The 1,153,433-nt window shown below is 39.7% G+C and overlaps 5 protein-coding genes and 1 long non-coding RNA gene across 6 annotated transcripts; 2 read left to right on the top strand and 4 right to left on the bottom strand.

Annotated features, from left to right (window-relative positions):
- Positions 1-159,455: 159,455 nt before the first annotated feature.
- Positions 159,456-164,265, bottom strand: LOC127580535 (uncharacterized). Its single transcript, XR_007957837.1, has 3 exons — positions 164,192-164,265; positions 161,200-161,238; positions 159,456-159,480 (listed from the first exon to the last, which is right to left on the bottom strand). It is a non-coding gene; the product is annotated as an uncharacterized LOC127580535 (long non-coding RNA).
- A 153,852-nt stretch (positions 164,266-318,117) lies between these two features.
- LOC127580606 (uncharacterized) lies at positions 318,118-344,023 on the bottom strand. Its single transcript, XM_052034226.1, has 8 exons — positions 343,987-344,023; positions 339,905-340,109; positions 338,803-338,913; positions 335,582-335,771; positions 331,750-331,985; positions 329,595-329,660; positions 326,934-327,096; positions 318,118-318,465 (listed from the first exon to the last, which is right to left on the bottom strand). Exons 2-8 carry the CDS (start codon positions 340,075-340,077, stop codon positions 318,391-318,393), a joined length of 1,014 nt encoding a protein of 337 aa, XP_051890186.1. The 5' UTR covers positions 340,078-340,109; positions 343,987-344,023; the 3' UTR covers positions 318,118-318,390.
- Positions 344,024-344,110: 87 nt separating this feature from the next.
- On the top strand, positions 344,111-363,861 carry slc35b4 (solute carrier family 35 member B4). The gene is made up of 10 exons (XM_052034227.1): positions 344,111-344,481; positions 347,918-348,031; positions 348,545-348,647; positions 349,322-349,371; positions 350,349-350,430; positions 353,240-353,300; positions 356,977-357,086; positions 358,190-358,265; positions 359,370-359,445; positions 360,376-363,861. Exons 1-10 carry the CDS (start codon positions 344,405-344,407, stop codon positions 360,611-360,613), a joined length of 987 nt encoding a protein of 328 aa, XP_051890187.1. The 5' UTR covers positions 344,111-344,404; the 3' UTR covers positions 360,614-363,861.
- A 1,908-nt stretch (positions 363,862-365,769) lies between these two features.
- lrguk (leucine-rich repeats and guanylate kinase domain containing) lies at positions 365,770-462,690 on the bottom strand. The gene is given in 21 exon segments (XM_052034231.1): positions 365,770-365,987; positions 370,163-370,335; positions 374,183-374,299; positions 377,423-377,511; positions 382,438-382,592; positions 385,418-385,537; positions 388,725-388,770; positions 388,772-388,927; positions 394,809-394,922; positions 402,980-403,076; positions 427,063-427,182; positions 439,307-439,413; positions 442,152-442,228; positions 443,710-443,791; positions 445,011-445,154; positions 448,202-448,326; positions 450,149-450,230; positions 454,015-454,115; positions 457,849-457,930; positions 461,613-461,720; positions 462,247-462,690. Coding segments are annotated over 21 exon segments (2,601 nt in total). The 5' UTR covers positions 462,541-462,690; the 3' UTR covers positions 365,770-365,775.
- Positions 462,691-475,797: 13,107 nt separating this feature from the next.
- exoc4 (exocyst complex component 4) lies at positions 475,798-850,765 on the bottom strand. Its single transcript, XM_052034230.1, is given in 24 exon segments — positions 475,798-478,568; positions 478,570-478,602; positions 478,604-478,642; positions 478,644-478,710; positions 495,147-495,306; positions 497,631-497,648; positions 497,651-497,723; positions 497,725-497,807; positions 499,370-499,403; positions 499,406-499,516; positions 507,687-507,699; positions 514,705-514,881; positions 524,066-524,221; positions 552,029-552,165; positions 632,240-632,459; positions 706,087-706,183; positions 777,769-777,857; positions 785,564-785,709; positions 805,882-806,059; positions 810,135-810,378; positions 820,154-820,263; positions 826,098-826,282; positions 843,947-844,331; positions 850,494-850,765. Coding segments are annotated over 24 exon segments (2,934 nt in total). The 5' UTR covers positions 850,574-850,765; the 3' UTR covers positions 475,798-478,469.
- Positions 850,766-850,973: 208 nt separating this feature from the next.
- On the top strand, positions 850,974-1,085,916 carry chchd3a (coiled-coil-helix-coiled-coil-helix domain containing 3a). The gene is made up of 8 exons (XM_052034229.1): positions 850,974-851,203; positions 856,525-856,645; positions 916,911-916,992; positions 943,494-943,638; positions 1,020,327-1,020,410; positions 1,042,167-1,042,237; positions 1,078,961-1,079,096; positions 1,085,526-1,085,916. The coding sequence occupies exons 1-8, from the start codon at positions 851,123-851,125 to the stop codon at positions 1,085,547-1,085,549; spliced, it is 744 nt and encodes a 247-aa protein (XP_051890189.1). The 5' UTR covers positions 850,974-851,122; the 3' UTR covers positions 1,085,550-1,085,916.
- Positions 1,085,917-1,153,433: the final 67,517 nt, after the last annotated feature.

The raw sequence follows: 1,153,433 nt of genomic DNA, 5'->3' as shown, positions 1-1,153,433 counted from the left end.
ATGAAATGTATGAATCCTTCATCTCATGCACAAATGTCAGAAATGCCCCAAAAATGATTTGTCTTTTCACCAGGATCTGTGTATACAATATATCTGAGGTCCAAGTCTTGAATTGCATTAAAACCTTGCATCTCTCATGCCATGTCAGGTGACTTACATTGGATCTCACTTTGATTTTAAATTTCTCACTCTTGTTTTTCTGTTACTATATGGTATGATCCCTCATTATCTTGGAAGTCACCACCAACCCTTTACCTTTTGAAATATCTCCCCACCTCTTGACCATTCCTGGATTTAATTCCACCACAAATGGTGACATTGCCTTTAGTTGTCAAGGCCCTAGCTCTTAAATTACCACTCTAAATTTCTAAATCTTTTTACTTTTCTTTCTGCCTTTAAAATGCTGCTTAAAATCTGATTCTCTGTCCAAGCTTTCAGCTCTCTGTCCTATTACCTCTATATGGCTTGCTTTCAAATTTTGTCTGATAATCTGTGAAGAACCTTGAAACAGAACATAGAAGAGTGCAGCAATGGAACAGGCCCTTCGGCCCATGATGTTGTGCAGAACTAATTAAACTAATAATTAAGCGCCCAACTAAACTAATCCCTTCTGCCTACAAAAGGTCCATGTCCCCCCTATTCTCATCACATTCATGTGCTCATCCAAGAGCCTCTTAAATATCTCTTTTGTATTTGCCTCCACTACCACCCCTGGAAGCACATTCCAGGCACCCACCACTCTCTGTGTAAAAAGAAAACTTGCACCACACATCTCCTTGAACTTAGCTCTTCTCACTTTAAATGCATACCCTCTAGTATGAGACATATTGACCCTGGGAAAAAGATACCAGCTGTCTACCCTATCTATGCCTCTCATAATCTTATAAACTTCCATTAGGTCTCCCCTCAGCCTCTACTCCAGAGAAAACAACCCAAGTTTGTCTAACCTCTCCTTGTAGCACATGCCCTGTCATCCAGGAAGCATCCTGGTAAAACTCTTCTGTACCCTCCACATCCTTCCTATTATGTGTCATCCAGAATTGAATGCAATACTCCAGATGCGGCTTAACCAGAGTTTTATAAAGCTGCAACATGACTTCCTGACTCTTGAATTCAATACATTGACCAATAAAGGCAAGCATGCCATATGCTTTCTTTACTACCCTAACAACCTATGCAGCCATTTTCAGGGAGCTATGGACATGGACCCCAAGATCCCTCTGTACATCAACACTGTTCAGGGTCCAGCCAGTTACTGTGTACTTTCCCTTTACATTTGATCTCCCAAAGCGCAGCACCTCACACTTGGCCGTATTAAGCTCCTCTGCCATTTCTCTGCCCATTTCTGCAACTGATCTGTATCTTGTTGTATCCTTTGGCAATCCCTTCTATACTATCCACAACGCCACCTATCTTTGTATCTGCAGACTTACTCACCCACCCATCCATGCTTTCATCCAAGTCATTTATACATACATATATATATATATATATATATATATATATATATGTATGTATATATATGTATGTATATATATGTATGTATATATGTATGTATATATATATATGTATGTGTGTGTATATATATATGTATATATGTATGTATATGTATATATATATATATGTATGTGTGTGTGTATGTATATATATATATATATATATATATATATATATATATATATATATATATATATATATCACAAACAGCAGTGGTCCCAGTATGGATCCTTATAAAGTACAATGCAAAGTACTCATTTAGGACCTTGCCCACATCCTCTGCCTCCAAGCACATGTCCCTTTCTTTTCCCTTGAGTGGTCCTACCCTCTCCCTTGTTATCCTCTTGCTCTTGATGTATGAATAGAATGCCTTGGGATTCTCTTTACTCCAAGGACTTTTCATGGCCCCTCCTGGCTCTCCTAATTCACTTCTTGAGTTCTTTTCTAGCTTCTTTATAATCCTGAAGGGCCCCGTTTCGTTTTAGCTTCCTAAACCTTACATATGCTTCCCTTTCCTTCATTACTAAATTTACAACCCCTCTTGTCATCCAAGATTCCTATACCTTGCCATCCTTGTCCTTGCTTCTTACTGGAACATATCTGTCCTATACTCTTTGCAGTTGGTCTTTAAACACCCTCCACATGTCAGATGCGGACCTGCCCAAAAACAGCCGTTCCCAATTAATTCTCCCTAGTTCCTGCCTAATACTCTTGTAGTTTGCTCTGCCCCAACTTAATACTCCCCTACAAGGTCCATACTTATCATTATTCATAGATGTCTTAAAACTTAAGGATTTGTGATCACTGTTTCCTAATTCTCCCACCGAAAGGTCAGTCACCTGGCCAGACTCATTTCCCAATACCGGGTGCAGTATAGCTCCTCCTGTAGTTGGACTATCTTAATACTTATTTAAGAATCCCTCCTGGATGCACCTAACAAATTCTGCCCCATCTGAACCTTTTGCACTAATGAGGGTCCCAGTCTACGTTGGGGAAGTTGAAGTCACCATGACAACAACCCTGTTGTTTTTACACTTTTCTCTAATCTGACTGCATATTTATTTCTCGGTTGCCCTGGTGGCTGTTGGGGGGGGGGGTTCTGTAGAATAATCCCATCAGAGTGATTGCACCTTTTTCATTCTTGAGTTCTACCCATATAAACTCCGTGGATGAGCCCTCCATATTGTCCCCTCTGAGTGCAGCTGTGATGTTGTCCCTGATTGATAATGCAACTCCCTCACCTCTTATACCTCCTACTCTTTTCTAAAGCATCGAGACCCTAGAACATTAAGGATCCAGTCCTGTCCCTCTCTCAATCATAGTTCCATGCACTGATCCATGCTCTTAGCACTCCTAGCATTAAAATAAACGCACTTCAACCCGACTGTCCCCTTGCTCCTGCCTGTCCTTCCTTATTGACTTACTGGTCATGACATCTACCTTCCTCTCAATCCCACCACTTTCTGACCTGGTGCTCTGGTTCCCATCCCCCTGCCCAATTAGTTTAAACCTTCCCGAATAGAACCAGCGAACCTCCCTGCCAGGATATTGGTTCCATTCCAGTTAAGGTGCAACCTGTCCCTCTTGTACAGGTTGCCCCTGCCTCAGAAGAGGTTCAATGATCCAAAAACCTGAAACACTGCCCCCTGCACCAGCTCCTGAGACAAGCATTCATCTGTTCTATCTTTCTATTCCTGCCCTGACTAGCATGTGGAACTAAGGCACATTTTATTAAACTAAAGGGACTGTATGAATGGAATTGTTCCTGTAGCAACTGAAGCTGTGGCCTTGAGGGTCTCAGGCTCAGTTAAATGCAAAAGTTCCTTGTCATGCCCAGCACAACTGTTTGCCATTCTCACCTAATGACACTCAGAAATTAGCACTTGGTTAAAACCCAGGCCTGTGTCTTGAATAAATTGTGCCATTGCTGTTTTAAACTTAGTGTATCAATTCCAATTATATTTTGTTACAGTGCATTGTCCAACATAGTGAAGACAATACCATATATCTTTGCACTGGGTATAGTTTTTGCCTCCTGGAACACTATTCAGTCAACATACTTCAGTCCATGATATTTTTTCACTCTTCCTTTGTGTTGTAATTTTCAGTTGAATATTTTTGATGAATCAGAACTGAACAGATAGGGAACATACAAGTGATAAGCCAGGAGAAGGGTGAGAAAGCTGCCAAAGAGAAACCACAAGAAACCTGTATTCCTTTAGAATGTTGCTTCCTGTTGACTATGCAGGATGGATGAGTTAAATCCTTTTATCTCTGTTATAAGCAATCAGTTGGTTGCAACAATTCTCAATAAGTTATAACCCAAACTATACACTCAACTTGTTTGACTTCTAGCATTTGGCATGCAATCTAGCAGTAGGGCTTTCTGTGTGCTAAGTAGGAAGCTACATCTTCCCATGGGAAGCAAATTTATTATTATAATCCAGCTGGGTGTCTTCTCTTAATAACTTTTTAAACTAGGCAACAACAATTGTGTAATAATGCAATTTTTAGTGCATTAATATCTGAAGTGATAGCAAAAAGCAGTATAATTCAAGAATAATCTTGCATATGGGTATGCAATAGTGCAGAATTCAAGTTAGCTATATTTAAATTCAAAACATCTTGCTCTTGCCCAATTTTCCTTCCTGCCCTTTCTGAAGTGTTGATTGTTTTTTGGGTATGGTTCCATAAGCATGAACAACTTTGGTACTCACTCATGAAGTGTGATCCCAAAAAAATATGAGGAATTAATTCTTTTTGGGGAGGCAGAAAATAAAGTTCAATCTTAATCTCACCTGATCTTGATACAAATACACCAGGAATCACTCAATGTTGATCAGGATTTGGAGGTCGAGCAGATTTTTGTTTTCATACTCGGGGGGGGGGGGGGGGCGGGTGAAATGCCGACATTTTATCCTACTCTAAGAATGGAAACCTATTATTCAGTGAATTATATGCAAATCACATACCTGACTGAGTTCAGCACACCCAGCACAGGTCAAAAATTGCATCAGTGTCACACCACTTGATTCACAATGCTTTTTGACTTTCCCAGATCAATTCAATGTCCCTCACCTAAGTTGTTGCTGCTGTTATGTCTGACATTGGCAACTAAATTGTTCTGTTGTGCAGGTAGAAGAGAATTAGTCTAATTCGGCATCACATTCAGCACAGACATTGTGAGCCAAAGGGCCTGTTCCTGTGCTGTACTGTTTTACATTCTATGTTTGAATAATAAAACAAATTCAGTAGATCCTGCATTATAATAGCTATAAGGGCCTTCCTTCAAGCAGGATATTGGTGGGGAGGCAGGCGATGGAAACCTCTTATTCGGTGAATTATATGCAAGTCACATACAATATCATGTGAGAATGCTGGTTATTATTTGATTATCATTTGTGAGAAGAAATTCTGGGAAGCTTCTGTTTTGTTTAATCTAGCTCCAAACAATCATAAAAACCAATTGAATTACAATCTCATTTCCTACAATAACAAAGCCTTGTAAGAAATGTCTTAAGAATTATGCAGATTGTTACTCAAACTTCTCACCCTGAGAATGTAATTTTTCTAAACAAGTAAAATATAGCAGACCATCAAGTAATTCTAATTTCATTTCCTTCTATGTATGGAGAGCTAACAATAATCTTGCACCTCTACATTAGCAAGCGAATTTGTACTTCCAGTTGGTGGTTAGGAATTGGTGATGCTAAGATTGGTGTGGGAGAAGTGGGTTTGAATTCGTGGGACATTGGCGCCGGTATTGGGGAAGGAGGGAGCTGTTCCAATGGGACAGGCTCCACCTGAACCATGCTGAGACCAGGGTCCTGGCGATTGCATAACTAGGGCTGTAGATAGGGCTTTAAATTAAATAGCAGGGGGTGGATTCAACAGATTGGAAAATTATGGATAAAGTAAGAGGGAATGAGAGTGCAGGAGAGGTTACTGAAGTCTCCAGAATAAAGATTAAGACAAAGTTTAGAAAGGAATAAGAATTTAACTTCAGAATGAAAACATGGAACATTACAGCACAGTACAGGCCCTTTGGCCCACGATTTTGTGCCGACATTTTATCCTACTCTAAGATCTTTCTAACCCTTCCCTCCCACATAGCCCTCCATTTTTCTATCATTTATGTGCCTATTCTAAGAGTCTATTCAATGTCCCTAATGTATCTGCCTCTACCACCTCTGCTGGCAGTGCATTCCACGCACCCACCACTCTCTGTATTAAAAAAAATTACTTATGCCTATACTTTGCTCCAATCACCTTAAAATTATGCCCCCTCGTGTTAGCCATTTTCACCCTGGGAAAAAGTCTCTGAATGTCCACTCGATCTATGCCTCTTATCATCTTGTACACCTTTGTCAAGTCACCTCTCGTCTTCCTTCAGTCCAAAGACAAAAGCCCTAACTCGCTCAACCTATCCTCATAAGACATGCTCTCCAATCCAGGCAGCATCCTGGTAAATCTCCTCTGCACCCTCTCTAAAGCTTCCACATCCTTCCCATAATGAGGCGACCAGGACTGAACACAATACTCCAAGTGTGGTCTAACCAGAGTTCTATAGAGCTGCAACATTAGCTTGTGGCTCTTAATACCCTGACTAATGAAGGCCAACACACCATACGCCTTCTTAACAACCCTATCAACCTTGAGGGCTCTTTGGACATGGACCCCAAGATCCCTCTGTTCCTCCACACTGCTAACAGTCCTGCCATTAACCTTGTATTCTGCCTTCAAATTTGATCTCCCAAAGTGTATCACTTCACACTTCCAGGTTAAACTCCATCTGCCAATTCTCGGCCCAGCTCTGCATCCTATCAATATCCTGTTGTAACTTACAGCAACCTTCTACGCTATCCACAAGACCACCAACCTCGTGTCATCTGCAAACTTAGCAACCCACCCTTCCACATCCTCATCCAAGTCCTTTATAAAGATCACAAAGAGCAGGGGTCCCAGATCAGATCCCTGTGGAACACCACTGGTCACTGACCTGACAGAATACTCTCTATCTACAACCACCCTCTGTCTTCTATGGGTGAGCCAATTCTGAATCCACACAGCCATGTTTCCCTGGATCACATGCCTCCTGACTTTCTGAATGAGCCTTCCATGAGGAACCTTATCAAACACCTGACTAAAATCCATGTACACCACATTCAGTGCTTTACCTTCATCAATGTGCTTTGTCACATCCTCAAAGAATTTAATTAGGCTTGTGAGGCACGATCTGCCCCTCATAAAGCCTATGCTTCTCCAAATGCTCATAAATCCTGTCTCCAAGAATCTTCTCCAGTAATTTGCCCACCACTGAAGTAAGACTCACTGGTCTGTAATTCCCAGGGTTATCCCTACTCCCTTTCTTAAACAAAAGAACAACATTTTCCACCCTCCAATCATCTGGCACTACTCCTGTGGCCAGTGAGGCTGCAAAGATCATCGCCAAATGCGCAGAAATCTCTTCCCTTGCTTCCCATAATAACCTTGGATATATCCTGTCTGGCCCCGGTGACTTATCTATCCTAATATTTTTCAAAAATTCCAGCACATCCTCTTTCTTCATATCGACATGCTCCAGCGTATCAACCTGTTGTATGCCATCCTCACAAATGTCAAGATCTCTCTCACTGGTGAATACTGAAGCAAAGTATTCATTAAGGACCTCCCCTACCTCTTCCGACTCCAGGCACATATTTCCTCTTTTATCCCTGATCGGTCCTACCCTCACTCTAGTTATCCTCCTATTCTTGACATATGTGTGGAATGCCTTGGGGTTTTCCTTAATCCTACTCACCAAGGCCTTCTCATGCCCCCTTCAAGCTCTCCTAAGTCCAGTCTTAAGCTCCCTCCTGACTACCTTGTAACTTTCCAGAGCCCTGTCTGATCCTTGCTTTCTAAACCTCAGGTAAGCTTCTTTCTTTCTTCCTCTTGACAAGATATTCTATGTCTCTTGTCAACCATGGTTCCTTCATTCTACCATCCTTACTCTGCCACAATGGGATAAACCTATCCAGAACCCCATGCAACTACTCCCTAAACAACCTAATTCAAAAAACAACAAAACAACAAGCATCATAATTCCCCCTCCCCCAGTTAAATACTTTCCCACAATTGTCTGCTTCTATCCCTCTCCAAGGCTATGGTAAAGGTCAAGGAGTTATGGTCACTGTCTCCAAAATGCTTTCCCACCGAGAGAGCCTGTCCACACACTGTGTCAGGAATTCTTCCTGGACACTCCTGACAAACTCTGCCATATCTATCCCCTTTACACTGAGGAGGTGCCAATCAATATTAGGGAAGTTGAAACCACCCATGACAACAACTCTGTTATTTTTGCCCCTTTCCAAAATCTGCCTCCTTAACTGCTCCTCAATGTCTCTGTTGCTATTGGGGGGTCTGTAGAATACTCCCAATGGAGTGATCACTCCTTTCCTGTTTCTGACTTCCACCCACACTGACTCGGTAGATGACCTCTCCAGGACATCCTCCCTTTCTACAGCTGTGATACTGTCCCTGATCAGCAAAGCCACTCTCCCAGCTCTTTTACCTCTGTCCCTGTCCCTTTTGAAACATCTAAACCCTAGAATATCCAGCAGCTATTCCTGCCCTTGTGACAGCCAAGTCTCTGTAAAGGCCACGACGTTGTAGTTCCATGTACTAAGTTCATCACCCTTGTTCCTGATACTTCTCACATTAAAGTAGACACACTTCAGCCCAACTGACTGGCTGCAATTTTGCTCTTTCAACTGCCTATCCTTCCTCAGTCTTTCTACATGCTGCATCTACTTGTACACTAAATGCACCATCTAACCTATCACTCAGGTTCCCATCCCCCTGCAAAACTAGTTTAAACCCTTCCCAACAGCTCTAGCAAACCTGCCCGCAAGAATATTGGTCCCCCTCCAGTTCAGGTGTAACCCGTACCTTTTGTACAGGTTGTACCTTCCCCAGAAGAGATCCCAATGATCCAGTAATCTGAAACCCTGTCCTCTGCACCAACTCCTCAGCCATGCATTCATCTGCCAAATCAACCCATTCTTACCCTCACTGGCACGTGGCACAGGCAGCAATCCAGAGAGTACTACCCTTGAGGTCCTGCTTTTCAGCTTCCTACCTAGCTCCCTATATTCCCTTTTCAGGACCTCATCTCTTTTCCTACCTATGCCATTGGTACCAATACTTACCACGACTTCTGGCTGTTTGCCCTTCCCCCTTCAGAATGCTGTGGACCCGATCTGAGACATCCCAGACCCCGGCACCGGGAGGCAACATACCATCCGGGAGTCTCTTTCATGTCCACAGAATCTCCTGTCTGTCCCCCCTTACTCTTGAATCCCCCATCACTACTGCTCTCCTCTTCTCCCCCCTTCCCTTCTGCACCATACAAACAGGCTCAGTGCCAGATACCTGGTCACTGCGGTTTTCCCCTGGTAGTTTGTCCCCCCTAACAGTATCCAAAGCGATATACCTGTTATTCAGGGGAACGGCATAGGGGTACTCTGCACTACCTGCCTATGGTCCTCTCTTTTCCTGACAGTCACCCAGCTCCTTGCCTCCTACAGCTCAGGTGTGACTGCTTCCCTGTAGCTCTTATCTATGAACTCCTCATTCTCCCGTAGGAGCCAAAGGTCATCCAGCTGCAGAACTCCCACATCTCACAAGATGAACACAACCTTGGCCCTGGAACCATTCTAACTACTCTAGCCTGGCACTAAAGGAAAACTCAGAGAAAGAAAGAAACTTACCAAACTTGCATGTTAAGTTACGTGGTAAATCCAGGACTTACATGGACTTTCAGGCAACATGGAGACAAATTTGAGAAGAAGGGTGGTGAAAACAGGACTGAAAGTGTTATATTTGAATGCACGCAGTATACAAAATAAGGTAGATAAGCTCATAGCGCAATTAGAAATTGGCAGATATGACGTTGTGGGCATCACAGAGTCGTGGTTGAAAGAAGATTGCAGCTGGGAGCTAAACATTCAAGGATACACATCCTATTGAAAAGGGGAGCAGAGGAGGTGATGGTGGCTCTATTGGTAAAAAATGAAATCAAATCCTTAGCAAGAAGTGACATGGGATCAGAAGATGTAGAGTCCTTGTAGGTAGAGTTAAGAAACTGCAAGGATAAAAAGACCCTGATGGAAATTATATACAGGCCTCTGAATAGTAGCCAGGATGTGGGGTACAAATTACAACAGATAGAAAAGGCATATAAAAAGGCAATGTTACGGTGGTCATGGGGGATTTCAATATGCAGGTAGATTGGGAAAACCAGGTCGGTACTGGATTCCAAAAGAAGGAATTTGTAGAATGCCTACAAGATGGCTTTTTGGAGCAGCTTGTAGTTGAGCCCACTAGGGAAAAGGCAATTCTGGATTTGGTGTTGTGCAATGATCCAGATTTGATTAGGGAGCTTAAGGTAAAGGAACCCTTGGGAGGCAGTGATCATAACATGATTGAATTCACCCTGCAGTTTGAGAGGGAGAAGCTAAAGATGGATGTATCAGTATTACAGTTGAGTAAAGGTAACTACAGAGGCATGAGAGAGGAGCTGGCCAAAGTTGATTGGAAGGGGACCCTAGCAGGGATGATGGTGGACCAGCAAGGACAGGAGTTTCTGGGAGTAATTTGGAACACGCAGGATCAGTTCATCCCAAAGAAGAAGCAGCATTCTAAAGGGAGGATGAGGCAACTGTGGCTGACAAGGGAAGTCAAAGACAATATAAAAGCAAAAGAGAGGGCAGACAATATTGCAAAAATTAATGGGAAACTAGAGGATTGGGAAGCTTTTAAAAACCAACAGAAGGCAACTAAAGAAGCAATAAGGGGAGAAAAGATGAAAACTTACTAATAATATAAAAGAGGATACCAACAGTTTTTTCTGATATATAAAGAGTAAAAGAGAGGCAAGAGTGGACATTGGACTGCTGGAAAATGACGCTGGAGAGATGGTAATGGGTAACAAGAAATGGCAGACGAACCGAATAAGTATTTTACATCAGTCTTCACAGTGGAAGACACCAGCAACATGTGGAGCCATTAGTAGTGATCTTTCAAGAATCACTAGAATCAGGAATGGTTCCGGAGGACTGGAAAATCGCAAATGTCACTCTGCTCTTTAAGAAGGGAAGGAGGCAAAAGGCAGGAAATTATAGGCCAGTTAGCCTGACTTCAGTGGTTGGTAAGATGTTAGAGTCCATTATTAAAGATAAGGTTTCAGGGTACTTGGAAGCACATGATAAAATAGACTGAAGTCAGCATGGTTTCCTTAAGGGGAAATCTTGCCTGACAAATTTGTTGGAATTCTTTGAGGAAGTAACAGGTGGGATAAAGGAGAGTCAGTGGATGTTGTTTACCTGGATTTTCAGAAGGCCTTTTACAAGGTGCTGCACATGAGGCTGCTAAACAAGATAGGAGGCCATGGTATTAGAGGAAAGGAACTAGCATGGATAGAAGATTGGCTGACTGGCAAAGGCAAAGAGTGGGAATAAAGGGGTCTTCTCTGTTTGGCTGCTGGTGATTAGTGGTGTTCCCCAGGGTTGGTGTTGGGTACGCTACTTTTCACATTATATGTTAATGATCTGGATGATGGAATTGATGGCTTTGTGGCTAAGTTTGGGGATGATACAAAGATAGGTAGGGGGCAGTTCGAGGAAACGGAGTCTGCAGAAGGACTTGGACAGGTTGGGAGAATGAGCAAAGAAGTAGCAGATGGAATACAGTGTAGAGAAGTGTATGATCATGCACTTTGGTAGAAGGAATAAAGGTGTAGACTATTTTCTAAATGGGGAGTGAATTCAGAAATCGGAGGTGCAAAGGGACTTGGGAGTCCTGGTGCAGGATTCCCTGAACGTTAACTTGCAGCATGAGTTGGTAGTAAGGAAGGCAAATGCGATGTTAGCATTCATTTCAAGAGGACTAGAATATAAAAGGAAGAATGTAATGCTGAGGCTTTTTAAGGCATTGGTCAGACAATATTTGGAGTACTGTGAGCAGTTTCGGGCCCCAGATCGAAGGATGGATGTGCTGACATAGGAGAAGGTCCAGAGGAGGTTTACAAGAATGATCCTGGATGGTACTTGCTGGAGTTTAGAAGGATGGGGGGGTGGGGGGGATCTCATTGAAAGCCCTGGATAGAGTGGATGTGGAGAGGATGTTTCCAGTAGTGGGAGAATCTGGGACCAGAGGGCACAGCCTCAGAATAGAAGGTCTTTGATTAGTGAGGACATCAAAGGTTATGGGGAGAAGGCAGGAGAATGGGGTTGAGAGGGAAAAATAAATCAGCCATGATCAAATGGCGGAGCAGACTCGAAAGGCTGAATGGCCTAATTCTGCTCCTATGTCTTATGGTCATATAAAGGGCAGTTTTTACTGGCAAATTGATGCATGTGCATGTTAAATCAAAATGCATGTGAAAACTTTCCTCTGCAGTCCTATGCTCACAGCACAGAATCTTGCTAGATTTAAATATATATCAAAGATGGGCCTAAGACAGCATTGCACTGATTCTCTTACTCAAATTCTTGTCAAATAAGATCATTCTATGTATGTCTATAAGCGCTGAGAAACTAAGCTAGAAATTTATGTTAGCACATGTGCATGATCATTGAAAGTGGCAGTTCAGGTTAAGAAAGCAATTAATGAGGCATACACAGTTCTGGGCTTTATCAGTAGAAGAATAGAGTATACAAGCAGTAGCCTCAATTTTAATTTTATGTTTAGTTCTGGTTGCCACATTATAGGATGATGTAAAGGTGAGAAAAAGGCTCCAGAAGAGATTTATGAGACTGATTCCTGGGATGAAGGACCATGATTACAGAAATAGATTAAAGAGACCGGGATTCCTTTGGAGAAAAGGCTGAAGAAAGATTTGATAGAAGTATATAAAATAAGGGGTCTGGACAGAATGGATATTGGGAAGCTGTTCGCATTGGTGGAAGATTTAAGGGCTCGAGGTCACAGGTATAAAATGAAGAGGAAGAGAATTAAAAATCACATGAAGAAAATCTTTCTTTACTCAGCGTATAGTTGGACTTTGGAATGCACTGCCTTTAAATATGGTGACAGTGGATTCCTTTGTAGCATTCACGAGGGAATGAGATAAATATCTGAAAGAATATTTTGCAAGACTACAGAGGAAGAGCCAGTGGGAGGAACTAGAGAACAGCTCTGGCATGAGCCAGAGCATATATGAAGGGCCGAATGACTGTCTTCTGTGCTGTAACTACTTTATGATTTTATGGTAAACATGAGTTAAAATGGTGCACACCAATTTGCTTTACTTCTGGAGGAGAACCATTTTGTCACTGTATGCTATACAAGATTTCATGTGTGTAGTCAACATAATTCATGATCTTTGGCGTGCTTGTATCTGTCACCTTTGTGTGATTTTAGGAGTCACGTACAAACTTGACCTAATTTTCACTAGGCACTGTTATGGCTTGAGCTTTCAATTTGCTTGCACACAACTGCAACCACTGTTGGAGGTTGAAAAAGCTTGGGTGATCTGGTGGTGAAGAGTGCCAAGATAGACAGAGGAGTGGATATCTTCCTTTTCTGCTAATGACTTGGAGAATATAGTTACAGAGCAAGGCACCCAGAGCGAGAACTGGATCATCAAAGGGCATACCCCTCTCATTCTAAAAGAAATAGAAGGCTGGCTTCACCTGAATAATAATCAGAAATCCAGTCCATTGTTGAAGCTGAGTGGACTCCTTTAGAATTTCCTGTAATGAATTTCTCATAAGGATGTAGGTAAGGTAGAGCAATATGGCCCTGCTTTCTTATGTTAGGGCCTGTTTTCTTACATCTGTTGCATCTGCATTGCTGCAACAATAATAACAATGACTGACATCAATGTTGCATGCTGAATATTTTTGTGCACGTGCCCCTTTATGAATGCACTGGTCCAAACTTGAATCAATCCAATGTCTGAAACATGTTAACTTAGTGGTGTCATGTCAATTGATGTTGGTGTAAAAAAATGTTTAATTTTTTGAGTTTTTTGTTAAACAAAGCTTTTTTCCATTTAAAAAATAAATGTAGATGTCATTATAACTTGACCATTAGTTGTCAAACACCTGCCTGTTTATCATCTTTCAACTTTTATTTTGTTTTGTTTCTCTAAATAAAACAGTGGAAGAAAATATGCCCTAATGCCATCATAAATAGCAAATGAAAAATTATTTCATCAAACTTTAAAATAAAATATCAAAAATGAATCCATTTTTGAAAAGCCTAAACAAAAACAGTCAAGCATATAGGTTATTGGTATACTAACCCACAGCAATCAAAGTTGCACAGCAATTTCTCTGAAACTCTTATACATTAACAGGTCTGCAATTAGTTTTCCTCCAGTTGGCATTCACAAACCAGGATCTGTCAGCTTCCCTGTTTTCTTTCTTGAGTGAAGAGACACATTGACTGATTGTCAATTCTTTATTGGCTCAAGATGTAAAAGTAATATGTTGTCATTCATCCTCCTCGTTTAATCCTGTGATAATGAAAGAGAAATACATTTGTTTTTCCTTGGCTTTTCAAAAAAAATTCTTTATCTTATTCAGTATTTTATCCAAAGCAGTCAGGAGAGACGGTGAGAGATTATGTTGGAATTAAGCTACTTCTATTATGATGAACAGTTTGTTATTGTTACAACTTGTATTTATTTTGCAATCCTGCAAATACGAATCTGTAAAAATTAAAATAATTGCGTGAATAATAATCAATTATGTCAATTGAAATGAATAAAAAGTAAAACTTGAATTCTGCCAAGCCCAATGTTATTCATTTCAGTTCCCGTGTAACTTCACATTCCCTTCAAGCATCCAGGTTACAAAAAATGTGCTTTTTACCAGGTCAGAATGACATTAACATGGACTCCAGTTGTTTCAACAAACTTGAAATTTCATGCTTAACCTTCTCTAATAGAGGTTCTTAGGCACAATAGTTGAAACCAAACCACCATCTGTCACTGTACCAAGTGCAGACTGATGAGATCAAAGATGGATGGAGGGTGCAGGGGTGGTGAAAATCAAGATCTTGAGGGTTGGGTAGGGGCAAGGTTTGGGGGAATCGCAATCAGGTTTGGATTTTTGGCAGGAGGAAAGGCAGCTGGATTTGGAGTAGAAGTTGGACTCATGATGTGCTTGGAGTGCTGCAAGGAAGTGGTGACTTGTGGGAAAGCTATAATGAGGGCTAAGTTATTAATCTGAACTTAGCTTCTGGTATCACATGCGGGCAAGTTCCCTCATCTCAGGCCACTGAAGCAGGCCCCATGTGCATGAGTGGCACCTGGAACTGTCACTGGACATATCTGGGCACCTTCATATGTAGTAAATCAGAAATACAAAGGACCTGGAAGGAAAATTGCAGATTTTATATGGCAAGTTTCCAAATTTCTTCCTTGAACAATTTTCTGCAAGCTTAAATGTTGCACAACATGATTGAATTAACAGACATTTTTGTTGATTGTCACTGCCCAGCAATAAAATCCTTAATTCAGCAGTTCCTAAAGTAAAATCAGCATTTTTACCTTTCATACATCTATGTATGCATCCTTGTTTCGAAGGGAAGCGATTGCTGTTTCCACCACAGCCACTATACACAAATGGTCTGCATTCATTAACTTCAGGAGAATAATACCACAGCAGCTCGTACTGTGAGCAGGAACCTTCATCCATTGGCTGGCCACAAGAAACTATTTACATATAAAGACAGAAAGACAAACTCTGAATCAGGTTGACCTCATCCCAGGCCGCTGTGAAGCACCTTGCTCTTAGGAAATGTCAAAAATGTATGACTTTGGTGACCTTACTGAGTAGTCATTGTCAGTGAATGCATTTTAATAGGCCTTGCATTAGGTCTGTAAACTTACACTAGTTGATTAATTAACTCATTGACGCACTTGGATCAACATCGATACATATGCCATCTACAGCTTTCTTTACAAATACTTGTATCATAATGTTTATTGAAAGATCCAGATAGCGTCATCCTAAGAGTGCTTAATGAATTAAAACTGATATAACTCCTTAAAAGATATTTATCACACATTGCTAGTAGGGGAAATTCCACTCTTCTCTCTGATATTTTTTGTGAAGTAAGGCAATACATAGATTACATGGACAGTTTATTTTCTAGAAGCGTACCTTATGCAATGTGTAAATCAGTTTTTATATAGAGAGAAAATTGGTTAAATTGGATGGTCACTGGGTTCACAATGCTTAATTAGCCCTTTGATGGCAAAGTTAATTTGTTTTACTTTAGGCCAGTCTATCTCTTACAAGAGAGGACAGCAGCAGCATCAGATGTTGGCATTTATTATAAAACTAATCCTGACCCAGGAGACATTGAAAAATGGCACAGTTCTAGAAAGACCAGGTTCTACAGTTTTCCAACATTTACCAGTGGAAGAAGTGCAGAAATTGTCTCTGTTGAAAGCTAGGAGGCCTCCACATATACACTTTAAATAAATTGATAGCAAGCAACTTTGTGGATGCAGTACTGCAAAAAGTTTGATTTCACTGTGTGGCCAAGTAAGTGAATGCATTTTCAAATTCTGTATCCCACCAGCATTATTAGGGTCAAGCACTAGTCAACGGATCACTGGCAGACCAGCAATTGCTGTGGAGTTGTTTAATTGTCTACTACCATTCACAACCAAATATGGTAGGACTCCAAAGTTTTCATTGTTAGTTAATGGCTTACTGGATGCCTCATGCTGAAGAGTGATCCATAATGTGAAGATGCAAAAGGACAGTGTGGTGATCATTGCTGCCAACTTATTTGGGACTTTATACAGAGGGTGGATTGATGAGGGCTGGATCAAGTGGGTATTTCTCTTTTGTTGGTTCTCTTACCACTTGCTGCAGCCCCAACCTGGGAGCTGTGTCTTTCAGGACTCATCGGCTAACTTAGTTGTGATGCTACTGCTTTATTCTTGATGATGGAGATCAAATCCTCATTTAGACTCAAAAATTCACTCTGTGCCCTTACTTTGCTATGTATTTCACATGGGGTTTAACCTGCAGTATTGATGTATCAGGTGAGGGAGGGCAGAAGATCAAGACACTTCCTTTAACCTGAAACATTAACTCTTTGTCCTTCAACAAATGCTGCCTGTCCTGCTGAGTGTTTCCAATATTTTCTGTTTTTATTTCAGATTTCAAGCATCTGTAGTTTGTTGATTTTCAATTTTCTTGTCCATGTTTGACCTGGTACCACAAAACTTCATGGGATCAGAAGTTAATGCCGAAGATTCCCAAGACCCTTTCTTCCTCCTGGGTGTGTCTGGCATATGGGCTAAAAAGTATGATAATGCAAAGCTGTTGCTGTTTTATTCTGATGCCTGCTCTTCTAATTTTGGCATCATTCTACTGTTTTAAATGAGGAAACCTATGAACATGCCTCTGTTATATCCTGTACCCAGGTAGATGCTGAGTTGATCCTCTTATTGTTTAGTGTATCCTTACATTTGATGCTGGAGTCAGACTTCTACAACAGCAACACATTTCTGTAGCACCTTTGGCATTGTAAAATAGGTGTTTGATAGCATGGTGGATATGTTGCTCAACTAGTCCTCCTGAGGTCTGAAGCAAGGACTGAATGTTTAGGTTGGTGGTAGAATGCTTGGCTTTGTCATGGGTAGTGTCAAACTTCTTGAGTTGTCGGTGCTGCACCCATCCAGACAAGTGGAGAGTATTCCATTATAACCAGAGCATGCCTTGTACTTGGCTGCTTTACTCAAAGTTTCTGACTGGGTAATTAGTATCTGCATCTCCAATTAGCCAGAAGATGTCACATCTGGATTGGGCAGCCTACTGGGCCAGCTTAACTGACTATGGAGTGAGATTCATGCTGCTTAAGCCTGACCAGAGGAATTTTCCATTGTAGATTTCTGGTTATTAAATAAAAAACACAAATAAAATACCTCATAATATGGAAATAGCACCAATGAAGGTGTGATCTGAGTTGCTGAGAATATTTGTCAGGTAGTGTCAGGACCCAATGTAGATCAAAACCTGCATAAGTGCCAAGCCTATCAAGTGCTAAACCAATAGACTGAAAGGACATTAATGATCCTTGCTTGAAAAATCATACCATTCATTTGACACAGAGGTACTGATTACATTGTGTGTGACTTGTTCTTAAAGACATTAATCCAAGGATTTCTACAGTTAATGGGCTTTCTAAGAGTTGCTGCTCTTTAAAGGATGTGCCTATTAAATCTTATTCATTCAACATAAATTGTCGGAGACATGTTTAAGGAGATAATGAGGGATGCATATTGAATTAGATTTTATTTCAACAATTGGCACTGCCATGTCAGGTATTTCAGAAGATAATAAGTATTTTAGTTAAATTTGATAAATATCACAGTACAATTGGTTGTTGAATCAATCAGAAATATAATTGCTTCCTGTTATTTCCATTAAAGGGTCCCCTGGTTCACAAAAAGAAATTAAATGTCTGACATTTTTGATTTAGTTTATCAGAAATGTCAAACAGAGTTTAATTTATTAACTATATATGTGCATAATTTATCCTATAATATATATGCATAATTTATAGATGGGCCTGATATTTATGCATAATTTATCCTAGTGATTTTATTGAAGATTTCTTTTTTGCCATTAAGATCAAAGATTTCACCTTACTAATCTGTGCCACTAAGTATGAAGACTGTGTTCTCTGCTGCCTGGTATATGCAATATGGCCTATAACATTTTTCTTCAAATCCTTTTGCTCTTGTTCCACAACTGGTTCTTTACTGGATTATTAGATTCAGCAGCCTAGAAATAAAATCTGGTCAATCTTGTTTCGTAGAGTGAAATGGGGGTCTAGGGTGGATGACATATGTACAGTCTTCTCTGCCTGAAGTTTAGTACTTGCCATTTTAGAATGGGATGCTGAGTGGTATTAGGGTCTTAGACCATTTTAAGATCCTTTATGAAGTTTGTTAGTGACTGACTACAGCATGTGACCAGCCAGTCTCTTCAGGCATCAGCAGTCAACTTCTGAGGTCCCTGGAGCCTGCCAACCAGGCAATGTGTTTCACATTTATTTATGTATTTATCTTACTGTACAGCCAGGAGGAGAAAGAGTGCATTATAATCAGAATGTCACCAACCTTCAATTAGACTCCCATCCCTAACGCCTGCCCTCTCAAAACTCTTATAAGGTCAATTTTGCTGCTCCACCCTGCCTGATACTTTTGTTCTTGCTCTGTAATTTTTCTTTTTTCCTTATAAATATACATTTACTTTTTTTTTACTTCCAATGACATTTATCCACATATCCTCATTCACCAAGCCCTTTCTCAGTATATTGAATTTTGAAGTCAGCATGTCAGATCATTACCCACAGTGGATCTTACTAATTAAGGCAATGGGATAAATATTATGTCCTTCAAAATTAGTTTGTTAGCTTTTTAATCCCATTCACGTTTATTATCTACAAATAAAAAAAATTGCTAATCTTAGTTCCTATGATAGTGAAGTAGCAAAGTAGGCATCTTTGAAGTTGTGTAATTGGTATAAACCACAACAAACTCACTCAAGAAAAGCATGTTACCTGCTTTTTTGTTTCTGCCACAAGTCCGGCAGAGTAATATCAGCAGCTCGGAGGAATTTCATACCCTAGACTATTTCTCTAACCTTGCACTTTTCTTAGTCTCACTGCAGAGAATAAAAATTAAAAAAAACTGCAAATGCTGGAAATTGGGAAGAAATATAAAATGCTGGAAATACTCAGCAGGTCAGGCAGCATTGGTGGAAAGAAGAAACAAGAGTTAATGTTTCAGGTTAGAGACTCTTCAGAACTGGGAAAGAGGATACAGACTCTACTTCAGATAGGATGAGGCTAGAACTACTGTGGTGATAGCTATAGATGAAGCCATCTAGCTGCAGAGAATGCCTGTTAAAGATCACATTCTGATTTGTGCTCTGTTTAAAAAAAAAAGTTTGAAATATCAGGCTCATGATTGCAACTCATCATCAAATACTGCAACTCATCAGGAATACTCTATCAGAGAATCAAATCCAGCTTCGGCTTCCTAGACAAGACGTATCTATAGTTCCAGGAGCTTGGGTATTCACACAGCAGTTCATCATCTCAGTCTTATTCTTATAAGCAGACTAGCTTATTTTTTTAAGATTATGATTAATCAGTCTTTAAAGAGTTAATTGATACTTGCACCATCTTATCTCTTAAGTCCATTCCATCCATTATTTTATATTTCAACACACTGTGTATTGTTATGTCCTCTGATTAAATAGGGTGGTGTAGAGATCAATATTGTATAATTTAAGATTAAACATAACCTTTTCATAAAGGTAACAAAGTGTTTGATGATCTCATGGGAAAAAAACCTTGATTGTCATCATCATTATTAGGAGTGCAGTTGACTGGTGCTATCTGACAAGAGGGAAGATGTCTAAGGTATCTCTTCATGCACAATGTGTTAAGACAATTGTAATAATTTTACTACAACATTACAGACCAAGACAGAGGTGAAGAATGGAAATTGGTGTAATTCTGGTATACTAATTAAACTTTATGCACAGTTCACAACTTAACAGGATTTCTGGCTTATTCCAAGAGACAAATTACAGTTATATTCACTTCTTCCCCCCCCACCCCCCCTCCCCACCCCCCATCGGGCAGAATTGGAATTAGTTTATTATTGTGACATGTACCAAGGTACGGTGAAAAACTTGTCTTGCATACTGTTCGTACAGATCAATTCATTGCATAGTGCATTGAGATAGTACAAGGTAAAACTGTAACACAATGCAGAATAAAGTGTAACAGCGACAGACAATGTGCAGTGAGACAATGAGGTGCAAGGCCATAACAAGGTAGGTTGAGAGGTCAAGAGTCCATCTTATTGTACTAGGGAACTGTTCAATAGTCTTATAACAGCAGGATAGAAGCTGTCCTTGAACCTGGTGGTACATGCTTTCAGGCTTTTGTATCTTCTGCCCCATGGGGGGGGGGGGGGAGAAGAGAGAATGTCTGGGGTGGGTGGGGTCTTTGATTACGCTGGCTGCTTTACTGAGGCAGTGAGAAGTACAGGCAGAGTCCATGGAGGAGAGGCTGGTTTCCGTGATGTGCTGAGCTGTGTCCACAACCCTCTGCAGTTTCTTGCAGTTACGGGCAGAGCAGTTGCCATACCAAGCCATGATACATCCAGATAGGATGCTTTCTGTGGTGCATCGATTAGAAATGGGTGAGGGTTGACAGGGACATGCCAAATTTCTTTAGCCTCCTGAGGAAGTAGAGGTGCTGATGAGCTTTCTTGGCCAAGGTGTCTAGGTGGTTGGACCAGAACAGGCTATTGGTGATGTTCAGATCTAGGAACTTGAAACTCTCAACCCTCTTGGCCTCCGCATCGTTGATCTAGATAGGAGCATGTGCACCACCCCCTTACATTTTGTTTTGCTGACATTGAGGGAAAGGTTGTTGTCATGACACCATGCCACTAGGCTCTCTATCTCCTCCTTGTACTCTGACGAATCATTATTTGGGATACGGCCCACTACAAACTTGTAGATGGAGTTAGAGCAGAATCTGGCCACGCAGTCATGAGTGTATAGGGACGGGAATTGAACCCCAATCACTGGCGCTGTAATAGCGTCGTGCTAACCGCTATGCTACCATGTTTAGTGCAGGAAAGTTGTGCTGAGGTAAAAGATCAGCTATGATCTTATTAAATGGTGGAGCAGAAACCAGGGGTTCAATGGCCCACTCCTGCTGTATTTCATCTGTTCACTGGAAGAAGATCATAAGAGTCACAACCGTGTATTTGGGCAGCTGGAATAATTTGTTTACTTTGAGGCAGCCCACTATACCTGTCATATCCCTGTTGTTAAGCTGGACTAATGTATGGATCTCGGGGTATAAAGGCTATCCCCTGAATCCATGGCACCTCACTGCAATGCAAGCTTCTGAAAGCACTGCCAAGCACGTTTCAATGAAGGGGGAAATATAGAAATGACCATTGGGGCCCTTGCCTCAGAATCAGATTTATTATCACTGACTTGTATGACATGAAATTTGTTGTTTTGCGGCACCAGTACTGTGCAAAGGCATAAAAGTTGATGTAAATTGCAAAAATAAATAGTGCAAGAAAAAAAGAATAACAAGGTAGTGTTTATGGACCGTTCAGAAAGCTGATGACAGGGGAAGAAGCTGTTTCTGAATTGTTGACTGTGGGTCTTTAGGCTCCTGTACCTCCTGCCCGATGGTAGTAATGAGAAGAGGGCATGCCTGGACAGATGTAAGGGTTTGCTCCATTATGGTCCAGAGAGGGTCTCCAATACATGGTTGCTTGCTTCATTCTTCACTTTTTGGCTACTGTGGCAGTACAACCTTGTTCATGGCACCATAACAATTGGAAGAGGAGAGGAAGGATCAGGAGAAACAGCAGTGCAGCAGTCCGCAATGAGAGATCTTATCTGGATTTGCTGTAACAGAATGCCTTTTGTACAGCTAACAAACCCCACTCCACAGAATTGGGGTACAAATAAAGAGAGAGTCCAAGTCTATGTGAAGCATGATCTGGAAAATGTTCTGACTTGAGCTAACATGTAGCCAATTATATTTATGCCAAGAAATGAAATTTAATAAGGTGAACTATATCCATTTCCCCTTGACATTCAATATTATTATTACTGCCAAGTTCTCCACCATGAACATCCTGGGGGATCACAAGAAAATGACTTACAATGAACATTGAATTACTCTAGATGCAAGAGCATTTTTGGACTGGGAATTCTCTGGACTGGAAAATCAGGGATCTGAACTCCTGACTTTAAGTTCTTTCCACCATCTACCAACAGGGCAAAGCAGTCTGCCTGATACCCAGCCTCGCTACAACGTTGAACATACATTGGTGTCCGGACCAATATTATGACTGCAAGTAATACAAAATGGATGGGAAACCTGCAACCTCTATCATTTTGAAGTTTAAGTGAAACCATAGCATGGATCTTGTACCACCTGCAATGTCATGTCCAAGTTGTACACTAAGTGGCCTACATATATATTGCCTTTACTTAATAGTTGCTTGGCCAGATTTTTAGAACAGTGCATATAACAATATTCTGAAGGAAGTGGTTCATCATTATCTTGTCAAAAGGAATGATCATCAAACGCCAACTTGCCAAGGACGCCCACATTCCCTGTGTGAATGAAACTATGGGAAGTGGAACATCTATAAAAACATAGTCCCTGGGTTAGTTATTTTATTGTGTTATTGCTGATCACCTCATTATTAGATTTAGGTCAAATCATGATTACATGATTCATCTAAATCAATATGGCAAATCATGTAATTATAAATCTTTCAACTCTGTGCAAATCTTTTATGCCCACTATCCTCTGCCTGTTCTACAATCTCTCTACAGTGCTCCTGTAGTAAATACAGCCAAGCCGGTGTTAGGCTACATTCTTTTAGTGGAGGAGATCGCAGATGACTGAGAAGCAGAAACTCAAGTAAATACTCAAGCAGATCTGGTCTTGGATGCCTTGGCTTTTGTCTTCGCCACCTTGCAATATTAGTCTGGGCTTGAGACCAGGTGGAAAAGAGCTCTGGTGGACAGCCACTGTTTTAATCACAAATCATATCATCATGAGAGAAGTTGGTAGGTTTATTTTCCCTGCAGCCACTGCCACTTCACAGGCCTCATTGAACACTGGAATCCAGACCCATGCTGGCAGCAGTTTTAACTTTATGGCACTATGTCTGAAATCTGACTTACCACTGTAGTACTGATGTTGTGTAGCTTCTTCACTAGGTTAGTTACAAAGATATGTGCCATTGGTTACAGACTCTCTGGTGGCCACCTGGCATCTCTGGAACATTTGAGCCTGTGCAAACAGCAGTACCCACCACCTTTGAGAACTTTGTATGAGAAAAGGAAGAGTGTAAGTCAGTGTGTTGCAATTAGTTTGGTTAATATGCCTGCCTTTGCTGAATAGCTAGCACTGTATATGAGCTGTGAGCACTTCTTAATTCTAGCTTATTTAAATTTCTAGGAAGATGTTGTATAACTTCAATATATGTAGCATAGCTTATTGGTTGCTTACATCTATTTTGTAAGCAGTGGTTTAATTTTAAAAGTATTTAAGCAGACATACTCTGTTATTTGTTCACGACTTTGCTTAAAAAAGATCTCATGAAACTTAATTGCCAGTTTCAACTTCTGATTATCAGGAAAAGTCGAGTACATTTTAAAAGGATCGTTTTAAAAGTACATTTTAAAAGTACATTTTAAAAGGCGAGGTTTTACAATTTTAAAAAGGAAGATATTTTAACAGCAGTAATACTGAAGCAGGTAACCTTTCAGTCAACTCAAAATAGAACCATCAGAGGACTTGTTTATTATTTTCCTTCTCACTGCACTCCTAAATATTACTTTCCTTTATAATATTTGTATACAGTTAAAAGCATTTTATTTTTAACATCATTTTGAAGATGTAATGTTTATGTTCTGCAGCCAGTTTCTGCTTTCTCTTACTGATTACAAAGATGACCTCTGCCCTCAATTCTGTGCCATAGTCATTGCAAGCAACCACAGTAGGTTCTTTGCAGCCTCTGTCAGGGAGAAATAAAGGGATACAGTGATCAGACAACTTGTGTTTAAGGTAGGGAGCTTCAGAAAGCAAGTCGGAGTTTCCTATAAACTCTTTGGTAAAACACACTATTCCATATGCAGAATTCTTCAGAGGCTGCTGGTAACAGTTTTCCTGTGCCTGTGGAGATACTGTATATGTGCTGGTATTGATTCTGTATCAATTCCACATTTCTGCAGCATAAGTTATGGTTGCAGTTGACCGTTAAGACAGCTCAACTGGTGATCTTTATTTCTTACCCATGAACTAATCTGATTATAGTATGACTAACAATTTAAGATTTAATAAAAGTTTGAATGAAAATTAATTAGGAAAAAGTTTTAGTATGCTTGGAATTGTGACACTTTATAGAATGGAAAACTGACATGATGCGTTATCAAATTTTTTTTCAGGGGTGAAATAAAGATCCATACTGCCACTAAAGTACAACTACAACTATATTTGCATCTGCATCCATATCATCACACTCACCTGACCCTTAAATTTGTCAGAATGATACACACTAGAAATCCATCACAGGGTGCTCACTTGTGTAGAATACTGACTTGTTTAAAAAATTGCTAGATGTTCTGGAAGCAAATAAGTTGCAATTATACAACACAAAAGAATATTAGAAAAGAGAAAAGATATTTTGGATGTACACCCTTCAAAAGATCCTAAGACATAGGAGCAGAATTAGGCCATTCGGTTCACCAGTCTACTCCGCCATTTGATCATGGCTGATTTTTATTTTTCCCTCTCAACCCCAGTCTCCTTCCTTCTCCCTGTAACCTTTGACACCCTTACTAATCAAGAACTTATCAACCTCCACTTTAAATATACCCAATGACTTAGCCTCCACAGCCGTCTGTGGCAGTGAATTCCACAGAGTCACCACCCTCTGGCTAAAGAAATTCCTTCTTATCTCTGTTCTAAAGGGGTTTCCTTCTATTCTGAGGCTGTGCCCTCTGTTCCTAGACTCTCCCACTACTGGAAACATCCTCTCCAATGTCCACTCTATCCAGCCCTTTCAATATTCGGTAGGTTTCAATGAGATTCCCCCCTCATCCTTCTAAACTCCAGCAAGTACAGGCCCAGAGCCAGCAAATGCTCCTCATATACTAACCCTTTCATTCCTGGGATCATTCTCATAAACCTCCTCTGGACCGTCTCCAATGCATTGGGAAGGCTGGCTGAGAAACAAATTCATTTTATTGTATAGTTGAGAAACGAGAGAAAGAGCAGCAGGAGCATGAATAGAACTAATAGCTATTGCATTAATAAAGAGGGAATTAGTGGGCTGGATCATCTGATTGGACATCTGTCCATGAATCACTGATAGTTTGCATTAGTGTGCTACTCCCTTTACAAAGGCCTGCCAGATTCTCAACTGACTTCAGCAGGCTGGGCCTCCAGTGAACTTTGTGTTGCTGTTCAATTACTGGCAAGTGGTAGAGGCCACATGATCTGTATCCCCTGCCTGCTGATGTCAAATAATCTTGATTCTCCCAAATAATTGATAAGGGGAATAATCTTAGGACATAGCTGAGAAATATCACCAAATCTTTGCATCTCAGTCAGTTGGGAGGAAGAATATCGTTAAAAAATATTTTAAAAAAGCCTTGTCACTTGAAAAATGTTAAAATACATCAATATTCCCGCCAACCATGAGATCAAAGCTAAGCACTGTTTCTCTTCTCTGACCATCTGCAAATCCACCCCCACCCCAGCCAACAGACATACCCCTTTACCCCACAACAGTTGATTATTGGTGAACTATATTTATGTTAAGGATTGTTTGACATGTAGTTCCATTCAATAATCATGGTAATCTCTGGAACTTTACAATCAATTCCAGGTAATTTATCTTTTCATACAGTACATCTGCATTCCTTCCATTAGACAGGATGGAGCAACATACAGAGAAGTAACTTGTATGAAGAGCAATCTGGACCTTCTCATTCACAATACGCAAGACCACTTAACCTGACACACCATCTCCAGAAAACCCTTTTGGATGCAAACACAGCATCTCTCATCTACAGCACCACAGGATCCTTGAGGATAGCGTGAGCAGAAAACAGCAGACCTTAAATTAAAATTGTGATGATAGTATCTGCTCCTAAAGTTGTACAAAAGGACAAGTTGTTAGGGAGTGTAGTGTGGGAGAAAGTCATTTGTTCAATGGGGTATTTTATTTTGCAGACTTCTTACAGAAGTTGTTCCTCTATTAGGAAGTCCCTTTGATCACTGCTCACCTTAGGACTTGGTGGCTACCTTCTTTTTCTGTTCTTACTGGTTCTACTGCAAGCAGATGCTGCCAACTTGGCCTAGCGCTCCAGACTTCCTTGCTCCTTCTCTTCTGGAACCCACAGATGAGTCCCATCGGCAAGATTGTGCAACATGAGATGATTACATTGTTATGTATTGAAAATGCCCCTGGATTGATTAGGTGATGAAATCTCTTTTCCATTACAATCCCAGATCTTGCATGGCACTCAGTATTTATGGGCTTAGGAGCTATTGTTGGAGAGTGACTTGGAGTGAATAGGTAGCAAAGTAAAGCGCAAACTGGAGGAACAGCACATAAGAAATAGGAGCAGGAGAAGGCCATCTGGCCCGTCGAGCCTGCTCCACCATTCAATAAGACCATGGCTGATCTGTCTGTGGACTCAGATCCACCTACCTGCCTTTTCCCCATAACCCTTAATTCCCCTACTACGCAAAAATCTATCCAACTGGGTCTTAAATATATTTAATGAGGTAGCCTCCTTCCCTGGGTGGAGAATTCCAGAGGTTCACTACTCTCTGGGAAAAGCAGTTTCCCCTCACCTCTGTACTAAATCTACTCCCCTGAATCTTGAGGCTATGCCCCCTAGTTCTTGTCTCACCTACCAGTGGAAACAACTTTCCTGTCTCTATCTTATCTATCCCTTTCATAATTTTATATGTTTCTATGAGATCCCCTCTCATTCTTCTGAATTCTGGCGAGTATAGTCCCAGGCGACTCAATCTTTCCTAATAGGCTAACTCCTTCATCTCTGGAATCGACCTGGTGAACCTCCTCTGCACTGCCTCCAAAGCCAGTACATCTTTCCTCAAGTAGGGAAACCAGAACTGCACGCAGTACTCCAGGTGCGGCCTCACCAGTACCCTGTACAGTTGCAGTATAACCTCCCTACTCTTAAATTCAATCCCTTTAGCAATGAAGGCCAGCATTCCATTTGGCTTCTTGATAACCTGTTGCATCTGCAAACCAACCTTTTGAGATTCATACACAAGCACACACAAGTCCCTTTGCACAACAGCATACTGCAATCTTTCACTATTTAATTAATAATCTGATCTTCTATTTTGCCTTCCAAAGCGGCTGAGCTCACATTTACCAACATTATACTCCATCTGCTAGACCCTTGCCCACTCATTTAACCTATCTATATCTCTCTGCAGACTTTCCACATCCTCTGCACAATTTGTTTTTCCACTCAATTGTTTTTCCACTCAATTTAGTGTCATCAGCAAACTTACATATGCTACACTTTGTTCCCTCTTCCAAATCGTTAATGTATATTGTAAACAGTTGCAGGCCCAGCACTGATCCCTGCGGGACTCCGCTCACCACTGATTGGCAACCAGAGAAACACCTATTTATCCCAACTCTCTGCCTTCTATCGGTTAACCAATCCTCTCTCCATGCTAATACATTACCCGCAACTCCTTATCCTTATCTTATGGATAAGTCTTTTATGCAGCACCTTACCGAATGCCTTCTGGAAGTCCAAGTATACCTGTTCCCCTCTGCACTCATTATATCCTCAAAGAACTCCAGTATGTTTATCAAACTGGATCTGCCCTTCCTGAATCCATGCTGAGTCTGCCTGATGGAACAATTTCTATCCAGATGTCTTGCTTTTTCTTCTTTAATGATAGCTTCAAGCATTTTCCTGACTACACACATTAAGCTAACTGGCCTATAGTTACCTCTTTTGCCTACATCCTTTTTTAAACAGAGGGGTGACATTCGCTGTCTTCCAATCTGCCGGGACCTGCCCAGAGTCCAGAGAATTTTGGTAAATTATCGCAAGTGCATCTACTATAACCTCCGCCCATTTCTTTCAGTACCCTGAGATGCATCCCATCAGGACCAGGGGACTTTAGGCCCACTAGTTTGCTCATCACTACCTCTTTAGTGACAGCAATTGTATCGAGGTCCTCGCTTCCCATCACATCCATAACATCTCTATTTGGCGTGATGGACATGTCCTCCACCGTGAAGACTGACACAAAATAGTCGCTCAAGGCTTTGGCCATTTCCACATTACCCAATATTAATTCCCCCTTTTCATCTTCCAAGGGACCTCCGTTCACTCTTGTCATCCTTTTGCACTTTTTATAATTATAAAAACTTTTACTATCTGCTTTTATATTTTGTGATAATTTACTTTCATAATCTATCTTCCCTTTCCTTATTGCTTGCTTAGTTAGCTTAGCTGAAGAAGGGTCCTGACCTGAAATGTTGACCGCCTGCTTTTCTCCACGGATGCTGCCTGGCCTGCTGAGTTCCTCCAGCATCACAGTGTTTTTCATTCAAGTAGAGGTAGCCACTGTTCTCCAGTATCCATTGCTCTGGGCAATGCCTGTTGCTGAAAATGTTTAGCAGTGCAGATTCCAGTCATGGGTACTTCCCAGAAACCTGGAATTCACCATGAGCAAATCCTTCTCATCATCCACAAAGATCTATACATTGATATGCTAAGATCAGCCCTTAAGGGCCCATAAGTGCAGATGGTGGTTCATTTCACTAATGGGAAGCCAGCTTCACCAACAGATCCCAGTGCTTGAGAAGCCACACATCATTCAATGCTCTTTTGCTACTTGCATAAGTAAATAGAATAGAATATCCTTTATTGAAGGCAGCAACTCTCAAATAAACTGCAATGTCTGGGTACAATAAATATATAAGAAGTCATACCATGTGGTACATGCCAGTTTTTAAGGGTACCTTACATATTTATGTACCCACTACTGCTTTAAATAGATATCTCAATAGCTAGATGATGAAAAACAAACATTTCCTGTTACTTTTGGCAGTCCGTGGAAGATGCTTCCTCAGCTGGGAATAAAAAGAACTGCAGATGCTGGAAATCTGGGATAAAAGATGAAAATGACGAAAACCCTCATCTACCTGATATACTGTGCGTTTGCAACATTTTCTATTTAATGTAATCAGCCTGCAGTTATTTCTGAAGGTGTCTCTGTCAGACCTCACACTTTAAATATTGGAAGAGTGGGAAAAACTACCAAGACTGTTTCAAGAGCTTATTGCTCCACTTTATGCTGGTACTGGAGGAATTGCACATTACATAAACATTGATGCCAGGTAAACATCAGGCACACTAGTGTGAATCATGCACAGAGCTGCCCAGTCCAATTTCATCCAGAATGATCCTCAGTATGATCATCTCTGTGTAAACTGGTAATTGAATCACATTGCACTTAATAAAAAGGGTACATCTCAATTCAATTTCTATGTTTTTGTTTTTGCCTTACAACCCAGAAACAGACACCATGCATCCTAATTTTCACCATAAAACAAGAAGTCAATTCATAACTTTTGCATCATTTTAGAGTCTGAAAGTGGTATTTTTAGAAACAAAAGGGGATCTGAAAATTTCTGAGAGTTCAACTGTTTATCATTAACTTTTCAGACTGGATGTTAACTCTTTCTTGTAAAATGCAGAATTTTTTTTAGCTATTCTCAATGCAGCACTGGGCAATGACTCTAAGGTCCAAATTAATTATCACCACTTACTATGGCCATTGAAGGAACATGAGTTGAGACTAATAGCTGGTGGAACAATGAATTTTCCTGATGAGTTATTTCAAGTAATTTCTCCAGGCAGCAAAAACTTATCCAATTACTCCTATTATTATTTATTTTCTTTCTAGTTGCTCTGCCAAACAGACCTCCTCATGTGGTAACGCCAGGGACTGTATTCTCATGGCAGTTTAAAGCTTCTCCCCATTGTGTTAACTGAGTTGTTTAATGGACGTATTTCCAATTTTCTTCTCTCCTGAAGACCCATAGAGCTGGAGCCCATGGGTACACTAGTGTGGTGGTTATTTTGCTGGATTAGTAATTCAGGGCTTTAATCTAATAATGGAGCCAGGAGCTCAAATTTCCAACATTTGTGAATTTGAATTTAATATTTAACAGCTGAAAGTAAAATACTAAAAAGAAATGACAATGAATCTGCCATAATTGTTGTTAAAAACCTAGTTCATTCAATATACTTTTGGAAACTTCCTACCTGGTCTTCAGTTTTCTATCAGGGCATTTAACTGGTGTGGCATTGTGAGCTACTCAGTTGCATTAAACCGCTACAATATCAGATAGAAAGCTGCAGTTTAAGGTGGGGGTGCAAGGAATGAGTACTGTATAGAACATAGAAAAACTACAGCACAATTCAGGCCCTTCGGCCCACAAAGCTGTGCCAAACATGTCCCTACCCTAGAAATTACTAGGCTTACCCATAGCCCTCTATTTTACTCAGCTCCACGTACCTATCTAACAGTCTCTTGAAAGACCGTATCGTATCCGCCTCCACCACCGTTGCTGGCAGCCCATTCCACGCACTCACCACTCTGAGTAAAAAAAAAATTACCCCTGCCATCTGCTTTATACCTACTCCCCAGCACCTTAAACCTATGTCCTTCTGTGGCCACCATTGTAGCCCTGGGGAAAAGCTTCTGACTATCCACCCTATCAATACCTTTCATCATCTTATACACCTCTATCAGGTCCCCCCCTCATCCTCTGTCTCTCCAAGGAGAAAAGGCCAAGTTCCCTCAGCCTGCTAATGAATGTAAAATCAATAATCTTAATGTTTACAAATCTAGAAATTATGAATGAATAAATAATAAGGCTAATTTTCCCAAGCAACTGATGAATAAAATGCAACATCTATTTCCAAAAAGGAACTCTCAGAAAATCCTAAAATTTCAAATTGATACTTATGCAACACTGAAGAGGTAGTTGTGAATCTTTGAAAGATGAATTAATAATGGAGTCAATATAGTTTCACACAACTGCATTGCTGGAAGTACCATTATTTGGTTGAAGCTTAAACCAAGACTCCTTCTGTTTCTTCAGTTGGATGGCAAAGGTCACATGAAGTGTTTTGAACAGCAAGAAAATTCTCCCAGTGTCCTAGACAATATATATTCCTCAATGAATACCAATAAAATCAAACTTTCTGGTCATTTATCTCCATACAAGAGATGTGTAGCATAAATACTAGCAGGGCTTTGGGTTAAATAGCCTGTTCTGTGCTAAAGATGCATTGTAAAGTAGGCACAAATACTTTCAGGAATATGGGAGCGCAATAGTTGAGAATTAATTGCTTCACATTGAATATGGTAAATTTGTGGAATAGACTTGCAATAGCTGGGGATAATGTTGGCAAATTCTCAGAGAGCTGATAGTTTTGGTTGTAACAAATTATTCAGCAATATATAACAATGGTACGGTAAGGAATTGTTTGAACTTTGGATCACAAAGATCTGCATATTCTGCTTCTCCTTTGCACCTGTATAGAAATGTGAATTCAAACTACATTTTAATAAACCCTTACTGTACCTGTGGTATGAAGTTGTGTTATGTTTCCAAATTCAACATCTTCAAATTCTGCTCCTTCACTGTCTTTATTGTCCGTCCTTTCTTTTACATCTTTTATGCTTTCTGTACCTTTTTCCCAGGAGTTTTCATCGGAATCATCTGTTCTAATAATCAATTGGAAATCTTTTCCTAAAGGTGAGAGAGCAAGATGAAATAGACATAATACTTCATCTTTTCTTTTAGAAGATGTGCAAATTACTTTTTATACAGTCGCCAGATTGAGTTTGCAGCAGCTAATAAGGGAACCAACACGAGGGATAAACCTATGTGACCTTGTCTCCACCTGTGATAGATGCATCTGTTCGTGATGGTATCAGATGAATAGTACCACATGGTCCTTCTGGGGGAAAAAAGCTCCATCTTCACACACAAATATACTATTATGTTTTGTGGCACTACAATTGTGCTAATTGGGATAAACTCAGCGCAAGACAAGGGTGCTGTAGCAGAAATGTATAGTGCCAATCTTATGGCTTAAGTAGAAATATACATGTGAATTAGGAGCAGGAAGAGATCACTTGGCTCTCAGAACTGCTTTGCCACTTAATGAGATCAAGGTTGGTGCAAGTGCAACCTCATTTTTGCATTCCATCTACTGCCGGTAACCTTTCACCTCTTTGCTTAACAAGTATCTCTCTACTTCTGACTGAAAAAGACTCTTGAGCCTCCAAGAGAAAAAAAAATTGCCTCAACTCTGTCTTAAAATTTTAAACAGTGACCCCTAATTCTGGATTCCTCCACCCTATCAAGACCACAGATGATCTTAGTTTTAATTTTGTCATCTCTCACTCTTCTAGACTCCAGTGGATACAAACCCATTTGTCCAACCTTCCCTCAAAAGACAATCTGCCCATTCTAAGTATTGGTCAAATAAGGCATCCAATACATTAACATCCAGCATATCTGCATTCTACCACCTTCAAGCGGGTGATAACCCATATTCAATGTTGAGTACAGAATAAAATGCCAGAAATGCCATGAGGTGTGCCTAAAATATTAAATGCCAAGCTGGCAAACAAGATTATAGCAAAAACAGAACTAAGTAGAGGTAAACAATCTCTGAACCAATGGATCAGATCAAAACTCTGCAGTCCTGCCACATGTAGTTGTGAATTGTGCTGGACAATTAAACAGGATACTGGAACAGGATGCTTCAAGAATATCCCTATCCTCAATAATGGCAGAGCTCAGCAAGCGAGTGGTAAAGAAAAGGCTGAAGCATTTAGAGATATGTTCATCCAGAAGTAACAAAAGAGACTGCAGATGCTGGAATCTGGAACAATAAACAGAATGCTAGAACATCTGTGGAGGCAAAAGGTGCAAGTCGACATTCCAGGTCAAGACCCTGAACCAGTACTGACCTGCTGAGTTCTTCCAGAGTTCTATTTTTTTGTGCCAATTGGATGATCCATCTCAGTTTCCCCCGAGATCCCCAGCATGATAGATGCAAGTCTTCAGCCAATTTTATTCACTCTATGTTACTTCAAGAAATGGCTGAGAGCACTGAATGCAGTAAAGTTGATGGAACAAGACAACTGAGGTTGTCCTCCAGGACTACTTATGCCTCCTGCCAAGTTATTCCAGTAACAACATTGGCAACTACCTGATAATGTGGAAAGTTGCCTAAGTAAGTCCCGCTCAAAAAAAACCCAGGGAAAATCCAATCTAACTAACTATCATCCAATCAGTTTTCTGTAAAGTAATGGAAGATGTGAACATTTCTATTGAGTGACACTTATTTACCAACGAGCTGCTCAATGATGTCCAGTTTGGGTTTGCCAGGACTATTTGATTCCAGACCTCATCACTGCCTTAGTCTAAACATGGATTAAAGAAGAATTCAAGAGGGGAGATGACAATAACTGCTCTTGACATCAGGCAACATTTGACTAAATGTGACTTCAAGGAGGCCTGATAAAATTGAAGTCAATAGGCATCTGGATATAAACACTTCAGTAAAGGGAATCATATATTGCACAAAGGAAGATAATTAAGGTTGTTGGAAGTCAATCATCTTGGCCCCAAGGCTTTTTTTAAAAATTTTATTTACAGCGTGGTAACAGGCCCTTCCGGCCCAACGAGTCCGCGCTGCCCATTTAAAACCCAAATTAACCTACCCGTACGTCTTTGCAATGTGGGAGGAAACTGGAGCACCTGGAGGAAAACCACACAGACACGGGAGAACGTACAAACTCCTTACAGACAGTGACAGGAATCGAACCCCGATCGCTGGCGCTGTAATAGAATCGCGCTAACCGCTACGCTACCGTGCCGAACTGCAGGAAGTTTTTAGGGCAGTGTCCTAGGCCCAGCCATCTTTGGCTGCTTCATCAATGATGTTCCTTCCATCATAAGATCAGAAGTGTGGAAACTCAAGTAACCAGCTGCATGAATACTGTAGCTTTCAGAGCATGGCCAAAGCTGTGTATTCTGCATCAAGTGGCTCACCTCCTGACACCCCATCTACAAGGCACAAATTAGGAGCATGATCCAATTGCCTGGATGTGTGCAGCTGCAATATCACTCAAGAAGCTGGAAAACATCCAGAAAAAAACAGCCCTCTTGATTGGTACCCAGTCAACCATCCTAAGCATTTGTTTCCACCACCACTAGCAGATATATTTAAAATGTCCTTAGCCACGGGTGCGGTGCCAGAGGACTGGAGGATAGCTCATGTTGTTCCATTGTTTAAGAAAGGCTCGAAGAGTAAACCGGGTAATTACAGGCCAGTGAGCCTGACATCAGTAGTGGGTAAATTATTGTGAGAGATAGGACATATATGTATTTGGACAGCCAAGGGTTGATTAAGGATAGTCAGCATGGCTTTGTGTGTGGTAGATCGTGTTTAACGAATCTTGTGGAGTTTTTTGAGGAGGTCACTAAGAAAGTAGATGAAGGTAAGGCTGTGGATGTTGTCTACATGGACTTTAGTAAGGCCTTTGACAAGGTCCCACATGGGAGATTAGTTCAGAAGGTTCAGTCAATGGGTATCCATGGAAAGGTTGTAAACTGGATTCGAAATTGGTTGAGTGGGAGAAGACAGAGAGTGGTTGTGGATGGTTGTTTCTCAGATTGGAGGCCTGTGACTAGTGGTGTGCCTCAGGGATCTGTGTTGGGGCCATTGTTGTTTGTTGTATATATCAATGATCTAGACGATAATGTGGTAAATTGGATTAGTAAATTTGCGGATGACACTAAGATTGGAGGTGTAGTGGACGGCGAGGAAGGCTTTCAAAGCTTGCAGAGGGATCTGGACCAACTGGAAGAATGGTCCAGAAAATGGCAGATGGAATTTAATGCAGACAAGTGTGAGGTGTTGCATTTTGGAAGGACAAATCAAGGGAGGACATACACAGTAAATGGTAGGGCACTGAGGAGTGCGGAGGAACAAAGGGATCTGGGAGTTCAGATACATAATTCCTTGAAAGTAGAGTCACAGGTAGACAGGGTTGTAAAAAAGGCTTTTGGAATCCTGGCATTTATAAATCAAAATATTGAGTATAGGAGTTGGAATGTTTTGGTGAGGTTGTATAAGTCATTGGTGAGACCAAATTTAGAATATTGTGTTCAGTTCTGGTCGCCGAACTACAGGAAGGATGTTAGTAAGATTGAAAGAGTGCCGAGGAGATTTACAAGAATGTTGCCGGGTCTTCAGGATTTGAGTTATAAGGAAAGATTGAGCATGTTAGGACTTTATTCCTTGGAGCGGAGAAGAATGAGGGGAGATATGATAGAGGTTTATAAAATGATGAGGGGCATAGACAGGGTTAATGCAAGTAGGCTCTTTCCACCTAGATTAGGAGAGATAAGTACGAGAGGACATGTCTTTAGGGTGAAAGGGGAAAGGTTTAGGGGGAACATCAGAGGGAACTTCTTCACTCTTTGTGGTGGGAGTGTGGAATGGGCTGCCATCTGATGTGGTAAATGTGGGCTCACTCTTAACTTTTAAGAGTAAATTAGATAGATACATGGACGAGAGAGGTCTGGAGGGGTATGGGCTGGGGGCAGGTAAATGGGACTGGCCGAATAATGTTTCGGCACAGACTAGAAGGGCCGAATGGACTGTTTTCTGTGCTGTAATTTTTCTACGGTTCTATGGTTCACTAGTGTACCATCTATATAATGCACTGCAGTTACTTGCCTAGGTTACTCTTCCAACATCTCCCAAACCATAACTTCTATCACCAATAAAGACAGGGCTTCAGGTGGAAAGGCTGTAGTAATACAAGGTGGGGGCACAGATGCCATTACGGATGGGTGATAAATACTGACCTTCCCATTGATTTTGGAAAAAAAAGTAAAATTGAAGAATAACTGAAATCTAAACTAAGTAATAGGTAGACAATCCAGAACATGAGCATTAGAAGATAGGCATTCTATTATTGTCCTCATCAGTCTTTCCTTTTCCATTTTCCTTAGATGGAAAGTGCTTATCGTAAAATTGTAGTGGATGCTTTTCCCCACTTTATATTTAACACTACATTCTCAGACATTGCAGATTTAAAAAAAAGGTGGATGAGATTTCCATGGTAATCATTAATGTAAGGGCCATTTTTTTCTGTATTGAATGACTCTAGTAGAATTTCATTCTCAGAGATTGGAAAATTTCAAGGTTGTGCACTCCTGAAAATTTTGTTGGTGGGTTGTTAACTACAGTGAAAACTGAGAGGTGCACATTCAAGATTAAGAGAAATTTCACCTTATTGAGTATTTCCCTCTGGTCAAATAAAAATCACAGAATTATAAATCACGTTCCCTGAAGCCCATTCATAAAAACATAGCAGCAAAAGGCTATTCAGCCCCTGGAGACTCTTCATCTATCTGCCTTAATTTCTATAACCCTTAATAGCCTAACTAACAAAAATATATCAATCTGAATTTTGAAGTTTTGAAACAAAACATGAGCTGCCGGAGGAACTCAGCAGGCCATACAGCATTTGTGGAGGGAAATAGTCAATATTTCGGGTTGAGACCCTGAATCAGTACTGACCTGCTGAATTCTTCCAGTCTTCCATATTTTGTGCCAAATGGATGATCCATCTCAGTGGAGACTGAGGGGATATTGCAAGTATAAAGAGATGAGGGGGAAGGGTGGGTCAAGAGCTGGAAAACATCCTCAGTGAGGAGGGGTTGATTGGCAGATGGAGTCAGGTGTGGGAGGGAATGTTGGAAATAGGGACACTGGAAGGTGATAGGTGGAGGCAATAAAGGACTGCAGATTATGAAATCTGATATGGAAGGTGAAGAGGAACCAAATACGGGGAGAGTGGTGGACAGTGGACCCAGTGGGAGGAATGTGTGTGGGTGATAGGTAGATGGGGAAGGTGAAAGAAACTGAGAGGTAGAGGGCTGCTGGGTTGGAAAGAAGGGTGTGTGTGAGAGGACCTGGGTAGAGGGGGAGCAGGTTACCTGACATTGTGGAATTCAGCATTCATGTCATCAGACTTCCTTGGCGGAATATGAGGTGCTGTTCTTCTACTTTATGTTTGGCTTCACCCTGGCAGCAGAGGAGGCCAAGGACAGACAGCTCAGTGTGGGAATGGGAAGGGGAATTAAAATGGCTTGCAACCAGGAGCTCCAGATGGTCATTTCGGACAGAGCACAGGTGCTTGGAAAACCGGTGGCTTAGTCTGTGCTTGGTCTCACTGATGTAGAGGAGGCCACATCGAGAGCACCTAACATGATAGACAAGGTTGGATGTGAATCTCTGCCTCACAAAGTAGTTTAGAAACTTTTAATTGAACCGTAGTATCAACTGATTTTTGAGACATTTTACCTGAAGGTCTTAATTCAAGGAGCTGTGACTTTAAGATTAGGCCCTCGGTGTATTCCACTAGAGAAAATAGTTTCTTTAATCATCTGAAAAACCCCAATCAAATTATGCCTTAACCTTTTAAATTCAAGGATTATAAATTGAGATATCTAATCTGTTATAGAGTCATAGATCACTACAGCACAGAAACAGGCCCTTCAGCCCATCTAGTCCATGCTGGCCTAGTTTTCTGTCTCGTCCCATCGACCTGCACACGGACCACAGCCCTCCATACCTCTCTCATTCATGTACCTATTCAAACTTCTCTTAAATGTTACATTGAGCCCGCATCCACCACTTCCAATGGTAGCTCATTCCACACTCGCACCGCCCTCTGAGTGAAGTAGTTCCCCCTCAGATTCCCCTTAAATATTTCACCTTTCACCCTAAACCTATGACCTCTAGTTCTAGTCTCACCCAAACTGAGGGGAAAAAGCCTGCATGCATTCACCCTATCTATACCCCTCATAATCTTGTATACTTCTATAAGATCTCCCCTCATTCTCCTGCGCTCCAGGGAATAAAGTCCTAACCTATTCATCCTATCCCTGTATCTCTGGTCTTCACGTCCTGGCAACATTCATGTAAATTTTCTCTGCAATCTTTCAAGCTTATTGATATCTTTCCTGTAGGTAGGTGACCAGAACTGCACACAATACTCTAAATTTGGCCTCACCAACATCTCATACAACTTCAACATAACATCTCAACTCCTGTACTCAATGCCCTGATTTATGAAGGCCAATGTGCCAAAAGCTTTCTTTACGACCCTATCTACCTGCAATGCCACTTTCAAGGAATTATGGATCTGTATTCCCAGGTCCCTTTGTTCTACCGCACATCTCAGTGCCCTACCATTCACTGTGTAAGTATTACCCTGGTTTGTCTTCCAAAAGTCCATCACCTTACACTTGTCTGCATTAAATTCCATCAGCCATTTTTCAGCCCATTTTCCCAGCTGGTCCAGATCACTTTGCAAGCTTTGATAACCTTCCTCGCTGTCCACTACACCCCTAATCTTGGTGTCATCTGCAAACTTGCTGATCCAGTTTACCACATTATTATCTAAATTATTAATATAGATGATAAATAACAATGGACCCAGCACTGATCCCTGCGGCACACCACTAGTCACAGGCCTCCAATCAGAGAGACAACCAGCTACTACCACTCTCTGGCTTCTCCCGCTAAGCTAATGTTGAATCCAATTGGCTAATCCATCCCGAATGCCAAGCGACTTAACCTTCTGGAGCAGCCTCCCATGCAGGACTTTGTCAAAGGCCTTGCTAAAGTCCATATAGACAATGTCCACCGCCTTTCCTTCATCAACCTTCCTGGTAACCTCCTCGAAAAACTCTATTAGATTGGTTAGACATGACCTGCCATACACAAAGCCATGTTGACTATCCCTAATCAGTCCCTGTCTATCCTAATACTTATATCCTGTCCCTCAGAATACCTTCCAATAATTTACCCACGAATGATGACAGGCTCACTGGCCTACAATTTTGTGGCTTATTCTTAGAGCCTTTCTTAAACAACAGAACAACGTTAACTATCCTCTAGTCCTCTGGTACCTCACCCGTGGTGAAGGATGCTTTAAATATCTCTGCCAGGGCCCCTGCAATTTCTGCACTAGCCTCCCACAGGTCCGAGGGGACACCTTGTCAGGCCCTGGGGATTTATCCACCCTAATTCGCCTCAAGACAGCAAGCACCTCCTCTTCTGTAATCCAGATACAGTCCATGACCTCACTACTCTTTTTCGTCAGTTCTATAGACTCTGTGTCTGTCTCCTGAGCAAACACAGGTGCAAAAAATCCATTTAATAGCTCCCCCATCTCTTTTGGCTCCACGCATAGATGACCACGCTGATCTTCAAGGGACCAATTTTGACCCTTGCTATCCTTTTGCTCTTAATATAGCTATAGAAACCATTTGGATTCTCTTTCACCTCGTCTGTCAGAGCAACCTCATGTCCTCTTTTAGCCCTCCTGATTTCTCTCTTAAGTGTTCTCTTGCATTTCTTATACTCCTCAAGTGCCTCATTTGATCCTAACTGCCTATACTTAATATGCGCCTCCTCCTTTTTCTTTACCAGGTCCTCAATATTTGTCAATAACCAAGGTTCCCTAAACCTGTTAGCCTTGCCATTTATCCTAACAGGAACATACAGATTCTGTCCTCCCAATATTTCACTCTTGAAGACCTCCCACTTACCAAGCATCTCTTTGCCGGAAAACAACCTATCCCAATCCATGCTTGCCAGATCCTTTCTGATGCCATCAAAATTGGCCTTCCTCCAGTTTAGAATCTTAACCCTAGGACTCATCCTATCCTTTTCCATAATTATCTTGAAACTAATGGAATTATGATCACTAGATCCAAAGTGTTCCCCTACACTCACTTCTGTCACCTGCCCTGTCTCATTCCCCAAGAGGAGATCCAGTATCACATTATCTCTAGTTGGATCCTTTACATATTGATTGAGGAAACTTTCCTGAACACATTTGACAAACTTGATCCCATCCAGTCCTTTTACAGTATGGGAGTCCCAGTCAATATGTGGAAAGTTAAAATCACCTACTGTCACAACTTTATATTTCCTGCAACTGTCTGCTATCTCTCTACAAATTTGCTCCTCTAAATCCCGCTGACTATTGGGAGGTCTATAATATAGTCCCAATAACATGGCTGTTCCTTTTTTATTCCTCAGTTCCACCCAAATTGCCTCGGTAGCCAAGCCCTCTCTGAGCTGTGACATTTTCCCTGATGAGTAATGCCACCCCTCCCCCTCTATCATGTCTAAAACAACGGAACCCTGGAACATTGAGCTGCCAGTTCTGCCCCTCCTGCAACCAAGTCTCACTAATGGCTACAACATCATAATTCCATGTACGGATCCACACTCTGTTCATCTGCCTTACCTACAATACTCTTTGCTTTGAAATAGAAGCAACTCAGAACATCAGTCCCACCACACACAACCTTTCGATTTCCATCTTTGCTTGTAGTCTTAACATCTGCTTTCCCCACAGCCTCTCTACTTGTTGTCCTCCCACTCTGGCTCCCACCCCCTGCAACTCTAGTTTAAACCACCCCCCCCCCCCCCCCCCCCGAGCAGCACTAGCAAACCTTCCCACAAGGATATTGGTCCCCCTCCAGTTCAGGTGCAAACCGCCCTGTTTGCACAGATCCCACCTACCCTGGAAGAGAGCCCAATGATCTAAAAATCTGAAGCCCTCCCTCCTGCACCATCTGCTTAGCCATGTGTTAACCTGCACTATCTTCCTATTTCTTGCCTCACTATCACATGGCACGGGTCCTCATAATTTAGCTATCATATCATTCAAGTAAGTATTAAAATGACAAAGAGACTTCTCACAGTAACTTAACTAACTCCCTTAAGCCGAGAATATTACAAAAGTATATTCATTTAATAAACATTTCTCAATTGAAAATGAATTGCAACTGCTCTAATTTATCATAACCAGCTTTATAAGCCAATTATTGTTGTAATTTGTATCATTGGGGGTGTATTTGATGCAAATACAGCGACTGAAATTGAAACCTCATCAGCTGCTCCCTATTGCCACCTAGTTTGATTCACTGTAAAACAAAATCATAGGTTTGAAAAGTTAAATCACTTCAGCTCATTCGGAGATTCTTATGTTCTTATATACTTTGACTATTCAAGGTTTTGGAAGTTTGTTGAATTTCAACAATACTGAAATACTAAAAATCCATTTTATTTTTTCATTATTACCAAAAGGCCATTTCTTGAGTTTAGCTTTTCAGTTACAAATGTTCCTTTGTCCCTGTACAGTTAGCTGTTTTGTACAGTGTGTACAGTAGTAGAGACCATAATATGGCCCAAGGGCCATTATCATCTTAAGGAACTTAGTGGGTTGAACTGCATCTGTGGGAAAGAAAGGAACTGTTAACATTTAAGGTTGAAGATCCTGCATCAGGACTGCCAGTGGAGAGGGAAGATAGCCCGTATAAAGAGGAGAGGTAGTAAAGAATGTTTTACAAACGGAAGTTTGTTTTGTTCCCCCCCAGCCCCCCCCCCCCCCCCCCCCCCCCCCCCCCCCCCCCCCCCCCCCCCCCGGAAGCAGATGACGTGAGTAACCATACCTGTACAATATGAAAATTGAACTTTTAATTTAGACATATTCCCTTGATTTGAAACTGTAAATTGTTTACTTATTTAGAGATTATGATGGGGTCCAAGGACAGATGGTGACATTCAGGTTTTCAGCTAAATGAAAGGTTTCTATTTACAAAAGTGTAGTTCAATAAATGTGCTTTTTTCCTAAACCACATAATCTTAAAACCTCAGGACTGCAATTACTTCCTGAACAGTGTATTGGGCCAATCTACACCATGATATACTTTAATCGCTATCGAGACTCACCTCTCTTCCTTGTGATCGGTTAAATGCATTCACCTGTGCTCAAATTTTCACTTTTGAAATGAAATGAATTAGAATCCTGCCTGCAGGATCCCCCTGTGATTCAGCTAGTAGGCACATTGTGCTATGGGGAGCTATCTATTGCAGATCAATAGTCCAAAATTCAATCCTTGATGTATACTCAGTTAACTAAACCCATATACAGCAGCTAAAAACATCTTGCATGAAATATTCATGTCAAGAAAGTTTAAAAAAAATTCAGCCAAGGGTTCTTGATCTCATTCATAAAGTGCACATCTTGAATAGTGTAGTAGTACCTCAGAGTCTGTTTTCTAGTACTATCCAGCTCTTGAGAGTGATAGCCAATGACTAGAAATTCAGTAAATTCAAAGCAGATTTCAGCTTTAAATAAAATCATCCTCTACTATTTAATGACTTATATCTCCATAGAACCATTATCATTGTAAAATGACCCCAACATTTCACAGCATTATTATTAACCAAAAATTGGTACTGGATCACATGGGAGATATTATAACAGCTGACAAAAAATGTGGTTAAAGAGGTAGATTTCAAAGGATTGTCTTAAGGAGGAAAGGGGGGAAGAGAGACTGAGAGGTTTAGGTGGGAAATTCCAGAGAAGATCTTGCAAACTGCAGATAATGCTGTCAATGGTAAAGTATTTAAATTTGGGAATGAACAGGAGGCCAGAATCAGGAGTTCAGATATTGTAGTGAATTATGAAGCTGGAAAAGATTATTGATGTGAGAAGAGACAAGGATCAAATAGAAGTACTATAATGCATAGGAACCTTGAAATATTTCTTTGCAGTAATTCAAAAACAGCTGATAGGTGTGAATTTTCCCTGTGTGCCATTTTTAATGTATTGCTTTGTACAGTGTCATTAAATTCCTTTGTGCACAATTCAACAAATTCTTAACCTTATTTTAAATGGATTTAAGAGCTCATTCAAGCACCACATGTAATTTAATGTGAGCAGACTAACTACTGTGCTAGAAGTTGCACACAAAGGAATTTCAATCCTTTGTTGCCAAACTATCTATTGAATTTAATAAAAAGATTATGCGTAATTGTCAATGCCTTGTTGCTTAGTCCATTTCCAAAATTCTTAGTTAAGAGCAAATAAAAGGTTTTTGTTTAATTTCTGATATTACAGTATGAAAAGTTGCATTATAGCTCATCTACTGTGTAGATGCTGGGAAATGGAGTATCTTTTCTTCCACCAATGTAGATTAGGATGGATTGGCATTAAATTCTCCTCACTGAATAAAGAGAAATCTAAAAGTCTTGGATAATTTAGAGAAAATGGGGAAGCCACATTATACTTTAGAAGGTTGGCAGAGGGGGAATAAAATAAAATTGGGCTTCCAGATATTATTAAAGCAATGTTTACAACTTTTGAGATAGTAGGTCTAAAGTTTGCAAATGCAACAATTTTTAAGAATGATTGGTTCATGTTGCAGATATAGATCCTTCTGCAAAAGTGGAAGATAAGGTAAAATTTTGCTTAATAACTGAACAATAAAGAGGAGAGCCTTCGTCTCTTCCTGATCCTTGTTTTTTTTTTGTTACATTTACCATTCAATCCTCAGTTCTGATTTCTGAACTTCTCCATAAGCTGTTGTTTCTTTTTTTTATGCGTGTACACAGATTATTTCTTCAATTAAATGTACCTGGAGGGTATGGTGGTGGGGAGGATGGTGATTAACACAATGAGTTCCTTATCTCAGCTGAGCTCTCTTCCTTATTGCTACTTTTAGGAATGACAGAAAAAGCATATATTCCAGAAGGCTGGAGAAGGGAAAAACCCAACCAAAACTGCATAACATCTTAGCTAACAATCATGCATTTTCTTACTTGGAAAATAGAGTATGACTATTCTAGAGAAAGTGTTATTTCTCACCATTCTGTCGACCCATTTCCTTTCTGACTCACCTGCACAAGCTGTTGAAATAACAGGGTTGATTAGTTTAAGACAAAAGGCTTGACACAAAAAGATTTTGTATTTAAAGACATGCTAGCTTACAGCAAATTCAACAATAATCAGAAATAAAGGTACATATAGAACTAGGTGCTTTCTTACATCAAAGCAAAGTTTAGATCAGCCAAGATATAACTGAGTAGCTAACCATATTTGATTTGAAAATTTAAGGTACTCTTTTACCTTGATTATATATTTTTGAGTGTGTTGAATATCTGGCATGCTTTCATGTACTATTAATAAAGCATGGTATTATAATTTTGTTTGTAAAAAATGAGAAATCACACACCATAATTCCCAAAGAAGACCTCTGGGTCTTCCTGAAAACCATTCAGTGGAACTCAGTCAAAAGCAAGCCGGTGTATTACAGCTACCTAAATTATTCCTTAAACTGAAAGCATCTTGCTTCAGCTTTTTCTTTTCCCAGTGGTATCAAATATGAAAGCACTTGATACAGGAGGATGTAAGCTTTATATTTCAGACAAATGTTGTCTTACTGGGAACGTCTGATCTGTAAAATAATATGTAAAATGCTGATGTTGTTCCTATTTTGATACCATATGTTATGGTAAATTTTTGCATCAATGTTCATGTGTTTATATTTCCTCCTGTCACCACCATCTTCTGGAATTCTCTTCCAAAATACTTCCACCTTGTTACAGTTCTCTCAACTTTAAAAAGCTTCCGCAGAGCCTGTCTTTTCAGCAATGCCTTGGTCACTTCCCCAACTCTCCTAACTTTTGGTTTGCCCACCAACCCACCCTCCTATTTTGCTTTGAAGAATGGTGGCATACCTTGTCATGTTCAAGTTATAGTTGTTGATAGCTGGTCAATAGAGCTAAATGTACTATATAGCAATTGCATTTGACTCATCTGAAATTCAGTTGCATTGAGTACAATGTGCTGCCTTAATCACATTCCATGTTTAATGATACTGGCCATGGATGAATTCCTCGGCTGGAATGCCCGTAGTGTATGCTGTAACGAAGGAGTCCAACCACTAACTGTAGACATGCAATGGTTTTACCATTGCTCAGTTCCCTGCCATCAGCATTTTGAGGGGAGGGTCATCATTGACCAGGAAGTCATCTGGCAGATAAACAGTTATGATGATAGGTCAAAAGCTGTTTACCCTGTGGCGAGTGACTCATTTCTTACCAACATCTTTTCACTACCTACATTAGGTGCATGATCGAATACTCTCTACATGTCTGGATGAGTGCATCTTCAACAGTAATCAAGAAACTCAACACCATCCAGGACAAAGTAGCGTGCTTAGCTGGCAATCTATCGCTATTCTAAATAATCATTTAGAATCCACAAAATACCATTCACAAAATGCACTTTGGTTACTTGCCCTGGTTACTTCAACTGCACCGCACAAACCTACCAACAAAAGGACAAAGGCAGAAGATGCATGAGAACACCACGACCTGCACATTCTCCAAGTCACACATCGTTTTTCATTGTTGTTGGGTCTAAATACTGGAACCCCTTAAGCAAAAGCATTGTGGGGGTCCTTTATCCATCACCTTCTCAAGGGTAATTAGAGATACGCAATAATTGCTGGCAATGCCAGCAGCATCTACATACTGAAAAATGTAAAAGTGGGCAGTTAAAATGTTATTGTTTCTGTGTAAGTTGCAGAAATTGATGATGTTTCCACCTCTCCTACCCAGAAAAGACCTAGTGGAAAATGGCTGTGGAGCAGGATTGGCAATAAATGCAATATCTTCAGCTTAATTCTATTACTGTCACACTTAAAGTCTCTGGCAGGCTATTGAAGCAATTATTACAATCAAGCCCAACATTATTCTCACCCAATGTAAATGCACATACAATCTGCATTGGAAGTCACTGAATTGTAATTGGAAGCAGGAATACAGGCTGATTTTGTTCTCCTCTATTACCCATAGTATCTATGAATTGTGTCACTCATTAGTTCATGAAATAAACTGACTTAGTAGAGACCAAAGATGAAACCTTTGAATACTGAATTGTTGTACTTGTGCATTAAGGGAGACATTAAAGATCTGAATGTGCTCCACATTTTAAGAGCTCAGTTATGCACAAAAATATTCCTATTAATCATAATAATATTTAAACTAGATTGGCAGGTGGGTGGGACTCGAGAGAGCAAAGTCAGTGAGAAAACAGGGGTATGTGCAGCAATCGAAGAGTGTAAGCCTAGCAGTCAGGATAGCCATGTTTACAGTAAAACGGCAGATAGGACCACTGCTTTAAATTGCATCTATTTCAATGCAAGTAGCTTAACAGGTAAAACAGATGAACTGAGGGTGTGGATTGCCTCTAGGGACTGAGATATTGTGGCCATAACAGAAACGTGGCTGAGAGAAAGGCAGGACTGGCAGTTCAATGTTCTGGGATACCAATGCTTTAGGCATAACAGAGGAACAGGTAAGAGTGAGGGGGTGTTGTCCTTTTGATAAGGGAGGACATTAACAGCAATGCGTACAGAGGATATTCTTGAGGGATCATCTGACGAAGCTATTTGGGTAGAACTTAGAAATAAAAAGGGGATGGTCAGCTTGGTAGGGCAATATTATAGACCCCCTAATCATTAGCAGGAACTTGAGGAGATGTGTTGAGAAATTGCAATTAGTTGTGAGAATAGTAGGGTGGTGCTAGTGGCAATTTTCCTAGTATTGACTGGGCCATCCAGAGTGCAAGGAGCCTGGATGAGGCGGAATTTGTGTGGTGTGTCCAAGACAGTTTACTCACGCAATATATAGAGGAACCTACTTGGGAAAGAGCAATACTGGACCTCCTCTTAGGGAACAAGGCAGGCCAAGTAACTGAAGTGGCAGTTGGGAAGCACCCTAGGTCCAGTGACCACAATTCTATTAGTTTTAAAATAGTTATGGAAAAAGATAGAACAGGTCCACAGGTTGAAGTCCTGAACTGGAGCAGGGCCAACTTTGAGGGCATTAGGAAGGATCTAGCTGTGAAAGGGTGACTATGGAGAGACTAGGTCCTCTTAAAGACCATCGGGGCCGCCTATGTCTGGACCCGCAGGAGACGACCGAGATTTTTAATGTCTATTTCTCCTCTGTGTTTACTAAGGAGAATATCATGGATGCCAAAGAAATGAAGGTAATAAGTAGTGAGGTCTTGGATCATATGCATATTACAAGGAAGGAGGTATTTATTGCCTGGAAGCGCATTAAGGTGGGCAAATCCCCAGGGCCTGACCAAGTGCACCCACGGACCTGATGGGAGGCCAGAGAAGAAATTGTGGAGGCCATTGTAGAGATATTTGCTTCATCGTTAGACTCTGGCAAAGTTCCGGAAGACTGGAGGGTGGCTAATGTTGTTCCATTGTTCAAGAAGGGTAGCAAGGTCAGACCTGGGAACTACAGGCCAGTGAGCCTGACTTCAGTTGTAGGTAAGTTACTGGAGGGAACTCTGAGGGACAAGATCTACCATCACTTGGATAGTCAAGGCCTGATCAGGGATAGACAGCATGGTTTTGTGTGTGGGAGGTCATGTCTGACGAATCTTTTGGAGTTTTTCAAAGAGGTAACTAAGGGGATAAATAAAGGTTGGGCAGTGAATGTTGTCTATATGGACTTTAGTAAGGCCCTTGACGAGGTCCCACATGGCAGGCTGATCTGGAAGGTTAGGTCACACGGGATTCAGGGGGAGCTAGCGAGGTGGATTCAGAATTGGATCAATGATTTGGATGATGGTTGAAGGTCGATTCTCCGACTGGAGGCCTGTGACTACTGGCATGCCCTGAGGTCAGTGTTGGGACCTCTGTTATTCATTATTTATGTAAATGATTTGGATAAGAATGTACATACCACGATTAGCAAGTTTGCTGATGATACTAAATTAGGGGGTCTTGTTGATAGTGAAGCAGGTTACAATGAATTGCAAAGAGATCTTGATCAGTTAGGAAGATGGGCTGAGGCATGGCAAATGGATTTCAACTTGGATAAGTGTGAGGTGATGCATTTTGGACAGTTAAACTAGGGTAGGACTTAATACAGTGAATGGCAAGGCACTGACGCGTGTTGTGGAACAGAGGGACCTTGGAATACAAGTGCACAGTTTGCTGAAAGCGGCCGTGCAAGTAGGCAGGGTGATGAAGAAGGCGTTTAGCATGCTGGCCTTCATCAGTCAGGGCATCAAGTTTAGGAGTAGGGACGTTATGTTGCAGTTATATAAGTCATTGGTGAGGCTGCACTTGGAGTATTGTGTACAGTTTTGGTTATCCTGTTATAGGAAAGACATTGTCAAGCTGGAGAGGGTGCAGAGGAGATTTACTGGGATGCTATCTGGACTAGAGAGCCTGAGTTAAAGGGAGAGGTTGGCCACATTGGATTTTTATTCCTTGGAGTGTGGGAGAATGAGGGGTGAACTCATAGAAGTTTATAAAATCATGAGGGGAATAGATAAAGTAGACGGTCAGTCTTTTCCCCAGGGTTGGGAAGTGCTTAACTAGAGGGCACAGATACAAGATAAGAGGAGAGAGATTTAAAAGAGACTTCTTTACACAGAGGGTAGTGAGTACCTGGAATGAGCTGCCAGAGGAAGTGGTCGAAGCGGGTATAACTGCAACATTTAAGAGGCATTTGGATAGGTACATGGAGGGGAAAGGTTATGGGCTGAATGCAGGCAACTGGTACTAGCAGGGAGTATGCTGTGGTTGGCATGGACCAGTTGGGCCGAAGGACCTGTTTCCATGCTGTGTAACTCTAAGACTGTGATTCTAACACTAACTACATATAGGGCTTTATGACTAATGTTGCCTATAATTAAATATTTCATTTGATAAGCAATGTTAAAAATCAACTGAAGCTTTGAGAATAATTTAAGAATTCAGCTCTTGTCTGCTACTTAAACTAACGTTGGCCTTTATCTACTAGTAAAGCAATTCTTCTCACTATTACCTGCTAATCAAATAATGTTTTTATTCAGCAATATATTAGCTGGCTTTGTGCAAGGAATAAAATTGGTTCAATTTATTGCCATATAATATACATTACAGAACTGTCAGGACAGGAATTGGAGTCTTGTGTGTGTCGATTGGGGTGGATTGGGATGAGTAATTGAGAAGAAGCAGTGGTCAGTGAGTAGTTGGAAAACAGCTCCAGCTGTTGTTGCATCCTCCATCTCTGACTTCCCCCCCTTCATATAATGCATGGAGCTTTTTATCTGATAATTTGGAAGATCATCCCACTGCAATGCAAAGTAATGCAAGAAGCAGCACAGTCCTTGTGATTCTTGCAGGACAATGGTGCAATGATTAATGATTTCAGCAGCAGTATGGACCTCCAAATGACTGATGATGCATGAGCTTTTATCGCTGTTTTATGTTTTCTCTGATGGGTTTTCAGTGCTTTGGTGCAGGATCATCAGCAGAGGATATCTACTTTATCATATCAGCCAGCTTGGGACATGGTATCATACAATGGAAGATGGGCTCATTTACCTTAGCATGCCTATGCCATTTCTTTTAATGAGTTATTCATGCTCCTTTCCTTTTGTCAGAACCCTAAAAGTTAGTGCTGTTTACATTTTTATTCATTTCTATTTTGGAAGTTACTGTTTCCACCATCCTTCCAGCCAATGTGTTCCTGATCATTTTGTAAAAAATATTCTTATCTCTCTTATGACTCTTTTGCCAATAATCTTAAATCTCTCTCCCCAAGTTACTGACTTTCTGCCACTGGAAACAGATTCTCCCTATTTACTCTATCAAAATGCTTCAATAATGTTGACCACCTTAATTAAATCTCTAACATTGTTTGTTCAATGGAGAACAACCCCAATTTCTCTAGATTCTGCATAGAGAAATCAAAATAAAGGGAAAATGTTGATCTCCTGTTGGATGTACGCAATTATAGAACCACATGGTAAGTAGACACACTTTTACCTGAATAGCTTGATATTAATGGAATGAAACTTTGCAGTTCTTGAAGATATACAGGTTGTTTCGACAAACATGTTGGCATGTTCTCTAAACTTGTGGGATCTCTGCTATGACCTTACTGATCCCTAGTAGTTCTTGGATTTACAAAGGAAGACTGATGATACATATGTCTCTGCTTGAAGGCCAAAATGACTTTGATACAGAAACATTCAGAGCTGTGATGACTTATTTTGCCACAGCAAAGCAGATAGCAAATTTTGTAGAGGGGCTGCTGGGATGGAGTAGCATTAGAACTACAGTCCCCTTCTATTGCAGAAGTTCAGGTGGCTTATCAGGGACCTTTAGACCCCACAAGTGGGTTTCCTTAACGGAGAACCAATTGGTATTTCCTGGAACTTCAATACCTGTTGCTGTTTTATTTGCTACCCCTCTTTTGGACTGACACCCAAGTTATAATATAACTCCTGATGATTCCAATCCCTATCCTTCAACAGTAAGGTTCTCACTAGACCCTTAGCATCTGTAAACCAATTGGTTCCTATTATCATAGATTATTTTTAATAAAAAAATCACAGTCAATACTTACTTTACATATGAAAACTGTCCTGGGGTTACTTTAGTTCATGTATTATTCATTACTTTCAGTGTGATATAGTCATTGTTTTACTATGAGTGAATTACTAAATTCATATGGCACAATCATTTGATCTAATTTCTGTCATTGAGTAATTGAACCAAACTGCACATATTAATGACAGGCTAGCATGGAGAGATCTCTAAAAGCCCTGGGCCATTTTGTGTGCATGTGGATGAAGTGGTAGTCACAAGCCTAGCAAGCAGTCCACGAAAGCTGTAGATTAGGTTTTATTGCTCTTATAAGGGAGCAAACTAAGAAGATAATTCCTTAAAGGGTGTTCCAATTCAGTTTTTTTTCTGACTTCCTATATGGTGTTTGCATTATATGTCGCATCAATTCAGTGCACTAAAGATGCCCAAAGTTCAATTTCTAGTAGATTTTTTGAACAACATTGGGTTAGCATCCCTCCACTTTACCTTCTATAAACTTAAGAGTTCAAGAGAAGCCATTGCAGGTGACTCTCTGGCTGAGAGCCCTGAACTCTGAACCCATTTTACATCCCACACATTATGCTTCCAACAAGGTGTACTGGATATTAATCAGGAATGGGATTCTGGCTGACATTTCCACTTCACACACACTGAGATTCCACTAAAACACCAAAGACACTTTCCCTGAGACCAGGAACTTTCATATTCAAAACCCAAGTCTTTCTGGCCCAAGTGGCTTAATTGCATTTGACCATGGAGAATTGGAGAAGCTGCACTGCGACCTTAAATATAGTGAATCATAGAATTCCCAAGCTCAGTCTGAAAGATGGTTTGAAAAAATAATCACATTATGAAGCAACAATGACCTTTAAGTAGTTATTAAAATCTGAATCTCTTACATGTGCAGCCTTTTAATAAGATTCCATTACCTCTTGCCATACGTAAATGCAAATAGATCAATTTTCATTTTATATATTAGTTTGAAGACTCGAGCTGAAGCAATAGCAAGATTCAATTACACTTGGGTTCCATCTACAATGCCTAACAATTGTAATGCCGGGGAGATTACTGCCTACTGGACCCTGTGAGCATTAAGAATTGTTAAATTTATAATGATAGTTAAAAGATTTTTTTAAACTATTATGCTGAGAAATTGCATTTGCACAAAGACATGTAAACCATTGTCACAGTGACATTGTGTGGGCATTTTTTAAACATTTGAGAATTGATTATCGATAAAAACCAATTTCTATTTTCACATAGGTAATATTAATAGGCTTACCACATTTGTCACTCATTTCTTTTCTGACAACTTCTTTAACTTCTTCTTCCTAATCACAATGAATAAAAATATTCAAAATAATTTGCATTGCTAGAACGTCTTCCTCAACCTTGTGGTAATTTATAGCCAATGAAATGCTTCTGAAGTTTAATCTCCATTATATAGGAGACACAACAGCCATCCTATGCATTGCAAGCTCCCACAAATAGCAATGAAATAAATGACCAGATAATCTGTTTAAGTGTTGTTGGTTGAGGGATAAATACAGATTCAACTACATTAACCGTGGTTGTTTTGTTTAAATCTTGTAAAAAAAACTATTTTATGTTCTCATAAGAGGACATTGTTCTGACAGTACTTCAATCATTTCTCCCAGCAGTTGAGGAATGGCAACTTACTTGATTATTCAGTAGGAAGTCTTCACAGCTAATCTTAGTCCTGCCATCAGTAAGAACCTGGCTAATACATACCCTCCACAAATACTAAAATCACCTCCCATAATTGAGGTCTGCTAGATCACAATGGTTCAAAGCAAAGACCTCCCTGCTCTGAACGGCTCAGCCCTATGTTAACATATAGTCAAGTTGTCGAACCATAAGGGAATCACACAGACTTTCACTCCCTAAATGAACGTATGGGACAACATATGTAGAATTTTCCCCTTTCTGATTTCAGCCTACTGAAAGTTGCTTCATCTAATGTCAGAACAACCATGAATAGTAAATAACATAACAGAGGGACTGAGTGATACACTGTTTATTAACTTTCATAACTTTCGTTAAAAATCAAGCCTAAAAAGTTGTTCATTATTTGAGATCCTTTTTGAAATGAAGTTCACCAGTGACAGCCGAATGAAAATGCCATTATTTTTCTGTCTAAAATGGACCAAAGATGTGGCAGAGAGGGTGAACAGGTCAGGACATATAACATTGTCCATGTCGAATAATGGATTGTACAAATGAATGTCTCACTAGGCCTTCAGGATTCAACCATGGAGTACAGACAGCAGACAGGCTAAGCCTAGTGCATTCCTTTCCTACCTTTCCCTATAAATAATTACTGAACCAATTTGTATGGTAAGCTAACAATTTTCACAGTCATTTTTACTGGTGCAGTTCTGCTGTTCACCAATTTATTTCAATTAACTTCACAGCCTTGAATGCTGAGATTTAAATTGAGAATCTGAGCTCTAGTCTATTACGACTATTATATAATGTGCATAGTGTGGTCAGGTTGGAAGGCTAGTATATTTTTGGGCAAAAGAGTCTGGCCCAAATTCCTTTAGCTTACAACGGCCAGGAAGAATGACTTCTATCCTGTGAGCAAAAATGTGTGAAATAGAAAATAATAAGGGAAATATTGAAAGAAAGTAATCAGTGGTAAAGAGAGAAAGCTATGTTATTGTTTCACATTGACGACTTTCATCCTAACCTAAACAAATTTTAAGATTTGGAGAAAAGCTGAGGGAAAGAGGATGAGGAAGAGTGGGGTGCAGATGGCATTCAGAGATGCAAGAGACAAAAATATGACTCATTCAGCACCTTAAATGTTTTCTAAGGAATCTAGGGATGCTTACTGAAAGTCCAGGATCTCCTTTTTCACCCTTCAGTCCAGTAGGGCCAACTTCTCCCTGCTCAAGACGGAAATAAATTTATTCAGTGGTGAGTAATTTCACATTGATTTATCTTCATTCTCGTTTAGGTTGTTGCAGAGCAGTCTCCAAAATGAAAACTTCATTAACTTCAATTTATGACAACCATTACATGAAATTTACAGCCTAGAACCAAGTGATTCACCCTAATAACTATATTCTGATGCTTCATGTAGGCTTCTTGCTACCTTACTTCATCTCACCTTATCAATGTATGCATCTATTCTATTTTCCATCATGGTTTGCCCTCAAAAGCTTATGCAATTGCTATCATTTTTTCATTATTCTCTGAATAAATAGTACACTATTTATTATGATGTCACAGCATTGTACAAAAAAATGAACCAGATGTTAAGGTCCCACTGTTCATAAGACATTAATTATCTAGATAGGCAGAAGATACTACCATGTATAAATTAGCTGATCTCTGTAACTGATGATGGCTGTGCTAAAATTACTATCATCATTCCTGACCTAACCCTGGATTCCCAACAACTTTGAATAATCATTTCAACAGAGCAAACTGTGTCCAAAAGTACATCACAGTTTAGATCCAGACTTGATCAAAAGTTGGAGGGGAAGCATGGAAAAACTAAATTTGAAAAAGTAGGATTAAAGATTGACTGAATTGAGCACTTACCCACTGAGCCACAATGAATACCGAAGAAAAGGGATCTGTGCAGTGGACCAACAAAAGAAAAACAAACAGTGTAGGCGCAGCCAGGGAATGGACAGATTGGGATAGGGCAGGGCAAGAACATGAGAGTATTTGAAAATAAAGTCGAGAATTTGAAATGTTGGGAGGCAACAGAAATTGATGGGAATTAAGTAACAAAAAAATGATCAATTGCTAGGGTGGATAGTTTCTGGCAGTGAATAACGAGGAATTTTTTGGTCACACTGATGTTGAGCTGCAAAATATTTTGTCCTGTTCACAACTTGGTATTTCATATTGAATTTGACAGTATGAATATGATAAGGAGAAATTATGTTAAATCTACAAGGTTGAAACAGATAGGAAAGAAGCCATGTGAGGACTGGCTACTAATTCATGAGCGCAGCATAGAAACTAGACTGCATTGCACATGCTTTTTTATGCACTATGGGTCTCAACTGATATGTAAAATTGATGCAAATAATAACTGGTAGATTATAGGGCCTCGAACCATACTGAAAGATGGGACCATGTGGTTGTGTGTATGTCACACGCTTCAACAGAAAATAAGGATGGGCATTATCAAGGATTCATGCAATACACATTTGATCCCTGGCCTATTAAATTGGACTATGTACGTACAACTAACACCCAACTCAAATGTGAATAGAAAGCAGTCACTTAATGGATGAGGATTCCAGAGCTGTCTCAACAGTAGATTTGATAGGTAGTGTACATGTTATGCGAGTGCAATTTCCCAAGTCTTCACATGGCTGGAGTTGGGGACTTGGAGGAAGGGGAGATGGTAGGTGATTGAGGGAGGGCTCTTGATTGTTTCATGTGTTTTCTGTACTAGTGAAGTGATGTTATTACAACCTTCATTGATTGGATAGTCTATTCAGTAGATGCATACACCGTACTTCATCTATACTTCATTATTGATAAGTGGTTAAAAATAATTTCCATGCTTTGAAATAAAAACAATCCACATAATTGTTCATAAGGTTGCATAGCTAAAAGCTTGTAGTTTCAGAGAGACTTAGAACATAGCTGCTTGGTATTTTGTGCATTTTATCTAAACTGAAACCATTTTGGTTCTCTTGGTCACTCAGAATGATTTGGGTCGGTTTCTGTTGACAGTGACCGTGTAACTTTGGTTAACTGGCATTAGTTCGCTCTTTGTGTTGTGATTCACGGGCACCATGCCACAAACTCACGCAAAAGTAGATACAAATCATTGAAGCAGAATTTCCAGAGTAAGCCACATCATGTCTGGGCATTTATTTTGCAAAAGCCTTGTATTTTTTGATTTTCAGAAATGTTGTAAGTAAAGTTTCTTTACCAGCCATTTGGAACTTATTTCCAAGCTATATTGGAGCTGGCCATGTTATGCTAAAGTGGGGGTTTTCTAAGCACATGGAATGGCAATAAGGGATGATCAATTAATGTTGATCTCGCAGCAATGCCCGTCATCCAAGAGTGATAATGAATAAACACAAATCCCTATCCTTCTCTTACTAAACATTTTAGTGTCCTCTACAGTACAATTAATAAAATCTAAAACACATCAAATCAATGTGACCAATATATTTACATTTCCAATCAAGACCAAAGTTGACAAATTACATTTGTGCATTCCCTCAGCATCTGCCTTCAACATGAATTTGCCCATCTAACACTTCCCTAGTGGTGGCGGTGAAGCTGGTGCATAATCTGCAGTCATCTCTCGGGCTCACCAGAAGCAACAGCTGTGTGGATAAGCTGGTTGATCAATAAGAGTGGGGGACTGGAGAAGAGCACTATCAAAGTGGAAGTGTGGGAAGATAAATGGTTTGGTCCTTAGAGAGCATAGCTGGTTTGTGCTCAGTGGGGCTACAATCATCCCCTTGGCATGACATCAACAACCCTAGAGAATGAATTGTTAGGTTGTTATGGCACTCTTAAAAGCCTTTTTTGAACATTGGAATCCAGAGACATATTTGGTGCTGTCAGTAACAGCTTCCCTTTTAAGGGGTGCCAGTTAGTTTCATCTGGTGCACTACTCAAGGTTATTATTCACTGATATGTAAAAGAATGAGATTGGAACTGCATCAGGATGTAAAACCTTACATGATATACACTGTATGTCCGCAAACCTCGCATTGATTGATGTCAGGACAAATTTGTGTGCACTCCCCATGCACTGCCACTTCAGTATGTTATGAAATGCAATTGAATTCCTAGGCCTGGGTCTCTCTTTTTAGCATTGACTCGAATGCCAGTAAAAGGAATGTGGCTTGCAATACTGAAGATAGAACACTTGGTCCCTCAAAGAATTACTTCTCTAATTTGCTGGGAGCAGTGCTGAGAGGAAAACAGTGGCATGGTCCAAAAATACCAATCAAACTCAGGGAGAAGGGGACCTTGCCTATAATAATCATTTCTACATCGGAGAATTTTGATAAAATAGACAAGGGCTTCTAGTCATTGATGCCAACACAACACACATGCCGATGTACCGTAGAAAGAGTTCTTTCAAAGCTTAAAAATAAACACGTTTCACAGTAGTTAACATATTAGTTTTTGATTTGTATACCTAGCAACAGGAGCATAAAGTACCCATGTTTTTATCTAAAAATCATACATTAAAAGCCATTTTGCATATATTATGTAATAGTCACCTTTTCTGGTGGCAGTCCCAGCCAACAGGAAACTGGACTGGGCATTTCCAGGTGCAATTCACCTCAGCATGGCTGACACTTCTCCAACATCATTTGCATATGTGATAGCATCGTCAATCCTCACCTTTGCCTTACCAACAGAGATTGTAGCAAAGCGCAAAACACAATTCCCTAAACAATGGTGTTTGTCTCTCCTTTTACTTTCTCCCTAAATTTTATAAGTAGCAAAGAAATCGCGTAGTTCTTAAATCTTACTGATATAACTTGAATAGATTACATTAAGATGGTCACCTTATAATTTGTCACCTTATTAGTAAAGTGTACTTGCATTATCAACACCCAGGCGTTTGATAACACAATGTGGGCTGTGGTTTCCTATTTTTAGCAAATGGAAAGCATGCAAAAATAAAGCATACTGCACGTGATGAGGGTGAGTGGGTGGCTGAAGGCATGTACTTAATTGGTCATGGAACAAGATTAGATTGTACAGGAAGAACAAAACGAGCAAGTATTTCAATTTTTTTTATTGGAAGTGTGTTTATGAGTGCGAGATTAAGATAGACACTGAAGACGAGAGGTCATCATCAAACTTTCAATTAATTATTTGAGCATTGGAAATAAAGTGCGTGAAGTAAAATGTGACATTAATTGGTCACATTCTGCTTCTTTGTGCAATGATTCATTCTTTACTGTAAAATATTGAGAGTGCTGGTTTGTACTGTATGTTCACTTGGAAATAAAATAATAACCACTTGCTGGGGTAATGTGGGGAGGAGGAACAGGGGGACTGTGTAACTGGATGAGTAAGAATCTTGAACTCCACTTCATCAACTTATGTAATCATCTCCATTGGATGAGCAAGGATGAGCAATGGATTCAGAGCTGATATGTCTGCCATGTTTTTCTTAAGTTTCTTATAAATGCAATTAATTTTGTCTTAAAACTCCTTCTTCCTATTAAGTCAAAGGTGGGAGGGAACAGGACCAAAGTAAATCAAGGATATTTTCATAATAGGATAAAGGTGCTAGAATAGATAGAAAATTAAAGTGAAATAGTGCCCAAAGGAGAGCTTCACCTATCTCTACTGTTGGTATACTTGTGGGACAAAAAAGTTGCATGATATTTGTTTTTTCTTTTTTATATTCAACCATATCATTAGATAATTACCAATGAGGAAAACAATGGAGTCCCTATTTAATGCATCCATTGAATTACACTTATTGAATCCAGAATGATTTTCAACCCCTCATCCATTCCATCACAATACATTGGTAGAAATTCAACTTGGACTGCATGCATTAAAATACACTAAACATCAGCATGTGAACATTGAAGTCCACACGTACACCACAACCTTTGGTGTTGCATTGGAAAACCAGTGGTTGATGTTAGCCACTCATAAAATTAGCTTCCATTTTTGAGGGGATAAGAGAATGAACAATATGGTTAGCATTGGCCAAATGCTGAAATCATTATATTGAATAGCCATTAGGAATCTAGTGTGGTGGCTGCTTTGGCAGCAATGGAAACAGGTTAATCATACGATCATTTTTTTATATGGGTTATCCAAATCAGTCCCATATCTTCACAAACTTCCCCCTTTATGCTGAAACTCTTTAAAATTACAACCACTGTCTCCCCATTCTGAAGTTTCACCCAAAAGTAAATCTTTTGTCACATTCCCTAGCTCTTATAGGATAATCTGGTATCCATTATTTTTCCCGATGACATTCTTTGTGAATTTACTATATTCAGGCCCTTATATGATTAAAAGCTATTGTTCAATGGTATGACATAGAGAGAGTATGATTTAGGATCAGACTTTTGCTGTCTCTGAGCAATGTGGATACTGCACAAAAATTTGGATTCATTGTCTTCACAGCCCCGGAAAGGATTTAATTAACAAGAAAAGAAATTAGAAACTGGAAAATAGTTGGCGATGTTGTGATGTTATCTGCCTAATGCAATGAGAAGAATAGGAAGAATTTTATGCTCCATTTATTATCTGCAGCTAATTAAGTCAAAGCTCTGAAAATAGTATATTTGGATGATTTACCATATCTTCCCTTTCAGCTGCATAGCTCATGGCAGACTTAAATACATTTTAAAACAGTTAGTCTGGAAGAAAATGCAGCAAGGGAGTTGTCCCTTTTCCTGTACTTTGTGTTCAATCTTCATTGCAGAGCTGTTGACATTTACTTAAATGTCTGCTAATAGTCATATTTACAATAAGAGTTGTATACTCATCTGGCTGACTTTGATTGCCTACTGATGACTCAAACGGTGACTCCACTGCACATCAGAGTAGGACAAGGCTCTTGCATAATCCCTAACCTACAGCATGAATGCCCACAGACTTTGTGGCAGCTGTTCTAATAATGCCCGGCACTTTCTCCTCTGGACAATAAGCCTATAGACATAACATTAGTGCTGATATTAGCACAACATGTGTGTCACCCTTTCCTGCAAGACAGGTAAATGTGGTAGTTGTGTTGCAATGTGTCTAGGTGACATGCCTCATGCTTGTATAACTGGTAGAGGTGTATATGCATAAATGTGTGTGTCTGTGTGCATGTTGCAGTAATGGTAAGTGTGTGAGGAGACATAAGAATGCTTTGTATGAGCCCAGAGAGACAGAGACTCTTGCTAGTTGAGCAATGTATATGTATTGCATATGGCAGTTGCTGGAAGATGGGATTTTTTGATGCCTTCACTGACTTTGATTTGTCTGCGAGGCTACTGCATCCATCTCCAGGGTGCTTCACTCCTGGGGTTGGCCCGTTAGTTGCTTCCTACCACTGTCACTTCATGGTAATCTTGTATGAATTCCTGGAGGCCTGAGCATAAAATATTTCCCTCCCCTTTTCTAATTCATTGCACAAAATATCCAGAGCCATATTTCAAAATCATATTCCTACAGTTTTCTTGACTTCACCATGGCCCTCAATCAGCTTTATAGCATTAGAATGACTTCTAGTAGCTGTTGGGAGCAATGAACACCTCTGCTTTCAGGTGTGCAGGCATGGCTTCAATCAGCACCAATTACCTTCAACTGGTGCTAGTCACTCACAAAAGTTCACCCTGTGGATATATAGTATTCTGATATGAATCAGCACAGTACATGCTGGATAGAAGCTGCAATCATGATACAGAGGAGTGCTTTAATTTTAACCCCAGTGCTAGTGAGTAAATTATAGGTGACTAAGAAAGTTGAGTTTTCACTTATGTTTTTTTTGGGAGTTCTGTTGGAGTAAAAATGGATGAGAGGAAGAGTTCCTTTAGAAATACATTCTCCATGTTTCACTGTTGATTGTATTAATGATTCCATCTAACATTTTACTGATGTTAGGTAAGAAATTGATTCTACCATAATTGGTTGAGTTAGGTATATTTTACACTGGGACAATGTTCCATCTTTTGGGGAGATGTTAGTGTCACAACTGTATTTCAACCACTTAGCCAGGTTGGGTAAGGCTCTGGTTCCTGTGTCTTTGGTGCTACAGTTAGGTTATAATCAAGACTAAAAGCCTTGGCAGTGTCTAGGAACTGGCCAGTTACTTATGCTGCAGGTCATCCATCTGTAATCTTTACTCTTATTTTTCTCTCTCTACTAGGATGGACTGATGTTCTGGGCATTTCCTACGGCTCTGCATTTCACAGTTTTTATGTTGTTTACTTTGTGTTCTCTCTTTCTCTCTAACCATTCTCATTAATCTGTCAACCAGTTGGCATCATCAACCGTTTATCACCATGGCAATCCTGGCCCCACCCAATCAGAGAGATTCCTTTGTCCTATCTATCTCCCTTTCATCCTGGAACCTAAAACTCATTTGTTTTATGCCTTTCCTAGTTCTATTGTAGAGTCTTCAACCTGAAACGCCTGTTTTCTCACCACAGGTGCTGTCTGACCTGCTGTAGTTGTCCACAATTTCCTGTTTTTATTTTAGGTTTCCAGCATCTGCAGTTCTTTGATTTTCATGTTTGTGTTGATGTCTTTCACTTGTGCTGTGAAAATGTTTAGAGTTGCTGCTGGAGATAAGTGTCAGGTGAACACAGTACCATGTACCCTGTTTTTTTCACCTTCCTTCACACTGAGGACACCTCCCATCATGTTGTGTGCACTATAATTATGTTAACTGGGAAAAACACTGAACAAATCTGACAGCTCAAAACTCAGCATCTAAGAGGTGCTGTGGCACATCATCAGCAGTAAACAGCAGCCCAGTATATCCCTCACTCTACCATTACAGCTAGAGGATCAACATTGGTTCATTGAGGACTGCAGAAAGCAATGTCAGGAACAGCACCAGACATTCCTGAAAATGAGATGCCAGCCTAGGGAATCTGCAACTCAGGATTACATATACTATACTGAACAACATGAAATAGTTTTGATTGCTTAGCTGAGAGCTAAGCAATCTACAACCAGCATTTCAGATCTAAGTTCTGCAGTCTTACCAGATGTAATTTTGAATAGTGATGGGCAGTTAAACAGCTAGGAGGAGAAGGAGGCTCAAGAATATTCCCATCCTCAAAAAATGCTGGAACCCAACACATGAATGCCAGAAACAAGGCTGAATCATTCTTAACCATATTCAGACAGAAGTGACAAATAGATGGTTCATCTTAGCTTCCTCTTGAGATCCCCATTGGCACAGAAGCCAGTCTTCAGCAATTCTATTCACTCCATGTGATATCAAGCAATGGCTGAGAACACTGGAATAAACAAAGGCTATGAAACCAGACAACATCCCAGCAGTAGCACTGAGGAATTCCAGAATTAGCTGCATCTGTAGCCAGACTGCTCCAGTACAGTTACAACACTGGCATCTATTTGACAATGTGAAAAATTGGCTGGCATTTTCTGTTGACAAAAGGCAGGTCAAATCTAATTAGGCTACAGTAAAATTCCAATAATCCAGCCTACAATTGTTCAGAAATCCTGACAATCCGGTATTTGGCTCACTCATTAGTCTGGAATGTAGCTGAGGGTCCAAAGTGCAACTGAGATGTGTGGCCAGAGCCAGGGATCCAGAGTGCTGCCAGTATTGGCATCTAGACTGTGGGCCCTGTGTGCGGATGGAGCTGGGGTTGAGGTCCGAACATGAGGGGTCAGGAATGTAGGTAGGTTTGTGGCTGGAGGCAGGATCCGGAATGCCCTTAAATTTCCTGCTCTCTTTAGATTAACTGGGTTCACTGGAAAGTATATTGTACTACTGTGTAATGTGTAAAAAAGAAGTGGAATAAAATTGTGTTGAGTATTCATCAGAGTAACAACCAGTAATCTGGAAAATCTGTTAGTCTGGAACTACTAAAGTTCCAAGGGTACTGGTTTTTCAGAGTTTTACTGTAATTACTGCATAATCAGTCCACTCTCAATTGATGTGAGGAGTTGTCAAAAACTCTATCAACCAACATCTGATAGAATTGAGCTTCTCACCCATGTTTAGTTTGGGTTTGTCCAGAATCAAATGATTTCATACCTCATCATAGTGTTAGTCCAAACATGGATAAAATAGGTGATACCTAGAGGTGGGGTGAGAGTGATTGCCCCTGAAATCAAGACAACATTTGATTAAGCATAACATCAAGGAGCCTTGGTAAAACTGAAGTCAGTAGGCATTCAAAGGAAGAACACTAACATGTTTGGAGTCATGTCTCGCACAAAGGAAGGTAATTGTGGATGAGGTCAATCATCCTAGCCCTAGGACATTACTGCAGGAGTACCTCGGGGCAAAATTCTAGGCCTAACCATCTTCAGTTGCTTCATCAATGACTGTTCTTCCATAATGAAGTCAGAAATACAGATATTCATTGATGATTACACTATGTTCAATTCCATTTGCAATTCTTCAGAAAATGTCACATTCATGCCATAAAAGTGCCAATAACTCACCTTCGACAGCCAAGGTCCTTCTACTGTCTACAAGGCACATGTTAGGGTCATGATAGAATACTCTACACTTGTGCGATGCAATGCAATTCCAAGAAGCTCAGTGCCATTCAGGATAAAGCAGCCTGCTTGATTGGTACTCCATCAAACACCTGAAACATTCATTCCATCTACCACCATTGCATGATAACTGTAGTGTGTACCATCAACAAAATATACTGCAGTTATTTGCCTGGGCTACTCCAACAGTTTGCCCAGGAGCAGCAACCTCTACCGTCAAGAAAAACAAGGCTTCAGATGCACAGCAACACAACCACCCGCATATGTCCTTCTCCAAGTTGCACTATCTTGATCTGAAAATGTATCACTGGCCCTTCATCGTCACTGGGTCTTTGTCCTGCATTGTGAAAGTACCTTCACCAGAAGGACTGCAGCACTTCAAGACATCAACTCACCATCATCCTTTCAAGGGCAATTAGGGATGAGCAATAAATAATGGCCTGGTCAACGACACCCAAATCCAAAAAAATGAACAAGTAACAAAACAAAATCATTGCATAACTTTCAACTTGCCGATTAGGAATTTACTAACCAGATCGCCCTTTGCTCCTGAAATCCCTGGTAAGCCCCTCTTGCCATGGCACATTCTCCCTCTCTTCCCCCGTTCACCCTATAAAGAGGAAGAAGATTTTAACCAGTCATAACTAAATATTTTAGTGGCATCTTTTTCAGTTATCACTTGCTGATACTGCATAAAATGCTGTTGTTTCTGAGATATTGTTCCATTCATGCCAGCAGCCCTCCAGTTGTGCACTGCAGAGGATATTCTACAGATGTAAGCCTCGGCAGGGAATATCAGCAGAGAAAACACAGCTGAGACTGATCTCATCAAACGTGCACACTTGTGAAATTTTCAGAAGGAATGGGAACTCACTGGATGGTAATCAGGAGTAAAAGCCAAGGCCTTTTTTTACTTTTGCATAGAGGCCTGATCTATTGACCTGTGCTTTGGTCCAGTGGAAGCCAGATATCCTGGGTAGAGGAAAAACCACTGACATTCTCTTTGTTCCCTCTACCCCTCCCCCTTCTCTGCAATTTAAACATGTTTGATTTTTAATATTTCTTAGTTATGATGAAAGTTAATTCTGTTTTTTTTCCATAGATGCTGCCTGACCTGCTGAGTACTTTCAGCATTTCTGTTTTTAGTTCAGATTTCCAATATTTGCAGTTTTTTTTTAAAGATCACAGCTCTCTAGGGAAACATAAAAAATAGTTGACTGATTCATACATCTTCCACAATAGGTATAACCATCTTATACATACTTAGAGCCCTACTTCCACATCTCAGTTTGAATTATGTACACTCAGTTGTTTTAATTGGCATATTTGTATTTATATTTGAATGGTAGAAGCTGTGAGTGATTAAGCTATGGGTGCCTTCTTGTTCATCAATCATCCCTTATCATTCCTCCTACACAACTTTATGTATTTTGATAGTGGCAGCCTCACACTCCATTTTCCATTCCTTTTGAAGTGCCTGTGGATCACTGGGAGGCGTGGGAAGACTGTACACATAGAAAAAGTGGGACCATCACTTCTTTACTTCTTAATAATTCATAAAATGCATTGGGGAGGGGGATCCTCACATTCCTCTAAATCTTGCTGTAGTTTTGTAAATATTTATTTCACAGAAGTTTTACTTCTTTCTGCAGTTGTAGATTTAAAGCTATAGAATGTTTCTGCATTGAGAAAATTGCTGACCAGACCTCTTTCGTCGAGTAAAGTCCTGGCTTGTGGCAGTTCATTCTAACTGTTTATTAACTTGGGTTAATAAATTGAAGGATGTCAGGCAACGTTGGATGATTTGGTTTTCTAAAGGTTACTTATCATAAGAATAAATACCCTGAAAATGCAAACAGAACTTTAAATAGCATGATATCCAATTTCCAATATTTTGCTCTGGATTCAGAGCAAAAATTGTGGTTCTGATCTGCCATTTCACTTCCTCGCTGGATATGTGCACATAACACAGAAACTAAGCTTTAGTATCACAGTTTTGTGTTCTTCTGGAAAGGCTAATGAGTGAAAGAAAGGAGAAGTATATATATTAATGTCCTCCCAACCGAATGCAACAATAAGTTGGATATTTGCGTGGCTACTCCCATCAGTTCTTGTTACCATTCTGTTGGTGAATACATGGCCCCAGGTTGAAGAGGGAGGAAATCCAAATGCTTTGTTATTATGCCCAGCTGGACAAAGCTAGAGTGAAGTAATCTTGAGCAGTAAGATTACAAAAAAAGAATCCCGGAGGGGGAAAATCAAGTTGGTGATAAGACTGAACCAGTAAATGTGATTTGTGTGGGGGAAATTTGATTGAGTTTTTTGAGGAGGTATGATTAGTAAATTTATAGTTAACATGAGATTTGGTGGTGTTGTGATAGCAGGGAAGGTTGTTTAAAGCTACAGCAAGATATAGCTTAGATGAAACGTTGGACTGAGTGTTGACAGATGGAACTTACTCCTAACAACTGCAAGGTAATGCATTTTTGGAAATTAAATAATGGTAGGATGTGCACAGTAAATGGAAAAGCACTAAGGATTATTGATGAGCAGAGGGACCTTGAGGTTAAAGTCCATAGTTCCCTGAAAGTGGCAACATAGGTAGAAAGGATGTTGAAGAAGGCATAAGGCATGCTTGCCTTCATAGGTCAGAGCATCGAATATAAAAGTTGGGAGGTTATGTTGCTACTTTATAAAACACTGGTTAAACCACACTTGGGGTACTATGCCACTCTGGTCACCACACTACAGGAAGGATGTGGTTGTACTGGAAGAGGTTTATACAATTTTAAGAGGCATAGGTAGGTTAGAAGGTCAGAATCTTTTTCCCATGGTATATCATGGAATGGATATCAAAAACAAGAGGGCGTACTGTAGGTTTAAGAAGGGATTTTAAAGTGGATCTGAGAGGAAAGTTTTTTGTTTACAGAGAGTGTTAGAAATCTAGAAACCGCTGCTGGAGGAGGTAGTGGAATCAGATACAATCACTATGTTTAAGAGACATTTACACGGGCACTTGAATAGGCAAGGCATAGGAGGACACAGGCCTAATGTGGGCAAATGGGGTTAGTGTAGATGGGCAAAAGGTCAGCATGACATGGCGTGCCAAAGGGCCCATTTCTATGGTGTACAACTTTATGACTAATGTGGAAGTTGCTGGAATGGGAGAGCAAGAACAAAGGTGTAATGAATGAAGAAGGATTCAATCAAGAACCCATTAATCATAACTGAGGGGAACCTTATTTGAGGAAAAAATACATTTCAGAAGTGTTGGTGTGGGAGGTCAAGTCTTGTACAAAAGAAACTAGGAAACAGAATAATTTTATGTAAGAAAGAGTGGGAAGAGGCATAATCAAGTAAATGTGGGAGTCAGTGAACCCATAATAGATGTTTGGAAAGCCCACTAACAAATAAGTATATATAATTGAAAACAAAATATGCAATCTTGGAGTTAATGGCTCAGATTCTTCCCAGATATGGACGTCATTTTTGTAATGGGTTCAGATAGCACCTGGATGGACATTTGCATTGGCACGGCATTGAGATTGCAAGTTGTTTTGTAATTTGAATTTAAACTCTACAGTGGGGGAGTGTCTTTACTTGATGATATCACATTCTTTTATATACATAAGCAGCAAAAGATTTATGAATAAAAAGTCCCAAAACACTAATTAATTTTCCTGTTCTGGTTTCAGTCTTTAGCTTGGTAAATCTCAGTATGATGTATTCCATCAGAAATGAAACATTAACTTCAGTATAATGCATATATTATTCCATCTCAAATTTATTTGAAAAGAATGTTCACCATATTCATGGTACCCAATCTTTATCTTATAAAAGTTAATTTAATTCACCTCCCTAGTGGAATATTTATATTTTTTGTGTGAAACCCTCTGCTGTAAACTATGTCAATTTAAAAGTTGTTAAATAAAATTGTCAGCCTGGAAATTCCTGGGACTATGCTCATGAAGTTTGGTCACTTATCTAGTATATTGGAGGCTGGTCTTTGCCATTGCAATGGTATGAAGCATTTTACAGGAGAATAATGGGGGAAACATAAAAGAAAATGTAACAGACAGAAACACTGTCCTTAACCAAAATACTGTGGATGCTGGAAAATGGAACATTAGAAACATCAAGTGCTAGAGATATGCTGCAACACAGTAAAGTCTTTTGATCATTAACAATCCTACCTTTGTTGCAGGTTCACCTTTCTGACCTTGAGGACCGGGTGGTCCTGGTGGTCCTGGTTTTCCAGGTAAACCCCTGGCCCCTTTGAAGCCACTGAGTCCAGGTACACCCTTTGCAGCCTGCACAAAAACAATCAGAAAGTAAAAACAAAACTGATCAATATAGTACAAGACATATAATTTTTTTTATATTCATATATATGTCAAATTCAAGGATATCACCATTTCCAGAGCTGATAACACAGCAAATTCTCGGTCTGAGACTTACTTCAGAAGCATTGCACTGCACCAAAAATGTAAGGATGGTTAAAAGTGGCAAGGCCTATTTGTTAAATATACAATGGATCCTAAATGAGTGGTAAACAGTCCCATTTTAAGTGTTTCAAAAGCAAATCCAAAAAGGGAAGTTCTAGCAGTAGTTGGATGAAGGTTGAAAGGGTGGGGACAAGCGCTGTGGAGCTGGGATGACACTAAGCTGAGCTTGGCAGGACAGGAGTGAGAAGGAATAGAATAAGGAATAAGGAAAAGGAAAGGAACATTTTTAAGACTTAGAATTGATTCTTTTTGAAACAGCAGGATCAACTGTGACAGACAGGAAATGCAGGGTGGTAGCCAGTTTGGCTTTCATCTTAAGAGAAGAGACAACCTGCTTTTCTTGGCATAACTAGCGATGGAAAATAATGGGCCAATTTTGGTCTGGCCTACTAGGTCACTGTTGAGGCTAACATTGTACCACTCATTTAGGACTGAAAACTGGGCAGTATCTGCTGTCTACCCATATAATTCTGGGGGAAACAAGGCACAATTAGGGGAAAAAACACAAAGGCACAAGTATATTAACTTAAATGCTTTAATTAAGCCTGGTACTACAACTGTGCAGTAAACCTGTCAAAATGGCAAAGCTCACTAATGAGTCAAGTTGTTTTGAAAAATGATTTGAAACCTCTAAAGTAAAGAAGTACTTTTAGGAAGGCATAACTTTCACCTGCTAACTTTTTGGCTTTAATTTAAGCTCCTAGAAAGCAATAGAAAATGACAATGCTGGAAAAGATGTGCTGGAATTATGTTGCGTTAGTAACTCTAACCAATTTGACTCAGTGCAAGATACACACAAAAATGTGGTACTCCATCCTTATTACCATGATTTCAGCTTCCAATCATTGCTAACTGGGATAGCAATTTCATGAGTGACTAGTATCAGTTGAAGCCGAGGAGTGTGAATTGAAGTCTTGCCTGTAGCTCTAAAAGTGGAGGAACCTTTAGGTGCAACCACTGAAAGAAGGGATTCCAAAATATCTGGGAGCTTGCTGGAGCCCACAATTGATCATGAGTGAGAGTGGGAACCGTTTGTTATTGTGGATGTGATGGAGAGAAGTCCTCTAGGCATACAGGCTCTGGACTAGTAGTCTAATGGCAGTGGGTGGAAGTCGCAATCAAGGTTAATGCCATAAACAAGGTATCAAATAAAAGTTAATGACCTCATATTCATGGTCAAAGACAATGAATAAATCATCATTTGTGTTTCTAAACAACTGTGCCATTTGATTCACGCACTGCTCTGTACAAGTATACTCACTGATTAACAATTTTAATCAGGATTCCTACCTAACATTCAAATGCCTGCCACAGATCTCGCACACTTACCACTACTCTAAGCATCACAACAAATTCTCACATTGCCAGCTGCTTGATTATAGCAGCCACTTCACCCAAACACATAGCAAAACACTCACCAATGCATTTCCTTCTCCATTGCTGGGGAAAAAAAATGCCTAATCTGCAACTGAAACAGCAAGTCAATGGGGACAAGCTTGGCTAGAGAACAGAATTGTGGTTATTATTGCAGCAGCCATCATTGAGATCATGGATAGCTGTGATAGTAGGGTGATTCTCTTTCTTACATCCCATTTTCCCCCTCTTTCCACAAGCATGTTAAGCAAAAAACAAGCTGCTGGAGGAACTCAGCGAGTCAGGCAGCATCTGTGGAGGCACATGAACAGTCAACTTTTCGGGTTAAGACCTGCATTAAAACTGAGAGTGAAAAGGGAAGATAGCCAATATAAAGAGGTGGTGGAGTGGGGCGATGGTGGAGGATGAGGCAGTAGCTGGCAACTGATAGGTGGATCCAGGTGAGGAGGGGTTGATCAACAGATGGAGCCAGGTGGCGAGGGAAGCATGGCGATACCTTTCCAGATAAATGCAGGTCATTGCCTCCACAGATGCTGCCTGACATGCTGAGTTCCTCCAGCAGCTTGTCTTTTGCTCCAGATCCCAGCATCTGAAGTCTCTTATGTCTCCATTGTAAGCATGTTCCCCTACTCACCATTATTCATTTTCTACTTGCTTTCAGGTTTGAGAGGTGCTATTGGAGTAGCTCTGGAGAGTGATTGCATATTGTAGATGATATACACTGTAACCACTGTGCGCCAGAGATGGGGGGGGAAGTGAAAATTTAGGCTGGTGGATGGGGTGAAAAACAAATAGACAGTATTTCCCTGTATGCTGTCAAGCTTGTTGAGTGTTGCTGGATCTGCAACCTTAACAAATGTTGTAAATGTTGGAAAGGATTTGGAGGTCAAAAGTAGAGCCACTTGCTGCTGAATACCCAGCTTCTGATCTGCTGTTGTAGCTATAATAATGATGTGGCTGGTCCAGTTAGGTCCTTGGTCAGTGGTAACCCCTCTGATGTTGAGGGATTCCATAAAGGTAATACGATTGAAAGTCTAGGTATACTACCTCTTATTGATGCTGGTCTTTGCCTTGCACACTCTGTTGGGAGTAAGTTACTTGTCTTTTATCAGCCCTGTTTGAAAGTCATCCTGGTCTCGCTGCTTGCAGGTTTTGACTGCCTCATTCTCTAATGAGGTGCAATTCCATTCAGGCTTCTTGTTATTGAAAGTGCAATACTATCACTGTGTTCCTGACTCTCTGTTCAGAATGGGGCTCTGATATATTCCTTCCTGCCTTTTCCTGTTTTAACACCTTCGGTCCACAGCTGCTGGCAATAGCTGACACTGCTTAATTGCCAAGTTGTGGAGGATCCAACAGACTTGTATGCATAGGGATAGTTGTTCTACAGTGCACTGCAAGATGCATTACATGCAGTCCAGGCTGTAGAAACATTGCTCAATACCTTGCAGATGACAGCATGGGTCTTGTTATATCAGCGTTCCTTCTTGTGGTTGGGCTTGGATGGGTATGAGGAGCCAGGTGTTGAACGGATATCCCTTTGGCCTGAAATGGTGCCTGAAAAAAGAAAGCAGGCGTAATGCACTGTCGGATTATTGAAGGAGTTATGGCTGGTCTGTAGGTATTAACCATCATTATTTACTGGTCATGGTGGTATATGAGCTGTACATTGAGGGAGTGATCTCTCTTTGGGTTCATGAACATCTCAACCCCTGGTGTGGAACTTCCAAAGCAACATGGGTGCAGGCTGTGACTCCTCTCTAGCCTGCTTTCATGGAGACAAAAACTCCTTGTTTTTTCTCATAGTTGTTTTCTACCCAAGGAAAAAATTATAAACCTTGAGTGAGAAGCTATTATAACCTTATGAAGTGGAATGGCGTACATTGGGAGATGTGACTTGCATCTCCAGCAAGAACTTGGAAAGTGTGGTAGCTATGGACATTCAGTGACGTTTTTGATAACTACTAGCAAGGCAGTTCTGGTCTACTGTGGGGCTGTGACATGACAGTTTTTGGTAAGTACTTCCTCAGAGAAGCAGAATCTCCTCAAATATTGCTTTCCTGTCAAGTAACTATTCCTTCTGAGAGCCTTTCTTTCCTCCTCATCTCTCTCCTGGCATCTTTTAGGATCCTCTAATCCTTCCCTTAGTCATGCTGTAGGTCTATGGGAACGTTCACTATAGTTCCTATATCCAATGGAATTGGTGTTGTCTCAAGTAAAACTACTTTGAGCCACAGCAATCCCCCATAATTTCTGCAAATCCAGTAGTCTTCAATAATGAAAATCATGCAAATGGCATACCTTTGTCATGGGGGATCCCCTTAAATAATGAAGATGGTGGTTAATATTGGGATTGGGAAGTGGGGGAGGCATACTTGCTGCTGCAACAATCTTGTCTGCTGGTATTTAATTAATAGTTTGGCACTGGCTGGATTGTTGCAATCCAGTTTTAAAGTGCTGACATCAAATCAGTGTTGCACATTGATTGAAATGAAAGTCTGCATACCTTGGGGGTAAGTACTGTCTGAAGTACAACATTAACTACTCTGAAAACATGCAAGTGAACTCAAAGTTCTAAAGTAACCGATATTACACAGCACCGTATTTCAGATTTGATGAATCTGATTTGGTCATTAAGAATTTAGTCCTGGAAGTGGCTTCTCTTGTAGAATTTAAAGTATAAATTCCATCTTGATGGCAGGAAGGTAGAACTGGCAAGAATAGACAAGGTGAAAGATCAGAAATATTGTTTGGAGCAGCAAGGAAGGGATTTCCCACAAACATTCAAGGGTTTCCTTAAAGTGAAGAAATATTACGAAGAAATTGTAAAATCTCTTTCCACAATTATGCAAATGTAGAGAAAAGCTTCCATTGGTGACATGTTATGATTAAGAAAAGTCTGATTGAAGAAAGTCAGTGACCCAGCTTCAACCACTCTTTCAGGCAGTGCATCCAAGGTACTCACCACTCTCTGGGTGAAGAAGATTCCCCTCAGATCCTCTCTAAACCTCTTACCCCCTTACCCTAAATCTATGTCCACTAGCTTTATCTACCTCTGACAATGGGGAATCTTTCCTGCTGTCTACCCTATCTATACTCATAATTTTACATACCTCAATCATAACCCCTCTTAACCTCCTCTGCTCCAGGGAGACCTACCTTCTCCAGTCCCACCTCATAACTCAACATCGTGGTAAATCTATTCTGCACCCTCTCCAGCACTAGCACATCTTTCCTATTGCATGGTGACCAGAACTGCATACAGTACTCCAGCTAAGGTCTGACCAATGTTTGCCAAGTAAAGTGCTTTGATAGATTCACACACAAGGAAAAGTTCCTTGTGGTTTCTGCCATCTTAACATTTAATCTAAATAAATAAATGAGGTTTTCACCAGTTACAGGGTAAAGGCATTCCTAATTTTTAGCATTTGAAATAGAAAGGAAATCTGTTGATGCTGGAAATGACAGTGGAACAACAAGATTAACTCCTGAAGTGCTTTGAAGAGTTCCACCAAACTGTTAATATATCATCCCCTTTGGTTGCCGATACAGCTTTTCTAAATTCATTCAAAAGACGCGAGTTTCACTGGCAAGGCTAACATTTATTGCCCAGCTTGAACTCCTTTGTAAAAGTGGTGGTGAACCACTTCTTCAACCATGACTAGATATACTTCAACAGTCCCAGAATTTGGTCACAATATTGACAAAAGAACTGCAATATATTTCCAAATCAGAATGATGTATGATAGGGAGAGGAACTTGCAGGTTTTGGTGAGCACAAATGTCTGTTACTCCTATCTTCCAGGTGGTAGGGGTTGTGAGTTCAGGAGTTACTATCAAAGAAGCTTCAAAAATTACTGCAGGCTGTCTTTTATGTGGTGGGGAATGATTTTAAGAGTTGGGAGACTAGTCACTTGTTAAAAATATCCAGACTATGATTTTCTCTTGCATTCACAATATTTATGTAACTGGCCCAATTTTTAGCTCAGTGGTGTCATCCTGGATGTTAAATGGGGGATTTGAGGATGACAAACCCAAACCTTAATGTTGTCTTGGTCTAGACACATGAAGGCACCAATTATCTGAGGAGTTGCAATTAAAACTGAACAATGTATAACAGGTGCAAACATTCTCATGTTTGAATTTAAGTGAGGGGAGATTATTTGATGAAGCAGCTGAAGATTGTTGGGCTTGGGACACTGCACTGAGGGATACTTGCAGTCATGTTCAGAAGCTAAAATCATGGGCCATCAATAATTAAACCTGTTTTCCACTGTTCAATGTATGAGAGTTTTTCCCTTGATTCTCGTAGACTTCAGTTTTATCAGTGCTTCTTGATGCATATTTGGTCAAATGCTGTTTTGACATCAAAGGCAATAACTCTCATCTAACCACTTGGGATTCAGCTCTTTTGACCATATTAGGATCAGTAATGAGGTGTGGAGCAAAGTGGCCTGGCGGAACCCACACTGAGCCTTATTAGTTAGGGCTGCTTGACTGAATCATCAATGACACAGTCCATGATATTGAGTATACTGAAACAGAGTTTGGGGATTGGATTTATCCTACCTTTTGAGGTCAAGGACCTATCAGAGCAATATTGGTATTGGTTTATTATTGTCATGTGTACCGAGATATAGTGAAAAGCTTTTGTTTGCGTGCCATCCAGGCATTTCATTGCCATACACAAGTACATTGAGGTAGTAAAAGGAAAAACAGAATGCAGAATATAGGGTTGCGTTACAGAGAAAATGCAAGTGATTGGGAGATCAAGAGTTCATCTTAAGCATATGAAGTCTGTTCAAGAGTCTGCTAACAGCAGGATAGAAGCCATCCTTGAGTCTGGTGGTATGTGCTAAAGTTGTAACAGTACTGGAACATGCAGGGGTGGTGTCTTTTCTTCAGTACGACAGCTAGGAAGTTATATTCAGTTATTTAGAGTCGCTCTTAATATTGGATGCTATGCCTTACAGTTAAATTAATCAGTTTTTCTCTTTCCCTCTCTCTGTGTGATTGGCACATGTGTTGCAAATTTACTTACTTAAGTCTGGTTTCCCTTTTCCTGTAGTTGGTAAAAAGATTTGTATGGCTACATATTTCAGTTTCTCTTTTCATTCATCTCTATAACTGGTATTTGCATAATTCAATCTGTCCTTCATCTTCTTGCTAGTACTCGATACATTGCTTTTCCTCCATCTATTTCCATGGCTGGGACATGAAGTTACTTGGATCAGTTTCTTTCCTATCTTTCTGCCTCATACTTGTATAGTTTGCTTGAATCAGCTTTGCTCTGTCTATTACCAGTTGGTTTAGTACGAATGTTAATCCATATTTCAATATTTCTATGTATAGAGGTTGTATTTCTTACGTTTCTGCCAGAATTTTCAATGTCTTTTGTTCTTTGTCTTATGTATTTGTGATGATCCCTATGTTGCAGAATGCTATATTTAAAAGTCATTAGCCAATGACAGAAACAGGTTTTCATAGTAATTATAGTGTGTAAATGCAGAAACTGGCACTGGGCCATACACTACCTGATTTGAATAAATTGCCAGCTTCTGTTCATAGCCCATTGATAGCCCTCCTCCCCATCTCTTTATAAAAAGTACTAGCTGTTTTTATTTTGCTATTTGCTGCCCTCAACTGCTAATTACTCATAATATGCCCTATTCCAAAGAGGGAAAGTTTGGATAATATGGAAAAGAATGATTTTATACTGGAAACACATTGGTCATTTATTTTGTATTCAGGGCTGCTGAAAATTACTGATGTGTTTTTGGGAACATTGTTAACTGAATTTTCTCTTTAATATATCACTGTTACTTGTCCCATCGCCATCTAATTTTCTTCACTATATTTTCACTAATTAAAGTATATGCATGCTTATGAAGTACTTTCTCAGTCACTCAGGTGGAATTTTTATCTACTGACAATGCAACTCACCCACTGTGTGGCATGGTACTCTTTTAATTTACTACAGGAGATAATACCAGGTTAGAAAAACTAACCTTTTGTCCTTTTTCTCCTGGAACTCCTTTGGGCCCTGGAAGACCTGGAAATCCTTGAGACCCCTAAATTACACAGAAACATTTAATGGCACGTACATTTTTATCTCTGCAACATTTCATTAAGTACGGCACTGCATCCTGCTTAGCATATGCCCCATTGAAGCCTCTAGGTGGCCCTTACCTTAAATCTACACTTTGGGTTCTTGGTTTTCATCAGGTTTTTCAAAAGAAACATTAGTAATGACTTTTATTCTGATCCATTCTATATACTTTGATGGTACTTTACTTCATAAAAGATGGTGTTATTGATTCAGAGAGATTAAACTACCAAGATTTTACAAAGCAGTACATGGGATTCCAACACACAAACCTGCCATTCAGCCCATTTTATGCTGTCAAATACAGCTCCTCCTACCTTACTTCCTTTCACCCAATCAGTACATCATCTCATTTCTTTCTTACTGATGTATTTATCTAAATTCCTTTGAATGCTTCTATGCTGTTGGTCTCTGCCATATCTTGTGGTAATGAATTCCATATTCTCATCACTCACTAATACAGCAAGAATCTGAATGTTATCTCTCAAATGAAAGTTTTTTTTTGTCCTTCCACTGCACTTAGAAACATCACTAATCCAAGTAAAGTTCTTGTCTGCACCTATTATGGGGTCCTGGGACCCTACGCATTAGAAACAAGCATTATGATAAATCAAGACAGATACCAACCTTTTGTCCCATTAGACCGTCTAACCCCAATTTTCCCGGTAACCCAGGCTCACCCTTTTCACCCTTTAAGACAGAAAATAAATAATAGTCAGATGTAAGTCAAGTTTTGGCTGTTGCCTCTGCCCAGATGTATCCTCCTCTATTGAATTGCCAGAGAAAAACAATGTTCCTTGTGCTTCCAGTTTGCTGGATTAGTAATGTTGCTCTACCCAATGCATTTTAATTCAAATCAATGTTCTTTAGAAACTTTTAAAAGCTTCTAGTCTCCTGGCACTTTTGATTTTCTGTCTCACTCTAGGTTTGATTTCTCGATCCTCAGCTTTCTACACTGCTCTGATGAAGTTCAATGTAAGCTTGAGGAATAGCACCTCATGTTCTGACTAGGCACATTACAGTCTTTTGGATACAAAATTTTCAGCAATATCAGATGACAAGTATTTATTATGTTTTCTGTTTTTATTTCAGATTTCTAGCATCCTCTATTTCCCTTTTGCAATTTCAGATGATCCTGCTTCTTCCACTTGCATCTCCGCTAGACTGACCTTCTATTTGTTTGTGTCTCATTCACCACCCATGTCCCATTACCATCTTCTTTCACCTTGCATTTTCATCCCTTTTGTCATTTAATGACCATTGCAGTCTATCCTAAAACAGACCTTCCTCCACTTCTCCCTTTCTCTGCACCTAAAAAAGTTAGCTAGCTCTAACTTTTCTCAGTTCTGAAGATAGATCATTGACCAAAATATTACTTCTCTTTCTCTTTCCACAGATACTGTCTGATCTGCTGGATATTTTCAGCATTTTCCATAAAAAATGCAAATCTATTCTTTGAATTCAATGCAATGCCACACTTTTTAACAGTGAAACCTGTATAGCAAACACAGGATCTTATTTCTTCCTGTCCTCTATGATAATCCTGATCATTTCCTCTTTTTTTATGGTTCATCTCTAATGTAATGTTTTCATCTATTTCTATTTCTACTTTTCTTAAAGCAGTGAATAATTTCCATGAACAAACATCCACCCACCACCATTGTTCTCCATCAATCTATTCTTGGTACCATCACCCACCCCGATCCACCCCTAGCTCTCTCTTTGCCCCCCTGCAGTCTGCCCCCACCCTAGTCTTTTTACCACATGCTGCTCTGCAGTGATATTACCTGCACTGGGATCAGCTGAAACTATCTAGTTGTACATTTTCATCAATTCCATCACTGCTTTGTGTTGCCAGACTGCATCGCTGAAAGTAAGGTCATGAATAAACCAGAAGTTCCTTCGGCTAAATATTTAATCAGTTCAAGCTGCCTGGAAAATTCAATCATTTGTCACTGACTTTATCCTCCCAACACTGCTCTTATCCCAGTCACCCAATCGGACAGAATCTCAGGTTTGATTCTGAGTCGAGCTCTGTTTCCCACCCATCTCCTGAATGTTTACTTATGGCTATGTCTTTCTGCCTCTACAGGCATCAAATCTGTGTTCATATCTTTGATACCTCGAGACTAACTTCTCCAACACACCTCTAAACAATGGGTCTGTTTCTTTATAATGCCATGAAATTATGTAAGAAACACTTGACGGTGAAGTAAGATCTGGACCATTACTGCCCTATTAGACAGCATCATCGTGCTGGTGGAATAATAGCTGCCCTTTAAAATACTATGCATTACTCACATCATCGTGAAGTATTATTCTTTGCTTTGGTCTCTAGCAGGATAAATCTCATGATTTCTTCACTCACCATTAACTCCCACACTTGCTCCCAAATAGTTGCAAGCAGTGAGGGGCAACTGAGAAACATTCATCTGCATCAAGCCTAATCCAAAGCAATTTAAAAAGTGAGTCTTGACATGTATAATCTTGAGTTGTGAGTTAGGAGAATGGATCAGGAAAAATAATGGACTGAAATCTGTATCAATAGGGAATTTAAAACAAAATGTCCAGCCACCTTTTCAGCACCAATTCCTGGTTGTCCTCTTTGACCTGGAAGACCCCGTGAGCCCTAAAAAAAAATAAAATGCTTGTTCCTGTTAACCCAACTTCATTCTCTTCACTTTGCATGCACAATAAGAGGAGATTAGTAGCAATTTCACTGTGATATTGGTGATAGTAACTATGACATAAAATGGTACTGTGCAAAGGCAGAGTGAGTTTGATTATCTGAATATATTATGCTTTATATAAATTTAGAGCCAAGGAGTAAGATTTTCACTAGCTTCATTGTTTCTCGATTCCAGAAACTGACTATGATGCAGCTTCTAAACAACATCAGTTCAGCTTGGCGAGCCTCAGTGCTTAACCAGCCTGCAGGCCATTCAAACTGGAAACAGGACTAACAGAGGAAACCTTGGGGCATCGCACTGCATTTCAGCTTTCAAATATGAATAGATAACTTGAGGCCATAATAGGTGGTGCAGATTCACCAAAGAATATGTGTAACAATAGAATAGATTTGAAGGTGATTGCTGTAACTACAGAATATTCCAAAGGAAAACGCAGTATGATGGACCATTGGTAAAGAAATTTTGGCCTAGAAATTCAATTACACTGTATATTTTATATACTTCTTATACATGACCTGTCTACCCTTTGAGGTTACTAGGATCACAGTAGTGACGTCAGTAGGTAACTCATGTTTGACATTGCTATGACAAAGTATCATGAGATTTCTCCAGGAACATGGGTCTTAATGGAATGGAGGAAAGGCCACTTGAGCATTCCTTAAAGGGATAAATCTCTCAGAACAATTGTTGGTAGTTTGCCATGAAAGACCACCTGAATTGCAATGGTTATTTGGATGATACCTTGCATGCCCAGTGCACAGGAAAATCACTCCCTCATGAACCCAGATAAAGCTGGCATTGGGCACCTGCCCAGTGGGGATAATGATTTTAAAATTGAGGGGTTGCTGGATCAGATAGAAATATAGACCAGATAAGGTATTGACAGACAGGTCAACCTCCGATATTGGCAAATGACCTTTTTATTATTATATCTAATGCTGCCCTACTGGCCACAAAGAAATATGTCAGAAATATTTGATGGAAGCTTTCCATCCAGCCTCTAATGTAAGGAGATACCAGATCTCCCCTTAGCCTTTCCTCATAGAAGTATAGTTGCATTTAAATAAAGAATTCCTTCTTTGGCCTATGTCCCTCCATTCAATGACACTGATAATGACTCAATGTACTTCATTCACTGTGGCACACGATTGCATTCCAACTTAGAAACTTTCCACTGGAATGTCTTGTGCAGCAATTGTTACCTTCTCACCCCTGTGTCCACTATCTCCTTTTAAGCCTTGGTCACCCTTGTCTCCCTAAAATAGAAAAAAAGTTAATAAGCACCTTGCAGTATTTCTTACAAACAGCTTAAAGAAGTCAATATATAATGAAAGAGCAACATTTAGGCAAACACAAGAAAGCAATGTGCCACAAAAGACAATGAGATGAATAGGTAGTCCATATATTTGGGAATCAGGACAATGCTTAGAGAGGGTTAAGGGGGAATTTTGACCAGCATACTAGGAAAAATACCAAAACAATCATCTTCAATGGAATCAGAACCAGTAGAACTTTGATTTACCACCTCTGAAGGATAATACCACATTGCATCAGTAGCAAACTGAAAAGTCAGCTTAGATTATGTGCCCATGCCCTATTATGGCACAATCTCTATATTATTTTTGTCTTCAAAAGGGCAGATGTTCTCACAACCAGTGGGGAAGTGGCCAATAGACCAGCTGTAGACAGGTACAGCATCACTGATTTGGAAAACATTCATTAGGTCTTAGCTGACACATTCAGTGAGAAAACTGCTCTAGAATTCTCTTTTTGGACAGTGAGAGAAAATCAGTAGTCTTGAAAATTGCATAATGTTTAAAGATTTACCTCACGCACATAGTATTAGGTGTTAAGGAAATCTTTGAGGTTTTTGGTTTGAAGGTATATTTGAAGGTATATTTACCCAAGAGTAAACCTTTGCCCATTTCTCTGCTACCCTTTGAATAGAATAATCTTCCCTCATGATGCTTCAGAAAATGATGCAAACTGGGCTGCTGGTTATGTGATTTGTAATGAGGAAAGCCAAGCTCAAAACAACAAAGATTTTAAGATGACGTCCACAACTGTGTTGCAGTATTGCGTGTTTCAGCTGAGAAATTTCATCTTAATTGAGTTGCTGTCTGTTTGAGCTTGTGTGGGAGAGGAACTGAAGCAGGGAAGCAAGCACCTCATTAAGTAATTTGATGAAGAAGTTCTTAACGGCCTATATTTGAATTGCTGGTAATTTTCACGCCCACTTGCTGCCATGCAGGTAATGGCAATCTAGGCATCAGTGATTTTTTTTTCCAGCACTGCTATCTGATCCAGTATATGCAACAAACTCTGCATCAAGTTAAACTTGCTGCTTTATTTTCAATGACATTTTGCAAATGAATGGAAAAGCAACTTCAGAATTGTCCCCTTGGGTTGCGAGTGCACCCCCTTTAAATATATTATTTTTATGAGCAGGAAAGGAGGTGCAAATGAAAATGTTACAATGGAAATATAAAAATAAGAACTGAATATGGAACTAAGGAATTAAGGTTAACGTGCATATGCATGCCCATTTCCAAATATGCCCAAGTCTCTGATCTGGCTTTATTTGAAGGTTATAATTGGCTTTGATTATTTTTTTAAATACATAAACTTCTTTAATTTGCTTGCACTTCCAGGGTTAGAGCTTATCTTCATTTCTTTGGATTATATCTTTGTAAATCACCTGTACAGCTTCTGGAATTTTACCTGTGAATTATGTTCAATGCACTGATGTTTGCACAATCCTTGCACACTGCTTCAAAATGCAATTCGCTCACATTTGGTACTACCCAGAAAATAAGCAACAACCTATTCTGAGATTCCACCAGTATTGTTAATTTAGGAATAAGTATGTAAGCCTGCCCTGCCATTCAATACAATCACGGCTGTTTCATGCTGGCCTCAACTCCTCTTCTGTATTAGTTCCACATAACCCTCAGTACCTTGATCTTTCAAATATTTATCTAACGCCAGCTTAAATATATCTAATGATCTGGCCTCCACCATCCTCTGGCGTAGAGGATACCAGAGATTCATTACCCACTGAGTGACGAAATTTCTACACAACTTAGTTTTAAATGACAGACCCCTTTTCATGTAGCTATGTCCCTCCGTTTCATTACTTTCTTGCTAGTGAAAATATATATCAACATCTACCCTGTCAAGTTTGAATAAGGTTTCCCCTCATTCTTCTAAACTCCCAAGAATAGACCTAAACTGTCCAGCCTCTTTTGATGGTACAAACCTCCCATCCCAATTTGGGGAGGCTCTAATTTGCATGCATTTTTAGGTGGAAAGGCATGAGCAGGCTCATCTTAAAAGATTTTGATTAACAATCCAGGCTCATTTTAAAAGAGCAAAAACAAACAGCTGGAGGAACTCAGTAGGTTAGGCGTCATCTGTGGAGGCAGAGGGATGGTCGTCATTTCGGGTCAGGACTCTGCATCAGGACTAACATTGACCATCCCTCTTCCTCTATAGATGCTGCCTGACTCACTGAGTTCCTCCAGCAGTTTGTTTTTGCTCCAGATTATAGCATCTGCAGTCTCTTAGTGTGTCTTCATTTTAAAAGATTTTGCTTAATAATCTTTTTTTCCCATTGAGCCTAAAGTAGATACTACATTATCTCCACAATGTTTACATTTATGCAAACCTGTCACATTGTTATGACTCTGCTATTGTGAGCTCATCTGATTTCTGATTCCATCAAAAAGTCTGTTATGATTTTAGGACTGGTAGATTGGAAGTAAGGGATGTCTCTAAAGAAAAGTAGTAAGGTTTCCCCTTTCTTCATAGTTCCTTAGGACCATCATAAAAGTACTTAAAAAATATTGTCCAGTAGGTCTTTGGGATTCAGGCCACAACTCTGGTTCTCAAATTCATTATGGAGGTGGTATGTATGCTTGATTTCATCTACTGCCAAGAATGCAGCAGATTCTTCTAATAGCCATGGTCAGAGCAATGATAGCATATGGGATGAGTTATAAACATTGAAAATGCTGCAAGTATTCAGTGAAAGGCATTGATTAAAAACATTAACTCTATTTCTCTCTCCATAGTTGCTGCCTGATCTGCTGAGTATTCCCAGGATTTCTGTTTTTAATGTCAGATTCCAAAAACCACGGTTTTATGTTTTTGAATAGTGGTTAAGTTACTGGACATAGAATGAGAGTTCTGGATTACTGATCCAAAAGTGTAAATTTGGATCCAACCATTACAGTCAGTCATGTAATTAAAATGATATACAACTGGTGTCAATAATGGTAATCCTGAAACTATCAGATTGTCATAAAAACTCATCTTGTTCACTGATACCCTTCAGAGAAGGAAATCTGCCAATGTTACCTGGTTCTGGCCTATAAGTGATTCTAGACCCAACCATTGTGGTCTATCAAACCACTCAGTTCAAGCGGCAATTACAGATGGGCAATAAATGACAGCCGTATAGTGATATCTGTATCTTGTGACCAAACTTAACAATTTCTGATAGAGATGGTTTACACTCTCCCTTAGATTCTGTATAAACTGAGAAAGCTGGAAATTACAGTTTTTCTGCTGCCAGGAATACCCTTAGATTGATGATCTGCTGTGGGCCAACCAAAGTCTTTGATCTTACAAGACCTTCCAGTAACTGGAATGAGAGACTAGGCCCCAATATTTTCAGCTCCCATTTATTCTGGTGGATTCCTGCCAGAGTTAGAGTGAGACTATGTGAACATTTGAGGCTCTCAATATTTGCCAATGAAGTAATTGAGCAACAGTTTCAAGATGTAAGTCATTACAATGCACATTGATTAGGCAGGTCTGGTGATGCACACATTATAAGTCTTTTAGCCAAATAACTAAATGGAATGAATTAGGGTATCTATTCAATTGAAGGTTTTTCCTTACCAAATCCCCTTTCTGTCCTTGTAAGCCTCTGTCTCCTTTAATTCCTTTAGCTCCACTTTTACCATCAAGTCCAGCTCTGCCCTAAAATAAGTAATGAGGAGGACATACATGAAAATCAGGTTCTTCAAAATTCTGCAGAACATGCTGAAAGGTTGAAAATAATTTTTATCTTTAAGAGTTTTTTAGTTGTCTTTTCATGTCCTCCAGATGTAGGCAACAAATGGACCATTTTTCAACAAGCAGAACACTAACCCATAAAACAGTCTTCAAGTCAATATGTAGTAGGTATGTACACTACTAAATTATATAGATATTGTTTCAAGTAATATTTTCTTATTATCTATCAGACTAGGATTCACCAATTATTTTTCATGACTGTGATTCAGAGCTTCCAATTGGGCTAATTTTTAAAAATTCTGTCAAGGGATTTGAGTGTTACTGTAAATTACAGAATTTATTGCCCATCCATAATTGCCCTTGAGAAAGGGTTGTGAGCTGGCTCATTGAATCATTTCAGTTCTTGTGAAGTTGCTCCCCCAATACTGTTAGACAGAGTGTTCAGGAATTCCAGACCAGCTTTGAAGAAGGATTGGTGGTATACTTCCAAATTAGAGTTACTATATCTGTCACTTTGAAGAAAACTTGAATATTTCATTTCAATTCTGCTACTGGTTTTTACATCTCTTTGTGTCCCAGCCCGACAAATACCAATTCCTTCTAATTCCTCTTAAATTTCCTTAGTCTGCCCAAGCACCCAATCAACCAAGCTTCATCAATAATAATTGAGACTCAAGCATATTAAAACCATTGGAACACCATCGAACTAAAAAAAAATTAATTGATGGCACACAGGAGTAAAAATTTAAAAAAAACTTTTATTTGTAGAGCAACTTTCATGACTTCTGGCTGTCTCAAATCCCTTATGACTCCTAAAATACCTTGAGACTGTAGTCATGGTTGCATTGTAGGAAGGAGCATAACCAATTTTCACACAGTAAACTCCCACAAATAAGGTAATGGGTTATTTCAGTAATGTTAAGTAATGTTAATGAATACATTTTTGCAAGAATAACAGAAGCAACTCTCTTGATTTACCTCAAAATTCTTGACAGGGTCGAACAACATTACAACCTCTAGAACAGTATTGTGGGTCACCCACTTTATGGAAGTGGCATGAGAATCAAAATTTCAGTATTGTTGGTTTTTCTACGTAAAGCCATGCTGAAACTGACTTTATTGGTTTCAGTATGATGTTCTCAGCTAATATATTTCAAGTTTTTTCTAGTCTAGCATGTTTGATTTTTGAAGCCAGTTCTTAATGGGGCATACTTCAAGATAAAGAACAATTTGCCAGCTATGGGGTGTGTTGCTGTTGTATGAATGGATGCTGCAATGGTGGGGGAATGCTGGTGGGAGAGTGCACTCAGAGAGTGAAAGGTACTTGGACAGGTTGTTGAACAGAGCTCGCAGGAGATTCTTTGTGCAAGAGGGCCTCAGCCTGGCTGTCTTGGTGGGGGACACAGGAGACTGCAGATGCTGGAATCTGGAGCAAGAAACAAAATGCTGGAGGAACTCAGTGGGTCAAGCTGCATCATCTGTGGAAGTAAAGGGATAGTTGACGTTTCAGGTCAAGACTTGAAGACATGAATTGTTGACTATCCCTTTGCCTCCACAGATGCTGCTTGACTCACTAAGTTCCTCCAGCATTTTGTTTTTTTATCTTGGTGGGATGTTGCTGATGGGTCTCTGTAAGGTCATGAGTGCAGTGCATAAAGGCCTGTACTTTAGGGAAACCCAAAGTGCAGGCAAATACCCATTCCCACTGTGTCCATTCTTGTGGGTTGAACAGAAAGTAAATTAAGTCTTCTGTATTTGAGAGTGCAGTTTATGTGTCATCCCTAATCCAGCAGTGAGCAGCAAATTATAAATTGTGGTGGAGATCAGCGGCAGCAGGTTGGAATGATCCCATGGCTTAGAAACTGAGATTGACAGTAACCTTGACTTCCATGAGAAAAGTAGTCAAACACAAGCATAAAATTGTACTTGAGGTTACAGGTGGTCACAGATCTCAAAGAGTGAGGTTTGAATCTTTGCCTTTTAAATTACATGGTTTCAAATAGCATGGTTTCAGGAGAAACAGGGTCAGTAAAACCTGTTAGTTGTACAGAGAGATAAGATATGTTGTTTTTCAGACCCAGTGAAAGTGGCTGAAAGCATTACTGTTGATATCATTTGTTGGAGCTTTAAATCATAAAAAGGTGCTTTGGCAAACAAAAAACCCACTGAAAACTTGAAAAGTTGAATTTCCTGATAGGCAGTATGACGACCAGAAATATGCACAAAATCACTGAGCTCAAGGTTAAGCCAATTTTCATCTTGTGGTATTGTGTAACGAAGTTTCCAGAACATGACCTCAATTGAAAGTACTGTTCTGAAGTGTCAGAATAGACATTTGTGTTCAGTTCTTAGGGTCAGTCTTGAATCAGAACTTAGTGGCAAAGTATACTACCATACTACCAGGCAGCTCAAGCTGCCTTCCTTCTTTTACAGTTTTCACCAGTGATGCACTTTTGATTGTTGTTTGATGGTACTGGGCAATGTTATTGCAACTTTTTCCTATTTTACACTTATTTTCTGTTGCATGGATCACACTCCATGCAGTTAGAATGTTCAAAGTAAAATATTGTCAGTGATGTATTTTAAATGTGAAGAGAAAAAACGTTCTTAATTTGTCTGTTTGGATTTAATTCTGCCAACCGTTATTTCAAAAGGGAAAAAAGACAGGCTGTCTAATTAATTGGATACTTCAAATAACCAGGTCTTTCAAAAAGTGATTAAAAAATCTATACAAGCATCCACATTTTGAAGGAAAAGACCATAATCCCATAAATATATAATGAAAAGCTTATTGGTAGGCTCTGAAATATAAACATGGCAGTTCTTTTAAACATAAAGAAGGAAACAAGAATCTATGAATAAGAATGAACATAACTTTGAAGCATATCAACCTAACCATGGTCAACAGGGACCAGTTTGCAGATAATTAAATATGTATTAACCCAAGCTGAGAGATTTCATTTTGATGGCTAATTAACAATAAAACTATCATCAAACAACATTAGATGCTTGGAAATAATTGCACATCATATCGTCTTTGAAATATGACTTTGAAAGTTGAAGTTGTACAACATAAAAGAAATATTAGATAGTTATTTAGCAAAAGGTCAACATCAACAGATGGCATCAGAACAAAATTCAATGATCTTTAACTTTCTCCAACCAATATTCTCCCTACTGTACCTCAGGCTGATAACTCAAAGAAAGATTTCATGGCATTAGTGTTCTCTTGATACATCTTACAATGACCTCGCACATTTCTCAGTGATGTGCCATTGGTGGGCTATTTAACTGGAGAAGCTTTGGATTCACGTCCTTTCTGGTCCTTGCCCTCTGTCTGCAGATAAACATTTTTCAGCAAAGATTGCTGGATAGTTGATTGAAAATGAAAATCCTGGATGGTTTATCCTTTGTTATCTCTGTGACTCCCAATGTCATAGAGCAAGGATTTTTGGCTGTATGACTCATGAAAGTACTAAGGGATGCATTTAATCCACTAATGCATGGGGAAGATAAGTCTCTTTCCCATTAATTTACAATGAATATCAAGTTGTACAAAATTAAATTACTGAGCTTTGGAGGGTGTTACCCTTCTATTAAAAATTTTAGACCATTTTGTGCATTAAATGTGCTGAATAAAAATGCAAGTAGTTGTAGTCAGCTGACATCAAGCTTGGTTAAATTCACCAATAAAAAAAGGAAATAGAATGAATATTCAAGGGATGCGGAATTCTACACTTTTGAGTTCCTGAGAAGGAATGAAATAATATTAGGTATGATGAGCTTGGAGCTCAGTACAGCAAGGATAAATGTATGAGGAAATACACATGACTTATTAACAAGAACAAAGGAAGTAAGGTCAGATGAGCACTTCAAATCTTTAACAAATGAGGGGAAAAGAAGTGTTTGGCATGAAAACGGAAAGTGAGCTGCTGGATACCGGAGAAGTTGAAGGAGAAGAGGGAGAATGTATACCAATTAAATCTTGAATAAGTCTTCATGTAATCTACAAGTTGTGAGGTTTCTACCTTTATTGGTTACAGCAGAATTAAAGAATTAATCAACCTTTTGTATCACTGACAGAAGTTAATGTGAGAAACAAAGGACTGCAGATGCTGGAATCTAGTTGAAAAACACGATGATGCTGGAGGAACTCAGCAGGCCAAGCAGCATCCGTGGAGAAAAGCAGGTGGTCAACGTTTCAGGTCAGAACCCTTCTTCAGGACCTGAAGAATGTGATCCTACCAGGTTTGATGGTGAAAGCCTAAACCAACTGTGAGTGAGAGTGATGAATAGGGTGTCAAGGGCAGCAGAAGAAGTTTAATTGATCAACAACTGAAGAACCTCTTCAGGTGAATGGAGAGTCAAAGGCTCATGAGTTGAGTTTTTGAAACCACAGATGTAAGGGAACTGAGAGAACTTTTTCCATTCATGGGCATGGATGTAGGCTGGAAGAGGATAGGAGGCTGCAGTGGAGAGTGATACAAGGAAGTGACCAGAGTTGGCCTTATCTATGATTGAGATTGATGACAGGAACAAGGGACTGACTAGGGATTGCAAATTTATATGGAGGGTGAGATAAGGGAGAGTGGTATAGCAATTAACATAGAGCATAGGTAACACGATGATTTGCGATGGAGGCTGATCTCACCTCATACAAGAAGGCTTAACATATTCATTAGTTTTGACAGTGAGAATCACATATAAAATGTTGAAATTCATGTCAAGTCGATGATGGTATTAATAAAGATCTGCAAAGACTGGGACAGTGCATTCTGTGTACTTGCAGGGTAATGCTGACAGCAACTTTTGGATTTCCATATTTAACTGCACCAGAAATTGCTGCTGATTTCACAGAACAACATCAGTGATCACTGCCAGTTTCTCTTTTTAACAACCATAAACTTCAAGATATAAACCTGGACCCTTTTCACAGATGCTGCCTGATCTATTGAATGTAACATTTTTGTTTGCATTTCTTTCAGGTTCCAGCATCTGCAGTTAGTTTAATTTGTAGCCTTTAAAGTATGATTTCCTTATTAAAAGTTAGCAAGGCCTCAAAGAATTCAGTGGAAATGTACTATATAATTGGTCATTCATTATGCTAAAATAGATATTCCAATATCACAGTAATCCTTTGTGACATTTTCTTCTGCTGACAGGAATTTTACCTGATAAAGATTTATGTATATATTTAAGTAATTTATTTATATACAGAACCAACTTTGCCCAAGGCCCAGTTTACAGGATGACTCACTGTATAGAAAAATAGATATAGTTTTTTTTCTACATAATCATGTTTAATTAGAGAAAATGAGGAGCAGCAGAGGATTTTGGGAAGCTGGACAAACATTAATGTACCTTGGCCAACTGCTGCAGAAAGACCTAAAATGGCACCCTCTGGTGGAAGAAACCCAATTTCTACAGAAATTAAATTTGATTTTCATTTCTCATGACTTTGCTCTACTATAAAATTGTAGACTTTTACACAAAGGGGGCAACTCAGCTCTATATGCCTTTTTAAAACTGCACAATTAGTCTCATTCCCTAGCTCTTTTCCTATAGCCTTCCACATTTTTACCTTTAAAGCATTCAATTCTTTATTGCAAGTTTCCATTGAATCTGATTTCAGCTCCCCCCCCCCCCCCCAACCACACTTCATTTGGGCATCTTGTTGTTAGAGGATTATAAAGGTATGATAAATTGTCTAAAAAAGTTTATCATCAATAAATGATTATTGAGTATGGTCTATATCCCTATTTTCATGAACATGCAGCCGAGACACATGATGGATGCTACCATATCCTTGCATCTTCCCAAAAAAAGGAAAGATTACATTTTTATAAAGGCCTTCATGATTTTAGGATGTTCCAAAGTACTTCACCGCTTTACATTTAAAATGTAATTACTTCAATGTAGGAAATTCAACAGCCAGTTTGCATGCAGCAAGATCTCACAAACAGCAATGTGAAAATGACCAAAAATAATCACTTTTAGTGATGGTGGCTGAAGGATAAATTTAGCCAGAGAACCAGGATAACTTCCCTGCCACTCTTCAAAATAGTGCCATTGGATCTTCTAAGCCCTCCCAAGAGGGCAGATTGTCTTAGTTTAATACCTCATCCAAAACGCAACACCACCAACAATTTAGCTCTCTCTCAGTACTGCACTTGAGTTTTAACCTAGATTTTTGTGCTGAAGCCTCAGAAACTGTTAAGAGTGCTACCAATTGATCTACAGTCTACATAAAAATGCACAAGTTTACAGAGACAGAGGATGCCATTTATGCCTTAGCTTATAGCTACCAGTGCTGCAGCAAAACAGAATCCTGACTGTAGAGATTCACGCATGGGTGAGGAATGTTGGAAATCGGGCAGTGGTTTGCAAGAACAGGGGGGCTGAGGTTGGGAGTTTCGTGGAGAGTGTGATATCAGCATTTTTGAAATATTTCTTGGGAGTTTGAAAACTTTCCAATGTGTGTTTATTTGGTGATTTGATAAATTGGTATTGTCACATCTACTGTGGTACAGTGAAAAACTTTGTTTTGCATGCCATCCATACAGATTATTTCATCACAACAGTGCATTAAGGCAGTACAAGGGAAAACAATAATAGAATGCAGAATAAAGTGTTACAGTTACAGAGAAAGTACAGTGCAGGCAGACAATAAGTTGCAAGACCATAATGAGATAGATTGTGAGGTCAAGAGTCCATCTTATCATACTAGGAGACTGTTCAGTCGTCTTATAACAGCAGGATGGAAGCTGTCCTTGAGTCTGGTGGTACGTGCTTCCAGGCTTTTGTTTCTTCTTCCCAATGGGAGGGGGGGAAAGAAGAGAGAATGTCCAGGATGAGTGGGTTCTTTGATTATGTTGGCTGCTTTACCGAGGCAGTGAAAAGTGTAGGCAGAGTCCATGGAGGGAAGGGTGGTTTCCATAATGTGCTAAGTTGTGTCCACTACTCTCTGCAGTTTCTTGTGGTCACGGGCAGAGCATCTTCAACCAGTGTTGAGGATAATCGTGGCTGAGGTGTTGCTGCCCATCCCTACTGATTGTGGTCTGTTGTTCATGAAGTCAAGGGTCCAACTGCAAATGGTGATGTTGAGCCCCAGGTCTAGGAGCTTGGAGATGAGTTTGCTTGGAATTATAGTATTAAAGGTGGAACTGCAGTCAATAAGCAATAGTCTAACATAGGTGCCTTTACTGTCCAGATGGTCCAGAAATGAGTGTAGGGCCAGGGAGATAGAATCTGCTGTGGACCTGTTTCGGTGGTAGATGACTTGCAGTGGGTCAAGGTTGTCTGGGAGGCTGGAGTTAATGTGTGCCATGACCAGCCTCTCAAAGCACTTCATGGTGGTGGATGTTAAAGCCACCGGACGGTAGTCATTAAGGCACGTTACCTTATTTTTCTTAGGTACTGGGATGATAGTGGTCTTCTTAAAGCAGGTGGGAACCTCAGATTGAAGTAAGAAGGAAATAATGAAGTCAGTTGTTTAGTGGGAATGAGTTCAGAAAGAATGGTGTATCTTAATCGCATATATAGTGACTGTTGAATGATAGGTATAATGAATGGTCTCTTTCAGCAATTCAACAAACAGTACCTACTCTGTATTGCAAAAATAAGCTCCTTGCAATATACTTTTTAAAATTTATTCATTCACAGGACATGGCCATTCATAACTTCCCTTTGAATAAAGGGCTTGCTAGGCTATTTCAAAGGTAAGTAATGAATCAACCTCATTGATGGGTCTGGAGTCATGTATGAGCCAGACCAGGTTAGTACAGCAGATTGCCTCTTTAAGGACAATAATAAACCAGATAGATTTTACAACGATCCAGTAGTTTCATGGTCACCACTATTAACACTCACTTTTCATTCCAGATATATTTAATTACTTGAATTTAAATTCTGCAGCTTCTATAATGCTATTTGAATCTGGATCAATAGTCTAATGTTCTATATGCCAGTTCAGAACCTTATTCTCTATGCCACCATACTTTTGAATGACTAGAAAGTGAAAGACGGACAGAGAGTGGAAAGAGTGCAAAGTGTGTGGCACAGTAGACCTAATAGAGCGGTGAAGCGAGTAGAGCCAATTCAATCCTGAGCTCAGGTGCTGTGTGCGTGGAGTTTGCATATTCTCAAGTGACCATGTGGGTTTTGGCTGGGTGCTCCAGTTACCTCCCACATCCCAAAGATGAATACAGGTCAGTAGGTTAATTGGTCATTGCAAATTGCCCCTGCTGCCTGGATGAATGGTAGAACCTAGGGGGAGTTGAATATAGGGGGAATGGGATTAATGCAGGATTAGTGTAAGTGGGTGGTTGATGGTCAGCGTGAACTCATTGGGGGAAGGGTCTGTTTCCATGCTGTATTTCTCTATGGGAAAAAAACTGTGGATTATCTTTACTCGATGGTCCCTAAGGAATGATGGGACTTTGATAGAAGACAGTGAAGATCCAGAGTGCTTTATGTAGTCCAGCCAGATCTGATGATGAAAAGCAAATGAATAGTTCACTGCTGCCTGTAACTTGGATGTAATTGCAAAGATTGGGATTGTAACAGGGGAGTAACCAGATAGGGTATAAATAAAGATAAAGGGTTAGGACTTATCCTCTTGAAGAATCTTATTTTGATTCACTATGAGTATTCATCCTTTGAAGCCTATAAGGTAGTCTACTACACCTCCATGGTGCTTTGGGATTGTGATACTGTCAATGTGTCACCTTTCATTAGATCAACCCTGCTTGGATAGTATGCAAAGTGTAATGGGTAGGTGGAAGGATGAGATGAAACAGCCACAGGGCATCAAGACTGTAGGAGAGGCTTGGTGAAATATAAAGGTCATCTCAAACAGTCTGTGGAAAGGTTTTACAATGACCCTAGTTGAGTAAATGTGCTCCAAAGTGAAAGAGGTTGCAGCTGAGATCCTCAATCTTTAATATTTTACTATAACAAGCTATATTACTGTAAGTTGTTGTGTAGCGCAAGGTACAATCCATTTGCCACATTTACTCAACAAGAGATAAAACAACAAGCTGCTTTGCTATGAATTGCCATAGCAGGGTTTGCTTGGCAATTCGGTATCTAATGAATGATTTTAATTATGGCCTACAACATTTTTATGGCAAGTTTTACTATAGTTAAATTACTAACTCCGTTGACATTTACGCATCATAAAACATGAGAGGTAAGAGGAAGAAGCAGGCTCAATAACTGGATGTTACAGCTTGCTACACGTTTGCTATGTTGCTCTTAAAGTGCCAATAGATTCATCCTTGGGGATTCAAGCAGCATGCAAAACAGGAAAATGTCTTTACTTCAGCCAAGGAGGAATGTGAGGCGCTGACATAAATATAAACATAGGAAAAATGATATACTGCAAATGACTGGTTTTAAATTCAGAACCTTGGGTGAAGGCACAAGCATCATAATATAGTTCAGCAGCAAGATTATAAATATAAGATAGTGATGAAAAAAAACAACCTTTTGTATTTAAAGAGCTCTTCACAATCTAGGAATAATATTACAAAAAGGCAGCCACATTTATCACATAGTCAAAAATTTCAGACAATTTGTTGAACATTGGCAAATTTTTAAAATATGTTCCTGGGGTGGGAATCAGTGGCAAGACCGCCAATAGTTGTCCTCTGAATGTGGTGCTGACATTTGGCATCTCTGCCAACTATGGTTTTAGGTGAGCAGTTTTGAAATGATAAAGGATTGATTGAGATCAAAGGGTCAAAAACTATGAGGACTCTTTGCTTTGTTTTGGGAAGTGTGGAAGAAATTCTGCAGATATGACTGATGGATTCAAGAGATAGACAGATGCTGTGGAACTAAAATTGATTTGATGGTTGCCAAGGACACACAAAGATGTTGGCAAATTATACTGGATTAAAAATGCTGTAAGTTATGTATTTGTATGAATATTCAACAATATCTAAATTCTGACTGCAATCATTCAATGCTTTTGCCTCTTGAACCCATCTACATGTTCTGCTTCAGAAACCTTTCTCAGTAACTTATCCTTTGATTCTACAATGAACAAAAATATTATGCAGGCTTTCTGTTCTCACTCTTAATTTACCTTTTTTTTCTAGCTTACGTTGCCTAGTTTTCTTGTACAGTGTACCCTGTGTCACGGCAGTTTGGGTAACGGAAATTCACCCTTACAGAATTCACGAATCACAATCAAAAAATTTGAGATACGAAATATAAAATTCGCTCTTACAGAATTTCTGTGAGAAACAATAAATAAAAATGAAATGTGAAAGAAACAACAAATTTTGTCAATTTTTGTCAAAAGTTCACATTACGGAAAAGTCACAATACGGACAGTTTTCCAGGAAGGCAACCCCTCCGTAACATGGGGGTATACTGTATTTGTTGAGTGCAAAATGTTCAGTAGCGTCTTTAGGTGAAATCTTTAAATAAACTTACGGCGATTCCATTTCTGCCACGTTCACCAGGCTCCCCCTGAAATAAAAAATCATCTTAAATTCACATGCAATTTAGTTTCAGCCTCTAGAAATAAATACACTGGAGTAGATCTTTGTTTGATTGCATAAGATGGGTGAAACTGACAGCCCATTTTATATCTCTCTCCATTTTTATTTCCATTAAAGTCAATGGAATTAGGAGAGTTATAAAATAGATTTACCATTACCTATTTAACGCCAATGTCGTAAAACACCAATCGTTACATTTATCAGATCTCTATTTAACCCAAATGTATATCTGATTCTGAGTTTAGAGTTTGTTTAAATCCTGTAGATTCTCTCCTCCTTAGCTTTCGTTGTAGTATTCAAAGATCCTTAATGTCCAGTGCATTTTGCAGGGATGAGTACCAGATTTCTAATTCTTGAATATCATAAGGTTTTCCCACGTTAGATTTTTGGAACTTGCTGCTGTGCTTTGGAGGAGGGCTTCAATCTCTACACTACTCCATGATTTTTGAACTTCGTAATTTTCACTGAACCAATCCCCAGCTCATCCCCAATCTCTTACAGATTTCTGCTCCAAAGTAAACCTCTTCCTCATACATAGATGTAGTTTCCTCAACATGTTTCTGTCAAGTAGCCATTGTTCATGGGAGTTGCCAAATGATGAGCTTTGACAGGCTATTGAACCATGAAAGGCATCATAACTAAACTGACTCCATAAGTAAAGGATGGAAAATCTGGCAAGGCCTTCCAATGTGCTTGGAGTACAGTTACAAAAAAACTAATGTACTTGACATATGATGATTTCAATTGTTCTGCTAGCAGGGGTTTCAGCCTCCTGAGCCCACTTTTGATCTGTGCCTTGATTACACCAATCATCTTTATTCCATATTCTTTATTAACCTCACAAAAAAACACTTTTAAACTCAGTCTTAATTCCAATTGGCCCCCATTGTCCAGAGCATTTTGCAGGGATAAGTACCAGATTTCTAATTCTTGACTATCATAAGGTTCAAAAAGTAGAAATTAATTCCAAGTTGCATTTCAATTAAAATGCATTATTGATATCCGAGTCCTTCAGGATCTTAACTGGATTACCTATGAGAACTGAGTGTGGCATGTTGGATGACCTTTGATACATTGTGTACCAGCCACCAATGTTGGTTGAGAGTTAATTTTCTTCAATGAAGAAAGCTTTGTTGGTAGCTCTACCCATTATTTGCTTAATAAGCAGTTGATCCTGCCGACACTGCATTGACATCACATTTGGGATATTGCTGCTTGAGGGAGCAATGGGATAGTGGACCAGCAGGAAGATAATAGGGAAAGGGGTTCCCTGGGTAGAGCAGTAATAATGGCAGTTAGTGGATGTGGCAGATATGTCAGTGATCTTGAAGATTGAGTATTTTCAGCTATTTACCCTGTATATGGAATGAAAAGGAATGTTCCTGAGGATGATTGATATTATCATGGTTATAGGAGAGGACATGGAATAAAGCAACTCAGCACATGTGAAGAGGAAGTTTAGATTGACATCATGGTTGGTGCAGACTTTGTGGGTCAAAGTTCCTGTTCCTGTGCTGTCCTATGTTCTATGGTATATTTACTGCTGTGGATGTGGACCTATAGCAATTTGATAACTACGAAGTTACAGTTACAATATATGCTTATCCTATGAAGATAGTGATTCACATGGATGCAGATCATTTGTTAATGGGTTACGACGTGTATAGTTGTTCAATGTGACTCCATTGGTAGTCTACAGTGCTATTCTGTGGTGTACTTTGGGTCGGGCACAATGACATGGATACATTCAAGGACCACATTTAAGGTCATAGGGAAGAAACTTCAAATGGTTGTCACTAATTACAATACCGATGGAAAATGACTGGTTGCTGCATTTTGACTGGATGGTGATTCATAGCATTGGCATGGCAGCTGTGGGGCTGCAGAAGCTTTTGGAAGTGTTGGTGTTTAGATCATGTGCCTCTGCAGAATGAACAAAGTAAGCTTTAAGGGCAGGTTTTGAAACTCATGGCCTTCCAAAGGAACTGGCTTCTGATCGTAGTCCATAGTTCAGTTTGACACAGTTCTCAGATTCCTTCACTCTGACAGAATCTGACATATCTTAAGTTCCTGTACTATCTAATGTTCCCTGAGGAGGCTGAACTTCTTGTCCACATGGTGAAAGAAACAATGAGACAGAGGTTATTGGACAAGAGTCATTGGCTAGCATTGTTTCTACTATGTTTCGGACCACCCCTACTCCACTACATAATATTCCCTAGCCAAGATGCTGACCAGTTCCAGACACAACAGCTTGGTGCATTCCCAACTTGGCAGTTTGGATGGAGGAAAAAAGGAGTCAGGAGCAGTGTCACAGGTTAGAAAAGGTTGAGGGGTACAGTGTAAGAGTATTCTAGCCACCAGGCAATTGAGGACTGGAAAGATTGAGCTGTATATTGTAGAGGTCCTGGTAGTCAGAAATTATATAGTAACACATTAATTAGTACAGGCTAATGATACCAGAAATGTGCTGATTAAGTAGATGACACACAGGATGAACACTGATTTGAATTACAGGATTGGTTCTCTGATGCAGTCATCACTGGACAGGACATCAATCAAGTGGCAATAGGAGAACCAAAACCAAGTGACAGCCTATAGGAGGACTAAAGGCTCCTAGACTGGACACTTCAGCGATTACAAAAGCACCTTTTTAGTTGACGAGATCTAAGATTAAGCTCACCAGTAAATTGATTTAATTTATAATTGATTGAGTTAAAAACTACATGTGTATAGAACATCGATGGTCTGTAAGGATATACTGCTTTTAAAAGAGAGTAGAATACATGGTTGTGAATGTACCTTTAAGAACTTAGTGCACTATGTGGTATGAATTTCATTACACTGTAGCACCAGCCATTGTTATTGAGAATTGGAGACACAAGAGACTGCAGATGCTGAAATCCCGGTGTTCTGATGCAGGATTTTGACCCAAAATGTTGACAATTCCTTTCCTCCCATAGATGCTGCTCGACCCACTGAGTTCCTCCAGCAGATTGCTTGTTGTTATTGAGAAATGTCTGTGTAAAGGATGCCTTGGAGGTAGCACTGGCTTTGTTATTTGCCTTAGTAAGCAGCAACACCATAGAGACTATAGATCACAATATTTCTAACACTGCTTTAGTATAGATGGGCATCATTACCATAGAAACATTGCATTGAAATTGCTCAGGTCACATTATAGACCACAAGAATATTATATAGTCGGAATCTACACAGATACATTCAGAAGCGCAATAAGAAAGCACTTCTTCAAAGGGTAGTGAAAATCTGAATCTCTTCCTCAAACATTTGACTCAGCTGAGCTTGTTAGGGGCGAAGGGTGGGAGGTTCAACTGGAATTTTCAAAATTAAAAATGGTATAACCAAGGAACGTAGATGGAGAAAACTCAGACCAGCTGTGATCAAACTGAATGGTGGAATCACCACAAGAATCTGCAGGATTGTTTCGATGTTTTTAAGACTCGTTTTGTAGTTTCTGTTAGCGGGTGGTTTAGGGGATTCAAATGCTGCTTGTTTTCACAGTGAGGCATTAACTGTCACAACCTGTGATAGTTGACACTGTGAGTGGTAAACCAGATCAGAAAATCAACTATATAATCAAATGCTCAAGACAGTAATTATCAAATGGAAGACAGTAATTATAACTTAAGGGTTTCAGATGACTGTTAAAACAATCCATGCATCACTATAATAACATCATCATTTCAAAATGATTTTGGTTCCCTATATAATCAGGATGAGATAGTAGCACAAACCTTCTGTCCTGATGGACCCCTAGCCCCAAACAAACCCATTGATCCTTTTGACCCTGGTTCTCCTTTGTGACCCTTGGAAGCAAACATAAAAATGGCCTTAGATTACTGGACAATCACATAACAATCCTGAAAAACATTTAATCAAATAACAGAGCACATCACGAACAGGTAACTGACTCATCAACTCTAATTCATCCACCCACCCACCTGTGGAAATAGAATGAATCGGTTGACCTTCAAAAATTATCAAGCAAAACTAGCAACATTCATCCCCAGTCTATTGGTAGAGGAATGATATGCTATGTTAAGAGACCAAGAATTGAAAGGAATGGTGAGCATTTCAGTCCTTTCTCCAAACAATGCTTCCTGCAATTAAGACATTGTGATGAGAGAGCAGTATTAACATAGCCTGAATGTATCCCATGCAACATTTGATCTTTCCTGTCTATGCCTGTCTCCAATACCATTAAACTCTCCCTCAAATGCTCTTGTTTAAACTTTGCTCCATTCATATCTATTCTGTAAAAAGCAATCTTTCATCAAACTGACCTCACTTGTGAATTTGCATTTTTAGCTAAATTGTTGCTGATATTTTACAGGCAGCTTGGGTGATTGCCGATTGATGATAAATAGTTGTTGATACAGTGTTGTCAAAAGTACGTAGAAGGGAGTAGCTGTTAGAAGCAGAAATCGGGCATTGCTCCGAAAAATCGTTCCCTTTACTGACTGATCTCAACCCAACAATATTTGTGGTTGAAATTTTCACCTTCAATCCTGGGGGTCCATCTTCACCTTTCTCTCCTTTATCTCCATCAAATCCAGGTGGACCCCTATAACCCTGTGTGAAAAGGAAACTGCATGATCAAAAAAGACAACCATTAAACTTGTTCTTAAAACATACAGTGTGCAATGTACTGGCACATCATCCAATGTTTAATCTCTTAAAAAAATGGTTATATAAAGTTTTGTATGAAACACCAAACTCCCACCTACCCTCCACCATGTGTTAAACATTATGGATTTGGCATTCTCAGGTCCCAGCAGCCCAGGAGCCATCATGTTCCATTCAGCTTTTGGTTATCACTTATCAGTATTTATCCTGATAAATGTCAGTCCTATTCTTAAGCAGAAACTTATCCAGATTTAGAAGATGTCTTAATGGTATTAATCACTTTAATGGTGTAATTTGCACTGATAGGGCACCATTCTCAACCTCAGGACATCCAAAAACTCCTCTCAGCCAATTCTAATGTAGTGCCTATTGTAAGAGAAAATTGTTTATGGCATACCCCCAAAGACAGCAATGAAATAAATGACTAGATCATCTTCTTTAAGAGGCATTTGTTAAAGAATAAGTATTAACCTGGTCTTAACCTCATCTTCTTTGAATAATATCCTTTGCATCCAGTTGAAAGGGCAGGGGATCTGGGTAAACATCTCATCAAAAGATAACATCTATGACAGTACACAATTCTCTAAGTACTGCACCTGAGTGCCAGGATAAATTATGTATTCGGGTCTCTGGAGTGTGTCTTGAATCTACAGCCTTCTTGTTCAGAGATGAGTCTGCTAAGGCCAAGTCAAAGCTGACACTTGGAACCTATTGTGTATGCCCCTCCTTAGAGCAAAAGCATTGTTTCAGTTTCAAATCCTGCCTTTGTCTTATTAGTTATAGTCATTAGCATTATTTACTGGGAATCCAAACCGAGTATCTCAGAATGTATCAGTACAGTACAGGTGACCTGTGCATAATGAGGTTTGGAATCCTAGAAAATGGTCCATATCGCTATTTTCCATGCCACACCATCTTTGCATACAATAAGAAACACAAGTTTTTTTTTAAACTAGTGATTATTTATTTCCTTATTTTCATATGAATTATGTAAGAGCCAATTTTATTCTGTACCTCAATTTTTTGTGTAGTGATTTGTGAATTCTGTAAGGGTGAATTCCGTTACCCGAACGGCTGTAACGTGGGGGTTGACTGTATAGGCGTTATGGAAAAGAGAATATTTTCCCTACACCATGGGTTGTGGTGGCTAGGTCATTGGGGGTATTTAAAGAGAAATAGATACATTTTTGAAAGATCAGGGAAATGATGCCCTTTGGGCAACTGCTTTGTGCTTTGAAAGAGTGATCCAATTGGTTCCATTCCCCAGCATTTTCCCTCTATCCTTGCAAATGTTTTATTTTCCAATCTTACTTCCTTGTGGAATGCTTCACGAGAAAAGACTGAAAATCAGAATCAGGATTATTAAAGCAAATTGTATTATAATATTGTACAAATTTAATAACTAGAGTTTTCTTACCGGATCCCCTTTGTTTCCTTTGTATCCTTGGGGTCCTGAAATACCATGTGGGTCTCCCTAAAGGAAGAAAAAACTTAATAAATGGTTAAAATGCAGAGTACACTGAAAATTGTAGTCAAAGCAGAAATATTTTGAAAAAGGCAATAATAAAGTACTTGGTAAATGGGAAATATTAAAGAGTATGGGGAACAGGCAAGATTGACATTCAAGTAGGTGATTCGTATGGAGTAGAATACTGGCAAAAACTCAGTGGACCAACTGGTCTGTTTCTATGCTTTAAATATATTGTAAAATATAATCCAGAAATAGTTTTGATGCAATTACCTTGTCACCTTTAATCCCTGGCATCCCAAAATCTCCCTGAAATAAAAGCACAGACATTTCAGTACTGACATCTTTTGCTGAAAAATTTTCTAGCTTTCCTAACTTGCTCTGAGCTGAAGATGACGAATGCCAGTTTGTTTGCAGCCAATGTGCAAAAAGGGTGACTAATGAGGCTAATAAGAGGGAGATTGAGAAGGTGAGGGAAGGAACTCTGGGATGTGAAGCCTGGGCATAGTCACCAATGGTGTGGCTCAGGGAGGTAGGAATGCACAAGATGCCAGGGCAGAAAGACCAAAGAAATCAGGAGATGGAGTGCTATGATGGCAGGAGGGGAAAATAATGGGGACATCCAGGGCATGAATGGAGTAGGATTTAAAGATGAAAATAACTTAGTGCAGGATGGAAGACACCAAGTAGAATTTTGATGACTCTGTGGTTATGAAGGATGTGAAGCATCCAAGAGGCTATTTGAATAGTTGATGACAAAGGCAAGAATGTTTTCAGCAGCACCTAGGCTGGGACAATTTAATAGTCTTAAGAATCTCTCCTTAATATGAGAACAATTCTAAAAAGACAAAGGAGAGTCTCATTTAGCTTTCTGTTTCTTCACTATTATCAACATCCTGTAAATCAGTATCTTAAAGGTTGGTGAAACTTGGCACCAATATATCTCCATGCAATTGCAAATACAACCAGTGGAGATTTATCCAGTTACCAGATCAACCCCCATCGCCACTCCTATTTATGTATTTGGAAAAATAATGATAAATTGACAATGGTTTACATTGAGGAGTTACACAATTCAAACTGTTTCCACCAGCAGGATTGGCAGCAAGAGGACAAAACCAAGTAACCAGGGAAGAGATCAGTAAACAGGGAACATGGATATAAGGATGAGAGAAAACATGCAGAAATTGTTACCATCTGGAATGCACCTCCAGTGGAAGCATTTGTATATAACTTAGAAATAATTGGATAAATGCATGAAAAGGAAAAAAAAATTAGGGCTCTGTGGAAAAAGCACAGGAATGTGACTGCATAAATTTCCTCCAAATTCTCTGGTTTTCTCCCACATCCTAAACACTTGCAGATTGGTAGATTAATTGGCCATTGTAATTTGCCCCTAGTGTGTATGTGAATGGTGCAATCTATTTGGGGAGAGGGGAGTTGATGGGGATATGGGGAGAATAGATTACAGGATAATCAGTGAGAGAGTGAGATTGTTCTGTGAGATAGCCTGGACTCACTGGTCTGAAATGGCCTCCTTCTATGTCATAAGGAAATATAGAAATAGGGATGAATTAGAAAGCTCTTTCAAAAAGAGTCATGGACTCAAAGGGCAAAATAGCCTTCTGTACTTAATGATCAAATAGATTTGACACCAGTTACTTTATCTTGTCAACACTGTTGAAGTTTGTACCTTTTCTCCTTTTAGACCAGGTAATCCTTTCAGACCCTGTCAGGAAGAAACAAGAAAGATTAACAAGAAAGATGCAGCTTTGTAAAACTCCAGTTAGGCTGCATCTGGAGTACTGCATTCAATTCTGGTTGCTCTATTATAGGAAGGATGTGGAGACTTTGGAGAGGGTGCAGAAGAGGTTTACTAGGATACTGCCTGGATTAAAGGGCATGTGCTATGAGGAGAGGTTAGACAAACTTGTGTTGTTTTCTCTGGAGCGGCGGAGGCTGAGGAGAGACCTGGTAGAAGTTTATAAGATTATGAGAGGCATAGAGTGAACAGCCGGTATCCTTTTTCCCAGGGTTGAAAAGTCTAATGCTGGAGGTGCATGCATTTAAGGTGAGGGGGTTAAGTTCAAAGGAGATGTGCGGGGCAAGTTTTATTTTTACACAGAGAGTGGTGAGTGCCTGGAATGTGCTGCCAGGGGTAGTGGTGGAGGTAGATACGATAGAGGCGTTTAAGAGGCTCTTAGACAGACACATGAATGAGCAGAGAATGGAGGGATATGGACATGTGTAGGCAGAAAGGATTTGTTTAGTTACGTATTTAATTACTAGTTTAATTAGTTCAGCACAACATTGTGGGCCGTTCTTGTGCTGTGCTGTTCTATGTTCCAGTGAATTAATTGGCCCTTGTTGCTAAAGACCTGCTCCACATGTTTCACCCCACCCTCCTCATTCATGCAATCAAAATCATTTTTAACTGTTTCTAAATAAGTAAGATATTTAACATTATTTGGAAAAAATAAAAACAAGAAAATACTAAACTAACTTAAAACATGCTTGTTATAGAAATTGTTCAAAATCATTAAGATTGATAAAAATTAAGGAAAAAGAATAAAACACCTACCTGCACTTCCCTTTTCAATCCAGGCTGACAACCCCATTCAAATGAATGGAAATGCATTAGATATGCCAGACATGGTTGGGGTAAAACAGAGGGGCAGGATATGAAGTGTATCCTCGACTCAGCACAGCAGATATGACCACCATCACTCGACTCAAGTGCTGAGTCTAATGGTAGAATAGGATATCAGAAATGCCAGTCCCAAACTTCCAACATGTTCCTGATGTCTGTGTTGCTATGCACAGGAATATCATAACCTACACACTAAAGATAGCTGGTGATTTTGTACGGAATTGCCAATGTTACCCAGCCCTTTGAACCAGGATTCAGTTGCCTGGTTGTAGTGATTCAAGTTGGCAGCATGGTAGCATAGCGGTTAGCGTACCAGCAATTGGGGTTCAATTCCTGCCGTTCTCTGTGAGGAGTTTGTATGTTCTCCCCGTGACTGCATGGGTTTCCTGCGGGTTCTCCGGTTCCCTCCCAGTTTCCAAAGATGTACGGTTTAATAGGCTAACATGGGTGTAATTGGGCAGTGCAGGCTCGTTGGGCCAGAAGGGCCTGTTACCGTGCTGTATAAATAAAGTTTAAAGTAAAGTTTTAAGTTAGAAGTACCCAGTGACCTATTCAGATTCCAGGCCACAGTATGGACTTCCTTGCCTCAAGAAGGCCATGATGGATAAAATATGAAAATGAACCAGAGATAATTAATATACTTGGTGTGTTTTTTTATTAGGAAGGATGCTAACAGTATATCACACAACAACAAGCATGTGCTATATCTGGTCTGTGGCTTTGAAACTTCAGATTCAGAATAAGCTGAAATCCCCCCACTACCCCATACCCTTAGAATAGACTATCAACAAACATATGAGAATTATTCAGAGTTATTTTCACAGAGTCAATGATTGGAGAGGTTCTAATTGTTGGCATATGTTTCTCCTATATTAAACAAAGGAGATAACACCATACCTGGCAGCTAGAGACTCATTAATCAGAAAGTTAATGGAGTCCATAATAAGAAACAAAATGGAAGATTACCTGAATGGGAAAGGCCCATTTAAATGGCAGCCAACACAACCCTAGAAGGAAATCTTACCGAATCTACCTTTGACTTCATTTGACAAGATAACATCCAGAAGGAAAGCAGTGAGAACCAGCAAAAGCTCAGACCCATAATATTTCATACATGCTTGCATGACAGATATTGCAGAGCCTTAAACAATTCCACTTACAACATTGTTGCCTATTTTGTAAGTTGATTATTCTGTGGTGCAAGGAATGTAGAACAAGGGGAAAATGTTAAAAATATATAATACCCTTTTATCACCATCATACACATTACTCACTCACATCCCAATAACTTACCATAGATCCCATTTCCCCAAAAGATCCAGGAGCACCGTTGACTCCCTAGAAGGATTTTTCAAAATGAACATTGATTAGATTTTGGAGAGACAAGAGACTGCAGATGCTGGAATCTGCAGCAAAAAATAAGATGCTGGAGGAACTCAGCAGGTCAGGCAGCATCTGTGGAAGGAAATGGACAGTTGATGTTTCAGGTTGAGACCCTTCATCTGCACTGAAAGATAGAGGGGAGATAGCCAGAGTAAAAAGGTGAGGGGAAGGCGTGGAGCAAGAGCTAGCAAGCGATAGGAGGATCCAGGTGAGGAGGGGTGATAAGCAGATAGAGGAGGGGAGAACGGAAATAGTGACAGAAGTTGGGAAGTGAGAGGTGGAGGTTACTAAAGGGTGAAGATGATGGAATCTAATAGGAAAGGAAGGTGGTGCATGAAATCGAGGGAGATGGGAGTGGTGGGGGACGGGAACCAGTGGAAAGAGTGTGTGGGTGATGGACAGATGGAGTGGGTGATTAGATTTTGGTTTGCAATGCAGTCTATAATGTGTGAGTTAATAAGTGTTCTTTCTGTATTCTAAATGTGTAACATTCCTTGATCATTACTGTTGAATATGAATAGTGTGAGGCACCAATCCAGATGGCATGGTTGATGGAGTTTTGTAAGCCAGCCTGACTGCTATTATTCAAGCTGAAACTATTGTAATATCAAAACAGGTTAAAAAAAACATTACTTGTAAAAAGAAACAGTAACTATTATTTTGATCAGTATGGGATGATTTCTGCCATTGGTGATGCATTTCGAAGCAGCTGAAGACATGAAATAATATGAACTGTAACCTTGATGAGATTTGTTATGATTTGGTTAAAATTACTTTGCACATTTTAATTACGTTACAGGTGATGATGTAGATCATGGCATCAGAAAGAGAGAAAGATTAAAATAGATAGGAAGAGAGATACAAGAAAAAGGAAACACAAGGAGAGACAGTTGAATAGAAAGAAAGGAAGGGATGAAGAGAACTTGAGAGAAAGAGAATGAGAAAGAATACAGCAATATCTACAGGTAGAGTGGCCAACTGTACCTATATTAATTGGGCCAATAGGCTATAGTGGCAGCCATGTGTTAAGACAATTTATGGACCACAAATCCAGAAATTAACCAAAAAAAAAGCCAGCATAGACTGAGAGAATCAAGGCCCTCTGAATGTATAAGCTATGAGGATAACAGTGACAGAGAGAGGGAGGCATGTATCTGAACCCCTGTCGTTTTTGATTTCTGTGCAGTTATAATAGTCACAATATGTGAAATAGAGGTTCCCTGGTTAGAGATCTGTTCTAGAACCTTTAGAAATGTTCATAGTCAAAACTTACTGAGTCAGTTAAAAGCCCTTGGAAAAAGTGTTTACATATGGCATTTCATGTCATTATTGGGTTAGCATTGCTTGAGCAGAGAGCAGATGCTGAGAAGTTTTTATTTTCCCCACCTTTGTGTAATTGCCTTGAAACTATTTTACCACTTCCAACACCATTGAAGTGAAGTAACCTGTTGTAACAATAGACATTCTGTTTGACCACCTGGAATGGAATTCAAAACAGTGACTTTATAACATTTTGAAAAAAGTTGTATCAACGCGGGTGCTGGATCGGAGAGGAATAGACAGCTGAAACCTGTTAAGCCAGGAGAAGAAGGGTGAAAACCTAAAAGGAAAGCTGTAATTGCATCTGTTTATGGCAAGTAGAATTTTAGCTTAAAAACACCTCTCAGCCTCAAAGTGGGTAAGGGTGACCTGTTAATTCATCATACTATATCATTGGTGGATTACGCCTAGAATGGCTGTTAATTTTATGCGGAGTTCAGTTTGTAATACAAACAGGTACAGAAAAATACTGTCACATTGAGGTACTGTAATCTCTCAACTTCAAATTCAGGTATTTCATCACCGAATAAGGAATTCTATTTACTAACATTTACTAAAAGTCCATGTCAGGACTTATGCATAGCCAGCAAATATTCAATTACCAGCCCGCTTGCACATAAATCTGCAGGGGAAGACACCAGTCCTCCAGAAAATAAAGAAGGATGGAAAGAGTTAGAGAGAGATGAAATGACCAAAGAAAATTGGGGGGTGGGGAGAGAAAGTGAGAGTCAGATAGATAGAGAATGATGGAGAAATAAGTGGATAGAATAAGACAGAGTTAGAGAAGGGTGAGACTAGAGAATTGGATAGAAAGACAGAATGGAGAGAAATTGAGAGGTGGAGAATGAGAGATGGAGAAAGCAATAAATAGAGAGGGAGAGACTGAAAGAAAATGAGCAAGAATAACTAGAGAGGGAGTGAGCTGGATGGTGAGAAAATGGATGGAGTGAGCTAAGAAAGGAAAATAGGATTAAAAAGAGGCTGGTGGATAGAGAGGGAATGGGAAGAAGTTGCAGAATGAGATGGAGAGGGGACAATACTGATGGAGAGGGGGAAAAGAGAGTTGTATAGAGAAGGGGAAAGAAAGGTTTTAAATGGAAGTATCTAAAATCTCACCCGACGACCTGGAATGCCTCGGCCACCTCTTGGTCCTTGGATACCCAGTCCAATATCACCCTGTGATAAACAACAATAAAACATCCAACCCTGAGATGTGAAAAGCTTAATTTAAAAGCTGGAGGTATTACAAAATTTGTTATTCAAAACAACTCATAAATCCACGTGGCTATGTATAAAAATATTTTACCTGCACCTGTGTTGTTCATCAAGCTTAAAGAGTTCATTTGGGTATCACATTTTATCTACAGAGGAATGTTGCATCTCACTTGGATCCTCTTGAATAGAATTGCTAGGGCACAGAAGGCGGCCATTTAGCTTATTGAGTTCCTAGTTGAGCAGTCCAACCAATTCCATGGCCCAGAGAATACAATAAGTGATTTTCCTCTGATTTCCTTATGTCAACCATCTTAGGTTTCCCACTAAGCCAAGTACTTACTTAAGATGGAAACATGCCATTCAGCCCTAACAGCTCCATTCAGGCTTCTTCCTGTCCTTCCTCAGCTTAGTCAATCAGTGTAAGCTTCTATTCCTCCTTCTTGATATGCTTGTCCTGCCTCTCCTATAAAAGCATCTATGTTAATCTCCTCAATCACTCCCTGCAATAGTGGGTTCTCCATTCTTGTCATTCTTTCAGTGAAGTAGATGGATTCCACGGTTTATTGCCAATGGCCTCAACCACTGACATTAAGTTGATTGTGTATAATATCCTGGATGTGTTCTATCTCTCATCTTAAATTTAGGTATGATGTTAGCTATTCCCAGTTCTCTAGCTCTGTACCTTTTTCTAACAAATGATTATATCTGTGTGATAATATTTATGATATCTATTGCTTAGGTTCTTCTAATACATGTGGATACAATTCATATAGACCTGGACTTTTACCTGCTTTTAGTTTAATTAGTTTATTTACTATATTGCTTTATTACATTTTAAATGCACCGTTTCTCTAAAATAGTTCACTATTTTGTTTTATGTTCTTTGATAATTTAATCTCATAATTTTTCTTTGCTTTCTAAATTGTTTTTTTTTTGTTTTCTGTCCTAATCCTTTTGTATTCTATCTTATCATGTACTCCTCTGCCTTTTGTATTGGTATTAGTTTTGCTTTATTGTGGCCACTTGTACCGAGGTACAGTGAAAAACCTGTCTTGCATACCGTTCGTACAGATCAATTCATTACACAGTGGATTGAGGTAGTACAGGGTAAAAACAATAACAGAATACAGAGTAAAGTGTCACGGCTACAGGTAAATGCATTGCAGGTAGACAATAAGGTGCAAGGTCATAACAAGGTAACCAACAAGGTATACTAAATTAATGCCTTTTTCCTTTTCCTTTTGTCTTTATTCTCTCAAGACCATTGTTTCTTATTTCTTTTAACTCAAATATATTTCTCCTACACTTTGTTGAACAATTTAAATGTCTCACATTGTTGCCAATACTGTTGTTCTTTTCTCATCCATTCTCAGCCCTGCTAAATCAGATTTTATCCAATCGATTAACCTGTTTTTTTAAATGATAATCCTTCTCCATTATCATTGAAAAATATATTACTTTATGATCACTACTGTCTAGATGTTCCTTTACTTTTAATCCTTTTATCTGCTCTTTATTCCTAGTACTGGCTCCAGTATGGAGTCTTCTCTTGTTTTTTTAACCATATTGACTTAGGAAGGAGACCTGTATGTATTTTAGGATCGTCATTTCCTTTTTGCCTTGTAGCTATCCAGATATTACTTTCTGCCCTATTTTTAAAAAAAATATCCCATGATTATTATTTGCTGTTTGTTTTATTCAATTCCTTACCATGAAATATAAGGGCATTGAAAGTATGCCTAAACGCATCTGCTCAGGCTGCATACTGCTGTGAACCTCTTCCCTCCCTGCTGTTGCGCAATGCTGTGCCAGAGGTCCGATGCACACACTTGCTCTCCGTGCTACTATTTACTGCTGTGCCAGAAACTTGATTCAAAGCCCTGCCCGCTTCTGGCACTCCCACAGCAATGAAGCGGTGATCTCATTGTCCTGTGGCTGAGGAGTGAAGCACCAAGCCAGTGACAACCAAAGAGTTTGTTACCACAGGCAATCTCAGCACTGAGAATAGTTTTGCAACCAAATAAAGAGAGATGGAGGCTGCAGCTTCTATCATCATAGATTCCAGGTGGTCTGTCAACTCATGGAACGGATGTTAACAGTTGCCAGCAATGGCCCATACTCACTGTGCTGGCCAAGGAACTCTCTTGAGCCCCACATCTCAGTGCTGAATGGCTTCACCACTAACCCCAGCCTGTCCAACACCCGCTCTCACAGGCAGCCGCTGTACTTTTCCTTGCAGATCCAATCAACATTGAGCTGTGAGGCAATGTGATCACTGTTTCATTGGTATGTGAGTGCCAGTGGAGGGCAGAGTTAGCACCAGGTTCTCAGCACAGCAACATTGTCAGTAATACACCTCTATATATACCATGGAGACACAGGGACTGCAGATGCTGGAATCTGGAATAAAAAACAAGAAGCTGGAAGAACTAAGCAGGTCAGGCAACATCAGTGGAGGGAAATGGGCAGTTGATGTTTTGAGTTAAGACCCTTCATCTAAGTTCCTCTGGGTTCTTGTTTGTTGCTCTGTATATAACATCATGCCTATCTATTGACTCTCCACTTGCCTGCATTAATTCCACATCCCTCTATGCCTTGCTCATTCAAGTACCCGTCCAGATGCCTCTTAAATGTTGTTACTATTCCTGCGACACCGTCTCTTCGGGCAGCTCATTCCAGATACCAACTACACTTTGTGTGAAAAATTTACCCCTCAGTTTCTCTTTGAATGTCCTCCCACTCGCCTTAAACCTATGCCCTCTAGTTTTAGACACCCTACTATGGGAAACAGATGCTGGCTATCTACCCTATCTATGTCTCTCATAATTTTATATACCACTATCACATCATCTCTCAGCCTCCATTGCTCCAGGGAAAACATACTCAAGCCTATGCAATCTCTCTTAATAACTCAAGCCTACCAATCCGGGCGAATTCCTTTTCAGCACCCTTTCTAGCTTAATCACATCTTTCCTGTATTTTGGCAACCAGAACTGCACACAATACTACAAGTGTGGCCTAACCAATGTTTTGTAATGGAACTCTAGGCTACTGTGAAATCACAGTATCAATAATGCCTCCGAAACAGCCAAAAGGAAAATAAATTTCCACCATCAATTCCCCAGTATGCTCTTTCTGATTGAACATATATTTTCTTTTTAACTTCCAGTGCACACCCCTCGGTGCATTTGAGAAGATGCTGGTGGGTCTTCTTGCAGTCCATGCGGTATGAGTTCCTGCACAAATCCATATCACCATGTCTTACTGGAGCATATCCACAGGCAGTTAGAACATAGAATATAGACACTACAGCACAGTACAGGCCCTTCGGCCCATAATGTTGTGCCGACATTTTATCCTGCTCTAAGATCTATCTAACCCTTCCCTTCCACATAGCTTCCCATTTTTCTATTATTCATGTGTCTATCTAAGAGTCTCTTATATGTCCCTAACGTATCTGCCCCCCCACAACCTCTGCAGGCAGTGCGTTCCACGCACCCACCACTCTCTGTGTAAAAAAAAACTTACCCCTGACATCCCCCTTATACCTTCCTCCAATCACCTTAAAATTATGTCCCCTCGTGTTAGCCATTGTCACACTGAGAAAAAAGTTAGGGGTCACCCACTTTGCCAGTCATCTGTAGACCAGTGCTGGTAGGAATGGAAAGCTTCCATCCAAAAGAACACCTATCAGCGTTAAAAAAAAATTAAATCTGAATTCAAGTTCCCACAATGACACATCTGAACTTGAAATAAGATTCTCTTGATTATTAGCTCAGACCTTTGGGATACCAGTTCAGTAACAGTGTCACCACATCACTATGCTCCAGGTTGATAAATGAAAGAAGTTAACTTACTTTGTAACCTTTGATGCCAGGTTTTCCAGGAGGTCCCTGAAAAATAAAAAAAAACTAAGTGTGTGAAACAGATGCTAGAAACATTTAGGATGGCTTGAAGTTAGTTTCTGAAAATGAATAAAGAATGTGATGTAAATTTGAGGCATGCACAAGAGCAAAGAAACTAATGCCTGAGTGAAAAAAATAATTTCTATCCCAACATTTGTACTGCAACATCTATGCCTATATTTATAAACCTACGTCCTTGCCGGGTGGCCCCTTTATTCCAGGTGGTCCAGGTGATCCATTCTTGCCTCTTCTACCTCGATCACCCTATTCAAAGAAAATACTGTTTATTGATGTAACTAATATTGTTAATAAATCCAAAATGACCTATTGTTAAAGATCAAAACATCAGGTAGAACCCAGGTTTGAGCCATTCAGTTCACTGATGTCAGCTAAGGGAGGCAGTGTGAACCATGACAGTTGTCTACATCATCCCTTCCACCAGGATGTGTAATCTTCAACTAGATTTTGATTTCTGATTGCTGGCTTGTTATTGCTACTGGAAAATGTGCTTGCTGGCTAAGGCTGAGATCAGGATTAGCAGTGTCACTCTGCCATATTTGTATAAGAGAACATAAAACAGTAGCACATAGGACAGCCCATGATGTCTGTGCTGACATGATGCTAATTTAAACTAATCCCATCTGCCTGTACATGGTCCATAGCACTCTATCCCCTCTATGCTCAGTTCATGTGCCTATCTAAATGCCTCTTAAATGTTGCTATCATGTCTGCTTTCACCACTTCCCAGGGCAGTGCGTTCCAGGCACCCACCACCCTTTTGTAAAAAAAAGTCCCTCATAAATCTCCTTTAAACTTTTCCCCTTTCACCTTAAAGCCATGGCCTCTAGTAGTTGATACTTCCACTCCAGGGAAAAATGCTGACTCTCTACCTTATCTATGCCTCTCATAATTTTATATACTTCTATCAGGTTCCCCCTCAGCCTCTGATGTTCCAGAGTAAACAACACAAGTTTGTCCAACCTCCTCCTGGTGAACCTCTTCTGCACTTTCTCCAAAGTCTCTACATCATTCCTGTGTTGTGGTGATCAGAATCCTCTAAATGTGGCATACTAAAGTTTTATACAGCTGCTACATGACCTGCCAACTTTTATACTCAATGCCCTAACCGATGAAGGCAAGTATACCATATACCTTCTTTATCACCCTATCTACTTGCGTTGCCACTTTCAGAGAGCTGTGGACTTGCGGCCCTAGTTCCCTCTGTACATCAATGCACTGAAGAGACCTGCCATTTACTGTATATGTTCCTCTTGTACTTGACCTCCCAAAGTGCAACACCTTCTGCAGAATACAGGATACAATATTTGGAAATTCCAGAATATTTCTAATTAACTTTTAGTTTAAAATATATGATATCAGTGAGTTGTATGAATGAAGGGATATAAAGTAGAAATTTTCCATGGTTTAGAGATTTTGCAAATGAAATTAGATTCACTGAATAAACAGGAACGCTGTTGAAGTGGAGTATCATGAGGCAATCAATACATTCTAGGTATGAGGAGGGATTGGATTGAACAATATCTTGAAACCTCCTGAAGGCCAATAGTTGGTCTGATCTATGAAGAAAGACGAGGCTTGTCAGATGTAGTAGTCCTTTCCTAGATTTTTGTGCTCCAATAAAAATTTTGTTGAAATATATAACAATGAAAGAAGCAACTGTGACAGTTGGTAAAACTAAGAATAACATATTATTCCTAAAGCAGACTAAATTATATCCAAATGTAAGACAATTGAGGAAAAAAAGGTAGTCAATAATTTATACTTTTTGCATTTGATTGGTGATAACTCAGTCCCTCGATATTTCTCAAAACGATGTTCAGGTGATAGATAAACACTTTTATAACATAACCATGGTTGGTTTCACCGAAGTAAATTATTTCATCAACAAGATTAATCTGTTTTGATGGTGTGAGCTGCTCTTTCTACCAACTGCACTATTGTTATCCTTTCCTGCGTGCGTGGAACAGTTAAAATTGATCCCATTGAATTGATTCATTTATTTGAGCTGTTCATCTTGATGTGATAATTGATCTTAACTATGGATTTGATGATTTCTAGAAACAGATTTAGAACAAATGGTAACAAAAGAGAAAAAACAGTTTATAAAAGTACAGAATTAGAGGTAGAAGTGGAAAAAGTGGAAGAAGTAGAGGTAGAAGAGGAATTAAAAGCAGAAGCGAAGGGATTTAAGATGAAGCAGCAAACAGCTAGATCTGTGTACTATCAAATTATTATGGAATAAATGTGTTTTGACAAGCTAATTATTTTTGAAAATAAATGTAACAGAATCTTTTGAAATCTGTCAGTTGGGAATACTTGATAACTTGAATGAATTGACAACTAGTACATTCCCTCTATTAGATAACTTCTTTCTTAGGATCCAGGAAGGCTTGGGGCATCTTAAGAGCACTGAGTGAAGTATTGAAGCCTTTACTAGGATGGAAGAATTTCTATTGGATAATTTCCTGAACATTTCTATTAGGCAATATTATTTTTCTGTCTGAGAGATTTTGATTTAAGCTACTTTGTTAAATTAACAGGTCTTGAGATAACAGGAAGCAAAAAATAACTTCAGAATTGGAGAGAAAATCCTTAAGGTTCATCACTGAGGCATATGCATTAAAGAGTCAAAAGGCTAAATGAATTTTATTTCTCAGATGTGTTGGATGATGCAAGCATCATCAGGCAAGAATTAATTTGAGTCGCCCAGACAATTACAAGAAGATAGTCTCATTAAAAGCTCTGCAACTTTTTCAACTCTGACTAGAAATCCTTCCCTAACCTAATCAACATGCCTCTACTGAATGCTGGAACAATCATTAAAATTTCTGCTGTTAATTTCCAGAAACATGTGGCTTGTGGATGACTTTTAATTAAAATCCAGGGACAAAAATGAAAATGTTTCACAGAATCAGGTCTCCTGGGTTATTACTTTGACAGTCAGTTAAGTGAGGATTCTTAGTACTCCAGGAGATTAAATATTCAAGAGAGGATGAGTCACTACAACCCCAAGTTTTGTATAACAAAATTAAACAAAAATATTAGCTTGCATTTATATAGTACATTTAATATGTAAAATGTCCCAAGGCACGTCAAGCGCCGTGTCAAACAAAATTTGATACTGAGCCATGTCAGCTGTTAAAGTAGATTCTTGCTCAAAGACGTAGATTTTAGGAGTGTCATAAAGGAAAACAAGAGAAATAGAGGAGCAAAGAAGTTTAGGGAAGGGATTCCAAGCTTAGGATATTGGCACAATTGCCAGTGGTAGACTGATTAACATTACATGGCATCCTGTAATACTGTGCTGGGTTCTAGCCGTTAAGTCAGAGCTAAGACGTTATTGCCTTCAAAGTTGTAGAGGTGGAGCCAGGATGATTAGCAGAGGAAGAACGCAGTTTGTTTCTCTTTGAACTGAAGATCCAGTGAGTGATTGTGACATAAACTAAGCAGGTAGAGCCAGGTAGTTTGTTGCAGAGTTCAGCTTTCATGGTAAACAAGTTAAAAAATGAAGAAGGCGAAAATAAGAGGAGTGGTTTGGTGAAACTCTTGTTTTACTCAAAAAGTAATACATTTGAACTGTACAGCATAAAGGGATAGAACTTCTAAGGAGTCTACCCAGTCTTCCACTGTAACCGATGGATGTTTGACCAAAATCTTACAGAGACAATTATTTACATAATGTGGGGTTAAGTCTTGTGCTTGAATGAGTCTTTTCACCTGCATGGGAAAACCCATTGCCAGGAGAGATTCACTTGAGCAAACTCTTGATTGGATGCTAGCATCAAATAAATGGGTTACTAAATGTTTTCTAAAAGAGATGAGGTCAAGGGATCTGCTGCAAAAGACTGGGCTGCCCTTGTTCGGGTCAGGTATAGTGAAGATGCCTTTTAAAATTGACTCAGAAATGGATCATGTTTGATTCACTCAATGGACTTTACTAGTTGCTAAACATGTTTACGTTTTTAAATGAGATGATTATAATATGTTCATTTTTATAACTGATAATGCTACCTCCAGGTATCCTAATTTGCCCAAGATCTGTTACCGTATTCATACACACTATAGGTGAGAAAGGCAGATCACTACTATAAGCTATAAAAAGGGACAAACAGTATTTGTTTTAATATTTACCCTAAGGCCTGGCACTCCTGGCTCTCCTGGAAGACCTCTCGCACCCTGGGATCCTGGGATACCTGTATTACCTGCAATGCCTTGAGTACCTTGAGCCCCTGGAGGACCTCTTAATCCTGGTTCACCCTAATTTAAAGAAATCACAGTTAGCATTGGTCCAACATTTGAAGATTTGTGTCTCGATTTGGCCTAACGCAGATTCCTGGTTTAGATCCAAAATATCCTGAAAACTAAACTGAAATTGGATGCAATATTTTACTATGGCCTAACTAAAATTTTGTAGAAGACCAAAATAACATGGTTCATTTTATAGTGTTTATAACCATATTTTCATGTAAATAGGTCATAAACTTGAAAGCAGCAATATAGTAAATTACCCAAATTTACTTCTTTCACCACTCTCTTTTAAATACTATGATTTGTAGAGCGTATAGATAAAACCTACACAAATTTGTAGGATTAGTGTAAAAGTGATTGCTTGTTGGACCGTCCAGACTTAGTAGGCAAAAGGGTCTGTGTCCATGTTGGAGACCTCCATGACTAAACAGAAAGCTGGCTTCATACCTTTTGTCCAGGAGATCCTGATTGACCAATTGGTCCTCTGAAACCAACACCAGGCTCTCCCTGATAAAACAAGGTGGAGATATTATTGAACACAGATAATAATGAATCATTGATTATAACCATGGAAACATTTTATTCTGAAGTTTTATAAATTTGAGTAGGTCAGATATATTGCTCACATGCTTTAATAACCATTGATCTTCCTTGTCTGGTTTCCAGACAAGGTGAATTCCATTAAAAAAAATATTAGTTGTTGTTTGTAATGGTGCTGACTGATCTGTATACTTTCACAATGTTCTATTTCAGATCAGATTTCCAGAAGATCTTGGTGATACTCTCTGAGTGAAAATGGAGTAGGAAGAGAGTAGGAAAATGGAGTAGGAGATGAGGATTCTCTGACTACAGTTGGATAGATTAGACTGAGGGCAATTCCGCTGAGCTGGAAAATGGAGGTAGGAGATAGCGAACTGTGTCAAAGGCTGCAGAGGGGTCTTGGAGGGTGAAAAGCAATAATTCAGATTCAACCTGTAGCATTATTACCTGCAAATCCATGGCATCAAATTGTGCAGTCCCACTGCAACCAAGCCCTCTCCACCAAACTGCTCACCCCCTCCACAAACTAATCCTACCCAACCCTGAGGTTTCAGGTAGGAGCTTCCTGTCTTGATATATGCTTTCCTTACTTAACACTCCATGAACTAGTAGCCACAGGTGATTAGAGGTAGGAACATCAGCACTGTTAATGAACATTTTATTACCATCAGCTTATGATTCCATTCCCTTGCCTCCCTGTAACTGATGCAGACACTCACAGCGTTAGGCAAAGATGCTTCCAAATGGTAGATAGTTTTAATACCCCAGAAATGACATTCCCCACTTAAGTCAGCACCAGAAATTCAGCAGGGAAAATAGACGACTCAGCAAAAATTATAAATGCAGAGCCTAACCTTACCTTTTGACCCTTATCGCCAATTTCCCCCTTGGCACCCTGCAGTTATAATAAACAATTATTTCAGATTGGTGCCACAAAGAATGAATTATATTACTGGATTAATTGATTTCTTCATCAGCAGGGATTTCAGACTGATTGTTAGTGATTTATTTTGTATATTTCATTGCTTGTAACAAGATGGTACGATATCCATAATAATTCACATCAAGTTTTAATCTTAAAAACTTGAAAGAAAAGTGGCATAAAGTTTTGTCAAATATAGAGTGAACATAGTGTTGACACTTCATACCTGGTTTCCTGTTGTTCCAGGTTCCCCCTGTAAAAAAAAAGTAAAGACAGACAGGATGTGTGGTTGACAATCTTTGGGTTGAAGGAAAATGGGAAATAATTCAAATATTGGTCAATTAATTTAAGATAACGACTTTGGTTCAGATTAAATATTCAGCACGAGTTTCCTCAAGGAATAAATGGGAAACACATAAAATGGAGTTTAGATTCTGTTTTCAAAGTAGCCTCAAAATCTCTTCTAACACAAGTCTGCCTCTGTTCTTAAGGTATTGATACTCAAAGCCAAACCAGTCCAGTAACATGTGCCAATCCCCTTTCAGTAGTGCTAAGAGCACAATATATTGAAGTCACAGAATGGATTTTGGAGGCAGAGTACAACATAATGAGGTGACTATAAAGTGCATTTAATGGTATCAACTGGGGATGTATTCCTTGTTGAATAATTACTGAAGTGGCAGAGGATGTAAAGTGAAAATACCTTCTTCAGTTGTGTACCCTTGGAAATATCTCCTGAATTTTATAATTTTGGCAGTTGAAATGGGGGAGCTAGTAATGGATTTCTATATGCAGGACAAAGTTGTGATTTGGAAAATTGCTACACAGTCATGTGTGAATTAGGTGTAGAAAGCATTTCCTAAGTTAGGATATGGATGCAAGATTGAAGAAGTGCTACTTTGTTAGAACTTTTCTCTACCTTAACAGTGTAATGTTATTTCATATTCTGTACTATTAAAGTATGAAAGGCAAGCAGATGCGATCTAACTGAATGATGGAACATGCTCGAGGGTTTAATTGCCTTTTCCTGTTCCTACACTAAAGAAAGATATTTGGGAATAAGTTACAAATGCTCAGGAGAATCTATGACCAAATATTTTCCTGAATGTTAAGTTGATACAAAGACTAAAAACCCATCTAGTCTGCTTATATCCTTCAAGGGAGGAAATCTGCCATTCTCACCTGGTCTGGCCTACATGTGATTCCAGAGCCACATCACATGGGTGACTGAATTAGTTGTTACCAATGCCTTCTCAAGGATCAACAATAAATGCTCCCTTACCAGTGATGATCAGATCCCATCAAATGAATAAAAAAAATGTTGGTAAAGGGAAAATAGAGTCAACCACTGTTGCATATTCAGTAATCTGACACCTCAGCCAAGCAAAACTATAATATACTGTATCAACCTAACTCATTAGTGGAATCTGGTGTTGTAAACCTGTTGCTCAGGGTCAGGATTCTACTCACTTAGCTCCAGGCAACCTTAAACGTCTATTGAGTAGAGTGATCCTGACTGGATTTAAGAACAAGAATTCTGAACTAAGCATAGGTTACCTTTTGACCTTTGAGCACAAAGATGGCAAGTGCAGGAGCAAGAATGTTCATGGCTGCCTTCTGTCAAGTGAGAAAAGAATTGACACTTCAGACTAACTATAATTATAACAACCTGTAAAATTAATGAAATTATTACAATATATTTCTGATGGAATCAATTTACCTTTCCTCTTTTCAACTTCCTGATACTGTGATAAGAGTCCTGAGGAAAGAATTAATAAAAATTGATCTATTTTATGACATTCAATGCTCATAACAAAAGAGCAACATTTTGTGATCACTGGAAGTCTAACATGACAATAAGAATTGCTGGAAATACTTGACATGTGGGTGATATCAGTGAATAGGGAATCAGGGTTAAAATTTCTGGATAACGACACTTCATTTGTACTGGGAATAGCTAGAGATAAAACAAAATACCAGGAAAGAGGCAAGTGTGGAAAAATCAAAAGAGATTTATGATAGAATGGAATGCTGGAAAGATTTAATGACAAAAGTTGCAACAATTGGTCAGGCAAAGATAGTTTCCACATTTTCTGGAGTTACCCCAGGATATGATATCATATTACTTACATTTTTATAAATTGTTCACTCACAAAGAATGAGAGAAAATATGGAAGTGTTAGCTAGTCAGCCTTGCCCTTCCCTAGCTCTATAATACCCTCCAACCCAGAAACCCTCTGAGTTATCTGCAGTCCTTCAATTCTGGCCTCTTGGACATAGTTTTAATTGTTCCATCAACTGTGGCCTGGCCTTTAACTGTTTCTCCCTTAACTTTTTCACCTCTCTCATCCTTTAAGAAGTCCTTAAAATTTACCCCTTTGACAAAGCTCTGGACTTGCACCTTACGTGACCTAGTGTCAAATTTTGTGAAATAACATTTCTCTGAATGCCATAGAGAGATACAGCGCAAAAACTGGCCATCCAGCCTACCAAATCTGCACTGACCATCAAGCACTCATTTTTAAACTAATCCTACTCTAATCCATTTTATTCTTCCCACATTCCCATAACTTCCTCCTGCATGTCTTGAGATGTTTTATTACATTACATACTACATTATTACAAACTATAGCTATGTTAAGAGCAAAAGGGTAGCAAGGGACAAAATTGGTCCTCTTGAAGATCAGCATGGTCATCTACACATGGAGCCAAAAGAAATGGGGGAGATCTTAAGTGAATTTTTTGCATCCGTATTTACTCTGGAGACAGATACAGAGACTATAGAACTGAGGCAAATGAGTAGTGAGATCATGGACCGTATCTGGATTATGGAAGAGGAGGTGCTGTCTGTCTTAAGGTGAATTAAAATGGATAAATCCCCAGGGCCTGACAAGGTGTCCCCTTAGGCCTTGTGGGAGGCTAGTGCAGATATTGCAGGGGCTCTGGCAGAGATACTTAAAAGTCCTTAGCCATAGGTGAGGTGCCAGAGGACTGGAGGACTGCTAATGTCGTTCCATTATCAATAAGCTTGGAAGATATCAATAAGCTTGAAAGAGTGCAGAGAAAATTTACAAGGATGTTGCCAGGACTTGAGGACCTGAGTTACAGGGATAGGTCGAATAGGTTAGGACTTTATTCCCTGAAACTCAGGAGAATAAGGGAAGGTCTTATAGAGGTATACAAATTTATGAGGGGTATAGATAGGGTGAATGCATGCAGGCTTTTTCCCCTCAGGTTGAGTGAGACTGGAACTAGAGGCCATAAGGTGAAATATATAAGGGAATCTGAGGGGAAACTTGTTCACTCAGAGGGTGGTGCGAGTGTGGAACGAGCTGCCAGTGGAAGTGGTAGATGTGGGTTCAATAGTAACATTTAAGAGAAGTTTGGATAGGTACATGGATAGGAGGGGTTTGGAGGGATGTGGTATGGGTGCAGGTAGATGGGACTAGACAGAATATCAGGTCGGCATAGACTAGATGGGCCAAAGGGCCTGTTTCTGTACTGTAGTGCCCTATGACTCTATTAATTTCATAAGTGGCCTACTCCTGCTCCTATTTTCTAGGTTTTCTATAAATGCAAGCTCTTGTTACCGCACATTTGCGTTCCCACACATTGCAAGTGTGTGGTGGATAGTCACAATTGTCTCCTGTTCTGTCCAAGTACAAGAACATGGCAAACATCTCATTGGGATCAGCATGCCGAAGAATGGAGTGAACCCTTTCAACATTTAAACCCAAAATATGGTGACCCCACTTCTCCATTCAGTGAACTGAGCAATCCAACCTACTAAGTCAGTTAAAATTAAATTGAGCCTAGTTCACAGTCATTACAACAGGAAGTTCATCGCAACTTAGCTTTGAAATGTTCCTTCTCCAGGAATGCAGTACTCTTCATGAGTGGTTAATTATGGATGAAATGCATGTACCTCCCTCCCTTGTGATAAAAGTCTTTTTTTTGCCCCCAATTTCTTTCCTTTTCTCATTCCTGCTGCTCCTGGTAACCGTGTCTGCAACATAAAATTATAGCACATAAGATTTAATGACCCGCTTTCTCGATCTGCTTTTTGAGCTGGATGCAAAATATCCTATTTGTGTATTTTTTAAGATAAGCAGGGAATTGTCCATGGTTTCCTGGCCAATTTTAATCCCTAAATCAATACTACTATCTCCATTATGCTGATGTGTATGGAATTATAGTATGTGCAAGTTGGTTGTGTTTCCTATACAACCACAGTGACCACACTCCATTGGTAGTAAGGCACTATGGAATGACATGGCAGGCGTATATAATTACAAGTCTCTATTTCAGAAAGGCTTGAAACTAAATGGAGGATATCCATGCTGATCACAATGCTGCACTTAAATATACAGTATTTCTGATTCTATTCAGTAAGCGAGCAGAGCCACTGATGTTACTAACATAGAATATTTTTATGTTATTAATTCTAGGATATGTACTCATTTGCATTACAAATGCTTCACTTTTATGAATCATAGAATTATAGAAACATACAGCACAGAAATGGGCTCCTTGTTTCACCTTGTCCATGCCAACTGTAATGACTATCCATTGCTTGTACATACATTTTGCCTTTGCTGGATGTTTGGAAGATCTATTCATTTAGACCTATACCCAATAAATAGCCCCTCAAATATTTATCCAATTCTCTTTTGAAAGTTATTATTGGATCTCCCTCCACCATCCTTTTAGCTAATATAGGCAACCCTCACGTTATGGCAGTTTGGTTAACAGAAATTTGTCCTTGCATAACCCACAAATCACTACTAAAAAATCTGAGATATGGAATAAAATTTACTCTGACAAAATTTATGTGGAAAAAAAGTAAATAAGTAGACATTTTTTTTCCAACTCGTATTTCATGATGCATGTGCAGATGACACAATTTCGCATTATGGAAAATCACAATGAGGACCATTTTCTTGGAACACAACTCCCCCATAACGTAGGGTCATTCATACAGTCTGAATCATTGCAAAGCTAATGCTCGTCATATTGTGTTGAGGTGTACTAAGTGGATAGAAATAGACCAAGGCCACAGTCCTAGCAACCACCTAATGAGAAAACAATGAATGTGGCAAAAAAGCACCTGCAGTCTCATGTCTACATAATGAATGTAAATTGTCATGATTTTCTAACCATTATATGGTTACATTTATTATTGATTTCCCTACTTTTAAAAGCAATCTAATTTCTCAATATATATTTTAGATTTTTCTGCTGTATGATGTTGGAACATAGGAACATAAGCAGGCGATTCAGCCTTTTGAATCTGTTCTGCCTTTCAAATCTGTTCTGCCTTTCAGTGAGATCATGGCTAATTATCTCAACTCCATTCAATTACCTTGGCTCCTTACTTATCAAAAATGTAAAATTCTCAGAGAAGCAATTGTGAAAATTGGGTCATGCTAGATGAGCCAATTATGGCCTCTGTAAAGCTGAGGGGCCAAATATTCCTGTTAACCTCACATGAGTGGAAACACAGTTTCAAGTATTCAATGTCATTTATAGTCCACAATTAGAGCTTTCAACTAATCACTGTTAATACATATTATTAACACAATTACAAATCAATGCATCACATCCCACCAGTAGTTGTCTTGGGCTGGGCCACATCTTTCCCCTATTGATCCTAAGACATGGGGAACTGGGGTGTGAGCCAACTGGCAATCTCTCCCATCCTCTTACCCACTTACACTCATTCCCTGCACCCTGCATACTTGCCACCCTCCTGTCAAATCTGTGATCAAATTAATGTTTTAGGAAGAATAACAATTAATCTATACTTCATTTAACTGCATATATTAACATTAATTATTTGTCAGGTCTAAAAAATATTGTTTCTTCATTTTTTTACATTGCAAATATTTAAAATCAAAAGTAATAAATCAAATGAGCAAATCAGTATTAAGTGTTGCTATTGAAATTAGTATCTGAAAATAAAAAATTATAGGCTTTCTATTATTTATTAGTGCTGAATAAAACTCTGATTAACTGGTTATTAACCTTTTCAATCACTTGACTAATATTATTTGTGCTGTTTAGTACAAAAATCTCTCAGCAACTGATTTTGGAAACAAATCTTAACAAGTCATGATGTGGTTTACCTGGTCTTCCTGCAGTGGATCCATTCTTCTTACTCTTGCTAAAATCTTTTCTGAACTCTCTGCTGGATTTTGTTTAGCCTGTTTTAAAAAATGAGAATTCGTTAAATAGAAGTCTGACATCTCATCCCCAATGTTTTAAAGTATGTTCTGGTATCATCACATCTGCCAACTAGATGCTTTATACAGATGTTACTCGAAAGTCTATAGAACCCAATGATTGCACTGGAATCATATGGTCTAGGCCAAAGGATTTTCCTTTGTATGATTTCTTTATTAACATACAAGAGACATCCATGTATTTAGAAATAGATGCATGTGGCACAACCAAGAGCTTAAAAAGCGGAAATTTTTCTTTTTGTAAATTGTTAAAGCTACGTCACAACATTAATTCACAGCCTTAACCTCTGTGACACTGACTATTTCCAATTTCACATATTGGCACAGAAATTGTATTTAGTTCAAATTAGCATCAAATTAGAGTAACTTCTTTTCTATGGCTTCACATGTACTAGACTTTGCATTAATGCTATGAGCAAATATGGAGAAAGTAGAAAATTTTGTTCCTTGGTTTGGGTTGGATTTGAATCAGGCCCCAGATATGCAAGCCAGGTATACTTTTGTGAGGCTCCAAATTTGTAGTCCTTTTGCTTATCAGCACTTTTTACCAGGAATGTGCCTGTGCCAATAACAGAGTCTTTCAAAATCACCTTGTTGTGTCTGACTCCATCATCCCACAGTTTGTCTCGATATGAACATTTGAAAAAAATCTCTCCTGTATGGCATAAGCAGCATCTGGACAGTGATGGAAGGGGAAATGTTATGAGGGCAGTTTGACTGTGCAATTTATTGGAGCTCTAGCTGAACCAGTGAGATACAGGTCTTACAGGGTCTTACTACCATTGGAGCAGTGTATTAAGCTTCCCAACTTCCATGTAATTCTCCACAGAAAGGGACAAAAGAAATAGAAAGGCAAGAAGGACCCCATTGTACTGCATAGAGGGCATTTAAACTATTCTATCACAAGGGGAAGCTGTACGTCATGGAGAGAATGGAAGATGGTAAATGGATCATGATAAGTGTGAGAACAATTTGAAAGGCAGACTATTAACCTGTTGATTTCTCGATTATTCAGGTACAGTTAGACAACTATTAACTAGAGAATAGAATAATTGCAAGGAAGGGTGCAATTAAACTTAAGACCACATGCTATAAAGTCATATACTTCAGAACAGAAGTAAGTTTGTTTATTGTGATAGCAAAGGGAAAGTGGAAGCAAAAAAGGGAGTATTGAAGAGCATGAAAGGTCAACAGCTGACATCTATAACATCATTGTGCAATTCACAATAAATTAAAATTATGAAACTAGAGACAGTGGAAGAGCAGGATGTAATTAACTTGATAAAAACTTAACTACATCAGGGATGACACTTCAAATTAAGTATTCTAGGCTAAAACATTCTCAAAGAAATAAAGAAAAATATGAAAGAGTGCTGGCCTTATTAAGGATGTAGTTCCCAGTAGAGAGAGGAAACAAATTCATGCATGGTAAGGTTTAAAATAATAATGAATCTGACACTGTAGTAAGAAAGAAACTGTAGATGATATGCATTTGAAGCTTAGTGAGTGTTGTGGTGGTATTCCTAGAACATAGAACAGGAACAGGCCCTTCAGCCCACAATGTTGTGCCAAACTAATTAAGCTAATGATGCCTAATTACACTAATCCCCTTTGTCTCCGCATGATCCATAACCCTTCATTCTGGTGTAATTATAAGGAAATAAGTACAATGTGAAAGGATGCTTGATATAATAAGCCTAACCTTATAAAAATAGATAAAGAGAAAGGAAGTCCAATATGGAGACTTGAAATTTGAAATGGATGAAAGGAGGTCTAACTTGGTGAATGCCTGAAAAACATGGCTGTATAGACATTAGACCTGGAATAAAGATGTTCGAAAATAACGTGAATAGGGGAACAATTAAATACAATGGGATGAAATCAAGAAGGAGAGCCAAGTATTTGACTGGCACCTGAGAATTCTATACTAACTTTGGATGGAGCCAAGGTGAAGACCTCCTCTGTTGAGCCTTGGGTCAAGACAGGTCTGATGTGCATTCAGCTCAAGTATCTGCATCTCACTAGCTCAACTGGCTGATCCTTGTGGGAGTAGGGCTCACTTTGAGGTCTAGACTTCAATTGAATTTGTCCCCCAAAGAATAAAGATCTCAAAAATTCTTGTGTTGATTGAAATAACACTGAATTATAAGCAGGAACTTCTTGAGAACCCAAAAAATTCAAAATTTATGCAGGATGTTAGTTACATCAAAAATGATTTTGGAGGTAATGTTTATCCAATGTTTTTCCTTACCCCATCAGAAATGGTTAAGAGATCTAATGAAGGCTTTTTGGAAGACTATTTTCACTCCTTGGTAAATAGCTATCAAAAGTGTGAAATACTTGACCACATATATCCATTAGAATATCCTTTTAAAAGATATATTTGAAAATATAGAGCAGAGAAAGCTGCTGGAACGGTCCAAAACACATGATTCGAGTTTATGGATATAATTGAAGAACGTGTACAGCATAGGCACCAAAGTCTTGAATGGTATTCTCAATATATCATTTCTTTTTCTCTTTTCTTCCCCCTCTTCTTTAAAGTTGAGTTTATTGTCATGTGCACAACTACAGGTACAATGAAAACCTTGCTTGCAGAAGGATCACAGGCATATAGGTTCAGACAACACACAGTACATAAATATACATAAATTATGCCAGACAATGAAGAAAACAAAGATTATGCAAAAGAAGACGTTAGTGCAAAAAAAACACAATCAGAGAGAAGTCCATGGTATTGCAAGAGGAGGTCTGTCGTGTTTTGTTGCTGAGGCAGGATTAGGCAACAACTCATGTTGTGCACAGTTCACCCTTCATACCTTTATAAAGTTGTTCATTTAATGCTAAGTTAAAATTTTAGCAGTTTATTTGACTTTGGGAGACTCATTGAGGATTACCTCCAGAAATTAAAGATCAATCTCTAGGACACTGCTGCAAAGAAGTCTGGGAGAAATGCTACAGAGACATTAAAAATGATTATATTTTAATTTTCCTTGAATGCTTTCAATAATAAATGATAGAAATATGTGGAATGTGGCTGTCCAACAATCCAAATAAGACCATTTTCTTTCCAGGGGATGGGAAGCTGGTGCACTGTATGAATAGACAGAGTGTGTGGGTCAGATGGTTGGCAAGAGTGTGAGGGGGGTGTTGTTGGAAGTAGGAGATCAGATGATGCAGCCTTCAGTAATGTGTCCAACCAGAGTGTTTGAATATCTCAAACAAAAATAGTGACCAAGATTGGCTATCAACAAATACTTTTTGGTGTGCTTACTGAATATTGGTAAGGATCAGGAACATTTGCTGTATTCTTCCCTCTCTATCCAGTAGTTCTAAGGCCAATGAGCCTAATGAGTGTATTGCCTATGCTATGAGAGAAAAGAATTAAAGCCAAGATCTTCCCAGATGGTACAGTCTAGAATTAGGATTTTTCCTAAATAGTTGACTGGACCTGGTGCAATGTGCAGGCATTCAACAAAGCAAAGCTGCAGCAACTTGGAATGTGCAGTGCTGATTAACAGGCATGATGCAATACAATTCCTAGACCTATAATTCAATGGCATTTCAGTGTTTCAGTGTATAACAATGGCACCAGCTACAGTTTACACTTCTTTCAACTCATTAATATATTGTGTTAAAAGTGGAATGGCACATTGCTCTGCCAAGAGAAATTTGGCCACTTGGTTTAATATGTGGCTTGGGTTTGTTTTTATAATGCTCCTCTGAAGTGCAGTTGGGTGTTTTATGATGCTAAAAGCACTCAGTAAAGATGTTATTGAAAAGTCATTGAAAAAATAAGGAATTAGGCAAGGGTTTCTTTGAGATCACAGCTTGGACTCATTCTATCCCCGAAGATTCTGTACAAATTTCCTTCCCAAGCACTTTCAAAATTAAGGGAGATTTTCCTCTGAAAAGTGTACTTATGATAATCTGAATGATCTTTTAATATTCATTGCACAGTAAATGAGAAATGTCTAGCACAAACCAAGAAATTAACACTCTAATGTTGTATTGTAATCCTGATTTAATAAATTATTTTACATGCAAAGTTAAATTGATGTTTCATATCACCCCGATTTATTTAATTTCAGCGACAGGAGTATTTCCACCAGAGTTTCTAGGTTGCCCTCCTCACTCCCTAATACTTTAATTTTCTTTCATTACAGGATGACAATGTGACTAGCAAAGACAACATATTTTCTTAATTCCCAGTTGCTCCCATGAGTGGTTTACAAGGCTATTTCAGAGGGTGGTTAAGTGTCAATTACATTGGTGGATCCATGGAAATATATAGGATTTCAATAGGTAGGGAATTCATGGAATTCTCTACCCTGGTGGGCTGTGGAGGTTCATCCACTGACTGCATTAAAAAAAAGAGATCAAGGTTTCAATATAAGAATGTTGGTAGGATGGGAAAATAGTGTCTGAGGAAGAAGATCGGTCATGATCTTATTAAATGGCAGAGCAGGTTTAGGGGACCAAATGGCCTACTCCCGCTCCTATTTGTTCTAATTTTATTTCCTGGAGGACATTGGTGAATCAGGTATTCAAAACAGATTCATGGTCAATATTACTGGCTTTTTAATCTCAATTTTTTAATTGCTTAATCTGAATGCCCCAGCTAATGTGGTGAGCCAGAGAATTCTGGTCTCTGGGTCAATGGACCAGACCTCTGGATATTAATCCATAACTTAATCACTATATTACTATATCCTTAAAATGAAGCAATGAAGACCAAAGTCTAGCCAAGGTGAGAAAACTTACTGTTGTAACTTTATATTTTTATTTAAATGTGGTTTAATAAAATTCACAAAGAAATTTTTCTTTTAAGACATGGTTAGTTTATTTTTTTATATTTTACAAGGCATGTTTTATTTTTACTTTGAGTATTAAGTACAAATACAAACTTCAATGTTATAAAACTTTTTCCTTTCTGCAAAGTAACAGAGCTCAAGAAAATACTTTTACAAAGCAAGATAATTTACTTGTATATTCATAAGGGTGGTTTGAAAATACACACAAGCAGATCAAATTTAGAAATCCTTAGAACTTTTAAAATCTTTATTGCAAAGCCACTTTACAGCTTTTTCTCAGAGGCAGAGCCCCTGCTGATATTATGCTGAGATTTCATGGAGAGCTAGATTATATTTGGCATGAAAATTTAAGAGCCTAGGAAGAGGAACTGGACAAATGCATTCATCCTTGTTAGATCTCCCAAGTGCAGCTTCACTCTGTAAAGTTTTAAATATTTGGTGAAGTAATGAAAATAAGGGATGTCACTTTTGATGGCAAATGCATGTTTCATCCACTGTTGTCACTTGCTACTGATATCAAGCACTCAGAGTTTGTATAATATAGGCTAGCTTCAGAGGGAAATTGTGTTCCAACAACACCTTTGACTCCAACGCAGCAAGATGTTTTTAACTGAACTGGTGCAGTTTTACTTTGCCAAATCTGTGGTGCTCTGCTGAGACTGCCATATTAGAGTCAATAAATATGAAATCAGAGCAACTTTGAGTTTGTAACTTGGTCTGGGAGGACCTAGATTAAATCTTTATGATAAATCTTAATGGAAAAGAACAAGAGAATGGGATTAACTTGATACCTCTTTCTAGGAGCTGGCATAGACACAATGGGCTATACAACTGCCTCTGTGCCTTATCATTCAGTGATTCTAATTATTCACACTGGATCTGTAAACCCAGTTAGAAGAGAGGACATAAAAGTCTACATTGTAGGGTTAGGTTAGCCATTTGATTTACTCTCTTCCTCTTAATAGCAGGAAAAAGCTTAGACCATTTGGCCCACCAACTCCTGCTTTAATTTGTTATTCCTATGAAATTTAATAGTTCAGTTCACGATTTAGTATATACTTCCCTTTTAAACAACTGAATTGATTTGCCATCTATAATATCCTGCAGCAGTGCATTCCACATTCTCTAAGCCCTTCCAGGACATTTTTTTTTCATGGTTTTGGATTTAACCTTAGTTCTGGAGAGTCCTGGTTAAGTGCGAAGTGATTGCTCAGTCATGTGCTCAATTCAATTCACTGTTTGAAAAACTTAACCCCACTCCTAACTAGAAGTCCAGTACCTTTTGATTGTGTTTTAACAGCTGTGACCCAAAAGTACCTGGATACATACTTGGACCTTAAAAACCCATTTACCGTTCCACTGCTCATCCCCTTTCCCTTACTTACATATATATGTTTAACTATATATGTAAATGCTTGAAAATTTTAAGAAACCCACTCATAAATTAAGTTGTGTGCTAAAGCTGAAACAGCTGGAAATCCCAGGGTAAATTTTATGATTGTGCAAACTTGGAATCAACCTTGGTCAGTAGAGTGACTAGTGGGACTTGGCACACTCCCTGTCCATGCATAGAAAATCATACAAGTGTCTGTTATGTACTCTGGGCAAGCAAACGGGAGGATGTATTTGATGTGTTGAGGAATGATACAGAAAAAATAGAAGTGGAAACTCCAAGATTTGGCAACAAGATTAATGCACAGAGATTAACAATGATCATTGCCAGGGATTACTATATAGGGAATCACTGCATAATCTATGCAATGATTGCCACAGCATAATATAGCAGAATGGAAGAAGCCTCTGCAACACCTTTGAAAGGAATTACATATGCATATATTAACCATACATATATTAATAATTAAACAGCCTAACTTGATGGTATGTGGAAACTCTCGTGTCAACATTTGCTTGCTGTCAGCCTTCATTCCTGAAGTAATATTGGAAGTAACCTATATACTTGCTCCATAATACTGCAACGTGCCCATTTCTTGCAGGTTTCGCTGCAAGATCATTAATTTATACACTGTATTTTTAAATGAATATGAAACAATGAGGCAGTTCATGTAATTCTAAGAGTCCAAATCACATTTAATCCTTGTATAATCCTTTAGTTTCCATCTCTTTGCTCCTCATGTATCATTTCCATTTACAATTCCCCATTTTGTACAAAGTTATTGCATTACTAAAGGTAATCAATTGCTGATTGCTGCAGCTTTTACAAATCCATACCAGTGCAATGCTTCCTTTTTAAAAGAGAAGTCTGGCTATGTGCGAGGAGCTATAGGTTCACTTTGAAGTCCGGTTATTAAAGCTTCACAGGACACTACACAATTCAATCGGTGAACTGAAAGAAGTAGATTACTTTCCCAGATCTCTATCAGATTCTGGATCTGTGTGGGTATATGAATGATCCTGTGTAATCGGAGGAAAGAGATGAGTTTTAATTCACCAGCAAGTTTCAACAGAGAGGCATTGTCTACATGAAGGCCCGCATCTAATCAAAATGCCTTGACCAGTTTGTAAAGTTCAGGGAATTACTTCTTTTTTATTGCCTGCCATGGTATGTGCTCACTCACTGAACAATAGAAGAAATAAATGATGATGGTATTTTTTTCTTGAGGTGCCACTGGTTTTAACTCATGGACTGGGAATGAGATATTTAGACATTTTTAATAATACTATTGTTCATTTAAACCATCAAAAATTTAAAACTGCAGCAATTGCAGGACAATTTTTAAGTACCAAAGGGTCAATATTTCTCCTGGAAAATACTGTGGCGTGTTGCCAGTGTATATCCCCCACTTTCCACAATGGCTTCCAGCCTGGCTTGCCTAAACAGCTGCTGACTTCCCCATAACTTCAGCTGCACCCACTGAAGGTAGGCAGATCACACCACCAAGATATGCTTCAGGCCTCCTCCTTATTCCATCCACTAAGCAGACATTATGGAATCCCTGACAACTCTCACAAGCTTCAAATGGCTCCCATCATTATCTTGCATCTTCTTAAATTCCTGTGAAATTAATCCATTCCCTAACAACCATCTGTTTTTTTTGTAATAACTATGAAGTCTTCCTTTGCATCACATTGTATATATTTTTTTAAAATTGGACTTTGTTCTCCACAAATGGCTTGGTATCAACATTGTTTGTTGCCTTCTTATAATTATTTAATTGTTCCCAATTCTTACTATTTAGACAGAAAGGTTTGAATAGAATAGAGATTAATACTAAAGAGGAGATTCATTCAAAAGGAATGAAAATTGGGATTTATCAGGAAAATCTCTGGTTCCTTAAGATTTTATGATTGGAATTGTTTCCATTGGTACTAATGTGATCCCCTCAAACAGTGTTTGGTGTATTACTTGATCTGATTACTGCTTATTTTTGATTCATGAAGATCTGCAAGACTGACATTGGAAATGTCATCCATTCAGGGACTATCTGTCTGTAATTCAAAGAATACAAGATCACACAAGCTTACCAATGAACACATCTTTAAAGCTTGATTTCCTGCCCAGAGGCCACAGAAAGATAGGAATAGAAGAAGCCATTCAGCTCTTTGAAAGTGGTAATTCAGTGAAATTATGGTTGACCTGTACTTCAATATCAATACCTTAGCTCCACATCCCTTGATACTTCTTCTCAAAAGAAATGTATTGATTCAGTCCTGAAAACGCCAATTGATCTGTGTATCAACAGCCTTTGTCATAGAGCACATAGCACAGAAACAGGCCTTTTGGCCCTCCATATCTATACCAGCCATCAAGTACCTATCCATACTAATCCCATTTACCAACATTTGGTCCATAACCTATGATGCCTTGGCAATTTAAATGCTCATCCAGATGCTTCTAAAATGTCATGAGAGTACCTGCTTCCACTACTTCTTGACCAGTGTGTTCCAGTCTTCAACCATCCTCTGGGTGAAAAAAATTCTTCCTCAGATCTCCTCTAAGCTTTGTATTCCTCACTTTAAACCTATGCCCTCTGTTCTAAGACACATCTGCAATGGAGAAAAGTTTCTTACCATCTATGCCTCTTATAATTTTATGTATCTCTATCATGTTCTTCTTCAGCTGTCTCTGCTCTAAGGAAAACAAGCCCAGCCTATCCAGTCTCTCCTCTTAACTGAAACATTCTATCCCAGGCAATATCCTGGTGAGTCTCTTCTGCACCCTCTCCAATGCAATCACATCCTTCCGACATTATGGTGATAAGAACTGCACACAATATTCTAGTTCCAGCCTAAATAAATTTTCATAAAGCCATACCAAGACCTCCCTGCTCTTATATTCTATGTTCCAGCTAATGAAGGCAAGTATCACAAGGGCCTTCTTCACCATACCATTTACCTGTGTTGCAAGCTTCAGGGATCTTTGGACTTGTACACTGAGGACCCTTTGTTTCTTAATACTCCCTATGGCCCTACTATCCATGGTGTATGTCCTACACTTACTTGATCCCCAAAATGCATCCTCGCACACTTGGGCTAGGGAGTACCACATTTCTACAAGCCTTCAAATATGTTTCCTAATTTCACTTCGAAATACCCTGACTCTAATGTTGAGACTATGTTGCCCTGGTGTTGAGTTTCTCGTCAGAGGCAATAGTTTCCCCACATCTATTCTGTCAAATTTATTTCACATTTAAGCACCTCAACCAGATCATCCTTCAATCTCCTGTGCCCAAGGATTACTAGGCAAGTATATGAAATTGTTCTCAAGGTTCTGGTATCATTCAGATGAATCCAAGTATACCCATCAAATATATCCTTTTTAGCTGCAGTGCCCAAAACTAACTGCAACGTACCAATGGATCTGACCACGGCTCCAAACAAAGCATAACTTGCTCTCCTTTGTATTCCAGCCCTCTTGAAATAAAGACCAAAGCTCCATGAGCCCTCTAGTTGCACTGTGCACTGACTTTTGATAATTTGTGTGCTAGGACTTCTAGGTTTCTCACCATTTTAGGAAATACTCTTTAAGATTATTTTGGGTCAAAATGGATGACCTCACACTTGTCTATGTTGCCAAGATAAACTGCAGATATGGGAGAAATTCCTCTTTGGTCACTACTGGTAAAGAAACATGAATGTATTGATCACTGATTTCACTCACCTCTACGCAGTCAGTTCTACTTAAATCAATGTAACAATTCTTTCAGTGTGGAATACAACTGATGCTCTTGCATACTTTTAGCACCAAAAATCAAAGTTATTTCTCCCCCAAATTTTTGACCTTTGATTTGTGATTCAGTGAAGTTGTAGGAGGCAGAAAACGTTGCATTCTACATGTATTTGCAGTTAGCAACAAGTGTGTATACTTACTATTGAGGCCTGCTTGCTTTTATGTCTCCTCGCCTTTTGCTTCATCTGTTGAAAGATACAGACAAAAGAAAGCTTAAATGTTGCATAGAAAAACAGGATGAACAAGGGAAGTTACAAACAGGTTATTTTAACATGTTCAAAATAAATATTAGATAATGCAGGCCAGAAAGTAGGCAGTGTTTATGCAGGTTTCCCTAGTAACTCACAGCATGACTCTTAAAACCTCCAGCAGAATGGTGCAAATGGCTGAATACAATCACTTACACTGTTTCCATGGATATTGCAATGGAATTTCAGGGCACTATGTGATTAATCACACCTTACTTGAAAGCTGAAAGTTAGAGGGCAATCATTAGATTCTTAGAATATCCCAGATCATTTACACTAACAGATCCTTCAAATGGGAAAGGTAGAGCAATAGTGCCGTGCAATCTTGAAGATGCAGAGGAGGACTAAAAATGGCAACACTCTTAAAGTTCAACATGGTTTAATGTGGTATCTAGTACAGCAACTGCACCCTCTAAACAAGGTGTAGAACTTGAGGACTGGTTTTCACATCCACTTTGATGTGAGTCACTTTTGCACTCCTGCCAGTGACACAACAATCCCTGGATAAGTATTATCAGGGACCAAGGACTGGTTAGGGACTTTTGGATGAGATCCGGGACCAGGTTAAGGATTGGGATGGGGGAAGGTTTGGAGAAATCACCTTGCAGGCCAGGGGATAAGGCATGGCTTGGAGACTGGAGGCTGATTTGGGGAATTGGAGAGGGGTAGGGTTAGGGGTCAGAGACAGTTGCAGTCACTTTCTGCCATGAAGGCTTATTGTTGAGGATGAAATCCTTGCTTTTTAATATTTTAGATCTCCTTATTGTTACCTAGGTCTCTCTGTAAGTCTAGTATTGAAACCACAACTCAAAGATTCTCCCCACCACTGGGAGAGGTCTCCTCTTGCCATCCCCCAATGGCAGAAAGAATCAGTGCCCATTGTGGCCTACACCTTGTGGCCAAGAGCTCTACTGATCTCCTGACCCCAATAGAAATTCCAGGCACAGTAATCTGGTATTTGTATACTCAGTGGTCCAGTTCATCATGGCAAATCATCTGTTGCCTTTTTCACTTTGCCATAAGCCAACTGGGTTGGTGCCAGTCTGTATAACAATAGAATGTGGCCCACCTTGGTTGTGCTTGTCATGGTCTGGTTATCAGTCACTGCTCCACTGAGATACGAACCACTCCTCTCTGGATCTGGTGATATGTCACTAGCTTCGCCATCAACTGCTTCTGAAATTCCAGAACTGCCTTCCTTACCCTTACTCCTCGAACTCTCAAACACTTCCTGTGTAACCAGAGAACAAAAACGAATAAAAGCAAAACAAATTGGATTTCATCCTTGTCTGCTGAACAGGATCTGTGTATTGGTAAAAAATCTTGAAATTGGCCAAACATATAATAAAAACAATGCAAAGGTGATTTGGCCCTGGAATCATGCACTAAAATGGGACTGTGTGGACCTTTGCTGCATTAATCATTGGAGTGTCAAACCTGGAAGGAGCATTATCTATGGCAGCCATAGAACAGCTGCATGAAAGATTGCCATGGAGGTGAGGGTAAACATGGGGGAAATCGCAGCACAGTGAATTGTCTGCCCAAATGAGTCCATGCCACAAATGGCCCCAATCCCCTGCAAGGCGCAAGATGATCAAGGGGTAGAAACCATTGCTATTCTGATGTGAATTGTATATAAAAAAAAGCTGCAATCAATCATGGAATGGTGAAAAGGTGTCGATAATCCCAAGCATTAAAAATGTGTGCAAGGAATCAGTGTCAGAGTGGAGATCCCTTAACAGAGTCATACAGCAGGGCAACAGTCCATTCAGCCTACCATGTGCACACTGATAAGCATACCTCTATGCTAATTCTATTATTTCCTCTTGCATCTCTGAACACTGCCCTGGTTTAATTGTTGTCTCATTGCTAATCTCAGCACCATATGCTCCTAGCTTTTTGAGTGTTCAACAAAGACCTAAGGTTGACTCAGATGCTCCAATTTATGCCAATGTGCAGTGCGTGACTTGTGATATCATGATGTGCGTGATATATGTCACAAAAATATCAGTTGTGTGAAGGTGACTGTGCACAGAAGTGTGGCGATTTCCCAATGGGCTCAACTTCACCTGTAAATGACCTCCAGTGTGATCTGACCTCACCTGTATTGAGTTGGTTTTATGCTTGATTTGTGCATGAGAAATATATACTAATAGGTCCAAATTTCTAGATTTACAATTCACTGTATGCCATAATACCACATAGTTTGTGACAATGTTTTTGTTTTAATCCATAAGCAGCAAGTGAGAAAACTCACTTCTGAAATAATGTGTGAAGGAAGCTCATGTCAGAGGTTGCAGTTAGAGTTGCTTGAGGACATCTGCATTTCATTAAAAACACATGGTTCACAAATTAACACTGCTAATATTCAACTCATTGCATCTAACATCCCCAAAGACTTCTACCTTAAATGACTGAAGAGCAGCACCTTAGGAGTCTGGTGATCATTAAACACATGATTTAACATTGTCAGGTACAATGCAAAATCTGTAAGCCATCAAAAGCAATAATGGGGAATCAGAACCTGTTAATGTCATTAACTGGAATGCCTCAAAGGAACAGTGTGAACATTGAGCTAACCTGGTGTTTAAAGGTGTTTTGGATAAAGGAATGACCAAATTTGTTGACCATGTTGGAAAGGAGTAATCTTGTAGTTACTTGTTAGATTAATTATCATAAAACCTAATGGCATCCAACAGATTGAAACTGTGAAATTGACAAAGATGTCCCAGTCATTCTGCTGGAGACGCCCACGTGAACTGATTCAGCACCAGCCACGAAAGGTTCCATTCTTCTGCCATTTTAGGTCCATATTCCTGGGATGGTAGATCCATTGGCCCAGAAACTTAAACGTAGAGTTTTGTTTTTTTTTGGCACTATTCCTTCAAATATTTATTAATTCTGAAGTGGAATAGTCATTATGATCCCTTCTGTGCTGGACTGTGCCACTCTGGAAATTTCTAGTCACAAGGCTAGACTCAATTACCATGTCAGACATGCACAGATGCCCTCCCTCTCCAGAAAAACTAATGTGCAGTACTACTTGAGGAGCAACAATCACTGGTTACTCCTGGACCATTATGCTTTTGGGCATTACTGCCTCTGCTGCAGTGCTACTTAAAGGGAGCCATGAAGAGCAGAGCACGGGCCAACACTGGGAACTTAACCCATGTAGGTTCCCTTGAATTGTTTTTAAAATTTATTGCACTCCCTGTTCCTCCAAACCAGTATGGAAACCTTCATGACCTTCCAAGGACCCTCGTGATCCTGATTTCTGGGCAACCCCCCAGTACTGGAGTCTGATTGGGTTCTCAACCACTGCACCTCTCTCCTTGCTCTTTTAGATATGTTGAACTTTTGTAAAGGGCAATACCGAATTCTGTAGGTCAAAGTGGTCACTGGTACAGTATGCTGCATGATGACACTTTAATGGGCAATTGTTCCTATTCTTGCTAGTTTTCCTTACTTGAACAGATGAATAAAGTAGTGCAGGTTGCAGCTTAGCTAAGTAGAAGTTCAAGTAAATACTGTTTGAATTTCATGCAAACTCTAGAAACACAACCCAAGTATGATTTTTGAGTCTTGGAATATGGTGCACTTTGTAATGAGCAATGTAGTTATTGTGCATCATGAGCACTGATGTACACATCCACTTCCTCTCCATATAACCATATCCAATATGCAAGCAAAAAGCAATGAGTGTTACTTACTCTGCATTCCCCATAACTACCTCTCTCTAAGTAAGTTTGACTAAGTGAGAGTTTTAAAATTAATTTCTTGTTGTTAAAATCATACCTGGCCTCAACCCTCTATAATCCTATCACCTTCCTCAACCCAAAACCACTCTGAGATCTTTCCACTTTGGCCTTCTGGGTTTCCTCTATTTCAAGGGGCCCAACACCAGGTTGCTTTCAGCTGCCTTGATATAAGTCCTGAAATAAACTCCTTAAACCACACACAGCCACCCTCCACTCCACTCTTTCTCCCCCTTTAACATGACTATACAGATCTGCTTTAAACTAGCCACACATTTCTGGTAAACATCTGGTATATCCTTCATGCACCCTCTCCAGGACTTTGAGACAATACTCCAGTTGAAGCTCAACCAGTGATTTATAAAGGTTTACTATAATTCTTTGTTCAGCTCTTACCTTCACCCTTACACGATGGGATGAAGCACTTCCACTCCGGAATAAATGAGCTTCATCTAGATGGGCATCTAGATCGACTGGTGCATCTGAGTCGAACTCCTTTACCACCTCTTGCTTTTCAGAGAGAGGTTGGCTAGCAAGGTTGTACTTCAGAGATGAACTCTGTACCTGAATCAAAAGGAGAACCAAAAACTCATTTTTAAGGGGGAATCAACTAGGCTTGCTGAATTTATAAGCAATTAACTTTAAATTACGATTAAATAACAGGGGAGACTGCATACTAGAAATTAGTTTGATTAGCACCTGTTTTTTTAAGTGCAAACCTTACCTGAAGTAGATTGTACTAGCAATCACTTCCTGGTGAAATCATCCCCAACACAAAATTAGTCTGGACTTTTCCATGCACTATTCACTCATCCTGCTTTCCTGCCTTGCGATGCCCATTTTCTCCCTTACTGATATAAATTGGTGCTCAAAGGTGCAACATACTGCCTTCATGGAGCAAAACCAGTATAGCCATATCCACATTGCACTTCTTTTTTGTTATGGCCATCAAAGGAACCGACTGGAAGTCTTCAGAACTGGCTGCAGGTTGCTCAGGTATCTTCCAAAGTCTACAGAATGTGCGTAAGTTTACTAAGGTTGTTTTTCCAGCATTTAACTGCTGAGCTAGTCATTCAATGGGTGCCTCAGTAATGATACTGCTGGTAGCATCATGGAATGACTGGCCACTCAGTATGGATCGGGGACCTTGGGGCAGGAAGTAAAGACATGCCCATCATCAGCCAGCCCACTTCCACAAACAGACACACGTTCTACCTGGACCTCTCCGATGAATGACAAATTCACAGGCTCAGGTTTTCTAATACAGTCGTCACTGAGGCATGTGAAATCTTGCAAAAAGTCCTGGAGCCAAATTCTTGTGCCTGGACAATTCTCTCAATGGAGGACACAGTTACATGGACTCTGAATTTGCTCACCACAGATCTTTCCAAGAGGCTGCAGAAAATCTCTGCCATGCCTCCTGATTTGCTGCTTACTACTGCTTCAGACAGATCATATGGGTTCTATATTCATGAAGAAATGATTTAATCTAATTTCTGCTTTTATTTGAGACTTCCAGCATCTGAAGTTTGTTAAGTTTCAATTATTTCATCTATCTTGATTTCAGTGAGAAACAAATGGCACCTTTAGTTATTGTGATTTCCTAGCGCTGTAGATTTCCATGAGTACAGATATCTTTAAGGTAGACTATTTTTATCCACTCCATCAATGTATTTACTTATTTATCTTTCATGATCTCATTGTCACTGACAAGGCCAACATTTATTGGCCATCTTGAATATTACTTGCCATTTATCAGCTGCTGCCTGAATTTTGTCTGGAATTTGCTACATACAGCCATGGGCTGGTTCATTTGCTGAGGAGCTGCAAATGGAATTCAACATACACCTGAACTTAGGATAGAAGGAAGGTCATTGATGAAGCAGCTGAAGATGGTTGGGCCTAGGACACTGCCCTGAGGAACTCCTGCAGTGATATCCTGGGCTTTGATGATTGCCACAACCATCTTCCTTTGTGCAAAGTATGACTAACAACCACTGGAATGTTTCCCCCTTTGAAGCCCATTAACTACATTTTTACCAAGGTTTCTTGATGCCACACTCAGTCAAATTCTGCCTTGATATTGAGGGCAATGACTCTCACCTCACTCCTTGAATTCAGCTCTTTGGTCCATATTTGAACCAAGGCTATTATGAGGTGAGGAGCCAAGCAGTCTTGTAAAACCCAGACTGGGCATTATTGATTAGGTTATTGGTGAGTAAGTGCCACTTGATAGCATTGTCAATGACATCTTCCATTCATTTGTTGATTATTGAGAATAGACTGATTGGGCAGTAATCAGCTGGATTGGATTTGCCATTCCTCTTGTAAACAGGTCATTCCTGGGCAACTTTCCATATCATTGGGTAGAAGCCAGTGCTGCAATTCTATTGCAACTTGGCGAGAAACACAGTTAGTTCTGCAATACAAGTCTTCAGTGCTATGGATGGAATGATGTCTGGTCCTTTGCTGTCAACCACTTCTGGACCAAATCGAATTGGCTTGTAATGGGGATCTTATGAGGAAGCCGAAACTTCTGGGTGAACCTGGCTGCAAATGCTTCAGTTTTTACCTAAGAACTCATGTGTTGGGGCCTGCCATTAATGAGAATGGGGATGTTTTTGGAGCCTTCCCCTCCTGTTTAATTGTTCACTACCATTCATGACTGGAATGTGATAAGACTGCAGAGGTTTGATCTCATCCTGAAGCTGTGAGGTTATTTAGCCCCATCTATTGCATGCTGATTTCACCAACAGTATACATATAGTCCTGTGTTGCAGCTTCACTAGGCTGGTATCTCATTATTAAGTATGCATGGCCTGACATGCCCTCTGAACTCTCATTGAACTGATGTTGATCCCTGAATTGATTATAATAGTAGAGTGGGTAAATTTCCTCATGATCACAGCCACATTTCCAAAAAGCACACAAGTCCTTTATTGCCAGGGATTACTGCCAGACATTTTCCATAATTGGCACTACCTGAAGAAATAGATCCTGGAGGGCATGTTCTACCATCTAATTCCCTAGTTACTTACAACAGTGCACTCTCCAACCATTGCAGCTCAAGGTACAGTGGGACCCTGTCAAGTATCAGAATCATTGTAGAAATTGCCCATTGGTCTTTTAAATTGAGATTCCTTCAGTTGTACAAGGGAGTATATGCCCAAGAAGTGTGGAGACTTCATTGTCTGTGCTACATAGCACAACCATGCAAACAGAAGACAGCCAGTGCCTGATGAAGAAATGCAAGGAGATCCAGAGCCCAAGGACTTTGCAGCAGAGCCTGAAAAGTTGCAGAAACAAGATCAGAAGGAAGAGGGTGGCCCCCAGGGGACCATCCCTACTCACCACCTTCAGCCTCATCTCCCCTTGTGCAGAGGGGGCAGGCATTAACTACATGGAACATAGGACAGAGCAACACTTCTTGTAAGGAGCCCGTGAAATCATGGACCCCAAAGTAAACACAGTGGCTCTCTCCACACCCAACAACATAGCAAACCAATAATCAAGTAGAGGAGCTCAGATAACACTTAATAATCCCTCACATGCTGGTTTACAATTCACCAGTGATTTTAAGATATCAATAATCAATACACGGGGAATAATAGGGATTGTACTTAATATTTAGAGAATAAATGTACAGAAAGTAATATGAAGCAGGACTTCCATGATAAGAAACAGGAGACTATATTCTCCTTCCTCACCCTAATAAAATCTATACGCATCAGATTAAACTTGCTTGAACTCACTTTTAATTCATCCACCTGCTTTAAATCTTGGATTTTCCTTGTCGGCTTATCTTTCTTCGAACTTGTGAGCTGCTGAAGAACTTCCTCCATTCCATTTTGAAGAAGTCTGTCAATTAATTCCTTCAAAAGAGATAGCTGCAAAATAAATCTCCTAGTTAATACATGGGTTCAATGATCTTCCATTTGCAGCATGAATGGAATGTATACTTGATTGTATTGACAAACAAAATGTGAAAAAAGCTTTCAGATAATTCTTGATTTTTTATTTTATAACTCAAGGGTTATTTTATATTATAACTCAAGGATATTCAAAACAACAAAATTGGGTCAAGACTGAGGAGCATGGGCAGTGTTCCAAAGTGGTCCCACCCCCTCATGCCAGTGCCCATAACCTTCCACAACCTCAAGAACACACATGAAAAAGTGCATGGGGCACTGGTAACATTTGATAAAGTTGTGTTTAAAGCCTACGCAAAGTTGCTCTCAGAAGATGATAATGGCCTTCGTAATGAACCAGTGACCATTTCTTTGATCCCCACAGTTTAAAAAGACTTGCATTTATTTTAAACCTTTCAAAATTTCAGGGAGCTCCAATCAACTTACAACTAAAGAAGTACTTTACAGAGTTCTGGCATTGTTGCAATGCAGCCAGTTTCTGTATGGTAAAATGCTATAAACAGTGATCAGATTATTACCTGTTATTAGTGACCAGCATTGGTAGTTACAGATAGACAGTCAAATAAGAATGCATGAGAAATGACCACGCATTACATCCAAATCACATCCCTGCAACATCTGGATCCTTACAGCTCAGTTTCCAAATACACTACGTCTGCTGTACCTCCCTCTGCAACTGGATCTGCGACTTCCTTATCAGGAGACCACAGTCGGTGTGAAGCGGTAGTAACATCTCCTCCTTGCTGACAATCAACACAAGCGCACCTCAAGGATGTGTGCTTAGCCCACTGCTCTACTCTCTCTACACTCATGACTGTGTGGCTAGGCATAGCTCAAACACCATATATAAATTTGCCAATGACATCACTGTTGGCAGAATCTCAGATGGCAAGGAGGCAGCGTAAAGGAGTGAGATAGATTGGCTGGTTGAGTGCTGTTGCAACAATGACCTTGCACTCAATGTCAGCAAGATCAAGGAATTGATAGTGGACTTCAGGAAGGGGAGGTCGGGAGTACACACACCATTGAGGAGTCAGCGGTGGAAGGGGTGAGCCGCTTCAAGTTCCTGGGCATCAACATCTCAGAGGATCTATCCTGGGCCCATCACATCGATGCAATCACGAAGAAGGCATGCCAGCAGCTCTACTTCATTGGGAGTTTGAGGAGGTTTGGTATGTCACCAAGGATTCTTGCAAATTTCTACAGATGTACGGTAAAGAGCATTCTGACTGGTTGCATCACCACCTGGTATGGAGACTTCAACGTACAGGATTGAAAAAGGCTGCAGAGGGTTGTAGACTCAGCCAGCTCCATCATGGGCACAACCCTCCCTGCCATTGAGGACATCTTCAAGAGGCGGTGCCTCAAGAAGGCAGCATCCATCATTAAGGACCTTCACCATCCGGGACATACCCTCTTCACGTTACTACCATCGGGGAGGAGGTATAGGAGCCTGAAGACTCACACTTAACATTTCAGGAACAGCTTCTTCCCCTCCGCTATCGATTTCTGAACGGTCCATGAACCCATGAACACTACCTCGTTATTCCTCTTTTGCAGTATTTATTTACTTTTGTAACTTATAGTAATTTTTATGTCTTGCACTGTACTGCTGCTGCAAAACAACAAATTTCACGACTTATGTCAGCGATAATAAACCTGATTCTGATTCCCTCTACTTACTCATCTACTCCATAGTAAACTCCTTGCTCTAGTTACAGGGCAACAGTACTGTCCTCTGTCGAATGCATTTGGGCATGATTGATCTAAAGTGGCTGCAATTTTGTATTGATACCCTGATCTTTATCTCAGTATAGATTTTATGCTTGTAAATGTGTTAGGCATATTTATGTAAGTAAATAAATAAGGAAATATCAGTGATAAAGCAAACTAAACATATCATTCCTAGAACAAGGGCACAGATGCTTTTAAATCATTCCATAGTAACAAAAATATGGCTCCGGTGGTCACTCTCACTTCTGAGGCTGAAGCTTGTGAGTTCAAGTCCTACTTCAGGGATATGAACACAAATATCTAGTTAGACACTCCACTGCAACATTCAGGGACTACTTTACTGCAAAGTGAATTTGTGGTGCTATATTTTAGATAAGACTTTAATCCAAGACCCTATCAATTTTCTAAGTTGAAAATAAAAGATCTAGTGGCACAGAGTGAGCAAGGGAGCTTTTCCTGGTGCGCTTGCCAATATTTAGCCCTCAGCATTAGTAAAACAGAGTAACTGGCTGTTACCACATTACAGTTAAGGGTGCCAAGTTGGCTGTTCTTTGCAAATACAATATGGACCACACTTCAAAATTAGGCATTTGGCTGGCTGTAAAATACTTGGGATACTTTATGATATATAAATTTAAGTCTTTTCAATATCTGTACTCTCTTAAGCATTTGTGCCTTATTAGCTCACCAAAATATGTTTCCATCACATAGTTCCCTGCTGGTTTTATTTATAATTATCTCTTTTAAAATATATATTTATTTATAGTTTTGTACAATTTAGTAGTGACCAATCTGTGACCAATTTGTTTAGTCCTGCTGGTAAATTCTTGTACCAAATTTCCTTAGGCAAGGTGGACAGCTGCCTGAAACAGGTATTAGGCGCCTTGACTACATTAATTGGGGCCCAAGTAGCCATTGAAATTGCCCAGATCAAAATTTGCTCCAAGTTTAAAGACTTGGGCAACTAGATTTTGATATTTTCGACAGGTCAAAAATAAGGTACATTAATTTAAAAGTGGGACCAACATCTGCACAAATTGATCACAAACTGTCCCACGACTAAACTGGACATACAAGAGACTACAGATGCTGGAAATCTGCAGCAACACACAAAGCAGCTGGAAGAACTCAGTGGGTCAGGCAAACTGGTACTGCCCTTTTCATAGTTGAAAAAAAGGCACAATGTAATACCAATTTTTAATGCTATCACAAAAGGAAATGATTTGATTTGGTCTTGGATTAGGGCAAATGACCACCAAAGTGGTAGTGCTGCTATATTAGACAATAAATATAGAAATACCATCGGAATAGTTAAGGTGGTTGATTGATTTTACTAGTTCTAAACCATCTACATACCTTTATACCATAAATATCAAAAAGCTTTTCTAGATCCTGTAGGAACAAAAAGAAAAACTAATGAAAAAACATTGGTTTGGTTAACATAGCCAGGTGTAGTGCTTTCAGGACAGACAAAACATGATGAAATACTTAGCAGTTGGAGATATTTTTCATCTCTTCCTTACTCCCTTCTTCTGCCCCTACTATTTCTTTTCTGGATATGATGACTTGCATTGGATATGGATTCATTTCCTCCAGCAGCTCTCCAAACCTCATCCAAGCCCTGTTCTTTATATCTTATGCCACATAATGAATTTGGCCAGGACAGTGAGAGGGTCAAAGACTATAACCAACATGGCAGGAGCATGTATTAAGCATTGGATGGAGGGGGTATTGGGGCTGGGAGCAGGGTACTGAACAATCTGGAGGAAGGTCTCTCCATGCTCAAAGGGTGTCTGTTAGCCTCATCTGAGATATTATCTTGTTACTTTTATAAATTAAATGATGCAAATTCAAAGGTGGTGCTGAAACTACAAAGATTTAGGAAGGCTTTTAAAAAAAGCACCCAAGATACTGGGCTTTATTAATAGTGGCATAGAATATAAAAGCAAGAATGTTACACTTGGTCTTTTTGAAACACTGACCACTGATATTTTTCTTACAGCAGAGAGGTTTAACTATAGTGTTCAAAATTATTAATGGATCTGATAGTCTGATACCAAAACAGTAACTCAGCAGCCTAGACTAAGAATCCAGAAATACAAGTTCAAAACTTGCTCTCGCTGCTGCAGAATTTATGTTTAGTTAACAATCTGGAATTTAGTTTTAAAAAAAGCTAGTCTTAGTAATGATGATCAGGAATCTGCCACATTGTTCCTTGGGGGAACATTGTCCATTCTTACTTGGTTTATATTTGACTTCTGATCCACAGCAATGCCAATAACTCTCAAATATCCTCTAGAATGGCCAAGCAAGCTGCAGCTGAAGTGCAGTGGTTCTAGGAGGCCCATTACCATCTTTTCAAGGGAAATTAGGGACAAGCAATAAATGCTATTCTTGCCACTGATGTCCACATCTCAAACAAAAATTATTTTCTACCAGCAAAAGTGTCAGTATTCAGAGATCGCGGATTTTAAATAACTAGTAAAAAACAATTGGCAAATTGTTGTGATGCAGAATGCCGTCTGAAAGATGGTAGAAATAGACTCAATATTAACTTCCAAAGTGAAACGGTATTTACAGTTGAGAAGGAAAAATTTGAAGAGTGTTGGGAAGAAACGGTGGCAGGACTAATAGGATAGCTCTTTCACAATGAGGCAAATAGCCGCCTGCTATAAGATCACAGATCGGGAATGAAGTTTTACACTAGCTACAAGCTTCAGAATTTGCTGGATAAGTCTTGGGAGTCAAGAATTGGGTTTCCAACTTTTCTAGCTGGAAATGATCAAAGTAGCATACTTTTGTTTACATTTGGGAAGAATATTCAAATATTATACAAGTGACTGAAATGGATCCTAAACTTAAATGTCACCTTTTCACTTAGCAATGCTGGTCCTGCTGTTAGGATCATTGAAACCCAATTTTACATCATCTGAACAACTATCTAAAAAGTGTTAGGCCTCATGAATGCAGGGATTATTATCTGATGAAAATTGTCCCAGAGCTAAATCTACACCTGGTTTCCTTTAAACATTTAATTTCCATTTTAGTCCAGAATTGCAATCTCAATGTAATCAGCTTCTAAACTGATGAAAATAAAGATGGCACAATTCTTTAGGGCATCAATGTGTCGCATACAAAGTAGCTAGTGTGGGGTGAATTTCTGAATCCCCAGAAAGTGAGATCATGATCTCGATCTATTTGAAGAGTGGCTATGCAGTCCACAGAAGAGGAGGAAGTGCAAAGGAAAGAGTTGACCATATTCGTGTCCTGTACAATGAACTGGATGCATTCTAGTGAGTGGATATGTATCTTCTACCCTCCAACAAGAATTTAAAATCAACTCTATTAACCAGGGTCACCCTTAATAAATTCCATGAAGCACCAGAGCGTTGAAAGAATTTTAGTCTGTTGCTCGCTTAGATGAGCAAAGATCATAACATAAAAAGGCATGCATTTTCTGTCATTTGGGCATAAGTTATTACTTGTGTGGAGCAAAAGACAGATGGAGCTTCCTGGAGGTAAATGAATAAATTACAAATGAGATAACACAATTAATTTAACAAGTCCTAGAAAGCCCTTAATATAAGAAGTGGTCCTTCTAAAACCTCAATCATTATACCTTGAAGACAGCATAAGGATACTAATGGTGACAAAATGGTACCATATATAGAATGCAATTCTGCACGGCAATCTTTTAAGGTTGATACCAAAAACAAGAGATTTTAGTAGGATCTTCATTTTTATCACTTTGCATAATAAAAAAAACTGAAGTACTTTAGCATGATTTAGGAGACTGCAAAAACATTAACATATTATGTAGTGTAGTTATCTCAGATCAGACATTTATTATGGTGCTACCTTGACATCAACTCCTTTTCCTTGCTGTCCAGGGTCACCCTTAAAAAAATTGCAATGTGTTAGAATATTAGATGAAGTAAAATGTGACTTAGAGAGATGCACAATCAAGCAAGCAAAGGCAAATCACAAAAAGAGTAAGTATTTTAGCAATTAGCTATAAACTATTTTTTTTACACAAAAGTAGAAACACTGACTTAAGGGTCACATTTCCATAAAGCAATCTGTCCAATTTTCCTTTATGTACTCCACTTATTCAATGCTTCTGGCACAAGCATCTGTTGTAGCAACCTGACTCTATCTCAACTCCAAAAATTTGTAGCAAAAGTAAAATGGTTCCTTATCTAGGAAGCATCATCATAGAGGAGGGCAAATACAAAAAGAGGAGGGGGTACCCTCCAGTATCTAAAGGGCCAGGTGCTAGGAGCAGTAATAATTAAAATGCAAGAGTTTGTAGAAAAACTGCCTTGAGTGACTCATGGACAATCACCCAAGTTGACATTTCTGGTAGCAGAACAACTTGCTGATAATGAAGAGTAGCAAAAGATGATTTTTTTTTGCTCAAAGGTTTGCCGTATCTCCTTAAACCCCATGGAATCATATTACAGGATGGCATTACAAAGTGAATTTGTGATGCTGTATACTGAGGATGAGCCAAAGGAGATCCTGGAACCTTGATGGACAGGGCAGTGACTTGGTTTAACTGTAGTCTTAATCTTCTGTTCCTGTTCTATTTTAGGCAATATTACAGCAGCTACTTCTCCTCAGAGCTTCCATCACACCCTCTTCCTAACCTTCAGTTAAACTATTGGTATTGGTTTATTATTGTCACTTGTACAGTGAAAAACTTGTCTTGTATACCGATCGTACAGGTCAATTCATTACACAGTGTAGTTACATTGAGTTAGTACAGAGTGCCTTGAGGTAGTACAGGTAAAAACAATAACAGTACAGAGTAAAGTGTCACAGCTACAGAGAAAGTGGAGTGCAATAAGCTGCAAGGTCACAACAAGGTAGATCGTGAGGTCAGTCCGTCTCACATGGTTTGTGATCCTTTCCCATACTTCAGATTTAGAATAGAAGCAATTGTATGGTTGCTAACGAACACCACTTTGAACACAGCTGAGGGGAAACAATTCTTATGGTGGGTCTCAAGAAATCCTTTACTGCTTTTAAAATGAGTATTTTCTTCATGACCTTCATGGGCTCCACAACTCCTGTCTCGCCTGGGTTGAGGAAACAGATGGTTGACCTAGCCTCTAACAGTGCAAACTATAGTGGGATCATTTGCGCATGTGAAAGCAAGCAGGGCTGGGGGTGGGGTGCTGCTCTGCTAGATTAGTTAAGATCTAGGGGCAGGAGGGTGGTTAGCCAGAGGTTGCTATCTTATGGAATTGGGACCTTCTGGAGGGAACCTGGGAGAGTCACAGAGCCAGGAAGTGGGGTTTACCATGTTGGCAATCAGCGAACTGATCAGGGAATTTAGAGAATTGAAGGACGTGGAGTTGGGAGATTGAGAGGTGAGTGTGAGGAGCAGGCGCAATTGGGAGTTGTTCTGATGTTGGGGCAGGTGATTGAAAAGTCAGAATTGAGATTAGTGGATGGGGGGAAATCAGTGCCCTAACTGGAGGTGGTGGGATGCCTCAAGATAGAAGGCAAATAATGTAACTTATCTTTGTGCATTCTAGTGAAGTATAGCACAATGAAGGTGTTATTGAACAGGAATAATATTATTTGGTGTGATTCTAACAAGCATCAGACATGCAAGTGTGACTCATGCTGGAAAGTATCGAGTCAAATTTCCAGAGCAACACAAAACAACCCTGAAATAGTTGTTCTTGCTTATCACTTTGAAAGGAAGTCCACTTTCAATCACATAGCTCGGAAATAAGCTGCGATAGATGATTGAATAGCTGAGCAATAGCAGCACCAGAATTTAATGATACAAAAACTGAAAATGCTGAGGGTACTCAGCAGGTCTCAGAGCACTCATGGGAGGAAGAAAGAGAGGCAATGCTTAAGGTCGATGAACATCCAAGAGTTCCGAGGCACTAACTCTACTTCTTTCTGCACGAATACTGCTTCATCTATTGAGTATCCCCAGCGTTTTACAGTATGTTCTTGTTTCAGATTGCCAGTGCCTGCAGTTTTTGCTTTTTGCTTATTGCTTAATGATAGTCACTGAGTTATAGAGTAATACAGCATGGAAGCAGGCCCTTTGGCTAACTTGCCCATGCCAACCAAGGTGTCTTCCTGAGCTAGTCCCAATTTGCATACATTTGGCCCATATCCCTCTAAACCTTTCCTATCCATGTAACTGTCCAAATGTCTTTTAAATGTTCTAATTGTGCCCGCCTCTACCACTTCCTCTGGCAGCTCTTTGTATATACCCAGCAACCTGATGTTGATTGTAGAATATATGCTGGTTTGGGTTCCAGGGAGAACACTCCTACTTTGATGGAACTTTGTGATTGCTGACTGAATAGTTTAAATATCAGTGACCACACTACTTATTTCACTCCACTGTAAGTTCCAGTACAACGAGTTATCCCAAGTCTGCACCTTAAGGCAGTCTTTCATCCAGTCCCCTTGTTGCCCCTTTAGAATAACATTAACTTTACAAGTAAGCAATGTCACCCAAAACAACAGAATGGACCTTCAGTTTAAAATCTTTAAGCATATTATAAGTAGTTCAAGTCATGTATTCTCAGTAATGTACCACTTATAATACTGAAACATATAACCTTCTATGAAATTCAATAAAAGAAAGTTTCCATAGACTAACAAAGCCACTTACTTGTTCACCTTTGAGCCCTCTTTCTCCTTTCTCACCCTGTAGATAAAGCAGAAAATTGAATTCTAGGTCTGGAGTGATTCTTCATAGTCATCACAATGAGTTTCAATAGGAACAAATTCTTACCAGTGCGTTCTTTTTCTTACATTTTAGTGAACACGTAAACTAATATTGGTGGCTCAACCTTTGAATGTGCACATATGAAAATGTCATAGGTTTTACTGCAGCTCAGTGACAGAGCTTGGAGTGCTCTTGGTTGTGGAGTGGAGGTGACAGAGGTTGAATAATTTCCCATTTGTCATGCTGGTTAGTTCCATTCTAGCAGGAAGCATGGATGTTAGGTGGAATATTGCAGCAAGAAAGACTGGGAAGAGGCTTGGAGCCTTGACTGACCCCAGCCTGCACTAGGATTGGATCCATGGTGGACCACTGATTAGAAGCATGGCCTGTGTTCCATGAAGAAAGTAAGGAATGGAGATAAATTTCTGAAGGCAGCCAAAGTTGAGAAAGAGTTTCCACAGTCTCTCATAGTTGATAGAGTCAAAGGTTTTGGTAAGGCTGAAAAAGCCACATATAGGGTGATGTTGCTCCCTGCATTTTACTTGGAGTTGTGTGTGAAATCATGTCCATTGTACCTCTTGATGGATGGGAACCTCACAGCAATTTGGAGACTAGCTCTTCAGCTGCTGAGAGGAGGACCTTTGCATTGATTTTTACTTCCCCTCTTTAATACTTTAATCAGATTTTTCTCCTTTCTTGAGATGTGTCACTATTATGACATCTGGGGTCACCTGACTTGTTCTTCCCTTCCTAGATGAGCGAAGATGAGGCTGTGAATTTCTGTCAGAAGCTCCACTCCACCAAGTTTTAGAACTACAACAGGGATAGCATATGCACCAGAAACTACCTTATTTCTCAGCTGAGCTGTTCGACTGTGTGACGGCCCCTAGGATATGAACATCAAGGCCTCTAGCTGAACAATTACATGTTCATTAATAATTTGGACTCTGAACAAGCCTGAAACTCTAAGTCTCATTCCCGTAATCCCCTCTTAGGTCACAACAATCAAGAGCATTTACCAGAATGTCCTTGAGGTACTAAAGACATGTTGTTGAACCTATGACGGGAGCTTTATCAAAGAGGCAAGCACCAAAAATTCCAGGCATGTGGCACTGCCAAAAGAAATGAAAATTATTCAAGAATTATCCAGACAAGTGTGAGGTACTGCATTTTGGAACGTCAAATACTGGCAGGACATTTACAGTAAATAGGAAGGATCTGAGGAGTGTTGATATCCAGAGAGACCTTGGGGTGCAAATTCATAGTTCCCAGAAAATGGTGACACAGGTGGATAGGGCAGCAAAGGCAGCATTTGGCATGCTGCCTTCATAGGCAAAGGCATTGAGTATAAGAGGAGGGACATTCATGTTGCAGATGTACAAAACATTAGTCAGGCCACATTTGGGGTACTGAGTTCCAGTCACACCATGAAAAGAAGGATGTGACAGCATTAAAAAGAATGTGGAAGAAATTCACCTGGATGTTGCCTGGAATGGAAGGCTTTAGTTGGGGGTGGGGGGGAGAAAGACAGAGAAAGTGGGGGGGAAGGAGTGTGGGGGAGAGTGTGGGGGAGAGAGAGGGGGAGAGAGAGAGAGTGGCGGAGAGGGAGGGGGAGAGAGAGACAGAGGGAGGGAAGGAGGGATGGATTTGTTCTCACTGGCGCATAGGAGCCTGATGGGTGACCTTATAGTATTTGATAAGATTATGAAGGCTATAGATAGATAGTCAGAGTTTTTTCCCCCAGGGTGGAGGAGGGCATAGGTTTAAGGTGAGAGGGAAGAAATTTGAAGGAGAACAAGGGCAAGGTTTTCCACACAAAGGGTGGTGGTTACATGGAGCAAACTGGCAGAGGTGGTGGCAGAGGCAGGTACAGTTGCAATGATTAAAAAGCATCCGGACAGGTACTTCAATAGGAAAGGAATAGAGGGATACAAGCCTATTGTAGGTGAATGGGACTAGCGTAGCTAGGCATCACCGTCAGCATGGACAAGTTGGGCTGAAGTGCCCATTTCTGTGCTGTGTAGCTCTATGACTAATTTGCTGGTTGTAAATCATAGTATCTTGTTATTGAACAAAAAACACGGATCTTATTCACTGAAATAAATATGTACACATTGACATTCATAATGGGTTTGATGAACATTATACGTAAATGATATCACTTACTGGTATCCCAGGGGGCCCAGCTGGCAAAGGAATGAAGGGCAAATCTGTATAATTAAATGCAGTCTCCTGAAATGAAAGACACTGTTGAGTGCTGTCTCATTGAAACATCTTTAAGGATAAAAGCCATTTATGTCATTGATTATCCTTTCTTTACAACTTTTAAATGTGAATTGTTATAACTACACCTTTCCCACTGTTTCCCCTAACTAAGCTGCTCTTTTAATGTTTAAAAGCAGCAGTACAGAGGTACCCATCAAGGATGGGTTGGGTGTTCTTAATAATTGCAGGTAATGGAAACTGTTTCTTCATGTACCTCATTGGAAGGTAAGGGAAGTCCAGGGAAGGCAGCTGGCCCTGGAGGTCCAGGCAAACCAGGTGACCCTTGCTCTCCTTTTGCACCATCTTTTCCCTGTGGAAAAAAGGAGAAAGACCAAAGGGAAAAACATTTGAGATCAACAACACAGCCTTTGATACCGAAAGATCTTTGCAGTCCCAGTATTACAGTTAAAGAGCAAATGCAACCATTTCTTCAACTTCCCTTTGTTGGAAAAATAATTATACTCACTGTCAACATCCAAATCAACAGGACTGTTGGAGGAGTAGTGACCAGTGATGGACAATTAACTTGCCACCAGGAATATCTCTGCCTCCTTCTTAGATCCCTACCATCATACATGCAAGCCTTTAGCCAATTCAAATCACTAAATGTTATGTTAATAAATGGCTGAGAGCATCGCCTCAGCCAAGGACTAGATGACATCACAGCCATGGTAATGAAGATTAGACCCAACCAAGCTATTCTAGTAAAGTTAAAACAATGGCATCCACCCAACAATGTAGAAATTTATCCAGGTTTGTACACAGTCTACTAAAAGCAGGGTTTTTGTGTGTCAAATGACTAATAAGGCAAGATAGCTCTATTACATTGCACAATAGAGGGAGTACCTTCACCAGATTAACTGCAGGGATTCAAGAATGCTTGCTTGTGTGCACAAGCAACGTGGAGAGTATTCTGCCAATCTTTAGAGGTTGCAGGGCATTCTGGGAAGATTGGGAACCCAGCAGTACATGTGCACTGAGAACATGTCTCCTCATCTGTTAACCTGCTCACTGCTATCAAAACGAGAATAGGGCTAACATTAAAGGGCACCTGCATAATGATCAATCCCAGATCTGTCTTTTGTTCATTAATGGGCATGGTACATGAAATAATTCACTACCCACGCCCATCACGTGTAAACCTTACAGCAGGCTTTGTTCAAAAAATTATTTTTGCAACTAAAACTATTTTAAGGTGGAATATATTAAGGTGACTCTGCCTTACATCACGTCCTGGGAGACCCTGGCTACCCTTCAGACCCTATAGAGAAAAAGAAAAATAGTTACAATGGAGACACAAGAGACTGCAGATGCTGGAATCTGGAGCAACAATCTGCTGGAAGAACTCAGTGGGTCAAGCAGGCTCTGTGGGGCAAAAGAAATTGTCAACGTTTCGGGTAGAAACCCTGCATCAGGACAAATGTTACACTTCTGTTGCAATAATTCCTCATTTAAATAATTAGATGCAAAATTGAGTGGATTCCATTTTGTGTGTAAATATGCTCTCTGCACCCAAGCAAATGCTGTGTATTAGAAAGATAGAAAAGTACAGCACAGATGGAGGCCATTTAGTCCTTCATGTTTTTGCTGGCTCTTTAATGGAGCTTTCCAATTAATCCATCTCTTCTGCTCTTTTCCCATGAATCTCCTTATAATTTATTTTCCCTTTTAGGCAATTATTCAGTTCTGTTCAGTAACATTGTGAGGTACTCTGGTGATGTTCACGAAAGCATGCCTGCAGAGGGCAGTGAATTACTCACATGGTGGGATAGGTTTTGACAAAATGAACACCTACAAGATGGTAGCTTGTTGCACAAGGGGTGCTGATTGGTTGGCACCTATTTGGCCAAGGCCTGGTCTCAATATCACACAAAAGTCAAGCAGCTTGTTTACCCCAGCCATGTCATCATCTGAAAAGAGACCAGCTGGTCACTACTCTGCTAAATTCCACATTTTGGGTAAACCTATCTCCTTTATTGCATTTTTATGGTCTAAAATAGCTCAGTTTTAAAAAATAAGTCAATCTAACAGGTAAAAACTTACATCCTTTCCAGGTGGTCCACGCTTTCCATCAGCTCCTGGTTTACCCTGAAACAAAATATCAAGCACACCGTTTAAACACACATAAAATAATGTGAAAAGCAATTCATTCCAAACACTGAAGGATTCTGATTGTAAAGTTATTTGAATTAATATGCTTGTGATTGGTAAAATCCAAATAATGATTCCCAATCATGCTGCCAGATGCCACAAGGACTAGGAAAGGTTCATCATCTACTTCTTCCTGATTTCGTCTAATAATTCTTGGTGGGAGGGCATGGGTATCAGAAAAGTACAGGATAGAGATTGGGATGTGTGCCTAGAAATTCTCCCAGCTGATAACACCCAACTAATATTAAAAGCAGATCCAACATACTGTACAGTACGCAAAATCCAACATACGTTACTGTACAATATGTTGAGCATTAGCAATTGGGGTGAATTTCTAAGCACTGATAACCTTCTGACATTCATCAACTGCAGTCACACATGAAGACTGAATATTTAGGCAAAGTGAAGTCCACGGAACACTGACATTCCTGGGGTGCACTGTGACTTTGAGTCATGGTGCCTTTAAGGTAACAGTTGTTGGGCACTTCATTTTGCATCATTTCTTAATTTGCATCATTTTTTATTATAAAATTAAAATTAAACTCCTGCTGGTGTCATTTCCAACTGACATCCCTAAAACAGGTTACTGGTTATTATAACATTGTTGTTAAAGGAACCTGCTGTTCACTATTTGGCTCCCTCACAACGGTAACTAAAAAACAGCTCATTGACTGTACAGAGACATGAATCTCTTTCTTACAATACACCAAAGCATAATCCACCCTGAGTCTATAGTTGGAAAAGTCAAGGGAAGATGTGATATTGCTGAGGTAATCTAACTTAGTGATGTTCATTGAGGGATATATATTGGCCAGGATACCCAACCAAACTGTCCTTCTCTTGTGTAAAAGGATGCCAGTGGATTTTTTATGTCTAACTAACAGAGCAAAAGTGGCTTCACAGCAATGTCTCCTCCAAATCAATACTGCACTGAATGAATGTTATGCTTGAAAGTCAAGATCAGGACAAATTCCTAGTCCGGAGCATTCAGTACTCTCGGGTGGAACATGGTCCATACATCCTTTGAGAAAATAAATAGGGAAGGGAACATTTCAGATAGAAAATGTAAAAAAAACAATTATAATTTTTAAAGCTTTTTTATATTAATAGCAGCTATTTTCATGGGGATGACTGGAGCCAAGCAAATGATATGAACTGAAGCAGATGTGGTGAATGAACAGTAATATACTCACAGGAATGCCCGGAACACCAGGGAGTCCTGGATGTCCAGCAGCTCCTGGGTTGCCCTTCTGCCCCGCTAAGAACTGCATTAGGAAATATTATTAAAGCAAGCATGAGCTCCGAAAAGCTAATATCTTCCCATACTTATATTAAGCAATCATATCTATAGTGTAACACACATTGTATTATCTTTCATAAGGAAATGAACCATGATAAACATTCAGAAGTGTAGAATGCGGAAGCACGGATGGCATGCAGTGGGGACAGGAGATGGGTGGGGAGGAAGGTGGGATGGAGTTGGAGGAATTGTTAGGATGAGGGTAAAGGGAGAGAAATCAAAAACTAAGTTTCAGTGAGTGAGCCATCAATCTATGTAATACTCCTGATAGACAAGCTAATAGTTAATATTATTCAATTAGTTTTGAGTCATTAAAATATAAATTAGCTGGATTTTCTAAAAATAGCACTTTTAGGATATAGTATTTGTGTAATTTGAGGAAGGACATGAATGGAATGTGACTTTTGACTAATGGTTCCCAAAGCTATCCATCACTGGAATTTTCTTTGCCTCATTTTCAGGTTGGTTATAGTCTGTTTGAAGGAGATTGCATGTTATGATTAATCAGCATGTCTGTGTACCTGCCTGGATGATAGCAGGCACATTAGATGAACCTTGGTTTTCTCTCATCTAAAAATTCCTTCCTACCAGGAATAATTGGCAATAGATAATTGCATTTTTTTAATGGATTGACTGTGCTACACCTATAGATCATTTTACTGCCATGACAGGAATTCTGCAATTCCATGATTCTGAAGGGAGCATCAGTAAAAGAACATCAGCAATACTGTCCCCAGTTCCAGAATCGTAGATGAGAGCTTTTACAGTACATGTTTAGAAACAGAGACATTGAAAATACTATCCCACAATGTACCAGCATTAAGGAGTGACCAATCTGGAATTTCAAACAATACATCATTACAAAAAATAGCTTGCTCCAACTGTGTGCAAAAAAAACCAATAAAATATGCTGTAAATAGCTGCCCTGAAGACATTTTCAGAATATTGATACCTTGCATTGACCTGCTTCACATTACCAGAGCACCAGAAAATCCCAAATGAACTCAATCTGTTAATCTCATACCAAATTGATATTCTACTCAAACTCACATCTGTGATATCAATACAAAGGAATTTTCCCCTCCCTAGTATCACTGAAATGGAGTTACAGGAACTTTTATAGAAACTTACATTTTGCCCAGCTTCGCCTTTCCTTCCAGGCTCACCCTATTTGCACAACAAAAAGAAAATAACAAGACTTTAAAGTCAGGAACATCAACATCCAAGTGACTAACAATTATTTACTTTGTGCCAATCATTTACTTTGATTTCACTCAGTGCCTTCTAACCTTCAAGAGTGTTAGTGTGTCTTAGATTTCATTTCTGTTCCCATATTCTCTTTCGGGTTTTTCTTATTTAGCAATCAATGGCAGCACTTGCATCCAAGTCAGAGGACTGTGGGCTTGAGCCTCACTTTGTGTACTTGAGTGCACATTCTAACTTGACACTTAAGTGCATTACTGAGGGAATGCATTATTAGGGTCTTTGGATCAAATGTTCAAACAAAGCCCAGTTTGCACTCTCAAGTGAATATAAAAGAAATCGTGTTAGCATCCTTACCAATAATCAGCAATCATCCAACAACAAAATAGATCATTTTGTAACTGGTGTTAACAGGAACTTAATGTACACAAATTAGCTGTTGCACTTCCTATATTACAATACCCTGCTGCAACAAAGGATTTTGAATGCTAAGACTGTAAAAGGTATCATATAAACTTAATTTCTTTCAGAGAAACACAGTTGTGTCAACATTAACCTTCTGACAATTATACCACAGTTTAACATAAAAACCCTCCCCTACAAAACAACCTGTATATTCCCATTAGTTGCATCCAATGTCTTAACGTTCCTCATCTCACTGAAATCTGGATACCTTCATGACAGATTTTGCTGGAATGAAGGGCTTTCTCTTTCTTTAACATGAGTTATGTTGCATTAGGTTTTCATTGTTTTTCCTATTTTTCCTAAATGCCATTACTTTCCACAGTATATTTTACCTAGGGGGAGCAATCTCAAAAGTAAGTTCTCCAAGTTTGCAAAAGCGAATAGCAACTTTGCCTACCAGGTGTTACATAAAGAAACTATGGCAAGCTGAAGGTGGTTTGAATGATCAGTGACAATGTTTTTTCCAATGTGCATGGTTGCTGAACAGACCTCCCAGTGGTTTTGTGCAAAGAGAATTCGTGAGTATTCCTAGTCTCAACAGTATTGGCACCTAACCTGTGCCAAATTGGTACAACTAGGGTGCACCCCTTGTCCTCAGTACTCTGGTGCTAAGAAGAGGAAGACTGCCTATAGTTCCCAAGCTTGATCACTACCCAGCAATCCTTGCTTAAATTGCTCAAATGTGCAGATCTGGAGATGGGGGCAGGGGGTCTCAAATAGGGCCTCCATTCCCAACAATCAAAGTAGACTGATGAAAAGGTCTTAACCTGAATAGCAGCCGATCAGAAACAATCACCTGTGGAGAGACTCGAGAAGCTGGGATTGTTGTCATTTCAGCTGGAAGACTGAAGGGATATTTAATAGATTTATTATGCTGTGTCCTGATATAGATGGAGAGAAATTGCTTCCACTGGCAGGAGTCATACAGCATGGAAACCGGCCCTTTGGCCCCATCTGGTCCATGCCAACTGTGTTGCCCAGTGAGCTAGTCCCATCTGCCTGCATTTGGCCCACAGCCCTCTAAACCTCTCCAATCCATGTACTTAGCTAGGTGTCTTTTAAATGTTGCTAATGTGTCCGCCCCAACCACTATTTCTGGCAGCTCATTCCAAATATGCACCACCCTTTGTGTGAAGAAACTGCCCCTGATGTCCATTTTAAATCTCTCACTTCTGATTTTAGCACCCCCTCCCTAGGAAAAGACTATGTACTTTCACCCTGTCTATGCCCCTTATATACCTCTATCTGGTCACCCCTCAAACTCCTACGTTCCAGAGAATAAAGTCCTAGTCTGCACAGCCTCTCCTTGTAACTCAGGCCCCCAAGTCCAGGCTACATCCTGGTAAATCTTTTCTACACTATTTCTAGTTTAATAAAATGACCAAAACTGTACACAATACTCCAAGTGCAGCTTCACCAATGTCTTATATAACTGCAATATAACTTCCCAACTCCTATACTCATTGCCCTGATTCAAAGAGGCCAGTGTGCCAAATGCCTTCTTCAGCACCTTATTTACCTGTGAAGCTGCTTTCAACAAACTATGCATTTGCACTCCCAAGTCTCTCTGTTCCATAACACTCCCCAAGGACCTACCATTCACTGTATAAGTCCTACCCTGGTTTGATCTCCCAAAATGCAACAGCTCACATTTATCTGGATTGAAAGCCATTTGCCAATCCTCAGTCCACATACGCAGCTGATCAAGATCCCCCTGTAAATTTTCATAACCTTCTACACTATCTGCAGCACCATTTATTTTAGTATCATCCGCAAACTTACTAACCATGCCTTGTACATTCACATCCAAATCGTTCAAATAAATTACAAACAACAAAGGTCCCAGCACTGACCCTTGTGGTACATCACTAGACACAGGCCTTCAGTCTGAGAAATAACCCTCGACCTTCACCCTCTGCTTCCTACCACTGAGGCAATTATAAATCCAATCCGCTATCTCCCCTGGATCCCGTGCGATCTAACCTTCCAGACTAGCCTGCCATGAGGGACCTAGTCAAAGGCCTTGCTAAAGTCCATATAGACAATATCCACTGTCCTACCCTCATGGTTACCTTCTCAAAGAACACCAAGAGATTTGTCAGACATGACTTCCCATGCACAAAGTCGTCCTGACTGTCCTGAATCAGACCCTGTCTCTCCAAATGTTGGTAGATCCTATCCCTCAGAATCCCCTCCAGCAATTTACCCACCATCAATGTCAGACTCACTGGCTTGTAGTTTCCTGGCTTGTTTTTGCTACTCTTTTTAAACAATGGTACCACATTAGCCACTCTCCAGTCCTCTGGAACTTCAGTGAAAATCTCTGTACGGGCCTCTGCAATTTCTTCTCTAGCTTCCCATAAGGTCAAAGAATGCACCAGGTCAGGCCCTGGGGACTTATCCACCTTAGTGGACTCTAAGGCCTCCAATACCTCCTCCCTGCTAATTCCTATGTGGTCCAAGACAACACCACTCATCTCCCCCATTTCTTTAACTTCCATCATTTTCTCCACAGTAAAAACTGAAGAGAAATATTCATTAAAACTCTCACCCATTTCCTTTGGTTCCTCACACAGACAGCCATGCTGATCTTTAAGAGGACCATTTCTCTCCCTAGCCACCCTTTTACTCTTAATTTACCTATAGAATCTCTTGGGGTTTTGCCTCACCTTGCCTGCCAGATCCATCTCATGTCTTCTTTTTGCCATCCTAACTTCTCTCTTAAGTGCACTTCTACACTTCTTGTAGTCATCAAGAGATTCACTAGTTCCCAGTTGCTGATGCGCAGTGTATGCCTCCCTCTTTTCCTTAACCACAGCCTCAATATCTCTCGTCAACCAGGGTTCCCGAAACCTGCCAGCCTTTCCCTTAACCCTAACATGCAGGCCCTGAACTCTTGACGTCACACTTAAGACCTCCCACTTGGCAGACGCTCCTTTCCCTGCAAACAATCCTGCCCAATCAACCACCTAATGGCTCCAAAATTTGCTCTGCCCCAGTTCAAGACCTTAACCTGTGAACTGGTCGTATCCTTCTCCATAACTATTTTAAAACTAATAGAATTGTGGTCACTGGACCCAAAGTGCTCACTGACAGACACTTCTACCATTTTTCCTACCTCATTTCCCAGGAGGAGGTACAGTGTTGCACCCTCGCTAGTAGTTCCTTCCATATATTGATAAAGGAAGCTTCCTTAGATACATTTCACAAATTCCATTCCATCCAAGCCTTTGCTCTGTGGTTGGTCCAGTCAATATTAGGGAAATTAAAATCTCCCACTAATATTACTCTATTATGTTTACAACTAGTTGCAATCTCTCTACCTATCTGTTCCTCCAATTCCTGCCGAGTGTTGGGGGGGGGGGGGGGGGCTACAATACAATCCCATTAGAGTGATCATCCTCTTCTAGTTTCTAAGTTCTAACCATATAGTGTCACTGGATGATCCCTCAAGAATATCCACTCTAATGACTGTTGTTATGTCTTCTTTTGTCAAGAAGGCAACTCCCCCTCCTTTCTCACCTGCACCTCTGTCATGCTTGTAGTATCTGTATCCTGGAACATTGAGCTACCAGTCTTGCCCTTCCCTCAGCCATGTTTCTCTTATGGCTATGATATCCCAGTTCCCAGAGCCAATCCATGCCCTGAGTTCATCCGCCTTAGCTGTCAAGCCTCTTGCATTGAAATAAATGCAGTTAGGTCTTTCCTCTCCCTTTACCGTGCTCCAGTCTTTCCTAATGATTAAATTTGCTCTCATTGGCTACAGTATTACCCCCTGATTTCTCATCAGCCACTCTACTGCTCAGGGCCCCACCCCCATGCCACATCTGTAACCAGAGGGCACAGATTTAAGATAATTGGCAGAAGAACCTGAATAGAAACAAGGAGAATTCGTTCCACACAGCAAGTTGTTTTGACCTTAAATGATAGAAGGAAGCAGATTTATTATAACTTGTAAAATGGAATTGGGTCGATATTTTTCAGTTAAAATTCATAAAGAAATTCTTAAGAAAATAAAATTATGGGAGTGGGATATGGGAATGGGATAGGAAATGGGAGTGGGATAGTTCTTTCACAATGACCTCCTGCTGTGTGGTTTGACTCTAATGTAGTTCAGCAAGGCAGTAGTTGATGATATTTTAATTGAAGATTTAATGAAATTGAATAGCAGCTGCAGAGATCTCTGGACAAAAAGCACATATTAATTAATTGACTAAGACTTGTAACTCACCTTTTCTCCCTTCAGATTTCTTTCCTTTTGATCACCATGTAGGAATATAAACAAATTCAGGTCAGACCAAATTGCAATAAATCAGAAGTCAATTATTTTTTATTTTACTTTGTTCCATGCCTTTTAACTCATTTTTCTTCTTTTCTAAATTTTCCTTTAACTTTAAGAATCTCAAAACTTTACAGTTATTAAAACAGACTCTTCTGCTTCATTTGGACTTCATATATAATCATAATCTAAAAACATTTAATTTGTCCAGAAATCATCATCTTTCTGTTCTGGAGTAAATCAGCAGATCTATTCAGCAATTGTAAGTCAATGAAAAAGATCACCTCTTTAGATGACACACATGATGCTGAGAGAAACGTACAGAATCCCAAGTGGGTGTACTAACGTGAATAAGTTGGTAAACGGACTGATGTGTTTCAGTGTGCCTGTGTATTTGTATTGGTCTGTGACCTTTCTAAGTGTGCTCACGTGTGTATTGGTGGGCATGTGTTGGCAAATGCATTTTGGAATGTCGATGTGTGTGTGAGAGATGGTGAATTGTGGATATCGTACACTGTCCAGTGTTACACTCAGTGATCATGCCTACCCACTTGGTTTAATTGCTGGTTGCATTCACAGGTTGTCATAATCGGAGTGGCACCTGTCTATGTTCCCAACAACTACGCTTCAAAACCTGACACTTACCATAACCACATTACTGAGTCTAATAGAACAGGGAATTACAGGTTTGATCTTTTCTAGATCCTGCGTAATATGGGCATGGTAGTAGTTGGCACAAATGAAAAAAGACCTCAGAAGTCATACGGCTCTGCACTCCTCTCTGAAGAGAATGAAGTAGGATGAAATGAGTGAAAAACAAGTAATTTTTCTTTCTCAGATTGGCTCATGAATTCAGACAAATTTCTGAGCTACTGTTTGAAGTGAAAATCCTATGTTATAAGTTAACGGTCACAATAAGGTTGATTAGAATAAAAGATAAGTAAATTAGGAAGCAGCAGTTAGGTTACTAAGTCAGAGAGTTTTGGAGAAAGAGGTCCCAATAAAGATTATGGTTTCATAGCCCTGACTTCAGTTCAGAGAAGGAAATGGCAGAAAATAATATTCTTGGTCCTCTGGGGCAACAAGAACACAATGTTTAGACTACAACTATAGTGGTATCCATTGCAAGTACCTTTAACAAATGGTTAAAAAATGTTTGTCTAACCAAAAGATTAAAAGCAATATAGCGGCCAATTGGCATTCAAAGTACTAAGGAGAATATAACTGCTCTGAGAACATCTGAAAAAGATTTATAAGTCATAACATTAACCAACTAAGTCTAGCAAAATAGTCGCCAATTTGCCAACATGTGAAGCAAGTTCTTGGATGAAGAGTGACTCTTGTTTGCCATCAAATAGCTTCACAACTGTTGACTAGGAATGTGAACAGCAGAGAAGAGGCAGCGTGGATAAAAGCTGTAATTCCACAATCCCTTATTTCCAGTTAGGAGCAGCATTTGCAGGAAATGATTTTCAGAAGATTAGGATCAGTAGCCCAAGACGTGCACCAAGTGAGATAGATTAAGCAGCTGGATCACAGATTCGTTCCCAATGACCGACCCTGAAGGTTAGAAACAAACCAAACACTGTGTATGGGAATTGCACTCTCAGGAAGTTTGTTTAAATTGGAAAGGTCCAAGCTGGAAAAAATAGAAGAACCTATACCTCAATGAAGCTAAAGATGGATTCAACTTACCATTCCATTACTGGGTGACCCTGGAAGACCCATTGGACCCTAGAACATAAAAGATAGCCATTATGTGTTAGAAATAAATTATATAGCACCGATATTAGCAGATTCTAAACTTGGATAATGGATCACAGTTTAAGGAAAATGGTTATATGATGAAGAAAGGAATGAATTGACAGGATGAGATGAAGTGGACAAGGAGACGGAAGAGGAGGCGGCTTGTGTGGAGCATAAATACACCAGCTAACTCAAACTGCATGTTTCTACATTGTAGGCTCAGTGTAAGTCGATATTAATCTTTGTAAACTTTGTGAATTCTTTAACTTAAAAATATTTGCTGTGTAGGGAAGGAAAAGTTGCAACGAAAACAGATCTGTTTTCTTTAATGAGGCAAGGCTCAATTGCTAAGTACAATGTGTATTTTATATAGACCAGCCCTGGGCCATGTAGGCCAGGAAAGATGATCTAAAACAATGAAGCAGTGCAAGGATACAGTCAAAGCTTGTCTCTTTGAGCTAGGGAGTGATATCCAGATGACGATCTTTGATCAGCTATCCAATAAACCTTCACTGCATTTTCTATAGGGCGGTAACTCTAGTGTAATGGAATTTTCCAGTGTATGTCTGTTGGCTTATAAAAGTAAGATCGGGATAGTTCAGGGCCAACGTGCTTCTGTTAAAGTGAAGGGCAAGACTGGCAGGATTAAGGAACCTTGGCTGACAAGGGATATTAAGGCTCTGGTCAGGAAAAAGGAAGTATATGTCAAGTATAGGCATCTGGGATCAAGTGAATCTCTTGTGTATAAGGGATATAGAAGTACAGTTAAGAAGGAAATCAGGGGACCACAAATATCCTAGACAGATAAAATAAATGAGAATCCTAAAAGATTCCATAAGTATATTAAGAGCAAAAGGGTAACTTTTGGGGTCTGACCAAGTGCATCCAATGACATTGTGGGAAGGAAGGGAAGAAATTGCTGGAGCCCCAGCAGAGATTTTTGTATTTTCATTAGCCACAGGTGAGGTACCGGAAGACTGGAGGGTTATGAATGTTGTGCCTTTATTTAAGGAGGGATGCAAGGACAAGCTAGGGAATTACAGGCCATTGAGCCTAACATCAGTGGTGGGAAAATTACTGGAGGGGATTCTGAGAGGCATGATCTATCTGCATTTGGAAAGGCTGATTAGGGATGTGAGCATGGCTTTGGGGAAGGGAATCATGTCTCACAAATTTGATTGAATTTATTTTGAAGAGGTGACCAAGGATTGATGAGAGCAGGGCAGTAGACTTTAGCAAGGCCTTTGAGAAGGTCTTGTGTGGTAGGTTGGTCCGGAAGTTTAGATCATATGGGATCCAGGATGAGCCAGCCAATTGGGTACAAAATTAGCTTGGGGAAAAGAGTCAGAGGGTGATAGAGGAGGATTGTTTCTCAGATTGGAGGCCCGTGACCAGTGGTGTGCTACAGGGATCAGTGCTGGGTCCCCTGTTGTTTGTCAATTATATTAATGATTTGGATGAGAATGTAGTAGGCATGATTAGTATGTTCATGGATGACAACCAAAATTAGTGGTCTGGTGGACAGTGAATGTTGTCTAAGGTTCAGCTGGGAAAGTGGGAAAAGGAATGACAGATGGAATTTAATTGAAATGATGCATTTTGGGAAGTTAAACCAGGGCAGGACTTGCACAGTAAATGGCAGAGTCCTGTGGAGAGTTATAGAACAGAGACCTTCAAGTACAAGTACATAGTTCCTTGAAAGTGGCAACACAGGTAGTCATAGTGGTGAAGAAGGCATTTTACACTCCTGCCTTCAATGGACGGGGCATTGTACAAGAGTTGGGACCTCATGTTACGCCTGTACGAGATGTTGGTGAGACTGCACTTGGAATACTGTGCGCAATTCTGGTCACCATACTGTAGGAGCAGTGTGATTAAGCTAGAGAGGGTGCAGAAAAAATTCACAAGTATGTTACTGGGACAGGAGAGCTTTAGTTATATGGAAAGACTGGATAGGCTGAGGGTTGACCTTATAGAGATTCATAATATCATAAGGGGCATAGATAAGGCAAATGGTCACAGTCTTCTTCCCAGCGTAGGGGAGTCTAAAACTAGAGACCATTGGTTTAAGGTAAGAGGGTAAAGGGAAGCTGAGGGGCATGTTTTTCACATAGAGGATGGTGGGTATATGGAACGAGCTGCCAGAGGAAATGGTAGAGGCAGGTACAATTATAACACTTAGAAGACAGTTGGACAGGTACACAGATAGGAAAAGGTTTAGAGAGATATGGGCCAAACACAGGCAAAAGGGACCAGCTCACGTAGGCCCCTTGGTCGATGTGGATGAATTGGACTGAAGGGCCTGTTTTTGTGCTGTATAAACTGTATCACTCCCAAGGCGGTCAATCAGAAAGCACAATCCCTTACAAGGTAGCAGTTGCTTAAATGCCAGTTAAACAAGACTTGTGCCACGTTAAACATCCACTCCCTCCACCACTGGCACAATTTTGCTACAGTGCGCGCCATCTACAAAATGCACTGCTTCAACTTGCCAAGGCTTCTTTGATAACACCTCCCACATCTGTGACCTCTGCCATTTGGGACCACTGCCACCTGCAAGTTCAGGTCATAAACCATCCCTGTTCAGAAATGTAATGATGTTCCTTTATCACTGTGGGGCAAAATTGGCGCAACCCCGAACCTAACAACCTTGTGGGAGCATGTTCATACTTGGACTGTTGCAGTTTATAGAAAAAGCTACCACCACCTTTTTGAGGGGTAACCAAGCAGGGCTATAAATGGTGGCCTTGCTGCAACAGCCACATTCCAAGAATGAAAACAAACCACTGTCATTTCTCAAAGTACACTGAGCGGGTTAAAACCAGGTGCACTATCTTTAGAATACTGAGGGAATTCTGAGAGCAGTCAGGGCCCAGGAAACCCATGGCAATGCATGTGCCAAACATCTGGCTTTGCACAAGTAATGATGCAATCTACTCACCCTTGGCCCAGGAGGACCAGCAGTTCCAGGGGCACCTTTCTCTCCCTCGGCACCAGATTCCCCACGATCACCCTGCCATGAAATGACATAAGAATTTACTTGATTTACAGTAATGGCAGAATTAATTAAAAAAATGCCTATAACATTGCTCCAGTTTGTGGAACTAAGATAGAATCCTCCCAAATGAACTCTGAATAGAGGATCAGGGTATAAAATTGCTCCAAATTCAGACCTAATCTCAAATTGACTGGTATGAGAAATGGAAAAATGTTACACTGTGATAGATGAGATACTCTTTTGAAAATGAGCTGCAGTATATTTATGGGGGGGGGGGGGGTTGCCATAGGTAGCTTTATATTTCAGCTAACCAAATCATATCTGACCTGCTGGACCTCAAAGTTGTTACTGGATACGGTGGGGTGGAGACAAAATTATAAATTTGGCTGATGATTTAAAATGAATTCTATTGAATTAGCTGCCTATTTATTCCCCTTGCCAGATGTTTCCTTCTATTGGAAGAACATTATAACCAGTGGCTGATTTGATATTGATCATGTAACAGTCATCTATATCCTCTTGAGACGTCTTTGTATCGTCATCACTACACACATTCCTATTTAGTTTCATCTCATAAAGTTGAAAACATTTGGACCACTCAGACAAGTCATTGATATTAATTGTAAATAGCCAGAATAGCCAGGACTCAAGCGCTGATGCCGACAGTACCCACTCGTCAAAACCCATCAATTTAAGAAAGACCCATTTATTCTCAATCTTTCTTTTCTATTTATTACCAAATTCTCAATCCATGCTAGCATCTTACCCACTTGCCTGTGCTCCAACTTTGGTCACCAACCTCCTATGTGAGGCCTTTTTGAAAGCCATCTAAAAATACAAATATGCCACAACCACTAGTTTCCTCTTATTACTCTATTAGTAAACCCTCAAGGAATAGATTAGTCCAACATAATTTCTCTTTTGTAAATCCATGTTGAATGTGCTCAGTCATATTATTAATTTTGTCTTGATAACACATCCTTTACTGTAGATTCCTGATTTACCCTATAACCAATGTCAAGCTAACAGAACTTCCAAGTGTCCTCTTTCCCCCTCCAACAGTGGACAATTCTTGTTTAATCAATGGACAATTCAACATCCACTTCCTACCATGCAAGATGTGACTATTTAGTGTACCCAGAACTGAGTAATGGTACTCCCAACTTTCAAAGGCTATTTTCCTTTTACCTTTTCACCTTTGATGATAATACTGCTGTCCAGGGAGGTGATCTGAAAATAAAAGAGGAAACCAAGAAATTAATCATTAAAGGACAGGAAACGTTTCAGAACAAAATCATATACCAAACAACAGTGGAGTTCTACAGAGAGCCAGGGTCTTCAGAAGAGGTAAGAGGAGCAGCTTAAATATTACAGTTTGACCTAGAGCAACATTTGCTAAATATTGGTATTGGTATAGCTCTTGGAAATGTATATGTAAACACTACCATTAAAAAATAGTTAAGTGCTTATTATAATTATTGCTGCTGGCAGTCTTGTAATCATTCAACATCTCTCTTAACTCTGACCTTCAAGAACCAACTTGATCTCCCTCCAGTCCCCCATCCCCAACTTCTTAGTCCTCTCCCCAATATCAACCCCAACACCCCCCACCCCATGTTCTTCCATCCCAATCCTCCTCCACCGAATCCAGACACTGTCACGAACCAGCAACAAAAGAAACACACTGAGCATGATTCAGTGTTAAAAACTATTTTATTAATTACTACTTATGATAATACGTAAAATAAAAGTAAAAATGTTAGTATGTTAGAATTCAAAAATGTTAAACCTTGAACGTTAACCCCAAAACTAAACTCTTTGTGTGTGTGTGACAAAGTCCCAAACTCCAAGTTCAGGAATGGTTCTTAAAGTTCAGTTCCGCAAGCCATAAGGTGAAACATGAGCAAGGGCTTCTTCAACAACCACCGTTGTCTGAAGATAAGATGTAGACGTAGAGAAACATAGAGAGAGTAAATATGAAATCCAAATGTTCCACAATGGAACCCAAACGACACTCCAGTGTTTACTCGGTAGTGACTTCCTCACCCCGAAAAGCATCCGAATCGTGGTCGTCCACACACAAATACCTGTTTCCTTCTACAGGTCAGCAACAAAGTGAACTCCACCGGATTACTTCCAACTTCCATACATGGATTTCTGTGGCAGACACAGTTATTGTTTCTCATCCATCGATAGAGAAAACTCGCAGGCTGGTGTCTCTCACCCTTCTCTCTCTCTTCTTCTGACTTCTACAACGTCATTACGTCCTTTATCTTCTATTGACGTAAGCACGCCACACACACACACACACACACTCTCTATCTTAAAGGGACATTCACTGAGTCCGTAACACCTCCCACCTAAAAAAAATTTTTCCCAAGAAAAATTTAACCGCACATACAGTTAGTAATGTTAATAATTATCATGCTACGCAACTACAGACTATCAGATTAGTACAGATACATGTTTCCCATTTAACATCGGGAAAGACAATCAGCAATCACATTATCTTTGCCTTTAATGTGAGTTATCATGAGATCAAACTCTTGCAAAATTAAACTCCAGTTTAACAGCCTTCTGTTCTTGTTTTTGACGGCTCAGAAACACTAATGGGTTATGATCTGTATATACAGTCAATGGTTTCTGAGTGGTGCAAACATATACACTGAAATGTTGCAAGGCTAAAACAAGCGACAGTAATTCTTTCTCTATGGTGGAATAATTCTTTTGATGCTCATTAAATTTCTTTGAAAAGTAAGCTACAGGATGGTCAATATCATCAAGGTCACCCTTCTACAACAACACAGCTCCTGCAGCCTCATCACTGGCATCCACTGCTAATGAAAATGGCTTTTCAAAGTCAGGTGTTTTGAGCACAGGATGGTAGCATAAAATGGCTTTCAGCTTCTCAAATGCTTCTTGACAAGAATCTGTCCAAACAAACTTTACTCCCCTCTTCAGAAGATTAGTTAGGGGAAGAGCAATATCAGCAAAACTTTTACAAAATTTTCGATAATATCCAATCATTCCCAAAAATCTTCTAACAGTCCTCGTACCTGTGGGAATAGGGAACTCAGATATTGCTTGAACTTCTGCCTGAACAGGAGCTTGCTTGCCTTGACCTACAACATAACCAAGATACGTCACAGTGGCATGGCCAAATTCACTTTTAGCCAAGTTAACTGTAAGGTTAGCCTTGGAAAGTCTTTCAAACAACCTTTCTAATGCAGAGATGTGATCTTCCCAAGTATCATTCCCAGTCACTAAGTCGTCAATGTAGGCATCTGTATGTTTTAACCCAAAAATTACTGAATTAATCATTAGTTGAAATGTTGCCGGAGCATTTTTCATTCCAAATGGCAAAACATTGTATTCATACAATCCAGAAGGGGTTACAAAGGCAGAAATCTCCCGTCCTCTATCTGTTAATGGAACACACCAGTACCCTTTTAATAGGTCAATCTTTCTAAGAAATTTTGCCTTTCCCACTCTATCTATGCAATCATCCACCCTAGGAATAGGGTAAGCATCTGACTTTGTTACAGCATTCACTTTCCTGTAATCTGTGCAAAATCTAACAGTTCCATCAGGTTTAGGTACAATAACACAGGGCGAACTCCAGTTTGAAGTAGAATGTCTAATAATATCATTTTCCAACATGTATTTGATCTCCTGATCAACAAGTTTACTTTTTTCCACATTCATTCGATATGGGTGTTGTTTGATTGGTTTTGCATCCCCAACATCAACATCATGGGTAATTATTGATGTTCTGTTTGGAACATCTGGGAACAGATTTTTAAATTTTAAAATTAATTCTCTCATCTGTTGTTTTTGTGAAACTTGTAAATGGTCCAACTTTGTTTCAAGGTTTTCCAGGATATTTTGGTTTTTTAGTTTTGAGAGAACAATATTTGGTCTAAATTGGCCTTCCTCAACATCGACATCAGGCATTCTAGAAACAACCTTTACATCATCCACCAAGGCCACAACTGAATCCCTCTCATAATAAGGTTTTAGCATGTTTACATGACAGAGTTGTGTTTTCTTGCGTCTATCTGGTGTTTTGATTATATATGTTAAATCAGTCACTCGAGATTCAATAACATAGGGTCCAGAAAAACGAGATTGCAATGGATTATTTTGGCTAGGGAAAAATACCAACACCTTTTGCCCCACTGCAAATGTCCTAGGCCGAGCATGTCTATCAAAATATGTCTTCATTCTTATCTGGCTGGTTTTCAAATTCTCTCTCGCTACCTGGCAGACTCTCTCCAACCGAGTTTTAAATTTTTGGACATAGTCCAACAGACTCAAGTGCACTTCTTCATTAACCCATTGCTCTCTTAACAACTCCAAAGGTCCTCTCACCCTATGTCCAAATACAAGCTCAAGCGGACTAAATCCTATTGACTCTTGGATTGAATCTCTAATGGCAAACAAAAGTAAATGAACGCCTTCATCCCAATCCTTTGTGTTTTCAAAGCAATACGTCTTCAGCATATTTTTGAGAGTAGAATGAAATCTCTCCAGAGCTCCTTGAGATTCTGGGTGATATGCAGATGATACAATCTGCTTTGCTCCCAGCTCATAGACTAGTTGTTGAAAAAAATTTGACATAAAATTACTACCTTGATCAGATTGGATTTCTTTTGGCAAACCAAACAAGGTAAAAAATTTTAAAAGAGCCTTTGACACTGTCTTGGCCTTAATATTTCTAAGGGGTATTGCCTCTGGAAATCTAGAAGTGGCACACATGATGGTTAACAAATACTGATTTCCAGTCTTAGACTTTGGTAATGGGCCAACACAGTCCAAAATCACCTTCGAAAAGGGTTCATCAAAAGCAGGAATTGGCTTCAAAGGAGCCACAGGGGGTTTTTGATTTGGTTTACCTACCATTTGACATGTGTGACAGGTTCGACAAAACATCACCACATCTTTTCTCAAACCAGGCCAATAGAATTGTTTCAAGATCTTCCCTACAGTTTTATTCACCCCAAAATGACCACCCAAAGGCATACTATGGGCCAGGTTTAAAATCTCATTCCTATAAACTTTTGGAACAACAACCTGATGAATAACTTCCCATTCCTCAGTAACAGGAACATGAGGAGGTCTCCATTTCCTCATTAACACTCCATTTTTGACATAATATCCAATTGGCACTTTTTCAATCTCCTCACATGAGAGTGCTTTTTCTTTCAATTCTGTCAACTCAGGGTCCTTTGTCTGTTCCACCATAAAATCCTTCCTCGACAAAGACAAATCTTTAAATTCAGGCTCACTATAAGGATGTTGATCCTCCAGTGAAGACAGAAAAGTCTCAGATAAGGCATCATAATTTTCTTCCTGTTTAGGACTGTCACAAGGAACCACATCAGACTGCACCGGACTGTCTGTCTTGGCTAATTCTTTAGCTCTAGCTCGAGTCACCGCACATGATGGGTAAACATCTGGATCATTCTCAGACTCGTCAATCCTTGGTTTGGTCGTTAACCGTACCACAGGAACAATTTCTCCATCTGCAAGGTCATTTCCCAATAACAAAGAAACTCCTTCCACTGGTAACCTAGGTCTTATCCCTATCTCGACTGGTCCTTCTACGAACTTTGACTTTAAAATCACCCTGTGTAAAGGGACAGATATGGTGTCATCTGTAACGCCTCGCACTAGATTTACCTCACCAGTGTCACTTTCTTCACCAAAATTTAAAACACTGTCCAGCAAGAGAGATTGACAAGCCCCAGTATCTCTAAGAATTTTCACTGGCACCTGGGGTGACTCATCATTCAGTGAAACAAAACCCTCTGATACATAAGAACGGAATTCCTTTCTCACCTCCTCCAACTTTTCCGCTTTTACCTCTTGCAAGGACTGATCTTTAACAGCATCTCCTAAACCTTTTTGATTTTTAATTGCCTGAAAGCAAGCATTAGGCACAGCTTCCTTCCTTTTCTTCAAAAGGGCACAATTAGATATCACATGGCCAGGTTTCTTACAGTAATAACAAGTACGCTCAACAGGTTTCTCCAGCACGGGCTTCTTTTCATCTTTTCCTTTTTGATTACCTCCCAATTTAATCTCCGGTTTACCTGGATTGTCCTTGTAACTCTTTTGAAAGGTTTTAGGTTGTCCCCATTTGGACTTATGGGTTAAAGCATAATCATCTGCCAACCTAGCAGTTTCTTGTAAAGTTTCCACTCCCTTTTCATTTAAATATGTTGTTAATTCAGCTGGAACACATCTTTTAAAGTCTTCCACTAATATCAATTCTTTCAATTTATCAAAATCCCCATCTACATTTTTAGCCATGTACCATCGTTCAAAACATATTCTCTTTCCATTGGCAAATTCCATATAAGTCTGATCTGCAGATTTCCTCAAGTCTCTAAATTTTTGTCTATAAGCTTCAGGTACCAATTCATAGGCCTTCAATACAGCTTGTTTCACCTTGGTATAATCAGCTGCATCCTCAACAGACAAAGCAGAATAAGCTTTTTGAGCTTTACCTTTAATCACACTCTGTACCATAAGAGCCCATCCTTCCTTTGGCCAGTTTGAACTCACAGCAACCTTTTCAAAATGTTGGAAATACTGATCAACCTGATCTTCCTCAAAAGGAGGGACTAATCGAACCTCCCTGCTGGCTGAAAGACCATCATCAGAACCAGATTCCAAACTCTTACGCTTCATTTTTAACTCATGCTGCCTCTGTTTCTCCTCGCTATCCAGCTCCATCCTCCTCAATTCCATCCGCTTCATTGCTAGATCAGCCTCTATCTTCATCCGAGTTATCTCTCGTTCAGCGCCTAATTTCTTTTGTTCTAACTCCATCTTTGCTATCTGCACCTGTCTAACAGGACTCTCTGACTCACTTCCAGAAAACTCTTCTAACTGTTCTAATTCTTCCTCCTCTAGATCCTCCAACTCCACTGGTTGAAAAGTCACATCAGAAATCATTGGTTTACTCTCAGGAAACTCAACTACCTCACTCAACTCAAACACTTCCTTCTCCAAATAATAGTCAACTATCATTCTATAAATAACTGCTTTTCTCATAGACTGCTTTACTTCTGTAAGGTTTAGCTTTGTAGCAATCTTTATCAAATCATCCTTTTTCGCCACCTCCAATCCCTGTAGGGTTGGTGACTCCAAAAATACCTTAATATCCATTGCTGCTGGTTTCCACACACACAAGCCAATTAAAAAGAATTTATCAGACCTCCCTCAAAAATCTTTGGATTGAATCCCGGACAAATCTCGTCAATCTGGGGAACGATCCCAGACGACACTCGTTAATTTTTGGATTGGATCCCGGACGAGCCCCCAATTTTGTCACGAACCAGCAACAAAAGAAACACACTGAGCATGATTCAGTGTTAAAAACTATTTTATTAATCACTACTTATGATAATACGTAAAATAGAAGTAAAAATGTTAGTATGTTAGAATTCAAAAATGTTAAACCTTGAACGTTAACCCCAAAACTAAACTCTTTGTGTGTGTGTGACAAAGTCCCAAACTCCAAGTTCAGGAATGGTTCTTAAAGTTCAGTTCCGCAAGCCATAAGGTGAAACATGAGCAAGGGCTTCTTCAACAACCACCATTGTCTGAAGATAAGACGTAGACGTAGAGAAACATAGAGAGAGTAAATACGAAATCCAAATGTTCCACGATGGAACCCAAATGACACTCCAGTGTTTACTCAGTAGTGACTTCCTCACCCCGAAAAGCATCCGAATCGTGGTCGTCCACACACAAATACCTGTTTCCTTCTACAGGTCAGCAACAAAGTGAACTCCACCGGATTACTTCCAACTTCCATACATGGATTTCTATGGCAGACACAGTTATTGTTTCTCATCCATCGATAGAGAAAACTCGCAGGCTGGTGTCTCTCACCCTTCTCTCTCTCTTCTTCTGACTTCTACAACGTCATTACGTCCTTTATCTTCTATTGATGTAAGCACTCCACACACACACACACACTCTCTATCTTAAAGGGACATTCACTGAGTCCGTAACAACACTTACCCTTGTCTTCCCCATGCTGATTCAGCCCTAGTTACGGACCTGAAAATTGGAGCCAAACTAATGTGGGCTCCTACTGCAATGCCCATATAATAAAGTCCAATGTTCAAATCCCAAGGCTCCTCAGAATGCCTCACTTGAGCTCAGGCTGTTAACAATGTGTAGTGAAATTACCCAAAATTGGGGCCTTCTAGGCTAACTACTCTAACAGAAAATGATGTGGAAGTACGCAGAATTTACAGCACAAAAACAGCCCATTCAGCCCAGCTTCCTATGCTTGACCTGAGCCCCCTCCCGCTCCCCTCCATCAAATCCCATTAACATACCCTTTCCTTTCTTCTTCCTCACGAATTAAACCAAGTTCGCCTCGGGGAGTGAGTTCCACATTCTAACTACACTCTGTATGAAGAAGTTTTTCCTGAAGTCCATGATGGATTTATTGGGGATTCTTATATTTACCTCTCCTAAGTTAGGAGAGGTAAATATAAGAATCCCCATAAATTAGGAGAGGTAAATACAAGAAATATTTTCTCTATTTTTACTCCATCAATCACCTCTTAGTTTGCTATTTTTGACTGTAAAGAGCCCTGTTTGGCCTTTTTTGATAATTCAACCTCTTTGTTTTGGAACCATTGTCATAAATTTATAGAATCTGCAGAACACACGCTCTAGGGTGATGGACCACGCCCATGAACTTCAAGTAATAACAGGATGGGTGTTTGGGTAAGAAAGCAATTGAGGGGCATGGTTGAGCATGGCCTATGAACACAAGAAAACAGGAGCATCAGTAGGCCACCAGGCCCTCAAGCTTGCCCCATCACTGAATATTATAATGGCTGGTCTGTGCTGGCCTCCACTCTCTTCTGTGCCAATTCCATAATGCTCAATTTCTCAATCATTCAATATGTCCATCTCCACCTTAAATATTTTGAGTGATCTGGCCTCCACCACCATCTGGGGCAGTGAATTCCCCAGATTCTGAGAGAAGAGATTTCGACACACTTCAGTTTTATAAATATCTTGTAAATATGTACCTTTGTTCAAGACTCTCCCACAAGTACAAACATCTCAGCATCTACCCTGTCAAGTCCCCTCAGGATTTAAATTTTGGAATAAGATCACCCCTCATTCTTCTAAACTCCAAGGATTACAGAGCTGAACTACTTAGTCTCTCATGATAGACAACCCATTTGTCTCAAGAATTAGTATGGTGAATGTCCTTTGGACTGCCTCCAATGTGGCTCTATCCCTTTTTATGGAACGAGACCAAAACAGTTTGCAGAAAAGGAACCAAAACCCACTCGATGATCTCTGCTAGTTCCACTCATTCTTTTAACGTTGTCCTGCAAGTGAATGTCAGGTTTCTGATTGCTCATCCTCTGGTTCAAGTATAGTAGGTCAATCACAGAGAAAATTGTGGAGCTGTCACCGTCTCTCAGGCTGATGTGAAGCCCCAGCATGTATATGTAATCTGCACAGTGTACTTGAAAAAAATACTTACAGTTAACCCAGGTTGCCCAGGGAGACCTGGCTTCCCCTGCAATGATACAAATCACAATTAGTGCACAATTAACAATCTTAAATTATCTTTAGTATCTCAAACTTATATTTGATCCAGAAGGAAATAATGTTTCTAAAGAACCTACTTTCTCGCCTTTTAATCCCTTTGGACCAATTACTCCCTGAAAGAGGAAGGAAGAGTTACTGATCAGAATCCAAAATACATTCACTTCTGCACTCTGTGGTATTTAAAATTTAGCTGCTAATGAGATCCTATACATTAGTATGCTCTTGGAGTGCATATTGCTTGCTGCCAAAATCACTATTTCTTATCAGCCAAGTTAATGCTCACAAAATTGCAGAATGAGAATGTATAATTTGACCACATCTGCTCTCAATGTTTACCAAGGAGTGAGGGCAGCAGAATTATTTTCTCAAATTGTTTGTCTGACTATTGTTTGCAAATCTCTTTATCACAGAATCCATAAACACAGGATGGTGTTCAGCTCATCGTATCAGTGCAGGCATTTTGAAAGAGATGATCTACCTAAATTTGGCTGCCTCAAGGAATATTATGGCAACCATATTTACACGTTTTTACATGATGACACAAAAATGCCAGAATCAACATGAACATTGTAGAAGGATTAGTGGTGAGATGAGGAAAACATGTTTTTTCACTTTCAAAGTGGTTGGGGTTGGAAATTACTGGATGAAAGTGTCAAGTAGGTAGAAATCCCCTTCACATTTAAACACACTTTAATATATACTTGAAGAACTGTGAACTGCAGGACTGCGTACCTGGTGCTGGAAGGTGGGATGTACCAAATAGCCTCCTCCTACGTTGCAAATTTTCTATTATTTCTATAATTACTCTAATTGAGCTGCACAAACAACAAGAATTATTGATTTTCTATAATACCTCTGTAATTTGTCTATTGGGAAATGTCACACAGGTACAGAGGGAGTACTGTGTTGTGGTCAGGATGCCATTGAAGAATCTCAAGAACTTTAAAGTCAAATGAGAAGGCTCAAGTGATGAGAAATTTTTTACTGTTAAGTTTAAGGCTGCTAGTTAGAAACCAAGCACTCTTTAGTTTTTACAGGAATAGATATCCTTCACAATACCATCAATTTCCTGCAACCACAAAACAATGCTCTATAAAAGCTTTTGGTACTTGCCATCTCTCCTGTATTTCCAGTATCTCCTTTAAGGCCCTTCTCTCCAGGCCGGCCAGGCAAGCCCAATGGACCCTTTCAGATAATTAGAGAATACATGAGAAAAGGAATTCACTGTTTTATTTTCATTGTTGCCCAATCCTCTATTAATATGGCTGATTTCTAAACTGCTAACAACAGACACACACACACACTCATGGCCAGCTAAGCTGGGCTGAATGAAGTGTGACCATCGCCTCCCACTAGTGCTTCCTGCCCCCCACCCCTACCACTGGTATCAGAGAAAAGAGATCCAGAACTCTGTCCTACTGCTAAGTGCCCAACAACCTGTCAAGACTTCTTTGATGATATCTCCATGTCCATGACTCCACCATCTGGAAGGGCACGGGGACCTGGTGAATGGGATTATCGTCATCTCCAAGTTACACACCATCCTAATTTAGATATTTATCTCCAATTCTTTGTCATCTCTGGGTCTAACTTCTGAATCCTCCACCTAACCACAATGTGGGAGCATTGTCACCACACAGACTCCAGTGATTCATGTGAATCCGAGCGACAGCAAGCTACCTCACAGCTCCAGCGATCCAGATTCAATCCTGAACTCTGGTACTGTTGTGCGGAGTTTGCACGTCCTCCCTGTAACTATATGGGGCTTCCCCCAGATATTCTGTTCTTCTCTCACATTGCCAAGACGTGATGGATGGTAGATTAATTGGTCATTGTAAATTGCCCCTAGTGTGTGGGTGAGTGGTAGAATCTGGGGATGGGCGATGGGAATGTGGGGAGAACAAAATGGGATTGGTGTAGGATCAATGTAAATGGGTGACTTGGCTCAAGGTGGAGTTGGTGGACCAAGGGACCTGCTTCCACGCTGTATGATTCAAATTTCACATGATGTCTAAAGAAGTACAAAATCAAATGGGGCTTGGAGATTGAAGGACTTTGAATTCTGACTTGTGTTGTTTCACAAGACAAGTGCGCAATGACTATAGTTTTCTTCTGCATACATGTTTAATATGAATCAGTCAGGCTGATGATATGATTTGTCAGGCTTGTGTGTGTAATCAGAGATAAAACAAAATGAGAGTAATTAGACCTGATTCATTCTTAACAAAGTCAAGCTTACTGTCATATGCACAAGTACACTTATGCACAGGTGCAATGAATAAACTTACTTGAAATTAAAGCAGGTGGAAGGAGCAGGTAAGATGCAGGTCATCCCTAATCCTATTGAATAGCAGAACTGGCCTACTGGGCAGAGCATCGTTCGAGTCATAGAGTAATATAGATCAACTCATCCATGTCGATCAAGGTGCCCACCTAAGCTAGTCCCATTGGCCACATTTGGCCCATATCCCTCTAAACCATAGAACCATAGAACAATACAGCACAATACAGGCCCTTTGGCCCACCATGTAGTGCCACCCTTTAAACCATGCCTAAGACTATCTTAACCCCTTCCTCCTACATATCCTCCCATTTTAAATTCCTCCATATGCTTATCTAACAATCTCTTGAACTTGACCAACGTATCTGCCTCCACCACTACCCCAGGCAGCACATTCCATGCACCAACCACTCTCTGGGTGAAAAACCTCCCTCTGATATCTCCCTTGAACTTCCCACCCATTACTTTAAAGCCATGCCCTCTTGTATTGAGCATTGGTGCCCTGGGAAAGAGGCGCTGGCTGTCTACTCTATCTATTCCCCTTAATATTTCGTATACCTCTATCATGTCTCCCCTCATCCTCCTTCTCTCCAATGAATGAAGCCCTAGCTCCCTTAGTTTCTCCTCATAATCCATACTCTCCAATCCAGGCAGCATCTTGGTAAATCTCCTCTGCACCCTTTCCAACACTTCCACATTCTTTCTCTAATGAGGCAACCAGAAATGGACACAGTACTCCCAAGTATGGTCTAACCAGAGTTTTGTAGAGCTGCATCATTACCTCGCGGCTCTTAAACTCGATCCCACGACTTATGAAAGCTAACATCCTATAAGCTTTCTTAACTACCCTATCCACCTGTGAGGCAACTTTCAGTGATCTGTGGATATGAACCCCCCGATCCCTCTGCTCCTCTGCGCTGCCCAGAATCCTGCCATTTACCTTGTACTCCGCCTTGGAGTTTGTCCTTCCAAAGTGTACCACCTCACACTTCTCCAGACTGAACTCCATCTGCCACTTCTCAGCCCAGCTCTGCATCCTATCAATATCCCTCTGCAAGCTTCGACAGTCCTCCACACTATCCACAACACCTCTGACCTTTGTGTCGTCTGCAAACTTGCTAACCCACCCTTCTACCCCCTCATCCAAGTCATTAATAAATATCACAAAAAGTAGAGGTCCCAGAACCGATCCCTGTGGGACACGACTAGTCCCAGCCCTCCAATCCGAATGCACTCCCTCCACCACAACCCTCTGCTTTCTACAGGCAAGCCAAATGTGAATCCACATGGCCAAGCCTCCCTGGATCCCATGCCCTCTGACCTTCTGAAGAAGCCTACCATGTGGACCCTTGTCAAATGCCTTACTAAAATCCATGTAGACCACATCTACTGCACTACCCTCATCAATCTTCCTGGTCACCTCCTCAAAGAACCCTATCAGGCTTGTGAGACATGATCTTCCCTTCACAAAGCCATGCTGGCTGTCCATAATCAGTCCATGGTTCTCTAAATGCTCATAGATCCTATCTCTTAGAATCCTTTCCAACAGCTTGCCCACCACAGACGTAAGGATCACTGGTCTGTAATTCCCTGGACTATCCCTACTACCTTTTATGAATAAGGGGACAACATCTACCAGCCTCCAATCCTCCGGTACCATTCCCGTGGACAACGAGGACTTGAAGATCCTAGCCAACGGTTCAGCAATCTCCTCCCTCGCCTCGTGGAGCAGCCTGGGGAATATTCTGTCAGGCCCCGGGGAATAATCTGTCCTAATATTTTCTAACAGCTCCAACACATCCTCTCTCTTGATATCTACATGCTCTAGAACATTAATCTTACCAACACTGTCCTCAGCGTCATCAAGGCCCCTCTCTTTGGTGAATACTGAAGAGAAGTATTCATTGAGAACCTAACCCACTTCCACATCTTCCTACCTTTATCTCTAATCAGTCCTACCTTTACTCTCGTCATCCTCCTGCTCTTCACGTACGTGAAAAAAGCCTTGGGATTCTCCTTAACCCTACTCGCCAAAGCCTTTTCATGTCCCCTTCTTGCTCTCCTCAGCCCCTTCTTAAGTTCCTTCCTTGCTACTCTATATTCCTCAAGAGCCCTATCTGATCCTTGCTGCTTAGACCTTTCCTATCATGTAGCTGCCCAAATATTTTTTAAATGTCATTATTGTACCTGCCTCAATTACTTTCTCTGGCAAGCACGTTCCATATACGCACCACCTTCTGCATGAAGAAGTTGCCCCTCAGGTCTCTTTTAAATCTTTGCCCTCTCAGCTTAAACCTGTATGCTCTCTAGTTTTTGGTTCCCTTTTCCTGGGAAAAAGACTGTGTGCATTCACCCTATGTCCCTCATGATTTTATACCTCTCTATAAGGTTACCCCTCAGTCTCCTACACTCCAAGGAATAAAGTCCCAGCCTGCCCCACCTCTTCCTATAACTCAGGCTCTCAAATCCTGGCAATATTTTCGTAAAGCAGCGCCCCCTCCATGGACTATGTCTATACTTCTCACTGCCTCGGTAAAGCAGCCAACATAAAGACCCCTCCACCCTGGACATTCTTCTCCTTTCCCATCGGGCAGAAGATACAAAAGCCTGAAAGTATGTATCGCACTGCTCAAGGACAGCTTCTATCCCACTGTTGTAAAACCACTGAATGGACCTCTTATGCAATAAGATGAATCCTTGACCTCACAATCTACCTTGTCATGGCTTTGCACCTTATTGTCTGCCTGGACTGCACTTTCTCTGTAACTGTAACACTATATTCTGCATTCTGTTATTGTTTTTCCCTTGTACTACCTCGATATACTGATGTGATGAGATGATCTGTATGGATAGCATGCAAATCATGTGACAATAATAACCCAATTAATTAAATCCTCTTGGCACTCTTTCCAGCTTAATGACATCCTTCCTATAACAGGGTGATCAAAACTGTACACAATACTCCATGTGCAGCCTCACTAATTTCTTGTACAACTGCAGCATAACATCCCAACTCATATACTCAATGCCTTGACTGATGAAGGCCAGCATGCCAGATGTCTTCTTCACCACCCTATCTACCTGTGATGCCACTTTCAGCAAATTATGTACCTGTACTCCTAGGTCCCTCTGTTCCAAAACACTTCCCAGCGCACTACCATTCACTGTACAAGTCCTACCCTGGTTTGAATTCTGTTCTTGCTCATATTTCAGTTTTCTTCGGTTCATATTTCAGAAAATTACTTCAGAGGATATCCGAGTCTGTACTTAATATAATATTAGAGTCTATTGTATTTTTGTGCTTGCAGAGTTGTTAGACATCAAATTGTCCAGCAGTTAGTGGGTGGGATTAGCATTCAAGGACTGCTTGAGTCAAGAGGAACTCAGTCAGCTCCTACACAGAGCAATTAAAACAGCAAATCCAAGTGATTTAATTCTCACCCGTATTCCACGCTCCCCTGCGTAACCTGGAGGACCCATTTCACCCTAATTAGAAATTAAGTCAGCAAGTTAACAGTGATATTGCAATGGGATCAAATCATCAGCGATATGTTAATGTACAGCATCATTCTTGACAATGAAATGGAAATCACATAAGGTGGTTGACTGTACCTTGCCTGGTTCACCTTTTTGGCCTTTTGTACCCTGTTAAAAACAAGACATGAAGATTAAACTGTACTTTCTGGCTACAGTAACAAGTCACAGAATCATCATATCTGTTTCAAAAACATTTGCCTCTGGTTGTTCCAGATTTTGGTCTCCTTTCATTATGTACTGTCCTTGTTCTGAGCAGCAGCCAGGAGGCCCAATTCCAGGCCTACATAGCGCTCTTAAGTAGAAGATAATTCTGGGTGGCTGAGCAAACCAAGCCCAATGAAGGAAAACAGCAGACTATACTTGCATGCAGGGAAACAAAATATTCAAAAGATATTCCTGTCAACTGTTGTCAATACACAGAAGAGATTCACATTGGTGTTACACACTACCTATAACAGAGTGCAGCATGATGGTATTTTTGCCTTTGCTTTTCTAGTGTTCTCTGTAAGGAAGCCTCCTGTATCTGCTTAATATCTTTTCATCCCCCTCCACTTACCCTCTCTCATCTTATCTTTTTCATTCTCCTCCTTACCAAATGGAGGTATCACTCTTACCTCTGATGCAGTACTCTCATGTCTGAATTAGATGTTTGAAGGTTCAAGTCACACTTGAGAGGTTTGAGCATGGAACTCTAGACTGACACTCCAGTGCTATAATGTGGGATTTTTTTTTACATGCACCTGAGGAACCATATGTCCCCAGTTTTTTGTCTCAATGGTTTATACCCTTGTGAAATATATGCCTTGTAAAGGAAAAAGTAAGAAACAGTCAAAGTGGTGGGAGGGGTCTTTGATTATGTTGGTTGCTTTCCAGAGGTAGTGGGAAGTGTAGAGGAAGTGCAAGTGAATTCCTGCATCATCGACAGTATAGGATGACCTATACAATTTTTACCCACGGTCACCCGGGCCTCACTCTTTCAGAGATATTCCCTTCGTACATTCTGTCACCCCCTCCCCCATCCTCTTTCAACTTAAAACTAACTTGATTCCTCCCTTTCCCAATTTTGATAAAGGGTCTTTGGCCCAAACATTAACTCTACTTCTCTTTCAACAGATGTTGCTTAATCTGCTGCTTCTAGTATTTTTCAAATTTTTATTCCTGTTTAAAGGTCTATCCTTGACAAACAGACACAGTCCATCACAACAGCTCATATATGGCCTTTAACTTTTACTTACATCTTTACCTCTTAATCCAATAGGACCAGGATTTCCGGGAGGACCGGGACTCCCCTCTTTGCCATCCTTGCCAATTTCACCCTGTTCAAACAGGAAAACTTTAGTTTTTATTTGCTGTGTGCTGCTATTGTCAACAGAGTAGAAAGCAGTATGAATAGCAGAATTTGAGCTTGCCTTTTCACCTGGTCTCCCTGATAAGCCAACATTGCCCTGTTGAAATAACAGAAATGAACAATTCATTAGAAATTTTTAACATTGGTGCCCTTTAAACTTGTGACACAATGTTCTGCAACTTTACCTGCAAACATGTTACAAATTATGATGCAGACCATTAAGTACCAGTCAGCAGCACACTATTAAACATATGCCTGTCGTGAAAGTATAAATTGCTGTCTTTCTCTTCACAATATCAGCAGTAAAACACCTCAAGATGGTTTACAGGAATGTTCAACACTTAACCACATAAGGAATGTTCAACACTTAACCACCTAAAGCTTGGTGAAACAGATAGTCTTAAGGAGCAGCCTAGAGAAGGTTTAGGGAGAAAATTCCCTATTCCCTGGGGCATATCTGCCAGGCTGATGAAAACCAGGGATGTTTTGTGAGGTTTTTAATGAGGAGGAGTGAGAGCAAGGAGATTTGAAAACGTGAGTAAGAATTTAAATTTGAGACATTGCCAAACTGCATTCCGATGCAGATCCATGAGCCAAAGGCCGATGAGTGAATAAGACTTGTTAATGGGAAGCAGAGATTTGGATGAGCTCAAATTTATAGAGAGAAGAAAGGTGGGAGGTTGCCCAAGAGCATGTTGGAATTGCTTGGTCTAGAGGTAACAAAGTGGATTTCAACAACAGATAAGCTGAGACACTGTTTAAGTTGGTAAAATCCAGATATTGCAACCTACTCATCGAGGCAACAGAATCTAGTTTAGACTAATAAGTTATAGAATGGGACCTGCAATATTTTCTGATGGAAATCTGTTCATACCTGTTGGCAGTTCCTGAATTCCTCACTATAAAGGCCCAACAGTCTCTTGATGTTTGCATTTTGTGGAGTCAGAAAGAGAAGGAGGGCCCTTCATGGCTCCATTAAACAAAGTGAACAAGAGGAACTGATAGCACCAGCTGTCATCCTGTTAATATACACCACAACTCCTTAGAGCTAATGCTAATTATATCTGAATGCCATTTGTCAGAAATTTGATGGCATCATTTCTCCTTATGTTTTAAATCCCAAGTGGGAAATGTCATTACATGGTATTTTGCAGTCCCGCTTTCAGCAACAGTTGTTTGGTGACACATAAGCAACTTCCCACTCAAACATCAAAGAGCGGACATTTACTAAGACCAAATTAATTCTCCTGTGCCATTGTTGTTATCAAGTATTTGCAGGTCAAATATGATGGTGCTGGAGAAACAATAAAAATCTCAACTCAAGTTAAGAGCTATTCTCCAGGCAAGGCAATCTAATGACTGGACTAAGTAAAACTAACAATGTTCAATAAATATCAATTAAATGGAGGATAGTAATAAACAGGCATAGTTATAGAGACATGGAGTCAAAGAGTTGTTCAGCATAGAAATGGGCCCTTCGGTCTCCAAGTCCATGCCAACATTTTTGCCCATCTGCACTAATCCCATTTGCAAGCATTAGGTCCATATCCTTCTATGCTTTGCCTATTTAAGTGTCTGTGTAAATGTCTCTTAATTGTACCTGTGACTCAACCACGTACTCTGGTCGCAACTTCCAGATATCAACCAGATATCAACCATCCGATGTGTAAAAAAAACTTTCCCCTAAAATTCCTTTAAAAACTCCTTCCTCTCACCTTAAACCCTTGACCTCATGTTTTTGATATCCTTACCATGGGAACTATTCTATCCACGCCTCTTATAGTTTTTTCATACCTCAATGAAGTTGTTCCTCAGCCTCATTTGCTCCAGGGAAAACAAACCCAGCCCATTCAATCTCTCCCCATAAACAGTCTTCCAATCCAGGCAACATCCTGGTGAATCTCCCTTTGCACTCCCTCCACTACAACCACATCCTTCCTCTAGCGTGGTGACCTGAGCTGCAAACAATTCTCCAAGTGTAGTCTAACCAGTGTTTTGTAAAGTTCTCTTGGAAAGAGCAACATTCATTGGAAATTATGTTGAGGGAGCCCATTCTCATTTCAAAGACAAAGGTGAGACTTTTATTCAAAGTCAGAAGTGGAAGGCACATATACCTGATGGATATATCTCCCTACCATGTATCAAATACATTTAATTGGTTATTAAATGCTAACCTCTTAATGCAAAGTACGTGAAGATGACAATCATCTAACAGGTTAGAAAACATATTCAACAGCATATATCCCATTACTGTCAGAGATAAACTGTCTCCCTGACAGTAAGTTTCTGTTACTCACCCTTTCACCTGGTTCTCCTTTGGGGCCAGGTTGGCCTGGAATTCCATATCCTGGACTTCCCTTCAAAGATAAATATATCGCATATTAAAACAAAAACACAGCTTTTACTGGGGGTTTAAATGCCTTAGAGTAGAAGGATTTTGGAAAATGCTGTGAAGTACAATATTTCAAATGGGAATGGATGTTGGGTGTTGACGACTGGAGAGGATGATAGACGAGAACCTCACTCATAAGGTATGCATCTTTGGAAACACGGGCAGAGTAGCCAGAATTTACCTTGATGTGGAGCCAGAGTGGGGGTTTCCTAACTTGCCCACATAGAAGTCAATCCCTTATCTTTTCAACGAGTAATAGTTAATGATCTGATTACCCATGATCACGTACTGCTATAAGGGGTGACAATAAACTTAAGGTTCTCATTCTTCATTGAGTTGCAAGGATGGAAAGTTTTAAGTTATTGGAAATGACAAAATATTTAGAAGCTTGTGTCTCCAGCTTTCAGCACTAACCAGGTATCCCACTGCAGCTTATAATCCTGGCTTTCACACAGCCTGTTGCAAGGTGTGTCTGACCCTTGGTGAGTATAGTTTGGGGGGGGGGGGGGGGGGTGGTGGGCATGGTGGAGTAGTTGGAGAAAATTCCTGAAGTGGGTTGAGTTCTCAGGCCGGCAGTGACTCAGACTGTTTTCCTTCTATCCTTTAAGGACCATGCACTGCTTCATCCAAAAGCACAAAGTTCCTGTGGCACAAATTTGAATGTCAGCATTGCAAATGGTGTTCACTTGTCTGCCACCTGCTTGTTAACATGGCTACAACTTGAATCAGGTGATAAAATGGTGAAGAACAGGAATGAATGTGAAGGATAACAAGCTGACTGTTACCTAAAGGAACACTTCAGCCCTATTCCAATTAAAAATCAGCCACATGGTTTCCTTGTATTTCTAAGTAAATGGGGCCTAAAATTCACCCACATCTTAGCCAAGTGCTATTGTTGCACTATGTGTGGCCTGGTGAGCTTGCAATGTTAAATGTGGTATTGATCTGCCACCAGTTGTCAACTAGATCTTATTTTTAGATGTGTGTATTCAAGTGTAAAGCTCACCAATTCATTGGGCAAATGATACCAGTACCTTTTCACCTTTAATCCCTTGGATCCCTTGATTGCCTTTGGGTCCCACAGGTCCAGGTGGTCCAATATCTCCCTGCCAGAAAGAGAATGCAAACCTTTATCATCATCTGATCAACTGCTTCAATCAGATTTAATAATCATCAAAAAAGTGTGGAGATATGGAGAAAGAATGTGACAAGGGAACTCACTATATTTTTCTTTGAAAGAGCTGGCAGTGAATGACTTTCTGTACTGTACAATCCTACTTCCATATCACCAACTGGCTTCACCACAGAATGTACATTTATTATGCTCATACTGCTATTTCATTTGTGATGTTGGCAAAGGTGACATAGCTAGTCTTTGCACAAGTAGTGGTGTCTACTTTTTCAATTTAGCCTACTTTGGTTTGTTTATGTACATATATGGTTGAAGTCCCATTCACCTTGTGACTTGTCAAGATCCATGGTGGGGGATATGTAACATTGAAAAACAACAATAAACTCCTGAGAACACAAAAATTGACACCACCTCCCACAAATAATATATATATTAACATAAATATTTTGACAAATTAGATAGGTCTGAAGAATAATTCATATTAATACTTCCAGCAAATTTTGTTTGATTCTACTTAACCATCAAAATAGTGGAAGGAGAGACTGTCACGAACCAGCAACAAAAGAAACACACTGAGCATAATTCAGTGTTAAAAACTATTTTATCAATCACTACTTATGATACTACGTAAAATAAAAGTAAAAATGTTAGTATGTTAGAATTCAAAAATGTTAAACCTCGAACGTTAACCCCAAAACTCAACTCTTCGTGTGTGTGTGTGTGTGGCAAAGTCCAAAACTCCCAGTTCCGGAATGGTTCTTAAAGTTCAGTTCTGCAAGCCATAAGGTGAAACATGAGCAAGGGCTTCTTCAACAACCACTGTTGTCTGAAGATAAGACGTAGAGAAACATAGAGAGTAAATACGAAATCCAAATGTTCCACGATGGAACCCAAACGACACTTCAGTGTTTACTCAGTAGTGACTTCCTCACCCCGAAAAGCATCTGAATCGTGGTCGTCCACACACAAATACCTGTTTCCTTCTACAGGTCAGCAACAAAGTGAACTCCACCGGATTACTTCCAACTTCCATACATGGATTTCTATGGCAAACACAGTTATTGTTTCTCATCCATCGATAGAGAAAACAAGCAGGCTGGTGTCTCTCTCCCTTCTCTCTCTCTCTCCTTCTTCTGACTTCTTCAACAACGTCATTACGTCCTTTATCTTCTATTGACGTAAGCACGCCCCACACACCCATACACACACACTCTCTATCTTAAAGGGACTTCCACTGAGTCCATAACACCTCCCACCTAAAAAAAAAATTTTCCCAAGAAAATTTTAACCGCGCATACAGTTAGTAATTTTAATAATTATCATGCTACACAACTACAGACTATCAGATTAATACAGATACATGTTTCCCATTTAACATCGGGAAAGACAATCAGCAATCACATTATCTTTGCCTTTAATGTGAGTTATCATGAGATCAAACTCTTGCAAAATTAAACTCCAGTTTAACAGCCTTCTGTTCTTGTTTTTGACGGCTCAGAAACACCAATGGGTTATGATCTGTATATACAGTCAATGGTTTCTGAGCAGTGCAAACATATACACTGAAATGTTGCAAGGCTAAAACAAGCGACAGTAATTCTTTCTCTATGGTGGAATAATTCTTTTGATGCTCATTAAATTTCTTTGAAAAGTAAGCTACAGGATGGTCAATATTATCAAGGTCACCCTTCTGCAACAACACAGCTCCTGCAGCTTCATCACTGGCATCTACTGCTAATGAAAATGGCTTTTCAAAGTCAGGTGTTTTGAGCACAGGATGGTAGCATAAAATGGCTTTCAGCTTCTCAAATGCTTCTTGACAAGAATCTGTCCAAACAAACTTTACTCCCTTCTTCAGAAGATTAGTTAGGGGAAGAGCAATATCAGCAAAATTTTTACTAAATTTTCGGTAATATCCAACCATTCCCAAAAATCTTCTAACAGTCCTCGTACCTGTGGGAATAGGGAACTCGGATATTGCTTGAACTTCTGCCTGAACAGGAGCTTGCTTGCCTTGACCTACAACATAACCAAGATACGTCACAGTGGCATGGCCAAATTCACTTTTAGCCAAGTTAACTGTAAGGTTAGCCTTGGAAAGTCTTTCAAACAACCTTTCTAACGCAGAGATGTGATCTTCCCAAGTATCATTCCCAGTCACTAAGTCGTCAATGTAGGTATCTGTATGTTTTAACCCATGAATCACTGAATTAATCATTCTTTGAAATGTTGCCGGAGCATTTTTCATTCCAAATGGCAAAACATTGTATTCATACAATCCAGAAGGGGTTACAAAGGCAGAAATCTCCCTTCCTCTATCTGTTAATGGAACACACCAGTACCCTTTTAATAGGTCAATCTTTGTAAGAAATTTTGCCTTTCCCACTCTATCTATGCAATCATCCACCCTAGGAATAGGGTAAGCATCTGACTTTGTTACAGCATTCACTTTCCTGTAATCTGTGCAAAATCTAACAGTTCCATCAGGTTTAGGTACAATAACACAGGGCGAACTCCAGTTTGAAGTAGAATGTCTAATAATATCATTTTCCAACATGTATTTTATTTCCTGATCAACAAGTTTACTTTTTTCCACATTCATTCGATATGGGTGTTGTTTGATTGGTTTTGCATCCCCAACATCAACATCATGGGTAATTATCGATGTTCTGTTTGGAACATCTGGGAACAGATTTTTAAATTTTAAAATTAATTCTCTCATCTGTTGTTTTTGTGAAACTTGTAAATGGTCCAACTTCGTTTCAAGGTTCTCCATGATATTTTGGTTTTTTAGTTTCGATGGAACAATATTTGGTCTAAATTGGCCTTCCTCAACATCAACATCAGGCATTCTAGAAACAACCTTTACATCATCCACCAAGGCCACAACTGAATCCCTCTCATAATAAGGTTTTAGCATATTTACATGACAGAGTTGTGTTTTCTTGCGTCTATCTGGTGTTTTGATTATATATGTTAAATCAGTCACTCGAGATTCAATAACATAGGGTCCAGAAAAACGAGATTGCAAGGGATTATTTTGGCTAGGGAAAAATACCAACACCTTTTGCCCCACTGCAAATGTCCTAGGCCGAGCACGTCTATCAAAATATGTCTTCATTCTTATCTGGCTAGTTTTCAAATTCTCTCTCGCTAGCTGGCAGACTCTCTCCAACCGAGTTTTAAATTTTTGGACATAGTCCAACAGACTCAAGTGCACTTCCTCATTAACCCATTGCTCTCTCAACAACTCCAAAGGTCCTCTCACCCTATGTCCAAATACAAGCTCAAACGGACTAAATCCTATTGACTCCTGGATTGATTCTCTAACGGCAAACAAAAGTAAATGGATACCTTCGTCCCAATCCTTGGTGTTTTCAAAGCAATAAGTCTTCAGCATATTTTTGAGAGTAGAAAAAAAATCTCTCCAGAGCTCCTTGAGATTCTGGGTGATATGCAGATGATACAATCTGCTTTGCTCCCAGCTCATAGACTAGTTGTTGAAAAAAATTTGACATAAAATTACTACCTTGATCAGATTGGATTTCTTTTGGCAAACCAAACAAGGTAAAAAATTTTAAAAGAGCCTTTGACACCGTCTTGGCCTTAATATTTCTAAGGGGTATTGCCTCTGGAAATCTAGAAGTGGCACACATGATGGTTAACAAATACTGATTTCCAGTCTTAGACTTTGGTAATGGGCCAACACAGTCCACAATCACCTTCGAAAAGGGCTCACCAAAAGCAGGAATTGGTTTCAATGGAGCCACAGGGGGTTTTTGATTTGGTTTACCTACCATCTGACATGTGTGGCAGGTTCGACAAAACATCACCACATCTTTTCTCAAACCAGGCCAATAGAATTGTTTCAAGATCTTCCCTACAGTTTTATTCACACCAAAATGACCATCCAAAGGCATACTATGGGCCAGGTTTAAAATTTCATCCCTATAAACTTTTGGAACAACAACCTGATGAATAACTTCCCATTCCTCAGTAACAGGAACATGAGGAGGTCTCCATTTCCTCATTAACACTCCATTTTTGACATAATATCCACTTGGCACCTTTTCAATCTCCTCACATGAGAGTGCTTTTTCTTTCAATTCTGTCAACTCAGGGTCCTTTGTCTGTTCCACCATAAAATCCTTCCTCGACAAAGACAAATCTTTAAATTCAGGCTCACTATAAGGATGTTGATCCTCCAATGAAGACAGAAAAGTCTCAGATAAGGCATCATAATTTTCTTCCTGTTTAGGACTGTCACAAGGAACTGCATCGGACTGTCTGTCTTGGCTAATTCTTTAGCTCTAGCTCGAGTCACCGCACATGATGGGTAAACATCTGGATCATTCTCAGACTCATCAATCCTTGGTTTGTTTGTTAACCGTACCACAGGAACAATTTCTCCATCTGCAAGGTCATTTCCCAATAACAAAGAAACTCCTTCCACTGGTAACCTAGGTCTTATCCCTATCTCGACTGGTCCTTCTACGAACTTTGACTTTAAAATCACCCTGTGTAAAGGGACAGATATGGTGTCATCTGTAACGCCTCGCACTAGATTTACCTCACCAGTGTCACTTTCTGCACCAAAATTTAAAACACTGTCCAGCAAGAGAGATTGACAAGCCCCAGTATCTCTAAGAATTTTCACTGGCACCTGGGGTGACTCATCATTCAGTGAAACAAAACCCTCTGATACATAAGAACGGAATTCCTTTCTCACCTCCTCCAACTTTTCCGCCTTTACCTCTTGCAAGGACTGATCTTTAACAACATCTCCTAAACCTTTTCGATTTTTAATTGCCTGAAAGCAAGCATTAGGCACAGCTTCCTTCCTTTTCTTCAAAAGGGCACAATTAGATATCACATGGCCAGGTTTCTTACAGTAATAACAAGTACGCTCAACAGGTTTCTCCAGCACGGGCTTCTTTTCATCTTTTCCTTTTTGATTACCTCCCAATTTAATCTCCGGTTTACCTGGATTGTCCTTGTAACTCTTTTGAAAGGTTTTAGGTTGTCCCCATTTTAATTTATGGATTAAAGCATAATCATCTGCCAACCTAGCAGTTTCTTGTAAAGTTTCCACTGCCTTTTCATTTAAATATGTTGTTAATTCAGCTGGAACACATCTTTTAAAGTCTTCCACTAGTATCAATTCTTTCAATTTATCAAAATCCCCATCTACATTTTTAGCCATGTACCATTGTGCAAAACATATTCTCTTTCCATTGGCAAATTCCATATAAGTCTGATCTGCAGATTTCCTCAAGTCTCTAAATTTTTGTCTATAAGCTTCAGGTACCAATTCATAGGCCTTCAATACAGCTTGTTTTACCTTGGTATAATCAGCTGCATCCTCAGCAGACAAAGCAGAATAAGCTTTTTGAGCTTTACCTTTAATCACACTCTGTACCATAAGAGCCCATCCTTTCCTTGGCCAGTTTGAACTCACAGCAACCTTTTCAAAATGTTGGAAATACTGATCAACCTGATCTTCTTCAAAAGGAGGGACTAATCGAACCTCCCTGCTGGCTGAAAACCCATCGTCAGAATCAGATTCCAAACTCTTTCGCTTCATTTGTAACTCATGCTGCCTCTGTTTCTCCTTCTCCTCACTATCCAGCTCCATCCTCTTCAATTCCATCTGCTTCATTGCTAGATCAGCCTCTATCTTCATCTGAGTTATCTTTTGTTCAGTCTCTAATTTCTTTTGTTCGGCCTCTCATCTCTTTTCCTCTCGTTCAGCCTCTATCTTTAACTGGGTTTGCTCTCGTTCAGCCTCTATCTTTGCCAGCTGCACCTGTGCCTCAGAAATTGCTATTTCACTGCCAGGAAACTGTTTTAACACTTCCTTCTCAAACACCTTCTTTTCCACATAATGGCCAGCTATCAGTCTCTGAATATCTGCCTTTCTCATAGACTGCTTTACTTCTGTAAGGTTTAACCTTGTAGCAATCTTTATCAGATCATCCTTTTTCACCCCCTCCAATCCCTTTTGGGTTGGTGACTCCAAAAATGCCTTAATATCCATTGCTGCTGGTTTCCACACACACAAGCCAATTCAAAAGAATTTATCAGACCTCCCTCAACAATCTTTGGATTGGATCCCGAACAAATCTCGTCAATCTGGGGAACGATCCCAGACGACACTGGTTAATCTTTGGATTGGATCCCGGACGAATCTCGTTAACCTTGGGAACTATCCCGGACGAGCCCCCAATTTTGTCACGAACCAGCAACAAAAGAAACACACTGAGCATAATTCAGTGTTAAAAACTATTTTATTAATCACTACTTATGATAATACGTAAAATAAAAGTAAAAATGTTAGTATGTTAGAATTCAAAAATGTTAAACCTCGAACGTTAACCCCAAAACTCAACTCTTCGTGTGTGTGTGGGTGTGGCAAAGTCCAAAACTCCCAGTTCCGGAATGGTTCTTAAAGTTCAGTTCTGCAAGCCATAAGGTGAAACATGAGCAAGGGCTTCTTCAACAACCACCGTTGTCTGAAGATAAGACGTAGACGTAGAGAAACATAGAGAGAGTAAATACGAAATCCAAATGTTCCACGATGGAACCCAAACGACACTTCAGTGTTTACTCGGTAGTGACTTCCTCACCCCGAAAAGCATCCGAATCGTGGTCGTCCACACACAAATACCTGTTTCCTTCTACAGGTCAGCAACAAAGTGAACTCCACCGGATTACTTCCAACTTCCATACATGGATTTCTATGGCAAACACAGTTATTGTTTCTCATCCATCGATACAGAAAACAAGCAGGCTGGTGTCTCTCTCCCTTCTCTCTCTCTCTCCTTCTTCTTCTTCTTCTAACTTCTTCAACAACGTCATTACGTCCTTTATCTTCTATTGACGTAAGCACGCCCCACACACACATACACACACACTCTCTATCTTAAAGGGACTTTCACTGAGTCCATAACAGAGACCAACTTTTTAAACTATTCCTGAAATGATCTTGTCTCGAGGGCTATCAGCTCTCCAAGTGTCACTAAAGATAATTTCCTGGAGAAATAGTATGGGGAATTAAAATTAAATTTTATTTTTCATTTCCTTTCACCAATTTAAATTATTAGTTTGATGTTAGACTGGGTGGATGGCCATGTGGTCAGATTTTAAGAATATGTCAACCACATGGTAATCTGGTTTGTCACACGCCAATCAAACAGAATTTGCTCATGTGATCACCAGTTATCTGTAAAAAGGTGATTTTTTTAAAACAGTTTATATCCATAAACTAAGTGGATAATTTGAAGACTTGGTGCAAAGAACTGACTACTTACTCGAGCTCCTTTATTCCCAGTGGGTCCCACTATCTAAATTGAATAAAACAAAGAATTAAAACATTTATATTTATACAGTACTTTCTCATTACTGATTAAATGAATCTATTTTCTTATAATGCACAAGAATTTGGATGAAATATTCAAAAGTGTTGTTTAAAACACTGAGAAGCATGGAAAACTAAATCATGAGTAAACTAGCCAGCTGACAGATTTAGAATAAAATTAGAAGACAAGGACAAAAAGTTAAAAATCTATAAATAAATTAGTGTTTCAGAGAATGTTTTTATTTTTCTCGTGGACATCTGAAGCACATTCTTGGATACAAAAATAAAGCTGAATCAATTAACTCCTTTACCAGACTGGAATAACATTCCTGTCAGCAGAATGAAATGTTCACCTATAACTACATAACCCATACCTTAACAAAGCACAGGTGAAACATTTGGCACTAAGAGCAAGTGCTGCTTAAAGTGATGAGGGAACATTAAGAAGTGCAGGGTTACCTCCTGCAGACTCTCATCAAGCCTCCACAGCTGCAGTATCCTTAGCAGCCACAGGATGGATACTTTATCAACTTGCATGTAAATATTTGAAGGTGTTAAATGGAGCCAAAAAGATCATCTCAGTTTACATTTCAGCACTCAGCCAGAACAAACTTTCACACATCCAGGTCCTCTTATCATACAGGCATGTTTGAGGTCAATGAAGTAGGCAACATAGAGAATAAATATGAACTTTGGATTAGTGAAGATGAATGAGTAGATTTCATAGTAAACCTGTTGTAGGTTACAAAATTGAGAAATAACCATTTCCCTGGATCCCTTCCCCCGTATATGGTGTTTAACTGAATACTGCCTATTTCATTTACCAAACTTTTTCCTTTTAGATGGAAATATTCTGTTTGATATATTTGCTAACTCTCAACTTGCTGGTTTTTAAACCTACTTAACCAGTACATGAACCATGAATCATCATGAATAATTTGCATGAACCAAATTTACAGTCAATCTCAAGGTTACACCGCATTGTTACTTCTTTCTTCCCAGGGAGCTTAAATTTGTAGAACTTGCTGCACTCCCTCTGTTTTCTCCTTCTCTTCCCAAGAGATCATCACAAACTTCTGGAGTGGTTTTTGTCACTGCCATTCTGACAGCTCTGAGATTTCTGGGAAATCTAGACACTGAGCCTGTGCCAGGTTAGTCCTGGAGCAAGTTTAGTTTAGCATCCCTGTTCATTTCCACGAAGAGGAAACACTCAGAGTAAGTAAGTTTCAAGTAATTGGCATTTTCTTTAATTAATTGAGTTAATTTAAATGTTTTGAAATGTTAATTAATGTATTTAAAAATATTTAATTGTTTTTAGCATTCTTAAATATTTAGTTTAAAATTTTTGATTTTCAACTTTTTCAATGATTTAACTATCTAATGATTAATTTTTTAATAGTTTCCAAATTTTTTTTCAATATTTGTGAATATCAGAATGATTTCCAGTCATTCAACGTTTTTAGACAGCCTGGTGATGTGGATAAACTGCTGTCAAACCATTTCTGGAGCCAGGTTTTCACTTTCATTGGGAAGGTTCTGCACACCACAGGACCTCGACTGTCATTGAGAAAGGCTGGATGGAAGCATTCCGCAGGCAGCATTTCATAGACCATATGTTGTGTGTCAATGTTTTATGGTTTCCAAGATCTTAATCAAGCATACTATTAACCAACAGCATCTTTCATTTACATAGGAGATACAATGTTGTTAAAAAAATTCAAAACACTTCACAGAACTATAATTAGACATGGAGCAACACAAGGAGAATTTGGTCAGGTGGCCAAAGCCTTTTTCAGAGAAGTAGGAATGCACTAAAGGAAGAAGAGAGATTCAAAGTTGAGAGAAACAAGAAATAATTACCCCTTTGGCTGGATCTCCTGGAAAGCCTCTATCTCCCTATTGGTAAAGCAAATGGATCAAAATTAAGGCATCACATCTTAATTAAGTGGTGCGATTAAAACCACTTTAATCCATGTGTAAGCTTGAGCAAATCACTTACTTTATTTCCTTTCAAACCTATGGGGCCTGGAAGTCCCTGTCAAAAAGGCAAATTTGAAAAATATGGTCAAGGAAAAGTTTCTTTAAAAAAAATCAGAAAACTTTATGGACTTTTCTAAATAAAGCATCCAATATCCAGACCAGCAACTAGCAGGCTACAAAACATTCAGATGCAATGTATAACAAGAACTACAGGGATTTCTTCTTTGAAAATCAAAAGTTATTGAGCTGCTATCGCAGTCCTCAATTTTGTCAGTGGAGCCATATCATGAGATATGATCTTCCTTTCTCTCACTTAGAAAGTCCATTTCAACTTTGCTCTTCATCCCACATTTCTGACCACTACTAATCTACACCCTGACAAAGTGAATTGCAGTTTTAGTGATCCAAGGTACAAGAACTCACCCATACATCTGTGTTCTACAAAATTAAATACCCGGATTATTTTGCCTGTGGAGATCAAGGTTTCAGTTGCACTCAGCTTCCTAACCTTAGGATCATTCCATGTTACTGCTTCTGATCTCTGTTACACCTCTCAGTTTGCTGCCCACTGCTGCAATTAACAGGTCATCCAATACATGTTGCTGTCAATGTCTACAAGGACCCTCAAACTCTATCTCCGCAAGTAATGAGTAATAATATCAAGAAATCAAAATGAATAACAATATTTTCTTACTGCAAATCCTCGTGGTCCCAGTTCCCCAGCTTCTCCTTTGTCTCCCTGTAAATGAAATTAAAAGTTGTTGTGAATTAGTGCAAAGTTTAACATCCAATATCAATCTAAGTATTCAGCTTCTTGTCTCTACTAGACTTTGTGTTCACACAATCCAACGAGTGAGTAAATTTTATCAGCAGTTGTCCAGTTTGTCACCTTTTCCCCTCTGTCTCCTTTGGGTCCTCGTTTGCCCTGCATAAATGAAAAAGAGATTCATTAATAGTTAAAACAAACACCTCCTCAACTACCAGAAATATGTCTGTTGTACTAGCAAACTCAATAATACAACTCAACAATTCAGATACAAGAAAGACACTAAGATCTGTGACTGGATGGAAAAAAGGGAAAGGTTAAATGACAGAAGTCATTAAGATGCAAGGCAAAAGGAATATTCAATGGGACAAGGAACTAAAGATAGATCTAAAGCAATGAAGACGTTATCAATATTGCTGTTATACAAATAAATCAATGGTTGTAAGCTTAAATCGTTGAACTTATTGGTGAGTCTGGATGCCTGTTATCCTTACTTCTCAAGACATTAAAGTGAAGCCTTAGTAAAGCATTTGACACGGTCCCTCTTGGTAGGCTGGTCCAGAAGATTAAGTCACATGGAATCCAGTGCTGGGACCTCTGTTGCAGGTATGATTTGGATGAAAATGTAGGTGTTCTGATTAGTAAGTTTGCAGATGACACAGAAACTGGTGGAGTTGTGGATAGTGAAGGTCAAAGTCAAGTTTATTGTCATATGGAAAGTACATATATGCACAGGTGCAATGAAAAACTTACTTGCAGCAGCATCACAGCAACATAGCATCAGAGAAGCAGCATTCACAAGAAAAATATAAATTAAACACAATTTTTACAAGAATGAACACAATTAGAACAAAAAATAAACAAAGTCCATTTTAGTGCAAAATGATCATATTATTGCTGAACTCTAGTGATAAGGGTTGTGCCAGTTGGTTCAAAAACTACTGTTCTTGAACCTGGTGGTGTGAGACTTCAGGCTTCTGTACCTTCTGCCTGATGGTAGCTGCGAGAAGATGGTACATGCGAAAAGCTGTGAGGAAGGTTGTCAAAGGATACAGCAGGACATGGATCAGTGGAAATTTGGGCAGAAAAATGGCAGATGGAGTTTAATTCTGACAATTTTAAGGTGATGCACTTTGGGAGTTCAAATGCAAGGAAGTTCAAATGCAAGTTCAAGTTTATCAAGTTTATAGGGATACATACATGGGGTATAAACACCATGAAAATTAGCTTTTTGCAGCAGCAGTACAGTTCATTACACAACAAAGTATTCAGTAAATGGCAGGACCCTTCGGAGCACTGATATACAGAAGGATCTTGGGGTGCAAGTCTATAGCTCCCTGAAAGTGGCAACACAAGTGGATCAGGTGGTAAAGAAGGCATAAGGCATGCTTGCCCTCATTGATTGGGGCAGTGAGTATAAACGTTTTCAAGTCATGTTGCAGCTGTATAAAATTTTGGTTAGGACACATTTGAAGTATTGTATGTAGTTCTGGTCGCTACACTATATGAAGGATGTGGAGAGTTTGGAGAGAGTGTAGAAAAGGTTCACCAGGATATTGCCTGGACTGGAGTGTTCTTGCTATAAGGAGAAGTTGGAACAACTTGGATTGTTTTCTCTGGAATGTTGGAGGCGGAGGAGCAGCCTGATAAAAGTATATGAGAGGCATAGATATGGTAGGTAGTCAGAGTCTTTTTCCCAGAGTGGAAAAGTAAAATACTAGAGGGCATAGGTTGAAGGTGAGAGAGGGGAAAATTTAACGGAGATCTGTGAGGCAATATCATGTTAAAATGTTAATGGTATTATGATACCCTTTACAGGCATGCATTTGTGAACATGTGGATGAATTTCTTCACACTTGAAGGTTTTTGGAATTGGTAGAGGCACCAGCAAGCCAATAGTCAGAGTATGATGAGAGCACAGAATGCTTTCCTTTCTGAATGGGTGACAAGTAGTGGGATGAATGGTGTTGCTCATCTGTAAGAAGCTAGGGAAGAGTAAGAATAGGAATCTGGATTCCTATTCATATTCCACGGTAGATACTTATAACTTTGAACAAACTCTGACCAGACTATTAACTGCTGATTTCAAAGAATTTGGGGGACACAACTCCTGTGATCTCCCTCGACGGGAGAAATAAAGATATGGCCAGATGTCAGGAATTTTAAATCACGCAAAAAAGCTATGAAAATAAGAGACAAAATTACTTAAAAGTTTAAGGATTATATAATGGAGCCAAGTTTACCCTGAAAAATAATTCAATAAGATGAAGGTTCAAAGTCCTATGGGTGATATCTCTATAATAATTATAATAACAACTTACATTTAAGTAGAACCTTTAATGAACCCATAATGCTTTTAAGGATATACTATAATAACAAATACAGAGCCAAAGATCTAAATAGGATAGAAGTGGTAAAGCTTTGCCAAATGGGTGAATTTTCAGGAGGTTCTTAGAGGGAAGTGGAGGCAAAATAATTTAGAGAGGAATATCAGAGCTTGGAATCTAGGCAGCTAAAGCCATGATTATTAATTGTGGGGCAGTGGGTGAGTGATTGCAGAACAGGTCATTGTCAGTGAAATGAAGAATTTTGGAGGGTGGAAAGGAAGGACAATTGGGAAAGTTACAACAGTGGGGAAGAGTAAGGATGTAAAGTTAATTAATAAACAGTATTGAATGGTTGAAATTTGAGGTGTTGGGAACCAATGGGTAGGCAACATTTTGTTTTAAATATACATGTGCTGCAGAATTTTTGATGAGTCAAAGTTTACAGGGAGTTAAGGCAAACAGATTGACTAGGGTATAATTTGGCCACTTAAGTGGAAGGTGACTTATAAGTGTTGATGAAAGTTAAAAGATAAATAGACATAATAACATTTCTAAGCAAAGAATAATGTGAATACATAAAATGACAGATCAGGCAGACCAGAGCGTATAAATGGATTCAAACAACAATAATGTAAATTCTAAGAGAGAATGGGTCAAAAGTTATGATGAAATTCATAAAAGTCAATCAATATAAGGACTAGATTCCTATTCTTACTATTTCTTAGTTTCTTACATGAGGAAGAAGTAATTAACATAACCTCTGAATCAAAGCTGAATCAAAGCTAAATCAAAGCAGTTTCACAATGAGTCTTCCAACATGGGACTCCAACCTTTATGCAGAGCATAAAGTCAGCAACGTAACCAAGTGTGACTTACACAAATCTCACCTTTTGGCCAACTTCTCCATCCTTCCCTTTGTCCCCTTGATTGCCCTAAAGACAATGAATTAATAAAATAATACTTCAATGAACATCTTAAGGCTTGAGATTTTAGGATAAAGACAGACTTTACTGTGTTTCTAAGCATGCTATGTCTAAACTGGGGTTTCCTAACATTCTGACTGGGATCCTGTTATGTTTCCCTGATGTGGTCCCATGACCCCACCCCCATAAAATAGAATTCATGTTAATCCTTCCATGTACTCTCTCTGTAATTATCGATGGGTTCTTGTATTGAGACTTTTTTCAAGAAAGAAATAACTTTCATTTATGTAACACCCTGCAAGATCTTAGGACATCAAAGCACTTGCAGCCGATGTGAAACTATTTTTATGTTGAGTCACTGCTATAATGCAGGAATCGCAGCTGCAAAAGTGTAACAGCAAGAACAAACAGATGAAAAGCACTAACGACTAGCTAATCTCTTTTTTTGTGTCCTTGGTTGATGAATGAATTTAGGCCAGGATAACAGGAAGATCTCTCCTACTCTTCATCTTCAAAGAGATTTATGAATAAGTACAGAATGACTTGCCTTGTAACCTGGGCTCCCCTGTGGTCCTGTAGCTCCCTAAAGATGGCAAAATTGTCATTAGCTCTTTAACAAGAAAAAAAAGCATAAGAGCCAAAAAATTGTATTAGAATTATGATGATGCTGGTCCAGAATTTTGTGGCTATTAATTCTCAAGCTCTAAGGATCATAGACAATATATTCATCAACCCTTCAGTTTAACCTGCAGAATATTTATCCAACCACATAAAGGATGAAGAGTCAAAGACTTTGTTTTCTTTTTATTGAAATGCCTACCTTGAAAGGCAATGAAATTCTGGTTTTACTTTTAGGGATATATATGGTGGCTGGTGTGATCAACACTCAAGACCCAAAACTTTAACCTACCTTCACTGATCTTAATGTATCTGATGAGTAACTTTAAAGCTTATTTGATAAACATAGTATACAGTATGTGTTATCGCTGTTTCAGAGCGGAGTTGTTTTCCTTTTCAACCGCACAGGACTCCTCCTTGTTTTGATACCCACAAAGCCCACATCAGCACCAAAGCCCACCACCCTATTTTCACCCTTTCCTTCAGCCATCTATGTCATTCTGAAATGTTGAAATGGGCCGAGTTATCATATCTAAGTTCTTCCCAGCTCTTCTGCAGAACATGGCACTGAGTAAACCACGAGTCTTGTTTTCTTGTGCAAGCAGAGTTTTCATCTAACTTATAATGTATGAATGACAGTAGATCCAGACTTGCTCCTTGAAATTTCCTGCCTAGAGTTTTCACTTCGTTATTCAGGCAAACAATCTTTCCTATAAAGAATCCCTCTTCTCCTCTGTTCTAAATCCATTACTATTACTCTGCTCCCTGCAGTTCTTTAGCACGTTTAACCCCAAGGCTCTTTACAGGAACGACATCAGAAAATTACAACTGATCTTATATTAATGGGCTGGATCACGCTCATTCCAACTCAGTACTTGTACTTGCCCCATTTACTAACCCCATGGCTTTACCAACCATTTGTGGCCACATGGCTCCCAAGAGCATCATAACATCCAGTTACACTGTTTTCACTCAAAGCTATTTAACAATTAAAATGGATCTAAAGGATTTTAAAAAATTCCTTGTTTTAGGTCACCCAATGGCCTAAACAATCTGTACCTCAGGGTACAAGAAAATGTAAGAAAATATGCCAAGGGTCAGGATGAAAATAAAGAAAAAACAAATCTCTAATTTATTTCAAATTAAGAGATTTGCCATTAATCCTTAAATCAAAGGTATCATTTTTTTTGATTCTCTGAGTGTGCTAAATAAATTACAAGCAGTTCACCCATTGTCTGTAGAAGTGGTTCAGATTGTGAAATCAATTGTTTTACCTTCTCTCCCTCGATCCCCTTTTGTCCTGGTATTCCTGGGATGCCAATCCCATCCACTCCCTAAAAAGATATCATTATCAAAATTAATCTTCTTATAGCAAGATATCTTTTGTCATTAAAATAGGCAACTGTGTAACGGTATAAACACATTTTGAAGGCTATCTCACAAGAAGGCATATGACATGCTTGCCTTCATTGGTCAGGGCATTGAGTATAAAAGTTGGCAAGTCACATTGCAGCTATATAAAACTTTGGTTCGGCCACATTTCGACTATTGTGTGCAGTTTTGGTCATCACACTTTCAGAAGGATATTGGGGCCTTGGAGCTTTAGAGAGGGTGTATAAGAAGTTCACGTATGTTGCCTGGATTGAAGTGTGTTAGCTATAAGGAGAGATGGGACAAACTTGGATTGTTTCCTCTGGAGCGTCAGAGGCTGGGGGAGGTGATGTGATAGAAGCATATAAAACTATGAGAAGCACAGACAGGGTAGACAGTCTTTTTCCCTGGGTGGAAATATCAAATAGTAAAGGGCAGAGGTTTACGGTGAGAGGGAGAAAATCTAAAGGAGTTGTACAAGGCAAGATTTTTTACACAGAATGGTAGGTGCCTGGAACACCCAGCCAGGGGAGGGGGTAGAAGCAGGTATGATTGCAATGTACAGACACATGAACAGGAAGGGAATAGAGGAATATGGACCATGTGTAGGCAAATGCGATTAGTTAGACTGGCATCATAATTGGTGTAGGGTTGGTGGGCTGAAGGGCCTGATCCTGTGATGTACTGTTCCATGTTAATTGCCAATATCCTCTCATTGGGGCTAGATTAAAAATAATTGATAAACCTTATTTCAAAATTAAATTAAAATTACTCAACATTAGCCATTGATACTCTTAAATTTTATGCCAGGTTGGCAACTTTGATTATATCCCAACTGGAAAATGGTCAGCTCTGGGGGAGGATAGATGCTGCAGAATAGATGGCTCAGGCCTTCTGATTTGGATGATGGCAGTTCCAACAAGGACTTGCAAATAGATAATCTGTTGTGACATTTGGTTTCAATCCACTTTCTTTCAGGTAGTCCCGTTCACAACATCAGGACCTTAAAAATTCCCCTGGGAAACCAAAATGCTGTTGAAGGACATTTGCTGTTGTATGCAGAAATTGAGACAGCAAGTTTGCTCACAGATGGGCTCCACGTGCAGTGACACAGGCCCCTCTCAGCTGTTGCCACGAGTACTAATCAACGGGGATTTCCATTCCTCCAAGCCCAAGATCATCAAAGTCAATTTTAGTGTACTTACTGATATTATGATCAAGATCAGGTACTTTACTAGGTACCAGGATTAAACCTGGTTCTTCTCTCATACTGGGAGAATATGAAAAAGATTTACACCATCCCATTCAGAAAATATATATTGTTAGGCAAAAAAATTGTTGCCTAGAAGTTGCATTGTGTAGTCACATTTGAAAAATAAAGAGTTATGTAAGATCAGAAATTTAGTTTAAAATGATCAAACATCATGTAAAAATATATGGAGTATTTGTGGACATGGGAAGTCTGCAAATTTCCTTCCATCTCCTCCATGTGCCTGAAGCTGTAATGTGTGGAAATGCCTGGACACAAGCGGTGGCATCCTATGGCACACAACACAAGCCTGTACATGACTTCTGGATTTCCACCATACAGTTAGAAAAAACATAGAAAAACTACAGCACAATTCAGGCCCTTCAGCCCACAAAGCTGTGCTGAACATGTCCCTACCCTAGAAATTACTAGGCTTACCCATAGACCTCTATTTTTCTCAGTTCCATGTACCTATCCAACAGTCTCTTAAAAGACCCTATCATATCCGCCTCCACCACCGTTGCCGGCAGCCCATTCCATGCACTCACCACTCTGAGTAAAAAAAACTTACCCCTGACCTCTCCTCTATACCTACTCCCCAGCACCTTAAACCTATGTCCTCTTGTGGCTACCATTTCAGCCCTGGGGAAAAGCCTCTGACTGTCTACCCGATCAATACCTCTCATCATCTTATACGCCTCTATCAGGTCCCCCCTCATCCTCCGTTGCTCCAAGGAGAAAAGGCCGAGTTCCCTCAACCTGCTTTCATAAGGCATGCTCCGCATTCCAGGCAGCATCCTTGTAAATCTCCTCTGCACCCTTTCTATGGCTTCCACATCCTTCCTGTAGTTTGTGAGACTGCTTCCGCAATACGTAAAGGGGATGTACCTGAGCAGGACCTCATCCATTGTGAACTGATAGTGGAAATCCAAGTCAGATAGATTCCCTTTTATGATGTATCCACCCATCTCTCAGACCATCCTCCTTCCACCCAAGCTCATGACCTTTGAAAGGAATGAAAAGAGGCTCCACCATTCATTTAAAGCTTCCAAACATTTCTAGGTGGATGGAGTTAATACAAAGACTGGCAGTGATTTAAATAAATGGCAGAACAAAGTCAAGGGGCTAATAGGACTTCTCTAATACCAATAGACAGCCCCAATTTCTCTACTTGCCTCCTGCTTCTTTGCATTCTATGTCTTCCTGCTTCCGATCTGTGGCCTGACCCTTTACTAACCTGCTGGCTTGAACCCTCTTCCAATCCCAGCCTAATGAAACTTTGCCAGTCTTAACTCAATGCCCCTTATCAATTTCATGTTGATAACCATCACACCAATACCACCTTCCCACAACCCAATGTGTGATCCTGTCCCAGATTCACTCGTTATTTCTTCTGTGTGCTCTGCAATTGCAATTAATGCAAGAAAAGGCCTTTCGAAAGTGTAAGATCTATTCAGTTGCTCATGAAGCCTTGGGCCTCAATAACTAATGAATCTTGCAGTGGCAGGTCTTCAAGCAAAATGATCTTTGCCATCTCCATTCAATTCCCTGGCATTTCCAGATAGATCGAGTTATTGTTCAGATCAACACTGATCTAATTGAATAGGCTCAAGGGCCAAAAGACCTCTTGTTGATTTGTTCTTTGCTAACTGAATGACATAATGCAAAAGTTATGGTTTCTGAAGAGTAGTGAGGTGTACTCCATGAAGTGCCCTAGCTAGAAACATCCTGGAACACTCTAAAGTTACCTTTTCTCCTTTATACCCTGGGCGCCCAGGAACTCCATCAAGCCCGATTGGTCCAGGCAAACCAGCAATTCCCTGAACAGAAAAATGAACAGTAAGCACATATATTTTTATAACTCGCTTGCTTCCGCCTTAGTTCCCTCAAGTCATATATACGCTCTCTAGATTCACTGGAGGCATGTTTTAGCCTACAAGTCTCAACCAATGTTACTTTATGTTCAGCCACTAAACCAATGACTCTGCTTATGGTATTATCAGAACACTGGATTCTCCTGTTGACCATCAAAGAGATACAATAAAGTGTGATACTTACAGGGACTCCCATATCTCCCTTGTCACCTTTAGGACCAGGTTTGCCACGTAGGCCCTGTTGAATAATTATATATTTCATCATTATTCGATGAATGATACACTTAACAGTACTATTTACAATTGTTATTTTGCTTTCAGTCTGAAAGCAGTGGAATATAACCCAAGGAAAATCAATTAATATAACTAAAACAACGATAAAAGTCAAGGATGAAGTAAGGCTATTGAGTCCTGCTAAACCTATCATTTTAGTACGTTACCTCTCCCATCATGCCAAGATACATATCAATCTCCCATGCTCTGCCTCCATTTTACATTTTATGGTAAATACCTTTGAAATTAATAGAATTTGAATTTAGTAAACTCCAATTTAATAATCTCTCTTTGAGGGTAGAAATTCTCTCTGAAATCTGTTTTAAAATGTTCCATTTACACCTTCTGGTTGAACATTTTGGATACTCCGAGACAAAAGAATTTGTCACATTATTTGTTTTGTACTACAAAATAAAAGCAGCAGTTTGGGTAAAGTTAGTACCCCACATAAGGTCAGAGGGTTTTAGGATCAAGGCCTATTATAGAATTGGGCACATAATTAGGTTAACTATCCAAAAGAATGATGGATGCTGCTTTGTGACCAATATAGTGCTTCAAATAAGATGCTAAGTTCGATTGTTACCACACAGGCATGGAGGAGAAAAACCTTCACTGGAAAATAAACAACCCTCAAATACAAGTTACAAATCTTGGAAGTGGAGTCTGAAACAAAATCCTGTTGATAATTTTAATGATATTTGATATGAGGATTTCCCTTTTGTATGAAATCTAACTGTTTTATTATAATTCTAAATGAGTGTCAAACCCAGAGGGAAATTATAGCATTTCAATTAATAATGATAAAATTCACAGCTAAAATCTACTTACTTACCCTGGGACCAACAGCTCCTGGCTCACCCTGTAAAATAAAAATCAAAACATTTTGTCAAAGATAATTGGAAATGGTTGAATGCAATGGGTTTAGCAGTTGTGAGTCCACAGTATAAAGACTGCTGTTACTTATTGGCAGGTACTATTAAATTATCAGACTAATTTTAGAGAAATCATATTATAATTCAACCAAAGGACCCAACTCCACAGATATAGGTCATTCAACCCCTCATGCTTATGCAGCCCTTTGAAAGAGCTATAAAATTGGTCCATTAGTTACCAGCTAGGCCTGACATTTTTTTTCCCAATCAAGTATTTACTACTGTTGATGTCAGGTTAACTGGTATACTGTTGCCTTATTCTCCCATTTCCCTTCTTTCTTAGATGAGGTCAGGGTTATATTCACTACTTTCCAGTCCATGGGAGCGGTTCTAGAATCCATGAAATTTTGGAATACGAGACCCAGTGTGTTCACATCTCCATAGCCTCCTCTTTCAAAACCTAGGATGCAGATCATCAGGCCCGGGGGTTTTATTGTCTTTTTTCTTCAATAATATTTGTTTTTCAATAATACCAATCTATTTTAGCCCCTCAATCATTTTAGACCTATAGTTCTCCACAATTCCAGAAGGTTTTCTGTGCCTTCCTCCCTGAAGGTGAACTCAAAATATTTGTTCAATTTCTCTGCCATTTCTTTATTTCCCAATATAATTTTCCTTATTTCATTAGTAGTGGGAACCACATTAACTTTAGTAATCTTTTGCTTGTAGCATAGTCATACAAGTTTTTTTATAGTGCTTTTATCTTTATTGCCAGACTATGTCATATTCTACTTTCCCTTTTCCTATCAATGCCTTTGCTAAGGTCTTGAAAAGATTATTGATCTCTGCTCCGCAAATCAATGGTGATCTTTCCTGTGCAATGGTGTAAGATGGGTGACAGTGAATCAGTTGCTTATTTTACATTTCTCCGAATTAACTTCAACAGAAATAAAAATTGAAAGAGCTGATTTTTTTTCCATTCACAGAGCTGTTAGGACCTGCTGCACTTCCACTGTAAAGGCAATAGAAACAGATTCCATAAATGATTTTAAAAGCAAATTGGACAGGTTACACAGGATGAGGAACTTACAGTGGGGCAGATAAAAATAGGGATCTGGGTCAGCCTGACCATTCTTTCAAAGATCAACAGAGGCACAACAGGCCAAATCTATCCAATATGTTTCTCAGTTTCTTGAAATCAGGCTTCCAATTTGTTATCATCTGCTTTATGCTGTAATGTTAAATCTAAATTTACCCTAATGAAGTCTGAGAGCTGATGTTTGACCAAGGAAGATTTAGATCACAATACCAGTCAGGACCCTGTCAGCTACTGAATATGAATTCTACCAAGATTCTGTTGACTGACATCATAGGGGACTATAAGCCATTAGCTGATGAAAAGTCGTCCTTTTACTGAAATAGATTGAATCACTTGAAAGAGGCCGCTCAATTCAACCCATTGATCCAGCTAATATAGTTCTAATTGTCTAATCTAATTAATATAGTAATTGACAAACCTCCACATTTGTCCTAGGGTCTCCAAGAACTAAAGAGTAATCTTCAGGACACTATTATCAGCAACACCCACAACTACAACAGTGATTTCTTTGAACATGTCTACATAATAATTCTCAAAATACTGAAGAAGAGGATACAGATTGCTGGAGACACAAGTGACAGCAGATGCTGGAATCTGGAGTAACAAACAATGTGCTGGAGAAACTCAGTGGCTCGAGCAGCATCTGTTGGACAAAAGATATTGTTGAAGTTTCAGGTCGAAACCCTGCATCAGGACTGAGAGTGGAGAGGTGAGGTGGCCAGTATATAGAGGAGAAGGGGAGTGGCAAGAAGGGATTCTGAGGCAATTGGTGGACTGAGGAGGGGTGTAAGATGACAGGCAGGTTGTGCCAGGTAGGGGAGGTGAGGGGGTGTAGAGTTGGAAGACTGTGGCAGGTGAACAATAGATGGAGGCAGACAAAGAGAGAGAGCGGAAAAAGAAAACAGATGGAGCAAGGTGGCGGGGGGGGGAACGGGAGGGAAGTGTGAAGAAAGGACACAGCTGGAGGGGGTAGATAGGCAGGAACACAAAATGCTACCAGTGCTAGATTCGGGTAAGTAGAATGGGAACCATAAGGGGAGAGGTAAACTACAGCTGGAACCAGATGGGGGGTGGGGGGGGTAGGGGGGAACCTGTGTGTGAAGTGGGTCAATGAAACTACCTGACATAAGTGCCCTCAGATCTGGCAATCCTAAAGGTGGAAAAAAAATAAATGTTTAGAAGGAAGCAATTTACCAACCTTTACAGAGACACCTGGTTGTCCCTGGGGCCCTGGCTGTCCCGGAAGCCCTGATGGTCCCGGTACCCCTGGAAGTCCTGGCTCACCACTTGGACCCTAAATATAAAATTTTATATGTATTAAAAAGGAGTCTCGAGACAAAATGTGGAATAACCTGAGATGGGGGGGGGGGGGGGGGGGGGTGGGGAAGAAACTTACCCATGCCTTTGCCCTCAGCAGTACCTTTGGGTTAGAATGCATTTTATGCCCAACCTGGGAGCAACCATGTAGTGAGATGTTGGGAAGTTCCAACTCCCCCATTGTAGTATGATACAAGTAGTGCTTTTTGACTGGAATTTCATATTAACAATGTCACCAGCTACAACTTCAAATTGCTGCATAAATTACTTGTCTCTAACCAGCTAAGACAAGAATACCTGGTATATTTAGTCATTGCACAGGCACCATCTATTGTAACTTTTAAAATAAATTGTCAAACATATTTTCTCTTGAGCAATCATTTCTTACTAGTGACAAGTAGAAAAAGGCATTGCTGTGTTTAAGAGTCTCCAAAATAAAATGTTGAAAAATCCATATCTATTTGCCTTACAGTTTCTCTTTATCCACAGGAACAAGAATAACCCATGGAGCTACTTGAGCATGTTCCTCAAATCCACAAGGTCATGGCTGATCTGTGACCTAACTCTATATACCAGCCTTTGTCCCATATCTCCTTACAAAAATCTATAAATCTCAGATTTAAAATTAAGAATTAATGTGCAAAAGTGTTTCTGACACTACTCCTGACAGGGTTAGCTCTAATTTTTAGATTAGTGTCACCACGCTCCTTGCTCTGTGCTGTTGCCACCTCACCTACAGGCTGAGATTCTAGCAGGATGAGTTTTACGCCAGCTACCCAGTAACTTCCCTTAATATCAAGGGAACTTTAACAAAAGCACCCATTAACATTTTAAATTCCAGGGAGTGCAACTCCATTTGGTTAAATCTCATAAAGGAATTCTTGGAGTCCAGGCATCATTCTACCAAATCTATGCTGCACTACCTCAAGGAATTGTATAGTTTTCACAAAATTTCTATCCCCTTATATTTTAGTTCCTAGTATACAAAAGCTAGCATTCCATTTGCCATTTTGATTATCTTGCTATATTCTCTTCTATTCTTTACAAAGTGGATGACCTCACATATGCCCTCAATGAAATCTATTAGCCTCAATTTTGACCTTTCACTCAATCTATAAAAATCTTTTGATAATTTGATGTCTTCATTTACACTACCAACAGACTTAGATATGTACCTTTCTATATCATCATCCAAACCACTGATTAATGCAGTGAATAGCTGTCTTTCCAATATAGATCCTTGCAGGTAAGCTCTGCCAATGTGACTTACCAGCTCTTTATCACTTTTTGGCTCAGACAGTTTCCTAACCAGGTAACTAACTTCCTTCAAAACATTTCTTTCAAAACACAAATTAAACATAAATTATGCACAATTTTTTCTTGTAAAAATTGTGTATAATTTGTTTAACTTATGTTTTTCTTGTGAATGCTGTCTATATGATGCGATGTGCCTGTGCTGCTGCGGCAAGTAAGTTTTTCATTGCACCTGTGCATACATGTACTGGTGCATATGACAATAAACTCGACTTTGACTTATAGTTCCTTGATTTTCAGGTTATGAGGAATTTTATAAAATGCTTTCTGCAAGTTGATGTAAAAAAAATACATCCACTGACATTCTTCTATCTGCTATTTGAGTCAACTATTCAAAAAAAAACTTCAATCTGGCTCACCAGGCACAACCTACCTCTCTATTCTACCTATATATTTAATGATTCTATATAACTTTATGAAATCCCCTCTTTGTCTTCTATGCTCTATGATACTAACTCCTCATTAGGATAGAATGGAACCAAATGTGCAGAGGTGAGTACAACTGGCTCTGAATACTCTTGCACATATTTAGCACTGATGAACAAAGAGAAACCTCATAAGAACAAAAGTGCACAAGAAAATAGGAAAAGGAGAAGGCCATCAGACTCAAGTCTGCCCCATCATTTAGTATGATCATGGCTGATCTAATCTGGCTTCAACACCTCTTTACTTATTTATTCCTTGATCTATCAAAATATTTATCCACCTTCATTTTAAATACTTCTAATGATCCAACTTTCACCAACTGCTGGGGCAGAGCATTCCAGAGATTCACCATCCTCTGCGAGAAGAAATTTCTACATATCTCAGTTTTAAATTACCGGCCCCTTATCATGTAGTTATGTCCCCTTGTTCAAGACTCTCCCATAGAATTAATGCCAAAGGGGGCCATTCAGGGTACTGTGCCTTTTCCAGCTCTGTGAAAGAACTATCCAGTTAGTTTCCTGCTTTTTTCCCAAATAGCCTGTGTTCTTTCTTTTTCCAAGTACACCTAATGAGATCAGTGCCTAGAAAGTAATTCCAATCAGCAGCACAACAGCCTATTGTACCCTGCCTTTAAGTTCATGGAACAAACTGATGAGAGATGAATTTCTTGGCACAAATGCTTTATTACTGTATTTGTCTGATATCACTATAAAATCCTTATGTCCTCACCCACATTTTACAGTATGCAAAGTAAAAAGACAGGATATTAAGATCACAATTTCACTTTCTTCCAATATTGGGATCCTCTATAGATCTTCCCCTCCTGGTTTCATTTCCGTATAATTTAACCAGTTCTTACCGGAGATCCGGGTTCTCCTCTCCGGCCAGGAATAACATCACCTCCTCCTAGAACATATCCAGGTTCTCCCTGTAATGAGACAATTGTCAATGAATGGGATGGCTCACTAGATACCAAGTCTGGTCTTACTTGGCCTATACAAGTGATTCATTTAGTGTCCAGTTGAGATAGAGATGCAACTGGGTTCACACCTGGAATGGTTTCTAGCCTCGTTTCAAGAAGTGAGCTGGATCTCCTTTGATATCCTTCTGCAAACAAAATATTCCAAACCTGTCTTTACAGCTTCCACTGTTCCCCAGTATCCACAATTATATGGACAGGGAATTCCATTTTTTTTCTTAATAGGACTGTATTATGAAGTATCAAGCTGCTTGCATTAAATTATTGGAAATACTATTAAAATGTATCATTTGAACAAAAACAACAGCCCAATTAGAGAATCTTACAGCATAGCAGGAGGCAATTTGGCCCATAAACAAGCTATCCAATTCATCCTACTCCTTTTCTCTTCCCTCACAGCCTAGTAGTTCTTCCCTTTCCAAGAGCATATCCAATTCCCTTTTAGAGGTTCTACTGAACCTGCTTCCACAACCCTTTCAAGCAGTGTGTTCTGGATCATAAAACCTCAGCACATAAAAGAATTTTCCCATTGCCTCTCCTCTGATTCTTTTGCTGACCAATTGAAGCTTGTGTATTCAGGTTACCTATTCACCTGCCTGTGGAAACCTTCCTCCTCACCTGCTCTATCAAAACCTTCAGAAGGATGGTAGTGTAGCAGTTAGTGTAACGCTATTACAGCACCAGTAACCCAGGTTCAATTCCAGCTGTTGTCTGTAAGGAGTCTGTACGCTCTCCCCGTGTCTCCATGGGTTTCCTCCGGGTGATATGGTTTCTTCCCACATTCCAAAGAGGTATGGGTTAGGAAGTTGTGGGCACGCTATGTTGGCACCGGAAGCGTGGTGACACTTGCGGGCTGCCCCCAGAGCACTCTACACAATAGATGCATTTCACTGTGTGTTTTGATGTACATGTGACTAATAAAGATATCTTTTGCATTACAATTTCTGTAAGCTGCTCCTACATGAGGTACCATACTCACTCTATCGCCTTTGGGACCTGGAGGACCTTTAAATCCAGGAAACCCCTAGAGAAAGAAAGTCCACAGGTTACAGAAGAAAAAATCAGACAAAATCCTGGAAATGATAATCGGCACCAGCAAGTGAAACCAGGAACAGAGGACAGGCGGATGGACTGAAGGATGAAGAAATTCTTCCATCATTTTCTATGCTATATGACTCTAACTCATTCTTTTATCAAAAGTGAAGAAACCATGGCAATAGTTTACCAAAATCAGAGGGTAAAAAAAAATCTTGTGTAAACTATTGCATTTCTATGAAGGTTCTGCTGTAAGGCACAATTCCCCACCCTCTAAACATTAATCTGTGTTCTCCTTCAGATTCTGACTGTACAGTTCCTTCATTTCCTGTTTCCATTTTAAATGTACAGCAGCCTCTGTTCTTCAATAACCTTAAATCTTTCTATCACTCACAATTAACCATTCATCAAATCTCCTCAATTATTCTTTCTGTAAACACTGAAGGAGTTTAATTTCCATGGGGAAATCCATGTTTAAAGAAAGACGCTGAAACCAACAGTCCCATTAGATGTAATGTCAAGAGTCTAGTACTGAGGCCTGGAAGTCAAAATGAGTAGTGGTTAGCTAATGATGTATGTCTCTACATATCTTTGATATACTTTGTCAATCTTCGATGGCCTGTAGTATTTACTAAAAATGCCACTTACATCAAAGTGGTAATTCTTCAGACATTGCACATTGTTAAAATACATCAACAGTCGGTGCACTTGCTACATATCAAAGTTCTGATCATTTAGAATCACATAACAATACAATATAGGAGGAAACTATTTTTCTTATTGAGTCTACAGAGTTCTTACAAAGAACAATCCACTTAGTTTCGATTCCCCCACTCTTCCTTCATCGTCCTGCAATTTATGCACAAGTATTTATCCAATTCCCTTTTCAAAACTACTACAGAATTTGTATCAGTGGTTGGAGATTTATGCAGAGTGCTTCCCAGGTGTTTCCAATGTATGCTTACAGTAGGAAAATCTCATCTCCATTTTCACCTGTACAGCCTTAAACCCCTACTGGAGGCGGATAGATGAAAATTGTCGCTCTTAAGGCTTAAACAGGGAGGTTTGGGAGATCCAGCAGGAAGCTCACAGGTAATCCCTTTGCCACTTCACATATAAACAAAGGGGAAACAGGGCCCAGAACCCACCCAATTTTGCTTCTACAGTTCTGGTATCAGCACTTGTCTTTGATCTGATAAGGAACAGATGGCATAAGTCACTGACAAAATAGTGGCAATAAATTCCCAATTCAGTGATGGCTGAGAATAGTCCTAATATTCGAAACAGTGTTCAGGACTATTGAGCCCCCATTAGTTCTATTTCCCATGACCCTATACCTGATTTCTCAACAGCAGTGAGAATTCTCAGTTTTAAACATCCATCAGTATTCTACTTGCTTATGCTCCCCCTACACAATAAAAAGGACAGCCAGGTTCTAGGGATGGGGCATCAGATGGTGTCCTCCCTGACAGCACATCAGACAGATGTTAAGTGGCACACCCATGCAGATCCAATTCTAGATGTGACCACTGGATGTTTACTGAGTGAAAACCTGCAGTCAATTCCAGATTTAAGTTAATGATCGTCACACATATATTTTACAGATAATTTGACAAATGAAGTTTTTGTCCCCCCAGAAAAGATACTTACTCTATCCCCTTGTATTCCTTGGGGACCCTACAGTAAAGAAAAACAAAGCAACACCTATTAACATTTTTCACAGCTGGTATTAACATAGCCATAGCTGACAGACATAGCATGGCCCCATTCATTCAAAGGAACCATTAAACCTCATTAAAAGGTTAAGCTTAGCTAAATGTCTTGTATATTTCACTGCATATTTTGTTTCATTAAATTAACAGTAATTAATATATTTTAATTATTTTTTTACTCTTTAAATAATTTTCATTTTTTAAAATTATAAATTCTAATTGTTTCTAATGTATGTCATCAAACTGTAGCGACTGCTACCGTGATGCAAGAATAAAGACACAAGTCTGCAAGCTGTGGAACAAGACTGATTTATTTACCTGCCTTACGTGGGCCTTTAAGCAGCGCGGTTCCCGCCCTCCAAAAACGGAAATGACGTACGCGCTACATCATCAAAACTTTTCGCGCGCACGGGTTCTCCCCGTCGCTCCAACGACGTGCGCCCTGACCGCCGGGACGGTTTGCTTGTGCGGACAGTGAGTCGCCACACAACCCCCCCCTCCCCCCAGAACCGGCGATACAGTCCCCAAAGTTCACGGGCTGTGCTAGCCGTTGCCTAGGTGGTCGACCTCTGCGTCGCAGTGTTGGGACCTCCACTGGTTGTTATAGGTTTAAATGGGCTGGTTTCAGACGGTCTGTCGTGAAGACTTCTTCCTTGCCCCCAATGTCCAAAATAAAGGTGGACCCATTATTTTTGACGACCCGGAACGGACCCTCGTGTGGTCGTTGCAACGGTGCCCAGGGTGTGTCCCTGCGAACGAAAATGAACTTACAGTCTCGTAGTTCCTTGGGCTCACAGGATGGGGACTGACCATGTCGCTAAGTGGGAATCGGTGCCAAGCTGCCGAGCCTCTCGTGCAGTCTTCCTGGGACTGCCACGGGTTGTTCCTCTTGCCTCCTAAGGGCGGGTATGAACTCCTGTGGGACGACCAGGGGCGCACCGTACACAAGTTCAGCTGATGAAGCGTGGAGATCCTCCTTGGGGGCAGTGCGTATGCTGAGCAGAACCCAAGGAATTTCGTCGACCCAGTTAGGACCTTTCAGGCAGTCCATCAGGGCTGATTTCAGATGGCAGTGGAAATGTTCTACCAACCCGTTTGACTGAGGGTGGTAGGCCGTGGTGGTGTGCAGCTGCGTTCCTAGCATGTTCGCTAATGCAGACCGTAGGCTGGAGGTAAACTGGGCACCTCTGTCTGAAGTGATGTGGGCCGGAACACCAAAGCGCAAGACCCAAGTTGTGAGCAGCGCCTGGGTGCAGGAGTCAGTCGTGATGTCTGAGAGAGGGGTTGCCTCTGGCCACTTCGTAAACCGGTCCACGATGGTAAGGAGGTACCACGCTCCTCTTGAAACAGGCAGAGGACCAACGAGGTTGACGTGAACGTGGTCGAACCTTCTACGGGTAGGCTCAAACTGCTGTGGCGGATCCTTGGTGTGTCGTTGGATTTTTTATGTCTGGCAGTGTGGACAAGTCTTGGCCCACTCACTGACCTGTTTGCGCAGGCCGTGCCAGACACACTTGCTGGCGACTAGTCTGGCAGTCGATCTGATGGATGGGTGCGCCAACCCGTGTACTGAGTCGAAAACGCGTTTCCGCCAGGCTGCAGGAACTATAGGGCGGGGCTGACCTGTTGCAACATCGCACAGGAGGGTCCGATGACCTAGGCCAACTATGAAATCTTGGAGCTGCAGGCCTGAGACTGCGGTTCTGTAGCTGGGCAGCTCGTCGTCGGCTTGCTGTGCGTCAGCCAGGGCCGTGTAGTCCACACCCAGGGACAGGCTGTGGATGGTCGGTCTGGAGAGCGTGTCAGCAATGACATTGTCCTTTCCGGAGACATGTTGGATATCCATTGTGAACTCGGAAATGCAGGACAAATGTCGCTGCTGGCAGGCTGAACAGGGATCGGAGACCTTAGAGAAGGCGAAAGACAATAGCTTGTGGTCAGTGAAAGTGGTGAAAGGCCTGCCTTCTAAAAAGTACCGGAAATGCCGGATTGCCAGATACAGCGCTAGCAGTTCTCGATCAAAGGCGCTGTATTTAAGTTCGGGTGGCCTAAGGTGCCTGCTGAAAAACGCCAAGGGTTGCCAACGGCCTTTGATTAGTTGTTCCAGTACCCCACCGACCGCGGTGTTGGATGTCTCCACCGTGAGGGCGGTTGGGACGTCTGTCCTGGGGTGTACCAGCATCGTGGCGTCTGCTAGGGCTTCTTTGGCCTTAATGAAAGCAGCCGTGGCCTCATCGTTCCAGGCGATGTCCTTGCCCTTGCCAGACATCAGCGAGAACAAAGGGCACATGATATGGGCTGCTGCAGGGATGAAACAATGGTAAAAGTTGACCATCCCAACAAACTCCTGCAGGCCTTTGACGGTGTTGGGATGGGCAAAATGGCGGATAGCGTCTACCTTGGCGGGCAGGGGTGTTGCTCCCTTGCTGGTGATTCTGTGGCCGAGAAAATCGATAGAATCGAGACCGAATTGGCACTTGACTGGGTTGATAGTGAGGCCGAAATCACTGAGGCGGGAGCACAGTTGGCGGAGGTGGGAAAGGTGTTCTTGGCGGTTACGGCTGGCGATGAGAATGTCATCTAAATAAATGAACACGAAGTCCAGGTCGCGGCCTACCGCATCCATCAGCCGCTGGAAAGTCTGCGCGACGTTCTTAAGGCCGAACGGCATTCGAAGGAATTCGAAGAGGCCCAACGGAGTGATGAGCGCAGTTTTGGGGACGTCGTCAGGGTGGACCGGGATTTGGTGGTATCCCCGGACGAGGTCCACCTTGGAGAAGATGTGGGCCCCGTGTAGGTTTGCCGCGAAGTCCTGGATATGAGGGACGGGGTAGCGGTCTGGGGTGGTGGCGTCGTTCAGCCTGTGGTAGTCGCCGCAGGGCCTCCACCCACCGGTGGCTTTGGGGACCATGTGCAGGGGGGAGGCCCAGGGGCTGTCTGACCTGTGAACGATCCCCAGCTCCTTCATACGGCGGAACTCCTCCTTCGCCAGGTGGAGCTTGTCTGGAGGTAGTCGTCGTGCTCGGGTGTGAAAGGGTGGCCCTGTCATAGTGATGTGGTGCCGCACCCCGTGTTTGGGCATCAAATTCGTGAACTGAGGTGCCAGAATCGATGGGAACTTGGCTAGGAGCTTGGTGAACTCGTTGCCAGACAGGAAACGGAGTCCAGGCGCGGGGCTGGTAGGCTGGCTTTTCCCAGAGAGTAAGTTTGGAAGGTTCTGGAGTGCACTAGCCGTTTCCCTCGCAGGTTGACTAACAGGCTGTGGGCCCGGAGGAAGTCGGCTCCCAGGAGTGGCTGGGCGACGGCGGCAAGGGTAAAGTTCCAGGTAAAACGGCTGTTGTCGAATTGTAATTGGACTGTACGGGTACTGAAAGTCTCTATGGTTGTGCCATTTGAAGCTTCGAGGGCAGGCCCCTGTTGCTTACTACGAGTGTCGCGGCCAGTCGGGAGTAAAACACTGACCTCTGCTCCAGTATCGACAAGGAAACGACACCCAGACTTCTTGTCCCAAACGAATAGGAGACTGTGTTGGTGGACAGCTGCCGTAGCCATCAGTGGCGGCTGGCCCTGGCGTTTCCCTGGAACCTGCAGGGTGGGCGGCATCGACGGGCCTCTGCGCCCCACCTCTGATGGTAGAAACACAGCTGGTCGTCAGTGTCGTCAGCTGTGTTTTTAGGGTGTGGTCGCTCGGCTGCTGGGACTGGTTTAGGTAGGCGTTGGGCACGCATCTGGCGATTTGGCCGACGGACGAACCGCTCTCGCGTTTGGCCTTCCACAGGACATCTGCCCGGGCGGCTACCTCACGTGGGTTGCTGAAATCGGCGTCGGCCAACAGCAGGTGAATGTCGTCGGGCAGCTGTTCGAGGAAGGCCTGCTCGAACATCAGGCAGGGCTTGTGTCCCTCAGCCAAGGCCAGCATCTCGTTCATCAGGGCCGATGGAGATCTGTCCCCCAGGCTGTTGAGATGAAGCAGGCGGGTGGCGCGCTCACGACGGGAGAGGCCGAAGGTCTGAATGAGAAGGGCCTTGAAAGCCGGGTACTTGCCTTCTTCCGGAGGAGACTGGATGAAGTCTCCGACCTGGGTGGCCGTCTCCTGGTCCAGGGAGCTGACCACGTGGTAGTACCGTGTGGAGTCAGAGGTGATCTGCCGCAGTTGGAACTGGGCTTCGGCCTGGTCGAACCACACTCGGGGCCGAAGCGTCCAAAAGGTGGGAAGCTTGAGTGCCACTGCGTTGGCTGCTGCATTGTCAGTCATTGTGTGGGTCCAAAATCTGTTTGGACCGTCGGGGTCACCAATGTAGCGGCTGCTATCACGATGCGAGAATAAAGACTTGAGTCTGCAAGCTGTGGAACAAGATTGATTTATTTACCTGCCTTCTGCGGGCCTTCTAAGCGGCGCGGTTCCCGCCCTCCGAAAACGGAAATGACGTAAGCACTATGTCATCAAAACTTTTCGCACGCGCGGGTTCTCCCCCATCGCTCAGGGAAGACAAAGGCCCAGCGCCATCTTGGGTCTCGCTGCTCCGACGACGCGCGCCCCGACCGCCGAGCTGTTTGCTTGCGCGGACAGTGAGTCACCACAAAACATCTAAAAACAGTGGAACAGCACAGTGTGGAGGGCTGGGTGTCAGGATGTATCATCTAGAGACCTGGCCATGACCTGTAGTCTGTTGCACTTGTGGGGTGACTACAGAACTGAAGCCTTGAAGTAGTTGCAGCTGTAGGGCTGGTGCAGGGGTGAGTGTGGGTGTCAGGCATGATCAAACCTGTTCGTTGCAACACCATGGGACTTTGCCCCAGAATGATGCTTAAAATGGATCTGTGAAGTTCCTGACAGGACTTAAATGAAAAACTTGTAACTGTCATGTCTTTGCCATGCTGATCGCTGGGAAGAGCGTCAATCACAGAACAGTTGCAGAAAATGCCATCATAGAGACAAAGGAATATATTGGGAAGGTAAGACATGGCGATCTTCTGTCCACGTGGAGACCCAAAGGAATGGTTTGCCTTGATCAAGTCACATGCTGAGTGGCTACACGTCACTGCTAGGTGCTGGGTGATGATGGGGGCATATATGGCACAAAAAGGCTTCAATCATTGATAGCATATTTTAAATGTCATCACTGTTCTGAGGTTGGCAGATACTGTATGCAAGACATCCTCATCAGAAGGACAAAACTTCAATTGCTAATCTCAGTGTAATGAACCTTGACACACTGAGTTCCTCCAGCAGTTTGGTTTTTTTGCTAATGGATCATAGTTTTTCTGTGATTGATCAAAGCAGGTCATAGGTGGCACCAAAGGTTTCAATTCATGCTAGCAAGTAAGAAGTTGTTCAGGAGGCAACTTATTATATCATTAGGTGCCACACCAAAGTGAATGTGTATGGGGATACCCCTTATCATCTTCTAAATTGCTTTGAAGTGTGAATCACGCATGAAAAATGGACACTAATCGGTCCAACTTCATGGCTTTTGCGCTGAATGTAATCCTTTTTAAATAATACAGACAACCACCACATTATGGGAGGGGTTGCGTCCCTAGAAAATGGGCCATATTGCGATTTTCCGTAATATGAAGCCACGTCATCTACGCATGCATCAAGATATGTGAGTTGAAAAAAAATGTGTTAATGAATTTACATTTTTTTCCACATAAATTCTGTGAGAGCGAATTTTATTCCATATCTCATTTTTGGATTTAAATTCCTTACCCTTGGCCCAGATGAGCCAGGAGTACCTGTGCGGCCTGGGCGACCCGGAAGGCCTGGGATTCCATCTTTTCCTGGTAGGCCCTGCATGGTTACAAATCAGTACAAGTTGTAAAAATAACTTGCAACCATCAGAAAGAAAATCATAAGTCACATTGGAATAAAGAAAATCGATAAAATGTAGAAATGGCATACTGAATTGTTTCTTGTTTCTTTTAATACAGTTTTGTATTTTAATCTGCAGTAAAGAGGGAAATGTTTACTGTGAACCAGAGTCTGAGAAGTGCAATTCTGCAATGAAAAGAGCAGATGAGGTACAACACAGAAACAGGAGTAGGTTATTCAGCTCCTCAGGCTTGTTCTGATCTTTAGAAGCAGTGAGCTACATTTAGAGGTAAGTCACCCCATAGCCAATCAATCAAAGCAGAGCTCTGTAATTAGTCATTCTCCCTCTTATTCCATGGCCCTGTAAAAAATTCTTTCTTCAAGTACGTATTCAATTCCTGTTTGATATTTGCAACTTTCACCACTCTCAAATGCAGTGCATTTTCAGCTCACATCCAACTCAAAATAATTCTCTTCTCCTTCTGATTCCTTTGCCAATTATCATAAATCTATGATTTCTTGTATATGACCCTCCTGGTGCTAGAAGCTGTCTCTTCCCGCTTACTCCATTAAATGTATCATGGCTAAGAACACCCACATTAAGTTCTCTCAATCTCTGATGGAAGGACAACAATTCCAGCTTCCTGGCTCTCTCCACATAACCCTTGGATTAGCTTTGTTTATCTAAGGCGAAAAATCTGGGTCTACTATTTAGCCAAATTCAGTAATAAAAAGAAAAGAGAAGTAGCTGATGTACTTACCCTTTCTCCTTTTTCTCCCTTATCAGCAAATGCAAATGAATCGTATCCTCCACTTGTGTGTAAACCCACAAATCCTTGCCCTCCCTGAAATGTATGCAGTACAGCATGTTAATGGAGTGATCTGGATGCTCACCACCTAAAGCTCTTCTAATGGAAGGAATCAAGCAATACTAGAAGAGCAGTTGCACTGAAAGCTTTGTAGTTTCAGTCTTGAGGCCATTTTTCATTGCCTCCCATTATGAAAGAAAGAAAGGTACAGCCAATGGGGTGCATGTGAACTGTCCTCACTGTAGGTGGCCATGTGTAGAATGAAAGATAAATGAATCCCAGGAACACTTGGGAAGATGCCTCTGTTCTTCATAAATAAACAACATGAAATACTGTATATTACATCCACCAAAAAAAAATCAAAGTCAAAAGATGACAGCTCTAACAGTACAATACTCTCTCAGCAGTGCACAAAAGAGTCGGACTGGATTATTTGCTCAACTCTCTGGAGCAGAACTTACAACCTTTTGACTCAGGAGCTAGAGAGCCAACCACTGGGCCAAGGCTGATACCTTAAGATTGTTTCCATTAGACTCAAAGAAAGTATTTCCGCATAGCTCCAGTGGACAAATGTATGAAATGATATGAAGCAAAAAATGCAAGTACTGAAGAAGCCCCACTGTTGTCCCCAGCTCCATGCTGATTTTTCTGATCTCTATCAGGCAACTCTGGGAGCTATAATTGGTCTCAGTCACACTGTGAAAAGGGAGTGAGGGAAGTGCAGTCAGGGTTCCCCTTTCATCTCTACCTATTGCAAAGAGCAGGTGTATAGTCATTAGGATAGAATGAGATGTTCCTTACAGTAAAGGCCTTTCAAAAAAACAGGAACTTGCACAGATAGGACAATCAATGAACCCATAACTGTATTCTATCACAAGTCAGGACAGAGTTGAAAACTAAATCAAATTCGCACAGTGCACAACCACAGATTATTCTTATTAAAATTAGAAACATTGGAATAATTTCAAATCAGTGATGGGATTTCAGTGCTGGTTTTAGATGAGTCTATCATTGAGATTGTTATCCATTATGTCTCACAAAAGCACAGTGCTCTCTTTTTCAACACTCTTGCTGCATTACTTAAAAAAGACAAGCTGTCCAATAAGCGCTGATTTCATAAACACTCACCAGGATTCCTGGAGGGCCCATAAAATGCTTTAGAGACATCTTCCTCTGTTACATCACTGTCTGATTATAAGAAATGATCCATGCTCTGAACTAATTCAAATTCGCACCTACTGACTGCATAACATCAACATCAGATACAGGGCTCACAAGATCCAGAGTAAAGCACTTAACGTATAGTTCAGACCACCTTCCATTGCATCTCGATTCCAGTTTCCATGATCCAGATAAATTTCCCAGTGTCCCTCTGGCCATTTTATATTGCCAATCCATTGCCATGAATCGACTCAAACCCATTTATCCCAGAACCCTTGTAGCCAGCAAACGAGAAGCTCCCATCATATCAAATCTCAGGGATCTACCCTTACATCATTCAGTGTCACAGAGTACTGCAGATCTAATATTCTTTATTTACAGTGATATCTACACCTTTTATTTTCAATTTCAACCATAATTAATTTTGCAGAGAATAAATTACGTTCAGAGGGGAAGGTGAACAGGGTAGTGACTACATGGAACACTTTGTCAGTGGGGCTGGATGGCTGAGGGTGTGGGATTAATTTGGGGAAGAAGATCTTGAAGGATACAAGATGCAGAATGTGGTATGGGTTTTGTAAATTTGAGAACAGTCTGAGGGACAGTTGTGATCTTCATTGAACTTACTTTGGCCCTGCATTCTTATCCTCAGTACTAGAGAAAGGGAACCGATATTTACTTGAGCAAGTGGCCTGAGGGAAAATAACATTCTACAAAAATTCCATTACTTTCTTCAGTTTGAAGTCTATGGAAAGGAAAATTGGTAGAATTGTGAAACAGATGGTAATCTGATATTACTTGTTCCACATTTTCACCAATTACATACTGGTATAACTTGATTTGTTGCCTTATCAGCACATTGCAATAAAGTTTCTCAAAGGGAGTGAGGACACCAGATTTTCACCAGGTTCCATGTGATAGCATGCTCCATGATCTTGCCACAACAATGCTATTTGAAAAAGTCCAGTATGATTAAGTATCAAAACCATGACAAATGCCATTTTAGTTTCACTTCAAACACTTCAGGAGCCAGGAAGTAGAATTCCCCAAATATCAAGCACAATGAAGATAGCCCTAATACCAACTACCTTGATATCAGCTCACAGCACTTAATAAATAAACCACGCTAGGTAAAATGCACTTAAGTTAAGGAATGTTCCTTATGTTAATAAATTGAATCACTCAATTAAGGAAGCTGCAGTAAGAATAACTGAATATTAACTGGTACTTGAAATCAGACCTTGTGTGTTGGGATAATAAAAACTGAAAACATTGGAAACTCTCAGCAGGTCAGTCGGCATCTGTAAACAGAAAGTTAACTTGTCAGGACCTACACCCTTCCTCAAAACTGACAAAGGGTCTAGATACTGACGCAAGTTTTTGATTTTTATTTGTGTAACAACATTTGGTTGACCATTAGATTAATTAGAATTTAACTATGATTGAAAATATATTGATTGATTATTGATTACAATGGATAACAGGTTACAAAAACGATCAACAGAACAGTATGTGCTTGACTAACACAAGTGTATATGTGGAGGCAAAGCAAACACATTGGCACATCTATGGATGTGAAAATATATACCGATGTGAAAGCATGTAAATGACTTTATAGACCACATCTTCAGATATCACCAAACTCCAAGATCTGGGACTCAACACCTCCCTCTGTAACTAGATCCTTGACTTTCTGACCAACAGACTGCAATCAGTGAGGATAGGCAGCAATACCTCTGGCATGATTATTCTCAACACTGGTGCTCCACAAGGCTGCATCCTTAGCCCTCTACTCTACTCCCTATATATTCATGACTGTGTGGCCAGATTCTGCTCTAACTCCATCTGCAAGTTTGCAGATGACACCACCATAGTAGGCTGTATCTCAAACAATGATGAGTCGGAGTACAGGAAGGAGACAGAGAGCTTAGTGGCATGGGGTCATGACAACAACCTTTCCCTCAATATCAACAAAACAAAGGTGCTGGTCATTGACTTCAGGAAAGGGGGCAGTGTACATGCACCTGTCTACATCAACGGTCCTGAGGTCGAGAGGGTTGAGAGCTTCAAGTTCCTGGGAGTGAACATCACCAATAGCCTGTCCTGGTCAAATCACATAGATGCCACAGCCAAGAAAGCTCACCAGTGCCTCTACTTCCTTAGGAGGCTAAAGAAGTTTGGTATGACCCCTTTGACTCTCACCAACTTTTATCGATGCACCATAGAAAGCATCGTATCTGGATGCATCACGGCTTGGTATGGCAATTGCTCTGCCCAGGACCGCAAGAAACTGCAGAGAGTTGTAGACACAGCCCAGCGCGTCACGGAAACCAGCCGCCCCTCCTTGGACTCTTTACCCTTGTCTTTACCCCTCGCTGCCTTGGTGAAGCAGCCAGCATAATCAAAGACCCCACCACCTGGGTCATTCTCTCTTCTCTCCTCTTCCATCAGGTAGAAGATACAGGAGCCTGAGGGTACGTACCACCAGGCTCAAGGACAGCTTCTATCCCACTGTGATAAGACTATTGAATGGTTCCCTTATATGATGAGATGGACTCTGACCTCACAATCTACCTTGTTGTGACCTTGCATCTTATTGTCGACCTGCACTGCACTTTCTCTGTAGCTGTGACACTTTACTCTGTAGTGTTATTGTTTTTACCTGTACTACCTCAATGCACTCTGTACTAACTCAATGTAACTGCACTGTGTAATGAACTGACCTGTACGATCGGTATGCAAGACAAGTTTTTCACTGTTCCTCGGTACAAGTGACAATAATAAACCAATACCAATATGATATTAGATACAAATCTCACAGTTCCATTGGCTATCTTGTCTATGCTTCAAGCAAGTATAAATAAGAACAACAATTTGGATATGTTTAGCACTTATAACATAGCAAAACATCCCATAGTCCTTCTAGTACTTCAAAAGGAGTCATTGTTGGAATAGTGAGACCAGTGCGTGCACTTATTCTGGGTTGTGATTTATGTGTTTTAAGACAATTCTGCAGGATCAAGACAGTACAGCTGAGTTGTCAGCATCAGCTGGTAGTCACTGAAGGAACACTATGTGAAAGGAGAGAAATGATGAGAAAGAAGAGAGTTTCAAGAGCAAAGGGGAGACAGTAAATCATAGTGAGAGAGATCAGCAGTGAAAAATGAAAATGTACCTTGGGAACACAAGCAGCACAGAAACTTGGAGCATTTGAAACAAGGGTCAGGAGTTGCCATTAGCAGTGAGACTCACTTGCTTACTGCTGACTTTCATGTTATGTTTGAACTTAACTTCTCCGGAATGCTAATGCCAGCTTGTGGTGTGAAGACATCATACTCCAAAATTCTGAGACACTGCAGGCAAAAAGGTCCTGTCCAGTGTTATTCCATCATATGGACAGGCCAGAAGCCCAGCCCAAAACAGGCTGAATAAACTTTGACAGTCAGATGACCCATACCCCAAGCTTATCCAATTATCAGTCTGACAAGGACTTTTAATACATCTGAATCTTCCTTGTGTTAGGAATTTTCAGAAACATTCAAAAACCACCAAAATATAATGAAAAACATATAATTTTTTTAAATTATAAAAATAAAATCAATTAAAAACACTTAAAAATTATAAATGTATCAACAACTCACTCAGTTAAAAAAAATGTAAATAACCTATTCAGACCATTTCTCCCAGCCATTCCTCACCATTCAAATAAATGGGACTCCAAGAAGAGTCTGACACCAGAGTGCAGCCGGAGAAATTGCTGGTGAAGAGCCAGCTGCCCATTTGGGATTTCCATGTTCACAAGGGAATCCCGAACTTGGTGGCACGTATGCTGAGAAATGCAGCAGCTGGGCATGGAACTGCTGGCATTTCCCAGCGCACCAGTCCCTAACTATGGAGTGAAAGTGATGATGTAAAAACACAAGGGGAACAACATATTGTAACTCAGTTACTAGTTTGGCCACTGTGCTTGCTTTAATTGTACAGCTTTATACTAGAAACGTTTTAGATTAGAACGTACACAGAACATAAGGTAAATATGTTAGTACTATTACCTGTTCTCCCTTCTGACCCTGAAAAATAAAATTTAAGAAACAATTAGTCTTCTAAACTTTAAAACAATTTTACTAGTATAAAATATTTGTACTATTTATGCTCCACAATTTGTTTTGTTTTTGGCACTGTTTGAAGTCTATTAACCCTGGAGAAAGGAAGTCTGTATGCTCCTCAGCCCTTGATATCAGAATCAGTTGCTGCTAGATATTTCCTTCCATCAGATTCAATAAAGCATCTTATTCATAATACTCAGAACAGCATTCCTGTGGGACAATTTCAATTCCCACATAATAAAGAACAACTTGCATTTATATTGCACCTTTTAAAAGTAGGACCCTAGAGGACTGGCAACCCTGCTTCTAAGTTGTTTAATTCTGTACCTTGCTAATTCTGCCTGTCGCCATGTAGTGAACAAATTATCTGGAGATTACCAGTAATCGAGAAGATAAATTTCAACTTCTTGGTGGGGAGTTGCAAAGTTCACCAGTGGGCCTGTATAATCCCTCATTAAAGACAAAGCACGGCAAATCGTCACAGTGCAGAAGAGTCAAAAGATGCACAACATCTTGTTTTACCCCTTCAGCTGAGAATAAATTCTACATCCCATCACACTTTGAGCACCATCTCCTTGACAAGCTCACCTTCTGGCACTGGGATGCACAGGGACCTTCAGGCTTTCTGACATCTTCAGGTTCACTCTCGGTGCCTTTGGACATTACAGACTCTGTTTGCTGGTTGTCCATGTAGGACCTGGCTTCAGATTGACCTTGTTTCGGGTACTAGAAAATACATGAGTGATCAGGTACCTTCCTCAGCAACCTCACCAAAGAGTGAAAACAATACACTGAGAAGTAATATTATCAGTTGCCCTAGTAACCAACCACTAATGGCCATATTAGGATGTAAGCTCACAGAGATAAAACCACGCTGCATGCAAACAAAATTTATTCAGTTGTTGCAATTTCAAAGAAAAATACAGAGACTCTGGATTCTGCTGTTAGTACTTCAGATTGCTTTTGCTCATCAGTGACCTTTGACCTTTGTAGGTAATTCATAGCAGTATGGTGGAGATCAATGTGGACAAGTTCTTTGCTCTAAAGCAAGACAAGAAAATCAGAGGTCATTAAAGGAAATCTAAAGCTAAGGGTAATTTATGGGTAAATTTTCCAATTTAAGATGCTGACAGGGAGCACTGCTGGGAAACAACACTCATGATTTTTCATCTATTTTAATGCTTAATGCTGCAAGTGCTCAATTTTCTGATGAAGGGTCCTGGAGGGCAAGGCTGCATGCAACAGCAAGCAGGCAGAAAATTGCTCCAGAATAGATCTGATTTAGACTGACATTGGGTACAGTAAGCAAGGACTCAAATGAAATATTCAAACAAAAGTAGAAAGATGGGAGGAGAAACCAGGACAAACAAAGTACAAATGGTCTGAACAGGTCCTTCAGCTGTTGAATGTCCACTACACATTCTTTTATGCTTAATTAGCTTTTGGTGTCCACATTCAAGAGGATAAGGAAGCTGACAGAGAAAGGTTTAAAAATCTCTGCCCATGGCCTTTCTACTGCTAACAAATCAGCACCAACTGACTCCCTCTGATATTCCTTTCTTGGGAAATGTGCTGGTCAGACCTCACATTTACACAATACATATGGAATTACTGACCATGTTCAATGATCTTGAAGCTACACGTTGCTGTGTTAGCAAGCTGCACTATTGACCCATCCCCCAGTGGATCTGCTCCCCCACACCTGCCCATCACTATCTCTTACCTGCATCTACCTATCACCACCTTGTGCCCCCCCCCACCCCGCCTCTCCTCTTTTGTCCACCTATCACTGCTCTGCTTTTCCCTCCTATATATTGGGCTTCCCCTTTTTCCTATCTTCAGTGTCCTGAAGGGTCCTGACCTGAAATGTTGACCGCTTGCTTTTCGCTACAGATGCTGCCTGGTCTGCTGAGTTCCTCCAGCATCATAGTGTTTTTCATCTAGATTCCAGCATCTGCAGTCCTTTGTTTCTCTTGCACTATTGTCTTAATTGATGCCATATTCATGTTGATAGAATAATCCAGGATGGAAGGAGACTACTTAGTGCCTCCTTTGAAAGAGCTATTTGATTAGTCCTGCTTCTTTCCTTTGCAAGTATTAATCTAATATCCTTTTTTAATCTCTTCTACCAGCCTTTGAGGCAATGCATTCCAGATCATAATGACCACTGTGAAATAAAATACAGCCTTTAGTTTTTCCCTTCATTCATTTATATTTATAGCCTTTGGTCATCAACCTTCTGACCATGAAAATTACTGCTCCCCATTTAACTTATCAAAACTCTTCAAGATTTTGAACGCTTCCATCAAAGCTCCCCTTTAATCTTCTCTAGCCACAACTAAAGTTCCACATCACTATCACTGTTGTAGTAAATCTCCTCTGTGCCCTCTCTGTTGTTTAAGAGTTGACCCGAGGACGTCAGTGTAATCCACCTGTAATGGAACACCCTGAGCAAATAAGGGTTGGCAGATTATGCTCATGAGCAGCCCCTACCTCAGTCTCTGTGGCTTCTGTGCAGATTCTTTCTACCAGGTCCCTTTCAATCAAAGGCAAATCATTGAAGGTGTTGGCAAAAAATATATTATTCTGATGGCCACGATAGATAATTTTCTTGAGTTCCTCCACATCTGCATTCGTAATCCCCACAGGGATGATCTTAATACCTGAAAGACAAAGATGGTTTGTCCTTGAGCCTCATGAGTAGTGATGCAAGGAAGTTCTCAACACAATTACTTCTTTAGCATTAGTATCAATACCTGTTTATCTGCTTCAGCATCCACAGAAAAACATTGTAGTCCCACATGTTAAAAGTGCAGAGGTAGCTCATTTGGCCCATCATGCCAGTCTCCAATAAGTCCCACTACCCTGCTCTTTACCAAGAGTCTTGCAAATTCTTCCACTTTAAGATTTGTTCAGTAGTCCTTTTGGATGCAATTATTGAATCTGCTTCCATTATCTTTACTGACAGCAAATTCCTGTGCAAATTTTTAACATTCCTCACGCAACCTCTGATTCCTTTTCCAATTATTTTGTGTCCATATTCTACCATTGGAAAAATTTCTCTTGTTTACTCCTTCAGGTGTCATGGAATTTCAGGTATAAGCATATTTATATTTAGTCATATCCTTTCTCTTTTGATAGCAACATGTACCATTTTCTCAACAAGTTAGTGGCACTCCTAATTGTTGAGTTCCATAAAGGTAATTGTTAAGTGTTTCCTCATTTGATTCCTGGACTGTGCACAACTAGCAACCAGTAACTTCACATTAATTTGCAGTTTCCTGACTTACTTTGAACCGTTCAGAAAACCATCATGCAGAGAATAACATGATCTTTCCATGACCTTGCTACACATTCGCTTGGCCAGTGTGAGAATCATAAGGGATATTCTTGCTGTGCCAAGGAAGGAACCTGTCACTAGGACAGTAATAGAATGATCTTTCTCCAGTTTATCATCTTGCCAAGACTTCTTTAATAGCACAGATTCTTAGGAAAAGAGGACTGGCTAACGAGAAGAGATTAAGGTGGTAAGGCCTATACTCACTGCTTAGTGGAATGAAAGGTTCATTGAAACTTACATACTTCAGAAGTTGTTCCCTCTGTTAATCCAGACCAGGGGCCAAAGTCCCAGGTTATGGGACTGGCCAGCTAGGGCGGTGATAAGAGACAGTTCTTTACTTAAAGGTTTGTGAATCTTTGGAATTCAGAGGAGAACCCAAACACGTGGAACCTCCAGGTGCCACTCCAAATCACACAACTTCCTGACTGGGACATCTGTCAACATTCCTTTATCATTGCTTCAATCAAATCAGGAACCACAGCAAAGTGAGAGTACCTTCACTGACTGGACTGTTAGCAGTCCTAAAAGGTAACCCACCTCCCCTTCTCAAAGTTTCCAGCATTAAATCAGAAGAAATATTTTTAAAAAATAAGACTTGATTATATACAAGAAAAAAAGATGATGGACTGCAAGATGGGGTCATTTGGCCCACCATGGATGTGCTGGAGATCTTGTCCAGTCATACTGAAACTCACCATTAATTCCTTTTTGACTCTAAACTTTAAAAGGCTCCTTAGATTATCCCAATAGCTCACCGGGCAAATGTGCTACCCAATACATCAACCAGGCTTGACATACCTATGTTCCCTTTGTATCCCAATCCTGTGCCAAATTGACAAAGTTTTTGATAAAACCCTATAAATAATCCCTACTAATCCAGTGCTCTGAGTTAGGAAATCAGCCAGGAGTTCCCATAGACCTGAAGCACTAAATGTATTGAATACCAGACCCAAGCTCTTTCAGAGGATGCTTGCATTAATAGTCAGTTGATATTCCAAACTCAAATACCTAAACCAAATGCCACTCTTGCTGGCACTTCCACTGCATCTTGTGAGCGTCCATCAGTCAGCAGGACCAGAATATGGGGGACACTTTGTCGCATCCCAGCAGCTGTCTGGAATAGCTCCTTTAGGACATAACCAATACCTTTGCCTGAGAAAACAGAAGAAAATAAAGTATAGGCACAACAATAAAAACTTACATTTATAGAATACTAGAGCAGGATGTCATGCTAAAGCTGTACAGGATGATACATTTTCTGATGTAGTGCGTGCAGTTTTGGTCTGTGTATGAAAGGATGAATATGCCCTGGAGACAGTATAGTGTACATTCAGTAGGATAAGGGGACTGGCTAATGAGAAGAGATAGAGAAGGAAAGGCCTATTTTCACTGTTTAGAAGAATGAAAGGTTCATTGAAACTTACACACTTCTTAACTTCTTCCCTCTGTTAGTCCAGGCCAGGGACCAATATCTCACATAATGGGACCAGCCAGCTAGGGTGGTGATAAAGAGACAGTTCTTTACTTAAAAGTCTGTGAATCTTTGGAATTTTGAGGGCAATCAATGAGTATATTCAAGGCTGAGCTCCACAGATTCTCTGAGGCTAGTGGAATCAAGTGATCAGGCAACAGGTGTGAATGCAGACCTGAGTTTGAAGATAGCCTTGATCCAAGGGAATAGCTCTTGCTTTTATTTCTTATAGTGCCTCTCCTGACCTCAGGAATCACAAAGTGCTTTACAAATAAGCGTTACAAATTCGTTCATTTGGCTGTAATGCAGTAATGTAAGATATTGTAGGTAATTCAGCTAAAGCAAGCAATTAAGAAGTAAATTGGCCATTATTGCAAGAGGATTGAGCACAAGACTGGGAACATCTTGTTTTAACTGTATCGCACCCGGGTAAGACTGTATTTGGAATATTGCATACATGTCTGGTCTCCCTCACTAAAGAAGGATAAACTTGTGAAAGAGGGGATGAAGTGAAGGGTCACTGAGTTGATTTGTGGGATGGCATGTTTATCATATAAGAAATGAACCAGGCTAGGCCTGTACTCTCTTCGGTTTAGAATAATGAGAGGTGATCTCAGTGAAACCTCTTATGGAGCTTGACAAGATGAATAATGTTGCCCCTGACTGGGGTTGGTAGAGAATGAGATGGTTACTTGGTCAGGGTGTGCACTTATATGTTTGACTCCAGGTAACCCAGAGTTTTCTCTAAAGTCCCCAGAAACCTGGTAATTTACTTGTACTGGAGACTCTGAATCAAGTACAGAGAGTTTCCAAATGTGGATAACAAAAAATATAGATTGAGCTGGATGGTTTATCCCAAATGGTTTATTTACCTGTCCTGGTGTTGCCTCCTCCATATTGCACTCCTCTGATGGCTCTCAAGACTGAATTTCTGTCCTTGTACTGATTAAGTGGGAACTCAGTCCTGGGGTTATCACTATAGTGAGCCACAGCTACCTGTTGAGTGCAAAGAAACCACAGGAATGGTTCACATCAACTAGAAACCAACCAGCATCTTCAAATAAAAACTCATCTTGATGACGGAACCAAGGAGATGGAAAGGTATCGACAGGATTATAACCTGCTGTTGAGACAGGCAACAATCAGGTCTGATTTGCCAATGACATAATCTCTCAGAAATACCATTTATCTTCTTTTATGTTTAAAGGAGAGGTCCCTGCTATGGCTTTACTGAAGAATGTGCTAGCCATGTGCAAGCCAACCACTTAAGCAGGAAGGTCACTGGCTCAGTCTTTGGTCCAACTGTAAGGCTCCTTCACATGGCCTCAATCCATATGGACCAGGAGAACAAAGCACTGACACAGCCCAACCCAGTGCTGCAATTCAAGCATTATATGGGAAAGAGACAGCCTTTTTGGGTCAAGTAGCTTTTGCATAGCTATAGCAAAGTTCTGAGCCCATCAGAAGGAGGCCTCTTATGTTTAACATGAAAATGATGCCAGGATTTTGGTGATATCTCCCCTACCTCACGGATATTTTGGAGAGAAATATCTCTTTGCCTGTTGGTGCTAAAACAGTATGAGAACTTCGGCATCTGTTTATGCTCATTTTTTGACATTAGTTTCATCAACTTCAGTGAAACTAAATGTCGGAAGGTGCACACAACCAGCCACTGATTCATTTGCACTTTACAACCAATTAAGAATTTCTCCCCCTTTAGTTCCAGAGTTGATCCTGAAGGTGGTAATAAAGAAGCCCAAGTCTTAGAGAGACATACAGCATGGAACAGGTCCTTCGGGGCCCACCGAGTCTGTGCTAACCAGCCGGTTATGCTAATACTACATTAATCTCATTTTATATTCTTCCCACATCCTCATCAACTCCCCCAAGATTCTACCACTCACCTACACGATAGGGACAATTTACAGTGGCCACTTAACCTACGAACCCACACATCTTTGGGATGTGCGAGGAAACCCGAGCACCCAGAGGAAACCCACGGAGTCACAGGGAGACCGTACAAACCTCACACAGATAGCACCCAAGGTCAGGATTGAACCTGGGTCTCTGGCGCTGTGAGGCAGCGGATCTATTAACTGCGCCACTGTGCCACTCCAGTGTTGTAGAAATACATTGGGTCTCCATTTCTTAAAAAAAATCGAGTTCAGAGAGAACCTTGTTCAGCTTTTTAAAATTATTTAAGGACATCAATAACATACAACTGAGTAAAATGGGTCTACAAAGCAAGGAATGCATCTAGACATTCCAGAGATATCAGTGGAAAATGAACTTGCAATTCTCAAGTAGCCTGCAATCACATCTTGGTAAAACTATGAATTCCTGGCAGGCGGAGAGTAGGATTTCAGGGAATAACCATCAAATTGGTGGCTTTCTGAACCTTTGAAGGCTTAGAAAGGAATATTAGAAAATGGTTTCAGTATTAGCTACAGCCCGCTATTTTATGCCTGTCTTAAGGAGTGCAAAGTGGAATGAGGACACATCAAGTCCAGTAAAATACTGAGATGAGTACTTGTAATCCAGGTGTCCTCTTACCACCCATGGCACCACAAGAACCCACATCAGTTTTGCCTTGCTGTTTCCGCAACTGGCCAGTATGAGATTTTTCCACTTACCTGGTTCCCTGCAGGTCCAATCTTTGGGAAGTACGAGATGATCCTGAAGAGAAAGTCCCTGATCTTATTAAAGTTGTTCTGACCAATGCTCCAGGATTCATCCACCAGGAATACAATGTCAGCCTTGGCTTTGTTACAGACTGATGGAGAAAAGCAAAAGTAATTAGTACAACACAGGAATCCCGGTTGGCTTCAACTCTCCTTGTACATCATTGGTCTCCAGATTCTGCAGCATTTTTCTGGTGGAACTGCACCACAAATAAAGAATGGCCCAGAACAGACAAATGAAGAAAAACATGGTCTCACGTCCAAAGTATTGATAAAATACATTGTTAAGTGGAACATAGAGTTTTCCCAGTGTAGGAGAGTCTGAAACTTGAAGGCATAGATTTCAGGTGAGAGAGGAGAAATTTAAATGAGATCTGAAGGGCAACTTTATCATCCAGAAGGTGGTGAGTATGTGGAAAGAGCTGCCAGAGGAAGTGGTAGAGGCAGGTGCAATTACAATGTTTAAAAGACATTTGGACAGATTCATGGACACTAAAGGTTTAGAAGGATATGGGCCAAATGCAGGCAAATGGGACTAGCTCAGGTAGGCAACTTGGGTTAGCATGGATGTTGGGCCAAAGGGCCTGTTTCCGTGCTGTATAGCTCCATGACTCTGATGTGAGGCATATGAACTGGAAAAGGCCATTCTGTCTTTCATGTTTTTGCCACCTTTCATTTAGATATCTTTACTGGTCACATGTACATCGAAACACACAGTGAAATGCATCTTTTTGCGTAGTGTTCTGGGGGCAGCTTCGGGCGCCAACATAGCATACCCACAACTTCTCAACCCGTACATCTTTGGAATGTGGGAGGAAACTGGAGCACCCAGAGGAGACCCACACAGTCATGGGGAGAATGTACAAACTCCTTACAGACAGTGGCTGGAATTGAACCTGGGTCGCTGGCGCTGTAAAGCATTACACTAACCGCTACACTACCGTGATCTGGGGCTGACCTGTACCTCAACGTTACTTACTTGCCTTGATTCCGTGTTTTTTGATATTGTTACTTCATAAAAAATATCTATTGATTTCAGTTGAAAAGTTCAACTGGCACAGTATTTGCAACTTCTTATAGAAATAACTCAGATTTCCCAGCACTGAAGAAGGCTGTCCAATCCATTATCCAAAACTAGCTCATTCCAAGAGCTATCGAATTACTCCCATGCCTCTCCCCTTCACCCAACAAGGGAATGATTTTTCCAGCATTCAGCTCAACTTCTGCAAAATAGATCGAAGGTGGGAATGGCAAGGGGGGGGGGAGTGGGTAGGAGGGGGAAAATGGGGACATTTTATGAATGTCACTTGCATGGCTTGAGCCATCAGTGTGACAGGGACAGAGTTTGATGTATTGCATTGCATTTTGTGATCAGAAGCCTGCTGAATGGCACACTTCCATAGCTTCTGCAACTTTCCATCCTTTGGAGAAACAGGAGGGATATGATACACTCCAACTCAACTTGGCTATTTTTTCTTCAATGTCAACAACAGAAGCTCATTTAGTTGGGGGCTTGTTCTGCCATTCCATGAGATTGTGGGTGATTTGCACTCAACACTGTGCATTCAACTTTGTCCCATATCCCTTTACTCTAGGACCAACAACACCCATCAATATTAAACTCAAAATTAACTTTCAACCATTTGTATTTGTACAATACAGTTCCAAACTTCTACCACTCTTTGTATGTAGAAGTGTTTCTTAACTTCACTCTTGCAAAACCTCACCCAAAGCTTTAGATTCTGCCCCTACTCCTAGCTTTCTCTCTCGTTTCTCTCAGCTTTGCATCTGCCATATTAAACCACTCTGAAATTTGATCATATCGCCCTTAATCTCTTCAGAATTCCACAGAAAACTACCCTGGCTTATACGGCACCTGAGCATTGCAACACTCTATTACATTAAGTAAGAACACCATTGTGTTTTGTTTCTGCATTATGAATTGATAGACTTAACATATGCAGCTGGACCAGGGAGTCTGACAGTACCTGGAGCTGTTGGTAGTCTTAACAGTCAACATAGGCCCTGCCCGTTGATCCACTTACCAGGTCCTTTCTGTGTGATCTGAGATGTTGATTCCTTCCTTGCAATGGAGGAGGTTGTGCTGGGGCTGCTGGTTATGGTTATCCTCCTGGTGGTTGTGGTAATTGTCGTAGATGGTGAAGGCAGGTCATCTTGGCTACTGGTTTGTTGTACTGCATTGGATCCAGACCCAACAATAAGTGCGACTGGTGAAATAGCCACTGGCGGTTTTGCTGTTGCAGAGGATTTCTTTTTGGAGCCTAAGCAGAAAGCAAAACAGAGATTTTTTCATGAATGCAGAAGAATCAAGGCATTTTTGGAATTGTTTAAAATAAAGTAATAAAATATGCCTTTACTTTTAATACTTCCAAATTATTTCTGTATTTTAAAGAAGAAAGTTTTCAAGCAATTGACTTTTGGCCTTACTCTTTTTCCTATGGCTAAACAAATTTTTTTATATCTGATCTTCTCTCCCCGTTTTTCTGAGCTCAGTACCACATTTAACCCAGAGGACTGGTAAATCTCCAGGGATCTGCTAGCAAAGGTAGGGCTGAATAGGACTGATTCAAAGTCAAATCATGCAGTGCTTTCCAGTCTGCAGAGAGCTGTGGAGCAGCAGGATACAATTCCTCCGTCCATTTATTCCCAGTATCCAGTGCAAGGGATAAGTGGGATAAAATTCTTCACTCTATGGGTTCCCAATCTCCAGAGCTGGCAGAAGTGAGATCTAATTCCTCAATCCAGGATTGGAAGCAGTGGAATACCATTCTGCACTTCATGGATTCCTCACTCCATGTTACTTGGGCACGGTGAAAGCTGAGGATGGCTTCTGGCCCTAGTTCCAGGGTGTGGTTGCTGGTCCTCTGGGTTAGGAATATTGCGAGCTGCTGGGAAAACTTCACTTAAAACATATTAAAGTTATAAGCAAAAGACACATAGGAAATCATCAATAAAATTACACAAAAAAATCAATAGCCACAGATCTGTAAAGTTTAAATAAATTTGGAACATTTGACCCCACTGCTCTGCAATTTGTTGGATGTCCTGACAGTGGCGCTGTTGAGCTTTTAATACTATCTATGCTCCTTGACACCCCCTGGCCAGTATTTTGAGGTACTGCAGGCTGCATTTAAAGTCCAGAGTCTGTAGGCCAACAGAGTCCAGCAAAGCCATTTGTCATTCAGGACACACCATAACCAGGATTGCTGTCAGATTTCTTAAGCTATAATAATGAATGCACTCACGTGTCTGGGCTGAGGTGACAATGGGCATTCCTTTCCTATTTCCAACCATGGTCGAAACTCGAATGGTATATGTCGAGCCCTCTTGCAATCCACTTATCACGTAAAGCGTGGTATCAGCTGGGACAATCCGTGTCCTTTCAGGACCTCCTGAAAGGAAATTTAAAGGGCGGAAGTGCATGAGAACTTAGCTGCTTTTAGTTCCAGCATAACTGGGGATTTCCTCAGAGGTGCTTCTGAAACCGGCCCTTTTGAGTTAGCAGGAGGAGCCCATTGTGCTTATGAATTCCAGCTGCAACTCCAGCTTCAAATGACAGTGTAATGCCCCTGCTGGATGCTCACACATGCAGTTGAAGGAGAAGGGGATCAGGCTTGGGAGAAAATAGCCTGCTAACATTCATTAATTTGATATTCATTAATTGACTCGAACATGAATAGGTGTATTGGTATTGGTTTATTATTGTCACTTGTACCGAGGTACAGTGAAAAGCTTGTCTTACAAACCAATCGTACAGGTCAATTCATTACACAGTGCAGTTACATTGAGTAAGTAAAAGTGCATTGATGTAGTACAGGTAAAAACAGTAACAGTTACAGCTACAGAGAAAGTGCAGTTCAATAAGGTGCAAGGTCACAACAAGGTAGATTGTGAGATCATAGTCCATCTCATTGTATGAGGGAACCGTTCAATAGTCTTATCACAGTGGGGTAGAAGCTGTCCTTAAGTCTGGTGGTACGTGCCCTCAGGCACCTGTATCTTCTACCCAATGGAAGAGGAGAGAAGAGAGGATGTCCTGGGTGGGTGGGGTCTTTGATTATGCTGGCTGCTACACCAAGACAATGAGAGGTAGTACCATGAGTAAGGGGAATTACTGGCTAGGAGAAATAAAGACATAAGACTGGTAATGTGCTCCTTCAGTACTGTGCAGGGCATTTTTCTGGCATTTAGACGGAACCACATTGTTAACGGATGGAAGTAGAATTGTTCTGTGTTATAGGCAGGAAGCACTTAACATCACAACCAGGAAACAATCAAAACCTTCTCCTCCCTAATAATGTCATCCATCATAGTAATTATACACACAGAAGCACACAGGCACAGCAAGTGCACAAAAGTCACATAACTGCATACACAAAGACATACACATACACACACAAACAGGATACAGAGAGAGAGAGAGAGAGAGAGAGAGAGAGAGAGAGAGAGAGAGAGAGACACACACACACACACACACACACACACACACACACACACACACACACACAGGCTCTAAGCAAAACAGCTTACACACAGATACATACACAAGCTGAAAACATAAGAGGGACAAAAAATTGCACAAGCAGAAAACTATATACACATACAGGTGTATACACAAAATTAGGTTAGTTTTGTTTTTTATAGTTAGATACATATGAAAAGTGGCAGAGTTGGAATTGATTCAGCATAGATTTCAAACGTCTGTCATGAATGCCTGAAATTGAGCAATCCTTACCATGTGTCCAGAATAAATGGTTGAATTGTAGTTATCCACCACTGGTGCATTTAAACCATGAACAGAATGTGGGGTCTTTCTGGCTGAATGGAGGAGCCCATACCATGTTCTACTACACTGGTGGAACAGCCTTTGACATTTTTTGGTTTGAGGTCTGCTGCGGATGATTCATTTACCGTCCTACAAATTTGGCCAAGTGCTTCACATCACAGACCTCAACCGCTCTTGCAGGAGTCAAATGACAGACAGGCAGAGATGAAGTCAATGTTCCTCTCTCAAGCCAAAATGGCAAACTCAGCATAGCAAAGTTCTGAATTTCACCACTGCACCAAAGCACAGTGCCAACAAAACTCAGACCATTACATTTTAAAAGAAAATGACAGATTGTTGAGAGCTCTTTATACCTGAGGTGGTAAAATTCGTAGGGATATGGAGAAAGAGCAGGAGAGTTTCACTGGTGGAGAGTTGGAGAGCCATCTTACACATAGATGGCCTTTCAGGTAAATATATGTGATTAAGCAAATATATGAAGTATGCATCACATAGACAAGATCTAAATGAGACATCTATAAGTTAAGTTCCATCCTACAGGGGTTAAAGTGAACAGGACTACATTCCCACCTCTCAACAGAGCCCAAGATATTCGATATCCTGAGATTCCAGGCACCTTTTTCCAAGCGAGTTTTAAACTATTGGCTCCAGTTTCAATGACCTTCAGTTCTCTCACTGATTGAACCTGGTGAGAGTCCAGAGAAGCTGCAAGCAATGAAAAATTATGGTGTGGTTAGAAACGACAAACAGATCCTGCCCATTTTCTCAACTGCTATGCAAGTGAGCTTTTCATTCAGAAGGTGGATAATGGCTGTTAAGCACAATGCCTGTTGCACTTGTCTACATAGCGATAGTGGTACCACAAAACAATTCAAAAACAAATTGCTGGAGACACCAGAGATTTGAAGTAAAATAATAAACTGCTGGAACTATTCAATGGGTCAGGGATCATCTGTTGAAAGCGAAACTAAGTTCATTAACTTTTCAGGTGGATTTTCTGAAGAATACCATTGACCTGAAATGTACTTCCATATATCGCCACACAGTTCCCACCTGACCAGCTGAATATTTCCTGCATTTTCTATTTTCATTACCTTTGAAAGCAGTTCACAGATTGGAAAAGACTTGAATATACAATAATCAGGAAAGATTGATCTGACTGGAGCTCCCCCTTTGAGAAAGTGAAAATTATGAACAGAGGATTTTAAAATTATAAAGGGGGGTTGAGGAATAAGATGGATATGGTGGATTTGGAGACATTTACTGTAAGGAACTCGAGCTATAATTTTACCAGGCTTTGTGTGAGACTACATCTGCAATACCTTGTACAGATTTGCTCCCTTTATATCATACCTTGCTTGGATACAGAGCAAAGTTGGTTTACTTGGATGAGAGGGCTGACCTATGAGGAAAGGATGAGTAGAAAAGGTCTATGTTCTGTGGAGTTTGAACAAATGAGAGGTGATCTCATTGTCAAACCCTTTTAGAATCCAGCATATTTCAATGTGGATGCTAAGAGATTGTTCCCCTTAGCTAGAAGTTTAGAACCAGTTGGGATGGGATTGGAGGAAGGGTCATATTCTCTGGATAAGGGGTTGGGCATTTTGGACTGAGGTGAGGTGAAATTTTCTTTCACTCTGGCAGTTGTGCGTCAATGAGAATCACGTCCCCAGGGAACTGAGAGTAGATTCAAGAGATAGATCTTTGTAACCCAGGGGAATTAGGGAACAAGGTAATCAACTGGGAAAGTGGAGCTGAGGAAGGAGACGTGCAATGATCAGCCAAATATTGAAAAAAGGGCGAAAGGCCATGTGTCTTTTAGACCATTGACTTGTAGCCAGTGAGGTACCTTCTGAAAGGCAGATACCATTGCAATTTAAGGTAGTCTTCCTCTCCCATTCCTTTCAAATTCCAAATCTGCTGTTGCACATTGTCCTCCATCTATTGATATCCTCACCATTTTCAGAACAAGATTCATCATCAATAATGTATAAGCATTTTAAAACTCAAATGACATCAACTAACCATTCCATTTTGAGTTATCAGGTCTTGTACGTCATGACTGGGCAACAGGTGGCCTGGATAAAAGTTCTCCACTTCAGAACCAGGCATCTCATCATAAATTGGAATAACATGCAGAGGAATTTTAGGATTGACTCTCAACCCTGCTCTGCCATTCAATTAGATCAACATATCTGAATTACATTTTACCCACCTTTTTCTCTATATCCTTTGGTACCCTTACCCAACTGAAGTCTGTCAATCTCAAACTCAGATTTTCTCCAGCATCATTTGAGAGAATTACAGATCACTTCTAAACTTGAAAAATTTAGTTCTAACTTTACAATTATGTTCTGATTTTCTTGACATTCTCACCAGGAAAGTTAATTTCTCTACAAGTCTCCACTGTGAAATGCTTCTACCATTTTAAAAACCTTGATCAGGGCCTTGGAGACCCAAGAGACTGCAGATGCTAGAATCTGAAGCAACAAGCAAGAGGCTGGTGGAGCTCAGCTGGTCAGGCAGCATCTATGGAGGGAAATGGACAGTCGACGTTTTGGGTCGAGACCCTTTATCTGGAATATTGATCTGAGCCTCCTTCAGTCTTCCGCAGTTGGGAGAATACGATCCATTTCTTCCAATCATTCCTTGACTTAATTCTTATTTCATTTTCTAAGCCCGACCATCATTGTGGTGATCCCATCGTGAAGTAGTAGGTCTTTTCTCAACTAAGATATTAAAATAAGGTTTTACCAGAGTTTCTCTATCCAATTAATGCACCTGTCATTTGAGAAAGAGACACAGCAGGCCCCTCAGAATTTCCATACACAGCATGGATGCTGATTTTGTAGCGGGTGCCAGGGCGCAGGTTTCCAATGTGGTAAGACAGTGTGTTACGATCCACATACTCATTCTGTGTTGCACCTCTGCCTAACAAAGACAAGAAGCATAAAGACTTTAGAAAGAAGTTGCTGACGATGATTACATGGTATTTCCTGATGAGATTTCTACCACAGAAACAGGCCTTTTGGCCCATCACTACCATGCTGAATTTCATTCTGCGACACGAGTATCCTCCCATCCTTCTTTATCTAATCCTGCAAAACTCTTTTCATTCCTTTCTCCTTCATGTATTCATTCAGCTTCCCCTTCATTTTGGCACCATTAGCACAGTGGTAGGAAGTACCACATTTTATCCATTCTCAGGGCAAAAATATTTCTCCTGAATTCATGACTGGATTTATTAGTGACTGTCTTATATTTATGCCCCTTGTTCTGATTTGAGATGTGCTCAAAAGCATAAAACTAAAATTCCAACCCAAGCCCATCCTAGCCCAGAGACCCATAAATTTTTCAATACCCAACCTAACCTGAACCTGACATCTAGAGTTGGATCCTGTTGGGGTCAGGCAGCTAGCTTTAGTTCTGATCTTGATCAGAAAATGGAAGTAAATTATCCAGGCATATTTATAAAGATGCACTTTCAGTCTTCCTTTTTCTAGAGAAAATAGCTGCAGTCCGTTAAAACTTTCACAATAGTTCTAATCTTTAATATCTGCATTTATTCCAGTAAACCTTTCTTATATCCACTCCAGTGGCCTTAGGTTTTATTTGATTGATCACCGATCGTAGCACAATAAATCACGCAGCAGCAGCACACACACACACACACACACACACACACACACACACACACACACACACACACACACACACACACACACACACACACACACACACACACACACACACACACACACACACACACACACACACACACACACACACACACACACACACACACACACACACACACTGTACCAAGCTTCTGCATATATATTAAACAAGTCCAAAAGTGAATTCAGGAAAAGTCTTTTTCCAGGGTGGTTAGAATGGAGAACTGACTACCACACAGAGTAGTTGAGGCAAGTGGCATAGACAGTTTTTAAGAAGACACAGATAACCACATGAAGGACCAAGGAATAGAGACTTATGCTGACGGGACTAGGTTAAGAGAGGTGGAAGGAGACTTGTGTGGAACATAAATAACAATATGGACCAATAGGGTTGAAACCACTGTTTCTTTGTATTACATTCTATGTGTAGTAAATGTATTGATAATGGAGTCTGCATTTCAATTGTTGACTCACTTGCACCCATCTGGAATTGAATTATGACAACCTCAGACACATGTTCAAAGTGCCCTTGAGTCAAGGAATGAGAAAGATTTTAATCTCCCGAGGTCTCGATTTGCTGACTGACCTTCCAGCTGCACTCCAACTTTGGACTAAACATGGACACTGGTAATGGAGCATGAACTTTCTGCAATTCCCCAGCAGTTACATTGGGGAACCTGCCCAATGAATCTGTTTCACGTTACTTCAGCAAGCCCCTTCATTTCAAATGGAGAAGAAGGGAAGCAAGGGAAAAGAGTAAATGTAATTTTCACTTTATTTAACTAATTAAGTTTGTTCTAATGCTTTTAATTATTTAGAAGTATCAAGGAATTTTGCTATTTTAATATTTGAAAATTTCTAAATTCTTTATTTTTATAATATTTCTGAATGTCAGAGATAGAATAATTTATTCTCCTTGGCAGCTTTGCCAGCCAGTAAACCTGGGGCCTGCTTTCTTGGTTGTCAGAAATATTTTCAGCTGTTTTGTGGGTGGAACTTGTTCTGGCCCATCCATGTGACAGAATCACCTCACATGAAGTCCAGCTGCCATGCAGTGTCTTTCCAATTTGCTGGTAAACATCACGGATTCCACAAAGGGTAGTAGGTCTGTAGTTGGCACATTATCCAGCAGTGAGCACAGATGGCTTGCCGATGGCAGCAAAATTTGACCCACAGGCAAACCCAGGGGCAATAATGAGAGACACACCAACGTCCAGAGGCTGAGTAAGCCTCAGGCTGTGCACTTGAGTATTTTACTCCAGCATTGTCTGCCATTGGCCTTCAGAGCAGAAATTTCTCATGTTATATTTCTCACATTCCCTTACGACATAGAAATAAGCCATTTGGCTCACTGAGTCTACGTTGCTTCTGGCAGCGCTCCCATCAGTTCCAATCACCTACTTATTTCCCTGTTCCATCTCACATGTTCATCAGCTCCACCCTGATCCTCCTACTGCTCACCAACACCAGGGATAAGTTATAATAATCAATTATCCTACCGACCAGCACATCTTTGGCACGTGGGATGGAAACCAGAGTACTCAACGCGAAGGCCAAACTCCAGATAGATGGAACCAGAGGTCAAGTTGGAACTAGGGTTACTTGAACTATGAGGCAGCAGCACTAACTGCTGCATCAGTACTGCCCACAACTTTGAAAAGATAGATTGTACTTGGCCAAGGAAAGAACATTGGAACAGACACCATTCAGTTCTTTGGAACCTGTTTCACTGCTCAATTAAATCATAACTAATCTATGCTTTGATTCCTCCTACACTACCCTAATTCCATTTCCTTTATTCTGCGAGGTCATTAAAGATTTTCTCATGTCAGTTTTACAGTTTCAATTGACTCACCAACCTCAACAGCTTTTTGAAAGAGGAAATTTCAGATTCCTGCCTCCCTTTGCGCAAGGAATTAGATTCTCTCCATCCACCCACCAACCCTTCAAATATACCCCCTAGAATGGGGTGGCATAAATGCATCTTCATGGGACACCATGATGCAATAGTTAGCACTGCTCCTTCACGGCTTCAGGGCCTGGGTTCAATCATGACCTCGGATGGAATCTGTGTGGAGTTTGTATGTTCTCCATAAGACCATGGAGCTTTTCTCCGGATGTCCAGTTTCTTTCCACATCAAATGTTTGCTGATAGGTTTATTCGCTACTCTGAAGTACCCTGGCATAGGCAAATGACAAAAGGGGAATTAATGGCCACATGAGAGAGAATAAATGGCAGGGCTCCAGGGAAATAAGGGGGTGAATGGGATTGCTCTGCTTTGAGCATGGATGGACTCAACAAGCTGAATAGCCTCCTTCTGTGTCATAATAAATAAGCAAGACTATACTTAATTTTTTATATTTAAAACTCTCAGACATACTGAAGGGGATGGTTAAAATAAAACAATGAACATGGTTGATAAGTTATATACTACAAGAGTGATCAATGATTCGGCAACAACAACAAAGCTGTCCTGTCACAAATAACAATCAAGGAAAGAACAGACAAAGGCTCAGTCAATGTCCCAAAGTTGCATGATTCTGAGAGAACCTTACTCTTGATTTACCTGATGTTGGGCTCCATGTTATCTTGTACTCTGTTGCTCCAACAGTGGCACTCCAGACCAGAGACACTGAGGTAGTGGTGTATGTTGTTACTCTGAAGATCGGTACCTGTCCAAGTGGAGCTGCAATACAGAGTGGGTCACCAGTCAGTTTGATTAGTTACCCTAAATGTTCTCTCATTTTCTCCCCTTGCCTAAAAGCCACATTGTCAGCCTGGATAACCAGATGCTTTGCCCAAGTAGTCATTCACAAAAAGGAAAAATGTTCAGTTATTTGCTACAGCACAAGAACAGAAGAGGTAGGTCTAGGCTAACCTTTCCCTGAGGCTGCAATAAGATCATCGCTAATATGATCTCTGGCTACAACTCCATTTTCCTATCAGGCCCCATGATCCTGGATTCTTCCACTGCATTGAACTGGAATTCAAAAATGACACAGGAAATCATACGGCAGAAAAAAACTAGAGAAACAAAGGACGTGCTGGAAAACATGATGATGCTGGAGGAACTCGGCAGACCAGGCAGCATCCGTGGAGAAAAGCAGGCAGTCAACGTTTCAGGTCAGGACCCTTCTTCAGAACTGAAGATAGGAAAAGGGGAATCCCAATGTATAGGAGGGAAAAGCAGAGCAGTGATAGGTGGACAAAATGGGGGAGGCAAGGTGGGCACAAGGTGGTGATAGGTAGATGTAGGTAAGGGATAGTGATAGGCAAGGTGCAGGGGAGGAGGGGAGAGCAGATCCACTGGGGAATGGGTCAAAGGTAAGGAGAGGAAAGAAAAGGGGAGTAGAAAAAAAAGAGAGGTAGGCTTGGAAAGGGAAGAAGAGGCACGGTTGGGGGGAGTGTGGGGAACGGGTGTGGGGATTACTTAAAGTGGGAGAATTCAATGTTCATGCCGTTAGACTGCAAGGTTCCAAGATGGAAAATGAGATGCTCTTCCTCCAGTCATACGGCACATTGTCCCAAACAGTCCATGCTGGTGTTTATGTTCCACTCTCCAGCTACTCCCATCTTCCTCAGCTAAACCTATCAGTGTAATTTCTCCTTCGTATGCTTCTGCAGCCTCCCCTCAAGCGCACTTAAATCTCACAATTCAACCACTTCCTGCAGTAGTAAGTTCTACATTCTCATCACACTTCTTGTAAAGAAATTTCTTCCATGTTCAATATTGGATTTCTTGATGACTACCTTATATAGATGGCCTCTAGTTATGCAGGTGGAAACATTCTCTCTAGCTCCACTCTGTTAAGGTCTTACATAATTTTAAAGAGATCTAGAAGGATCCCCTTAAGCAATCTTTTCTCAAGAGAAAAGAGGCCCAGTCTATTCATCCTTTCTTGATATGTATATTATTACATTTTTTCTCCAACTTTCTCAATGCCTCCATATCCTTCTTGTAACATGGCAACCAGAAATGGATCTGAACTCTAAGTTCCTCTAGATGCAAGTTTAACATAACTTTCCTACTTTTCAATTTTATCCCTGTAGAAATAAACACTAGTGCTTAGTTTGCTTTTTATTTTGTGGAAGGAGAAGTAGAATTAATGTTTCAGGTCAATGACCATTCATCAGCTCTGTTGACAGGTCATCAATATGAAATGTTACCTCTGTTTCTCTCTCTACAGATGTTGGCTAAACATTTCCAGCATTTCTTTTGTTTTTATTTCAGATTCACAGAATCTGCTGCAATTGTGCATCTGATTACTGTAGAGCTCTCCACTGTGACCACAAATGCCATATCCTTCCTGCTCTAACATGTCCAATGGCTGTCCGCTGCTGGTTACATTGAGTCTCTGTACACATTCCCTATGCTGGATGAAAGTCTATATCTGCAGGATTGTGAAGCTGTTTGTTTTTTGTAACATTTGAATCTCAAGTTCCTTCACCTTTAGTCATGTTTGCTGGTTCCTCTCTCCTGAATGTGGTCATCCAACTCAGATCATAATTCATTTTACTTTTAACTTTTAGGTTATTGATTCACAGGATGTGGGAGTTTATGAAAGGTTGAAATTTATTGCTGACTTCCAACAGCCTTTGAGCTGATAGTGATAAGCTACCATCTTGAACCACTGCATATGAAGGTACTCCCATGATGTGTGGGTCATGGGCTATGTCAGAGTATAATTAGACATCAACCAGATTGTTGTGGACCTGGAGTCACATACAGATTAGACAAGGTAAAAGTAAACCTGAGGGATCTTTACATCTTTCCTATGTTTTCATGGCCAACTTCGTTGATACTAACTTTTTTTAAATTCCAGATAACTTGTAATTTAATAAATTTAAATTCTCCAGTTTCTGTGACAGAATCTGATTTCTTAATTCCAGATAATCTATTAATAGCCCAGTAAAATAACCACAACACAACCGTACATTGCAACTTACATCAAGATATGAATGTATCTCCACAATCAACAAATATCAGTGAGATTGGCAAAGAGGACAGATAATCACGGGAAGATCTTGTGGCAACATAAACACATTAGAACATAAGGAACAGGTACAGGAGGAGGCTAATCAGCCCCATGAGTTTGCTCTGCCAGTCAACAAGATTATGGCTGATCTAGTCTTACCTTATACAATTACCTTTCATGTGGCACGTTATCAAGTGTCTTCTGGAAATCCCTGCCCACCACACCCATTAGTTCCCCTTTATGTACCCTGTTTAGTAAATCCTCAATGAAATCCAGCAAATTTGTCAAACATGATTTCCCTTTCACAAAACCATTTGACTCTGCGTAATTGAGTTATGATTTTCTAAATGCCCTGCTATTACTTACTTATTTAATAATGGATTCCAGCATTTTCCCAATGACGGATGTTAGGCCAATTGGCCAATAGTTTCCTCCTTTCCTTTTCCCTCCTTTCTTACATGGTGGCATTACATTCATGATTTTTAAATCTTCTGAGACCATTCCAGAATCCAGAGAACTCTGCTAGATTACAACCAGCATTGTCAATACCTCAGCAACCACCCTTTAAGATCATAGAGTCATACAGCACAGAAACAGGCCCTTTGGCTCAACTTGTCCATATCAACCAAGTTGTCCACCTGAGCTACTTCTACTTGCCTGCATTTGGCCCATGTTCCTTTAACCTTTTCCATCCATGTACCTGGCCAAATGTCTCTTAAACATTGTAATTATACCCACCTCAACTGCTTCCTCTGCAGCTCGTGTGTGTGAAAAGTTGCCCCTCAGGTCCCTTCTAAATCTTTCCCCTCTCACCTCAAGCCTATGCCCTCTAATTTTAGACTCCCCTACCCTGGGAAAAAGATTGTGACCTTACCTATACCCCTCATGATTTTATAAACCTCCATAAGGTCACCCCTCATCCTCCTACGCTCCAGGGAAAGCAGTGCCAGCCTATCTCCTTATAACTCAAGCCCTCCCATTCCACTGACATTTACAATTTCAAGTAACCCTCATCTCCATCTCCCCCCTACTCACCTCCCCTGACAGATACTGCTCAATTCACTGATTTTCTCCAGTAGACGGTCTGTTTCTTTAGAACAATAAGAAGTTTGATCCATCAGCTTCTTATTTCAACATGTATACAATGTGTTCTTCTGTGAACTTTCCCATTCATTTAATTTTCTGAATAGTGCTCCAAAAATTCTTTCCTCCCACATTCCCAAAACTATTCCAGAGATCCATCTAGAGGTCATTGCGCTGCCTTTACATTATGGCTCAAGAAACTCAGTAGGAAGAGGAAGAAAACACAGGCCATCTCTGGGTTACGAACGCCCTACATACAAACGAGCTTCCATAATATTATTAAATTCAAAAGTTTGACATATGTACAAATGTTTGTTCCTACTCTCTCCCTCTGCTTTTAGTAATTGTTCTGTCTTATCAGTCTTATATGCTTTTGATGTCATTCATTACAATACAAGGGGTATGGTTACCATATCGAGTGATTTTTGTGTATTTTCTGACTTAAGGACAAAATGAAAGTCTGTAAAAACGTAACCTCTTCGTTACCCGGGGACAGCCTGTAGAAACATTGCTTAAAAAACTTCCATGAACTTATATCTTCGTAGTGTAATGGCAACATAAAGCAATTAGGGAAAGTTATACAATTACCACTCACATGTTTTCACAGTTGCTGTCATCCCAGGGCCAACGACAGGACCAAAGATCACATAAAGGGACAAGACATATTCTGTGTTGGGAATCAGGTGTTTGAGTTGATGTGATGTCATGCCACTGCTCAACATTACTTGACGGGGTCGGTCTCTCCCTATGAACTCTAGCAACAAAGAAAGAAAAATATTCCCTTTAATGCACAACATTGTAAAAGGAAATAACAAGAGTCTTTGGGCAAATCCAATTTGTCTGCAATGCATTTTGCTCTTAGAAAGTGGATAATGTTGTAGAGGTTTCACTTATTGTCCATCACTAGATGCCTTCTTCCTGTAACCACTGGGTTCCAAATGTAAATGGTATTTCTATAATATGCAAATTGTATATATAAAAAAAACAAAATTCGTGGTTTGCTTGATCCCTCAAAAACGCAGTGTGAAAATGAGTCACTTGTAGGTCTAACTTTGTACTAAGATACCCTTTTCTGAAGGACATTCATAAATCAGCTGGCTTTTAAATCATAGTTCAGCAGCTTACCATGATCTCTTTTCCAAACCACAATTCAGGAACACAGGAACAGGAGGCCATTTAGCCTCTTGAGCCTATTCAATGAGATAATGGCTGATCTGTGACCCATATATATCCCTTCAAACTTCTGGTTAAAAATAATCAGTCCATCTGAATTTAAAATTAATATGTGATCCAGCATCAAAAGTTGTTCCGATGAGTGCCAAACATATACTGGTCTTGCAGGATCTTTGGGAAAAAATAAAGAAACAGAGTTAACTGCATCAGAACTGAGAAAAAGAGAAAAGAGATTTCAGTTGCAGAGAAGGTGAAGATGGCTAGATAGTGCAAAGGGAACACTTCTGATTTGCTGAGGTCAGGGTTGCCATAGGGATAAATTGTGAAGTCATCCATGGTTTTCATATCAGAATCAAATAGGGAAAAAATTTAGAGCCGTGGAGTTGTATAGCATGGAAACAGGCCCTTTAGCCCACCAAGAAAAGCCAATCAACAACCATCAACCCATTTACCAACACACTAATCCCATGTCATTCTCTCCACATTCTTCCATATTCCACCACTCACGAGGGGCAACTTATGACGGACAATTAACCTACCCACATGCACACCTTTGGGATGTGGGAGAAAACTGGAGCACTTGGTGAAACCTATGTGGTCGTGGGGAGAATGTGCAAACTCAACACTGGAGGTCAGGATTGAACCCAGGTCGCTGGAATTATGAGGCAGCAGCTCTATTGGTTGCACCACTGTGCTTCCTGAACAGTTTACAGATCCTACAAAATGTTGGACCCCAGCAACATCTTTTGGTCACGGCCAATCTCTGCCTATGCAACAATGTGTCCTTCACCAAAGGCAAGAACATCCTCTGCTTTGGTCTTTACACCAGTAATCTCTTCAAGCACCTGGTCCTGCCTCTGCTGAAATTCTTCAGATGTGGTGCTGATCCCAAAGGATATCCCCAGCCATTGGTATTTCCCATAAGACATGTTGATAGTCATTAGAAATGAACTCCCACTGTCAAGCTCTATGTCCGTCCATGGTGAAGACTTTGGTTCTGTCCAGATCTTCAATGTCTTCCTCAGATAATGATTCCTCTTCAGTGCCATATTCAGAACTTAAGGATCCAAACAAATCCTCAACTTATCTAGTTTACTGATGCACACCAAGGATGATACCCAAAGGGGAGGAATGTACTCTGACTACATTGGTCTTTCAAGTTCAGCTCTCATTTTCTCTGTGACAGCCACCAGAAAATATCCTGGAAAACACACAAGTGGCTGTTTACTTTCATTCACCTGCCGGCAGCATTTTCTCTCTAGCTTTCCAGTTCACTCAAATATATCTGAAAATTCTTTTCATTCTTTCATTTAAAGCTTGAATTCGCTCAGTTGAACACTGTAAGCTCTTATTTTTCCTTTTTATATTATAAATTGTATTCCTGGAATTGTACCTCTCTTTCTTTTACATCTAAAGTACCAAAAATCTGTTTTAGGAAGATAAGATATCTTTATTAGTCACATGTACATTGAAACACACAGTGAAATGCCTCTTTTGTGTAGAGTGTTCTGGGGGCAGCCCGCAAGTGTCGCCACGCTTTTAGTGCCAACATAGCATGCCCACAACTTCCTAACCCATACGTCTTTGGAATATGGGAGGAAACCAGAGCACCCGGAGGAAACCCATGCAGACACGGGGAGAACATACAAACTCCTTACAGGCAGCGGCTGGATTTGAACCCGGGTCGCTGGTGCTGTAAAGCATTACACTAACCGCTACACTACTGTGCCTGCCCATTGGAACTTGGCCTCTTTTGCTCTTTCACTTGTTCCATTTCCTCTGTAGTTAGATTCAATGTCATGATTTTGATCACATTATGCTCTCCCTCAGATGCCTCATAGCAACTGCAGCCAGCTTGTGCAATATTGTAAACTTGCATCGTCCCTTTACTGATACTCTTCTATTTGCTATTAGTCTTCCTCCCCCTGCACTAGAATGGAAAATTATTCAGCTTTACACATTTGCACCAATCCTTCCCTTAAGCTTCTTCTGCCACTCACAATATTTTCATACCTTAAACTGCTGCTGTTCTTGCCTTCTGTGCATCTGTTAAATTGCATGGACAGAATCATGCTGAATGCTCTTCGTATCTGGCTCTGGCCAGTTCTGGGGCCTACAAGATGTGATACACTTTGCCAGGTCTAAGTCTATTTCTTTCAGCAAATGCTCTTTCAGTACATGGTGCATGTTAGTGTAGCGGTTAGCGTAACGCTATTACAGTGCCAGCGACCCGGGTTCAATTCCAGCCACTATCTGTAAGGGTTTGTACGTTCTCCCCGTGACTGCGTGAGTTTCCTCCGGGTGCTCCGGTTTCCTCCCATATTCCAAAGACGTATGAGTTAGGAAGTTGTGAGTATGCTATGTCGGTGCCAGAAGAATGGCGACACTTGCAGGCTGCCCCCAGAACATTCTACGCAAAGATGCATTTCACTGTGTGTTTCGATGTACATGTGACTAATAAAGAAATCTTATCTCAAATTCCATATCAATGAGGTTCTCAGACTTTCAAAGTTATAGTTTACTGTCAGCAATTAAGTACGCATTCAAAGTTTCCCAATTCACCTGGCATTTCATTGGGTTGAGGACTGCAAAAATTCTCAAAGGCTTTGAAAACTTCTTCCAATGTCTCCTTGGTAGGCCTGAGTGTTTGGCTAAGCTGGTCTGGGCTGGCGTTAAACTCCACACAAATCTCCTGCTCATTCTTTTTACCTAATATCAGGCTTTCAGTACAGTTTTTTTATCCTGGATTTGATTCCTGTTAGGAGCATCCAGATTGGTTCCTTTATTTAACTTTCCCTATATCTTCATTATATACAATATCTTATAACCTAGTTTGGATTCTAACAAGTCAGGTGATCACATTTTCGTCCTGATTGCGATTAGCACCTAGGAGCAGACGTGGATTCCACCCAACAGTGTACAATGTCAGAAAGGGATCTGTTGGGGAAAGTGAAGTCCATCTCCACTAAAAATTAAGACAACCCAAAAAGAACATGTTGCACACAAATAACACTCTTAATCTCTTGACACTCTTTGTTCCAATTCACAGCCATATCTCCAGTACCTGGTGTGGGACCCCATGCCAATCTATACCCTGTAGCGCCTGAGACAGCATTCCATGTGATGACAGCACTGCTTGTGGTGATAGATGATGCTCGCAGAGTCTGGACAGAACTTGTTACCACTGAAAAATACAGAAGCCAATAAGTCATAAGATATTTTAAATGGACCAGATCGTGCTTGACCCAACCCAAGCCTTGCTTTCGCCCTTCCTATATGATTATTGTGGCCACACTAACCGGTCGTGGCCCTGCTGATCTGAGATGGAAGGCCTGTAGCTGCTACTGTCCCCTGACACAAAGTGGTCCATGGGTGGTGACTGGGCCTCAGGCAGAAGATCCTGAGGACCTGTGCCTGATGACCAGAAGCCCTCTCCAACCATTTCTAAATGTCTCTGACAAATTTAAACACAAATGATATTGATTTAAAGAATTTCAAAAAATTAAAAAATATATTTCAAAAAGTTAAAAAATAATAAATTTATGGAAACACATTGAACTGATATTATCTAACCAAATATATTGATATCAATTGAAATAAAGGAGAAAAAAACCTACTTATTTATCTTTTTCATCCAGATTGGTATATCCAGCCCTTTAGCTCCACATGGCTGAGCTCTGCCCCAGACCTTGTGCCAAGTCCAGCAATGAAACAGGAAGACAGATATGTCAACATCTGGCTTCCAGCACATTTCTTGCTTTTGCTTTGCAATGTGTAGGTGAGGAAGTCAGGATGGTGCTGACCCACAAACTGCTATTAGCTTGTTCTCTCTAGAACTATCAACTGAAGAGGATTACAATCCAGGCAAATGAATTTGGTCTTTTCTTATCCTTATGGAAACCCAACAATATTAATAGTGACAGAACATGCATTGTGTAGAAAATTTCTCCTAGATGCTTAAGACTGGCATAATTCAGAAGCCCAAGTGAGAAATATTCTCTGACTGGTGACCAAAAGCTTGGTCAAAGAAATGGATCTTAAGGAGGTCTCCTAAGAAAGAGATGTGGTAGATTCTGGGGCCTTGCTGCAGAATGTATGACATTCAATAGTGGGGTATGGGAAAAGTGCATGGTGGGTTCTAGCGAGGGATGCACAAAAAATTGGTGAAATGCAAGTTCAAGTGAGGAGCTCTGTAGCCTAGTAGAAATTACTAAGATATGGATGGGTGAGATTTCAAATACAAAGAGCTACTGAGGAAGCAGAAACCAATGGAAATCAGAGATAGATAGCTGATGGGCAGATGAAACTTCCTCTCCTCTTCCTCAAAACACTCTTCCATACTGAAACTACCTGGGCATTGACTACCCTCTAGTACTATGCCAAAAATGACCACCACATATCTTTGAGCTTTAACTGTGAAAGTCGCTATTTAATTTTGAAGAGCATCACAGCCAAGCTGAACATTGTCCTCACCTGGCACACACACAAACTTTTAGCAAGCCATTTTTCCCCTCCTTTACAGAGATAGTATCTGGAACCTTTCTGGTCTCTGTATGTCAGCTAATCTGAATGAGACATTGAGAAAATGAGCTCACATTTCTTATCTCTGTATGATTAAGATTAAACATAGTATCTTACTTTTGTGGTTCAGAGATATTAGCCTTGCTTCATGTATGTTTGGTAACTATCTTAATTCTGCAATTGAATGCTTTTACCTATCCAGTTTAGGCTAGCAACGTTGTTATGATTCAGTATTCCAGATCCACATAACCAAAAGGGCAGATATATTTTGATCCAACTCTCATCATTAGTGATCTACTTCTTGCAGTTCAAAAGGAAGCTCAGTTGACCATTTGTCTGTTGGGCCACATTGTGTTCTCAAACCAAGAAGTATTAAATTGATTAACTTGCAAAAGTGTCAGAATGAAGCTGTGAAAAACATTTTGGACATTTTGTCCAGTGCATCAATAACAAAAACTTAAATTTGTAATATAGTAAAATGTCACAATGTGCTTCACAGGAGAAATAATCAACGAAGACTTAGCACCAAATCATCAACAAAGCACCAAATGAAATAAGCAATATTGGGACAGGTGAGAAAATGCTTGGTGAAATCTATAAGTTTTAAAGAGCATCTCAATGAAGAAAAGCAAAGTAGAGAACTGGAGAGGTCCAGGGATCAAATCCCAGAGACTGGAGTCTGGGTGTATGAATAGTGGGGAGTGGTAATTACAATGGGGGATGCACCAATAGCTGGAATTTGAGAAGTGCAAGTATCTCAGAGAATTGTATAACTGGAGAAGGGTACAGATTTAGGGAGGTGGTGGAATGTGGGGGTTGTGACATCAAGGAATTAGAAAAAAAAGGATGATAATTTTAAAATTGTGGGATTGCCAAGAGAGGAAGCCAAATGTAGACCAGAAAGTTCAGGGTCTAGACAGTGTCCATGTCTAAGATTGGACAGTGTGCAGATGGTAGATGTCAAATGATGAAACTTACATGTCTTAGCTTTCCTACTGATGACTGGGCCTTCCACATCACTAAAGATGGGGTTAATGGTTACAGAGTACTCAGTATCAGCTTGCAAACCACGGATCATGTAGAAGACGTAAACATTCCCCAAATTTACATTCTGCACATCTCCGTCTGTTGATAAAAAAAACCAAAGGAGGCAATCATCAATTTAATTTGCAGCAGTCATTCTTTTTTTGAAAACTTGCACAGAATCTGTTTCCCATTTCATTCTGCCACTGCACATTATTGTCCACACAGAGTTACCACAGAACAATCTACTGGCTTCATTAACAAAAATAATGTGAACCCGTTATTTTGTCCATTTCCTTTTCCCCTCAACTTCCAAAGCCAAGAGAAAAATAATTGTAGGATAGTGTTAATGGACTTTCTTTTTTTTACTGTTAAAAGGTTGCTGGTCTTGCTAAAATAACTCATGCATGATTGGGGTTATGGTGGTTGTAGACAAGGTCTAATTTATTGACCATTATCAATATTGTTCTTTTGCAATTATTCTTCAGTATTATATTAACCATCTGTAATTAATACATTTCAGGGTCTCTGTGGAGTCCAGTTGAAGAGGCCTGACCTCTGCGGGGTGCTTTTTAATCGATGGACTTAAAACTGTCCTAAGAATTATAACTTTTGTGCGGTTAGGTTGATGGCTTTGTTCTGCATATACATACGTCTGGACGTATCTCCTAGTTGTCGATTATCGTACCAACCTGACATCATGTTAATAGTTCAAGGTGAGCTATTTTACATGATGCCCTTAACTCTTGACCAAAGGGCGGCACGGTAGCGTAGCATTTAGTGCGACGCTACTACAGCGCCAGCGATTGGGGTTCGATTCCTGTCGCCGTCTGTAGGAGTTTGGACGTTCTCCCGTGTCTGCGTGGGTTTCCTCCGGGTGCTCCGGTTTCCGCCCACATTGCAAAGCCATACGGTTAGGTTAATTTGGGTTTAAAATGGGCGGTGCGGACTCATTGGGCCAGAAAGGCCTGTTACCATGCTGTAAATAAAATTTAAAAAAAAGACTTGAGGGCATCGTTGACGTCAACATTTTTAAAATTCATTCGTATGGTATTGTAGGCAATGCCAGCATTTGTTTCCCACCCCTAACTGTCCCCGCACCATAAGGCTTGCTAGGCCATTTCAGAGGTAGCTAGGAGTCAACTACATTGCTGTAGCTCTGGTATCACACAAAGGTCAGACTAGGTAAGGACATTAGACTTCCTTCTCCAAAGGTTATAAGTAAACCAGATAGATTTTTTACAGGAATCTAACAATTTCATGATCACCATAACTAATACTAGTTTTGTATTCCAGATTATCTAATTTAAGTAAATTTAAATTCCATAGCTGCCATGGAGATATTTGAATAAGCATCTGTATATCATTAGCCTGGGCCTCTGGATAACTGGTCCCAGTAACATAAACAGTGTATTGCTGAGGGATTGGGGCAGTGATGGAGACATTGTCTTTAGGATGAGATGTTATACAATGGCTCTGTCTTTCTTTTCAGTTTGGCACAAAATTTGGGGTCTTTCTGGCTCAATTGCTCAAAGGACAATATGCTCACCATCTGTAATGTAAAACTGTAATTCGTATACCTAGAGTACACATTTAAAGGAACAATACCGTAAGATCCCCATGTAAGTCTGTAGCCAGTTGCGCCTTTGACTGGAAGCCACTTTGCCTGTATGGTGTCTGTAGTTGCATTCTCCAACACTAATTTCTCCACTGCTGCAAGTTTCACTGTTAAGAAAATTAAAGCATGCTCTCTTAGACCCAAAATATTCTTTTCTGGCACAGTGACAGTGCTTCATTTGCTCTCGATCATAGATGAGTAATGTTCCACATGCCTGTGTAGTGAATGCGTTATACAAAACTTGTTCATTATTAAATATATGTTTCCTGTAAAACAAGGACAATCTATCAAATGAGCTCTTTCAGATAATGTCACCAGTGCTTCAAAACATTCTGCCCTCTGAGTTAAAAGGTTGTGACTTGCAGAATAATAGGTGCTTGTATGAAAATAAACATATTTCCTACAATTTCAGGTATTCCAGATGGGATAAGTAGAGGGAAATTCTCTGGACCTTTTCAAGAGGCAATTAGATGTAATGACGGGCACCATGCATTTCTCTAGGAGTCTAGATAAGATGGACAATGTCTCTCTTTCATCTGTATTTCTCTTTGTGAAGGATTCCCTTCCACATAGACAGTTCTTCAGATCAATCCCACAGATAGCCAACAAGAGAATTTAACATAGTGCTGATTCATTCCTTTAGAAAAGTGTTTGATAAATATTTGACTAAGAAATGGATTGAAGTTTACGAGGAGAACCGTAGACAGAAATATTTAATGGAATACACCAGGCTCTGTGATGTTGTAGCTAGTCAGCTCTGATTAAAGGAAATGGTTATGCCAATGGAGACCATGGAGGTGAAAGACCAAAGGATGATGAAAAGGTGTTTTTGTTACAACACCTGAAGATTTTGTAGGACGTTGGGAAGATAATTTAACACCAAATATGCTAAATTTCCTTACTTCAGCATTATCTCAGATCCAACGCTATCATACTCTGAAACCCTTTATATTTTTAGTGCAGTACATGAGTGGATAAACAAATCTCTTCCAAATTGAAGTAGCATTTATATCTCCATTAACTAAGCACAAAATCACTATATTTGGTATGGCATGCTCAATATGGTCAATTTTGCACTGACCACTGAAAGCCTAATTATCACAGGACTGCATTCAGCACAGGTGGAAAGACAATCTCATGTGGTAAACATGTATGATTCACTTTACATGTTCTGCTGGTGGTGGACACGGGCTCACTGGGCCCCTCGGGGTATACAGCGTAGATGCTGATGGTGTAGTCCTTGTCTTCTTGCAGATTGTCTATCAAGTGAAATGAGACATCTCCTTTGACATTCTGTTCATAGGTCATCCCAGGTCTGTTGGCTGAAGGAGAAAATGGCTTTAATGCAGGGAAACAACTCCAAGAATCTTATTTCCACCAACTATCTTACCTCATTTTATTGGTTGCTGTTATCCTAGTGAATAGACTTGAAAGCCATATTGTTGACATAAGCTCCTTGACATTTGGATTAAATTATGTTTGCCATTATATTGAAAATGTGGAAATTTACGCATTCTTAGCTATTCTATTGCATTGAGTGGTACTCCATTTACTGTGGACCCTGAGTTTAATCTCTATCATGCTGTTTTCAATTGGAGGATTGGGGAATTGGCAAAGATGTGACAGTTAGATTCAGTTTCACTGCACTAAGGAAGTGGACAGTCAATCTGTGTGCTGTGGTCTGAAGTGGGTGCTGAGTGATGGCATAATGAGGTGTGATGCGTTGTGGTGTGTGGTGTGAGGTGGCATGTCGTAGTGTGTGTGCTATTCTTACAGTATTCTATAGTGAGTACCATGTACTGTGGTACACGTGTGCATGCATGAGGCTCTACAACGGTGGTCCCCACTGTCATTGCAGTCTAATGCTCATTACTTGGACGAACACATCTTGGCTTGCCATTTGGAAAGGGCATTGTTAGCTCAATCAATGGAGCAGCTAATACAAACAGGTGTTGAATTGAGAGTGCCAAAAATCTCCCTCAAACACCACGTATTTGGAAGGAGAATCTTGCCATCCAGATCTCTTTTTATTATACAAAATGATGACAAAGATAAACATAGGTTGCCTCCACCAGTTCCTTCCTTAATCTCTATCCAGATTTAAGTACTCTACAAAATTAAACAATGCATAATGGTGACATGGACAATGCTGCTGGACTATTTACACCTGGTTAGTAAGGTAGTTTATTGGTTAGAAACTTTAACTAATTATAGAGGAAGTAGTTACTAACTCAAATTCAAATAGGCTTCACGTTGAGCGATCTTTCCAGGCCAGAACCTCAGCATTTTGCCTCTGCATAAAAGATGACCAAAAGATCATCTACATACAGACGATCTGCATACATGGTAGAAGTAAAGATTGTTATCATTGTTGATTACTGAAAAGGGGTTCTTATAGTGCTTCCATTGTTAAATGACATCTCACCATCTCCACTTCTCTTCCAAACTGCAGCTATTTCTTATTTTTCTATTACTTTTATTTAAATTGGCCCTTGCCATAGGGGTTCAGATAGTTTTTATCTCTTAAATCTTACATCTTGGTATGTAGATCTTGTAACCCAACAAGGGTGCTGGAGGAAGAGTCCAGGCCACTTTCAGACTGAACAATCCTCGCTCCGTCACTCGGAAGTTAGTCACACGAGGCAGGGCATCTGCAACATCGAAACATTAAGAGCATAGTGCATCTGCATAAGACCATCTGAAGATTGAACAGGAAGAAATTGTTTACTGGTGCTAAATGCAAGCAAGTGTATTGGTCGCTAGTTGTATTTGACTACTGTACATGCAATTCTGTTGAAGTCAATGGAACCAAAAATGTGGAGATAAGTACACCTAGTGATCGATACTACCCAACCTGTTCAGCACCATTTAGGGACCGTTAATTCCCAGGTCAAAAGTTTCACCAAAAAGGTGCTACTTCAATGCCTTCTCAATACACCTTATACCATTTTCTAGTAACTATATTCCATTAATATTGTCTAATTACTCTACACATCTAATACCATTGTCTTTTTTCACAATTTATACCATTGTCCAGTTATTTTACACATTTTACGGCAGTGTTCTACAGTTTCTCTCCAGGGCTTTAATTTCATTCCCTTATAGCCTGACTTCACTTTTAACTCAATGTTCTTTTGTGTCAGGTTCCCCATCTAAAGAAGTAATTTAACTTAACAATCCCATCCAACCCATTCGTCATCTGGAATACTTTTCCTTACTTGTTTTGCCACTGACACTTGTATGATCCCCAATTTCATCAGCATACACAGCGACCACTGTGAAGGAATACTTTGTTCTGGGTTTTAGGTTTGTCACAAATATTGTGTTGTCATCACCACCTATAACAATCTGGCATTAGAAACAGAGAAGAAATCTCAATGAGTACATTATTGACAGATCTTCACTTCAAAATAAGTCTTTAGCATTTATTATTTTGGACATGTGGGTCAAGGCTCTTAACATCAAGGTCAATAAATCCATTCTCACATGGTTGAATAAAACAGTGCTGTGCAATTGGAAAAAAGTTTAACCTGGAACTGAGCATAATTTGATCCATTTCTGGGTCTCAGTGTCCGATGGGAAGTTCAACACTTGGATTTTCATTAAGGCTAGAAACAGGATTCCCCCTTAAAACTTCACACGATAATGGATGAACACCCAGTTTTGGATACAAACAAGATTCTCAGTCTCACTTGTCCAATACCAATAGTTCTTGTTTACTCACAGAACTACTAGCATTTATAACCTTGTTTTTGTTGAAAACATGCCACTTAAAAAAAATGAATTCTCAAACAGCAGACTTTCGCACATTAGTCTGCAGCCTCACTGCCTACCAACTGTTCACACTTAAGACTAAGCTTTTTTGCCTCTTTAATAAATTTCTCTACTCAAAAGTGATTTCCAATGGGCATGTGTCAAAACCAAACACTTCTTTTGCTACTGACATGGAGATAGACAAGAATCAGAGACATCACAAGCAACTACGAAATAGGTGGCACTGAAAGGCTCATCACTGAAGACCACATCCTGCCAGAATTTGTGTCTCTGAGTCTTTTCTGAGGAGCAATGCCTCAGTGGGTTACACTGCAGTAATACAATCCTCATTGAGATCTGTGACCTCCTGTGACCCCCAAATACAGCTTACACACATTCCTGGACTGCTTTGTTCATGGACTTCAAGGTCTTCCAACTTCCTAGCTTCAGGATCATTCCAGGGCGATGCCACCAATCTATGTCATATCTCACCATTTGCTGCTCACTGCTGTATTAGGGACTTTACTACCCTAGCTCCATACTCAAAGGGAGAAGACCATCTACTTTCCTTTCAGTCTATCGTATCAGGCAGAATGGGCCCAGTGATTTGTTGCCATTTTAACCTTCTCCAAGTGCAGGCATTCCGAGACTGCCCTTCTTATAGAACCCATTCTTAGAAACCTCCTGCAAGGAGTACCTAGTTGAAGCCTTGGGGATCTTCTGGTTCTTATTCCCTTGTAATAAAAACATGTCTTTGCACATTAAGTTCTCTGCTAGTATCTCCAGGTCTCTCTCAGAGACCCTGAGAGAACTTTTCCTTCCCCTCTCCTATCATTGTACGTACCATTCTACCATTCTTGAAATAGCTTTTCTTGAGGCAGAGGCACTCTCCAATAGTTGGAAGAATGTAAGTAAAGTGCAAGTGCCTCTGTAGGTACTGGCTCCTGAGATCACAGTTACTAGGCTAAGAGTCAGCAGCAATGAGATCTTGCAATAGATCAATAAAATAGTGTGATCTGAAACAGACAGTGAATTATTACATCTGGAAACTCAATAAATCTACTTTGAGAAACTTGTATTAGAAGACTTTGATCTTTGTGGAACTTCTTAAACTGTTGGCATACAACAAAACTCTGTTTTAGGACAAGTAGAATATGATTCCTATGCTAAAAGCTGTGGTAAATCAGGAAGAAGAGAATAGATGACACCGGATGTGGATACTTAACGTGAGCAGATTACTGTAGGGTCTGGGAAGTAAAGGAAAGAGTGAGCAGACGAGGTGAGTTTTAATGTTAAAAGGCTGAGCTTGCTCTGAGGGCAGATATCTATGACTTAGGAGGTGGATGACATGGCTTGAGAAGGATAGCACATGGTGTAGTGATGGCAGAGTGTGAGAAGGATGGTACTTTGTGTGAGAATAGCACATTGCTTAAGGATGGCCTGGTGTGAGAAGGTAGGCACATTGTATGAGGATAGCATGTTGGTAAGGATGGCATGGTGTGAGAATGATGTCACATTATGCGAGGATTGCATGGTTTCTGAGAGGATGACACACAAGAACACAAATAAACATCAGAATCTGGAACAAGAGTAGGCCATCTGGTCCTTCAATCCTACACTGCCATTCATCAAGACAATGGCTGATCTACCTCAGTGCCATTTTCCTGTGCTTTTCCACATCCATTGACTCCCTGAATATCAAGAAACCTATTAGTCTCTGTTCTGAATGTCCTCAGTGACTAAACCTCCACAACTCTCCAGGTAGAGAATTACAAGGACTCACCATCATCTGAATAAAGAACATTTTCTTCATTGCAGTCCTAAGTGGCCTATTCCTCATTCTGTGAGTGTGTCAACTGGTTCTAAACTCCTAGCCAGGGAAAACGTCCTCCCTGTATTCACCCTTTAAGAATTTTGTAAGTTTCATTGAGACCACCTCTTATTCTCTGGATCTGGAGAAGACAGTCAACACAATCTCCTCTCACTTGGCAAACCCACCATCCCAGGAACCTGTCTGGCAAACCTTAGCTGCATTTACTCTGTGATAAGTGTGGGGGGAATGGTCACTGGTGCAGGCCTTCACTATCTCTTGCTTTAGGTCCAATTGTCAGGTTTGGGCTCGCTCTGCAGGTTCTCTTCCTCCTCCGAGGCACTAACTCAGCACCAGCATTGCTCACCTGCCGCTCTTCTGCTGTTACAAGCTGTCCGTCAAGTGTATACGGGTTAACAGCAATTCTGTAGCTCATCACAGCTCCTGTAGCTGGAGTCCAGGCCAGTCTCACTGAGTTATAGCTTACTTCACTAATCACCAAATCCCGGGGGCCAATGATTTTTTCTTCCACTGGAAAGAAAGGACAGAAAAGATTAGATTTATCTGTCGCATGGAAGCAAGAAAATTCATTACCATAATGCTGTTCTGCCTCTCTCCTATTTATACACAAGTTCCCTCAGGAGGTGATATTTATATCAAATTTCCTTTCAGCTCCTAACGCTCTGATTAACACCTTTAAGAAGGTCTGTGTGAATGTATGATTAGCAAGGGAACTGCAAATTATAAGGATAATTACTAGGAAAATCCAAGAGTCTGCAAACCATAATTGTTGTTCAGAGGTTGACTACTGGGAAATTCTGTACCAAGGAAAGCAGGATACCGGAGATTTCAGGGTGACTTTCAACTCCTGGCCAACCTGCTTCCACCGCAGGGCATCTGACTCTCACCCATGCTGTTGTTATCTCCATACTCAACGGTTCAAAGGTCTGATGCTCTCAACCTGCATTGTCTCTAAACTTGAACCAGCTCAACACTTTGCTGCCTGTTTCCTATCTTACATCACGTCCTCTTCACCATCAACTGTGTGCTTGCTGATCTTCCCTACCTCCTTTTGCATGAATGCCTCAATTCAGAAATTCTTTTTGTTCTATTCAAAGCCTTTCACAGCCTTACTCCGATACATGCCTGTAATCTCTTCCAGCTCTACAACTCTCTGAGATCTTTGTGCTCATTAATTTCTAGTTTCCTGCACATCACTGATTTCCATTACTGAATTGGACAGTCGACATTTCGGTTTGAGACCCTTTTTTTGGAATCAAGCTGAAAGGTCAACTGCCCATTTCCCTCCATGGATGCTGCCTGACCTGTTGAGTTCCTCCAGCATCTTATTTCTTGCTCCAGATTCCAGTACCTGCAGTCTCTTGTGTCTTCATTACTGTTCTATCGGCGCTGCCTAGACAGAAAGGCAAAAGCACTCTTCTTGCCTAACTCCCTCCCTTATTGTCACTCCTTGCCACCTTCCTCCTTTCCTTTATATCTCTTTATGTGGCCCAAGTTGAAATTTTGTCTCTTGAAGTAACCTATGAAAATTTTCTCTCCTTTTCTTTAAAAAGACTATGTAATAGAGGTTGTGGGGACAGATACCTTAGGGACATTTAAGAGACTCTTAGATAGACACATGAATGATAGAAAAATAGGGGGCTATGTGGGAGCGAAGGGTTAGATAGATATTAGAGCAGGCCGAAGGGCCTGTACTGTGCTGTTCTATGTTCTATAAATACAAGTATTGTTAAATTAACTTTGAGGCATGCTTTCCCATACACACTCCTTTGTCTTTCCAAAATGGTTTAAATATACAAATTGGAATCCTAAGTCTAATTAGGATGCTGAATACCACATTTCAGTGTATAACAGTTGCAATCTCTCCAAGCATTGGGAAGCCAATGAAAACAGAGACTGCTGTAAGTACTTACAGTTCAGGCACTACCTGTGGAGACAAGCAGAGTCAACTTTCAAGATGACCTTTTACTAGAACCAGAAGAAAATAGAAATGAAACAAGTTGCAGAGAAAGGAAGAGGGGAAAAGATCACAAAAATTAAGGTCTGTGATAAGGTTGAGTACAGGAGAGATTGACAGAGGTGGTGCCAAGTGGTAGAGACTATGCAATAACAAAAGGTATGTCTGGAGAAAATGCAAGTAGGATTAGGTCAAGTAAATCTTTTAGGTCATGCAGAGATTTACTTATATTTCCATTAATTTAGTCCATTGCTTTCAGTGCTCATCATGTGGTCCCTGCTACATTGGGAAACTAAAGTCAAATGGGGTGACAACTTTGCAGGACATCTCCATTCAATCTGCAAAGATGACCCAGAGTTTCCAGCTGCCTTTCACTTTAATTCTCTGTCCCACTCTCACTCTGACCTCTTTATCTCTGGCCTCCCACACTGTTCCAATGAAGCTCATTGTAAGCTTGAGGAACGCAGTTCTTCCAAATTGTCACGCTAGAGGCTTCCAGATGCAAGACAGAATCCAAGAATTTCAGGTAATCAGCTTTTTCAGCCTTGTAGCTCACATTTCCAGCAATCAGTTCTTTTTCTGGATATTTTATTTATTATTCTCCAGGATTCCAAGAGAGTGCAGCTCATTGATTTGCACAGTTCATTAATGCTATATTTAGATATACTCCCCCTGTCATAATCCTTGCATTTTGTTCTCTTTGTCCCCTCTGCCTTTGCAACTTTAAACTTGGTTTATTTTCAACTTTCCCCAGTTCTGATGAAAAGTCATGGACCTGAAACATTAACTTCATTTCTCTCTCCACACATGCTGCCTGATCTGCTGAGTATTTCCTGCAAATTTCTATTTTCATTTCAGATTTGCAGCATCTCTAGTATTTTGCTTCTGAATAATGAGGCACCAAACACTAGTTCTTAAAGGAGAACTGATTCCAGTGAAGCCTAACTCATTCAACAGTGGACTGAGACTGTCCTAATTCATTTCACCAAGAACTATTCAAGAAAGAGAATTGTTTACTTCTTCATCCTGGGTTCAAATAGTCCATAAATGTAAAAGCAGTGTGCTAACATATATCAGTCTGATTTCAGAAGTCTTCCCACCACACCATTCATGATTACTTACACATTGTTGGCTTCACAGGTCTAGGAGGCTCTGAAGCTGTGAAACAAAGTCTCCTGGATATCTTGGGCAAAATGGTGTTGAGTAGATTATAATCCTCCACAAATAAATAATGCTCTTTGAAAGGATCAGAAGCAATTTTCTTCAGTTCGTTTTTATCTGAACTTTTTATTCCTTTAAAAAAAAGAGAAGAAATACATTATGAACACACACTAATGCAGGCTGCACTCCATGGCCTTATTCTCTGTATTATTTTATGTTTTGGTTATTGACATTTCAAGTTGAAGCAAGACCTGGGAATGAAACACTATTTGAAGCATCCAGTGCCAATTTTCCAGGCCAGTGATATAAGATAAGATTTCTTTATTAGTCACATGTACATCGAAACACACAGTGAAATGCATCTTTGCGTAGAATATTCTGGGGGGCAGCCTGCAAGTGTCGCCATGCTTCCAGCGCCAACATAGCATTCCCACAACTTCCTAAACCGTACGTCTTTGGGATGCAGGAGGAAATCAGAGTACCCGGAGGAAACTCATGCAGACACGGGGAGAACGTACAAACTCCTTACAGACAGCGGCCGGAATTGAACCCGGGTCGCTGCTGCTGTAATAGCATTATGCTAACCGCTACACTACCGTGAGATGAAAAGTTCCTTTGCTCTGATCCAATAACTAGCCTCATGGTTAGAGGAGCTTGCCCCTCCGGCCTCTTGGGCCTTACTAAGTGAGATTGCTAGTTACTACTGCATCATGCTGACTCAGAACGCATCTCCTAAGCTCCAAACACCTAACAAAGAATTCTTTTAAACTGTCAGTTCACTCTTGACTTGAACCAGCAATTCAATGAGTGGTTGTGGCATGCGATGTAATCCTGAACTGTACAACTGTGAAGGAGTATTGTATATGTTAGGTGACTGCACTTGATAATAGTTTTACAGCATAGCCACATTTTTTGATTTTAATAATTTTTCCTGAAGGAATCAAGGGATAAGGGGACAATGTGCAAACAGGGTACTGGAGTGGATGATCAGCCAAGGTCACGTTGAATGGTGGAGTAGGACTGAAGGACCAAATGGCCTACACCTGCTCCTATTTTCCATGGCTCTACATTGCTTATGTGTGATTCCTTAACTAGTTTAGCAATGTGCTCACAAAATCCACCAGATGGCATCAACAACCCTAGCAACATTCAGATCACCAAAACGACAAATGCAGCAAACATATGGGAAGCTTCGGGAAAATAAGAGTAATTAAATCAAATGAACTTATTAACACAAACCACGAATACCACTGTACTTGGCTTTCAGCAACAAAAACTCTCAGAATAAGTGAAATGCCATCCCAATGAATTTTGCTCCCGAGTTGAGTCAGCAAACTGTTCCTGTCACAGCTTGGAGTATGTGACATGATGTAGTAATTTGCATCAAAATGAAACAATTACTATCAGAGAAATGTGACTATGTTGTAAAACTATCATCAAGTGCAGTCATGTAACATATAAAATACTGCTTGTAAGTACAGCTTGATAAATCTTGATATTTAAATAAAACAACCTACTCCTTTTTTGAGATTTATGAAGGGGAATATTGGATACAAGGGCAAGATGATAATGATAAATTTGTACAAGGAAGCAAGGTTTTGGGTTACAATTACAGTAAAACATACAGTTAATGCACCCCTTTATAGAAAACACAATAAAGTCGAGAATCCCCAGAATGATACTGGGAATGGAAGACCAAGAATATGATTAGTGATGCTGGTGCTAAGTCTCTTAATTCAGGGAAACAGCCCTCTGCAGCCTGTTGAAACTGTTCAATTAGACCTTGACAGACCTATATCTTAACTTGCCTTGGCTCTGTGACATTTAATCCCTCACCTCAAAATATCTATCAATCTCAGTTATTAAATTTTTAATTGAATCTCCAGCCTCCACAGCTTTCTGGAAGAGAGGGTCCAACCATCTACCTCATTTTGTCTGAAAATGTGTTTCATAATATTGCCTCTGACTAGTTTAGCTCTGGTTTTGTTCGAATTACATGCTAATTTGATTTTTTATTCTTCCAAGCAATAGAAATCGCCTGTGCTGTTTTATTTAAATTACTTGATTCAAATTACTGGTTACTTCAATCTCCTTCTGAGTGAAATGACTTTGAGATAACAAGGAATAGATTGTATTCAATGGAGCAGAGGAGACTAAGAGATGATCTAACTGAGGCTTTTTAAAGATTATTTAGCATCCTAAGGTGAATAGAAAATGATTTTCCTCTGTTTGGGGAGTCAATAACAAGGAGTCATCAATTTACAACTGTCATTGAAAGGGTGAGGAGAGAGAGAGGAGAGAGAGAGAGGAGAGAGAGAGAGAGGGGGGGAGAGAGAGAGAGAGAGAGAGAGAGAGAGATTGGAGAGTTGTTGGAGCATGGAATGATTTACCGCAGGGAGCAGTTGAAACACAGACCACTGCAGCCTTTCAGGAGGAGAAAGATAAATATTTGAAGCAAGGACTCCTGGCATGCCACAATACCCTCTGCACCCCGCCCCCCCCCCCCCAACACTCATCCCCTTATACATATTAAGAACAATTAAAAAGGGACCACCTGTACCTGCAAGGATTTATGACAGGAAGCTAAGCCACGTTTTCCTCACTAACACACCGTAAGTAGAATCACTGATGACTAACCCACTAAAATGAAGGTCACTTAAAAGATTCCAGCACTTGTAGCTTCACCCTCCACTCCCCCCCACCCGGCTCCATCTGCCCCCCCCCCCCCACCATTTTTTCCCCTTGTCTGTTTCCACCTATCAACCCCTGCCTCTCAACTCCATCCTTTCCCCTTCCCCACCTGCTCAACATCCCTCACTCCTCCTCGGTCCACCTATCACCTACTGGCCCCATGTCACTCCCCTTCCCCTTTCCTCTTTATACCAGCTACCTTCCTTCCTCACTGAGTAGGGGTCTCAACCCCAAACAGCAACAATCCCTTTCCCCCCCACCCACAAATGCTGCTCAACCTGATGAGTTCCTCCAGCAGTTTGTTGTTTGCTCCAGATTACAGAATGTGCAGTCTCTCATGCCTTGTCATCACTTAAAACTACTCGTATGTTATGATTACCCATGAACACAAATCTATTTTAATGAAAGTTGCTGAACAACATGGATCCATGTGATGTACAGGAGTTGGCACACAATTATCCAGAATACATGAAGATACCACATGCAAGATTATTCAACACTAACACTGTGTGACCAGGGCCACTGAACACTAACCCAATGTGTACCTCTGTGATCGACCTCTTGTCAATGTACATGGTCCCACTGTACATGGTCATTCAATCGTAACCCACTGTAACATTTGAAACTGATCAATAACCCACTGTAATCATTGTAACTGAACACTACCCCACGGTAACCGGGTTTGCTGAACACTGGCCCGGTGTCATTCAACACTAATCCATTATAATCAGGGAAAACAAATATAAAACCAGATTAAACACATTTATTGAACATTACCCCAGTTCAACCAGGGTCACTGAACATTAACCCAGAGTTAAACCACTCATAGGTCACTTACCAACTGTAAACACGGTCACTCCATTGTTCTGAAGTCTTTTGGCTGGATCATCGACTGAATCTGCAGATTTTCCATCAGTGATCAAAATCACAACCTATTAAAATTTGAGCATAGGAAATAAAGTTAAGTGACTCAAAGAGCTGGGGTGTAGGGACACAATTACTGGAACTTTTGTTAGGAACATTCAGTTTCAAGAAGCAATTCATTTTGGGGAACAAATAAAATGCCGTTGGGATCAAGCAAGCTAACATATCCTATGGATTAAACACGGTTACTTGTCCTTATATCGCATTCCTGAATCCTTTAAAATTAAACTTCTGCAGCAGTTCAGCAGGTGGGTGAGTTGGCATCTGTACATAACAGTGACAAATTGGCAGGAGCAGGCAATGAGGCAATACTGGCTGTTAATCAGCCACTTCCCAACAGACAAAAACGACCAGGTAGGTAGCTCAATAGACAATCAAGGGCATCTTACTCTCTAACTAGTATTCAGATCTGAGTACGGATGAAGGTGAGGTTTACCCTTGGACGTGCAACCAAAGTCAGGGCCATAGTACCACGTGTAGCACAGTACTATGGGGGTGGGTGGAGGTTGGGGGGGGGGGGGGGCAAGATCAAGAGAGCAATAGTTATATGGGATTCTATTGTTAGGCGTGCAGACAGATGTTTCTGTGGTTGGAGAAGTGATTCCAGACAGGTATGTTGACTCCTGGGTGCCAGGATTAAGCAAATGCAGAGATGGGGGGAGAATAAATAAGCAGAGGTTGTGGTCCATATTGGTATTGAGTGACTTCAGCAGAAAAAGAATGAGATCCTCCAGGCAGATTTTAAAGATTGAGGAAAAAAACTAAGAAGCATAATCTCCCAAATTACTTCATGTGCCTTCTGATAGTGACCACAGAAGTAGGAGGATAGCACAGGTAAATGTGTGACTGGAGAGATGATGTCGGAGGGAGGCTTTGGACATCTTGAGTTTTGGGGCCAGATCACCTTAACAGAGGTGGGACCAATGTCATCAATGGAAGTTTGCTAATGATGTGAGGTTGGCAGAAGTATAAACCAATTTGCTATGAGGTTGTTCACAAGAAGGTAGCGTTGAAAAGGAGAAAAAAAAGTGCTAATGGGATTGGGAGAGATAAATAGTAACAGAACAAATAACCTGCATGTTGCTTTTACACAGAACCAGACTGAGAGAGACTACAATAAGGTCTTAGTGCACTGTATAAATTCCAAAATTGTACTAAACAAGAAAGCAATTAATCAGATGGGATTATGATGCAGTGCCACTAACAGAGGTATAGCTGAAAACATGATGGAATGAGAATGAATACAGGTGTTCAGGAAAGATAAGGAAGGAAAGAAGGAAGAGAAAAAGAAGGAAGAGTGGCAGTAGTGATTATGGAGAATATCACAGTGCTGGAGAGACCATGTCCAAGAAGAATCAAGGACAGAAACTATCTGTTTAGAAGTAAGGAACAACAGAGGTGCAATTACATGACTAGAACCATTCTACATGCCAACTAGTGGGAATAATATTGAGGAGCAAATTTGCAGGAAAATTACAAAATGTTCTAAACCCATAAAGTGCTAAATATGGGGGAACTTCCAAGTACCCAAATATAGACTGGAATAGCAACAAAATAAGGGGCAAAGAGGGATATGCTTTTTGAATTATGTTCAGGAGATCTTTCTTGATCAGAGTCTTTCTGACCCAATGAGAAAGGTGGCATTCCCACTTGGAATGAGCCATCCAACTGGGGCAAGTATCGGTGGGAAATGTTCCAGAAATAACATAGGCCACTCCAATTGCAAAGAGGCCATTTTCTGAGAATAAGTCTAATGCTTCCAAATAAGGTGGCATGGTAGCATAGCAGTTAGCATAACACTATTACAGTGCCAGTAATCGGGGTTCAATTCCCGCCGCTGTTTGTATGGAGTTTGTACGTTCTCCCCGTGACCGTATAGGTTTCCTCCAGATGCTCCGATTTCTTCCCACATTCCAAAGACGTACAGGTTAGTAGATTAACATGGGTGTAATCAGGCGGCACGGGCTCGTTGGGCCAGAAGGGCCTGTTACAGTGCTGTATAAATAAAGTTTTAAAGTTTTAAGCACAATATAATCTAGTTCAATGTAGCACTCAAAAGGGGGAAATGCAAAATAGCTACAAAGGTTTTAGATTTGGATAAGACTTACTTCCATCCAATGAGATAGAAACTGTAAACTGAACTAATCTAGTCATGGGCAAAATAAAGGGGGTGTTTACTGTGATACAGACCAGTTTATACAGGTACCACCCAGGTTACAGCAGGGTTCCATTTCTGTGAACTCTTCGTTATCTGGACAGTTGGCAAGTCAGAAATGCGGCTGCGAATCGAGTTCCCAGGCGGCAGAAGATGTCTGCAGACCCGCAGCAGTCGGCCAATCCATCCCGCCGGTCTCACAAACCCCCGTATGTACGTATGGGCCGTACATAAATCAGGCATTTGTAATCTGCGAAGGACCTGTACCTCCAAAGGGCAGGAGCCCAAGTTGCCAAGAGGTGAAAGTGTATAAAAAAAAGGCAAAAGCTACTACTGATCCTGCCAAATGGCAGAGGTATAAAGAACAGAAAAAGATTTCAAAAAAATTAGAACCACAAAAGAGAGTGAAAGTAAATTTTGCAAAGGATATCAAAATCAATGCAATCCTTTTTTTTACAAATATATTAGTATGAAAAAGACAGTAAGGAACACTGTGGGTCCATTAAACTCCTGATGCTGTAAATAATATACTGATGATACCTTTGCATTGGTATTTCAGCAGAGGAACCAGATTGAACACAGGAGAAAACTAACGCTGAATCAGGGAGAAAGACTCGCAAAATGTAACATTAGCGAAATAACAGGTGATGAAGAAAATAAAAAGTGACAAAGCCCATGGGCTAAATGGATTTCCACCACAAGCTTTTAAAGGGAGTAGGTGAGAGCACTGCAGATGTCAGCTATAATTTTCTCTTGATTCATACTGGAATTCTTATTGAGTGGAAAATTGTAAATGCCATTATGTTATGACGAAAGGCAAGGGACACAAGCCAGGGGATTGTATGAAAGCTACTCTGGCATCTGCTGTCAGAACATCACCAGCGTATAAATAGTAATGGAGTAGCTGAACACCTTAAAGACTTTCATTTGATCAAAAAACCTGCATGGATTTGTTTAGGATAGTGTCATGCCTCACAAACCTGAATGAATTCTTTGAAGAGAGAGCTAAAGAAGTATAGACCTCCTAACCTCATAAGGGATTGCTACTCAAGCTGAAACCTATGGAATTGAAGGCAATTTACTGACCTGCCTTGGAAATTGGTTAAGCAGAAGGAGATAAAGAATAGGGATAATGGGCTTTAGTCAGGTTGATAGAATCTGCCCAATGGGGTCCAACAAGGGTGGATGATGGAATAGAAAGCCACATATCCAATTTTGCTAACAGCACAACAATGGGCAGCATTATAAGCAATGGTGACAGAACCATTAATTACAAAAAGACCTAAAAGATCTACATTGGATCTAAAGGGTAGTTCACAGAATGCGCTCTAAATGGTACAAAGCTGGGTGCAGTGGAGATCCAAAGTGGTTTAGAGTTCACGTACATAGATCATTAAAATGTCATGTTGTGGTACAAAGAAATATTTGTAGAGCAGGAATACAAGAGAAGGCAAGTAAATCAACGGTGTCACAGATCTCCACTCAATTTTCCAAACAACCTTGGTCAGTTTACACCTGTTTATCAGGCCAACCCAATGTTGGTGTGATCTTGGTCACCTTAATCAGTGAAGTTACAAGAATGGCTGATGACTGAAATCAGAACAAAATGATAGAATTAACCAACAGTCCTGTGCCAGTTCAATGTGAAAATGAAAATCCTACTACTCTTATCTTTCCCCATAGACCTGCAAATTCTTCCTCTTCAAGTATTTACAGTATTCCCTTTAGAAAGTTATTGTTGCATTGACTTCCACTACCCATTCAGGAGGTACATTTCAGATGTCACACCAATGTAGGGTCTTCGCTACTAAGGACATGCTTAAGTTTGCTAGTGTAGTAGAGTAAATTGTACACAGCTGAGCTACATCTGACTTGAGAGTGCTTGGAACTAAAAATTAGATGCCAAAAATGGCAAGTGTATCACTCCTGAACATTAACATCCTTTGCTGCAAAGGGAACAAAAAGTGGAATAAACAACGTTCTCTAAAGGCAGCACTCAGAAGTATTACCAACCTTTGGTGTGTTTGCTCTTGTCATTGATTGGCTGAATACAGAATGTGTTAGAAAGTCAAGGACAGCTCCCGTTTTGGTGTTTCCCCCTTTAAATACAAGGTCCCTGATGGCCACCAACACTTCTTCGATTGTTACATAGTCCGTAAGTGCAATTGCTGTTCTAGAAGCAAAAGATAAGGTATCAATATGGCTAAGTCAAAGGCAAGGCATTGGTCTTGTTTTCTTATGGATATTAGCATAATCTCATTTTAACATGTCCTGTTAAATGATTCTTGGCCCTCAACCTAGGTTATTGGATTACTTAACAGGACATATCCAGGACTAACAAAAGGGGAAAAGTACCTGTACATCATAAGAGGGAATGTAGCTGAGAAGCACAGCAGAAAGGCAGCTCAATTTCAGCACAGAGATAGATAAACAGCAGGTCTGTTTATCTATCTTTCAGTTTGAGAGGAACGAGGAATGCAAGTATTGAATAACAATGAACAAACTCTCTGAGTCTTTGTTTCCAATGATCTATAAGCTGTTCACAAGTAATAGCGTAACTTGGAAAAAAAGCCTGCATTTGTACATTGCCTTTCATGACCTTAAGCTATCTCAATTTTTTTTACTGCAGCGTAGATAATGCAAAAGCCAAACTCCCAAGTTACTACAAACAATAACATGATCCTGACTGGATCATCTGATTTAGCTGACATATGAACAAAGGCCAGGACATCAGGAGCACCCCCCACCCCATTTTTTTTTCCAATTGCCCCTTTTCTGGGTGTATGGAAGAGCTTTCCAATTAGTTCAACTCCCCCTGCTCTTCCCCCAGCCCTGCAATTCCTTTACTTTTATTGTCATCCTACTGAATCTGCATCCACCAACCTTTCGGGAGATGGCCCGTCAGCTGTTTTGTCAATTACCATAAAACTGCTGCCTCACGTTATCAACGTCACTCGGCATGGATTCCCCTTATTCAACATATTGGAAGCCCTTAAAATTTGAAAGCTATTAAATATCCCCTTAACTTTCTTTGCTGCAAAGAGAACAATAGCTAACATATCTAGTCCTGTCTCTTCCTTTCTCCTATTCCATCTGGTACTCACTGAATCCTGTACCAGAAGGCAACCTTCTTAGTTAGGTTCCCTAGAATAAACACCTCTGGCAAATTTAAGGTGCAATTAATGTGCAAATAGTGAAGAGTTAAGGAGGCAATTCCAATGCTTAGGATCAACTAGCTGAGAGCTTACCTGTCGATGGAGGAAAAATATTGGTAAAGCATTTAGACAGGAGGAGGTATATGGGGAGCTTGAAGAGTGGTAGGACTAAAAAGGGTTACAGAGATGGAGAAGGTCAAGTTCATGGAGGAGATTGAATATGAGGAAAAAGATTGCTGGACCAACTGGATGATTGTAAAATTATAAAAGCAAGCTGTAAATCTTTGGCTTACCTAGGATGGTCACTGTAAAGTGTGACTCCAAATTGGATGCCATCCTTCCCTATTGGAGCCTTCTTGAATGAAATTATGACACCATTAAGGAATTCTTTGATACTCTGGAAGTCCTCCTCTCCCATACTCCATGATTCATCCACCGCGAAGATTATATCAGCTGTTACTGCCGTGAGACACACTGAAACAAAATACAGAACCCAGGTTAAAGATAAAAGGCAAGTAACTTTCCATTCAGCCAGGGGAGATGCCAGTTCAATCCTATTGGATGAAAGCCCTATCTCCTTCAAAGAGAAGTTAAAGACAAATATGTGAAAATGATTTACATTTATATAGCATCTTTCATGATGACAGTATGCTCCTGAGTACTTTACAGCAGAAGGTGTACTTTTGAATTGCAGTCACTGTTTCAAAATAGGGAACATAACTGTCTGTTTGCCAGGTTTTGGACATTAAACCAAGATCCTGTTCATTAGCACAAAATATGACAACTATTTTCCGTCAGAAAGAATTTAACAGGAAGAATGACCACTATTCTGAAGAAAAGGAGGGTAATTATTTTTGGACCTTTCACAAACTTTGGAGCACCTATACTCACAGAGGCAGTTGTTGTGGTGGGATATGAACTCCTGTCCTGGACTATGAACTATTGCCATAGTTCAAGCATGGCAACGTGATAGATTTCAAGCCCCTGACTATGGCACATGCAGAGTGTGCATATCCTGAATAGCTGAGTATAGATGTCCCAAAATTTGTGAGACTCGGTAATTTTCATGAGTTACTGGAGACTCCAAGTCAAATCAATAAAACATTAGGTATGGAAAGATGGCTTACAAAACAGGAAACAAAAATATAGGAGTTAAGGAAAGTGTCTTAGACTGGTAGAAAGTGGGGCAATGAGGTGACCCAACCATCTGTGTTGTTGCTCACTTGGGGGCGGGTCGGGGCAGAGCAGAGCAGAGCAGGTTCCGTCCAAGGCACCCCACCTTCCCTTCCTCATCCACGCCATATTCCGCCAAAACTTGATAGATTAGGCATTGCACGAGGAAAACCACCTCTTCTCTACAACTCGTCACCATCGTGGAGACTGAAGCTCATGAAAGAGGTGGGTTAGAGAGGGAAATGGGGGAGGGAGCAGCTGACTGGGAAGGGGGAAGAGCCAGACGTGAGGGAGTCGCTCTGAAGGGAGAGGGTCACCATGCATGGGGAAGGGATCAATCGGAGATGGGAGGAGAAGGATCGCCAGGGTGAAGAAACTTAGGGAGAAGGCGGCGGCGGGGGGAGCATCCTACGATGGGCCGAGTGGAGTGAGGGTGCGGTCAGTCAGGAGATGACCGGGAGGGCCTGAGAACATTGGCAGTGAGAAGTGTTGGGACGTGAGCATAGTTGTGATGGTCACCGTCCAAGGACACTTAAACACCTATCTCGGAAGCTCAGGAAAAAGCATGCTCTTTATGTCACTGAAGCAACCCCCAACCATCTGCTGAATCCGAAGAGGTCCGCGCCATTGGCGAGCCTCACTGAACAGGACGAGAGGCACTAAGCGTTGGAAACCACTGCACATGCTCAACGACTGAGAACACCCGGATCCAAAATCCGGAATACGCTCCAAGCACACAAGGTACAATATCATGCTTAGCTTTGGTGTTTTTAACTCAAAAAAAGACTAAAACATAGTGCACCAAAAAAGTGGCAAAATAGATTGGAATTTCTAAGTTTTAGATCGTATCTGCAGTGCAGCTTCCTGTCAGTAGATGGCAGTGGCTGGCCTTGTAAATGAAGAGAAACACTGCAACCAGTTGCCAGGGGGTTTTGGGAGGTGAACAAATGCCCATCCTGGGTAGAAATACATTTCTACACGTGAATCTACATAGCAAGAAACCACAAACGGCAGTAGTGTTCTGGACTGAATTTATTGAGTTTCTCTAACTTGTATCTGTGCTGATATCCTCAACTAATGCCTGAAAATTCCATATTTTCGCTATTCTCTCAGTAAATCATTTTCTCCTAAATTCTGTTTTGGACTTCTCGGTGACTGTCCTGAATTCATACCTCTCGTTTTGGATTAATCCATAATTGGAAACATAGTCTCCACATCAATTCTATTAAACCCGTCCTAACTTTAAAGATCTTTATTAGGTCATCCTTCCACCTTTTTTTCCAGCGTTACCTAACTGTTCAAACATTTGTGGTAGTTCTAACCTCTCTGTGTTATGAAATCAATGGAGAGCTTTCTCCATCCCTGGATCTAGATGTACTAAATTGACCAGTTGTCTTCTGTCATTTGCAGTTAAAATGGGTCACTTGAAAAACATTGGTATTCTCACCACTGCAAGCTCAACGTTTCCCAAATTTGGGCTTTGTGACCCTTTGGTAGATAGGTGAGGCATCATAGATTGCAAGGGGACCTTCAAGGGTTTGATTTTATTGAGGTAATTTAGTTGGAAAGTTCATCAAAAAAGATAAAAATGTATTCTGCACACTAGCTGCCCCAAATGCTAGTAATCCCTGAAAATCCCCGAGATACCTTATCTTAATTTATTCCCAACTCCTTAAAAGGAGAGACCTGCGTCAACATCAGGCCCTCATGAGGTGGGGAAATAGTGATGAATGTGTATTTTACTGTATTTGAACAAGCGGGGCTGCCATTCATAAAGTTTGGGAACCACGGTCCTAATCAAAATTTGCCCCTTAATCAACTAACCACTGAAAATTGATCATTATCATGTTCTTTGTTGTGCTGTATGTAAATTACTTGCACTATTTCCAGGAACCTCAGAAATACTTTTTTGCTCATAAATGTTTCAGGCTGTCCTGAGGCCATGAAAGATGCAATATAAATGCAAGTTCTTTTTTCCCTTTTTAATATTTATGTTTGCCATAAAATACCTACAAAACTCCTGACAACTGGAAATTCTGGATGTGAGAGTTATAGTCACTTAAAAAGGCAGATGTTAACTCTGATTTTCAACATGTGGAAACTTGAAAGGCTCAATGAGAAACTGGACTATGACCAGTACTGAACTGTAAAAAGCAGCCAGCATGGCTTTCAGTCAGTAAATGTCTTTAGCATTTGTAAACCAGGCTCTAAGTGGGATTTTTTTTTCCCCCACTCACTTGTTTTTTTGAATGTTGGATCTTAGTTTGGTTTCCTAATGGATCCAAGTGTATTTGTGGGGTTATTGGATGCTGCTAAAATAAGAGATGAATATATTTTCACATTGGTCAATGTGGACTAAAATAGTACAACTTGGTGCACAGTTAAGAAAGGAAGATATGCATTTATTTAGCACATTTCACAATCTCTGGACACTACAAAGCTTTTTTTTACCACTGAAGAAATACTTAAAATGTTAAGTCTGATAACTGTTGTGACGTAGTAAATGTAAGTATCCAATTAGTAAGCAGCAAGCTCCAGAAACGATAATAATCCAGATCATCTGCTAAATTGAAGTACACTTATTGCCTGCCCAGTAAACCTGCTCTTACCTGAAGCTAGCCACAGGCGCAAACTTTCACAGGTGGGCCAACACCCAATGGACTTTACAATCATAAATATCATGCACTGCCAAAGGAATTGCTTTGATTGCGAGTTATGCCTCAGGATTATTGGCTATTAAAGATATTGAATGTTTGTGATTGTGATATTCACAAATGTCAAGAACACTCAAAAACTCTTAAACATTAGATACTATTTTAAAAGTGTAAAAATTGGAAAAATTTACACTTCAAAACACCAGTAAATGCTTAAAGATTAAATAAATGAACTAAATTAAATAGAAAAATGGATGTAAATTATATTTGCACCTTATTCCCTCATAGCTGTTCTTTCCCATTCAAATGAAGGGGCTCACTAGATTTGGTTCAGCAAACATATTTCCAGTGTAGGTGGTGGGAAATCTATAAAATTTGTGCTTCTCGCTGGACAGTCTGACTTTAGAACACAGTTGGCAAATCACCAGTGATCAGCTGTGCAAAAGATTGGGCATTCTTTATTTTCTTATGAAGGAGACCATCTGGTCCATTGGGTCTACCCTAGTTCTCAGAGCAATTCCATTCCTTTGTGACCCCTACTTTGTGTAGGGGCCATACAGGCCTGCACAGTTATGGAGGTAAATGCCAGGTAGATAAATCTGTTTTGTTGATTAGTAGCTGAATGTTAGCAAGAATATTGGTGAGAACTTCCATGTTTTTTGAATCCATAGAATTTTTTTACATCTATCATTGTGTGCAGTTCTGGTCACTGCATCACAGGAAGGATGTGGAGTCTTTGGAGAGGGTGCAGAAGATGTTCACCAGGATGTTGCCTGAATTGGAGAGTATTGGCCATAAGGAGAGGTTGGACAAACCTGGATTGTTTTCATTGAAATGTGGGATGCTGAAGGGTGACCTGATAGAAGAAAATAAAACTATGAGAGGCATAGATAGTCAGTCTTTTTTCCTAGGATGGAAATGTCAAATAATAGTGCCTAGGTATAGGGCGAGAGGGGGAAATTTTTCAAAGGAGATTTATGTGGCAAGTTTTTTTTTACACAGAGGTTTGTAGGTGCCTGGAACGCGCTGCCAAGGGAGGTGGCAGAAGCAAGTATGATAGCAACGTTTAAGAAGCATTTGGACAGACACATGAATAGGCAGGGGAGAAAGAGAGATGGATATTGTGCAGGAAGATGGAAGTAGATCAGATTGGCATCATGGCTGGCACAGACATTGTGGGCTGAAGGGCCTGTTCCTGTTCTGTACTGTTCTATGTCCTATCAACAGGCAGCACTACTTAGTACTGGCTGAGATATTCTGCTCAAATACTTGGAGTGTCTTAAACCTCCAATCTTCTGATTATGAAGCAATGAGTGCAATCAACTGAACCACAAGTGACACTCAGTTGATATTAATAACAGGCTTCCCTGGTTTGAGCCAGCTTCAGAGAGTGCCTCCTGCTACCTGGCATTTTCACTTCCACAAAGTAACCACCCTGTTGTTGTCTGTGTCATTCCCGATTCTATGTCAGGACTAAATTATAAACTGTGTTATTCTGTGAATATTCAGCAACTTGGAAATTATAAGAGAAATTCTTGACTTTGTATGAAAGTGTAGAAAAACAGCACATTTTACATCTTGCGTGTTTTTTTTATTATTTTCGTTGACATCAGTCACCCTCTTGAATTTAAAAGTGAGCATTCCAAAACAACCCTAGATTTAAGAAATAAAGTGGAACATCAATTCAACGTCTATTGCTTTGATTCAAGATCTACCCACAGAGGAATATGCCTCTTAATTTTGTCCATACTCTGCATAGGCATGGAATTCTTGATGCTGCACTGGATACACACACACACAAAGTGTTTCTCCTAAATTAGGAGTTGGAGGAACTCAGCAGATCAGGCAGCATCTGTGGAGGGAAATGGGCAGTCGACGTTTCAGGTTGAGACCCTTCATCAGGACTGGAAAAAAAGAGGGGTGGTATCCGGTATAAAAAGGTGGGGGGAAGGGGGTGGAGCAAGAGCTGGCGAGTGATAGATGGATCCAGGTGAGGGGGCAGTTGATAGGCAGGGGGGAGAGTGGGAATGAAGTGAAAAGCTGGCGAGTGATAGGTGGAAGTAACCAAGGGCTGAAGAAGATGGAGAGGACAGTGGACCATGGAATAAAGGGAAGGAGGTGAGGAGGGGAACTGGTGGGAGGAATGTGTGGGCGATGGGCAGATTGGGAGAGGGGAAAGAGATGGGGTGATGGAGGCTGGTGGGATAAGGAAAATAAAAAGGGGGGGGGGTGGATAGAGGGGAATGGTTACCAGAAGTTGGAGAAATCAAGCTTCACTGTGAAAGAAATTCAGCAATTTCATGAAAGCAAACCAGTGATTCCTCATGACACTATATGCCTGAAGCATGTTGGACAATGCTTCATTGTGTACATGAAACAGGATCACTCATTACCATTTCCAATAAGAGCCATTAAGGTTTAAATAATTTATTAAGTAAACATGTTCCTTTTCTTCTTGAAAGAATGGAAACTTTTGCTTTAGTAACCTACCAATCTCTGTGTATAAAAAAAAACTTGCCACATAAATCTCCTTTGAAAATTTTCCCCCCTCACCCTAAACCTATGCACTCTATTATTTGACACTTCGATCGTAGGAAAAAGACTCTGACTATCTACATCTCTCATAGTCTTATTTTCTTCTATCAGGACAATTTTTTCAGCCTCCTACACTTCAACGAAAACAATCCTGGTTTGTCCAAGCTCTCCTTATGGCCAATGCTCTCCAATCCAGGCAATATCCTGATGAACGTCTTCTGCACCCTCTCCAAAGGCTCCACATCCTTCCTGTGATGCAGTGACCAGAGCTGCACATAATGATAGATGTAAAAAATAATTCTTTGGATTCAAAGAACATGGAAGTTTCACAAATATTCTTGCTAACATTCAGCTACTAAATCAACAAAACAGATTTATCTCCTTGGAACTTTGGCATTTAAAGGGTAACTTCCGCTCATGCAGAGGCAAAGAATAACTGTCTAGATTTTGCAGTAGTAATGATGCTGAAATTACTGGCACAGGCTTTCCTTACTCTGTTAAACTGATTCAGACTTCCAGTGCATGTGTACCTTGATGTGGAAGTCTCAAATTTGCTGTTGCTAATTCAGCCACCAGCCACAGACTGCGCCGTTTGCAGCCTATGGCATGAATTCAAACTACTTACAAGCTTGTTCTGCTATAAAATACATAGGAAACATGAAGAAAATAAAGGGTCTAAGAGTTTTTAATGATGTGCAGTGCTGTAAATATTACTTAGCAAACTATTCATCTCTAAACAATAATTTTATGACTGGGTATTATAATCCCTTCACAATGATCAGGAGCCACAGATATAAAATTTGAGAAAATGATACAATAATTTTTCGGGCATTGGGGAAAGAGTGAAGAAATGGGAGTAATGAGGTTTGTTCTTCTGGAAACTGGTATAAATTTGATGGACTGATTGATCATAATTTTCTTTTGTGATTTTATGAACATTTCAAAATATAAGGGAGTTTAAGATTATTGAAAATAATGCCAAAAATTATGAAATCATATCCAAATGTCCCTATCCTTATATAGCTCTAAGTAAAATGTCTAAAAAGTTAATCAGAAATTGCTTTTGGGTATGCTGTCTGTGGGAATACTTTAATGTGATTGGCTGCTCAGCTGGTTTGGTGACCCCAAAGCTTCTAAGCAATGGGAATCATCCTGAACTGATGCCGAACAACCACCAACATTGGAGAAAGGAAACTTTTCAACATACAGATTGTGGATATATGGATTTTTCTTCAAGGTCACCTCTAAGTGCCATTGTTTTGCTGCTCTCTGCAGATTCTGGGCTATTATCTCTTGACACTATCTCTATGGTGTCATGATGTGTCAAGTGCAGGAAGTGTCTGCGCTACAAAAGATTGAGCTCTGTTTTGGGGCTGGAGTCACCGTGGTTCATCAATGAGGCTGAGAACTTTGCGAATGACACACTTAGAAAGGCAGTTACATTGCAGTTTAAGTGTGAGCAGGCAGAGAGGCCAGATTAGAAGTAGCAGACAGATTGACTCAGAGGACTCGGCACGGTAGCGTAGTGGTTAGCACGACGCTATTACAGCACCAGCAATCGGGGTTTGATTCCCGTCGCTGTCTGTAAGGAGCTTGTACGTTCTCCCGTGTCTGCGTGGGTTTCCTCTGGGAGCTCCGGTTTCCTCCCACATTCCAAAGACGTATGGTTAGGTTAATTTCGGTTTAAAAAATGGGTGGCGCGGACTCGTTGGGCCAGAAGGGCCTGTTACCACGCTGTAAATTAAAAAAAATTATAAATTTATTTCGCTCTCCAACAGATTTCAGTTTTGGATACTGTTGGTTTGATGGTTCCTCGGAGGAATTCAGTCAGAACCAGAAGTGTGGCACAACTGTATGTGAAGGGAGGAAGAAGAGTGAAACAGCAGCAGTGATAGAAAATTTGATATTTGGAGGGCAGACTAGTGTTTCTGTGGGTGTAAATGCAGCTCCACGATGGTGTATTGTCTTCTCAGTGCCAGGGTCAGGGATGTCATTAAACCTCTACTGAGTATCCAGAGGTTGTGGTATTTCTTTATTATTGTCACTTGTATTGAGGTACAGTGAAAAACTTGTCTTGAATACCGTTCATACAGGTCAATTCATTACACAGTGCAGTTACATTGAGTTAGTACAAAGTGCATTGATGTAGTACAGGTAAAAACAATAACAGTACAAAGTGTCACAGCTACAGAGGAAGTGCAGTGCAGGTAGACAATAAGGTGCAAGGTGACAACAAGGTAGATTGTGAGGTCAGAGTCCATCTCATTGTATAAGGGAACCGTTCAGTAGTCTTATCACAGTGGGATAGAAGCTTCCTTGAGCCTGGTAGTATGTGCCCTCATGCTCCTGTATCTTCTGCCTGATAGGAGAGGAGAGAAGAGAGAATGACCCAGTATGTGATTAATGGTATATATCAATACCATTGATGTAGGTATTAAAAGGGATGAGATCCTGTACCCACAGTTTGAGGAGCTGGGAAAGAGCTTAAAAAGCAGGACCTCAAAGATAAAAATCTCAGGATTACTCCCAGTGCCACATGCTAATACATACAGAAATAGGAGGATAGGCAGATGAGTGTGTGGCCAGGTGATGATGTTGTAAGGAGTGCTTTAAATTTTTGAGGCATTGGAGCAGTTCCTAGGGCAGATGGGACCTCTATAAATTGAACAACTTGCACTTCAGGGTCTGGACCAATATCGTTGCCAGGGTGTTTGGCAGTGTTATTGGGGAGGGGTTAAACCAGCTTGGCATGGGAGTCGGAACCTCAAAGGGACTTCAGGAGTTAGAAAAGTATTAAATACAGAATGTTAATATGACAAAAAGGCTGTATCTGAATGCTTACTGCATTCACAATGAGGTAACTGAATTAATCGCACAAATATTTGAGATTTACGAAGGAAAAGGGGTGGTGACAGATCATAATCTAGAACTAGAACCAATTTAGGTTGAGCTAAGAAATTGAAAAGGGTGGATAATATAGGTAGGAGTTACTTATGGATTACATTGTGTATGGCATAAATCAGGAAATTAAAGGTGTGTGTGATGGAGTAATATTGTAATTATGGGAGACAGAGTCTGGACAAACCAAATGTATTGTAATACAGTAGAAAGTGAGTTTGTGGAATGTATATGAGATGCTTTAGCAGATCAATATGCTGAAGAACCAACTAGGAAAAAGGCTGTTTTGGATCTCAATTTGTGCAATGAGAAAGGGTTAATTGGTAATCTGTTGACAAGCCCTTTGTGGGAGAGTGATTATAATATGGTAGAAGTTAACATTTGAGCTAGAAAGTGATATAGTTCAATACAAAACTAGGGTCTTAAATCTCAACAAAGGAAACTATGAATGTATGATAGGAGAGCTGGCTGTAGTTGATTGGGAGAATGGCATGCTGGTGCACAGTAATGGTTAGCATTTTAAAAAATGCATAAGTTGCCAAAAGAAAGAAATTCTTTAAGGGTTATAAACTCAACAGGAAAAGTAATTCATCCAAGGGTGACCAGATACATTAATGTTAAATTATGGAAGAAGTTTATGGAGTTGCCAAATTGGAAGCCTGAGAAAAGGAGAAACTGATAAAGAAGGTCAAGGTGGAATATGAGAGCAGTCTGGCAGGAAACATAAAAATGGACTTAAAGGGCTTTTAAAAGTACATAAAAAAGAAAAGAGAGTAACAAGGGCAAGTGTGGCCCCCTTACAGACACAGAGAGGAGAATTTATTATAGGGAATAAGAAAATGGCAGAGACATTAAACAATTAATTTACATCTACCTTCAGAGGGGAAGATACACAAACATGCTGGATGTATTAGAGAATCAAGGTCTGGCAAAAATGAAGAACTGAAAGAACTAAGTATTTTTTTAAAAAAAAAACAAGTTGGTGAGCTTGAAAGCTGATAAATCGCAAGGACCTGATAATTTACGTCCAAGAATTTTGAAAGAGGTGGCTTTAGATATAGTGAGTTCTCTGATTATCATTTTCCACAGTTCCGGAATGGTTTCTGTGCATTGCAGATGTGAACCCACTATTTAAGAAAAGAGGGAGGGAGGGACAACTAATCACATAGCTGAACATCTTTGGTTGGAAAGATGCTGGAATCCATAATGGAAGATTCAGGAACACCTTGAAAAGAATGATAAGATTGACCAGAGTCAACATGGATTTATGAAATGAAAATAGTCTTTGACTAATCTGCTGGACTTCTTTAAGGATGTGATTAGTGAAATGGATAAGGGTGGAAATAAAAGGATCTTGTTCTGGTTGGCTACTGGTTACTAGTGGTGTTCCGCAGGGGTCGGTGTTGGGACTGCTTCTTTTTACCTTGTACGTTAACGATTTGGATGATGGAATAAGTGGTTTTGTGGCTAAGTTTGCGGATGACACCGAAATAAGTGGAGGAGTAGAGAGTATTGAGGAGACAGGAAGGTTGCAGAGAGACCTAGATAGTTTAGGAGAATGGGCAAGGAAATGGCAGATGAGATTCAATGTTGAGAAATGTGCAGTTGTACACTTTGGAAACAGAAATAAACGGGCAGATTATTATCTAGAAGGAGAGAAAATTCAAAGTACAGAAGTACAAAGGGACTTGGGGGTACTCGTGCAGGATACCCTAAAGGTTAACCACCAGGTCGGATCGGTGGTAAAGAAAGCGAATGCTATGTTGGCATTCATTTCAAGAGGTATAGTGTATAAAAGTAAGGAAGTGTTGATGAGGCTCTAGGGGGCACTAGTGAGGCCTCATTTGGAATACTGTATACAGTTTTGGGCCCCATATCTTAAGAAGGATGTGCTGATGTTGGAGAGGGTTCAGAGGAGATTTACGAGGATGATTCCCAGAATGAAAGGGCTTACGTATGATGAGCGTTTGTTGGCTCTTGGACTGTACTCACTGGAGTACAGAAGAATGAGAGGGGACCTCATAGAAACATTTAAAATGTTGAAAGGACCGGACAGAGTAGATGTGGCCAAGCTGTTTCCCTTAGTGGGTGAGTCCAGAACCAGAGGGCACAATCTTAGAATTAGAGGGTACAGGTTTAAAACAGAGATGAGGAGAAATTTCTGTAGCCAGAGGGTGGTGAATTTGTGGAATTCCTTGCCACGTACAGCAGTGGAGGCCAGATCATTGGAGGCGTTTAAGGAAGAGAGAGATAGATATCTAATTAGTCGGGGTATGAAGGGATATGGGGATGAGCCCAGAAATTGGGGTTAGAATAGTTTTTTTTTGCCCCCCCCCCCCAATTTCTCATTTCTTTTTCTTTTTTCCCTTTTCTTTGGAGCAGACTCAATGGGCCAAATGGCCTACTTCTGCTGTCTTGTCTTGTAATCTTGAGATAACAGGCAACAATGATGTATTTGGATTTTCTGGAGGTATTTGATAAGGTCCCACACAGGGAGTTGGTCAACCAGGTTAGAGATGTGGAGGTGATATTGACAGAGTGGTCATTGCAGCTTCAGTGGATAATACCCACTCAACCACATATACATTGGTCTAGTATTGCTGTAGGATTATAACAATGAAAAATATGAGTGGGCTGGTTATATGGGCAGAGAACTAGCAAGTAGTACTCAGTATGGAGAAGTTTAAGGTAACTTATTTGGTGAGGGAAAACAAACCCAGGAAAAGAAGAATAAATGGTAGAACACTGAGAAGTGAAGAGGAACAGAGTGACCTATAAACACGTGAAATAATAGGCAGGCAAATAAGGTGGTTAATAAGACATACAGTTACTGACCAAACCATAGAATATATAAGCAAATAAGGTTTGCTGGAACTGAATAAAACACTGTCCAGACTACAGCTAAAGACTGTCTGCATTACTGGTCACCACAGGAAGGATGTGATAGCACTGGAAAGGGTTTCCAACCACGTTGCCCAGGATTGTCAACTTAATTATGGGGAAAGATTGGCTAGAGTGGGATTGTTTACTTTAAAACAAGAGATGAGTGGAGATTAAATTGAGAGATATAAAATCATTAAAGGAGCCAAAAGAATGAACAGGGTTCCCTTAGCTGAGAACTCAACAAGAATATAGCATGATTTAAATTAATTAATGGAAGGTTTATAGGATAATGGTGGGGTCGGAAACTCACTGGCTGGAGGGACAGTAGATCTGGAAGCTATCATCACATTCAAGATGAGTTTGGCTGAGCACGTAATGAGCCCAAGGGCTGGAAAGTATGGTTGACCTTAATGACTCATCTACAGCTAACGTGTGTGATACACTAAATGGTCTTTATAAACTGTTAAATTCTATGATTCTTTGAAAGGTAGAAATGAGCAGCCTATTCAGCCTAAACATTGTTTTAATATAGAAATACAAAGTTTACAGCACAGATCAAGGCCATCCATTCAGCCCTACTACATGATGCCTCCAACATGTCACTTATATTTTTCTAAATAGTCTTATTCAATGCCAACAAACCAAGGACTGTAGCACTGCTCCATGCTATGGAAAATGGGTGAATCTTCCCAAAAAAAGCATTTATCACTGAAAAGAAAAACAAAGTAAATTTACAATTTCACTAAAAGTACCAGTGAATGGAAATCATTTCATTATGTCTCCAATACAAAGACAACAGGGGAAGCTGTTGCCCAGGTTTTGATTCACAGTTAGACTTTGAGTGAACAAGGAGAGGCATGAACAGTTTGAGTGATTGAGACGATGGGAGAAGATGAGAAATGTAAGAAGAGGAGATCAAGAGAGTGGGAACGATGGTGAGACAGAGGAGAGAGAGAGAAATTGATACCAACAGGAATGTAGCAAAGTGCCCCTGTAGCTGAAGATAAATCCTGCAGTGCTTTTCTGGCCTCTGTTCCAATTAACCATCAGAATTAAGCAATTAACTATCAGAAGTAGATAACGTACTCAGATTTGTGGATTTCCTTCATTTCAAACAGATGAACAGTCCATATTCAAAATTAAGTAAACAATGTGTGAAGACACTCCTGGGAACTACTAAGAAATAAACTAATGGCTAATTGTAAACTCTGTGGCCCATAGTCTAACTTGCACCAAGTCCTGTTCCCTAATCAGCTCCATGTTCTTTGGTCAACATTAGCTGCTGGTCTGGCAGTAGCTCATTTTTAACATAACCTTTCTTGTTTTCACACCTCTCCATGGGTTCTTCCCTTCCTTTCTCTATAACCTCGTATAGCTGGCAAGAATCACTGCTCTGCTTCAGTGATGGTCTCCTGTGCATCCCTTATTTTAATTGCTCAGTCATTGGCAGTGTGCTTTCAGCTGCCTAAGCTCCAAGATCTCAAATTACTTCGACAAACCTCTTTCTCTCCTTCATCTTTTAAAACTTCCCTTGAAACCTTGGACCAAACTTTTGGTTATCAATCCTAATATCTCCTAATGTGGCTTTGTGTCAGTATGTTCCTGTAAATTGCCCGGAGAGATTCTATATAAATACAAGTCATGTTATTCAGATTTGGGGGTATTCCATTCAATATGCACAACTTGCATCCAGTGAACGACAAAGCTGTAAATTTTAATAGTATTGATGGTTAGGTCTTTCAAACAAACTTTCAGCTGTTGACAGACTGGTAGCAATATACTTCCACTAAGATGAGCACACCTTAACTACAAGACAGGAAATTACAAGACAGGAAATTACAAAACAGGAAACGAGCAGCATCCCTACAGAAAACATTTCTTACTGAATTCCCAGGGAATAGCCTTTCATTTCTCTCATGCAATGGCCTGTATTATGTAAAAAGGATTCAGTGTTGGGAATCTTGACACTAGTGTATTTTCATGCATATTTTTGTACATTTAGAGCCATGATTATATCGACATGTCAAGACTCCTAGTAAGTCCTGATGTTAAGCTAACCCAGCCAGCAAGGATGAGCGGATTTAAATTGGATTACCAATTTACATCAGTTCAAATTTTGCTCTCCATAATGTAGCCTAAAATTGGGTGAAATGTACATCAAATGTCTAACCCAAACCCAATGCATTCTTGATGGATGTGTTAGCTTAAAATGTGTCCTTTAGTTTTACAACTAGATTTAATGGAGCAAAGATATAATACAGGAGTGGGTAAAGATTACATGAAATGAACATTGGGGCCAGGAACTTCAGACTATAATTTTTAAACAATAATGTATGTTTTGTCAGAAGATGAACTTTGTAAATTTGTTTTGTTTCTCCTTTTGACTTTGATTCACTTTCCCTACACTTGATATATGGTGGGGCTAGCCTCCAGTTGCAAGTTACTTGTGTCTGGGGTCCAATTTAAATTTGCTGTTCAGGATACCTTGACCTGCCCTTTAATTCTTCTGTATTAATGTAATGTTAAGGTTTATTGGAGGCTTTTCTTCTCTCTCTCACTACCTAATCTCCATATTTTGATAACAAAAACTTGCAGTTGTGCAGCATCTATAACGCAATAAAAAAACCTCCAAAGTACTTTGCAGGTGCAATTACCACACATAATTGAACACCATCTCGTATAGGAGATTTTACTGCAGGTTTCCAAAGGCTTGTCCATAAAGGTGGGTTCTATGGAGTATCTTAAAGGAGAAGAGAACTTCAATAAGGTCCCCTAGGGACATTGTTTTCATAACTAAGAGGTCCAAGTTAACAACCATTCCCCTTGGCTCATCCTCAAATTATATTTGCAACTCTCCTCCTGCAACACTTCTTCTTTAATTGATCTTATTTCCAAATCTCAGCCAATATATTTTTGTTCCTTCACATTTTTGTTACGTGACAGAACTTGTGTGACTGAATTCTCCACAACAACATCCATCGAAGAGTTAATGTTGAGACACCTGAGTAATATAACCTCAACGCTTTGTGACTATACACTGAAGCTGAAAGGGAAAAAAGAAGCATCTTCACACATTGTGGAAGTGGAAGATCAAAATTATATGTGCTGAAAAATCTGAAGGAAAATGTCAAATAGAAAATGCAGCCTTGTCTCAGCTTTGTCAGAGAGTAGATTAGGGGCTCAAATTTACAGTTTGGATTTGGTCCAGGTTTCATGCCTTATTTTATGTCAAGACTCAGCAAGCCAATTTGCAAGTTCAAAAAGTTCAAGGCACAGATTTGTTTTCTTAGACAAGAGTATTAAGGGTGATGGAACAAAGGCATTTAGGTGGAATTGTGGTACAGATCAGCTAAGCTCTAATTGAATGGCAGAGGAGACACAAGGGGCTGAATGTTTTTCTCCTGTTCAAAGTTCCAATGATCCTGAATGAGCTACCATAAAAAAAAGTAGTGCAAAGACTTAAATATAACTTCAAATGGAAATGTATTAAATACTCAAAGAAAAATATTGCATAACTTTTGGAAGAGGCATGTTGTTTCATTATTTTGAAAAGCCAGGACAAGCACAAGTGGCCAAATGCCTCCTGTGTTGTGTTGAGAATACAAATTTAACCTCACCTAAGTCAACGAAGAGCACCTAGGTGAGAAATATATTAAGCACACCACCTGACCCCATGGGTTTCTGCCTGGTGAATCATTCATTAACTTTTTCTCTCCGGTTTCCCAAGTAAGCTGAGTGTGATTTTAAGAAAATACTAATTTGCCATTCAATTTGCAAGTCAGTTATACTACATCATTAACTGCTAGAAAATTGACTGTGGAGTTAGCTTTAATTGGCATAGCGAGAATCTACGTAAGGTCTTTTGCTCGGGCCATGGAACAAAATCAATGGAATATAAAATCCCATGGGTATGAAATTGTCAGTAGGCCCAATCCTATTCGATTTTCGGGAAGACAATACGGGTACTAAATACACTTTCTGCAGTTACTTCCTTGGTTCCTGCTTATACAAGTTCTGAATGAAATCAACACTAACTCTAAAACAATTCATATGGAAAACGTAATCAAAAAATTAACTGCTGAATCAGAGAAACTGTCCCTTCAAACTACAGGACAAGATTTCTTTCTAGGAATGAAAGAAAGCAAAAGGTCAACCCATAACTTCACTAGTACCTTGCTCTTCAGGATTGATTGTTAATATATTATCGTTTAAAACCAGAATGTAGATGTAGAACATTTTATACTAACTTCCTCTCCTTATTCAAAAAATATTCCAAAAAGATGTCGCACTTTTTCAGTAGACCTTCCTACACTGTTCTTGATGCTGCTTTTCTCTCTGGTGTGTGCAAATGTCATGAGTAGAAGATATGAAATGCCAACATCTGCCTCTCAACTCAACCACCTCTCAGAAGATGTTAGGGGCACATTTCAACCCCAAGAATTCAGTCTGTGACCACATTCTGCCTATTTCTGATCAGGCCAACACCTGATTCTCCAGTATCTAATGATTGCCTGCCTCATTTTTTCCTCTTCTGCAATAAAAGAACTTCTGTCTTATTTGCATTGAAATTTCTGACCCATATTTTCCAGGAAGATCATTCCCATTTTACAGAATTGAGTTCAATTAGTGAATATATTGATTAATTAATATTACTTACTTCAACACAGGAGGAGGCCATTTGGACCATTGTGTCCATGCCGGCTGCCAGCAGAGCAATCCCATCAAACCCACCCTCCTCCCTCTTTATTTCCCTACAACCCACTCATTCACACATACCCATCAATTCCATTTTGATCGTTTTGCCACCTGGCTATACCAAGGGGTAATTTTTTTCAGTAACCAAGTAACCTTTCAGCACATCTTTAGATGTGTGAGGAAACCAGACGACATAGTGGAAACCCATCACAAAACCATAGTGCAGGCTTCACGCACAGAGCACAAGGACAGGATTGAACCAAGATGCCGGGAGCTGTGAAGCAGCACCATTAAGTGCTGCTCCACAGTACTGCTCTTCATTCTGTTTTCTTTTATTCCTCTTGATTTCCTCTTCTGAGGGTGGTCATTCCTGCTGGGGCAACTCCTAGTCGCTCCGGTAAATCTCCAGTGCTCTACTAATGAGTGGCCATTTTTCTATGAACGAAGGCAATGAATGCTGGGAGCTATTTGACTATGAGATGATGGGTTCCAACCCCCAAAACAATTTGCATGTGAAGTGTGGCAGGTTTCAAAATACTTCACAAGTGAAATTAACAGAGAAAGATATTGACCAAATAAAGAGCTATTAGAGGTTGAATAGGTTTAAAGAAGTGACAAAGGAAGACACTTTGGGATTTACCAATCCTGTCCCCACCCAACTCCCACACCTTCCAGCAGCTGCAAGTTTAAAATTTCCTGTTCACACCAGCATTACCCTTAAAACCTTCCATGTAGTGCCTTTCATAGGCCTCTGCATGGATTAAAAATGAAACACTTTCAGTGCATGCACTTCATGACTGTACTCCCAGAGGAAGTGAAATTCTCATAATGGTGCTTAAGGGAATGCCCTAAGGTTGAAAGTGAGCCACAATTCTGTAACAGAGTAAGGAGAAATTTAACTCTTCCTGTACTTCCGCTGGGAATTCCTCACATTCAACATGGACAGCTGTAATAGAAACTGTGTTACAATTCCCAGCCATTGGATTCCTCACAGAAAAACTCACTTGAAATGTAAGTACATATCATTCAAGTTTATCGTTTTTTAAGTGTTAAATTATCTTAGCAGCATAGTGTGTGTGGGATGTTAGTGCCAGTTGCAGCTTAAGCAGATGTTGTCTTATTGCACTGCATATGAAGGTATTTGCCATGATTGCCCATTATGTGTCGAGCAGTTACTGTAGATCTAAACATTCAGAACCTCCATCTGTCAACCTCTGTGGTTATGATATGCCAAAGAAGTAAAATTAAAATATTAATGCATTTTTAAACATCATTCACCCTCATCCAAAGCAGGTGCTCTTGTGTGTGTGACATCTTATTACACTGCTCAAGGATTTCCAAAGGATTTTACGTTGAAGTACTAATCTGCTCTTATGTAGCCAATCATGACATCCACGTTATGCACAGCAGGATGCCACAAACAGTAAATTAGATAAATGACCAGATACCTTGGGGATAATTACAACCAAACTTGCTGGTTGATAAAGGATTGGGCACAAAACTGGTTTTACACCCACCCCGATATTATCCTCCATTGACTTTAATAGAGAATAAAACCAGGCAGGGAATAAAATCCACGTTGCACCCAATCTTGCTAGCTTCTTGACAGATTTAATTTAAATTGTTTCCTTCATCTTTGGTGGAGCTGATAGAAGAATGTTGACCAGGGCAACATCCTGCTCTTTCTTTATTGGAATGAGATCTGGTAACTAGACCTGAATAAGAAATTGGGACATCCAAGAGATAATACAGTGCAGTACTCCCTCAAAACCACACAAAACATATGCACTGCATTTGAATGTTTTTGACATGATTGCGCATAATAACATGTTGAGCTGTTAGTTAACAACTAACTATTCAGAACCTGAATGGATCTTGAATGCAAAACTTCCTGGCTTAGAGCTGATGAGTGCTGTTGGTTCAGTAAAACTGTTTCAAGAATTGTATGCTAGACTACTTCCCAAAGCATATGAAGAAGGAGCTGCCTCACTCCTGGAAGAAATTACTGGATTTAATCCTTAATTTGACAGCAAAATTGGCATTAAAAGCCTGAGGCCCAAGTAGGCATATTGTACAATATGATGGCATGGAAGAAGACCATTCAACCCACTGAGTCTGTATCAGCTCTCTGAAAGAACTATGTGCTTGGTCCCAGTCACCTGGTATTTTTCTGTAGTATTGTTTTTTTACAAATATTTGTCCATTTCCTTTACAGAACATACTATGAATCATGCTGGCTAGATATTCCATGTCCTTGGATAGAAATATCCCATTTTGCTTCTGTAGGTGGGGATCTTAAATCTATGTCTTCCAGTCATTGAGGCACCAGCCAAATGAGATCCTATATACAAACTATACACTTCACAGTTTTAAACACCTCAGTCTCAGCCTTTCGTAAATTGCTTTGCGTTAATGAAAGATGCTCAAGTTTCTCTGGTCTCTCCGTTTAGGACTTCTGTTTCCGATCACTATCTCACAACTCATCAGAAAGGACAAAGTCCTCAACATTTTTAAGGAAGTAAACTGCAAATACTTGCTTTATACATGTGGCTATGAACTTCTTACAAACAACAGAAGAAATCTTGAATACATGAAGCAGGAACACAGGGGGGAGGGGGAATAACTAGACAGTAATTTCAAGAGGAACTGGATTGAAATCTGTTAGAAATGGTATGGAACTACAATGTACTTGCATCACAGAAATGGACCATTGGGCCCACACAACTTACTTTCCTGCCTCTCACTTTATCTGTATCTCTGTCAGCATTATTAGGTCTGAACTCCCTCTTTCTGCATATGCTCAACAACTCCCGGTTTGGCTTTTCTTTCACTAGTGACCTCGACTAAAGAGTAATCTATAGGAGCCAATTAACCCACATGGTCACAGAGAGAACTCCACACAACCAGCGACTGAGTCCAGAATCAAACCCGTGGCCCTGGAACTGTGAGGCTGCAGCACTAATGCTGTGCCATCCTATAATACTGCATATGGTCACAAGTAAGCTGAATATTGTGAACTCCATTTAAACTGTGCAAGAAACACAGGGAGCATGCAGTGTTATGTGGGTGCAGTCAGTGGCATCAACAAAGCCTCCTTCACTCTATCCGTGGAGAAAATGTAAATGTTACGCTTTATGTAGAGTGTTTGTAACCTGATACAGCTATAGATTACAGACCAGGAGCTGCCATTAATATTACCCGATACTAGCCAAAGGCATTAAAGTTAATAGTGAACATAGGTAGTGCTGCCTTGACCTTCCATAACATTTGAGTTGGTTCACCTTAGAGACAGACCCTTGTATAAAGCAGGCAAGTTACTCCTCAGTGAAGTGTACATTAAAGAAATGCTCTCTTCAGACCACATGGATGCAACATCCTGTGTTGAGATTTCCACCTCCCTTTCCTACCAGCTTTTCCTCTCCCCTTCACCTAGCCCCAAAAGTTTTCCAATAAATCACCTTCAACTGTAGTAAAGCTGTGCAGAAAACCTCCATCAGCAAAATCTTCTCCAATTTGGGAGAAACAGGTGACAAAACACCTGAGGTTCTGACAAACCTTTTCACAGTCTTGTCGAATGGTTATTCCTGATTCTTGGCGGCACAAGCTAGCAGGTGATATGTCAGCTCAGGGTGGAAGTAAGAGGGACAGGGGGGAATGAGTCAGGGTCACAAAGGATCTTGCAAATCTTGTTGCAACCATATTTAAGTAATCAACCATTTAACTAGCTATAGCATGTGCATTGCACACCTATAGAAGGGTCTGAACTAATATAATGGCAGTGAACTTCTGATATCATGGAGAGATACAGCACAGAAACAGGCCCTTCAGCCCAATGAGTCTGCACCTACCATCCCCCACCAATTTACACTAATGCTGCATTAATCCCATTTTTATTCTCCCCACAACTCATCAACTTCCCCCCAGATTCTGCCACTCACTCATTAGGGGCAATTTACACCTAACCCTACCAACCCACACATCTTTGGGATGTGGGAGGAAAGCAGAGTGCACAGAGGAAACCAATGCAGTCACAGGGAGAGTGTGCAAACTCCACATAGACAGCACCTGAGGTCAGATTTGAACTTGGGTCTTTGGCACTGTGAGGCAGTGGCTCTACTAGCTGTGTCAATGTGCCACCCTTATAAGTGTGCAATCAAACTCTATCCATCAGATTGGATGGATCAGGTAGCAGTTTTGTGCCTAGTAAATAGGCAGGGAGCTAATGAATTTCTAGCTTGATAGCTTGTATGGACTTTTTTTTTGTTCTAATTATGTTCTTTATTGTAAACGATGTCTATAATTTATGTTTAATTTATGTTTTTCTTGTGAATGCTGCTTATTGGAATTGGTTTATTACTGTCACTTGTACCGTGGTGCAGTGAAAAACTTGTCTCGCATACCATTCATACAGATCAATTCATTACACAGTGCATTGAGGTAGTACAAGGTAAAACAATGCAGAGTAAAGTGTCACAGCTGCAGAGAAAGTGCAGTGCAGGTGGACAATAAGGTGCAAGGTCATAATGAGGTAGATTCTGAGGTCAAGAGTCCATCTTATCATATAGGGAACCCTTCAATAGTCTTATAACAGCGGGATAGAAGCTGTCCTTGAGCTGGTGGTACGTGCTTTCAGGCTTTTGTATTGTCCGCTTGAGGGGAGAAGGGAGAATGTCTCGGGTGGGTGGGGTCTTTGATTATGCCGGCTGCTTTACCGAGGCAGCGAGAAGTATAGACAGAGTCCATGGAGGGGAGGCTGGTTTCCATGATGTGCTGAGCTGTGTCCACAACTCTCTGCAGGTTCTGGCCGTGCTGGGCAGAGAAGTTGCCATACCAAGCCGTGATGCATCCAGATAGGATGCTTTCTATGGTGCATCAATAAAAGTAGGTGAGTGTCAAGGGGGACATGCCAAATTTCATCAGACTCCTGAAGTAGAGGCACTGGTGAGCTTCCTTGGCCGTGGCATCTACGTAGTTGGACCAGGACAGGCTATTGGTGATGTTCACTGCTAGGAGCTTGAAGCTCTCAACCCTCTCGACCTCAGCACTGTTGATGTAGACAGGTGTATGTGCACCGCTCCCCTTTCTGAAGTCAATGACTAGCTCTTCTGTTTTGCTGACATTGAGGGAAAGGTTGTTGTCATGTCACCAAGCTCTATCTCCTTCCTGTACTCTGACTCATCGTTATTTGAGATACGGTCCACTATGGTGGTATCATCTGCAAACTTGTTGTTGGCGGTAGAGCAGAATCTGGCCATGTAGTATATGCTAAGTGCCTGTGATGTTGCTGCAAGTAAGTTTTCCATTGCATCTATGCATGCATGTACTTGTGCATATGACAACAAACTCGACTTTGAATTTGACAGTGAGGTCTCTTTGTTTTCCAAGTTCCATACTAAAGTAATTCTTTTTGACCATCATGTCAACACTTTCCCATTATAATTCCTACTATGATACTTCTGCATTCCTATTTTTCAGTATTTCTAAAAATATCTTTTCAACCGCTTTCTTGTCTGAATAAATTTTACTATTTCCTAAAATGGCAGAATTCTTGTAAACAATTTCCAGATGGTTAATTAAATACCTGTTTCAAACCCATGCCAGATGCTTGGGGGGGCCCCACCAAGTCACATGTTCAACATCTGCCTTCATCAATGCTGACTCAGCTAGAGAGAGTGAAGTGGCATAAAACACAAGCACATTCAAGGAGATAGTTTAACTGTCTCTCATGCCAGCATATGTGCTCCTGTTTCTTCCCCATGTTGTAAATATTTCTGTGGCTCTCTCTTGGTTTCATCTACTTTCTGTCTTACTTGTTCTTTGAAGACCCACACTCAACGTTTCAGGAACAGCTTCTTCCCCTCCGCCATTAGATTTCTGAACGGTCCATGAACACTACCTCGTTATTTCCTCTCTTGCACTATTTATTTATTTTTGTAACTTATAGTAATGTTTATGTCATTATGTCTTGCACTGTACTGCTGCCACAAAACAACAAATTTCACGACATATGTCAGTGATAATAAACCTGATTCTGATTCTCTCTGTAAGGCAAATATAACTCCTTTGAGCGCAAAGGATTCAAGTGAAGGAGGATAGTGAAGGTTCGCTGTGAATGACGTATTTCTTAAGACATTGGATGAGGCCCTTTTGGCGCATTCAGTTAATGCCGTCTCACAGAGCAATCCCATTTCCCTCTAATTTTCCCTGCAACCTTTTCTTCCCACATCCTCATGAGCTTCCCCAAAATTTTACCACTCAATGATATGCCAGGGACAATTTACCACGGCCAATTAACCTCCCAGCCTGCATGTGTTTTGGATATGAAGGGAAACTGGAGCACCCAGGGGAAACGGAGAATGTGCAAACTCCACGTGGACAGTACCGGCGGTCAGGATTGAACCCGAGTAGCTGGGGCTGTGAAGCAGCAACTCCAGTAGCTGCAGCACTGTGCTGTCCAGATGTGTGCAAGGAAAGGTTAGCAGACCAGAAAAGAGAAGTGATCTCACTTGAGCATGCAAACTTCGTTGGGGGCTTGATAGAGTAGATGTGGGGATGATGTTTCCCCTGGCGGGTTTCAAGAACCAGCAGTCCCAGTCCCAAATTGGTCATTCAGGACAGATGAGAATAAATGTCTTCACCCAGAGATAGTGAATCTTTGAAATTTTGTACAAAAGCAAACTGTGGAGGCTTGGTCACTTTGTACTTTAAGGAAAGAGATCAATAGATTTTTTTTATGTATGTTAAAATTATCAAAGGATATGGGTTTAGTACAGGAGCCTGAGGGTACGTACCACCAGGATCAAGGACAGCTTCTACCCCGCAGTTATAACACTATTGAACAGTTCCCTTGTACGATGAGATGGACTCTGACTTCACAATCTACCTTGTTGTGACCTTGCACCTTATTGCACTGCACTTTCTCTGTAGCTGTGACACTTTACTCTGTACTGTTATTGATTTTATCTGTACTACCTCAATGCACTCTTTACTAACTCAATGTAACTGCACTGTGTAATGAATTGACCTGTATGATCAGTATGCAAGACAAGTTTTTCACTGTACCTCAGTACAAGTAATGATAATAAACCAATACCAAAGTGGCACTGAAGTAAAAGATCAGGCAGACCAGGCATGAGGGTATGAATGGCTTACTCCTCCTTCCATTTCTAGTGTTCTTGCAGTCAATTATGGAGACCCGAGCATAAAATCTGGGCTGATGTTTCACAGGCAGACAAAAGGAGGTCTGCACTGACAAGCTGCAATCTTTTGGGTGAGGAGATAAGTATAGGTCTCATCTGCCTTTGCAGGAAGGTACAAAAGCTTCCATTAAAGAAAAGCATGGAGAGTTATTCCAGTGTACTGCCTGATATTCCTTAAACAAGTTTGCTAACAACTGATTTATCTCATCTTTTAAATTGCTCCAGTTTGTTGGTCTTGGTTTGTTGGTTACGTGTAAGTGATATACCCCTGCATCATGGCAACTGTTACATTTCAAAAGGACTTAATTAGCTGTGAACTGCTTAGGGATGCCATCAGTCATTCGCATGTTTGCTGCCTTTCCTTCTTTGTAATTATTTCCCTGTCTTTTCCCTTCAGGATTATATTTCTTGCTCACTTTTTCACTCCCTATTCTTCTGCAGCATTTTCCGACCCTCCACTCTAGATGCATCCAAGCTCTCTTACATCTACAGTGCACTCCTAAATAAGAAATAATAAAAAAAGATTCAAATAGCAAAAAACTGCAGGTGCTAGAAATCTGAAATAAACACAGAAAATGCTGGATATATTCAGCATATCAGACAGCATCTATGGAGAGAGAGGGAAAGAATTAATGGTATAGGTTGATGACCTTTTTCAAAAACTGGCCAGAAATGAAACGGTTGTTTGAAATTGATGAAGCTCAGAGGGCTGCAATATTGCCAAATTGGAAGGTGTTCCTCGAGCTTACTTCAACCTTCAGTGAAACTGTGTAAAAGAACAAAGACGGAGAGGCATGAGTAAAAGTGGGATTGACAATTGAAGTTACAGCAATTGGATGCTCCAGGGTATCCTTGCAGATTGAGTAGAGGATTCATGTACTCCTGAAACTCTCTCCAACTTAAATTTTCTTGCCTAAGTCTCTTTATCAATCATTTTATGCAAATCACACGCATTCTTTATTGTCCCTAAATCCCCAATGTGTGAAAAATCTCAAATTATTAAACTTGCAAATAGTTTGACATGTTTGCCTATTTCATTTAAACAGCAAAGCCAGACCAGGGTTCAAAAGGAAAAAAAGAAGGTAAATCAAATAGTAATATGATTGTTAATAGGTAAATGGTAATAGTCCCGATGTGGGAGATAAAATACTGAAGGTCTGGGGCTTGCTTCCTCACGTACAGAGTTCTAATGAGAGCAGGTGATGGGACATGCATGTTGGCAGACCTTTCAAAATCTGCAAAGTTTGCATCAGTGCAATTGTTGAGGCAGCAAACTAGAATTATTATACAATGTGCTGCTTCATCCAGACTCCGGAGAACATAAGATGTAACAATACTATTGTGTGATATTACCCCTTGAGTATGCTCCAGTCATCAATAAGATCATGGCAGATATTTGATCTTTTGGCCTCAAATCTGCTTTTCTGCCCATGTCTCATAATCCTTGATACTCTTGTTGTCTAAAACTCCAAAAATCTCAGCCCTGAGTATCCATTGGAAGTTGAGATGTCTATTTTCAGGTTACAGTAATACAGTATGTGGGACCTTCTTCAAATAATGATGTAGAATATCTTGCATCCACCTGAACATGCAGAACGGGGTTAGATGGTAAGTTTTGTCAAAAAGACGCACCTCCAACATGTAGCAATTCGTCATTTGCTGCATTGGCATGTCAGTCTAGATATTGTGTGCAGCTCCTTGGAGTGGAATTTGAACACATAGATTTAGAACGTAGAACACTACAGCACCGTACAGGCCCTTCAGCCTACAATGTTGTTCCGACATTTTATCCTGCTCTAAGATCTATCTAACCCTTCCCTCCCACATAGCTCCCATTTCTCTATCATTCATGTATCTATCTAAGAGTCTCTTAAATGTCCCTAATGTATCTGCCCCCACAACCACTGCAGGCAGTGCGTTCCACGCACCCACCACTCTCTGTGTAAAAGAAAAACACTTACCCCTGACATCCCCCTTGTACCTTCCTCCAGTCACCTTAAAATTATGTCCCCTCGTGTTAACCATTGTCGCCCTGGGAAAAGACACCAAAGGAATAATGGACTGGTCACTGGACATCCAGTCCCAACAGGTAGATTGTTAAACCTTCACCATCAATCAAAATAACACCAGCATAAAATTTTAAAAGAAGGGGAAAGAGTAAAACCAGTAAATCTAGACAAATGCAGCCAGATGTGAAGATGAGGTCTGATTCTAAGAACTTAACGGGACAAAGAGTATTTGGAAAAACTCCAGCTGTGTTAATAAATCAGCCAGTGATAGATGAAGTGAAGATAAAGCAGATTTCACTGAATGTTGCTAAACAGGAAAGCACTTGATTTATGTGTAGAAAGTGAGAGTAACTCAGTGAGTTCAAGTGTTGGATGTGTTCCTGAGGAAAAGGATTGATAACCTGGTAAAACACAGATGAACAGTAATAATTCCATGAAATGTTATTCGATAGATTGCTGGGATTGTGTGGCAGATAGGAGGCTAGTAAAGTTCATTCTTATTTCAAATTTGACCTATTCCAATGCAGAAAATCCATGATCAGTAAAGGTAGAAGAAAGAATTTGTGCTAACACGGTGCTTTTCACAACTTCAGGACAACCCAAAGCAGATTACAGGCAATAAATTGCCTTTCAAGTCACTGTTGCAATGTGAGAAATGTGACTACCAATTTGCACAGAGTAGGACTCCACAAATGGCAGAGATAATGACCAGGTGATCTGCTTCTTGTTAAGAGGAGGGATTGGCCCAAACACAGTGGAAACCTCTTTTCAAATAATGCTATGGGATCTTTTATGTAGATGTGGGAGGATAGTTGGGGTCTCAGTTTAATGAATAGTTCAAAAGTTGGCACATTAATCCACAACTTTCCAACTTGTATGCAGTGCGCTAATGTGTAGAGGAGAGGAGATAGATACGAAGGTCTTAATTAGGTTATACTAATATTGAAGTCCACATAAATTTGTGCTTCTCACCCTTGGCTGCAACACCCCAGAACCACCTATACATTTCTCCTCCACACACAAACATATTGTTATTCAGGAGTCAATACAGGTCACTAAGATGAAGTACAAACTGGAAACTATGCACTCCCATCACCTCCTCACTCTAAGACAAGGAAAACTAATCGGGATTTGTGGGTCTGAATTCTGTGCATTGCCTAACAGCTGAGCTTGGAATAGCATTCAAGATAGTACAGGATACATTCTCCAATATCAAAAACAAGTTTCCATATTGACAACTGCATGGTGCATAGTTCAAGGAGAGTTGGATAAGAGAGAACAAAACACATCCAGGAGACAAAGGGACAGAATTTTCATCGATAGCTCAATTGTTCAATCCTCATCACTCAGTGCTAACCAGTTGCATTTTGTCTCTGCACTGCTGCAAGTAACTGAAGGAAGCTCAGAACATCTGGAGCTGGCTGGATTAAAGGCAGTTTGAATTGTAGAGGACAGATTAGCTTCCTGTCTGTTCCCTGACAGCCTAAACCTGATTACGATAAGCAAATACACATGGTATGGATAAATGTATCATATTAAATACTGATAATGTTTTGAATATATTGAAATTTTTGCTTAATTTTTGCAAATACCTCATCGCAAATCAGCCTTGAGGTCAGTGTCTGGCCTGACACCCATTACTGCAGAAAAAACTCAAAGGATAAAGTTCTTCCTCGTGGTCTTTCCATACATTGTAAAAATAAATGGATAAGCCAGGCACAGATTCCAATGGCAGTTATGAACTCTCACTGCCTGGAAATCACTACCAGGTGTCCACTAGGCACTCTGCCATCTGCCAGATGTTCTGAGTTCACTGCAGTCACTTTGAACAGACCACAGGAATTCCCCAAGTTAGTAACAATTGGGATAATAAATGCATTCAGTTAGGGCTAAGCAATGTAGAATGTAATGTGAAATATCTATACTCTTTGAATAGAGTGTCACTGTAGACTTGATGAGTATGGGGAGCAAGAGGCAAAATGGGATCAGACTATCAAACAAAAACACCAGTACTGGCTTAAAGGACAAATGGCCTACTCTTGTGTTTGCACCAATGTAGAATTCAAGGCTCATTTTCCTACCTACAGTTTAATATTCTTTCCCAGGAGTTGTAAATTATGGAATTCCTTAACAATATCAGGTTTTAATCATATAAAGGTATTTAAAAATTCAAGATGTGGTTTCAGTTGGACAATAATTTTAAATCTATCCCAGCTCTTCTGCATTTTTGTAGGCAGGAAATTAAATCACTATTGCAACTTCCCAGCATAAAATGGATGAGTTGTAATCCAGACCAGTGAATAAATTCAACTAGGAATTGGAAGTGTCATATTTTTACTGAACTATTCAAAAGAACTATTTAAGCAAGACTGATAGGAGGTTTGTTCTCTCCTAATGCCTTTAATAAGGTGCCACAAAAGAGATTACCCCCAAAGCCATGTGCACTAATTTTGTTTGGTAATGTACTGATGTAAATTGAGAATTGGTTAATGGATAAGAAACAGTGGAAATAAAGGGGTCATTTTCAGGTTGGGAGGCTGTGGGAGGTACCCCAGGAATTGGTCCTGTGGCCCTAGATGTTCATGGCTATCTCAATGATTTAGACAGAGGAATCAAGTGGCATATGTCCAAGTTTACTGATACAAGGCTGGATGGCAGCTTCGGCTAGGAGAAGGATGTAGGGAAACTTCGGAGAGATTGTAGATGGATTAAATGAAAATGCAATGTAGAAAAATATAAGTTCATCCACTTTAGTAGTCGAAATAGAAATGCGGAGTATTTTTATAAATGATGAGAGTTTGAAATGTGTCATTGTTCGGAAGGATCAGTGTGTCCTTGTACTTGAATTGCTGAAAGTTATCATGTGGTACTGTAAGCAATCAGGGTGGGAAATTATATATTGACCCTTAATGCTAGAGGATTTGAGTACAAGAGTAGGGATGTCTTGTTTCAATTATATAGGCTGATTCTGTATTTGGATATTGTGTACAGGTCTGGCCTACCTCCAGAAAATTGGATGTACTTCTGCTTGAGGGAGTGCTGCGAAGGTTCAGCAGGTTGACATCTGATGTGCCTGGTTTGTCATATGAGGAGAGGTTAAGCATTTTTTTTGAACAGTGAGAGGTTATCTAATTGAAAAGTACAAAACTATTACAGGGCTTGGGACAGATGCAGGAATGATGTTTTCCTTTACTGGGGTATCTAGAACTAGGGGGTTACAATCTCAAAGTAACGGAGTGGCCATCCAGGTCAGAGATGAGAAGAAATCTCTTCACCAAGACTGTAGTGAATCTTTGGAATCCTTAGCCCAGCAGGGCCGTGGAGGCTCATTCATTGAGTATATTTAAGAAAAAGATAAATAGTCTTTCAGTTACACTGGTATTCAGTTATCATATAGGAGGCATTCCCAAGAATGAAAGTGATATTGAACTCCATGCTAAAAGGGGTCAATATTGCATTTTTCATGTGTTAGTGACAGTATTGCTGTGCTAAGAACTTAGTGTGAATCACTGTGCTCCCCAAGCTCTTTGGTGGTCACTGTCTGTTGAACGTGTTACCGTAAAGACATTTCTGGGCTGAGGAGAGCTGTGTGGGAACAAGGAGCAGGAGAGGCAGCAGCTCCATCATATAACAGGAAGTGATGAGAGAGACCGCTGGGTACAGGCTGCCCGTCAACTCCTGGAGCAGGTGCTGTCGGTCCCCAGTATTAGTCCACAACCACCATACTGGCCAGGGTGCAGCTCTGAGCCCCACGTCACTGGTGAGGCACCGCTCACCTTGGCCTGTCCATTAGTGGCCCACGCCAGCAGTCTCTCCACGCTGAACCACAGTGATTCATTTTGTTGTGGGAACACCAGGAGAGGACAGGAATTCACGCCATTTTCCCAGCTTAGCAGCAGGGAGGGCAGTGGTTCATTCCAGGCACCCAGATTCCCAGCACAGGGTAGTTGAGAGGGCAGGAACTTACAGCTGGTTCCCAGCTCAGCATTGTGCAGCCCGAGCAGATATCTTTTTTAAAGTATGTATTGTACCGGAGGACCAAGAAAACTATAATGAATCAGTGCTTCAAGGGTAGCGTAAAATTGGGCACCAGTGTATTAAAGTAATCAAGAGATTATAAAGTTAGTGCAGGAAAGCGGCTCTGAAGTAAAAAATCAGCCACTTCTTATTGAAAAGCAAAGCAGGTGTAAGGGCCCCATTCCTGCTTCTGTTTATTGTGTTTTTATGACGGGTGCCAAATTCAGTCATAAATTGGATCCCTCATTGTGTGCAGACAAGAAGTCTTCAAACATCTCACAACCCCCTTCCAAAGGAAGTGAATGGCTAAAAAAAACTATCCTCTGCTTGCTACTCTGTTGCAGATCCCTGCACCTCATTGTTGACTATCCATTGAGGCAGGCAAGTTGGAAAACCTCCTGACTAGTATTGAAAAGCAATAGAAAAATCAAGAAATCTGAGATAAAAAGAGAAAATGCTGGAAATACTCCACAGGTCAGTGGAGAGAAAATTGGAGTTAAAATTAAACCTGAAACATTAACTCTGTTTCTATCTCTGCAGATGCTGTCTGATCTGCTGAGTAATTCCAGCTTTTTCTGTTTTTACCACTCATTGGTATGATGCTGGGCCTGGCCAAGATGACCATGCACAGATCTAGGTAAGATGGGTCTTGGGTCTGGGTACTCAGACTGCTTGCCCCACTTTCAAGGTGTTATCTATAAACACGTAGCCCTGGATCTTGAGGTGTCCACTAGTTCTCTGAGACCTTCTGAAACCAGTGAGCACTACAGGAGCTAGTGTGTGTACTGGATATAAGAAATATGTAATTAATATAAGTAATTAATTTCATAACTTTTTGTAGCTTAGCTCTTTAACTGATGTGCCCAACCACTTCTGTTTCCTTTTAATGGATGACAATGGGACCGCCAAAATCTCTCCTTACAATTTTATTAAGGAAAGGCATACCTTCTGGTTGTACTTGGATACTGCAGTGCGCAATTGTGGCCAATAGTGTAACGATCATCACCTGCAATCCTCCCATCCTCTGCCACTTCATGTTGAAGCTCTGATCCAGTCCTGGAGGAAGATTCCCTTGCTCTTAATCCTCACCTGAAGCCAGCAGGGAGAAACACAAGCTCAGAAAATCACAATGTATCAATGGCCACAGGGTACAGCTGCTTTTCAGGAGTTTCTAGGTGGTATGAGACGTAAAAATCTAGTTATCTGAAATGTTCCCTGAAAGGCTGTTTATTCCATGCATTCCCTCACCTTATGTACAATAACTTACCCAGAGGCTATAATATAAACCTCACTTCCTCTGGCAGCTCGTTCCACATATGCACCACCCTCTGCGTGAAGAGGTTGCCCCTTGGGTCTCTTTTAAATCTTTCCCCTCTCACCTTAAACCTATGCCGTCCTAGTTTTCCCTTCCCTGGGAAAAAGATTTTGTGCATTCACCCTATCTATGCCCATCATGATTTTATACACTTCTATAATGTCAACCCTTCGTCTCCCATGTTCCAAGGAATAAAGTCTTAGCCTACCCAACCTCTCCCTACAACTCAGACCCTCGAGTTCTGACTGCATTCTCATAAATCTTCTTTGCACTCTTTCCAGCTTAATGACATCTTTCCTATAGCAAGGTAACCAAAACTGTACACAGTACTTAAGGTGTGGCCTCACCAATGTCTTGTACAACTGCAACATAACGTCCCCACTCATGTACACAATGCCCTGACTGATGAAGGCCAGCATGCTGAACACCTTCTTCACAACTCTGTCTACCTGTGACGCTACGTTCAGGGAACTATGTACTCATACTCCTAGGTCCTCCTCTGTTCCTCAATGGTCCCCAGGGCTCTACTGTTCACTGTGAAAGTCCTACCCTGGTTTGACTTCCCAAAATGCAACAACTCTCCTTTATCTGAATTGAAAGTCATTTGCCGTTCCTCAGACCACTTACCTAGCTGATCAAGATCCCCCTATCATTTTTGATAACCTTCTTCCCTGCCTACGATACCACCTATTATAGTATCATCTACAAACTTACTAACCATGCCTTGTACATTCTGATCCAAATCGATTATATAAAATGACGAACAACAAAGGTCCCAGCACCGATCCCTGTGGCACACCACTAGACACAGGCCTCCAGTCCAAAAAAACAACCTTCCACCATCACCCTCTGCTGCCTACCATCAACCAATTATGTATCCACTTAGCTGGCTCTCCCTGGATCCCATGTGATCTAACCTTCTTCCAAATTAGCCTTCCATGCAGGGCCTTGCTAAAGTCCATATAGGCAACATCCACCATCTTGCCCTCATTGATCCACTTGGATATCTCTCCAAAAAAACAGATTTGTGAGACACAATTTCCCATGCACAAGGCCATGCTGACTATCCCTAATCAGCCTTTGTCGATCTAAGTGCTGGTAAATCCTGAATTCCCTCCAGTAACGTACCCACCATTGATGTCGGGCTCACCCTGACTTGTCTTTGCTGTGCTTCTTAAATAAAATTACGACATTAGCTACCCTGCAATCCTCCGGAACATCACCTGTGGCTAAACTTGATACAACTATCTCTGGAAGGGTCTCCACAATTTCTTCCCAGCTTCCCACAAGGTCCAAGGATGCACTTGGTCAAGCCCTGGAGATTTATCTACCTTAATGTGTTTTAAGACCACCAATACCTCCTCCTTGGTAGTCTGTAGATGGTCCAAGACATCGTGACTAATTTGCCTCAGTTCCATGACTTTCATGATCTTCTCAACAGTAAAAACTGATGAGAAATATTCATTAAAAATCTCACCCATATCCTGTGGCTCCACACATAAACAACCATGCAGATCTTTAAGGGGACCTATTCTCTCCCTAGCCACCCCTTTACTCTTAATATACCTTCAGAATCTCTTGGATTTTTCCTTAATCTTGCCTGCCAGATAAAATTTCAAGCCCTCTTTTTTTTCCCCCTCCTGCTTTACCTCTCCTCCACTCAATATACTTGGTGAGGGATTGACTTGATCCTGACTGCCTCAATATCTCTCATCATCCAGGGTTCCCAAAACTTGACAGCCTTGCCCTTCACCCTAACAGGAACACACTGTCCCTGAACTCTTAATATTGCAACTTTAAAAGCCTCCCACTTGCATCCCTTTACCTGCAAACAACTGACCTCTGCAAGTTCCCACCTAATATCTCCAAAATTGGTCTTGCCTCAACTTAAGACCATGATTTGTGGACCAGTCCTATCTTTTTCCATAACTATTTTGAAACTAATAGAATTATGGTCACTGGTCGCAAAGTGTTCCTCTACTGACACTTCAGTCGCTTGCCCTACCTCGTTCCCTGAGAGTGTTCCCCAGTGTTTCATTCTCTCTAGTAGGGCCCTATATATTGATTAAGGAAGCTTTCTTGGACACATTTAACAAATTCCACCCTGTCTAAGCTCTTTGCATTATGGGTGTCCCAGTCAATATTAGGGAATAATACTATCCTATTATTCTTGCATCTGTCTGCGATCTCCCTACACGCTGACTATTGGGGGGCCTATAATACAGTCCCATCAAAGTGATCATCCCCTTGTTTCTTCCTTGATCCATTCTGTAAATATGCTCTCAATAAACATTCCAAATGAGTCATGCAGAAGCACTAACAAATCTATAGCCTGCTTCTTTCATCCTTGAAAAATCATCTGCAGCCAGGTGATAAGAACTTTTTTTTGAAAAAAAAAGGAAAAAAAAATTTTTTTAAAGCCTGACGTGGAAGATCAGTGAATTTCAGCAAGATGGGCCAAATCGCTTTCAGAAAAAAGCTCAACGCTAAAGCTGCTTTTGATTAAACCTGTCTGCACTCTGAATAAGTAAAATAGAACCAAATGTGTCAGGAAGCGGAAATACCAGCAAGAGAATATTTTATGAACCCCAGGCCCTGGAAGAAATGGGGAGCAGGTGAAAGGAAATATCTGGGCATTATTTTCAGCTGATGCCTCCTCCAATAAACTGAGGAGAGAGCTGGTTAGTATTACCTATGGTGTAAACCACCAAAGCTGGAAAACTGCACCAGGAATCATTCTCAGGGAACCTGAAATACATTAAAAATGGCCCACTAGTGAATTATGCCATCCTTCACTACACAGAGACCTGTCTGAATCTTTTTCTGATAGGAATAAAAAGTAACCAAAGAAATAGTAGAAGTAAAGGAGAAGATTAAGATGGCATTGTAGATGCAAGTTCTAACAAGTGTCCTATGCTGTTTATTTAAGGGAGTGTTACTGTTTGTCCAAGTTCTGGCTCGTTGTTGCTATGTTTTCAGGAATTCTCAAATGTTGCATCAAATATTGTGGTCTTTGCTATTCTGATTGTGCATTAATTAGCCATACGCAGGGTAATACACAGACTGGAATGTGTATTGTAAACATAGGCTGAAATGTGTATCACACGCAAGATAATATTCAGGCTGAAGTGTGTGTCTCGTGCACACAGTAAACGCTAGCTGGAGTGTGCGTCTCAGAGTAATGCTCAGGCTGCAGTGTGTGTCTTGCACACAAGGTAAACACAGGTAGACTGTGGGTCCCACACAGCACTAACAGGCTGAGGTGTGTGTGAGTAAAAACAGAAATACCAACTTAAAATTGGATATGTATGAGCTGCTGTAGCAGCAGTACACAGATGTAACCTCATGACTTGACATTCCCAGTACTCTGTTGTTGCAGTCCAGCCAGGGATCAACTCTGGTTTAATGAGGAGTGCAGAATAGTGTCCTGACAGCTACACCATAATATCTAAAAATGAAGTACTGACCTGGTGAAGCTGAAATAAGGGTCTCCAGGTAGGCAAAAAACAAAAACAGCCTGCAATACACAGAGTTAAACAATCCCACAAGATGATCAGATCGAAGTTCCATGGTCCTGCTTCATCGAGTTGTGAATAGAGGTGGACAATGAAACAGCTAACTGGAGGAGGGGGACCATTCCCGTCTTCTACAATAGTGGGATCAGTACTGAGTGCCAAATACAAGGCTGAAATAACAGCAACTACGTTCATCCAGAAGTGCCAAGTGGATAATCCATCTTGACATTCTCCTGAGATCCCCACCATAACAGAAGCATTGTTCAGCTAATTTCCTTCACTCCACATTATATCAAGAAATAGCTCAGAGTACTGGATACAGTAAAGGCCAAGGGACCAGAAAACATTCCAGCAATAGTACTGAAGATTTACACTCCAGAACTGTCATATTTGCATAATTAACTAGCTAAAACCATTACAATGGTTTGAGAATAACAACCAATAGACTTGCTATTCTCAGACCATTGTACCTGCTCAGTCATCTGGAGCCAAGTGAGAAGATTTTCAACTCCCAGTAAAAGGTCAATTTCTGCCAGTTCGGTATCATAGCAAAATAAGTTATGATTGATTAAAGTTGCATTCTGTGAGCAACTGAGGCTGACCAGTCACCAACAGCAGACTGAATAATGGGTGCCTGCCTGCCCTGGTATCTGTTTACTGGTGCTGATAAAGAGGGTTGACTTCATTCTACTGCTCTATCAGCTAATAGAACATCTAAGAATTCATTTACAAAGATTTACTATCAGACAGTTGCTTAGTGCAACACACAAAAAGCTGGAGGAACTCGGTGGGTCAGGCAGTGCCTATGGAGGGAAATGGACATTTGATGTTCAGGTCATCTGGACATAGATTTGTGCAGTCTGAGTCCTTGCTAAATGTACAGCAGGTTCCAGAAGTCCTTTGGATAGGGCAGGCAAGCAGAACAATTTGGAATAAAAATTTGCTTGTCCTGAAAGATCTTCTATATTACAGCTTGAATACAAACAACACCAGCTGTGGCTGAGTTATCTTCTCAATTCCGAGTCGGCAAGTTCTAGGTTAAGAGATACAAGCACAAAATCTAGGCTGTTGCAGCAGTGCGGTACTGAGAGGGGTGGCATCTGTTGGAGGAGATGTTAAACCAAACCATTTTCTTCTTCAGGTTGTAAAGGTCTACATTAGAAAAGATCAGTTAAGTCATCCTATTGTTCTAGCCAACATTTATCCTTCAATCTATATCATTAATACCAATGATCACAAACTGCTTGCAGGAACTTCTTGTGTATGAGTCACTTGCTGTATTTCCCACATAACACCCTTGACTACACTTTCTTAGAAATACAATCATAGAATAATACAAAATCTTTGCCATAGGATACGTTTAGCCTGTTACATCCATGCTGGTTGAGGATAAAAAACACTATTGACCTTATTTCACCTTTCAGCAATTGTTCTGTAGCTCAGCAGATTGTGGCTTTTTAAATGCACATTCATGTACTTTTTGAATATGAGGGTTTCTGCCTCTTCCATCCTTACAGACAGTGGGCTCCAGACCCCATCACCTTTCATCATAATGGAAAAGGATGGATGTTTAAAGTGTGACAACTGCATTGTATTCCGTAATTGCTTTCAAAAAAATGAAAGGGCAAGATGTAATGAATTGGTCATCTGCAGCTGTGAGTGATTCTGCTGAACCTGTTTGTTAAGTCAGAATCAGGTTTTTATTACTGTCTTATATGACGTGAAATTTGGTGTTTTGCGGCAGCAGTACAGAGTAAAAAAAAACCTATGAATTACAAAATAAATAAATAATGCGAGTAGTGTCATGGACTATTCAGAAATCTGATGGTGGAGGGGAAGAAGCTGCCTCTGAATCGGTGAGTGTGGATCTTCAGGCTCCTATACCTCCTCCCTAACTGTAGTAACGGGACGAGAGCATGTCCCGGATGGTGAGGGTCCTTAATGATGGATGCTGCCTTCTTGAGGCACTACCTCTTGAAGATATCTGTTTCTCTCTCCATACATACTGCCTGACTTGCTGAATATTTCCAGCGTTTTCTGTTTTTACGAAAGCAAGAACTGACTTTTCGTGACTTAGGGATGCCCCATGCTTATGGCCAATTAAGTAGTTTTGAACTACAGTCAGTGTTTCCACAGTGAATTTACACGATGACCAGGTAACCTGCTTTGGTGATGTTGGTTGAATCTACAGTGGAGTAGCAGCTGAGATTTTGTCTTTATGCCTAGGAACATTCTCTGAGAAAGAGGATAGCACAACAAAAAGGAAAAAAAATGAAAGAAATTTTAAAAAAGGGGATCATCAAGGAGAGCAGAAATCACATCAGTGATACCTAGACTTTCCCTGTTAAAACTGCTGCCTAGAAAATCATCACCAGTCAGTAGCAGTCAACATGTTAGCAACTTAATATTATTTCCTGTCTCTGAAAATTCATTACATTTACTTCAATGAAATGAATAGCTTTAGTGCTACTGATGAGGGGTGAATTTCAGAGCACATATTTTGCACATGAAGACATCACAAATGTTTAGTGACAAAGTTAGATGCTGGCAATAAGATATCTTTATGAGTCACACATACATCAAAACACACAGTGAAATGCACCTTTACGTAGTGTGTTCCGGGGGGGGGGGGCAGCCCACAAGTGTCACCACGCTTCTGGCGCCAACACAGCATGCCCCCAACTTCCTAACCCGTATGTCTTTGGAATGTGGGAGGAAACCGGAGCACCTGGAGGAAACCTACACAGACACTGGGAGAACATACTAACTCCTTGCAGACAGTGGCCAGAATTGAACCTGGGTTGCTGGCACTAATAGCATTACACTAACCGCTACACTACTGTGTGTGAAGTTAGTATTATTTGAATAATGTGTTCACTTTGTGTCAACCCAGGGTTATGACTTTTTTGTTCAAATATAATATTTTAATGAATCGAGCAGTAAGAAAATTAGCGATCATTAGTACACCACGAAAGGCCTATTAATTGTGCCAAATGCAGAAATCTAGGCTATCTTTAGACACTGTGACAAGCACTTAAAAGTGTTGCTGCAAAATTCTTCCTCATCAACTCAGTTCCTTGACTTCAACAGAAATAAAAATGATGGGAGTGAGTAAACAGATTGTCAATTTGCTTAAACACATCTAGCATCATCATACAACATCAAGTTCTATCCCTAGGAACTTGTGGCAGGGACATCAAAGAAGTGTCATTCAACTCTCTTTTGTGGTGAAGACAACAAAACGTTGTGTAAATTTACTTGGCAAGTAGATCAACTCACCAGTAATGCATATCTGCAACTCAAGTTACAAATAACTGATTAAAATATCAACCTGTTCTCACATTAGGCAATTGTATTTATCAGGGTCGTTAATTTGTAAAATAACTCCTCTTGCATCTACTATGTGGACTGTAATTTCTTTTTAAATATTGAACATTCTTAGGTTGCCGTGTTACCACACTTTTGCCATTTACGTGAAGTGGATTGCAATTTGTATAAATCAAACCAGCTATCGGGCTGCCTGGTATAATGTGTCTGGATATCTAATCACTTTCATTATGCTATGCTGGGCTTCCTTCTTGCTTTAGTAGTAGCAATTGTGTCTCTCAGTCAGAAAGTTCAGCACGTAATCCATGTTCAAAGCTCGCATGGCTGGAATGATTTGATCAAAAGCTGAATTTGGGAGAGCGTTTCCCTACCCATGTGCTATCTTTCATATAAAGCATCAACCAAGACCTTGTTGTTAGCCTCTTGGAAAGATATGTACGAATCCAAAGGAGTATTCTGAAGAGTTCTTCCTGGTGTCCTAGGCCAACGTTTACCCCTCAGCCATTTTTACTTAAAAACAGATTATTGCAACATTCTGTTGTTTCATTGCTGTTTGTGGGACCTTACTATGCACAAAGTGGTTGCTATTTTGCTCATTTTACGGGACTAATTGTACTTCAAAGGTACTTCATCATTAGATGTAGCATTCTTTGGGACATTCTGAGGTCACAAAGGGCACTGCATAAATGCATCTTCCTTTTTCCAGCATTGGGAGACTTGTATAATTGTATCTCACCTGTTCAAGTGCGAACGCTGAATATTACATGTTGCACATACAACACAAAGGAGCAAAAAATCATTTTAAAAAAAACATAGTCAAGTAGATCAGAAAAAAAACGCATTTCAAATGCACTGCTATCAACTTGTGTTTATTGGTCATTCTTCAAGAATGTTTCATTCCTAAAGGTTACAGCACAGATGCAGAAGCCCAAGGATAAAAGCCATATGTATAAACTGCTGCCAAGGATGTCTTAGTCATCATGTTTTCTTTAATTCTCTCCCCACACACTGCCCCCCCACCCCCGGGTAGTGCTGCAGGTTTTCCAACTGTGGTTGAACAAAGTTCTGGAGATTTCAAGCCAAGATATCCTCACCCACCACCCCTCACCCTAGCCAAATAAATTAGATCTCTAATGTTTTGTAACTAATCAGTAAAGTTGATTCAAAACAATAATTAAAAATGCATCTATAATTTTCTTTCCTTGGCTGGAAATTAATGTTGAATTCCCAGAGGCCCACCAACCTGAATACTCAGCTCTCCCTGAAAGTGTCTTTTGACTTTTTTATGGGAATGGGGGTGACAGAGGGAGAGAATTTTAACTTAAGTTGGGGGGAGAGGGATCCCACGGTTACATCACCCAAGCAACATTGTCCTAAGCCATATTATTATGCAAATAAAAGTAGAATGTACTAAACCACCCTCGGGAGGTGCCATAACTAAAACTTTTAATTGTAACATGCATCTGGAGTAATTTTGCTGCACTGAATATCCTAGGTTGGGGGAAATGCAGGTCAATGACCTGATCAAATGAAATCTATACGAATCTAGTATAACCTCAGTCCATACATTTGTAAACTCCTTTGAGATATTAAGGGTGTTATATAAATGTAAGTTGTTGATATGCTGCAATAATAAACACAGCCCTAGGATGCAGGATATGTCCCAAGTACTTGGTTCAGACACTTGCATTGCTTAACTAAGTGATTCCTGTGCTAAGTTAATCTATTTTATCCCCTTTTGCATTTTATATATAGTAATAAATTTAGAAATACATTCCTGAATTAAAACCAGTCCATGTTAATAATTCTGCTCGCCTTGCAGTTAAAAAGTGATTGGATGTAAAAGTTTTTTTTTTTACTTTATACAAATAATCTTTGCAATACAAAAAAAACACCAAGGCACCTACCTGTTCGATGTATGAGATTACTGTTTGATGTAGGATCTTAAAGATAATTCATGGCAGCTACAAATCTTGAATGGAAGGACCCATGAGAAACTTTAAATACTACTTTTCCTGCTCAACAATGAAAGTAGACTAGGAAAAAATAATGGTCTCTGAAAAATAAGTTTCAACGACGTACGGAGAGACTTGCGTTTGATATCAGCTTCTTTGCTGCCTGTGGCCACAGTACAGGATTTGACAGAGGAGCAAGTGTGGGAGTTGGAAGGAGGGCTCAGAACTCCCGTTTGTGGGAGGAATGCAGTCAGTAAACTGCTCATATTTAAGGGATAGCAATGTCAGTGATGTATGCCTCTCCTCTGAGCCAGTTTCACTTACATTACAGTCTGGAATGTGAATCTACCTCCACAGGCAAAGTAATTCTTTGAGAAAAGAAGGAATGCTTGAGCAGAAGCCCGCCAGCCTGAGTACTCTGCTCTCCCCTTAGAATGTCTTTTGACTTTTTTTTATGGGAATGGGGGTGACAGAGGGAGATAATTTTAAGTTAAAAGTTAGTGGGTGAGGGATCCCACAGTTACATCACCCAAGCAACACTGTGCTAAGCTGTATGATTTGAAAATAAAAATAGAATGTACTAAACCACACTGGAAAGGTTCCATAACCAAAACGTTTAATTGTAACATGCATGAGCATGTGCCATTGCATTCCCCATCAACCATTCCTGCCCCCACCTCCCATTATAACCCCTAAAAACGTACAGTAATTAACAGGCACATCCATAAGGCTAATACCTGTTTGCGGCAGTGGAATGTAAGTACGCTAATCATTATCATACAGACTGCATCACAGAATGATTCCAGAGGCAACAAGGATGATAAAGTCTGGTTGCATGAACTGGGCTTGTATTTCATGAGTATACATGTTTAAGTGGTGATCCAGTTGAAGTTTTCAAGATAATTAAGGAATTTGGTAGTGTAGACAAACTATTTGCTCTGCTACACAGTCCAGAACAAGGGCAATTTACTGTAAAATTAGGGGTAAGCCATTCACGAATGATAGCTTTTATATTATTACTTTAACATAAAAAAGATGCCAAAGGTGCTTCAAAAGGACATTAGCAAATAAAAAAAAAAATTGACACTGAGTCTATTAAGCTCATGGGGCAGATAGTCAAAGAGGTGGCTGTTAAGGAGCACCTTAAATGAGGAGAGTTATTGAGGCTGAGATGTTGAAAGGAAATTCCAGAATTTAGGACCTAGTTGCTGAAGCCACTGACAGCTAGTTGTAGTGCAATTAAGTTCAGAAAAAGGCCAGAATTGGTTGCACGTAGATATCTGAGAGGGTTATATAGCTGGAGGATATTACAGAGGTGGAAAGGGTGAGACTATGGAGACGTTCAAAACCAAGGATTGGAATTTTAAAATGTAGCCACTGCTTAACTAGAGCTAGTCTAGGTCAGCAAGTACAGTGATGAGTGAACAGAACTTGGAACAACCTAAAAGTAGGCACCATGAATGACTTGGTTTGGAAAGAGAATTGGTGGAATGAAGATGCTCTCGGAGGGTTGTGGGGGCTGTAGGAAGTTGCAGAAATAGGGGGGGGGGGGGTAAACAATTTGTACACAGCATGAGAATTTTAAATCTGAATCTTTTCTGAATTGGGATGTTTCTAAAAAGAGACCAACATGACACACAAATGACAAATATAAAGCCATATCCTTTTTTATTTGCCTTCAAAACAAAAACTAACTTAAATTGCTAGACTGCAAGCCATGTCGGAAGCAATTATCATCTTTCCTATTGTAGTAAATATTTTATATAATTTCACATTTAGTAGTTAGGTTGATGCAGAATGCTACTATCTCACCTGTGATTTCCAATGTTATTCCACAGTAGAAGATGGAGAAATAATTAAGGAGCTCTGGTACCATTGTTACTCCAAAATCACACCAGTTCTAATTACACCAACCTATGTCTTTGTGTTACATCATCACTTACCTACTGCTCACGACACTATACACAAGATGCCATGGCTACATTTGCAACTTTGCTCCCTGTTCATTGTTACTCTGCTATGAGGCACTCCTTTTCCATAACCTGAAATCCCTTCGAGTGTGGCTATTCTCTAGTAAATTTACTACTGTGTTTTATGTTCGCCTAAGGAGCATCTGTAAATTTGCCAGGGACCCCTTCATTTTGTAGCACTTCTCCTCAACAAACATTAAAGGGAGTGTGGTTTCAATCACTGCTGTGCTTGGGTATGTCCAATTCTTTCTAATGACAGTTCGTTTGCCAAAAGGATGGGCGATTGCCAAAGACACCCACATTTCTCAAATGAATAAGAAGTCAGATGAGGTATCAAATCAATCATGCATTCAACCAGTTGCTTTCCTAATCAAGCTGGACTGAGGGGAGGGGTAGAGTAACTGGTTTGTCAATGGACTTTGGCTTTCACGGCATAAATGAGCAATTATAGGAATTTTAATAGCTTGTAATACTAAGGAGCCTGTAGCAATACAAAATGCATTCCCCATTTTACCTTCTCTCCCCACCCTCCAGCACAGCACACATGACACAGCAAGAGACATATCTCCAGGACATCACTCACCAATATATAACTTTTGTTTTTTCATGCAATCATTGGCATCACAAGTGAAGTACACTTGGAAGGGATAAACTTATTTCAAAATAAATTTATTTTTACCATTACTGCCTGTAAAAACTCTTCCCATGTACTTGTATCCCTAGTGTCTACCCATCCCCTATCCAAAGTTCTATCAGAACTTAACAAAGAACAAATGAATTTGCAATTGTATTATGCTCCTCATGACCTTAAGCTGTAGAGCTAGTGAAATTCTTGAAACATTCAAATACGGTTCTGCAACACATTAATCCATTTATTTTAGAAACAAAATGATGGATATAATTTAAAAAAAGAAGCCTCAAGAAATACTTTCTAATAATCAAGGGCAATTGCATCTCACTTTCAGAGGGTTTGAAGAAGTGATCAAAGATTCAAAGGAATGCAAAGTTTTAAACATGGGTTTTCTTTTTAAATACATAAACTTGCCTAGAATTTGCATGTTTATATTTACAGTGAAATTGCTAGTGATTGTCAACAACAGTACCTGTAAAACCTACAAAAGCTTCTGGCATCAGTGGAATGCAAAAATTTGGAAGCTTCTCTCAATGATACAATTTTGTGGATTTCACAGATGCAATCTTTGATAACATCTACTGTTCATGCTCAATTCCCACTATAAAAGCCAATGAAAATGTTCACCCTTACTGAATGAGCTGCAGCTTAGGTCTTGATAACATACTAAAAGATATGGGTGTACAATTCGGCCCATTGCCACATTTACCACCCAAGCTATTCCCACCACTGTAGCTACCTTTTGCAGTCCCATGAGTTTCTTTGTACTGGAGGCTTGTTGCCAAAACTGCCCTGTGAGACAGAGTGGGCTGCAAGCAATTAGGCCTCAGGTGGAGGATATTGAGGCCCCACCCTAGCCATTTCTGATGGACTTTTGACGACTTGCTGCTGTCAAAGGCTTTTAAACCATTTTTAGATGTCTTGACTAGCAGATCAGGACAGGAGAGCCATGGGGTGAACCTGCTTTACAATAATGTAACAATCTCACTGACATTCTGGAATATTCACTCAACTAGCTTAAAGTCTCAGCATGTAAATAGTTCATGTGTGGTGCCTGCATGTATACTGTGGCTTAAAGCCTTTATAAAGATATGACAAACTGGCATTGTGGATGGTAGTTTTCCTTCCGGATTGTTGAAGGACAATGATGACTCTCAATTGGCAAGTTTTTAAGGGGGCTGATAACACCAACCATGCTGTTTTCCTGTGACCATTCAGATAGAATTTTTTTTTTAAGGCCTTTGCATTGCAAAAAATGAAAGTGCCTACCACAGCAAACCATAGTGGCAGTGGTCAGTGCCATTGACTTATCAATGGAATATTACATGCAATAAATTTAGCCATTATACTATTGAAAAAGAAGGGGCAACGTGATTACCCAAATTGGCTTTTCTCAGGAGTTTGTAGTCACCCAGCTCAAGAACAATTCAGTTCGTACACCAAATGAATGGACATGTTCTTTAAAATGAACATTGATTGGAGGTTGAAGGCAACTGTGATATCACAAGAGCCCAAAACATTGTGATAGGGGGGCATAAATAACAATATTCAACTCATAACTCCAATATTGCAATGGACAGGCATAGAAGTTGAGTATGAGCTGACGTGCACATAGTTCTCTATAGTTTGTTGGCTTCAAAGAGCCTACCTGGCTTATAATTACTGCTGAACAACCTCTCTGGTATGAAAAGCTGCTTTTATTTGTGTGGATTGTCATTTAATTTTTTTTCTTTTTTATGATTCCTCAGATTACACTGTAACTCCATGTGTAGGTCCCAGTTTTATTTTGCATTCTGTAAAAACAAAAGTTAAATAATTCCTGTACTTCTCACCTGCTAGTTAACTATCTGTGAAATTTCTTTAATATGCTGTTTAGCCTGTTTGAACAATTTGCAGCATATCTAAGACACTTTTCCATTGACAGGGGTGTTGACAACATAAGGACATGTTTAAAATAACTGGGAAAAGAAGCAGGTGTGGATCAGGTATGTGGATTGAAAGCCAAGGAGAAATGTTTTTAATTAGTAAGTTGTTTATGATCTAGAATGTGTTGATTGAAAAAGTGATGGAAGTAGATTAAAAAATTTAGAAGGAAAATGAGTAAAATGAATTAGAATGTTTAGAATAATGCAGCATTAGCCTAACCTGAGAGCTGAGAGTTGGCAGTGCCCTCTCCATGAGGAGCACACTGGCAAGGTACAGATGTTTTGGGGCCAGTGCTTCTGCTGAGCAGTAGGCTGCATTTGCCAACAGATCAGAATGCATCTTGTGGAAGATCAGCCCTAATGAAATTCAAGGAGCAATAGCTCAGTTTTCTTTTGTTGGAGACGACCATTGCTTTGCATCCATTTAGCATCAATATTCACTAATACTTTGTCAACTCAAATCTGGATGTGCCTGTGTGCTTTGCAGGTTGTCTTCATACTTAATGGGTTATATATGGAGCTGAATGTCTTTTTATAGTCCCACTTCTGATATCTTGCAATCAAAACTGATCTTATCCTCAGGCAACCAACAACCATTGGTTCTCCTGAGGAATTACCTGGATAGCATAATCACTTCTCAGCTTTGACTGCTAATTTGTGCTGCAAAATGGTGTTCTCAATCAAAGTGGTTTAAGACCTGCTGTGATTGGCATAAGTATTGCAAGTTTAGAAAAAAAGAAATTCTCCAGAATTTCTGTTACTAGTCACTAAAGAGCAATGGGTATATTGGTTATGACCAGAAGCAAGCTCAGTCATGATTGTCATCATTAGATGCCCAGTGGGTACCCATTGGTTTCAGCATTGAAGATATAGTCACTTGGGCTAAGTGGTGCTAGCAGAACTTTTTACACCAAGGTATGAATATCTCAGTTTAGTGAGACAAAGGAGAACCCTTCTGGGGGAAAAACAGAACAATTGATAAAAGCAGCACAAATTCCTGCAAGAGCTAGCAAACAATGATCAGCAATAGTGAGGCCATTATTTGTGGGAATGTGAGCTTTGCTGTTTAAAAAAAACCTCAGTAGGTATTGCATACTTTAAAACTGACCATAGCAAATTGGGAAACTGAAAACAAACCTGCTAAATAGCAGATTTGCACCAAAAAAATGCTGGAAGATTTATCATAAAACTCTAACCAGTTTATGAATGGCCTCCAGGGAAGAGAATCCATCAACCTCAGCTGGTCTTCCTACACATGGATACAATCCTATGCTGCTCTGTTGAAATTTAATGTCTTTCAAGTCAACAAAAAAATTTGCATTGGCAGAGTTGGCAACAACCCTCCTTGAACAATGGCCAGGTGTGATGGTCTTCTGCAACTCAGGAATGTGCTTGCCCACTGAGCTATCAACATAGTGTGGTTTTGTATCGGATTAATTTTGGTTGTCACTGACATGGGACAAATCTGAACACAGGCTCCATGAATTGATTCTACACAAACAACAGTTAAGTGAAGGTATTAAATGTAACTTTTGACACATTCTTCAGCTTCCACGTGAGAATCTGAAGGCGCAGGTCATAAATCATAACTACAGTAGTAATTAGCCACAGATTTTTTGCATCAGCTGAATAAGAACAGCTGAATAAAATTACCAAGGTGTACATTGAATTAAAAAAAAATTGGGGGTATTTTCAGTTCAGAATTCATCCTCTGGGACAGCTCACTTTATAGATGGTATCACGATGATGTCCAGGACCACGACAGTTTCACGTCAAGTATTGTTTGACTGAGAGACTTGGGGGGTATGGATTTGTAAAAAGCCATGCTGCAGTTTGAACTACCTGTAAAATATGGAAGAAAGAAACACTGGTTACATTTCAATGTATTGGAATCATAGAATGATACAACACAGAAAGAGGCAATTTGGTACATTATGTCTATGCTTTTAAATCTCTTTTATTTTCTTTGTTTTGGTTACTTTTCACCTCCTATTTTTGAAGGCACCGGTTTTTGTTGGTATCCCATGGATGCTAGAATCCCTCTGCTATGCAGGGAAATGGAGGGATGTGGATCATGTGCAGGCTGACTGCTAGTGAGATTTGGCATCATGGTCGGTACAGACATCGTGAGCTGAAGGACGTGTTCCGTGCTGTTCTGTTCTACCTCCACCAGGTCAGTACGCTTATATATAAAATCACTGCAGTCTTCTAATTCTAATCTCTTGTATGTCCTTCCCTTTGCATCACTCCATCTTCACTAATTCTCTTTGGCTCACTCTCCTCCCTTAACATGATCCTTAAAGCAACATGTATGGTTTGTCTGTGAATTTGTTCTTGTGACTGAGGGCTGTGTCCGACACTGCTGCTGCTTAGCATCTGAAGTTATTTACTACATTAACGCTGATGTTGTATGAGGCTGACTTCCACACTTAGTCATAATATTTATGTGAGAATAGCCAACCTTCCTCTGGCCCTGTATAGTCAACACAAGGCTGGTAAGTGCTCATTGCTAATTTAGTGTGCATCTCAATCACTGAATTGATAGAATCATGGAAATTTATGCGATAGAGGAGCCATTCAGCCCATCATGACCATACCAGATTTTAAAAAATGCAATTTATCACACCTCAGTCTCAGTCTGTAGTCTCATAGGTTATGGCTCATATGTGCTCACTCAGGTCTTTTTAAACACATGAGGATTCTTGCCACCACTACCCTTTCTGGCAGGGAATTCCAGGCCCTCATTGCTCTTTAGGGACAGGATTTTATTTTTCTCAACTCCCTCAATTTATGAATTGTTTTCAATCAATGCCCTCCAGTGTTGATGTCACTGCCAAGAGAAGTAGATTATTTTAATTCATCTATTTAGGTTCTCATAATTTTATAGATCTCTCTGAGCTTCCTTTAGAAACATAGAAAAACTACAGCACAATTCAGGCCCTTCAGCCCACAAAGCTGTGCCGAACATGTCCCTACCCTAGAAATTACGAGGCTTACCCATAGCCCTCTAATGGTAAAGGTTGTACCAAAGGAAAACAACCTCAGCCCACCAAACTCTCCCAATAACTACAGCTTCAACAACATCCTTGTGAAATGCATCTATACCGTCCCCAGGTATTTTTATTGCGGCCCAAATAATGTTAAATATTTTCAGCATGATCTCCATGCCCTTACTTTCCAGGCATGGGTTAATAAAGGCAAGCATCTGACATATCTTTCTAGGTATATCTATTTGTCCTTCTGGTTTCAGGGATCTCCAGATGTGCTACTGAGTGTAATGTTCCTAATCCTTCCATTCATTATGCATTTCCTTATCTGCCTTCTCCATGTTCATTACCTCGCACTTTACTGGATTGAATTTTATTTCTCACTTCAATGCCCACCTAACGTGTCCACTGACATCATCCTGCAGGCTATAATTTCCTCCATCACTCTACATATTGGTACCATCTACAACTGTGAAAAGTGATTCTGAGTCATCCATTGGAGTGTCCATGAATTCAGGACTATTTTATTAATTAATCATTTTGTTTCTATAACAATATTCTTGTCAAAACATTACTAAAAGCTCCACATAATAAGTTATTGTCCTGCTGGTTTAGACACCAGAACATCGAAGAATGAGCTGATGGCACAAAGAGACCCAACAACATTCTCTTAACATAGAATTGAACCAGCCCTCTATGATCAGTCACTTTTGTTGCTGCTAGGCCAAAATTGTCACAGAAATTAACAATATGGTTGGGTTAATAGTGGCGCATTATATTATACAGCAATACATGTCCACTTTACCTATACAGGTCCTCCCCAGATTACAGCAGGGTCCTGTTCCTGTGATCTGTTCATAACCCAGAATGGAAATACAGTCACAAACAGTTTCCAGGTGGCAAAAGATGCCTGCAGCCCCATAGCAGCCAGCAAATCCATCTCGCCAGTCTCCCAAATGCTCGTTCATATGTATGGGCTATACATAAGTTGGGCGTTCATAACCTGGGGAGGTCCTGTACAGCACTGACCTCTCATGTAAAGGTAGATGAGCCTTGTTAGAGCGTTATAAATAATTTTTAAAAACCTCTAAACAACATTATAACGAAATGATTTCTTACATCCAATGAAATTGTTTTTCTCATTTACTGTTACTGGCTGAAAGGAGTGAGATCAAAGCAAACATACCAGTCCCATAGGACCATTCAATCATTGTATAGGTCAAGTGGAAAAAGGAGAAGTGTGAAATGATCTGGACAGAAGTGTGTTAATGATGTATGCATGAGTGATTGTGTGTCAGTGCAAGGCTGCGCCTTTGGGAAAGAATTACCCAAAGTAACCCTCCCGCGTTCTCTGCTTATTACAAAAAGGTCAACAGAATCATGACAATTAACATTCCAGGAAGTCTTTCTGGCCAGGTGTTTGGTTGGAATGAGAACACAAAATGATTATCAAAAAAGAAACAAGGCTGGTTGTTAATTCCAAAGAGATCTTTCTGCACCTAAAAATAATGCAGCTCTTAGAAATTCCAGTATTATAATCAGAGCATCAGTGAGCCTACTGCTAATACTCTATTCGTAAAATGCAAACTAACTCATAGACTATAAATAATCCATAACTCCTGGCAGTCGAAGCCACAATGATCAGGCAACTTAGTTCCACTTGTGCTTATGTTTCTTACTTGCTATTTTTTTGGGAGATTTTGAAAGGGTTTCACCATTATTCATTGATAATTCCTCAACTGGTACGTGGTCTGGTGTAAATATACAAATTATTGGCAATATTAAGGACATGATTGCACTGGAGGGAGTGCAGAGGAGATTCACCAGAATGTGTTGGAGGACTTTAATTCTGGGAGAGAGATTGGATAGGCTGGGTCTGTTGAAGGACACCCGGGGGGACCTGATAGAAGAATATAAATTATGAGAGGTACAGATAGGATAGCTGTAATCTTTTTCCCATGGTCAGGATATCAAAAACAAAAAGGCTTAGGCTTAAGATGAGAGGAAGGAGTTTTAAAGGGGATCTGAGGGGAATTTGCTTTTCTCCCCCCCCCCCCCCCCACACAGAGAGCAGTTGATATTTGGACCTTATTGCCAGATGAGATGATGGAATCAGATACAGTCACTATGTTTAAGTGACACTTGAATAGGCAAGGCGATGGTACGATGTGGGAAAATGAGATTAGTGTAGATAGGCAAAATGGTCGTATGCCTGTGCTATATGACTCTATGACTTTACAGATGCATAACTTGATCTGACGTACCTAATCAGGTCACAAAGATGAATAGCTTGAGCACTACTAATTCATAGATAAGGTAAATGAACACCGGTTCAAAAAACAAGAGGCATTCACTAATAAAAATGGTGTCAATATCAACTGTGATTAAAAATTGAGCATTTATGTCCAAAATTGAGCATTTATGTCCAAAATTTAGCAGAGTGTCTCCCCTGTCAAAGTAGTAATTACAATTCATTTTGTAAATGGTACCTACTACAGCTATGTTGCATTAGTGCTGAAGGAAATGAATGCTGAGGGAGGTGGATGAGGTGCCCAAAAAATGTGCTGCTCTGACCTGAAAGGTGCTGAACTTACTGAGCATTGTGATAGCCACTGTCAACCAACCTCATGTGCCTTGTGGATGACAAGGCAACTTTGGGCAGTCAGGAGGTGAATCAGTCACCAAAGGATGTCCATGCTTTGATCTATTCTTTTGGCAACAATATTTAAGCAGATGCTCCAGTAAAGATTATGGTCAATGGTGAATCTAGGATGTTGATGATAATGGTAAAACTATTGAATGTTGTGTAAATGTTTAGACTCTGTTGCAGATGATCATTGCTTGGCACTTGTGTTCCACAAATATTATTTGCTGCTTGTTAACTTGTGCCTCCATATTGTCTTGGACTTCCTTCATGCAGACATGGTCTGCTTTATTTTCTTCTGAGTTGTGAATGGAATCGAGCATTGCTCAGAGGTTCAGTGATTTCTAAATTGTATCAGTGACAACATCTCTACAGTCAGGCCCCACTCCACAACTAAAGAATGAAGATCTATTGTGAATACAGAAACAATTAGTCCATCAGTGAAGATCCCTGGTTGGCTTCACTATAACTCCCTAATAGAAGCTGGGGTAAAGATGGTTCCATTAATTTCCACTCAAGCAGGCTTTCATCCTCCAAATTGGCATCAGAATTGTGATAGATATATCGCAATACTGACTGATGTGACTGCTGGATACCCTGCAAGGGCAGGCATACCATGCACTCAGAAGTCCTCAGATCTATTTCCCATTGAGTTCTATGAGTACATGGACATACCATTCACTTTCTGTGAATATTTTGCTCTTCAAATCAATCTCATTATTCACAAAAAAAATTTGAATTTCTAGCCCTGTAAGTTGTGCTTTAGAGAGAGAGGTTTGAGAGTAAGATTGTAGATAGCGAGATAGATCAATGAAAAAAATGGCCATGCTAATTTGGCATATTGCCCTTCAGAATTCCAATATGACAGCAGGGTTAAAAACAAATAAGCTGTTTTTTGCTGGTGTAGCAACCATTTGTAAGTCTATAAAAATGTATTACAACATACAAGGATGAAATTTATTCCCAAATTTTTACAGATTTCTTAATCAGGTGTGATTTCCTACTGAATGTTAAATTCCTTTGTGCACCTGGTAAATAATTGGCATATTAATAGACCCTATTTTTAGAAACCTTTTGGATTCAGTCTGCACCTTAGGGGACAAGTGATAAATTTTCATAATAAGGTACTTCAGGAGTTGCTGGTCCTATAATGCTTCAAGCTACAAAAACTCGAGGTGTTGCCAAATTTATTTTATTATTGAAGAATCAGTGATTTTTTTTTTCATGTGCTCATTTCAATTTATAATTTTGGTGCTGAGACCAAGACAGTTCTTACCAAGTTCTGCCAAACTCAGCACAGCTCAGCTGCAGATTAAAGCCTTCTTTTGCTTCCAGGTGACAATAAAAAAGAATCAGTGGAATGCCCCAGCTGCAGGAATGTTCTTTTACATCCACTGAGTGTGATTGCCAAGCATTGCTAACCTGCAATCAATGGTGAATTTCTCTCACCTTGAGCACTTTCAACCCAGCACATCGCACTGGCCCAGAGCATAAGGCTTCTGCTGTGCAGTGCTAATAGATAATTTTACTCAGTTATCACACAAGGTTAGAAATGTAGAGGTTCATTTTGGTCAGTTATTTGGGGTAAATTGTTCATAGACTGTAGCAGAGGCTTTGTTTTGTACATTATTATATGAGCTAAGAATGCTCGAGGCTAGTAACTGAAATGGTGAATGTTTCTTAGGAATAATCCTCACCTTGAGCATAAAAATTCTTGGGGGGAGAAAAACAATGATTTACAGCTTATCTTACAGCAATACTTGTACTTGAAAGTTTAATGCCAAGTCTCTGACATCATTTGACATGGAAGATAGTAGAAAAAGCATGAAGGTGGAAATTTTTTGATATGGCCAGATACATTTATGTTGAGTTAGAACACAGAACAGAAGAGTACAGTATTGCGACTTCTGCAGCCCCTAACCAACCTCTGACCCTCTTTGTCTCTTCTGAAGCTGTATAAATGAAAATATTTGTAAGATCAGGTTAGGCAATGACACTGAATACAAATTCTCTGCCCTATACGGTACGGGCGGCACGGTAGCGTAGCAGTTAGTGAGATGCTATTACAGTGCCAGCGATCGGGGTTCGATTCCTGTCGCTGTCTGTAAGGAGTTTGTACGTTCTCCCGTGTCTGCGTGGGTTTTCTCTGGGTGCTCTGGTTTCCTCCCACATTGCAAAGACGTACGGGTAGGTTAATTTGGGTTTAAAATGGGCAGCGCGGACTCGTTGGGCTGGAAGGACCCGTTACCACGCTGTAAATAAAACTTTAAAAAAAAATCACAAAGCGCAAGAGACATTTACAAAATTTGGAAATATTATCCAGGCCTACAATTATAATTCAGATGGTTTTATCTGGGGAGCCATGCTTATCATGAACACTAATGGAAATATATACATGTCTTGCACTAATTTTCCCTAAGCTATAATGTGGGCCTTAACACATAGCTAAGTCACAGGCCTGGACACAGACCATTCCATGGTCTCAGTCCCAGGCTATTTTACTGGTTCAGATTCCAAGCCATCGCTTCTATTCTCTCTCTCCACACAGGCTTATTTCATAGCTTTTGCATAGAAAAGATGGGAAAATTATTCAGCCCATTTAGACCATACTAACTCAATGCAAGATCAATCCAGTTGGTCCTACTCTCCATGGCCCTGCATTTTCTTCCTTTCACCTACTTATCCAGTTCCTTTTTGATTGCCGCATCTGTCTGCACACCCACCCAAATCCACCCCCAACAGTTTATTCTATATTTTAATCTCTCAATGTGTGGAAAAAAAAAACTTGTTGTGCCATTTTTATTTCTTTTATAAATTACTTTCAATTTATGTCCTCTGGTTCTGCCAATGGGAAAAGCCGAAATGACAAAGAATCTGCTGGACCAGCAGCATCTGTGGGAGGGGTGGGGGGAAGGAACTGTTAACGTTGTGGGTCAAAACACTGCATCAGGACTGAAAAGCTGAAATATTCAATTTACTAGTAATATTAAGAATTGAATATTCTGCTCAGCTTTTAATTAAAATGGTTTGTCATAGATGAATTAACAACTGAGGAGATCTCACCATTCCTTACAAAGTTTATAATTACTGAAGACCTCAGGCTTTTTCAGCACAACTCCTTTGAAGGCAATAAATATTCTGAATGAAATTAATATGCTCAATTTATCTTCTATCAAATTCCATATGCAGGCAGTGACAGGAAATACACAGGTAAAGACAAGAATGTGCAGCACGAAAGCCTCACCAATATAGCTTCAATGTCCAGCTCCCAGCAGGTGAGGGATTTCTGCTCCGACAAGTGCAGCAAATTGGCTCAGAAGATTGAAGAGTATAAAAGCTTAAGTCATCTAGAAAAGTCTACAATTCATCCATCACGGCATTCAAATGTCTTTTAAGCAAGTAGAAGATTTTATCTGTAAATATTTCATGTGGAATCCATTGCATTTTGCATGAACTACCAGACATCTTTTCTATATTTGTTTCTCACTACTTTAACTCTGTGCTGCCTTTACTGATGTAAGTTTACAACCTCTCCATAAACATGAACTCACCCAAAACTCAACGTCTCCATTCCAAATCACATTATCCTGTACATCCAACACCCCAGAGTTTGCAGATCTACACGGCCTAGACACAAAAGGCATCCAGGGGTATTGGGAGAGTGGGAATTTGGCATTGAGAAGGAGGATCAAGGCACGGTGATTGATTACTACTATTTTTTTCCATAGATCCACAAGTCCAGCAATATTATGATTTTAAGTTCTCATCCTTGTTTTCAGAGTCTCATTGACCCACCTTTGTTTTCTCTTCCAGCCATTGAAATCCTTCTGAGGTACCTGTACTACTTCAATTTTGCCCTCTGTGACCAGTTTTACTCACTCCATCAGTGGTTGCTGTGCTTATAGCAGCCTAGACATCAGGCTCAAGAATTTCTTCCCCATGCTCTCCATCTCCTTATCTCCTCTTGAAGACACTCCTTAATATAGTCCTTATATGCTCATTATACTCATTTTACTACATCAAAGAGTGACATTTCTAAAAAGGTACAGGATTATTTAGGATGCTTGCAGAACAAGAAAGAATTACAGATAGCAATGAGCCATGCAACCATTCATAGGGGAAATCTCCCAGGATTTCATACAGTGAGTTCATTCCTGCCCACTGTCTCAGTTATGAGATATTTCATCAACCCATTAATAAGAATGAACAGGAGTTGCACATTGTATGACCGATGTTTCAGTCAATGCCCACTTTGTGTGAAGAGTGGAGGATCTCATTAAGTTACCCCTATATGTATAGAACTCCTTACTACATAAGCATCCACAATCCATAAACAGATGAGAAAGTAAGCCGTCAAAGGCTAGTTCATTATACTAGCAAGAAAATGGGCAATGATATGTTTGCAATAACAGTTCCACTAAGAAATTTACATGACAGTACTGGTAAGAAGTTTAAATTACTTTCACCCCAGTCTGCTGGAGGGAGTAACCTGGGAATGAATGTACGACCATATAAATGAAATACATTAACTCAGCACTATCATCTTTTTTATGCTAAGTCTGAAAATGTTTACTCGCTGAGTGGCAGAAATGGAGGGGGTGCATAAAAAATGAAACAAGTATCCTGGAAAACAATTCCCTGTTGTATTGGCCTTCCATTTTGGTCAGGATGGGACTTACCTCTTCTGATTTTGTCAGGTCTTTGAATGGATGATCTCTTTGCCTTCGTTCCCCCTCATCCCATCTTTCCCAAAACTTGGTGAACATGTATCTCTCTATGGCATTGGGGACCTTCTTGGAATCGATACTCTCATAATCTTCAGCAGGAATAGCATCCAAATACCTGAGAGGAAGTGGTCAGAAGAATTGTTTTACTTATACTGCATATTTTGGTTAAACCAAACCCTTGTGATAAGTGGTAAACTCAAATCTGTAACACAGTGGGGTTAGACTACCAGACTAATGAATGCAAGCCATCTCTCTCTCTCTTTCAAATTAGTTCCAATGGTCCATCTCCACATGGTTCCTAGATCAATTCTGAACAAGACCTGTTCTCAGAAAGTTATGATGAAAAGATCTTAGACAAGAAGACCAAGACTGAAGATAATATCAATGACTCTTAAGGAAAGACTCGCAGAAAGGAGCTTGTTTTCACTAGAGGGCTATGGCCTCATTTTGTAAAATATTGTGGGAACAGGTGTGATGATATTGAGTGTACCGTCTGAGAGCTCTAAACAAGTCAAGACTTCAAGTTCTATCTGGTGTAAGTATCTATGAGAACACTCACCATAGGGAGATTATACTGTATCAACCTACACTTCAAGGACTAGTTTACTTCACTACTTTAGTTTCTACGGAAAGGTCCAGCTGTCAATATTCACTATTTCAAGCGGTGGGTCCCTCCTCCCAACCAAGGAGAAGATATTTCCAGCTAATGAAGCTGTTTAAACTATTTATTTTAAGTGAGACACGTTTAATTCTAATAAGTAATTCTTAACAATGACTTGCAAAGGATTTCCAAACACAAGGACAATTCTTACAAGGTAAAAATTCATACCAACAAGTTGCAGATGAACAAGTCATGTGTCGCAAAAACTAAAGGCTGAGGAATGAATTCTAGGTCTTCTTTCTGTAACCCCTTCTCTCTGTCATTTCCCCCCACCCTGACGGCTTTCTAACATTTATACTGTTTTGTCACTTAGTTGACATCATTGACATGTAATGTTTTTTCAACCACATTTTCAGGCCAGGTGACTGGAGTGTTTAGTTAAGTAAAGGTGGATCCCATTGTTCTCTTGTTTATGTTAAGAGGCTGAGTAGGGAATATTGGTTAGAAGTTTAACTTAGCAACAACAAACATTTTGAGCCTTGGACAATTTCTGCTGTTTTTGCAAAAGGGATTTTAGCTTAATGAGCAACCACTTCTTGACCTTTGGACAGGTCATGCTGCTGTGCTAAAAAAAACTGAGGTTAGCAATAAGCCTTTTTGGGGCCTGGAAAGTGAATATCCATCTCACAGGAAAGGCAGTGATAAGTAACTTGGATTTTGAAAAAAAACTCAGAGTGATTGATTTTTGTTGTGGAAAATTATCAAGGAATTTAGAACCATAGCAATTAAATAGAAAATCAAAAAATCTACAGATGTGAAATAAAAACAACATGTGGGAAACACTCAGCAGGTTAAGCAGAATTACAGAAAGGTTGTTTCGTCCAAAATCCTCCTTCAGAACTGATTAAATACATTGAGGTATGCACCATTCATGGTCTACTGGATGTCAGAGCAGGCTTCAGGGAGTGAATGTCAAGAACACCTGTTCCAGTGTTCTAGAACCATGAACTAGAAGCCATGTGCTGGGATTTTCCAGTTTAGGCTTCTGACAGAGGTGGGATCTGGGAAGCAAGAGGCAGAGAAAACTACATTCTAAGAACTGAACATACTGAACATCATCAGAAAATCCAACATCACCAGCTACAATAAAACTAATGACTTGAAACTTGTGAGCTGATACATGCTGAAACACAAAATCCTTTTATCAACGTATGTAGTATTAACCTAAGGCAAGACTCAGAACAAAAATCATTTGTTTTCCCCTGAGTAATGAACGTGTTGAATAGGGTTACAACAAAAGCAATTAATGGCATATCACTTAACACCTTTCACAAAAGAAAGGCAATCTACAAATAAATACTGATGGAGATAATTAAGTACATTCTTGATTGATAGTTGCTGAGCTGCTGATACTTTCAAAATGTTATCCCAAGTAAGTCAACATCAGCCAAAGACAAAGAGGGCAGAATCCAAAAATATCTGATTCTGTGGTGAGAGCTTTTTATGGTCCATCTATCCACCAAGGTGACAGTGGAACATGCCTTCAGTATTTTGAAAGATTTCATTGCTTGAAATGAGCCAAGAGATGATTATGGCAGCCCAGTCAAAACCAGTAACATGCTTAATATATTCATGAGCCCATTCCCTAGTTTAATTCAGTGGAAGCAATTGTAGTCCAATCTGAAGATGTCAGGCTAGGTGAAGCAAGTGGAGATTCAGATCCTGGCAGTGCCACTCAGTAGATTAGCTTAAAATTATTGCTCGATTCTTCAGGCGGGGAAATGATTGGCTGGGGAATATTTAAGAACAATATATGATTAAAAAGCAAGTACATTCCCTTTGAGAACCCTAGAGACTTCTGCCACGCTTGAGTCTTCTCCACTATAAACTATATTTTGAGAACAACATCAATTATCCATGGGTTAAAAGAGGTCACAATAATTTTGATTCACAAATGGATTCATAATTTTTGCAATAACTGAAGGATCTGCTATTAAATCAGCTACAGATACCTGTAGTATGCCTCCAACTCCAGTGTTAAGCGGTCTTCCACTTCCTGATTATCTTGTTGAAGACTCCTGTGGAATGCAATATAATGGGTTTAGAAAGAAGGGACATAAGGTGATGACATAGACTTAGAAATAAAATGTCAAACTAATGCTTTTCCAACAAAGAAGAGTAGCTACACTGGAAATAGGTAGGGTGGAGCAGACAAGGTTAATACCTTGGGAACATTTTACCAAGAGTGTGCTCAGGACATGGAACTTGCTACAACATGGAGTTGAAGCAAATAGCTTAAGGGGAAACCTAGATAAGCTCGAGGGAAAAGGGATGGAAATGATCTGATTGTTTTAAACGAAGAGGAAATGAAAACTTATATTTCCATTGCAACTTTCCTAGCCTCAACTCATCCAAAAGTACTTTACAGTCAATAAATAAATAAACAAGAAGGGAAACCAAAACCCTTGGTTGGGGGGGGGGGGGGGGGGTAGGGTGTGGTTAACAAAATAAAAGAGATAAACAAAATCCCATTGAAGAGAGGAGCAGAGCTCCTCTAAGGTCGGCAACTAAGATGTAAGATCTGTTTTTACACTGATACCTTGCTTAGTGCTCAGGATACAAGATTATTAGAAGAGATAGAACCATACAGCACAAAACAGGCCCTTCGGCCCACCGTGTTGTGCCGTCCATCAGACCACCCTCACACTACCTAACCCCTTCCTCCCGCATATCCCTCTATCTCACGTTCCTCCATATGCCTATCCAACAAGCTCTTGAACCTGTTCAATGTATCTGCTAATCACTATAGTTCATTATAGATTTACATATGAAGAGATGTGTTACTGACATCACAGTGATGCTGGGAACCACGAATTCCTGCCCTCCCAGCTGCTGCATGTGCGGAAACCTGGTGTGAATCCTGTCCCTCTGCTGGCAATCTCAGAAGTGGCTCATTCAGTTTCGTGTGGAGAGGCTGCCTGTGAAGGATGGTATTGGGCGGGCTGGAGTGAGCAGCATGGGTGCGTATTGCTGAGATTTGGTGCTCGGGGCTGTACCCTGGTTGGCATAGTGAGTGCAGATCATTGCTGGGGACTAACAGCAGCTGCTCCATGTACTAACGGCCGCTTGGATCCTGTAGTCTCTCTCATCATCGAAGCTCATGTCTCCCCTCCCTTGTGCACAGCTCTCACTAGGAGCTTTCTGCTGCAGGACTGCCAGAGCTTTGTAGCAGGCTTTCATCACAGGAGCACACTGTGATGGAGAGGGCAGCAATTCATGATTGGTTCCTAGCATAATGTACATCACAAGCAGATATATTTTTCCAAGTAAAAATGAGGTAGATACCTATGATTGATTGGATTGGAGGACCAAGAGTACTATAAAGAAGAAGTGCTCCGCAGAGTAATGGCAAGCAGAGTATCAGTGTATATCAAGATTTCCAGCATCTGGAACCATTTTGCTTTTTGATCACAGCCAATGATATTTTCCCTGCAGTTCTTTAAAGTAATGCCTCAGGACATTTACATCCATGTAAGATGACCACTACTCCCCGGTTTAAGATCCTAAGGAAAAAAATATCATTTCTGAAAGTGCAGCACTCCCTCAGTACTGCCCTGGTACTTCAGCATAACTTTTCACAATCAGGACTCCCTGGAATGAGATCTGAAACTTCTGACTTGACAACAGAGTATTTCTAATTTGGCACAACCGAGACACTGTGAAACGGGGGAAAGAGACTTATTTGATGCACAAATGCCTAAAAAGGTCAGATGGACAAGTGGCCTAAATCTATGATGTAGTCTTTATTTAATTTTATGTAATTCTGAAGTCCTTAAAAACAATAGATAATTGCAACAAAATGACAATGGAGAGAGAATATTTTGTTGAAAAGGATAAGTTCAGAGATTTAAACGGTAACAATAAAAAGAGATAGGAATATGAGATTGGAGGCAGGAGGTGAACCTGCTTTGAGTAGAAGAGAAGTGCCTGAAGGCCTTCATGGTACACATTCATAAGCAAAATATTGATGGATTTTATTCAGGGTTATAGGTTGCTGATCAGAAAGTACAGATTTAGGAATGGGTGGGATGTGGCAGTTTGATTTAAGATCAGAGAAATAGGGATAAATTTTGCAAGGTCTAGGAATAAGTATATATGATTACTCACAGTATCCTGCTGTGAAGATAATGTATAGCCATCTCAGTTTCAATTCGTTTCTCCTGGACTTTGCTCTGGAATGCCATCCGTGCACTCTCCTTCAAGTTTTCTTTCATCTGCCTTTGCAAGTCTGTAGGTGGTTCAAATGTGAACCCATCCCTTAGGAGCACATTGTCCAGGATTTCAACAGTCGTGGATTGCCTGATTGCAGTGCTGCATCGATGATCTTGGGTTAAGGGATTGCCCTAAGCAAAAATGTAAAAATATTAAAATTTACCATTTCTAAAACATGAAAATATGAATTTCATAGCATTTTCCCTGATAAAGGTCATGGAAAAGGGGACAAGCCAGCTCGGTCAGGTTGCACGGGTACTATCTTATTTGTCTGTTACATCACTCTCACTCCTGAGTTGGGAGATATCAAACTATCTCCCTCACTTATGTTGACTTTATGGTCAGAAGCAGCCCATTTCAACACTTAGATAAGTCAGCATTTAGGTTCCCCATGACCACCTTCCAACCCCTCAGCATACAATCACTCAGCATAACTTTCTTTTTGGTTCTTCCTTGTGTACTTGCCTTCTTAATTTCATCAAATGTTATTCACCTGAAGCATTTCATAATCTAGTCTTTCACTGAATAAAGAAACCTTTTGTAATTCCTTGCTGAATTTATTAGTAACAATCTTAAATTTGTGACCTCTGGTTTTGGGATTTCCACCCAGTACAAGATTATCTCTGTTTATTAAACTCCTTCATAGTTTTTCAGATCTCTAATCATCACTCTTCAACAACTTTCATCCCAGCTAGCTCCTTGCTCTGGGGCATGCTGAGTTGTTGCAAGTAGGTTCTTGTACCTATATTGAATTCATATTTCTCAGTATCTTTGTAGATTTGCAGAGTACAAGTAACACACCTGCTGACATTTGTTGCATATTTTATCCACATCAATGGATAACAGCTAACATGGTATACAGATAATTGTTCCCAAATAGATCACTGTGTGCAGTCTAGACTTAGGAATTTGCAAGATGATTGTAAATAATTTGGATGGCAGCAAAATATGAACTGTCTTCCACAAAACTCAGGACCAAATTCAATAGGACCGGTGGGGATGGTCATTCTAGCTGTCTGCCTATCTTCCAGAGTCTACCCTGGGCTTGGATGGCCCTGGAGAAGGAGCATCAGATCTTCTGCAGTCAGTGTCCCCTACCAATGACATGAGTGCTTAATGGACACAAGTGATAACATTATTATTTGTAATGAAAGGTCCTTAAACGTTAATGTGTGTATTGTGTGTGTATTGTTAAAAGTTAACTCCTTTTTTTGCTCCACAGATGCTGCCTGATCTGCAGAGTATTTTCAGCACTTTTATGATTTTATTTTGAATTTTCAGACATCTGAAGTATTTTGCTTTTGAATATTATTTTTGTTACCTTTGTTTTAGGGTTTAGTCATTAATTATGTAAGCCCACATAAAAGGAGACACATTTATTCAAATTATTTTTGTTCAATAATATGAAGATAGTGTTTCCCTAAAGGTGCATTTGTAGTCGGCAAACCTTAATGAATTTAAGACTGTATAAATGCACTTTCAGAGCCTTTTTCTCTTTTTAAATAAATTTATTTTTCTTTTCTCACTCTTTTCTAAGCCATTCCAAACCATCCAAAACTTCCTATTTAGGACTGTAAATAAATCACCCTGATTGTTTTCCTCTGCCAATCATACTGTTGGGAGCGGAGAATGGGAATGAAGAGAGAGAAATGATAACTTTTCCCATCAAAAGACAGGAACATTTCCTATCTAATGTTGCTGAGATTAGGGATTGATACAGAACTTGCATCCTGCTTACTTCTTCCACAGCACCATGTGAGGAAGCATTAACACTCTCTGCCACTTTCTTTTATTAGTTACTTATACAGGCAACAGCTGTTATGGATAGGTGCCCAACCATAATACGTTCATTCACATGATGATAGTTAACTATCATTTGAGGTCATTTTGACTGTATGATAGTATAAACTAGGCACTGGGATTATAAGTAGACCTTTCAACCACTGTAGCCTGTTTCATCTTATAGTTAAATGGCAGTCTATTTTACATCTTTCCTAGTCTTTTATTTTCATGTATTTCTACAACTTCCTAACATTTGAACCCAGTGAAAGAGGATAATGAAAATAAAATCTCTAAAAGGCTAATGAATATCCTCACTTTGAGACTCAACTGCTTCAGTCTCCTCAAGTTTTCAAGAACATGCAGTGTTTCAGAGAGGGAGAGAATCATATTGTTCGAAGCGTTGAGAACACAGAGGCTCAATGAGCTGGAGAGAGGCAGTAGACTGCAAATACCATTGCCCTGAATGTATAGCTCACAGAGCTGGGGGACATGCTGAACACCTTCCAGAGACTCCAACTGAAAAAACACAAAATAACACAGGCTAGTTACAGGACTATCACAGAGAGCTATAGAATTATATTGAAATAAATTTCCAACACAGGAACAGGCCTTTGGAAAAAATGGGCTATGATCCACAAAAGTGTCTTCCCATCTTTATTCAGCATAACATTCTCCTTTGTGTTTATTTAGCACTCTCTTGAATGCTTCGATACTATTTGCCTCAACCACTGCTTGTTGAAGCAGGCTCCACATTCGAACCCTCTGAGGGTTTCTTTTGAATTCCTTTATTAGTGATTTATTAGTGGACATTAATGGATGGATTTATTAGTGACAGTCTTCTAGTTAAAAGCCTATATTTACATCCCTGGGTACAAGCCAGAACAAAGTAGTTTAAGCTCAATTATAAAGAAGGTGGGTGAATAATAACTGGGATGGACCACTTGGTAAAGTAACAGAAGTGAAGATGTCACAGGTTTCCATACAGGTATGAACTAAAATGGGATGAATGTTCTCTAGTTACCTGATGTGTACGGAAAGAATGTTCTCTGGTACTCTCAGAAATGAGAGGTTGAAGGGAAAATCATTACCAAAACTTCCTTACAATGCTAACCAATATAACTAGCACAAGCTGAAAACAGTTTCGTCTGGTGTTGATGGTATACCAGAAGATTGGCAACAGGAAAGGAATGTTTATGGAATGTAACACTGACTTATGGTGGGATACAGATCAATAGTCTCACGGAGCTTTTGAACACCTTCTGTAGTTAGCCAATCCTTGTGCCTGCACCTGTTGAGCAAGCCCTGCAGTTAGTGATACCTTGGGTAGTATCACAGTCAAGCCCAATCCTGTTCTTAGCTGTTAATATACTCAGTTTGCATCAGAACCCAGCAGATAGCAGAAAGAAGCAGATTGGCTTTTATTTTTTCCCTCATAGAACAGTACAGCACAGGAACAGACCCTTTGGCCCACTATGTCTGCATCAACCATGATGCCAATCTAAACTAATCCTACCTTTCTGCACAAGATCCACATCCCTCTTTTCCATGTCTGTTCATGTGTCCATTTAAATGCTGCTTAAGCATTGCTGTCATATCTGATTCTACCACTTGCCCTGGCAGCGCATTCCAGGCACCTACCATCCTGTGTGCAAGAAGAATTGCTTAGTAAATCTCCTTTAAACTTTCCCTTAAAGCTATGCCCTCTAGTATTTGACATTTCCACCCTGGGAGAAAGACTACAACCATCTACCATATCTATGCCTCTCATAGTTTTATATACTTTTATCAGGTCATCCCTCAGCCTCCTATGCTCCAGCAAAAACAATCCAATCCAAGTTTGTTGGATCGAGACATTCCCTGGACACACGACTGAGGAATAATTGTCCCAGGTTTACATACACATCACAAAACCAGATAGGTGGGCGAGGGGTCACTGAAGCATTACCTTGTTGCCGCTGAGATGCAATTTAGTCAAGCTGTTGAGAATAGGTAGGTTTGCAATACTTCCGATCTGGTTGTGCGAAAGGTCCAGAACTGTCAACATCGTGCAGCATTCTAACCCTTGGAGAGTTTCAATAATGTTGTGTGACAGGTTCAAAACCATCAGTTGAGGTAAGGCACTGAGCCATGAGATGCTGCAGCAATAACAAGAACAGCAACACACATAGAGTGAAAATGAATAACCTTCAATTCCAACACTGGGAGATCTAGCATGGACTACTGATCAGATTATTGGAAATTTTCATCCACTTAAGGGTAGAATTTCATCTTGGGCAGTATTGTAGTGGTATTGTATTGGGTAGCTATGACATTATCCATATTCCATGAACTTCAGTTAAGAAATTCAAAAGATTTGGACTGGGGCAAGAAATACTACACAATTCAGATATCAAGGAAAAGAAAGTTTCAGGTAGAGTGCCGAAGGTGAAACTTCATTTTGGTGGCACAGTGCAGCAGAAAGTGCTGCTGCTACACTTTCTCCAGTGCAGTGACCCAGGTTCAATCCTGACCTTGGGCGCTCTCTGTCTGGAGATTGCACGTTCTCCCCAGGTGCTCCATTCTCCTCCCACATCCCAAAGACATGCTAGTTGGTAGGTTAATTGGCTACTGTAAATTGCCCTGCTGTGACAGCAGAATTTGGGGGAGTTGATGGGTATGTGAGAGGGAATAGGTTAAAGGAAAATAAGTGGGAGAATGGAATGAGTGGGATTGCTCTGAGAACTGTTGGAGATGCAACAGGCCAAATGGCCTCCTTCAATGACATAAGGAAATATAAAATAGTCATGGTTTCACAATAATAAAGATGCAGTGAAAGGAAAAAATGTTTAAGAGGGCACGTGTGTTGTCTCCATAAACTATCTGTGCTGAATTGATTTAGTGAAAACCGTTTAATAATAATTTAATTTATTTAAAGTACGTATATATATATATAGGACATAACTGGTTTGAAACTATTAGCTGGTCTGTTAATATATTCCCTCATTTTTACTACTTTTTTATACTAATTAATGGAATCATACAGAACTGAAAGGGATTATTTGGCCCATCATGTCTGTGTTGATTCTCTGAAAGGGTTATCCAATTATTTCACAGCCTTGATCCTTCCCTACAGCACTGTACATTTCTTTTTTTTAAATATATTTATCTAACTCCCTTCTGGAAATAATTAGTGAATCTGCTGCCACCACCCTTTCAATCAGTGAATTCGAGATCATAAAAACTGCTGCATAAAAATAATTCTCATTACCACTCTGGATCTTTTTCAGTTTCCTTAAATCTTTACCTTCTGAGTACTGATTCTCCTGACAGTGCAAACGATTTCTCTTACTTTATCAAATTACTTCATTCGCAATTCTTTGTGAATAATTTGAGAATAAAACCTTCCTAACATTTATTATATATTTCCAAGTTCATAATTAAAGTCCCTGAGGACTAACTGTTATTTGAGAAAAGGGATTGTTAGGGGGAAAATTTCCACTCAGCCCACCAGTCCCATTCCTTCTGTGAACCACGTCCAATTTATCTGATATCCTTGCTAAACCAAAAGTAAAACATCCAGGAAGTTAATCCTCTGTGAAATTCTTCTTCAAGCAAGAAGGTGAAACATGCTCTGAGTTTAACATTGTGTAAACATAATTCAGCTCTAACTGTCTTCTTTCCACAGGTGACTTTGCCAAGGCTCCAGCACCACAGGTTTAAAATAAACTATTAAAATAATCCACTGACTTTCAATTTAATTCCATCCTCCAAGATTTATTTAGAACTTTTTTTTCTGGAAAGTGATAAATGGCATCATTTTTATCTGGAGTCTGATCCACATATTTATTCTTCTGGACCAGGGTAAATTGATGAAACCTAAAAGAGCTGGAGAGTCAGAAAGACCATCTGGACAGTTCCAAACACTGTCATCCAGTGGGACCAATTGAGAGAACAAAGTGATTCTTTATTTTGACTGAAGCTTGTACAGTTTCTCTCCTCAGAATCTAAATAACTTAATTATATTTTCCATTCCGTTCACTATATTAAATATTGTTTCCCATCCATCCAGGGCCTCAAGAAAACTCTTCCAGATTTTCTATATAATTATTCTTACTGGTCTTCTCTCCAATTATTTAAGGTAGGGTGCATAACAGTACAACAATATTCTATAAAGTGCTCCCCTACCCACGGGATTACTAGGCATTATAGGAATATATGTCAGATGAGAAATAGATTGTAAGATACAGAGAATCAAAAAACACATTCTACCATTCCAATGTTAGTTTGGTTTAAAATTGCTAGAGGACAGGTACTTAAACTGCTTTCTGTAATGAGACTAATCTAAGGCCAGGCAATGGTCACTAATATTCCAGGACTGACCAAGAGTTTCCACTCAGACATTATAGAGTAATCTCTTGAGCATTGTTGTGAGTAACCATAGAGAAAAATATAGGGGATACTTTTCTAAAAAAGTGTTTATGGCTATTAGGTAAAAATATGTGGGTAAAAAGGCCAATTGACTGTGAGTCAAAAATCAACAATTTGGTTTATGTTTAGTCTATTCGCTTTGCAATTTGGCATGGGAAAGTGGATGGCACGGGGATGGAAGTGCTGGACTGAGAGAATGGAACAGTTGATGGCAGGAAGCCAAAGGATAACACGTCTATGAATATCTTCAATCAGAATTAGCAACCCTCGCCAGGCAGCTGATCAGGTGACTCATTTTGCTCCAGAAAGTGGCAAAACCTTCAGGTAAATGAAAGACTGGAAATTAAATGACCAACATAACCAATGGCATCCATAGCTTGTAGGTCACAACACATGCAATATAGAACATGTCACTTAAAGTGCAATTATTGACAGTTCCAAGCACATTACCTGGAATTCAAGTTCCTGCCTCGAATAGATTTTGGGGGCTGTGACAGGAGCTCTGTTGATTGCTATTTATGATGATAAGGAGTATAGAAATGATGATAATGAGGAAGGAATTAATTCATAGCAAAGTCTGTGAATTGAAGCAAATGCATGCTAACACAAATACAAATTGTTATTCTGCCACTTCCTGACTACACTAAGGGAATAGCCAGGAAAGGAATAATGAGAGAAACTCGATGGAAAAGAAAGGGACAAGGCTGCATGAGTTATCCAGGTACTTTATTGCAGATTGCTAATTAAACCAGCACTTACCTACTCAGGGAATTGAGTGACACATTCAACTCAAGCAGATTTGCAAAAGGAGACAGGCTGTCACACTGCAGCTCTTCTAACTCATTTAACGAGATGTTGAATTTTAGAATTCTAAATTGTGAAAGAGGACAAGATTTGAGCTTCATTTTTATACAAGTAATTGGTCTTACACATTTTAAATTTGGTCACTCTGATTCCTCAATTTAAGGACCTTGTAAAGAAAAGGCCAGCTGAAAAACAGGCCAATTAACAGTTTACATCCACTGAGACTAAAGTCTCCAAACCTCTCTGCCCGCTGCCCTGGCCAATTAAATCATTTTCATGCAGCCTCAGATAGTTAAAGCCAGTACTCAATCACCAAGTCATCATCACCACATAAACATGATAATGGCATGGATTAATCTTTCAATGAATTATGTTGCCATGTTAATTTTGTCACATAAGTTATGTATGATTTATGTTAATTTCAGTGTGTGTTAACATGTAATGTACTATGCTGCTGTTGCAAAAAGCTAATTTTCATGGCATTTAAAAGATAAGATTTCTTTATTAGTCACATGTACATCGAAACACACAGTGAAATGCATCTTTTGTGTTGAGTGTTCTGGAGGCAGCCTGCAAGTGCCGCCACGCTTCTGGAACCAACATAGCATGCCCACAACTTCCTAACCCGTATGTCTTTGGAATGTGGGAGGAAACCCACGCAGACACGGGGAGAATGTACAAACTCCTTACAGACAGCGGTGGGAATTGAACCTGGATCGCTGGCACTGTAATAGCATTACGCTAACCACTGCACTACCGTGCCGTACACCCTGTATATGTATGCCTATGATAATAAACTTAAACTTGAACTTAAACTACTTAGTAGATGAGTAGGCATGAGGCCAAAACGAACTAAATAATTACAATTAGGAAACCATTGCTTTTTAATTCTATGATCAACCCAGTGATTATAATAAATTTTGGAATTGGAATAAGCAACAATGTCTCTGCTGTTAGTTATTAGATAGATCTAGTGTGATACTTATCCAACTCTTTGAGATCATTACCACAGCAAAATGCAACTCTTTATATAGAGCACGAATGATTCATACAGTACCTCTGGGCTTTATCTTCAAGCTCAAAATTAAATACTAGCTGTTTCAGATGAGACATTTTCATGTCAAGACAGAAATGTGGTCCTTCCGTTTGGACACTCCAGATGAAAGGAATTACTGTCAATTCAGTGCAGTGGTCTTCAAAAAACTGATTCTCAATCAGACTTCCAGCCATCCTCAACAAGTCTTGAACTTACTGCCCTGTAACTAAATGCAAAAAGATACAGAGTTTTGCATCACTTTTTGTATACCTTTTAAGAAGCCAGTGAAGTAGTTCTGAAATAGGCACTGATATAATATTGGAAACACAGCAGCCAGTTTATATATAAAACCATTCCTACAAACAGCAACATGGTAATGTCCAGAGAATCTGTGCAATTGAAATTTTCTTTCTTATGGCTGATACAAATGCAGAACAGGAACTATAATTTTACATTTAGATTGCTGTGCCAGACAGCGGCAGCAAGAGTGGTAGTATGCATCACTTCATATTTGTGGAAAGGACATTGCATTGTTACATGTCCCATGGTTTGCTTCCTGAGACTACAGAAGCACACTAAATGTTTTTTTTAAACTTTCCATTTGTGTTATATATCCAGATAAATCATGAGAAATTAGAATATTTATGTCCACAACATAACCAGGTATTGGATGGGTCAGCAGTAGAACATTTCAGCTTATTAACATCCAGCTGAATACTACAGTGCTGTGCATCACTGAAAGTCTTGTCAGCACAAACACCTTGCTGGCTGTGCTGTTACACATTTCCCCTACATCCATTCTCTGTGAATTAGCAATTCTATAAAAAAATCCAGCAAATTAAGGAAGAGAAACATTTTCATCACTACAAGGACCCCGATACTGCCCTTCATGATTGCTTAATCTTCAACAATGCAACTTCAATCTTGATGAACATTAGAAAACTAAATGGAGTTCACAAGAAGTCCCAGACAAATATCTTGTGATTGATATTTGAAAGCAGCAGGTCTCTGCTTTGATCTTTCGTGATGCTCGTGGGCAACTCTAAATTGTATTAAAATAAGCTTTGGGAATGTAGATACTTGTATTTGAAGTTTTTAGAGGTGTTGATTGAGTAGCAAATATTGTCAGGCTGCAAGAAATGAGTCTGCAGCTCTTTAAAAGAGTGGCATGGAATTTTTTCTGTCCACCTGAGATAGCAAACAGGATCTTGGTTTAACATTTCATCCAAAGGACAACACATCCAACATTGTAGTCTGAAGTGTCAACCTTGACTTTGTGGAGTGAGACTTGGACCTAATATCTTCTGGCTTATTGGAGGTTATAATACCAACCAAATTCAATTGACATTAATGGTGGTTATTTATTTCAGTAGCGATTGTAACGTCCTCAGATAGTGGGTCTGTCACATAAGGAGAGGTTGAGTAGGCTAGGCCTATATACTCTAGAATTTAGGAGAGGCGATCTTATTGACATGTACAAAATATATTTAAATCTTTGGGATTCTCTATCCAAGAGGTGATGGCTCAGTGATTGATTGCTTTCAAAATAGATAAAAATAGTATATTAGAGGAATTGAGGGACATAGAGATATGGCAGGAAAATGGTGTTAAGGAAGAAGATCAGCCATGATCCTGTTGAATGGTGGAGCAGGCTTGAATGATCTCTTATTGGAAAATTTGACCCTACTTTAAATCACAAATTTGGTTATCACTAGAAATGTGGTTCTGATGTAAAACTCGTCCCAAATGATCTCAACAATATTTTTAACACCAGTGTTACTGTTCTGAAAGATAATTTCCATTTATTTGTGGAACAACCAGCTTTTCTACCACTGCTTCCCCTGAAACCACACCACTTAAAGGGCTAACATAGAAATTGCATTGGAATACAGATATAACTGCAGATGTTGGAATCCAAAACAAAAACAGAAATGCTGGAAGAACTCAACCAGACAAGCAGCATCTGTGGAAAGCGATCCTCCAAACTCACAAATCGCATTGTTTGTCAGGCTGCTTCATGTCACTGTGCATTTCACTGCTTATTCTACACACAGCTCAAACTTAAGGCCGAGCCATCCTTTTACCTTGAATAACTTTCCTGTAAACAAATTTGACTTCCTTGGAATACTCTTCTTGCCCAGGTATCAGAGACATTGCACCAGTACAGGGATTATGTGGGATGAGGCTCAATGCCCAAAACCTTATTCACCCAGAGTTTACAGGACCACACATTCTCAGTTAATCTCTGACGAGGTATATCCATACATTTACACTGCACTAAGACAGACTTCTGCTCCTGATCTACCCATCTTACTATTCAAAGTTGTATTAGGCTGTTCACTCATGCTCTATATTTCAAGTTAGATGATGTAAGCTGCTGGTGAAAATCAAAATAAAAAAAACTGCAGCTGCTGGAAATCTGAAATAAAAACAGAAAACATTGAAAACAATCAGCAGATCAGACAGCATCTGTAGAAGGAGAAACAAAGTTAATGTTTCAGATTGAAGACACTTTGTACAACCGAGAAAGAGAGAAAACAAGTGTTTTAAGTTGCAGAGTGGAATAGATACTACAAAGGGGTGAAGTCAGGTTTGCTGTTGGGATAGGCTATTGATGAATAATCTGGTTGATGGATTAAAGAGGGCAGTTAGAGAGGAAAAACATAAACACAGGAATGCAAAAGCTGAGAAATGTAGAATTGGAGGGAATGCTAAACAGGCCAGGCCATTCTAGTGGAGAGAGGAAAACAGCCAACATTACAGATAGATGACCAATGGCAGAACTGGCCAGTTCTCATACACAGAAAGAGTGAGTTACCTGAAGCTGTTGAGTTCAAGATTGTGTCCAGAAGGCTGCTACATGAGCAAATGGAAGATGAGGTGCTATTCCTGAGGTTTGCAATGGGCCTCGTTATTGCATTGCAGGAGTTCACAGTTATATAACCCACAGTGGAGTGGGATGGAGAATTAAATTGGCAGGCAAAAGAAGCTCAGGATCTCTGAGGACTAAATGCAGGTACTCCACAAAGTGGTCACCCAATTTATGTTTGGTTTCTCCAATATAGAGAAGATCATGTTGTGAATACTCATGGCTGTAAACTAGATTGCAAATGTGCAAGTGGATTGCTGCTTCACCTGCAAGGGCTGATTGGGTCCCTGGATGATGGAAAAGGAAGAGGTGAAAGGAACAAGTATTGCATTTCCTAAGTACTGTAAGAAAGGGAGTAGTTTGTGAGGATGAAAGAGCAGACCAGGGAGTCATGAAGGGGATGGTCCCTTTGGGCTGCTGAAAGGGGGAGGGTGGGTAAGATGTGTCTGGTGGTGGAATCTCACTGATGATGATTGAAATTGAGAAGAATAATCCCTTGAATCTGAAGTTAGTGGGGTGGAAATCTTTGCTCTGTCTAGGAGAAGAATTGGTGAGAAGAGGTGTGGGAAACAGATGGGATGAAGTCAAGAGTTATATTGACTGTGGTAAGAAGGAAGACACCTCAGACTCTCATCATTGAATAAGTTATGACAGAGACGGAGGAACTGGGAGGATGGAATGGAGAACTTACAGGAGGCAGGATGGGAGGATATATATTGAGTTGGCTGTGAAAGTCTGAGGGCTTTTAAATGGTTGTTTGTCATTGCTTTTCCTTCCGCCTACAGGAGCAGGCAGAGTACAATTTGCTAAAATTGCAGGCTTGCTCAAAATGCACGCATCACTAGGCTGCATTTATATAGTTCTGCTTCTCACAGAGACCTCCCCAGGAACCTCCTGCCTGGAGGGCCCCATGGACCTCTTGTTCAAAGAACCCTAACCCTCCACTCTCCATTCATTGCAGCACCCATTCGTAAAGAAGTGGCAGTTTCTGGTAGTTGGGCGAGTGTTGCTCCTTCCCCTTTTCCTTCCCAATGCACCTCTCCATTCCCTCTCTTCTATGTGAACATCTAGTCTCCCCTAAAAGGCATCCATACAACTCATCTCTCTCCTGACTTGAGAAGAAACTTCTGTGGAATGTGGAGCTTTACAGTTCAGGGAAAAATATATTTTATAATTAAAGAGATCTCCCTGCCAAAAAAACAAAACAATTGCTATTTTGGTAAAGTACATTTACCTTTGGGTTGCCGCCTTATCTAATTTTCTGATTGTTGTCACAACAGTTCATGAGGCGCTCGTATGGCACTCTGGGAATTGTAGTTTGCCAGGGAACTATAAAGCAGGCATTTAACCAAGGAGGCGGGATACATTGTACTACAAGTCCCGGCATGCACTGGGAGCACCGGCCCACAGTGACGATGCAACCCGAACTACATCTCCCGGCGCGCCTTGCGAGTGAAGCATGCGCAGTGGGGCGGTTTTGGGCCGGTGAGGGAGGACCGAGGGGATAGTTGGTCGGTAGACGTGTCGCTTCTGGTGCAGCGAGGGAAGGAGCGGGAGCAGGAGCAGGAGCAGGAGCAGGGCGTGAGTCGGATTCAGCAGCGGCCCAACACGGGTATCGTTTCAGCCCTCGCAGGTCGTTGCGGAGGGGCGCCATGCACCCAGGCTTCGCCATTGGCCTGGTGTTCCTCGGGTGCAGCAGCAACGTTGTGTTCCTGGAGCTGTTGGTCAGGTGAGGGTGCAAGCGGATGAATGATGCCCTTGATTTGTGGTGGACGAGCACCAAGGTGCCGGCCCTGGGCGTCACCTCACGGGGGAAGTGAGTGGGTAACAGGATTTTGGCTGTTTCCATTCGTGGCCAGGTGATCCTTGTGGTCAGGCTTGTTCCCATTGATAGTTGGTTAAGGCTGAGAGGAGCAGAAAACGGATCCCAGCATCTGCAGCCCCTTCGCTCTCCAAGACTGAGAGGATGCTGTCTAACATTTTGACAGATGAAAGGTTTTGGAACAAAGTTAGTCACTTTGTGATGCAGGAGAAGACCCGATCTGTGAGTGGGACACATGAAGGCTAAGACATGTTTTGCTTCCTTGTGAGCTTCAGCCTGTGTTCTGTGATGGCTCTCCACCAGCTTTGACTGAGCAGTTGAGGGCAATAGCCTGACAGTGTCAGTGGCAATGCTGAATATCTTGAATCCACACTTGACTATGTTGCTGTATCAGAGTTTTGGCCTTCTATATGTTTCTGCGACTCTTGAATTGGCCAGTGAGCACAATCATATAATGGTTAATATTATTTATTTGGTTTTGGAATCTGGAAATCTCTTGAATTATTAACCAAACAATTTTAGTTTACCTTCTGCTTTATGGCTCGTAAGAATGATTGCTTATTCTAGCTTTCCATCTGGTGAGAAATTGTATTATTTTTGTAATCTACAAATGTGATTTTTCACCCGTTATTTAATTCTTAAGGCGTCAGAATTGTGCAGAGGTAGCATTACCATCTCATCAGAAAAACACAAGATTAAACTCCAGTGTTGTACGAGAGCGGTGCATTGTCAGAAGTGCCATCACTTGAATGAGATATGAAAATGGAGTCCTGCTTATTGTTCAGGTGGATGGAAGGACCTGTGACACTCTTTTGAAGAACAGCACATGAGCTGTCCCCAGTTCTCTGATCAAATTTATTCTGGATTACCTAAAACACATCCTGTGGCATCCTATTCTGCACAAGTTTGCTGCAAATTTTCTACATTACTACAGAACTTTGGCTGTAAAGTGCTTTCTAAGATCCTGGTCTTATGAAAGACACGTGAATGTCTTCTTTTTTTAAACTAAAATGGAATTTAAATTATTTTTAGCATTTGACTTTTCTCTTCCTAATTTAAAATCAACTAGTGATTCTACATCTCTGCCTCAACCTAGCTGCTGCGTTTTAGCATGGATAGGGTAGCTGAGGAAAAGTAAAGAGGCTGCCTTGAGTTTTGTAGTACAAGAAGAAAGTTCAGTAAATGATAAATTGGGTCTGTTGTGATAGAAGGTAATACCTACACACATTTTATTCACAATATGAAACAGCATTACTAACATCAAGCGAGTTTGTTCCTTGACTGTTGGTAAAGACTTCCATTTAAATTTCATGACCTTGGGGTGTCCCAGAGAACTTTGCAGCCAATTAACTTTTTTTTTAAGTGTTTACATTTGTGATATAGGAAAAATAGGTGTCAATGTTGCGCATGTCCCACAGACTTCAGTATGGGATATCCATTGGTGCAGGGCACCATGGAATGGGGTTGGGGTAATTAACTCCAGTTGAAACTCCACAAACAAGGTGGTGAATCGTTTCCTTCTGTGCTGCTGTTTCTATGATCCTAATATGACAGTTTATTTGTGTCAGAAAATGTGAATGATCTGCCCTGAAGCTACTATATGCCTTAAGATTGGAAAAGTTAGGGAGATGGAATCACTTTCTAGGTATCTTGTTGAGCTTGAAGCCGATACCTTGAGACTAATTCCAATTTTGTTGATTACCTGGTATAAACAAGCAGTCAAATTAAGTGCAGGAGTAGGCCACTCAGCCTCTTGAACCTTCTCAATCATTTAATAAGATCATAGCTGATCTGATTGTAACCTCAATTCCAAATCCCCACTTGTTCCTGGTAACCTTTGGCTCCCTTGCTTATCAAGAATTTCTTGATCAAAGGGTAATGGAAACAGAGTTCCAAAGATTCATGGCCCTCAGAGAAAAAAATAATTGCCTCGTCTCTGGCTTGGATAAGTGAACTTTTTGTTTTAAATGGTGATCTCTTAGCTCTCAATTCATGTGCAAGAAACATCCTCTTCACATCTACCTTGTCAATACTCCTCAGGCTCTTGTTTGTTCAAAACTCTCCTAAACTCCTAGCCTGTCCAACCTTTCCTATAAGGCAACTTGCAATTCCAGATATCTAGTAAACACTTTCTGAACTGCCTCCAAAGTATTTGCATTTTTCCTTAAATACTGTACCCAGTACTCTGCAGTGCCTATATAATTGAAGCATAACTGAAATATTCAGTTCTCCATGCAATAAACATTAACATTCTGTTAATTTTCCTATTTACTTGCTGGACCTGCAAACTACCCTTGTGCAAATCATCCACTAGGTGACCAAGATCCTTCTGCATCTCAGAACCCAGTATTCCCTCACCATTTAGATTTTTTTTCTTCTTGTCAAAATGGGAAATTTCACATTTCCCCACGTTATATTTCAGTGCCCAGGCCTTTACCCATTTCCTTAATTTCTCCATATCAATTTGTAACTTCTTTCTGTTTTCCTTACAACTTGCTTTCCTACCTATTATTGTGTCAACAACAAATTTTGCAATCATATCTTCCAAGTCATTTATATAAATTATAAAGGGTTAAGGTTCCAGTACCAATCCTGATGGCACATCACTTATTACATCTTGCCAACCAGAGAAAGGTGTGCTTTGTCTACTCAGTTTCCTGTTTGCCTGCCAATCTTCTCTCCATATCAATATGTTACCTCCTAGATATGAGTTTTTATTTTCCACAGCATCTAATCGAATGCCTTCTGCAAATCTGATTATCGTACATCCACCAGTTCCTCTTTATCTATAGCACATGTTCCTCCTTCAAAAAACTTCAATAACTTGGTCAAATACTATTTCTCTCTTGCAAACATGTTGACTTTGCTTGAATTTTTCTGAGTCGACCTACATCTTCAATAACTTCTAATGTTTTCCCCATGACCGTTTTAAAGCTAACCAGTTTGTAACTTCCTATTTTCTGCATCCTTTTTTGAATAAAGGACATACATTTCCTATTTTCCAATCTCCTGGATCCTTCCCCAAATCTAGGGAATTTTGGAAACTTGAAGCCAATGCATCACCCATCTCACCTAACTTTCGACACCTGGGATGAAGTCTTTCAGGACCTGGTGACTTTTCAACCCATAGCTTCAATGTGTATTAACTCTTGAATCAAGGCATTTATGTGTCTAGTGTAAATAATTCATTAATTTACTGTTCTTATTTGCTATTGATTTAATTTGATTCTCTGCTATTTTTTCATAGGAAAAGCCATTGATATAAGAAAAAGTCCAGGTTGTCAGAATTAGCTGCTAAACCATCAGTTTCAACAATTGTAGTTTAAAAATTTTCTTTTTCCAGGGATTTTCCAGGATGTGGGAACATTGTGACATTTGGGCAGTTCTTGTTTATAGCATTGGAAGGCTTAATCTTTCAAGCTCGCTTTCTCATGAAGCCCCGGGCAATTCCTTTAAGGTACCGGAAAAATTCTTTCATTGGAGGGTTGAGTATTAGTTCGTCTAAGGGTAATTGGAATTCATGTTTCAAAATGCTCTTTGTTGTTTGCACCTTTCTGTAGCCTTGCCATCTGTGTAATTTTTGCAGGTGTCAGGTCCATGTTCCTTTCAATCTGGTCTCTTGCATGGTCCCAATAGTTAATCACTCTGCTATTTGGGGGAGTACCTAGATTTTCTTTGGGAATCTAGTCTTTGGGAATCTGCCTAGACTTTAGGCTCTTGAAATGTCTCTCTCAACCTCTTGCCTCAGGGAAGAGAGTGGGGGTATAGTCTAAGAAGCTTCCAGATGTCTTGCAGTTCTTTTTAATTCCTGAGAAGTACATTATCTTGTTTTTCCATTTAAATGTTTGTTGGAGAATTTCCCCCTACCGCAGTCAGCATTGGTAATCTTTTGTGGGATGGTAGATGAAGCAATTACTCTTCATGTTAAATTTAATCTTTTCACTGTTTTCTTCTTTCTTTTTTCACACAGGAACTATTTCATTATGGTGTCCATGTTTTTCATTGTGAGTGTGGTTAATAATTATGCCCTCAACTTCAATATTCCAATGCCTTTGCACATGATCTTCAGATCAGTAAGTAGTTTCTTACCTATCAATATAAAAACAAATAATGAAATTAAAGTCCATGAAAGCACGAAAGGTTTGTGCCTGAGCACTGTATACGTATCATTTTGCATATAGGACAGAAAATACAGATAACAGATGAATAAAGCCTTTTGACCCATTAAGGCCACTTCTGCTTTCTAATGAATTTTGCCTTCAGCATGGATGTCTCTTGAACACCAGATAACACTTCCCACGGAAGTTTGTGTAACTTCAGTGTGATATCCAATTGAACCACAAATCTAGAGTTCAATCTCATCTTTTAAGAATATTGTAAAAATTATATAAAAAAAAACTTTATTCCACACGTAATATCCCTGTGGTCACAAGGGAACTGCGGCCATCATTCAGTTTAGGCTCTGCTACCTCCAGATGCTATCCCTGCATTAATGATGCAGCAGTTGGTGAAAGAAGCATGAATTCCTTCATTCCAGGGTTTTATTCCAAGATGGTCATTGGTTGATAAATAGGGAAGCAAATCATTGAATTGTAGAATATGAGTATCCCAATAACAGTAGTTTCTTCAAGGGCTGATTGATACGCAGACCGATCTTAGTCAGTTGTAACAGTCTATTAAATGCATGTTCTCAGAAAAGAGAGAGCAATTGTATAAGTAGAAGTTACATCGCATTTTTATTTTTCAGGGCTCTCTGATAGCCAACATGATACTGGGAATTGTCATTTTAAAGAAAAGGTCAGTTTTTATTATTCTGCCTGTTTTCTCTCTGTGTGTACTGATCAAGTCAGCGTCATTTGCAATACTATAGGCAAAACAGTTGAGAGTGAGCAGCTTTGAGAATTTTGAATGTAACTTAGGAAGAAACAAAAAAGACTGCTCTCAGTGTTTGGATAAAGAAAATTAGAATAAAGACCTGGCAGGAATGCAGTGCTTTTTTAATTATCAAGGTATTTTACAACCATTGAAATGTTTTACACTGTAGTGGTTATGGTAATGAATGGCTGCATTGTAAGGTAATTTTCACATTGTAACATGCCAAACCCTACAGTTCATTTTAATTATATTGGTTGAGGGATTAATATTGGCTAGGATTCCACTCACCTTTGGAGAAAACACTGGCCTGTCTATTCTCTGTGTAACTCTAGTTTTACACCAATGTAGTCAACTTTTAAATGTCAGCTAGAGTGAGCTAGCAGGACACTCAGTTGTATCCAGTGATTGAAGCTTACGAACATCACCAACTTGAGGCATCCAGAAAATGGGTAGTAAATGCTGGCCCTTCATTGATTCAAATGCTCTGAAAGCTAATTATAAGAATTAATAGGCTGGTTCAGTTTAGGTTCCATTTTTAAATGCGGGACCTCTGCAGTGCTCTTGGTTTGATGTGGTGCATCTAATTTGAGGCTCCTTGTAATCAGAATCAGATTTGTTATCACTAACTTAAATGAGGTGAAATTTGTTGTTTTGCGGCAGCAGTACAGTGCAAAGACATAAAATGATGAGGTAGTGTTCGTGGGTTCATGGCTGATCAGAAATCTGATAGCAGAGGGGAAGAAGCTGTTTCTAAATCATTGAGTGTGTGAGCAAGGAGTGAGTGGAAGGCAAAATTACAGTCCACTCTGTAACCAGTGTCGACATAAGCAGTTTTAAACTAATAAATTGTTGTGCTGTTAAACAAGATTTTTTTGCTTTTTGTTTCTCCTCTTTCACAGATACACAGTTGCAAAGTATATTTCAATTGCTCTGGTTTCTCTGGGGATATTTATCTGTACTTTTATGTCAGCAAAACAAGTGGTAAGACCTTGAAATTTATGCATAAGTTTATCTGGAAGGTAATGTAAACTGATTCAATAGTAACTTTCAAAAGGAAAATGAAAATACACAATAACATAACTTCCATTTATGTACCAATTTTATAGCAAGAAAATGTCCAAAATGCTTCACAGCATTATCAGACCTTTGAAATGAAAATCTGAAGTGTTATGGGCAAAAGGCAGAAGAGGGTGGAACTGATTGAGTAGTTTTTTTTCAAATCATTGGTGTATTATTGTCTCCTGTGTACCATCTCGTGCATCCCTGCAATATTTGACAGAATTGCAAAATTTATGAAAGGTGCTTTTTCGACTGTTTAATCAAGTGAAATCTTTATACCCTTTCAAGAAGAATTTAAAAATAACATGCTGGTAATAGTAATTGCAGAGGAGAGGTAGGTGTGATGCACCCACAGGGTTTCTAGAAACAGCAAAGTAGGAGTAGGGGGCGGGTTTTCGGCCTTTGGAGTTTGGTCTGCCATTCAACCTGATTGAGGCTGGTCCTCTATCTTGATAGCATGTTCCTGATCTCTCCAAGTACCCTTTGATGCTTTTTGTGTTTAGAAATCTATATCTGCTTATTTAACTTGTAATATATTTCAGCTTCACGTTTGAAGTTGCACTTTAACAATCTAAATAAAGTCATGCTCTGCTGCATTTTGGGTGCTACACATGGAGAACCTCAGTTCTCATTTAACAATGTAATGCTGTTACTTCTTAAGTGTGAAATTTATTTTCTTCCACATCCTCATCCAGCCCTTCCCTCTTTGGGTAAGGGTTCAGTCATTTTCATTAACGGTGGGGAATGTGTGTGTGTATGCGCAAATGCCTTGGGACTTTGTGTGCATGTACCTCAGTGCTTGAGTGCGAGGGCTTATCTTGAACTGACAGACCTGCCCTGAAGAATGGAATTTGGAAAAGTCGAGAACTCGGAACAATAAACCTGATCCACTCGATTGTACCTGTTTTGAAAGCTCTGATATACCCATCAATCTTTTCACTGCTGAATACTTATGATATTCAATCTTGAACCCAATGACACACTTTGCTTTTCAACAGAGCAACTTATTTAATCTATTTGCTGTCAACTGCTTAATCTAATTTTTCCCTCATTTCTGTTCTGCTCTTTGGTCTTTTTCTTCACCCCCATTCTCTTATCCATTATAAATATGTTCTGTGGGCTCAGACTAAGAGCACTCATTTCGTCCTTCCTACTCCCACACCTGGGTTGCCTTATTTTCCTATCCAGAATTTGGTTAGGCACATAACCTGAGGCTGATCCTCAGCCACCAGTTATCCACCTCTCTTGACTCCTTAGTATTCTTGGCACTGAGGGGAAAAAAATCAGCCAGTCTCCATTTAACTCCAAGGTAATATATTGAATGATGCTCGCAGTTGACCATGGGAATGGTAATGTACCTGAGCCTATCAGTAGGTGCAAAGGGTTAACAGTCAGTGTGTGTGAATGAGCTAAGCAAACACAAAATTCAGATTGGCCCTTTCCTGTGCAATTGATACAGAACTGAAGACACTTGACATTTCTACAGTTATTATTTTTAAATCCCCTGGAGTGATTTCAAGGTTGTAATCTTATCCAAGGGTTCAGATGACAGTTACAAAGCATTCAGACTCCGGTCTCCTGCTTTTGAGCCACTCATTCGTGTCTGCAGCAATTTTTTGGTTGCCTTGGTCACGTCTCTTACCCTGTAACTGCTCTGATGGTGCAGCATTCAGCTGGGTTACCAGCCTTATTTTTTTCAGAAAGATAAAGATAAAAATGTATATGGCAACACATGTGAAAATGCTTCAGACATAAACACTTCACAGCACAAATTCCCTTTGAAGGGCTCAAAGTGAAAAACTAGATGCCAGAAATTTAAAATAAAATCATAAAATGCTGAAAATACTCTGTAGATCAGACAGCATCTGTGGAGAGTGAAATGGGGTTAATGTTTCAGATCAACAGTTAGTGGCCATGCCAAGTAGAAAGGTGTCATGCTTGCCTTCATTGGTTGGGGCATTAAGTATAAGAGTAAGGAAGTCACATTGCAGCTATATAAAACATTAGTTAGGCCACACTTGGATTATTGTGTGCAATTCTGGTTGCACTGTTACAGGACATATGTGGAGGCTTTGGAAAAGGTACAGAAGAGGTTTACCTGGATGCTGCCTGGATTAGAGGGTATGAGCTATAAGGAGAAGTTGGACAAACTTGGGTTGTTTTCTCTGGAGAATCAGAGGCTGAGGGGAGACCTGATGGAAGTTTATAAAAATTGAGAGGCATAGATAGGTTAGACGTTCAGAATCTTTTTCCCAGGGTAGAAATATCAAATACTAGAGGACATGCATTTAAGATGAGAGGGGGAAGTTTAGACGAGATATGTGGAGCAAGTTTTTTTTACACAGAGTGGTAGGTGCCTGGAACAGGCTGCCAGGGGTGGTGATGGACGCAGATAGGATAGTGGCGTTTAAGAGGCTTTTAGATAAAACAGATGAATCTGCAGGGAATGGAAGGATATTGATCATGTGCAGCCAGAAACGAATTAGTTTAATTTGACATCATATTCGGTGCAAGCATCGTGGGTCAAAAGGCCTCTTCCTGTACTTTACTGTTCTATGCTCTATGTTCCCAGTTGTGCCAAGGTGCAACTAGTTTATAGTACAACAGTTGGATTCATAGAATTGTACGGCATAGAAACAGGCCCTTCAGTCCACAGCGTACATGAAGGTTTGGGCAGATTTTTGTGTAAAACTATACAACTATAATTACCATTTCTTTTTCTTTATTTCAGTCTTCGCATACAAGTGTGTCTGACGATGGCAGTTTATATGCATTAATACAGTGGTTGATAGGTAAGGCAATACATTGCTGTGAAATTCATCTTGATTATATCATTATATTAAGGGGATGTTAAGTGAATGCATGATGGAGAAAGGAATCTAAGAAAATGCAAATAGGGAAGATAAAGTAAAATCAGAGAAGCTCACGTACAGCATAAACACTGGTTAAGACCATTTGGGTCATTTCTGTGTGGTAGCTCTGCAGAAATTCTGTACCTGTACTTGGGGTTTTAACCTTACCAAAGATGCTTGAATATTTTATGTGTCTTTATAAGTTGGATTTTATTTTCACTTCTGTGGATGGAATACAGGATTCTTTCACAGTTTTTTCACTTGGGGCTTCACGATTAATATAAGATTAAAATAGGTTAACATTCCTGTCTCTGACAACAGTCCTGATTTGTTTCCCCACCCCCTCCACTCCCCACCATAGATCAGAAAGCTCCCATGTAGATGTTGCAGTGATGTTGCCAAGGTAGTGGAACTCTTGCTGCAATCTGACACCAGAAATCAAAATGGTCATTTATCTGAGGTCCAAGAATATTTTTTCAATTAATATTTGTTTCTAAAGTAATTTGAATGGCACCTTTAACATAATAAAACATCTTCAGATGTTTTATGAGACAATATCTTGACACTGAGCCACTTGAAGAACTAATGGGGCCGGGGTGTAAAAGGTAGGTCAAGGAAGCAGTGTCTTAAACATAAAGAGATGGGAAGATTTCTAATGGATTTCCGGAGGTTGAGGCCCACTCGCACTCAAGCATTTCATGACTGGATTTGTTTTTTTTCTTATTCTGTCAATACATGCACAAAGTAAAGCTCTTTAAATGTGAGAGAGATGTAACTTGGCATCTATGATTGAGACTCAGTGATGGTGCAATGCAGTGCCAGTAATTGAAACAGAATCAGAATTATTATCACTGACTTATGATGTGAAATTTGTTGTTTCATGGCAGCAGTACAATGCAAAGACAAAATTACTATAAGTTACAAAAATAAATAAATAGTGCAGAAAAAAAAGGAATAACAAGGTAGAGTTCATGGTTCATAAAGCACTCAGAAATCTGCTGGCAGAGGGCAAGAAACTGTTCTTGAATCATTGAGAGTGGGTCTTTGGGCTCCTGTACCTCCTCCCTGATGGTAGTAACGAGGAGAGGGCATGTCCTGGATGGTGAGGGTCCTTAGTGATGGATGCTGCCTTGTTGACGCACCACCTCTTGAAAATGTCCTCGATGGTTATTGATAGGGGTCTTATTCTGAGCACCTAGATTCTGAAAGTGTGACATATGGGCTTGGAGCAATGTGACAAGATGGTCCTGGATTTTGCACAGTGGCAATGCACTTTAGAAAAGAGAGAAAGGGTATGTCTCAGAAGAAGGCAGGCAGCCCATGTGGGACACAAGATGGGAGGTTGCACCATATGCTGTACAGGCTCACAGAAAAAGAACAAGATTTCATTTGAAAGAGCAAATTGCAGATTGAGAAGGAGTTGGCACGTAGCAGGAACCACATGAGAGGAGTGCAGAATGAGAGCTTTTCAGAGTTGGCTGCCAGTGTAGAAAAGTAAGCAATCAGACAATTAAAATGTTTGCTTGAGTGGCTTATTACAGATGTTCATTATGATCATTGAAGATGCTGGAGTGGATGCAGTTGAACAGATGGAAAAGCTTGTATTATATGTTGGTTTAATATCAGAATGGGAATTGTGAAGAACACATCAATAGAAGAGTTGGAATAAAAACAGAATTTGCAAAAAATACTCAGGAGATTTAGCAACACCTGTGGAGAAAGAAAAACAGAGTTCATGTTTTGGGGTCAGTCGCCTTTTAACAGTGGGCCTTGAACTTACAACCTTCTGACTCAGGCAAAAGTGCTAACAACTGAGTCACAGCTAACACTATTACCATGGCTCCCTGAAAGTGGCTGCACAAGTTGATAGGGTGGTAAATAAGGCACATGGCATGCTTGCCTTTATTACTTGAGGCACTGAGTTCAAGAGCCAGGAAGTTGCATTGAGCTTTATAAAACTCTGGTTAGGCTGTATCTGGAGTATTGCAATCAATTCTGGTTGCCCCATTAGGAAGGATGTGGAGGCTTTGGAGAGGGTACAGAAGAGATTTAGCACGAAGCTGCCTGGATTCGAGGTTGGGCAGAGGAATTGTTTTCTTTGAAGTGGTGGAGGCTGAGAGGAGACCTGATAGAGGTTTATAAAATTATGAGAGGCATAGATAAGTGCAGACAGCTGGTATCTTTTTCCCTGGGTTGAAATGTCTAATACTAGAGGGCATGCACTTAAGATGAGAGGGGGAAAGTTCAAAGGAAATGTGTGGTTGCCTGGAATGTGCTGCCAGGGGTGGTAATTGAGGCAAATATGATAAAGGCATTTAAGAGGCTCTTAGATAGGCACATGAATATGCAGGGAATGGAGGGATATGGACCATGAGCATGCGTCAGGGATTTGTTTAATTAGGTGTCATTAATTTAATTAGTTTGGCACAACATTATGGGCCGAAGGGTCTGTTCCTGTGCTGTACTGTTCTATGTTCCAACTTGTATACAGAAGATCCAATTAAAATAAACAATAATTTGTGCAAGTTTGAAGAATGGAGATGGTGAATAGCTTTTCTATGGCCCAGTATATTGAGCAAGTATTGAAAGAAGACCACAAATATGCTGAATAGGCAAGTGTTAAAACTCATGTCCCAGAAAGGAATACAGTTGACTCAAGTAACCAGGCTAGTTCCGAACCTTCAGTAGTGGTGTAATGCATTCTGCCCATCATCACTGCTCAATCAGTGGATGGAAATTTGTTTGTCACGTACATAAATCAATCAAGTTGGGTTTATTTATCTCTCCAAGAGCATCCAAAGGGGTTGGATTCAGTCAGGTCCATCAGAAGATTCAAGTGTGTTCAGATCAGAGCACAATGACTTTCATTTCCAAGATGCAACTAAACAAAGTCCTCCATCACATCTTTCCAATTTTACTAATTGTAACTATTTATTGAAGATTTTCAACATTTTGGTAGATTTTTATGTGAATTTTGGAGAATTTTGTTTTTGCACATTGAGAACAGATTATGGTTTACAACTTATGTGAAATTCCCTCCTTGCTATCTCAGTAAGAGACTGTAATCTTGAGTCTCAGAAATACATTGTATTTCATAGCCATTCACATTTTACATGCCACCATCTAAAACACATTTTAAAGTGAAGGATTTCTCTAATTATCTCCCAGTATAGTGAACGTTATGGACCAAATAGGCGATAGCTTTAGACTCTGGTTTTCACAGTGCTGGCTGACCTTGACTGCAAGACAGTTTGAACATATTGATTGGCCACCATATCCTGCCTCTCTTCAGTTTCTCACTCTGGTGTAGAGAGCTTCAAACACTGATGGATTAACAACCCGAGGCATGTAAAATTTAATGGAAATATGGATATAAACCCTCTTGTATATGATCTCCAAGTGCTTATGAAATCAAGATTTTGGATACCCCACTGTGTATAGTTCCACACTGTCACTTGTTCATGTGGTGCAGGGTTTTAGAATTTAAGATTTTTCTAACTAAATAATTTATCAAGTGCTAGTGGGTGGTCCATCAGTAATTTTTCTCTTGTGTAGTGCTAAATATCTTAATCTGTTCTACAATATTAATGAAACCAATTATTTTCTCTTTCCTCAGGTATTGCTATGCTAACCTTTGCACTTTTCATGTCAGCTAGAATGGGCATCTTTCAAGAGATGTTATATAAGCAGTATGGGAAGCACTCTAAGGAGGCACTATTTTATAACGTGAGTGCCATTTCTAATGCCAATAATGGTTTGCTTCTGATTTAGGTGACGAGTAGAGAAAAGGATGTTCTATGTTCTGAAAAGCCTGTTTTTGAAAGCGTGAAGAACCTCATAAGGTTAAGTTTAGAAAAGTTTATCAAGGTCAATTTACTTTGTAAATGGGAAAAGCAAAGATTTATCTGATTTGTAGATTGTAAACGTGACCACAAACAACTTGTTTAACCGTAGGATATGGCAGCAAGGTCCATTTTTATTGTTGTAATTTTGTCAGCAGTAATTATTGTAAGAAACTTTTCAATATAAGTTGCTGTAGTGATACATAAAGTGAAGGCTGAGGATAGTTTCAATATTAATACACATGACCTTTATCAGTGAATTAAGTTTGATATTAATACAAGCTGTGGCATGCATGGCCATTTATTCAAACATAGATGATAGCTATATTGTTCAGGAAACAGCTGTACTTTTGTTATTCACTGCTGTGCAATCAAATTGGAAAGTTATTTGCACAAGATAAGTGTTTGCATAATGAAAAAATTAGGGAGGACATTCTGACCTCCTGGTCCCAGTCCAGAATGCCTAATCTTGGCTGGGGTTGCAGTGGAGGGCTGAGAGAATGCCCTCTTCTCAGAAGTATCAGTTTTCAGGAGAACATTAAGTAGATTTCTAACTGCCATGTTGTGTGAATGTAAAAAGTTCCTTTTACTCTATTTTCAAGAGCAGAGTGATTCTCCTTAGCACGTTGACACCAATTAGCTGGTTGTTAGATGGTTATTCTTTGTGGTATCTTGCTGTGCAAAATTCTACACTGATTGTCATACATCAGTGATTATAGGTCATAAGTACCTTGGGCCATCCAGGGATCCTTGACAGTGAGTCTCCAGTATTGCAATAGAGGTTTTCCAAAGATCTCTTTCTCTACAGCTTGAGACATTTTGTCATGGTCCAATTTTTGTCTTTTACAAACCAATATTGTGTGTATCCTCAAAAGGACATGGGACATGCTCTTGGCTTTCACTCAGGCTACCCCCAAAGCTCTTGTACTAATTCAGATTTAGATGCTGCATGTCCCTTACTCAACTGTTATCTTTCTCTCCACTCAGCATTTCCTGCCATTACCTGCCTTCCTCTTGTTTGTATCCGACATCTACAATCATGGGATTCTCTTCAGCCAGTCTAGTGAGTGCCTTTTTAAAATTTTTACAATATATTATACTTAAATTTAATTTAGAAAACAAAATAATACTTACAAAATGATTTAGCTTGACTTCTGAGGCATATTGTATTAGTGAAGGGCACAATTTTGAGTAGAGTTAAGTGTTAGAGGTTGAATTGGGCATCTCATTAGCTGGGTTTTCTAATCCCAATCTGAACTGACAGTGGAGAGAAATTAGAGCATCTGGTGAGAATGAAAATTGAAAAGGAAAACCACACTTGAGTAGATCCTACCACCACTGGGAGTGAGCTACAGGCTGGAATCAAATCTAAGACCTTGATCTGATTTCCATTTCAAATAATACTAGGAGTGACTTGCAAGTTAACAACTCGTTATTGGACCCCAGTAATTTATAGAAACAACATCATGGGCACTCAAGAATTCATTTTGGATGGTGTCTGTATGGTATAATGGATACCATAAAGTGAGTAACAAGTGACTGTTTTGTTTGTGTTGGATCATGCTTAAGAATCCTATGCACAATTCTTGTCCCATTCTTTCAAAACAAAAGTAGGAGAACTGGAGAGTGCATTATGATATTACCAGAAATGAGGGGGTACAACCACAGTCTTTTCCACCTGAAAATAACTGATGAGATGAGAGAGAGAGTTTATAAATTTATAAAATGGTTTTATTCGTAAATGCAGGGCAGGTTTTTCCATTATCACAGATGTCAAAAATTAGGGGCCTTAACTATGAGATAATTGCTGCTAAATTCAGTAATGAATTCAAGAGGAGATTATTTTTATCCAAAGAGTAGTTAGGATGTGCAACCATTTGTAGTTGAAACAAATTGTATAAACGCACTTAAGGAGTTACCAGGTAACTAAATGAGGAAGAAAGAAATAAAGATACCATGATGAGTAAAATGATGTGAAGTGTGAGGAGGCTCATGTGGAACATAAACTCTGGCAAAGACCTGTTTGCCAAATGCTTGTTTCTGCTGTAAAATTCTGTGTACTCCTACATGTCTTTTATAGTTTTGTTTCATCTTGTACATCCATATACTGTTAGAAACCTGACACAGGATTGTGACACTGCTTTTTTTTTCCATATTTGTTTAATAGAATCGATTGAACTTGTACCCCTGGGAGTAACCATACCAATTATGTGGTTTTACCTCATGATGAATGTTCTAACTCAGTATCCTTTTCAACGTTTAAGATCCATTCTGATACTTCGGCAGCTACCTTTGGTAGAAGGAGGATATCCTGACTCGGAGGGAGGTGGGTTTGGAATTGTACAGCAAGAGGACAGAAATGACGACAAAATGGTAGCTTCTGCTAGTGATATAAAGTGAAATGAAATGCTGTAACAATCCCCTCCCATCCCCTAAGGAGTTTTGGTGATGTAAATGATGATGAATTGTGCCTTCATATTTCCCAAACCTAGGTAGAAAGCAAATTTTCTGCAGTGTCTTTTCCTTCTGCATTGTTGCCTCAGGTGCCAAATTCCACTTTCCGTAGAACCATAGCACAATACAGGCCCTTCGGCCCACCATGTTGTGCCGACCTTTAAACCATGCCTGACACTATCTAACCCCTTCCTCCCACGTATCCCCCTATTTTAAATTCCTTCATATGCTTATCTAACAATCTTTTGAACTTGACCAACGTACTTGCCTCCACCACTATCCCAGGCAGCACATTCCATGCACCAACCACTCTCTGGGTAAAAAACCTCCCTCTGATATCTCCCTTGAAATTCCCATCCATTACTTTAAAGCCACGCCCTCTTATATTGAGCATTGGTACCCTGGGAAAGAGGCACTGGCTGTCTACTTTATCTATTCCTCTTAATATTTTGTATACCTCTATCATGTCTCCCCTCACTTTGAATAATCCTTTGAACAATTTCTGTCATGTCCATGTTATTTTGGTTCCTGATCAAATCGTAATGGTCCCAACTTCCTGAAGAACGTCTCAAGCTCTCACCAGAAACTGAACCTCATTCCATTCTTCCGGCCCCACGTATTGTGGTCATTCAGATTGAATGCAACAACAAGTATCCTTTCCCTCACTGCCTCTTGCAAGAAATGAATGTTATTTCTTATCCTTAACTTTGCCATTCCAGATATGTTTGCATTCGTGGTGTGTTTATTTTGACAACAGAGTGCACATCCCTAACAGTCACGCTTGTGGTGACGCTTCGCAAATTTACCAGTCTGATCTTCTCCATAATTTACTTCAAGAATCCCTTCACCTTCTGGCACTGGATTGGGACATCGGTAGTCTTTGTTGGAACGCTCACTTATGCTGAAGTTTGGAAAAATTTCAAGCCGCTCCTGCACAGAAGGAGAAAGGAACAGTAGTTTTCTCCTGGGGAATGAGTCGAAATCCAAAGCAGTTATATAGGATACCCAGTGGTTTAACAGAGACTGGGTGGTCTTCAGGTATTCTTCCAGAATACTTTCTTTTTAGGGAAGTCGGCATTTATCCAGAATAAATGTCATTGTTTCTTTCCTGTGAAAACTCTATTTTTGTCTGCTCCCTCCCCTTTCTGAACTTTAGACCAGGTAAGTGTGTAAATGATGCATAAAGCAGATCTGCTGTCAAAAAGACACAGAACCATAATTGTTCAAAATGACGCTTAAAAGTTGCATAGTAAGATTTGTACATAAAAAAAAAAGTAGATGCTTTGACTGCACTTTCAGTAAAATTTATTGCTTTAAGAGATGGTTCTGTGCTGGGTTAAAACTTTGACGGACCGGATGGCACTGTGAGTTTAATACACTGCCTCAAGAACTTTGACCAAGTTCCATATCTATATAAGTGTGATTGAGATGCTTATAGCTTTGGAACATATCAAGTTATAAAATGGGAGATTTATCCTAATCTCAAATTTAAAAAAAAAATCCTGACCTGCTGAGATGGGAAGGGAGCTCCTAATCCAGAAGAGCAAAAGGAATAGCAGGAGTTGGCCATTTGGGCTGTCATCTGCTGTGTCATTCAGTAACCACATATTCCTTATTTTTTTAAATATCAGTTATTTGAATATAATGAGCCACCTCAGGTGAAGGATTCCAAAGATTCATTCCCCTCTTAATATTGGGATTCTGGAAAGTTTCTTTTTTTTAAGGGGAAATGAAGCCTGTAGGAATGTGGGGTCACTGTTCGTAACAATGTAAGGATAGAATAACTGTCAAGTCAACAATAGCTTTAGCAAATACCAGAACAAATATTAAGGGGTTAATGGCATTCTTTGGTTCAGTGTTCCTATAATCAATAACAGACTTGGGTACAAAGAAGTTCAAACACTTAGAAAGGCAGTTTTGAGGATGTGGTCAATGGTTTGTATTCGTATGGTACCAATTAGTACACCAAAACTCACCAAGGTGTTTACAACAAAAATTTTTACTAGGTCTAAAGGAGATTTTGGTGCAGGTGACCAAAAGATTGGTTAAAGGCATAGATCCCAAGGATCATCTTAAAGGATGAAGAGAGATAGAAAGGTTGAGGGAGGAAATTTCAGAGTTCGGCAGCTGCAATAAGTCACTAATATAGTAATTAAGTTTGGGAGTGATTGCAAGACCAAAATTAGAGAAGTATGTATATTGTGGATGGTTGAGGGCCTGGAGGAAATTAAAGAAGGAAAGGGACAAAGGCATGGAAAGATTTGAAAACCAGGATGAGAATTGTTAAATTGATGCTTAACCAGGGAGTAACGGTTCTTATCAGGGAAGGTTGGATAGTGTAGGACTGTATCTGCTGGAGTTTAAAAACATAAGGTCCTGAGGGGTCTTGACAGGATGGTTGTGGAGAGGATGTTTCCTCTTGTAGGAGGATCTAGAACTAGGGGTCACTGTTTAAAAACAGAGTTGTCCATTTAACACAGGATGAGGCAAAAGTTTTTTTTGAGGTTCATGAGTCTTTGGAATTATTTTTCAAAGGACTGTGGAAGTGGGGTCATTGAATATTTTTAAGGCAGAGATAGATAAATTCTTAATGAACAAGGGGATAAAAGGTCAGTTACAGTCATATCAGCTATGATGGTGGAGCAGGCTTAAGGGGCCAAGGAGCCTACGCCTGATCCTAATTAGTAGATGTGTGTAAGCATGAGGGTGATTGTGGAATATAGGTAGCGGAGTTTTGGATGACATTAAATTCAAGATGACAGAAAGAGGGAGGCCAATTCAGAGTGTGTCAGAATAGTCAGGCTTGGAGTTAACAAAGATGTGGATGAAGATTTTTGGGAGCAGATGAGCTGAGGCAGACATAGGGTTGAGCATGTTACAGAGACCGAAAACAACAGTCCCTAAGTCTCATAACTCCAAGGTTATGGGAAAAGTCTGTTTAAGTTTTGGATTGTTGCCAGGAAGTTGGATTAACTCAGCAGCTAAGCTACAGAGTTGTGGCAGGAAATGAAGACTGTGGCTTCAGCCTTCCCAATATTTGTTTGGAGGAAATTTCAGAGCAGCCAGTCCTGTGGATCAGGCAGTCTGATGTGTCACCACTTACATGTGGGGAAAACAGTTTTTGGATGATTGGATGAAAAGTAGAAGGGGCCTAAGAGTCAGACCTTTTGGGTGGGTGTGTGGGGTGTTGCTGCAGAAACATCAGGCGATCCAACAGGAGAATCCATTCCAGGTGATGCATTGAAACAGGTGAATGGAATCCCACCTTGCTGAGTAGCAGCGAAAAGGTATTTTAGAATGTTAGTATGGTGAGCCACATCAGAACCTGTGGATGGGGCAACAAACAAAGAACCCAGGGTATCATAAGAAAGCACCCCTTCCCTCCCCAGTTTCATAGTTTAATTAGAAAACGTTTAATAACAAAGCTGAATCACAATGCAACTCTGAATGTTATGAAGATTGAGAAGGGGATGGGGAGGTGCGTGAAGGCCTACATGGCAGCTACTGCACTTCAAAAGTAATTCATTATGTGAAATGCTTAAGTATTTCCATGGAAATGAACAATACCTGTAAGTATTTTGACATCTGTAGACAGGCTGGTGTCTTCAGAAATGCTGACACTTGAGATTTTATTAATTATTTATTGATTCCTTTTCTGTTTAATGTGAGCAATTTGCTGGAATGGAAAAACGATTATATGCTCTATCACTCTCCATCTCCCCGGTGAATCTTGCAAGTTAAATAATATAAAATCAGTAACCAAAGAGCGATGGTACAACTATATTTTCTGGTTCTTTAGTTACCGTGATTGATGTGCTTTGAAAGTGCTGTCTGGGAGCATTTTTATATATAAAACCACCCGCTGCCCCAGTCATGGAGTAAATGGGGAGGTATTCCTTATTTATGACATTAAACCAAGGCAACCTTTGCACATCATTGGCTGCCTCTGGCAGTAAATTTTTAACACATCACTTAAGAGTAGGTGATGAAAGTTCTTAACATTTAACCCTCTGCAACAGTTTAGTGGAAGAGTCTTTGCCTTGATAGGGCTGCTATTAAAAGTATTGCATATTGCTTTGGGAGGGTACCTGTTTGTCTAAAGTGTGTGCATTGATCAGACCTCTGTTTTGAGCTCAGTATCTGAGCATCCTGCTGTAGCTTGTGATGCAGTTACTTCTTTCCTCAATAAAATGCATTCTTTTCCATTTCCTCTTTCAGTTTGTTTCCGTCTAATGTTGGCACCCTGTCCGATTTTGGTCTTGGTTTGCAAATCTTGAGCCCATGTGATAGTGCAGCATCATCCTCATACTCCTGACACCTATATTCCATCCATGGTCCATCCACTTCCCAAACAATGTTGGTTGTTTTAAGCTTATCCTATCTAATAGGATGGATGGGAGTTTCAGTGCATCCAAATCCATATAGTTGAATTCATCTGCTTGCAAGCAGGAATTCCATACCTATGTTTGGAACCCAGGTAGTACCTAATTGTTGCACTTGTGTGGCTTGAATGAGCAATTTATTGAATGGAGATTTAGAAAGTCATTGTTCTTGGTCTCACTTGATGTTGTTCCCTGAAAGACTCACTTAGCCCATGAATATTACACCTCTGCTAGAAAAGTGTAGTTTGTGACTAAAGCTTTTTTAAAACATAAGTATGAAAGTGCATACAGTAAAGGAGAAACATTGTATTTATGCGGTTCCTGTTTGGGTACTGTGCAGTAAATTGAGTAAATTATGTTGTAATATTGGAAATTCGCCATTTTTTTTTAGTATTTTCTGATTCCTGAAGCAACAACTGAATGATGACCAAATAAACATTTTTAGTGATATTTATATGACCCAAACCTTTTGTGGGAAAACTATTGCTTCTACATCGAATTGGGAGACAATACACCTGTTGGTGCTTGCAATGCAATGGCCTACTGAAAAGTATGTTGACACCCTTGCTCTTCAGCAGGATTGGGCATAAAACATTTGCAGTTGCGAGACTATCTGCTTGGTTGTTACCTGTAATGGTGCTGTGCTTTCTGTGGATCAATGTTGAACAAACTTTCTTGCTATTGTATGTCATGTCTTTGGTTGCTGCCATATTTTATTTCTGGAAAAAAATCTGTTGTTGACAGGTGAGGAATAAATCTCAGTGAAACACAACCAAAGACATTTTTGCATTGGAAATGTATAATTCATCTAATTTGTTAAAATCTTAAAATATTCCTTAGAAGTAGCTCCCAACATTTTGTTGAATAATACTGAAAGGAGTGGAAACTGTATATCTGGGATTTTTGCAAGAGTCCCTCAGTGACTGGAGTTCGTACGTTCTCCCCGTGTCTGCGTGGGTTTCCTCCGGCTGCTCCAGTTTCCTCCCACATTCTCAAGACATGGGTAGGTTAACATGGGTTTAAGTGGGCAGCGCGGACTTGATGGGCCGGAAGGGCCTGTTACTGTGCTGTATAAATAGTTTTTTTTAAGTAAACTTTAAAATTTGGCTGACTTTCAAAATGGAATTTTTTTTAAAAAAGGAACTAAAATTGTGTTTCACTCAACTTCATATTCTCTGCTTTGACTTCCATGACCATGTTACAGGAATTGACAATGACAAGTATCCAGCTTTCTTTTCAGTGCTCTGATGGAATTGTACACTTGCAGAAGTCTAGATGCAGTTGCTATACTGGCAGATTTAAGGCCACCTGCAGAAGGTGGATGAACTTGATGGAAGGGATTATTTTCCCACTGCCTGCTTGTTAAGTTGAGTGAGCTGAATGTCCCATCCAGACCTCTTATCTGAAGGTTAAATGAGGCTCCATATTGGGATCAAACTGTTCTCACCTCTGGCTAATCTACCATACACAACCTGCCAAGACTCGTATGTGTACATCTTGCCCAATTCTACTTTTCATTGAATCACCATTGGATACTCAGCCCCCAAACTCTGGAATTCTCTCCCTAACTGTAATGTTCCTGCAAAACACAGTGATACTTTGGCTATGTTCAGTGCAGTGTATAAATGCAAGCTGTTGTTGTCATTAGTGTAGATATGATATAAATAATCAGAAGACTAAAAATAGAATTTTTAATTTTGGCATTGCAGAAACATCTGGACTAGGTAAAGTTTCATTTCAAAGTACAGGGGTTTGCTTTGGGTTAACTGGGATTTCAGCGGTTGTCCGTCCTGATGGAATTCCAGGCAGAATAGGCTTGATGTTGAATCCAAGTCGAGGAGAAGCTGACTCTCTGGTTGGGGCTAAAAGATTCTTAGTCATGGGTTGTAATTCCTTTGGGGGTTCTGGCCTGCCAGTTTCTTCTTGTTTGCCAACAGTATCCCCAGCATCTGCATAAACAAACATTAGAACATAAGTTACACTCAAAATGATTCAGCTGCAGCCTTGGTGCAGTGATGGATTTAACTTCAGAAATTCAGGTCAGCCAAATGGGATCACAGGGCAAAGATGGAGGACGCCAAGGTGGTTTATTTTAGCTTATCTACACATAAACTAACCTTCCACTCCTACTCTATCCATATTCCAGCCACCAATCAAGACATCTTTTTTCAAATGGAGCCAAGGTCCTCAGCTCCACTACCAGAGGTTGTTTCCATATGAACAGCAAGAGGGTCCGATTTTAACTCAAAGCTGATGGAGGTCAGTGGGCAGAAGAAATTTATTAGAATAGTAGCAAGGAAGAGAGACTTCCACATCTGGAGAGACTAGATAAGCTGAGGTAAGGAAAATTAAAAGGAACTTTAATGGCAAAAGCATGAATAGTTTTATTGGTGTAAATAAGGAAAATCTGTCAGCAGCAGGAGGCAGAATTAGGGTGATTACCCATGGAAGTGAAGGCAGCATGAGATTTCACTTAAAACAATTGCCTATAAATTGGCCTGCGTCTCATTTTCGGCTGTTAAAAGATGGTGGTTTTTGGTGGGAATGTCCAGTCGTGCTCCCTCCAAAAAGAAATTTGTGAAATTATCCAAAGTCTGCCTGAAATAGAAGCGTGGTTATACCCAGGATCAAATACTAAAATGGGCCCTGTATGATTCCAGACTGGATCTCACCCAAGTTTGTGCATTGCCCCACTGGCTATGCAGCAACCAGAGATTAAAGGCATACTCCTGTTGACAGCAACACACCCTTTAGTTGCTACAATGATGGATGTTGCAAAGAGAAGGAGCTAGCTCCCACATTCCCTCCAGGGGATATGCACGTCCTGGTCAACAAATTACATGCTAGGAGGAAGGTCTTGTGCAGGAGATGGTACAGTTGTCTCCTGAGAATCACCCCTCTCCTCTCCCACAAGAACAACACTGAAAGAAATATCATGATCTCATACTTGAATACGACTTGCATGCTACTGTTTACAATTGCTCAGAAAGTGTATTTTATACAGGGTCTCTGGTCCCAAAGACAGAGGTGAGTGTGGAGTTGGGTGCAGGATTAATATGAAAGCAAGTGGAAGTTCAGAATTTGAATAGAGGTATTCTGCAAAGCATCCAACCAGTTTAGGTTCTCTAAATGTAAAGACCACATTGTTAAAACTGATTGCAGTACACAAAATTAGAAGTTCGTGCACTCATTGTTGCTTCACTTGGATGGATTGTTGGATGTTGGGATGGGAGGAGGTAAAAGGACAGATGAAAATAAAAAAAACCCGTGTATGTTGGAAATCTAAAATAAAAACAGAAAATGCTGCAAATACTCGGCAGGCCAGGCTGCATTTGTGGGAAGAGAAACATGTCAAAGATCCTTTGCCTGAACTGGGAGACAAAAGAAGCTTGTTAAGCTGCAGGAAGAGTGGGGGAGGGACATCCCTCCGATAGGGTAAAACTATGGTGACCATGGGGATGAGCTGTAAACAAAGTGATCTGGCCAATGAGCAAATGGGAGCAGTTAAAGAGAACATAAACAAAAGAATGTAGGAGTTGCAAAATGCAGAGCAGGAAGATGTGCCCAGCAGGTCAGGCCAGGCATGTTCTCCACTCCTAGAGGTAAAAAATGGGGAAAATTAACAACAACATCCCTATTACAGAGGAATGACTGAAACAGATAGAAAACATTGAATTCTACAACTTCAGGTAATTTGATAAGTCCAGAAGGCTGCAACGTGCCCAGACGGAAGATGAAGTGCTGCTCCTCGAGCTTGCATATAGGAGGCCACAGAGTGGGGCTGGGCTGAAGGATTACATTGGGAGGCAAGGGGAAGTTCAGGATCCCTTTCTGGGGCACCTGACTGAACCCAGGAAAGTGATCACCAATCTGCATTTGGTTTTTCCAATGTAGAGGAGACCACATTGTGAACATTGAAAAAAGTAACACTAGATTGGAAGAATTGCTTTGCCTGGAGAGGCACTTTGGGCCCCTGGATAGTGGGAAGGCAAGAGATGAAAGGACAAGCATTGCATTGCCTGCAGTTGCAAGGGAAAGTGATGCACAAGGGGGGTGGTTGGTCAGAACAGAAGAGTGCACCAGGGAGTTGCAAAGGGAATGGTCCCTTAAAATGCTGAAAATGACAGATGTTGTACCTCATGCTATTGCACTGAAAAGTGTCACGAGAAGGAGAATGGTTTGTTGAAATGGAAGAGTGAATCAGAGAGACACGGGGAATGGTGCCTTCCGAATACTGAAAGGGGAATGGAAGATGTGAGTAGTCATAGAATCCTGTTGCTGTTGGCAGAGATAATGGATGATTATCTGTTCAGTGTGGAGTCTGGTAGGGTGCCAGGTTAACATAAGAAACCGGAGCAGGGGTAGGTCATCTAACACTTTTGAGCCTGTTCCACCATTCATAGATCATGGCTGATCTACCACAGTGCTATTTTCCTGCACTCTCCCCAGATCCCTAGATTTCATTAATATGCAGAAATTTATCTATCTGTGTTTTGAATGAACTCAATGATTTTATGTTTCCATGAGATCTTTTCTCATTCTTCTAAATGCTAGAGAATACAGACCTAATTTACTCAATTTCTCCTCATACAGCAAAACCATCATCTCTGGAAAAAGTGTGGTGGATCTTTGCTGCAGTCCCTCCATGGCAAGTACATCCTTTCCTTAGATAAGGATAAAGGAAGGCCTCTTAAAGGCACTAGTGGAAATTCTCATCATTTGAGCAGATATGATGGAAAATAAGACTGGGAGAATCAAATGGCATCCTTAGAAGCAGGGTGTAATGAGGTGTAGTTGAGGTGATCAATAGGTTTATAATGGATATTGGTCGCCAATCTGCTCATTGAATTGGAGACGTCATGGAAGGGAAGAGCCAGGTTTGGGACTTGTTAAAGTGAGCAGAATAGAAATTGGCAATAAAGGTAAATGTTGTTTTGAGTTCTCTATGAATGAAGAAAGCATTCACAGATGTTGCTGTACCTTTCCACTTCAATTCATTTATTTCTATTGTTTCTAACCACCCATTTTAAAGTAATTGTTTCAGTGACAGCTTTGATCTGCACCCTAATGCAGGCATTTTCTTCATCCCTTCCCCTATCTGCAACTAATACATGCTTGTTTTCAGTTCTGAAGATGGGTCCTTCACATGAATTCTATTTCTCCCCCACAGGTGCTGCTTCACCTGCTGAATGCTTTCAGTATTTTCTGTTTTACCTTGGATAAAGTACTCTCGTTATGTCAGGTTTGACTCCATTCCACTAGAACCTCAGCTCAGTTTATGCATTCCTATGCCACAATCATGAAAATCTTTTAATTTTGAATAGAAAATTTGATTATCTTGTCAAAAATTTGTCTTACCAGAAAGTCAAGCTCTACAACAAAAGACATTTTTATCTGCTACGCTTTCCCAGTTTAACAGTCTCAGATCTATTGGATGCTTTACTGATTGGGATTAAAAATCTTCTAGATTTTAGAAACAGAGGGAGGTAAAGACTCCACTAATTTGAAGTCAAAGAAAGAGAGAAGAGTAGCAGACTATGCAAGGTCTCTTTGATTGTAGATACTGCTAAGAACAGTAGACCACGTAAGGGCATCATGGGATAGGAGGACCAAGTGGTAAGACATTACAAGATCAATGATTAAAGTGGTATTGATAAAATGAAGTTATAACACATAGTAAGACATAGATCTAAGACTTCTGCTGGAGAAGAATTGCCTGTCAGACAACAAGCTATTTCTTGTATTCTTTCTGAGAATATCAGAGAAAATGACAGCAACATGTTGTGGATTGGGTTCAAGGGAGAGAAAGCAAATTTTCAGTGACTTTTTGACATGCCATCTGTCAGCTGGCGATGGAGAAGTTCTTGGCTAGAACAACTTCACTCTCCTGGAGTTACTTTGAACATAAAATGAAGGTTGGATAAATTATTTTTCACCCTGCACCCCCATGATTTTGAATATAGAAAAAGGGCTTATTTTCTTTAAAAAAAATTGCATAAAATACCAAAAAAATTACACTAACCAAAGTGGTTAACACTTTAAAAATCCCACATTCTTTCTCTTTGTGCCCTCAATTCCATATCACTTTCTTCAGCAGTTACTTATGCAAAAGTGATAAACAAACCTAGTGTTTTGTTCAAATCTGTTAAAGGCCTCAATTTCATCTTTAGCAGCATCTTGGAAGTAAACCTTACAGAAGAGTCGGTATCATTTACAACAGACTTGGACTCTTCTGTAAATACATCAGCTGATGAAAGCGATGACTCCTCTGTACCAATTTGGGTTGCTTCAGAGCTGCTGAGAGAACAGTAACGTGGTTAGAGGCCAAGCAGTACATGAAGGTAGTCATTCTTTTATTGGTACTTCTATTGAACTAAAATATTAATGAGTGCCAATAATTCATTTGGGTTTGGAATCATCTGGAAAGGTCCCAAGCAAATACCAACAGAGCATTTGGGAGCTTCAGATTTCTCCCCTGGATGAAATATGCTTTTAGAAAATGTTAGGGTCATGGTAGGGAGGAATCTTTTCTCGAGATCTGCTTTGAAAGAACAAGTCAAATCAAAAGGGGTTATTCGGCATTCCTTTTACATGAACTATACAAAAGCATGAAAATCTAACATAAAGCATTGGAAATATAATGGTATCTTCAGCATCCAAACACGGAAAAGTGTGGTTCAGTACTTAATCTGGCATTAAGTTTTTTTTTACCCCCTTTGTTGCTGGAATGGATCACTTGCCCAAAATAGAACCTATCCTGATTTCAATCCACCAGTTTACAAGTGGCGAGATTGAAAATGACTCTGATTTGCCAGAAGCAGTACTGAGGCAGGCTTACTACTCATGAGGTGAGGTAAGTGGATAGAGAAGGGGGGAGGCAGCTATCTCAAGTATGTGTGTATAAGAACATGCATGTAGTTTGCACCAGAAAGCAATGCATTGGTAGTGTGGCTCTCACATTGAAGCTTTTTTGAAGGACAGTGATTTACAGTATAAGTGGATCTTGAACTATACTTTTAAAATACCACTTGGATTTGTTTCAAGGATTATTATGATCTAAGACTGACAAAGGACTAATTTTATTAACATTTTAGCACCACAAGTAGCAATAGGGACCATGCATAAGATTTACACACAGCAGCTCAGCCTGGTTGTCATGCTATAGGCTACAGATTGATAGGGAACACTAAAGTGAATATTCAAACAGATGTTTTTACAGACATTGTTATAAAGTAGAGCATTATAATGCCAGTGATGCCATACTCAATGAATGAATTGCATGTGTGAATGTGGTAACCAAAATATAGTCAGTGTCAAATGAATTAGGAGCTGGAATAGACAGTTCAGCCTCTCAAGCTGGTTCCACATTTAATAAGATCATGGCTGAACTAAAACCTCATCTCCCATCTATCAGTGATAAACTTTTGCCCCCAACCCCACCCTCCCCCCTCCTGCTGATCAACTGTCCATCTATCTCTGCCTTAAAAACTTTTTAAGGAGTCAGCTTACACCATCCCTTGAAGAAGAATTCCAAACACTATGACCCTTAGAGGAAAACTTATTACTAATCTTTAAATGGGAAACAGTTCTGTAGTGAAATGAATGACAAAAGCAAAAGAGCAAAGACTGTGTTTAGCCTTCCTGTGTGATTTACAATCTCATAACCTAAATTACAATCATTCTTTACCCACATTCTTTACCACACCATTCCACAGTACTCTGGAGCCATGCTGTTATGCTACAGATTGAGCCTTGCTTACATCTCAAAGGACACTTCTCCACTCAGTACTTATTTTCACCAAGTATTTGTCTATGCCAAGCAGTCCTCTTACTGGGTGACATGGAAATTGACCATAGGTGTTTAAGCACCACAGGGACCATGCATAAGGAGGTTTAGAAGAGTTCATTGCCAAAGTACTTATCCACCCAGGGTTGATGGGAACCAACACACATCTACACCTCTCTGAAATGCAATGTCAACATACCAGTTGCAGCTGAGCAGTTAAGTCTACAGCTGTTTGCTTTTTTTAAATCCATTTTTTGGGATGTGTACATCACTGGCAAGGCCAGCATTTCTTGCTCATCTCCAAATTCTCTTAAACTGAATGACCTTCCTGATCCGTTCTCATCTTCTGATGAGGGTATTTCCACCATGCTGTTGTAGCAAGTTCCAGGATCTAGATCTAGTGATGATGGAGTTATGGGAATATGTTTCCCGGTCAGGATGGTGTGAAACTTGGAGGGGAACCTGTAGCTAGTGGCATCCCCCAGCAACTGCAATGCTTATTCTTGGTAGCAGAGGTCATGGGTTTGGGAGGTGCTGTTTTAGGCAAGTAACTACAACGCACTTGGTCAATGGTATACACTGCAGCCATAGTATGTTGGTAGTGGAAGGAATAAATGGTTGGCTGGTTGATGAGGTACCACTGAAGCAGGCTGCTTTGTCCTGGATGGTGAAAATTTCAGTAATTCTTCAGTGCTATTGGTGCTGAACTCATCCAGGTAATTAGAATATTGCATCACTTCAGACTTGTGCCTTGCAGATGGTTTTTGAGATGTCAGGAGCTGACTCACTTATTGCAGGACACGCAGCTTTTGATCTGCCCTTGTAACCAAAATATTTATGTGGCCAGAACAGTTGAGGTTCTGGTTGATGGTGGGTATCTTGGTTAGGTGGTTAGACTCTTGAAATGATCAATGCCTGGCACTTTTGTGTCATAAATACTACTTTTCACTTACTGCCTGCTGTCTTACTGCATTCAGGCACGGATTGCTTCATTTGTTAAGGCATTCTGAATGGAATCAAACATTGTGCAACTATCAGCAAATATCCTCTCTTCTGACCTTATGATATTAGGAAGGTCTTTGATAAAGCAGCTAAAGATGGTTGGATCTAGGACTTCTTCAATGGTGTTCTGAAGCTGGGATGACTGACCTCCAACCACCATCTTCCTTTGTGCAAGGTATGAGTTCAACCATTAGGGTGTTGTCCCCTTGATGTCTATTGACCTTACTTTTACCTAGACTTCAGGGTGTTCAAATTTTCACATTCCAAGGTGTGGAGATTGTAGGCTGCATGTGGAGAATAGGAGGATGTATATGATCCTCATCTTTTAAAGGTTTAGAATAAAAACCTGAGACTTAATCTTTCTTATGCAACCATCTGTTGGCAGCAGTAAATGTTCCTGGGAAAACTAACACTGCTTTGAGGTGCACAAGAGAAGCCATCTGAATACCTCTCCATAATTCTGTTTGGCAGTACCACAGACCACACCAGAATCTGACTGTGTGGAAAATCATGTGTGTGTTCTTACATTTTTATCAATTTTTATTTTTCTTTCTTGTTCTAACAGGAGTTAAGGGATAAAATCTATGAATTGATGAAATAGAATTTATACAGATCTTGGACAAGATTTTGTTTTTACATGTTCCCTCAGTTGTTTGTTTGTTTTATTTAATTATTCCAACAAGCAAGTCATCATTTCTCATGTTTGGCTGATGAATGTGTGTGCCTACATACAATTAAACATTCTTTCCAACCTGTTGGAAAATTTAATTCTCATGTGACTTGTGACGTAGAAGGTGGTTATTTGGCCCTTGGGACTTCTGGGAATGCTGGATCTCAGAGCATTCCCCCAATCCTATTCTCTTTCACACACCCATTAATCCTTTCACCATTCCTTCTCTTTCTCCCCCCCCCCCCCCCCCCCCCCCTTCTCCTGTACCCACCTATACTTGGGGTAATTTATAGCAGCCAATTAAACTACCAACCAGTGTATATATGGGTTGTTGAAATTAAACTAACATTTTCTTAAGGATGAGCTTGTAGTACCAAACTGCCCTTAATTGATAAATTCAAGAAAGGCTCCAGAACAGCTTATGTGGGCAGCAAAACACTGGTGCAGAAAGGGATTGTTTTAAAGTTTTAGACAGTTTTTAAGGTTTTCACATGCAGATAAATACAGTTCTAGATTCAAAAGAGTGCGGGGTACTCAAAATGAAAAAGATTTTCATTCCTCAACATGAACATCTCTCACTGTGAAGAACACAAAATCCAACAAAGAAAAACAATGTACTAAACTGCACCAATTCCACCCCCACCACTCCCCACAACGAACTGAAAACTGATGAGGAATAAACATACCTGGCTGAAGATAAGAGATTCAGATCCTGACTAACGTCACTTGCATTAGGCATAATGGATGTGTGAGATGTCAATCTTGATGCTTCATAGCCCTTCACATTATTCAGGATTCGAGCCCTGCGGAGAAGATATTAATTAATTCCTCCCAGCTAAAAATGGATCAATTTTTTTTTTGCTCTAACCCATTCCCTTCTCTTATTTCCCATTTATTTAGGTAACTTACTATACTGCCTTTCATACACTTCAATATTATTTATCCAGTTAATGTCTGCACAGTCTTGATTGATCATTGCAGCACCAGGGCCCTGATTTTTTAATTTCTGTGCTGTATAACATTAAATCTTTTGGCCCATCAGGTCCATGACAACCATTAAGTACCTATTTAAACAATATCTTTTGTTGTAGAGTTTGGCTTTCTGATGAGATAACTGATACACACTTGAGTATTGAAAAGAGGGTAGTAAAGACAAATACATGGTTGGAAAGATGGTGCAGAAGGTTGGACTTTAAATTGCTGTGGCATTGGGTTCACTTCTAGGGAAGCTTGTACTAATCAGATGTGTTGCATATCAACAGTGTCAGAACCAATATCCTTGTGGGGTTTTTAAAAAAAGTTTATAAAACTATGAGAGGCATAGAAAGGGTAGATGGCCAGAATCTTTTTCCCAGGGTAGAAATATTGAATACTAGAGGGCATAGCTTCATGGTGAGAGGGGGGGAAGTTTAAAGGGAATGTGTGGGGCGAGTTTTTTTCACACAGAGTGGACGTGCTGCCTGGGGTGGTAGGGAAGCAGATACCATAGTGGTGTTCAAGAGACATTTAGATAGGTACATTAATATGCAAGGAATGGAGGGATATAAATCATGTGCAGGCAGAAGGGATTAGTTTAATTTGGCATCATGCTCTTGGCACAGACATCATGGACCTGTGTCTGTGCTGTATTGTTCTATTTTGTTGGGGCAGGTTTACATTAATTTTACAGAGGACAAGAAGCAGAGCTGGAAATGGAAGACCCCCAGAAAATTAACAAGAGAGTTTGAAAGACAGAGAAACAAACAGCAGAAGATATACTAAAAAGGAGCCTAGCCACTATTAATACTTAAATGCAATGAGTATTAGCAAGGTAGATGGGCTGATAGCACTGATTAAAAACATGCAAGTGTGATACTATAAATACTATGGGCAGGCACGGTAGTGTAGTGGATAGCGTAACACTATTATAGCACCAGCAACACAGGTTCAATTCCGGCAACTGTCTGTAAGAAGTTTGTACATTCTCCCCAAGTCTGCATGGGTTTCCTCCGGGTGCTGCAGTTTCATCCCACATTCCAAGGATGTATGTGTTAGGAGGTTGTGGGCATGCTATGTTGGCGCCAGAAGCATTGGGACACTTGCGGGCTGCCCTCAGCACATTCTACACAAAAGATGCATTTCACTGTGTGTTTCGGTGTACATGTGACTAATAAATAAATCTTATCTTACAGAAACATTGCTCAGAGGGCCCAGGACTGGAAGGTTAACATTCTTGGTTGAGCATTTTTGAGTTAGAGGATAAAGAATGAGGAGTGTGGCAATGTCAGTTAAAGAAACAAGTGCAACTGTGAAAAGGGATATCTTAAAGGGGTTAAGGTTGAACCAAAGAACAAAACAAAAGGTGCGTTCACACTGTTACGAATATTAGAGAATTTTAATTAGCCTGAAGGAGGTATAAGAACAAAGCTGTAAGTTACTGACAAGTGGAAGAGTAATACAGCTAATAATGGGAGATGTCAGTTATTCTAGTATTAACTGGGATACTGTCAATGTTAAAGATAAAGGAAGCACAGAATTACTAAAGTGCATTCAGGAGAACTTTTTTTTAAAAAGTATTTGCAGAAGCCCAACAAGACGGGAACCAATTCTGGAATATCGGTTGGATAATGAAGCTGAGCAGGTGGAAGGAGTAGCAGTGGAAGGTCATTCTTGTGTCAGTGATCATAATTCACCTGGATTTAGAACCATTACGGAAAAAGACAACTAAAACAGCAGCCAGGCTCCAGTTTTGGGCAGGGCCAATTTTACTAGACTGAGAAGTAATTTAGCTGAATTTTACTGGCAACAGCTACTTGAAGGTAAATCAATCTTGGAGCCAAAAGAGGCATTTAAGGAGATGAATCGAGCAGTTCAGAGTAAACATGTTCCCACAGAGAATACATGTGGAGCTACCAAATCTAGAGCTCCTTGGATAACCAGATGCTTGGAAAAAGCAATAAAAAGAAATGTTTTTGTCAGACACAGAGCTTAATACTCAAGAAAGCCTGGAAGAGTAAAGAAGGTGCATGGGTGAAATTTAAAAGGAAATTAGGAAAGCAAAGAGAGGATGTAACAAAAGGTAAGTATATTCAAAGAAATTTAAAGAGTTTTATAAGTACAGAAAGAACAAAAGGTTACTTAAGGATTCCACAAAAGAGAGAGATGATGCCAATCAAATATGAAGTATTGGATGGGATAAATGGGGAAGTATAAAGGGGTTTATAATCTTTCTTTGTAAATGGATAAATTGCCTGACCTGGATTAAGTATATCCCAGGTGGTTGAAATTATGTAGGCCCTGTTTACAGTTTTCCAATCTGCTCCAACTATAGGAAAGGTACCAAAGCAATGGAGGAACATCTCATTCTTTAAAAAGAGAGGAAGGTATAAACCAAATAATTACAGGCCAGTTTGTTTATGGTTATTCAGAAGGAATTAATTCTAAGGACAGTACACATTAATCAGGGATGGCCAGCATGGATTTTTTAAAGCAAAGTTATATCAGAATAACAATTGAATATTTTGAGGAGGTAATAAGGCAGGTCGATGAGGGTACTACATTTGACGTAGATTACATGGATTTTAGCAAGGCCATTGACAAAGTCCCACAAGGCAATGCAGTCTTTAAAAAAAAAAGGCCATGGCAGAAAATAAAGTGGAATAATTGTTAATGGGTGTTTTTATGACAGGAAAGATGTTATCATTAGAGCTCAGTTCTCAGTCCTTTCCTTTTAGTAATACATGTAAATAAGTTGGACCAAATGTAAGAGGGATGATAAAGAAGTTTGCAAATGATACAAAAATCAATTAACATTGAGGGAAAGATGCTGGTTGGGGTCTGAAACTCAATCCCTGTACACGAATAGCACAATGCCATCTAATGAGCTGCAGTTCTGGTCTATACATGGACCTGAATCTCACATATCAGCAGAAGGGAGAGTTGGTCACCTTTTGAACAGGTACGTGCTTGCATTTTGAGTTCTTCCCATCACAGCCTCCCGTGCCATCCTCTGGCGTTGCTGAATAGAATTTTGTTCCTAAGTAACAAAGAAAATCAATTTTAAGACCGCATTGAGGATGTTTCTTAAATAAAATCCAGCTCACAAATAATTGCTAAAAACAAAAGTTAATACCCAAGGGACTATTTGAAACAATTTACCGTCAAAAGATGTCATACCCAGCACAAAGAAAGATGGCTATAGTTGTGGAGGCCAATCACCTTAATCAAAGACATTGCTGCAGGAATTCCTTGTCTTAGACGTATAGTTCTACATCATCAACCCTCTGTAATAAGGTCAGGAGTGATGATTTCACTATTCAATTCCACTTGCAATTACTCAAACAATGAAGTGGTTCATACCCACATGCAACAAGACAAGAAAGGCATTAAGACTTTAATTGATAAATGTCAAATAGTAAGTGCCACACAAAATTAATTTACATATCACTACTGCTTGACGTTTAATAATATTACCTTTGTCAAATCCACTAGGATCAACAACTTGGATGTCACCACTGACTACAAACTTAACTGGATCAGTCGTAGGAGCATTGCAACTGCAGGAGTAGGTCAAAGATTGGGTATTCTGCAATGGAAGGTTCACCTCCCAACTCTCTAATGATATTCTACCCTCAACAAGGAACAATACAGAATACTCTTACCTGGATATGTGTAACTTAACAACATTTCTGAAATTCAATACCATGCAGGAGGAAGCAGTCTAATTGACTGGCTCCCGTCCACTAACACCTTACTGTCACCACCTCCCAACCTGAAACAACAAGATTGCAATGCTTACTCCCTTCAAGATGCAAGTAATTCGCTGATGTAGAACTATATGTCAAAGCAGGAATTTGCTGAATCTTCTAAAACAGCACTTTCCAAATCCACAAACACTAGCACTTTGAAAGAAAAGAGGCACCCATCACCAAAGACATCTTCAAGTCAAAAAAAACTATCCTAACTTGGAATGGCCCTGGACTCAGAGTGAGCAAAATGTTGGAGCGTTCCAGCTACATGTTGATGACACAAATATAAATAGGAAGGCAGGTATGAGGAGTTAGTGTTCGCAACAGCCTGAGAAAACTTAAAGAATAATAGCACAATATTCACTCGTTATCTACTGAATACTTGGTAGTAACCATATGATTTTAACTGTGAAACATACTAATCCCATCACAACTAAGTCAATAACAAGTTGCACTATAGCAAACATTTAAATGAACACAATATAAAAAAAATGCACCAGGTACATTTATTCTTCTCAGAAGCGTAAGAAAAGTTTGACACACAACCAAAGGAGGAAAGATTAGGATGGGTGACCAAATATTTAATCACAGATATAGCATTTAAAATTGAGGAAGAGAGTTCTGTTATCAAGTTATATTTTAAACTCACCAGGGTTGTTTGCTGCCTTCCTTTTAAGCTCATTGAGACTATTCTGTTCCCCTTTTACACTCCTGGATATACTACAAAGAAAAACTTGAGGGCCATAAGGAAAGTGAGCCAAGTTGAAACTGGCTGACCTTTCAGTTATGAAGTTTCTTAAATTATTGATTTTAAATGTCAAATATTGATTTTGCTCATAGATTGTGTTAGAAACAAATTTTGCTCGAGAACAGGAAGAAATGTTTCTGGACTTAAATCTTCAGAGAACTTCTGCTTGTTATGATGAATGAAATGTGGTGTAATACTAAATTATGTAGTGCATCACATTTTTACAGATGTTGTAGAACTTTATCACACATTGCTAGAAGATTCTAATGAGTCTGTCTTGAGGCATTCTCCGAGCAGCTGTCCATAGCCTTGCTGTGTCCCCCTCATCATCTTCTATCTCAGGTGGTTCAGCTTCTGGCCTAGGTTAGCTCCTCATGAATTTCAATTTACAGACCCTTCAGAAGAGAGAAACTAAGAAGGATGCAGAAGGGTCCTGCAGAAGGGTCCTGACGCAAACCATTGACAGCCTGCTTTTCTCTACAGATGCTGCCTGGCCTGCTGCATTTCTCCAGCATCATAGTGCTTTTCATGTTACCAAATGTGGTGAGATGACATTTGGAGCATATTTAAAATGTGTCCCTGATCTGATCTAATTGACCAGCAGAACAAGTCCAGGGGCTCAATAGCCTATTCTTGTTCCTATATTCCTATGGTACTTGAATCTTTGCTTCAGGATACCATGAAATTTTAATTTGAGTGCATATCTTATCCTCATTATTGTAATACATAATTTCATTTTTTATCATTCGCAATGGCATTGATGGTCACAAAGAAATGGATCTCATTTTTTGCCCTAAGAAGTCAATCTTGACACTGAAAGAATGCAAGAACACTTAACGGCTGTAGCAGATAAGGGTTGTGAAAGTTCCCTGGACATTGAATCTCAGTGAATTGAAATCCCGTTTTGGTTCATGCAATGCTGTGTCATTTGATGGTGAAAGTTTGTATGATTACAGGAATGAAATCTGCAGTTTTTTAATGCAAATCCTGAAGTCCAATAAAAATAATTGCTCAACTATTTATTTGTTTAGCTTCTTTGTAAAAAATAATGAACTGTTTTATATCTCAGTATGCATGGCATTAAAGAGCTACCTTATGTGAGAAAGGGCAGCAAATTGACTAAGCTGACAGATGTTGCCTATTGACCCAGTGGTCAGGAGATTAAAAGTTATGCTAACTTTCTGATTCACAGCAGGAATTGTTCTGATTCCTGAGGAAATATTACATATCATCATATGGATTCTTCTTCCAAAGCTAATAGGCAAAACCACAGGTTTCTTGTGCATAACTCATGGAATCATTCAATTAAAATCTCTAGGATTTGCATTCCCACCTAGTTAGGTTTCTCAAAGGTCACCTTTGAGAAACCTAATTAGGTGGGAATGCACCTGGTACAGCCTTATAATATGGCCTTTCTGTTTCTTCACTGTTTTCCCAGAATTTCCTTTCAATGGTATTAAAAATAACAGACTGTCCAGTGGAATATTATCTGATTTAACTGTATATTTTAACCAAATTTGACAAAGAAAGAAAAGCAGTATTGGGGACAGCTTCTAAATGAAGTCACCTCAAAATGAAGAAGAGCAAAAATTAACTTAACGAAAGATCAATCCATAGTAAAAAAAAAATGCAAAATTATAAAACAGAACAAATCAATGCCTTCCTTCAGGCTGCCTGTTAGCTATGGTTCCACTATATTTCATTCCAAAGTAATTTATGTTCATTGCAAATTATGAATTGCAATTCTAAATGTTCACCAACTCTTATTCTAGTAGCCAGAGCACAAAAGAGATAGAAAGTATTTAACTGAGTAACAGAGAGCAATAGGGGAATAAGACAGAGAGGGAGAAAGGCATTGTGAAAGGAGATTTAGGATGAGACCAAGGTGAGAGAGAGATCAGAGAGAGAACAGCAAGAGAGACAAACAGAAGAAGACAGAAAAATCAATGTATACAGAGTGATGTAGGGAGAGAATGATAGAAAGGCATAAACAGAGACAAATGATTCACAGAAAAAGAGGTTTGGGAGATAAAAACAGTGTGATTGGACTAGAAACAGGCAGAAAGGGGTGGGAGAGTAAACAAGCAGTGAAAGAAGAGGGGAAGAAATGAGGAAAAGAAGAGAAAATGGGAAGAAAGAGGAAGGGGTAGAGAGAGGGAAAGGAGCAGCAATATTAAAAGGGGGAAGGACCAAATAAGGTAAAGTGAAAGAGAGTAAAATAAAAGGAGAAAATGCAAGAGAGGGAAAGAGAGAGAGAGGCAGAGAGAGTAACCCATTGAGGAGTAGGAGGCAATGAGTTGCACAGAATGGGCCCTTCATCCTACCACGTCATTGCTAACTTTTTTTGCCCATCTATACAAATCTCATTTGCCCACATTAGATCCATATCCTTCTATGCCTTGCCGATTCAAGTGGCTTGTCTAAATGTCTCTCAAACATCATGATTGCATCCAAAACCTCCAGGTCGAGTTCCACATATCAACCACTCTCTGTGTAAAAAAACTTAGTCCTCAAATCCCCTTTAAAGCCTCTTACATTAAACCTACGACTTCTTGTTTTTGACACCCTTACCATGGGAAAATGATTCTACCCCAACTATGCCCCTATTTAACTTTCCATTTGTGAGATAATTAAATTCCATGTGCAATGCTCTGCCCAGCTTTCCATCTGATCTATATCCTATAGCCTTAGACAACATTCCTTGCTATTCACAACACCACTTTTGTGTCATCTGTAAACCTACTAATCATACTTCCTGCATTCACATTCAAGTCCTTAATATATTTCACAAACAAGTGTCCCAGCAACAATCCCTGTAGTAGACCATTGGTCACAGTCTTCCAATGAGAAAAGCATCATTCCACTACTACTCTCTGCCTCCCATCACCAATACTGGATCCAATTACCCAGATGCCTTGGAATCTCATGTGCCTTAACCTTCTCAACCAGCCTACCATAGGACTTCGTCAAATGCGTTAATAAAGTCCACACTGACACCATCTACCTCCCTGCCTTCATCAATATTCCAAGTTACCTCCTCAAAAACTCAATGCAATTGTGCACAAAGACTTATTGACTATCCCTGATCATCCCCTGCCTTTATAAATGTACATAAATTTTATACCTTAGGATTTCCTCCAATAATTTCCCTACCACTGACATCAGGCTCACCTATAGTTAGCTAATTTCTGACTTAATATGGCTCTCAGCTTGAAAGCTTTGTGAAAAAAAGTGGCACCAGCTTGAAAAATAGGAGAGATCACTGTGTAGAGATTCGAAGTGAATAAATCTATATTTGTATATTTCCTTATTACCAAGATGACATTTCCACCCATTGACACCATGCCAGGTCTCCCTCATTTAAGTCAGTTCACATCTTAATGACTAAATTAGGTTAGCGTGGCAAACGCAAAGACAATAATTGCTGTGTATTACTTCAATGATAAAAAACCTTACTGCTTCTTACCAAGGTTGTTCTTTCTGCTGAAAGTCTAGCCTGTACTCTGGAAGAATAATTTCTGATGGAGGAGTCCACAAATTCAGAAGGAAATCCAATGGTCCATGAAACTGTACTCCAGTTTAGTTGATTTTCATTAGATGGTGGTACACTGTTCGTCAAATCTGCACAACAGCAAATGTGTTTTGTAGCTCACTAAATGTTGCTACAATAGGAAGTAGGAGCATACATGAGCATAATTGTTATGTCATTAGCTCTAGTAACCCAGAAGGCTGGATTATGATCTAGAGACATGAGTTCCAACTAAATGAAGTTAAATGATGGCTGGAATAAATTCAATAAAGGTGGCTATGAAACTAAACCCATTTACAAGTAATATATAGAGATTGTAATTTACAACCTTTGTTTTGTTATATGACCACTAATCCAAAGGTAGTGCAGCTCCTTATAGCCCATGAACAGCCCAGGACAGACGGGTTGAAGTGTGTTTATTTTAATAATAGGAGTATGAAGAGTAAGGGTGATGTATCTGGAGCATTGATCAGTACATGGAATTATGATGTTGTGGCCATTACAGAGACTTGGTTAAGAGAGGGACAGGACCAGATGCTTAATGTCCCAGGGTTTTGATGTTTTATGAAAGATAGAGAGGAAGGTAAGGGGGGGGGGGGGGGGAAGCAGTTGCACTATTAATCAGAGACAATGTCATAGCTGAACTCAGAGAGGACATAACGGAGGGCTCATCTACTGACTCTATGTGGGTAGAACACAAAAATAAAAAAGGTGCAATCATTCTGATGGGATTATACTAGACTCCCCAGTAGCCACTGGGACACTGCGGAACAGATAGGCAGGCAGAGGGAAAGGTGCAAAAACAACAGGGTTGTTTTTGTGGATGACTTCAACTTCCCCAATATAGACTGGGACCTCATTAGTGCAAGAGGTTTATATGGGGCAGAATTTGTTAGGTGCACCCAGGAGACTTTCTTAAGTCAGTATGTAGGTAGTCCAACTAGAGGAGGAGCCATACTGCACCTGGTATTGGGAAATGAGCCTGGCCAGGTGACTGACCTTTCAGTCAGAGAACACTTAGGGAACGGTGATCACAACTCCTTAAGTTTTAAGATAACTATGAATAAGGATAAGTATGGACCTTGCAGGAAAGTATTAAACTGGGGCAGAGCAAATTACAAGAGTATTAGGCAAGAACTAGGGAGAGTTAATTGGGAACAGCTGTTTTTGGGCAAGTCCATATCTTAGGTGGAGGGTGTTTAAAGACCAACTGTACAAAGTACAGGACAGGTTTGTTCCAGTAATAAGGAAGGACAAGGATGGCAAGGTAAGGGAACCTTGGGTGATGAGAGAGAGGTGGTGAATTTAGTCAAGAAGAAAAAGGAAGCGTATGTTAGGTTTAGGAAACTAAAATCAAACAGAGGCCTTGAGGTTTATAAAGAAGCTAGAAAAGAACTCAAGGAGGGAATTAGGAGAGCCAGAAGTGCCATGAAAAGTCCTTGGCAGGTAGGATTAAAGAGAATCACAAGGCATTCTATACATACATCAAGAGCAAGAGGATAACCATGGAGAGGGTAGGACCACTCAAGGATAAAGGAGGGAACATGTACTTGGAGGCAGAGGGTGTGGGAGAGGTCCTAAATGAGTACTTTGTGTCGGTATTCACCAAGGAGAAGGATGTGGAGGATAGTGAGATCAGTGTGGAGCATGCTAAGATGCTAGGGCATTTTGAAAGAAAGAAGGAGATAGTGTTCAGTCTCTTGAAGAACGTTAAGGTGGATAAGTCCCCAGGGCCTGATGGGGTATTCCCCAGGTTATTGAGGGAGGCAAAATATGAGATAGCCATGGCTTTGACCAAGATCTTCATGTCCTCTTTAGCCACAGGCGAGGTCCTGGAGGATTGGCGAGTAGCTAATGTTGTTCTGTTGTTCAAGGAGGGAAATTAGGATAATCCTGGAAACTGTAGACTGGTGAGGCTCACGTTAGTGGTAGGGAAGCTATTGGTGGGGATTCTTAGGGGTAGGACTTATGAGCATTTGGAAAAGCATGGCCTAATTAGAGTCAGCATGACTTTGTACATGGCAAATCATGTCTTACTAACTTGACTGAGTTTTTTGAGGAAGTGACGAAGATGATTGATGAAGGTAGAGCTGTGGATGTTGTTGTGAAAGTTGACTGGTTGTGAAAGAGAATTTATTCAGTTTGATATCTTGTGGAAAAACACGAAAGAAAAAAATAATCATGAAGGTTGTTGTTTAGAAGTGTCAACTGCAAGTGACACGCCATCCTCCAGCTGGAGCTGAGTTGGTATCCAACAAAACAGCAGTGGCCTGAGAATAAACAATATCAGCAGTTAAAGCTTATAGAACAGAAATAGGAAAAATATGGAGACACATGAAATATACAGTTTCCTTTTATTTTTGGTAATGTTATACGTGTTGGCAACCTACTTCCTTAAGTAGTAGCTGGGTAATGATCTAGTTAAAGTTCCAAGAACAAGTTTGAGCAAAGACAAGCCAATACTCTATTGAACATTATGGTATCGTACCGTTGGAACAAAGGCACTGTCAACAGGAGAATTGAATGGATGTGGTCTGGGAGAGATTGATATTTTAGAGTTTTATTTAACTACCTTTAATGATCGAGGAGAAAATCTACAATGTGTTCCTTTCCTTGTGATGTTAGATTAATTATATAAGAAAAACTTCAACACATGCTTTGTGACAAAAAATTTCTGTATAGACCACACAACAAAAAGGACTTTGCAGCCTAAGTTGTGTTATATAATAGCATTTGGTGCTACACAATGATTGATGGTACCATTTATGCTTCACAAAAATAATCTTCAAACCAAACATTACATCACTGGACAGCACTGCTGGGATTCAAAATAGTTATTGCTGAAGAACGGGGTCAGCAATTCATCCTATGAAACTCAGTTATTTATCCATATTCTGATATTCTGGCTCAAGCTCACCAGATGTCCACCGCCTTTCTTCTTCCAAGGTTTTGTTACTGTCATCGCTTGTTTGATCACGGAGGCTCAGATACTCCCTTATCAGCTTGCTTAGTTGCATGTATGCATCTATAAGTTCATCTATATACAAAGATAACACAAAATAAATGTGGACTTAATAAATGTATTATTTAAATTCGAGGGCTCCACCATAATCTAAGCACACAAAAATTAAATGTTCAGTGACATTTGCATGTTTCACAAGTCACTTTATGACAAGCTCCAGATGGTTCTGACATCCACCATCACGATGAGCTTCGAGAGGCTGGTTGTGGCACACATCAAGCTCCAGCCTCCTAGGCAACTTCAACCTACTGCAATTCACTTACTGCCAAAACAGGTTCATGGCGGACACCATCTCTCTGGCCCTACACTAATATCTGGAGCATCTGGATAGTAAAGACACCTATGTCAGACTACTATTTATTGACTATAGTTCCACCTTCAATACCATTATTCCAAGCAAGCTCATCTCCAAACTCCTACACCTGGATGTGATGAAATGATCTAGGTGGATGGCATGCAAAACAAAGTTTTTCACTGTACCTTGGTACATTTGACAATAATAAACCAATTTACTTTCCTCACTTTTCTGAATAGTTTTTCCATCTTTTAAGAATAAACATCTATCGTGTGAAATGAAAGATGTGCATATTTTTATTACTATACCAGTTTAGACCCTTTTAGATATTCATCTATGATAGTGGTAAGCTATGAAGAGGGTAAGAGTGAAATGAGATTGAAGGTAGGAACCTGATTCTTTTTTTAAAAAGTGATGAACTTAGTCATTGCATTGGAGATGAAAATGTACTTATGCATATATAATGTCAAGGAATTGGAGGATGTTATCATAGAGTCATAGAGCAGTACAGCATGAATACAGGCCCTTCGGCTCAACCAGTCCATGCTGACCACATTGTCTACCCAGCTAGTCCCAATTTCCTGCGTCCGGCTCATCTCTGTCTTAGCCTCACCCCTCCCATGTACCTATTCAAGTGCTTCTTAAATGAAATGATTAAACCTGCTCAACCACTTCTTCTGGCAGCTCATTCAATATACTCTGCATGAAAAAGTTGCCCCTCAGGTCCCTCTTAAATTTTTCCCCTCTCACCTAAACCTATGCCCCCTAGTTTTGGACTCCCCTACCCTGGGTAAAAGACTGTTACCATCCATCTTATCTATGCCTCTCATAATCTCTATAAGGTCGTCCCTCATTCTCCTACATTCTAAGGAATAAAGACCTAGCCTGGCCAACCTCTCCTAATAACTCAGCCCTCTAGTCCTGATAACATCCTCTTAAATCTTTTCTACATTCTTTCCAGTTTAACTACGTCTTTCCTATAACAGGATGACCAAAACTGTACACAATACTTCAAGTGCAGCCTCACCAATGACTTGTACAACGGCAACATAATGTCCCAACTCCTATACTCAATGCCCTGACCAATGAAGGCTAGCGTGCTAAGCACCTTTTTCACCACCCTGTCTACCAGTGAAGCCACTTTCAACAAACTATGCACTTGTACTCCTAGGTCCTTCTGTTCCATAACACTCCTTAGTGTCCTATCACTCATAGTACAAGTCCTACACTGGTTTGACTTTCCAAAATACATCACCCTATGCCTACCTGTATTGAAATCCATTTTCCACTCTTTGGTCCACTTCCTGAACTGATCAAGATTCCTCCTGTAATCTATCATAATCTTCTTCACTATCAACAACACCTCCTAATTTTGTGTCATTCGCAAACTTACTGATCAAACCTGTGCATTCGCATCCAAATCATTTATATAAATAATGAATAACAAGGGTCCCAACACTATCCTGATTACTAAACTTGCTCTTGCTGGCTACTGCTTTATCCCATAACTTGCTCAGAGTCCTATGCCCTTGCAGATCAGTGGATAAAGAAGTCATAAACTAAACTCAATTTGAGCACTAATAAACTCATACTTTGAATTAGAACTGACTACCATTTAGTACAATGCATGCTGACTCGATTTCTACACTTAAAAAGGAGCTGGATAAATCCATCATTTAGCATAAGAATGGAAATTTTAAGTAGCAGAAAAGATTACATATAATTAGAGGGAAACCTGACACAAGATCAGGATAATAGAAAGAAACGGAAAAATTCTGGAAAAGGCCAGCAGTTCAGGAAGCATCTGTAAAGAAAGAAAACGAGTTAATATTTTAGATCAAGGGCCTTCCATCAGAACTCAAGTTAAAAGAGACAAACAGAAATCCCACAGAAGCCCAAAGCAGAACTTCTTCAAGATGGCATTCCTTGAAGAGAAGTGGCAGTGAATTAAACAACACTCAAAAAAAGGAAAAAAATACTTTAAATCTGAAATAAACACAGAAAATGCTGGAAATACTCAGCAGAACAAGCAGTATCTGTGGCAAGAGAAACGGAATTCACATTTCAGGTTGATGACTTTTTACCTCGTTAAAAGAACAAGGTGAAGAGATTTTACTCATTTATCATTCAACGTGACTTACTGAATTCCATGAATGATCCTAGCATCGTCAACAGCACTGGAGCCATATGGTTTTCATCATGTAAATCTGTATCCCCTTATAGTATCCTTCAATCTCTTTCAGATCATATATTTGACAAACATCAGAAGTTATTAAACTCTATTTCATAAGCCCAGTTCTCATAGTGACCATTATATTAAGGGAGTAAAGAAAATCTAAACTTTGGTCCTGTTGACATTTTCCAGTTTTTTTACTTGCATCTTCTCTAGACATAGTTTTGAGGAAAGGGTAACTATATTCCTTCCTACTTATGGATGGAATCAATCATCCCAGGCACCATTAATATCAAGGAACAAATAAAACAGGCTTTATTTCATGCTCTCAGTGGGAAATATTTCATTGTTGAAATATACAAGGAAAAATATGAACTGTGATCTTTTTTAAAGTATAAACTAATCCACTGACACCTCTATAATGTTAAATTCTTGATTTTGAACACATTAGAGGAATCTTGGTGTTCCAGCTTCAGACTGCTACAGCAAAGGCTTAGGAAAGTTCTCCTAACTGTAAATTTTCTATGAAATGAAACATAACTGGAATAATGAGATTTCCACTGCAATACAACTGAAGAATGAATGTGATTATTTTAGCGCTGGTTGATAAGTATTGAAACAATGGTATTGAGGCAAGTCCAACAAAGAAAGAGGGCAAACAGAGATAATTTGGGCTTTGCTTTTTGGTAATGTCTCTCTCCAATAATAAGGTAACAAAGATGCAAGTCCCTTACCAGAGTTAATTACAGCATCAAAGTATCCTGGAAACTTTTGGTTCATGTTGGATATAATTATCAACTGTGGATATCGCATGATTAATTTGTGATTCTTTGTACAGCCCTCTTATCCACAGTCTTTTCTCATGCTCTTTCATATCCTGTGGGATCAGTAGAATGTATCGAGGCTCTAAGTACGTCTTCTTCAAGCTACGCACTCCCTGTTCAATGATGGAATTAGACACAGTTTAAAATTATACTCTATTCCTATTCACAGCAGCATTCAGTTTTCTGGTTGGATCAGATCTCTTTTATCTAAAATGTGAATGTAAATGAAGAACCAATCTTTGAAGTGTAGCACAGCAAGATATGGTGAAACATGAAAATAAGAACGAAACATTTATTATGTAGAATGTTTCATGCCCCTTTAAGAATAACTTGAAACAATGAAGTGAAAGTGAAATCATTGTTGCAATGCACAAAAACCAGGAGACTCTTGTTGAGAAACAGGAACTACTATTTCCAAGACACATTATCACATTTTTATAAAATTCAATCAGATTTTTACAAACTATCAGTTTCACTTCAAGTTAATTCTTCTCATTATGTTGGCAAGCAGATTGTACAGGATCATGCTGGATCCATGCTGCTGTCTACCATAGAACAATACAGCACAATACAGGCCCTCCGGCCCACCATGTTGTGCCGCTCTTCAAACCACACCTAAGACTAACTCCTTCCTCCCACATATCCCTCTATCTTAAATTCCTCCATATGCTTATATAACAATCTCTTGAAGTTGACCAATGTATCTGCCTCCACCACACACCCAGGCAGCGCATTCCATGCACCAACCACTCTCTGGTGAAAAACCTCCCTCTGACATCTCCCTTGAACTTCCCACCCAATACTTTAAAGGCCACCTTGTGCACCTCTATCATGTCTCCCCTTAACCTCCTTCTCTCCAATGAGTAAAGCCCGAGCTCCTTTAGTCTCTCCTCATAATCCATACTCTCTAATCCAGGCAGCATCCTGGTAAATCTACTCTGCACCCTTTCCAACGCCTCCACATCCTTCCTATAATGAGGCAACCAGAACTTGACACAGTACTCTAAGTGTGGTCTAACCAGAGTTTTGTAGAGCTACATCATTACTTTGCGGCTCTTAAACTCGATCCCACGATTTATGAAAGCTAGCATCCCATAAGCTTTCTTAACTACCCTATCTACCTATGAGGGGACTTTCAGTGATCTGTGGATATGAACCCCCCAGACCCCTCTGCTCCTCTACACTGCCCAGAATCCTGCCATTTACCTTGTACTCCGCCTTGGAGTTGTCCTTCCAAAGTGTACCACCTCACACTTCTCTGGATTGAACTCCATCTGCCACTTGTCAGTTCAACTCTGCATCCTATCAATATCCCTCTGTAAGCTTCGACAGCCCTCCACACTATCCACAACACCACCGATCTTTGTGTCATCTGCAAACTTGCTAACCCACCCCCCTCATCAAAGTCATTAATAAATATCACAAAAACTAGAGGTCCCAGAACCGATCCCTGTGGGACACCACTAGTCACAGCCCTCCAATCTGAATGCACTCCCTCCACCACAACCCTCTTCTTTCTACAGGTAAGCCAATTCTGAATCCACACTGCCAAGCCTCCCTGGATCCCTTGGCCTCTGACCTTCTGAAGAAGCCTACCATGCAGAACCTTATCAAACGCCTTACTAAAATCCATGTAGACCATATCCACTGCACTACCTTCATCAATCTTCCTGGTCACCTCCTCAAAGAACCCTTTCAGGCTTGAGGCAAGATCTTCCCTTCACAAAGCCATGCTGGCTGTCCCTAATCAGTCCATGATTCTCTAAATGCTTAGAATCCTTTCTAACAGCTTACCCACCACAGACGTAAGGATCACTGATCTGTAATTCCCTGGACTATCCCTACTACCTTTTTTGAATAAGGGGACAACATTCGCCACCCTCCAATCCTCCGGTACTATCCCCGTGGCCAACGAGGACTCAAAGATCCTAACCAACGGTTCAGCAATCTCCTCCCTCGCCTCACGAAGCAGCCTGGGGAATATTCCGTCAGGCCCTGGGGACTTATCTGTCCTAATATTTTCTAACAACTCCAACACATCCTCTCTCTTGATATCTACATACTCTAGAACATTACCCTTACCAACACTGTCCTCAGCATCATCAAGACCCCTCTCCTTGGTGAATACTGAAGAGAAGTATTCATTGAGAACCTCACCCACTTCCACAGCTTCCAGGCACATCCTCCCACCTTTGTCTTTAATCGGACCTACCTTTACTCTAGCCATCCTTCTGCTCTTCAATGTCCCCTTCTCGCTCTCCTCAGCCCTTTCTTAAGTTCCTTCCTTGCTACTCTATATTCCTCATGAGCCCTGTCTGATCCTTGCTGCTTACACCTTATGTATGCTGCCTTCTTCCTAACTAGTTGTTCCACCTCTCTCGTTACCCACGGTTCCTTCACCCCGCCATTCCTTCTGTGCCTCACCGGGACAAGTTTATCCCTAAAATCCTGCAAAAGATCCCTGAACATTGACCACATCTCCATAGTACATTTCCCTTCAAAAATGTCATCCCAATTTACACTCCCAAGTTCTCGCCTCATATAGCCTCATAATTCGCCTTTCCCCAATTAAATATCTTCCCGTCCTCTTTGCTCCTATCCCTGTCCATGACAATTCTAAAAGGTTATGGAGCAATGGTCACTGTCCCCCAAATGCTCACCCACCAATAGATCTGTCACCTGTCCCAGTTCATTACCCAAAACTAGATCTAATATGGCATTCCCTCTAGTCGGCCTGTCAACATACTGTGTCAGGAATCCGTCCTGGACACACTTAACAAACTCCGCCCCGTCTAAACCTTTGGCACTAGTAGGTGCCAATCAATATTTGGAAAGTTGAAGTCTCCCATTATAATAACCCTGTTATTTTCGCATCTTTCCAAAAACATCCTCCCAATCTGCTCCTCAGTATCCCTACTGCTACCGGAGGGCCTATAGAATATTCCCAGGAGGGTAACTGCTCCTTTCTTGTTCCTAACTTCCACCCATATTGACTCTAGAGAGGATCCTTCTACATTATCTGCCCTTTCTCCAGCTGTAACAGTGTCCCTGACCAGTATCGCCACCCCTCCTCCTCTTCTCCCCCCTCCCTATCCCTTTTAAAACACTGAAAACCAGGAATATTCAATATCCATTCCTGCCCTGATGTCAGCCATGTCTCTGTAATAGCCACAATATCGTAGTCCCATGTACTTATCCAAGCTCTCAGTTCATCTCCCTTATTCCTGATGCTTCTTGCATTTAAGTAAATGCACTTTAGCCCATCCACCTTTCTACTTTAATAGCCTGTACTCTGCTTCTCCTTCCTGTCAGATCTGGCTTTTCCCCATCTTCCTCTGACCTACTCCTCTGGTTCCCTTCCCCCTCGCAATCTAGTTTAAACCCTCCTGAACCACCCTAGCAAACCTGGCTGCAAGGATATTGGCCCCCGTCTGGTTCAGGTGTAACCCGTCCTCTCTGTACAGGTCCCACCTTCCCCAGAAGAGATCCCAATGATCCAAAAATCTAAAACCCTCCCTCCTGCACCAACTTCTCAGCCACGCATTTATTTGCCATCTCCTCCTATTCCTACCTTCACTATCGCGTGGCACCGGCAGCAATCCCAAGATTGCTACCCTTGAGGTCCTGTTCCTCAGCCTTCTGCCTAGCTCACTAAACTCACTTTTCAGGACCTCATCCCTCTTCCTACCTACGTCGTTGGTACCAACATGAACCACGACTTCTGGCTGTTCTCCCTCCCGCTCTAGAATCCTGTGGACCTGATCAGTGACGCCCCGGACCCTGGCACCTGAAAGGCAACATACCATCCAGGATTCATGCTCACTGCCACAGAACCTCCTATCTGTTTCCCTATCGAGTCCCCTATCACTACTGCCTTCCTCTTCTCCTCCCTTCCCTTCCGAGCAGCAGGACTGATTCCAGTGTCATTGACCTGGCTACTGCTGCTAGGCCCCGGCAGGTCATCTCCCTCAACAGCTTCCAAAGCAGAAAACCTGTTATAGAGGCACCATGCTTACCCAACCATATTTAATTAGTATCTTTACTTTATTGTTCATATTTTTTTGTAACATAGAAGGAGGTCATTTGGCCATCGAATTGAAGGAGGTCATTTGGTCATTTGGCTTTATCAGCTCTCAGAACATTCCCTTCAATCCGTTCGCCCAGCTTATTTTCCTTGTACCCCAATCTCTCTTAACTGATAAGCCACCCCTGATTTGTTCTTGACACCCAGCCAGTAGAAACATCATCTCTGGATCCACTCTATTAAGTCCACAAGAATTTTGTATGTTTCAATTAGATCACTCTCCTTCTAAACTTAAGAAAATATAGGCTGGTCTGCTAAATCCCTCAAATGACAAGCCCTCAATCACATGAATCAATTTAGTGAGCCTGCACTGCATTCCCTCTATCGTACATATATCCCTCCTTAGGCAGGGGGACCAAACCTATAGACATCTCCCTAGGGCACTATATAATTGCAGTAATACGTCTCTACTCCCCTCCTCTTACAATAAGGGCCATCATTTGGCATGCCTTCATAATTGCTTGCTGAACCTACAACCTGTGTACAAGGACAGCCAGGTCCTCCAAACACCAATACCTTTCAATCTCTCATCATTTAAAATACTCTGCATTTCCCACTTTTCCATGAAAGTGGCTGATCTCAACATTTTCCTCAGATTGGTTTATTCCTCTTGTCCATTTTCTGCCTGTTAATTAATTCTCAGTCCAAGGCAGAATATCATTCCTTATGCCATGCACTTTAATTTTCTGAAATAATCTCATGAGGCACATTATCAAAAGTCTTCTTAAAGTTCAAATACATCACATTAACTGCTCTACCCATTTCTATTCTGTTATCTCCCAGAAATTCACCTTTTCCCCTATCATAAATGTATCTTGTCTCTGCCCAAGCCTATAATTATTTTCATAGTACCGTGTTACCACCTCCTTGATAATAGATTTAGGCATTTTCTCTGCTATTGATGCCAGGCTAATTTGTCCACAGAACACAATTTCTCTTATTCTCCTTTCTTAAATTTGCCACCTTTCAATCTGTGGGATCCATTCTAGAACCTATGGGATTTTGGAAGACTACAGCCAGTTCATTTATTTGGTTCAGATCCACCTCCTGCATAATCTGAGCATGTGGTCATCAGGTCCTGGGACTTTCTCCAATAGTAAATATTTAAGTAAATGGGAAAATAGTTTTTTTTGTATTTTGAAAATATTTTGTTCTGTAGCAATCTTCAGGTATTGTGGTGTGAAAGTTTAGCACCAGAGAGGTTCAGGAATCAGGCCTGTCAAGACATTTTTTGGGGAGAGTCCTGGTTGTAAAGGCTTTTGTACACTTTACACTATATTATACAGCTATGAAACACTTACAATATTGTGCAAAGTAATAATCCAAAAAATTGGAGACGCTGCCTAATTTTGCAGCACAGCAGGTGCCATTTCAAAAGGTAGTTCATAGATAGTAAAGTTCATTGAAATGTCTTAAGGAGCTGAAGATTTGATGCAGTGTTCTAGAAATGCAAGATCTTCCAGTTTTTTTTCTACCAAGATCTCAACATTAGGAAAGGAGCATCTTTCCTTCCCTGACAACTGTAAACTTTTAAACCCAACTTGGGATGTCTAATGCTGGTTCAATTAACAATGAGTTACCTAGAGGTCAGAATTGGAAGAGCAGAAAAAGGTACCGTGAGGTCATGGGGGAATCTGAGAACAAGTATAAGAATTTTACAATCAAAACATTGCTGGGACAGAAGCCAAAATGTAGACTGTTTTGTTTCTCATTTAGCAGACTACACCAAAGGGCCTGTTTTATCAAAATGTTAACTATTTCTAATGATAAAACATTGTTTACAAATCGAACATGTAATAATATTATACTCCTTTTGAAAGAATTTAGTTTCTATGATTTCACAAATTATTGCTATTAGAACCACATGTGTCATTCACAAAGCACGAATGCATGACAACCTTCATACCTACTTCTAGTTCCATATGAGTACAGCAGGCCAGACCCTTACTGGCTACATTTTCTAATGCATCTCTGCTGAGGCCAAAATAATGTCCATCATACTTCATTGTCTCAATAAATTTCCCCTGTACAAAAACATACAAATAGGAAGAGCAGTTAACACCTCACTGTTACAATGTCATGAAAAATTGATAATTAAAAGCAAGAGTTTCATGTTTTGATTTAAAAACAAATTTGAAGCAGCAAAAAGGCAATGTATTTCTTAATCCATCTATGATATTTTCTTGCTTCAAAGATCATGGGAAAACCTTTTAAAAGAACTGTCTCCTGGCTTTCATCATTTTGGAGTTTAGAATACCTTTGAAAACCTGAGTGAATACAAGAGTAGTCAAATGTAGGACCAGATTTGGAATTTGGAAAACTGACAAGCAGCACCACAGAGAAAAAAAAATTAGAATTTATTTAATTTTTATTCTTTAAATCAAGAGAAATCCGCTAATACAGTGTTGTGATTTTAACTTTATAAAAGATGGAAGAAATCTTCCTTCATATAACAGATAACTTGTTTAATTTAGCTTGACAAAAAATGAATATTTTACTTAATGACAAATTGCATTTTTGTAATTGCAGCAAGGAACCATATAACAAATCACTTTAACATAATGGTCCTAGGTGTCTTAAATAGGATAGCAGAGAATAAAAGCAATGAATTCATCTAAGGTTACAGATGAGCCCACAACCTAGAACAGAGCCTAACATAGCACAGCATTAAGTGTGAAGTGCCTCAAAATAAGTTTTGCCCAGAATAGATTACTTCTGGGTAAAACTGGATCAGGCACTTCAGGGCAGTTTCCACTTTAATGTGTTTACCTTTCCCTGGAATCAGACATGCACCTGATTATATTGCTGGTCACACAAGACACATTTCTACCCCAGCTGGTATAAATTGGAGCTCAAAGCTCCACACAACTTCTCAGTAAAACTAGGGCCATTTTGTGCTATCTTCTTGCTTTTGTCATTATTTAAAGAGATGTTCTATTGTTTTTGGGAGACTTGACTGGGCAGCCTCACAAATGACTGCAGATTGCTCAGATACCTGCCAAAGTCCACAGAGTGTTCTGCAAATGACATGAATTGTCTTTTACAGTGACTTGCTTCTGTGCTATTCATTCAATATGTGCCCATCTGTTGAGACTACCAGAAGTTTTGGAATAGGCATAGTAGGCCATTCAGCAACGATAGGGGTATTTACAGTAGGAGGCAAAGATGTGTCCATCTGCAGAGACCCTACTCCAGAGAGTCTTCAGAGACACCACTTCCTACCTAGAGCTGTCTGATTACCAACTCATTTACAAGCTCAGGTTTTCTAAGATAGCCATCGTAAAGAAGTGTGACATTCTGCAGGATGACCACCAGCTACACTCTTGTTGATGGGCTGCTTTCTGCATGGAGGTCAAGATCACGCCAGGCAGCAGAAATCTCTGCCAGATCTCTCAATCTACTGCTCACTGCAGTTTCTGAGAGGTCACCCAGACTCCCTACTCACGAAGGAATGACTTCAAAGCAGAAGGTGTCATCTGGGGCATTACCAAGTATTGTTGGTTCCCCATAAATGCAAGCAGCCATTGACTGGACTCTTGTACCCAAAAGGGCTCTGATTAATGACCTAGGCCTTTGCATCAACAAATAAGATTTCCACTCCTTAAATGTACAATTGGTCACTGACCACAAGAAGAATTAGTTAATGTTCAATGCCAAGTTTCCTGGCATGATCCTTCACTCTGAGTGAGTACACACTACTGGATATCTTCAGTAGACAACTCTGCCCTAAGAGATGGACTCAGATTAGTATTTACTTCCATGGCTACTCACACCAGTTTGGATTCCAACTACAACAGCGAGCACTGCTCCAACAAGCCACTAAAGTAGCAGAACAATACTGAAAAATGCCCTCAAAGATTATATTCTACTAACGCATCGGTTGTAAATAGCATCCAGGTGTAGAAACTTCATAGTGGTGTGAGATGTGCTACAAAACCTTGCCAACTGCAAACAACGGCAGCTGCTGAGGGGACAGCAGCATGGAGACCTGGAGCCTCGTGGCATGAGGCAGGGCCTGAAGATCTGCAGGAGCAAGAGGAGCAGAAGGATAAAGAAGGCTACCAGGGGATATTCCTGCTGAGCAGAAAGAGGCATGGGCTATAAGGGACTCTCTAATAGATGCCCTTCATTTTTTCTTTGCCATAAGAACCCTAATAACTAATAAGCTGGTGGTTAATTGCAGGGCACTTGCAGATGGCAGGTACTGCAGCCACTGTGTGTCAGTGTGAAGAGAATGACTGTTTAGGATGAGGTTGATGGGGTGCTAATCAAGTGGACTGCTTTGCCCTATATGATGACAAGCTTCTTTGAGAATTGCCTGGATGAGTAGAGCACCAACAAGTGGAGGTTACTCCATTAGTCTCCTAACTTGTGCCTTGTGGATGGTGGAAGGGCCTTGGGGGTATCAGGAGGTGAGTCACTTGCTGCAAGATCCCTAAACCCTGACCTACTCTTATAGCCACTGCATTTTTTTAGGCTGGTCCAGTTGGTCACTCCCAGGAAATTGATGGTGGGGGACTTGGTGATGGTAATGTCATTGAATGTCAAGAGTACATGGTTAGACCTCTTTTATTGGAGATGTCAGGCTTTTCTGTGGTATGAATGTTATCTAGGTCTTGCTGTATGCAGGCATACTGTTCATTTACTCAGGAGTTGCAATGGAATTGAACATTATGCTATCATTTGCAAAAAACCTTACATCTTACCTTATGATGCAAGGAAGATCACTGATGAAAATCAAAAAAACTGCAGAAGCTGGAAATCTGAAATAAGAACAGAACTGCTGGAAACACAGCTCTTAGAAAGGAAACACAGCCATGGACCTGATATGTTATCTGTTTCTATTTCCACAGATGCTGCCTGGTCTGCTGAGGTTTCAAGCATTTTCTATGATCACTGAGGAAGCCTAGGACAATATCAGGGGCTGGAAGGTTTGACCTCTGATACCCACAGTCATTTTCCTTTGTGCAAGGTATGACTCCAATCACTGACTTCACTTTTACCAGGACACCTTAATGCTACACTTTAGCAAATGCTGCCTCGACATCACATCTCCTCTGAAATCAACGGGAGAGCCCAGACAAAAAACTGTGGTGCAGGTGCACCTGCACTGATTGTTGCACATCAGTGAATGATCCTGATACAATTACTTTAGATGTTGTGACAAACAATTATGTACTTTCTGAACAGCGGTACCTTGCTTAAAGAACTATGATCTTAACACAAAATATACTTTCCTCAGAGAAGATCCACTCTTCAGGTGCAAACATTGGCCAAAACCTTCAACCTTTTGGGATGCTGTTATCAATCAATGTTAGCTAGTCACCACTGTAGCCAAAGCAATTGGAAGTAATGCACTTCACAATTTATTGATCAGATTGACATACATTGATGGACTAACATTTCAATAAAGTCTACACTCATTCAGGAATGAGAAATCCCTCACAGAACTTTAAGTGAAGTTCATTTCAGGCCAATTCACCAAATGACTATTTCAAGATATTCTAATCAGAAAGAACTAATGAAGACTCAAGCAGCAGAAACACCACATTTTGCACAGCTCAGAAACCGAGTACTGTATTCTCCCCACGTTCCCCCTGCCTGTTATCCTGAGAAGTGATTAGAGGAAAACAGTGGGCCTCTTTAACCTGAAAAGACAAAATTGAAGACAGCTGCACTTAAAGGCTGCATCCACAACTCCTTCATGGTTATGCAGCACCATGTCTCCTGTAATTCAAAAGGGATGTAGTAATCACAATTAAACACTGATAATGAACAACCTGGAAGGTTTTGCGTTACCTCAGTTTGCAAGGTGGCTCACATTTTTGTGGCCGTATGCTTATGAGGAGGAGGATTGTCTCCTCCATGAGGTCACTTCCATGCAAGTGACCACCCTTCTATACCTTACTGTTTCAGCCTAAGTGGAGGAGATGGACATTGAATCACTTTCCAATACATACATTATAAGGTTAACCTATGTGAAGGGTCAATGGTGGGGTGAGATATGGGATGCTGGGGTTTGTGTGTGTGTGTGAATACATGTGTGCTTGTCTGCGTGTGTGCGCTTGTCTGCACGTGCGTGTGTGTGTGTGGGCGCGTGCGTGACTCACCTCTATAAATCTTGGTCATGAAATTTTCTGTGGGATACCTTCTTTGACAATGCATGTCATTGTAGGGGGAGACTATATGAGCCATCTAACAGTCCTGGAAATAGATGGCTCATATAGTTCACCCTCCCTCCCCCCCCCCCCCCCCCCCCACCCCCCCCCCCCCCCCCCCCCCCCCCCAACACACAAACACACAAGCCTTCTTGGCACGTGTTATTTATCAGCACTTCAATCCATCTTTCAGAAAATCTGGGAGCTCTTTTCCTCTCCCCTATACTACTCTCATCTACATGGTAGCTATAATTTGTATTGTTATGCAAACACAATTCAGGAGCAGGAAGAGGCCACTTGAGTCTGCTCTAGTTGCAACAGGGAGTGAGACTTGAAGGACTATATCCTCCTCTGGTTGTTGCAAGGCTAAGTGTCAGCTACTCTGTTGAATTGAGTATGGTCCCATCAAAGATCACTTAAGTTACATTTTAAAGCTTTTCTCTGGGCTTAGAACAACCAGGTGCAGTTTCAAACTTGGTTTTGACCAATTTCACAATGTTTTTTTTGAGGGGGACCTAATTTAGCACTCTGCCAAAAATAGCTGCAATCTAATTTCTATTTGGAATTTTCCATCCCATGCAAAGGAGGACACTCAGCTGAGTACATTCAAGATCCAGACTGGTAGAGTTTTGCACACTAATGTTATTGAGGGATAGGAGGATCAGGTAGAATTGATGAGATAATGAAAAAGCTACTATCCTATTGAACAGTAAAACTGGTCTAAAAGACAGTGTAACCTATTTCCATTTCATTTATTCAATGTAGTTCTTAAAAACCATTTTAGTCAACTAGGTCACAGAATTTATTCCAATATTCAACAGACTGTTGTAAACCTGCATGGCAATGAGGGTGCCAAGACCACCCTTAATATAACTGCTCTGAATAGGAAAAAAAATCAGCAGGAGTTTCCAATCCTTATTATTGTTCTATGTCACCAAGCTCCAAACCATTTGCTGGAAAGCATATGTAGCTAGACACAGGGGACTGATAGGTTTGGATTCCACAGCACTACTTCCCAAAGTCAATAAACTGCTAGTCATCACTATGTAGAGTCAGCAGGAGAACTGGGCATGCTAATGAACTCCTGGAAGGCTACGAGCTCCCCTGTGTCACCAGCAGTAAACTAATGAGTCAACTTTTCTAGGAGAGGAGAAAATTGGAAAATACTGGTGATTAAAGTGAACAAGTAGAATAATAAAGAGGATCACACAGCGTGACAGATGGAATGCAGTGTACAGAACACTTGGGGCTCATCAGTAACTGTTCCTTCACTGCAGTGAAATAAATGCTGCATCCCAGTTGTCATAGTGGTTTACCCTCTATTTACCTGGTTTGTCCTTCATCAGATTTTGAAATAAAAATTTTGGATTTGGATCAGAATTTTTCTGAAAAGTGAATCTTAATCAAGAAATTCAAGGCAAGCAACAATTTTCCTATCTCACTATTCTGTAACGTCAAGCTGCTTTGTACCAGACAAATATAAAGGAGATAACTGCAGGGTGAGAAATACCAAGTCAGCCCAGATTCTTCTTTAGTTCAGAGCTGCCCAGGTCAAATGCTCAAAGCAGGTCAGCTGCACAGCCTGGTACATAATCAACTAAACCAGGCCAGACAGAGAAAATAATCCTGAAAGGGGTCACAAAGTAGAAGTAGAAATAAAATGAAAATGCATTAGTCCCAGTGAGATATGGGAAACCAGCACCAAATTATGGTGTAGTTTAATTAAGAACTTAATAATGATATATGCAATCTTTACCTCATTTAAATTACAGAATTAAAATATGAAAATGGAAATGAGTCACAGAACAATAGTCACACGAGAGTACTGGATTACAGATTGCTGGGATAGGAAATCTAAGTGCACGAATCCTAGCAAAATGTGTTTCCTGATTTTGGCTATTTCATGAGAAACTGCAACACAGATGGCAGACAGGATAGAAGCAGAAACTGAAGGCGCAGAAGTCACTTCCAGTCAACCTCAACTTGCTGTTATGCGGCTTATTCTCTCTCTATGATGATTAATACCATATAATGCCCACAAAGAAAAAATATAAAATATATTTTAAGAAAACTGGAGAACCTCAGGAAAATGAAGAGAAACAATCAATAAGATAATGCCATTTTTCTGACAAAGATTTACAAACACTCATTGAAGTGAGATTGATTATTGAACTCACTGAACTTTGCTCAGTGGCAAGAGTATGCACAGTGATTTAAATTACGCACATACCAAACATGTTAATGTGCTTAATGATTCTTGTGGGGGCTTGTGCATCTACTTGGTCATCCTGCATTGTTCCTGTTCCGTGTAAAATATCATGGCTCAGGCACCAAGCATGTGGGACACATAATATCTGTGGTACAATTTTTTTTACAATCATATATGTTGCTTAACATGGTGAAACATCTCAAGTTGCTACGTCAAGTAATATGTAAAAGTAGTAAGTAATTAATAAGAGATGGAAAGGAGGAAGGCACTGCCTGAAATTTGTGGAAACATCAGCATTCTTTGCATTACTACAAGCAACCTCAACATTTCAATGCAATTGCTGAAGTCCTAAAGTTGCAGTCAGTGGTTTGTAGTTACTTTTCAAACAAATATCCTCACCGAATCTGCTACAGTGAGGAATTCAGCTAAACTTCCTGTGCCAGGTGGAGCCTGGTGCAGACAGTTTCTCCGTTTTGTTGGTTAATGAGCTTTGGAAGTTTTTCAGTATTTTTATAGGTAAGTCTTGTTCTGGTACCCCCACAATCCCTGTGTCATGGAAGACCCTGTAAATGCATAGGGCCTCACAAGTTCCTGATTGGGCAAATTACGTCAGGTAAGTTTGTACTTTGTTAAATGGGCAGGAGCAAGTGTGGGCAATTCTCCACTATCTTCAGCTCTTGGGCTATTAGATCATTCACAGAAAGTAGGAGGATTAATGAAGTTGACAAACAAGCACTTTTAAAAGACGTAAGTTTCAACAACCTTTTACATGAGGAGAAACATCATTAACAGAGAGAGATTAGGAAACAAATTCTCAATGCAAGGCTGATATGGCTGAAGGCTCTACACCAAGTTGGAACAAAAGGGGAAGGGTATATGCATAACCCATATCCATTACTGGGGTGAAGTAAATTGGTCTGCATGGTTAAAGGACATAAGATGAACTGATGATCTTAAAGATGATGAAAAATTTGAATTCTATGTGCTGTGGCAGAGCAAGCTAGAGTGGGATGGTCAGGGGAAATTAACTGGATTCAGCGAAGCCAGCAAGGTTTGGGATTGCTTGGAGTTTGCTGTATTGCAGAATTTGAAACCTGGTGAGGATAACAACGAAGAACTCCTTTGAAGGCAAAAGAAGCAGGTACTGAGGGTTTCGAAGGTAGTGGAGTTGAGGTGGTCGCTATGGACAATAGTTAAGATATGAGGAAGGACTAATATTATTGAACTGGTTTGTGGTTTGATTGCTACCCACATTCAAGCAGCCACAAAGTTGTATGGCAAGTTGGAATCTTAGCTGAAGATGCACAGAATATTGCAAAAACCAAGTATGATAGCTAGTATTTAACTAGAAGAAGTCCCAGTTCATTTACAATGTCAGACATCACACAACAACAGTTGTGGAGTGGAAAATAAAATCAAAGAGGTAAAAGTGGGTAGTGTCAACATTAAATATTGTAGTATTGATACATTAGCTTGTCCAACAAGTCTTTCCTACATTCACCAAGTATGATGACCAACACCAAGAGACAACATTAAGAAGTTTAGGAAGGTTAGATCATTGTGGTATACTGAAGGCAACTTTGTAAGCTTTGAAGAAGAATCTACTGCAGATATACTTACAGAACCCACATCTTGGTGGGAGCTCGCAAAGAATTTCAGAAAACATTATAATAAATTCATAATGCCAAATCATTGACTGTCAGGTAATTCTTACCATTTGAACCATTTCTTCAAACTCTTCATCAGATACAAAATGATAATCAAGTCCATTCTCTTCACCAAGGTAAGGACTTCGGCTTGTGTGGCTGATGCTGAAAATAAAGTTAAACTGATGCAAATTATTTTGTTGATGTGTCTCTTTAGAGAGGCAGCTCTGTAAGTGCTGGAAACCAATTGGATCTATAATAGTAGATATAACATTAAAAAAAATAGATGGTTTAAAACATGAGGTTTCAGAAACTCTTCAGTACATTAAAGTTTTGCTGGAGACATTGGGAAAGCAATATCCAAACTGCATGATGTGCAATAAACCAAGTCTGTTAGAGTCAGCAACCACAGACCTTGTACAAGTAATCTTACACAAACTGTGGGATAAGTCCAAAGCTGCAAGCAAAGCAACTTTGCTTCGATGATCTCCAGCCCTGTTTCATACACTCAGACAACCTTAATCAAGTTTCTGGAAACCTAAAATGAGTACGAGGATATCCAATTGTGTTTAGCAACTGGGTTTTAGATTAACTCCAATGCAAAATGCAAAAACACTACATCACATGATTAAATTTTTAATTCTAGATATCCTATAAATCTTAACAAGTGTACTACACCTGCACTCTTTTCTACCATAGAACCACCAATTTCTATTTTCATAAATTTCATACTCATCAAATTGCTTGGTAAGGAAGATTTTTGCACCTTTTTGCAACCAATGTCAGGTGCTCTCAGTGAGATATGAAGAAAAATGCAAGAAGAAAAAAAAATGGTCTGGTTACAGTGTACAGTCATAAATACATTCAAAGTAATATTCTTATGGTTTTGCTTGTTCATAATCTATGAAAACAGCAGTAATAATTCTGAAGCATAATGAAAATTGCTTCAAGTTATGGAGTTCCACTTCTATTCTAATGGGAAAATTGGGATCCATTAATCATTTAGAGTCACGGAGCTGCAGAGCACAGAAAAGGGCCCTTTGGCCCACCATGTCCATGTCAACCGTTTTCCTCATCTACACTAATCCCATTTTCCTACACTATGTCTTTGTCTTGCCTATTTAAGTGCCTAAATGCCTTAAATATAGTGATTGTATCTGAATCCACCATGTCCTCTGGCAGTGAGTTCCAGATATTAACTACTGTCTGTGTAAAAAAAACATTTCCCCCCAAATCCTCTTTGAAACTATTTCTTCTCACATTAAACCTACACCCTCTTGTTTTTGAGACCACTGCAATGGGAAAAAGATCCTGACAATCTACCCGATCTATGCCTCTTATAATTTATATACGTCTGTCAGAAGTCTCAGCCTCCTTTGCTCCACAGAAAACAAGTCCAGCCTTATCCAGTCTCTTCTCATACCAAAAGTCCTGTAAATCCAGCCAAAGTCCTGGTGAATCTTCTCTGCACTCTTTCCCAAAATGCATCACCTTGCACTTGTTGGGATTAAATTCCATATGCTCTACCAGCTTTCCATCTGATCTATATCGTGCCTTAGAAAACCTTCTTCACCATCACACTACCAATTTTCATGTCATCCACAAACATTCATAACCAAGTCGTTAATATACATCACAAACAACAAAGGTCCCAACAACTACTCCACTGGTCACAGACTTCCATTTGGAAAAATCAGAAAAGCATCCTTCCACCACCACGTTCTGCCTCTTATCAACAAGCCAATTTTGGATTCAGTTAGCCAGCTCACCTTGGATCCCACTTGTCCTAAACTTCTGGACCAGCCTTCTATGTGGGACTTTGTCAAATGCCTTACTAAAGTCCATATAGGCAATGTCTACTGCCCTGCCTTCATTAATCTTCTGAGATATCTCCTCAAAAGATGCAATTCAAATTAGTGAAGCAGGGCTTCCTCTGTCAAAAGCCACGCTGACTATCCCTGATCAACCCCATGCCTTTCCAAATGTACACAAATCCTACCCCTTAGGATTTTATCCAAAAATTTCCGTCACTAACGTAAGGCTCACCAGCCTGCAGTTACTTGGCTTATTCCTGCAGCCTTCCTTAAATAAAAGAATGTGGCGACTCACCGTCTAGTCAGGCGAACCGGCTCGGCAGTCGGGTCGCGCGGCGTCGGAGCGACGAGGTCCAAGGTGGCGGCGGGCCTCGTCTTTCCCGAGCGACGGGGAGAACCCGCGCGCGGGAAAGTCCTGATGACGTAGAACTTACGTCATTGCCGGTTGTTTTGGGCGGGAACATTGTCTCTTAAAGGGCCCGCGCAAGGGGGGAAAATAAACCAGTTCTGTTTGGCAATACTCCGACTAGAGTCTTGTTTTATTCCGCCGTAGCAACCTCTACATTGGTGACCCCGACGGTCCAAACGGCTTTTGTACCCGCGAAATGGACGACAGCGCAGCAGCCAACGCAGTGGCCCTCAAGCTGCCAACCTTTTGGTCACTTCGGCCCAGCGTCTGGTTTGACCAGGCCGAAGCGCAATTCCACCTTCGGCAGATCACTTCCGACTCCACGAAGTACTACCATGTGGTTAGCTCTCTGGACCAAGATACAGCTGCCCAGGATGGAGAATTCATCCAGTCGCCTCCGGAGGAAGATAAGTACCCGGCTTTCAAAGACCAATTGATCCGGACCTTCGGCCTCTCCCGTCGTGAGCGCGCCGCCCGCCTGCTTCATCTGGATGCCCTGGGGGACAGATCCCCATCCGCCCTAATGAATGAGATGCTGGCATTGGTGGAGGGACACAAGCCATGCCTGATGTTCGAACAGGCCTTCCTCGAACAGCTCCCCGATGACATCCACTTGCTGTTAGCTGACGCCGACTTCAGCAACCCACGTGAGGTGGCCGCCCGGTCAGATGTCATGTGGAGGGCCAAGCGCGAGAGCGGTTCGTCCGTCAGTCAAATCACCAGGCCGCGAGCCCAACGCCTGCCTCGCCCGGCCCCAGCAACCGAGCAGCCACGCCCCGGGAACGCAGACGACGACACGGGTGACCAGCTGTGCTTCTACCATCAGAGGTGGGGTGCGGAGGCCCGTCGACGCCGCCCACCCTGCAAGTTTCAGGGAAACGGCAGGGCCAGCCGCCGCTGATGGCTACGGCGGCTGGCCGCCGACAGAGCCTCCTCTTCGTTCAGGACAAGAAATCTGGACGGCGTTTCCTCGTTGATACTGGAGCGGAGGTCAGTATTTTGCCCCGGACATGCCGCGACACTCATGACAGGCCACCAGGTCCTCTACTCAATGCCGCCAACGGTACAACGGTACGGTCTTTCGGCACCCGTACGCTTCAATTACACTTTGGCGGCAGCCGTTTTACCTGGACCTTTACCCTTGCCACCGTCGCCCGACCACTCCTAGGAGCCGATTTCCTTCGGGTCCCACAACCTGTTAGTCGACCTGCGATGGAAGCGGTTAGTCCCACTCTAGCCTTCTCCAGGACCTATCCCCTGGGAGAAATCAGCCCACCAGCCCCGCGCCTGGACTCCATTTCCCTTTCTGGCGACGGTTTTGCCAAGCTCCTAGCCGAATTCCCATCGATTTTGGCACCTTCGTTTACAATTCTAGGCCCCACACGGGTACGACACCACATCATTACCACAGGGCCACCCCTTCATGCCCGTGCACGACGATTACCTCCAGACAAGCTCCGCCTGGCAAAGGAAGAGTTCCGTCACATGAGGAGCTGGGGATTGTTCGCAGGTCAGACAGCCCCTGGGCCTCCCCCCTGCACATGGTCCCCAAAGCCACCGGAGGGTGGAGGCCCTGCGGCGACTACCGCAGGCTGAATGACCCCACACCCCGGACCGCTATCCCATCCCTCACATCCAGGACTTTGCAGCGAATTTACAAGGGGCCCGCATCTTTTCCAAAGTGGACCTCGTTCGGGGATACCACCAAATCCCGGTCCATCCGGATGACGTCCCCAAAAACTGCCATTATCACCCCATTCGGCCTGTTCGAATTCCTTCGGATGCCGTTCGGCCTTGAAGAACGCCGCGCAGACTTCCAGCGGCTGATGGACGCGGTAGGCCGAGACCTGGACTTCGTGTTCATTTACTTGACGACATACTGATCACCAAGCCGTAACCGCCAGGAACACCTTTCCCACCTCCGCCAGCTCTATTCCCGCCTCCGCGATTTCGGCCTCACGATCAACCCGTCCAAGCGCCAATTCGGACTTGACTCTATTGATTTCCTCGGCCACAAAATCACCAGCGACGGATAACACCCCTACCCGCAAAGGTGGATGCTATCCGCCATTTTGCCCGCCCCGACACAGTCAAATGTCTACAGGAATTCCTTGGGATGGTCAACTTTTACCATCGTTTCATCCCTGCAGCAGCCCGTATCATGCGCCCTCTGTTCTCGCTGCTGGCTGGTAAGGGCAAGGACATCACCTGGACTGACGAGGCTGCGACTGCTTTCGTTAAGGCCAAAGACGCCCTGGCAGATGCCACGATGCTGGTACACCCCAGGACTGACGTCCCGACTGCCCTCACGGGAGAGTCGTCCAACAACCGCGGTAGGTGGGGTACTGAACAGCTACTCGAAGGCCGCTGGCAACCCTTGGAATTTTTCAGCAAGCACCTTAGACCGCCCGAACTGAAGTACAGCGCTTTTGATCGGGATCTTCTGGCGCTGCATCTGGCGGTCCGGCATTTCCGATACTTTCTAGAAGGCAGGCCTTTTCACCGCTTTCACCGATCATAAGCCTCTGTCCTTTGCCTTCTACAAAGTCGACGATCCCTGGTCAGCTTGTCAGCAGAGACATTTATCCTACATTTCCGAGTTCACAACTGACATTCAACATGTCTCCGGAAAGGATAATGTCGTTGCTGATGCACTTTCCAGACCAACCATCCACAACCTATCGTAGGGTGTCGACTACACGGCCCTAGCTGACGCACAGCAAGCCGATGACGAACTGCCCATCTACAGAACCGCAGTCTCGAATCTGCAGCTCCGAGATTTCTTGGTTGGTCCAGGTCAGCGGACCCTAATTTGCGACGTTGCGACTGGTCAGCCCCGCCCTATAGTCCCTGCAGCCTGGCGGAGACGCGTTTTTGACTCGGTACATGGGTTGGCGCACCCGTCCATCAGATCTACTGTCCGACTGGTCGCCAGAAAATTTGTCTGGCATGGCCTGCGCAAACAGGTCAGTGAGTGGGCCAGGACTTGTCCGCACTGCCAGACGTCAAAAATCCAGCGACACACCAAGGTCCCACCACAGCAGTTCGAGCCTACCCGTAGAAGGTTCGACCATATACACGTCGACCTCGTGGGCCTTCTGCCGGTTTCAAGAGGAGCCCGGTACCTCCTCACCATCGTGGACCGGTTCACGAGGTGGTCTGAGGCAAACCCCCTGACTGACATCACAACTGATTCCTGCGCCCGAGCGCTGCTCACAACTTGCGTCTCACGTTTTGGCGTTCCGGCCCACATCACGTCAGACAGAGGCACCCAATTCACTTCCCGTCTCTGGGCTGCATTAGCGAACCTGCTCGTGACGCAGCTGCACACCACCACGGCCTACCATCCTCAATCAAACGGGTGGTGGAACGTTTTCACCGGCCATCTGAAATCGGCCTTGATGGCTCGCCTGAAGGGTCCTAACTGGTTGACGAGCTGCCTTGGGTCCTGCTCGGCATACGCACTGCCCCCAAAGAAGACCTCCGCACTTCGTCAGCTGAGCTTGTATACGGGCGCCACTAGTTGTCCCCGGGGATTTCATACTTGCCCTTCGGGACCAAGGGGAACAACCCCCAGCAGTCCTACAAAGACTGCGCGAGAAGGCTTGGCGCCTTGGTCCCGAATCCCACCTCACGGCACGGTCAAGCCCCATCCTGCCAGCCCAAGGAACTACGGGACTGTAAGTTTGTTTTCGTTCGCAGGGGCACACCTCGGGCGCCATTGCAACGACCATATGAGGGACCGTTCCGAGTCATACGGAATAACTGATCCACTTTTATTTTGGACATTGGAGGCAGGGAACAGTTTCACGGTGCGACCAGCCTCAAACCGGCCCATTTGGATCTGCAACAGCCTGTCGAGGTTGCCACGCCGCGACGCAGAGGCCGCCACCCCTAAGCGGCAGCTGGCACAGCCCACGGACCTTGGGGACTGTATCACCGGTTCTGGGTGGGGTTGTGTGGCGACTCACCGTCTAGTCGGAGCGACCGGCTCGGCAGTCAGGTCGCGCGGCGTCGGAGCGACGAGGCCCGAAGATGGCGGCGGGCCTCGTCTTTCTGAGCGACGGGGAGAACCCGCGCGCGGGAAAGTCCTCATGCGTAGGACTTACGTCATTGCCGTTGTTTTGGGGCGGGAACATCCTCCCTTAAAGGCCCCGCGCAGGCGGGAGAAAGAAACCAGTTCTGTTGGCAATCCCCCGAGTAGAGTCTTGTTTTATTCCGCGGTAGCAACCGCTACAAGAACAAATTTAGCTATTCTCAAGTCTTCTGGTACCTCACCCGTGGCTAAGCAAGATGCAAGAATCTCCATTAGGACCCAAGCTATCTCCTCCTTTGCTTCCCATAGCAACCTGGGCTAGATATCATCCAGTCTTGGGGACTTATCAACCCTTATGCATCCTATGACATCTGACACCTCCTCCTTCTTAATACTTACCTGTTCCAGTTTATCCACATACCCTTTCCTGAACTCACCATCTTCCATGTCCTCTTTGGTGGATACAGATAAGCACCTTGCTCACATCGCTTGGTTCCATACATAGGTTACCCCTTTGGTCCCTCAGGGGACCCACTCTTTCCCTAGCTGCCCTTTTGCTTTTGATATACAAATAGAATGTCCTGGGATTCTCCTTAATCTTACTTGCCAAGCATATTTGTTTTTAAAAATGTTTGTGTAAAAAATGGAATAGCCTTAAGAGCAGGTGCATAATTTTATCTTCTGATCATTCTAACATATGCTCAGCATACTTTTAGTTAACCCAAATTCACTTACTTTTCTTTCCACAATAAAATACTGCAAGCCAAAAAAGAACACATCTTCAATAATGCAGCACATAATAATGAAAGAATACATTCCTCAAGATACTACAACTTCAATTTTAGAAAGGTATTCCTAACGCACCGATCATACCCAGGGCACACAGTGAAACTCCCCTAATGATGCCAACTAATGATGAATTACGGGCAATTTTGTGGTGTTGTTACACCCCAATTTGTCCTGGCTTGAGATGTGGCTCAAATTCACCACCAGTAAAAGACAGACAGAGACTTTCATTACACAAGTCGGCATTAGACCTGAATCTCAGTGTCAGAGATGAAAGAAGAGTGCTCTAACTCATTAAGCCATTTTTTTTTTACTCAGTATCTTCTCAGCAGCCATATTTTAAGAAACCTTACTATTTTGTCTGGCTTTGAAAGGTGCTGAAACCAAAAGGAAACAGATATCCTCATACAAATTGGTTCTTAAGTTAAACCATCATAAAAAGAATAAAGTTATTTCTTTCAAATATGCACAGTAGCTCTGTCAAAAGTAATGTATAAAACTAGATTCCATAACTGCAGGCAACCAACAATGCTTCAGAAGAGCTGCTCCAAATGTGGAATAATTTATCTATACAAATCTCATTTTATACAAACAAAATGTGGATCACATGGTGCTTGTAAACATTATTTTCAAAGACTTTTTTTTAGAAAATTATAAATATCTCTAAGCATCAGTGTTGGTTTGCATCTCTAACGTGACAAAGTGAAGGAATACTGTAAGATGCAAACAGGGTCACTGCCAATCTCTCTTTTATTCCTTCGGCTTACAACGTCACCAAGGCCAACCTTGATGCTGACAAAACATTTGGTCAATGTTGCATTCTTCAGTAATGATTGCAGTATGCACACTCTCAGATAATTCTTTATTTTATCTGAACTTTAATTTAGGTGTGTCATAATTTGAGATGAGTAATTAGGGGTCAGAGTCAAACTGGCTTGTAGAGACTGGCTCATATGACTCAAGCTACAGTTCAGCATCTTGACAGAGATCTTCCATCTGCTAGATAGAATAACCTCATAAAATATGTATCCATGTGAGATTACAGTCAAAGTAAAAAGGGCAAAGAGAAAAATAAAGAGCCACTGACTTATGCAAGTTGACTGAGGATCACCAATCCAACACACAAAGAAATAAGCTATCAGTGCAGAAACTTTAGGTAATACATTTAAATGCATGTTCTGCTTGGGTGTGGAACTATTCATTGGAATAGGGGAATTCATACTATAGCCTCAGAGCTTCAATCCTGTCAAATGAACAAATCAAAGTGAAAATGTTCATAATTAACAAATTTAAAAATGTGTTTGTTTAATTTCCTTTTACAGTTAAATAATCTTGCCTTGTAGTTCACAACAGCAACGGTAGAGAGTGGCAAACAAGCAGCTTTTAATCTCCAACTGGTTAATTGAGGTCTACCTGGCAAAGTAAGTCTGTATGCCCAGCTAAAAGCAAAATCTGTGGAAATCATTTGACATCCATGACAACCACATCTGCAGTAATTACCTGAAGTTCGAGGAACTTCATCTTAGAGTTAATGAGCTACATTCTGACCTTCAGACACTATGATGCATCAGGGTGTAGGAAGTAACTTCATTCTAATTGGTAATCACAACTCTTAGATGAAGTTCTACTGAATTTCGGAGGTGAGGAGAGAGTGAGTACACTTTACATCAAGGCAGCATTTGACCAAGTGTGGTAATAAGGAGACAAGGCACTGCAGATACTGGAATCTGCAGCAAAAAATAAACTGGTGGAAGAACTCAGTGGGTCAAGCAGCATCTGTGAAAGTAAAGGAATGGTCAATGTTTTGGGTTGAGACCCTGCATCAGAACTGAGAGTGTAGTGGGAAGATAACCAGTATATAGAAGCGAGAGGGAGAGGTGAGACAGAGGCTGGTAGGTGATAGGTGAAACCAGATTGGGAGGGGGGGTTGGGAGGGGGATAATAGGTAGATGGAGCCAGGAGTTTTCGGTAATACTTAAGTCAATGGGCATCAAATCTGTCCAACAGTTGGAACCATACCACGCACAAAGAAAGATGGCTGTGGATGTTTAATTATCCTAGTCCCAGGACATCAGAGGGATGATTCAACATCCTCAGCGCAGTGTCCTGGGCCCAATCATCTTCAGTTGCTTTATCAGCAACCTTCTTTCCAGGTGAGAAGTGGTTATGATAAGTGGTTAACAATCTAGACATGTAGCAAAATTTAGACAACATTAAGGTACAGGCTGATAAGTGGCAAATGACATTTGCACCACAGATGTACCAGGCAATGACCATCTCCAACAAGAACAAGTCTAACCATTCGGCCTTGACAGTTTATGGCATTTCCATTGCCAACAGATCAGGGATCACCATTGACCAGAAACTCAACTGGACCAGCTACATAAATACCATGGCTACAAGAACAGGTCAGAGGCAGGGTACCTTGTGGCAAGTGACTCACTCCCGACATCCCAAAGCTTTTCCACCTTCTACAAGGTAAAAGTCATAAGTGTAATGGAATACTTTCCACTTGCCTATGAGTAGAGCACCAACAATTCTCAAGAGATTCAACAGGACAATGTACCCCATCAATCACCCTAAACATCCAATCCCTCAACCACCAAGAAGGACAAGGGCAGTAGGCACATGAAGACACCATCACTTGTAGGTTGCCCTCTAAGTCACACACCATTCTGACACGGAACTATATCACAAGTCCTTCATCACTGGGTTCAAATCCTGGAACATCACCATCTGCAGGTTCTCCTTCAAGTTCACACCATCTTGATTTGGAAATATATCGCTGATCCCTCATCGTTGTAGGAACTTCCGATCCAAAAGCACTGTGGGAGCACTTTCACCAGAAGGATTACAGCAGTTCAAGGAAGCTCACTATCACCTTCTCAAAGGCAATTAAAGATGGAAAATAAACAGCCTTGCTATCAATGCTCAGATATTGAAAAATGAATAAATAAGTTTTTAAAAATGGATTCAGTCACGAGGGTGTGACATGGAAGTGTGACATGGACATGGGGAGCCAGAAGACACTGTTGGAGCAACTTCAACCCTAGCACTTATGCAAAACGTACAAGGTTATTGTGGCCTGTGAGGATGAGAGCAGACTGCAGAGAGGATAAGCAAATTGACTACAATATCATGATACACTGGGCTATTCATTGGCGGGTGGGGGGCTGAAAATGAATGTGGTGTTACAGTGAATTGTGGAGTTAGAGGGATAGACACTGCTATCCTCGGCTGTTAGTGTGACTCCTAAGGTGATGTTGCCTTCCCAATGCCAGGATTAAGGACATCTCCTTGGGATCACAAGGTTAAAAATTCAATTCTGACTCTATTTAACATAGGATAAATAGAGTCAGAGAATTGACTGCATAGCTCATAGATTAATGTGGAAGAAATGCATTTCAATATATGGGACACTAGCATCATTACTGGGGAACTGTCCATTGGAACAGACTTCATTTCAGTCAGGCTGGGACTAATGAATCCAATAACTAGTGTTGTAGAAAAGGCTTTAAAATTAAATACCATGTGGGTTTCTCAATAACCAGATGATGACCAGAGTATCCAGGAAGGGTCAGAGCATACAAACATAAGAGTATACCTCCAAATAGAGTCAGAGAAGGGAAAATGGTAAAGACAAAACTAAAGGCTCTATTATCTGAATGCATAGTGCCTTTCATCACAAAATAGGTGAATTAATAGCAACAAATAGAAGTGAATAGGTGTGGTATAACTGTCATTACAGAGACATTGTTGTGTTATAACTAAGATTGAGAATTAAACTTTTAGAAGGTTTTAACAAAATGGAAGACAGCATTGCCCTGATATTAAAGTGTGGCATAAAGGCAGGAGAAAAGAGGGATCTGAGATCAGAAAATCAAGTAAAATCAGTTTTGCTAGAGCACAGAAACAGCCAAGGGTGAACCACAATGTTGGGATTCACTTGGAGGTCTTCAAACAGTCGGAGTAATGCGAGAATTAAGGGGTATAAATCAAACGTAAATGCAATTATTATGGAATACTTAAATCTATAATTTGACTGAACATCAAGGAGCCCTGTTAAAATTGAAGTCAACGGAATCAGGGGAAATTCATCACTGGCAGGAGTTATACATACACAAAGGTTATCTCTTATTACACGATTGCTAATTAATGACGTCTCATTGCATAAGATGTCCTGTTTCTCATTGGGTAACCCCTGATAAAAGCGCTAGAGTGTATATATACACAATAAAGATAAAAGTCACTGTTGCTCCGACGGTTACTATGGTCAAACAGCTCAGCTCAAAAATAATGGCATCTAACCAAAGTAATGAGTGGATTACAACTGCTGCCTGTGGCAATGTGACCTAGCAAAGATGCCGGAGAAAAGTCAGTTATTGGGGGATTCTGTCGGGGTGTGGGGTTGGGGAAGAAAGTGAATAGCGGAAGAATTTTCACAAGCATTGCACATCTTGATCTCTTTATTGCTTTGATCATTATAGAAATAGTTAACGCAATCAAAACTGTAGGGTGAAACACTTTAACAAACTGCTTGGATAGGAAAATATGAAAGGTATAGTGTTCTTTCACCTCTGCAACCTGGCTGGAATCGAGACTAGACTGATGGAATGCACGTGCTTTCTCTCTGACAGCTACAGGAAGTAAAATAAGTATGGGCAATGTCCAATTGTGTTCCTAGTGTCTGCATCAGGAGCATGAAACAGGCCATATTTCAGAACAAATTGGTAGCCATAAACTCATTCAAGTTGGCTTTGTCTTGTATTTGTAGTGTTTACATAAAACCAGCTCTTAGAATGGTGTTTGTTGCAGAATTAGAAACAATTCAAAGTAGACACACCAGATTCACTAGTGAATCAAAGAAGTTGATTAATGCACTGCTGTAAGTTGTTCAAGACCCATTTATCTGGAATCAGTGGCTAATAATGTAATTTATTCTACTGTTATTATTGAGGAATGTCAGTTTATCTGGCAAAGTACTGAATGAGCAGGAAATTACTTCATCTAAATACTGGGGAAATTAAGCCCATTCTGTTCGATTATACCACAAATTCAATCACATGGCCAATAATTCCATTCTACTTGAGGTCAGCCAGATATTTTTTCCTATTTGGTGTCATAATTGACAGCGAGAAAAACAACTAATCACATACATAAACATCACCAGGTCTGTTGTTTTCTTCACATTACAGCCCACTCACACCATTCACTGCTTAATCATTCGCTGTCCTTGATACACTAGACCTGACCATTGCACTGTACCCTTGGCTGTCTTCCCATATTCTAGCCACTTTAACTTTACAGACAAAGAGGTACTTTTGACCATATTCACTGCATTAAGTGTAGCAGACCAGCCAATTAGCAAATTGAAACAAATAACCAAATAATCAGTTTTTAAGTGGTCTTGTAAGTGGTAAAGATGCAACTTGTAACTTCTATGGGGTCTGTGGTGAGATCTTAATTATTCCCTGTCTGCTAATGACTGTGAGAATAGTACAGAAAGCTGCATGTTCATTCTGAGGTGAGCTTACACAAACTAGGATTGTATTGCTTGCGAAAATTTGATGGATCTCTACAAGATGTTACTGCAGAGTAGATGGAGGGAAACTATTTCAGCTGTTAGGAAAGTTTGCAACAAAATTGCTGATAGAAATTTGGAATTCTCTTCTGAAAATTGCTGTTGATTCTTTGCCAACTGCCAATTTAAAATCTGTGATTGTTGGATCTCTGTTAATTAAAGCCACTGGTGGATTAGGGCAAAGGAGAGTATATCGAGTTAGTTCACAGATCAGCAGTGATCTCAATGAACAGTGGAATAAACTCAAGTTAGATGCCCTATTCCTGATCCTAGTTTCCTATGTTGGTTTGAAGGTGATCAGAAACAACAGCTTTTGCACTGATAGACATTTGACCTGATCCACAAAGTACTGAAAATAAGGTTGTACAAACTTTGTTTTCACAGTCACAAAATGGTTTCAGTATGGAAGAACCCATTTGGTCTGTCAAATCTGTAACGGTTCTATGCAAGATCAATCTTGCTAGTGCTTCTTCCTGCCATTTCTCCATAGACCTGGAAATACTTTTCTTTCAGATACTACAATTGAATCTGTCTTCACTATTATGCTAGCAGTGCATTCCAGATCAAAAAGATCTCTGTATTTAAAATAAAAATGCCTCATATCACTTTGGTTCTTTGTTAATCATCTTCATTCTACGTCCTCCAGTTTTTGACCTGCCCATCAATGGAACAGTTTTCTCTTTACCTATTCCGTTTGCACCCTTCATGATTTCTATACCTCTATCAGATCTCCCCATGACCTCCTCTGTTCCAAGAACAATACCTGCTTCTCCAGTCAAACCACATAGCTAAAAGTCCCTTGTTCACGGAATCATTTTGATAAATCTGTCCTGCACCCTCTCTAAAGTCTTCACATCTTTCCAAATGTTAGGAGCCCAGAAATGGACATAATGCTCCAGTTGTGGCCAAAACAATACATTTGTAAAGGTTTATCAAGCCTTGCTCCACCCTGTTTACTGGAGTTTCCATGGCTTTTGGAATAATGCAATGGAATCTTCTACACCCATCCGAGAAGCCCAAGTAATTAATCAAAGGGCAATGTTTCAGACAATGTTGTACTTCTCAGGCTCTGCAGTGTTGTCATGGAGATGGGAAATTTTATCTGACATCGTCTCATTTGTATAGCTTCAGGGAAAAGACGTGGTATCGGCAATCTGATTTTGAAAATTAAAATTGCTGTTAATTTTAAAGAAGTATAATTAATAAAATCTGCATAAGACCTCAAATCTAATTGTTCTGATGTTTTTAAAAGCACAGCAGTCGTTTATGCAAGTAATGAAAGATAAAATTAGATTGCCTCAGACTATGTTGTTTAGGCTTGGAGGCAATAGCCAGAGACACACTGTAATTCTACTAACCCCTTACTTGTTCCAACACCTATTCAAATTTTAAAATTGGAGGCAATTTATTGGGAGAAGAAAGCAACCATTTCACATACAGAAGTTAACGTAATTTCACTAGCAACATGATATCAGACCACAATAGCAAGAATTTCAGGATGGATGGTCAGTCTATTTTATGTTCTTGAATAACAGTGGCAAGATAGTTTCTGCCACCAGCATACTAAATAAATAATGTACAGTGTATGTCAGAACATTTCCATCTGGGCTTCATTTTTTGTTATTTTATATTTGTCATTTGGTCCCATTAATTAAACAACAAAAATTATTTATTACCAAATGGCTGGAGCTGGTGAGCTATCAAATTTCAGCCTTGTGATTTTTATATTAAGAAAATTCTTCCAGTGTTTAGTTTTTCTAAAATGTGCTGGCTAAGGACATCTGTAAACATGATATTCAATATGTCAGCAATTCATCTTACACTGGTTTGTCAATCTAAAGACTACTGCTGGTCAAATTAATTACATGCTTCAACATATTTCTCAGAGATTATTCTTCAATTTTAACTCAAGACAATCTCTTGAAGATGAAATAAAAGAAAAACTTGTTTATTTAAAATAACTGGCAAAAGCATGTTGAAAAGATTATAGCAAAAAAGAAAAGTTCAAGGCAAAGTCAACATCATTTTGTGAAAGGGAAGTCACTTTCAATTAATTTATTGGCATTCTTTGAAAAAGTAACATGTACTGCAGATAAAGGGGAAGTGGCAGATTTCCAGAAAGCATTTGATAAGGTGATGCATCAAAGTTGTGGAAAATAACAGCTCATGGTATAGGTAGTAGCACGTTGGCATAGATAGATTGCTAGCGAACTGGAAACGGAGAAGTAACGTCTTTTCTGGTTGGCACAATGTAATGAGTGGTGTTCCATAGGGAATGACGTTGGAGCTTCATCTTTTACAATTTTTTAGATTACTTGAAAGGCAGCACCAAAGGCATGGCAGCTAAATCTACTGATAATACAAAGAGAAGTATTTTCTTGAGCTCAGGAAGTGTTGAGCTTACAACAAACATAGATAGGTTAAGTAGCTGGCAAAGATTTGGCAAATGAAGTATAATGTGGGAATGTATGAAATTGTTCATTTGGCAAGAAAAATAAAAAAATATATTACTTAAAGTTTGAGAAATTGCAAGTCCCAAGATGCCTATGGATATGGGTGTCCCACTGTATGCTTTGCAAAATGCTAGTAGCAGGTACAGCAAATAATTGGGAAGGCCAACAGAATGTTATCATTTATTGTAGGGGAATTGAAACACAAAATTAGAGGAATTATGCTTCAGATGTACAGGGCAATGGTGGGACCCATGCATAATATTGGTCTCCTTATTTAAGGAGATGTATTGGAAGCAGTTCAGAGAAATTTTACAAGCTTGACTCTTGAAATGGGCAGGTTGTCTTCTGAGGAAAGATGGAACAGACTAGGCTTGTATTCACTTAAGTTAGAAGAGGTGAGCAGTAACTTAATTGTAACATACAAACAAGACCCTGACAGGGTTTTGGCTTGGCAGGATGAATGTGGAGAGGATCACCATTTAAAAGAAGCGATTAGCCATTTAAGATGGAGAATGAGGGTAACTTTTTTTCTTTCATAGAGTCAGGAGTTTTTAGAACTCTTTTCCTCAAAAGCTAGTAGAAACTGTGTAATTGAATATTTTCAAGGCAGAGGTAGGTAGATTCTTGTTAATCAAGGAGATGGAAGGTTACTGGGGAGACAGGAATAGAGTTGAAGTTATAATCAAATGAGGCATGATCTTGTTGAATGGCGGGACAGACTTGAGGAGCCAAGTGGCCTCTTCCTGTTCTTAATTCATATGTATGTTCATATGTTTGACACTAACAGTAATTTCTATGGGTAGCTGGGAAACCAAGACACAAGTTGAGGTTTTGACAGAGGTTGAATTATCAGGTAGATGTTCATTCTTCTGTAACATTTTGGAATTCTTTAAGGAAGCATAAAGAATTTTTCTTGAGGGGCTAAATGACATTATACACATCAGCAGGCTCCAGGAAGGAACTTTAATGTTACCTGACTTAATCTGGAGATGTTATACAAAGTACTGCAAACAAAGGGAAACCAAGTCAACTTCTTGTATGGGGCTTATTTGACCCAGTGCAATGATATAGAAGACTCTGTTGCAACTTGATTAATTTGGAAGTGAAGGAAACAATATTGAATTTCATCCTTGTGGTTCTATCCATAGTCAAACCATTTTAACAAATGGTGAGGGAGGAGAAATCCTTGCTTATCAGATCTATAAAATTATTGCTCACCAAGACTCCTAAATTTACTTAATGTCCATGATTACTCTGTACCAGATCTTCAATGCTGCAGGTATTCAGTGATTATATTTAGTGGGATATTGAATATAGTTCTATCTTTTAAGATGGATGTAATGGCATCTGGCTGGTTTGGTTTATTTGTCATCTACTCTGATCGAGATGGCAGAATTTTCAGATAGTGAGGACATGGGGTACCTTGCAATTATTATTGGGCTGGGGCATACAATGAGATTCCCTCAATGTCTATCAGGAATAGTATGGACTCATCAAATTAAAGTTCCCTTAGGATTTCTTAAATGGAGTTTTTTTTTATTGGAGCTCTGATACCAAATAATGTGTTAGACTAAGTGATTAGTAATGGGGGTTGGGGGGGGCAACTTAGTATTTTTCTGCTTCAGCTTTAGAAATGTGCAAAATAAGTCCAAAGACAGTGGAGACATCTAAATCTGAATGATCACAAAACACTTGCCTTTATGATCCATACATCCATAATTTTAAATTGCTTGGGAATCACAGAGTAAATCCAAACTTGCTCTCCTATAAATTAAGTTCCTCATCTACTGTAAAAAGCAGAATGGAGTCCAGTACTAGATGAAGACTTCAAGAGAGGGGAATTGGAAGAAAATAAAGTGAGGTTTTTTGAAAAGAAACACAATATGCTGCTAATGTTGCAGTACTCATTTCAAAACCCTGTGATGCAAGAACAAACTGATTTACTTAAAGATGCACCTGGCATTCATATCAAAGATAAATGAATCACATCATGAACATTCATATTCCAGCAATGTGCACCAGACTTGGTCACTACATATGCTTTGAGTTAACTAAATGAAATAAATATTTTGTCTAAATTTAACAACATTCCTCATTTTGTGTTCATATGCCAGACAGGCAGAGTAACTATGGCATTTGAGAACCACAGATTATGACAGTGCTTTAAAACATCAACCTTTGAGCTCCAAGTCACAGGTCGTTTCCCCAAAACACAAATGTAATCATTGTTACTTCGATGTTTAGATTACTGTTTTGATTTTTAAATAGCTTTTTTCTCTTGTAATTTGGTGACTCCATATTCACTTCAACTGTATAAAGTTCAACCACCATCTAGACTCAGCACAATCCAAAACTACATGGACTCGATGAAGACAACGCACTTCATGTCAAAGTCCAATATCAAATGTTTATAAGCCAAGGTATTCATTTTCTCCTCAAAATATTGTGATTGTTGCGTGCTAAGGGAGCCTCTGGATTTAAAAAGGTGAAGAAAAATCGAAGGAGCAGCAGCCCAGTATAGATCATAAGCAATGATATTGACTGCAGTCCATTTAAACAAATACTGTATTTACCATTACCATTAAAATTAGAGAGTGGCAATACTTTGTTTAAAATAGTGGACAGGGAATATCATGCATTGTCATTTCCAGAACATTTTTTGTTCCATCTGAATTGTTCCATCTGAGACAAGGGAAAGAACAATTTCCCAAAATCAAGGCATTCTCAATGGACCACTAAGCTGCACTAAATGCATCACTTAGCAATCAGTAAGTACCTTCAACTGCAGATGATTTTCTTTGCTTTTACTGAATAGAAATGTATCGTATTAATTATCTTGAGGAATTACTTCAGAACTGTTAGTAGTTTTACTTCTCTTTGCTTGTGACAGTTTTATTGCAAGAATGAACTATCCTCCATTTTAATCATACAGTGCAAGTTCAAGGATAATTATTTGTTTAAATGGACAATAGAATTGCACCATATAGAATCAGCCCATTCAGTCCAACTAATCAATGCTGGTACTATTGTCCACATAAGGCTCCTTTCACTCCTCAGTACCTAAGCCACCTATCCTAATCTATTTTTCTCCTTTATACGTATCCTTGTTATATCTAAATGCTATATAATACAGACCAAAAACAGATAAATTAGATTTTGCAGAAGCTCCGGAAACAAAAGGGAACATATTCTGAGTTTGTGCTTAAGGTAGAGAATCATACATTAGAAATTCAGGAGTGCATGCCAATAACTTTGCAACTATTTAATACTGATTGGAAGGTTACTTGCAATAAACAGGAGTTTTGGATTTCTACTCTCAGTTTGGAAGGCACCCTGTTGGCTCTTAAAAGTTAGAAAATTATTCTTTTTGAGTAAAGGTGAGATTATTGAAAGGAGGGCAGGTTAGATTTCAAAGACTATTCCAGCAAATGCAGTAGATTTGCCTCATTGGAAATGACACAGGAGTTCATTTCCACTATTACATGATAATGCAAATCAAGCCTCTTTTCTGAATGGAGACATTAGAGTTACACAGACCTACTTAATGAAATTGCTGCCAGCTTATTTATCTTTTAAGGTTATTACTAGGATAATATAACGTAATAGATGTACTGCATGTTGAACGACATGACTGAAAGTGTAGCAGAAAAGAATATTTCATCATCAATCCAGGTGAAATTGATTGCAGATTTTTCCTAAGACATGTTGGCTGAATACCATAATAAGCTGCAAGAATGTTCTACATTTTGATTGAAGTATTCCTATTCTGAAGAGAATTGTAATACTACATTTGGATACATTGCTGAACAGTAAATCCATCAGAAGTGGCTCCCTAAACCACTCTTCTGAAAGCCAGGAAAAGTAGAAAGTGGAACTCTGAGCAACCTAGTCCATAAGAGAAAAAAAAGTCACAGGAAACATTGGTCCAGACTAATGTGTGATTGACACCAGAACTCGTGTCCAGACAATCTGACAGAGAAATTAATGGGCCAGATGTGCTTCAAACATTTTTTATCTGTTCATTTTTTTTAGAATATGGTCATCACTGGCATGGCCAGTATTTACTACCCATCACTAATTGCTCCTGAGAAGGTGAGATGAGATACCACCTTGAACTCCTGCAGATCCTCCCCACAGTGATGTTGGGAAAGGAGTGCCAGGATTTACAGCCAGTAACATGAAGGAATGGCAATGTATTTCTAAGTCAGGATATTGTTGTAACATGCAGGAAAACATCCAGTTGGTGACAAGAGTTGCAGCCTTGGTTATTATCTTCAATGTAATGCCCAAATCTCTTGAGACTGCAGTAAAGAGGGACAGCAGAATAAAGAAACAAAGGACTGCAGATGCTGGAATCTAGATGAAAAAAACAAGTTCCTAGAGGAACTCAGCAGGTCCTGAAGAAGGGTCCTGACCCGAAACATTGACCGTCTGCTTTTCTCCATGGGATGCTGCTTGACTTGCTGAGTTCGGGACAGTAGAATAATCAGGAAATCCAAAAAACAAAAACTGCAAGTGCTGGAAATCTGAAATATCAGAAAATGCAGGTCAAGGCAGCATTGGTGGAAAGGGAAATAGAATTAACATACCAGGTTGAAATGTTAACTCTGTCTTCCCTTCCATAGACACAGCCTGACCTGTTGAGTATTTCCAGCAATTTTGTTTCTGTTTAAGAATACTCTGGATTAACTTAATGCCCTTGTTAGACTGTTTCATTATAGCAGACAAGTGGTAATGATGCTCTGAAACTATCAACAAATAGTGAAATAGACAATTTGAGAGCTTAGGACTCTGCTTCTGATTATTTCCTTTAGAGGAAGCACTAAGTCATCTTGAATGTTTTCTGCTCTCATGTAACCCAGGCCAGCATTGGCAGAGACCGAGAAAATCATCTATTGTTTTGGCCAGACAAAGGCAAAAAGCTCAGTGAAACATCTTTCAAGTGATATCAAATAATAATTAATGTGGGTTACAAACAAAAGAATTAATTATAGATACTCAATGAACCAGAAACTGGGATTTAATCCAATAAAAACTGTCACAAGGTACATCATTAAAAGTTCATACTGATAGGAAATGAACTGCAAAATAAAGAAAAAAAATTCCCTTGTCATCTGGTATATCATTCAAACCACTGCACCCTGCTGACCACTTAATTAATTTCAGAGCTTTCATTTTCTGTTGGCTCTATATTTCATTTCAACCAGACAAAATATGTTATGCATCACCTTATCGTTCTTGCACAACCATCTGTTCATCATCACAATCTATGGTGCAAGACAGGTTCACTCTCTGATTTTCAATTATCTATACGATTTCCTGGACCTGACTTTCCTCGGGTCTTTGCTCTGAATGCCATCAAAAGGTCTTTCAGGATGAGCTGGTTAATAAGCTAAAGGCATTTTTAAAATATATTTTGCTTTACTTTGTTTTTAGAACATCTCAGTTTCATCTTTCTGGTTCCAGAACAAATATGTCAGCAGCTGTATGACCTGCTTTATGGTAAATAGTTTAAAGAATACTTAAGATTTTCTCTCTTTGACCTCTGAATTGCCAACAATATAGCATGGCAAGGTTTCTATTCTCTTCTTACAGAAGACTCCTTTTCCTTTGCAAGGTACCCAAGTTCATCTGTTGTATTGAACAATACTCAGTTCCCTGAGATTCAACATAATGGGGTGGCTCATTAAGCCAGTTTTTGAGGGGACTTAAGAGTGAACCATGCTAGTGTGGGACCGGACATACAGCCAGACCAGGCAAGACTGGCATGTTTCCTAATTATTATTAGTAAAACAATTAGTATTTTTTGTAAATTACTTCTTAATTTTTCTTCTCCTTGTGTGGCAGACATTCAGTGATTGAAAGATTGGGGATCCGTTGCTGGGTCTTGCTTTCTAGCCTATCTCAAGGGAAAGCGGTATGAGGGAAAGCGGTATGAAGGAAAGCGGTATGAGGGAAAGCGGTATGAGGGAAAGCACGGCTGATATTTCAAGTCAGTTTTGGAACACAGGCAATGCTAGTAAGCTGATATTTTTACCCTAGCAGCACCTTCATCTGGCATGTTTAACAAGTTTAATAAAGTGCAACAAAATACACAATGACTGTGAAATTTATCAGATTATTTGGCTATTTAGTTCTTCATTACTGTTACCTTTAATCATCATTCATTTTTTTTAAGAGGGAGGTGAAAGTCACTTCATTAAAAACATTGTACTTCATATAAAGCCTAGAGACACAAGAGACTGCAGATGCTGGAATCTGGAGCAACAAACGATCTACTGGAAGAACTCAGCGAGTTGAGCAGCATCTGTGAGGGCAAAGGAATTGTTGATGTTTCGGGTCGCAATACTGCATCAGGATCCTGCATTATATAAAGCCTGACTGAAATGATATTGATGTAATAAATGACATTAGAGTTCTTACCTATCATTATTGATTAAGACATCATAATTTCTAACAAAGTGGATGCTAATGAGATGACCAATTTAGCTACTACTCCATGCACATTTTACACTGCATTTCTAATAGATTACGCAGAATGTACAGTACAAAAGCATACTTTTGGTCCATGCTAGTGTTTATGCTCCACATGAACCAGCCAACCTTACTTCTTCCAAACAGCAGTATCTTCCATACCTTTCTCCCTCATGTGTTTATCAAGCTTCTCTTTTACACCATAAAAACTTATTCCTCTACCGAAATCAACAAGAAATTAGCACGTGAAAATCACATAAATCAGCATTAGCTGTTCAGAGAATGTGATAAATGTAAGTTATTTCTCTTTCTGAGATCAATTCCATTAATCAGTAGGAAACAAAAAACATCAAAAATATGATTCTAAGCTTACTCTTGTTTATTTTAATTAACAAATAAAGTGCAATGATATTAATTACATTATGAGAATGAATCATAATTTACCAAAAACTTATGGTTGCCTTACCTTATTAAAAGTGCTATAAAACTGTGTCATCATTGTTCTGTCGTATTTTGCCTGATACTGTTTCATGTGAACTCTTATATACATAACTGCCAAATTACTAATGACTTTTTTTAGATAGAAAAAATATTCTACTCACCAATTAAAATTGTTTTTTTCCTGTTTGTTTCTGATTCATGATCTTATAATTATTATTATGATTTTGTGCTGTATGGTGCTGTATAACTGAATTATTTTATAAAGACATCCCTTTAGCTTTCTAATAGTTTCTGTCTCTGCAGTTGCCAATGCTTACATCAATTAAAGCCCCTTCCAAATCTGCTCTTTGAAAGCCAAATCAGTGGAGTTCATGTTCACACTGGCAATGTTAATGCTAGACAGTGCTCTAGAAAGGCTGCAGCTGTAGCAACCTGAACTGCATACAGTTTAAGTGATGTTATAAAAGACAATAATGAGGCTAATCCTACTGCAAGTGATGAGTTACATTAGAATTTGATCTATTTAGGCTATGCAGTATACTGATAAACTATGATTTGTATGTCCAAAATGGGACAATTCAGAAGAGCCCTTGCAAATGCTTTTAATGTACTTGGAGAGACAAAACACAAAACCAAAACAACATGGTGGTCCAGGGCAAGAGGAGATGATATAGATTCAGGGCTCTGAAGAGCAAATCAGGGATAAACAGCAGTAAGAATTATGTTTAAGAGAAGGTGATCAAGAACTGGAATAGTTTACTAAGCAGGATGGGTGAGCCTGACAGAGACTAGGGTACGAGTCATGGCTCACTGATAGTGTATTTATCTCTAAATTAGAGGGTTAAAGTCTCAAGCCTAAATCCAGAGACATGGGCATGTAATCTAGCCTGATACTTCAGTAAAACAATGAAGGACTGTTGAACTGTCAGAGGTGATATATTTTGGGCAGGATGTTAAACCAAGGCCCTCAAATACTCCCTGAGATAGACATAAAAGATCCCACAGTCCTATTGCAAAATGGAGTAGGAGGATTCTCCTAGTGCCGTGGTCAAAAATGATCAAGGAGGTAAAAGAGCATGAATGATCTTATTGAATGGCAGAGCAGGCACAAGCAACCAGATGGCCTACTCCTGCAGCTGTTTCATATGTTCTTAAGTTATCCAGTTTTTTAAAATTTTATTGCTCTTTCACAGCAGCTGTTCTGCTGCCCCACATTACAAAACTGATTATAATCCCAAAGAGCTTAATTAACAATCAAGTATTTTGAATTATCCTATTAAATGAAAGGTGTGACTTAAATGCAAGGAGAGATAGAAGGGAAGTCTGGAAGAAACACAGTAAACAAGCTCCCTGCTTCTCCAAAGATGGCTTTACGATCCATTTGGCAGATAGGATGCCTAAGACCAAAAAATTACCTCAATAATTAATAAAAATCTGTTCCATCAATGTAGCCAACTGATATGCATCAATGGTCTAATGGACTGTCAACAACAATGAAAGTAATAGTGTATCCCTTTAAGTGTTGTACAAACAAGGCTGCTTGGATCTTCTTTACTGTATATAACCATGCTTTTGCTGAGGACTGAACAGGCAGAAGTGGTATTAATTGTACAACAATTAACATTGCAATAGCCTCAGTGCACTTGGAACCTCACAACTGAAAATTCATTTTGTTTTTTGTGCATGTTAGAAGGTACTAACAACAATATTTGGCAATCAATTTTATGCCACAATTCTATCTGAGGGCACAAATGTGCACAATGTGATTGAATTTTACGCCAAGTTCATTCTGGACTTATTTAAGGAAGGACCTGGTTGGGAACAGGAAGATAGCAGCAGTCTAGAAGGAACACATTATTTGCCTATTTTGGAATCATACAATCAGGAATCGCTTCTTGTGAAGAGATTGAAAATTAACAAAACTGAGGGGAGAAGACAACAAGCCTGAACAACCCCACTTCAGAGTATCACTTCCTTTTTTTAAAAAAAGCTTTTGAAGCCTTTCACCTTCTATTCTCCATGAACAGATTTTGCTTGAATCAATATAAAATACTCACTGAAATGGAAAGTTGTGCATCCACAGACTCCTTTTACATTTTTCAAAGAAATTTAATAAATTACTGATTCTGAAAACACACACCATTTGTTTGTACTTACCAATATCCAAAATACTCACTGAATTCTTGACATAGCATGTGACAAAGTTCTCGTTTTCCAGAGGCCTGGGCCCCCACCAGAACCAACATTGGGTATGGAATATCAAAGTTAGGCAAAGTGCTGTAGAGGAAAATGAGAAACAGGTTCTCAAAAGGTTAATGTCCTAAACTTGGAAACAATGAAAGAACATCAGGATGTATACTTTTCAAAAGAGCAACACAGGAGGGCAAGAGATCCAGATACTTAGGAATGTTTCACTGTACATCATGTTTTTGTGATAAGACATTAAACATAAACCGTATCTGTTCTTTGAGATGAAGAGAAAAGATCCCATGACACTGTTTCAAGGAAAAGCAAGCTTCTGTCCAGGCCAACATTCATTCCCCAAACAACATGACAAAAATAGACTATCTTATCATTTCGTGATGAATGAGTTAGATGCAATGGTTCCAACATTGCATTTTAAAAGCACTTAACTAGCTTGGAAGTGCTTTTGGATATATCAAGGCACAAAATGTACTAAATTAATAGGTTCTGTCCTTATGGAGCAGCTTTAATGTGGTTTGTGAAGGAACTAGTTTCAGTCATGCTTATTCCAGGCAGGGAATAAGCTTTTCTGGAGCATGGACAAGAAAACAAGTTAGAGAGGGTACATGTCAGGTATCAGTAAACTTTTTTCTGCATTAACATGCATTAATTTTGTGTTGCTTTATTGCTGCTTTCTTGACCTTTAGTTCTGACATCACTTAAGTAACTGTCCCTTTAATCCTGTTCTTTTACCCTGAATGCACTCTGAATTTTGGCTTCTATATGCATTAAACAGCCTAATTTTAATCAGACTGTTTCAAAATCATAAAGAAATATTTTCTTTGGAAACTGAATGATTAAGTGAACCTAGAGCTAGGGATAATACTTCCCTTTCTGGCACATGGTGAAGATTGTCAAACGTAAAGTAAACTCTGGTAATCTCAGCTAAGCTTCCAATATGCACAAGGCAAGTGAGTGCTAGGATCCAAAACTAGTGTTCAATATCACCCTTATCCTGGGAAGTGTATAGGGCAAATTCTGGAGACCAACCACGATGATACTTTGAAACAAAACTTAATATGAGCAAGCTTTAAATTCACAAATTCTTCAACCACAATCTGGATCTCAGAGTGGGGACATATAATGACCAGGGAATTCAAATTATTCAGTGTTATATAATTGAAAATTATTTCATTTCCTGAAATGATGTTGTGTCATTCCATTAATTCAAGTAAGCACTTCCTGGTGAAAGTCATCCTTCCCTGCCTGATGTAATTTCTGCATCAGAGGCACAGTGTTCCCTGTTTGGGCCATTGCTAGGGAAATTTCCCCAGAATTAACATTGTTGGTTACTTCCAGGACAATTAAGTATTCCCAAATAATACTGGATTGGGATCCCTGTTTGTTAACTTATATTTTATCCTCTACGTCCCTTGAGACCCTGCAAAGACCAGACCTCAATCCCATCATCCTCCCAAACCTCCTACTGTAGCAACCCTGTGGTCCTTCCCATCCTCCTGATTCCCCACTGGAGGGCGCAACCTACAAGACAACCCCACGTGTTTAATTGATAAACTTCCAATCCTCAGCCCAATTCATCATTCTGCATCCCCATCCATGACCAAGGAACTGGCCTTACTCATATTTCCATCATCACTCTCCCCTATCCACCCCCATCTGCCCACAGCACTGTCCCAACCCATCCTCCACAACTCCCACCCAAACATAGCACTGGTTGTGATCCCTTCTCCAGTTCTCTCCTTACCTTCACCTGAACCAGCCTCATCATTTTTACCCTCTTCTGAAATCAAGAGAGTGCTTCAAACCATTTTTCTGCTCCTCTGCAACTAGGCTCTCAGCCAGTTCCCCCAGACTCCAGCCTTGGGCCCTACTCCTTGGCACCACATTTTCAAATGCAAAAATGAGCATCATCTGTTCCTTGAATCTTTCAGTGGGCAGCTCATGGCCGAAAAGCTTGTTGTTGGCCTTCTGCAATGTCCATCTAGCTCACCCGTCTGGGTCCACTAGAACTTCTAGGCCTTTTTATTGTCCGGTAAAGGGTTACTACCTTGAATATCTGTAATTATATAGTCTCTGAAGCCAAAGAAACATGACAAAAATTTGTTAGAACTACCATGATGACTAGGTTTGAATGAGGCCAGTTTCCCCAACTTCAGTACCAATTTATCAAAATTATGCATTTTACAGTCTGCTTGAAAAACTAAAGAGATGCAGCCATTTAAAAGATTTGCATTTTACAGTGTGAGCTCTGAAAACAGCATTGATATATTGGCTACTTTTCTGAAATTGTAAATTGAAACAATGGCAATGGACCAACATCCTGGTCTCTCATACTACAGTACATACAATTACACATATCCCCAAGAATGCAGTTACTACGCTAAGCAGTAGGCGAGTCACAGAGTATAGCGAGGAAGAGCAGGAATCTTCTGGCTGCCATCAAAAGCCCCCAATATATAGGGTAATTAGCTGATATTAGGCAACTGTGCCACATTCCTGAGGTAAAGGCAACCAAACAAGTCGTGATGTGAAAGTCAAAGACACTACTAATAATAATGAGCAATGCATTAGTCAATTGTTTCACATATCTAGGAACAGCACATTGACAGAGGATATAGAAGTGGAAGAACTGTCTGGCTCAATTTATCACTAGCAATGGCAATACTGTGATGCAGTTCAATTGCAGGTTTCTTGGAGCAGTTGGCAACATCTCAACAGTTGGTTATATGCTGACTTTAATGCTATCAGTCAGTTCTTCATGATGTTTGCTAGAGTCCAGTAAGATGATTGTTGGCTTCATAGTATTTGCAGCCAATCTCGGTGGGCAGGACCACTAGCCACCCAATTAGGTGGCCCCTGCTTACCAGAATCTGTCAAGAAATATAGCAATTTATCAAAAGTACCAACTCACAGTTGAAGCAATCATAATCAATACTGTATTCTGCCATTAGAAGTCTCAACATGTTCACTGTGGCGATGAGATATTAAGAGTCAGACTGTTACAACAGCATTGCATGTAATGAACAAGGAACTGTCAATCACTGCTGTTTAACTTTCCACAGGAAAGGGGGTGAAAATCAGAGCCTATATTCACAAAGGTTTTGGAATAATCTGAAGAGGAGCTTGGCTAGAAACACTGATACTTTGATGACTTTGAATTTCAGTTAAAATTACTCTAGATTTTCCTCCAGTTTGCAAATAATGCAAGAAATGAAGCAAACTGAGATTACAACAAAGCAACAGACAGTCATTAAACCTCAAACTATTGGATTATGCAAACTGAGAACAAAATACCATTACCTAAGAAATCATAGAAGATCTAAATATAAATCTATAGTTAGTAGCTATGAAACACTTGAGCCATATTTAGCAGTTAACAGGTTAGTAGAGGTTAGAAACAGAATTTTACTGTGCAATTGAGGGGCTGGGAACTGTCCAACTGAAAGAAACAGCAATTTTGCAAATAAGACTAGATTTGCTCTTGCCTGACAGGATCCTCCAAATAAAATTTGGAGGAGAGGGATCAATGAAAGTAGCAAGAAGAAATTTGCTGTTTTCTTACCATAATTACAGAGATTAATTAAGATGGGTTCTGTTATGGGCCAAAAGTCATGCAGGATAAGTAAACTTCCATGGAGGAAGTTCATGAATACTCTAGCTGGAAGAATGTTTTGAATCAAGAAAGCCCTTGGCCACAGGAACCTGGTTGTAAAAGCAGCAATTGGCTAACTGCAAACATGATAAAGGTAAATGATCTGTTAATATGAAAAAAAAATCAGTGCTTTTACTTCTACCAGAGCATTGAATAGTTAGGTCTGGCAGAATTCAATATTTTAGTAGCTGGAATAGATAAAAAAGAATAATTAATTATATTTCTTTGCACAAAATTAAGGCTGTGGAGGCAAACAAATAATGACAGTAAGTTTTATGCAATCATGTCAAAATGTAAAGAAGTATAATACTTTAATAATAATATAAATCTTACCTGCTTTAAATCATTGTGTTCATCTAGTAGTTACATTTAAATGAGAAAAAGTTTTAAAAATACAACTAATGACATCCTTGGGCTGTATGCTCCTTTTAAAAGGTTAGTCTATTGGTCAGGTTCCAATTATTAATGTTGTAAATATATTTTCTTCAATTGTAGTGCACAAGATGAAATTATCATTTATCAGAGTTTATCCAAAAATAAATTACATTAAGACATGCCAAGGTGGAGCTTTAGGAATCAAATATGTATGATACATAACATAAAAATTGTTTGAAAATTTCAAAACTTAAATTGATAGGTTGTTCTTAGATAGAATTAAGATTATAAATTAGGCAGGAATCAGTCACAAAGGGAAACGAGTTCAAGGGGCTGAATGACATTTTCCTGTTCTTATGAATATTGCACCTCAGCAATTAACTTTCCAATCATAGTTGTAAGTGTACCAAGGATCAAATCAGACACAGACATTGAGAGTCAAGTTTACATCTAAAATAAAACAAAACCTGACTTCTGCTTTAAGGGTTCACATAACAGAGACCATATTCTCCTCATTATGAATATAATTTACCATTTACTCAAGTCCATTTATATCCCAGGGAGTGGCTAGTTCAGGGAAGCCAAAGAATGCAGTAAAGGTTGGCCAATGCACTCAATACAGCCCTTGGCTTCCTCAAATACCTCCTTAACAGTGAATAGTGAAACACAAAATCTGTCTTTGGGGATTTGGCTTGCAACTACAGACTGACAGAAATGTACCCTCCGGTAGCCTATTGTCTCTTTTCAGCTGTTATACCAGTTGCCATTCCCCCTCCAGGGCAGAACTGAGTAAATATTTGCCCTGATAGTATCCCTTCTCTGTTCAAACCCCTCTTATGCTCTTGCGCAGGATCCCTTCCCTGTGATGTTTTTGGTCTGACAGTGACCTTTCCCTGTCTCTCTCTCTCTCTCTATATGTATGTATTTGATGCTGTTGACTTTCCTGTCACGAACCAGCAACAAAAGAAACACACTGAGCATAATTTAGTGTTAAAAACTATTTATTAATCACTACTTATGATAATACGTAAAATAAAAGTAAAAAATGTTAGTATGTTAGAATTCAAGAATGTTAAACCTCGAACGTTAACCCCAAAACTAAACTCTTCGTGTGTGTGTGTGACAAAGTCCAAAACTCCCAGTTCCGGAATGGTTCTTAAAGTTCAGTTCCGCAAGCCATAAGGTGAAACATGAGCAAGGGCTTCTTCAACAACCACCGTTGTCTGAAGATAAGATGTAGATGTAGAAAAACATAGAGAGAGTACATACGAAATCCAAATGTTCCATGATGGAACCCAAACGACACTTCAGTGTTTACTCGGTAGTGACTTCCTCACCCCGAAAAGCATCCGAAACGTGGTCGTCCACACACAAATACCTGTTTCCTTCTACAGGTCAGCAACAAAGTGAACTCCACCGGATTACTTCCAACTTCCATACATGGATTTCAGTGGCAAACACAGTTATTGTTTCTCATCCATCGATAGAGAAAACAAGCAGGCTGGTGTCTCTCTCCCTTCTCTCTCTCTCTTCTTCTTCTTCTTCTTCTTCTTCAACAACGTCATTACGTCCTTTATCTTCTATTGACGTAAGCACGCCCCACACACACATACACACACACTCTCTATCTTAAAGGGACTTTCACTGAGTCCATAACACCTCCCACCTAAAAAAAAAATTTTCCCAAGAAAATTTTAACCGCGCATAGAGTTAGTAATGTTAATAATTATCACGCTACACAACTACAGACTATCAGATTAGTACAGATACATGTTTCCCATTTAACATCGGGAAAGACAATCAGCAATCACATTATCTTTGCCTTTAATGTGAGTTATCATGAGATCAAACTCTTGCAAAATTAAACTCCAGTTTAACAGCCTTCTGTTCTTGTTTTTGACTCGGCTCAGAAACACCAATGGGTTATGATCTGTATACACAGTCAATGGTTTCTGAGCGGTGCAAACATATACACTGAAATGTTGCAAGGCTAAAACAAGTGACAGTAATTCTTTCTCTATGGTGGAATAATTCTTTTGATGCTCATTAAATTTCTTTGAAAAGTAAGCTACAGGATGGTCAATATCATCAAGGTCACCCTTCTGCAACAACACAGCTCCTGCAGCTTCATCACTGGCATCTACTGCTAATGAAAATGGCTTTTCAAAGTCAGGTGTTCTGAGCACAGGATCGTAGCATAAAATGGCTTTCAGCTTCTCAAATGCTTCTTGACAAGAATCTGTCCAAACAAACTTTACTCCCTTCTTCAGAAGATTAGTTAGGGGAAGAGCAATATCAGCAAAATTTTTACAAAATTTTCGATAATATCCAACCATTCCCAAAAATTTTGTAACAGTCCTCGTACCTGTGGGAATAGGGAACTCAGATATTGCTTGAACTTTTGCCTGAACAGGAGCTTGCTTGCCTTGACCTACAACATAACCAAGATACGTCACAGTGGCATGGCCAAATTCACTTTTAGCCAAGTTAACTGTAAGGTTAGCCTTGGAAAGTCTTTCAAACAACCTTTCTAACGCAGAGATGTGATCTTCCCAAGTATCATTCCCAGTCACTAAGTCGTCAATGTAGGCATCTGTATGTTTTAACCCATGAATCACTGAATTAATCATTCTTTGAAATGTTGCCGGAGCATTTTTCATTCCAAATGGCAAAACATTGTATTCATACAATCCAGAAGGGGTTACAAAGGCTGAAATCTCCCTTCCTCTATCTGTTAATGGAACACACCAGTACCCTTTTAATAGGTCAATCTTTGTAAGAAATTTTGCCTTTCCCACTCTGTCTATGCAATCATCCACTCTAGGAATAGGGTAAGCATCTGACTTTGTTACAGCATTCACTTTCCTGTAATCTGTGCAAAATCTAATAGTTCCATCAGGTTTAGGTACAATAACACAGGGCGAACTCCAATTTGAACTAGAATGTCTAATAATATCATTTTCCAACATGTATTTTATTTCCTGATCAACAAGTTTACTTTTTTCCACATTCATTCGATATGGGTGTTGTTTGATTGGTTTTGCATCCCCAACATCAACATCATGGGTAATTATCGATGTTCTGTTTGGAACATCTGGGAACAGATTTTTAAATTTTAAAATTAATTCTCTCATCTGTTGTTTTTGTGAAACTTGTAAATGGTCCAACTTCGTTTCAAGGTTCTCCATGATATTTTGGTTTTTCAGTTTCGATGGAACAATATTTGGTCTAAATTGGCCTTCCTCAACATCAACATCAGGCATTCTAGAAACAACCTTTTCACCATCCACCAAGGCCACAACTGAATCCTTCTCATAATAAGGTTTTAGCATGTTTACATGACAGAGTTGTGTTTTCTTGCGTCTATCTGGTGTTTTGATTATATATGTTAGATCAGTCACTCGAGATTCAATAACATAGGGTCCAGAAAAACGAGCTTGCAAGGGATTATTTTGGCTAGGGAAAAATACCAACACCTTTGCCCCACTGCGAATGTCCTAGGCCGAGCACGTCTATCAAAATATGTCTTCATTCTTATCTGGCTTGTTTTCAAATTCTCTCTCGCTAGCTGGCAGACTCTCTCCAACCGAGTTTTTAAATTTTTTGACATAGTCCAACAGACTCAAGTGAACTTCCTCATTAACCCATTGCTCTCTTAATAACTCCAAAGGTCCTCTCACCCTATGTCCAAACACAAGCTCAAACGGACTAAATCCGATTGATTCCTGGATCGATTCTCTAACGGCAAACAAAAGTAAATGGATACCTTCGTCCCAATCCTTGGTGTTTTCAAAGCAATAAGTCTTCAGCATATTTTTGAGAGTAGAATGAAATCTCTCCAGAGCTCCTTGAGATTCTGGGTGATATGCAGATGATACAATCTGCTTTGCTCCCAGCTCATAGACTATTTGTTGAAAAATTTTTGACATAAAATTACTACCTTGATCAGATTGTATTTCTTTTGGCAAACCAAACAAGGTAAAAAATTTTACAAGAGCCTTTGACACCGTCTTGGCCTTAATATTTCTAAGGGGTATTGCCTCTGGAAATCTAGAAGTGGCACACATGATGGTTAACAAATACTGATTTCCAGTCTTAGACTTTGGTAATGGACCAACACAGTCCACAATCACCTTCGAAAAGGGTTCACCAAAAGCAGGAATTGGTTTCAAAGGAGCCACAGGGGGTTTTTGATTTGGTTTACCTACCATCTGACATGTGTGGCAGGTTCGACAAAACATCACCACATCTTTTCTCAAACCAGGCCAATAGAATTGTTTCAAGATCTTCCCTACAGTTTTATTCACACCAAAATGACCACCCAAAGGCATACTATGGGCCAGGTTTAAAATCTCATCCCTATAAACTTTTGGAACAACAACCTGATGAATAACTTCCCATTCCTCAGTAACAGGAACATGAGGAGGTCTCCATTTCCTCATTAACACTCCATTTTTGACATAGTATCCAGTTGGCACCTTTTCAATCTCCTCACATGAGAGTGCTTTTTCTTTCAATTCTGTCAACTCAGGGTCCTTTGTCTGTTCCACCATAAAATCCTTCCTTGACAAGACAAATCTTTAAATTCAGGCTCACTATAAGGATGTTGATCCTCCAGTGAAGACAGAAAAGTCTCAGATAAGGCATCAAAATTTTCTTCCTGTTTAGGACTGTCACAAGGAACCACATCAGACTGCACCGGACTGTCTGTCTTGGCTAATTCTTTAGCTCTAGCTCGAGTCACTGCACATGATTGGGTAAACATCTGGATCATCCTCAGACTCATCAATCCTTGGTTTGGTTGTTAACCGTACCACAGGATCACTTTCTCCATTTGCAAGGTCATTTCCCAATAACAAAGAAACTCCTTCCACTGGCAAACTAGGTCTTATCCCTATCTCGACTGGTCCTTCTACGAACTTTGACTTTAAAATCACCCTGTGAAAAGGTACAGACATGGTCTCACCTGTAACGCCTCGTACTAGATTTACTTCACCAGTGTCACTTTCTTCACCAAAATTTAAAACACTGTCCAGCAAGAGAGATTGACTAGCCCCAGTATCTCTAAGAATTTTCACTGGCACCTGGGGTGACTCATCATTCAGTGAAACAAAACCCTCTGATACATACGAACGGAATTCTTTTCTCACCTCCTCCAACTTTTCCGCTTTTCCCTCTTGCAAGGACTGAACTTTAACAGCATCTCCTAAACCTTTTTGATTTTTAATTGCCTGAAAGCAAGCATTGGGCCCAGCTTCCTTCTTTTTCTTCAAAAGGGCACAATTAGATATCACGTGGCCAGGTTTCCTACAGTAATAACAAGTACGCTCAACAGGTTTCTCCAGCCCTGGCTTCTTTTCATCCTTTCCTTTTTGATTACCTCCCAATTTAATCTCCGGTTTCCCTGGATTGTCTTTGTAACTCTTTTGAAAGGTTTTAGGTTGTCCCCATTTGGATTTATGGGTTAAAGCATAATCATCTGCCAACCTAGCAGTTTCTTGTAAAGTTTCCACTGCCTTTTCATTTAAATATGTTGTTAATTCAGCTGGAACACATCTTTTAAAGTCTTCCACTAGTATCAATTCTTTCAATTTATCAAAATCCCCATCTACATTTTTAGCCATGTACCATCGTTCAAAACATATTCTCTTTCCATTGGCAAATTCCATATAAGTCTGATCTGCAGATTTCCTCAAGTCTCTGAATTTTTGTCTATAAGCCTCAGGGACCAATTCATAGGCCTTCAATATAGCTTGTTTTACCTTGGTATAATCAGCTGCATCCTCAACAGACAAAGCAGAATAAGCTTTTTGAGCTTTACCTTTAATCACACTCTGTACCATAAGAGCCCATCCTTTCCTTGGCCAGTTTGAACTCACAGCAACCTTTTCAAAATGTTGGAAATACTGATCAACCTGATCTTCTTCAAAAGGAGGGACTAATCGAACCTCCCTGCTGGCTGAAAAACCATCATCAGAATCAGATTCCGAACTCCTACGCTTCATTTGTAACTCATGCTGCCTCTTTTTCTCCTCGTTATCCAGCTCCATCCTCTTCAATTCCATCTGCTTCATTGCTAGATCAGCCTCTATCTTCATCTGAGTTATCTTTTGTTCGGCCTCTAATTTCTCTCGTTCGGCCTCTATCTTTAACTGGGTTTGTTCTCGTTCAGCCTCTATCTCTTTTGCTCTCGTTCAGCTTCTAATTTATTTTGCTCTCGTTCAGCCTCTATCTTTAACTGGGTTTGCTGTCGTTCAGCTTCTATCTTTGCCAGCTGCACCTGTGCCTCAGAAATTGCTATTTCACTGCCAGGAAACTGTTTTAACACTTCCTTCTCAAACACCTTCTTTTCCACATAATGGCCAGCTATCAGTCTCTGAATATCTGCCTTTCTCATAGACTGCTTTACTTCTGTAAGGTTTAACCTTGTAGCAATCTTTATCAAATCATCCTTTTTCACCACCTCCAATCCCTTTTGGGTTGGTGACTCCAAAAATGCCTTAATATCCATTGCTGCTGGTTTCCACACACACAAGCCAATTAAAAAGAATTTATCAGATCTCCCTCAAAAATCTTTGGATTGAATCCCGGACGAATCTTGTCAATCTGGGGAACGATCCCAGACGACACTCGTTAATCTTGGGAACTATCCCGGACGAGCCCCCAATTTTGTCACGAACCAGCAACAAAAGAAACACACTGAGCATAATTTAGTGTTAAAAACTATTTTATTAATCACTACTTATGATAATACGTAAAATAAAAGTAAAAAATGTTAGTATGTTAGAATTCAAGAATGTTAAACCTCGAACGTTAACCCCAAAACTCAACTCTTCGTGTGTGTGTGTGACAAAGTCCAAAACTCCCAGTTCCTGAATGGTTCTTAAAGTTCAGTTCCGCAAGCCATAAGGTGAAACATGAGCAAGGGCTTCTTCAACAACCACCGTTGTCTGAAGATAAGATGTAGATGTAGAAAAACATAGAGAGAGTACATACGAAATCCAAATGTTCCATGATGGAACCCAAACGACACTTCAGTGTTTACGCGTAGTGACTTCCTCACCCCGAAAAGCATCCGAACCGTGGTCGTCCACACACAAATACCTGTTTCCTTCTACAGGTCAGCAACAAAGTGAACTCCACCGGATTACTTCCAACTTCCATACATGGATTTCAGTGGCAAACACAGTTATTGTTTCTCATCCATCGATAGAGAAAACAAGCAGGCTGGTGTCTCTCTCCCTTCTCTCTCTCTCTTCTTCTTCTTCTTCTTCTTCAACAACGTCATTACGTCCTTTATCTTCTATTGACGTAAGCACGCCCCACACACACATACACACACACTCTCTATCTTAAAGGGACTTTCACTGAGTCCATAACATTCCTCAGGTATGATTGTGGTTCAGTCCCCAATGAGACTCTGACAAAGGAGTCCATCACACTCTTCGACTTGAGGCAGCAGGGCACTGGGAGCGGGATCCTGTGCAAACTTTGGCTGTAACTCTAATCCAACAACTTGAAACAAGAATACAGATACAGGGAATATTTATAAATCACTTTGTTTCATTAAAAGAAAAAGATTATCTAATCATTTCTCAATGCTGTTTGTGAAAACTAGCTAAATGGAAAATGCCTGCTACTTTTTCCCCATATTTGAATCGTGAATGAAAGTCTTTCCTTTTTTTCCTGAAAGAGCCAGAGAGGTTTTTTGATACCAGTAATCGTTTCAATGTATTTAATGATATGCTAATCAGAACACAGAGGAAGCCAGAGCTTCATTTAGATTAGCCTATCTAAAAAGTACTTAGGGTCACCCACTACACCATGCTTTTCTCCAATAAACTAAGATACACAGCTTGCAGCACATGCCAATCACAGCTTAAGAGGAGTGTAACATGGTGGAAAAATTTTGTGATAAAACTCTCAAAGGAACCAATGAAGATGTTACAGATGTCGTGAAAATCCTGCCTTATTTTCTCTGAAAATAATAACTCAAAATGCTTCACATAAGCAAAACTGGCATAGATAAAAGTGGAAGCATGTTGTTAATGAGCAAATGGATTTAAAGAATTGAATCTGACTGCTTTAATTTCAGACTAGGAGTGCTGTAATCTTCAAGCGCCCTCTAGGGGCAATGAACACATCTTGAATCAATGAGTTTATGAATACCTGTCATAAATCCTCTGGGGCTGTAGAAAACTATACATGGTATTGGTCATGTGATCGTTGGCAGCTACCACTTCAGGAGGAGGGTTGTATTTATTGATTGCCAAAACCTGGGGAGAAGAAGTTAATGTAAGTATGTATTTACCTTTACTGCTGTCAGAAGTAAACTATTATTCTTAGCTCATGGATAGGCAATTAGAAATCTGAACCCAGTGCTGCAGGGTTTTCAACATAGGTGTGAATATAAAAATCATTATGAAATCTTGGGCTTATCTAGCTTTCTCTCAAAAGTATCTGTGCTATTTGCTTTAGCTACTCCATGCGATAGTGTGATCCACTGTCTTCCTCCTCTCTCAATAAAAGAATTATACCCTGACTTCTTTTTGATCTATTTGTTTCTACCCGACCTTCATGGCCTCCAATTCTGGAAAAATCTTCACGTCTATTTTATCAAACTAACTCATCATCTTCAAGACATTCATTAGGCCATCCCTCAATTTTCCATTTACTAGAAAGGAAGACAGTCAGACATTTTGCCTTTCACTAACTCAGGATGTTCCAAAATACTTTATAGCCTTTGAAATGTAGTCACTGCTGTAATATAGGAAAGCTCTCAATCCATTTGCACGCAAGATATGATAACAGTTGGATAATTTTAATGATGCTGACTAGGGGATAAATATTGGGCAGACCATCAGGAAGCACTCTGCCCTTCTTTAAAATATTGCCATATGATCTTCACATCCACTAATGAGAGCAGATGGGAGAGCTTGAAACTTATTTGAAAGATCACACCTCTGACAGGACAGTGCTGTCTTGCTCCTGCACTGGAATGACAACCCAGATTTGTGCTGAGTGGGATCTGAACCCACAACCTTCTACTCAGAGATGATGGTGCTAACAAGTGAGCCGTAAGTATTCAAAGAAGCCCAGTCTGTTCAGTCTTTCAATAATAACTCCACAGTCAATCTTTTCCCACTGCCATTATAGCTTATATTTGAAGAACTACAACATTATTGCAAGCACATTCTAATTGAAGTTGTGTACGAGTTTAACATGACTTCCCTACTTTCTAATTCTGTTTCTCTGGAAATAAAAACACAGTTCATTGCTTGAATATTTGAATCCACTTTTTTTAAAAAAGCAATCTTCCAAATTTGTGTGACTACTTTTAATGATTTCTGGATACATGGACTTTTAACAGACACTCCACAACCTGTAACTATCAATTTTAGAGATAAGAACAATCTGAAAAAAAACTTTAATGCAAGTTACCTGATGCATGACTGTTCTTATTGAGATTTCAGCACAAGTTGCAAATCTTTAAATCACGTCCATGCCAACAGTATTTTGCAAAATAACTAATTCTGGGTATCCTGTGTCAATGGTTTGAGTTTGAAGCGTGAAGTAGCACATGGAATTCAATTTGACTCTACTAATAAACAATTTTATTTGCATTGTGTCTATAGAATACCCAATAATAAACTTCATTTAAGATACCTGGTCACAAAAGATTAATCCAAATTGTAACTGAAATAATGTAAAGATGACATTTATAAACACTCAACTTCACTTCCATAGAGAAAAAATAATTGAAATCCTCCCCTCCAATCATCCATTATATATGTAAAAATAATGGAACACAGAAATAACTACAGTCAGTGATTTTTCAATGGTAACTACTGATGTATTTATAAGACATATGGTATCTCAATCTTCTGCGAACGTGAAACTTTTTCCTGAACATTTTGATGCACTCCCTCAAGTCTCCTTCAGCTGCTGACTTCTTGGTTTCAATAAAACTGTCTAATTCCCCCTCAATTTGAATTGGACAGTTTTATGTAAGATGTGAAGCAGCAAGTCAAAATGCCTTAGAAAATAGTTACTAAGACAGTAATAAGTCACAAACCTAATTAATCATGTGCAATTCTTTGTGCACTCAATTCATTTTAAGGCACATATATGTCATTAATTGTTTTTTTAAAATAATGCATTCTTCAAGGTCTGTGAAAATTCTTGCAGAATGTTTCAATTATTTGCCTCTGGTCATTCTAATAAAACTGTTTAACTTAGTTGCTGCTGAATCAGACAGATTTATAGACAGTTTCAGAAGGAGAATTCTGGAGGCACTGAGTCAAAGCACCTTGAAAGAATTTGCACATTGTATGATAAAACCCAAATTAAATGTAGTACTTAGTGTTTTAAACTTTATTACGTTAATTAAGAACCAGCTACATTGAAATAAACATACTTAATTGAAAATACCCTCATAAGCTTCTTAACAAACATAAGATGTTCAATCAGTTCCATTAAAATGTCAATAGTTATTTGCTACTGTTTGGCCTGAAGTAATTTTGATAGTAACAAAACATAAGAAAAAGATGGTGGCTTGGACAATAACCTTAAGGATTCAGACCTTCAACCTGATCTTCTGTGTTTTTGAGAATTCTGGCCATGTGTTGATAGTTAATATTCACACTTTAAATTCAACTAAAAGCTTGAATGGAGGAGGATATTGGTAAGTGTGGCTTAATTTTATTGGCACAATGTTTTAAAAATGGTCACTTACAATATTATGAGTTAATAGTGCTATAAATTAATCTTCAAACCCTGACATAAATCAGGACACCCCAAGGAAAAGTAAGCTGACTGCACAGAAAAAAATGAAAAACTATTAAAAACTGAAATATATTTGAATGTATGCAAGATGCTGCACTGAGGCCCAAAATTATATTTTGTAAAGAACTGTTTTATTACAGATGGTTATGTTGCATTTCAGAATATTAACATATATATTTCCAATTTACTTGGCTTTTTTAAATATTTCCCAAAGAGTTGCTCAGTTTACCTTATCAGAGGCTTTCACTTGTTTATTATCCAGTTCAGTCAGTTTCTGTACTATGAAAAGAATCCAGAACAAATAATCTGGGTTTTCCTGGTTGAATGAAACAATAAAAAAAAGAACTGGTTTAACGCAATACTAAATATTAAAATATTTCATTAAAATCAACTTATTTAATTATATGGTCAGGTTTCCTAATGAGATCTTTTTGTGGCTCAGTTTTGTCTCTAATTTTGAAATACTTTTTGGAAATTAGATGTCAGTTTATGTCCAAGAAACTAATGTTCATGCAATGCATGAGAGGACTTAAAAAATAGTTGAGTGCAAGATAGTTCAGAAAACCACCATGTCTGAAAGAATAAGAGAAATCAAGAGGTAAAAGTAGCATTGGTTTGAAATTCTGTAGAATGTAAGGGAAAGGCAATTTAAGAAATTCTACAATTTTGTACTTTTAAAAAGGGGTTTGGGATTGTTTAGTAAATCTCAACTTCAGTATGACGAGGATGTGTTACAACTTAGTAAGACTTTGTATTTTGGAATAAGGTAGAATTACTCTGAGTAGTAAGAGTAATGTTAACTTTGAGGGCTCTACTCCTGCACTAGATCTGATATGGATCTCGGACAGAATAGCATTTAGGGATACAATTGATCTGGGCATCATTTGTTCACGGATTGCATGTCAAAATAACCACCAAAGTCCCAAATCCTGACCAGTGTTCTACATCCAAAACAAATTTTTATGGACTTTGGGAAGTAAACCAAAATCTATGTAGCTGTCATGCCTTTAGGTAAAATAACTTGCTGGCACTCATACTTGAAGCTTAGTCATTAGAAGTAGCCAGCTTGCTTGGCATCAAGAGGAGGCAGGAAGAGTCCGCATAAGCTTGGACATGCAGTAGTTATAATCAAAATGTCCCAACTATAAATTAAACCAAAGGTAGATCATTAATAATTTAAATTTCACAGTAAATCTTTAATGCAGATGAGCATTTAAAAACTGTTGAACATATGCCATACACAGAGAAAAAGATTAAATATGCATCATAAATCTGCAACACACCATTTCAAATGAGTGAATATGTTCATGTTATGTGAGAATACTTCTTATTCATTAAAATATGAGTAAACCTAAATGATGCATAAAATTTAGACAACAGTGTTGAGTTGAAGAAGGTATTTATTATCCAATAAGTTGTAAGCCTGTCTGGCCTAGACTTGCTTTAATGTTTCCTTGACCTCAAATGTATAGTAAAATTTTATGCAAATAACATCAAATAAGGTCCTGAATGCATCTGATGTTAGTGGCCCATGCCCAGTACTATCATACACTATCATGTCGCCTGCACAGAAGTGACAGCAATAATTTCTGTCCACAGAGTTTTGTTCCAAACTGATAGAGCCCTCCACATCCAAATTGTTTGGCAACCCTCTTCAATATTTTTTTAAGAAGTTAAATGATGCAATTAATAAAGAAATTTGTCTCCATTATACAAGTATAAATGAAATTCTGTCTACTAAATTCTAGCCCCCCCATGATTCCTCCTCCCCTTTCTTTTTCTAATACCTGTATTGGGGTTCTTGAGTAGATTCAGTTCTCTCAAAAGCTGAAGATTTTTCAGGTGCATTAGTTCATCCAGATCACTGATCTAATAACATAAAAATTCAATATAATGAACAAAGTCAACTTCTTAACCATTTTATTGATTTTCACTTGGCACAGGGCATCTTAACACATCATCAATACAAGACTACTAAAGGACAACATTCAACAGCACTTGTAAACAACAAAATTTATATATTATTGCTTTGCCTGCAATTTGTTAAAAATATTGTCTCACCTGTTAAAGCTTCCAAGAGCCTAGAAGAAGACCATGAGGTGAATTGGATAGTGTTCCTAAATTCTGCAGCTAACTCTGACTGAATTTTGATTGTGAATTAGAAAAAGTATTTACTTAGTCCCAATACCATGGCCGAGAAATTCAATCATGGATGAAAACAAGAACTAAGTTGTGCCAACTTGAGGGTGCATGCCAATTGGTTCCAAATCTTCAAGGTTTTTGTATGCTCAAAGGGTCAAATTGCTAATTCCTGCTCCTATTGTAATTTGTTTTTTTTCTAATACAAGCAAGACAAGATAATCTACCAATCACAATTTGTGATCAATTTTACCCAGAATTCAGGTTTTAAGTATTTAAAAACATACAACATGACTGAATTTATAAACAAAAGGATAACAGAAATAATATAATTTTTTTTTTACACAACTTGTATGGATTTGATCCAACCCAGCTGGAAATAATGAAAGCTTCTCCTCTCTCTAACAGTTATGTGGCCCTGCATGAAATCTGTATGAAACTGCCTTCGGTTCATATCAAGCATGGATTGTGAACATAAAAAACATCACCTGGCAATCACATTCATAGGAATGCAGCAATGGCTATTGTAGGAAATAGAAATAACACACTGGAGGAGTGTGCTCTTTCAAGACTGGAATTATCAATGCTGCAGGGCATAAGAGGTTAATACATCGAGGCAGCATTGTGAGAAGCTTTGTTCTGCATCTGGTATATCCTGCACCAGACTTGGTGTTGTTAGAGGGTGAAATTAAGTAACAAAGAGAAAGTATTTCAGTTTTCAATAGAAAATCTTTTGTTTTTAAGAGAAAAAATTAATTCCACAGAAACTCACCCCCTACACCATAATTACAATATACCCATTTTTTAAACATGTATTCATTCCATAGGCACCAATACAAATAGTTGAATAGGAGCCTGCAGGCAGAAAATATATAAATACATGTGAATAAAACCTAGGTTGAAGGGTGAATGGGTAAATCTTACATTCCTACTCTTCACAGATTGTTACCTGATTGTTCTCCAGATTGATAGTTTCCAGCAGGTCATGGTCCTCCAAACCAATCAGAGTTTCTATTTTATTGTTCGACAAATCAAGCTTGTGTAGGCGTTTCACATTTGCCAGTCCTTTCACATTTATGAGCTGATTACCTTGCTGTGAATAAATTCAAAGTATAGTAAAGAAAATATTTAGCATTTAGATATGATGTGTTCTTGATTTTCTACTATCCATGGAATCGCTAATATTTCCTGCGTACACATATAGTTATGCATTTTTGAAGGATTTAAGTTGCAAAGCTTAACTCACCATTTAAATCCCAACAGAACAAAACAAAACTCAATCACTCCTTAAATCAGTTAGATAATCAAGATTTTAAATGGAAAGACCTGGGTCAATGGATACTACATTACTTGTGGCAGTATAAGGTAACAAAACCATTATAAAGGCAAACATAATCTTTAACTTTGTGCCTAAAGGCAATTATTAGGAAAGCAAGGTGGTAATGTTGAATGTCTAAGACCTTTTAGTTGTACTATTGTGTATAGATTTGAGGCAGACGTTGAAGACAAAACTAAAAGCATTGAGAAGCAGCACTGGGATATTACCTGAAATGAGGGTTAACAGTTACCAATAGAAATTTGAGAAGTCATTTGAATGAAGAAAATTAGGGGATAATGTGCGAGACTTCAATATTCTGAAGAGTTATAATAGAGTAAATAGTGACAAACTGTCTCAACTGGTCATTGAAATTGCAAAGTGAAAGCTCAAGTTTAAAATAAGCGTAATAAGAATTAGAGGAGCTTGAAAAACAAGCTATACAGCTAGGAATATGAAAATCTGTTGAGCTGATAACTTTTTCTTAAAAACTATGCAAGTGCATGAGTGATATTGATATGGAGCGGAAGTAAAAATGTAAGACTAGACTAGATTCCTCATATGGAGATCAGATTGGACTTGATGGCTCAAAGGACCATTTTCTGAGTTGTAAAAATCAATATTCTTGCAAACAACAAAAAAAAAATCAGTCTGCAAAAAAAATCAACATAGTACTGGCAAAATGAAAGGTGCAAGAAGATTCTCTCCTACTACATAACCTCACAAAACCAAACCTACTAGAGTTTCACTGCAAAAGAAATGAATTATAATATCTTCTAATCCGTAATGGTATAAAAAGAACACAAACTTGGCATATGTTCAAGGTGAGGAATTGTCTGTCACAATCTCAGCCCCAAATAGCCAGACTCCTTTGTGTTCTCCTTATTTAAAGAGCAGTTCCACTTCCCTTCACTGCAGTGAACATATGGTGTTATATGCCAGCATTCTGGAGGCTGTTAGTAGTTGGCATGTTGTAAATTCCAATTAAAAGATTAATAAAGACTTGAATGTAAAAAAAGGTTTTAATGACACAATTGAAATTTGCCAAGGAATTCCGTGGGCCTGGATAATTTTTGATTGGCATCTGAACTCTCAAGGCATTGAAATTATTAATCAGTGAATCTGATCTTAATTCTAAAATGTTTTCTTTTAAAAATGTATTCTCCAAGAAATTACAACTTTTTGGCAATTTATCACTGTTTCAGTTGGGTTTGCTACAACACATATTTCTATGCATTTTTACATGTGCATTTAATCTGGAAACAAAGAGGCAAGGCACAATTATCTGGTTCTAGACTGCTCTGAATGCTTCATCAACTGAAGGGTGCAAAAAATCACTCATTCTCCAATTCTCCCCTTATTCTATCCATTTTTGTCTAAACTAATAGTTTTAATTGTGTGATGAGTTGGATAAAGGAAGAGAGAACCAATTTTAATATTCATTTATGAGATTACAGCCATTACTGGCAAGGCCAACATATGTTGTCTATTCCTAATTTCCCTTGAGGTGAACCAATGTGTCTGCTGCTCTTGCCTTCTTGGTGGTAGTGGTCACCAGTCTGATGTAATTTTGGCAATGGTACAGAGTGTGCCAATTTTGGAAGGAATGCATGTTTAGCACAGTGGATAGGCTGCCAATCAGGCGCACTGCTTTGTTCTGTATGATTTTGAGCTTCTTGAGAATAGTTGGAGTTACACTCATCCAGGTTGCTCCATCACATTCCAGATGTGCAAAGTGTTGGTGGACAGGCCATGATTTCTGATTGCTTTTGCAGCCATAGTATGTTTGTGGCTGGCCCAGTTAAGTTTCAGTCAATGGCAACCCTCAGGATGTTGATAGTGGGAGTCATGACAAAGGTTATGATAGTTTAGTCAACCTCATTAAGAGGAAGATACCACACTCCAATCATGTTTTCAAATAGGCTACAGAGAATATATCTTCTGAAACAAAAGAGAAGGCATTTACTGGTTGTTTCTTTTAACCTCTTTACTATCTACCACATACTATCTACCCATGGTTGGTGGTGCTCAGCTGCCACGTAGTGGTTAACATAACGCTATTACAGCGCCAGCGAGCCGGGTTCAATTCCCACCGCCGTAAGGAGTTTGTACGTTCTCCCTACGTCTGTGTGGGTTTCCTCTGGTTTCCTCCCACATTCCAAAAAAGACGTACGGGTTAGGAGCTATGGGCATGCTATGTTGGCGACGGAAGAGTGGCAACACTTGTGGGCTGCCCCCAGAACATCCTATGCAAAGATGCATTTCACTGTGTGTTTCGATGTACATGTGACTAATAAAGATATCTTATCAGTTACACTACGTGGGAAGAACCTAGGTTCTGAGCACAACAACCTGATGCTGCCTAGACTGAAGATGCAACCAACTCGTATGACAAAAAAAAGAGAGGAACTATTAGTAATATTTAAAGTTTGCCTCTCCTGATTGCTTAAGAGAAGGTATAGTTGTCATTGAAGGGAAAACAAAAAGAAATGGTTGACTGTTCATGATGAAATGAATGACTATTAAAGTAGAAAGCAAACTGTTTTAAGGAACAACAGGATAGGATTTTGAAAATTAAGGGATTCAGAAAAATGGTGAGGATATCACCCAGTCAAACCCCAGAGTATAGTCTGATTGTTAAGGTTCTTTTATTCGGTAAGTATGCTTACAGGCTTCAGGATCAGTCTGTGGTTCCTGCAGACAATCTCTTGAGCATCAGAAATTTCAAGAACAATTGGGAACTCTTTTCATTTCTGCTCCTTATTCCTTTAAAAAGGAGAGAGTGAAAGAAACCAGAAACAAGTCTATATTAAGACAAGACTTACAAGGAAAAGAAATTTAATTGGCAAGTAGTCCAGGCCATTGACTTCCAAGAGTCTATTTTCTGCCATGCTGAGGTAGGCGAGACTTCTGCAGTTCTGCAAGCCTTTGATTGCCTGGATTTGATTGTCTGTGAATTAGACATAAGGAAGAATACACCTGAAATATTAAACAACTTATATCCCAAGTAAAATTTGCAGTCCAATACTGCCAATTCAGTTATTTTTTTCTTCCTAAATTGCCCTTGGGGAATGCACAAGTGGAGTAAGTAGACTGGGTCGAAAGGTATATTTATCACATGTGGTTATGGATATGAGCCCACACATTTGGCCCTTAACCTTATGGAATTGCATGCCACCCCAACATTTCTGTGCAGGACCCTGGTTACTCGCCAGACCAGAGGAAATTGTGGCTTTGGAATTGTCATCTTCCATGAATGTGACTGGAGTTTCTTTCCTTGAGCAAAGAGGGAAATTTTCCCTTCCAACGGCTAAGAAACTATAATTCGCTGATGGTTCGAGACTTCTCGTGAAATATGATAGTCTGCCCGAGTGCCTCTGATTCATCAGAAATGTCAAAAACAATTGGCAATGTTAAATCTTACTTCATATCTTAGTAAATATGCTTGCATTCAAGTGATACAGCAGGATTTCACATCATCCTGAAAGAACCATGTCATTTCTGCAATGCTGCTGAATAATCTGCTGTTGTTCCAGTATTTCATTTGCTTTTGTAATAATACTGGTTTGTTCTCTTTGTCCTCTGATATTTTGCATTCAAGTCCCACATTTTCTATCTCCCTGCATGCCTCTTCCAAAATCCTTATATTTCTAACATGCCTTCAAGCCTTTATGCCGTAACTTTCTTTATCCATATTAAATCTCTGTAGGATCAGCTCTCCATTGAAAGTGATTTAAACTTCTACCTAAATATTTCCAAACCCCATTTTCTCCCCATTTCCATTGCCTCCTATACTCATTCAACTCCATCCTCTAAATTTGCCGATGACACCACTGCTGTTGGTAGAATCTCAGATGGTGATGAGGCGGCGTACAGGAATGAGATAGATTGGCTGGTTGAATGGTGTTGCAACAACAACCTCTCAGTCAATGTCAGCAAGACTAAGGAACTGATTGTAGACTTCAGCAAGGGGGAGTCAGGAGAACACACACCAGACCTCATTGAGGGGTCAGCGGTGGAAGGGGTGAGCAGCTTTAAGTTCCTGAGCATCAACATCTCAGAGGATCTATCCTGGGCCCAACACATTGAAGCAATCACAAAGAAGGAACGTGATTTGTGTTCTACTTCGTTAGAAGTTTGAGGAGATCTGGTATGAAACCAAGACCCTTACAAAATTTCTCTAGATGTACGGTGGAGAGCATTCTGACTGGTTGCATCACAGCACTGATACGGAGACTCCAGTGCACAGGATTGCTAAGGCTGCAAGGGGTTATAAACTCAGCCGGCTTCATCACAGACACCATCCACCCCACCATCAAGGATATCTTCAGAGGCGGCACCTCAAGAAGGCAGTATCCATCACTAAGGACCCTCACCATCCGGAACACACCCTCTTCTCAGTACCACCATCGGGAGATGGTACAGGAGCCTGAAGATCCACACTCAATGATTCAGGAACAGCTTCTTCCCCTCTGCCATCAGATTTCTGAACAATCCATGAACACTGCCCTGTTATTCCTTTCTTTTGCAATATTTAGTTTTGTAATTTATAACGATTTTATGTCCTTGCACTTTATGGCTGCTGCAAAACAACAAATATCGTGTCATACAAGTCAGTGATAATAAATCAGATTTTGATATATCAACTCCCCATACCAGTAGTTTCCATGACTAGAACCACAACAGTAATAAAAGAAATCAAAGAAATGAATCATTTCAAAAAAAATTGATCTTAGCATCTCTGCCTAATGTAGTAAATAGGTAAAGGATACTGTTCAACTTCAATTTAGAAAGAAACGGATAGTCTGATAGCTCCTTCATGTCAGATATCTGGTTATAGGAAAAGTCCACTTCCTGTAACATAGAATAAATGAAGATTATGTCTTGAATGCAACTGAAGAGTGTTCTGCCAATCTTCTGAGACAACATTACTTCAAATTATTTCACCCACATTCAAGACACCAACAATTAGCTTGATAATGTTAAAAACATAATAAATGAGCAAGGTACACAAGCAATTATATAGCAGTAACAAATTGCAATGGCAATCACTGAGGAACTGAATGAAAATTTTCCATTCAGGAGATTCAAGAGGAGAAGAGGATAATGCAAATCCCTGCAGGGAACATGATAACAATCTTCTTGAATGGCAATATAAACGTATAGCAATTGGGACTTTATCACTTCACAGGTTTTTACTCGATTGAACAGTACATGACCTTGTAGTCCTGTCCACTGAAATAGTTATTTACCATTTCTGTACTTTCCTTTGTTTTTGAGAAAAGGTCACTAAATTTAAACCCAAAACAATTGAAGTCAGATGTTCCTTTGCTCTTAGTTTGTGACATGATTGCTGAAGGATTAGAGGATGGGAAGCAGATTAAAGCTTTGCTCCTTCAAAGCCTTTTGTACCGTCACAGACCTACAAAATCATCCATTCAGTTCTTTGAGCCAGATTCAAAAAGTGACTATTCCTGCTAATCCTGCAGTTGTTTATGAGTCATTTCTGCAAGCATTAAATTGTCAAAGATAAGGAAATATGCATTAAAATGAGAAAAGAGGTGAAATGATTTAATGAGTTAGCTTGAAACGTTGAAGTTAACATGAATTTTTTTCTGATAATGTAAGATTTAATTAAAACACATGACATTGGCAGCACCCTTCTGTAAACCTCATCATGTAGGGTTACCTAAACCTGCAGGGCTAGTGGTTCATTAGTTCACAGTAAAGCCATAGCTAAATGCTTGCTCTTATATTTTTTACATACTATGTCAGACATCCATATCTTCTTCTTCTTGGCAGTCCCCCTAGCAATCAAGATGACTTGCTTTCATTCTGGTTTTTGAGATGGCTGATGAGGCTGGAGGTGACTGATAGGCAAGTGAGTGGGTGATTTATGAATTTATGCACCATGGCTGTTATTTGCACCAAGACGTGTGTGCGCGCCTGTTACATGGGACTGAAGGAGCTCAACACCCACCCTGAATGCTCCCTCTTCATTTTTCATGATCATTGGGTCAGGCATTCCAGGAGCTTGTGGGTAGGTTGCATTTCTATAGAGACTTTGAGTAACATCTTGAAATCTATTTTCTCCTGCTGGTAATCTCTTCCTGGGACAGAATTTGGAAGAGAGTGTCTACTTTCAGGAGTTTGGTGTCAGGCATGTCCATGACGCCAGTAGTCACTGTTCACAAACGTGGTAATCCTCTATATTGGAGAAACCAAAACACACATAGGAATGATCGCTTTCCAGGGCACCTGGATTCAGGCTACAGGGTGATTCAAAGCTTTTGTTGCCTGCCATTTTAATTCTCCATCTCACTCCCACTCTTACCTCTCCATCTGTGGCCTCCTGCCTTCTGGCTTAATATGGAATTCTATGACTTTCGGTAACTTGATTTGTCTGTTTGCACGTCAGTTAATCCTGATTCTTGCATAGCATGTGTGTTTTTTCACCTCCTTATATTCCCCTTTTCCTTCTGGGAGTGGAGGACATGTCAAGCCTGACCTGCTGGGGAAGTCTTCCTGCTCTACATTCTGTAAACTGCTTACATTCTTTAGTCTATGCTCTCACTCTCTCACTGCTCCCATTTACTCACTGAGCAGATAACTTTGTTTATGGTGTATTGGTTTTATTATTGTCACTAGTGTACTGAGGTACAGTGAAAAAAACTTGTTCTTCATACCAATCGCTCTCCAGGTCAATTCATTACACAGTGCAGGTACATTGAGGTAGTACAGAGTGCCATTGAGGTAGTACAGGTAAAAACAATAACAGTACAGAGTAAGTGTCACAGCTACAGAGAAAGTGCAGTGCGATAAGTGCAAGGTCACAACAAGTAGGTCGTGAGGTTAGAGTCCATGCCATCATATAAGGGAACCATTCAATAGTCTTATCACAGTGGGGTAGAAGCTGTCTTTAAGCTGGTGGTATGGCCCCCAGGCTCCTGTATCTTCTACCTGATGAAGAGGAGAAAAGAGAGAATGACCCAGGTGGATGGGGTCTTTGATTATGCTGGCTGCTTCATCAAGGCAGCGAGAGGTAAAGACAGAGTCCAAGAAGGGGAGGCTGGTTTCTGTGACACACTGGGCTGTGTCCACAACTCTGCAGGAGCATAGATGGCATTTGAGCTGTGCTCTCAATCTCCATCTCGCAGATATGAGTGGACTAGAGTCCATCCTCTAGTATGCTTCAGTGAACGAGTCAACAGTGGCTTGGAGTTCAGTTCCAAGAACACAAAAATGCAAATGTCCTCTGTGAGCTGACAACTCAACTGTTGAGGATCAAATGTCTTTGGTTCTGGAGTGTGGTTGCCACAAGCTGATAGTTTTCAACAGTTTTGAAGATAGCTCTCCCCTGGAGGAGATTTGTTGAAGGCAAGTTGCAGCATTGTAGTGAAAAAGATTGAAAAAAAATCCAGGAATATCATTAAGTCTTTGTTTGTCATCAACCTTATGGAGATCTAGCTCCACTGGAGATCCTATTTGTTAGAATCATGCTTTGAATGCCATCATGTAGCAAATGCAAGATAGAGCTGGATTTTCTGTCGGTGATCTGAGAAAGCTCTGTAATCTTCCCGACTGAGAATCAAGGTTTTAGTAAGTCGAAAAGGGTCAAAATAAATTTCATCTTGGAACTTGTCATGCAAGTGAGATTACACCTACTGTGCCTTCAGATGGACAGACTTTGATTTGGGGAACAGCTCTTCCACCACTGGCAGTGCTATCAGTAGTTCTTTGGGGATGACTTTTCTCCTGTGGCAAACAACATGAAAGCCCCGCTACAGTTACTACAGTGGATTTGTCTCCTCTCTTGAAGATAGCCAACATTAGATAAATCACTGAGGTCCCCTGGTATACCTTCCCCATTGTCCACATCCAGAAAGAGTTTATGAATTCAGAACTGAAGCTTTTCACTGCCAAGTTTCAGAACCTCACCTGGGATATTGACTGCTCCCATGGCCTTGTTGATTTTCTTTGGTAAGTTATGACCTTTTCAATGTCTTATCAGTCAGGAATGGTGGCAAGGTTGGGCAGAATAGGTCACTATGGGATGGAGTTAAGAGACTCATGCCAAGGACTGAGTTACAGTTAAAAAGGCTTTTGAAGTAGTCCTACCAGCAGACATCGACAGCCTCGCTATCCTTAATAACTTCAACTCTGTTGTTGTCTCTCAATGTTAGATGAACCCAAGCATATAAATGGCACATGGCCAACATACTCAACGTACATCTGTAGTAAGTCAACTTATAAAGTAAACTGAACACAATAGGGCTGACTTTGAGTTTGCACTCAAGATCTGGCAGGCAGCTTTGATTATTGACCATGCACATTGGGAAGTCAAACATTCTGCCTACAATTTCTAACTATGTTCAGCTGGTATGCAAGCCTCTTCCTTGGCAGGGTCAACATGGAAAAATGGCACAAGAGTAAACTTAGTGAAACAAATGTATAAATGTTAATTAAAACAAAGCTTAAATATAAATAATACCCATTAGTAAAGGGATAATACATAATCAAACACATGTTTATCTGATCCATTCATTTCTTCTTTCCTTTACATTGGTTATCTCATCATAGTCTTTATGCAACTTCCTTAGACCAGATGCTCTTGTTTCAGATCCAGTTATTGACTTACCTTAATATTTTTAGGTAGTTTTAGGCCAGTGAGTGAGTTCAGGGCATTATGGGAGGCATCCAACTGTAACAGGTAGGGCATATAACTTACACAGTGCAAATCTATAAAGCAGAAAGGATATGTTGAGCAACAGTTCAGAATGCAAGTTTTATTGACAAAGTTCAAAATTAATGAAAACGAGTGACCTAAAACTTTAACTGTTTCTTCCCCTGAGACCCTGCCTACCCCTGAGTATTTTGGGTATTTTGTTTTACTTCAGATTTCAGGCTTCCAATGTTATTTGCTTTTCATTCACAATTATCTGCAATGAAAAGCTCTTAGAATAGATTTTATTAGTATTTCATTTTTTTTTCACCACAGTATTGCTGGTTTACTTCAATCGTCTTTGAGACAAAGGCAGGCCATATCAAAGGGCAGGCTGAGTCATAGTTTTATTGTAGAACTGACAGTTCAAAGCACATTAATCATTTCAGAATGTACAGTGGCATCTAAAGTAACTTGCTCTCCATTTCAAAGAATAGACAGGTTTTGGAAGGTACTTTATCAAATTCTATTTTACATACTTTATCAGTTGTTCTGACTACTACTTAAACAATGCAAAAACTGGAAGTGAGTGATAAAGAAATTAAACAATAAAGTTTTCCTGTTGCATTTTCTCATGGATGATTGAGCCTTGATTATTTTGTAATTGCTGCTCATAACTGACTGTTACAATATTCCCTATCAAATACATGGAAACCTTAACACAGAAATTACTTTGAGATATTAAAAGTCTCAATCCTTTCATTTGGTATTCCCTGTATTTAATCATTTTCATCAATATAAGCTGCAATAATAAATTTCAAACCAATTCATATTTACTCATCTTGCACTTTCAACTAATTATTTACCAGTCCTTGGAGAAAAATGCTCTCTTCGCTCCCATTTGAGAAGGTAGTTTAATGCTTATGTTATTATTAAGAAAATCACAAATATTAGGGGTAATTCATTGAACAAATAGGCAACTGTATGAAATACTAATACAATGCTTTAATTATGGCATAAAAGCAGTTACTGAAAGCAGACATAGTCCTCCCAAATACAATAAATCCTCGAAAAGCACATTAAGGCTGCATCAAATTAAGTCAGATTCTTCGGTTTCCACTGCAGGCAGCTTTTGTGCTGAATCTGTTCTGTGTACTTTCACTCCTGTGAATAGCTTATGGCAAGTTTTAGATTCCATTGCTCAAAATTTCAGTGCATATTTCTCCTTTATTTAGCAACATTTAATTTAGCAAAATGAGAAGCTTTCATCTTTTCCACCTATTTCTCATCTGACCTCAACAAGTGTATGGAGACTAAGTTCCAGAGATAGATAATAAAAGGTTGAATCGATAAGTGGGTGATCAAAAAGGGAAGGTGAAACACAGCGATTGTTAACAGCAATAAAATGTACAGTAAAAGCAATTTTGAACATCCCACAAACAATGATCACTTTGACGAACTGCAAAATATGGTGAAATACTGCATCAGAGGCACTTTTCTTCTTCAGATAGATGGTCAAAAGCAGGCAAGAAAGGATTTCACAGTAAAGGTTCATCTAAATAATACCCGTAACAAATGGCATTCTTTGGGGCATCTGAATTGGAATCCTTGGTCCAAAACTTAAGTCTCAAATATTCTCATCTTAAAGAAAAAGGCTAATTTAATTCATATTGGCTTCACCCCATATCCATTTCTATTTTCCTTGCCTTGCCATATTTAAGAGAATGGTAGCATCACTGTTAGTGTACTAGGGAATTATAACTGCTTAGCTTGAGGGAAATACTGGATCTATTATAAAAGATGCAAGCACAGATCATTTGTAGAAGAGTGACAGGATCAGCCAAAGTCAACATTGATTTTATGTGTTACGGACTAGGTGAATGTTCCTTCAAGATAGAGCATAGTGGTGTGTGTGTGTGTGTGTGTGTGTGTGTGTGGTGTGTGTGTGTGTGTGTGTGTGTGTGTGTGGATGTGTGTGTGTGTGTGTGTGGTGTGTGTGTGTGGGCGTGCTTAAACGTCACCAGAGAGATAAAGGACGTCATGACGTTGTTGAAGAAGTCAGTTGAAGTCAGAGGATAGAGAGAGAGCGAGAGAGAGAGAGAGAGAAAAGAAGAGACACCAGCCTGCTAGTTTCTCTATCGATGGATGAGAAGCAATAACTGTGTCTGTCACTACAATCTACGAATGGAAATTGGGAGTAATCTGGTGGAGTTCACTTTGTTGCTAACCTGTAGAGGGAAACAGGTATTTGTGCGGACGGCCACGATTCGGATGCTTTGGCGGGGTGAGGAAGTCATTACCGAGTAAACACTGAGGTGTCCTTTGGGTTCCATCGTGGAACATCTGGATTTCATGATTACTCTTCCTATGTTCTCGACATCTACGTTTTATCTTCAGACAACGGTGGTTGTAGAAGAAGTCTTTGCTCATGTTTCACCTTATGGCTTGCTGACCTGAATTTTGAAAACTATTCCTGGGCTTGGAGTTTGGGACTTTGCCACACACACACGACGAGTTTAGTTTGGGGTTAATGTTCAAGGTTTAACATTTTTACTTCTAACATTCTAACATTTTTACTTTTATTTTTCTTATTATCATAAGTAGTTTATTAATAAAGTAGTTTTTTAACACTGAATCATGACTCAGTGTGTTTCTTTTGTTGCTGGTTCGTAACATATGAAAGAAAAATCATGCTTGACATATCTGCTGGAATTGTTTTGAAGATGTAACTAGAAGACTAGATGAAACATTGAAGTTGATACAGTGTATTTGAACTTCCAGGAGGCCTTTCATAGGTTTTACATAAATAAAGCATGAATGGGATTGGGTAAGATACTGACATCGACAGAAAATTGGTTAGACAACAGGAAACGAAGAGTAGGAATAAACTGGTCTTTTTCCAAGTGGCAGGCAGTAACCAGTGGTTATCAGTGGCAGTAACCATCAGTACTGGGACCCCACATTATATATTAATGATGTAGATGAGAGGATGATATAATATCTCCAAGTTTGCAGACAACAGAAATCTGAATGGAAGTCTGAGCTACATGGAGGATGCAGAGAAGCTCCAGTGGATAAATACGAGGTCATCGACTGTAGTGACAATTACAAAAAAGCAGATTATCTGAACAGTGATACAATAGGAATGGGGGAAGTGCTATGAGACCTGGGTGTCCTTGTGTGCCATTTGCTGCAAGTAAGCATGCAGATGCAGCAAGCAATTAAAAAGGAAAATGGCATGTTGTCCTTCATAGTGAGAGGAATCAAGTACAGGAACAGGGATGTTCTCCAAGTGTACAGGGCATTGATTGAGACCCACATCTTGAATACTGTGTGCAGTTTTGGCCTCCTTATCTGGGGAATGATATCCTTGTTATGGAGGGAGTGCAGCAAAGATTAACCAAATTGATTCCTGGGATGGCAGGAACCGGCACATGGAGAGAGATTGAGTTAGTAAGTCTTGCATTCACTTGCATTTAGAAGACTGAGTAAGGATTTCATAGAAACTTACAAAATTCTAACAGAACTGATGGACTAGATGTAGAAAGGATGTTCCTGATGGCGGCTTAGTTCAAGGTCAGGGGCACTGTCTGAGTAGAAAGGGATAAGCCACTTAAGACCAAGATAAGGAGATGTTTCTTCTTCTCAGAGATGGTAAAGTTCTGAAATTCTCTACCACAGAAAGTAGTTGAAGCCAATTCATCAAGTACATTCACGAAGGAGTTATACAGTTTTTAGAGCTAAAAGGGTCAAGGAATAATGGAAGAAAACAGGACCAGAGTACTGAATTTGAATGATCAGCCACTGTACCTGTTATTTTATTGTAAGGAAGTTCCAACTTTTGTAGGTGAATATAATCACAAAGAATGGAAATATCATTTAATTCGTAATTCTGTAAAATAAAAATAGTGGAATTATTTGCAGAGAAATCCTGGATTGCATAAAGTACTACTCCATTTGCTAGTTACCCTACACCTTTCCTCAGTCCACCGATCATCTATCGGCCCCTGTTTCACCCTTTCTCCTCTCTGCTTCATACTGCCTATCCTCCCTCTCCACTCTCAGTCCTGATGCAGTCTTGACCTGAACCATCAACAATTCTTCTCACAGATGTTGCTCAACCCGCTGTGTTCCTTCCCTTATTTGTTTTTTGCTCCTGTCGACCATTTGCCTTTCTAATTACTTACTACACCCACATGTTAACTTTGTGTTTCTTGTACAAGGACATGGAGAGTTCTCTGAACAATTGTATTTAAATAATATTCTTCCTATCATCCTGGATAACTTGACATTATATTTCAAACTTTTTCCATTGCTTCAAAGATTTTCTACATCCTCACAAATTTCCCTTTTCCAGCTGTCATTTTAATTATTAGGAAGCTGGGATAAAATAAAGTTATGGTGATGTGGTGGTGGGGGGCAGAGGGGAGGTGGGCGGGTCAGTAGTGAAATACACAAGAATTGAACTGCTTGCTTACACACTCAATGGCCTGTAGGAGATGACATGTTGGCAGAATAATTATTGCTGCAGCCTCCAAGCTCCAGGAATCTGGATCTGACCTTAATCTTGGCTGCTTCCATGTGGAGTTTGCATGATTTCCCTGTGACTATGTAGGTTTCTGCTGGGTGCTCCAGTTTTCTCCCATGTCCCAAAAATGTGCTGGCAGATTAACTGGCCACCGTAAATAAAGAACAGGCCCTTCAACCCACTGTGTCTTTGCTGACCATCATGCCTATCTATACTAATCCCACTTGCCTGCATTAATTCCATATCCCTCATGCCTTGCTCATTCAAGTACCTGTTCAGGTGCCTCTTTAAGTCACCCTTCAGTGCAGATAAATGGCAAAAGAATTGAAGCAGTATTGCTAGGCACATGAGACAGAATAAACTGTAAACCTACAGGGAGAATGGGACTGATGGGATTACTCTGCTGGCAGCTGGTATAGATCTGCTGGGCTGAGTGTTCTCCTTCCTGTGCCATAGCAAGTAAGTAAATCAGAACAATGAGGGATAGAGGGAATTATGTTGGATCCAACAGTCATCTTTTATTGGCTCTGTTAAAACCATTGGTGAATTCTGTGTCATTTGCTCAATAATTCCCAGAACTCTGTCCTCTGTGTGTTTTGGGGGTAGGAAGGGTGTAGGGATGGAATTGGTTGGAGAATTGGAATTACACTTGTCCCAGCCTGCTTGTTGCTGCTGATGTCTGAAAATACAACTATGTACACCTATGTGCAACCTTCTTCAAGAGAAGGATGTATGTCAATGTGTGTTATGCAATGTTTTTAGTGATGCCTCTACTATGATTAAATAGCTAGGGGTGCATAGAAGCCATGCATTGTGAGTGTAAGACTGGAAGTAGAGTCAAGGCTATTTGTATGGTGATTAGTAATTGAATGCTAACTTCCAGCCCTGATTATTTGTTGGTAGGTGAATGATTAGAGTGTATTACATGGAATATAGGCATTAGTGCTGTAGTTGGTGGAAGATAGGACTTAATGATACTTAGACTGGGCCTCACCACTTTGCGAGGTCATCAAACCTTTTTCTGAACTGTGTCTGTGTCCTTGAAGCACAAGTCCCTGCATTCACTTCAATTGATGCTTTCTTCCACCAACGCTTAACCAAGTGTCTACCTATAGGACTTCCCAGCCCCAGCTAAGTAGAGGAACTCTCCTTTTTTCTTGCTATTTGCTACGAATCCAGAAACAACTGGGAAATTAGGGTACCTTCTTTCCTGCATGTTTTGTCACCTTTTCCAGCAAGATGATGAGGACTTTAATGAAGGGGTTCTTGACCCAAAATGTCCACTGTTTATTCCCTCCATAGATGCTGCCTGACCTGCTGAGTTCCTCCAGCATTTCGTGTGAGGACTTTAAAATGGCTTTTGCCACAGGTTTCAGCTGCAAGTACTTTACCCGTGTTAGAGCATTAGAAGATATTTTCTAATCAGCCCCAGCCTACATGATCTTTTGCTTCACCCCCCCCCCAAGTAAAATTGGACCAAGTGAAAGTGATCATGCACCAAGATGATAAATAACATGGTTACCATTCACTGATGGCTGAAATCATATTAATGAGGCTGTGTCATACAATTTTGTCGTCTTCAGTGATTCCAGCAACCCTCTTCTAGTGCTATCCAATTTAGTACATTGTTATTTTTACAGGCCTGGCACAACCAGGATAATCATTAAATTGACCAGCAAATTGCTCACACATAAAAATCTCTGGCTACAAATACAAAATCTGGTTGCATGTCATTTCAACTTTCCTCTCCAGTCCAACACTGATCCCGTCTGTCCTTAGCCTTTTCCACTGCCACAGCGAGGCAAAGTACAAACTTGAACAGCAGCTCATATTCCTCTTGGCTCAATGGTATGAATATTGAATTTTCCAGTTTCAGATAACCCCACTAATCTGTGTTCCTCCCTTCTCCCATCAGTCCACCAAGTGAATTGTTCACTTTTCCATCCTTCCCTCCCCCTTATTACCAAGACTCATCACTCTCCCCCTCCTGGTTACAACTGCCCACCATCCACATACTTATTTACCTGGGTTTCTTCTCCTTTGGAAATGTGAACCAATCCCCTCCCCCACTAGGTTCCATCCTGCCCATCATCCCTCCCTTATCTGGTTATACCAATCATTACCAGCCTTTAACCTCTGCCCTTCCCCCTCCTGGCTCCATCTGCCCATCATCTTTTCTTATCTGTTTCCACCTATCTATCACCTGCCAGCATCTGTCACCCCTCCTCTCACTTCCATAACTGACCATTTCCCTCTACACTCTCGGTCCTGATGCAGAGTCCTTGATCCAAAATATCTACCATCCTTTTGCCTCCACAGATGCCGAGTTCTTCCAGCAGTTTTGTTTTTTTTTGCTCCAGGTTCCAGCATTTGCAATCTCTTGCATCTACAAAGTATTTGTGGTACATTTTATGAAAAAGGCACTGACAAATTTTGCATATGGCTCAACTTGTTTCTATTTTTTTTCCTTTTTGATTGTACGGAATGTTGTAATAGCACAAAAAAAAATGTCATTGATGTCAGAGGAGTAAGCTAGAGGAAAAATGTGATTAGATTCAGGTCTTAATACCAGATGTTCAGATAGGGAGAAGTTCAGATTGGCCCCAAATGAGCACTAGCTGCACTGATGTTCTGTATGTAAGACCAATATCTAAATTCCATCATATGAAAAAGAGCAGGACGAGACCATTTAGCTGCTCAAGTCTGCTCTCCCATTTAATAAGATCATGGGTGATCTGATTGTAACCTTAACTCCGTACTTCCACTTATCCACAGTAACCTTTCACCCCCTTTCTTATCAAATATTTGTGCACCTATGTCTTTAAAAATATTCAAAGACCCTGCTCCCTTTAAGGAAAAGTTCCAAAAATTCACAACTCTCTGAGTGAAATGTTCTTGTTATTACAACCCTGGATGCACTTGTGGATTGTAATCTAAATAGAATTATTTTGAATAACTTTCAATTTAGCTTCCAAGCTGCCAGAATTTGTTTATTTTACTATCAGCTAATATTATTTTGTTATTAGTATGAATTTGCATTACTTACTGGCAGAGAGAGATGGAGGTAGGCCTGTTCCAGTCCAGTTGCTGAGTGTCTCAGATTTGACAAACCTTCCACCAATATGTCTTCTGTCAATATACCATCAAATTCTTCCTGCAGAACAAACATGCCTTTGAAAATTTCATGCACCTTCTTGGAACGCACCAAAAGCTTTTATGAGAGGTCACAAACAGATATCATTAGGCTTCCTTGCTACAGCAACCTCAGCATTGCAAGAAGTACAGAAATCAACCACCCTGACAAGAATGTCAAAACTGCTGTGAAATTTACACAAGATTCCTCTCACTTGGAAAAGAGTGGAATCTTGTGTAATATCTCTTGAAAGGGATATTGACATTTACCTAGGCCAAGAGAACTTCACCATGGCCTGGCAAAACTCCAGACTCCCAGATAAACATTGTAGATTAAATCGTTTACTAACAATGTATGGGCAAGGCTTTTTTTATAAATTGGTTTGCAATCATTCCCATATTTTATCTTTTAAAAAGTCATTCTTAAATGTCTGCCGTCCGTTAACTCTGTGAAGAAAGAACAGCTGACACAGTATTGATGCCTTTAATAGCAAACTCAATATTTTCTTTCTGGTTCAAGTTTCTAGCAGAACTTTACCACATCTCACCTCTTCCTCCTCTTCTTCCAGGTGCTCGCACTCCCCTGAGCTGGTGGTGTCACTGCTGCTGAGAGCACTATCCAGCAGCTCCTGGTAAAACTCCTCCACCAGCTCCCGGCTCTCCCCGTCCAGCAGGTCACAGAGCGACCCCTCGACCACCTCGACCACCTCGTCCACAGCCTCCCCCAGGACGTCCTGGGCGCACTCCCTCACCATCTCCCCAAGCAGCTCCCACACCACCTCCATTCCTTCCAGCGACTCCTCCTCCACCACCTCGCTCTCCGTGGCCGTCGGAGCTTCCATTATCCTCAACAACAAGGCGGAGTACCTCAGTATTTCCCAACGGAGAAAGCACCGATGTCCCTTCTCATTCCACCACCGCCATGGTGTTGTCCGGCGGTTGCTAGGAGACGGCCTGGCCTTGCCTCGCCACGAAGCCCTGTGGGAGCAGCGGACGCGGTAGGAAGTGCCATTCCCACGAAGCACACCTTCTGCGCATGCGCGCCTGCTCACCCGAGGAAAGAGTTGAAGGATTTCACAGATTGTAAATTTGTTGTCTTACGTTTAAAGAGTGGGCAGGGGTAACAAGTATGTGTAGAGGTGACAAGTATTGGAAGATGTGGTTTATGATCATCAAGAAAGAGAGATTATACAATTGGCTTGAAACTCACTGAACAACTCTTAAGAGCTAGTTTAACATAAGGATCCTGTCCCAGAAAATTAACCAGGAACTTCTGTTCAGAGGTTATCAAAGCCTTAGAAGTGTTTTATTGGGATGGTACCAAGGATGTGGGAGTTCACTTACATGAAGGTAGTGAACTCCCACATCCAAAGAAGCTGGTGTTGTTCTGCCAACCACGAAGAAAGTCATTCCATGAAGGAGAATTTTAGAAGTTTCTTGAAATAAATCAACAATATTGTATGTTTTCCCAGTGGCATAGGATCAGTGACCAGAGGACACTTTGCTAAGGTAATTAGCAAATGAGCCAGAAGTGAGGTGAGGGTACTCTTTATGATGCAAGTTATTCAGAATTTACTGTAAAGGTGGTAGGAACAGTTCAAGTAAAAACTTTACACAAGGAATTAGATAAATATTTGAAAAGGGAATAATTCAGGCCTGTGAAGAAAGAATAGCTGGCACAGGATTGATGCCCCTAATGGCCTACTTCTGTCTTTTTTTCCTCTCTCTCTTCACTGTATTGTATAATTTATGTATAATTTATATTCTGTGTGTTGTCTGTACCAACATGCCTGTGATGCCACTGCAAGCAAGTTTTTCATTGTACCTGTACCTCACAGTACTTGTGCATATGACAATAAACTTGACTTGATTCTCTAAGTGCAGAACTGGATTGAGGGTAAACTCAAGCTTATATGTAATTATCCATGGTAGAACCACTTTGATGCAGCAACATTATATTTAGTTTAAATGGTTGCAAATCAAAAAACTGCAAATGCTGGAAATCTGAAATAAAAACAAAAAGTGTTGAAAATAGCATACCAGGCTCTGTCTGTGGAGAGAGGAACAGTTAAAGAGAGTGGAAATGAGTATCACAGGCATTCCTTTTGATCTGTCCTTCTCTGCCCCTCTAACTTAAAACACACTTTTTCTTTCCTTCTCCAGTTCTAGTTAAGGGTCATTGACCTTAAACTTCAACTGTTTTTCTCTCTACTGATGCTGCCTGAACTACTGAGTATTACCAACACTTCCAGTTGTATGCTGTATATGGTTGCCTTTCAACATGGAAACATTTTGCAAGTACCTCTCCAGAAGTGTAAAATGGCAAAAATCAAAATCTTGATAAAGAAGTGGGCTTTAATGTTGCTAATTTTTCTCTCTGTTCTCCCTCTGAATCCCTTCTAACACTAATTCTTGGTTCTTGATTCTCTCACTTTCTGTGATTTTCAAATAGTCCAAAAAAGGCTCATTAAAAGTTGATTCTCTAGAGAAGCCCGTTGGTGCAAATACAGTATACTTGATAGCTCAAAGAGGTAACTGCTCTTTAATATTACTTGCTTTGCTTGCACTTGCTTTCAAATTCTCAGACCAATCACCCCTTAAAATAAAATATACATTACATATTTTGATTTTTCCAAGAATCTCGGAGGTGGGCAGAGAAGTACTGACTGAGGAAGACAAATATGCAGAGATATAAACATGTAGACACAAATTCGAACACTAAGTCACAGTTGATCACAGAGACCAAGGAAACAAACAGGGAGCACAGACAATGGCTGATGCACAAGTAAGCAATGCTGTTTTTTTCCAAAAAACAAATTTCATTCAGGTTCTGTTTTCATAAATGCCTATTTTTTTGCTGGGTTTGTTAGAAAGGTGCTGCAATACAGACGACAGAAAATATTGAAGAGTAACAGCTCCCATGAGGTTAACAATGCCTGGGGTGATGCAACATATATTGAATTTTGCTGGAAAAATTAAACTATTAATCAAATTAACATTAAATGTATGGAATGTAATATTCAGCAGCTGTCCCAATGCAACAATTTTTATTTATCTGCTACCTTTAACTCAGTAAAACATTCTAAGGTATTTTACTGGAGCTTACTGCTGAGTCACATAAGGAGAAGTTACCAGAAGTTTAGTCAAAACAGCACATCTTAGGGACCATCCAAGAGGAGGAGAAAGAAATTGGTATTGGTAGAAAAGTTAAATGGATAAAATTAGGACCTTAGCAGCTGAACACATCTCCAAGTGGTACAGTGAAGAAAATCGGTGTTATGCAAGATACCTGAATTCCAGAATTGGAGGAAAGCTTTAGAGTTGTAGGAGATTGCACAGATGAGGAAGGGCAAGACTATGAGGTGATTTGAAAGCAAGGATGGCAATATCATGTTGACAGACTATTTTGCTTGCTGTGCTCTATGAATGAAGTTGTTAGGCCAGGTGATGTTTGCATCCCTTGAATGAGCCAATATTCAATTTTCTGCACTGAGGTCACATTCCCATGTAGCCCAAACACACAGTACCACAGTCAACACTGACACTCTCTATTGATATCACTCACACACACACACACACACACACACACACACACACACACACACACACACACACACACACACACACACACACACACACACACTTTGCAGCACAATCAGCAGATGGCGATCCACACCATTAGTCCTCTGATTGAGATAAGTGAACTCTGTACAGACAAAAGCTTGGGATATGTGGCCTGTATATCAAGCTCAATATTGCAGTGTGTTGTGGGTCATTATCTGGGCTATTGTGGGAGAGGCAGCTCTGTAATTTTAACGTTACCTAAAATGTAGGCAGACTCCAGATGCATACACAAGGGAGAAAGGAATGGAAAGTTGTGCAGATAGGGTTAAAGGAACTAGGATGAGAGGAGGTTTCTGGGAAACATCAAAGTCAGCACAGACTAGTTAGGTTGAATGACCTGTTTCTTTGCCGTCAATTTTATGTCATTTGATATCACAGAGTAAACAAACATGATGAAGAGCAGCACAGTACAATCAGTATCCCACTCACAGTACTTACTCTATCCAGGGCTCAGTGGCATTTTCTGCTGTAACTTTACATGTTTCCACAGTGATTCCTCTGCTGAAGAGCTAATGAACCCACTTGTATGGTTATAATTCACAACCTAGAGCTTCTCATCAGTTCTGTTGTATTTACCTTGTCAATATTAATTAAAAGCAATTAAGGTTTAACAATATGAGTATCTTCTCCAGTCACCCAGAGTAATTTAACTGGAAGATCAATGGATATCTGGATATTATTGCTGTCATTCAGATGCATATTTTTGTAGAGTCTCAGGTTCATTGGACATTCTTTATCACTGTTCACAACTCTTTCATTTCAGCATTCAACTTTTAGGCGTTGGATGGAGTTAACTTTGCACTCCTCTCTTCCAGTGATCACTGATTTAAACCTTGATTCAGAACTAAAACTGTTAATGTTCATTTATCATGAAGAAAATATCTTGCGTGATCTCAGAATGCCCAAATGTACTTTAAATCCAACAAGATACATTTTAAAAATGTAATCTCATAGCTTCCTACTTCCTGTCTTTTGGTTACCAAAAATATTGTGTCCCTTGTCCTTCCAGCTATCATTTTGTTGACCAAACCAGATAAAGAGATTAGTTTTCTCATCTATTATTCCAGGCCTTGAAGCACAAGGTTTCTTGTGCATGACAGCATGCTCCTTGGCAGAACAGCAGTCTTCTCGTGCATTATACCCCTCGTGAACCATCATACCCTTTGTGAACTACACCACTTTAACCTCCAAATCTGGCAACATCTAATCACAATATTGTCATGTAACCTCAGATAACATAAGTCAGGAATCAACAGATAAGTGACAGTAAGCATGGAGTTTAAATAATTCACTTTAACACCTCTCTCTGATCTATTTTGCCTTGCAGTGAAAGAGCCTGTAGAGTACAAGAAAAAAGAGAAGACTAAAACAATAGAGCCTCAACACCGCTTGGAGATCCTAGAAAAGAATTATAGATACCATGATGTGGAGAGGAGCAGACTGACACATGGTGGAGCCTAGGAAGAACAATTGTAAAAATTCACAGAGCCAAAATTGAATTAAGGTAAGCGGTTATGATGAAGCACCAGTGGTAGTTAGAGGGGAGACAATGGTCAGTGACAAAGAGCATTCAGAAACTATTTCAAGTAGATCATACCTATTAAAAGTAGGTGGGATCACGAATCTCAATCAGAGTTACCTGAGCTGTTTATATTCACTAAAAAAATATCAAATTGCCTTTTAAGGTGCCTTTTAAACATCCCAAGTCATTCCACTGGGCATTATCAAACAATGTTTGACAGTACGTTACCTATGAAGATAGTTTTGGATTGCTGATCAAAAGCTTATGTAATAAGGATTTCAAATTTCCACCTTCTTTCAGGAACCCCTTACTCTTTATACCAAATAAATTAAAATATTTTACCATTGTGAATATTGTCCCCATTTCTCTGAAATGAGAATTTATCTCACAAGCTTTTGACTCAGAGGTGTGAATGTCACCAGAAGAGATATGAATGACCTCATCATCTCTGGGGGGAGCCAGCAACAGTCATTCCATTATCTTGAGGAGAGCATTAGCAAAATTGTACAGCTTGAATCTTAGAGCCATAGAGTTGTACAGCACAGAAAAAGGCCCTTCGATCAATTGTGTCCATACCGATCAAAATGTATATTCAAGTTAATCCCATTTCCCAGCACTTGGCCTGTATCCCTCCTAACTCATGTCATCCATATACCTGTCCACATACTTCTTAAATGTATCTAATGTACCTGCCTCAACCACTTCCTCTAGCAGCTGGTTCCATATATCTGCTGTGTAAAAAAGTTACCCCTCGGGTTTTGACTAAACATTTCACCTCTAACCTTACAACTATGTCTTCTAGTTTTCAATTCCCCAACCCTGGAAAAAAGACTGCTCACCCTATCTATGTCCCTCATGATTTTATATACCTCTATGAGATCATCCCCAGTCTTCTATGCTCCAAGGAGTAAAGGCTCATCCTGTCTAACCTCTCCCTATAACTCAGTCTCTCAAGTCCTGGCAACATCTTTGTAAATATTTTTTGCGCTCTTTCCAGTTTAATCATAGTCTTTCTATAACAGGATCACCAAAACTGAACACAATACTCCAAGTGTAGCCTCACCAACGTTCTTGTACAATTGCAACATAACCTCCCAACTTCTATATTCAGTGCCCTGACTGATGAAGGCCAGCATGCCAAAAGCCTTCTTCACTGCTCCTGTCTACCTGTGTCTCCACTTTAAGGGAACTGTACTCCAAAGTCCCTCAATCCTACAACAGTACCCAGGGCCGTTCTATTCAATGTGAAAGTCCTACCTTGATTTGTCCTTCCAAAATGTAACACTTCACACTGATCTGAATTAAATTGCATTTGCCATTCCTTAGCCCACCTACCCAGCCGATCAAGATACTGCTGAAATTCTTGATACTCCTATTCAATGTTTACAACACCACCTATTTTAGTATCATTTGCAAACTTACCAACTATTTCTCATATATTCTCATCCAAATCGTTAATATAGATGACAAATAACAATGGGCCCAGCACTGACCCTGGGGCACACCACTAGTCGCAGGCCTCCAGTCTGAAAAACATCCTTCTGCTATCACCCTCTGTTTCCTACCATCCTGTCAATTTTGTATCCAGTTTGTTAGCTCTCCTTGGATGCCATGCGATCTAACCTTCCAGAGCAGCCTACCACATGGAACCTTATCAAAAGCCTTACTGAAATCCGTATATACTACCTCTACTACCCTCCCCTCATCAACCTTCCTTGTCACTTCATCAATCAAATTTGTAAGGCAAGATATCCCACACATATCCTTCTTGAATATTCCTCTGTCTTTGTTTTTTTGCCACAGCTTTTTGCTCCACGTCATCTACTAATGTCAGCATTCTCATTCTCTCTCTCTCTCTGTCTCCTATTTTTATGGATAAATCTTGACTGTGCAATGCTGTAAAATGGGCACTGTGAGTTGGCAGTTTGTTTTACATCTCTGCTGATTTCTATATCATGAGGTGTTTTTAAAGATATATTACAAGTCTGTGGGTTCTCGTAGCCCAAAGGAAGTGACCAGTGATACCCATGAACTACTTAGGTTCATGACAACTCATTTCTTGTTTAAAGATCAGTTGGGCTGATGATTCTCTTCTTGTCCTGTATTCTTCATTGGCTTAGTGTAAATGCTAAGCAATCTACAGGTTTGTGTACCCGTTTTCCCACAGGGGCTCATGACAATATCCCTGCTGTCAGTTCTCAGGAATGGAGCTACTCATTCAACCAGTAATGGAAGTAAATTCTGCATTTTTAGGGTGTTGTGATTCAGCTGAATACTTGACGATCAACCAGAAGGCTGTGAATTGGAGTCTGGGGACTGTCTGTCACTTCAAGTTGCCTTGCCACAGTTGGGTGAGCTTTCTCAGATCTCAACCAGGTTGCTTGATGAAATGCCACATAAAAGAAGAGTGGAACTCAAGCTTCTGTCTAATCTTATCACACTTGAATTGTCCCAGCTGCCATTGGAGATGGGAATAATTCATAGCAGCCGTTGAGGAATCTGTGACCCAAAACTGCTGCTCAGTGTCCGCTAAAAAAACATGGAGGCTGTCAACACTTCTCTAATAACAAAAATAATGAACGAAAGAAGATGCAGAATATTGCAGCGCATTCAATAGTGCAGACAATTGTAACTGTCACTTTGTACCAATAAAATTAGAAAATGATCTAATTTCATGATAGGGGCAAGTTACTTCAAGTCGAGGAATTTTTTTTCAGAACAGTAAAAGGGTGATTAGAAGTGTATGTTTTTGACTAAACTTACTACCCATATACCACCTGCCATATACAGTTACCCATATACCATCTGCCCTCCTTAGTAATATATGCCATACTTGGTCAGTGCTTTTTCTGTGGCTTGTCTTGTGAAAAATTGGCTGCCAAATTGCCCACATTACAACAATGACCACACATCAAAAGTACTTCATTTTCTGTAAAGCGTTTGGGGTGACCGTAAGTAGTAGGAGGCAAATTCTTATCAATATAAATCCATTACTCAATCCTATTCTCAACATGTCCCCAGTAAACAATTTTCTCAGTCATCACTGACAACCCCCATTATAATTTAGGAAGCATTAAGACAAACATATGAAAGTCTTGAAGATCAAAGAACTGCAGATGCTGGAAATCTGAAACAAAACCCAGAAAATGCTGGAAGCACTCAGCAGGTCAGGCAGCATCTGTGGAAAGAGAAACAGAGTTAAAGTTTTGGATTGAAGATTCTTCATCAGAATTTCATAAGTAGAATATTACAGTATTTTTGATTTCCTTACTTCTGTTCATAATTTAACTTTCTAATATTTGCCTCATTCATACCTTGTTAGGATCATTAATTAGCTGATCAGAATCTGCGTGAAATTGCAACTGAAAATCCCATCATGAACTACCAAGAATTTGTTGACAATTCATCTATTGTACAAAAAACATGTGCTGCCATTCCAATCATGTGCTTGTTCCCAAAAATCACTACTTACATTCATTTAGTACATTGTGTGGTAAAAATTGAAATTATGGATAATATAGGCTTCGTTTTTAGAAGGAGCTCTGATATGTGGTGGACACTGTTGACTGAGCAGTAGGATCAATAGATTGAACCTTGTACACAACCCTTCAAGCAACAGCTGAACATAGACACTTACAGAGCTCATGGTCAATCCTTTGTCCTGCCAAAGGGAATTTCAATTAGCTTCAGGTTAGGAAGGGATGAAATCAGATTAAGTTTCTATTCTTGATTTCTGACTTTCTCCCTGCCCCTTGGCAATTGTCTGAGGCTGAGAAAGGCCAGTTATGACTTGGTGTCTCATTTGACTCCAAGGTTAATGTCTGACTTAAAATCTGCTCTATCAGCTACTTCTAGCTATGTAAAATTACATCCATGCTTTTAATATCTTTAGGCATGCCAATTCCAGTATTGCTCTGACTACATTTCACACTCCACTTTTTATAAGCTGACTGTCATCTAAATTTCTGCTGTCATGTCCTAACTTGCACTGTCCATCTTGTACCCTATGATTCCCAGTCCAGCGTAGCCTCAAATTACTGCATGTCCACACCCATCCCCTCTATTGTAGCTTCCATCAGAATTCCTGCATGCTTCTGATTCTGACATCTTCTGCAGTTCTTGAATTTAATTGTTTCACTATTTGTGGCATTAACTTCAGTCGCTAAGCCTCAATATCTGGAATTTCCATCCAAAGCCTCTCTGGCTCCTTAGGATGCTCCTTATAGTTATTTTTGTTTTATTCAGCTATCAGTTCTTTTGTTTGATATCTCTACTGCAAAGCAGCTTGGGACAGTTTACTACATTAAGGGTGCTGTTATTTTTGATTTTTGTATTAACTGAGATGTCTGGAAGATTAGATAGACTGCTGATAAAAAATAAAGAAAGACTTGCATCTATATGGTGCCTTTCACTCTTTCAGAACACCCTAAAGTGTTCCCAGTCAATAAAGTACCTTTAAATGTAGACAGTGTAAAAATGTAGAAATTGCAACTGAAGAATTCTGCACAGCATGCACATTTCAATTAGCTTCAGGTTAGGAAAGATGAAATCAGATTAGGTTTCTATTCTTGATCACCGACTTCCTCCTGTCCCTCAGCAATCGTCTGAGGCTGAGAAAGACCAGTTATGAACTGGTGTCTTATCTGACCCCAAGTGGTAACCCACATGGTAACAGGGAGAAAGTGCAAACTCCACACTGATAGTACTGGAGTCTTGCACTAGTGCCGTTATGATTATTTTGTTGTTTATTTTGCCACATGTAATTTATGTATAATTTATGTTAATTTAGTTTTATGTTAACTTATGTTTGTCCTTGACTTGTAATGTGCTATGCTGCTGCTGCAAAAAGCTAATTTTAATGGTGTTTATTACCCTGTGTATGTATGCCTATGACAACAATAAACTTGAACTTGAGGTTAGTAACAAACCTGGGTTGCTGTACCACTGTGCTGATTATGACTTGAAATTCCTTCCAGCATTCATTAAACAGGGTGCTAGCCTGTTTGGTGACCAATGCTTCTCTGATATCTAGTTATAGTTCTAGACCAATTGCTTGATGACAGACATCTTGCTAAGGGTCCCTCTCTGAGAAGTAGATATGGAACAATGAAGAGCCACACTGGTTGCTGCAAGAGAAAGAAACAACAGCAGGAGGTTGCATCCTTTCACTGTAGCCCTTCCCCTAATCCATCCCAGAACATACTGCTTCCTTTCTCAGAATCCCTGCACATTGTGTCATCTATGTGCTCTCTTCCTCTGTCCCTTGTTGTTTGCCATACATAGTAGGTGGCATGATTAGTGGATTTACAAATGACACCAAAATTGTTGTGCAGTGAAGAAGGTTGTCTAAAGTTACAACAGGATCTTGGTAGACTGGGAAAATGGGCAATGGAATGGCAGATGGAGTTTAACTCAGATTGCATTTTGGGAAGTTTAACCAAGGCAGGACATACTTAGTAAATGACAGGGCCTAGGGAAAGTTGTAGAACAGAGAGACTGAGGGGTACAAGTACATGGTTCCCTAAAATTGGCCACACAGGTAGATAAAGTGGTGAAAAAGGCATATGGCATGTTCCCTACATTCGATGGGGTATTGAGTACAAGAGTTGGGATATCATGTTTCATCTGTACAAGTTATTGGTGACACCGCACCTGGAAAATTGTGTGCATTTCTGATCATCAGATTATAGGAAGGATGTGATTAAACTAGAGAGGGTGCAGAAAAGATTCTATGGATGTTGTCAGGGCTGGAGGGCATGAGTTATAAAGAGATACTAATATGCTGGGACTTTTTTCCTTTGGAGCAAAGGAGGCTGAAGGTGACCTTAAAAAGGTTTATAAGATCATGAGGGGCATAGATAAGGGGGATGGTCACAGTCTTCTTCCCAAGGTAGGGGAGTCTAGAGAGCATTGGTTTAAGGTGAGAGGGGAAAGATTTAAAGGAGACCTGAGGGGCAAGTTTTTCACACAGAGAGGTGGTAAGTATATGGAGTGAGCTGCCAGAGGAAGTGATAGAAGTGAGTACAATTACAAAGTTTAAAAGAAGTTTTGACAGATTCATGGTTAGGAAAGGCTTAGAGGGATATTGGCCCAAACACAGGTAAATGGGACCAGCTGAGGAAGGCACCTTGGTCGGCATGGATAAATTGGGCTATGGGCCTGTTTTCCATGCTGTATACCTCTATGACAATGAAAATATATCCCATCTGTCAACAGAGGCAAGGGAGGAAACTGCAGAGACTTAGGACCATCACTTTTTCAATCATCCCTACCTACAAGAGTGGTCGCACAGAATTTGAAGACTGAATATATTGCACCATTATTTAAAAGAGAAGAAAGGGTTAAATTAAGTAATTACAGGTCAGTTGGTTTAGCTTCACTGGTAGTGAATTCTAAGGGGTGCAATAAATTTTCATTTTAAAAGACACAGGTTAATCAACATGAGTTTATAAAAGGAAAGTCCACGTCTGACCAAATTTGATTATACTTTTGAGAGGGTAACAAGGAAGGATGGTGAGGTCATTCTGTTTGTTCTCTGCATGCATTTTAGCAAGGCTTTTGACAAGGTTGAATGCAGCTGGCTGGTTAAAATAGTAGAGATGCACGGGATCTAAGGGAGAGTGGCAAATCAGAAGCAAATTGGTTCACTGTTAGGAAGCAAAGGCTCATGGTTGACCAGGTGTTTTTTGTGACAGGAAGGCTGTTACCAGTTGGCTTTCACAAGACTCATTACCTGATCCCTTGTTTTTTGATGTGTATATTAATGATCTAAACTTAAATGTAGGGGGAATGATGATGTTTGCAAAACCTGGCTGTGTGTTGACAGGGACAAGGAAAGCTTTAGACTTCAAGATGATATAGATGGCCTGGCCATTTGAGTAGAAATATGGCAAATAAAACAATCCAGGTAAGTGTAGATGTGCAACCAAAGCAATATAATAAATAATAAATGGAAGGAATATGGGTCATATTAATATGATGTCCATAGATCCTTAAAAGTAGCAAGACAGCTGATAAGAGGCATACAGGATACTTTTCATTATTAGTCAAGCTATAGAATGGCTCATTAGGTCAAAGTCTGTATAGTTATGGTCATGATCTCATAGGAAAGAATTGAAGTTACTAAAGAGAGTACAGAGTTACAGGAAGGAATAAGTTTAGCTATGAAGAAGGCTATGAAGGCAGTTGTTTCCTTTGGAGGCTGAAGAATTAATTGAAATATATAGAATTAGGGAGGACCCAATTTCTCCTAGCAGTGGTCCAAAACCAGGGAACAGAGATTTAAAGGATCTGAGGAAAACTTTTTTCACTTGTGGGTGGCTGGGATCTGGAACTTACTGTCTGAAAATATCATGCAGAAATTCTATTCACACTTAAAAGGTGCCTGAATGTCCACTTGAAGAAAATGACCTGTAGGCTGCAAATCAAGTGCCAGAAGGTAGGAATTGGTTGAGAATTCTGACAAAAGGTATCTGACCTATATGAAAATTCTGTTCCCTCTCCACAGATGCTGACTGATCTGCTGAGTGTTTTCTGTTTGTGTATCAGGCTGTGTAGCTCTTTATCGACCTGCATGGATTCCATGGGCTGAATGGCCTTCTCTCTGCCGTGAATTTTCTATGATGTTTAATGCTAATTTTATAACCACCTCACAAGCTCCAATGCTGGGTTGGAAGAAGCACAATTAAGTCACTACTTTACATGGAAGGAGTTGGATAAGTCGTTGAAAAATCAAACAAAAAACTGCAGATGCTGGAAAACTGAAATAAAAGCAGAAAGTGCTGGAAACACTCATCAGGTCAGGTGGCATTCTACCTAACTTGATGAGTGTTTGCAGTATTTTCTGTTAGATAAGTTATTGGCTGGGTTCCCGTCTGAATACAGATAACTTTGGCATCCAGACAATTGATCTGCAAGCAGACTCAAATTATACATGAGAGAATCAATTGAGGAGGTGTGGTAGAACTACTTCAAGTGTTTAAAATTATTAAGGGAATGGATGAGGCAGAACCTGAGAAGTTGTTCTACATGCAAAAACAGAAGCACAAGGTCAGTAGTCACATTATAAGTTTAAATAAGTATAAACAAGATATGGAAGTACTTGAAATCCCTTTATTGAAGAGCTGCATAGTAATAAAACCTCTGTGATTTTTTTCCAGGAAATTGAAACAAATCCTGATATGAAGAGTGAAAGGGTAGTTTTTTTTGGGGTGGGAGTTCTTGTAGAAGGCAGAACAGTCAATGGGCCCTAAAGTACTTCAATGAAGAATAAAATAACCTTTATTTCCACATCATTTTGCTAATTTTTTCCAGTGTCTGACATTTTCTTTTTAAATCCAATCTTTTCTCTGTGCCTTTCTTCCCATCAGGGTCTTTCTTGATAATTGTAATGAGAAAGTGAGTTTTTATTAAGAATAATTTCAACTCTGGCCAGAAGCTAATTTGGTGCAGCCTCACGGAGATTCCTGGGGTGAATGTTATCTCCTGGGGATAATCCATTGGTGGTTCTTCTGGGCTTGGAATGTTCACTGCCATCAGAGAGTGAACCTGCACTTCAATTTAAAGGGCTCTCCCCTCCTGTGAAAATGAAGGGATAAAAAAAAGACAAGCAAAAAATTCTGACAAATAACTTTTTTTTCCAGCTTTATTGCAGAATATTTTGTACACACAATAAGGAACAGAATAGTCATGGCTCATGCAGTGCACCGTTAAATCTCATATAGTTTATGCAGTCAGGAACAGATGTACAAGGAAGTCATAATCACCAAATCATCCATTTTTCCCCTGATCTAAGTAACAACAGATACGCAATATTAATCTATGCAGGAGGGTTTTTTTTTTTGCATTTGACCAACCCTAATTTGGATGATCTGTTCTATGCTGTTCTATTGATAAAACTCATAACAATTGGGAGTGTATGGGATATTTGTGTGCAGTGAGGTCTCTCTGCATACAGACATGGTTTGGCACATAGGAATAAAAGGGGTCAGCCACTTTTAGGGGAGGGCATGTCCCTTTTAATTGCCTACATACACCAGAGGCAAAAGTCAAATTTCAGGAGCTCCTGCAACATATTCTACTCTTTTATAAATTCTATGTGGTATGCTTGACCTAAAGGCCTTATATTACATGGCTTAGAACACTGAGATTTGTAAAACATCAAAAACCCGCCAAATCTGCACCCACTCATTTCCCATTGGTTACATGTGCGGCTGCCTCAGGTCCTTTGGCTGAGTGGACCAAGGTGATGGGTATTAGGTCAGAGATATATAAAAAAAAGCCATCTCCATTGTCATTGGAAAATTTAGGTCAATTTACTTACCCTGGGATTTACATTCAGAAGATCAGAAGGTGTGAAAATCATTCCAATCATTGCACAAGCCTTAGACATTCAGTGATAACTTCCTTTGTGTGTATGAACCATTCATCTGCATTGTTTCTTGCGCTGCTGGCTGGAGACTGTCTTTTGAATAAAAAGTGTGCTTTTCACCTGTGTACTTTAGCATAAATCTGTCTCTTTTTGAACCAACACCAATTGATTTTCCAGATGACAATGTGATTAACCAATCAGAATGAGAAATGGATTTTAAAGAATTCAAAAAATGAGCTTTGCATAAAAGCTCATTATTAATTGGGGGTCGACTCAGTTAATCTAATCTTAGTACAGCTGTGCTGGTAGATTAACCTTATTTTCAGCCATTTGTTTCAGTGAAAAATTTGCCTAATTGTGTAAACCCCATCACTTACGTGAAATCTCCTGTTTTTACGTCAATTCTGTGGATTACCCTCTGCTTTATTTCAGTCACATAAAATGTCTTCTGTAGATTAGAGATCATCTGATATCTAAAATTCCAAGGCAAACTCTGGTGTATTTCCCCAAAAAGCCTGTCATTGCATTGTCTACCCCCACCAAATTGTTCCACAGAAGAGCAATCACCCAATGAGACCTTTTGGCAGTTGAATCTCATTGATGAATCCCAGTTATGCTTCACTAGCTATCCAATCAGAATAAAACATAAGGTGGAGCCCTAACTCTGGCCTGGTGCAAATGTTCCACATACTTGAATATCTTGAACAAGTAAAAAGAAAGAATGGGCAGGCCTTCCTCTGGAGTTTTCTTTCCTTACTATAAGCCAATTTTAATATCCCAAATGCTAGCCTGGCTAAAATGAGAAAGCACATGTATGCTGGGACTTGAGCTAGAGTTTACATGTTCCACCGAGAAATCTTCTACCCACTGGACCATCTGTGAAGGTTTTTCCCAGCTGAATTTTCAGTTAGTGCAAAGTGGATGTAAGAGTGCAACTGAAGGAAGTAATGATTATATTTGGAAGTTCCTGATGAACTTTCCGTATTTCTACGTGGTCACATTTCATGAAAAAATGAAGGCTTTTAAGGAAGGGTACAGGTGTGTATTTCTGGTCCATTTTTAATCCCAGCAAGGAATTGTTAGATGGTGTTCCTACCACTGCACTGAAGTAATCTATGCACAGGAATTAGATTGATCAACACCATACATTCTTTGAAATTGTTACTTGATTATGTTTTAGAATATGTTGTGCACCAGATTTTAGGTATTAGTGAAGTGTAAGTTCTCTCCAGTGATCACAGGTGCACTTGGCTTTGGCTGGACCAGACAATGAAACATTTTCCACTTTGTGAACCCAGAAACACCATCAAGTACAGTGAGGTCAGATACTGGAAAGGACATGTGCAATAAAGCTTCAGCTATATTGTGCATTAATAAAGCTTAGCTTTAGTCTCAGATGTGTCCCCTATTCACATAACAACTTTTAAACTCTAGGTGAGATTAGCAAATTTAGCTCAAACTGTCCAAACATCAGTTATCGAGTATTACATTCAAATATTGGAACTTTTATAGCACTGACATTTTCAGTGTCAATTTGAAATATTTAATGCTATATTTATAAATTGTGCTAATGGCACCAGTATCAGATCATCATTCTACAGTGTGCAATCATTTTTTTTATTGGTGGCTGATCCTTAATATGATCACCACCAATAATGTCAACCGGACACTTGCCAATTTCAGTGGAGAGGGAAGCATGTCAGAATTTTTTGACTAATTGTTAAGTTGCTACCTTTAGGCAGGCAAGTTTGTTAAAAGTACCTCTACTGCATTAACACCACTGCATGACTGTGGAAAGTGAATGCTGCTAGAAATCGATGGCACTGCTAGATGTCAGTTGATCATTGGGTGGCACTGATGGTAATCCAACCTTCTGAGGTGAAGGAGAAGCACAGGGATGTGGCGTGAGGCAACTGTGTGGTATCCCAAAGGACGAAAATATGGGAAGTGTGTGTTTATGGAGCAACAGTATTTTTTTGTTAATGCTAAGCTTCTATTATAGTCAGCTAGTGAAAGGTAAAGCAGATTCTTGAGAATAAAACCCTTCCACAGAGAACATCCCTTACTACTTATCTGGGGACAACAAGGCACAATAGTGCCACATTACCTTTTATAATTTATGTACATATTCATCACTAATCGGTATGAACAATTAAACAAATGCCAAACATACCGCAGGTTGCCTTAGAACCTAACAGCAATTCTAAGTAAGATGAAGTTTCCCTTTCCTAAGACCCTCTTACATGGCTGGCTCCCTAGACTGTTGTGATCTTCTTGTCTTTGGTGGCTTGTTTGATGGCAGCCTGTTCACAAATAATTTCTTTCAGCCGCTGCACACGCATGTTTTGCATGGTCCTGATCTCCAACTCCAGTTTGGCTGCGGTGGAGGGAGACTTAGGGCATTAATGTACTCCAGTTCTGTGTACTTTCACCCCCTGGTCCACCACTAGATTGAGCAGCTCATCAGGACTGTTGTATAACATCTCGTAGTACTGCCTGTGTCCAAAAAATAATGGCAAACCAGAATTAAAAACATCAAGTGAACTGCCAGTTCTTTTTGCTAATAGTTTCATTTCATATTGTGAAAGATTCTATTAGGATTATATGAATAAATAGTAAGGCCATGAGGCCCATAGTAGCTTATCTATCCAAAAGAGTCAGATATTCAGAGCACTTAAAATTCTTAAAATGAAATAAATTACTAATAATGTAAAATTATTACAGTTTTAAATAATAAAAGTGCAATCATTCTAAAAACACTTAATCCTTGTTCATACTTCCTCCAACCTGTAAAATCTCCACTGAAGTAAACAGGGTTGAGGATTCTTTGCTAGCTCAAACCTGGCACAGAATCTGTTAGCAGATTCCCAAGCTGGTGAACATCTGTAAGTTTGTGGAGTATAGTGGTGGAGTGTACCAATAATTTGCCTGCAAGTATCTGTGAGCAAGTTCAAGACTTTTCTGTTTAGATGCACGTGCACTTATACACCAACCATGGTTGCAATCACAATGGTAAATCCTGGCAGTTTGCCATGGAAATAAGAGAGAGTTGCATCAGTTCTAGACTGGAGCAGTCATAGAGTCAAATAGAATGCAAGCAAATTTACATATTATATTTGATCCATGTGATCTCTTGGACTGGGAAGATCCTGCCTGACCAACCTATTGGAGTTTTTTGAGGAAACCTCAGGTAGGGTGGATAAGGGAGAAGTTGTAGATGTTGTGTATTTAGACTTTCAAAAGGCCTTTGACAAGGTGCCGCACAAGAAGCTGATTAATGGAATTACAGGTAGGATAACAGAATGGGTGGAGCATTGGCTGGTTGGCAGAAAGCAAAGTGTGGGAATAAAAGGATCCTGTTCTGGTTGGCAACCAGTTACTAGTGGTGTTCCACAGGGGTCGGTGTTGGGGCCGCTTCTTTTTACTCTGTACATTAACGATTTAGATGATGGAGTAAATGGTTTTGTGGCTAAGTTTGTGGATGACACCAAGATAGGTGGAGGAGTAGGGAGTATTGAGGAGACAGGAAGGTTGCAGAGAGACCTAGATAGTTTAGGAGAATGGGCAAGGAAATGGCAGATGAGATTCAATGTTGAGAAATGTGCAGTTGTACACTTTGGAAACAGAAATAAACAGGCAGATTATTATCCAGAAGGGGAGAAAATTCAAAGTACAGAAGTACAAAGGGACTTGGGGGTACTCGTGCAGGATACCCTAAAGGTTAACCACCAGGTCGGATCAGTGGTAAGGAAAGCAAATGCTATGTTGGCATTCATTTCAAGAGGTATAGTGTATAAAAGTAAGGAAGTGTTGATGAAGCTCTGCAGGGCACTAGTGAGGCCTCATTTGGAATACTGTGTACAGTTTTCGGCCCCATATCTTAGGAAGAATGTGCTGATGTTGGAGACTGTTCAGAGGAGATTTACGAGGATGATTCCTGGAATGAAAGGGCTTGCATATGATGAGCGTTTGTCGGCTCTTGGGCTGTACTCACTGGAGTACAGAAGAATGAGAGGGGACCTCATAGAAACATTTAAAATGTTGAAAGGACTGGACTGAGTAAATGTGGCCAAGCTGTTTCCCTTGGTGGGTGAGTCCAGGACCAGAGGGCACAATCTTAGAATTAGAGGGTATAGGTTTAAAACAGAGATGAGGAGAAATTTCTTTAGACAGAGGGTAGTGAATTTATGGAACTCCTTGCCAGGTACAGCAGTGGAGGCCAGATCATTGGAGGTGCTTAAGGAGGAGATAGATAGATATCTAATTAGTCAAGGTATCAAGGGATTTGGGGATAAGGCCAGAAACTGGGGGTTAGAATACTTTTTTTCTGCTCATGGAGCAGACTCCCCCCCCACCCCCCCACATTTCTCATTTCTTTTTCTTTTTCCCTTTATTTTTTTTTCTTTTTCCCCTTTTCTTTGGAGCAGACTCGATGGACCGAACGGCCTACTTCTGCTCCCTTGTCTTGTGATCTTGTGATTTCCTGAGGTAGATGGGGGGTGGGGGGGGGTGGGGAAATAGAATTTTCCCTTTCCATTGTTGGGTTTCTCTTTTCTTTTGCAATTTCTGGAAGATTACATGCCTGCAAAGGAAAGGGTTGCAAGTCCCTGGTCTTGATGCTCGAGTTATCATGACCAAGTGTGGGACAGGTGTTACGGATTAGGTTACTATTGGTGAATGTCCCTTTAAGACATAGCACAGTAGTGTTTGTGTGTTTGTCTGTGTGTGTGTGTGTGGCATGATTACGACAACAACAGGAGATAAGGACATGATGATATTTTTGGAGCGGTCAGTCAGGGAGAAGAGAGTGAAGGAGATGAGGGAGACACTGTCTGCTGGTCTCTGTCTCGATGGATGAAAAACAATGACTGTGTCTGTCACTACAATCCATGTAAGGATCTTTGGAGTAATCCAGTGGAGTCCACTTTGTCGTTAACCTGTAGAGGGAAACAGGTAGTTGTGTGGGTGGCCACGTCTCGAATGCCTTCCGGGGTGGCAGATACTTCGGAACAAAGGAATGGAGATCATCAGTGATTGAGGTGTCGTATGGGTTCCATCGTGGAACATTTGGATTTCATAATTACTCTCTATTCTCTCTCTACATTTTCTCTTCAGTCAATGGTGGCTTTGCAGAAGCCTTTGCTCACGTTTCACCTTAAGGCTGTTGAACTGAACTTTGAGAACTATTCCTGGACTTGGAGTTTGGGAATTTGCCACACCCACACTTCGGGTTTAGTTTTGGGGTTAATGCTTAAGATCTAACATTTTTTTTGCTCTAACATTCTAACATTTTTACTTTCATTTTTCTTATTATCATAAGTAGTTATTAATAAAATAGGTTCTAACACTTATACGTGACTCGGTGTGTTTCTTTTGTTGCTGGTATGTGACACAGGCCTGACAGATCAGCTACTTTTTTGCCTGCCTGTCATTTTCACATTTCATGTGTCAAAACAATTTTATAGGCTTCTGAAAGATGTGATAAAACACTTCATAAATTAAAATCATATTTTTATGGAAGAGGCAAGATAAAATACCAAGTAAATTATTGCAGTTGGTTTGCAACATCTTTTCCTGATACCAAAGGAATGCTGGTTTGCTTAGTGATAAAAGGGATTGTCTACAAATAAAACCCTTTATAATTTGGAACCACAATTTACCTAAAGCATATATCTGATAGAAAATAAGGCTGTCCAGATAATTACAATAACGCACAAAGTCGAAACAGGAAATATTAAGGATACAAAAGGTCAATTATATTCACTTTTTATATTTCATGTGATATGATCACCGAAATCATCCATCAAATTTTGAAGTTTTGTACAAGTTAGATATGTCATAAATATTTATGAATTACCTCAAAGAAAAGAATGAAAAATTAAATGAAATTAGTGTTGAGTTGAAACTCATTTATGCAAAGTGTTCCTGACCAAAGGCAATACAGATTTCAGAGTTAATTACAACTTTCCAGTAATAAATTCTGCCCTGCTATTGCAGCAGAAACAAATGTGGAGTTAGCAGAAATTAACCATTTCATATTTGACATTTTGTTCATGAACTTTAAACATCACCAAATTAGCTAACATTATGTCATCCATTATGCATGAATCCCCCTGGCTTTCAAGGTTCTGGTTCTCATTTACAAATAATTTCTTGGTCTTCCTTCACTTTTCCTGACACAGCTCACACTCTCCACAACTTGGGATCATTGTTCCTTAGAAGAAGTTCTTTGAAATGCCTGGGGTTCTCAGCAATATTACTATTTCCCTTCAAAACTTTGTGAACCTATTTTCCTGTCTTTCATTTGGCTTCCTTGATCCTTCATTCTAATAAGCAACAGCATTAGAAGAGGGAATGTTAATGTGAATAGTTGGCAGGAAGTAGAGATGCATGACCATGCTGGTCTAGATGGTTCTGTACAGAAATCACGACAAGGACTGATGCAGCACTCTTCATGACCTCAAAACCTCTGTAAATGATTTACAGCTATGAAGTACCTTTGAAGGGAACTGAAGAGAAATGTTGCAGCCATTGTACGTACAGCAATGTTGTACAAACATCAGTGAAATATATTATCAAACCCATCTGTTTGAAGTGCCATATGAAAAAATTAGCATTAACCAGGATACTGGCAGAACTGCTTTGCCTATTTATTAATTAGTGTCTTGGGACTTTTTGTCCACAAACAGGACAGACAATTCATACATAAAATATGAAAATCAAAAAAACTGCAGATGATGGAAATATGAAATAAAAACAGAAAATGCCGGGGAACACTGAGCAGGTCAGGCAACATCTGTGAGAGACAGAGTTAATGTTTCAGGTCTGAAGTCCTTCATCTGATGAGGGTCTAGGACTTGAAATAGTCTTGAAATAAGACTCAAAGAATGCTGATGTAGGAAATGATATAAAATCACTATGTACTGATTAACAGTTAGTGAATGACTTGGGATGAAGGCACCAAAGGAATGATGGTTAAATTGCTGATTGTGTAAAAATTAGGTTGGAAATAAGTTGTGAAGAGGACATAAGTAGGCTATATAGGACAGGTTAAGTGAGTTACAAAATTGACAAATTGAGTATAATGTAGGAAAATGTGAAGCTATCCATTTTGGTAAAATAAATATAACAAAAGAACCACAAAAAGTTCCTTCATCATCATTTATTTTCCAGCTGTCATATAAGCATGTATTTTTCTAAAGATGTATCCTTCAATGTACTGTAAACAGAGGCAATGATACTCAGATCAGAATCTGACATCCTAATACACAAACACTATTCAAAATGACATCAGTCTCCCTTATCAGAAGGCCATTTCACACCAGTTTAAATCTGCATCAGATGCAGTATATCTGCAATGTGATGTGAAGCCACCCTTTTAAAAGCATCCCAGGCAGACCCACTGACTTTTCGGGAATTTTTAAAACTTTGTACAGAATTGTTTTAACTTGAGAAGTCAGACATTCCCCTCCTGTTATCACAAATCAGCAAGCTAGGAAGAAGAGATCCATGTATTCATGGTAGCAGAAATGTGCAGAGTTCTTTCGTCACTTTCTCTCTTATTCTCAGTGACATATCACATTGATACAATAGAAAGATGTGTCATTGTGCATTACAACCACCAAATACTAGTCTCAGATCGATGATCAGTCCATCTTGATGATGTTTTGCAGTATCATGATCTGCATAAGTGACTATTAAAAGGCTTGGAGACAAAAGGCTTTCATTTAAACATGTCCAAAAAAATTGCTCTACAATTAATGATTTTACAATGACTGTGTTATATGGGCAGATATAGTAATGTATTATAACAGATTTCCCAACCATAGTTTATGCCAATGATAATTTATCTGTATAGGTGTGGGGCATAGGTAAGGATAGTATTAACCAGCATCACAAGAGCAATACGTTCCTTTTTGAAGTGACATTGAATTCATATAATTCACTATCACCTGGACAGGTCCCCCAATTTAATGTTTCATCTGAAACGCTTCCTTATTATTGCAAGGAAAAAAAGCATTAATTTCTGAAGTAGAGTTGAACATACATTGTTCTTACTTGAGAACCAGAGTTTATTAGATGAGTCAAGCTGTCATCCATGAGACTATATGAGGCAAGGGTACAAGTGATAATGAGGTGAGTGCCTGTTTCTTCTTGTTTATGCCTGTCAATTGTTCACAAAATGCACACAGTTTTACTTTTACATTGCTGTTTCGATCTTCCTAATAGCAAACAAGCTGAATCCAGCTGACAGGGCTTCCACAGAAAGCGAACTACAATGCTGATCTGAAAACCTGACATTAGGTGAACAGTAAAAAGAATACAGCCCTATGGTGAAAGTGCACAGAGGGTGGGTTTTCATTGGATATTTGTTTCAAGGCACTGGCTCGGAGATGAGGGTCTTGAATGGCCTCCTTTTATATTGCATGATTCTATGATCATAGCACAAGCAAGAACCCCCAGCTTCATAAAGCCTGCACTCAGCTGCTGTAAATTTAATGGTAAGTTCACGAGTGGATTAATACTTAATATGATACCGATGTTATCTTTCCCTGTATCATTAAGGGACGAACTACAGTTTAGTTATCACTGCAAGGCATGGTTTGATTTTTCTTAAACTGTAAAATATAGATAAGCCTAAGGGGTTATATAAAATATTCCAATGTATCAAATACCATATGAAAACATTGATTGATGATAATTTACAATATGAAACATTTAAAGTGCAGCTTATTTACATTTGGATACAAAAGCAGCAATATATGCTTATAATTCTGGTCACAGCACTGAGTGGAATATTTCAGCACTGCAAATAAATTAGACAAATTTACTGGGTTGTTTTGCAAATAATTTTCCTTGGATGAATTAAAGTTTCACGGCCCGGTTTGAAACATTACACTAAATGCAAATTTCATTTTTTATATATCAACATAATGCATTTAAAGCAGGGACAGTACATCCTCATCAACATAACCTACAATAATGAATAATTAAAATTGTCATGTTGCCTGTCTTCTAATGTCTACATTTTGGGGAAAAAAAAAAACGCTCAGGTTTAATGGTTTTTTTTTGCAGTTGATGCATCTGACTGGTTATTTAGGAGAAATGAATGAGTGTGCCAATTTAAATCAGTAAGAAAATGGTTACTCATCATTCAGAATCCCATCACTAGAACCCACCAGCAAGAGTGTAAATTATTTTCATTTTTCACATGATCACTGCAATCATGAGAACACCATGCAGGGAGAGACAAATCGAGATAGGATTTATTGTGAAAGAAACAGTGGGGCTATCAATGTTCACTTATTTACACTTCAAGGAAGTACTGAAAAGTACAAAAATCAGGAATGTTGCTTTCTGAGATGGACCTCTCACTGTACTGCAGCACCTCGCCACCTGATTCTGCATTCAAAGATGGGCCATCAAATACCTGCACTTACATCACAGATAATAAACTAAACTTGCCACAATTTTAGGGTCTTGTAGAGGTAGTCTACATATGGTTTTAATGCCTAACTAAGTCTTTATGCCTGAGACATAACCCTCTGCAGTACTGAAAATTAACACTTGGGAGTGCGGAGCCTCTTCTTTTCAATGTTATCTGTTGAAGATTTGAAAACAAAAAGAATTACTCTTATCTCTTTTCTCTATATGAATTCAGTCCTCTTGCCCTCTCTTTATTTCACTTTCATACCCAATTTAAAATTTAATTCATTTAGAATCATAAAGTTATACAGCACAGAAACAGGTCCTTTGGCCCAACTCATCCTTGCCTACCTTAAACTAAGCCTATTTTTGCCTGTGTTTGGCTCACATCCTTCTAAACCTTTTCTATCCATGTATCTGTTGAAATTTCCTAAATACTGCTTTCAAATTCAGACTCTGAGTTAATCATTAACAATTCTTCAATGCAATTGATAATTGATAGACCCATGTGTTTGTCCAGGCCACACAGATCTCAGATGCTTGTCGATGGTATCATGCTATTAAATCTCTAAATTCCAGCAACCTCTGTGTAAAAGAGCATGGAAGTTAAATGGACAAGGCAAATCTAATGCAACAAACAACCTGCTGGAGGAACTCAGTGGGTCGAGTAGCATCTGTGGGGTGGGGGGGAGGGATGGAATTGTCGACTTTTCGGGTCGAAACCCTGCATCAGGACCCAAATGTGATGAATGGCAGGTAATGCGTGCCTCCTGATTGTAGTAAATTTTGGCTCGTTTAGATCTTATTCTGTGATCATCAATTTAAATACCATTACAGTTCACAAACTGATTTTTCTGGTTGCATGGGAAAAGCAGAAACAGGAAAACTCAATCTAATCCAGTATTTTTTTTCTCAAAGTAGGATTTTTAAGGGAAATATTTTCATTTATCCCTTCAAAGTATTCTTCTCCCACTTCTACACCTCAGTAATGTACTGCAGAAGGGAGACATACTTGGCAATGTGTATTTCTCCCCACCTGCCACCCTTGTGCTATAACTGTGCTGGCCAATTCCAGGCCAATGTTCCCAGCATTGAGGCAATCCATTGGCTGCTTTGGCAGGGCATGTCGTTCATAAGCCTGATACCAGATTCCTGAAAAATGATATTTTGTTTTAGCTCTGTTATGGGAAGATATTACTCCTGGGAATCCCTGGTTCATGACCACTCAAAGTGAAGGAGAAGCATTTGGGATGACATTGAGAACTGTGAGTCCATGCATTGGAAGTCCAGTGTGAGCAACGCACCTCCTCACAAACTACCCACTCACTTATCCCATATGGCACCTCCTTCTCCAGCTGTGGAAGAATCTGCAGTTGGCACATCAGCCTCATCAGCTGCCTCAGAACTCACACATCCAGAGTGGAAGTAAGTCTTCCTTGATCCTGAGGGGCTGCTAAAGATGATCATTTAAGAAAATTCTTGCAAGATTCAAACTGCAGGCCAGACATACTTATCATCAATTGACTGGCAATGAATAATCTATCTACCTAACATTTACTTGGCTGATTGAGGGTTCAGTAACACTGATGCAAAATGCTGAATTCACATGTGATATGAAGTCGGTGCTGATCTCTTGAATTGTCCTTTCATAGGATATGCCTCCAACTTGTTAATTTGAGATTCAGTTGAGTTCAAGATATCTTGACAATCTGAAATGATGTCTACTTACTCAATCTAGCCAGCACTTACTCAACCCTTACCATCTTTTTCCAGGAATGGTGGTCTTCATCGTTCAAAGGGGACTTGCTGTACCAGGCAAAGGACTGCTCTTTGAGGAAAGCCATAGAAGGCCCAATGTGTCCCTGCAAGCCTTTGTTTGCCCCCATGGTTAACTCTGAATTTAGCCCCATGAACCTTGTTATATTGGGACTGGCACACTAAAATTCAGTAACTTTCTATCCCCTCTTCATTTCTTCCAATCATGACAGGATTATATTCGGGGATGTCACTGCAAGCAGTATGGGTACAGTTAAACAAGAAGCCTCATTTCCACAAAGGTCATTTGATGAATATAAATAGTTTTAATTACAACTAAGTACCAAGGCAATGAATCAATATTTCTCATTATAATACAAAGGCCTGTATAAGTTGATCTTCATTCACCAGCTTTTCATCTGTCCTAAAGTTATCATTTCGACCATATCTGGGGGAGTTTTTCTCACAATGTGATTTCTGGAGGATATAAATAATTGCCTTTGATACAAAGGCAGTATTTGACTGAGCATGGCACTATGGAGCCTTGGAAAACAGGTCAATAGACATCAAGGGGAAAACACTCCTATGACAGGAGTCATAACTTGCTCAAAGGAAAATGGTTCTGGTTGTTAGAGGTCATAACCCAGCCCAAAGACATCATGGCAGGAGTTATTCAGGACAGTGTCCTAGCCCAATCACCTTCAGCTTCTTCAGCAATGACCTAACCCCTCCCAAGTGGGGATGTTTGCTGATGATTGAACAATGTTCAATTCCATTCACAACTCCTCAATAAATTAGCAGTCTGTGTCTGTCTGCAAAGAGACTTAGATAATAGGAAGAATGGGCTAATAAATGACAAGTAACATTTGTGACACAGAAGCATCAGAAATGACCATCTCCAAGAAGGGTCCAACCTCTTACCTTTGATGTTATCGCTACTGTTTGACATGAGCCATATAAGCTAAGGTAAAGAACAGGTCAGAGGCTGTTATCCTGCAGTGAGTGACTCACCTTCTAACATACAAGTCTTTCTACCTCTATAAATCACGACCATGATGGAATACTCTTAACTTGCCTCAGTGAGTACAGAGCGAAAAATATTTATTGAATCATCTTATATGAGGTATCCCGACTGAATGAAACTCCATCCACCAGCCTAACCAATCATTCAATATTGCTCCATGGCAACTCAGTGAAGCTGTTAGATTCACTAAGGCTAGTTGTCAGGGATACCTGGTAACTTCAGGAATCTCCAATGGAAGCTCTTGGTGAAACAGTTAAGTTTACTCTGAGATTGCAACTGACTTTGAACCTGCATTTGCTAAGTGGTCATGTAAAAACAGATTTAGCAAAGTCCCGTCAGAGAAGCAGCTTAAGTATAATTCTTTAGGTGGCACGACTGTGGGATCTTGGTTTCATGTCATTTTGGATTGTGAGCTGAAGCGCTGAAGGGGAGCTGAAGCTACAACCAGTACAGCCCAGTGAGAACATTTTACTAAGTCAAGTTGACATTGTAGCAGTGGTGGAAATCTGGGCACAGGCTGCATACCATGTCAACAGTGGATGATTCGTGGCACTTGAAAGACCAACCAAGGGGAAGAACAGAAAATAGCTGAAAGAGATTCTTGCATTTATGTAGTGCTTTCATGACCTCAGGATTTCTCTACATGCTCTAAAAATGTATTCACTGTTTTACTGCAGGAAACATTCATTCAATTTATGCACAGTAAGTACTGATAAACATTAATCAAATGAATTACCTGATAATCTGCTTTAGATGAGTCCTGAGGGCTAGAACAATAGGGCAAACCCCCTTGTTCTTTGCTGAATAGTCCCAAGACATTTTACCTCCAATGAAGAAGCAAATAGGTGCTTAGTCGATGGATGGAGCCCCGGGCAGTGGAGGACTCCCTTAGAAAAAGTGTGAGGTGAGATTAAATGCATGAGTCTCTATATTGACGGCTGCCACTGAATCACAGTTACAAGAATAAATAATTACACTATGAGCAAAATTCCCACTTGTAGGTTATAACTGTGCTATCTGAAATGGTCAGATATGGGAAAACAGACCAGAGATGCTGTAATTGTGACTACCTTCAAGAATGGAGACAAGTCCGATTGTGGTAACCACAGAGGTGTCTCCCTTCTGTCCTCCATAGGAAAGTCATCATTAGGGTCCTCCTCGACTGCTTCATCCCACTGGCTGTTTCTGGAGTCACAGTGTGGATTCCAACCATTCATAGGCATAGTGGACATGAACTTCATCTTGTAAAAAAGCCAAGAAAAATGCAAGGAGAAGCACTAGCTGCTACACATGGCTTTTTTTTTGACCTCATCACTCCTCAAATTTGACTGCCAACAGAAATTTGTATCCATCTTACATCTGTTTCACAATGGCATGCAGATCATGATATTAACCAAGGGGACTATGACAGAACCATTCCCAGTGAAGAGTGGTGTCAAACAAGGCTGTGTCACTGCCCCAACTATTTCCTTAATCTTTCTTCCCACAATGTTGCATCTCATCTTCAACAAACTTCTTACATGAGTTGTGCTTACCTTCAGAACTCATGGGAAACTGTTCACTGTTTGGCTACTACACTCCAGAACCAAGCTACCCAAACCTCAGCAGTTGACTTGCGATATCTAAACATGCTTGCCTTTGTGCTTGGTCAAAGGTGGAACTCTAAGCCAATGTCAGTGCTTTCACTGAGGCACCTGAGAGGATGGACCTTGCATTCAACAGCCACAAGAGAAAGTCCACTACCAATCTGCAGTGATGCAATTTAGCAAGGCCTTCGACAAGGTCCCGCATTGTCGGCTGGTCTGGAAGGTTAGGTCCCATGGAATCCAGGGAGAGCTAGCGAGGTGGATTTAAAATTGGCTCGGAGGTAGGAAGCAGAGGGTTGAACGCTGTTTCTCAGAATGGAGGCAGGTGACAAGTGGTGTGCCGTAGGGGTCAGTGTTGGGACCCTTGTTATTCGTTACTTATATAAATGATTTGGATGCCAATGCATAGGCTTGATCAGTAAGTTTGCGGATGTTGTTGATAGTGAAGAAGGTTATCGTAGATTACGGGGGGGCGGGGGCCTTGATCAGTTAGGGAAGTGGGTTGAGGAGTGGCAAATGGATTTCAATACAGATAAGTGTGCATTTTGGAAAGTCAAACTAGCGTAGGAGCTATACTGTGAATGGGAGGGCACTAGGGAGTGTAATGAAACAGAGGGACCTTGGAGTACAAGTGCACTGTTCGTTGAAAGCAGTGTTACAGGTAGACAGGGTGGTGAAAAAGGCATAGGAGAATGAGGGGTGATCTTATAGGTTTATAAGATCATGAGGGGCATAGATAAGATGGATGGTAGCAGTCTTTTCCCCAGAGTAGGGGCAGTCCAGAACTAGGGGGCGTAGATTTAGGGTGAGAGGGGAAAGATTTAAAAGGGATTTGAGAGGCAACTTTTTCACGTAGAGGTCGGTGAGTATATTGAATGAGCTGCCAGAGGAAGTGGTTGAGGCAGGTTGAATCATATCACTTAAGAAGCACTTGGATAGGTACATGGGAGGGGTGTGGCTAAGAGGGATATGAGCCAAACACAGGAAATAGGGACTAGCTGGGTGGACAATGCATGGACTGGTTGGGCCAAAGGGCCTGTATCCATGCTGTACTGCTCTATGACTCTATGATAACATCCTCTAATTCCTTGACGTTATATTTGCATAAGTACATTTTCATGTAGGGGGCGGGGCTTTGAGGGATATGGGGCAAATGCAGGAAATTGGGACTAGATGGATGGACATCATGGTCAACACGGACTAGTTGGGCCGAAGGGCCTGTATTCATGCTGTATTGCTCCATGACTCTACGTCTACACAATCCTTGGACAATGACGCTTCATGGCACAACCCTGATAAACATGGGAGCCATATTTTGGCAAAGGCAGACATCGATAATGAAATTCATCACCACTTTCAATGCACCAGCATAGCCTTTGGTCGATTAAGAAAAAGAGTATTTGAAGGTCAAGAACTCATAACTAGTTAGTGGGCAGCAGTGATCCCTGTCCTCCTTTATGCTTCTGAAACCTGGACTACCTACATATGGCACCTCCAAGCACTGAAAAAATACCACCAACAATCCTCCAGAGTCAGTAGAAGGACACACAAACCAATGTCAGTGTCCTCTCCCAGGCCAACAACTCCAGGCACAAGTTACATCCAGTCACTTTATGGGGCAGGGTACACTGCTTTCATGCCCAACAACGGGCTCTTGAAACACATTTTATTCTGAGCTTTGTCATAGGAAGAGATTGTCAAGTGGACAAAGGAAAAGATTCAATGATGTTCTCAAAGTCTCCTTGAAGACATGAAGCATCCTTATGACTCCTGGGAATCTTTGTCCTATAACCAGGAGCATTTGCAATGGTATTGAAAACCTTGAGTTCATCATTGGGAACACACAGAGGCTCCATGTATGTGGTGGAAGGAGTGGACCATAAACTACATGTTGCATAGGCCATAACTGCCCCATCTGTGGAAGAATTTGCAGTTCCCTTATTGGCCTCATAAGCAAATTCAGAACCCATAAAACAGTAGAGGAAATAAGTTATCCTTGATCCTGAGGTACCGTCTAATATCTGAAGAGGGTGATGCAGTGAACAGGAGCCAGTAGATTAATCCAGAGAAATAAAAAAAAGGTTAAAAGCAAATCAATTACAGCTTGATAGGAATTCATCAGAGGCTTACATTTCAGTCACCCTTTCCACTCACCGACTTATTGAGGGAGCCACCAGTACAGTTTATAAATTTCTAAAAAATGAGAAACTTGGGCACATAATATGGCATAGGTACTGACTGATCAAATGCAAATATATCAATGTTGGTGCAATCAGAGAACACTCAGCACCTGACACAACACCCAACGCCACTATCACCCAGTGTTCCTGTATAAGTGCTTGATATTTTGTTTGTCAGCTGGATGCAGAGATATGACATAAATGCATTACACTGCAGCAATTCATTGCAGAAAGGGTGACAAGGTTAATGATTTTTACACTTTACTTTGTATAGCAGATAATGGTCAACAGGAAGCTAACACAGACAGTGAGAGGGACATATAGTTATCATTGCTGTTCATGTGTGACTTTTTAAAGGTACCAAGGCTGAAAGCTATAATTAATATTTTTGAAGAATAATAATATTTTTAGGTGTTATTGCAATAAAACACATATCAGCTAAATTTATTCAAAAGTCTAAGGGACAAAACTAAGCTTTAATTATTTCACATGGAATCAAAAGTGTAAACTAGCTGTTCAGAACAAAGCTGGCAATGTTCAAAGGCAATTATTTAAACAACTGATGGAGTCAAATGCTTTTGAGAGGTCAAAAAATGTTTTTGACTCTGTAAATAGGAGGGACTGTGGAACATGCTTCACAAATTTTTCACCCCACAGAAATTTATCTAGCAAATGCTTCATGATAGTATGCAAGCTGTGATTTTAACCAAAAGGATTATAACAAACCTGATCTCAGTCCAGGTTTGGTGTCAAGGAAGGTTGCATTATGCCCCCCAGAGTTTTCTCACTCTTTCGCTTTGCAATGCTGCCACCTCAGCTCCAACAAGCTTCGCACTAGAATGGAGCTATTCTATGAGAAAAATGGGAAACTGTTCAACCTATCTAACTACTCTAGGACTTATCTTCCACTCTAGAACTACGGTTACCCAAATTTCCAGCACTGAGTTGCAGGTAAGCAGATGACGATTGTATTTGTGCACATTTGTAGGCCATCTCCAAGTCATCGTCAATTTGTTCACTGAAGCATGCAAGAGAATGCTTACACTTAAACATCCACAAAACAAAGTTCCTATATTAACCCTGCCCCCATAGTGTAACACTGTCCTTTGACAAATAGATGAAATGGTTCCTATGTCTCAGAATCATCTGGAGCAGACCTCTGAAAGCAGACCTTGACAATGAAATTCACCATCACTTTCTTTGTCTATCTGAGGAAAAGAATATTTGAAAATCAACACTCTACATCCAGAACAAAACTAATGATCTATCCAGCAACAGTGATTCCTGCTCCTTTTTGTTTCTGAGATATGGATTACCTTCAACAGGCACCCCAAGGCATTGGAGAGATATCATCAGTAAAGTCTGCAATTTTTTCCAAATCTATTGGCATGATAAATAAACCAATAGTTGCTTCATCTTCTTGGTCAATACCTTCAGCACCGAGGCCCTAATTACATTCTGATGGGCAGGCTATGCCATTCACATGGCTGACATAAGACCCTGGAAAAAGACACTTTTATTATGAGTTATGTCATAACAAGCGATTCCCCTGGTGGATAGAGGAAAAGATTCAAGGATGTTTTCCAAAGCCTCCTTGAAAATGTGTAATACCACCACCGATTCGGTCTCAATTAAGACCATTTATAATGGATAAGGAGCATAGAGATGGTATTAAGAATTTCATCAGAAGTTCACCAAAGACCCATGTGAATAGTGGGAAGAACACACTACTTCCCAAATCCCTGCGTCTATGGCGACCTGCTGTCCCACCTAATAAGCCGCCTCAGAATCCACAGAATTGGGGTGAAAGCATTTCATCCTTGATCCTGAGGAACTAAAGGAGAGCAAAGGATAACAGCACTAATTTTGGAGAGGTTGTGTGCAGGTAAAACACAAGGATATGCATGAAAATGTTCATATGGTCAACATTAAAAGAGGTTAAATGATTTTTTATGCATTCAAAATCATTACTTACAAAGTATCAAAGAATCAGAGGTTTAACTGCAATCTGAGCTATGCTGCTAAGTAAAATTGACTGAGATAGTCCAGGAAGATATTTAAAACTTTGAGCAAAGACTTTATTTTAATTAAGCATTTATGTTTGCAGTTTTTTTCCTAGTCATACAATCTTGACTTGGAAACACACCTGCATTCCTTCATTACCTTTGGGTCAAAATCATGGAATTCTTTACTTATTGGCAGTGTGAACTTGTCTTGACCAGAATGGACTGCAGCAGGTGGGGATGGAAGTTCACCATCACCTTGTCAATGGTAATTTGACTGAGCGTTGCTCAGCCAATAAATGAATCAAAATTATAATTCGGTGATAACAAATGAGAAGGCATGTGGTGGAAGACCCTCCCAATATTTGATAATGAATAATTAGCTGTTAACACAATATGTGATTACGTCCCTTCATGCCTGCAATATTACTTCTGCTGTCACTATATATTGTTGATCAAGATATCAATCAACCCTTTCTCATTCCCACAGAACGAGATCCAAAAAGCCTTTTCCCTAACTGGTTCCTCAATATATAGAGCTATAAAAGTGTATCAAATTGCATTCCATTAAATTCATCTTCCATCTTATTACACCAATTTCTCTTAATGTGAGTTCATTAACGACTCTGTGGAGTAGTAAGATCCATATATTTACCACTTTCTGATGAAAAAGTGTTTCCTGAACTAATTACTGGCTATGGTTGTGTTTATATCCCTGAGTTTTTAGGCTTCCCATTTCTGTAACTAAAGGACCAACATGTATCTGCCATTTCTGGTAAGACTCTGCCAGATTTCTTTGTTTGTATTTTGCAGCTCTACTTAGCAACAAAGACAGTTGGTATTTATTTTCTTTCTTTATCTAATGGGTGTCTGACAATGAAAGCTAGAAAATTGCATTTCATTCTTGCCTTTCATCATTCTTCTTCATAAAGTTGTTCCCAGCTTCTTCTGTACTTACCTTGCAAAGTCTAGGTCTGCCTCTCGAGACATGGTGATGTTGGTCAGATTCTGCTGCAATACAAATATGTTTCTGCACATTTTCTTGATCCCTGATTCACTGATCCTCTTGAAATACTGTGCACCGTTGATCAAAATGCAGGAAATGAGGTGACCCAGACCTAGGTTTAAGGCAGAAACAAAAGTTAATCTTTTTCTCAAATTAACCAATGATGTTGATAATTCAATTTCCTTCTAAGTAACAAAATAAAGGGATATAATCAATGTTCAAAAAATTATTCAAATGTAGCAGGGAGAATAAACATTTTTTCACTTTTATTAAGGTCAGCAGAATTGTGCATGGCTGTTGAGGTTAAGACACGTGTCACTGAAAGAATAGTGTTTATTCCATCATTTCTTTTCACCATCACCAGTGGACCGCAATGCCATCCAACTCCTCACTATAATTTTTTAAATAAAATTGTCATTCCCTCCTTTCTGCAGCAGTCAATTCAAGTAGGGGTTTGTTCTTTGAGTGCAGGTGATCCTTTGGTACCCTGTTCAACTTGTCATTCTTTTCATATGATTTAATTGTTTCAAATACAAGTCAAATGCAAAGGGTGTCAATATCCTGACCTGAATTTATTATCAACCAGCATCTAGACACAAAGCAAGTAACTAAGGGAGCAAAATGCTTTTTCCTTGACTTCTTGTTGAAACTGCAGCAGCAATCTACCTTCTTTCCCCACAGTCAGTGGCCCAACCTCCACATGCCCCTATAATACCCTGATCATTCTCTCAGTACCTCCTCACTCTGCTTTTATTGCAGAACAATCACAAGCAGGAACCTTTGTTTATTCTTCCCTTCTGTAATCCAAAAAATACATTGCAGCTAATTTTTTTTTATTTTGCAATCATTCACATTAATTCTACACCCAAAATAACGACCTAGGATTTCTGGTCAAGTGTGGCTCAGTCTGCACAGTCACAGCCTTTATGAAAACGAAACCATACCCTTTCCCAAACTCAGGGTTTCCAAAATTTCTTACATAGGCACTTGGTTCATTTCCTTTGGCTTGGTAATAACATGTTCTGCATTTAGCTTGGCAATTCCCTCCTGAATTTAAAGAATAACACGTCCTAATCTTCCTCCTCCATAAATTCTGGTTATGCTTTTCTAAGTATAAGCTTTTTTACTGTGCTCCCAAAACTCACTGATCTAAGTCTTGGAACCATTCTAGTTTTTACTGAATTCGTCCTAATGCCCCTAGTGTTTTCCCTAAGGGGTTCTGTCATCTGGTAATGTATCTTTGTGAGATAATCTAGTCGCTTTGTAAAATAAATGGATGGAGTCTGTAATGATAAAATTGATGACAGGATGAGCTCTGGCTCTAGCCCTACATCAATGACAAATTCAAATAAATGAGGGTGACAAATATTATATAAAACTGATCTGTACAGAAAGACAATGTGGATGCAACTGCATCCATATAAAAACACAGCACAGAATTTTATTTTACATTTTTTTTTACTGGTTTCCCTCTCCTAAAGATAGCAACTTATTCTGGATATATGTAGTGCTTCCACACATAAATCAGTGCAGGGCTTCAGGTTATCACTTGCTGTGGTATTGATCTAGCAAGAAATTGAGGGATTAACTCATTTGAATAACCCAAGTGGACAGGCAGGGCGCATCAAGAATTCAATGCTAGAGTTATGCTTAAAAATAATATTGGAAGGTAGCTCAATAACCCAGAATGAAGGGATGGTAAGGGTGCAGGGAGCTCTGGAGTAGGGTCCTGTTCTCAGAGGAAGGCCTGTAATAAACATTTGAATATTTATTTCACAATGAACATATCTAAAAGTAGATAATCTGTTCATTAATCTCAAACCGGCTGCCATGCTTGCCTACCTTCCAACAGTGACTGGACTTCAACAAAGTATTCATAAAGCATAAAACACTTCGTGGTGTCAAGAGGATGTGAAAAGCATTGTGTGCAAGATATATCTATTCACACACATTCATTGCACAACCTTACTTCTCCGCTCTTCGCATTGGTATTCTTTCCACAGCACACACATGAAATTCCTATGTTGCACAATGGTTAATGTTCTTGTCTTTAAACATGTACCTATAGGTGTTTGTGTACAGATTTGTTTTCGGAATTTAACAGCTCCCAAACTTTCCTTTACAGGAAATTCATAAATTGTGAGGGAGGAAAAGATAGACAATGCAAATGTGCTATTAGATGTGCAACCATCTGGGAGACACTGCATCAATTTAGTTCATAATTATGCTTGTCTGTCAGTTGTATTTGTACATGACTGTTAATTCAGTAATGGGTGTATAGTTTGTCAGCTGATTGTCAATAAATCTTTTCTTGAATCCTACAGTGATTTCAGCAATTGATTTTTTTGTGTATTAACGGCTGAAAATCAATGATCTGAAACGAAATCTTGGTGCAATTGCATGCAGTCATATTTGATTAAGTTTCAACTCATTTACCTTCAAAAATGTATTGGATTTGTGTTGCTGCAAGCTGCCACTCATAGCTTCCTCAATGGCGCTGATGTCTTTGTTCAGTCGCACTACCAGGGGGCTCATAATCCATGCTCTCTGCATTTGCAACAATGGCATAGTTGCCTTGCTTGGCCAGTGGGATTAGATAGTGAAAGCAGTGAACTCTGAGGAAACAAGAGAGGACAGTGTAAAGACTCCATAGCTGGAAATGAAGCTCCAAACTGCTGAGCTGCTCAAAAGGTAAAACTAGTTAGGAATTATGGCATGGAATAATGTAAAATTCTCACAGATCTTTGGCTTTTATTATCACTTCCCAACTTTGATCTAATTAAATAGACTCTTGTTTAAGGCTTAGTTAGAATGTGTCCAATTCATCAACAGCAATAAGTCATTAGTTATCTGCACTTTGGCTGACTAATCTACAATGGAGGAATCTGCACTATGGTAGCATGCAGGATGGGAAACGATTCTAGTAAAGAAAGGGTGTTAAATCAATTTTTGATTAACTGCAATTGGATTATATTTACTAATAGAATCTCACAAAGGAAAATAGAATATTTCTGTGCAATATTGTTGCTAGTGGCTCAAGACAACAGCTTGGGCTTTTTTTGGAAATTGACCCCATTGCTGTCACTGATCAAGGGGGCTTGCTCTGATCAGTGTGATCTCTGCTCAAGGAGATCTGACTTCCTTGTAAGATTACCATGTGCCATGTACCCTCTCCTCCTCTCCCAATATGCCCCATTATTATGCTCTCTTCAAGTTTTTAATATATCTTCACTGGCTGCTGAGATCGCCATGGAGATCCCCTTCAACGGTGCTGATCCATTTTTCATGAAGGCAGTGCTGAAATGACATGCTATTGCCTGTCTAGCAAGTGGCAGTGTGTGTGGAATGCACAGATCAGTTTTTAATGCTTCTTAAAGGCATGTAAATCACGATAATGAATTTGTTAAAGCAAGGATTTTCCCACTTTCACAATTTTCTTCTTTAGTGACTTCTGATTGGAGTCACCACTAACCTCTGCAAATATTTTACACATCAAAAATGGACGTAATCCTAAGTTCTAAACATCTCAAAGGGTTTGTATAAAATAATAAAAAAATATAAGGAAGAGAAAGACCATTCAGCCCCGCTAATGATCATTCCTCTTCGAACAAAGCATGATGCCTCAGAAGTCTTGAATCTCTGACATACTATTCTGGATATTAGTTATCCTTGACGCAAAGTTTTACCTTTTGCAACCTGATACCAGAATTTATTTGTCAGTACTTTTGACCTTATTTGACAATAATGATTTATTTCTGCCACATGAAGAAGTCCATACCCACACAGAGATGCACCCATCTGGACTATAAAATAACCCGATGGGAAGGATGCTACTGCCAAAAGAAACCCCATCAGCAAAGATTGCACAGAAAATAGAGAGCGTGATCCATATATTAGCCAATGCAATGAAGCACATTTGACTTCAGAAATGACAGTAAAGGAGAACCTCTTGCATCACAGGATTTTAGACGTGGCATAACACACTAGGAAACGAACTATAAATAACTAGAATTGATATTATCATTGATATTGTGTTTAGCACATGAAATTGTATTCAAATGCTTCAGAGAAGGAATAACCTTTTGAAAAGCAGTGACAGTTTTAAACAGCTGTTAACAGACAGTGAAATAGCTGTGAAAAGGTTTGGTTGGGGTTGGCCAACAGTGATACTGTACCTGATTCCAAGTGAAGCACGAGCAAGCATCTCCGGCAGCCATTTCTTGAAACGACTTGTCAAGGTCATTGAGAGTCTCCATAATCTGCTCAGACACAGGAGGAATATCCATGGTTACATGGATGTCTTGCCCTGGGCAGGTGACATGCTGTGGAGCAGGAACACAGGACCACTCAGAACAAATTTTAAACCATGATGGCTATATAAAATGGTACATTAGAAATGATAATAAACATGTTAAGTATTGAAACAATAAAGGAGGGGCTGCTGAATTCCATCTGTGATGCAGGAACCAGCCACTGTTTTGCTCTAACTACACAAGGTTCAACATTTTCCCTCCCATTGCTAGGCACAATGCTCCTTTAAAGCTAAATCCTCTGAGAGAATGTACTTCTTCAAAATGTCTTGATTTAAATACAGAAACAAATTGCACACTCAATAAAGCACTGTGGGTGAAACTTTCTCTGGCATTAATGTTGCAATACACAATTTTGCTCAAGTATAACGTCAAAGAATTCATCCCTTCATCTTTGGTAAACGCTCTAACTCATTTTCCTCCCTGGCGCGACTGCCTCTTTTACATGGATATAGAACCATAGAACAATACAGCACAATACAGGCCCTTCGGCCCATCATGTTGTGCTGCCCTTCAAACCACACCTAAGACTATCTAACCCCTTCCTCCCACATATCCCTCTATCTTAAATTCCTCCATATGCTTATATAACAATCTCTTGAACTTCACCAACGTATCAGCCTCCACCACCACCCCAGGCAGCGCATTCCATGCACCAACCACTCTGGGTGAAAAACCTCCCTCTGACATCTCCCTTGAACTTCCCACCCATTACTTTAAAGCCATGTCCTCTTGTTTTGAGCATTGGTGCCCTGGGAAAGAGGCGCTGGCTGTCCACTCTATCTATTACTCTTAATATCTTGTATACCCCTATTATGTCTCCCTTCATCTTCTCTCCAATGAGTAAAGCCCTAGCTCCTTTAGTCTCTCCTCATAATCCATACTCTCTAATCCAGGCAGCATCCTGGTAAATCTCCTCTGCACCCTCTCCAACGCCTCCACATCCTTCCTATAATGAGGCGACCAGAACTGGACACAGTGCTCTAAGTGTGGCCTAACCAGAGTTTTGTAAAGCTGCATCATTACTTCGTGGCTCTTAAACTCAGTCCCACAATTTATGAAAGCTAACATCCCATAAGCTTTCTTAACTACCCTATCTACCTGTGAGGCGACTTTCAGTGATCTGTGGATATGAACCCCCAGATCCCTCTGCTCCTCTACACTGCCCAGAATCCTGCCATTTACCTTGTACTCCACCTTGGAGTTTGTCCTTCCAAAGTGTACCACCTCACACTTCTCTGGATTGAACTCCATCCGCCACTTGTCAGCCCAGCTCTGCATCCTATCAATATCCCTCTGTAAGCTTCGACAGTCCTCCACACTATCCACAACACCACCGATCTTTGTGTCATCTGCAAACTTGCTAACCCACCCTTCCACCCCCTCATCTAAGTCATTAATAAATATCACAAAAACTAGAGGTCCCAGAACCGATCCCTGTGGGACACCACTAGTCACAGCCCTCCAATCCGAATGCACTCCCTCCACCACAACCCTCTGCTCTCTACAGGCAAGCCAATTCTGAATCCACACTGCCAAGCCTCCCTGGATCCCTTGGCCTCTGACCTTCTGAAGAAGCCTACCATGCGGAACCTTATCAAACACCTTACTAAAATCCATGTAGACCATATCCACTGCACTACCTTCAACAATCTTCCTGGTCACCTCCTCAAAGAACCCTGCTGCCTTCTTCTTCCTAACTAGTTGTTCCATCTCTCTCGTCACCCATGGTTCCCTCACCCTGCCATTCCTTCTCTGCCTCACCAAGACAAATTTATCCCTAACATCCTGCAAAAGATCCCTGAACATCGACCACATCTCCACGGTACATTTCCCTTCAAAAATGTCATCCCAATTTACACTCCCAAGTTCTCGCCTTATAGCCTTGTAATTCGCCTTTCCCTAATTAAATATCTTCCCGTCCTCGTTGCTCCTATCCCCGTCCATGACAATTCTAAAGGTTATGGAGCAATGGTCACTGTCCCCCAAATGCTCACCCACCGATAGATCTGTCACCTGTTCCAGTTCATTACGTAAAACTAGATCTAATATGGCATTCCCTCTAGTCGGCCTGTCAACATACTGTGTCAGGAATCCGTCCTGGACACACTTAACAAACTCCGCCCCATCTAAACCTTTGGCACTATGCCACTCATTTGTGGAAAATCAGTAAAGATGGGCAGCAGTTCAAGGAGGCAAGTGGCAGAGCACAGACAATCGCTTTTGTTTGAAGAGATAGGAGGAAATGACAGTAAATTTAAATGTTTAGAGGAGACTTCCAGTGAAGGGACAGGATGGAGGCAATGGGGATGGGTAAGAAGATACTGACATTGGTATGGGATCCAATTTTTTATCTCGCCCTGTGTCAAACCTTATTGGCTGGATTCTTCACCCTTGAAATTCCAGACTACTCATCTGGTTTAGATTAATTAATTTATGGTTCAAGCACTATCCTAGTTAGTTTGTATGGTTCAGTACCACAGGACAGAAGCCCACTATCTAACTATTAGGATTTCAAAACTGGATGAAATGTACACCTTAAAAAGCACTGGTCTTTCACACCAGTGCACAGTGCATACTGGAATTTATAGAATCTTGGGAAATCTCGTTCTGTACAACATGCAAGTAGAAACTTTCAATCTATTTAATTTGCTTTAGAGACCAGCTCAATTTAGTTATTTTACAACAATACGCTGCTGGCAAGATCTGGTTACACTGAACTGATAATACTGTAAAGGATAAAGAACATCATTACAATAAAACATTACAGATGGTGAACAAATAGGAAGCTGTTACAGGACTGATAGATGGTGCAGATGGGAATATTTATAAGCAACTGGATTATCAAACAGTTAACAACCTCAAACAACACTTTTGGAAGGTTTAACAAAATCCGATTTCATCCACCCTTCAACCAGTAACAGGTCTAATACTTTAAACATTTAAAACATGAAAAAAAGGCCATTGCTCTATCTTCACCCAGATACTGAAATTAATTTACATAGATTCTATTTTCTTCCTATCTGTATTTTTCAACAGAATTTAAAGCAAAGAAACAGGCTTTTCAGCATAAATGATCTATGATATTTATGTTTCTTTTTATCAGGTTCCACCTTTACTCCTGGTGTTCTGTTATAGCTCTGTCAGAAAGTTTTCACCTCAAATGTTTTCTGTCTTTTTTTTTTCCATTTCTGAACACATGGACCTACTGCAACTTTCAGATGTTTCTTTTTATTTTGGGTGTGGCAGAGTGGTTGGATTTGTGGTGCACTGACATTTGTCAGGATCTATCAGACTTTGTGTTATTGCTCAAGCTTGCTAATTTACTGCCCTAGAAATTGAAACATGCCTGGAAAGACAGGCAGAAGTGAGATCATATGGTTGGCTCATGCCATTTTTGTATAAGGTGCTCAGGGAGCAGTTTTCTCTGTGCACAAGGACAAAGTGTGCACAGTAGACTAGCCCTTGAATGAGGAAACTGGCTCAAGAATTGTTCTCCCATGATTGGATGGGCAGTGTATGCTGAAATGCAGATCAAAAATGACTTTAAAAACAACTGTAGGAGGATGAGATGCAGTGGAAGGGGTGGAGGGGTTTTAGCAAAGTACAGGGGAGGGTCAGTTGGGAAGACAATTATGGACAGGGGTAAGGGTATGGTCAAGTGAAAATCTGGGTGGACTGAGGACACCGGCAGCAACTTTTTTTTGAGAGGGGGGATTTGTAGGGGAAATTATCACTATCAAGAAAATTTAAAGGCAGCACCTACCTGGAAGCAAGTCAACAGCTTGAAATTCTGAGCAGCATCCCAGGTATGGTCAGCTTTTGAAATAAAATTGAGACCCGCTTTTGATTACAAGGCCCAGGCCATTTGCCGGCCTTGTCTGCTCAGTACCATTTCATGTGATATCAAAACAATTGTTGAATGCCATTTGTCATCACTCGCAGAGTTAGAGGCCTTTGCCTATACAAATCACATGATCAAAATCAAAAGTCTGGAACTCTGCATTCTGTATTGTTTTACCTTGTACTACTTCAATGCACTGTGTAATGAATTGATCTGTATGAACGGTCTGCAAGACAAGTTTTTCACTGTAGCTCTGTACAAGTGACAATAATAAACCAATTCCAATTCCGAAACAGACTGCTGATTGGCCAGACCATGATCAGTTATTAGTAAAAATTGCATTGGGCAGTGCATAAAAACTGTTCAAGGTCACTATTATCTGGATGCACCAGGAAGCAAGGTGGAACTCTTTGTCAAATGAATTCTTTCAAGGAGGATAAAATATAATTAGAGAATAGAAGGGAAGCTCTTTCAAGCTTGGAAAAATAACGGTGTACTTCATAATGGTCATAAAATGACCCATTAACGGGCAAGGAGAAGAACTTAGGTTGGGGTGAAGTAAACTTGTTCAAGTTTACCTTATGCAAGTATAGTTCAACGGCTCCCAATCTATGGTGTGTGACCCATTTGAGATTGGGGTGGCGTCAAAGTTTACAGGGGTCCACGAGGTTTTAGTTAAGTTAGAAAGTTCACAAAAAAGTAAAAACAGATGAATATATACTCATGACATTCACTGCCCCAGCCCCAGATTAGCAGTTTCTGGGAATGCACAACTCCTTAAAAGGATTGTTTCCATAATGTCATCAGTTTGTTCTGGGGGGGGCTGTAGAACAAGTGGGGCTTTCATTCATAAAGGTTGTGGATCTCTGCGCTAGCTCATCTCCTGGTCCTGCTCCACAGACGGAGAATTCTAATGCTGCAAATCATGAGGTCAGATTTTAAGAACTAACAATTCCAAATGAGTTCACCCATCAGGAGCGCTTGTCAGGATGTCAGAAAATGATGAGTGCACTCTATGCATTTCAGCCTTGTGGGTGCCATACAGCCGACCTCTGCCTCAACTTCTCATGTTTCATTAATATGCATGATGTGCTGACTCACTGCTGAGTTACCAGGATGTGCTCTCATTCCCCCTTGCCCTGAACTGGAACATTTTCAACAGTTCTCATAGATTTCAAGGAAGGAGTTCCCTTGGGATTTTCTTCTTCATTGCTAACTTGCCTCAATGGTACAAAAACTGTTACTTGTACTCCTCACGCTTACCACTGCTTTTCACAAAAGCTTTTTTAATGCGAGCAGTACACAGTGACATTGACTGAAGTGAGCTGGCACTGTGTTTGACCAGAACATTGCAGAAAGCAAGCCCCCCCAGCTATTGTCAGAAGAAGCCAGGCCATTTGACCTTTAGAAGTTTGTCAGTTTGTCATTGGGTAGTCTTTCACAGAGCAGAATCAGTAAGGCTCCATGCATTGATGGACTTTGAATTCTTTTGTCACAGAGGCTGTTAAGAAAAAGAATTGATTTTCTTTGAAATTCTATTAAGTCATCCGTGTCTATGTTTAATATGAGTTTTGTGTCAGCAGGATCATTAAGGACAGAAGACAGGAGAACCTTTCGATGTGTCATTGCTTAAATGGATTTCTGGAGAAGGAAAGGTCCTTGTTATTTTTTTTGTTTTGTATCATGCCTTTTAATACATAATTGCATTCATTTACAAGAAACAATCTTCCAGGAGACATAGTCATCCTGCCAGTAAGGTCACCTGGGTTGTTGGCTCTTGTCTCAGTAGTTTCTTTCTGAGAAATGCAAAAGAGAAAGTCCTAAAAGCTGAGGCTTAAATGTAATGTAAATGTCATAGAGTCAAAGATAGAGCCATGATACAGGATGGAAACAGACCCTCCGGTCCAACTCAGCCGTTTCAACTGAGATGCCTATCAACACTGATCCCATTTTCCTGAATTCGGCCCATATCTATCTATCCCTTTCCTATCCATGTACCTGTCCAAATGCTTTTTAAACACTTTGATTGTACTTGCCTCTATCACCTGCTTTGGCAGCTTGTTCCATGTACCCACCACTCTGTGTGAACAATTTGCCCCAAGATCTTTAAATATTTCCCTTCCCACCTTAAACCCATGCCCTCTAGTTTTAGACTCCCCTACCCTTGGAAAAAGACTGTGGCCATGTACCCTATCTATGCCCCCCATAATTTTAAGAATCTCCATAAGGTCACTCCCCAATCTCCTGTGCTCCACTGAGAACAAGACCAGCCTATCCAATTCCTCCTTGTAACTAAAGCCCTACATTCCAGGCAGCATCCTGGTAAATCTCTTTTGCACTCTTTCCAGTTCTACTACATCCTCCCTCTATGGGTGACCAGAACTGCACATAATATCCCAAGCATGGCCTAACCAATGTCTTGTACAGCTGCAATATGATGTCCCAACTTTTATACTCAGTAGCCCTGCCCATGAAGGCAAGCATGCTAAATGCCTTTTTCACTACCCTATCCGTCTGTTGCCATTTTCAGCGAGCTATGAACTTACACCCCAAGATGCTTCTGTACATCAACACTATCAAGGTCCCTGCCGTTTACTGTATATGTCTAGCCAGTATTAGATGACCTAAAATGCATTACCTCACACTTGTGTGGATTAAATTCCTTCTGCCACCACTCAATCCAACTTTCCAGCTGATCTATGTCCCTCTGTTATCATATTCCTAAGATTTGGCATACAATCCAGGCTCTACATTTCTTTTCCGTGACTACCTCCTGAGATTACAAAAGATTCTATTTGTTGATCACATCCAGGAGGCAATCAGAAGTCTGTAAGTCATAATTTTCACTCTTGATCATTATCCAGTAACATTAGCTGGGAAGTTCAGGTGAGAACCCAGGCTGTAAATACTCAGTCTATAGTCACGTCTTAAGGAAAGCTCCCATATGTATACTTTACAACCACTGGTTATATACCTGGATCAGGCATCTTGACTAAGTTTTTCCTTTTCAGACCAGCTGCGACAGTGCACACAGCAATACATTTATCTCATGAATGCTCAAAGGGTTTACTAGAATGGAATATTTTTGACTCAATGCCAAGTGCTGAAGATATCATCACATAGATAACTAATTGAGTATGACAACATAAAGTAACTGGCTGATTTGCCGAGTAACATTAAAGAAGGGTCCTCTTGTGATTATACAATTTAGCTATACATACTTGTTATGTTTGTTTTGGTATTTCCAAAAAAAATTTACTAAAATGCAACAAACTGTTTTCTCCCATCTCCTTTCTTACTGGAGAATCAAAGAAACCTACGGCATAGAAGCAAGCCATTTGCCCATTGTGCCCATGTCAGCACTTTGCAGATTTTTTTCCTAAGTATTTATCCAATTCCCTTTTGAAAGTCAATGTTGAATCTGACTCTGTCACCTTTTTCAGGCAGAGCACTGCAGCTCAATTTGGAGTATTAAAAAAATAATAAAGCTATCTCATCTCTTCCTGGTTCTTTCGCCAATGTTTCTATCTTTACCTTCCCTTTAAAGATTGACCTCCAGTAAAAGAAAGTTTATTTCCTCTATCAAGATTTTAAGCATGCTAATAAAATCTTCTCTCAACCTTCTCCGCTCTAAGTAGGACAATTCGAGTTTCTGTTGACTGCTCCACATTATTGAAGTCCTTGACCCACATTCTTGTCTTTCTGAAAAGCAGCAAGTTTTTTCAGCTTATTCTGCCTGAATGGCCATTTGTCATTTGTGGACCTAGACAGAAGGTACAGAGTATTCAATAATTTAGGGTACCAGAATGAAGCCAGTCATGAAAGGTCAACACAAGCACTTCAGTCTCTGCTTTGCAGTCAGCAGTAAAAGGGCAGTGAAAATTCCGCTCCTTCCTTAAGCCTGAGAAACTGAGGCCAAATCACCATTAGGCTAAATCAGCACAGCATAGAAATGGAATCAATAGATTCCACAGAGATGCAATTCGACAGATTCAGCTTCAGTTAGTTAGATCAGGGGAGCTTGATGCACTATGCTGAAACAAAATTATTTATAAAATGAAAGAAGTTGCAGAAAACTTATTGGCATGCATACAAATAGTTACCACAAAATAATTTATTCTTCACTGAATGTGAAATGTTTCTTAAAATGATGTTTTTAAGAGACTTGGTAATAAGCGTCAGCTTCAAGTTCCTGGGCGTCAACATCACCGAGGATCTATCTTGGGCCCAACACATTGATGCAATCATGAAGAAGGCATGCCAGCGGCTCTACTTATTTAGGAGTTTGAGGAGATTTGGTATGTCACCAAAGACTCTTGCAAATTTCTACAGATGTACGGCAGAGAGCATTCTGACTGGTTGTATGACTGCCTGTAACAGAGACTCCACTGTGCAGGATTGAAAGAGGCTGGAGAGGGTTGTAGACTCAGCCAGCTCCATCATGGGCACAACCCTCCCCACCACTGAGGACATCTTCAAGAGGCGGTGCCTCAAGAAGGCAGCATCCATCATTAAGGACCCTCACCATCTGGGACATGCCCTCTTCACGTTACTACCTTTGGGGAGGAGGTACAGGTGCCTGAAGACCCACACTCAACCTTCCATGAAAAGCTTCTTTCCCTCCACCAGATTTCTGAATGGTCCAGGAACCCAGAATACCTCGTTATTCTTCTTTTGCACTATTTATTTATTTTTGTAACTTATAGTAATTTTTATGTCTTGCACTGTACTGCTGCTGCAAAACAACAAATTTCATGACATATGTCAGTGATAATAAACCTGATTCTGATTGTGATATAAAGGCTATGTTTTTAAAGCAGTCTTTATACAAACTGATTGGCTTATTTTGCTGGTTTTGTTTTACTGTGCAGCTGCAAACTGAATGTTTCTGAATTACTGAGTTCAGCTGGAAATGGGGAACTATACCCCAAACTACGATTAAAGGAAATAATGGCCATTCAAACGTGATGGTTTAGACAGTTCAAACCTGACACAATGTAGTTCTTCATTCGCAGTCCATCCATACTGGAGATAGAATCCTGATATTTGGTTTGATGAAAACAGTGTTAATAACATCAGTAATTAAATGGCAGCTTCACATCCATAAACTAACATGGGGTAGAGGAGAAAATGGATTTTTTGTTTGAATCTTTCATTTCCACCATTTTCTACCTTGCACATGACTATGTTGACAGGCTGGCCAATTTCTGAGTGAGTAAATCAGTGCCAGGTGGCTGCAGTCTGTATCTTTGTGGATGGTTCCTTGCACCTGAGAGGGAACAAGACTGGTGGGGATGACACTGAGGCTTAATAGGAAAAAGGGACAAATCTTGGAATGAGAGTAGAGGGAGAGAGAAACGCAATCTGATGGGTTGCACGTGGTTGTGAGTTAAGATTGGAGAGCCCCCTGCCCCATCCATTTTTGGTGGTGGGAGGGACGAGGAAAATGTTGAATATTGGATTCCTGGTGTTCAGTTCATGCTGTAAATTTATAGACTGTCCACACAAAAATTGGTCTAGCTGGTTCAAGTTGCAGTCAAATCAGTAGCAAGTTAGTGATGATACAAACACCTCAATTAAAAAGTTAATTAACTATTTGTTATTTTACCATGACTACACAGTATTCTGTGGGAAAATTCCTTCTGCAATTTACTTTTGAACACCTAGCGAACTCTGGAGATTTCAATAAAACGAAAAGCAATTTCAAATGTCTGGAGATAAAATGACAGCCCTGTGCCTTCCATCAGCTCAGTAAACAATCATAATGAACAGCAGAATGACTGTCATCTGTGATAAAATGCTAGGTAAACAAAGCTAGTATGTTATTTTCGTGAATTAATGTTACTGGCAGTTTACTTACTATTACTGTTTAATGAATTGTCACATTAAAACAATGTAAAAGAATGGCATTTGCTGTTCCAACAACAACACATAAATTCAATGCAATTATCAAGGAACTCCTAATCTCTTAGGCTTTGCCAGGAGTTTAGCTTCTTTATGATCACATCTTTTGATTTGCAGTTCAGTGTTTAAATCCATTTCGATTTCTTGTATTAAATATCAGATTTTGCGTCTCTCCACGGGTAAAGCACTACCAGATTTAGTCACAAGAAATCCCCAGGTTAAATCCCAAAAATGTGGTAATTTAACATCTTAAATAGGCAACCAATGCACTCGGCTAGGAGGGAATGAAAATAAGTGAGCCAGAGTTTTCTTATCCAATGAAAATCAAAAAATAGCAGATGCTGAGTGTTTCCAACATTTTCTGTTTCCTTATCCAATACTTTGCTTGAAAGTGCATGTTTGTAAGGATGGCAAGTGAGAGTAAGACAGGCTGATTTGCAATGTTGTCTGATACCTCTCTTGCTGATAAAACAAAAGACTTTTCCACTTTGTTAAGCTGTGATTCGAAATGGAAAGTTAAGTCAACCGGTTTTTGTCCTCCAAATCCCAAGGATACCAAAGCAAATTATAGTGTTCCTACTTTAGTGTGATAGGTAACACAACTAGGATACCCTTTGTGGTCTAAGTGTTACAGTGGAATTACCCACTGAGCCAAAAAGCCTGTATCTAGCTCAGTTTCCTTTACTCAATTGCTCAGAGAAGCAGTGATATTAAAATAACCCCTCAATTACCAGAAAGGTTATGGTGTGCATCAGGGTACGCCTTTCACTGCAAGATAGTAGTTTATATAAAGTTCCATTTCTCTTATTGCTCGAGAATGACAGCACATATATTTATCCTTACATTTTTACCCAATGATATCAAAATTATCATTTATTCCTCTCAGAAAATGTTCAAAAAAATAATGTTCAAAAATCTTTTCAGCTTTTTCTGTAAAGGAGATAATGTAGAAGAAATGTTCACTGAATGTTCCATTTTGCACATTCAGGTTCACACTATTATAGGCTGACTATAAAATTCACATTCTAAAAAGAAAGAGATTGTGTCAGTTGTGGGGATGAAGTCATTCAATGTCCTGAATAGAATCCTATGCTTTCTGATAGAAAACAGCAGGCCCTTGTTGCTGCATTACAAACCTACCAAAGTGGTTGTCATATTAATCCTGCTTTTCCAGAATTTATGGCCTATCTGCACTTTAATCCTGCTTTTCCAGAACTTATGGCCTTTGTGTAAATTCACCCAGGGTTCTAGTGCTTGGTTTACATCCTGTGACCACTGTTGAATATATTTTGCTTGACAATGAGAGCCTTGCAATATTCAACACTTTGGTTCACTGACAGTGAAGTCATTCCAGAAAAGCGGACTGAAGGTTATGGACCCATCCTGTGATATTTACCAACGAATTCAGGATTGAAAGTGGGGGAAAAAAGGACAGAAACATAAAGGAACAAAAAACAGAAGAGAAAAAATATATTTTGTCCTGTTAGACTTCTATCAATTCAATGTCTCGGTGCAAGGTGCTCTGGTTTTAGGGATCTCGATGAAGGGGTAGGGGGTGGTGGTCTCTGGGTGTGGGCAGAGTCTCTGTGTGCAGGGGGTTTCACAGTACAGTAGGTCCCTCTGGGTCTGGGGTGTCTCAGTGCAGAGGGTCTCCCTGGGTTTGGGAGTCTTTATCTACTTAGTCCTCTATTATACCATTCTGGATCCTGACTGTAATATCATGCTTTGTGGAGGGAAGGTAGAATGGTCTTGGTCACAAACTTCAAATTAAATTTTATGATGAAAACCAAAAGGCTAGAATTCTGAAAATGACCAAATAGTCTTGAGAGAAAAATGGATACTGAATCAAAGACGACAACAAGAGTTTGGCTGAGTGATCAACAACTTTGCTGAAGCGATATTTTTTAGAAAGTTTTAAAAGAATAACAGGATATGAAATTCCTGAGAATTTGAGAATTGAGAATTTGAGGATTTTAGTCAGCCGAAAGAATGGCTACCAATTAAAAAAAATTGTTTAAATAATGTAAGTTAACAGAATTTATATTCAAGAAGTCATGTTCAAGCCATTATGCACCCTGGACAAACTTTATCTTGAGTCCTTGATCAGCTCTGCAGTTACAAGTAAACAGGAAGAAATTCACGCACTGCTGGCTGCAAGAGAAAGACCACGAGATTGATCCCTAGTGCTGTAATTCTAAGTTATGAGGAAAGATTGGAGAAACTTGAATTACTAGACCACATGGACTATTTTTCTTGCCAATCTCTGCTTTTGGAGTTATTGACACTGGCTGAGATATAGCTAAGTAGGTGCTGGTTAGCTTTCTGTACCATTCCTAACTCAGTACTGTGGCAGCACTTTCACCAAATGGATTGCAGTTGATGACCAGGGTTGGGCAATCAATGCGGACTATGTTAATGACACTTGGATTATTAAACCATTGTCAATAAATTCAATATAACAAACCTCTTTCTGATAGAGAATATTAACTAAGGTAACACTATGCTGGGAAGAATTCAACACTCAAAGGGTTACTTTGAGCTTTAATTTATTACATTTCATATTATGTGACAAGGAAAATAATTTGTATTATTAATAAAAAAATCATTTTTTCCTTCTTGAATAGCCTAATAAAATGAAAACCAATTTCGAATGGCTCTAGATAAGACAGCAGCTACACAACTTCCATCAGCTCAGTAAACAGTAATAATGAACAGTGAGGTGACTGTCATCTGTGATAAAGCACTCCTATTAGCCATCCTGTTTTTATATTAATGTTAATTATAACACACATACAGTAATGGATTATTGAGTTTTTATCTGTTTTAAGAACACTAATGGTAAACATGCCAACAAAATGCCACCTTACTTTTTTTAATTAGATGAAGTTTTTTTAAAAGTAGGATTCAGCACAAGAGATTTCTCTTTGTTTAGTCTTTCTGGGTGCTGTTACACTACAGGCACCCATTTGAGATTATCGATGCTCATGATATCACAGAGCTCTTGTGTTCCCTAGTCACATGTATATTCATTGGCAAGAGTAAAATGGAGCTTCAATATATGTTCTTGCTTTAGACTCTTTTTAAAGTCTAAAGCATTAAAAATTAAGCTTAAGCAGTCATTCACTGTCACGCTGCAGTTCTTGTGAAGTCTTGACCCTGTGGCAGTAAGTAAGTGGGTCATGGATTCTAGCGCCATTCCAGAACAAATAGACCAATACTTCAGTGCAATAATAAGGTTGTATTGTATTATATAAGATACTATATTTTATAAGGGACATCAAACCATTACCCTTTCAGCTCTCAGGTTGATGTAAACGATCATACTGTTATACTTGAAAGACACTAGAGCTGTTCTCCATGGGTCTTACAATGAACACCCTACAGACACAATCCATTTACCTTTTTTGGATTGTTGGACATTGCTGTGCACAAATTGGCTGCCATTATTACCTATAAAACAATGAGTACAATGGAAAAACAAATCATCTGTTGGAAGAAGAGAAGGTTGAGTAGTGTCTGGGGGGGGGGGGGGGGAGGAGGAACTGTCGACGTTTTGGGTGAATACCTTGCATCAGGACTGAGAGTGGAGAGGGAGAGGGGGAGTGGAGAGACAGGGGCCGGTAGATGATTGGTGGATTGAGGAGGGCTGAAGGATGATGAGCAGACGGAGCCAGGTGGGGAAGGGGAGAGGTGGAGTAGGGAGACAGAGGGTGATTGATGGAAGTAGGCAGACAACAACAAAATAAAATAGATGGAGCCAGGTGAGGGGAGGGCAGTGTGAATGTGAAGACACCTAGGATGGTAATAACTGGGAACACAAAGTCTAACAGTGCTGATAAGTAAGGAAGGTGATAATGGGAACCATTAGGAGAGAGGTGACGGGAAGATGGAACCAAATGGGGAGGGGGGTTCGGTCAGTGAAATGTGTGGGTAGTAGGTCAATGGAACCAGGAGTGGGAGGGCAATGAAAATGGATGATGGGGGGCTGGGGGGTATGAAAAAGGGGTCAAAAATGGGAGGACAGGAGGGGGATGGGAAGGGGGAGGGGGTAGTACAATGAAAAGAATTGGACATTGTGCGTTTTAGAGTGAAAACTGCCAAGGCTTCACAGAGACTTAGGGAACAAATGGGCATTGAGCCAAAGGAATTCCTATCAGGAGAAGTGATAGAAAAAGTTGTTAAATAAGGTGGTAAAGGAAGAAAGAGAGACGAAGAAGTGGGAGGGAGGGTGAGGGAATAGAGGGATGGGATGCTGGTTGATTTAAACTGGGAATTCCAGAGAGGGTAGGAACAGCTGAATATAACAACGTTGAAAAAGGTGGGTTGGTGGGGGGCTGTACAAGAGGAAAATTGGAGAAACAGAAATTTGAGAGATGCAGGCAGTGAGGGGGTAATTGAGAACAGAAGGGGGGATGTGTAGTTTAAAATGAAGTATTGGAAGATTAGTAGTCAACTGGATTGGGTGGAATTAAATGGATCACATCAATTAGGTGAAAAGTTTGAGGTATGGTCACCCACCAGGAAAGTATGTTAAGAGGTGACAAAGGTATGGGGTTTTGATAGCAACTGAAGTGAAGTGGGACGGAGACAGATGATATTACTGCAGTGGAAGGAGACGGCTATTGGATGAACAGGATGTCGGGTTACAAATTCAAGTCAGGGTCAAATAGAAAGTTGAGGTGACATTCTGGTTCAGTGGTTGAGGAGGGAGTGGGATCAGTGAATTTGTGACAGGGGGTCAAAAATAATGGCTTAGGCTGGAGGAGAAAGGGGTCATTCAAAACTGGATGCTGGACAAGCACTTCGGACGATATGACGGTAGTGAAGGGATCAAAATAAGTGGTGGTGAGGTAGAGGTGGGAATCATCAACATAAACAAGAATATACGGGTGACGTCACGTTTGAAAGTCAAGGAACCACAGATAGATACTTGAGGGTTACTGGTAACACCTGAACTGTACAAGGGAAGTCAACCACGTCAAAAACTGCAGGGAAGTATAACAAGGATAACGCATCACAGTCACAGGTATAGAGGATGCTGTGTTTGATTTTGATTTCCTGGTTTCCATAATATGGTGGGTAGTAGGTGGGAGAGTGAAGAAAAACAGAGAGGGAGAGAGAGAGGGGGGGGGGGGGGGGGGGAGAGAGAGAGGGAGAGAGGGAGAGAGAGAGAGAGGGAGAGAGAGAGAGGGAGAGAGAGAGAGAGAGAGAGAGAGAGAGAGAGAGAGAGAGAGAGAGAGAGAGAGAGAGAGAGAGAGAGAGAGAGAGAGAGAGAGAGAGAGAGAGAGAGAGAGAGAGAGAGAGAGAGAACATCTATCCCATTTTATAACTTCACTAAATCAGATTAATTTGGATGACACTAAACTCACATTGGTTCATCCATTCTGTAATTAGACTTCAGAATGTCAGGCCAAATCAAGACCATTGTGTGAACAGAGCTAGATACTTACACTGAGCTGTAGGCAGACTGGAGAAGAAGCCCTTTAACCGTGCAGCTAACCATTCCAGGCTCTCATGCAGGTTTGCCAGAGCCTTTAGGTCACTGACATCTCGTAAAATTTCATTTTGTGGTATAAGTTTGTCTCCCAAGTTGCCAGTCAAGACTTCAGACTCCTTGGCATTGGCAGCTCTGTAATAATATTTTTTTAATTAAAGCATTTAAGAGAAAAGAACTCAAACGTATGAAACTTCACAATTAAAAATATTAACGTTCCTTGTCTCTTACAACAAGACAAACAGGTTAATTTATAACACTGACCACAAATGGATAACCCTTGTGCTCAGTTTTAATCATGGAGCAGAATAAGCCCAACCCACAAAACTGCTGAACTGATAGACAGCTAAGCCATGCCCCTAGCTTAGTCAGCTGTCAAAATACTATCAATGCTTTTGACATTCTTAATCATTTAGAAAAACATTCAAACTATTAAAAATATTGAAAACTTAAGAAAATGTTAAGTTAACTTAAAAAAGTGAAAACCATTTAAGCAAACTGCAAAACATAAAACAAAACAGTTCAAGAAGATTTTATTGAACATACATACTGCTGTCTCTCGCAACCACTCAATTTCTATTCAAAAAAATGCATTGTTTCCGGCCAGGTTCCACACCATAAGGAGTAAGAGGCTGCAATAGCCTTGAACTCCTTCACTGGTGGAGTCTTGAATCAGAACATGGTTGGAGGTTCCCTTATGACTTTAGCATCCATATGTATCCCCAACATGCTGGCACTTACATGGGACAATGCTGGCTGTTCCAGCATTCATCAGTGAAGTTCAGTTTGTTCATTTTCTAACCTTTGTTGCCGTGCAATATATCTCCATATTATCTATTTAATTCAAAACCATTTTTAAACTCTGTGCCGTTAAATTAGCTGTTTTATTCTGATTGTTTTGCACTTTTATATAGTGCTCGTAAGTTTATTTTTTTCTATTTTTCCTTGATACCACTTTGACCTTTCCTGATCTACTTGATTTTACTCCTGTGAATCCTGAATTTACCATTCCGGAATCATCCCTTCATTCATGTGCGTTGTACGCTTTCTAGATTGAGTTAAAGGCATCAAATAGCTGGGGAATGTGAAATACGTAAAAAATTTAATAATTTCCATAAAGTTGCAGCATTATCGATTGCTGAGGCATTCTCATCCACAAGCTGCAGTGATGCGCAAGCCACTAATGAGTGGCAAATGTTACAGGGTGATGGGTAATAATTTTACCTGTGATCTGGGACAGGCTACTTGATACATGGTGTGAAGGAGTAATCTCACATTGTTATATTCCTCAAAGTGTGCCATCTACTTTTGCATGATTTCAATGTTGATGTACATGTGACTAATAAAGATATCTTATCTTATGTTGTTCGCTGAGTAGTTGCAGTGATCATCCTGCCTTTACCATGGCAAACATCTTCTCTCCTCTTCCATCAGGTAGAAGATACAGGAGCCTGAGGGCACGTACCACCAGACTTAAGGACAGCTTCTGTCCCACTGTGATAAGACTATTGAACGGTTCCCTTATACAATGAGATGGACTATGACCTCATGATTTACCTTGTTGTGACCTTGCACCTTATTGCACTGCACTTTCTCTGTAGCTGTGACACTTTACTCTGTACTGTTATTGATTTTACCTGTACTACATCAATGCACTCTGTACTAACCCAATGTAACTGCACTGTGTAATGAATTGACCTGTACAATCAGTATGCAAGACCAGTTTTTCACTGTACCTCAGTACAAGTGACAATAATAAACCAATACTAATACCCAAAATATCAAATACTGCAGCTGTCCTTATACCCAGCTGACAGATCAGCCACACAGATCACTCTTCAAAGAAAGTCAAGGACTTTGGTGCTCTGCCATTTGTCTTACTTTGTTATTTCTCCTGGCACCAATCTGCTTCAGCAACCTGATTTCATGAATTTATGCAGTCATTTACCATTAATTACACTCCCTGGACTGATACGTGCAAGGAACAGTAAGAACTTAAATAAGTTGCCCTCAGGATAACTGATGAGGCTTACTCCTTGTCGAATAAATATGTGTTATGATCGTACCAATCTGGTTCTGCCAACATGTTTCAGGAAAAGAACATTTCCTCTTAAAAAGGAATTTTACAGGATATGTCTCCTCATCATCTGGAATTGTATATCTTATTAGCTAAAACCTCCAGTGTCACTGAATGATAGAAAAGGTACTTCATTAGCACAGAACAAGGCCATTCTGTCCAAGTGCTTTATCAGTGTTAATGCTCAACATGCATCTCCTCCCACTTCCATCTAGCAATAGTTCAACTCATTTGTCAGCTCAGCAGCTTCCTATAAATGCATCAAAGTTATTTAACACAAGCACTTAATTCCACCTGAACCCATTATCAGAACCTTTCTTAATATGGGGTATGAAATTTAAAGGGGGAGGGGGTTGGTTTAAAAATTGGTTTAAATAACCACTCCCTGTGGTTCAAAGTCCATGTTTTGCTCTTCTCCAAGTAACAGTGTTTAAATTAATTCACTGTCTCTTGCATTGTACCACTACATACAGTATGTATCCCTCATCTCATCCTTCCTGCTAATGTAATAAACAATTAAAAGTTGAGCTGTATATGTTTGAAGTATTAAGGACAAGGAATATCCATGTACCTTAAGGAACATACAATCAGAATCATTGCTGTAACTATTTGAGGGCCATACCAACATATTTGTATGCATACATTTATATTAAACAAAGTTACATCAATTCTTTGCCATTTGTTTACATAATAGAACATAGAACAGTACAGCACTGGACAGGCCATTCGGCCCACAATGTTGTGCTGATTTTGATGCCAGTTTATACTAAATGTCCTCCTCCTGTGTATCATCCATATCCCTCCATTCCCTTCATATTCACATGTCCGTCTAAAAGCCTCTCAAACTCCACTAAACTGCCTGCTTCCACTACTACCCCGGTAACCTATTCCAGGCATCTACCACCCACTGCGTAAAAAACTTGACCCTCATGCCGCCTTTAAACTTTTCCCCTCTAACCTTAAAAGCATGTCCTCTGGTATTTGACATTTTTACCCTGGGGAAAAGATTCTGACTGCCTGCCCTATCTATGACTCTCATAATTTTAAAAACCTTTATCATGTCTCCCCTCAGCCTCCGATGCTCTAGGGAGAACAATCCAAGTTTGTCCAACCTCTCCTTATACCTCCTACCGTCTAATCCAGGCAGCATCCTGGTAAACCTCTTCTGCACCCTTTTCACAGTCTCCACATCCTTCCTATAATGGGGTGACCAGAACTGCACACAATACTCCAAGTGCGGTCTGACTGAAGTTTTATGCAGCTGCAGCATTACTTCCTTACTCTTATACTCAACACCCCTACCAATGAAGGCAAGCATTCCATACGTTTTCTTTACCACCTTATCTACTTGTGTAGCCACTTTCAGTGAACTATGGACCTGGACCCCAAGGTCTCTCTGTACCTCAGTGCTATTAAGGGGCCTACCATTAACTGCATACTTTCTCCTTTCATCTGATCTCCCAAAATACAACACCTCACACTTGCCCAGATTAAACTCCATAGTGGCTCCTCAAAACTCAGTAATATTGCCTCCTTTCTCTCTCTGGATCTCTTTTGGAGTATGATGGTAGTATGGTTAAGCGACTGGAACTGAGATCATGGACTCAGAGATATGAATTTGAATCTCATTAGGTGTGGTCTCACCAGAGCCTTGGAAAGTTGCATCAAAACTTCCCTACATTTATACTCCATTGCTCTTGCAACAAAGGCCAACATTCCATTAGTCTTCCTAATTATTTGCATGCTGATTTTTTTGTGTTTCATGCAGTAGGACTCACATATCCCTTTGCTCTGCAAAAAAACTGGGATCAACAATGGTTACAATGAAACCACTGATTGTCTGAAAAACCCATATAGTTCACCAATGTCTTCAGGGAAGGAAATCTGCCACCCTTACAGAGTCTGGCCTAAATGTGACTCCAGACCCACCAAAATGATTGATTCTTAACTGCTTTTTCAGTACACTGGCTCTTAGACATGGATAAAAAAATGTAGGCACTGCCATCTAAATCCATCCCCTAAATGAATAAAAAACTGCACAAGCGTCATATTTTTTAATCTTACCTAACTGCATGATTTTGACTTGCAGCATGTTTACTGTTTGCCTGTCTTATGATTTTAGCTATTGAAGTCAGTCTCAGGACTGTAATACACCCAAAGGCTGAAAGAAAGAATTTAAACAAGGAATCTCAAAAGGGATGGGCATTGAGCTGGGAAACAACACACTTGAGGAGGCTACTGAAAAAGGGAGTTTAATTATTCAAAAACAAATGATTGGGTTGGATGTTTTTTTCTGAGCAGTTGCTGGCATTGTAATATAAAGGGATGGTGCTTGAATAAAGCAGGTGACTGTCAATAGTGCCAGCTAGTTTTGAGATCAGAGTGGCAGATTAGTCATCAAGGACTAGGTGGGCAAAGGGGTCAAGTAAGCAGAGACAGCTCAAATGGAATGTACAAGTTTGGATAGGAAAAGAGGAAGATGAAAAAAGAAAATGCAGTGTGATGGTCCAGTCCATATCTGGGCTAAGCCAAAGCAATTTTTAATCAATAATTTCCCCAATCCAACTTTACATCCCATACAAAGAAAGGTTCTGATGAAGGATCATAATAATGAAATGTTCAGTTGTTCCTTTTCAGATGTTGAAAACTGCATTTCCAGGATCTTTTGTCTAAGAGATTTCCAACAATTATATTTTTTTTACTTTATCACTTGGAAACATTGATTTTGAGGAGCTTTTGGAGTAAGCAATAAGTATTATTAACACTGGAACCCTTTCTATTTCCCTGTAGCAGTCAGTTGACAGTCTCATGGTACAAAATCTCTATTGCACATAACAACTTGCTTCCACCAAGACCCCTAATCCTCTTCCTCCCCTTACCGAAGAAACGCCTGAAGTAAAAATCTCAATTTGCAATTCCAATGAATGAGAGAGTGAATTATTGACAACGTCATACCTGAAAAAAAAACTAATAGCAAGAAGTCAGAAAATGGTATAAATTCTCTTTTAAAAGGTCAGTGGTTGAAAAATCACCATCTTTCTCTTGCATATAATGCTGCTTTGAAGATTTGTAGAGACATGTTTACTGGAGCTGCTCTTGAGTCTCAAACTAATGAATTCTGTCAGCTGTTGTTCTACTGCAAGATGCTTATTATTATGAAGAGTAACCTTTTTGAAATGGTGTACATATCAGTTGCTTAGAGACTTAAAAGCCAAGAGAATTAACTGGTGAGGACAGAAAGCAGAGTGCTGCTCATCAATTAGCATATTACTAGTTACCCTGCAGCTCTCAATCATATTAAGGGAAAATTGCTGACAAATTCATAACAATGGGGAGTTGATATATTGTAACGCTTGACCAAAGCTACCCCAGGCCATTTAAACTTGAGTTGCCCACTTCCTCACCAAATGCCCCAACCCCTTAGTAAAATGCTAGTGGTAACGTGTCAGTAAGTACAATTAATCACTTTTACCCTGTTTCTTTCTGGACACTTAAAAGATATTTCTATTTCAGGATTCTGACAGAGTGATAAATGGAAGAATGGGCCAAGCCATGGAAGGAGAAATGGAAGTCACTGGTGCCATTCAAGTATGTGTTATGTGACTGAAACTCATCGTGCCTTTTTAACCTTTTAAGTACAACATGTTTAGAAACCATCTATAATTGTCATCACTTTCTGAAGGTTTGTGACGGGGAGGGGTACAGAATGTTAATCCTTTTTACTTTGATGACATACAGGGATACTTTTCTTGCAGGGATATTCCCTATACCCTTGAAATTGGATGATTGTAAATGTTGCATTAACCCCATTTGGTGTTATTAAACACAGCTGAACATTATTACATGGGATCCTACTTCCCTAAAATTAAACACAGGTGACAATGGGTATCTAATTAACTACAAATACATACTACCTGTGTACTTTACAATTTGCATGTGGCTCTCCATTAGTAAAGCATTTAGATACAAGGAAGAATAACAGGCTGGCATTAAGGATAACCTGAGTATAATGTAGAGAGGAAGATATCTATCCATATCTTAAGTGACTTTAATTAATTGGCCATTTATTTAATTTCAAGAAAAATCTAACATGCAAGAGCACAAAATATCTCCTGCCCCAGCAATTTTTTTGCACTATCATCTGGTAAACTATAGGGCTGAGTCCTGACTAGCCTGTGCATGAACTGAGTGTGAAGCTTTTCCAAGGGTCAAATGGTCCAATAGCTAGAGCCATTCTGGAACATAAGCTAAATCTAAAATTTAATTATAACTAGTTTATTTCAATGCTTACTTTAGCTATATATCTATATATCTATATATAGATATATAGATATATATATATATAAACTTCTAACTGCAATTTTTAAATGGTTACATTCCTGCTTTTTATTGTTTGGAATAAAGACTCCTGTAGCTAATTACCTTTGGCTAACTGACATCCCAATCACAATCTCAGACAGGTCCTAATAATCATACAATGACCACCACTTCAACCATAATTCATGCTGTAGAATAAAGACTGGAGAAAGAAAGCCTTATAAAAAAACTTTATAAATATAAACCATTTTCAAACCAATGTTTCTTTTCAAAAGAAAATTCCATTGGTTATTTCCCTTTTAACAGCATGGAGAGCTATCACACTGGGCTTCAAATTTGCCAGACTATTACGGTCACTGTCAGTGATCAGTGATAATATATATTTTATAAATTGCTGGTTAGAATCCAAGACCCAAAGGATGTCTACTATTCCTAACTGGAGGACGGCACCTGCTGACTAACCTCCTATCAATGTTTTAGCTCCTGTTTTAACAGTTATGAGACTCTTTCCTTTTCAATAAAGATGATGGGCCCTTTATTATCCTTCAACCACATCATGTGTGTGAAAAGGGCAGGGAGATGTCATGCTTCCGTCTGCCATTATTGCTCTAAAGTTGGCCACCAGAGTGCATGACAGCAGCTTGAAAGGAATCTCCTTCCAGTTTTCTCTCCATGCTTGTGAGTTGTATTGAAAACTCATGATGTATTACATCAAGCAGCCAAGTTTCCCTCAATCACCCCATGTACTGAGGCTACACAATCCTCTGCATCATTAAGCTGTATTCCTATTTGTACAACTGATTGTTTCTTCAATTTTCTTTCTGTACTCTGCACAGACTGCACCACTATCACAAAACAAAACCCTTTACTATATTGATAGCCCAAACAACAATTTGCTTATATATAGCATCTTCTGAGAAAAAGTATCTACCTGATCTCTGCCTTAAGTGAATTACCCCTTATTTTTGCATGGTGACCCATGAATATAGGTTCTCCCACGAGGAAACAAACTTTCCATATCCACCCTGTCAAGACCCATCGGGATCTTATATTCCAACCATGTTGCCTCTCACTCTTCTAAACTCCAGCAGATACAAGACTGGCCAGTCCAATCCTTGCTCAAACTTTCTTTGAACTGCTTCCAACACAATTGCTTTCTTAAATCAGAAAACTGCTACAATACACTGCCTCACCAATGTTTTACGTAACTGATGCATAACACCACTGCCCCCCCATCTTTGTATTCAATTCCCCAAGCAATGAACAACAGCATTCAATTGACTTTCCTAATTATTTTCTGTACTGGTGTACCAGCCTTTGCGAATCCTGCACTAGGATATTCAGATCCCTCTGCACCTCAAAGCTCTGCAGTCTCTCACCATTGTGACAATCTGCTTCTTTTTCACTTCTCCTGGCAAAATGGACAATTTCACTATTTCCTACATTACACTCCATACCATATCTTTGTCTACTTGCTTAACCTTTCTATGTCCCTTTGCAGCCTCATTATCTCTGCATAACTTTTCTTAACTTTGTGTCACCTACACATTTAGTAACCATACCTTAGTGCCTTCATTCAAGTCATGTATATAAAGTGTATAAATTCATGCTCTAACACTGATTTCTGTGGCTCACAACTAATTTTATCTTGTCAAGTCTCCTTTTTTCCTGCTAATCAGCTGATTTTCCATCCAATATGTTACTTGCTGCACCAGTTCCCTTTTGTCTGCAGAACATGTTGTTTCTTCAAAGAATTTCAAGAAACTGGTTAAACATGATTTCCCTTCACAAAACCATGTTAACTTTGCCTGATTAACTTGAATTTTTCAAGGTGCTCTGCTAAAACACCTTTTATAGTAGTTCTAATGTTTTCCCTACAACAGATGTTAAACTAATTGGCCTATAGTTTCCTGTTTTATGTCACCCTTTTGAATAACGTTTTATTCACTATTTTCCAATCTCGTGGATCCTACCCCAAATTTAGGGAGTTCTGCAAAATTAAAACCAACACATCAATTATCTCACCACACTTCATTTACAGCCCTAAAATCGATCATTAGGACCAGGGGACTTGTCAGCCTGTGCCTCTACCAATTCCCTGGAGATTGAACCCAGATTCCTTCCTCCCTTCCAATTCCCATCTGGGACAATACTTGTATTCGCTGTGATGAAGACCAATGCAAAGTACCTGTTTAATTCATCTGCCATCTCCTTATTTTCCATTCACTCCACAGACTTACTTTTTATATGACCAGGCTCACTGTTAACTCTCTTCTTTTCAAAATATCTGTAGAAACTCTTGCTATGTTTTACATTTCCTGCTGGTTTTGTCTTGAACTCTAATTTGTGCTTCCATATTAATAATGTTGTTTTTCATATTGTATCCAAAAGGCTTGATCTCAGATCACAGCTTTATCCATGTCTGTGGATTGGCTAGTTGTGACATTAACATGTCTATCCCGCCCTTTAAGTGTTGTGCTTTTCCTGGCAGCCTGCAACTAAAGGCTCATGCAACTAAAGCCATTGAAACAGATTCAACTAAACCTCCTTCTTTGGGACACATTGATGAACATTTATCTCAAATTAATGTGACACAAGAGAAAGGCCATTGTACACAGACACTTAAGTGGTTCTTAATTTGTGTTTCTAGGCAGTGTATGCTCAAAGGATTTAATCCCAACAGGAGTTTTTGATATGAATACTGCTTTCTTCAATGTCAACTTTTTGTTTCACAATATGCCTTCGTCCACATGGTTCAAGACACACAAATTCAAAAAAACTTTTCATTCTTTTATTGATCACAGTGGAACATTTATTTATCCCGATTTTTATTTTAAAATATCAATTTGATTACAGCAGAAAAGTAAATACTCCTTGGCTTAAAATGAAGAAATTTGGGATTAAAACATAAAATGTAACTCCTACCTTGTAAAGTTTTCCTCATCTTCTCGCTTAGGCCTCATCTGTTTAGGCTGAGCCATGTTTGTCCAGCTTGGGAGTGATGTTAGCAATCGGCTGATGTCCTCATCCTTTGCCCATGATGCACTAATGACGAGCTTCTCTTCCGATTGAACAATGCTCCTGTAATGACAAGAAGAATCTAGTTTTGCACAGATTATCTCCTGCACTGTATGAGGTTCCACTGTACTATATAAACTGATACTTCCTTAACTCACTAAAAAAGAGAGTTCAGTGTAGGAATATTCCTAATTTTCAGTTTATCCTATATTGAAAATATAGGTTTTGTTATTTTACCAGACTCTGGTAAGATATTAATTACTTCCATTTATGTAACTATTTTAATGAAGTTAAAGGTCCAAAGGCAGATGAAAGACATTTTATCAAATAAAAATTAACCCAGAGGTACACAAGAAGATATCAGCACATATGACATGAAAATGTTTTGAAATAAAAAGTTGGAATTGAAGGAAAGCTAGATCAATGAGAATTGAGGTTTAGAGGAATGTCTTAAAGAAGATAAGAAATGTGGAGAGGTACAAGTGTTTAGTGATTAACTTCCAAAGCTTGCAGCTCAGTAGCTGAAGGTATGGTTGCTGGTGGTGGAATTATTAAATTCAAGGGTGTACAAGAAGCCAGAATTAAGAGAGCACAGGTAACTGGGGGTTAAAGAACCAGAAAAAAATAAAGAAACAGGAAGGAACAAGATGACAGAGGTATTTAAAAACAAGTTTTTAACTATAAGCACATAGAGGTTAGCAAGTACAGTGAGATGGATGATGGATAAATATGACCTGGCATGAATTAGGGCACAAGCACCAGAGATTAGGATGATAAACTTACTGAGCAGAATGTTGGAGGCCAGTTAAGAGTGCACTGGAATAGTCATCCAGACAGACCAGAGGCAGGGATCTGGGTTTTAGAAACAGACGAGCTGAGGCAGTGAAGCTGAAGAGTTTTGTTGTGACATGGATACCTGAGTCAGTGTAGCATCAAGTTTATGAACAGTCGAGTTAAATTTTAGAGAGATGCCCGGAAAAGGAATAGAGTTGTTGGTTCACAAATGAAGCTTGTGACAGAAATCAAAGACGATGGCTTCTGTCTTCCCGATATTTAGTTGGAGGAAATTTCTGCTATCCTGTGCTGGATAGATACAATTTAGAGGCAGTGGAGGGGTCAAGGATGGTGGTCATGGTGAAGTCAAGCTGGGTGCATCAGCATACATAAAACATACAGAAGTATTACACAAGAACAGGCCCTTCAGCTCACTATGTCTGTGCCAACAATTGATGCCAATCTAAACAAATCCCATCTGCCTGCACATAGTCTGTATCCTTCTAGTCCTTGCCTACCTCGCAAACCTCCTTTAAACTTTTCTCCTCTCACCTTAAAGCAAAGCCCTCTAGTATTTGACATTTCCACCATGGGAAAAAGACTCTGACCTACCTATGCCTCTTAGAAGAATTTTATATGCTTCAGTCAGGTCACCCCTCAGCCTCCCATGCTCCAGAGAAAGCAATTCAAGTTGTCCAACCTATCCTTATAGCTAATACTTTCCAATCCAGGCAACATCCTGGTCAACCTCTTCTGCACCCTCTCCAAGGCCTCCACATCCTTCCCATATAGTGTGGCGATCAGAACTGCACACAGTACTCCATCTGTTTTACACAGCTGCGCCATGACTTGCCAACTTTTATACTCAATGTCCAGACCGATGAAGGTAAGCACGGCATATGCCTTCTTTACCACCCTATCCATGTGTTGTACTTTCAGGGAACTATGGACTTAGACCCCAAGATCCCTTTGCATATTAGTGCTCCAATGGATCCTGCCATTTGCTGTATGCTTTCCTCTTGCATTTGACCTCCCAAAATGCAAGGCCTCACACTTGTCCCATCTGCCATCTCTCTATCCAAATTTCCAACTGATCTCTATCCTGCTGTATCCTTTGACCATTTACCTCACTATCCACAACTCCACCAATGTTCTTGTTATCTGTAAACTTACTAATCCAACCAACTACATTTTCATGCAAATCATTAAAACATATTATAAACAACAGAAGTCCCAACAATGATCCTCACTGAACACTGGTCACCAGTCAGAAAAACACCCTCTACCACTATCCTCTGTCTTCTATGACCAAGCAAATTTTGGACCCATCTTACTAACTCATGTGATTCCATGTGATTTAATCTTCTGAACCAGCCTACCATGAGGGACCTTGTCAAGTCCTTTGCGAAAGTCCATGTAGACAATATCTACTGCCCTAACTTTATCAACTATTTTTGTCACTTCTTCAAAAAGCTCAATCAAATTTGTGAGGCAGGACCTCCCCACACAAAGCCATGCTGTCCATCCTGAATAAATCCATGCTTTTCCAAAGGCGAGCAAATCCTTCTCAAATAATTTTCCTACCAGTGATGTAAGGCTCACTGGCCTTAATTTCCTGGCTTGTCCCTGTTGGCCTTCTTAAACAAAGGAATAATACTGGCTAGTCTCCAGTCTTCTAGCACCTTGCCAGTGGTTAAAGAGGTTAAAGAGTGGTTAAAGATCTCTGTCCCGCCCCCAGCAATTTCCTCCCTTGCTTCCTGGGATAGATGCCATCATAGCTACTTATCTACCTTCATGTTTTTCGAGACACCCAATACCTCCTCTTTAATATCAACATGCCCTAGAATATGAACACAGCCCTCCCTAATTTCACCATTATCTATGTCCTTCTCCTTAGCGAATACTGATACAGAGTATACTTTGGAAACACATTTTAAAAATGGGGCTATAGGGCTGCAGGGCACTAACTGCCTTTAAGTGTCTGTTGTTGAAGTGAAAGCATTCCATGGGCATTATCATAAACAAAGCTTGCCCAGAGTCAGGGCCAACATTCTACCCACATTCTACATCAAATTAACTGGTCATTTATCACATTAGTTATTTGTATGACCTTGTATAACTCATTGAACAAAGCAGCTGTAAGAAAATGCAAGATGCTTATTAAACAGGGTTGGTGAGCTGCAGGTACAATTAACCATGTGGGATGATGATGTTATAGCAAGGACACAGACCTCAGTGAATAAAGAGGAGGAATGAGCTCTAACCATCCCTGGATACAAGGTGTTCAGGAAAGACAGGGGAGGGAAGCAGAGGAGTGGCACTACTGATTAAGAAGAACAATGTGGTGCTGGAGAGAGAAGGTATCCTGGAACAATCAAGGACAGAGTCCATCTATTTTGAGTTCAGGAAAAATAGAGGTGTTACTTCAATAATGGGGGTATTTTATAGCTCATCAACTAATGGAAAGAATATTAAGGAGGAAATTTGCAGAGAAATTAAAGAGACATGCAAAACCCAGAGTAATAATAAGGGGGAAACCAATAATTCAAATATCAACTGGATTAGCAATGAAACAATTGGCATAGAGGGAGAGGGTTCCTGAAGTGCATTCAGGAGAATATTCTTGATCAGTACATTTCTCACCCATTGAGAAGGCAACTTTGCTTACAGGAATGAAAAAGATTACAGAAATAGAAGGGGCGAGACAATGAAGGCATTTGAAAACAAGAAGAAACATCTCAGAAAAAGTGATCATAATGAACTTTAGGAAGAGCTACGAAGAACACCAAGATAACATAAAGCAATTGGAGAAGGATGAGAAAAGTCTGGGCTGTGTAAACTGGAATAAAAGTTTGGCAGGTAAAACTTCAATTAAGCAATGGGGTGCCTTTAAACTGGAGATGTTTAAGCTGAGTCAACAAAGACAGGGAACTTAAAGCCAGAGGGGGTTCATTTATGATCCCATAACATAGAGAGAATAAGGAAGGTTTTATTAAAAAGATATGAGCAGCTAGTGTCCACATTGTAAAGCAGAACCACAAAGGTGATATGCTCTGGATTAATTTTGAACCATGTGCAAACTGGCATTGGGTGAATGAGTTGAATGCATGACTCACAGATAGTTAAGGAAGTGGGTTTCAATTCATCGGACATTGGCATCAATACAGTTGAAAGAGGGAGGTGTTCCACTGGGTGTGCTTCACTTGAATCCAGCTTGGAGCAGGGTACGAGCAGGGTACCAGGGTTCTAGACAAGATCTAAATAAAATACTGGGGGTAAGCCTGTGTTCTGGTGAGGGGAAATCTAGGAAGTTAAAGGGAAAGGCCTAAGCTACACTGCAGTGAAATGGGCAATGATTACTAGAGTTGTTAGGAAAAGACTGTGCACAGAAGCATAAGAGTACACTTCATTAGAGTCAAAGCAGGTCAAATGGTCTTGTCAGAGAAATGGTTACAAAGTGACCTAGGATTGGGAATTAGATATTCCAGAATACTTAACTTTTAGAAGAGACAGGTGAAATGGGAAAGGAGGCAGAGGAGCCTGACCATAAAGGTCAGGTTAAAGGCAGAAGAGTAGAAGGATCTTAACTCAGGAAATCAAGAAGCAGAATCAGTTTGATGGAGCTAAGAACCAACAAGGGTCAGAAAACGTTGGTGGGAGTTGTATTTAGGCTCTGAAACAGTCATGGTCCTGTAGGGCATAGTAATAACCAGGAAATTAGAGGTGCATGTATTAAGGTAGGACAGTAATCATAAGAGACTTTAATCTACATATAGTGTGAATAAACTAAGCTGGCAGCAAAAGAATGGAGGATGAATTCATGGACTGCATAAGAGATGGTTTTCTAGATCAGTATGTTGAGGAACCAGTGAAGAAACAGGCCTTTTTAGCCTCAACATTGATTTCCAACACCTGATATTCCACCTTGGGAGTCTCCAACCTGATGGCCTCAACATCGATTTCTCTAACTTCTGGTAATCCCACCCCTTCTTTTTCTTCCTCCCTCCCCTCCCCCCACTCCTTTGTCTTCCCTTATTCCTGTGGCTCCCTTCCCCCGCCTTGATGACCTGCCCATCTCTTCTCCCCTCCTCCATCCTTTATTCCATAGTCCACTGCCTTCTCCTACCGGATTCCTTCTTCTTCAGCCCTTTGCCTCTTCTACCCATCACCTCCCAGTTTATTACATCTCCCCACCCCTCCCCCTCCCCCCACCTTCTTATTCTGCCCTCTTCCTTTCCAGTCCTGATGAAGGGTCTCGGCCCGAAACGTCGACTGTTTATTTCCCTCCATGGATGCTGCCTGACCTGCTGAGTTTTTCCAGCACTTTGTGTATTGCTCCAGATTCCAGCATCTGCATAATTTCTTGTGTCTCCATTTTGAATAAAGTACTCTGTAATCAGCATGGGTTAATTGATGGATGATAGTTGAAGGGTCTTTAATCATTATAAGGTGATAGAATTTTATATGAAGCTTGAAAGTAATTTAGCTCATTCTGAAACTCGTGTCTTAAATCTGAATGATGCAAACTACAAAGGTGTGAGACAAGGTTTGTCTATATTAAGTTGGAAATCTACATTAAAATGTGTGATAGGAAACAAGCAATAGCTCACTGTAAAAGAGTGAATACACAGTCTGTAAGGCAACAAAACCCAACAGAAAGAGTGCTCCGACAAGGGCTATCAAGTTAAAGATGGCATTCAAACAAAGGAAAAGGAATATGATGTTGCCAAAACATGAGGATTGTGCAAATTTCAAAATTCAGCAAAGAAGAAGCATGGCATTGGTATATTTTTCATATTAATTTAGTCATGATCATACATATACTAATTTATTGCAATAAACATGCATCACTGAAGAAAAATGTGCTTTATGTAGTACCTTCACAGTATCAGGACATGCTTAAGACTAGTCCAGTTCTGACAAAGGATCTTTGACCTGAAATATTGACTCTGTTTCTCTTTCAACAGACACCACCTGATTCGCTGAGTGTTTCCAGAATTTCCTGTTTTTATTTCAGATTTACACAATCTGCAGGTTTTTGAGTTTACTGTTTAGCAGAGGCTGCAGAACCCTAACCATCCCCCTCCCCCCAACCCCAATTCACTTTTGCTTTGTTTGGATGTGTTATCTTGCCCTGTTCCATTTGGCACACAGAGCTGTTAGGATCAGTGACCAGTTAAGCCTGTGTGCTTGAGGGGGAGCTGTCTCCACACCAGACTGCCATTAGTTAGCTCTGAAGCACACCACCACCTTCAGAGCATGGCAATTCCAGGCAGTTTTTAAAACTCTAGATGTCAGCAACTTTTGCCAAAATTCAATACTTGATATTTGGAGATGGTATGTTTGTGACAATTCTCAGATCAGCTGCTTTTAAAAGAAAAATGGAATCTCTGAATAATAATATGTACAGCATTTCATTGCATCATACAGCACAACAGAAGAATCACCTTGTCTGAATTGACCAAGTAATCCCACTCTCTGGCTTTTTCTCCGCAGCCTCTTCAAGTATTTTTCAAATATATGACTCTTCTTTCACCATTTTCTCAGGAACATAACTTGCACAAAAAGATTATTTCCAATCCTCTTTGGCCAATAAATTCCACTCAGTGTCTCCAACTACACCTTCAAAGCAATTCAAACTTTTCTCTTCTCTAAGAATAACAACTGCAGGTTCTAGAGTCCTTCCACGTACCTGACATCTTTTATCCTTCAATGATCTTAGTAAAATTCCTCTGCATTCTCATCAAAGTCTTAACCATTCCTAAAATGTGGTCCTAAGAATGAGGCACAACACTCCAGAGGAAGACTAGATGGTCAGCGATAAATGTTTTGGTATACCCTCCTTGTTCTTGAATTCCATGGATCTCTTTATTAAGATAAGATCCCACACATTTTTTAAACAGCTCTTTCAAGTTTTTTCTTCTGGGATCGAAGTGGGTAACGCGATTGTTCGACACAGAGCCAGCAATGATTCAGTGGGCTGAATAGCATTTGTGTTGTGAGAATTCTATGATTTTCAGATGGTAGTTTAGGATGTCTTGAAAGTAATTAATAAGGTGCCACGTATCCTCGTATCCTTTAAATGATGAATTACAGATTGTGCTACTGGACAAAAGTGGAATGAGAACGTAAGTTGGATAAACCCACAGATACAAAGGTTCAATGAGATAAAAACAGAAAAAGTTGAGGGCAAAAATGTAGATGAGAGACAGGAATGCACTAGAGATAAATAATAAGTTAAAGAAAGAGAAGCTATTGTTTTTCCAGTGTCTGCAGGTGGGAACACAATGAGTGATCATCAAGATGTGATAGGCACACAACAAGTCTCTTTACACAAAGGTCTATTGTTAAAAAATAACATTCTATGAATCATCATGACAAATGTTAAAGGAGAGCTGTTAGTATTACTTCAAAATAGCATATGGCTCTTGAAAATAAAAGATCATGTAAATTAACTGTAACATTGTGGGAGTTGAAATTTTTTATCTGTTCCCAGAAAGCAATGCAGCAACATCAACCTTTGAGGGCCTTCTCAAATGTGAGTTATTATTAAAATTCTGTACATTTCCCTTAATTGATTCGGATAACTATTGGTTCAATTTCTGAGCATCTAGCCACATCTGGAATGGTGCTAAGAGCTCTTCGAAATTGGAAAATCATTCAGTGCTCCTTTTCCTGAATCCTATCCACTGATTGCTACTCTAAAGGCATTCTTGTGCAGAGGTGGACAAGATCCACCGAGTTTTCTGGTAATGGTTGAATAACTTGGTGAAACAATTGCAGGTTCATAAAGATCAATGGTAACTTGGGCAGTCAAATTATTTCCAAGATTCTGTGCTTAGAGTTAACTTGGAAATCATTCCTTTCTGTCATAATTTTACTACTTTCAATCTTGCACCTGCATAATCAACGACCAACGAGATAATGGAGTTGAATTGGTTTCTATTCTAACAGCTTAAATGCGTAACTTGTAATACCCCTGTGACCTCTGTCTCAGAGGTCGACGTCAGAACGTCCTTCAAGAGGGTGAACCCTCACAATGCGTCAGGCCCCGATGGTGTACCTGGCAGGATACTGAAAACCTGTGCCGACCAACTGGCTGGAGTGTTCAAGGACATCTTCAACTTCTCACTGCTGCAGTCGGAGGTTCCCACCTGCTTCAAAAGGGCATCAATCATATTGGTGCCCAAGAAGAGCAGGGTGAGCTGCCTCAATGACTATCACCCAGTAGCACTCACATCTGGTGTCATAAAGTGCTTTGAGAGGTTGGTCATAGCTAGAATTAACTCCTGCCTGAGCAAGGACCTGGACCTGCTGCAATTTGGTGCCGCTACAACCAGTCTACCGTGGACGCAATCTCACTGGCTCTCCATTCAGCTTTGGAGGACCTAGACAATAGCAGGTTGCTGTTTATCAATTACAGGTCCCCTTTCAACACCATCATCCCCTTAGTACTAATCAACAAGCTTCTAAATCTGGGCCTTTGTACCTCCCTCTGTAACTGGATCCTTGACTTCCTTATCGGGAGACCACAGTCCGTGTGAATTGGTAGTAACATCTCCTCCTCGCTGACTATCAACACAGGTGTAACTCAAGGATGCATGCTTAGCCCACTGCCCTACTCTCTCTATACATGAGTGTGTGGCTAGGCACAGCTCAAACGCCATCTATAAATTCGCCGATGACACCACTGTTGTTGGCACAATCTCAAATGGCGATGAGAAGGCATACAGGAGTGAGGTAGATCAGCTGGTTGAGTGCGGTCGTAACAAAAACCTTGCACTCAATATCAGCAAGGACAAGGAATTGATTGTGGATTTCAGGAAGGGGAAGTTGGGAGAACACACAACAGTCTTCATTGAGGAGTCAGCAAGTGGAAAGGGTGAGCAGATTCAAGTTCCTGGGCGTCAACATCTCAGAGAATCCATCTTGGACCCAACACATTGATGCAATCATGAAGAAGGCTCTACTTCATTAGGAGTTTGAGGAGATTCAGTATGTCACCAAAGACTCTTGCAAATTTCTACAGACATACTGTGGAGAGCATTCTGATTGGTTGCATCACTGCCTGGTATGGAGGCTCCATTGCACAGGATCGAAAGAGGCTGCAGAGGGTTGTAGACTCAGCCAGCTCCATCACGGGTACAACTCTCCCACCATCGAGGACATCTTCAAGAGGTGGTGCCTCAAGAAGGCAGCATCCGTCATTAAGGACCCTCACCATCTGGGACATGCCCTATTCATGTTATTACCATTGGGGAGGAGGTATAGGAGCCTGAAGACCCACACTCAATGTTTCATGAACAGCTTCTTCCCCTCCGCCATCAGATTTCTGAATAGTCCATGAACCAATGAACACTACCGTTACTTCTCTTGTGCACCATTTACTTATTTTTGTAACTTATAGTAATTTTTATGCCTTGCACTGTACTGCTGCCGCAAAACACATTTCACAAAAAATGTCAGTGATAATAAACTTGATTCTGATACCTCAGAAGCACAAGGCATATTAAATCTTATGGCCTGAGTTAGATTTTGGAAAAGTTTAAACATCTGACACCTATTCCCAAATCAAGGCTCCAGAACGCTTAATGGAGTTGACGGTCCCAATATAACCATCACTTACTGCAAGTACAGCAGTCTGTTTTCAACATGAAAAATTCAGTTTCTGGAACAAAGTATCAGGACTACAGAGTGAGTGGTGTCGGTGTAGCATTGCAAATGTGGATAGTGGGAGGGGTGGCTGTAAGTGAAAGAGTAAGAGTACAAATACAATACTATTCCTGACATAGAAACATTTGTATATATAGCACTGCAATGGCATAGAGCAAGAATATCAATATCATTGTTGGCAAGGATTAATTACGTGTAGTACTGGGACAGATTGCAATAAACTACTGAGGAATTTTAAATGGATGACAAGCTACTGAAGATGTTTCCAACATCAATTTACTAGTTTGCCCTAGGCTTCAGGGGCAAGTTAAAGTTTGTCTCATGAGATGTCTAAAATCACAACGCCCTGCTGTTGGTGTATTGTTGAAATAAAATTATACTGCAAGTACTGGATACGGCTTCTGGCACGAACAGCATTGTGCACCATTTAAGGTTGCACAAGTAAAAAGTGTAACTACCTAAATGTGCAGGATAGACAAAGGAATACAAATTAATACCATCTAGTCTAAATGTCTTGCTTCTTTCAGCGCCTTTGCCACCAAGTTCAAAGTCATTATCCCATGGCAGACAACCTCCTGAGCTCTCCCTCTACCTCTGGATCCCATGCCCAGTTGCCTAATTCGCATTCCTTCTCTGTATTAATTCCTCGTCCAGATTCAACTTTCCCCAAGCCACACAATACATCCTTCCCATTTCTTCCTGTATTTCTGGATCTCAAGTCTGCCTCAAAGCCTGAAACCTCCCTCAAAAACTTTATCCCCATGAATCTCTTGTACATTATTCAAAGTTTTCATTTCACATGCTCACTGAACTTGCTCCCCAATCCCACAGCTCCACTCTCAATAGCCTTGAATTTGTGCTTTGTGTTCCAATTCAGTATACTCACAGTAACCCTCCTCTCCCATTTCTCCTCGAATGTTGTGATTACTTCTTCAATTTTAAGAATAAATTATATGAATTATTAAATGAAAATCTTGATCTCTTTTCCACTCCCCGCACAACCCCCTGCTCGGTGCTTAAAGCTCATGGAGGGAACCATCTGCTCAGCTTTTTACCTTGGTCTCCAGGGGTATGAAACTAACGACGGCACCTGATTAGGTGGCTTAACATCAGTGGGAAAGAACCCCAGACTGAAACAGTTCAGTGCTTTTTATTCAAGGAACACCTGCCACTGATGGAGCATGATTTCATATGATTTCCTCATTTATTCAGTCAGCTGGAAGATCTGCTGACAGTCCTGGGACACAGGTCCTGGCATGTACATAGTTTGGCAACCACGGTGAGAATGAAGGGAACTCAGATGTCTACACGGAGCCTTGCTGACAGCTACATACAGGAGAACATACAGTGACGAAAAGGGAATAGAAATCAAATCCTTTTCAGTCAACACTGCCAGTTCAGAGGTTTTTAAAATAGAAAATGCCTTGGGCTTTGCATTTAAGATATTTAGGAACAAAATGACAGTTTAGATCTTTAATTATTGACATTCTATTTTTCTTGGTTCTTTGTCAGCGTCTGCATAAATAAAATATAAGATGATTATAAAAACTCACAGAGTGCTGATATTGCAGAGTACAATATAAATGAAGGAACAGCTCTACATGATAAAACATAGAGGCCTTTTATCTAAAAATGTAAATTCTCCCCCCCTCCTCTCCTGAGAATGGTGACTAATGATGGGGCTTTCAGCCATGTGTGATGGCAGGCCTCATCACCTCACCCCCATGAGCATTTATCACGTACAAGTATAGAGAGGAATGCCGCTGGGCTATTTGATTTTAGGGGGCACCGCATACCTCCCTGAACATTTATCACCTGTCTTAGATCAAGACAACTGGTACTTTGTTCGGTTCCTTACAAATGACTGCTTTACTGGACCATTTTGGAGGACATTAAGATGTAGAAATTCAGCCTTAATCTTCAGCACTAAATAGGCGTTGAAGCATTGGCCACCAATTATGCTCCTATCCTAACACTTGGTTTAATTGACTTCAACACAACTAATGAAAGGAGGGAAGTAAACAGAGAGATGATACTCTATAGTACTCGAGCAGCTGTTCAGTGCTACTGACCAATGATTAAGTTATATCCCTAAGAATCCATCAAAAATATGGGAGTTGTTTCTCAAATATGGGATCTCTTTCTCAAAGGGGATTAGCAAACTATTAATGATCATATTTCACAAACTGACAAAGTTCAATTTAAAATTGCCAGTCCAACGCTGGTCCACTGTTCTTTTGTATTCATCTATTCATTCAATCCTGGCAAGTTATTGGTTCAATTCCCAGTCTGTGCTCAGTTTGTGGACTTGAGCCACAACAGTGATAAGGTAGCAATAAAAAGCCTCAACACACTGGATTACAGCAGCAAAATTCAGGTAGGGTTTACTCTCCTGATCACTATCTAGCATGCTTGCTGTAAGTATGCATATGAGCTTGGTTAGGATCTTAGAGTGAAAGAGCTATATAGCATGGAAACAGGCCCTATGGCCCAACTCGTCCATGCTGAATAAGATGTCTATCCGAGCTAGTCCCATTGGCCTGCATTTGGCCCGTATCCCTCTGAACCCTTTCTATCTTAAATAGCCTGGCTGTAGCATTCTGTTCCATAACAATCTTCTGACATTTACTGCCAATGATCACACATAAATAAAAGGCAATTTAGAGGAGGGATTGTCACTCAGCAGATAGTAAGAAAAAATGACTAAGGAAAGAAGAGGGAAGGAAGAAAGATGTTTGATAAACTTGGTGAGAGAAACAAAGGATTAAAAAAAGTAAAATTTGCAATCAGACTAGTCCAGCTTTCTTCAGATTTTAAGAATTTTTTTCCCCAATCGCGAAGGAGATGCACAATATTCTAAACTGCTGGGTGATTGCACAGAACTTACTTTGAAGGGAGAAAATTTCAGTTACTTTAAGGCCTTTGGTACTTGCACTCTAACTTTATCATAACCTGCAAGGGTATATGATTATAATATCATGGCTTTGGTTTATATCTTGATTTGGTTAATATCAAAGTACATGGTTAAGCCAATAAACCAATCATAATTCATGTCAGGAAAATCATCTAAACACAAGCTCCCAAAGATCCAAATGTGATACACTTTTTTAAAAAAATCCGTGTGATACACTTTTTAAAAAAAATCCAGAATATTAAAGCAAGGTAGGACATTACTCAAGAATTAAAAGAATGATTCATAACAGATATTTTAAAAAGAGTGATTAAATGATGCCAAGTTAAAGAATTGCAATTTCTAACAGATCAGGAATTCACAGATGGAGTAACAATCCAAATTGTGAGTCCCGATTTAAATAGTGAATTCTGTTGAAAATCTCATTTCAAATTCCAATGCCCATGACAGTGGGCAATATATTGCAGCAAAGGCATAGCCTTATTTATAGATTATTTTCTCATGTTCTTATTCAGATTTGATTGAAATAACTCATCATAATCGATGGCAGCTCACTTTAACCATTGATACCTTGTGTTGCCTGTACTCATTTAAGCCAAAACTTTATTTTTAAATCTTGGGGTGCAAAAAAGTCTCTTTTTGGTCATAACGGATTCTGTAACTTCAACTTTTCCAAGCTTTAATCCAACGACAGCAATGTACCTGAGTGCCTGCTGAGGTGTGAGTTGAGTGGAGATTGGTTGCTTGAAAGGCCCTACCGGCAGTTTTGTCCTTCACTCAGCCAAGCCTGCCTCTGCTGCAGCCCATTGCCTCCCTAATATGTTACTACCTAGACTAGGGGGTGAGGTGGGGGGGAGGGAGGTGGAGGGTGGGTGCCCTATTAGCAGCTCCAAAAGGAGGAAAATACAGTAAATAAAACTTTTCTGCTATTATGACTTCTTTCAATCTCCTTTGAAATATTTCTCGCCTCTCTTCTGTACCTTTTAGGTTGCTCAGTAAAACTTGCCATGGATTCACAGTGCAGGAGAAAACCAGAAGAAGATATTAAAACAAACAGAGCTACAGTGACAGATATTATTGCACCTTTAATACTGTCACATATTTTAAAATATAATTCAAGTTATTATGGGGATAGAGCTTCTGGAAGATAAAAGGTTTACCATTTGCAAAAGGAAAAATGACATTTAACTCAATACATTTAGAAAAAGGCTGGAAGACAGAATGGTTACAACTAATGTGACCAAATTATTTTGAAATGTAGTTCAATGAAATGCAGCACAGCTTGTGGTGGAGGTGGGAGACGGCCACAATGACTTCCGTCACTGCTTTCTCACCTTTGGAGTCCTCATTTAGAATGCAGTCCAGGCAGATGGGGCACAAAAATAAATAAAATAACATTTCTTTTTCCTCATCATTGGAGCAGCTATAGTCTGGTACATGCTGTGCTCTATAATGGAGGCAGATGCGATCTCTATGTTGACGAGATTTGGATTAAAATGTGGAGATGTGACATGAATTAGACTTGCTTTGTTTCCAACTAAAATTTATGCACTATTCTCAATTACTTCAATGTTAAATGCTAGGACTAAAAGAGGTCCTTGGCCCTTATGTTGCATAGGTGGCAGGAAAGAATCAGGACTTGCTGAAACTGAAGGACTCTGACTCTGGCCTGAATTTTTTTCATATATATTTATTCAAGGGATGTGGGCTTTGCAGACTGAGCCAGCATTTAATTGGCCCATCCCTAGTTGCCCCTTGAGGAGGTAGTGGTGAGCTGCCTTCTTGAACCGCTGCAGTCCTTGAGGTGTGGGTGTACCTACAATGTTGTAAGGGACAGTGTTCCAGGGTTTTGACCCGTGACGGTGAAGGAAACGGCGATATATTCCAAATCAGGATGGTCTGTGGCTTGGAGGGCAACTTCCAGGCGGTGGGTGTTCCCATGCTTTTGCTGCCCTTGTCCTTCTAGCTGGTAGAGGTTGTGGGCTTGGAAGGTGCTGTCTATGGAGTCTTGTGAGATGCTGCAGAGCAAGCCTCCAGATGGTACATAACTGCTACGACTGTATGCAGTGGTGGAGTAAGTGAATGGTTATGGATGGGCTGCCTATCAAGTGGGCTGCTGTGTCCCGTATGATATCGAGCTTCTTGAGTGTTGTTGAAGCTGCACTCATTTAGGTAAATGGAGATTATTCCATCATACTCCTGACTTGAGCCTTGTAGATGGTGGACAGACTTTAGGAAATTAGGAGGTGAGTTTACGCACCACAGGATTCCCAGCCGCTGACCTGCTCTATAGCCACATTGTGTATATGGACTAGTCTAGTTCAGTTTCTGTTTCTTGAATTTCCCAGGCTAATCCATTTGCATAATGCTGTGCAGGAGTCTCAGCAACAGCAGACCAGACAGACTTCTGAGCTGGGTGAAAAATTCTGGAATTGGTTGGAGCACAGGTATAACCCATTCACCAAAAGGGCTGCTTTCATTAAAAGGGATGAAAAGGATATGATATAAAAGGATGCAAGTTGAAGAAAAACATGAGTTTTTCATTTTTGAGTTTCTTCTGGCAGAAATGAGAAAAGAGAACGGATGGAACTATTGTAATTGTAGGAAAGAAGCCTTCAAAAGTAATAGCAAGACCACAGAGAAGGGGGTGTGACTGAGAGTGCCTTCATAAATCCAAGAATAATAACTTTAAAATGTCAGAAGAAGCTTTATGATATCACAATTTCAAGAAAGCCAAACAGATTGAACAAAGGGAAAGCACACTGAAATACAGAGAAGTCTGACCTAATATTCATGCTGTAGCATTTTGATTATCAAGTGGCTTCAGGTCTGATCACCAGAAAAAGTTTAACTAGATTGACTTATCAAATGTGCTCTCTAGGTTCACATCCTCAGTCCTTGTTCCCTTCCACTCACTAATATTAATGTCCATTCCAAGAACTGGCAGATTGTGACAGTGGAATCTGGAGACTGCTGAAGCCAATTAATACGATCCAACAGGAGGAGATTGCACATAATGTCAGGGAAAGACATATGTGAGCCACAGAGCAAAAAAACTGCAGACTTTTCACATAAACTCAGCATGAAGCAACAGAACTGACAATCATTGGAACTAAATATGGCCTGCATATTGGGAATAAAGATATGGGAGCCAGTGTACCTCAATTAGATTTGAGAGCTTATCTATATTTTGTAATGTAACTGCGTTTTCTTCAACCTCTCCACCAGCTTTCATGCTGCAAGTGCTAAATCCACAAAAGGGTCTGTTTAAACCTGAAGTCACTCAAGTTAAACTCAATCCGAACAAAAAAAAAGTTTCAGCAGAAAGTAGGAAAAAGAAGAAAAGGACAGTGATGTTGACCAAGAGATCTACTTCTGGCAACACAGGTCAAGACAAGCATTCTTTCATTCTTTCTTGTTCAGTCGGAGAAAAGCACTCCATGGCTGGGAGTTGCAGACAGTGATGATGAGGAAAAAAATATGTGGCAGAAAACAAAGGAGATTTAGGACACAGGTGTGACAGTGCAAAGAAAATGTCGACACCTGACATGCAGTTGTCTGGGAGACCAAGGAGAAATGGAGCAGGTACACAGGCCTAGTGAAGTATGAAAGCACTGTGACAGCTCTAAGCACATCAAAACATTATGTGGAGAATGATATACCCATATAGAAACTTGTAATGAAGTCCTGGCTGTTCTCTAGATTCAGGGGTGGTGCCCAAAGATTGGATCTCAGGATAAATCCAGCAGCTACAGTCCAGTCAGTTTAACATTGGTGGAGGGGAAGGTTCGAGAAATCATGATGAGGGACAGAATTAATTGTTATTTGGACAAGTATACACTGATCAGAGAAAATCAGTATGAATTTGTTAAGGCAAATCAAGACAAACCAACTTGATAAACCAACTTGTGCTGATCAGCTGGTGGGGGTATTTGCAGATATATTTAACCTCTCCCTGCTTCAATCTCAGGTTCCCACCTGTTTTAAGAAGACCACTATCATCCCGGTACCTAAGAAAAACAAGGTAACATGCCTTAACGACTACCGACCAGTGGCTCTGACATCCACCATCATGAAGTGCTTCGAGAGGCTGGTCATGGCACGCATTAACTCCAGCCTCCCAGACAACCTCGACCCACTGCAATTCACCTATCACCGAAACAGGTCCACATTGGACGCCATCTCCCTGGCCCTACACTCATCTCTGGAAGGTGTGGGCATCCTATGTTGGTGCTGGAAGCGTGGCGACACTTGCGGGCTGCCCCCAGAACTCTCTACGCAAAAGATGTATTTCACTGTGTGTTTGAATGTACATGTGACTAATAAAGAAATCTTATCTTATCTGGGCAGTAAAGGCACCTACATTAGACTATTGTTTATTGACTACAGCTCCTCCTTCAATACTATAATTCCAAGCAAACACATCACCAAACTCCGAGACCTGGGACTCAACACCTTCCTCTGCAACTGGATCCTTGACTTCTTGACAACAGACTGCAATCAGTGAGAATAGGCAGCAACACCTCCAGCACAATTATTCTCAACACAATTATTCCTACAAGGCTGCGTCCTCAGCCCCCTACTCTACTCCCTATATATTCATGACTGCGTGGCCAGATTCAGCTCTAACTCCATTTACAAGTTTGCAGATGATACCACCGTAGTAGGCCGGATCTCAAATAATGATGAGTCAGAGTACAGGAAGGAGATAGAGAGCTTATTGACAACAACCTTTCCCTTAATGTCACCAAAACAAAAGAGCTGGTCATTGACTTCAGGAAAGGTGAGGGTGTACATGCACCTGTCTACATCAATGGTGCTGAGGTCGAGAGTGTTGAGATTTTCAAGTTCCTAGGAGTGAACAATCACCATAGCCTATCCTGGTCCAAACCACGTAGATGCCACGGCCAAGAAAGCTCACCAGCGCCTCTACTTCCTCAGGAAGCTAAAGAAATTTGGTTTGTCCCCTTTGACACTCACCAACTTTATCAATGCACCACAGAAAGCATCCTATCTGGATGCATCACAGCTTGGTATGGTAACTGCTCTACCCAAGTACCACAAGAAACTGCAGAGAGTTGTGGACACAGCCCAGCATATCATGGAAACCAGCTTCCCCTCCATGGACTCTGTCTATACCTCTTGCTGCCTTGTTGAAGCAGCCAGCATAATCAAAGACCCCACCCACCCGGGTCATTCTCTCTTCTCTCCTCTCCCATCAGGCAGAATATACAGGAGCCTGAGGGCACATACCACCAGGCTCAAGGACAGCTTCTATCGCACTGTGATAAGACTATTGAGCGGTTCCTTTATACGATGAGATGGACGCTTGACCTCATAATCTACCTTGTTTGACTTTGCACCTTATTGTCCACCTGCAATGCACTTCCCTGAAGTTGTGACACTTTGTACTGTTATAACTTTTACCCTGCACTACATCAATGCACTCTGTACTACCTCAATGCACTGTGTAATGAATTGATCTGTATGAATGGTATGCAAGACAAGTTTTTCACTGTACCTTGGTACAAGTGACAATAATAAACCAATACCAATAAAGTTTTATGATGAAATAAAAGAAGGTTAATGAGAGAAATGCAGCTGATTAGATGTTAATAGATTTCCAAAATGTGTTTGATAAGATGCCACACAACAGACTTCTCATTAGGATTTAAGGGACTGTAGCTCCATGGATAGAATCTTGACTGAGTAACAACCTCTCAGATGGACTCTGAAATGGTCTGGAAAGTTCAGGCGCAACACTAAATGTGGGCCTTGCCAGTGATGCCTGTGTCCCATGAAGGATCCAAAGAATTTAATCAAGTTAGTCAAACATAATTCCAAGTATGTGCTGGTCTTCTTGATTAAGATGTGCCCTTTAGCAAACACACACTGGTTTTCCTCAATTAGGCCATGCCTTTCCAAGTGAACGTTTATTTAGGGTCTGAAATTGGTTTCCAATAATCAACACACTATTAACTTCAGACAAAGGCAGATGCATAATAGAACATGGAAATCAAAAGGTTGTGACCAAAATATGCTGCTCTACTGCCAGCTTTGTTAAAATGGCATCTCAGTCTGGATCACAATTCAAATGCATTAGGCAGCCTGTTTATGTGGTGGATACAAAGAGAAAACATGGATCAGGAAGTCAATATTTCAAATTTGAAGACACTCTTAGCAATGTGATGTGTTTTAGGTTGCCAGTCAACCTCCTTGGTGTTGAAACTAATTATTACAAGATTGGAGTGTTATTCCTTTAGCTTTTTATTACTGAAGGTTTTTTCTGTTCCTTTTATCCTCTCTCTTAACTCAATCTTTCTTCCCCTCTGTATTTCTTATTCTCTTTCTTTACCTTATTTGAAAATCATTTCCCCATTATAATTAATATGTCCTTCTCAATCCTTGTGCTGTTCACATCACCATGCCATTTATCAGATAGACTGTTATAGATGTTAGACAGTTGCATGGCCTATTGCCTTAGATCTTATTTGTTCTGAAGAATATGCAACTTGGTTTCCACCTACCATTTGCCACAGATGTGGGTCATTGCTCTGCCAGAATAACCTTTGTTTCATGATGTAAAGTGTAATCATCAATAGCAATTCCATTTTGAAGCTACCAGAAAGATGCTCCTTAATTGCTTTTAACTATGTTAAAGTAGGGATGAGATCACCCAAGTACAATGGTGAAAGAACATTTTAATACAGATTCAGACAATAGGCCAAGAAACAGGTCGATAACTTCAAAAGAAACCTCACCTCCAAAAAGAAGAGCAGATGGAACCCTCAACTGGTTCTATCTGCCCTCATCCCCCCTTTATCTGATTCCACTTATCACCTTCTTCATCATATTCCAGCATCTGTAGCCTTTTGTTTCCACTTATCTCTTTCCAGCCTCTGTTCCTATTTTCACCACCCTCTCCCCCACCTCGATCCATCGGCTTCTTTTTTTTCTCCCTTTCCTTATCTGTCTCTACCTATCACCCACCAGCCACTGTCTCCTGACTACACCCTTCCCCTCCCGACTCCACCTGCTCATCATTCCCCTCCTCATCTGGTTCCACCAACTGGCTGCCACCCCCTGCCTCACCACCCCACCACCTCTTTATACTGGCTCTCTGCCCTCTGTACTCTCAGTCCTGATACAGGGTCTTGACATGAGACATTGACTATATCTTTGCCTCATCCACTTCCTCATCCAAGTCATTTATAAAGATCACAAACAGCCTAATAAGACTATGCTTCTCCAAATGCTCATAAAACCTGTCCCTAAGAATCCTCTCCAATAGCTTGCCCACCACTGACATAAGACTCACTGGTCTATAATTCCCAGGATTATCATTATTACCTTTCTTGAACAAGGGAACAACATTTGCCATCCTCCAACCCTCTGGTACTACACCTGTGGCCAGGGAGGAAGCAAATATCATCGTCAACACCCCAGCAATCTCTTCCTGTGGTGACCTGGGGTATATCCCATCCGGCCCTGGGGACATACCTATCCTAATGTTTTTCAGAAGCTCCAACACTGCCTCTTTCTTAACCTCAACATGCTCCAGCACATTAGCTTGTTCTGTGCTGACCTCACATTCATCAAAGTCCCTCTCCCTAGTGAACAATGAAACAAAGTATTCATTAAGGACCTCCCCTACCTCTTTTGCTTCTAGGCACATGTTTCCCCCTTTATCCCTGAGTGGTCCTACCTTCACTCTAGTCATCCTCCTGTTCTTCGCGTGTGTGTAGAATACCTTGGGGTTTTCCTTAATTCTACTCACCAAGGCTTTCTCACATCCCCTTCTAGCTCTCCTACGTCCCTTTTTAAGCTCATTCCTGGCTACTTTATAAGAGCCCTGCTTGATTTTTGCTTCCAAACCCTTAAGTATGCTGCTTCGAATTATGATTTGATGCTTTAGGTAGATCTGGGCTCATTCCCAAATTCCATACTGCAACGGCACAATTCCTGATTTATACAAGCTCTCAACTCATGAGTTCTAGGGCATTGTTGTCCAAACCGCACCTCACAAATTTCCAGGCAGTTCACTGTGTCCCACGAAGCTACATCTGACAACACCTGGGTTCAAACATCCAGATTCATTACATTGCATGACCAGCAGAGCTCGAAAAAGCACTTTATCTTGCAGGAGATACAAAAGCCTGAAAGCACATACCACCAGGCTCAAGGACAGCTTCTATCCCACTGTTATAATACTATTGGACAGTTCCCTACTACAATAAAATGGACTCTTGACCTCACAATCTACCTCGTTATGACCTTGCACCTTATTGTCCACCTGCACTGCACTTTCTCTGTAGCTGCGACACTTTACTCTGCATTCTGTATTTTTTTACCCTGTAGTACCTCAATGCACTGTGTAATGAATTGATCTGTATGAACTGTATGCAAGACAAGTTTTTCACTGTACCTCGGTACAAGTGACAATGATAAACCAACTCCAATTCCAATTCTAATTCCAATTCCAATAAGCCAATTCCCATGTGGGATTGATTGGTAACCAAAAAGGTTGCTAGGTCACTGAAGCATTGAGCTCCCTTAAACTTACAGTGTCCAGCTTGTCAAGTAGAAAGTGAGATCCACTTTGAATAAGTTGTTGGCAATTTAAGAGTCTAGCCACGAGACACTGAAGCCAGAGGTGAAATTGTAACCCCACCCATTGGTTTTCTTTACGATAGTATCATATGTTCCTACTGCATTACATGGATATCATACTACAGGATATCATACATGTAGAAGTTTGAGAGCCAGAGCTTAATGAAATCTTTGTAATACTCTATTATATCTGTTCAATGAGGTAATAGCTCAGCTGTGCTGAGAATAATGGGGAAATTATCATGGCTCAGCATCGTCATGGAGGACTGCAATACTCAGGAAGTCTCAGTCCAAGTTACCCTGCTCCACCATTAACTGTGCTATAGCAACATTCTGCATCAAAATCAATGCAAGTTATTTCTTAAATGTGCCAGAAATTTTTGGGCTGGTGGCATTCAAATTTAATTTTATGTGTGAGGCTTCATTCTTTTTGTTGGTGATTGAAATTTTTTTCTTTATTTTTTTTCCTCTCTGTCCTTTTGGCTGTCTGAACTCTATTGTTCTTATGATTTCCATACACGACTTTCCAACAATTTAAATTAACATAAAGCTTGATTCAGCTTCTATTTGCCTCAGTGAGGATTTTTCAATCTGATTGGTTGAAGAGTTATATCATTGGCTGCCCTACTCACAAATACATTTCAGATCCCCTGTACCAAGCTGAAAATAATCTCTAAATATTGTAGGATGCCTCAAACTAAACAGCAAAGCCCTGTGGGCACCTGTCAGGATGATGAACGGTGATCACTGTTCCTTGTAGCTGACTGCAAAATCTGGGTCAACAAAACACAACCCCTTTCATGCAGATACTGGTACTAATAACAGCACAACTCAAATAGCAGAGGTTCTTCAGGAGGTTGAAAGTGTGTGTTTGTGAACATTCATGTTATTCTCAGCAAAGATAGACCAAGGATCCCCGAGGAGTTCCAGGGTCTGTATTGATTTATATTCAATGACGTACTCCCAAACATAATGCCATTCTTTCAGTTTGTTCTAACCAGATCTGGTCAATCTTCTTTCCACAAATCTGTTTACTCATTAAAGAGAAGGGATAGGTTTCAGTTATAGCTTTCTTTTCATCTCTAACTACTACATTAACTTGGTACAATTATTTGGCTAGCTTCCTCAATACCCATTACATTACTTATCCTTTTAATTTTTTAAAACAGAAATATACTTCAACAATATTCTACCATCTGCAAAATGTTCTGCGACATCCTAAGGTTGTATCAGCACATTTCAAATGCTTGTGTTTCATTTTTACTACTTCAAATCAAACCTTGTATACCCATTACATAATAAGTAGCAACATCTATTATAAAAGCAAAATACTTCAGATACTGAAAACCTGAAATAAAAATAGAAAATGGTAGAATCAGGCAGCATCTGTGGAGAGACAAATAAGAGTAATGTTTCAGGTCAATGACCTTTCAATAGAATCACTTTCATTTGATGCATGAATAAGGTTTTCAGAGAAGCAGCTATGATATCTAAACTCCAGGCATGAATGTACCTCAATCATTCAAACTGATGTTTCACTCAGTCCTTCAGCACCATGGAATCACTCAAAGTGCCATTTCAAAGCACTTTAAACAAGACAGATGAGTTGGTGAGCTGTGGCAAAACTGCAACATGTGTAGTAAATATCCATTTACTTGTGCAGTGCAACCTGCTACACAAGCAGAGCGATTTCACTGGAGACGGTGAAAGAAATAGTTTCCCCAGTTGATCTGGGTGAGAGAAAGTCACCACAGCAAATCACTTGTCGTATTTAGTTTACACTTGCTGAGTTTTCAATCTACACATTTTCAAAATAATCAAAATCATGTCTAATTTACTATCTATGAAATACATGAACACCCAAATTATAACAAAAGTTTAGAATAATCACATTGAAAATTATCTTAAAAGCAGATTATATCCTTCTCTGGCTTAATTTCAGAACTCTCAAGGTTGTGAAATAGATCATAGCTCAGTTGCCAAATCAGCTGTGAATCTAAAGGGAATGATGTTCTAGAGATTCAGCAGAAACAAAAAGTGATGCAATCTTTCTTACTAATTTGATTTCTCTTTCTCTTGTTTGGGTGTTTGTTGACCTGAAGTATTACCCAAACATGCAATTTTCTTGCCATACACTCATCATTTGATTGAACGTGTGGGCAGGTGATTTGCTTTCAGCTGCCAGATGTTGCTCTTGAAACTGACAGTTGCAGGCAGGTAAAATGGCCTTCTGAGAGCTGTCTCTAAATTCCACCACCCAATCACCATTGTAAGGGATGTAATTTCTGCTTGACATTGCCTCACAGTGACTTATGAACATAATGAATACCATTCCAACCTCTCTGTGCCTCTGCAGTGTTTTGCCACTCTACGTATGTTCTATGTGGCATTTTAAAATTCACTCCTTCACAGTACATAAGCATGTCCGGTTCAGATTATTATTAATTATGATCAAAGGATGATTTCAATACACTTTACATTTGATGCCAACTTAGAGACTCACAGCACTGAAATAGCATCTAAAAAGTTGGTTAAGGCTCAGAAATGCAAATAATTATGATTATTTCAGGGGTTTGGGCATAGAAAATATATTTCCTTTTGTGACTAAGGTGACCACCGTGACAAAACGATCATGTGACACACTACCATTTTAAGACGAATAAGCGAGTGGCCAAGGCAGCTTTTGTTTCTACCCATCCAGGTGATACTTTTACAGCATGGGAAGTCTGATGGAATTACGCTGCCTCAATGTGAAGGATCAAACCAACTCTGGGCCATGAGCTCCAATTCTAGAAATTACTATTTTGTGAATACAATGGCCTTACCAAACTCTACTGTCATGGTTGTGCAAGTATGAGAGAATGTTGCATGGCTGGTCCCCACCTCTGCATTGTCTAAAATTCCAGCAAAATCCTCCATGACGGTTACCCTCGTTGCTGTCTTTTTGTCAGTGATTTCCAGCTACAAACAACTCAACGTCTTTCAGGACAGTAAAATACTAAATAAACTAAAATAAACACCCATGATCTTTGGAGGTACTATAGATAAGCTCATGCCAACATAAGACCATAAGATATAGGAGCAGAATTAGGCCACCTGGCCCATCGAGTCTGCTCCGCCATTCAATCTTGGCTGATTATTTTTCCCTGCCTTCTCTCCCTTACCAATCAAGAATCTATCAATTTTGCCTTTAATACACCCAATGACTTAGCCTCCACAGCCCTCTATGGCAATGAATTCCACAGATTTGCCACCCTCTAGCTGAAGAAATTCCTCGTCTGTTTTAAAGGGGTTTGGACATGGGAAAAATAATTATTTTGTGACTAACGCGACCACCTTGACAAAATGATCATGTGGGACAGAATAAAGGTCAACTAAGTAGTTTAGATGGAATTTCCTTCTATAGAGTGTCTCTGCAACATGGAGCAGATGACTGAAGGAAATAGCACCGACAGATTTAAGAATGGACAATGTATACATGAAGCAAGATGGAAAGCAAGGATACGAGCAGAGGCTAAGAATAAGTAATCTGATTTGAATGGTACTTGTGGGAAATACAAACTGAGGCTCACAATGGTAGGATGGGGAAAATGGCCTGTACCTGTAATTCAGTACAGCCAGCACTGGGTTATAAAACCCCAGACTTATGGACACCCCAACATCAAAGTCAAAGTCAAAGCTGAGTTTATTGTCATATGCACAAGTACATGTATGCACAGGTGCAATGAAAAACTTACTTGCAGCAGCATCACAGGCACCTAGCATCATATAAGCAGCATTCACAAGAAAAGCATAAATTAAACATAAATTATACATAACTTTTACAAGAAAAAAACACAATTAGAACAAAAAAGAAACAAAATCCATTTTAGTGCAAGTGATCAGAATGGTCATAGTGTTGCTAAACTGTAGTGGTGATTTGGGTTTTGCCAGTTGATTCAAGAACCAAATGGTTGAAGGGAAGAATACGTCATGCTACTGTTTATCGATTACAGCTCAGCGTTCAACACCATCATTCCCTTAGTACTAGTAACCAAGCTTCAAAAGCTGGGCATCTGTACCTCCCTCTGCAACTGGATCCTCGACTTTCTTATCGGGAGACCACAGTCACTGTGGATCGGTAATAACATCATCTCCTCGCTGACTATCAACACAGGTGCACCTCACGGGTTTGTGCTTAGCCCACTGCTCTACTCTCTCTATGTTCATGACTGTGTGGCTAAGCACAGCTCAAACACCATCTATAAATTCGCTGATGACACCACTGTTGTAGAATCTCAGATGGTGATGAGGAGGCTTACAGGAGTGAGATAGATCGGCAGGTTGAGTGGTGTCACAACAACAACCTTGCACTCAACATCAGCAAGACCAAGGAACTGATTGTGGACTTCAGGAAGGGGAAGTCGGGAGAAGACACGCCAGTCCTCATTGAGGGGTCAGTGGTGGAAAGGTGAGCAGCTTCAAGTTCTTGGGCGTCTTAGAGGATCTATCCTGGGCCCAACACACTGATGCAATCATGAAGAAAGCACGCCAGCGGCTCTACCTTGTTTGGCGTTTGAGGAGATTTGGTGTGTCACTAAAGACTCTTACAAATTTCTATAGATGTATGGGGGAGAGCGTTCTGACTGGTTGCATCACTACCTGGTATGGAGGCTCCGATAAACATGATCGCAAGAGGCTGCGGAGAGTTATAGACTTAACCATCCATTACGGGCACAACACCACCTCCCCACCCCCCCCCCCACCCCCATCAAGGACATCTTCAAGAGACAGTACTTCAAGAAGATGGCATCCATCATTAATGATCCTCACCATCCGGGAAATGCCCTCTTTTTGTTAGTATCATCAGGGAGGAGGTACAGGAGCCTGAAGACCTAAACTCAATGATTCAGGAACAGCTTCTTACCCTCCACCATCAGATTTCTGAATGATCCATGAACACTATCTCATTATTCCTTTTTTTTGCGCTATTTATTTATTTTTGTAATATATAGATGTTTATGTCTTTGCACTGTACTGCTGCCGCAAAATAAACACATTTCACATCATATGTCAGTGATAATAAATCTGATTCTGATTCTTGAACCTGGTGGTGTGGGACTTCAGGCTTCTGTACCTCCTGCCCGACGGTAGCTGCAAAAAGATGGCATGGCCCGGAAGGTGGGACCATAATATTATTAAATTCAAAAGTCTGATGCAAGGACATATACTTGTCCCTTTATATATGGCAGAACTAATTTCTTCTCTCTCTCTCTCTCTCTCCCTCTCCACTTTTTAAAATTATTCTATCTGATCAGTCTTGTGTGTTTTTGATGCCATTCATTACAATACTGTGGAGATATGGTTACCATATAGAGTGATTTTTGTATATTTTCTGTCTTATGGATAAAATCTGCTTAAGTACACCTGTAAAAATGGAATCCATTTCTTACCCAGGAGTGGCCTGTACTCTCACACCTTTTTACGCAACAGTAATTGCAGCCAGTGACGTTAGCTACCATTTTAAAAGAAAATGGACTGAGCAGACGTGCTCCAGGCCTATATCATCACACTGTTGAACCAAACCAACAAGCAATTGTGAGAGAAGATATAAAAAATATATTTCAAAAAAAGATTAGAAGTTTTGTGAGAACAGCATCACGCCAACTTCCTTGGATTTATTTTCCATCATATGTTTTCATCGTCATATCTCTGTTTTCTGTTTTTGGATGACACGAAGGTTGGGGGTGTTGTGGATAGTTTGGAGGGCTGTCAGAGGTTACAGAGAGACATAGATAGGATGCAGAGTTGGGCTGAGAAGTGGCAGATGCAGTTCAACCCAGATAAGTGTGAAGTGGTTCATTTTGGTAGGTCAAATATGTTGGCGGAATATAGTATTAATGGTAGGACTCTTGGCAGTGTGGAAGATCAGAGGGCTCTTGGGGTCCGAGTCCATAGGACGCTCAAAGCGGCTGCACAGGTTGACTCTGTGTTTAAGAAGGCATATGGTGTATTGTCCTTCATCAATTGGGGAATTGAATTTAGGAGCCGTGAGGTATTGTTGCAGCTATATAGGTCCCTGGTCAGACCCCACTTGGGGTATTGTGCTCAGTTCTGGTCGCCTCACTACAGGAAAGATGTGGAAGCCATAGAGAGGGTGCAGAGGAGATTTACAAGGATGCTGCCTGGAATGCGGAGCATGCCTTATGAAAGCAGGTTGAGGGAACTCGGCCTTTTCTCCCTGAAGAGATGGAGGATGAGGGGAGACCTGATAGAGGTGTATAAGATGATGAGAGGTATTGATAGGGTAGATAGTCAGAGGCTTTTCCCCAGGGCTGAATTGGTGGCCACAAGAGGACATAGGTTTAAGGTGCTGGGGAGTAGATATAGAGGAGATGTCAGGGGTAAGTTTTTTACTCAGAGAGTGGTGAGTGCATGGAATGGGCTGCCGGAAACAGTGGTGGAGGCGGATACGATAGGGTCTTTCAAGAGACTGTTAGATAGGTACATGGAGCTGAGTAAAATAGAGGGCTATGGGTAAGCCTAGTAATTTCTAGGGTAGGGACGTGTTCGGCACAGCTTTGTGGGCTGAAGGGCCTGAATTGTGCTGTAGTTTTTCTATGTTCTATGTTCTTTCTGGAGAAACAACTGATTTTTTGTTTGAACAGCACATCACTTCCTAAGCAACAATGAAGGAATGAGGTAAATTGTTGCAAAATGTCAAATGGTATAGAACTGTACAACTGTTCAAGAAGACCTAAATGTTCAGTGTTTTGAGGTCCCATCAGTCTGAGGCAGATACACAGCAGGGAAGTGTTAATCAGTGAAATTCAAAAAAGCAGGAAATTGTGCAGGTAACAACATGAAAGTGGGAACAAAATGATAGGATTAGGGTCAGTTTCATTTGCAGTATTGGTCATTACCTGTAGGCAAGGGTACACGTGTCCTTGTACTCCTGTAGTTTCACACACACCATGTTCAGGAATTGGTCAGAGTATGCACTCAGGTCATGCATCAGGTTCACCAGATCCTGCATCGATTTTTCCACCACCACAGTGCTCTACAGGGACAAAGCAGTAAAACCTTGTTAACCAGCATATTATTCAAGGGGAACGATGCAATAAATAACATATATTTCAAGAAGAAGCATATTTAAAAATAGAAGAGTTGTCATCCAAATCCTTGTACCGAGATAGTCTGTCATACGATCAGTGCTAGATATTCAGCAGTCTCACTGTGACAAGCCGAAATGCCAAGATGGAGTAGGTCAACACATCCCCATTATTTTCTTCTTAGCCTAGACTTTAGTTCTCCACAACTCACAATTGCAGAGTCGAGAACACAAGCTCTCTACATTGTGAATCATGGATACAAGTTGTTATTCACTACTCCATGGCAGAGTGAGATTTCCATAGTTCCTTACGACATAGGAAGCTGTTCAGCTCATGAATTCAATGCCGGCTCTCACAGCAATCGAGAAAGCTCATCAATCCCAACTTATTCCTCATTTATTTCCCTACAATTTATTCTCTTACCGTCTCCACCCCACTCCCCCTTCACCTTACCCCCACCCCTCTCAGATTCACCCACCAGCCACCTATAGAAACCTAACAACCCAAACATATGAGAGCAAACCAGAGCCCCTGGGCAAAACCCACATGGTCAAAGGGAGAACATGCAAAGTCCACACAAACAATACCAGAGTTCAAAATTGAACCTGGGCTGTTGGAACTGTGAGATGGTTGCACTACCTATAGTGTCACTGTGCCACCCAAGAGTCTGATTTCTGTGCTATTTATGAAGTGTTTATGAAGTTACAACTTCAAAAAGATCTTTAATAAACACAAAAACAAAAAAAAATTGTCTTGAATTGTAAGACAGACATAATTATTCATGTAATATCACATACATAAAATAATTAAATGTATTTTGAGTATTTTTGTATTTTACTCCATAAACTAAAAAGACACAGTTGTTGGCTGTTTTATTTACTATTTATGTCAGTTATTAAATAATTTTGATAGAAAATTAATATAAGAATTCTCTTTCAGTATCATTTCATGAAGAAAAAACATTCAATGTGAAATAGAAATTCACACCTGTTATCTTTATCCCATTCTGATCCTATAGTTGATTCTACAACTGGACAGGAAGATCTCAGCGATACAATTTGTTTGCACAAAGAAAGCTGATCAGCCCTTTGAAGTACATCTACTCAGAGTATATAGTTCACTATCTTAGAGCATATATCTATCTCCTTAATTATTTCAGTACTTTTGCCTCCAATATACAGTCTGGAAATCCATCTTTTTTATCAGTCTGTGTGATGAGTAACTGTGATAAATCAGACCTTGAGTTGCTTTTTGTTAGCTTTAACTGGTGTGTCCTTGCTTGACTTCTGTATAGTACACCGTAAAGTACATCATGTACTGAACCTAAGGTTTTTCAGTAACTGATCTAAGTTATTAGTGTATAAATGTTATGGTATACTTAACTGTTTATATTTCATGGCAAAGTACAAACACTGGCATTGAAACTAAAAGGTGAGAGTCAGTTATTTTCCTACAAAACTTTTTCCAAATGCCCATTTTACTTCATTCCAGCCAATTTCTTTGGGTAACCTTCCTCTAATAGGCTGGGAAACACTGGGATTAATGATATTCTGCCACTGAAGTTAAATTTGTAATATTTATTCACAGACAGTGATTACCAAATCTAAAACCCCAACCAGTGATCTTGGTATAAACTGGAAACAGGAGATGCTGGGCGGCAACAGCAGGAAATTGTCAAAAAACATCTGGTTATCAGACTGGTGTTTGATTGCTGTGCTACTTAGTTACTCATGAGTATGCAACCACTCAACTATGATCGCTTCTCCTCTAGTGAATTTAGTCTGCTAAAATAAAAGTTGTGAAAGCTCTGCCTGTTATGCTATGATACAAAAGGATGCTGATCACTTAATGAACACTTGCTTTCACAATGGAGTATCATGGAATGGTCTGAGCAATGAACCATTTCCACAGAGGATAGGAGAAAATGAGAAACCAATTTATCCTGTACTTCAAGTATCTCAACTCCAAACCTTGGACAGAAGAGACAATATAAACTAGAGGGCACCATTCCAAACCATTCCATCCCATTCCATAGGAACACACTAATCCAGGCTTATATGTGCATTGTTTGTTGAAGATAGATTGAGAAAGTGGTTAAAATGCATACAGGATCTTGGGCTTCATTAAAAAGATACATAGAATACAAGATCCACGACATCACGCTCAAGCACTGATTAGGCCACAATTGAAGTTCTGAGCACCACAATTTAAAAAAGATGCAAAGGCTTTAGAAGGGGGTTAGATGAGATTTAATAAAATGGATTCCAGGGATAAAGACTTTAGTTATGTGAAAATGTGGATTGTTTTCCATGGAATGGAGGAAGTTGTGAAGGGCTTTGGGGAATTAGAGAGGAGATGTTTCCATTGGCAAAGGGCAAAGATCCAGGGGACGGATTGAAGGTGATTGGCAAAAGAATCAAAAGTAGCATGAGGAATTTTTTTATGCAGTGAATAGTTCAGGTGTGGGCTAGTAGCGGAAGGGATTCAATTGCAACATATAGAAAGGAACTGGATTAGTCTTTGAAAGGAAAGAATTTGCAGGGCTGTGGGATAGGGTGTGGGATGGGTGGGTCAAATGACCTCCTTCTGTACTGTAACTATTCTGTGATTCATTGATGAGATTCACCTGTCCACTTTGTAGAGGGACAAGTGTTATACCAGAAAAAAAGCTTTAATTTATATAATGTCTCTCAACCATGCCAAAACACTTTGCAGTCAAGGATTTACAACTGAAGTATAATCACAGTTGTAGGAAATAATGCAATAAATATGCACATAGTAATCTTCCACAACACGTGATTGTTGCCAGCCAATTTGCTTTTGGCCTGTTGGTGAAAGAGAAGAAGAAAAAGACTTAATATTGGCCAGAATACTTTGCATAACTTCCCTACTTTTCTTTTATATATACCAGAGAAAACAGGTTGACATCTTGTCTGACAGAGAGCTCTGCACTCATCTGGTACTGTATTGAAAGTTCTGTGCTCAAGTCCCTTATGTGGAACATGAACTCATCACCTTCTGAGTGAAACATGGGAATGCTTCCAACTGAGCCACGGAGAGAGGGGAAAAGCAAGACTTACATGTTAATTGTCCAAGTACCACAGGAAGATGAAATTATGAAACTGTTGGATTTTTGGACATAGAGAGCATATTTTAACTTGTGAGGGGAATCTAAAAGCATAAGACCCATAAACGTGAAACTTGCTGCTAAATGGAGCTACATGCCAAGTTGAATAAGATGGATGAACATATGAGGAAGGTAGATATATATATACATGAGGGAGAAAGGAATAGAAAGAAATGCTGATAAATAGGAGGAAGTTTGTGTGGATGATAAACTACCACAGGCTAGATGGGCTGAACAGCCTGCTTCTGTTCTGTAAATTCCATGCATATTTTTTTGTTTCAGTGAAACTATTACACACAGCAAGCAGCCAGCTGCAACTTAACTAAAGAGAAAGAAAAATAATATTTTTGCTTTTTCTTCAGGAAGCTGTGGATTCAACTGAACTACCGGATTAGCATGTGCACAGTAATTCAATCAAGTTGCTTTTGAGAGTTACTCTTACATATTGAAAAGATAACAGGTTCCACTGATCAATATCTTATTAATTTTGCATGCACATTTGTGTAATGAAAACTGCAGCAACTGAGCACACAATCTAGGAACACCAGTATAAATGGCAGTGGATCCTGCAGGTGCTGACTTTCAGTAAAATTCTTTTTTATTGCTGCACCTTTCAGGCACCACTGGATAAAAGTTGCAAGGTTTTGCCTAATGTACCATAATTTGCAATGCAACCTACAAGATGCTCATCAACCAGCAGGCATACCCTATTGTGAGGCGGGAAGAAAAGCTCTATATTTTTGAGATGCTGCACATGTAGATGTTTTCACGTATATTTTATAGATACATTGGCTATTCAGTTTACCTGTTGACAGATGGAAAAGATGAAATGTTTGCTTGGTCTTAATTACAGTGGAGGTAACTGACCTTGCCCTCTTTGGCCATCTGCATTCTTCTAAATCTACAGTGATAGGTTTTTAAAACATTATTCATTTCCCTCCCAGCTCTGACAGGGCTTATTCAGCAGTGGCTACCACTGACCCATGATGGGCACTATTCATTAAGGACTGGCCACAAATATATCAATCAATCTGTCAGTAAAGAAAGTCCACATCCAAGTCAGTGTCTCTGAGGGGAGCAGCAATCCGTACTGATTTGTTCCACTTCATGAGGTTTCACCTGTCTGCAGTACTGTACACAGTGCAATAATCCATTACTATGACAGGACCCCAACTGGTCCCAGTGCTTGATGCAGTACACTTCTGTTGCTACCACCAGCCCATCCCCCGACCACCATATACTATACAGAAACAAATATTGATTCTCGATCAGCTGTAAACAGCATGGGGCAGAAACGATTGATAAAACAAAAATGGCTGCAACAGCACAGAAAGTAAATACAACAGATTTAATTTGAAGAGCGCTGATGAGCATATGACTCAATTAAGTGAGCAGAACTTGAACTACATCCTATCTGTCCTCAACATATTCATTCCAGTCAAGTCCACAGCCAACAAGTTTAAGGGAGACGGCTGAGTTTTCACATAATTCCAATGTGGGTAAACTTTTATTTCAGGGATTTTTAAAAAAAATAAGTGAATTATTTCAGAATGCTACTTCATATTAGAGATCTGCTGAGGTGTAACATTAATACCTGACCCAAATTGAATTCAAGCACAGCCAACTTGAACTCAGCCCAGACTAAGGACTTAAAATTTTTTTGATACTTGATCCAAGTTGAACCAACATGTATAGTCAGATCCTGTTAGGCTCAAGTGAGGTAAGTCAGGCTCTATTTAAGTTACTGAGTTGTCTGGTCAGATCCTGCTGGAGTATATACACAGGACTTGGACCTATTTAAGATTGACCTTGTATTAGAACTGGCCAGTTCTGACACAAACGAGAAAGAGTGGTTATCTGAAGCTGTTGAATGCAATATTGAATCCAACAGGTGTGACGGTGGTGCCTCGAAGTGGAACAAATCAGAGATACTGGATTGGGATTCCTCTATTGATACTTCTTCCAACTTAGTGGAGAATCAAATGCAGAATGGGAAACTGCATTATGGAACTGCTCTGTTCAGTTTGCAAGGAGAACCCTGAACTTCCATCTGCCTGTCAAATTAATTCTCCATCTCACTCCCTCTCTGTCTTTGGCCTTCTACACTGTTCCAATGACTGCTCAATTTAAGGCCAAGGAACAGGACTTTATCAATGAGCAGATCATTTGCTGAATTCAACAATTTCAGATAACCAGCCAATTCTGCTGTGTTAGAAATGGTCAATTCTCATGTCATCTGAAGTCAGTTCTTCCCTCTATACATATATTATTTGACCTGCTGAATATGGTTTGGTTTCTCTGCTCCGTCCTCACTCATCTTCCTCTACTTGAAAACACCTCCAGACAGGTCACTTATAATTAACAAGCCTTCACCAGTGTCTTAGATATGGAGTCAGTGCTTTTCTCAGGCAGCATTTGCATAATTTGGATTCTTTTAGCCTCCACTCTATCATAGTGATTCCCCTTGTTCTCTCCATCTCTCCCTTTTCCCTGCAACTTAAGAAAGGCGTTTTCCAGTTCTGATGAAAGGTTACCAACTTGAAACATTAGCTCTGTTTTAGATGCACTTTCTCTTTTAATTTCTACTTCACATCTCTTTCTTTGTCTTAGCCCTCAGTGAGGCAACCTGTTATCCTACTTCTGAAGGAGCAGACCACAGCGTAAAGCTGTCCAGTCTGCTCTCACTCCTGCACTTACCCACAGGACCTTCTGGATGGGTCAGGTTCCTGCATGGTTGCCATTGGCTGGCAATGATGGACAAAGATTAACACTGATACACTGGCTAAATCTCTGAACCTAAACAACTGGACCCGGTGAAACATTGACAGATGGTTAATTCACATCTCCAGGAAAAATTGGTTGTCAGAGCTCTTTGAATGCTTGCAAATACTGTAAAAAAACACGGATAATCAATGATAAATTAATCATACTACTGAAAATGTAAAAATGAAAAATTTAAAAATAAATACAACTCTCAAAACATTTAAAAGCAACTATTTTTTTTAGTTCAGTTAATTAAAAAAATGTAAGTAACTTGAAATTTGCCTATATCCCTTGGACCAATTACTATCCATTGAAATAAAGTTGGTGAACCTGCACCAAGACTGATCTGGCACACATTCAGTCTCCGAATTTCCCTCTATAATTGTGGGAAATTTCAGGAAATGGGTGATATGCCACTGGATTCCATGAGCAATCCAACATCTGAGCGCAGTTGAAATGACAGCATATTTATTTTTTATTGTTACAAAATAAAATTTATTCATCATAAAAAAAATAGACAAGAATAAACAGTGCAAAACCTTTACATTCATGTACAATTCATTCAGCTGTGTTAACTTATTTTTTAAAACCCATAGCACCGTTGCCAATCATGTGGCTCCCTGGGGTGATATCCCAATACAATATTTAAGGGGCTTCCCACCCGACCCAGCCCCTCCATGTCCGGTAGCAGAAGAACACTAGACTATGGTCCTTCCCCACCGAGCCCTTGCATTGGTCACATTAAGCTTCAGTACGTCCCTCAGCATGTATTCCTGCAGCCTGGACTGTGCCAGTCAGTAGCATTCCCCTACAAACATCTCCCAGTGCTGGGAGACCAACAAGTTTTGGGCAGACCAAAGGGCGTTTTTCACTGAGTTGATGATCTTCCAGCAGCAGTTGATGTCCATCTGTGTGTGTGTCCCTGGGAACAGCCCGTAGATCAAGAGTCCTCTGTTACACAGCTGCTGGGGATGAACCATGATAAGGAACCTTGCATCTTTCTCCACACCCTCTTTGCAAATCCACAGCCCACAAAGACCATCTCATCCCAGGTGCAGCGAGTGTTGGAAATGATGTTCCGACCATGCAGGAAGGATCTGACTGGGAGGGCCCTCTCACTGTCAGCCAAGCGAGGTCTTGGTGCTTGTGGTGAGGCTTCTGGCTATGAGGCATTCTGCCAGATGGTCTGGATAGTCTGCTCAGGGAACCACCCCACAGTATCCATCAAGTCCTTGTACTGCAGTATCTGCAGGGTGTTCCATGCTGACCACTGCCTGATGGACTTGTGGTCAAAGGTGTTGGTCTGGAAGAACTTTTCCACACACAAGTAGTGTGGTAACATCCAGATGACTTGGACATTGCATGGAAATGGGGTCAGGCCCATCCTTCACAACACCAGGGACAGGTAGAACCTTGGCACATAGTAATACTTGGGAGCTCGAGGTGGTTGGGCTGTCCTCACCCCTCCTGGTCTCGGACTCTGCTGGGGCCTCTGTGCTGGTAGAGGGTGCGTCAGTATTCCTCATGGTGCTGTTGGTGCCAGCTCCCCCACATTGCCTGTGTGTAGGCGCAGGCATGTTTTGGGCAGGCCTTGTAGAAATGGCCTGCTTCCCCGCACAGGTAGCATTTGCTTTCCCGACAATCCTTGGTCTGGTGGCCCTCCTGCTTGCAGTTCTTGCAGATCACTGCAATGCACTGGGCCACCATGTGTCCGGGTTTGTTGCAGTTGCAACATATCCTGGGTTGTCCTGTATACACCATATATCCATGGTTCCCTCCAATGGCAAACACTGAGGGGGCGGGGGAGAGGTGGATGATGAATCCATTTGTGTTGACTCTCAGCTTGACTTTAACCTGGCACTTGCTGGTCCAGATCCCAAATAGGTCCTTGATGTTCACGCAGCTTCTTGCTCCCTTGACGTAGCAAGCCAAGAAGCCATGGGCACATGTGGGTTAAACATGTGCACTGTTATCACATGCTCCTTCTGGGTGGGTGAAAGGGTGGTAAAGAGTGGCTGTGCCTTCAGCAGCAACAGCGGAGCTTCATTCCCCTTCCCCTGAAAGTCCTGCAGCATCTTCTGCCATACCACCGGGTACTTGAAGGTAACGTCAAAGTAACCATTACCTGTGAAGTCCTGGATGCAGTAGATGTCCTTGGCTCAAATATGCAGGTTTCCATCAAGACCTATCTGATGAAGAGGTCCTGTGTGAAAGGGTTCCCCTCACTCGGATCGTTCCCTGTCACCCTGATAGTACTGTGAATCCCTCCTCCCTAGGTGCTCGTCGCTGCCGCCATCCTGATAGAGCCTGATGTAGCAAGTTGTGTGCTGGAAGGAGGTGTTAGACTGGTTTTCCAATCAGCATTAGGATCCACCCCTGCGTCAGTTGGCTAAGCTCTCATCAGGCAGTCACTTGATTGCGAAGAGTCCTCGTTGTCTTTCTTCTTCATTGTCGGTGTCCACAGAGATCCACCAGGAATCAGTCCCCGCAGATCCTACACTTGAACTTAGCCAACAGCCCGAGAAGTGATATGGGATCTCTCAAGAAATTCAAGACTTCCCTGCTTACGTGACTATTTCTCAAAAGTGTTTCAGACTGTCAGTCTGGCTCTCCCTTCAAACTAATTGTGTACCACTGGATTGATAGTATGTAGATACATGATGGGCTGAATGTTCTCATTCTCTGCTGTATGATTCTAATCTGGGAACACGAGCAAGGGTTACTGCTGCAAAGGTGAGGCAATATCCATCCAGGAATAGCTAGAGATTCTTTATACTTCACCTCAGCACAAGGAACTCATTTTATATTCATCTTTTAGTGGGTTTAGCAGCTGGATAATTTATTAAAGAAAAAAGCTGACTGGATAATGTCATGGTGCAGTCTGGAAGCAGCAGTGTGTGGCCTTCACAAATCAACTACTTGTGCTATATGAGACAGAGTATTAGCTCCTTGGCCTTGAGCAGTTTAGCTTCTCAGCCAAATACTGGGAAGAGGGTAAAAATGTCCAGCTTTTTGTTTTTTTGCACAGTATCTTTGACGTCTCACACATTGCATCTGCTCAGGAAGCAGCACATTCAGTTGGTATTGGCAGAGCAAGGCTTAGGACGTTCAAAGACTCATGGATTTACCGAGAGATAAAGCATGGAAACAGGCCCTTTGGTCCATCAAGCCCATGCAGACCACCAACCACCTGTTTACACTAATCCTATATTAATCCCAATATTCTCACAAACGCCCTCCAAATTCTTCCACTCACCAATACACGAGGAGCAATTTACAGTTGACAATTAACCTACTAACCCGCATGTCTTTGGGAAGTGGGAGGAAACCAGAGCACCTTGGGGAAATCCAGGCAGTCACAGGGAGAATGTGCAAACTCCACCGTTACCAGGATTGAACCTGGGTCTCTGGCACTGTGAGGCAAATGCTCTACTAGTTGTGCCACCATGCCACCCCACCTTCCAGCAGATTTAGTTTTTTTTAAAAACTTAATGGGCAACATCATCCAACTGCCTTTCACCAGCTATTTGGTTTACTTATGGCTGCAAAGCATTTTGTTGATTCACCTCTCACCATCATTGCCGAACTCCTGACGGAAAATGTTAGATTATCTGGGAGAGGCGGTAGATGTTGTGTATTTAGACCTTCAAAAGGCCTTTGACAAGGTGCCGCATAAGAGACTGATTATTAAGGTGAGAGGTCACGGAATTACAGGTAGGATAACAGAATGGGTGGAGAATTGTCTGGTTGGCAGGAAGCAAAGGGTGGGAATAAAAGGATCTTGTTCTGGTTGGCTACCAGTTACTAGTGGTGTTCCGCAGGGGTCGGTGTTGGGGCTGCTTCTTTTTACCTTGTACATTAACGATTTGGATGATGGAGTAAATGGTTTGTGGCTAAGTTTGTGAATGACACCAAGATAGGTGGAGGAGCAGAGAGTATCGAGGAGACAGGAAGGTTGCAGAGAGACCTAAATAGTTTAGGAGAATGGGCAAAGAAATGGCAGATGAGATTCAGTGTTGAGAAATGTGCAGTTGTACACTTTGGAAACAGAAATAAAAGGGCAGATTATTATCTACAAGGAGAGAAAATTCAAAGTACGGAAGTACAAAGGGACTTGGGGGTACTCGTGCAGAATACCTTAAAGGTTAACCGCCAGGTTGGATCGATGGTAAAGAAAGCGAATGCTATGTTGGCATTCATTTCAAGGGCTATAGTGTATAAAAGTAAGGAAGTGATGATGAGGCTCTACGGGGCACTGGTGAGGCCTCATTTGGAATACTGTGCACAGTTTTGGGCCCCATATCTTAGGAAAGATGTGCTGATGTTGGAGAGGGTTCATAGGAGATTTACGAGGATGATTCCTGGAATGAAAGGGCTTACGTATGATAAGCATTTGTTGGCTCTTGGACTGTACTCACTGGAGTACAGAAGAATGAGAGGGGACCTCATCGAGACATTTAAAATGTTGAAAGCACTGGACAGAGTAGATGTGGTCAAGCTGTTTCCCTTGATGGGTGAGTCCAGGACCAGAGTGCACAATCTTAGAATTAGCGGGTACAGGTTTAAAACAGAGATGAGGAGAAATTTCTTTAGCCAGAGGGTGGTAAATTTGTGGAATTCCTTGCCACGTACAGTAGTGGAGGCCAGATCATTGGAGGCGTTTAAGGAAGAGATAGATAGATATCTAAATAGTCGGGGTATCAAGGAATATGGGGATAAGGCCGGAAATTGGGGTTAGAATAGTTTTTTTTGTCCACCCCTCCCCACCAAAATTTCTCATTCCTTTTTCTTTTTTTCCCTTTTCTTTGGAGCAAACTCGATGGGCTGAATGGCCTACTTCTGCTCCCTTGTCTTGTGATCTTGTGATGTAGATGTCATTAACCCTTGCTATAGACCACATGAATGGTCTTTCTGAATGCTTATCATGTAATTCTGAGGGTTAATTACATGCAGGAATCTGGGAGAACATGGGGGGGAGGGTTGGGATTTTTTTTAATTTTTAGTTTCAGTAAAGCAAAGCTGGCATTTTTTTTAAAGGTAGTCAAGTGCTATTTGATTTTAAGAACAAATTGGCAGGTGGGAGTGATATAGGTGAGCAAAGAATGTCTAAATTAGACAGAAACACAGGGATTAAATACGACTTCCAAAATAAGTGACTGCTGAGACAATAAAAGTTGACACAAGTCAACAGCATCACAGAGTACACCACAGAATGTGTTAAGTGAATTTAATAAGGGCACAGAAGAAAAAAAGATCAACCAGTTCACAACTGAGACAGTCAGTCCTTGTGGGAAATGTGCTAGGCTGATGCAGAAGGTTCATGCAACTGATGACGTACTGGCATCTGGGGAAATCAGAAGGTCAGCACTTCAGCAATTGGCATGCTACTCGGAGCCAACTGACCAGAAACATTGTTAAGTTCCAACAACTATCATTGTAACTGTCAGGCAGTGGGTCTGATTGTTTGGCCCACTGCTTTAAAAGATAATTCTGCACATGCAGCACACGCATATTTGTGCAATCCAATGTTATGGGTTTGTTTTGGGAGGCAGACTAAATTAAGGTTGGCCAAACTCTATTAAATAAACATAGGACATTACATGGTGCTCAGCCCTGACCTAGATCAACCTTAATGAGAAAGGATGTCCAGTAATACTCCACCTTCCTCTCCCTGAAGTAGTGTCTGAATTTGTTTCTTGTCACCGTGTACTATGTTACATCCTTACTGTGCAATGCCATGTATGCATAAAACCACAAAGTATCATAGAAATAATGCAGAACGTAGAGCATTGAAACAGGTCACTTGGATAAACACCAATCCACATTGGTGTTTATCCTCCACACAAGTTGTTGGAGACACAAGAGATTCTGCAGATGCTGGAATCTGGAGTGAGACACTCAAAATGCTGGAGGAACTCAGCAGGTCAGGCAGCATCTATGGAGGGAAATAAACAGTCAAACGTTTCGGGTCATGACCGTTCAGGACTGATGAAAGATCTTGACCGGAAACCTCAACTGTTTACTTCCCTCCATAGATGCTGCCTGACCTGCTGAGTTCCTCCAGCATTTTGTGTTTGTTACACATGTTGTTGACCTTGTTCAAGAGACCAAATAATTGCACAGCACAGCACTATAAATATCCAGAAAACAAAAACATAAGTTTCTAAAAACTCTCCTTTTGGGACATTGAAGTCTCCAGACAGCTCTATCAATCCTTATGCAGGAGAAGGTTGTTCTTGTTTAATCAATAGGAGTAACACCTAAAGAAAAGCTTGCTCCTATGAAGGTATCTCACCTCCATGGGCATAATAACATCAAAAGTAAAGATGGGATGTCAAGCTCAACCTAATACTGCACTAATTAGTAACTTAAGTGAACACTTAATGTCAAGGACATTATATAGTCTTAATAACGGATTTATAATGTCAAAGACATTATATAAATGCAAGTTGTTGGTGTAAGCAAATAATTTTCAAACATAAACTTCTTTTCATCAAACCATATGTACAGTATATATCATAACGCAGTCAAAAAGAGAGCTAGACCACCAATTTCCAAGCTTCAGTCAAATGTACTACTGAGCTGGGACCTGGTATGATGGTTATCAGTTTTTCCTCCTTCCTTTGCAGCAAGTAGGATGACACCTGGCTTGATACTGCTCCTTTTCACCATAGAATATATTGATTCACACTGACAGCCCCCACCTTAAAGAATCCTGGTTTATACTACTATTTCCTACCTTGGTGAAACTTGTTTTGTACTTGCCATCTCTTAGCTTGGAGAACAGAGCTTAATACCAGCATTTCCCACCTACCTTGCAGGTCCTTCCCCCTTGTTTTGTACTTGCTATTTTCTACCTCAAAGTATTTTGTCTCTTAGCCATCTCCAACTTTGGAGCAATGTGCATTGTATTTGCCATCACTCACCTTGAAGTACCTTGCTTCAAAAGCAGGCCTCTCCCATCTGGAATGGTTGCTTCCCACATGTCACCTCCTGCCATGGTACATTTTGCTTCCATGAAGCATGAACCAGAAAGATGACCAGATACCTCACTTGAATCATACATTCCAACTCTGTACACCACAAGGGGTTTGTTTCCATGGCTGTTTTATGTCATTAAGGTGATAATTAACTGGTGTATCCTAAGAAGAATTGTTCTTTATTCACTCCCCTTGCAAAATAAGAGGTGCTTCTTTGCAATTTTTAGATTGTACAGGTTTGAATGCCTGATATTCCTCCAATAGCTGTTTTAGAATATTATATATCACAAATATTGCTGTGGCTGCCTTAAGCTTTCAGCAGTGTAACTGAGATTAATGTCCCAACAATGAAGCGGGTAGTATAACAGCAATTAAATATAAATTGCTGTCCACAGAGCACCTTAATCATAAGCCATAGCAGTTTTAACACATGCCACAAAGGTGTTGGATACTTTGAATGTACAGCTCTAAACATTCCCTGTGCACCACATAAACTGGCAAAAGGAACTGAATTGAAACTTGCACCTAATCAAAACACACACAGCAGCAAGATGTCACTCTTGAAGAAATATCTCTCTTTTGATTGTATCGAAGATGGCTAAATTCTAGGAATAGCTGGTTCAAGAAAGATGGAGAACAAATTGTTGGGGCAGCGAAGGAATGAGGAGTAGGTGGGGCTGGAGGGGACGGTGAAGCATGAATGAGGTGTGAAACCCAACATGGTTTACCAATGCCATTGAGGATTCATGTTTACATAAGCCCCTTTAAAACATCGCAAACCGCTTAATAAGTAGGTAATAAATTTTGGAGTTGTTATTATTTTGTAGGATCCAATTTGAACACAGAACAGTCCTACAACAACCAGAGGAATTATAACCAGTTGGATACTTTGAATGTACAGCTCTAAACATTCCCTGTTCCCAATTTTAGGGAAGTAGATTAAGGAAATAAATAATATTCAAGATGCTGGGAGAGGTGCACTTCCACAGAAACACTGCATCACCATTCACCACATAAGTACACAGGATTTCATTTTAATATACCAAATATTTATGTTTTTATATTATGCTCAAAAAATGAATGAAGCACAGAAAGAAAATAGCATTGACTTTAAATTTCCTTAAAATTAAAAGGGGTAATCAATAGTACATGTGTCAACAAATGAATTTTCAGTGTGGGCATGTGACTTCACACTGTGAGGGATAAACTCATTGATCCAGAAATAAATCCACAGATGAAAACTGAATCTAATTTTTCCCCAAATTACACAAGATAACTATTCAGAACAGCATACACCAGAATTTCCCTGGTTGCATCTAAAAATTTAAACCCAACACAAAGTTTATAGTCTCCCGAGTGGTAGTGACCCCCCCCCCCCCCCCAGCCTCCTCTGTGTTTTGGAGACAGCAAGCACCTCAGTAACAGAGAAGTATTGACAATACTGCCTCTAATATTTTCCAAACTTGCTGGAAAGACAGGCGGACCAATGTTAGCACCTTTCTCAGGCCAACACACTCAGCATCAAGACACAGATAAAACTCTGTCAGGTCCAGGTGGTGGACCACATTGTTGTATGTCTGACACCAAACTGCCGAAAAATATCCTCTATTTTAATCTACCAAGTGACTTTGTAGGGGGGGGGGGGGGTGGGCTGAGAAATTGCTTCAAGGATCTTCCCAAAGATTCCTTAAAAAGTGCACCAGCACTAACGCTCGGGAGTCTCTGGCCCAAGTCTTTGAAACTGGAGGAAAGCATTTAGGAAAACATTGAGCATATTGGGCATCTTGATGAAGCATGGGGAACGCGTGCAAATAGTCGAAGCAGAGGGAAAAGCATTCATCAGCTCAGGTCACCAAACTGTCCTTTCAAATATCACCTGCCCCAAATACTCTGGGTCTGCAACTCTCACAAAGGGCTCAACTGTTGGCTTAAGATCATAGAATTTAAGTGGTTGCAGATTATCCTTAACCTTGAAAAATCACGAAAGAAGTGTGGCAGAACCAAGACCCTTGGGCTTTGGAACCAGAGAAAAATTACAACAAAAACTTTACTTCTGCTTGTCATCAATAAACTGCTGTTGAAAATTCATCTAAGTGCATGCAAGTGAGGTTTGCTATAACTGAATATTAATATATTTAATATCCTTAATCTCATATCCTTTGGAGAGATTGCAGAGAGCTGCAAGTGCCTATGGTATACTTTTCCCTAAAATAATCCTCAAGAGTGGAGTGGAGAAAATTAGAGGGCAGAAAATATTTTGGGATTGGATCACAATGATAGCAGTACGACAGAGAGCCTTTTGTTTAGTCATGGGCATATTTTTAATGAACTGTTGGATGCTTCATGAGCAATAAAGGTCTCCACGCCGTGCCAAAAAAGTGCAAGAAACTGAAGATTGATGTTGTGTGGTTAAAAACTGTAGGGATAGCCTGGATAGGATGAGATTTCAGGTTCACAGGAGTTAATGAAATGGGTCAAATGTTTTTCCATTAATTCTCATTGACTTGGATTTTAGCTGAAAGGAGCAGGTGAAAATGCTTAACCTTTCCCAGCTTGCAGAACCTAGCACTTGTACAGATTTATTTTTAAATACAACAGCCATTGCTGCAATCATGCCAGTGTATCCCTCTCCATTTCCATATAACTGGGACCAATCCTTCTTCGTTATTTGATTACACACTCAATAATTGGATACTGCTGACTGAAGATAGCACAGCTTTACAATTTAAGGGTGTGGATGCTGTCATGAAACTGCCAGACCGCAACATGGGTCTTGCATGTTCACCGGAATCCTGAGATTAGATCACAGACCATAAATCACTGGGAGCATCCAGCATAATTGATACAGGCCATGTGTATTTCTCTCTGGATTGCTGGTTGTCTCTGGTAGAGAGCAATGAAATATTGCCATCAATGTTATTACAATATTGTGAGGTAGAACCTTTAGTTAGTTTCAGGTTGTGAAGGAAGGAAAGGAAGGAGTTGGTCACTAGCAATGCTGAATCATATTTTGCACAATTTTTTCATTTACAATTACTGCACTAGGAAATATGTAACTGAACTTGACAATGGTTTACAATAAAGGCAATGAAATTATTGTGTTAGTTGAGGGAGGAACACTGGCCAAGAAATTGGGATTAATTCCTTCAACGGCACCTTGGGAATTCTAACATTGGAACATGTTTCTTGTTTCACCTAAAGGATTGGGTGAAACATGTTCACACTTTTATTTCATTAATTTTGTGGAAATTGTGCTATGTGTAAATATTATTAAGTATAAACCATTGCCTAATCTAGTTGCATATGAATAGTTCCCAGTACAGTAGTTAATTGCATGTAAAATATTCTGTGAAATGCTATTAGTGACAATCTCCTTCTTCTCACTTCCTTTCCTTCCTTCACAACATGAAAATACCTCTAAGATCCAAAGGATAGCTTCTCAGCACTGAAGTGCAATGAAGTATTTTGGAGATTCACTACCTGCCATGCTATTACATATATTTAAATTAATTTCAATAAAATTTCTTCCCTTTGCAGACTTTGAGCTATGCATCTTGAACTTTGATATGGAGATCAGTTACATGTCATAGATATCATTATGGTTTGCATTATCTGAAGTGTGCAATCAGCCACACTGAGGTTGGTCTGCAGTATATCTCACAGTAGGACCCTTGCTAATTTTCCTATTTTCTTGGTTAGATGTTAAATCAGCACCCAAGACTTGAGAATAAAAGTTATTTTGACCCAGGTTTCCACCAGGTGGCACTACACACTACTTGTACAGTTTAGGATAGTTTTTTTTAAATTAACCACATTTTTTTCTACAAAGGAATTTGGGTGGCGTTGTGGGAAAATAATTTAAGGGATAAGAAATGGAATATTCTTACATTTTTGGCATTAAACCCTGCCAGATTAGGAACAGATACAATTAGAATAAAAGTCCTTTCAAATGCATTTCAACAAACCTCCAACCCCAGATGAACAAGTTCCAAAGGATGATTAAAGTCTGCAAAGCAGGGGAAAAACTCTCCTCTGCTTTTAGTCATCACAAAAGAAAATGGCTGTTATTGTTGGAGGCCAAACCTTCAAAACTGTAGGAGATGATAATATGTTTCCTATGCCTAAACATCTTCAGCTACTTCATCAATGACCTTCTCTCCACTACAGGGTCTGATGTGGAAATATTTTCTCTTGATTGTACAATATTCAATTCCATGAGCAATCTTCATAAACTGAAGCAGTCTGTCCCAGAACGTAACAAGTCCCGGACATCAGTAAGGCTTGGACTAACAAGAAAGAAGAAGTATTTGCATATGACTGTCTCTGATAAGAGAGAGAAACATTGCATCCCTTTAAAATTCGAAACATTACCATCACCAGATCTTCACAATCAACATTCTCATCAGAAACATAATTGGATCAATCAAATAAATGCTGTAGCCAGAAGAGCAAATACGAGGATGATTTTTCTGCAGTGTGCGGCTCACTTCTTTACTTTCCAATGTGTTCACACTATCCGTAAGACATATCAGCAATCTGATTGAATACAGTCCACATACCTAAAAGAGTGCAACTCCAACAGCATTCAAGAAGATCTGCACCTGCTTGATCAGCACTTATCCACCACCCTCAACTTTACCCCTACCACTGGAAATATTTAGAACATCTTGTAGCAACACAGCAAGGCTTCTTTGACTGCAACTCATAAATCTCTGATTTTTATCATCTGGGACAAGAGCAGCAGGTGTAGTGGAAAACTGGCACCTCCAAGTCACACATCATCCTAACTTGGAAACGCATTGCCATTCCTTCATTAACACTGGGTCGAAATCAAGATCAGCACTCTGTGATCACATGGACTGCACCAGTTCATGAAGGGATCTCAATGTTGTCTTCACAAGGGAATGAAATACTGATAATAATTATTGTCCACACCAGCAGTACCCATACCTTGTTGATCAAGAAGTGCAAGCTGATGTTTATGTTGCATCATGCCACTAATTTCAATGAACTATCTGCAAATGCAGTTATTTACTAAATGGATGAAATACACTAATGTGATATTTCTAATTCCTGTATTGAAAACAGATGCCAATTTATCGTTCATTGGTCCTGAATTCTGTCCAGTTTTATGACAGGCAGTCACTCACACTGACCCAGATATTAGTTGAAACTTTCAAAATTCTTACACTCAACCATTACCAATCTCAGATGGGATTGCAGATCTGAATGCAGCCCAGATCTGTTTACAGAAATGCACTGCTCCAAAATGGAGCAATGACTATCTGGTCCATGCACCCCAATATATTTGGAAATAATACAATTTTTGCCATCAAAACTCCATTCTTGGCTTGGTTTACTCCTCCAAGATATGGATTAATCTTTTCTGGTACTTGATGCAGGGTCGCCTCTATACGTTGCCATTAGATTTTCATGCATATGTAATAACTTAAAATCAAGAAAATGTTGAATTAACGAAATTATAATCATTCTTTAAACAGCAACTCCATCCTGTTAAGTGTAAGCCAAACACAAAGTCACCCTCTGACATAAGGCATTTTTCTGAAAATAGAAACCAGTCATTTTGACATCATATTCTTTCTTATGAACTTTCCTGATTCCCTTCCTTGGTCCAACTGAAAATACAAATCTTGGAAGATCAGTGGCAGCAACATGAAGAAATATTATAAATGCAGATCATCTTGAAGGTGCAGAGCCAGTTTCAAGTGATTCAAACCATGCTGTGTAAGAATGCCTTGTAATGGCAATTTGTGTGATCTATTATCCAAACTTTTTTTTTCACTGGTGGTTGATATCATCTGGGTCCAAAACTTCAGCAACTTTGAAATGGAATATTACAAAAGACTGCCATGTGCTTAACTGGAACTTGAAAAGTTTTATTTCTAATCAACTGCTTTGTGTGAGATTATGCAAAAATATTGAAGAACAAAAACAGAAATTTTGTCAATGGGATACTAAAAATACAGGCAACATCAGAGACTTTATTAGCAGTATTGTAAAGGGGAAAGAAGGTTAAGGAAACACTGTAAAAGAAAGCATGCCATAAGAGAGAAAGTGTAGATAGTTTGAACTATGGAGTACAGGAGGTATCATGGGAAGGCATACAGTATGAAAGCATAGAAGATGTTGTGAACTATCATTGAGGGGTGGGGTGGTCTGTGTTATGGTGGACAATTTGGAAGGGCTCATGATACATGTAATTGACATTGGTCGACTTTTTGAGTGACTGATGAATCCTGTCTGTAAATACATCCCCGGACTATCACCCTACTCTAATGAACGTAAGAAAATAGGAGGAGGCGTAGATCTCTCAGTCTCTCAAGCCAACCCTGCCATTCAATATGATCACTGCCAATCATCTCCAGGCCTAATCTCCCTTCTGAGTCAGCTCCCTTTAGCTCTCAATTTCCTGATTTTTCAAAAAAATCATTTTTTTTCCTCTTTCAATACTCCCAATTATAGAAACTCAACACTCTGTGTGAGAAGTTCCTACATACCTCAGTTTTAAATGACTACCCTTATTCTTGTAACCTTATCCACTCATTCAAGATTCTCCTACCAATGGAAGCATCTCAACATTTATCCTGCCATATCCCCTCAAGATCTGATACATTTCAATATGATTACTCGTCATTCATGTTAACTAAAAGAATATAGATCTAATTTCTTTAGCTGTCTATAGTCTCAGTGGTGGTCACCCACTCATTCACTTCTCTGTTACAATCTCCATTGACTGACATTGCAATCTATGATTCAAATAACCACCCTAAATCATGGAATTTGACAATTGTAGTTGACTTATTATTTGCAGTATTGTGGAATGCCTGAAGAATGGAGAGTCTGCAGTGGGGGAAGATCCCTGTAGAAGGCTCTCAGTTCAGGAGGGACCACAGAAAGTGCAAACACTATCATGGTGAAATATGATTGATCTTTATAAATCAGATTCCTTAATTCGTACAAGGAAAGAACTCAGGTAAATTTTCTCCTAGCCAGCCATTAACAGAGAGCAGATTGTATAATATTATCCTCTTCCACATGAATGGAAATCTGCCACAGTTTGCTTTCACTTTAGGGACATGTAGATGAGCTCTGTTGCCACCTCTGGCAATATGAACTAATCTCAGTGATTGAGTTTCTTGTTCCGTAATTATGAATTGAATTGATGGAGTACTTTGCCCAGTGACACCATCTGCAAAGTAGTCACGGGAAGGAAAGCTGAAAGTCAATCGTAAAATTAAAGGATATACTTGCCAAATTGATTTGTGGAACTATATCTATAAAAATTGCATTGTAGAGATGCCAAAACAAACTCAAATACCAACACCACCACCGTGAATTTTTCTTAATATTTTGTGCCTTGTTTGACCAAAGTTCCAAATGGTGGGCTGGTCCAGAAGGTTAGATCACGAGGTCCAGAGTGAGCTAGACAATTGAATACAAAATTGGCTTGGTGGAAGGAGGCAATGGGTGGTAGTGGAGAGTTGTTTTTCAGACTGGAGGTGTGTGACCAGTGGTGTGCTGCAGGGATTGGTGTTGGGTCCACTGTTGTTTGTCATAGATATTAATGATTTAAATGAAAATGTAGGCAGTATGATTGGTAAGTTTAGGGAAAACTCCAAAATCTGTGTTGTGGTGGACAGTGAAGAAGGTTGTCTGAGGTTACAACAGGATTTAGATTAACTGGGCAAGTGGGCCAAGGAATGGCAGATGGAATTTAACTCAGACAAGTGCAAAGTGATGCATTTGGGAAGGTAAACCAGGGCAGGGCATATATAGTAAAAGACAGGGCCCCTGGGGAGTGTTGCAGACATAGGGGTACAAGTACATAGTTCCCTGAAAGTGGCAACGCAGGTTGACAAGGTGGTGAAGAAGGCATATGGCATGCTTGCCTTCATTGGAGGGCACTAGGTACAAGAGTTGGGATGTCATGTTAAAGCTGCACAAGATGTTGGTGAGACAACATCTGGAATATTGTGTGAAGTTCTGGTTGCCATGCTATAGGAAGGATGTGATTAAGCTAGAGAGGGTGCAGAAAAGATTCACAAGGATGCTGTCAAGACTGGAGGACTTGAGGAGAGACTGGATAGGCTGGGACTGTTTTCCCTGGAGCGAAGGATGCTGAGGGGTGACCTTATAGAAGTTTATAAAATCATGAGGGGCATAGATAAGGTGGATAGCCAGTGTCTTTTTCCAAGGGTAGGTGAGTTTAATACTAGAGGGCATAGGTTTAAGATGAGAGAGGAAATATTTAAACGGGATCTGGGAGGCAAGTTTTTCCACACAGAGGGTGGTGGGTATATGGAACAAGCTGCCAGAGGAAGTGGCAGAGGTGGGTAAAATTACATTGCTTAAAAGTTATTTGGACAGGTATGTGGATGAGAAAGGTTAAGAGAGATATTGGATAAACACAGGCAAATGGGTCTAACTCCAGAAGACACCTTGGTTGGCATGGACGAGTTGGGCAGAAGGGCCTGTTTCCATGCTGTACAACGCTATGACTCTGAAGTGTTTTACTGTCAATAAGTGATCAGTGTAGAACAGAAGCCATAATGTCATACCAAGGGAACAGAAGTTCCACACTGTGCAAGGAACAAAGCAAGGACGAGTAAAAGTTGTCAAAAAGTGCTCAATTCACTTGACAACAACAGTTGTGTATGCCCCTGTTGGAAATGTTACCTCCTACAAGAAGTCTATGGTCATATTCTAGAACTGCTCCATAAACCAAGGAGCGGTATCATTATATATTGGTAAGCAAAGGATCATCCCACACATCCTCAATGAGACCCAATGGCCTTCACGCTAGAAAGTGAAAATAGTTCATACAAAAATATTGTGGAAAAATGGATCTCTCTCCACCTAAACTGCTGTTGAGGCTGGAGATCATGAAAATTTCAAAGAAAGGTCTGATAAAGTTTTGTTAAACAAGGATATTAAGAGCTATGTAGCATGTAAACTTGAAAAAGATAAAAAGTCACCTGTTCTTGGGATCTCCAAGCAGCATTGTGGCACAGGGTGTAAAAACTTGAACAGACTGTGCCACAGCATGGCAGAATGCTATTTCACTTCACAGTGTGCTGCTGATATCAGACTTGTCATTGTGCAGAGTTGCTGAGTGGCCACAAGCCACTTCCTTGCAGGATACAGAGGGAATTTTAAATCAAGAGATGTCCTTCTTTGATAAAGGTCTCCTCCCAGAATATTAATCTACCTTTCTTCTTTACAGAGAATATACCTGTTGTACATAATCTACTGTGCATTTTCAGCTTTAAGATCATCGGATACAATGGTCTTGTGGTTACAGAGCAGCTTTCAAAGATGTCTAGGAATATGTTGCCAGTGTGCTATGCTCAATTGACAATGACATGGGACACAGAAAGGACAGACCACAGTATCAGAAGGTTGTCAGCAGCAGTAAATAAATAACTTACAGGAAATCCATGTTAGAGGCAGTAGCCCACTATTCAGGACTTAGCTGGACTCAGAACTAAATTAAGTTTTGAACAAATTGTGTTGTACAACTTCATAGTCTTTTTTATTTCCACTTTAACCTCAACTTATTGAATTACTTTCTCCTGTATACGCATGAACAAATATATTGATCCCTATGATATACAGGTAATATCATTGATAGCTTTAAGGCCTAACTCTCATAAATGTAATGGATTTGAGATGGAACTGCAAATGCTAATCATGAGAACAGAAAAAATGCCTGAATTTTAAAACATCCTCCTGCTGTCAGTATATTGGAAAACATCTACTGGTATTCCCACATTAAATTTCTCAGTGTTAGCTTCTACATTTTTGTCTGTACTAATAACCCAGGCAAATAATTTAATCCTATGAGGTGTGATTTTCTACCAAACATTTAGTCACAGGATTATAGAATTGTTACAATACAGCAGCCATTCAGTTTATTAAGTCTATGCTGGTTTGTACTCAAGCAATCTGATTAGTGCCACTCACGTGCTCTTTCCCAATAGCCCTGTAAGTTATTTTCTCTGAAGTGCCTGTCCAATTCCCTTTTGCAAACCCCGCTCAATTCCATGCAATGAAAATGTTCATTTCTCATAACAAACTGCTTGCCTTAGAGACAGTCAATGATATCTTGTGTGAAATATGAAAAGCATTAACAATACAATGATCACACCTTTATTTTACACGCATTTTAAGTCCTATATCTTGGTGGAGGAGATAAAGACAGGGAGTTAGAGCTGTCAGGGAACAAATTCTGGAGTTTAGGGCTGAAGGCATTGCCTGAGTGGAGTGATTAAATTTAGGAGTGTGCAAGAGGCTGGAATTACAGAAGTCCTGCAGAGATGAAAGGGGATTGAAGAGACAGGGTAGAAGAGATAGGGGTTGCGATCATTTACAAGCTTATAGAACAAGGATCTGGATTATAAAGAAGGGACACAAGAGACTGCAGATGTGGAAACTAGAGCAAAAACACACTGCTGTAAGAACTCAACGGGTCAGGCACCATCTGTGGAGGGAAATGGACAGCTGACATTTTGGGTCGAGATGTTTTGAATCAGTGCAGATGAAGGGTCTCAACCGAAAATGTCAACTGTCCATTTCCCTCCACAGATACTGCCTGACCCGCTGAGTTCCTCCAGCAGTTTGTTTTTTGAATGTGGATTTTAAAATTGGAATGTAGGTCAGTGTAATAGGTGAACAAAATCTTGAGGGAGTTAAATGATTCAATAACATAATAACTAAGAATCCACATCTAGTCCACCCTTCCATTCCGTATCCTTCAATTCACTTTGTGTCCAAAAATCTGTCAATATTGATCTTGAATACTCTTGTAACTGAGTATCAAGTGGAGGGTTTCAAAAAAACACAATCCTGTGAATGAACACATTTCCCTCATCTTAGTTCTGAATGGCCAACGCCTCAACTGGACAATGTAACTCCAATTCTAGCCAGGGAATATCGACCTGCCAAGCTCCCAAGAATGTTATGTTTCAGTAGGATCATAACCTGTTCTTTGAAACTTCATAGGACACATGAAAATTCTACTCAATCTCTCTTCAGATGATAGTTCTCTGATCCCAGGATTCAATCCCAGTGAATCATACTGCACCAACCTCAAAAGGTAGTGTACTATTACTTATGTAAAAAGGGAAAAGGACAAAAAATTGGTCTGACCAAAGCCCAAAAACTTGCAGTAGGATGTCTCTGCAATTGCTTTAAAATTCCATTGCAATGAATGCTAAAGTACAATCTGCCTTCTTAATTAATTACTATACCATCATGCATACCATTTTGTTCCCCTCAGAATCATAGGGATCTACTCAACCTACCACGTCTATTCCAGATCAGTCTTTGATACAAGATTTAATTGGCTGAGATATGAGCATTGATCTTTGCTACATCCCCTGCCCTCCATAACAATTTGTGTCTGACATCCACCATCATGAAGTGCTTCGAGAGGCTGGTCATGGCATGCATTAACTCCAGCCTCCCAGAAAACCTCGACCCACTGCAATTTGCCTACCGCCAAAACAGATCCACTGCAGACGCCATCTGCCTGGTACTACACTCATCTCTGGAGCATTGGGACAATAAATACACCTACGTTAGACCATTGTTTCTTGACTACAGCTCCACCTTCAATGCTATAATTCCAAGCAAACTCATCACCAAACTCCGAGACTTGGGACTCAACACCTCTCTTTGCAACTGGATCGTTGACTTCCTGAACAACAGATTGCAATCAGTAAGGATAGGCAGCAACACCTCCAGCATGATTATTCTCAACACTGGTGCCCCACAAGGCTGCATCCTCAGCCCCCTGCTCTACTCTCTACGTGGCTAGATTCTCCTCTAACTCCATCTACGAGTTTGCAAATGATCCCACCGTAGTAGGCTGTATCTCAAATAATGATGAGTCAGAGTACAGGAAGGAGATAAAGAGCTTAGTGACATGGTGTCATGACAACAACCTTTCCCTCAATGTCAGCAAAACAAAAGAGTTGGTCATTGGCTTCAGTAAGGGGGTAGTACACATGCACCTGTCTATATCAACGGTGCTGAGGTCAAGAGCGTTGAGAGCTTCAAGTTCCTGGGAGTTAGCATCACCAATAGCCTGTCCTGGTCCAACCACGTAGATGCCACAGCCAAGAAAGCTCACCAGTGCCTCTACTTCCTCAGGAGGCTAAAGAAATTTGGCACGTTCCCTTTGACACTCACCAATTTTTATCGATGCACCATAGAAAGCATCCAACCCGGATGCATCATGGCTTGGTATCGCAACTGCTTTGCCCGGGACCGCAAGAAACTGCAGAGAGTTGTGGACACAGCTCAGTACACCACAGAAACCAGCCTCCCCTTCATGGACTCTGTCTATACTTCTCGCTACCTGGTAAAGCAGCCAGCATAACCACCCACCCTAGACATTCTCTCTTCTCCCCTCTCCCATCAGGCATAAGATACAAAAGCCTGAAAGCACGTATCACCAGGCTCAAGGACAGCTTCTACACTGCTGTTATAAGACTATTGATCCCTTCCCTAGTACAATAAGATGGGCTCTTGACCTCACAATCTACCTCGTTATGACCTTGCGCCTTACTGTTTACCTGCACTGCACTTTCTCTGTAGCTGTGACACTTTATTCTGCATTCTGTATTGTTTTACCTTGTGCTACCTCAATGCACTGTGTAATGAATTGATCTGTATGAATGGTATGCAAGACAAGTGTTTCACTGTACCTTGATACAAGTGACAATAATAAATCAATTCTAATTCTAGTACCTATAAGTGGGTCTCTTTCTTCTTAAACTCCCATACACAGACAACGATCTTTCTACTTGCCACCCTCACCAGCATGAACCTACTTCAGGTAGATTTTGCAAGGAGAATTTAAGTCTGCAATGCTGATTTCAGCTCTGAAATCTGAATTGTGGATTCAATGCATTTGTCACCATATTTTCCAGTCACTGCACAGAGGAAGAAAGTCTCTGTGGTTAAATAAAATAGCTTAAAAATAAATTTAATGAACAGATTGAGATATGCGTTGGTTCTGCAGTATGCATTTGTTGCAACAAGACACTGAAAGTGTTTTTTCTGCAAAACTTTTCAATAGCAATCATTTGCTGCAAGGCTTAACAAGGCAAAATGTTCCTATGTGGAAAGACATCAGAAGTTCCAAAGCATATAAGTTGTTTTTGAATTATTTATGGAATAGCCTCAAATTGTGTCTATCCATTTAGACTATTCAAAACTGAATTTCACATCAGAAAGTCACTCCCGTGGAGATGAATACATCTAGATAGTTTCTCAATGACAAAAAAACAGATGTAATCATAGATTTTTGAATAAAATGTTTTCTTTTGAAAATGCAATCCTCAAGATGCAGCTTATTTAAGTTGGTGATCTGAACTAGTCAGAATAAATTTACTGATGGCATCAGAGGTGACATGCATATAATGGAACACAGTTTTAAAATCTTTTGATTTCCACCCAGAAACAAGTCTAAATTGTACTTTCCCTACTTTGTGAAGCAAAATCTCAAGATATCTCAAAGTGCTTCAAAGTACATGAGGTCATTTTGGAATGTCATCACAATTATACTTTAGAGTCAGAAAATCAGCAATTTGTAAACTGCTACAATGCACAAAGTGAATAAAAATGAACTGATAATCCGATTAAGGAATAAATATCGTCTTACATAATGAATGAATCTGCCTGCTCTTCTTTCAATAACGCCAGGAGATCTTGTAGGTTTGTTTCAAAAGATGGAAACAGCTTCAAAGAGTCAGAGTCACGCATTATGGAAACAGACCTTTCTGTCCACTGAGTTCGTGCTGACCATCAACCACCCGCTTTTACTCATCAAATATTAATCCTAATTTTATTCTTCCCACTTCTCTGCACCTCCATCCACTCCACTCCACCCCACCCACTCCCCCCCCCAATCAATCATCTACACACTTGGGGCAATTTACAATAGCCAATTAATCTATCAACTCAGACATCTTTGGCATGTGGGAGGAAACTAGAACACCCAGAGGAAACCCACATGGTCATGGGCAGAATGTGCAAAGTGCACACAGACAGCACCCAGAGGTCAAGTTTGGACCTGCATCTCTGGTGGTGTGAGAGAATAGCTCTACTTGCTGTGACACTGCGCATCTTCAACTCAGCAACACTCAGCACTAAATTGTCAATTGAATCATGCAATGGTTTTTGAAGTAGAGTTTTGCAAATGTGGTTCCCAGATTGCAAATACCAAGATAAGATTCCTTCATGTACATCGAAACACACAGTGAAAAGCACCTTTGCGTAGAATGCTCTGGGGGCAGCCCGCTGTTGCCACGCTTCCGGTGCCAACATAGCATGCCCACAACTTCCAAACACATGCGTCTTTGGAATGTGGGAGGAAACCGGAGCACCCGGAGGAAACCCACGCAGTCATGGGGAGAACGTACAAACTCCTTACAGACAGAGGCTGGAATTGAACCTGGGTCACTGGTGCTGTAATAGCGTTACGCTAACCGCTACACTACCATGCCTGCCTTTCTTCTACAATTCTTCTACAGTAAATGTTGACAAACAAATCTGAAACTTCAACTTCACAGTTAGTCTCCCTCATCTCAAATATACCGAATCTCAATATTTGCCAAAATGGAAATTAATTTAATTCCGCACAATTACAAATATTCATGTTCTTAAATTGATGTGAATGTTAGAAGGAATATCAATTGACAACTGCATCTCTTTACTATCGCTACTCCTTTTTGACTATGGTTAAATACTTCCAATGTATAGTAGCACTATTCCTCTTTGCTTAGCGCTTTTCTCCTCAAGCATTTTGCTCAATTTATCTTTCTTCAGTTCCTGACTCATGACTTTCAGATTAACATGACTAAAACCTGCTCTATTAGTTCCATTATCTCCCATCAGCTTTTCTAACATAAAAATATAATGATGCTGTGATTACTGTTATTCTGTGCTCAACTTTCTGATTACTTATCAGCCTCAGCTCACTATTAAATCAAGCCTGGCCTCAAGCACAACTGACAGAGCCTTATGCTGTGACAAGAATTGGCCTTCATAAGATCTGTGAAGTTACTCTCCCCTCTCTAGTGGTCCATTCACCTTAATTCAGGACAAACAAAATGATCTGCATTCATCTCTCCCGGGAATCATTCCATAATTTGTTGGAGCAATTTTACATTGTGCCATGGTGTCCTGGTTTGATTAATTTCCTATGTGATTCTTCCTTTGTTTTTTGCAAATTTTTACACAAATTGGATTAGATTTCACTGAAATGAAAAGTAAAATGTCTTTCAATAGGCATCATATCCTGTCATGCTACTGCACATTCTTCTTTCAATTGTTTCTCTACAGAACAATTATTACACTCTCTAGGTAGCTCACATGTGAGATATTTGAGAAGCATTTTCATTCATTCACAGGATGTGGATGTTGCTGCATATAGAAGCATTAGTTGCTCCTGAATTGGGGAAGCAGCTAAAGGTTAGTCACATTGGTTAGTCTAGAGTCACACACAGGCTCAACCAAATTTGGATGACAGATTTCCTTTTTTGAAGGAATGTGTCAACTAGATGTGTTCTTACAAAAACTGATACATGGCTACTATTACTGAGATTAACTTTAATTCCAGACTTATTTAATTACTCAAATTTAACTTCCCCAACTGTCATGGTGGGATTTGAACTTGTGCCTCAAATTCAGTGGTCTGGGAACGATAATCATAAAAATCTGCAGACGCTGGAAATCTGAAATAAACAAAAAAGGAAATGCTGGAAACACTCGGGGGGGGGGGGCGGTGGTCGCGGGGGGCATGCAGCATTTGTGGAAAGAGGAACGGAGTTGATGTTTTAGGTTGAAAACCCTTTGCCGTATGTTAACTGTTTCTCTTTCCTCAGATGCTGCATGACCTGCTGATTGATTCCAACATTTTCAATTTCTATTAGCGATTAGTCTGGGAATCTGGGTGTTCTTCCTGTAACAAAGGTTATGCTACTGTACCCATTTTGATGTGATAAGGTGCAATGCAAATGTAAACCTTGAATGTATTTAGTCTCTTTTTGTACATAAACTCCCTTTTTTTGTACTCGCTCTCTTTTGTTTAGTCTCACCCACAATATCTTCCAATTTCCTAAACAAAAGAACAGTGAAACAGGTTAGTCCCATCTCCTGGCTAACAACAATTTTGTAGATTGGATTTCTGGTAGCGCAAATTCATTTATCCTCTGATTTTCCATTTATTTACAAAAATAGATGATGTCTCATTGAGTACATGGACAAAACAGGGATCTTTCCAAAATAATAACATTTTTACAGCACCTTTCATGATTTTACACCATAGCAAAGAGGGTTAGAGGCAATGAAGTGATTCTAAAGTGCATTCACTGTTCTAGTTGCATAATATGCAGGCGGCCAATTTGCAAATATCAAGGTCCCAAATGTGATAATGAACAGATCATCTGTTTTCTCATTGTTAGTGGGGGGATTTGTATTTAACTAAGGCACCAGGAGAATTCCCCCTGATTTCCTTTGAAATAGTTCTGTGGAGTCTCTGGGTCCACCTGAGAGGGCAAACCCACTGATTATTGTGCTATAGCTTCTTTTCGGAACAGTGCATGAAACTAATCAAGTCTTCATTTCAAAAATAGCAGTAGAATTAAGATGGAAGAATTCAAGAGGGGTTGCAAATATAACAGTCTCAGCACTATTAGTAAAAAAAAATAAAGAATTATTAATATTCAAAATGACAAAGCACACCTAATATATTTTGCTCTGCTTGTCAGTCTGCAGTAAAGACTAGCATAATTTCTCAAAGCAGGATTAAAGGTTAATCCAAAACTGTTCTATTGCGCAAACAAGTAAACAGTAAGACTAAAGTGATTGCATTAAATAAGTATACAATAACCTACATGTAACATTCTGGAAAATGCAGTACATATTACAGCTTAGAGTGTTCTATTTCTTGTTCATGAGCCAATTTGTAAAACCAGGATGTTTTGGTTGCCAGCAGTATATTATGGTAGTTACGAGCAGTTTGAAGCCCTTTAGTTTACTCCTTATATTTGAGGTAGTTTACATTACATTATTATAGTTACAATGCAACTTTTGCAGCTGCAGCTCACAGAGTGATGAAAAACTTTGCTTTAGGTGATCATTTAAATTCGACAGCCATGCTCAATCATAGTAGGCATTCCAGAGATTGAGTTTGCCACTTCTGTGGGATGGCCTGTAACCACCACTCAATTATCAATTGCACAGACTCTCTAAACATTTTAAAAGATGTGAATAGGCTTTCATACTGGACTGGATTTTGCCAAGTGCTTATAAGACTGAGAAGAAGTTATGTGCTTTCAGTTTAGAAGATTGACAAATCCATATGCAATTTGCATTGGACTATGAGTAACTCTGTGAAAACATCAGTGGAAAATGAATATCATCTTAAAAAAGTGAATGACTGGAAACTATAACAGCATCAACAAAACTTAATCTAAATCACTAATACCGCACCACAACTGTGACAGTTAATGGACCATTTATTAAAATATAATGTTCTAAACTTCTTACCTTGGGTTCAGAATTTCCTAACAGTGGACTCACTAGTCACCTATTCACTACTTCCTCATTCACTTCTAACTGATCTTTCAGCAGCAATTTCTTCAATTAGGTCAAGTGCAAACTCTTCCACGAGGATTTGCAAGACCTTCTGGATGTAAGTGCTGTCACGTGGCCAGGCCAGAACAAGATTCTCTCACAGAAATAATTTAAAATGGTGAAAAAAATTCCCTTGGAACGCAGAGCCACACTCCCAATTTAGTCAGCTTTTGAATGGCAGCATCTCTGGCTTTCAAAAACATTCAGAAACTAAAAATCTAAGCAATAAAACTAAAATAGAACTGTTTTTAAAAACTGAAAAACAATTAAAAAGTACTTAAGTAAAGACAGTTAATTTAAAAATGTAATTGTCTAAAACTTATTTTTCTCCTTGCATGTATTCTTTTCCATTAAAAGAACAGAGTTGCCAGTCATGCACCAGGTTTAATCCACCAAAGGTTCAGCAAGCAAATTCCCTGGCTTTGGTGTCGGGAATGTGCAGGAAGTTAGCATTTTATTGTTGGACTCCATAGTGGAGCACAGTCAGCAAAACTCAGTGGACACCTGTCAGGAAGACTAGAACAGACTAACACTAAGTTGAAGGGTAGTAATACAGTTCTGCATGGAAAAGCTGGTATGTAATAGAATATGGCTTGAATTTACTTCCACACCATTGCTTCCACATGAAACACTCCAAGTAATCATGTCAAATCAGACCTATTCTAACAATGCATCAGTAGAATGCTCCCTTAACCTTATAATTTGAGTCTTTGAATTCACGTATCATTATGCAAAATCTGCTTTTTATTCCCTCTGTCCAAGATCTTCCAAAGTTGTGATTTCTAGAACTGTTTGTGTTACCCCAGATATGCTATAATTAGTTCTCTGTAGCATTGTACGATTTCTCAGTCTTCATATCCTAGATATGCCAGGATTTCTTTGATCCTCAACTTGTAATCATTTCAATGCATGGACCCAATTTTCTCCGGACCTTCACTGCTTCTATCTTTTTGCCATTCAGAAAGTACTTTTAGGTCCAAAATGGGTAATCTTATATTTGCTGACAGTGAAATCCATTTGCTACAGTTTTGCTCACTCATTTAATTTCCTCACACTTATTTGTAATTTAATGACCACACATTTTCTACTTACAATGGCACCCGCATATATAAATGCATTAAATGGTTGACATTAGCAGAGCACTTGACATGCTGTCAATTACAGTGGCTGCACATTGTCCCTATTTCCTGTATCCTGCCATTCAACCACATTCTTAATCAATAACTTGCATTTAATTCTATAAGCTTTAAATGTAGAAATCAGTTACCTATGAGGGATTTTATCAAATGCATTTGTTCTTATTATAATTGCTATTACATTTAAAATCCCCCAATTAAACTACTCTTCTTTTACTACATACTTGCCTAAGTTTGGCGTGTACACAGATAACATCATCACAACTGCTACCATCTTCTACTACAGTATTACTGGAAAATTAAACAAAGAAAATAGAATGTAAAGTTTTTACTGACTGTTAATGATATCCTCTCTACTCACTTAAGTGATTCCATTATTAATCATTATGACTAATCCTTTCCCTGCTACCATTTTCCTTTTATTTCCTATAGATCTTATAACTCGCTAAATTTAGTTCTTGGTCCTGACAACCATGCAGCCATGTCTCAGTAATGGCGACCATGTCACACTTCCCTGAATTAGTGCTTAATTTTAGGTTGTATGAAGAATGGGTAGTTGGGTCATACACACAACCTGGTCCATCTGCTCTTATGCATTATTCTCAGTTTTCTTTTTTTTCTTCTGCTTTAATTACTTCACATATTTTGGCTTTCCCTTTACCTGCAGTGCCTAAAGCACAATTTTGGACCATTACTCTTCTCTGTTCCATTTGGTTGCTTTAGAACTATCATTTCTGCAGATTTTCCCAACTAAAAGCTTTCCTGCCTATTCCTCTGTCAAACTGCATAAGTCTTGGTTAACAATCCCTTGAGTTTAAGTTTTCAAATTTAGCTCTGGGCTCTGGATAGTCTCCAAACTTTAAGCTTGCCAACTCTGATATATTTTGATTCCCAAAGTGGACAACAATATCTAGATTCTCCCCCACTCTTTCAAGTTGTACCCTCATCCCACCACCATGCTGGTAATGAACACATCTGGAATTGTCAATCTTGCATAATTACCCCCTGGCTAATGAATCCAATACGACCGCAACATTGCACTTTTCTTCTCCTCCCCCCTCCATCCCCCTCCACCACTGCACACCCAAACCCTATCTTCTCTACAACCTTCCCTACATGATCCCACAATCAGCTTTTGCTCAAATGTTCAAAACTTTTTATTGTACAAGATAATTTTTTGCAGAATTGCATTGGCCCAGAATTACAGTCAGAGCTAAGCTCCACTCATCCTGCCAAACACAGACACTTATACCAGAGGATTTACTTACTGAAACTACGCCAGATTAAATGAGCTATAGGAATGATAAATACATACATTTTAATGGAGAAGAACACATGCAAGGAATAAAGGTAACTTTTAGACAGTTTACGTTTTTCAATTAATTAACTGTCATTACTCAAGTACTTCCAATTGTTTTTCAGTTTTTGGTTGGCCTATTTTGGTTTTACACACAATTGCACTGAGCACTTAATTCTGTACAAAATTTCAAAAACATACTGTCCATGAAAAGTACCACCTTCTCCTTGTGTTTTGATTTCTCATTCTCTTAAAACTTTCCAATTTACTTTCTGTTTATGGTGCACTCTGTTTAAGACAAAAGTGGCTTGACTTTTACAATGCTTTTCTGGACAGCCTTATAACCAAACTCACTTCACTGAATCTTTAAGCTTCTTCCCCTACCCATCCTTTAAATTGGTTCTTAAAACATAGCTAGTTCAATGCTAGTTCACTAGTCAAGTTTTCGTGTTTTGGGATCAAATTTTTACTGGTCAATGGGCCAGATTGGGCTTAATCTCGTTCGTTGTCGAAGTTTGCACCCACGCCAATGTGATTCCCACAACTGCATGCACTTCATGCAGCACCATGACTCCAATAGTTCTTGAGACTTCACTGCCAAGGCCTTTGAACTGTTTACATGCATCTCTGTTGATCAGAGGCATTTCAACAGCTCAAAAGAACTAAAAAAAAATTGAAAAAATAATAAAATTACTTAAAATACTTCTACATGTTGGACATTAATTAAAACAACAAAACTAATATCATCCAAACCACTCAGCAGCACAGCTTTTCAATCAAGGTCAGTGACTCCATTGAAACAAAAGGGAACACATGGCATACACCAGCCATTCCTGACATAAAACTGAAAGGCTGCATATGAACTGCATCTGTCCCCCCAGCTCGGGACACCTTTACTGAGTTCAGCTACAGAGCAGGAGTTCAGCACTGTGGGTTGGTGAGTAGCATGAACCAGCCAATTGTTCTTTTGTGCAGGTTTAATACTGCACATTAAAATGTTTATGTAGCTGCTGTTTTAAAAGGATTTAGATCTAACTATAACATACAGAACTCATTATGGACAGATCTGAATCCTTTTCTGAATTAACATGAAATGGAGGCAGGTTTATTGCGATGCAGATGATACTGAAAAGTAACAAAGTAAAGCACAGCTGTTTCTGAGCCTTGGGACCACATCAATACAAGCCCACAATGAAGGAGTACCTCTGCAGCTGGGTAATGCTACAATGCTCAAGTGATGGGCAACATCTGTGAAAATAAATCATTAAAATCCTTTTGGCCATCCAAATTAACATAATAAAACTGATACTATACAGTTGTGGTGCAACAGAATCCAGAGGCCTGGATAAACAATTCAGCAAACCAGAGATCAATTTGTAATGCAGCAGTTATAGTATTTGAATTCAGTTAATAACCTGTAATTTGGAAAAACAATAACAACTAATTTCGGTAATGAAGACCACGATAAGTGACAGATTGTTGTAAAACTTTGTTTGATTTACGTGTCCTTTGGGGAGGACACCTGTCATCCTTATCTGCTCTGGTCTATGTGAGACTCCAGGCCCACCCCAGGTGACCGACTCTTAAATGTTCTCTGGAATGCCCTGGTGAGACACTCAGGTTTTATTCTTTCTCTGTTTTAACAAAGAGGTAGCACCGTCAACCTTGAAAACTCCACCTCATGAGCATCTCAGGAGAGATATCCTAAAAATTCTAACAAAAGGTCTCAGTCCTGAAATGTTAACTCTATTTCTTTTTCCACAGATGCAGCCTGACCTGCTGAGTGTTACCAGTATTTTCTGTGTTTATTTTTGGTCAACATAGATGTATAAAAGGGAAATCATGTTTGACAAATTTACTGGCATTTTTTGAGGATGTAACTGTTAGAATAGATTGGGGAGAAACAGTGAATGAGGTGTATTTGGATCTTTGAAAAGTCTTTGATAAAGTTCCACATAAAACATTAGTGTTCGAAATTGAAGCACATGGAATTGGGGGTAATATATTGGCATGGATAAAAAAAATGGTTGATAAGTAACAAACAGTAGGAATAAATAGGACTTTCTCGAGGTGGCCCAGCATGGGTAGCAGAGTAGCACAGGGATAAATGCTTGGGCCCCAGTTATTCACAAAATACAATGATGTTCTGGACGAGGGAACTAAATATAAATTTCTGCGTTTCTGACAACGTAACACTGGAAAGGATTGCAAATTGTGAGGAGGATATAAAGAGGTTTCAAGACAATGTAACAAGTTGAATGATTTGGCAAATACATAGCAATTGCATTATAATGTGGATAAATGTGAAGTTAAGAAAAACAGAAATGCAAACCATTATATAAATAGTGGCAAATTGGAAAATGCTGGTGTATAAAGCTCCTAGCTTTCCTTGTACATCAGTCACTCAAAGCAAACATATAAGTGCAGCAAGGAGTTAAAAAGGCAAATGGTATATCGGATTTCATCGTAGGAGGTTTTGAGTAATAGTCAGCCACCTTCTTCTACATCTGCAGTCCTGGTGAAGGTACTCAGGTAATGCTGTTGAGTGGGGAGTTCCAGAATCTAGACCCAACAATGATGAAGGAATTTTAATACATTTCAAAGTCAAGATGGTGTATTTCTGCTACTTTTGGGCTTCTTGGTGATACAGGCCGTGGGTTTGTGAAGTGCTGTCAAAGTAACCTTGGCGACAAACTCCCATGAACTTTTTAGATGGTCTAAATGCAACCACCAGTGGTAGAGGAATGAATGTTTACGGTGACAGATGTGATGCCAATCAAGCAGACTGCTTATCCTTAATGATATCAAACTGCTTGAGTGTTGGTGGAGTCAACACCCAGGCAAGTGGAGAGTATATTCTATCATGTTCCTAACTTGTGGTAAGGTGTTGGGATATCTGGAATTGAGTCACTTGTCACAGGATATACAGTCTATGACCTATCTTGTTGTCAGTCCAGTTGAGTTTCTGGTCAATGATGGCCACCCAGGATGCTGATGGTGGTGCTCAGTGATTACAATGCCATGAATATCGAGAATAGGTGGTTAGACACTCTCTTGTTGGAGATGGCTCTAGCTTGGCAATTTTGTGGCATGATTATTATTTAACACAGCAGATCATGCCCAAATGCTGTAAAGATGATGCTACATGCAAGTTTGAACTGCTTTGCTTGCTGATGATTATTTGGTAAAGAGTTGTGAATGGAACTGAAGTTTGCAATCATCAGCGAACATCCTCACTTCTGACCTTATGATGGATGGAAAGACATTGCTGGAGCAAATGAGGATAATGAAGCCAAGAACACTGCCCTGAGAACTCCAGCAGTGATGACCTGGAGTTGGGTTGATTGACCTTCCACAACACAATTGCCTTCATTTATACAAGGTAGGACTACAACCATTGGAATATTCTTTCCTTCATGCCCACTGACTTCAGTTTTACCAGAGGTCCTTGGTACCACACTTAGTCAAATGCTGCCTTGGTGTCAGGGCAGTAACTCTCACCTCACATCTGGAATTCCATGTTTTGTCTAAGGCCTTGGCAAGACCTGGAGATAAGTGGTCTTGGTGAAAGCTAAACTGAGAATTGGTTAATTTCTTTAACAAAGCCAATATTATAAATGAATAGCAAAAAGGCAAGGAAATCCTGGCTACTTTCCATTAATCTTAGTGTTTCAAGAGTGCTGAAGTCAGCTGCCGTGTATCAATGAAAACTGAAATGAATAAACTCAGCACAAAGAACAGGGCCAACTTGAAATCTTTCTAGTCTGCTACAAGTCTTTGGGGATGATGCATTTATTTACTGATCTATGTGTGAAGTGAGCTGAATAAATGTCAGTTTGGATGGTTTTGCTCTGTGGAGCTAGAATACATGAAGCTTGGAAAATGAGGCAATTTTTTTTAATGATCAGAATTTCCAGAAACCTCCAACTAAATTAAAGCATTAATTCTACCACTGAGTCCAAATGAAATCAATCATTCAATGTCTCAGAAAAAACTGAATAGCAGAAAACAGTAAAGTGCTTTTGACACACTTTTATGTGCGTTGTTGTGTCCCAACTTAGTTTACTGAGCAAACTTAGACAGATTTGTTCATGCTCAAATGAGGAGAAGATACCAAGTACCATTTATCATCATAAATTGAATGGGAAATAGATGAGCCAATGGCCCATTGTGATGAGACATCTTTGTGTATTATGAAAAATCTTTTATCTTCAAAATGAAGTGCTTTACATACAGCCTCAATATCATCAGGCACACAGCTACATCAGAAACAGAATCAAACTACTGCTGCTCTATCCCTCAAACTCAAATTCAGAAAGGCATTCCTCACTACAATAGCCTATCATTTCATTTCCCCAGAATAAGGCTATCATAACTTCTCTGTGTAAGTTTGGTACTCAACCAGTAGCACTTCTGAAAAATAGGCTACACTCAGCTCAGATTGGATTGAAACCAATCAATTTTACAAGAAAGAACATTCTAGCAGTTGACAGTGATTGTTATGATTACACCTTTCAGGATTCAAGAGGAGAACATCAGTAGGCCACCTATACCTTTCTAAGAAAGATACTTTTGCCTCTTACTAATGTAATCAGACATAGAGTGTATCTGTTCCTAATTAATAAGCATCAGAGGTACAGTCCAAAGGACCTAAGAACAGGAGAACACAGGACAGTGCAAGAGTAGGCTATACAGCTCCTTGAGCCTGCTGTGTCACTCAGTAAAATCATTGGCCTCAATTCCACTTTCTTGCCCAATCCCAATAGTTCAAAAATCTATCTTTCCCAGTCTTGAATAGACTGGAAGATTTTCTGCATCCAGACCTCTTGGGGTACAGAATTCCAAAAGGTCACAACCTTCTAAAAGAAGAAATTCTACCTCAACTTTTAAGTGACTGACTCCTTATCATAAAGCAATGCTTCTAAATTTTAGAATTCTCTACCAAAGGAGATATCCTTGCAACAACTGTCCTGCCAAGTACTATCAGAGAAGCCCTGTTGACTGCTTGTGGTCTAGTGCTTTCCTTACTAATAATCCATTACAAGTGCAGAACCTTAATTTATCTCACAACCTGCTGCGAATGAGAAGTGCAGAAAAACCTGAGGAAAAGCAGATGTGCTAAATGCCATGGTAAACAGCCAGCAGGATTCTATCTATTAATTGAAAGGAAAAGGAAAAGGTTTAAAACTTGTACATTGAATTGAAGTACAGCTCTATTCTGGTCAAGTGATTTAGGATCCAGCTTCTATAATAGTAGAGATTGATGTTCACAAACCCCCTCATGATCAATCATACGGTGTCATTAGCTGGGTAATAATATTGGGATGGGAACAATTTAGACTTTTCAGTCCCTTTCTGGTATGCATACAGTCGTTGATTTTAGAAACACAAGAGATTCTGCAGATGCTGGAATCTGGAGCAACACATACAAAATGCTGGAGGAACTCAGCACTTGCTGAATTCCTCCAGCATTCTGTGTGTGTTGATTTTCGAAAGCTCCTTTTGGAATTTTAAATAGTTTTGTTACTTTTCATTGGTCTCTTTAATATCTCCCTCTTCATTCTCTCTCTTTCTGACTTTCTGCGACTATTTCATGACAACCTTTTTTTTTTAATCATTCCTCAGTTTCTTTCTCAATCCTTAAATCTCTTTACTGCGGGAGATACACTGTTGATCCCTTTGTTGACCCCCATCCCAGATGAGCCTTTGCTCTCGTCTTCAATGACCTCCAGCAAGTTGTGTGAAATATTTTTGAGCTGAAGGATGCAGATGCCATGAGATGCATCACGAAATGCCCTGCTCCAGCATAGTCAGGCATGTTGTGTCTCTCACTTGTTTTGCCACCATGCCAATAAGATGTTTTTTTGTGGTGTGAAATCATGTCACTGTGTTTAGCAGTGCACACATGTAAATTTTGTCTTTATGAACTGAGACATCGAGGAACATAATATTTAGATTCATTATTCTAAGTTTATTCATCAGAACATAATTTTCTTTAGACTGACATGATCAAGGCTAATATATCCACAAACAGAATATTGTGGAAATACCTTTTCTCAGGGTAAAGTTAATTTTAATAAAGTCTCTGAGATTTAATTACTGATTTACAGTGAAATCCAGATGCCAGTTTGTATATAACAAACAGAACAGTGCAAAAGCAGGAGCAGGTGGATTAACGTTTACTGAATATCCAACAACTTGTTGAAGTCTATATTTTATGTCCATCACTTTTCAACCTTTGTGAACCTTGGAAAAAAATAAGTGTAGAACATCTTCAATAAAATATAGAACATTCATCCATTGTATATACAGTGACATGCAAAAGTTTGGGCACCCCTGGTCAAAATTTCTGCTACTGTGAAGAGCTAAGCGAGTAAAAGATGACCTGATTCTGCACGCTTTTTTCTCCAAACTTTCCTGTGTCCTCACCACAAAATTCAGCGTCAGAAGTTTGCAAAGGAACATCTAAACAAGCCTGATGCATTTTGGAAACAAGTCTGTTGGATTGATGAAACTAAAATACAACATTTTGGCCGCAATGAGCAAAGCTATGTTTGGAGAAAAAAGGATGCAGGATTTCATGAAAAGAACACCTCTCTAACTGTTAAGCATGGGGGTGCATCGATCATGCTTTGGGCTTGTGTTGCAGCCAGTGGCACGGGGAACATTTCACTGGTAGAGGGAAGAATTAATTCAATTAAATAACAGCAAATTCTGGAAGCAAACATCACACCGTCTGTAAAAAAGCTGAAGATGAAAAGAGGATGGCTTCTACAGCAGGATAACTATCCTAAACACAGCTCAAAATCCACAATGGACTACCTCAAGAGGCATAAGCTGAAGGTTTTGCCATGGCCCTCACAGTCCCCTGACCTAAAAATCATCGGAAATCTGTCGATAGACCTCAAAAGAACAGTGCATGCAAGACGGCCCAAGAATCTCACAGAACTAGAAGCCTTTTGCAAGGAAGAATGGGTGAAAATCCCCCAAACAAGAATTGAAAGACTCTTAGCTGGCTACAGAAAGCGTTTACAAGCTGTGATACTTGCCAAAGGGGGTGTTACTAAGTACTGACCATGCAGGGTGCCCAAGCTTTTGCTTCGGGCCCTTTTCTTTTTTTTATTTTGAAACTGTAAAAGATGGAAATAAAAAAGTAATCTTGCTTAAAATAATAAAGAAATGTGTCATCTTTAACTTTATGCCTTTTGGAAATCAGGTCATCTTTTACTCGCTTAGCTATTCACAGTAACAGAAATTTTGACCAGGGGTACCCAAACTTTTGGATGCCACTGTACGTGGATTTATGAACTGAGAGATTTTCTATCTTTTCAATGTTATAGAATCTCTTTTTCACAACTTGTGGCAAGTAATCACATTTTTACAACTTGTTATGGAGTTTTTTTTGTAAGTCTGAAAAACATTGATCATTTCATAACCTTGAACTGAGAGTAACTCCAGCCCATGCTGGAGATAGTGTATGCTGGACTTGTAGTCAACCACAATAAATTGGAGGTGGTTGGCGGATATGGGGATCAGGATGATTGTGGTGCAGTCACATGCAGTTGAGAGGGGATTTCTTTGCAGATAGCTTTTTCTATAATATATCAACCATTATTCAGCTAAGAATGCTTTACTTCTTTCCCTCAGGATGTTTGAGCATGTGTATCCCTGAAAGTGCAAGTTACCAGCTCAATATCCAGACTGGGCTGCAGAAACAGGTCTCAAGACACTTCTGGGACATATTTTAAATTTATGAGCTCACTTTATCAGTATCATCTGAGGGATCTACAAATATACACATACTCATCCATTCTTAATCACTGTGGAAAGAAATAGACTGCATAACAAATAGTTGCCCAGCTCTCTGATGCCAAGATGGAATCAAGTATGGCCACTAGAAACATGGAAACTCTGGACTACTTTCCATCTGTCAGGAGCCAACTCTCAGTAAAGGCAGGCATTGGTGATGAATTAACGTGTAAGTGATTAAAGGAGTGCACCACTTCATGAACTAACCAGCCTCAGTCACCTCCTGTCTTGTCTGTGAAAGAGTCTACAGTTCCTCCACTTGCCTCATTAGCCAGCTCAGAACTTATAAAACTCAAGTGGAAGCAAGTCATCCTCAATCTGGAGACCTTGCCTCAGAAGGAGAATAGAGAGGAACATCTCTTGGGAATAGCAGTTAAATATGACAAGTGGGACTTGCCATCATAAAGAATGAGACTGAGAGTTCATGTGTTTAAGATCCAAGTCAGATATAGTTTTGTACTATTATGAGTGAATTCTAGGTCAAAATATGTGCTACTTAATTAACATTATTATATGCTAATTGACAGGAGCTTGTTGCAGATTCATTCCGATTCCCTCAGTGGACATGTGTGCAGTGTAGTGGAGAGGTGGTACTAGAGAAGGAAGCAAATGCTTTGTGCAAAACAAAAGGCCAAAGTAGATTTTAATCTGAAGTAATGATCGGCCCAATGGTCCCTGGGATGCTTTAGGTCATGTACCAAATTACAGAAATACAACCTGTCCCTTAGAGCCATTTCTTCCTCCCTGTTTTGTCATCATTGTCCATGATTCAAATCTGATTTTGTTTTAAACATATATAAAGAGATACAAATGTCAAAAACAAATGAGAATGAAATTCAACCAGAGTTCTTGTTGCATTTTTAAAAGATTAAAATTTCCTCCCAATCTATGGCGTTATCTTCCGCTATTTTTGTTTTAGCAGTTCCTCAAAATTGCAAGACACCTTGGCTTCCCTAAGGTGCCTTTAAAGTGCTCTGCAATCAAAAGGATGCCCATGGTCCTTTCACAGTTGAAACGAGAAGAAATATGAACTGGATACCTCATATTTTCAGTGGTACTATAGAATCACTGTTTACCTTAACATCTATTGCTGGATTTGCTGTCTGCTTTTGCCCAATGCTCCATGTTCAAAGGCAAATGGAAGAAGCAAAAACAGGAGAAAGTTGCCAGGAAGCAGTTACAGCTTTGTCCTTCAAACCAAGCGTTGCTTTGGAAAAGCACGATTAATTTTTTGTCTCCTTCCTCAACTTTCAGGCTTATACTTCGTGCACTCAGTCACCTTGGTCATTTACATCTTAGTAGTGCCCTATAGTATATCCTTTCGCATTCTCAATAAAAAGAATTATGCAACAACCTAAAGGCTATTGAGTCAATACATCAGGTGAACAAAGATCCACAGAAGACATCATTCCAACCTGGTTCTGTTAAGACTCAGTATGCTTACGGTGTTGGCAGTTCAAAAACGTAATGATAAATTAAATTTAGGGTTTATATTTTGCAATGACAATGATTAATGTACAATGGAAAAGGTTCAGTGCTTCAAAGTGCTTGAAATGCACTTCTGCTACAGCTTGCAATTTATCTCTGAATTTAATAATAATTATCTATAGTGCATAATCAAACTGAAACCTTACACAGAAGGTGCTTAAAGCATATATTAATCACATAAGTTAAAAAAATCTTTCAAACAAAAGAAGATATAATGCGTAAGTAATTTAACATTCTTTTTTAAAATGTATTGACCCTGGTTGGTCCAGTGATGAAATGGGTAATACCCATTCCAGAATTCCACATAAAGGGAATCACAGTTCAACTCAATGGGTCAAATTCTGCTCAATTAGCTGCTACCTGGATTTGCCCACAGAACTCTCCACATAACCTAACCAACTAAGTAAGGATGTGAGTGTCTATCCTCCTGATCCTGGAGTCCAGCAGTGATGTGCAGCAAAATCTCAGCAGTCAGAAGCCCCTCTCCCTCACCTCTTCTGTTACTGAAAACTTATCTTGTTTTCTCTCATTCCCAGTAGTGACAAAGAGTTTCAGACCTAAAACGCAAACTCTGTTTGTTGTTCCACAGGTGTACCTGACCTACTAAGAGTTTCCAGCATTTTCTGATTTATATCAGATTTCCAGCAGCTGCAGCTTTTTTAAAATGTTGTACTTGGATTCCTCCTCCTTCTTGTAACCCATTCTCTTCAAATCTAGACACATTGTATCATCTCCTAAACTGAACCAGACCTTCAATAGTCCTTTAGTAAAGTACTATAAATACAGGAAATTTAGTACCAGGGACATATAAAAACTATTACAAATCCTCACACACTTTGGCAGGAGGTGAAATTCTGCTCCCAGAATTATCTCCCCTCCAAATCATGGCTTCTTGGAGGAAAGTGCCAAACTGCTTGAGCCAAAATCACAGATGGATAACAAGTAGAAATAGCCATACTGGTACAAACAGAAAGAATGAATTGCCCAAAGCTGGAGAATTCAATGGAGTCTAGAAGGCTATAGCATGCCCAGATGGAAGATAGGGCATTGTTTCTCAAGTCTGCATTGGCCCTTTTGGTAACAGTGCAGGAGGCTACAGACAGAGTGGAGGTGCTACTTCCCATTCCTCACCTTCTCTGTTACTTAAAATTAATTTGTTTTATCTTTCTATGAGTTCTGAAAAAGAGTCTTGGCTCTGAAATGATAACTCCATTTCTCTTTCCACAGATGCTGTCCTACCTACTGAGTGATTCAGCATTTTTCTGTTTAAAATTCCAAGTTAAAAACTTGGTCTTTGCAGAATTAGTAGAAAGGCAATCAATGACTTCAGAAAGACAGGGACAGCCAGGATTCTTAGTCCTGTTTCCTGTCCAGTGATTCCCTGCTGTAAAGAGCTCATATGTGAATATCAGCTAAGGACAAAATTGGCCTTGACTGCTGTATGCCAGCGATGACCCAGATGGTACCACTCTTGCCTCCAAATCAGAAGATTGGGGCTTTAGGAAGCACTCCAGAGACATGATCACCTTTTTTTTAGGCTGACAGTTCAGTGTAGTACTGAGTCAGTGCAGTTCTGACGCAGATGCCAATGCCCTCTTGGATGGGCATAAAATATCCTGTGGCACTATACTAAGTAAGAGCACGGGAGTTTAACTTCAGTGCCTTGGACAATGTTTATTCCTCAATCAAAATGACTGAATGAATAGTCATCATCCTATTGCTGTTCAAGAGAGCACGCTGAGCACAAACACATTGTTAAGTTTTCTCCATCACACAGTAAATGCACTTCAAAAGAACTTCACTGGCTGCAAAGTGCTGTGGATATCCTAAGGTCCTGGAAGACACCACATCAATGGAATACTTCTTAAGATTTAATGTCATCATGTGCAAAAAGTCTGTTAACAACAAGAATATCTTATACAGCTTTAACACAGTAAGGCCTCCCAAAGTACTCACTGGAGCATTAACAGATAAGATTCCACAATGAGACACATGACAAAATATGAAATGACCAAAAGTTTGAAGGGGAAAGAAGGTGGAATACTTTTAAAAGAGGCGGCAGTAAAGAGGTTTAAAACTTAATATCAGAGGTTAGTCTGAGGCAGCAGAATAGATAGCTTTCAATATGTTGCTAAAAGAATAAGTCTCATTTATACAGCTCAGATGGGCAATGAGCAGTGCCCAGAATCATTGCTGAGCAGAAGTCCTTGCATTTAAGAGGCAACATACACTGGCTGTCTCAGAGTTAATTTAAAGATAAAAATAAACTAGACTTGTTTCACCTCACTTGAAGCTCCCTCAGTCGGAACTCTGCCTAATAATTACAGAGATTCATTGTACTATGCTCAACGAACAACAAGCTACCTACACATTTCCCCCGAACCTCAAACCCTCAATTAATCCAATGCTGTGAATGTACTCACCTCATTATTGACATATGAACAGCCCTGAAATTAAAATGCATTCTTCATATTTGAAAGTTAAAGTTAGCAATCAGCTGTGTGTCTTCATTGATCTCACAGACAACATATTTGTACACAGTATTTTTGTGTTTCAAATTTTACTTTGTGTGTTCAATAAGGCGAGATAACAATGGTTATCCTGGACAGTACAGCAGAAAACATTTATCGTCACTGTGCACTCATAAATAAAACTCCCTCCCTCAATACTTTCCCAACACAAGTTACATTGAAGGGTGACTTGTCAACTTATGACAAACTGCAGGCTGCTCTACCCATGGACAAAAGCCCAAATCAACCTTATCTGAGACAGTCCCAAACCTATTTTTACTCAGTATCTCCTCAGCTAGCAATGAAAAAGAGATTTTCATCCAAGCCGTCCAAACTATATCTAAATTTGGTTCTTTGAGAAGTGAAAAGATGGTGAGTATCTTATTATGAAAGGAAGACTGCTGAAATGATTAAAAGAAAGGGTTAACGTTTTAAACATCTCCCCTAAAATTAGTGACTGTGGAACCCTTATGTAATTCTAATGAAATTACAAAATGTTTTCGCTTCAGGCTGTAAGTTAGTCCCAAATGGCAATTACTTTCTCAGGCGATTTGGATCCAGTAATAATTTGACTGACTGGCTAATGTTCGAAATGCTGTTGCCTCTGGCTAATTTTTGTTTGTTTCTGGCCTCATATTCACAGTATGCTGCTAGCAGAAATATTTTCATAGGCTGCCAACTTTGAAATAGACTGTAAATTAGCTGTCCATCAAAACTCTCCACTGAAGCAAGGACATGTCATTAGAGAGCAGGAGGAAGAAGCTTTACTGATCAAGATTCTGCTGCTGTCCAGGTGCCTTATGCTAATGACACCTGGATATCTTTTCAGCTCCACTATTATCCTTCTTGGTGAGTATAGATTTTGTTTAGGGTACACAGCAATGGAAGCTCAGGGAGGGAGAGAGGCAAGGACAGTTACTCCTCTTGCTACTAATGACATCAAGTATATTCCTAGATCCCTGCACTGGATTCAATTTGCATCTTCACTGCGACATTTACATTACAAAAGTGTTGCTATGAATAATTACATTTGAACATTGACATACAGCAGGAAAAGACCTCATCCATCCAGACTGTCCCACTCAATCATGATATATGCACACACTCTCCTCTCATGCTAAAGTCAAATGAACTCCTGTGAGATGTGAGAACCAGAATAAAAAACTAAGCTAATTTGGGGAGAATAAAAACCTGTCAGATACAATGTGAACCACACAGAGGTGATCAAAACTAATCCATGACATCAGGCTAGCCCTGACTTCCCAAAGGTGCCTTCCTTTTGTAACAAATGATCTCTGCTCCAGCTAGAAATATGTTCAAGTCTCAAATCTGAAAAATGATATGCTGCCCGAGGTCACACTTTCTCCACCAGTTACAAGATAGAGCAGATTCAGAAACCGGCAGGAATGTAGGAGCAATCACACCTGCTGATTCCTTGGGGGGGTTCAAATCCAACTTTACGTTGCCAGCTGCACATCTCCACTGATTTACAGGATGGTATGCACCTGAATAAAATTTATACTTTGCTTGAGATGAGGTTGGGAGAGCTTAGAGAAACAGTAGAAGCAAAAGTATTTCACAAGATGATGCTCTGTGATGGCTAAGAATTGCAAAAAGTGTTTATATTGAAACATTAACAAGGATATATGAACAGTGATTTACAGAGCAGACAGCGCATGCTGCATAACCTTTAATGCATTTGTCTACAGCTGAAAAGGATTGCATGACTGAAGAGATAGTAATTTGATGCCAGATACAAAAGCAATATTTATATTACTATTTTATTTGTACCACTACCCCATGTAAGTAATTACAACAAAACTTCAAGGAATTGAAGGAGGGAAAAATACAGAATTTAACAAATAGTAAAATGTTTTGCTTCAAGTTGATGCTTTTATGCCATATATTGATGAAATCTCCATCTGGTGCCCCTTCAGCTATGGCTTGCCACACCTAATCAACACCCCCATCTATCCCCTGGCCTGCTGACACCATACGACCTGCCCCCCATCACCCCCTCCCCCTCCACCCACCCATCTTGTTCAGAATAAGAAAGTGAGCAATGGAAAAGCATGAACATCAATAATTTAAAAATCAGTGGGAAGTTTAGTGGTTGGTAAAGTTTTCCCCATAGACATACTGTGGCTTTTACTTGGGTGGTCTCAATGCAGTGGTTAAAGCAGAAGTATCATTATAAGTTTTCATGAAAGGATCACTGAGAGAGAGAAAAGGCTTCACTTCTAGATACATTGCAGGACTTTATAAATAATAGTAAGTTTGCATTTCAGGTGTTTGGAAAGAATGTCAGTAGTGGTTCAATTTGTGACTCTCTCACCTGAGTCAGAAGATGGTGAATTCCAGTATCAGAACATACAATTCTTGGCTGATATTCAAGTACAATACTGAGGGAGGGCAACATCTTTCAGAAAAGATGTTTAACCAGAGCTGCTTCTGCTCTCTCAGGTGGACATAGAAAATCCAATGACACTACGTTAAAGAAAAACAGGGGAGTTATCCCTCATGTCCTGAAAACAGTATCACCAAAATAGGTTATTTGGTTGTCCTCACATTGCTGTTTGAGTTTGCTGTGTGCACAGTGGCTGCTGGATTTTCTACATCCCAACATAGAATACATTTCCAAGAAATTAGCTTTCAGGGGCTTTTGGACATCATGAAAGATGCTACATAATGTTGGCTCTCTTTCTCTTTTCTTTTCCTTCATTTGGAGGAGTAGAAGAGATGAGATCGAGTTTCTTAAGAAAGGTAGGCTTGAAGCTGGCAATACATAGTGCCAAAAAGTTGCTGCTTGGTGTCAGGAGCTCATATGTAAGCAGACTGAGAAGACAGATGGTGGGTTTATTATTGAAAGAAGCACAATGACGATCAGAGAGGAGGAAACGTGTAGAAATCAGAATAGACGAGGATATAATTTTTGGCAGGAGAAAACGCACAATGTACTCATATGCAAAAGCAAAATATTTTGCTGAAAACCTGAAGCCCTGTGCCTCTCCTCAGGGATGGTGCTTGACTTGCTGATCACTTCCAGCATCCCCTACTTTTATTTCCAAGTTGCTCATTGATTGCATGGGAGGTGACGATTAAAGGAGGGAATTTGTGGTGAGGTAGAGATATTTAGAGATGTTTTCATTTTCCATGATGTTCTTCATATAAATAGGTGATTGGCATTGCTTTGGCTTTTAATTCTCAGCTATTAGAGTTTGTTTGGCAAGAGAGGTTAGTAAAAGTAACTAAATCTGCTTAATGTTGGCTTTGTCTTTGGAACCTGTAAGGCAATAAAGCTCATTAGTAGGATGAAACAAAGAGTCCCAAATAAAGCTAGTGTGGCATTTCTCATTAATTAAAGCAGAATTTGACTAAACATGTCCTATTAATGACTGAGAGCAAGGATGGACACAGGTAGGTTAGAGGAAGCTCTAAAGGGTGGAATCCATAATGTACCTAACTATGGAGTGCTCAATATTTTGGGAATAAGTTAAAACAACGTAACTTGTTCCCAACACCTATGATCCCTATGCATCAGTACTCAATGCCCATGTCATGGCGTTGAATCACAATGTCAGCTTATAATCAGTGGGTCCAGATGCGGCAGCAAGTACATCATATTACATTCTGGTATATGTCTCACATGTTTGCACCCTCCCATACCATTTGCCTGCCAAAGGAACAGAAATAGCCTCACTAGTCTTCTACTTTAATGAGCAATACATCAGATAAACAAAATGAGAATATAACTCCCATTTCTCCAGATGTGCTGATGTGCATTACATTTAAACAAATTGCTGCTTTAAATGTCCATGTTCCTCTTTATTTTTTTCTTCTGAAGACTTTATTCTGTTAAGTATGTGACAATACAACAAGCTTCGTTAAAGTTCCAGTTTCTTCACACATTTGCACAAAAGATTAATAACCCCCTTTATAACTGTTAATCTGTTCATTGCTTATCTGAAAAGGACAGGTCAAGGCTTCATTTTTCACCAGCCACTGAAATTTACCCAATTTAAACAATAAACTGAGGAAAAAGCATGCTTCTTGCACCCAATTTTAGAACACCTCCCCAGCTTGAAGACCCTCTGGATAATCCTTTGATCCCATCTTATATCTTAAAGTGTGATAGAGCAGAGTACCAGCACTTTTTTCTTTGAAATGCCATGTATATCTCATTCAGAAAAGGCAGGTCAAATCCAATCCTGCTCATAATTGACCAGTCCATTCTCAGTCATCAGTGGAGCAATGGAAGACGTTGTTGGTGATGCGGCACCTAATCACCAATAACCAGCTCGCTGATGCCCAGTTGGGGTTTTGTCAGTCATTCCACTCCAGACCTCATCACAGCCTCATCCAAACATGGACAAAACTGCTGAGCTCCAGGGGTGTCTTCAAGGCAGCATTTGACTTAAGATTACATTAAAGAGCCTGGGTAAAACTTAATTTAATTGGCATTGAGGGGAAAACACAGCAAGGGCTGGAGTCATAGCTTGTATAAAGGAGAATGGTTGCAATCATTGGAAGTTAGTCAACCCAGCCCCAAGACATTACTGCAGGAATTCTTCAGGGCAATGTACTAGGCCAAACCATTTTTACCTGTTTCAACAAAGACCTTCAGAAGGCCAGAAGTAGGGATATTTGCTGATGTCTGCACACTGTTGAATTCCATTTGCCACTACTCAGCAAATGAACCAGCCCAGCCCTGAATGCAGAAAGACCTAGGCAATATTCAGGCATGGGCTGATAAGTGGCAAGTAATATTCACCACTGAATGATCTTCTCCAAACCATACCCTTAACATTAAAGGGCATTACCATTGCCAAGTCCCAACCATCCACATTCTGGGCTTCACCACTGACCAGGATCAGCCACATAAATAATGTGGCTAGAAGAGCAGGTGAGATGCTGGATATCAGGTGGCGAGTGACTCACCTTGTGACTCCCAAAACCTTCTCACCACCTACAAGACACAAATCAGAACCGTGATGGATGACTCTCCACTTCCTTGGATTGGTGCAGTCTCAACCATGCTCAGTAAGCATCCAGGACAAAGCAGCCTGCTTGCTTGCTTGACCAATCACCACCCTAAGCAATTATTCTCTGCACCACCAGTGTACAGTGGCTGTCATGAGTACCATCTGGAAAATGTATTGCAGATACTTGCCTTGGCTATTTCAACAGCACGTTCTATACCCTTGATCTCACTCACGAAGAATAAGGACAGCAGGCACGTAGGAACATGTAGGTCTCCTCCCAGACACACAAGAACCTCATCTGGGGGAAGCCAGTGTTTAAAACATTTACACTTCACTAATGTTATCAATTATTACTGAAATCCAAAAAAATATTGTTTACATTTTATAATTTTAATCTTAAATGAGAAAGTGTCTTATATGAATGCAAGATTATTCTTTCATTAGGAAAACATCAAGAGATGAGAACATAATTTTGTATTTTCCACAAATTTCTTTCAGTTCCCTCACATTAATTTACTAGGCATTGGCATGAACCATTTGTTAAAAGCAACAAGAATGCTATGGAACAGATATTGCTAAAAATAAATGGTCTTGTTAAAAGTAATGAGGGACAGAAGTCAGTTTATGAGCATTGGCATTTGCAGGGAGGATAAAGAGAACACATAGACAATAAACATGTGCACTGGAAGTAAATTGCACAATAGCGGAAATAGTGGAAACTGTTCCATCTTTGAAGGGTGTGTAACCATTATATGGAAATTAGAATAGAAATTTAAAGGAATTGCTTTCTACTTGAAGCCAGTAAAATCTGCATTTATTGGTTTTAAATGTTCAATCCATAATTATGCTATCTTCTATAAAGGATTGGTGTACCAGTTTTATGTTTTAATTCTTAAATTACAATACTTAACAAATGAGCCTAATTATACTTTACAGAGAGAAATGACATATTTCCTCATCTCAAAAACCCTAAAAGCACTGTGACAGAGCTAATTTGTCTAAAATTAACTCTACAAACAACTGCATTTCATTTTTCTGGAAAGCAGGATCGCTCCTTATCAGCAGACTTCATCCTTTCCATTCCTTTCAGAATTTACACAAACTAACAACTGTGGCATGTCTGCAGAGTTGAATTTGCCAAGGAGTAGACAAGGTCAAACTGTCAACAGGGGCTGTGATATTTCACTCGCCGGTGGGATGATCTTTTCATTGTTTGTACCATGAGCATTTTGATTTTGAAACAGCTTTAACCATGGTCTCAGCAAAGAGACTGAGAGAACAAACCTGTGTGGGAAGTGAGGGGGAGTGTTTAATTTGTTTGCCAGGACAAATATTTAATTACAGCCAATTTTAAACTAGGACCAAAAAATGTGCCAGGTTCAATCCTCAATCACTGCTCCATAAGCTGAGCATTATTACAGAACCTGCAATTTGCTCTGCTGAATCTGGAGCAGACAGTAACATCAGCCAAGATTCCTGCTCCATGTTATATTGCAGTTCCGGACAGTCATGCTTGGGTTAGCTCGTTCCCCATGACCAATAACCTGCCATTTCAGCTGATGTATTAAGAAAGACCTCTGCTCCAAGAAAGACAAAGAGGGCCACTGCCAGAAGTGAAATTTCAAACAAATGAAATGGCCTTTGCAGAGTGGAGTAAATGAGAAAAAGACTTCGTAATTTGACCAATGATAATTTGACTATTTTGATTGACATTGAGAAATCAGTTGAAGGGAGCTCTCCTAAGCATTGGGTTTGTTTCCTGTGGGTATTTACGCTCAACATTAATGGGGAGACTAGGTTGGAGACACAAAATACTGCAGACGGACATGGAAAGAAAACAGTGGGGAGAAGTCATGAATTGAATGTACCTACCTGAGATTGTGGCTGAAACGGGAAGCCTGGAATTGGAGCTGGAAGTCATGTGGGATAAGGGGTGGTGGTGGAGGCAGACGTGACAGATGCATTTAAGAAGCTCTTAGATAGGCACAAGAATATGCAGAGAATGGGGGGATATGGATCACGTGCAGGCAGAAGGGGTTAGTTTAATTAGGCGCCATTAGCTTAGTTAGTTCGGCACAACATCGTGGGCCAAAGGGCCTGTTCCTGTGCTGCACTGTTCAATGAACAACTCATGACTATCTCAAAGTAACCAAGTCATCTCTTCTATTGATTTAAGATGCTGGAAGAACAAAGAGATGTTTGAGAGCTATCTGCAAAGTTGACCATTCTGCAGCTTCTGCTGGAGACTTCGTGTTGCTGTGTTGTTACTGAGACACCGATGAAACAGGCACAGTTTTAGATGAACATCTGGCAGCACTTAAAGAACATTCTGATATGTTTCAAAACCAAAAGAAAAATTATAATTAAGACAAATTTGCTTTTAAATGATAAAGGGAATGCAGATAGAAAAAGAACATTACTTGAAATGCTGCATATTTGGAAACAAAACATTTTGCAGAAAAATCCATAAAATTGGACTGTCTAGCTTGACAAAATTCTAAGCATGGATACAACAAAAACAATGGCAACTTGTATTCAATACTCAGTAATATCATAAAACATCTCAAGGCCACTTCACAGGAGTGTTGTTAATCATAATTTGACATTGAGCCACGTATGATTAGGACAGATGACCAAAACCTTGGTAAAAGTGCTAAGTTTTCAGAATGTAAGAAACTGGAGCACGAATAGATGATACACTCTTTGAAATCTGTTCTCCAATCAATAAGCTCATGACTGATCCTTGACTTCAACACTATTTCCCCTTCCAATTCCCTAAATGGGGAATTTTAAGAGAAAATATGGGTAAAGAATTGGACAGTTAAAGTAAAAATAATCCAAAGCATAACTTAAAGCTATAGGTATAGCCACTGAAGGTCAAACAATTAAATTTGGGGGATACTCAGGTGACAATAAGAGATACCAACGAATTGAAATAAAACCAGAAAATGCTGGAAATACTCCGCAGGTTAGGCAGCATCAGTGAGTGCTGCAGGTAATACCGCTGCCTCACAGCTCCAGGTCCTTAACTGGGAGCTGATGTAGATAGGCAAACATAAGAGTGATAGGTGAACAGGATGTGGCATAAATTAGGAGATGGGAGGCTATGTTTGGATAACCCCAATCTCACATTCTGGATTTATACAGGAGGGTAAATGAACAGTCAAATTTAGAGATAACAATGCAACAGCTCAATTTTAAACATCCTCATCTCTAAATACTTCAAGGGCTCAACCCCTGCTATTCCTGTAATCTCCTTCAGCATGCAGTCCTCTGCTGAAAGGTCACCAATTTAACGTTAACTCTGTTTCGCTCTCAGTTAGTTTCACCTCTCGTATCTACAGCACTACCTATCAATGAAGGAGATATTTCTCAGATCTCCTTACAGCAGGGAAGGAAGCCATTCAGCCCATCCAGTTTATGCTGGCTCTTAGAACCAACCCATTGATCCCACTTATTTCCCTGTAAACTATTCTCTTCCATCAACTTCCCCTGATTCTCCAATCACTCTCTGCCAAATAATCTCATTTACTTTTCTCCTCTGTTCTCTGCTTTTTGTTGAAGTACACAACAATCAATTTCTGCCTTGGACTCCAGAAATGGTAACAAAAGGTAGAAAATTAGTGAGTGAGTTTCAAAGGCAGAGCAAATAAACGTCTGAAATAGATAAGAATGTAGTCTTGCTGTGCTTAATATATATGCTTAAATGTTTAACTATTTAATGACGGTGACTCAGGTGAAGAAGGTCACCTCAGCCTCAGAAGTCAAGTTGCCGTATTCATAAGCTTGTACTTGTGCGCACTTGGAGACCATATTCCAAGCCAATGTTGACTCATTCACTGAAGCATATGAGAGGATGGGCCTTACACTCAACATTTACAAGATAAAGATGCCGTGCCAATCTGCCCCTGTGCCAAACATTATCCTCTGACAATAAAGGTTCATGGCGTGACTCTGGAGAATGTGGATCACTTCTCATATCTAGGGCACAACCTATCAATAAAGGCAAATGTTTATCGTAAAATTCACTGCTGCCTTCAATATGCCAGCATAGCCTTTGGTGGATTACAGAAAGTTGAAGATTGACAGAAGCTCAAGATCTCAGACCAATCCTGTTTCTGTAAAATGCTCCAAACTTACTGGTCCTCTCTCAAGGTCAGGGTCCTCTCCAGGTCAACATTCCCAGCACTGAGACCCTAATTAAAGCTGATCCCTTGCTCAGGCCATGGTGCAACCATTTCCAACACCAGGCTCCTGAAACAGATTCTCTATTCCTAGCTCTACCACAGGAAAAGATTACCAGGTGGACAGAGGAAAAGATTCAAGGATGTTCTAAAAACCTCTTTGAAAAGAAGACAACATCTCCACTGACTCGAGGGGATCCCTGGCCCATTCTGCTCAGTGGAGAAGGAGCATTGAGGGATGATATTGAGAACCTAGTATCCATGCAATCAGGAGCACCAAGATGTGTTGTGTATATGGCGCATCATCTCTCAAACTATCCACCTGCCTACTCTCCTGCCCCATTTCTGGAAGAGACTGCGGTTACCTCTCTGGCCTCATTAGTCACCTCCAACCCCACAAATCCTGTACGGAAGCAAGTTGTTCTTGATCCTGAGGGAATGTATAAGAAGAATATCTAAACGCAAGTAGTATTGTGAAGAAGGCAGAAGACTTGAATACATTGATAGACACGTGCAAGTATGCTGTTTTAACTATGACTAAAATATGGCTTCAACAGGGATAGGATTTGCAGCTTAACATTCCAACAGCTTAACAAGAAGGTGCTGGAGGGTAATTCTGCATTAAATTTTAGAGAACAAAGCTGCATAGCTTGAAGGAGTATCAATGGGAAATAATATTGGGTTTTAGAACATAGAACAGTACAGCACAGAACAGGCCCTTCGGTCCACAATGTTGTGCTGACGTAGCTATTCCCTCCTACCTACAGAATGCCCATATTCCTCTATTTTCCTTTCATTCATGTGCCCCCCTTAAAAGCCCCCAATGAGTTTCCCTCCACCACCTTATCAGGCAATGCATTCCAGGCATCCACCAGTCTCTCACTAAAAAACATACCCCTTACGTCTGTTCTGAACCTACCCCCTCCCACCTTAAATGCATGTCCTCTGGTATTGTATCGCTCAATAATGGGAAAAAGGTATTGCTTGTCCACCCTACCTATACCCCTCATAATTTTATACACTTCCAACAGATCACCCCTTAGCCTCCACCGCTCCAGAGAAAAGAGCCCAAGTTTGTCCAGCCTCTCCTGATAGCACATGCCCTCTAATCCAGGCAGCTTCCTAGTAAACCTCCTCTGCACCCTCTCTAAAGCCTCGACATCCTTCCTATAGTGAGGTGACCAGAATTGCACGCAATACTCTAAATGCAGCCTAACCAGAGTTCTATAGAGATGCATCATAACGTCTTGACTCCTATGCTCAATACACCGATTAATAAATGCAAGCATTCCATAAGCCTTCTTAACCACCCAGTCTATCTGTGTAGACACTTTCAATGAGTCATGGACTTGCACCCCAAGGTCTCTCTGCACTTCAACACTGTTAAGGGTCTTGCACTTAAGAGTGTACTGCCTCTTGATATTTGTGCAACACTTCACATTTCTCTGGGTTAAACTCTATCTGCCATTTCTCTGCCCACATCTGCAGCTGATCTATATCACGCTGGATCCGTTGCCAGTCTTCTACACTATTCACAACTCCACCAATCTTGGTATTGTCTGCAAACTTACTAACCCACCCATCAACATACTCGTCCAGGTCATTTATGTACATCATAAACAGCAGAGGTCCCAGCACAGATCCCTGTGGAACACCACTACTCACAGGCCTCCAGCCCGAATAAATCCCTTCAACCACCACCCTTTGTCTTCTACAGGCAAGCCAGTTCTGGATCCATACAGCCAATTCTCCACTGACCCCATGTATCTGAACTTTCTTGATTAACCAATTATGTGGGAGCTTGTCAAATGCCTTACTGAAGTCCATATAGATGACATCCACAGCTCTACCTTCATCAGTCTCTCTCATCACCCTGTCAAAAAACTCAACCAGGTTAGTAAGATACAACTTACCCCACACAAAGCCATGCTGGATTTCCCTAATCAAGGAATTGGATTCCAGATGCTTGTATATCTACTTCTAAGAATTTTCTCCAACAATTTCCCTGCAACTGACGGAAGACTCACCGGTCTATTGTTCCCCGGATTTTCCCTTGTTCCTTTCTTAAATAGAGGAACAACATTAGCTACTCGCCAGTCATCCGGGACCTCACCCATGTTCAAAGAGGGCACAAAGATACTGTCAAGGCCCCAGCAATTTCCTTTCTTGCCTCCCTCAGTAACCTAGAGCATATCCCATCAGGCCCCGGGGACTTATCCACCTTAATACCGTTTAGGAGATCTAACACTACCTCCTCCTTGACCTCTAAATGCCCTAACACGTTTCCGCCCTCAGTTCCAATTTCTGCGTCCTGCATGTCCCTTTCCTGGTAAATACTGAAGAGAAATACTCATTCAGAACCTCACCCACATCCTCTGCAACCAAACATAGATTCCCTTCTTTATCCTTAAGTGGTCCTAGCCTTTCCCTTGTTATCCTCTTATTCCTGACGTAGGTATAGAATGCCTTTGGATTCTCCTTAATCCTACTTGCTAAGGACTTTTCATGGCTCCTCCTGTCTTTCCTAATTCATTTCTTGAGTTCATTTCTAGCTTCTCTATAGTCCCCACATGCACTGTCTGATCCTAACTTCCGAAGCTCTACATACTTGTCCTGATACTGGTTCTGATCATAATTCAAATAGATTAACACAGTTATGGAAAAGGACAAAAATAAAAAAAACAAAGTGCCTAAATTGGAGTAAGGCCAATTTTATTGGACTGTGAAGTGATTTAGTAGAAGTAGAATGTAAGTGGCTACTTGAAAGTAAATTAGTCTGAGAGCAATGAGAGGCATTCAGGGAGTTCAGTGTAAACCCATTTCTTCAAAGGGTGGACCTATTACCTGGAGCTCCTTGGAATGACAAGGTGTGTACTGGGTAAGTTAAGGCAAAAAAAAAGGAAGCTCATCTCAAATATTGAGCTTAACATTGCAGAAAGCCTGGAAGAGTATGAAAAGCATCAGGATGAAATTAGATGGAGAAGTAAAACTAAAGAGAAACCATGATAAAGTATTGACAAGTACAATTCAAAGATATGTTATAAGTACATAAGGATCAAGAGGAACAGGTAGGGCCTTTTGGGGACCAAAACAGTTAACTACCTGTCCAGACAGCAGATGTAGGTAAGATACTATATGAATACATTCCAGATAAACAAGCTGAAAAATGTGTTAAGTGCTGCGACTTCTATTAAAAGGAATAAATTGCCAGATCCCAATGAAATATATTCAAGGCAGTTAAAAGCAAAGGAAGCTCACCATCATTTTTCAATCCACCCTGGCCACAGGAGGGTGCCAGAGGATTAGAGGACTGCAAATATACAACTGTTTAAAATGGGAGGAAGGAATAAAATGAATAATTATATTCCAATTAATTTAATATCAGAGGTGGACAAATTATTTGAATTAATTCTGAGGGAATGTGGAAATCCTTATTTAGGGAGACACTGATTACTCAAGAAATAAGAACAAAAATTGTGGGAAATACTCAGCAGGTGAGGCAGTTGAAGAGAGAGACAAGCAATATTTCAGACTGATGATCTTTCATCAACATCAGGCCCAAGAACAGTACTAGCACTAACACCAGCACCACTGCCTTAGCTGATTTTGATCCAGTGTTAAAAAAGTCAAAGGTTCAAGTTGAGCTCTTTTGGTTGCATTTTGCCATCGTCAGAAGGTGCCAATGCAAATATTGCATATGATAATGTGGTACAGAGGGATTGCCTTGTTGGTGGAACTAACAGAGAGAGACATTGGAGTGCATTGGCTTGATGTTACAGATCTCACTATACTTTTCCTCTCACAATCAGCACCAGACAATTTAATGGCCTCTTACTTTATTTCTCATTTGTGGCACTGTGTACCAATTGGCTTCTAAGTTTAATTTTTTAAAAATGGGATACATGGTCACAATGACAACAGAGAACTAAGAGACCTCAATCTGCCAGCAATTTGTCCTGGTAGAGTTATTTTTGTTTTAAATTATATAATGTTAGGAATTTTATTTATGCAATTTGAGAATGTACATACAAATATCCTGGACAATTTTCTGTCACTAGAGCTTCACACTATTACAATGTGCAGCCAAGAGCTTAACTGGAAGATCAGAGGAGTAACACCAAAATTAAACACCAGTAACTTTGAGATATTTTCATAAAGAGCAGCAGAACAATGCACGTTTGTTCAATTTTTCAGAACAAATAAAACAACACGTTACATTACAAAATATCAAGTGCCAAACAGTGGATCTGGGTGTAAATAACTAAATGCTATTAGCCACTACAATGCTGTGTAAGATCTGCACTGGGTAGGCCTGTTCCCAAAGGACTGAAAATCTGCTTTAACCGAGTTAAAAACAGCAACTGAAACAGCAGAGTTTACAAACAAGATGTCACAAAAGGATTGTTGAAACTGAGGGAAGCAATCTTGCTCAGCTAATTCATCCTTCAATGGAAACGCACAGTTCCTCATCACAGCTTCCTCTTAATTCTCCTTTGGCACCACCCACCAGGAAAACCATTCCAAGTATAGCTTGCTCAAGTTAAAAATCCACCTCCTGACTTGTCTTTTCTGGTTTGTAATTTATCTTGAACTGGTGTTTATGATGTTATACTATATTTTCCTTTTGTTTCTGATTATCTTTTTAAAGTTCCATGTTCCTTATCATTGATCTTCCTTCATGGCTAAGGATCAGAAATTTTTCTTTGCGTCTCTCATAAATGAGTTATAAATTATTAATGCTGGGTACAAGCATTGCCTTGCATATTTGAATGTTGCTTTTTCATCTGGGTACCCCAGAGTGGTAGTCAGAAGCTCTTCGTGATCAGTACAATGTATTTTACCTCAAAAGAAAATCAACGGAAAATAATGAAAAGATGCATCATTAAAATTTTTATTAGTTGGATGCTTCAAATGATTGGACTTAGGCATAATGATCTCTCTTAAGGCATAGGATAGCTGTTTCCAATTTTAACACATAAAATCATACAGCACAGAAGGAGGTCTCTGAAAGACCAATTAGTTTTGGTCTCCTGGTCTTGTCCCATGGGATAATTTTCTCTTCATTGAAGTCTTTCTCCAATTCCCATTTAAAAGTTACAATTGAATTTGGTTCCTACACCTTTTTCAGGCAGAGCATTCCACATCATAACAATGCATGGTGTAAAAATAATTACCTGGTCCTTTTGCCCTTTTTATTGTAACACTATATCTACAAATGTACTAATTGTAAAAGTGTCTCCTTATCTACCTGTCAAGATACAATCATAATCTTAAAGTTGCCATAACACTCTCCTTAACCACCTCTGCCTCAAGTATAGCTCATGCTTTTCTAGTCTTGTCACAATATTGGAGACTCTCATCACTGTTCCAGTAAATCTGATGTGCACCCTCTTCAAGGTCTTGACATTTTTCCTCAAGAGTACGCATTAGGATTGGGTAGAGTACTCTAGCTGAAGCCTATACTGAGACTTTTGAAGGTTTAGCATGATATACTTCCCTATGTACTCTAAACTTCTAGTTTTAAAGCAAAGGAACCCAGATTTTTCTTCCAAAAGTTTCAACATCTTGTCCCACAATCTTCATAAATATACTGTACATACATATATTCTCTGGTCTCTCAATCCTACAGCCCCTTTGAAATTCCACCATTTTGTTTATAGAGTCATACAGCATGCAAACAAGCCAGTTAGTCCATCACATCGACACTGACTAATGGGCACCCATCCGTATAAATCCCACCTCCTAGCGCCTGGTCCATAGCCTTCAATGCCTGGGTGATTTAAGTGCTTACCTTGACACCTCTCAAATGCTGTTAGCAACACTTCCACCACTTTCTCCAGCAGTGCGTTACAGGTACTAACCACTCTTTGTGTGAAATATGTACTGCTCAGATCCTCTCTAAATCCCTTACCCTTACCTTAAATCCACGTCCTCTAGTTTTATTCACCTCTGATAAGGGGAAAAGATTCCTACAGTCTACCCTATTTATACTCTTCATAATTTTATACGTCTCATGTCTCCTCTTAACCTCTTCTGCTCCAGATAAAACAGAACTAGCCTCTTTAGTCTCTCCTAACAACTAAAACACTCCATCCCAGGCAATATCCTGGGGAATCTCCTTTGTACTCTCTCCAGTGCTAAGATGTCCTTCCTACAGTGTGGTAACCAGAATATTGTACGACCTACTACTATTATTCGCCAATGTGCTCAGGTATATAGAAAGGACCAGAAGAGTGAAAAGTTCCTTATTTTTGACTTCTTTTACAGGGCTGAAGTGGGGTCAGACAATACATCACTTCCCCCTCTGACTCTTCAAACTGACCTGACAATTCCAATGCAAGGCAGACACATTTCCCAATAGGAAGCACTGATGCAGAGCAGTACAGCTATGCTTTGTTGGCTGCATGACAGGATAGAGGATTATGAGGACAGGAAGTCATTCAAAGGCCAAAATGTAGCCAAGTGTCATTTGACAAGTATGATTTTTAATTCTTCAGCTTAGTAGCTTCAATATTGACCAATATTCTTGTTCCTCCCACAACCACACAGCGTACTTTAAGGTTGTAAGGTCAAAGCTGAGGCAAACCACAAATTCCCCAATTGGAGCTATTTGATTATGCAGCTTTTAACAACAATATCAGACACACAAGTAGAAAATAGGCAGTGCTTACATTTTCTTCTGAAAGGAGAACCTCTCAGCTGAAATCACCACTGCTGAAACCATTTTTATCCACATCTTTATCATCTCCAGACCTAACTACATCAAAGCACAGACATTTCATGCTCCACCCTGTGATATATGCATTTTATTGTGAAGACCAAGTGTTACGTTAAGGTTCATGGTGTCGTGATCATCTTAGGAACAATGTCATGTGTTAACTTTTGTAACTCTTTAGGTACCACTATTCAGGTAGTTGAATTTTGACTGCTGTAAATAAACAGGCATATTTCCCTGATACTCCTGGATTAAGTATGTTATACAATATTCCATCATGTCAAGTACAAGAACAACCGAATATACTGCACACCCGATGTAAATTCTCAACTCAGGTAAATCTCCATGTCAATCACTTTGTTGCTGGTTAAGGGCAATAAATATTCTCAGGCAATTAAGAGAGAATTATTGAATCGTGAGCTTTAAATGCAAGCACCAGGAACCAAAATGATTGCAGAACTCACTACGATCGAGTCCAGTCCTGCTATCATCCAAAATCCATGCACTTTGCAACAAGAGCAACTAAATATTGATCAGGAACAGAAAGTTAGATAATTTTCCGATCCTTGACATAGGTATGTGAGGCAAATTGCAGCCATTTTAATTCTGCTAGCTAAGATATGCCATCCTGAGACAAACTGGAGACCAAACCTTTCATCCTAATGGTGTACAAGTTGGCTACTCACTCACTTGGGCTAAGAGGAATTTCCTGAACTTTTGCCCCTTTTGTTAAATTATCAATTCTTGATAGAACCAAGTCCCATAGACACAAACAGCCCTCCAGTTTCTTGACAGGTGGCTATTTCTTTTGTGACAGCCAGATAGTCAGAGAATATCAGCAACTTTTGCAATGTTGAAGAGCATCATCGAATTGTGCACTCAACCAAGTTCCTACAAGAGTCAGCAAACATCAAAGGCAGTACTCTTGGCTAATGAGCCTAGCTATGAAAGTGAAGTAAATGTTTGATTGAATTATGGGTGATATCAGCAGGTTTCCATCCATCAATGAATTAGATAATTAATTTGAGAAGTTGCCATTTTTTCAGAATTGATGTAATACATTATGACTAGTGAATACTTTCTAGTCTTACAACTGAACACAAATCATTATTTTATAACCATTAACATCAAACCAAGAGGGTCAGTTAAAGTGTGAAAATCACAGACTTCGGTTCTAGAATGTTGTATTAGGTAAGTGCACAGCAAAGAGTGGAACTGACTACAGAAGTCAGGAGATTCCAGATCTGGTGGTTTTGAAAATTCTAGCCATTTAAGTACAGCTAGGTGTTAAATCTGGCCTCAGCAGCTCTGGCTTGAGCAAAGAAAAGGCCAGGGCTCCTGTTTCTAATTGCAGTCCAATGCTTCCGCTGGAAGGTACAATTGAGAGAAGCTTCAGCGAGAACATGACCAAGATCAGCTGTGATACCAGTATAAGGTAGCTTGCTAGCACTTGCTCACAAATGCAGAATGGTCACTGCCACAGTGTGATCTGTGCCAATGAAACTCCCAGTCAAGTTCAGCACCTACACATGAGGAGAGAAAATTTTACTTGACTACACTGTGTGGTTTCTTCAAATCAAAGTAAAAATGTTCATCTCCAGGCTTCATGAGGGTACATTTTGTCAGATCTAGTGGGCTGAAAATTTACAAGATTGTGACTGTCCAATGTCTCTGATCGTTGTATCCCATTACTGATATTTCCAAATGTTATATTAAAAGCTTCTCAAACAGGCCATGTCCACAATCAAAACTTCTGTTTGCTTTCTAAAAAATATTGTCAAGTATGTATATCAATGCAGTGCACACTGCATGCACTACATTGTTAAAACAGTGTTACTACAATGTGTCGGCTTCAAAAGAAACATCACTGGACTGCTAATAGAATCTAATAAATACAAACAATGCACCAAATACTTGCTTACTTTGGGGTTGTACTTAAAATTCATGATGCAGACATCATGTGGGGCTTAGTAAGGTTTCCAAATTTGCTGAATTAGATTATTGAGCTATTGCAGATATTTCTTAACTGCGCATGGTTTTTAAGAAAGAAATTTTATAGGAAGATAAAAGAACAAAATCATATTCAGGGCTGCTTCTCTGCATTCCCTTCTGACTTTAATGAACTTCTGTGGCTCAACTAGAACTAGATACGATATGTAAAGCTTTAATCTGAAGGGAGAAATATATCAATTTCGTTCAGAATAACCTGAATTTTTCGGATCTAAAAAGCAAAAAAACTGCAATTGCTTGAAATCTGAAGTAAAACCAGAAAATGCTGGAAACACTCAGCAGGTCAGGTAGCATCTGTGGAAAGCGAAACAGTGGTCAAAGCCCCTTCATCCCAATTGGGAAAAGTGAGAAAACAAGTTGGTTTAAGCTGTCGAGAGGCTTGGGGAGAGATGGAAGGGCAAAGGGTGAGGCCAGGAATGCCCAGATGAGTTTACAGCCCATCTGGTCAAAAGATTAATGAGAGCAGTTAGAGAGAGTTTCCCACATCACCACAGGAGATGCAACACCTGTCCTTTTATCTCATCTCTTCCGAGGGAACAAATCAATCCTTCCAGGTGGAGAAGCAATTCACTTTCATTTCTTCCAGTCTTGTATATTACATTTGGTGTTCATGATGTGGTCTGCGTTACCTTGGAAAAATCAAACACGGATTGGATGACCACTTTGCAGAGCCCCTCCATTCACCCTGCAGGAGTGATGACAGACTTCCAATTGCCTGTGACTTTAACTTTCTGTCCAATTCCCACCGTGATCTGTCAGCAGCCTCCTGCATTATTCCAACAAGACCCAATGTAAACTTGAGGAACATCAATCTATCTTCCACCTGGAAATTTTGCAGCCTTTGTGACTCAAAATTCCAGATGACTTGTATTTTCTGTTTGTATCAGCACTGGTCATTTCTGCTGTAAGGTTATCTCTCAATAACATTGAGTTATAGTCTTTCTCTCTCTGTGCTTTCTCCATTGGCATTTCTAGCATTGTCCATTTGATTTCAGGTTTCACCTAAGGCTCTGACCTGAATTTCACAGCCTTTATATGTCTGTTCACATTGGGCAACCATATCAGAGACATTCCCTTTGACCTATCCATCCCTCCCCTACCCCCTTGAAACTGAAATGTTAATTCCACTTCTCTTTCCACAGGTGCTGTCTGATATGATGAGACTGCGTTGGTCTAAGCCCAATATGGAAGGAATTCAGAAACAAATGAACAGATTCAGAATTGGTCAACTCAGATGCAATTTAAAAAAAACAAGTTATTCTATTGCTTGAAATATTGAGGCAGTTTTCTGTGTGATACCCTAGGACATGCAACAAATCCAAACAGCGTGCCCATTTTAATGGAACTTCTACTAATGACTACAGAGGACAAGGCCCTTCAGGGACAAGGAGAATTGTTCATGGAGTTCAGGTGGCAAAAGAGCTAAAAGCATCTGATTACATTATCATGTGAAGAGGTCTTTGAATAGTTCCCTTGATGGACTAAATCAGTCCTTTTTGAAGAGCTGTTATTGTAAATGGCCAGGTAAGTATTTTAGTTTTGACTCTTTCAGTATGGTTGTCTTTTCGTTGTTACAAATGCACAAAAATCAAATTACACCTCACAATGAATTGCACTGAGGTAGTGATGCTATATTTTTAGCTGTTTTTGCTATAGTTGATGAAATTTTAAGGGGAACATTGGTAAGTCAACAAGGGAGAAAGCAATCTAAGAATGGGGCTGATCATCCACTGAGATCCAAATGTATCTGCCAGCAGGAAAACCCACCATTGAGCTATTCCTGAGCAGTGGCTGTAGCGTCACCTTCTGCTCACCAGAATTCCAGCAGTAGGACACCTGTGCTAGTCCGGAGGAGTCCTCATGGAACCCAACAGGACACCGCAAACTTCCACAGATTTCTAAGCTCACGATAAGGGAAATGAGTCCATTAGGTTGTCCTGGTGGAATAACTGTGGGGCCATTGAAATGAATGAATGTGTATGTGAGTGACTGCACAAGTGAGTGTGAGAGAACTTCAACTTTAGAAAATAATTTTAACATTATTGACTCTTCAATATTTTTTCTTTTAACAGGTCCAGAGTGATCTTGAATTTCTGAATGCTGTGAATATCAAAGATACTCCAAAAACATTCAGTAATGGTGATAACTATGACAATTGGTGAGCCCATGGTGGAATAAAAATAGGAAGTGCTGATAATATTTAGCAAGTCAGTCAGCATCTATGGAGTGAGAAACAGAAGTCAGTGGCCCTTCATCAAAGGTCAGTTTCTGTTTGTATATCAGAGTTCCAGCATCTGCAGATTGTTGCTGTTCGGAGTTCAGGGAGGTGGTGGGGATGTGCTGGGAGCCAGCCTCCCTGCGGAAGTCTGCTTGGACTATGCTGGAGAAGAGAGCGATCTTGGGATTGCAGATAATCTGTCCTGGTATCTTGATGGGCTGGGATGAACTAAAAGGGTGGGAAAGACTTGTGTGGCACATAAGCACTAGCATATTGTCCAAAGCAGTGTTTTCCTGTGCTTTCCAATATTTGACAACTTTTGAATATAAATATTGTTACCTTTCCTGACTTTAATTCCTCACCATGTGATATTAAATTTACCAAAGCATACTTATTAAACATAACCTGCTGAACAAGAATGCATTAAATATTGGGAATAATACAAGCTGGGTCTTGTGTAATTCAGGTCTTGAGACCACAATGCATGAATCGCATTCCAAGACTTATCAAATAAGGCTCTCTTATTCCTTACCAGATTTTTAGATCTACAAAATCTGTGTTTATAATCATAAAGCTGAAGTGAATTAAGTCAACCAGCGAAGGGAATGCGAACCAACACAGAGGAGGGACTCAATGGAGGAAGTGGAGCTTTCCTTGCTACGTTGCAGCCCATAAATCTAGCTCAATAAAAAGGTTAGTTTCCATCCATTTGAATTTTGCATTTGTCTTTCATGCAAATATTCTTGCCCAATGAGATTTTACAGAGGATAGTGTTGCTGGAAAACCTACAACCTGCTTGTAGTTTTCCAATGACCCAGGGCTAGAGGAACACTGAGTCTTGCAGAGAGTCTCCGAGACCGGGGCTGCTCAGACCGAGCCTTGATCTGTGCTCATCATTTATAGCAATGGCAACAGATGACACAGTACAAGTGACTCCAGTGGTCCTGAGCTAGGAAAGAGATGCTGATGTCTGCCATTCAGTCATGCCTGCTACAATCTGCCCACTGTATGCTGACTGAGATTAGAAGCAGGTTCAATAGTCATGTGTCTTTTCCTTTCATGAGCTTGACAGACCTATAACAAGAAAGGTAACTTGGGATAAAGGTAATGCATGAATCCACGAGTTGACAGTACTGCATTCCGGCAAAAATCAACTCATTCTGATAAGGGAAGAAGAAGATGCTCTTCCCACTCCCAGCTGATTAATCAGGAAATGAATATAAAAATCATAAAAAGCACTTTTGATTATTTCTTGGAAGTTTGTGAGCAGCATTACTTTGTAACATCCACTGTGTCATTTAACCTTTTAAGAAATCAAGTAGGTCACTTGGACAGCAAAGGTACAGACAAAAACATGACAGATGAATTCTTCTCTCAACTCTGTTAGCGAGCATGCAGGCTTAGAAAACAAAAATAAAGATTTATGCTTTCAATCTATGTCTTGCTCAGGCAGCCTGTCAGAACCACACTTGTAATTAAAATAATCAGTCAGAAAACTGGAGGAGAGGAACAAGTGGATGAAAACCGTCAACTGAAAACATCGGGACAAAGCCAGGCTGGAGACGACTTATGGTCCAGTTTTCCATTTTTACCGGTCTAGTAGCTATTGAATTGATGACTACTGCACACCTCACTGCTATTGAGAACTCACTGCAGCAAGACATTATCACATAAGAGGAAGCAACTTTTACACCAGCCGGCCCCTAAGGACTACCATGAATGTAGATTAGATAAATAAAAAAAGACTAAAATTTATATAGTGCCTTTCACATCTTCTGAGTGGGACAAATCTCTTTGTGACCACGTTTTTTTTGAAATGCTGCCTCTTTTGCAATGTTTATACTGTAGTAGCCAATTTACACACAGCAAGCTCTTAAAGGAGCTAATATGTTATTGACAAGCCGTATTTTAGTGATGTTAACTGAGCAATAAATTTTAGTCAGAATGTCAAGGAAAAGCATCATTGGAACTTGTGTGTTCACTGGGGAGAGTAGATAGGACATCAGTTTAACAGCTTACCTGAAAGATGAATAACTATTTCTATTTCATTCCTTAAATTTGTGATATTTATACGTGCAGTCTTTGCTGCTTACATTACCATATTTTGAAAGGATGTGGTTGGTATTCCCCTCAGCAACTAGGGCCTCTGAAAACAGTTGTAATTCCTGCAAAGTACCGCCCTGACTGTGAAATACCTACTTAGGTCCACATATCTCAGAACCATTATCCAAGACAGTGATTAGAGATCAAATCTGACAACTACTTGCTTGCATGACTTTGTACTGCACCAGGTGGTAGTTTTACACAGCAGGCCAATAAAGGGATCTAAAGAACAGTACTTTAAATAAATGATAAATGCTATCTGTGACTTCTGTCTAGCACCTCAACCGCATAAAAATAAATCAGCAACTAAATGGCATGAATTACACATTAAGTAATGTTTCACAGAGAGTTGTATTCAGTATTCTACAAATGAATCTGTCAGAATTAATCCAGAATACAGATTTGAAGAATTGCTTTTCTATTATGCATGCTTATTATCACCTGTGAACCAGACCAGGGTAAGTTGGATCAGAATATACCTTAACTGCTGTGGTTCCCCTCTTGTTCTGCTCTTCCATACATGTCCACATTTTGACTTCAAGCTGTAGTTTTTATTCACAGAGACAGTATCTTCAGATGAAGCTAAAACATCAAATATAATGGTGCAAAACTTCTCGGTGGGGAGGACTAGACTTACAATGCACTTCCAAGGGGCCACTCATGAGAAACTTAATTTATTTTAACTGTATATAAGGAGGTACTGCTATTTTTGGTCAGTTACACAAACATAAATTCCATAGTTCCTCATCAACTCATCGCTGCCCTGCTCATTGCTTCCTCACTTTTAAGCTGCTGTCTCCTAGATTACATTTTGTTGCTTCAGTTACCATCCTCATTGCTGCTCCTCTAAGTGTCTCTAAGCTTCTTTATTTATTTCTCCAGTTACTTCACCCACTGCCCCCACAGTGAAGTGATAGATCTGTACGCATCATTACGCCACCTGTTACACACCAGTACAGTACAGCTGGATCTGGAGCTGAATGTGGACTTAGACCTAGATCTGGACTTGGGCTCAGAGGAGCAGACCAGGTCAAAATGGTCCCTGGGCAGTTCATCCCTCCGGTCTGGCCTTCAATTCCATTAAGGACTGGTGTTGGGTGAGTGCTGAGTATCTCGGATGAGCTCTGGGACCTGACAGACAGTGGAGGGGGAGGTGGGAGGATGGGAGTCGTGGAAGGTTTGAGTCCTGCTTTGGATCCTCAGTCTCAGCCTCCATGGTGCTCCCTATGCTCTCAGCATACTTTCTCAGAAATTGTCATTGGATGTTCTTGTTTGGGAGTTAAGGCTGTCTCAGGCCTTCTAGGAGTGAGTGGCCAAATGACACAAAGGAGCTGTGAGGACAGGCTGAATCTGGTGCAGCATGGCTCTAACATCTTTCTTAAAAAACAGTTATGTTTGTAATTTTCCAGTTTGAAAGAATAATTCACCGTCAAGTATTGGCTGAAAGGTAACGGTTGAAACACATACAAATCCATCATCTACACCCTTTAAAACAAGGCGAAAACTATCAGCTTCTGAGGATTTGCCAGTCTTTAATGCCATTTGTTTTATTTTTAAATTCTGTGCTCTTGCTTACATGAGTTCCTGCCTTTAATTTATGACCGTTTAACCTGGAATGAGAGGCACAGTATCAACTTCCCCTATTGTCACCAAAAGTTTAACAAGTCTGCCACTTATTAATTTTAGTTTGCAATATTACCTAGCTGTTTCTAAACAAAAGTTATTTCATTGATTATATATTTCATTATAATATAATTTCAGAAATATTGTGAAAATCTAAGGTGCCAGAACTCTGAAATAAAAACAGGAAACATTGGAAGCAGAAATGTGGAAAGAGAAACAAGTTGGGTCAAAGACCCTTCATCAGATCTGGGAAAGAGATAACAAGTTAGTTTAAAATTGAGAGATGGTTGGGAGGGATAATTGGGGCAATAGGAATAACTCTGACAGTGTGGTGCCATGGTTGCTGTGTGATCTGTTGGTGAGGCTGTCTGGGTTATGGGTTAATGAGAGAAATTAGAGAGCAAAAAAAAAGATTAAAAGTTGTGAAATGCAGGTCTGAGACGTAGGAATTGCCCAGAAGATCAGCTGGTGTTAGCGGAGAGGGAAAAACTGAGTTAACATTACAATTGGTTAACCTCCAGCTGAACTGACCAGTTCAAATACCAACAGAAAAAGCAAGACACTTGGAATTGTTGAAGTTGATATTGAGCCCAGAAGGCTATAATGCGCTCAAAAGGAAGACAGGGTGCTGTTCTTCAGGCTTACTTTGGCCTTTGTAAGCATGCATCAGGAATCTACAGATAGATAGGTCAGAGTGGGAGTACAAGTGGGATGGAGAATTAAAGTGAGAGACAACTGGGTGTTCAGGGTCACCCCTGTAGACTGGTTCAGGTATTCTACAAAACTGCCATCAAATCAGCATTTGGTTTCTCCAGTGCAGAGGAGATCACATCATGAATATAGAATGGAGTACACCAAATTGGAAGAAGTGCAAGTGAATCACTACTTCACCAGAAAGGACTGTTCGGGTCCCTGAATAGTGGGAAGGAAAGAAGTAAAAGGACAGTTGTTATAGTTCCTGTGGCAGTAGGTGCTGCAGGAAGAGTGGATCAGGAAGCCATGGCAACCCTGACCAGAACCAATCAGATATATTCCCCACGTCCCTTCCATCCTTCCCCAATCACCTCTGAAATGCTAAGCTAACTTGTTTTCTCACTTTCCCAGTTTTGACAAAGAATCTTCATTGAGTCTGTTTCTTCTGCTCCTCAGATGCTGGCTGGCCTGCTGAGTGTTGCCAGCATTTTCTGTTCTTGCAAAAATATTGTGTTTTCTCTGAAAACCATGCAAATTTCTTTTCACATACAGTTAAAGCAATGTCCTTCAGTATCTACATTTGCTTTTTCTTTAACTGCCTTCCAGTTGATATAAACACCATGCTTACATACAAAAGTTTACAGAGGCCGGCCTTTGTGTTTTCCCATTAAAGTTAGTTTTAACAAAATCTAGAATCTTTGTGATTATAGAAAATTTACCACACAGAAGGAGGCCATTTAGCCCATTGTGCCTGTGCAAGTTGATAAAGAGCAACCCAAGCTAATCCTACAGTTGACTGGTGAGCTTGCAGATCACAACCCTTCAAGTACACATCCAGACACTTGTTAAACATAGCGAGGGTTTCTGCTTCCAACACTATTTCAGGTAATGAGTTCCTGTTGCCCACCACCCATTGGGTGAAAAAAGTCCTCCTCTTCCCTCTAATCCTTCAATCAATTGTTTTCAATGTATGCCCCTGGGCTTTTGATTCCTCTGCTAAGGGAGACAGATTCTTCCCATTTACTCTATTTAAGTTCTTCATAATTTTATATAACTCAATTCAGTATCACCCCAGCCTCCTCTGTGCACAGAATACAACACCAGCCAATTCAATCTTTCCACATGGCTACAATTTCCCAGTCCAGGCAATCTCCTCTGTACCCAGTACAATCACACCTTATCTGTTACATGGTGACCTGAACTCTACATAATACTCAAACTGAGGTCTAACTAGTGTGGTATATACAGCTAATATAGCCTCCCTGTTCTAATACTCTATGCTTTGGTTAATAAATGAAAGTATCTCATAAGCCTTTTTAACTACCTTATTTGTCTGTCCTGCTGCCTTTACGGATCTATGGATGCACCCTTTTGTTTCTCCACACCACTCAACATTACATAGAACATAGAACAGTACAGTGCAAGAACAGGCCCTTCAGCCTGCTAAGCATTTCCAGCATCTCCTGGAGACACAAAAGACTGCAGATGCTGGAAATCTGGAGCAACTCACAAAGCCGCTGGAGGAACTTAGCAGGTCAGACAACACCTATGGAGGGAAATGGACAGTCGATGTTTCGGGTCGAGGCCCTTCATCTGAAATTGTGTCCATTTCCCTCCATAGATGCTGTCTGACCTGCTGAGTTCCTCCGGCGCCTTTGTGCGTTGTTCCAGCATTTTTGTTTTATTTCAGATTTTTAGCATCTGATTTTTCTGAAGTGCTGTAACTAGCAATACATTTCAATTTATTTCACAGAGAATAAATGACTAAAGTCAAATATACGCGAAGGGGAACTAAAAATTTGGTTAAAGGAGTGGATTCTAATGAGAGGGAAATGGAAAAGTAAAGGATGGAATTCTAGAGTATTGGGCTAAAGGAAGGGCAGACATGCAAGAGACCAGAGTTGGAAAAATGGTGAGTTGCAAAGGTGTGGAGGAGGTTTTTGAGGTGGAGAAGGATCGGAGCATGGATACATTTAACATGATCAACAGAATTAGGAATTGGAGGCAATGGGGTCCAATGCAAGCCAACAAGGATGGGAATGGTGGGACAAGTTTACATAGTGTCAAGCTGAGTCTGTAATGACAGTTTCAACAGTAGATAAACTGAGACTCAAGCAGCAGCAGGCATTGTTAGGAAAGTTGCTGTAAGTTGATCATCTTAACCGAATCTTTCATTTGTTCACAAAATAACTGTGATGATATTTTAAATTTAATTAATTCACAATTATATTCTTTGAGGAGAAAAATGCTACACCAATGCAAGTACTTCATTTATTTCCAGCAGGATTATTTTGTCAGCACTACAAACAGCGACTTTTTTTATTAATAATATCAAATTAAGCTCCTGCAAAGCATCTCCACTGGCATCGTTCTTAATGCCTATTTGACAAAAAGAACATTGGGTGACTCCTTCCTTTAAGCATTGGCTTTGTTTAACCTTGTTTTGCATTTTTGCTCCCTTTTTTCCCCTCATTTCAGCTACATCAGGAAACTTTGCACCAGGTTTTGATATATCCACAACATTGAGTTAGTGAGCTTCCCAATGGGAATCCACCTTAATGTGTGCATATATTTTTTAAGGTACAATAGTTTCAGTGGAAGGATTCCAAACATATCAGATTGCACATGTGGTAGACTATGTGTAGCTCTTAGTAGTGCTTCACATTTGCCTGGTAATGAAAAGGCAGAACTGGCTTCAAAAGCAGCAGACAAGTCAGATGTAGAGGTGAGCCATCTGCTACAAGTCACCTGAAGAAGCAGTCAGGTTTACATTACTTTCTACCATTTCATTCTGTTGCAGCTTTGCAGTAACTGTAGTGACACACTGCAACACTAAATGGCCACAAAGTCACCTTGCTTATGTTACTCACAGCTTTTACCAATACAGGATCTATATAAAAAAATTAGTAGTCATTATAAAATTAGGATTATTCTTTTTTATCACCATTTAGGTTTCAAAGTCAAAGTCAAAGTCGAGTTTATTGTCATATGCACAAATATGTGTATGCATGGATAAAATGAAAAGCTTATTTGCAGCAGCATCACAAGCACATAGCATCATGTAAGCAGTATTCACAAGAGAAACATAAACTAAACATAAATTATACACAATCTTTACAAGAAAGAACATAATTAGAACAAAAAAAATGTCCACTTTAGTGCAAAGTGATCAAACTGGTCATAGTGTTGCTAAACTGTAGTGAGTAGGTTTTGCAGGTTGGTTCAAGAACCGAATGGTTGAAGAGAAGTGGCTGTTCTTGAACCTGGTGGCATGGGACATCAGGCTTCTGTACCTCCTGCCTGATGGTAGTTGCAAAAAGATGGCATAGCCTGGATGGTGGGGATCTTTGATGATGGATGTTGCCTTCTTGAGGCAGCACCTCCTGTAGATACTACCAATGGTGGGGAGGGATATGCCCATGATGTATCCACTACTCTCTACAGGTTATTCTGTTCCTGAGTATTCAAATTGCTCTATCAGACCTGACTGGTTGCATCATGATTTCAGTTCAGATGTCAGGAAGTCCTTGACACAGAGTGATCAACACATGATTCAGATTTCTGAATTGTGCACTGGAGATAACAATCTGAAATAATTACAATGTGGGGCTGCAGTTCTATTTTTATTAGCTCGATGGGGCGACATGACTTTCTCAGTTCTAGAAGCCTGACTGCATCAACTTTGAGAAGCAACAATCCTTGTTAATGGTTTAACAAGTAACCAAAGTATGAAAAAACTGAAGTGGAATGAACAAGTTGTATGTCTCACAGGAGGGTATTATGCTATGAACAAAAACCAATACAAGTGCATAAAATACTATTTATTTGATATATGTTTTTATCAGAATATGGGAATCTCTAGCAAGGGCAGCTCATATGCCCACTCCTTACTACTTTTGAGGTGATGGTGGTAGTAAGCCTACTTCTTGGACTGCTGCAATCCTTCTGGAGAAGATACTTCCAAAATGCTGCTGGATAGAAAGTTCCAGAATTTGCAGGAGATCCAGAAGTCCCAATGATGATGGAAAAGTGCTATATTTCCAAGTCAGGATGGTGTGCAGATTGGAGGAGAACATTTAAGTGGCGGTGATCCCATGCACTTGAAGTTCTTGTCCTTTTTGGTGGTAGAGGTTGCAGGTTTGAGAGGTGAGTTAGGAGTAGATTAGGTACTGCACTGCATCTTGTGGGCATTGTGTGCAGATGATGTAGAGAATGAATGCTTAGGGTGGTAGATAGGGGATCTAATCAAGTGGATTGGTTTGTCCCAGGTGTTGCCAAGCTTCTTGAGTGTTGTTACAACTGCAATCATCCAGGCAAGTGGAGGGTATTCATGTTCTTGACTTGTATCTTATGGACGGTGAAAGACAGGCGGCTGCGAGGAGAGAGTTACTTGCTGTAAGGCACCCAGCCTCTGACCTGTTCTTAAAGTCACAGAATATACGTGGCAGGTTCAGCTGAGTTTCTGGTTAATGGTGATGCCAAGGTTGTTCATGGTGGGATCTTTGCAATTGCAATGCCATTGAATATCAAATGGTGGTGAGACTCTCTCTCGTTGAAGATGCTCATAGCTTGGCAGTTTTGTGGTGTTAATGTAATATGCCACCAAGCACATGAGAACACTACCACTTACATATTCCCCTCCAAGCTGCAGATCATTCTGTCTTGAAAGTTTATCTGGCAATGGCTGAAGATTGGGCAGGTTTGCTGCAGTCAGGCTTTCATTTGCTAAGGAGTTACAAATGGAATTGAACACTGTGCAATTACCAATGAATATTCCCAATTCAGATATTATGATGATCGCTGATGAAGCAGCTGAAGATAGTTGGGCCTAGAACACTATCTGAGTATGTCCTGCAGTGGTATACTGGGGCTGGGATGACTGAAGTGGGAATGAATTGAAACTGGCTAAAGAACTAACTTCTGAGATAGCAGGAATCTCAGGAGGAAGCTGAGATGCATCTTCCATTTGGCACTCAGGCTCAATGTGGCTGAGCATGCTTTTGCCTTGTCTTTTAAAACTTTTGCAGGTTTCTTTCACAAAACCTTATTTAAGTTCCATATGATTTGCCCACCCGACGCACAGAGCTGAGGTTACAGCCACTTTCCTGCATCTGCATATGTTCAGTCTGAGCTCAAAAACATTTTCTAAAGCCCCTAGATCACAGCAAAAGCAAGGGCAAACACTCTCACCACATGTCTGAAATTCATTTTCTTCATGTTTGTCCCAAAGCTGCAGTGAGGTGTGGAGCAAGTTATCCTGGCAGAACTCACTCAGATCACTGATGAATAAGCCAGGTTGCTCTCTTACATTGACAAGCAATTTTACTAGTATGGCCTAAGAATGATTTGACACCCAGTCGATTTCAGTTGTCCATGAGCATCTTAATGTGCTCACAATGCAAAATCTATTTTCTCGTTTTAGGCTGCAGAATTGTTCATCCAATTTTTGTGAATTGATGATTCTATGCCACAACTGAGAGCCAATTTATGAGCAGAAATAAGCCACCAACTTGAGGATGCACATCTTCCAGAATTCAAACAAAACAATCATCATAGAATAGCTTCTTTAGAACAGAAGACTCAACAGGTTACTTTATTGAAATTTAATGCAATGGATCAATAGGAGACTGAATTGGAGACAGTTCACAAAAAAGATTTAATGAGCTCTGAAATGGTCTGTATAATCTAATGCAGCTCAATTGTAGCATCAATTGTACCACTTATTTATCCATTGAAATTGATCCGTAGACAGACTAGAAGGTGTTCAACAGGAGATTTAATGAGCTGCAAAGCACTCTTTGTAATTTGTTTTAACTGGCCAATTGCAAATAGCTTTGTGTGACCATTTTAGCACTGAGTGCTGGAAAAGTTGCTTTCACATTGCTCTTGTTTAATTCTGTTTCTGGGAGATTGGCATCTGTGAACCGACTTTTGCTGAAAATTGTGCAAATGTGAATTCCAGTTTTCATTGAAGGTTCTGCACACCTGATATGTTGATTTGCCTGTTCCCTCTTTTCAGATGTCATGACTTGCCAAATGATTGCAGCATTTATATTTTTTGGTTCAGATTTCTAGATACCAGCAGTATTTTGTAAGCATGGATGTCTATTTAAGAATGGTGTTGAGCTCAGTTGTGACATGACTAAAATAGATGGGCCAGTCAGAAAGCAATATCTTATAAGCAGCTTCCAAGCTGACTTTGGTGTTATTGCCAGTTACGTTTTAAAAGTTGGAAGCACCAGCATAGCACACAATATCCAAGCAACTTAAATATGAGTCAGTTATCAAAAGATGAGAAATGTCAGTAAATGTAGAGATTCTTTTGCATCAACCTTCCTTTTATCATGACCTGAACTGAAGCAGTGCAAAATATAACACACCTTTGAAATGCAGCATGTCTTTATCACATTGGATAACTAATACATTTCACAAAACAAATCATATAAATACAGAATGTTATCCCTTCAGAGCAGAACATAAAACTACAAGGAAAGCAGCTGATTAGCCCCACCAGCCAGGATCTCAATTATCCAGCTTTGTGTTAAGCCATTCTTAAATTTTGGAATAGCCTGTTTCAAATCGTAATTCAGGTATTCAATACAATTTCAGAGTCATTTAGCAGAAAAGGAATTTGCTCTTGTTTCTAAATTACAAATGTTACTTAGCATTTGCAGCACAGATACAACCTATTAAGCCTGACCACTTCACACTGGTGCTTAGACACCATTATACACCATATTATCTTCCACCATATTATCACAGCCCTCTGCATCTGACCTCCCCCCACCCCAACAACATGACCTTCCATCTCATTTTCATATCAAATAATCCCAGTTACAACAAGCTCCACATTCTAACATTCTCCTGACCTCCTGAGAGGATTTATTCGAAAATGTTTTTATTATCAACTCCTCATTCTGCTCTTTCTCTCAAATAGAAAACGACATTTTTAATTTTCCATTTCAAATCCTTTCTTAAGAACATAAGAAATACCAGCAGCAGGAGGCAATTTGAGCCTGTCATCAAGATAATGGTTGATCTTCCACATCAACATCATTTTCCTGCCCTATCTCATTTCCCTTGATTCCCTTAAAATTCAGAAATCTATTGACCTCTGTGTGAATGAACTCTAAAGGTAGGGAATTCCAAAGATTCACCACCAGCTGCGTGAAGAAACTTCTCCTCAAGTCAGTCTTAGATGGCTGACCCAAGTTCAATTCTGGCCGCTGTTTGTAAGGAGTTTGTACGTTCTCTCCGTGTCTGCATGGGTTTCTTTCAGGTGCTCTAGTTTCCTCCCACATTCCAAAGACGTACGGGTTAGGAAGTTGTGGGCATGCTATGTTGGCGCCGGAAGCGTGGCGACACTTGCGGGCTGCCCCCAGAACACTCTCCGCAAAAGATGCATTTCACTGTGTGTTTCGATGTGCATGTGACTAATAAAGGTACCTTGTCTTAATGCCTGGTTCCAAACTCCTTGGTCAGGGAAAATATCCTTCCCTGATCAAGCTTGCCGAGCCCTGTAAGAATGTTATTAACTTCAAGGTCTCTTCTTATTCTTGTGAACTCAGGTCTAGACTACTTCAGCTCTCCTCATTTGACAAACCTGCCACTGCTGGAACAATCTAGTGAATCCTCACTGCAGTCTCTCTGTGATGAGCATATGATTTTTTTTAAGATAAGGAATCCAAAACTGTACAACACTTCAGGTACCGCCTTTACTCCAGTACTCCAATCCTCACGTAATAGAGATCCATGTAACAATTAGGCTTTGTGAAGGGAAGATCTTGCCTCACAAGCCTGAGAGGGTTCTTTGAGGAGGTGACCAGGAAGATTGATGAGGGTAGTGCAGTAGATGTGGTCTACATGGATTTCAGTAAGGTGTTTGACAAGGTTCCACATGGTAGGCTTCTTCAGAAGGTCAGAGGTCAAGGGATCCAGGGGGGCTTGGCAGTGTGGATTCAGAATTGGCTTGCCTGTAGAAAGCAGAGGGTTGTGGTGGAGGGAGTGCATTCGGATTGGAGGGCTGTGACTGGTGGTGTCCCACAGGGATCGGTTCTGGGACCTCTAGTTTTTGTGATATTTATTAATTACTTAGATGAGGGGGTGGAAGGGTGGGTTAGCAAATTTGCAGACGACACAAAGATCGGTGGTGTTGTGGATAGTGTGGAGGGCTTTCGAAGCTTGCAGAGGGATATTGATAGGATGCAGAGCTGGGCTGACAAGTGGCAGATGGAGTTCAATCTGGAGAAGTGTGAGGTGGTACACTTGGACAAACTCCAAGGCGGAGTACAAGGTTAATGGCAGGATTTTGGGCAGTGTGGAGGAGCAGAGGGATCTGGGGGTTCATATCCACAGATCACTGAAAGTCGCCTCACAGGTGGATAGGGTAGTTAAGAAAGCTTATGGGATGTTAGCATTCATAAATTGTGGGATTGAGTTTAAGAGCTGCGAAGTAATGATGCAGCTTTACAAAACTCTGGTTAGACCACACTTAGAGCACTGTGTCCAATTCTGGTCGCCTCATTATAGGAAGGATGTGAAGGCGTTGAAGAGGGTGCAGAGGAGATTTACCAGGATGCTGCCTGGATTAGAGAGTATGGATTATGAAGAGAGACTGAAGGAGCTAGGGCTTTACTCATTAGAGAGAAGGAGGATGAGAGGAGACATGATAGAGGCATACAGAATATGAAGAGGAATAGATAGAGTGGACAGCCAGCGCCTCTTTCCCAGGGCACCAATGCTCAATACAAGAGGGCATGGCTTTAAGGTAATTGGTGGGAAGTTCAAGGGAGACGTCAGAGGGAGGTTTTTCACCCAGAGAGTGGTTGGTGCATGGAATGCGCTGCCTGGGGTGGTGGTGGAGGCTGATACGTTGGTCAACTGCAAGAGATTGTGAGATAAGCATATGGAGGAATTTAAAATAGAGGGATATGTGGGAGAAAGGGGTTAGATAGTCTTAGGTGTGGTTAGAAGGTCGGCACAACATGGTGGGCTGAAGGGCCTGTATTGTGCTGTATTTTTCTATGGTTCTAATTGCCTTCCTAATAGCTTGCTACACCTACCTATTGGCTTTCAGTGACTTGTGTAGAAGGATACCCAAATCCCTTTGAACATCAACATTACCTAATCTCTCATCATTTCAAAAAATACACTACTTTTCTGGTTTGTGCATCAAAGTGAATAACTTTACATTTTTCCCCATAATATTGCATCTGCATGTTTTTGCTCAGTCCCTCAGCTTGACTATGTCCACTTAAATTCTCTTTACATCCCCTTTTCTGCTCAACTTCATGTCATTTAGCATCACTTAAAGATTTCCGTCAGGTTAGTCTTTAGCCTCATCTTTTCTAGATAGGAAATATTAACAGTCTGGGATTCTGCTAATAAGAATAACTTCTTGTTTCATTTCAGAACATTTTTGTACCTCCCTTCTTCGGGTTCTGAAGTGGCTTATAGGCTCTTCTACAGAGGGGCAAGTGGTACCTGACAGGGCAGGCCTAAGGGTGGGTAGTTTGAGAGAAGATGTACCCTTTCTGCCATCTATGAAGGGCTTCAGAATGCTCAAGATGTTGATCTCGCTCATTAATGATAAAGAAAATCACTTCATGAAGACTCCATGGTTTGCCCCACCAGAAGGTGCACCGACCATCTTGTTCTTTAAACTAGCTGTTTCCTCCACAATGTGTATCATTCAGCATGGTGATGTTCATGTCAAACTGTCCGAGTTCCTGAGTTGTGACAGCAGAGCAGTGCCCAGGTTTGATACTGTTGAGATTGTCCATGAGGGCTCTGACATGTAAGATCCCGAACTTCATGTTGTTGATTGAAAGATCCCACCCTGCACACCGGTTGCACACCTGGCCTTTATATCCCAGGTATCAATACATTCGAAGAATTCTGCTCTAATTTTAAAATCTTGCACTCCATCAAACATCTTCTACCTTTGGGTGCAAATAAGATTGTTTGATGTTTAACCTTGACCTTGACCAGTGTTGGCAGAGTGAACTTATGTTTTTTTTTAATTCTTTCTCAGAATGTGAATGTTGTTGTTAATGTTGGCATTTATTGTGCATTCCTAACTGCCCCTGAACTGATGCAGTTGAGGGTCAATGACATTTGTGGAACCGAAGCTACAAAGGGCAGGGATGGCATATTCCCTACCTGAACTGAATATTATCTTTGAGTAGTAAAACAAAAAGCTGGATTTTTAGGTTGACATCCAGTGAGACCACTCAGTTTTAATCCCACAAAAGCAAGACTTTCCTCCTGTTTTACTCAGCAAGTGTAATACTAATGAGTGCAAAATATTCCAACCTCAAAGAAGGAAAAGGAAAAAAAAGTCCTGTTTGAATGTGGAGCCCACATTTACGCACTGGATCAGAGGCACTTGACTAAAAGAGCATTACCACCTGGTGACAGGTGTCAATGAGTTTGTAAATGGAGTTTGCTTCAACTGCTGAGTGCTTTTGAATTTGATTACATCTCCAAATGTGACCAGTGAAGTCACGATAGTATCAGGTCATTGTACATTCCTCCACAAGTTATCATTCATTATGGGGACAGGTTGGTTAATTGTGTGAACAGAGTAAACTTTGAATGCACAGCCTAATCCGAAGGACATCAGATGTCCAAGTTTTGTACTTGTAAGCAGTGCGTAAAATACAAGTGTTCTTACCAAAGCTTTCTGTGTATCCGTCACGTGTAACCAAGTTCCTACCTGAAGGAGGGGCCGTTGCACTCCCAATACTTTCATAGTATCGGCGCTGGCCAGCACTTTCAAAGGATCTGCGACTTTGGTTGCAGCCTCAATCTCCTTGTTAACATCCAGGTGAACCTGATTAAGGAAGAAGTTCTTGATGTACATGGTGAGGAACTCTCGCAGAGGACACTGCTTACCAGAGCCTGACCACATGGCACCCTCAATCTCCTGAATAAACCTGAAATAGAGGAAAAGTAAGTTTAGAAATCAGTGAGTATTTCAAACAGAAGAATATGCTGGAGGAAAGAATAGGAAGTACTTAGCTTGTTACACTCTAAACATCTATGATAAATTCAATCTTTCAGATGCAGAATAAGCAGTGTACTTTAATTTTACAGGTTATGAGAATGATAATCATCTCCTAGAAACTTGGAAGAAATATTTGCCTTTTAAATTTTGTCCTCTAAAGCAAAGCAATGATCATACTTCCTGCCATTGGAGGTCTGACCCATGTTCTACAACAAGAGACACAAGGTCTAATTGATAGCATCACATTTTTGACTCAGAGGCTAGATGGAGCCAGGTTAAGCCAACTGCGTTGACAAATCAGTACCATAACCTTTTACATCGTTATTTTAAATATAAAATAACCTATAGTTACAGTAGATTGAATAAAAATTTAAGATTGCTGTTTTGATGCAGTTTCCCACATTTTCCTTGTTACTCTTCTTCTAAACACTACCAATTTTTCCACTGGGACACAACACTGATCATTTCTTATACATGGCCCACATGTCAATCCTTGCTTAAGGAAGGCAACAAGTGCTGGAGGCCACCCAAACCACAGCAACTGCCTACACTTCCAGAGGAGAATTCCTACACTGTGTCCAGAATCAGGAATATTGCCTGATTTTCCCTTCACCAAATCAGGGCAGCTGTCCCTCAATTAATTCTGTATAGATCAGCAAATAAGCCTGAGGCCGAGATGATTGTTTACCTTTGACTTATGGTGGAGGTAGGGGTGGGGGCTGTGTTCAGTCATTAATAGATTAATAGTTTAAAGATGGAGATATTACAGTATTGGTTCTTAAAGAACTCAGGCACACATTTTATTTGCACTTTCTGTTAAGTTCCCAGTACTGGATGGAGCACTGAAGTGATCCAGAGAGCAAAAGATGGGTAAGGTCTGGCTGGGGGTTGGGGGCGGAGGGGGAGGGAATGTGAACATGAAGCTTTTGTTTACTGATCAGGCCAGGTCTGTTATGCTGACTTCCGCAGACCTAAGGGTGTACAATTATAAGCCTTCTTTTTAAAAGAAAAAAATATCCAAAAATATTATGAAGGCAATGAGAAGAAACAGCAGAAAACAATGCATGCCCTCCCTAAACATTCAAATTGAAAAGGAAAATTTAAAGCTACTAATAAGCTTGGACTCAGTTCAATTAACTTAAGGAATGAGAAATTACTGGTAGTATGCCCAATTGCTAATAAATTATTTTAACCTTTGCATTAATATTCAAGTTGTGCTGCCATGATCAATATGCACTGAACTGCGTGTATGCATAAAAGAGAGGAAGAATTTAAAAAAATCTGCCTCCCCCATAAACCAATTACAGTCACATTTAATTAGGAGCCACAATACACGAAATGACCTGGTAACTTTTGAGCAGATAACACAAGTTAGTGTGAAGCTCTATTCCAAAGAGTCTCAAATAAATGTTCTTAATATAACAAGTAGGTTCATATATTTTAAAAATCTGAAGCAGACAGGTTAACAGGTGTGCTGTACAAATGAATCATGATGCTTCCAGCCTCAACAAAATTTGTTAAAAAGTTATTTTTGGAGATAGCGGTTTTGTTTATTACATTTTCAATTTCAGAAATTTGGCTGCAAGTTGCTGGTGTACACCTGAATATATCTTCACTCTTTCTGCACTATGTGCCCCTTTACTGAAGGGAAAGAACACAACGTGAACAACTTATTTCCAGATTATTTTTACCAAAGTAATCCCCAAAACAAGTTGAGCACTGTTCACTCCTTTCTCTACAAACTCAACAATGCAACATTAGCATCAGACCAAGAATAATGGTATCAACACGAAAGAAGAAAACCCTTTACAAAAAAATAATTCATCAAATCGCATCATAAAGTACTGAGGGTAAATAGAGTTGATGGCACAGGACCGGGAGTTAGTGTAAATCCCATCATGGCAAATTTTAAAATTGTATGAAATAAATCTGCTCATTTATAGTCTAACTTCAATGACTATAGAATCTGATGCATAATCTAAGCTGAGGTGTAGTAGCTGCAGTAGCTGTTATTTCCCATCAGTTATTGATGCATAATCTTTCATTGAAAATAAATCCTTATAGATCGAAAAACAAATGGGTTTTGCTCTTCTTCCTTCCCCAATTACACATTATCAATTCCATCATCTCTACTGAGGCATTTGTACAAGAACAAATCCAAACAACTGAAAAACTGTACAAGACCACTGCAGCAAATGATTCTTTTTCTGAAATAATTCTGCCAACAAAATTGCAATTATAACTGTAACAATCTGCTTAATAAGCTTATCTTAGCTTTGTTGTAAAGAATGAGGCACATTTTTGAATGTTTTATGAAAATATACATGCCAAAACTGCTCTTCAGGAAAGATTACATAAACCAATTACTGAAGGTTCCTTTTGTTTATTGTATTATAATATGGCAATTACATTGACTTTAATGACTGCAGGGGGTTGAATTTCTCAGTGAGACTGAGTTCTTGACCACAGCCTCATGAAAGAATTTGTAAGGTTTCACAACAGAATTAATGCACCAATCAATTGTAGCAATAAGCAATGCTGACCAAGAAATCCAGCTTCATTTCCTGATCTATGCTGAATGAACATGAGTCTCTTGAGCTGTGGCTTCAAAGATAGTGATTAAGGAAACAAGAAAATCAGTCAAACGTGCTGATTTTGATAATTAATTTAATGCTACTCTTAGTTACTTTACTGACACGGGATAAGCTTAATTGTGCTGCAACAATTTCCCGTTAAATCTGAAGGAGGAATGACAGATTCCTCTAAGTTACTAGAGGCTCATGACAGTTCAGAAGAGAACTCCATTATCAGATGTATTGTCAATTAGATGAGATGTTAAAGCAAGGCCCCATCTGTCATTTCATGTGAGTGCAAAAGATCCCAGAGAATTATTTCAAAAAAGAGCGGATCTTTTATACCTAGTGTTCCTGCCAATCTTTCACCCTTAACCGGCATTACTATGAAATATCTGGTTGTAATTGTACCACAATTTATGGAAGCTTGCTGTGCACAATTTGGCTGCTGAGGTTTCTACATTACTCTAGAGACTACTCTTTAACGGTACCTCATTGTATAGTAAAGTCCTTTGGGATGGCTTGAGGTAAACACTGGACTTTAGAAAGGACTGGGAAATCGATAATGGGACACAAGAAATTAGCAGGGACTTTGAACAAATATTTTGTTTCTGTCTCCATGGTAGAAGATAACAGAAGCATCCCAATATTACTTAAAAAAAGTGTGAAAGGGATGAAGAAACTTAAAACAACTATTACTGGCCATTCCAAGGTTAAGAACCCCCACCCCCATATATGAATGAGTTCCCATAATATTACCAAATGCAAATGTCTGATGTACATCCAAGTTCAAGTTTATAGTCATAGACATACATACCCAGGGTATAAATGCCATGAAAATTAGCTTTTTGCAGCAGCAGCACAACATTGCAAGATGAGGACAAGCATAAGTTAACATAAACTTAAATTAACGTAAATTACACATAACTTACACAACAAAATAAAAACAAATATAATGACATTAGTGTAAGTTGAGAAAGAAAAAAAGAAATATAATCTGAACATACATTCATTCCTATGAATGGCAGAACTAGCTTCCTCTCTCTCTCCATATTTAGCAACCGTCCTTTGTTATCAGTCTTATGTACTTCTGATGCCATTCAATACAATACTGTGATGTACTGTATTTTCCGACTTATGGACAAAATCAACTAATGGACGTCTGTAAACAGAACCCATTTGTTACCCAGGGATAGTCTGTATCACTAGCAGAGAAGTACTAGGCCACATATTGGAACTAAAGATTGACAAGTTCCCAGGACCTGATGGCCTGGAACCAGAGTCTTTAAGGAAGTAGATGCAGAGATGGTGGATGAATTAGTAATAACCTGCTTTAACTCTCAGATTTCGGAAAAGTCCCATTGGACTAGAAAATCACAAATATAATACCCCTATTCAAGAAAAAAGGGAGACAAATAGCAGGGAAATAGTTACCACTCAGCTGAACATACATCATTGGAAAAATGCAGGAACTCATTACTAAAAAAAATTGTGGCAGAACATCTAGAAAATCATAATTAAGTTATGCAGAGTCGACATGGTTTTATGAAAGGGAAATCAATTTTATTAGAGTTCTTCAAGGAAGTAATGAGCAAAGGGAAATAAGCAGATGGAATGTATTTAGATTTCCAAAAGGCATTTAGTAAGGTGCTACAATAAGGTAAGAGCTCATAGTATGGGGATTAAATATTACATGGGTGAAAGACTGGCAAACTAACACAAAATAGGGAAGTGGAAAGTTTTCAGTTTGGCAAACTGTAACTAGTTGGGTGCCAAGGAGATCAATGCTGGGAAACAATATATTTTTAACTTAAACAATGGAATGGACAGTAGTGCAGCCAAATTTGTTGACAATAAAAAGATAGGAGGGAAAGTAAATTGGGAGGAGGGCACAGAATGTCTGTATAAAATACATGGATAGGTTAAATAAACAGGCAAAGAATTGTCAGATGGCATATCATGGAAATGTGAGGTGAGATGAGGTGAATTGATAGGAAAGGCAAAATATTGTTGAAAAGGAGAGATACTATAGAATGCTGCTCTATGGAGAGATCTATCTGTCTTTGTACATAGGACACGGAAAGTTAGCATGCAAATACAGCAATTAATTAGGAAGACAAATGAAATATTGGCGTTTCTCTTACATGAAACCCATTTTGTCTTTCCTGCATTCCTACCTACTCCTCCAAGACTCTACCACTCACCTACACAGTAGGGGGAATTTACAGTAGCCAATTAGCCTACCAACCCACAAGTACTTGGGATGTGGGAGGAAACTGGAGCTACAATGTTGGTAACTGTCATTCCTGGGCAAAATCAGCGAATACTTAACTTCTAATAATTCTTGGTCTCCTATACACATTCTTGCTACTGTTGCTTAAATGGAAAATTAACTCTTAATTTTAAGAGCCTAAACCACAGTCCCACCCACGACCTAAAGCTCCCTCTACTTTCTATCAAGCAGTTTGTATAAAATGCAGGAACTCCACAAGTTGGATGATAAAAGTAACATGTACTTTTTTTTAATATTTGGGTAATGTCCTTACATTAAGGTCTGCTGATAAGTGAGAGTAAATGAAACAAATGAATTTATCTTAAAGATACCCAACTTAGTGTCAGAAGTTTTACATTTGTTTCAAGACATTTTGAAAATTAAATAGTAAAATTGACAATTTCAATCCTTAGTCAGTGGAGATTGTGAAATGCCTAAGTTTGGTGACTTTCAAAAAACAGTCCCTAAAATATAAAAAAAAGTAAGAGTAGAAGGTTTAAACAAACCATCATGTTTAGCATGCATCAGAGATGACTATTACTTTTAGATAAAAACAGCAGTCAGCTTTCAAATTTTCTCTCTGAGGTTTGTGAGTCTTTGGAACTTTCTTCCTTGAAGGGTGGTGGAAACTGTGGCTTTGAATGTTTTTGAAGCAGAATTGATTGATACCTGAGAGGCAAGGGGGTGAGAAGTTACCACATGGAGTTGGAAAGCAGGCTGAATGGTCGACTCCTGTTCCAAATGTGTGCATTTATATGACACGGAGCTGTCAGCAAAACATCCCATGCTATTTCAAAACTGATGATACCGTGTCTATAAAGAGGGGCTATCAACACTTAATTATCAAAGGAGTCACTATTAGGAACCTTTTCTGTGCAGAAAATGATATTGTTAAGATCCCTTTCAAAGGAATGTGATGATGAGGTACTCTCATTAAATATACAAAAACATCAGTATTCCCCTTGAATAATACAACTTATTTAGTTACACTTATGGTGACTTCCAGATACCATAAGGATTCATTCATGCTCTTTGACACTTGTGATATGCAGTCACTAGTATGATATACCCCACATAAAAAGAAATTAAGACTTGAACGCAACCATAAGACGATGAACTCATTAAAATCTGGCACAAACATTAGGCATTGGAGAAATTAAAACCTGACACCAATCTTGCGATATCACTCATACATCATAATGACTGTTGCAATGGGACATAGAAATTTTGGATGAACATCTGATGTATGAGCACAATGCATCTGAACATAATCATGCATCTAACCAACTTAGTACCAAAGAATATAAGAAGCTAAGAAGGACTCCCGAGCATACTGGATCCTGGAGTTTCACTGTACGCTGAACCCCACTCTGTACAAGGTACAAAATAATTGAATCAAAAAAGTTGCTTGCATGCTAAAAGCAGAGATAAAAATGTTGGATGTTGGAGATGTCCATCAGTCAATGAGCATCTGGAGCAGAAAAGGCTAATTGTTGATGGTGGATTATACCCAAAATGACAATGCTTTGAGATGGGTTGTTTTCCTTAAATTACAGGAGTGGAAAGACAAGCTGGATCAGTAGGCCTGCCTCATACTCATAAATCTTAAGAACACAATAGTTCCTAAAACCCTCTTCTCTCTTCCTCTATTGATCTTGAAAAGGGAACCTCAACCTTTTAAACTTAGTTGTTTTAAAATTTGAATAACTTTGAGATACTTTTCTTTTTGCTTCAAAATCTATCAAATTTCAAAAAATGGCAAGGGTGAGTGTTCAATAGAACTGAGATGGGAGTGGAAAAGGATTACTGATCCATTGATTCCACAAGCACACCAAGAATTGGCATGGATGGTAATTCTTATGTTCTCCTTAACTTTATGTAGCATTCTACACTATGGAGCTAAGGCCTTGACCTACTCATTGTGTCTTAATAAAATATATATTATAAAAAAATACATTGCAAGGGAAAATCAAGATATCACAAGTCTAGTTGGCCTGCAGGGACTTCCTTTTGAAACCCAAGATTTACACATTAAGTTTAGTGGTATGTTAATTTAAGCTGCATACCCTGGTGTGTTTACATTGTGGATTATCCTACTGTCTCAGCACAAATGAGATGGAAACTTGAAGTGAAGGAAAATTGAGGTGAACCAGTTACCTGTCAATGCCCGTTGAACTGATTGTGTTTTCTAGATTGCTAATGAGCCCCTAACTCATTAATGACATTTAAAAAGTAATCTATTTTCTTATACTTTGTGTTTAAATGATCAAACAACATAAAATACAAACTTTACCACCTGTGAATACTAATCATTTGTAACCTAGAACATGGAATTAAAAAAATCAGAATTCTTCCTTCTCAATTATGAAAATTCAGACTTATGAACCAACCCAACATCTGACAAAAAGCTCAATGTTTATCCTGGCCACCTCAACTCTTGGACCAGATTACATCAGTTTATCCAAAGGACATCAGTTTGTCAGAGGAGGAAAGTTTAGGGGAGATGTCAGGGGTAGGTTTTTTCTTTTACACAGAGAGTGGTGGGTGCCTGGAATGCACTGTCGGGGGTTGTGGTAGAGGCTGATACAATAGGGGCATTTAAAAAACTCGTTGATGGGTGCATGGATGTAAGAAAAATGGAGGGTTATGAGCTGTGTAGGAGGGAAGAGTTAGATTGATCATAGAGTAGGTTTATATAGATCGGTGCAACATTGTGGGCCGAAGTGTACTGTGGTGTACTGTTCTGTGTTCTATTACTTCTTGAGGTAAACTCAGAGCTTCAATATTGTTATGTGTCACTGCAGTAGTAATACATAAACCTTGCTAAAATTAAGTCTTGAAACAATAGGAGCTGCAGCAATAATAGATTCCCAGAAAGGACCAATTGTATCAGCAGATTGTTTTTCATAGTGAAAGACAAAGAAACACACTCACAATTCTCCAGGCAGCATGTACAAAAATACATGTGGTGTAAGAATGAAATTCAGTAGCCGGTATAGATTATTTTGTGATCCTGGGTCTCATCTAATGTAATTTTAGAATGCATTAGCTCTGATGGGCTCTGACAGTGTTTGTTTTCTACCCTTAGAACTTTACCCTTAGCCATCAGCTGCTGCCAGCATGTGTGGCTCTGATTAGACTGGGAAAAAAAATGAACTGGCACATTTCTTGGAAGTTCCTCAGCACTTGGTAACTTACCAATAAAATGATAGACGATGTTAATGCAATTTGCATTCATTGGCCAAAAAGTTTTAAAAATCTGATAAATAAATATGAAACAATCCCTTGGGCAATTCTGGATAATGAGCTCCTCCAGCTATGAGCAAACACAATTTCTCAATTAATGGAAAGTGGAGTGTGTAGGAAGAACGTCCCTAACCGTGCAACAGCAAGGTATCTTAATTGGGCTTTTCTCCCCCTTCCTTTTTTTGCCATGGTGTCTGTATACCCTGGACTAGAATATGATAAAATCAGTAGCAGTAGATCTTCAAGAAAACACAGTTTTGCTTGGATCCTGCTTAGTTGTAAAACTTTTTATTATTGCATCTTATTGACATCTCTAACAAAATATAGTAACATGAGTACTATTTTTCAACAAGAATAGAAATGTATTTTTAGTTTTTTCACTTCATCTTCAAAATTCAAAGTTCACCAAACCTTATTTGTGTAGAGTGTACTCCTTGTGTTCAAATCTTCTCATCTCGCCATAAAACACTTAATAATTTTTGTGACTATTTCATGGTGAACCTTTGTTAATGTTAGTGCACTTGTACATGTACAAAATTTACTGCTTTTCAGCATGTATCAAATTTAACCTGGGTTCTATGCTGCAGATAAATCATTTAGAGTCCGTGACTCTGATTACAATTCCTGAGATAGCATGAAAGATGGATCTCCATTTCCTCGTGGCAAATAAAGTCATTGCATACTGCTCTACCACACCTTATAAGTGCAAACAACAGTAAAACTAAGCAAAAGTCATGGCAAGTGGTCTCTGCAGGTGTTTATGCTCCACACAAGGCTCCTCTCACCTATTCTGTCTCGCTCCAGCAAGAATTCCATTGTCTTCCTTACACTCACCTAACTTCTCCTGAAATCCATCTACAACTGGAAAACTCTTGGAAAGAGTTCATGTTGCCACTTTCCCAACCAAGATGCAGAATTTTACAAAGTCAAGTCACAAAGAGTTGAGCAAAAAATGTCTACATTCAAATTGCTTCAAATCATTGCTATGGGCTCAGGGGCAAATAAAGGATTACAGGTGCATAGATCTCTCACTACCTATCCTTTAGGACAAAGAATACATTTAGGACAAGGAAAACATTTCAAAATACTTTTATTGGATATGTCACAGTAAATATATTTTATAATTAAAATATTTCTAAATCTGACTATCTCAGAAAAGAACACCATTCATATCTATTACATCCACCACTCATGTTGTTTTAGGGATTCCTGCAGTTCACCTAAAATTCCTTTGAAGTGTTGTTTTGATGGATTTTCCATCTCAGTAAAGTATTAAAATATTAAATGAGATTATTTCAGAAAATTGCAATCTCATTTCTTGCCTCAAAGGATCTTGGAGCCATTTTGATGAAGTATATACAACATCTTAGATCGTTGCAGAAATCAGAAATTGATTGTTGTTGCCATCATTGCCTGTACAGAGATGATAATGAACATTAGTTCAATGTGAACAAACAGATAGTGAGCCACAAAGGCTGTGAGGAATTGGAATGGGATAATTATGAGTAATTTCATTGTCCCAGCAATAAAATGGATAAATGAGAGACTAATGAAAGGAAACATGCAACTTGTTGTAATTTAAAGGTATTGTAGCGACTCACCGTCCAAGCAAGCAAACTGGCTCGGCGGTCGGATCACGCGTCGTTGAAGCGGCGAGGCCCAAGATGGCGGTGGGCCTTCGTCTTCCCCAAGTGACAGGGAGAACCCGCGCGTGGGAAAGGTTTGATGACGTGGTGTATACGTCATTGCTGTTTTTAGTGGGCAGGAACAGGCTCTCTTAAAAGGCCCGTGCAAGGCGGGAAAATAAACCAGTTCTGTTCTGAAACTCTACAACAAGTGTCTTGTGTTCATTCCGCGGTAGCGACCGCTACAGTATACAGATTTTGCTCTTAATGTACTTGAAGCACTGCAGATGGTCAGATGCCATACCAGAATTATCAATCCACCAGAACCATTTGCAACTTGATGTGAATGAACATTTGGTTTCAATGGGCTTCCAGCCAAAGCAGTTAATAGGTAATTATGGAAAGAGACCAGAATATATCAAAGGTAAAACTGCACAACTACAGAAAAGTTCATTTCACTAATTAAAATGGAATCTAGCACAGGTTTGATTAGGAGAGCCAGCATGGATTAGTTGAAGGCAAATTGTGTCTGTCAATCTTTTGATGATGCAATATATATATATAGATACATACATATGTTTCATCCTAAAGGCTTGTTAAAATGAGGGTGGTATGGATATGGAATTGGCAGTCATAGCAAGTAAAGATTGGTGAGAGAAATCTTTCAGACTGGGGGGGGGGGGGGGGGGAAGAGTGTACAGTTAATTTTCCCCAAACAACAGTTAGTCTTATCATTTTAACTTGTCAAGAATCAAGTGTTGGGAGCAGAATTATAACACTGACAAAGTAAAATATCATAATGAAGATAGTTTAAAACTTCAGGCTGACAGACAGAATAGTGAGATGATCAAAAGGGTTGGAGATGAAGTTTGAACACGGACGTGTGAAATGATGCACTTTGTATTAAATATGTCAAGTCTAACCACATTTAGGAAGTGTTCAATATCAGAGAGGATTAATTGACCTGATACTTGATAAAAAATAAAGCAGATGTGTTACATGTTATTAAAAAAAAGTCAATGGTAAATTACACCTGCAATTTAAGTATACAAAACTGTCATTTTTCCTTTTCCTCCTCCTAATCTTAGTGAACTAGTTCCTTGTCTTTCCATTTTCATTTTTAAGAGTGGTCACACTGGAATCAGTAATTTCTCTATTACCTTGGCAAGAAAACACCTGCCATAAATTTTCAGCATTTCATTTTCTGTTTTCACCCTTAGAAAATCAACAGTTTGCTGAAGCAAGGGAATTATATTTTCTATCAAATAAAATCATAAGACAATAAACCACAAATTATGTATTGACGTGTGCTAGGGTGGAGAGGGACAATCCTTGAACATTAAATATTATGTTTAACTTGTTGTACTAACAGCATTTAAAAGCACAGTAAGCACATTCTTAATTGGCTTAATATTATGTAGAGCAATTATAAGCAACATTTTATGGATATGCAGAAAAACAAATATTAACATAACTTTCCTTCAATTATACCCAGATTTAATGAATAAACAAGGGAATTGTTAGAAAACTCGCACCCAATGTAATGCTCCTTATCCTGTTTGTTTTCAAACAATAATTAGGTCATCCAGTGATTACCCAGCTGTGCATAGAGTATTTAGTTAGACATAAAGGGATATTCCAATGGATTTTTGATAACCCAATAACAAAGGCCAAGGATAGCCCCAGACACTGGAAGAGCCATTAAAAAGACAATTAAACATTAAAAGTTCAGACATTTTGTACAATCACAAAGTAGTTTAGGGATGTACTAATTTAAAAGAAAATTAATATTATTCCATAGGACTAGAGATGTTTGTGCAGCTTTTGTTTTCACTCACTGTCTGTGCTCCCAGTGTTCTGCAAGGTCAGTTCTTTTCAATTGCAATTTCCACTACACCTGTACAGTATTTTCCAAATTATGTTCAGCCACAGATGTACGAGTTTCAACTTATTCGTTTTTGTTAGTGTGACACCAAAAATTTCAGCAGCTGTAGCTACTGCTACGACAGAATTAAACACGTTACAAGCTATAAAACGGACTAAGCAACTTATTGAATAAGGGTGGGCAATAGTAGATCATTCTTAAGTAAATGTTTCATCAAAATTATTTTGATATTCAGTATTTAAATGAACAGTAGCAGACAATTAAAGCAGACTAGTGAATTTAGGATTGAAGAATCCACTTGTAACCAGTTTTTGATTATGGACAGGGCTTTTAAATGTAGGGAAAGTAAGGAAGAATTCAGGATCTAGGGATAACATGGTTAACAACTACAATTGTGAAGTAAATTGCCAATGAAAATGAAGATTTTGTCGTTGATAAGTTGAGTGATGAGGTTGCAATGGACACTAGGATCAACAGGGCAATAGATAATGGGGCATTCTGAAACTAGAAAGCAAGCAGTAGGTTTCTGGAGATATTAGAACATATGTAGATTGTAGCTGAAAGGTCTAGTGAAAAGGTCATTACAAAACTTTAGTTTAGCAAGCAATAAGAGCTCCAGAAGCAATGATAATGGTGTTTGGAGAGGGGTGGAAGGGAATGTATTTAAATCTTCACTAGCTACTTCTTATAAGTGACTGGTTTAAAATGGAATTAAACAATATTTCTATCTGGTTATGTGGCTGCCCTCTCAGTTATAGATGATACATGACTGAAGTTGACCACAGCCTGCAAGGCTGCTGACTGAAATAACTCTGATTGAATTGCAGCATGTCTTTAGACTAATCCTACAAATCATGCAATATAGTTGGTATTTACTGATCTCATACTACAATGTCAAAAATGATATACATTCATCTGCACAGCAAAAGGACACTGCATTTCATCCCACAACGTTGAAAGGACAAAGCACAATGTTACAGTTCACATTTCCAAGGAAGCATCCCTGAATACTTTGGTTTGAAGTGAAGGCTTCCTTTTTGTTTGAAGTTGAAGATGAATACAAGTTAAATGGTTTGAAAAGAAATATGGCTAAAATCCCTTTCAGGAGTCAATGTTTTGATTTTACAACTCATTTATGTTATCTCCTTCCTTTAAGGTCAAATGAAAATCCCAAACTCTTTCTCATTTCAGTTAGCTATTAATACCCAAATGCAATGGAATTTTCAGTCAAGAACAGCAATGTAAAAACTCTCCAGACGTTTTTGCATTCAAAGCTGCACAAATTAAGCAATATGACCAAATTAAAACATATGAAATTAAATTTTTGAAGCTTCATCACAAATCAACTTCTGCAAACTCTCCTGAAAAATGAATACCTCCAAGGTTATACATGTGCAGCAACAGAAATTGCTAACACAATTCATCTGGTGAATCCCAGAACTGAAAATAAACCCATTCAACATCTTGTTCCACTCAAGACAAGACCCATCACCAACCTCTACCCTTCATCACTTCCCAACACTTATCTACCCTTTGATTTCCAAATACTTCTTGCTATAAATGCCAGCCTAAATCATTAGTTCACACATTCACTAACTTTCTCCCAAGTATGATCATATTGCACTTTCTACAAGGTAGAAAAAAAAAGAGCAGATAGAACAATTTTTTGTTTTACTACAGTCTCAGGTACAACTTCTATTTATATGGACTTAATGCCAGCTTGAATAAGTAGTGAGAAAATAAAACTTTAAAGAGAAATTCCAGGTTTCTGCCTAAGTTTTCAAGGCAACTGAGTGAAAATTCTGCAACTTTAAATATTATATTTCATGTGCTTTAATCCTAACGAATGCCATTCTACATGGTTTTCCCTGGACTGACAGGTAACAGTGGATGCAGACTGCCCTTTGTGCTTTCCAATTAATCAATCAACCACACAAAAATTTAGAAATTATCACGAGAAATGGTCAATTGGAAAAGTAAACTAAATAATAAAATCATCCATACATTTTAAAAGTGCTTGACAGCTTAATGAGCTTTTCACTTCTAACTTGACCTATCTCCAGGTGCCAAGGAATTACAAATAGGTTTGACAATAGTAATGTAATGAAAGTTTTAGCCTTTTTGAAAAAAACCTCAAATTCCTTTTCTGATGAAAGGACTCTTAACAGGGAAATACTGTCACAATGAAGATACTTCTAATGGCAAACTGACAGGTGTTAGCTAGCAAGTGAGCTTCTTTAGCTTTTTCTGAGGCATTCTCGATCACTTGAAGATCCTTTAATTAGAATAGGATACTCTTAACATATGCACTCTGTTGTAATTTACAGCATCTGTTAAGTAATAGACACAGAAATGATTTAATTATATCACTTGGGCATTTGGAAGTGCAAAGTAATTACAAATAATAACCTTAGAGATACTAATAAATGTCATTTTGCTCACACAGAGCCAGTGTCCTGATAATTAAAGGACCTCTACTAAGGAAATCAACTTACCATCAAAACATTTGGAAAAGGTTCACTTCCAGATGTGTTCAGTGACTATGGTACTATAGGGTTCAAAAATATTTCAGTACATGAAGTGTACAATAATTACGCAATAACTGAGAAGGTGCAAACTCTAGTAACTATATATAGTATTCCCCTCCTGAACTGGATGATACATTATTTTGTAATCCCCTTCAGTAGCTCATACTCAACATGGTTTATTTCATGCTGCTGTCCTCAGAGACAGCACTGCATTAATAACATGAAAAGCTTCATTATGCAGAGGCAGGAGATTAAATCATTATTGGAAGTAGTAAGATTATTGAAAGCTATTTTTATTCAGTTGATATGTTTTGGCGAAAGGGTGCTTGACCTCTGTTCACCAAATTCATATCTTACTAAGTACATCTTTCATGGTCAAATCCAGCTGAAAATGTGAGAGTTGTGAGGCCCCTGATTATGGGGCAGGGTATGCATTCTGTATTCAAGGTGCGATCATGTGAGCTTGTGCAATGCAAAGAAATGTGAGTGCATAGAGCTGATGAAGCATTCTCCCACAACATAATGGAAATGTGAACTGTAAAGAGTACCACATGCCTGCAGTCGACACAATTTATCAAACATTAAACAGCAGAGATTATCTTTACCAGTATTTCTTTAATTGAACTTAGGAAGCAAATAAATCTAGTCATTTGATACACTGCCCATTTCTTGTTGGCCTTTTTGGTGGGGGTGGTGAGTGTTCATCATACTACAGGGTACCACTTGTTTAAACCAACAGGCTTGGCTAAGCCACTTCAGAAAGCATCATGAGTCAATCAGTGAGGCTGAAATTATGTGTAGACAGGGGAAGGGTGGCAGATTTACTTTCATAAATAACATCAGTGCACTAATTAACTTTTCACACAAAGCTTGGAAATTTCATATTGATTTTTCTAATGGAGCTTACAAGTCACTAGATTTGGTGAATTCAAATTCCTAACTTGCTATGGGGAATTCAAGCTGCATGATACTGCTGTGTCCATACTAAGCCCAAATTAACAGGAAAGAAAAAATCCTCCTTCATGGCTAGTGAGGTATATTAAGAAAAAAGCTTTTCATAAATGAAATAGAGACAAATGGATTCAGCTTTGTTCTTTCTGCATTCACAGAACAAATTCCTCAGACAAAATAATTCAAAATCCAATTAAGTTCTGTCAGTCTAAGAGTTAATGTTGTTTATGCCTCTTGTCCATTTTGCTCTGTCCTGAGCAAAATGTGCAATGGTTCATTTCAGAACAAATGTCTCTGAAAAACAGAACACAAGCAAATGCTGCAAACATAGCAAACTATTGATCCACAAACAATCTTCTGTTTACTACAGAACAAAAGAAAAATATAAGTTTGGATCATTACTTTAACTTCCCTACATTGTGTCCTAAAATGCCTGAGTTATGGAAACCGTCTGGAAATAAATAATGCAATCTAATTTCCCAGGGCTTTGTTCGATTCTTTGTCTAACTTTAATCCAGTCTCTTTACCCACTGCACCACTTAATTTTACACATAAGACCACATTAAGTAATGAAAAATCCATAAGTTCTGCCTCCAATCCAAATCCACTTTCCTTGCATAACTTTATTCCATCCATCAACAGTAAATGTGCATCTATGTGGAAAAGAAATCTATGGTTCAGATATTTAGTGTGTGACCAGTCTGAATTGTAGGATAGCAAAGGAATAACTGGGCTTACCAAACACACTTGTGTTTATTCCATGTGTTCTTCCTAAAAGATAATTGACACCAAACAGTGTATAATATATGGAAGTGTGCTTTAAAATGGGAAGCAAAGGAACAGCAGTCAGCTATTCAGACCCACACACCTGTTCTGCAGTGTCATGAGATAATGGCTGATTGGTATCACAACTCTATCTGTTAGCTGTGGTTCCATAATCCTTAATAGAATTATCTATCAAACCCTCACAAGGACATCAGAGGATATCTGAAGTCACAGGAGTGAAATTTTAAAAGTTTACCATCTGAACTGCAAATGTTCCATTTCAATTGCTTTTTTAAGGCAAATTTCTCCATTTTCTGTGTTTCTTTTCTCTTCTTCATTATAGTTTGACATCTCATTCGCAAAACTTTCAAAGTACTCTGGTAACACTTAACAAGGTCAGCTAAGTAAAATGGATTCAAACCATTTTCAGAACCTATTTGCTATGTTTTGCTTTTGCCCATTTGCCAATTTTCTCTCCCACTAATTTGAAGTTGTCAGATGTAACCTTGAAAAGTCCTGACCAAACACTGCTACGTTGTCAAAACAGCCAATTTTCATGCATGAGCCAGGAAAATGAGTCGTGGTGAACTACTGGATCTTTGTGAACATCTCATCTACACCCAATTCCATTTCTATTCACTGTCTGCACATTTTTCTGGTAGCAAGAGCTGGTACGATTAGGAGCTGGAAAACTGATGGATTATCTTCCTTCCATAATTCAAAGGATTAGTAACACTCAAACCATGACTGCACGTATGCCAGTAATGACACAGAATTTGGAGTGACTAGCTTTGTATCAGTTAATGCTGCAGGCAGAGAGCATTCTTCATTCATTTCCTTGGTGAAATAATTCTATTTAAATCGTTGAAACTCAAATGATTGTTAAGTCTCACCTACAACAAAACATTCTTTAAACCAAACTTTTATTTTTGCTTCAAGTTTTAACAGTCTAGAGGCAATTGAAAAGTTTAGTGATCCACATTGGAACTATAAGTTAAGTGACAAGAAAAATTAAAAATATCGGGCCCTTCAGAAATGACATGTAAATGCGGGAAAGTAATAGAACTTTTCATTATAGATGACAATCAATATGTCAACTTACAGTTTGCAATTTGAATATCTCAAGAGGACAAATGCCACCAAATCCCCATCTTCTTTCTGGAAGTTATAGAGTTTCCTCTTGCAGATTTCCCTTTCCTTCTTCTGAAAGGAGCCGTGATAGGAATAAACTATGCAGCTTTTTAAGCTGCTCAAACATTCAATTACATTGTGGTTGATACGTACGCCAACTCTATTTACCTGCTTTTGTTCTATATTTCTTGACAGAGGAAATGAGTGGTAATGGATTGCGATAAATTGTGGTGCCTTAGGTGCCAAATAGTACATATTAGATACTGAACATCAGCAAGTTACTCATAACATGGAGAATTCAAATATGGACAAAGGACAAGCTTAGAACAAGACCCTTGACATCATGGCAACAGATTAAGTGTGACATTAAAGAACATTTATAAAACTAAAGCCAACAGGAATCAAGGGGGAAACTCTCCGTAGTTATGCCTTCATCTCAATTCCAATACAGTGCTCAGGAATCCCTCAGAGCAGTGTCCTCAGCACAAACATCTACTGCTGCTTCACACGGATGGCTAGCAGTTCTGTGGAGAAGCACCGGCCACCTGCAGTGTGCCAGCAGGAGTGCAGAACAGGCTGGATATCAGATGTGGGCTCTCCACCCTTAAACTCACCACACAGTCCTGGGTCAGACTTAATGCTACTGAGCTGAAGGGCCTGATACACTTGACCAATGGCCCCTCAACAATATGCCAACCATTGCTAGTGTACAATTCACATTAGTAGAATGTATTTTGAAATAAAAAGGATTCTTCCTTCTTTTTCTTCAACACATTTCCAATGTTTCTAAATATGGATCATCAGAGATTTAGAAAAGCCTTTATAATTAGCACAAACCATCAGGGCAGTTGGTAGATGGAGTCACGGTTGGTGCTGCCTGAGGCCTATTTACTGCTTGCAGATTGCTTCACCTTGCAAAACCTATTCAGTGGTGAAGCATTGGAACACTGTGAGTCATGCAGCAATTAAAGGGCAATAATGGGAATCCCAGGAAAGGCAAATACAAAGCCTTTGTCAAGGATCATCCAACTTAATTAGAATGGAGATGTCAGTTGAGTCAGTAATTAGTTGAGGTGTGGTAGTGTAGAGGTTAGCGTAACGCTTTACAGCACCAGCGACCTGGGTTCAAATCCAGCCGCTGTCTGTAAGGAGTTTGTACGTTCTCCCTGTGTCTGCATGGATTTCCTCCGGGTGCTCCCGGTTTCCTCCCACATTCCAAAGACATACAGGTTAGGAAGTTGTGGGCATGCTATGTTGGCGCCGGAAGCGTGGCGACACTTGCGGGCTGCCCCCAGAACATTCTATGCAAAAAGACGTATTTCACTGTGTTTCGATGTACATGTGACTAATAAAGAAATCTTATCTTAACTATGTTAAATTCCATTCACAAATCCAGATAATAAAAATTGCAACAAGACCGGAGAAGTTCTTGTTGCACGGGTTGATGTTGAAAGTAGCATTCATGCCACCCAAGTGCCAGGTAATCAACGTCTCAAAAAAGTGAGAGTCTAACCATTGACAACTAGCATTTAATGATACTGCAATTTCTGTGTTCCAATCAACATCCTAGTTGGGGAAATCTGGATAAGCTGACAAGAAACTTAACTGTGTGAATACTGTACACTATAGTACTGTGCATGACTGAGGCTGAGTTTCCTGTGGCAAGTGACTCTCATTCTGACTCTCTGAAGGCCAGGGAACAAGATAAGATATCTTTATTCGTCACATGTACATCGAAATACACAGTGAAATACATTTTTTTGCATGGTGTTCTGGGGGCAGCCCACAAGTGTCGTCACGCTTCCGGTGCTAACATAGCATGCCCACAACTTCCTAACCCTTATGTCTTTGGAATGTGGGAGTCAGAAGCACGATGGGATAGTCTGCCCAAGCCCAGATGAGCACAGCTCCAACATCCCTCAAGAAGTTTGACATCATCCAGGACAATGCAGCCCTTCAGAATGGTATTGCCTCCACCATCCAAAATGATCATTTCCTACACTTCTGGCTTAGTGACTGCAGTATATACCACCTACAAAATGAGCACAGCTTAACACTTCAAGAAACAAAGCAATTTGCTTGACTGAGACCTGATCTTCCACCAAAAATAACCACAGCCTCCACGACTGACACAGTATGGTTGCAGCATGTACCATCTACAAAGGGTAATGCAGCAACTGGCCAAGATCTCTTTGATAGCATCTCCCAAAAACATGAACTCTAACCCTTAGAAGGGCAAGGGCAAAAAGGGCATGGGAACACCATCTGCAAGTTCTCCTCCAACTGCAAATCATTTTGACTTGAAAATGCATTACCATGTTTTAATAATCACATCCTAATTGTTAGAACTTCCTATAAAATAACACTGTAAGGACATAGTGCAATAGTTCAAGGCAGTTCACCATCATTTTCTCAAAAGCAACTTCAAGGGGATAAACAATAAATTCTTGCAGCCTTTTGACTGATGCCCACATTTAGAAAATGAATTTAAAGAATGATCAAGACACAAGAACCTAAAGTTATAAATTTGAAGTGTATATTCAAGCCAAATTTAAGAGTTTATTTTAAATAACTGGTGGATTGCTTCACTGACTGTTGTTTTGCTTATAAGGGTCTGATAAGTAGTAAGGATTTCTTAATATTAGCTGCTTGTAGCAGTCTTTGAAGAGTGGTTCATGACATTTTAAAATTCTTTTATGAGATGAATTCTTCTACTGGGATGAATAATGTCCAAAGTGTAAATAAGTATAATCGCTACCTCCAAAGAAAGTGGCACTTATTTAATTCAGATATGATTTTTGTTTGGAGAATGAGAGAGAAAAGAGATATTGAACTGGAGCATTTCAAATAGTACTTGTCTAGATAAGATAATCAGCAATATACTGAAGTGATTCAGAGGAACAGTTTTGTGCATAATTTACTTTACATTTCCCTACAGCATTGTCTAATGATGAATGCCCCACATTCTGCAGTCTGGGCAATATCCATTTGACCCAGAGCTAAGCTCTTGTTACTTACTTAAACTTCAAAAAATTGCAGCTGAATTGCACTTGACAGAAAAGTAGCAGAAAAGTAAGTAAACTCTCAATAAACCAGTATTCCTGCATCTAGAATTTTCTTGCCTGTTGCATGAGAATTCTAAGACTGTTAAGCAATTTCATAAAATACCCAAGCAGTGAACTTTATTTTGAGTGTTATACAAAATAAGTCTGAAAAGACATTTTCAGTTTATTTTTACACATGGGCAGTGCAGTGTAGGCTGATTAGCAGCACTAGCCTCTTTGAAGATTTGACACTTTATAAGATGATGAGTACAGTCATTTATTTTGATTTACTTTTGCTGTATTTTACATTAATATTGTTCCATCTTAAAACATATAAGTGCAGTGTAAAACATGTTATTTCAAAGGGTAAGGAGATGACATACAGTTCAGCAATTTATTTTAAGGGTTTATGCGTGGAATACCACTGTGTGATGTACAGTAATTATTTAGAGCAATTCTCATGCAACCAGCATCACCCCCACCCCCTGCTCCCTCATTCCCCATGGATGTTGGGTAGCTGAGAGTTAACTGTAATACTTCTATTAATTGCAGTAATATGCAGGTCAGTAGGCCTTTTCTAGTGAGCAAACAGCTTAAGCTACGTAAACACTTCTTTTTTTTAAGAAGCATTTCAATGATGCTATTAAATCACATCTGTGCAGTGCTTTACCTTGATAACTATTCTCTTTTCTGGCTGTCCAGCTGGGTCAGCTTCCAACTGCTCAAAACCTCTTCACTACCAAGATGGCACAGTTTGAGAGGAATTATTTTCATGTCCAAGAACTTGGGCAAAGTACAGCACAACCTAATCAGTCAAAGCAGTGTCTCTTCCACTTGCCCAAGCATCCACTCTCATCCCCATCACATATCATGGAGGTAAACGTACAAGTTATGGGATGCACAGTTGCAAGACATTTGGCAACATCTCCCAACCTTAATCACCTTAAGGACAAGAGCAGCAGGTTCCAGAGAAGGCCATCACCACCAACTCCTCTCTGTCATACATCATCCTTACTTGGATATTTATAGTTCCCACTACTGAAGCAGTTACATTTAAATTGGGCAGTTAATGCAAATCATTTTCCTTTATTATTACTGCCAATTATCAAGTTGTCACATAATGCAGAAAGTACAGCAACCTTTTTGGGCAGACACAACTATTCAGCAAGCAATTTGCACCTTGTTACTTAATCATCTCTAAGCAGCAGGCACTAATATTAAGGAAGTTTGAAGAAATTGTGAACAGTGCTCAATAAATGTGTGAACAAGGATAGTTTCCACGTCTCAGTTAGGTCTCTTAAATTAATTGCAAACAGAGGATTCGACTTGTTAAATATCTGAAAGCCATGTTCATTTTTGGTACTAGTCAATTTAACTAATTAGTTAAGTGTTTATATGTTGGTAGCAGCTTGAAATTAAAGCTGTATCTTCAATTTCTTTCAGAATGCATCCCTTTGCGTAATCACTGGATTGAAATCACTGGATTGAATTCTGATATTACAACATCGTGGGAGTGCCTTCACTACCTCGTCTTCAGTGGTTGTAGCACATCCACCATCATCTTCTTGAGGCAACAAAGATGGGGAATAAATTTTAGTTGTGTATTAGCAATGCCCAAAGTTTAAAAAATATTAATAAAAATGAAAACTGTCTAGAAATTGCACACATTTGTATGCAATTGTTATATAGCTTTCTGTAGATGAAATTATGCTGGTGACCATTTCCAGGTCAATTAGTGCCCATTGGGAAAATAGACTAAGCACTTCCGTCCACAACGTTTTCCTGCGTCAGTCAGGCATTTAATAATATCACATCTGCGGAGGCTACTTTTGCTATTACTGAATTAAACTGGTGCATAAAACGTGCAATCTATGACCTTCATTTGTTAAACACAAAGGAAGCAAAGAGACATGAGATAAAGAGTCCCCAATTTGACATTGAGGCTTAACTCTTAGAATTTGCCAGGCTCATTTTTCTTTGCTCAATATATACAGAAGCATCACTGTCTGTTTCCCCGATGATCACATGCAATGTCTCCCAGTCTGAACAGCCAGATTCTGTCAATGGCATGGGGCCACTGGCAGCATGGAATGTAATCAGAGCATTGGATCATGTGATGGGGGGGTGGGGGGAGTTGCAAAGAGGCGGCAATGGCAAATGGAAACTGAAAATCTCCCCCCTCTCCTATGACTTTCCTCATGTCTGTAGCAGCCCTCTCTGCAGTTGGTCTGTGGCCGCCATGGGGTGGGGTAGGATCTGATGATCCTTCCAGCAGCTAGCGTGTCAATGACATGATAGCTGAGCTCTGCGTATGGGAGCTGCACAGGTTTTGTTTCAGCCCATGAATCACTGTGCAAAATGACAATGCTACATTTAGTGTACTTTTCCCGATTTTGTGATTCTTTCCATGAAATCTGCGTGGATATCAGTGCTACGTACAACATGATGAACTCTAATTTCTTCAAGTCAGTTCTTGCATTAGCCATGTGTGATGATATGAGAAGCAGGATTATCACGTTCTTCCTCAAAAGACAGGGGAAACAGAGTCTTTAAATATTTTTAAAACAGCATTGGATAGATTTTTGCTAAGGGGATGAAAAATTACATAAAGTAGGTGTGAATGAAAATATCTATCATCAGATCAGATCAGCTATGATGTTTTTGAATGGGAGAGCAGGCTTATATGTATGCTTGCTTGGCAGGTTTATTGCAATTATTTACTGATAATTACCCAACAATTCCTTAAGAGAAATCACATGAAGAGGTGCAAATAGATTAATTCAGTGTTCAATTAATTCATAATTAATATATCAATGATCAAAAACTTGTATTCTTAATCTATTTTGAGCCAACTAACTTTCATATGTGGACATTTACACTGTATTTCTTGCTTGCATTACAGAGCCACATTTGCAACAGCAATCTTGAATTTATAACAGCTTTTGCATATCTGCAAATTTAATATAGATAAGCTGTTACTTCGATCTTGCATTTCATATTTTAAGAAAACATTTTAAAAATGCCAATATCATTACGTAACAAATTGCGTTTCGAAGTAAGACACATCCCTATAATCTTCTGACATTGTCACAACTAATGGAAAAGACTCCACTCAATATGCAGGAAATGAATTTAAATTTTTGACAAACTACCTCTTCTCTACATTTTCTTTTAAGATTGCTTCCAAGATTCTTAAACAAAAGTACATCATTACACATTGTACATATAATTTCAGGAATCAAATAGAAGTCAAGACCAGCTGTAAAACTACCTGTGTGAAGTACAGAAGGCATATTAAGTGATTTCTCCTCTATTTGTCACTAGCCTCAGCATATGCAGTTGCTTGGAAAGCAAAAAACTGCAGAACACTAAGTTGGATGTAATACAAGTAAACTGCTGCTTCAGCTGGAAGGGGTGTTTGGATGATGAAAAGTGCTGAAGGGGCATGAGTTGCTTCTTTAGTGGTTGCAGAGGCAAGTGACACGAGGAAGGCAATGGGTTCGGTGGAGATGGGAAAGTAAACTGCACAGTCACAGAGGGAAAGGTCCCTTAAGAATGTTACGAACCAGCAACAAAAGAAACACACTGAGTCATGATTCAGTGTTAAAAACTACTTTATTAATAACTACTTATGATAATAAGAAAAATAAAAGTAAAAATGTTAGAATGTTAGAAGTAAAAATGTTAAACCTTGAACATTAACCTCAAAACTAAACTCGTCATGTGTGTGTGGCAAAGTCCCAAAGTCCTCTAATGGTTATTAAAGTTCAGTTCAGCAAGCCATAAGGTGAAACATGAGCAAAGGCTTCTTCAACAACCACCGTTGTCTGAAGATAAAACGTAGATGTAGAGAGAACATAGAGAGTAATTACGAAATCCAAATGTTCCACGATGGAACCCAAACGACACCTCAGTGTTTACTCGGTAGTGACTTCCTCACCCTGAAAAGCATCCGATACCTGTTTCCCTCTAAAGGTCAGCAACAAAGTGAACTCCACCGGATTACTCCCAATTTCCATACGTGGATTGTAGTGACAGACACAGTTATTGTTTCTCATCCATCGATAGAGAAAACTAGCAGGCTGGTGTCTCTCTCTCTCTTTTCTCTCTCCCTCTGCTCTGACTGACTTCGACTGACTTCTTCAACAACATCATTACGTCCTTTATCTTCTGTTGACGTAAGCACGCCACGCACACACACACACACACACACACACACACCCCACTATGCTCTATCTTAAAGGAACATTCAGCTAGTCTGTAACAAGAATGCTGAAAGGGGAGAGGGGCAGTGATGGTATATCTGGCAGTGGCATCATATTGAAGGTGACAGACTTTATGAAGGATCATGTGTTAATTGTGGTGAGGTAGAAGGTGAAGAGGAAGGAAAGCCTCTCCTTCTCCTGGCTGGGATGAGATCAGTGAGGCCAGATGTGCAGGAAATGGAACAGACTACGTGCAGTTGTTGACAGTACTGAGGATGAACGATTGATAAATTTGAGATCCATCTGTTTCGACAATCTGCCATTTTGAACTGCTCATTTCCAAAATTCTTTCAAGAGCTTAGTTCATGTCGTCAAGCAGCTCTTAGGAGCTCTTAAGCAAAACAACCTCTCCTGATGTTCACAACAAATAGCACTGCTGATGTATCTTCCACTCCTTTTAAAAAGAGCCATGTTTCATGAAACTGATAGATCTATCAAATGTGTTTCTATTTATTGATCCATTTTGAGGGACTAGATCCCACACTGGATGAATGTGCAGAATACAGATCTCAATATTAGAGGCACCATGTTGGCCAATGGGAGCCTGGATTGGAAAGGAGGAAGAGGTGATGGGTTCTTGTTGAAAACCATTGTTTAGTGCTTTTTAATGCAAGTACACATACCTCCTTGGAACAAATTGCTAAATTCTCTGTCAAAGCATGTACATGAATACTGGTCACTTACATAAGTCAATAGAAGATAAGTAAACAGGAAAAAGGAAGTTGATGCCTCCAGGAAAAAATATCAAAAGGAACACAGTTGACAAGTCTGACATTATAGTCATTGACCATAGAACAGTACAGCACAGGATAGGCCCTTCAGCCCACAATGTCTGCATTGAACATGATGCCGTATTAAACTAAATCCCCTCTATTGTACATGATTCATTACCCTCCATTCCATGCACATTCACGTGTCTATCTAACAGCCTCTTAAACACCACTATCGTATCTGCTTCCACCACTACCGTTGGCAGCCCGTTCCAATACCTACCACTCTATATTCCATTGATATACCACAAGTACTAGCATCATTTATCATACAAAACTATTCTGATTAGTTTTGGAGTTACTAATTATTATTCAGACAGCAAAGAAAAGATTATGAGCAATTTGTCAAAGTGATTTTCTGATGGTAGGGAAACAGAAGCCGTGCATTCATAAGAAGACCTGAATGAATGAACAAACAATGAAGAAAAAGAATTAAGTGTTGTCAATGCTCAAAAATGGCAATGTCAAGCATGAGAGTATTATAGTTGAGATCAATATTTTGAATACGCTGAGATGTAATTCCTCTGACAGCAATATACAAATTCTTGGAGAACACACATTTATTTTTCTAAAATGAATCACGGGAAAAGGAGGTCAGGCAGGAAAGTGGAATTCAAGAATACGATTATCCATAAATTTATCGAATAATGGGGCAGATTCAAAGACCAATTTTAAGAATTGTCAACAGCAGGGAGACAGCTAGTTCTCCTATCAAATATATGCTGGCACCCATCAGTCCCATTCCTCATGAAGGGGAAGAAAAAATAGAATCCCTGAATTTAAGTGCCCCACCATTACCCTTTCAAACTCATCTCCGAAATGGCTTCCCTATACCCCTCCATCTATCTTTGCTTCTGTAAGATACACCTTCAATCCCACCTGCAGACACTGTCATCTGTCCAGAAGAATCGATTTTTCAGAGATCATGAAGGCTGGAGGTCATAACAAAGGTTGGGAAGGGGAGGGGAGGTGAGGTCTTGCTGTGATTTGAAAATGAGAAGGAGTGCTTTTAAAACAAAACAATTGAACTACTGCAATTGACAACCCTTAGGTAAGTATGCAGAAGAATGAATGAAATTTGATGCGAGTTGGGAAACAGGCAATAGTGTTGCCGAAGATTTAAATTTTAGGGAGGATGACCAGCCAGGAATGAACTGGAAATGGGCAGAATTGGGCAATCTTATGGAGGTAAGAAAGGCATTCTAAGTGATATAGCTCTGAATATAGGTGAATCAGAAATGATTTTTGGGTTTTTTGAATAGTTAGTTGGAGGACATCTGTTCTGTTTGCAGAACAGGCACTATGATAATTCCGAGACAGTGGAGAGGCCAAGAGATGTTGTCAGAAGCAGATCTGTGGCATATATATGTGGAAAGTGACATGCTACTTTCAGATCATGTTAACTCCAGAAATATCTGTGGTATTTGATTGCCACACATAAAAAGTGCTAATGTCAGCATCAATTATCTCATGTTGCCTGATTATATGAGCTAACACTGATTTATTGGATCTGAGTTGTTTGGTTTTCCTTTATTTAATGATTACCCTCAACATCTGAGTCCAATCTCACCTTTCCCTACCACAGACATACGAGAGCTTCTAATGTGCTAATTCCTTTGTTTAAAAGGGCTTTAAGATGTAATTATGGCTTTTAGCTCCTTTAATGGAGTATAACTATCTAAGAATATTTGTGACCATCCACAATTGATCCAGTCATCAAGAGGTTAAAAATTATGAATAAAATGCAGGACTCATGTTTTTATTTGGCTCCTTAAAACTAGTCCCGAATGTTATCTGCAAAAAGTAAACATGACTACAAGATAGGAAAACCTTGAATCTAACATCTTCCACTATCTTTTGGCACAATGCCTCTATCTTTAGATCAATCATCACTCCACTTGAATAGCCCTGAATATCAGAAATAAATTCACTGACCTGGAAGGGACAAGACCAGAGTTTTCAAATGATTTTCTTTCTCATTATAAACAAAAAAAAATGACGAAGGGGCTTGTGTGGGATGAGAAAGATAATCTCAGAAGGGACAGGGGAATACAGCAAAGAAAGGGGATTATTGGCTGACCTTGTTTTGATCACATACCATGGAGTAACTCAGTTAGCCACAGCATGCAATCAAAATAGGCACAAAAACTGCTTCCATGTGAGAATACTATCACAGCTCTCAATCATTCCAACTGAAGGACTGAGAGTTACATAGGTTTTAAATATTAAGCAATTTCGAGAAAATCAGGAAACACACAACTTGTGCTTGAGTTGCTTACTTAGAGCAGCACCATTGGCAGTAGGGTACACTATTGTTAATGGGGCCATAGAGTCGTACATCACAGAAAATGACCTTTGGTCCACCATGTCTATGCCATCCACTGTACCTATGTGCTCTAATTCCATTTACCCGCATTAGGCCTGTAGCCCTCTCTGCCTGGTGGTGTTCTGTTAACTCAGGACTGACAAGACTCTCTCATTCCATTAGTAGAAAGTGAAGAATGGTGCAGCATTGAAAGTTAACTTGTTCTCTTTGTACAAATGGGGTGATAAACTGTTCCCACTGTGATAAAGTGTTCCCACCTACCCAGAGCAACACACAAGATGCTGGAGAAACTCAGTGGGTCAGGAAGCATCTATGGAGGGAAATGGAAAGTTAACATTTCGGGTTGAGACCCTTCATCTGGTCTGAAAGAAAGAAGGGAGATAGCCAATATAAAAAGGTGGAGGGAAGGGGTGGAGCATGAGCTGGCAGGTGATAGGTGGATCCATGTGAAAGGGGGGAAAGTGGGAATGATGTCAGAAGCTGGAAGGTGATAGGTGGAGGTCACAAAGGGACGAAGATGATGGAATCTGATAGGAGAGGAAGGTGGAGCATGGAATAACGGGACGGAGGTGGGGAGGGGAACCAGTGGAAGGAGTGTGTGGGTGATGGACAGATGGAGAGGGTGGGGGAGGTAAAGAGATAGCGTGATGGGGGCCGTGGATCAGGAGGAGAGAGAAAAGGGAAAAAGGGGAGCAGTTACTCAGAAGTTTGAGAATTCGATGTTCATACCGCCAGATTGGAGACTGCCCAGGCAGAATATGAGGTGTTGTTCCTCTAATTTGAGTTTAGCCTTGACCTGGCAGTGGAGAAGGCCATGGACAGACACGTCACTGTGGGAATGGGAAGTGGAATTAAAATGGCTGGCCACCGGCAGATCCTGGCAGGCACAGTGAAGATGCTGCCTGACTCGCTGAGTTCCTCCAGCATCTTGTGTATTGCTCCAGATTTCAGCATCTGCAGTCTCCACCTACCTATAGCATGGCTTGCAGGGTGTTCGATGTTGCATTGCTTTTTTTTCCACTGGAAGCTTAAGAATTTTTTCTCACAGCAGAAACAATAAATGATGAGAGGTTTTCATTTTGCTCAAACATTCCAAGTTTACAATCATTCTTATGTCTATAGAATGACGGGTATATTAATCCCCAAAATAAATTGAGTCTGCGATTTCCTTGGTTCCATATGAAGCTGGTATTTCTGTGTTTTTTTTCTCTCTGTCCAAGGCCTTAATGTACTCACCAACTCATTGGTATTAAAATCGTCCAGATTTTGTTCTTAAACAGCAAACAATAATTAATGTATACACAATTATATCAGCAGATAATCCCCTAATCTTAGAAACCCATCGAAGAAACCTTGAAATAGAATACCTCATCACAATGGTGGAATACTGTTATGAAATGCAATCTATACTTCAAAAGGTCATAAAGCTTGAAATAAAGGAAGATCACTTGAACATCTAGACTGCACAAGTATATGCCTATCATGATAACACTGTTCCAAACCAATGACTGGGTAATGCCCACATAAATCATGCCTGAAGACTAGGATTGATTTTACACACATCAGTAGTACATAATTATCCCATACTCCCTGCATTTTGCTGGAGAAATTATCTTATTTAACACAAAAATGTTGCTGAGATGCTGTTTGTAAATTATTTTTTTAAATAGTGTGAAGACACTTGACTTACTTTGCTACTTGCTGAATAAGCCTAGGAGCATCTCCAAACCTTTCTGTAAAAAACTGTCAATAGGTACTTTGAAAATATGTGGTGTATTATGGTATCTTTCCAAACCATTTAAAGTCCTAAGAGAAACAGAGCTAAGTAAACACAAGTAGTAAGTACTTTGAAAATATGTGGTGTATTATGGTATCTTTCCAAACCATTTAAAGTCCTAAGAGAAACAGAGCTAAGTAAACACAAGTAGTAATAATTTTCCTCCTTTTCCAAAGGAACCAAAGATAACACACATGCTCAAGCATTTGATAATTCACATCTAAACCTTCTGTGGTAACAGAGGTAAAACTTGTTCTATTTGCAAAAACTCCCTAGGACAGGATTGAACTTCGCTGTGGTGTACTAACTCAATGTAACTGCACTGTGTAATGAATTGACCTGTACGATCAGCACGCAAGACAAGTTTTTCACTGTACCTTGGTACAAATGACAATAATAAACCAATACCAATACAAATGGACACTTCTGATATAGAAGGAAGCAAGTACCAAAGAGAACCAAGAGGTATGATAGGTTAATCTCTCCCGAGAGTGGAACGTGCAGTCTAATTACAATTATCTTCAACTGTATTGTTATGGCAAATAACAGTAGTAGTAGCATAATGTTACAGTTGTATGCTGAGGATTGACACTGAGGATTGCTTCATCTTCGCCACAATATGAGTTCAGGCAGGAGTTTGCAGAGTGGTGCCCTCACTGCATTTCACCTGTGCTGATAAGTGAGTCCATGGAGCGCAATTTTTTCAAGAAAGAGACATGTCTTCCACATTCTTGATAAATACAGTTCAACATTCCAACATATAGATTTTACAGGTGGAAAGATGGGTGCTTGATAGCTGGATCTTCAACCAAATATTTATTCAACATTCTTATCTAAGTAACAATAGTAAGTAAAGAGCATAAAAAATGGAAGCAGGAGTTCATCATTCAGCTCTCTGTGCTTGCTCCACTATTCAATATGATCATGGCTGATTTTTTGCCTCAATGGTACTTTCTTGCATTCATTTGATATTCCTTTTTTCTCTTAATGTCTGAAAATACAATGCACGCTTTATTGATTATACTCGGCATCCGAAGATTAACTACCCTCTGGGTGAAGAGTTTTTAATCTCTGTCCTAAATATCCAGATCCTTATGTTGAGACAGTGACCCCTAGTTCTAGACAGCCCAGCCAAGGAATATTTCATTTCTGCATCTACCCTGTTAAGTTCTGAAAGGATCTTCTAAGTTTTTCTTCCAAATTCTAAATAGTGTCTCAGTTTGCTAAACCTCTCATCATAAAACACACCATAGCAGGAATCAATTGGAATATTCCTGCACTCCCTCAATCACAAGTAAATCTTTCCTTAGGTCGGGAGCCCAGACCCAAAAACAATATTCCAAATGCAAAATCTCACCTGGCTCCTATATCATTGGAGCAGAATATTGTATTCAAACATACTGTTTGCCTCCCTCATTTGTCGCTGTAATTACATGATTTGCAAACAGAAACACCTAGCTATCTTTGAACACCAACACCTTTCAAACTCTCACCATTTCTATTATTATCTTAACTAAATCCATCTGCCATCTCCTATCTCCTAGCCCATTCATTTAATCTGTCTAGGTTTCCGTGAAGCCGCTCAGCACCTTTCTCACAGCCCACACAGCCACCCAGCTTTGTATCCTCATCAAACCTAGATAGATTTCACACTTCCAAATCACTGATATCGACTGCAAATAGCTAGGGCTTCAGCACCAATCTCTGCGGCACTCCACTAGTCATAGCCTCCCTACGTAGAAATAACTGTTTATTCCTAACGTCTGTTTTTTTAAATCTGTTAATCAATCCTCAATACATGTCAGCATGTTACTCCCTATACCATGCACTCTAATTTAATAATCTGTTTGTGACAATTTATCAGAGGCCTTCAGAAATCCAAATGCACCACAAACTGATTTGACCTCACCTATTCCACAAGTTACAATCTCAAATTATTCCAAAAGATTTCTCAATCATAGATCCATGCTGACTCTGCCCAATTCTATAATTATTGTCACAAACCAGCAACAAAAGAAACACACTGAGCATGATTCAGTGTTAAAAACTATTTTATTAATCACTACTTATGATAATACGTAAAATAAAAGTAAAAATGTTAGTATGTTAGAATTCAAAAATGTTAAACCTCGAACGTTAACCCCAAAACTAAACTCTTCGTGTGTGTGTGTGACAAAGTCCAAAACTCCCAGTTCCTGAATGGTTCTTAAAGTTCAGTTCCGCAAGCCATAAGGTGAAACATGAGCAAGGGCTTCTTCAACAACCACCGTTGTCTGAAGATAAGACGTAGACATAGAGAAACATAGGGAGAGTAAATATGAAATCCAAATGTTCCATGATGGAACCCAAACGACACTCCAGCATTTACTCGGTAGTGACTTCCTCACCCCGAAAAGCATCCGAATCGTGGTCGTCCACACACAAATACCTGTTTCCTTCTACAGGTCAGCAACAAAGTGAACTCCACCGGATTACTTCCAACTTCCATACATGGATTTCAGTAGCAAACACAGTTATTGTTTCTCATCCATCGATAGAGAAAACAAGCAGGCTGGTGTCTCTCTCCCTTCTCTCTCTCTCTCCTTCTTCTTCTGCCTTCTTCAACAACGTCATTACGTCCTTTATCTTCTATTGACGAAAGCACGCCCCACACACACATACACACACACTCTCTATCTTAAAGGGACTTTCACTGAGTCCGTAACATTATTTCCAAAGTGCCTTATTACTAGAACTTTTAAATAAATTCCAGCATTTTCTCTACTTGTGATATCAGGCTAACCGTTCCATAATTGTGTTCTCTCTCTCTCTCCTTCACTCCTTTCTTAAAATGGCCTACAGTTCTGTTTTCTTGCTCCCTCCTTCCCTCCTTTCTTAATAGTGGGATTATATTTGCTGGTTTCCAATCTCTGGGAACCATTCCAGAATCAATGAGATTTTGGAAAGTGACAACCTGTGAATCCATTACCTCCACAGCCACCTCCTTCAACACCATGGGATGGTCATCAGATCCTGAGGATTCATTGCTTTTCTGTCCTGTTAATTTCTCCCATGCCAAATTTTTTGCAAAAGGTAATTTCCTTGAGCTTTTCATTCGCTCTAGACTTGTAGTTTTCCATAATTTCGGGGAGGTTTATTGTGTCTTTGTCCATGAATACAGGCACAAAATATTTGTTTATCGTTTTCAGCTAATTCCCTACATATTAATGTATCAACAAATTAAAAATTGCAAGGAAGTAAATTTATCTAATGATCTAATCACAGCCTCCATGCTAAATTTGGTTATCAGGAATACATAGATCTTCATTAAATAGGAGAGCATAAAATACTGTTCATATTTTTGGGCAGATTGGACATTTGAAAATTTGACTGGAGTCACAACATTCACATGAATTTTAACAGACCTGACCTACACCTGCTTAAGTTTCAGTAACTTTCACTATTAAATCCAAGTTTGCGGAGGCTATCTTACAAAGCATCACAACAGGCAATGCAAGTCTATTGGGGCTGCAAGCTCACTCTTCCTACTGAGCGAGTTAATTATTATTTGATGTCACTCTGCTCTATGGGATACAATTTGCTTATTCCAGTGTTTATATTGGATTAGTTTAATGTGCAGAAAACATCATTATTGCAGAAAAAATGCAAGTAAATATAATTTTCAAAGCTTTAAATATGAAATAAAACCTCAAAGTCAATGAACAGAACAAGACAGCAACAGGAGTGGGCCTTGCTGAAATGCAGTCCAAAGGCTTAATTACTGTGTTTTAGTCAACTAAAAATAATTCTGATTTTAAAATTGGAGAATTAAAAACAGTTTGTGAATCATATCTCAGTACTTGCAGAAGAAAAACAAAGGTGTATTTGAATCATCTTGAGGTTTGCCTTCAGACAAATGGTGAAGGAGACAATGAGTGAAGCTTTGATTCAAATCCACAAGCTTCTGGCTCTCCAATACGAGTATCCTGGGTATTACATCCCAATGAAATGACCCCAAAGTTACTTTGGTAATAATTTTATTTATTTTTTTGAGATGTGGCCAGTGCTGGTGAGGCCAGCGTTTGCTGCCCATTCCTAATTGGCCTCGAGAAGTTGTTGGTGAGCTACCTGCAACTGAGTAGCTTATTAGACCATTTCAGAAATATTTTAGGAGTCAACCACATGTGCTGGCTCTGGAGTCGTACATTACACAGATTGGATCAAGAGGGCAGACTTCTTGCCCTGAAGGACATTACTGAACCAGATAGGTTTTAATGATAATCTGTTGATTTAATGGTAACCATTATGAAGATTAGTTGTGGTTTGCCCAAGTTTCAGATTATTAACTGAATTAAAACTTCACAGCTGCAATGATGGGATTTGAACTCAAGCTCCTGGGTCTTTAGTCACTAGCTCAGTCATTTAACTGCTAAACAAGCATCATACTTGTGATGTATCATTTTAATAGTTCGTAAATGTCTCCCAATGTGAACTTTGGCGGAAGACAAAGATACATCCCCAGTATTGTTTAGGAGACAGGACTGTTGCACTCTGTTGCTTGAGGCACAGTCACTGTACTGAATCTGCCACATGAAGGGTGCAATGCAGGCATGCAGGAATATGTGGGCAATTCTGGGCAGCAATCCTGATTGAGCATGACCTAGCTCTGTCTTTCCTCATAATATTTGCCATGATATTCCATGGAAGGATCCTCAACTTAATCATTGATTCAACTTGTCTCATTATAGTTGTTGCCCGACCTGCTAGGCTATTCAGCATTTCCTGCTTTTGCCAGAGTAAGCTTGCTGAATTTTCTCAGCCTGACACTTCAGGACCAACAGATTTCATTTTTTGATTTTTTTGTTTCTGTCTTGCCAGACACTGACCTCGGTGAATTAATTTGTTCATAAAGAACAATAAGGGAGATGTCGTACACTTCATTTCCTTGTTGCTACCAGCTACAATAGATCAGTGTGCCAGAAATTGGCTACTGAAGTTTTTCATTTCATCTGAATGAAAGCAATGTTGGGATAAAGTTGCAATAATTTCAGAATAACCAACTGTGTTTAACTGTTGAAGTATAATGTGTTCTGCACTTCAGAAGGCCTTTGATTAGGTCTCACCAAGGAAGTAGGTGAACAAGATAACAGTACATAGAAATGAAGTGAATGCCAGCATGGATTGATTCTTGGTTAACTGAAAGGAAACAAAGGTTAGGAATTAATATTTCTTCCCAGGTAAGTAGATTATGACTAGTCAAGTACTGAAAGGATCAGTGCTGAGGCCTCAAACATTCATAGTCCCTATCAACAATTTGGGTGAAGGGACGAAATGGAATATTTCTAAGTTTATTGATGACATGAAACTAAATGGGAATGTGAATTGTGATGAAGGTGCATTGAAGCTTCAATGGGAGATGGACAAGCAAAGTGAATGGCAACAACAAGGCAGATGGAGTACAATGTGGACAAATGTTATGTTATCCACTTTAGCAGAGAAACAGAAATGATGAGTATTTTATAAATGGAAAGAGAATGAGAAATGCTGATGTTGGAAAGGACCTGGGTTTCCTTGTGCATCAGTTACTGAGAGCTAACCTGCAGGTGCAACAGGCAATTAGGGGTCCAAATGGTATGTTGGGATTTAATATGAGTAGAGAACAAGGGTAAAGGTTTTCTACGTCAAGTAGAAAGGGACTTGGTGAGACCTTCCCTGCTAGGATTGCTCTCTCTGCTAAGGTCAAGGTTAAGTCTCAACTTCCTCATGACAAAATCTTTCTAAGCAGCCACAGCAGATCTCTGCCATATTACCCAACTTGCTGCTCACCACTGCATCAGAGGTATTGGTATATTATTGTCACTTGTACAGAGGTACAGTGACCTGTTTCTCCAGATAATTTATTTCATTTATTTTGATTTCACCTGCAGAATCACAAACCCCAGAGCGAACCAAGTGATCCTCTCTGCACTCCAATGGTGATGAGTAATATAGCTCACTGATAATCAAGCAGGGAAGCCCAGATGACACTTAGTAATCCTTCACAGGCTGCTATGCAAGTTCACCCTTCCTGATCATAAAACATCAATAAATGAACATTGGTACGTACATCATCACTGTACCCTGTGACAATACTGCAGCAGAGTGGCCACAGATGAAGCTTTTACTATAATCTGTTCCTTCACTGAGATCACCAAATTAGCTTAGTGAGTCCAATTTAGTGTCATGGACTTAGATCCTCAGAGACAAGACATAACTCATTCACTTCCTGAGAATTGTAATGGATATCAAATCCTATCCAGTCATCAGATCTGAAAGTGTTGCATCTACTCAACACCCTGCCTGTGATTAAATAAGAGGACAGGCAGGCAAACCAGCAGCATTTACAATCACCTTAACTAATGTGTTATGTCAAAAATATAAAACTCATTCCATTTTCTTATCGTGCTTTTGGTCCAGTCACTGCATGATATAAATAGATTGATGTCAAGCAATCTGTTGGGTGATAACTCACTACCCTGACAAATAAAAATGACAATGTGCACAGCAAGAATTACAGAGGGACGCCAACAGTTTTGTGCATTGGAGCAATATTTAAAAAAACACTCTCCATTTGTACTGGCTCTAAGCACTCCATTACTGGAAGATTCATTGGCTACTGGGATACACTGAAAATTCACAAGACTAATTACAGCAATAAGAGATCATAATTGTAAAGAATCTTATGAAAAATTAGTAGCTCACACAGGAAAGGGGAATCAGAGAAATCATAGATATATAAAAAAATTCCCATCATCAATGTGGAATGCTCGATTTCAAGTGATGACTGAGGCTGAAATTATAATCATAATTGAGTTATAAGGAGAGATTGGATAAGCCGATTCTGTTTTCCTGGAGCAAAGGAAGCTGAGAGATAAAACGATAATATAAAATTATGAAAGGCTTAAATAAGACAGGCAGCCAGAATCTGTTTCCCATGGTAGGAGTGTCTAAAACTAGAGGGCTTGGGTTTAAAGTGAGCGGGAGGAGGTTTAAAGAGGATCTGGGGGTAAATTTTTCACACAAAGAGCAGATGGTATCTGCAATGCACCTTGATAATAAGATAATAAGATGCCAGAGGAGGTGGAGGCAGGAAACTTAAGAGCTACCTGGACAGTTACTTGAATAAGCAAGGCACAGAGGGATATGGAATTAATGCAGGCGTGGGATTCGTATAGATAGGCATGATGGTCGACTTAAATCTGTTGGTGGAAGGGCCTGTTTCTATGCTGTACAACTCTATGATTCTACACAGTTGTAAAGGCATTTGAGAATGAGAAAAAGAAAGATTCAGGGACAGAACACGGAAATATGATTGGACACCTCCATTTGAAGTGCCAGAACTCACACAGGATCAGCCAGTGAAATCACAGATCAATGCTGTGAACTGTATGAGTGATTACACTCCTATACTGGCCCTCAGACTGACAGGCAACATGCTGACACTATCCTGTGATATGGTTAGCAACCATGGCAACGAGCTTCATAATTGGTAAGGAAGCGGAGGGAGCCACATGGTAAAGCCAGAGCAATGCATTTCAAGAGAAAGTACATGGGTCAAGCTCACCAAGCTCAATGCACCAAGTTACCTTTGGGTATGAGTCCAATGCTATTGATCATGAAAATTTACACTTGAACTTATGTATCCTCTTAGTTCATCTTAACCAGGAAAGTTACAGTTGGGGTCTCAGCATCTCCAGGATAAAGTGGTCCCTGTCAAGAATTTACTTATTTCCTCATCCACACTGATCCTTCATTAGAGACCACACTCATTGTGTTGTTGTAACCTTGAGAGCTATGCTGCCAAGAGAAAAACCCTCAATAGGGCCGCCCAGCCACAAGATTAAAGCAGTTCATTGGGTCTCTAGGTTTTGCCAGTTAGGTAAATGACTATTCACAAATGAATGTCCTTTATTGTGGACACCATCCAAGGGCAAGGCAACTCAGGGCTGAGAGAAGTGGAAGAAAGGCACCAGGCACAGACAGCTAACAAACAATACTACTCCATGGTTTCAGGTAATTCTGAATCTGCCAGGAGGCCTGTAGAAATAAAGATCTTGTTACTGGCTTCTACCCACTGTCTCCTGTTGAATAAGTACAGATGAAAAGATCCAACTTCCATGCCATGCCATTTATGTCTGAATAACTGATGTATATTACCCAGGAAAAGAAGCATTTGGGCTATCATGTGATCACAACCTATGAAAAATTGTCAGCTGTAGATGAGATAAGAAAATGGGCATTGGTTTTTGTGGCTGTTTAGCACCATTGCTAGGCCACAGAATCCTACAACAGCCTTTCAGTAAACCAGTGTGCTTCTATAGTGCTTCACTGTATTAATTAATTTATCTTTAAAGGAATAAAGGACAAGGTGCAAATTGCATTCAGCTGTGATTGTTCTGTCATATTCTCTATTTTAATGCCACAGTCAAGTTCCAATCATCCAATCTATTTCCACATCAAATTCATTTTGTTGTAGCTTCACTTTTAATGTCTCAATTAAAATGCAGCTGTTCAGTTGTTTCACCATCCAGTATTGCAGATCATTTCAGGCATGACTTCTAAGGGACTACATAGATACTAATTATATATGCACCTTGTTACATCCAGCTCACCTCTCTGACACCATTCGCTTTCCCTACCACGATTAACTACACATAAATTGAAGATGCAGAATATTTCAGTGCATGTTATCAATCATATCATGGTGTTAGTAAACCATCTGGAGAGACTGCTGGATCAGTTCACACAAGAGCAGAGCGGAAAGTGTTTTCTGCTCTGTTGATTTACACTTCTAAGTACCATGTTTTGGGCTTTTATATAATTACAAACAAAACCCAGCAAGATTCACCATTTATCCCTGCGAGACTGAAACATTATGCTTCCAGAGGACGCAAGCTGGTTGTTTCCTTTGCCACTTACTATCTTCCCACAATGAAACACTGTAAAAGCTTATTTGAATTACTTGGTCTTACTCTTTATTCCTCCCCTTCAGGCCCTGTTCATCCTTTGATCCTTAACACACAATGAAATGAACATTCAGGTATTCTTGGTTGAAAGGATAAACACCAATTCTCGAAATAACATCTATGTAGGTTCTGAGGTGGCTGATGAGGCCATTGTGGGAAACGCAGACTCTTCCACAAATTTTGTGGGTAGCAGCTCAATGCATGGGCTTGAGGCTCTCAATACCATTCCAAATGCTCCTTTTCCATTTTCATTTTCAGCACTCATGGCCAGAGATGCCCAGGAATCAATGGAGATGCTTCTTCCCCTCCCCCAAACCCCAAACCCCCCCCCCAAACCCCCAAAGGATGTATTTTTTTCAAGGAAGCTTTGAGCACATACTTGAATCTTTTCCTATCAACCCATAAATCTCTTCCATTTATAGAACTTGGTGTTTTGGGAGTCTGGTGTGGGGCATGTGAACAAAATGGCCTGTCCAACTTAGCCAGCCAGTGTTGGGTTGTTGGTATGAGGGAGGACACTGACACTGGCTCTGAAAGTACAAATTTACCTTCATATTGGCACGTTTTAAGCTGCAGGTTTTAAGCCCAGTAACAAGAGAAGATCAGAGGGATTGGGTGGTTGTTGACTGAACAATTCAGGGTTCAGATGAAGGATGGAAGTAATGGTCATGATAATGGCCAGGGTTATCTGTGAACAATCTGTCCTTGTTTTGTTGGGGAGATTAGTGGGTAAGGGGTGATGGGAGAGGACAGGAGAGAATGAAGAAATCAGAGGACAATGACTTTCACCCAATGACTACAAATCAAATGCCTAAAGATTGGTTGAGTTTCTGGCAGCATATGGCGCTGATAAAGAAGCCTTAACAAAATGAAAAAGAGCAGAGCAACGGTAGAAACAATATAGCTACAAAATGCAGAAAAAAACCTAAACAAAAAAAAACTTCATAAAATTCTTATTGGATAACCAACTAAGTGATCATGCACATGTACCGACCCTCTTGAAATTCAAAGTATATCATTTTTCACATGATCAATATTTGTAGATAGAAATAAGGTCAGTATTTTGCCTAACTTCCACTGTGATCAATGATCAAATTAATTCTGCATAATTCGAAAGTACTAAGACTGAAAAAATAATTGATACACATATTTCTCTCACAAACCAAATTACACCATCTTCCCTTAAATTAAAAGTACCAAGTATTTAAATTCTCAATATTGCAGCTTCAATGTGAACAGGAAGCCAAAGCAAGATTGATAAGCCTATGTAACAACAAAAATATTTGCTAATTTTTAAAAGCTTAAAGTCTCTGAGTTGAATTCAGTTTATATAACCCGCTGCAATAGCTAAATATTATGCTGTCCAAGCTGAGTGAACATTTACTTTAAAATAAAAATAACTGTTTTTGATGAAGCCCTTATTCTGGCAAAGATCAATGAATTTTCTAGTCAAATCACAGAACTGCAGTAGAAACTTAGTATGCTGCCATGTCTTCATCAGCCATGAGGATACTTGACAATTTAAAATGGTCAAGATGAGAACAAGGAGGTGAGCTTGAAGAAATTACAATACTCATAGGATCACTGTTGAAACTGGCAAAGCAAAGCAGGCTTCAATGGCCCAGAAGATAAAAAGTAGGTTGACATCAAGGATGCCAACAATTCTCATCTCTGTATTTGTTAACCATCCCCCTTCCCCTTGCTTTGTTCCATTGCAATGCCATTCATTGATGATATCTTTCAGTTCTAATAAAAAGACCCATTTCTAAAATGTGATAGCTCTACAAATGCTGTGCTGACCTTTTGTTTGTTCCAGGGAAAGGCTATCACTATGGACAAGCCCATCTGAAGAGCTAGAGCCAATATGGGCTAATTAACCCCCTCCTGACTTCAAAATTTTGCATTCCCTTTGACATCTGAACAGGCTTTGTTTCTGATGTCTCATCTTCTTCTTATGCATAGCGGTCCCTATCAAACTGAGACAACAGGATAGTGTGCCGAACGCATTCTATGTGAACTCCCATCCTGGCACTTGGCAATGGCTGCATTCATAGTAATTATTTTTCTCTCATCTGTCTGGTAAGGAATAATAACTACTTTTACATTAAATAATGTAAGTGCCACATGAATGATAGAGAAATGGAGGGCCATGTGGGAGAGAAGGGTTAGATAGATATTAGGGCAGGATAAAATGTCGGCACAACATCATGGGCTGAAGGGCCTGTACAATGCTGTAATGTTCTATATTCTATAATTGAACTGTCTGTGTTATCACAGATCAGTGTAGCTGAAAGGTTCAAATATACTTGAACATGAACACGTCTATCTCTTCTGGATTTATGGATCTCAATCACTGAAATCCCAGCCATGAGGACAGCCTCCAAGGACAGCTTTCAGCGCTTTTGTGAAACCCTACCCCACAGTGAAGTTTTCATAATAAGTGTATTGTCATTGCAAAATCACTGATAAGCTTGTAGCAAAAACAAACTGCTGGAAAAACTTAGCAGATCAGGCAGCATCTGTGAAGGCAAAGGGATCTTCAATATTTTGGATTGAGACCCTGCATCAGGAGTCCTAACCCAAAATATCTACCATCCTTTTGCCTCCACAGATGCTGCTTGACCCGCTGAGTTCTGCCAGCAGTTTGTTTTTTTGGTCCAGATTCCAACATGTGCAGTCTCTTTTGTCTCTATTGATAAGCCTGTTCTTTTCTTTCAAACTAGAATTCAGCTCTAAGATTCTGGAAATTAATTACTTATTGCACTTTCTTCTTGTTGCTGCATTCTTTGAGAATAGCCATGTTGGGTTACTCAGCCCAAGGTAATCTAACTCAGTCCGTACTGGGTTGTCTGACTTTAACAGACTTGCTGATGTGTCAAAATAAATGGGTTAATAGGGTTACTGAAGTTCATTCCACTAAAGTTACATCATCTCCCCGTCACAAATTCTCAATGTACTTATTGGTTTGTGTGAGATAGAATATGCATAAAATCACAAAGATATTGGACAAAACTGCACATAGTATGCATCCAGCTGCATTAATTGCCAATAAGCCACTGTATTGATAGTCTTGCTGAAACTGCTGAGAGACTTTGAACATCCTCTTTAGTATGATTATAATAACGATTTCTTGCTCCCAGCTCCCACACATTCACCTTTTCCTCCAAATCAAATAAAATCAGCAAGTCAATGGGAAGTACAAGAATACTACTTGACATACCATCTCTGAGTTGAATATTTCTATTTAGACTTGCATTTAATAAGTCAACATCTCAGAACCAAGGATCATTTGGCATTCTTATGCAAGACTGACCCACAGAAAAGATTAAAAACTAAATTTATTCACTGCATTATGTTTTCAATAAATGAATTATACCTATCTTACTATCCTGACAAACATTTTTAAATAATGCAGAGAAATGAAGCACTCTTTAACAAACAATTCCAAAACAGATACATCAAAAAAATGAAATAGTGCAACTTGGGGGAAAAAGAATTTCATTTCAATAAATATAAAGCAGCGCAAGCCTGAGTAATGACAGAAGGCACCCAGAGCTACTTTTCTGGCAGTTTTACGGAGAATTTTGTAATCCACTACCACATCTTTTTATGCATAAAACCCAAGGGAATTTAGTAACTGCATCTTTTTTTGTTGGCAATAATCATAAAACAAGACACTGAAATCAATTGCCATTCAAATGGTTTATAGGGGAACATAAATACAGAAAAAAAAGTAGTTAGCACAAAGTTCCAATTTCCTTGCATGTCTCTGTGGTAAAATCAGAGCAACTGTTTTATGAATGCACAAATATAGGCATCTATCTGTGTGAAGGGCACATCCGTGTAGCCCAGGAGCTGTACATTTTAACAAGACGTTTTCAGTGTACAAGTGCTAGAATGATGGACATGCTCCATGGGAACCGCCCTGCATTATGTTTGCCGCTGCTGTCGTTTATAGTATTCAATGTTATTAAGAAGTGTCACAGCCTATTATTTTGTGGCTTGTCCCTGCTGAGCTTTATATCAAAACTCAGCAGGGTGAGATTACTTAAGTTTAAATATCCATCCTTGCGCTGGTTTTTTCAAGAAGATCTTGTTTTTTTCGGCAGTGTAAGCGACATCCCACAATAAGCTAATAATCAGCACAGAAGGAAATACATCCATCATCAATACCTCTGGGACTAAATTTGCTAGCATTGATAGGCACATGGTTTCCAAATGGAAAAGCAAATTGGATTAATTCATGCATTTTTGCCACCAATCTCAGGGGACAGAGAAGAGGAATCTCTATAATCTGGTAATCTTGAACCTTTTGTATATGTGGATCATTATTCGGATACACAAATATTTTCAAATGGATTTCATTCTTCTCACAACCTAAAGCTTCCTTTCAAACATACTATAAAAATTGATTTTATAAAATGCTGATTGTGAAACAATTATTTCTTCTCAACTTTAGCAGCAGGAAGAAGAATTACACCAATCAAAGAGAGAATTCTAATAAAAGTGCCAATTCTTTGTTGAAATCTTCAACATAGTATTCTTTATCAAAGTGTCAGATCCTTAGGCAATTCTTCAGCAAGAGAACACTTCAGATTTGATTTTCCCCTTTTAAAAGCCTGCAGCATTTCAGTCAAAGCCCTTTACTTTAAAAACAACTAAATGCCTAAAGGTTGAAAAGTTTCCTATGCCGTGCAGTCAACTTTTCATTGGCTTTCAAAATCTGGAAAATACTAGGAGCAAACCTGCAGGTTAGCAGTAAGGCTTACATTTTCCTTCAACGCTGACCTGTCAACAATGTTTAATATAATCTCAGTTTAATCTACTAGAAGGCCAGAAGGATTTGTCAAGTGAAGATCCCACTAATCTTTCCTAACTGAACAATGCCAGAAACTCAATTGATTTAGTTATACATTGGAGTGAACTATTATGGCTGTTCTTTATTATTCTTCATCTGGCACCTTTGCAGTATCATTCAGGTCACCTCGGGCAAGTAAAATCCTCTCCTCATAAGGCTGGAAAGGCCTTTCTCAGAAGCCCAATAGCAGAAATGCATTGACAGAGATTTCTGGATATGTATGCCTCCAACTAAATACTGATCAATCAAGACAATTTAACATAAACATTATTGATAGTTATTCACAATTATTCCCTCAAAGTCCCATCGGTCATGTTTGCTTTTTCTCTCTTTGCCAGTAAATTATCTTGGAGCTAGTTTGATGATAAAACCCATCAATGTCATCTTGGCTCAATAAGTTGTACTCCTCTGAAGCCTTCTTGGATGAGAAGATTTTGAGTTCAAGTTCTATTCCTGGATGAAGCACATAACCTTGGCTAATACTGAGAGGGAACATTGAAAGTGAGCTCAACTTTGTAAGATCATAACCTTTCAACAAGATTTTGAAGCTCCATCTGCCTGCTCAGGTGAATAGCAAAGGCCCTTTGATACCATTTGAAGGTCAGAGTATTCTCCCTTTGCTCTGAGCAACATTCTTACCTCAGCCACAACAATCAAAAGAAAATTAACCAGTCATATATTGTAGTTTGCATATAAAACGACTGACATGAAATACATTTCTTGACACTCTGAACATTCTGGGATATGTGATTAGTGGCTTCACAAAGGTATCTTCTTCCTTTCTCTAAAATAGAATGTAAGGTTCTAAGACCTGATAGTTACTTCTTCCAAAGCTATTTAGGAACTCTTCTAAACCGCCTCTTGCATAGGAACTTTGGTCTCTTCAAGTTCACCTCCTCTTTATTACCTACCAGATCACCTCACTGCCATATACATGTTATTCTGTGGATCGGAAGCTCCTTGAGCCAAAGATGTCAATTATTATTGGCTTCCAATTACTTAGAAGGGAGTTTCCTGTAACAGTTTTAGGCAAAAGATACTTGATTCATTGAGTCCACCAAACTCTACTTTTTTCTGGATGCCTTGCCAACGACACCAATGCCCATTTGTTAACAAGAATTCATCGAGTTTTTTTTACTCTTTGTGTTAAACTATTTGAATTAATTTTAAAGGAATAACATAAAGAAAGTGCTGCAACACATCTGATGTTGGCACTATGTATCTGGCTGAAAATTCTTTTTGATTGTTTAGCTTTGAGGTTGGGGTTTGAGAGGAAGAGCCAAACTTCATTAACATCCATGAACATCAACTGAACCCTGAAGCCTTGGAACAGGAAGGGAGAACATGTTTCATTTCAGGAAGTTGTGGCATGAAATCATTTACTTGCAAATTATGTTCTTAAATCCTGTCAGACCTGATTACTAGCAAATATCAAAGGTCGTCATTGTTTCCCATTTGTAACACAACTTTAAATTTAAATAAATGAATAAATATTAGATTCACAGGCATCAAGGCAAATGTGGCCTTTTAAGTAAAGTCATTTTCAGAAAACATTAACACTACATTTATGAGGCGGAGTCTTGTTTTCTCTTTAGGCTTAAAATCTGAACATCATTGGTATTGTACAGTATTGAAAAGTAAAATGACTCACAGCTACATTCCTTGGATGTGTGAAACATGACATATCTAACATATGCACAGATGTTAAATTTATTTGTGTTAATATGTACCCTAAAGACAAAAAATCCTTAATATCTGCTACTAACAGGGATGCTTGTTCCAGTGGAGTGACATATTTGACGTACATTGCTATTTCAATTCCAATGAAACACTCAGGGTTTGAGCCTGCTTGACATGCAGTACAAAAGAAAACAGCCACTACCTGTGTTATGTCCCATGCTATAGAGAAGCCTGCATGCTAACATAAATCTTATCATGTCAGGAACAAGGAAGGATTTCAAGTCAGAGAAAGGGGACAGACAGATACATCACCCAGAGCTGAGAACACCAAACACTGATGCCCCTTGACAGCACAGGCTTTGGTGTGTTTAACTGCAGAGACCTGTCACTAAGGCATGCTGTAGTCAAGAGGTATCTTAATATTGTAGTGACATCCTGCCCCATGGGTCTGATTTCTATCTGTCATTAATTGTAGACCAATGGAAGATATATGTTTATCACTGTCCATAATGGTGCCTTGTCAATCTGCATTCTAAGCTGTTTGTCACAGGGACATTAAAAATTGTAAGAGACATTCTAGATGGATACAGTGTAATTTCTCCAACCAATACCATGTCCAAACAAATCAGGCTCTTTTCAGTTATTACACCACAGCAAATTGAGAATGAGAAATTAAATTTCAAAGGGGAAAGCGAAGAAATGTTTATTTGGCACCACCATTCAAAAAAAAAGTGCAGTATTCTTTACTAGCTCCTTACTGGAAAACCCACAGGTAAACAGTACTCGATTTATTTCTCTCACATGAACACACAAAACTGGATCACATTGCTTGTTATCATAATGCATGTTAAAGCAGAGGGCAGATCTTCCTATTGGCAATTATGGGCTTAGGTGGGTGCTGAAGAAATGAGCCAACCTGCTGAATCAGTGGCCATCACCTCTACAGTAGTTCTGCTGCATCATTTAAATCTCAGCATCCCAATGCAATCTATTTTCCTCTGTTTTTGGATGGCCTCTATGAACTCGGTTGATGCACCAGGACTGTGGGAATGCAGGAAGGATTTCAAATCTAATGCATTTCTCAGTGCTCACACTTTCAATCTCTGAGCATTGAACTGCCAAGGAAGCACAATCTTTGAGAACAATCAAGATAGAATATACTCCTTAGGAATTAACTTGAGATTGGTCATCACTTTAGTACTATTTTCTCAAGAAAGTCCTCTGTCTGGGAAAAGCTTGCTATAAGCTGCAACTGTGATTTTGAAGATCGCTGGAGGATTTAATTCCAACTCAATCCACTAACACGTCGATTTATGGGAACACCAAACAAATGTGTAAACACTGTCCACAAAGACCTTGGATCCTCAGTTCCTACCATACATTTCTGGGTTCCACAGTCCTCTTCGAAGGCCTCTGATTTCCTTATCCTTGTTCTCAGTCCCTAATGTTACGTTGGATCTCATATCTCTACCCTGAGCACCTGGGTTAGGGAGGAATCCTGCTCATCTATTATTAAAACCATAAACTAATCCTTTGTCACCTCCTGTCTTGATTATTATAATGAACTCCTCCATTCTAATTGAGATCTTTTAAAACTTAAGTTGCTCTTGTGTTAAATTGCACTGAATTCTTTTGCCTGTCGCTCCTGTACTTGTTGACTTACAACAAATTGATTTTAAAATTCTCACCTTGTTTTCACATTGCTTCATTGCCTTGTCCCACTCTAACCCTGCCATTCCTTCCAGCCCAATAACCCTCAGAGATACCTCCCCTTCTCCAGTTTCGGTTCTTGATGTTTCTAAATTTTAACCACTCTAATGCTAGCGATTATGCTTTCAGCTGTAAGACCTGAATTTCTGGAATACCCTTATAAAAATTCTCACTCTCACTTTTCTCCTTTAAGATGTTCTGTCTCTTTGACCAAGACTTTGTTCTGATAGCTCCTTGTGGCTCAGAGTCAATGGATTTTATTTGATAATGGTCCTTGTGAAGCAACTTGGGGATATTTTTGCTGTGTTAAATGTGTTATATAAATAGAAGTAGTTGCTGTTATGAAGCAATGTTGTTACTCCAGTGATTTATGAACAAACTTTCTCTCCTCTACCCTTCATTAACCCAGGACTGTCTGAAACTGCAGCCATATTCCATACAGTGCGTGCCATCTCATTCATTCATCATTCTCTGTGTTTATTTACATATATTGACTCAACAATGCCCCAAATTTAAATTTCTCTTTCCCAGAACCTTCCCATTACCTATCCCTAAAATTTTCTCTAGCCATAAAGCTCCGGAGAACTCTGCTCTCCAACAGTTCTGTGTTCCTGAGTAATTCCAATTTCACTCTACCTGTAGTTGCTGTGTCATCAAGTGCCTATTTTCAAACTTTACAATTTTATCCCTTAAGCTCTCCACCTTCTCTCCCCATTAGTTTAAAATCTAACTCTTTGCCAATGTTTTCAGTTATCAATTTCCTTAGGTGGTATGGTGTGAAATTTTATTTCATTGTGTTCATGTAAAGGAACCTTGAGACATGTTTCCTGTTTTAAAAGTACCATGTTCATGCAAATTTTTGCCAAAATGTGCATGTGAGTTCAACTGAATTTTAAATACAAACCCCAGCAACGTTCTGAACTTTGCACAGGCAGAAGGGAAAAGAAGGTCACTAGCCTGTTATAATAACAATTATAAATGCAAATAATATCAATTAACCCAACAGTGACATAGTTAGTCAAGCTGCTGCCTCACAGCAGCAGCCACCCACCATCAACCCTGACCTGTATGATGTCTGTGTGGAGTTTGCAAATTCTCCCCATGACCTCGGGTACACCAATTTCCTCTCACCATAAATTCCTCACTGTAAATTGCTCTGAGTGTATAAGTGAGTGGCAGAATCTCAGGGGAGTTGATGGGAATATGGGGAGAATTAAATGGACGTGTAGGATTAGTCTAAATGAGTGCCTGATGGTCAGCCTGGACTCAAAGGGTCTGTTTCCATGCTTCACAACAAAACAGACCAGCTACTGACCAATGAGGGCATATTCAAAGGGCATTGCCTTAAGAAAGCAGCATCCATCACTAAGGACCCTCACCACCTGAGATATATCCTCTTCTCGTTACTACTGTAGGGGAGGACGTACAAGAGCCTTAAGATTTAGGAACAGCTTCTTCCCCCCTTCCATCAGATTTCTGAATGGCCCACGAACCCATGAACACTACTTTGTTGTTCCTTTTTTTGCACTAGTTATTTTGTAATTTATTGTAATTTTGTCTTTGTGCCATACTGTTGCCGCAAAACAACAAATTTCACGACAGCAATAATAAACCTGATTCTGATATCCTTCTGATTTCCGTATTTCAGTAGCATAGCCAACTGAGTTCTCAGCTTCACTTTAAAAAGAAAACATCAAAATTAAAAATTAATACTAGAAAACATTACAAATCAAATATCGAAGTGAACAGTTTGATCATCTGGAAGTACAAAGGATAGTTTCCTACCCCTCCAGTTTTATCTAACAAGCCAAGTTTTGGAAAGCTTAGAAAAAGGCCAAGGATAGGTTGAATCAATAATACCAGTCAGAAACCTGTTAACTCCAGATTTTATTGGAAGATCTCAAGGCACTCATATGTCCACATGTTTTTATTAGATTCTATTTCAGGGGAAAAAAATTACAGATCTATTGTATGCTTAAGAGTTTGACCCTATCTCTAGACCACAACAGAGCTCCAAGGTGCAATATGCCAACCAGAGTACAGAGATGGAGCACTGCAGTTCCAAATTTCCTTAATGGAATTAATAGCCTTACCCTTGAGCACAATTGCAGATCTGCCCTGTTCCAACATTCTTCAATGCAAGGCAGCTTATTGAATAAACTGCAAGCAGTGAAGGGAGAATCTGCCTCTTGCTGTGCAGGTGAACCTTCTAAGATCATTCACATACAGTACCCCTTTGTTGTGGGTGTTGCCTGCTGATGAATTTTTAATATAATAATCATATAAAGATAGATTTTTCTGCAATGAAACATTCTACTGAATAAATAAACTGTCCAAGTATCCAAACAAAAGCAGAATGGCTGTCTAAAGAGTGAGCTTTGCAGCATGGCTGCCAAGTCTAATTTCTAGTTTACATGAGCGGGGTTTGCAGGAGGGATAGCGCAGCAGAGGGAAGATGCAATACAGGCAGTATTATTTTTCTAATTGTTGCAATATCCTGCACTGAGCAGTTTAAGTGAAAAATATTAAAAATAGCCGTCAAACATTAGTCATTCTCTTATAAAATAATTGATGAATGTCAAGTAACATGCTTTTAAATTAGCTTGCTATCCATGTCACTAATTGATTGTAACTTTTACTGCCGATATTTCCACAACAGTGATAGGATGAACATAAAACTCTCAGTGCAATTAATAAACATCCTATTTAACCAAGATCCAACATGAATAATATGTCTTCATGATTCAGATTCATGTTCCTGCTTTTGTGTGAAAATAAGGTGTCAGGCTGTTCGATTATTGAGCTCTTCTGCAGGCTCAGGGTTAAAACTCAGTTGCAATAGAGGCCCAGGTTTGATTCCTCATCTGTGTTGAGTTAGTTTATCTCATTAAGTTTTAGGCACCCTGAGATAAGGTCAACAGAGGGAACAAAGATACATGGAGGTTGTGGTGGGGTGACGTTGTAAAGAATCTATTTTGCGGAGTATTTAAGAGTTGTACAGAATGGAAGAAGGCCCTTCAGCCCACTGAGTCTGCACTGAACATTACACTAATCCCGTTATATTTTCACCATATTCCCATCAATCTCTCCCAGATTTTGCCATTCATTTACACATTAGGGTCAATTTAGAACAGCCAATTAGTCTAGTAATGGTATATCTTTGGGATGTAGGAGGAAACCAAGCAACTAGGACCACCAGATCACAGGAAGAATGTGCACTGGAAGTCAGATTGAATCCAGTCAACTGAGACACTTAAAAATGCTTCTTTTGTAAAACAAATTGGCATGTATTTTACAGAAGCACATATAGATTTGTAAAGAAATAACTATTTTAACTATAGGGGTAGCAAACACAATATCAAGGTAGTGATCAGAAGGTCAGGAGGCACCTGTGGAAAAAAGAAACAGAGTTGACATTCAGGTTGAAGATACTCTGTCAGAAAGAGTCTTTGACCTGAACTATTAACTCTGTTTCTCTTTCAATGGATGCTACCTGACCTACTTTTTTTATTTTAGATTTCTAGCATCTGCAGTTTTTTGATCATTGAATTTGTCCAAGACACTTATCAGGCTACAGGCAATTCAGGGTACATCACTGAGAAGGTTTTAGTCAAGAAATGTAATTGGAAGTACAGTAAAGATCTATGAGAATGATGCTAGGCATGAGAGGTTATAGTGATGTAGATAATAATGTACAATAAACAGGTAGAGAAATAGAATGCTGCTGAAAAAAAACCATGCATGATGTGTCGAATGACTTCTTTGCCATAATTTCTTCAAATAGTTTGCCATAATAGTTATTCCTGAAGGGTTGATCTACTGTCAAGCAGCAAAGGTTACTTCGCATTTTTATGGTAAATTTAGCTTAGCCCTTCTCCATATACATTGGAACAGAAAATATGAGAAGGCAAATTTAAACAGTTAAATTTTCTTAACTTGGCAAGCTGTTAGTTATAAATAGTAATGCAATACAAGGACCAATTAAAATAATTTTTTTTCTTTAAACTGTGAATGTATTAGAAGCAAGAATAGATCATCCAGCCCCTCCTGTTTACTCTGCCATGCAATAAGATCATGGCTGATCTTTTACTTCAGCAACACTTTTCTGCACTAACCTCTTGATCCTTTTAATATTCAAAGATCATCGATCTCAGCCTTGAACATACTCATTGAGTAAGCCTCCACAAACCCCCTTGGGTAGAGACTGTCAAAGATCCATGAAAAAATATTTTAGCATCTAGCTTTACCACATTGTATATTCCAATCCTTCCTTAGCACTCTGTACAGCTAAGAATGATGGTTTTCCCTCCTGATTTGCCCTCTGGGAGAATCCTTTAATGTGATTGGCTGCCTCACCATATGTTGATAAGATCACAATTGCTGCATATTAAGAATCTTGTTGAACTGAAAACCAGATCTTTGTGGGCAGTTTTCTTTGACATCAGTGACTACTGATGTCATGCTGTTGCTGACCTTAAAATTTAGTCCACTTCCTTTGCCAAAATCACTGTAATAATATGTAAGGCAGCCAGGAAATTACTTCAGAATTTAACAATAGGCAGCAATTTGTGAAAGTATGTCTCAAACCACACTGATGCATCACAGAGCCACAGATTATTGTTAATGCATGACTTCCAGTCATAACTCCCAATTATTCAATTGAGGGACATACAGTGATTCAGAATTAGTCCTATGTTCTTTTCTGGGAATACAGAGTCATTGTCATAGAGTTATACAGTATGGAAAGAAGCCCTTCGGTCCAACTTGTCCATGCCAACCAAGGTGCCTTCCTGAGCTAATCCCAATTACCTGCATTTGTCCCTTTAATCCTTTCCTATCCATGAATCTATCCAAATGTCTTTCAACCATTGCAATTGTGCCCACTTCTACCACTTTCTCTGGCAGCTCGTCCTATCTACCCACCACCATCTGTGTGGAGAAATTTGCCTCTCAGATCCCCTTTAAATGTTTCCCCTCTCACCTTAAACCTAAGCCCTCTATTTTTATGCCCCCCTGCCCTGGAAAAAAGACTGTGACCTTTCACCTTATCTATGTCCTTCATGATTTTATAAACCTCTATAAGGTCACCCTTCAGCCTCCTTCACTCCAGGGAAAACAGTCTATGCTCCTCATAATTTTGTGACCTCTTTCAGATGCCCCCTCACTCTCTTGCTCTCCAAGGAGAACAAACACAGCCTGTCTAGTCTCCCCTCATCTGTCCCTATATACCCTTTAGAAATTGCCAGGAACCTTTCTTGCCTTTCTTTATTCTTTGTGCACAAATGTGTTACTTCATATTTCTCTGTATTAAATTTCATCTGCCACTTGTTTGCCTAGTCAACCAGCTATCTATGTCCTTTTGAAGTTTATAATTATCCTCCTCACTGTTTACCATACCTCCCAGTTTGATGCTGACTGCAAATTTAGAAAAACTTTCTTGCAGACCCAAATCCAAGTCTTTAAAACATATACTTTAAAAAAAGTAGTTACGCTAGAACTGACTCCTGGGAAACACTACTGTCTGTCATTGTTATGACAACTTCCTGCTTTCTTTCCTTCAGCCATATATTCTATCCATAATGATACTTGAAACCTTTATTTTCTGGGCCTCAATTTTGCTAAGCAGTCTTTAATGTGGGACTTCTCCATATGCCTATTAATTTTGCCTGTTTAATGTTTATACCAGCTTCCCACCATCTTGCACTGATTTTTTAACAATGGTGTCTCAGTCACGTCCAGTTCACTGCAACCTCTACCCCCAAGTCTCTTAGTAACCTAGGGGATATTTAATCTGGGCCAGGTTACTTATTAACTTTAGAACATAGAACACTACAGCACAGTACAGGCCCTTCGGCCCACAATGTTGTGTCGATATTTTATCCTGCTCTAACCCTTCCCTCTCACATAGCCCCCTATTTTTCTATCATTCATGTGTCTATCTAAGAGTCTCTTAAATGTCCCTAATGTATCTGCCCCCACAACCTCTGTCAGCAGTGGCTTCTATGCACCCACCACTCTCTGTGTAAAAAAAACTTACCCCTGACATTCCCCTTATACCTTCCTCCAATCACCTTAAAATTATGTCCCCTTGCGTTAGCCATTGTCGCACTGGGAAAAAGTCTCTGATTTTAACCAGAGGCCCCTTTCTAATATCTCCCCCTTCTTAATTTTCACCTTGTCTGCTTTGTCTATTACCTCCTTTCCACTGTAAAATTGTCTACCTCATTAAAGACAGATCCAGAATACAATTTTGTATTCTAGCCTTAGCCCCCACTTCTGCGCACTGATTATCATCTTGGTCCCTAATTGGTTTCAGTCCTTCTCTCACTAATCATATACCCATAGAAGGCCTTTCACATATTAATCTCAGATATCCCTCAAATGAAGGGACTCTGCTAAACCGTTAACTTCCCACAGAATCGGCCTGACCTGCTGAGTATTTCTAGCATTTTCTGTTTTTGTTTCAGATTTCCAGCATTTGCAGTTTTCGATAATCTCTCAGGTTATTATGCCACATTCATCAGCTCCCATCACAACTAATCTGTATCCAATTTTACTTTAAAATTGACATGCCTTATAGCAATAGTAGTTGACAGAGAACATTTAGATAGGTATTTAGATGTTAGATAGGTACATGGAGCTGAACAAAATAACCCTCTATGGGTAAGCCTAGTAATTTCTAGGGTAGGGACATGTTCGGCACAGCCTTGTGGGCCGAAGGGCCTGAATTGTGCTGTAGTTTTTCAATGTTTCTATGTTTCTACAAGAACAGGAGAAAGCCCTAAGCCTCTTCCACTGTTCAATTAGATCATGGCTGATACATATCTTAATTCCATTCACACAATTTAGATGCATATTTCTGACCATATTAACACCAAGTGTTTTATGGAACCTTTCACACTATAAAGCCTTCCAAGGAACTTCACAGAAACATTATCACATAAATGTTAGGAAACAAAACTATCAGACAAAACAATGAAGACATGTAGGGACAGTTGACCAAATGACTGGTCAAATTGGTAGGGTTTAAGGAGCATTTTAAGGAGGAGAGAAATTGAGGAGAGGATTAGAGATGGAATTTGAGAGACTTGAGTCATGGTTCTTCAAAGCAAAGTCAGCAACAGTTTGGTGATTAAGATCAGAAGGATGACAGAAAAATATTGTAGGGTGAGAGTATTTTGCTTGGTTTGGAGAGAATATTTTGAACACAACTTTCAATATCTCATGCAAGGTTACTTTTCCTGCAAAATTTCCTGACCTGAGACTTCTCTTGAATTTGCATTTCATTGAATCACAGCAATGGTATGTCATTTTTCATCACATTAGATCATGTTGCAAGGACACATGTGAGCGTGGTCTTACTTGGACTGTCACTCCTCTTGGGGAGGTCTGCTTGCTACCTAGCAATTCAATCAGGGAATGCTGGTGTGGAAAACTCAATTCTCATCATAAGCGTACAAAGACTGTCTGGTTCACATGTTTGTTAGTCAAACTAAGCCTGCCATTTTGCTGTTAGTTAACAGGACAAACAGACACCCCTTTGACATTTTAGACTTAAATACAGTTGTTTTGCTGGGATGAAAGTCACATCCAAAAGTCACATCTGAGGATCCAACATTGAACATCCAACATCGAATGAATTTAAACAATTCCATTAACTCAATCTATGACAAATTTTAATGTTTCATGATGTACTAACCAGCAACATAGTCTTAAATTTCAAACCTAAATTCTCAACTGAAGAAACTCCCTTCAGGACGCCTTCAGGTACAGTACTGGATGTTGTTTCATGTGCTTGACCTCAAAACCTAATACATCATTGTGTTAAATATGAACAACAAGTCAAAAGATTTAGGGTAAAGCAATACTTCTAAATTCATTATCCACCTAATGGCAAAAAATTCTTATATCAATTTGTTCAATGAATGACAGGAGCATGAAAGAAATCAAACAACAACCCATCCCAGCTACTGCAAACCCTCCTCTCTTGTTAACTATGCCTTTAAGCTGATAAGGCAAATGAGTATGTAATTAACATTAACCTGATCTATTTCACACAGTGCAATAATTGTGTAAAAGTATACTTTACCAGGAGGAATCCAAGTCAAAGTCATACTGGCCTTCAATCCACAAGGGCTATTTGGTTAAAATAAACAGATTTGAATGATCTGGTGCACAATCTGTTGTGACAGTTAATCTCATGCTTACTCACCGCTACAAATTAATATATACTTACTGTATCTTTTAAGCATTTCATTCACTGTCATCAAAAGGCAAACCATTAACCTGAAGGTTTTAATATCCATCAAGCAGCATCAAGGACAAACACCCATGCTGTCAAAAGCATAAAAATCTGATAACATAATAGTTAACTTTGCAACATCTTTTGCACTGACCCAAACATGACAGATAAAAGGCCTTGCAGCAAAGTCATTTTTTGGCAACAGTCAGCACTTAAAACATCTAAAGGAAAGCTGAATTATTTGAGATGACATTTTGTTTGGACAAACCTAAAGAATATGAAGTTCTATCTCTAGCCATGCAGCTTGGCTATGTTACGGACTAAGTTACTATTGGTGAATGTCCCTTTAAGATAGAGCATAGTGGTGAGTGTGTGTGTGTGTGTGTGTGTGTGTGTGTGTGTGTGTGTGTGTGTGTGTGTGTGTGCACGCGCGCGGCATGGTTACGACAACAGAAGAGAAAGGACGTAATGACGTTTTTGAAGCAGTCAGTTGGTATCAGTCAGAGGAGAGAGAGAGCGAGAGAGCGAGAGTGAGAGAGAACAACCTGCTAGTCTCTATCGATGGATGAAAAACAATAACTGTGTCTGTCACTACAATCCACGTATGGATTTTTGGAGTAATCCGGTGGAGTCCACTTTGTCGTTAACCTGTAGAGGGAAACAGGTATTTGTGTGGACGGCCACGTCTCGAGAGCCTTTCGGGGTGAGGCAGATGCGGTGGAGTGGTCACTGCTGAGTAAACACTGAGGTGTCGTTTGGGTTCCAAAGTGGAACATTTGGATTTCGTAATTACTATTTTCTCTCTGCGTTTTTTCTTCAGTCAATGGTGGTTGTTGAAGAAGCCTTTGCTCACGTTTCACCTTATGGCTTGCTGAACTTAACTTTGAGAACCATTACTGGACTTGGAGTTTGGGAATTTGCCACACACACACTTCGAGTTTAGAGTTTTTGGGGTTAATGTTTAAGATTTAACATTTTTACTTCTAACATTCTAACATTTTTACTTTTATTTTTCTTATTATCATAAGTAGTTATTGATAAAATAGTTTTTAACACTTGTACATGACTTGGTGTGTTTCTTTTGTTGCTGGTTCATAACAGCTAGTAAAGGAAATCACTTTCACTGACCATTTTAGCAAAGTTCCTGTCATTAAAGCTGAATTCGGATTCAAAAGGACAGCAAAAATCATTTGATTCTGTGTCCACTCTGTGATTTTGTTTATGCAGGAACTGTGGTAGCAACATACTCAACAATGTACTGGTCATAACAAGGTACATCAGAAGTTTAATTATTTCACATCAAGTTCAAAATTTAAAAGAACAGTCCTGAAATAATGGGGGAAAATATCTTGAAATAGGAAAATATTATGATGTGGATTTTCTTTGGTCAGTGATATAGCTGGAGAAATAGTCTGGAAACATTTGTGTAGGTGTACAAAACTGATAGGCAGGAAAAGACAGCTGGTCTATAGAATCATAAGAGCAACTACATTTCTGATGGTGGGAAGGCAGGTCCTAAGGTAGCAATAAGTGTGGGAAGGATGTTCAAAAGGCTGTTGAAACTGGTTGAAATAGCTTCTGAAGTCAATTTCAGCTTTCATCTTCCCCCAGACAACGAATGCTGATAGAAACAACTACTGTAAGCTCAGCCAAACATATACTCAGATACAAGTATAGTGTCAGTCATTTAACAAACCCAGAGCTTTCAGGTGAGCATGTAGAACATAAGTTGCCATTTATACCATATTTAACCCAATGTAACATCCCAAAATGCTTCAAAGGAGTGTTGTTAAACAAAACCTGACAACAAGCTACAAAAGATTAGTCAAAAATGTAGGTTTTCAGGAGTCCCTCAAAGGATAAAAGTGAAGCAGAGAGGTTTATGGGGAGAATTGCAGAGTTCAGGGCCTTGACAGCTAATAGCAGAATAATGACTATCAGGTAACAGGCAAGTGGCCAGAAATGGAAACATGGAGATAATTTGGAGGGGTGAGGCAGGTTATGGAAGTAGACAGGGTGGGTGGAAGGTAAAGGTGATTGTGTGAGTGGGAAGATCTGCAAAAGAATTATCAACAGAGCTGCAACGAAGGTGACGCCTGGGAAGAAAATATAAACCTGGCTGCATTGTACAATGACATCACATGGGATGCCCATTCTTCCCATATAATTTTCACAGCTGGGCTTCTGGTCTAAAAAGATTGAGTCGTGAACCACTGCTGAGCTAATATAATTTTATATGTCACCTCAGAGACACAATGGCCCTGGATTTTACAGTAAGAAATATGCAATGTTATTTACTGTTGACTTCCAAAAGGAGGAAGTGTAACAAATCTTGCACCTCAATAACAGCCCACCCCCTGACCCCCATAAATACTTTGAATGCCAGCTAAGTCATGCTCTGACTTGCTGTCCATCAAATATTGACATTTAACTGTAGCTTCTACAGAAGGAAGAGACAAAAGGTGGCAAGGATGCAGGGGCAGAGGGAGGGACTGAGGGTGGTGTGAAAGGGAAGAGGAATGGAAGAGGAAGGGATGGGGAGGATGAGAGGAAGGATGGAGTGATGGGAGGGAGGCTGTGGTGAGCAGCCTTCATGAACTGCTGCATTCTTTCTGGTGATGATATACCCAATGTCACTGAGCAGGGGTTTCCAGGATTTATATTTCTGAGTCTGGAAAATGTGAGACACTGCAAGTAATGGAGATCCCATGTGCCTCCTGTGCTTGTTCTTGATGCTTGACGTCACGGGGTTAGGAGTTGCTGTTGGTGAATAACTGCAATGCATTTGGGGATGGGTATACAAGCAGCCCCTGTGCATCTGTTGATGAAAGGTTTAGAGGATAGGGTGGAGTAGCTGGGGGCTATGTGGAGAGGAGTTCTGATCAGCTGGGCTGCTTTTGCCAAAATGGTCTTGAGCTCTCAAGTGCTGTTGGAGCTTTGATTATCCAGGCTCCTGCAGCACTTGAAATGGTTAATATCTTCCTGCAACGCATCTCTGCCATTGTGCAGCTGGTTAGGATAGAATTAGCAATTTCCCTGTATCTAAATACTTGGAGCTATGATGTGGTGGCCATTACAGAGACTTGGATGGCTCAGGGTCTGGAATGGTTGCTTCAAGTGCTGGGTTTTAGATGTTTCAGAAAGGACTGGGAGGGAGGCAAAAGAGGTGGGGGAGTGGCACTGTTGATCAGACATAGTGTCACGGCTGCAGAAAAGGTGGACGTCATGGAGGGACTGTCTACGGAGTCTCTGTGGGTGGAGGTTAGGAACAGGAAAGGGTCAATAACTTTACTGGGTGTTTTTTATAGGCCGCCCAATAGTAACAGGGATATTGAGGAGCAGATGGGGAAGCAGATCCTAGAAAGGTGTGATAATAACAGAGTTGTTGTGATGGGAGATTTTAATTTCCCAAATATCGATTGGCATCTCCAGACTGTGAGGGGTTTGGATGGGGTGGAGTTTGTTAAGAGTGTTCAGGAAGGATTCTTGACACAATATGTAGATAGGCCTACAGGAGGAGAGGCTGTGCTTGATTTGGTGTTGGGAAATGAACCTGGTCAGGTGTCAGACCTCTCAGTGGGTGAGCATTTTGGTGATAGTGATCATAATTCTATCTCCTTTACGATAGTATTGGAGAGAGATAGGAACAGACAGACTAGAAAGGCGTTTACTTAGAGTAAAGGGAATTATGAGGCTCTCAGGCAGGAAATTGGAAGATTAGATTGGGAATGGATGTCCTCAGGGAAAAGTACAGAAGAAATATGTCAAATATTCAGGGGATATTTGTGTGGAGTTCTGCATAGGCATGTTCCAATGAGACATGGGAGTCACGAGAGGATACAGGAACCGTGGTGTACAAAGGCTATAATAAATCTAGTCAAAAGGAAAAGAAAAGCTTACAAAAGGTACAGAGAGCTAGGTAATGTTAGAGATCTGGAAGAGTATAAGGCTAACAGGAAGGAGCTTAAGAAGGAAATTAGGAGAGCCAGGAGGGAACATGAGAAGGCCTTGGCGGGCAGGATTACGGAAAACCCCAAGGCATTCTACAAGTATGTGAAGAGCAAGAGGATAAGATGTGAAAGAATAGGGCCTATCAAGTGCAGCAGTGGGAAAGTGTATGGATCTGGAAGAAATAGCGGGGGTACTTAATGAATACTTTACATCAGTATTCACTATGGAAAAAGATCTGGGGGATTGTAGTGTGGACTTGCAGCAGGCTGAAAAGCTTGAGCATGTAGATATTAGGAAAAAGGAGGTGCTGGAACTTCTGGAAAGCATCAAGTTGGATAAGTCGCTGGGATCAGAAGGGATGTACCCCAGGCTGCTGTGGGAGGCGAGCGAGGAGATTGTGGAGCCTCTGACGATGATCTTTGCATCATCAGTGGAGACGGGAGAGGTTCCAGAAGATTGGAGGGTTGCGGATGTTGTTCCCTTATTCAAGAAAGGGAGTAGAGGTAGCCCAGGAAATTATAGACCGGTGAGTCTTACCTCAGTGGTTGGTAAGCTGATGGAGAAGATCCTGAGAGGCAGGATTTATGAACATTTGGAGAGCTGTAATATGATTAGGAAGAGTCAACATGGCTTTGTCAAGGGCAGGTCCTGCCTTACAAGCCTGATTGAATTTTTTGATGATGTGACTAAACACATCGATGAAGGGAGAGCAGTAGATGTAGTGTATATGGATTTCAGCAAGGCATTTGATAAGGTACCCCATGCAAGGCTTATTGAGAAAGTAAGGAGGCATGGGATCCAAGGGCTCATTGCAATGTGGATCCAGAACTGGCTGGCCCACAGAAGGCAAAGAGTGGTTGTTGAAGGGTCGTATTCTGTATGGAGGTCGGTGACCAGTGGTGTACCTCAGGGATCTGCTCTGGGACCCTTACTCTGTGATTTTTGTAAACGATCTGGATGAGGAAGTGGGGGGGTGGGTTCGTAAGTTTGCGGATGACACAAAGGTTGGATGTGTTGTGGATAGTTTGGAGGGCTGTCAGAGGTTACAGCGGGACATAGACAGGATGCAAAGTTGGGCTGAGAAGTGGCAGATGCAGTTCAACCCAGATAAGTGTGAAGTTGTTCATTCTGGTAGGTCAAATATGATGGCAGAATATAATATTGATGGTAGGACTCTTGGCAGTGTGGAGGATCAGAGGGATCTTGGGGTCCGAGTCCACAGGATGCTCAAAGCGGCTGTGCAGGTTGACTCTGTGGTTAAGAAGGCATATGGTGTATTGTCCTTCATCAATCAGGGAATTGAATTTAGGAGCCGGGAGGTACTGTTGCAGCTATATAGGACCCTGGTCAAACCCCACTTGGAGTACTGTGCTCAGTTCTGGTCGCCTCACTACAGGAAGGATGTGGAAGCCATAGAAAGAGTGCAGAGGAGATTTACAATGATGCTGCCTGGAATGCGGAGCATGCCTTATGAAAACAGGTTGAGGGAACTCGGCCTTTTCTCCTTGGAGCGAAGGAGGATGAGGGGGGACCTGATAGAGGTATATAAGATGATGAGAGGCACTGATCAGGTGGATAGTCAGAGGCTTTTCCCCAGGGCTGAAATGGTGGCCACAAGAGGACATAGGTTTAAGGTGCTGGGGAGTAGGTATAGAGAAGATGTCAGGGCTAAGTTTTTTACTCAGGGAGTGGTGAGTGTGTGGAATGGGCTGCCAGCAAAGGTGGTGGAGGCAGATACGATAGGGTCTCTTAAGAGACTGTTGGATAGGTACATGGAGATGAGAAAAATAGAGGGCTATGGGTAAGCCTAGTAATTTCTAGGGTAGGGGCATGTTCGACACAGCTTTGTGGGCCAAAGGGCCTGAATTGTGCTGTAGGTTTTTCTATGTTTCTATGTTTTTCTAAGCGGTTGTAGCTGAAGGATTTCTTCCATTGCCACAATTCTCGTGGCCCTTGACTAAATCATGATTTCACCCAAATACTATCGCTATTCAGCTTTCTCTCTTCATCAACTCTCTTGACCCCTTCAGTGTCTTCTTTTAAGGATCTGTTTTAAGGATCTGGGCGTTACTGGGTAAAATGGCCATTTATTGCCCATCCAAAATTCCATTTGAACTGCATGGAATCACACTTAGAACACAGCAGGTTGATGACGGCTGATTTACTTCCCCAAGGATAGTATTAAACCAAATGGATTTAGGTTAGAAATGGAAATCTATGATCAATACTAGCATTTCAATTCTGCATATACTTAATGACTTGAATTTAAGTTTGCCAATTATTGTAGTGGGATTTGAGCTCATGTTTATTGCTCTTTTAGGCACCGCATTCCATATCACATCACACTGTGTAATATTTTTCTAATGTTGCCTCTTATTCTTTTGCAAAATACCTTATGCTGGTTTCCTCTGGTTGGTGAACCTACTGCCATTGGAAACAGATTTCTTATTATTCTGTTGCTGATCATGATTTTGTACATTTATATCATAATTCCTTTTATCATTCTCAAGTCTGGGGAAAACAGTCTTTCTAAGTTCCAAAATTCTGGCCCATTCTGGCAGAACCAACTCTCCCTGCTGACCCACAAGCATTCCAGTTGAAATAACTTCAAGTACTTCCGTTCAACGTTACTGGTTCTCATCTTTAAAACTTGCAAACTGCAGTTGAATAAGCAGATTGTTCAAACTTACACTCTTATGCAAACTGTAAATGAGATAGGATGCCACAGGACTTACAATTACACCTTAATTAAGGCACATTGTGAGAGCGAGGACATGGGGTGCCTTCTATGCTATAACTTCAGATAGCAAATACTGGGCCAGGAGACCCTTTAGTAAAGCTCCTTAGTAACTAAATTCAGTATGATGGCATAGCAATTAGGCATTGCACCAGCAAACTAGAGGTCAAATCAAATCACGAAAAAGTGTGATATTAACAAATCTGTTAATTTGTGGGGTAGCATCAGAAAATGAACCTGAAAGCTGGGATTGTCATAAAAAAATTTTGTTCACTCATTTTCCTAACAGGAGGGGACATGACACCTTTATGCAATCAGGTCTACATATAGTGGCAGCTGGTGACAACTTTGACTGGTGATAAAGCACAGCATAACATGTCTAACTAAGCCAATGTGTTACCATGGCAACAGCTCTTTCTGTGCAATCCTACCGTCAATCTTATTTTTTTAATAGATAACAATGAATGTTTTAAATATGCCAATAAATGCATTACTGAATTAGGGAGCCGTGTTGCCCACATCCAGATTTCTTTTGCATTCTCTTAACGTTTATGACAGTGTTATGTTAGAAAGGTAGAGGTTGTCAGAGGGGTCAACACAAAGGAATCAGGCTCTGATTTCACTGGCCTTAATCTGATACTGTGGCACAGATTATTCCAATTACCTATCCATTGGTAGATGAAGAACATTCTGCACATTGGCAGCAACGTGTCTAAGCACAAGGTTCCAGGTAAGGCAATATCTTGTGACAAGTTACCTTTACCTACATGTTGATTCCAGACCCACAATGTAACTAGCCCTGGATATCGCTGCTGGTACAATACGCCAGAGTTGTAAACAATATAGAGGACAGTAAAATAAATGATGGATGGGTTTTTTGTAAATATGCAAGCAATCATATCAGGACAAGACTCGGACCATCCCAGTTCAGTCAACTCTGCATCCATCATACTCAGGGAGCTGTCCTAAATACTTAGCAAGCCTACTCTATCGTTTAATAATCGTTTTTAAACAAACTATTTTTCAGCCAACATCTGTTGCCATTAAGCAAGGGAATGTGTGTCCAACTAACCAGATAGATTCACCTGAGGTCCAGTGAACTTGGGAGACAGACCAGGAATAAGTATGGCCTCAAAAGGCCTCATGTTGACCTAGCAATTCATGACTTCTGACTTTTCTGATTCTGTATGAAGCACAAAATGACAAACAATACCCCAGGCACTTGGATTTATGCAGTATTATGTGTGACCTCAGAACAACCCGAAACACTTTATGGCCAATTAAGTACATCTGAGGTTAGTCAAAATGTCGGACATATGAAAGCTAATTTGCAGAAAGCAAAGCCTCACAAACAGTAATGTGATCACAACGAGATGATGTGATTTTCGGATGTTGCTGAGGGATAAATATTGGTCAGGGCATTAGGGAGAGCTCTCTTTCTCTTCTTCAAAATGCTGAAAAGCAATTTTGTATAGCCATGTTATATGGGGGCTTGCTTTAATACCTCATGAAAGGAAAGGCCCTGCTGAAAGTAAAATGCTTCCTCAGTGCTCAAGGTGAGAGTGTGATCATTCAGCCACAGCTAACACAATTAAGATTTTAAATAGTTACAAATTTCTAAGAAATGGCTGAGCTCCTATGTTATTTCCTAACCTAACGCCATATCCCTTTGCTCTGTTGTTACCAAAAACCCATCGGTCCACATCTTCGATATGTCGTCCACTGAATATTCACAAGACGATTGGGTAAAGGACTCTACTTTAATATCTCATTTGAATTTTAGTAAGATCTTGATTATATGTTTCAGAAATATATCCATCCTGTATATGTGTTAAAGTCCCTCTTTGGTGTAATCTATGATCAAATGATGTCTTTCCCTTTGAGGATTTCTATTTAGCAGCACTTTATAATTGACAACTGGGTTGGATTGTGCTGGCCTACAGTCCACCCATACCCCACATACCAGCACTGGTCCTATTTCGTCTGTCTTCCACACCCTGGATTCCATGCTGTGGTGTGGATGGTATCAGAGTCTCAGGTGGCAGAATACCGAGGCCCCATCCTCTCCAAAAGGTTTTGACAGCCAGCAGAGTAGGTGGGAAAGGGGGTGGGGGAGCCAGTTGCCGACTGCAAGTAGCTGTTGATTTTGATAGATTTTAAAAGTCATGTTCAGTGGCATGAAGTCAAAATTGAAGTCAATAATTTAAAATAAAAAATAAAAGTTAACTAAAAACAACAATTGAAAAACTTCAAAGTAATTTAAGAACTAACTTGCCCTTTACTCCACGAACACCCTGAAATAATTGAGATCACAGCTTCTGCTTCAGGTCTGAGCTCATGCGAGGCAGAAAAGGCCATTCCCAAGTTAATACTGGGTAATCCCAGCAAGCCTGAATCCTTCTAGTGGACTGTAAGTGACTACACATATCGTAAGTGCTGACTTCTCAGTATAAATTGCGATCTTACTTGACGGTGGAACAGGCTTGGACAGCCACGTGGTCTTTCTCTGCTCCTTTTTCCTATGTTCTTTCATACGTACTTTTGTATGGAAAGAAATAAGTCAGCAAAGTGACGGAGAGGTTCAGAATTTTAAAATCAGTTTAAAATGGTTGATTGAAAGCCAGTGTAGTTTAGAGTGGACAGAATCATAATTTGTGTTCAGATGCAGACAGGAGAGTTTCGAATTCAGGAACTTCTGTTTCAACATCTGAATGCCAGTGATTCTGAATGGAACTGCTAGCAAAGGTCAGCCTGATCTAGCTCAAATTTTCAGGTCAACTAATTTTTAAATTCAAGAAAGTGGACTTGTCAATCTGATGTAGTGCCACCTCACGTCAGTGGTACAGAAATCATCAATGATAGCAAAAAGCTAAAGTTGGAAATCCCAAGTTGCATCACTGAAATTTACATCAGACGAAAACAACATGGCAATATTAGCATTTGACTAAATGTCTGGTCAAAAAATGTAAGGGAGCAAAAGGAAAATTATGAGGGGCACAGATAGATGGATAGTGAGAAACATTTCCCCATAATGGAGAAACCAGGGGTACAAGGTTTAAGGAGAGGAGTAAGAGGTTTATTTGGCATCTGAGAAGAAAATGTTTTCACCCAAAGGGTGGTTGCAATCTGGAATGCACTGCCTGAGAAGGTGGTGGAGGAAGGTACTAGGACAACATTTAAAAGGAATCTGGATGAGCACATGAATAGCCAATGCATGGAAGGCTGTGACCCAAGTACTGGTAAATGGGATTAGTATAGATCGTTACTTGATGGTTGACCTGGTGGGCTGAGGAACTTGTTCCTGCTCTCTGTGACTCTAAGAGAAGGAAATATGGAGATGAGATATGGAGACGTTTCAGGAGAAAGTTTGGGGAGTAGATAGGGGATGGGATTGGTCGAATTATTCTGAGAGACCTGATGGATTAAATGGCTTCCTTCCAAAAATGAAGAAATATAACTATAGTAGAATTCAAAAGCTCACAGGTAAAGTCAAGGCTACCAATGGGAGGGTGGAGGCACTTGTGCACTTATAAACAGAGGGCTGAAGGTCAAAATTTCCTTTTTTTGACACAAAGAGAATCCAGAAATATGGGAGAAGAGTAAGAAGTGTATGCATGATCAGTTATGACATTACTTATTGGCAGAACAAGTTCGAAAAGCCACATGGCCTCTCTCTGTTATTTCTTATGTTACTCTGTACAGAAATAAATCAGCAAAGTGATGGAGAAACCGGATATTTTAAAATCACTATGTTGGCGGACTGAAAGATAGCATATACCAAATTCACAGTGTGTTTTCAGATGCAGACAGCACAGTTTTGAAATTAATAGATGGTAGGAGATGGGAGATCATCTGAAGAGCATCAAAATATTTGGGTACAAAGGTAACAAAAGTACAGATTCAAGAATATTCCACCTTGAAGATGCCAGAAGCACTTAATTAGTGATGCAAATGTAACTGTGGCTTAATAGAGCTCGGTGAGCTGACTCGAGCCCAGAGAATTCCAAATATACCAGTCAGATGAGGATTGGGACGGGTGTACATTCTCATTACACTGAGGATTACACTGATAGACATGGAAGAAGAAAGACAATAGCAGATTCTAATGGAGCATAAATGCCTACATGCAACAATTAGTCCAAAGGGTCTGTTTCTGTGCCATATATCCTATGCAAAAATACCAATCACTTGGCTTTCCTTCTTCCAGTATGTCCAGTGAGTTGTCAAATTTGCTAAATACTCCATTGTCAAAAAGACTCCTAAAGTACCCAGAATAATAAAAATTGCAAACAATTATTTTGTATCTAACAGCCTAACAATTAGGGCATCATCACATCTAGAGTGCCACATTTAAACCCTGTAATTGCGCATAAACTGCAAGAGTGTGCTGCTGATATATATGCTGGAAGATTCCAGCGTGTTGAGACCCAATAACCAAATGGTGTTCAACAGCATTAAGATCAGTGGCATTTTCACCAGCAATTAAACTATGCAGTCACACAGCACAAGCCCCTGAAGCGACGGCATCTGTTCATGGAAATCTCTTGTAATAAATATCCTCCTGTTTTGGCAGCTTGCTCCCTCCCATAGATCAGCAAAGGACATAGAAACTGACAGCATGAAACATTGGGATTTCAAGAGAGTTAAGTGCTTTTAAATGCTATTGCATGCAAGAAAACATTTTTAAAAAATATAACATAAATGTCAAGATTATCTCATGTCAAGAATTATAAACCATCTGAGTAAATGTTCAGTGGAGCCCATTTATTACTAATACATTTGTGGTCATGAATAAGACATTTAAATCATTCAACAAGGGTACAAACATGTATGAATTTTGTTCACTAGGAAATATTATTTGCAAATGGAATCTATTTGCGCATATTACATCCAAGTGTTACTTTATCAAGGGCTTCTTGGGCATGAACTAAAATAAAACCCAAGCCCAGCATGATCTCATCATTATTTTCATACCCAACTTATCACTGTTAACGTAAGTATCTTACATACGTTATTGATCTGTTGAAGGTTGAAATACCAAATGAATGCTCCTGAAATTCTGAATGGTTACAAAGTTACCTTCTTAGGTAGTAAGAAGGCCCTGGATAAAATCATGAGCCAGGCTGGCAACATGCAGTCCCGATGACTCTCACGTGACATATATGGTGGGGTTATGTCAGGTAGCCAGGGTCTACTACACCACAGAGATACTCTTCATTACTTAGACATCCTTGCTGCCTTCAAGGTGGCACATTGGAATGCAGAGGTCAATTGTGCTAACAACTGAATCTTGCTACTCCTCACACCACTGGAGGGAAAATCTGCCCTGAAGCTGTCACGGGAGCTGGGAATTGTGGCAATGGTTGTACCACATGTTTGTACCCTGCTAAAGTGGGTGATTGTAGAGCCAAAGTTGTACTTTGCATCTGACTTTGGGATCATATACAGTTTGTGCAAGCAAGGCCTGGGATTGACAATTCAATAGCACACATTGGATTTTTACTCATCCGAGGCCTCAAACAAAATTGGCATAGGTGGCTCATGCAGCTCTACTTAAACATGTTTACATATCCTGAAGCATTTCTTCTCCCTATTTTTAAAGGCTGAGCCAATGTTTTCTGACTGAGCCAATGTTTTCATAGATAAATAGACTGGATATTCTGGTTGTGATGATGGCAAAACCATCAGTTTTCTTTTCCCTACATCAGAAAGCAATTCTGAGACTTCAGCACATGTGCATTTTAATAAGGAGATAAGTGTGGTCCAATTTTCTGTGCTGTTTTACATCCTTCACCAATGCATTTAAATGAAATAAGTTGTACTGACAAAGCCTTAAGGTGTTTACACACAGGTCTAGCTCTAAAGTACTCTGATCAATCCCTCAGATATTTTAACCATCTGAATAATATGTACATTTCAATCTTTGCTTAGCATTTTGCAAAATGTTTAAAGAAGGTAATTAAAAATTGAATCTTTTACTTCCCATTTTGCTGTGTGTGTTATTTTATCACAATTCATCGAGTCATGGAGTTGTACAGCACAGAAATGCGTGTCCATGCCAACCTGTTTACCCATCTGTACTAATCCCATTTGCCCGCATGAAGTCTGCATCCTTCTATGCCTTGCCTATTTAAGTGTCTGTCGAAAAGCCTTTTCAGCATTGTGACTGTGCATTGTTAGATTGCTTCTCCAATACTCAGTATTTTAGGAGTATCTCAAAGGATGTAATCCCTTAGTCACTGTTCCCAGCTGATTACATATTTATAATAAACCATGGAAAGCTCTTTAACATTTCAAATTCTATGTGATTACATGTTGTTTTGGTTGTCCTCATCATCTTCAGCAGACTACTCCATCCACCTCTATTGCATACTTTTGGCATTATCAACACATGCATCACATATAGATTTGTCTTCTCCAGTGCCCTTCTTGTCAGCCTCAGCTCTTCTGAACACAGTTTAGAACACAGCTGCCTTTTCTGAGCAGCTTCTCATCTGAAAACCCTGACATATGCTGACTCAACCATCGCTCAATGGATTAAATTTAAAATCCACAACCTTGACTTTAAATCCTTCTGTGATCTCACACTGCCTCATTGCCGCCTTCAGATGAATAAGTTATTACAAGGTTGATGACAAAGGTCAGACTATTAAGGTCACCTATACTCTAGGCTAGTTTAAAGGATCCTAAATAGATTGGGTAATCAAAGGTGATTTTAATGATTGAACTCATCATCTAAAATATAACTGACCTAATGTTTGATGTTCAGATAATAAATACTTATATAAATCATTTCAATTGTAAATTAGGTCTAATTGGTGTGACTTATAATTGGGGTATTTGAATCAAGAATTGATTAACCAGAAAGGTTAACAACTAAATAAATAATTTCTACCTTTTTTAATGCATTAAAACACTAGATCCATTATTTATTATTCATTTACTGCCACCAAGATATAATCAAAGTAAAACTAACCAGTAAAACTTATCTTTCTTATTGCCAATACAAATTCATTAATCTTAGACATCATGAGAATAAAACAAAGTGCAGCTGAAGGCAAGCTTAACTTGGAAAGATGTCTCCTTAATTTGGTCTTTGATGAGAAGAAATGGTCCAGGTAACAAATACGATAAAAAATGCTGAAAATAGATGATACATATTTCATCAGCTGATCTCTTCTAATTCAATCTTTGTGGCTAATTGCACCACAATGAACAAAAATAAGACTTTTTTGGAACAATTTAAGGGTGGAAATGACAGAATTTTAATGCAGGGGGAAAAGTTTATAATATTTATATCTAACATATCAAATTATTTGCAGCTCGAAGCTGGTCGGAGTTGAATCGCAGAAATACAAACATGCAAATTAGGATCAGGAGTAGACCACTCAGGCAATCAAGCTCAGCCTTCAAATAAGATCAGGGCTAATACGTTGGTAACAACTCTGCAATCCTGTCTACCTGTGGTAACCTTTCATCTTGCTCGTCAAGTGTCTGTCTCTGCCTTAAAAATATTCAAAGACTGCTTCCACAGACCTTTGAAGAAGAAAATTGCAAAAGTTTTGCTTCATCTGTTTCAAATGGGTGACTCATTATTTTTAAACAATGACCCCCAGCTCTAGATTCTCTCACAAGAGAAACATCCTTTCTACATCCAGCCTGTCATTTTCCCTCAATTAACTTGCCTCTCACCCTTCTAAACTTCAACCAATACAAGCCTAACCTGTCCAATCTTTTATCATAAGGTAACACATTCTCAACACAATCAGATCCTTTTTAAGGAGACCGGTACTTGAGGTCTCATCAATGGCCTTTGGAATTGAAGCATAACCTCAATACTCTTGTATTTAATAGTCCAAGCAATAAACAATAACATTCTGTTAGCTTTGCAAATTACAGGTTGTACCTGCAACTAGCTTTTTGTAAATCATGCATTAAGGGAGCCAGATTGTCTTAGAGCTCTGCAATCTCTTATCATTTAGATAATAGGTTTGTTTTATTCAAATCTTTCCTGCCAAAACAGAAAACTTCATATTTCCCCACATTACATTCCACTTGGGTGCGTTCATTCAGGAAACTGGAGAGTATTTCACTACACTCCTGATCTGTGTCTTCTACATGGTGGAAGGGCTCTGGGGTGTTAAGTACTGAATCACTCACGGAATCATAGAGTTGTACAGCACAGAAACGGCCCACTACATCCATGCCGACCTTTTTGCCCATCTACACTAATCCTATTTGCCAACATTCGGACCGTATCTTTCTATGACTTGCCTATTTAAGTGTCTGTCTAAATGCCTCTTAACTGTAGTAATTATATCTGATTCCACCACCTCATCTGGCAGTGTGTTCCAGTTATTAACCACTCTTAAAAAAAACTATCCCTCAGATCCCCTTAAAACTCCTTCCTCTCACCTTAAACCCAGGCCTTCCTCTTTTTATTATCCCCAAATATGAGAAAAATATTTTGCCTATCTGCCCTGTCTATCTCTCTCACAGTCTTAAATACTTCATCATAAGATTCCAACCTCTGATCTCTTGTAGCCATTGTACTTAAGCATCTGGTCTAGTTGAATTTTTACTTTCTGCTAATCCCCCACCAGGGTAACAATGGTGGAAAACTTGGTGATGTTAATACTATTGAATGTCAAAGGCTGGTGGTTTTTTACTCTCTTGTTTTTTTACTCTTTTGTGGCCTGAATGTTTCTTGTCACTTGCCAGCCATGCCAGAATGTTCTCTGGGCCTTACTGTATGCAGATCTGGGCTGATTTTCACCTTATAATGCAAGGAAGTTTGTTGACAAAATAGCTGAAAGTGGTTCTAGGTCATCTTCCTTCATGTGGAATAAGTATTGGACTGTTATTCCTTTTGTAGTCATTGACTTCAGTTTTCCTTGAGCTCTGTGATGCCACATTAGGCCAAATACTGCTTTGACGTTATGAGCTGTTACTATCAGCCCACTTGTGTTATTCAGTTTTTTGGTCCATCTTTGGACCAAGGCTATGATGAGGTGTGGAGTTGAGGAATCCTGGGCATCAGTAAGCAGACTATTGATGAATAAAGTGTTGCTTGATAGCAGAGTTGATGATGGCGACACTTTTCATCATCTTGCTGAGGATTGAGAATAGACTAATCAGGTGGTAATTAACAGCATTGGATTTGCCCTGATTTTTGTGAACTGGACATAGCTGGACATAGTTCCACATTATTGTACAGATGCCAGTGCTGCAACTGTAATGGAACAGCTCGGCTAGATGCATGGCTAGTTCTGAAGTGCAGTTCTTCAGTACCGCAACAACTATGTTGTCTATCATGGCTAATTTTGCTTGATCTGTGCAGGAGTAACAAAGATAATTTCTGGTTCTGTGGTTTACTATACTCTCCGATCTTCAATTACTTTGTGAGAAACCTGAATCCATTTGTGAAAAAAATGACTGGCACAGAGTAATACAATTCATACAAGAGGGTTTTTCTGTGCTCCCAGAGTGAATTCTTGAAATTAAAGTTACAGAAAAGTAAATGTCCTATTCTCAGCTCCTTTGCTTCTTTAATCTCAGGTTTAATGATAGCTCAAGCCTCCGTTTGGTGTTTTCTGTTTTTTTCCAAACAATTCTTCAAACACACAACAGCCACGGCACAAAGCTTCTGTCAATAATGTTCTGAGATTACTGCCTGCATTGTAATTATATATCAACACCATCTCAGAAAGGCATCCTCAAACTGCAAGTGTAATGTAAAGTATAACATAATTATGATCCTGTTTATCCTGCTGTAGTACCCCAGTTTGCAATAAGATACAAATATGATTTGAAATATTTTGTCCTCTGCATTATTACTACTGAATTGTCTTTTTGATACAAAATAAAAGAATAATGCAGGGCACTTAGAAACCTGGAAATAAACTGTTAAACATGTATTGCACAATTCTATTTTACAAAAATATTGTCAAGTAAAATTCTCCTTTAAGAGATCTTACATGTAAAACACTGCATCCAATAGAAACCTGCAAGACACAGTTAGCAATACATTTTACGTGTAATGAATTTTTATTCTGCATTTTGAATGAAGTTTGTAAAAGAAACAGTGGAAAGATTTGTTTCTGTTTTAAACGTTATTTGGAATGATCTAAACAATTAGTATAAGCAGTACTCTTAATAAAGGTATAACTTGCATAAAAATTGTTCACCATCTTGGCGTGATGCTACAATATGCATGCTTTGCCTTTTTCAAATTTAATTTAAGCTGCACGGTGGGTAAATATTGAGAGTATGTTATTTATCCTGCTTTCCTTCTAATGCACTGCCTCTCAACATAGCACTGATAACATAATGAAATATAGAACCTCAGTAATTTGAAAGACAGTCTGACCTTCAAGTTTATACAACTATCAACACAAAAGAATAAAAAATCTTATATCTGTATGTACATCTAATTCGTCAATTTATAGCCCATTACAAATTCATATTCACACATTTATAATGACAATTGACTTTGTACACATGTCACAGTGTAAATTTCACCCTCCTGCTGGATGTGTGGCTGCAGTGCCTCATTATTTCATCTCCCAGCTCTTCAATCTACCCTATAAAGAAGCTCCCATGTTCCAAACAACATTCATTCTATCCTTCTCAAATTGTTCTGAGCTGTATGGTTAATTACAATTATCTAAAAATAAAACAGAATATATCAAAATAATAACAGAATGTATCATTCCAAAAGGAGATTGAAGTACATCTGCATAGTCTTGTCAAATTTTCTGTCCTCCTTGATGTGTTTGTTTAGCTGTGCTGTACAATCCAATGTGACTGATATTCTTATTGAATTCAGTCTGCTGAGCATTTGTTTCCAAGTGCAATTGATTTGCTACCTTTGATTTTACCAGATGGTCTCCCAACTAAGGAATGACCAGTCCGAGATTTCTACTTGGACTTGGTCTTGATTTCTGTGTGTAATTTTCCAGTAGGTTAATTAGTTTTTAAAATTGTTCACATTTGATCTTTTTCAGGGAAAGGTATAAATAGTTCATCCTAATATCAGGTAACTTTTCCTCATATCTTTTGGAAACTTTATTTAAGGCCATGAAAACCTTTACTAGGAATCTCTTTTTCCAACTAATATGCAAGGTCATCAATTGCATTCATCAAAACCAGGGCAAGAGCAGAGATAGGGATAAAAGGGCTGCATTCAACAACAAAAATATTAAAAATGTACATTATAAACAACATACAAGTTGACTCTCTTTCAGTCTTGTATCTTCTACATGCACTTTCAACTGCTTCCTGAGTGCAGTGTGTTAGAACCATACATCTGTAACTGCTGAAATATGAACTCAGTTCCAACACAGGACAACTGGCACAAAGACTTTTGCTTTGTGGCAATTGTTAAACTCCAAAACTGAAACAAATTATGGCACTTCAAATTCATTATTCAATTGGCACAAGGCTACCAGCATTGTTGGTCTTAATTCAGCCTGAGCTGAATTATTTCCTTCAAACAATTGATAAGGATGCAGAAACAGGACATAAAATTACAAGTGGACATGGAAAATGGATGTCTATTTTTGGGTATCTGAGGTGCAAAGAGGTCTCTAAGTGCCATTGGAAAAGATTGTAAATAATTATGCATAAATACATGTGCTTTTGGGGCTCAGTTTAAAAACAACATAGCTATAACAAAGACAATAATAACTTGCTTGTACAGAACATGAATGTGCTCTTTCGATACCATCACTTGCAGCACTATGAATTGGTTGGATTCTGAGATTTCCATGTGCATTGAGTTCCTGATCTTAGCTGGAATGCCTGGAGATATTTTGAATAGAGTCAATAATGAGCTGGGAACCATGAACTCCTTTGGTTACTTATCAACTTGTGGGATTTTGTGTTGTAGGCAAGTAAAAGCCATAGGCCATTTGGAAGAAAATAAGATTTTATAATTAGAAAATCTTGTAGAGGATTGAACACCTGTTTTCTCAGCAATGCTGAATTTAATTTAAACAGACATCAAGGATAAAATTAGAAATGTTGACTTTTAGAGACAACATCATATCATCATAATTCAAGATTCTATTGCATGGAGATAAATAAGTGAAAAATATTTTGAAATGTCCAAAATTTGCAAGCAATAGCAAAATATTAGAAGAAACGGATTATATAACATCAGGGAAGTGTGCATAAAACCAACTTCAGGCAACATTTCTATCAACTAATATTTTGTCTTTTGATTTGGACAATACCTTAACAATGGATGAAAGATAACTGTGATGTTCCGAGCACCAGGTTTACAGACAAACTTTGTGCCTCCTCCTTCGATTAGATTGTCGTCAGCCCCACCTGAAAAGAAACAGATTAAGACTGATGTCCATTATTTGGATTCCCAAAGGACTTCAAAGGGATACAGTGAACAGTGAATATTTGTTATATAGGCAGCAACTTTGAGTTTAATTGAATAAATTTTGGACTGAAGTGGATATATGACATTGAAAGGTCTCAGTGTTAGTCATAAATTCTGCACGACGATGTAACAAGCACAAATGCTCACAAAATGCCACTTAAAAAGGTTATGGAGCAATTTTGGGGTAAAGGACCATTCATGCAAGAAAATCAATTAACATAAGGATTAGCAATATAATGGAGAACATACTGCATGGCCATAATAACACTTTTTTGGTTTGAAGTGTTCATCTTAATTCAATGACACAAAGGTTGTTTCAAACTTTGAGGTGCTTCATCAAAGGTTATTGTGGAACATAAAAGTTCATGATGTAGAATGTAAATATTGGCATAGATAGAAGATTGTCTGGCTAACAGGATGTAGAGAGTAGCCATAAATGTTTTGTTTTCTGGTTGGCAATACATACCATTGATGATACATTCACTTACTTTGCTGACCACTGAGAGTAGACTGATTGGGCAGTCATTAGCTAGATTGGATTTGTAAACAGGATATACCTGAGCAATTTTCCACATTATTGGTTAGATACAAGGGTTGTTACTGCATTAGAGCGGCTTGGCCAGAGGTCCAGCTACTTCAGAACAGCCAGGTTGTTTTCTAGTTACAGACCTGGTCATGAAATGACAGTGTACAGATGAGAATTGAAGTTGAAGGGCAAATGCTGGGGGGAATTTTCAGGATTGTGTTGGAGATTATCTGGCAGCATTTTGATGGGTATGAATGGAACCAGGCAAGGATAATTTCCCCCGATTGGACAATGGAGGAGTGATGTTAGAAGAGGATGATGTGGTCAACCTTGTCAGAGGTTTCTGAAGAATTGATAAAGATGATGAGGGTAGTTAGCCAGGGATTGCAGTCAAAAACTGTTATTTGAAACTTGGATCAGGAACTAAAATAAAAATAAAAAGTTAAACAGCAGTGTTTTGTTATCTCAATCCAGCAGAAAAAAATACCCCACCCACCCGGGTCATTCTCTCTTCTCTCCTCTTCCATCAGGTAGGAGATACAGGATCCTGAAGGCATGTACCACCAGACTTAAGGACAGCTTCTACCCCACTGTGCTAAGACTATTGAACGGTTCCCTTATATGATGAGATGGACTCTGACCTCACGGTCTACCTTGTTGTGACCTTGCACCTTATTGCACTGCACTTTCTCTGTAGCTGTGACACTTTACTCTGTACTGTTATTGTTTTTACCTGTACTACATCAATTCACTCTGTACTAACCCAACGTAACTGCACTGTGTAATGAATTGATCTGTACGATCGTTATGCAAGACAAGTTTTTCACTGTACCTCGGTACAAGTGACAATAATAAACCAATACCAATAATCCAGGGTCAGCCGCTACAGAAAACCAAGAGCAATCTCTAAGATAATAATCTGACCCTAAAGGTTAGGGCAGAAGATGTTCAAAAGGAACTTTTTTGCTCACGTTTAATTCAATAGTAATAGGTAAAGAATTTTCTGAGGCTATTGTCAATTTAGCAGAAAATTGATAGTCATGCATGTCAATACAGGGCCACATGAAAAATTGAAAATGAATCAGCTTCTTTCTATGTTACTTTCTGAAAGTACATTTTCCTCTTGCTTAAAAGACTTGTTTTATTTGTGATTTACCTTCATACATAAGCAGCTATATCTTAACCAAGGGTTTGCTGAGGTTTTTCAAAAGAGAAAAGTTGAATAACTAAGCTATATAATGCCATTGTTGCAAGGTGTACTGTAACATCTTGGCTAAAGATATGGCTATTTCTGAAGAATAGGCTTCAGTATTTTATAAACACCAGTGCAGATCAAAAGGCATTTTAAAATTTTCCACGATTCATTGTTACTTTGGAAGGGTCCTTGGGAAACTATTTAGGCAAAACTTGTATACAACCAAGATTCTTTTTACTTGCAACATTAATATCACAATTACATGTACAAGTTCCTAATCTGTTGATTATCCTCCACCCAAATAATTTTCTGTGGTTCTCCCCGAAGACATAATCACGTTGAAGTAAGGCTCCACAGCTGTCAGCCAGCCTGTGGTACCTTGTCCAAATGAGCATATTTATGAGATTCCAGCTATCAATCACAGAGAGGCAATCAGACTGGAGGGGACAATATCATTAAACCTAAGGACTTTCCAAACATTCACATGAGCATACTCTCTAGCTGAGGCAAGTGCAAAGTTATAAGACCAGGAAAACATGCTAATGCTATTTGTTCCTATCCTGAAGCACTTAGGCCATTCTGGTGCTCCAATTTGGCTTTGGCTGAAATCAATTTTCTCAACACAGTTTTGTTTGCTTTTCCAAAGCGGCAGACAAGATGATGAGAAATGGTCTTCCACTGCATTTCTTGTACCTCGGCTTTTATTTGTATTATGAACAAATTTAATCAGAATCAGAAAAGCTTCAAAACAAAATGAAGTTCTATTGAATATAATGAATGTCACCATTTTTTAGATGATTTATATTCATTATACTTGGCTTTGTAACCAGTATTTTGGGAGTTCAGATTCTTAGATTTATAGTTACACCAACTAGTTTATGAAGACTTATGAAATCAAGTTAATTGTTTAATTGAATGGAAATCTATGATTCCAATTAAAATTTATGGGATTGTACTATGCAAAGAAAAACACAATTCAGTGGCTCTGCTCTTTATCTTATTGTTCTCAAAATATTTATATATGTCACCTTTTAGAACAAAATGAACCAAACAGCTTGATACCAACAGCAAAATCTGATTTTGGTTATTAATAGTGATCATCCTAAATATGTTGACAGCTCCATGGAGCAAGCTGTTTCCTTTGGATGTATCTCAACAATATCTGAATATGTATATGGAAGCTGATAACTTATTCTATGTGACTTGATGTGGGAAGAACAATGAAGTTGTAATTAGATACCTCAATATTGTGTCTCTCTTAAGTCCAAGCCTTCTTGTCTTCAAATTGCTTTATCACACAGAAACCACTCTTTGTTCTGGCAGAGATATAATTTGATGCAATGTGTGTCAATGAGCACTAATTGGGTCAACAGTGACTCAGTCTGAGGCCATTGAGTCATAAGCTTCAAGACTCATACCAGAAGCTTGAGCACAAATTTTAGCCTGATGCATCAGTGGATAACCAAAGAAGTGCTGCACTGTTTGAGACTATATCAAGTCCAGTCTATGATCTCAGGAGGAAAAATAATACCCTGCCACATTTTTTTTATATAATGGTATGGAGACTTGGCACCCTGGCCAAAATGTATTCCTCAACCAACATCACTGAAACAGGCTATGTGGTCATTATCACATTGCTTTTTGAGAGGCTGTGCTGTGTCCAAATTTGTGCTGCATTTAGCAATGACTATATCTCAAAGTGCTTCTTTCGCTACAACATGCTTTGATGAAGTTGCTAAAGGCGATACATAAATAGATGTGTCTCTTTTTTTCTTTAATTTGCAGAGCCTGTAGGTACGGTTGTGACTCTATTAAGATCTAGAACAGGCACTCCAACAACGGATTGTACCTATGAACTGGCACGGGAAACATTCATGTTTAAAGTTCCTCAACTGGTGACTTAGCTGTATCTAAAGTTGTTCTGCAGAACGTCTATATGAGGTCAAATATCTCCACAGAGGAAGGGATGAAATTCACAAACACCACCAGGCAACAGATAGATATTGGCACTGCTAGAGGGGAGTGCTTGCACATATGTGCTTCCTTCATGCATGGCAACAATAAAGCAACAGAAATTTCCTGATCTGTCCAGGCCCACCTTAAATTATACAGTCAATTGCTTCATCCTAACTGAACCTGGAAGAATTCTTCCTTGAACAGGACACTTTACAGCATTAGTTTACATCTTTTATGGCTTGAAAATGATTTGCACAGTAACTTGCTGGAAACAGGAAGCAATAAAAAGCTTGGGCAACATGGCATCTGAGACTTTAAGAATGATAGGATCAACTAATGAAGATTCACAAAGCAGAGGATGGCTTATTAAAATTTATTCAGATATTGAAAGAGGAATGAGGGTGAAGTGGATCTGGGGACATTAGAAAATAAAAAAAATGAAAATTAAGTTAAAGAAATCAAGAAAAAGTAACATTTGATTCTGACATTTATTTTCTGTGTTACTACAGCTAATTTGACATGGTCTTTGAGGGTTATTTGGTCTGTACAATAACATCTCAAGCATCTTGTAATTGTTGTAAATGTCTGGTAATTTATTTTTTCTGCATATGATAAATACATTGTCAGTTCATCTGCTTAAAAAATAACTAGGTTGGAATACTATCATTCACATGCCACAACTGTTAATATTTCCCCAGGTTTCACTAATATAATCCCCCACTATTATACTTCAGGAAAGGAAAACTTCAATATACAAGATTTATGCCCATCCCTCATCCACTTCACAAGATATCCCTTACAATAATGTTTCCATCAGAATATCAGATAAAATATCGATAAGGTCAAAGAAGAAATCAGCCCACATTTCCGAATTCTCCTGTTCCATTGAGTGAATCGACATCATAAGATCAAATTGAGTAATAGCACAGAAGGGGCTGTATCCATGCCAACCATAAAATGATACTACATATATCCTTCTTGTCAGCTTAGGGCCCATGCCTTGTTGGATATGCCTCTTAAGATGGTTGTCCGAGTACTGCTTAAATGTGGTAAGGACTTCTCCTTCCGTCATTCTTTCAGTGATGACTGATGTAACAGATAGACAATCAGTTTCACTGAACTTAAGGAGGCACACGTACACAAAGCTGCAGCTGTATAGCATCATAAAGAGTCTTGAACAATCATGGTGACAAGCCAAACTTTGCTCAGTCAGTATCTGTAGCTTTACTATGAGCACGAACAAATATTTCGTGAGCAAGTAGGTAAGCAGTTAATATCTTGGCTCAAGGTGTGGGTGGTGTGGTGGCGGGGCAGTGTAGCAGAGAATGGGTTAAGAAAGGCTTGAATAGAGAGCAAAGAGTGAAAAAAAGTGAGAGAATAATCAACAGATTGAAAATAGTTACTATTAAGGGTACCACTTCAACACTCTTTTGTTTCCTAAATAACGATAGACTGTGCTTCCATTTCTATGAAGTAATTTAAAATTACCACTGTGCTTACATTCAAATATTTAGAATATCTGTTATTTGAAAAAAAATGTACATGTAGGTAATTTGAAACCATTTTCCACCCACTCTCTTGGGATTCAGTCAATAAATCAAGGAATTGATCAAGGCAATATTCTGTGATAGATTTCCATCAAATGTGAGTAATTCCTTATGGAATTAATCATAGTATGCACAGTTATTAAATTTTCTACCACTGAAACTAAGTATTATGTGCCTTCAATAATCTCTTTGCTTAAAGTATACCTTTTAATTGTAGCAACAAACTTAATTACAATTATAAAGGTCTATTCTGTTTTTCATAATGTGCTGTTGTTATTCCTGCTCTTCCCTTCTCTCGAAAGGTTTAGTGTCCCAAGCACTGTGGCAAACTATCAGAGAAGAATTTAAACTCAGGATGAAACAGACTTTATTTAAGAGTTGTTGCTTCATGGGGTCAACTAGAAAGTCACCATCAACAATTACCATTCAGATCATTGTACTGTATGGTCCATTTTGGTCCCACCTAATTTAATTGGACCATCTCATTTGTCCATTCAAGTGGATGTAAATGATTGTATGGTGTGGTGGTGATATGCTCCCTGGTGTGCGAGACAATGATCATCTCTCAGCTGGCACTACTAAACCAATTATATGGTTATTACATGTCGCTGTTGTAGGACACTGATGGACACACATTGGCAGCTGTCCTCGAGTGATGTATCACAAGTCCAAATCTTCATTTCTTTATTGGAATGTTCAATATTTTGTTTTACACAATGTGGGTCAGTGGTTGCAACTAATAACAAGAAACCACCCAGAATATTCGAGTGCCAAATAGTTTCCTTATGAGCACAGTTAATTTTTCTCATTTCTTCAGGAACTCGAAGATACCAAGAATGACATTCATGTTAAAATATGTACAGAGAAAACTGATACAACAAACTGGACTATTTGGTCAGCCACCAACGTCAGTTTGAAAATAAAACCCTAAAGACATTAAATTGAGGAATTACAGTTAGTCTCCCATTCCTTTTGAACATCATTTCTTTACTTGCCTCCTGGAAGTAATTGTCTCAGCTTTGCTACTTGCTTGAATATTTCTAGTCTCTCAAGCTGTCACCTTTTGCTATTCAAACTATTTGCCTTAAAAAGACAAGAAATTTGGGCCTCTCTTAAAAAATATATTTTCACAGTACAATACTATATATATTTTCAAGGTGAGAAATATGAGGGTGGCGTTGACACTGAATTAAAGATTGACATCTGTAAGAGCCTTGGGACGGGAGAATGTCAGAGTATTTGGTTGAAGCAATACAAAATTAGTTCCTCCTCTAGTTGTGCCATCAAGACATGTAAAGGCATGTTAATTCATCTCTATGCGAGTTCAGAGATTAGAAAATCAGAAGATGTACAGTGTATCCCACACAGATCTAAAATGAATAAGGACAGTTTTTTTGGAAACATTCCAAGGATGCCCCAATCTCCAGGCCAATACTCTTGGAAAAGGCGAACGGTTTTTATGACATCCACGTGCATTTTCTGAGAACTGGTTATCTCGTTTCCAACTCCACCATGGAATAAAGTTGCACTGGGCAAGCAAAAATCAGCAGATCATGACTGAGGGAGGAATATTGCAACATCCTCAATAAATCAGCGATCAAACATGATTTGTCTCCATATCCAATAAATGCAGATGAATGAGGCCTTTTCTTGTAATGTTTGCCTGCTTTTACTTGTCCTGGTGAAATGAGTGCTACTAAATTTAAGCAAGACCAGGATTAGATGACTGACTGTGCAAATGCGTGTTAATGCTTCAGGAACGCAGAAGGCGAAATTTTCAGTAATCAGTAAACATAAATGCCCTCAAGTTTTCAAAGAAGTGAAGAGTGGAATACAAAGCTCAAAGCAATAGATGTTTCATTATTTATAATGTATTCTCCTACAACTGTTGTTAACGTTCTCACTGGTGAGAGTAAGCTTTTGGGAATATATTTACCATCTTTTTGCCTGTAACTTTAACCTATGGACCAATCAAAACATAAAGTATTTTTATTCTGATAAACCACAATGGCATTACTTGAGATTTCCAGTCACATTATAGCATTAAGGATGCAACTTGTAATGATGCTATGGCATGAGATTCAGTTAGAAGTGAAACTTTAAGAAAAGCTGGGAGAAAAATTGTGGCCCAGCATGAAACGTGGTGAAGAATCTAATGAAAAAGAACTCGAAGACCTCAAAATTTGACATTGTTAAAGTGGTAAAGAATATTCCCTTCGTAAACTCATTGTGACGCCTCAATGTTTATGATATAGAAGCATTTGTTGAAATGGGCAAAGAAATTGGGGTTACAAATATTTTGTGATACAGAAGTTACAGAGTGTAAATAAATTCAAGTTTGCTGAAAGAAAATTACAAAACCTCTGAAGAAAATAATTTTCATGGAGAGGATTAAATAACTTGTGACACCTCACCTTTTGACACAATCCTCAAATTTGCAGAAATGTAGCTTGTTATTCGGTACACAGAGTTACACATCGGCACACTTTTGCACTCTACTTTTATACAAAATGGCAAATTCCAACTAAGTGGGTAAATGTAACAAATCAAAAAGGAAGTACGAGTTAAATTTCCATCATCTGCATTTGAAATTTAATTAACCAAACTATGCTTAGCCGGCACACATAGCACATTATGCACCGAACAACCAGATTTCGCTGTACATTTTGGATGCAAAAATCAATCAAGAACAATATGAACTGTTTTATATTCCTATAGTTAATGCGAGGGTAAACAGTCAAATAATATATTTTCTTAAAACCATCAGGTCAGTTTATTGTAATTTGATTTATATCCTACCAATCTTCACATGCATGCTCAAAATTTTGAGTTACAGATTTCATCCTTCTAAAGCTTCAAATGCAAGTGGCCTGAGTACAGAGTAATCTGGGAAATATTTACACAGTGCAGCACATGGCACATATTTTGCATTGATATGGGAAACATTTTGAACCATTCATGCTTGTTTTGGACAATACTGTCTGCATTTTGTAAAGGTGATCAATTTAAAATCAATAATTACTTTCTGGAAAAAGTGAAATATTTTGCATTTTAAGTGCATACATCAGTATGGAAATATTATTTAATTTGTAATCCCCCACGTTTATCACTTAAAGAACGTAAATAATTGTAACTATTGCAATAGTTGATAATCTATTCCAGAACTCATAAGCAAATATGTAATTGTTTATGGATTCTGAACTTATTTCTGCCAGACTACACAAACAACTGTTTGTCAAAGCTAACTTGTTAAATTCAATTAAGAATGAAACATATAACTGTGTTAAAAAAAACAAACATTTTAACCAAAGTACTCTCCCATTCTGAATAGCTAGACCTTAATTTATGAGATTTGGATTAGTAAAGACAATTTGTTAATTTGTGGCATTTGAGGTACTCAAACATCATAGAATTCTAGCATGGATAGAGTGCAGCTTTCTATTAGAGAACTTTTCTGGTTTGACTCATTGACCTCTTCTCTGTCTAGTTAAGTTTTTTTTCCACTATGTATCTATCCAATTCAATCTTGAAGGCCAGAGTGAAACCTGCCTCCACCACATCTGCAGGCTCTGCATTGCAGATTCCACACATGCTGCCTAAAAGAAGCTTTTCCTTCTGTTGCTCTTAATTCCCTTGCCCTTGACTTGATAGCGGTGCCCTCTGCTCCTCAGCCCCTCTGCCAAAGGGAACAGCCTCCCACTATCCACTCAGTTCAGATCCATCACCACCTTAAATACTTGCAACAAATCAGCCTTCACTTCTCTAAAGAAAACAGCGTTAGTCTTCCTAATGTGTCCTTGTAACTATTGTCCCTCATCCCATTTTCTCATAAATCTTTTCTGGACCCTAACGACTTCATATCCTTCTGTGGCAATATGGCAACAAGAACTGAGCATTCTATTCCTGTCGAGGCCGGACGAACATTAGTCAGTAGATTTTCCTGCTTTTAAACTTTATACATCTATAGATAACCCTAGAGTTGTGTATGCCTGCTCAACCACCTTCCAAATGTGCCCTGTCACTTTCAACGTTTTGTGCATTCATACGTCCAGGTCCCTATTCTCTTCAATATCCTTTATTCTAAATTGCCTCTCCTCATTTTCCTCTCCTCAAAATACTTATCCAGTGCAAATTCAGTTCTAACTACTGAGACAACACATATTTGAGAACCTTTCCATTCAGCTGATGCGAGTTCATTTTATGTCTTTACAGTTTTCATGTTTCTTTTCTTTATATACTTGATCTTGTTATTTACGTTTTTCTTTTATGCATACACTTTCTTTACGTAGCCCTTTCTAAGAGTATTAAAACGTAATATTTCTTCCACTTCATTTTCTCTGGTTCTCAATTGACTGATCTCTCCTTTTAACCACCCCTGAAAAGCAGGCTATCAGCGTCACTTTTGTTTAAATTTTAGCTTTATGCAAATCTAATGACACAACAGTCGTTGGAATACAGTGTTATGCTTTCAGGTTAAAATAAAAATCAATTCTGAGGGAGGACTTGACTTTACACCTTCTCCAGCAGCTCTGCTCCACTTATGTGTTAAGAAGCTGTCACAAATTGAAATTTATGTTGGCTCGCACTTAACTTCTGAGGAGCCATGTCAATTAGCAAATTCCTGTTTTCTTCGTCTCCTCCCAATGTACTTACTCATCTCTGTTTATCAACACAATGGATGGCAGTTTGCAAGTGCAACCTCAGCACCCTACCTGATCACTGATTTGAGCTGCTGCTCACCTTGATCACTTTAGCATTTCACTCGAGAAAATACTGCCACAGTTGAAGTTTTGTGAGTTTCTCTCCCTGAAACTATATATTCTTTCTTAGCTCCATCTCTTCATTTTCAGATCACAATCACACCTCAGTGACAATAAGAATTCACAAGCTTCAAAAATCACCAAATCTTATAACTAGTGTGTTCGAATTTCTACAAAAATATCAAAGTTAACCATTATCATCTTTTTTTCAGAAAACTTGTCTTCCTTTACTTTGAACCTACTGAACCTGAATCTACTGAAGCTGTTACCACTTTCCAAAGTGGACACACCAAAATCTATAACTTACCTGATTTATCACTTGATGTTCTGCACATGCACACACAACATAATTGGTAACTTATTTATGCCAACCCAAATCTGAGACTATTATTGATGAAATCATCCAAATCCTTCTGAGCTTCCATTCTTTAAAATAGACATCTTACATATCTGATCAATGTTTACTGTTTCTGTATGTATTATCCTGCGTAGTTTTCTATTGTCTCCTTCCTTATCTATATACACTGATTTATGTTGTTAACAAATTGACTGTTATCAGAATCTTTGTACTATATTTTATAATTGAACATACTCTTTACAGCTGAGACAGCCATTACATATTAACAGGTAAAATAATGAATAACAGAAAAAGAATCAAAGTTTAATATTGACAGATTACAAATATCCTCAGTATACTGTATCTGTTTGACATTTTTTATATCTTTGGTTTTGAATGTGACAACATTTCTTGTGCAATTAGTTCAATTAAGAATGCAGTGCACTTTTACAAAATCACTTTTCCCACAGTAATTTTATTACAGCACTATTCTGCTTCTAACACAGAATTGACTGTCTCTGGAAAGCCTTCTAAAACTGGTCAAAACATAGGAAGTAGAAGGAGATGTAGAAACCAGAGAGAGGTGCAGTAATTGAACGCTGACTCATATTAACAAAGCAGGGGATGTAGCCAAAATCTTCAATTACAAATCTTGCAGCAGCATTGCCTTTCTTCAATCTGAGCAAGGAAGAGTCCCAAATATTACAATTTACAAAGGCCACTTTCAACAAAACAGGAACAGTAATAAAAGCAAGTAAATAAAAGTTAGCTTTTCACAAATAGAATGACTTCTGACCAATTTCCATAAACGTTAATAGTTGGCTCAGAAATTAAATGCAAAGGACACTTAAATCTGTACTCAGAGCTTAGAAAAGAGATAAAACACAAAGAACAATAAATGAAATTAATATCAAAACTGTCCAAGAAAATGATGATACAAAATGACTTGACACTCAAAAGATGCATGGAGAACATCCATCAGCCCTCTACTCTACTCCCTATACACTCATGACTGTGTGGCCAGATTCTGCTCTAACTCCATCTGCAAGTTTGCAGATGATATCACCGTAGTGGGCTGTATCTCAGATAATGATCAGTTGGAGTAAAGGAAGGAGATAGAGAGCTTAGTAACATAGTGTCATAACAACAACCTTTCCCTCAATGTCAGAAAAACAAAAGAACTGGTCATTGACTCAAGAAGGGGGGGGGGGGGGAAGGGGGGGGCAGTGCACATGCTCCTGTCTACATCAATGGTGCTTAGGTTGAGAGCTTCAAGTTCCAAGGAGTAACATCACCAATAGCCTGTCCTAGTCCAACCACAAAGATACCACGGCCAAGAAAGCTCACCAGTGCCTCTACTTCCTCAGGAAGCTAAAGAAATGTGGCATATCCCAGTCGACCCTTACCAATTTTTATCGATGCACCATAGAAAGCATCCTATCTGGATACATCATAGCTTGTATGCAACTGCTCTGCCCGTGACTGCAAGAAACTGCAGAGAGTTGTGGACACAGCCCAGTACATCACGGAAACCAGCCTCCTCTCCATGGACTCTGTCTGTACCTCGCTGCCTTGGTAAAGCAGCCAGCATACTCAAAGACCCCACCCACCTTGGACATTCTCTCTTCTCCCCCCCTTCCATTGGGTAGACGATACAAAAGCCTGAAAGCACATACCACCAGGCTCAAGGACAGCTTCTGTCCCACTGTTATAAGACAATTAAATGGTTCCCTAGTACAATAAGATGGACTCTTGACCTCAATTTACCTTGTTATGACCATGCACCTTATTGTCTAACTTTACTGCACTTTCTCTGTAGCTGTTATACTTTATTCTGCATTCTGTTATTGTTTTACCTTGTACTACCTCAATGCACTGTGTAATGAATTGATCTGTATGAACGGTATGCAAGACAAGTTGTTCCACTGTACCTCGGTACAAGTGAGAATAATAAACCAATTCCAATTCCACCTGGTAAATATGTGGATGAGAGAAGTTAGTATAAAATTTCTGTTGTCGTGGAAAACCAGAGGTCATCAAAATAATATATTTGGAACCACAGACCCATGAGATGTAATTATGAAGTTATCATTGAATAAGAAATAGCCAGCATATATTAAAACGGGTAAATTTTCTTCACAAATTTCTTCAAGCCCTTTGAGTGGTTACAGAAAAGTACATGATGCACCATTACTTATTAAGCTGTACAAATCAACATGATATAGTTTACTTGGCTGTTTCAGAATACATTTGATGAACTCCCAAGAGATTCAACAGTAAAAACCATTCAATTTCAGATTATAATTGTTATACTCGATAAAACTGTTGGGTTTAAAAGGAAAACTCTAGATGTTGCATCAGTCAATGAAGTGTTTCTGAATGGAGTACATTACAGCCCAGCATTTGGATGCCTGTTCTTAATTACATGGATAAATGACCTGAATGCAAGAGCCAAACATAACCTCTCAAATTTGTGCAGCTCAAACAGTGTAATGCGAATGATTTGTCAGGAGACAAAGATCAATTTTCCAACTGGGCAGACAAATGATGAATGTCAATTGTGTATTGGCAAATGCCAAGGAATGTTTTTTGAAAAAAATACGAATAGATATAAATTGAAGAAAACAGAATTAGTCCAAGAGTAATGGAAAAGTATGCGAAACACCTGACCCATCACTCTCAATACTGAAACAATAAAGAATAATTTTCAACCTCGACACCTAACTAACTTGGTAGAGACTATCTCCACTGTAAAACCCATATCACACATATCAGACAGATTCTGCAACAAGCAGACAATCTATTCCAAGTTACCATCCAGAAGATGTAGTTGAAAGTTAACCAAAATGCGAAATGGAAATGCAGAGTTGGGATATGTATCAAGAAGACTGGGGTTCATTTTACTTGCCTTTCCAAATTCTTTTTGAAATATTATTGGATAATTTTGATCTCTCTAAAAAGGATGAACAGGCTACAGAGAAAAGAAAGGAGAATAATCTTGTATTAGGCAAATAATTCTGAAAAGCAGTTAACAATAGTTGAATGTTGCCTGTGGTGTGGGGGTGTTAACTCTAGGATATTTGAAACAGAGGGCAAAGAAACTTCTTTGCACAAAGTGGTATAGATAGAATTCAAGTTCAAGTTACTTTATTGTCATTCATCCATGCTATAAAAACACATGGCAGAACGAAATGTCATTTCCCCCAGACTCACACAACAGAGGACATACACAGAAGACATACAATAAACATAAACAAAAAACAAAAAAATAAATTGTGCAAGTACAAATAGTGTGAAAAAACGGTACATACAAAATACAAATTTAGTGCAGAGTTAGTGCAAAACTGAGTTGGACGAAGAGAAATACAAAACTCAGTGTGTTGTACTAATTGTATTAACATGTTCAACAGCAGCCAAAGTTCTTATGCGCCGTTGTGCAAACCAGGGTTTTTGATGTGGCATTTGTCTACCAGGGTATTCAGGAGCCTGACAGCCTGGGGGAAAGAACTGTTGTGCAATCTAGTAGTTCTGGCCCAGATGCTCCGGTACTGCTTACCAGATGGCAGTGGGACAAATAGGTCATGGGAGGGATGATAAGGGTCGTCTATGATTCTGTAAACCTTACATGTGCATCGTGTATTGTAAATATCCGAGATGGAGGGAAGAGGTATTCCAATGATCTTTCTCGCTGTACTTGCAATTCTCTGCAAAGACTTACGGTCAGAGATGTTACAGTTACCGTACCAGGCAGAGATGCAGCTGGTCAGGACACTCTCAATGGTACCCCTGTAGAATGTGGTGAGGGTGGGGGAGGATAGGTTTGCTCTTTTCAGCCGCCATAAAAAGTAGAGACGCTGCTGTGCCTTTTTGGCAAGGGAGGAGATGTCAGTTGACCAGGACAGGTCGTCTGCTATATGTATTCCCAAGAACTTATAACAGCTGACTCTCTGTACAATGATGCCATTGATGCACAGGGGTGAATGGTCAGCCTGGGCCTTTCTAAAATCCACAATCATCTCTCTTGTTTTGTCCACGTTCAAGGACAGATGGTTGACTGAGCAACAATCCGCCAGCCTCGCCACCTCCTCTCTGTAAGCTGTTTCATCATTCCTGCTGATGATGCCCACCACTGTTGTATCATCAGCAAACTTGATGATATGGTTGGAGCTTGAGTTGGCAGAACAGTCATGGGTCAACAGCGTGAACAGCAGTGGACTGAGCACGCAGCCCTGGGGGGCTCCAGTGCTCAGCCTGGTGATTTTTGAGATGGTATTTCCAATACGAACTGACTGTGGCCTTTCAGAGATGAAGTCCAGAATCCAATTGCAGGTGGAGGTGCTAAGGCCCAGTAGGTGAAGCTTCCTTATGAGGTTCTGTGGGATGATAGTGTTAAAGGCGGAGCTGAAGTCTATGAAGAGCATCCTAACATAAGTGTCCTTTTGATCTAGGTGAGACAAAGCCAGGTGGAGGGCAAAGGACACTGCATCTTCGGTTGATCGATTGGGGCGGTATGCAAACTGAAGGGAATTCAATTCAAGTGACAGTGAGTAACAACAGCAACGGTCAAGACAAACAGTTAAAAGAAAAGGGGTTAAAAGAATTTTGCAAATAAGCATGTAAGTATAACGGGAACTATTTGCCAAAGTGGAAAAGGTGACCACATTGTAGGTAGCGAATACAATGCACTAAATTGGGAAGAGAAAGCTATGGGAAATTGATGGATTTACAACTGATATTGGTTCAACAGCAAGTTGCATCACACATGGTGGGGGATTGGGGCTTACAATGTGGAAGAAACAATAGCCTAAGAATTTCTCAGTGCAGAGAATTTACCCAAATTACTGGAATCATCTGTTCCAAAAATAGTGAAGGGCATATCCTCTGTTATGAACTTTGACCCTTTCAGTTGGCAAAGAGGGTTTTTAATTTTGTTCCGCTGTATGCAGATTAATCACTGCCTATTACAAGAATTTGTCTTAGAAAATGTCCCAAGGCTTCAAACCTATGCTGTTACTTCAATACAGTCATTATCAGGAAATAGAATCAAGTTTCGCTGAACGAAAAGCGAACATCATGAATATTCAGAGAATTACTGTAACCATTAATTCCACATGTTTATATGTAAATTGGTTTACAGCCTATGGCAATTGTGCAGTCCCAAGAGTAAAACTACTGTGCAAAAGAAATCGGTCATCACATCCAAATCTGCACAAGCTTCAGCTCGTCAACCATAAACCAGACTGGTTGCCAATATGATATTTTCCAGTAACGTAAAGGAATTTGTTTTTTTCCCCCTTAGTCACATTAATTTTAAGAGTGTGAATCAGAATTCATCATTAACAGTATTTTCCTATATCTAAATAGTGGGCCAGGACTGCACAGGCACGTGACGTCAGCAGGTAACGCGCAGGCAGTTTAAAAAGCAGGTAGAAAAAAACCTAGGAGGTTTCATTGGTTTCGTTTCGGTAGGCTTTGGGACTTCGGAACAGCTAAGTTTTTTAAAATTTTTCTCATCAGGAATAGTTGGGCAGGACTGCGCAGGCACGTGACAACGGCAGCAGGTAACGCACAGGCAGTTTAAAAAGCGGACTGCCATATCCAGCGGGCAGCGGAGTGAGAGGGAGCAGAGCGGTTGGGCTTTGGCTCAAGGGGCATTGGCGGTAAAGGGGCGAGGAAAGATAGGTGACTTGAGTAGAGGAAGGAATATGAGTGCCGTTTCCTATACTCGGTGTCAGATGTGGGAGTTCCCGGAGTCTCCCTGCCTCCGAGAAGGCTACGTCTGCACCCGGTGTGTCGAGCTGCAGCTCCTAAGGGACTGTGTTAGGGAACTGGAGATGCAGCTCGATGACCTTCGTCTGGTCAGGGAGAAGGAGGAAGTGATAGAAAGGAGTTATAGGCAGGTGGTCACACCGGGGCCACGGGAGTCAGGCAAGTGGGTCACAGTCAGGAGGCGGAAGCGAAAGAGTTAGGTACTAGAGAGTACCCCTGTGGCTGTACCCCTTGACAATAAGTACTCCTGCTTGAGTACTGTTGGGGGAGACAGCCTACCTGGGGGAAGCAACAGTGGCAGTGTCTCTGGCACAGAGTCCAGCCCTGTGGGTCAGAAGGGTAAGGAAGGAGAGAGGAGGGCAGTAGTGATGGGGACTCTATAGTTAGGTGGGCAGACAGGCGATTCTGTGGACGCAGGAAAGAAACTCGGAAGGTAGTTTGCCTCCCAGGTGCCAGGGTCCGGGATGTTTCAGACTGCGTCCAAGATGTCCTGCAGAGGGAGGGAGAACAGCCAGAGGTCGTGGTACATATTGGTACCAATGACATAGGTAAGAAAAGGGATGAGGTCCTGAAAGAAGACCATAGGGAGTTAGGAAGGAAGTTGAGAAGCAGGACCTCAAAGGTAGTAATTTCAGGATTACTGCTGTGCCACGTGACAGTGGGTATAGGAATAGAATGAGGTGGAGGTTAAATGCGTGGCTGAGGGATTGGAGTAAGGGCAGGGATTCAGATTTCTGTATCACTGGGGCCTCTTTTGGGGCAGGTATGACTTGTACAAAGAGGACGGGTTGCACTTGAATCCCGGGGGACCAATATCCTGGTGGGGAGGTTTGCTAAGGCTACTGGGGGGAGTTTAAACTAGAATTGTTGGGGGTGGGATCTGAACTGGAGAGACTGGGGAAGAGGTGTTTGGCTCTCAAATAGAGAAAGCTAGTAGTAAGTACAAGAGGGTGGATAGGCAGGTAATAGAGAAGGGACGTGCTCAGACCGGTTTGAGATGTGTCTATTTTAACGCAAGGAGTATTGTGAACAAGGCGGATGAGCTTAGAGCTTGGAATAAATACTTGGAGCTATGAGGTGGTGGCCATTACAGAGACTTGGATGGCTCAGGGACTGGAATGGTTGCTTCAAGTGTTGGGTTTTAGATGTTTCAGAAAGGACAGGGAGGGAGGCAAAAGAGGTGGGGGAGTGGCACTGTTGATCAGACATAGTGTCACGGCTGCAGAAAAGGTGGACGTCATGGAGGGACCGTCTACGGAGTCTCTGTGGGTGGAGGTTAGGAACAGGAAAGGGTCAATAACTTTACTGGGTGTTTTTTCATAGGCAGCCCAATAGTAACAGGGATATTGAGGAGCAGATGGGGAAGCAGATCCTAGAAAGGTGTGATAATAACAGAGTTGTTGTGATGGGAGATTTTAATTTCCCAAACATCGATTGGCATCTCCAGACTGTGAGGGGTTTAGATAGGGTGGAGTTTGTTAAGAGTGTTCAGGAAGGATTCTTGACACAATATGTAGATAAACCTACAGGAGGAGAGGCTGTGCTTGATTTGGTGTTGGGAAATGAACCTGGTCAGGTGTCAGATCTCTCTGTGGGTGAGCATTTTGGTGATAGTGATCATAATTCTACCTCCTTTACGAGAGCATTGGAGAGAGATAGGACAGACGGACTAGAAAGGTGTTTACTTGGAGTAAAGGGAATTATGAGGCTCTCAGGCAGGAAATTGGAAGCTTAAACTGGGAACAGATATTCTCAGGGAAAAGTACGGAAGAAATGTGTCAAATATTTAGGGGATATTTGTGTGGAGTTCTGCATAGCCATGTTCCAATGAGACAGGGGAGTCACGACAGGATACAAGAACCGTGGTGTACAAAGGCTATAATAAATCTAGTCAAAAGGAAAGGAAAAGCTTACAAAAGGTACAGAGAGCTAGGTAATGTTAGAGATCTGGAAGAGTATAAGGCTAACAGGAAGGAGCTTAAGAAGGAAATTAGGAGAGCCAGAAGGGGACATGAGAAGTCCTTGGCGGGCAGGATTAAGGAAAACCCCAAGGCATTCTACAAGTATGCGAACAGCAAGAGGATAAGATGCGAAAGAATAGGGCCTATCAAGTGCAGCAGTGGGAAAGTGTATGGGTCTGGAAGAAATAGCTGACGTACTTAATGAATACTTTACATCAGTATTCACTACGGAAAAAGATCTGGGTGATTGTAGTGAGGACTTGCAGCAGGCTGAAAACCTTGAGCATGTAGATATTAGGAAAGAAGATGTGCTTGGCAGTGTGGAGGATCAGAGGGATCTTGGGGTCCGAGTCCATAGGACGCTCAAAGCAGCTGCACAGGTTGACTCTGTGGTTAAGGCGGCATATGGTGTATTGTCCTTCATCAATCAGGGAATTAAATTTAGGAGCCGAGAGGTATTATTGCAGCTATATAGGACCCTAGTCAGACCCCACTTGGAGTACTGTGCTCAGTTCTGGTTGCCTCACTACAGGAAAGATGTGGAAGCCATAAAGAGGGTGCAGAGGAGATTTACAAGGATGCTGCCTGGAATGCGGAGCATGCCTTATGAAAACAGATTGAGGGAACTCGGCCTTTTCTCCTTGGAGCGAAGGAGGATGAGGGGGGACCTGATAGTGGTATATAAGATGATGAGAGGCATTGATCAGGTAGATAGTCAGAGGCTTTTCCCCACGGCTGAAATGGTTACCACAAGAGGACATAGGTTTAAGGTACTGGGGAGTAGGTATAGAGGAGATGTCAGGGGTAAGTTTTTTACTCAGGGAGTGGTGAGTGCATGGAATGGTCTACCGGCAATGGTGGTGGTAGCGGATACGATAGGGTCTTTTAAGAGACTTTTGGATGGGTACATGGAGCTGAGAAAAATAGAGGGCTATGGGTAAGCCTAGTAATTTCTAAGGTAGGGACATGCTCGGCACAGCTTTGTGGGCCGCAGGGCCTGAATTGTGCACTGGGTTTTCTATGTTTCTAAATATATTTTGCTGTGCATGAACAAATAAGAGGCTGTATCTTAAACTGCTCGGTCCTACTTCTTGCATTTGATATCAGCTTTTCTTTTTAGACATCCTGCACTCACTTATTGACTATTTTGAACAGAGTTCTGTGATTGCCTATTGAATAAGAGATGGTGATCTGGTTTATTATCACCAAATCACATTTGGTCGGCACCCACTCCACTGGCACTTTCTGCTCTCTGAGTCTCACCTTGTTTCTATTCACTTGTTTCTCATTTAAAATCCTAGATTTCTACAGTGCACTCAAGTAATGTTTTTCCTCGCCTCTGCATTGACCCAAATGGCTTCTCATTTACAGTGATTTCAAACACCAACTTAATTCATCATGTTCTCTGCCCTCTGAATTCATTAGCTTGAGGTTCTGTGTCAAAATCAATTCCTGCCTGTGTTCAAAACCACATTCTTATCTTGCCATCTCATGTGGCCTTACCAGTCCAATCATGTCAAGTATTATTAAAGCCATCTCTGTTCATCTCCTTCTATCTCTCACCACCTTCCCCTCACAGTGAAACTTCCTTCCACGTTAGCTCCTGGTGATGAGGGGGAAAGATCCTTCCCAATAATTCCAAACTCAAGCTCCTTTAGGCTTTCATTTCCCAATATATCTCTGGGGCTATTGTTCTGCTCAAGCAAACTCTTATCTCCACCTCTGGCGCCCCAGTTCAAACTAAAACTGTATTAATTCACTTCATCATTCACACTGCTTTGGCTCTCACCTCTGTTCCCAGACCAAGTCTGACAAGATATCAAGGGTGTCAGATTTCCTGAAGTTCACCAGTCTCTGAGAGAAGTTCCCACACCACCTGAGTTTTAAATGATGACCCATAGTAAGATCACCCCATATTCTTCAAAGAATATAGATTCAATTTCTTTAGCCACTCATGATAAAATCAGCCTCGCATCACAGGAATTGATCTTGTGAATATCTTTTGGACTGCCTCCAATATCAGTATAACCTTTCATAAATAAGGGGAACAATACAGTGCACAGTACTCCAGGTGCGGCCTCACCAGTACTCTGTACAACTGTAACAATACTTCCCTGTTTCTAAACTCCAATCCTCTAGCAATAAAGTCCAGTGTGCCACTTTCCCTCCTAACCACATGCTGTACCTGCCTGCTAACTTTTTGTGACTTATATACAAGAACAACTAGATCCTTTTGCTTATCTGCAATTATTCTCCATTTAGATAATAATTTACATTTAGATTCCTCTTACCAAAGTGCATAACTTCATACCTACCCACGTTAAACTCCATTTGCCAAGTTTTTACCCACTCACTTAACCTATCAATCTTGTCCATTTCCAAACTCACACCAACTCTTGTCCATATATCACCCCTGTACTTTTTGGTACCTGATTAAGCAATGCTCTGATTTTAAAGTTCTCATCCTTGTTTTGAAAGGATGTCCCATGGCTTTATCACCTCCTAGCTCTGTAATTTTCTTCAGCTCTACAACCTTCCATTTCTGCCCTCAAATCACTCCACCCAGAACAGTTCTGGCTTCAGCTCTTAACTCCTTAACTTTTGGAATTCCTTCAATAAATCTTCTTGCCCCTACATCTCATTTTCTTCTTTAAAACAAATCTTGCCAAACATGTCCTTAGGTGGCTCAGTTTCAAGTTTGTACCATATCCACCGACCCCCCCCCCCCCCCCCCCCAATTACATTTCACCATGTTATAAATACATCCAAATTGAAAACTTTTGCTGTTCAGGTTTCCTAACTAAGTACTGTTAAATTCATTACATGATTTTTTTCAACTGTTCTGATGAACACAAAATCCAGTTGTTGTTCCTTGGTTTTTCAGTTTCTGAGTTTCTAAGTCTCTAAGACCCAATGGAAGCTAGCTAAGTGCCAATGTCAGTATTGTAACATAAATCACTTGACGGGGAATCAAGTTCACTTAAGCCATTGGGCCACTGAGAATTGTTAAATTTTAATGATAACAGGAAAATTGTGTTAGTAGCCTATCCAAAGCACTGGTGAACAGTACTGGGTTATCTTAGTGTCTAACCACTATTCTTAACTTGACTCCACAATTATCAAGATATTTTCCAAGATTCCACTTTATTTTGTTGCAAAGCTACCTCTAGTTTACTAATTAAACTCTTTTCAATAGATTGTGTGCAAAACAAATATGTAGAAGGCAACAATAACCATCTTGTTGGGAGAAAGGAAGCTGTTTAAAGCTGTTGACCTTTGTGTAAAGGCCTCGGAGATGATTCTCTCAGTGGATTGAGTGCGAAAAGGAATGAAATCAGGATACCAAATGAAGATACTTACATACAAATTAAACACCACAGTGCGCCAGGCAATGTGCTACCTAAATGACTTCTCTCCTCCATAGCAACCATCCTCATTTTTAAATAGCCAATAAATAATCACAAATTGCAACTAATGAGATGGCAATGGCCATCAGGGGATATACTCTATTAGTTCTGCTATTGGTAAAATGTGAATGTTTAATTGTCATCACTTCAGCAAGTAAACATTAATGTTCTGTATTGAAATAAATATAGCTGAGGTGAGGCAAATGTGAAAATCTGCCTTCCATTTCATTTATTAACACATTTATCAGGAGGTATTTCTTTCATACCAAATCCTGCAGGCTTTTCAATTCATATTTAATCCACAAACATCAATTGAAATGCATTCTTCGTCTGATCACTAAGAATCAATAAGTACGATTCTACTCAAATGTACCACAAAATAAATGGCAGTCATTTTAAATGGACAAGCCAGTGAATTATTCTGTTCTCTTATCAGAGGCAGAGTATTAGTTTAAAACTGATGAAACTGTCTCTATGTGCAGCATATTTTCCCTCAATATGTTTATTATCCAGGCCATTCCCATATTACTCAGAATTGAGCATTGCCGTCCACCAGAGATTTCTAAAGGACACTTAACACATTGGGGAAAAATTGTGCAAGTGCATGGAAGTGATTCGTAAGCCAAAGCAAAACATCCTACACAAGCAGGATCGTAAAACAATAAGTCTTTAGGGGAAGCCTAAGCAAAGACAAAATTGAAATGCTTTTATTCTGGGAAGAGAATATACATGTGATCCAAATTGACTGCTGCAGTTGTTCCACACCTTCAGCTCAACACAAGGTTCTGCTCAGCACTCTTATACAACTCATGTTTCAACAGTAATACTACTGTTATACAATGTTTAAACCTGCACCTGAGGTTCAGGCTCAGATGATTCAGTCGTCAGATGAAGTCATGGATGATCTATGGTTGAACAGCTTTATCTCAGCCTGGTTATTTTTTTTTAAATTTTATTTACAGCGTGGTAACAGGCCCTTTCGGCCCAACGAGTCCGCACTGCCCATTTTAAACCCCAAATTAACCTATCTGTACGTCTTTAGAATGTGGGAGGAAACCGGAGCACCCGGAGGAAACCCATGCAGACACGGGAGAATGTACAAACTCCTTACAGACAGCGATGATATTTGGTCTAATTTCATGCAGAGGACAGCTCTGTCATGTTGTGTGGTGATAACATAATTCTAAATGGGACTGACTCAGGATGGATGGTAGAAAAAAAAACTGATCATTCCACCAGCAACAGAGACATAACATTCCATTGTAATCTGTAATCTCAGATCACACACAGGTGGGTTCAGACACATACGCCTTGCCAAAGTTACAAACTTGAAGTCCATTACAGAAATATGTTGTTAATTATTTAAATATCACACTGCTTTCTTGCAAGTGTCCAGATTTGCTGTGAAAAAACTTTCTCCTCCACCTGTATGAAGCAAGCAATGTGCACAGGTCCAGTATCAAACACATAGACAGGTTCAAAACTTTAAATGAAAATATTAACTGTGGATGCAGGTGAAAATTGGATGTATGTTTTGAGCTGTCCGACTTGGGTTACTCTGATATTTCATGGAGTTGATTTCTTCGAGCTAAAATAGTATTCATAGGTAATTTAAATTTTTAAAATTTAAATTTTATTTACAGCGTGGTAACAGGCCCTTCCGGCCCAACGAGTCCACGCTGCCCATTTTAAACCCAAATTAACTTACCCATACGTCTTTGCAATGTGGGAGGAAACCGGAGCACCCAGAGGAAACCCATGCAGACACGGGAGAACGTACAAACTCCTTACAGACAGCAACGGGAATCGAACCCCGATCGCTGGCGCTGTAATAGCGTTGCGCTAACCGCTACGCTACCAGGCCATCTACCAAATAAATTAGGAAACCACATTCCAACCAAAAATAATTGTGTAAAGACGAAAACAATGAGTCAGATAATAAAAATGAAATACTGAAACTTCAGTCTTGGTGGATTAAGAAAACTCAATTAGTTAGATATGACTAAGCACAGTGACTTCACATGCAATTTATTTGCTTGACTAGTTTGGAGATATACAATAGAGATAGAATCATTGAACATTTACTAAGCCTTTGAGCAAGGTTAGTGTCCAGTTTTGCAGTTCTCTGGCAATCCCTTGAAATCTCCTGAGTGTTTCATCAGCTTCTTTTAGTGTTGTTTTTTGTCTGTATAATCTTAGCTTCCTGAAACAATTTATGACTGAAGGAATGGGAAGAAGGGGGAATAGGGAGTGGTACTGATATCTCCAGGACGTTCAAATGTTTCTTAGCATTGGGTCTCATTGTGGAACAGCATCAACAAACAGCTCAATAACTGGTAAAACCTGATGAATTCCTTCACAGATGACTTCTATACATTGCAATCAATCTGGGTAACCTGGATGAAAGTTACTATCCTTCACAGAACTTCTTTTGTGACTGTCTCAAGTGGGACAGGAAAAATGTCTTTAAGAAATAAAACGCAAGAAAAGGCTGGCTGATGAAAACAGTCAAAGCAAGTTTATCAAGCAAAGTGAATGATAAAACAGAGACCTTAGTTTTATTGTTTGATGAAAGGGAGCCAGTAATGATAAAGATGGAAGTGATACACTTAAGAGGATATGGTATATTTTTGAGCAATTAGAAGTTTATGGGGGAGGGGGAAGAGATGGGATTATTAGAGTTGATAAAGAGCATGGATAAAATAGTAGCTGGGGAAGGATGTCAAAATTAATTTTGCAGAATGGAATTATGGATAAAATCTGGGATCCTCTCTTTAGGATGCCAAAATATGGCGTAGCCTTGTTCAGAATAGGACTGAAAGACAGGCATGAGTTGACAACATGGAAAAGAGATTTAAGGTAGGACTGAAAATAATGGCCCAACTTTGCTGGCAGTTTCACACAGCTCTGCTGGCTTCTCAGTGTCAGAAGTTAAGGGATTCCCACATGAATGTGGAAGTCTAGTCTTTCTGCTTAACCTCTGTGGCCCATTTCCAAACTGTCTTCTGCTGCAGGATTTTGCATGGAGTCCAACAGCAGACCAGAGGCTTCCTGACACTTTCATGGCTATCTGCTACCAGATCCTGCACTCAGAATCCGCAAGCCCACCAGGGCTGTGGGAAAAGAAATTAAAGAACAAGATACATTACCTTTTTATAATTACATCAAACAGGGAACAGGGTATTGCTGTCTAGTGAAAGGCTTCCAAAGAGGTTTAATGGGATGTCACTGAGCTACAGTGTTTTGAGGCCCTGCTGCCAATCAGGGACTTGTGACTCTGCTCCAGGGCTATCGAAAAGGATAGGCCTTCCAGATCCAAAGGAGGAAAGTCTGTGGAAAGAGGGAATGTGTGTTCTGAGCGTGAACAGCAGGCAAATGGCTTCTGTGACTGTCTTGTGGAGGAAATTTTGGTTTATCCACAATGACATCAGAAATGAAACCTGATTTCTGTCATGGGAATACAACATGGGAAGGCATTAAAAACTTGGCTTCACCAGCATTTATATTTTAATTGAAATTATGATAAAAGCCATCCACCCAAAATATTAACCCTTTCTCTCATCAGAAAAAATGTCTGACCTGCTAAGTACTTCCAGTTTTCTGCAGTTTTTTTTCAGCTTACATTGCCTGCTAAGGTAGTCACACCTGATTATACTGCAACCTTGACAAAGTTAAAATGCTCTCACCCAGGAACATACAACTTGTAAGCAATTTATCTCATTCTATCAAATCTGAGATCATTATTTAATGTAAAAACCTGTATTGCTCATAAATGACCTCCCTGGGAGGAAGTAACTCCAGATGAGACTAACTTCAGTTTGGACATTCCTTGTCAAGATGTAATGCTTTTCCAGCCAGCCTCTACATAATAAAGTCTTATTTTACAAAAACAAAAATGTAATGGTAAAACAGTTTTTGGAGATTCATTTTAGTTACATTAAAATTGCTATTGCAGCTGTTGTATAACAGAGCTTCAATCTGAAAAAAATTAGTAGAGGGAATTGTATCTTATGCAATTATTGTGATGTATAATTATAATACTATGGTTTAGGATGCAATTGAACATGAAAACCTCAAAACTTCCTATGCATTTCGCAGGTGAATAAACCTTCGTGACTGAACGCTTGGCTACCCAGATAAACAGGTGCTTTTTTTTGTTTTTTATAGATCAGCCATGGTTGGTACAACTAGTGGCTTTCATATCTGTGTTATGAAGATGGAAATATTAAAAAAAAAGCTGATCACTATCCAATGAAGGTGCTGTAAACTATATATGCATGTCTGTTCCATACGATAGGATGAATATATCTACAATGTTCAATCACCTTACCCCACCCAAGCTCACTAAATAGTCAGAAACAGCCTGTACCTCTGGTATCTTAGCAGTTTAAGTCAATGGTCAGACCAGGAATAAAGCTAAATTTTGGTAAGCCTGTGAACTGAGAGCATTACAATACCCACTGAAACTATTTGTTGATGATTTTTCAGGTATGATTTTGTTTCATATATTATACAAAGGTTCATGATAGGTGAGGTTCTGATCAGGACAGCATGAGATATTCAATATCCAGACTATAAGACCTAACAGCAGAATTAGACCATTCGACCCATTGAGTCTGCTCCACCATTCGATCATTGCTGATTTATTATTCCCTCGTTGCTGGTTTATTATTCCCTCTCAACCCCATTCTCCTGCCTTCTCCCTGTAACCTTTGACACCCTTACTAATCAAGAACCTGTCAACCTCCGCTTTAAATATACCCAATGACTTGGCCTCCACAGCCGTTTGTAACAATGAATTCCACAGATTCACCACCGTCTGACTAAAGAAATTCCTCCTCATCTCTGTTCTAAAGGGACGTCCTTCTATTCTGAGGCTGTGCCCTCTGGTCCTAGTCTCTCCCACTACTGGAAACATCCTCTGCACTTCCACTCTATCCAAGCCTTTCAATATTCGGTAGGTTTCAATGAGATCCCCCCCCCTCATCCTTCTAAACTCCAGTGGGTACAGGCCCAGAGCCATCAAACGCTCCTCATTCATTAACACTTTCATTCCTGGGATCATTCTCATGAACCTCCTCTGGACCCTCTCCAACACCAGTACATCCTTCCTTAGACATGGGGTGCAAAACTGCTCATAATACTCCAAATGTGATCTGACCAACAGCTTATAAAGACAGTCCAACAATGCTCACTTTTAACATTCACCAAGAAATGACAATTTGGGATCTCACTGTGCCTACTGCAGTCTACTTACAAAAAGACATTCAATGCTGACGTAAATGGTGAGACTAAGTTGTGGAAAACTGAGGTAATAAACCAAACGTGACAAGTTCATTTATCAATTAAATGGATAAATATTTCCTTTCATTTTCTTCAAATAGATCCTATTAATTATGCCAGTGGTCAATTGGTAGGGCTTCACTAATTTGTACCTTGAAGCCACAGATCTTTATATAACAATTTTGTAATTATTCATTAAGTAAGCATTTTAAATTTCCTTTTGAAAATATAACAATTACTTCCAGGCTTCCCAGAATTGAAAACTTAGAAGGGTTAGAAATGTCCTCATTATGCAGAATTTTCAAAACTTTTTTTTTAACTACTTTGCTTCTGCTACATTTTCTTCACAGATTTGTCTCAGCAGTAGCGACTCAACAGTAATGGGAATTAAGTCTGGATGTATGTAACCAACCATCCGAGATACAAGATAACATGCAGGTACTGAGCCAGACAGGACTGTTTGTACCACTGAATCACTAATCAACTCACCAGCTAACAGAAAATTACTGCACAAGCAAATGTTGACTGCAGATAATTAGTCTAAAACCCATTTCAGCATGAATATTTTATTACACAGAACAAAACTCGTTACTGAGAGAAATTAGAGAGTCAGGATGTCTGAAAGAAGCCACGCTGTGATCAGTCAGAACTTGATAAACCCTTCCAGAGCAATAGTTTACCAATGCATCAAAACAGTGCTGAATTTCATTACAAATAATATTAAGTGCCTTATGTTGATAACAAAATAAATTGTGCTTCCTGCATGTCAAATACATTCAATATTTTAATGACCTCCCTCCAAGAAAGTAACCCAGAAGTGACTATTTTCTCCTTTTACCCAATATATCCTTTTCTCTACTTATTGATTTAATTATTACTTGAAGTCACAAAAAAATCTCAATATGAGGCCACTGTGAAAGTCCAAAAATTCAGAAGCAAATCAAGAAATATGGAGCTTCTGATTCAAACCATGCCAATCAAAATAGCACTTTAATTAACTCATGAATCATTCCATTTCTCCAAGGAAATATATTTATTATTTTCAATGAAAACAGCAGAAAACAATTCATATGATGTCAACTAACGTATATTTTGAAGTTAAACATTTGACCCCAAGATACTCAAACCATTCACACATCATTCAAAAGACACCATTATTATTCAAACTGAAACACTTTGCAGTAACAGAAAATCTACTGACAATATAAAAAAAATGGAAGAAAAACTTGCTAACATAATGGAACAACATTACCTAGAGAGTAATGTCCTCAGTTATTTCACATAGTATTTCACCAAATAATAAGAATAGAGCTGCGAACAAAATATCCTTTACTGAAGGTTGCTAACATTCAACTAACAGCAGTGGCTGGTATAACAATGCATCAAAGGTTATAATATCTGAAACTCGGTAAAATTAATCGGCTCTCTCACATCCAATACAGGCACCGCTCTTTCGCAGATAAACATCTGTCTATTCCAATCAATTTGCTTAATAGTCAACTTCAGGCTACATAAAAGTACCCTTGTTCCATATCAGCCTCACATTGGGGTTCTATAGCTTCCCAAGTACTTTTCCCAACAAGTGCTCCAGTTCGGTCTCCATGGCATTAAGGATATCATCTTGGTTACGTAAATACTCCAGAATCCCTTGCAGTATTTTGCCCATTGGAGATTGGAAGATGTTAGGGGCCAACAAAAGCACACACAGCAACTTTCTGTGTATTGACGGTCAGGAAGCACTGATACTCACAGAAGATGACCATGCTTGCACGAAATTCACATTCAGATCTGGCAGCTCAAGACTAGGCATCACGAAATGCTGTACAGCACCAGCAACAGCATAAATATACACCGACACAATTTGTAACGTCGTAGCTCTGTATAGCCTTCATTCTACCACTTCTTTCAAGCCAGGACACAGCCCAGGTTCAATGAAGAGTGCAGAAGGCACCAGGCAAATCTAAAAATGAGGTGTCAAGCTGATGAGGCTGCAACACAGGAGTGCATGTGTTTAAGCAGCAAAAATAGCATACGACAGACAAAGTTGGTCAATCCTGCGGCCAATAGATCAGATCAAAGTTTTACTGTCCTGTCACACCAGGATGTGAATGGTGGTGGTGAACTAACAGAAGGAAGAGGCGCCAAGAACATACCCACCATAATTGATGGCTGGGCCCAGCACCTTTGAGCACAATTAAACTACACCCTTCACCTTTATATTTTCATCGAGAAAATATCAAATCTGGTAAATTAATGACCAGCTCTCAATCATAAGCAAAGGTCTTGTTGATGTCAAACACCAGTTATTGAGTAATAACCTGCTCACTGAAGTCTCCAAAGCTTAGATTTTAAGTGAAAAAAATTATTCAAATAGTAAATGCAAAATCAACTCCATTCTCATGAACTTTGTAGAATAATACACTGCCTCCACTTTTAAAGTAGCTGAAAGATTATTTTTTCCAGAAAGTACCATCTGTTCAAGCCACTCTGAATACCAAAATAAACATGGAAGTCAAATTAGCACTCATTACTTAAAATTGTTGAAAGTAGCCAGAATTTGATGCATTTTCATCACAGTGGTAGTGGTCTTTCTATGGCATAATTCAATGTTCATATTTCTGGCCATAAGCAAGCCTTGAAAAGGCACTCTTTATATTACCAGAGAGAGTTGGAAATCCATTTGAGCTCTAATCCATTCATGCTCATAAAATCTTGTACAATTTTGAGATTGAGATGCAACATTTTCCAGGCAATGTTGTAGAAAACTGTCAGACTCTCTAACCCTTGGGAAAATAACAGTTTAGTTTTTGGGCAAAAAGGAAAGTCTAGGAAGTATATAAAGATAATAAACAGTATGAAGGATAAAATTGACAGATGCATCATAGCTATGTCGATCTCACAATGTAAGCTTTGATTTTGTTCCATTGCTTGACACCCAACACACTGCCTTGTGAACAGATGATGCAGTCTTTGAAGACTTTAATACCTGTCCAATTCTTAAACATGCCCATCTATAATTAAAAGATGTTTGATTTACAGCATAAAAATAATATATAGTTTTGTTGACATGTGGTGGGTTATGTTGTAATGTGCAGTTTTTGATGGGTTGATTTTGTAAAGTTTCTGCTCATGTCAAAATAACCAAAACATAGATCCCTCTATAATTTTCCACAACCTCAGTATCATTTTACATCTGGAAGTTTAATCAGTCTGGGGAATAGATATGTCCACTTCATGTCCCTGCTATTCTAAAACAAACTGGCAGCTGCTACAATTCAAACATGGTAAGCTTATCTAGATCAGCTTTGGTAGCCACAAGTCTACCTTCTCATTTCCCCATGATACCAAGGCAGGCAAACCGACCTGACAAACAAACAATAATGAATTCAAACCTGGGTGCATCTCCTGTAAATTACAATAGCACACACAATGTGGACAAAGTGAATTAATTCTGCTTTTTTGCAGCATTACTTACAATATTCATTTGTTTTTATTACTCATTCACAAGATTATTTCAAAATCTATGCAACTGGACAGCAAGAATAAGGAACGATTATAATTAAACTCAGCCTGTGTCCATCTTACTGCACTCTTAATAGCTGCTCACACAAAGCTTAACTCTTGTAAAAAGATTAAGCAGTAACAAAATAACCTATGGACAATTACAATTACGGTACAAAAGGTAAAAGACTTCCATGTAATCCTCATACCCATGTTCAGAAGTAAATCTGCTGTCCTTTACACAGGGCCCAATGCTTCTCAGCGTAATCAATAGCAGTGAATTCTATTGCAATTTGGGTAACATTAACTATTACTCAACATATTACTGTTACATATTAGCATAGTGTCAGCTAGGGCTCATTTGGTAGCACCCTCTGACTCAGAGGTGTCAGAAGGCTGTGGTTTCAAGTCCCACTTGAGGTTTGAACACAAAAGTCCTGGCTGAGTGCTGAGTGATCCAAACTGTAGGGGTGTTGTTGGATGCACTGTCTTACACAAGGAAAGTTAAATGAAAGGTCTATTTGCTAGAATTAAGTGTACATGAAGAAAATCAGAGAATCATCAAGAAATCATTGTCTGGTTATTATATCTTTTTTTTTTGACCATGCTGTATATAAAATAGTTGCTGCAGTTCTTGCCTTTCAACAGTGACCACACTTCAAAACTAATTAATTGAGTGCTTATCACCTTGGGATGTCCCGGAGTAATGAAATGTGCTACAGAAATTAAAGTTTTCTTTTAATGCCAATGGGAAAACTGAATACCGACCTACAATAATTAAAATTGATCAGACTACCTTAATTGATCATTGTTTAAAGAGGAATGTTTCTCAGAAGACCCAAATGTGGCTAACGACTTAGCTCGACCACCTGAGAATTATGACATTTTTATTGAATTGATTCAAAAGGTTGATCAAAAAGGAATAAACTCTGCTGTGCAAGCCATATCCAATATAATCTGATGAAACTAAAGAGTTATGTGATGATTACATTGAATACTTTCAATGAAAAACTATTTGCAGTTGATATAGTAGGAATAGATGACAAACTATTATTGCAAGCCCAAATGAAAACCATAAAATCAACAGTTGATCAAATCATCTCATATGTCTCATGGCAAGAAAACAGCTTGAAAATCAATCTGAATAGCCAGCAATTACTCCAGACAACTGAGCATACACCACATTATCACATTTCTCACAAGCTTATCCTTAAATTTTGGCGAATTTTCAAGTATGGCAATAAAGGAGTCCAAAATTAGAAGTTAGCTAGAGGAATCTCATTATTTAAGAAAGGAGGGAAAGAGAAAACATGGAACTATGGAATAAGTCTCCTAACATCAGAATTAGGGAAAACGCTAGAATCTATCATTAAGAAAGTAGATAAAGGGCACTTAGAAACAAAAGCTGGATAAAGACAGTTTTTTTTTAAAAAGGGATCTCATTTTTGACAAATTTGCTGGAATTTCTTGAGGTTATAACAAGCAGAATAGATTGGGTATTTGGACTTTCAGAAGGCACTGTACAAGGGATTATTAAACAAAACTAAATTTCATGGCTTTGGAGATAATGTAATCGTGCAGATTGATGATTGGTTAACGGACAGAGAAAAACAGCAGGAATTACCTCAATTTTGGTGTGGGAGGTTGTAACAGTAAGCACTGCAGAAACCGGTGTGGATTATTTTGAGGAGAGCATCAAGTGCAATGTATCTAAGTTTGCTAATGGATCAAAAGAAATGGATGCAATCACGAAGAAGGCACACCAGTGGCTCTACTTCATTAGGAGTTTGAGGAGATTTGGTATATCACCAAAGACTCTTGCAAATTTCTATAGATATACGGTGGAGAGTATTCTGACTGTCTACATCATTGCCTGGTATGAAGCCTCTAATGTGCAGGATTGAAAGAGGCTGCAGAGGGTTGTAGATTCAGCCAGCTCTATCGCGGGAACAACCTTCTGCGCCATTGAGGAAATTTTCAAGAGACGGAGCCTCAAGAAGATGGCATCCATCATTAAGGACCCTCACCACCGGAACATGCCCCCTTCACATTACTACCATCGGGGAGGAGGTACAGGAGCCGGAAGACCCACACTCAACGTTTCAGGAACAGCTTCTTCCCCTCCACCGTCAGATTTCTGAATGGTCCATGAACCCATGAACAGTACACTACCTCATTATTCCTCTTTTGCACTATTTATTTATTTTTGTAACTTATAGTAATTTTTATGTCCTGCACTGTACTGCTCCCGCAAACAGCAAATCTCACGACATATGTCAGTGATAATAAACTGGATTCTGATTCTCAGTGGCAGTGCGCACTTTGAGGAGGATGCAGAGAGGTTTCAGGTTGAGAGACACAAGTTAAATGAATGGACGATAAAAATAATAATGTGGAAAAATATCAGTTCATCTACTTTGGTAGCAGAAATAGAAAGACAATGTCGTTTTTTTTAAATGGTCAGAGATTGAAAGATGTTGGTATTCAAAGTGATTTGAGTATCCTTCAACACAAATTACTTCAAGTTGACATGCAGGTACAGCAAAAAAAATTAGGAAGGGAAATGAAATATTGCTCTTTATTGCCAGAGGATTTGAGTACAAAGTATGGCTGCCTTGTTCCAACTATGTAGCAGGTGATAAGTTATTATCATTTGAGATACCACATCAGGAAGTATTATTTATTCTGATCCCTCCAAAGAAGGATATACTTGTAATAGAGGGAATGCAGCAAAGGTATACTAGATTGATTCCTGGAACATAGGTTAGTAACATGTGGAGAAATTGTTCATTGACATGTAAAAAATTCTAACAGGGGTTGATAAGACATATGCAGTGATGCCATTTCCCTTGGCTGGAGTGTCTCAAAATAAAGGGTACAGCATTCAAAACAGAGACAAAAAGAAATTTCTTCACCCAGATGATGGTGAATCTTTGGAGTTATGTATCCCAGATCAGTGAGGAAGCTCAGTATATTTACTAAAGAAACTCACTGATTTTTAGATATCAAGGGAAATGATGGATATAGGGTCAGTGAAATAAAGTGGTGCATAGGTAGTAGATCAGCTATGATGTTTGTTGAATAGTACAGTAGGCACAAGGGGCTACATGGCCTCTCTCTACTTTTATTTCTTATTTTCTTAAATTAAATCCTTATATTTCAAAGGCCTTATTCTGAGTTTACCAGTCCATTTATCATGACCGATCTCTCAGACGAAATCAGGATATTAAAAAACAATGAAGCAGCTGGGCTTGATGACATTGGATGTAAAACAAATCAATTACTTTGGACCTATAACTGGCTCCTTTAATTAGACAACATGTGTGCAAGTGATGTCCGATCCCTAAAATGAGGTGTTTGCTGTTAACACATTTACACTGATACGTGGTAAAAGCTCTTGAAGCTAAGTACTTCGGACTAAGCTGTCCTGTGTCCTGTATATAAAATTATACAGTGTGTAAGAACGTAAATAAAAATGGAGCAAGAGTAAGCCACATGACCATCAAGTCTGATCAAATTTACCTTTGTGCCAAATCCTCAGAGGCACTGGATTCCACATAGTCCAGAAATCCATCTGCCTTAGTCTTGGAGATACTGTACTATTTGTACTAACTCCAAGTAATTAAATTAATTCCACTCACTTGAAAGTTTTTTTTCTGAAACTATTTTTCCAATTCTACTTTACAAGTCATGACTGCCTAGTGTGTTCTCAATCACAACAGCTCATTGTGAGAAATTAATCTCAAGTCTTTCATTATTTTGCCATTTATATTAAATATATGCAATTTGGTTACCAATCCATTTGGCAGTAGAAAGTTTTCCTCTATCCAATCACTCATAATTTTGACAAACTTTATTGCGTCTTCTCCAAATGTATTTTTATGGAGAACAATCTTCACTCCTCAAGTCTTGACACATCTGAAATGCCTAATTCCAGTTACCACTTTGGTAAATCCTCATTGGAACCTTAATATACTAATAATCAGAGCATCGCTGTTTCAATTGCTTTCTCTCCATATGGTGATTATTACTAAGGAGGCTAATTTCCTCAGAAAAGACCATCAGAAGCGAGTGATCCAACATATTGAACAAAGGTCTAATAACTAGAGTTGCTTTTATACCCCTGCGGCATCATTAGCCATCAAATGCTTGTTTGTCATACTGAAAATTTTCTGTACATGTTCCTCCCATAGACTTCATCCCAACATTATTAATGAATTGTCAATCTTTTCATGGAACAATGCAAAAATGAAATGGAATGAACACCCACTACATTGCATGCCAGCACTCTTGATATTTTATGCATACAGTGAATGTGAACATTGACCATGTATCCTAGCATCAGAAGTTTTCAATGTGCAGGTAATATTTGTGATACAATTTACAGCAAAGCTTTTGATATGGTCAGGATAAATGTGAACAGTGCTCCAACTGGCCAAAACAGTATGTACCATCTACAAAATGGACTGCAGCATCAGGCCACACTGATAGCATCTGCCAAACCCACAATCTCTAGGACAGCAGACATATAGTAACACCATCTCCTGCAGGTTTTCCTTCAAGTTATGCATCATCTTTTTTTGGAAATATATCAAACTTTCATCATTTATGGGTCCAAATTTTGGAATGCCCTTCTCAAAGCTCTGCCTTCTTTCACCAGAAGGACCGTGGAGGTTCAAGGTGGAAGTTCACCACTGCTCTCTGAAAGGCAACTAGAGATGGGCAACAAACACTGACCTTTCCAAAAACTGAATACATCAAAGCAGTGCTATTTTGCCAATCTATGAAAGGCCAAGCTATAAAAAGCTTGGGTTGTTGCATCTTAACAATGGAGAAGCCAAAGAGGAATTATGTCTTGGTTGATATGGCAACAGAGTTAACCATTCACCCTAGTACACCACATTGTGGCCCTATATTACACTTGGACATAGCATCAAGGTCAAAGTTGAAGTTGTCAGTAGGGAAAGGATCTGACAAATCTCGATAATTCAACGTGGGTCACTGATTGATGTAATAGGAGTACGGATCTGATACTCTTACTTACTTGCTCCAGAACATGCTTGCCTGATATAAGAACACTATGCAAAGAAAACAATTCTTTTCTTCATGCCTGCCGCCATTGTATTGTTGGTTAGTTTAAATCTGCCAATGTGGATTGTTTATCCACTGTTGAGAGTTGTTCCCCCCAAGTACAGACATGCAAAAACCAGCTGTTACCAGAACTGAATGAAATGGACTTGCCATCCTTTGTTCCAATATTATCCGAGTAGACAATGTAGAGACAAAACTTCCTGGCCTCATGAGAAACAGTGAAGTGTTATGTTTGACAAATATATTGACAGAATAAGGCAAATTTGGATATCACACACAAAGAGCACCTTACAGTTGGATGCTCTGAATTATTGTCAGCCTAGGAATGAATCAGTCACTTACACACTGGCATTAATTGCACAAAAGTAGTGAGATAGGAATGGGGTTAAAATGACAATAAGTTAATCTGTGCAGATAAGTTGATAAATTATAAACTGACTATCTTCTCCATTGCCAACTCTCGTCAGTAATATGGTTGACTTTGCCAGGTTCAGCAATAATACCAAGGCATATGAAGCCATGTGCCATGGAAGAGTGTGATGATGCAATACGATGACTTAAATACACATCAAATCTCCTTCCATTGCTTCATTATGCAATATGGCAGCCATTTCTTTGTCGTTAAAGGTGACAATGACTCTTACTCATACATTAGAAACCTTCCAATCTGTCAGCAATACCTTCCACACTCAAAATATGAATCTTCCTCAATGCCAGTTGATAGTGTGCCACCCAAGACCTTATAAAATTATGATGATAAATTATTTTTTGAAGCGTACAACCTGCAAAGTCACTTTCAACTTGGGAAAGCTTTACATAGAGAAGCTGTAAGTTTAAAAAAAAGATATGTCCACCTCAAATTTTCAAAGAATAATGCTGCAAATTAAACAATTACTGATAACTTCTAAGAAAAGCTTTGCTTGAAATAATGGCCTACATTGTCATATTATAGCAATGTAACCAAAATTCTCATTATTAAACCAAATCAAATCTTGTTTTCAAATCCAGTTTGATATGGTTGAGATATCATAGACAGGACAGTTAAGTAAACTTTAATTTTAACTTGCATGTGGTTCTGTGAAATTGTAAATAGTTAAAAAATTATTTTTTTTGAATAGCAAGTTGCAATTCATGTATTTGACTTACCCAACCTTAAGGCAGTCAGGTCATTAGAGTAACAACGCAAAACATACGTTTGATTTAGCTGTTCTCATTTTCCAGCCAGTAGCCAAATTTAAACAGCCAGCCGATTAAGCAGAACTGGAGATGACTGCCAAAGTAAATTAACAAGCCAGCAGCTTTGTATATTTTTTAATACATAAAACAAATTTTAATGATTTAGGAAATCACAGAATCAAATGAAAGCTAAAATTTGAGTGCATATATCTGTAACGTCAACAATACCTCAACCATATCACACTGAATATATCATCAAGATTAAATTTGGATTGATATGAAAATTTGGGGCAGATTAGTACAGTGCATCTAAACCAGAAAACAATAATATAAATTTGATAATGGTTTAAACCTCAAAAAAGGTTTCAGGAGAGTGGGAGAAATTTTGAAGGAGATTTGCGAGGCAAGTTTTTTTTTACACAGAGACTGACTGGTAGGTGCCTGGAATGCTACGGGAGGCAGTAGAAGCAGATACGTGAACAATGTTTAAGAGGCATTTAGAAAGACACATAAAACAGGCAGGGAACAGAGGGATGCAGACTATGTGCAGATGGGATTAGTTAGGTTTGGCATCATGGTCAGCGCAGACATAGTGGGCTGAACAGCCTGTTCCTGTGCTGTACTATTCTATTCTATTCTATTCTATTCTATTGTCACTGAAGTGGAAATAATGTGTTAATTTGTGATCCTTGGTGTTTTCCATTTTGTTTTCCCAATAAGCTCCATTTAGTGACTAAAAATAAGATGGGGACAAATCTTTAAGACACTGATACAGAGCATGGTGCTGCAATTGCAAATTTACAGCTGTGAATCTGTGCATCACCTGCTCCCAGTCCTCACTGCAGAGAAACCATGGTCCATGGTGCAAGAGATCAGTAGAGTTTGAGTAAACACGAATTATATTAATGAAGAAACAGACATTGTGTGGCAACACATATATAAATGCAAAAATACATAAAAAAACTGCAGAGAGAAGCAAGCAATGAGTTATATGGTCCAAGGATAGAAGGAGCAAGAGAAGATGACTTGGTGACGAGTCTTGATTTCATATCTGAAGGAAGAACCAAGTGTTAATTAAAAATGTTTGTTCAGTAAAAAAAAAGTTCAGAGTAACATTATCTACAGCAATATATCAATAAATAAGCCTTTAAAATTGCACAACGAGTGGAAGATCTGCAAAGCAAAATATAAGCAAAAAACACGTGCAAATTTTTACTCGAGAAAAGAATAACTTGTTTGAACAGATTCAAATTTGTTGAACTTTTTTTTCAGTTTCATACTTAGCCCAAAGAAGCTGTGAATTGGAATATATAAACAGAATTTTAATTCCAACGTTAAAAATAACTAAATTGCACAGGGAAAGATAACAATATGTATCTGGATTAAAATATTCAGCATGTTCAAAGTAATGATCTTTTCAGCTGGATTAGAGAACATGAGATTTGTTTAATAAAAAATTAAAATACATTATCTTATACAGCTTGTTAGGTTTCTTTTACATGCCATTAATTATTTAGAAAAGATTGGTCAGGCTGGATCTGTTCAGAAAAGACTGAGCAGCGATTAAATTACAAAAGCATATGAGGGAGTAGATGAAATATTCAAACATGAAAAGTAGATGAGGGTCTATAATTACAAAATATTCACAAATAAATCCAATAAGGAAGTCAAGAACAACTTCACTGAAAATGTAATTGTAATGTGGAATCCATTGTAGGAAATTGTGGAGAATAGAATGGATGCATTTAAGGGGCTGCCAGAGAAACAACATGATGGAGAAAAATTAAAAGTATATGATAATGGAGTTAAATATTGAAGGATGTGAGGACACACATCTTTGGCATAAACAACAGTATGGATCAATTGGACAAATAGTTCGTTTCTGTCCTTAATGTACAGCGTAATAGGAAAAAAAGCTTGTTTTCTAGAAATAGGAATAAGACACCGCCACAATACAAAATTGGAAAGATTAGAACAATTAAGATTGCAAGCAGTCTGAGCGATGGTGCTATTGCATGTGATGTTGATTCTATACTGCAGTGTGCTTAGCATATTTTCCCAAGCGATAATGCTTTCATAGTTTCTTACTGGAGAAAGCAGGGAGATACTGTAAGTAACTCCTAGTGCAGGTGATTGGTAGGAAAAAATCAGGGCAGCATTATTGGTTATGCAAGAGAGAATAGGTTACAGGAAAATAGTTGGGGGAGTGCAATTAAAGGGATTGCTCTGGAAGCCAGCATGGACACGATGAGCCAAATAGCCTCCTTCACTGTTGCAAGGAAATATGAGAAAATTTACTTTCCATCTCATGTCGCTGAAGTTTTTTTTTGAGGAACCAATCTGAACCAATATACTCTTGTATTTTTGTATTATATTCACAAACGGTTGACCAAAATTGCAAAGGAGTCTTTGCGAATCACAAAATTCATGCCAGTAAATTCAAAAATGCTGCAGAATTTCAATTATTTTAATACTAAGGATAAGGGGGCAATAATTGACACTGTGGTATCATATACTAGACCAATGTGGCAACCAGAGACCAAGAGAAAAAAATTGCAGGCAACAACTGGAAGTGTTATACGTTGATCTCTCATTAAGCATAATTCTCTAGAGAGAATGTGAACTGCAATTTCTAAAAGTGGTGTGTGTTTCATTGCAACATTGTTAGCAAGCCATTTGAAAATATCTTGCCTACATGAGGAAGGAATTTGCTTTTCTTAGATTAATGAATGTGTTTACCACTGATCCAGGAGCCAATTAGATTGTATTGGCTGCAACCAGATTTGCAGACAGTTAGAGGTGGATTACTTCCTTTCTTTTTCAATCTTTTTATTAGTTTTCAAATTAATACAGATTAGTATATAACATCAATGTTTATACATGTAATACAAAGAGATCGGAAGAACAATCATGGCATGGATAATCATAATAAATAATAAAGTATATAAAAAATCTGTAGATCCAACGATCTCTCAGTGAGTGAATATAATATAAAAGAAAGGAAAGAAGACTTATTATAAAATATAAAAGAAAGAAAAAAAAATCCCCAAAACAATAAGAAAATTTATAAACAATATATCAAACCAAACTAAGCTAAAGAAAAAAAATTTAAAAAAAACAAACGATAAAAAAACTGGACTAAAATTTCTCAGTAGAAACAGAGCAATATTATGTCATCAACTCCATTCCTCTAAGTTGAAAGGTTATTACAAGGGGATCTATATCATGTGAAAATATTGAATAAATGGACTCCAAACTTTCTCAAATTTAAGCGAAGGATCAACAGTACCACTCCTAATTTTTTCCAAGTTTAAATATGATATAGTTTGAGAGAACCATTGAAAAGCAGTAAGGGGTATTGGATTCTTCCATTTAAGCAAAATGGATCGTTTGGCCATTAAGGTAACAAAGGCAATCATACGGTTAGCAGAGGCACATAGATGGCCAGACTCTATCCTCGGTAATACAAAAATTGCAGTGATAGAATGAGGTTGTAAATGTTAAAAATCTTTCCAATATTTTTCCAAAAGAGGACAGGACCAAAACATGTGTGTCAAAGAAGCCACATTCGATTTACATCTGTCACACATAGGATTTATATGTTGATAAAAACGAGCTAGCTTATCTTTTGACATATGGGTCCTGTGAACTACCTTAAACTGTATCAAAGAATGTCTGGCACACATTGAAGATGTATTAACTAAATGAAGAATTTTCTTCCAAGTCTCTGTAGATACACATGTCTGGAGTTCACTTTCCCATTCATTCTTAATTTTATCCAGTGGTTCTGAATGAATTTTCATAATTAGATCATAGATTATTGCTATCAAGCCCTCCTAACAAGGATTAAAACCAAAAATTTTTTCTGTAATTTCAGTTTTGTAAGGTGTCGGAAAAGAGGGTATAGTAGTTTTTAAAAAATTTCTTATCTGCAAATATCGAAAAAAGTGTGATCTAGGCAAATTGTATTTGTTCGACAATTTTTCAAAGGATGAAAAACATCAATGAATAAATCACGAAAACATACTATTAAATGTGGATTAAATGCTACTTAATCTAGCATTTATCTTCAGATATAGGGCTACTATTTTTATTTATAATCTTCATTTAGCAATAAAGATTAATTGAGTCTTACCTGTTAAATCAATATAAATAAGGTACTTATATGAGATTTTGCCCATGGAACTGTCATCTGTGAATACCTGACTAATATATTGGTCAATGGCTATTACATTGCTTATACTGAAACAGCATGGAAAACTTCAACAGATATTCAAGTCAATCAATTCGTGGAGTTCCCCTGAGTATCATTAAACACAGGAAGATTACTCTTCCTTAGATACAACAGTCATCATTCTTTCAAGTCAAAATTGAACTTGCCTTATCCCATGTGCTGGAAAAGAGATAGTAAAATGGGAAAATCATAGGTAATTTTATATTAAGGAAATCCATATTAATACTTATCACTTTACCTCTTCCACTATATTACATTCCCAGCCCAAGATCCCCCTGCTGGATGCATGGACATAGTTTACCAATAAACCAAGAGAAAATATTTTTCATATGGAAGCAATAAAACTATCAAACAGAACAATTGTATCCTGTATAAAAATGGTTAAAAATGTTTTAATTAAAACAGCAACTAACAGCAAAGATTTGAATTTCTTAGGGTGCTCTCTGAAAGCAGGGGAATCCAAATTTTTTTTGGAGACAATAACTTTATTTGCCAGGGAGTTTGATGAACCCACTGCAAAACTTCAATCTACATTCCCATTAATTTGTACATTTCTGTCTGTGGCAACAAACAAACCTGACTTAGGTCCAAACAGAAGCAGCACAAAGTTGCCTGATCTTCAAGGCTCAAAAGCAGGTAATATCTGTCTATATGGTGCCTTGCAGATTAAAGTGCAAACAGATGTGGAGTTTTTAGCTTGCACAATGCAAGTCCTGAAAGTAGCATACTTCTTGTGTCATTCACACTCAGAAGTGTGGGACTTCTCCACTCCTAGAGTTTCTGAATAATGAGCTTAACAAATGCAAGGAATATTTTGACAAAGAAATAAAACCTCCAGCTGAATTTGGCTATTTAATAAATTGCAAAAATGCTTTGAGAGATAAAATGTTAACCTGAAATTTCTTTTTCTGCTATATCTGGATGTGGTAGAATATTAAATTGCAGAAAGACAAATTTCAAGGAAGCTAATTAAGTATTCAAATGCCAATGTTCCCCATGGCAATTTATTTGCAATTTGCCAAATTTCTGAAACAAATTGGCCTTATCTAATAAGACACAGATGGAATTTATCCTAAAATCCCCTATTTTCCATGTGTTTAACTTTAATCTTGGAACTACAATATTTATCTATGATATACATCTATAAAGTTTGGTTTGAATTGAATATGGAACAAATCACATTGATAAGTTATACCCATAACAAACCATCACTATGTTTAATAATTTTCTTACCTTGCACTTCTTCACCAGAGATAACCCTGTAATATAGCCATCAAAGACAAAAGCAAATTACAGGGATTCCATGAAGTTTAGCTCCTAAGTCTCATGTAATGTCACACTAATCCAGGAGTTCACTTCATTGCAGTGAAGCCAATCAGGCCAGCCTCTTCTCTGTTTATGTCAAATAACAGCTTGTTCAAAACATGCTTTGATGAAAATCAGTTAAAGCTATAAAGCAGCAACTCCAGGTTCATTCAAAATCTGAACTTCTGTGGTATCATTCCCATTTGACCAAGTCCTACAGGAATTGTTTAAGTTCACACAATCAAAGCTGCCTGAGGTGCAGTATGTTCCAAATCTCCTGTGTAAATGCATTTATACATACACATCCAATGTTCCTCAACTCTCGAGTATCACTCAGGTTTCAAAAACAAGATTCTTAATTTAAACAACACACAAAAAATTTATAAAGAAACCCAGTTTCTTGTCCTTTAAAAAGTCATTTTCGTTTTGAACTAATCTTCTCTGACGCTGTCTCCTGTAAGGTCTCCTTTCTATTCTCAGTTCCTCCAGCTCTGTTGTAACTTCTGATGATGAGACTTTCCACACCAATAGTTCTGACACGATTTTTTTTCTTCATCATATCTTCTCTTCTACTGCAGTCAACAGGGCTTTTATTTGTGTCTGAGGAACTCAGTGGGTCAGGCAGCATCTATGGAAGGAAATAGCCTACGTTTCCAGTTGAGACCCTTCATCTGGACTGGTGCTTGATGCTTGGTCCAGATGAAGGGTCTTGACCCGAAACGTCGACTGTCCATTTCCCTCCATAGATGTTGCCTGACCCACTGAGTTCCTCCAGTGCTTTGTGGGTTGCTCTAGATTCCAGCATCTGCAGTCTCTGATGTTTCAATTGTGTCTGCTCTATTTCCCACAGTTCTACTCTTACCTCTCCTCCCAGCCACAGCAAGGACAGGGTTCTTTTCTCAACATTACAGAGAATGACCTGTTCATTTTCTTCCACCTTTAATGAGATTCCAGCAACAGGCAATCCTCCCGTCTCCTCCTTTCAGCATTATTACGAAGAGACCAGTTTGTTTACAAATCCCTTGTCTGCTCTTCTATTTTTACCAATAACTTCCCCTCTCATAGCACTTTCGAAATACAACTGCAGGAGAAACAATACTCCTTCCTTGCCACTATTCTAGGTGAGCAGCAATTCACAAAGTCAAAGAGTGATACAGCATGGAAATAGGCCATCTTGCTCACTGAGTCCACATCCACCATCAAGTACCCACATACACTTATCCTGTATTACTCCCATTTTTTTTTATTCTTCTCACATTAACTCAGATGCTACTATTCAACTACACACTAGGGGTATTTTACAGTGGCCAATTAACCTGCCAAGCTGCACGTCTTGGGGATGTGAGAGGAAACACACATGGTCACAGGGAAAATGTACAAACTCCACACTGACAGCATTCGAGGTCAGGATTGAACCTGCAACTCTGGTGCTATGAGGCAGCAGCTCTACCGTGCCACCTTAGTTCTGAGATTTCTTTATACATTTCAACCAGATTATTTTTCCAAGCCATTTGTCCTTCTGGTGAGGGTACACACACGCTGTTGTGGAAGCAAGATCCAGGAATTATGATATATTTGATCATTAGTATTAATCTGAGAATTCAGAAATACAACAGACAGATTTCATTGTCACTTTAATTTTTCATCCACTTGAACCTCTCTGACTTTGGCTCGCATTGAAAGAATGCATGGTTGTTGTACAAGAATTGATCTTTCCTGTCTGACACAAAATTAAAACAGGAAAGGTGGCTCAACTGTGGCTTATGAAAGAAATTAGGAACAGTATTAGATCCAAGGAGGAGAAATATAAAATGGCCAGAAAAAACAGCACACCTGAGGACTGGAAGAAATTTAGCAAAAGGGGATAAAGAGATTGATTAAGAAGAGGAAAATAAATACAAGAAAAATCTTGAAGAAATATGAAAACTCACTCTCAATGCTTCTATAGATACCTGGTGTTAGTGAAAACAAATCTAGATCCTTACAGTCACAATCTGGGGAATTTGTAATGGGAACAAAGAAACGGCAGACCAATCGGTTCTGTCTTCATATCGGAGAACACAAGTAATCTCCCTGCAATGTTAGGGAACATAGGGTTGAGTGACAGGGAGGAAATGATGTTAGTATAGAAATGATGTTAGGAAAATTGACAGAATTGAGGGCTAATAAAAGCCCAGGGCCTGATAATCTACAAGCCAAATTACTTAACAATGTGGTCCTGGAAGTAATAGATTTATTGCTGGTCATTTTCCATAATTGTGCCTTGGAAGGTATGTGTTGTTACCTCTCTATTTAGAAGACGACTTAGAAAACAAGAAATTAAACATTGGTTAGCTTAACATCCACACTGTGGAAAATGCTACAGTCCGTTATAAAACCAAACCACTTGGAAAACAGGACTGGACAAATCAGCTTAGATTTACAAAAGGGAAATCATGCTCGACAAATCTACTGGAATTTTTTTGTGAATTCCAGATTTCCAGAAACTACTGTGTTCTGCACCTTACAGTTTCAGGACTGAATTCTTTTCTCTCTACCGCCTTCATTCATTCTCTCTCTACACTCCACTCGACAGATCTACTGTAATTAAGCAACATTCACCACCCTCTCTTAAACAGGAACAGCAGCATTTTTATCATTTGAACAATCTTGGTTTCTACCTTATCACAGGCATTCTCTTTGTTCTGTCCATCTCTCACCCTCTCTACTACTTGGAATGAATTTGTTTTCTCACTTTTCTTGTTCAACTGAAAGGTCTTTAATCTGAAATGTTAACCCTACTTCTCTCTCCACTGATGCTGCCTGACCTCGGAACATCTCCAGCAATTTTTATTTTTTCCCCAATTTCCAGCATTGCCAGGTTTTTTGCTTTTGGTTTATAAAATAACCCATTTCATCCGAAGATACACCACCCAGTCACATCTCAAACTGAAACCTTCCCCAGGATGTAAAACATTCTCCAAATTTAAGTCAGTCTGTTATATGTTAAGAAGTAGACTTTATTCAGCAATGTACGATATATAGGAGGAAAAATATACTTGGAGAAGCTAGGAAAGGAAATTGTTAGGATTAACCAAGTCAGTAAATGAGAATGATTGTGTGAATGGCTAACTGTATCTCAGTCTCACCTGTAAACTATCATCACCAAACCAGTCAGACATGCTGTGCATAAAGCATTTTGTGATATGTAATTGAAATATGCAAAGGTAACAAGACAACAATGGTGATTTTAACATAAAGCCATTTTAACAACCTGGATCTTGCACTGGCAATGACAGCAAAACATTGTTGTCAAGTGTCAATACATCTTAAAATTCCCTGCAACTCTGGCTATCCTGCATGAGTAGTTTATCACTGAAATCACCAGGGTGCAGTCATCAATTCAGTGCTTCATGAATGTTATTGGAAGGCTTCTCTGGTGTAATCAAGGGAAATCAGCAAACTGATAAAAATTTATAGCTATTTGGGAATCATTCTCACTATAATACTCTGCAAATGCTAAATTTTGGTGTGCAAGGTCAAAGCAAGTTTTCAATTCCAGCCCAGCCTCCTCTCTGGCCCATGAAAACCTCAGGTTTTTTTAACGTGGACTGTGATTTTCTCCTGTTTTTTTTTCCTGTGACTGTACAATGCAGGCCATCACGTAAAATTGGCAAAAAAAAGTTGACAAACCTTGCAATTTTGTTCAAATATTAATTGACAAATTTAACCACAATTTCTGTATGGAGGTACTTACTCAACAAAAAGAGTGTTTAAACCAAATGCCTAGTACATCACCTGTCACAGAGTCAGACAGCATGGAAACAGGTCCCATTTGCCCACATTTGGCCCATATTCCTCTGAACCTTTTCTTTCTATGTACCTGTCCAAGTGCCTTTTAAATGTTGTTAATGTACCTGCCTCATCCACCTCCTCTGGGAGCTCATTCCATATACAGACTACCCTTGAGGTGAAAAAGTTGCCCCTCAGGTTGCTTTTAAATTTCTCCCTTCTCACCTTAAAACTAGACCATCTAGTTCTTGATGCCCCAACTGTGGGAAATAGGCTGTGTGCATTCACCCTATCTATGTCCCTCATGATTTCATAAATTTCTGTAATATCACCCCTCATTCTCCTACACTCCAATGAATAAGGTCCTAGATAGCTCAGTCTCTCAAGTCCTGGCAACATCCTCGCTAATCTTCTCTGCACTCTTTCCAGCTGCATGACAGCTTTCCGATAGCAGGGTGACCAAAACTGAACACAATATTCCAAATGCGGCCTCACCAACGCCTTGCACAACTGCAACATAACATCACAACTTCTATAATCAATGCTTTGACTGATGAAGGCCAGTGTGCCAAAAGCCTCCTTCACCACCCTGTTTACCTGTGAAGCCACTTTCAGGGAACTATGTACTTGTACTCCAAGGTCCCCCTGTTCTACAACACTCTCTAGGGCCCTACCATTCACTATGGAAGTCCTACCCTGATATGTCTTCCCAAAATGCAATATCTCACGCTTATCCAAATTAAACTCCATTTACCATTCCTCGGCCCACCTACCCAGCTGATCAAGACCCCTCTGTAATTCCCAATAACCATCTACACTGACTACGACACCACCAATTTTAGTATCATCTGCAAACTTACTAACCATGCCTTGTGCATTCTCATCCAAATCATTGATACAGACCTTATTTTACTAATCACACAAAACAAATTTTGTTCCAACCAATTTCAAATCTAATTCTGAGTAGCCTTTGTTGACCTGATCAAATAAATTCTTAGATCCTAAGTTAATTTTAGTTCAACAACTTAATTACCCATTAGTAATTAGTTATTAATTTACTTGGTTTAGTTAGTCCAGTAGTTACATAATCAGTTTACTAATTAGTTTTGTCTCCTTACCAATTCTGATAAAGGGTCTTTGACCTGAAACATTAGCTCTGTTTCTCTTACCACAGATGCGGTCTGACTTGCTGCATATTACCAACATTTTCTGTTTTTATTTTATATTTCCAGCATCTGCAGTTTTTTTTAAATGAATCTTTACCAATTGGTACAGCATTGATGTAATTGCAAGCATTCTCATGACCTGATACGGAAGAATCTGAAAACAAGAGAAACTTTTGTGAATGCTGGAAATCTGAAATAAGTACTCAAAATGCTGAAAATACTCAACAGATTATTATAAGAATATGAATAACAACAGGAAAATTAACAGTTTGCAATTGACTGAGCAACATAAGGAGAGCTCCACCTTTGATAATCCAGGTTCAACCACACCTTAAAATCAGCATCTGCCAACAGTGGCATTGACATTAGAAGCTTTATTTCAATGTTTTGTAAAGAAATCCAGCCAGAAAAAATTATTATTTTCAATGATAATAATAGAATTCTAACTACAGGTTACTTTCAGGGAGAAGTGGTGGGCAGACAGATGGATGGGACGCATGGTTAAATCAAACTGGCTCTGAGAATTCATTTTGCAAAAGATGTAGGAATTAAATCTATGTGGGAAATCAGGATAAATGTGGCACCAAATGAGTTAAAGAAAAGGAAAAATAAAGCTTATTAGCCCCTACATTAAACTGTCCTGTCCAATCAAGGTTAACTTGATGAGCAATGATTTTGGCAGTGGAAAGAGCAGTGATTTTCAACCACTTAGCTAATCAAGGGATGCCAATTAAAGGTAAATATGACATTGATGTGTGAAATGATAGCTTTTATTCTTGGGGGCTGAAGATTAGCAGAACCATAATACTAAACAGACAGGATCTAGGACAGCAGATTGGGCTTCACTTGCACTGATTTCCTGGTAATCATTTTCAGTGACATAATTATCTGGCAGGCACAAACAGCTTTTGTGCCTTTCAATTATTTTAATTTCAATGATTTCAATTATTTTTAAAATGATGCCATTCTCAATCTTGGAAAATGAACTAAAAGATCCCTTTATTCTCTGTAGGTTAACTAAGCAGATTAAAAAAATAAAAACATATGAAGATTATTAAATATTAAAGACAAATAGTAAACAGTACAAATAGACTTAGGTTTTATTTTTATTGAAGTTCAAGTAATTTTAAGTAAACTCGATCAAAAGAAAAACAGTGCCATTAGCCAAGGCAGTCACAATCATTATTTGCTGGGAAATAAAATAATATCATGGACAATGGGCATCTCTTAAGTGAATTACAAAGTAGTAATGCAATTGAGATTTCCTGTTGACGTTACAGATCATTAGATTGATACCTGAATGATTCACCGACTCAACTGAAATCAGTTTTCAAAATAAGTGATATTCCACAGTCAGTAAGAGCAAAAGTAAAGGGTATTTATTGAAAACTTTTAGTATCAGATTCCTCTTCAAAAGCTGCTCACATTTGTTCCAAAATTATCATTTTGGAAAAAAAGACTCATAACTCAGCAATTCCACCATGATCTTGAAATAAAAGCATCCAAAATTGGAAAGAACATGGATCCATTAATTCACCTTCCAACCAAATGCACTTAACAATGTTAAGAATTGGTCAATCATATTCGTAAACATTGCCTGCCCTCTTAATGAAGAGAACTTTTTTTTTTCTGCTCACAACAACAAGGCTGAGGGCAGTCAGTTATCATCATCTGATTTTCTAAATGTTTCATGAAATGTTCAGATCAATTTTTTCACCTGACACAAAGAACTCGCCCAAAGACACTCGACGGAAATTGTAAATGACAGGACTTCTCCTGCCCAGATTCACTTTAAACCTTAAACGTACAATTAGTAGTTTGTGTATTTTGATCAAAGATATTAAAGCATCTTTATGAGAAAACACGTGTCAAAGTTAATCTTCAGCCCACTTGGCTGAGCTGTCTTATTGTAATTATAGCTTTATTGCTGAGTCTTAGACCTCACTTGGAGGATGTTGTATCTTTCCCAATAACAATACTGATAACTTAAGAAATCCAGCTAATAAATGGTGACTTGTAACCTCCATGAAAATTTTGGTTTTATTATGATAAAGGGTCAGCATCCCTTAAATAAAATTTCAGATGAGAATGGGGAATTTCCTGTGCACTTCTTCGCCATCTCTTTCCTGCATGCTTTGACAGATTTTTAAACTTTTCTCTGCTTATTGCAAATCAGTATTTTGATGCAGTTACTGTTTGACACACAATTTAATGGTTTTTGTGTAAACAGCGTCAAATACAGTCTACAATTGCAATTGCGATTTGATAGGCATGTGATTTATGGTGCCATTTTAGATTTGGGAAACATGAACCAATTAGGATCTAAAAATACAAAATGCAAAATTCACTGTCTCAATGTCATCCTGTTTTTTTTAAATCATCAAAAGTACGTTTTTCTCCTCAAGCTACAGAAAAGGACAACATTAAAGCTATTTTCACTGAGTAAGGAAATAGATAAAAACAACTATAAATGTCAAATTTATCAATAAAAGACAGAGTAAAACAGTTTCAGTTTTCAGGAATTCTCATGTCAGCTTTTTCTACTCCTTTTTTTTCCCCCAGGCATTCTTAAAAATTCCATGGCACATGCAGTCACCGAGTCTTCAGTTATTCTCGCCCCACATTCCAAAACACCCATTAATGATCACTTTGCTTAATTTCAGGATGTGATGAAATTCAGCTCTGTCATTGGTTAGACTCTGTTACTTCCATTCTATCATGTGCACAATTTATCAATTTGCACACAGATTATTAAAATAAGTTGTTGCAATTCTTTCTGCTTAACCATTCACTGTTACTTGCTTGACAGGATATAGCCTGAGTTAATCACTGTACTAATTCTATAACCCATTAAATTTTTAAAAATTTATAGGTTAGGGTGTGAACACAAAAAAAAGTTGTAAAGAAACTTCCAGGTTATGGAAATATCTATTGCTTAAGTTTCCAGTACAGCAGGGATAAACTTCTGAGCAATGAAATGGGGTTCAGGAACACAAAGTCAATTTTCAAGATTTAGGTTATTTTGCACATCTTCAAATGAAACCATGCCATCAGTGCTGCTGATGGAGCACTAAAGTTGTAACAAAAATGAAATTGACACATTGTTCACTGTGCAGTTTCCTTCACTTGCCAGTTCTGCCGCGTTAATTACCAAAATAACTTAGACCTCTCTTCTTTAAAAAAAAATCGTTAACAGACACCATCAGAACAGAAGGAAGCGCATCAATTTGGTTTCTGATTTGTGCTAAGAAACAACAAACAGTATCTTGACCATAGGTTTCACAACGGGAAGTAAGATGTGGGTCAAGTGAAAGAGTTGTGCAAGTGGAGTTTAGGGACAAAAAGGCAAACACTTTGCTGGGGGTATACTGCAGACCTCCAAAATAGTAAAAGATAGAGGAACACATATGTAGACATATCACAGAAGTGTAAAAATAATAGGGCAATAAAAGTTGGGATATCAACTTCCCTATACTAACTAAGATGACATTGTGAAAAGTTTAGAGGAGACAGAGTTCTTAAAATTCACCCAGGTGAGCAATAGCCTAGATGGATAGGAAGGGCACTACTGGGAATAGCCAGACAAGTGGTGGGAGTGTCCATGAGACAGCACGTTGGAGTCCTGATGCAGGCTCTTCGACCCAAAGTGTCGACAATTCCTTTCCTGCCACAGATGCTGTTCAACCTGTTGAGTTCCTCTAGCAGATTGTTTGTTGCTCCAGATTCCAGCATCTGCCATCTCCTGTGTCAGCACTTTGGAGATAATGGCCATAAATCTGTACACCTCAAAGTAGTTATGGGGAAGGACAAGGATGGACTGGAAATTAATGTCTTGAATTGTGGGAGGCCAATTTCAACATGATGAGACAGGAGTTGGCAAAAGTGGACTGGGAGCAGGTCAGTCAACTTATTAACAGCAGGAGTCATTCAAAAAGGAAACAGGAGCAAAGTTTCTCTTGAAGGGTGAAAACCAAAACCGACAACTCCAAGGAATGCTGGATGTCAAGGGCTATCAAGAGTTGGATAAAGGAAAAAAAGAGAACTGAAAATAGGAGAGGCCCCACAGGAGTATAGAAAGTGTTGGGGGGTACTTATAAAGTAATTAGGAGGGCAATAAGGGAACAGGAAATAGCGCTGGTGGGTAAGATTAAGGAAACCTCAAAGCATTTTATAAGTATATTAATGGCAAGAGTAGGGCCCTAGGGACCAAAGCAGCAATCTGTGCATGAAGCCCAAGGACATGAGTGAGATCTTAAATAAATACTTCTCATCTGTATTCACTACCGAGAAAGCCATTGCAGTTGGAAAACTCAGGGAGGGGAACAATGGAATTTTAAATTTAAATTTAAAACTGCCATTGGAAAGAAGATGCCACTTTAATTCGCCATCCCACCCCTATGCTGACCCCTCCTGCACTGTTACAATGAGGCCCGACACAAGTTTGAGGAATAATACCTCACCATCTGACTAGGCATGTTGCAGCCTGCTGGACTCAATATTGTATTCTACAACTTCAGGTAACTTAGTTTTTGTCTGCATCAGTCAGCTATCTGTGATATTGGCTCAGTTTATTTGTTTCTTCACCCCCCCTCTTTTTTTTCTCTTTCTTGTCTGCAAGAGGATGACCTGCTGGGCATGCCCTCCTGCTCTGCATTTCATAATTCTTTTGCCTTTGCTTTTTTGTCCATGTGCTTACTCTCTCATTGCTGCCATTGATTCAGGAACCAGGTAACCCTGTTCACGGCTTTATTTTCTCTCCTTCCCATTTCTGACAAAGGGTCTTCAACCTGAAACGTTAATTCTATTTCTGTTCCAACAGATGTGGCCCGACCTGCGAATTGTTTTCAGCATTTTCTGTTTTTATTTCCATTTCCAACATTTGTAGTTCTTTTGAGTTTTGATTTGCAATTAAAACTGAGTCAATAATTAAATTTAAATCTGAGATTAACAGGTTTAACCCAAGAACATAGGGAAAAGGCAAGTTCAGACAATTACGCTACAGATCAGCCATGAGTTTACTGAACAACCTAATGGGTTCCATTGATTAAATGGGCTATTCATTATCCTATATTTATGACTTTATGTCAGGCATTAACCAATGTAAAACAAAGCATTTGACTCCTCTATTAAAACAACAAAGGAGAATTTTACACCTGACTTGCACATAGTTTTTTTAGGATGTTCCAAACAGAGAATGTACAAGGCATTGAACTTCCATGCGCAATGAGAAATGTGTCTGCAAGTTTGATGTGGAAAACCCTACCCTTATAGTTGGCTGATGTCTTAAAAGTTAACACTAAAGGACTTAAATTTTTCCCTGTCTGTTTCCTGTACAAGAGTGATAAAATTCCTTAAAAATTAAGTGCCAGTCAAAAACAAACACCAACACACTTGTACCTTTAACTGAAATGCAAGTGAATGTACATATACTGCATACCAAGCAGAACATTAATGAAGCCTAAAGCTTCAGACAGTGAATCTGTGCCTGTCCTTATAGCAATGTATGCTGCAAATCAAGTAACAGATCTATTTTATATTCAAACAATCCTACAGCAGTCAAATACCTGACCTCTGCCTGATAATATCATTCTCTCTATTTTGCCTATTAAAGAAACTGGCGATTCGTGCTTACTACAATATTAACTGCAGCTGGGATCGCTCTGAATAATCAAAAAATTTGATGTTTTGCATGAAAATGCTCCAATAATTAATTCACCACCACAATGTACGGTGACTTTAATGGCCCTTGATTGAAATTTCCCTCAATGAGAAAGCTTACATAATCCATGGATGAGACAATAAGCCATGCAGAGGAATTAAACCAGAGGTTTACACAAGTCAAGAATTGGTTTGCAGCATTAGTAGATTTTCCTACTTTATTAGGATTTTAGCACCTCTGTTATAATGCAACCAGTACGCAGGGAAACATCAGGTTGTAAAAATAAGCTCTGTCAAAGCCACCAGTCTTTAAGGCATCATTTCACTGCACGAGGCCATTTTTAAATGCGAACCACATGACTGGAGCAACTTACACCACTGACACCCCATTTATGTCATCTGCCTGAAGAGCAGATACTTTGCACAATGATATTTCTCAGTCTTCTGCATTCAATCAATTCACTCAGCCAGTTCAAAACAATCTTCCAGGTGAAAGCACACTGCTGAGCATTCATTGGTAGTAAAATTAATTGTGGCCCAGGACAAATTTTGTATGGTTCCTAACCTGTGCTTGAAACCAAAGCAACAGTAAAATATTTGGAAGGCCTAGTGCAGGAAGGGTTGACATACTTAATTTTCAAGTCACCTTATCGACTGTTAAAAGTTTCATACTACAAGACGGCTCCATGTGTGAAATGCTACTTTTTGCCACATGAAATGGTTGGGAAAATAAATACTACTTTTGCACTGAAAGTAGCTTCAGCAAACCAGATTTTATAGCCATTTGTCCAGAAGAACAAGTGTGGAAGTGTTACAGAGCAGCAACCTATATAGTTGGATATTGCTGACAAGCAGATGACTATCAGGAAGCATCACAAGACCCTAGGATGACTCATAGATAGAACTTGGAGGCCACAGTGTGTAAATTAATTGAAGCAATCATTGAATAATTTGAATCACAAGAGTGAAGCTCCTGCAGTTTATGTTTTAAGCTTGAGAATCAGACTCAAATATGAAGATTTTATCCATTATCCATGACGGCAACTATAAAAGAGAACCCACTTAAAAAAGGTAGTGGGGAAGCTTTCTGTAGCTATGTCAATAAAGGAGAGAAGAGGTAGGATCACTAAAAATAGGTAGAGGGAAAAATGAAAACCATATATTCTTGGAAGTGGTGGATAAAAAAGAATCAACAGATCTCATGCATTGAGATTTTGGGGTATTTGATTACAAGTGACTGGTAAATAAAAATTAAAAAAGCATGGATTTCTGATTTATGAGAGTCATGGAGACAAACAGTACCTTTGCTCCTCATACCCTGCCCCAAGTTAGTGCTGTCGTGCACCCACTTACTCTAATCCTACATTAATTCCTTTTTTTTCTCTCCACACTTCTATCAATTTCCCCAGATCCTACCATTCACTTATATCCTGGGAGCAATTTACAGTAGTATAATAACCTATCAACCTACACATCTTTGGGATTGGGGGGGGGGGGGGGGGGGGGTGAGCTGGAACATCCAGAGGAAATCTATGCAGTCACAGAGAAATGCAGAGTATGTTTTTTTAATAGTGAGAGACTGAAAGATGTTGATGTTCAGACGTATTCTCGTACACAAATCATTGAAAGTTAATATGCAAGTACAGTAAGCAATTAGGAAGGGAAGTGATATATTGGCCTTTAGTGCAAGCGGATTTCAGCATAAGATTAACAACATCTTGCTCCGATTATTTAAGGCACTCGTAAGCCACATTTGAAATACTGTGTATAGGCCTGGTCTCTCTACCTAATAAAATATACATTTATGATCAAGGAGGGTAACAAAGATTCATTGGACCAATTCCTGGGGCATGGGGAGGTTTGTCCGATGAGGAAAGATTAAGCAGATGGCAGCTTTCCTCTCTAAAGTTTAAAAGAATGAGGGGTGGTCTCATTGAAACATAAAAAATTCTTATGGGATTTGAGAATGTGATTTCTGGTTCTAGACATCCCTTAGCTGAGATTCTAGAATCAGGAATCTCATTCCCAAAATAAGGGGTCAGCCATTCAAGACTGAGAAGAAATTCTTTCACCCAGATGGTGGTGAATCTTTGGAGACTAAGCCACTAAATATGTTCAAAACAAATACTAATAGATCTGAATATTAAGAAAATAAAGGAATATAGATTTAGTACAAGAAAATGACTCTGAGGTAAAGGATATATCTGACTGGGAGGGCTGGCACGAGGAGATGAATAGCTGACTGCTGCTTCTGGTTCTTATCCTTTTCTTCCTACATTGTGATTTCAGTCACACATCTTTGCAATTTGAGGCATTGCGAGTTGGAGCATAAACATGGCCTTGCAATTATAGCACTGCACTAGTTTTTCCTTAAACCATTCTAAGTGAATCACTTTGAAGTGGAGAAATTTTCAGTTTGCGGTCAACAAGTTTAAATTCCTAGAAATTAGGTATAGAAAAGAGCTCTATATTAGAAAATTTGTCCAGAATAAACAAACGTGACTTCAATTCCATTTTAGTGCAGAAGTATTAACCTTCAAGTCATTTAATTAACTTGCTCATAATTATCGTTACTCTTAAGAGTTCAATGAACTGTATCTTCTGACAGCTCCAACAAAAAAGACAATTTTACAGGATTAACTTATTTCAGAAAGTACTATTCAACTTCAGATTGATTAAAATGTTGAGTTCTCTTTCTAACTTTGTAAAGATTCACAAGACCATGTAAAAATTTCCATCCCCTGATACACCTATCTTCTACGTAAAGCAAGCTTCTGATACTGAAATTAAAAAGCTGATGGTTTAAAATCAAGTCTGTCTTCCCTTGCAATCTAACTGTCACTCTGCTGTCAGAACTTAAATTCAAGCTGAGTAGCATGTCAAAACTAAATCCCATTGTGCAAACTTGTTTCTCACAATACCGAATTTAACTTTGTTAGATGAGCTGACAGGGCTTCATTTCAAGATTCTGACTGAACCACACCTGAAAAGAGAAAAGCGATTCCAAATTGAAGAACGAAGTCACGATCATACCTGGCCTTCATTACCCATAATGTTGGTGTGATGACCATATAGTAGTCAGTATTTTTCTTGCTTAAATGAAAACAATTCTTCCAACACTTAGCCTGACCAATTAATGCTGTTATCAAGATAAATACAAGGAATCTATTCCTCAACTGTATTGCTATGACTTCACTCAGTCAAACTGCGAGTATACTGTTGTCTCATATGGTCATTCTATGGACAATCTTATTTAAAAACAAGCAAAAGCTTAGTCATGAACATAACATGGCATCTCTTTTATCATTCTTCTCAAAGTATAAAGTAAAGATCATCAAAATGTATTACATTTAAACACTTAAATGTCCAAAAGAAATAACTTCAATGCTGTCCATATCATTTTATAGCACTGCTGTAGTTTTGAATTGTTGTAATGTAAGAATCATGGTACCAACTTGTGCATAGTGTGTTCTGAAAACAATGGTGTGATGATAACAAATAATATATACCAGTCTGGATGACTCACAGGAGAATGCCACTAATGAATCACAAAAATTTTTTTTGAGCAAATAAAGAGATTTTTCTGCACTTAATAAGACTGGAAAATAATTTACTCCCAGTTTTTGCCAAGGAACAAGCAGACCAAAGGGAATGTACCTGAACACAAATGCAAAAGAGCACCTTACACCATGTACCAAGGAAACACTTTAAAGTAAGTGCTATTCCTAACTAGTTTTGTCCAAAGGCCCGAGTCACAAAGTCTTCTTGAGACTTATAATGCTTCAACAACACCTTCCATTTACACAGTTCTCCAAATGTTGCAAAAATATCTCAAGGCACTTCACAGGACTTCATAAAGAAACAAAATTGACTGGAGACAGAAGGCAAACTAACTGGCTCAAGTGGATTTATGGGGGAAAGGGAGGGAAAGAAATGGACGGGTATAGTGAGATAATTCCAGAGTTTAGGGCCTAAGCGGATAACTTGGAAGCTTATAGGCCTTAAGGTAATTAAGGCAGTAAGGACATGCAAGACCATGAAGAATTCTGAAATCATGGCTGAAAATTTAATATACAGATTATTCATTTATAGATGATATTGATATGGCCAGGTGTTGCTTTGTTACAGCAGTTTGAAATAAATGCAGTCCAAGGAACCTGAATGGCATCTGGTAATTTGACAACTGTAGCCTCAGAATTTTTAAACACAAGAAAATAAGAGCAGGAGTAGGCTCCAACTCTGACATTTAATATGATCATCGCTGATCCATGCTAACCTCAACTCCTCTACTGTGCCAGTTCCCCATAACCTTCGATTCCTCAATCTTTCAAATATTTATTGATTTTCACCTTAAATCAATATATCTAATGATCTGGCCTCCAGCTCTCCTCTAGGGCAGAAAATTCCAAAGATTCACTACCCTCTTGAAAAAATTTCTATGTACCTTAGTTTTAAATGACCGGCCTCTTATTTTGTAGCTATGTCGCCTTGTTCATGACTTTCCCACTGGTGAAAACATCCCAACATTATCCCTGTCATGTTCCCTTAGGATCTTATATGTTTGAACAAGGTCACCCCTCATTCTTCTAAAGTACAGAAATACAGACCCCAATGGTCAAGCCTGTCTTGACAGGTCAACCCTCTCATCCCAAGAACTAGTCTGGTGAATCACCTTTGGATTGCCTCCAATGCTACTGTATCCTTTTTTGTTTTGAGGTAAGGGGACAAAAACTGTTTTCCCGGTGTGGCCTCACCAACACTCTGTACAACTGTAACAAAACCTGCCTATTTTTAAACTAATCTCCTTGAAATAAAGGCCAATATGTTGTTTGTCATCTTAACTACTTGTTGGACCCACCTGCTAACTTTTTGTGATTCATGCACAAGAACACCTAGATCCCTCTGAACTTGACTCACTTAGAACAGAGAACATAGAACATTACAGCACAGTACAAGCCCTTCGACCCACAATGTTGTGCCGACATTTTATTCTCCTCTGAGATCTATCTAACCCTTCCCTCCCACATAGCCCTCCATTTTTCTATCATTCATGAGGCTATCTAAGAGTCTCTTAAATGTCCCTAATGTATCTGCCTCCACCACCTCAGCCGGCAGTGCGTTCCAGGCACCCACCACTCTCTGTGTAAAAAAGCTTGCCTCTTACATCCCCTCTGTACCTTCCTCCAATCACCTTAAAATTATGCCCCCTTGTGTGAGCCATTTTCACCCTGGGAAAAAGTCTCTGTCTACTCGATCTATGCCTCTTATCATCTTGTACATCTCTATCAAGTCACCTCTCATCCTCCTTCTCTCCAAAGAGAAAAGCCCTAACTCGCACAACCTATCCTCATGAGACATGCTCTCCAATACAGGCAGCATCCTGGTAAATCTCCTCTACACCGTCTCTAAAGCTTCCACATCCTTCCTGTAATGAGGTGACCAGAACTGACCACAATACTCCAAGTGTGGTCTAACCAGAGTTTTATAAAGCTGCAACATTACCTGGCAGCTCTTGAACTCAATACCCCAACTAATGAAGGCCAACACACCATATGCCTTCTTAACAACCCTATCAACCTGCAGAGCAACCTTGAGGGATCTATGGACATGGACCCTAAGATCCCTCTGTTCCTCCACACAGATCCCTGTGGAACACCACTGATCAACGACATCCAGTCAACAAAATGCTCCGTCTACAACCACCCTCTGTCTTCTATGGGTGAGCCGATTCTGAATCCACTCAGCCAGGTTTCCCTAGATCCCATGCCTCCTGACTTTCTGAATGAGCCTTCCACGAGGAACCTTATCACATGCCTTATTGAAATCCATGTACACCACATCCACTGCTCAACCTTCATCAATGTGTTTTGTCACATCCTCAAAGAATTCTATCAGGCTTGTGAGGCACAACCTGCCTCTCACAAAGCCATGCTGACTGTCCCTAAGCAGCCTATGCTTCTCCAAATGCCCATAAATCCTGTCTCTAAGAATCTTCTCCAGTAATTTGAAGATTCTTCAAATTAATGGAGAAGACTCACTGGCCTGTAATTCCCAGGGTTGTCCCCACTCCCTTTCTTGAACAAAGGAACATTTGTAGTCTCTCTCCATTTAGATAATAATATGCCTTTTGAATGCTCTTACCAGAGTGCATGACTTCATACTTTCCCCACAGTGAACTCCATTTGCCAGGTTTTAAACCAATCACTCAATCTATCTATATCTCACAGCAGAATCACAATGCCCTTGTCACATCATGCCCTTCCACCTATTTTTGCATCATCTGCAAAGTTGCTAACCTTATATTTCGTTTCCATCGAACCATACAGCACAAAACAGGCCCTTCAGCCCACCATGTTGTGCAGTCCATCAAACCACCCTCACACTATCTAACCCTTTCCTCCCGCATATCCCTCTATCTCACATTCCTCCATATGCCTATCCAACAAACTCTTGAACCTGTCCAATGTATCTGCCTCCACCACCACCCCAAGCAGTGCATTCCATGCACCAACCACTCTCTGGGTGAAAAACCTCCCCCTGACATCTCCCCTGAACCTCCCACCCATAACCTTAAAGCCATGCCCTCTCGTCTTGAGCATTGGTGCCCTGGGAAGGAGGCGCTGACTGTCTACTCTATCTATTCCTCTCAATATTTTATATACCTCTATCATGTCTCCTCTCATCCTCCTCCTTTCCAGTGAATAAAGCCCTAGCACCTTAAGTCTCTCCTCATATTCCATACGCTCTAATCCAGGCAGCATCCTGGTAAATCTCCTCTGCACCCTCTCCAACGCCTCCACATCCTTCCTATCATGAGGCGACCAGAACTCCTCCCCAGGTCATTAGTGTAAATAGTAAACAATTGAGAGCCAAGAACCCATCCCTGGGAAACTTCACTAGTTACATCCCTCTAGCCTAAAAAGGACCCCTGTAGATGTAGAGTTTCCAAAATTTTCCAAAAGGCATTTGACAAGGTGCCACATAAGAGGTGGTACATAAATTAAGAGCCCACGGTGTTGGAAGAAGTGCATTAGCATGGATTGAAAACTAGCTTGGGGTTGGAATAAATGTGGGTTTAACTATTGGGTGATAAGACTATTGAACAGTTCCCTTATACAATGAGATGGACTCTGACCTCACAATCTACCTTGTTGTGACCTTGCAGCTTATTGCACTGCACTTTCTCTGTAGCTGTGACACTTTACTCTGTACTGTTACTGTTTTTACCTGTACTACCTCAATGCACTCTGTACTAACTCAATGTAACTGCACTGTGTAATGAATTGACCTGTACAATCGGTTTGTAAGACAAGCTTTTCACTGTACCTTGGTATTAGTGACAATAACAAACCAATACCAATACCAACTATTTGCGTTCCACAGAAATTTGTTCTTGGCCCACAATTGCGAATATTTAGTCAATAGATATTATCCAGATAGATTAAGAGAATCAAGGTACATGGGGGTATGAAACTAATACACAAGTTTAGCCATAAGCTTAATGAATGGTGGGACAAATTCAAAGGGCCTATTTCGTGGGGTCTTAGTTCTTTTGTGTCTTGGCCAACATGTTATCAAAAAAGCAAATCAGATTAACTAGTAATTTCTTTCCCTACTATGGCTTGCGAGTCATTTCTCCAGGCAAATTGGCTGCTGCATTTTCCTTAGAAGAAGAAAAAAAATACACAGAGATTGGAATTTATTCCCCAACATGAGATGACATGCGTCTAACCTTGTGTTCAAAGATTAGATGTACTTAAAACCAGTATTACAAAGACTAAGAATGAACATTACTCACTCCACTTTGTGCAATATTTTCAGTACATTAGTTGCTGTCATCAGACCTAAAAAATTGTAAAATGTCACTAACTCATCTCAGTACATCAAGAATGTTCTTATTATTATTCTCCAAGCAAGATGAAACTGACAGAGCAGTGAGAAGGATACAAGTCCCATTTCTGATTTTGTGCCCAAACTTTTATGTGACTGAGAACGCAACAGCACAGAATTTGAAATGCAAATGAGAAGTATATGTTTGTGATTATTTGAGTTTTTGCAATCGAAAACCTGATCATCTAGCAGTGGCCTAGAAATCTCTGCATGTATCTCCCCACCCATTCTGCAAAAAAGTGCTCTACATTTGAAAATCACCTTAATTTGGACTATTTCAGAGAAATATTGTGCTTATTTTTGTGTGCCTTAGTGCCAGTCAAGAAATTTGACTCCTGACTTTCTGCAGGAATTTTCATTTGCCCTAGAACCACCTTCTAATATAAAACACCTCCGAACACCACCAACAAAAACAGAATGCACAAAATTCTTCTTCATTGCAATTCACTGGTCTAAAAAACATAGCATTAAATAAGTTTTAGTGAGCCTACTTTTAATGAAACCAGTTATTTTATGGGACAACATTCATACTGCATTTCAAAAGGGAAAAATTGCAAATCATATCCTTTGTCCTCACTGGGATCTGTGCTCTCTTGCAACCTTGAATGCAGACTTACACAGTGTTTTGTCTGTGGATGTCAAGGTCATAGCCACTCGCAGCTTGTTAGTTCAGAGTTATCCTAAGGTGCTACCACTGCTAATTTCTACCACACTTCTGGAACAGTTAATGTATTTATACACCTTAACATGTGTACCACCGGGACAACACACTTTCATTAATCTTAGCCAATAGTAAATTTTAAAACATTGTCACAATTTCATTGACGTAACTAACTTCTGATCTGATTTGAAAATGCACCAGTGCAGATGGTTGAACTTCCATGAGATAAGATTACATTGCTCTGGAAATAATTAGAGCTATAATAACAAAATAATCATGAGGCAACTGGACTAGTTTCTGGTATCCACTGCTGTGTATGGAATCAGAGAAGGGCAACAAATTAATCATGGAATAGCTCTCCATTTTTGACATATTTGGTTAGACAAACACGTAATTACAGGCAGCACAACCACCTAGAAAGACAAGAATTCTCATTCCTCTAATGTACTGTCTGTGTAATTATGTGCAAATTATAGATAACATACCTGTATAGTATAGACATTTCCAATGTAATTCATTGCCCAGAGGTTTTCAATAAATTAATGCAGTTAATTTTAATTTTAAAAAATATTTTGTGGATTGGGAGCACGACTAATGAAGGCAGTTTGATACAACTGAGCAGCTTGTTAGACCACTTCAGAGGGTAGTTGAGAATCAATCGAGCTGTGGATCAAGAGTCGCAGATGGCAGAATTCCTTACCTAACGTACATTTGGGAACCAGATGAGTTTCATGATTCCATTACTGATACTGGCTTTTTATTCCAGATTTACTTTTTTCGCTGAATTAAATCTACCAATTGTCCTGGCGGAATGTGAAATCATATCTCTGGATCATTAAATTACTTGTCCAGTAACAATCACTATGCTATTGGACCCATAAGAAATGAGGAAATGATTATTAAATCTGCATCGTTTTTCTTTAATGGAATCACACTGGTTGACTCAATGATGACACCTCTGGAAGCCTAGCAGGTTCACAAACACAAGGTGATCATTGTTCACAGTAAAGGAGGAGATTTTTCCCAAACAGAAAAGCAGTTTAAAAAAATGTATGAATAAAGAATTGGGAAAACAATATCCCTAATCTTTCCACTCCGCATACTCACTGCTTCTCTCAGTGAGATCATCAGGAATTGACAGAAAATGCTATAATTAATTGCAACAAAATATAAGTATAGAGTTGTACTTGTTTACGTGCATAATTAATTGAAACAAAGTGCAAATACAATACATTTAAAGCTAAAATGAATTAATTTAAATTCAAGTAAGTGAAAATAGACAGGTCTACGGTGATATGAACACTGACTAAAACTCATCAGATGTATTTGGCTGAAGCTTCTCAGTACAGCACAACATTTGCACAAGAAAAAGAAATCCACTTTTTCTTGACGGTTTTGTTCACTAATGTAAAATCGTCAGGCAGGAGCTCAGTGATCACCATGGTGCCAGTGTCACAAAGACTGACAGGAGCAGATGGTCTGAGGTTAAAACTACATGACGTACTAAGTCCCTGAGGCAAAACACAATTAAAAAGATTGGGTTAAAGCTGATGCCACGAAGGTGGCAAGATATTCTCATCAATTGTAACATTCTTTTTCAAAAAACTAATGATCAGGTAGACCAGCTACAAGATTCCCACTAATATTTATTCTGTGGAGATATCATGTTTCAACGTTTTTGCAGTTACAGTGGCACAAGCTGGATGAAATAATGGTGCACAAAATAATTAACCATGCTGGCAATATAATTATTTTCCATGACAATCCACGTAAGTAATGACTATATCATTAGCTTGCACAAGTCTTCACACTATCAATGCGAGACTGATAAACTGTGTGAAAACTGAATATGGGATCGTTTTTATGCTTTATGACAAGGCATCATCACTAAGTAGAACAAAGACCAACCAGAAAGATGCTATTCCACCAAATCACAGAATATTGAGTGCAGGAATTGAAAGTACTGCCTCAAATTTCCTCGGTGGAGAAGAGTTCTGCTGATTCTTGTGTTTGCAGAATCATAAATAGAATGTGACTCTTCCAATATTATTTCAAGTGAAATTATAAATGCATTCTGAAACATTAAAATTTTATTTGAGTTAAACAAAAAATCATAATGAATTGTATGACTCATTCGTTATTACATTGAAGAAGAGGAAAAAATGGTGGCTTACGACCAGGCTCAAGGACAGCTTCTATCCTGCTGTTATATGACTACTGAACAGTCCCCTAGTATGTTAGATGGACTCTTGACTTCACAATCTACCTCGTTATGGCCTTGCACCTTATTGTCTGCCTGCACTGCACTTCCTCTGTAACTGTACAGTAACACTTTATTCTGCATTCTGTTATTGTTTTCCCTTGTACTACCTCAATGCACTGTTGTAATGAAATGATCTCTATGGATGGTATGCAAAACAAAGCTTTTTCACTGTACTTTGCTACATAATAAACCAATTTACCTATTTACTAAATGTCCAGCTTGAAAATTGTATTGACAAGAACCTGGATGCTTTTATCCTGTGCACCCTTTAAACTGCAGTAATGGTATTGAACAATAGACCTGAATGGTGAACCAAAATCTTTTCTGATGTCAATAAGTCACACAGCATTCTGATTTTGAAATACAATGCTTTTCCTTCATCATCACTGCTTGTAAATTATGGAACTTCCTATCCAACAGCATTGTCAGATCACGTCATCACAAAAATTGCAGTGAGTCAAGGCAACTGCTTGCCATTACCTCCTTACAGGGAATTTGGGATAGGCAACAAATGCTGGCTTTATCAGCAACACGAACATCTCAAAGAATTAATTTAAAACATTTCATGAACAGAAAGAACATCCGAGTGAAAAACTTAACAGTTATTAGATAAATGCAGGATGGCAAAACTGCCTGATTACGGATCCTCAGCGTCGACTGTGTGCTGAGGCATTTTTTCATTAGTTTTATTAAAGCTAAATTTTACTTTAGTAGCAATAAATTGACAGTATATTGCCTAGCCTCCACCTAATGTAAACGTATAACAGTTTACATAGAATGGCGAACTCAGTAGAGAAAGGCAAGTGAACCCACTTCGTAGCATTCCACTATCTCATAACTTATGTTCCAATGTATGATCCAAACACACAGAACTAGTCTCAGCAGTATTTTATGTGAATGCATCCTGGAAATATAGTGGCCGATCACTTCAGGTTGGGGTGAATATTGTCGCAATATAACTTAGCCATTCACAATTGTCAAAGATCATTAATTATATGAAAATCAGTACTCATAGAATTCTACTTGTATAGTACTTCCTTCATGTTAAGGCACTTTGATATATCTATTTATAAATATTAATTTGCAATGTTTCCTTGGAAAATCAGTAAATAGACATTTCCAAATGTAACTTAGAGAAAAATATAGGAATCCAGTTAAATTGGAGGAAAAATCATTGGTAGAAATTTAGGAAGCAAAAGAAAAATGTTTCTGATCCTTACACTCATAAACCTTGCAATTATGTGAAGTGGATACCAATTCCCTACCAGACATCACCTCATCATTCTGGGGAATGGGCAAAGGCCATTCAGCCCATCAAAAATGCTTCAACCTTGCACAAATCTACCATAGTGGTGTCCCCAATGTTTACAATTCCATTCATTTGCCAAGAAAGAGTATTACATTATTCACTACTTCACTTAGCTGAGAAAGAAAGTTGAAATGTATTTTGAAATTCCATTATCTGAAAAAATGGAACACATATAAACAATAATTCAAGCATGATGCAGAGTGCCTTTTTTTAATCCATCAGCACAGCAATTTAGCCTTTGTGGTGAAGAAGAATTGCTCATGAAAGACTTGTCTGTCCTTGTGAAAGGGCAGAAATGTGCAAGTCCAGCAGAAATGTACAGAAGATGTCAATACCGAGTTCTGAATTCCAGGCCAGATCTGGAGTTATGAATGTAAACAAGAAGCTCACAAGATATTGCCACTATACTACCCAATAAAGGAATGGTAGCCTTTAATCCCCTCCGATAAATAACATAAGGTATCGGGTTCACCATTTGAATTAAACAAATGCCTTAAAAAGTGATACAACATCATTACTGTTACTTTCTGGCATTATATCCAAGTTCATTGTTGTACATAAGCAAATGAAAATAAGAGTTCAAAAAAACTGAAATGACATGTTCATGTTGAAGACTTGGTACTTAAATTGAGAGCAATTGTGCTTGATTTATTTACCCGTGTGCAAATATGCCAAAAATCATCAACTAACTTGAAGCAGTGCATGTTAACACTTAGAAGTTTATGGTTATGTCTAACAATCACCTTCAAGAAAAGAGAAGGAGAATTTCCCAGTTACCCTATTGAAACAATGGTGAACCAGTTAATTTTAAAGGCAAAATACCGGAAAGTTTTGAGGGAATTATAGAAACAGAGAATAAAGGAGCAGGAGTAGGCCTTCTCCATCATAAAACAGGACCATGCTTGATAATCCACATCGATACCTACTGTTGACTTCTCATCATGTGCCTTGATCTCTTTGGCACCAACAAAAAGATATCTACCTCCTTTTTGAGGTACCTTTAATGACACTGTCTCCACTGCCTTCTGAATTCTCTAGGTTCACCACTCACTGGGTTAAGAGTTTTCTCTTGATCTCAGTTCTAAGTAGCATACCCATACCCCGATCTACATTTGTTTCCACTAACATTTTTCACTTGACAACTTCATAAAAACTTGACTGTAAAAGCTTCTATGCTCCCTGCAAGCTTAGTCTCAAATTCTATGTTCCCCTTAAATCAATCTTTTTGTCCTTTGCTGAATACTAAACTGCTTCCATTTCTCAGGCCTGCTGCTTTTTTCTGGCAACTTTATCCAACTGCTCTTTGGATCTAACACTATCCTTAATTTCCTTTATTAGCCACAGCTGAACCTCTCTTATTTTTGTACCATACTGGGATGAATAATTCTTTAATTCATGTATATATTCTTTAAATATTATTCGTTGCTTCTTCACTATAAACCCATTGAATGAAATTCCCCAATCCATCATTGCCAGTTCATGCCTCACACCCTTAGTTTAAATTCAGGACTATTCCCCCACAAAATATTAGTTTGAAATCTAGTTATCAGGTATCTGAGGTAGTTTTTAAACAGTAATTCAAACGTGGAGAAAGACCCCAGTGTGTGGGACAACCCCCATTAGCATATGCATGTCCATATTTCAAGAGGACTAGGTTTGCAAAAAATGACATAGAATCAAGTCAATCTGGCTGAAAAGAAACATTGTATGAACAGCAATTATCCAAGCTGCTCAAAGAAATGACACTTATCTTAAGATTCTACATATATGCATATCTAACAGCTCACTAGGCTCAAGGGAGGTCTACGTTTTACTACTGTGGGGAAAAAAGCTATAGGTATAGCATCCTATAGGTATAGGTCCTGAAAAGAGACTATAGAGAATTAGGAAAGAAGTTGAGAAGCAGGACCTCAAAGGTAGTAATTTCCAGATTACTGCCAGCGCTAAGCGACAGTGGGTATAGGAACAGATTGAGGAGGAGGTTAAATGCGTGGTAGAGGGATTGGAGTAAGGAGCAGGGATTTAGTTTTCTGGATCATTGGGGCCTCTTTTGGGGCAGGTATGACCTGTTCAAAGAGGACGGGTTGCACTTGAATCCCAGGGGGACCAACGTACTGGCAGGGAGGTTTGCTAAGGCTACTGGGGAAAGTTTAAACTAGAATTGTTGGGGGGTGGGATCCGTACTGGAGAGATGGGGAAGAGGTGTTTGGCTCTCAAATAGAGGAAGCTAGGAGTAAGTACCATAGGCAGGTGATAGAGAAGGGAAGTGTTCAGACAGGCTTGAGATGTGTCTATTTTAACACAAGGAGTATTGTGAACAAGGCAGATGAGCTTAGAGCTTGGATCGATACTTGGAGCTATGATGTGGTGGCCATTACGGAGACTTGGGTGCCTCTGGGGCTGGAATGGTTGATTCAAGTGCCGGGTTTCAGAAAGGACAGGGAGGGAGGCAAAAGAGGTGGGGGAGTGGCACTGTTGATCAGAGATAGTGTCACGGCTGCGGAAAAGGTAGACGTTGTAGAGGGATTGTCTACGGAGTCTCTGTGGGTGGAGGTTAGGAACAGGAAGGGGTCGATAACTTTACTGGGTGTTTTTTTTTATATAGGCCGCCCAATAGTGACAGGGTTATTGAGGAGCAGATAGGGAAGCAGATCCTAGAAAGGTGTGAGAATAACAGAGTTGTTATGATGTGAGATTTTAATTTCCCAAACATCGACTGGCATCTCCAGACAGTGAGGGGTTTAGATGGGGTGGAGTTTGTTAGATGTGTTCAGGAAGGGTCCTTGACACAGTATATAGATAGACCTACAAGAGGAGAGGCTGTGCTTGATTTGATATTGGGAAATGAACCCGGTCAGGTGTCAGATCTCTCAGTGGGTGAACATTTTGGTGATAGTGATCATAATTCTATCTCCTTTACGTTAGCACTGGAGAGAGATAGGAATGGATAGACTAGAAAGGCATTTACTTGGAGTAAAGGGAATTATGAGGCTCTCAGGCGGGAAATTGGAAGATTAAATTGGGAACAGATGTTCTCTGGGAAAAGTACGGAAGATATGTGACAAATATTCAGGGGGTACTTGTGTGGAGTTCTGCATAGACATGTTCCGATGAGACAGGGGAGTCACGAGAGGATACAGGAACCGTGATGTACGAAGGCTATAATAAATCTAGTCAAAAGGAAAAGCATACAAGAGGTACAGAGAGCTAGGTAATGTTAGAGATCTGGAAGAGTACAAGGCTAAAAGGAAGGAACTTGATTAGGAGAGCCAGAAGGAGACATGAGAAGGCCTTGGTGGGCAGGATTAAGGAAAACCCCAAGGCGTTCTACAAGTATGTGAAGAGTAAGAAGAGGAGATGCGAAGGGATAGGGCCTATCAAGTGCAACAGTGGGGAAGTGTGTATGGATCTAGAAGAAATAGCGGAGATAGTTAATGAATATTTTACGTCAGTATTCACTACGGAAAAGGATCTAGGGGATTGTAGTGGGGACATGCAGCGGCCTGAAAAGCTTGAGCATGTAGATATTAGAAAAAAGGTGGTGCTGAAACTTTTGGAAAGCATCAAGTTAGATAAGTCACCAGGACCAGATGAGATGTACCCCAGGTTGCTGTGGGAGGCGAGGGAGGAGATTGCGGAGCCTCTGACGATGATCTTTGCATCATCAATGGAGATGGAAGAGGTTCCAGAAGATTGGAGGGTTGCAGATGTTGTTCCCTTATTCAAGAAGGGGAGTAGGGATAGCCCAGGGATTTATAGACCGGTGAGTCTTACCTCAGTGGTTGGTAAGCTGATGGAGAAGATCCTGAGAGGCAGGATTTATGAACATTTGGAGAGGTATAATATGATTAGGAATAGTCAGCATGGCTTTGTCAAGGGCAGGTCCTGCCTTACAAGCCTGATTGAATTCTTTGAGGATGTGACTAAGCACATTGATGAAGGGAGAGCAGTAGGTGTAGTGTACATGGATTTCAGCAAGGCATTTGTTAAGGTACCCCATGTGAGGCTTATGGAGAAGGTGAGGAGAAATGGGATCCAAGGGGACATTGCAGTGTGGATCCAGAACTGGCTGGCCCACAGAAGGCAAAGAGTGGTTGTTGAAGGGTCGTATTCTGAGTGGAGGTCAGTGACTAGTGGTGTACCTCAGGGGTCTGTACTGGGACCCTTGTTCTTTGTGATTTTTATAAACGACCTGGATGAGGAAGTGGAGGGGTGGGTTAGTAAGTTTGCGGATGACACGAAGGTTGGGGGTGTTGTGGATAGTTTTGAGGGCTGTCAGAGGTTACAGAGGGACATAGATAGGATGCACAGTTGGGCTGAGAAGTGGCAGATGCAATTCAACCCAGATAAGTGTGAAGTGGTTCGTTTTGGTAGGTTAAATATGTTGGCGGAATATAGTATTAATGGTAGGACTCTTGGCAGTGTGGAGCATCAGAGGGATCTTGGGGTCCGAGTCCATAGGAGGCTCAAAGCGGCTGCGCAGGTTGACTGTGTGGTTAAGAAGGCATATGGTGTATTGTCCTTCATCAATCAGGGAATTGAATTTAGGAGCCGAGAGGTATTGTTGCAGCTATATAGGTCCCTGGTCAGACCCCATTTGGAGTATTGTGCTCAGTTCTGGCCGCCTCACTACAGGAGAGATGTGGAAGCCATAGCGAGGCTACAGAGGAGATTTACAAGGATGCTGCCTGGAATGCGGAGCATGCCTTATGAAAGCAGGCTGAGGGAACTCGGCCTTTTCTCCTTGGAGAGACAGAGGATGAAGGGGGACCTGACAGAGGTGTATAAGATGATGAGAAGTATTGATCAGGTAGATAGTCAGAGGCTTTTCCCCAGAGCTGAAATGGTGGCCACAAGAGGACATAGGTTTAAGGTGCTGGGGAGTAGATATACAGGAGATGTCAGGGGTAAGTTTTTTTACTCAGAGAGTGGTGAGTGCATGGAATGGGCTGCCAGAAACGGTGGTGGAGGCTGATACGATAGGGTCTTTCAAGAGACTGTCAGATAGGTACATGGAGCTGAATAAAATAGAGGGCTGTGGGTAAGCCTAGTAAATTCTAGGGTAGGGACATGTTCAGCACAGCTTTGTGGGCCGAAGGGCCTGAATTGTGCTGTAGTTTTTCTATGTTTCTATGTAATAGGGCAGTTATAGGTATGCCCATTAGTGGTGAGCAGTTCAGAATCAGAATCAGGTTTATTATCACTGACATATGTTGTGAAATTTGTTGTTTTGTGGCAGCAATACAGTGCAAGACATAAAAAAAACTACAAGTTACAAAAATAAATAAATAGTGAAAAAGAGGAATAACGATGTAGTGTTCATGGGGTCATGGACCGTTCAGAAATCTGATGGCGGAGGGGAAGAAGCTGTTCCTGAAACATTGAGTGTGGGTCTTCAGGCTCCTAGGCCAACCTCTAAAAAACAATGTTAAAAGTGGTTTCTAAAGGTTTAAGTCTCACCTTCCATGACTAAATATTTGAGCAAATTAAGAGGCTAGTGAATATTATGAATTACTAGAGAATGTGCATAGTTAAAATGATATTTCCAACCAGAATGAAGATTCTTGATTGACCAAGGTGCAACCCAATCTTTCGGCTGCTTTAAGTCACTGAAACTGACTTAATGCACATAATTTGCACGCCACAGTTATCCACAGATGGCATATTTCCCAAAGAATTATCCTGCTTTTATAGGGAGAAGCTTTTGCAGTTTTTGTCATGATATGTTTCCTCTACTCTTTAAATAGATTTTGTATTTCACATAATTGGTGACGTTTAGCATAGCCATATTTATCTAGAAATCACAATGTGTTGTCAATAGACATACCTATTATTAAAATAAGAGCAATCACATTGAATGACAAGATATCTCAAATAGCATACAGGCCTTCCCTAGGTTACGAAAACCCAACTTAAGGACACCTATACAAATGAACAAGCTCCCATAACATTATTAAATTCAGAAGTCCAACATTCCTATGAATGGCAGAACTAGTTTTCTCTCTCCAATTTTAATAATTGTTCTTTGTTATTAGTCTTGTGTGCTTTTGATGCCATTCATTACAATACTGATAAGGTATGATTACCATATTGAGTGAGTTTTGTCTATTTTCCAACTTATGGACAAAATTGACCTATGGACGTCTGTAAAAACTGAACCTGTTCATTGCCTGGGGACAGCCTGTAAATATTTTAATTCTTGTCTCCAAGGTGGTGAACAGTATTCTGAATAACCTCTGTGGAAAAGTTAGCAAGTAAATTTCCTGCTGATATCAGAATGCAGATTGGCATCATTTAGCACCAACTCAGAAGGAGCAAGCTAAAATTTATTATCAAACCTTTTGATCTCTGGTTTGCCTCCGAGATCACTTGCAAACAGTTTATGCCCCTTTTCACTCTTTTCACCCCAAATTCTGATTCTCAGCATTCAATACTTGGTCTCCTGTCTGTGAGAGGAGTCAATGTTTCTAGTTTTTGACTCCTCCTTTTGTTCCTGAAGCTGTTTATTTTTAATGCTCTGACCTTCTGGAATAATCTTAGAACTTTCATTTCACAGTTTGCTTTACAGATGCAGATGAACCTGTTGCATATTCCTGTGATTTCATGCAATCATATCCTAACACAAATAATTTACTGATAATTCTTAAACCTATTAGAGAACAAAATGAAAATATAAGCTTACAAGCTTGGTCCATCTCTGATTTTGGTTGACAGTTTATTTTGAAACTAGAAGAAAGGGTCTAATTCATTGACTTTACCTTGTAGCTCTCCACTCTTGCTGTACAGTTCACGTCTCTGTTCACGCAGATATGCACTCATACTGATAGCATGCGAAGATGATTCAAACCTGCAAATCGATAAACCTTGTTGAATGATACATTTGTCACTTTCATTTCTCTGCAATGTTCCCCTTCAAGACTTTTACATTATGAAACTTGATTAAATTTGTACAGTCGAAAGTTAGGCATGTGATAGATAAGATTATTCAATGTGAGCATTTCTACTTTACAACAATTAGGATACTTCAAGTTGCTTCATTGACTGCAATGCATTTTGGCATGATGTTCTGAAGGCATGAAAGACAAAGCATGGTTTTTTTCCTTTCAAGAATAGAGATGGCTAAGAAAAGATTTAAAATCAGTTTTGAAAGAAAATGTCAAGGGTTTGAGACTGAATTGAGAGAAAGTTTGCAACTTATAAGTAAGGACAAATCAGGACAATAAGTTTGAAGCATGGGAAAATAGAAGATCAGAGTATTATGTAAATGGTGTGAGACATTAACAGAGACAGCTGGGTGTACAGAGAGCTGGTATACAGGTGCAGCAAGGAATCAAAGGCAGCAGATGGAGGTTGGCCTTATGACAGAGATATGTTGAGACCATTCCAGAAGTACAGAGTTTTGTTCCCCTTGTTTCAGAGACGAAATACTTGCCCAAGAAGTAGTGCAGAAATTGATGCCTATGTTGAGGGGCTTGTCTTATGAGAAAAGACTGTGCAGAACAGGCCTTTACTCTCTGGAATTTGGAGGAATGACAGGTGACTTGATTCAAACACAAAATTCTTAGGTGGTTTGAAAGGGAAGATCCTGTGAGGATATTTCCCCTGGTGAGGAAGCCTAGAACTAGAAGGCACAAGTCAAAGGTTGACCACTTATGACTTACGAGGAAAGCTTTCTTTGGAATCTTTGAAATTCTCCACTCTAAAACACTGCAGATGCTGAGACATGAACTATTTTCGAGGTTGGATAATTTCTGGATAATAGGGAATCAAAGATTATGAGGATTGTGGAAGAAATTGAAGCTGAGATCATAGATCTGATCACCCAAAACATTCAATGCAGGAGCAGGCTTAGCATAGCCTGCTTCAATTCTTAATCCTTCCCGCTGGAAGTTGTCAGGAAATGTCATTGCATCTTTTAAAAAGATGGAAGTAGTATTTGGAGCATAGGAAGATGAAGGGGAAAGGAAGAGATAATATTAGTTTTGATGTTGAACTATACTAAGGATGTCTCAGACAAATCAGGGATGGCAACATGCTAATAACATTTTGGATAGTGGTTGACATTTACTTGGCAAGGGCTCAGCTAGATACAATTGGCCAGAAGGTTATGTTTTGTAATTCTCCCAAATTAAGCATATTAATGGACAGTAACTATGTTAAAATTTTCTTTCCCTCCCCCCATACTAAAGACCTGGTAGAGCCCCTGCCTCACAGTGGCAAGAGCCCCTGCCTCACAGTGGCAAAAGCCTGGGTTCGATCATGACCTCGGGTGCTGTCCTGTGGAGTTTTCATGTTCTCCCTGTGACTGCACGGGTTTCCACCAGGTGCTCCAGTTTCCTCCCACATCCCAAAGATGTACAAGTTGGTAGGCCACATCCCAAAGACACACAAGTTGGTAGGTTAATTGGCTGTTGTAAATTACCCCTAATGAGTAGTTGAGTGGTAGAATCTGGAAGAATTGATGAGAATGTGGGAAGAATAAAAATAGGATTAATGTAGGATTAGTGTAAATGGGTGGCTGATGGTTGGTGCAGACTCGCTGGGCTGAAGGCTATGACTATAAGACTTTAGGTATTAGAGATGCTGCCCCATCAAAAGCAAATGTGTGTATGCTCACAATACATTCATTTTACTAACTTTTATTGTACTTCTCAAAAAAATACAGAGAATGTTGGAAACTAAGCTTCTCTACCTTATTTAAGTCATTAATCCATTCTTCAATCACCTGGCGACCCGCCTTGTATTCACCAGTACTGTGCAATGGAGATGCAAAACTTGCTCTTTCACTCTCACTCTTACCACTATCTAGGGCCCTGAACACTTCTACCAAGTGAAGCATCAATTCACTTCTATTGCTTTCGTCTTAGATTTCAAGGTAACATTCGGAGAAGGGCCAACAGGCAAGAGATAAGATACAAGATATCTTTATTAGTCACATGTACATCGAAACACACAATGAAATGCGTGGAGTGCTCTGGGGGAAGCCCACAAGTGTCGCCACGCTTCCAGCACCAACATAGCATGCCCACAACTTCCTAACCTGTACGTCTTTGGAATGTGGGAGGAAGGTCTGGCACAGCCATCTCAAAAAGAGACTCTAACCACCTACCTTTGACATTCAATGGCATTATAATTATTGCCATTAATATTACTATTACCACCATCAATATGCCTGGGGGTCACCAATGACCAGATACTCAGTAGACTAGCTAGAAATAAACTATGGCTGCAAGGCCAGGTCAAAGGCAGAGTATCCTGCAACAAGTGATTCACTTTCTGACATGTCAAATCCTTTCAACCATCTCCAAGGTACAAGCCAGAATTATGAGAGAATATTCTCTACTTCCTGGATGAATGCAGCTGCAACAACTCTCAAGAAACTCAACATCACCCAGGATGAAGCAACCAGCTTAACTGGTATCCCATCCACCACTTTAAAGATACATAGTAACACCGGTACATAGCAGCTGCAGTGTTTACCATTGACAAAATGCACTGCAGTTATGTAGGTGGACTATTTCAACAGCACTTCCTATACACATGACCGCCAAAAGCAAGAAGGATGAGAGAAACAGGGACATGGGAATATCACCAACCACAAGTTTTATTCAAGTTACATAACATCCTGACGTGGAAATATAGCACTGTTCCTTTATCATCCATAGGTCCAAATCCAGAAACATCATCCTCAATCGTACTGTAGGCATCCATTCACTCTAAGTATCGTGGTGGTTCAAGAAGGAAGTTCATTATCATCGTCACAGGGACAATTAGGGATGGGCAATAAATACTGATCTTGTTAGTTAAGCCCAGACCTTGATAAATGAATATATTAAAAAAAACACTAATAATACCCAAGACATTGGGTGACCAACTGCAGATTCAAAGCCTGCATTGTGAATTAGCTCTGTGGGGTCTGCAAGAGTGGCTCTGGGTTTCCAGCAGCTTATCATGGTTATTCTCTAGCCTAATCCCGTTGTCTTCTCTGCCCTTGGCCTCCTGCAACTATTCCAACAAAACTCAAAGGAAGAGTATCTCATTTTTCAATACATGGTACTTTACAGGCTTTTGAGTCAACATTAAGTTCATCAATTTAACTTTCCTAAACACAGTTTCCATGTTTTCAGGCAGCAGTTGCTGGTAATTAGTTGCTTCTTTTGCTGTTCCTTAACCACTTACTTTTGCTTTGCAGAGTCCTCCTTTTGTTATCCAGTCTCTCCTGCTTTTCACCTCATTACAGACATAAGTTGTTTTCTTGGTTCTCCTCACTCTTTCTGCTTCAAACTAGTTAAAAATTTCTATTTATGATACTGATCCAGGTAATTCCACTTCCCTCTCCTCAAATGCCACTTGAGCTGCTAATATTTCCACTTTCTTATGTTATTTCATTATTTACAGCATCTGCGGTATTTTACTATTCTATTAATTGTCTTGCCACCTTTTAGGATATAAGCACAACTGTTAGGCATTTTCAACATTCCGAGTTTTCATTTTAAATGACCACAATTTGGGGGATTTTATTTTAAATGGTTCTGTCATGTGGCATAATAAGCAAAAGATAAAAGATGTGGGTTTTAAGCATCTCAAAAGTTGTTTGCATTCTTGAAAATTTCATTCGTTATCTAAAAAATATCACATTGCTGGTGTTGATAAAATCATTATGTGATGTTGGTTTGATGGATCACACTGAAGTGACAAAAATAACATTTTCATTACACGTGGGCTCTCAGAAGTTTTCAAGATTGTTTTAAACATCAGCTTAATAATACCCATTGCTTATAACCCAAGGGTCCTATCAAAAACATTTTTATGCATTGTTCCCTTGTTATAATACTCATTAGTTACAATATGCAACCTTTATTCCTCCCATGCTGATAGAAAATGAATCTAAAACACTAGTCCCGCATCAAGCTTCTAGTGAGATAATTTGCGCATCAATCCACATAAAATTTACTGCACCAAAGACTTGCTGACAACCTCTTGTACTCGTCAAATGTAGAAGCCATTTTTTACACCTCTGTCATCAGATTAATTTAACTCTGCTCTCCACTAATCTGGGAATGTTCACAATTCATTTTGGAATCTGTTAACCTAGTATGCATTTGCTGGGCTAGGTTTTATAACAAAGACACAAAACTTTGAAATGTATTATTTCTCCAGTTCACACAAGTCTTTGGGAAAGATCCACTACATTAATTAGAATGCTTTCTAATATGAAAAATTACAGTCACGTGCATGGAGAAGCTGGAATCATCCTCCATGGAGGAAACACCTCAAAAGGCCTCTGTATTTTGCCATTCCTATTATTTTACTAACATTTTATTAATAAGCAAAATATTATTTTTCAAATAACCCTCAAGAGTAAGTATTAACACTGAAGAGATCTGTCATTTAAACTCAAATGCTTTACTGCTCACAAGTACTTAATTAGAAAAGGAGATCAGTGATCACTTCCATTTATTCAACAGAAGAAATTCATGTCTCCACCTGTGAAAGGCATAATTGAGTGTAAAATACAAAGGCAGCAATTCAATGTGCAAATTATTACTGCCTTGGCGACACTGAAATCCTTGAATTGTTTGGTCTGGACTAAAAAAAATACATCATTTATCCAAGTTGCTCCTTGATTGATAACAGAAGAGAAGGGATTGGGGGGGGGGGGGGGGGGGGGAGCGTGGTATACTGGTTTGGAAGTTGAGATCATATGGGATCCAGGTGAGCTAGCCAATTGGAAGAAGTCAGAGGGTGGTAGTGGAGGGTTGTTTTTCAGATTGGAGGTCTGTGACCAGTAGTGTGCCACGGGAATCAGTGCTGGGTCGCCTGTTGTTTGTCATACATATTAATGATTTGGATGAGAATATAAGTGGCATGATTAGTAAATTTGCGGATAACACCAAAATTGGTGGTGTGGTAGACAATGAAGAAGGTTGTCTAAAGATCTAGATCTATTGGGAAAGTAGGTAAAGGAACAGCAGATGGAATTTAACTCTGACTAGTGCAAAATGATGCTTTTGGGAAGTTAAACCAGGACAGACTTCCACAGGAAATGACAGGGCTCTGGGGAGTGTTGTACAACAGAGACACCTAGGAATACAAGAATGTGGCAAGACAGGTTGACAAGGTGGTGAAGGTGGCATATGGCACGCTTGGCTTCATCGGATGGGGCATTAAGTAGAAGAGTTGCAGCTGTATAGGACATTGATGGCACCACAACTGGAATACTGTGTGTAGTTCTGATTGCCATACGACAGGAAGGATGTGATTAAGGTATTGAGGGTGCAGAAAACATTCACAAGGATGTTTCTGGGACTGGACGGCTTGAGTTATAAAGAGAGACTGGGTAGGCTGAGACTCTTCTCTCTGGAGCAAAGGAGGCTGAGGGGTGATCTCATAAAGCTTTATAAAAATCATAAGGGGGATGGATAAGGTGGACGATCACTTTTTTTCCAGGGTAGGCAAGACTAAAACTAGAGGGCATAGGTTTAAGGTGAAAGATTTAAAGGGGACCCGAGGAGCAAATTATTCATATGGAGGGCGGTGGCTATATGGAACAAGCTGCCAGAGGAAGCTGCAGAAGCAGGCACAATTCCAGTGTTTAAAAAAGACATTTGTACAGGTATATGGATAGGAAAGGTTTAGAGGGAGACGATAAAAATACAGGCAAATGGGACCAGCTCAGAAGGGCACATTAGTTGCAATGGATGAGCTGGGCTGAAGGGTCTGTTTCGCCGCTGAAAAACTCCATGGCTCTATGAGGTCTCAGTATCTTGGTCAATACTGGGGTGGTGGTGGAGGCAGATACTATGGAGGCGTTTTAGAGGCTCTTAGATAGGCACATGAATTTGCAGAAAATGGAGGGATATGGACCATGTGCAGGCAGAAGGGATTAGCTTAATTATGCATCATCAGCTTTATTAGTTCAGCACAACATTACAGGCCGAAAGGCCTGTTCCTATGGTGTACTGTGTTCTATGGTGATGTCACGTGTTATGGACTAGGTTACTATTGGTGAATGTCCCTTTAAGATAGAGAATAGTGGTGTGTGTGTGTGTGTGTGTGTGTGTGGCATGATGACAACAACAGAAGATAAGGACGTAATGATGTCAGGAGAGAGAGCAAGAACGAGAGCGAGAGCGAGAGAGAAGCCTGCTGGTCTCTGTATCGATGGTTGAAAAACAATGGACTGTTGGATCCATGTATGGATTTTTGGAATAATCTGGCAGAGTCCACTTTGTCGTTAACCTGTAGAAGGAAACAGGTATTTGTGTGGACGGCCACATCTCAGATGCCTTTCGTGGTGGCAGATACTTCGGAACAAAGCAGTGGAATCCACTTTGTCGTTAACCTGTAGTGGGAAACAGGTATTTGTGTGGACGGCCACGATTTGAGTGCCTTTCGGGGTAGCAGATGCTTTGGAACAAAGCGGTGGAGTAGTCACTGCTAAGTAGGCACTGAGGTGTCGTATGGGTTCCATCATGGAACATTTGGATTTCGTAATTACTCTCTATTTTCTCCCTACGTTTTGTCTTCAGTCAAGAAGCCTTTGCTCACGTTTCACCTTACGGCTTGCTGAACTGAACTTTGAGAATTATTCCTGGACTTGGAGTTTGGGAATTTGCCACACACACACTTCGAGTTTAGTTTTTGGGGTTAATGTTTAAGATCTAACATTTTTACTTCTAACATTCTAACATTTTTACTTTTATTTTCCTTATTATCATAAGTAGTTATTAATAAAATAGTTTTTAACACTTATACATGACTCAGTGTGTTTCTTTTGTTGCTGGTTCATAACACTAGGAGGAAGTTTGCTCCAACATCCATATACTCAGCCATACAAATACTTGCATAACCTTGAGATGCACAGTAGAGTGTTTTTGCTAATCTCTGCCTGGTGTTTTTAAACAAAAAAGCTTTTCCCTTTTCTTCTGTTATATGCACTGTCCAAATCAACAAGTCCCTTTGCAACACTTAGATTTTTAAATAATTATTTCCAGTAATAATATGCAACCATGAATTGAGCATCATGACAGCTGAAGTGATGAATTTGAAAATGTTCCAATCCTTGATTAGGTCACTGTCAAAACAAGGTTACTAATGTGCAGGTTTATGAAGCAGAATTACATGAATCACATTTTAATTTCTTTCTTCCTGCAACCCCATCCCACTTGCATTCCCTTTTCCACAATACTTTCCAGTAATTAGGAGGTAGATTATGGCTTACAGGCTACTCTGCAGTTTCAGTGACACTGCTCCCATCTTTGCCAGCTCTCAGGGACTTGTTTAGCGTGACTGGTGCATGTAACAAAAAAGGAATCAAGGAATACGAAGATGAGACAGTAATGATAATTTAGATTCTGGTTCAGCTTATACATTGCCAGAGCTGCATTTCCTACTCCTGCTCCTGCTCCAAATTTCAAGATGCTTTGAAAGCTTATATTCACTAAAGGAAAGGTAATCAAATCGTTTTTCCATTTGAAGCTGAAACAGTATTAAGGCAACAATAATTTTACTTCCAAATTACACACTAAAAATGAGCAACATGATTCTTACTTAAAAAGAGGGATTTTAGGTCTCTGAGGTCTCTTTTTGGCAAAGAATGCTGCAAAGTCACTCCCAGAGCTGGCATAACTGAGCTGTGAAGAAGGTTCAGAGGCAGTTCGAGTGTTCTTCACATCTAAGTATTCTGTCAACAGTATCTGTAAAGACAAAACAGTTACATAGCGTGAATGTCATAAAACACAATTCTGTAACTAGTTCTCATGTCTATCAATGAAGGTCTCATTCTTTTACATCACAGAACACAGTCAGCTCAACCAGTTGTAAAGACATGGATAAATACAAGCATACAAATCCCTTTTTTTGTACTGAAGGGTAGGGTTGTATGCTACAGCTCTCTAGGTTTTTTTAAAAATCCAGTTATATGTGATCTACCAATATACAACTGATAAACTTAGGGGGCTCAAGGCAGACATGTCATGAGGAATTGATGGACAGCATTCTTGGGTTTAGAGGAAGTGGCCATAGAGATAGTGGACCTATTGCTTGAAATTTTTCATAACCTACTAAATTATGGGAGGGTACCAAAAGATTGGAAAACAGCCAGGGTGAGTTGGTTGTTCGAAAAAGGTGAACGGCAGAAGGCAGGAAACTACACGCCAGTTAGCTTAACAGCTGTTATTGGCAAGATGCTGGAGTCAATCATCAAAGAGGAAGTAACCAATCATTTAGGAAAGCTGAATATAATTAAACCTAGTCAACATGATTTTACGAAAGCTAAATCATGTTTGACAAATTTGCTCAAATTCTTCGAGGACTTAACAGGGAGTTGACTGGGGGGAACCCACAGATGTACTATATTTAGATTTTCAAAAGGCATTTGACAAGATGCAACACAAGAGGCTGGTGCATAAATTAAAAGCCCATGGCAGTGGAGGAAGTAAGTTAGAATGGATTGAAAACAGAGAGTTGGAACAAATGGATCCTTTTCAGACTGGAAGGAGGTAATTAGCGGAGTATCACAGGGATCAATTCTTGGCCTGCAGTTGTTCGCTATTTACATTAATAACCTGGAGGAAGAAACAGTATGCAAGCTTTCCCAATTTGCCAATGATACAAAAGCAGGTGGAATGGCATGTTGTGATTCTGCAATGGGATACAGATAGATTCAGTGTGTGGGCAAAAGACTGACAAATGGAATTTGTGGGGAAGTGTGAGGTCATGCACCTTGGTAAGAGAAACCTAAAGGCAGATTATTATCTAAAAGGAGAGAGAATGAAAAGTGAGTGAAGTGCAGAGGGATTTAGGTGTTCAAGGGCATGAACCACAAAAAGCTAGTAGGCAGGCCCAACAAGTATTTAAGGCGGTAAAAGGCAATTTGGCCTTCAGTGCAAAAGGGTTGGTTTAAAAATAGGGAGGCTTTGCTGCAATTGTACAAAGTGTTGGTGAGGCCACACCTGCAATACTGCAACTGCTTTGGTCCCCTTACCTAAAAAAAACATTTAAAAAATATTGTTTAAAAAAGGTTATACTAACATTGGAGGCAATACAAAGAAGATTCACCAGGCTAATTCAAAAGATGAGAGGGTTGTCCTACAAAGAGACTAAATAGCTTGGACCTGTATTCCTTAGCGTTTAGAAGGAGGGGTGACATTCAAATATACAAGATTCTGAGGGGGCTTGGCAGCGTAGATGTCAGCATGTTTTCCTTTGTGAGTCTCATAGTTATGTCCCGTTGTTAAAGAAAAGGGACTAGTCATTTAAAACTGATATACAGAAAAATTTCTTCTTGCAGAGGGCAGTGGCTCTCTGGATTTCTCTGCCCCAACGGGTGGTGGAAACTGGATCATTGGAAGTATTTAAAGTGGAGATGGATAAAATTTCATAGAAAAGAACAGACGGGTATTGAAAAATGGCACAGAAGAGGAGCTGAGACTAGCATAGATCAACCATGATCATATTAAATGGCAGGGCAGGCTAGAAGGGCCTGATGGCATACTCCTACTCCAATTTTCTTGTGTTTATAATGGTCAATGCTAATCTGCACATGCACTTTTGCCAATTATAAAGTAACTCATGCATGAAATTACTGAGACAAGTTTTAGCGAGAGAAAGGTTACAACAACAGAAATGCAAATATTCTCAGCAAAATTGTGGCAAAGTCAAAGCAAAATTTTGTTTAGCTATAATTAGGGCCAGCATTCGGGCAGTTAAATGTAGATTTTTTAAAAAAACTTTTCATCATATATGTGAAAGAAACTAACTTTTGCAACTATTAGCAGGTTAAAATATATTGCTGTCAGTACGTAATCTGAATTTAATTCAAGCTGAAGTATAATGCAGATGACAGGAATATTCAAGCAATTTGTTGGTGTGACTTTATTATATTGCAATGCATCTTAATTAATAACACAACATATGACTTTGATATGCCGATGTGCTTTCAAATTGGAGATCTCAACCAGATAGACAAAGAGAACAAAATGTCCTCAAGTAAAAAGTAAAAACTAAAAAAAAAGTAAAAGAGCACCCCTCTGGCAAGCTCCACTTGGTTCTAAGTTTGAAACCCATGAGCGACACTGTCCATAGGTATATATACTATTGGAGCTACAACTAGGTACATTACAGAATTAACAAAGATTAGTATTCCCTCTGCTCCACCACAAATGCAAATCTCTCTTTTATTTTCTATTTTTCATGATTGTGACTAATCCCACCACTTCTCACATGCACTTTGATCTGGTATCAATCTGACAATAAAAGAAAACAAAATATTTATTCCCTCCCTTGAAAGCTTCAACCCTCTCCCAAAGATACAGGCTCATGTGGTGGTTTCAAGGTTGCTGCTAACTTTCTGGTATCCTAATTGAATAAATCTTACTAAACCTTTCAACATGAGCAGCTCACTGTTGAACCTGTTGTTGATACTGCTCAATGGCGCTACAGGCAAGAGTTTCTCAGAAGGGACTGTAGATGAGGAAAAGGTGAGTGTGGCACATTATTATGCTCAGTTACCTGTCCCTTGAGATTAACCAACTTGAAATCAAATCCAAGGCCTTACTCAATACGAAACCTGACTGTCCAATTACACAGTAGGCTATCAATGCAACTAGTCTCATTAGTCCTTGCAGTTACAAGACCTACATTTTTAATAAATTGATAATTTACATCAATTCAAAGGGAAATAGAAATCTAAACCAAAGAACTGCAAATAACAAAAGCATATCCAAAATCCCATTCCCTTTGGTGGAAAGCATTTCATATTTCTGTTGTTTATCATACAGAGTGAAGGTGCTTATTTTAAAAATTCTTCAATGGGATGTGTGCATTGCTGCCAATAGCACCACTACAGCATATCCTCAGCTGCCCTTGAAAAGGTTTTGATTAGCCAAAATCTTGAACTGTTGTGGTCCATGTACTTCCAACTGTGCAATTGGATGGTATTCCAGGATTTTGACCCAATGAAGTTCTTGCAATACTTACTGTACATATGAATTTTATTGCAGGTCAAATGACTTTTTTTGTTCAACGGGATAACATGAGATAGTGCACAGGATAAGGAGAAAATGAAATAAAGAGATGGAAAGAAATCCCAGAGCCTGCAAAAACCTTAAGTTTTTCACTTAAAACGCGAGAAACAAAATATACACAATTTCATTGCAGACATAATCTAAATTAACAGCCAAGGGCTTTGAGTATTATTGGTAAAGACCCTACAACATAAATAAAACAAAACATTTCAAAGTTTTTTTAAAAATTCATAACTATGGTGAGGGCATCCTTGGAAAAGGATAAGAATACACAAACATTGTAAACACATGCGTGATTTGCATAATTTGAGCACATGACATGATTGACAACACAAAAGGTAATTTGACACTGATGTCTTTGCTTATCACTGTTCCTAATTGACTTATCTGGTATACAAACTGTTGGACTGCCTTGGAGACATGAAATATTACAGATTGCATAGAGTAAAGCAACTGTCACCGATTAAAGCAATCCTGAAAGACCAGCAATTTCTGGAGATAGCAAAACTATCAACATTTCCAGCTAGTGCACCAAACTGACAGCAAATTTTGGAGCACACATATGTGCAGTTCATGATGGAAGCCAGAAGCTACGTCAATGATTCTCTACTTCTCCACGGGTTGTATTGTTTCGCAATCTTATCCAGGGGATCTGCGATCTGACAAGAGCTGCAAGTATTTAGGTATTATACTCAGTAAAGAAATGGTGAAAACATTACTACTTGTTGCACGAGGTGTTAAGTGTTTTTAAACAGCATCGTAGGCAATAAGTACTGCTCAGTAAACTCTCTGACCTGAAAATAGTAAGTCTTTATATACAGATTGTATTTCCCTCAGATAAACTTGAGAGTAAAGCTGATTTTAAAATAATTATTTACAGTATATTTCCAGTATTTCAGTTTCCACCTTAATATCATGTGAAAATTCTCATTCCTATTTGTTGGTCTGCAAAATATTTAAGTTTGCTTTTTACCACCTCATTAACTTTCACTGAGTATTCTTCCGTATGACTGGCTGCTTAAGGCTGTTGTTGCTGAATGCCGAAGATTCCATGGAACTAATGACTGACAGGAAAGGGGAGGACCAAAGACATCACCACAGTTTTATATACAGCATTCTTTCAGGCAAGTGGTGTGGAGTGCCACTTTACCACTATGCAGAGTTAGTATTTGACAATAGGCTTATGTTTTGGAGGGAATTTTAAAGTTGGGGCATTGACAAGATTTATATGCATTACAAAATTCTTGAACTTCTCTTATTTTTTCAGCATTGGCATATCTCATAGGATGTTGTTAATTTAGTTTTTTGACCCAGCTGGTAATATTCATAACTTTAATAACTTGATATTAAAACAAAATTCCAAAGAAGAATGGCAACAGTTTAGAAGACTGTGTGGGGGGACTGCAGTCTAGGGTCTTGCCGTCACTGGATAATGAGGAGCTGCGCCCTGTGTTAAAGCCTCTTAAACACTTGATGGGTGCATTGAGGAGACAATGTGAGTGGCATTGACATATTGTAAAGAAATGTATCGATTTGATTGTACAATGAATGTAGAGAAAGATATCTACTAATTGTGTTCTGTGTACATAATAGTATGAATATGTTTGTAATTAATGTATTTAATAACGTTTATGTTATAACTTTATAAAACTCTGGTCAGGCTGCTTCTGGAGTATTGCATTCAGTTTTGGTTACCCCATTATAGAAAGGACGTGAAGATGATGGAAAGGGTGCAGAAGCGGTTTACCAGGATGCTGCCTGGATTAGAGGGAATGTGCTTTTGGGAGAGGTTGGACAAATTAGGGTTGTTTTCTCTGAAGAGGCAGAGGCTGAGGGGAGACCTGATAGAAGTTTATAAAATTATATGAGGCGTAGATAAGAGTATACAACTGGTACTTTTTTTCCCTGCGTTGAAATGTCTAATACTAGAGGTCATGTATTTAAGATGAGGGGGGGGAAATTCAAAAGGAGATGTGTGGGGCAAGTTTTGTTTTAAAACACAGAGAGTGGTGGGTTCCTGGGATGCACTGCCAGGGCATTAGTAGAGGTAGATATGATAGAGACATTAAAAGGCTCTTCGATAGGCACATGAAAATGGAGAGAATGGAGGGATATGGACAATGTGCAGGCAGAAGGGATTAGGTGTCATTAGCTTAATTATTTCGGCACAACATGGTGGGATGAAGGGCCTGTTCCTGTGCTGTACTGTTCTAACGTTGGTGTGTTCCATGAGAAATAACTTAGATTTTAACTTCAAAGTAGATTTTTGGACCAGGCTTTGGTGAGTGGGGAAAGAGCAGGATTAATTGGGTATAAGTGGATTCCCTCATTGAACAAGGAAAAAAAATAGGGTAATTATTCTGAATAGCTGATCCCAACAACAATTATTTACATTTTGCTTTTTCCTGGCATATACTCTTAGAACATTTTATAAGGGAAAGAGATCAAACAAAAAATAAGGAGAGGTGAGGGGGACATTTGAAAAATTACATTCCTGAAATTTTCGTCGAAACATGGAAAGTCAGAAAGTGAAAGGAGATTCAGAGGAAGAGGAATTGAGGATATACGTTTGGTCACAGCGGTTTGAATGCAATAAATTTGAGCAAAGCTATCTAGGAATCCACAGTTCATAACTGACAATAAAAATACTAATAAAGGGGAAGAAAATTCATACAACAACAAATGCTTCAGCTGGAGGAACTTAGCGCGTCAGGCAGCATCTGTGGAGGGAAATGGACAGTCAACATTTTGGGTCGAGACACTTTATCTGGACTGAAAGGTAGAGGAGATAGCGACCTTAAAAAGGTGAAGAAAAGGGATGCAGCAAGAGCTAGCAAGTGATGGATGGATCTAACTGAGGTCAACAAAGGCTTTAAGGTAGTTCAGTCATATACATACCAACCAATAAGGGCGCAGTTACAAACAGAACTTGTGGATTACAATAATTCCTTGATTTAAGCAACATTTTATTTGCAAATTTTCTCAATAACAGCAGAGTGTCATTTGAGTATGTGCCTTCAATTTAGGAAGCTGAATTTTTCTTTAATGAGTAATGAACTACTTTCTGCAAAGAGGAGTATATTGTACTGAAATATGCTAATGCATTTGGCCCATACGCTTCAATTTGTGAAATTTTGCTTAACAAAATGTTTTCAAGAAGTGCATTTCTTTTGTAAATTGAGGAATTACTGTATGTTATCAGTTTAATTTGTGAAGCATTCAGCAAAACATCTGCTTAATTGAGTGTCTCAAATTACTCATCCACCTGCGAGTCCGAAATGACACGGTAAATTAACTCATCAAGCAAAAAGGACTTGTTATCTACTTGTGATTAGAAGTCACAAAATTAAACAATTGGCATTCTGCTACAACACAGGTGATGAGCAGTTAAAATAATGACTTTTTAAAAAAATACGTACAACATTCTATGCAACAAACTTTAAGGTCAAGCTTGTCATAACTCTTGAAGCAAAAAGTGTGATGGATTATTGATGAGATACCCAAAAACAAAACAACAATGACATTTAGTGCAAGGCAATTAAGGTGCACATTTATTGAGATTCAGCACAGTTCCTTTCCAAGGATAGAAATATTCCCCACTGAACAAATGACTTTTTTTTAAAAAAGAAGCAAATTTGTTTCCAATGCCAAGTCCTGAAAACATTTGAGAACAATGATTACTATTATGATCAACATCTGGTTTCAAGGTCTATCTTTAAGAATATTTTGTGAAACAACAGCATCACGGCAGAAGAAGGGTGTTGTGAAACAAGTTCGAGGTCTCGAAGGACAAGGACTCTGAACACAGTCTTAGAGTTAAATGATTTATTTACAAAGGCAAACGCGGGAAAAGGTAACAGGGCGACACACACACGCATGCACTGGTGATAGTGAGCGTGGGAAAATCGCAACAAGGGTAAAGTACACACACACTATGAACTGGGTACAAACAATCAAGGAAAAGCAATATGCTACCCGCCACCGCTTGACTCAGTGCAGGCACAGCACCACACTACCGGGAATACTAACTTAGGACGCTCCTAACCCTGTCAAAGTGCGCACCTTACCAGCAGTCTCTCCAGCATCGTTTCATGATTCCTCAGAGCAACAAAGAGAACGGACCCGGCACACGTGGCACTCTTTATAGTACTGGAGGGCTGGGGGGTCCAGCCCAGGTAGTTCAGAAAGTCCAATGGCCCGGTGCCAGCAAGGACTAATCGATCACAGGAGGCCAATGGCCCGAGGCCAAATACAAAGGCGCTTAAAGGGGCCAATGGTCAGGTGTGCACTGATGGGTGGGGTGGAGCTAGGCCTTGATTGACAGTGGTGTGTCTTTCGACCAGGTACTGGCCGGGGCTGTCATGTGACAGCCTCGGCCCTCCACAATACAGAGGGCAATAAGCATAGGACAGTCATGCTAAAACTCGATAAAACAGCAGTTTTATTGTGAGCTTTATCAGCAAGTCCTGATGCAGGGTCTCGACCCAAAATACTGACCATTCCTTTGCCTCCACAGATGGTGATGGACCTGCTGAATTCTTTCAGCAGTTTGTATTTTGTTCTATAAAGCAGCAGAAAGCCTCATCGATATCAGAAGTACTTGGATAGGCACCTTCCATGCAATAAACAACAAGCTGGGAATCAAGAGGTGAGGAATGGGATTTAGTCAAATAACACTTTTTCAGTCAGCGAGAAGTCAATAGTCCAAATGGTTTCCTATTGTGCTGTAAATTTCTGCAATTACATATATGAGGGGATATAGCCAGTATAAAGAGGTGAAGGGTGGAGGGTGAAAGGTGGGGCAAGAGCTGGCAGGGAATAGGTGGATCCAGATGAGGAGGGGGTGATTGGTAGATGCAGTCAGGTGGGGGACGGAAGGGTGGAGATAGCGACAGAGTCTGGGAGGTGATAAGTGAAGGCAATAAAGGGCTGCAGATTATGGAATCTGATAAGGGAGGTGAAGAGGGACCAAATAAGGGGAAGGTGTTGGGCAGATGGGAACAGTGGGGGAGGAGGGGACCCAGTGGGAGCAGATGGAGTAGAGGTGGGAGGGAAAAGAAACTTGGGAGATTCTGAGCAGTTGTTCGGCTCCCCCACCCTCACCCCCACCGTTGTTGATGAAATCTGCATGTCCTCATTAGAACACAGGAGATGCCGATGGTCTTAAGACATATTAAGATGGACAAATCACTGGGCCCTGATCAAGTGTATCCTATGACATTGTGGGAAGCTTGGGAAGAAATTGCAGGGGCTTGGCAGAGATATTTGCAGAGACTGTTGCTCCCGAGATATTTGAAGCACCTTTTACCATGGGTGAGGTACTGAAAGGCTGGAGGGTGGCTCACGTTGTGCCTTTATTTAATGATGGCCATCTCCATCCTTCCCTTAGAGACACAAGAGAAACTGCAGATGATGCAAATCTGGAGCAACACACACCATCCTTCTCTTCCCCACCTGACTCCATTGGCCAATCAACCTCTCCTCACCAGGATGCACCTATCACCTGCCAGCTCTTGCCACACCCCCCCTCATCTCTTTATACTGGCCATCTCTCCTCTAGCCTTCCAGTCCAAACTCAATCCCATATTTAGCTGAATTAGGGCAAACTATCATGCTGCAGAAGAAATAGTTATTACCACAATGGGCATCTGGACATGGGAAAACGTAGACTTAATTAGCACATCATAAAAAGTGAAAAACATGTATAGTCAGGCAAAGGTGTACTTTTGCCCCATATAAGTTAGACATGATTTGTACACCTGAGATAGAAGGCTCAGCAGTGCAAATAAGAAATAAAAGCAGCCTATTGGAATGTTCTTTTACAGATAACCTCTATTTATCGGAGGTCACTGGATTACAGCAGTCTTTGTGGTAACCCCATGGCATGAAGAGACCTTGGTCAGCACAAGGAGAATGCAGAGAGAGTGAGAGATACAAGAAAGACTTAATTGAACTGTTATCTCAAAATAGGCAAGCTATCAGACAACTAAATTAGAACAGCAGTTGGAAAAGGGCATCTTTCCTGGATAAAGGTGCCTTAAAAAAGGGGAAAATAGATTAATGGCCCCTGTGGGAAAACAAAAGGAGCTATAAGCTTCACCCAAGATAATTAATCTTTTCAGGAATGAAGGGACTGGTGACAGGCCTGCTGAGCATCAACACCTCCAAAGAAAATGTAGCAAGAGAAACACACCTTTTGATTAAGTACTGATTGATTGATTGATTGATTGGAAGGGATATTTTTGTTATGGAAATAGCAGTCACTTGGACACGTGTGAATTGGTTGAAGAAAACCAACACGGGATTTGTTAAAGGCAGATCATGTTGTTTGACTAACAATGGAATTTTTGATGAAGTAACAGATTGGATCAATGATCGAAATGCAGCTGATGTGGTAAACATGGATTTCCAAAAGGTGCCTGATGAGGTGCCATATGATAGCTTTGGCATTTGGATCAAAAACCATGGAATAAAACAGGCTGCTGTGGTATTGACAAAACAGAAAATTGGTTAAGTAATGAGAAATAGGGTGGTGGTAAAAGTTTATTCTTGGTCTGGAGAGAATTCCTTGGGGTGGTTCTCAGATCACTGTTTTTATTAAAATATGTATTATTTACTTGACTTGGATGTGTAGAGAACAACTCCTGAATTTGCAGATGATGCAAAACATGGAAGCATATAGAGCTGTGAGGAGGATAATGCTAGGGTCCAAGAATATATGCACAGGCTGGTGCAGCATACAGATAGGTGGCAGAAGAAATTCAATGCTGTGTTGCCAGTTTTGTAGAAAGAATGAGGAAAGGTAATATAAGCCACAGGACACAATTCGAAAAGAGGTGCAGAGAATAGAAAATCTAGGGATATACATCATCATTCACCAAAAGAAGCAGGGCAGGATGAGAAAGTGGTTTAAAAAACATGGTTTTGTATTGGTATTGGTATTGGTTTATTATTGGTCACTTGTACCGAGGTACTGTAAAAAGCTTGTCTTACAAACCAATCGTACAGGTCAATTCATTACACAGTGCAGTTACATTGAGTTAGTACAAAGTGCATTGATGTAGTACAGGTAAAAATAGTAACAGTACAGAGTAAAGTGTCACACCTACAGAGAAAGTGCAGTGCAATAAGGTGCAAGGTCACAACAAGGTAGATCGTGAGGTCATAGTCCATCTCATTGTATAAGGGAACCATTCAATAGTCTTATCACAGTGGGGTAGAAGCTGTCCTCAAGTCTGGTGGTACGTGCCCTCAGGCACCTGTATCTTCTACCCGATGTGGTGGGGTCTTTGATTATGCTGGCTGCTACACCAAGACAACGGGAGGTAAAGACAGAGGGAAGTCTGGTGTCCGTGATGCACTGGGCTGTGTCCACAACTCTCTGCAGCTTCTTGCGATCCTGGGCAGAGCAGTTGCTTTCAATGGTGCATCTGTAAAAGTTGGTGAGAGTCAAAGGGGACAAACCAAATTTCTTTAGCCTCGAGGAAGTAGAGGGACTGCTGAGCTTTCTTGGCTGTGGCATCTACGTGATTTGACCAGGACAGGCTGTTGGTGATGTTCACACCCAGGAATTTGAAGCTCTCAACCCTCTCAACCTCAGCACCATTGATGTAGACAGGTGCATGTACACCACCCCCTTTCCTGAAGTCAATGACCAGCTCTTTTGTTTTGTTGACATTGAGGGAAAGGTTGTTGTCATGACACCATTCCACTAAGTTCTCTATCTCCTTCCTGTACTCCGACTCATCGCTGTTGGAGATACGGCCTACAATGGTGGTATCATCTGCAAACTTGTAGATGGAGTTAGAGCAGAATCTGGCCACACAGTCGTGAGCGTATAGGGAGTAGAGAGCTGAGGACGCAGCCTTGGGGGGCACCAGTGTTGAGAATAATCGTGCCGGAGGTATTGCTGCCTATCCTCACTGATTGCGGTCTGTTTGTCAGAAAGTCAAGGATCCAGTTACAGAGGGAGGTGTTGAGTCCTAGGTCTCGGAGTTTGGTGACAAGCTTGCTTGGAATTATTGTATTGAAGGCAGAGCTGTAGTCAATAAACAATAGTCTACCGTATGTGCCTTTACTGTCCAGATGCTCCAGAGCTGAGTGTAGGGCCAGGGAGATGGCATCCGCTGTAGACCTGTTTCGCCGATAGGTGAATTGCAATGGGTCCAGGTTGTCTGGGAGGCTGGAGTTGATGCCTGCCATGACCAACCTCTCAAAGCACTTTATGGTGGATGTCAGAGCCACTGGTCAGTAGTCATTGAGGCATGTTACCTTGCTTTTCTTTGGTACTGCTTTTATTTGTAAATAGAAGCATAGAATAAAAAGGAAGGAAGTCATCTATATTAAACACTTCTTCGACCACAAATGGAGTACTGTGTTCAGTTCTGGGCATCATTCTTTAGGCAGGGGTGCAGAAGAGATTTATTTAAATGATTCCAGAGCTGGATTACCTCAGTTATGTGAATAAACTGGAGTTGTTCTTCTTAGAATAGAGGAGGTTGGAAGGGGAACAGATAGAGGTGTTTAACACCATGAGGGTCATCGAGATAAAAATAAGATATCAGAGACAGATGTCCTTGGCCTCCTCCACTGCAAGGGTGAGACTGAAGGCAAACAAGAGGAACAGCACCTCATATTCTACCTGGGTTGTCGACAAGCCGATGGCATGAACGTTGTATTCTCCAATTTCAGGTAACCTGCTCCCCTTCTGTCCCTTTTCTCTCTCCTCCTACACCCACCCCAACCACCGCCAGCCCACTATGCCTCTGTTTCTTTCCCCTCCTCCACCCATCACCCACACACTCTTTTCACTGGGTCTTCTCCCACTACTGTTTCCATCTGCCCACCCCACCTCCCTTATTTAGTTCTTGCTCCACCTTCCTTTCGTATCTGTTTCCATCCTCTGCAGCCTTTTGTTTGCCTCCACCTACCATCTCCCAGCTTCTGTCATTATTTTCATTCTTCCCTCCCCCATCTGCCTATCACCCCTCTTCATCTGGATCCACCTATCACTTGTCAGCTCTTGCTCCACCCCTTCCCCTCACCTCTTTATACTGGCTATCTCCCTTCTATCTTTCAGTCCAGATGAAGGGTCTCAATCCAAAACATCGACTGTCCATTTCCCTCCACAGATGCTGTCTGAAATGCTGAGTTCCTCAGGCAGTTTTTTTTTGCTCCAGATTCGAGCATCTGCAGTCTCTTGTGTCTCCACAGGCTGAGATAATTGAGAAATTGTTCCCTTGGCAGAGGATTCAAGAACTTGGAAACAGAAAATGGCCGTGACTGCTTAACTAAAAGTGACTCAAAGGATTTTTTTAAAATCATATCCAGATAGTTCTACTACATTGCAATAGTTACATTCCTAAGAAACCTTGTGTTATAGAAAGTGGTGCTATAGCAGAACAGGCTGCAGTTAAACAGGTTTCCCTGATAACCAATGTGACCCCCGTAATACAAAGGTGTTCCTTAATCCATCAGTCACCTTACAACCAACTTGTGTGATGGAAACATAAATCAGAGAACTACCTGTACTGAGAGTGGAAATACACTGCTGGGGAAATAGTGAAAGCAGATTCAAATGTATCTTGCAAAAGTCAGCTGGGTAAGTATCAGAAAACAAAGACTTTGCAGAGCTTTAAGAGAAAGACAAGCTGGATTGTTCTTACATTGAACTGGTATGGACTGATGGGCTGAGTGGCGATCTTCCATTCAATAACCATTGTGTAAAAATCAAAATGGAGCAGAGCAGGCCCTAAGAGGTGGGGAGGCCTCAAGAAGTGTATCCTGAGGAACTACCTCTCAGAGAGACCTTTAAAAACTGTTCAAACAGATGTAATAATTATTATTAAAATAATTCAAAAGAATCATTAAACTTCATTAAAAGCATATTAAAACACTAACAAATTATTTAACTGCACTTCAATATTGTAAAGTAAATTAAGAAAAAACTGACTTGCACTTTATTTTTGCCACAAGTTCGCTGACCCCTGCTGTCAGTACACTAGCTGCCCTGACATAAAGCTGAGTGGTGGGCACCAGGACCCTCTCTTCATTGCCTCTGATCTCAAAGGCAAATCCAGTAATGGAATGTACAATCAGGTGATCTAGTATTAAGACTTCCAGCACGTTTTGGACTTCCATATTTGACTCTCGCTTCTGCAGGCTGAGGTTCCCACCTGCTTCAAAAAGGCGTCTATTGTACCGGTGCCCAAGAAGAGCGTGGTGACCTGCCTCAATGACTACCTTCCAGTAGCGCTTACATCAACTGTAATGAAGTGCTTCGAGAGGTTAGTTATGGTGCGAATCAGAAATGACCTGGATCTGCTCTAATTTGCCTACTGCCACAACGGGTCAACAGCAGATGCGATTTCTCTGGCTCTTTACTCTGCTCTGGACAACAGGAACTCATATGTCAGGTTGCTGTTCATTGACTACAGCTCGGAGTTCAACACAATCATCCCATCCAGACTCATCAAGCTTCAAGACCTGGGCCTCTGAAACTCCTTCTGCAACCAGATACTTGACTTCCTCATTGGCAGGCCTCAATCAGTGAGGATTGGTAACAACATCTCCTCCTCGCTTATCATCAACACAGGTGCACCTCAAGGCTGAGTGCTTAGTCCTCTGCTCTACTCTTCTACTCTCAATACAGACATGACTGTGTGGCCAAGCAGAGCTCCAATGCCAACTTCAAATTCGCCAACAACACTACTATTGTTGGACAAATCACAGGTGGTGATGAGTTGGCTTACCAAAGTGAGATAGGACACCTGGTTGAGTGGTGCCGCAACAAAAACCTCTCGCTCAACGTCAGCAAAAGCAAAGAGTTGATTGTTGACTTCAGAAAGGGGAAGGACGGTGAATATGCGCCAGTCTACACCAAGGGATCGATGATGGAGATAGTTAGCAGCTTTAAATTCCTAGGCGTTAACATATTGGATGACCCGTCCTGAGCACAGTATAAAGATGCAGTCATCAGGAAAGTGAACCAGCATCTTTACTTTCTTAGGAGGTTAAGGAAGTTTGGCTTGTCACTGAACATTCCAACAAACTTCTACTGATGTACTGTTGAAAATATCCTGAGTGGTTGCATCATGGTCTGGTACAGCAATTCAAATGCGCAGGAATGCAAGAAGCTGCAGAGAGTAGTAGACTCAGCCCAATACATCATGGGCACATCCCTCCCCACCACCACCCACCCCCCCACCCATCAGTAGTATCTACATGCAGCGTTGCCACAAGAAGGCAGCATCCATCATCAAAGATCCCTACCACCTGGGCCATGCCATCTTCTCACACCTACCATTGCACAGGAGGTACAGAAGTCTGAAGTCCCACACCACCAGGTTCAAGAACAGCTACTTCCCTTCAACCATTCAGTTCTTCTTTTATTTTCAATTGTATTTTTTCTTGTAAAAATTGTGTTTAATTTATGTTTTTCTTGTGAATGCTGCTGATATGATGCTATATGCCTGTGATGCTGCTACAACTAAGTTTTTTATTGCACATGTGCATACATGTACTTGTGCATTTGATGATAAACTCAACTTTGACTGCATATAAGTGAATTTCTAGATCTTCTGAGGTGTGAACTTCTGGCCATAAGTTTGACCCAGGGTCTTCCAGCTTTACAGCTTACGAGAATGTACAGTCAAGTAGAAAAGTGAGCATTACTTCATATTTCACTTTCAAAATGGACTGAGAACCTTCAGACAATGGAAGGCCAGAATTTATTCTGCCTCCAGCACTGTCAATCCAGTACATCAAATGCTGCCAGTTGTACAAGATATATGCAACTAGATACCTTTACATACTTGTCCTCAAGCTGTTTTGATATCAGTTACCAATTTATACTGCAGTTCATAATCTGTGTATCAACACAATGTACACAGTGTAAATAACATTAAAACATCGTGCAAATCAAAATATTTCAGATAGTAAATCTTGAGGTATTTACTTTGTTTAAAGTATAGCTAAAATAATCCATTCTGACAAATAACTCCAGGTAATAATCATGACAACTTTGATTATAATTTAAGATGTATTGCTGAGACATAAAGCAAAGGCAAGTACTGTATGATGCAAAACAGAAACTCCAGAGTTCTCAAGACAGGGATTAAACACTTATATTCAGACCATGTTCGCAAGATAACAGATTATTCAAGAACATCTCAAATTTTCAGCTCCTTAAGTGCCAGCTGTGCAGAGCGATAAGTAACTATGCAATCTATTGATTGAGTTCTTAAACTACTATAACAAATTTTAAAAGAATATTCCCTGTTGTCAAAGAACATTTTAAAACTAAGAGGCTGCTATTTGCCTCCCAGCTGTCTGGCATTGTCAACACAGTGATACAATTAGGCAGGTCGGAATAATAACAACTCAGTGGGGTGATGAGAAACAGCATTTAAAACTTTTCTTACCAGTAAACTGTCATATTGAAAAATATATCAAGCACTCCTTCAGGGAAAATGATTAGTTAATGCAGTGATTTGTCTACCTGCAAATTCAAAGACATACATCTTTTCAAGTGAAATAAGAACAACTTGGGGAAGTCAAGTCAGCCTGCTGGCAACAAAATAAACAGCAACTTTATCAAGGTTCATTTTGTCACTTTAATGCATAGGTAATCCAGTTCTGGTTTCCTGAATTCCATTATGAACTGCACTTCCAAATCTTCCTAATGTCACTTTTCCTCTGGGGTAATCACAACTTCTCTCAAGCTCAATGAATTTAGTAGGTGGGATAGGAATTAGATCTCACTTGTGATACATAGCATCCTGTGATGAATCAGGGATCTGTGATTTTAATTGCAACATCAATAAAAGGATGAAGGGTTGCATTACAGGAAAGAATGGTTTAATGTGCATGGCATAGTTCTTTACTGGAGCTACCCAAAGGAGGACAAGTGTAGCACATCTGTTTGGCACACTTCACAAACTCTCCCAAACCAAGAAACATAGTTATTTCAGTAATGTAGGCAACACAGTAGCCAATCTGAAAAGACTAAGATCCATAAATAACAACTTAATAAATGAGCAGATCATTTGGTTGAGCTGTTAGCTATGAGACAAGTGTTAGTCAGGACATCAGAAGTAGTTCCCTGCTCAGTTGTCATGTAATAGTTTAAACCCATTGGAGCAGAGTTCACCTTGTGTCAACCAAACCAGGTAAGGGTGGTAGCACTTACCCCTCAAAAAGGAGGCTACAAAAGGGATATAGATAGGTTAAGTGAGTGGGCAAGTATCTGGCAAGTGGAGAAAATGTAGTAAAATGAAAAATTGTCCAGTTTGGAAAGAAAAATAAAAAGGGCACATTATTGAAATGGTGAGAGATTGCTTGATTTGATTGGCTATATTCAGTATTTAGGAAAGTTGACAGAATGGTATTGTTTTTTGTGAGGGGAGATAAATAATAGCGAGATTATGCTTCACATATATATACATACACAGAGCATTGGTGAGACCAAGTCTGAAGTACTGTGTATAGTATTGGTCTCCTTATTTAAGGAAATATATAAATAATTTGGAAGCAATTCAAAGTTCACAAGACCAATACTTGGAATGGGTGGGTTTTTAAAAAAAATGAGTCAGAGTAATACAGCACGGTAACAGGTACTTTGGCCCAACTCATCCATGCTGACCAAGATGGCCATCTAAGCTAGTCCCATTTGCCCGCATTTGGCTCATCTCTCTAAACCTTTCCTATCCATGTACCTGTCCAAATGTCTTTTAACTGTTGTTATCGTACCTGCCTCAACCACTTCCACTGGCAGCTCGTTCCACATACACATCACCTTCTGTGTGAATAAACTGCTCCTCAGGTCCCTTTTAAATCTTTCCCCTCTCACCTTAAACTTACGCCCTCTAGCTTTTGATGAGGAAAGGTTGGACTGGCTAAACTGGTATCCATTGGAGTTTCGAAGAATGAGGGGCAACTTGGCTGAAGCATACAAGATACTGATGGATGTTGATAGGGTGGATCTTTCCTCTTGTGCGAGAATCTACGTCTTCCTGTTTAAAAATACGTGACCTCTCACTTAAGATAGAGGTAAGGCATTTTTTTCCCTCTTGGAGGGTCACAAGTCTTTGGAACTCTGTTCCTCAAAGGTTGGTTGAAGCAGAGTCTTTGACTATTTTTAAAGACAGAGGTGGATCGATAATTCATAAGGGGCATTGAGGGTTGCTGTGGGTGGACAGCTGTGGAGTTCAGTTTACAATCAGATTAACCATGACATACTCCAGTTCCTAATTTCAATGTTCATATGCAAAATCAGCTGAACTGATGAAAGGCTGCTGACCTGAACTATTAACTGTTCTCTATTCACAAATCCTGTCTGACCTGCTGAGGATTTGCAGGGTTTTCTGGTTTTTTTTTATAGCAGATGAACCAATTAATTTTGAGAATGGTAGTCCACAAATTATTTTCACAATATGACACACCACAATGTGAACTCAGATATACCCATTTGTCCTTTACACCAATATCTATAAAGGGCAAATGCTAAGCCTTGCTTTGAGGTTTTATCCAATCCCACTCTCATTTAAAAACAATGAAGTATCTTCAGCTCCATGCCCTTTACTCCACACCATTCAACAGCAATCTTTGACTTCATTAGCCCGTGCTTTCTTTTTCCCATCTAAAGTATAATTTTTCCACAATTTTCTGCATCAACTCACCTTCCTGTTCTTTTCACAATTCTTTTGTGCCCTTCTAAATCCTTTTCCAATTCCCACATCTGCATGCTTTTATATTATTACACTTTTATATCAATACTGTAACTTTTTGAATTGATCAGCCTGCAAAGCAATATGGTTTATAATTAGCAGGGATACGTATCTGTATAGAGAGCTGCTAAGACTATACAAATGATAGTAACATTTCCTAATAATTGTCAGGCCTACAAGAGACCTTTCTTTTAAATCAGCAAATCTTGTTTATGAGTATTCAGCTTTGGTTTTATGGCTTACAAAATCTTCTGAGAGACAATCCTTATGGTATTTTACCATTTCCATTGAACAGGTCCAGCAAATATATTTGAGAGTATTCGTTTTCTTTTGACATTAAAACAGCGAATAGAAATATACTAAGCAGACTAACAAATATGTTGAGTTATCTTATCTCTTTACTCCATCACACATGTAGGCAGAAGAAACACTCTGTATTTCATAAAAACCTGTCAGATACACTTGTATGGAGAATGGTGTTCTGAAAAAGTGAGACTTCAACGAGAAACTGTTAGGAAAATATGCTGGTCTTGTTCTTGCTTATATTGAATCTTACTTATCAATCAACTGATTTGTAGTTTATAACCGAAGTCAATTAGTTAGCAGAGTCCCACAATATTCCTAGCATGTACTTAAATAATTCACCAAAGGCATGCTGTATAAAGACTCCTTGGTAATTAAGCTACAATTCACTTACAGGAAATTGGGGCTTGTCTGTTAGAGCCATTTTATTTCGCACCAAGGAGGAAGAAATGTGTCCAGGGAGCATGTAAATCAATGTCATTCCATCTACCAATTAATCAATGCAACAAAAGCATTTTAACAATTCATTACTGAAATTTGAAATACAGGGATCTTGGAAATGTTTATTTAAGAGTTCTGTGGAAACCAATTTCATCTTTCCTGAATAAAAATGGGCCACTTTCACATACAACACCCAGAACAATAAGAGTCAGTCACCTATGTATTTTTGTAACAGGAGAGGGAAATTTCATTGGAGGCTTTTTCAACATGAAGTGCACAGGAATGAACTCAGAGCCTTTACTTCTACCAATGGTTCTGTGTAATTCAACAAATATCAGAGTAATTCAAAATTATTAATATATTCAAGGGAAGAATGACCTTCTAACACATGCTGATGTATTCAAGCTGCAAGAACCTGATGTTGTTTAAACTGGTAGTTCTCTGCATTTTGTCAGTTTTTTTATTATATGTCATTCTCTGCAACAAGTGGATTGGAGGATCTTCAAGATTAAATGGAAATGTTGTTCCAATACAGCAAAACTTTCCTCTACACCACTTCCTCAGGCCCATCCTATGGTATGGGCTGAATAGCTTGGTGCATTTCGGCTGCTGTATCTGTTATGTAAAGCCCATAAGTCAATCTAGAATGATAGAAATGCAAAACAAAACTTATTTTGCATGATTATTCAAATATCAAGCCTTTGATAGCCACTTCTTTAAAATGACCCTGAAAATCATCATTGTGCAGAGTGAAGGGAAATGGATGTGATCTGGCATAATCTTAGCAACAATTCGATTTTGAAAGCAAATTGGTATATCAAAGGTCATTGCTTCCAATTTCCAAAATACACAGTTGTTTTCTTTCTTCAGAACATTACAAACATCTGCAGTTAGCCAATAACCCCAGTACTAGAAGTATGTAAAATATGTACAAAATGTAAGATTATTTAAAACTACAAAGGAGACATGGCTGTGTGCAACACAAGGAATAAAATATTTGTCCCAAAATTACAAGAAATGATGAGCACAAAACACCAAAGAAGCACAAGCACCTTCTACTCAGTGGCCCACAACCAAAACTGCACATATCTGCTTAATCACTCTTTGCAGGTTTGGAGAAAGATGAGAAAATGAGAAAAAAAAGTGATTCCCAAAAAAAAATGTAGATGAACAGAATGGATAATTTTCACAAATGATTTAGGGTTAATCTGTAGGGTTCTAATCAAATATTCCCATAATACAAACCAAATTTGGCATCAGTTCAGCAACAATTAAACAAGTGGGAAAAGATCTGCACGTGAAAATATAGGACAAAGTAATTGCCACGTTAGGTTAAATAAGTGACACTACAGTTTGATTGGCCTTGGCTTACCTGAAGCACATTCTGGATCCTTGCCCACACTTCTGCCATATCATACAGTTTGATTTCACTCACATTCAAACCAGAAGGCGACACAACCATTTGGTGAAGGTAGCCAAGAACAATTTTATGAGCAGCAGCAACAGCATAGAATTTTTCAAATAATAATTCCAGCAGCTCTAGTAATAACCTGCGAACAAATTCAAATACAAGTCAGTCTGCTTAAGTGGTTAAATATTATCACTTCTTTTGACTCCTCTCTAAATATTCAAACTGGTGCCCGCTGAGTACACACTACAGCACTAGATCAGGACACATTTTCTCCAACTAGATATCGGAAAGACCAAGAGACTGTCATCAGACTCTCGCAAACCTTAAATAGTTGCTGTTACAAGTACTGCAGTCTAGCTGTCTTTGTTGTAGCTTGTGCCATTCTTTCAGGATCAGCCTTCTGCCCTATTGAATTAATGCAGTGAAATGGTTACCATTACTTAAATGGTTGTCCTGCTTGAGAATAAGTTGCCAATAATTCCTGCTAATCAGTCATGGATTTTTCACAAATATCACCCCACTCTTTAAATCCATAGTTAACTTTCCTGAAGCCTATTAATGACAACAAAACTTACCATAGAACCACGTCAACATTCAAACAATAGTGGGTTAATCTAATCCCTCATGAACTGAGGCTTAAAACAAGACATCTCCATTATGGACATGTTTCTAATAGTTTTGTGTTTATCAGGTTGCTCATAGAAAAGCTTGGAAGTGAAAAGCTTCCAATTCATTGAGAAATTTCCAAGTCAGAACTTGCATAGTAAAACTCCATGTGCATAATCAAGGGTTTGTTGTGTACCTCACTTGGCATAATCAACTTGCACCATTACACAAACACTGCAAATTTCTCAATACAAATCAAGTTTATCATATCAGAAGAACAGTGAACATGTTGTATAGACACATAGCCTTAAAACCCATGGAGGTTTGGACTTAGTATTTGAAAATTAGATTTCTTCATAAAGTGATACAGTTGGAACCATTTGCCTCACAAAAAACAACATTCTTTTCCAGCAGAAGCCTTATTTTTATAACTAAATCACAAAACCCAATTAAGCTTCACTGTAAACTTTAAAAAGTTTGCTTAATGATCACACATAGATGGTATTTGTTATACATACATAAATACATAAACACTTCTGGTCATTAATTAAACAGATGCACCACCCAAAGTCCTGAACCATCCACCTCTCTGCCAACAGGCTGCCAAGATACCCTGAAAAGTCTAATTTCTATAGTCCATTAAGTTTTCTGCTCAACAGACAACTGAAAGGCAACAAAGATTTTTTTATTCTCTTTACTACCACTACTTGTGAAGACTGCAGACAATTAGTTTCTGTCCACTTACATCTTTACAAATTGTAATCTTATTGATTCTTGGAAAACAAATCTATCAAGACAATTTACACAGGAATAGCTATTCCTTACAGCAATGCAGTCTTCAATTTATCACCTTTTCAGGGCAATTAAGTAAGCTTTCCAAGAAAAATGATGCGAATCAAATTGCAAACACTTAATTCTAAAGCAAAATATTTAAATAATATTTAAACAAAATATTTAAATGTTACAAGCAAGTCAAAGTACTTAATTATACTGCATGTTATGAAGCAACTCATTTCCTGTCAGTTTACACTGGCTGCATTAAACAGAAGGGACACAACATACAATAAAAATATCAGGGGGTTGAGGTGATAGCTCAAGAGCAACAGTTGTGACTGAGCTGAGCGGATTACCACAATTTAATTCCTGCTTTATGCATCATCATGGAATCAATGTAAAGTATTGCCAAAGAAGTATATATTTGATTGTTTAAGCGCTTGATTGTTGGTTGAAAGTTTTTAAAATATAAAAAAGTTTCTCTATTTTTCCACATGATTAATGATAGAATTAATATCATCTGAAGCTCATCTCCGGCTCAACTGCAACACCAAGACTACAGAAATTTTGGTTTACTTTCAAAGAGATCGAAAGGAGAGGGAGTCCATTACGAAGAAAGTAGGTTTGTGACAGAGACTGATGACAGTCCCTTTGGTTTTCCCAATGCCCAGTTGGAGAAAATGTGTACTGATCTAGTTCTATACATCAGACAAGAAGTTTGATAATTTAGAAAGGTGTCTAAAGAAATTATGATAATGTTTAAATTCATCAGAATTAATGTTGTTTTCAAATGATATTCCTATTGGACAACTAATAGATGAGAAACAGAAAGGAGCCAAAAGTTAATCTTTGAAGATACTACAGGTAATGATATACGTACAGGAAGGGAACCCTTTGAACACGATTGCCTGGCATAGATAAAAACAGAACTGGGCAAGAATGCCCTCATGCTAGAAATCAGTGTAGAGTCATTGGAGGAGGATGGTTTGGTCAACAATGCAAACTGCTCAAGGAGGATAAGGAGGGCAAAATCACATTAGCACTAAGTTTGAAACTATTTTAATACCACATGCAACAATTCCTTGATCATTGGTGGCTCCTATTAAAGGGCAGCTAAGTAGAATTAATCAATCCTTAATTTCCTCACACGTACGTTCTAGCAGGCATCACTGAGAACAAGAATTGTAACAGTATTCCTCTTCTTTGTTCAGAAGAGAACAGAATAAGTTTAATTCAAATCTCATTTCACTCCTTTGGACGACTAGATTTCCAAAAATGCATGGATTTTTGAACTCTATCTTCAAAACGTGGAACATCAGCACAGAAGAGCCAGTATGAGAGCTTCAGGATCTAGGGCACCTCAAAACAAAAACCTCGACCCAATGCAATTCGCCTATTGCTGAAACACATCTATGGCGGACACCATCTCCCTGACCCTGCACTCATCTCTGGAGCATCTGGATAGTAAAGACACCTACGTCAGACTATTATTTATTGACTACAGCTCCGCCTTCAATACTATAATTCCAAGCAAACTCATCTCCAAACCTAGATACCAAAACATTAATTAGCAATCTTCAAGTCTGAAATCAGCAGAAAATAAGCTCTGTAACTAATACTAGGTATGAAGATCAGATCTGGGCAAGAAAAAGGAGCAGATTTTCACCATGGTTCAATGGTTATATTTCCTGCCATGGCACTTTGAAGAACATGAAGGAGACACATGCTTAAAAAAAAAAGACTGAAAATTTTCCATGCAAACAAGTTAAAAATGTTCATATAAACAGGGTGGGCACCAGTATTGTGATCAGTCCTGTTCCTGGAAATTTAAGTTCGATAAGTAAAGGCAATGTTCAAACAGATCATCAGGCACAAAAACTCACTAAACACAAATGTTCATAAGGTTCTTGGTAAATGAGGGCAGAGCTTAAAAATATGGAAATTTGGAGTCAAAATTTCAAACGTTTACATGCAATTGGAAAGACAGGGGGTGATAAGGGATAGTCAGCACCACTTTGAGCATGGGAGATCATGCTTCAGACTTTGATTCAGTTTTTTGAAGAAGTAACCAAGAAGGTTGATGAGGTCAGGGTGGTAGATGTAGTCTATATGGACTTCAGTAAGGCCTTTAATAAGGTTCCACATGGTCAGCTGCCATGGAAAGTTAGATCGTATGGGATCCAGGGAGAGCTAGCAAATTGGATAAACAATTGGCTTGATGGTAGCAAGCAGAGGGTGATGGTGGAAGGCTGTTTTTTGGACTGAAGGCCCATAATTAGTGGTGTTTCCCAGGGGTCGGCGCTGGGCCCATTGCTAGTCACCATCTATGTACAAGGCATGGTTAGTAAGTTTGCAGATGACACTAAAATAGCTGGTATCATAGACATTGAAGATAGTTATCAGGAATTACAAAGGGATCTTGATCAGCTAGGCAAGTGGGCTGAGGAATGGCAAATGGAGTTTAATTCAGATAAGTGCAAGGTGTTGCATTTTGGGAAGACAAATCAGGGTAGGAATTTCACGGTGAATGATGGGGGCCATTCACCTGGTAGGAGTGCTGTAGAACAGAGGAACCAAAGAGTACAAGTACATGGTTCCTGAAAGTGACAGAGATATGGGCTAAATGTAGGAAAATGGGATTAGCTCAGATGGGAATCTTGGTTGCATGGACCATTTGGGCTGAAGGGCCTGTTTCCTTGCTGTATGACTAAGTATACTGTAACTGATGTTAAAGAGCAATTTATTATTGTAACCTGAATTATGACATGTCATTTTCAAATGCTAACCGACATACCTCAGTTTCTCTTCCCCCTCCTCAAATACAGCATCATTACCTAGGTTGATTCTCCTGCGATACAATTTCACCACGCTGATAAGCATGGTCTGCAATCTGGGTTGTAGAGCGTTTCACAATCTGTTCCAGTTCCTGATTGAAACGTTCTTTAGTTGCTTTGACCGTCTCTGGAATCTTTTTCAGTTTTGCCAGAGCTTTTATCAAAATTCCCATGAAAAGTATGCTGTTCTCCTCTGGATCACACTCTGGGTCCTCCTTAATGTCTTGTAGGTTTATCTCCTTTACTGTGAAAATAAACAAAAATTTGTCAGGGGAACACTATATTCAACTCAGTTAATATTTTTCTATTCTTATTAATTTCTTCACTGCAATAAAGTTTTCTGCACAAAATCATGGATAGCATAACTCTCAGTGCTCCTATGTGGTACTGAGTCCTGAAAAGCAACTAAAAGATCCAACATAGCAAAGAAGATTATGAGGATGGAATGAATGAAGTCATAGTGTAAGAACTTATCGAATATCAAAAGTCCATAGCCCATCAATTGTCATTCTTTGTGAGGATCTGCTTCATAGATCACTATGTATTTTATCACATCAATTTCACATCAAGGAAAAGTTCTCCAAAAATACTCATTCTAATCCTCATTCAATGAAAGCAGAAATACCTACTGCCGTGCTACTATGTAAAATGTCCACAGGAAACTACAAAAAGTTTATTTTTCATATCATTAAACTTCAGTTGTCATGCACAATCAGGCCAAAAGAGTACAATGGCACACAAGATATAACTAAGTGGGAGCCAAGAGGGAAATAAGGAAAGAAAACAGCAAGAAAATTGCCTGCAATTCTGTTGGGAGACAAACTAGAAAAACAATGTGTTGAGAAGGTTATGTTTAAAATTGGTATTTTAAAATTGGTTACATTGAAAATGGTATTTGTCTGTATTGGCCAAAAGCAAAAGATAATTGCATTAATGTCAATGTCAAACTTAGAGTCATACAGTATCGAAAGAGGCCTTTCGGCACTGATCATCAAATACCCATCTACACTAATCCCATGGATATTTAAGAGACTGCAGATGTTGGAATCTGGAGCAACAAACAATCTGCTGCAGGAACTCAGTGGGTCAAGCAGCATCTGTGGGAGGAAAGGAATTGGGAGATGGAGGCAGATGAGTGTTAGGTGGAAGCAGACAAGGAAAAGAGAAGAGGCAAATGGAGCTCGGTTGAGGGGGTGGGGGATGGGGGAGTGTGAAAATGGAGCCAGAAGGTGAGAAGTGGGACACAAAGGCTGCAAGTGCTGGAATCTCGTAAGTAAGGAAGGTGATAATATGAAGCATTACGAGAGAGATGAAGGGCAGATGGAACCAGATGGGGGAGGGGATAAGTGTGAAGTGTGTGGGTAGTACGTGTAAAGGGAACAAAAATGGAGGATTGGAAGGAGTGAGAGAGGGGAACGTGGGAGGTATGGGTTACTTGAAACTGGATAATTCAGGGCTCATACTGATGGATTGTAGATACCCAGGTGGAATACGAGGTGTTCTTCTAGTTTGTGTTGGGCCCAATGGCATGAATGTTAAATTTTACAATTTCAGGTAACCCTTACCTCGTGTTCCTCTTCATCTCCTGCTCCCCTATTTGGTTCCTCCTCAGTCCACCTATTACCTATTGGTCCCTGTCTCACCCCTTTCCTTATCCTCTTTATACTGGCTATCTTCCCTCTTCATTCTCAGTCCTGATGCAGGGGTCTTGACCCAAAAAGCTGACAATTCTTCTCCCGCCAAGTTGCTGCTCGACCCACGGAGTTACTCCAGGAGTTTGTTTTTAACATCCATTACAAGCCTACTGACTCCCACAGCTATCTCGATTACACTGCCACCCTGCCTCCTAGAACAACCCATTTCTCCGTTTCTCCATCTCAGTCTTATTTGCTCTGATGATGAGACTTTCCATACTGATGCCTCTGAAATGTCTCCCCTCTTCCTGAACTGTGGCTTGTCCTCTACCATTGTTAACAAAGCCCTTGACTGCATCTTATCCATTTCCCACATCCCTGCTATCACCTCCTCTCCTCCAGGACAGAACAGTTCCCATGGTCCTCACCTTTTTCCCCAGCAGTCTCCACGTTCAACAGATCATTCTCAGCAATTTCAACCACCAAGGAGATTCCACCACATGACACATCTTCCCTGCTGCTCCCTTTTCAGCATTTCACAGGGACTATTCCCTTCAAGACTCCTTGGTCCACTCTTCTGTTCCCAGCAATCATCCCCCTAATGACACTTTCCCTTGCAATTGCAGGCGATGCAATACTTCTCCTTTCAGCTCTTCCATTTTCACCATTCAGGGACCCAAACAGATTTTCCAGGTGAAGCAGCAATTCACTTGCACTTCTTCCAATCTAGTGTACTGCAGTCACAATCTGGTCTCCTCTGCACTGGAGGAGCTAAATGCAGATAGTGTGATGCTGAGCATCCAGTTTGCCTGCCACTTAATTATCCATCTTACTCCCACTCTGACCCAACAGTCTGCGAGTTCCCGTACTGTTACAACGAGGCCTATTGAAAGCTTGAGGAACAGCAACTCATCTTCCATCTGGGCACTTTGCAGCCTCTGGACTCAGTGTTGAATTCTACAACTTCAGGTAACTTGATTTCTGTCTGAATCAGTTGTCCATCTGTGATATTGGCTCAGCTTGTTTATTTTTTCCTTTTTTGTTCTCTGGAAATGGAGAACATTCCTGGCCTGACTGCCAGGCATGTCTTCTTGCTCTAGGTTTCACAACTCCTGCATTTATTTGTCTGTGTTCTCACTCTCTAACATTCACTTATTGACCAGATAACCTTGTTTACAGCATATTCCTATCATCACTCTGGTTTTACCCTCTGAGACATCCCTCCTCCCATATCTTTCTTCAACGGGGCTCCACTCTCTCCTTCCCAGTTCTGATGAAGAATCTTCAACCCAAAATGATAACTCCGTTTCTCTTCCCACGGATGCAGCTTGACCTGCTGAATGTTTCCAGCGTTTTCAGTTTTTAATCTTATAAAGTCATGGTGTACATAAAGGTTAAAGTACTCCATGAAGTACAGTCCATACAATGGATAGCAAAGAAAGTTTCCCTTGCAAGGTATGCACTGTTGCAAGATTTCTTCATGACTATCCCACAAAGTGTACGTAAATGAAAATTTCTCTTCCCAGTTCTCTCAATTCCTGGCATTGTTGGCATCTGTCATTGCTGTCACAATTATGCTTGTATTGCATTTCCTATTGAGGACTACATTTTCAAAAGTGACTGTATGTTCAAATTACATTACTGCTGTAAAACATTTTGGGATGCTGTGACTGTAAAAACCACAATATGAATGTACATTGTCCTTTATGAATATTTCAAGAATCCTTTCCATTGGTGCACATACTCTGAGGAAAAGTTTTATGTTTTATAAAGATTTCACATTAATAACTATCAGCTATTTTAAAATTGATAACACAACACAAGCACATTATCCTATCATAAATAATGCCACATGGCGTTCACGAAAAAGGTCGACTGTAATAAAAGGAGATTTATGTACAAGAACAATCAAGCATAATGACTCAGGGAAGATAGTGCAAAAGACAGTACTGAAATATGTGTATTTTAACAGAACAAAAGTACATGCACGCCTAATTATCACAGCCATTGAGAAAACACAAAACATTCGAGCAGCTTTGAACAATAAGGTTGATTAAGCAAAATCATATCCCTGTGGCCAAATTATTCCAATTTGAGTCCTCCTGAAACCCCAGTCTTCCACAAGCTTAGATGAAATTCATCTACACGTTCAGAATTTTGAAAGGAATTTTCTATTAAAGCCATGCTCATAAAGTGATGACATACTCCACTTCTACAGGATGAAATCATTAATCTTTTAAAGATGAGAACATCACAAATATATCTGATTGAATGTCAAACTGTGAACACCTCATGTCAATTCTCTGCTGACGTCTGGAACTCCCCTAGATCTAAACATTCACTAGAAACCTGAGCAATCCAAAATTGAAATACAGCAAGGAAAAAAATCTCTCCCAACCAAGTGTTAATATTTTTAAAACACTTTCATGTGACAGAAGTTTTGGAACAATTAGTTATCCCTTAATCATGTTTAAATGCACAAAATTTTACAGGGTCATGATGAGTACCAGTTAGTGCCTTATAAGTGGATCAAGTTGATAGGTCTGTATTTTCATACAACATCCCTGAAAAAGCTGAATTGTTTCTCCTCAATAGGCAATGTCACCTGATTAGATGTGGTTAAATTTTCATAAAAACAATGACTGAGTGATTGATTCATAGACTGAGGGTACCATCATTTCATTGTAATTGGAAGTCATTTGCGTCCATACAGTGAAAAACATTCAGTTATTCCAGACTTTGTTCTGTTGTTATTTAATATTGACATTACTTGCTTTAATAAAACATTCATTGATTACACAAAAGAAATCAACCAATCTCCTTGAAAGCCCAGTAAAAACAAAGTACTTTTCTCAGAAATAGACCCTTACAAATGTGGCAGATAGTCACAGCATCCACAATTGATCACAACATAGATGGGGTATCATAAAGTTGCAAAGGCATACAGGAGTGGACCACAAAAGTTCAGAATTTTAAGAAGTTTTAGGTTATCCAATCAACATGTCACAAAGATATTTCATATGAGAGGATAGATTTTCCTTAAGTGTGGGCTTTATCCACTCAAACAAAAGGCTATGTTTATGACATTGTTAATGTTTTAGTATACTTTTAATAGTCTTTCACACTGAATAATCTGGTAATACTACAAAGGAAGCACCTACATTTTATCTCTGGATTTGAATAACTGTACCATTTTAGGAAAATGATTGTAATACCAACAAATTTACTTTATTTCACTGATGCATTAGAATGCGATAGAATTTCTCTCAATACAAGTCTAAAAGAAATCTACAGAATTGGTCTTTATTCTTCCACGCCAGAGGTCCACCATAATATAGACTGAGCGTGCCCAAGTCTTGACATTTAATCAATAGATATAAATCACTTAGAAGGTTATTAACTTAAAGATATGTCAATGCTGACCAAGTCATGACAGATTACACAAAGTAATGGAAAACTGAAGTTGCTCTTATCTCAAGTAATTGTGTACAATTTTAATCCATTTAACACCTTGGCCCTGAATTTATTTTGTACCTTCCAGTGCATTTTCTCCTGCATTTCATTGCAACTCAAGTTTGATTTGGATAACTTTAATTGACTTATACACTTATTTATCTTTGGTGAATGCAATAGCAAAGTATCTCCCATTAATAAGCTTGGAAAGGAATATTTGTTTCCAGAATTCACGATATAGACCGCTGACTTGTATTTGTTAGCACTTTGCCTCTTTCTGTCCACTCCAGAGATGACTATTACAGGAACTGTGGAATTTACAACAACTGAATGCAATTAATGAAAAAGGCTTTGCTGACAATGGGATCTTGTCAAATTCACAGCTATGCATATTCCAGATGTGCATCTGCCACCTGCACTTGAAATTGACATTTCTTGAAACAAACACAGAATACTGCATTTCCTAAGTGAGGGATATAGTTTTATTTCCAAGTAAAACTGCTGGATCTGATCTGTGATTGGTTACAACAAACTCAGATGTAACATTATGTTGCATATCAAAAGCACAAAATTGGAGCCCAGCCTGTGGCTATGTATATTTTTCAATGGACAGCACACTGACAACAGTAAATATTTGTGAGAAAGGATATTATGTTATTTTCTTCCCTCCCTTTCTGCAGAGTCCATTTAACATCATAGTAATGTATTTTTTCACCCTGGTGGGCTTTTATAATCATAATTACTGCCCAAGTAACAACACATTTAAATGTAGAGACTATTACAAATAATTACTTTTGTAAATAAAAACAAGTTGTCACATACAGTAACATAGTTACTCTTTCAAAAAGTGTTGTAAACTAATTGGCTTTATCTCATTTTACCTTATCAAGTTAAATCACTATTTTTTATGCTATATTTATTCATCTAGCTAAACAGTTACCAAAAACATATATTGTTAGAAGTGAAGCAAATATTTATCATTTACTTGCAGAACATGAGCAAATTACAAAATTGTTTAGGCAACTAGATAATAGTGTTGCATTGTACTGCTTGAGCTGGTTATCAACAAGACAAATAAAGTTTTAATTATCTTAAACTCACAGCTTACGTTTAAACAATAGACCATGAATTCTATCTTTAAATAAAACTTCCTTTGAAAATTTGACAATTTAGTGAGCACAAAAATTTAAGTGGCAGGTCAGTATATATTCATCAAAAAATATGGCACACTTAGTGTCCAGGTAAATGTGTTATGATTTCAAATGTTATAAACCTACTCAAAAGGTACAAATCATTGGACATGAGAAAAATATCCTGAAATTTGTGGTTGTTGTGATAGTCAGCATACACTATCAAAACTCTGTAAAACTGGAAACATCTTTCAGCATCTACATACTGAATTTAACTGTGGAAACTGTCAAGCTGTTGCCAAGGATGACCTGCGGTCTTCCCAGATGTAACCAAAAATATATCAGTGATTGATGAGAGATTCAACTTCCTGCACACTTTTTGTTGCAAAAATCAATCAAAACATTAAGCATTGTTCAATCAAGAGCAGTTGAATTCTAACAAAGTCACAGATGCTCAAAAACCTCCTTGATCCTGAAAATCTCAGTTCCTCAGATGTAAAGTCTCATTTCCTTAGGCCATAAAAACTGAATTTTATTTAAAAGGGTTTTTTTTGGTTTTACAGTTTATTATTTAAGTTTCTCCTGATCTAAATTTTATTTTGCTTCTGAACAATTATTTAATGTGAATAATAATTCCTAAATTTTACTTCCCATTTTACTATCTGAGAATCTGATTGCCTATCTGCTTGAAGCATGCATTGTTCCTTGACACCATTCGCTTTGGAATGGAGAGGACTGATAGCCTAGAGCTTTGAGTAAACATTCTCAATGCAAGCATCAATCAATTTGTGATTAGCATCAATCTCTTTGATCCAATCACAAAATATAGGCCTGCATAACAATTAGTAATTATGATGAGAGTTAATGCTGGCCTGGATGACGCTGATCTGGTCTGAACCTTGTGGTCAACACTAGCAATGGCCCAGATTTCCATGCCTGTGGAAGTCAGGAATATGCTAGCTCTGCAACCAAACTAAATTTCTTGCAGCCACATAGATTCCAAGGTCGTGCTGATATCACCACTGCAACCCTTCGGCAAGGTACAAATGAATGGGACACAAGTTGTGACGGTAGCAGGTGGCAGAAAGTTAAGCCTCCCGTCAATGGACTGGCATATGGCTTTCTGAGGGCCTTTGCTATCAAAAGGCCTTCTCACTGTTCTAAATATGCAAGCTACATCTGGCCTAAGGCTGAGGAGCTAGATAAAAAGTAAATCTGGCCCTTCAGCTGAGCAACAAACAGAACACCCTTGCAAGCTGTGCTGAGTCTAGCATCAGAGCACAAGGTCAGATATGTGCACTTTTAGCACATTCCTGACTTCCACAGGCATGGAAATCTAGGAATCACTGCTGCTTGCTCTGTAGCAAGCTGGCAATTCTCAAGAAACTTGTTAGCTAACCATCTGCTGATTCCAGATAGGGGAAATAAAAAAGTGTTAAACTTGGAAAGTTTAAGATGAGGATGAAAAGCTTTCTGAACTACACAGATCAAGAATCAAAAGCAACTTTAAAATTAAAAAAAGTGTTTAAATGGATTGTTCTAGTATGTTGACTAATTTGGAGAGCAGACATCACAACAAACCAAAGCCTGCTCGTGGTCCAAAAATAAAACCAAACATATTTAACCATCAGATTGAAATTTTGCCAGCTCCAAGTGGAAGAATAACTCACAAGTATTAAGTTATTTATCCTATATACATTTCCAGAGATCTTCAGCACACAAAGAACTGAAATATTAAATAGCCTAACCAACTTCATGTCAACCTTGGATGCTGGATGCAACTCTATTTTGTATTTGAGCCTAACTAATCGTGAGTTGCTATGATACAAGTGATATGATTGAAGTCTGCATCTATTTAAACTTGGCTAAGAAAAATTTATCCAAATACTCTGTGCAATGTTTGATCCTGTGATATTAATGGCATAGATGTATTAATGAAGCAATTTCAATTCACAGATTTTGATATCCAACTTCAACTTTGACTCACAAAGTAGTTCATCTTGTTCTTTTTGAGGGGGGGGGGGGGGAGGAGTCAGAGGAGTTAGGAGGTTGGTTTTCTTTTGTACAGATTTCAACAGGCCTTCCAATTCTTTTACACTCAGGCTGTCTACTGTGACACACAGTCACAACTGTAATCAGGAGGTATCTGATAACTAAGATTTTCAGTAAATCTTCAACCCCACAAAGAGCCAAAAACATTCATCCAACACCCTAATTCTAAAGATGGTTCAAAAATTTATTAAGTTGCACTGTCAGAAGAACATCCTTCAAACAAGGTCTATGCTCAAATCACTCTTTTCTTACGCAGCCTTGGTCAATGCGCAAGGAGCAACATGCATGAAATGTGCATAACATTTTCCTTGAGTGTGGTTATAAACAAAATTGGCAATCATCTGACAACTGTCTGCAAATTCTGCTATGTGGTTGGCTCCTGTTGATGTTGACTTCTTCCAAGTTTCTGCAAGTGTCTGACTTGACGCAGATTCACAGCTGCCTGCTTCCCAATCAAAGGACACAAATTAAATGGCATTAAATACACTGGACCAGGATACCCGTCCCACCACCTGCAACTAGTGCAGTAATAAGCAGCACTTTCTGGTGTTTCATGTTGGAAGATTTGTGGTTTGGCAGAGCTGTACACTGATTACCAAACCACTGACCTTCCGATGTGCTGAGACACCAGTTTTGTGCTGTGCTACTCAGAATCAGTGGACTGCTTGAATAGGTGACAATCCAGGCAATGATGTGTCTGTTGAATGGAAGGAGGCCTCTGGCTCTGTGAGACCCTATGAGAAAGCATCTTGCCTTCTCAGGGGAATTCAAGACCTTCACTGTCACCTTCTAAAGACTAATGCCCTCAAATGTGTACTCATTGAAATCTGTGTTCTGTCTTCACCCAACAAGTGGGCAGGGAAAGAGTATAAACCACTTTTTAAATTTACAGGACTTCAAAATCAGAATTACTATTATCACTGACTTATATGACATGAAATGTGTTGTTTTGCAGCAGCAGTACAGTGCAAAGGCATAAAATTGCTATAAATAAATAGTGCAAAAAGGAATAACAAGGTAGTGATCATGAGTTGATGGACCGTTCAGAAATCCGATGGCAGAGGGGAAGAAGCTGTTTCTGAATCAGAGCATGGGTCTTCAGGCTTCTGTACCTCTTCCCTGATGGTAGTAACGAGAAGAGGGCATGTCCCAGATGGTGAGGCTCTTAGCAATGAATGCCACCTTTGTTATACATTCTATGCTTGGAAAGCAACTTGTTGGCAGTCCTACCTTCATGGTGACAGTGTAGCTGGTACCTGGTGTTCTTGGGAACATCATAGGATTGTGGAGGTTCCTGTGTCCTTCCCAAATAACCTGACTTCATACACCAACAATATTGGTTTTGGTGATGAAATTACGTAATCAGTGCATACAAACATAGGCAAATATCTGTCATCATATCTTCAACATGTACTGATTATACCTGTGCCATGTTGCAAACACAACTCAAGTTGACTGCCAATAACCATTAGAGCCTTCTGAATTATCACCAATTCTGCTGCCAATAGAAATGAACTTAGGAAAACTGCAATGTCTTATAAGTGCACTTATTTCACAAAGATCAAATATTTTGCAAGTTCTCTTAATAAATGATGTCAAAGTGCTCAAACATATATTTCTCCAGTTATTTAATCTAGCGCTTTGCTTTTTCCTCTATGGAGATCAATTAGATGAATCTTAAAGCACCATCCCACAAGCAAAATGTTAACTGTAGCCAATATTTATGTCTATTAGCAACTGATGTACTCACCAGCTGTACTCCCCGAGCCACTATACTGTGAGGTATCGATAAATTTCCGTGAGGTTGATACCAAGTTGACATCAATAAGAGGAGCAGGAGATATATCTTTCCCAAGCAGGCTAAACAAAACAACACACATTCCTATTAATATTTTCCCCCTCACAAATAAAGTATCAATTCAACCACAAGCAAGCAATGCAAATATTTGGGGAATAAACCAGAAAATGCTTCCATCAATAAATAAGTCACACAACATTTATGAAGAGAGAAATACAAATTTAACATTTAAGTTCAACGATTGATAATCCAAATCTAGTTAAGTATTGTCAATCTTTCTGAACATTTGACAGATTTCAATAATAATTATTGCACAAAAAGTACTAATGCTTGACCTGCCATTATCCTTGTCAGCAAGATCAAAATCATCTGTAGCAGAACAAGATCACAACCAATTACATCAGTGTTGGCTTTGATTGACTAGCCAGAGTTGAGGTCAGAAGATGGAAATAAACACATTGCTGATATGGTTTTCTTTTAAGAAGCAATTCACAGTGATGCGACAAATCAGCTTTGCAACAAATAATGGACAAGTGATTCTCCAAACTTAAAATGTACAAACAGAACATGAGGATAAAGTGGACAGGAAAATGAAGCTTCAACAACAAGGTATACATTTCGCTCTTTGGAAGTAGAAAGAAATTAAACGAATGAATTTCCACTATGTTGCTGACTGGAGACAATTTTGCAACTCTGCGTCAATTCCTGAGAACTCATTTGTTGCTTTAAGAAACCCAACATAACTCCCAAAGATGCTGATGCATTTACAGACACTGAAAGGACATCACAGCAACCTGAGTAATAACAAGAAAGGTGGCAGCCTGAACATGGTTTAAAAAAGATAGTTTCTTTTGTTCAGCAGGCAGATTATGTATTATCTGAAAATTTCTGCAGTCAAGCAATTGCTAAACAACAACTTTGAAGAATCACTTAGTTGTTGGAGTTTAAATATTAATTTATGGTATAATGCTACATATCAGAGGAACTTGGAGCTGCAACCAATCAGTACTAGAAGGGTTCATCATGCTTAAAGAAAGAATGTGCGAGTATAACAAGAAAGTCTAATATAGCCAAAGAAAAAACTTTTTCACATAGGGAATAGATACAGTGATGTGTCCGTTCACGTGTTTCTACACTATGTGTTTCTACACTTATTCTCCAACTTGATCAATGCTTCATTTAAATTAAACAGTTTTGCAAGTATTTCAATTCAAGCCAAATTATGTAGTTATCAAGTGTGGGACTGGCAAAATTCAGCAAATATGAAACTAAATTTAGAATATAGTTCATGTATGCATCATAAAACAAGCAGAAAAATTGAAAGAAATAGAATCCAACCTTTAACATCAAGGTAAAAGTTCTAAAAATCAAGGTTAAAGTTGTTTACTTCAATCTATTTGATAACACCTTCAAAGCACTAAACACCTACTTTGGTTGTTGATAATATTACTGAATTTACTGTGAATAATTAAAACCTTGTTGAAAAGGATAACACCAGCAACTAGCATAACTTCTGCAGTGGGAGAAGTTTCAGAGACAATACTCCAGTCAAGGAATGGGTTAATAAATGGAATTCAGCACAGATTTGCTAATGGCAAACAATGTTTCACCAACTTGATCTAGCTTGGTGAAAAAAAAATTGAGAGGATTGATGAAGGTAGTACACGTGACACTGTATGTGGACTTTCAAAAGTGAAGCATCATGTAATAATGCTTTTTATTAAAATGCAAGTCCATGACATGAAAGAGACAGCAGCAGCAAGAGGAAATATTGGCTGAGAATAAGAAAGCAGAGGGTAGTGTGAGTAATTGATTTCTAAACTAGCAGCAAGTATACAAAGCTGTTCACCTGTGGTCAGAATTAGGGTAGTTGTTCTCTTTGATATCAATTAATGACTTGGGTAAAGCAACCCATGGCATGTTTATAGATGACATTAGGATGGTAACAATGAGGCCACAGGAGGACATAGGCAGATCAATAAAATGGCCTGTGAAATTAAGTGTGAAGTGATACATTGCAGTTGGAATAATAAGATGAAAGCTGAAATGCAGTGTACCATTTTGGAGCCTCCACATGAAAAATGATGCTAGGAATGGCCTCCTCTGCTGCTTTCTTAGCTCTGATTCAAGTTATTAAACAAGCCCCTCTTAGATTACTATGCCCAGAGTTAAACATGATTAAGGAATAGCAATTCCACGAATTCAATCTTAATTTAAAACAAGGATTCTTTATGATATGTAGGCATTGCAAATAATGCAACCTCTGACATATTTCATTTCTCAACGTTTTCTGGAATTTTGAGTTAGATTAGGCTATTCATGAACCTAAGAAATCTCATTTTAAAAATTGAAGATTATAAGAAGTGGGCTGAATTGACCTGGGAATCTGATGAGATGTAGTATGCATGGGATCATGGAAGCTTTCACATGGGACAGTGCTCTGAAATGAAAGCAATCACCAATTTAGAATTGGTTTCAATCTGCCACCTTGCTGTTCTTCAACAAATAACCTACTTGTAGAACACACCAAGAAAAAATGCAAATCTACCTATGGAAACAAAAATTGACCAGGAATACAAAAAGAGAACACAATGGAGCCCAAATTTAAACATCACTAGGGCGAGAAATATATTACAGGCACATCTGTCCCACAATATATCCCTCTGTTCCTACCTGAAGCTTCTGATGTGGTAGCAGGCCAAATTGTGCTTCAAGTTTAAGTTCACCCTCTGGGGATCCAGATGGTATTGGGGATTAAAGCAGCTTCATGCAAACAGTTTGAGAGGTAAGTATAGAAAGGCTTCAACAGAAGAGCCTTACTTTTTTCCCCTAGAAGTATGATCATGGAGCTGCCGTTTAACCTGTGTTTCATTGTTTAAATGCCAAGAGTCCAGACAAACCCACACTGCTGAAGTCCTCCATTGTTACTTTGAACATTGGAAGGAATCTATATTTCTACACATCTTGTGTCTCCTTTCTGTCCTGCTTTTGCTCAGTATTTCTTCCAGGTAGAAGTGATAAATGGCAAGAACTAGATTCATTTTTTTTCCTGCTTTCTGAAAATAGTGCGATGGCTAGAGATGGAAAATTTTAAGAAGCAATAAAGAACAGAAAAATAGTTACATACAGTTTTCCATCAAGATAACCTTGATGTTAAGGACTGAGATGAGCAAAATATAGAGTTTCTTCCCCCTTTTCTTCACCTCCTTTGTCTCAGCCCCCTACCTTTTCTTCCCTTTCCCTCACTCATACATCTTCCTTGTGGTTCAAGCTCCTGCATCATGCAATTGATGTACTTCAATGGAACCAGTTGTTGATTAAAGATTAACAAGCTGTAAAGTCAATATCAAGTTATTTGGAGCTGCCAATGGTATCTTACACCTATCAAATTTTTGGAAAAACAATATTTTAATCAGTTTGCCAATAAACATTCTAACACCTATCACTTTAGTTTCAGAAAAATCCAAGTTTGCTGTATGAGATATTGAATGAGAAGTGCTTTCAGGAGCTCCTTCATATTAGCACTCCTTATGAAAGGCATCTGAATCCATCTTGTTTTAGTTCTTCATCTTTGGAGTAAATTGTTGAGAGTTATTGCTGTACATCATACAAAAGAACAAAAGCAATTTTTTGCCATTCAAAGCTGGTCCTGAAAGATTAACTCTGAAGTATGTGTGCCATAAGTTCTTAAAGGCCTGTTAAATTTTGTATACAATTCCCCATTGAATGCATCACTACTTTTGAAAATGACCTGTGTTAACCAGTAACACAGCAAGTACAGCACCTTTTGCATAATATCCATAAGCACTTGCCAGAGAAAAAGGCAGCAAGCATTATTTTATGAAGCACATAATATTTCTAAAATTCATTTCTGAAATTGACTCCCAGAGCCGATGAAAACTAGCAAACTGACAAAAACGGATACAGTATTATTGTTGCGAAAGCTTCTTCTGCTTTTCAATTGCCAACCTCCAAAGTAATGAATGAATTTACTCAGGATTAAATGGCTTAATATTCATGAACTAAAATAATAAAAAGGTATGATTCTATTTGGGAATGGCAAAGGCAGAAAAACAAAACATGCTAATTGGCTAAAGAATCAGAGGAGAAATGGGCAGCGTTTTATTAAAGTCATTAAGTTAAAAGGATTTAGAATGCACTACCTGAAAGGGTGAAAGTTGGTTTCAACTTTTATAAAGGAATTAAACTAATACCCAAAAAGAATGTATTTACAGAGCTAGGGAATAGGGTAAGAGTGTGAATTCAATCTAATTTCATTGAAATATCACAAGCACAATGGGCTTTAGTGACCTCTTTTTCAGGTATTTGATTTTTAGACATCATGCTAGCTTGTCAATATTATTTTAGTAGTTGCTGTTTGGTATATATTTAATTATTATTTCTCCTGAACCATGCAGAATGTGGATGTCTCAAAGAAACCCAGCATTTACTGCCCATCCTGAAATGCCCTTGAACTGAATATCATGCTGGACCATTTCAGAATATGGAATATGGCACACAGTTAAGAGAAGAATATCATACTGAAATGACAAGACTGTATTAAAAAGCAAAAATGCTTTTTAATATTACTTCGCTCCTCAGATTTTCTTCAGGGCAGCAGGTGGATTAGAAGTGTTGCAATTTCAATTCTCTTGCATTTTCTTGACACTAACCTTTCCATCGTGAAGCTATTTGCATGACTTATGACATTCCCAGTATGCAAATGAAAGTCAAAGTGGCTAATGTATAAAATTACAAAAAAAATTTGCTTTATAATTACGATTGGTCAACGACAGTATAGTTTATTGAAAAAATCTGAATCTTTAATTCAATTAACACTGAAGTGTTTATAACTTTGGAAAGCAAAATTTTTTGTCCACCATAAGTATGAAAAAGAACACAATACGCACAATGGCTCTTGATTAAAAGCAAATATTGCAAGTCCAATTGTAGTTGTGAAGAGAATGATGGAATAATGTTTTAGCTGTAATTTTCTTACTACCCAAAGCATAAATCTGCTGAGCATTTACTGTTTTTATTTCCGATTTATTTAATTTTTGTTTCTTTTATTTGATCCTTTTTGGGATGAAGACATCGCTGGCAAGGCCAACAGGCCCCTCCCTCAGTGCCTCCTGAACTGAAATGCTGGCTTGGCCATTTAACAGGGCATTTAAGAATTAACTACATTGCCATAGATCTGGAGTCTTCATGATGCTATATTTCCTCCTGGAAGGGCCTGCATGAGCCATGTAGGCTTTTACGGAAATCTGAAGTGCCATCACCATCATTGCTGATAACAACATTTTAGTTCAAGGTTTACTGAATTATTTGAATTTAAATTTGTCAGTTTACATCCCAAAATCAATGGTCTTGTTGCTGAATTCTCGTCCAGCAACTTAAACATCATTCAACAAGGTCCCTCATGATTGGCAAGTTCAGAAGGTTAAGTATATTGGATCCAAGACGAGTTGGTTAATTGGATCCAAAATTGACTTGGTGATAGGAGACAAAGGTTTGTGGTGGAAGGAGGTTTTTCTGATTGAAAATATGTGAATTGTGGGGTACTGCAGGTATTGGTGCTGGGACCTTTGCTGTTTGTGATAATAGAAGGGGTTTTAAAGGGGATCTAAGGGGTAAGTTTCTTTTGTAAACAGAGTGGTTGATATCTGGAACACTCTGCTAGTGAGGATGGTGAAATCAGACACAATTACTACCTTCAAAAGGAAATTAGACAGACACTTAAAATAGGCAAGGCACAGAAGTGTATCATCCTAAGAGGCAAGTGGGATGAGTGTAGATGAGCAAAAAGGTTGACAAGGACATGGTGGGCCAAAATATGTCTATGCTGATGCTATGACTCTATGACACACCCAACATAATTGCATTTCATACTGACCCAATTTTGTTCTTATCCTTGTTTTTGTTGCCAACACGGCTTGTGGATTTAATGTACAAGTGGCGGTGTAGTTCATCAATCAGGACCATGTGCATGTTCAGTTTTTTGCTGTGAAGCTCCAGGCGTAGGTCACTCAGCCCTTCCACTTGCAGCAGCTGTCCCTCTAGAGAATCTACTGCAGAGACCTGACAATACAAGAGAGAAGCCGATTAAACAATAAACGATGGCACTCCTGGCCGTAACCATATGCAAACAATTATGAATGCTGCAACCATTGAGCCACACTGGATATTAACTAAATATCCGTTTTCCTCAAGTGGAATAGCTCTGACAGAATTGTGCCATCAAGCAGCAACTTTTGGCAAGCTCAAGCTGTCCTACTTGCTGGGTTGCTTCCCCCTTTAAGACTAGAAAATATGGAAAGTCATTCAAAATTTTAAAATACTTTTTATTCATTTATAGGATGTGGACACAGTTGGCAAAGCCTTCACTTACAGGCCATCACTAATTACCCTTGAGAGGTGGTGATCATATATGATGGGAAGCCAATCTCACCTAGTCAAGTGGAGGGTGATCCATCATGGTCCCAATTGTGCCTTTACATGGTAGAAAGGTTTGAGCAACAGGAGGTGAGTCATTCCCTGTAGGACACCTAGCTTCTGTACTGTGTGGCTATTTCACTTGAGGTTCTGCTTAATGGTGACTCCTAATAGAGATAGCAAGGGAGTCTGCAATAGTTATGCCATTGAATGTCAAGGATGGGTTACCAGACTTGTCTTTGTTGGATATGGTCATTGTCTAGCACATGTGGCATAAATGGTACCTGTCACTTTTCAAGGTGCACCTGTGTTGTCTAGGTCTCGCTGCTTGTGGGCATGGACTGCTTTATTTTCTGAGAAGTTGTAAACAGAATTTCAAATCATGCAAATAACACCACTTCAGTACTAATTTAAGAAAGGTCATTCGTGAAGTAGCTGAAAATGGTTGGGCAAAGGACACTGCCCCAAGGTGGTCTGGGATTTGGGACAACTGAGCTCGAAAAAGCACAATCTTTGCGCAAGTTAAGTTTCCAACCACAGGAGTACCTACCCTGTTATGCCCATAGATTTCAGTTTTATCCTCAATATAATAGCCAAATTCTATATTGATGTAAAGGGCAATCACTCTTATCTCACCTCCGGAATTAAGCTCCTTTGTCCGTGTTTGTACCAAGGATGCAGTGAAGTCTAGAGCTCAATAATTACTGTAAAACCCAAACTGGGCATTAGAGAGCAGGTTATTGGTGTTTAAGTGCCAATCAATAGCACTATCAACACTATCTATTACTTGGCTAATAATTGATAGCAGATTGATTAACATTCATCCTGCTACTTGTGAACTGGACATACCTGAGCAATTTTTCTTACTGCCAGCAAGATGCTGGTTTTATAACTGTAAACATTTGAGTAGATGTGCAGCTGGTTCTGGAGCTCATCTTCGATACCACAGTCAGAATGCTGTCTCATCTCATAGCTTCTGTTATATCCAATGCTCTCATTAAGTGGAATGAATCAAATAGGTTGAAGACTGGTTCTATAATGGTGGGGATCTCAGGAAAAGTCCGATTATCCTCTCAGAACTTCTAACCATAAGTGGTTTTGCATACTTCACCTTTCTCTTTACCAGTTACATGCTATACCTCACGATCAGAGGAAAGGGATGTCCTTGGGGTATCTCCACCCCCCCCCCCCCCCCCAATCAGTTGTTTAACTGACCACATTATTCATAACAGATGTGGCCAGATTGAAGATCTTTAATCTTATCTGTTGGTTTTGGGATCACTTAGTTATATACATATACCTTACATGCCTTTTAGCACCAGGTATTGAACCTATCCATGATGGTGCCTCGCTTTTAGGTATGCCTAATTCTATTCCTAACATATCTTTTAAACCTGCCTTGATTTTATGGTAGAGTGATGAATATACCAGTCCATGAGCTTACAAATTGTGGTGATTGGTCTTTGCACCAGACAGGGATGCGGCTTGGAGTCAGTGGATGGGGCTGTAGTCCAAAGATCAATTTGGAAAGATCAATCTCCTATTCTCATGGAGACACTCAAGATTCTGAAAGGGTTTCAAAGAGCAGATGTTGAGAGATGTACACACTCCACTGGAAGTAAACAAGTGGAAAAGATAATATAGGGTTTGCCATTAAGGAATGAAATGAATAAAAATATCTTTCATTTCAAGGATTCTTAATCTTTGAAATTATCGATCTTGGGATGCTGATATTTGAGTATATTCAGTGCCAAGATCAATAAATTTTCAGTTACCAAGAGGATCGGATAGGAAAACAAACTTGAGGCACAAGGTTGCTCACAACCTCATTTCATGAGGCAGCAGGCTCCAACTGCCATGTGTTCTACCACTGCATCTACTAATGTTCAATCCCACAAAAATTCATTTTGTGGGAAAATATGTTTCTTTGAAAAACATCACAAGTAGTAACACTGCACAACTCTCTGGGTTTCTGAGTTCATTAAACAATCATAATTCCTCAGTAAGATAGTTCATTAAATCAGCTTGAAAATAATTTACACAAATATTTTGAATTGAGAGTACAAAATAATGTTGCCTGGGAAGGTGTTACAAATCCATTCATTCCAATAACAATGCAACTGCAAGAGCTGTGAAAGACTTCAGCTCTCCCCAAGGGATCCATTTCTTTGTATTTGCCACAATTTGATCCAGTTAAAATAATATCTTGGAAAATGGACAAATGGCTATTTTGCCAAAGTGTGCAAATAACTTCAACAAAAAAGCTGGATTGCAGCAATGCCCATTAAGATGTTCTTTAGGTTTGTTAAGCAACTCTGTTTTACTCAAAACAGAATAGGTCAGTCATCCAATAATGCTAGGAGCAGCAGTTTCCTCTCAGAGAATGCCAACAGCCTAGCACAAAAATTCAAACAGTTCATTGCCTGTCCAAATGGTTAAACACAGAACAGTAAAATTAAAAAAAAAATCAAACTAATTGAAGATGCCGAAAATCTGAGAAAAACAGAAAATACTGGAAAAACTCAGCAAGTCAGGTAACATCTGTAGAAAGAGAAATGTTTCAAGTCAAAGACCCTCCATCAGACATGAGAAAGAGAGAGCAAGTTAGTCTATATAGCAAGGAAGGTGAGGGGAGGCACTGGGTGGAATAAAGTGAATGTCTGCAATAGGATGAAATAATAGTCATGCAACCAGAAGCTCAGTCACTCCTGCAGAGTGAGCAATCACCACGTTATGTTCTGTTTCTCCAAGGTACCAAATATTACACCAAATGCAGTACACTAGATTGGAAGAAGTGAAAATAAATTGCTGCTTTGCTTGGCAAGACTGTTTGAGTCCATAGCCAGTGGGAAGGGAAGAAGTGAGGTTAAAGGACAGATATTTCATCTAATGCAGTTACATGGGAAAGTGCCAGATGATGGGTAGGATAGGAGAGGACAGAAGAATGGAGCACGGAGTCATGAAGAAAGCTATCTCTACGCAAGCATCTCTACTTAGAAGGTTCGGCATGTCCTGCCTGACCACTCTAATAAACTTCTACAGATATACTGTTGAAAGTATCCTGACTGCAGGAACGCAAGAACCTGCAGAGAATAGTGGACTCAATCCAATAAATCACAGGCACCTCCCTTCCCACCATTGAAAGTATCCACATGAGGCACTGCCTCAGAAAAGCAACATTTATCCTGCTAGCATGGGCTATGCCATCTTCTCACACCTACCATCGAGCAGGAGGTACAAAAGCCTGAAGTCCCACACCACCAGGTCCCAGACCAACTACTTCCCTTCAACCATTCGGTTCTTGAACCAATCTGCACAACCCAATCACTAACTCAGTATAGTAACATTGTGACCACTTTGATCATTTTGCACTACAATGAACTGTGTTTAATTTTTGCTTCTAATTGTGTTCCTTCTTGTATAATTTATGTGTAATTTAGGTTTAATTTATGGGTTTCTTTTGAATGTTGTGCCTCTAATGCTACAAGCAAGTTTTTAATTGCACCTGTGCATACATGTACTTGTGCATTTGACAATAAACTCAACTATTCCAAAGAGTCATAACTCAAAAATTCTTCCTTGCCTCATACTCAAATCAGCACCCTCTTATTCTAAGACTACTTCGTCTGGTCCAAGATTCTCTATTGAGAGGAAACATCCTCCCAGCATTTACCCAAGCCCCCAAAGAATCTTATGTACTTAATAAGATTGCCTCCAATTCTTCTAAACTCCGATGAGTACAGATCCAACTTGTTTAACCTTTCCTCAAAAGACAATCCGTCTATATGTAGGGATCTTGATGAACATTTTCTGAACTGCCTCCAATGACAATATAAACTTCCTTTAATATGGGGATTCAAACTGTACACAATACACCAGATGTATTCTCACTTGTGCCTTGTCCACTTGTAGTAAGACTACCCTCCCTTTATACGCCAACCACCTTGAAATAAAGTCAGCCTTCCATTGGCCTTCCTGATTACTTACTGTGTGTGTGTGTATGTATATATATATATATATATGTTACATATATACACACACACACACACACACATATATATATATATACACACACATACACACACTAGTTTTCTGTACTTCATGTACATGGATCCATATATCCCTCTGTGCTGCATACATCTGAAGTCTTTCTCCATGCAAATTATCAATGTTAACACACTTGCTTCCAGAATGAACCACTTCACATTTTTTCCCCACATTTGCCAGCTTTTTGCTCATCAACTTAACCTATCAATGTCTCTCCATTAGCTAATTGTATCCTCCCCAAAGCTTGCCTTACCCTCTACTTCTGCATTATCCACCAGTTTCCAACCTGAAAATGACCCCGTTATCCCTTCTCACTGCTTCCTGCTAGCTAGCCAGTTCTCTAAGCATGCTGACTTTTTATATCCAACAAGTAATGTTTAGCATGGCACCTTGTGGAATGCCATTTGAAAAACCAAATATATTGCATCTACTGGTTTCCCTCTATCCATTCTGGCAATACTTCCTTAAAGAGCTCAAATAAATTTATTAGGCCTGATTTGCTCTTCATGAAGCCACACTAATTCTGGTTGATTGTGACTTGGTTGAAATAAATTGAGATGCAATCCTGGTACCAAGAAAGGAGATTATATGAATTCTTGAGGAGCAAAAGGATTGAATAAACGTATCGTAAGATAAGATATCTTTATTAGTCACATGTACAGCAAAACACAGTGAAATGCATCTTTTGCGTAGTGTTCTGGGGGCAGCCTGCAAGTGTTGCCATGCTTCTGGCACCAACATAACATGCCCACAACTTCCTAACCTGTATGTCTTTGGAATGTGGAAGGAAACCAGAGCACCCAGAGGAAACCCACGCAAACACGGGGAGAACGTACAAACTCCTTATAGACAGCAGCCGGATTTGAACCTGGGTTGCTGGCACTGTAAAGTGTTAAGCTACAGGACTGCAGTTTATGTAAATTTTCTTGTATTCTCTTCTTAGTTATGATTGCAAAATTCAGTACTGTTGCTTAATCACCCTCTTTATTGAATGGTTAGATGCTTTGATTAAAGAGCCTTTCTTCGAACCTGTGACCATTCTGGGGAGTAGTCAATTTTGTCTTGCAAAATGCTTACAGACACCAATTCTGAATTTGTTTCTTATTTGAAAAAGCTGGATATGTTAGAGATCATATAAATATTTGATGAAAAAGATTATAGGAGCTCTTACAAACACTGATATTGGAAACAGATCTGGTATTGCTAATGATCGGAGGAAAGGGCTCCATTATATAAAGTTACAAAATATAAAATTCCTGAGGAAAATATTAAAAGATGTATTTTTTTTCTCGACTTATCATGACATGTAACTAGTCTGAAACAAATATAAAGATGTTATGGATTACCTGCAAGGCTAATTAGTTCCGCATTATACATAAAAGAATATTGATTTAAGCAAAGCACCAGAGGGCAGTGATTGCATACAAATCCATGCTCAGCATGAACAACAATCTTCCAGAAAGTGGAAAGGTAGATATTGCAAACAAATTATTTGAAAAAAAAATTGTCAAATATATTGGATCTGAAATTTAAGCAGGCATCCAATGTTTTGTTCTGCAGTTCTCATCATTTAAATTTACTTCTACTGATGACACTTCCATAATTTGCCTTAGGTGATCCAAGATGTAGACTCTTGTTCCCCTTGGGAAACAAGGCATGCCAAAAAAAATGAACACTTGAGTGAAAAAAAAGAGGAAGAATGAGTAAAAACTAGGGTAGAAATTACAAATTCTTAAAGACAACTTGCCACAAGGTCAACAACTCCAGAATACTCCCTGATTGATCAGACTTGGTGACTGTACTGTTATGAGTGAATGAGATTATTTACATGTAATTTATAAATAATTATCCTTCCTTCTCTGCATTTTTCTGGAATTAGCCTCGTTTTACTGGTGGAAGCTGCTGTAGCTTGCTTCCTCTGCTGTTTAAATACACTGGATGGCACCCTGCCGCAGCAGGTAGTTGCAGAGTTCAGTCCTGATGCCTGCTAGTATCTGTATGGAGTTTGCACATTCTCTGTAACTCTGGATTTTTCCTGGATACCTCCAAAACATATGCTAGTGAGTTCATTAATTGGTTACTGTAAATTACCCCTAATGGAGCTCTGAGAGATAGGGTGAAGTTGATGGCCACGTGCGAGAGAAAAGCTCAGAAAAATATGTGGAGGAATGGAATTGATGGGATTGTTCCAACAGCCAACATGAAATTGAATGGCTGAATGATCTCCTTCTGCGTTGAAAGAAAAATATAACCTGTACATTGTATAATGGATATTTTACTGTGAGTAACACATGACCCTCCCACCACCAATTTCCAATTTTTTGGCTAATACAGTGTTGGAAATAAGTACTCCACATAAAAAAGTTAAAAGAAGAATTGTGGCAAATGTATTAGGAGGCAGGCAACTCTACACATTGATTTGAAGTGTCCACAATCGAGCTCTTCCCATCCTCTTCCATTGACTCTCTGCCCACCACAAAGGAAACTAACATTCTTTTCCTCCTCAACAACTAAATTCCAACAAACAAGTGTCCTTTTGCTTGGATTATTATCCCATCCAGTTTATATGTTTCTTTAATAAACTGGAAATAAATGGTTATTTCTTAGCCTTGCATTATGTCCAAATGCTAACATTCCTGAGAAATACAATGTCTCAGGTTGCTAGGACGTTCAAGGTCAAGAAGTTCTGAAAATAAATAAATCGGAAAAAGAGCAATAATAATCTGATGCTACCACTGCATTTAAGACTAGCAATAAGCTTTAGGAGTAAATTTAATGTTTGCAGTGGTAATTTACTCCCATTAAACACTAACAGTCACGTCACCATCTCAAATGCAAAACCAGTAAAGTTCTGAAACAGCAGACTTGAAATAAAATTTGAATTACTATTTTAAAGCACTTCAAAATGATGTTTGTAAAATATATAATGAAATGATACATCACTTTTCAATAAAAATCCTCTTCTTATCACTTGACATTACAACAGCTTCTATCACACCAAAGTTCTACATTTTAAACAGCTGCCACAAAGAAAACAGGAAGTAGAATTCAAGGGCTCATCTTCAAATTATCACCAAAAAAAGTAAGGATTAAACTGTGCGATGTATAAAGTGCCTCCAAGTATGAAGACCTTAAATGCAGGATGATCTTGAATTGAACCAGTGCAAATTATGGCCTTGGAGCATGTGCTGAATCTCCTGCTTTTTAAAATTCTTGCTATTTAGCACTTTAAAAATCCTGATGATCTGAAGGTGACAATATAAATTAGATCCTTCTGGGCAATATAATAATTATCTAGCAAACCACGGTTAATAAAGCCAAACTGATTAAGGACCAATTTAAGAATCTCAAAAATTCTCTGAACTGCACTCTCAATACTGTTTAGTTCATAAAATAATAGGCATCAAGGATTTCTTTTTGAAATGAAACATTTCTATTCCCTATATGGGCAGAAAATAATTTATTAAACAATTAAGTGCAAATGGTATCTATCCCCTTTATCCTAATGTTACATAAAATACCAGGCTAATGGGAATGGTGGCATTGTGGTTAAATGACTGAATTGATAATCCAAACACCTGGACTAACGATGCAAGGAAACAAGTTTGTGTCACCATGATAGCTGGGGAACTAAAATTCAATTTATTAATTGGTATCAGTAATGGTGACCATAAAACAGTCATAAAACTGATCTAGGATTTAGGGCAAGAAATCTGTCACACCTTCATTTGGTCAGGCATCCAAATGACTCCAGACCAACGTATAACAGGGTAGATGGAGATAAATGAACCACTTACATGGCCTTTGAAGAAACGGTCATCAAACTACGATGGAAAAAAAGAATAAAACCAGACATACCACCCAGGATCAACTAAAGCAACAGATTCAGTTCAGATCTCGCAAATACATTCCAAACCCAGTCAACCTTGCAAAGTCCTCCTCACAGGCATTTAGAGATGGTAACTAAATTGGGAGAGTTGTGTCACTGTCTGATCAAGCATAACTTAATGACGACAGTCACAGAATCAAAATTTTCACACCACTCAAGTTCCCTGACATCTTACCTCGTGGTCAGAAACTTGGGAGCAGGACGTGACCCACGTCATGGAGCAAACAACAAACTATCCTGCACTTCACATCTTCTACTTTTCTCCCTCACTCTTTAAAGATCAAGCACATTCTCCTTCATTCTTTGGAATTTATCATTCATATGCTTCTTAATTCTGCCTTTGCTGTTTGCTTTTCAAACACGAGGGATCAAAAGGTGCCTGTTTGAAGGTACAGCTTTCCTTAACGGCATCTACAAAACTCTTAAAACTTTGTTCACAAGAGTCCAACCATCACACAAACATATCTAAACCTGAAATACTACAAATGCTTGAAATCTGTAATAATGCAAAGTATGCAAGTAAAACCTAGTGGGGACAGCATCTGTGGGAACAGAGTTTGTGTTTCATGTTGAAGACCTTTCTCGAGGTCTTAAGGTGGTGAGGGGCAGAAAGAATAAAAAGGAATGCCTTTGATAGGGTGGAGAACAGGAAAAATTGATTGACACGAGTAGTCATGACATCAGCTGAAGGGTAATGGATAATAAAAAGTATACCTGGGAGATTTGGGAGGGGAGTGAAAATGGGAGAACACAAATGTAGTCTGAAATTAGGAAGAGTAAAACAGAAATTAATTCAATGTTGAATCCAGAAGGCTGTAAATGTGCCAAGTCAAAAGAGAAAGAGCTGCCTCTTGAGTTTATGTTGAGCTATGTTGGAATAGAGTAGGAAGTCAAAGATGAAGAATCAGAGTGGAAATAGAGTGAAGGATTACAGTGATAGGCAACTGGAAGCTCAAGTTCAGCTTTTTTAACTGAATGGAGATGTCCTACAAAGCGGTCGCCAAATGTGGGGAAACCAATTGCAAAGCAGAAGTCAACAATTCATCAGCACAAAACTAAGTACACTAAATTAGAGGAAATACAAGATTGTTGGTTCAGCTGGAAAGACTGATGGGTCTCAGGACAGCAAGAAGAGGCAAAAGGGCAGGTGCTACATCTCCTACAGAGGAATAGGAAGGAGGCTTAAGAGAAGAAAAGTGAACCAGAGAATCCCCGAGGAAAATGTATGTTTGGAATGCTAAAAGGAGAGTCAAGCGGAGGATGTGCACGCTGGTGGTATCTTAGAAGCTAGTACATTGTGCATTAAGGCTGGGGGCCTGGTGAGGCGAGGACACCAATGTGTTGTAAGTAGTGTTGTTAAGAGGAAAAAAAAGCTTTCATTTCTCAAGCTACAATAAGCACCAGAGACTATGTGGTTTGCGAAATTGTTTTGTTGCCAAGTAAAGGTTCTATGATAAGTAAGAAAAGAACTCCTAGCCACTCAGCCCTAATTTCCAAGAAAGCTGCATACCAGATATTTGGCAATGCGGGGACAATTTTTGTCTGAGCTAATGTAAAGAAGAATTTTCATTCTCAATGATTAAGTAACTTAGAAAGATGTACCTCTTTCTCCCTAAACTATATAATTCAAGCAGCCTATCAACGTGGGAAACCTGATAATTCAAATACCTCATCCTAAGCTTTCCAATGTTTACTTTTTTCAAACAATGCTCCAAGGTTAACAGCTTCATACTCAGTTCTTTGTCTGAACTTTATCCAAGGCCTCCACTTCCTTACCTTATGAGGGGAAGAAATCTGACATAATATTATAGAAGAGGCTAAGCCAAAATTTTGTACAAGGCCATTAACAAACCTTGGTTGAATCACATTTGGAATATCAAGTTATCATATTGTAAAATTGATTTAGAGGTACCAGGGAAGAGTAAATATTTGCAAGGCCAGTACAAGAACTGGGAGATTATATGCATCAGTGAAAGATGAGACACTTCCTTGGGAAAAAAAGAGAAAGCCAAGGGGGAAGAGCTAATAAGGTTGAAATGATCTAACAGAATTCAAAGACTGAATGCTTCCATTTATGTGGAAGAGCAAAACTAAAAGACATCAATAAAAGATTATCAAGAAAGCAAACAGGAATTTAAAAAGAACATGTCCCACAGGGACAAGGATATGAAACACTTTATAACAAAAGTAATGGACCATGAATTTCACAGTTCTCCCTTGTTTTCCCAGTTTGAATTTTGGTGCAAGTTTCCCTGCAACTCTTAAGAACAATTAATGACTCCAGTGAGCCGCTAAATATTTACACAAGAAGCTTGGATCTCTTTTAGACATGCTCAGCTAAAGATCAATAGGCTTGTCTGATTTGAAAACTCTTATTCATTCCAAGATGATATCTGCATCCAATTTGACACTTCTAGCTTAACTATGAAGTTTTAGCAGCATTCACTGTAATGAAGCATGATCATTGGACTGAAGACCAGTGCCATTTCTCAAATTACCCAGTTATTCATTTGATTGCAACTTGCGAGAATTTACTGCAGATAAAATTGCTTCCATGTTTTGCCTACTGAATAACAGTGTATTAATTAAAATTCCATCAATGAAATGTGAAGAACTTTGAAAAAATTTCTGTAAAAAATGCTAAGGGTGCAATATAACAGCTTTTCAACAAAAGTGGTATTTAAAATTGTGATGTGATCTCATGTTACATTCCCACCACAGTTTTACTACATTCCCATGCAATATTGAAATATTAAATCATTTTTACACTCTGGACTTCAATCCCATTCACAATCCAGAAAGGGAGTTCCTCATTTACTCTAGATTCTACCATTAGTGTTCAAGTCACTCATTACAAGATGCCCATAATGGACCCTGAAGGGCATGGGATGAAATCTGTACAAAGACTGCTAAAATAAAGCCACAAATTCATTATCTAAGTGAGTCATTTGACCTTTCAGTAGAAAAACATAAATGGGAGCACAAACATTTCCAAACTAATATGGTCGAATTAGAACTCAAAGGTGTTTTGCCAGAAACAGATGCAAATAGGTATCTCAATGTGCTATTCCAAATTCAGAAGTATTATTCCAGGTGGTGTCTAACTGTAATCTCCTTAATGAACTTCAATGAAAAATTGTTTCAGGTCATAAAACAAGTCAAATTCTAATCGCCATCTGCATATTGAAGACAACATGAGAAGTAGAATTTGGGAACCTCAAACATGCATCACTCACAAAATAGTTCCAATTATTTTTGGGTGGTAAAGGATGTATTTTTTAATTTCCTTTTTAAGTATCATTTATGGTATACGTGTGCATATATACATTTACATGCAAGCAGGAAACTAACTTCAATGAGGAAAGTTTATTGCTAATTAACAAACAGAAATGTAACAGGAAAATAATGAAAAACAAATCATAACAGTGTAAAGTATTTTTGCTGCACACTTCTGCAGCAGAACTCAATTTATTGATGATGTTTTACATGTTTGATGACATGCTTCATATTATATAAAGTGTATTGCACTGAATATTCAACTTTCTGAACAATGAATTACAATGAAACAAAGTTCAAGTAAGATTCCATTTCAAAAGGAACTATCTTTAAGTAAATGTTAGACTTTGTTGAAGGAAATGTTATCATTGGCTATTTATCAGCTGATGAAATTGTGTACAGTAAGCAACTGTTTTGTATAGTTATTGCTCAGGCTTTCTGCCAACACTGACAAAATATTTTCTTTTCTTTAGACAGTGTTGACTCACCATAAACCTGCATCTAATTATGGTTGCATTTGACATAGCATGCATGAACTTAATAAACTATAATACTTTAATCAGAAGTACAACAGTGTTGATATTAAATCAATGTGAACATCATCACCCTTAAATAGCAATAAAATCTATTTGGAGCAAAAAAGCTGCAGATGCTGGAACTCTGAAACAAAAACAGAAAATGCTAGATGCACTAAGCAGTTCATACAGCATCAGGTGGGATAGAAGGAGTCACCGTTTCAGGTCAAGAACGATTCATCAGACCTGGAGAAGTGAGAAAACAACCGTGATTTAAGTTGCAGAGAGAACAACAGGGAATGTTTGTGATAGGATGAAGATCAACATCAGATTTTGTTTCCAATAGCTGTCAACTGAAATTCTGATGAAGAAAAATAAATAACCATCTTGGAATTGCTCATAACCTGTTCAACAGCAGTAAACTGGGGTCAACTGAATTCTGTTCTTTCACCTAACAGCCTTTACTGGATTGTTAAATCTGGCCCATTTATTAATCAAATAATGATAACTGACAGGATAAGCAATGAAGAGTTTTGGCAAACATGCCCATTTGCTTCAGGTACCTCATAGCAGAAGAAACCATAACTTCAAGCAAATGGCAGGAGCTAGATTTAGAATTGTCCAAAAGTTTTATTATTCAGGGTTCTTTGGCTATTGAGTTTGCTGTTCTTCACAGTGAATTTTAACGATGGGACAAAACAGCTATGTTCAATTGAGCTATTTTGGAACTGTAACTTTTAAAAAAAATCTTCAAACTTCTGAGCCACAGCTACTCCAATAAACTGCTTGTTACAAATCCCATGCTATGACTCAATGTTCTCATATTGTAATGACTTGATCTCCCATGTTAAACAAAGTGCCAAGATACAACAGCTAGTGTGGTCAATGGAATAATCCCCACCTACCTCAGTGAGTGTAGATCAGACTCCAGGATTGAATAGTTCTCTATCAGTAGCCCTTCCACTATCTACAACCACTATATTTGGAACAATCTGTTCTTTTCATTTTATTGAAGCAGGGATAGGCCACATAGCCCCTCAAGTTTGTTCTGCCATTTAATAAAATCAACACTGATCTGACTGCCAGCTCAATTCCAAATTCTAGTTTACCCAAGATATATTATTGATATTTTAAGCTCCTTTGTTATGTGCAAAAACTTTCACCCTTGATAGATGAATGGGATGATACAAGTTATGGATATCCAGGTGCACACAGCATGGTTTGGTCAACTTATGTGAAATGCAACAATCCCCACCTGCTTCACTGAATGTAAATCAGACTTCTAGACTGAACAGGTCTGTAAGGGTACCCCTTGTAGCATCTGAAAGCACTACATTTGGAACAATCTGTAGTTGAAAGATGCATGGGTTACAGAATGCCTCGTGTAATTCACCCAGGCTACTTTAACAAAATCTCTCCACTGAACTCTACCATCAAAAGTACAATGGTTCTAAAATGTCACAAACAAAATTCCTCTCCAAATCTCAAATTGCCTAATTTAGACAAGATAACATCCTGTCTGAATGTGTTAAAAATGAAATTATGATCAAGCAAGGCTGGTTGTTTAGCAACTGGTTCTGCAGTATACCTGCAGACATTAACAAGCAGGAGGCCACGAGAAGAATGTACGTGTCCACAATAATTAATTCTTCAAACATGACACAGCTGCAAAATTTCAAGGACATATACTGTACACCTCAGCAAGCACACAAGCTACGCAATGACAGTCACCATGGAATTTTCTGTTATTATTGAAGGCAGAATGCTTGCTGGCATTAAGTTCCAAAGACTCAAATCCTCTCTTTCCACTGTTTTTTTTCCCCCATTTTGTTTAAGCAGCAGAAGGCCATGGCCCCTCAAGCCTGCCATTTAATATCAACGCTGATCTATTGCCAGCTCAATTCCACATTCCAGTATCCCCACGATATCCTTTGACTCCTTACTAATTAAATAGCAACTTACCTCTGCCTTAAAAATAGCCCAAAACACAACTTAACCACATTATGAGGAACTGTTTCTCCCAGTCAAACCAGGGTAATTTCTCCTGAAAACACAGAGTGAAGGATAGATATTGAGAAGTAATGTGGTGTCCAGGGTTGAGTGAGATGAATTAACCAATCACCAACCCTTCTGGGAAGAAAATGCACCTCAAAGGCAGACATTGATGAAATTCATCATCACACTGAATGTACCAGTTGTCTGAGGAAATGTGTTTGAAGATCTCCAACCCAACAAAGCTCATGATGCAGCCAGCAGCAGTGATCCTTGCCCACCTGGGTGCATCCAAGACTTGGACCATTACAGGAATGCCTCAAAGTATTGCACAGATAACAATACTTCTGCAAAATTCTCCAATTTTATTGGCAGGATAAGTGATCCAACATGAGCATCCTCTCCCAGGTAACATTCCCAGTATTGAGGTTTAGACTCATACTAGTCTCCCAAAAGAAAATTATATCCTTGGAGCAAAAACAAACAGCTGCTGGAGGAACTGTGTGGGACAGGCTGCAGGATGGTCGATGTTTCAGGTCGAAATGTAGCATCACAAGTCCTGATGCAGATTACAGCAGTCTTGTATCTCCATCATCTACTTGGAATTCTGTTACAATGATAGATTACAATATGGATAGAGGAAAGACAAGGACATTTTGAAAGGATCCATGGAAAAAGAGCAATATCCTCACCACCCGCTGGGAATCCCATGCCCATTTAAGGTGAAGAAGCATTCAGGTTGTCATTGAGAAACAGGAGTCCATGTGTCAGGAGCACACAGAACCCCAGCAGAGTCAACTTAAGGGGTGCATGACTTCTCAAACTTTCTACTTGATAGTCTTTGGATTCCATATTAGCTTCATCAGTTGACTTAGACTCCCCTGAAATGGAGCAGAAGCAACTCATTCTCAATCCCAAGAATCTGCTTCTGAAATAACATTCACCAGGACAGGAATGCACAAATTTGGACTGCAATTACTTTTGGTCTGGCCCACGGTAGGACAGGTATTGCTGAACAAAATGAGTGATGGCAAGGATTGTTGAGGCAGGAGTTGGGTTGGATAGAAGAGCGAGGTAAATGTTTTGCTGGTTCAAGCAGACAGCAGGGTTGGATTTGCACAGATATGTGCAGCAAAGGAGTGGGGGATGGGGGAAAGAACTCTTTCTGAATCTGGCAAGTGATGGACAAAAAACAAAAATACACTTTCATGGGGTTGGGGGACACAGGCAACAAGGAGGGTCCGGGGATGATCAGTACAATGGAAAGATAAAGAGGATACCTTCCTATAGGAAGATTGGCATCTCAGATTGTCTCAGAGAAGTCCATGTACACTCCCTTTACACGCCAGGATGTAATTAAAGCACACATCTGAAATTCATGTGTGCCAGTTATATTTTCTAACTTGGTCTCTCTTTTAAGCAGCTAACTTGCAAAACTTATTTCACTATAATGTGACATAAACCATGGTTTAAAGAATGGTAGGTTTGTGGATTGGGAGAATGTAAAACAAAAACATTAAAGGATAACTATAAAGATTAAAAGGAAGAAGAAAAAGAGAACAAGTAAATCAAAAAGGAATACAACTTAAGTAGATGAGGGATGACACCATGTTAAGGGAAGAGGCATATATTACTATGCAGAATAGTGTTGGTCTGAGGATTTTAGAGATTAACAAAGGCTAAATATGAAACTGGAAAAGTAGGGAAAATAAGAATCACAAAAAAGATCAAAAGAACTGCTATTGGAATAGATAAAGGAAACCAACAGCAACAGCAATAAATGTTGGCCACCTCGAAGCTAAGAGAGGGGAAATTAATAACGGAGAATAAGAAATCGAAGAGGTAACAAACAGCAATCTTGTAACCACCTTCAATGAGGAAAATGCAAAATAAAGGGGACTAGATTGGGTCTAACTGGGTGGGCACCAAGGTCAGCATGGACTCGTTGGGCCAAAGGGCCTGCATCCATGCTGTATTGCTCTATGATTTAACTGATGAAGAGCAGGGGTTAACTCTAGGTTACAAGCTACCTCAATAATTCTGCAAGCCTCATGGGCGCAATGGTCAAGAGATTGTTAGATAAGCATATGGAGGAATTTAAGATAGAGGGATATGTGGGAGGAAGGGGTTAGATAGTCTTAGGAGTGGTTTGAATGGGCGGCACAACATGGTGGGCTGAAGGGCCCGTATTGTGCTGTATTGTTCTTTGGTTCTATGGCACCTTACCATTGTGCCATTCAAGTTTGATATAATGTGCAAAGCATCTTTGCACGTTATACCAGACTTCATTACACATGACCAGTTGCCTCTATGCATGAATGTTTCATCAATTGCTCTTGCATCAATATTTTGGTTTAGATACAGTAATGAGTATTTCTTCTGCAGAATTGATCTTATTTTGCTCTAGAAACATCATTTTCAACAGGTACATGAAACTTGACCTTGCTCTGCTCCAGCATTACACATTTCATCCATTCTAAGGACCTTTGATATCTTCTTCATTTCTTGTTTGTGGAAATGTTCCCATCCAAATTGCACATTTTTCCCTCATTTTTGTCAGCCACTCATTTTCTCAATATCAGGAGATATCAGAAGACAACAGTTTGAGAATTTTCCTGGCATTTTAGAATGCATGACACATTAGTTTCATTCTCAAAGAAACCTCAAGATTTCCCTGTTATTTGTTGACTTGGCTGAATCATGGTGATTTCTTCCCCCCCATATATCCTGTTACCATAACCCCAGTTGATGCCAGGCAAAGCTTTTGGTTCCTTGTTTTCTCTTCTTTCTTGAGCAGACAATGTACAATTTACACTGCTGTCAATTCTCAACATTTAAAACCTTGACAGAATGATATACTTATTCAGATAAGTCTCTTAAGTTCCTTCTTTCATCAAAGAAATGTTATGACAAGCAACTGTTGCAATATAAAATTATAATCAACATTATTCAACCTTGACTATTTTAAATGAGCACATGACATTTCTGCCAATCCTACAGCACTAGTTGTATTTTATCTGATCACATATTGGTTCATTTTCTCCCCCAAAGGCAGTTAATCAAAGTAGTATAGATTCCATTTAGATCACCTGTGTATTTATTACCCTGAGCTAGTCTTTAACAGCATGTGAAATTTGGTAATTTTGACACCTACATTTCTCTCTGCACTGTGAAACAAATAGCCAATTTACAGAAGGAATTATTTTGTTTTAAAATGTGGAGGAAATCCCAGCAGTCTTTTCTCAAGTGAAAAATCAGCTCAATTCCATTGACCTCTGTTCATAAGTCAAAATTAAAATTTGTAAACCTCACTGTTGCTTCCCTGTGAGTTGGTTCCAGTCTATCGGGACCCTTTTGAATGAGCCAGTGAGTAAAACGTGATTATAACAATCTCTCGTAATTAACCAAATACCACAAGATAACTTCCAAAGCTCTCCAATTTGTTTTACTGATAACAATTTGACTTTCAATACACTTGCATTCAATGATCTTTAATCACAACAAAATGTTTTATCTAAGAAATTCAAACTTTGCTGACAAAACAAATTAGCCCATACATTCACATTTGAGTAAATGACCCAAGGTACTAACCAGCATGTCTGTAGCATGAAGATAATGTTTGCTTGTCATGCATCGCTCCAGTTTCTGTGGTACCTGTTTGATGCTCTCAATTTCATCCAACAGATTTAGCACATGCTTATGTTCAATACCTTCGATCCACAATTTACGTAATTCATCTCTTTTGCAGTGCAGTAGCATTTTGCATGAAAGCAGATTCTCTTTCACCTGCTTAATCTTGTTACGCGAGCTAGTGATACGTTCAGTGATGCTTTGGTATGTCCTGATGGCTGTGGTAAGTTCTGTGTAGTGCTGAACAATTAATTCATCCAAATCACGGTCACATTTCTCATAAGCTTCCTCCAAACGGCCCTTTTCAGCTTCTCGATCTTGAACATCATTGCTGGTTGACAGAGTTCTAACAAGAAGACAATAAACATTGGTTTACATTTTCAGAATGAACGAAGAATATAAGCAAAGCATTGTTATCAATGTCACAAACCAGCAACAAAAGAAACACACTGAGCATGATTCAGTGTTAAAAACTATTTTATTAATCACTACTATTGATAATACGTAAAATAAAAGTAAAAAAAAATGTTAGTATGTTAGAATTCAAGAATGTTAAACCTCGAACGTTAACCCCAAAACTAAACTCTTCGTGTGTGTGTGTGACAAAGTCCAAAACTCCCAGTTCCTGAATGGTTCTTAAAGTTCAGTTCCGCAAGCCATAAGGTGAAACATGAGCAAGGGCTTCTTCAACAACCACCGTTGTCTGAAGATAAGATGTAGATGTAGAAAAACATAGAGAGAGTACATACGAAATCCAAATGTTCCACGATGGAACCCAAACGACACTTCAGTGTTTACTCGGTAGTGACTTCCTCACCCCGAAAAGCATCCGAACCGTGGTCGTCCACATACAAATACCTGTTTCCTTCTACAGGTCAGCAACAAAGTGAACTCCACCGGATTACTTCCAACTTTTCCATACATGGATTTCAGTGGTAAACACAGTTATTGTTTCTCATCCATCGATAGAGAAAACAAGCAGGCTGGTGTCTCTCTCCCTTCTCTCTCTCTCTCTTCTTCTTCTTCTTCTTCTGACTTCTTCAACAACATCATTACGTCCTTTATCTTCTATTGACGTAAGCACGCCCCACACACACATACACACACACTCTCTATCTTAAAGGGACTTTCACTGAGTCCGTAACACCTCCCACCTAAAAAAAAATTTTTCCCAAGAAAAATTCAACCGCGCATACAGTTAGTAATGTTAATAATTATCACGCTACACAACTACAGACTATCAGATTAGTACAGATACATGTTTCCCATTTAACATCGGGAAAGACAATCAGCAATCACATTATCTTTGCCTTTAATGTGAGTTATCATGAGATCAAACTCTTGCAAAATTAAACTCCAGTTTAACAGCCTTCTGTTCTTGTTTTTGACTCGGCTCAGAAACACCAATGGGTTATGATCTGTATACACAGTCAATGGTTTCTGAGCGGTGCAAACATATACACTGAAATGTTGCAAGGCTAAAACAAGCGACAGTAATTCTTTCTCTATGGTGGAATAATTCTTTTGATGCTCATTAAATTTCTTTGAAAAGTAAGCTACAGGATGGTCAATATCATCAAGGTCACCCTTCTGCAACAACACAGCTCCTGCAGCTTCATCACTGGCATCTACTGCTAATGAAAATGGCTTTTCAAAGTCAGGTGTTCTGAGCACAGGATCGTAGCATAAAATGGCTTTCAGCTTCTCAAATGCTTCTTGACAAGAATCTGTCCAAACAAACTTTACTCCCTTCTTCAGAAGATTAGTTAGGGGAAGAGCAATATCAGCAAAATTTTTACAAAATTTTCGATAATATCCAACCATTCCCAAAAATCTTCTAACAGTCCTCGTACCTGTGGGAATAGGGAACTCAGATATTGCTTGAACTTTTGCCTGAACAGGAGCTTGCTTGCCTTGACCTACAACATAACCAAGATACGTCACAGTGGCATGGCCAAATTCACTTTTAGCCAAGTTAACTGTAAGGTTAGCCTTGGAAAGTCTTTCAAACAACCTTTCTAACGCAGAGATGTGATCTTCCCAAGTATCATTCCCAGTCACTAAGTCGTCAATGTAGGCATCTGTATGTTTTAACCCATGAATCACTGAATTAATCATTCTTTGAAATGTTGCCGGAGCATTTTTCATTCCAAATGGCAAAACATTGTAACCCCTTCTGGATTGTATGAATACAAAGGCTGAAATCTCCCTTCCTCTATCTGTTAATGGAACACACCAGTACCCTTTTAATAGGTCAATCTTTGTAAGAAATTTTGCCTTTCCCACTCTGTCTATGCAATCATCCACCCTAGGAATAGGGTAAGCATCTGACTTTGTTACAGCATTCACTTTCCTGTAATCTGTGCAAAATCTAACAGTTCCATCAGGTTTAGGTACAATAACACAGGGCGAACTCCAATTTGAAGTAGAATGTCTAATAATATCATTTTCCATACATGGATTTCAGTGGTAAACACAGTTATTGTTTCTCATCCATCGATAGAGAAAACAAGCAGGCTGGTGTCTCTCTCCCTTCTCTCTCTCTCTCTTCTTCTTCTTCTTCTTCTGACTTCTTCAACAACGTCATTACGTCCTTTATCTTCTATTGACGTAAGCACGCCCCACACACACATACACACACACTCTCTATCTTAAAGGGACTTTCACTGAGTCCGTAACATCAATCTCACTTGAACCCTTGAGCTGTAAATCACTATTTGAAGACTGAGAATTTCTTGTCTGTTTATCAATACTCTTTAATACTTGTAATCTTTTAATTATTTGTATTCAGACTATTGTCAAAAAGACTACACAATTGAGAACTTGGCACACCTTGTTAAGATATCTTTATTGGTCACATGTACATTGAAACACAGTGAATTCACAAAAAGATTTATGGTACTGGAGGCAATTTGGCCCATCTTACTTGCACTAGTGGTAAATGGGAATCCAAACTAATCCCACCTTTAATGGGTGCCCATTATTTCGAGACACTGTTCACTAGTCTGGATATATCATGAAATTGAGAAGGCTCTTTAAGATAAGAATGCAGAAAACAGGAGCGTGATCAGGGCAAAGGGCTCTTAAGCCAGCACCACTATTCAACAAGATCATGCCTATATAATTTTGGCCTCAGCTACAATTTTATGCCTGTAACACATTACCCTTGACTTCCCTACAGATAAGAAGTCCTTCCTTTGGTTAGCAACCAATCCCAAACACAAGTCCCACCCCCAACCCATGAATTAACGCACATGGAAATTTTGTGTTAGAGTCTCTGTATAATCTTCTCTGAAACTGTCTGTTTGATGGTTTGAACCAGATCCTTGCTCAAATTAACTTTGTTCACACTTGCATCAGGGTCTCATTGCTTCTGCATTGTGAATTTCAAATTTTACATTTTAACTCAGTCCGTATAAAAATATAATTCTTCCCTATGTACATCAATGAGATATGGGAGTGCTCATCAAAATTTCAAATTTTTTTTAGACAAAATCATGCTTGGAGGTGTGGTAAACAATGAAGATTATTGTAACAGAATGCTAAATTACATAAGTAGGCTGGCAGATTCTGCCGGCAAGTGGCAGATGAAATTTGGTAAGAAATGTGAAGTGATAGGTTTTAGCAGAAAGAATGAGAAGGAGACAAAACTAAATGGTACAGTTCCACTGGGTGTGTAGCAAAAAAAAGAGATTTTGCTGTTTATGAGCAAAAATCTTGGAAAATGGCTAGACCAGTAAACAATATAGAATCCTGGGCTTCATAAATAAAAGCATAGAGGACAAAAGCAGGAAAATTAAGTTGAATCTTTAAAACACAGATTAACTGCACCTGAAGCATGGCTTCCATTTCTGGAAGAACATGAAGTTCAGAGAGAGCATGCAGAAGAGATTTAGTACAATGGTTCCACGGATGTGGGAATGTAACTGCAAGGTTAGACTGGAGAGCTCTGGTAATAATACTCAGAGCCAAGAAGCTTGACAGCATATGTGTACAACTGTGCACAATCATGATGTGTCTAGAGGTCAATGCTGACAAGCTGTTTCTTTTGCAAAAAAGTACAGAGACCAGGGAGTACAGATTCAATGCATTGGGCAAAAGTCATCAGGGGCTGTTGAGAAAAAATGTATTTTTAAAAATGTAGATGGAGCTCACCATCAAAGGCTCTACTTTCTGTAGTTTAGAAGAATGAAAGGAGACCTCATTGAATCAGACAGAATTCTTATGGGTTTTGAAAAGGTAGATGCAATTATGATGTTTCTCCTGGCTGAACTGTCTCAAAATAACAGGAGTTTTGGGAGAACCACCTTTCACTGCATTGATAGCTTCCTTGTGGCATTTGATATTTATTTCAATGTACCGTCTAAGGAACAGCTTGTACAGGACAAAGTTCTGCATAATATAGTTAGTCGGGGCAAATTTTGACATATACCTCTGCACCTCTTCCTAGATTTTCCCGATAAAGCACATTCTGGAATGGGACAGACAACAGTCATTTCCAGTACAGCTCTCAAAATGCCATTGTGATCAATATTCCAAACATACATGAAACACCTAATGGCTCAGGCCTCACACACTACAATCCAAATGAAGTCATGCTACTTGTTGAAAACTTTGATAATGTGACATTCTGCTAAGTGACTCTGGCAGTTTGCTTGGGAAGTTCTTTGAAAGAGTGCCACAGGATCCACCATCTCATTTTCTCGTGAGGTTCTGATGACATTTGTGCAGACCACTGGCCAATCCATTTGTGATTAAAGGTGTTCTGGATTAAGAGTTGTGATGGAAAGGAGCTGTGTAATGATCTAACTAAAAGGAATGTTCTGAGGTAACATGGCCATACTCATCCTTCACAACACTGGGGAAAGATAGAATCACAAAATGTTCACATATCCAAGAATGATAAAGAACTTGATGCAGTCACACACAAAGGCAGCCATCTGAGAGAGAGCCACATTTGGTACATTCCTCCCTATTTTTCGAGAGGTTGATAGGTCATGGCTCTGAAAACTTATTTCACTTTGAGCTCCAGATTAAACAAAAAAGTTTTTGAGGATTACTGCAGCAGAGTTCTGATGTACGAGCCACATTGGCAGCAAGTACAACACTGAGAGCACCTTGCAGCTGATGACCAGGTACTTTCCCACCATAAAGAGTGCCGTTATCCATACATCATTTGGTCCTTAACCTTGCCTATACAATCCACACAGAACTTCATGCATGTCCTAGCTTGTCAGAACTATATTCCTAGCACCTTCAGGTAAATGAACCCAATGGTGAAAGGAACAAAGAATCAGTCTAAACGACTGCCTTGCTTGTGCTGCAAGTGACCTTGGCTCCTGTGGCCATTTTCATCACTAGTGCCCTTTTTTTTTTTAGCTACCAAGGCCCTCATCACCCTCTTTTTCCTCCTTTTGGTCATTCCTTAAACATCTCAATGGCCAAGCACTTGGTCAGCTGCCTTACTTTCATCGTATGTAGATCAATGTTAAATTTTGTTTGATACCACACCTGTGAAATCCATTAGGAGACTATGCTGGTTAAGGCTCTATATAAATACTGTTATTATTTACAGCTAATTGTGAGTTGTTGCTGTTAGCAATGTTAGAAATACCACATGGTCACCATTGTTTTTTGAAAAGCTGAAGGCAGATTTCAACCATTCAATTGACAGGACACCAAGGAGAACTCCCCTGCCTTTCTCTGAAGGAATGCCACATGATCTTTTAAATCCACTTTTGAGCATGCACCTCTGAAGGGATGAACAATAAATTTAAAGCCAAAACATCACTCGAGATTTTGTGCTGTATTTCCTAGACTTAAAAGCCAAATTTTATTTGTGTCTAACAATATATTTAATCTACTTACAATGAAAATACCTTAATGCAAAGAACCTTTAAAGATCCTTTGCATTAAATAATGTCATTGTGTATAGATTAAGCATAGAGTCATACAGCACAGAAACAGGCCCAACTAGTCGATGCCAACTAAGATGCCCATCTAAGCTAGTCCCATTTGCCCACGTTTGGCCCATATCCCTCTAAACCTTTCCTATCCATCTACCTGACACTTTACTCTGTCCCTGACACTTTACTCTGTACTGTTATTGTTTTTATCTGTACGACATCAATGCACTCTGCACTAACCCAGTGTAACTACACTGTGTAATGAATTGACCTGTACGATCAGTATGCAAGACAAGTTTTTCACTGCACCTCCGTTAGGCCCTTTTAGGTCTGTTAAACCCAAATAAAAGTAAAATGCAAAATCTGTGAAAGTTATAAAAAAAACATAAGCTCTTGTTGGCATCAGGCAAGTGTGAGAACTCATTGTGGAGGATTTCCTCCTTTGCCCAGTGTTTCTCTACAGACTGGACACATCCTGTTAAGTGACAGCAAAACAACTGAGAAAATGAAGGTAATTTCCAGAAAAAAAAGAAAGGCTTTCCCAGTGTAGAAATGCAAAATTACATCCTCCCCCTCCCCAAGCCCCCACCCCCAGTACTTACCGTATCACCGAGATAAGTAGACCAGAGGGATCTTTACTTTTGCTGATTGCAGCCCTGTACTTCCCGCTGTCACTCGCCATTTTCCCCAGTCCCCCGGCCCTCCCCGCGCCCTGGCCGACAGTTGGAGCAGCCGCCGAGGGCCTGCGTCCGTTACAGAGACATTGACGATCACCTCACAGCAAGGAGCGGGCGTGTGCTGAACGCAGGCAGACAATGAAGGGAATATTCAAACTTGCAAGGAGGTTGGTGGTTCAACTGAACCGTTCTTTATATAAAACACCAAGAACTACAATTCCCATAATTCCCCGAGATGACAACGAACGTAACTTTATTTAAAGCAGGCTGACAAAACAAATTCGCAGAGCACATTGGCATAGGGTTATTCCATCCCATCACCCAATCAATAGTTTGCTTCAATCGTGTGTGAATTTACCAACCCGACAACTGACAAATCGGGGCTGGCTTTATTGTTGGTTGGCTTGGTGAGAGGCGTGATGGAGTGGATGGGTGACGGCCTGTGACTGGATTTCTTTTTCCCGAATTAATAATCCTCAGGTCCCTGGAAGTTCTGGCAGAGATAATTAGTTTCTGTTTTTGATTTATGTTTGTTTTTGTTTAATTCTGACAAGATGGGAAGTAGTGGGAGCACCAAACGCGTTTCTTTTGAAGCAGATGAGAATGATCAGATCACAGTGGTGAAGGGCATTAGGGTGAGTGAGTCACGGTGACAGACTTTCATCATGAAAGCCTTGTCACCTTCATTCAGTTAACAAGTGTCACAGTTATCTGTATTAACGAACACTCTGACCTTAAGTCTTATAAAACTTGAAACTTGTTTAGCTTTTGCTGTTATGTGAAGTTTTTAATTAAAAGTTTTTATTTGGATTTATTTCAAGAGTATAAACTTTTTGTGTTGCATTGTTTCTTGAAATACATTTCTTTATAAACTTGGTTGTTAGACCAATAAAGGAAATTAATCTGGAATTCTCATGCTCTGATTAAAAAAAGTTGTTACAGTGTTATTGGAGTTCTTTTTGGAGAATGAAGCTTTGGTAATATTTCACTTAAATCTGTTTTTGATTAAGTCATGTTCATACATCAACAGATTAAATACTTTGGTGATGTGCTTTTAATTGTCCTCATGTTCAGAAACTAAAAGGGGATCTGAAAAGTAAATACATTTGCATATTAGATTAATCATAATCTTGGGATAATGTGAAGTGCTGTACAACCAATTAGCACTTTTTAATAAAAATGGTACTTATAGTTGAATCATTGAAAATATAGCAGTTATTTATTCACAGTAAGTGTACATGATTGAGAAGGTGGTGAATAGGCAGGCACGGTAATGTAATGGTTAGCGTAACGCTTTACAGCGTGAGCGACCCAGTTTCAATTCCGGCCACTGTCTGTAAGGAGTTTGTACGTTCTCCTCATGTCTGCGTGGGTTTCCTCCGGGTGCTCTGGTCTCCTCCCACCTTCCAAAGGTGTATGGGTTAGGAAGTTGTGGGCATGCTATATTGGCGTCAGAAGCATGGCAACACTTGCAGGCTGCCCCCAAAACACTACGCAAATGATGCATTTCACTGTGTGCTTCGATATACATGTGACTAACAAAGATATCTTATCTTTGGAATTCTCTAACCTGGAGGTCAGTGGTAATTCAGTCATTGTGTTCATTCAAATCAGATTGATGGATTTCTGGACAATAAGGAAATCGAGGGATATGGAGATAGTACAGGAAAATTGCATTGAGAACAAAGATCAGCCTTGATTGATGGATGGTGAAGACCAAATAGCTTTCAAGGGTTCCTATTTCTTTGTTTCTTGCCCACTGTCATAGGTTGTACAACACAGAAACAGGCCCTATGGCTCAAGCTGCCTTCCCGAGCTTGTCCCATTTGCCTATACCTGGTTCGCATCCCTCCAACCCTTTCCTATCCATGATCCTGTCCAAGTGCTCTTTTAAATGAGGCACAACGAGTTTGAGTTCTTTCTGAGTAAGAAGTTCACGGGTTTAAATACCACTGCAAGTACTTAAGCCCATAATCTAGTTTGTTACTTCAAATGGATGTCTGGTATGCTGTTTTTGTGAGAATCAAAAAAAACTGCAAATGTTGCAAATTTGAAATAAATATAGAAAATGCTGAGAAAGGGAGAAAACATGTTCCCAGTTCTTAAGTGAGTTAAGGCTGGCATGAAGTGATCAACAACAAAGATAGGTAGACTGCGTCTTCTGGGGTGCCATGAGGATATCCACAGACCCTCGACTAATGATAAATTGTAAGAATCACTGATGTAAAGACACTATAATATAGCCAAGGTTGCTTGCTGCAGAGTGAGGGCGAAAGTGAGCTCTGAGGAAATAGAAGTTAAATGAGAGCACAAAAGGTGGCAGATGGAGCATATTGTGGGGGGAAAATGTGAAGTAATACACTTGGGAGGAAGAATAGAAAAACAGAATAATTTTAGTGGTTGGAAGCTAACCATCCAAAAGCAAAAATTGCATTTGCCTCTCATATCCCAAATACATGTAGGTTGGCAGGTTAATTGGCCACTATAAATTGCCCCTAGTGTGCAAGTGAGTGCTAGAATCTGGGGGGAGTTTATGTGAGTAAAATGGGTTTGGTGTTGTATTAATATAAATGGGCCCGTGATCGTTGGTATGGACTCAGTGGGCTGAAGGGCCTTTTCCCGTGATGTATGACTCTGTGACTCTCAATTAGTGAAGTGCAAAATCATGAAATTAACTCATGAGATAGGGAAGTTTTACAATGAGTGGTAATGAGAAAGTTTGGCTTCTAGTCACTGAAGTTTAGAGGAGCAGAGGTCATTTCATTATGCAAGATGCTGAGAAGGTTTGATGGGATAGCTGCTCAGAAGCTGTTGCCAGTCACAAAGGAGTCTCAGACTAGGACCATGGGTAAGATTTGGGAACTGAGATTTTAAAAAAAACTAAGCAGAGTTAGGAAGCTTTGAAGGTCTTGTTATGTACCAGCAACAATAGAAACACACTGAGCCATGTACAAGTGTTAAAAACTATTTTATTAATAACTACTTGTAATAATAAGGAAAGTAAAACATTAGATATCAAACATAATCCCCAAGACTAAATTCAAAGTGTGTGTGTGTGTGGCAAATTCCCAAACTCCATGTCCAGGAATAGTTCCCAAAGTTCAGTTCAGCAAGTCATCAGGTGAAACGTGAGCAAAGGCTTTTGCAAAACCACCGTTGACTGAAGAGAAAATGTAGAGAGAAATTACGAAATCCACATGTTCCACGATGGAACCCATACGACACCTCAGTCTCCAATGATCTCCATGGCTTTCTTCCAAAGTATCTGCCACCCTGAAGGCATTCGATACGTGGCCGCCCACAGAAATACCTGTTTCCCACTACAGGTTAACGACAAAGTGGACCCCACTTGTTTGCTCCAAAAATCCATACATGGATTGTAGTGACAGACACAGCTATTGTTCTTCATCCGTCATTACGGTGACAGTCAGTCAGTCTCCCCCTCCCTCCTCCCCCCCTCCCTCTTCCCCCCTCCCTGACTCACTTCGATCCACAGAGCAGAACAGCCAGCACGTTGTTATCTTGCTGTCTTGATGACACCACACACACACTACGACTCTACTGTCCAGGTGCCTTAAAGGGACATTCACCAAATAGCAACCTGACTTGTAACAGCCTCCACCTTAGTAATGTGGATGTTCAGTCATTTGGTATATTCAGGAGTGAGTTGCATCTGTCATCATTAAGGGTTTTGGAAGATTTGGTATTTGAGTCTCAAAATGAATTTGAGATGCAGGATCAGCTGTTATCTTATCGAAGAGTAGTACAGCCCTGAGAGGCTGTATTATCTATTAAGGCATCCATTCCTTAAGTTCTTATTACTAGATTCAAAGTGATTGAGCTTCAGTAAGGAATGGCGATCCTTTTTAATTTAAAAATACAGGAATTATTCACAAACGTTCATCTAATGTGAAGTAGGAGTTTGAACAAAAATAACCAAGTGGAGACAGTTAAATGTGAGGGAAAAGTACGGAGAAGAAAATGTAAACAAAACTGAGTACTTTCATTGTCAAGTTAAAACTAGAATGGTGAAAATCAAAATATTGCATTTGCTGGAACTGAACTAAAAATAGAAGATTCTTGGAACACTGAGCAGATTAGACAGGATCTGTGGTGGGAGAAACAGAATTAATGTTTCAGTTTGAAGACCCTTCAGAAGAGTTTACCAAATGCTGCCTGACCTATTGAGCATTTTCAGCACTGTCTGTTTTTAAATAGTGCAGGGATTTATCTGCCACAGATTCCCAAGTTTACAAAGTGAATATGAAAATTAATTTAAATTCCAATGTGTCTAGGGCAAAAAGCAAAAAAAAAGTGACATAAAGGAAAGCGTTTTTAGTTTAGCATTGTGGATGTCTCAGTGTTCGGTTCTTTACTGTTTCACATTTATAATAATAACTTGGGTAAAGCTACACACGAAAAGTTTGCTGATGACCTCAAAGTGTTAGCAAGATTATAGAAGTTTACAAAGTAAGTGGTGAATGCTTTTTAACATGCAGAACTTGGGAAATCGGAGAAATGCAAGTATAGTACAAGCCTTTTTTTTGAGCTTTTAACAAGAGAGTGAAAAGTTGTCAAAATTTGAAAGACAAATTGAAATGCCAATTACTGTAGCTTCCATATTAAAACAAATGTTAAATGGGAAAGCTTGCAATATTGGGATGAAAAGAAATCTTGATAGCATACTTATTTAATGGAAGAGCTATTGCAAAGACTGACACTGTCCTAAGGATCCCAGTTCCAGCTTTTAAAAGTTAGCTGCCCCAATCTTGTTATTATCATCATTACACTATGATTTTTTTAAATGCCTGCAAAAATATTTGAGCTGACAAATGTAAAACAGTGATCTCATGATTTTGTCCAGTGGCACTAGATTGCAAACAAATGATAAACATGTATTGAAATATTGCACTCCCGACGACTTGAATCATCATGTTTTATTTGTTTATAATAGATAATTTTGTATTGCATGCTTTGGTAGATGCTTCCTCATTGACAGCCATGCGTTAAGCCACCTTAGCATGACGTCATGCAATTCTCCCTCTCTGTTTTTCTGAACTTCCTTAATGTCAGAAGGTATATGATGGATGAGTAAAGAATTCTGAAGCCTTTCATGTGCAAAAGATATAAACAAGATTAATGTAGCCAACTTCTGCAAATTTTATCTGAAAGACTTTAAATGTTGCAGCTAAAATTATTTGATGGCAATCTGTAGTTCTCCACGTAAGCTTTAATTTCAATTTTTTTTAAACTAACATTTTAAACAGTATTATACATAAGTTATTCTTTGAAGAAAACAATTTTCAAGAACTAATCCTGTCATAAAAATTATGGTTCTGAGAACATTTCTCCTATGTTGTGATGAGAAGAGTTTTGTAGTACCTACCAATTTTTCTTCTTAACTTTAAGCTTGGTAATAAGTGTGTGTATCTCTGCTGGAATTTCAGTAAGTTAACCTCGATTTGCTTCCTAAAAATTTTGTATTTTATGTCTAGCCATGGACGAGCTTCTGCAGCATGAGTAATGTCCTAACACAAAGCTATCAGTGAAATATTATGCATTTTGTATTTCTGTAAAGGAGGCTGCCTGTAAAATTCGAAAGTGATAAAGCCAGCCTCGTAAGTGAAGATATTTATCACATGCTGAAAACCTGAATTTTCTTTAAAATTTTATATTAAGACATGTGAAGTGTAGAGATGTGAAGAATATTTCCACACTTCATAGATCATGTGCATGATATGAAATGAGTTCTCTGCTGCTGAAATTATTAAGCTATCCAAAGATGAAGTAAATCTTCTGGAAATGTAAGTATAGTGTGCACTGCTTAAGTTTCAAGAAGTATGGTTTGTGCTTGAAAGATTTAACCTCTTTATTTTATCAATACTCGAAGAATATCCAAGATAACATTGGTCCTCAGTTGGGAAATTGACAGTGTTCCATTATTTTATCTAAACAGCTTTCTGATAGTGTCATCAACCGTATGCGGGATACTTCTCCATCTGCCGAAAAGTCACAACCGTCTCCTCCAGAACAACCTTCAAGTGGAACTTCTCCGCCTTCTCCAGTCCAACCAATAGGTATTTTGCAGCTGTTTTATTTAAAGTCAGTCCATTTGTGCTGTTCAGTTTAAAGTTCATGATTCACTTAAACTGCCATCTATTATTTTATCATGGAGATATGTTACATACTTGATTAAATCTGCAGCAAAAAAATTGTAAAACAGAATTTGTGAATGTATAATACAGGTTTAGAAAGTGGTTGAAAAGAAGATATCAGGAGGGAAAGGGAAAGAAATTGGGGAGTGGATAATAGCCGTTGAGATAAAAATGCTGCAAAAGCAAAATATGCTGGAAATTTGGAACTGCAGGTAGGTTGCAGATTGTGATGTGAGCATGATCTGGATTTGGTTTCTGAAAGTAGAGTGGATGCATCAGCAAAACATGAGGTACAGTTGGAGGTTGTTTTCACCAAGAAAGGGAATTAGGGAGAGGAGAAATGGTTGGAGAACCTACAAACCCAAGGGTGGGAAATTGCTGGAGGAAGACTTATAGAGTGTAAAAGTTGGTATGTGAAGGAATCTATTTGTCACTCATTTGCTTATGTACATGTTGCCCATAAAGGATTATGAGACAATAACTGCTTGGGTTTCCACTGGCACTACATTTTCCTCTTTCGTCTCGAAGATATGATAGGTTAATTAACTAATGTAAATTATTCCTTATGTAAATAAGTGGCAAAGGAATTAAAAGGGATTTGAAGGGAATTTGAGAGAGAATGAGTTGGAGGGCTGCAGGAAAATAAAAGGAGGGGAAAAAGACTGATGAAGTTGCTTTGCTGGGAGCCAGCATGGACCCAGTGGGTTGAATGGCCTCCTTGTGTGGAAAAAGTAAGTTATTCATTTTTGTACTGTATCCATATAGCATCTGCTCTCACACACTACCTCTGATTTCTCATACCCAAGCATAGTAGTATTACAATTTTTTCACGTTCCATCAATGTATTTAAGTAATAAACTCTTATCCTTTTTGCACTTTTTTTCTGCATTACCTTGCTGTTGTAATTCTGATGAGTCAAACAGGGCCATTGGTAGGGGTGCTAAGGATTTGATACAGCTTTTGGGATGGTCAAAAATGATTAGGTGTTAAAGTTCTCGGCTGGGAAAGGCCTATTATAATAAGCTGAGAGGTGACGTATGAAACAGCCTTCTCTTATTGCAGTATTTAAGGTACTTTTCCGACAGGGTAAGTTCAAAGAAAGATGAATTGAATAACAGGGACGTAGTGAAGTCCAGATTTAGCAGGGGCACCATTTCTCATCTTGCGAAAAACCCATTGAGTACGAATGTAGTTTAAGTTCACTTTGGCTTTAATTCAATCCCATGACAAAAGATTTTTTTTTCCCTCATGGTTGTCAATAGTGAGAAGAAAGTCTTTGTACGTCTTAGTAAAATGTCATGATGTTCACTTGGAAAATTTAATGGATTTGAGATTCATGGAAATACATTAGAAAGTTCAGTAGCTTTATATCTTCAAGATAAAGTATCTCCTCTAGTACTGAGTATTATTCATAAATATTGTAAAATTAAGCAGACGTGTTTAGCCCAGAGGATAAAAACAGCAGTTGTCAGTATTGTTTAAGCTACTTTTGTAAAATGTCTTGAATGCATGTCCTTTGAATCAGAATTCATTTGTTTTTAGTTTTAAAATGCATTGCTTGTGTTTTGACAAAAATGGACTCACTAAGAAAGGAAATCGAATGGATGAGAACACTAACCTTAGAGGTTTTGCATTAAAACAATATAAAACATGATAAAACAATATAATTCTCACAAGAAAGCAAGGGTGCTGGACTGATTTTAGACTGGACCTTGGAAAAAATCAATTCAGCTGCTACATGTGTTCTTTTTTGTATGATTAAGACTCTGGAGCATATTTCATTAGATGGATTTGCAAAGAAGTTGCAAACGTTATTCCAATACATCATTTTCTTATTAATATCATAATCCTCAGATCTCGAATTTAATGCAGTTTCAAATATGAATTGCAAACAGGACAGCTAAGGTCAGGTACAGCTATATTTATGAATGGTTTAAAAATTTTCTCTTTTTTTGGAAGGCTGCAGAAAATATGTGAAATTATACAAGCTGTTTTGGCTTAATATCTTTTGAGTCCTCCTTGAGGTTGTTTTCATTTAATCACTTCCATTTTAGTGCTTTGTTTTTAATTACCATTCAACACCTGTGGCTGAATTTGTGCATATATACAAAATAATTTTTCCATACTTGAAATTGTATATTGTCAATACATATTGACAGACGGAAGCTGAATTATCTCATGCATCTATTTTATTCTCCATCACTTATTATCACATATAACATATTTATAGTGGGGAAAAAGAATAGGAGTTTCTTAGTAATGTGCACTGCAATCATCTAGATCCAAGTAAACGCATCAACTGCCATGTGGGTGATCCAGAAAATTAACTGTACCATGGTGCCTGCAGCACGTTGTTGCCCTGTGAAATTAAACAGACAATGTAATTACCTTATTCTGTACTTTGAAGTTGCACATAAAATATGTTAGTACGTGGTGTTAATAATGTACTTGGGAGTGATCTGATAGTTCTTGGAAAATGATTCCGGGGAAATACTTGCAAAATACTTATAGAAAAGGCTTGCATAATTTAGATACAAGTTTTGGCTTTTGTGTGTGTTTTTGGTAGAACCGCAGTTTGGTCAAGTATCTTCTTTGCACTGCATTTTCTTTAAGTAAGTGACATAGAGACAGTAGTTTTGGATTGCTGCAAAATAAGGTAGGAGGGATTGATTTTATAAAGGGTTTATGTTTAAGCAAAACATTTCTTTTACCAATTTTCACTTAACAAAATGGTGTTTTGCATTAGCTCCAATGTAGAAAATGCAATCCAGAGCTCAAAAATCTTGGACAGAAGAAATACTTCAAAATAGTTCAGCATAATTATCTGAAAAACCAGAATATCATTTTATGTATGTCAAGATTTGATTGTTAGTAATGTACTCAACCTCCTCTTATAGGAGAATCTGGAACAAGATGAGCTCTTGCCCACTTAAGACAGATGAGGTGAAATGTTTTACTCCAAAAGGTTTGTGAGTCTAAAAATCTCTCTTCCTCAGGCTGGGTGAAAGCAGTATCGTCTTTGAGGGAGGTTACTGGGAAACAAGAGGATCACAGAATGGCGATTTTAAAGATTACTGCGGTTGGTGTGAATTAGGAATTGAGGTAGCATTCAGATTGACATTGACAATGACTGGTTAACTCCTGCTTTTAATTCATTGCGGCAGGGGAGATGAGAGACAGAGTTATCACTGGTGTTCAGATGGTGGTGGTGCTGGTGAATCTGTGCCTGATGAAGCTTGCAACCTTGAATTTTAGGGTTCTTCCTGTTACTGTTAATACAATTGCCTTCAGCGTTGTCTCTTGGAAAAGAGTATGGTATCCTCTTCCAAAAGAGCCCCATCTCATTCCACATTAACACTTTGTTTTGGTTCCTTTGTAAAACTTCCTGCTGCCACAATATTTGCACTTCCTGTCTCCTGCTCAAGATGAATATTGTGGAGGCTTGCATGATTCTTGCAAAGTTCAGTGCAATCATTGCTGGCCTTGTACGTATTGGCACTTTGAGAAAATCCATCATCTGCTTTGTATTCTTTCAAGTATTGCCACAAAAGGCTTGCTTTTTCCTGGGTGATTTAATTTGGACACTTGCCAGCGATTTTGATATTCTAACCACATCTTTAATTCTCTTCTGTCCTCTCCATTATACATGTATCCTTCGTAATACATAATGCACTTCCAGTAGTAACGTTCAGCAACAAACTGAAGACATTTATTTCCAATAGCCAATTGTGTCATTAGTCAAATATATCAATAGGCTGCAGTTTGTTTCAACAGGTATTTAAGCTGATGGGCCGTGTCAACAGCAGCCTATTTCAGAGCGGCTGTCAGTGCAACAGGTAGTGATCTTTGTTGACACAGCTCCATCTGGGATTTCAGCAGCCACTTATTGCTAATATTCATGTTCTCTCTCTTCCCCTTAACATTTAGGATTATTTATTACTGCAGGAGGCTCTGTTGGCTTTGCTGGAGGCAAGGATGTAGCCTAAAATGTCAACTACATAATAACAAAAAGTTATAAATCAGATGTTTGTAAATTGAGAGATACCAGTACTAGTAGCAATAAAGGCTTAGTTTTTTTTAAGGTAGCACAGTAGGGTGCAATAATGTTGATTTGTTCATTTTTCTTCATTTAAGAAGATGCAGATAAATTGTATTACATTCTGGTATATTTAAGTTTTTATTTGAGGTGATCCAACTTTTTATAGCTGTTTCAACCAACAACTTTTGTATCTAAAGGTAGCTGTACATTTTGATGGGAATAATTTGTGAATCTTACCCAAGTGCTGAATGAAGCTGATCTTAACAGTTCTGTAAAGCTACTGCCAGATGGTAGTAGTAATATTTTTACTGGTCATACAAGGACCATGATTTTGTTGGTAAAGGTCATCAGTTCCAGACAGAATTAGCAACATTTATTTGTTTTAAGTATATCCAAAACTCTAAAATTACTGCAGATGGAAATATCTTAATGGAAAATATTAGAGGCAATGTCTTTCAAGCAGCTATGCTGCACTCCCCTTGGTGTTGCTTGAGCTGTGAGGTAGAAAAGAAAGCGAGGTATGTTTCATAATTTCAATTTGTTCAATGATTTTATGTGAGTGGTTTGGATGACTTTGGCTCTTTATTTATAATGTTTTAAATTTTTGAATTTCATTATTTTTATTTTAAATAGCCTGAATGTCAGAGACACTTTTTAAAACAAAAGTGATAACTTTGAAAGTTTGCAACACTGGAGTAGGGCATAACTGAATGTCAGAGATTTCAAGCAGCAGACAATCTGCTGGACAAACTTAGTGGTGGAGCAGCACTTGTGGAAGTAAAGGAATTCTTGATGTTTCGGGTCCAAACCATGCATTGGGACTGAGAGTGGAGAGGAGAAATGGCTGGTGTAAAGAGGAGAAGTGGAGTGGTGAGACAGGAACCTGAGGTGATTGGTAGACTGAAGAGTGGTGAAAGCTGACAGGCAGGTTGTGCCAGGTATGGCACAAAGTCGTATGGAGTTGGGAGACGGTGGCAAGTAAATGATAGATAGAGGCAGTTGGAGAGAGAAAACAAGGGAGTGAAGGGCAGCTGGAGCAAGGTGGGGGGAGGTGACCTCTCATTCTCTTCTGGCAGTCTCTTGTGTCTGTCAAAGATTTCAGTTTAGTTTCTTTAGCATGTGTAGATCTTTCTGCTGGAGTCCAAAAAGCTTTTAACTAGCAAGATTAGTCTCTCTCTAAGCACCAGTTATGTTCGAGCATGAGTGATTGAAAGATGTGATTGATGCAGGGTGGCAAGACTTCAGGCTCCCACGGACTAGAGTAAATTAAGTGCACTTAGTAAGAGTTATTGTTCTTGTTTGGAACTTTAGATTGTTAATGTTTCTCAATTTAATATTGATACCTCAAGCAGTACCTTGACAAACTTTGATTTAACTATCTTCTTTAGCAAATAGACAGTAAAATCCTTGTGATATAACAGGTTTGTATTATTACCTTACTTAAAATAACTTGATTATTAATAAATAATTAGCATCCTCAAAATCACTACTAACTACACTGCAATGTAAAAGTAAAACACCCAAATTAATAAAGCTTAAGTTTACATCCACCCTCTCTTTATAGACACAATTGATCACACCTGCATATAATTTGCCAAAGCAGCCGTTTGCCAATGATCCTTTAAAATTGAATAATAATGCAAGCACTTCTATTCCAAGATTTGACTTTGATGTTATTAAGTATTCTCTTCCACTTTGGAGAGCAATCTGGACCTCAATGCATGCATGTGTTTATGCTTGCTGTGTATTTGTGCTTGGAGCTGGTATCAGCAAGTCATTTGGAAAAAAGTTGCTGTCAGTTAGTATAAGGTTTTTAAATCTTGAGTGAGGACTAATTCCAAGATTTTGATACTATGTTCTGCCTGACTTGCTTTAAAGCAATTTTCTAAATAAATTTGATCTGCTAGTACAAATGTTATTATGGCAGCATTTGAATGCTCTGGGAAATCCTGAGCAATGGATAGCAGCACTTCGTTGTTTAACATTTAGAGTTCCAGTTAACTATAATTTAATGTTTTTTCCATCACAGGATACTCAAAAATTACCACACTCTGGAAAAATACGCTGATTGCTGTCTGGAACTTGACAAACCTATTCAAGTGATACATGCAGCAGTTGTGTCTCAACATCTTTTCATTAACTTTTTTTGCATTTTGGCCAGAAACTACATTTATTTTGTATTTTTCTTTTTCAGTCTGATATTAGTACATGTTGTTTTGTCTGGGTGGCAAATATCCATATATTTGCAAATGAAGTTCAAACTTGTTTTTTCTTCAACAAAGGTTTGTAATGTAATGTACTTAACTACTTAACACAAGGGTTGAACTGATAAATCCTGGCTGGGGAATTTCTGGTTCATTCAGCAGAAGCACTGCTTACATTTCTGGATAACAAGATAAATTGAGTGAACTTGATTAGCTGATGAAAAAGGGATAAAGTATACATGCATTGCAGAGAATTTTAAAATTAGAGAAAGACATGTTAATTTTTTCCAAATCATAGACGAGGCTTCAACTCCAATATCATGTGCCATTCTTGGTACCAGTATTTGGGAAGCAAATTGGAAGCTAACACACACCAAGAAGCTCTTGAATGGTAGACAAGAAGCTTGTCAGCTTGATTCTAGGAAATATTAACTTCGGTCCTGTGGAGCTATTGGAAAAACTGAGAATATTCTTATTGGAGTCTTGAAGAAGTAAGTAGAGCTGCAACACTTCCAAATGTTGAAGCCAAATTCTGTCTACTGAAACCTTCCCAAATTCCACATACCATCTGCAGTTTGAAGAAAAAAATAGAGGGTAATTGGTGTTCTTCCAGATTCCTGGAAGAGTGAAGTCCCTGGAAGAGACAGCACAGTTAAAACAAGATGACATTTCTTCATCATTGCTCGTCAGAAGTGCTTCCTGCTTGATAGTTCCCATCTTGGGTGGTTTTAAATATAAAGCCTAATATTTTGTAAAGAATGAACAAAATTGTTTAGGATACGTGGATGTAGAAGTGCTTCTTAAGAAAAGATTTTTATTTCTTCATAATTCAAGATTTCTTGGATGCTTGTAATTTTGGTGCATCTTGCAATTGGTCTGGTAACTTAAAGGATATGAAATTTTCTGAGAAATGTTTAAACTAATCTTTAGAGCTACAGTAAGCAGTATTAATGTTGGCTGGATGTTGGAGAATTAGAGCATTCCTTTGCTTTATGGTATGAAATTAGTTGAGGCTGGTGGAATGAAGAGCTATGTGTCAGCCATTTAGTTGCATTCAGTAAATTGAGGTTTCAGCTGTTCAGAGTTCTGGCACTTGATCTAGTCATTTGCTCAATAAAATGGCAGGGGCGGCTGCTGTAGGAAATTAGCATGGAATAGTCATTGGTTCAATGATATCTGGTTGGGCCACAGGGTGTGAAGTTGACAGAATAGATGGTTTTACCACACCTGAGAAGGAAGGGACTGATGATAATTGCAACTAAAATGGAAAAATTAATAATTTTGGATCTTGGAGTTCACAATGAAATCAAGGCCACCATGTGCTACGTTACAAATAGCTGCTTCTACATTTCAACATAGTTGAGCTAGATCAGCTTAGTGAGGGCACTGAAGTTTCTTTATCCTTGGATTGGGGAGAACAATGTCTTCAGGTTTGAGTTGCTGCCTTGAAAGGGCATATCTTGGATTAAAGCATAATTGAGTTCACTGGCAATTTCCAGACATGAATTATTGAGAGGCACTCAGTATTCCTCTTTTGCACTATTTATTTATTTTTGTAACTTATGTCTTGCACTGTACTGCTGCCACAAAACATCAAATTTCATGACATATGCCAGTGATAATAAACCTGATTCTGATTCAGTATATTAACAATTGTATGGAAAGCATAGGGCCACATCACGCTGCCAATGACTTGCAGGTCCAAACGGAACTGCTGACCTTTGCCACTCACACATAAGTTAGCCTCAGACTTGCATGGACCTGCTATATATCCAAGATGTGTTGAGTGACAGTTAGTAGTACAGCTCCACTTGGAGTCCAGTAATTACATAAAATAAAAGCTCTTAGACTTCTGAGATAACATTGCTGTTGACAGAAGATTGGCTAGTTTGCAGGAAATGGAAAGTAAGCATAAACAAGTCTATTTCTGGTTGGCAAGATGTAACAAGTAGCATGCCACAGGCATCAGTGCTGGGTCCTCAAACCATTTACAATTTATATACGCTTTGGAAGAAGTCATTAAAGATTATGGGTGTTAAAGTTTGCTGATGACACCAAGATTGATAGGAAAGTAAATTGTAAAGAGTAATTTGGCGGGAGGAGTGAAAATAAGGATATTTTCTAAAGGATGAAAAGTTGCAGAGTTCTGGGATGCAGGGAGATCTGGGTGTTCCAGTGCATGATTCACAAAAGGGAAGTATGCAAGTGAAACAAGTAAATAGGAAAGCTAACAAAATGTTATTGTTATGAGGGGAGTGAAAACACAAGAAGGGAGACTATGTTTCAGTTCCATAGGGCACTGGTCACACTGCAGTACTATGTACAGTATTGGTCTCCTTGCTCAAAGAAGGATATAAATTCATTGGAAGCAGTTCAGAGAAAGTTTACTTAAGTGATACCTGAAATGGGCTGGTTGTCTTGAAAACTTTCGTGGCTTGTATCTGCTGGAGTTAGAGTAAGAGGTGACTTGATTGAACCATACAAGATGCTAGAAGATGTCTTGATAGGATGGATGTGAAGAAGATATTTTGTGTTGTGTTGTGAGATATTCTAGAACTAGATATTGATGTTTAAAAATAAAGGGATATCCATTTATATGTATGAAGTGTTTTTTTTCTCAGTTTGTTTCTCTTTGGAATTAGCCTTGACATTAAATAATGGAGCAGGCTTGAGTGGCCTACTGCTCCTAATTTGTATGTTCTTGTTGATGTGCTTTTTAAAAATATTTAATTATTTGTCAGTGTTTTGCTGTACTTAATTTTGAAGTGTTGTTTTGAATTGTTTTAATGGCAACAGCACTGTGGGAATGCCTTTGCCAAAAGAACCGCAGGGATTCAAGAAGCTGAATCACCAACATCTTCTAAAGGGCATTGGGAGCAAACAAAAAATATTGAACTGGGCAGCAGTGCCCAGATCTTACAAAATTGAGTAAATGTGTTCAAGATGTCCCATAATCTGAGCAGTTCCCAAATGTTCTAAGATATTGGTGACATTTTCTAAAAACAAACGTCATTCTTAACTGGAAGCAGAAATGGGTCCGGATTGGTGAAGGATTAAGATCAACCAATTTTTTGGTGAGCTGCTCAAGTTTATTGAAGATAGTTATTAATAACACTGTGGCTTAGATTGACCAAATTAATGCCAAGCTCCAAAATTCTTAACTTTTTTCCATTTTTAATAAAATCATTATCATTGTTTTTTTTTCTGCTCAGGTGTAGTAAAGCCATCTAATTATGTCAATTGTGTATCCTATTGCCTGACCAGATTGTCCAGGAGTGCATTGAAATTGTCAAATCTAGATAAAGGTAATATGCCCATGGGTGATGTTTTTTAACAAACTGGAACCAGACAGTATTACAGAGGTAAAAGAAGTTGGTCTTGGACCTAGAGGTGAGTTTTTGTCCACATACAGACAAACACTCATCTTTGGGTCAAATGCAATACCTGACTTGGCTGTGGACAGTTCCCAGAAAATGTTAAGCTTGCTTATAGTCTGAGCTATGAGGAGGGAGGAAATTGTGGGTAAATATATGCACTGTTACCAATCCCTTTTTTCTGTGTATTCGGCTTTATTTCATAGTGATGTCCATGCAGACTGTACTGTTCCCATTACAACAATGCAAAACAACACTTAAGTACAGCAAACACTGACAAATAATTAAAAGCAAGGAATTTGCTCGCCAACTCATGCCAATGTTACACCTGATCCAACAGCTAAACAAAAATTAGGAATTTCCTTTCTTGGAGAAATCGTAGAAATTTCTTTTCCCTGTATATGCTAACTTTGTAAAGTTATGGCTTCAGTGTGCTGCTTTTACAGGATAATTCTTCTCTGTCTAACTTAGTTGATTCTGAAAAAGAAATTCCAGAAAGAACTCAAAGAACGTATTTGCTAGAGCCTATATAAGAGATCATTGGCATAAATGAAAGCAGAGGGATTGGAATGTCCTTGTGACATGGATTGGTAATTGGTTGCACATCAAGGGAATAAGAAAATGTACTTCAGTTGGATGCAAAATGGTATTATGCCATTCCACAGAAACCTCTACAATCGTCTCAACTTTGCTTCAGTGCTTTACACCTAGTTTTGCAGAAAACTGTTGGTGCTTAGTAAACTTCATAGCTAGAAGCAAAGGCATTAGACAGTTATGCAGACTGAAGAAACTAAGTGGATAAAACTATGGTGTATTAAGATCTGTGTTAGTGTGTGTTATCACATCCATCTTTGATTTGATGAAAGAAAAATCTGAATATTTTAAAGATTTGGAGTTGTGATGGAGCAGGGGGATTTTGGTTCTCCATGTGCACACATCTCTCAAAGTTTAAAATATGCAATTGTCATGGGAGATTTTAATCTACATATTGCTTGGATGAACGAGACTGGCAAGGAAATCATGGGAGGAGGATTTTTGGAGTACATTAGGGATTGCTTCTTAGAACATTATGTTACAAAACCTACCTGGGAACAGGTTTATTTTAGATTTGGTCATGAGTAATGAGGAAGGATTAATAGGAGATCTTGTAATTGAAGATTCCATTGGAGGTAGTGACCACAATGTGTATAATTCCAGATACAGTTTGAGGGTGAACATCACAGGGCCATAACCACTGTCTTCTTCTTAATTAAGGGCAATTATAACGGTTTGAAGGTGGAGTTCTCGGTCTGTAGATCATTAGTGGCAGATACTCCAAAACACTCAGCGAGTATTTAGCCCAATTAGAAAGAGGGATTCCATGAGAAAGAGGCACAATCTGGTTAGCAAGGAGGTCAAGGATAGTTAACTAGTAGTAGAGAAATTCACCGGGCTAAAGGCAGACAAATCACTAAAACCTGATGACAAAAGTGGCAAGGTTAGCGGTAGGCCAGAGAATGTAAGTTTTGAGGATCCACAGTGAAAGATTAAAAAGCTCAGAAGGGAGAAAATTGATTTTGAGAGAAAACTTGTGTTCAATATCAAAACAAACAGTAAGAATTTCTATGGATACGTAAATGGGAAGAAAGCAGCGAAGATCAGTGTGGAACTTCTAGAGAATGAGGCTGGTCAATTAATAACAAGAAACAAAGAAATGGTAGACATGTTGAATCAATTTTTTTGCCTCAGTCTTCACTGTGGAGGACACTAAATATTCCGAAGATAACATGAGCTAATCTCAAATAACAAGGAGGAACATAAAAATCCCAAACGCAAAGGATAAACTAATAAAGAAATTCGCTGGGCTAAAGGCAGACAAATCACCAAAACCTGATGGCTTGCACCCAAGTTTTAAAGGAAGTGCTATAGAGATAATGGACCAGTTGGTTGAAATTTCTCAGAACTTGCTTAATTCAGGGAGGGCACCAGAAGATTGGAAAATAGCCAATGTGGCTCTTTTGTTCAAAAAGAGAGGAAGACAGACGGTGGGGGAATATAGGCCAGTTAGTTTAACTTCTATTGTTGACAATAATCAGAGAGGAAATAACTAATCATATAGGAAAGCTGAATACAATGAAACCTAGTTAACATGCCTTTATGAAAGGCAAACCATGTTTGACAAATTTTCTCAAATTCTTTGAGGATGTGACAGGGACAGTTAATACAGGGGAATCTGCTGATGTATTTAGATTTCCAAAAGACATTTGACAAAGTACCATGAAAGAGGCAAGTGCTTAGATTAAAAGCCCAAGGTATTGGAGGAAGTGTGTTAGCATGGACTGACAACTGGCTGTCACATAGAAAACAGAGTTTGAATAAATAGGTCCTATATCAGGCTGGAAAGATGTAACTAGTGGAGTATCCCAGGGATCAGTTCTTGGTCCTCAATTGTTTACTATTTACATTAATAACCTTGAGGAGGGAATGAAATGCCAGTTTTCCAATGATACCAAAATAGGTGAAAGGGCATGTTGTGATGAGGACAATGTGATTCTGTAGTGGGATACAGATAGGCTGAATAAATGAGCAAAAAACCTGGCAAGTGGAGTTATTAGAATATAGAGGAGTACAGCACAGAAGCAGGCACTTCGGCCCACATTGTCTGTGCTGACCCTGATGCCAATTTAAATTGATGCCATCTTCCTGCACATGGTCTATACCCCTCCATTCCCTGCCTGTTCAAGTGCCTATCTAAAATGCCTCTTAAATATTGCTGTTGCATCTGCTTCCACCACTAGCCCTGGCAGCATGTTCAGACACCTGCCACTTCGTGTTTTCAAAAAAAAAAATTTGCCTTGTAAATCTCCTTTAAACTTCCCCTTTCTCACCTTAAAGCAATGCCATCTAGGATTTGACATTTCTACCCTGGGAAAAAGACTGGCAATCTACCTTATCTCTGCCTCCCATAATTTTATATACTTCTATCAGGTTGCCTCTCAGCCTCTGATGCTTTGGAGAAGACAATCCAAGTTTGTCCAACCTCTGCTTGCAGCTAATTCTCTCTAATCCATTCAACATCCTGGTGAACCTCTTCTGTACTCTCTCCAAAGCTTCCACATCCTTCCGGTAATGTGTGACCAGAACTGCACACAGTACTCCAAGTGTGGCTCAACCAAAGTTTAATACAGCTGCAACATGACTTCCCGACTTTTATTCTCAATACCCCAACTGATGAAGGCAAGTATGTCATTTGACTTCTATTCCACCCTGTCTACTTATTTTCCACTTTCAGGGAGCTGCAGACTTGCACCCCAAATCCCTCTGAGGGTCCTGACATTTACTGTATCCCTTCCTCTTGCATTTGACCTCCCAAAGTGCAACATCTTACCCTTGTCTGGATTAAATTCATAAAGGCCCAAAGGTGCCTTCCTGATCTTGTCCCACTTGCTTGCATTTGGCCCATATCCTTCTAAACCCTTCCCATCCATGAACCTATCCAAATCTCTTCCAAACGCTTCAGCTGTACCCTACCATCTTTCCTGGCAGCCTGCTCCATATACCCACCACCCTCTGCACAAAAAAAAATGCACTTCAGGTCCCCTCTAAATCTCCATCCATGCCACAAACCTGTAAACCTCTATAAGATCACCCCTCTGCCTCCTTTGCTCCAGGGAAAACAGTCCCAGTCTATCCAGTCCCTCACCTAACTCAAGCCCTCCAGTTCTGGCACCGTCCTTGTGAACCTCCTCTGTACCCTCTCAAGCTTAATCACGTCTTTCTACACTGTGACCAGAACTGCACACAATACTCCCAAGTGTGGTCCCACAAATGTCCCAAACAGTCACAACATGATGACCCAACTCCCACACTCTGCCCTGTCTGATGGAGGCAAGCATGCCACTTGTCCCCCTCACCACCCATTCCCGCCCATGTTGCCACTCCTAGGGAACCATGTGCCCACACACCTAGGTCTCTACGCTATACAACACTCCCCAGGGCCCAGTCATTCACTGTGTAGTAGGAGTCATGGTAAACGTCCTGCAGACACCCGCACAGCCTCCATAGTTGAGACCATCTGAGCCCCAGCGAGGACTACTGACAGTGCCACCCACAACACCACAAGCAGGAGGAGCCAGCCCGGCAAGCCCCTGGAACTGGAATGTGCGGGCATTTGAGATTAGTTTAATTTGGCAAATAAGTGGACACAACTATGGTAGATTGGGTTCTGAGGTGGATGGATTTTTGTGCAGGCATGATATTAGGCAGTATGGGGAAAAAGTGCAGATCAATGGAATTGACATCCAGATCAGCTATTATAGCGGAACATGCGCAAGGATGTGATATCACTAAGAAAAATTTCCATGTGCAGCAGCAGGAAGTGCATACTTTAAGTTTTGTATTAATGAGATTGGTTTTTAAAAAAAACTTCAAATTTTGCACCTGGTTCAGATCTTTCGATGATAAAATTGAAATATAATGTACAGTGTCTTAATTAAAATTTTTCATGTTGTATTTTAATCTGCATTTCAATATAATCAGTTTTAATCAAATATTCACTTTTACTGCCACTGTGATCTCACCCTCACAGTTTCTATATGAACCACCATATATTGTTTTATTAGTAAAATGACAGGTTATTAATTTTAACCAATCTAGTTGCTTTGAAACAACAGCAGTATTTCACAGTAACACTTAATTCTGAAGATCAGCCTGTCAGCTAATTTTATTTGTCTGACTATTGAACTGGATAATCAACATCAAGGGCTTTATCTACTTGGAGACCTCTGAGAACCTGTTGTCCCTTAGCATGAAACATCAAGGATCAAGAGTACAAAGTTGGAATCTGTATAGAAGAGATGAAAAGAAAGGAACTGCAAATTTGAAATAAAACATAAAATTATGAAAATAAAAGCTGTGTATAATTCATGAAGAATACAAGTTCTAATGTTTTGGGAATCAAAATTCCATCAGAACTATAAAATCAGAGAAAGTCGAGCCCTTCATTTAATTGAACAAAATAATCTTTGTTAATTAGTCTCTGCACGATAACTCCAAGAAAAATGCATATAGCTGCAAGAGAGGCTGTAGAACGTCCTCAAATTCGGCTGCCCATAAAAATTCATTTCCAACTTGTGTTTATTCCACAACAGCATACAAACCATAATACAAACCAATGGATTTATTAGGAAACCAATCTCAGTGTAAACCAGTGCCAGAGAAGGCTGCGTCAACATTTTTTTCAATTTTTCTCGCTGCACTTTTATACCTTTCCTCCAACAAACTTCCTGCAACAATGAAGCTAGTCTTCAGAAACAGTGGGGAAACTGTTCAACCCATACTGATTACACTCCAGAACCAAGGTTGCCCAAAGCATCATCCATAATATGCAGATGACTTGCATTTGCGCATGCTCAGATCCAAATTGTTCGCCAGAGTATACGAGAGGATAGACCTTGCACTCAACAAAGTCCTCTGGCAATCTACTCTTGCTGTATCATGCTATTCTTTGACAATGAAGGTTCACGGTGAGACTCGGGTGAACAGAGAAATGTATTCACACCATGCTCAAAACTTGCTTGAAGTGCAACATCCCAGTGACATCAGGGAGTCTTTTGTTCATGATTGTTCAAAGTGGCGAAAGAGCATTTGGGATGGTATTGAGAGCCTCGAGGCACTGCATCAAGGTTACACAAAAAGCTTGCACAAGCAGCAGAAGGAGCACATCACCTCTCAACTTACCCACTTCCTGCCCCATCTGTGGTTCCCACATTGGTCTTGCAGGCATCTCAGAACCCACTAAACTGGAGTGGAAATGTCATCCTCAGTCCCCAGGGACTGGCTAAGAAGAAATGGGTGATGGTTTGTAATTTGGGTGAAAGGAAACCAAAGACAGTAATCTGTTTTTGGCTTGTCCAGTTGAACCAGTAAAGTTGCCTTCTTAAAAATCTTGGCTTGCACATAAGAGCTTTCGCAAGATTCCCAATTTCAGTCAATGCTCAGATAATAGTCATATCTGTAAATTGGTGACCCAACATGGATTCCAGACCTTGAAGTTTCATAGCATCTGGTCATGATTATTGCCTGTCGACTTGAGTCAGCTGATGAATGGGTAGTATTCCATGTTGAACAGCAGTTGGAGGAAGTTTGTGGAATAGATTATACTCTTTGGGCTTCAGTGTTCATAACTGACTTAAGGTGATTTTAAGTAGCTGAAGAACGTAGCATAAGCTTGCTAGAGTTGGTGATGGCCAACATGACAGAAAAAGCTACTTGACCTTATCTCTCTTAGATGCATCTATCTGTGACTGTATTGGCAAGAGCTACAGTCAGTGAATCTTCTTAAATTTATTTCATGTGATACCAAGGAGTAGCTGAATGCATTAGATAGACAAAAGACTCTGAAATCTGATGATATCCTGTCTGTAGAGCTGAAAAGCTGGAGAATTAGCTGTGCCTCCAGCCAAACTATTCAGTACGGTTACAACACTTTCATCCACCCTGATTTATGGAAAATAACTCGTATATACCCTATCCACAAGGAACAAGAAGAATCCTGCCAAATACCACCCTTGCGGTAGTTTATTCCTACAGCTATCCTCTGAGTTTGGCTTGAAATTGTGATGTAAAGTAATGTAAATACAATGACTCCAAATAACTACACATGATAAAATAGGTTGAAGTCAGCATGGTTTCCTTAAGGGGAGTTCTTGCTCGACAAACCTGTTGAAATTCTTTGAGGAAGGAGCAGGCAGGATAGACAAAAGAGAGTTAGTGGATGTTGTTTACTTGGATTTTCGGAAGGCCTTTGACAAGGTGCCACACATGAGGCTGCTAAACAAGATAGGAGCTCATGGTATTACAGGAAAGGAACTAGCATGAATAGAAGATTGGCTGACTGGCAGAAGGCATAGAGTGGGAATAAAGGGGGCCTTTTCTGGTTGGCTGCTAGTGATGAGTGGTGTTCCACAGGGGTTAGTGTTAGGTCCGCTACTTTTCACATTGTATGTTAATGATCTGGATGACCGAATTGATGGCTTTGTGGCCAAGTTTGCAGATGATACAAAGATAGGTGGAGGAGCAGGTAGTGTTGAGGAAGCAGGGAGTCTGTAGAAGGACTTGGACAGGTTGGGAGAATGGGCAAAGAGGTGACAGATGGAATACAGCGTAGGGAAGTGTACGGTCATGCACTTTGGTAGGAGGAATAAAGGCGTAGACTATTTTCTAAATGGGGAGTGAATTCAGAAATCAGAGGTGCAAGGGGATTTGGCAGTCCTTGTGCAGGATTCCCTGAAGGTTAACTTGCAGGTTGAGTTGGTAGTAAGGAAGGCAAATGCAATGTTCGCATTCATTTCGAGACGACTAGAATATAAAAGCAAGGACGTAATGCTTTATAAGGCATTAATCATAGCACATTTGGAGTATTGTGAGCAGTTTTGGGTCCCATGTCTAAGTAAGGATGTGCTGGCATTGGAGAGGGTCCAGAGGAGGTTTACAAGAATGATCCCAGGACTGAAAGGGTTAATGTATCAAGAGCATTTGGTGGCTCTGGGCCTGCACTTGCTGGAGTTTAGAAGGATGAGGGGGGATCTCATTGAAACTTACCGAATATTGGAAGGCCTGGATAGAGTGGACGTGGAGAGGATGTTTCCAGTAGTGGGAGAGTCCAGGACCAGAGGGCACAGCCTCAGAATAGAAGGACGTCCCTTTAGAACAGAGATGAGGAGGAATTTCTTCAGCCAGAGGGTGGTGAATTTGTGGAATTCATTGCCACAGATACCTGTGGAGGCCAAGTCATTGGGTATATTTAAAGTGGAGGTTGATAGGTTTTTGATTAGTAAGGGCGTCAAAGGTTACGGGGAGAAGGCTATTTGAAGTAAGTTCCTTAACAGCTCTGCACGATTGTGATATTCAGTCTTTCAATCTAGGAAGCTGGTGCACTTCCCTCTTAGCTGCAGCCCTGTACCAGCTCTTTTGCTTTGCAAATTAACATAAGTAAAACCATTAATTCAGAACTAGCTGAATTTAGATTGAAGAGATGCAGGTTGGTTTAAACTGATTAGAACTTTGCAAAGTTGGTGATTGAAGGTGAAAGACCTTGACCCCAACATGGGATGGCACATTCCATTGCAGCTTAAAGGCTTTGCAGTTAAGGTTCTGTGAAGAGGCAAAAACTTAAATTAAGAATCCACAGGAGTAGGACAAATTCATTGGCAAGCACTATCGAATGTGCCTGTATGAGAAAGAAAGACACTGCATCCATTTGGCAGTAACAGGCAAAATATCTCCTATCAGCAGTGGCTGTACAAATGCTTATGGGGCTAGGAAGATACTGAAACTAGAGTGAGTGACACAAAATATGGTTGAAGATGCACACTTGGATGTTAGTAATATCCTTTGTGTGGTGCTGTGATTGCTGTGGGAAAATATTTTAATCAGATGCATGGGGTGAAGATCCAAGGATGATATCTATATAATGCATTAATGCAAATGTTCTTGAAAAACAGTATTGCAGCAAGTTCTGACCCTCGAGGCCACAGAAAAAGTGAAGATTATTGAATATTTTGTGTTTTATAAATGTGTAATTTTGATCTTTGACCTCAATAAAGCGGAACAGATGCCAGAGTATTGAATTTAGTAGGGGATTTAATTTAGGAGCCGAGAGGTAATGTTGCAGCTATATAGGGCCCTGGTCAGACCGTGCTTGGAGTACTGTGCTCAGTTCTGGTCGCCTCACTACAGGAAGGATATAAAAGCCATAGAAAGGGTGCAGGGGAGATTTACAAGGATGTTGCCTGGATTGGGGAGCATGCCTTATGAAAACAGTTTGAGTGAACTCGGCCTTTTCTCCTTGGAGTGACGGAGGGTGAGGGGTGTCCTGATAGAGGTGTATAAGATGATGAGAGGCATTGATCGTGTGGATAGTCAGAGGCTTTTTCCCAGGGCTGAAATGGTTGCCACAAGAGGACACAGGTTTAAGGTGCTGGGAAGTAGATATAGAGGAGATGTCAGGGGTAAGTTTTTTTTTACTCAGAGTGGTGAGTGCATGGAATGGGCTGCAGGCAACAGTGGTGGAGGGTATTTTAAGAGACATTTGGCTAGGTACATGGAGCTTGGTAAAATAGAGGGCTATAGGTAAGCCTAGTAATTTCTAAGGTAGGGACGTGTTCGGCATAGCTTTGTGGGCTGAAGGGCCTGAATTGTGCTGTAGGTTTTCTATGTTTCTAAGCTGGGAGAATGGGGTTGAGAGCGAAAAATAAATCAGCCATGATCGAATGGTGGAGCAGGCTCGATGGGCTGAATGGCCTAATTCTGATCCTATGCCTTGTGGTCTGATGTGACATTAAATTTGCACAGTTATGATGTAAAATACTGGAAACTGGTTTACTCTAATTTAACCTCTGCATTCTATACCTTGCAAAACTTTAACCCTTAACTAAAACATGGGATAGTTCTGACTGTTGCTCCATGCAAGTTGTTCAAGTTTTCCCTGAGCCCTCTTACTTATTAATCCAGAAGTCACAACTATGATACTTTGATTGTTCCAGACTCTTATATTTTCCATCCAACCAGTTTGCCTGTTTCAGACCATGAGCTATCTGATACAGGAATACCTGAAGCCTTATTTTGCCATTTCATCATTCATGCCCCCTTCTCCCTCTGTTTATTCCTACCAGCAGAGCACATTCCTGTTTGACCACTGCCTTTGTTAATAAGCTGATTACCTAGCTCATCTTGTTTTTGTCATTAGTTTTAGTTTATAGTCATTTTTCTAATGTTCCTTACAAGTACAAAAAATGTGTTTGGCTGAGATGAAATAGTTCAGTTTTTGACAATAATAAGTAAAATAATGTGTTTGTGCCATGTCAGAAACAGTTTCAAACCACCCATTACAGACGACTTCATAATTTGAATTGTTTTGTGAAGCACAATCAGACACAGAACAAAATGTAGATAGCAATCTTGTGCTGCTGGCATCCACCAAAAAATGGTTCTATTGAGAGTTATTACTAAATTGAGAAATCTGAACTAAATCTGTGCAAATCCATTGATTCCTGAACCAAATTTACAGAGCTCCAACTTGTTATAAAACTGATTCTTTGTCATGTATTTCATGAAAACAAGATCAACTTTGCAGTATATGTTGCAGAATAGTCACTTTTCAATCTCTCTTATCCAGCTGTTTTTCTACGTTTACCAAGTTTATGGTATCATAGAACATTACAGCACAGTGCAGGCCCTTCAGCCCATGATGTTGCGCCAACATTTTATCCTGCTCTAATATCTATCTAACCCTTCCCTCCCACATAGCCCTCCATTTCTCTATCATTCATTTGTCTATCTAAGAGTCTCTTAAATGTCCCTAATATATCTGCCCCCACTACCCCTGCCGGCAGTACATTCCACGCACCCACCACTCCCTGTGTAAAATTTAAAAAAAACACCTACCCCTGATATCCCCCTTATACCTTCCTCCAATCGCTGTAAAATTATGTCCCCTCATGTTAGCCATTGTTGCCCTGGGAAAAAGTCTCTGACTGTCCACTCGATCTATGCCTCTTATCATCGTGTACTCCTCTATCAAGTCACCTCTCATCCTCCTCCTCTCCAAAGAGAAAAGCCCTAGCTCACTCAAACTATCCTCATAAGACATGCTCTCCAATCCAGGCCGCATTCTGGTAAATCTCCTCTGCACTCTCTCTAAAGCTTCCACATCCTTCTTATAATGAGGCGACCAGAACTGAACATAATAAACCAAGTGTGGTCTAACCAGAGTTCTATAGAGCTGCAATATTACCTCACAGCTCTTGAACTCAGTACCCCGACTAATGAAGGCCAACACACCATACACCTTCTTAATAACCCCATCGACCTGCATGGCAACCTTGAGTGATCTATGGAAGTGGACCCCATTATCCCTCTGTTCCTCCACACTGCCAAGAGTGCTGCAATTCATCTTGTATTCTGCCTTCAAGTTCAATCTCCCGAAGTGTATCTCTTCACACTTATCCGGGTTGAACTCCATCTGCCACTTCTCAGCCCAGGTCTGCATTCTATCAATATCCTGTTGTAATCTACAGCAACCTTCTACACTATCCACGACGCCACCAACCTTTGCATCATCATCAAGCTTACTGATCCACCCTTCCACATCCTCATCCAAGTCATTTATAAAAATCACAAAGAGCAGGGGTCCCAGAACAGATCCCTGAGGAACACCACCGGTCACCAACCTCCAGGCAGAATATGCTCCATCTACCACCACCTTCTGTCTTCTATGAGTGAGCCAATTCTGAATCCACGCAGCCAAGTTTCCCTGGATCCCATGCCTCCTGACTTTCTAAATGAGCCTTCCATGAGGAACCTTATCAAATGCCTTACTAAAATCCACGTACACCACATCCACTGCTCTACCTTCATCAATGTGCTTTGTCACATCTTTAAAGAATTTAATGAGGCTCGTGAGGCACGACCTGCCCCTCACAAAGCCACGCCGACTGTCCCTAATCAGCCTATGCTTCTCTAAGTGCCCATAAATCCCGTCTCTAAGAATCTTCTCCAGTAATTTGCCCAGCACTGAAGACTCACTGGTCTATAATTCCCAGGGTTATCCCAAGTCCCTTTCTTAAACAAAGAAACAACATTTGCCACCATCCAATCATCTGGCACTACTGTGGCCAGTGAGGACGCAAAGGTCATTGCCAAAGGCGCAGCGATCCCTTCCCTCGCTTCCTGTAATAACCTTGGATATATCCCATCCAGCCCCGGTGACTTATCTATCCTAATGTTTTTCAAGACTTCCAGCACATCCTCTTTCCTCACGTCTACATGCCCTAGCGTATCAGCCTGTTGTATGCCATTCTCACAAACGTCAAGGTCTCTCTGGTGAATACTGAAGCAAAGTATTCATTAAGGACCTCCCCTACCTCTTTCAACTCCAGGCACATGTTTCCTCTTTTATCCCTGATAGTCCTACTCTCACTCTAGTCATCCTCCTATTCTTCACATACGTGTAGAATGCCTTGGGGTTTTCCTTGATCCTACTCGCCAAGGACTTCTCAAGCCCCTTCTAGCTCTCCTAAGTCCATTCTTAAGCTCCCTCCTGGCTACCTTGTAACTCTCCAGAGCCCTGTCTAATCCATGCTTTCTAAACCCCAGGTAAGCTTCTTTCTTCCTCTTGATAAGATATTCTACATCTGTTGTCAAACACAGTTCCTTCACTCTACCATCCTCAGTGGTACTTACCCTGCCTCAATGGGACAAACCTATCCAGAACCCATGCAAGTACTCCCTAAACAACCTCCACATTTCCGCTGTGCACTTCCCCAAGAATATGTGTTCCCAATTTACGCTCCCAAGTTCCTGCCTAATAGCATCATAATTCCCCCTCCCCCAGTAAAATACTTTCCCATGTCGTCTGCTCCTATCCCTCTCCAAGGCTATGGTAAAGGTCAATGAGTTATCTCCAAAATGCTCTCTGACTGAGAGATCTGAAACCTGATCATCCACAGAGATGTTTTGTAAAAATGGGTGAATCCAAACTACAAATACAAAAAATTTTCCCTGCAGAGATAAAGAACATTTATCTTGACAAAAGAATATTGCATTGATTTATTGGAGAAACTGGACTGGAGATGTAATCACTTGGAACGAATATTTCTAATACATTTATTGTTTGAACATTCATTGCCAGTGACTTGTGGAATGCAGATCAATAGAAACTGATTCATTTGTGACTACACATAAGTGTTTTTCTTCTTTTAGGCTTCATTTATGCTTTTAGCAAGGAGTTAACAACAACATAATCTGAAAACGTAGCCTGCTGTTGTATCAGTTCTTGGATTCAATGCAGGCACATGTTGACAAATCACTTCTTCAATGATTTATCATCTTTATATTCCTCGATGTTGACTTCAAATGACAAACCTCAAAGAAATGCCTTTCTTGTCAAAGGAATTGGAATACATAGATATGACAGATCTGACTGCTGAGTTAAAATCAAATATAACAGACACAGCCTACGTTGAGGTGGATAGAACGCAATTTGTGCTTGGCTGGAAAAACCTAAACCTGAAAGACATTTGGGATGTAATTCTTTTACTAATATTCCTCTGATTCAACCTCTGAATCCACGATGCATTAAAAATCAGTAAGATAAAGTTTGCTGGTTTGTACTGGTAAAATAGCCTTGATTTCTTACTAGATGCTTCATTTAACTTTGTGATGATTAATTATTCAATGGATAATTTGAAACATGTAATTGTAAATAAATTAGACAAGTAGTTTATTAGATTCCTTTTTCTTTATGTCATAGAGTTATACAGCAAGGAAATAGGCCCTTCGGCCTTGCTAGTCCATGCCAACCAAGGTGCCTTCCTGAGCTCGTCCCAATTAGCTGCATTAGGCCCATAACCCTCTAAACCTTATCTATCCTTGAGCCCATCCAAATGTCTTTTAAGCTTTGTAATTGTACCTGCCTCAACCACTTGGATGAAAGCAAAAGTTGTGAATACTATCTAAGTACCATTATGCAAAATTACAGATAAAAATGGTAATTATTATCCTGAACACGCCTCTTGAAAATTTAAGATTGTGACATACTTGAGGGGAGACCGTTGCATTTATTGTTAGGAATACATAAAGCCATTGAATTTACACTCGAGTTACTGTATTGTGAAGTAGATTTTCATCTCCAGTCTCTGAGAAATATTGCTGGTAATATTGGTGCCTCCATATGACAGGGTGGTGGGCTGAAGAAATATGTTTTTGCCAATGCTCTTTTTTTTAAATGCATCTGTTTTGAGAGTTAAAATTTAAATTTTCCTCCACCACTAGCAGCAAAGTGGCATACCAGTTTCTTCCCATAATGATTTAAATGGATCCCTCTATACACAATCTTAATTTGGAAAAAAAAAACACAAAAATCAATAAACCATGTTCTTGAATATTTCCCACCTTGGCGGATACAAAATAACTCATTAGGGTAAAGACACAGTTGGTCTGTCCAGATGAGCTGGTCATCCAATAACATAATTGATCTGATACAGTGATTGCAAATGAGTTTCAACATTTTGGGTATAATCCATTTTGTAGAACAAACTTCTCAGATATAATTAGAAATGCCTGAAAGCATCTCTATATATTCCAGATTTGTGCTGCCCCAGTTAGATTTAGTTCCTGAAATTAAATCTGTTTATTTTGATTTTTAGTAACTATTCAATTCATTTCACATTAATTTCCAAGATAGTTTCTTGAAATATATTTGGATATTACAGGTACTTTTGTCCCATTAATTCAGTTGACCAAAGGTGTTCTAAGTTTGAAGACTTCAAATGAATCACGGATTATGACATTTATAAATTGCAGAACCCCAAACCTGCATTGCAGGTTCGAACAAAGACATATTTTGCTACTTGATCTTTCCTTTCCCTGGTTAAGCTTGTGCATTTAAATAAATTGTACGTGTATAACCTCATATGATCTTTAAAAGAATACTGAAGCATAGAAAATTTCAGAATTACTTGGGTATGTCCAGCAGCAATATTTCTCGAGTTATGGGCAGTTGTGATTCTGCTTGCATTGAAGGAAGAAAATAAATATGCAGCAAAAATATAACATAATAAGTCCGACCTAACTCTCATAGTTATCCATCTGGAATGGAATGGAAGCAAAAATGTATGCATCCCTTTTCTACCTCTTACTCAATATCCACAAGGAAGACTGTCTTGGTAGACACATTTCAGCCTGTTTCTGTCTTTCAGAACTCAGTTCTTCCTACTTTGCCCCAGGTGTTTCTGCTCTTGTCCAGTCCCGTTCTGCGAAATTTCTGATGCTCTCTGCTTTTTTGACAGTTGCCACTTTCCTCATCCCCTTCAGGTCGTCTTTCATCACGGATGCACACTCCCTCTATATCTCCATCCCAAACTTTGATGGCATAACAGTGCTTTATTTTGATTGTGAAAAGAAGCTGAATGATTACCATTTCCCTGCCCACCGTCAGGGATGCAAATAGTCTTTTCACATGAAGCAGCAATTCACTTGCACCCCTTTCAATTTGGTGTATTGTATTTGGTGCTCAAGGTGTGGTCTCATTTCCATTACTGGATGCAGATTTAGTGATTAGTTTGCAGGACTTTTGCATTCAGTCTTCAGTGGTGGTCTTGAGCTTCCAGTTGCCTTTTGGGTTTAATTCTCTGTTCCATTTCCACTCAGACCTCTCTGCCTTTATCCTCTTTGAGCTTTGTTGGAACAGTGTAAGCTTGAGTAATGGCACCCATCTTCCATCTGGGTATGTGCTAGTCCTAGGGTCTTGATATTGAATGTAACACTCTCTGATAACTTGCCTTTCCTGTTTATGTTGGAACTGATCAGTTCTGATACAAGGTCACCTACTTGTAACATGTAACTCAGTTTTCTATCTCCACGGTCACTGCCTGATGTGCTGAACATTTCTATTGTTCTCTTTTATTTCGGATTTTCAGCAACCACACAGTTCTGCATTTCACAGTTCCAGCATTTAGTTTCTTTCTCTCATCTTTCACTTTATTTATTTCTCCATTCCAGACAGGTCACTTCGATTAGTAAACATTTATAACCCTTTCTTGATGGCATCAAAGGCATTTGTGTCAGCTGGATTTTCCTGGTTTCATCCCATTCACAGATATTCCCTTTGTTCTCTCCACCCCTCTCACTGTGCAAGTTAAAACACCCTTGTTTTCCCAATTTTCCAGTTGACCTTAAGTGTTGACTCTGTTTCTCTCTCCACAACTACTGCCTGATCTGCTGAGTATCTTTAGCCTTTTCTGTTTATATTTCAGATTTCTAACATAATTATATACTTTTTTGTCATGTTATGCTGTACCTGTGCAGGGATTTTAAAGTATTTAAAAGCACAAACATTATTCAGTGTTTCAACAAAAGAAAAAAGACAGCTTGCAGTCTATTGGATAGTGATGGCGTCCTCTTTGTTGTTACCTGATCAATCACCTACCAATTTTTAAAAAAATATTGTTGATCATTTTCTGTTGAAAACTCAACTCAGTTGCCAAGAAAAAAAAATTGCATGAGATCAACATCTTGCAGAATGATATGGAAATACCCGAAACTGAAAAGTAAGTTTGTTTTTGGTGACATATTGCCAGTTTAATCTCAGGCGGTCTGCAGGCAAAAACATTTCCACAAGAACATTCAGTTTTTGCAGTCTGTGTCGCCCACTCACTCATTTAAACATTAAACCTCAAACTCAAAACTGTCAGTTTGTTATAATGCATCCCTGCCATCTGCACATACATTTTGGAATGAGAGATTTTTCTTTTTAGTTTGTAATAGATAAACAGCAGGTCTACTTGCCACCTGCCTTGTAAGAAGAGGGTAATTTATTTGAAACCATTTTGATTCAGAGATGCAGTGGAAGATGAATGGTTTGCAGGAGGCTGTTATCCATAAATGACTGAAAGCTTAAAAAATCCTTTCCCAGAAAACGGTAGACAATAATTCAATTTACTGTTCTATCCAAAATGCTGGTATCTGCCAGCTGTTATTTAGCAGTTTTGCCTATCAGTTATTTTGCTATTTTCTTGCACTGATTTTTCTTTTACTATCCGACAATTTGAAATGCTCAGATGTTTATTGAAATTCTGTTTTTGTTAAATTTAGCTAGAGAAGTTATTGGTAACCAAGGCAACCATTTTATTATAATATCTGACTTTTATTTTAAAATGCTGGTCAATAGCTACCCTGGCTTGTTTTAATGTGAAATATCATATATTTAAAAAAACACTTAATGAATTTATAACTTTCTATAGGGAGCAATTTGAACACAGTGACCTGAATAAAATTTCAATTTGTTTCATGCTTAATACGTGTAGTGTTTGCACAATTTCTCTACTATGTGATAATCTCAGCATTGAATAGTGCTGCATTGAACTGTTTTTGATATTCTTGGTTTTCTTCTATTGCGAGTTGAATTTCATTTCCTCTGAACCTTACAAAAATCAGAGGGCAATGCAATATAGTGAGAATCCATTTAATGCATTGGGTTTATGACAAATCTTATCCAAAGAAATTAAAATCTTCTCATTCTGTCCATAACCATGTATCTTCACCTGGTCTGAATATTTATGCAGTAGTGATTTTGTTTCGATTTGTATGTGGATGTAATGTTCACCTGACAAACTGGCCATTTCTTTTATTGGCTGTATGCAAGTTAGTTGTGGCAATACTCAGTTAGATCCAATTATCAATTAAGGATGAAAATCAAACACTGCTGTTGCTGGAAATCTGAAACACAAACAAAAAATGCTGGAAACTCAGCAGGTCAGGCAGAATCTGTGGAAATAGAAATGATTATCATTTCATGCCTGCAACCCTTCGAATGATGAAGTGTACTTCCTGATTTGAGTCATCATTCTTGATTTGTGCCTTAGTACTTGGGGAATGACTCCCCGGAGCCATTATAGTTTTGAAAGCAAGAGTTAATTTTCTTAAAAGGCAAGGAAGGTGGGACCTGTTATTTGCAGCTTGTGCACTGTACCTGACCTTCATGGAATTGCTAACATTTTGAAGTATCTTTAAAGAGTCAAAGGCAACAATAATATCAGTATTTATGACATTTTATAAAAACAAAAATTTTATCTCTTCATAAAGTGCTATATTTTATATTATTAATTACAGAACAATTAGACTTAATTTTTTTAAAGTAGAAACTCAAAAGGGTAGAAATCCTGAGTCAATCAGCACCTTTGAAGAAAGATGCTGTTAATGTTTTGAGTCAATGATCCTTTCACCAGAAGAAGGAAAACTGAGAAATCAAGCATTTATTAAGTTGCTGAGATGGGGACGATTGGAGAGAACAAAGGAAATGTTTGTGGAAGAAGAAAATAAATGATGCAAATGATGGACACCGGCTGAGAGAGATTTGTGAAGGTTGGTTAATCGCAACTGATTTTGTCATGAGAAAATGTGAATAGATGTGATGAAAAGTCATCAATGCAAAATGGATTTTTTCTCAAAATTGCTGCCTGACCTGCTGAAATACTTCCACATTTTCTATTGTTTCAGATTTCCAGCATCTGCAGTTCTTTTTTGGCTTTTTGTTTGTCTTTTTAAAACTTGTAAAAAACCCTGAAACAAGCTGATTTTGTTTGTTATTGGAATACAGAAGAACTGATGAACTGTCATGATAATGACTGGGACAATTGCACCATGATATTTACAGACAGAATAGCTGTGTGGTCTGATATCATTAGTAGCTTTAACTGTTGGGCATAAGTCATTCCTGATCATAGGAGTGGCTCATACTGCAGCATGTATGTGTAGACATAACATTGGGGTGGGTTTATCTATGTTGCCCATATCAATCTGCTTGCTGACACTCCAGGTCCACCCACTTGATAAAGGTTATGGAAGGCAGCAGCTGCTCCAGAAAGTGTCCATGGCTCCAACAGAAGATAAGAGAACCTTTAAATGGAAAATAAATGTTACATTTTCTGAGTTCCTGCTCACAGATAGTAATTGAGGAACCAAATGTAAATTTTAGCAGTTAAGAAGAATGAAATAATTGAAGGAAAAGTAAGTTGACATGAGAACAAAGCTGAATGACTGCAGAGGATCACATTCCTTTCAGTTCCATGCTTGTCTTATTCCTAATTTTGGTGGCGTCTTGTATGCTGGTTTTTGTACATGTGGAGTCACAACCTCTTTAAAAGGTTCTTGTGCTCTTCCAATTTGTTTGTGGCTTAATTGCAAAGTTTACCCATCTTTCAAATAGTCAGTAATTTGAGACTCCAAATGGGTGCTTCAGATTCTAAATTTGTCTATGATTTTACTCCCATCAGAATTCTGACTTTTGACGTGGCTTGATGTTTCTAACATTTTTACTCTTATCCAGGAATTGTCGAGCATGGGTCTACATATTCATATTGAATACCAGGTGAATATTTTGGATGGTTGGAATTTGTTTCTTCATGCATCTATCTGTCAAGCATTTATGTTGTCATCATGAAACACAATCCGTAATAAGCTTCCAGTATTTTGATTATGCAGATCTTTGGCAGTGGTAGGTCATTGGAGGCAAATGATTGTGAGTCCTGTGTCGTAGGAACACCCATGCATATATTACTACAGTGATCTCTAAGGTTCTTGGGATGCAATGAAGAGAAATAAATTTACATATTAGAATCCATCACATGCCTTCATGTAGTCTGTATTTTTTCTGAAAGCCTGACAGTGAAGTCAGCATTTTTAAAATATTAGTGATATCACTGTAATGGTTTTTTGATGGAGCATAGTAATTTTAAAGCGTTATGATACAGCGATTATTTCAATACTGTAGAATAACACTTTCACCCTTCCTGTCATGCAGTTTTGTCTACTGAATTAAAAGGCTTTGTTGCATTAACCTTGACCTGTTTGCTCCATGACCGGAATTACAGAAATTGTGGATTATGACAATGTCAGAAGAATTGGTGATTTGCACTGGATTTGCAGTTGTTTGCCATGGTGTGTTGGGATAGATCATAAAATTGTGATTTTTATTGAAGCTATATCTAGTTAGCTCGATCATGGTTATCTTAATCAATACATTATTTTGGCTTTAATAGTCAAAGCACTTGCTCATTGAGACTGGCTGTTCTTTGAAATTCATCAGTTGTAGCTTGGGTCTGTCCATTGATGTATTTGATAAATGACATATCATTTATGTGGTTTACAGGAACATTTTTGCTCCAGATTATCTGTTGTTGTGGCAATTGTTGTGTATTGTCTGAGCATCTTTGAAGCAACGAACGATAATGTAAATTCAGCAAATTTTCCATCTGAATATCTCCAAAACACAAATTAATTTTAGCTTGTGATCTTAAGAACATTTGAACAGGGGTAGCCCCTTGTGCCAGTTCTGTCATTCAATAAGATCATGCTTAATCTTTTAGCTCAGTGCCACTTTCCTCAACTGTTCCTAATGTCTCTTGATTCCCTGAACATTCAAAAATCTCTTGATCTCTTTGTCGAATATACCACTGACTGAGCCTACATAGTGAATTCTGAAGATTCAATTCCCTCGAAGAAATTTTTTCTCGTCTTTGTCCTGAATGACTGACTTCTTATTTTGAGACTGCTGATGTTTGATTCCAAATGTTCTTGCTTTTACCCTGTCAGGATCTGGAAGAAACTTTGATATTTTAATGAGATTAATTCTCGTTTTTCTAAACTTTGGAGAGCACTGGCCCAATTTGCTTGATCTCGCCTCTCTAGATATATGTTAGATCCAAGGAATCAATCATTGTTGTACTCCCTCTGTTGTAAGTAAATCCTTCCTTAGTTAGGGAGACCACATCAGTACCCTATACTAGGTACAGTATCACCAGGGCCCTATACAATTTTATTAGGCTATCTTTATAGCTCTTGCAATAATGGCAAATCAAATGTTGCCTCAATTGCTTGCTGCATCTGATCTTTAGTGACGTGGGTAGAAGGAAATAAGTAACATTCACGCCACACAAGTGCCAGGCAATGACAATATCCAACAAAATAAAATCTAGTTATCATCCCCTGACATCAGCTGGCATGACCATAATCGAATTCCCCAAAATCAATATCCTTCGGGTTACCATTGACAAATACACAACATGGCTGCAAGAGCAGGTCAGTGGCTAGGAATCATGCAGCAAGTAGCTCACCTCCAAACTCCTGCCCACTATCTACAAGTCAGGATTGTGATGGAATAATCTCCACTTGCCTGGATGAGTGCAGCTTCAACAACACACAAGAAGTTTGATACTATACAGGACATAGCTGCCCCCATGACAGGCACCCAATCCACAACCATTTACTCCCTCTACCACCAACACACAGTAGCAGCAATTTGTACCATGTATAGGATGTACTGCAGCAACTCACCAAGACTCCTTAGGTTGCACCTTCCAAACCCATGACCTGTTACCAGCCTAAAGGACAAGGTTAGCAAAAGCATGGGAATGACACCACTTGGAAGTTGCCCTCCAAGCCACACACCATCTTGACTTGGAAATATATCACCGTTCCTTCACCGTTGCTTGTTCAAAATCCTGGAACTCTCTAAGAGCATTGTGGGTATACCCACACCCCAAGGACTACAGCAGTTCAAGAAGGCAGATCATCATCACCTTCTTGAGGGCAACTAGGCAATTAAATGCTGACTTAGCCAGCAAAGTCCACATCCCTTGAAAGAATATTTTTCTTAAAAAAAAGGACATCCAGCTCCATCAGAACACAAAGCTTACCATATTAAGGGAAGTAACAACCATTTCTTTTTTTTAACCAAAATGACTGACTGCACATTTTCCAAGATTTAGCTTTCTTCTGCTGTGTCCTCACCCATTCACTTAGCTTGTCTGCATCTTCTTGAAGCCTCTCTGCCTCCTCCTTGCAACTCACCTTACCACCCAGCTGTTTCATCATCATTATATTTGGATCAATTACACTTGGTTCCCACATTGGAAACATAGATAATGATAAAGGTTCATCTAATTTATAAATTTAATCTTGTTGCAGCCATGGTACATTTGAGGATCATATGTTCATCAGAAAAAATGTTATTTTTCAGAATCAGAGGTGCACAAAATTGAGTGAATTCATTTTGGTAGTCCTGGTCTTTGAGTCATTCATCCAAATAAATTACCACATTCACATTGCATGTCAACGCCTGAACACAACGTGATTTTAATATGATATTATTGACATAGTTGTAGTGTGATTCTTAGTCAGTCATTTGATGAAACTGAAAAGGTGATTGCATTACATGGAGAAAATACTAGAAATGCCCAGGTCTTTGACCTAAAATATATTAGTCTTTCCACAGAGATTTCCAGCATCTGCATTTTGTTTTCTTTCAAGATGCTAATTTTTGTTCCACCTGGAGGTTCGTTGGTATTTTTTTTCTGTATCTCGCCCTCTCAAGATGTATATTTTTTCGCATTGTACTTTTCTCTTTTAATCAGCTTTTACCCCCATGATTAAACTTGTACTGATCTTCAGCCTTGTGTTTACTTAAATTTAAAATAAGTCTGTACAATTTTACAGTAGATTTATTTGCCTTTCTAGCTGCTGAACTAGAATAAATGCTATGATCTGTGGACTGCCATAAGATTTATCCAGTGAAGCAGAGACCATGTAAAATTAATAAAGAACAGATTACAGCAAAAAGGATAACAAGCAATTATGTTGTACCTTTTTCACATGAGTGAACATGCCAAAATTTTAAGGAGGGTCTCAAGTTGAAGCGAGATGTTCAGTTTTGAATTCCAGATTGCAGCCTAAGATAAGACCAAACAAGGTGGTTATGGCAGTCATATGATAAGCCCAAAGTGGAGTTCTTGATGGACAAGGAACTGGTAGGTCAGGAGGCACAAGATGATAGGCGAACAGGACTTGATGTTAGTTATGACCGTGGCAACAGTTTTTTGGTTGAGGCTTTCTTTATAGTGACTAGAAGATGGTTAAGTATGTGATGGAAAGGGGAATAAAGGTACCAGGGAAGGGAAATGTTTTCCAAGCCACTCATTGTATGGATAAGAAATCCCAGAACAGATTGTCAAAGCTGATTGTCCTGTTTTAAAATAGGTAATCCCCTTTCAATTTATTGCAAAATATCATCAAAACTAAGAACAGACAAAAAGTTAACTTGGTAAAATGAGGGGTACTGTTGAGTAATTCAAGAACCAAAGACCCCAAGTTGTCCCAGATGGGAGAGCCATAAAATGTCAGAGATTATAGAAAATTATAGAAACGAGCACTCCAGAGCCAAGCTATAAGTGACTGCAAGGGTGAAAGCAGTGACAGTGGCTGACTGCAGAAGGAGAACAAACTGAATAATGCACCTGTTGTAAAAAAAACTTCACAGTTAATCAGAAGATCAAGGAATCATTGTGGTACAGGAGGAGACTATTTAGCCCATAGAGTCCTTGCCAGCTCCTCGGAATGCAATCTGATCATTCCTGTTCCTCTATTGTTTCCCCTTAACCTTGTTTATTTGCTTATCCAATCTGTTTTTTGTTTAAAAATGCTCATGCCCCCTTTGATCTTTTGCCCAACGCTTTTAATTTATGACCCCTGATCTTCAAACAAATGGTTCATGAGACCAGCTTCTCTCTGTACCCTTTTGAAATGAATTGTGAACTTGTACATTTCTACTAAGTGTAGGAGAACAACCCCAACCTCTCCAGTCAAACCTTACTGAAATTTGTCATTGCTGGAATCAAAATATGTCTTTCTGCAACCTATTTAGGACCATCATTTCCTTCTAAAGTTCAGTGACTAGAATTGGATGCAATACTCCAGTTGTAACCAACCAGTGTTTAATAAAGGTTCAAGGGACCCATATGTTTTACTTAATGTTACCTCAACAGATCCTGTGGATTTGTATTCCTAGGATACTCTTTAGAACAATGCCATTTAGCTTCCATTGTTTCTCTTCATTCTTTATTCTGAAATGTATTGCTCGACACTTGCCTATATTAAATTTTATCAGCAATTTGTTGGTCAAGTCCACAAATTTACTTGTATTCTCTTGCAGTCTGTCACTATACTTCTCACTTTTTGCAACACGAACAAATTTGGTGGAATTTTCACGTGCAACCATAAGCACATCATTAATGTACATCAAAAATGACAGTGACTCTATTACTGACCTTTCCACCGCCTTTTGTCAAGAGAAGTGCAATAATCTGCCACTCTCCCATTGCTCACCACAACCCTCTGTTTTCTATTAATCAATGGAGAAAAACTGAGAATGGTTGACATTCAACATTTATACACAAGTCAATTGAATCTAACATGTAAAGTCAGCAAGCAATTAGAATGACAAATGGTATGCTCGGTTTTTTTGTGTGAGATTATTTGATTGCAGTAAAGAGATCTTGCTGCAGTTGTATTGAGCTTTGGTGCAGTCGTTGAGGATATTGTTTACAGTTTTGGTCTCGCAAACTAAGAAAATTTAAAGTATTTTGAAGGGACTGCAGTAAGGATTCACTTCACTGGTTTTTGGGAGGGGGGATTTGTTATATGAGAAGAAATTGAATAGGTGAGGCCTGCAATGAAGAAGATTTCATACAAATGTAAAGTTCTTATGGAGGGAATGCATGGAGGATGTTTGCCCTGGTGTAGGCATCTAGAACCAAGATTACTGCCTCAGAACAAGGTGTTGACCATTTAAGTGAATGTTTCAAATTCTCTATGCTTGAGGTCTGTGGAGTTAATTCAGTACAGAGATAGATGGATTTTTGTCTGTCTTGTCACGATGGAATATGAGAGAGATGGAAAAAGTTCCATTTGCTTGCACTGAGGCACGATCTTGAATTGTAGAGCAGGCCAGATGGCATACTCCTGTTCCTAGTTCTTGTATTCTTTGAGCCGTTATTGTGTTGCCATAGTTTTCAATTCTCTGTGTTTCAGTTTCGCTAATGAGTTTGTGGAGTTAATTCAGTACAGAGATAGATGGATTTTTGTCTGTCTTGTCACGATGGAATATGAGAGAGATGGAAAAAGTTCCATTTGCTTGCACTGAGCCACGATCTTGAATTGTAGAGCAGGCCAGATGGCATACTCCTGTTCCTAGTTCTTGTATTCTTTGAGCCGTTATTGTGTTGCCATAGTTTTCAATTCTCTGTGTTTCAGTTTCGCTAATGAGTTTTTTATGCATGGCTTTGCCAAATGTTCTTGGGGATGACATCCACTGCATTCCCTTCATCAACACCCTCTTGCTTCATTTAAAAAAATTCAATTATTGGAACACAATTTGTCTTGATGCTGGATCACATTTATAAACATAAACTTCTCCGGACCTATTAATTTGTATTTACCCAGATTATTGTTTTTAAGTGCTTTGCCACCACTGAGCGTGATCTGACTGACTGGCTGGCATGTCCTTCATTAAAAGAATACACTGAGCAATTTTATCGCCTACATTTTGGGCAGATAAGAAAACTCCACTTTCCAATGTTTGTTACATCACTCCCTGGGCCATTTTCTGATGACAATTTGATTTCAGGATTTCTTGTGTCTTCTTGGTACCTGCTGTGTTTATGTTTATGCGACAAAATACAAGGAACTGGTAGCTTCCACTATTAGAACCATTTTTGTATTCGTGGAACAAATATATTCCTGAAAGAATAAAGCAGTTTGGACAGCATTATATTTGTGAGATTTTGTTGAGTTTGGGATCATGGATGTGAAAATTCAGTTGTATTATTGAGATAGTGATGTTACGGACATGATGAGCCTTTAACAAATGTTTCATTCGAGATTGTTTTTGCCATGTGATTAGGTATGTCCTAAATATACAGCATGACTGCATCGACTAATACTTCAGCCCCAAATGCCTGTGCTGGCCCCGTAGTTAGGGTACATCCATACCTTCTGATTTGTGTTCAAAACACATGAGTGTTCAGACTTTTTCTTTGAGAGGTTTTACCAACGTTGTCTATGTTTAAACCTCCTTAATTGCTGTTTTATAGTAACATTTCTTGTGACAGTGATATCAAATTTATCACTGACATATTACTGAGAGGAATGAACAACAGATAAGGATTGAGCAGATGTACTTTTAAGCTACGTTTGATTTATAACTGTTATAAACACTAACATAATGCAGCTTTAAAACACAGCTATGGAAGACAATAGACGTGAATAATCTCAACCTTCCATTTTATGGATCTGGAAAAATGTTACACTGAATAACTGATGAAAGCAAAAAGGAATCACTGAAGTACTCTTGCTGACAACTGCACCTTTCTCCCTCCTTTTGCTATCAATCTCTCCAAGTTTTTTTCTGTGCAACTGCACGTAGTAAACTTTTTTCCTGAATCAATTGCAATGATATTGGTGTCTTAAGTACTTGAAAATGTGAATGAGTTAGAGGTTAGTACCCTGAATTTGGGCAGGCAACACATTTGAGTCAGAAGATTGACAAGACTAATACAAGTCACTGTTGGAATTAATGTTCTTTTTTAAACATGCTTCTCAAACCTGGCCAAAAGCTGGTGCAGAAACAGTTTTTAAGGAAGACTTTTCAGTGTCCAGGTAAAGTGAGTAAATTTTGGAGACTTCAAATTTAAAAAGAGGCAAATTTATGTTGAAAGATAGTAAAAATAGAAAAGATTGAATGGAAACGTTATTTTGAGTTAAATCATGGCATAGGAGGACTAGTAGTTTTGTTTTAGAACAATTGATATTTGTTTTCACTATTGACAATACAAGTAGCATCTGAGATATAGCCATAGACTGGAATTGGAAGGGAGGGAGGAAGCTGGGGAAAATTACCATTACCAAGAAAGTGGTAATGTGCAAATTATTGACATTATGGGCTGACAAGTTCCTGCGTCCTGATGGACTTCATCCTGAGGTCTGAAAATAACTGGAAGGTAAGATAGCTAATCTCTTGTTTATAATTTTCCAAAATTCTTGTTGATTGCAGATTATCCATTAGATTAGAAAAGAGAAAATTTAACTCCTTCAGCCAAAAATGGTAACAGGAAGCAAGAAAAAAAAGGCCAGTTTGAGAAAAAATCTGAGAAGCAATTATTAAAGACATTATGGTAGGCACTTAGGAAAATAGATAAGAATCAGATAGTGTCATTGTAGTTTTGTTTCAGGAAAATGATGTTTGACCAATTTATTGGAATTATTTGTAATTTATGCTGTGGATAAGGGGGGAACTGGTGGGTCACAATTTTCAGAAAGGATTTGATGAGATGTCACATTATTGTGGGAAATATAAGCTCATGTTATAGGAGGTGATGTATTCATGGGGTAGAAGATGGTTGGTTAGCAATCATCTTACAATTATGTACATGGCTTGGATGAAGGCAGCAAAGATATTGTCGATAAATTTGCTGATGGCACCAAGATAAAAAGCGAAGTGAATTGTGAAGAGGATATAAGAAAGCTATAAAGGAATATAGATAGGTTTAGCAAGAGGATTGTGATCTCACAAATGGAGTATAATATCGGAAAATGTAAAATTGTCTATTGAAACAGGAAAAATAAAAATGGATTTTGTCTGGATGGTGAGAGATTGGAGAACTCTGAGATGCAGAGGAATCTGGGTAATTTAGTACATGACTTACAAAAAGCTTATCTGCAGGTATAGCACGTAATTAGGAAGGCTAACAGAATGTTATTGTTTATTGCTAAGGGAATTGAATGCACAAGTAGGAAGGTTATGCTTCAATTACATTAGGCACTGGTGATGCCACATATGAAATACTGTGTGCAGAATTGTTCTCTTTAATTAAGGAAGCATATAAATGCATATTAAATGGTGGAGCAGGTTCAAGGGGGACGAGTGGCAAAATCCTGCTCCCAATTCATGTGTTGGCATGATTGAATTGCAGATATTTTAGCATCTTTAAATTTTAAATAATTGTGTTAAAGGTATCAGAGGATATGAGACCGTAGTGGTGTAGAAAAAAGCAGTCAGCTATCATTAAGGAAGAAACAGCAAGACATCTGGATAAAAGTGGTTCCATCAGGCAGACACAGCATGGATTCAGGAAGGGCAGGTCCTGTTTGACAAACTTAATGGAGTTCTTTGAGGATATAATGAGCACAGTAGATAGAGGGGAACAGGTTGATGTTGTATACTTGGATTTCCAGAAGGTGTTCGATAAGGTGCTACATAAAAGACTTATCCCGAAGATAAGGATGCATGGAGTTGGGGGTAACGTATTAGCATGGATAGAGGAGTGGTTAACCAATAGAAGACAGTGAGTTTGGATAAATGGGTGCTTCTCTGGTTGGCAATCAGTGGTGAGCAAGGTGCCCCGGGGGGGCGGGGGGGTGCGTGGAGGGGGTGTAGGTGCTGGGCCCGCAACTGTTTACGATATACATAATGATTTGGAAGAGGGGACTGAGTGTAGCATTTCTAAGTTTTCTGATGACACTAAATTAAGTGGAAAAGCAAATTGTGCGGAGAGTCTGCAGAGAGTTATAGATAAGTTAAGTGAATGGGCAAGGATCTGGCAGATGGAGTATGATGTTGGTTAGTACAAGGTCATCCACTTTGGAATGAAAAATAGAAAATCAGATTATTATTTAAATGGTGAAAGATTTCAGCATGCTGTTGTGCAGAGGGACTTGGGAGTGCTTGTGCATGAATCACAAAAGTATGGTTTGTAGGTGCAACAGGTTATTAAGAAGGCAAATGGAATGTTGGCCTTCATTGCTAAAGGGATTGAATTTAAGAGCAGGGAGGTTATGCTGCAACCGTACAGGGTACTGGTGAGGCCACACCTGGAGTACTGCGTGCAGTTCTGGTCTCCTAACTCGAGGAAAGATATACTGGCTTTGGAGGCAGTGCAGAGGAGGTTCACCAGGTCAATTCCAGATATGAGGAAGTAAGCCTATGAGGGGAGAGTGAGTCACCTGGGACTTTACTTGCTGGAATTCAAAAGAATGAGAGCGGATCTTATAGAAACATATAAAATTCTGACAGGGATAGATAAGATCGAGGCAGGAAGGTTGTTTCCATTGGTAGGTGAGACTAGAACTTGGAGACATAGCCTAAAGATTCGGGGGAATAGATTTAGGATGGAGATGAGGAGAAACTGCTTTTCCCAGAGAGTAGTGAATCTGTAGAATTCTCTGCCCAGGGAAGCAGTGGAGGCTACCTCATTAAATATATTTAAGGCGCAGTTAGATAGATTTTTGTACAGTAGGGGAATTAAGGGTTACGGGAAAAAGGCAGGTAGGTGGATCTAAGTCCACAGCCAGATCAACCATGATCTTATTGAATGGCAGAGCAGGTCGACGGGCCAGATGGTTTACTACTGCTCCTATTTCTTATGTTCTAGCCCCTCCATCTACGCTATCATCAGCATCCGAGTTATTCACATATTAAATATCATTCATATCATTTCCCTGAAGCTAAAATACATCTAATATTTTGTAAAGTTGAATATAATTAATTTAAAAGGATTTGCTTTTTGATTTTTCACTTCTGTTTGCTTTGTCTTCTGGTTTTCTCCTAGAGTAAGTTATTTTGCTGCATCCATTGTTTTACATAACCACTTAAAAGCTTTGACTGCATGGGCTCATTTTTTTATCATAAAATATGAGGAGGCCAGGTGGAGCAAAGTCTGTGATGATTTTAAAAGCAATCCAGAGGAGCCCTCTCTCCTGCTCTTGTCCATATTTATGTAATGTTTTACTGAAATATTTAGCTAATCCAGTTTGTGTCTTTAAGCTTACTTTGTTTCCACTTTTGAAGAGATTACATGATGTGTGTGTTTATGATGTAGGAAGTTAAATGGCTTAAGTCTTAAAAATGATAATCTATGTTCACATGACATGAAATGGTTGTTCAATTTCATGTGACACTTCTTGCTACCTCCCATTCTTTCCACTGTGCAATGTTATCATGTTAATATTTATCCATAAGGAAGCTTCACTTTTTATAAGGACCAGCACCTGCATGTCAACCCCTTTATTGCCACCCGTTGTCATGTCACTTCATATCATTCTTTTGCATCAAGAATAAAATTCAATTTAACTTGAGGAATCAAATCTCATCTTAACCATACACCTCAGCTTAATAATGGAACAACTGGTAGTGTCTATTGGCAGTAGTAAATTATACCTGTTTTCATGCTATCGGCTGACATGATGAAATGAGAGCACTTCCTTTGCCAGAGTCACCCATTTGTCTTAGTCCCTGATAGGGAAGCATTTGTTCAAAGCTTTTCCCATATGCAGCACAGAAAAGTAGCATGTTCAGTTATCCAAATGAAAAGGCTCCCATCAGTTTGATAATCGTTGCACATTTTTGTGTTGTGATTTTGTGCTTGGATGAGATTTTTATTTTCCTTTAGACCTTCCCTCTACTCCTTGCCTGTAAAATTCCCTTGAATTAAGGGTTTCTTTATATTAAATGCAACAACTTTCAGCCTGCATATTCCCTGTTCAGCTTTGGCTCTTCCTTCACTGCCTGAACAACATATTTTTTTGAATCAGTGTGGTAGTTTCTTCTTTTCCTGTCAGTCATTCTCTACCTGAAACTACTGATTTAATAGTAAACATTCTAATATTTCCTACACTTTTATCTAAACCATGTTGATACTCCCTAAATTGGATGTGAAATCAAACCAATTTTGCCTTCAAGTCCATATCCACATGGACTTTCATATTTCTGGGTTTCATTTTAGGCCCTGTGTTCTAAAGTGTAAGGATGAAATTTGTAGTCTAACCCTATTTGTCCCTTAATCTCATGTATAGCAGACAAAAGGATGGTATAAATTGTATCTTGCACGCTGTGCTTGACAAAGGATTAGCAAACTGAGTAACCTTTGGTCCAATATATTAATGGGAAACTGCTTTTCCTGTGAGGTGTAAGCTTTGTATACGGTACAAATAATAAAGCTGCACCTTGTTGACTATTTATTAGGAATTAATGATGCACATTGGTACTTTTTGGAGAAAAGAAGTAACACTTAAGTACACATTTGCACTTAATAAAAGTAATTGTTTCTTTGGAGCATTATAGAGTAACGTGCAAAATGTAGAGCAAAAGAACAAGCAGCTGGAGGAACTCAGCAGACCAGGCAGCATCCGTGGAGGGAAATGGACAGTGGATGTTTTGGGTCAAGACATTTCTGGACTGGAAGAGTGGAGGGAAAATGGCCAGTTTGAAGGGGTGGGTCAAGAGCTGGAAAGTGATAGGTGGATCCAGGAGAAAAAAATTGAATGGTAGATGGAGTTGGGGGGGTGGGGGGGGGGGGGGTGGAGAGAAAAGGGTGGAAATAGCGCCAGAGGCTGGGAGGTGATTGGTTGAGGCAACAAAGGGCTGCAGATGATGGAATCTGATAGAAAAAGAAGGTGGGGTATGGAACAAAATAAGGGAGGTAGAATGGACAGATAGGAACAGTGGGCAGAGGGGACCCAGTGGGAGGAGCGTGTAGGTGATGAGCAGATGGAGTCAGTGAGGACGGGGAAAGAAACTAGGAGGTAGGGGGCCGGGGCAGGTTTGGAAAGAAGAGTGCACATGAGAGGACCTGGGTAGATCAGAAGGAGAGAGGAAAGGACACGGGGGCAGGTTACCTGAAACTGGAGCAGTCAATGTTTGTGCTATCAAGTTGTAGACTACCCAGGCAGAATATGAGGTGCTGTTCATCTTGTTTATGTTTAGCTGAGTAACTTTTGGTCCAATATATTGACGGGAAACTGCTTTTCCTGTGAGGTGTAAGCTTGTGTTTAGTGGAGGAGGCTGAGAACAGACAGGTCGTTGTGGGGATGGGAAAGGGAGTTAAAATGACTTGCTCCCAGGAACTCCAAGTGGCCATGGCGGGCAGAGCACAGGTGCTCTGCAAAGCGGACACCAAGTCTGCACTTGGTTTTACCGATGTATAAGAGGTCACTTGGAGAGCACTGAATGTAATGGACAAGATTGGAGGAGATGTATATGAATCTGTACCTCACTTGGGAGGGCTGTTGAGGTCCTCACCTGGATCTACCTATTGCTTGCCAGCTCTTGCCCTGCCCTTCCCCCTAACCTCTTTATACCGGCTATCTCTATTCTGCTCTTTCAATCCAGATGAAAGGTCTCAACCTGAAACATTGACCGTCCATTTCCTCCATCGGTATTGTCTGGCCTGCTGAATTCCTCCAGCAGTTTTTGCTCCAGATTCCAGTATCTGCAATCTCTTATGTCTTGTACAAAATTCAAAGTTGGAGGTTTGTGCTTCAGATTCCAAAATCAGCCAGAAATGGGGGGAAAAAGTTTTCATTTTTGTTTCCAAGGTAGTATACGAGGCAAAAAAGTAATTGTACTCCATCTGGCCAATCTCAAGTAATCATATAGAATTGCATGAATAATGTCTTTTGTCTGTTTTTGGATGATTTTCAGATAATTAAAAAACATGCAAATAATTTTTGTATGATCCACTATTACCACTCTTTGACAGTTTATCTCTGCTGCCTCCAAGGTCACAGTAGTTTGTATAGAAGTTTTAATTGTAAAATGCCAAAGCCATTGCCAACATGAAAGCATTCATTTCAAGAAGACTAGAATATAAAAGCAAGTATGTAATGCTGAGGCTTTATAAGGCGTTGGTCAGACCACGTCTGGAGTATTATGAGCACCTTTACACCCCATATCTAAGGAAGGATGTGCTGGTGTTGGAGAGGGTCCAGAGGAGGTTTACAAGAATGATCCCTGGAATGAGAGGGTTAACGTATGAGGAGCATTTGATGGCTCTGGGCCTGTACTCGCTGGAGTTTAGAAGGATGGGTGGGGTGCGGGGGTGGGGGAGGAATCATCTCATTGAAACCTACCAAATATGGAAAGGCCTGAATAGGGTGGACATGAAGAAGATGTTTCCAGTAGTGGGAAAGTCTAGGACCAGAGGGCACAGCTTCAGAATAAAAGGACATCCCTTTAGAACAGAGATGAGGAGGGATTTCTTTAGCCAGAAGCTGGTGAGTCTGTGGAATTCATTGCTACAGATGGCTGTGAAGGCCAAGTCATTGGGTGTATTTAAAGCGGAGGTTAATGGGTTCTTGATTAGTATGGACATCAAAGGTTACGGGAAAAATGCAAGAGAATGGGGTTGAGAGGGAAAAGTAAATCAGTTATGATCAAATGGCAGAGCAGACTAGATGGGCCGAATGGCCTAATTCTGCTCCTATGTCTTATAGTCTTATGAAAGTAGATAAGCTGATCCTTAAAAGAAATACATAATTGATATCTTCACAGCACTGATCTTTAGTTTAAAGTCCACTTGCTACTTTCTTTACTTGGTCTGGCATTTATGACTCCAATGTAGTTGACACTTAAATACCCTTTCAAATGGCCAAGTAAATCACCTAGTTGCAATGGGCAGTTAATGCTAGGTAATAAATGCTAGCCTTTAGAGCATTGCCTGCATCCTGAAAAATGAATTGAAAAAACCTTAAATTGAAGATTACTGCAAAAAGAAAGCTTCACAGTGCTTCTGAAGTAGTTTCAAAAAATCTGAAATAATACGCAGGTACTGAAAATATCAAAAACACTCAGCAGGTCAGGCAACATCTGTGGAAAGAGAGATAATATGTTTCAGGTTTTCAGAATTGGGAAAGACAGAAGAAGTTAGTTTTAAGTTGAAAAGGTGGAGGTGGGATAGGTAGGACAGTGGTTTAAGTATTCTGTCTGCATTCTCTTTTGTGTAGAATATTTCAGAGTTCAGTTGCACTGCTGAACGGTTTTTGTTATGATATTCACATATTCATGTATCTGTGTTTGGTCTTTTGTGTAACAAGTTGTTCCATCACAGAATCTATCATGCAAAGTGATTGTTCTATTGTTCACGTTTAGAGTGCCAATATTCTTGGTGTTAATTCTCCACCCACTCCCAAAATGTCAATGCAAAACACATCAATTAAGTCTAATTAATCCTCATTGTATACCTTTTCACTGCTGGAGTCAAATACTTTCTCTGATACTACTGTGGATAAAACCACACAGAGACCAGAGCCATCACTCACTATCAATACTTGCAATTGTAGAGGAGATCAAATAAGACTCTATTTAAAATACAGGGTATTTTGCACTATTTTAACACAATAGTAATGATTAGCATCTCGCAGGATGCGACTATGACCAGTTTGGATGGGACTGGGAGTGCCTTAACTTCCTGGAATGCCTCATTGTTCCAGTCATAACTTTGAGACAAAGAGCATCTAACATTAGTTGTCTGAAGCTGTCATCACAGCTTCTCAATTATTTCTTGTTGCCTCCTAATAACTGGACCATTCAAATGGTCTGTTTCCTCTTGTCTGCTTGTGCATCTATTAAATTCTACTGGTAGGCAACATACCCACCTTTTTGTTCTCTCATCAGGTTTCTTCCCACATAGTTTTGGTATTTCCTTCAAATGTTAATGTACACTCTTACACCAGGCTCTTTGTATTATCCAGTTCAGTCCCCATGTGAGTCTGATGTACGTTTGGCTACAGTGCCTCATGATCATGTCACATTCATAGCCTGTCACAAAACTGAACAGATGGATTTACTCAGCTTTGTTCAACTGGGATCTATGCACTGTTGCTGATGGTTTCAAAGGAATTAGGTAAAATGTTTATTTCACTCTTGGTTTCGGCACAGGTGTCAATTTAGTGCATAGTGATCTTTGTTGACATGCCTATGCATGTGAGTTCAATTTCCACATTACATGTTGAAAGAAGCATATCCATATCACAGCAGAGGAGATGCCGGTGGCCTTAAGGCACATAAAAATGGATAATCCCCAGGGCCTGACCAAGTGTATCCTAGGACATTGTGGGAAGCCACGGAATTGATGGGACCCTGGCAGAGATATCTGTATCATTATTACCCACAGGTGAGGTGCTGGAAGACTGGAGAATGGGTAATTGTGTGCCTTTTATTTAAGAAAGGCTGCAAGAACAAGCCAGAAAACTGCAGGCTGGTGAACCTAACATCAGTAGTGGGAAAGTTACTGGAGGGGATTCTGAGATACGGGATCCATCTGCATTTGGAAAGGCAAGGACTGATTGGGGATGGTCAGCGTGGCATTATGTGTGGAAAATCATGTCTCTCGAATTTGATTGAGTCTTTTCTGAAGAGGTAACCAAGAGGATTGACAAGTACAGGGAAATAGATGTTGTCTACATGGACTTTTGCAAGGTCTTTGACAAGGTTCCTCATAGTAGGTGTGCCTGAAAGGTTTGATCAAATGGGATCCAGGGTAAACTGGCCAATTGGATACAAAATTGGCTTGGTACTAGGAGTCAGAGTGTGGTAGAGAAGTGTTATTTCTCAGATAGGAGGCCTGTGACCAGTGGTGTGCTGCAGGGATCTGTGCTGGGTCCCTTCTTGTTCGTCATTTATGTTAACAATTTGAATGAGAATACAGGTGGCTTGGTTAGTAAGTTGTGGATGACACCAAAATTGATGATATAGTGGACAGTGAAAAAGGCTATCTGAGATTACAAGAGGATCTAGATCAACTTCCCATGCAAAAGAGTACCTCAAACCTTGTCATTATCATTTAGTACTGCAAATGTCTGCCAAGAATAACAAAAGTGCTGTCAACTGAGATACTACAACTATTTCCATGTGGAAAATGATCTGCATTCTTAAGATGGAGGCTTAAGCACTTAAAGTAGATAATAAAGCATTTTAATAGCCTGTTCTCACAATTGATGTTGTGGGGAGAAAATTTGGAGTTAAAAGTTGTCAATTATATAATGTTTCTCTGAGTTCAAAGGATGAATAGTGAAGATGAATTATTTCAGTACACCCAAAAAATGGGATTTGGCCCAGGGTCATTCTGATCATCAGAAACTAATTTCTATCTTAGCACATGTATAACACGGCCCATGACTGTGTTCCTAAAACCAATGACAAAATTCACAGTGTGACATTTCAAAAAAAAATGTATACTTGTGGAAAAGTATATTGCTGTATAATTGGAAAGCTGCCAACTTGGCCAAAGGGTGGTATGTTTGGCATCTGAATGCAGCCCTGTCTCAAAGTGTAGATTGGATTTAGAAATAAACATCACTTAAATAATTCAGCTTAAACTACATGGGAAATAATAAATTGAATGGTAGAGACAAAAAGACATTCTAATGCAGTGTTCCCTCATTATTTTTTCCTGTGTAAAGTTAGTCTAAATTTCAGATCAAAAGTACAGGTCAGTCCCCTGAGATGGGACAGCTTGGTGGCTTCAGCAATGCATTCTCAATGGCAGTTCCACAAAAATTAAAAAGCAATGCAGATCACAATGCCTCTTCATTATTGACCATCTTTCCTTTATACTTCATTATCGACCATCTTTCCTTTATCTAGTATTTGACATGATAAAGTATAACGTGGCCTTTATACTTTATCATGTCAGATACTAGAGAGCAAAGATTTAAGGTGAGAGGGGAAAAGTTTAGAGGAGATTTGTGAGGCAAGTTTTTTTTACACAGAGCCTGGAACCTACTGCCTGGGGAGATGCTGGAAGCAGATACGATAGCAACATTTAAGAGGCATTTAGCCAGGCACATGAACAGGCAGGGGATGGAGGGATATAGATCATGTAAGGCACATGAGATTTGTTTAAATTGGCATTCCTGATCAGCACAGACATCGTGGGCTGAAGGGCCTGCTACAGTGCTGTACTCTTCTACGTTCTGCTGCTGTATACTAGTGGAATCAGATTGAAGATTTTAATATTTTTAAACTTCCATGACTGATGTTCCTGTTTTTTAAAAAAAAATGAAGGAAGAGCATTTTACTGAACTTCCTGAGGTCAGAGTCTTTGTAAGAAGGTTCTCCTCTTGTTCACTGTCCCCTCCTCTTGAGATCAGTGTGAGTATATTTGTGTATGTATACGTTGAACAAAGGAATGCTCTTATGCAGGCCCTGAGGATCTGGGATGACTTGCACTCAGCTTTGAATGCCATGACTTGGAATTCCCAGGAGTCATTGGGATGTTGCACGTCTACTTGGAGGCCTTGAGCCCATCCTTTAAACTTTTCTTCTGTCCACCTGGTGATCACTTCCCATAACAGAGTTCTGAACAGAGTATCCACTCATTTTGCCAGTAGATTATGAAGATTTTTCAGAGATTGTGTTGGTGGTATTTTTCCATTGCCCTGAAATGCCCACCATGGGTCATCTAAATCTCAGAAGCACATTGTAGGATAGGGATTATTGCTTCCCATTAGACCAAAAGCTTTGTGTCAGGTTTGAAATTTGATCAGCAAATGAACTTTTCCTCAATTAGCCAGAGGCTGGCATTTTTAAGAAATTCACAATTGCCTTCATTGAAGTCTGCCTTTTCTAAGAGGTGACTCTTGGGGTGAGGGAAGTGTTCCATATTTTCCAGAGCCTTGACATGAAACTATAATGTTTGAGGATGTCGTTTTCCAGCTTACTGAGGATTGAGTCACTGACATGATATTCTTAAATCCTCAGCCTAATTCAAAAGCATTTGCAATGTTATGTGGTCTATAACTTTTGTTTTTGATTGATTACCTTTGCTTTAAGTACTGGCCTTTATTTATTAACTCTGTTGAAATTGGCAGATATATTAGTACATAAAAATGAAAACTATAATCTTGGCAGATGCTTGCATTCCTCTTTTCAAAGAACATATTTTGATTGAACTGACTCATAGTTCAGGTTATTTAGCTAATGTCATATAATTACATGCTGTACAGCATGTATTTGGTATAAACTAGTGATATCTTGCTCTGAGCTATATCCATTTTCTCTTCGAGCAATTATTAAAGGTATTTGTTTTGTACCTCTCATGGTTCAATGTTTATCAGCCATATATGATCTGAAGTTTGTTGAATTAAGTATAGTTGAGTTCTTTTATGGCTGAACAATCTTCCTGTCCCTGGGAAAAACAACTCGGTATGCCAGATTGAGCAAAGCATGACATTGTCAGTTTCCTTTTTTAGCAAAATTAGTTCTTTAAATTTTTATGCTCTTATAAATATCCTTCTATTTTAAATTCCTCAATATGCTTACCTGGTAATCTCTTGAATTTGACCAATGTGCCTGCCTCCACCACCACCCCAGGCAGCGCATTCCATGTCCCAACCACTCTCTGGGTAAAACACCTTCCTCTGATATCTCCCTTGAACTTCCCACCCATTACTTTAAAGCCATGCCCTCTTGTATTGAGCATTGGTGCCCTGGGAAAGAGGCGCTGGCTGTCCACTCTATCTATTCCTCTTAATATTTTGTACACCTCTATCATGTCTCCTCTTATCCTCCTCCTCTCCAAAGAGTAAAACCCTAGCTCCCTTAGTCTCTCCTCATAATGCATACTCTCTAAACCAGGCAGCATCTTGGCAAATCTCCTCTGCACCCTTTCCAACGTTTCCACATCCTTCCTATAATGAGGCAACCAGAACTGGACACAGTGCTCTCAGTGTGGTCTAACCAGAGTTTTGTAGAGCTGCATCATTACCTCGCGGCTCTTGAACTCAATCCCTTGATTTATGAAAGCTAAAACCCCATAAGCTTTCTTAATTACCCTATCCACCTGTGAGGCAACTTTCAGGGATCTTTGGGGAGTATTGGGGGGCAGGGAGCAAGTTGCGAGTTTAAGTTATAGGATGGAGCATAGCATGAGTAGTTCAGGAACCGCTGCTCCATAACCATCTTTTACTCTATTTGTCTCATTTCAGTCTACTTTTACCTTGTCCCATCATCCTTTTTTGTCACTTAATCTCTTCTGCTTTTCCTTCTTTATGAAATCTTTCATTCTTGATTATTTGCTAATCAGTCTCATTAGCAGATGTGAACTCTGCTTTTGGTTGTATTTACCATACATCACAACAGTTGGGTAACTTTCTTATGCAAGGCCTTTGTGATTTAGTACTGTTTAAGAGTAGCACAAAAATCTGTCTGTACATTTACTTCCTTGTAAGTAAATGGTGTAGAAATTATTCATGAATCTGTCAAGATGAATGTAAGACAGTTGCCTATAGAGTTCTGAATTATGCTGACATCGAATGGTGCTTCTGGTTTTATTTCTTAATGTTCCTAAAGTGGAAATATTACAATACAGCTCTGATTCTGTTGCAGAAGAATGCACTTCTGTAGCCGTATATATTTTACTTTTTTGGCTAACGGTGAAAAGGGGTCTGATTCCTTGGGTTAGCAATGCACAAGCATAATATTGGAAATACATACGGGAAATGTTGGAATCATTCAGCGGATCATACAGCATCATTTAAGGAGAGAAACAGATTTAATATATTGAGTTGGTGACCTTTTCTCAATAATGATTTGATGAGATGACTTAAATGAAAAGAGCAAAAAGAGCAATTGAAAGGAATATTAAGTTTAAAAGTGTATTTGTGTTGTATTGATAGCACTTTAATCATTTGTTAATTTAGTGTGTGAGTGCATTGTTAGGCACATAAGTGTACATGAGATCAACCATTTCAGATGATTGACAGAACAAAATTATTTATGTACTCTAATGCTATTATCTGGAAGCCATTATCAAAGAGGGTGATGGAAATGTATTCTTAAATAACTTTCAGGAATGAATGCGGTTTACATCTGTGCTGAGAATGGCGGTTGCTGGGGGGAAACAGGTAAAAGAGCAAGCGAGTGGGAAAAAATTAAAATTGCAAATACTCAGCAGGTCAAGCAGCATTGGAGAGAGAAACTATTAGCATTTTCGGTTATTAATATTTCAAAAACCTTAAGTGGTTTGGAGGTATGGTGTAGAGAGGGAAGAAAACAAAGGGGAAGGAATGTGATTTTTTTAAAAAGTGAAAGGAATTTGTACGATGAGATGGACTCTTAACCTTGCAATCTACCTTGTCATGGCCTTGCACCTTATTGTCTGACTGCACTTTCTCTGTAACTGTAGCACTTCATTCTGCATTCTGTTATTGCTTTCCCTTGTACTGCCTTGATATACTGATGTGATGAAATGATCTCTCTGGATGGCATGTAAAACAAAGTTCTTCAATGTACCTCAGTACATGTGACAATAAATAACTGATTTACCAATTTGCACTAATTGTTGAGGAATTCGTAAACAAGTCAAAATGGTGGAATAATTATCAGAAGTTAGGAGAGGAATAAAAATTTGAAAGGCTGGGAATGTGAAATGCAAATGCTATGGAAATTGTGAAACTTGATATGTTGATGGTAAGCTACAGAGCAGTATTCATGAGGTGGTAAGATGGGCAGAGGAATGGCACATAGAATTTAGCTCAGTAGGTGTAAATTGATGCATTTTAGGAGGACTACTCAGACTAGGATAATGAATGATAGGGCCCTACGGAGTAATAAGGAATAGAGGGACCTCATTGTACAAGTGCTATGATCCCTGAAGTGATAGCTTGGCTTGCTAATGCCACAGCTAAGCCAAGTGCCCTCTAGGCACAGAATTATAAGAACAAGGAATTTATGATGCAACTTTATAAAGCATTGGCTCGGCTACAGATGAAGCACTGTGTGCAGTTCTGGTCACCATGCTATAGGAAGCATGTGTTTGCACAGGAGAGGCTGCAGAGAAAGTTCATCAGGATGTTGACTATCATGAGGAAAGTATTTGCCCACATCACCCAAGGCAGTGTAGACAAATGCTGCCAAAGGCAATGTCCACAGGTTGTATCTTGATGCATTTACCTTGAATCCCAGAGTGGTTTATGAGCTGGTAGTTCAAAGACAAGTGCTGCTGACAAGAAGAGTGATATGTAGACAGTCCCCAGGTTATTTAAGAGTTCAATTCCTGAGAACTATCTGAAAATTGATTTTTTTTTCCATAAGTAAGAAACAATTTTAATGAGTGTCGATTAACATGAACATTTATTTATTGTCTTCCACTCTGCAGTTACAGTGCTACAGAATCAGCAGGTCCCACATCCAATGGCAAGTTTCCATTTCCTTAAAGTATCAATGGATGTTGCATTGTTTGATCAAGTATTTTACAAGTGTCAATAGAAAAGGTTGCCTTGTCAGTTTCCAAAGCAAATCTCTTATGTGGCCTCCCACTGTGAGGAGGTAGCTGTGTTCATAACAGACAATGGTGTCTGCTTGATTACTGAGAAGAGGTTACATATAAACAACTTTTTTTGAAGACTGGTTGTGTTTTAGATTAACTTGCTGCTATTCCAAGTCCACAGCTCCTAAAGACTTGCATGTCTGTAACTAACTTTCCTATCTTGAAGAATTCTTTAAAAATGTATGGGAGAATTTGTGTAAATTTGTATTTCTGTAAGTCAGGTCTTCTGTAACTTGGGGAGCCCCTGTATTGCCTTTATCAACCTCACCAAGGCTCCGGATTGTGGGGACAGAAGAACTTTATTCAAGCTGCAAAGAAAATTGGCTATCAACTGAAGCTGCTAGGCATGATCCATTCCTTTCCACCATCCAGTCAGGCAATGTGCTTCAGATTCCAACTACCCTTTGATTCCTGCTATTGCTACTTCCCCATTATCTTTAATCTATGTCCTCTAGTTTTAGATATTACTAACAGCACTGTTAGCTTCGTACTCTCTACCCTGTCTGTGCCACTTAGAATATTGCATACCCTGGTCAGGTCCCCCCTCAGCTGCCTCTGTTCCAATGAAAGCAAACCCAGGAGTCCTTTGGATGTGGCCTTGCATTGTCAACCACTGAAAACTAACACATCTGTTTTCCGTAACACTGACTACCACTTGCTTGCAAGCATTGCTGGTTCCAATGTATCTAATCACAAGATATTTTAAAGCCATTTAAAATGAAATCAATGAAGTATGATGTTTGATTAGTAATGTGAAGGAACTGAATTACTGCAATTTAAAAAAAGAGTTAAATCATGCATCAGTTCTTGTGCCGTCATCATCACCCAACTCTGTCCTGTATTGTCCAAACCCATGACTTAAAACTAATTTTTCCATGTATAGTCATCTTATTTCCTCTGACATATTAAGCAAATTATTCCTTGGTATTCCATTTTAGAAGATTTGAGAATAAGGTATAGTTTCCAATACAACCATTGATTGCTCACATATCCCAAGTACAGTTGCAGCTCTGCCTTGTGTGCATTAACCTAAGGTGATTTAAAAATGAGAAGAGAAAAATTACGATATTGAATACTGCCAGTTAAAATGAGGAAGGATGAGAAATTGCTTACATAGACATTGGGAAAATGTACCAACCAATGTCTTAGTTTTGGTCATTACTCATGAAAAGCAATTGCTGTAGATTAGATTCAGTTGAGTTCCCATTTCAATATCTTAAATAAAAACGAATTTACATTGCAATTTGTTTTCAGCAGCCACTTATTTTGCTGATGACTATTGAATGGAATAAAGGTAAATTACTGGCCATTGTGGTGTATCTTAGATATTGTATGGAACCTTTCTTAAATGAATGCTTATTTGATTAACTGAGGTAAAATATGTTTAAATCCAAGGGCACTGATCATTTTTGTTCCATATTTTCTCAATAACATTAGTTGGCTTGAATTATATTGATCACCGAGTAATTACAAAGTGAAAATATGATGTGTTAAGTCACCTTCCACGGGAAGATTTATATTCTTCCTTTACTAAAGATGCTGCTTAGGAGAACATATGAAATAAATTTGGACATGGTCATTTTTTTGACTTAAAATCTCTGTACTCCATGTAAATGTTACTATTTTTTCTTAATTTAAATTCTTAATTGTCTAATTGTCAGATATGTCAATAGTTTCACATCATCCTAATTGCTGTTTTATCTCATTAGGTGCCTTTTTGTCAGCACCAATCGTGGAAACAAGCTAAATTCTCTGCAGAATATAGAATGGGTTGTTAGTATTATATCCTGCATGTTAAGGGGAGGTTTCCTGTATTTGAACTGCTTTCAACCATCTTAGTTTCAAGACCTGATCCTGATGTTGAAATTATTGGATTTACAATGGCACCATGTGCACTGCATTAGAGGATAAAAGTTTTAAGATCAGAATATTTAAAATATCTATAATAAAATTTGGTTCTAGATTCTCTATGCAAATAAACAGACCCTCAGCACCTACCTGTCAAAATATTTTGGTTTTATTGAGGCCAACAAGACTTGGGAGAACAAAAAGCCTTTTTTTACTTTGTCTCTTCTCATAGAGTACCCTGCCATCTTGGGAATCAATCCAATGAATCTTAATTGTAAGTTCTCCAATACTTGGTAAGAAGTCTTAAAATTTGCACACAGATGTGGTCTTAACAAAGTTCTGTATAATTAACATGCTCCCTTTAACCTTCTCACAGTGAGAGTTATCAAACCAATTGGTGTCTTGATCATAAAGTTAAGCTTCACCACCATGATTCCCAAATCTCTTATGGACCATTATTTTCTAATATCTTTCCTGTGTTTTTTTGTTGAAGAACTTACTTTCCTTTCTTCTTACCAATGGATATAATGTCATACTGTTAATGCTGCATTGTGCTTGCCCAACCCTTAACTGCATGCTTCTGCACTGCAGCAGAGCTTTCCAGCCCCAAATATTCTCATGTAGAGGTTAGGGGTAAGAGGAAGGAAGGGAACAAGCACCACCCATGTATCATGTTGGAGGAGGAAAGCTGATAACTGACTAAATCATTGCCCTGGTTTAGCTGGCAAAAATGTCAACTGTCATTGATATTCAAAAATATTCACAATACAATAAAAAACAAACAAGGTAAAATATTTTTGAAGTTTAACATTTTTATTTAAATAATCCAAATATAAAGCACTTAGGAACACCAGATCACTGAAATAATTATAACCATTTAACATAGCTACATCTCCAGCTCAGCTGTCAAGCTTAATCGATTCCGTTTATTCCTCCCCACTTGTTTCATGGCAGATGTTCATTCTCTTTGCCACAAACTCCATAAGAGAGTATTTTGGAGCAGACTCAATTTTTAAAGTATAGAAGCGATACTATACCTTATCCCTTATGTCACTTCCTTTCTGAACAGAGAAGCTGTTCCTGCTCCAAGTTTAACCTGTTACAGGTTCTCCAAATGCAAGGAGAATTCCACACCTTGCTGCTATACTTAAAAGTCCAAAGTAAGAGCACAGTTGGGAAAAGGCTACCAAAGAGAAGTCAACAAGTTTGGAACTTCCCCATTCAAATGCGGAAATCCCATACTTGGTGGTGTTAGTGCAGGGAAATGCTGGCAGTATATTGTGAAAATTAAGGTGTTTCCCCAGCAAAAATCCAGATCTTTGATCTGCATTTAAAATTGGACTTACAGAAGACTTTAATTCGATTGTTTCATTTGCGATTTTCCAAACAGTCTGTACTACGTTGTTAAGTGAATTCTAGCATTTTCCCTTCAATAAGTTTCAGGCTTGCAATTACCTGTTTTCTTTTCCTGCGGCCTCCCCTCCTTCCCACCCACCATTCTTTATTGTATTTGTACTATTCAGCAATTCAAGTGGATTGTTGGAATCCTGCAAATTCTACCCTCAAAACCAATGCTCCCTAATCTCTCTTCACCTCTTTTAAAAGCCTGTGTTTTGAGTCTGAGAATTTGTTGGCTCTCAGTTCCACTGTTTTCTCAAGTTCATTTGAAGTCCATCTGGAAATTTCAGATTTCATTAGATCATGGTAAATGCAGTTTAAAAACACAGTTTATAAGTTTGAATTAATTGTTAATTGCTTCAAGTTTCCCACTCTCCTTTTCTGCATAGTTCTGTTTTTTACTCTGCAGAAATGGATTGAATTGTTTGAACTTATTTATACTGTTAGCTTTAAATCACATTCCCTACTAACTTATTTCACAGCTGTAATTCAGTTGAGTGGAAAGATTCTCTTGTGTCCCTTCTGACTTTCTTTCCTTTTCCCAGGCTTAGAATTGATTATGCTATTAAAAACTATTATCTTAATTTACTTGTGCTTTCCCAAATTAAATTAGTAGCCCATTTGAAATCATTCAGTTTGATTGGGTTGTGACAAAATTGTAAACTAATTACAATAATTATAATTCTCAGCAACTGTCTTTCAAATAAGGTGGTGCTTTTTGTATTTAGTTCAAGTTTTTTAATAATTTACTGCATTATTATTATTATTATGACATTGTTTTAATGTCATACTCTTCAGGGGAAGGTGGGACCTGTACAGAGAGGACGGGTTACACCCAAACCTGAGGGGGGCCAATATCCTTGCAGCCAGGTTTGCTAGGGTGGTTCAGGAGGGTTTAAACTAGATTGCAAGGGGGAAGGGAACCGGAGGAGTAGGTCAGAGGAAGAAGGGAATGGGGAAAAGTCAGATCTGACAGGTGGAGAGGCTTTGAGGAAGGAGAAGCAGAGTACAGGCTATAAAAGTAGTAAGGTGGATGGGCTAAAGTGCATTTACTTAAATGCAAGAAGCATCAGGAAAAAGGAGATGAACTGAGAGCTTGGATAAGTACATGGGACTACAATATTGTGGCTATTACACAGACACGGCTGACATCAAGGCAGGAATGGATATTGAATATTCCTGGTTTTCAGTGTTTTAAAAGGGATAGGGAGGGGGGAGAAGAGGAGAAGGGGTGGCGATACTGGTCAGGGGCACTGTTACAGCTGCAGAAAGGGTAGATAATGTAGAAGGATCCTCTCTAGAGCCAATATGGGTAGAAGTTAGGAACAAGAAAGGAGCAGTTACCCTCCTGATAGTATTCTATAGGCCCCCCGGTAGCAGTAGGGATACTGAGGAGCAGATTGGGAGGCAGTTTTTGGGAAGATGCGAAAATAACAGGGTTATTATAATGGAAGACTTCAACTTTCCAGATATTGATTGGCACCTACTTAGTGCCAAAGGTTTAGACGGGGCAGAGTTTGTTAAGTGTGTCCAGGACGGATTCCTGACATAGTATGTTGACAGGCCGACTAGAGGGAGTGCCATATTAGATCTAGTTTTAGGTAATGAACCAGGACAGGTGACAGATCTATCGGTGGGTGAGCATTTGGGGGACAGTGACCATTGCTCCATAACCTTTAGAATTGTCATGGACAGGGATAGGAGCAAAGGGGACGGGAAGATATTTAATTGGAGAAAGGCGAATTATGAGGCTTGATATGAGGCTTATGAGGTGAGAACTTGGGAGTGTAAATTGGGATGACATTTTTGAAGGGAAATGTACTATGGAGATGTGGTCGATGTTCAGGGATCTTTTGTAGGATGTTAGGGATAAATTTGTCCCATTGAGGCAGAGAAGGAATGGCAGGGTGAAGGAACCATGGGTGACGAGAGAGGTGGAACAACTAGTGAGGAAGAAAAAGGTAGCATACATAAGGTGTAAGCAGCAAGGATCAGACAGGGCTCATGAGGAATATAGAGTAGCAAGGAGGGAACTTAAGAAGGGGCTGACGAGAATGAGAAGGGGACATGAAAAGGCTTTGGCAAGTAGGGTTAAGGAGAACCCCAAGGCTTTTTACTCGTACGTGAAGAGCAAAAGGATGGCTAGAGTAAAGGTAGGTCTGATTAAAGACAATGTGGGAGGATGTGCCTGGAAGCTGTGGAAGTTGGGTGAGGTTCTCAATGAATACTTTTCTTCAGTATTCACTAAGGAGAGGGGTCTTGATGATGCTGAGGACAGTGTTGGTAAGGGTAATGTTCTAGAGTATGTAGATATCGAGAGAGAGGATGTGTTGGAGATGTTAGAAAATATTAGGACAGATAAGTCCCCGGGGCCTAACAGAATATTCCCCAGGCTGCTTCAGGAGGTGAGGGAGGAGATTGCTGAACCATTGGCTAGGATCTTTGAGTCCTCGTTGTCCACGGGGATGGTACCGGAGGATTGGAGGGTGGTGAATGTTGTCCCCTTATTCAAAAAAGGTAGTAGGGATAGTCCAGGGAATTACAGACCAGTGAGCCTTGCGTCTGTGGTGGGTAAGCTGTTAGAAAGGATTCTAAGGGATAGGATCTATGTGCATTTAGAGAATCATGGACTGATTAGGGACAGCCAGCATGGCTTTGTGAAGGGAAGATCTTGCCTCACAAGCCTTGATAGGGTTCTTTGAGGCGGTGACCAGGAAGATTGATGAGGCTAGTGCAGTAGATGTGGTCTACATGGATTTTAGTAAGGCGTTTGATAAGGTTCTGCATGATAGGCTTCTTCAGAAGGTCAGAGGCCAAGGGATCCAGGGGGGCTTGGCCGTGTGGATTCAGAATTGGCTTGCCTGTAGAAAGCAGAGGGTTGTGGTGGAGGGAGTGCATTCAGATTGGAGGGCTGTGACTAGTGGTGTCCCACAGGGATCAGTTCTGAGACCTCTACTTTTTATGATATTTATTAAATACTTAGATGAGGGGGTGGAAGGGTGGGTTAGCAAGTTTGCAGATGACACAAAGATCGGTGGTGTTGTGGATAGTGTGGAGGCCTGTCGAAGCTTGCAGAGGGATATTGATAGGATGCAAAGCTGGGCTGACAAGTGGCAGATGGAGTTCAATCCAGAGAAGTGTGAGGCAGTACACTTTGGAAGGACAAACTCCAAGGCAGAGTACAAGGTAAATGGCAGGATTCTGGGCAGTGTAGAGGAGCAGAGGGATCTGGGGGTTCATATCCACAGATCACTGAAAGTCGCCTCACAGGTAGATAGGGTAGTTAAGAAAGTTTATGGGATGTTAGCTTTCATAAGTCGTGGGATCGAGTTTGAGCCGCGAAGTAATGATGCAGCTTTGCAAAACTCTGGTTAGGCCACACTTAGAGTACTGTGTCCAGTTCTGGTCACCTCATCATAGGAAGGATGTGGAGGCATTGGAAAGGGTGCAGAGGAGATTTACCAGGATGCTGCCTGGATTAGAGAGTATGGATTATGAGGAGAGACTAAAGGAGCTAAGGCTTTTCTCATTGGAGAGGAGGAGGATGAGGGGAGACATGATAGAGGTATACAAGATATTAAGAGTAATAGATAGAGTGGACAGCCAGCGCCTCTTTCCCAGGGCACCGGTGCTCAAAACAAGAGGACATGGCTTTAAAGTAATGGGTGGGAAGTTCAAGAGAGATGTCAGAGGGAGGTTTTTCCACCCAGAGAGTGGTTGGTGCATGGAATGCGCTGCCTGGGGCGGTGGTGGAGGCTGATACATTGGTCAAGTTCAAGAGATTGTTAGATAAGCATATGGAGGAATTTAAGATAGAGGGATATGTGGGAGGAAGGGGTTAGATAGTCTTAGGTGTGGTTTGAAGGATGGCACAACATGGTGGGCCAAAGGGCCTGTATTGTGCTGTATTGTTCCATGGTTCTATGGTATTTTTAGAATACGGAATATATTTATTCTTTAAGACCATGTGAAGTTCTGAGCATGCGTATTACCTTGTGTATGGTAATAAAGTAGCCTTTCTTCATGTTGAAACGGTGAATTTTTCAGCACCCTTATCAAGAACTTAGTGGTTACAATTGTCAATTCTCTCAGAAGGCATTCTTCAGAAAAAAATGATGTAACTCTTTGTAAACCATTTATATTAGAAAATGTCTGTTTATTAAAATCGTGCACTATTGTGTAGCTAAAAGAGAAATTAGGTAAATTTGCATGACATATATGTTTTCCTTTGATTCATCCTCCTTCCCAGTGAATTGCTGCTTAACCTGTGCTTCATGCTTAATCCTGATATGCAGGGAAATTTCTTGCTGGAACTCCAAAAAATCTGAATTCCCAAACTTTGGGGAGGTATTCACAGATTGGAAGCCAGATGGATCTTGTAGAGCAAAAATGAATCCAAATAGGTGCCATTCTTAAATTGTACCTCTTAATATTTTCTTGCTTTCAATGCTTCACCTGAGCATCTTTTTTTGTTCTCTGATTCTCTACACCACTCTGATTATCAAGCTGTGAATATCACCTTGAACGCTTATTTTGTTTTAATCCCTTTTTAAATCAGTACTGCCATTGTTGGTGTTCCCTGGAACTTAAGATATTTTGTGCCTTTGAGGAAAATTCTGCCATTGCATTTTGAACGCACTCAAAGTAACATTGCAATGATGTGATATTTCTCAAGATAGTACTTATGCATTGCGTCCTGGTTGCAGTCAGGCTAACCTTTCATTTCAGTCCATTTCTAGATCTGATGTATGGGATCCTTTTGCTGATTAGAATTTTTGCTATTAAGTTGACAATACAGTTGACACATTTCAAAAATGTTTGCTTTGCTCTTCTAGTTTTTCATTTTGTTGTCCAACTGTGATTTTTGTTGTTGCTTGCAAAGTGCTATTGGGGGTGGCTTGCCTCTAATCCATTTTTTTTTTATCTCCTTTGGTTAACATGAAGTAATGTGTTAGTGCACAGCACCATACTTTCAGCGTTAATATTTTGGCCTGATAAATATCTAAAGTTGTAGAATCTATTTATTCCTTTGTGTCATGTAAAATACTTGCTTTTCAAAGTAAATTTTGTAGTGCGTAGGGAATGAAACTATTACACCCAGTCACTGATACCCATCAGGAGTAATAACGGGCAGTGTGAATCTCCCTCCACTTTTCTCCAAAAGCATACGTGCCACACCAAAATCTTAATAAAGAGCCACCTTCTGCATGAATGCAGCAGTGACATTTCTCATTTCTGATATCATTACTAAATTACTTGTGGGCACTGCCAATTTGTACTAAAAATGCCCAAGATCACCACTGTTAGGAATTTTATAATTAGCAAGTGATTAAAGGAGAGCTCTAATTTGATTTGGTTCTTGACTTGAAAGTGTATGTCATATACAAAAATACTACGTCACTGAGAGCTAGTGTGTTTCATCTTTTTAATAGTGAAGAATCAACATGGATCAAAGCTCATCTTTGCCATTTACATTTGAAAATGTGATATTTTATTGCATTAAAAATAACATTTAAATGCAAGTTCTTGGTGTCTTAATAAGATTAAACAACACTTTTCAATAATCTTGAACTTTTCAATCTTCAGCAGCAACAATTGTAATCTTTAATTATTTTTGTAAGCATTCTTTCAAGTGACATTTTTGCAACGGTTAACAAACATCAAAGTTACTGTATTTTGATAAAATGTCATTCTATCTGTTACTCTCGGACACAATACATTTTTTGTTATCAATCTTTAGTTTGTCAGAAATTTATTGAAACAATAAAGTAGATGTGGAAAGACAAATTATGTTGCACCTAGATGTGGATGCCAAATAAGATACCAAATTGAACCTAATGGGCCATACTGTAGTGGTATTATATTTTAGCACGTCTTAATAACGCAATAACCAACTCCATGACAATGTGAACTTTCCTCAGGTGAATTTATATATGTTTGTGAGAAACAAGCACGATGAATGTGAACAAGAAACAAAGTTTTTAATTGCTTTTTCCCCTACGTGGTATTATACGCTTTTCCATGTCAGATAAGTTGTATAGATTTTAGAGAAATATGTGATCTCAAACAGTGATATAGCAGTTACATAAAAATTCTGGAGCTAATGTTTTCTACCCTCAGTTGAATAAGACAGACTGGATTTGGAAAAGACTTTGCAAATTGCTTCCCTGAATCCACAGAAAATTTGAGAGCATCCTGTGCCAGCTTGCCATGTTCAAATTAACTGCATCCTTACATCACAGACAAATCACCACAATACTTAAGTTATAACAGTGATATAGCAGTTACATAAAAATTCTGGAGATAATGTTTTCTACCCTCAGTTGAGGCTGTCTGTGATGTTGCAGGGGTTGAGAGAGAAAGTAAATCAAGGCTTTTCATGAACAGGAAGCCATTTACAAACTTCTGTCATTCCAACTGCAACTTGATTTTTTTTTAATCATTTTTTATCTTAAAATATTTAATGCATTAGTGTCTGTTCTTGTATTGAGAAATACCTGTCATGTCTAAAGTCTAATTTGACAACTTCAGTTTTACAAGCCACAAGATGTATGAAGGAATGGTCATCCTGGAAATGATAGTGGGAAAAATAATGAAATGCTGCCAATATCGGAAAATATCCTGTCATAGTTGGTCATGATCTCATTTTTGCTGTAAGAAAGCAGAGCAAACACTTTTTCTTCAACTCCAGTATGAAATGTATAATTAATTTTTAAACAATTGGAAGTATTTGTTCTATTTTGTGGTCTTGGATTATGTGGCTCTTTAATACATAGCCAATTATGGTTGCTTCAGAGCTTGTGCTGCTTTTGCCCTGCTTATTTTTTTCTCTGTTGTTGTTCCTCTCTGCAGTTACTAATGAGGAGGTCAGAAAACAAATTTCCCAAGAGCTGGCTCAAGAACGGGCAAGACAAGATTTGAACTTGCAGAAGAGGTTTGTGCACTACATCTGTCATCCTCCCATGAATTCTGCAAACATAATATTGGGTGTTTTTTTTTTGTCATTTACGTGCCCTTCACTTGTCAAATAGAATACACCTTTGAAAACAGAAATTAATAATTTTACTTGCTGCTGTATATACATTCATAAAATCATACAGCACAGAAATTGGCCCTTTTGGCCCACTTCATTAATGCCAACTCTGATGCCTATAAACACTAATCCCATTTGCCTTCATTAGGCCCATTATCCCTCAGCACCTTTCATATTCAAGTACCTGCCCAAACGCTTTTTGAACATTGTAATTGTAACTGCCGCCACCACCTGCTCTGGCAGCTTATTCCATATATTCACCATTCTCTGTTTGGGGAAGAAATGTTACAAGTGTAAATTAGTTATTACAAAGGTTACTCCTCAAATTTCTTTTAAATTTCACCCCTCTCACCTTAAACCTGGGCCCTCGAGTTCTAGACGTCCCTGCCCTGGGGAAAAGGATTCTGATGATATATGCCCTCATATAAACTTCCAAGATCTCCTTAAAGCTATGGCCCTCCAGTCCAGGCAACATCCTGGTGAATTTATTCTGCACCTTCTCCATTGTTACCACATCCTTTCTTAGAGTGGTGACTAGAACTGTGCACAATACTCCAGAATGCAGTCTAAACAATATTTTCTTCAGCTGCAACATGATATCCCAATTCTCAGTGCCTTGGCCAATGAAGGCAAACATACCAAATGCCTTTCTCACTTCCCTATCCACCTGTGTTGTCAGTTTCGGCAAGCTGTGGTTTTGCATCCAAAGGTCTCTTTGTATATCAATGCTCCTAAGGTCCCTGCCGTTTACTCGGTATGTCCTACCAAAATTTGACTTTCCAAGGTGCATTACCTGACACTTGTGTGGATTAAATTCTATCTGCCACTACTGTGCCAAACTTTCCAGCTGATCAATGTCTAACTATATCTTTAAACAACTTTCTTTGCTATCTCCGAGTCCTGCCGCACATCATTTGTTACAGACTTCCAGTCAGAAAAACACCCATCCACCACTAACCTCTGCCTCCTATCACCAATCCTATTGTCAATCTTTGCATGAATAAAATTGAAAGACTACTATTTTGATGTGGTTTAAACATTGTCATCTTGTACTCTATTAAACAATTGAATTTCTTTTTGAAAGCTATTTGATGTTTGATTTGTAGTTTGCACTAAATTTCAAACTAATTTACAATGCTGACTTCACACTAATTTACCGTTGGAAATATTTTGGTAAGTGCATGAGAGGTTTGATAATGTTCTATATAAATGCAGGTTATGTTTCTTTTTGTCGTCATACATATCATCAAATGTTTCAGGCTGTTTTACTGGTAAACTGTCATTGCAGGTGAGCATGGTTCACTTCAGCTTCCCTATCTAGATCCAGTTATTAAATTGCATAGTTGGGTGGTCAGTTCAGATGCCTTCATTTGTACCATAACTCAGCATAGAAAAATAATAATAATTGGTTACTTTTACCCTTCATTGTATTGTATATAATAATGAAATGATGAGCTCAAAATTGTAAAATTTTAATCTCCTAGCCCAGTACAAGGAGTTAATCATGTTTGAGCCTTGCTGTTGAATGGTGTTGTTTTCATTACTTTATACTATATTTCAGGTTACAGCATGCATTATTGCAGAAAGAAAGGCTTACACTTGGATGGCAACTTCTCAAAGCAGTTTAGAACATAGAGTGTTACAGCACAGTGCAGGCCCTTCGGCCCACGATGTTGTGCCGACATCCTGCTCTAAGATCTATCTAACCCTTCCCTCCCACACAGCCCTCTATTTTTCTATCATTCAGCTGGCTATCAAAGAGTCTCTTAAATGTCCATCATGTATCTGCCTCCACAACCTCTGCTGGCAGCGCGTTCCATGTGCCCACCACTCTCTGTGTGTTAAAAAAAAAACTTACCTCTGACGTCCCCACTGTGCCTTCCTCCGCTCACATTAAAATTATGCCCCCTTGTTCTACCCATTTTCGCCCTGGGAAAAAGTCTCTGACTGTCTACTCGATCAATACCTATCATCTTGTACACCTTTATCAAGTGACCTCTCATCCTCCTCCTCTCCAAAGAGAAAAGCCCTAGCTCACTCTACCCATCCTCATTTGTACAAAGAATTTTGTTCATGCCATTTTTCTTCACGGCCTCCTATATAAACAAATGAAATGAATGATCACTCAACTTAAATTTGATAGATTAAGGGGAAAATATTGGCCAACAGACCAGAAAAAAGAAACAATTCAAGAGACAGTGGAAAAACTGTTCATGTAGGTGAGGTGAAGAAAAAATTTATTTCAATCTGGCATTAACTGTTATTGGACCATAACTTAATAATTGACAGGACATTAAATTGTTGCTTGAAAAGGAGGAATATTGGAGAAGAAGCAGGCATGTTAGATTTGCCAGTTGTGTGGAGAAAAATTAGAATGCAGTTTCAGACTTGAGGAGCTCAGATTTGTCCTTTGCTCAAATCTGTAACTGCATGAATTTCTGAATTTTCTGCATGTAAAGTCTTGCAACTATTAGCTTTCACCTGGATACCCAAAATAGACAGATGGAGCTTCTGCTTAATGTTTCTTCCAAAGATTTCCTCGGTGTACCACTCTTTGTATTTAGAACCCATGCCATGCTGATGGAGGCAAGTTTGCTTTGCAGCCAAGCAAAACTAATGTCTCTGGAACCAACTTCAAGACTAATCAACAAGTTGGTGTCACAAAGAGGAAGTAATGGGCAGTTTCTGGTTATTTATCTTCTTCGTTCAATTAAGTTAGATTTAGAAATTGTATGCCTCATAATGTGATCATGGCAATATAAAAAGGTGGTTCATATTTTCAAATGTTATTGATTACTAGGAACCATATTTCAAATAAATAACATATATCATCTTGTTTATGTTATGTTGAAGTTAAAAAAAACTGCACACTTTTTTGTAAGCAGCTATAAATGCAAACTAAATATTACTAATGGAACAAAAAAGTGATTTAGAATTTTAATAAAATATAAAATCAGCCAGGTTGCAGGCTGCAACCAATATATAAAATTATTTTAATATTGAAATTGTCTGAATAAACTGAAAAGGTGCCAGTATATTTATTGAAGCAATGTCGGGAAGCTACAACAGTCCTGTTTGTGAGTGCTATGACTCAAGAATAGAAATGTTCATTCTTGCTGCATGGTTGTAAGCTAGCTATTAAAGAAGGAATTATTAATTCCACTGTAACTTGGTGATTTGACAAATGTTTATCATTTTATATGCCTATGTATTTTTTTAAATGGTTAATTAATTGGGAAGGATTTTTTTGCTCTTTTTTTCCCCCCCTTGAGCCTTCCTGTCTGCTAGTTCTCAGCCTCAAATCACTGATAGGAAAATGGAAAATGAAGCAAGTCAGGCGGTATGTGTGGAAAGAGAAACAGAGTTAACATTTTGGGACAAAGATCCTTCATTGGAATTGCTTAATTTATAAACAGTTCTGAAAGATTACCTGAAATGTTAATTCTATTTTTCTTTTCGCAAATCCAGTACTGCCTCACCTACTGATTGACTTCAGCAATTTCAGATTTCCAATATCTATGACGTTTTGATATACAGGGCTCTTATTTGTAGGTTCCCGGTATTTTCTTGCCTCTCTTCCACCACCATGGCCTCCACCTTTCTCTGTCCACTCCTTTCTGCCATTAAAATCACCCACCTCATCCCAATTAAGTTAGATTTAGAAATTGTACGCCTCGTACTATGACCATGGCAATATATAAAGGTGGTTCGTATTTTGGATTATCTCTGCATTACATCCTTGACAACATAACTAAGATCATGATACCCAAGTATGCTTATATAATATTGGGAAATGGGAATGAATCCTTTTAAGAGTTTAAAATGTTGCTAATTGGAAATGAGTTCCAAGCTATAATATAAATATATGGATTTTTGTATCATTTTTCAAACTTTAAATTTTGAGTGTCACATAAAATTTAAATCATCAGAAGGGAGGTCACATTTCCTGTGGGTAAATGCATTTAACTTACAGCACCTGTTCTTGTCCACGCTATCACAATATTTCAACAGCACCTGGCAGATGCCACTCAGTTTCCAAGTACTAGTCTGCTGTCAGAGAAAAAGAAAATGGACCTTTCAAAATATAACAAGCAGGCATATTCTGGATTGAGAAAGCATTTTGATAGCGTAAGACAGAAGTCCATTGTGTCTCATTTAATATTCATAAACAGTCCCATTTGATCCAGGCAATGTTTAATCCCTTATGAACTATGCATCACAGTTATTTTGTGTTTGCTTATCCTCTATCAGTTGTATATATTAAAAACCCTAATTATGCATTCAGGGTCTGCACTTGAAGACTTAAAGATTAGTCTCAGAAACAGTCTTTCAGTTAAGATGTTAAACTTTATACAGTAAAATTTCAATAATCCGGCACTGTTGGGACTTTGGTAATGCCGGACCAGCAGATTTTCCAGACAATTGCATGTTACACACACAATTTTATTTCACATTTTTTTTACATGTTAAGCAGTAATATAATATTTTCAGTGAACCTGCTGAGTTTAAATGGAGCTGGAAATATACCAGCACTCCAGACCCTGGCTTTGGCTGCAAACCTAAAAAAAAACGTTCCTGACCCCTTGTCATCTGGACCCATGACTTCTGGCCATACTCTGCTTATACTCTGAAATCTTGGCTCATGTCCTGGACTGTCAGTGAGCCAAACACTGCACCTTAAGGATTTTTGATGCCAGATTATTGAAGTTCCACTGCACCTCTGCTCATTGTACAGACGGGCATTAGTGATCCCATGCCTCTATTTATAGAACAAAATATTTCATGTTATCCTGTTTCATATTTCTATGTTAATACAATTGTATAAATCAGGATAGCTGTTGCATTACTTTAAAATGTCAATTGCTGGAATTCAAAATTTTATTTATGTGAAGCACTTGGAAATATAGAATGCCATCCTCATTGACACATTAATTCTGCATCCCATGGTCTTTTTCAATATGTCCCTTCCATCCACTGAAAATGATAAGAGATGACACTTGTATCACAGGGGATTCGTTTCTGTCCATTTGTTTAAGCAATTAAGAAAAGTAATTTGTACCCCACAATTCCAGATTTAGCTCCATGCCGTTATAGTTATTGCATGTTACTCAATTTATTTGGGACTTGTATAGCAACTAAGAAGTTGAGTGTCAATTTTCAGTGTACAGTGGGAAGTTATCTTGAGGGAATGATGTTTTAAGGTAGCAGGCGATTGAGATAAAATATCAATAACCAGAACTTGTTTTTTTTTTAAAATGAAGTTGTCATGAAGAATTCAGAAGGACATCTGGCTTTTGTAGTCAGAACAAAATAAAATTCTACAGAATGAAATAGGAAATACGAGCATTAAAAGTAAATTGTCTAAACTGCAACAAAAATGTCATTATTTAACAGCAGGTAACAGTTTATTTCACCATCACAAGCAATGAAGTATGCAGCCTATTTCAGAGGCATTGCCAGAACTTGGAAAATCTGCAGTCAGGAAAGCGTTCAAAGCAATTTTTATTAATTGCTTTGAAGTCCTGATGAAGGGTCTCAGCCCAAAACGTCGTTGGCTGCTTATTTCCCTCCATGGATGCTGCCTGACCTGCTGAGTTCCTCCAGCACTTTTTGTGTATTGCTCCAGATTCCAGCATCTGCAGAGTGTTTTGTGTCTCAATTTTTATTAAGTTCCAAGTTTGCTTTCTCTGTCCAGTCTTAATCCAATCTTGATGAAAATTAGTTATTCAGCTGTTGATAAACGGAATTCTGTGAATTAAGTCTGACTATAGAGGGATTGTACTGCAGGACCACTGGAGTATGAAAACAGCATATTTGGATCCAGTTGTTTGATGTGAAGTTGTGACATTTTCACTTCAGGAAATGATTACTAGTTATGGTTGATAGTGGGCAGGCAATGATCTCAGTACCTAGGAGTGAAAAATCTAAATGAAAGGCCTGTGTTTTCATATTTGCACGTAACTTTTGCAAACTTGCTAATGAACAAATTAAGCTAATAAGAAAAGAACCTGCACTTCCCAATGGAAGAAATGGTAAGACAGAAACAAAAATAATGTTAATGGAAAATTGTTCACTTATTCAAAAATCATTTTGTGTTGGATGGATTTAATTTCTTCCTGTGTGCACCTGGATTTCATACGAAAGTTCTTTCAGGTATCTGTGCTAGCTCAGATAGCTATGTAATCTAAACAGCTGTAAATCAATCCATTGTTTGTATCACGGATCTTAAGTGTTGGATGAATATTGGACCAGTGGAGGATTTTTACTTTAAATCAAGTCAGTTTGGATTATTCTGCTCCTGTATTTACAAACCTGCTCAATAGCTAAGACATCCAATATTCAAAACAGTATCTTTGCCTTGACTGCTGCAATGGTCTGAAATCTGCTTTTGAAATTTGTTTTTCCTTAACGAAGGCAAAGCGTTTAAAAATTGGTTTTAATCAGTTTTTTGTTGTATATCTTCTTCAATTTTTTGAAAGGTTATGAAAGTATTAAGGGCAGCAGCTAGTATTTGTGAAACTGAGTGTAATTTCTAATCATTCAGAAGCAAAAAACTGCAGATGCTGGAAATCTACAATGCAATCAGAAATGCTGCAAGTCAGTGGATCAAGCAGCATTGGCAGAGAGAGAGATAATTTTATCTTTGTTTAATATTCCACATATGCTGTCCGACTTGCTGAATATTTTCAATATTTTCTATTTATAATTGTAATCTGTATTAGGTTTACCTTAGAGTTCAAAAATACTGGAATATATTATGAAATCATATGAACAGTGGAAAATTAAAGTTTTGCATATATTTTAAAGTCCTCCCCAGCTTTGTCTCTTGATGCAGCTTCTGAAGATAATTGGGTAGTAAACTGATCCACTTTAATTTACACTTTCTTTGATTCTTTTGCAATTTAGAATCCAAGTATTCAATCTCAATTGGTTTTCCTATCCCCACATGCCCGATTTCTCTTGCTGCAACATAATTGCTTTAGATTTTCATACATGAGTCAAGAGCTCAAATGCAAAGAGACAGTAAACTGTTAATGGCAAGACCCTTGACTGTGTTGATGAGCAGAGGGATCTTGGGGTCCAAGTTCATAGCTCCCTGAAAGTGGCTGCACAGGTTGATAGGGCGGTAAAGAAGGCATATGGCATGTTTGCCTTCGTTAGTTGAGACGTTGAGTTCAAGAGTCAGGAAATTATGCTTCAGCTTTATAAAACTTCAGTTAGGCTGTATCTGAGTATTACATTCAGTTATGGTTGCCCCGTTATAGGAAGGATGTAGTGGCTTTGGAGAGGGTGCAGAAGAGGTTTACCAAGATACTGCCTGGATTAGAGGGCATGTGCTGTGAGGATAAATTGGACAAACTTGGGTTGTTCTCTCTGGAGCAGCGGAGGCTGAGGGGTGATCTGGTGGAGGTTTATAGGATTATGAGAGGCATAGATAGAGTAGACAGCCAGTATCTTTTCCCCAGAGTTGAAGTGTCTAATACCAGAGGGCATGCATTTAAGGTAATATGGGGTAAGTTCAAAGGAGATGTGTGGGGCAAGTTTTTTTACACAGAGAGTGCTGGGTGCCTGGAATGCGCTGCCTGGGGTGGTGGCGGAGGCAAATACTTTTTTTCCCTGTCTGTGTTATATCATCTGCCTTTTGCTTTTTCCTTGATCCACCTTCAATTTACTTTCAGATTTAACTATTCAAGTACTTTCATAACGAACTTCTAATCCTCTTTGCTCTTGTTACTATAGTTCACTTCCCATTCACCCATCACGCATGTCTTCCTGACCTGTTTTGGTTGCGGATATCAACTGCTAATTTCACCTGTTTGAATCTTTGTTCAAAAGAGGAAAAGTATTTTTTTAATAATTTAATATTGTCTTCATGTTTTAATCAGAATCTGAACAGAATTGAATTTTGAGAGGTAGATGTAGATTTTTCACAGAACCTGCACATGAGGAGTACAAATTAAACTCTTCCACTTGACTGACTTTCCTAACTTGTGTTAAGGCTTTTAAAACGTAGCCCCAAAAAATACAGTTATGTTTACTCTCAGTGCAAATTTCTAAATAGTACTATCAAAATAAAAATCTCCTGGGTTACAACACTGGTTGTGCTGATCTTCACATGTCTATCTGAGTGTATTTGAAATGTTGTTCATCGGAACCTGCAACCTTAGTTTTTAAAGATGTTTAATCAATGGACAAACAGAAGTTTATAGCAGTCACCTCTTAAGTTATTGTTATAATTATAGGCTTTCTAAAGTTTACATTTGTGCATTCAAGCATAATCAAGTATTGAAATCTGATTTATTTTTCACATCAAGGCTGTTAATCTGGAACTACAGTAATTTTTTAACAATTTTTTGACATTGGTTTGTAGATTGTTTTATACAGGAAACCTTTTTGACCTTTGTTGGAATTATAACTTCAAGGTGACAGGCCTTATTATTTCAAGATAAGTCCTGTGACTTATTAGAATGGAGTTTGTGTCAGGATCAGGAGAGCCCCATTTATTTCAATAACTTGAGAACTACTTCTCAAGGCCTAGTCAAATTGATGTTAATAAAGAGTTTACCTTTTGCTATTTCTGATTAGTTGCAATTGTGTAAACTTCAGCTTTTAATCCCTTGACAATTGTCTCATTCATTAAATCAAGGCAACAAAGAAGCTTTATGGTGTTGTATTTGAGAGAAGAGTGAATCTATAGATTCCAGTGTCAACAGGATCAACGTGACACTGAATTGAGGAGGCTTTGCTGCAAGTGATGAACTACCCAATTAACTGATGCATGCCACATGCTGAAAGGATTAAATTTTCCAGGGGCATGGTACTCTGCAAATGTGTCAATAAATGATTCCATATAATAGACAGCATTCATCTTTGTAGTGAGGAGGCAGCTGGAAACAGCAGCAGATGGTGCTATGCCTCATGAACTTAAAGATGAGCTCTGTGTCTGGTCGTTGTCGTGTAACTGTGACTGCATTGAGATCTGCTGAGGAATTTTCTCTGGCCCAGCAGAGCAACACACACACCTAAAGTGGAACATGTAGCTGAAGAAAACATGCAGCAGAACTTGTTTTGCAGATGAGTGGTACTCTGCATTTAAACAACGGAGGGAGGCAATCACTTGAGAAAGTACTTGAACTAGGTTCTAACATTGGCTTGTGTAACCCTTCAAATGGCCACAGAGTCAACAGTGTTGTACGTGAAAATGCAAAATAGCGCCTCAGGTTCAGCAGTAAAAGTACAAGATGCAAAAACATAATTTAAAAGTTCATATAAAATATAGATTTTCACCCTTGGATCTTTAAATATTGGCAGTTTATGGGATGATTCCATAAATTTTTTTATTCATTTGTACCCAACAAAATTTCCAAAAGTGACAGAAAATTCTAGGGGAACATTTTTCTGTATTTGTTGACTTCCTGAAAAGGCAGCTTTCTTCTTTTGAATGTGATACTGTCTTGCACAAGCCCTTATCCTTGGAGAATACTGGAATAAAGTCTGTGTGACGTGATTTAGCTCTTCCTTCAACAAATCTCTGGCAGCATAGCAGCAATTGCAGACAGCCCTTAAACAAGTTGGTGTCTAAGTCCTGGAACACCCAACCAAAAAAGTATGTGGGAGTACCTTTGCTGAGGGACTGCACCAGTTCAAGTATGTGGCTCACCACCAATTTAGGAGCAATTAAGGATTGGCAAAAAATGCTGGCATTGGTGAAGACACCCAGATCCAGAAAAATAATTTTAAAAATGAATTCAAGGGAAGCTGTCACCACATACTTTGGGTTCCCAGAGAGCCACAAACATGTTCTAATCATCATTTATTTCAAGTTATTTTCTGCCAATTGTCCCTGGCATCTTTTAAGCTTTGATCCATTATTTTAATATTTTTATTCATGTTACATGATGTGGCTAGCTGGCAAACACTAGCATTTATTCACCAACATTAAATGCTCTAGAGAAGTTAGTTGTGGGTCATCTTAAACTGCATGGTGTGTGGCTTGGTGGTTGTAGTGTTCCTATGCACCTGCTGCTCTTTTCTAGTGGTAGAAGCTGCTGTTTTTATGAGGTACTGTTGGTGTCGCCTCACTGAGAAACCAAGTGCAATACAGCCATTGTGTGCTGGTGATGAAGTGCCTGAGTGTTTAAGGTGATGGATGGATATCAAATAAGCAAGATGCACTGTTCTGGATAATGTTGAGTTTCTTCACTGTTGGAGTTTCATTCATCCTGGCATACAGAGAGTATTTCACCACACTTCTGATTTGGAGTAGAGATGCTAGAAATGCTTTTGGAGCTGTGGGGGCTGGTGTCAGGAGCTGAGTCACACTGAAGAATACCCAACCTCTGACTCCTCTTATGGCCACTGATACTATTTGAAGACATTATTTGAGATTTATTAATTGTTTTTTACATTATGATGCAATAAAGAATTAAGTTGATTAAGTGGGATTAGTTGCACAGCTAATTAAATACATATATATAAATACAGCTATAAATATAAACCATGACATGGGATTTCTTGGAACATTGCAACCTAATGAGCAATTCTCAATTCTGACATCTATGCTATCACTTTATTTATTCTTCTGCACTTTTTTTTCCATCTTTTTACCATACCACTTCCATTGGCACTCAGTGAGTCAAATGGTGCCAGTGGCTAGCTGATTTGTGATACACTGATCCATTCTTCATATTGAGCTTGAACATGATGATTACTTATAACTCCCAGGTGAGAATACAGCAAAGACAACAATGTGCTTATTTCAGAGCAGCACCAGGGAGTTTACACTTAATTTAATAGACAACCTATCAATTGTTCACCATTGAAAATGGTTAACAGGAATAGAGAAGAGGCCCGGTAGGAAGTAAGTGTTTGATACAGCTACTTCCCAGGCAAGGGAAGAAGGTGGAAGCCTGAGGTAAGGGACGAACACCATTGCATTTGTATTTGAATTTCAAGTTGAAATGGTTATTGGTGAATTCATTAAAGCTAATCTGCATATTTATCTGTCTTCCATTTACTCTTTCTTTTTTGGGGGTGGGGTGGGGTGGGGTTATGGGCAAGGCCAGCATTTATTACCCATCATTAAAAGTCCTTAAGAAAGAGGTAATGAACCACCTTAGACTAAACTGATGCAGTCCTCATGGTTGCTGTTGGGTAGATATTACAAGATTTAGACCCAACTAGGATTTAAGAATGACAATTTATTTCCAAATCAGGATGGTGTGCGACTTCAAGGGGAGCATGCAAATAGTATTATTTTGCATCAAGTACCCTTGTCCTCTACAGTGATAGAGATTGTAGATTTGGGGGTACAGTTTCCTAGATGACCCTTTACAAATGTATTGTTTATCCCTTTATTGTTGTATAGTACGATATCAAATATAGCCTATTCTCTAGTTGGTTGCTTAACATACTGATCAACTTATTATTTTGTAGTCCTGTCATATCTAGTTGGGAATTGTGGTAGACAGTAATGCAAGAAATGCAACGGGCTGCTCTGTGAACACCCTCATCTTCAGCAATGGTGGGGCCCTGCATGTGAGTGCCCCAGACAAGGCTAAAACATTTGTAGTCATGTCGAGCCATATTTGCTGAATGGGATATCCAACTATGTTTTCTCTTAAGATCCCCACCATCATTAGGCGCTAGTCCTAGCCAGTTTGATTCTTTCAATATAATATCATGAAAAGGTTGAGAGCACTGTATACATCCAAGTCTGTGGTACCAGACAGCATCTTGGTTGTAACACTAAAGAATTCTGCTCCCAAATAAGTTGTGCCTCTAACTAAGCTGTTCCAGCAGAGATGGAGCATGAACATCTAACCAATAAACTGGAAAAGTTGCCCACGTATGTCCAATTTACAAATAACAGGATAAATGTGATCCAGCTCATTGCTGCCCAATTAGTCGCCTTTCTATCATCAGCCAAGTGGTGGAGAATGCTGTCAATAGTGACATCAAACATGTTGTATTTGTACTTTCAAAAGGCCTTTGATAAAGTGTCACATGGATTTATCAAATAAAATAAGAAAGAATGGATTGATTGTTTAATGGACAGAAAATGGGGATTAGAAATAAGAGTCACTTTCAGGTTGAGAGGCTTTGACTAGTGTGGTACCAGAGAGGTTGGTGCTGGGGCCCCAGCTGTTCACATACTATTTTGATTATTTATCTGACAGCACCGTAATGTATCCAAGTTTACTGATGATACAAAGCTGGGTGCCAGTGTGGGTTGTGAGGAGAAGAGGGGCATCAGGAATATAAAGACAGATCAAGTTAATGGGGAGGACATGGCATTTGGTGTACAATATCGGAAAAATGCGGTCAAAGCACTTTGGTTTAAAAAGAATTTGGTTTGAAAAGAATTTGATGTGAAAATGATCTGTGTGTCAACAGAAATTCACTTGTGAGTACAGGGAACAATGAGGAAGCCAGACATAGCAAGATGATTTTTGACAATGGGAGTAGAGACATTTTACTGCAGATATATAGGACCCTGGTGAGACCGCACCTGGAATTTTGGTCACCTATCTGATCTCCCTACCCAAAGAAGAAGCGGTGTACACTGCAAATCTGGGGAAAAAAACACAATGCTTGAAATACTGGCAAGCTATTACCTGTGGAGAGATAAACAGATCTTCAGTTTGATGATCCTTCATTAGCACCAGGAGAAGGCAGGAAATAGGCATGCTTCAAGCAGCAGGGATGAGAAAGAAATGGAGAGAACCAAAGGAAGATCTGCATTTGGGTGGCGATGAAGAAAAAATGGATCAGTGCCGGCCAAGAGAAGATGACAAAGGTCTGCCACTGTAGTCAATCTGTTTGGAGGAGGCACAAATAGAGGCAAATCAGAGGAGAGAAGGAAAGGCACAATGCTAGAACTGAGATGCAGAAGATAATAGCTGCTGGAAATACAAAATGCGGGAGAAGCCCTGAAGGTGAATGAACGTGTTTTTATAATGTTGTTTGTTATGCTCCAAGTTCCCGGTCATTTAAGTGTCCTGCTACTCCCTAAACTAGGAAAGCACACCTGCCTTTTAATTGTAAAAGTGTTTGTGAAATAATGTAGTATTCTGCTATTTCCTTGCCTAAAAGACCATTTCACTACCATGGAATTTTTCAGTTTAAAAATGTAGATCACGTAAATATGGGTAGATTCCTATCTGTGTATAATATAGAAGTCCAGGTAATGGCAACCTTCAATATTTGCAAATTTAAAGTCATGGCAATTCGTGTTCCTTGCAGTTAACATTGACCAGAATGATTCTTTGCCCCACAGAGTTTTTATTACATGAGGGAGGGACCATGAGATCAAGAGAAAATAGAAAATCAAAGAAGTGCTGTTTTTTTCCATTTTCTTCTAATTGGGAATGCATTGAACTAAGGGCTGGATGACTGCTCTTTTACTTCAACTGAGGACTTTGACCACATTCTGAGGAAATAAGTGTTTAGCTCCATTTATTTAAAACAAACCATTCTGAGCATCTCATATATTCAAGGAATTAGATTTTGTCATTGCCTTAATTCTGCTGTCCACCACATGATGAGTTTCAATTCAGGGTTTGTTATAATTAAAACTAAGTTCAGGAACAAGTTCTTGCTGGATTATGCCTTGTCTGCTGTTTTGAAGATAGCTTGGCTTAGAGTTGTTTTGATATATTGTTATCTACCCACACTAGCTGTTTCTTTACGGTATATGACTTGGAGGTAGAACAATTTGCTTATTGCTGTTTTGGACACCAGGCAATAAAAGAAGCCCACTAAGACCAATGGAATTAAGCTTCCATGACCTGAAAATTGAACTTGAAAAGATATCCCTCCAAATGAGTTATCTATGTGATGCATATATTAACGTGAAAAAATTGATATCCACAGAGGGTAGTGCAAGGTTCTCATTCATGCATATGCATGTTGATTCTGTTCAATATGTTTTAACAGAAAGCAGAAAAAATAGGATAAATGAGCCTCATTAAGAAAGGGAAACCCCCTCGGGGGACACTTGTGAAAAATGAGTCTTTTTGAATCGATAAATCCTAAATCATACTGCTTGAGATATTAATATTCATTTTATATGTATAAAAATCAGTTACTTTAACAAAAAAATAATGAGCCCATTTAATAGTGCTTTAACATGAACATACTGCTTTGGATCAGACAGAAATTTTATTCCATGGGTTAATGATCTGTGTTTATAGTTTTATTGCCAGTGGAAAGTGCTTCATTTTCACAGTCACCATCAAGTTTTGTGCATATGGTTGACTACTGATGGAAGCTGAAAAATGATCCCAAGAAGAGAGATTCTTATTCTGTTTTGCTCCAGCCTTTAGGGACACATGCTTTGGCTTTTCTTTAAACTTCAGCATTGTTGTGAACAGAAACTCATTTGTGATATCACTCAAATTTTGGTGAAAACAACAGCCATCAGTATCCATAAGATAAAGTTTATCCTCCAAGTTTGTTTGTGTTTGTTGCAGGATAGTTATGGGGAAATGAATTTCATAGAAGTTCTCAGTGAAGTGAGCTGAAATATATTCTCCAACGAAGGGGCATGAAAAACTTAAACTCTTGCTTTAATTTTTTTTCTTGTTTCTGCTTCTCTGTCGAAAGGAGGGCTCATATTGGCCACATTTTGAGCCATTCAAGATTCCTGTGTGATTATTGGCTCAATTCACTAGTCTTGTTCGTATCAATGACTGGACATGGCAATAGTCTAATATCTGTAAACCTGCTCTCACCATTTGCACTGGCAAATTTAATGTCTTGGCAATCCTTGCTTCTTGAAGTTAACCAGAATGATTCTTTTCCCTGTAATGTTTTTATTACATGAAGAGCCATCGGCATTTTTTTTACCCAATTGTGGCTGCCATAAATTTAAGGGAGCTGGATTTAGCAATGCAAATGTATGGAAATGGTTTTAGAACAGTGATCTCTCCACTATTTAAAACTGAGCCAAAGAAAGTACCATTTGTCAAACATCAACTTCACTGATATCCTTGCATGATGTAAGGTCACAAGAAATTGGAATCCAAGGTTAGCCATGTAATACTTCAAGCATGTTCTACCACTCATTGAGTTAATGGCTGATCCTCAACCTCTATTCCCCTGTCTCACTTGATCCCATTATCTCTTGGTTTCTTTAACTTCCAAAAATATTATCAGTCCCAGCTTTGAAACATTATGTAATGATTCATAATCTACAACACGTGAGATAGAGAATTTCAAAGACATGCAGTACTTTGAGTGAAGTATCATACTGTGTCTTTGTTACTAACTGCCTCTTGTGTGTTTTTAAAAAAAACATGAAATGGCTTATATTCCCAGGTTCAGTGAAATGATCTTCGTATTAATTATTCTAAGCATTACAATGTAACTCTTTTCCAAATCACGACTGGGTCTGGCTTAAGCCAGTAGTAGCTCCGGAGAATAGAACATAAAATTAGATGCAGAAGTAGTCCACTTTTCTCTTCATAACTTCTCTACAATTCATCAAGATTTTTTTTTTGATTCATACATGGGATGTGGACTCGCAGGCTGAGCCAGGATTTAATCATCCATCCCTAATTGCCCTAGAAGGTAGTGATGAGCTGTCTTAAACCACTGCAGTCCTTGAGGTGTGGGTATACCCACAATACTGTTGGGAAGAGAGCTCCAGGATTTGACCCGGTGATAGTGAAGGAACAGCGAGCATATTTCCAAGTCATGGTGTTGTTTGGCTTTGAGGGTGACTTCCAGGTGGTGGAGTTCCAGTGTTTTTGCTGCCCTTGTCCACCTAGCTAGTAAGAGGTTGTGGGTTTGGAAGGTGCTGTCAAAGGAGTCTTGGTGAGATGCTGTGGTGCATCCTGTACATGGTACAAACTGCTGTTGTTGTGTGTCAGTGGTGGACTGAATGAATAGTTGTGAATGGGGTACCTATTAAGCAGGCTGCTATGTCCTGTATGGCGTCGAGTTTCTTGAGCGTTGTTGAAGCTGCATTCATCCAGGCAAGTGGAGAGTATTCCATTACACTCCTGACTTGAGCCTTGTATATGGTGGGCAGGCTTTTTGGGAGTTAGGAGGTGAGTTACTTGCTGCAGGATTCCTACCCTTCTAATGGCTGATCTTCTGCCTTGGCTCCATTTTCCTACACTATGCACATATCTGCCGATTTCCTTGATAACCAGAAAAGTATTCTTCTCTGCTCTGAATGAATTTGATGGCTGAACCTCCACAGCCCTCAAAGTTGGTGAATCTTTGGGATTCTCCATCTTCTGAGTAAAGGAATTTTTCCTTACATCAGTCCTAAGTCAACCCCTTAATTTGAACTGACCCCCCTACCCCCCAGTTGCAGATGCATCAGCCAGGCGAAATGTCCTCCATATAAGAATTTTGTAGGTTACAATGAAGTTAACTCTCATCCTTGTGGATTTTAGAAAGTATAGTCTACTCAATCTTTGCTCGTAGAGTAAACCTACCACCAAATGGAGCCAGTGTTCTATATCTCCTTTTAAAAGTAAGGAGACCAAAATTATGTACACTGATACAGATGCGATCTCACCGAGGCTGTAATACAGTAGATACAGTGAGATATCTTTACTCGTACACACAAGTAGTCTTGTAATAAAACCAGCATGCTTTTGCCTTCCTGGTTGCTTGCTGCACCTCCATGTTAGCTTCAGTAACTTGTGTAGAAGGATTTCTAGGTCTCTTTGAACATCAGCATTTCTCAATCTATCACCATTCTCTTGTTTTTCAATTTCATGCACCCAATTTGGCTAACCTCACAATTTTACACATATTATTCCATCTGCCATGTTCATACCCACTCACCTGACATGTCTTTATTGCTATAAATCCTTTTACATCCTCCTCCTGATTGAAACTCAGTTTCATTTCATCTGTAACCTTGGAAATAGGACATTTCATTCTCTCAGCCCTGTCATTGAGAGAGATTGTGAACAGCCTTGGCCTTCAGAGTGCTTATCTGAGGAAGACCTATTTATGGGCAGGCACGGTATAGCGGTTAGCATAACACTATTACAGCGCCAGCGACACGGGTTCAATTTCTGCTGCTGTCTGTAAGGAGTTTGTACGTTCTCCCCGTGACTGCGTGGGTTTCCTCCGGGTGCTCCAGTTTCCTCCCATGTTCCAAAGACGTACAAGTTAGGAAGTTGTGGGCATGCTATGTTGGTGCCGGAAGTGTGGTGACACTTGTGGGCTGCCCCCAGAACATTCTACTCAAAGATGCATTTCACTGTGTGTTTCGATGTATGTGTGACTAATAAAGATCTTATTCCCATTCTGCTTTTCTTGTGTTAAGCAATTGTCAATCTGTGCCACTGTATTACTAGCAATTCCTAGTGCTCTTGACCTGATTGACTAATGCTTTGTGTAGGACCTTATCAAAAACTTTCTGAAAATCTAAATACACTTACATCTACTGGTTCCCCCTTATCCATTTTATTCATCACATACTCGAAGAATTCCAGTAGATTACTCAAACTTGATGTCCCTTTCGTAAATCTGCACTGACTGCGCTGACTGTTTAATCCCATTATTCTTCTCCAGATATTCTGATATTAATCCTTTATTATAGACTCCAGTATTTTCCCTGTTACTGGCGTTAAACTGATAGGCTTCTAGATCCCTGTTTTCTCTCTTCCTTTCTTAAATTCTGGGGTCACCGTCCAATTTTGCTTCCCGCCAGTCTGCAGGAACTATCCTCGAATCCATAGAGTTTTGAAACATGATGACCAATGCATTCGTTATGCCAATAGCCACCTCTTTCAGATTTTACACCTGTGGAAATGATGATGAGTCAGGAAAGTAAGCCATAAAGAAGGTACAGAAAGAGTCTACAAATATATATGGTAGATCAGTTAAATGAGTAATCAGGAGTGTAGTTGATGCAATATTATATTGAGAATTATAAAATTATTTTAGGGGTTGGGGTTCACAGTCTCACAATAAATAGTCCTTTAAAACTGAGGTGAAGTGTCTGGAATTGTGAATCTTTAGATTCACCATCCCAAAGGACCTGAATTTTCAGTCATTCAGTATATTCAAGACAGAAAGATAGAATTTTTAATACCAAGGAATCAAGGCAAATGGGGATATTGTAGCGAGCTGGAGTTGCAGTTGAAGATCAGTCAAAATCCTGTTGAATGACAGAACAAGGTCCAAGGGCTGTGCCCTGCTCCTGCTTGTATTTCCTTTGTTTATTTATCAGTAAGTGGAAAATCGGTTTATAGTGCTATTTGATTCTTTGAGATATGATCTATTCTCCTGTGATTTAGACCAAAACAATAACGCTAAGCTTCAGTTTTGAAAGGCACTCAACTTGCCCATTAAATATTAAAATAAGATTTTAAAAAAAGCATTTCACATCCATTAATATTACATAAAGTACTGGACAGATGCATCACTGAGAGCTTTTAAATATGTTACAACACTTTGTTCTCATTGATCCATATCTTTCAAAAGAGTTTTATAAGGTGGGTACTCATATGATGAAATAATTCACACAAAATATTTAAAAGTGCAGAAAGACAGCATTTGCATTTATAGAAATTCTCCTGTCCTCAGGATAACACAAAGCACTTTTTGTTGGTTAAATACACTTGAACTATAATCTTGCCATTTAGAAAATGCAGCTGCCAATTTACACACAGCAAAGTCTGACAAGTGATGAGATAAATAATCAGGAAATCTGTTTTATTAGCAATGGTTTAGAAAGAAATGTCAAGGAACCAGAAGAACACTCCGATTTGTCTCAAAATAGTATCATGGGACTTTTGTTTTGCACAGGAAAAAACAGTGTTGATCAGTTCAATTTCCAAACAAAACAGTGCAGCGCTCTTTAAGCACTGCCATTGTTGTGTTCATGACTCTAAAATGGAGGTTGTATGCATAATTTTCAAAGTCATGATTCTTTATTGAGTTAATTTAAAAACTTGATGAAATGGACAGGGTTCATTAATACATGTATCATAACATTAAACTCCATCCATTTGGCAATTGACAATAACTGGCCTTCAAGGATGCATGCTATTTGAATTGTGGTGCTTTAACAACTTTGGCAGAACAACTAATGGCCCATAATTCTTTGAAAGTAGGTGCACTTAGATATGAAATGCTGAAGTCTTGTAGTTAACCGAGTTATTCTGTCACTGATTGTTACAAAGTGTACTGGAATAGCTGAGATACACAATTGTTGTAGGGAACAGAAATTTTGTGTTGGAGCTAGATGAGAAGAATCCTGTAGAAATGCACATATTATACCTGACCAGTAATGTTAGCATTCCATACTACATATCAGAGACATTGTTAAATCCGAAATTACTTTCTGCTCAATCCAGAAATTCTCTGCAAACTATGCATGCTTTAGAGCAGCATTATCAAGTATTTTTAAAGCAGATTAGCAAGAGTGCATGGAGTTTTGAGATTCATATCCCTTAAAGTTGCACTCTGTCTTGAAGCTTTCATTCATGTTTTTCTACTCAGTGACAAACCATTTTACAAACTCGATTTTAAAAATAAAATCATGCACTTTGTAAAAACTTTCAGGAAAATGTGCACTTTCTTTTTCAGTTCATTCTTTGGTCCCTCTTTGAATTTGTGCCAATGTCTAGAGTGAAGCCAGTTCTTAAAAAAAATTGCCTCAATATGCAACTCTTTTAAGTATTCAAAAAATATGCTCAAACAGCACAGTTCAAACTGAGACTCTATTTGTTTATCCATTGGTGCAGCTAATCAAAGCTCATTTGGTTTCAGATAAGTGCAACCAGCTTCCAGCATTACCTTGTCACCAACAGCAAATGAATAATTAGGGCAAATTTCATAGGTCTTTCTGGTTGGGTTTCTTTGTAACTCTTGGAAGAGTGTGGTGGAAGTTCAGAAACAGTCCAGATATCAATAAACCATGTTCAGATTGGCCTCAGCTTTTATGCAGTTGTGTTGGGTGCCATGACTGGCTTCTTTGGGAACCCATGTAACATAAGTCTTGTAGCACGCCTGGCATTGTCAGAGACTGATGTACCCTGTGATGTGCAGGATGGTGGCATTTCAATGAGCAGATTTGGCTAACCACCTTGGCACCAGTTAACATTTCAGATAGAAGACTCTGTCAAATTTTCATTAGAATGTAAAAGCTCTCTGACCACTCAAGATTTGAGGCCCTACATAATTGCAGATTGAAACTGAAACAAAAAATGGGTATTGAGGATGAGACTGACAAAACTGCCTTACAGTTTGTTGCTCTGGTCTAGGGTTGTGATCGGCTTAGTTTGCAGGGATGCTGTAGAAAGACTAGAGCCTAGGGTTGGTTGTGCCAATCACATGTCTCAGTGGCAGATAAGAGGGAGATCTGTAATGCTGGTTGTGGCGGAGAGGGAGGCTGGAGAGCCCTAGTGATTGGTGCATCTAGCAATTTGCCAGGTATGAGAAATCTGTGGTTTCTGCTATATTGCAATTTGTATAGGGCTTAATTTCTATTTCCTTTCATAATACAGAAGAATAAGATTCCTGACTCTGTTATCGTTGGTAAAATAGTTCATTTATTACAAATGTTTCCTCCTGTTGAATTTGAGGATGATCATTTTTTCATACATGCTGAATGGTGAGGATCCAAAATAATTTCTAAATCTAAAAATGTAGCGGTTCTATCAACATGTCAGTCAAAGTCTTTGTCACTATATATAATTTGCATTGTTGTGAGCAACTGAACTCATAGAAACATATCTCTGATCAGTTGTAAATCCATGTTTTCTTTCAAAAAAACGTTTGAAAGCAACTTATGTTTGATGAAGTAGCACGTCAACCTCTGCAAACTGGAAAACTAATGTTTACCCATGAGAAGTCAAGGGTAACCCAAATCTTATTATTTTTAATGACGGTAGGGTTGTAGTGAATGGTTGTCCCTCAGAGTGGAGGAATATGAATTGTGGCACTCCACAGAGGTTGGCTTTCTAGCTAGAAATGTTTGTTGGGAAGAGGGACTACTGTGACGAGGATAGATTAGAGAGACTGGCAAAGTTTTTCTTTGTCAGAGAAAACTGAAGGGAGATATGAAGGAGATATCTAAAATGATGAGGGATCTGGGCAGATTTGGCCATTGTTCTCTTTGGTGAAGGGTGTCATGTTTGTTCTTCATCAAGAGACAAACTTGGTGTGGGTTTTACATCTGAACATTTATTAAAATTGCAACAGACAGGCTGGCTTGCTTTCCCGCTCTTTCACAGCCTCCTCCTGTTCCCCCATGTGACCCCCTGCATTGCCTGCTGGGAACTGTAGTTCTTCATTATAACTACATAACAACACATAATAACACAGAGGGGTTCAAGACCAGAGGCTACAGAATTAAATGGAGGGGAAAAGAATTAAGAAGAGAAACTTTTTTTGCAGTATGTGCTTGGAATCTGGAATGAACTGCCTGAAGGTATGGTGGAATCAGGTTCTGTTATGGCCTTCAAGAGAGAATTGGATAAATATATGGTGGAGAAAGGGTCAGTGGGGAAAACTAGAGAGTTGCTTTGGTCGGGAGCTGGCATAAACATGATGGGCCCAATGACGTCCTCCTGTGTTGTAGCAATTCTATCATTCTACGAACTTTTGTACAAATCTATGCAATTAACCATTCATTCAACAATGTCTACCATAGTCTGTATATTTGGTTATCTCTCAAATTGGCAAATTATACCAACCATAATTTTTATTTGAAGGAAAATTCTGTTCAGTGATATCCAGCACTTCTACATTCTTCAGATTCCAACACCAATGAATTTTCTTATTTCATATATAGATTAAAAATAGCAGTTGTCTTGTGCTTGCCTGGTAAGAATTGCTTTGGAACCATTATTGAGAGTTTCTTTTTTAATTGGATGACTTCATTTCATGTAATGGCTGATAAATGATGTGGCAACAAAGGACAATTTAAATTCTGATTCAATGAATGCTGTGGGTCCATTGTGTAAATTTGGATTATTTTGAACTTCTGTTTCCCGCTTCCTTGACTTGAAGATGCAAATTTGTATTTCGGGTAAGCAGATCTGCTATTGTTCTGTGTAGATGATGAGATGCATGTTAAGGAAAGGACATTGTTCAGGACAGAATTCTACTCCTGAAGCTTTCATGATATGTTTAAAACTCTTTATTCCATGTCTTCATATGCTTTTCTAACCTGGATTTACTTTTAACAGCACAGGAAGAGACTGTTTGCCCCATTGGGTCTATGCTGGCCACAAGGGGAGCAATCCCATTAATCCCATTCCACCTTTTCCTGTTTCCCTATGGTTCTGCAACTTATTCTCTCCCACGTGCCCAGAGGCTCCCCTTTTGTTTTGCCATTAAGCTACGCTCAGGAGTAATTTATAGTAGCCAGTTAACTAATGAATCATACCCTAACAGAACAAACCCTTTTGTCCCCATTCTCGTGTCCATTGAGTTGAAACCCATTTATTCCCTCATCAGTCAAGATGAAAAAACTGTAGATGTTGGAAATATTTAAAATGGAAAATGCTGGAAATACTCAGCAGGTCAGGATGCATCTGCGAGAAGAGGAAAAAGTCAACATTTCGGGTCAGAGATCCTTCTTCAGAACTGTTCTGATGAAAGTCTCCAACCTAAAACATTGACTCTGCTACTCTTTCCACAGATGTGCATGACCTGCTGAGGTATTTCTAGCATTTGATGTTGTGTTTTGGATTCCCCATCAGTCTCTGAGCTACGCATTCAATTCCTTAATCTTTTTTATCCTATTCCAATTTTCAAGTAGCTCAAGTAGTAATCCATGACCAATTTTCCCTCCCACTCAATATTCCCTTCCAGCCCTAATGACCATGGCAGTAAGTAGGCAACAAACTCCTAAGATTTGCACTCAGTGCTGCAGGGAACACTATCCAACCCCTCAATTACACTGTCCTCTCTTATCAGACCACCAGACTGTGCTCCTTCTCGCTGCGTACAAACAGGAGCTGAAACGTGAGGATCCAGTACAGAAAGTCGTACAGTGCTGGTTTGAGGAAATAGATGAGCTGCTATCTGACTGCTTTGAGTCAGTAGACTGGTCCATGTTCAAAGACTGAGCAGCCAGCCTTGATGAGTATGTCACCACCATCACAGACTTGATTAGCAAGTGTGCAGAGGACAATGTAACAAAGAGGACAATCCAGTTGTTCCCAAACCAGAAACCACGGATGAACCGGGAGGTTCATTCCCTGCTAAAGTCCAGGACTGCAGTGTTCAAATCAGGTGACCTTGACCTATACAAGAAATCGAGATACAACATCCGTAAAGCTATCAGGGATGCCAAGAGTCCATACCAGTCCAAAATAGAGTCCCAGACCAGCTGTCAGTTGTAGCAGGACTTACGTGCTATAACAAGGCTACAAAACAAAGTCAGGCAACATTGCCAACAATAGCGCATCCCTTCTTGATGAGCTTAACACATTCTCTGCAAGTTTTGAACAGAAGGGGATTGGAATGTTACCACCCACCCCGACAGCCTCCAATGCACCTGAACCCACGGTCACCATCACAAATGTAAGATCGGTCTTCTGGAGAGTGAACCTGCAGAAAGCATCTGGCCTAGATGGTATCCCTGGCCACGTCCTTAGATCCTGTGCAGATCAGCTGGCGGGGGTATTTGCAGATATTTTTAACCTTTCCCTGCTTCAATCTGAGATTATCACCTGCTTTAAGAAAACCACAATCATCCCGGTACCTAAGAAAAACAAGGTAACATGCCTTAATGACTACTGCTCCATGGCTCTGACATCCACCATTGTGAAGTGCTTCAAGAGACTGGTCATGGCGCACATTGTTTTCCAGACAACCTCACCCATTGCAATTGGGTTTTTGCCTACTGCCAAAACAGGTCTATGGCAGATGCCGTCTCCCGGGCCCTACACTCATCTCTGGAGCATCTGAACTGTAAAGACACGTACGTTAGACTACTGTTTATTGACTACAGCTCCCCCTTCAATACTATAATTCCAAGCAAACTCATCTCCACACTCCTAGACCTGGGACTCAACACCTCCCTTTGCAACTGGATCCTTGACTTCCTGACCAACAGACCACAATCAGTAGGGATAGGCAGCAACACCTTTGCCACAATTATTCTCAACACTGGTGCCCCACAAGGCTGTGTCCTCAGCCTTCTACTCCCTATATGCTCATGACTGTGTGGCCAGATTCTGCTCTAATTCCATCTACAAGTTTGCAGATGATATCACCGTTGTGGGCCGTATCTCAAATAACAATGAGTCGGAGCACAGGAAGGAGATAGAGAGCTTAGTGACATGGTGTCATAACAACAACCTTTCCCTCAATGTCAAGCAAAACAAAAGAGCTGGTCATTGATTTCAGGAAGGGACGTGGTGCACGTGCTCCTGACTATATCAACGGTGCTGAGGTTCAGAGGGTTGAGAGCTTCAAGTTTCTAGGAGTGGACATCACCAATGGTCTGTCCTGGTCCAACCCCATAGACGCCACAGCCAAGAAAACTCACCGGCACCTCTACTTCCTTAGGAAGCTAAGGAAGTTTGGCATGTCTCCTTTGACACTCACTAACTTTTATCGATGCACCATAGAAAGCATCCTATCTGAATACATCACGCCTTGGTACGGCAATTGCTCTGCCCGGGACTGCAAGAAATTGCAGAGAGTTGTGGACACAGCTCAGCATGTCACGGAAACCAGCCTCCCCTCCATGGACTCTGTCTATACTTCTCGCTGCCTCGGTAAAGCAGCCAACGTAATCAAAGGCCCCACCCACCCTAGACATTCTCTCTTCCCCCTCCCCAATCTGGAAGAAGATACAAAAGCCTGAAAGCACATATCACCAGGCTCAAGGACAGCTTCTACCCTGCTGTTATAAAACTATTGAACAGTTCCCTTGTATGATAAGGTGGACTCTTGACCTCACAGCTACCTCGTTGTTGCCTTGCACCTTATCGTCTATCTGAACTACACTTTCACTGTGACTGTAACACTTTATTCTGCATGCTGTTATTACTTTACCTTGTACTACCTTAATGCACTGTTGTAATGAAATGATCTGTATGGACAGTATGCAAGACAGGTTTTTCACTGTTCCTTAGTATGTGTGACAATAATAAACCAATTTACCTCCTGTAGCTTGATTCTGTAATCAGTCTGTTCATACACAGAGCTATCTATTCCCATCATCGACATAGGCTGAAAGGACCTCATTTCTATTGGTCAGGCACGGCAGCCAAAACTCCTGCAATGCAACCTTGCAGACCCTGCAATTGCTTCACTTTTTGCCAAACCCTCTTCTCTCTTTAACAACCAGCCTTGCAGCGTTTAAACCAGGGGGTGTGACTGTCTTCTGGAACCAGTTATCTGTGCAACTTTTCACCTCTTCAATGGATCAGTTTCCAAATCTTGGGCCCTAACTCATCAACTCTGAGCTGAAGTTCCTTGAGCTGCAGGTGCATACTGTGGTCTTAGCCACTGTGGATCCTAATGGTTTCCATCAACTACCAGATTTTTCAGCTGCAGTACACTATCTAACCTGCCCAGACTATTTTTAAATATTTATTTAATTTAATAAATGTATTTAATTCTGTCACTGTCTTTACCTTGCTGAAGTCTCTTGTTCATCAAAGTTCATATTTTGTAGATGCTGCACTCAACCTAGTGTGAAACACTTATGGTACTTTAGGTGGGGCCACGATTTGTATTCCCAGCTAACAGTGCTTGAGTTACCTGATTTCATTTAACCTGTTCTACTGATTACCCAAGTAGTTTGGAGGTCAAAGGCTGCAATATCCTTCTCCAATTTGTGACTAAAAGATTAAAAGAATTTAACTGTAAAACCAAGTTAAACAAATTTTTAAGATCCCTTTTTCAATGAAGTTCACACTCCTATGACCTAGTGTCATTCAATCTGGGAACAGACCAAATAAGGCTAATGTCAAGCTTCATATCAGAAGAAAAGCTGGCAGTATATATACACACAAAAAATAATCAATCAATGTTCTATGCTTGAGTAGAATACATCAGTGGTTGACTTTTGTGACAATATCATAGGTGCACTAGAATTGGTTTATAAGAGGAGCAATGGTTTTGTTGAGTAGGTTTTTAAGTACTTCAGCTAAGATATTGTTGGGGACCAATAGCCTTTGTTGTGTCTAATACACATAGTGGTTTGATAAATCTCATGTGGCATGAGCTAATTTAGCTGGATGTTGGATTCTGTACAGTACTGATTCTGGGAGGAGGGAAGTAGGATTGCTTGACTGGTATGTTTGATTGAAGATGGTTACAAGTATTTCTTTTGATTACATGTCTGCCATTGGTTTTGAAAGTGCAGCAACTGGAACGTAACTCATGATTGTCCTTGATATTTTTGTAGTCTTATGTGATTGTACTTTTTTTTCTCTCCTTATTTTGAAATACAGGCTTGAACATGATAAACGATATGTTCACGATGAGATCAGTAAAATTCTTGAACGTGAGCGAGATGCTGCAAATGATAGCCTTGTAAAAGCTGTGTTGCGGGAGAGAGCACTGACTGAAGAGGAGCGACTGAAATCCAAGCACGCAGTAAGTAAACTGATAACCTTTGCTTACTGATCTATTGGCTGGTTGAGAATTGTAAAATTTGATAGGAAGGAAATCGCTCAGGTACTACTTGAAGTTTAATATAATTAAACTAGGAAAATTTGCAGCATCAGATAATGGAAACCATCCATGTGAAAAGCCTATTCCACTGATTCCTCAGAATTTTACCATCAGTCCACTGGCAGTCAAAATGACCTTTTACCGTGTTTACTGCATTGGTTGTATTTTAACCTTAATTATTTCTAGATTGGTGTTGGCTTGTGTACTTTCCCAACTCCTGCTCCGACAAATAATTTGCATGTTGATAGGTAAAACCGTTTTCTTCAGAAAAAGTCAGACAGTGGAGCTAATGTTGATGGTGATATAAAGAAAAGGTTGAATGGGATTGTCTGCTTGTATGATTGACTGAAGAGGTTTCCAAACATTTCTCCTGACTGCAGATTTGCAGTTGGTTTCTACAGCTGAAAAAACATTACTGCTGGACTCTGATATTTATGTACTTCTAAGCAAGTAAGATATTCAATACATTTGTTGGGTTAGAGAAATTAAATTAAAAATAAAGGTGTTTTTTTAAAATTTTAAGAGATTCTGGCTGTGAGAAGAGATGAAAAATCGATCATGTAGTCTTGGAGGAAAATCGATCAAGTAGTCTTGGAAAAATTTGTTCAATTAAGTTTGCCTCATAAACCTAACCCTGAACTTAACCATTCACAAAAGTTACATTTGGAAAAGCAATGAGAGGTCCAGACTCGGGTCATTCTCTCTTCTCTCCTCTTCCATCGGGTAGAAGATACAGGAGCTTGAGGGCACGTACCACCAGACTTAAGGACAGCTTCTACCCCACTGCGATAAGACTATTGAGCAGTTCCCTTATAGGATGAGATGGACTCTGACCTCACGATCTAGCTTGTTGTGACCTTGCAACTTATTGCACTGCACTTTCTCTGTAGCTGTGACACTTTACTCTGTACTGTTATTGTTTTTACCTGTACTACATCAATGCACTCTGTACTAACTCAATGTAACTGCACTGTGTAATGAATTGATCTGTACGATCGGTATGCAAGACAAGTTTTTCACTGTACCTCGGTACAAGTGACAATAATAAACCAATACCAATACATTCTGTTTTTGGAATGCCATTCCCTTCAAGAAATGTGTTGATACAAACTCCCTTAGTGGTCTCCTTTGGTAAAAGAAATTTCCAGTCTAGTCATATTGAGTTGTAGATTCAGATTATTTTTCCTTTCTGCATTGTTAGCTGAACTCAGCTGGGTGGCAGCAAGAATCCTTTTTGCTTTTCAGAATCATTTATGCCCCTGAATAATGAAGAGCAAAATTTGCAAAGAGAAATGTGCATAAGCCCGTGCTTCCAAATTACTTTTTGCAAAGCAGAAAACATTTATGTTTAGTTCCTTTGTCTGTAAGGTTAAGTGATCTCAGCTGTTTTAGTACTGCAATTTATATATATGCCCCTAAACTAAACTGGGGAGAAATCCAACTGTGCTTCCTGTTTCTAATCACTATCTAACGATCACTGCAGGAAGGTGTAATGGATGGTGATAAATGGGACTTGTGGAAAGCTCAAGATGAGTTAAACTATGATGCCCCCATAGTTAAATAGTATGCTTTCATTGTGTCACTGCATTGTAACTCTTGATAGAAATTCTCTGTTTGTACATCAGGGTACAAGAGGATGAGCCTTGACTTTGATGACTCACAGCTGAATAGCCTATCAATGTGGCCATTGAGAAAAACTGCTAGATTACCTCTGCCATTCACAGAACTACAATTTAGCATGAGTTGCTATCTTCAGAATCGATGGAAGGGAGAAAGATTTTCTTTAGGAATTTGTTTAGAACTCTTTTTAACCAGGGAGGTGGTAATGAAACTATGTTGAAGTAGTTATGCATTAGTTACTGTACTCCCACTTGGCATGTTAAAGTCATCCTGCTTCATTAGGACTTGATTTCTATTAAGTCAAACTGAACCATATATTGTGTCTAACTTGACATTAAAGCAATATAACTAATCATTGTCAAAAGTCATTATAGAATCTACAAGCATCAATTCTGCTTAATTGCCCTTCAAATGTTTTTTTTAAATGGCCAATAAAAGAAGTATTACCTCAGCAGAATTTTTGTACTGACTTTTTTTAAAGAGCTACTTTCCACAATCACTGGTTCATGGTTAAATTACTGTACCTAGTATAACAAACTATTTAAGCCATGTAACAAAATGATTTGTCCCAAGCCCATCTCTGAGCAATCCAGAACTGTTTCAGGCACTACCATGGATAACCAGTGGGAATAATCCATTATTATTTTTCAGCAACAAGTTGATCTATTTGATCTATGAAAAGGTTTATATAAAATACCATTAGGTGGCTTTGTTTGAAAGAAATGGGTTTATTAAATGTGTCTAGCTATTTCTGAGCTGCAATAATTTTCTGGAACTTTATGATGAGGGCATGATTGTGAATCTTTACTTTCTGACATATTGACTGGCTTCTGGTACCTGGTATTTAGAAAAGGAGTTGACAGCGAAAATATTTATGCTAAGTTCGGGCAGCAGTGTTTTGGTTTAGCCACTGACCTGCTGAGTGCTCTTTTCGTGGAAACCCATTCCTGAAGTGATTAGTGACTGGTGCCCCTGCCACCACTTATTCTTTGTGTCTTTCCCCACACCCTGTTCCCCTTTTTAATTAAAAATATATTTATTCCTGTGTAAATATCCTGTTTTTGTGAAGATTGCTCCAGCTCTTACTGAAAAACACTTTTAAGGACCTAAGCCCCAATATGTGAGAATTGACAAGTCTTAAAAGAATAGGACAGAAGGCCATGTAAATCAGAGTGCATTTAATTCTCACCAAGCTTACACTGCTGACCGAGGGCATCATATTTCAATGATCAATTCAGTTATTTTCAAATTTACAGCAGATCTCTTTTAATCCAGCACACTTGGGACTTGGGTGGTGCCAGAACATCTGAACTATTGGATGTTATTCCTATTAATACCCCAACACACATTGAATTCATTTTTTTTTATTTTAGATGTTACACAGTGATGCAAATCTTCCAGTGAACCCAGTGCGTTTAAAGGGAGCACAGGAAACAGGGCTTCAGTGAGTTTAAAGGAAGTGCAGGAAGTATCATTCAGCAAGCCAGATGTTGAACCATCAGGATTTCCAAATAATCAAACAATGGATTATTGGCATTTTATTGACTTGGCTTCCAAATTGAAACATTTTTCGTGATATTATTAAGGCTGATAAGCATGTTTTTTGAAAACCATACTGCATTTTGTTGATGATGTAGTCATCAGTACTGCTTTAATTGGAAATTTCATTACTTCACTTTTTATTGAAGATGTCCCAGTAGTTGGCAAGTAAAATTTGAAAGCCATTTATTGAAGAAGTAAAGGAAAAAAACGCACCAAATTTTCACCACCTGATGCAAATCATTTTCTTTTTGTGCAAGTCAATTTGAACTTGTGTTTGATGATGTGAACAATTTTCATACAGCATTGTCACAAGCAATCACATTATATCATTGACATTATATCATTGAGTCCTAATAAATGGTGAGTGAAGTATTAGCAGGCAAAAATCCGTAGTTCGGTAATGTGAAGAATGCCATCTAATACCATCTTGGTGCAATGATCCTGCGTTTTCAAGTGGATCAGCTGCTTCAGTGACTAGTCAAAATGAGCTGTCATTAAACCCATTGCAAGTTGGAAAATAGCTTTATTGCATTGTCAAACCTTCAGGCTGACTCCTAAAAATAAGCTGTTTGCAATGTTGTCAAGAATGAAATGCTGTCAACTCATTATGAGACTGAATTATTACTGCATATACATATTGTAAGTAGAATGCTTTTAAACTTGTTGGTGTATCAACAGTTTAAGCAGAGGAGAAAAGCTTTTGGGCTGAACTTCATCAGTTTTAGAGTATCCTGCCACCATGATTTGGCAGATGATCAGTGGAAACCTTTTGGGTTTTAGTAGTGATGGGAAAATGGAGGTGGGAAAAGAAACTGATACCAGAATGATGATACAAGAAATAAAGTTTAGATATAGTGAAGAAGCATGGGGTGTTAACTTTGGAGCCATGAAACTGAAGAGGCAATTTATCAGAGGTATGTGTGTGTCTGTCTATATATATATATATATATATATATATATATATATATATATATAGATATATATATATATATATATATATATATATATATATATTTATATATATTTATATATATATATATACACACACACACATATATATAATATATAAAGTATTTTTATATATTTAATATAAAATAAAAAGTAGAGTAAATAAGAAGAAACTGCTTATATGGACAGGTAGGTCACTCGCCAGAGGGCACTGATAGAAGCAATTCAATAATACTTTTTAAAAGGAAATTGGTTATGTTTGAAAAGAGAAGTACTTGAGACCAATGCAGCAGTTTTTCCAACAAGCCTGCAAGGACCCAGTGGGCTAAATGGATTACTCTGATTCTATGAAAATTCAAGAAATCCTATGATTATATAAAGGATTTGCAAATAATTAATGAATTTATCTTAACCTGTCCTTCCTTAGCTGACGAATCAGCACTCCTCCATCTTGAAAGGAGCATTGAGATTAGTGTGGGGGCAAATTGGACTACTGCAGGGATCTTGGTTGCTCCCCTGATTCTGTAGTAGAAACAGAGAGAAAACAACCAAGAGGGAAAAGCTTGTCCTTACTAACGTACCTGCTGCAAATGAATCTGTTCATGACAATGTTGTTGGGAAAGCCACAGCCTTTTCTCACTCAGTTCACCCTCAATGATATTTTGAGCTTATGCTTAGGTGGAATAGTTCCAGCAGCTCAGAACCAGCTGCTATGGGTTACAATAGAGTTGCGTTCCACCATAATCTATAACCACATGGTGCTGCATGTCCCTCGAAGTCCTATTGCCATCAAGCTCTGGTGGACCGATCCTGGTTGATTGAGGATTGTGGAACATGTCAGGATAAGCTATGCTTCTACCTGAAATTAACCTACCAACTGCGTGAAGCTGCAGGACAATGTGCTTGCTAAATAATTAAAGCAGCAATGGTTCAGATCAAAGCTCCTCAGCCCTGCCACATCCAATCATGAATAACAGTGAAGAATTAAACAGTTCATGGCAGGAAGGCCCAACAATAAGAGTGCACAAGACAAGGCCAAATTAATCATTTGGAGATGCAGAGATCCATTTTGGTCTTCTCTTGATTACCCGCCATCACAGAAGCCAACCTTTAGCAAATTCATTGACTTAGCGGCATCAGGAAATAACTGATTAAACCGAATACAGATAATAATGTTGGTAAAAAGCATGCAAATGTAGTAGTGAAGACATCTGCTTCATATTTAGCTTATGCTGCTTAACAAATACAGCTACAGTTCTGGCAGAATGGAAAATTGTTATGTCCAGTCAAACAAATCCAATGCATTTTATCGCTGTTTCTTCAGTATGCTCTTAATGATCCAAGAAGTAATGGAAGGTGGTGTCTTTAGGATAATCAAGGACCAGACATAACCTACTTACCTCCCACCTCAACCCACCTGATTAAGCAAAATCTTTGCTGAGGGGTTTAGGTCTTCCATTTAATTGGAGTTTTTGATGCCGTATTCATTCAAGTGCTTGCTTGGTTTTTCAAGACTAATCACTCTTGCCTCACCTCTAGAATTCATCTCCTTGGTCTTTGCTTGGACCAAGGCTGAAATGAGATCTGGCACCAGGTAAACCTCCTAACTTCAGCAGCACTTCCCAGATTTGTGACCACTGAGAAAGACAAGGGACATGGGAATGTCTCCTTGTTAAGTTTCTCTTCCAAGTCAGACACTACCCTGAGTTGAAAATATGTCATCTTCACTGGATCAATATTCTAGACTTTCTCACAAAACAGCACAATCACTGCAGTAGTTCAAGAAGATAGCTCATCATCACCACCAAGAGGATTATGGGATGGGCATTAACTTATGACCTTATCCATGACTCCCATATCCCTGATAAAATTAAACACAAGGTATCTGTGACCTTTTGGTAATAATGCGCTTGTTTCCAATATTCTGCGTATTAATGTATACTGACTGGAGGTCGGTGACCAGTGGTGTTCCACAGGGATCTGCTCTGGGACCTCTGCTCTTTGTGATTTTATAAATGACTTGGATGCGGATGTGGAAGGGTGGGTTAGTAAGTTTGCAGATGACATGTAGGTTAGTGGTGTTGTGGATAGTGTAGAAGGTTGCTGTGGGTTACAACAGGACATTGATAGGATGCAGACCTGGGCTGAGAAGTGGCGGATGGAATTCAACCCAGTAAAGTGTGAAGTGATACGCTTTGGAAGATCAAATTTGAAGTCAGAATACAAGGTTAACAGCAGGACTCTTAGCAGTATGGAGGAACAGAGGGATCTTGGGGTACACATCCATAGATCCTTCAAGGTTGCTGGACAGGTTGATAAGGTTGTTAAGAAGGCATATGTTGTATTGGTCTTCGTTAGTTGGGGTACTGAGTTCAAGAGCCAGGAGGTAATGTTGCAGCTCTATAAAACTCTGGGTAGACATTTGGAGTATTGTGTTCAGTTCTGGTCACCTCATTATAAGAAGGATATGGCAGCTTTAGAGAGGGTGCAGAGGAGATTTACCAGGATGCTGACTGGATTGGAGAGCATGTCTTATGAGGGCAGGTTGAGTGAGCTAGGGCTTTTTTCTTTGGAGCAAAAGAGGATTAGAGGTGTACAAGATGATAAGAGGCATAGATCGAGTGGATAGTCAGAGACCTTTTCCCAGGGCAAAAATGGCTAACATGAGGGGACTTAATTTTAAGGTGATTGGAGGAAGTTATGGGGGGGATATCAGAGGTAAGTTTTTTTGCATTGAGAGTGGTGGGTGTGTGGAACGCACTGCTGGCAGAGGTGGTGGAGGCAGATACATTAAGGACATTTAAGAGACTCTTAGATAGCCACATGAATGATAGAGAAATGGTTGGTTAGATCTTAGAGCAGGATAAAATATTGGCACAACATCGTGGGCTGAAGGGCCTATACTGTGCTGTAATGTTCTATCCATCTAATGTATCATGGTTTTTGGTTTGTGCAGAGAGAGTCAAAAAAAACAAATAGGCACTTTCCTTGCAATGCAGAACTCTGTGACTACATGTATTCAATCATGCTTAGGCAAGAATACTAGTAATAGATGTGGAAAAGTTATAGTTAACTTCAATCTGTTGTTTGGTTTCACGATTGGTTATCAAATAATTTTTCTCTGTGTGAAATTTGTTTTTGCATTGATAATCCAAAAGATTCTGATTAAATAATAGTTTGTGATTTTATCAATCTTTTTGTATAATATCTGAACATGTGTATAAATTGATCTGATGGAAGATTATAAATTTCTATCATTGATATTCTTCGACATAGAAAGTTGCCTGCCCATCTGAACTATTTGGAATATGTGATAACAGCATGTCAAAGCAGTGGTGGTTTTTGGTCAATAGAATTTTCAGTTTCTGATAAAAGGGAATTAAAAAAGAATAATAACCGGAATTAAAAAAGAATAAAAACCAGGCAATAGGACATCAATAATTTATGTACAACTGAACACAAATATGCAGATTACTGATGCCAGTGTCAAACTGCTCTATTGCTGATCGGTTCTCTCCCTTTACACCTTTACCCTTTTCTGTAACCTTGACTTTTTCCAGGGTCGAGTTCCCTAGGTGACTGTCACCTTTGAGTTCTTCACCTTGCTGCCACTTTTTTGACTCAGCTACATTTGATTTTCATAGTTTGATATGTGCTCACGCTAAATAAAAATGATCAACCCACTCTAAACAATCCAGGGTTGAATTTCACCACAAAATATTCAGTTTTTTTTTAAGAATCAATGATTTGGTGAAAGTGCTCTAATACAAATCAACAGTTTAGCTGATTTTGTTCACACATTATGCGAGTCTTCATCCAAGCTCATTAAAGCATCTATCAGCACTTTATGAGCAAACTATCTGTCCTAAACAGTGTAAATTGTTACGTATCCACAGATTATCTACAGTCTGCATGTAGTTTATTTTTGTTACAGATTTTTAAAGAAATCTCTTTAACCACAATCAAATTATAACTACTGTTTATGATCATTAATTATTCAGAAGTCCATGACGTGGCCTGTTCAAAGCATTCAGTTTAAGAGATTAGTAGACAGAAACTGCACAAATCACAATAAGTTAGCAGGCAGGTGCTGTAAGCAGTTGGGTAGGGTAATGGAATTTTGGTCTTTATTGCAAGTTAGAAATGGGGAAATCTTGTTGCAATTGTGCAGGATGTTGGCAAGGCTGCACCTGGAGTACTGTGCACACTTCTGTTCCCCTTGTTTAAGAAAGGATTTCCTCGTGTTGGAGGCAGTCCAGAAGAGATTCACCAGGCCAAGAAGGAGAGGTTTGTCCTATCACATGCAGCTGAAGTTCATTGTGGTTTACAAGAGCAAGGTAGGATCTTACTGAAACGTAGGTGATCCAAAGGAGCTTGATGTGATAGATGGTAGGGCACTTCCACTGGTGGGAGAGCCTTGAACAAGGGAACATAGTAACAAGATAAAGGTTGGTCATTTAAAACTGAGGTGCGTAGGAATCTCTTGCAGAGAGTATTGGAAATGACTTCATTGAAGAAACTTAAAGAGGAAGTAGATAAAGTTTTATGAACTTTCAGAGAATTGAAGGCTCTGAGAAACTGGCACAGAAGAGTAGTTGAAGCCTAAGGCAGATCAGCCATGGCAGACGGCATGAAGAGCCAAATGGCCCACTAACGCTACTATTTTCTTGTGATAATTTAAAAGGACTTGCAAAAAAAAATCTGTATCCAGACACCTTTATACCACTCTATCTTTAGGACAGAAATATTTGGTGCATTGGAGACTGGCTTTAACAACAACTTGTTATAAAGGGTTGTTTCTCCTTGTTATGCAGAAGCATCAAGAACCTTACAAATCCTACAATGAATAATCATTGTCTTTTCCACTCCCTCCACTTAAGTACTGAGGCATGTTTGTAGCACTTTAAGCAGCCAACTTAAAGGACTTTTATTTACTTTCTTAAACTTCTCTTGGTGTGCTTTTGAGATTTTGCCACAGTTGTGTTGAAAACTTGTTGTTCATGTGACTTTGGCATGATCAATGAGATAAGTGATCTTGTAACCAGCAAGTGTCTTTGCTCAGTAATTTGGACTCTTAACCTTGGCTGGTCTTCCTTCCCATAATTGTTGCTATACAATTCCAACAGGGTAATGTAAAATGGTTAAGCTACTAGACAAGCACGGTAGTGTAGCGGTTAGCGTAACTCTTTACAGCGCCAGCAACCCGGTTCAATTCCAGCCACTGTCTGTAAGGAGTTTGTACATTCTCCCTGTGTCTGTGTGGGTTTTCTCCAGGTGCTCTGGTTTCCTCCCACATTCCAGAGACGTACGGTTAGGAAGTTGTGGGCATGCTATGTTGGTGCCGGAAGCGTGGCGACACTTGCAGGCTGCCCCCAGAACACTCTACGCCAAAGATGTATTTCATTGTGTGTTTTGATGTACGTGTGACTAATAAAGATATCTAAGCAGCCAGTATTAACATAGAACATTACAGCACAGTACAGGCCCTTCGGCCCACGATGTTCTGGACTACTGAGGTAGAAAGAGAAGTTTGAGTTCCACCATGACAGCTGGGAAATTTAAATGTAAGTAATAAAATCTGGTCTATATTTACAAAAATGGAAATCTGGCGACCTTACCCAGTCTGGCCTGCATGCGATGGAAGACCTATAAATGTGGTTGACTCTTAGCTACCTCCTTAGTTCAGAGTCAATTAGAGACTGCCAATAGATGTTGTCATTGCCAGTGATATCTACATCCCATGTTCGAAAATATATTTAAAACTTGGGATCAACTATCTGAGAACAAACTGAGAATGAATCCTGCATGTTCTGGTTATGTATCAGGAATGCTCTTGCCCCTTGGCTCTTGGCAAATTACAAATTATTTTGTTTATAAATCATTTGTGCAACCTCTCAATTATGAATCAAGCACATGTAGAAAAGAGCCAAACAAAAGCTTACCTGGAATATCTTTTTTTCAGTTACTTTTTATAATTTTAAGCTCTTAATGATCAACACAGTTTGAAATATTTGGGGCAGTTGATGGTTCAATAAGATTTTTTCATGCAGTGATTGACCAATATGATGTCCTTGTTGCTTCTTGACCACCAGGATAATTCCTTTTGTAATAAGGAGGATATCTAATTCACGTTGATAACATATGTGGATAAGTAAAGCTGAATTCTGGGGGAAATAATCACTGGGCTAAAAAGCTTTTTCATGCTTGCTTCTGTGCAAGATTTGTCAAATCTATTGAGCATTATTATTATACAGTCTTTCAACTGCTTCTAACTGGTCTTAGGTAAGGCTTCATTGCAATGCCAAAGGGCAGAATTGTGTGATGAGATGAAAGAAATATGCTTCCCAAGGGAGAGCAAATGTTTATAACCTTTTTTTTTACATATCTCATTTGATCCATTCATCATTTTATAAGAAGTAACTTGATTGTTTTAGGTTATTTTGAAATTGGGCAAATACACGAGGTTTGGCATTCTGTTGTTTCAGAAATGCAGCCCGAGGTTGGTTTTCTGTACATTTTAGTGCAAAAGGGAACTAATTATCAATAATATGAGGAAGAACCTGAGGATGCACTACTTTCGATTGCATTTGATGTTGAACTACATCAGATAATTTATTTACTCTTGCCCTTTCATTAGCTATTATCTCCCTTCCTCACCTGAAGCTTAACTTTGCATATGCTCGCCAGGCACCAGTTGGCCTGTGTGGGAATGCCCCTTCTTCACGTAGAAGTTGTTTAACTGTAACATGCGCCTGCTGAGCACAAGCTCCATGTCACAAATGGTATCATAGATCAGGACCTCTGGCTGATTTTATTTTAATCTTCCCCCTTTCCTTAACTCATGCATTGAGACTCAAAATGTATCTCTTCACTGTCCAAACTGAAATAAACTCATTCATAACAAACTAAAGATGGCATAGTCATTTGCTGGCTTAGCTAGCTTTCATCATTAGAGTGCACACTGATCTTTTTTTATACATATACAGGCAAAACTTGTTTTTGCATATGCCTCAGTGAAGAGGAAAATTGAAGCTGGATTACCTTGGATTATTTTGGATTAAATTGTTCAACTTCATCTCCAGTTGTTTGTCTCCATATAGATAAAAATAAGTAATGAAGTGCTTATTAACTCAACAAGAGGGCAGGTCCGTGACAGGAAACTCCAGGTTAGGAGCTGTCAGATGAGATTTTGAGAGATGATGGCACCGTAAAGTGAGCCAAGAAAACCAGAGGAGTTCTCGTGAGGCATTCTGTCCTTTTTCTCCTCCTAAACATATTATTGTTCTAAATGCCAGTATTAAAAATTTGTTTGAAACATTTTAATTGCCACTAGTTGAATCTCTTGTTGTTATCAGAGTTCCTACTATGACTTGTGATCCGTGAATCTTACTGAGAGTATAAGAGGAGGAGTGAACTATTTTGTTTGTCAGGCCTGTACCAAGGGACTGAATGAGGGAAAAGAAATGAGAGGTTCTCAGCCAGTTTGATTTTTATCAAATTTACCATCAATTCGTGAACTAAGAAAATTTGAAATGTGCTCCTGAGGCACTAGCTGTTTTGTTTATAAAATGGAAAAATGGAAGTAGTCGTCTACTGATGTGCAGTCTCTTAATTTTTTTTAAATATCCATCATCCATTGTCATACACAAGCTATGCTAGGATTCATCAGTTTATTTGTACATGTGTTATTGACTTTACTTGAGGGACCCAAGACATTGAAACAGGCAAGACCTATTGATACCCCACAGCTATTAGAAAGTAGTAGTTTTGAATAACATGCTTCTTTGAAATTCAAGTCAGACCACTCTTTTTCTTTCTCTCATTACTGTTGGGCTTTCAGAGCTCATACTTGTTTCAGTTACACAACACAGCCCAGATGAATGAAGACCTGTCAAATCCTGTCCCTGTAAATGACACTATGCCAATTCACATGTTGGATTAAACATGTTTGGGTTGACAGAAATCTTTACACAAAAAATATTAGGCCCCTTTAGTGGTTATAAAGTCTGCGGTAGGGGACTCTAGGGTTATTTGGTAGTTGTCAGTCATTCATAGATATCTCGGGAAAATATTGATTATATTTTGATAAAAATTCTGGGCACATTACACAAAGACGAGCTAAACCTATATAACAAAAAAATTATGGCTGCCCAAATACTTAACCAGTTCATCACCAAATGTGATAAACTTTCAAAGGGTCACAGAATTTTGCAACACACCATCTCCAGTGCGCTTGGAGAAAACTGTAACAATGACAGGTGACTAATGAGACCAATGGTGTGGCTTTTGCAGAAACAGATGGAGTTTCAGCGAAAATAAAAGCTTGATCTTGTGGAGTTTTTTGTAATTAAAACAAATTCTAAGTTCAGGTGGTGAGAGGCTTCCCAATGTGATTTTAAAACGTCAACAATCTGAAAAGTTAACTTTGTCCCTCTGTCCATAGATGCTACCTGTTGAGTGTTTCCAGCATTTTCTATTTTTATTTCAGATTACTCGCATCTGCTTTTGGATTACTGTGAACTGAGGACCTGAGTTCAGTAAACCAAATAGTGCATTTGAAGTCCCTGTTAATCCATTAGCTGTTTCAATTGAAATTATATATGTTGTTCAAGAAAAAAACATGACATTATTTACTTGATGGTTAACTGGCAACAGTTACACCCGATTTCTCTTTTCAAAAGCACTTGATCAATATGTACCTTGGTTATGAAACATAATTTGATCATAATGAATTGAGCCAGTGTTACTGGAATTCACTGATAAACAGTTTAATTTTCATATTGTTCTGATCACTGAAATAAGGTGCACTTGGAGAAAACTGACAATCAAAGGTGCCTACTGAAACTGATGCTGTTGTTTCTGTGGGAACAGAAATAAACACTTCATCTTGTGGGGTTTTCATTTGAACAAGATAAGTTAAAGGATCAAAGCCATTGTGCAGAAGAGAAGACAAATGAGGTGGGTAATATTATTTAGCATCAAGACTGAGTTTTAATAAACGACTGACTGGAAGAATAGGGTACCAGGAGTTCCACTATTCTTTTTGGATCAGTGCAAAAGATAAATTGGAGGAGAAAACAGTGAAGTAAGCATAGATATGTGTACATTGACAGCTATGATATGAGTAATTATGAGTTAATTCTATTCCCCTGTCCTCATGTACCCAGTTGTACAATAAACATTGGAAACTGAGCATTTAAAAAAAACTAAGTTCATTCAACGCTACAAGCTATTAACTTCACTGCCTCACTCACATAATGGTTGAAAGAGGCTTTGATGTTGGGAGTGTATTCATTGCACTACTGAATTGTGGCCAAAAGTGAAATTTTAGTCAAGATTCTGGGTCCTACTTCACCAGGGACTGTCACGGCTCACATTTTTTTTCTTAATGCATACTCAGTGAAAAGCCATTTCCTACAGACGTGCTGATTTGAAACAAGTTGTTCCTGTAGGAATTTAGATTATGTAGCACCACTTCACTGTTTTTCCAATCCTGTTAACTTTAAAATTGCAGTAAACTACACAATCATCTGAATGCTTATTATATAGCAGTTGCTTCTTGAACTATATTAATGGAAGTGTTAAGCATGTTAGCAACTGTGGTTACTAAGATCAGGTGATTAAAATTTTATGGTGTTAACTGCAGTTTTTATATTTGCTTTGACGCTAGAGAAATGAACAAAACCTTGAATTTCTGTAATGTTTTTTTATGAAATAAGGGCACAAAATATTTGTGACTGTTGTAGCTCTGCTACAAGGTACATGTGACAGTAATGAACCAGTACCAGAAACATGGTAGACATATTGGTTCACAAAGCAGCAGTGGGACACATGACCACAGAGTACTGTATAATCTACCAATCCAATTAGTGCCTGTGCCAATAGCTGAACATCGAAGTTCAATTTGTCTCTAGAGCAGGAAAGGAACAGTTGGAGGGGAGAACATTTGCTTTAATATAATTTGCTTTGGAATATTCTGTTTAATTTGGTGTGCTGCAAGTTTCTAGTATCTGAAATAATTCTTTGTCATATTTTATATTATACATGTGCCCAGTGACTTTTAGTCATGTTATTGGCATCCACACCAAGGTAGTTTCTTGGAAACCTGAGTCATCGTTGTCCTTGGTTTTTCTTGATGTAATCAACCCATTGGAAAGAACCATTTGTTTGTATTGATCCAATTCAATCCTTGTAAGTGTTGTGGTGGCCATGGCAACAGAGCAACTGCCTTTTTTTACTTTTGTTCATTCTTAAACAAGACAGCTTCAGAACAGACAGAATTTTTACCTGTTTCTGGAAGCTTGTCAAGATGAAATTGCCTTTGTCTGAAACAATCAACGACTGGTTTGCAGGTTCTTTGTCAGTGACAACCAGACTGATGCCCAATATTAAACATGTCCACCAGCATCTTAACATTTGCCGTTTCTTCAATAAATCTTTGTGCACACTCTCCACCCCTCCTCTCATACAGTTCCTACATTAAGAATAGGGAGGAATCATTCCCAAAGTTAAATTAACTTCATTTTCCCTTTTCAGCCAATTCATAACATATAGAGATTTGGTATAAGTAGCCACTTTTTGTTTTAGTCATCTTTATGGATTAGCAGGAAATCAGATTTAAAAAATTGCTTTATGCCTATTCACAATTTCTTGAGGGTATTTTTCTAATGCTTGCAATGATACTGTATGGACTCAATGTGAAGCATATTTAACAAATGTACAAGCAAAGGCACACCGGATTCTGATGGAAAGGTGTTTAGAATATAGCAGAAGCTCAGTTACTATTTTAAAGTACAAACAAAAAATGTTTAAAATAGTGGGTGAGGTAGCTTCCGTAGGAAGAGAAATGGACTTGATGGATCAAAACTTGCTGTCAGCAGTGAATCCCTCATGCTCGTGATTGACAAATTTTATGTTTAACTGTTTCAGATCCCCTGATTTCACTTGCCTGTGGATTCTGACCAAACTTGTGAGCAAGGTCCTGTTCAATGGCAGTCTTACACAACATAATACTGTCATGTGGGTGGGTCAGAACAAGCTGTGACCACAGTGTCTGAAAAAAGCAGTGACAGTCAGCAAAGCTTAAATTCCCCACCTTTACCAGCTGTTAAGGCTGTGGAATCTATTGTATATTACTGTTCAAAAATGAAGTTCTGAAGAATGTAGCAAACAAGTAATTTTAAACAGTTGGAATACAAAAATGAAAATACTTAAAGGCATTTAAAGAATTAAACAAATGCAATTTCAGGAGCAAATTAAATTACTTCTACAGAGTCTTTTGTCATACAGCTATTTTTCACCATTCAAGTGAACCTCACTCGGATTCAGTGAGCAGATTCCCCAGTATGACTTATAGAATTTAACAATTTTGTGCTGTGCCACTGGATGCACTGTGCAACAGCTACTGGTGCAGCCAGGTCCACGAGTTAACATTTGCATGGCAGATCTTGAACATGCTGGCATTTTCCAGCATATTTGGCTTAGCATTTCAAATCAAAAATCATGTCTGAGAACTCTGATCCCTGCTCTGCAAAGATTATTGGTATTTTCTGGTTTCAGAGTTTAAGGAACTGTAGCAGGTCACTGATTTGGGAGGGCCGAGTTCGCTTAGTTTTTCCAACATACAAATATGAAAAATAACATGCTTTCCTAACCCTGATTTAAAATGTTGATCCATGTTCTTGTATAGGTTCACCATGATCGGACTTAATTTTCTAAAAGAAAATTGGTAATAGAAGAATTTAAGTCTTAAATTTTATTCATGTCTTTAAAGATTGAATGTTTCTTTCAGATTTCAAAATGGCAGATATTTCAGTGGGCAATTGCAGGTCAATCACTAGCAGAATCCCCAGTGTTCATGTGCATTGGTGAAGTTAAAGCTAACTTTCAATGGTAAACTTAAAACTTGGGAGCTGTGATCATATATTGGCAAAAGTTACAAAAATAAGAACGTAAAATTAAGAGTAGGCCAAGTGGCCCTTGTGAGCCTATTGTGCCATTCGTTAAAATCATAGCTGATCTTCTACCTCAATGCCAGTTTTCTGCACTATCCCCATAATCCCATGACTCCCTTAATATCAAAAAATCAATGAATTTCCAATTTAAATTAACTCCATGAAAGGTTCCTCAGCCCTCCTGTGTAGAGAATTTCAAAGGTTTGTCACACACTGCATGAAGAAATTTCTCTTCAACTCGGTCCTAAATGGCCAGCCTTTATTTCTGAGTCTGTGATCCCAGGTTCTCAGCCTGAGAAAACATCCTCCTTGCATCTATGCTGTCAAATGACAAGAATTTTCTATTACCAGTCATTCTTCTGAACTCTAGGTAATATATGCGTAATCTGCTCATTGTCCTTGCATTGGCAAACCTACTATCTCTGGAACCACTGTAGTAAATCTTCATTGCACTCAATCTGTAGCATGTACATCCTCTATTATGGAAAAGGGTAGGACTGGTCCTAGGGTTAAGATTCTAATCTAGAGGAAGGCCAATTTTGATGGCATCAGAAGGAACCTGGCAGGCATAGATTGGGATAGGTTGTTTGCCAGCAAAGAGATGCTTGGTAAGTGGGAGGCCTTCAAGTGAGAAATATTGAGAGAACAGAATCTGTATGTTCCTGTTAGAATAAAAGGCAAGGCTAACAGGTTTAGGGAACCTTGGTTATCGAGGGATATTGAGGCCCTGGTAAAGAAAAAGGAGGTGCATATCAGGTGTAGGCAGTTAGGATCAAATGAGGCACTTGAGGAGTATAAGAAATGCAAGAGAACACTTAAGGGAGAAGTCAGGAGGGCTAAAAGTGGACATGAGGTTGCTCTGGCAGACAAGGTGAAAGAGAATCCAAACGGTTTCTATAGCTATATAGAGAGCAAAAGGATAGCAAGGGACAAAATTGGTCCTCTGAAGATCGGCGTGGTTACCTATGCATGGATCCAAAAGAGATGGGGGAGCTTTTAAATGGATTTTTTGCACCTGTGTTTACTTGGGAGACAGACACAGAGTCTATAGAACTGAGGAAAAAGAGTGGTGAGGTCATGGACTGTATCCAGATTACGGAAGAGGAGGCACTTGCTGTCTTGAGGCGAATTAGGGTGGATAAATCCCAGGGCCTGACGAAGTGTCCCCTCGGACCTTGGGGGAGGCTAGTGCAGAAATTGCAGAGGCCCTGGAAGAGATATTTAAAACGTACTTCACCACGGGTGAGGTGCTGGAGGATAGCTAATGTCCTTCTGTTGTTTAAGAAAGGCTCTAAGAATAAGATGGGAAATTTTAGGCCAGTGAGCCTGACGTCAGTCATGGGTAAATTATTGGAAGGTATTCTGAGGGACAGGATACCTAAGTATTTGGATAGACAGAGCCTGATTAGGGATAGTCAACATGGCTTTGTGCATGGCAGGTCATGTCTAACCAATCTTATAGAGTTTTTCGAAGAGGTTACCAGGAAGGTTGATGAGGGGAAGGCAGTGGACATTGTCTCCATGGACTTTAGCAAGGCCTTTGACAAAGTCCCACATGGGAGGCTGCTCCAGAAGGTTAAATCATTTGGCATTCAGGATAAAGTAGTCAATTGGATTCAACGTTGGCCTAGCAGGAGAAGCCAGGGAATGCTAGTAGCTGGTTGTCTCTTTGATTGGAGGCCTGTGACTAGTGGTGTGCCGCAGGGATCGGTGCAGGGTCCATTGTTGTTTATCATCTATATTAATGATTTAGATGATAATATGGTAAACTGGATCAGCAAATTTGCAGATGACACCAAGAATGGGAGCGTAGTGGACAGCGAGGAAGGCTATCAAAGCTTGCAAAGTGATCTGGACCAGCTGGGCAAATGGGCTGAGAAATGGCTGATGGAATTTGATGCAGACAAGTGTAAGGTAATGCACTTTGGGAGGACAAACCAGGATAAGACTTACACAGAGAATGGTAGGGCACTGAGGTGTGTGGTAAAACAAAGGGATCTGGGAATACAGATACATAGTTCCTTGAAAGTGGCATCGCAGGTGGATAGGGTTGTGAAGAGATCCTTTGGCACGTTGGCCTTCATAAATCAGGGCATTGAGTACAGGAATTGGAATGTTATGTTGAAGTTGTATCAGACATTGGTGAGAACAACTTTAGAGTATTGTGTGCAGTTCTAGTCACCTACCTACAGGAAAAATTATCAATAAGCTTGAAAGAGTGCAGAGAGAATTACACAGATGTTGCTGGGACTTGAGGACCTGTGTTACGGGGATAGATTGAATAGACTAGGACTTTATTCCCTGGAGCACAGGAGAATGAGGGGAGATCTTATAGAAGTATACAAGATTATGAGGGTTATAGATAGGGTGAATGCATGCAGGCTTCTTCCCCTTGGGTTGGATGAGACTAGAACTAGAGGTCATGGGTTTAGGGTGAAAGATGAAATATTTAAGGGGAATCTGAGGGTGAACAACTTCACTTAGAGGGTGGGTGCGAGTGTGAAATGAGTGCGAATGCCAGCGGAAGTGGTGGATGTGGATTCAATTGTAACATTTAAGAGGTTTGGGTAGGTACATGAATGAGAGGGATATGGAGGGCTATGGTCCGTGTGCAGGTCGATGGGATTAGGCAGAAAACCAGGCCAACATGGACTGGATGGACCGAAGGGCCTGTTTCTGTGCTGGTGTACCCTATGACTGTAATGCATAGGAAGACCAAGTGTACACGATACCCTAAGTGTGGTCCGGACAAGGCCCTGTGTATTTGTGGTAAGACGTCGTTATTCCTGTACTTGCATCCTCTCATAATAACAGCCTTCCTAATTGCTTGTTCACCTAAATGTTAGCTTGTAATAACTTGTATAAAAAGACAAGGTCCCTTTTGAACATCAGTATATCCCAATCTCTCAAAAAAATTTCCCACCTTAAGTGGATAAACTCACATTTTTTCACATTTATATTCCATCTATAAAGTTCTCACCCACTCACCCAGCTTGCTTTTATTCCTTTATGCCTCTCCACATTCTCCTTCCTACATAGAATTACCCTGATACAATGTCATCAGCGCACCTGGAAATATGACATTTAATCCCATAGATTGTTCCTTTTATTCCATTACTTTCTGTTGATTTACCGATGCTCAATCCATGCCAATTTATTACCCCAATCCTGTATTCTTCATCTTCCTGTATGTAATTTTATTGAAAGCCTTCTGAAGATTTAAATACATCACATTCACTGGTTCCTGCTCATCTCCTGTACTCATCCAGAAAGAATTCCAATAGATCAGCCAAATATAATTTTCCTGAAGCACCCCAGAGCAGTAAATAAATGCATACTCCCTCTAGTCAATCTTGTTATTCCTTTCTCAGTCTTCTGTTTTGCATCCATCAGTCTCAATTTCTCCATGTTAATAATAATGGGTTAACAGTTTGGCTGTTCCCATTTGAAAAGGATCTCAATGCAAAATATCGACTGTCCATTTCCTTCCACAGATCTTACCTGACCCGCTGAGTTCCTCCAGCAGTTTTTCTCATCCCAGTTTCCTTTCTGCCTTGTTTCTTAAATAATAAAGTCACATTTGCAACTCCCCAAACTGCAGCACATCAAGACGACCCACCCATTCCGGATGCAAGTCCATTTGTTGTCGTCATCTTCTTGCACAGTCCTTCAGGATCAGGAACTTCTTACTTCCACTGTGGTTTTATGGGTTCAGAGGTGACCAGTGAGGCCATTTTGGGAACTGCAGACGGGTGGGGCAGAAAGTGGCTAATGGGGTGAATAGATCATTTACACAGGGTTTGTGTGCTCTCTATGCATGGAATAAAAGTTGTAAATACCATCCTAAATGTACTTTCTCCACATTGATCAGTTCTGCCCCAAAGATTCCCAGGAGTCATTGGGAATGCTGTACTTCAAGGAAGCTTTGAGCACGTACTTGTTTTTGTCTTCTCTCTGACCCCGCCCCCCTCCCAGTAATCTCTTCTTGTGACAGAGCTCAAAATAGAGTATCTGTTTAGGAAGTATGGTTTCAGCCATATGAATGACATGGCCTGCCCAACATGGGTGACTGAGTGCAACTATGTCCTCAGTGTTGGAATGCTGGTTCACTTGTACTTCTAGTGAACTTGAAGGATTTTGCAGTGATAGTATTAGTGGTGTTTTTCAGTGCCTTGAGGTGCCTGCTGTAGGTTGTTCAGGTTTCAGAAGCATTTATGAGAGAAGGGATCAACGCCAAGGTCTTTATCTTGAAACATCCTGTTCCTCAATCAACAAAGACTGTGTTGGCACATTGAAGGCAGTGGTGAATTTCATCATTGATGTCTGCCATCACCGAGAGGTGACTTCCAAGACATGAGAAGTGGTCCATGACTTCCCATGATCCTTATTGGCCTTCCCTACTACTTTCTTGCCAATCATACCTTGCCAGGCCATTGTCTCTTTCGCCACTCAGGCACTGAAGTTACCCAGGAGACACAAGAGAGACTGCAGATGGTGGAAATCCGGAGCAACACACAAAAATGTTGGAGGAACTCAGCGGGTCAGGCACCATCCCCAGTCCTGATGAAGGGTCTCAGCCAAAAATGTCGACTGTTCATTTCCCTCCTTAGATACCACCTGACCCGCTGAGTTCCTCCAGCATTTTGTGTGTGTTGCTTCACCCAGAAGGATCTGTTTGTCTGCCTCTGGAATAAGGACCAGAGTTTTTCATTGTTGTACATCATCCTTGACTTTGGCTGTAGTTTCTGAATTGCAGCAGTTATGCTGATGACTGCATTGTGTTGATTCTATGTCAGAATGAGCCCAGGGGTCATGAGGCATTCACTAATTCCACAGTGGGTGGGTGGGGGGTGGGGGGTGCAGGGGGTGGTTGGGAGGGTTACCAAGACACCAGATTGACATATTCTTGATGGCAAAGCCCACATCATGAAGAAGCCATGCCTCTTCCACCATCTTGTTCTTGGAGCTGGCCATCTCCTACCCATTCTTTCTTTCAAGGCAATATCAGAGTCAAATAATCTGAATTCCTGATTTATGACAGCAGATTAACATTCAGGCCTGTCACTGTTGGGGCTGCCCATGAGCCTGGCTATGAGACTTTAATGACCATCCTGCATCCTTGGATATGGTTAGTTCATTGCCACTTGCCCCCTCCCGTCATCCTTAAAACTGGTAGTGGACAGATATTGATCATGTTTGAATTTTGTTATAAAATTTTACATTTTAATCAACTTTATTCTTATTTGCGAATTAAAGCTTTATTCGCTTTTCATCCCCACTCTATCCCCCAAACCATATGGTTAAAGAGTCAGTTGTTGAATGTTGTGAACTTAGTCTGTATCAAAGCTATCAATGCAGCACTTTATCTGCATCTCTGAGCCATGAGTCAAGTAGTATTACTGTCCTCTCCTTGCCTCTGCAGCATGTACTAAGTATGTGTAAAGTAAATCACTCCACACCCCGGAGCAGTAAGAATATGAAAACAACATCAACATTTATGAGAGATCTCAGAGTGGAAAGTTAATGCCCAAAAGCAATGCATGCAAGATACAGCATTTACTAAAATGTCACATGACACAAATATTAAAAATCACAGCATGGAGCCCTGCAATTGCCTTTTTTCAAACTTTAAACCACATTATAAATTATGTGCATAATCTAGGAAATGTCTGTTTTTAAAAACCATTAGTATGATATCATTTAAGAAGTACATAACCATTTTCTAATGGTCTGTGAGAAGCAGTCAGGTTTTTGACTGTTCGACATGCACTTACCCAGACTTAAACAGTGCACATTTGCCTCTGAGAAAACTCCAAATTGGTTTCCACATAAAAATCACAGCGGTCATGAGTAAATGGTCAAAGAACACATTACTGCAGTATTAAAGGGTATTTAATCATGATGTACCTGCTAACATCCCTGTGAAATGCCTTAGGATATTTTTTACATTGAAGATCCTAAATTAATACATGTTTTTGTTGTCTGACCTCCTTGATCTTCACGAAATTTAATCACCCCACCATTGGTTCCGTGCCTTTGGCAACCAGCTGTCGGTTCTGTAATTGGTTCCCAGAAGCTCACCTATCTTTCCATTTTTTAAGGCTGCACAAAACCTATATCTTTGATCAAACTGGTCATCTGTCCTTTTTGTAGCTTGTAGCTTTATTTTTCTATTATGTACCTTGGGAAATTTTGCTATATTAAAATGCTACATAAACGTAATTTAGATCAAATTGGTCTTAATTTAAGCCTAAGAGTATACAACTAAATTTTTGTGTTTTAACTTTAAGTGGCACCAGCTAAATTTGTTGAGATGCAAATAATCTCACTTTGTGTACTTGGATTCATTTAAGTTGTGAAAATGGTATCATTTGTTCTGCTGAGTAGTCATCTTGCTCCTAAGGGTTTATGGATGAATGCACAACATGTGTTACTGAACCTTCCAAACCTGTTGTTTTCCTAGTTTGTATTTTCAAAAGACATTTAATGAGATGCCACATGAAAGGTTATTGCATGAGCAAGAGGCTCATGTTAATGTAACGCCATGGATAACAGATGGGTTACAGACCAAAAGTAATGTTGGGATAACTGGGCCTTTTTCTACTTGGCAATTTGCAATTAGTGGTGTGTCTTCAGGGATCAGAGTTGGGTGGGGGGGGGGGGGGGGGTGGCGGGGGTGGTGGTGGTTCTCAGCTACTTGCAATCTGTATTAATGATTTTGATGTAAGATGTACTTTAATGTATCCAAGTTTGATTAAGCAACAAAGATCATTGGGAAGGTAAATTGTGAGGATGATGCAAAGTTTGTAAAGGGACAGGTTAAGTAAGTGGGCAAAAAGGAGGCAGATGGAGTTCAGTGTAAAGTGGAAAATGTGGAGTTACCTACTTTATATTTTCAATGGCATGGAGCTGATAATGTTAATAATGTTAGTAATGTTAATGATTATCATGCTACACAACTACAGACTATCAGATTAGTACAGATACATGTTTCCCATTTAACATCGGGAAAGACAATCAGCAATCACATTATCTTTGCCTTTAATGTGAGTTATCATGAGATCAAACTCTTGCAAAATTAAACTCCAGTTTAACAGCCTTCTGTTCTTGTTTTTGACTCGGCTCAGAAACACCAATGGGTTATGATCTGTATATACAGTCAATGGTTTCTGAGCGGTGCAAACATATACACTGAAATGTTGCAAGGCTAAAACAAGCGACAGTAATTCTTTCTCTATGGTGGAATAATTCTTTTGATGCTCATTAAATTTCTTTGAAAAGTAAGCTACAGGATGGTCAATATCATCAAGGTCACCCTTCTGCAATAACACAGCTCCTGCAGCTTCATCACTGGCATCTACTGCTAATGAAAATGGCTTTTCAAAGTCAGGTGTTTTGAGCACAAGATGGTAGCATAAAATGGCTTTCAGCTTCTCAAATGCTTCTTGACAAGAATCTGTCCAAACAAACTTTACTCCCTCCTTCAGAAGATTAGTTAGGGGAAGAGCAATATCAGCAAAATTTTTACAAAATTTTCGGTAATATCCAACCATTCCCAAAAATCTTCTAACAGTCCTCGTACCTGTGGGAATAGGGAACTCAGATATTGCTTGAACTTTTGCCTGAACAGGAGTTTGCTTGCCTTGACCTACAACATAACCAAGATACGTCACAGTGGCATGGCCAAATTCACTTTTAGCCAAGTTAACTGTAAGGTTAGCCTTGGAAAGTCTTTCAAACAACCTTTCTAATGCAGAGGTGTGATCTTCCCAAGTATCATTCCCAGTCATTAAGTCGTCAATGTAGGCATCTGTATGTTTTAACCCATGAATCACTGAATTAATCATTCTTTGAAATGTTGCTGGAGCATTTTTCATTCCAAGTGGCAAAACATTGTATTCATACAATCCAGAAGGGGTTACAAAGGCTGAAATCTCCCTTCCTCTATCTGTCAATGGAACACACCAGTACCCTTTTAATAGGTCAATCTTTGTAAGAAATTTTGCCTTTCCCACTCTATCTATTGCAATCATCCACCCTAGGAATAGGGTAAGTATCTGACTTTGTTACAGCATTCACTTTCCTGTAATCTGTGCAAAATCTAACAGTTCCATCAGGTTTAGGTACAATAACACAGGGCGAACTCCAGTTTGAAGTTGAATGTCTAATAATATCATTTTCCAACATGTATTTTATCTCCTGATCAACAAGTTTACTTTTTTCCACATTCATTCGATATGGGTGTTGTTTGATTGGTTTTGCATCCCCAACATCAACATCATGGGTAATTATCGATGTTCTGTTTGGAACATCTGGGAACAGATTTTTAAATTTTAAAATTAATTCTCTCATCTGTTGTTTTTGTGAAACTTGTAAATGGTCCAACTTCGTTTCAAGGTTCTCCATGATATTTTGGTTTTTTAGTTTTGATGGAACAATATTTGGTCTAAATTGGCCTTCCTCAACATCAACATCAGGCATTCTAGAAACAACCTTTACATCATCCACCAAGGCCACAACTGAATCCCTCTCATAATAAGGTTTTAGCATGTTTACATGACAGAGTTGTGTTTTCTTGCGTCTATCTGGTGTTTTGATTATATATGTTAAATCAGTCACTCGAGATTCAATAACATAGGGTCCAGAAAAACGAGCTTGCAAGGGATTATTTTGGCTAGGGAAAAATACCAACACCTTTTGCCCCACTGCAAATGTCCTAGGCTGAGCACGTCTATCAAAATATGTCTTCATTCTTATCTGGCTAGTTTTCAAATTCTCTCTCGCTAGCTGGCAGACTCTCTCCAACCGAGTTTTAAATTTTTGGACATAGTCCAACAGACTCAAGTGCACTTCTTCATTAACCCATTGCTCTCTTAACAACTCCAAAGGTCCTCTCACCCTATGTCCAAATACAAGCTCAAACGGACTAAATCCTATTGACTCCTGGATTGATTCTCTAACGGCAAACAAAAGTAAATGAATACCTTCGTCCCAATCCTTGGTGTTTTCAAAGCAATAAGTCTTCAGCATATTTTTGAGAGTAGAATGAAATCTCTCCAGAGCTCCTTGAGATTCTGGGTGATATGCAGATGATACAATCTGCTTTGCTCCCAGCTCATAGACTATTTGTTGAAAAAAATTTGACATAAAATTACTACCTTGATCAGATTGGATTTCTTTTGGCAAACCAAACAAGGTAAAAAAAATTTAAAAGAGCCTTTGAAACCGTCTTGGCCTTAATATTTCTAAGGGGTATTGCCTCTGGAAATCTAGAAGTGGCACACATGATGGTTAACAAATACTGATTTCCAGTCTTAGACTTTGGTAATGGACCAACACAGTCCACAATCACCTTCGAAAAGGGTTCACCAAAAGCAGGAATTGGCTTCAAAGGAGCCGCAGGGGGTTTTTGATTTGGTTTACCTACCATCTGACATGTGTGGCAGGTTCGACAAAATATCACCACATCTTTTCTCAAACCAGGACAATAGAATTGTTTCAAGATCTTCCCTACAGTTTTATTCACCCCAAAATGACCACCCAAAGGCATACTATGGGCCAGGTTTAAAATTTCATTCCTATAAACTTTTGGAACAACAACCTGATGAATAACTTCCCATTCCTCATTAACAGGGACATGAGGAGGTCTCCACTTCCTCATTAACACTCCATTTTTGACATAATATCCAATTGGCACTTTTTCAATCTCCTCACATGAGAGTGCTTTTTCTTTCAAATCTGTCAACTCAGGGTCCTTTGTCTGTTCCACCATAAAATCCTTCCTCGACAAAGACAAATCTTTAAATTCAGGCTCACTATAAGGATGTTGATCCTCCAGTGAAGACAGAAAAGTCTCAGATAAGGCATCATAATTTTCTTCCTGTTTAGGACTGTCACAAGGAACTACATCAGACTGCATCGGACTGTCTGTCTTGGCTAATTCTTTAGCTCTAGCTCGAGTCACCGCACATGATGGGTAAACATCTGGATCATTCTCAGACTCATCAATCCTTGGTTTGGTTGTTAACCGTACCACAGGAACAATTTCTCCATCTGCAAGGTCATTTCCCAATAACAAAGAAACTCCTTCCACTGGTAACCTAGGTCTTATCCCTGTCTCGACTGGTCCTTCTACGAACTTTGACTTTAAAATCACCCTGTGTAAAGGGACAGACATGGTGTCATCTGTAACGCCTCGCACTAGATTTACCTCACCAGTGTCACTTTCTTCACCAAAATTTAAAACACTGTCCAGCAAGAGAGATTGACTAGCCCCAGTATCTCTAAGAATTTTCACTGGCACCTGGGGTGACTCATCATTCAGTGAAACAAAACCCTCTGATACATAAGAACGGAATTCCTTTCTCACCTCCTCCAACTTTTCCGCTTTTACCTCTTGCAAGGACTGATCTTTAACAGCATCTCCTAAACCTTTTTGATTTTTAATTGCCTGAAAGCAAGCATTAGGCCCAGCTTCCTTCCTTTTCTTCAAAAGGGCACAATTAGATATCACATGGCCAGGTTTCCTACAGTAATAACAAGTACGCTCAACAGGTTTCTCCAGCCCTGGCTTCTTTTCATCCTTCCCTTTTTGATTACCTCCCAATCTAATATCCGGTTTACCTGGATTGTCCTTGTAACTCTTTTGAAAGGTTTTAGGTTGTCCCCATTTGGATTTATGGGTTAAAGCATAATCATCTGCCAACCTAGCAGTTTCTTGTAAAGTTTCCACTGCCTTTTCATTTAAATATGTTGTTAATTCAGCTGGAACATATCCTTTAAAGTCTTCCACTAATATCAATTCTTTCAATTTATCAAAATCCCCATCTACATTTTTAGCCATGTACCATCGTTCAAAACATATTCTCTTTCCATTGGCAAATTCCATATAAGTCTGACCTGCAGATTTCCTCAAGTCTCTAAATTTTTGTCTATAAGCTTCAGGTACCAATTCATAGCCCTTCAATATAGCTTGTTTTACCTTGGTATAATCAACTGCATCCTCAGCAGACAAAGCAGAATAAGCTTTTTGAGCTTTACCTTTAATCACACTCTGTCCCATAAGAGCCCATCCTTTCTTTGGCCAGTTTGAACTCACAGCAACCTTTTCAAAATGTTGGAAATACTGATCAACCTGATCTTCCTCAAAAGGAGGGACTAATCGAACCTCCCTGCTGGCTGAAAAACCATCATCAGAATCAGATTCCAAACTCCTACGCTTCATTTGTAACTCATGCTGCCTCTTTTTCTCCTCGTTATCCAGCTCCATCCTCCTCAATTCCATCTGCTTCATTGCTAGATCAGCCTCTATCTTCATCCGAGTTATCTCTCGTTCCCGATCAGCCTCTAACTTCATCTGAGTTATCTCTCGTTCAGTCTCTAATTTCTTTTGTTCGGCCTCTAATCTCTTTTGCTCGGCCTCTATCTTTTTTTGTCCCAACTCCACCTTCAGTCGTGTTTGTTCTAACTCCATCTTTGCTATCTGCACCTGTCTAACAGGTCTCTCTGACTCACCCCCAGAAAACTCTTCTAACTGTTCTAATTCTTCCTCCTCCAGATCCTCCAACTCCACTGGTTGAAAAGTCACATCAGAAACCACTGGTTTACTCTCAGGAAACTCAACTACCTCACTCAACTCAAACACTTCCTTCTCCAAATAATAGTCAACTATCATTCTATGAATAACTGCTTTTCTCATAGACTGCTTTACTTCTGTAAGGTTTAGCTTTGTAGCAATCTTTATCAAATCATCCTTTTTCACCATCTCCAATCCCTGTAGGGTTGGTGACTCCAAAAATGCCTTAATATCCATTGCTGCTGGTTTCCACACACACAAGCCAATTAAAAAGAATTTATCAGACCTCCCTCAAAAATCTTTGGATTGAATCCCGAACAAATCTTGTCAATCTGGGGAACGATACCAGACGACACTCGTTAATCTTTGGATTGGATCCCGGACAAATCTCGTTAACCTTGGGAACTATCCCGGACGAGCCCCCAATTTTGTCACGAACCAGCAACAAAAGAAACACACTGAGCATGATTCAGTGTTAAAAACTATTTTATTAATCACTACTTATGATAATACGTAAAATAAAAGTAAAAATGTTAGTATGTTAGAATTCAAAAATGTTAAACCTCGAACGTTAACCCCAAAACTAAACTCTTCGTGTGTGTGTGACAAAGTCCCAAACTCCCAGTTCTGGAATGGTTCTTAAAGTTCAGTTCCGCAAGCCATAAGGTGAAACATGAGCAAGGGCTTCTTCAACAACCACCGTTGTCTGAAGATAAGACGTAGACGTAGAGAAACATAGGGAGAGTAAATACGAAATCCAAATGTTCCATGATGGAACCCAAACGACACTCCAGCGTTTACTCGGTAGTGACTTCCTCACCCCGAAAAGCATCCGAACCGTGGTCGTCCACACACAAATACCTGTTTCCTTCTACAGGTCAGCAACAAAGTGAACTCCACCGGATTACTTCCAACTTCCATACATGGATTTCAGTAGCAAACACAGTTATTGTTTCTCATCCATCGATAGAGAAAACAAGCAGGCTGGTGTCTCTCTCCCTTCTCTCTCTCTCCTTCTTTCTTCTTCTTCTTCAACAACGTCATTACGTCCTTTATCTTCTATTGACGTAAGCACGCCCCACACACACATACACACACACTCTCTATCTTAAAGGGACTTTCACTGAGTCCGTAACAGTGGTGCTGTTCAGAGAGATCAGTGTGCCTTTGTACAAGAAATAAAAAATTAACATGGAATTGAAGAAGGCAAATGGAAGTTGACCTTAAATGCAAGTGTCAGAAAATCTTACAAAAATGGTAAAGTCTCTGAGATTACATCTGGTGTATTATGTACAGTTTTGGTAACCTTATTTAAGGAAGGATATACTTTAGTGATATTACAGTGAAGCTTCATTGTATTACTGGGAAGGGGGAGGGTTGTCCAAGAGGAAAAAAATGAATAGAATGAGCTTATACTCCTGACAGTTTAGAAGAATGAGGGATTATTTTATTAACATGTATAAGATTCTCAGGGAAATCAACAAACTAAAAGTTGTAGGTGATGAAAATCTAAACTGAAAACACAGTGCTGGAAATATTCAACAGGTCAGGGAACATTTGTGAAGAAGGGAGAATAGATTTTATCACTTGGTGGGCCGCCTGCAATTTCAATACAGAGTCTTTAGATAAGAAGTCAGTTTTTGAAGATTGAAATGAGAAGGAATTTCTGCCGTGAAGACAAAGAGTCTTTGGAGAGTTGAGGCATTTAAGATGGTCAAAGGTGAGGTAGAACATGGGGATCAGGCAGGAAAAGTGGAGTTGAAACCAAAGGTGTGATTAGTCATGATCATATTGAGTGATGGAGCAAGCTTGAGGAGCTGCACGTCCAGTTTCTGAATCGTTTATATTTTCTAATCTCTGCTAACTGAAGAAATCTGAGCCAAAGCAGAAGGAATGGAAAGCTCAGACACATCCTGCTCTCCATTGGTATCCGTTTGTGTCTGTAGGAATTGCATGTGTAGGAGTAAAATTGGAGTCAACTGTGATATCAAATGGGAAAATATTCTGGTGACATTAACTATTTGGCCTTAAACGTGAAGAAGAGACACTCCAGCAAAATATCAAATTTGGAACCATACCATGGTAAAAGTCTCCACCATTTGTAGAATAAGAAGAAAACTACAGTTGTCTATTACTCTCATTTGGTGAACTTATGATCTTCAGTCATATACAACCATTGACTTTATTATTAAAAAGATAAGGTGTGAAGGACAGAACATGTACTGAACTCTTATGAACACTGGTATAGCCTTAGCTGAAGTGTTTTGTTCATCTCTGGGTATTTATTTAGTGTACCAGTATTCATGAGGGTGCAGAAGGAATATATTAGAAAAATCCCTAAGATGCAGGACTTGATTTATGTAGAAGCTAGGGTTGTTCTTTTCAGACCAGAGAGGATTAAAAGGAAGTTTGATTGAATAAACAAAGACATTTTTCAGTGGCAGGACAACAATTTAAGCTGGTTGATACAGTTAATCGGGCCATCATCAAATAACTGCTGGGATTTCATTTGCAATTTCCATTTTGTTTTAACCAATGTGTTTGCGCCTAGAGAATTACCTGTAATTCTTTCTCCTCTTCTGTGTTTTGCTCTTATTTCTCTCCAACATCTATTCCTGCCCACAGCCCCGCCAGATGTTCTCGCTAAAATACACTCAATTTGTATATTCACACCGATGGCATTGGGTTGTACCTTGGAGGTAACCACTCCACTGTTACTGAATTATCAGCCTGTATCAGAGATCTAGTTCTAGATGAGCAAATATGTTTTTTACTTTAAAAAACTTTATTTATACAGCACGGTAACAGCCATTAAACCCATGTTAACCTATCCTTTAGTTTTAGAATGTTGTTCAATCTAAATTTACTGCACTTTCCCAAAATCACCCGACTGCACTGCACCCCCTCCTTCCCCCAACGAACGCCTTGGCAATTGTTTCAGAATGAACCAGACTGTTTAAAATTTTGTTGTCTCGTAGACCCAGGACGGAGCTTGGACCATATCTGCTCCCTCAGCTGTTTAAGCTTCCATTCTTGCCTTTGTTATTTCTAAAGCTGACTCTTTAAGCACATCCTTGACTGTCCTCTTGCTCTCCCCCCACCCCACCTTACATAAATTTGAGATCAAACAAAACTCTGCTGCCTGTCCATGAACTCACACCTATTCACTCTTTCCTCCCCTGCCTAATGATCTGCTTTGGCTCTTGCATTGATTATAAGTTCAAATCCTTGTTTCAAATCTCTTCTCAGTCTTACCCATCCTCTCTAATGTCTTGCACCCCCACAACCTTCTCAGATACTGCTGTCCTCCAGTTCCTGATCATTCTTGAACATACTTGCTCCAAAGTTGGCAATTTTTCTTTCAGCTGCCAAGGGTCTAAGTTCTGCAATTCCCTCCCCAAAACTCCCCATTCCTTTACACAAGAGATTCTGCGGGTGCTGGAATCTGGAGCAACACACAATCCATGGGCTACTATCCTCTCCTACCAGATTCCTCTTCCTTCAGCCCTTTGCCTCTTCTACCTACCACCTCTCAGCTTCTTACATCACCCACCCCCACCCACCTACCTTCCCCCTCACACCTGAACTCACCTATCACCTGCCAGTCTGTGCTCCTCCCCCTTCCCCAACCTTCTGCTCTCTTCCTTTCCAGTCTTGATGAAGGGTCTTGACCCAAAATGTCAACTGTTTATTTCACTCCATAGATGATGGCTGACCTGCTGAGTTCCTCCAGCATTTTGTGTGTGTTGCTCCCCATTCCGTTAACCTGTTTTCCTCCTTTAAGAAGCATTGTTCCGTCCTAATATTTCGTCATCTACCTTAGTGTCAAATTATGTTTGATAGCACTACCATGAATCACCTCGAGACTTTGCTACATTAAAGGCTTTGTTGTTTTTGTTGCAGTTCCCCAAAGTTCTCCAACCTAAGCATTTTTTAAATAAGTTTTTCAGTGATTTATGGGAATGCTGTTTGTGGGGATTAAAGGAGTCATGAAGTTTTGTAGACACTAGAAGTAGAAAAAAAGAACTAGAATGAGCCATTGGAAGAAATCTAATATAAGCCAACAAATAAATGTGGTTTCTGAAATGCCGAATGATCTTTAAATAGGGAAGCCTTTTAAAATCCATTAAATGATTCTTCATGAATAATTTATCTTTGCAGTGCATAATAACCTTTTTAAAGGTTGGTCCTGGGGAGTTGGGTACTGTTTAGAATGCAAGAAAACTTCAACTTATTTGAGAAAGGAGTTCTGCAAAGATTCTTGCTAAGAAATCCAATAGCATAGATCACAATCAAGGATTGAAATGTGAGACTGTGCTCAATCCTTGGTCCTGATTCATTCATTGTCTTTTCACTAATTTTTGCTTTGCTCTTCCTCCTCCCTTATAAAGGTTTGTTGCTGGTCTGTTGTCATTCTTGAAACAATTTCACTGAAGATTCAGAAAGTTGAGCCCACTTTTGTCATTCACCTGAGCCTGTGTATGAACGTTTCCCAGGGGCAGCAACCTCGGCCAATTTCCACACACACCCCAGCTCAATGAAAACAGATGCACAAAATCTAATTTTTCTTTTGCATGCCAGCTGCTTGCTGCAGTCATTTGATTTAGTGCAGGTAATAATGAACCGTTAATCTCTGTATTGTATAGAAAGCTGCCTTCTGCTATTGTTTTGTTTTTCCAATATATTGCACCAATGCAAAATTAACCATACTTGATTTATTTGCTACTTAATATTAATTTACTGTTTCACATAGAAGTGTGGTGTTTGTCACTCTTCAAAAAAATCCTGTCAAAAATATTATAACTTAATGATGCAATCTTGCTTGTGGAAAATGAGATAAATAAATGTGTTTATTAGTAATGTACAGAGGAGAAAATCATTGTGGGCTGCATTATAACCCCTTTTAAGGTTAAACAGCTGGTCTTCTGTAAGTCTTCACCATAAGCCACCTGTTGTGCACTGAAGAAACATTAAGGTAATTTCTATTTATGCAATGAGAAATGGCATTATAAATCTGTTTGTTACTGTGAACATGTTCAAAAGGCGTATAATGATTACAACACCATATTGAACAGAAATCAGTAATGCATGATATCATTTATTTGAAACTCCCAACACTGGCTATAATTGAGATCAGATTTCAAACCTCTCGGAATCAAAGTATGTGGCTTTTGAATAAATTACTTATAATTTGGCTCACAATTTGTAATAAGAAACCCATAAAGGTAGAATTTAATAATGAAAGGATAATGCAGATTGATTTGTGAAAAGGTACTGACAATGAGGTAACACTGATTTGTAGCATCTTGAAGTTTTTACTTTTGTTCAAGGGAATTATTTTTGGGAACTGAAACCACTTCAATGTGCAAACCAATTTCAACAGTTTTCCACAAAACATGTTTCTATGCCGACTGTAAACTTGTTCATTTGCAAATTTCTTCATGTGTTGGCAAATATACTGAATGTTAATATATATTTATAACTCACATGGATTTCAGGAGTTTTGAGGAACAGTTCATTAAAAGGACTGTTGATTTAAGTTTTGGTCACCATTTATTAGCATGAGAATTTGAAGCAGTATTCAAATTTGAGTTTATACTCCATCTAAAAAGGCAAATCTGAAGGACATATAGTAAATACAGGTCCTCCCCAGGTTACAACAGGGTTTTGTTCCTGAGAACTGTAACCCGAACAGTTTGCAAGTCAGAAATGTGGCCGGAGACTGAGTTCTCACACAGCAGAAGATGCCTGCAGCTGGCAAATCTGTCCCACTGGTCTCCCAAACACTAGTTTGTGCTATGTGTTGTACATATGCTGGGCATTCATAAGCTGGGAAGGACCTGTACATAATTAAGTAAAATGGCTAAACCATAAAATGTCTAATAGCTACAACCCCTTAATAATATTATAACTTTGCTATACCACTCAAGTTGAGAATCAGCATTACAGAAATAAAGACTAGCAGTTTAACATCTAATCAACTGGATTTTAGTTGAGTTTAGCAAAACTGGGATTCAATTATCAAATAATCAAAGGGTAAGCTGCAAACTATTCAATCACATTTGGTGTTATCATGGTAGAGCTCAGTTCAAAGGAGTTTATTGTTTGAACTGTATCACCATGAAAGTTACAAAGTAGAAACCTTCCACACTGCAGGACTAGAGGTGAGAGTGGACATGTTGGTGGTTAACATCTCCAACTTACACACGTGGGTTTCATTGCAGAACTATAGAGGCCTAGGTCATTCTTGTTTGTTTGGAAGGCAGCAAGGTTGTTTGATGAGAAGTGGTATAATAGCAAACAAATAAATGTTATATGATCATTACTCATTTTAACAATACAAACCAGCAACACTCCACTTTAAAGAATATGCTTTGGCTGTGATGGAAAAGCTTCCTTTCCATGAACAACAGGAGGCTTTCACGGTTGCTGGGATAACTTCAATCTTTAGAACATTTGCTTGTAGATCCGAAGAGAATCTGGAATGAGGGGATGTGAGGTGGAGGAGTTGGTATTCTGGTTGAGAATCCTGCTCATATTGTTATTTTCTGCTCCCTGCTAGCTATGTGTAGCAGTGGTCAATCCGGTCATTTATAGTGTGAAGAAATAGTGAACCTTGCTTATCCTCCCACCAGTTCGTGCTATCTCCCACAGTGTAGCAACATGTCTTTCATGAGAAAAGAAAGTGAGATTGATTGAAATTTGAGATTCTGAGGGACAGGTTGGATGGGATGGCAAGGCACTTACATGGCAAAGCATGGGAGGGCAAGGCACTTACTTCTGGATCTGCTGTGTAAAAGTTGAGGACTTGGGATCATTGCTTATTGAAACTCTCTTCCTCAAAGGGTAGTGAAAGCAGAGTCTGAATAACTTTAAGGCAGTGGTAGATAGATTCTTGATCTATCTACCACCGAAAGTTCAGGAGGTAGGTGGGAATGTGAAATTGTAAAGTCAGATCAGCCATGATCTGATTGAATGACGGAACAAGCTTGAGGAGCTGAATGGCCTCATCCTGCTCCTAATTCATTTATTCATGTCAGTGATTTTAGAACAGCATGAGGTCCTATTCAAATCTTCCTGACATTGTAAAAATTGTGTTATGTTACCAAATAACTAATGATCTGCCTGCAAAAAATGTTAACGTTTGAAAAGATGAACTAATCAAGTAGCCCTTCCAGTTGCTGATCAATAGGACAACTTAAAATGTGAATAGCCTGCTGTTTCTTCACTGCCACCCACTTTCAAACTCATACCTGGATAGTATTAGTCATCTGTGTTTGGCAATCTATTTTTTTGTAATTATTTTAAAGTTTGTGAATGAAATTGATAAGATCACATTTTCACTTGTATCCAAAAAAGAATATTAGGAGCAAGAAGATGTATTATCCAGTCTGTTGGCTTTGTTCAGTTTATGCCCTGATGCAGGGCTCACACATACCAATCTTCCAGCCTTTCCTTGTCAACAAGCTTTGGTCCCCTCCAATTACTTGTGCAGAATAATCAGGTGAGAATTGCAAAACATTTCAGTCGAGCAAGATCCTGTCTTTTTTTGTGATGATGGTTTTTCAGCTTATTGCTGTAGATATTTCCAAATGGTTCTGGTTTCTTCAAACACCTGAGCTGCATCAGAAATGACATTTATATTGCTGCACTGTATATATTTGCACATGAAAATCACATAGGGTTCAGTATACAGAGCAGCAGTTCTAACATTAATGCATATTGTATTCATAAACACACTCAGCAGCATTGTTGCTTTACAAAATCCTGTCGAACTTCATGGGACTTTTAACTTCATGCAGCACGTTTCACTCAAAAATAGAAACTGAACCAATTCAATTCTTGCAGAAAAGATGGAAAACCAAAAGTCAGCCTGCTGTTTAGAAGGACTCATGGTTTTACTCATTTTTCAGTCTTTATTTTTTCCAATAGAAAGACGCCAGCAATTCTCAGTATTTCACCCTAAATGCTCATCTGTCATGAGTGACCACTTGAGCACTGGCAAGCTATTTAATTGTGGTGTGAATTAAACCCAAGTCTGATTCTTATTATAAATCTCAGGCCTTCCATCTCATGTTACATCATTTGGTCATCAGTTAGCAATGAACATTAAAAAGCCCCAACATTTTTGCATACACTCCTTTCTGATATGTGTGATTGAATACTTCGTAAGTTTTTGTGGAGAGCCACTAGCCTTGATGGAGGACATGTTATGTTTTCCCCCTGATTTCTGCTCCAATCAGCACACAATGATAAACAATAGGATATGTGCTCAACCGAAATATAATCAAGGATAAAACTAACTGGTATTTGTACAGTTCTTTTCAAGACATTGATACATTGTAAAGCCTGATACAGCCAGTGAGATACCTATGAAGTGCTGTCATATTCTTAGTCCCTTGTGTGTGGGAATTTCTTGCTTTCACTCTGGCTCCTGACATGACACGAGGCTAACATGCGACGGCAGATACTTCCACGTATGAGGCGAGAGGTGCTTGACGAGGTTGGGTGAATGGGTAGATTGTGAAGTGGTGTGTTCCATGTGCCATTTTACGCAAGGCTTTTGTGTGCCGCTGAGGTATGGACTCAATTCTGAATACCATCCTGCTCCAGTCTGAGCACTCATGGACCAGGGATTTTCTTTCCCAAGTAGCCTTTGAGCACATTCTTGTGTCCTTCAGTTCAGAATATTGTTTCTGTTTTGGGAGTCTGGCATTGGACTGACTTGCCCAAAGGAGCTGATAGAATATAACTAATGCCTCGTTGCTGGTTATGTTGACCATGAAGAGGACACTGATGTTGGTTTGATTATCTTTCCAGTGAATTTGGAGTGAAGTCATTGTTGTAATGCAGAAAAATGGCAAACAATTTGCAAATGGTAATGCCCCACAAACGGTATACCTAGATAATATCCCTTAATAATTTTGATATATATGATGGTGGGAAGTATGAGGAAAATGAGTACAGTAACTTGAACTGTAGTGCTGTCAATTCATCTCAAGAAATCACACTCTCTTCATTGTCAGCTCATTGCTTATTTTTAAATTAACTTGAATGGTTGGCAACACTAATATTTTCAGTGTATTTCATTTCAGTTATTAAAGTTGTAATTGTATTTTGAAAAATTGATTCTTGAAACTGTGCTTTGATTAGGTTGTCCGTGGCATTCCATATTGATTTTACGGTGGAAATCTCATTCATTTAACAGATTTACATTAAACTGTTGAGCTTTTGCAGATTGTTGGCTTTCTCCCAAGCCTGAGTTCAATATGTTCAGTGAAAATATTTCAGGCTAACCTGCTGTCCATTTACAAGGTGCAAGTTATATTCTTGTTCAAAGTTTAAACTCCAGTAGAGTTTTCAGTTGATGCATTTTTCATTTAAGGGCCTGTTCCTGTGCCGTACTGTTTTATATTCTATGATGGCTATGTACAAGGTGAATCATTTAATGCTCACAATCAACGTTAATTAATACCAATTGATTTCAGAAGAGAAACTGGTTTATTGGAGTTAATAATAGCCGGGTTCCGTTGCTGGGTTCTCATAGGCTTTTATTATTAAGAAGAATACTGGTACACCAAAAAATTGATTTAACAACAGTTCAACGTCATTACAGCTTTTAGATTATTGGTAAATCTTAATTTAATGTATTAAGAAGTGTTTTCAGTGTATGTGATTCCACTGACTGAATGGCAGCAAACTTGTTACCAAAAGCTAAAAATCTGCTGCTTAATAAACCACTTGACAGCCATAGGTTTCATAATCAGCATCACGTAGTTCAGTTCATTCTCATTCTTCTAAAATCCATCTAGGTTAAACTTGTAGTAATGGATGGAAATGTGTTACTTTTGCCAGAGAATGTTTGTAAGAAGTTTTCATCACATGTTCCGTTTGGACTGAATACCATCTTATTGAAGGCTAAACTTTAATCAGGTAGGAAACTACCAATAGAGTGGTGGAGTCACCATTCAAATCCCAGTCTATTCAATATTGTTTGGATTCAACTATCGTCTGTGGGCCAATCTGGTATTTCTTTAATGATTTGAATGTAATGTTGTTCAATTAGGGAATAGAAACAAGAAAGGAATTGCATCCTAGTTCACATCAGGGTTTCCGTTCCATTGTGGAATTGACTCTGAGCAGGAATAAAGCTGGACTAGTCACCACATTTCACTCTTGTGCAGAAAGAAAGTATAAAAGTAAAGATAATTTGGGCTGAGAAACCTAAAATTTAGTAAATTTGGAAGGGTATTCACTCGAAGCGGGAACTGAGCTCAGCAGAGTGGAGGTGGATCCTGTGACTGCCTCCTCTAACGCCCACTCCTCCAGCCCAGGTGCTGATCTGCAGTCAGTTAGCATCTTTGTTGGATTGTCCATGCTAAATATGGGTGGATAGTCAATATACTCCCATTATCTGCTTACCTTATCCTAAAGGGTCTCCAAAAAGTAATGATTGAGTTGATTCCCTTTTGTGCATTTCATATATTCCCATCCCTCTTTGTCTTTTGCACTGTTATTTTTTGAATCTTCATTGGAATATTTCACGTCTCCCTTCATCACAATATAAAGTGCTATGCCATTTTGCAATTCTGTTGAAAATTTGCTCATCTCATTCCTGCTATTCAGTGGTCTCATTTACAGTATTGTCCAAGGGTATAAAATGCACCAATGTAAGGAATTTATTATCAGCTGTAATAATTTGAGCAAATTCTACTTCAGTTAAATATAGAGTAATAGCTTCAAATATTATTATTTAAATTAAGAATCAAATGTCAAAAAAGCTACTTTATGGTACCCTAAATCAGCCTATAATTTGTAATAAAATTTGAATTAAAAAGATTGCACACCAGACTGGTTATTTCTGTTGACTCAATGAATCAGGGAATGTTTATGAATTGAAGTAGTTGCAGTTGCTATAGAAACTCCATCCTTGTGACAATGTTACATTTCCTCATTTCTTGTGCAGTTTTCCAATTCTCATGTATTGATTTATCTGCACAACATAGCATCGCTTTTTATTCATAAGTGGCAGTGTTTGCCTATTGTAAATATTTACATAACATCCAATTTTATCTTTGACAATATTCCAGTTGAAGCAAAACGGAGCAGCAGTTGAGGTCCTGTTCTGCAAATACCTAATGTTGACTATTGTTCGCAAGGTGTGCAGCACTTTTCAACATCCCTTCAACTGCTGCATCTCCAACTAAAAGCATTTTCAAGATGAATGAATCTATTGACACAGTTCATCAAAATGTATGTTTGCAATGAATTATCTAAGATTTAATTACATTAAACTTAAATGTCATTGTGGGTATTTTAAGCCAGTATTTGGGGATTGATTACATTTTACAAATTCTATTTCACTCTGCGTATATGAATACCGTTAATTATCTGACTATTATAACCACAGCCACAACAAAATACAAATCACAATTGGAACCATTGCCATCTTTCAAAATTCAGTTAGAAAGAGATGTATATAATTCTTTTTCTCCCTTTCCTATTCTCCTAACTGTCATCCCATCCACACCCAGGCGCCTTTACCCTCCTTCCTGGCCATCCTTTCTACACCAACTTGCCCTGCCATTCCCAAAACAGCCATCACCATTGCACCTGCTCCTCCGCCAGAACCAAGTTGGCTTTGCACCCGAACATCCAGCTTTTCTCTTTCTACCCTCAACTGTGTTCTTTCCAGATATAATGAAGATTCATTTCTTTCTTGATACCTTCTGACTTCCATTTAACACACTCATCTGTGGACTCTAACATGCATGGGTCCGCCATAGTTCAAAACAATCTATTTCCTCTCTGTAAGCAAATATAGAATTCCAATCTGGGGTTGATGAAGTAACCATTTTTACTGCTTCAGTGTCCTGATCAGCTACCAGTGTGTTAAATTGCAACATTTTTGTTTTATTTTTGTGGAATGGCAGCAAGAAGACATTAGGTTCTAAATAGGATGCATTGACAAATAGTCATGAGTTCATTTGATGAGTGTGAGAGGATGATATCTGTTTTGTCACATCTGGTTTTTTTTACTGAAATTTAAAATAACTGAGAGCTGGAATTCAGAACTGTGGATAAAATATGTATGTCAGGTGGACAACAGGTCAACCAACATCTGAAATGAGAGAGAGATTAGCATTACAAATGTATAGCTTTAGAATTACTTGCATTTTTATTTCCATTAGAGCATTTTTCCATTGTTAACAATAATGCACCTTTCATGTGAAGCTGATAATTGACTTGTGTATCTTGAGCAGTTTTTTTCGTGCAATAATTTCTGGTGTGTTACCATGGGATTTGGAATGTTGAATCAATAGCAGTAAATGAAGGTGTCACTATGTTTCCTATTAATATCTGGGGCTACAGATAATTTGTTGTTTCTGTAAAGAAACTGATATTTACACAGTAGACTCTTTTCCCCTAATTGATAGAAAAGGCTTCATTTTTGTTTCAGTTTTGGATAGGAAAGAAAAATGTGAAATATGCCACCTGCCAACACATTTCACACTTCAGAAAAAGGAAAATACTGCAGCTGCTGGAAGTTCTCAAAGACAGAAAACGCTGGTAATACCTGTGTGTCAGACATAATCTGTAGAGAGAGAAACTATTAACATTTCTCAGAACAGAGAACAGTACAGCACAGTAACAAGCCCACCATGTCGGTGTTGACCATGTTGCCAATCCATCTATTAACATTTGCCTGCACATAGTCTGTATCCCTCTATTCCCAGCCTGTTCATGTGTCTGTCTAAATGCCTCTTAAACATCAGTTGTCATATCTGCTACACCACCTCCCCTGGCAGTGCCTTCCAGGCACCTTCCACTCCCTGTCTGAAAATAAATTTGCTTCACAAATCTTCTTTAAACTTTTCCCCTCTCACCTTAAACCTATGCCCTCTCATATTTAATATTTCCATCCTGGGAAAAGGACTTTGACCGTCTACCCTATCTATGCCTCTCCAGAATGTTATATGCTATCAGGTCTCCCCTCAATCCCCAACACTGCAGAGAAAACAATCTAAGCTTGTCCAACCTCTCCTTGTAGCTAATACTCCATAATCCATGCAACATCCTGGTGAACCTCTTCTTCACCCTCTCCAAAGCCTCTACGTCCTTAATGCGGTGAGCAGAACTGCACGCAATACACCAAATGCAGTCTAACCAAAGTTTTACACAGCTGCAACATGGCCTACTGACTTTTATACTCAATGCCCTGACTTGCTCTTTGTTGCAAGGCATACGCTTGGAATTATTTTTCCCCTTAATTCATTAAAATTTCAATTTCGGGTGAAATTCATGGATGCTTAAGATTGGTATACCTGCTGCTCACTCACCCTCTGAGGATATTTCCAGCAAGATATCATTACACAGATCAGATAAAAGAGTGAACCAAATAGGAAGCAATGGCAAACCCAAGCACAGATGATATATCAGTTAAATGTGTACTAAAATACAGATAAGCAATAGGAATCACTTGCTCATTGTAAGTTGAGGGTTTGGGGTGCAGTCGAAAGCATTTATGGACTCAAGAGGAGAAAGAATGTGAACATTTGGAGTCAGTGAATGTTCTAAAGACTGCCGGACATTGCAGACTGCACTTCACTTACACCCACCAGTTATGGAGTTCAGCCATCAACAGTTCCTTTTTCTGTCACAAGACCTGACCACGTCCAACAAAGAAAATAAGTAAAAGAAGCAGAGATATGTAGAAGTACAAAGATAAAAGCAAAAATACAAATTTGAGAACAGAGAAAACATTGCAGAGTAAGACAGAAGCAGGAGGAGGCCCTCTTGCCTCCTCTACATTCATTAAGGTCACAACTGACATTTTATGTCAATCCCACTACACCACTCTAAACCTTCATCCCTGGAGTCCCTAAAAATCTAAAAACCTATCCATTTTCCCTTGAAAAACTCAGAAACTGAAGTACACAGCACACTTGGTTGGACAATTACAAAGATTTGAGACCATCTGGGTAAAAAAATGTATTATCTGTGTCCTGGACGGCCAATCCTTTATCTTGAGACAGTGACCCCTGGTCCAGACAGAAGAAACAACATTCCTGCCTCAACCCTGTCGATCCCAGTACGAATCTTTCAATCTGATTGTTTCTCGATCTTCCCAACTCGAAAGTAGATATTTATTTATTAGTCACATGTACATCGAAGCACACAGTGAAATACGTCTTTTTGCGTTGCTAAGAATGTGCTGGGGGGCAGCCCACAAGTGTTGCCGCCCTTCCGGCGCCAACATAGCATGCCCACAGCTCCTAACCTGTACGTCTTTGGAATGTGGGAGGAACCGGAGCACCCGGAGGAAACCCACGCAGACACGGGGAGAACGTACAAACTCCTTGCAGCAGCGGGAGTTGAACCCAGGTTGCTGGCGCTGTAATAACATTACGCCAAATGCTATGCTACCGTGCCTGCCCCTGTCTAAGTATAAGCCCTGTCCGTTTAATCTCTCAAAATACAGCTTCCCAGGAATCATTCTGGTTATCTCTTTATCAAAAGTACATAGTTCTTTCAGTAGGGAGATGAGATCCATCAACAATATAGCAGATGCAGTCCCACTTATATCATTGAAATAAGATGTCTCCACTCTTCTACTCGTGTCCTCTTGAAATAAAGGACAACATATCATTTGCCTTTCCAATTGTTTGCTTTATCTGTATGTTAACTTTCAGTGATTTGTGTACAAGGGCACTCAGGTCTCTCTGCAAGCTAATGTTTTTCAATCTCTCACTATTTGAAAAACTCCCTCTTTTTATTTTTGTTACCAAAGTGCATGAACTCCCACTTTTCCACATTATATTCCATTTCCCCCATCCCTGCCTATCCACTTAACGTGTTATATCCTGCTGAGCCTTCTCTGTGTTGTCCTTGTGGCCCAAATGGTCACTGAGCTTTGTAAGTAAAAGAAAGATAAAAGCAGAACAAGAGAACAACAAACGTAAGAGAAGAGTGAAAAATAAAAATGTTGTATCCTCTAAATTGGATTTGGCAGAAGCATGGGAGATCAACAAGAGTGCCTCCACAGAACAGCAATGTCTCATATCATACAGTAAGTACATTCTGTTGACTGGATGGCCATAAAATGGAACCCATCAGGAGCCCAGACTGCAATATCTTTTATTAGCTAAAGGTCAGCAGCAGAGAGTTCCTGAAAAAGAAATACATTGCTCACAGCCCCGATCTGGTTGTTCCAATTGTGTTGTATTCAGTGACTCTTCAGAAATTCATGATTTGTTGCAATTTACAAAGAACTTATCCAAAAGCAATGTTAATGGGTAGTGTTTTCAAAATAAAATCAGCTAGTATCAAAAGTAAAGTGTAAGCTAATCTAATTACCAAAGGTTAGATTGTAGTCCTCCTCTACTGCTAGGAGGTCCAAAAGCAAACTGGAGGAACAGCACCTCATTTTTCCATCTTGGGACCTCATAGCCTAGTGGCATGAACATCGAATTCTCCCACTTTAAGTAAGGCAAAACCCCACACCATACCTCTTTTCTTCCCTTTCCTAGCCCATCTTTTTTCTCCTTGACTATTATTTTTTTCTCTCCTCCCCTCCCCCCCATGAGGCGCCTGCCTCCATACCTCTGACCCATCCCCTGGTGGATCTGCTCTCCCCTCCTCTCCTGTATCTGCCTATCACTATCTCTTACCTGCATCTACCTATCACCACCTTGTGCCCACCCTGTCTTCCCCTCTTTTGTCCACTTATCTGTTCCCCCCTTTATATTGGCCTTTCCCTTTTTCTGCCTTCAGTCCTGAAGGGTGCTGACCCAAAATGTTGACCGTCTGCTTTTGTCCACGGATGCTGCCTGGCCTGCTGAGTTTCTCCAGCATCTTATTGCTTTTTCATCTGGATTCCAGCATCTGCAGTCCTTTGTTTCTCAGAGTTGTAAGCTAAGCTGATGTAACAATAGCATCAGAAATAATATCACTGCAAAAATTTTTAACTGATAATCATCAAAAGGAAAAAAACCATCAAAGACCACTCCAATTCCTTTTAAGTTTGTATTCCTTGTATTATATAACTGTCATGTCTGCAAGTCAGACATCTTTTAGATGTCTGAAAAATAGTAAATATATTTTGGAAGTTTTGAATGCATTGTATTATTTTAAAAAAACTATGAATGTGAGATCCCTCATATACTGATCGAGGGAGACCCATTTATAGAAAATTAAGACCCCTACAGGAAATAAATGATTACAAAACTCGAGTCCTGGATCTATGAGCTGAAATTACTGATGTCTTTGCTTTAGTCTTGATTTAAATTCTTAGGATCCTAAATCAGTTTCAGCAGATATGAGATCACCAAATGTGATACTACCATTCAAGGTAGGAGAGAGCAGATTAGTTAGCCTAACATTGGTTGGCAGGGAAATCCAGGTTCCGTTTTTAAGGAAGTTATAATCGGCACTTAGAAAAACATGATGTGATTAGGCAAAGTCAGCATAGAAAGGAATATCATGCTTGAAAAATTTATGAGAGGGTCTTGCATAGTAGGTAATGGGAAGCAGGTTTAAATTTTTAAAGTGCTTTGTAAAAGGCTCTTTGACAAAATAAAGGCTCATGTCATTAAAGATATTTTTTGCAATGGATGGAGGTTGATTAACTGCCAGAAAGAAGACTGACAATAATTTGGTAACTTTCAGAATGGTAGGGTGTAACTGGTGGATGCCACATGATTCATGCCACATGAGGGGCAGGCATGGTAGTGTAGCAGTTAGCGTAATGCTTTACAGTGCCAGCAGCTCGGGTTCAATTCCGGCTGCTGTCTGTAAGGAGCTTGTACGTTCTCCCCGTGTCTGCGTGGGTTTCCTCCGGTTGCTTCGGTTTCCTCCCACATTCCAAAGACGTACAGGTTGGTACCGGAAGCATGGCGACACTTGCAGGCTGTCCCCAGAACACTCTACGCAAAAGGTGAATTTCACTGTGTGTTTTGATGTACGTGTGACTAATAAAGATATCTCATCTCATCTCATGATTCACTGCTTGAGCCGCAGCTGGTTACCACCTACATCAAGGGTAGCTGCTGAAAGGTGGTTTCTCTCAACTTGACACGAGATTCGGCAGATGCTGGAATCTGGAGCAACACACACAAAATGCTGGTGGAACTCAGCAGGTCAGGCAGCATCTATGGAGTCGAAAAACAGTCCATGTTTTGGGTCGAGACCCTTCAAGAGGGAGGGTCTTGACCTGAAATGTCGACTGTTATTTCCCTCCATAGATGCTGCCTGACCTGCTGAGTTCCTCCAGCATTTTGTGTATGTTTCTCTTGACTAGAACCAAGTCTCCAAATAAGGGAAATGACCTCTGGGTCTTTTCAGAAGGCTGTGAATCCATGGAATTCTGTACCCATGGGGCTATGGGTGCTTCTTTGACGCATATATTCAAAGCTGAGATCAATAGGTTTTTGGTATCCAGTAGAATCGAGAGATATGGGAATCGGGCAAATAAGTGGAGGTAAGGAAAATGACGGGACGTGATCTTGTATGGTGGAGTAGACTCAAAGGATCTTCCTGCTCCTCTTTACATTGTTATGCTGGAAATTAAGAGCGGAGAATGCGAAGAATGTCAGTACTTAATGTGGAGAGTACCTAAAATTGGAACAGATTTCCAGCCTAAGCGTTCAGATTGTGGATGGCTTTGCCCACCAGAATCATAATGCTGTTCTTGGAGTTTCTGCACAGGTGAACATAGAAGGCTATTGAGAAATCACTGAATGAGTTGTTTCCTCAGATGGTGCCTGTGAGTTTCAGAGACTTTTAAATTGTTAACAGCAAATACAGTGGAAGAAGGCATTATTGATGATGTCGTTTTGAAACTTAGTCATAATGTATGATTTGAGCAGCCTGGGAGCTCCACCACTAACATTGAATTGTGGGTGGTGACATTGCCTGTTGATAATTAAATTTTGCATTTGTGTAAAGGTCTCAAGTTTGTTTCATGATTTGTATTGTTGGGAGACCTTGGCAAAAGATTATTTGGGAGCTTCATTTTGGTTCTGTCTTTCTCAGTAAAATTACCCAAGTTCCTTAGAACTTGTGCTCCTTGCTGGAAAATACATTGGTGGAGATTTTAGGTGAAACTGGATTGTTGATGATTTTAATGTTTCCTCATAATTAGAAGATTCCTGTAAATGTGAAAAAATGGTCATTTGAGGGAGATAATTTGCAACTGTCAGACTAGATCTCATTTCAGCGAGCATCTTCAGTAAAGTGAGAGAGAATATGGGAAGATTGGAATAAGAAGCAGATAGTTATAAGGTCCAGAAATGACAAATGTTTACAACAGTTGTATTTGTTGTGTGGAAATATTATTTTATAATAATTAAAACAACACACCAAGGAAGGCAAAGTGTTGATCTGTGTGGCCATGTGGTGGAATGTTCAGAATTTTACCAATAAGCAGCAATAAATTAAAATAAGGTACTTTTAATACTGTATTTACTGTGCCATGCCTCAAGGTTAATGGATTCTCTGTGTGAATCTTTGGTTTCACGCAGATTAATGCAATTAAATAAAGATTATTTAATTAGGTATGGTTTTGAAAATGATATCTGCATTTGGGGAAAATATTTCAATTTGTCCTATTCCTTCGGCTTTAACCGTGTATGCCCCATAATGATAGTTCTTGTCTGGGTTTGAGGAAAGGGTAAAAATATATAGGCTTGGGTCCTGTCAGTCATCATTCATTTTCTGTGGGACTTCTATATGTGTCCACTGCTTTCGATCTGCACTGCGATCTAAAGTTCTAAGCTGCATCAGTGGAAAGGTCCAGGTGGCCCCATAATTGCCTGATATATAAAAAAAATCCAGCAGCAAAGGTTCAATTTCTTGATGCTCTAATTGGCACAGCAAACTGCCAGGCTGCTTAAAAAATCTGAGGGACTGATTGGTGGTCAGTCCATGGTCTTGGCTGACCTTTTTTTTACATCTGTGAGCTACCATATTCAGTTGATGAATACACTTGTATGTATCAGATTGGACTATGCCTTCTTGTTTTTCTTAACAAAGGGGGTAGAAAACATAATTGTGCAGTGTGAGGCATAACAGGTAATCATTGTAAGTGAAATTATGTAAAGTGCTATTTATTCTATAGTCATTTTAGGGGTCATATTTTAAAAATAATCTGATAACATGAGATTGAACAATTGCTATGAATTCCACTAAATTATTTTTTAAGTCACAAGTTGTAGTCTGCTTTGTTGTGCAAAAGTTCTTTCCTCTGTTCATCTACTGAAAGCATTTGCTTCTTGCAGAAGTTTGAGACATTCTTGATGTCTCACCTAAGTGGCAATTCCTTGCACACAAGCTTTTGTCAGTTTCATTCAGTTGTCTGACCAAAGAGATCATCACAGCCAAGCCAAATCCTATACATGTACAAAAATAATTCTAACAGGGCTCACTTGGACAGCAGGTGCAGGCTTGTGGTCACTATTAACCTGAAGCCAATTATTGTGCTTCTGTACATGGTGGCAAAGGCTAGGTAAGGGAACCTAGACTTCAACTGGCTTGTATGATTCAGCTATTTGCTCTCTTAATTGGCCAGCCCAAAGTTTAGTATTTGAGATTTTATGGTCTTTCAGACAGGTACTGGAAGTAATTTCTCAGTTCCTTACTTCCCTTTTCCCTGCTCTGACCCTCAACTTTATGCTGCATGGTTCAAGCTTGACAGTTTGTCAGACCTCATATGTCCCTTTTGGCCCACGTTGTTGTAACTTCACTTGCAGAATCACACAAAATTAAATAACAATTGTTTGAGTCCAGTGAGGCAATGCTGTATGTGTTGCATAAAAAGTTAATGACAGTGATCAGAGATTAATAGCTTTCCGCAAATTAAGGCAATTGAGGGATATGCGGTTAGTGCAGGAAAGAGGCCGTGAGCTTCTGACCTCGGAGACACAAGCAACTGCTGATGCTGGAACCCAAAGCAAAAAATAAACTGCTGGAGGAACTCAGCAGGTCAGCATCTGTGGAGGCCAAGCAATGGACAATATTTTGGGTTGAGACCCTGTATCATATTGAAGGTCTTGATGCTTTTTTCCTGGGGCAGAAATGTCAAATCTTTTTCCCAGGGTAGAATTGTCAAATACTAGAGGACATGCATTTAAGGTGAGAGGGGGAAAGTTTAAAGGAGATGTGCGGGCAAATTTTTTTTTACACAGAGTGGTAGGTGCCTAGAACGGGCTGTCAGGGGTAATGGTGGAAGCAGATACAATAGTAGTGTTTAAGAGGCTTTTAGATAGGCACATGAATACACAAGGAATGGAGGGATATGGATCATGTGCAGGTAGAAGAAATTTAGTTTAATTGGCATCGTGTTTGACACAGACATTGTGGGCTGAAGGGCCTGTTTCTGTGCTGTATTGTTTTATGTTCTGCACATGGTATTGTTATGTACCAGCAACAATAGAAACACAACGAGCCATGTATAAATGTTAAAATCTATTTATTAATAACTACTAGTAATAATAAGAGAAATAAAAATGTTAGGTATTAGACATTGACCCCAAAATAAACTCGAAGTGTGTGTGTGTGTGTGTGTGTGTGCGTGGCAAGTTCCCAAACCCCAAGTCTAGGAACAGTTCTCAAAGTTCAGTTCAGCAAGTCATGAGGCAAAACGATTGGCAAAGGCTTTTGCAAACCACGTTAGGATGTAGAGAGAAGGTGTTTACGAATTCCACAAGTTCCACGATAGAACCAATACGACGCCTCAATCACCGAAGACCTCCATTGCTTTGTTCCAAAGTATCTGCACACCGAGGGCACTCGATACGTGGCCGCCCATAGATACCCGGCTTTCCAGTACACGTTAACGACAAAGTGGACTCCACAGATTGCTCCAAAGGTCCATACATGGATTGTTATAGTGTCAATCACAATGATTATGATTCACTCATAGATACAGAGACTGGCAGTCAGTGCTACCAACTTTTACATCTCTCTCTTTCTCTCTTTCTCTCTCTCTCTCTCTCTCTCTCTCAGTCTGTCTGTGCCCTTGCCAGCACATCAGTGAATTTTCTTCAGACTCTTACAGCATTCCAGTTATAAACGCTTTTTCCGCTCCCACTCTTAGTAGTCAGATAAAACCACACACACTACCAGTCAGGCATCTTAAAGGGACACTCATCAAGTAGCAACCTGGGCTTGTAACAGTATGTATTGGAAATTATCTCTAACATGATGAAATATTCACTGTATCAATTAAAAGCCCAGCAGAACTTGACCAATGTCTCTAAAGTAAAACCCCTGTATCACTGGCAGGCTGTGACAGAAGAATGTGGTATCTGCAAGATGAAATGCAGTAAAATCTCTGAGCTTTTATCACTATTTATTCATAATGCTTCAAAATGAGAGGGAGAACACAGAAGAGACTTTTTATAAACATTTGTTATTTTAGGGACTTCTTTGGTCTTCCTTGAAACTTTTTGAGCCCAAAACAATTAGGCCTTATTTGCATACTGAGTTAAAATAACCCAGGAAAAGCACACTTCTTTCCTTTGGTTGGGGCTCACCTGAAATCTCATCAAATCTCTTATGAATTACCTCACACAGAATATCCAGCAGCAACACAATTTGAATTTTTCCTGAAATCATATTTGAAATGGACTACTCATTAAATATGCTTTATAATTATGGAATTATCTTGGCATCAGCCAATTGGAGCAGACATCCTGAAAATTGTTATTTGTTTAATTTACTGATTTTGTGGGTGGCTGCAATTGTCCAGTGTATTTCATGGAATATTTCTCAACTGCAGCTTGACTGCTGGTTAGAATGTATGATGCCTTTTTAAGATGCCTTTTTAAAATGCCTTCTAAAACGGGGCAGATCTCAGTGTGGAGGGGTAAATTCTGACCACTGTATGATGTGACATTTAAACTAACCTTCTTGTGATATTAACTGTCACATTCTCAGTAAAGCACACTTTCAAATAGAAGCATAAAGAAGATTTGACACATATGTTCTCGCATCGCTATCCTTTGAATCTCACTCAAGCAAACAATATGGCTCAGTTTAAAGTGTACCAATTGAGGGGTTTATCTTAAATGCCTGGAAGTGAAATGTTCTGAGCAAAGACTTTTCCTGGTATTTATCAAAATAAATAAACCTTGTTAGCTGTAGCAAAAAACAAAACTGCATGAGGAACTGAGCAGGTCAAGCAGCATCTGTGGAGGCAAAGGGATGGTTGACATTTTGGATCACGACCCTGCATCAGGACTGCAGTCCTAGCATCTGCAGTCTACTTGTTAGCTATAACTTTCTGCCACACATTTCGGAGAACACAACGAGGAATTCAGTACCCAGAAGGGTTTTTCATGCCCCTAATTATCTAGGTTTAATCCACTTGAGATAGCTGAAAGGAGGGCTCTGAAGAGCTCGTTGGACAAGGCAAAAGTTTGTATTTTTCATTATCAGACTTGCTTTATTCTCAGTTAGCTCCATGTCTTGGCTGCTGTAATTCAAAGCTGGAAAGGTGAAACATTGCTGCCACTTCCATCCATTATAAATGATTTTCATTTGAACACGTCGAATTGCTTTTCTGTTACAATGAAGATCAAAGGCCATTTTCGCCACCACCGCACACACAGTATTTCAGATTCTCCATTTTAAATAATAGGATCAGGATTAATTCACTGCAGTCATGTATCTCTCTTAGATCTCTGTCATCTCATGTGGCATTTGGATGACTGTTCATTGCAAGCTAAGTGGATTTCTGGCAAGAGATGTTTTCTTACTTAAGGCAGGCAGGTGTTTCAAATATTACACAGTTCCCAGATTTTTTTTTTCATTCTTTCCGGACCTTTATTGTCACTTCTTGATAAAGGGGAAAATGGAGTGCAGGTTTTAATATCTATAGTTAAATTTGTGATATAGTTGTAAAATTGTATTGATCCACACTTGGAACAGAACTAATGATTTGCTGAAAATGGCATCAGTTTTAAAATCAGATTTTGTTTTAAGTGGCTGATTTAAAATTTACCTGTGCATTACGAAGAAGGTGTGAAATAACTTTAGTTTCCAGGTGGACTGTATACACTGATACACAATTTGAATTGTGCTAGCTCCCTATTTTTTGCCAGCAGTGTAGTTACCCTGAGTTAATCTCTGAACTGCAGAATGCTCACACCACAGAAAGTGGCCATTGGGCCTATCAATTGCCTATCTGCTCTATATAAGAACTAAGTGATGTGACTTGGGGTGAAGGGGAATCATCATCCCTTGGGTTTCACATATATTGTAGTTCCTTTGATTGTGTTTTGTACTGATTCATTTTTAATTTTGTTATCCAAATAATAGGTGTGTACATTTGTTACTTTGTAATAAGTTCTTCTTTTCTTTAATCTAAACTGTTCAGAGTTGTCATAAACTCCAGGATTTCCTGATTTCATGTAGATTTGCCTGCCACTTGCACAAAAAAAACAAGATGCTGGAGGAACTCAACGGGTCAGGCAGCATCTGTGGAGAGAAATGGACAGTCGACATTTTGGGTTGAGACCCTTCATCTGGACTGCTCCAGACTGCAGATTCTAGCATCTTGTGTCTCCATTTTGCCACTTGCACACATGATTTTCCCACAGTCTCTCTAGCTTGTTGATATTTTTCCTGCTTTTTTTGTATTTTTTGTTGAGCATTTTGTATAAAGCTCAGATCCACACTGCAGGACATAACTAAAGTTGAAAAATGCAGTAATCAAGATGAGATAAATTAAGTTAATGGCAGGCATGGGTTTTAAAAGTATATACCCTGTGAGAAGGAAGTCCAAGTTCCATTGTCCTACAGTCATGTGAAACATTTACTTGGAAAGTTTATGTTCTGTCTCCTGAGCACATTGCTGCTGAGGATGGATGCCAGAGGAGAGATGAGAGTGAATGTCTCTGAATCAGTATAGTATTTGATCAGTATTTGGACTGAAGTTGGGTCTCAACCCAAAATGTTGATATACACCTTTTGCCTCCATGGTTGCTGCTTGACCCACTGAGTTCTTCCAGCGTTCTGTTTTTTTGCTTCATTTCCAGCATTTGCAGTCTCTTTTGTCTTCAGGAGTCTTCGTGAAAAGTGAAATTCATTGTTTACTATAAGAAGAGCAGGTAACATGCTGTGCAGAATTATCAGGAGAAGCCATTCCTCTCATGGACTTTTTATTGATGTTATTTACCCACCCTCCAATCTCAACTCTTTGACGAATAAGAGCAATGAGAAAGCCCTTAGTCCTTAAGATCAGTCTTGTGGTGGTACATGTGTTTTTCATTGTTGGTTGTACAACAAAGATATGAGCTGTATTTAAATATCAGGTGGAGTATTTTCAGTTTGCTAGCCAGCAAAAAGCATGTGCATCGCATTCAGAAAGTATGCTAAGTGCTTAGCTTAAAATATGCTTCATTTATGAAATAGTAAAGCTAGTTTGTAGCTAATTTCTAACCTTGAATTATGTTCAATATTTTTCAGTGGCATACAAAAATAGAATAGAAATATTAGCAGTAAGCTACTAGAAATCAGAGATTAAATGGTGTGGAAATGAATAGATTTAGAACATGGGAGTACAAAATCCATCAAGCAACTATGAAGTATTTATCTTCTCTGTGGTGTAGTTGAAAGAATTACAGAATCTGAGACATGGGGATAAAGAATCACTTGGTTTACCACGAGTGTTACAATATTAGGGTTCCTTTGTACAAAATGCTAATTTTTATTATGACACAATGAAATCAAACAACAAAATAACTGCTGGAAACAAGAAGAATCTGTGTGGATGCTCTTGATTATTTGAAAGTGGAAAGGTATTTGTCAAATGATTTTGTGTGAACAGGGGCAAACTCTCATCCAGTTTTGTTTTGTCAAGTGGTACAATGAATTTTTTCCATGTGCTGTCTTTCTGCACCATTTTCAAACAACAAAATGACAAGTCTGCTGTGCCATACGTTACTCTTGGCTTAATGGATGCCAAGACCAATACTTGTGCCGAAAAGCCAACTCCAGAATTTCAGGAAGTAAAATCAGCTGACGGTCCAGTGCAATACCAAGGGAGCAGTGTAAAATGGGAAGTGCCATCTTGGTCTTAAACCTAGAACCCTGCCCTCTAAATGTAAAAGATTCCATGGCATTATTCAAAGATAAACAACATGGTTTTGAAAAAGATTATGAAATAAATTATTTGAAGGTTAGCTGTAGGAATTACTTCCAAAAAGAAAATCTCATTGGTCAATCTCATTGAAGTCTCTGAAGATATAACTGAGAAAGCAGCTGAGTAGAATAAAATAGATCTCCAAAATGCTTTCCATGTGGTGGAATACTGTAGATTAATGAATGTCACATTGGATCACTTGTTGACTCAAGAAAGAAAGTAGCTAATTGGGCTAAATGGTAGCAATAAATCCTCTTGACCCAATGAGTGCGAACTTGCTTCCATGAAGTGGTTGAATAGTAGGCTTGTGTTTGTGGGCATATTAGATAAGCACGCGAGGCCAGATAATGAAAGGTAGGAGGAGGCTTGAGAAAAGCAGTAATTGCTCACTCACTGAGGTAAATAACCTGTGGCTGTGAATTCTATGCGATTACAGTTTACTATGGTACCCTGGACAATATTTACCCATCAATTAATACAAGTACAAGCTGTTGGTGTGTATTTGCTGCATGGAAATTGGTTGCTGGCATTTATAACACATTATAGTACATAACTGGCTTGAAATAATTACTTCATGATGTCTTAAATGCCATGCATAAGTTTTTTTCTTTTCCTTCCATTTATTCTTTGCCTTTTTCTCTTTCATCTACATTATTATCAATTATCAAGTAAAATTAATAGAACTTCATTCATTCTTGGATGGAATTGAAAGACTCGTGCAGTAAATCAGAACAAAGTATTTGCTCCTTTTCAAAATTTGACTGAATTTTTCCTTATTCACTCAAAACAACTGTTGTGAAACAGCTTCGAGATCTTGAAGAACAAGGACTCTGAACACAGTCTTAGAGATAAAATGATTTATTTACAAAGGTAATGGGGGCAACACATACACACACACACACACACACACACAACGAACTGGATACAGACAATCAGGGAAAAGCAATACAATACCTGCCGCCCCTTGACTCAGTGCAGGCACAGCACTACGCTACCAGGGATCCTAACTAGAATGCTCCTAACGCTATTGAAGTGCACACCTTACCAATGATCTCTCCAGCACCGTTCCACGCTTCTTCAGCCTGGGATGAAGCAGGATGAATCCCTCGGAGCAATCAAAGAGAATGAACCAGGCACATGTGGCACTCTTCATAGTGCTGGGGGGTCCAGCCCAGGTTGTTCAAAAAGGCCAATGGCCCGGTGCCAGCAGGGGCTAATCGATCACAAAAGGCCAATGACCTGAGGCCAAGTATAAAGGTGCTTAAAGGGGCCAGTGGTCAGGGGTGCACTGATGGGTGGGGTGGAGCCAAACCTTGATTGACAGTGGTGTGTCTTTCAACCAGGTAATGAGCAGTGCTGTCACGTGACAGCCATGGCCCTCCACAATACAACAACCCATCGGACATAAAATGCTTATGTAACTGGCATTTCCTTCTGTAAGCTCTGAGGCAGATATTCTTTTTCTTCAGGTCATGATCATGACTTTTCTAAATGCTATTCTTTTGAATGTATATCAATTCCTCAATGTTGGAAAAAGATGTCAAACTCCGTCCCTGACATAAGTGGTCACAGACTCTCAATGTGGAACATTACCTTGCAAATTGCTCAATACTTTTTTTTCTCTCGTCTTAGATCAGATTTTCTTTGCTGATTTTAAGCTACCCTGTGTGGATACAAGCTGTACGGCAAAAGAACCAGTAAACACTTCTGATACAGGTTACAAGTACTTATATCAAAAGGCCTTTTAAGCTGTTATAACTACAAGCTACAGAACCATTTCCACTTAACGGTTTTCACACTTGGCTGAATTGCAGGATTTGACTTTATCTGCTTCTTTAACTCTAATTATTTTCTTCCGTATTTCTTCATTCAAAGTTTTGTTTTCTTGTTATCTTTCAGTTCCAGTTGTCAACGTGCCCAATTTGTAGCCTGATGTGCACTCCAGGTCTATTTTGTCTGTTTGATCTTTCATACTTATGCTTATACATATATTTAGAATTCTTCCTGGCTTTGATTTCCTCTTAAGGTGAAACTCAAGTGTCTCTCGGAGAGATCTGTTGGTTAAGTGTAAATCAAGTCAATAAGCTTCCAGACAGAGGGATCATGATATGGGAATGTATGAGCTCCTTCAGTAAGGGGGGAAAATAGGAATGTTTCAGAATCAGGTTTATTATCACTGACATATGTCGTGAAGCTTGTTGTTTTGCGACAGCAGTACAGTGCAAGACATAAAGACATAAAAATTACTTTGAGTTACAGTAATAAATAAATAGTGCAAAAGAGGAATAATGAGGTAATGTTCATTGGCTCATGGACCATTCAGAAATCTAATGATGGAGGGGAAGAAGCTGTTTCTGAAACGTTGAGTGTGGGTCTTCAGGCTCCTTTACTGGCTGAGTCTACAACCCTCTGCAGCCTCTTTCGATCCTGCACATTGGAGCCTCCATACCAGGTGGTGATGCAACCAGTCACAAAGCTCTCCACCATATATTTATTTATCTATACATTTATATATCTAGTTTTCATGTAGTTATCACATCATCAAAACCTGTCAAAGTACTTTACATTTGAATTGCTTCAGGAGTGAATACAGTATAGTAGGTCCAAGTGGCTTTCATTCTGCATAATAAATGTTCTGCACTGAGAGAAAAAAAACTTATAAGGAAGTAAAATTTGCTAGTACTTTTATTCCTTGAGTGATACAGTGGGATTCCTTTTGCATTCCAGAGAGAGAGGGAGGAGAAGCAGAGCAGGTAATGATGAGAAAAGGCAATTTGAGAACAAAGGATGGGGAGAAAGATCAGAATACATCAAAATCAAATTTATTATTACTGACTTACGTGATATGAAATTTGTTGTTTTGGAGTAGCAGTACAGTGCAAAGACATAATATTACAATAAATTTTAAAAAATAAATAAATAGTCCCCAAAAAAGGAAGAAATCTGATGGTGAAGATGATGTCCTGAATTGTTGGGTGTGGGTCTTCAGGCTCCTGTACCACCTCCCCAATGGTAGTAACAAGAAGGCATGTCCTGGACGGTGAGGGTCCTTAGTGATGGATGGCACCACCTCTTGAAGATGTCCTCGATGGTGGGGAGGGTTGCATCCACAATGGCTGAGTCTACAACCCTCTGCAGTCCCTTGCGATCCTGTGTATTGGAACCTCCATACCAGGCTGTGATGCAACCAGTCAGAATGCTCTCCACTGTACATCAATATAAATTTGCAAGAGTCTTTGACATACCAAATCTCCTCAAACTCTTAACGAAGTAAAGCAGCTAGTGTGCCTTCTTTGTGATTGCATCAATGTGTGAGATGTTAACGCCCAGGAACTTGAAGTTGCTTATCTTTTGCACCGCTGACCCCTCAATTAGTCTGGCGTGTGTCTCCTGACTTCCCCTTCCTGAAGTCCACAATCAGTTCCTTGGTCTTGCTGATGCTGAGTGTGAGGTTGTTGTTGCGACACCACTCAACCAGCAAGTCTATCTCACTCCTGTAAGATAGATTCTATCTGAGATTCTACCAATAACAGTGGTGTCATCCATGAACCTATAGATGGCATTTGAGCTGTGCTTAGCCACACAGTCATGAGTATAGAGAGAGCAGAACATTGAATCAAGAATATTCAGCAGGTCAAACAGTCAGTGGATGGAGAATCAGAGGAAATATTTAAGGTTGATGACAATTTATCAGTCAAAGGATAGGATATTGTCTCAGTGCCTTATCTTAGGGTATGAGATACTGAGACAGTACCCTATCCTCAGATCTGAGCTTAAAGTGACTACGTCTGGGCAAACCAAAGTTATAACCTTGAATTTTTTTTATATATAAAAACATGGCCTACAAATGTTATGGAACCAGACAAAGTAGGAGTCCTGCCATAATGACTCTGCACTCTCATGATGGCAGCCTCCAACGTCACTCACCACCCTCCACATGGTTAACCCAAAACTCCTCCGAGGCTCTTAGCTTCGTACTTCTGCTGGCAAAGCAAATGTCAAGATCTTCTTAACTTTTAAAAAAAAATCCCTTTGTGAAAATACTAACTATTGTCATTATATTTTCACAGACATGGACCAAAACCACAGCCCATATTGTCCCCCAAAGCAAATGTTGTCTCCTGGGGTCCAACCCTACAAGTTCTGGGCATTGTCCAGTACCTTTCCCGAGGAAACAGTGAATGTCAACTACCTCATGAATCCACCTCACAACCTCTCCTCAGCTGAAATCTTTCCAAGCACACAAAACACATATTATACATCTAGATTGTATTTTGTTAATCTCTTGTATTTTTAAAAAAAGCCTTTTTCCATCATTGTGAACTCAGTTTCATATTTTTATTGTTGGATCTGGAGCTAGGGAATGTTCTGCACCATTTTTTAAGAAGGGATATTGTGGGTGATAGTCAATCACAATGAAACAGAAAAGTGTATGACAAGCTTTTCTCTTGCACCTACCCATAGTTATCATGGCCCAAGACTGAGCCACCGCTGCTTGTGCAAGAATTGAACCAGGGACCTAATAAATAACATCCCACCCCATAAATGTAGATATAGTTAATTGTTGCCTTGCTGCAGGTATGGCTACAGAAGGATTTTGTTTTGCTTGGAATGTTATATCCTTCAGAGTAAGCACCATATCTGTAATTAATTACTTCAAAGTCTAACCACTTCTACAGGTAAATGTTGCTGCCATTTTGTACAGCACAAGATCCCATAATTAGTATGAAATGAATGAACAAGAAGGCAGGCCAATTGCTATCTGTATTCTACTGTGGGATCCTGGATAGTGGTACTCAGTTTGTGCCTCTTCCACCAACACTAGAAAGTCAGCCAAGATAACGTGTTAATTCCTGACATTGCAATCAGTCCTATTTTTTTCACCATAAAGGCTGATCTGACCCACGCAATGTATCATTAAAATCACGACTACATCTCAAAACCTCCAAGGGAGTGATCACTTGGTGATTATGCCCCACAATAGCTTGTCTTTTGTTGGCATCCCATTGGAATATTTTAGTACGGAGTGTTTCATATTGTTGGATGATTCTTGGTCAAATACTTCATTACTGAGAACAACCGCCAAGCTTTGTGAAAATTACAGTTTGCTCCTAACAGAGGTAATATACTCAAACATCATCAGGGAATGCTTTTTAATATAGAGGTGATCAAATGCAGATTTGTCACTATTTATTCATCCCGTATTTCATATTCTTTCTGCCAGAGTAAATTACTTCTCATTTGTTAATCTCCAAGGAACACTTTTGCTATAAAGCAATAAGAAGAGATGATTGCATTGTGCATGTTTAAAAACCAGGATGTGAATTCCAATATGGACAAGCTAATGATGAGGTAGGCACGGCCACCATATGGCCTGATGCTGGCACTTGTGAAGATAAAGAAAGTCAAGTTTGTTTCTGATTTTCTGGAAAGTTCTATAATCTTATTGAGGATTCAACTTGTGAACAGCAATTGGCTTTGGCATACGTAGACAGAGGAAGAAGAAATATCATCTTAGCTTCTTACTCCTGATTGCTGTTTGATAATTCCTGTTTGGTGAATATTGGTGAGGCCAGAATCTGCCTTTGATGTAATTGGACTTGGTTATGCATTTGGAAAATTGTTAAAAATAAAGTACAGTCAAAAGGCAGGAGAGTTGGAATTTGAATCATTGTCTCCAGAAACAGAACCAAAACTGGCAATATATTGAAATAGATTTTAATTGCAAGTAACAGAAATGTATTTGTAGGTTAGAATGTAACTTACTATAAGTGATCTTGATAAGATGGCGAAGATTAAACACTGCTGGGAAGATGACATAGAATGGATGGCATAACCTCCCAAGCATAAAAACACATAAACACATAACAGTAGCAACAACATTATTGATAAGGCATCTCTAACATAATGGCTCATGGGAGCACCAAGTACTGCTGCTACCTCACAGCTCAAGCCACTTAGGATTCAATCCTGACCTCCAGTACTGTCCGTGTGAAGTTTGCATGTTCTCCTCATGACTGTGGGTTTCCTCTCGCACCTGAAAGGTGCACTGGCTGGTGGGTTATTAGTTATTGCAAGTTACTCCATTGCAGAGGGGTGGCAGGAGAGGCACTTGTTGACTGTCACAAGATCACAAGACAAGGGAGCAGAAGTAGGCCATTTGGCCCATCGAGTCTGCTCCAAAGAAAAGGGAAAAAAGAGCAGGAGAAGCAGGACATAAAAACGAATGTAGGGTTTTGATAAAGGCTGTCCCAATTGATCAGGAAACCCAGAACAAAAATGTTAATGGAGCAGATAAGTTGCATGTTCATAAGTCTTGCTGTGAACATCCATTCCTAACACTTCCTGCTCCCAGCACAAATAAAAGTTAAAATCACTCCGTACCACCGTTTCCCCAATTACTGGAACTGATGTGCACATTTTGTCTACACTCTACAAGCCATACTCCAGATTGGGCATTTTTCAAGAGGTGTGACTAACTGATTTTTGTAAAAGTGTTACATGCTTATAGACTTAATGTTGCACTTCAGGTGTTAATGTTAATATTTAAACCTCATGCACTTAAGAGAACATTAATCATTTTATTCATCATTATTCCCTCCGAGAGGAATGCATTTCCTTTCATTGTTCTGCTAGTGACTGTTGTGCTTCCTGTGGGAACCATAGATGTCCTAGCACCGAATACTAACACACTCTGACATATTTAGGATTCTGAAATTGCTTTATTTATGGAGTGGTTTTCCTTGTTCTTGTGTGCAACTTATGCAGATGCTTTTTTTCAAGCATGACACATCAGCACACAGCAAGACATGCCATTGCAGCCTTTTAAGTGCCATGTCCTCTCATTTGCAGTGAGGGATATTACATTGCCTAAGGTTGTTCTCTGTAGTGTCTGCAGGAGTTTTTACAGGTTGTTAAACTTAGCCTTGCAGTTTTGGAAAGCACAGAGTAACCATAAATGCAGAGAAGATTTTCTCTTTTGTTTTGCAGAGACCACAGATCCTACAAGTACTTGAAGGGCTTTTTTTTTACACTGACTGGTTGCGCAGGTTGCTAAATGGCAGACTCAAATTCTTAGAATTGGAATCAGATGTAGGTGGTATTGTCGAAAGCGCAGATTTTGAGATGGCAGGCTTCATGAAAGGTTGGTGGCATCTCAGCAGCTGCTGCATAGCCTGAGAAATTTGTGTAATAGAGGGAAAAAGAGGGGCTAAGTGTTAATAGAAAAAAATTACAATTGGATGATTATTTGTAATTAAATGAGATTTTACCAACACAAAATCTACAACTTTACACTATAAACTTGATTAGTGGTGCAGGCAGGATTGATTGCTAAAAGAATTTTTTTCACTGTAGTATGGCTGGGAAGGATTTTCTTTAATCCTTTGGATAGTCAGTCTGTTCCTTTCTAGTAGGATTTCAGTATAATGTGCAAGTGGAATATTCATGCGGTGATGTATTTACCAGAATTTCAGAGAAGTGTAACGTTTGTGTGCATTAAACTATGGACAGCATCTAACAGTAGATAATAGATTCAGTCCATTCAAACAGGGATTTTGTTTAGAGAGAACACTGAGGTGCATAAATATTGAGTTTATAGATACTCCTGGATACTGCTGTTTATAGATCTGTCACATTTAGACCAGGGAGAGTAGATTCAGGAAATGAATTAGGATTAAGGCCCAAGAAGACAAGTATATATCATTACACTGAAACAGTTTTCTTAACATTCACTCACAGGGTGTGAAAGTTATTAACAAGGCTAATATTTATTGCCCATCCCTAATCCTTAGTAGCTCCAAAACTTGCGTGGAATTTCAGAGGATAATTAACAGGCAACATGTTGCCATGAAGCCATAACACAGAAATGGGTCCTTTGGCCAAATATATCCATGTTGACCATTGCTGTGGATCTGGGGTCACATACAGGCCAGATTAAATAAGGAATATGGATTTCGTTCTGTAAAGAGCTATTGGTGAAACTTATTAGTTTTTTTATGATTAAGAGTTTAACAGCTACTTCTACTGCTATACGTATATAAAGCAAATATTTCCCCGTTTGTGTATTTGAACTAAAAATTCTCAGTGCTATAACTGCCACTGCTGCAATGACTGTAACAGAGCAGAAATAATGAAAAACTGGAGAAGATGACAACTATAGCCAAAATGACAAAATAACTATCCAATTCTGTAGAAAGAAGTAAGGAAATTGTAGTCCTTCGATGATGGACAGCTATCATTGTTTCGACCAAAGTGATGTAAAACCCACCATTTTGTCTTGCTTTTGTAGTTTCAAGGACAATATCTTTCAAATTTGCATACATTTCAGTTGTTTTTCTGTGCAGCTGATATGCATGGTAGATTTGTGACAAGAATGATATTTGTAAAATAAAGTTGCTCGATGTTTAGTCCAAGTAATTTTCTTGTGCACCTGTATTTACAATGTTGTCATTGAACAGTTGTTAAGAGTGTCCACACCAAAGAATACTTCAATATCATGCCAGTAGTACATTCACTGAACCCCACAAACGTTGATTAACGCTGGCAATAATTACCACATAATGACCATAGCAATGCACTGTTTACTTTGAGAGTGAACTTTCTTCATGTTTGAAGTTTGCACCATTGACATCAGGTAGAGAAATTCTTCAAAGGCTTTCAGAATTAATTGGCACCTGTAAAATTTGACTCCTGGGTCTAGAGTACTCATAAAACATCTGGTAGTACTCTTTATTGTACTTCCCACTGTGAAGCACGCTTTTGCCCAGCTGAGAAAAGGATTACTGCTCGTGAAAAACGCAAGTGAAACCGGTTTGTTTCTGGCATGGTTTAATGCAAGGCTTGGAGAGTATGATTTTTTTAAAATGTGTGTATGTGTGCTATTTCACAAGGGAGAGATCTTGTGTATGCAATAACAGCATCTGCAGTTCTTTTATTTTTTTATTTATATACTATCATCATAGTATATAATATACTAATATTACTATTTATATAATTTTATTTGTTTTATTTATTGTCAGCATGGATCAGTTAGGCTGAAGGGCCTCTTTCCATGCTATATGACTCTATATAGAATTGCCTGTTTATTATTGTGTTTGCATTCACAAAAACATGGAAGAAGAAAGTCTACCCATCCACTAGATTTATCCTTTTCCTAGAAGCCAGTCTCTTCCCCCAGCCTCATCCAATCAATGCACTGCCACATCCTGAGTGATTTTGGCATTGTTAGTCTGCCCTAAAAGGTATTCTCGACTTCAGTATCAGAAATTGCTGATTAAGTTGGAGGACCTACTTGTTTTATCCAAATTTAATCTGGATACTTTATCAGAATCAGATTTATTATCACTGACATATGATGTGAAATTTGTTGGTTTGTGGCAGCAGTATAGTGCAAAGACATAAAAATCTATAAGCTACAAAAATAAATAAATAGTGCAAAAACAAAAGGAATAAAGAGATAGTGTTCAGGGATTGTTCAGAAATCTGATGGCAGAGGGGAAGAAGCTCTTCCTGAATTGTTGAGTGTGGGTCTTCAGGCTCCTGTACCACCTTCCTGATAGTAGTAACAAGAAGGGGGCATGTCCCAGATGGTGAGGGTCCTGAATGATGGATTCCGCCTTCTTGAGGCACTGCCTCTTGAAGATGTCCTTGGTGGGGAGAATTGTGCCTGTGATGGAGCTGGCTGAGTCTACAATCCTCTGCAGCCTTTTGCGATCCTGTGCATTGGAGGCTCCATACCAGGCAGTGATGCAACCAGTCGGAATGCTCTCCACCATACATCTGTAGAAATTTGCAAGAGTCTTTGGTGACATACCAAATCTCCTCAAACTCATGATGAAGTAGAGCCACTAACTTGCCACCTTTGTGTTGGGCCCAGGATAGATCCTCTGAGATGTTGACACCCAGGAAGTTGAAGCTGCTTGCCCTTACCACTGCTGACCCCTCAATGAGGACTGGTGTGTGTTCTCCCAACTTCCCCTTTCTGAAGTCCACAATCAGTTCTTAGGTCTTGCTGATGTTGAGTGTGAGGTTGTTGTTGCGACACCCCTCAACCAGCTGATCTGTCTCACTCCTGTAAGCCTCCTCATCGCCATCTGAGATTCTACCAACAACAGTAGTGTCATTGGCGAATTTGCAGGTGGTGTTTGAGCTGTGCTTAGCAACACAGTCATGAGTGTAGAGAGAGTAGAGCAGTGGGCTAAGCACACATCCCCGAGGTGAGCCTGTCTTGTTAGTCAGTGAGGAAGAGATGTTATTGCCGATCTGTACTGACTGTGGTCTCCTATAAGGAAGTTGAAGATCCAGTTGCACAGGGAAGTACAGAGGCCCAGGTTTTGAAGCTCGATGACTAATACTGAGGGGAAGATGGTGTTGAATGACGAGCTGTAATCGATAAGCAGCCTGATGTCATCTGATCTATGTCTTGCGGTTGTCTAGGTGCTCCAAAGCAGAGTGGAGAGCCAGTGAGATTGCACCTGCTGTAGACCTGTTATGGTGGTAGGCAAATTGCAGCGGGTCCAGGTCCTTGTGCAAGCAGGAGTTACTTCTAGCCATAACCAACCTCTCAAAGCACTTCATCGCAATTGATGTGAGTGCTACCGGGTGATAGTCATTGAGGCAGCTCACCCTGCTCTTCTTGGGCACTGGGATAATTGCTGTCCTTTTGAAGTGGGTGGGAATCCCAGACTGCATCAGTGAGAGGTTGAAGATGTCCATGAATACTCCAGCCAGTTGGTCGGCACAGGTTTTCAGTACCCGGCCAGGCACACTGTTGGGGCCTGATGCCTTGCAAGGGTTCACTCTCTTGAAGGATGTTCTGACATCGGCCTCCAAGACCGAGATCATAGGGTCGCCTGGTGCTGTGGGGATTTGCACAGGTGTAGTGTTATTCTCCCTTTCAAAGCATGCATAAGATGCATTGAGCTCATTGGGGAGTGAAGCATTATTGCCATTTATGCTGTTAGGTTTCGCCTTAAAAGAAGTAATGGCACGCAGACCCTGCCACAGCTGTGGTGCATCCGATTGTGTCTCCAGCTCAATTGGAATTGTCTTTTCGCTATCAAGATGGCCTTCCATAGGTCGTACTTAGATCTCTTATAGGATTCTGGATCATCGTTCTTGAACACCACAGATCTAGCCCTCAGCAGGTTAGGCAGCAGCTATGGAGAGAGAAACAGAGTTAACATTTCAGGTCAAAGACCCTTCATGAGAGTTGACAAAGCATTTTAAGTTGCCAAGAGGGGGATGACTGGAGGGAACAAATGGAATGACTGTCATCAGGTGAAAGACCGTGGTTGTTCAGGTAATATACAATTGCACATGGTATTGTCTTGATCTGTCTGGAGGTGTATAAATAGAGGGAGTTGAATGAGGGCAGTAGTAACAAGTAACTGGAACCAAGATGCAGATTAGCAATTGCATGAAAGAGAAGGTAAGAAATACTCACTAGACCAGGTTATTTCTGTGGATGGAAAAAAACTGGAAAAAAGCTGGGTGGCCTTATATCTCATCTGACAAGAATAGGAAAGGTCGGTATTGTTGAATTCACTTTTGAGTCTCAAGTGCTGCAACTTGGATAAAGAGATGAGATGCTGTTTCTCCATCTTCCATTGGACATTTTTGGAATAGTGTAGGAGGTTGAAAACAGAGGTCAGAATTGGATGAAGAGTTAAGGTGACAAGCCATTAGAGGCTCAGATTCACCCTTGCAGGCTAAACGGATGGATTCTCCAGAGTGGTCATCCAATCTGTGTCATAGAATCATACAGCATGGAAACAGGTCCTTCAGCCCAACTCATCCATGCTGACTGTTCCATCTGCCCACATTTGGCCCACAGCCCTCTAAACCTCTCCTCTCCATGTACTTATCTAGATGGCTTTTAAACATTGCTAGTATGCCTGCCTCAACCACTATTTCTGGCAGCTCATTTCAAATACGCACCACCCTTTGCGCGAAGAAGCTGCCCCTGATGTCCCTTTTAAATCTCTCACTTCCGATCTTAAACTTATGCCCTCTTGTTTTTAGCACCCCTCCCTGGGAAAAAGACTATGTGCTTTCATCCTGCCTATGCTCCTGTCTGTGTGTTTGAATTCTCCAGTGTAGAGGGGATTATATCATTTGTACGGAACGTAATATACTAAATTGGAAGTGCAAATGAATTACTGCTCCACCTGGAAAAGCTGTTTAGGTACCTAAATGCTGGGACAGGGTCAATGTTTAAGATGCATTTGGACAGGCAGGGAATAGAGGGATACTGGACCTTGTGCAGGCAGTTAGATTTGCATAGTCAGTACAGACATTGTCGGCTGAATACCTGTTCCTGTGCTGTGCTGTTCTGTGTTACACAGTTAGTACACCTACTGCACGTGAAATTTTCATGGGAAACAGAGTGGTTGGTGGAGATGGGAAAGTGAACCAGAGAGTTATGGAGGGGTGGTCCCTTCAGACTGCTGAAAAGGGAGGAGAAGGTAAGATGAGTTTGGTGGTGTAATTGATGGTGGCGGAACTGGCAGAGGATGACCTGTTGGATGTTGTAGCTGATGGTGTGGAAGGTGAGAAAGGGGGAACCCCACTTATACTCTGATGAGGAGGAGAGTGGGTGAGGACAGAAGTGTAGGGAATTAAGGAGGCACATTTGAGAGCCCTGTCAACCATAGTAGAGGGTAAGCCATGGTTAAGGAAAAAGGAAGGCATCTCAGAAGCAGTTCATTCAATTCACCCATTTATTTTGTTTCCATCATATCTGTTTTGACAACAAGACTTTTCGCATGTTAACTCCATTTCTCTCACCATGTATGCTGCTTGACTTGCTGAGTATTTCCGGCATTTCCTGTTTGTTTTCAGATTTCCAGCATCTGCATTTTTTTTGCTTGCTTTGGCGAGACTTAACTGACCAATATGTTTTCAGCACCAGGTTGTCATGAGATCATAATTTTGTAGCAGAAATGAAACAATAATGGTGTAACTTTCAAAGGACCAGGTCTGGAAAACAATAAAGAGTTTAAAGGTTGTAAAGTGCCCCAATCTCTTGAAATGTATTGTACAAATTCCCGTAATTTTTAATGATATCAGATAATGTACCTTTTGAAAAATAGCCATAAAAATAATGATGAAAATCAACAACTTTTCTCTCTACATATTGTTTAAACTAAGAATGTTGTTGAAAACAGCTCAATGATTTTGGATTTCAAGGGTATGGTCGGTCCCACAACACACTGAAGTTCATCATGGAGAGGAAGAAATATAGGAGAAAATGATACCTCCTGATTCTTATTGTAATGAATCGTTGCAGACTATAATCAGGAGACCACCTGGGATCTGGTCTTTTGTTCACTTCCTCAATCATGGAATTGCTGCACACTGGGATGTGAAGAAAAAGGACAGAAAAGTAAAATTTATCTTTTCCCCCAAAAGAGAGAGAAACTAATTCACATTCAGTATAAAAATTCAAAAACAACAGCTTGAACTGACAGGGAGACAAGGTTTGAGGATGGGGGTGAGGTTTCTGATGACACTTCCACTTATACTCAAACTTTGACTTGAGTGCATTCCTTGTCACATGCATATTCCTTCTGTGTACTAGTTCAATGTTATGAAGACTTGACACCACCCATCAAAGGCAATTTATGATTATCAATAAATTCTGGTGTCGTCAGAAGTTTTTTTAATTATCTGATGCTTCAGCTTGTTTACTGCACAGTACAATTGCCCTGACTGATGATGTACAAATGAAATTGTTTTGTTTTGAAGATTTAGCAGCAGGCTCTTTTCAACTCTAGTTTCCAAAATGAGTACCAGTTACAGTCTGGTATACTATACAAATACAAAGCAGAGCTGCTGTAAAATTACAAAATGAAGACATTATTATTTTCATAATAATTTCCATCTAACCCTTCAAATCTGATCTTTTCCATCTTGTTGTACAGTAAAACATTCCTGTCTAATATTGTAATTTAGAGAAATTGCTTTGAGATATATTCAGTCTTTAAATGTGATGGCAGATTACAAGGTTTGCTGTGCTTTCAACATATCTATTAAATTACTTTACAAGAGGCAATACAAATTATTTCCTTCAATTTTGATTGGTTTGTTTCATAGTTTTCAAGTTTCATACAAAATCCCACATTCGCAACAGTGCCAGTTTAGGATCATTTGAAATTTCTGCAACTGGCAAATAGTTTGGTTACAATAAGAATCCAGGGGAGATGGACTTAGTGCAGGAAAGTGGTCTTGGGTAAAAGATCAGCCATGAAACTAGTAAATGGCTGCACAAGAGTCCAGATGGCCTACTCTTGCTTCCATTTCTTGTGTTATTATGAATGAGTCTGTTCAGATAGATTACACCTATGCAGCTTTGTTAACTAGATTTCAGTGTAGTGACGTTCAAATCAAATGTATTTTAGTCTGGATAGGAAAATGATACTTGTGTTACCTTTGTTCGGGATTCCATAAACTTAAATGCAGTTATCTGCAGTGAGTCCTTGCCAATTTTTGTTTTATATTGTTGTCCCAAAGGTGGTGGATTTTAGTGCTTTAGTTTTCCAGTACATTTTCCTTGAGGGTAATATTGCATCATTGGCATGAAACTAGAAGTATCAGTTATAACCACAATAAAGCAAATGTTGGAAAAGTGATATAACTGACTTGCCACTGTACAATATTACATCTCTATTTTCTCACATGCATCCTGAACGGTTGATAACCATTTTCAGGAAGACCTAATGTCTCCATTGTTACTTGTGCTATTTTCTTTTGTAGCTGTCACTCTTCTACCCAAGATTTATGATATTGGTTATGGTATTGGACTGGGAAGCAAGAAGTCATAGAACTTTATGAAATTGAGCCCAATAAATCTGAAAAATGCTATATTTTCATAAAAAGATAATTGTTCACTCTTGTCTTTCAGTTGGGGGAACTTGCCATCCGAACATAGTTTAATACCATGTAACTCAAGTTCTACAGTTTGCAGTTGACTCTTAATACGCCCTACAATTGGTCCCAACTCCTTAAGGCAACTGAAGAATGGCAAAAACACTGATCCACATCCTAAAAACATTTTTAAAAATATTATTACCAATGAGAGTCCATGAGTTATGTTGACAGTCAGAGGATGAGGAGCACAGAACCTATGAATCTTTGTTTGTAAAGAAAATAATGCATCACATGACTTATGGAAGATGGAGAAGAGAATTTGATTTAGTAATGGTGCCCTGTTCCTTCCCACCACTTGCATTAATAGATATATTGGAATGAGCATTTATTGAAGGTGATTACCTGAATACCTAAAATGAGCTCTGCAGTATACACACTGGAATTTGCTGCAGTTTTTTTTGGTGAGTTGTAGAGTTTTAAAAGGTACTTGGATTTTTTTTCTGATGTGCACTTTTTATTACGGCTGCTGTTTATCGATGACAGCTCAACATTCAACACAATCATCCCCTCAGTGTTAACAAGCTTCAAAACATGGGCCTCTGTACCTCCCTCTGCAACTGAATCCTCAACTTCCTTATCAGGAGACTACAGTCAGTGTGGATCGGTAGTAACATCTCCTCCTCACTGGCAATCAACATAGGCGCACCTCAAGGATGTGTACTTAACCCACTGCTCTACTCTCTCTACACCCATGACTGCATGGCTAGACACAGCTCAAACGCCATCTATAAATTCACCAGTGACGCCACTGTTGTTGGTAGAATCTCAGATGGCCATGAGGAAGCATACAGGAGTGAGATAGACCAGCTGGTTGAATGATGTTGCAGCAACAACCTTGCACTCAATGTCAGCAAGACCAAGGAATTGATTGTGGACTTCAATTGAACCAGTCTCCAGTGAGGGGTCAGCAGTGGAAAGGGTGAGCAGATTCAAATTCCTGGGCGTCAACATCTCAGAGGATCTATCTTGGGCCCAACACGTTGATACAATCACAAAGAAGGCACGCCAGCAGCTCTACTTCATTACCAGTTTGAGGAGATTTGGTATGTCACTGAAGACTCCTGCAAATTTCTGCAGATGTACGGTGGAGAGCATTCTGACTGCTTGCATCACTGCCTGGTATGGAGGCTCCAACGCACAGGATCACAAGAGGCTGCAGAGGGTTGTAGACTCAGCCAGCTCCATCACGGGCACAACCCTCCCCACCATCGAGGACATCTTCAAGAGGCGGTGCTTCAAGAAGGTGGCATCCATCATTAAGGACCCTCACTATCCTGGACATGCCCTCTTCGCGTTACTACCATCAGGGAGAAGGTACAGGAGCCTGAAGGCCCATACTCAATGGTTCAGGAACAGCTTCTTCCCCACTGCCGTCAGATTTCTGAACAGTCCATAAACACTTCCTCGCTATTCCTCTTCTTGCACTATTTATTTATTTTTGTAATGTAGTAGTTTTTATGTCTTTATGTCTTGCACTGTACTGCTGCCGCAAAACAACAAGTTTCACGTCATAGGTCAGTGATAATAAACCTGATTCTGATGCGCATTTCAATGCTTCCCTGCCTTTTTGTGGCAGGAGTCTGGTTCTTTCTTCATTCCCAGATTGTCCTGAGCTGACCCTGGTGTTTGTTTTCCTTCCCAGTGTATCGTTGCACATTTCTGTCAGGAAGCTGCACCATTCTCTGTTCCCATTAAATATTTAGTCTTCCTTTGCTATTCAGTTTGTTATTCCTAGTTTCTGACTTTAGGTTCTTCCTTTTATTGCGATACTGTTTGAATCTAGTTGAGCTTTCCTGAGGTTGCTGTCTCTCATCAACAATTCCTGCTAATTTAGTTTTCATTTTTATTCCAGCTCCCTTTGAACAGCCATGCTTCTCACAAGAGCCTGTGAGCCTGTTACCCATGTCCTTATAGGTGGCGAAGGTCAAGGGCTTACAAGGTGTCATTAAAGTAGATGCTGAGTAACTTCATTGCATGTCGTGGATGGAATACACTCTACCACAGTGTGCTGGTGGTAGAGAGGTGAATGTTTAGGAGGAGGATGAGGTGCCAGTTTTAGCCCTGGATGATGATGCGTCCTGTAGGTGGAGGAATGGTTTTGGGATATCAAGATATGAGGCACTCATCACAGGATATTCAGCCTCTGACTTGCTCTTGTCATTATGTTGTTTATGTTGTTGGTCCACTTGAGTTTCTGGTCAATGGTAACTTCTAAGATATTGGTAGTGGGGTCCAGGAAATGGTAATCTCATGTCGGTAGTTGGACGTGTGCTGGCAGTTGTGTGGTACATAACATTCTGGGGTTAAGAATATTGACCTCCAGTAACCACAAACCTTACTTTCAAATCAAAATTGAAATATGGACAGAGACTGCTTGATATCAACTCTTCCTTCATGCTCATTCCCAAATTAACTCAGCCTCAGTTTAGTGACGCCAAATTATCTATTTTTCTTCTCTCATTTGTAATGCAGATTGTTCCGATAAGTAATATGTTGATAATTAGTCTGTGATCAACAAAGTTGCCCATCCTTGCAATGGCATGCATTTTTCAATATCCCTATGTTAATTATCTGGAGTTGTTGACAAGAGTCTGTGAATTCATTATGTTCTCTATCAGGACACTGTTAACTCTTTGAAGGTTACAATGTTAAATAAGAATTTGTGAGTCAAATTTACAAAGGCAAAGTATTGCAAATGTTAAGTCTTGGAATCGTAACATCGATCTTTTCAAAAGAGGCTTTTCAGTCTCTGTTTGCCAATCTGCTTTGTCCCACTCTTTGCCCTTAATTCCACAAGTTATTTTCCTTCAAATAATTATCCACTTTCCTTTCGAATGCCCTGATTGACTTCATCACCCCTACAGGCAGGGAGTTACAGATCGTTATGACTGCCCATTTAAAAATATTTTCCTGTAATCACCCATGTATCTTTTGCCCATTATTTTGAATCTGTGTCCCAGTACTTGAATTATCCTTGGAACAGCTGCTTTCTGTTCACCTTATTTAAAAGAATCTTGATCGCATACAGCTTTATCAAATCATCACTTGTTTTCCTTTGCTCCAAGGAACAACCCCAGCTTCTCTGTCTGAGCATTTTGCTGAAATCTTTCCATTCTTATACATCTCTTCTGCACCTTCTTGAAGACTTTCACCTCCTCGCTAAAGAATGGTGATCAGAGTATTGTGCTTTGCCTTTGTAAATTCAACTCGCAAATCCTAATTTAACATTGTTAACGAGTATTAACACTGTCCTGAAAGAGTGTGGTTTACCTGGTTCTATGTCTCTATTCCTGAAACTCAGGGTCTTATATCTTTTATTAGCAGTCTGTCAACATGTCTAACACTTCCAAAAATTTAAGCACATATGCACCCAATTCCTTCTGTGCTGCCCACCTGTTGGCAGTGTGCCATTGAACTTGTATTATCTCTTGTCATCCTTTTTGACAAAATCTATCACATTACATTCTGCCAAAATTTAAAATAAGGGTAGAAAATGCTGGAAAATCTCAACAGGTCAGGCAATATATGTGAAGAGAGAAGTATAGCTACCATTTCAGCTTAATGGTCTTTCATCAGAATTGGGAATAGTGAGAGAGAAACAGATTTAAGATGGAGAGAAAGCAGGTATTAGGAGAGGAAGGTCATCAGTTGGAAAATGAGAGGTTAATTGACAAAACAATTGACCACGCAACAGTGTAAATCCAGCATAATTATCTGAAATTGCCAAAATTCTGATTGATTTCATTTTCTTTGACTGTGCATTTACCTGCAGATCACTTGCAGTAAAATATAAATCAAGAAGAATTTATTTTGGAACTTGATTGTTTACAGAATGTGGACTTCAATGTTGGCTTAGGACCCCAAGGGAATTGGGATTTGCCTTATTTCAGTGCAGTGTCAGTCCAGAGAGATATTTAGAACAAAACTGATTGTATGCTTGTTTGCAGTATTTATGAGTCAAATTGATTTATACATATAAAATTATTACACATTTTAGGATTGTTACTTCTTAATTTTAAGTAATTTTTTTTAAAAAAAGGCTCTGAAGAAGAAAGCTGAAGGTAGATTGTGAGGCAAAAATGAGGTGATATTTATAGCTTCTGAACAGTCGGTTTCTGCGCCTGATTTCAACTCTGAACTTCCTGAACTGGTTGAGTGCACTGGCTCTATTAGAAGCAGAAGGATTGGATTGTCTTTTGATCTCTTCACCTTTACATATTGCTTAGGAATGCATATAATAAAACACGAATAAAACTTTCCCAGTTTGCTTTTTTTAACTTGATCGTTCTTCAGAATCAGGAATCAGCCAACATTTATTGCCCATCCCTCTTGCCCTTGTGAAGGTGGTGGTGACCCACTGCCTTGAATGGCTACAGACACTCTGGAAAAGGTACTCCCACAAATCTGTTAGGGAGAGTGTTCCAAGGTTTAGACTCAACAATGATGTCTTTTCCCTCAAAGGGGTGTGTGGTGTATGTGGAGGAGATCAGAAGGCAGTATTCCCATGTGCCGGATGCCCTTGTCCATCCTGTTGGTAGAGGTCTTGGATTTGGATAGTGCTGCCAGAGTGGCCTTGTTGAGTAATTGCCATGCATTTTGCAGATGGATACTACAACAGGTGCGCCAGTAGCAGAGGGAATGATTATTTAAGGTGGTGGATGGAATACCAATCAAGTAGGCTGGATATAGTCGTTGTCTGATATTTTTGTGGTGTGACTTCCTTGCCAGTTAACAGCATATGCCTCCATGTTATCTTCGTTTGCTTAGAATTTACAAATGAAATTGCACAAACATCCCTACTTTTGACATGATTGAGAGAAATTCATTGATGAAGCTGCTGAAGGTGATTTGGCCAAGGACATTGCCCCAAGGAACTCTTACAGTGATGCCTTGGGCAGGGATGACTGGCCTCCAACAACCATGGCTATCTTCCAATACATAAGGTACAACTCCAACCATAAGATTATTTTCTCCCTGTTGCCATTGACTTCAGTTTTACCAGGGCACCTTGTTGCCTTGCTGGGTGAAAATACTGACTTGGTGTCAATGGCCATCAGTCTTGTTTCTTCTTTGGAATTCGATTCTTTGGCCCATTTTCAGATCAAGGCTGAGATGAGAGATGTTCCTGAAAGTTGGTTGTCATAGGCAGTTACTTAAACCTGAACCAGGAATTTGAACAAATAAAACAAAATCACTTGCAGATATTTTTTAACTGGAGGCTCTTGATCCCTCTTTCCCACTTCCCATCCAATCCGGGTTCTTCTGCCCCATTTTCTGCAAATATATCTTGTTTCCCTCATATACCTCCTAATCTTGTTACTTTTAAACTGGCTTCTAGAAAAGTGTTCCAGACCATTATCTTTGATCCCTAGTTCTATGCACTTCAACCTTGGGAATCAACCCCCACAGCACCTAACCTGTGAAGTCTAAGAATTTTGTACATTAAATGGGATCACCTCTATTTCTTTCAAACTCCTGAGAATATAAACTCATTCTGTTCTCTTCCTGTGAAAGCCCTTTCATCCAATTGATCAATCTAGTGAACGGTTGTTGCACCCATGTTTAGGTAAGTATTTTCTTCCTTTAATAAGAAAACTAAAATGCTACACAACAATTCAACTGTGGCCTCATTAAAATACTGTATAATTTTTGTAAGACTCATTTTCTATTTCACACCAGTCACTTGCAATGAAGGCTAATACGCCATGGCATTCCTAATTATCTTCCTAACCTTCATGTTCACTTTCTGCAATTCATGTGCTAAGACCTCCAGATTGCTCTGGATAACAATACTTACTGGTCTCTCACTTTTTAATTTAATGTTTCCATTTCCATTCTTTCTGTGAAAATGAATAGTTTCACAATATTCCAGAATGAACTCAGCCACTTTCTTGCTCAATCACCTCACAGGTCTGGCAGGCATGGTAGTGTAGCGGTTAGCGTAACACTATTGCAGCACCAGCGACCCAGGTTCAATTCCGGCCACTGTCTGTAAGGAGTTTGTACGTTCTCCCCGTGTCTGCGTGCATTTCCTCCGAGTGCTCTGGTTTCCTCCCACATTCCAAAGATGTATGGGTTAGGAAGCTGTGGGCATGCTATGTTGGCGCCGGAAGCGTGGCGACATTTGCAGGCTGCCCCCAGAACACTCTATGCAAAAGATGCATTTCACTGTGTGTTTCAATGTACATGTGACTAATAAAGACAACTCATCTCTGTACCCATTTACAGCCACTTTCTGTCCTGTTCATGGTTCACTTTCCCAGCCAGCATGTTTCCATCGGTAAATTTGGGCATATTATACTTGCCCTTTTAAAGCTTGTAACCAGATAATTCTGAAGCATTGATCATTTCAGCATGATGCTATTCTGAAAATTGCTATTTCATTCCTGCTGTGTTTTCTCTTTATTAACTAATTCTCAATCTCTCCAAGCACATTACAGTCAAATCACAACATCTAACCTTTGGTAAATGCTATAGTACTGAAGACCTGCATTCTAGAACCAGCTGCACCTCTAACCAAATTGTTCCAATGCAATTACAACACTGGCATCTCCCCTACAATGTGGAAGATTACCCAGGTATATCCTAATCACAAAAAGTTGGCCAAATCCAGCTGATTACCACCTATCAGTCTGCAAAGTGAGGGAAGTTGTCATAAACAGTGACAATTACTCACCAGTAACCTACTCACCAATGTTCAGATTGGTTACACCGGGAGCACTCGGCTCCCAAACCAGGACCAAAGAGCTGAATTCCAGAATGGAAATAAGAGTGACTGCCCATGACATTAAAGACAGTATTTGATTGAATGTGGCATCAAGGCATTCTGGTGATACCAAAATCAGTGACATCAAAAGGTGGTTGGAGTCGTACTTTACACAAAGGAACGCAGTTGTGGTTGTCATAGCACAATCATCCCAGACCCAGAACAGGACTACAGGAGTTCATAAGGGCAATATCCTAGGCACAGCCACCTTTAGCTGCTTTAGTAATGACCTTCCTGCCATGGTAAGGCCAAAAGTGGGAAATTTTATGACAGATTGCGCAATATTCAATTCCATGTCCTGTTGATCTCCATCCTCTCTGCTATTTAAAACTAACTTGTTTTCTCTCTTTCCTGGTTCTGAAGAAGGGTCTTTGACCTGAATCATTTCTTTGATCTCAACTCTATTTCTTTTTCCATGAGAGCTACCTGACCTGTTGAGTACTTCCAGCATTTTCTGTTTTTCAACTTGTTTCAAGGAAATTCACATATGATTGAGATATTAGGCCAAAGATTATAACTTTTTGAATTTCTGCTTATTAATTTGGCGATGTGCTTTTCAAATTCCCTCTGTAGAATTTCTGCCTAGTTTTTCCTTTGTTTTCCCTGTATGGAATGGTAACTAGATCCAACCCTCCAAGTACTTCCAAAGGAACATTTTCTTTTTTTTCCTTTGTATCTTACTTGCAAAAATGCCAGTTTTAGAATCTTACTAACTACTGCATTATCTTTCTTTCTTTGAGTATTGGTCTCAACCACTCTGCTTTATTACATTCCATCTCTTTTTAGTTTCTGTTCCCCATTCCTTGGTCAGGTCAGTCCAACAGATCTCTCTCATTTTTGGAAAGCAGCTCTGAAGTTGTATAATTTCTTAGCAAAAGAATAATGTGCCTTTAATTATTAAGTGTGTCGTACTATTCTAGCTTCGAGGTGACATCTTGAACTACAGGTTTAAGACGTCTTATACCCTCACATTTGTCAAACACAATGTATTGAAACAGGTGAAATTTTAGTTAGGCATTTTTTTTATTAAATGTGTTAACAAACTTGTGATGCATAACCCATACAGTCAGAACACTAAATAATGGACTTTAAAAATGACAAACTGGGTTTATCTAAGTAGGCCTGTTGATTTTCTCCCTCCCAGAAAGCTAAATTGCCAAGACCTTAAATGTTTCTGAAGACAAGAAATCAAGAGCAAATGAGGGAGATGATTCTACTTCATGTTTGCTCCATCATTTTCTCCACAAAGAGTGTGTAGGGATTGTTCATTATAGAAGACGTCGCTTCAGCGTATTATCAGGGTATCTATATTCCGAGCAGCAGCTACTTCATAAAGGATTCATCAAAAGACTCTCCAGCTCTTGCCAAAGTCATTATAATGCCCTGAAGGACGTTGACAGCAAAAGTAAAGGAACAATACAGTGGAATATTTCACCATTGGAAGTATATTTGTTTAAAAAAGACAAATAATTGTTTTTCAGTTATAGAAGGATATAGTTAAATGTTTTGGGATACTTTTTGTCAAATATGTTGGGATTTATCAGAATTGTCTGGGGAGGAGTCATTGTGCCTTTGAGATATGAATTAACAAACAATTAATCTAAGTAAAGTGATCAGTGAAGTTGCTCAGATTAGTAATTTTATAAATGACTCGTATGCTCTGTCATACCCAGCTCTGTTATTCCTCCAGTTCAATCTCTCAAAGTGAGTTATGGGCACTTGACTCAATGTTTCAGGGATACTTTTTTACATCTGACAATACAACATCAAACATTTCTCCTTCATGATTCCTTTGTACTTCTCTTGCTCTTATTTCCAGAGTAGATACTGCCTGGCATTTGTCCCATTGCAAATGAGTTAGTATTTCCTGTTCTTTTGTCAGGGGACAGTAGAACTCTGTTCACCAGCCTGGAACTGCCAGTAAAATCCAAATGTCGTATAAGAGCTAATTGCCTAGTTGACGACTTGTCTGACACTATCTTTGGGGTGGTCAGGCTGACAGTCTGTGAAAAATAGCCCATTGTAACAGTATTGTACACAATTCTGATTAATAAGTAAGATTTGTGCCATACTGCAGTGGCGACATTATTTATTCATTAAATTACAATTAGCTGTTCTTTTGACTTCCAGACCAAGCAATTGAAAGAAAAGGAGGAAGAACTACTGAAACTCAATGCTTACTATAAGGAGCAGGTGACCAGACTGGAAAATAGGGTAAGGAATGTGTTTTTTATAAATTAAATTTGTTTGATTTTCATAAAAGATTGTGCTTCTGAACAAGTATTAGGTATGTTCTAATACCCATGTGTGGGAGTTGCCTGTGTTTAATGAGATCATCTGATTAAATGATGAATAAGTTTAAAAAATAATAGTGACTCAACTTCATTTGTGTTCACTTTATTAGTCCTTAGTGTCTTCTAATGATTGCTCAACTTCAAACTTGATGTGAATTCTTTCTCACCTATGGTTTTTATTAAAATAATATACGCAAGAGACATTGTTAAAGCACTTCTAGTCCTTGTTGTTTCAGAAGAACTTTGTGTTCTTAATCCTCTTGAAATAGAAATTGCACTATACAATGTTAGCACATAAACCACACATTGTCATGAATATATTTTGTGCGTTATTTTAATCAAAGTGAAAACCCTTAAATACATTCACAGCTTTAAGGAGTGAATAAAACCACTTGATGCAGCTCATTCTCACTCCAGTCCTGCTATGATTTTTCAAATACTGTGAAGCTTTGTCATGTTTCAAGCTGCACAAAATGCCTGCAGTGTAAGCAATTCAGAGGCTAATATTTAGACTGTAACTTCTAGGACTAGAAGTATTTTGTGCTAGGCAGTCTAAAACTTTTATTTCCATTTTAATTGCCAGCTTGTGACTTCAGAACGCTAGACACTAATTTTGTCAAACTTTCCAATGATTTCCTTTCACCAGATGCTAGAGGGGGTGATGCTTCACTGTTGATGGGAAGTAATGGTCACATGATCATGTTTCAGAATGCTGGCTAGCTATTTGCTGAACGAACTGGACTGCAGTTACCTCTTTGTTCTTAAATATCGTATTATTGATTCCCTGACTTCTCTGTGCGTTGGATGAATATAACTAAATCTTGCCATTGCCTATTAGATCAAGGAATTCCAATAAACTCTTCTAATACATGACCAGTAAAACCTGCTGCTCCTATTTTTCAAAAAAAGAATCAAATTATATGCTTTGACGTTGTATCCTTTCTTGTCTTGATCTTTTGTCTGCTTTATTTTATGATTTCAACAGCCTTAACTTTCACAGGCGCAGGGACCTTGAATAGTGACCACAATCCCTTGTAAACACATTTTTCAGGAAGGACATAATAGGTTTCTATCTACAATGAAAAGAATACAGCCTGCTTTTGGGGGACTGGGTGGCAGCTGGCATGAATCCATTTGACAGATTCTTAAACCATGTTTAAGCTTGGGTGTTATAGAGTCATAGAGCAATACAGTACGGATACAGGCGCTTCAGTCTGACTAGTCCATGGCAACCATTGTGCCCATCCAGCTAGTCCCCATCTCCCTCTAAACCCCACTCCTCCATGTACCTATCCAAGTGCCTCTTAAATAATACTATTGTACCTACTTCAACCCCTTCCTCTGGCAGCTCATTCCATATATTGACCACTGTATGCGAGAAAAAGTTGTCCCTCAGGTCCCTTTTAAATCTTTCCCTTCTCGCCCTAAACCTATGCCCCCTAGTTTTGGACTCCCTTACCCGAGGAAAAAGACTGTTACCCTCCACCTTATTTATGCCTCTCATAATTTCAAACATTTCTATTCGGTCCCTCCTCATTTTCCTACGTTCCAAGGAATAAAGACGTAGCCTGGCCAACCTCTCCCCATAATTCAGGCAGTCTAGTCCTGGCAACATCCTTGTAAATCTTTTCTGCGCTCTTTCTGGTATAACCACGTCTTTCCCATAACAAGGTGACCAAAACTGTACACAGTACTCACAGCTCCTCCTCCCTATTGACTTTATGGAGTTGTCATTTCTGCTCCAAGTTCAACAGGAAGTTAAGTGCTGAGGAATTTCATGAAGTCTGTACTATGCCACTTGTCTCCATGAAGAAAATTTGGGTCAAAATGTTCAGGAGCAGCTTAAGGATCTATAGTGCCGGTGATGCCTCATATGTTGTGAAATAATAGCTGTGATGTTCAGCATTAAAAGTAACCTGAAGTTGTACTTGTTTGTAGCTGAAGACCAGTAATGCTTAAAATACAAGTGCAAAGTAGTGCTATGCATAAATGCAGTGTGTTTTCCACATTTGCACTATTGTACGAGCATTAATGAATCCCCATTAAGAAAGGAATACAATTGAGAACATTATTACATCCACCGACAACTACTGCAAACCCACTGGCTCTCACAGCTACCAAAACAAAATGTCTCTCTGCATTATTACATCCCAAAGCGCTTCATAGATGATATGCATCTTCAACCTTCATGTGTGTTCAGAAAGTAAAACAATGCAGATGACAGCTCACAACTTGTTTTTTGCCAAGGATTGCAAGCTGCTCTCTTGCGCACTTAATGAGGTTCAACTACAATAATTAGTTTAAAAACTGAAGTGCTTTCCAGCTTGATACCTGGTCATCCAGTCACATTCCTCTGCTTATCACTAATAATTTAATGAAGGGTCTCAACACAAAACATCTACTATCCATTTCCCTCCCTAGATGCTCTCTTAAAATCCCCTTTAAAAAAAAGTTTCCTTCCCCATGTCATTTAAAAACTCATCCTGCCGCCTTCATTTCCTATACATCCTCTGCTCTTGTGAAGTGCTGTGAGGCACTCATGATATAAATTTCATTTATATTGACAAATGTGCATGTCACTAGATTATTCTGCTATATTTTAGTCATAGTACTGATAATATTAAACAAATACTTTCTAAATCCTTGGCATTATTCGTGAGTTTTTACCTGAGGATTTCTGAGCGAGGAGATAAATTGCTGAAGATGTTTTGAACCCATAGGAGGTAAAAGCCTATGGCTTTGATTGATTGGCTTTATAATCTGTGATTTATGTCATCTGTGATTTATATGAAGTATTCTATCAGTTTTAGAACGTGAGGTGCACTACTGTGCAGTTCATCATTGATAAGCAAAATGACCTTTCTATAAAGGTACATTTTGTATTCTAATCCACCAGCAGCCACACATCAGAGCGTTTGGTGACAGCTTACGTAAAGCAGTTCTGTTGCTAACTGAAGAGCAACAGATGTACAATTCAACCAAGTCTAATATTTCAGTCCAGTGTGAAGCAAGTTCAATGCAAAAATATTGCATGTAAGGTCCATTATATACTGCATGCTAGGAAAACAAATCAGTCCAGAAAGAAGCAGCAAATGCACTTTATGTCACCTCAGAACATTCTGCCAAACTTTTTGAGGTTTTTCTGGCCATCACACATGAAGTTTGAGATCAGTGTTAAATTAATGAAAAAGTGTTGTCCAAAATAAAAGTGGAATTTTTAGTAATTGGAGCACTTCAGTCACACATCTGGTTGAACTGTTATCAAATATGGTGCCATGCTGAAGTATCCTTAGATTTGTTTTGGGGATCAATATGAGGATATACAGTGGAGTTTCATCCAAGTGTAGTATTCTAGGAAGATAAATAAGTCCATTGTTGAGGGAGTTCTGTTTTGTAGTGTGGAGTCTTTTGGAGGTATGATAAACTTAAAGCAATATTTATCAAGTTGCTTGCAGATCATCTCATAGCACTATTCAATACAAAGCCAATATTCATCCCATGGCCAACACCACTGACACAGATTAAACTGGTCCACCTTGCTCACTAATGTTTACAGAACCTACTGTGTGCAAATTATCTGCAGTTTATCTTGTACAACAACAGCAAATGCATTTCCAATGCATTTAGTTGATTGTGATGAGATTTGATATATTCTGAGGAGGTGAAAGACACCATCTAACTTTACTTTCTCCCGGGAATGCATAAAAAGCTGAAATACATCTTCCATCTAAATTGCATTAATGTTAAGCTGCTGATACAGGTTGAATTCAAGGTTTTTCCACCAGTCACTCAACTACACAAGTAAAAACTAATTTTAAAGCCTTCTGGTTCACAGGACTAAATAACAAATAAGAAATATAAACAGGAATATGTAAGAGGTGATCAGTGAGCACACTGTGTACTGTTCAAGTATCCTTGTTGCAACTCCTTATCGTTACTTTTCAGAAATTGTCATTTCATTTTGGGAGAGGTCAGTCGACTAGCCATCTGGCTTTGGTTGAATTCTTGCCTTGTTTTATTTAGCAGTTTGAAATTCTAGCTTGGTTCAAAACTAGCAATCATGTCCCATTTTTTTCTATGATCTTGTAAGGCCTCCAGAACACTAAGAATAATAATGTTTATAATTTGACTAATTTATGTCGATATTTAACACGCACAAAACCTGGTTCATTTAGTTTATGGGAGAAAGTTTGTGCTATTGAGACTGGCTTACAAGACCACTTTTTAATATGTCAATCCTTTATAATTTTTGTAATATATTAAGATCATTAAAAAAAAATTATAATCTTTCACTGTCAGTGAATATTGTGGCTGTTGCTGTGAGTGGGAACAGTGATTAACGGTGTCTATTCCCGTCCTTATTACAGATTACACCATTAAGCCAGCTCAATCTTTTTCAGCTGCCGACCCAACAAATATCTTGCATGTCTTTGCATTCATAAAACCAAGCATCATTTTGTGCAATGCAGATTCTGCACAGATTGTCATCAAAGAGTTCAGTTCGTAATTCAATAAGATTAATTTTTATAGAATTTGCAGATAACGAGAAGCACAACGCTACAGAGGACCTTTTTAAAGACTGAAACACAACACTAAAAGCCTCTTCCATTCTAATTGCAAGACCCCATAGGCCAAAATGAATATTTTTCCCCTAGACTAAATTATTGATGGTTTTAGTGGCACTGACTAAAATTTCAATTAACCTGAGTGTGTACATGTCATTATTTTGGGAACGTGTGAGGCAGTGTGGCGGAATGCATGAACAAGTATCGGAAATCATGAAAGACTGAACTTCATTTAATCTCAACTAGTCCCACATAGAATATAGTTGTGATCAAGGGCTTGTTAAACAATCATGAATAGCCTTGGGGAATATGAAGCTGGCAATGAGATACAGGCTAAGATTTAATAGCGCAGAATAAAATGTCCTATGGTTTTTAAATTAGACTTACTTAAGTACGTTGAAACAGGGCTGCATAATTCCCAACCTTCCATATTGGGTTGTGGTTCATCAGTTTGTTACGAGTCCCCAATTGTAGTGACACCACAGGGAGGGAAGGAACATTAGCACAGAACCTTCAGAAGGATACATTTCAACCAAACGGTCTGCCTTTAAGGAAGAGCTGGTTCAGGCATGGGTGAGACATATTTACATGAGTGGCAAAGAAAGAACAAACTTCCCAGAGCCCCCTAGATGGCAAAACCAAAGAGTTCCCACACCCAAAACCATGGATGAACCATGAGGTCCACTCCCTACTGAAGTCCAGGACTGCAGCATTCAAATCAGGTGATCCTGACCTATACAAGAAATCACTAAATGACCTCAGTAAAGCTATCAAAGATGTCAAGAGATGATACCAGTCCAAAATCGAGTCCCGGACCAGCCGCAAGTTGTGGCAGGGCTTACATGCTATAATGGGCTACAAAATGAAGTCAGGCAGCCTCGCCAACAACACCCCTTCCCGATGAGCTTAACACATCTAGGCACATTTTGAACAAAAGGGGATTGGTATGTCACCACCCACCCCAACAGCCTCCAATGCACCTGAACCACCATAGTCACTGTTGAGGACATAAGATCAGTCTTGCAGAGAGTGAACCCATGGAAAGAATCTGGTCCCGGATGGTGCCTCTGGCTGTGTCCTTAGATCCTGTGCAGATCAGCTTGTAAGGGTATTTGCAGACATTTTTAACCTCCTCCTGCTTCAATCTGAGGTTCCCCACCTGCTTTAAAAAGACCACTATCATCCCAGTACCTAAGAAAAACAAGGTAGCGTGCCTTAATGACTACCGCCCGGTGGCTCTGACATCCACCAACATGAAATGCTTTGAGAGGCTGTTCATGGCATGCATTAGCTCCAGCCTCTCAGACAACCTTGACCCACTGCAATTCGCCTACCACCGAAACAGGTCTATGGCGAACGCCATCACCCTAGCCCCACACTCATCTCTGGACAGTAAAAACACCTATGTTAGATTACTGTTTATTGACTACAGCTCCGTCTTCAATACTATAATTCCAAGCAAAGTCATCACCAAATTACTAGACCTGAGACTCATCACCTCCCTTTGCAACTGGATCCTTGGCTTCCTGACCAACAGACCACAATCAGTGAGAATAGACAGCAACACCTCTGCCACAATTATTCTCAACACTGGTACCCCACAAGGCTGTGTCCTCAGCCCTCTACTCTACTCCCTATGAACTCAGGACTGCGTGGCCAGATTCTGCTCTAACTACAATTTTGCAGATGATACCATTGTAGTGAGCCGTATCTCAGATAACGATGAGTCGGAGTACAGGAATGAGATAGAGAGCTTAATGACATGACAACAACCTTTCCCTCAATGTCAGCAAAACAGAAGAGCTGATCATTGACTTCAGGAAGGGGGACAGTGCATATGCTCCTGTCTACATCAATGGTGCTGAGGTCAAGAGCTTTGAGAGCTTCAAATTCGTAGGAGTGAACATCACAATAATGGTTCAACTAGGTAGATGCCACGGCCAAGAAAGCTCACCGGCGCCTCTACTTCCTCAGCAGGCTAAAGAAATTCGGCATGTCCCCATCGACCCTCACTGATTTTTTTTAATTGATGCAACATTAGAAAGCATCCTATCTGGATGTATCATGGCTTGGTATGGCAACTGCTCTGCCCATGACCACCAGAAACTGCAGAGGGTTGTGGACGTAGCTCAGCACATCACAGAAATCAGCCTCCCCTCCATGGACTATGTCTACACTTCTCGCTGCCTCGTTAAACCAGCCGGCATAATCAAAGACCCCACCCACCCTGGATATTCTCTCTCCTCCCCCTCCCATCGGGCAGAAGATACAAAAGCCTGAAAGCATGTAGCACCAGGCTCAAGGAAACTTCTACCCCACTGTTATAAAACTATTGAACGGTTCCCTAGTACAATAAGATGGACTCTTGACTTCAAAATCCACCTCTTTATGACCTCGCACCTTATTGTCTACCTGCACTGCACTTTCTCTGTAGCTGTTACACTTTATCTGCATTCTGTTATTGTTTTACCTTGTACTACCTCAATGCACAGTGTAATGAATTGATCTGTATGAACGGTAGACAAGACAAGTTTTTCACTGTACCTTGGTACATGTGACAATAATAAACCAATTCCAATTTCAAACAGATACAGAGGACGGTAAAGCAAAAATAAAAGCTGCAGATGACTGGATTGTAAATTCCAGCAAGAACCAGGCTGATTAGAAATGACTTCGAAGGGAATTGAATGTTAAAATAAGAGAGTACCTGAGAAACATAAAAGGGAATCCAAAGGTATTCTAAAGGAATATAAATAGTGAGAAGAGGAGTGGGGCCCATTAAGGACAAAAGTGGGAAGTTGTGAATGGATGCTGAGGGCACTGTTAAGGAACTTTGCATTTGTCTCTGCCATGGAAGAGGGTGCATTTAAAGTAATAATGAAGGAGGAGATAGTTGAGATGCTTTGAACAAGTTATATAATCATAAAAAGAAAAAAAGGATACAGTTCTAAAAAAGCTGCAGGGATAGAGGGGCCTTGGGATATGTGTGTACAAATCATTGAAAGTGGCAGGGCAGGTTGAGAAAGCTGTAAATAAGGCACACACAATTCAGCACTTTATCACTTGGGACATGGGGAAAAAAAAGGGAAGTTATGCTGAATCTTTATAAACCACTGATCCAAACTCAGCTGGAGTTTTGTGCTCAATTCTGGTCACCTCATTGTAGGAAGGATGTGAGGGTCTAGAGAGGGTCCAGAAAAGATTTACTAGACTGGTTCTTGCAATAAGGAACTGAAGTTACAAGGATAGATTGGAGAAGTTGGGACTTGAAAAAGAAAAGGCTGGGGGGAAATTTGATATAAAATGACGAGGGGTTTGGACAGAGTGAATAGTGGGAGGCTGTTCCTTTTGGTGGAGAGGGCAAGGACTAGAGGTCACAGGTATAAAACAAAAGGGAAAAGAATTTGGAGTGACATGAAGAAAACGTTTATGCAGCAGATGGTTGAAATGTGTTTTGCACTGCCTGTAGATGTGGTGGAGGCAGGCTCCATCGTGGCCTTCAAGGGGGAATTGGATAAATATGTGGTGGATAAAAAATTATAAAGCTCTGGAAAGTGGGCCGATGTGTGGAACGAGAGTTGCTCTGATTGAGAGCCAGTGTGGGAATGATGGACTGAATGGCCTCCTCCTGTACTGTAACCATTTTGTTATTCTATGATTCAAATTTTTGGTTTAGTTTAGGTGAAGGGCAGCACTGGGTCAGAGATGAGTTGTGTAGAGGTAAATTGCTTTCACATCATTGTGCCAGAAATAGTACTTAAAACTGCAGAAGTTTAATATAAGCTATAAGCATATTCAGTTAAAACACTTCAAGGAATTAAAATCAGGAAATCTTTTTGCAGTGTGTTATGACACAGAGGAAACAATATGGGGAAGTCAAAAAGCAAAAACATACAGATCCTGGAAATCTGAAATAAAAACAAAATGTTGGAGATATTCAGCAGCCTGGGTAGCCTCAGTGGAAAGGGAAAGACAGGGTTCACATTTAGGAAGACATGAGAGGCTGTAGATGCCGAAATCTGGAGCAAACTGTAAACTGCTGGGTCAAGCAGCATCTGTAGAGTCCTGAGGCAGGGTCTTGACCCAGAACGTCAACTATCTCTTTGCCTTCACTGCCTGACCCGCTGAGTTCCTCCAGCAGTTTATCTTTTTTGCTCCAGAGTTCACATTCATGTTTGCTGATCTTTCATTAGAACAGGAAAAGTGATAAAATGAGTGTGTTATAAGTTGCAGAGAAGAGGGAAGGATAGAGGTGGAGACAGAGAGGATCCAGGTGACACAAATGCTGCCAGTGCCAGCCAAGAGAAGGTGTGAATGCTTGCTATGATAGTCGATCTGTCTGAAAGTCATATAAATAGAGGAAAATTCAAAAGACATTTAGATAAGTATATGTATAGGAGACGGTTAGAGGGATATGGGCCAATCGTGGACAAATGGGCCTAGCTTGGTGGACACCATGGATGAGTTGGGCTGAAGGGCCTGCTTCCATGCTGTATTACTCTGACTCTATGAGTGAGGGCAAAAGAGAGAGGCTGTGAAATGCAAACCATTGCAGTTGCGAGAAATCTGAAATAAAATGCATGCGGAAAATACTTGGCAAGTCAGAAAGCAGCTGTGGAGAGAAAAAAACTGAAATAGTAATACAGTGAATGACTTGCATCTGAATTGACACAGACAGGAAACGTTGATTACCTGAAACTCTTGGATATGGTATTGAATCCCAATGGATGCAACATGATGATAGCAACCAATAGCTGATGCTGCTGGTCTGAAAATGAAGGTTAAAAGGAGGTGTCCATTGAAAGTATTAAAATCTTGCTTGGTTGCAATAACGTATTCAGTCAGTTGCAACAAAAAATAAATGCTATATGTATTGATTCAAAAGTGTTGCAATTAAATAAGGGCAAAGAAACATGCAGGAAATCTGCAATAAAAATAAATTCCAAGCACTGCAACCCAGGTCAGTTAGCACCGAGGAAGATACATTAATGTTTAGTGGGAATCCCTTTGGAGTTGGAAGCTTGAAGAAAAACTCACTGTGTGGCTGTTTGGAAGATAACCCCTTATTAAAGAGAGAAAATTGCAACTGGTAAAAGTCGAGAATCAGATATGCCAATTACTGTCACTCTGAAGGGGTTTAATAGCTATGATATGTTTATTTTTAAAGCTGGTACAAGATTAAAGCTATCATTTGATTATATTGAAAACGTTCATCTGACTCAAGTGATAAATTCTGCATACTGTGTTCATGAAATGGTAGCCCAATGTTTAGTTTCATTTGCAACTCCTCAGACAATGAGGCAGCAAACCTTAAAAAACATTCAGGCATGGGCTAATAACTGGCAGGTAACATTTGCTCCACAGTTGCAACATCTGCATGCTGCAAGTCAGAAGTGTGATAGAATGTCATTCACTTGCCCAGATAGCTCCAGCTCCAACAACACAGAAGAAGCTCAACACCATGCAGAACAAAGAAACCAGATTGACTAGCACACCCATCAAGCACCTTAAACATTAATTCCTTCCTTTTGCTGGTGTACCATGTCTGCAGTGTACACCATCTACAAGATGCAATGCAGTAGCGTGTCTCAGCTGCTGCCAAATCTGTGGTACTGCCTATCCAGCAACACTGGGAATAAGTTAATCCTTCAAGGAATAAAACCTGCCGTCCTTACCTATTCTGGCCTAAAAGTGACTCCAGGCAATGTGTTGTCTCAATTGTTCTCAATTGTTGTCTGAAATAACAAAACATTAAAGGGCAATGATAAATGGCCAATAATTGCTGGCTTTGTTGGTAATACTCCTATCCCATGCATGTCTTCTATTTATGTTGTACCTTTAGCATGGCATATACATGCCCAGGCATTTAACAGGAGCATTATCAAAAAAATAGATTGGTCGAAGGCATAGGTTTTAAGGAAGACTCATTTTCAGGCAGTTACCAGAGACCGGTGATAGAATCAATGACTGGGAAAATGCAGTTTGCCATATAAATTTTCCATGTGTGTCTTTGGAGGAATTGAATGCTCATTGGTATTGAATGTCATGCAAGTGGTCTGACGCTTTAGAATTAGGTGAGTGACAAGTGAAACAGTGGTAAAATAAAGCTGGGTGTTGAGGTGTCTTTGTGGAACTGGGGGCATGTTTCTCAATAATGTTGCCTACTGACATTTTGGGTATTAGAAATTGGAATGGAGCAATGACAGATCCTTAGAGTTCACAAAAAATGTCCAGTCCTCACATGACATGTACACACAGACACAATATTATACGGCAAGAGTTGATGAATATCTATCTTTTCCATTTAGGATTGGAGAGGAGGTTGGCTGATATAATTCTTGAACCCCATCTTTTATTATCAGTTCAATGTCAACTAGGAATCCAGTTTTATCTCTGCTCTGTAGTGAATTGGTTATCCCCTTACTATTGTGCTGTATATATTCTGAATGATTTATTTAACCAGTGTAATAAAATGGGGAATAAAAACCTTCAGAGTAGATTTTGTAGACACTTCATTATGTTTGGCACACGCTACTTGGGTTAAGGTTTTGGTATGTTAGCAAAATATGCTCTGCACTTAGGGTTTTGCCAGTTGGTTTAAGAACCGAATGGCTAAAGGGAAGTAGTTGTTCTTGAACCTGGTGGTGTAGGACTTCAGGCTTCTGTACCTCCTGCCTGATGGTAGCACACTTAAACTGCATACAACAAAACTCCACTTCATGAATTTAAAATCAAAACAAACCCGCAGATGCAGGAAATCCAAAATGAAAACAGAAAATTCTGGAAACACTTAGCAGGACAGGCAGCATCTGGGGGAAGAGAAATAGTTCACACTTCAGGTTGAGCACTGTTCATCAGAACTGGTTTCCACATCCCATTTCTGATGAAGGATCTTCAACCTGAAGCATTAACTGTGTTTCTCTTTCCAGATGCTGCCTGATCCACTGACTGTTTCCAGAATATTTTTTTATTTCAAGCTCCACTTCATGCTGATTTCTTGAGCACAGAAGATTTTTCATTTTAATGAACATTTTCACGTTTACACCCACACGACTATGTGGGTCTCTAATGTATATGTCGCTGTAAAGACAGTTTTGTTTAGCTTCCTTGCAACACAACAGAGATGTTATTACTGCAATATTGATATAGAATATTCAATGCCAACAGAATTGGAGAACTATTCAACACAAGTAGTTTAATTCTGTCAGATGCTAATACGCAATTGTAGAAAGAAATCCCATTCAAAAATCAAGATATCGGCTCTTTCGAATAAATCTAAAAGTTTGAAGAAAGAATTGTTTAAAAAAAACTTTGTAACAGAACGGTGCCCACCATTAAAGGCTTTTGGGATGTTTGTATTTTATTTCTATTCTCTAATTTGCAAAATTCATAGCTGGGGTTTAGTGAATAATATTCCCAAAACAAAACCGAAATATTATATATAGGATACAAGCAGTATGCTAGTAATTTGATCTCATGATTTTTGATGCCAACAAAACCTTTAATTCATTTATTGCTCCGTGCCCCACTGCTAACCATCTGTTATCTCAGATGTGTCCAAACTACAGCTCGTTTGGTTTAGGAACATTGGGGCAGAAAGATGGAGTCAGCTTTTTTCAGAAAGAAATCCAAATTCAGTCTACTTTACAAAAACAAGGCATGTATATATTAACACCGACAAATGAGAATTCAACCTCAAAGAACCAACCATCTAATTTGCATCATAAAACACTAGTAATGTTGACAGTATTAATGATGAACTGAAAGAATTAACTGCAATTTCATGCTTTAAAAGATACAGCAAATTAATTTTTGGAACGTCAGTGACACTGGCAAGGAGAGTGTTTATTACCGAACAGTAATTGTTCCTGAGGAGATGGTGCTGAGCCACCTTCATGAACAGCTACAGTCCTTCTGGTGAAGATGGTCTCATTGTACAACTTGGTCAAGAGTTCCAGAATTACATATAACCAAAAATTCACTGGCCATGATAAATACTAAAGCTTAATTGTGAGAAACAAACATGCTTTCTTTTTCTAAAAAGAAAATGGATTCATAGCCAGTAGGATATCTATATACACTGAACAATTTCATGTGTGCTGTTTAAAGCTGAAATGCATTTCTTGAATTGGAGGGAATATAACATTTCTAGCTGATTTGAAATTTAAATTGGTAATTGACTATAAATTTTCAGTGTCAGAAATTCACACAGGCTTGGTCGACTCCACTTTATTCACATAACTAAAATATGTTGAAGGCCCTGAACTGAACTAACTTGATATTTCTTGGCATCTGTTTTAAACTTGCACTTCATGTTCCTGATCACGGCTGTCTGGGGATATCTGAAAATATTGTTTCATGTATTTTGTTCCATTCAGTAGTTTGTGTACATTACTAAATTTCTTCTGAGACATCTCTCTTCAAAGCTGATTTGTCAAGTTGTTGCTCATTGCTCCACCTCCTAACCCCAATTATCAGCCAAGTTGCACTCCACTCAATCTTTGCATGTCATAATACGAAGAACAGTTTGAAGGCAGAGCAGGTATTTCCCTAAGTAAAAGGAAAGAGTCGTTCTGAATGGCTTGCTAGATGATTTCAGAGGATATTTTACAAGCTGACCACATTGGTGGGCATGGACTTGTATAGAGAGTAGATGGCATAAGGATGGCAGATTTCTTCCCCTGAAAGACATTAGTGAGTCAGAAGCGTTCTTTTTTACGGCAATCCAGTAATTTAAATTCTATGGCTGTTTTCATTATTGGATTTGAGTTTGGGTCTGGGGATTGTACTTCCAAGCCTTGTGATTACTAGTCTGGTAATTTAATCATCGTACCACCACCAAAACCACAAGTACCACTGTAGTCAAAGTGGGCCACTGGAGTACAATTATCCCGCTCTTATTCCCAATCCCCTACTGGCTCCGTCACTGACTTCTGCATTCCCTCTTGTACTTCAATCTGCTGCTTGGTGAGAGACCTGACATATTGTTTAAGGTGCAAACTTTCCAGTCTGCTGTTGAGTTTTAGCATTTGTCTTTAGCTGATAAAAGGTGGAATATTCCTTAACATTTGATCGTTGTTATAGAGTGACAGGGAAGTTTTCAATTAATTCATGGGATGTGGGCATCATTAACAATGTTTGCATTAACTGCCCTCCCTAAATGCCAATGATCAGGTGACAGTGAGCCAACTTGAACTACTGTAGTCTGTGTGGAGTTACTCCAACAATGCTCCTAAGTAGCAAATAAGTGGCACACATTCACGTGTGAAAGACCGTTAAAAATACCACAACAGGTTTGTTTAATCAAAAATCTGATTTATTCCTTGAAAATCTTTCTTTTGTCCTGCATTTTATGACCCATGATCTTTCAGTTGAAGTGCATTTGGTTTATACAATAGTTTTCAGCCTCTGCTTCTAAAGTATGGCTCTAAGATTCATTCTAGGACTTGACCACACAACCTTATCATATTTCAATGCTATATGGTGGAGGTGCTATACTTAAGATGCAGCATTAAGCCAAAGTTGTTATATTTTCATTGCTACATTAGATCCTGTAATCCCTTTTAAAGTGAACGTCCAGAGATACTCTCGTAAACATTTAACCTTGGGATTGAATGACCACAATCTTCCTCTTCTCTCTCTCACCTTTCCAATATATATACTCTTTTTAGAACTGTATCATTTTTTTCATAAGAACTATGTATTAATTCAGTATAACAACAGCACATCAGTTCTATTGGAAGAGGAGGTTTTGAGTGACATTCCATTGAATGCTCTTGATAATTTATTGAGTTTCTCATGCATGAAGACTACACTGATGTAAACATGATGTGAACAAAATAGGTTTATGTATTTTTTCAATAAGGTATCCTTTCCATCTTAATAGGAGTGACATACAAAAGCAGTGCAAGAGTTAATAGGAACTTGCCATGCTTTGTTTTTGTGATGGACAGAATTAGCTGCAGCAATGATGGACACTAAAATTCATAAATGAGAATGGTTGATTTGAGAAATTTATCAGCCACATTATCATAGAAGTGTCATATAAATTCTGAAGTTGTCTAAATTAAATGAGTATTTGCTGTTGTCAACATTAATAAGTGGCATTTTCTCTTCCCATCTCTTCCAAGATCATGGGCACGCAGGCCTTCATCTATGTGATTAATTTGCTTTTTGATTGTTTCAGTATCTGCACTGTTAGGACTTTCATTTTCTGCTCTGTCTTTTGGTGACTGAGTAAACACACAAACCAGTTTTGTATTCAGGTCACTGACTGACACCGGATTAGTGGCAGCTCTGTGTGCTCTTTCTGAAGAAAGATTATTACAAACATCTCCTGTCAGATGACATTTTAATAATTTAATGCAGACTGCAGTGAAGAATTCTTTCTTACCTTCCCCTTCTTTCATTCTTCCCCCATGGGAAAGAGCGATTGGGATGGGGTAAGGAAGACGAGCAGGAAGAAGGGGAGATGTAGAGGAAGCCAAAATCATAAAGTCCCAACCTAATACAGACAGCAAGTGAGTACTTAAGTGTGGTGCTATGGAAAACCGGATTCCCGCGTGGTTAGAATCTGGCCCATGAGTGCTCAGTCTGTAGAAGAAACATTTGGAATGGTATTGAGGACCTTAAATCCATGCATTGGATGCACAGAGAAGCTCTGTACAAGTGACAGAAGGAGAAGACCACCTTGCATTATTACCAACCCTGTCAGGCACCTTCTGCCCCATTTGCGAAAAAGTCTATCATTCCCACATGCCCTCATTTACCACTCAGACTCCACAAAGCCAGAGTGGAATCAAGTCATCCTTAATTCCAAGAAACTGCCAAAGAGTAATAATATTATTGGTGGGTCAACTGGTGGTGATAATTTAACATTTTTAAATGTTTTCTTTCTTTCCATCCCAGTTTTTTCCCCTTTTGCACCCACAATTGATTATACAGTTATGGTGTGATAGCCCATGGCCAGTAAAGGGAATTTACATTCTGTTCAGTTTGATGTAGGAAAGTGTTCAAGTAATACCATAACCGCTCTTATTGTGGAAGTTCTTGATTTTTTTAAATTCTGCTGATTTCAGTGAAGAATTTTGTCTTTTATGTCCTTCAAAAAGCACATTAAGGATACCAGTACCACATTCTGTTGGAGTTTTAACTTAGCAAAGTCACCCAAAGATTCCTTGCAGGAACTTCATCAAGCAGAGTTTAGGATCTCAGGAACCAACGATGCTGCCACCAAAAATAGAGTGATATGATTTTCATGAAACCCAAGGCTAGAATTGAAGTAGGAGGTATATGGGGTGCAGTTTAGAGATATTGATCAGGCAAAAATATGACAGGGTTTGAAAAAACAGGTAAGTATTTTAATATTGAGGCATGACTTAAATCGAAGCCAGCATTTGTCAGCAAGCAGATGAATAATGGGTGAAGCCCGTGGTGTAAGTAAGGACATGTACAGCAAAGAATTGGATAACTTCAGGGGAGAGCAAAGGAAGCCTGCTAGGAGTATATTAAAAGAATTAAATCTATAGTTAGTGATGGTGTGGTGTGAAATGCAACTCTGGGTCAAATATGACACCAAGATTGTGTTCAGATAGTTGGCAGAGAGAGGGGTGAAGTTGGCAATTAGATAACAATTTGTTTTGCTCTTTCTACTACATATTTGGGAAAAAATTCTGCCCACCTTTTACTGGAAGTGAGACAGGGAGCCTGCCCTTTTAGAGACAATGGAGGCTATTACTAAAAGTAGCTTGTCACTCATCAATTTAAACAATTTAATAAATAAACTACAAATTAAGCTACATCCTTGTCTTTAAGGAGCCATCTTGAGGATGACTGCCATTGATGCAGAGGGTTTTTCACACTAGTGTCGTTACGGGGAATGCAGAAATCACAGCCTTTTTGAGCCCAGACTGCACTATATCAGACAGTGAAAAGCTGCCTCGCCATTTCTCACCAGTCATTTATGTAGATTGTGTTAAAGCTCCAGGAAATGTGCTCTTCCTGTCAACCCAGAGCTTGGATCCAAATCCAACAATGCAACAGTTGCAAAGGGCTAACATCTTTGATCTCTGCAGTATCTGCCCAAACCTCATTTCCCACTGCTAACACAGATTTAATCCATGTTATGTTTGCTGATCAGTTTAATTTCTTTACTGTCCTATTTACCAGATCACTGATTCTCCTCTCAAATGAACATTTTATCTGAAGTGCAGCTACCATATCCTGCCAACATCCATCATTGCCAACCGTTGTTGCTGTGCAGGAATAAAAAGAAATCACTAATGCTGAAAATCTGAAATAAAAGAAACAGAAAATACTGGAAAGAGTCAGCAGTCAGGCAGTGTCTGTGGAGAGAGAAACAGTTAATGCTTCAGCTCAGAGGTCCTTCGTCAGAACTTGGGAGGAAAGAAAATGTGTCAGCTTTAAGTAGAAGAAAAGTGGGGGGAGGGGTGGGGGGCAGGGGTGGTAGAATAAAGGGAATATATCTGATAGGGTGAGACCAAATGAGTTAATGTGGCTGTTAAAGTGCATTCTGCTCCTTAGTCTGTGCTAATAGGACGGCTGTGGGACATGTCCAGTTGGTCAGGCTGCAGTAAAGTAGAGAGAAAAAAACCAAGTCTAGATCACAGCTAGATGACTGGCAGAAATGTGCACTTTTACTACAAACAGAAAGAACGAGTTATCCTGAAGTTGGCGAAATTGATAATTGAGTTTGGCAGTCTACAATATGCCCAAATGGAAGACCCCGTGCTGTTCCCCAAGCCTTGCATTGGATCCCATTATTACAGTGCAGGAGGCCTTAGGCAGATAGGTCAGAGTGGGATGGGGTGGAGATTTAAGATGGCAGGTAACAGAGGGCTCAGTGTTGCCCTTGTGGATTGAACGCAGGTTCTTCTCAAAGTGATCACCCAATCTGCGTTTCATTTCTCCAATATAGAGACCATGTTGTGAACACTGCAGAACACTGGAAGAAATGCAAATAAATCGCTGTTCATCTTGAAAGACTGTTGGTCTACACTTGTTTTTACTTAGAACATAGAACACTACAACACAGTACAGGCTCTTCGGCCCACAATGTTGTGCCCACAATGTTGTGCCCACATTGTATCCTGCTCTAAGATCTGTCTAACCCTTCCCTCCCACATAGCCACCCATTTCTCTATCATTCATGTGTATATCTCATAGTCTCTTAAATGTCCCTAATGTATCTGCCTCCACAACCTCTGCACACAGTGCATTCCACTTCCTCAAACACTGAATTTAAAATACCATTTGATATTTGAATCTTTTTGTAATCATCCTTCCACTCCTGTGCCCTCTCGTTCCCTGATTCTGGCCATTTATCAATTCAGAAGTCCCTCTCTTTATACAACCATTGATGCTGGACCAATCAGACACTTGAGCTCTATTCTCTGATCCCACACTGTGGACTCAATTTTTTTCCTCCTTTAAAAGCCTTTTCAAAACCGTTTTGAACCACATTTTTGTTACCTCTCTTTCTTCCACAATGATGCATCATTTCCTTTATCACCCCTGTAAACCTTGAAGCGTTTTATTACTTTACAGACATTGCAAGTTGTGCACATTCTTCTTGAAGCTTACACCAGAACAAGTTTTCCATTTTAAAAGAAAATCACAATGGTTTGTGTCAGCAGGGAGCCAAATTGTGACTGCTGCACCTTGTTTCGCTTATGAATCTGCAACCTCACTGGACTACAGAAATGTTCAGAAATGGATGTAATTGATAAATGATTTGTTAACTTACTTGAAGGGATCTCTGGAGCAGTTGGTAATTCCACGTAAAAGCGTCAGAAGCAGTTTGGGGTTTATTGTCAGCAACATTTCGAGATGGTGAAACAATGCAATTGTCCTGTTAAAAGGTTATCGCAAACTACATGTTTGAATAAGGGAGTATTGAATCATTGAAGTGATAACATTGCTTCAAATGGTGCTCTTTACTTCTACTAGTTTAGTTTAATTCTAGTATTTAATCTATCTTCCAGCATTGGGAACCTTATGCAAAAGATCACTTTCCCACCCTCTTAGGATCACCATACTCCTGAGCTGCACAATGGATACAGATCAGCCTCCTCTCCATTGCACCCTCACTAGGTTAAGCCTGTTAGTATCTGTTGTGCAGGCTGCCATTTAAAGGATTTGATGGACAACACCTTATTACTTGTGTTGCTCAATTCATAAATGTAAAATGTTTTCTTTTAATAATTTGGTAGTTAATTGCACTTGAGCAAAGTGCATCAGATTTGGGGTGATTGGAAAAAGGAACCAGAGATTATACGAGGAAAGATCTCTTTATGAACGAATGTTCAGAATTTGAAATACCATCCCTGACAGGATTGTGGATGCACATTCAGTGGGAAACTTCAGACGGGAACTGAATAATGTTTGGGGGTGGGGAGGGGGGTGGGTTGGGTTGGAATTCAGGAAATTTCTTTGCTCTACAAAAGAACCAGCATGTGGTAGAATATAGGAATCCCTTGCAATGCTATACCATGCCGTCATTTTATAAGACAAAAGAAATAGTGGTGGCTATGGGAAGCTAGAATGAGTAGGAAAATAAGATCATGTATGTGTCGGCTCAATGAATAGGGAGTATGAAAAGTTGCAGCATCAGTCAGAGAATTTGCCGCTGTAAGCTTCTATGAAGCATGTTTCTAATTTCACGCTTGTATCTGTCTCACTGGCTAAACCTCAGTTGATGATATCCTCACCTAACTTCAGTTTGCCCCTGTTCATTCTTTCTTCTAAGAATGCACCTTCATAAATAATTATTTCTTAAACACTTGTTCATTTGTGATAAATAAGCCATTCTGATATGTCTATAGATTGTCATATATAGTGTGTTCACAATGCACAATGTTAAACCTGAAAATCAAATAAATTCTGTTGCTTTATTTTATTAAACAGTGTGCTCAAAGTAGGCATCATGATATTTCACACCCTTTTTTTTCCATTTCAGCATCTCTTAATATTCAAATAATAGTTCACATGAATAAAAACCACACTACTTGTGACATCCAAATCATAACTGTTAGAAAAACCTATTCTTATTAATAATCTGCACAATTATTCTTTGCTCTCAAAGTTGTAATGACTGTGGAGAAAAATTTAGAATGCACCATTGAAAGGGATTTCTACAAAGAGATTAACAATAAGATCTCTGCAGGCCCACAATTTTGGTGAGATTGAAGCGGACTGAGATCAGGACCCCACTAAACCTGATGTAATTGTCATTGCTCAATAATTCTCTGCTCCAGAGTGTGGTGGAGGCTGGATCATTAAATATGTTTAAGGTGAAGAAAGGTAAATATTATGAGGGAGTTAAGGGTTATGGGGAACTGGTACGGAAGAGCAGCTGATGCCAGCATTGATCAGCCATAATTGTATTGAATGGTGGAGCAGACTTGACAGGCCTAGTGACCCACTCCCTGCTCTTTTTTTCTTGTGTTCTTGAAATATTGTCACAGAAAGGGGAAAGTGTAAAACTTTTCATATAACCATCTGCTTTAAAATAATGTGTACAAGCAGCTAATGGTGTTTAGTAGATGTATCTAGCTTGCTTGGAAAGTAACACTATTGATGAGCTTTTTATGATCTGGGTCCCAGTGCCTGTTGTTTTTAAAAAAAACATCCAGCAGAGCAGAACACGTTTAGGTCATTCTATCTATTCTTAATGGGATTGCTCCACCTTGGTATGATTAGACTATTTTGTGATTTGATCTACATACTAATTAAGTATATGTCAGCCCGTGCCATGGCTAAAATTTGGACACTTTACCTACTTGGCTATCGTCTCAACTTCTTGAAGGTTACTCACCTTGCCATATGTCCCCTTATTCCTTCTTGTCATGTGTGCTGCCATTCTGCTGTTATTGTTAATTGCCAGTTGTTCATTGGTGAACATCCTCAGATACTTATTGGAGTTCAGTAACATAGATAAAATCTTATTTTATCACAGCAACATAACACAATGCAGATATGGCAAATTACAATGAAAAACATAATGATGGAAAACACAGGCAAATGCAGGGACTATTTTGTATGTCACCGGCTTCTGCAAACGTTGTTACAGAAATATGAAGATCATTTAGTTTAGTTTGGGGTATGTAATCTCTACAAAGCTCATGCAAGTACTGGTTTGACATAACCTCTTGGGGAACCCAGAGAATTGATTCGAATGGTTGTCTTTTTTTATATAAACCATATCCTGAATAAGATTTTTTTAAAATTCTGTGTGCACTGAAAATATGTTTGCAACATTATACTGTGAAATATCACCTTAATTTCAATAAAGCTTGATTTACCAAAGAAATGAGCATGATGCATACACTTCTGAAATGATTTTTGTTTGTATTGAATTAAGCCCAGTACAACAGATTTCAAACACTGTTGCTTTCCCTTCTCAAGCAGATAAATTACGCAGGGTCACGTCTGCCTGAGGGGCTGTGTCTGGTTCTGTATTTCCCTTTTCTACTACATTAAAAGTGGGTGGCAATAAATGTCTTCAAACGTCAGACTGGTTGTGTAATGAGTAAATGATGGTGGAAGAGGAAAACCAGAAACAAATGATGAATCCTATCTCTGCTGACAAATGACTTTTTGATCAGTTGGCTTACAATCAAATTAGAAAAACCTTTCTTTGTACTGAAGCTCTGACTGAGCCATTGAACAACAATCAAACCAGCAAATAAACTACTCAAAATATCATTCCTAAATAAAAATGAGCCTTCAGGCTGAAATGGTCAAAAATTGCTATTGATTCTTACAGCTGTTGTGTTCATCTTTATCGATCTGATAAAGAAAGATAAATCTGGGCCCAAATGAGATTACTGTGCGTCAGTGCGTCAGACCACAAGGCCAATTATGAACCATTCATCACTGCAAGCAATGACCCATCCACCCATTTCACTGTGCTCTTGTCTAATCACATCACCATTGATTTTTATCTAATACAACAGACCTCGTCTGTGGCAATCATTTGTATCCTAAGACCTGCTGTGGTGAGGGGTAGGGTAGGCCTAGTCCCTTGAAGGAAGCAGGGTTACAGTTCAATGTAATTTTTGTTTACTCTCTTTTATTTTGCCTCTCTGCAGAGTGCCGAGTTCTACAAGCTGACCACCGAAGAATACCAGAAAGCAGTTAGTGAAGTAGAGTCCAAGTTCAAGTAAGATACTTCGTTCAGTTTTGTAAAGAGCCTTTTCTGATGTTGCCTTTAGTGTTATGCATACACTCCATTTCATCCAGCAATTATCATGATATATGTGTTATTTCTCTTAATATTTATTATTGTCGTCTGAAATGAAGCAGCATGGGAGCATGCAGTGCTGCTGAGATTTCCTGCTCCTTCTGTAAAACTGTGGGGAAGTAATGAGGTAGAACCTACACAGTGCTCTCCCATTTCATTTCCTGCTCCAAGTCATGATTTTGAAAAACAATGCTTAAAATTCTGAGGTTAAAGCAGAAAGTTCTGGAAATGCTTATCTGATCAATCAGCATGTCAAGAGAAAGATATGAATGGAACACTTCATCGAATGAGGGATGTTTCAGCAAGTGGTCACACCTGAAACACTAACCTACCTTTTGTCTTTCCTCTCCAGGTTGACTTGCTGTGTATTTCCAGCAATTTCAAACTTCATTTCGAACATGTGCTTTCACTTTGTTCTTTCAAAATCGTAGACTTGTTTCTCAGAGTAGAAAGGCAGCATGCTGTTAATGTAACAATATTCAGAGTTAATTAAAAACAAAACCAGTGGTTCAAATAAACTGAATGGAGATTTTCCTTCCTTCTCCAAGAGCTGAGTTCCCATTGGCTACATTGTCTTCTCTGGTAGCTTTCCTATGTTTATATACAACAGAGAACAGTACAGCACAGGACAGGTCCTTCAAGCCACAATGTTGTGCTGAGCTAATTAATCCAATGACTTCTAATTAATCTCTCTTCCCCACACATTGACCATATCCCTCCCTTCTCTACATATTCATGTGCCTACCTAAGAGTCTCTTAAACACCTCTATGCTATCTGCCTCTTCCACCACCCCGGCAGTGCACTCCAGGCCCCCACCAATCTGTGTAAAAACCCTTGCCTTGCACACTTTGTACTTTCCCCCTCTCACCTTAAATACATGCCCTCTGGTACTAGACATTTCTCTCCTAGGGAAAAACATACTGGCTGTCTATTCTATCTCTGCCTCGCATAATTTTATAAACTTCTATCAAATCTTCCCTCTGCCTCCGCCGCTCTAGACAAAGCAGCCCCAGCTTGTCCAACCTCTTTTATTTTGATGAGTTATAAAATAACGGAGTCAAATTGAACGTGCACCACAAGAGCAGGCCATTTAGCCCAAGTGTTCAATGTCAATAATTTTGCTCCATATGAGCTTTCTGCCATCCAACTTCATCTATTAGCATATCCTTCTATTCACTCAGGTGCTTATTTCAGCTTCTTAAAAGATTACAGCGACCCAGAATGAAAAGAGGGAACCACAATACACCTCTTTATTCTTAACCTCTGCTTGAAAAAGATGCAGTAAATGAAGAGAGAGGATTGATGCAGAACAGTGATTACATCAAATAGTTCTGGTCTGATTTATCAGCCAAATTGATGTTGTTTGTGAAAATTGGCACAAGCCCAAGATTGCATATTTCTTTGTAGATCTGATTCTTAGATTTAATGAGTTAAATCAAGTAGCTGCCTGTTTTAAAAGGTTGTAAGTTAGAAGAGAAAGGTCAGGCTGAAGATAGTGCAGAGCTCCACATCGTTGTGGTCATGGGAGAGACCGCATTTGCATAAGAGTGCCACAGAGCTTTATTTTAACACACGAACATGTAGGAGGAGAATGAACACGCAGAGTGGTGCATTTGGGGATTAGGATGAACAAGAGAAGGAAAAAACCTAGCAGCAGCACAGCCAGAAACAATGTCATACAGTGTTATTGTTCTTCCCCTACCTGAAATGAATAATATTGGCACAAGACACATGGTATTGATGTTGTGTTTCTTTGAAAAACAAGAGTGATTCCTTGTATGTCAAGAGCTGGGGTTAATCATTAAACCCAACCATATTAATGTCAAATAAATCACAACTGGCTAGAATGTGCGTGTTAATTTCACAGGAAGTCGGCCTTTCACAAATCAAGTAGGGTCATTCTTGGGCACATAAAAACCTTTCCATTATCAAGGGTCAGTTAGCTGTCTGGACTGACCGAGCCTGACTCCTTAATGTGAATCCATTTTACTTAACGTCATTCAGCCTGATGCTTCATGAGGTTACATGTACAGTTGTAACTCTGTGAATAGTAAAAGAACCATTAGGAATTTTGACGTGTGTTTTCCATCAGGGTTTCCACAGGCAATTGTAGTGATTTTTTTCCAACAATAACAATTTGCAAAAGATGACCTTCATCCAATGTGACATCGGGTGATAGCTCTATGAAATAGACAACATGTAGGAATGGACCTTGTTAAGTGAATGTTACATTGCAAAGGAGCTGAGAAACTGAAATTTTCTGAGTATTGTTTGATTCTCTTTCAGATCTATTGTTAATTTCTACAACATGCTATGAAATTTAGTTGTGAAGGTTATACATCGCAATTGTGCATCAAGTGCACTGGGCAGTGGAACACTAACTTCAGTTTTCCATTTTTGCCAAGACTCTGTTTTGTGGGCAGAAATCCACAGAGTAAATGCGAACCTGACTGACTCTAGATAACTTGTATGTAGCAGAGACTGGAAGAGAGGGAAAACTACCTTAACTGGACACTGCAAAGTGCATGAAAATACCTTTCAAATATCTACTGTTTTTCCCAGATTGTTAGCTGAATATTTCCTGTATTTTCACTTTCAAATATCCAGCACCAGAGCTTTTGCTTTTGGTAAATATTTTACAAAAAGCAGAAATCATTTTCATATTTGAGGCTTTCTTTTTGGATATTGGAGCAGAATTAGGCCATTCGGCCCATCGAGTACACTCCACCATTCAATCATGGCTGATTTTATTTTTTTCAACCCCATTCTCCCGCCTTCTTCCCATAACCTTTAATCCCTTACCAATTAAGAAACTATCAGTCTCTGCCTTAAATACACCCAATGACTTGGCCTCCACAGCCTTCTGTGGCAACGAATTCCACAGATTCACCACCCTCTGGTGGAAGAAATTCCCCCTCATCTCAGTTTTAAAGGACAGCCCTTTACTCTGACACTGTGCCCTCGTATCCTAGACTCTCCTACTGATGGAAACATCCTCTCCACATCCACTCTACCCAGACCTTTCAGCATTGAGCTGAATGATACCATGATAGCTATATGACAGCATAAAACTATCACAGTTTCCAAAGATAATGGGTGACTTAAGTGGTAGAATATGGTGAAGGGGGAGGTAGACACCTGATTTGAAAGAATTTCATGGACAGCTATAAGTATCAGAAAATGTAGCAGATGGCATTGATCTGAAAGCCAGGAGTGCCTTCCACATAAATTAACATAACGATTTTATAGGTAGTGTGTGAATATTTGTATATATCTGGATGACAACAGAGTGAGTTTTGATCTGCCGGTTGCTTTGGATTCCTGATGCTCCTGATCTTGCATTTTTTCCATTGTTTTGTCAACTTCTGTAATGCTTTCTAAAACAAAAAGAAAATATCTCGATGCATCGCTGGTAATGTTTGTCATGTGACTTAGTACTGATTCATACTGGATGGATCAACATTACTTCATAGCAGAACAAGCAACATAAAAATTTCCCTCTGTAATAATTTACTATTCAGACTTGTGCACTAAACATCCTTCTCTATGTGATATAATTCTTGGATCTCGTTAATAATACGATACAACAAATCCAGAATACTATCTGCCTGGTCCACAGCAAAAGTCTAAATTCTGTGTAAATAAACCTAACCACTTGAATATGCCCAACTCTGAATGCTCTTGAGTGGGTTAAAATAACTTATTTAAATATTCAAGTTACAAATAGCATTTTAACTCATTTAATATTCTGAGCCATTCAGACTTATCAACCACAGAAGACCATTCAATTCCAATTTTTATCAAATTATTTTTCCCTAAATAATGTCACAAGAAATTTGCTAAATGCTTATGAATGAAATACGCACAACTACAACTGCCAGCTTTTTCTCCTAATGCAAATCAGATGTTGAAAATTCAAGATAATAATGGACTCAGCATTTGCTATTATTAATGACTGAAAAAACCTTTTGTTAATAATGTTGAATTAGCTCACTAGTTGGGATTTAATATTCATCGTTTACTTCAAATCATCCAATTGCAATTTTAAACATGTCTCAAAATAGCCATGGGTGGAGAGGAGTATATGCTTTACATTTCTGGCTTTATCTAACGGCCAGAAACCATGGCCGGCAAGCTGACACTTTTGTAGAGTCAGCAGCTAGCTGCAGTGCATGGAGCAACTCAATCCTTTTTTCTACACCTGTGCAATTCAGCGCAGAAGTCAGGAATGTGCTGGAGGTCAAATGTGTACACATCTGGAACAGAGTGCCTGAGGGGTAATGGTGGCAGAGACTCTTGCAACATTTAAGGAATATCTAAATGAGCATTTGAATCACCAAATAATAGAAGATTACAAACAAGTGCTAGAAAATAGGATTAGTATACAGGTTCTGACCAGCTTACAGATGCCCGACTTGTGTACAGCTCATACATATAAACAAACATTTGGGAGGGATTTGCTGGCTGCTGCGGGGCTGCAGGCATCTTCTGCCATGTGGGAACTAAGTTTGCAAAGTTTGCGAACATTTCTAATGTGCGAACTGTTTGGGTTACAACAGGACACAGGAGTGGAACCCTAATCTAACCCTAATGAGAGATGAACTTTATCCACCAAAGGGCCAGTTTTTGTGCTATTCACATTTTTTTGGATAATCATTTCAATAAGAAGCTGTGAAAAATATTTTATATTCTAAGGCCATTTATTCAGGTCTTTTATTAAAACTTGCCTATGTAAATTCAGCAGCATAAGAATGAGCTGGAATCTGAATTAGTTTTTAAAACTGACCTCCTTGTACTCTTGCAGTGAAAATCTCCAACTTTTTGCTGGAAGCTTAATGAAGAAAGCCTGTCAAATCTATAAGTAGACACAGTGTGTACATGATCCCAGAATTTGAATCCTGAGAGGACTGTTATTGCACACAGGCCATTGTGATTTCATTTCCTGTGCTTTATTGCTCTATTTTATAGGGGAATAAAATAGTCAAAGTCCAATGTGTTTCATATGCTGTGAATGATGGAGTGCTAAGGTGTATTATAATTAGCAGTGTTACCCAAAGTGCAGCAGCATTAAGCAGTAGATAAAACAATAATGGATACCTGGGACACATTGTAAGGCAGTGAATTACATCATAAACTATGCAAACTAAGTGAGAGCTCCTCATAATTAATGTCTGCCCCATGAGATTTCATTATAACTGTAAAAGCACTCCCTGGTAACCATACATATTTTACTGGATTTTCAATGTAATTTTATTTTTGTTTTCATCAGATTGTTTCCTTTCATTTAAATTTGCTTCAGCTGCTTTTGTGAGCACTTTTCTTGTGGGATAACTTATGAAGTGGTGCAGTAGTAAAAGATGAGGTATTGAGTGACTGAGTTATTTTTTTGTTGCTGTAGTGGAAAAGATTGTTTGCATCTTTAAGCTGGGGTCCAAATGGTTTGCAAGAGGAATGATTTTGGTTATATATTCTGATGGCACAATATTGCTGAACTTTTTTTTTGCTTTCTCTCTTGAAATTTCCTGCCGGGGCACAGTCTTTTTGGCACATTGACCATGCAGTCAGCTGCCATTCTTCACTTGTGAACTTAGACACTGAATGACAGAGAGCTATTAAACCACGAGAGCACCACGATTAAGCCTATTCCCATAATCAGCCAACTTTCAACCATCCTGCAAAGCAATCCAGAGTAGAAGTTCCACCTCATTGTTCCAACCTACCACACTGCTTAGTAAGATCAGCAGGTTTGGATCTCAAGACCGCAATATGCATGGCTTGACTTGTCATTCCTTTAAGCAGCTGACTTATTGATCAGGTTCCAAGTCTGGCTGCTTCTAAGAAGAATGTGTTACTGGCTTTCCGCGTTGTTGACATAAAATTGTTTATTTTCAAGCAACTTAATATGCATTCTTTTCCTTAAAAGGCAATTTTCTTTTACTAGTTACTTGTCTGCTACTTGCTTTTCTTCTCTTTTGATGGACCCTTGTGCAGATCATGCATGACGTACATGGAGGTATAGGGAAGGGCCCTGCTATTTACCTTTAGGCTATGACCACCAGAAGGCAGTGTTGCAAAGATCCCTGTTGCTGGACTTCTGATAAGCACCACTTGTGACTTGTAATTCTGCAGGCAGAGATGAGTGAGACATCCCATCATGTGTGACTGTTCTCCCTGTATACTCCATACATTTTCCATTCAACAAAGAGTTAATTGGTTTCAGCCAGAAAATTGTAAACCATCAAATTCTGCTTTTCTCTCTCAGGATATAAGTAATATGAAGATATTATTTTGACACTCTGCAGCAGTAATGCACAGATTAAATTCCTTGTAGTTAGATTAAAAGAAGAAACATTAGATTAAGATCATCACATTTTCTAAATGGAATGAAAGATTTACACAGAATGTACATTGAAACATGGTAGTGCATAAGGAAAGCAGCCTTGGGTGATGGTTTCAGCTTTTAGTGAATGATTAGATTCAAGGTTCTTGATCTCTTCTTGTGTAATTGGTGAAATGGCTACTATTAGAAATGAAGGCGGATTTAGAGGTTTTGAAGCACCCTAGAGCTTAGCAACATCCTGATGATTGCATTTCAGAAGAATCTGCTTAATGCAATTATGCTTCTGATGCTTTTTTTTAAAGTTCCCATCACCCATCAAATTAGATGTTGTACCAAGCTTTGTTTAATCACAGGATTCATCATGGGGTTTAATGTGATTTGTGAGAGATGTGTGGAATTTTCAAATTTTGAAGTTATTTAGTCTAAGAATTTTTCAAACCATTTTGTTAGTATGCATCCATCCAAAACCACACCCTTACAGTTACTAAATTCAATATAATCCAAAAAGATAAAGCAGTTGTTCTTACAGATGCACTATATTTCTAAGTTCAAAGAATAATCATGTATTACTCTCCCTACATTTAAAATGGTTGGCATGCCATTTCTACTGGGTGGGATGCAGCTGTCGATTTACAGTTGTGTCTGGTCCTTTTTCCTATTTCAATCTTTTTATTAATTTTCAAACTTGTACAAAATAATATATCTAACATTAGTAATTATACACATGGTGCAAAGAGATCAGGATAGCAATCATAACAGTTAAAATATATAATCACAAGGAGTAAAAGAAAAGTAATCTAGACCTCCCGTTCTCTTATTAAGTGAACAAATACAAAAGGAAAGATTGAAAAGAAATGAAATTTAATTATATGAAAGAACCCCCAAATCAAAAAAAAATTGATAATAAACCAAAAAAAAACCAAAAACTTCAAAAAAAACTGGACCGATATTTCTTCAATTAAAAAGAAAAAGAAACATTACTATGTCATCAACTCTGCTCCACTGCATTCAAGGGTTATTGAAAGGGATCTGAAAAAGGTCAGCTTATATCATATGGAAGTATTGACTAAATGGACTCCAAACTTCCTCAAATTTAAGCGAAGGATCAACAGCACCACTCCTACTTTTTTCTAAGTTTAAACATTCTATAGTTTGAGAAAACCACTGAAAAGCAGTGGGAGGCATTGGATCCTTCCATTTGAACAAAATGGATCACTTGGATGGTCCTTTTTCCACATACACACAATTTCTCATAAGCATTATTGGATTATCAGGAGTAAGAAGTTTCTGTGATTGGGGAAAAAAATGTGTACGAGGGACATTGCAATTGTTGTGATCTGTTTCCTACCAGAGCAGAGCCTGTGCCTGAGTTTTCAATATCCAAACACTGTCTTCTCAAAGCTTTTCTGAATTGCAGCTTCCAGTTCTATCCATGAAACTGTAACACTCCTGTTACACAGAACTTGAGACAAATCTACATAATCCCTGCATGATTCTTTTCAAATGGTTCCCTGAAATATTGGAAAGAGATGTATGCTCATTCCTGTAATTTAGAATTTAATTTTAAAACATTTTAAAATAAAAGGCACTGTGCAACAGAATGGCAATCAGCCTTATCCACAACATTGCCTGGGATGGAGCATTTTAGTTATGAGGAGAGACTGGAGAGGCTAGGTCTGTTCTCCCTGCAGCACAGGAGGTTAAGAGGGGACATAATTGAGGTATATAAAATTATTAGGGGTATAGATGGAGAAGACTGAAGGAATCTTTTCCCCTTAGGTGCATAAAACTATAGATTTAGGGCAAGGGGTAAGAGATTTGGAAGGGATCTAAGGGGGACCGTTTTCACCCAGAGAGTGGCAAGAACCTGGAATGCCAGAGAGAGTGGTGGAAGCAGAGTTGCCAGCATCATTTATGAAGTATCTAGATGAGCACCTGAATCACATAGGCACTGAAGACTACAGGCTAAGTGTTGGAAGATGGGATGAGTACCCAGTAGCTGGCATGGATGTGGTGAGGTGAACGGCCATGCTGTATGACTCTGTGATTCCCAACTCATTTGTGCCTGAGTTTGCAATGGCTCAGGCTTCACAGTAGGGTGACAGGCTGACTAGAGGGAATGCCATAGAGGGATCTAGTATTAGATAATGAACCAGGTCAGGTGACAGATCTCTCAGTGGGTGATCATTTGGGGGACAGTGACCACCGCTCCCAAACCTTTAGCATTGTCATGGACAAGGATAGGAGCAAAGAGGATGGGAAGATATTTAATTGGGGAAGGGCAAATTATGAGGCTATAAGGCTAGAACTTGAGAGTGTAAATTGGGATGACATTTTTGAAGGGAAATGTACTATGGAGATGTGGTCGTTGTTCAGGGATCCCTTGCAGGATGTTAGGGATAAATTTGTCCCAGTAAGGCAGAGAAAGAATGGCTGGGTGAAGGAACCATGGGTGACAAGAGAGGTGGAACAACTAGTTAGGAAGAAGAAGGCAGCATACATAAGGTGTAAGCAGCAAGAATCAGATAGGGCTCATGAGGAATATATGGTAGCAAGGAGGGAACTTAAGAAGGGGCTGAGAAGAGCAGGAAGGGGACATGAAAAGGCTTTGGTGAGTAAGGTTAAGGAGAATCCCAAGGCTTTTTTCACGTACGTGAAGAGTAGAAGGATGACGAGAGTAAAGGTAGGACCGATTAGAGACAAAGGTGGGAAGATGTGCCTGGAAGCTGTGGAAGTGGGTGAGGTTCTCAATGAATACTTCTCTTCAGTATTCACCAAGGAGAGGGGTCTTGATGATGCTGAGGACAGTGTTGGTAAGGTTAATGTTCTAGAGTATGTAGATATCAAGAGAGAGGATGTGTTGGAGCTGTTAGAAAATATTAGGACAGATAAGTCCCTGGGCCCTGACGGAATATTCCCCAGGCTGCTCCGTGAGGCAAGGGAGGAGATTGCTGAACCATTGGCTAGGATCTTTGAGTCCTCATTGTCCACGGGAATGATAACAGAAGATTGGAGGGTGGCAAAAGTCGTCCCCTTATTCAAAAAAGGTAGTAGGGATAGTCCAGGGAATTACAGACTGTTGAGCCTTACATCTGTGGTGGGCAAGCTGTTGGGAAGAATTCTAAGAGATAGGATCTATGAGCATTTAGAGAATCATGGACTGATTAGTGATAGCCAGCATGGCTTTGTGAAGGGAAGATCACGTCTCACAAGCCTGATAGGGTTTTTTGAGGAGGTGACCAGGAAGATTGATGAGGGTGGTGCACTAGATGTGCTCTACCTGGATGCTAGTAAGGCATTTGACAAGGTTCCACATGGTAGGCTTCTTCAGAAGGTCAGGGGCTATGGGATCCAGGGAGGCTTGGCTGTGTGGATTCAGAATTGGCTTGCCTGTAGAAAGCAGAGGGTTGTGGTGGAGGGAGTGCATTCAGATTGGAGGGCTGTGACTAGCTGTGTCCCACAAGGATCGGTTCTTTTCGTGATACTTATTAATGACTTGGATGAGGAGGTAGAAGGGTGGGTTAGCAAGTTTGCAGACGACACAAAGGTCGGTGGTGTTGTGGCTAGTGTAGAGGACTGTTGAAGCTTGCCGAGGGATATTGATAGGATGCAAAGCTGGGCTGACAAGTGGCAGATGGAGTTCAATCCGGAGAAGTGTGAGGTAGTACACTTTGGAAGGACAAACTCCAAGGCGGAGTACAAGGTTAATGGCAGGATTCTGGGTAGTGTGGAGGAGCAGAGGGATCTGGGGGTTCATATCCACAGATCACTGAAAGTTGCCTCACAGGTGGATAGGGTAGTTAAGAAGCTTATGGGATGTTAGCTTTCATAAATTGTGGGATCGAGTTTAAGAGCCGCGAGGTAATGATGCAGCTCTACAAAACTCTGGTTAGACCACACTTGGAGTACTTGTGTCCAGTTCTGGTCACCTCATTATAGGAAGGATGTGGAAGCACTGGAAAGGGTGCAGAGGAGATTTACCAGGATGCTGCCTGGATTGGAGAGTATGGATTATGAGGAGAGACTAAGGGAGCTAGGGCTTTACTCTTTGGAGAGAAGGAGGATGAGGGGAGACATGATAGAGGTATACAAAATATTAAGAGGAATAGATAAAGTAGACAGACAGTGCCTCTTTCCCAGGGCACCAATGCTCAATACAAGAGGGCATGCCTTTAAAGTAATGGGTGGGAAGTTCAAGGGAGATATCAGAAGGAGGTTTTTCACCCAGAGAGTGGTTGGTGCATGGAATGCGCTGCCTGGAGTAGTGGTGGAGGCAGATACGTTGGTCAAGTTCAAGAGATTGTTAGATAAGCATACGGAGGAATTTAAAATAGGGGGATATGTGGGAGGAAGGGGTTAGATAGTCTTAGGTGTGGTTTAAAGGTTGGCACAACATTGTGGGCCAAAGGGCCTGTATTGTGCTGTATTGTTCTATGGTTCTAAAGTAATGGGTTTGTTGCCCAAAAGACACAATTCGGCCCCAAGATTAAAGAGGGTGAGGATCATCGGCACAATTAACCTCTCAATTTACTGGGTTAAAATAAATGAAGTAACTCCTTTCTCATCACATGCTAATTTTATTATAAGAATTACTATTGATCCATCAAGAATTGATATCAAGGAAGTAACCAGAAGGTGCTGAAACTGTCAATCAGCAGGTGCAGACGGAGAAACAAAATGGCTCAATGTGGAACCTTCGTTGGAATGCTTCCAAATCTCACTCTGCTGCAGAACAGAAACATACCATTCAGCCCACCTCGTCTGTGTCTGTGCTCTGCACACCTTCTGTGCATATCTCTCCATTCCTTTCTTCCTTGTACTTTCCTAGCTTCCCTTTCAATCCATCACTGATATTTGCTTTAATTTTTGGTTGCGAATTCCACACTCCAGCCACACTCTGGGTAAAAGAAATTTCTCCTAAATTCCTTATTGGATTGTTAACTTTGGTTTCTCTGATTCCAACACTGATAGATCTGATGTGGTTTTTCAAACATTTTGTGTTCTGATTTTGTATTCCTGTATTTTAAATAGTTTTCTTTTCACTATTAGAACTTTGCTCTAAATTTTCTCATCCAGTTGAAGGAAGGGTAACCAGGTGATAAAAGAAAAAGTCCAAATTCTGAAAATGAGAAATAGAAATAATATGTTGTAAATGCAACAACAGCATCTGAAAAGCACATGAAAATATTAACTTTTAGTCCCATAGATTTGGCTCAAAAAATGAATCTGTGTTTTCATTGCTGTATATTTCAAGCAATATATTTCTAAATTGATGACTCAGTAGGTCCTGCCACAAGACTCTGGGCATTCTTAAAGAAGTAAATGTAAAGATGATGAAACCTTTAGTCAAAGTCCAGTAGTATTGGAATGCCTTTGCATCAGAGATAAGTATAGTTTTAAGAGAAATTGTACTATAGTTGAGATCTTTGTTAGGAAAGGCTTTAAGGGTTATGGAACCAAGCCAGGTAAATGGAATCAGCACACAGATTCAATGGTCTTTTACTGGTCCAGTATTTGAATATACCATCGCTACAAGTGAGAGCAATCTATTTTAAAAACAAAGCCCATCATTCTGTTCTGGGTAGTTTCTGACCAGGAGCCTGGAGATTTTTTTTTAGTATTTTTCCAGTTTTCTCACTGAACAAATGAACTATGATTGAACAGAGGCTCTATTTATTTATCAGTTTAAAATAACCTAAGAATAAGCACACATTAATAGCAGCAGAGTAGGGTGCAAAACATTCTTGTCCTCGTAAAGCAGTCTGTTAACTGATTCCAATGAGAAGTGCCACAGACAACATAGAAATTCTAGTCCTATGGAGATTGAGAATTTAGTAGTTTGTTTGGGTAGCAAGGAGTTTGTTTCAGTTGCGCTCAAAACTCAGACCATTTGAAACACATCAAACCCGAAGCATCACTCAGCAGATGTTGAACTATATCTTCTGAGTTTTGAGTGCAATTTTGAACTATGGCTTCTGAGTTTTGAGAACAGCAGATCTTCTGCATCATTGGAAGCAGAAGCAATGGGTTCCTCTTCTCAAATACATTTTCTCCCATCTAGATGGACCCAGGCAGCTAGTTCACCTCCAAGCTGGACACGTTGCTGGCTTTGCAATATCATTGCTAGGTGCTAAATCCTGGGAAATCTCACCCAACAGTGCTGTGGAACCACCATTGTCAAAAGGGGAGGTAGTCCAAGACAGCGAATATTCTCATCGGCACAAAGATGGGCAATAAATGTTTTCATGTTTTCTTACGACATAGGAAGAGACCATTCAGCCCATCAAATCCATGCTGGCTCTCAGAACAATCCTATTGGTCCCATTCCCCATTTATATCCCTGCAACTTATTCTCTCTCACCTGCCCATCAACTCCCTGCTGATTCCCCTACTACCCACCTATACTAGACATAATTTACATTAACTAGTTAACCTACCAACCTACACATCATTGGGATATGTTGGGAAACCAGAGCACCCAGGAAATGCACAAACTCCACACACTCAGCACCGAGGTCCTGTTGCTGGAGGTCAGAGGCAGCAGCACTAACTGCTGCACCAATGTGCCACCCCTGGCTACTGATGCTTATGTTATCCAAAATAAATTTAATTGCTGCCAAAAGTACAAGGGTAGAAAGTTGATGATGAGTGCTGCCAAGTTGTGGAAGTGAGCAAAAAGGTTTATATTTATTTTGCAGAATTACCTGCATGTTTGCTTTTGTTATATTGTTATTTGTAATGGCAACTTAGGATGATGATTAATTACTAGGATCACCTGTAGCTAAAACGCTGCAGTCCTGCCACATCTCGTGGTGATTGCTGGTGGACAATTGGGTTAATGGGTAGAAGAGATTCCAAGCACACTTCCATTGTCAGCAACAGCAGGGCCCGATATCTGAGTGCTAAAGGCAAGGCTAAAACATTGCCGACCACCTCCAGGCAGAGGTGGTGTGTGGCTGATCCATATCAACTTCCTCCTGAGATACGAACATTGCAGAAGCCAGTGTTCAGCCAATTCTGTTCATTCCACAAGATATCAAAAGATGGCTGAGAGCACTTTGTGTAGCAAAGGCTGTGGGACTAGACATCCCAGCTGTGGTACTGAAGTCCTGCTCTCCAGAAGTAGCTGTGCCTCTAACCAGTAAAGGTGCAACACTGGCATCTCCCTAACAATGTGGAAAGTTTCCAAGGTGTGTCCTCTTCACAAAAGGCTGAACTAATCTAATCTGGTTTACTACAAACCAATCAGCTTGCTCTCAGTCATCAGTAAAGTTATGGAAGGTGTCATCGACAGGGCTATCAAGTGACACACTCTCCGAAAACCTGCTCACTGGTACCCAGTTTGGGTCTCACCAGAACCACTCAACTTCAGTCCACTTTAGAGCCTTAGTCCAACGTGGACCAAATCATTGACTCCTCCAGCAGCACCTCCTGAACCTGTGATTTCAGACACCAAGAAGAGCAGGGTCTTCAACTCCATTCGATCACCGTTATCTGCAGGTTCCCCTCTGGGTCACGCACCATCCTGACTCAGAAATATATCACTGTTCTTCCATTGAAACTGGCTCTATGTCTTGTAACTCTTTCCCAGACAGCACTGTGGCAGCTTCAGCAGGATTGCAGTGGTTCAAGAAGGCAGTTCACCTCTTTTTCGCAAGGGCTATTAGGTATGGGCAATAAATCCTGGCCTTGCCAGTGATGCCCTGATACTGAAAATGAATGAGTAAACAAGCATCCCTCCCCCTTCTGTACTGGTGAAAATCAGCTGATGATATAAATCTGGGAGAAAAATGATGGTACTTTGTGCTGCAGCCACAGTGAAACATCACTGTCATATGAATCATATTTCCTGTCTCGGTACAAGTGTTTCCATTTGAGTTGTCACAAAACGAATCAGTTGCTTGTTAGTTCATTCTGCAGCCAGACACATCAAGGCTCTAAAAGTTACGTAAATTCCTGCGCTTCAGCATGGTCCTTCTCTGTACTATACAAAGCTTTCATCCATAGTTCCAGCAACCCAGCGTGACTCTAATGCTGCCTCCATAACAAACCAGTGGCCAGTGATTACAGGCCAGCCCGTGCTAGAAGTATTTTATTGTTTATCCTTCTTAGCTGTCTTCTCGAGCCTGCCCTATCTTAGTGGTGATTTTTCCGCACCCTGTGGTGAGCTGCCACCTCCACTATCTTTTCACTTCACCCTGACTTGTGATCTTGCGTGTCTAGTGACTGACCACAGGCAGTTCTGTACCAAAACCAAACTACCTTACTTGCAGGGTCCACATCTGGTTTGATGAATGAGGAATGTTAAATCGAGCAAAGGTGTGAATCCTATTCACTGCATTCCCCCTAACCAGGGAAGGTTGCAATTCTTGCTGGTTTGAAAGGAGGAGATGGGTGCAAAACTCAGTGTGTTGAGGAAAAAGAGGAAATGCAAAGTGCCCACTTCTACTGCAGCCTGTTAATCAGAGGAGGTGATGGGAAGTGGGATGAGAGGAGGATTATAGAAGAGGATACCTTCATCTTGGATGTCTTCCAGTCCACTGCTAGACACTCTGATGGCCACACCTTGATGAAGAAGAGCATTTTGTTCATTGGCAGAGGGTGCAGGGTAAGGAAAATCGGATTTGACAGTCTCACTCGAATGATGAGTAGAGCAAAGTTCATCAGTGAACATCATGCAGTCTCTATTTGGTTGATGTGCATGTCTTTGTGAGAACTTAAGAATTAGAAGCAGGAGTAGACCCCTCATGCCTGCTCTGCCATTCAGTATGATCTTTTACCTCAGTGCCACGTTGCTGCACAAACCTCATTATGCCTCAGATCTCTTAATATCCAAAAATATTGATCACTGTCTTCAATAAACCCAATGACTGGGCCTCCATGGCCCTCTTGGATGAAGAGTTCCAATGATTCTCTATTCACTGCATGAAGTAACTTTGTTGATCCTGAAGCCCGTCCCATTATTTTGAGATTGACCACTGTACATTGTCCCTATGGCTGATGGGAGGATCAGGTGCATTATTAATGGGCATGTGTGAGGGACTAGGCTACAGGGAAATAAAAGGGGGAATGGGATTAATGAAATTGCTCTGAAAACCAGCATAGACGATAGGCTGAATGGCCTCATAGTAAGGAGTCATGAAAAATAATGAACAGGCAGCAGGAATTTGGAGTGCTGCCTGCATCATGTCAGCTGGGCATGAATTAATTTCAGACTATGATGCCCATGTTGCTTTTGGGGTCTCTGAAACTTGACTCCCTTTGACTGAAACGGCAGTTGCCAAGAATACCCAGGATATTTGACCAAGGAGACAGACTATTGCGAGCAAAAAAATTTGCTTGTGATTTTGTGTCTGGCATTTAGAATTGGTGAGGAAGATAATGATTCAGTTAAAGGAATATGTGTGTGGTCATTTAAACCTCTCAACTGGATTGCCACTGTGACTTTCACATGCAAGTTACCACCAGTTTTATCTGCTGAAGCTGAACTTGTCTGTTTGAACTGATGGAAGCAATAGTGCAAGTTTCAGGGGCATGGCAACAGACACTCATCCTTCCTTTGAAGAAGTGTATGTAAGATGTACTTGCCTTTCTATGTGGCAGATTGAAGGCTAATTCAAGTCCCTGCTCTGTGATTTTGTGTGATTTGCAACAGATCCAGTCTCAATACAGGCTGATGTCAAGCAATACTGCATCGTTCCTCCCATAATTCTCAATCTTTTTCGCCACACTGCTGCAACTCACCCCCAGCATGCTTGCTACTAGAGTGGATTTAATCTGCAGGACAGATGAGAAACTGTTCAACCCATGTCACCTCCATTCCAGTTTGTATATTTATCTTTACGTTTAGAGGCCAAGCTCAAAGTCATCATCAGCTCATTCGCAGACGCTTGTGAAGAAAAAGAAGAAGACCTTTCACAAAATAAAGGTCTTTTACTAATTTATTCCCAATGCACAACGCTGCCCTCTGACAATAAAGGTTCACAACGAGACTTTGGAAAATACAGTTGAATTCTGACCAAAATCTTCAATATTGAAGCTGTAATGATGTCAGCCTCCAAGACAGGTATTCTGTTCTGAGCTCTGTTATGGCAGGAGATTACCAGTGGACAGAGGATATGAAGACGGAAGAGAATACAGATGCTGGAATCTGAAACAAAAAACACAGTGCAACACTGGGAGAACTCAGTGAGTCAAGCAGCATCTGTGGAGGCAAAAGGTGTATTTTACATCTATTGTCTCCACAGATGCTGCTTGACGGGAAGAGGAAATGATTAAACCTCCTTGAAAAAGTACAACGTCCCAACTGACTCAGGGGATCTCTGGCCCATGACTACGCAAATGGGGAAGGAGCATTTGGGGGCAATGAGATTCTCAAGAAGCTTGGGCAGCATGCGAAGCCAAACAGAAACAGCAAGCAGATGGACAGCACCGACTCTCATATTGCCCATCCTACATTGGCCTCATCAGCCACTGCAAAATCTACAGAATTGGAGTGGAAGCATGTCAGTCTTAATCACAAGGGATTGCCTAAGAAGGAGAACGATAGTATGCTTTGTTGAATAAAGACACACACAAAACCGAGTCGCCTTTCATTTTCTCAATCTTAATAAGGTGGTATTATCTCTTAATTGTTATTACACAGCAATCTAATCCTTTGAGAGCTGGAAGTGCAAGCTGAGCAAGATGCCATTCTGTGCAAATTTGAAGTAAACAGCATTACTCTCGTTCTCGTACCCAGCTAAGTGTAGAGTGTTTCTTTCTGGTTATAACCAATGAACTTGTCAGGGCAACATCAGATTCGATACATTTGCAAGGCTGGGTTGTGACAAATAATAAAAAAATCCTGCATAAATCAACTCGCTCTGATTCCCCCTGAGGACTTCCAGGACATGGTAAATGGGCAGTACAAAAGAGAAAAAGGCCTTTATCATGATAACAGACTTGACCTCACTCTGTGAGATGCATCGCAAAACAGGGGAGCTGAACACCAAGTATCTTAATAGTTGGTGTCGGAACATTAGCAAGTCATCTGGGACAAGGTCATTCTACCAGCCCCAGGTTTTCCCAACAGACTTCTGCGGATGATGAAGCGATCAAAGCTGAATGCCGGTACATCATCAGAACCTCATTACACACACCATTTTGCGTACACAGCTGCTGCAGCAGCATTAGAAAACTCGGATCTAAATTCATTAGAATTCTCGTTTGACTGTCGTTTCTGTCTTATTACTGAAAGAATGCTGGAGCATGCAAGCCTGTTTGCATCTGTCCCTTCCTTGCTCCACCATTTATAATCCCGTCCATTTAACGGACTATTTAAGTAGCCTCATCAAGGCACCGGGGTCAGTCCTTTTGTGTGCATTAGGGGCTGACATGCTGTAATGTTGAGCCAGTTGTGATTTCATGGACATGTTTATGAAGATTGATACAACCAAGGTTCAGTGTTAACTTTTTACTGTCACTGGCTGCATTAGCATGGTTCTGTATTGGTTTTAGCATTGATTTATGAAACAGCTGCTGTATGGTAGAGACATCATACCAGCCCTGTTACCTTCTGCCACAGACATTAGACAGCACAGCCATAAGAGATTCAAGCAATAACTATAATCATGTTCATAATAATCTTCCTCCTGGGCTCCCCATCGATTTTCTGTGTCTTCAGAGACGGCAAGAAAATACTTGTGACAATGAGCCTCTCCAGTGTTTTTCCATTGAAGGCAATTGCAACAGAAGGTTATCACTAATAATAATGATTGTCACATGTCCACACTGTGTTCCTCAATCAGGTACAGAGAGCTATGAAGTTGTATTAAATAGTGGTTAAAATTGAAATTGAGAGTGAGTGATATGAGCAGTACATATACTAACAATGGGCAGATTTGGCTAATATTTCACATGGCAAAGTAAACATGTATTAAGCACAAGAAACTGATTTGTGTTTCAGTTCATTGAACAGTTGAATGCAGTAGTCCCTCTTAATAATTGAAGCTAAAATGGAGGTAGGAAGGAAAGAAGGTTCAGTGTCGTGACATGGAGCATTATTCCACCCTTGCTGTCTCTGCATGTGTCTTTGAAATGGTGTTAATATCTGAGCTGTGCGAACAACACTATAGCTTTCACTATTCATAGAAATGATGGCTAACCTTGGTGAAAATAAAAGTCACGTGTGCATGTTATTGTGTGATCCCCATTGGTACGTGGCACATTTTAAAGAAGTCTCCTGCAGTAGATGGAACATTCCACCATTGAAGTTGTCAGCTGTCTATATAAAAAAAATACTGTCTAATAACTTGTGTATTGTGTTGGGTAGGTGCATAGTATCTTGTGAACTGTACTGGCTGTTAATATTTGTAAAACTACTACCACCATGACTTTGTTTACTAAAGCCCACCTGTTTTATAGGACCATTTCTACCTATCTCCTTTTGTTACATAATTGAACATGTCATTGTATTTCAATTCTGGTACAAGGCCAATAGGGTGTTTTGATTCAGTTCATTGTCTTGTTTTACATTTAAAATATTCCATCCTCTCAGTTTTTATTGTCTTCCCTTTGTTTCCTAATTTGGATGAAGTGTTAGACCATAAGACAAAGGAGCAGAATTAGGCCTTTCAGCCTGTTGAGTCTGCTCCGCCATTCAATCATGGCTGATTTATTTTTCCCCATTCTCCTGCCTTCTGCCCGTAACCTTTGACACCTTTACTAATCAAGAACCTATCAGCCTCCACTTTAAATATACCAAGTGACTTGGCCTCCACAGCCGTCTGTAACAATGAATTCCACAGCTTCACCACCCTCTGGCTCAAGAAATTCCTCCTCATCTCTGTTCCAAAGGGACATCCTTCTATTCTGAGGCTGTGCCCTCTGGTCCTAGACTCTCCCACTACTGGAAACTTCCTTTTCACATCCACTCTATCCAGGCCTTTCAATATTCCATAGGTTTCTATTAGACCCACCCTCATCCTTCTAAACTCCAGTGAGTACAGGCCCAGAGCCATCAAACGCTCCTCATACATTAACCCTTTTATTTCCAGGATCATTCTCGTAAATCTCCTCTGGACCGTCTCCAATGCCAGCACATCCTTCCTTAGATATGGGGCCCAAAACTGCTCACAATACTCCAAATGTGGTCTGACCAATGCCTTATTAAGCCTCAGCATTACATCCTTGCTTTTATATACTAGTCCTCTTGAAATGAATGCTAACATTGCATTTGCCTTCCTTACTACCGACTCAACCTGCAAGTTAACCTTTAGGGAATCCTGCACTAGGACTCCCAAGTCCCTTTGCACCTCCGATTTCTGAATTCGCTCCCCGTTTAGAAAATAGTCTACACCTTTATTCCGTCTACCAAAGTGCATGACTGTACACTTCCCTCCGCTGTATTCCATCTGTCACCTCTTTGCCCATTCTCCCAACCTGTTCAAGTCCTTCTGCAGACGCCCTGCTTCCTCAACACTACCTGCCCCTCCACCTATTTTTATCATCCGCAAACTTGGCCACAAAGCCGTCAATTCCATCTTCCAGATCACTGACATATAACATGAAAAGTAGCAGACCCAACACTGACCCTTGGGGAACACCACTCGTCACTGGCAGCCAACCAGAAAAGGCCCCCTTTATTCCCACTCTCTGCCTTCTGCCAGTCAGCCAATCTTCTATCCATGCGAGTACCTTTCCTGTAATACCATGGGCTCCTATCTTGTTTAGCAGCCTCATGTGCGGCACCTTGTCAAAGGCCTTCTGAAAATTCAAGAAAATTCAACATCCACTGACTCTCCTTTATCTATCCTGCCTGTTACCTCTTCAAAGAATTCCAACAAATTTGTCGAGCAAGATCTCCCCTTAAGGAAACCATGCTGACTTTGTCCTATTTTATCACGTGCTTCCAAGTACCCCGAAACCTTATCCTTAATAATGGATTGTAACATTTTACCAACCACTGAAGTCAGGCTAACTGGCCTATAATTTCCTATCTTTTGTCTCCCTCCTTTCTTAAAGGGCGGAGTGACATTTGCAATTTTCCAGTCCTCTGGAACCATTTCTGAACCTGGTGATTCTTGAAAGATCACTACTAATGCCTCCACAATCTCTTCAGCTACCGCTGTCAGAACCCTGGGATGGAGTCCATCCGGTCCAGCTGACTTATCTACCTTCAGACTTTTCAGCTTCCCAGGCACCTTCTCCTTAGTAATAGTGACTACACTCACCTCTGCCCCCTAACTCTCTCAAATTTCTGGCATGTTGCTGGTGTCCTGCACAGTGACAACTGACACAAAATACTTACTCAGTTCATCCACCATTTCTTTGTTCCTCATTATTACCTCTCCAGTGTCATTTTCCAGCAGTCTGATGTCCACTCTTGTCTCTCTTATACTCCTAATATATCTGAAAATCTTCTGGTATCCTCTTATATATTATTGACTAGCTTACCTTCATATTTCATCTTTTCTTCCCTTATTGCTTTTTTAGTTGCCTTCTGTTGGTTTTTAAAAGCTTCCCAGTCCTCCAGTTTCCCACTAATTTTTGCAATATTGTATGCCCTTTCTTTTGCTTTTATATTGTCTTTCACTTCCCTTGTCAGGCACGGTTACCTCATCCTCCCTTTGGAATGTTTCTTCTTCTTTGGGATGAAATGATCCTGTGTCTTCTGAATTACTCCCAGAAACTCCTGCCTTTGCTGCTCTACTGTCATCCCTGCCAGGGTCCCCTTCCAATCAGCTTTGGGCAGTTCCCCTCTCATGCCTCTGTAGTTACCTTTACTCAACTGTAATATCGATACATCCGATTTTAGCTTCTCCCACTCAAACTGTAGTGTGAATTCTACCATATTATCATCACTGTGTCCTGAGGGTTCCTTTACCTGAAGCTCCCTAATCAAATCTGGTTCACTGCACAACACCAAATCCAGAATTGCCTTTTACCTAGTTAGCTCGACCACAAACTGCTCTAAAAACCCATCTCATAGGCATTCTACAAATTCCCTCTCTTGTGATCCAGTACCAATCTGATTTTCCCAAACTACTTGCATATTGAAATCTCCCATGACCACTATAACACTGCCCTTTTTACATGCCTTTTCTATTTCCTGTTGTAATTTGTACCCCACATCCTGGCTACTATTCGGAGGCCTGTATATTAACTCCCGTCAGGGTCTTCTTACCTTTGCAGTTTCTTAACTCTACCCACAAGGATTCTACATCTTCTAATCCCATGTCATTCCTTGCTAAGGATTTGATTTTGTTTTTTACTGACAGAGCCACCCCGTCCCCTCTGCCCACCTGCCTGTTGAACCCACCCCCTACTATTTAGTTTAAAGCCCTATCCACAGCCCTAATTATGCGATTTGCCAGGACCCTGTTAGCTTTCCATCCCTCAGTATTGTTCTTGTAATTGATGGTACGGAAGACCCAGTTGTTATGCCACATGATTTTCCTTGCTCTTACCTATCCATCTCCATTCCTGCAGGAAACCACTCACCCTTTGCTCTGCTTTTCCTGTGCTAATGCTGGAATTAGCAATGTAGAGGACTATGGGTCTGTTCGAAACAGTGAACTGAAGCATCAGCATTTAATACCACTTGATTAAGAATTTGCATGTGATTTTGGGATTTGGGCTCTATCATATTCATCTTTGCTGGTAGTTCCGATGTCAGTCGCTGGCTATCTCCTCCCCACTGTCCACTTCATCTCTAACTTCCACAGATTCGTTGAAAAGTAGAAGTCACAGTCAAACACAGAGTCAGATGATTGACATTTGACCTCCTCTTCTTCTGCTGGACGTGAGTGGCCTGAATGGCATAACACCATTGGTATGAATGGAGTCGCTGATCCTGAGTAAAAAGCAAACTGTTTATTTTTCATTATTTTTATCACAATATTTTAATTTTTTAAATATTTTAATTATTTAAGCCTATTTTAACTAATTTTAAATGTTTTTGATCATTGGTGATGCTTTAAAACAATTGAAAGGCCTTGGTCAGCAGCAAGCTGCCAAAATATTGTCCTGGGGCTGGGTCTCAGGAAACGTCACTTGATATCCTGTTCACATTGAAGGACGTCTCACAGGAATGGAAGTATGGATCTCTGTATCCAGATCAGGTCACTGAGTCCTGCCCAACACTGTGCGTGGCTATTCGGACAGCGAGCTGGATCCCAAACAACAGACCTAATCATTTAAAACTAACAGCAAATTCTTCCGCTGGGGCAATTATTGATCTGTAGGGATGATTATTGATTTGTTGGGATAATCATTGGTCGATTCCTATTTTAGAATTAGAAGGGATTCAAATCAAAATAGGGTTTTGCACCATATCCCCTAAAAGATTTTTACTTCCAACAATATTTAATTAACTTTTTGCACGACTTGCACTGAAGACTTGAATATGAAATGACAAAAGGAGCATTGGTTTCATTTTCAGTGCTTTGAAAAGGATTTACAAAGTCTTGGCCATCAACTTGCGCTATTTTGATATTTAGTCTATCACACTGAGAGATTACAAACTCAGTTAATCAGTTTCAAAATTCATTTACTTTGGTTCCTTTCAGTGCTGAAAGAAAAGTAGTGTTTTAAGCAGTATATCTTGCATATTTATTCATTACTCTGAAAATGAGGACAGCAGGAATACTCTCCCTTGTGTACAGTTTTTACCCAGTTTTCCAACTGTTTCCATGCTTCATTCATTTCTGTTCTACTCATTGTTTTCAGTAAATTTATTTTGCAACCTATGGCTTTTAACATGAAGGCTTAGATATGATGCCTCATTTGTTTCAGTCGTCTCCTGACTCTCAGTGCAAAGCCAACAAGTGCAGCAAACATTCAGATGGTTTACACATTTTTTTAACTACACCTGCTGGCCCAGGTTTTTCCATTTAAATGTCAGGAAGTTCAGGATTCCCAAGCAAGTGTATGCAAATACAGAAATCCTGAACTTCCTGACAAGTGTTTGCCAGGTTTGTGCTGGTGTTCTGTGTCAAATATCGTCATGGAATTCAATGCCAAAGCATTCAACTTCGGGCAGTTGTCAGGGTGGACCCAGTGCAAGAGGATTGAGTCCATTTCACTGCAGAAGAAGGGCTGTAAAGGAACAAGGTAACATTTGAGCATTGTGTATAATTAATACTTTAATATTTTTAAATGTTTTAATATTTTTCTAACATTTTCCCTGCTATTGATGTGAAGCAAACTGAGCTGTAGTTCTCCACTTTCTTCCTCTCTCCTTTCTTAGGTTTTGGGGTCATGTTCACTGCCTTCCAGTTTGTGAGAACAGGTCTAGAATTATGGATGATGACACCACAGTGGTGCAGCTTGTAGAGCTGCTCCCTCACAGATCCAATTCCTGAAGGTTCATTCCTGATCTCCAATGCTACCTGTATGGAATGTGCATGTTTGTCCTGTGTCTGAGTGGGTTTCCTCTGGGTGCTCCAGTTACCTCCCACATTCCGAAGACTTGTGGGTTGGTAGGTTAATTGGCCACAGTAAATTGTCCCTTGTGTGAAGGTGAGTGGTAGAATCTGGGGGAAGTTGATGGAAAAATGGGGAGAATAAGGGGTTAGCATAGGATTGGTGCCTGACGGTCAGCGTGGACTGGGTGGTCTGAGGGGCCTTTCTCCATACTGTACGTGGCACGGTAGTGTAACGGTTAGCATAATGCTATTACAGCGCCAGCGACCCAGGTTCAATTCCAGCCGCTGTCTGTAAGGAGTTTGTATGTTCTCCCCATGTCTGCATAGGTTTCCTCCAGGTGCTCCGGTTTCCTCCCACATTCCAAAGACATACAGGTTAGGAGCTGTGGGCATGCTATGTTGGCACCGGAAGAGTGGCAACACTTGCAGGCTGCCCCCAGCACATTCTCAGTAATACAAAAAGATGCATTTCACCGTGTGTTTCGATGTACATGTGACTAATAAATAAATGTCTTATCTTATCCATAGTCACCACTTTCAAAACCCTAGAATACAGGTCATCAGGTCCTGGAGATTTATCGGTTTACAGTCCCACTAATTTCTCCAATAATTTATTTTTCTTGATGCTAAATTCTTTGCCTCAAGTTCTTAGGGTGCATTTTTGTGTCTACCATCACAAAATATTTGTTTGAGTTCTCTGGTGCTTCCTTATTCCCCGATTAATTTCTCTTCTCTCAGTCTGTAAGGAAGCCAATTTTTCTTTTGCTAATTTTTACCTACTTCCATATCTATAGAAGCATGAACTGTCCATTTCACATTGCTCACCACATTACTCTCGTGTTTCACTTTCCCTTTCCTTAACAATAACTTGGACCTTTCCTAAATTTGCACCTTTTCTAATTCTGAGGCATATTGCTCTTCTTGGAAGCATTTTAAGCTTTTTCTTTAGATCTAATGCTCTTTACTCTCTTTTTATCCACAACTGGATCAATTTTTATGCCTTTGAAGGGATATATATTTGTCATCAGCTGTGCATTAATTCTTTAAATGTTACCTGTTGTCTATTATCATGCCTTTTAAAGTGTTTTCCCTATCCAATTCATGATATAAGACCCTGGTTTCAGATTGAACTAGATCACTATCAATTTTTATGTACAGTTCTGTCGTATTGTGATCATGAAGGCCTATAAATTACAAGATTATAAATTAACTCTTTCTCATTGCACAATGCTATATCTAAAGTAGCCTGTTCCCTAATGGTTTCTAAATGTACAGGTCTAGAAAACCATTTTTATATCTACTCCATGAATTCATCCTCTACACTATTACTGGTACCTTGCTATGCCTTGTCAGTATATAGTTTAAGATTCCCCATTATCTTGTATTTCTTCTGTTACATGTGATTCCAGTTTCTTGGTTTATCTTGCCCCTTGCGTTACCACTGCCATTTGGAGGTGTAGAGATCTGTAGACAACAAATGTTTTCTGCCTCTTGTTCTTTCTTAGCTCCAGCCAAACTGATCCTACTGCTTGATTTTCTCAGCTAAGATCCTTTCTCACTGCACCCTTTATTATGTCCTCCTTTTCCATTTTGTCTATTTCTTCTAAAAGTTGAATCCTAGAGTGTTTAATTCCCAAACTTGGTAACTAAATTTCTATGTTGGTTTTAGATCACACCCATTTATTTCTGATCATGCCGTTAATTCACCTGTCTTGTGAATATTGTGTGCATTCAGTTTTGTCCTTCTTTGCCGCTTTGACTTTAATTGGAGGCATCCTAATATGCTTGTATGCTGTCCCTTCACAACATTCTTGTTATCATTATCCATTTAACTTAACTTTTTTTCTCTTTCTCATTAGCTTTCTACATTTTCCCTGATCAGAACCCTCTCTTGCTCCATGCCCAATGCCCCACCTCGCTATGTTGTTTAAAATCTTATCTGCTGCCTTAGTTACTCAATCAGTTCAGTTGAAGTGAAACCCATCTAGACAGGCAGTTCTACGGTACTAGTGTCGAAGTATTTTGAAATGGTGAGAGGCTCGAAAAAGTGTTACAAGAGGATCTTGGGGTGCAGGTTCGTGCAGCTGGAGCAAACCAACAAGAAAGTAAATGGTATGTTGACCTTTACTGCCAAAAGAATGGAGAGCAAAGTTAAGGAAGCATCAGTAGAGGATTTTTGTGAGACTTCACCTGGGAATTTTCATAAGTAAGGGAGGATATACTTGCCTTTGGATTGGTGTGGTATAAATTTACTTGATCAATTCCTGAGAAGAGGGGCTTATCCTGTGATGAGATATTGAGAGAGATTGTCCTATTCTCACTGCAGTTTAGAAGAATGAGGGGATCTAATTGAGACATTGAAGATTCTGAAGTGATTGACAAGATAAATGCTGATACACTTTCTCTGGTTGGGCTGTCTGAAACTAAGATGGATTTAGAATTAGGGGATCAACTATTTAACACTGAAATGAGAAGAAAATCCTTCATCCAAGGGCTTGTGAATCTGGTATTTATTGGGTGTATTCAAGGCTGATGTATAGATCTGTGAGCACAAAGGGAATCCAGCAACATGAGTTTAAGGGTGGAGAATCGAGTGATATATGGATCATTGCAGGTAATTAATAGAGTGATTGGCGCTGGAATTGTGCGATTATGGAGACCAGGGACTGAAGCCAATCATTGAGTCACTGGTAGAACTTCAATAGTGTCCCCTAATTTCACATGTATCAGCTAATGACTTCTCTGTTCAATGTGGCTTAGGACAACACCAGGAATCGTCTTTATCCACTATAATACTATATATTTTTCTTAGTTTAAACATTTTCTCCTTGTTCAGGAAATGAAGCTCTCTCCACCCCAGTAATATGCAGTTAATATCTTCAGTGAAATTGTACATCACAACATTAATAACTACAGGCACCAATACATCTTAAATGCAACACTTAGTGCTGTTCTGTAAATCCCACTAATCTTATTAAGAAACTAGCAGGACAAATGGTTTTCTAGAGCTTTTTGTAAGCAATCCATTTTTGTCCTGTTTGATTTAATTTATTTAGCATTATAAATACTAATACCAGAGTCACGGAGATTAGATTTCCTGTTCTCTTTCTCACTTTGCTGCTCTAAGTGATTTATGTTAAGTCGTGAGAAACATTTTTAGAAAATGCCAACCTTATCTTTTTCCTTAAAGAATTTCACAGTATCTTCTGGAACTTACAAAGAATGGAGGGAAAATCTGCTCAGTACTTAACAGTAGAACAGGGCTAGCTCCTTCTTATTTAGTTTCTGCACTGTATGGTCAGAAATTTGGTGAGTACCAGACTCTGTTTCAAAAAATAAATGGTTTTCTTTTTCATTTACCCTGCCCTTCCCCACTCTCCCCCCATTGCACTAAATGATCGTTTTCTCCCTCCCTCGCCATAGCTGGCTGACCTCTGCTGAGGTGTGGTTTCACAGGCATTCATCATTATCTGTGTTACACGGAGAGACTGGAATAAGAGTTTAAAGCCTCAGGATGATTGGAGGCTTTTTTGGTCTAAGTTGAGGAGAAGCTTGGAGTCTTCTATCCTAATATAACTCCCGTTGTTCAGTCGACGAATAGATTCGAGATTGAAATTGATTTTTTGGGCAGAAGAGAACTCAGGGATGTAAAGCTAATCTGGGAAAATATAGTTGATGTCAAAGTTCACTTATGGAATGGCAGATCATGTTCTCTATTGAACCTGATCTCAGACCTAAAAAGCCGAACAGATGGTGTTTTGTGACAATCCAATTGTTTCCTGGTCACCATGATTGAGACTGATGTTTATTCCATTTTTATTTAATTTGAATTCCCCAGCTGCCTTGATGGGATTCAAGCTCATGCCTCCAGCTCACTAGCACAGGCTTCTGGATACTGGTCAACTTCCTCTCTCTGCTATCATACCTCGTTGGTCCATGCCACTGTTTATGGCTCAAACAAGCCTCTTCTCACTCTACTTTGTCCAACCCTATTAATGTATCCTTCTGTTACTTTCATTGTCCTTGATTTATCTAACTCCTGTTAAAGGTGCCACTCCATGAATTGGAGCTCTGAATTCTAACCAATCTCTTGGTAAAGAAATTACTCCTAAATTCTTTGCTGAATTTAGTACTGAATGTATTATATTTGTAGACATTTATAGTTGGACTCCTTGTCATGTCTACTCTATGTCATCTCTACATTCATCCTGTCAAACTGCTTCAGAATTTTAAAGACCTCAATGAAGTCACTCCTCAACATTACTTTTCGAGAGGAAAGAGCCTATTCAGTGAGTTCACAGTTCTGGTGCCATCCTTGAAAGTTTCTTTGTCCCTTCTACACTGCCTTTATATCCTTTCATTAATGCAGAGACCAGAATTGTACAGTTCTTAAGTTTCAACATAACGACTGAAGAATGGCAAAGTTGTTTTAGAAAATGCACCCCACTGATCAGCTGATCTTTTGGACCTCCCTAGAAAATCTGAGAGAAACTGGATATTTTTGTGAAGTTGATGGCTGGAGAGCAACATTCTGACTAAAGGTTTGGAAGCAAGTCAAAAGGTTGCACTTTCAAAGTTGAGGTGCATCTAAAAAGGCTGCTCACAGATAGGTGGCCTCGGGTTGGGTCACTTCATTAATTCTGTCTATCTGAGGCAGGTACTGTCTTGCCACCTCAATAGTTGCAGTTTGTACATTCAGCCCAGTCCATTGCACTTTAGTATGTACATGTTAGTGCATCGTTTTTAATTTTAGGCTTCAGGAAAATATGCCTGACAACCTTTGGCTTTTCATGAGGATTGTTTTGCAATGGTGATTTAAGTATGATGTCTGAATTTTGAGGCTATTATATGTACAACGTGGTGTGGGAAGGATGAGGAGGCTAAATTAAATACTAGAAAAGGCAGGGTCATTACTGAAAGAAAATGCTTTCCTGCGGATTCACATTTCTTCTGCTTCTTCTGTCCTTCCCTTGACTTGCTTCCACTCCAGTCCTATGGATTTTGAGTGGCTAATGCGAGACCCATACACTCTGCCAAATAGGGTAGACTGAGCCATAGTGTTCTCCTTCCACCATTTATTCTGGGTTTCTGCTACCTCCCAACGAAGATACTCAAGGTTCTCAGTATATCGTACATATCGTAGTGTGGCTCAGGTTGGTATGCTTCAATGAATAAGTGAGTGATTACTTGGAGTTTGGTCTTCAAACATGCACTCATTCAAGCATTCTCTGTGTAGTGCAGCTCAATGACTGAAGTTGGGGTGATATTGGTTCTGGTGAGGAGGCAACATAGGTTGACAGTTTTTACATTTGTCCTGTAGATTAGCAGCATTCCAGCAGAAAGACTGAGGTGCAATAAACACTAACTCCGGCAGCACAGGTTTGCAGGAGTAGAAAGTATGGCTGTCTCACCCAAGTTGGTGCCGTCCATGTATGAGTTTATGTACGAATGGCCATCCAAGCCAAGAGTGTCCTCTCTAAACAGCCAGACTCTCACTTCCCAGCAGACATTACAGGATAATGTTCAGGAGCAGCTGATTTTGTTGGTTTATCACAGATGCCTTAAGATAGAAATCCACTTTAGGTTTTTTAAACATCACAAATAGTCCTTGTTTAACATGTGAGCTGCAATTCAATCTCTGGATTCAGATGATGGTGTAATCAACTATTGCCATTTTTGACATCATGTGGTATCTCCCAATTAAATTACAGCCTTGTTACATTCTCCTAATACATCAATTATATTCTTCCATATCCATGCAACATTTGAAGAATTATTTAATTTGTTCGAAATGAAAGAATTAATCTCAGTGATTGACAGTTTGATCCGGGCTACACCATCCACATTCTTATTACTTTTTGTTAAAATTTAATTTGTTGTGAATTTATCTGCATCTCATATGAATAAAAGTAACTTAACCTTGTGTCCCAGAACATTAAAAGCTGCTTGTCAATGTATGCTGCACAGCTGAAGTAATCCAAGTCCCATGTCTTCTTTGTACTCTGATTCTTTCCTTTATGACTTCTCTTGATGCTGAAGTAAAGAAAGTATATTTTCAATCGTATATAGTGTACCGTGTATGCAATCATGTTTGATCCTCCCTCTATCATTTCATAAATTATGCAAACAAAATATTTGTGTAGCAAAAAGGAACATAACCACTTATCTGCAAAAATACAAACAAAACAGTATTGAACCAATCGTCTAATTGAAAATATGTGATTGAGTTTTCCTACAGGTAAACCTGTGAATTATGACTTGTATGGTAAGTGGATGGGGTCAATACCTCCTCGCACTCCGAGTGGAGTTCTTCTAAATAATGAAAGAGTTTGCTGGAAGGATGGGTAGAATGAGCACTTTGCCAATTGGTTTGGAGTTGAAGGTGGAAAGTGGATATGGACTCAGTGAAAGTGGTTAAGTTATGTCCAAAGGGACTGTGTGACTCATTAACTGACTCTTGTTTTCTGGAAGCCTCTTTCTGCAGGACTAAGTTCTGGTTAATGTCCAGTTACGATAAGCTTCTAATTTTGTCGGAATATTTAATCAGTGAAGAAAGATTCAGTGAACACAAGCTGGTGGTGTACTCTCTGTTCATATAGTGCAGCTGTAGAGTATTGTTGACTGTGAATGGGAGAGAAATATATGCAAGCCTGAATACATATAAAATGCTATCCTGGAATCAGTTAGTTTGAAGCTCTTGTATGCCATTTGTTTGAAAGGAATGAATTGGCATTGGCAATTAGCAACTAACAGCTGCTGCTGCTCATGTCTGCTTAACAAAAAAAAACAAGCCTTCACAAAGAATTTGATAACAATCAAAGGAACTGAATAATGCAGAATAACATAGAGCTTTACAGAAGTTCAAATTCACTGCAGACTCTTAAGTTTCATTTACTACACTTGGATTTCCGGAAGGCATTTGATAAGGCGCCACATCAAAGGTTACTGAGAAAAATAAAAGAAAAAGAAAAAAACTAAAAGCGTACGAGGTAACATTGGCGTGGATAGAAGGTTGGCTGATTAACAGACTAGGCATGAATGGGTCTTTTCTTAGTTGGCAACATGTAATGAGAGGGGTGCTGGAGGAAATTAAAGGTGGGGTCTCAACATTTTACACCTTATATAAGTGACCTGGATGAAGGCACCAAAGATATGGTTGCTAGATTTGCTTATGATGCAAAGGTAGGGTGTGAAGAAAGCAAAAGGAGACTAAAATATAAAGGATAAATGTAGGATGAGTGTGTAGGCAAAAATCAGACAATTACTAGAGGTTTGAGTGCAAAGGGAGAGGGATTATGTTGTATAAAACATTGATGAGACCACATCTGGCAAATTGAGCATTATGCAGGAAAATGTGAACTGATAATTTTGGCAGGAAATATATAAAAATATATTATCTAAGTGGTGACAGACTGCAGAGATCTGAGGTGCAAAGGGATCTGGGCATCTTAGAGCATAATTCTCAAAAGACTGGTATGCAGTTACAGCAGGTAATTAGGAAAGCTAGTAGAACGGTATTGTTTATTGCTCGGGGAGTTGAATACAAAAGGAGGGAGTTTGTGCTTCAGTTATATCGGGCAGTGGTGAGACCACATCTGGAGTACTGTGTACAGTATTGACCCCCTAATCTAATGATGAATGTAATATATTGCAGGCAGTTCAGGGAAGGTTTTACAAGACTAATATCTGGAATGTGCTAGATTGACTTATGAGGAAAGGTTGGACGAGGTAGGTTTGTATCTGCTGGAGTTTAGAAGAAAGAGAGTCAACTTGATTGAAACATGCAAATCTTTGAGGATTTTGACAGGATGGATGCAAGAGAATGTTTCCTCCTGTGGGAGAATTTAGAAAATCAGGAGTCACCCATTTCAGAGACAGATGAGGTAGAATTTTTTTCTCTGATTACGTTGTGGGTCTTCAGAATTCTCTTCCTCCAAGTGAGGTAGAAGCAGAGTCTCTGAATATTTTTAAGGCAGGTTCTTAAATAAAAACATAAATTGCCAGACACACTTGGGTCAGGCAGCATCTGAGCAAATTGAAACAGTTGGTATTTCCGGTCCGAGACCCTTCATCAGGATTAGGAAAAGGAGAAAACATGTTAGCTTTCAGCATCAGAGAAGGTGAGGGAGATAGGGAGGGGCGGGTAGAACAAAGAGAGTATCTCTGATAGGGCGAGACCAAATGCGTTAATGTCGCAGCTAGAATCAGATTATATTTATTTGTCTGTTATGTGTTGTTATTAGTGAGGCTGTGGGGTATGCCCAGCAGGTTGGACTATATTAACAGAAGAAAAACTGAGCCAAAATAATGTTAGGCAGAAGTTGCAAGTTATTATACAGAAAGAGTGAGTAATCTAAAGCTGGAGGATTTCATATTGAGTTCAGAAGGCTGCAACGTGCCCAGATGGAAGTTGAGATGCTGTTCCTCAAGTTTGCATAGTAACAGTGCAGGAGGCCAAAGATAGATGGGTCAGAATGGAATGATGAATTAAAGTTAGCTAATCCTGATGACATTTCAGCAGGTAAGATTAGCCTTTGAATCAATGATGGGAAAGTTTATGTAACTACTTTTCGTGATATTTATTAATGACTTGGATGAGGGGGTAGAGGGGTGGGTTAGCAAGTTTGCAGATGACACAAAGGTCGGTGGTGTTGTGGATAGTGTAGAGGACTGTCGAAGCTTGCAGAGGGATATTGATAGTATGCAAAGCTGGGCTGACAAGTGGCAGATGGAGTTCAATCCGGAGAAGTGTGAGGTGGTACGCTTTGGAAGGACAAACTCCAAGATGGAGTACAAGGTTAATGGCAGGATTCTGGGTAGTGTGGAGGAGCAGAGGGATCTGGGGGTTCATATCCACAGATCACTGAAAGTTGCCTCACAGGTGGATAGGGTAGTTAAGAAGCTTATGGGATGTTAGCTTTCATAAGTCGTGGGATTGAGTTTACGAGCCGCAAGGTAATGATGCAGCTCTACAAAACTCTGGTTAGACCACACTTGGAGTACTGTGTCCTGTTCTGGTCACCTCATTATAGGAAGGATGTGGAGGTGTTGGAAAGGGTGCAGAGGAGATTCACCAGGATGCTGCCTGGATTGGAGAGTATGGATTATGAGGAGAGGCTAAGGGAGCTAGGGCTTTTGAGACATGATAGAGGTATACAAAATATTAAGAGGAACAGATAAAGTAGACAGACAGTGCTTCTTTCCCAGGGCACCAATGCTCAATACAGGAGGGCATGACTTTAAAGTAATGGGTGGGAAGTTCAAGGGAGACATCAGAGGGAGGTTTTTCACCCAGAAAGTGGTTGGTGCATGGAATGTGCTGCCTGGTGTAGTGGTGGAGGCAGATACATTGGTCAAGTTCAAGAGATTGTTAGATTAGCATACGGAGGAATTTAAAATAGGGGGATATGTGGAAGGGGTTAGATAGTCTTAGGCGTGGTTTAAAGGTCGGCACAACATGGTGGGCCAAAGGGCCTGTATTGTGCTGTATTGTTCTATGGTTCTATGATTCTAAGTGCCCTGGATGCTGGAAATATTCAGCAGCTCAGGCCATACTTGTGGGAGTAGAAGCAGAGTTAATGTTTCAGGTCAAACATCCTTCATCAGTACCGGGAAGGAGACAAAAGAAGAGAGTTGAGCTGCGGGGAGGGTGGGGGAGGAGGGTTATCTCTGATAGGGTGACTGGGGTGACCATAGAGATAAGCTGTAAATGAGGTTATCCTGGTGAGTGAATGGGAGCAGTTAGTGAGTGAGAACATGGACAAAAGAACCAAGACAGTAGGAATTATGAAGTGCAGAGCAGAAAGACGTGCCTGGCAAATCGGAATGGACACGTCCTCCACTCCCAGAGGAAAAAAACACAATATCACAAATGGACAACTGACACAGATGGAAATTAAGTTACCTGAAGTTGTAGAATTCATTAGGCTGCAACGTGCTCAGATGGAATATGAGGTGCTGTCCCTCGAGCTTGCATTGGGCCTCAATGCAACAGTATAGCAGGCCAAGTCCGATAGGTCAGAGTGAGGTGGGATGGAGAATTAAAATGGCAAGGAACAAGAAGCTCAGGGTTGCCCCAGCGGACTGAATGCGGGTGTTTGGCAAAGCAATCACCCAACCTGTGTTTGCTTTCTCAAATGTATAGGAGACTGCATTGTGAACACTGAATGCGGTACACTGGACCAGAAGAAGTGCAAGTGAATCGCTGCTTCACCTGGAAAATGTCTGGGTCCCTGATTGCTGGGAAGGGAAGGGGTGAAAGGACAGGTGCTGCATATGTTGCAGGTGTTTCTTTTGTGGTAAAAAGGGATCTGAAGTTTCAGTAGAACTTAAACAGTGTTGTCATCATTAACATCCTCAGTATAACCAAAGCAGTTCCACTATTACTGTGTGTTATTTTTGTTATATTTTAATATGTTCTACAAGTTGGCTGAATAATTTCAACCATCAGGTTGGAGCATCTGCATTATTTTCCAATAACATTAGCTTTTCCAGTTTGCTAATCTCCTGAGGCAGCATTTATTCAGACCTTTTTTTTCATGATTTCTTTCCATTGGAACCAAAGGGGTCTTTTAAAATTCTTTTCTGGGGATGTGGGAGCACCTGGAAAGGCCAGCATTTATCTCACATCCCTAACTGCCCTTCAAGCAGGTGACAGTTAGCCACCTCCAGCTGAGTGCTACACTTGGCCATTTCAGGGGGCATTTAATACTCAGCCACACTTCTCTGGATCAGGAGTCACATACAGACCATAATCGGTGAAGAGAACAGATTTCCTCCCTTAATGAACCATTTCCTTATGTTATTCTGGTAGTTTTTGTGGTCTTTATTCATAGTTATTATTGTTGTTCCTAATTCCAGATTATTATTTAAATTAAATTCCACAAGTGCTGTGGTGGGATTTGAACTCTGCTCTCTGGATTATTTGCCCAGCCATCTAGATACAATTCCAGTGCTTTAACTAATGTGCCACCACCATAAGGTGTACAGTGATTAAATTACCAGACAGCTAATCCAGAAACCATGGCACCTGTTGTATTTAAATTCAGTTAATAATCTGGACTTTATAAAACTTACTTATTCATAAAGACCACTAAAATATTGCTTATCATCTGTTTCAAAAATAATCTTCTGACAAGAAATCTGCCACCATAGAGACCCAAGAGATTGCAGATGATGGAATCTGTTGCAACACACAAAGCACTGGAGGAACTCAGCGGGTCAGGCAGCATCCATGGAGGGAAATGGACAGTCGAAGTTTCGAGTCGAGACATCCTTACTTTTGTGACCTGGCACATTGGTGGATCTGGAGTGACAACCAATTGAACTGTAGATTTCAAGAGAACTTCCAGTAATTGACAACAACTAGCAAAAAGAATTACAGATTGTTTTTGAAAAATATAAACTGAATTGCAGTGAAATAGGATCATTATAGATTCTGATCGTCTTGTATTTCTTGGGGAGAGGGCTTTGAAAAATGATTTTTCAAAATACTCTTTCCAGCAGCAGTTTATTAACATGAATAAGGATTGTTCGGGTCTGTTTGTTTATTGCCTTGTTATTTCTCAGTATTGGAAAACAGCTGATAACTATATGCGACTCATGCATGCATGTAGCTCACATCCGTCTCGAATTGAACATATTCCATTTCTGGCCTTTCTGAACAATTGTTCTGATTGCTGGATTGAATTGGTTTCCACATGTGGACAAACAGATGGAACTATTTATCATTAAGAGTCGCTCTGGGAATTTGGATGTCGTGTGCCTAATACCCCATTTATATTGGGGCTCTAAATTCACACTTGTGCTGAAATTACAGCTTAATGGCAATAACTAGTGAATTATGAAGAATGGGAGAGCTGTCTTCTCTTCCTGGGTTAAAATTTCCAGATACTTTCCCCCAGAGCAGCACAGCAGGCAATTGGCTTTGCACTGATATAATTAGCTTTGCTTGGTCTAACACCCATTTCTGATCTGCAGCCAACACCAACTGTAAATGAAAATTAGCTCTTTGTTAGTTGTTTATACAGAAAGTAAAGCATATCTGAGATTGATTACAAAATGGTAGTTTGCTCTGTAGATTCTGATTTTATTCACAGATTAATTGATGTGCAAAGGAAGTGGGTGTCAATGAAATCCTAACAGAGCGAGTGAAACTTTAGCATTTTGTCATGGACCTCAGTGACACTTTAAATTCATTCTTGGGATCCGAATGTCACTGGCAAGGCCACCAGTTGTTGTCCATCCTTAATTCCTCTTGAGAAGCTGGCAGTGAGCTACTTTCTGATGGACGTTACAGGTTTATACACTGCTGGATATCAGAGTTCCATCATCATGTACAGTGCCTGTGTGATTTTCTTTTCTAAAATAAAACAATCCATAACTGACATCCCCTCTCTTCCACAACCCTGGCATTACATGCTGTAACCCTACTCCATCCTATTTGCTAGCATTACCTGAACCTAATTCTGTCATCCCTACTTCACCACAGAACCTTGAGCAGACCAGTTATCAGATCTGGTATTTTGTGTGTAGATGTAATGAAGAGGTAATTATAGTTGAGATCTGCAAATCAGTGAGTGCTGGTTTGTTTCAGAACTTTATCTTTGTGACCTGCCTCTGTGCAACATTTCAGGTTAGTGTGATTAAAGCAGAACATGATCTCAGGGGACACTGTGTGTAAATGGTTCTAGTTCTACCAAAATATTATCCAGATGCAGTCATAAGTATGTTCATACTGCACTGGTACCAGGCTCTGGTTACAGAATGTCACATCTCCTTGTACAAAGTGTTAGCTGCTATGAAACTTCTGTGCAATCTAATATTGCATCACTTGTGTTAATCCGTTTGTTCACTGTAATCCAATTTTTCTTGATCTCGTTTTTCTCCCCCAGGAGGTACAAGTCTCGACCCATCTGTGCTGAGCTCCAGGAGGATGTCCTCCGCTGCTATCGACAGTACCCAGACCAGACTCTCAGCTGCTCTGCATTGGCCAAGCAGTATGTTCACTGCATTAACTATGCCAAACAGGTGAGCACAGTAATACCAGCCACAGAGCTGAAGACAGGCATTCGGGTGGGCAGTGGATGCAGTGTGATATGTTTAGACTTCAGTGAACTGTGCTTCATTTGTTAGCTCTTTTTAATATCTTTTAACTTCATCATGTAATCAATTCAACTTGATCTTTTGAGTTTCCTGACAATTTTGTTCATCCAAGCTCCACCCAAAAGTGTCATTATGTTACAGTAGATTTTTCCTGATGGTTCAGTGACCACATTCATAAGACAAGATCTGATATGACGGGCCTTGCTCACTTCACTTGGATAGTGCACCAGAGGGCTATCTTTGAAGGAATCGGCATTTTTCTAGCAAAAGGTCGTGCTTCCACACAGAATTTGCAGCACAGATAAAAACCGTTCTGTCCAGCTGCTCGGTGCCAATGATTATCTTCCACAAGAGCCTCCTCCCATCTCAACGTCTTTTAAATCTAGCAGTGGCTTATGGTGACAAAGTGTTTACGCTACTGGTTTAGTCTTTTGATCCAGCGAAGTCACAGGAGCTGGGAATTAAATATATTTTGGAGTAAAAAGATAGAATTCATAATGATAATTGTGAAGCTATTGGATTTTCATAACCCTTCCTGCTATTTGGCATCATTACCCAGTCTTGCAAGTATTCTTGACATGTAACTGCCCATTGAAATGGTCTAGCAGCCATGTAGTGTGGGGGCAATTGGTGACAGACAATAAATGTTGGCTCTGCTGGTGATTTACATTCTTCGAATGAATAAATAAGGCTTTTTTTTCTCTTCTGGTTGCAGCTCTCGGTTCTGGTGCCAGTATGTTTTATAAATACCTCAATGAAATGCAAGGCAGCAATTCCATCAAGTAATTATAGTGCAATGCTGCCTATGAATGCTCACAGAACAAATATATTCAATTACTGCATTAAACTAATTTTCATCTGTTATATTGAAACTATTGAAAGTCTTGTGATGCTATTAGGCAGCTGCACTAAATATCTTAGAGGTGTTGTGATGTAGGTGAAAAAGGCACAGAACTGAGAGTGACCCAAGTAACTGAATGTGTTATGGTGTAATTACTATGGAGGAACAGGAGAAGCAGTTTACTGGGAAACAGTGATTGTTACTTAAACAAAAACAGAATGCTCAGGAGATATGGCAAATTGATCTGTATTGATAAAGGATGTGTATCCTTTATTATTTAATGATCTGTTTATCTTTTCTGGACAAATGTTCAATATTTTTCAAAGCCAAAAGAGAACATCACTGTACAGTCAGTGCCAGTCCTCCAGAAAATTTGCTTGTTATTATCTTGGCAAGAGAGTCTGATTGAAATACTTGAAGGCAGGAAGTTGTGGATCGTTCCTTCTACTTAACCACTTCTCCTCTTAGACAATCCCTTGGGATTGCAGGTGATTTGCTCTGGGTCTGAGATGGCTCACGAATTCAATGTGGGAGCTGCACATTTTGCTGTAGATGGGGCAGGTGGTGACTAGGTACGTGGTCCTTGAGGTGGTCCACTGCTTATACAGACCTCTGTGGGACCCCGATGCATTCCCTCGAGGTTCTCAACACCATTCCAAATGCTCCTTTTCCATTTTGAGCCATTGTGGGCCAGAGATTCCCAGGAGTCAGTGAGAATTTCTTCAGAGGGGCGAGCACATCCTTGAATCTTTTCCTCTATTTGCCCAGTGATCAGACAATGACCACAGTGATCAGACAAACAGACAATATATTGTCTGTTTCAGGAGTCTTGTGTCAGGCATGTAAACGAAGTGGCCTGCCCACTATGGCTGACTGAGTGTAATTTATGGCCTCAATATTGGGAATGTTGGCCTGGAAAAGGACAATGATATAGGTTAGTTTATTCTCCAGGAAATTTGGACAATTTTGCAGAGACCATATTTTTCCAGTGCCTGGAGATACTTGCTGTAGGTAATCCAAGTCTTAGAAGCATATGGGAGGACAGAGACCACTGTTGCTCTAGTAGACTACGAGATTTATGCACCAACCACACCACAAGAGGTTTGTACTTGTCTATTCAAATACAAATTTCTTACATATTTTACCTGTACAACTTTTACATCTTTACCTGTACATACTTAACACTTCCTGGAGCAAATGATACATGGACCACAAAGGATTAATTCAGTCTCATTGGTTAAGGAGTTTGCCCTGATCACACACATCCCAGGTCCTCTGTAGAGGACATTGCATTGTTTTGACATTGTACTTATCCCATGTTCCAATACTGAAGCCCACAGAAAGTCTCTGTGCCATTGTAATTGTAATGAACATTCACCACTGCCTTCAATGCACTAACACCGTCTTCAGTAGATGGATGAAAAGGGTACTTGAAGATCAGGGCCTCATGACCTTCTGGACAGTAGTGATTCCTGTCCACCTATAGGCTCCAGAGACCTGGACTATCTACAGCAGGTATCTCGATGGACTCAAAAAATCCCACCAATGCTGTCTCTGCAAAATCCCTAATATTAACTGGAAGGACAAGCAAACCATTGTCTGTATGCTCTCCCAAGCCAACATTCCTTGTATCACTCAGTCACTCTCAGTCAATTACATTGGGCTGGCCACATCATTTACATGCCCAACACCAGAAACAGACACCCTATTCCAAGCTCTGGCATGGGGATAGATATCAGGCAGACAGAGAAAAATATTCAAGGATGTGTTCAAACTTTCCTTGAAGAAGTGCAACATCCACACTGACTCCTGGGAACCTCTGGCCTATGCCAATGCAAAGTGGAGAAGGAGCTTTCAGGATGATATTAAGAACCTCAAGGCCGTTCATCAGGAGCACACACAAGCCCTGCCTCAGCAGCAGAAGGGGCATGTCACCTCCCAAACTACCCATCTGCATGCCCCATCTGTGGAAGACTGCAGTTTCCACATGGGCCTCATTGGCCTCCTCAGAAACCACAAAACCAGAGTGAGAATAAGTCATCCTCAATGTCAAGAGAGTGCCTAAGATGAACGAGTGGCACCAACAGTTAATGTTGACAACAAAATCTGTGCCATTGCAGTATTATGGAACTGTGCCAGTTTGTATCTCAGTCCTAACAAGTAAACTTAAAAGTTATTCAAAATAAGATGTGTGTTAAATATCTGATTGCACACAAGTCATATACTTTGGAGCAAACATTCTTACTAAGCAGATAAAGTTAACAAACTATAATTTAAAGAAACATTAGATTAAACAATTTGGAATATCAAGGCTTCCATCCATTTACTCCAGAGTAAATTTACTCCACAGTGTAGAAATCTCATCTTATCTCAATTCCAGTTTTTTTTCTCTTTGTATCTTGTAATACCTTTATTTTAGATAAGATGTTAGGCTGAGGTCTCTTCTGGCTGCTCAGCTGTGTGTCAATTTCCCATGACATTACTCAAGTTGGAAAAGGAAACTCTCCAGGTGCCCTGTTCAACATTGCGTTTTCAAACCAACACTACTAAAATCAAAATAACACATCATTCAGTCTTTCATTTCCTGCTGTGGGACCTTTACTGGCTGAGCCAGTAGCCTGCAGTATAGCAGAGACTGCATCAAGAGTAATTCGTTGCCTTGAAGCACTTTAGGAATCATGGGAGGGGAAAAAATGGCATTGTATATATGAAAGTTCTTTTACTCCTTAATTACTTGCCTATCTCTTAAGCATCTTGTGACATATATGCTATTCTGAGATTTGAGCAGCCCTTCCTTGATTTACAATTATTCATTTGTTCACAATTCCTGAAACAGAGAGGCTGCTTTGTAACCATTCTATACTGTTATTTAAATATCTTGGTCAGATCATCCTTTAACCTTTTCATCTCCATGGACTATTTACTCTTACCCTATATCATCACTTTCAATCAGCAATTTTTAGTTTATTCACTTTTTATGATCTTTGTACCTTTGGCAAGGCCACCAATTATTGCCTCTCCCTAGTTGTCCATGAACAGAGTGCATCTGGAGCCGCATATAGACCAGACCAGGTGAGGATTGTGGATGTCCTTCTCTGAAGTGCCTTGTGAACCAGAATGATTTTTTACAGTAATCCATGTTATCATTCATCATTACTAGTTACTAGGTTTTTGTAAAGTTCAAAGTTATTAACTTGATTTTGTTCAACAGTTGCCATGCAAGGATTTGAACTCTGGGTTGTCAGTCTAGGCCATTGGATGACTGGTACACTAATTTAACCACTACACCACCACTGCACCCCTGAATGTCATTCTTGAAGTTGGGTTCCCAAAACTGAACCTAATGTTGCGCAATATTTTGTTTAATCTTCTTGTTATTTTTAGAGTGGGTGATGAGGCACATTTTGACACCTACATAAGTCCAATAACTTTCTGTTCTTGATGTGTGAAGTGCAATTCTTTTTACTGTCTAGGTACCATTACAAAGTTTCAGAGGTGTAGTGTAAATTGGTTTCTGGATGATGAACGACTTTTGCCCGAGTTTTTCTTTTACTTCCTGGACAAATTTTGTTTTGTGGTTCTTTGCAAAATACTCCTATCGCAACATGGTTTAAGAACAAAAGGGAACAGGAAATTAGGGGAGACCATTCAGCCCATCAAAGCTACAAATATTGTAGATCTGTCAGGATTAAACCATCCATCTACAATCAATGGGCATTTGAGATGCAGAACTGCAGACAGGCAAACAATAGCTGATAATGCTCTGTTACTAATAGTAGCATTGTGTGCCTCTGTTTCTCTTTTTTACTTCAAGCCACTATTTCTGCTGAGATGAATCAAATATCATAAGGAAAGTTGGGGATGTGATTAAGGCCTGTCAGCCCAACATTGGTCACCCCTCTAAGACACCATTTTATACCCTTGGACCACACAAATTTATTTTGTATTTATTCTGCACCATATTCCATTTGTACCCTAAAGTTGTATTTCCAATCTAATGAAGAGAAGGAAGTGTTTTTCTTCTGTGAGAGAAGGCGGTGCACATTAGCAATGTGGTTGTGACTGGACAGGTTCCAGAGAAATTCAGCTTTGAAGTGCTATGTAGAGTTTTGGTCACCCTGATCAGAATCGGGTTTATTATCACTGACTTATATGTCGTGAAATTTGTTGTTTTGTGGCAGCAGTACAGTGCAAAGACATAAATTTACTATAAATTACAAAATTAAATAGTGCAAACAAAGGAATAATGAAGTAGTGTTCATGGACCGTTCAAAAATCTGATGGTGGAAGGGAAGGAGCTGTTCCTAAGTCATTGAGTTTGGGTCTTCAGGCTCCTGTGTAGTAGTAAGGAGAAGAGGGCGTGTCCCGGATGGGGAGGGTCCTTAGTGATAGATGCCTCCTTCTTGAGGTGCCGCCTCTTGAAGATGCCCTTGAAGGTGGGGAGGGTTGTGTCCATGATGGAGCTGGCTGAGTCTACAACCCCCTGCAGCCTCTTGTGATCCTGTGCATTGGAGCCTCTATACCACGCTGTGATGCAACCAGTCAGAATGCCCTCCACCATACATCCATAGAAAGATGTGTTTAAACTGGAAAGAGTGCAGGAAAGATTTACGAGGACGTTGCCAGAACTATCTGAGTTATCGGGAGACGTTGGCCAAGTGGAACGTAGGAGAATGAGAGGCAACCTTATAGAAGTGTATAAAAATTATGAGAGGCATAGATAAAGTGGATGGAACCAGTCTTTTTCCCAGAGTAAGGGAGTCCAAAACTAGGGGGCATAGGTTTGGGGTGAGAGGGGAAGGATTTAAAAGGGACCTGAAGAGCAACTTTTTCACACATAGGGTGGTGAGTATATGCAATGAGCTGCCAGAGGAAGTGGTTGAGGCAGGTACAATAGTATCATTTAAGAAGCACTTGAATAGGTACATAGAGGGGCGGGGCTTTGAGGGATACGGGCTGAATGCAGGAAATTTGGACTATCTGGGTTGGCACTGTGGTCAGCATGGACTGGTTGGGCCGAAGGGCCTCTACCCGTGCTTTATTGCTTTATGACTCTAAATGGACTATTGACCCTGAGACACTGATTTGAATTTGTTTAAACAACTAAATAAAAAGCTGGTATCAGCAGTGGTGACCACGATACTACTAGATTGTTGTAAAAATCAATCAAGTTCACAAACGTCCTTCATGGAAGGAAATCTGCTGTCCTTACCTGCTCTGCCCTGCTGCGGTTGATTCTAAAATGGCCTTGCAATTCCAGGGGCAATTAGGGTTGGACAATAAATGCTGGTCTTGAACTGTGCACATTGCCAATTAGCTAAATGAGAACAATAAAAAGTTCATTAGGTGAATATATTGTGTTTATTGGATTCTATTACCTTAATGAGAATATGGAAACTAATGTAGACGTACCGCACGAGCACATTTCTAGCAAATCACTTAATTGACCTTGGTTACCCTTCACATTTGTTTTTTTCATAAATATATGTGTCTTGTTTCCTTTCTTAATTTAGAGCCTTCTGGGCAAAGGAGGTTAAAATAGTCTCCTGTCTCATCAAAAAGCCCTCATCATCTATTTCGACAACGGATCACCTTTCAGAAGTAATCAAAGAAACTCGACGAAAGCATCAGGACATTATGGGAAAGAGGAAACAAAGGGCCATTATCACCACAGCAACAGCAGCAGCAAGCACCCTAATTTAATTGGTTGGGATGTGTTTGGCATGGTTGTGAATGCCTTAACGACTTGTCAAGCTTCTAGTCCTACCAAGAATGTGTTCAGCTTTTCTGTAATTGTTCTGTCCTATGACATTATATGGAATATTTTTGTTTTGTTTAATATGAGGCCTTTGAAACATTCTAACAATAATGTGATTAAATCTGTCTTTCAAGGATCAAAATGAACCTGACTTGTCCACAGCTACTTGGTTCTGTGTGAGCTTTTGATGCACAAAATGTCTTGCTACTTTGAGTGTGCACATTACATACTGCAATTCAATAGTTTGTATTTCTAAACCCCCTTGCTGAACAGCATTCCAGACATTGCTTGCACATTATGACCTTTGAGCTGTACTAGGATGAGTTCATTATAATCTGAGCCAGAAATGAACTCTTTAAAATTACTCTTCTAATCAAGAATATACCTCACTGAATTTAGTGCCTGGACTTGTGTCACATTAAAAGAGGTAGCCAACTGGCCCCGACTCAGATTATCCCCAGCAGCCTGTTGATCATTATTTCTGATGATTTCACACATTAGCGTTTATCCAAAGTTGTTTCAACATAATATGGAGAACTAAATTTGTGATTGTAACTTGGAGTTATGGTCTGACCCCTAAAGTGAAGTGGGAGAGTATTGTCTCTTCCGGGGATCTCACTTCATTTAGCTACAATGTCAGTTTGGGTCCTGCCTCAGATTAAAACCACAGACTCTATATCCTACAGCCTTTTACATTAACTCTGCAGCCAGAGTATGAATGCACCTATAGAGGTACATGGCACTACCTAAGTTGAACACAGTCATTCAGTTTCTCCTATGGTATTCACACCACAGCAAGTGTGAAAGGAGGGAGAAAGCTGGGTGCTGCCAACTCAGTTTTCTCTGGACTGATGTGGATACATATGTTTTAATACGTCCTGGAAAAATGTGTTCTACTAAAGGAAAGAACAAACTAAAACACAAATGAGACCTTGTGCATTTAAAATGCCCGATAAATACATATATTGCTCCTTTATATATTTAAAGGGGCAACTGAACGCAAGGAGAAAGGCAAATATTAAGTAGAGGGGAGCATCAGAGAAAGGTTAAAAAAATAATTAGGCAAAGAGGAATTATGATATTTACCGATGGATATAAAACAAGTGAAACATTTTAGGAACATAGAAACAGAAAAACTACAGCACAATTCAGGCCCTTCAGCCCACAAAGCTGTGCCGAACGTGTCCCTACCCTAGAAATTACTAGGCTTACCCATAGCCCTCTATTTTATTCTGCTCCATGTACCTATCTAACAGTCTCTTGAAAGACCCTATCGTATCCGCCTCCACCACCGTTTCCGGCAGCCCATTCCATGCACTCACCACTCTCCGAGTAAAAAACTTACCCCTGACATCTCCTCTATATCTACTCCCCAGCACCTTAAACCTATGTCCTCTTGTGGCCACCATTTCAGCCCTGGGGAAAAGCCTCTATCTACCCGATCAATACCTCTCATCATCTTATACACCTCTATCAGGTCCCCCCTCATCCTCCGTCTCTCCAAGGAGAAAAGACCGAGTTCCCTAGAACTCGGGAACTTGGCCTTTTTTCCTTTGTAATTTTGTAGATGCATCAATCAAAAAGGAAGGATGTGATATGAATAGTGCTATGAACAACATAATAACACAGGTAGCAATATGGTCAAAATATTAAATCAAACTTCAGTTAGTATTTAACAGAGAGATGCATTGGTGGATGTGATGTTTGATGATGGGTGAATAATGACGTAAGGACACTTCAAATAGAAAAGGAGGATGTATTAAATAAGGTAATCGAATTTGGATGCTGAAAAGTCCTGCTCTGGATGAATTGCATTCACATTAAGAAGAGAAGTAGCAAAGGTATTACTGCACATAGTTAATAACTTGTTAGACATGGGTATAGTGTTGGAAGACTCATGGAGAACTTAACACTTATTTAGTGAGGGAGATTGAACATGCCTGGGAAATTATAGACCAGTCCTTAATATCAGAAGGATGGAATCTCTTCTGAAGAGAACACCTAGAAATGAAAGGTATAATAATGAAAGGTCAGCCTGGATTTCCAAAGGGAAAATCTTGCATGACCAAACTTATTGAATTTTTTGAAGTGGGAACAGAGAGACAAGATAATGGTACTGCAGTAGATGTAATTTGGATTGTTAAAAAGGCCTCCAATGAGGTACTTCATTAAAGACTAATGAATGTGAAGTCAAGGGATTGGATTGCTCAGTGGCTTTGAGGCAGAGAGTCGGAGTAAAGAGTAACTTTTCACAATGGAAGAAGGTGGGTTGTGCTGTTCCATGGGGATCCATGCTGGGACCACTGATGTTCATGATTCACAGTCATGCTCTGTACTTTATAATGAAAAGCACAATTCCTAAATTTGTAAATGTTACCAAAAAGTGGGCGATAGTTAATCCTGAGGAGGACTGTAACAAATTACAAAAAAAAAAGCAAACCAAGGGATAGAACTGAAATGCAGGTAAGATGATGCTAAATCCGTATTGATCTTTGGACCCCATGTATAGCACTGCGTGCACATTGGGCTAGATTGTCTGGGTAGTGTGTGTAGAGACAAACATCAGACCTCCCATTTTATTCCTGGATTTGCCAGTGAGTCCAGGAGCATTCTGTACCAAACTGAGCTAAGGGGCCAAAACTCTTCCTGTCTGGCCCTTTGTTGTTACTCCAGACATCATTATCTTTTTGAGCGGTGCCAGGATGAGTCTGTTTCTGTGGTGTATCGCTCTGTGTCTCCATCTCTCAGTGCAGTGAAGAATATCTAAATTTTAGTTTCTCACTGGTCCTATATGGATTTTTTACTTTCAGGTGAGATGTGGTGTATGGATTTGTCAAACCTCAGAGATCAGAGCAAGGTAAACAATCCTGATAAAGCTCCTCTTAATTGGTATTGGAGGGACATATAAAGGGCATGGGTGGTTGAGGTGCAGTTTTCATTGAAGCCAATGATCTGCCAACCAACTTTAATACACGTTGTGGAAATGGACTTACTCCGGAAACTTAACTGGCCTTAGAAGAAGGCATAAATGAAATGAGAAAGAGCTGCAGTAAATTTAAAGGCCAGTAATTATGGACATATTTGGATATATCTGATAAAGAGAGCACTGCATGTTAATTTTCCAGGTTTATTCTCAGCAACTCCAGGCAATTGGAAAGTTACCAATTTCCCAAATCAGCTGGTGCATTGGTCTTTCCAGGCTTGCCTTTGCAATTGTTGAATGTTTGTCAAAAACAATATACAATTTTACTGACTGGGGGCAAAACTTTATTTGATTCAAGGGACAGTGAATGTGCCAGAAAATTCCATTTGAGATTTTGTGAGTCTTTGACGTCGTAGTGAATATTTTCCTGTCCATAGTGCCTCAATGCAGGAATTGGGAAAGGAAAGAAAGGACTTTCATTTATATTGTGCTATTCACAGCCTAAGCGGTGGATCTTGGGGAGGGGACACCACCTCTCAATTTAACATCTGACCAATAAGAGTTCATAGTCATACAGCACGGAAACAGGCCATTCAGCCCAACTGTTCCACACCAACAAGATTCCCATTTAAGCTGGTTACATTTGGCCCATATCACTCTAAACCCTTCCTGTCAATGTATTTGTTCAAGTGCCTTTTAATTAGTAGCACATGTAGGCCAACTGGCCCGTTAACCCTGCTATTCCATTCATTAAGACTATGGTTAATCTTCCATCCTGGTGCCTTTTTCCTGTGCTAACTCATATCCTTTGATTCTCTTAATATCCGGGGAATCTATTGATCCTTATGTTGGATGAGCTCAATGGCTGAGCTGCCACAGGTGCACAAACCTCTGTGTCAAGAAGTTTCTCCTAAGTATGAGAGATGAGTTGGCCCAAATTGATTGGAGGAGTAAGTTAGCTGGAGGGACGGCAGAGGAAAAATGGAAGAAATTTCTACAGGAAATAAGGACAATGCAGGACAGATATATTCCAAGAAAAAAGAAGGTTTTGAATGGAAAAAAGGCACAGATGTGGATAACGAGGGAGGTGAAGGATAAAATAAAAGCAAAAGGGGCGGCGTACAAAGTAGCAAAAATTAGTGGGAAAACAGAAGATTGGAACGATTTTAAAAATCTGCAGAGAGAAACTAAGAAGGTCATTAGGAAAGCAAAGATGAGTTACGAAAGGAAGCTGGCGGACAACATTCGGAAGGATTCTAAGAGTTTTTTTAAATACATAAGGAATAAAAGAGAGACACGGGTTGACATAGGACCAATTGATAACGGTGCAGGAGGTATTATAATGGATGATAGTGAGATGGCAAGGGAATTGAATGAATATTTTGCATCGGTCTTCACCGTGGAGGACATAAGCAATGTGCCCATTAGTCAGGAGTCTCACGAATTGGAGCTGAGTTCAATTGAGATTAATAGGGAGAAGGTGCTTGGAAAACTAAAGGGGCTTAAGGCTGATAAGTCTCCCGGACTGGATGAGGTGCATCCCCGGGTTCTGAAGGAGGCTGTGGAGATAGCGGAGGCGTTGGCGATTATTTTTCAGGAATCGATAGATTCTGGCATGGTTCCGGAGGACTGGAGGGTAGCGAATGTAGTTCCGTTGTATAAGAAAGGTGGGAGGCAGCACAAAGGCAATTACAGACCTATTAGTCTGACGTCAGTGGTGGGAAAATTATTGGAGTCTATCCTCAAGGAGGAGGTTACCGAATACCTAGAGGCGCAAGGCAAGATAGGACCTAGTCAACATGGTTTTGTGAAGGGGAGGTCCTGTCTGACCAACCTATTGGAGTTTTTTGAAGAAATCACAGGTAGGGTGGATAAGGGAGAGGCGGTAGATGTTGTGTATTTAGACTTTCAAAAGGCCTTCGATAAGGTGCCTCACAAGAGACTGATTAATAAGATGAGAGGTCATGGAATTATGGGCAGGGTAGCAAAATGGGTGGAGAATTGGCTGGTTGGCAGGAAGCAAAGGGTGGAAATAAAAGGATCTCGTTCTGGTTGGTTACCGGTTACTAGTGGTGTGCCGCAAGGGTCGGTGTTGGGGCCTCTCCTTTTTACCTTGTACATCAATGATTTGGATGATGGAATAAATGGTTGTGTGGCTAAGTTTGCGGATGACACCAAGATAAGTGGAGGAGTAGGGAGCATAGAGGAAATAGAAAGAATGCAGAGGGACCTAGACAGTTTAGGAGAATGGGCAAGGAAATGGCAGATGAGATTCAATGTTGAGAAATGTGCAGTTGTACACTTTGGAAGTAGAAATAAGCGGGTAGATTATTATCTAGAAGGAGAGAAGATTGATAGTGCGGTAGTACAAAGGGACTTGGGGGTACTTATACAAGATACCTTAAAAGTTAACCACCAGGTTGGATCGGTGGTTAAGAAAGCGAATGCTATGTTGGCATTCATCTCGAGAGGTATAGTGTATAAAAGTAAGGAAGTGTTGATGAGGCTCTACGGGGCGCTAGTGAGGCCTCATTTGGAATACTGTGCGCAGTTTTGGGCCCCGCATCTTAGGAAGGATGTGCTGACGTTGGAGAGGGTTCAGAGGAGATTTACGAGAATGATTCCAGGAATGAAAGGGCTTAAGTATGATGAGCGTTTGTCGGCTCTTGGACTGTACTCGCTGGAGTACAGAAGGATGAGAGGGGACCTCGTAGCGACATTTAAAATGTTGACAGGTAAGGATAGAGTAGATGTGGCTAGGCTGTTTCCCTTGGTGGGCGTGTCCAGGACCAGAGGGCACAATCTTAGAATTAGAGGGTACAGTTTCAAGACAGAGATGAGGAGAAGTTTCTTTACCCAGAGGGTGGTGAAATTGTGGAACTCCTTGCCACGCACAGCAGTGGAGGCCAGATCAGTGGGGGTATTCAAGGAGGAGATAGACAGATATCTAAATAGTCAGGGTATCAAGGGATATGGGGATAAGGCTGGCAAATGGGATTAGAATAGTTTTTTTTTCTCTCTCTTTTTTTCCCACCCCATTTCTTTTTCCCTTTTCCTTGGAGCAGACTCGATGGGCCGAATGGCCTGCTTCTGCTCCCTTATCTTGTGATCTTGTGATCTTGTAAATCTTATGCCTTATGATCCTATGTCCTTTGGTCTTATGATCTAAATGGCTCACCCCTTAGTCTGAGACTCCTCAGACATGACAGATATACTCCCTGCATCTACCTTGTCACCCTGTCAGAAATTTCTAAGTTTCAGTGAGATCATCTCTCACTCTTCTAGACTCTTGAGAAAACAGGCGTGGTTTACTCAATAAGAATCAGATTTATTATCACTGACTTAAGTGACGTGAAATTTGTTGTTTTGTGGCAGCAGTACAGTGCAAGGACATAAAATTACAGTAAATTACAGAAATAAATAAGTAGTGCAAATAAAAGGAATAACAAGGTAGTGTTCATGGACCGTTGAGAAATCTGATGGCGGAGGGGAAGAAGCTGTTTCTGATTCATTGAGTGTGGGTCTTCAGACTCCTGTACATCCTCCCCAATGGTAGTAATGAGAAGAGGACATGTCCCGTATGGTGAGGGTCCTTAGTGATGGATGCTGCCTTCTTGAGGCACCGCCTCTTGCTATCACGATCTCTCCTCTTGCAAGCCTATTATCCAGAAACAAGTCTGGTGAATCTTTGTTGCATTCCTTCTCTGGCAAGTCTATCCTTTTCAGGTAAGGAGACCAAAACTATGCACAACACTCCAGTGTAGTCCCACCAAGGCCCAATACTCCCATACTCAAGACCTCTTGTAATAAAGGCTAACACATCATTACCTTCCTAATCACCTGTTACACCTCCATGTTGATTGTCAGTACAACAGCTTGGCCCCTTTGAACACCAAACATTTCTAATCCCTCACCATTTTCCCATTTCATGCATTAAAGTGGATGACCAAATTGGTCCATGTTATATCGCATCTGCCATGTTCTTATCCGTTCATTATCTTGTCTATTTCCCTTTGAAGCCCTTTTACAAACTCTTATCATAATCACACCCAGTTTTGTATCAGCAACAAACTTTGCAATATGACACTTTGTTCCCTTGAGCAAGTTGTGAGTAGCTGGGGCCCAAGCACTGATCCCTTGGCACCCCACAACTCATAGCCTGCCAATCTGAAAAAGACACATTTATTCCCACTCTTTGCTTTCTGTATGTTGGCCAGTTCTCAATCCATCCTTTTATGTTACTCCCAGTTCCATGTTCTCTGATCTTGTGGACAAACCTGTGTGGAACTTCACTGAAAACCTTCTGAGAATCTAAATGCACCGTGTCCATTGGTTTCTCCCTTATCTATTCTACAGGTCACATCCTCAAAGAGCTTCAATAGATTGGCTAAACATGATTTCCCTTTCATAAATCCATGCTGACTCTGCTCAATCCTATTATTCTTTTCTAGGTGTTAAATCCTTCATTATAGATTCCAGCATTATCCCTGCCACTGATGTCAGACCACAGCTGTTACATGGCACGTGGCTCTTTGATGTGCAGCTTGAAGCTCTTCAAGACCTTTAATTTCTGTATTGGAATATGAAATTTTATTATACTGGAGTATAATAATTATGCTATGTTTCCTATTATATACAGCTAACACTAGGACACCAGTTAAAAACCGATTAGAATTCTTTGAACAATCGCTTGCATTCCTCTTGTGGACAATAGCACCCCTTGCTGTGGGCACAAGTAAAATGTAGTGAAAGCAACAAAAAAAACAAAGGATGAAGATGAATGCAGATCTTTTCAAAAGGAAGGGGATTACAATTTCTTCTTTGTGCCCAGTTGTGGGGATAAATGTGTCTGCTTAATGTGTGGCAAATCCATCACCCACTGCAAAAAATCAAAGATTAAAGATCACATTCAAAATCAACTTTCCAACACACAAAGAACCCCCTTCAAACTGCATTCTCAAGCATAAACTTCATGAACCCAACTTCATGGAGTTTATGTCTGAAGACTGGCTGTATATCAAATGGTAAGCAAGGAATTAAATACATGCAATAAATAAGTTAAATAACTTTAGTTTTTATTGTACTGACAATGTATTTGATGAGAATGTTGAAGGATTTGACTGTATCTATAGTTATACATGTAGTATGATTTTGTGTGTTTGAAGGGGTGGAGTGCAGGGCATAGAGTAGGTTAATGGTGAATAAGATAAAATTTCTTTATTAGTCATATGTACAGTAAAACACACAGTGAAATGCATCTTTTGCATTGAGTGTTCTGGGGGCAGCCCGCAAATGTTGCCACGCTTCCGGCGCCAACATAGCATGCCCACAACTTCCTAACCCATACGTCTTTGGAATGTGGGAGGAAACCAGAGCACCCGGAGGAAACCCACACAGACACAGGGAGAACGTACAAACTCCTTACAGACAGCGGCCAGATTGAACCCAGGTCGCCAGAGCTGTAAAGCGTTACGCTAACCACTGCACCACCGTGCCTGACCTCCAGGTTTTAATGTTCGTAGCTCCTTGGCTTTCTCTCTCCCTCCTTTCTTAAATAATGGGCTCACATTTGCTACCTTCCAATCTGCAGGAATTTCTCCAGAATCGACAGAGTTTTGGAAAATAATAACCACAGCATCAGTTATCTCTACAGCCACCTCTTTCAAAACTCTGGAATAAAGCTTAAGGGGCCCTTTGGTTTATGGCATTTAGTCCCACCAATTTCTCTAGTTTAACTAATACTCATTTCCTTCAGTCCCTCTTGCTGGTCCTTTGTTTCTTTAGTATTGCTTGCAGCTTTTTATTGTGTCTTCTGTGAAGGCAGGCACAAAGTATTTGACCTCACTCATTTGCATTTTTGCTTGGATAAAAAAGTTCTTACAGTCTGTTTTTGTGTTTCTTGCCTGTTTACTCTCATATTTTATCTTCCCTTTCCTCATTAATTTCTTGATCTTCTTCTGAGTTCTAAAAATGCTCCCAATCCTCAGGCTTCCTGCTACTTCTGGCAACTTATATCTATATGTCTTCTTGATTTAATGCGATCTTTAATTTCTCCTGTCATACATGGATGGATCACATTCCCTGCTGGGTCTTTTTGTGCCTTCAGATAACTTCTTTTTGCAACTGAAGTATTTTTTCTTTAGATGATAGCTATTGCTTTTCCACCATACCTTAAATCATAAATCAATTACAGCAATTCACCCTTCATATCTTTTATCGTTTCTTTGGAAAATTAAGACCCTATTTTTGAACTGAGCTACATTTTCAAATTCAGTGCAAAATTCTATCATAATTATGGTCACCCATCCCAAAAGATTATTAATTAACATTCTCCTTGCACAATGTTAGTTCCCAAGTAACCCTTCCCCGATTGGTTTTTCCACATATTGATTGAGAAAATCATCTAGTATACATTCCACAAATTCATCCTCCACATATAAAGAATGGACAAGTCATGTTATATGAATTATTGTACCCTCATGATTATTGCATTACCCATGTCAGGCCATGTGGTTGAGATCTGGAAGGCACTGCCAGAGGAAGTGGTGGAATCAGATACAATTATTATGTTTAAGAGGCATTGAAACAAACACTTCAGTAGGCAAGGCATAGAAGGATACAGTACTAATGCAAACAATGGATTAGTATAGATGGGCAAAAAGGTTGACAGAGACTTGGTATGTCAAAAAGCCCGTTTCTGTGCTGGATGACTATGCTGTATTCATGTCTAATTTCCTGCTTTATGCCATGCTCAACATCTCCCCTTTACTACTCTTTAGCCACACAAACTAATTCTAATTCTGTACCATGATCTGCTCAACCAAGATTATTTCTCGCCACTGGGCTGATCTCATCCCTTATTAATGGCACTATCCCACCTCCTATTTTTTGCCTCTTTTCTAAATGTTGACACCCTTGAACATTCCACTCACGGTTCTGTCACCCTCCAGCCATACTTCTGTAATGACAATTAGATCCTACCAGAAACTGTCTCAGGAAACATAATACCACCCTGCCCTCCTGCACCATCATTTATTTGTTCTTTCCTCCTATTGGGTTATTATGTGTTTTTTAATATTTTTCCTAACTCTCCAAAATGAGCTTGCAGGACCTTGCCCCTCTTAAACCTGTTGCCATTGGTTTTAATGTTGACCTGATCATGAGGTTGTCCACCCTACCCTTTCAGTGTGTTCCCCAGCCATCTTGTTGCATTCTTGATCCTGGCACCCAGGAGGCAACATTTCTGGAGCCATATTTATGGTCACAGAAACATTTGTCCTTCTCCCCAACTATCTGTTCCCTTGCCTCTATTACACTTTTGTTCTCGTTGGCCAAAGATGTATGTTTTAAAGAGCATCTCAAAGAAGGAGAAAAAGATGGTAAGATTTAAGGAAACAATTTCAGAGCTCATCGCTGAGACAGATAAAGATATTACTGTCACTAGGAGTGTGATTAAGATCAAAAGTGTATGAGAGAATAGATAGAATTGGGGAGATGTAGGGATTGTGGAAACTTTGGTAGGGGTGGAAGAGGTTTAAAAGTTAGGAAGGGGCAAGGCTGAGGAGAGATACAAAAGCCACTTGAGAATTTTAACAAAAGATAAACTGCTGGTAGAACTCAGCAGGTCAAGCAGCATCTGTGGAGGCAAAGGGATGGTGAACATTTCAGGGTCGAGACCCTGCATCAGGCCCTGCATCCTAATGCATGATCTCGACCCGAAATGTTCACCATCCCTTTGCCTCCACAGATGCTGCTTGTCCCGCCAGGTTCTACCAGCAGTTTATTTTTGCTCCCGATTCCAGCAGCTGCAGTCTCTTGTGTCTTGAGAATTTCAACATTTAGGTGGTTCCAACCAACATAAATCTCCCAGTACAGCCAGGATAGGTGAACAGGAAATGAGGTACAGAATGAGCAGCAGAGTTTTGGATTCATTCAAGTTTACCAAGATTGAAAGTGATCTCATTCAGCCTTAACAGTTTACAAGCAATCAAGGGAATTGATGGAGCAGATAGAGAGAAACTCTTTCCACTGGTTAGAGAAGATCGGAGGACACAGTCAAAAAATTGCACTATGCCTTTCAGAAGCAAAGTTACGAAGCAATTGACACATAATAGCTGGTAGATGTTTGGTGCACTTTTCTATGTTAACCATTAGGTATAAAGAATTACATGTGCAGGTATCTATATTAGATTATAGATCATATACCATCTCATTTAATGGTGGGATGGGTAAATTTAATTACCTCCTCCTTTTCCAAGACAATGCAGATGAAAATCTTTTCTATTTTCCACACAATGTATTCTGTATGTAATTAACACCAAAAAGTCTAACTCCTCACTCAAATTGAGGCGTCACCTCGGTCTTGAATTTCCAATGTATCTGTGTTATCCCCTCCCCCCCCCCCAATCAGCTGAAATCCTTTAACCCTCATTCTGGAACCAAAGTAGACCACTGCAACTGCAATGCAATTCAAATGTGGCAAATCTTGTCAAAGAACCCCAAAAAATCCATATTCTGGAAATCTGAATTAAAATGCTGGAAATTCTCAGCAGGTCAGGCAGCATCTGTGGAGAGAGAAACAGCATTAATGTTATCAATCACCTTGTGTCTTATTTTTATCCACCTTGGCTGCTTAAACACTTCATGCCTAAGTACAACAAAACTCTATCATTCTGAGTTTGGAAATGTTTATTTGTCCTCATCTCTGCAGGTGTTTGCTATTGTTTTTAATGCTATAACCTATCCATAGACATATCAGTTCCAGTACAGAGCCCAATCCAAAAGTAATTTTACATTTGTTTCAGTTTGGATCTCTGGTTCCTCGTGTTTATATTACTAAAGCAAGTTCCTTAACCAGAATTAGGGAACCATATAAAATATTGTTGTGAGAAAAGGTTCTTTGGGGTATCAAAGGTAGGGGACTCTGGACACGGCCTTTGGATTTTGAAAAATGATTTAATCACAGATAAACGTGGGAACAGAATGAATGGGAATGGATGCACACACACACGCACACGGGTGACTGCGAAACGTGGGGGGAGTCGCAAGGAGGGTGATGTGTATACACACACACACACACACACACAGCGAACTGATTACAAATGATCAGGGAAAACACAGTACAATGACCGAATACCCTGACTCTGGACAAGCATCAGTACAACACTACCGGGAATCTACTTTGGACTCTCCTAAACCCCTGTGGAAGTGCACACTCTTACCACTGGTCCCTTCATCATGGTTTTGACTCCTGCAGCAATCAAAAGAGAGAGAGACCATGCCCGTGTGGCATTCTTTATAGTGCTGGAGAGCTGGGTGGAGCCAGTTCAGGTAATTCAACAGGTCCAATAGGTCATGGACAGGTACAAAAGGTGTGTACAGGAACCAATGATCAAGAGTATATACTAATGAGTGGGTGGAGCCAGATCTTGATTGACAATGGTGTCACTTTCGACCAGTGCTCAGTGGTGTCACGTGACAGCCATGACCTTTCACACTACAAATATTAATGTCGTATTCAACAGCAAGAATAAAAGAAAGTGCTGGCCTTAAAGTAGTCTCACTGTGTATTCCCAATACCTTAAGTATTTTGCATCAGAATTCCAGGTTTATCCTTTCCCTTTCATCTCAATTTTCAGTTCCTGTGTGAACAGAAAGAGCCATCCTAATTGCCAACGGCAAAATGCATGCACACTGAAATTAAGCTTTGAAAAATGGTTGTAAAATGAATTACTCCTGGCCATCTACTGGTGCTGCTTGCAACACTGCATTATCAAAGACTTTAGGTTAAAGTATGCTAGTCAGCTTCTAGCCGTGTTTTAATTTGCAGTGCTCATTCAATCACTGTACTCTAAATCTATGCATTTATTACAAATTGTGTTAGCTTCTTTGACCTAATGCTGCGGTTTATTTATACAGCAGACATTTTGTTTTCATCATTTGAATTGTGCCAACTCCATAACTACAGTAGCAGATGTTAGACCCCATTCAAAATGTTAATTGGTAAAGCACATGGAAGATCTTGTATGAAAACAGTTGCCCCAGTCAAAATTTATGGCTGTGTGATGCACAACACATCATGCTTTGGGTTTTAACATGCTATAAAATTACAGTATCATGGATAATCACTAGGTGCAGTATTGTATTCAATCACCCTATTGTGAATGATAATGAGATTCAATTTTGACAAACCAGTAAATTTAAAACCAAACTGCCCCTTCGGCTAACATCCTATGCCATGACACAGATTGCAATGTGTGCTTGCAGCCTACGGGCCCATGTGACATTAAATGCTTTGATATATTTTTAAATAAATCAATTTTTTTCCTCCCTAACCTGATTAAAATCAGTAAAATGTTAGAGAATGTGCAGTAGGATTAAGGTTAGTGTCGGCTGAGAGTTCAGAGGAATAAACATTTCAGGTGTGACCCTTCCACCGAGCTTTGCCTGCTGAGTGTTGCCAATCATTATTAATGTTTAAGGTTTCCAGATTTTTTTTTGAAGAAAAACTCAATCAGAGCTTGTGTGGCTGTAGTCAAATGTCAGACCGATACGTGTTGCCAAATTGTTCTATAGTCAGAGCACTGGATGTTGGTGGGGAAAAGCAATTCTGACTCATGAGAGAAGGCTCAAACTAAAATCTTTAAAACGACTTTTTTGCAAAACTATTCAATGGGCTCCTGGATAGGGTTACCGAGGTCTAAAATTGTTCAGGAAATAATGAGATATAGAGTATTAATTACTTCATATTATTGTTGATGAGTGAATTAAGATGGCAGCCTTTATTCATGACTGCTAACTTGTTCACAAAATTCTGGATCTAAATCTTATAAAAATGGCACTGATTTGGGTTACTGTTCAAGGATTGTTGTGCACAAAATGTGACTTGCTTAAGTAACTAAAAGCTTGCACAGACATCCAATGGAGAACACTGCAGATGATGGAAATCTGAAATAAAATCAGAAAATGCCAGAAGTATTCAACAGGTAAAGCAACATCAATGGAGAAAGTGTTAACGTTTCAGGTTAATGGTGAAAGGTCCTGATGAAAATGGCTGAGGCAGGTACAATAAGAACTTTTAAAAGACAGCTGAACAGGTACATGAATTGGAAAGGTTTAGAAGGTTAAAACTGGCAAATGGAGACTAGCATGGATAGGGCATCTTAGTCAGCACGAGCCAATTGGGCAGAAGGGCCTGTTTCTGTGCTGTATGACTCTATGAAAGGTAATCAACCTGAAATGTTAACAATGATTCTCTCTCCACAGATGCCATTTGGCCTCCTGAGTATCTCCAACATTTTCTGTTTTCATTACATTTATATAGCTGCTTGCAAATGCACACAAGAAATAGCCTAGCAAGCCACTTTCATAGTTGAAAGAGAGAAAGAATAAAACTGGATGGACCATGGCACATCAGCTGAGGCACTGAATCGGACATGGCAAAGTCACTCCCTACTCTAGTCCTCCTCACAAACATCTGGGGATTGGTGTCTGAACTGGTGGGGCAGTCCAACTGACTGGTCAGGTGAGGAGGACTGCCCGACATAGAATCATACCTTATAGATAACGTGCCAGACTCCATCGCAATCCTTGGGTATGTCCTGTCCCATTGGCAGGACAGTCCTGCCAGAGGAAAACTGCACAGTGGCCTGCAGACAGGAGAGGATAACCTTGAGGCTCTAAACGCCATCAGGTCAGACCCGCTCCTGATTGCCACCTACCATCCTCCCTCAGCTGATGAATCAGTGCTCCTCTATTTTGAATAACACTTGGGAGAAACATTGAAAGAAGGAAGGACACTGAATGTATTCTGGATGAAGAACTCCAATGTTTATCATTAAGAATGGCTTGGTAGGACCATCGCTGACTGAGGTGACCACGTCCTGAAGGACGTAGGTCTATGACAGAGAGTGTATCAACCAACATGAGGGATAAACTTCTTTGACCTCATCCTTACCAATCAACCTACTGGAGATACATCCATTTATTATAGTATTGGTAGAAATGACCCTTGCACAGTTCTTGTGGAGACAAAATCCTCTTGTCACGCTGAGGACACCCTCCTCAGCGTGACAAGATTGTGTGGCACATCAATCATGCTCAATGGAATCATCTCAAAACAGACCTGGCAGATGAAAACTGGGCATACTTGAGCGTTTCACCACCCCCCCCCCCCCCCACCCCAGATGCTGCTTAAACCGCTGACTTCCTCCAACAGCTTTTCTGTTGCTCCAGATACGCAAACTGGAGGAACAGCACCTCATTTTCCATCTTGGGACCTTACAGCCTAACAGGATGAACATTGAATTCTCCCACTTTAAGTAAACCACCCCCTCCCCCCACCTTGCTTCTTTTCCTAGCCTATCTCTCTTTTTTCTCCTCGTCATTTTTTTCTCTCTCCTTTTCCTCCCCTCCCCCCACGCCGCCTGCCTCCACACCTCTGACCCATCCCCAGTGGATCTGCTCTCCCCTCCTCCCCCGCACCTGCCTATCACTATCTCTTACCTGCATCTACCTATCACCACCTTGTGCCCATCCCACCTCCCCTCTTTTGTCCACCTATCACTGCTCTGTTTCTCCCCCCTATGTATTGGGTTTCCCCTTTTCCTATCTTCAGTCCTGAAAAAGGATCCTGACCCGAAATGTTGACCACCTGCTTTCGTCCACAGATGCTGCCTGGCCTGCTGAGTTCCTCCAGCATCTTGTTGTTTTTTCATCTGGATTCCAGCATCTGCTGTCCTTTGTTTCTCTACAGTCTCTTGTGTCTCCATATATGAGCTCACCACCCCCACCTCCACACACAGCAGCAGAAATGTTCACCGAAACAATCTGTGACCTCATTACCTTTACACCCAAGCCTGAGGATCAAGCCTGGTTCAACAAGGACTGTAGGATGGCACAGTCTTTCCACAAAATGAGGCACCAATTCCATGAAGTTACAAAACAGGACCACGTGTGCCGTGCAGCAAGAACAACATGCGCTGGACAGAGCTAAACAATGATCAGGTCAAAGCTCTGCAATCCTGCTAATATTGGTGGACAATTAAACAGATAAGTGGAGAAGCTGATTCCAAGAACAAACCCATCCTCAGTTATGGTGGACCCCAGCACGTGAGTGCTGAAGACGAAGCAGAAATCTTGGCAACCACATTTGTCCAGAAGTACTGAGTGGATGATCCATTTTCCTCCTGAGATTCTCAGCATCATAGAAGCCAATCTCCAGCCAATTCCATTCACTCCACAATGATAGCAAGAATTGGCTGACAGCACTGGATACAGAAAAGGCTATAGGTTGAAACAATATCCTAGCTATAGTACTGAAGACCTGTGCTCAAGAATTAACCAAGCCTGTAGCCAAGCTGTTCTAGTACAATTACAATGCTGACATCTACCCAACAATGTGGAAAATTGCCAGTGTATATCTTGTTCACAAAAAGTAGGACAAATTCAATCCAGTTAACTCTGCCAAATCAGTTTAGTCTCAATCATCAGTAAAGTGATGTAAACTGTCGTCAACAATGCTATTGAGCGACACTTGCTCATAATAACTTACTCACTGCTGCCCAGTTTTGGTTTTGCCAAGATCACTCCATTTCAGATCTCATCACAGTCTTGGTCCTAACTTGGAACAAAAGATTTGAATTTCAGAGATGGGATGATAGTGATTGCCCTTGACATCAAGGCAGCATTTATCTGACTGTAGCATCAAGGGGTGCTGGTAAAACTGGTCAATGGGCATCAAAGGGCAAGGACTCCAATGGTTGGAGTCTTACCTTGTACAAAGGAAAGTAGAAGTGCTTGTTGGAGATAAATTATCCCAGCCCCAGGACATCACAGCAGAAGTTCCTCGGGGCAGTGTCCTCAGCCCATTTACCTTCCTTCCATCATGAGGTCAGAAGTAGGGATGCTAACCGATTTCAAATCCATTTGCAACTCCTTAGCAACTGAAGCAGTCCATGCCTGCATGCAGCAAGAGTTAGACAACATTCAGGCGTGGGCTGCTAAATGGCAAGTAACATTCATGCCACGAAGGTGCCAAAGCAATGACCATCTCCAACAAGAGAGAATCTAACCACCTTGCCTTGACATTCTGAATTCTGACATTCCCTGAAATGTTGTCTATTTTTCATTCCACAGGTGCTGCCTGACCTGCTAACCTTCACCAGATTTTTTGGTCTTTATTTCACATTTCCAGCATCTGCAGTTGTTTTCTTCCCTGACATCAATGGCATTACTATTGCTGAGTACCTCACCATCAAGATCCAGGATTGGGGGTGATGGTGGCACACCATTGACTAGAACTTTAGCTGGACTGGCCACGTAAGTACAATGGCTATCAGAGCTGGATATCTGGTGATGACTGTCTCTCTTCTCAAGACCACATAGTCTTTTCGCCATCTCCAAGGTTCAAGTGTGATGGAATATTCATCATCAGCCTAGGTAAGTGTAGCTACAACAACTCTCAAGGTGGTGCCTTATCTACCACCCTTAACATTCATTTCCTCCACCACCAATGAACAGCAGCTGCAGCATACACCATGTACTATATGCATTGCAGTTGCACACCCAGGCTACTCTGTCAGCACCTCCTAAACCCAGGACCTCCGCTACCAAGGTGCGTGGGAACACCACCATCATCCAAGTCACACACCATCCTGACTTGAAACTAAAGCAGCTCACCGTCACTTGATCAATGGCAATTAGGTGATTTGAAATAGTGCCATGGGATCTCTTATATCCGCGCAAAAATTCATGCACGGCCTTGGTCTCACGTCCAGATGACAAATCCTGAACACTGCAGTGCTCCACTTGATTATGCTGGAGCAGCAAACTAGAATTTCATGCTCAAGGCTCTGGATAGGACATGAACCCATAGAGACAAGAATGCTACCAACTAAGCCATAATTGATACTTGGCACCTGAATGTAGACTAGGCAATGGAGTGATTTATTTTGTTAATGAACTGTCACCACCCCAACACACATACACACACACACACTTGAAGGTTATCTACTATTGAGAGGTTCTCAATGTCACTTTTATGATATCCCTTAACAGATGTGAATGTGAGCCCACAGAAAGTGTTTGTTACCCCAGTTTTTACCTCCTGTGAGACCCTCACAGCTAACCAAATGAAATGTGCTTGTAATTTCAACCATCAACCCAGAATAAATTCAAAGCCAAGTTTCAGAGGTTAAAGGACCACATGCAAATTTATCATGCCTCTGCTGACAAGCCAAGCATTTTGAGAGCTAATACTTTAGAAGTCTAAATGCCTTCATAATTACTGTACATGATCCACACAGCTTTAATCTGCAGTGTTTTAATCACCTAAATTAAGAATTGTAATTAACAGCTCCAACATTCCCCTGGAAAAGAGCCATTGTGCAAGTTCCACAACATCTAAATATATTAACTACTGCGCTCTGCATTAATTACTGCATGCAAGTTATGAGGTCTCTTTTTCATTGTTTGTCTGTTGTGACGTCTGTATTAAAACAACAGCTTGCACTTGCATTACATCTTTGTTGCAGGAAAAATTCCCAAGGTGGTTCATATAAGTATAATAAACCAAACATTGATACCTAACTGAAAAGACCAGACAATCAAGAGCTTGGTCACAGGAACACAATTCAAGGAGGGTCTTAAAAGAAAATGGAGAATTTGAGTGAGGATATTTCTCTCCTCTTCCATCGGGTAGAAGATACAGGAGCCTGAAGGCACATACCTCCACACTTAAGGACAGCTTCTACCCCACTGTGATAAGATTATTGAACGGTTCCCTTATACGATAAGATGGACTCTGACCTCACAGTCTACCTTGTTGTGACCTTGCACCTTATTGCACGGCACTTTCTTTGTAGCTGTGACACTTTACTCTGTACTGTTATTGTTTTTACCTGTACTACCTCAATGCACTCTGTACTAACCCAATGTAACAGCACTGTGTAATGAATTGATCTGTACGATCGGTATGCAAGACAAGTTTTTCACTGTACCTCGGTACAAGTGAAAATAATAAACCAATACCAATATCAAAAGTGAATAAGTGTGGCTGCACAGGACTGGAGTACCATAGATTTCTTGGCAGGTTTAGAAAGGACTGGAGGAGAGGTTGAGGCCATTGGAAGGATTTAAATACAAGGGTGGAAATTTTAACACTGAGGTGCTGGCAGACCTGGGACTAATGTAAGTCAGTGAGAATGGAGTCAGGGGCGGGGGTGGTGAATAAGCAGGACTGAGGATGCTGGCAATGCAGTTTGGACATGCTTGGGTAGTCAATGGGAAATGAGAGACCTTCCAGCAGAGTTTTGGAATAGTGAGGTCAGGAGGCAACCAGAGCATGGATGACAGATAAGCCGCGAATACAGCAGAGATGAGAAGAGTTCAGGGGTGAAAGTGAATGAACTAAGAATATGGAGTTGAAGCTCAGTTTAGGATCCCTTTAGTGTGTCATGGGAGTGAACAGTGTAAGTCAGTCTAAGAGGATGGAATCAGTCCAGGAGTTTGCAGTAGGGGTTGAAACTAATGATTTTCATCCTCCTAGTGTTTAATCAAAGGAAATTACAGATCAAGCAGTCCAATGACACACAGTCAGTGGAGGTATTGCAAGAAGGAGCTGGGTATCACCAGCCTACTTGCAGCAGCTGACACCATAACTGCAAACAGTATTGCCAAATAGCAGCATGGTAATCCGATACAGGAAGAGGCCGAGGATGTAACTTTTCAGGACTCTAGAAGTTGTGGCCTGGCTGTGAGGAGAGAAGACATTCCTGGAATTTCTCTGCTACCTTACTAATGTACCGCTGCTTGTTAATGGTAAATCTGAGCTAGGGCGGTTCCACTCAATGAGACGACAGAAGAGATGTTGATGAGGTGCTGTGGAGACACTGGAAGCACAGAGCACAGTCAGAGTGCATTTGTGATATTAGGGCAGTCACAGCGGGCAGAGGCAGATGGGCACAGGTTTGAGGCAAATGCCTTTAAAATCTTCAAAGGAAGATTAGAGAGGGAGCAGTGGGCACCAGGGTAATGAGACTCAAAGGTGTCTTCCTTAGAGAAGTGGGTGATGGAGGTAGACTTGGAAGGAAGAGGAACAGTACGATGAAGGGAATTCCTCAGGATCGCCCTTGCTGGGATTGTGACCAGGAAGGAGGTGGGATAGAGGAATTTTGGACTTCTTGCTGCAGTCTTTGATGCCTTCTCTTAAGGAGGACTTTGTAGGTCCTGTGAGACAGGAAGTGTCAGATTTATTATTGGCTAGGAATAGTAACCAGAAATAATCAAACAAATGGACTTGAACCTGAAATTAGTATCCTGAATATCAGATAAGAAGGCAATACCCAATCAGGGCGAAACTCTGTTAGGGGCAATAGCCAAACATGAAATCATTGTACTGAAACATCAAATGAACTTGACCAAGAGCAAGAGTGGCAGGCTTTCTTCTGACGTGCTTTATCCCTCAAGGACAAAGCTTGCTCAAAACTGAGTGTGCCTTTTAAGGACAAGGGAGAACTAGGCAGAGAATAACAGATGCTTTGTTGAACTGTGGTAAATAAAGAAAAATACATAAATAATAATTATTCTGCTCAGCAAAGGACTCAAATAGAGCTAAAACAAACAGCCTGATAGTCAGTTTCAAAAGTGTGTATACAATATTTAAAGCTGGAGAATTATTGAAGAATTAACACTCTCAGATGTCCCAGCAGAGAGCTGGATCACTTTTCTGTTCTCTAAAATAAGGTTGTCTGGCACCCTTGCCTGCAAAACTGTAATGTTTTAATCTTAAAGAAAAATATTTGGAATCTTTGAATCCATTCAAGAGCCTCCCTCCCACAGATGATTCTGAACTTTCCCAACCAGAATAAGATCAAAGTAAACCTTAAAGGAAGTCAGCTGTTTGATGGAAACAGGATCAAGAAAACAGAAACTGAAAATGTAAAGTACAGATGCAGGAAACCTGAAATAAAAACAGACAATGCTGGAAATACTCAGCAGGTCAGGCAGCATCTGTGGAAAGACAAGCAGAGTTAAGGTCAAAGCTGATTTGCTGAAGAGCTCTGATGAAGGAACTTCAACTAGAGACGTTAACTCTGTTTCTCTTTCCACAGATGCTACCTGATCTGACTGCTTCCAGCATTTTCTTTTTCTATTTGGGTGAACAGGAGTTTGATTTCATGAACAAGGTGAAGACGAGAGAAGACAGAAAAGAAACTAAAGGAATCTGGGAGTCGGTGGTGAGCACTGCACAGGATGTTGGCATGGTGATAAAGGGAAAGGTGGATGCGCCAAAAGCAACCAAACTCCTAGTCTTTGTTAATGAGAACCATTCTTATCCCCATCCTTAACAATGAGTGTGGAAGGGGTGGGGAAAGGGAATGGTGAGCAAATTTAGTTGGGATCGATGTTCATTTGTGGTTTTATATTCAGGAACTCTCCTGTGAACTGTCCCTGAGATCTATCAGGCCACAGGCTCCAATGTTTGTACAGTCTATCGGTACTGATTTCACTCATGTCATTTGGAGCACATGATCTGAAAGGCATTCACACAAGGGCCAGAAGTTGGGTACACAAGTGCAGGCCGGAATTTAGTTCCTTACACCCACACCCAAGACCGGTTGCCCACAACCCCAAGCTCCAAGTTGGGTACACAAGCACAAGCCCAAGGTCGGGTACACATGCCCTGGCCCAGAGGTTAAAGTACCCACAAGCACAGGCCTGCGATCATGTACAGATGCACAGGCCTGAATTGGGTACACAAACGAGGCCTGAAGTTGGGTACACATACACAGGCCTAGAACTGGAGTACACACAAGCACAGGCCTAGGATCAGGTGAGTAACAGTCTACGCCAAAGTTGGCAAAGACTCAGCAATTTACATGAATTATCAGTGGCTCCAAGTTAAATCTGATCAGCTCCCAGGTATTTAGCTGCCTGGCCAGATGTGATGGTGAATGGTGAAATCAGCGTACCTGGTAAATGTTGAGGTCTCTGCACCTTCCCATGGGGGAAGCAAGTACCCTCAACATGAGTGGCTGACATTCCATGGAGTGAGAAGTTACAGTGCACCCTCAGGATCGAAGGGCAGGGTGAACAGGGATAGGAGATAAAGTAACCAAGTTTGAAGGGGAATGATCCCGATGGTAATTGCTGATTGAACACGTGGTGGATCTGGAGGTAAGGCTTTGGTAAGTTTAGCCAAGCAGGTGGATTCAGTAAGGGGACAGAAAATGTCATTCCTGAGTCAGGTTTCTATCAAGGACACCGTGACAATGGGGACGTGGTAGCATCCTGATTAAGTTACTATTCTTGTAACCAGAAACCTGAAGTGTCGCTCTGGAGACAAGAGTTCAAATCCCACCACTGCAGCTGGGGAATTTAAATTCATGTGATTAAATAAATATGGAATATATATACAAAAAACACAAGTGAAGAATTGTCATTAGATCCATCTGGTGTACAGTATTAATGTTCTTCAGGGAATTAAAGCTGCCTGCATGTGTCTGCAGACCATAATGATCTAAACTGGCCAATGAAATAGCTGCACAAGTCACTCAGTTCAGGGCAGTTATTTTAGATAAACAATAAACACTGACCCAGTTAGTAAATCCCACATTCCAGGAAGAAATATAAATGCCATTCGCAGTAAACCAGGTACTTTTTGGCAAATGAATAAGTAGTCTGGAATAAGATGAGGAAAGTGTTGCTGATAGTTGATGATTCTGGAAGGTAATCTAACCCTTGGGGTACCTAAAGGGGACGTGGATGTTGTTCCCCTGGGAGAACGATGGGTGTTTCAGAGCCATTTCTGCCCAGGCCAATTTGCCTGATGAATTTTGGAACAGTGGCATAAATGACCAAGTTGGGTGGATGTTAGTCTGATCAAAATGGAGATCTGATATCCTCAGCTCTTGAGCAGAATAGAGTCCTGGCGGTGTCACAGGGCTGAAGAACAAGCTGAAAGATAAAACATCTTTTACATCAGAGCCACTTTCCCGCACTAACCCTTTATCCCTTGATATCATTAATATCTAAAAATCTATCACTGTTGCCATGAATTTACTCTGCAATTGAGACTGCACAGGGTTCCACAGATTCATTACCCTCTGGCTGAAGAAAGTTCTCCTCATTTTGGTCCTCATGGCCACCACTTTATTTTGAGAATGCATATTCCAGTTTTAAACATCCCAGCCAGGAGAAACATCCCTACATCCACTCTATCATGTCCTTTTGAATTTTGTATGTTTCAAGGTGATCACTTCTCATTCTTCTAAGCACAATGAAAGCCCGGTCTACTTAACCACTTCTCACAGGACAATACCACCCCCATCCTGGGAATCAGTCTGGTGAGACTTTGCTGCACCCTCTATCACAGGTCTGTCTTCCCTGAAGTACAGACCTGGACATAATATTCCAGGTGTGGTTTTACCAGGGGCCTATATAATTGTAACTGTGGTGTCAAATGTGTTTTAATATGATGTATAGATGTTTAAGCTGTTTAACCTGCTTCTGCCTAAGTTACATCATAAGGACTCAATGGAAATGGAGTATGGGTTAGACCTGCACAGAAAGTATTGTATTCAGCAGCAAGCACTTCGAAAGCACTGTTCAAAAAGGCATTGACTCTGTTTTGACTGAGGAGTTCAGAGAGGCAAATAGATACTTCCACAATAAGGATATTAGAAATGTAGAAAATGGAAAAAAAATTGGTACTGTGGGCAAAAGGGTCAAAGCTTAAAAAGAAATTACCAGAGAAGGCTGCTTAGACCAATACGGGCAACTCAATTAATTTCTTACCTTATTGCCAAGCCGCTTGGAATGTTGCATGTAGCAATTTGTATGATGAAATGAGTGGGCTTTGATAATCTCCCGATGGACCTGGCATTAATTTGAGCAAAGCAAACAATTAATGTTCTGTCCTATGGGGAATGATCGTAGCAGAATCTATTGGGCATGCTATAAAAAGAAAAAATATAAAACACTCCCAACAATGAACTGAACACAACATGCTCCTCCTTCACTTCCACCAACAACAATTCCTTAAACAGATGGTCCGTATATTTGTAGCGAATCTGCTTCTCAATCCAAAGGTGCTTCTTAGGAAGGTTATCAAACAAAATTTGATGGCAACCCACTGAAGGAGATATCAGGACAGATGTTAGGAAGGCTGTCACAGGAGAATCAACATTGAAAGTCTCAAGGGCTCTGCGAAGATGGGTCTTCAGTCACAGCACCTCATGGACAACCTGACAACTCCCAAACAACAGAAGCTACAGAGTGTCCATTGCATCCAGACAATCTGAAGCCCACCATGATTAGAACCTGTGAAGTAATTCTTGGTTCCTCTATCAGAAAACATTGTTTTGATGACAATGTTCAGGAGAGGCAAGGCATTCTTGGATTGGAAACTACATCAAGGGAACAGGAGCAGCATACTGGGCACCTGAAGGATGAGGTCCAGCCTGTGACCTAACAAGGAGATGGTGGATGGAAGGAGTACAGGAAACCTGTCAACTCACTAATAACCACAACATGCATGGATTCTTCAGCACCGTCAAGCCATTCGAGAGCAAAACATCCAGGGGCCCACCCAAATGAGAGTCAAGAATGGAAGTGACTTTATCAAGGACACAAAGGCAGTCAGAGCTCACTTGAAGGATGCTTTGAAGTACTTAGCTGCATCCAAATCCCATCCAAATGGATGGTGCAAGGAAGATGTGGGAAGAGAGTCACAGAGGCAGCTGAATAAACCATAAGTTCCTCACAGTTTTTGGAAGTGAGGGGGGGAAGGGGGAGGGGAAGTAATTTTGTAATGGAAGGCTGTTGCTGGACATTATCTTTGCATTGCAGGATGAATGTCTAAGACAGTAGTCCCCCACAGATGTTTGTATCTGTGCCCCTTGAAGAAAGGGACGGGAGCCAAGAGCTTACTCAACGAAGTAACCACGATGAGAGAGAGTACAGTGTTAAAGGGCTCAAAAGGACTGATGGAACAACTGCAGAAAAGTTAGGCTGATTGGATGGACAAATGGACATTTTAGATATGCTGTGCAAGAGAACTGGAAGAGTTTTTCCATGGGTCGACAGAGGAGAAATTGGGCTTGGTCGGGAGAATGTCGGCCTACTATTCATTATATAACAAAAGGTTAAAAGTTTTATTTTTAAAAAGTAAGGTATTGCACAAGTGTTTGCAAGCAGGCACATGAGATCTGTGCTTAACTCCACAATCATTCTGTACAATTTAACCCCAACACTGGTGACCAGAAATATGAATTTTCTTTCACTCTCATCAGATGCTGCCTGACCTGATGAGTATTTGGAGCATCTTCTGTTTGTATTTAATATTAATATCAATCAACACCGAGCACGTATTATCTATAGATTTTGGGTAAGAATTAGTTACCCAAGAACTCATTTGGAACAACAAAAAAAATTAGAGACTGTTAGAAAATAAAAGTAAGAAGTAAAGAGAAAAAAAATGCATTTAAAGAGCACCTTTAACATGTCAGGACATCCCAAAGCACTTCACAGGCAATTAATTACTTTTGAAATGCAGTCACTGTTTTTTGTCGACAAATGTGGCAGCCAATTTGCAGACATCAAACTTCCATAATTAACATTGAGATAAATGACAAGTTCATCTATTTTTGGTAGAGCTGGTTCAGCAATAACTGTTGGTCTGCACACCAGGACAACTCCCCAGCTCTTCTTTGAAGAGAGCCGAGGGCAACAAACGCCTCAAATGAATGTCTCATGCGCAAGGTGACAGCACTCTCTCACAGCTGTGCTAAAGTGTCAGCCTAGTTTAGGCCCTCGCATCCCAGAAGACGCCACAGGCTTTTCAGTCCAAGCTTGTGTGCCATCGCTGAGCCAAAGTAACACTTTATTAAGTGTGCAAAAACCTTTGTGGTGCATTTTGACAAAGCGGGGCCTGACAAGCGAGTCATTGACCGTTGAAAACCAGCACTCATCTCTTGACAAGGCACATGATGACTGACTATACTAAATACTTTCACTTAGACACCGATTCTGCTGTTTGCTTCACCTCCTCTTGAGCATTCCTTGATTTCATTGTCACTCTCTGTTGCCTTGCACAGTTACCCTGAGTATCTTTTAATCTTTCCTGCTTTCCACCCTCTCACTCACCTTCCCTTTGTTCCTTCCTCCTTCTCCCTCTTTGCATCTTAAAACTTGTTTCCTCGCTAGCTTTTCCTGGTCTTGATTGAAGGCCACTGATGTAAAATTGCTTCTCTCTGCTCCATCAGGTCTATTTGCAAAAGAAGGCGGAGCAGAAGCACAATTAGTCATGCGAGGTTATGGATATATATTCAGGTACATGCACATGAATTTGCATTCCTCTGCATGCTGTCCAACTCTCCACAGATGCTGCTTGACCTACTGAGTATTTCCATCATTTTCTGTTTTTAAATTTCAAATTTACAGGAGGTTTTAAACCTTTAGTAAGGCAAGCAGTATGTTGAACTTTCTTCCAGTAGGGTTTGAGTACAAGAGCAGAGATGCCTAGCTTCAATTATATGACTCTGGAATATTGTGTACAGCTCTGGTCTCCCTGCCTAGGAATATATGTGACCAGGGAATGCAATGAGAGTGCACTGGATTGATTTCTGGGATGGTGGGCTTGTCATATGGAGAGGTTAGTCAATTTGGGCCTACACTCTTTTGCACTTAGGAGAGTTGATCTCATTTAAATATACAAAATTCTATAAAGCTTGACAGGGTGGATGCAAGGTTGATGTTACTCCTGGCTGGGTTGGTAAGAACCAGCATCACAGTCTCAAAATGAGAGATTGGACATTCAGGAATGAGATAGGAATACATTTCTTCACCCAGAAGACAGTGAATCTTTGGAATTCTGTGTCCATGAGGGCTGTGGGGGATCAGTTGCCGATTATACTCAAGAGTGATATGGATAAAATTTTAGATATTACAGCAATCAAGAGATCCGCTTTTAGTACAGGAAAGTGGCACTGAGGTAAAAGATTGGCTATGATCATAGGGAATGACAGAGCAAACACAGGGGATTGTACGGCCTATTCCTGCTCCTGTTTCTTGTGTCCTTATATTTTGCTTTTGTTGCTGTTTGTGACTTCACAAAGTCATGAAAGATGCTACATAAATGCAATTTCTTTCTGAACAGTTCCTTCGAACATTGTACACTAATTGTTGAGCAGATACCAGGAGCTTAAGGACTTAAATAAACTGTCATCCAAACTCAACTAGGAGATGCTAGTCATGCACATAATTAAACAAATCACACAGTGTGTTATTTTTTGTTTTTAATTGAGTAGCTGGCTTCATTCTCAGGAAAAAAAACAAAACAAACTGCCCTCACACCATCTGCATGATTTAAAGTTGGGAACATGATAATGAATCCAGCTGTGTTTTTAACTTCTTATTCATTGTCACTTTATTTTTCATATAGTTTCAGCATAGCTTTGTTTATTTCACAATGACCTTTTTTAGCAACTGTGGAACCTGCTGTAAATTTCACTCTAATCACATACTGCCTGTGATTTTCTCGACACCAGGCCACACATGGTAAAAAGTGGGAACAGAGCTCTTCAAATGGATAGGCTGCAATTACTTGCTTGTGAGAGACCACCTTTTAAGATTAGTTGAAATGTATTCTCCAAAGTCTCCAAATCTTGTGTTAGTTTGGGTGTTGTGGTTCATGCCTGTGGGTGGATGTCACTTGTTGGTCCATGTGAAGAGCCCGATGCAATATTCAAGGCAGTAGTGACTTTGTGGGGATTTGAGCCATCATTGAAAGTGGCTGTGAAGAATTTTTCACGCCTGTCCTGTCCTATCTCCCTGCTCCCCCTGTCCATTTTGGGGATGGAATAATTTTGTTTTAAAGTGAACTAAAGTAAGGAAAGACTTGCATTTATATAGCTGCTTTTACATCCTCAGCCCAAGTCTGATGAAGTAGCATTGAAATTCAGTCACTGTTGTGCAGACTGCATTGTAGGAGACAATATCAAATCATTTGTTTTTTTGATGGGAACATTGGGAACATGGAGGGTTTGATTGGGGACCAGGACACAGAATCAAGAAAGGTTATAGCACGAGTCAGTTCCATTTCTGTATGCGGGCAAACCAACTAGTCAGCAGGAGACACAACAGACCCTCCATAAAAAGAACCCAGCAGGAGGTGGCTACAGCAGTCGCCTCCAAGAATGAGAGGGCGATATGTGGGAGGAAGGGGTTAGATAGTCTTAGGCGTGGTTTAAAGGTTGGCACAACATGATGGGCCAAAGGGCCTGTATTGTGCTGTATTGTTCTATGGTTCTATAATTGAAAGAAATTCCATGATCTCACAGGATTTGTTGAGGTGATCTGCAGACAGGTCTTTACAGCTACAGAGAGAGATCCAGATAATATGTGTACTTTATGCTTGGGTCTGAGGTCTTTAAGTGAGGTGCCGCATCAGGAAATATAGAGATATTGTAGTAAGGCACTAATGCAGTGGAGCAGGGATTTGTTCATTCAATGTCTTATACTTGGTGCAGGTGGATCTGCACCAGCATATCAGGGAGATTTTTTTTGTACCATCTGGCCTCTCCTGACTGATTAATGGCATGGTGTATTGATGTTAAGGATTGCATATGGAAAGGGTTGACTTGGTTTGCTGTGGGGAATTTTATTTTGCAGATTCCTTTTAAAATCACCTCTCTGTTAGGGAGTTCCTTATATCCAACGTAGCCAATGCGATGGTGCAAAGGAGTTGTGTGCTTCGCAGAAATATGTCTTCACCGTGACAAAATCCACAACTGTCAGCGCAATTGAGAAGGTGGAAACCCTTTTCCTAAAAAATGTGGATTATTAACGGGAGCCTTCTAAGCACATTGTGCACTTGTGGGAAGCCAGTTATGTGGAAAATTTCTGAAATTGTTGAATCCAGTGCTAAATCCTGAGGGCTGTAATGTGCCAAGTTGGAGGACGGGATTCTGTGCTGTTGGAATGATGTTAGAGACAAAACACAGTGAGGCAAGAGTTGGATTGGGATGGGGAGATAAAATGACAGGCAACTGGAAGCTCAGGGTCACTCCTGTGGACTGAATGGAGGTGTTCTGTAAAGTGATCTCCCGATCTACATTCGGCTTCTTCCAGAGTAGCAACCTGGAGAACCTCTCTGATGCAGCGGTGACGGCAAATTGGTTGATGGCACAGAGCTGCTACGAAATCTTGGAAAGATCCTGTGGCAAGGGAATTGAGAGTGACTTTGACCTCCATGGAAGCAGCAGTCCAGGCACAAGAACATGCCTCAGGGTCTTGCTGTAGAATGTCACCTATGCCTGCATTGACAGTCCTGGCAAACAAACCTGCAGCTACATTGTTCATTAAAGAGGTCTAAGTAGGATGTCACATCTCTGAAGACTCTCAAGTAGCATCTTCATTAATGTACATCTCTTTGCTTCTTGCCACCATTTCCCCTACCTATCCCGAGTGGACAGGCTTATTTAAAACATGTCTCTAGTGATGTTAAAGAATCTTAGTAGATTCACGACACGCTATGGCACCCAGTGCACAAGCTTCTCAGCAGCTACAAACTGAAGAAAACACTGACTTGCTTGGGCAGCCTGCAGCCATGAAGAAGCTCAGTCAGGTCTCTCAGTGTCAGCAGGTTGTGCCTTTATATTGTGATGTGCTCTTAGTTCAACTGCTCCAAGATTGTTGTAGGATGTAGCTTTGAACAATTTATGTTGATGCAGTCAGAACTCGATGTTACACAAATAATTACATTGTTAGGTGTGCATCTAATATCAAGAAAGGATCGGGGCATTAATATGAATCACATTGTCGAATTTTACAGCTGGTGGGATTTCACCAGAGGGGATCTCCAGTGCAGTCTACTCTGGCCGAGTGGCTAAAAAAACAGGTGTTACACAGTCCAATTGCTATACTTGCATTGCTGAGAGGGCAACATGCTACCAATGTGTCAGTCTGGATGTTTTGTGTTCATATCTCAGATGTGGAACATTAACATACAGTCTCTGGATTGCAGGGGTCTCAGAGGTGACAGTATCAACAACAGAGCCATGGTTGCAATGAAGAATGCATGGGTTTTTAAGACAAAAAAAATCTCAGGCCCTGCAGTTTGACAGCCTTTAGATGGGGAATCTAGTTGATGGTGCTTGGAAGGTGCACAATATGTATATCTAATAACTCTTTTCCTGCCATCTCAGGAGTTTATTACAGTAGTATTAATATTACTGTGTGGATTGAAATGATGGACCAAGGTGCACTGAATTATCTGTAGCTGCTGGCACAGTAATTTTGTTGCACGTCCTCTGCCAGAGTACAACAGCAAGAGAAAGCAGGACTGTCACTGAGACAAGTGATTAAAATATAGTGTTCCCAGAGCATTAGCAAAGGATTTTATGAGAACTGGAGGAAAAGATTAGCTCCCAGCTCCTGGCCCTGAATAAATCATGCAAACAAGAAGCAATTGAATAACAAGAAGGAATGCAATGGTTTCTATCGTCATGTAAATGGAATAAATGACATATCTTTCTATATGGAGGGCTGGCCAGGTGCCATTTGTGACTTTGTCAGTTGTACTTATCAGGTTAGGCTCACTGTGGAGGTATTTATCAAGTGTCATAGGTGTCCTTGACAATTCATTGACTCACTCATTCATTCATAGCTGCATCAATTTTGTTTATTCATTTTCTCTCCTTCTCTCTTGTGTTTAGGACTTATGTACATTGATCATTAAAACATTATTGAAAATGCAAAGAATAATCAAAAAAGGCTAATAGAATTCTGGTCTTTTATTCTCAAGGACTGGAGTTCATGGAAATGGAAGGGGATGGAGGTCTGGCATAAAATTACAACCGGATCCAATCCAACTACACACAACTGCATCTAGATTGTTTGATCAAAGTCAAAGTCAAAGTCGAGTTTATTGCCATATGCACAGATACAATGAAAAACTTACTTGCAGCAGCATCACGGGCACATAGCATCAGATGAAGTTACTGAATGGGTTGATGAGGAAATTGAAACCAACGTGGGATATACAACGTGGGACTTCCAAAAGGTATTTGATAAAGCACCACATAATAACCTTGCCATTAACTTTGAAGGCCATTGAAGAAAAGGGTCTGTAGCAGCATGGGTAAGAAATTGACTGAGTAACAAGAGACACAGCTTTCTAGTGAAAGTTCAGTGCAGTGAAAGGTGGCCACAGGATGTAAGTGTAACTGCAAGCATTCCATGAGAGGCAAATGTGAGGCTCAGGCAGGTTGAGATGTATTTAGATCCATTATCCTGCTAGTGGACCTGAATACATTTTACAAGCAATCAGAGTCAGATAATTTATTGTATATTGTTTTCTTCTAGGAGAGGCATGTCATTTCAAAACAAGGTACTTTTTCCACTTTGCACACGCAAATAGATGTCCCGAATTTCTCTGGCAGACACAATGGGTGGGTGCTGTCTATGTATTTATTCTGTGGTTTCTGAACTGAGAGCTCCAACATAAGGTTTCAACTCAGGTTAATACCTTGCCTCCTGAACAAGTTTGCCAAATAGTTGTATTAACATCCCTTTTCACAAAATGTAGGCTCAGTAATCTGGAGAGGGGTAGTAGTATTCCAGTGTCATTAGGTGGCCTGAGCTCAGTTTACCAGGAATTTTGGAGCAGGAGCACAGGTTAAGCTCTATCATGTTTGCAGTCTACAGAATTGCCAACACTGATTGGATATTTTCCTGGGAATTACATCAACTGTTATTTGCCAACATAACCTACAACCCCCTGCCTTATTTGGATAGCTATAAATCACCCAGTTGGTTGATTTTTCACTCTCAGTTGAACTCCTTTTATCCCTTACTTCAAAATTCCTCTATGTAGAAGAGTGTTCAAAGAAGATGAATTTAAATATATTTCACTGTGCATCTATGAACAATGCTATGTTAGCCAATAAATGTATTATGTATGGCCTCTCAGCAGTCAATAGTACAGAAGACAAAGCCAATTTAATTGGGGGTTAACCTATGCTTCTGTTCCAAAGTTCCTGATAAACTGAGCACAGGTGACCCTATAACAGTGACCTACCACTCCTTCCCAGATTACTGAGTCTACAGTTTATTTGAGGAGCAGAGGAAACAGAATTTATGACAGAAACTACAGCAACTTCTCCCAATAAATTTCTCCTGAAAAAGTGCAATGATTGGAGGATAGTTATATACATACTATGTACATAGCATCAGACTCAGTAACTTTCAGCATCCCTAATCTCCATGGAGATAGCACTGACATCATGCGGCCTACTTTTTAATGTCCCTTTGAGGTTTTTTTTGTTTGATTCGTTGTAATCTTTCATTCCTGAAAACTCCAGGATGCTGCTTGAATGTTGGCAAACCTAAACAGGGATGAGCAAATTTTGAAACATTCTTTGAATAATGGATGGGGTGGGATTTCCCTTTTAAAGATCTCAAAAGACAAGGCTAATTATGCAAAGGGTTTTGTTGTTAAAAAATATTTAAGCAACAGAAGTAACACAACAAATACAGAAATCTGCAGGGTTTGTTGAACTACTAGCATCTGTGGAGTATATACTTATTAGAGCTGCCAACCCTCCAAAATTTTACTTGAGTTGTTAGGAATTATAAAACAGTAACCCAAGAGACAAATGTATATGGGTAATTAAAAAAAAATAGGATTTTAAATTTTCCTTTCATACTTTTCTCCAAATTGCAAATGAAGAAATGGGACTATTTGGCTGACAGCCAAGAATCAGGAAATGAAGTGACTATTTATTTTCTAATTGGTTTAAAGTTGGAGCACTGCCAAGATGGACATATCTGTTGACCAATGTTGGAAGAATGGAGGGGGTAGGGGTGGTGGTGGTGGTGGTGGGGGGGGGGGGGACAGGCATTGGAAGTGGGAGGCCATATTTTGACACCGTTATGTCCAAATCGTGAATTTATGCTTTACAGGGACGGTAATGCCTAAACACATTTAAGTACATGAAAACCTTGTGCATGCAAACAGTGGAAAATAAAAAGGCATGGAAAATTTATTTGAATATTCAGAAAATGAAATGTGAGGTATATGAGTCTGCCTCACAGCATCATCTCCTCAACAATTTTAACTTCTATTTGAAATGATAAATGATTTGCTAGCACCTGTGAAATGTGTGTGAATGTAGATGTGATTGTAGTAATCCACAGCGGGGTCACAAACTGAGGATACAGCTGCACAACAGGGTAAGAGCACAAAATTGACAACCTGTTGAACTAGTAATTAATTCAAGAAGGAACTATTTACAGCCAGTTACTAATTCATCTAATTGTCATGAATATGTTGACATGTACATGATGCATTAAAACTACCTGGTACTCCTATATGACACACACACACAGACACAGACACAGACACAGACACACACACACACACACACACACACACACACACACACACACACACACAGATATACCCACATACAGTGGATAATTTGTCATAGAATAAAATTAAAAATTACTGTGAATGATGTTATTTGTGTTTAATGCGATTGTATTAAATTCCTTTCTGCTTACTTTAACAAAATTAATGTGCCCTATAAAGTCAGACCGATGCATTTAATATGAGTATGTCAAGTATTCATATGCAGTACTTACATCATTCACAGTGCTTTCTAACCTCTGACCACTTAAAGCAAAAATGTCTCCATTAATTGAACACACCACAGCTCTTCCGTGGTACTGAGCCAAGTAGACCAGGAGGCCCATATATCATCCCCAGTCTGTGGCCTCGATGACCCTGGGTAGGGAGGTCAAAAAGAAAGTCAATTAGGGTTACCCCTCATGGTCACTGCCCAGGGGCCTGACATTCGAAGAACTTTCTCTGCACTAAGGATCAATGTTAGTAGGAGAGCAACATCAGAAAAAAAACCCGTAAAAAATAGCTGCCAATGGTTGATACTACCCCACATTCTAACCATTAATGTTCATGACATATTCAGATGTTGCATTTACAACAGCACCAGTCAAAGCTGCATAAAACTTTATGACAGATTCATTGAACCATCATCATTAAACATGCAAATAATGTTATGTTTAAATTGACCACGAACTGTGGTTAGAGGCTTTAGAGAAAGTAATATATTCGCCCAGCGTGACAGAAAGTGCTCAGTGATTGATGCAGTGTGTCATTGTATTTCCTGAACTCAAGCCTTGGGTGTCAGTGTCAATGAGTACCAAACAAACTAGGGCAGGGTGGGGAGAGAGGAGATGTATTGGGCAGAGGGATGGAACTTTTTATCTCACATTATCAGGTTTGCACCATATCATAACACCTAATCAATAATTGCTACATTATAGAGTGCTCTACATTTTTTTTTAACTCTCTTGAACATTTTTCATTGATTTATTGTTTTGATTATGTCCCTCTGGAGACTGAGTCAATAATCTTAAGTCAAATATTTAACATTATTGGCAAAGGATCTGGAAGGAGAGTGTTTTTTTTTCTGCTCAGTGTTGTCAGAATCAGATTCGGAATCAGGTCAGAATCAGGTTTATTGTCATTGACATGTGTTGTGAAATTTGTTGTTTTGTGGCAGCAGTATGGTGCAAGACATAAAGACATTAAAATTACCATGAGTTACAAAAATAAATAAATTGTGCAAAAGAAGAATAATGAAGTAGTGTTCATAGGTTTATGCACCGTTCAGAAATCTGATGGCAGAGGAGAGGAAGCTGTTGTGTGGGTCTTCAGGCTCCTGTACCTCCTCCCTGATGGTAGTAGTGTGAAGAGGGCATGTCCCGGGTGATGAGGGTCCTTAATGATGAATGCCGCCTTCTTGAGGCACCGCCTCTTGAAGTTGTCGAATATGGCGGGGAGGATTTTACCCGTAATGGAGCTGGCTGAGTCTACAGCCCCCTGCAGCCTCTTTCAATCCTGCACATTGGAGCCTCCATAACAGGCTGTGATGTAACCAGTCAGAATGCTCTCCACTGTACATCTGTAGAAATTCGTAAGTCTTTGGTGACATATCGAATCTCCTCAAACTCCTAATGAAGTTGAGCCACTGGCGTGCTTTCTTCATGATTGCATCAATGTGTTGGGCCCAGGATAGATCCTCCGACATGTTGACGCCCAGGAAATTGAAGCTGCTCACCCTTTCCACCGCTGGCCCCTCAATGATGACTGGTGTGTGTTCTCCATGTATCCTAGAATGTATGAGGCTGATCCCATTAATAGTTTTAAATAGGAGTTGGATGGTGACTGCAGATGAAGTTCTTGCAGGGTTATGGATAAAAAACAAAGTTGAGGGACAATTTCACTTTCTAAAAATCTGCACAGAGTGTCATTGGCCAAATGTTCTCTTTATATAGTCATACATTCATGGAGAGATACAGCACAGAAACCGGCCCTTCGGCCCATCAAATTCACACTGACCATCAACCACCATTTACACTAATCCGACAATTACTCCCATTTTATTTTCCCCACACTTTCTTCAACTCCTCCCAGATTCTACCACTCACCTACACACTTGGGCCAATTGATCTATCAAACCTCATGTCTTTGTGAGGTTGGAGGAAATCAGAGCACCCAGAGGAGACCCACATGGTCACAGAACGAGCGTGCAAACTCCACACAGGCAGCACTCGAGGTCAGGATTGAACCTGGGTCTCTGGTGCTGTGAGGCAGTGGCCCTACTAGCTGTGACATTGTGCCATGGCACAATGCTTATGTGCTATAATCTCCAGAATGATTCCATGGTTCTATGTTACGGAAGAGAGGAGGGAATGCGCACTCTTTGTGAAGATTTGTCAGGTGTATACACTCAAAATATATGGAAATAAGTCTTTTTATCAGGAAGAAGAATTTGGACAATTCTATGGCAATGATCTTCTGTTTCAATCACTTCTTCCTTCATTATTTAACAGCCTTTGTTAAGCTCTCTTCTTTGTTGAGGCTCCCCCTCATGCAGGCGTGAAGCACTTTAAAACCCTTTTCTACCTTAAAAGTGGTAAAATAACACCAGTGGTTATATATTGGTCAAAGGAATGTCACAGAGTCATAGAGTCATAGAGTCATAGAGCACTACAGCACAGAAACAGGCCCTTCAGCCCATCTAGTCTATGTCAACTTGACCTTTTGCCTAGTCCCATCTACCTGCATCTGGACCATATCCCTCCAAACCCCTCCCATCCATGTACCTATCCAAATTTCTCTGAAATGTTACAATTGAATCCACATCCACCACTTCCACTGGCGGCTCGTTCCACACTCACACGACCCTCTGAGTGAAGTAGTTCCCCCTCAGATTCCCCTTAAATATTTCACCTTTCACCCTCAACCTATGACCTCTAGTTCTAGTCTCACCCAACCTTAGGGGAAAAAGCCTGCATGCATTGACCCTATCTATACCCCTCATAAATTTGTATACCTCTATGAGATCTCCCCTCATTCTCCTGCACTCCAGGGAATAAAGTCCTAACCTATTCAACCTTTCCCTATAACTCAGGTCCTCAAGTCTCGGCAACATCTGTGTAAATTCTCTCTGCACTCTTTCAAGCTTATTGGTATCTTTCCTGTAGGTAGGTGACCAGAACTGCACACAATACTCTAAATTCGGCCTCACCAACATCATGTACAATTTCAACATAACATCCTAACTCCTGTACACAATGCCTTGATTTATGAAGGTCAAAGTGCCAAAAGCTCTCTTTACGACCCTATCTACCTGTGACGCCACTTTCAAGGAACTCTAACCTGTATTCCCAGGTCCTTCTGTTCGACTGCACACCTCAGAGCCCTACCATTCACTGTGTAAGTGCTACCTTGGTTTGTCCTCCCAAAGTGCATCACCTTACACTTGTCTGCATTAAATTCCATCTGCCATTTTCAGCCCATTTTCTTAGCTAGTCAAGATCACTTTGCAAGCTTTGATAGCCTTCCTCGCTGTCCACTATGCCCCCAGCCTTGGTGTCGTCCGCAAATTTGCTGATCCAGTTTATCACATTATCATCTAAATCATTAATATAGATGATAAACAGCAACAGACCCAGCACCGATCCCTGCAGTACAGGCCTCCAATCAGAGAGACAAACATCTACTACCACTCTCTGACTTCTCCCACTCAGCCAACATTGAATCCAATTGACTACTTTATCCTAAATGCCAAGTGACTTAACCTTCTGGAGCAGCCTCTCATGCGGGGCTTTGTCAAGGGCCTTGCTAAAGTCCATGGAGACAACGTCCACCGCCTTCCCCTCATCAACCTTCCTGGTAACCTCCCCGAAAAACTCTATAAATTGGTTAGACATGACCTGCCATGCACAAAGCCATGTTGACTATCCCTAATCAGGCCCTGTCTAACCAAATACTTATATATCCTATCCCTCAGAATATTTTCCAATAACACCCACGACTGACGTCAGGCTCACCAACCTCTAATTTCCCAGCTTATTCTTAGAGCCTATCCTGAACAATGGAACAACATTAGCTATCCTCCAGTCCTCTGGCACCTCAGCCATGGCTAAGGATGTTTTAAATATCTCTGCCAGGGCCCCTGCAATTTCTGCACTAGCATCCCACAAGGTCCGAGGGGACATCTTGTCAGGCCCTGAGGATTTATCACCTTAATTCGCCTGAAGACAGCCAGTACCTCCTTCTCTGTAATCTGGATACGGTCCATGACGTCATGACTCATTTGCCTTATGATGTCTTACAAATATTTTAATCTTCTGTCCTCTGATATCACCAACAATTGCTTTGTCTGCAGTCACCATCCAACTCCCATTTGAAGTTAGTAATGAGATCAGCCTCATATTGGCCAGATTTCTTCATAACATTCTGCTCAAACTACCTATCTTCTGCATATTCTGCAATAGCTGCTGCTCAGACTATAGGTGTATGAGTTTGATGATGATTGATAGCATCCTTGAAACGGGTAAAGTTTTCCAATTCCAAAATACCCTTCCTGTTTCATTGATCAATCCCACCAAATGTAAGCAGGTAATGTGGAAATTGATGACAATCTTCATCTGTGCAGACAGTTGTGATGAACTTGTTTAATGCATCAATCATTTCCTGATCCTCTTTAATATTCCCCCCCAGTCATCCTTTAAGGGGCCCATCTGGTCTTCAACACTCTATCACTCATGTAGCGCCCAATGCAACTTCTTTGATCCTTTTAATTGCTATTACCAAACAACCTTGATATTGTCCGCGTCCTACTGACCCTTGTATGTCAACCAACATTGCACCTTTTAAACTCTATTATTTTGGCTGTCTGGTTATTTCTAGCTGTTGTTTGAGGCCCTGCTGTCTTTCTCTATTTTTAATGTTGCCAAATATATTTGCTTTGTACACCCCCGAGGAATTAATACTTGGCAGGAAACTCTATCCTGATCAGTCTTATGTGCCTCCGAGGAGCTGGTTCAAAAGTGGGAGATGGTGCATTCTACTGAAGGGGGTGGTATGAACAGAAATAGAAATTCAAGGGAACAAAATGCATTTAAAATGGGGAGGGGTGAGAATATAAAGAGCAGATGGCTGCAAGCATCCCTGGCTTCAAATCTGTTGTGGATAAGTGGTAGATCCAGCATCAATTGCCAGATGGTGAGACAAAAGCTGCATGGAAGGTGTTTGGACAGTTGCATTTTCAAAGAAAATCGCACATCAGTGCCAAAAGAAGTACAAGAGAACTCCCTTTGAAAAAAAAAGTGCAATATATGGATTCTGGCAGAGGCTTTGTGAGGTGAATTTAAGAAAATGATACTCTTCATTTTCATTGGGAGGCATGTGAATGGAGCCAGCATCTGTCATCACCTGCAAGGACAGAAAATACTTTATCTTCTTGAGCTTTAACATACTCTTTACAACCTACCTCTTTGACCAAGCTTTTGGTCACCATTCCTAATATCTCTGTGTGAAGTTTGGTGTCAATTTTTGCTTGATAGTGCTCCAGTTTAAGATGATTGAAGTGGCATATAAATACACTTATTGATATGTTGCATATTATCGTTTGTTGTTGGTCACTCTAACCTAATTCACAAATTATCCATTGATTTTCCTGCAAACTCTTTCTCTGCACTAAGGTGATAATAAACTTCCAGGTGAAGTGGATCTGCTTTGCGAAGTGCATACATTTTACCTGAAGTGTTTCTCCCACAGTGTTAAATCACTGATATACCTGTGAGCTTCAAAGATGACATCTAGACCCAGGTGAATTAACGCACTGAACTGGAGAGGAAGTAAATCTCACAGCAGTGACTCTTGTATGGTCATTGCTCGTTCATTGAATATCTCCTGTACCTGGCAGCAACGTTGTGAGTCACTCTACCTTTGCAGGTACACCCATTTCAGGATCTACAGAAATGTGTATCAACTGATTTACAGAACATGAATAAGAGGTAACTGGGAGTAACTGCAGAGGGATGAGAATCAGATGGTTCCCATCTTTACTCTTAGCACCTCAGTGTAAAGCCCTCCTCCAGCTGTCAATCGGTAGAGATTGTAAACTTATGAGGACAGCATGCAAGAGTTGATTGACATTAAAATTTCAGGCAGAATATGTCACACAATCTGAAGGACAAGACAGGCAGAGGGACAATCAGAGAGAAAGTCACTGGGCCTGGGAGTAGTTCCCTATCCTTTTGTTTCTGTCAGATATTTTTCATGGCCCAGAGAGACCCAGGAGAAGTAAACTTGATTTCCAAGCAAAAGACAAGCACCCTTCATGATGTCACATTTATGGGCAAAGAAGTACTTTGTGTTCAGAACTATAATGTAGGAAATGTGGCAGCCAATTTTAGCACAGCAAGCTGCCACACACAGCGATGTGATAATGGTCCCATCTGTTTCAGAGTTGATGATTGAAGAATGAATATTTTCCACGACAGTGGGGGAAGTCTCCATTTCTTTTCTTCTGTAGTTCTGCAGAATCTTTTAAACCCACCTAAGAAGACAGACAGCCTTAATTTAATATCTCATCTGAAAAAATAATAGCATAGCTTTGGAGTGCCAGCATAGATTTTAATGCCCAAGTCTCTGGAGTGGGAATTGGATCTGCATCTTTCAAATTTAAAGGCAACAGTGCTACCAACAGAGCACATCTGGTGCAGAGACCTCATCCAAGCTGCCTCTTCTTTATATTGACCGACCTACATGTTATTGACTTACAACACAAAGCAATACCATTCAGCCCCTCAGGTCTGTGTCAGCTCCAAAGAGAGCAATCCTATTGGTTCCAATCCCCTTTTATTTCACTTCGGCTCTACAACTTATTCTCTCTCGCAGGCCCATCAACTCCCCTTTGAGTCTTTTGCCACTTGCCTACACTAAGGGATAATTTACTGTAACCAATTAACCTACCAGCACACCTTTGCGATGTGGGTGGAAATTGGAGCATATGTTGGAAACCCATGGGGTCCCGGGGAGAATGTGCAAACTCTGCATAGGCAGCACCTTAGGTCAGGATTGAGCCCAGCTCCCTGGAGCTGTGAAGCTGCAGCACAAACTGCTGTGCCACCACGCTGTCCTGCACCTTCTCCAGAGCTTTCCATTCTTACTTTCATCATTTGTGATCTTCCCTTTACCTCCACTGTTTGTCATTGGGATTGGGGTATCACTGTCACCGTCAGTTGACCATCAAGTTCCGCGGTGTCATGAGTGGAAATAAAAGAGATGTACGTGTAGAGCTGAAGTGAAGAGTTGCACAAAACCTGTGTGTGATGAAGATGGAGCAGCTGTTGCACTAGGGCAACCCCACCGTCTTGGCCGCAGAGGTCAAAGTCCAGAGACACGTATGGGTGTTATGACTGGTAACATTTTTGGCTGCAGTGGATGGCCTGGTCTACCATGCTCAGACCTGCCCTATGCACCCCACAAAGCACTGCTGGACCTCCTTCCTGATCAGTGAATCACCCTGTTGGTTTCCTCTGCCCAGTCCGCCAGAACAGACTTACATGTCAGGGGGAGCTAGTCCCTGCCTCACCAAGGGTTTGTGTCCCATCGGCTGCCCTCAGCTGGTTAAGCCGGCCTGTCAAAGCCGTTGCCCTGCGTGTGGCCGGTGTCACGTGTAAACAGCTACTCAGAACTGCAGGTGAGCGCTGAGTATCCGGTGTAAGTCAATGGTGGGCGAGCAGTCCTGATAAGGGCAAGACAAATGCCCCCCACCCCTCCCACCAGAGGTACCACCCCTACCTGAGCACCCCATCCACCGTAAACAGGGAAAGTTACGTGACTGCAAAGTATATTTATGTTGTTAAAACTATAGGACTAATCAATTTTCTGGAGTTGCATGGTTTCAACCTTTTGGTAATGAACCATCCCATCTTGCAGCTCCAGGTTGATTCTGTGTATTGTATTATTCCTGATTCCTATGGCATCCAGCACAGCCCTACCCTCGGTTGTATCTCAGACCTTATGTGACTTCGCCAACATTTTGATTTCCATTTTTATTTCTAACATTGAGTTTGTGGAGTTTTTGAAGTAAGAAATATTTTGTTGATGAGATTGTGTTGAGTGGAGAAACTTTGGAAGATGCTGTGGTGCTCCATACATCAATTGCTGCTTTTTAGCATTGAATTTGCAGGATTGATGGCACTTCTATATTATGCAAGAATGATGGTGTGCCTCTATTATTCTCCAGTGAATGCATTACCATAATGTACACAAGTGATGGCACTACCATTTTCATATGTTGTATTGATATGATGCCTCTAAAATTGTATGGGGGTGATGGCTCTTTGTATTGTGTAGAGGCAGTCTCTATCATCCTCTATAGAAGTGATGTCTCTGGTGTATTGTAAATGAGTGATGCATCTGCAGTAACAGAGAGATTTGATGTTTCTAGCACATTGTGTAAGAATGATGGCTCTACTATATTGTAAGAGAATGATGTGTCTGTTGGAGTATTCACCCACTCTCTTGCAGTTTAGTACTCTCTGACATTGTGCAAATAGACCAGGTGGAGTTATTTTATTTTTGCATTTTCCATGTTTGCCAAGATGGAATTATCAGTTCTGGGGTACGAAACACATTCACTACTAGTCTGAGGAGGGTACAGCTCAGAAACACAGGATACAGCTTCTTTGCAACGGTGAGTCTTCACCCTGCTCTGAGACCACCTACAGCAGGACCACTGTAACATTTTCTAACTCTGACATAAACCCGCAGCCCCTCTGAATTACTTACCATTTAACTGTCATTCAGGCAGTCCAATGCCCTCAACCTAACCACTCCAAATTGGTTTGTGTTTATGCTACTGTTCACAAAAATGTTTTCAGCATCAAAGCAAATATTGGCCAACTTCACAGCCTTGAGCCAATGTCCGGCTACTTGATTTAGTTGTATCACAACTTGAAAATATTATGTTGTAATAATTGAGGGAAAGTTGCAGTTCTTTAAATTCAGCAAACTTGGTAGTATGACATTTGGTCCCATCAATCAAATTGTTGATACAGATAATGAATACCTGAGGCCCAAGCACACCTCGTCATTATCTACCCACCCTCTCTTTGCTTTCTATCTGTTAACCAATGCTCAATCTATGTTAACATATTAGCTCCAATTCTGTGTACACTAACCTTGTTGACCAATCTTCTGACTGGGATCTTGTCAACAGCTTTCTGAAAATCCAAATACTCCATATCTACTGCCTTCCCCTTTTTATTCTATTGATCACATCTTCAAAGAACTCCAGCAGAACAAATTTCCCTTTCATAATTCTATTCCAACCCTACTGAAATCTATTATCCCTATTGAGATACTCTATTACCCATCCTTTGTTATAGACCCCAGCACCTTCTTCACAATGGACATTATGTTAACAGATTTCCTCTGTCCCTCTCATCTTAAAGAGTGTGGTCACATTGTCTACCCTCCAGTCCACAGGAACAATTCTAGAATCTATAGGATCTTGGAAGATGTTAACTTGAGTATTCATTTTCCACATTAACACCTCTTTGAAAACTTGGGATCCCTCCTCCCTGGAACCAGTTGAGTAAATCTTTCTGCTCTCCCTCCAGTACCTTCACATGCTTTCAGATTTGGATGCTACATCTCAGCAGGTTACAAATGTTTTGGTACTATTTGAAGACCAAGGGAATTCCTGCAACATCCTTCTCTTGGACACCACTGAAAATGGAGATTTAAGGATATTCACCCCTTTGCTGCTACTTGTGAGAGCTTGCTCTGTGCAAAGCACATCGACATTTGCCTGTATAATAGACTCAGAGCTGCCCCTGCTGTGTCACCAGAGATTTGTCATAAGCACAGTGGAAATTAGTGTATTTTCCAGTGGCGATACAGCTCAGAGGAAGAATAGCTCCAAGAAAATTCCTATCCTTGACACTGTCTCAAATGTACTTAAATCTGTGAATCGCTTTGGTGCTTGTGAAGGAGATAAGCCATCACACAAATTGTATTATTAAAAAGGATTCCATTAGATCATTGATGTCATTAGGTTACTCCTTACATAGGATCAACTGCATTTAACTTAAGCGTCTGCCAGTTTTCAGAGCTCAAAGACCACAGTATCTGAGAAAGCAAACAGTGTCTGCAAGTTACAGATGACTTAAAAAGATTATTGTGCAGACTGGTCAAGTGGTACACTCCATAGACCACATCTTTTTGCACAGAACAGCTGAGCTTTGATCTTGAAGCATACCTCAGGCATAAACATCAATATGGACTCATTGATACAATAATTGATATCCTGCAAGTTTCTTTCCAACTGGGTGCTGAAGGTGACTTACAGTAACAGTGTGAATAGAAATAAAGAGACGCTCAATTCTTTCCATCTCTTTGATGTTGACTGTAATTGCTCTTCAGAATGATGCTGAATGGACAAAATGGATTGGCTGCAAACAATTCCTTATTAACCTTTACAGGATGGAGAGGCAAGATTGATAAAGCAGCTCAATGTGAAGCCCTGATTGGAATCCATGATCCATCAGTTCAAAGGTAAAAAAGGGTCACTTTTATTAAAAGGTTCACCACATGATCACACAACAGTAAAAAAGAAAAAGACTTACATTTAAACAAAACAAACAAACAAACAAAACAAACAAAACATAATCAATCAACAATGATGTATTTGCTGTAAAGTGCCAATTGATGAAGAATGTGAAAATCAAAAAAAAATATAAAAATCCAAATATAAATTGGCAGCAACCAATAAAAAGAAGGTAGGGTCAAGCGGAGCGGCCATTGTTGGGGTGAGTGGGGAGCTAAGGCTTTGGCTCAAGAGGCTTCGGTGAGGAGATGCCACGGTAAGCTTCTGGTAAGTTTCTTTCTTTCTTTATTAATGCCTAGCTAAAGTAGTGACAATGGATCCAGGGTCAGTGGTGTGTTCTTCCTGCCAGATATGGGGGACAGTTTCTACCCCACTGTGATAAGACTATTGTACGGTTCCCTTATACAATGAGATGGACTCTGACCTCACGATCTACCTTGTTGTGACCTTGCACCTTATTGCACTGCACTTTCTTTGTAGCTGTGACACTTTACTCTGTACTGTTATTGTTTTTTACCTGTACTACATCAATGCACTCTGTACTAACTCAATGTAACTGCACTGTGTAATGTATTGACCTGTACGATCGGTTTGAAAGGCAAGCTTTTCACTGTACCTCGGTACAAGTGACAATAATAAACCAATAACAATACCAATCCCAGATCTGGGATATCTCAAGTCCCCCTGATAGCTACATCTGCGGGAGGTGCATCCAGCTGCAGCTCCTTAAAGACCACGTTAGGGAACTGGAGCTGCAGCTGGATGACCTTCGGCTCCTATGGGAGAACAAGGAGGTGATAGGTAAAAGCCACAGGGAGGTAGCCACACCTAAGTTGCAGGAGGCAGGTAGCTGGGTGACTGTCAGGAGAGGGGAAGGGAATAGGCAGTTAGTGCAGAGTACCCCTGTGGCCGTTCCCCTCAATAACAGGTACACTGCTTTGGATACTGTTGGGGGGAGGGAACTTATCAGGGGAAAGCTGCAGCGGTCAGGTCACTGGCACTGAGTCTGGCTCTGTGGCTCACAAGGGGAGAAGATGAGAGCAATAGTGGTAGGGGATTCTATAGTTAGGGGAGCAGACAGGAGATTGTGTTGACGTGAAAGAGGATCCTGAATGGTATGTGGCCTCCCAGGTGCCAGGGTTAGGGACGTCTCAGATCAGGTCCACAGCATTCTAAAGGGGGAAGGGGAGCAGCCAGAAGTCGTGGTACACGTTGGTACCAACAACGTAGGTAGGAAAAAGGATGAGGTCCTGAAAAGTGAATATGTGGAACTAGGTAGGAAGCTGAAAAGCAGGACTTCAAGGGTAGTAATTGCTGGCTGTGCCACACACCAGTGAGGGTAAGAATAGGTTGATTTGGCAGATGAATGTGTGGCTGATAAATTGGTGCAGGGAGCAGGGTTTCAGATTTGTAGATCACTGGGATCTCTTCTGGGGAAGGTATGACCTGTACAAAAGGGACGGGTACCAATATCCTTGTGGGCAGGTCTGAGCTGTTGCAGAGGGTTGAAACTCGTTTGGCAGGGGGATGGGAACCCGAGTGATAGGTCAGAAGATGGGGCAGTTGGTGCAACTTGTGGAGAGACTGTGAGGAAGGATAGGCAGTTGATAGGGAAAATTGCAGTCAGTTGGATGGGTTGAAATGTGTGTATTTTAATGCAAGAAGCATCAGGAACAAGGGTGATGAAATTAGAGCATGGGTCAGTACATGGAACTATGATGTTGTGGCCATTACAGAGACTTGGCTGTCACAAGGGCAGGAACGGCTGCTTGATGTTCCGGGGTTTAGATGTTTCAAAAGGGACAGGGAGGGAGGTAAAAGAGGTCGGGGAGTGGCATTGCTAATCAGGGATAGTATCACAGCTGCAGAAAGGGAAGACGTCCTGGAGGGATCGTCTACTGAGTCAGTGTGGGTGGAAGTCAGAAACAGGAACGGAGCGATCACTCTATTGGAAGTATTCTAGCAACAGAGACACTGATGAGCAGATTCGGGAGGCAGATTTTGGAAAGGTGCAAATATAACAGTGTTTCCTAATATTGATTGGCAGCTCCTTAGTACAAAAGGTTTGGATGGGACAGAATTTGTTAGGTGTGTCCAGGAAGGATTCCTGGTGAAATATGTAGACAGGCTGACTAGAGGAGAGGCCATTCCGGATCTGGTACTAGGCAATGAACCTGGTCAGGTGTCAGATCTCTCGTTGGGTGAGCATTTTGGAGACAGTGACCACAGCTCCTGACCTTTATCTTGCCTTGGAGAGGGATAGGAGCAGACAGTATGGGAAAGTATTTAATGATTTATGATTTATGATGAAGTATTTATGATGCCATTAATCAGGAACTTGGGAGTGTAAATTGGAAGCAGATGCACAATGGAAATGTGGTGGTTGTTTAGGGATCACTTGCATGAGGTTCTGGATAGGTTTGTCCCAATGAGGCAGGTAAAGGAAGGTTGGGTGAAGAAAACCATGGTTGACAAGAGATGTAGGATATCTAATGAAGAGGAAGAAAGAAGCTTACTTAAGGTTTTGGAAGCAAGGATCAGACAGGGCTCTAGAGAGTTACAAGGTTAGCCAGGAAGGAGCTTAAGAATGGAATTAGGAGAGCTAGAAGGGGGCATGAGGAGGCCTTGGCGAGTAGAATTAAGGAAAACCCCAAGGTGTTTCTACTCATATGTGGAGAACAGGAGGATGATTGGAGTGAAGGTAGAACTGATTAGGGATAGAAGAGGAACTATGTGCCTGGAGTCGGAGGAGGTAGGGGAGGTCTTTAATGAATACTTTGCTTCAGTTTTCACCAGTGAGAGAGAACTTAACGTTTGTGACGATGGCGTAAAACAGGCTGATAAGCTAGAACGTGTCAATGTTAAGAAGGAAGATGTGCTGGAACTTGAAAAACATTAGGATAAATACGCCGGATGGGATAAATCCCAGGATACTACGGGATAATATCAAGGGAAGAGATTTCTGCAAGGGAAGCAAGGGGAAAGATTTCTGAGCCCTGAGCGATGGCTTTTGCATCCTCACTGGCCACAGGAGTAGTACCAGATGATTGGAGGGTGGTAAATGTTATTCCTTTGTTCAAGAAAGGGAGTAGGGATAACCCTGGGAATTATAGACCAGTGAATCTTACTTCAGTGGTGGGCAAATTATTGGAAAGATTCTTAGGGACAGGATTTATGAGCATTTGGAGAAGCATAGTCTGATTAGGGACTGTCAGCATGGCTTTGTGAGTTGCAGGTCATGCCTCACGAGCCTGATTGAATTCTTTGAGGATGTGACAAAACACATCGATGAGGATTGAGCAGTGGATGTGATGTATATGGACTTTAGTAAGGGACTTGTTAAAGTTCCCCATGATAGGCTCATTCAGAAAGTCGGGAGGCATGGAATCCAGGGAAACATGGCTGTGTGGATTCAGAATTGGCTCGCTCATAGAAGATAGAGGGTGGTAGTAGATGGAGCGTATTCTGCCTGGAGGTTAGTGACCAGTGGTGTTCTTCAGGGATCTGTTCTAGGACCTCTGCTCTTTGTGATTTTTATAAATGACTTGGATGAGGAAGTGGAAGGGTGGGTTAGTAAGTCTGCAGATGACACGAAGGTTGGTGATGTTGTAGATAGTGCAGAAGGTTGTCGAGGGTTACAACAGGACATTGATAGAATGCAAAGCTGGGCTGAGAAGTGGCAGATGGAGTTCAACCTGGAAAGGTATGAAGTGATTCACTTTGGAAGGTTGAATCTGAAGGCAGAATACAGGGTTAATGGCAGGATTTTTAGCAGTGTGGAGGAACAGAGGGATCTTGGGGTCTAAATCCATAGATCCCTCAAAGTTGCCATGCAAGTTGATAGGGTTGTTAAGAAGGCATATGGTGTGTTGGCCTTCATTAGTTGGGGGATTGAGTTCAAGCCGTGAGGTAATGTTGCAGCTCAATAAACCATGGCCAGACCACACTTTAGAATATTGTGTTCAGTTCAGGTCGCCTCACCTATAGGAAGGATGTAGAAGCTTTAGAAAGGGTGCAGAGGAGATTTACCAGGATGCTACCTGGATTGGAAAGCATGACTGATGAGGGTAGGTTTGAGTGAGCCAGGGCTTTTCTCTTTGCAGCGAAGGAGGATAAGAGGTGACCCGATAGAGGTGTACAAGTTTGATGAGAGGCATAGATTGAGTGGACAGCCAGAGACTTTTTCCCAGGGCGGAAATGGCTACTACGAGGGGACATAACTTTAAGGAGGTTGGAGGAAAGTACAGGGGGGATTGTAGTGTGAAAGGTCATGGCTGTCATGTGGACAGTGACAACACTGACTCCCTCTGGTCAGATGACAGCATTGCTCATTGGGTCGGAAGCGACACCACTGTCATTCACGGTTTTGGCTCCAGCCCACCCATCAAGTATACACCTGAACAATTGGCTCGTTTAAGCACCTTTGTCCTTGATGGCACCGAGCCATTGGACCTTTTGAATTACCCGGGCTGGACCACCTTTAGCCCTCCAGCACTATAAAAGTACCGCATGTTCCTGGTTCTCTCTCTTTTGACTGCCCCAGGAATCGTGGAACAATGCTGAAGAGACCATTGGTAAGAGTGTGCACTTCCACAAGAGTTAGGAGTGTCCTAGTAGATTCCAGGGAGTGTTAGAGCTGATGCTTGTACAGAGTCAGGGGGTCAGGCACTGTATTGTTTATTCCTTGATCATTTGTAACCAGATTGTGTGTGTGTGTGTGTGTGTGGTGTGTGTGTGTGTGTGTGTGGTGTGTGTGTGTGTGTGTGTGTGTGTGTGTGTGTGTGTGCGCGCGCATCTGTTTCCCATCCATTCTGTCCCCGCTTTTGTCTTTGTAAATAAATTTTCCCCTTTTAAAATATAAAGACTGTGTCTGGAGTCCTCTGCCTTTAAGGCCCAAAAGAACCTTTTCTCACAACAGGGATGTCAGAGGTAAGTTGTTTACACAGAGTGGTGGGTGCGTGGAATGCGCTGCCAGGGGTGCTGGTAGATGCAGATACATTAGGGACATTTAAGAGACTCTTAGATAGGCACATGAGTGATAGAAAAATGGAGGGGTATGTGGGAAGGAAGGGTTAGATTGATCTTAGAGTGAGTTAAAAGGTCAGCACAACATCATGGGCCGAAGGGCCTGTGCTGTACTGTTCTATGTTCTATGTTCTAAATCTGAATCTTTCCTTCATTATTGAATCCTGCATTTACTCAGCTAATTTTCAACTCTCCACGTCATTTTTTTTGCGTAAGTATCACAATTTCCAACCCAACTATTTTGGAAGAATGGGCCTGTGTTGTGGTCTGGTTACAGCAGTAGCCACCAATAAATTGCTGAGAGTGATCACTTCATGTCTGAATTGGGACAGTGAATGTGTACAAGCAGCTTGATCACAGAGGGCAAGAGATTTGGGAAGGAAACATGATTGATTCTCTCTGGCCAAAGATCTTGCATCTGAAACTTTAACATTATTTCTTTTTCCACAGATACTGCCTGATCTGCTGAGCTTTTCCAGCATTTTCTGTTTTATTCTTCTCCTTGCACCAAGCTCCTCCCGCAATCTCTTCCCATTCCCCGACCATTTCCTATTTAAGATGACAATGATGCAACAGATGGTCCTTCAGATATCAGTGAAAGATAAGTACATTATGTTTCAAAAATATTCTTACTTTGTCTACTCAGTAGACCATCTCCTAGCCTGTACTGGGAAATTTAGGATTGTATAGGTTAACTGGTCATATAACCTTGTAGGTATTGTGTAGCTCAAAGCTTTGTAGGGAGTGGTCTAGACTGATCTAAGGAAAGTCCTCCTTTCGTCACATCAAACTTGACAGCAAAAGAAACAAAGACAGAACTGAGGATCATCTTAACAGCTGTTTGGTCTATTAACTGGAACTATCATTTCATCCTGCTTCACATTGACTCAAGGGAATATCGGAAAAGTGGTTAGCTAAGCTGATTTTTCTTTTTAACCATGCAATTAGAAGTTAATGGCAAATGGACAAGAATATTGGACCTGCATTCTGCTTCCTGTTTGAACTATTTGTAAATTATAGGAAACATTGAGTACTTTGTACAAGCAGGGTGAATGAAGGTTCTCAGAGAGATTTGGACAAATTGAGCAGTCATGTTAGAGAAAGGCAAATGGGTTTAATTAATAGAATCAACTTTCTCTTTGTGTTCCCTTTACCATGGAAAAATATCCAGAACCATTTTGTAGTAGAAAGGTGGATGCTGAACCTCTGAGGGTGGAGGTTAAGAAAACTGACCAAATTATTGCCAGAGAGATGAGGGTTGAGAAGGCTTTAAAAGACAGTTAAATGGACAGACTTTGGGGAGAGAATTCAAGTCCAATATGCTGTAAACAGTGTCATCTATAGTGGAATGGATGTTGGTAAGACAATGGAAAAGACATGGAACAGTAATCAGCCAGGTGAATGGAGTCTATTTTGTTTAAATATGTGTGGATTTGATTAAACTCAGTTGACTAAATCCTCAGCAGGCATGGTAGTGCAGTGGTTAGCGTAACGCTATTACAGTGCCAGTGACCCAGGTTCAATTCCGGCAGCTGTCTGTAAGGAGTTTGTATGTTCTCCCTGTGTCTGCGTGAGTTTCCTCTGGGTGTTCCGGTTTCCTCCCACATTCCAAAGATGTACGGGTTAGGAAATTGTGGGCATGATATGTTGGCGCCGGAAGCGTGGCGACACTTGCGGGCTGCCCCCAGCACACACTGCGCAAGAGATGCATTTCACTGTGTTTCAATGTACATGTGACTAATAAAGATATCTTATCAAGACTTAAGTCCTCGATACCCATGTGACTTATTACATTCCTCATCCCTCTCATTTTAATAGATTGACACTGATGGTCCAGAGCTCAACATGAATATAAAATAAGGTCAAAATTGTACTATAGTTTGCATTTGGAAAAGAAACCACAATTTTCTATTTCACCCAAGGTCTAAGTGATGTTTGTTGCATAAATATTGATATAAACATTAGCTTCAACGAAGATGGCATAGAGTGCATTGTACCTTCCTGCCTTTGGGCTAGGGTGTGATAAAACAGCCAGTATTCCTGATCTTAACAACACCATAAATGGACTGACCAAAATATTTAAATAATACGATCCTACAAAGTGGCTTGGGATCAGAGGCACAGCCAAGCAACAGACATCAACACCACCTCACAGAAGATCTTCTCCTTTACAACAGACAGGAAGTTTGGGGTCTCATTATGTAAAGATTTGCAGGCAGATACCTCTCCAGTCCATGCAAGGAAACATTGTAGTTTGCTGATGAAAGGTCACTGAACTGAAACATCAACTCTGCCTCTTTCTCCACTGTTGCTGCCTGACCTGCTGGATATTTCCAGCAATGTGTGTCTTTACCATGTTGTACCACACTTTCGTTCAGTGCATCTTGATGTTACTTAACATTTACAATGATAAATTTCTGCTCATACTGGACAAGGTCAAGAAGCTATTTGCTGTGACATCCAAACATCTCCTTCTGCAATAATGCATTAAATCTCTACAGTTCTCTGTCCTCAATGACTGTCATTTCATGATACACAAACACGCGCACCTCTGTCAAGTAGAAAGTTGCAAAGCATATTTGAGTCACCCTTGAGCATCCAGGATTTGCTGCATCTCATCTCAACGAGACTCAGTGGCATCTTCTCCAGTCAACCAATAAATCACTGAATAAATCCTTACTGTCAAACGTTTGGCTTTAGTCTCATCAAGGGCATGATCACCCTTCCAGAATCTCACAATTATGTCAACGTGAAGAATGTTAAACAGCACATGATGCAGCAGGAGAAATGCCTAGAGGACATTTAACGTATCACACCCACAATGACCACATCGCTTTCCATTAAGAAAATCAGAATGATGATCTTATGCTGACAATATGCTTTTTTTTACAATACTAAGCCCAATTACCTCAGTGAATACCGAAAATCCAGAATAAAAACAGAAAATGTTAGAATGTTAGAAACACTCAGCAGATCAGGCAGCATCTGTGGAAAGAGAAACAATATTTCAGAGCAATAAACTTTCATCAGATCAGTTGATGCAAAAGATCATCCTGCTGGTTATTTCTGGCATTTTCTCTTTCATTCTAGTTGCTTCGGCTTATGACTTAAAAAAATTGCATGTGTCTGCACATGATGTCATTTCACTTTATCACAGCTTTTTAAGTCATATTTCCATCTCCACTTGTAAAGTCAATGTTAATTGTGGAAATTCCCTTGGTCTCCCTGGCACCAATAGGCTGCTGCGGTTCAGACCTCCATCCCATAGATGGCAGCTCCTCCATTCACCACCTCTCTCTCAGGTTTATTGATCAGATTGATTCCTGGAATGACAGGTTTGTCATATGAAGACAGTCTATGAAAGTTGGGCCTGTACTTTTGTGAGTATAGAATTGACATCCGTAAATCCTCTCTCTCCTGTTGTACCATCTCCCTCAAAAGTTCCTTCATTTGCATTTTTTTTGTGATTGATATTCATGTTATATATCAGAGTTTAAATCCTTTAAATCCCCAGGGATCCCCTCTCCACAACACTTCCATTTAACTTTTGCCTGAATCAGCTCTTTAGGTATAGTGGTAATTTCACAAGATAGTTCCAATAATAAACTATGCATCTTGCATGTAGTACACACTTCCTGTGATATACCAATTACCTGTAACACTTTCTGCATTACACTTTGTTCATAACAGCACTATATCGTTATAAAATAACATATCACTAACTCAATGTGACAATGCAATTTGGATCTGCAGAGAAATATCAACACCAATGAAGTAATTAAAACCCTGGCCTGTGAATTCAGACACACAGTGTCCCTGTTGGATGCAAGCCAGTCAAATAAGTTGGTAGCAGGGTAGGGGTGGTGGTGGATTGGGGTGGAACGTGTCTTATTTTTTAATATTGTTGCAGGGATATAGACAGGTAACAAGGGTCCAGTATTAGCATACAGTGTACTAATAAGGGTCTAGCACCTCTTTGATGCAATTTTTATTTAGACAGCCCATACTACTGAAGAAGTCGATGAAAATCAGTATATTTAATGCTCAATGAGTTGCAGGAGGGCTGGGGCTGACTCACAGCAAACAAAGCCAAGTTTCTCAAAAAAAGAGTCAAGTTAATGAGCAAAAGTGAAAGGAACTACGCCTATTCCTCCCAATAAAGCAGGGTAACTTCTCCCCTCCCCCAAAAAAAATGTGGTGACAGGAGGAAAATTACAAACAAATTATGAAAATCAAAACACTGCAAATGATGGAAATTTGAAATAAAAACAGAAAATGCTGGAAATCCTCAGCAGCTCAGACAGCATCTATAGAAAGAGAAACAAAGTTAACGTTTCAGAGCAATAATCTTTCATCAGAGTTTATACCAAAGGTCATGCTGCTGGGTATTTCTTCTATTTTCTCTTTTATTTGAATTGCTTCTGCAGATGATTTTTTCAAAATCAAAATTATGTGTGCCCACACATTCGATCTCAGAGACATAATTTCTCTAGATCACAACTTTTCAAGTCATGTTCCTATTTCTACTTGGAAAGTCAATGTTCATTATGGGGATTCCCTTGGTCTTCCTGGCATCAATAGACAGTTGTGATTCTGACCTCCATCCATCACGCCGGGCAGCATCTGTGGAAGGAGGAGCAGCTAACGTTTCAGGTAAAGTTCTGATGAAGGATCTTAGATTTGAAACATTGACAGCTTCTCTTTCCACAAATACTCCCTGACTTGCTGAGTGCTTCCAGCATTTTCTATAGTTCACCAAAGTCACTCTCAACCACTTCTGTTTATTAAACCTGACTTTTTTTTAATCATCAGCATAATGTAGATGTCACCAGCGAGGTAGATATTTATTGTCCATCCCTAATTATCTCATGAACGGAGTAGCTCACAGGGGTTTGGTGCCATGTATAGACCAGACCAAGTAAGAGTGGCATTAAGGCCTAACTAAACCAGATGCACTTTTACAACAATCCAATAGTATCATGGTCACCCTCATTAAGGCAAGATTTATACTCAAGATTTATGTCTAATTACTTACATTTAAACTACCTGTCATGTTGGGATTTGTTCTCAAGTCTCAAGATCAATAGGCCCTGGTGTAACTACTGTACTACTGTATAAGGGATTTGCTCATACATCTCAACCCTGGCTGGTTATACTGCTGTACTGGATTGAGACTTATAAACTTTACTTACCTCAGAAGTGGAGTTAGGAGGGACACCAGTACTCTTCCTGAATTCACATTTGGATAGGACGAGTTGATTAGTCTCAAGCTTGAGAACAGGAGTAGGCCATTTAGCCCCCCATGCCTTCTCTGCCATGCAGTAAAGTCATAGCTGACCTTTTACCTCAATACCGCTTTCCTGTGTCAATCGTATAATGTTGCCAGGACTCGAGAGCCTGAGTTATACGGAGAGGTTGGGCAGCCTCGGATTTTATTCATTGGAGCCTGGGAGACTGAGGGGGGACCTTATGGAGGTGTATAAAATCATGAGGGGCATAGAGAGAGTGAATGCACACAGTCTTTTACCCAGGGAATGGAATCAAAAACTAGAGGCCATAAATTTAAGGTGAGAGGGGAAAGGTTTAAAAGGAACCTGAGGGGCAACTTCTTCACACAGAGGGTGGTGTGTACATGGAAAGAGCTGCCAGAGGAAGTGGTTGAGGCAGGTACAATAACAACATTTAAAAGACACTTGGATATGTACATGGATAGGAAGGGTTTAGAGGGAAATGGGCCAAACATAGACAAATAGGGCTAGCTTAGATGGGCTGAAGGACCTGCTTCCATGCTGTATTACTCTATGACTCTACTAATCCTGTTATTCTCTTAATTATCCAAAAATCTGTTGATTGCTGGATTGTATATACTCAGCAAGAGTCTCCACAGCCCTCTGGGGTAGAGAAGTCCAAAAATTCACCACACACTGGGTGAAGACATTTCTCCATGTCTCTATCCTGAATGGTCGATCCCTCACATTGAGACTGTGACATTTGATCCCAGACATCCCAGCCAGAGGAAATATCAATTCCCTTAATAATTTTGTATGTTTCAAGAAGATCACCTTTCACTCTTCTAATGTCTGGAGAGTATAGGCCCAGTCTGCTTAATCTCTCCTCACATGATAAACCCTCCATCCCAGGAACTAATCTGGTGAACCTTCGCTGCACTCCATCCATCACAAGTATATTGTTCCTGCATACAATATTCCAGATGTGGTCTCACTGGGGATCTGTTTAATTGGAGCAAGACACATCTACTCTTTGTATTCAAGTACTCTTGTAATAAAGGTCAACTACTTTTTGTTTCCTAATTCCTTGCTGAACTCACAGGATAACTTTCAGTGATTTATGTACCAGGACACCCATGTCCTTCTGAACACCATCACCCCTCCTTCCATCTTTTTCTACCCAAGTAGATGACACATGATTTTCCACATCATATTTAATCTGCCATGTCTTTGCCCATTCATCTAGCCTGTCTTTATCTCCCTGAAGCCACTTCTCATCCTCCTCAATGCCCACACTGCGTTCTACTTTTTTATAATCAAAAAGCTTGAATATATTACACTTAATCCCTTCATCCAAATCATTGTTATAGGTTGTGAAGATCTTCAGCCCACAGCATCCCACTGGTCACACCCCTCCAGCTGGGAAATGATCATTTTGTTTCTTCTCTCTATTTCCTGTCCATGAGCAACATCCGCTCTACTTTACTTTAATTATCTCTTGTGTGCCATCTTGTCAAAGGTCTTCTGGATGTCCAAATACACTGCATCAACTGGTTCATCCTTATCAACTATACTACTTACAACCTCAAAAAATTCCAGCAGTTATGTGAAAGATCATTTCTGTTTCATAAATCCATGTTGATTCTGCCCATTGATTTTATTATTTTCCAAGTGCCCTGTTACCAGTTCCTTACTCCACTCCAGCATTTTCCCTATGACTCATGTCAGGCCAACTGGTCTATAGCTCTCTGTTTGCTCTTAACCTTCTTTCTCAAATTGTGAGGTTACGGTTGCTACCTTCTAATCTGTAGGAGCTGTTATTGGGAGATGACAAACAGATAATCTGTTGTTTCCATAGCCACCTCCTTCAAAACCCTAGGATGGAGGTCATGGGAACTTTCCTTTCAGCCTCATTAATTTCTCCCATACTAGTTCGTTTTTTTGCTAATGCTACTTTCTTTGAGTTCTTTATTCACTTTGACATGTAGCCTTCCATTATTCCTGGAAGTTTTTTTAATCTCTTTTTTCCATGAATACAGCAGCAAAATACTTATTTTATTTCTCTGCCATTTTCTTATTCCTCAATATAATCTTTTGTCTGAGTCTTCAAAGGACCCATATTAACTTTCCTTTTATAACCAATAAGTTAAGTGGGGGAATAGCAGATGGGAGTTAGCTCTGGTAAGTATGAAGTGATGCATTTGGGAGTTCAATAGTGAAGGTAAAAGATGCACCCTGAATGCTAGGGCCTTAGGGAGTATTGAGGAACAAAGGACCTTGGTGTATGTCCATAAATCCCTAAAGGTAGCAGCACAGGTAGATAAGGTGGTGATGAAGGCATACAGGATGTTGCCTTCATTTGCTGGGGTATGGAATATAAGAGCAGGGAGGCCATGGTACAAACTTGGCGAGGCCATAGTGGGAGTATAGTGTGGAGGGCGTGAATGCACTGGAGAGGGTGCAGAGGAAAGGTACCAGGATTTTGCCTGGGATGGAATGTTTCATGTATGAGGGACTGGATAGGCTGGGTTTCCTTTCCTTGCAGCGGAGGAGGCTGAGGGGGAAGCTGATAGAGGTACACAAGATTATTAGAGGCATAGATTGGGTGGATGGTGAGAAACTTTCCCTATAACGGAGACAGCTAAAACCAATAGTGCATAGGTTTAGGGTGAAGAGTGAAAGACTTCGAGGGGATTTGAGGAATTATTTTTCACCCAAAGAGTGGTTGCAATCTGTAACACACTGCCTGAGAAGGTGGTGGACTCCCACAAAATTTCAAAAGAATCTGGAAGAACACTCAAATCACCAAAGTGTAGAAGGTTATCAACCGAGTGCTGGTAAATGGGATTGGTATAGTAGTTAGCATGGACATGATGGGCCAAAAGGCCTGTTTTTGTGCTGTATGACTCTATAACTCATATAAGCTATGTACAGTTCATTTCTTTAATGTTCCTAGCAAGCCTACTCCCGTATTTCATCTTCCCTATCCTTGCTAATGCTTGGAATTCTGAAATTTTCCTGGATCCTCGGGCTTACTCCTTCTACTGATATGATCATCACCATTGCCTCCCCCTCCATGGTTTGTCCTACAGCCATCATACCCAAGAGCCTGATTTTGGAACAAAGAACAGAACACTGGAAGAACTCAACGGGTCAAGCAATGTCTGTGGGGGCAAAAGGTGTGAGTTGACACTTGGGGTTGAGACCCGGCATCAGGACTGAGAGGGAAGAGGAAAGATTGCCAGTATGTAGCAGTATAAGGGAGGTGGCTGGGGCAGAGGCAGGTAGGTGATAAGATTAGATAAGATTTCTTTATTAGTCACATGTACATCGAAACACAGTGAAATGCACCTTTTGCGTAAAGTGTTCTGGGGGTAGCCCGCAGGTGTCGCCATGCTTCCGGCGCCAACATAGCATGCCCACAACTTCCTAACCCGTACGTCTTTGGAATGTGTAAGGAAACTGGAGCACCCGGAGGAAATCCATGCAGACATGGGGAAAATGTACAAACTCCTTACAGACAGTGGCGGGAATTGAACCCGGGTCACTGGCGCTGTAATAGCGTTAATAATAACTACTAGATGGAGGTGTGTGGGAAAGATGAGCAGATGGAACGGGATGGGGGTGGGTGGGGAGGGGAGGGGATAAGAAATTTGAATAGATGGAGAAGAAACCTAGGTGGACAGGTGAGTGTGGTTTACTCTTTGTCGGCTGCCTGCTTTGAAATGGGGCTCCCTGCTGCACTGGGAGGTTATTGACCTCCATGTTAATTGTCCCTCCTTCTCCACCAATGCTGCTCACTCTGCTGAGCACTGCCAGCACTTTTTGTTTGAAGGGCAGTTGATGTCAGCGACGCTGAGTTATATCCTGCTCTCAAAGGTCCTATTGAGTAGGAAGTGAGGGCATTGGGTGAGGTGTCCATCCACAGCAATGGTCTGCTCTTAACAATGGCAAATGCCTACTTGGGCAAGGTACACAAAGTATATCATAGAGTCATACAGCATGGAAACAGGCCCTCTGGCCCAGCTGGTCCATGCTGACCAAGATTCCCATTTGCCCATGTTTGGCCCATATCCCTCTAAACCTTTACTATCCATGTACCAAGTATCTTTTAAATGTTGTTAATGTATCTGCCTCAAACACTTCCCCTGGCAGCTCATTCCATACACAGATTACCCTCTGGGTGAAAATGTTGCCTCTCAGGGACCCATTAAATCTCTCCCCTCTCACCCTAAACCTATATTGGTGTCTATGGTTCTCAGTCATCACTATTAAATGAAGAGAAGGAAAATAAGCAATACTTGCATTTCGATAGCATCTTGCATGTCCCTTTCAGAATATCCCAAAGCACTTAACATCCATAGTGTAGTTACTGTTGTAACGTAGGAAACTCAACAGCCAACTTGCACACAGTGAGCTCCCACAGACAGCAATGTGATCATGACCAGCTAATCTGTTTCAGTGATGTTGTTTGAGGAATCTACAATATCTAGTACATTGGGGACAATCACTGTGCTCTTCTTTGAAATAGTAATGTGGGGTGATTCATGCATAACTGAGGAAACAGACAGGACCTCAGTTTATTGATCATTCAAAGAGGAAGAAAACGGAAACAGGAAAGAAAATCTGATACACTCAATATGTAATAACCAATAACTGCTGCAGTTATGATTTTTTTATATATAAAAACCTGACCATCATTCCCAAAGGGACTTACGTAACAGAGCTGTTACGGATCACTCTGCATTAAACCCTGAATTGCAATAACTTGGAACTCAAGTGCCTGAAAAGCTATATGTCAAACTGAAGTAACAAATTCAAATGCCAGGGCTCTTGACTTTGTGTAAAATGAGCAGAGCTAAAATGCCTCTGTACTTAATTAAATACCTCAGCAGCTAAATGGCCTCATTAATTTTTAGACTGATTTATGATATCTGACTTTTGATAAGTGAATCACATGCAGTGTCTGTAATGTAATTAATTAATTGTCCTCTCCATTTAAATTGTTTTATAAATAGGGCATGCCAACGGTTGGACATTTAGGATAGGGACGAGGGCAAAACCTGCCTTAAAAATTATATGGTGGGGCATTGAAAGCTAACCATAGGAGCAGCTACAGGCCAAGCACCCTCTCAAGCCTGCTCTGCCATTCAATCAGATCATGGCTGATCTGATGCCTCAAGTTCACATTCCTACTATATCCCTAAATATTTGAAGAGAATCAGTGTCATCAAACCTATTAGACTCTGCCTTCAGTCTACTCAAGGACTGAACATCTGTAGCTCTCTGAGGTAGCAAATTCTGAAGATTTACAACCTTCTCTGGAAAGAAATTTCTCCACATACTAACCTGAGACATACAACTCCTTATCCATAAACTAACGACCCCTGGTTCTAGACTCTCTAGCAAGGAGAAACAAACTCTCAGACTCTGCTCTGAGAACAGGGGGGAAAAATGGGATTGCAACAGTGTAGATTTGCCTCGAAATTCACCTCTGGTTACTTGCTTATGGTGCACTCAAAATTTATTTCACTAAACGAAATATGTATTGCAAACATGCATCGTTAACAATATTGGGGGTCCATCCTTGGTAACCCCTCAATCACCCACCCTGGGCACACCCTTGTTTTTAAGTCTCTTTCCCAGATTAGTATTTACACACTGGAAAGATGGTACGAAGCAAGGTAATAGTGAGAGTAGTGAGAAGGATGTATGGAGCTTCAGGGGTTTATGGACAAGTTAAGTAAATTGGGTAGGAAAGTGGGATTGCAACAGTATAAGTGAGATCATCGACTGTGACAGAGAAAATAGAAAAGGAGAGTATATTTCAAATGGCAAGAGATTGAAAACTATTGGTGTTAAGAAAAATCTGGTTGTTCTTGTACATGAATCACTGAAAGCTCACATGAAAGTTCAGCAAGAAATTAGGAAGGCAAATGTTATGCTGGCCTTTATTACAGGTGCATTTATGTGCAAGAGAAAAGATGTCTTACTATAATTATGCAGAGCCCTGATGAGATCACATCTGGAATATTGTATACAGCTCTGGTCTCCCTACCTAAAGAAGGATGTGCTTGAGATAGAGGGAGTAAAATAAAGGTTCACCAGATTGGTTTCTGGTAAGGGAGATTATCCCATGAGAAAAGATAATGCAGTCTGAACCTCATCTCTCTTGGGTTTATAAGGATGAGATGTGATTTCATTGAAACATACAAAACTCTTATGAGATTTCACAGGGTAAATGAAGGGATGATGTTTCCCCTGGCTGCAGTGCCTAGAACCAGGGGTTGGGAGCTGTTTAGTGTACCCTCACTGCAAAGTCCAATGATAGTGTTGAAAATCCAGGACAGATCCACATCAGAACACAGCTTTTTCTAAATAAATCATTAACAGTGAGGTGGAGAAGGAATTGGGAAGGTTTCTGGAGACTGGGGTATCAGGAGAGTTTTCAGAACCTGGCACGAGTCCACCAACAGGTCACGGAGCAGATGAACCACATGTAAAGACCATCCTCTCGAAAGAGAGTCAATGAATTCTTCCCTTACTCGGTATACCTGAACTCTGATCAGAACTTCCTTGTCACACCTTACTAACTGGATAAGCAGATGAACAATAGGTTTGTTTTCCCTTATTGAGATACTTTGGTGAAGGGAGCAAGTGCAGAAGAAGGCTTATTGGTGGAAATGATTGGCATTGTTGGTGACCTAGGAATGCCGGTGCACCCAATGCACTTGGGCACTGAAAGTGGGATGATGCAGACAGACATCACCCTGTTCTGTCCCTATAGTGGAGGGGAGGGGATCAGACCTTATGTTGTCATTGCAATGGCATTTATAAATTGACCATGAAATAGTCCTTATTTTGCTGTCTCTAAACCCTGGCTCAGGAGACACAACTTTCATGTTTCTATGCTCCATTGCAGAACTTCATGCCGAAATTCCTGGGTAATCCTGAGAGAAGACTTCATTGCTAGAGGTACTTATTTCTATGACACTCCTTTAATCTACTTGACAATAGTCACTGTGGGTCAAAGTAACTGATCATGTGAAGACCTTTCACACAGTATTAGTATTGGGTCCAAAGTCATATAATCCCTAAATCCTGCTTTCCACGGATATTCTCCAGGCTCCTAAAACATACTTATACATGAGAAGAAAGCCTCCTCATTGTCACCTCCAAACAACAACAGCAGGGTGAAGGCAGAGCAGATGAATAGGAGGAGTCAGACCCAACCAGAGAGTAATGTGCCATCCATCATCTGTGAATCTGAACACAGCTGAACAAATGATAAAACCTAAAGGACACAATTTCATTTGCAGAATCCTCCAGAGGACCTTCTCACAAAAGGTTGAGAATGTCCTTTCTCATACCTAGCTAATACAAGTCACCTCAAAATCAGCACCACAGATTGAGGCAGTAGGAGACAGGAAATGGTTCAAAGCTCTGCAAACACTTCTGATCCTCCACACATTGCCATCAATAGTCTATGTGGTAATATTATTTCCTTTCATCCCACCGTCCAAGTTGGCTTGGCACAGTTGCTTTAGCAGGTTGGCTCTGTCACCTATCATCTGCTGATTATACTAGTCAGCCACCTGCCACCCTCTGCATAACTCAGAGGTTGCCAATCAAGCCTTCTTGAAGCCTTCTCACCAATGAGATGTTGTTGTTACTGAGAGGATCATCATGGCTGCCCCCTCTCAAAAAATTCTACCAGAAATCATCCCAGTGAAAGACTTCTTAAGATTTTCTGCAGTCATGTTTTACATTTTTCGACCAGAGGTGGCGATAAAAACCACAAATATTTCCTTTTTGTTGTAAACCATTGTTTACCTAGCTTTCTTTAGTCATACTCTCTAATTAAAGAACTCATTTTCAATCACTTCTGCTTTCAGATCTTTAACTCGGATGCAGATGAAAGCAGATTGTGGAGGCAGAGCCACAAAGTAAATCTGCATCCTACATTTTCCACATTCTGCAGTACCCTGGCAACTGTATTTATATCCTCATTTTTTTCACTGTTGAGGGAGGTGATCTATCATTAATTTAATGACATCAAATTATTGGGCATGCTCACCTTGGTGTTGGGAAAGGGTAAGACTGCAGTGCAGTTGGGTGGAAAATGAAGAGGAGTTGGGTTTAACCTGTTACCCTCAGCTCACCTCCTCATTGAGAGGTCACTGATGCTCTCCTTCTTGGGATTCCACATTTCACCTCGAATATGGAAACTGTAAGTCTACTATGGGTCCAGTCCCAGTGCAGAGTGGGGTCAAGCAAGGCAGTGTCATCATATCAACCATCTTCCCAATCTTCCTTGCTACAATACTTCACCTCACCTCCAACAAATTCCCTACTGGTGTGGAACTTCTCTACAGGATGAGTGAGAAATTGTTCATCAGCTCCATTCCAGAACCAAGATCTTGGTCATCAAGTTCCAGTATGTAGGTAATACTTGCATACATGTATACTCAGAGGCCAAGATTCACGCTGCTGATTCCCTCACCAACACATACAAGAAGATGGGTCGTACACGACATATTTGGAGGATTGATATCCTTCAGCAGCCTTGTTCCTGCTGCACAGCACCATCTATTGACAATCAAAATATAAAATGAGACTCTGACCAAAACGGATCTGCTCCCATATCTTGGGAACTGTGTCTCCCTGAACATAATCATCAGCAACAAAACCCACCACCACATCCAATCAGCCAACACCATCTTTGGCTGAATGAGGGAAAGGGTGTTCGAAGATCCAGACCTAAAACTTAGCACCAGGCTATTGGGTTACCAAGCTACAATGGTGATCCCCATCCTCCTGCATGCATTCAAAATTATAGCTGGCACCTCAAACATGAGGGAAGTACTTCCCAAGCTGGCGTTACAAAGTTCTCTAAATCCGCTGCGAGCTAATATCAGTGCTGATGAAGGGTCTTCAACCTCAAATGCTAACTCTGCTTTTCTTTCCACTGATGATGTCTTACATGCTGCCAGATGTGGCCTAATTTGCAGCATCTGCACATGTTGAATTTTCGAGCCAATGGAAGTGTTCTTTCCTAGGCCAACAACACCAGCATCAAGGCTATGAACACCCTCAACCATCTCTGATGGGGTGTGGGGGGAGGGGCACATTGTCAGCATGCCTGACGTCACTAAGTGGGAGTGTTTTTGTCACAGGTTGATGAGGAATCAGAATCAGGTTTATTATCACTGACCTATGACGCGAAATTTGTTGTTTCGTGGCAGCAGTACAGTGCAAAGACATAAAATCTCTAAATAGTGCAAAAAATGGAATAATGAGGTAGTGTTCATGGATTGTTCGTAAATCTGACGGCGGAGGGGAAGAAGCTGTTACTGAATTGTTGAGTTTGGGTCTTCAGGCTCTTAGGAAGATAGCATCTGGGAGTGCTCATGAGAATGGTTGTATGCTGATTGATGTAATAACTTGAATCTTTTTCAGTGCTCCCTGAAAGTTCTTTGATGGGTGGGGAGAGATCTGAATGTCTCTCTCACTAATCCCTACCCCCCCAAAACTTCCTGATGTTACATCTAATGGAACTAGCTGATGATAGTTCAAAGATTCTCATGGGGTTACAGGCTCATTCTTTGCACTTCCTGTATGCCCTGGTTCCTGACTACATAAATGACCTTCATTTACTTTGCTTTATTTTGTCTGAGCTCATTCAATCCGTCTAAAGTGAACCGCACTCACATTCATAGATGATGCTGCACTATTTAACCCACCATGTGGATATGAGCAAGAAAGAATCAGCAATTGAAACTTGTCCAAATCTATTAAAATTGAATGTGCCATATAGTACTGAATGGAGTGCAGATTGTACTCTGCACCTGGGGTTTCAACCACTGAAATCCATGGGACATGACTAACTTCTGAAGGAGTTTTCATGCTCATGGACAAGAACGAGACAATTATGAGAACACAATCTGGGACAATGAGTCTTTTGGGGATTTTAATACATTCCAGAAGCTGTGATGGAGCCAGGAAAAGCAATACTGGAACGTTATAATGTGTGAACTTGATATGTTTGCTTTGGGCAAAGATACAGAGGTATCATCTAATCAATGCCTGAAGTGTGGGGTCAACCATCCATGGAATACATTATCTCTCTCTTAATACTTTCTCAGTCAATTTACCAAGGACCTCAGATATAACCATGCAAAGGACTCATTCTGGAATTATTCTTACAATGTGATTATAATGGGATTGTGCACTGTTGCAACAACTAGAATGAGGTGAATTTGGAGCAGGATAAATTTCAATTTAAGGAGAGGGACTTATTTTCTTGAGCTTAGATTTCCTTTATTCAAAGAGACAATGCTTCTTTCTTAATATTCTATTTGACAATTTCAGACCAGGGTCATAAATTTAGATTCAATCGCAGCCCGGGGCAAAGATTGCACTGGGGTCTATCTGGTTAATGAGTAGGAAATAACAGAAGAGGCTTTACCACCAAAGAATGATGAATATTTTCAATTTCATCTTGATGAAAAACTCAGACTTGGAAATGGCAAGTTTTTCTCAATGACAATAAACAAATGGGTCAGTGATTTTGATTAATCTTATTGTTAATCAGCTGCTTACTATTAGGAAGGGAGAATTAAAAACTACACAAGATGCACAGAGGGAAGTCTTGGCGATGCATTGTATTGGTGTGGCATGGTGTTCCTATCCAGGCTGGGTTGATGCTGTGCATTAATCCTTGGATGGTTGTGCCTGAGTTTAGAAGAGTAAGGGAATGATTTAATCACGGTTTTTAAAATGATAAATAAATTTGGTAGGTTGGAGAGGGAGAAATTATCTTCTCTGAATGGAGGGGAAAGCAGGACAGAGTGACATAAGCTTAAAATTAGAGTCAAGGCATTCAGAAGTGAAATCATGAAGTATTCTTCACATAAATGGTGGTGAAAATCTGAAGCTTTCTCTGCTGAAAAAAACTGCGGTTGCTGGGTCAACTAAAATCCGATTGATTTTTGTCAAAGCCTTTGGAGCTAAAGCAGGTAAATGGGACCATAGTGCAGATCAGTCATGATCTAGTTGGAGGGTCAAGGAGGCATGACAGACTGAATTTCATTCTATATTCTGCATGCTACACTCCAAACGGTCATTTCTGTGGCAGCAGAGGGCTCAAGGATCAGAAGACACCAATTCAAAGAAGTGAGCAAAAGATACATTATTTTTGAAATGCACTCAATTTTAGGGACATGGGTGTCACTGGCAAAACCAACATTTACTGCCCATCCTTCTTTGCCCTTCAGAAGGTCGTGGTGAAGGAACAGCAATGTATTTCTAAGTCAAGATGGTGTATAACTTGGAAGGAAGATATTCATCCACCTGAGGCTCTGGTCCTTCTTGGTTGCAGGGGTAGGAGGTCTGGGTGGTGCTGCTGGAATAATTTGAGTGAGTAACTGCAGTGGTGGATGAGGTACTAATCAATTGGGACTACGCTGTCTTGGATGGTGTTCATACTTATCCAGGCATGATCCAGGAGAGTATTCCCTTACACATCTGAATTGCACACAGTGGAAAGTCTTTCAGGTGAGAAACTTATTACGGGATACCCAGCCTGTGAATTGCTATTGTAGCCAGAACATTTATGAGGCTGGTCCAGTTGAGCTTCTGATCAGTGGTGACTCCCAGGATGCCGATGGTGGGGGATCTTGGAATTGATAATGCCGTTGAATATCAAGGGTGGATGCTTGGGTTAGGCACAGGGCACAGCCATTGTCTGGCACTTGGGGAAGTATTTCAACTCCCACTGATCAGCCCATGCCTGAACATTGTCTAGGTCTTGCTCTTTGCAGGCATGGATGGTTTCATTTGTGGAGGAGTTGTGAATGGAATTCAACACAGGGCAACTATCAGTGAACATTCCTACATCAGAACTAATGATGGAAAGAAAGTCATTGATGATGGAGCTGAAAACGGTTGGGCCTAGGACATTAACCTGAGGAACTCCTGCAGTGATTGCTTGGTGCTAGGATGACTGACTTCCAACAACCACAATTAGCTTCCTTTGCATGAAGTATACCACCAGGACCTATTGACGCCACACTTCGTCAAATGCTGCCTTCACTCTCACCTCACCTCTAGAATTCTGTTCTTTGGTCCATGTCTGGGCCAAGGCTGAGATGAGGCCTGGAGCCAAGAGGTCCTGGCAAAACCCAAACAGGCTGATGAGCAAGTATCAGTCGATAGCACTGTCAACACCTCCCATCACTGTTGCAGATTGTGGCACATCAAGTTCTCTTTCAGGGACTGTTTAAATGTGGTGAGGGTTTCTGCCTCTGCCAATCTTTTTGGCACAGAATTCCAGACCCACAACACACACAGGGTGAATTTTATTTCCTTCAACTTTCCTCCAATCCCTTTACTTATTAATTTAAACAAATGTCCTATTGAGGAAAATAGTTTCTTCCTTTTCATGATATTTAATCTTTCATCATTTCATACAATAGTGTCATTTCACTCAGGGGACCTTTGTGGAAATCTAACAGCAGACTGATCAAACATAAAACTCTTCATTCTGCCAACTTTGATCTTCTGGATTTATTCTCTGCCTGTGTTTCTAGTTCATTGCATAGTTAACCAGGTTTCGAATGTGTGTGGAGGCACAATGAGGGATTGAGACAATCTGGTTACCTCACTTGCAAGGGAATTGTCATACTGCTATTTTGGGCACTTCTAGATTGGATTAAAGTCTATTTATGGCACAACTTTGTTTTAGATTTGATTTGTCCTAACTCTGAGCTGAAATTTAACAATGGCTCCCAAAACAATCTGCCTTTGAGGTAGCAAAATACCACAATCCAATGACAGGTTCATTATCGGTCAAACAAAAGATGACATTGAGCCAAAGGAGGAAAGCCGATAGTTTGTTGAAAGGCATAGGTTCAAAAAAAGTTTCTTAAAGGTAAAGAGAGGAGGATAGGTTCAAGAACGGAATCTAGAGCTTATGGTCCTAGTAGTCGAAGGTGCAGCTACCAGTGTGGGGCAAACGAAGCCGGAGTTGCAGAAGAGGCTAGATTAGGGTGAATGCAGAGATCCTGGAGGGTTCTATTGGTCAAAAAAGGTTACAGAGACAAGGAGGTGCAAGGTCATATAGGGGATTTGAAAACAAGAATTGTGCCCTGCAGCAAACTTCAGGTTGCTCATTCTCTATCTTTGAGCATGTACAACTTAATCTGAAATGACTGGGAATAAAATTATCCCCTCTTTTCGGCTTGAGATATAGAGTGTGTGCCCAATCTCAATCCGGCAGTTTGAGGAACTTGCTGAGGTACACTGTTAATCATAAGAAAGGACAGTGAAGAGAACAGAGTTGGGTTAATTTTGACTATTGGATGGCTGATTGACGGAATGCATTGGAAGCAAGACCAAGAACTGCCCATGATCTTGAAGAACCAACTTCACTTATATTGGGCGATGAATTTTGCAGCACTAAACAAGCATCCTGACACCACTCTATG

This window comes from Pristis pectinata, chromosome 19, assembly GCF_009764475.1.
Source record: "Pristis pectinata isolate sPriPec2 chromosome 19, sPriPec2.1.pri, whole genome shotgun sequence".
In the NCBI taxonomy this organism is placed as follows: domain Eukaryota; kingdom Metazoa; phylum Chordata; class Chondrichthyes; order Rhinopristiformes; family Pristidae; genus Pristis; species Pristis pectinata.
Note: the sequence above shows the minus strand (reverse complement) of the source record. Positions and strands in the feature narration are given on the sequence as shown.

Coding starts and splice junctions, on each gene's coding strand:
- LOC127580606 (XM_052034226.1), bottom strand. CDS start 340,077: ATGGCTGGAAGTCTGATTGAGAATCAGTTTTTTGAAGACCACTGCACT. Junction 338,914..339,904: donor CTTGAAGATAAAGCCCAGAG/GTACTGTATGAA, acceptor TTCACAATTTAG/AATTCTAAAATTCAACATCT. Junction 318,466..326,933: donor ACCTGACAAAATCAGAAGAG/GTAAGTCCCATC, acceptor CATATTTTACAG/GTAGTTCAAACTGCAGCATG.
- slc35b4 (XM_052034227.1), top strand. CDS start 344,405: ATGCACCCAGGCTTCGCCATTGGCCTGGTGTTCCTCGGGTGCAGCAGC. Junction 348,032..348,544: donor CCCCGGGCAATTCCTTTAAG/GTACCGGAAAAA, acceptor TTTTTCACACAG/GAACTATTTCATTATGGTGT. Junction 348,648..349,321: donor TGCACATGATCTTCAGATCA/GTAAGTAGTTTC, acceptor TTTATTTTTCAG/GGCTCTCTGATAGCCAACAT.
- chchd3a (XM_052034229.1), top strand. CDS start 851,123: ATGGGAAGTAGTGGGAGCACCAAACGCGTTTCTTTTGAAGCAGATGAG. Junction 851,204..856,524: donor CAGTGGTGAAGGGCATTAGG/GTGAGTGAGTCA, acceptor TTATCTAAACAG/CTTTCTGATAGTGTCATCAA. Junction 856,646..916,910: donor TTCTCCAGTCCAACCAATAG/GTATTTTGCAGC, acceptor TCCTCTCTGCAG/TTACTAATGAGGAGGTCAGA.